Raw genomic sequence first — 1,153,433 nt, forward strand, 5'->3', positions numbered from 1 at the left:
TAAGTTTCAAGGCAAGTATTAGATAAATGATACTGCTACTCTGATAGGCTTCAGATTCCATATCTTAAATAGGTAAATGAAATACACTTGTGGCAGGTAGTAAAAAAGAAACTTTCAAAGGAAATAATTTTTTAAATAAATACAATAAAATTTTTTAAATAAATACAATAAAAACAGCCTTAAGAAAATAACCTTAAAAAAAAAAAGAAAATAACCTTAGTTTATAGTTTTTAAATTGTTTCACATTCAATGGTTCAATCACTGAATATCTAGTCAATATGAAAGGGATCTTACTGGGTAATATATGTACTAAAATAAATTTTAACTGCTTCCCCAAGAGTCTAATGGAGGACAGACATTTTAAACTAAATACTGAATGTTAGCCAAGTTTTGAGAAAGATACATGAGGCTGTGGAAAGTAGAACGAATGGGAAATTTTAGAGTAGTTCCAGAAAGAGTCAGGAAATACTCATGAATGTTCCTGATCAGCTGTACATTTAAATATTATGCATATTAATAAATGTATGCAGCACTGTAATGATTTTTGCTTCTCCCCACATTCCTCTCAAAAGGATTTCAGTGACTGTATGCTAAGAAATTCATAAGTACTAGGATACTTCAGTACAAAATCAGCAATATTTATACCCCTGCAAGTTTAACTTCAGTTTTCCCAAATCAGATTGGAGGTCTGATCTCTCCTTCTCTAATAAATACAAATCACATTTAGTGATTTTTTTATCCTTGCTCCACCACCTGAGACCCACCAGTTTCATAGAGCTGGGTTTTTTTTTTTTTTCATTAAAATAAATCTCTGTAATACAGCAACCACACTATAGTTTAGTTCTATAAAATTATCTAAAGTTTTTTTTCATGATTTATTTTGTTATTTAGAAGATATTTCAAGATTATGGTTTATCTCTAGGTAACAGCAAATTTTTTCTTATAATTATTCAAGGAAGTTTTTCTAATTTCAAAAAATATCTGTGTGATATTTGTAATAACTTATTGACAGAGTATATAACTTGCCCGGGCACCAAGGTGGGTTATAGAAAAGTAATTCCTTCAGCTCACTTACCATAGCTTCCCAAGGTTCCCATGAGTTGTATAAGGCTAGAGTCCTGCGGTTAGTTCAAAGGCTGGTTAGCCTATTGCAGAATTATTCTTGAAGTTTTAAGTGCTGAAGTGGAAGTAACAGTACATTCTAGGTTAAGCCACACAAACCAATTTCACTAAGGGAATGGAAAACTAATTCTAATGGAAAACCAAGGTGATATTTTTAGCCATTCATATGTTCAGTAAATATTTATTGAACATTGCTATATGCAGTTCCTGTTTTACTTGTGGAGAAATATCAATGAGTAAAACAGAAAAAGTTCTCATCCTCCAAGAGCTTACATTCTGATGGGGAGACAGTTATAAACCAAGGCCAACTTATCCATTCATAAAGAGCCTAAGGCCCATGGTACATTAGGGCCCATAAATATGTTTTAATTTTGATTCATTTTAAAACTAGAAGAAAAATGTGAATGTTATAATAATGTACCCGTCCTGCATTATATTTTTCTTTATATCAATGCAGCTGTAAAATATAATTAAAAAAATTTTTTTGAAGAAGGGGACCATTAAAGCAGAAGTGCCTTGAGACCACAAAAGTCATATAGTAGACCAGTAATAAACACATATGAACAACTAAATTATGTGGTATATCAGAAAGTGAGAAGTTCTGTGGAAGAAAAAAAAAAAGGAAGTGTGATGAGTCTGGGATAAAACTGTTGGCAATTTTAAATAGAGGTGAGGGAAAGCATCCCTGAGAAGTAACATTTGTGCACAGACTGGAAGGAAGCAGTGCAGACCTCTGCAGGTAAAGAGTGCTCTAGGTGCAAGGATGAGCAGATGCAAAGCCCTGAGACAGGAGTGTGCTTGGAAAGTGGATAAGCAGCAAGGAGGCTGTTACTGCTGCAGCAAAGTGATCTCTGGGGAAAGGAGCTAAAGGTCAGGCTTTAGGGGTGTTGGGAGTTAGACTGTATAGTGCTTGGAAGGCCACTCCAGACCTCTCTGAGTGATAAAAGAACAACTGGAAGATTTAAGGCAAGGCCACTGTTAGGTGTTAAATTGAGCACCCTAAAAAGTTACGCTGACGTCCTAACTCCAGGTACTCGTGAATTAGATATTTGGAAACAGGGTCTTTGTAGATATGATCAAGTTAAGATGAGGTCACTAGATTGAGTCCTATTCCAACATGACCATTGTCCTTATAAGAAAAGGAAAATAATATGGAAAGACAGAGACATACAGGGAGAATGCCATGTGATGACAGAGGCTAAATTTGGAGTGATGCAGCTGGCAACTGGAGAAGGCCAACAATTGATGGCCACCATCAGAAGCTAGGAAGAGGAAAGGCAGAATCCTATCCAGAGCCTCAGCAGGAGCATAGCTCTGCTGACATCCTGACTTCTAGCTTCTAGTAGAACCGCTAGACAGTGAACTTCTGTTGTTTTAAGTTACCCAGCTTGTGGTACTTTCTTACAGTAGCTCTAATACAGTCACTTTGCTCTCACAGCATGTATCTGACTAAGTGTCAAGAAAAAACTATAGCAAGGGCAAGTGTAGGAACTAGGAGGCTATCTTATGTCAAGTGTTCTGGGAAGCAGATTCTAAATCAAAGACTTGCAAACAGAAGGTTTATCCAGAAGTATGCTCAGAAACAATACTGGGTGGGAATGGAGGTGGATGGGGGGATGAGGGACTCAGAACTAGGCAGGGGGAAGAGTGGAGCTTGCAAAACACCCAGGCAATTCAGTGGGTCTCACTGAATGTGAGATGGTCCTTCAGGGTCAACTTGAAGGAGGTGAGCCTACTATAAGTATCCCTGTGAAGGACACGTATTGAATTAGTTTCCTGGGGAGGGAACATAATCTTGAGTTAGAGGTCTCCCTTCAGTAGCAGGAAGGAAATACTTGAGGAACTCCTCTGTGAGCAGCCCACATGCTTCAGGCTGTTGAAACAAATACTTTGGTCCTGGGGAGAAGGAATATGCAAGGTGCTTTATATCATCTCCAGAAGAGGATACTGCATTTATAGAAGAGAGATTCAAACAGCATGGGAAAACTGGAATTGGAGTATAGCTATGGAATTCTGTGTGTGTAAATGGTGTAGTTGTTTATGGGGGGTGTGTGTGTATGTGTGTGTGTGTATCCTAGCAAGGATGTTCCATTTGCACAGTACTCTAACTTTATATGTAATTTGATGGCCACATTAACCTTATAGTGCAGGTAAGACAGGTTTTTAAAATACTAATTTCTACAATAAGGAAAACCCCTAGAAATATCAACTAATTGCCCAATACTTGGTGAGTTAATGGTAAAGGCAAGACTGAATATATGCTCTTCTGAATCCATGTTCTGAGTTGTTTGTTCCAAGTCATATGGCTTAAATATCACTTCAGATATGTGATAGTGATTGTACTACACCATTCTGCATATTCTTTTACACCTTGTTATGTTGCAGTACTCCAAGAAAGTATGTGGAAAGAACTACATAATTGTTTATCAAATTCACAGCAGTTTCTTCCTGGATCCAAAGCTAGACCACATTTGCCAACTTCCTTTACAATTAGTGTAGCCATATGACTGAGTTCTCATGAATGGAATCTGAGCAGTGATAAGGATCATTGTTGTTGTGATCTTATGGACTATAGCCTGCCAGGCTCCTCTGTCCATGAGATTTTCCAGGCAAGAATAGTGGAACAGGTTGGTATTTCCTTCTTCGGGGATCTTCCCGGCATACGGATCAAATCCTTGTCTCCTGCATTAGCAGGAGGATTCTTTACAACTGAACCACCAAGGCAGCCCACCATACCATTCATTTGTGTGTGTGTGTGCATGCTCAGTCACATACAGACTGTAGCCTGCCAGGTTCCTCTGTCCATGGGATTGTCCAGGCAAGAATACTGAACTGGGTTGCCATTTCCTCCTCCAGGGGATATTCCTAATCTAGGGATTGAAATCTCATCTCCTATGTCTCCTGCATTGCAGGAGAATTTTTACTGCTGAACCACCAGGTAAGACTGCAATAAGAATCCTGCAGGCACATAAATAAAATGCTAGGGAATCATCCCTCTCTGTTCCCCAGGGTCTTCCCAGTGCAAAGCCATGTGTTAAAGATGGACGAGTATCCACTAGCCTGGATCTCTGAGTGTTTGAAGGGAACAAAGATACTCATACACTAGCTCCTGTTTCAGTTTAGATTCCTAATCCAGTGATTTTTTTTTTTTTTTATGAGTAGAGAATTGGAAACACAACGTGTTTACCTTAGTGTAAGATACGTAGTAGAGTTTGGGGGTTTTACTTCATGACATTTCACATAAGCCTAACTAATGTATCTTATTAAAATATAATGCTAAATAACTTAAGAATATACCAAGCTGTTTATATATGTATATTTAATTGTTTCACCATTTTGTGAGAAAATCATTATTTTATTTTTCTAGTTGTTAAATCCCTGAGAGATGAACAATTAACTGATAACTAAGCAAACGTGAGTTTGAGTGAACTCCGGGAGATGTGATGGACAGGGAGGCCTGGCGTGCTGTGATTCATGGGATTGCAAAGAGTCGGACACGACTGAGTGACTGAACTGAACTGAACTGAAGCAAACAAAAAACACTTGAGATTTAAACCATTCCAGCTTGAAAACACACCAGAGAAGGTGGGAAATTTACTCAGTGTTCATATTTTAAAAACTGCATGGAAGAACTCTGAATAGCCTGGCTTAAGTCACATGGCCATCTATAACAAAACACTGGGTAGAGCTGGTTACAATATGTGATTTGACCTGGTTCATCTGCCTTCCCTGGGTACCACAACGCACAGATCATTACCAATACATAAGTGCAGAGGAAAAGTACACCCAAGAAATAGGCATGCAATTTGCAAAAGCAGGAAGAGGGAAATGACCAGACAAAATCCATTGATGACTATGACTAAGTTATGCTGGCTTCATCAAAAAGGAGAATGTACTGTAACATCTCAAGGGCTGTTTTCCAGAAACTAAGTATAGCAATGTAGCTGGATCTTATAAAAGAAATAGAACTCATGTCCAGACAGCCATTTAAAAACGCTCTCTGCATTTCATGTAGACTCTTCTCTGTGCATATGTTTTATGACTCTTTCTGCAGATTATCATCATTTTCTTCACTTCTGCTGGGTGCCTAAAGGCAAGTTTAAATGGTGATAGAATAGTTCAGGTCTCCCATCAAACACGAACCATCTCTGAATCTTGAATTAAAATGGCAGGTAAATGAGGGCCATGTCACAATTTGGTAGCTTACCTGGCCTATTCAGAGAAACAATGACTCTCTCAAGGCCAATTCCCTGGAAACAAGACTTGTTTATCCTGCTAATCAAGCAACCTACCTCCTTCCCTTCCTGATTCAAAGAACCATAACCAAGGAGCAGTGTTCTCATTGGAAAAACTCACTTTCAGGATCTCTACGAATGTTGCCAAAGGTTTAATAAGATAAATGTGTCTAAATGCTGTACTCTATTAATACTAAATGTTCATCCTTGAGAAAGATATTATACTCTATGAATCTTAGTATCATTATTATTAAAGTAGAAATAATACCTATGTCGCTGGTTTCTTGGGAGGATTAGGCCTTGCCCATAGAAGGTGAGGATGAGAGATGGACATGAGTTTGAGTAAGCTCCAGAAGTTGGTGATGGACAGGGAAGCCTGGCTTGCTTCAGTCCATGGGGTGGCAAAGAGTCAGACATGACTGAGTGACTGAATTGAGCTGATAGAAGGTGAGGGTCATTACTTTAAAAGAGTTTCAGTGCAAAAATAATCCACATAAAAATTAGTCATGCTTTATTTTGAACAACAAAACATATTTTTTTCCTGGCTTGATGGCTAATTAGATGATTTCCAAGCTCTTTTCCAGTTCTTTAATGCAAGTGATTTTTTCCAGCGGACTCCAAACCATTAGCCAAAAAAACAGTGCTTTCAAGGCAAGAGATTCACTAATATCTCAAGGATATTCCAAAGCATGTCATAGCATAAAATTATTTCAGAGGATTCAATTTGTTTTAAGCAACAGCAGCCTCCCCTTGTCAAGGTGACTAACTTGAATTTGATAGCTTTAATTTAGATGTATAACTTTTATTAATATATAATCTTAATAGAGTGATATATAATATTAATCAGACATAACAGATAAATCTCATATATTTTATAACATATATAATACTTGCCTTGAATTTTTTCATCACCAAACATTTATTAAATATCTAATATGGTCCTGAGCACTATATTTTTAAGTAGGCAATAACTATTATTTTTCCTACACTCTTCATTTTGCTTTTATAAGAAAAGAGGTGAGGTGTATGATTGAAGCAAATATCAGAAATGAGAAAATTATCTAACTGGGAGTTAGATAACTATAAAAATATTATTATCAACATTCCAAGAGGAACAATGCAATATGTGTTCTACAAGCCAAGCTTATAGGAAAATCCAGCAGACAGTATTATAGGGAACCTAATTTCCTAGATATCACCATAATACAGGCTGCATGTTAGACTATAACATGTCCATACAGAATTTTCCCTCTGTGTACATCTTTATTAGGAGTTTAGATATAGATGCCAAATAAAAAATAATTTATTAAGGCTAGCAGTATTTTTAAGATCTGATTGCTTTCTTCAAGAATATATTGCACTAAATCAGTCTTAGATATATAGCAGAAAATGTGACCATGTACCCCTGATCCTCCACTATCAGGGGTGTTGAGACCCTTTGCATAATATAGTCTGAAAACTCCTAATGAAGGATACTGATTAGCAAAATTTGGGCCAGCTGCCCTTGCCTGGTCAAACATAGCCAAGGGACAGGGCCAAACGGTATGGCGAAAGCCTCCTCATACTTATGTTGAGGAACCACTCTGAGAGAAGGGGGAATAATGAGTCAGTCAGGAAGATCCCCTGGAGAAGGAAATGGCAATCCGCTCCAGTGTTCTTGCCTGGAAAATTCCATAGACTGAGGAGACTGGTAGGCTACAGTCCATGGGGTCTCAAAGAGTCGGACATGACTGAGCGATTTCACTTTCACTTTCACCTCCTATTGGTGTCTAAAAAGAATAAGGTTGAGGAGCAGAGCCTAACAGGGTGCAATATTTTACAAAGAAACAAAAGTATTTCCCTTTTGTTCTAGGCCATGACAATCATTATTAAATACCTGGTTGACCATGGTATTTTAATTTGTAATGCATAAGCATGTTTGCCTTTATAAGAGGGAGATCTTAAGAAAACAGTTTTGGGTTTTGGAATATTTTTATATTTCTAGAGTCTAGAAGTTAGATACTGTGTTGTGATACTTTAACAGCAACCATGTTTATAAGAGTGCTGAATACTTCTCCAAGGGCCAGTGTTCTATTCGTAACATTTATAGTAAGTAGTTTAAAGCATTTGGTGTTGAACCTAATTTAAAGTTATGAAAGGTAATTTAATTGTGGGATCTAAGACAAAGTAGCAGGGAAAGTTAAAAAGAAAAAAACTAAAAAAGAAAAAGCTTGTTGTTTCTTTCACAGTCATGCAGAACTGGCATGCATGTATGCAAGCATTAGGGAAATTATGAAAAGGAGTTCTAGAGAGACTCTCCACTGAGAAGAAAAAAGGATATAAAAAGAATGTTAAACAATTAGGAGAAGCTCTTTATAGAAAGTATCTATATCTAGATTTGTTTTATATGGGTCTATTGATAAATTTCCAGGTTATTTAGAATGTATAATACATAGATCCTCTTTTGGACCAAAAAAGACTAAGGCTGAATTGCTTTGAATCAAGGTAAGAATAGATGATACCAAATCAGTAGGGATATATAACCAACCTTTTAAAATGGGTCCTTTGATGTACATCCCAAGAAATGAAGAACATCACTGGATACTTCTTAGAATTAAACTATCCCTTAGTCAGTCAAATATGTTCTGATACTATATATAATCTTCACTTGAGTCATCATTCTAGTGAACCCCAAATCCCTTAGACTTCTAATCATACCATGGCACACTAGGAATCTGAATATTAAGCTCTGGTACATACTTTGCTTGCAGGTATGATTAACCCTGCAGTGTATTTAGGCCCAGTAGCATTTAAGATGATACCTGTCTGCTGATAATTGATTAGGTATTAGAAAATATTTTTCCTAGTAACAAAAGCTTAGTAATTTATAATCTTGTGAAAGTTTACATCTGGTTGAAATACAAGGTCATTTCATGTGAAGGTGCATTGTCTAGTGTCTGCAGAAGGGACAGTTTGGTTACTAAAAGCCTCAAATATTTGAAGCTCAGCCCAGGGTAGTACATGTCAAGTCATAGGGTAAGGAAGAGTTGAATCATTAATGAATCCTGATTTTCACTTGCATGCATGCCTGCCTGGAATAGTCAACATTTCTCATTTTACTTGTAGCTGGGTGTTACCAGCTCACTATTTCAGAAAATGAAATGAAAGGGCAAATGGTGTGTGCAAGTTTAGGAAAATGTCTCTGGGTGTGTCTTTCTTTTCTTCCTTTTCTTCTCTGCTCCTGCAGTGTAGGCATGATAGCGAGAACTGGAATCAGGAATAACTACCCTGCATGGCTGAGCAAGAAGATAAGGAAGGTGTCTATTATAGGTTGGAATGCCGCAACAGCCCAGGATCACTAAATACTATACTTTAACCTGAAAAAATAAATAAACTTTTATCTTATTTATTGTTGATGTGTGTTTCTGTTGCTTGCAGCCAAAGTGAATCCTAACTAATATAGAATAAATTATTAAAAAAAAAAAAAACTTTGTTAACTTTAACTAACTTCCCCTAATTGAATAACTATCAATTCCAATCAGGTAAGAAGGCATTTACTGAGTATGCAAAAACAAGGTATCTTACATACTTACTTTCTTCATACAACAATTACAACTGAGAGGTATGCCACTGTGCAAAAGCCTTGTCCATACCTCTGTTTATTTCTGTAGAAGTGACATCTGTGAATAGAAACCATGGATTAGTGACATATATTATTCTAGTAGGCAGTTGACATAATATCAGCTTTCTTTCCAGAAAAATTGTGTCAGTAAATATCACTAGCATAGAGGCAGGCATGTCTCAGTTCAGTTTTGTTAGAGTTTAGTAGTACGAAACTGCTATTTTTCAGCTAATTTCATGAGTGAAACAAAATGGATCTGGTACTTGTATATATTTTTACGTACTGGACTTACATTGACAGAATATATTTCCTTTTTTTTGGCCATTTGTATTTATATTGTGAACATGTTATGCATGTTCTTTTCCTACATATCATGTGCTGGAGATTTTAGTGTATTTATTTGAAAAGTCTTTTGGTCAGGAAATATTTTAAATTATTAAAATATTTTAATTGTGATTATCTTATTTGGCTATTCAGCTTTTAAAATTTTTTTGGGGAGGGGTTCTTTTCAATTTTATAAATATTGATTTATTTTTCAATTTTAATGTAGTTAAAGTCAACAGTGGGAACTTTTTTGAAAACCACTCTTGCACACAGAGCTACCACATATAATAGCTTCTTTGCTCAAACATCATTTGTCCCGAGAAGAAGGTGTTAAATAGAGTTGTGTAGCAAAGAGGGCATAGCATTTTATTTGATGGTATTTTCGTGGAAGGTTCACCTTAGAAAAATATTGGCAAGAGTCATGGATTTCCTGGCAATGGAGTATTGACACTTTGTATCTTAAATCAAATAGAGAAGACTATGCCCATCAGATTTAAAATGATTTGGAAGCATGAGGTTTGAACCTAAAGTACAGGTAGCTGCTGTAAAAATTGTTACCTTGACATCTGATTAAGTTGTATAAACCTTTAACCTATTCTTTTCTTTACAGTGCTTTTCATTAACCATCAGCTATTTTTATTCACACATTTTTTCCCCTTTTTGGTTCTTTCTTCCTCATTATTTTGTTTGTAATTTTGTTTGTTTGAATCAACTCCTCTGTGGTGAATACTTTAAATTATTTATTTAACTTACAATGCTTAGTTTTCACTTATTATATCTCGCATGTTGATAAACATATTAATTATATTTTAAAATTTATTTTTCTCACATATCCTACCAGACCTGCCATATCATGATGTCTGATTCTAAAAATTGGTCTATAGGTGCTGTTTATTTATATTTCTTCTGCTACCACTTATACCATTTAATATCTATATAGCACCTTTCATTCTATATTCTGTTCTTATTACTTTTCTACATATCTACATTTGGGGGATGAATTGAGTACTTTCCATTTTTCCTCCTTTACAAATAAGAGCCTCTTGTCACAATTGGTTAGAGTCTACTCTTTCCAAAATCATTTAAGTAAAAGTGACTCCAGATGTCAGTTTACGGTTTCTTTAAGTACTCTGGGGAATTCATGGATGCCCCATATTAAGCAAATTCAAGTAGCCTAACTTAAGCCTGTGAATATTTAGTTGGTCAGAATTCAGCAATATCATTCAACCTCTTTCCCATTTTTTTTCCAAAATAAAAAGAATTATAATGTGCAAAATAATGTGGGTACAGATTAATCTTACACAGATGATTGAAATTTGTAATTTAAATTCCAGGAAGATACTCTAATGTGAGAAGGCATACAGCAAGCAACTAATACCTTTAAAAGAACAAGAAAAAACCAGAATGAGATGAGTGTAGAGATACAATCAAAGTGCTATGGGAATATAATAGAAGGGGTGATTATTTTGAATGGGTAGCAGTTGGTACTGGAATTGAGTTTTGAAGACTGAGTGAGACTTTGATAGTCACTTGTATTGGGTTTGGTCTGTTAATTCGAATGAGGTTTTATGTTCTTCAGATGTTGACTCTACCTCCCTAATAACTGAGAGGGCATTAGATCATTCTGAATATATTATATACACTCAAATGTAATTTGGATATAATGTGCTTGTTGAATGCATATAATAAATCTTGGTTTCTCTTATAATTGCAACTCGAATGTACTGATACAGACAATAACACCTTAGCCATTTCAAATTATGAAATTTTAGAGCAGGAAAAGACCTTAGAAATTACCTACTTAACCCTCTCATTTACAAAGAAGGCAGAAAAGGGCTCAGTAATTGAACAAGGTCACTCAGTTAACTTGAACAGACTTTTCCTCCATCAAAAGGCACTGCTTTGGAAGCGACACCTTTCCATATCCATTATGGTAATTTTTACTGATGTGAAATAAAATCATTTAATCCCCACATCGGATTATCAGAAGATACTTTAACGACTACAATGAACTTGCACGCTGTGGTAAGTTTGAAGGAACATAAAATGGACCAAAGGCAGAAAACGCACTGGGACTGGAAACCTGCATAATGAAAATATGGAATAATTTGAACCTGTAAAAGAGACGCTGGCAGTAGTTTCAATCTGATGTCACTTATTCACCTGGGGTGGAACGAAGGAAGAAGAGAAGAGAGAGAGGGAGGGGGGGGAGAAAGAAAGAGGGGAGAGGGAAGCTCGAAGGGGGAATGGGGGGGGCGAGAGAGAGAGGAGGAGGGAGAGGGAAAGGAAGACAGAGGGGGAGAGAGAGAGAGAGAGAGAGAGAGAGAGAGCTTGTCTCAAAGCCGCGAGGAGAGGTACCCTTTGTTTGACAAACCCTGAAAGGAAAGCCTCTTGTAGCAGCTCTCTCGTTCCCACCTCCAAGCGTTTGTCGAGCTGCTAGGTGGAGCCCGCGCGGCGGAGCCCGAGCGCACTCCATATCCGGGTTTTGCCTCCCGCCACCCCTTCTCGCGGCGCGAGCCCCCTCTTCGGCTCTCGGCGCTCGCTTGCCCGCGGCTCATTCTGGGCTCGGCTAGGGCCCCGGCTGCGTCCGCGGCACGCAGGCTGCTCGGCCTCGGCGCGCCCGCGCTCCGACCGGTTCTCGGCGCGTCGCCCGGTTGTCTGCTCGCCCCAGTTCCCAGGAGCGGGGATGCAGATGGTGCCGCTGGTCCGGGTGGGCGCCGCCGCAGCCGCTGCCGCCTTTTCCCGGACTGCTCGTGGCCTCAGCTCTCGCAGCTGCCGCCTGTGACTCGCCCCCTCCCCTTTCTTTCTTCTCTTTTTGCCTCCGTCCTCTTTCTCCGGGTGTGCGCGCGCGCGGGTTGCACGGCTGGCTTTGGCAGAAGCTCGCTCGTGTGTGCGTGTGTGTGAGTGTGCGTGTCTGGAGAGCGCCAGAACCTTGCTCCCTCGCGGGGAGTCGAAGAAGAGAACGAAGCGAAGAGGCGGCGGAGGCAGCGGCGGCAGCGCCGAGCCCGGGGCCGCGCGATGAAGCTCCCACATGTCCGCAGCTGCCCGGCCGGGCCGACGAGCTAATCAGCCACCCTCCGGGCTCGGGGCTCCGCGGCCCCCGGGAAGCAGCCCTAGGCGGCCGGGCTCCCGCTCCGCCGGCAAGCCCCCGCTGTGCACCTGGGAAGGAGTTTGTGGGTCCCTCGCTCCCGCTCTCGGCGGAGGTTTCGGGCGCGTGGGGAGACCCTCGGCGGCGAGAGAACCCCGAGAGGAGAAGGAGGAGGGTTTGGCGGAGAAGGATCCACCCCTGGCCCTCGCGGCTCCCCCTACCTTTTCCATCGCTCCCGCTCTCCAGCGGAAAGGGGAGGACGAGGAAGAAGAAGAAAAAGAAAGGGGGTGGGGTGGGAGAACTGGATATAAAGATCGACTGGGGGGATGGTGGCAGATTTTTGGTCTCTTCAGCAGCGTGTTTCCTTAAGCGGTAGCAGCAGCAGGAGGAAAAGCAGCCCCAGCTATGACTGCCGCATGTTAATAGCTGCCGCTGGGGTCCCTCGGCTGCTGCTGGAGCCAGAGCCTGACTCCGAAGTTGTGCAACTGTGGACTGGGAGAGACATTTGAACCCTCCACTCTCTTTGCTCCGTTTTTACTCCCTTGGTGTGTGTGAAGCGAGGAAACGTAAAGGAAGACAAGCATTTGGCTCCCCCCGCCACCCCACCACCCCGTCGCTTTTCTTCATGGCTGTGTAGCAGAAGAAAAGGGGGAAGGAGACTTTTCGTTGTTTCCTTGGCCGGGGTCTCCACCCTCCCGCTGCCTTCTCTGCGCTCTGGTTATAATTCCTGGACGCGTGTGCTGGGGGTGTCTACGCTGGGGCTGCTCGGTATTTTGCCCCGGGCTCCATGGTTCGATTGTGGAAACTGCACCAGGCTGCAGGTTGTTGAGCAACTGATGGGACGAGCTCAGGGACCGGCGGTTACGAAAGGTAATTTATTCTTCTCACTCTTCCTAATAGTGGTGGCCCCGGCCCGGCGCAGGCGTCTGCGTCCGCGGGGCAGGCGACCGAGGGGGCGCAGGATTCACGCACACTCAGCCTCCCACTTGCACACTAGCCCGCACACACACTCATCCAGTCGTGATGTGGGGCGGGAAGGGAATCTCAAGGCTGGTGGACGCTGGGGGTTGGCACGGGTTCGAGGTTTTTCCAGCTACTGGGCGGTTTGGCGGCTGAGAGAAATGAAGGGGAGAGTGGCCGGTGAGCATTCGCAGTCCAGCACTCTGGGGGATAGGAACGGTTTCCACCCTGGGAATTTTCCCTCCTGTCTCACCCCAGTGTCATTCCCCTGGTGGGAGCCCAAAGCAAACCAGGGGGCGCCTTCTCGCTGCCGGCCCGGAACCTGTGCCGCTTGAGGCCGGAGAGGGCTGGAGGACCCACAGGGACCTGGTGAGGAGCTCGGCTCAGGGGTGATGGGGACTGAGGGGACCCTCTCAAGACACCTGCCTGAAGCATCCATGGGGGTCGCGTTTGCCCAGTTCGTGTCCCGGAGTCGCGGAGCCTCACCACCTCCCCATACCCCGCCCGCTGTGTCCCCTTCACGGGCAGTTTGGTTTAGACCTGCTTGCTCTGGCTTTGTTAGGCGGTTTTGGCTGGAGAAAGCGGCTACTTTCGTGGGTGGCCGGGGGCGGCGTGGTGTTGGGAGTGGGCACTGGGCGGGGGGTGGGGGCGGCGGTGTTGCAATAATCAGTCCGGCCGGGGCGCCGGGGCAGGGTGGTCAGAGCATTGGTGGCCGCGGTCGGCTAGGTTACAGGTAGGAACGCAGGCGCCCTGTATTTTTTCACCAGTGAAGGGAAAGCTCCGGGCTGCGGCGGAGCTTCAGTGTCACCGCACCCCGGGCGATGGTCCCGCGTCGGAGCTCAGAGGCTAAGCGTGCCAGGCCCCCTGGCACTATAGGTGGGTGGGTGTGTATGTGTGTGTGTGTATAGGAGGGAACCTCCGCTACCGGGGTTAATCGGCAGCGGGATCGGCGTGTTCAGGTCTACGTGTGCGCGCGTTAGTGCGCTCCGGGCATGGCCCGGAGATATTTGCCGGGATGACAGAGCTGATGCTACTTGAGCTGAGCTTGCTTATCGAAATCGCCTGGGATCCGCTTAACCGGAAAATCTGGTTTGAGGAGGCCGAGGGGGAGGTAGGGGTTCTGAGGAAGCCCTACTGTGTCCCCTGTCCCCTAGTGAGCACCTCTAAGAGATGCGTGCTGCGCGTGAGAATCTCTGGTGCAGCGCGCGATGCACCCCAAATTGGCCCTGGTGAGGACCAAGCGATAGAGTAGTCCTCTTTCGGTCAGGTTGAAATAACCAAATCAAGCCCGTATAACCCTTGATCCTCAGAATTCTCTGGCCACTCTCAGATAGAAATGTGCGCTGCATAATTTATGGCCAGAGATATCACAGCAATTGGGCGAACTCGAGGCGTGTGAGCCACCTCTGGGTGTCTCCTTCCTGTGCCTGTGTGTGATCCTGCCTGCGGTAGTTAGAGCACATTGTAAACAACGGTGTAAGCAGCCCTGCCAGTCTCCTTCGGAGCCCGACCTGGTGATGTCTGTTGTGTTTACTTTCTTGGGTGGATTACTCATTAGGAAGTATAAGCCTTCTTGGACCTCCGATTTTACATCCTTTCAGCCAGCTGCTGGGGAAATGAGGAGATGCACAGACGCTGGCAGGAAGGAAAAATTGCCTTCTGTGTTTTGCTCTGAAGTAAATAGGCAGTCTGCTAATTTAGTGTCATATGGGCTATCAACACTAGTTAAAAGATGTCACTGTAGAATCTACAGAGAAATAGTTCTTCTGTAATTTTTCATTTGGAGAATGTACTTTGTTTCCCTGAGATTAAACAGAATTTAGCTAGATTTCCCTGGTATATTTTTCAATCTGTAATGGTACTAAATGACCTAGAGTTCCAGCATTCAATTTGTCTATATATGGATTATAGATAGAATTGTCAGTTCTTTTATAGAATCACCAAAAGAGATTCCCAGATATTTGTCTAGGAGTTAGAATATTTGTAGTGAAATATCTCACCTTTGTTTCACCCAATCTTTTGTTGTTGTTATTGTTGTTGCCAAGGGTTAAAAATGTACAAAGACAGTTTTAAAAAGTTGGAAAGCTAATTACTTTTCAGTTTCAATAATCAGAGACATGAAATTCTTTGTTGTAGATTAGCCCTGACTGCTTTCATGTTTGTTGTCCATGGTTTTGTTGAAAGAAAGTATAGCACTGTAAATGTAAAAGGGTACTTTGATTCTGGGTACCATCATTTTCATATTTCTTTCAATTTTAAGATACTGGCGTCTTGGAATAGCTTAGATTACCCCTCAGTTCCCTCACCAAAAAAGGAATACTGAATCACTGATGCCTGATTTTGATTGTTATATTTGTATGGGATAGGGCTAGTGGAAAACTTAGGAAATTGTGATTTCATCCATGCGATTCTAGCTTCTTACATTTCTTTCCTTTCTAGAGGGTATGTGTTAAAGCCTTTGCCCTTGCAAGTATTTCTGAAGATTAAAGAGTACTTGTCCTCTTATTTTAGATCTAATCACAGTGATTCCAGGTCCTGTGTTAGAAGATTTGATCAGATCTGTTCTTTGTTTCCTAGCAGCATGTGTTTCCTAGCAGTCATACATTCCACAGGTCCTGATGTCATTAGAACTGTGTCTGTCAGGGTATTGTGCTGTCTTTAGCTGAAGGTGAATGTGTCACAAGTGCCTGAATGCCATTCCCTAGCACTTCTTCATAACTAAGTGTTCAGTAACCTGCTCTGTTGGTGTGCATGGTTGATGAGACTGTTTCCGTAAACTCAGGGTAGGAGGAATGATTACTATGAAGGTTTATGTGAACTATTTAAAAATTTTAGATAGATACATTAGGTTGCTCCAGGCATCCATGGCCTAAAGAGTGATAAGCCAGCATGTGATTTGCTTAATGGATAAATGCTTTTGATGTCTCATTTTAAGTTGCTTGGTGTGATTATCCTTCAGATTGGGAGCCCTCCATGAAAATATGAATGGAAGGTCTTTTAGAAATGAGTTTATTAATGATGATCTTCTTGCATTTTGGAGATTTTAAACATTCCTTTAAAACATTCCTTTGCACAGGGAATAATAGTGAGTATGAGACTTACTGGCTCCAGCTACTGTGCCTGGCATTGTTTCTAGTAATTAGGAAAGACAAATTTTTTATGGACTTGTTTTCCTTTTGATTTCTTGCTGAGCTCTAGTGAAGTTAATCCTAAATAGCAGATTTAAAAAAAAGTTATCAAATCGAAAGAATTGAAGTCAGTCAAATAATATTATGCTAAACTGAAATGTTTTTTCAGATTTCCTTTGGACAACTTTAACTGCTGGATGAAACTCTGTTTGAAAAGAGCTGCCAAGTAGGAGTGATAGTTACTGTTAGAAGTGGGGCATTTTTTGCCCAGAAATCAGCAAGGAAAACTGCTTGTGTACTTAAAAACAAAATAATTTTGAGAAATGCTGTGTAGCTTTAATTTAGCATGGTGTGAATGGCTATAGCATTTGGAATTAGAGGGAGAATATCTTTCCTTAAGTTTTGCAAATGACTATTTTCCCTTTGATTTCTTAGATTTGCAAAGCATTCAAAATATACTCTTGTTCACATAGGGAGGAACCCTAAAGACAGAGGCTGTATTGTAATTTAGCATTTGTTTGCCTTCAAGGACATGTTTGCGCTTTGATCGCTATTGCATTTATGTCTTTTTCGTTTATGCAAATTAATTTCCTACTAGAATATCCTATTTTATAATAAAATATAAACAAAAACTTTAAAATATGAGTAAGGGCTTCCTGACATGCTTCCTTTCTTATCTTTGAGTGTGTGTTATTAGGAATTTGCTGATCAGTGGGAGAAAAACTCAAATTTTTTGTTGATTATGATTTTGATATTGATGTTTATTAGCCAGTGTGAAAGAGTAGTACAGGTGTGCCTGTGAATAGCATTTATGAGCCCAAAGATGTGCACACTGTCCCCCAAATTCTTTTATGTCAGTACCCTGGTCTGAGTCTACGTGGCCCACTGAAATTAACTTTTCTACTGCATAAAGTAACCAGGTGTCATTTTTTTTCTTAGAATTGTTAAGTGTGCCCATGAGCTCACAAATACAAATATATATATAAAAGACTTAGCTGTTCTACTCTGAGTTCATTGAAATTCTCCATCTGTTTTTAGAGAGTGGGTGAAAGGAAGAGTCCTTTCTGTATTTGATAATAACAGATTCTATGTGTGTTAGTCACTCAGTCATGTCTGACTCTTTGCAACCCCACAGACTGTACCCTGTCAGGCTCTGCTGTCCATGGGATTCTCCAGGCAAGAATACTGGAGTGGCTTGCCATACCCTTTTCCAGAGGATCTTCCCGACCCAGGGATTGTCTCCTGCATTTCAGGCAGATTCTTTACCCTTTGAGCTACAGGGAAATCCTAACAGATTCTATAGATCTTAATAATTTATGTCTTACTAATGTCTTGTTGACATTTAAAACAAGAATTTAGTTAAATATTAACGAATTTCTTCAGGAGTGATTACATATACACATTAGAAGTTGTTAGCATTTGGTCCATATTCAAGAACTTAAATGGAATACTGTTGGTGGTAATCATAGTTATTGTGAACATTATCTCTGGGATGGAGATTTGATTCATCCAACTGAATATTTCTTTCTGGTAAACTTCTGTGTCAGTTATTTTGTAGAGCAGACAAACTTCTCTTTTCAAACTTTATTCTGGAGAAATCTGTGGGTTTGTGGGACCCTTTCAGGGGTACTCTAAGAAGAAAACATTTTCACAAAAATGCTAAGATTTTTTTTTTAAACCTTTAAATCTCATACTTTAACAAGTTTATGGTAGAGTTTTCCAGAAGGTATACAATATGTGATGGCATCATTACTTTGATGGCATATGGCATGCTGGTGTATTCTTGTGTTTTAAAATTTTATGAGCTTAACTATTATTATTTAAATATTGATGGTTGTAACCAATATAATCAACAGTTGCTTTAGGTCACCAATTTTAAGTGTGTAAAAGGGTCCTGGAACCGGAGAATTTGAGAACCAGTAAAGTTGACTTTTCAAGATCTGCCTCCTTGTATTCCAAAGTTCACCTCACTGGACCATATAAAGAGTCATCTAGGATGAGAAAACAAATTGTTCAAGTTTTAAAAACACACAAGCCACACGGGTATTTTATTAATTATTTGACATTTTCACTTTTCCCTTCCCAGTGTAGAGAGCTTCTTTCTAGTTTCTTTGGTCCCCAGTTAGTGGAATGGAAACATTAAGGCTATGGGTCTCCAGGGAAAATTTAAAATCTAGGCCCCAATTCTTGATATTCTGCTGTCTGGACAGGCAGAACAGCTTGGTGGTGATGAGAAGGAACTCTGTGATGTGTTTGCCGAGGTTTGATAAATTATTTGATTTTTGCCAAGATATTGGATCTCTCTCTCTATGCCTTAATTTCCTGGTATGTTTTTGTGGGTATAACAATTGTTCCTAATTCATAGGTTTTTCCCATTTTTAAAATTTAATGGGAAAATATATGCAAAGTGTTTGAAGCAGTTATAGGCACAATTGTAACTACTTGCTACTGTCATTATTATTATTTTTTAGGTCTCATGAGGGGCCCAGGAAACTTTAATCAATTCCCCATGTGACTATGTGATTGAAATTTACAATTATGTGTTATCTCATTGCTTTATAGCATACCTTAAAATGCGATTAAATTTGAAAATTTCATATAAAAGATAATCTTGGCTGTATTTTACACTTGCACTTGAGAACTTAAGAGTTACTGGATTTTTTTTTTTTTTTTTCTGTATAGTAAGAATGAATCAAACACCTTTTTAGTCTGGGCCAAGTTTGAAGTTTGGTAGAGGATGAATGCCCAATTAAATTGAGATTTCAAAGACCCTAATTGAATATTTATGTATCTTGGGAATTATTAGGGAGGAAATCACTTTTCTGAAGTGATATCAAGACGATTCACTACACTCTTAGTCTGTTAATCACTATCTAAACAGGCCATTTTCAGTGAAAAACATCCTTGGGGTAATTATACACTGCAGTTCTGTTTGTGAGTGGTCATATGCTTGACGAGTAACAGAAACCCCACACAGAGATTACTTTTAATAGATGCTAAAGTTTAAAGATGACCTGTAATACTTCCGAATGGCACTTTGACATCTATTGGAAAACTTTCTCTCTCTCTCTCTTTAGTCACTAAGTTGTGTCCGACTCTTGAGACCCCATGGACTGTAGCCTGCCAGGCTCCTCTGTCCATGGGATTCTCCAGGCAAGAATGCTGGAGTGGGTTCCCATTTCCTTCTCCAGGGGATCTTCTTGACCCAGGAATTGAACCTAGTCTCCTGCATTGCAGGCAGATACTTTACCAACTGAGCTATGAGGGAAGCCCTAACCTTATAGAGATATTTATAAATTCCATACATATATTTGAACATATTTCATGGCTAGTTTTGGAGAAGGAAATGGCAACACAGTCCAGTACTCTTGCCTGGAAAATCCCATGGACAGAAAAGCCTGGTAAGCTATAGTCCAAGGGATTGCTAAGAGTCAGACACGACTGAGGGACTTCACTTTCACTTTTCACTTTCATGCATTGGAGAAGGAAATGGCAACCCATTCCAGTATTCTTGCCTGGAGAATCCCAGGGACAGAGGAGTCTGGTGTGCTGCCTTCTCTGGGGTTGCACGGAGTCGGACATGACTGAAGCAACTTAGCAGCAGCAGCAGCATGGTTAGTTTAATTTCTGACTTAGGGTGACCACTATGAAATGAGTGCTGTAGCACTGATCTCCAGCTCTTTGGCAAAACCTGACTTTTTCTGCAGAAACTATACTATACTCCTTAGATGGGCATACCTGGACAGTGTTCCTGATTATGAACTGCTTAGAAATGGTCTTTGGAAAGAGAGACACTTGAATACAGTCTCAGATCTGCAACTTTATAGCTATATCATCTCTCTTTGTGAAGTAAAGGTAATAAAATCTGCATTGCTGGTTTGGGGTGAGAAATAGGAAATGAGCAGAAAAGGACCTGATAGAGTGAGCATTTAATAAATGGTACCTATTATTATTAGAGTGATATTAGAAATGTCCTCCGCTACTGATATTAAGAAAACTTAGCTAAATCAAATATCATTTTTTTTATGGAAGAGTTCTTGATGATCTATGAAAATCAATAGCATTTTCTTAAGAAATTGAGAAAGGTTTCACATGTATTTTTGTCTTTTCCGTTATCTTTCCCTCTCTCTTGTTTTAATCTTTTAGTAAGTACCTATTTCTGAGCTCTTCCTTGTAATGTTAAAATGTTGTATGTACTTTGCTACTAATTCTGCCCCCCTCCATCATAATCCTGACAGGAAAATATTTTTGACAGCCACAAAGTGCTGTGTCTGAAGATTGACTTTAAATCAGGTATAAAATGAAAGTAGCAATTTAACTTAAGACATTTTAAATTAAACTCCTGATCATCTTTTCACATGGCGTCAGCAGCTCTTTAAGCTTTAACTGCATCAGAATATTCTACATGTTGTAACCAAATCATCATAAACTTCCAAGATTTAAGGATTTCTCACATTTTTGAAGGATTTATAATCTTAAAGTTTAGTCCTCATAAGACTGCTATAAATGCAGATGAACCCTTAAAATTCAGATCCCCAAATTGTTTTAAAGACTAGAAGTATAGAAGGGGTCATAAATAAGTCCATGTTTTAGAATGAACATGTGTATTTCAGTGACAGTTGCCATTAAGAGAAGCTATTAAAATGTGTGACTCATATCTAATCATTCAAAATGTATGTTAAAATGAAAAGAGTACAACATGGTTGGTGGTAAAAATGAATGAAATAATAAACTGCACGTTGAACGGCTGACTTGCTAAATTGTACCAGACTTAAGTGTCTTAAAGTATGACTCAAGAAAACGAAAGCCAAGTAGAAACGACTCCCCCTTTTGTTTGATCAGCTTGTGTTGGTGTTTATGCATCCCGCAGAGGCAAAGTGTGTTACTATTCAAGACAGCCCCAGTGGCTCCACAGTAGCCTGAGCCTGTGAGAATAGGGGAGAGACTTAAGCCCAGTTTTTGATGTTCTGCATGGGTGGGTAACCTGAATACTAAAGTGCATTCCATTGACAGCTGACCCTCTAAGAGGGTTTTCAACAGTCTCTTGTTTTGTTTTGGTCCCCCCTCCCCATTTTCCTTTCCTCAGAGTTCTTCCAAATACTTTTGGATAAGAGGAAATGGTCCTGACGGATGATTCTTTTTTTTGTATGAGATTTTATTTCTGGCCAGAACGGAAGGGCTCAACTGGTTAACATTTCTGTCTCTTGTTTTTTTTTTTTTTTTTTCATATTTTCAGTGTTGATTTGTCAGTGGCTGATGGTTGTTGTTTGAACCTTAACTCAGAATACTGATCATGACTTCAAGGAGTAGACAAAGAGTCTATTGAGAAATAGGTTTGTATTAGCATGAGGCATGTGTATATCTATAGACTTCTTTCTGCTGGCTTTAGTTGTTCAGTTGAATTTGTTGAGTTTTAATCATAATATTAACAGTAGTTGACTTTGGAAGAAGAACTTAGGAAATCCATTTTCTTTTAAAATAACATACCATCATGATTTGAATTTTAGGCATATTCAATTAAATTTCACTTTAGTTTTCAATAAATTTTATGTGTGACAGTTAAATATTATTTTGCAGTCATTCCAAATGAAGCATAGTTTATAACATCTCAGTTGATGCTATATGATATATCATATGATAATATCTTTGTTATTATGATTACATATGATAACCATCATATGATATATCATATGATAACATCACCATATGATAACATCTCAGTTGTCAAATGGACTTAAATTTAGCTTAAATGATTTAGCAGAATGGGTGTGCTCATTCTTTTTCTTTTAATTGCAGACACCTCCCACTAGCTTTAGGCCATAAATGATTAGGGGGAGGTTTTTGTGTTTCTCACCTGAAAAATCTTGGGGAAGGATGGAGGTTTACCTAGGCATCATAAAAAATTAGCACCTTGACTACCACTAGGATTCCGTTCCAGTTTCATGATCCTGAGCAGACTGTCTCTTCCTTCTCTCTGGCTTCACTCTGGATTCTTAACCTTTCACCACAGTCTTAATTAGGTATTCAGCTTTAGATCAATCTATTATCACCAGCTTATGGAGTCAGTAAGAACACTGCAGTTCCTCTGTCGATGGACTAATATCTAGAAGAAAGAAAGGCTCAATTAAGAGAGGGATATTGTCGACAGAAAAAGGTAGAGGGACTGATGAAACCTGAATGTCCACTGCAGTGATCCTTTGTTAACTCATATCAGGCATTAGGAGAATTGGTTAGAAAAGCCATTTAAAAGGGATGTATTCTTTTCTTTTCAGTAGCCAAAGTGATCATTGGAAAACGGTCTCCTTTTACTTGACTCAGAAAACACAACAAAAGCATGCTGATCAAAGGAATTCAAATTTTCAGATTCAAGAACATCTGTGAAACTGTCTAATTTGTCCAGGTTGTCCATGTCTGAAAAGCCATTAAATATCTGCAGATATTATTTACATAAACAGTGTGTGCCATTCCATCATTTGATGGCAGAGTTGCCTTCCCACAATGCTGAACAGGGGACACTGGAGACAGATTCCTTGGTACACAGAGTGCTAACTTTTTGCTACTCTTCCCCACAGTGCTGATCTTACTGGTTAGATCGTTTAGGCATTGAGTCCTAAAATCCAGGTGAAAAATCCCCTAACGTGCCACTGGGCATGGAACTCATGGTTAGGTTAATTTATGTATAAGCTCCATTAGCCATATTTAGATGGTCCTTAATGAAAAGGAATAAATTGTTCCTAAACCAGAAATGAAAGTTTCACAGAATAAAAAGTTATCCCAGAAGAAATCAAAGAAACAAAAATTTATGTCATGGGATTAAATACAGCATAAAATAAATGCAAGTAGAAGTAAAAGGAGAAAAAAGTGGATTTACAGATATAAATCCATCCATCTGTTTGAAACATCCAATTATTTTACACTTGCTAATGTACTCATTATGTCTTGCTACTGATGGGAATATATTTTTATTCAAATTAACCTTATGTTTAGAGGCAGATGTAGGATATTTCAAATAATTGAGTATAGATAGCTTTATTAGCTAAGCATCCAATGAAAATGTATCTTCAATGTATCCATTAATAATGTTATTGAAATGATAGACATCTAATTTGGATCCATGATCACAAAAACTAGAGCCTAGGTAGTGTTTAATCCTGACACTTGACCAGCTGAAGTTAAATGGTGCTTTAGAGCTATTATTTGTGTAAGATGGGAAACCTTAAATTTACTGTGTTTTATGTTTTTTGTATTCAAACAGAAAGTTATTGTTGACTTTTCTTTTAATATGACCAACTTGATATAAATAGTAACATAGGAAAATTTGGGAGAGTTTTTAAAGGTTGATAGAAGCCTTAGTTAGAAGAACTCCTGTGTACTTTCCTTATTGTTGTGTATCTTTGAAGAAGAAAGAGTCCTAAAAATTAGTAGGCTGTCAGCATTTTATTTTTGTGATCTGACGCTATTAAGCAAACTTTGGGAGTATTTCTTTTTGTGGTGCATTTGATTAAAGGTGTGATCTTATCTTGGTGAAATAGCCTGCTGGGCTGCAGACAGTAGTATTCAGAAACGAAATTTGCTTAGAGCCTCTGAGCAGACGTTTATTCATTGAGACCCTTACTGAATAATGGATGATAGTGAAATTGCAGGAGTGTGTATGTGTGTTTTCTTGCCTGAATATAAGGGTTGAGATAGAGCAACAACAAAAACGTAATGGTGTATGAAAGGTAGAATAGGTTTATAAATGAGAAATTAACCTACATTATTGCAAATGAATGGACTCTCTGTGTGGAGGACTCAGAGTATCATATCAGGATGGTGTGCTAGTCCATTTGCTTTGTTTCAGTATTCTTGCTGAGTTCCTTCCTTTTCTGCTATTCCTCATAGCTTGGTAGATGTTATTCTGGGATTTGTGCAACAATCTCAGTGTATATCCTTTATGTATGCTCTTTTGATTCTACTTGGGTGCCAGTGATAGCTGAATTTTGATTTCTATTCATTCTTCCTAGTGCAACTTATTCTACATTCTTAGTGATCACACTTAAAAATTTTTTTTTTCCTATGGCACATGCTCCTAATGAATACTTGTGAAATATAGTGATACATAAAGTCAAAACAGAAATCAACCAGTATATCATAATATAATACTACATTGCAGTGTTCACAGAGGTTATGTCACACATTTTTAGGCTGATTATCCATGTATTTATCTATGTATTATCTGCATTTTATGTGTGTTTGTGTCTTTGTTTTAGAAGAATTGAGGCTAAAATATATATAGTTTGTATAATTCTCTTCAGGTTCCCAATGGCATTAATTTTTTACAGCATCATTTTTAATGTTGTAAAATATTTATTTTGTAATGTGGATATACTCTGATTTATTTAAACATTTCCTGAGAAATTCCCTGGCAGTCCAGGGGTTAGGACACTGTACTTCCACTGCAGGGGGTGTGGGTTTAATCCCTGGTCAGGGAACTGAGATCCCACATGCCACACGGTGTGGCTGAAAATAAATAAATAAATTTAAAAAAATAAAAAAATTTGGACATTTCCTTATTCATGTGAGTTGTATTTTGTGATGATAAATAATATGAAGCTTGGCCTATTCTCTGATCATTTTTGTGGTGGAGATTCCTTGAAGTACAGTTATTAAGACAGAGTAAATAATGACTGTTTGACTTTTACCACTTGGTTATAGTAATCCATATGCATCATTGTCTAACTGATTTTCATGGGAAATTTTGAAGAATTATCAACTGTCGATTGTGTAGAATTAGTAGTTATTAACTTTTCATTATTTATAAAGTTAGTAACAGTTGTAATAACAAAGTTGTTTGATAATTCTAAAGAATTACTAACTCTCATATTAATGCATAAAAGCAGAGGTCAGTAAACTGCTCAGTAATAAAACAATTAAATATACTGGCTATTAATATTTAAATAAGAAAGGTAATGGCAAAGAATGCGCAACCACACAATTGCACTCATCTCACACACTAGTAAAGTAATGCTAAACATTCTCCAAGCCAGGCTTCAGCAATATGTGAACCGTGAAAATTCAGATGTTCAAGCTGGTTTTAGAAAAGGCAGAAGAACCAGAGATCAAATTGCCAACATCTGCTGGATCATCGAAAAAGCAAGAGAGTTCCAGAAAAACATCTATTTCTGCTTTATTGACTATGCCAAAGCCTTTGACTGTGTGGATCACAATAAACTGTGGAAAATTCTGAAAGAGATGGGAATACCAAACCACTTGACCTGCCTCTTGAGAAACCTGTATACAGGTCAGGAAGCAACAGTTAGAACTGGACATGGAACAGACTGGTTCCAAATAGGAGAAGGAGTACGTCCAGGCTGTATATTGTCACCCTGCTTATTTAACTTATATGCAGAGTACATCATGAGAAACACTGGGCTGGAAGAAGCACAAGCTGGAATTGAGATTGCTGGGAGAAATATAACCTCAGATATGCAGATGACACCACCCTTACGGCAGAAAGTGAAGAGGAACTAAAAAACCTCTTGATGAAAGTGAAAGAGGAGAGTGAAAAAGTTGACTTAAAGCTCAACATTTAGAAAACTAAGATCATGGCATCTGGTCCCATCACTTCATGGGAAATAGATGGTTAGACAGTGGAAACAGTGGAAACAGTGTCAGACTTTATTTTTTTGGGCTCCAAAATCACTGCAGATGGTGATTGCAGCCATGAAATTAAAAGACGCTTACTCCTTGGAAGGAAAGTTATGACCAACCTAGACAGCATATTCAAAAGCAGAGACATTACTTTGCCAACAAAGTTCCATCTAGTCAAGGCTATGGTTTTTCCAGTAGTCATGTATGGATGTGAGAGTTGGACTATAAAGAAAGCTGAGTGCCAAAGAATTGATGCTTTTGAACTGTGGTGTTGGAGAAGACTCTTCAGAGTCCCTTGGACAGCAAGGAGATCCAACTAGTCCATTCTAAAGGAGATGAGTCCTGGGTGTTCATTGGAGGGACTGATGTTGAAGCTGAAACTCCAGTACTTTGGCCACCTGATGCGAAGAGCTGACTCATTGGACAGGACCCTGATGCTGGGAAAGATATAGGGCAGGAGGAGAAGGGTTCGACAGAGGATGAGATGGCTGGATGGCATCACTGACACAATGGACATGGGTTTGGGTGGACTCCCGGAGTTGGTAATGGACAGGGATGCCTGGTGTGCTGCTGTTCATCGTGTTGCAGAGTCGGACACGACTGAATGACTGAACTGAACTGATCCTTAATGTCTTTGATTTTAACTTAATATTAAGGTAAAACCGGGCAATGAAACTAATTTATGAAGAATTAAGAAATCCACCATCCAGTTTATGTCCCCATAAAATTTCTTAGTTTTGTTCTCTGCTCTGAATTGACTTAATCTCTCAAGTTCATCTGTAAACATCAATTTTTAACAAAGCTCTTCTTTTCCAAACCTCTCATGGAGCAAGAAAATTGGTGGACTAGATTTGGGCTATTGTAAATTTTAAGAATGAAAAGCAGGGATAAACTGTCAATAAACACATTTATAGTAATTGAAGATTGCCTATAAAAGGGGAATGAGATCAGTAAAGAAAGTAACTGACTGAATAGTATGGCTCATAATTAGTAAATGTCAGCTCAGTTTTTGCTAGGTTTAAGTTTAGTTAGAGATCTGTCCATTGGATAAAAAATGACTACAAAATATTAATGTGTTCAGTAGCACTGAAGTGAAATATAAGAGGAAAACAGTAGGTTTGTAATGCAAATTTTTATCATTTTAACAATAATGCCAATACCTACTGAGTTTAATTTCATTATTTCATTCTTTGTTCAGAGGGACCAGTTGTTCTATTTTTAACCATATCTTTTTGATTTCTGTGTCTGTCATAAAGACATTTATTTAGGATATACATCCTAGCAGTCAAGTTGGAGACCAGTTCTTACTTCACTTTCTATATTTTCTTTAAAAATACGTACCAGAACATAGTTATGGGACCGAGTTTAATGCTGGATTAATAATGAATGTATACCTGCATGAGAGTGCTTTATGGACCTAGAAGAAATAATTGAACATGAAAGCAGTTTTTGAAGTTACTGTTGCAGGATAAATTCAAGTGCCATTCAAAATTGCTTTGCACCTGCAAGTAGAATAATCAAGGCATAGAAGGAATCCTAAATGACACAGTCTTGCACACTTTGGTTCCTTGAAAAAAATTAAAATGTTGCTTAGCAATTCCCCGTTTACTAATCAATGGCTATAACGTTTCAGTTATGCAAAATAAGTAAGTTCTAGAGCTCTGCTGAATAACATTATGTCTGTAGTTAATAATATTATATTGTCTGCTTAAACATGTTGTTAAGAGGGTAAATCTCAAAGGTTCTTACCATAGTAAATCTTTTTAAAAAGTGACATGTCTGATGACTATGAGCACATAGCCCGAGGCCTCCTAGAACCTAAAGACTGAAAATGTTAACTCCGGTGACACCACCTTGTTACCTGTGTCAGAGAATTGTATCCATTCTGATCACATACCCTGTGACTCCCACTGCCCCTGCCTTTACCTGGCTTTTAAAGTTGCTTTGTTAAAACCCTTTAGGAGCTTGAGGCTTTTTAGGGCATGAGCCACTTCATTTCCTTGCATGGCCCTGCAATAAACCTTTCTCTCAAAAAAAAAAAAAAAAAAAAGTTACTTGTTAGGAATTGAACTGACTTGCCCAAAGTACCATGACTGGTTTATAGCATATGCTGCCTTTTGTTAAGTGTATGCATTGATGTATTTAGTGTATACTTAGATGTATACTTAGTGTTTCCTTTTCACTTGTTTTTTTCTCACATGGATGAATTTACTTACATAAAATTATTATAAATTATTGTAAGGTTTAAGTATTAACTTGCATTTAGTTCTATATTAATGCTCTTTACCCAAAGTAATAAATACACATGTGGAGAAATACAAAATACAAGAACATATAATGTATATTAATGAGAAGCAAAGTGGTAGAATAGCAGAAGCTTGAGAGTCAGAAGTGCATGATTTCCAACCTGCTGTCTGTTGTGACTCTGAAAACATGACTCAGCCTCTCCATGGCTTCGTGTAAAATGGGGATAAAAATAATGCTTACCTTTCCAAGTTATTTTGAGGATTAAATGAGATGATAAACATAAAACATATACCACACTGATAGCTTGTATAACTTGTGTTAGTTTTTCATAGATTTTTAAAGCGGATATCTTCTTTTAAGTAGGACTCTAAATCATTCTGCTTTTTCTGCAGTTCTCAAAAGACCAGCTTTATGAAGTCATTAATTTTGTCATTCACTATGTATTTGTTAGCACCAGATGTCTGCATGATGTTGGGGATGTGGAGCATAATATGGCAAAAAGAGCCTCTGACTTTAGTACTTGCACAGACATAGAAATAAAGAGGTATTAAGCAATGTATCTATCATGGATTGTTAAAATTCTGGTAAGTGCTACAAAGGTCAGGTTCAGGATACTATGAGATAGCAGCAGGATCAGACCTTGTCTGAGTTGACGGGGTGAGTGAGTCTGCAAAGACTTCCCAGAGCAAGGGACATTTGAACTGAGATATGAAGGTTGAGTAGGCAGCCCTAGAGAACGTGCTGGTTCACTGCTTCCTTCACATTCTGTCATCAGAAGAGCTCATCACAGACCCAAGCATGTTCAAGTGGAGGAGGTTAATAGAGGTGAGTAAAGGGAAGAAAATCGAGCATAGTTACCTTGATTTGACAGTAGAGACAACACATTACAACACATCTGAATTTTTCATTTTACCTGAGTTAACACAGAGAATGGTTTAATATCAGTTGTCTGGCTATGATGCTAAATTTCAGAATGTCATAAACTGTCTAATGACCATAAAGTATGATCAGGCACTGTAGATTTGAGATGAGGAGAGTACTTAAACTATGTATGGATACTGAAACCACAATTTCCTAGTTTAGCTTTAGGCATGTGTATCTGTGTGTGTGTGACCGGGAGAGAGTTTTACTCCAGAAGGTTGGTTTCTGTTCATTTTTATCCTAACTTCTCCCCCTGCCCATTGTCTTAGTAAGTGTGTGGTGTCTTTGGTTCTGAAACTTTAGAAATGGAGGAACTAGTTTTAGGAATACCAGTTCGATAGTTTGGCAGTGGTTACAACTCTTTACTTGTCAAAGAAAAGTAGTAATACATCAATATGGAAAATGATTGTTAAGAGAGATATAGTATAATCATTTAGTAAAGACAGATTTTCTCTAGCATCTCTCCACTGTGAGGATTAAGCTTGTTATTTATTTTTTGAAAGCTTTCCATAGTATATGATGATAAAACTGGTTTTACTGTTATTTAGAACAAATCATTGAATGTTAATAAAGTAACAATGAAGTAAGTTCTACAAAAAAATGATATTAAAGTCTATGAATGAAAAATAAGTGTGGTTTAAGAAAATTATCTTAGAATAAAAAAATTAATATAGGACAAATGCTATAATAGGAAGATAGTAACTTTGGAATCATTAATCTTTTGCATCCGTTTATCAACATTTTTCTGTGTACTTCCTGTATGATAAAATTAAACAGAATAGTGATAGAGATTAGAAAAAAGTAAATAGAATAATTGCCCCAAGAATCTCAGGCACTCCAGGTAAATGTTTTTCTCACCTTACCAAGCCCTGGAGGATTTGTAAGAACTGGCTAAGCAGACAATCTTCCTGCAGAGGGGATCCTCCAGTCTCAAGGCCTAGAGTGAGACTGGAGCTCAGCTCCTGTGAAGAACTCAGGGAAGGTTCTTGTAGCTGGAACATCAGGATTGAGAGAGGCATGAGATATAGCTAAGGGAGTAAGTACGAGTCCAGAGTTTATAGGTTTCTTTTTCTTTTTTTAAGTATTTTGGATTTTATCCCAGGAGCAGTGGGAAAATCATGAAAGGTTTGAAGTGAAGTGAAGTTACATGAAGTTACTCCGTTGTGTCCAACTCTTTGCGACCCCATGGACTGTAGCCTACCAGGCTCCTCGGTCCATGGGATTTTCCAGGCAAGCGTACTGGAGTGGGTTGCCATTTCCTTCTCCAGGGGATCTTCCTGACCTGGGAATCGAACCCAGGTCTCCCGCATTGTAGGCAGACGCTTTACCATCTGAGCTACCAGGGAGGCCCTAAAGGTTTGAAGCAGAGTAATAACAAGATCAGATTTTCATTTTACAAAGATCATGTTGGCTCTTCTGTGTAGATGTCATTGGGGGAGGCTTAGTGAGGGGATGTGAAGAGACCAGTTAGATGAGAGTCTAAGCTTCTGCCTCACCCCTTCTCAGTTGGGAAGTGTAGTCCAGAGCTTTATGTATAAGAAGGGAGTTTGTATTATATGATATCCCTTTCAACTCTAATATGCTGTGCTGTGCTTAGTCACTCAGTTGTGCCCAACGCTTTGTGACCTCATAGACTGTAGCCCACCAGGCTCCTCTATCCATGGGGATTCTCCAGGAAAGAATACTGGAGTGGGTAGCCTTTTCCTTCTCCAGGGGATCTTACAAACCCAGGGACTGAACCTGGGTTTCCTGCATTGCAGGAACATTCTTTACCTTCTGAGCTACTAGGGAGCCCAAAGTCATTCAAAGGAATTCCTGTTTTAATGACACCTGAAAAGACAGTACTATAGGTTTATTGCAACACTACAGTGGTGTGATAGTCTGAGTGACAAATGCAAAAATGTTGACAGGATATTATTTAAGAACTTCTAAGACATTTTGCCCCTTATACACTTCATTAACAATTTAAATACTATATTTTCCCCTTGTATTCTGTTTTCTAATTTCCCGTAACACTTTTTAAATATCTCTTTTATATTTATAAATTTTATATTTATCTCCCAGCCTTCAGAATGGGAGAAAATAATAGCAAATGAAGCAACTGACAAACAACTAATCTCAAAAATATACAAGCAACTCCTACAGCTCAACTCCAGAAAAATAAACGACCCAATCAAAAAATGGGCCAAAGAACTAAATAGACATTTCTCCAAAGAAGACATTCAGATGGCTAACAAACACATGAAAAGATGCTCAACATCACTCATTATCAGAGAAATGCAAATCAAAACCACTATGAGGTACCATTTCACACCAGTCAGAATGGCTGCAATCCAAAAGTCTACAAATAATAAATGCTGGAGAGGGTGTGGAGAAAAGGGAACCCTCTTACACTGTTGGTGGGAATGCAAACTAGTACAGCCACTATGGAGAACAGTGTGGAGATTCCTTAAAAACTGGAAATAGAACTGCCTTATGATCCAGCAACCCCACTGCTGGGCATACACACTGAGGAAACCAGAAGGAAAGAGACACGTGTACCCCAATGTTCATCGCAGCACTGTTTATAATAGCCAAGACATGGAAGCAACCTAGATGTCCATCAGCAGATGAATGGATAAGAAAGCTGTGGTACATATACACAATGGAGTATTACTCAGCCATTAAAAAGAATACATTTGAATCAGTTCTAATGAGGTGGATGAAACTGGAGCCTATTATACAGAGTGAAGTAAGCCAGAAGGAAAAACAGAAATACAGTATACTAACGCATATATATGGAATTTAGAAAGATGGTAACAATAACCCTGTGTACGAGACAGCAAAAGAGACACTGATGTATAGAACAGTCTTATGGACTTTGTGGGGAGGGAGAGGGTGGGAAGATTTGGGAGAATGGCAATGAAACATGTAAAATATCATGTAGGAAACGAGTTGCCAGTCCAGGTTCGATGCACGATGCTGGATGCTTGGGGCTGGTGCACTGGGACGGCCCAGAGGGATGGTATGGGGGGAGGAGGAGGAGGAGGGTTCGGGATGGGGAACACATGTATGCCTGTGGCGGATTCATTTTGATATTTGGCAAAACTAATACAATTATGTAAAGTTTAAAAATAAAATAAAATTAGGAAAAAAAATCTCTTTTATAGAATTTATAACACTCTGCCATGGTAAGTCACTTCAGTCTTTTCCAACTCTGTGCGACCCCATAGATGGCAGCCCACCAGGCTCCCCCGTCCCTGGGATTCTCCAGGCAAGAACACTGGAGTGGGTTGCCATTTCCTTCTCCAGTGCGTGAAAGTGAAAAGTGAAAGTGAAGTCGCTCAGTCCTATTCGACTCTTCGTGACCCCCTGGACTGCAGCATACCAGGCTCCTCCATCCGTGGTATTTTCCAGGCAAGAGTACTGGAGTGGGTTGCCATTGCTTTCTCCAGTGTCGTTTGATTATTTGTCTTCTTGTCTTATACTTGTATGGAAATATAATTTCATTTATAGTTGGGACTGCTTTTAGTCTTTTGATAACCTAGAGTAGGTGACTATGTAAATAGAGTTTATGTTTTATATTGATAGGTTATTTTTTTTTAAGGATGGAGTTATAGTTGCTAGGTAAGCATCATGCATGAAATATATCTTGGGTGATTTAAAAAATTAATAGTATAACCTCTAATAACTTGACTGTGTCCATGAGACTTACTGTTTTAGAACATAGACTTTAGAGTCAGATGAACTTAAGTCTAAACTTTAGAGCTGCATACCAAGTAAGAGCTGTGTGATTTTGGGTCATTTTTTGAGTCTCAGTTTACTCTCTGTATCAATGGTTTAATGATATCTATTTCACAGTGATATTATGATAATTAGATTAGTTTCTGTTATATAATACAAGGTTTATATATTGCATATGAGAGTCAGATGGGAAAAATAGATACTGTCACGCTTGCATGTAGCAAGGAGTGAAACATGGTGGTTCAAGCCATCTCTTTTTATCCTTTAATCCCAAAATTTTTGCAAGATTGACATCACTTTACATCTTGTCTTCAATCTTCATGGCCTTCCATTTGGGATTATTTTGTCGTGTTCCTTCATATATACCATACTATTTTTTTTTTAATCTCTGACTTACTATGAAAGGAATGATTATCTAGTAGTTTATGAGATACAAATGAAAGCCTAAAAAAAAGAAACATTTTAAAATTTGAAGAAAGTTGCTTATTTTAAAAAGGGACAACTTAAGAAAATAGCATTACTCTCATAAAGAATTAACTCTTAGGAAGAATAGGGTATGAACTCAGTGTTGAATGGAATACAGTTTTATAAAAACCTGAAGCAATGGGGAATTATAATTAGGTAATAGTTACCAAAATTATTGGCGGTTTTGAAAAAAAATTGTACAGTTGGTATGCATAATAAGAGCAGTACAGTTTTCAAAAATATTTTGTAGCCAAGTATTCTGAGAACAATTGCAGATGTGTAAGAACTAGGGCTTGGTACCCTTTGTACTTAGCTTGTGAGAACTTGTTCTTCAGAGGTAGCCTTGTAGTATGTCAGTACTTGTATCCTCATGAAGAACTGCTCTTTCAATTTAAAGTGAAGTCGCTCATTGGAGCCCAACTCTTTGCAACCCCATGGACAATAGTGTGCACCAAGCTCCTCAGTCCATGGGATTTCCTAGGCAAGAGTCCTGGAGTGGGTTGCTATTTCCTTCTCCAGGGAATCTTCCTAAACCAGGGATTGAACCCAGGTCTTCTGCAATGTAGACAGACGCTTTACCATCTGAGCCACCAGGGAAGTCCATTTCAATTTAAGATATTCTCTATTCTCTAATTGTACTGGGTAGAAGAGTTGCAATTTTAAAACTCTCTTGACAACTAAAAGGACTTTTTGAATGCAAGTAAAAACCCTAAGTTCTTCTTCTGGGTAATTGAATATCTAATATTATTTATAATCCTGCCTGCTCTAAACATGAATTAGTAATTTTTCCATAAGTTTTTGAGTCTTTCATTGGAATTAATATTTTATTCTGTAATTGTTTTATTGTTTTTTCTGAATGTTGTATTAAAAAGAACTGTTAAACACAGAATGACATAGTTAAGTATATCAAAAAAGAACTTATTTTGAATAATTTTGGGTAATTGTACCAAACCAGATGTTGCTAAGTTCTTATTTAATCAAAGATAAAAAATATTCACAATATAGTTTTGTCTAGCTGTCAGCTTAGATAAATGAATCCATTTCAATCAGCATGCTCCTAGTGAAAAAAGGAGAGGATATAATAACATTTTTCTAGCTACATTTGTTGAAAATAAATATTAATCTTCTATGTGGTTAAAACCATGCTGAGCCAATTTCATCATAACCATAATTGCGGAGAAGCCATTTAGACTTTTTATTTTTATGAAGTTTGCTTCTTTTTCTCCTCTGGAGGCATTGAGTTAAATTCTACTTTTCATTTAGATTATATGTTCATGTAGGTTTGTGTTAATCTTATATAGTCTTGAGGCTACTTGTTAAGACACTATTGGGTGATTTATTCTCCAAATATAATGCTGTGACGTGGCCAAGATTTTTTTTCCCTCCCAAACCTAAACTTATTTAAAAAAAATGTTGTAATTCTTGTGAGAAATTTAAATATTAATACTTTAAATATTCCCTGTTCTCTTTTGTTCAGTGGCTTTAGTTAAGAGAAACTGCATCTTGAGCTGTGCTGATTTCTTAGAGAATGATGTATAAGATAAAATACTAAATGAAAACAAAAATCAACCTAATACAACAAAATAAAATAAGATGTTAGGCCAGGAAAAAAAATGTTATTTTCAAGCTCCATTAGAAATGCCAGGGAGAAGAATGTCAGAAAAGGATGATAGGTATCAGGACCAAGTTGGTAAGTAATGAGTTTATATGTTTTTGTCTTTTTATTGTGCAGTCAGGGAAGGTGGAAAGAAAAATCTCAGACCATAAAGTGAATAATATCTTCTTAAGAAAGTATTGACAATGTCATACTTTCCTGAACTGATAAAAGTTTTGAATTTATGTGCTGTCTTAAGGGATTCCCAGATGGCAAAGTGATAAAGAATCCACCTGTCAGTGCAGGAGATGCAAGAGACTTCAGTCCGTTCCCCGGGTTGAGAAGATCCCCCGAAGGAGGGCATGGCAGCCCACTCTAGTATTCTTGCCTGGAGAATCCCATGGACAGAGAAGCCTGGTGGGCTACAGACCATGGGGTCTCAAAGAGTCTGACACGACTAAGCACACACACACACAAACACACTGGGCCTCCACTATTGTTGTATACAGGAGTTGTAGTGAGGGGTTTGATATTATGGTTGCAATTGTTGATTTTTATCAAATACATGGAATGCCTGTAGGGAAAATTGTTGGAGCCTTCTAGATGTGGCTCAGAGGGTAAGGAATCTGCCTCCAGTGCAGCAGACCCAAAACCTCTATGAGCTGTAATAATTGCCAGAACAAATTGATTGTTCCAGTTTATGCAGATGCTTGTCTAGGCTATTCATAGAGGAAATATAGAAAATAAAGATTGAGTTGCAATTTTATTTCTACCTCTAAGAATAATTCTTAAGGATGTGTCTTAGATTATTATTATTTTTTTTTTTTGAGTCAAACTCTTATCTCAGTTTTGTGTCCTTTTCAGAAAGCAAGTTTTAAAGTGTTCTTAATTGGTAGTTAGGAAATTGGTTGGAAACATATCACAAAAATCTCTTTGGAGAGAGATTGGGATGCCAAGGAAGAAGGGGGAAATCATAGGTATAAATTTATCTCTTTTTACTTTTATTATGGAAGTTTGAGAGAAGAGCAGAAAGCATATTTAATGGTCTTTCTGAAGTTATGACTAGTAGTACAATTTGAGCAGTGAGAAGAGAGTGATGCAAAATTGTCCTTTTATGGATTTCTCATTGGTCTTGCTGCTTCAGTGACTTTGAGAGAGAAATAAAACAATTCTTTTTGCTTCTCCTGGAACACAGTGGTTTTGAATGTAGGTGTAGAACCAGATTGGTGAGTGGTGGTGTCAGTCACATGCCTCTACTTGTGGTTAAGATTCATATGCCAACAATTGTGGGTGTTTTGCCCACACACTATGGGGTAACAACCTGTATTTGATTTTTATTTTCTTCCTACTGTGCTGAGGGTGTATGTCTGAGTGTTTGTGACTTACTGATTGTTCGGGCAGAAGAGTAGGTTTCTTTGAGGTACCTTGTCATTCTTATACTGCCTAGTTTCTGCCTGCCTCCCTATGCCTTTTGAAGCACAATAGAAATGACAATCTAGAACCAAGCAATCAGCTTCCAAGGGCAAATACTAACAGATCCCAGACTTTAAATGCATCTGAAGAAATCTCCAAATATTGCAATCAAAAATGTGATAGGAAAAAAGGTAAGTGTCTTTACATTTGCCACCCTCTCTTTTAAAACTCTTGCTGCTTTGTTTTAACTGGTCAGTACTTTTTTCACTTATAACTTTTTTTATTGGTAAATTATAACTTATTTTTAAATACTGTTTACAAATCATACTTTAATTTTTTATTTCCAAAAATAATCCTTGCGTGAATATCTAAGTGGGGTCTCAAAGATGGATCTGATGAGAATTTCATATCTAACAAAGTCTTTATCATTACTCTTTTTTTCCCAGCTTTGAGAAAACTTTAAATATGTTTATTTTCCATAGTTATAATTTTTGGGGTGGACATACATATCTAAAATTTATTTAAGAGCCTTTATTTAGGTCTTTGTTGACAATGTATTCTACATGAATGTAGAATCCACTCTTTTGTTCTTTTAAAACTGATTATAATTTGATATAGTAGTGGCCAGAAACTTGAAATGTATGGATGTTCTTCTGGTATCATGATATGACATGAGTCATTTCCTGGCAGATACTATGGGCTAGTTAATTTCCAATCAAACCCACCTTCCTGGAGTTGATAGCCCTGTGGCTGAAACGGCTATGTAAGACTGAAACTTTTCGGAACATGTCCAGTTTTTTGTAGTTGCTGGGTCAATGTCTGGTTTTCCCATTTCTTCCCTTCTTATCTCTATGCTGTTAGGGGCATTATCCTTTCTGCCTCATCTTCCTTAACCTCAGTGTTGTCTCCAGGCAATATAGTATCACTTAACTATCCTCTGCTAGGGAAAAATAGTCCTAATACCATAGTCAGTGTTTCTCTGTGCAGATAATTACAACTATCACCTTGTTGTTCACCCTAGCTGTATGTAGCTTCATATATTTTAACAGGCATCTGGTTTTTTAGGCATCTCTTTTTACTTCCTTTGCTCTTTTAGTGACATCCAATTTAATTCCAGAGCTGAGCTTAGTTCATTCTTAGAGGAGCAAGGCCGTTTCTTCTGAGCCCTAGTCAACAATCAAAATTGGTCTTCCAGCAAGAACTCTGGCTCATCCAGTTATTTGGATTCAGTCCTATGTATCTATTGCTTTTCCTGGCCTATGGTCAGAGTGAAAATCCACTGACTGTTCCCCTGGTTTCATTTGTTAATAACATCTTTTCCATCACTGTTTTCTACCATCTTGTTATCTGACTTTTTTTTTGCTAGTAGCTCTCAAGTTCTCATTTTTCTCTAACAGCCTCTCAGAGTGCTCCCCACCCTTATTCTTTGTCTCCCCCAGAATAACTACCTAGAATTTATAATGACTCCTCATGGGTTATAGGAGAGTCACTTTGTCTAGCTTAGAGTTAGTTCTTTATTGTTCCTTTTCAATTCAAATATCAGCATATAAACATCAACATTTCTAAACCCAATTATAATTATCATGTTTTCCATCCAACCTTAGCACAACTTTTCCTCTTAGCTTGGTGATGGGTGTCTCAATATCTGTAGTTATCCTAGTGGCTGAGCTTAAGGACCACTTCTTTAAAAGAAAACCTGAGAATCTATATTAGCTGTAACTGGACACACGTTAGAATTTGTAACAGTAAATAAATCATTTCACTTTGAAGTGTGGTAGGAAAAGTCTTTTTTTTTTTTTTGAAATATCACATTGGTTTCCACATGGTCAGAAATCTCTTGTTTTCTGTGCATATATGATTATTTTAGCTTCAGGGTCATTGATAGAGCTGAGATTTTGATGAGTGGATAGCAGAAATTCATTCATTTTATGGGACTCATTTTAGATTTATGACTTTAGGTGAAATGCAAATACCACTACTTAGGTGAATAATCTCTGAATTATAAAGTAGGATATATTTGACCTTTGTTTATTGGCATCACTTTATGAGAAGATGGAGGAGGTGAAAACCCTGAGAGATTTTCTACTTTGACTGCAAATTGCCTAGCAAACAACTAGAGGGACAGCTCAGGTGGGAATGTGGCATGAAGTTGTCATTTCAACTCACTCTGGAGAAATGTGGGTGTCAATTAGAAAAAATTAATGGAAGGTAGATAGCCTATAAAATCCAACTCTTGTCTTCAATCCTCAGAATAATTTAAAGGTATATGAAAGTAGAGCCTCATTATCTTTGTAAATTGAGATTATTTAAGCTCAGTGAAGAAGAAACAGAAAATATACCCTTCTGAGAAACCAAATTTAACTCTTTTAGGTATTTAAAACTAGATTATTTTACTAATTTGTGCTTTGGGAGCAAGTTATATATCAAAATGATAATATTTTTATTTAAGATTTTGTTTTCTGGAGCTCAACATGAATGGCAATACTAGCATATAATACATGCTTCATAAATGCACATTGATGAATGAAGAGGTAAAACTTTATTTTGCCTTAGCAAAGATATCTGGCAAAGATGGAGTAGGGAATTTTAACCTTTTCTTATGGCAATGTATTTCCTGTAAGTGTTTCTTTTCTTTTAGAATTATATTACAATCCTAATGGAAAAGTATAATCTATTCTTTAATTCTGCCCTTGGCCGAACTGAACCTTGGAATTGTATAACTAATGAGATACAGTGTTTTGCTTCTCAGGTTCAAATGTAGCACTTAGGTTTTCATTTTTCATTCATGGCTCTATCTTTGTAAAACCATTCCTTTGTCAAAAATCAAAGGTTAATAAGCCCTAATTGTTAAACACAGCCAGTAGAAGCTATGTTATGCTGGTATTCTAAAGCTCAGAATATTTGAAATGGTCTTCATTTGATGTTCTGTGACATCTGGACTGCTCAGCAAGCTACTCTAAAATTTTCTGTTAAAAGAACTGGCAATTTTCTTAAATGTTTTATTTTGGATCAATTTCAACTTAGAAGTTGTAAAAATAATAGAAGAGTTCCCATATACTCCTTAATTAGTGTCCCCTAATGTTATTGCTATGGTTTGAAGGTGTCCTAAATTTCATGTGTTGAAATCCTAATACCTAATGTAATGGTATTAGGAAATGAGGCCCGTAAGAGGTCTTAGGTCATGAAGGTGGAGCCTCATGAACCAATGGAATTTACGGTCTTATGAAAGAGACCCCTCAGAACTCCCTACTGCTATTGCTAAATCACTTCAGTCGTGTCCGAATCTGTGTGACCCCATAGACAGCAGCCTACCAGGCTCCCCCCATCCCTGGGATTCTCCAGGCAAGAACACGAGTGGGTTGCCATTTCCTTCTCCATGAAAGTGAAAAGTGAAAGTGAAGTCGCTCAGTCGTGTCCCCGACCCTCAGCGACCACATGGACTGCAGCCTTCCAGGCTCCTCTGTCCATGGGATTTTCCAGGCAAGAGTACTGGAGTGAGGTGCCATTGCCTTCTCGAAGCCACAGTGAAAAGACTACCATCTATGAACCAGGAAGCCCTACCAAACACTGAATCACTGCACCATGAACTTAGAAGTTCTATCTCCAGAACTGTGAGAAATAAATTTCTACTTTTATAAGCCACTGACATCTCTGGTATTTTGCTATAGTAGCCTGAACAGCCTAAAACAGTAACTATAGTTCAGTTATCAAACCTGGAAATTAATGTTGGTAAACTACTATTAACTAAATTCTGAGCAGATGTAAAATAGCTTATGCAAATCGAGTCATATAGCTAGTACATCTTTGAGGAAAATCTTTCAAATAGGTAGTAATTAGGCAATGAAAAGAGTTATTCAGGTAGTCTTATCTAGACATTATTTGCTTTATAATATTGTTTTGAGAAAACTTGAATTTGTGGATAAGATTTTGTACATTTGAAATGTAATGTAGATGTCTCAGATTCACACTGGACATATGAGTTTTTTAACTTAATTTTTTCTTTCAACCATACATGTATTAATTTTAATTTGTAAATATGTGAAAAAGAAGCCAGGCTAACATCAAATGAGTATGAATCAAAAATTCAGAATGTATTTTTAAAAAACTTATTTCGGTATCAGATATTTATGTGAGGGCTGAATAATGTGTGGAAGTCAAAATGTCCCAAGTATAGGCTGTGGCTCTGGCAATGGCTAGTTAGGTGATATTTGCACTTTCCTGTGTCTCTTGCAAGTTGGGAATATTAAATAGTACTTACATCCATAGTATTAAGATTCATGAGACTATATATCTAAAACTCATAGCACAGTTTGGTCCACAATAAAAACAGCAAATATTACTTTTTATAATTCTTTAAAGAAGGCATCATTTTAGGATTTTAAATCACTGTATACCGTATGACATATTTTGAGAGAGAATCAAGGACAAATCAGCAGAGGTGTCATTGTTAGGTAATTAGAAGTTACATTGTTAAATTTTGGTATATTTTCATTATTTCCATTTTAGCTAAGGAAGATATTTGTTAACTTGCTATTGAATGAATTTAGAAATTATCATAACATGTAACTATTTTATCCAAGAATAGGTAGATAATCAGGAAGCCTTAGAAGTAAAGAGAAGTAGAGCGGTGGGAATAAATTAGAAGTGGTATGACAATAAGAAAAGAAGAAAACTATTAAATAATAGTGACTAATAAAATTTCCCCTTAGTATTGTAGTAGTTAAAATACTGCCATGTGCTCAGTTGTGTCCAACTCTTGTGACCCCATGGATTATAACCTACCAGTCTCCTCTGTCCATGGAATTTTCCAGGCAAGATTACTGGATATGGTCACCAGTTCCTACTCCAGGGTATCTTCCTGACCGAGGAATCAAACCCACATCTCTTGTGTCTCCTGCATTGGCAGGTGGATTCTTTACCACTCTGATACCTGGGAAGCCCTGAATATTGCCATAGAGGCATTTTAACTTTACCAGGCTCCTAGAATAAGAATATTGCCAGTTCAACAAAGTAAAAATCCAGATAAGACAATGCATGCAAATACCTAGAGATTTAACTAAATATAGTTTTGATTTTTTTCATGCAAAAATAGTTCCAGAAGTGAGTAGTCCAGTGCTAGTGTAAAATGTTTTTGATGACAGTGAGACCTGAAGCTCCTATTGCTTAAGCCTAGTCATGTTGCTCTTACATCCTGTGTATTCTCATAGTTGGCCTTCACATCAGCCATGGGAAGAAGGAGAAAAAGTTGTGTGGAGGTACTGGAACTAGTAAAGGTAGAGGAAAACTTTTCTAGAAAATACTCAGTTTCTGTGTCTTTCAACAGTGGTGAGTCATAGGACCACTCCTAGCTAGAGGGGTGTCTGGGGAATTAACTAATTTTTAAATAAGTGTATCCTTACTCTGAACAATGTGAAGTTTCTGCTACTTAGGAAAAGGGAGGTGAATGACAAGCAGCTAATACTGTCTGCAGAATCCCTTGGCACCGTTCTCAGCACCTAGTGAGTCCTCATCGTCTGATAGGCATTCTGCTTTGTTATTGTTGTTGCTCTATTGCATGTAAATTCTTTCAGATCATCAGCATTAGACCCAGTTTGGTTAAATGAAACAGTACTTAGTAGAACTGTCAAGTGTTGTGAAAATATTCCAGATGTTTCAGTCTTTCCTTATCTTTTCTGAATTTCTAATGTGGGGTTCACTGCATAAGTTGTTAAGAAACTGTAGTAAGGTCGTTTCCCCAATTTCCTAAAACCCTTTCACCCCTGTTGTTGTTTTTTTATTTGTATGTTATGATTTGTAAAAAATGTATTATTGTTGAGCCCAACCACCTGTCACACGAGTTTCATAGTAGTAGAGCTTTATTTAACCATTCAACAAAATATTTATTGTGCACTAATTAGAAGTTTATATCATGATATGCCTAATAATATCTTGAGGCTTATCAAACTTGCAGATATGTTGCAAAGATTTTAGTCCTAGATGAAAGCCAGTAGTTTCCTGGAGGGAAGTGCTGATAAGAACTAGGCTAGTTGGCTTGGGCACTGTCCCAGGCAGTCCCCCAGCCCAAGCAGGTGTTGTTTGTGCTATACAAGGAGACTGAGGCAGCAGCCCAGTTGGATAAAATGGTCCAATGTGAGGATTGTTCTGTCTCTAGGAGACGATGGTCTCCGTGTGTGCAGGACTGAACTCAGGCATGCCAGATAAGCAGTTTCTTGCAATAAGGGTAGATTCATGTGCCTCCATGTGAGGTTGTTGTTATGCTTGTCTTCTCTGGAGGCTGGGTAGGACAGAAATTAAAGTTGGAAGACATCTTATGATTCCAGGTGAGAGGTTTTGTAGAATGAAGAGGCCGCTAGCTAGTAATTCATGCAGGGAAATCATTTATGGAGGGTATCGGGAGGGGACAAAACACAAAAACAAAGCCTCTCCCAGAGTTTGGCCTTGAAAGTGAAAGCATTAGTCACTCAGCTGTGTCCGATTCTTTGCTATCCCATGGACTGTTATCTGCTAGGCTCTTCTGTTCATGGACTTCTCCAGGCAAGGATACTGATGGAGTGGGTAGCCATTCCCTTCTTCTGGGGATCTTCTTCACCCAGGGATCGAACTCTGGTCTCCTGCATTGCAGGCAGGTTGTTAATCATCTGAGCCACCAGGGAAGCCTGAGTTTGGCCTTGGTCTTTTCTTTTCTTCCCGGTATACTTTACTGTACTTCCATCTCTCCATCCTTCCCTCTTCACCGGGTGATTTCAGGCTTATCATTTAGGACTCAGTTTAGATGTCACTCAGCACCCAAATCTGGATAAGATTATCCTTTTCTGCATTTCTTAGCAACTGCACTTTCTTTGCTGTAGCATTTCTTAAGGCTTTTTGTCGCTATCTACTTATTGTATTTTCCACAAATAGTATCTGTGTTCTACATTTTATCCCCTAGAGCAATCTCACTGCCTAGGACATGGTAAATGATAAACATAAGGTACCTGTGGTGTCAGATATCTGCATTGCAATGTACAATACCTGGATAGGAGTTTATTTGAGTGTATAGCACTGAGGAGGTAATGGTGACTGTACCATGCTATTACAATGCAAGAATGAGGCCATTAGATAGAAAGGAGGAAAGAAGCATTGTTCAACAGATAGAGGTGGGAAATTTAGAGATATGAACTTGTGCAAGTACTTAACCTCCCAGAGGCCCAGTGTCCTAATCTGAAAATGGTGGAGAGAATGGTGATTTCTCCCTCCTGGGATTGTGTGGAGATTAAATGTGATGATGTGTATGGAGAAATCAGAGAAAGGCTTGCTACAGAGTAAGTGATCAATTATTGTTACACATATTGTATTACACCTCTTATATATTCTTATCTAGATTTAAAGAGGTAGGATGTCTATTCTAATGTTTGCATAGGTTTGAATTCCAGTTCTTTCAGTTACTAGCAGTGTCACTTTAGAAAAGTAAGTTTATTCATCCTGAAAATGAGCTAATGATAGCAGCACCTTCACATTGCTGTTCTAAGGATTGACTGGCTTAAAGTATGTAACATGTTTAGAACCGGGCCTGGCATTTCGAAAATGTGCTTTAAGATAGTTGTTATTATAGCTAAAGTCTCTGAAAATACTGTATTAAGAGACGGACCTTCTGCTTTCATTAGAGCACTCACCAGAATAGAGCCAAAGGAGGCCACACCATGTGTGTGGAACTGCCACCAGCACAACTCACCCAAAGGTGTCATCAGCCAAGATAATTTTGTTGCCTCTGTGTCAGCCTGAATGTAGATAGTGACAAAGCCTCAACATTCTGTAATATTGCTCTATTACAAAATTATTTGCTTGAGTATTTATTATTATAGACTTTTAAAACAAATTTAAAATTTTATAATTAGTACTAAAATTCATTATGAAAAAAGCCATTTGGTTTATTTGAGTACTCTAATGAAAAATCCCTTAATAATGATAACATGTGGCACAGTGGTAAAGAATCTGCCAGCCAGTGCAGGAGACACTAGAGATGTGGGTTTGATCCCTGGGTTGGGAAGATCTCCTAGAGGAGGAAATGGCAACCCATTGCATATTCTTGCCTGAGAAATTCCATGGACAGAGGAGCCTGGAGGGCTAAAGTCCATGGGGTCACAAGAGTCAGACATGACTGAGTGTGCACATGCACACACACACAATAATAATAATAATAAAACCTTATATTCAACATATTAAACTTAATTTTAGTTAAGTGCTTCTGCACACATATTTTCATTTAGGACCAGGTCATCTCTTTAGGCCGTTGTGAGTGGTTGAAGTGATATGGGTTAAATTCCTACAGTTCTTCTTTTATAAACTATTCTCCTTTATTTTAGTTTCCTGTGCTTTTGTCTTCTTTCTTTTTAAAAAGGCCGTTGTGCACCCCTGCTTTATGCCATATATCTCTTCTATATTTTTTCTTCCTTTATCCCTTTGCTTGCAAGAGCGTTAGCTGTTCTTCCCAAGCTATACTGTTAGAATAATACAGTGTTTGTATTTACCATCTAGATCCTTCATTTTATAGACTAAAAAGTTGGAGTTGTGGAAAGGAGAAAGTATTGGAACAGAGTGCTCAGAGGAACACACAATAATGAAGTTACCCTGAAAGCCTGCATGTCTCCTGACCAGTCAGCAGACCTTATGTCAGTGCTATCTCCGCTGTGGGAATTGGAGCCCTGGAGAAGGGTACTGAGTGGTGTTCAAAAAATCCCATGGGCAGAGGAGGCTGGCGGGCTACAGTGCATGGGGTTGCAAAGAGTTGGACACGACTGAGCGATTGAGCACGTAGCACTGGGTGGTGGACTGTATGATATGCGAGACGATATAATAAGGTTGACTTCTCTGGTGCTGACCATGGGAACGTTCCCATCTTACAAGTACCATTTTCATCATAGATTACTGCTTATTAACCAGTTCAGACAAACAGGTGAAATGAAATTATGTATTTAATATTCAACCAATGTATATTTGAGTACCTATTCAAAACCAGATGCTGATCTGGTTACTTGGGATGAGAAATGAGCAACAGCCAAAGATTACTGTCTTCCCAGAATGCTTTTCTGTGGTGGAGAATATATGTAGTAGTAAAGTTAAAAAGTGAGTGAATTACACTGCCTTTTGGAAGGTAATAAGTGCTCTAGAGAAAAGGCAGAGCAGGATAAGGGGATTAGAGGAATAGGTTGAGGGGAAAGGAAGGCAGGTTGTCATATTAAACAGGGTAGGCTTCATTGAGAAGGTCACATTTGAATAAAGACTTGGAGGATGTCAGAATGTATAAGGAAGTTTAATCCAAATTTCTACACAATTTTAGTAGTATAGCAGTTAGAAAATGAATAAGGAAGTTAAAGCATGTTACTTACAGTCTCTCCTGCTTGGGGCATTGAGATATATCATCCATAGCTATAGATATGAACTATGTTCTACAGGTAAATAGCCAAATTCAAGGCCATTTGTTAGGGAAAATTTTAATATTAATAAGGAGAGATGCATGTTTTGCTGACAGAATGAGAATGATATATAAAATGACCTGCTTAGGTTAAGAATTTTGGCATTCTCCTTAGTCCCACAATGAAAAGGACCTCTTTGTAAAGGAAAGATTTTTTCTTTTGAAAAATTACATTTTCTTCACTTTATAGTAAGTTCATTATATCTTAAAATGTGTTTTGTATAATGGTTGCTGTATATATCTTTAGTGACATTTGCATCAATGTTTGTATCCTGTTGGGTATGGAAGGCAGTGTTATGTTATCTGAGGGAATGCATGGCCTTGCTCTCAAGGCTCAGCATCAAATTTAAGTTGTTTCTTGACACTGGAAGTTATAGAATATCAGAAGTGCTTGCTAGTACCTCAGAGCAACATACTCACATATTCAGTATTCACAGTCTTAGTAACATTAGCATTCTATTGTTAGTGTAGGGGTTTATTATTATCGTGAGCTAAAACTGCTAAGAAATTCAGAAGTTCTCATATAGTAAGGTATGAGCCCTGTTATTACTGGTGGATGTAGATAGAAAGCTTCTTAATTTATGACAGTGAAGAACATGATAATACACTGTGTCCATAATTCTTGTTATGGTGGAAGTTGTGGTTTGGCAGTTGTGGTTTGGCATATCTAAACTGGCGACGTGAGAATTATTTCTGTTGACACTTAACTGAGAAGAGAACTCTGCAATTTTTATAATCATGCCTTGGTTTTAAAACATATTGTGGATCAGGTCAGTCAACAAAGAGGTTGAAATTGGCTTCCTGAGACTCCATTAGGTGTTGGATCAATGTGGCACTGACCTGAATATTGTGTTGAAAGGTGTAGCAGAAAGAGGATGAACTTTAGGATAAATCTGGTGTGTGTGCACAGGCATGGGTGTTGTATTGATGTGGTTTACAAGAGGGGTCTGGAATTCTGATGAATAAAGCTGGAGCGGTATGGGGACTTCCCTGGTGGTCCAGTGGCTAGGGCTCTAAGCTCGCAGTGCAGGGAGCCTGGGATGGATCCCTAGTCAGAGCACTAGATCTCACATGCTGCACCTAAGAGTTTGTACGCTCCAACTAAAGTTCCCAGATACTGCAGTGAAGATACTGTGTACCAAAGCTAAGATCTGGTACAGACAAATAGATAAATCAAATATATAGTTTTTAAAAAGCTAGAGAGGTGAGTTTGAGCCAGGTTCTGGGGCTTGGACTTTCTTGTGGTTAACAGGTGTAGGACATGGAGGATAAGAAGTTCTGCAAGAGGGGCCAGTCTTAGGTGCCTCTTGGCAAGATGTTAGGGACCTCACCAGGCAGTAGCCATGGGAATGGTGAGAAGGTTGTAAGAAAGTAAAATATTTCGGAGCTAATGACTAAATTGTGGATGGACAGTAAAGGAGAAGAAATCCAAGTTGATTATATGTTACCTGAGTGATAGAGAGGATGGTGGAATCATTTTATGGTGTTAGAGGACCATTAAAAAAAATGATGGGAAAGGTATTGTATTCAGTATAGGACGTTTCTTTCACTTCCTCATGGGTATGATCTGGAGATAGATTTCTGAAGCTATGGGGAGGATTTGGGCTAGAGATACAGATTTTGGCATCTTTGGGGTGGAGGTTGAGGCCAAGGTTATGGATTAAATTACTAGGAGGAGTCATAAAGTACAGGCACAGAATATAGCCAAGGATAAATTCATGAGGAACTCTGAGGGATCCAGATAAGAAAAGGGAAACAAAAAGATATGGTCACAGAGTGTGGAGGAAAAACACTTAGATTTTAAAATAGAAGCAAAGAAAGAGTATTTCAGAAGTTCTTGTTCAAATCTAATTAGTGACCTTTTTCCAGAGTGTTTCAGTGAAAACTGGCACTGGCCAAAAAAGATCATTGCAGAGGGTTTGTGATTGAAGGAGAGGTGGGTAAGAACAGACAGCAAGTATAAATTATTTCCCCATTTGTTGGGAAGAGCAAGAGAAATTTTTGGCAGTGTCCAGAGGAGAGTTATAGATGGCTGTGAGGGTTGGTTTTTTGTTTGCTGCATTGCTCACTTGCACTTTGAAGATAAGAGAGGGTGGAACATAATTGTGAGTTGTAGAAGTCAGTCTGAAGAGAATATGTGAGCAGACGAAGAACTTAGCTAACAAAGCAAGGTCTTAGGAACACTTGGAAGGAGAGGCTTAGCTTATTCTTCTGCTCATGGAGATAATGCCCACCCTATGTCTATAAGGAATTAATGAGAGAATAGGTTCTCATTTATCTAGTTATATGTCTAGAGGTAAGAGGCATTCAGTAAATGTTTGATCTATTCAGCTCCCAAATCCTTACTCCTGAAATGTGCTTGCTGACCTAGAGTTTGTATTGGCAGATATGTATTAAGTGTTGAACTGCACTCTGTTAAAAATATGATAATCTTAAGAGGGTGGAACTAGTTGATCTGTAATTCTTAATTTGCTGTTCAACCCTGTTTTTTGGCTAATCTTTTTTATTACCACATCTTTTCTGGCTATGCCACTGATTGTACCAAGCTTTACAAATATAATCCTTACACTGCAGAATGATAGTGCAGTGTGTGAGAGCTTATAGACCAAAGTGTTGCTTATATAAGTAAGGAAGAAGGGAAATAAAAATTCCTCTAAAGGTGAGATAAGCACAGAACGGATAAAGCATAGGTGTGTAAAACTATCTCCAAAGTGACTGAATTGCACTTTGGCCTATAGCTCTTTGCTAGATTAAAGTATGATTAGATCTGATGAATACTGTGTCACTCAGGAGAAGAGCTGGTTAACTATGGTTCTGTAGAAAGGAAATTCTTCATCCATTGGTGAGACCATCTGCCCTTAGAGAAATGGGCTGATGGCTGAGACTCTAGTATCTGGGTCCCTGTGAAGGTTATTTCTCCTTGTAAGTTAGTAAGGTGATATTCTGCTTATCTATGTCAATCTCTGTGGGCTTGGATATAGTGAGTCTGCTTTTGAGAGGCCTTTTCTTCCGCTCTAGATGTTCAGCTTTCATTAATGTTTCTAAGTATATGAGAATGAATCCTTCCTGTAAATGGTCAAGGAGGAGACATGCTTTTTTCTTTGGTGAATCCATCAGCCATTTTTCTACTCAACACCACAGAGATAAAATACTACTACTGAAACTTTTCTTCTTTATTTTTTGGTATGTTATGAAAACAATCTTTACTAGATTGAACATGACTGTTATTCTAATAAAGCTTTTTAGGGCTTATACATATAAAATGAACTTTTATGAGCATGTATCAATATTATGATAGCCAACTAATTATTTTAGTGATTATTAGCATCTGTAAGTGGAGGTCTGTTTAAGAAAAGCATGGTAAATCCTAGTAATAACTCCTCTGAATTACAGTTGTCACATGAGGTTGTTTTGGAAAAAGTATTATTTATTTCATAATTCAATAAAGTGAATTAGAGCTGAGTTTCCTCAGTGTAGTATATATCAAAACTTTTTTGTCCACCCAATGAAATCATAATTGTAAATCTGTCTAGGCTTGCTTTCTTCCTATCTTTTAAGATAAACAAGGCTATGAATTTGACTTTCTCTTTCAGATTTTACTACATTAATAGCTTTTGCTCTGCATGTGAATTTACATATAATTCTTTACTCATTCCTTTTTCAGAATGCAAAGATATTTATTCATCTGTAGTTGTGTTCCATCAGAGTTACAGTTTCATATTTTACTTTATTGTTGTTGCTGACTACTAAGAGATTGCTTAAGCTTATTTTCCCTAAAGTTTTTTCTTTCTTTTTTTTTTTAATACATGAGCAGTACATTCTGAAGATGTTAAGAATCTTTTCATTTTCCAAGTGTATATTCATTTGGACTGCCAGGACTTTGACATAGATTGAACTTTTAAAATGTAAGGAATCCAGAAAAATGGTACCGATAAACCTATTTTCAGGGCAAGAATAGAGACACAGATGTAGAGAATTGGTATATGAATGTGGCGGGGGATAGAGAGAGGATGAACTGAGAGACTGGAATTGATATATATACGCTACCGTGTGTAAGATAGATAGCTAGTGGGAAGCTGCTGTATGGAACATGGAGCTCAGTTTGCTGCTCAGCGATGACCTAACAGGGTGGGATATAGGGGTTGGGTGGAGGAGGGGAGGTCCAAGAGAGAGGGAATATATGTATACATATAGCTGATTCACTTTGTTGTACAATAGAAATTAAAACAGCATTGTAAAGCATCTATCATTTCAGTTCAGTCAGTCATGTCTGACTCTGTGATTCTATGGACTGCAGCATACCAGGCTTCCCTGTCCATCACCAACTTCTGGAATTTGCTCAAACTCATGTCTATCAAGTTGGTGATGCCATCCAACCATCTCATCTTCTGTCATCCCCTTTTCCTCTTGCCTTTAGGCTTTCCCAGCATCGGGGTCTTTTCCAATGAGTGTCTTGTCAAGGCTATGGTTTTTCCAGAGGTCATATGGATGTGAGAGTTGTACTATAAAGAAAGCTGAGCACCGAAGAATTGATGCTTTTGAACTGTGGTGTTGGAGAAGACTCTTGAGAGTCCTTTGGACTGTAAGCAGATCCAACCAGTCCATTCTAAAGGAGATAAGTCCTGGGTGTTCATTGGAGGGCCTGATGTTGAAGCTGAAACTCCAATATTTTGGTCACCTGATGTGAAGAGCTGACTCATTTGAAAAGACCCTGATGCTGGGAAAGATTGAGGGCAGGAGGAGAAGTGGACGATAGAAGATGAGATGGTTGGATGGCATCACTGACACAATGGACATGGGTTTGGGTGGGCTCTGGGAGTTGCTGATGGACAGGGAGGCCTGGCGTGCTGCAGTTCATGGGGTTGCAAAGAGTTGGACATGACTGAGCGACTGAACTGAACTGAACTGAAAGCATCTATACCCAGATGAGAAAAAAAAAATTAAGGAAAGCATTGCATGTATGTTTTCTATATCTTGCCATCCCTTATGCCATGATTTTTAGTTTTTTGGGGGTGGATTCCTGTTGAATATTTAAATAAACTTTTGGCCAACAGAGCTAGGTTAGCTGCATTTTCCCTCACTTTAGGGGGAAGGGGAGAAGGGAGACAGTAGGTTCCTAATAGTCTTTGTTTTTTGACACAGGGAAGAAGACAAAATGTGATGGAAGAGATCACCATTGACCAAATCCTAGATCTTTTGTCTGTACCAACTCCTTGAGTGAAGCTGAGAAATGCCGTTTTTTTATTTGACCTGAAGTATAACCCTGTCTGCTTTTTAGATGTCGTGAATATTGATAAACATTATAAAAGATAGACCTATTGGTTAGCTTTAAAAAAAAAAGAAAGCAGCTGTATGATAATTAATGCAGCTGAGGTTTTCTGCAGTTATTAGTATTCTGGAAATACCTCACTAAGTTGCATTAGCTTTTTGAAAACTCTGCAACATCTATTTTTAAAATCTGGTTAGTAGTCATATCTCTAGTATATTAAATGTAAAACAAGATCTCCTTAAAAGGCAGATTATATTATAATATTGTATATAGAAATAATATGTAAGTGAATGGTCAGAGTGAAATATAAAAACAGAATAAAAAGCATTTCTCTTATAACAATGTGAATCCGTGTAGCTGAGGCATATATTAATAAATTGACACTAGCTCTTTTGCGCTCTTGATATTTCACTGGTATCAATTCATTGGAGGCTGACAACTTTCTCTTTTCAGTTGATTGATTTTGAATTTTTCAAACTGATTAATGTTTTCATTTGAATGGTAATGCTGACTTTGCAGAAGATGTGATCTTTTAATTAGCAGATGCTGAGATTAGCATTAGGGCTGAACAGTAATTAGCATTTGTTCTTATAGTACAAGAGCACAAACTAAGTGCTGAAGCAAATAGAGCTCCTGTGTCTACTTTCCATTGTTCTTTAGATCTCATTTATGAGAGAGGTTAACAATTATTGAAATACTTAATTACTGTGGCTCTAAAAACATTTTAATACATTGAGGATTCACTTAAGAGAAAAATATTTTCAATTCCTTAAGAATTTCTGTGTGTGTATATGTATTGTTTTGTTCAGTCGCTCAGTTGTGTATGACTCTTTGCAACCTCATGGATTGCAGCACACCAAATTTCCCTCTCCTTCACCATCTCCCGGAGTTCGCTCAAACTTATGTCCAATGAGTTGGTGATGCCATCCAGCTATCTCCTCTTCTGCTGTCCCTTTCTCCTCCTGCTTTCAATCTTTCCCTGTATTACAGTCTTTTCTAATGAGTTGGCTCTTCACGTGGCAATCCCACTCATAGGCATATACCCTGAGGAAACCAAAGTTGAAAAAGACACATGTATTCCTTATTCATTGCAGCCCTATGTAGAATAGCCAGAACATGGAAGCAACCTAGATGTCCACTGACAGATGAATGGATAAAGAAGTTTTGGTACATATGCACATGGAATATTACTCAGCCATGAATAGGAACACATTTGAGTCAGTTCTAATGAGGTGGATGAACCTAGAGCCTATTCTACAGAGTTAAGTAGTGCAGAGAAAGATAAATATTTCATCAGTCAGTTCAGTTCAGTCAGTTCAGTCACTCAGTCATGTCCGACTCTTTGCTACCCCATGAACTGCAGCATGCCAGGCCTCCCTGTTCATCACCAACTCCCGGAGTTCGCTCAAACTCTCGTCCATCGAGTCAGTGATGCCATCCAGCCATCTCATCCTCTGTCATCCCCTTCTCCTCCTGCCCTCAATCCCTCCCAGCATCAGAGTCTTTTCCAATGAGTCAACTCTTTGCATGAGGTAGCCAAAGTACTGGAGTTTCAGCTTTAGCAGCATTCCTTCCAAAGATATCCCAGGGCTGATCTCCTTCAGAATGGACTGGTTGGATCTCCTTGCAGTCCAAGGGACTCTCAAGAGTCTTCTCCAACACCACAGTTCAAAAGCCTCAATTCTTCAGCGCTCAGCTTTCTTCACAGTCCAACTCTGACATCCATACATGACTACTAGAAAAACCATAGTCTTGACTAGACGGACCTTTGTTGGCAAAGTAATGTCTCTGCTTTTGAATATGCTATCTAGGTTGGTCATAACTTTCCTTCCAAGGAGTAAGCGTCTTTTAATTTCATGGCTGCAGTCACCATCTGCAGTGATTTTGGAGCCCCAAAAAATAAAGTCTGACACTGTTTCCACTGTTTAACCATCTATTTCCCATGAAGTGATGGGACCGGATGCCATGATCTTCGTTTTCTGAATGTTGAGCTTTAAGCCAACTTTTTCACTCTTCTCTTTCACTTTCATCAAGAGGCTTTTTAGTTCCTGTTCACTTTCTGCAGTAAGGGTGGTGTCATCTGCATATCTGAGGTTATTGATATTTCTCCCGGCAGTCTGGATTCCAGCTTGTGCTTCTTCCAGCTCAGCTTTTCTCATGATGTATTCTGCATATAAGTTAAATAAGCAGGGTGACAATATACAGCCTTGACGTACTCCTTACTAACATATATATAGACCTTAGACAAATGGTACTGAAAAATTCATTTCTATGGCAGCAGTGGAGCAACAGACATACAGAATACACTTATGGACATGGGGAGAGGGGAGGAGAGGGTGAGATGTAGGGAGAGAGTAACATGGAAACTTACATTACCATATGTAAAATAAATAGCCAATGGGAATTTTCTGTGTCTCAAGAAACTCAAACACCCTAGAAGGGTTAGATGGGGAGGGAGATGGGAAGGAAGTTCAAAAGGAAGGGGAAATATGTATATGTATGTCTGTTTCATGTTGAGGTTTGACAGAGAACAACAAAATTCTGTAAAGCAGCTATATGTCAACTAAAAAGTAAATAAAAAAAATTGGGGTTTGGAATCAGACTTAGAATAAAATCCCTACTATGATACTTTTGAGGGTGTATTACTTGACAGTTTTATTCACAGTGTCTTTGACTGTGAAAACGGAAGAGTGTAATAGAATTGCTATGAAGATTAAAACTGTATTTTACATAAAGCATGTGCATGCTGCATGCTAAGTTGCTTGCCATGTCCGACTCTGTGTGAACCCATGGACTGTAGTTCGCTAGGCTTCTCTGTCCATGGGATTCTCTAGGCGAGAATACTGGAGTGAGTTGCCATACTCTCTTCCAGGGAATCTTCCCTACCAAGGGATCCAATCCATGTCTGTTATGGCAGGACAGTTCTTTAACACATCCACCACCCAGGAAGTCCACATAAAGCATGTAGTATACATTAAATAATGAGTAACTATTACTGTTCTAGGGCTTCCTTCATAGCTCAGTTGGTAAAGAATCTGCCTGCAATGCAGGAGACCTGGGTTCAATTCCTGGGTCAGGAAGATCCCCTGGAGAAAGAATCCAATGGACAGATGAGCCCGGCAGGCTACAGTTCATAGCATCACAGGAGTTGGACACGACTTAGTGACTAAACCACCACCATTACTGTTCTAAAAAAACCTACTGTAAGTAATGTTAAGTAACATTATTTGGCAAGAGTACTAATTGGTGCCATTGCCTTCTCCGATTATATACATAATATAATCATATATATAAATATATGTATATACAAATTATATACATATAATATATATGTATAGTATCTATAAATATATAACATATAATGTATGTGTATGCAAATTATATACATATAATATATTTATAATATATAGTATAATGTTAGATAATACGAGATAGGAGAATGAGATGGTTAGATGGCAACACTGACTCAATGGACGTGAGTTTGAGTGAACTCTGGGAGATAGTGAAGGACAGTGAAGCCTGGCATGCTGCAGTTCATGGAGTCACAAAGAGTGGGACACAGCTTATTGACTGAACAACAACGTGATGACCTACATTTAAAAAATACAGAAACACCATTTATTTTAGCTTAGTTAAGCCTAACAAAGAAAATAAGTGATAAACACCTGTAGCCTAGCTAAATTCCCTTGTTGTACTCTCTTGTGAGCATCATGTATGCCTCTGCCTCCTCTCCAGAAAGCCTTGTTCTGCTGGTCATTGTATCCATCCTAGCTCTTCTTCATATAGGATTTCTTACAGATAAGCTGAGGTGTCCCCTCCAGAATTGCTGCCTAGCAGTGGCAGTTTCTGTTTTGTTTTTTATGTAAATGGTTTCCAGAACAAATGACAGGAGAAAATAATCAAACCATGAATGGTGAAATACTTATATAAACTGAAGGCTCTTTTCCCACATATACAGTGTGGACTGCATTTTTAGGCTAAAGGTAGAGAAGAGAGTGATAATGTATAGGGATGCTAAACATGTTGTTGACTCAATGTATATCAAACATCAACATCGTGAGAGTTTAACCAATGACATTTAAAGGGAAAAGTGCCGCTAATCCCCAGTGCCTGGGAGACATGTTGCTATATAGAATTTTTTTTAATCTAGTCATACCATTTAAAATAGCCCTAAAGTAAGTGCTTTTACATCTGTTACTATGGATGTTAGTTTCTCCCAGGAGACATCAAACACAACACTTAAGCTGAGTGAGCAGAATAATTGACAATCTAGATCTCTATTCTCACAGTTTGCTGCCTGCCCACTTAAATACAAACAGAGGGAAAGAGCAAAAAATGAGTCAAAGAAGATTTCTAGAAAAGAAAAAAAAGAAGCTTCAAGATATAATGCTTTATTTCTTTGGAGGGTTTAAATGGTACTTGAATGTAATGAAATTTTAACATAGAGAGAATAAGATTTTCTTTCAGGGTATCACATCCATTGAAAATAGGTAAAACTAAATATGACATTGAAGCAGGAGAGTTTTTACTTTAGAATTAGAAAATAGTTGAGAACCACATTCTTGAGAAAAAACTGGCTTAAGTTCGTAAACTGAAATATCTTTTTACTTGAGTGTGTATTTAGTTGAATATCAAAAGATAATAAGGTGATTGACTGTTTGGCAAGCATTTCAGTTTTCAGACCTAACTAACAGGAATGTTTCCAAATAGATCTCAGATTTCCTTTTCTGCTCATCTCGACAAGAACTTTTGTTCCCTAAGTTCAATATAAAGAAAAGTCCATCTTCAGCACCATGTAAATCAATGAAGTTAGGACATTCCCTCACGCCATACACAAAAAATAAACTCAAAATGACTTAGAGACTTAAATGTAAGACATGGCACCATAAAACTCCTAGAAAAGAACATAGGCGAAACATTCTCTGACACATGTCATACCAATAATCTCTTAGGTCAGTCTCCTAAGGCAACAAAAAATAAATAGGACCAAATCAAGCTTATAAGCTAAAGGAAACTATAAATGAAACAAAAAGAACCTACAGAATGGGAGAAGATAACTGCAAACGATTTGACCAACAGCTTAATTTCTAAAATATACAAATAGTTCATACAGCTCAATAACAACAAAAAAACCCCAAGCAATCCAATCAAAAATGAGCAAAAGATCCAAATAGGTATTTTTTTAAAAAAAGACATGGAGATGACCAATAGGCACATGAAAAGATGCTCACCATCTCTAATTATTAGATCAACGCAAATCAGAACTACAAAGAGATATTACTTCACACCAGTCAGAATGATCATTATAAAAAGATCTACAAATAACAAATGCTGGAGAGAGTGTGGAGATAAGGGAACCATTGAATACTGTTGGTGGGGATGTACACTGGCACAGCCACTATTGTAAATAATATGGAGGTTCCTAAAAAATCTAAAAATAGGGTTGCCACATGAGCCAGCAATCCTACTCTTGGGTATATATCCACAGAAAACTAATTTGAAAAGATACATACACCCCAACGTTCATAGCAGCACTGTTTTCGGTAGCCTCATACATGGAAGCAACCTTAATATCCATTGACAGATGAATAGATACAGCAAATGTGGTGTATATATGCAGTGGAATACTACACCACAACAAATGAAATAATGCCACTTGCTGAAACATGGATGGACCTAGAGATTATCACACTAAGCATATGTAATCTTGAATTAGGCATCAATATATTGAAATTACTTTTGTCAGTATCCATTTTAGCCAGGTTAATCTCTATGTGGCTTGGAAATGCTTTTGCTAGGCAATTACTTTTCCATAATTGTTTCTGTTTTTAGGATGGGTAATATAAAGGAAAAAAATTAAATTGTGCTTTCTATCAATACATTTGGTTTTTATAAAATTTGTAAATTACTTATAAGCAGAATATGTAGTTTGAATTGGGAGTGACCTCTCTTCCATTGTCCAATTTTACCTTAGTCTTTCTGGTACTTTAGTAAGCATCACCATATTTATCACTTGGTTATAGCATAATGTAACTTTTTTTACTTGTGCGTACAAAAATACACTCGCTATACCATGTACTCTAGGCATGGTTTGAGATTTATATTCTCATATTTTGTTTAACAATATATTACTTGAGAGAAGTAGGTTTTATGTTTCTTAATATATGTAAATGTTAAAAGTTACTAAATTTGTTATGGTATATGGCACAATTTATATTATTAGAATATTCCTGATCATGTAATTCTGTGCTCACTACTCTCACCTAATTCCTTTTTTTCTGGGCAAACCTAAATCATAATTTTATTCACTTGATTATCTGTTTAATATCTAGGACTTTATACCAATTGTAACCTCAGTGAGGCTGGGATTTATGTGTATTATGTTGCACTGCTGTACTTCTAGTCCCTGTAGAGGACTGGGCATGTAGTTGGTGTTCAGTAAATATTTGTTAAATGAGGTGAATGAGTGCCTTTCAGACCGATGAAATTGTGCTTCAGTGTTTTTTAAACATTGTTAATTGCCACAAGGAAGCCTATGTATAATTATTAGAATGCTTCTGCAATTTTCCTTTTTCCCAGTATTTCATAAACTGATTTTTATTTGAATCAAAGGATATTTGCATTATTTTGAACATAAAATCTCTTATTTATATAAGCATAAAATTAGGAATAATGTCTGAAATCTCATGAAAAACCAAGGCCTGGGTTAATCAGTGAGGAGCTTTCCATTGAAAGACTTGTATAAATTTTTCATAAACATTAGAACTAGCAGTGCAGAAAATACATAGAAACTCCTAGTGCACAAGTTATCATTGCCTGAAGGCTGCTGGCTAACAGTTTCCCCTGAACTATTCAGGAATGCAGTCTTATTTGTTGGCTAAATAGAATATATATGATGAGTTCATTTTTACAGACTGTCATTCTCTTCATAACACATTCTTGATTTCAATATCCTCACATTGAGAAATATATAAATTTTAGAATTTAATTTTACAATTATTGAACAGTTCTACGCAAGGCATTGTTTGAAAAACACACCAATAATTTATTGTCTCTGGCTTTATTTGTAAGCTAGTGAAGAAATAGAACAAGTGCTATAAGCAAACTACAAAGTGCCCTGGGAACATTGAGGAGAAAGTTAATTTCAACAAGAAAATCAATGAAATGTTTACTGAAATCGGTGATACTAGACATGAACATTTAAAGATGAGTAGAATTTCAGGAGGTGAATTGGTAAGAACACCGTGACCCCACTGTGTATTTGGTAGGGAGTTCAAATTCAAAACAAATGGGAAATAAATACAAGTCAGGTAGAGATCAAACCATCTACTTTATTATTACTGGTTATATATTACTTTATTATTATATCAATTAGAAACCACAGTCTGGCAAGGTAGCAGTGGAGATGCAGACAGAGAACAGACTTATGGACATGAAGGCGGGGTGTAGGATGAATGGAGAGTAGCATGGAAAGACACCATCATGTAAAATAGATCAGATCAGATCAGTCGCTCAGTCGTGTCCGACTCTTTGCGACTCCATGAATCGCAGCACGCCAGGCCTCCCTGTCCATCACCAACTCCCAGAGTTCACTCAGACTCACGGCCATCGAGTCAGTGATGCCATCCAGCCATCTCATCCTCTGTCGTCCCCTTCTCCTCCTGCCCCCAATCCCTCCCAGCATCAGAGTCTTTTCCAATGAGTCAGCTTTTCGCATGAGGTGGCCAAAGTACTGAAATTTCAGCTTTAGCATCATTCCTTCCAAAGAAATGCCAGGGCTGATCTCCTTCAGAATGGACTGGTTGGATCTCCTTGCAGTCCAAGGGACTCTCAAGAGTCTTCTCCAACACCACAGTTCAAAAGCCTCAATTCTTCAGCGCTCAGTCTTCTTCACAGTCCAACTCTCACATCCGTACATGACCACAGGAAAAACCATAGCCTTGACTAGATGAACCTTTGTTGGCAAAGTAATGTCTCTGCTTTTGAATATGCTGTCTAGGTTGGTCATAACTTTCCTTCCAAGGAGTAAGCATCTTTTAATTTCATGGCTGCAGTCACCATCTGTAGTGATTTTGGAGCCCAGAAAAATAAAGTCTGACACTGTTTCCACTGTTTCCCATGAAGTGGTGGGACCAGATGCCGTGATCTTTGTTTTCTGAATGTTTAAGCCAACTTTTTGACTCTCTACTTTCACTTTCATCAAGAGGCTTTTGAGTTCCTCTTCACTTTCTGCCATAAGGGTGGTGTCATCTACATATCTGAGGTTATTGATATTTCTCCTGGCAATCTTGATTCCAGCTTGTGTTTCTTCCAGTCCAGCGTTTCTCATGATGTACTCTGCATATTAGTTAAATAAACAGGGTGACAATATACAGCCTTGATGAATTCCTTTTGCTATTTGGAACCAGTCTGTTGTTCCATGTCCAGTTCTAACTGTTGCTTCCTGACCTGCATATAGGTTTCTCAAGAGGCAGGGTAGGTGGTCTGGTATTCCCATCTCTTTCAGATTTGTCCACAGTTTATTGTGATCCACACAGTCAAAGGCTTTGGCATAGTCAATAAAGCAGAAATAGATGTTTTTCTGGAACTCTCTTGCTTTTTCCTTGATCCAGTATATGTTGGCAATTTGATCTCTGGTTCCTCTGCCTTTTCTAAAACCAGCTTGAACATCAGGAAGTTCACATTTCACATATTGCTGAAGCCTGGCTTGGAGAATTTTGAGCATTACTTTACTAGTGTGTGAGATGAGTGCAATTGTGCGGTAGTTAAGCATTCTTGGCATTGCCTTTCTTTGGGACCAGAATGAAAACTGAATTTTTCCAGTCCTGTAGCCACTGCTGAGTTTTCCAAATTTGCTGGTATATTGAATGCAGCACTTTCACAGCATCATCTTTTAAGATTTGGAATAGCTCAACTGGAATTCCTTCACCTCCACTAGCTTTGTTCGTAGTGATGCTTTCTAAGGCCCACTTGACTTCACATTCCAGGATGTCTGGCTCTAGGTCAGTGATCACACCATCGTGATTATCTGAGTCATGAAGATCTTTTTTGTACAGTTCTTCTGTGTATTCTTGCCATCTCTTCTTAATATCTTCTGCTTCTGTTAGGTCCATACCATTTTTGTCCTTTATCGAGCTCATCTTTGCATGAAATGTTCCTTTGGTATCTCTGATTTTCTTGAAGAGATCCCTAGTCTTTCCCATTCTGTTGTTTTCCTCTATTTCTTTGCATTGATCACTGAAGAAGGCTTTCTTATCTCTTCTTGCTAATCTTTGGAACTCTGCATTCAGATGGGAATAATCTTTCCTTTTCTCCTTTGCTTTTCGCTTCTCTTCTTTTCACAGCTATTTGTAAGGCCTCCCCAGACAATCATTTTGCTTTTTTGCATTTCTTTTCCATGGGAATGGTCTTGATCCCTGTCTCCTCTACAATGTCACGAACCTCATTCCGTAGTTCATCAGGCACTCTATCTGTCAGATCTAGGCCCTTAAATCTATTTCTCACTTCCACTATATAATCATAAGGGATTTGATTTAGGTCATACCTGAATGGTCTAGTGGTTTTCCCTACTTTCTTCAATTTAAGTCTGAATTTGGCAATAAGGAGTTCATGGTCTGAGCCACAGTCAGCTCGTGGTCTTGTTTTTGCTGACTGTATAAAGCTTCAGGGAACTCAAACCAGGGCTCTGTCACAACCTATAGATGTGGGGTGGGAGGTGGGATGGAGGCTCAACAGGAAGGAGACATATGGATACCTATGGCTGATCCATGTTGATGTATGGCAGAAACCAACATAATATTGTAATTATCCTTCAATTAAAAAAAAAAGAAATCACGGCCTGGACCTGCTGCCAAATGGCTTCTCAAATACTTCTTCCCTGGAGTTAAACTTATTCAGACCAAATGGGAAAAGACACCCAGGTTTTGGGCAAACTTTTTACACCTTTTCTCACTAAATTGAAGTACATGAAATTACCCACTAAGTAATCTCTGCTTCTCACAAGGGCAGCAGTGACTACAGAATGAAGAGATTATTAAATATGTTTTCCTCTTGGGAGTAGAAATATCAGCATGAGAGAGGGGATTATGGTTCCCCCTAATAGTAGGTATCTTGGTAGAAACTAGCTTAAGCTTTAAATACTTACTAGTAATATTTAAAGAAAGCTTTGTTAATTCTAATGTTGGCTTTTTTTTAGAGCTGTCATTTTGTTTTGATGGAAAGCTATTTAATATCCATTCTAGTTCCTTTTCCTTCAGAGACCTTTCAAGGGAAGTCATGTTTGTATTGGTGGAAATCTTCAGCAAATAAAATTAAAAGTCTCTTATGTCTGATTTGTGAATGAAATCCAAGGTTGATTTTAATACCATCATCATAAAATAAGTTAAAGGACATTATATCACTGTGCAATCAAATGAAGCTAACCATGCTATTAAGATTAATTTAAATTAAATTTTACTTCATTACTAAAATATTTTGATTAAATTCTGTCCTTGGACTTATGATTTTTTTCTCCATTGAAAGTAAATTTGTACTGGCAATTTCAAATACAACTCATTGATAGAATACAAATATTAGGGTCATTTATTGCTGTCCAGATCTACCTAACTTTCCCAACCTGTCATATTTTATAGAGCAAATATTTGTGGGTTATGGAGTTCAGCATGAGACCTTTGCTTGTGAAAGTTTATTAGCTGACTCCAGTTACACTGATTTATGCAGTAGTAAATTTGATGAAAGGGGAGGGATTGTGTTTTACTGATCAGAAAACACATTGAGAGTTAAACTTGTATTTCAAGTCTTCTGGGGGAATATTTTCCTTATAAAAATGTTTTAATGACATAAATACCCATTTGATAGAATAGAAATAAAAGTCACTTAAATAGTATTATAGAAGAGTTGCTGACCTTGGTTTGCTTTTTCCATGAGGCCTAAATAACTGTACGAGTAATAAACATAAAACTGGTGTTTCCTTTTCTCTCTTTAACTAAATGTACACATATGTAAATATATGTAGGGCATATTCTCTTATATTATGTGCCTCTGATCTGGTTTTCTTCTCTATTTTCTGCCACTCATCTTTGCTTTTTACACCTTATACTGTTTTTCTTTAATAAAATAATACTTGTTCAGAGAGATGTGAAGGGTTTTGAAGGGTTTATTAAGAGGGGTCCTTTCCACATCATCCTCTCCTTGCCCTACTCTTCTGCAGATCCTCGTGTGAAGAACTAAGATGTAAACAAGAGAGAGGATCGGGTAGTAGTAAATGGAGAGACAGCATCTTGGCATTGTCTTTCTTTCTCATCGTTTCTCCCCTGAAGCACATTCAATTTTTTTAAACAAATTTATTTTTTATTGATTTTTGGCTGTGCTAGATCTTCCCTGCTGTTAGGTTTTTCTCTAGTTGTTGTGAGCAAGGGTTACTCTTTGTTGGGGTGCGAGGGCTTCTCATTGTGGTGGCTTCTCTTGTAGGGGAGCACAGGCTCTAGGGCACGCGGATTTCAGTAGTTGTGGTACATGGGCTCAGAAGTTGTGGTTCCCTGGCTGCAGAGGACAGGCCCCATGGCTGTGGCCCAAGGGCTTAGTTTCTCCTCTGCAAGTGGGATCTTCCCAGACCAGGGATCAAACCGGTGTCCCCTGCATTGGCAGATGGATTCTTTACAATGAGCCACCAGGGAGGCCCCCAGCACATTCGGTTTTGCTGTCCTTACTCCTGCTTTCTTTGGCAGACTGTCAAGAACAGCTAAAGAAAACCAAATAGACTTGTGGATCAGTGCTATTACACATGTAAGGTTTTTAGCCTCAGCTGAACCTCAGCAGATCTTTCACTTGTCTCCCAGTCAGCTTCCTTTGCCCATCTATCATGGTGCTTATATTTGCATGTGCTATTCTTTTCCTGAAATATCTTTTTAAAAAGTTCCTCTTCAGATAAACCCCAGTCATCCTTCAAGACTGGCTGGAATGTTACTTGAATTTATGAAGTTTTGCAGCTTGCCCCTTTTTTCTTCCCATCTTCCCCAGGTCCTTCCCCTAGCCTAGCTACTGTCTTTCTTTTGCATGCTTTTAGTGTGTCACAGGTAGCATTGTTATTAGTGTTGAAACCTTTCTCTCCCACATGCAGTTTCTGGAGGCCATGTCCATGCTTCATTCATTTTCTAGTTCAGTGGAGGGCAGGGGGTGGGGGAAGCATGGTTGACATCAGTCTAGGTTTGCTGAGTTAACCAGTGCCTTTGAATAGGTTGTTGGTCTCAAAATATGGTCTGCTGGGGAAGCCAGAGTCATCGTCTTCTTGACATTTGTCACAAATATCTACCTGTTTATAATGGCCATAGTTTATTTAAAACACATCACTGCATGGTAATAGCATTAAGTGGTAAACAGATGGAAGGGTGAGGAAATAGTTCAAATAATAATCTAGCTTTGCTCCATTTAGATAAGGCAATAAAATACCTTCAGGCAGATATCTGTTTTTTTTTTTTTTTTTTAAACAAGGTCTCTCATTGGCTCCCATAATTTCTATAAGTAGTTCCTGCCACGGTGTGTTCGCATCAGTAGGCTATTTCTCTGTGTTTCTCTTCTTCCTGTTTCTTTTCCACCCTCCTCTTTTTCCCTCTGTGCTACTCTCTGTTGCCTCCTGACTATGGCTCTCCTCTAAAAATCTACATAAAATCTATAACTCCTTTCAGATCTCTTTCCATCGGCCACCTGCCAGCTGTTGAGGCAACAGCTGATTCTCCTTATATAGTGAAAGGGTGGGGCCACAGATTCACAGGTGCCAGGCTTCTGGTTCTTTTCCCTCACCATATTGAAAACCCAAGTTCCTTATTACACAAAATAGCCCAGCTGCCATCTGTCTTGTTACTGGTGATCAGGGAGGAGTTTTCTGTAGAATGGTTCATAGTGGGACTCATTCTGGGGGGAGTAACTAGCAAAACTTACAAGTATCAGGCATTGGCATTGGAGGTAAGTTTAGTCATTGCTATCCTGCTGCAGTTTGGGACCCTAAAAGGGTATTGTATTATGAAAATGTTCACAAACCTTAATAATTGTTTGTCCATAATTATTTAGTTTCTCCATAAGTTTAAATTTAAATATGTATTTAGGTTGGAATTTGGCATTATGACTTTGACTATGTCTCAATCTGTAGCAAGTTTCAATTGATTTTGTCTTTTGTCATGTTATTACTTTAATTTTATTTTGCCCAGAACAAATGAAGATTACTTATATCCTAAATAATAGATTTATGCTAATAACCCTTTTCCTATACAATATTTTAACCAAGATGAGTTTTCAAATTTTTCAGGGGAGGGGGTAATGGATCAGAATTGGGGTGAATGTTTTTACTCTGATTACCTATTTGTGGAGCATCAAATTTTATCATATGCTTATAGGAAAGAAACTAGGTTTACAGTCTATAAGGCCACACAATTGAGTGCTTCTACTGATTATCTTTTAAGCAAACACTAATGATGTAACAATCTGAGATTGAGATGTTTCTAAAGAAAAAGAAAGGAAGCAAATAGTTAATTTTTTTCCATATGCTTTAGATTCAGATATTTTTGTCAGGAGCATATTGGCTTTTTAAAGCATGATCGAAAGCAGGCACTTTTAGTTTTAGCTGAATTCATTTAGCCATTAATAAAAAATATAATGTTCCTGACACTGAGCTACATCCAGGGGATAGAGAAATGAGTACAGCAAACAAAGAGCCTTCATCATATTCTATTCCTATTCAGGGGGTGTTTTTATAAATAGAAATCTCCCTTGTATACTACCTCCTATGCTGCTGCTAAGTCACTTCAGTCGTGTCTGACTCTGTGCAACCCCATTGATGGCAGCCCAACAGGCTCCCCCATCCCTGGGATTCTCCAGGCAAGAACACTGGAGTGGGTTGCCATTTCCTTCTCCAGTGCATGAAAGTGAAAAGTGAAAGTGAAGTCGCTCAGTCATATCCTACTCTTAGTGACCTCATGGACTGCAGCCTACCAGGCTCCTCCATGGGGTTTTCCAGGCAAGAGTATTGGAGTGGGGTGCCATTGCCTTCTCTGACTACCTCCTATAGGCAGACCAAAATGTATATGACAATTTGTGCATTGTAAGTTCTATAAAGTTAAGCTCTTTTGTAAAAGTTCATAGGGCATTTACTTTTTGATGGTGTGGATTGTAAAACTTAGGTAGGTTTTTAAATACCCCATCTGCATAATTTGTGATAGGAGTTAAAATATATTGAAGGGCATATTTTGCACTATGCTGCTGCTGCTGCTAAGTTGCTTCAGTCATGTCTGACTCTGTGCGACCCCATAGATGGCAGCCCACCAGGCTCCCCTGTCCTTGGGATTCCCCAGGCAAGAACACTGGAGTAGGTTGCCATTTCCTTCTCCAATGCATGAGAGTGAAAAGTGAAAGTGAAGTCGCTCAGTCGTGTCCAACCCTCAGTGACACCATAAACTGCAGCCTAACAGGCTCCTCTGTCCATGTGATTTTCCAGGCAAGAGTACTGGAGTGGGGTGCCATTGTCTTCTCCGATTTTGCACCATACTTCCCACCTAATGCCATAATTGACAGTTGTTCATTTTCTTGCCCCACAATGATATTTAAGTAATGACACTTTTTGCTAAATTTCAGTCAGTTGTGGGGTTTGAATAACAGAATAATTCTACCATTATTTACATTATATAGCATTTTATGTTTTAATGCATTTTCACATAAAAAAATCTGATTGCATTTTCCCAACCTCCATGAAATTTAGCTTTACCAGAAATTGTTATTCCTTTCCTTAAATAATAAAATGATACTCAAAGATGTTAATAATAATAATAATAATAATAGCAGCTTTTCCTTTTAGATCAAGAACAAAGGTTTGTCCAGAACAGTACCAGGAACAGTACATCACAGTGGCTATGGAAGTTATGCATTATTAACTTTTTCTTTACAGTTGAAAAAATGGAAGAACAGCCATGGTAGATCCGCCCTACTGCCTGGCTATATCAGGATTTGAACCTAGATCTATCTCAGACTTGATTGGAATGTCTTTATTATATATTCTAATATATTAAAATACGAATATTCTTTATTATATATTCTAATTATACCCTTCTGTCCCCCTTGTATGAATTAATCAAGTCGTTCAGCCAGTTATTAGAGCGGGAATATCCAGATCTTATGGGACATAATCTGGTGCATTGTCATTCACTGACTCATTATTTATTCAAAGGTTATTTATGGCATGCAGACTTTATTTCTGTGATTGTGTCTTAGCTCACAGAGTTAAGAGCAAAGACACCGATGTGAATTTACAGTTTATTAGTAATGCTTTAAGGAAACATGAAACCGTTCAAAACAGAATTAATGTGATTTATGTTTTAGAGCTTTTCTATTTGTTCCAGACATCCCCCACAAGGAGAGCAGTAAACTAATTTGAATACCATTTAAAAGTTTCAGAGAGGGATGGTCAAAAGGGAGGGCATATATGTATACCTATATCATGTTGAGGTTTGACAGAAAACAACAAAATTCTGTAAAGCAATTATCTTTCAATAAAAAGTAAATAAATTAAAAAAAAGTTCCAGAGGGGTAAACTGCTACATGTGTGAAATGCAGTGTTGACTTACTGAATTGAAGCTTTCTCATTTACTTGTCTTTGCTTCTTTAGCATTTCGATCAAGTGGTACTATATATTTTTTATCACTCTCATAGATTTTCAGATTATCTTCTAAAACAGACCCATGGTGAGTTGTTGAAATGCTTCATTTTAGAAAGTTACATATGACTAGGCATGCTGTAAATTGAAGTTAAATTACTATTATGTAACATTTCTTTCCAAGTATATTGAGTTTGATTTCCATTATTTTCTAAGCTATTTCCACTGCCTTAGTCTATTTGTTTGTTTAAAGTCTTTTAAAAAACAAATTTCACTGCTGATTTTATAATCAGTTGACTAAATGGCAAATACTGATATATTGATTGATATAATTTGATCTGCAGTAAAACCTAATCTGACGTGATTTTTCTGTGGGTTGATGATACATGGGCAGAAATGGGTAATAGCTAAAGCATCTAAACTTAGCTGTCTTATATTTGTCTAAAATACTCTTTTTTTAGACATCAACCAATTTTTCTTTTAACAGTACATCTAATCAATTTCAAAGTGAAGAAAAATAAAGCCTGAGCCAGTTTTGAAAATTATTCCTCCTTGAAATGTTCTGAGTGTTGGAATTTATTTTACAGTTCCAGCTAAGTAGGCTTCTAGGCTGAAAACAAGGGGATGAATAGTGTCTAAATCTGCTTTAGCAGAGAGCTTGTTTATCGAGCTACACCTCATTTTCCTTTATCTGTCACTGGGTAAATAATGGGTAGAATTTCTTGGTTGGTTGTATTGTACGTGCACAGCATAAAGCTTTGAGTCAACTAACTGTAGCATTTCTGATTCTTCCTCAAGCTGTCTTTAACTTGCTTAGCTCCCTTCTCCATCTCACCTCCCTGCCTGCAATATGATCCAAGCAGAATTATGCAGTTTAGACAATTATAGTCTTCAGTGTCTATCTTTAAATTTGTACATTCAATCTTGAAGTATAGATCCTTTGCCAGATGAAATAGAAATTACAGTGAAGTAGATTCTTAGGTATGAATTGAGTTTTAATTTTTTTAGGAGCTTTCAACATTTTGTTTGGCAATATTTTTCTGTAAAGGTAATACATTAGTAAGGATTTGCAGTGTCTCATAGCATTTATCAGAAAACCCAGCATGTTAGGAGCTTAAACAGTATAGAAGTTTCTCTGTCTTAGAAAAGAAATCTCTCAGTGGGCATACATGATTGTAGGTTATTTCCATGGTCTTCAGAGACCAAGGCTTTTGCCTCCTTCCACCTTTTGACTCTGGCTTTCATTCTCAGGATCATCTTATGTTATGCCATGGCTTCTGGAGCTGAAGCGACCTCATCTACATTCCATATTGCAGGAAGGAAGGGAAAATGCAAAGCAGGAAGCACAAAAGGAATGCATTTTACAGCTGAATCAAGGCCTTCTAGGAAATTCCACACAGCACGTATATATAGCCTGAATGTAATAACATGGCCACACCTAGCTACAAGGGTGGTTGGGAAGAAACCTAGTCTTTAAGTTGGGGACATTGCCCCCTTTGATGAAATAAAGAAAAAAAAGGAGAATGAATTTAATATGCAACTGTCATTGTTCATATACATGATGGTTGCTTCTCCAGTTTTCAGTTTTTTCAACTGTAATTTTGGCAAAAGAATATCCTCCCCATGGTGTTTGTGTGAGGGTTGAGGGAGATAGTGCATGAGTGATGCTTAGTCCTGGGACAGAGTAAACATCACCATGGTTACTTTTCTAATTCTCTTTCCCTTGTCATTATTGCAACATTAGAGCAGCAGGAAGTCTCAGGGCTTTATGGACACTTAGGATATGATGATCCACATTAACTTGTGAATTACTTCACTTTCGGGACTAATATGTGCTTTGTTTGCAATTGGTGTCTCCTTGTATTGTCTCTCTTCTATAATGCCTTACATAGCAAAGGCACATTCTATCTTCATGCCCTAAATATAACCGATAACTGGGGATTAGTCACCCTTTGAAGTGGAAAAGGATTAGCCACAGCCAGGATTAATCTATTCTGAAATTTTGGAGACTATGGAGTTTACTGAAATAATCAGTCTCCTTAAAGAAGCAGGCTGCTCTTTAGTCAAGGATTCTAAAAGAGTGTCAGTTAAGAAGGGCAGGCCTGGGCAAGCCACGTGGCTAGTCTCCTTGTCAAAGGAGGCATTGGATTGGCTGATCTCTAAGGTCCTTCTTTTTAAATGATGTAATTGTAGAAATTCCATTCTCTTTAGGGCTGTTAAGACCATGTAGGTCTTTGTGGTGTTTGCTGATTTTTATATGAAGAAGGATAGTGAGGGTGGGCTGATCTGGTGGGCTTTAAGCAGCCCTCACAATTTTATACCATTAAGTTTTGTTTCCTGAGGTATCAAATTGTTTATTTTCCTCTCTGGAGTTCTAAGAATTGCAGATTTAATCAGATTTGAGCTATTTCAAGAAAATACTCTTGAAAATAAAAGTTCAGTGGGATATACATTAATACATTTTTTTGTTACTGTAAAATGGTACATTATTTTCCTTTCAGTTCAGTTCAGTTCAGTTGCTCAGTTGTGTCCAATTATTTGCTACCCCATGAACCAGAGCACACCAGGCCTCCCTGTCCATCACCAACTCCTGGGGTTCACACAAACTCATGTCCATTGAGTCGATGTTGCCATCCAACCATCTTATCCTCTGTCATCCCCTTCTCCTCCTGCCCTCCATCTTTCCCAGCATCAGAGTCTTTTCAAATGAGTCAGCTCTCCGCATCAGGTGACCAAAGTGTTGGAGTTTCAGCTTCAACATCAGTCCCTCCAATGAACACCCAGGACTGATCTCCTTCAGGATGGACTGGTTGGATCTCCGTGCAGTCCAAAGGACTCTCAAGAGTCTTCTCCAACTCCACAGTTCAAAAGCATCAATTCTTCAGTGCTCAGCTTTCTTCACAGTCCAACTCTCACATCCATACATGAATGCTGGAAAAACCATAGCCTTGACTAGACGGATCTTTGTTGACAAAGTAACGTCTCTGCTTTTGAATATGCTATCTAGGTTGGTCATAACTTTCCTTCCAAGGAGCAAGTGTCTTTTAATTTTATGGCTGCAGTCACCATCTGCAGTGATTTTGGAGCCCCAAAAAATTAAGTCTGACACTGTTTCCACTGTTTCCCCATGTATTTGCCATGAAGTGATGGGACCTGTTACCATGATCTTAGTTTTCTGAATGTTGAGCTTTAAGCCAACTTTTTCACTCTCCTCTTTCACTTTCATCAAGAGGCACTTTAGTTGTTCCTCACTTTCTACCGTAAGGGTAGTGTCATCTGCATATCTGAGGTTATTGATATTTCTCCCAGCAATCTTGATTCCAGCTTGTGCTGCTTCCAGCCCAGTGTTTCTCATGATGTACTTTGCATATAAGTTAAAGAAGTAGTGTGACAATATACATCCTTGATGTACTCCTTTTACTATTTGGAACCAGTCAGTTGTTCCATGTCCAGTTCTAACTGTTGCTTCCTGACCTGCATATAGGTTTCTCAAGAGGCAGATCAGGTGGTCTTGTATTCCCATCTCTTTCAGAATTTTCCACAGTTTATTGTGATTCACACAGTCAAAGGCTTTGGCATAGTCAATAAAGCAGAAATAGATGTTTTTCTGGAACTCTCTTGCTTTTTCCATCACCCAGCAGATGTTGGCAATTTGGTCTTTGGTTCCTCTGCCTTTTCTAAAACTAGCTTGAACATCAGGAAGTTCACGGTTCATGTATTGCTGAAGCCTGGCTTGGAGAATTTTGAGCATTACTGTATTAGCGTGTGAAATGAGTACAGTTGTGCAGTAGTTTGAGCATTCTTTGGCATTGCCTTTCTTTGGGATTGGAATGCAAACTGACTTTTTCCAGTCCTGTGGCCACTGCTTTTTCCAAATTTGCTGACGTATTGAGTTTAGCACTTTCACAGTATCATTTTTTAGGATTTGAAATAGCTCAACTGGAATTCCTTCACCTCCACTAGCTTTGTTTGTAGTGATGCTTCCTAAGGCCCACTTGACTCCACATTCCAGGATGTCTGGCTTTAGGTGAGTGATCTCACCATCGTGATTATTTGGGTCATGAAGATCTTTTTTATACAGTTCTTCTGAGTATTCTTGCCATCTCTTCTTAATATCTTCTGCTTCTGTTAGGTCCATACCATTTCTATCCTTTATTAATACATTTAATTAAAAAAAAATTATTTATTTTCAATTGTAAGATAATTGCTTTAAAATACTGTGTTGGTTTCTGCCATACATCCATGTGAATCAGCCTTAGGTATACATATGTCCCCTTTCTCTCAAACCTTCTCCTCACCTCCCACTGCATCCCACCCATCTAGGTCATCACAGGTCACCCTTTTGAGTTCCCTGAGTCATGCAGCAAATCCCACTGGCTATCTATCTATATATAGTAGTGTATATGTATTTGACATGCACTTTTATGAAAGGAATTGGACTATTTTTCCTCCCAAATGAGCAATGGACTACTAATAACTAAGTTCTTCCAAATAACTCCCAAGTAAATACTTGTTCTGGTATGTGTTCTGCCATTTTCAGAGACTACTTACTATCTCATCTGCATAAATGGGAATATTTATTATACTTGTTTTTTAGGTCAAGGAGGGAGAGTTAAAGAAAATCATGAATGTGAAGTTTGTTAACCATTTATCTGGAGCTAGAGATTATGACTATTTATTACTGGTACTAAATAGTATTCTTCCTATTATGGAAATGAACTTGATAGCTAGCTAATTTAATTGGGGAGATGATCATTTATCTACTGCTAAATAACAACTATCAATAACCTTTTTATTTTGCTCACACACTATATGGGCAGAATTCTGACAATATGCGGAGGGCTTGCCTCTGTCCCACACTTGTCCGGGCACTCAGTGGGGAAGATTCTAAAGGCTGAGTGTGCCTGAGGTCTGGGACCTGGATCATCTGGAGGCTCCTTCACTCACAGGTTTGGTTGCCGGGTGGTGCCTTGAAGGCTATGTCCAGCTGTATGATTGACTAGAGAACCTATACATGGCCTCTCTGTGTGGCTTGGATTTCTCCCAGTATGACAGCTGTGTTTGGAAGGGGACATTCAGAGATCAAGTGTTCCAGGCGACCCAGGGGAAGCGGCATGGCACTTTTTGACCTTGCTTCAGAAGGCACATAGCATCACTTCTGCCACATTCTATTAGTTGATGAATTCTCAAGCCCTCCCAGGTTCAGGGGGCAGGGCATAGACCTTCTGTGTCCTTGGAAAATGTGTCAAAGGACTGTAAGGCCATCCCCACTGCCCTCCTGTCCTTATAGAAGGTTGAAAGTGATGAGGGACAAGCATGATTTCATTTGAAGATAGTTTGTGTGTAAGTTATTCTCAGAAGTAATGAAACTCTAATCTGTCAACATTTTAATATGACCAAGCAGGTAAAGTTTTTCATCAAAGGTGTAAAATTGCTGAAAATACAATCCTAGCTTTTAATCCTGCTAATCTTCGACCTTTACACTCTCAACTCTATGATAAATCTTTTTCTAAAAGAAAATTTAAAAGTCATTGTGGTGGTCAGGCACATTTTATTTTTCTCATATAGGAGTTATATCTTCCTAAGGTTTTTGAAAAAATAATTTATTTGTTTATATTTATTTTTGGCTATACTGGGTCTTTGCTGTGCAGACTTTTCTCAAGCTGCAGTGAGTTGGGGCTACTTTCTAGTTGCGGTGTGTGGGCTTCTCATTGTGCTGGCTTCTCTTGTTGCGGAGCCCAGAATCTAGGGCACGTGGATTCAGCAGTTGTGGCTTCCAAGCTATAGAGCGCAGGATCAGTAGTTATAGAGTACTGGCTCAGTTGCTCCATGACATTGGTCCGGGAAAGGATTGAACCCATGTCTCCTGCATTGGCAGGCAGATTCTTTACCACTGAGCTACCAGGGAAGCCCCTAAGGTTTTAAAGAAGATTAAATTGTCTATTTTTAAAATGCTTAGAACAGTACCAAGTATATATATTACAAATCCAAAATAAGTGCTTATTATACTTTAAAAAGGCTTTCCAGGTGACTCAGTGGTAAAGAACCTGCCTACCAATGTAGAAGATCTGGGTTTGATCCCTGGGTGCGGAAGATGCCCTGAAGGAGGAAATGGCAACTCGTTCCAGTATTCTTCTCTGTCTCCCATGGACAGAGGAGCCTGGTGGGCTATAGTCCATGGGGTCGCAAAGAGTCAAACACGACAGAGCGATTAAGCATGCACACATGCACGCATGCACACTTACAAAATGCTTGTAAATCCCTTTTAAAATGGCATAAGGAATAATTAAATTATTGTTAAATCAACATAATATTTACCAATATTTGTACCATCAGGATTGTTACTATAATATTTCTGCAGATTTGATAAAAATGATTTTGTTTATTTGTTTTAAAGGTCAAAATTTATTGTCAACTAATTAGTGATTCTGATTTTTAAATTACAATGAATATTCTTTCTCAGATCTGTAGTTAAAATTATATTTCCAATGTGAATGTCTCATTAATTTTCCAAATTGATCTCACTTATTTTTTGGAAGCAACAGCATATCATCAAACTTGTTCAGATTTATTTTGGATCATTTCTGACTTGTATTTTAGTTTTCTCAAATTTAAAGTACATTTTCTGAGGGGCCCCAGTCGAATGTTTTAAAACCTGAGATTATAGCACCTGGTGGCTGATGATGCTCTTCTAAACTTACTCAAACCAGAAAGCAAACTTATTTACATCTAAATGACCATACTTTCTTTTGCTCAGTATCAAGCCTGCTGTTTCATTTTTATTTATAGTGACCTCATGCTTAGAGTACCTTGCATAAGTAGGAGTTTAAAAATTATTTGAATAGCCAGGATGAATATATCTTTTCTTGATGTTTTGATTTCTGAGTGAAGTGAGGATACTGAGGTTAAAATGTGTCGTGCATATTTTTTTAGTTACCACTCTCAGTCTAAGCCAGGCATATGGACATTTCTGACAGTTAATTTTGTAAATCATTCAGGAATCTGACTGCTTTCTCAAAACATACCTGGGTCTTTCAGGCAGAAGTCTACAGGTGATTGCCCCTAGATATTTGCCTAGAGATGATTTAGAAAATTGGTGGGGAGCTTTGCTCTTCCCCAGTTATCAAAAATTAACCTGCCAGAAATTTGCAGACACAGCAATGATATGTTAATGATTCTGCACAGGATTTTTTTTTTTTTAAGAAGTTGTCTATTCCAAATTTCAGAGATTCAGCATTTATTATTTGGTAATTTACTTCTTTATTTGCGCTATGAACAGGACATTAATTATCAGGCTCCTTGACTGTCTCAAACCTCTAGTGTACTGATTGTATTTATTGAACTCAGGTAACCAGCGTTCTGTTACTCCAGTGGTCAACATAGTTCTCATTTGCTGGGAGAAAAGAGAGGAAAATCTTTGCACCAACAACTTAACTCCAAGAGGGACTGTTGTCTGATTTCCAAACAGGCCGGGGAGTAGTACACTGTCCTGCCGGATCCCCTTTGGTATTCATTATAGCATCCTGACTGGGTCACAGGGTGAGAGCCCAGAGAGTGAGAGGGGCTGAGGTTGTGACGTTTTGTTTATATGTTCAGTTCCACTAAGTCATGTATTTATGACTTAGTATACCGTCAGAGCCTTTTATAAATTTAAAAATTTAAAAAAATCATTGCTAAAAATTTTATGTACTTTGTAATTAAAGTTAGCTTCAAATGCTTTGAGCTTTTACATGTGAGTTGGTTAATTTATCTCTGTGAGGATCGAACCAGGTGATCTCCAAAGGCAGTTCTAAATCCCTATGTTTCTATAATACTGGTTATTTTTCTAAACTTTAGCCTCCAGTTTGATTTTTTACCTTTGTTTAATTTTTGGCATAACCATTATTCTGATCAAAGTGCTGTACAAGCGATCAAGGTGCATTATCAATATTATTGGTTAAAACAGGAAAGCTTTTTACCTTTAGCTTTTGCTGTTTTAACTACTTTTCAACCTCCTTGTGCATTTTTTGTTTGCTTGTTTGTTTCATTTACGGGAGTTGATTTACATTCAGCATCTTCAGGGTTAGTCAAAGTGCGTGGTTACTCTTCCATCCCGCTTATACTCCTTATCCTATAGAAGTATGTGAGTGGCTCAGTCCTTTGAAAGTTTGAAATTTGATCATAAACTCAGAAGCTTCAAGATCTAAGCGGAGAGTCTTAATAAACTAGGAATATATTGTGTAAGTGCTGCCAGCTCCTCAGATTATTTTACTAGAAACTGGAAACCTAGATTTTTACTGTTACACATTTTACCTACTTGGTGCCATTTGAAATGATTTTAAAACTCTGAGGGAAGAAAGATAAAAGAAATTAAAAGTGATACGACTTTGGAAGACCAGGTCTACTAGTCCTTTAAGTTCTAAACCTTAAACCTTAAAAGGCACACTTTTCAGCTTTGTGCTGACTGCTACTCTGTTGTGAATCATTCCCCTCAGTAGACCCCTCCTCTGGGGACTCTCCATTCCTGAGTGCTATGTTTTACAAGTGTGAACTTGCCTAGGAACTATAATTATCCCTGGACTTCAACATGGGTTCCTCAGTAGTAGTTGCCATGCTTATTAAGTTCCTGAAAAATGTCTGTCTCCTGAACTAACATCAATTTCACAGGCATCCAGGATTGATGCTGATCCTTAGGTCATCCTCACACTCAAAGCTCTTCCTTTTTACTAGTCATTTGTCTTCTGTCTTCTGGATCAACCTACAATATTTTGCATGTTTTCTGATTTATTCTTCATTTTTCAGAGTCATTGCCACTCCTGACTCAGTGCTCATCTCAGCACCAGTGATTGCTTTCATTCTTGTTATCTTTTCACTTCTGTCATTGTGTACTCCTTCTTACTACTTTTTACACTCTTGCACTTTCTACGTGAATGGAAAAAATGGAAGGGATAATGTCAATAAAGTAACTTAAGTTATAGCATAAATATAGCAACCACATGTTAGATTAAAGAAGGATGCTGTGGGTTGGTATTAGAATGACATTACCTGACCACTGAATGCATTTGTTTTTGGCAAATCAGGTTTGATATCCCATTGTTCTTCAACACAGACTTGCTCACTTTTGTGAAATTTTGAAAGTGGTAAGTTCTCAAGAAAAGAGCTTCTGTTCCTAGGTAGCTTTTACACACAGAAGTTACAGTATACACAGTATACTGTATATATTCAGTATTTATAGACTGGTGCATTAGAGGTCCTGAAATTGTTCAGCTGGCCCTCTTATTAAATGCTTTTTGGGTTTCTCTTACTAAACTTGGAGCATTTTAACACTCAGCTTCAGTCATATCCAACTCCTTGTGACCCTGTGAATTGTAGCCCTCCAGGCTCCTCTGTCCATAGGATTCTCCAGGCAGGAATACTGGAATGGTTTGTCATTTCCTCCTCCAGGGGATCTTACTGACTCAGGAATCAAACCCACCTCCCTTATATCTCCTGCATTGGCAGGTGGGTTCTTTACTGCTAGCACCACCTGAGAAGCCTTGGCTTGATTTTATTTCTGTACATCCCATTGTGAGGACAGGACTGTCATGAGTGTTCTCACCAATTGCCTTGTGTTGTTGTTTAGTCTCTAAGTCATGCCCGACTCTTGTTGTTTAGTTGCTAAGTTGTGTCTGTCTGTTTTGACACCCCTTGGAATTGTATTCTGCTAGACTCCTCTGTTCGTGGGATTTTCCAGGAATACTGGAGTGTGTTGCCATTTCCTTCTCTGAAGAATCTTCCTGATTCAGGGATCGAACCCACGTATCCTGCATTAGCAGGTGGGTTCCTTACTGCTATGTCACTAGGGGTAGGACTGGTTAAACTCAGTCTTCTTTGCTTCCCTCTTTACATATCTGATATGTTTAGAAAGGATGATGTTGTAGTTAGAGATGCCATTTTTAATTATTTATACTGAAGAAGATGTGCATTATTGTTTTATGTCATCACTATTAAATACATTTATTTTTCATAACTCTGTTATGAAGAGGTCCTGTTATTACTGTTGTACAAATAGGAAATCAAATTGTAGGGAGTGGAAATTACTTGCCTGGATCACACAGGTTGTACATAATTCCTGGGAGCTCTCACTATTCACCATTGTTCTGTGCTTTCTGTGTCTCAGTACTTCATTTCTGGTAACTCATGGTTAGTGTAGCCAGGTGGCCCCTGGTAAACAAGAAATCCTTTTCTAGCACCATGCAAATCAATTCCTAATAAGTTGTTATGTAAGCTTTTAAAAGAATAATGTAAAATTCTTATGTCAATATCTTGAAGAATTTACTGTTCTCTTCTTTTGCAAATTGAAAATGCATTTGTCTGAGTCTGCCTGGTGACTCAGACCCCTCTCCAATCTTTTAAGTTCCTTCAAAGATAACTGCGTTTGTGGGATCTATTTTGCAAGTCCTTTCAAATAATCTGCTCTTTAGTCAAATGGTCTACGAGATTGGAATACTTTCCTAGTAATACAATATTTCTCAACACATTTTCACATTTTCTTACCTTTAGCTCTACTTTTCCTTCTGACCAGTTTTTCTTCTGCTCTTTACGGTCAAGTGATTATTCTCTGATAGAGAATTCTGAGGCAACATGAACATTAGTTGTTTGGCTATCTTTTAATCATCCTTTTATATCCTTTATATCATTAATTTTAAAATGTATGTCTCCCTTGCCTTCCTTTGTGGGTATTTGCTTATTGCTTTAAGTTGTTGCAGCACATAGTTAGTATTTAGTTGTTAGAGAATTTAAAAGTAAATCAGAAGTTATTTTCCTGCCAAACTGAATAGAATTTACTAGAATTATGAGTCTTCTCTGAGGTAGTATCAATAATTACAGACGCTTTTTTTCCTCTGCATGAGTCAGTAAAAGTACTTGACATTTTTAGGAACATCATATCTTTCAAGATAAATCTTCAAAGTTTAGCTTCTTTTGTTTGTTTGTTTTGTGTGAAGGAGTATTGTGAGTTAATCAACACTAAATCAACCTGAGAAAGCACATTTTTACTGTGCTTTGCCAGTGATTTACTTTGTGTTAATTTTTACCTTTCATTACTTGTAATCTAGAACAAACCAAGTTTATAAACTCTAAAGATGATGAAGGACATCCAGGGTAGAATCACATTTTAAAAATGCAAAGCCAGCTAAGTGTGTCATGCATTTGACTATGTGTATTCTCACATCCTGTCATTTGTATTTATGGAAAAATCTTTATATTTGAAAACTAACTTTAATAGGTGGTGCACTGTTAAAGAATCTACTTGCTAATGTAAGAGACACAAGAAATGTAGGTTTGATCCCTGGGTCAGTAATGACCTCTGGAGCAGGAAGTGGCAACCCACATCAATACTCTTGCCTGGGAAATCCTATGGACAGAGGAGCCTGGCAGGCTACAGTCCATGGGGTCCCAAAGAGTCAGACATGACTGAACACAGCATATACATTAAAAATTCTAACATTTTGGTGATTACTTTTCTCATTTCTTCTGTTTCTAGTATTTTATACACACAATCAAATTTTAATATGAATTGAAATATGAAAATTATAATATTCCCAGCTATACACAAAAGTACAGGAAAAAATCTTAACATGCTTAGAGTCAGTTTCATTGTAAAATATATTCAGTGCTTTTATTTCACCTTTCACTATTTTTAAGTCTTTGGCATTGAAATCCATTATTTCCATGAGGTCCATGTTTCCAAGTCTATTGCTAACATACTTGCCCTCCTACAAATAATATCATAGTAGTTTATGATAGATCACAATGTCAAAAAGATCACAAGGTCACACTGATCTTGGTCTAATTTTTTTCTCTGTTGAAAGAAATAAGAAATTCAGTTTGGCTCCAAATTTTGGAGAGAGGATAATGTTATTCAAACCAGTGAAGTGGCTCAGCTGTGTCTGACTCTTTGCTATCCTATGGACTGTAGCCCACCAGGCTTCTCCATCCATGGAATTTTCCAGGCAAGAGTACTGGAGTGGATTGCCGTTTCCTTCTCCAGGTGTTATTCAAAACAATAGTTTAAATATTTACTCATGATATCTAATTAGTGCTATTTATAATTGTTATTTTAAAACCATAATATTCCTTTGGTATCAAGTTTATGTTGTGGGGACCAGTGAATCTATTTGTTTACGGTCATAGACTAGGTATATATTTAGACAGATCTGTGTTCTTTGAACTTAGTTTTAGACACACTGACTAGGATAGCTTAGGAATACTTTAAATCTATTCTGTGAGTACCAAATTTAAATAGTGGAGATAAATATTAAAATTAAGTTAGAAAGCCTCACTACTGATGATAACAGTCTTGAAATAAAAGTCAAATAAAACATTGTAATGCTCTTATGTTGTCCTTGCTGTTCTATAGTTATGTCATATGAACTTATTAAAGATTATTTCACTTTATAATATTTTTGGATCCATTTTTCTTACTGAAGGTATGGATGTGTGTGTGTGTGTGTGTGTACCTGTGTGTACATGTGCATGCACACTTTTGGGCAGAAGGCACAGTGGTTTGTGGGGAAAATGTGTATGTGGTTTCAACTGCCTGTTTTTCTCCAAAGTAAGAAGAGATATATGAACAGGTACAGGTTAGAGTCCTTTAAGGTTAGGGCTACCAACTGCCTGGGGAGCCCTAGGACAAATATTTTTGTAAACCTGAGTGTTAAAATTTCTACCCCACCAATACTAAAATGTTGGTAATACCAGGAGATCTTGCTTATTAGCACTGAATGAACTAATGGACCAGGTCCCTTGATAAAATTTAGTCTTGGTTCCAGTTAAAAAAAAAAAAAAAAGCCCTTATAACATCAGAGGATCCCCAAATGAGGATATACTTCGCTGTATAAGCCTCCATGGTTTTGGTATTGATGATGATTTTTCCAACTGTAATAGAATCTGCATATTGCTCTTCCAATATTTAGGACCCACCAGAACCCTGGGGTGTGTTAGCATGTGTGTTACATCATCCTAATGTGGTTCATGTAGCCTTTGGATCAAGTTTTTGATCTATTCTGGGATGTGTGACATTGGGGATATTATTTTACCTCCTTGATTTCTACCTTGTAGAAGGGGAATACAAATAGTAACTGCTTCTCGATTATGTTAAATAACAGAATGCATATAAAGTGATTAGTTCTGTATCAGGCACATAGTAAGCGCTCAGTATTATTGAAATCAACTAATTGTCATTGACACTCCTGAGATGTTGTCAGACTGCTTGAAGAGTAAACTTACAGTACTATTCATAACTATTCATTGTAGACCCTAAACCTATAAAATTAATGTGTCCATAACAGTAGGTAAGGTGTTTACCTCAGGATTAATCATATATTCTTATATGAATATATAATAAAAATAAAGTAATTCAGTTTTGAAATATAGAGAGGTATTTGGGTATCACAAGCATTAAAAAAAAGCCCTCATAATGGCACCCCACTCCAGTACTCTTGCCTGGAAAATCCCATGGACGGAGGAGCCTGGTGGGCTGAAGTCTGTGGGGTGGCTAATAGTCCGACACTACTGAGCAACTTCACTTTCACTTTTCCCTTTCATGCATTGGAGAAGGAAATGGCAACCCACTCCAATGTTCTTGCCTGGAGAATCCCAGGGACGGGGGAGCCTGGTGGGCTGCCGTCTATGGGGTCGCACAGAGTTGGACACGACTAAAGTGACTTAGCAGCAGCATACCTCATATACTAATACTTTGCATAATTAAATCCTATGTCTAAGATAAGAACATACAAACTTGTGCTTTCTTTTCTGTCATGCCAAGATTTTTAAGCATTCCCATATTTGCCTGATTCGCTCCCAGTATCACTTCAGGCATGCTTCTTCATCAATTGAATTTATTTCAAAACTAATTAATGATATATTCCAATAAAATCTTTCACCAGCATCCTCCCATTCCCACCATATTTAATTATTTTAAAATCAAGACAAATAACAATTTGATATAAGATCATCACTATTCAGAACTGGTCAGGCTTCTTCCTCAATGTAAGCAACTCAGCAAAGCAGTTTTCCTCACAGCCTGGAGTCTTGCAGTTTTATCCTCCCAGTGTTTGTGTTGCATAAAGTCTGACTGAAATGCAAGTTAGTCCTTGTGTCTCACTGACATGATGACATAAAGGAGAAAAATGGCATAATTAGCTTTTTGTATCTTGTACATTTTTTTCTTTGAACATATTTATGTTCTAAAACACTTACTTTCATTGGAAATATATGAGTTTCTGTTATAAAGCGATGCAAATCAATGCATACTCACATAGGTTACCAAGATATATGCCATTGACACATTAGATTTCCTCTTTTCTACAGTTTCAAAAATCATTACTTTATGATTCAATTTAGAAGACATCTGAGTAAGTACTTAGTATCTAACATTGTGCTAGAGGCTTCAGGGATTTGCAAGGAAGTATAAAAATGCTTCTTGCAATCAAGGAACTTCAATAAGATGTGTATGATTAAATGTTAAAATATATGATGAGCATGAAAGTGAAGTCATTCACTCGTGTCCGACTGTTTGCAACCCTATGGACTGTAGCCTACTAGGCTCCTCCGTCCATGGAATTTCCAGCAAGAGTGGGTTGCCATTCCCTTCTCCAGGGGATCCTCCCAACCCAGGAATCGAACCCAGGTCTTCCACATTGCAGGCAGATGCTTTACCTTCTGAGCCACCAGGGAAGGCCATGATGAGCATCAGATCAGATCAGATCAGATCAGTCGCTCAGTTGTGTCCGACTCTTTGTGACCCCATGAACCACAGCACGCCAGGCTTCCCTGTCCATAGATATTAATACCATACAAGGTCAGAGTTGAAAGAGATCAGAATGATTTAGATATTTGAAGATGATTTCATTGCATATTAAACCTGTAAATTTGTGAAGCTTATGAAGAATATTGGAAAACTGATAATGGTTTGGTTGTTTTATACTTTTTGGACAAGAGATAGACTAGATAGAGCCTCAAACTTTATATCTTCTACCAAAGCATTTAGCTAAAAGCTGTTTATAGAAGGAAACAAAATGTGCTTTTCTGTCTATTATTTTCCCTGGGCATTTCTTGATCTACTTGTTAATAAATAATGAAGCCTAGAGACAGTCTAGTACTTGATGGCAGAAGTGGAGTTAATGGTAAGATCACAGGCTTTGATGTAAACAATGTGATTTTGGCTCTTAATTTTGATACGTACTACCTTTCCAATTTTGGAAAACTTATTTAATATCATCATGTCTCTTTTTTCATACATAAATAGTATTTCATGGTAGTTGTGAGAATTAAATAAGTAAGTGAAAAGTACTTAGCAAAAAGTCTGGCACACAACACACCTCAACACATACAAATTTAGCTCTATGTTAAACTAAGAGCCTGGTTTAAGATCTTTGTAATCATATGAAACCAGATCTGGTTTTTTCATCTCTATGAAGAGAACAATAGTGATTTACCAAGGTGTTTCAAAGGATTGAAACATTGGTATTTTGAAATTGGCCATGGAGTGTGTATGTACGTGCAGTGGTGGCAGGGAGAGAATGTTTTGCCATGGAAATTGATAAACACTTCAAATTAGAGATCCTTATTTTTTTCAAGAGTTGACTTACAAGCACACTGCTGGATAAAAGAAACATACGATTAAAGAATCACTGTAAAAACTATGATACAACTGTAATGCAGTGTTTCAGTTTAGTATTTACAAGGACGTTGAAACCAGCCAGGAATGTCAAGGAAGAATATCTCCTTTGAAAAGAAGTAATGTCTATATTGAGGATTTGCCATGTGATAAGTGAGGACAACAGTTTCTGAAACAGAAGGAAATAACCTATGTGAGGTTCTAAAGCTAAGAGAGAATTGTTCTTTCAAACAGCTGAGTTAATTGGGGCTTGGTCTTAGACTTCTATGGAGATAGAGATGTTAGGAAAGGAGAGGTTGAAGAAGTAAAATAAAGATCAGGGAAGGACTTAGCCATGGTTAGAAGATTGACTTTTAACGTTATTCCATGTTAAAGTATAATAATCCAGCCTTATTCATGAAAATCATCTTTATAATAGTTATGAAATTTATTATTTGCAATTTTAAGCAGTTCCACAATCTGTGGTAATTCATAGCCATCTATGTGGTATAGTCATTCACCCATCTCTACATAATTATGATCTATTTTTCATTCTTTTGTATTATATATTTTATTTTTTTAAATGGAAGACTTTATGAAATTAAATATATGCATATCTGAATTCTACCTGATAATATTAACTCTCAAAATTAGAAAATTAAGTTAGTTTGGTACGACTTTCCTAGGAACCTCTGTAAGTGGTAATTCTATTTTATACCTGTTTCAGTTTTGCCAGGAAGAAATATTAACCTTAGAATTGTGTTATTTTGGGGCTTCACTCTTCTGAAAAAAACTCAGCTAATGCTTTCTTTCACATTCACTAAAGAGCATATTAGTGATCACCACTGTTAGATCGTTAACTAACCTGGGCTGCTTCTTGCCTGGCCAACCACCCTGAATTAAAAAAATAAATAAATAAATAAAAATCTGCCTTGGTTTCTTTTCATTATATTTTGAATTTGGAACACTAGTTTCTTCCTGATCATATTTATTTTATAATAGTTTTACAAGCATTTATCTTGTTATAGAAAGGAGAAAAAAAATAAAAGTGAAGGACTTCTGTCTCCTCTAATTTTGCCCTACTTTATACAATGCCACCTATACATCAAGAACTAGACTTCTTGTCTGTTTTATTTTGAATAATAAGGAACCAGTTCATTATTTTTGTCCTGTGATGCACTACCACTCTTAAAAACTTCTATGACTCAACCATAAAGGAGTGTATCTTTTAAAATATTTCTGGAAAAATGATCAGCATATCAGCTGTCAAATGGTAATGCTAGGGAAGATTTAAAAAATAGTGCACAGATGTATTAGGAACTGTGCATATTTAGATGAGTTTAAAATGTAAAAGTGGGGATTCCATATTTAAAGTTTCTGAAAATTGTTCAATACAATCTTGATATAAAGAGTCATTGGGTAAATTATGAATTCCTGGATGGCTCAGTGGTAACGAATCCCCCTGCCAATGCAGGAGACTCTATTCCTGGGTCTGGACAGTTTCCTGGAGAAGGGAATGGGTACCCACTCCAGTATTCTTGTCTGGGAAATCCCGTTGACAAAGGAGCCTGGCAGGCTACAGTCCATGGGATTGCAAAAGAGTTGACTTAAGACATGACTTAGCCACTGAGCAACAACAACAAACTGAAAAGTTAGGTAAATGTAAAATCATTGCAGAAACAATTCATAGTCTGCTTTCTGCTGTGTTATTTTCCAAGTAAAGTATATACCATTTTGTTAGCATTATTAAATGAAAATAATTGGAATGAAATCAACAGTATGCAATATATTATTTAATAGGAATTGAACTTTGTAGTAAAGATATCCCTAATTTTCCCAGAGAGAGGGGATTTAAAATAGTTTATTAATTCACTTTGATATTTTGAAAAGTTAGGAAATTCCTAAGAGGAGGAACCTTGTGGTTGGGGTTTAATCTTTTTAATCTTATCTGTAATTAAATATTAATTATAAAACACTTGTCTTTATATATAGTACCTTACGGAACCTGGAAAATCTGGTTTCTTTGAATTTTTATGTATAGTTCTAGCTCTTCATTTTGCAGGAAGAAAAAATACTGCTAAAACTTTCATATTTGGATGGAATATCTGTCTACTCTGAAGTGCCAGAAAAAGCCTTAAATGACGTGTGATGTGCTGCTAGTCATCTAATGAGGCATTCAGTGCAATGTGATTATGACTACATTACATGGGTACTGTGGATACTGGTTTCTCAAATGAATCAAAAAAGTTTCCAGGACCTGCAAGTACTGAAATAGTGCTGCTGCTAAGTCGCTTCAGTCGTGTCCGACTCTGTGCCACCCCATAGACGGCAGCCCGCCAGACTCCATGATCCCTGGGATTCTCCAGGCAAGAACACTAGAGTGGGTGGCCATTTCCTTCTCCGATGCATGAAAGTGAAAAGTGAAAGTGAAGTTGCTCAGTCATGTCCGACTCTTCTCGACCCCATGGACTGCAGCCTACGTCTGTCCATGGGTATTCTCCTGGCAAGAATACGAGAGTGGGTTGCCATGCCCTCCTGGAGGGGATCTTCCCGATCCAGGGATCGACCCAGGTCACTGGCCAACAGCAAATGTAATGGAGACAGCATTGTGATTGCAGATAAAACAGACTGTATTTGTCCATTTAGGGTGGACTTTTACTCATTTGCTTCAAGATAATTTTGACTTTCCTTGAAATAAATGGAAGTTATAGACTTGTTGGTATCTTTTATTATCCATGTGGTGTCTGCATGAAAGAAAAAGCAAGTAGATTTCAGGAAGTTTCCATAGCAGTAACAGATGCAATCAAACCGGCCAATATTGGGAATTATTGTTCCATAAGTAATTGTGGTTGGTTTCTAACTTTGATTTTATTCAGTCTAATAACAAGTATTGCTCTAGAGATAATTGTTGATGGTTGCAGACACTGATTTCATTCAATTAAGCTGGTAACCTTTTTAAGAAACTGCCTGGGAGAAAGCCAAGAATTCCAGTCAACTGATTTCTAGGGGAAGTGAATTGCAGTTGTCTTAGCCTAGAAAATGTTCCAGGTAGACCACAGCTGTGTTAATTAACCTTTTCTTTAAACTACCTTCCCTACACAGAACTGCAGATGAGCAACATAGCTGAGGACCATGTTATCTGGATTCAGATTTTGCTCAGAGTGATTATAAAGTTGGTAAGACTTATAAAATATGTTTGAGACATATACTAAGAGTATGAAGGATGGTCTGTCTTTGTAAATCACATCAAAATTCAGATTCTCCCTCCTTTCTTCCTTTCTAAAAATCACTGATGTGTGTATTCAACAAAAGCAGAACCAGTGTGTATTATACAAAAGTTTGCTTTCTTTATGTCAAATTATAAATCCATAATGATAGATAATATGGTTGGAAGACATTGGAAACCTGGTCTGACATACTTTTTCTTAATGAAATGTAGAAATATTGGAGTAGTATAATTGGCTTATGACTAATGTGGACAATACTGAAACTTTGCTGTTTATATCTTTTTGTTTCCCAGAATGGGAGAGTAAAAAATTCTTTGTGTTGAAAGTATACATTATATCTGGGGAAAAATGTTTCTTTAAATAAATGAAGCCTTTTGTGTAGGTACCAATGCAAAAGTCATAGGTCCCAGTGACCATGTGTGTCAATAAAAGGCATTTATGTGTCATAGCTACACCTAGTCATCTATGAAGTTATATTGTCCATCAAACTAGTAAGAGGCAGGGAAGTATTAATGTGATTCCACAACCATCCATCCTTGCCTAGGTAAGGTAGGAAGAAAACTGATAAACTCTTCAAAATATACTCATTTGAGTGATCTTTATATACAGAATCAGTTCAGTTTAGTTGCTCGGTTGTGTCTGACTCTTTGCGACCCCATGAGTTGCAGCACGCCAGGCTTCCCTGTCCATTACCAACTCCTGGAGATCACTCAAACTCATGTCCATCGAGTCGGTTTGAGCTAAGTTTTATTAACTGTATCAACCTGATTAATATTTTTATATTTTTGAAAAAATAGAATCTACCAAAGAACAACTTGCTAAAAAAAAATATTCCTGACATTGCTATTGATACTGGGTTTTAGTAGGTGAAGATTCATCATCTGCTGATGATATTCAGGTTCACAATTAAAAAGATTATGTCCAAGATGATTTTGATTGATTGACTTTTCCCTGGCTCATGGCCAGTACTCCAGTACTCTTGTCTGGAAAATCCCATGGACAGAGGAGCCTGGTAGGCTGCAGTCCATGGAGTCGCTAAGAGTTGTGCACGACAGAGCGACTTCACTTTCCCTTTTCACTTTCATGCATTGGAGAAGGGAATGGCAACCCCCTCCAGTGTTCTTGCCTGGAGAATCCCAGGGACGGGGGAGCCTGGTGGGCTGCCGTCTCTGGGATCGCACAGAGTCGGACACGACTGAAGTGACTTAGCAGCAGTAGCAACAGGCTGTATCTTTTAGGTTTTGCTCTAACTCATGACAGCAGCAATTATTTCCTATCTTCCTGGGCTGAATAAAAGGAGGAGAGTAGTTAATAAGGTGACTTTGAACAGTGACAGAGGAATGTAGTGGGTATATGTTATGCTGTAAACAAGTTCTAATCTCTCTAAGAGTTGTAAGTAATATAAGATAAAAAGTATAAATCAGAAGTTTTTACTCGGGGAGGGAAAAGTGAGATAATTGGCTAAAATGGACAAGTTTTGAATTTTACCAGCCTTAAACATGATGAGAAGTTTAATTCAAACTGGCTTTTGAATTAAAGCAATATAGCATACTGTGGGGGTCAGTCAGTTCCAGTAAGTGGGCGGTACTGGCACACATAATAAGATAATGTGAAAAATTAACTACAACCCAAGATTTTTGACCTTCAGTGCAACTTCAAAGTTGAAAGAGATTAACTTAAAATAATGATCTTTTTAATTTGCATTTTGGAATTTATCTTTTCCTTAGTTCTTGCAAAAGCACATTGATGCACATAGATATTTGGGATATTATCTATAGTGGTATAAAATTAATAAGGAATTTTATCATATTACCTTTTCAATTTTACATCTTTTAGTCTTTATGTGTTTCTAGAATTCTTCTTTGGGTAGTTACAATTTGATAACAAATCCAAAAGTAATTTGTAGCATTTCAGGTTAAGTTTTTATTTTGTAATGAATAGATTTTCAGAAAGTTTGTCTGGTCTTCCTCCTTCATGCCTCTGCTAGTCGCCTGGCACAACTATATCCTAAAGGGTTTGGACTCGATTCTTCACGTTTTTTCTGACTCAGGACTACTTTAGAAAGAGCTCTGTTTTCTAGGCTTTTCCTGTGCTTCACTACAATATTACCTTTAAAAAGTGCATTTAGGGATACTTTAGAAAGATTAAATTGTACTCATACATATTCATAAGGCAGAATAAAGAGCTGACTCTTATTTGGGGTGACTTTTAGAGAGTAGGGATTCTAGACTCTTAAGAAGATGCCATTCAGTTTTAACATACTTTTGTAGGAAAGGAGATTTGTTATATATTGCTTTGATTCACTAAATCTTTACTGGATGTTTTTGGACATATTTGGACAAGCATTCATGACTGGAAAATCCCACAGATGGAGGAACCTAACGGGCTACAGTCCATAGGGTCGAAAAGAGTCGGACACGACTGAGTGTCCAAACACATAGGCTCGTGTGAACTAGGACAAGCATTTGTGGGCAGGGAATGTTCTACAGTGGATTTTATACTGTGATTTTTCTTACATACAATTTACAGACTGTTCTAAAAATATAGGGATAAAGATTCTCCCTTTATCTTTAAAAAAAGGAAGTAGTTTTTCTACTATAGTCGCTCATTCTTATAGAATGAAATAGCTTTATATATAAGAATAATCTAATCATTCCAAAAATATTTTATGCTTGACAAAAATTCTATTGATCCGAATTGGGGCTTCCCTGATTGGCTCAGATAATAAAGAATCTGTATGTAATATGGGAGACCTAGGTTCAATCCCTGGCTTGGGAAGATTCCTTTGAGAAAGGAATGGCTACCCACTCTGGCATTCTTGCCCGGAGATTTCCTTGGACAGAAGAGTCTTGTGTGCTGCAGTCCATGGGGTCACAGAGAGTCAGATATGATTGACACTTTCACTTTCACATTGTAGTCCACTAATTAAAGTAAGCCATAGGCTAGTGTCAGTGCCTTTGTTTTTAATAATAAACTCATAGAAACATTACTGCTGTAGAACAATGGAGAGTTAGTGTTCAGAATTGTATGTTCAATGATGAAAACGTCCTGGACTATTGCTAATAAATGAATTCAGTTTAGTTTTGAATAGTATTTTTGTAAATATTCTTCATTTTGATGTATTGTATTTTGTCTAAGTATTATAATTCTGAGCTCAGTAGCAATTTTGATGTGTTGAATGCCATGTTTTTAAATACATTTAAAAGATTGAAACAAACTCAAACAAGTTACATAAATGAAAGCAATTGCAGTTCTTGTTGGAAAATTAAGGTTTCAACTCTGTTGGAATATATTTTTCATAACCTTTTCTAAAAGCAAACACCCTATACAATAAATTACTGGCATGTGATATTTAAGAGACATCAATCAGGATTTCTTTTTTTTTCAGAGAGGGTCCCAGCTGCAACTTAGCGTGAATAAAAATCTCTATCCCTTTCCCTCAGAAAGATTTATATGGTTAAAATATGAGTTATATAGTGAGTTCTTATATCACCACTGATCATCATTGATCTCAGAGACTGGCCAATCTGTAGACTTCGTCCTCATTTCTGCTGTACAGTAGGCCTGAGAAGTTGAGGCAGCCCGGATTTTATTCATTTGCACGTAGAGGGTCAGTTTTCTTATCCTTCTTTACCCTTCAGCATTCCAGTACAGACTAGAAAGAATATTTAAAGTGAGTTGATGTCAGCTTGGTAAAAAAGAAAAATACTGTCCGTCTACTAATACCATGGTTCAATTTAAAAAAAAAAAAGAGGAGGAAAAGGTGTTTTCTTTTCTCTGTCCCTCTCTCACATACTTGCTCACAGAAACTGAGAGCTACTCAATTAAAAGGCAGGCTGAACATGGACTACGTCTCTCCATCTGTTTCAGTAAAGCATCGTCCACCTCAAATTTGGAGAGGGTGTAGAATATTTTAGTTGTCTTCCCTTTTTATTTTGCTACTTTGATTCAAGTATTGTAATTATATAATAAATAGTGTACTGGTATTTTCGGGGAGGTATTGATGGAAATGCTTTTGAAATACAGACTATTAAGTAAGTTTTGTGGAAGTATATGAGCATGCTCTTTGTCCAAAATCTTGGCAAGAAAATATTGATAACTGATTATTTAAATTATGAATATGTATAATTATTAGTGGCCAACATGCCATTTTTTAATGAGCCCATGTAAATGTTTGATTGATTTCCTAAAACATGGGCTTCACTTTTTAGTCTATAACATTTAGTTTGCTTTCGTTATGAATCCAATGTATTAACTGATCCAAATGGAAAAAATATAAGTAGTTTATGGAGAAGTTAATATTGCTTCAGTTCTTTTGAAAGTTATTCATATTTTGAGTGGACAGTGTCCACTTATTAGTGTAAAAGTCACAGGCCTAATATTCCAATTTGAAATCATTGCAGGTATTCTCTTCTGAATTCAGTTTTTCCCTCTTTGTAGATGCAAGGTAAAGAACTTCATCCCAAGGTTAGCTATCTGTTTTTACTTGCTGATTCACCCAATTTATATCTTCCTACTATCAGGTATGTTTTAGTCTAGGGTCTAATAAAGTATATAAGAATTTATTGGACTAAGCTATTTTGAGCGAGGTAAATTCTATCGTTTAAGGAAGATATTTGTATATCATTATTTCCTGTGGAAATGCCCTGTGAAATATTTAGCATCAAGTTGCTAGCATACCTTTTTAGTACTTAGTACTAACAGCCTCCTCTAAAGAAAAAGAAATGGCCTTCCTTTTCTTTTTTTCTAGTTGTGTGTGATGTATTAAAATATGACCCATATTTGGGAAAAACATTATGTAAAATTAAATGTTAGACCTGTAGTACATCATTTATTAATTGGCAAGATAATTTCTTGAGAAACACTGCTACAATACTATAGAAAGTGTGACCGAGTTTCTCAGGTAGCAAAAACTATCTTAATTCTTTAAAACAAAGGACATTTATTTGGAGAGCACTCTTGGGAAAATGAATAATTTTGTCAACTCATTCATTATTTGCCTTTTATACTTAGGGCTTTAAGAAGTGAAAGGCAGGTGATAGTATATCCACTGTTTCTTGGTCATTCAGATGGTAACTTGTTCAATTAAAAATTCTTGTTAGGTCAGACATAATGGATTCTTGTTGTTACTTTAGTATTTATTCAATGAAAGGGATCAATATTTTGGGCCCGAGGGAGCAACACGGATAAGACACTCTGCAGTAAGTCTCTCTGTTCATTATAAACTTTTGGCTGGCAGGTGCAGTGTCTGCTGTAGGACTTATTTTAATTAGAAGATCAAGGTGGAATAAAAATTCACATATTCTTTTTCTCCCTTTTTAATAGCACATAAGCTTTGTTAGTGCATTTTACATTCTCCTCCCTGTTCTCTTCTCTGTGTGCTCTTTTTAGAAAGGATTTCTAAAAGAGAATTTGAGAACAATAGATCTGATTTTGAGAAATTTAACTATCATGCATTTGAACTCTGTACAGAGCCCATTTGTTTCGAGTTTGAATAGATTAAATCTTATCGTGGTAATGTACACTCTGGTGGTACCTGATAGGTAGAGAAGTAATCATTCTTCATTAGCATAGTCACCTTTGCCAAGTTTTAAATGTATCTTTGTTTAAATTTAATGAAACTGATTTGTGATTTTTCTGAAGCATGGCATTAAATAAAGCTATAATAAATTCTATTTTGCTTTGCTAGTTGAAGTACTTTCCAAATATGGCCTAATGCTCTATTCAAGTAATAATGTCATTTGCAGAACAAGCTGTCAAATTTGACTTGCTCTAAATTTGGCAAGAGCCAGTATTTAAAAAATTAAACCAAAATGCAAGTCCTTGCCATTCTGCAGCAAAACCTTACTCAGACCATTACATTCAATCTAATAGATGATTTATTAACTTGCCATTTAATTCATCTAAGTAAAAGATTTAAATGAGATCATCGATCTGAGAGCTGGCACGAACCTTTCCAAATCCTTTAGTTCTGCTCCCTTGTTTTACAAATGGAGAAACTGAGACCAGGAGAAATTAAGTGGCATGCCTAAAATTACATAGCAAATTGTTGCCAGGAAAACCCGATTCCGTCAACCGAGTCTTCTTTTCAAAACATCATGTCAAAGAGATTGATTGCTGTTTATAAGAAACAATAATGGTTTAAAATTTATTTATGTGAGGACTTCCTCAGTGGTCCTGGGGTTAAGACTTTGTCTTCTAATGCAGGGGGTGTGGGTTTGATCCCTGGTGGAGGAGGTAAGGTCCCAAATGCCCTTTGGCCATATATAATCAAAATATAAAGCAGAAGCAATATTATAACAAATTCAATAAAAATTAAAAATGGCCCACATCAAAAAAAGAAATATGTAAGCCAGTTTGTCTTCAGATCCCAATTTACTTAGAATTACCACAGTACAAATAATTTAGACATGTGCAGCTTGCAAAAACCATCATATTTAAGGGTCAGAATATGTAAAGAATAAAGGTTAGAGGCTCAGAAATGTTAGGTATACCCTATAAGACTTAATTTAAAATTATAGGCTCCTGAGTGCAGGGCCTCTTCCTGAGTGCAGGTTTACTTCCATGTCTTTATACAAGAAAACCTTTAGGGGTAAAATTCTAACAGGATGTTGTTGTATGACTGATTGAACTCCATAAAGGGTGAGAATTTGAGAAAATGTTACTTGTGACTAGCACCAATATTTCCCATATGGGAATCACATTATTTGTATCACTTTTCAGTTAATCTTCTTATTAAGAAAAATATTGTTTATCTGACATTAGACATTCCTGGAAACATATCCTTGTCTGATTGTGAAGGTCCTAAGCAACGTAGGAGAGTGGCAGTCATAGTAGTTTAGATTTGCTTGTGAGATAACACTGCATCAGAGGAAAGAAGTTTGAAATACAAAGGCACTTGGAGAGGTTGTCAGGAAATTAATGTTACCCGAAGCATGTTTTTATTATTGCTGCCAATAGGCAGATGAAATGTAAGAATGGCCAAGAAAATCAGAATGTCCTAAACACCTGCCATTTATAGCAGCTAATACAGTAAAAAAGCAAGCATTTCCTTAAATATGGAATCGAGCTCTTGCAATGCCATGAATATCTGATATTATTTGAATGACTTTTCTGATCACTTCCTTCATTGGCTACAGTTATGTTGAAACTTAATTTTGGAAGACTTGATGGTGGTAGGTGACAAATTCTTTTCATATCATGGGTATGGGAGATGATAATATTTGTATGGCATATGCATTCCTAGAAAACTCCATCTCGTAATAGACTGTCAAAACCTGGTAGTTAAAGGAAACAACAGAAAAGCAGTAGTGGTTATTGAGCATCTCTTATATGAGACGAATATGAACCCTTTTCTTGGAAAGTGATAAAGATGGGTATCAGTGTTCTTTTCCTATAAAATTAATGCTCAGGAAATACAGCTAAGAAGTAATAGAACAATAATTCAAATCCAGGTGTTTAGTATCCAAGTCAGGACTATATAAACTCAAATGCCTTTAGGAGACAAGAATGTAAAATGAAACTGAAATTTATATATGTTGTAAATCTTTGCTCTTACTATGGTATTATATTGATTGTCCAAGTCCTTGATCTTAGACAAAGATTTGACAGAATTGAATGTTACCCAGTTTTACAGATCTCTCAAATGAGGTCATACTATGGCATTAAAAATATAATTATCCTAGGGCTTTTGGTTTCTTAGAGTAAGCATTGTTTAGGTTTTGTTAGTATTTCAGATATTTAAATAAATGGGAAAAGTTTGTGAAATACAATCTATCGTATGTCCATAGCACTTCATGTACACATCATTGTGAAGTAGGTCTTTCTAAGATTGATTTTGTGGCATTTAAGAAAAGAAAGTAAATTACTAAAATCAGAAATGGATGCGGAAATGGAGAAGCCTACTCTTTTCTGAACTCTTTGCTGAAGGCAGCTGCACTGCATCCCATAGCTAACTAATTTATGGTAGAGTATTCACTGCTTTTGAGCTTCAGATTATTCAGAAGCAGCAATCAAGGCCAGCCCAGAATTAATGTGCAAGTGACCTTTCTCAGAACTGGGTCAGAGGAAAACATCACTTATCATTGGAAGAGGTAGATTTTCAGATGTCATGAACTTCTCTTGCCTCTGTTTGAGCTAAATGGTAGAAGGGTTTCCCTTTCATAGATGTTCATTCTCAGTAGAGAATGAATGGGTGATATAGATCCATCTAATTCTGAATTGTTGCTGTTCATTTGTGTGACGTTTAATGCAAAGCCATAGGGAAGAAAGTGATGTGTCCATTTAAAAAAGGACTTTTCAGTGCATATTAAGTTTACCATTAGAGGTGAAAATACATTGTTTTTTAAGTGCTTGATATTTGTGAGATCTTCAAATACAAGAACGAATTCAGTCAAGTCCAGGTAGTTTGAATATGTGGGAATTATTTGGAACATCTGATTTCTCTAAGTAACGGTATCTCATAGGACACTAAAACATTTAACTTTCTCATATAAATTTGTGCTTATGCTAAAATAGAGCTTCTAGAGTTTCAAAAATGTGGTTTTATGATACTAAGTTTAAAATTTTTGTGTTCATTTTTTTTATTTCTGTGACAAACTTAAAATGTTAATGAAAAAACTATGCCTGGAAGCAGAAGTATGTTCAGAAGTCATGATTTAAAAATAAGCAAAGAGAGTGAATCTAAAAAAAGGGGGAGGTAGGGTAATAACTTACATTTTTCAAATGAAATTAAAGTAATTGGTAAGATTAATGTTGCATTCATGTGTATAAATCAAATATCTGTGTAAGCCTTGCATTCTGTGTAATGAGGGCTTTGGATAGATTTTACTTTTTGAACAGCTTTTTAAAATTAGAAAACAATGCAGTCATGATTTTAATGAAAAAAAAAAAACAAAACCTGTTCTAACATTTCTCCAAACAGCTTGGGATACACTGCTAGTGAGAATGCTACAGACTTTTAAGTCTGGCCTCTACAGACTTTTAAGATGAGATGGTAACTAAAACCATCATGGATACAGCTATAATCCTAATTAATACTTAGAATGAAAAGTAGATTTTGAATAACTTTAACTGTCAGTCATATTGAATTTATTTTGATATTATTAAGATAGGACTCTTCATTTAAAGTAAATTAGGGAGATTTTGTGTAATCAAATGCCCACTGAAGAGCATTCAGACTGCTGTATAAAGTATATTCTTCATAGACAGTAAGTTGAAAATAAATAAACTTTGCTCTAAACTATTATATGGTATTCTGGAGTGATTTTTTGGGTTGACAAAGAAGTTCTATAACATCTTATGGAAAAACCCAACCAAATTTTATGGTCAATCCAATAATATATTTTGGATTCTATTATCTACTGTCTAGATTTGCTTCCTTCCCAAACATGCTAGCTGTTTGAGTAAGTTACTGTCTCAAGTCTCAATATCCTCAGCAATATACAGGAGATAATGAGAAAAACTACTTTTGGCGGGACTTGGGGCTGGAATGGAGAGGGGAATGGCAAACCACTTCAGTATTCTTGACTTGAGAACCCCATGAACAGTATGAAAAGGCAAAAAGTTAGGACACTGAAAGATGAACTCCCCAGGTTGGTAGGTGCCCAATATGCTACTGGAGGTAAGTGGAGAAATAACTCCAGAAAGAATGAAGAGATGGAGCCAAAGGGAAAACAATACCCAGTTGTGGATGTGACTGTTGGCAGAATTAAAGTCCAATGCTGTAAAGAGCAGTATTGCATAGGAACGTGGAATGTTAGGTCCATGAATTGAAGGCAAAGTGGAGGTGGTCAAACGGGAGGTGGCAAGAGTGAACATCAACGTTTTAGGAATCAGTGAACTAAAATAAACTGGAATGGGTGATTTTAACTCAGATGACCATTATATCTACTACTGTGGGCTGGAATCCCTTAGAAGAAATGGAGTATCCATCATACTAAACAAAACAGTCCAAATGCAGTACTTGGATGCAATCTCAAAAACGACAGAATGATCTCTGTTCGTTTCCAAGGCAAACCGTTCAATATCACATTAATCCAAGTCTATGCCCCAACCAGTAATGCTGAAGAAGCTGAAGTTAAATGGTTCTATGAAGTCCTACAAGACCTTCTAGAACTAACATCCAAAAAAGATGTCCTTTACATTATAGGGGACTGGAATGCAAAAGTAGTAAGTCAAGAAATTCCTGGAGTAACAGGCAAATCTGGCCTTGGAGTACAGAATGAAGCAGGGCAAAGGATGATAGAGTTTTGCCAAGAGAACACACTGGTCATAGCAAACATCCTCTTCCAACAGCACAAGAAAAGACTCTATACATGGACATCACCAGATGCTCAATACAGAAATCCAACTGATTATATTCTCTGCATCCAAAGATGGAGAAGCTCTATACAATTAGCAAAAGCAAGACTGGGAGCTGACTGTGGCACAGACCATGAACTCCTTATTGCCAAATTCAGACTTAAATGGAAGAAAGTAGGGAAACCACTAAAGCATTCAGGTATGGCCTAAATCAAATCCCCTACGATTATACAGTGGAGTGACAAATAGATTAAAGGGATTAGACTTGATAGACTGATTGCCTAAAGAACTATGGTTGGAGGTTCCTGACACTGTACAGGAGGCAGGGATCAAGACCAACACCTAGGAAAAGAAATGCAAAAAGGCACAATGGTTGCTGATGTGGCCTTACAAATAGCTGTGAATAGAAGAGAAGTGAAAGGCAAAGGAGAAAAGGAAAGATATACCCATTTGAATGCAGAGTTCCAAAGAATAGCAAGGAGAGATAAGAAAGCCTTCCTCAATGCTAAGTACAAAGAAATAGAGGAAAATAACAGAATGGGAGACTAGAGATCTCTTCAAGAAAATTAGAGATACCAAGGGAACATTTCATGAAAAGAAGGGCTCAATAAAGGACGGAAATGGTGTGGACCTAACAGAAGCAGACAATATTAAGAAGAGGTGGCAATAATACACAGAAGAACTGTACCAAAAAGGTCTTCATGACCCAGAAGATCATGATGGATTGATCACTCACCTAGAGCCAGATATCCTGGAATGCGAAATCAAGTGGGCCTTAGGAAGCATCACTGTGAACAAAGCTAGTGGAGGTGATGAAATTCCAGTTGAGCTATTTCAAACTAAAAGATGATGCTGTGAAAGTGCTATACTCAATATGCCAGCAAATTTGGAAAACTCAGCAGTGGCCACAGGACTGGAAAGGTCAGTTTTCATTCCAATCCCAAAGAAAGGCAATGCCAAAGAATGCTCAAACTACCGCACAATTGCACTCATTTGACATGCTAGTAAAGTAATGCTCAAAATTCTCCAAGCCGGGCTTCAGCAGTACATGAACCGTGAACTTCCAGATGTTCAAGCTGATTTTAGAAAAGGTAGAGGAGCCAGAGATCAAATTGCCAACATCCCTTGGATCATCGAAAAAGCAAGAGAGTTCCATAAAAATGTATACTTCTGCTTTATTGAAAACACCAAAGCCTTTGACTGTGTGGACCACAACAAACTCTGAAAAATTCTTCAGGAGCTGAGAAAATCAGGCCACCTGACCTGCCTCTTGAGAAATCTGTATGCAAATCAGGAAACAAAAGTTAGAACTGGACATGGAACAGCAGACTGGTTCCAAATAGGGAAAGTAGTATGTCAAGGCTGTACATTGTCACCCTGCTTATTTAACTTATATACCAGTACATCATGAGAAATGCTGGGCTGGATGAAGCACAAGCTGGAATCAAGATTGCAGGAGAAATATCAATAACCTCAGATATGCAGATGATACCATCCTTATGGTAGAAAGCAAAGAAGAAGTAAAGATCTTCTTGATGAAAGTGAAAGAGGAGAGTGAAAAAGTTGGTTTAGAACTCAACATTCAGATTATTAAGATCATGGCATCTGGTCCCTTGATTTCATGGCAAATAAATGGGGAAATGGTGGAAACAGTGACAGACTTTATTTTTGGGGTTTCCAAAATCACTGCAGATGGTGTCACTGCAGAGATGAAATTAAAAGACACTTGCTCCTTGGAAGAAAAGTTATGACCAACCTAGGCAGCATATTAAAAAGCAGAAACATTACTTTACCAATAAAGGCCCATCTAGTCAAAGCTATGTTTTTTTCCGGTAGTCATGTATGGATGTGAGAGTTGGACTATAAAGAGAGCTGAGCGCTGAAGAACCGATGCTTTTGAACTGTGGTGTTGGAGAAGACTCTTGAGAGTCCCTTGGACAGCAAGGAGATCAAACCAGTCCATCCTAAAGGAAATCCGTCCTGAATATTCATTGGAAGGAGTGATGCTGAAGCTGAAACTCCAATACTTTGGCCACTTGATATGAAGAATTGACTTATTTGAAAAGACCCTGATGCTGGGAAAGATTGAAGGCAGGAGGATAAGCGAACGACAGAGGATGAGATGGTTGGATAGCATCACCAACTCAATGGATATGAGTTTGAGTAAACTCCGGGAGTTTGTGATGGACAGGGAGGCCTGGCATGCTGCAGTCCATCAGGTCACAGAGAGTTGGACATGACTGAGTGACACTGAGTGACTGAGCTTAACGATGAAAAGTACTTCTTGGGGTGGAGTTGGGCTAGAATGAGGTAGATGGTGCGTGTAAATGCTTAGTACAATTTCTGGCATAAATGTTAACTCACTGTTTTGTTTGCTGAAGTTGTTTTTAACAGAGTAAGGACACATGTTGATGCACTCAGAGCCAGATTTTAGTTTCCTTTGTTGAATTTATTTAATTTGGAAAGGAACATAAATATTTAAGTATGACCACTGTCATTAGCCCAAACCTCTCTTTCCTAAGTATCGTATTTGGAGGAAATTGTGCAGTATGTTGTCTTTCTGCAATTAGCAGAGGCAAGGCAGCACTAAGATCCGTGTCCTGTGTATGGAGAAAGCTGGAGTCATGCCTTTGCCTCCATATGAGTGGCAGAGTTGCCACTTTTGCTCCCATATGCTTGTCTGTCCAGCTGATGTTGCAGAATTATACAAAGGTCCTGTATTTGCTGAAAAATATGCTTGTCTGGAAAAGACTTTGTGACATACTTTGTATCTTTGAATTACTTCCATCTGTTTCTTAGTCAATGTTAAAAGACAAAGAAAAAAAAAAGAGAAGTGGTGTTAGAAAATGGAAGTGTAGTTTCATAAAAACTGTGGTAAAATTTTTGTTTATGACCCATTCCCCACCCTCCACCATGAGACATTTGAGAGGAAAATGGCTGCCACACTCACAATTTCAAGTTTACCAATTCACAGCTGCATATAATAAAAGCATTTAGAGGTTTTAAAGAATACCTTTGCTGTTAACTAACGTCTATTCCCCCAAATGGAATTTGTGATGCAAGTCTTAAATGGTTCTTTGTTATTTACCTAATATATATTTTAAATGTATTTCCTCCTACGAATATATCTGTTCCTAGGCATAAAGAATGCCATTTTAAGATAAACTGATGTAATATATTTTAGTGGTTTTAAAAATTGTGAAAACTGTGACTTTTTCCGTATAATCTTCAGCAATCTTGACTACAATAAAAGATTCTAAAATAACCTTCATCTTTTTAGTAAAAAGAGAATCTACATGCAACATAATAAAGAGAAATTAAGAAACTTTAAAGTGCATACGTAGCAATATTAGAAGAAAGTTTCTATAATTTGGAAAGATTTGGCAAGAAAAAGTTAAAGTGTGGAAGTCAGAAATATTCGATGACAGAGTTCTGGCAGGAGTGGTTTTTCCCTACCTTTCAACATGAAGAGTCTCTAGCAGTTTAATGAGCAAATATAAAAATGATAAATGTTGGCATTATTATATAAACCACAGGAGAGACTGCTATCTCCACTATGAAATTGAAGAGTTTTAAATCGTATCCGATTAGTGGAAGACAAGAAGGGAAGAATATGTTACAAGCTTTCAACTACATTGCCCCCAAGTTGTAGACATCTAATTCCCCAGGGTACTGCCTTTCCATGAGGGCAGGGCTGTTTATGTTGTGTTTAGCAACTTACACCCAGGGTCTAGCCTAGAACTCCTCAGTAAATGTGTTGAATGAATGACTGTATTTATCAGAATGAATGATTTAAAAACTAACATGTTTAGGGTTCATAATCTGTCTTCTCTGTATGTTTCTTTTGTTATCATAGATGGAGTGCTGGTTAGGGAAGAATACAAGATGGACACTTAGAAATTGGTTCCTGGCTTTGCCCCTCACTGGTTTTGTGACTTTGAATAAGTCAGTTTCTTTTTCTGGGCTCTTTCCTGGAAGACATTGGTCTAGAATTAAAATTAGGAAAATTTTAACCTTCAGACTTGTTTCTTTCCTTCAGCTTTATTAAGATGTAATTTGCGTAAAACATTATGTAATTTTAAGATGTACACCATGTTGATTCGATTCATTGATAAACTACAAGATCATTACTGCCACCCAAAGGAGGTTTTAAATAAGGGTCCATTATATGGTTTAGGGCTACATGTGTGATTGTATTCATTTTCACCCTGGTCCTTAGCCTTCAGAGGATAGGACATCTGTATCTATGTCTGTATTGTCCCACAAACTACATGCTCTCCATACTGCTGGAACTAAGTGTTTATTCCTTTCTGTCAGTATTGCCTGCTGTACTACTTAAGCCTAAACTTCACTCCCTTGCATTATCAGATAACTATATTCTCTGTGACACTACAAGTTTATCTGAAGGTAGGAGTTTTGCCTTTATCAACTTTGAATGGTACCTGTGCTGTGTTACACCTAACAAAATACATTCTTCACTAACAACAAAAAGTACCTTTCGGTAATAATTATTTTTTCAAGAGCATCTGTACCAGCTGAAGGGTATTTGTTTCTAATTTCTCAGGATGTGCATATACAAGTTCATATTGATAAAGGGTCTGCTACCGTGTCACTGTGTTATCTGAAAGGAAATACCAGGTCTCTAGTTCTTCTCTTTTCTCCAGGCATCACAGAATGTCCTACGGGGTCTACTCAGTCTGCAAAACTGTCTCTAGGTGCTCTTTACAGATTTTAATGAGATCCCTGTTGAGGAACATGCGGGCTGTAGTGTACTTGAATTTTCACTACTTCTCTTTGCTTCTGCCCTGTCCACTTGACTCATTTAAACAACCTGCCAGGTTCCTGCAGGGCCTTGTGTTTGAACCATGTCTAGACAGATCAGGGTGAGCATTCAGTTACTTACGTATCTAAAATAAAAGCGATGTCTGTTGGCCTCAGGGGACACTCTGTTGAATCTATTTATTCTCTTAAAAATAGAAGTAGAAAACTAAATAAGGATTTAAGAAGTAGACATGTGTGTCTCTACATTTTTTATTTAAGCAAAAGGTCTGAGACTGTACCACAGGCCAAAGACAGATGTTAGGGAAAAGACAATAAGCTGCCATCAGAGTTCATGATAGAAGAGTGTGTGCCCAAAACAGAAAGATAGGAGTTATTCTGCTAAATAAGGAGTAGGTACCTGAGGGCAAAGACTGAGAAAAGAAGTTGATCATCTTATTCAGCAAAACAATCTATTTCAATAAAGGTCATGATGCTGGGCAGAAAGGAATATATGATTTTTAATATCTTCAAAACGTTGCTGTCCACAACAGAGGGTTCTTTCCTTATCTTAACTTCAGAGCTTTCCTGACCAACTCCGTTAAAAGCAAGTCATCCATAAATTTAGACATTTTAAAGCCATTTATGATTTCAGTCCATACAACTTCTTGGGTTCACATATAATGGTTTCAGTGTAGAGAATATGTCTTTTGTTTGTTATGTATTTACCTCTTTCAAAAGAATGGCACTCAGTTCTACAATATGTGGCTGCAGTAAATTCCATGTAGTCATGATTTTACAGATCAGATTTTGATTGTATTTATTTTTTTGTTTTTGGCTTTCTGGGCTATATGAAGTAGTTCATTCTTTAATGGAGTTTCCACAGATGTGTTTAAAAGATTATTTTATATCATAGATTTTAGAATTCTTGCTGTTCATTTATAATTCCTTTTAATCAACTTAGGTGGTAATGTATAACTGAGCTCTGAACTTTATTTTATCTTGATATGCCTATTTTTCTTATTTAGACAGTTTTCTCTATTCTTTTTTCAAGCTGACATGTTAGCAAGAAGATATCTCAAATTTAGAAAAAGCTTGCGTTTTATTTTTTCTCTAAAAATTTTTAACCATCAAATCTTAAGCTTATTACTTAACTTTTTAAAATGACAGTGCACTCATCTGTAAAATAGGGATAATATACAAATATTGGATTAGACAAAAAGTTCATCCAGATTTTTCTGTAAGACAACGTAGAAAAATCTGAATACAGTTTTTGGCCAACCCAATAGATACTGGTATATACATAATTTGCAATAATAGGTAATATACATAGCAGATATAACCAATACACATGCTATACATAGTAGATACTGTTGTGAGAATCAAATGATTTATGAAAGAAACTGGAAACTGAAGGACTAAATAAGTTGAAAAGTTTTTTTTTTCTTTTTTAATGTAGCTATTATTAAAAAATAATGTCTGGACATTCAGTTCAGTTCAGTTCAGTTGCTCAGTCATGTCCAACTCTTTGCGACCCCATGAACTGCACCACGCCAGGCCTCCCTGTCCATCACCAACTCCTGGAGTTCACTCAAACTCACGTCCATCGAGTTGATGATGCCATCCAGCCATCTCATCCTCTGTCGTCCCCTTCTCGTCCTGCCGCCAATCCCTCCCAGCATCAGAGTCTTTTCCAATGAGTTAACTCTGCATGAGGTGGCCAAAGTATTGGAGTTTCAGCTTCAGCATCATTCCTTCCAAAGAACAACCAGGACTGATCTCCTTTAGAATGGACTGGTGGTAGTGATGCTTTCTAAGGCCCACTTGACTTCACATTCCAGGACATCTGATGCTATAAAGAGCAATATTGCATAGGAACCTGGAATGTTCGGTCCATGAATCAAGGCAAATTGGAAGTGGTCCAACAGGAGATGGCAAGAATGAATGTTGACATTCTAGGAATCGATGAACTAAAATGGACTGGAATGGGTGAATTTAACTCAGATGACCATTATATCTACTACTGTGGGCAGGAATCCCTTAGAAGAAATGGAGTATCCATCATGGTCAACAAAAGAGTCTGGACATTCAGCAAGTGTTTTTTGATCATTTCTGGCTTCCTATGGGTGGGGTTTATAACATATACATTTTATTTACTCAAACTTTACTAGAGCCAGCAACCTGATTTCAGTTTCTGATATTGCCATATAATGATGTGCAATTTTGGGAAAAATAAGTCATTTGACTTCTTGAACCTCAAGTTATATATTTTGTGGATGATAAGATAGGACTGACTGATATGGGTTAGAATTATGCCTGTGAATCTTAGAATAGCACATGGATTAAAGTAGTTCAGCAGAGGTTGATGTTGATTTATCTTGATGAATGTGGGTAACATATAAAGCACCTAGCATGTGACAAGATAGCACATGGATTAAAGTAGTTCAGCAGGGGTTGATGTTGATTTATCTTGATGAATGTGGGTAACATATAAAGCACCTAGCATGTGATAAGATCTAGGTGGACACACATCAATATTAATTGCTTCACTTTCTTGTGAAGTTATGGCATTTTTAAAAACTATGAATACCATTTTGGTCAAATTTTCATTTACTTCGATAAGAGTCAACATCTTGGCAAAGAATTTCAATAGAATCCAGAATCTAAAATCACAGGGATGTAGTGGAAAGAATGTTTGAATAGAGAGTCTCAAGATCTTAATTCCAGTCCCAGAGCCACACCTTACCAGCTGTGTTGTTCAGAACAATTTACTTTACCTTCCTGAAATCCACCTCTCATTTACAAAAATAGGATAATAATATCTATCCTATGTACCAGCAAAGATTGTTGTGAGAATTAAATGAAATAAATACATGTCAAAATGTTTCTTTAAGCTCCATTGCACTACAAATGATGCTATTGTTCCTATTAGGCCAAGCAATGCAAAAGTTAAGAAGGAACACTCAAAAGAAAATAGGTACACCCTCAGACCTGTAGAAGCAGCAGTGATGGGCTAATTCCATGAGGGAAGCCAGCCAAGAATTTATACCTGTGGGGTAAATTCTCAGTTGTAAGGGTCTGTGGCTGTGAGCAGTCAACAATTTTCAAGAGGCTGGTTAGGAAATTAAGAGAACAGATTAAAGTAAAATTGGGTAATGTTTCCCTTGGATCTTTATACTTGAAAATTTTCAACTGAGATACAGCTGATCCTTTCATTTATTTTTTAACGGTAGCTAAGTTTGGCTGCCTGCAGTGACACCATGAATCATGTTTATATTCTGATAAAAATGGTCTCTTTCATCTGCCCTTTCTCTTGCCCCACAACATGCAACTAAGATCTAAAAGTATTTTTCCTCAAGGGAATTTTCTCATCAGATCAAAACTCTGAAGTTCTGTGCAAAGATAATGAGCTAGTAGCAAATTGAATTTTAGCTTTTCCAAGAGTATTGAAATATTTCTTACAGTATTTCTGGTAGGGTTCACAAGTGAAAATATGAAATATGACATTAAATTGCAAAATATCTTAGGAAACATTGCAGTGGTGTTTTGAAGGGAAAATGAAGCACTTCATTAGTAAGAAATGGTTTTGAATCCATATACAAAAGGACCAGATATGAGCATGTACAGTATCATTCTGATTTATACCAAAGGTTTTAGTTCATTTTGTATACAGACATGCCAACTCTTAATTCACATTGAACAAGACTCCTTTAATAATAAAGTCCTTATGTGGCTACAATTTAGTGCCTTAAGTTTGTTGCTGCTCCATGTCTGTTCATGATCATAAAAGAAAAATATTTCAGACTCCAGCAGATTCTGTTTGTCTAGACTGGTTTCAAAAAAAGTATTGCTTTATTTGATAATGGAAGTTGTAATATTTCAGCTTAGAGGCAGTTCCTTTTAAAATATAGATCTATTTGGACTGTCTGGAGGCCAAAAATGTATCACTTCTGAAACTTAGTTTACTGGTACACAAGTAAACTGCTGCATTGAAAACTAGGTATTCATTGACATTTCTGAGTGGGCTTTTTTGTGTTTATTAAGTAAAAATATTTGTTTCCATGAATTAGATCCTTTGTTTTGTATTAGCCAGCCGACTGTCTTCCCGTTCATCTGTTCAGAGTACATTTACTGAACACCTTATACAAATGGCATAATAGCAGACGTTGTTGAGAGTGTGATCAAGGAAAGCATCTTTAAAGAGATGACATTTAAGGTCAGGCCTAAAACATTAGAGCTGGCCCTTCATTTCTGTAAGGCTGAACTTAATGATATCTAAAGTCATATCTGTGATTCTGTGTGTGCCTGAGTAGTAGAATTATCTGCTGTGACTGACTTTATCATGTCTCGTTATGGCCTTATATTCCTTCCAGTTTGAGAACTTAAGAGGTTTCTGCTGATGTTTTTTCTTTGTTTTGCTTTTTGCCTCATTTTCCATCTATTATTTATTTTTTCCCATCTCCCCTTTCTCCCTTACCTTGTGACAGAAACTCTTGGCTTTACGAGATTAATGTTAAATGTGTTGTTCTTATTTGGTTCTGTTAATAAATGTATGCTTATGGCCAAGTCACTTAACCTATTTGGGACAAAGTTTCCTCATCTGGAAAATGAAGGTAATTAAGCTTTGTAAACTACTTCAGAGTATTAGAAGGTTACTGATAGTTCAGTATTAAATATACTTGTGAAGAATTCTGAGAAGTATAAAATATGTGGGGAATATAATGTATGTTGGTAATTTCACCCCAGGAGACACTAACACTATCAAAGAAAATTTAAACCATTGGATGTATCGCTCTCTAAAATACATTTAAAGTATTATTTTTAAGAAAAAGGACAAATAAATGGAAGTAAAGTAGGTTTTTATATAAGGTACTGTTTGTTATCTCTAATCCATCTATATACAGCGTTGCCTTTATAAACAACACATAATTTTGGGAGACATTAATAGGGATTACATATTGAATATGTAAATTAAATGTTAACATTTTATTTATTTATTTTTTAAATGTTAACATTTTAATGTGAAATTAAAATCCCCTCTACAAAGTAGGGCTTCCAGGTGGCACAGTGGTAAAGAATCCTGCCACGTAGGAGATGCAAGAGACGCAGGTTCAATCCCTGGGTTGGGAAGATCCCCTGGAGGAGGAAATGGCAACTCACTCCGGTACTCTTGCCAAGAGAATTCCATGGACAGAGGAGTCTGGAGGGCTACAGTTCATGGAGTTGTGAAGAGTTGGACACAACTGAGTGAGCATTCCAATGTATAGTTTGTTATTATCTGATATTATTTTTCCTGAGAAGATTATTTCAGAGTAGATAGGCTTTCTGAATTACAGCTTTGTTATTATTTAATGAATCAAAAGGTATATCTTTTTTTAAAAGTAAAAGAAAACACAGAAGTCCATGAAAAGATATATATTTTAATAGCAAATATCAGAATCAATTTGTTTGCCTAACGAAAGAGCTTAATTAAATGTATTGTGAAACATTCACTTAGTGAAATGCTTTGCAGCAATTCAAACTTTTGATGCAAAATTTAAACATGCTGACCCAGAAAACAGCTATTAGTTGATTGACAGATAAATGTAAAAAGAAGATCTGGTATATTACACACACACACAATATTACTCAGCTTTAGTCTAGAAAAAAAGAATGAAATAGTGCCATATGCAACAGCATGGATGGGCCTGGAGATTATCATATTAAGTGAAATAAGCAAGACAAAGACAAACGTCACATGATATTGTTTATATGTGAAATCTAAAAATATGATACAAATGAACTTATTTATAAAAATAGGCTCTAAAAAAATAATAGGCTCTAATACATAGAAAACAGTATTCTGGTAAGGAAGAGGAATACAGGGATAAATTTGGAGTTTGGGATTAAAATATGCATGTGTGCTGTGCTTAGTTGCTCAGTTGTGTCTGACCCTTTGTGACCCCATGCACTGTAATCCCCCAGGCTCCTCTGTCCATGGGATTCTCCAGGCAAGAATACTGGAGTGGGTTGCCATGCCTTCCTCCAGGGTATATTCCCAACCCAGGGATCGAACCTAGGTCTCACACGTTGCAGGCAGATTCTTTACCATCTGAGCCACCAGGGAAGCCTAAAATATGCGTACTGCTACTGCAGCTGCTGCTGCTAAGTTGCTTCAGTCATATCCGACTTTGTGCGACCCCACAGATGGCAGCCCCCCAGGCTCCCTCGTCCCTGGGATTCTCCAGGCAAGAACACTGGAGTGGGTTGCCATTTCCTTCTTCAGTGCATGAAAGTGAAAAGTGAAAGTGAAGTCGCTCAGTTGTGTCCGACTGTTAGCGACCCCATGGACTGCAGCCTACCAGGCTCCTCTGTCCATGGGATTCCCCTTATCAGACAAAACAATAAAGCTGCTTTCTGTTTTTCTTTTTCGTGGAAAGGCTTTTTATTTTAAATGTAGCAGTATGTGGATTGACATGAGTTTGAGCAAACTCTGGGAGATAGTAAGGAACAGGGAATCCTGGTGTACTCCAGTCTATGGGGTGACAAAGAGTTGGGCACAGTTTAGGACTGAACAACAGCAACAGTGTACACATGTCCATCCCAAATTCCCAAACTATCTCCCCACCCCTTCCCCCTGGTAACTCTTAAGTTTGTTCTCTAAGTTGTGAGTCTGTTTCTATTTGGTAAAAAAGGTCCTTGAATCATTGTTACAGTTTCTTTGAAAAAAAAAAAAAAGATTGGACTGTTTGAATTACATTTCCTAAACGGGAATGTTACTCCAAAAACCAGTGAGATTACCGTAGTCTAAACCAGATTTTTGTTGTGATTATTGTAGCAAGTATTTTTTAAGCTTTTCACATGTAAAGCTCCTTGTGTTATGATTCTTGCAGTATTTCTCTGATCTAACCTTTTGGCACCTCAAGAATAGTATTTCTTGTGCATTAAATTGCATTGTGATGAGGAGGTAATATTTTAAGATGATTTAACATACTTGGGAGTAGTTATATTTTTTTCAATAAGGAATTGTTAATTGTTAAGAATATCTATAGAGATTTTTTTCTTGGATGAAGCATTAAGAACAAGGTGTGGAAAAGAAGGCAGGATTTAGACTTTAGAATCTTCAGACTGAAACACTCCTTACCTTTGATTTCTTCTAAATGCCTTAAGGCCAAAGGAGCAAAGGCAGGAGAGAATCCTGAGAAGCAATTCTATAGAATTGGATTTTTTATATCTGGGCAAGTTGGGTGACCTCTACTGAGCCTTGGTTGTTTTTCTGGTTACAGTTTTCTTGTACAGCATTCCATTTCTTTTATTTGACAAAACCATAATAATGATTTGGGAAAAAGCATTTTTAATGAGAAATATTAAATTACAAAAGTAGGTATGTTTCAAAGTTGAGAAAATCTTTTCAGTTTGTTATTGTCAATATCTATTTAGAGTCACTGAAGTGAATGTGACTTTCAAAACACCTACTTAGATTCTCTGTGTTGATAAGGTACTTGGTCCTTATTCTCTGGGTCTTCCAATTCAGAACTATATCCAACCTATTTTTTATTTTGCTATCAAGATTCTAAATAGGGTACGGTATCTGCTTTTGCTTGCCTTTCAAAAGTGGAGCATTGTAGTAGACTCAGTTCAATTCAGTTGCTCAGTCATGTCCGACTCTTTGTGACCCCATGGATTATAGCACGCCAGACCTCCCTGTCCATTACCAACTCCCGGAGTTTACTCAAACTCATGTCCATTGAGTCGGTGATGGCATCCAACTATCTCATCCTCTGTTATCCCCTTCTCATCCCACCTTCAGTCTTTACTAGCTTCAAGATCTTTTCAAATGAGTCAGTTCTTCACATCAGGTGGCCAAAGTATTGGAGTTTCGGCTTCAGCATCAGTCCTTCCAATGAATATTCAGGATAGATTTCCTTTAGGATGGACTGGTAGGATCTCCCTGCAGTCCAAGGGACTCTCAAGAGCTTTCTACAACACCACAGTTCAAAAGCGTAAATTCTTTGGCCCTCAGCTTGCTTTATAGTCCAACTCTCACACTCACACATGACCACTGGAAAAACCATAGCTTTGACTAAACTGATCTTTGTTGGCAAAGTAATGTCTCTGCTTTTTAATAAGATGTCTAGGTTGATCATTGGAGAAGGCAATGGCAACCCACTCCAGTACTCTTGCCTGGAAAACCTCATGGACGGCAGAGCCTGGTGGGCTGCCATCGATGGGGTTGCACAGAGTCAGACACGGTTGAAGCGACTTAACAGCAACAGCAGGAACAGGTTGATCATAGCTTTTCTTCCCAAGGAGCAAGTGTCTTTTAATTTCATGGCTGCTGTCAACATCCGCAGTGATTTTGGAGTGCCCAAAAATGAAGTCTGTCACTGCTTCCACTGTTTCCCGATCTATTTACCATGAAGTGATGGGACCAGATGCCCTGATCTTAGTATTCTGAATATTGAGTTTTAAGCCAACTTTTCACTCTCCTCTTTCAATTTCATCAGGAGGCTCTTTAGTCCTTCTTTGCTTTCTGCCATAAGGTTACTATCATCTGCATGTCTGAGGTTATTGATGTTTCTGCCGGCAGTCTTGATTCCAGCTTTTGCTTCATCCAGCTCAGCATTTCTCATGATGTACTCTGTGTATAAGTTAAATAAGCAGGGTGACAATATACAGCCTGAAGTTCATCTGGAAGTTCATGGTTCACATACTGTTGAAGCCTGGCCTGGAGAATTTTGAGTATTACATTTCTAGTGTTTGGGATGGGTGCAATTATGTGGTAGTTTGAACATTCTTTGGCATTGCCTTTCTTTGGGATTGGAATGAAAAACTGACCTTTTCCAGTCCTGTGGCCACTGCTGAGTTTTCTAAATTTGCTAGCATATTGAGTGCAGAACTTTCACAGCATTATCTTTTAGGGTTTGACATAGCTCAATGGGAATTCTATCACCTCCACTAATTTTGTTTGTAGTAATGCTTCCTAAGGCCCACTTGACTTCTCCTTCCAGGATGTCTAGCTCTAGGTTGGTGATCACATCATCATGATTATCTGGGCCATGAAGATCTTTTCTGTATAGTTATTCTGTGTATTCTTGCCACCTGTTCCTAATATCTTCTGCTTCTGTTAGGTTCATACCATTTCTGTCCTTTATTGTGCCCATTTTTGCATGAAAAGTTCCCTTGGTATCTCTGATTTTCTTGAAGAGATCTCTAGACTTTCCCATTCTATCGTTTTCCTGTATTTCTTTTCTTTGATCACTGAGGAAAGCTTTCTTATGTCTTCTTGCTGTTGTTTGGAACTCTGCATTCAAATGGGTATATCTTTTCTGTTCTCCTTTGCCTTTCATTACTTTTCTTTTCATAACTGTAAGGCCTCCTCAGACAACCATTTGCCTTATTGCATTTCTTTTCCTTGGGGATGGTATTGATCCCTGCCTCCTGTACAGTGTCATGAACCTCGATCCATAGTTCTTCAGGTACTCTATCAAATCTAATCCCATGAATCTATTTGTCACTTCCACTGTATAGTCATAAGGGATTTGATTTAGGTCATACTTGAATGGTCTTAAAGAGATGGGAATACCAAGACCACGTGACCTGCCTCTTGAGAAATCTGTATGCAGGTCAGTAAGCAACAGTTAGAATTGGACATGGAACAACAGACTGGTTCCAAATAGGAAAAGGAGTATGTCAAAGCTGTATATTGTCACCCTACTTATTTAACTTATATGCAGAGTACATCATGAGAAACACTGGGCTGGAGGAAGCACAAGCTGGAATCAAGATTGCTGGGAGAAATGTCAATAGCCTCAGATATGCAGATGACACCACCCTTATGGCAGAAAGTGAAGAGAAACTAAAAAGCCTGTTGATGAAAGTGAAAGACGAGAGTGAAAACATTGGCTTAAAGCTCAACATTCAGAAAACGAAGATCATGGCATCTGGTCCCATCACTTCATGGCAAATAGACGGGGAAACAGTGGAAACAGTGTCTGACTTTATTTTTCTGGGCTCCAAAACACTGCAGATGGTGATTGCAGCAATGAAATAAGAAGATGCTTACTCCTTGGAAGGAAAGTTATGACCAACCTAGACAGCATATTAAAAACAGAGATGTCACTTTGCCAACAAAGGTCTGTCTAGTAAAAGCTATGGTTTTTCTAGTAGTCATGTATGGATGTGAGAGTTGGACATAAAGAAAGCTGAGCACCAAAGAATTGACGCTTTTGAACTGTGGTGTTGGAGAAGACTCTTGAGAGTCCCTTGGACTGCAAGGAGATCCAACCAGTCCATCCTAAAGGAGATCAGTCCTGGGTGTTCATTGGAAGGATTGATGCTAAAGCTGAAACTCCAATTCTTTGGCCACCTGATGTGAAGAACTGACTCATTTGAAAAGACCTTGATGCTGGTGAGAGGAGAAGGGGACGACAGAGAATGAGATGGTTGCATGGTATCACCAACTCAATGGACATGAGTTTGAGTACACTCCGGGAGTTGGTAATGGACCGGGAGGCCTGGCATGCTGTAGTCCATGGGGTCACAAAGAGTTGGACAGTACTGTGCGACTGACCTGACTGATGTTTAACAGCTGCTCTCAGAAGATCAAATTCAGGACTGTATAATGAGGTTTTACCTCACATTTAAAATCTATCTTTGATTATTAAGTTGATTGGTAATATTTTAATTTTCATATTAGACAATTTTTGTGTTAGAGTTTTTTGGAGTATGTGGTAGTGTAGCATAATGGGAAGTTGGCTTTGAGATTGAGGAAGTTAGATTCATAATGCTTTTAATTCATAACATTTTAGGTGTTTTTTGAGTAAATTTTTTGGATATTTTGTGGATTCACTAAAGAGATCCCACACCTTTTATTATAATTAACCTGATATATCCTTTCTAGTTACTTTTTTTAGTAATCTTTTTATGTTATATCAGAGGAACTGTTTATCAATGGTGAATACGGTTGATATAAATAAAATCTGAAATTCTGCAGTAGCTGACATTCAAATTTGATCTTTAGACTCATAATTCAAATTTACTGAATAGTTGGAACCTTTTGCTTGGAGTGTGACAACCAGTGGTTATTTCATTCATTCACAATTACTTGGTAGACCTAAAGTTTTTGTTATTCATTGAAAGTTTTCGAATGTGAAAGACTTCCTCATAATATGACATAAATTTTCATATTTGAGATTGTTTTGTTTAATCATGGTCCAGCTACTTTTCATAGTGAAGAACACATCTCCTTTTTCCCCCATTGTTTAGTCATGGTCCTGCTATTAAAAAAAAAAATCTACACTGTTGTTTGTAATATGTTCTCATGCCAAAGAGAATCCTAATAGAAGGTTGCATTTAGCTTAGTAGCCAATCACACATTGTAAAGGTCTTCAATAAAGCCACCAATAATTCTATCACATATTGCCTAATATAATTTGGAAGAACGAAAGTATTCCTCTCTGATTCCTTTATGTTTATGTTTTTCTTGCAAATAAAGTAGTAAATGTATAACTTTGGTTTATTGAAATTGATTAGCCTTCCTGCTCTTCATAACTATAGGTAGCACTGGCTTGATGGCTAAAACTGTCTTTCCTCAGAAATGGCTAATTAGCAATTGAGTTTTTTTTCAGGGACCCCTTTGCAGTGGTAGTCATGAATAGGACTTTCAGGTCTTTTAATTCCATCTTTTTCTATTTTTTAACTTTTTCTTTCTATTTTTTTCTTTTTGCAGCAGCTGCCTCACTCAGATGCTGATGATCTCAGTTAGACCTGCCCTAGTCTATTCCTTCAGCTCTGCTGCTTATAAATTCTGTTACCTTGTGCCTAGGAATTCAGAGACACTACTCTCTGTTAAGTAAATTTCAGAAATGGTGCCAACTCTTCAATTCTCCAAAGTATAGTAGAGAATCGACTCCAGTGGTTCAGACTTTACTGATAAAGTTCAAGGATAACAAAAGAAAAATAACACACAGTACAATACAGATGTTGTTAAAGAAATTTCATGTCTCAAAGGCTTACGTTCATCCTAAGTCTTCTAGCTCCTTACCTGTTTCCAGAACCCTGGGGCAGCTTACTCTATGAAGTGGAGTACTTTATGCACCCACCTCACTGCCCTCTACATTTTGGTACAAATTTGAGAGGACCGTGCCCAGAGTCCTTAATCTCCCTGGATATTGAAATGATTCATAGGGCTAAGGTCCACACTCCAGAGCATCCCCCTACAATTATGTAACTATATGCACTTCATCCACAATTACACAGTTGTGGTCCTGTCCCTAATACATGATCGAAGCCAGTGCATTCTGGATTGTTTATTCTTAATAACATATCCTGACTATTTCAGTGTCTTTCCATGCATCTTAATTGATGTGAAGTGACACCGAATGGTCTTTAATTCCAGATCTCCTACAAACATCTATTCAAACAAGCAGGAATTTTCATAGAGCCTTCTCCAGAAGGAACAAAACACCGTAACCTTGTAACACATTTATACTTAAGACATATGATTGACTTTCTTAACCAGAGTCCACTGTCTCTCTTTCTAAAATATCTGTATCCAGTGATTCTATTGCTTTTAAGTCTCCTGTGAGAAATAATGGACAGTTGTTCGCTTTATATTAACCTAATAGGGCCATATTCTGTACCTATATGTACAGAAAAGTGTATGGCAGATATAAATAAAAGCTCAGTGCCTACTCTCTACCAAAGCATCTCACCACATATTATTTATGAGCTACATATGAATGATGGATCCAGAGATATATTTTTCCTCATTCTAAAAGTATGCAGCATTTTATCTATTAATTGGTGTTTTTTGATTATCAAAGAAATCAGTTTCCTATTTATTAAAATATTTTCATTGCATTCCTATGGAAAGTTTAGAATCTATTATCAGTTGCTCTTAAATTAACTTTATCTAGCTGTAAAAATAATTTAACTTTATCTAGCTGTGAAAATAATTGGTGGAACATATCCAAAGTTTTAGCATTGGGGTATTCACTTATATTATATAATGGAAGAATTCATTGAAAGAATATGTGTTTTCTTAAAATGTCTAAAGAAATAGTGAGATCTCATCATATTGACGTGGGTAGGAGATCAAACTGGAAAATATATCAGCATATGTGAATTGACAAGACACTATCTGTGCTTCCTTTCCTTCCTTTCTTTCCTCCCTCCCTCTATCCCTTCCTCTATTCGCCTTCAAGTTATCCTGAGTTCTTATTTTATCATCTTATTTTACCAATGGCTTTGTTTCATCATTCCATGTTAGCTTAATGATCTTAATGTTCAAAAATATGTATTTGTGAGATGGTTGGCCATAGGTAGATGGATATGGTTTCAGGCAATGAAAGAGAAACTACTTAATCTGTCAAGAAAGAAAGAAATATGACCCTGACTTTATTTAGTATAGTGCTTTAGCCAGCAGGAATACCGTACATTAAAAAAAAAGAAAAAAGAAAAAATCCCGTCTCCAGATGCTAATTACAACAGAAGGGTTTACCACCTGCACTGATTAAATCAACCTTAAAAAATTATGCATTTATCTTACTGAGTAAAAATAGAGAATATTTATCAACAAATGGAGGAGCAGATATATGGGGTAATGTATATATATAGTTTTAGTTTTCATACCTGGAATACTGCTGAGTTTTAAGTTATACATGTAAAATGAGGGGTATATGTCTTACAATTTTTGTTGGTTGCTGGAAATAGTTAAGTAATTTTCTTGATGTTAAATTGGACAAAATATAATTTCTAAAATATAAAATGCATATCAGTACTTTTTTTCAGTTTCCCTGGCTGTGTATCTAGACTGTAAATAGTCCATGGATTGATCCTCATGCTGTCCCCTTGTGGAGCAGCCTCGTCCCTCAGTCCCACTTTGCAAATCCGAGTGTCAGTGTCTTGCTCAGCGCTTTTCTGTGCCACTAACTAAATCATGCTTCAGGCTTATGAAACAGGACAGTCATTCATTGTTGCAAACAAAGGAAAACGTGTTCTCCAGACTCACTTTTAACTTATCCTTGCTTCAGTCAGAGGTTTAAAGGGATCCAGTTTGGAGCTCAGCCTTATGTTAAAAATCATCTTAGGTTTTGTGAAATGCTTTCTCCTTTTGGTGCTTTCCCTGTGTTCCAGTGATCTTGAATTAATTAATATGGTACCATTAAGAACAAAGAGGGGCTATTCCCTCTTAGGAATTTAAAAATCATCTTCTTTTACTTGGTGCTTCCACTTGGACTTCTAGTTTAACTTTCCTTATCTTTTTTTTTTTCTTTTTTTTCCTGCAACTCATGCATAGGAGAACTGAAGAAGAGTGTTTAATTCTCTTAAAATTAAAAAAAAATAAACATGATCTTAAATATATTAAAATAGTTTGATTTATTCTGCTGTAAAATTAATTCTCTTTGTGGTCAACTGTTTCACAGCATCTTGGCATGTGGATATATAGTGTGTTTTTAAAAATATAGTTATTTGAAACTTGATTTATCATTTTGGCTCAAATATGTGAACCCATAGAATATTTCACATGGATTGCAGTGCCAAATTCATGTCATCCCCCAGAACAAAACAACAAAGTTTGTTTTTTGATTGGAGCTTGGAGTCACTTGTTTAGTATTTTTTCTTTTTTTCCCAACATTTAAGATTTTTCACTTCGACATGAAAGCCGACGGGCCTTGGCAATGAACTTTTAAAATAATGTTTGACTTTTAACAATCCTGTTTTTTTGGAAGTAAAATTTAAAAGTTTTTTTCTAGAATATTTTAAAGCATTTCAGATGGTGACAGAAGTCATAAAATGAAAGAAGATAAATTCAGTCTGACACTTTAAGATGGTATCTGTGTAACTAAGGCAAATTTGTGAGTTGTATATAAATACCCAGTGAATTGGGAAACTGCAAATAGTTACATATAATAATTCAGTCCGACATGAATTTTTCCCTCTTTTGTATACCCAGACGAACCATGTGTATCTTTGTAAATTCTTTTGTAAATTCATCATATTCATTGAATTTTTTAGCAGTATGTTATTTCTAGAAGTCCTAATTTGAATAAAATAAGAAAAGGAGGGGAAAAATCCCCAAAATTCAGTACACACACATTCTTTCTCTCAATATATAGTGTTGGAAATAATATTTCTTTCAAAGTTATAACATCCACAATTTTTCTTTTTAAATGTGGTCACCAGTTTTATGCACATTTCTTCCCCGCCCCCCCAAATTTTATCCTCTTGTTTTTGGTAAACAAGGTGTCTGTGAAGTGAAAGTTGCTCAGTTATGTCCGACTCTCTGCAACCTCATGGTCTATACAGTCCATGGAATTCGAATACTGGAGTGGGTAGCCTTTCCCTTCTCCAGGGGATCTTCCCAGCCCAGGGATTGGACCAAGGTCTCCTGCATTGCAGGCAGATTCTTTACCAGCGGAGTCACAAGGGAAGCCCAAGATGTCTGTATTCTTTTATAATTACTAAAGGACTTAAAATTACTAAAGAAATTTTGTAATTACTAAAGTCAAAGGACTCCTTAAATTTATAAGAAAAAAAGCAGTGTCCAGCTTTACTTTCACTGACTCTTATTTAATGACTGAATATCAGCAATAAATATGGAGCTCTTTATAGTCATGATTTTGCATAGGTAGAAGAGACCAAGTTCTCAGTTCTTGAATAGAAGATACATTATAACACATCAAAGTAGAAACAGTCCAAGCGCAAACTACTTGTGGATATTGTGGTTATATTGTAGAAGTGTAGCTATGTAGAAGGTGCACTTCAATCATCATTTGCCCCCTTTAACATCTTAGTATTTTAATAATAGACCATTACTAATGTAGTCTTCTATACTGTGGTCTTGCACCAGGGCATAAATATGTTTGACGCTCTTGTTAAGGTGACACATCCTTTTCTTGAACATTGAGATTTTCATCTTAATGCATTATACCTGTCCGGTGAGGAAAACTGTAATGTGCTCTTCACACGTGGGTTTGGGTGAACTCCAGGGGTTGGTGATGGACAGGGAGGCCTGGTGTGCTGCAGTTTATGGTGTTGCAAGGAGGTGGACACGACTGGGCGACTGAACTGAACTGAAACATTAAAAAAAACCAAAAAACCTGGAAAGTAAAAATGTCCACTCTAAGGGATTAGAGGTAATTTTACTGTATTTTTTCTGTATTATAGAAAAATGATTGTTTGAATGAATGTTACTATTTTGTGTAGATTTATTAAATTGTATAAGAATTCTGTAAGCAGCTTTCTCAGTGGTGATCAAAAGCATAAAAATATGGGCTATGCTTGTGTGATGTTTTTCAAAGGTACTGTTTATAGCTCTGCCTCTTTAGGAGAAATTGAAAATATAGGATGATGGATACAGATTTTTTGCTAGCTTGAGAAAACTTATCTTTGAGGACAGATAGTACGTGTCTTTTGATATATAACTTTAGTAAGTTAAATTGTTTAATATGATTAATGGTTTTGAGGTATTATAGTTGAAGTAGTGATAATGATTTTAGGAACAGGTAAAAATCTGACCTAGGTAACAATAAAATATGTGAATGTATTGATTTTACTAGTGAGTTGAAGGATATATCTGGCTTCAAGCAGGATGATCAGAACTAGCATTTCTCTTTTTCTACTTCTTGGTGCTTCTCCCTCACTGTTGACTCTGTAGTCTAGTGACCCGAAGATAGTGTGGCCACAAGCTGTAGGACTACAGGATTTTTCTTCAAAATCCTGATCCAGAGGAGAAAAATCTGCTTCTCATATTGTTTTGTAAAAGTCCCAGGATCAATGCTATTGACTCCAACTGGCCTGACTGGGAGAAGAGACCTATCCCAGTCCATCTGTAGGTCAGTGAGGATGGCATGTACTAATTGACCTTAATCAATAAAGGGTTATATTTCAATGAGTATGAGACCAGTTTCCTATTGCTGAGAAATTTGGGGTACTATTTAGAAAAGATAATGGATGCAGGGTTGACAACCACAGATTTTCACTGTAGTCTTAATTGTTTTATTTTTAGAGCTCATGGACAGTGAGACTACTGATGGGTTGTGAGGGCTTAGCATACTTGTTTTTTAATGTTTTGAACACTGACATTCACCTCCTCGTCCTTATTGTTGTTTAGTCGCTAAGTAGTACCTGACTCTTTTGCAACTCCATGAACTATAGCCCACCAGGCTCCTCTGTCCATGGAATCCTCCAGGCAAGGATACTGGAATGGGTTGCCATTCCCTTCTCCAGGGGATCTTCCTGACTCAGGGACTGAACCTGGGTCTCCTGCATTGCAGACAAATTCTTTATGGTCTGAGCCACTAGGAAAGCCCAGAAGCAGACTATAACATAATTCTTTTAGACCTTACCCTAATGGGCTGCTGGAGAGGACCATTTTCTCAGTTCTGTACCATCAATAGTAATAGTATGCCATCAGAAGTTCTGCTGGGAGAAAAATGTTTCTCTGTGCTTTCTAGCTGCAATGTGCCTCCCTTCATAAATGGATTTTTTAACCTAGTCCTTAAGATATCTCCTTGGTTTAGCAGCTTTTGGTTCTATATAACAGAAGATCAAGCTAGCAGTGACCTTATCCAAAGGACACTTGCTTACTTCAAAAGAATTCCGAAAGAAGGTGGTACCTGTGATTATTTGGTTTTTCAACTGAATCATCAAGGACCTTTTCTCTTTTCAGAGGCTTTGGTATATAATTTTGCTAACTCTAGGTAGTAAAATGGCTTTCAGATATCTTGGCATCAGGTCCTGACATAACAGCATTCAAAAACAGAAGTATAATAAATTGCACAAATATTTTTCTAAAGTCACCCGATACTCCACCCCTGCCCCCAATTCCATATCATTAACTAGAACAATAAACCGTAAATAAATGTTATCATTTTGTATATTCATAATAGAGACTGCCAGGTAGAGTGTGACTGAGAGCAGTTGTGTGGCTGGTATCTCCCACAACTGCTCAAAGTAAATAGGAGATAATTGCTTCGTTTTATGTAGAGTCATGGGGGTGAGAGACTAGTCCCATACTGAAGACTTTGTAATGAAAACCACTTTTTTATCTGTTTTAGTTCTTGTGCTTTTTCAGTGGTTCTGAATCTTTAGAATAATGTCATTTAACAAAGTATTTCACATAATAGAAGCAAGTTCTGCTAAACTTGTTATCCTTGCCTGCTTCCTCCATCAAGATGCTAATGATGAAAACAGGATAGGTCAAAATAAATTAGGCAAAAAGTTAAAGTAAAATTATGCATATATGTACATATATACACATAGAATGTTATACACACCTAGATATGTATATGTATTATCATGTATTTTGGAGGTGCGCATTGCCATGATGTAGCACAACTGAAGAATTCTAGTAATTTTAAATAGCCTTATCATGTTTTCCTTTCATTTGCTGATTTCCAAGATTTCTTCTTTCATAGGCTCAGATATTGCTCTCTTTCCATTCAAAATCACCCACAGAAAGTATTAGCATCATCTTAGAGAAGTGTTTGCTTATTACACTTTGCACCATCTTTCTGTTTCACTTCATGTTTGATTAATAAGATACTTTTTATTGTACTAGACTTAAATAAATACAATGTAGATAATTTTGCTTCCCTGGTCACTTCCAACATTAGAAGACTATTAACATGTTGTGTACTAAATTATATAGATATAAATTATGGCAATAGTTGTCTTTATGACATGCTCATGATTTATATTATAAAATACATGTTTATAGATAAGTTACGGCAGAACGTGAAGAGGAACTAAAAAGCCTCGATGAAAGTGAAAGAGAAGAGTGAAAAAGTTGGCTTAAAGCTCAACATTCAGGAAATTAAGATCATGGCATCTGGTCCCATCACTTCATGGGAAATAGATGGGGAAACAGTGGAAACAGTGTCAGACTTTATTTTTCTGGGCTCCAAAATCACTGCAGATGGTGACTGCAGCCATGAAATTAAAAGACGCTTACTCCTTGGAAGGAAAGTTATGACCAACCTAGATAGCATATTCAAAAGCAGAGACATTACTTTGCCAAGAAAGGTCATCTAGTCAAGTCTATGGTTTCTCCAGTGCTCATGTATGGATGTGAGAGTTGGTCTCTGAAGAAAGCTGAGCACCGAAGAATTGATGCTTTTTAACTGTGGTGTTGGAGAAGACTCTTGAGAGTCCCTTGGACTGCAAGGAGATCCAACCAATCCATTCTAAAGGAGATCAGCCCTGGAATTTCTTTGTAAGGAATGATGCTAAAGCTGAAACTCCAGTACTTTGGCCACCTCATGTGAAGAGTTGACTCATTGGAAAAGACTCTGATGCTGGGAGGGATTGGGGGCAGGAGGAAAAGGGGACGACAGAGGATGAGATGGCTGGATGGCATGATCGACTTGATGGATGTGAGTTTAAGTGAACTCCAGGAGTTACTGATGGACAGGGAGGCCTGGTGTGCTGCAATTCATGGGTCGCAAAGAGTCAGATACGACTGAACGACTGAATTGAACTGAACATAATAGTATTTTTTTCTTATGCTATCAGATTCAGAACTTCTAAGTCAATTTTTTCAAACTTTTGAATGAGCCAGATATTTGGATGTTGCTACATGAAAATTTTTCTCCATGATTATTAATTTGTTCAGGTGAGATGTATTTTTAAAAAGAAAGAAAAGGCAAATTTAGTGATTCCAATATAATGTAAGGAGATAGTAATAGGATACTAAAGACAAAATGTTTTAATTAACATTAATTTTTAAGTCTAATCTGCCTGCAATGCAGGAGACCTATGTTCAGTCCCTGGACGGAGAAGACGCCCTGGAGAAGGAAATGGCAACCTACTTCAGTATTCTTGCTTGGAGAATCCCCTGGACAGAGGAGCCTGGTGAGCTACAGTCCATGGGGTGGCAAAGAGTCGGACACAAGTTACCAACTAAACCACCACCTTCAATTTTTAAGTCATGCAACTAAGAAGGGTGAAGCAAAGAGTGCTCCCATTAGAGTAGAGTAAATGAGATGGAATTGGAGTTTCTCCAGTGTCCATTGACTGTTTTAGAGTTTGTAGGGTCAAAAGTATAGAGCCACAATTATAATGTAGTCAATATAAACCTCAGTACAGAAACAGTTATAACTTATAGAGTGTCCGTGATCTCTTCATAATTAAAACTACCTTATATATACTGAGATATACTTGTTTTTCATTATGGCTCATGTATAAAATATCATTCTGGGTATTTAATCCAGTTTGTTTAGTTCAAAGAGAAAGTCTTCAAACTTTGATGAAAGAAAGCAAAGTAATAAAATAATCTCTGTGGGTTTTGGGACTATAGTTATAAAACTGGTAACATTTTTTGCGGTTTATCTAGAAAGTACCGATAGTGTTTGGAAATTAGATTATTGTTCACCTAGATGGCGAGCTTGTACATGTTTGTAATTACCTTTTGTTTATATGAAAATATAATTGTGTATGTATGTGTAACTTTGTATCCATAATTTGAGCATTAAAAAAAAAAAGCAGTCTTAAGACTGCCAACAATGTAGTCTTCATGACTCTCCTATGTATCCAATGAGTGCATGGTGGGACAGGAGTGAATCAGTCAAATAAAGAAGGTCTGCCCCAGGGCTTTTCTTTGTTAATAGCAAAGTAAGAGACCTGGAGTCTGAGAAAATCCTGAAAGCTAGGAGGAAGCTGGAAGGCAGGAGATAATCTAGCTGTCAAAGGAGGAGAATTTTAGAGACTTTTCTATGTTCTCTTAGATGCCTTTTCTCAAAATGCCTCTTTCTTCAGATTGCACCACTGGGAAAGCAAATAGAACCTCCTTGACCAACAACCAAGATTCATTTTAACAAAATATGTACCCAAGTGGCTTGACTATAATTTCCTGAGACTACCTGTCCAATTTGAGGCTCCAAGGGAACAATAAGGAGAGATTTCACAGACTGTTCAGGTGAACCTCTTCTTCCTCTGTTTCAGTCACAAACACAGCTAGTTATCAGCACCAAGCACTTGCCTCAGCAAAGCCAGGATGTGCAGAAAACAGAGGTGGTGGATTGCTGAGATAGGTTATGTACCAGCTGGGGGTTTTGTGAAATGAAAGACACCAAGTCAAAACCAAACACTGGTTATACTGAGTGGAAAAAACATGGAGCGGACTCATCAGAAGGAAGAGTGAAGGTATTTGGAGTGGAGAGAACAGTAGCATTCCCCTTCCTCTTTTGTCTTTTAAACCATTATGACGCCTAAGATATTCTACTAGGTTTATATTAAATATGATTGTTGAATAAAGCTTTCTTGATTCACTTGCGAGTCATATGATTTAAAGCAGTTGCTCAGACATTTCCAAATGGATTTATTTTCATTTCCTCACAATGATATTGAAACTCTACCTTTTCCTGTAAATGGAAGTATTTAAATAGATGAGGTACTCAGAATTTAGACTTACGATTTATTTTACTTGTGATGATATATACTGCAGTACTGAATATGATGTTAGCTAATACCTTACCTATCTGTGTGCATCACAACTGCATTCATTAATCAGAAATTAATAAACTCAGATAGGAATATTCTGATTGATGCTATACTAGTTGATAATACTTAGAAGAAAGTGACAAAATAGAGAGGTATAATCTATTGGCCCCAGGTATTTGTTTACTCGCTTTTTAATAAGTGAATCCAATTTCAAGTCTGTTGATGAGAATTCAGACCTAGCAAGCAGTAGGAATTGAGGAAGGTTTAACCAATGTGGGATTAATTCAACATCCTAACTGTAACCTTCCTAGTTGTTCTGTTAGAACAAGTAAGTAAATCTCCCTCTGCCATTTTCTCTACTTTATAGGTATGAAATGCTGTCTTGTGGTTTTCAGGGATAAAACGTTAATGACCTTAAGAGTTTTGTACAGTGACTGGAACATACTATAATTTATCCACTCAAAGGCATACATTATATTCTTATTTTTGTGTATCTGAAAATGGATGCCTTATAATATTTGATAGTCTATCAATGTAATTGGTAACATGCATTTCCCCTTAATGGTGCATAAAATTATGTTCTATCGTATAAGCAGTGGCATCGTGTGTTTTTTGAAATATGAGTCATAAAATGGCTTCTAAAATAATACTCCACCCTATAATGAAAGGTGTCTTAATGTTTTACAAATTGAGAATAGATGTGCCCAAACTGTTAGTTCCCTTTCCTTTTCTGTAGAACTGTTATTTGATGTTAGACATTGTTCAATACTGATGGCTAATTTAAGCCTCAATCTATGCTCCGTTTGTGATGTTTCAGATTATATATATGTGTGTGTGTGTGTGTGTGTGTGTGTGAATTATTTTCGATTAATAAATATAGACATCACAAATATGAAGCAAGTAATAAAAATAGTTAAATTCTTGTAATTGCACTTAATAATAGCTGTGCTTTGATAAAGATATTTTCACACATCACCAAGTTTATGATGAAACAGCTGATCTCTACATAATACATGGGGGCTATAAACAGTGAAGAATGGCGTGGCAAACTACTCCAATATTCTTGCCTGGAGAATCCCATGGACAGAAGAGCCTGGTGGGCTACAGTCCATGGGTCACAAAGAGTTGGACACTAATGAAGCGACTTAGTACTCACACATGCATTAACAGAGACTCTATTCAGTATGGAATTGATAATATATGTTATGTGTTTTTAAGTGGACTTTGCCATGGTGTCTCATCTAAAGTAAACTGGTTTTTGTGGCTGTGTTGTATGGATGTGTGCAGTATGAAAAGGATGCTATGAAATAGAGGCTATTGGATTTTTCTGATAAGAAACTAAACAAAGCTAGCTTAATAACACTGTTATTTTTTTTTTTCCCTGCCACTTCAGCAGGTGATGTGATGAAGGAAACTTGAGTGCAGTGATGAAATATCAGGACAAGAACGTGAAAGGTTGAGTTATAGGAAATGAGACAGAAGGTAGACTGACTCTTTACCCAGATCAAATCTCAGGTTAACTGAAATTCTTGTGCTAGGAACAAAGAAAAACTCATTGCCTTTTCATGGTAAATGTCTGTTAACCCAGTCGTGAGGGAACTTCTGAGAAGCCCTGGTGTGCTTTTCAACAGATTTGTAAATTCAGTCAATACATGAAATAAAAATCAGCAGTTGGGAGTCAGTGCTTTGCCTAATATTTTGGTAGATCAATTGCTTAAGGATTTAAAATCCATCCACAGTAAGGATGATACATACTGGATTAGAATTAAGGGATTTATTTGGTCTTCTTTTCCCAGAAAACCAGGATTACTTCATGTCAAAACAGTGTCTTGAGAAAGTGTAAATAGCAAAAGGCTTTACTTGAAACTTCATTTGGAGATGAAGACTTTTATTTCCAAAATATATTATCATTATAAGATGTGATTTTGTGTACCGGTATTTTTGAAAGTAAGTAGCTTACTTTATACAAAGCAAAGCTTGTTAAATTGTGTTTATAAAATGCTTCTTGTGAAAGTAGCAGTGCTCAAATACATAATTTATATCTCTCTTCTTTGGCTTCCTACTTTAAAGTTGTATTAATTATATCTATGAAATTAAAAATGCTTTATTATGGTATATTAGACATATTGATATTATTTGAAAACTCTCACCAAAGTATTTTGCAAAGAGAACATCAGTTTTATAGCAGTTGATATTCTCCCTATACCTCCTTAAACTATGCCTGTGTGTGTGTGTGCCTACTTGCTCAGTTGCTCAGTTGTGTCCAACTCTTTGCAACCCCATAGACTGTAGCCTATCAGGCTTTTCTGCCCATGAAAATTTCCAGGCAAGAACACTGAAGGGGTTACCATTTCCTTCACCAGGGGATCTTCCCAACCCAGTTATCAAACCTGAGTTTCTTGTGTCTCCTCCATTGGCAGGCAGATTCTTCACCACTGTGTGACCTTGGAAACTCTATAAATATTAATAACATGAAAACAATAGATCAGGCACCATGATTAATACTGTTTGTTGTGCTATTTAATTGCATAGGTAGCTATTTATTTTTAAAGTGTTGTTTTATTTCCTGGATAAAATGGATAATTCTTATTTCTGAATAGATACATTGAAAATCATTGCTGGATACCAGAAATGTTTCTGGGGTCCCTTTAATTGCATTGAATAGACTGCACCTAATCAGTTTTTGATTTCAAGTCTTTTGTCAATAGAATGGTGATGTTTATATGTACTTTGAAAACTGTAGGGAAGACAAAATCACTGAAAGTTTATTTCTAATTTATTAGTAATGGTGATAAAAATCTGCTGCATTTTTAAGTTTCTGCCTTGAATTTTTGTAAAGTGTGAGACTGCAGATCTTATGTACTAACATAAGATTAACAACAAAAGATTTTTCCCCTTCTGTTTGTTTTTTAAACAATTATTTATTTTTAATTGTAGGATGATTACTTCACAATACTGTGTTGGTTTCTGCCGTGTGTGTGCATGTGTGTATGTGTGTTAGTCACTCAGTTGCGTCAGACTCTTTGTGACTCCATGAACTGTAGCCTGTCAAACTCTGCTGTCCATGGAATTCTCTAGGCAAGAATACTGGAGTGGGTTATGTATGTCCCCCTCCCTCTTGAACCTTCTTCTCACCTCCCACCCCATCCTACCCTACTAGGTTGACACAGAGCACTGGGTTGAGCTCCCTGAGTCACACAGCAAATTCCCAGTGGCTATCTACTTTTGAATATGGTAATGTATATGTTTCCATGCTACTCTGTCAATTCATCCCAGCCTCTCCCTCCCAAACTCTGTCCTCAAGTTTGTTCTCTATGTCTGCATCTTCATTGCCGCCCTACACATAGGAGCTGATCAGTACCATCCTTCTAGATTCCATTACATCCATTAATATATGATATTTGTCTTTCTCTTTCTGACCTACTTCACTCTGTAGCTTCATCCATCTTATTAGAACTGAATCAAGTGTGTTCCATTTTATGGCTGGATAATATTCCATTTTCTATACTTTCCAAGACCTTTTTAATCCATTCATCTGTCCATGGACATCTAGGTTGCTTCCATGTCCTAGCTATTGTAAATACTGCTGTGATGAACATTGAGGTACATGAGTCTTTTCCAGTTATGGTTTTCTGAGTGTATATGCCCAGTAGTGGGATTATTGGGTTATATGATAATTTTATTCCTAGTTTTTAAAAGAATCTCCATATTGTTCTCTGTAGTGGCTGTTATCAATTTGCATTCCTGTTAACAGTGTAGGAGGGTTCACTTTTCTCCACACCCTCCCTAGCAATGAATGTTTGTAGACTTTTTAGATGATGACCATTCTGACCCATGTGAGGTGATAACTCATTTTAATTTTCATTTGCATTTGTCTAATAATGAATGGTTTTGAGCATCTTTTCATGTGTTTATTAGGCATCTTTATGTCTTCTCTGGAAAAACTGTCTCTTTATGTCTTCTGCCCAGTTTTTGACTGGGTTGTTTGTTTCTCTATTATTGAGCTGAGTGAACTGCTTGTATATTTTGGAGATTGATCCTTTGTCGGTTGTTTCCTTTGCTATTTTTTTTATCCCATTCTGAAGGTTGTCTTTTCACCATATTTACAGCTTCCTTCACTGTGCAAAAACTTTTCATTTTAATTAGGTCCCATTTGTTGATTTTTGTTTTTATTTCCATTACTCTAGGAAGTGGGTCATAGAAAATCCTGCTGTGATTTATGTCAAAGGGTGTTCTGCCTGTGTTTCTCTTAAGAGTTTTATAGTTTCTGGTCTTACATTTAGGTCTTTAATACGTTTTGAGTTTATCTTTGTGTATGGTGTTAGGTGGTGTCTTAATTTCATTCTTTTACACAAAGCTGTCTAGATTTTGCTGTACCACTTATTGAAGAGACTAAATTTTCTCCATTGTATATTTTTGCCTCCTTTGTTAAAGACAAGGTGCTCATTTGTATGTGGTTTAACTCTGGACTTCCCATCTTGTTCCATTGGTCTGTATTTCTGCTTCTGTGCTAGTGCCATACTGTCTTGATGACTGTAACTCTGTCTGAAGCCTGAAGTTGGGCAGGTTGATTGCTCCAGCTCCATTCTTCTTTTTCAAAATTTGTTTGGTTAACTGGGATCTTTTGTGTTTCCATATGAATCTTGAATTTTTTATTGTAGATCTGTGAAAAATATCATTGGTAGTTTGATAGGGATGGCATTTAATCTTTAGGTTGCTTTGGTCATTTTCACAATATTGATCCTTCCAATTTAGGAACATAATATATCTCTCCATCTGTTTGTATCATCTTAGATTTCTTTCATTAGCACTTTATAGTATTCTCCATACAGGCCTTTTAACTTGTTAGGTAGGTTTATCCTTGGTATTTTATTCTTTTTGTTGCAGTGATGAATGGGATTATTTCCTTAATGTCTCTTTCTTATTTTTCATTGTTAGTATATAATAATGCAAGGGATTTCTGTGTATTAATTTTATATCCTACAACTTTGCTATATTCATTGATTAGTTTTAGTAATTTTCTGGTGGCATCTTTAGGGTTTTCTATGTATAGTATCATGTCATCTGCAAACAGTGAGGGTTTTACTTCCACTTTTCCAATCTGGTTTCCTTTTATTTCTTTTTCTTCTCTGATTGCTCTAGCTACGACTTCTAAAACTATGTTGAATCATAATGGGCACTCTTGCCTTGTACCTGATTTTACAGGAAATACTTTCATGACGGTGTGATCACTCACACTCACCTAGAGCCAAATATCCTGGAATGTGAAGTCAAGTGGGCCTTAGGAAGCATCACTACGAACAAAGCTAGTAGAGGTGATTGAATTCCAGTTGAGCTATTTCAAATCCTGAAAGATGATGCTGTGAAAGTGCTGCACTCAATATGCCAGCAAATTTAGAAAACTCAGCAGTGGCCACAGGACTGGAAAAGGTCAGTTTTCATTCCAATCCCAAAGAAAGGCAATGCCAAGAATGCTCAAATTACCGCACAATTGCACTCATCTCACACACTAGTAAAGTAATGCTCAAAATTCTCTAACAGGCTTCAGCAGTATGTGAACCATGCACTTTCAGATATTCAAGCTGGTTTTATAAAAGGCAGAGGCACTAGAGATCAAATTGCCAACATCTCCTGGATCATGGAAAAAGCAAGAGAGTTCCAGAAAAACATCTATTTATTTCTGCTTTGTTGACTATGCCACAGCCTTTGGCATATTGTGGATCACAATAAACTGTGGAAAATTCTAAATGAAATGGTAATACCAGACCACCTGACCTGCCTCTTGAGAAACCTCTATGCAGGTCAGGAAGTTAGAACTGGACATGGAACAACAGACTAGTTCCAAATAGGAAAAGGAATACGTCAAGGCTGTATATTGTCACCCTGCTTATTTAACTTATATACAGAGTACATCATGAGAAACGCTGGACTGGAAGAAACACAAGCTGGAATCAAGATTGCTGGGAGAAATATCAATAACCTCACATATGCAGATGATACCAGCCTTATGGCAGAAAGTGAAGAAGAACTAAAGAGCCCCTTGATGAAAGTGAAAGAGGAGAGTGAAAATGTTGGCTTAAAGCTCAACGCTCAGAAAACAAAGATCATGGCATCTGGTCCCATCACTTCATGGGAAATAGATGGGGAAACAGTGGAAACAGTGGCTGACTTTGTTTTTCTGGGCTCCAAAATCACTGCAGATGGTGATTGCATCCATGAAATTAAAAGATGCTTACTCCTTAGAAGGAAAGTTATGACCAACTTATACAGCATATTTAAAAGCTGAGACATTACTTTGTCAGCAAAGGTCCATCTAGTCAAGGCTATGGTTTTTCCAGTAGTCATGTATGGGTGTGAGAGTTGGACTATAGAGAAAGCTGAGCACCGAAGAATTGATGCTTTTGAACTGTGGTGTTGGTGAAGACTCTTGAGAGTCCCTTGGACTGCAAAGAGATCCAACCAGTCCATCTTAAAGGAGATCAGTCCTGAGTGTTCATTGGAAAGACTAATGTTGAAGCTGAAATCCAATACTTTGGCCACCAGATGCTTACAGCTGACTCATTTGAAAAGACCTTGATGCTGGGAAAGTTTGAATGTGGGGGAAGGGGACGACGGAGGATGAGATGGTTGTGTTGCATCACCGACTCAATGGACATGGGTTTGGGTAGACTCTGGCAGTTGTTGTTGGACAGGGAGGCCTGGCGTGCTGCAGTTCCTGGGGTCACAAAGAGTCAGACACGACTGAGCGACTAAACTGAACTGAAATGAACTTTCAGTTTTCACAACTGATAATGTTTGCTGTGGGATGTTGCATACAGTGTTTAATATGTTGAGGTATGTTCCTTCTATGCCTACTTTCTGCAGGGTTTCCATCATAAATGGTGTTGAATTTTATCAAAAGCTTTCTCTGCATCAATTGGGATGATCACATGAATTTTATCTTTCAATATGTTAATATGATGTATCTCACTGATTGATTTGTATATATTGAAGAATTCTTGCGTCCCTGGGATAAAGCCCACTTGATTATGATGTAAGATGCTTTTAATGTCTTGTTGGATTCTTTTTGCTAGAATTTGGTTGAGGATTTTTGCATCTATGTTCATCTGTGATATTGCCTTGTTTTGTTTTTTTTGTGGCATCTTTTCATGGCTTTGATGTCAGCATGATGGTGGCCTCATAGATTGTATTTGGGAGTTTTCCTTCCTCTGCTATTTTCTGAAGAACTTGAATAGGATAGGTGTTAGCTTTTTTCTAAACTTTTGGTAGAATTCACCTGTGAAGCCATATGGCCCTGGGCTTTTGTTTGTTGTTAAATTTTCTATTAGTTTACATTTCTGTGCTTGTGATTGGTCTGTTTATATTTTCTGTTTCTTTCTGGTTCAGTTTTGGAAGGTTGTACTTTTCTAAGAATTTGTCCATTTCTTCCAGGTTGTCCATTTTATTGGCATATAGTTACTTGTTGGAGTCTCTTATGCTCCTTAGTATTTCTCAGTTGTCTATTGTATCTTTTTCATGCTAATTTTATTGATTTGGGTCTTCTTTTTCTTGATGGATCTGGATAATAATTTGTTAATTTTGTTTATCTTCTCAAAGTATTAGCTTTTAGTTTTATTCATCTTTGCTATTGTCTCTTTCATTTCTTTTTACACTGATCTTTACAATTTATTTCCTTCTACTAACTTTGGGGTTTTCTTTTTTCTTTTTCTAGTTGCTTTAGGTGTAAGGTTAGGTTGTTCGTTTGAAGTTTTTCTTGTTTCTTGAGATAGGTTTGTATTGTTATAAAATTCCCTGCTATAAACTTACCTCTTAATACTGCATGTATTGCATCCCATAGGTTTAGAGTTGTAGTGTTTTCACTGTCATTTGTTTCTTGGTATATTTTTCTTTCCTTTTTGATTTCTTCAGTGATCTGTTGGTTATTAAGCAACTCATTGTTTAGCCTCCATAAATTTTGTGGGTTTTTTTGGTTGTTTATTTCTTGTAGTTTTATATATTCTTATAGCATTCTGGTTAGAAAAGATTCTTGAAATAATTTCAGTTTTTTAAAATTTACCAAGACTTGATTTATGACCCAAGAAGTGATCTATCCTGTAGGCATTTCCATATGCACTTGAGAAAAAAGAGGAATCTATAATTCTAGTATTGGTACACTTAATAGTGTCCCAGAGATCTCTGAGATTGTCCCCATTTCTTTTTATCCTTTTTTTGCTGTATTCTGCTCTGCCTCAGTGTTTCCACCATTCTTTCTTCCAGTTCACTTATTCGTTCTTCTGCCTCAGATGAGACTACTATTAGTTTTATTGGTTCCCTTTAGTGTGTTTTTAATCTCAGTTATTGTGTTGCTCTTTGCTGATTGTCTGTTCTTTAATTATTATAGTTCTTTGTTAAATATTTCTTGTATCTTTTCTGATCTGTGCCTCCCATCTATTTATCTGTCCTCCATTTTATTTCCATGATTTTGGATCATTTTTGCTATTGTTACTCTGAGTTCTATTTTAGGTAGACTGCTTATTTCCTCTTCATTTGCTTGGTGTTGTGGATTTTTACCATTTTCCTCCATCTGCTGCATGTCTCTCTGTCTTTTCGGTTTTTTTTTGATTTACTGTGTTTGGGGTCTCCTTTCTGCCTGCAGGGTCGGGGGTCATAGTTCCTTTTAATTGTGGAGTCTTTCCCTTCATGGGTGAGCTTGGAACAGTGACTTGTGAAGGTTTCTTTGTTGGGAGTACTTGTTCTGTGTTCTGGTGGATGGAGCTGCATATTATCTCTCTGAAGAGCATTGACATGTCCAGTAGTATGTCTTGGGGTGTCTGTGTGCTTGGTATCACTTTGAGTAACCTTTCTACTATGGGGGAGGGTTGTGTTTCTGTTTTGCTAATGGTTTGGCATGAGGCATTCAGCACTGGAGATTTCTGGCCTTTGGGTGGGGCTTGGTTTTAATGCAGAGGTCTCACTGATTAATGGTCCATGTCAGGAGTTCTCCGGTAGTCTAAAGTCCTAGACTTGGATCTCCCACCTTGGGGATTCAGGCCTGACACTTTATTGTAGCATCAAGACTTCACAGGCCTCACAGCACAGAAGACAAAACCCCGAGGGTAACAATGAAAGCACCCCTCAATAGCCAAGGACACCCAAAGAAACTTGCACACCTACAAAGGGAAAATAAGAAAAAAAAAAAAGAAGAAGAAGAAGAAAAAAAAAAAGGATAAAAACAAGAGCCAAAAAAGAAGAGATCAATACTGTAGAAATAAGGGAGAACAATTAATGAATTTATTTAGAAATAAGACTTTTTTTTTAGGTAGTAAAAATATATATATTAAAAAAATTTTTAATATAAATGTATTTATTTTAATTGGAGATTAATTACTTTACATTATTGTATTGGTTTTGCCATACATCAACATGAATCCTCCACAGGTATACACATGTTCCCCATCATAAAAAGTAAATTATAAAAATAAAAATTAAAGACATAATAAAGAACATGAACAATGTGAAAAAGAAAATACTAAAGGGAAAAAAGGAAGGAGAAAAATGTATATAAGTGGTAGTTCCACCTCCACCTCCCTAGAAGGCCCTCCAATACTATACTATTCTCTGGACCTGCTGTGGGGACAACTCAGACTCTTAATTTGACTCCGCTTCTGTGTGTACTTGCCTCCAATGCCCACAGTTGCCAGATCTAGGGCTTTTTCTTTTGTGTGACCACTCATTGTCCTTTTATTTATTTTTTCCCCATTTTTTTTCTTTTTATTTTTTAACTTTACAATATTATATTGGTTTTGCCATACATCAAAATGAATCCGCCACAGGTAGTCTACTTGGTTGATCATATGGATTTACTCTGCAGCTTGTACAGCTGGTGGAAAGTTTTTTGATCCTCTTCCTTAACTAGAGGACCCACATCCCTGTTGAGGTTATGTAGGGCTGCAGTACAGATTTTCTATATGGTTCTCACTCCATTCAGACTGTCACAGATCAGCTGCTTCACTCTCCAAGATCCCATATGCCTCCTCTCTGTCCCAAACTATTACTTTGATGTGGGAATCTCACCCCTGCTTCAGTTCCTCTATCCCCCAGGTACAGGTCCAGCCCTGCTCTCTCTCCTCCTCTTTTCTCCTCCTCATTTTCCCTTCCTTCCTTTGCTCTACCAAGTTTTGTGTGGTTCCATATTCCTTTCTCGTGGTCAGGGACTCCTGCCAGCTTTCAGCTGGTGCTCTGTGAGATCCTCTGCTTTTGAATATGTATTCCTAATGTATCCCTGGAGAGAGAAGTAGTCCATGTTCAGCTATTCCTCTGTCATCTTGATGTCTTATTCCCTTCTGTATTTTTCCTGAATCATGTTTCTATAACTGAAGGCACAGGGTGTCCTGGGGAAAAGGAGGGTTTTTGAGGAGACAGAACTTACTGAATTTTACTACCTTATTTTTTACCTTAGTTAGAATACCCTCTTCTGTCCTTTCTGATGTGTGGGTATAAGGGAGGAAAAGTAATTTTCCCTCTACCCTTGTAAGTTCACAGCTGTGACTCCTGTAATAAAAGACAGATAACAAGAAAAAAACAAAAGAAGTTTATTACCTTGTATACCTCATGTGTATATAGGAGATATCCAGAGAAAAATGACTAGTAACTCCCTGAAGTGGCTTAGAATTCAGTCTTGAATGCCATCTTAATAGAGAAAGGGTAGAGGGATTTAGATCTATAAGTTGGAGAGAATAGATGATTTTAGGGAAGATGAATGGGCCCTTGGAAAAATAGATGTGGGGATGATAGTTTGAGACAAACTTTGGTTTGTCTTGGTGTGGTGTCAACTTTTAGTCCCCTATCCTGTGACAAAAGTCAGTCTTTCTTGGGGATGAAGTTCCCAGGAAGTGATTTCTGACGTTGAGTTCCTCTTGGGAGATCTATCATTAGGCAGATAAGAGAAATTCAGAGAAAGCCTGTCCCTGCATTTGCTGTTTTTCATATGCCTATAGCTGAAACTAATCAGTGTTTCAGAGCAGTATAATTTGTGGTAAGGTATCTTGAACTCCTGTAGTCATATTTTGGGGTAGTATATTTTGATATCCTTCAAGGGTTTGTTATAATTAAGTCAGGAGATTCTTGTGAACTTTAAATAAGATACCTTCTAGAATGGTCCTTAATACTCATATATCACTGTTACCACCACCACTCAGTTATTAAAACACATACAATTTGCCAGGCTTTCTGTTATGTGTTTTATTTTTAGAATTTTGTATAATCTTCCAAATTGCCATTTTACATTCATGGAAAAAGGTTTGAGGAGAATCAGCTCCTCAAGATTACATAGTTAGTACATACTATAACCAAGGATTTCAGCTATTTAAAAAACAAACAAAAAAAAACAACAAAAAAAAACATTTTTAATGATTTTTGACATGTTTGTTGCAAACTAATTTGAGCATGTTTTAATTATTAAATGTTCTGGAATTCATTATAAACTTGTTCATGTGAAAGTTATTTAAATTGTTCCTATTTCTATGTGCTTTTTTTCTTTTTGGTAAAAGCATGAAGATATTCAGAAAGCTGTCATGAGACTATCATAATAATATTAAGGGGATAGAATCAGATTAATACTATCTATGCTGTGTTAACCAGCCTACATTTGTGATCCATCTCCTTGGGCACACAAGCTGCTTGCTGTATTGTGCTGGTAAAGATAACCCTTAATTCCTCTGTATCCTGTTTTTGAATCATTTCATTAAACAAAAGCCTTTGAGTCTTCTTTTGTTGTGGAGAACAAATGGTTAGATTTTAGGAACTGTAGCTACTTTTGTTGTTCACAAATTCCAGAGCCTTTCAAAATTTATCATTCACATTCTCAGCTCTGCACACAATCAGTCATTATGTCAGCAGCTGCCCAGGGAGCCTCACTTCAATTCATTCAGCCAAATAATAACCATCAGGGCAACCATTGCTACATTAAAAATAATAATAAAATCAAATCCTTAAATAGCAGAGTTCTTTACTTCTGTAGCTAAAAAGCTTATATTGAGTAGAAAACCCATTGTACATTTTGACAGGAAGAGAAAAGTAATATCTGTTGAAAGTTAAATTGATTAGATTGATATGTTTTAATACTAGGAAAGGTTAGAAAGGGTTCCATTTCCAAATAAATGACTTCAAATGATTTATTACAGGGTACCACAACTTAATCAGATGTTGGCTTTGGTTTTTATAGTCTAGAGAGCGAGCAATCAAAAATCTGTAACCATGTGAATAATCATACATTTTGAAATAACTTTAGCATAAACGCATATCTTTTGTACTTTTCTTCATTAGTGGTAATGGACACATTGTATATTGAACATTTACCTTGTTTTTGAATATGTGATATAATCTATTTGTAATTAAATAATTAAGAAAATAATTTCTAAAATTATAACTTGAGTGTTTGTCTCCATCCTTCTTCCACCGTGTACACTCTCCTCATCTTTTTTCTCTGCTTTCCTGTGATGTGTCACTTCCTGCATTCCCTGGCATATCACTGTTTAGAACACTGAAGAAGCACTTCATATATTGCAGGCAAAGCATAAATATAAATATTAATTTATACAGCATCATTGTGAGGCTGTGTCAGGAACACTTTCACTGAACTGTTTTGTGTAATGTCAGGTTCTCCCTATTTTAAATGTCCTTGATCATGTTATTTACTGGTGTCTTAAACGAAAACCTATGTTTTTGTCAGCATCTTCACTTAATTTCCTTCTCATGCTAGAAATAAAATGAGAGGTAAGTGCTGACTCAGATGATCAGTTTGCTGGCAACTTGCTTTTAAGTCACATGGAATTTGAGCCATTAATTTATGCACAATATTGCCACCTTTTGCATAAAACTTTACATCTTTGAAAAGATCTGTTTTACTTTCTGAGTTACTAATAACTTGAAAAAAAATGAGAGGTTTTATGTGAATTTAAATTCAGTTTTGGTTACATAAAAATTAGATGCATATGTCAGGTGACCTGAAGACTTGTTTCTTTTTTTTTGATATATGTAAGGTCTCTTGTTAAGAATCTGGATACTTTTCGTTAAAGATTTATGTTGTATATTTTCTCAGCTATATGCAAAGACTTAGTAATTAAAATTTCACTGTTCATTAGCAAATCTGGTATAATAGATGTGATTTCTTAAAAGGTAACCAAGATAATTTTGGTGTTTATAGTAGAAAATCTATATGGTATCTTTTATTATTTATTATTATTATTACTCAAATATCCAGTGGGCAGAGAAGCTTGGTAGACTGCAGTCTATGGGATCGCAAAGAATTGTACATGACCAAGAGACTGAGCCCCTGGAGAAGGAAATGGCAATGCACTCCTGTATTCTTGCCTGGGGAATCCCATGGACAGAGGAGCTTGGTGGGCTACAGTCCTTGGGGTCACAAGAGTTGGATACCACTTAGTGACTATACCACCAGCACCAAGAGACTGAGCACAGCACAGTCTCTCTTATTATTATTTTTACCTTGAATGTTTTTAGTTACTGTCTCATTTACCATCAAATTTGGGATCCAGTTTTCTATTTTAGACAAGCATAGCAGCTTGCTGAAGAGTGGCTTTTTAAATTTAAGAATTATTTAGCTTATGCTTATTAATAATGGGTAATTCTGATATTTTCTTTTATTGATCTTGAAAGAAATAACTCATTTAGTTGAAATACAAGAACTTCTTAAGTTATATTTGCTAAGTATATCATTCTCATATATAATGCCAGTATTTTATCTCCATTTAATCTCAGGTTACTGCTGTCATAGCCTTCATTCAGTGTTTCAGTGCAAATGTTTCTAAAGGGTTGCTATGATTTTGCAAATACTTTAAAATCTGCCAAACAAATGTACATGCTCTAAATGCATAAATCTTCCAAACAGATCTGATATGGGATTAACATGAAACTGGAATAGACCGGACTAGTGAATGCCAAACTTAATGTACAGTCTTTTTTGAATAAATTTTACAGGAGAATTGCAGAGTTTGTAAATTACATAGCCATCATAAATCAATACCCTTTAGATTGCTCTGCCTTAGATAAGGAGTTGCCCTGCAAGAGGCCATGACATACGTGAAAGTGAATGCGAAGAAAGCAGTTAAAAGGACAGAGGAACACCCATTAAGGAAAGGGAATGCTTAGGAAATTATTATAAAAGTTGAGGACACAAATTACACATTCCTGGGCATTGGTTATTTTATGCAGAGTGCATGGATGAATGAAATGGCTCATGCTGGATTTTACTCTAGACTGTTATAGGATTAAGATGTTTGAACTGGTCTTGTAAATTTGTCCTAATGCTTGAGAACAAGTCCTCAAATCTTAATGTTGTTAGTTTCTTAATAAAGATTTTGTACTTATTGATGAGGGGCTTCCCAGGTGATGCTAGTGTAAAGAACCTGCCTTTCCATTCAGGAGACATAAAACACGGGGTTTCTATCCTTGGGTTGGGAAGATCCACTGGAGGAGGGCATGGAGAATCTTATGGACAGAGGAACCTGGCGGGCTATAGTACACAGGGTTGCAAAGAATCAGACACTACTGAATCAATTTAGCACACACGTAGTTATTGATAAAGTTGTAGATCATGGTCTCTATTCTCATCTCAATGTTGTGTAAGAAAATTAACTTCCATGGAGGATACTGGTAATCTCTTAAAAATATTTCACTATGAGCCATCTAATCATTTTATTATAATAACTTACTCTGCCATCCACTTTATAATTTTACTGACTAAATGAAAAGTATTAGCAGAAAAAGATTGTAAGGTTAAAACACTACTTTTTAAAAATACTGTCTATACTGGCAAAACAAGTTTTGTGAAGAGATGTGAACACTTTTTATTTTTTTAAAAAAAAAGCTTTTTCACAGGATCAAATTAACTGCCAGAAAGTTTTGCCAAACAGATTTTAAGGGGAAAATCAGGCTATCCTAACTGTCCAAATGTTTTCTCACGTTTCAAACAAGCAGCTGCTGGGAGTTCATGCCAGTAGTAAACCTTTCAAGGCAGAATGTGAGCAGCTGTCAATCTTGTGTCAATATTTTAAATTCACTTACAACTATCTTAACTGGTGTAAAAATGTCTCTTTCCCCCAAAAGGACTAATAGATAATTCCTTTTCATACTTTGCCTCCTTTTATTTCCCTAGTGGTGAAATAGCCAAATAAGAAGCTTTGGAAGAGAAAGAGAGATTTCTTTTGAGTATTAGGAGTAAGAACAAATCTCAATTTGTCTCTTGATGAGGGTAAATCAAAAATACCAACAGCAACTAAAATATACTAACAATATGAAAAATGTTAAAAATTATAATCTATAAATAGTTTAGCAAATATTTGCATAATAAATTTTAGGGGTTATTGCTAGAACTTTTTTATTTTTATTTTTTTGTAAAGACAGTCTAGAATTTGACCTTCAGAAGCTTATAGGTAAAGATTGGCAGAAGAAAGAACAAAATGCTTAGAAATTAGTTTGAAGATATCTATTAAGCTTAAACACTGGTGCATAATTATCACTTTGACTCTTAGATTATAATACAAAGATTATATTGTAATCCTTGGTCTAAAGAAGTTTTCTTTAAAATAGATAAGACTCAAAAGTGCCAGATATTATTGTGTATGTAAATTGAGAGGAAAATGTAAAAGATTGTGCTTGAGATATGATTGTATAATTTTTGTTCACTAGAGTAGGAGGATTTTATTAAAAGCATGATGATGGATAATCATAGGGTGAGTAATGAGGGGAAAAGATGAAGAAACAGCAAACTGAAGCCACTTGTTTGCCTGGAGAGTGAGGATTTGTACAGAGCTAATAATAGGGAAGTGAAGGCTATCGGTGGAGACACTGAAGCAAATGGTTAAATCTCATCCTATCCTTGAATGTTTTTATCTAACAAGTAGGCATTGGGGAATTTTTCTATAAAAAGCTGAATGATTTATGGAACTAAACATTGTTTACTTCTCCTTGAACAACTTTTCACTTTCTTTTTTTTCCCCCTGCTTAATACTGAAAAAAATTCCTTTAGTCATGGAAAATTTTTATAAGATTTGATTTTACCTCTAATGTTACATTTTTGCTATCCAGGTTCAAAAACTATTAACATACATCATTATGCATATTGATGATGGTTAAAAAGTAGCCATAAAACAAAATCCTAACTCATTATTCATATTGGATTATGAGATATAACTACAAAGTATGTGATTTAGGAAAAAAACAAACTTTCATAATTGCAGCAATTCATGCAAATAAGACAATCTTTTAAAATAGTCATTTTGAGATACTATACTCTTATTCTAGTGATAAGGATATTGCTAACTCATTTTTGAACTTCTCACTGGAATTGTCTATAACTGGTAATAAATAAGAAAGTAAGAACCACTGTTTTGTCAATACTTATGAAATATTTCTGTCACATCATGATCTGACTTGGCTCAAAATATATTTAGCCTTTCAAACGTGAAATCTATTTCTTACAGTTACTATGAAATGTAATATGGACCTCATCAGTATCCCTGAAACTTTAGTGAGTAATGAATATGAAAATGAATTCTGTCAGAGGTGCTAAATTGAAAAAGGGGTTCCAACATATCTTTTTTTAAAATTGATGGAAAAGTTGCTGTATTATTGCATAAATTTTTAAGGTAAGTTATAAGGAATCACATTCCTTATCATGTATAAATTCTAAGAAACTGTTAAAATTTTCTTTTATAGTATCAACTCATATGACTATGGGAGAAGGCAATGGCACCCCACTCCAGTACTCTTGCCTGGAAAATCCCATGGATGGAGGAGCCTGGTAGGCTGCAGTCCATGGGGTCGCTGAGGGTTGGACACGACTGAGCGACTTCACTTTCACGCATTGGAGAAGGCAATGGCAACCCACTCCAGTGTTCTTGCCTGGAGAATCCCAGGGACGGGGGAGCCTGGTGGGCTGCCCTCTATGGGGTCGCACAGAGTCGGACACGACTGAAGTGACTCAGCAGCATATGACTATTCAAATTTATAACTTTTCTTTATGGAGTGAAAACACCAAACATCTGCATCTTGAAAGAATAGTTTATATACTAGTTGTGTGGTACTTAGGCTCTCAGAGCTTGTGAGATAGAATGGCTACTTTGAAAGCCCAGCTTCAGCTTTTACTGAAAAAAGCCACCTTGGCTTCAGAGGTGGTGCTAGTGGTAAAGAACCTGCCTGCAAATGCAGGAGACACAAGAAACGTGGGTTCGATCTTCGACCCCTGGGTCAGGAAGATCCCCGGGAAGAGAGCATGGCAACCCACTCCAGTATTCTTGCCCGGAGAATCCTATGAACAGAGGAGCCTAGTAGGCTACAGTCCATAGTGCTGAAAAGAGTCAGACACAACTGAAGTGATTTAGCACGCAGCACACACATAGCTTTTACATGCTGTGTGGTCTTAGGGGAAAAATATCACTTCTTCTTCCTGTAACTCCGATTCCTCATCTGTGTTTTGGGAATAACAAGAGTGTCTCATAGGTTTTAAAGATTAATAACAGTGTATGTGAAGTATTTAGAATGGTGCCCTGAACATGGGAAATGTTATCTAATGTTGACAGATGTTAATACTGATAAATTTGAATTTTTTTTTCTTCACCAGCAAATTTAATATTAAGTGATCCTATGTGTGATTTTCATCTGAAAGTAGTTATGACAGAAACTGTTTCTGGAAGAGTACTGTTATATGCCTAAATCTGTAATTTCCTTTGATAGTTAGGAGTCTTACACTTTTGTAGTAAAAAATTAATTAGATATTTATACATTTTTTTGCATTTCAGGTGGCATCATTAAATGCCAGAAATGTGAGATTTTTAAGTTTAGCATAGCTTTCTTTCTCAGGATTTTAAAGTAAATCATTCTGTGTTCATATACTACAGTAGTGAATTTTATGCATGGTTCCACAAACTACCTAGTATAGTTTGATTTCCTCATTTAATTTAGTAAATATTGATGAGTGTACACCAATCTTGGATGGCTACCTAAAACATGGATGTGATGAAAAATAAAGATAGGTTAAATCTTGCAGAAATCACAGTTTAACTGCAACACAGAATCTTTACTCTCTTCACAAGGCATTATGTTCAGTATTAGCAGATGATAATAGATAGCTTGTTTTTTCAAGGGTGTGAACATGTTCATTTCTGTGCCTTGGGTAGCAGCTGTGGCTGCTGTGCACAGATGTGACAGACTCTCCAGGTAAATGAGAGCTACAATGTTGTTTGTGTAGCTGCTGCTGCTAATTGTAGAATATTTGTGCAGTAGCCCTGCTGCCTGACTCTTCTGCTGCTTTCATAGTGGTAAAGACCTCATTGTGTGATTGCTTTTGCCCTCATGTAATTGATTCACTCCTTGTTTTTTGTTTTGTAGTGAAATGCATTTGATTTTAATCCAGGAGTTGTGCAACTCTCAAGGGAATAGACATTGTTCTATTGTAGGTGAAATACTCCCTGTGCTCTTGAGGTCTTGGGACTTCCAGTTTGTTTGTTTATATTATTTGGTAAAGTGATTAAATACTTCACCCCTCCTTTAGGTTATGCCATTGAAAAACAAACTCCTGAATTGTAACAGGCAGTGAGGAGCCCTTATTTATTTATTTTTAATGTTTACGTTTTATACCTGAGGTCACTTTGTGCATTCTCACATTTAGTAGCTTTGAATGTTTTTTGGCTTTTGTATACTAATTAGTGCTTTCCTCTTCTTATGTTGGTTAAAATTTTCAGATTTTCATTTTAGAAGTTATTTGTGTGTGTGTGCGTGTGTGGTGCACATAGCAGAATGGTGAGTGCTTCCTTGTAATAACATGTTTCTGATCATTTCTGTTTTAACAAGCTCCAAAGGACCTTGGTACAATGTTTCCTGGGTGTCTTATTGATTTAAATCTCAGTATTAGTAATACAGTGAGTGTTTATGGAAAATCCCAGAGCAAAGGAATTTTGATAGGGAGGTTCTTCCCATCTTAAAAATCACCTGAAATAATCCTGGTAGTCTTTAGCAGCGAATCAGTTTCAACAATGGAACACCAGTGCCTACCCTAGAATCCTTTGTCTTTGGCTCAAATTTCAGTCAAAAAAGCAGAGTTCTGTGTCATATGTATTAAGTTATGAGGCAAGATTAAATTGTTAAATTATGAAGTCAGATTCTGTTATTCAAAATCAAACAACTACTGTTTGTTATCAGTCCTAAGCCTTATGCCTCACATGAACCATTCACAGGAATAATTTGAACCATTGATTCTTTGAAACAAAAGATTTTACAAATTTTTTCCAACTATTGTACTTCAAGTATATAATAAGCAAGACATAGTGTCCATGCTTAGTCACTTCCGTTGTGTCCAGTGACTTTTTAAGACCCCATGAACTATCGCCCGCCAGGCTCTTCCAGTATTCTTGCCAGGAAAATGGGATTTTCCCGGCAGAAATACTGGAGTGGGTTGCCATTTCCTTCTCCAGGGATTTTCTTTACCCAGGGATGGAACCTGTGTCTCCTGCATTGCAGGCAGATTCTTTACCACGGAACCACTAGGAAAGCCCCCATACTTTAGTTCCAACACTTAAATTGTGAATATTTTCCTTGAAAAGTGAGTTTTAATCTACATTTGGAGCTTTGGTAGTAAGAAATACTAATACTCATGTATTAAAATTTCTATATTATTATATCATTCCAGAACTTATAAAGTATCTCGTGCTCCTTCTAAGGAAAGTTCAAGTCTAAAGTAACAAAACAACTATATTATATATTGTTGTAGATTGTATTATAATATCAGTGAGAATTTGGTTCACAAAAGTATGGTATGTTGGTGTAGGAAATGCTAGAGTTGGTAGGGTCTGGGGAAACTCTAAAAGGTTCTCTTTTATTTGTCTTTCAGTTCAGTTAAGTTCAGTCGCTCAGTCGTGTCTGGCTCTTTGCAGCCTCATTGACTGCAGCATGTCAGGCTTCCCTGTCCATCACCAACTCCTGGTGCTTACTCAAACTTATGTCCATCTAGTTGATGATGCCATCCAACCTTCTCATCCTCTACCGTCCCCTTCTCTTCCTGCTCCCAGTCTTTCCCAGCATCAGGGTCTTTTCAAATGAGCCAGTTCTTTGCATCAGGTGGTCAAAGTATTGGTGTTTCAGCTTCAGCATCAGTCCTTCCGATGAATATTCAGGTCTGATTTCCTTTAGGACTGATTTTTAAAGAAAAGTAGGGCATCTTGATTTCCAAGTAAATTTTCCTATTTTTTTAAAATTGTTTAATAATATGTGGTTCATAGAAGAAAAGATGTATCTTTCCAAAAAGTGTTTTGATTTTCTGACTCTCAGATTAGCTTGAATTTTAAAAAAATCAAGATGTAATTAACATGAAATATACACAGCTCTTCAGAGAAGGCGATGGCACCCCACTCCAGTACTCTTGCCTAGAAAATTCCGTGGATGGAGGATCCTGCTAGGCTGCAGTCCATGGGGTCGCGAAGAGTCAGACACGACTGAGCAACTTCACTTTCACTTTTCACTTTTCACTTTCATGCACTCGAGAAGGAAATGGCAACCCACTCCACTGTTCTTGCCTGGAGAATCCCAGGGACGGGGGAGCCTGGTGGGCTGCCATCTCTGGGGTCGCACAGAGTCAGACACGACTGAAGTGACTTAGCAGCAGCAGCAGCAGCAGCATACACACCTCTTAAGACATCTCTTTAATGACTTCTGACAGTATACATACAACTGGATAACCACCACTTAAAACCAGGTTTAGAACATTCTCACCACTCTAGACAGTTCCCTGGTGTACCTTTCCAGTCAATTCCCTATTCTCCAAGTGTGCAACCACTTTCTGGAACCTTATCATAAAGGACAAAGAAATTCTGTCTCTACATCAATCTTTAAAGCCCAAGGGCTAAAACTTCCAATGGTCATTTTCTGCTATAAAAGAAAACAAAATGAACTCAAAGTGAACTTCCTTTGGTCAAGGGAAGGAGGGAAAGAAAATAACATTTGTTTAATGCTTACTCTGTGCTGACCACTTTACATCCATTATTGAAGCCTTGTGTGCAAAATAATGCAGTTTTTAAAGCCTCTAGATGCAGGGACTGAGGCTTGTAATGAAACGATGACTTGCCCAGTGTCAACAATTAGTAGGTAAGGTGAGAAAGAAAAACCAGAATCATAATATTAAAGATTTCTTTTTCCTAGTATAAACTTGGAAATGTGTTTTTGAAAATTAATATAATAATAAAAATGGTTTTCTATGGTTAGATTACCACATGGTGACAACAGCATCTAAAATATTACTATTGTTGTTCAGTTGCTCGGTCATGTCCAACTCTTTGCGACCCCATGGACTGCTGCACGTCAGGTTTCCCTGTCCTTCACCATCTCCCGGAGTTTGCTCAAACTCACATCCTTTGTGCTGATGATGGCATCCAACGCCCTCATGCTCTGTTGCTCCCTTCTTCTCCTGCCTTCAGTCTTTCCCAGCAACAAGGTCTTTTTCAAAGAGTCAGTTCTTCACATTTAGGTATCCAAAGTATTGGAACTTCTGCTTCACCATCAGTCCTTCCAATGAATATTGAGGGTTGATTTCCTTTAGGATTGATTGGTTTGATCTCCTTTCAGTCCAAGAGCCTTCTCCAACACTGCAGTTCAAAAGTATCAGTTCTTTGGTGTGCAACTCTCTTTATGGTTCAACTGTCACATCCATACATGACTACTGGAAAAAATGATAGGTTTAGCTATATGGACCTTTGTAGGCAAAGTGATGTCTCTGCTTGTTAATAAGCTATCTAGATTTGTCATAGCTTTTCTTCCAAGGAGCAAGCATCTTTTAATTTCATGGCTGCAGTCCCTATCTGCAGTGATTTTGGAGTCCAGGAATATACAGTCTGTCACTGTTTCCAATGTTTTCCCATCTATTTGCCGTGAAGTGATGGGACTGGATGCCATGATCTTAGTTTGTGGAATGTTAAGTATTAAGCCAGCTTTTTTCTCACCTTCACCTTCAATAAAATATTAATATATTCATTTATTAATTGCCTGATGCTATTCTGACATACTAATTTTGACCTCACAATCAAATTTAAGAGGTAGTATTTTTATTTGTATTTCATAGATTAGGAAAATAAGGACTATAGAGTGTATAGTCAGGCCACTCAAAATGGCTGCTGTATGGCTTTCTGTATGTCTCCTTCCTGACATGGGCCTTGCTTCACTTGTATCCTACACATATGACTGACCTTCTTAAATACTTGCCCCAGGACCTAGCTAGTGATTGTTCTCATCTAAGGGGCTGTGAAGGCGTGGTGCCCATCTACTGGTTTCCCTGGTAACTAGTGAGCACACCTGACATGAATTCCCCTCCCACTGGTAATCTCACCCCCCAGCATGCCCTATACTGCCACCGTGTCCTTCCTGCCTTGGGATGCAGAAGATGGGATGTCGCTCTAGGATTTTGCTTCATCCATCCAAGCTTCCCTATCCATCTAAACGACTGATGTTTCTGTTGCTGACTCCAGTCTCTCTTATGTCTTAAATCTGGGTAAATACAGACCTTGTAGGCCTGGGGGTGGTGGTGCAGCCCAACAGAGTTATTAATTACCTTTTTCAAATTCACATATCAAATTAATCAATTAGCCAGAATTTAATCAGGGATCGTTAACTCTAAGGATTGTACTTTTTATAAAACTTTTGTTATTTGTTATATTTTATTGATTTAATATTACTGACTTTTACTTTGAAAGAAAACTTGACTTATTCTGTGACAAATGTTTATGGATACAGATATCAATTTTAATGGGATATGAAGTGTGAAAGTACACAAACACTATAAATGTTTCTAAAAGTGTGGAAACGATATGGGTGAAAGATTATATATTTTATATATGTGTAATATAGTAAAAAAACTGTTTAAAGTGCAATTAAGATGTATATCATAATTTACTGAATGGTGGTGTCTGTAGTCCAGATATTAAATAATTAGCAATTTAATGTTTTGTCTCATTGGTGGGGTTGAATAGTACACAAGTCCACCCTTGGTTCTGTCTCATTTAGGAACTAATTGGCAAATTAAAATCAAATTATTTTTTGAATGATCAAGGCTAATTTAAGAGAAGGTAGCTTGAGTAAAATGTGCTGTTTTAAACTATCCCCCTGAAATGGTCTCATCTACCTCTTTATAGAGGAAGAAGCTGGAGAACCAAGATCTCCCGAAAGCAAGCTCAAGACTTGTCTTAGTAATTCTCTTCCCAGGGGGAAGAGAAAGATGCTTAAGGGCATAGTGGCGTGTGGAGAAGGGAAAGAGCCAGGGACAGACCCACATAGAAGTGTTACCTTAACATTTTTATCTCTGCTGAAATTGAGTACATAACGGACTTAAAGTTAGCGTCTTGCCAATTCTATTTCTCCTATTTGGGGAACAAATATAGGATGGAGACATAGTAGGATTTTCCAGTGATTCTGCCCCTGAGAGTGGAAGGGTGTTGAGGGAATGCAAGCACCTCCTTGGAAGGATGGCAGAGAACAGAGGGACGGAGGGAGGGTGGTCCTTTATTAACTATTACTTATTGTTTTCATGTACCTTGAGGTTATGACACTAAAATGTTTGTGTATTTATAGTTTAATGTTTTTAAGACTTCCTTCGGGGACACTTGCTGTGCTTAACCTGCTTATTCACTTCAGTCAGCTGCTAGTGTGTTAATTCATCCTGACACTATAAATGCATTTGAAGTTCACAATAAAATAAAAACCATTAGTGAAGGTATCAGTCAGTAATAAAAATAAGATCTGCAAAACTTGTACTTTAATTAAAAATGGGGGCTGTTGAAATGAGAGATTAATGGAGCCATAAAGTAGAAAAATTAAAATGCATATGTAAAACTGAATGGAGTAATAGTTCCGAAGATTTACCTTGTCTTAAAATGGTTTTTGAAACCTTACTCTCATTAGATTGTAATTCAGAAGGTCATGAAGCCACAGAAGCAGGAATTTGCATAATCATCATTATTGGATTGATGATAGGTATTATAGTTTACTGTCTTATTTAAAAAGGTAATAGTGGAAAACAATACCATTTTGCCTTTTCATTTTATTTTTCTTAAAAACAAAGTAAAATATTTATTTGTTTGGCAAGTTCTTTAATTATATGTTTGTTGCACATATAGAGAAAAGACTCCTTCAAATTATATGGTCTCAAAGTATATCAAAATGTTTTGAGACATTCAAATGTAAAGCTTTAAATGATGCTCATTTCTAATTGATTTTCCAAAAAGGAGAATGATAGGAAGGAAGAAGGAAAGTCACATCTGTCAATTACTTTCCTGGAAATCCATATGAATTTGATAAATTAAGAGATGTCTTGGTCCACTGTATGGGCCAGTATCTGAGGTCAGGACATCTGGTACCCTAATTTGGCTCTGTCATATTTGTACAGTGGAGATTTGAGTCAAACCATTTAAACACTTTTTGTTTTGCCCTCTACCAAGCCTCTACAGATAAACATGCTGGAGGGTAAAAGCTCGGGTATGATACTAGCATCTTATCTACTCCTTGTTTATGTCTGAAATTAATAAGACATTTACTTCCATTTTGATGCTTCCTTAGTGCTATATAGCAATGATCACTTATCGTACTAAAGAATCTCTGATACATGTACACAACTCTAATAAATCATGTTTAGCATAACAGTGTCTTCAGATAAGAATAACAACCTTATGCTTTAAAGAGGTTGCTGCTGCTGCTGCTGCTAAGTCGCTTTAGTTGTGTCCGATTCTGTGCGACCCCATAGATGGCAGCCCACCAGGCTCCCCCGTCCCTGGGATTCTCCAGGCAAGAACACTGGAGTGTGTTGCCATTTCCTTCTCCAATGCATGAAAGTGAAAAGTAAAGAGGTTAGCAGGAAAAAAAAGACAGATTGCTGATAATTCACTGGTTCAGAGTACTGGTTTTTAGGTATTTTCACCAGTGGACATTCTCCACAAAAACCTCCCTACACAGTCTTCCACCCCTCAGAAATGAAAGATATGAGTTGGTTATCCCATAAATCATCTTTCCAAGAAAGCGAGCTGTTCTTACAGTAGGATGGCAGATGGAACAGCTTTTTACCAGTGGGGGATTGTTCTCTGCTGCCAAGTATATTGAGGAAAGAAGGAATTATTTTAATTTGTCTGTTATTCTCCTTTGCAAGCAATTTTATATGTATAAGAAGCTCACTCATTTTGGGATCTAAGTTATTATTTTTGGCACTTTGTGTGATGAATGTATATGCACTGGTTAACCTTTAAACAGATATAAATGCAATACACTATTAAAGGGTCTTCTGCTTGTTGAATTTCAAAAAGTCATGGGAGGTTAAGGTGTAGAAAACATTATAGGTAGTCTCTCTTGCTGCCCAGTTTCTCAAATGTGCAGAGTAGGAGAACTCTTATGAGAGGAGAAGTTTTCTTTACCCTGGCTAAAGCCTAATGAAAAAATAAAAAATGGTCCAGCTCTTACTCTGATCAAGCATGTGAAGATTATTTTATTAAATGACCAGATTTATAGAGGGATAGAATGCTTCAGCTCTTGGTAAACTTTATTCGTGGTATTGACTTTTGATATACATACAGATAGTTTTACTGTCTCTCCTGACTTTATACAATGACTACTTAAATGCAGAATCTGTTTTCTTTCTGTGAAGTACAATACCAATGTTCTAATCTTTGCCAAGGGCATGGGTTATTCCAGGGTGTAGTCAAGTGAGCAGTCCATTGGGACACATAATTATATCCTGCTCTTTGGTGACTTCAAAGAGAATATTTTGAGAGAATTATTAGTTTTCTCAAACAGCCACAGATGTATTGAAATAGCAAGATCAAGTCCAAAATCCTGTGAGCTCTTTTGCTAAAAAAGATAACATGTAAAATGCTGCACATCTTCACTATAGTTACTGCTTTCTAAGAAACCCCTTTTCCATGCTGTCTAAGATCAGCTTATTTTTTTAGAGTTCTTCTTTTTTCTTTCATTTCTTTTTTCACTTGTCCCACTTGAGGGGAAGATAACTGAATCACCTCAGGCTCTGTGCTTGTGGACCCTATGAATTTAATGCCAATAAATAAATTATGCATGAGTATATTCCAGTCTAGGTTGTGATTTCAGGTGAGTAGTTAGTATCTTAGGTGTTTTGTGTTATTTGATAGGGAGGAGATAAAAAAGGATATCCAGATCTTAGGAAGGGACATTCTACATTGTGCCAGATTTTAACTTTAAGTAAAATACTGTGCTTTAAAATAGTATTTTAAAATACTGTCTTCTGTGTTCTGAATGCGTATCAGGTGATTTTCTTGAATATTTCTCTAACACCTTATTTGTAGATCCAGGTTACTTCCATTGTGTTGTTATTCTTTCTGGAATATGTGGTTTCTAATATTGCTGTGGGGCTTCCCAGGTGGCTCAGTGGTAAAGAATCTGCCTGCCAAGCAGGAGATGAGGGTTCAATCCCTGGGTCGAGAAGATCCCCTGCAGAAGGAATGGCAACCCGCTCCAGTGTTCTTGCTTGGGATATCCCATGGACAGAGGAGTATGGTGGGCTACAGTCCATGGGGTTGCAAAGAGTCGGGCATGGCTTAGTGACTAAATAACAACAACATTGCTATGGTAGTATAAAGAGAACTAGAAGACCAAGAACTGTATTTTGTGGGCCAGGTCTGACACATTTCATAATGCAAAACTTACTTATTCTGCAACCTCACTGCAAGGAGAACTGGGAATAGCCCTCTTTTGGTATGCCTAGGAAGTAGTAGCAATGGGTTACTAGGCTTCATTGTCTCTGCCAATAGTGCTTTTATAAATTCGTAACACAACCTATAATATCATCATCAGAGTCAATTTCAAATTATGTTACTCACACCTGGATACATTATGTATCTTAGTGTTCATGAAACTCTAAGAGAAAACTAGAACTTAAGACTGACACTACTCAACTTCAAGATTTTACAAAGCTACAGGAGTTGAGGTAGTATGGTATTTGGCGAAGAGTGGACAGACTGTTTTTGTCAAGATTAATGGAACAGAAAGAAGAATCCAGAAGTAGACTCACAGAAATATAGTTAACTCATCATTCACAAAAGAGCAAAGGCAATTTAATGAAGAAAAGATAGCTTTTCAACAAATGGTAGTGCAGCAACTATATATCCACATGCAAAAAATAATGAAATTAGAAACAGCCCTTAAACCTGTCACAAAAATTAACTCAAAAATGGATCAAAGACTTAAGTGTAAAACCAGAAAAAAACTCCTACTCGATCACGTAGGATAAAGTCTAGGTGACCATGGGCTTGGTGAATAATTTATATACAACTAGAGCACAGTATTGGAGAAGGCAATGGCACCCACTCCAGTACTCTTGTCTGGAAAATCCCATGGATGGAGGAGCCTGGTAGGCTGCAGTCCACGGGGTCGCTGAGGGTCGGATACGACTGAGCGACTTCACTTTCACTTTTCACTTTCATGCATTGGAGAAGGCAATGGCAACCCACTCCAGTGTTCTTGCCTGGAGAATCCCAGGGATGGGGGAGCCTGGTGGGCTGTTGTCTCTGGGGTTGCACAGACTTGGACACGACTGAAGCAACTTAGCAGCAGCAGCAGAGCACAGTATATGAAAGAAAAATACTGACAAGTAAGGCTTCATGGAAATAAAATCTACTCTGTGAAAGACACTGTTAAGAGAAATGAAAAAAGAAATTATGCCTGGTAGAAAAATCTGTAAAACCTATATTTGTGACAAAACTGATACCCATTATATGCAAAACTCTTAAAAATGCAATATGAAAAAAAATCCAGTTAAAAAGTGGGGAAGAGAGCTGAACAGACTGCTCTGTGAAGATGATATGCAGTTGATAAATAAGCCTATGAAAATATGCTGAGCATCATTTGTCACTAGAATATTCGAAATTAACTATTCTATTTAATTACTATTACACACCTTTTAGAATGATTAAAATCCAAACCACTGACAACACCAGTTTGTTGACAAGGCAGTGGAGGAACAGGAACTTTAATTTGTTGCTGATGGGACTGCAAAATGATACAACTATTTAGAAGATAGTCAGTTTAACAGTTTTTTTAAACTGCATTATTACTGTGTGATACAGCAGTCATGATCCTTGGTATATATTCAAATCAACTGAAAACACATGTTACACAAAAACCTACTCACAAAAGTTGATAGAACCTTCATTCATAATTGCTAAAACTTGTTAGATATCCTTTAATAGATGCGTGTATAAACAAACTGTGGTACATCCAGACAATGGAATATTATTCACAGATAACAAGAAATGAGCTATCAGGGTGGTCCACTGGTTGAAATTTCACCTCCAATGCAGGGAGTGTGGGTTTGATCTCTGGTTGGGGAGAGAAGATACCAACATGCCTCATGACCAAAAAAACGAAGTATAAAACAGAAGCAATATTGTAACAAAATTAATAAAGACTTTAAAAAATGGTCCACATCAAAAATAAAATCTTAAAAAAAAACAATAAAATGAGCTATCAAGGCACAAAAAGACATGGAGAATTTTAAACACATGTTGCCCAGTAAAGAAACAGTTTAATTCCACACAGTATGATTCCAACACTGTGGCATTCTTAAAAAGGCAAAACTTACCAGTAAAAAAATCAATGAGTGATGTTGAGCATCTTTTTATGTGTTTGTTAGCCATTTGTATGTCTTCTTTGGAGAAATGTGTGTTTAGTTTTTTGGCCCATTTTTTGATTGGGTTGTTTATTTTTCTGGAATTGAGCTGCAGGAGTGGTTTGTATATTTTTGAGATTAGTTCTTTGTCAGTTGCTTCATTTGCTATTTTCTCCTATTCTGAAGGCCATCTTTTCACCTTGCTTAGAGTTTCCTTTGTTGTACAGAAGCTTTTAATTTTAATTAGGTCCCATTTTTTAATTTTTGCTTTTATTTCCAGTATTCTGGGAGGTAGGTCATAGAGGATCCTGCTGTGATTTATGTTGGAGAGTGTTTTGCCTATGTTCTCCTCTAGGAGTTTTATAGTTTCTGGTCGTATGTTTAGATCTTTAATCCGTTTTGAGTTTATTTTTGTGTATGGTGTTAGAAAGTGTTCTAGTTTCATTCTTTTACAAGTTGTTTACCAGTTTCCCCAGCACCACTTGTTAAAGAGATCGTCTTTTCTCCATTGTAGATTCTTGCCTCCTTTGTCAAAGTAAGGTGTCCAATAAATGCTGGAGAGGGTGTGGAGAAAAGGGAACCCTCTTACACTGTTGGTGGGAATGCAAACTAGTACAGCCATTATGGAGAACAGTGTGGAGATTCCTTAAAAAACTGGAAATAGAACTGCCTTATGACCCAGCAATCCCACTGCTGGGCATACACACCGAGGAAACCAGAATTGAAAGAGACACGTGTACCCCAATGTTCATCACAGCACTGTTTATAATAGCCAGGACAAGAAAGCAACCTAGATGTCCATCAGCAGATGAATAGATAAGAAAGCGTGGTACATATACACAATGGAATATTTCTCAGCCATTAAAAAGAATACATTTGAATCAGTTCTAATGAGGTGGATGAAACTGGAGCCTATTATACAGAGTCAAGTAAGCCAGAAAGAAAAACACCAATACAGTATACTAACACATATATATGGAATTTAGAAAGATGGTAACGATAACCCTGTATGCGAGACAGCAAAAGCGACACTGATATATAGAACAGTCTTTTGGACTCTGTGGGAGAGGGCGAGGGTGGGATGATTTGGGAGAATGGCATTGAAAGATGTATAATATCATATATGAAACGAATCGCCAGTCCAGGTTCGATGCAGGATACAGGATGCTTGGGGCTGGTGCACTGGGATGACCCAGAGGGATGGTATGGGGAGGGAGGTGGGAGAGGGGTTCAGGATGGGGAACATGTGTACACCCGTGGCGGATTCATGTTGATGTATGGCAAAACCAGTACAATATTGTAAAGTAATTAGCTTCCAATTAAAATAAATAAATTTATATTAAAAAAAAATCAATGGTTGCCAAGGACTCAGGAAAATGGGACAGGATGAACAGGTAGAGCACCAGGGAGCTTTAGGGCACTGAAAAGATTTCATAGGACACTCTACTGTTGGATCCATGTTACTATATATATATTTAAGTTCTAAGAGTGAAAGTTCTAAATATGAGATAGGAAAGATTATGGTGAGCAAAGGGTACTCCGAGTGGTGGTCACATTCTCAGAGATTGGTAAAAATCAGTTTAGATTTCTCAAGATGAGGAAGTCTGCTCAATTCTTGCCCAAGATCTTAACTCACAGTTGCCTTGTCTCTGAATCCCCTCCCTTCCTTCTAATCTGATATCTAAACCCTTGGTTGTCTATGGACAGTATGTGTTTGATCCTTTATCTCATTTCCATGACACAGAATTAATGACTATTCTTTTAAGTACCCCCAACCTATTCATGGGAGTTGAGTGGAAGTTCTTTCTAACCTAGATTAGTCACAAACACACTAGTGATCAGCCTTGGGATATTAGACAAGGGCTCTATATAACACCTTCTTCCCAGTGGCTCAGTTGGTAAAGAATCTGCCTGCAATGCAGGAGGCCTGGATTTGATCCCTGGGTTGGGAAGATCTCCTGGAGAAGGAAATGGCAACTCCAGTATTCTTGCCTTGGAAATCCCATGGACAGAGGAGCCTAGCATGCTACAGTCCATGGGGTTGCAAACTACAATGAGGCCAGAGACTAAGTCTCCAATGGTAGTGTTAAAAGTGTAGTTCAAGTGATCTTGAAGGAGGTGCTGGAGAGGCAAGGAATCAGGCTGGTCTTGATTTTAAGTCTTGGATATATAAATTAACAGGTACCTTTTGCCATCAACTTCTGGAAACCGTGAATGATCAAGGTTAAGGACCAAGAGTCATATATATGTACTAGGAGTTAGACTAGGTTGGATTTTGTGCAGCTCTTGACTGCTGTAAACAATCATAAGACCATATTCAGATCTCAGTCTAGGTACTAGAGTCGTCAAGATGACACTATTTTTTGCAGCAAGTTAAGTGAACTAACAGAATAAATGTGTCTCATTTTCTCTCTGTTTTCAAGATATGTACCATGTGTAAAAATAGTTTTGAAATATCATAATTTAGAGTTTTCATAGATATTAATTGAGTATCTGCTATGTACCAAATAAGTTTGAGGCACTGGAATGTTGTTGTTGTTCAGTCACCAAGTTGTGTTCGACGTTCTGTGACCCCATGGACTGCAGCACACCAGGTTTCCCTGTCCTTCACCATCTTCCAGAGTTTCCCCTAGTGCATGTCCATTGCATCAGTGATACCATCCAGCCATCTCATCCTCTGTCACCCTCTTTTCCTTCTGCCTTCATTTTTTTCTCAGCATCAGTGTCTTTTCCAATGAATTGGCTGTTCTCATCAGCTGACCATAATATTGGAGCTTCAGCTTCAGAATCAGTCTTTCCAATGAAAATTCAGGTTTGATTTCCTTTAATATTGAATATAACAGTAAGTAAAATTTACCCTTGCTGTCATAAAACTTCCTCTACTTGAGGAAGACTGATTATGGAAAACATTTATAAATAATCTAGTGAATAATTCCCAGAGAAGGCAATGGCAACCCACTCCATTGTTCTTGCCTGGAGGATCAGGGACAGAGGAGCTGGATGGGCTCTCGTCTATGGGGTCACACAGAGTCGGACACAACTAAAGCAACTTAGCAGCAGCAGCTTCTTTTTTATACATTTTTGGAAACTACATAAACGGAAGTAGAGAATTTTAGACCATTTTTACTGTCATTTTTCCAAGATGTGCTTTATTAAAAATATTAGGAAAATTATTGATAATGTAGAACTTGAGCAGTGTAAATTGATTTTTTTGAAGTTTTTTTCTTCAGGCTTGGGAAATTTTAAGCATTCACCCAGACTTACCTGTTGGGGGTATATATTTAATTATCCAGAAATTTATAAGACGGACACAAATTCTGAAACTTGTAGAAATAAAAGCAGTACTGAAAATTTTGGTCATGTTCTGATGTGTGACCATTGTGGAATAAACCATGAGGCTGGATTGTCTGTGCTTTAAGAATGCTAGTACATTTTTGAGAGCTAAATCTGGGGGTGGATCTGGCAGACCAACATCCTAGCTTCTGGTATCACTAAAGAAGTAGCAATTATTTTCAATTTTTAAAATATAAAGCAGATTTTTGTTGGAAACATGTACAAGTACCCAAGTAGATTGCAGGACAGTTTTGGCCCAAAGATTAATGGGACCATTACAAAGGCTTTCACCAGGTTGTAATTCTAAGGGTGGTTAGAGTACATTCATTATGTACTGCCAGGATCCTTAAGGGGTTTTTGGGAGAGCTGGAAATGGATCTTTCTACATCAAAAGCTATTAACTTGTTTTTCCCTTCTTATGTAAGGCATACATTAGTGACTTTTTAAAAAATGCATTGAATTGGTTACTTTTTTGAAGTGCAGAGTAAAAATGAATTGTGAAATATGAGTACAGATTAGTTGAGAGCAAATTAACTTAGTTCCCAACCATATTTTATCACTGGGTAAAGAAATGCAAAACTGAGAAGTGTATCTTCTATCTTTATAGAATAACAAGGGACTGTACTAGCTTTCCAGGCTGCCACACTGACAATTTAAATAACTGAATATCTTCTTAATTTCTTTTTTTCCCTCTTCTGTACCCTGATGTAACACTCAAAAAGAGAGCTATTATTTCTGTGCACTATAAGAATAGGATATTATTGTAAATAAATGATTTTTTCAAATTCAGTCTACTCAACTTTGGAAGAAGATTGTTACAAACAACACCACATGAGGAGACTCAAAATAAGGATTTTAGCTCTGGTTTTGCTAATGGGCCAGATTATTACCTTCTTAGAAATCCAGTTCCCTTAGCAGCAAAAGGGCCATAGTATTAGTTTGCTGTGAACATAATTGTGGTTTCAGACCATGCATTTTAAATCATTATAACTATGCTCAAACAGATCTTTATTAATCAAAATAGGAACTCTTAAAATCAACATATTTTTGCCAATGAGAAATAAGTTTGTTTATTCCTGTAGTGTAAAAGTCATGCTTCAGGATTCAATGAACTCTTTGAAAGCATTTTCTGCCTCCTGTTGGCTGTGGAAGTGTTTTCGCTGAAAAATGTTGTTGAGATGCTTGCAGAAGTGGTCATTGGTTGGTGAGTGGTCAGAATAATATGGCAGATAAGCAAATCTTTGTAGCCCAAACATTCAACTTTTGTAGCATTGAATGTGTGACATGCGGTTGGATGTTATCTTTGAGAAGAATTGTGCCCATTTTGTTGATGGATGCCAGCTGCAGGCCTTGAAGTTTTGGGGGCATCTCATCGATTTGCTGAGCATACTTCTCAGATGTAATGGTTTCACAGTGAATTAGAAAGCTGTAGTGTACCAGCCCCAAGCTTCCTGTATCTTGCATCGAACCTGGACTGGCAATTCCTTTCTTATATCATACATGTTTTAATGCCATTGAGGGATGGTATGGGGAGGGAGGTGGGAGGGGGTTTCAAGATAGGGAACACGTGTACACCCTTGGTGGATGCATGTTGATATATGGCAAAACCAATACAATATTGTAAAGTAAAAAAAAATAATAATAATAAAAATAAATAAATAATAAAAAAATAAAACTGTAGTGTTTCAGACCAGCAACAGATCACTAAACAGTGACCATCACCTTTTTTGTGTGCAAGTTTGGCTTTGGGAAGTGCTTTGGATCTTCTGTTCCATCCAGCCACTGAGCTGATCATTGCTGGTTGTCCCATGCAATTCACTTTTCATTGCAGTTCAAAATCCAATTGAGAAATGGTTTGTTGTTGTGTAGAATAAGATGACACTTCAAAACAGTGATTTTTTTTTATTTTTGATCAGCTCATGAGGCTCCCACCTATCAAGCTTTTCACCTTTCCAATTTGCTTCAAACGCCAAATGACCATAGAATGGTATGGGTTGAGTTCTTGGGCAACTTCTTGTGTAATTGTAAGAGGATCAGCTTCGGTGATGCTCTAAGTTGGTCATTATCAACTTCTGATCACGGGCCAATACGCTTCTCTTCAAGGCTCTTGTTTCCTTGGCAAAACTTCTTGAACCACCACTGCACTGGACCTTTGTTAACAATTCTCAGGCCAAATGTGCTCTTGCTGGTGCAAGGTGTCTCTGGTGCTTTATGACCCATTTTGAACTTGAATAAAAAACTTGCTTGAATTTGGCTTTTATCTAACATTATTTCCCTAGTCTAAAATAAATATAAAATACACAGCAAGTAATAAGTCATTAGCAAAACAAAATAAATCAAGAAATGTGCATAAAGATTATGTGTGACATAGCCACATTTATTTAAGAATGTATTCCAATATAAAAAGGCTAAGCTCAACAATGCAAAACTGCAGTTACTTTGGCAGCAGCCTAATATATGCCTTGCCTTCATGTCAAGACGTTTTGAGGATCAAATGAGGTAATTCTTGGACAAGTTTGTGAATTATGAAGTAGTATAAAATCATTATAGTTTTCTTGATTTGAGTCATCACTCCTTTTCAGAAGAATTAGCCGCACACTGCTGAAGTTTTGTTCTGTGGAGTTAACCCCTGGTAGTGGACAGAATGACAGAGGCACTATGAATTAGTCTTCAGATAAGCATCAGATCTCTCATCAGTGTAACAGCTCTGTAATCACCCTAAGACACTGCAAGTACAGTTATAGTGCACTGCTGCTGCTGCTGCTAAGTCGCTTCAGTTGTGTCCGACTCTGTGCGACCCCATAGACGGCATCCCACCAGGCTCCCCCGTCCCTGGGATTCTCCAGGCAAGAACACTGGAGTGGGTTGCCATTTCCTTCTCCAATACATGAAAGTGAAAAGTGAAAGTGAAGTTGCTCAGTCGTTCCCGACTCTTAGCGACCCCATGGACTGCAGCCTACCAGGCTCCTCTGTCCATGGATTTTCCAGGCAAGAGTACTGGAGTGGGGTGCAATTGCCTTCTCCGGTTATAGTGCACAGTTTTGTCCTATTATAAACAGTTTCATTCTGCATATATGAAAACTCCCTCAGTTAAATATTCTGTTTTTTTTTTCTTGACAAATTTAATGTTCTAGAGAATTTGAAATATTTTAAATGGAATTATTATGTTGACAGTCACAATGCTAACTAAATGTCATATTTATTTAGTAATTATTGGTTGTCAGATATTTGACAAGCCCTGTAAATTCTCAAATTTAATCCTTACAACAACCTTGTATTATTATGCCCGTTTTACCTAAAGGAAATCTGAAACTTCAAGATATTAAATAACTTGTGCAGGTTACAACTGGTTAAATGGTGTAATTAAGAACCAGACTGCCTGGTTTTAAAATATGCCCTGAAATACTACGTTTTACTACCTTGCTAGAGTCATTTTCTGGTAAAAATATTTCAGAAAAAAATTAGATAGACAGCACTTTCATAAACTCAAAGAAAACACCACTTAAGAAAAACACATGATAGTTCTTCACTTTTATTTCGTTCTGGGGAGAGAAAATTTTAGTCCTCTCTACAAACACTTGGAATAAGTTATTAAGTCGTTTGATAAAAATCTTCACATCAGTATTACTTTCAGTCCCATATGCCCAATATATTTAAAGTTTATCTTTTATTCTATTAAGAACTCTGGATATATTTACATATTTATACTTGACTTAGGATACTCTGAGCTAAGAAATAAATGGGAAACTGGATAATTCTTGAAAATTGACTTTATTATGTTAGTCTCTAGATTCTCCCACTTTCTCTCTTATATCACAGTTGATGATTAGTTCTGAATATGTAGAACCTATGGTATTTAGAATCAATGCATGTAGGCTCAATTCCAGCTTGCTCTTTGTGAGACTATAGTATTGAGATTTAGTGTATCCCACTGAATTCTAATTTGATCATACATAACATGAGAATAACTATTAAATTTTTCCTAATCTGAGAGAATTTTATAAAGTTTTAATGGTATATAAATTATATTATGTAATAAACTATAGGATTATAAGCAATTGATTAAGATAAGGTGTTCATATCTGTGTAACTGTTGTAAATTTTAAATATAAAAGCTACTAAAATATGTGCATGTGCTTTGAAGAACTGTTACTTCTCTGCTCTGGACTGAATTGTTCTCCATTCTTATGTTGAAGTCCTAACCCTAATAATGTGACTGCATTTGGAGTTAGGAGCAATCAAAGAGTGATAAAGGTTACATGAGGCCATAAGTGTGTGGCACTAATTAAATACTGTCAATACCAGTGCCTTTATAAGAAGGGGGCTTCCCTGGTGACTCAGTGGTAAATAATCTGCCTGCCAATGCAGAGACATGAGTTCGATACCTGAGTCAGGAAGATCCCTTGGAGGAGGAAGTGGCTACCCACTCCAATATTCTTGCCTGGTAAATGACATTGACAGACAAGCCTGGTGGGCTACAGTCCATAGGGTTCAAAGAGTTGGACACAACTGAGCACAGATGCATATACACATGCATGTGTATATGAGAAGGTGAGAGACAGCAGAGTTCCCTCTTCCATAAGAGGGCACAGTGGGAACCCAGCTGTCTGCAAGCCAGGAAGGGAGTCTCACCAGGAACCAAGTTGGCTTGCACTTCGATTTTGGACTCCCTAGCCTGTGAGATATAAATTTCTTTAAACCACCCAATCTGTGGTGTTTTGTTATGGCAGCCCAAGCTCACTAATATACCTTCCTAAGTATACTAATAAACCTAAGGATAGTTGTAATAAATAGAACTAGGAGCAAGTTACTTACTAGTAGTAAATTACATATATAGTGTGAGATTGGGTGAGGGGGGGAGAAAGAGACAGAGAGAGTTTGACTTTAAGGAACTGGCTTAGTCTGGAGAGTCAGTCAGATAAGAATTGATGTTGAATTTTTAAATTGCAAGACTGGTCATCAGAATTTCTATGTTGTATCCTAGAGGTAGAATATTTTATTCTTTGGGAAAACATAGTATGTGGTCCAAAGGCCTTCATCTTATTGTGTAAGACCCACCCATTTTATGAAGAATATTCTGCTTTGCATAGTTGCTGCTGCTGCTAAGTCGCTTCAGTTGTGTCCAACTCTATGCGACCCCATAGACGGCAGCCCACCAGGCTCCGCCATCCCTGGGATCCTCCAGGCAAGAATACAGGAGTGGGTTGCCATTTCCTTCTCCAGTGCATGAAAGTGAAAAGTGAAAGTGAAGTGGCTCAGTCATGTCTGACTCCTAGGGACCCCATGGACTGCAGGCCTCCAGGCCCCTGCATCCACGGGATTTTCCAGTCAAGAGTACTGGAGTGGGCTTTGCGTAGTTAACTGATTATAAATGTAAATCACGTTTATAAAGCACCTTTACAGGAACATCTAGTCTAGTATTTGGCCAAACAATTGGTAAACCATTTTGTTAGCCAAGTTAACATACAAAATTAACCATTGTATTGCTGTAATAAATAAGTATAAATTTAGTAGCTTAACAGCACAGATTATCTCATAGTCTGAAAGTCAGAAGTCTGAAATGGTTCTCAGTTGCCTAATACCAAGATGTTAGCAAGACTCAACTTGTGGAGAAAATCCACTTCTTTGTCTTTTCCAGCATCTAGAGGCTGCCTCCATTTCTTAGCTCATGGTTTCATCCCTCTGTCTTCAAAACCAAGTATGTCTTACATTATCATCTCCCTATTTCTTTTCTTCTGCCTTTTCTTCCATTTATAAGAATCTTTATGGTTACTTTAGCCCTACACTGATAATCTTAGATATTCTCTTAATCTAACAGTCTGAAGAGTAAATTCCTTAATTCCATTTGTAATCTTAACTCCCCTTTGCTGTGTAATTTAAGATATTCACAAATTTGAAGGGTTTGGAACATGGATATCTTGTGGCGAGATGGGATGGCTTCTTCTACTGACTTCACTAGCTGACTTATGTGGCCTAAGAAGGGTACGGTAGTTGTTGAGACCAGACATTTAAGCAAAAGCACCTAAGTTGGTAGTTCTAGCTCTTCCTTTGAGTTTAACAGGCAGATAACTTTATTTTTTCCCAGATTGAAGTGATAGTTGCTAAGTTATGTTTGACTCTTTGTGACCCCATGGAGTGTAGTCTGCCAGGCTCCTCTGTCAGTGGGATTCTCCAGGCAAGAATACTGGAATGGGTTGTCATTTCCTTCTCCAGGGGATCTTCCCAACCCGGGGATTGAACCTGGGTCTCCTGCATTGCAGGCAGATTCTTTACCATCTGAACCAAGAGGTTTGCTCATCTATAAATTGAACTGAAAGTGTTTGAAAGGATAAGTGGTTTGATACTTGTAAAGCATCTAGAGGAGTGATTAACACATAATAAGAAATCAGCTCATTTATCTGTTATTATTTTGATTACATAGTTCATCTGTGTTTTTTTAGAAAATTAAAAGTAATATAACTTGGTTCGGGGAAATGAGAGATATATAATTATTATCACTTTGTTCCATGACTTTTCTTTAGGTTTTATGCAGTCCAAGATAACTTACTTTTTCTGTTTTAAATTATCTTAAAATCTAGAGACACAATGATATTTTATGCATATACATATGTATCTAGTAAATAAAAGATACTTCATGCCTGGCAATGGAAACAGGAAAACAAAGCATCACCAAAAATATTGAGCACATTAAAATAAGAATTTGAAAGAAAATTGATTTTTTCCCACCACTTTCTTCTGATTTGAAGGAGGTGGAAGTTTTAGAAAAAAGATAGAGTAAGGCAGACTTGATTATTTTTAAGAATATATAATGTTATAATTAAATGTAAAATATTCTCAATAGAAAATCAAAAGCAAAACCAGACTATATTACAAAATCAACTTTAGTCATACATATGTGTTTGTGTGTGATTTTTATTGTTAGAAATGAGACTTAATCTGCCAAATGTTTTATCTGTTAGGCCCTGGCAGTTCAACAGACAAATATGGAAGCCACAAAAATGATATATATTTATTACATTGAATTTATAAATATTTACAGAACATTTTGATGTGCACTTTTTAGATTTAATATTTTTGACAACAGCGGCCACATATTGAACTTTTCTATACTTTTTTTTCTTGGCTTTGACAATTCCTGTCTATAATAAATTTTGTGAATTTAGTTCTTGCATTGACATAGCTAGGTACCTGGGTAATGTAACCCATTAAATCATACATGAAATAGAATGTTAAATTCTGAAAGCCTCAAGTAATAACCTTATTATCACAATCACAATACAGTTCTTCTGTGTGGACCTCTCACTTATAGAGTACTGAATGCATTGCTTAAGAATAGTGTTTGCAAAATCTGTAACCGATTTTGTACTGATAATTTTATTTATGTTGTAGTCCAGTATTTAGATATTGATATATGGTCATATACTAAGGTGGAAGTACCTTAGAATATGAAATGTGAGTAGAAAAACATTTTTAGTAGCTTAATAGAAAGCTATCACTTTGAAAGTTACGTGTGAGTTCTCATTTTACAGGCTTTTTCTTTTAAATATTTTTCATTTAACAGATATTTGTTGAGCATGTTCCAAAACAAATTCTACTGGTTGCTGCTGCTGCTAAGTCTCTTCAGTCATGTCCGACTGTGTGGACCCCATAGATGGCAGCCCACCAGGCTCCCCGTCCCTGGGATTCTCCAGGCAAGAGTACTGGAGTGGGTTGCCATTGTCTTCTCTGCTAGTGGTTGAGAAGTTAATAAAATAGAAGACACACTTGTTCTATGCATCTTATATTCTAGCCTTTAAAAAAACCAATATGATGGCTTTTAACCTTTTCTGATAATTTTATGGTAGTATTCCTCTGTTATTGGATTAGAGGAGTAAACGTATATTTAATATAATTTATTATATAAAAAGTTAATTTTGAACTAATATGATTAAATAGATTGCTGTGAAATAGAGAAGGGCTTCCCAGGTGGTACAGTGGTAAAGAAACTGCCTGCTGAGGCAGAAAACATAGAGTTCGATCCCTCAGTGGGGAACGTCCCCTGGTGGAGGGAATACACTCCAGTATTCTTGCCTGGAAAATTACATGGACAGAAGAATGTAATGGGCTATATAGTCCATGGAGTCGCACAGAGTTGGACATAACTGAGCATGCACAACCTCAAACCACAAAAAGAGAAGGGGATCATTGAGCAAATAGTTATTGATTACTTACATATTTAAAAGGATTATGTCCCTTTAGGAATACTAGAACCTATTATACTGAACAGTATAACTTCCTCATAGCAAACTAAGAAGTAGGGCCATACAGAAGCTGGGACCTTAGAAACTGAATTATTTGCTGTGGTTGTGCATTTGATGAAGCTGAGTCCAGAAACCAGGTATGTTTTATTCCAGTGTAGAATACTCTTGACCCAAGTGCAATGTGGTGTCTAAGTTTGTAAGTTTTTTAAAGTATTTTATTGAAATATCATTGATTTACAGTGTTATGTTGATTTCTGCTGTGCAGCAAAGTGATTTTATATATATATATATATATATATATATACACACACACACACACACATATTATTTTTCATATTATTTACTATTATGGTTTGTCACAGGATATTGAATATAGTTCCCTGTGCTATACAGTAGGACCTTGTTGTTTATCTGTCCTGTATATAATAGTTTGCACTTGATAATCTCAAACTCCCAGTCCTTAACTCATGCACCCTCTTCCATGTTGGCAAGCATGATTCTGTTCTCTATATCTGTGTCTGTTTTGCTTCACAGATACATTCATTTGTGTTGTATTTTAGATTCCACATGTAAGTGGTATCATGTGGTTTGGTCTTTCTGATTTATTTCATTTGGTTTAATAATCTCTAAGTCCATCTGTGTTGCTGCCAATAGCATTGTTTCATTCCTTTTTACGGCTGAGTAGTAGTCAACTCTATGTATGTGTGTATACGTGTGTGAGTGTGTGTGTATCATGCATCTCATATCTTCTTCATCCATTCATCTGTCAGGGGACATTTAGGTTGTTCCCATGACTTGGCTATGGTAAACAGTGGTTTTGCTGCAAACGTAGAAGTGTATGTATCTTTTGAAATTATAGTTTTGTCTGGATATCCCAGGAATGGGTTTGCTACAGCATGTACTAAGTTGCTTTAGTCATGTCTGACTCTTTGTGGCCCTGTGGACTTTAGCCTTCCAGGCTCCTTTGTCCATGGGATACTTTAGGCAAGAATACTGGAGTGGGTTGCCATGCCCTCCTCCAGGGTTTTTTCCCAACCTAAGGATTGAACCTGTGTCTTTTATTTCTCCTGTATTGGCAGGTGGTTCTTTACCACTAGTGCCAGCTGGGAGGCCCAGGTGCAGCATATGGCAACTCTATTTTTAGTGTTTTGAGGAACTTCCATGCTGTTTTCTATAATGGCTGTACCAGTTTACATTCAGTTTGGTTTGTAAATAACTCATTCTCTTGAGTGAGATGTTTCTACTTGTTAATATGTGTTGTGTTATGAAGAGTTTGAAAGTCTCTTTGGCCATGGTGTTTGTATGTATTATCATACAGAAGAAGTCCTCTGACTTCAAGCCATTATAACCTATTGGAATCCACATGCAGGGAAAAAAATGGTCTCTTTTATCTACACGTCAATGGGAATTCTAGGAAATATATGATTTGTATATAAATTTCAAGTGAGCACTTAAATATTTGAAAATTGTGTAGAAAAATTACTATTTATTACTTGTCTAAGTTGTAAGCTGTTTTTTAATCAACAAATTTAAATTTCTGTAAGCATGAACTTATTTTCTGTAGTTGAAATTTATTTCTAGTTGTTCTCTTTAATTTTTCATACATGGAAAATTTTTGTCAATGTAATAAAAAGTTACTTTGTTTATGTGAAAAATACTACATGTTTAATATGTTGTTAATGTAAAAAAAATGGAGAAGGAAATGGCAACCCTCTCCAGTATTCTTGCTTGGAGAATTCCATGGACAGAGGAGCCTAGTAGGCTATAGTCCATGGGGTTGCAAAGTGGGAAATGACTGAGCTACTATCACTAATGTAAAAATACTACATGTTTAATAAGATCTTATAGTAAGCATTTCTTGAGTAGTTACTCTTTGCTCTTTGCTGGATGTGAGGAGGTGAATTTGCCAATCTCTTTCCTCAGGGGGGAAATATTTAGGAATACAGTCATTTCATTCAAATGCTGTCTGAGACACAAAAATATGTATCTGGTCATATGCTATATTTTATTAGAATTTTTATCAGAGAAAGAATTTATAGTCATAACTATTTTGCTGTTTTAAAACTATTATAAAAAATAGAAAAATTTAGGTAGCTGTTATTTCTCCTAAGAGTAGACAAAATTAAGTTTAGTATGACAAAGTCTATGAAATTTTATTAAATTTTATTTAGAAGAATTAATTTAATCATGTTTTTTCAGTGTTAATAATCTCCAGCTACCCAGTTATTCCAGTTTAAAAATGTTATTACAAAAAGAATTTAAAATTTGATATTTGATATTTAGAATATGTTTCACTCAGAATTACTGAGAATTAGTACCATCTGACTATTTTTTGCCAAACTATCATCATTTTTGAGTGAAATCTCCAATTAAAATATTTGGAAGAGTTTCTTTATGAGATTAATCTTAATGGGCTACAGACCTATACTTATTAAAACTTGCTAGTCCTTTGTTTTTGCTTTGAAAATTGAATGATTATTTTTATGGAGAAGAATTTATATTTTGAATTCAAGAATGGTGAATTGTAGTTATATCAGAAAAAGATAGATTTGTGTTGGAAAATTTTAAATTTCTTTTGGGGAGCTTTTGTTTACATGCTTTGGGGTAAATTTTCAACACAGTGTGTGTTAAGATTGAACCATGCAGCTCTCACTGATGTTATTGGGAATCTCTAGGCTACATTTGCTCATGCTGTGCTGAAAATGTACCTCCTAATGTTTGAGTAGTTTTCTGGCTATCATACATGCTAAAATAGAGTGATTATGGCCAACAGTATAAATATATACTTAGATAGTTTTAAAATATGTGTTTGATAAAGGGTTATGTGAATTGTTATATAGAGCTCCAATGTAATACACTGCAACTTAACATTGAAAATAGTAGCATTCAGTGAACCATAGCTTATATTTCACCAGGACCAGATGATATGGTTCATTTTGACTTCATTTTACTCCTTGCTATGATTCTGAACAGAAGCCACTATGGCACAAATGGAGAGCACCCCAATGGATTCGTTTATGAAATGCCATATGCTAAGAGAATTCTTAGAGCTTCCCCCTCTTTCCCCTTGTCCTTATTTTTAATCAGTACATCCAAGGCTTCAAGAACAAGGCTTCTATCTAGTGTAAGCTACACAATGAATTTTGCTAATTTTTATTCCTCATTTTGCTTGTTGAGGCAAAGTACAGAAGTATTTTCTGGAAAGTGTGTCCCTAGATTACTTTCTTTTTCTATTTAAGTGCAAGTAGATGCTTTATCATTAACATACTTGTCCATGATTGATTTAGAGAAATTAAAACTTATTGTAAAACTGATTTATCAGATATTTACTGTATTTTGTGTGGTTTTTGAATGGTTTTATATACTTATAGAACTCTATGATTCTTTAAATAGTAAAGAGTCTATTTTTTTGGTCATTGAAGAATGATTATAGAATGTTTCTTATCTAGTACTTTCAGGTTAGTAAGGTTCACATGAGAAGCATCCTAAGTTTTGCTTTGCTAGTTTTTAGTATTTATTCAAAGAAACATTGATATATGAAATTTTACAAGAAATATAAGAAAGAAATGTAACCTGAAAATATACCTATATTAAGCCATATGCATTTATTATTGTGATAAATTAAGGAAAAGGAAATGGAGAAGATTGATGATTTTTTTTTTTTTTTTTACTTTGGAAGACAAATCAGACTAATTCCACAACATGTCTGATTTTAAATGTTTGGCTTTCTCCATGTCAAAAATGTTTTCTCTTTTATACAGTTTACTGAAGTTATTGAATATTACTATCCAGAACTAAAGTACCATTAGATACTCTCCAAGTTAGAAAGATGAATAAAGCCCTTGGAATTAGAGTAAGATTACACATTTAAGAGTGATGAAAATGAGTTTGGACTTTTTCAATTCATCAAGCCTCTTGATGCCATAAGGAAAATCTACCAGCCTGATTAAAATTGAATGTCTTGAATTTGGCGGGGGGGAAGTCAATTCAAGGGACAGATTTAGATGTCACAGAGTGGTAGCTGAAATTCTGGGATTAGAGTAGATCACTCAAAAAAGGAAGTAGAATAAGAAATGAAATGTCTAGGGAAACCATACAAATAAAGAGAAAGAGAAACAGAGAAAGACAAGCAGAATTTGAAGAGTTAAGAGACTGTGAAAATGATAGACAAGAAAGAAGCAATTTTAAGAAAATGAAGAGCTCAAATATCTAATGTTTCATGTTGTTTTTGGCATATTGAGTGAGAAAAGGGAATTTAATTAATTAATTCACGGAAATGTTTAGTAGCTTTAAAGAGATATAACTTGAGCCCTAAAATATTGAAGCTCAAATGGAAAATAAAATGGAAACTGTAATTAAGACTGTCAAAAATTATTTCAGTACATTGGTTAGTCCCTTAGACTGCAAGGAGATCAAACCCGTCAATTCGTAAAGGAAATCAACCCTGAATATGCATTGGAAGGACTGATGCTGAAGCTGAAGCTCCAATACTTTGGCCACCTGATGCAAAGCGCTAAGACAAGTGCTTGGAAAAGACCCTAATGCTGGGAAAGATTGAAGGCAGGAGGAGAAGAAGGCTGCAGAGGATGAGATGGTTTGATGGCATCATTGACTGAATGGACATGTGTTTGAGCAAATTCCAGGAGATAGTGAAAGACAGGGAAGCCTGGTATGCTGCAATCCATGGGGTCGCAATGAGCTGGACACAGCTTAGTGACTGAACAACACTGGCCATGAGAAGAAGGAATCAAGTATAATGGTGGTATGAAACAGAGCAGAAGTTGTGGGAGGATGTTTTGATGTTGATTTATTTCTTTTTCACGGGCAAGATTTGCACTAATTTTTCACTAGGAAGATAATGTTAATTTATAGTCCACTGTCACCTCTGACAGTGAAAAGGGGCTATTAGTATTTGTTTCAGGATGATAGGCATATACAGGAACTCTGAGTAGCAAACTAGGATGTAATAGTTACCCTATTAAGTAGAAGGAATTAAGCCTAATAATTTTCAGTTCTAGACAGACTAAGGTAGCATAAAAAGCTTTTAGGTGTCTGGATGACATAGAGAGCAGAAACATTGCCACATTCATTCCGGAGATAATTGGATCCAGTGACAGTTTCCCAATGATTGACTATAAAATAGAGGCAAAACATATAAGGCCTATGCCAATTTTTTCATTATATATTTTAAAGAGTATCTTCTTTGCATGAAAGGGAAAGACAGAAACAGCATTTGACACACTAAACAGTTGTTACAGAGACATGTATACACAACCCATAAAAGAAAATGACAGAGAATATCATCCATTACAAAAGAAAGCAGCCAGGTTTGCAGTTTTTTTTTTTTTTCCTTCGTTTGTTTGTTTTTTAAGTTCAGGTTAACTATTTTGGATATATTAAAGGAAACTATATGAGATTTCAGTGAAACTTTATTTGCATATTTTAAGTTTTTTTTTTTCTAAAGCAAAATGTTTTTCTGTAAATATGGTAGGAATGTTAGGTGATACAAATGGCCTCTCTTTATACTAAGAGGATCACATTTGGTTTGTTTTGTTACACTATTGAATTCTCCTGGTCCTCCTCCTGCTTTATTGTGTACTGTTCCCCATAGTCCCTCAAGCTGAAAATTGATCTCCAGTCAATAGTGTGCATTTATTCAACCTGCTTCGTAATCGGTCCTGCTCTGTGAATGAAATTCATCGTGGGAGACTTGTTTACTATCTCTGTTAGGACTGACCTGGTTGAAAGCCCTGTCAAGCTGTCTGAATTTGGATGCTTTGGACGTTTGCCGTAAGGAATTCTTTGCTCACCAAAGGAGCTAAATTGAGCAGAGATGAAGGACTGGTGTTCATTGATTTTTTTTCCTCCTTGCTTCTGAACAGCTTAGAGGACAGGGTACAAATTTAAAAGCTGTACCATAAGCATTTAAATAAAATACTCTTCTACTCTTACAAGTCTAACTGATGTGGTTTATAAAATAAAACAGGTTTATAATTGGGAAAGCATTTAGCTGGCTAATAGAAATTCAAAGAAATCTTTGGCAATATTGTATCATTTCTTGTACCTGCTCTTGAAAGCTGTTAGTAATGCCAGGGTTTCCTTCTTAGAAGGATCAAACCATCCTTTGTTTGAAAATAAAATTCAGTCCTTTGATGTTTCACTGGGCCTTTTCTTCCTCTTGCTCTTTTCTTTTTTTTGATTCTATTCTGATTTATTTTAATTGTAGAAATTCTATTTTTTCTGACATATAAAAAGATAAATGCTCAATGTAAAGCCAACAATACAGGAAATTAGAGAGGAGATAAAGTCATCTGACATGTCTGAAAAATTAATTTTGTTAAGCTTAGGTCACTATCCCTCTGTGCACATATATTGAATTGATGGTGTTCTGTAATCTGCTGTTTTTTATTTTTTTTTAACTCAACAGTGTGTTGTGACCACTTTCTAGAACAATAAAGATAGGTCTGTGTTATCTTCCTATGACTTAAAGGATTCTGATTTACAGGATTCAGATATTTTACTGATTGTCTAAAGATGGACATTTCTAAAATCATAGAAGAATAACTTTGTGTTAATCCTTGTTTCATGTCAGAAGAGAGCTATTCAGGCTGTCTGAGCACAGGGGAATGTGTTAGCCAGGGACAGGTGCACCTCAGAGAACCTGAGGATATTCAGTACAGTTGGGTCTTCTTTAAAGTCTGGAATCAAGGAATAAATTTGGATTATTTTTTGGCACGTTTCATTGTCTTAGCTTCTTTTCTTGCATCTGCTCACAGTGTTTACATCTCTGTGGTTGTTCAGTGGCCCAGTCGTGTTTGACTCTTCGTGACCCCATGGACTGCAGCATGACAGGCCTCCCTGTCCCTTATCATCTCCTGGAGTTTTCCCAAGTTCATGTCCATTGCATTGGTCATGGCATCCAGTCATCTCATCCTCTGGATTGCATTGGTCATGGCATCCAGTCATCTCATCCTTTGACACCCTTTTCTGCCCTCAGTCTTTCCCAGCATCAGGGTCTTTTCCAATGATTTGGCTCTTCACATCAGGTGACCAAAATATTGGAGCTTCCGCTTCAGCATTAGTCCTTACAATGAATATTCAGGGTTGATTTCCTTTAAGATTTACTGGTTTGATCTCCTGCAGTTCAAGGGACTCTCAAGAGTCTTCTCCAGCACACAGTTCAAAGGCATTAATTCTTTGAATGTCATGCTTTCTTTTGGGTCCTGCTCTCACAACCATATGTGACACTGAGAAGACCATAGCCTTGACAATATGGACCTTTGTCAGCAAAGTGATGTATTTGTTTTTCAGCACACTGTCTAGGTTTGTCATAGCTTTCCTGCCAAGAAGCAATCATCTTCATGTCTGCTGTTACCATCCACGGTGATTTTAGAGCCTAAGAAGAGCAAATCTGTCACTGCTTCCACCTTTTCCCCTTCTATTTGCCATTAAGTGATGGAGACAGATGCAATGATCTTAACTTTCTTGTTTTTTAATATTTAAAAAACTGGCTGTTTCACTCTCCTCCTTCACCCTCATCAAGAAGCTCTTTAGTTCCACTTTGTTTTCTTCCATAAGAGTGGTATTATCCACTTACCTGAGGTTCTTGATGTTTATTCTGCCAGTCTTAATTCCAGCTTGTATCTCTTCTAGCCCAGCATTTCTCATGATGTGCTCAGCATATAGGTTAAATAAACAGGGTGACAACAAAGAGCCTTGTTGTACTCCTTTCTTAATCCTGAACCGGTTAGTTGCTCCATACAGGGTTCTAACTGCTGTTTCTTGACCTGCGTACAGGTTTCCCAGGAGACAGGTAAGATGGTCTGGTAATTCCATCTCATTAAGAGTTTTCCACAGTTTATTGTGATCCACACACTTGAAGGTTTTAGCGTAGTTGATGAGACAGAGGTAGGTAGTTTTCTGGAATTCCTTTGCTTTCTCTATGATCCGGAGAATGTTGGCAATTTTGTCTCTGGCTTTTCTAAACCCAGCTTGGACATCTGGAAGTTCTTGGTTCCTGTAATGCTGAAGCAAAGCATGTAAGATTTTGGTGGTCTGAACATTCTTTGTTACTACTCTTCTTAGGAATTGGGATGAGGATTGACTTTTTCCAGTCCTGTGGCCATTGCTGGGTCTTTCAGATTTGCTGACATGAGTGCAGCACTTTGATAGTATCATCTTTTAGTGTTTTAAATACCTCTACTATAATTCTATTGCATCCACTAGCTTTATTGAGGAGAAGGCAATGGCACCCCACTCCAGTACTCTTGCCTGGAAAATCCCATGGACAGAGGAGCCTGGTAGGCTGCAGTCCATGGGGTCGCTAAGAGTTGGACATGACTGAGCAACTTCACTTTCACTTTTCACTTTCATGCATTGGAGAAGGAAATGGCAACCCACTCCAGTGTTCTTTCCTAGAGAATCCCAGGGACGGGGGAGCCTGGTGGGCTGCTGTCTATGGGGTCACACAGAGTCGGACACGACTGAAGTGACTTAGCATAGCATAGCATAGCTTTATTGACAGCAGTGGTTCCTAGGGCCCAGTTGACTTCATACTCCAGAATGTCTGGCCCTGGGTAACTGACCTCATCATCGTGTTTATTTGGTTCCTTGATAGCTTTTTTGTGTGTGCAGTTTTCTGTGTCTGTGTATTCTTTCCATCTCTTCTTGATATCTTCTGCTTCTACTAGGTCTCTACCATTTCTGTCCTTTATTGTGTCCATCTTTGGATGAGATTTTCCCTTGGTATTTCCAGTTTTCCTGAAGAGATCTCTAGTCTTTCCCCTTCTGTTGTTTTCCTCAATATCTTAGCATTGTTCATTGAACAAGGCCTTCTTGTCCCTCCTTGTTATTCTCTGCTGCTGCTGCTGCTAAGTCGCTTCAGTCGTGTCCGACTCTGTGCGACCCCATAGATGGCAGCCCACCAGGCTCCCCCGTCCCTGGGATTCTCCAGGCAAGAATACTGGAGTGGGATGCCATTGCCTTCTCCATGTTATTCTCTAGAACTCCACATTTAGTTGAGTGTAACTTTCCCTTTTCCCCTTACTTTCTACTTCTCTTCTTTCTTCAGCTCTTTGTAGAGCCCTCTCAGATAGTGTTTACACATTTTCCCAGGGTTTCTTCCTTCTGTTTAAATTTCACAGATGAATTTTTCTATGATCATCTTTGGCTCAATTTGCAGGGCCTTTTTTTCTTAACATTTGGGTTATTAATACATTATCATTGATTAGAAATTATTTTCCCACTTAGACTTTCAGCCTTGTTTATAATAGCTTTGCTATATGGGCATCTAAATTGTTTTATTTCAAAAGTTTTTAAGCATGACAAAATTTTGGGTTGGAGAAATATACATCCAAGTAAAATTAACTTTAGCTGTAAGTAGTAGTTTCTGTTATTGCTAGGTATAAGTTGCTAATGCCAATATATAGTCATTATTCTAACTTGAATGTACATTGTAATTCCAGACCAGTCTTTTCCTTTTTGATTTGGGGAAATAGGAGCACAAACTTAGAAGCTCCCTCATAGCACTGAGACTTAAAAAGGTGGGCACATTTACTGCGTTGAAAGTAGACGAATCTCTTAGATATCATGGGTTTCATCTCATCTGCTGTAAAGCAAGGCATTTGGAATTGTAATCTCTACAAATGTGTATTGAGCATCTATAATTTATTGGCTTATTTACATGTGCTCTTTATTTATTCATCATTTCAACTGCGTAAGATGAGTGTTGCTACCTGCTTCCCATGTGTTGAGAATCTATGGTTCAGAGAAACGAATTAAACTTTATCATCATATATTTAATAAATGGTAGAATTGAAATGTGAATTTAGTTCTTTCAGAATTTAAAACCTGTTGTTTCCCTGATTATATCGTATATTTATGTTAATTTATATACCCTGTGTGCTCCAGAAACTTAGTTTCTAATTGGACAGAGGGAATATTGGGTTGGCCAAAAAGTTTATTTGAGTTCCCAGAGTAACTTTTTGACCAACCCAATATTTATTATTTGCCATCCAGACCAGTGATGCTTAACTAGAATGGTACCACCCCTGGAGCATTTGAGAATGTGGGAGAACATTTTCATTTGTCACATTGACTGGGAGTTGCCACTTGCATTTAGTGATTGAGGCCACAGGAATATTAAACACTTTACAGTGTCTACTTCAGGCTCCTGGAACAAAGAATTTCCCCCTACAGTTGCGCCCTTGGTGCCCATGTTTAGAAACAGTATTTTTCTGTGATATCTGTGAGGGCAGGAGACATTTCTTCTTGTTGTATTATTACTGCCTAGTAGAAGTGTAATGCTTTAGTTTTTCATAATGTGTACTGAAAACTTCCTGGAGTCATAGCCACAAGTAGGAGTAGCCATACCAATAGGATAGTAATTATTACTACCACTTAACATACAACCCAGAGTTTCAGTGCTGAGCACATTTGTTTACTAAGAGAATATCCAAAGCCTTCATGATGTTATAGATTTTACATCATAAACCCTCCTGTGATATTAATTGTTCTCTGCCAGAGTATTTCACTGGTTACTTCCTTCACACTTATATTCTGTTGATAGTATCTACCAAAGAAATTGTGCTCTTTCAGGTTGCCCTTTCTTGGGTCCTTTTTTTTCTATACTAGGAAGGGGAAGTGTTAGTCGTTCAGTTGTGCCCGACCCTTTGTGAGTACATGGAGTGTAGCCCACCAGGCTACTCTGTCCATGAGATTCTCCAGGCAAGAATACTGGGGTGGGTGGCCATTTTATTCTGCAGGGAATCTTCCTGACTCAGGGATCAAACTTTGCTCTCTCACTTTGCAGGCATTCTTTACCGTCTGAGCCAGATTCTCCTTTGGCGTGCAGTTCCCATTTTTTATTATCTTGGTAGACCTAACTCACTTTTCCTTATCTAGTTTAGGTATGTAGCTGTTCTTCTTGCACAATTCCAGAATACCCTGCTTGTACTGCTATTAAGGTGTTGACCGCAGTGCTGTGTTTTAGTTTTCTGATCTTGTTTTTCCTCTAGCCTGTAAGCTCCCTAAAGGTAAGGGACTGTGTTTACTTCAGTAGATAAAAGATTATAGGTTACTTTCCCCATAACTTGAACTATTCTTGATGAGAGCAGTTTTAGAATGAGTAGTCCTTCAGCCAGTTCAGACTATCCAAACTTTGTATTATGTCTTGGCATTCTTTTCATTGGAATGAGTCTTGTAAAAATCTTAGTATATAGTCTCTTCACAGAAGATATATATATATATATATACGGCTTTAAATCCATCACTGATTTTTAAATCTGTCATCATTGGGCAGTAGACACATTTTTTTTTGGCTTAATAAGGCTAATTTTTTGTTAAAATTTACTCTCTGTAAAGGCTCCATTCCAAAAATATTTAAATCATTTGCTTTAAAAAAGCATTTAACCAGTATAGAAGATAACCGCATATACTTTGAAAGTAGAGTACGAACAGGAATTAACAACTGTGAATAGGAGAGAACACTTGAAAATTTATTATTTCTATTTTGTACTGCTATCACAAATTGACTTAAAAGCAAATTGTTTCTTGATTAAATCCTTAAAAGGAAATCTTTAGTGGGCCTGTGCCACTATTAAAAATGCAAATATTTTAAATTCAGACTTACGAGAAACCACTTATAAATAGAATTCTTGGATATTAACTGCTCTGACTTAAAGGATCTTCAAATTTATCACAATAAAGTATAAACTAGTTACCTCAATTTTTCAGTTGTATTAAAAATACTTCTATAATACTTTAGTCCATTAAATTAAGGATAGAACACTATAGAAATGATATATCCTCTTTGATTTAGGCTCTTACAATTTTTGAAACATGAAGTTCTTAATTGTAATTATGGGTTATAAACAGAATTATGTTGTACATTTCTTGAGTCTAGGATATACTCTGGGTGATAATGTTTTAAGAATAATAATTTATAATATACTTTCTTGTGATTTATCTTTCTCTTAAAAACTATGTACAATAAGAAAGAGTTTATCTTAGTTGGGACTTTGTTGATAATTAAGTTTTTAATATGTCTGTTAAATATAAGCTCATTTGCTGATGAGTGCTAATGACCAAAATGAACTATGGAAATATTAATTCAAATTAAGTGGTTAGAGGATGAGAAAAATAGTAAAGTATCACTAAAATTAATGAAACAGTCTTTCCTATTATGATATATATATATATATGTATGAACTTATTTTAGCTTAAAATTATGTATACTTACATACAGTAGTGAAGGAAATCAAGCTGTTCCATAATTCTCTTTAAAATGGTGTATTATTTTATTCTACTTTTTATAATTAAATTGAAATGATGTGTATAAACTGAACTTCAGTGAAAATAAAAGTGTCATCTCAAGCTTTGTGGATTTTGTCTCAAAAAAACACATGATTTAAACATGTTAGATCAAGGTTAATGGATGTATTGTCTTTGAAGGCTCTGACAGTTGAGTTGCTGGCATGGTAAAAGAATTTGTATTCCATTAATGGGTGAACTTCTTACCCATGTAATAAATAGTGTATTTTACAAAGAAGTAAAATGATGAATTTATTTCCTTTGCTTCAGGGAGATGAGGCAAGGTGCATATGGCTATCTTGACGGACAAAGTTGTCCCCTTATCAAGAAATGACACATAAAAATGGCTAAATTCCAAATCATGAGCACTTGAAAATACTTATTGAAATTTTATTTTATTTGAACTCCTTTGTATATAAGTAAAAAATAATACATTGTGAAATTTTAACTCTGATATAAACAATACTAATATTGTTGACAGTATTAATAACTTTGTTATAAGTTAAGTATATTCTATGTCTTTAGTACATAGAGCTGTGATAACTCAGGGAACATGGTTTGAAATCTGGAACTTTTGCATCCTTATAAATATGAACTAATGGAATTTTACTTTATTTTTTGTTCTGTTTCTCAAAGTACAGTAAAACAGCACGAAATAAGTAGTATAATAACTTGGGAATGTACTGAGTTAGAAGCTGCACTGTTTTATTTTGGAATGTCACTTAAATGTGTTGTGTTAAATCTGGGTACGTTGAATTCTTACTTAACCTTTCAACTTTATTAAATGTCCTGATCTTCTTATTCTCAAAATATCCTTTAAATATAAATTTTATTTGCAAAAAATTAAAATAGATTTCCATAGTTTGCAGATAATTTAAATTTATTTCTCTCTTCAAGGGTTGGAATAGATGTTTCTGGAGCACTGGGGAGAGAACATCCACCCTCAGAACTAGTTGATCTCCTTTGATATGATCAGGAAAGCAGCTCTGAGAAAACTGTATTGTGAAGTGATATTAATTACATGTAGCAAAATGTAAAAGTGTGCATTTGGCATGAAATGAAAGTGAAAGGAAACATTTTAAACTTTAGATACCTAATGCATTCCAAGAAAAAAACAAGTGATGTGACTATCAAGAACCATCCGTAAGTGTTGTCAGGGACAGCCTTTTCTTCCTCATACAAAGTGATAATTCCCACAAATCTAGAAAATGTACCTTAGAAGCAATGTTTTTCTAATTACATTTTAGGACACTAGGGAAGCTTCTGTAGATGTCTCTGCTTGCATTTTACTGTGTTAATCTCACCTTCCCTTCCCCTTTTTCTTTCTTTGGTTAGGAATAACCAGTGTGACTAGAACGTTATACATTTTAAAAAGACTCCTAGACAAGACTATAAAATATGTCTTTTTCAAATTCTTTTGAGTTAGATTTGTGACAGCTTTGGTTGAATTTTTCTATTTATCAAATTGGATTTAGAAAGAGATTTATCATCCTAATTGGTTAAATGGGGACAAAATCTCATCTTAAGTTGTTTTCATTGAATAAAAGTTATCAAATTTATATAGTAGATACAATATTTGCTTCCTCATTGAAGAATGCCTATTATAATCCACACGAAAAATTCTTAACTCTTCCTTTTAACGACACATATATAAGCTATTCTTATGAAAAAAGTAGAATGATTTCTGTCTTTTCTTGGTGGAGATTGCTTAAAGTAATGAAACTGGTTTGTTAAAATACTAGTATAATGCTCAGTTAATAACCAATTATTGTGGTTTTTGTTTGAAGAAGAGACATTTAGACGAACCTCATCTCTTTGTAGAGAATATACCTCTGGGATATGACACTGGACTTTTCTCATATTTCCGGGTAATACCTAAAAAGCAGTGCATAATGCATAGATTCCTTTTCATTCTGTTTAACTCTTAAAGTTATTCAGCTTTTAAAGGAATATCATTACTGCTTGAGATTATCCCTATAATGAGAAATCACAGCATGCATCTTGAAAAAATGGTTCCCCTTCATCTCTTCTCATTCATCTCCTTGTGAAATTATAAATGCATGAGTGCAGTGTATGGCTATTCAGGTCAAATTCTCTTTCAGGACTGATGTTCCTGTTATACAGTTTATCCATCTATTAACATGCTGAAATGTCAAAAGCTTCATTTTTTGAGAGTAGAATGTCAGTTTCTTTTTTTACTTAGAGCAATTTACCCAGGGAAAAAGCAAGAGATTTGACAGTTATAGCCATCAGGGCAAAGTCTGGCTGATGATTTGAGAAAATAGGAGTAAATGTTCAAATATAGGGTGCTCTAAGTTTATATGTTTTCAGGATGGTGTATGAGGTAAAAGGGACAGTGCATGCAGTAAAAGGTAAATAGAGATCAGAATAATCTGTGCCTGTGTATATAAAAAGCTGCATCTCATTCCTAAATTTCAGGTTTTGAGAACTATTTTTTCACTCCTCTAAACTCTTGAATTCAAACTCTTGAGTGACTTTTGAATTGCAGCCAAGGGTATCATTGTGATTGCCTGTAAGTAAAGAAGTTTTCAGTTACCTGTTGTTTACATCTAAATATTTAAAACTGTGATTGAGAGCTTTTCATTGATAATTAGAATTTTATTTATTGTATGTATATGGGTAATTAAGAAACTAAAGATAGCATATGTATGTGGAAAAGAAGTTGGATAGAGTACAAAGATTCTGTATATTAATGTAGAATATATAAGATGTATTCAATAAGTACTTCATTAGAATATATAAAGTGAAATTATTTTAAAAATACTATAAATATGAATATTAACTCAGTTGTGTTGATCATTCAGTAGACAGTATTGGGATCAATGAACAATTACACAAGAGCACAGTTTTCAAGGTGCCAGTCAAAGCCAAACAATGAGCTTCCCCTCAAATTTCTGAAAATTCTCCCTTTGTGAGATAATGGATTGGGGTGCCTCTTTTTCTTTCCCACTTAAAAAGTCACTTGGCACTGAGGAATGATGTGGTTGTTATCCACATTCCACATGGATTGAAAATCCCTTCCTACATGCCCATGCTCTGGGATCTGTATGAGTCCACGAGATCCTGTATGGTCTGTGAGCCTCTGCTCCTTTATGTTCTGTCTCTGGATGGGACTGTGCTGTCTTGAGAGGTCTATCTGTTGAGGGTATTTCCCCCATGAAAGGAACGTGAAGAGCTTGGAGGGTAGCAGGTTATTTTGCAAGCTTCTGAGCCTCAGTGTATAAGTGTGTGAGGAGGTGTTAGGGTGGAAATTGGGCTCATTATGCCTTTCAGTTTATTCGTTTGTTGGTTCCCTGTCAACCTGCCAGCCTCTCTGTGGGACAACTGCCCTTTGTATCATAATCTGCCAACATTCATGGTGGTTGCATTCACTGTATCCGTTGTACTTTGGAACTCCATTACAACTGGTGTTTGAATGCAAAGCTTCATGATATCTGGGTATATAGACAGTGTGCTGAGCCACAAAGGCACCCTTTGTATTTCTTAGTCTTATAATCCTTTAAAACAAAACAAAACACAAAAATGCCCAAACCAGCTTTGAAGAAGGGATTTTCTGAGAATAGGAAGGAAAATATGCTTTTACCACGCTGTTCCATACTTTCATAATACAGTGTTTGGGAAGAAGGGGAAATTTCTAATATTAAAGCTAGATTTGTTTCTTGGGCTAAAGTTGGCTATGTCTAAGACTAATTTTCTACCTGTGGAGATGTGAGTGACTTTGCACCTGTCTTCATCTGTTACCTTGCCTAGGCAGGTGGCTACATTGATTATTTTTGGCATATGCTTTAGAAGTACCTCCATGACCCTTGTGAGTTCCTACTTTGTCCACAGTCCTGGACAATTCTTAACTTTGAACTTCCTTTTCAAAGGAAGATGTGCCTCTGACCTCTTTATGGTCACCTCCTCTGAGTCTTTTGTTTATCTTCTCTTTTCTGTGAGTGTGCAATTTGGTTTTGAGAATTAAGAATAACAGAATCTTCAATCGGCAGACAGGTGACAATTACAAATGAAATAAGGAAGGCTTGTTTTTCTTCGTTCCACACCCCCTCCCATTACTTTAGAGACAGAATTCCAGTTCTGAGGTATGAGGAAAAGCGACACAATTGGGATGCTACAGCAAGCTCAGATAAATGCTCTGCTCTGCTTCTGTCCTTCCTCCCTCTCCGGGGGCTGACGCAAGCTTTGTGAGGGTCAAGGTACTCTCTTCCTTTCTTCCTCCTTTCTGTTGAAATACTTGACATAATTGGAAATGATATATTTACTCTTTTTGTTAAATATCAGTTTAAACTGATATTTAAGTTAGTGCATTAAAGCATTGAGCACTTGCCCAGTACTCTGGTTCACATGTACTTTTCTCGTTTAACTGATAAACTTGCATAGGACCATGGAAGTCAGAGCTTCCTTTGGAGATTCTTTGGCTTCTTAAGAATCCTGAGTCTGTTCATGCTACTGTAGCTTGTTGTTTTGGCAGACCATTGACTTTCATAAATTCATACACATGCACACATGCGTGCACACACACACACACACAGAACACACTAGTTATAGTAGTGTCTGTTACGGTCTTCATCAGTATGAATACAAGCAGATCCTAGGTCCTTTAGTTACTGTAATTAAAAGAAAAGAAAGTCCCTGTTACATGGTGGTCTCTCTAGCATTGACTTTTACTAGAGTGGTATTTTCAGGACTTCAATGACAATATATAAAAGAAAGAAGGTGTCTTTCTGTTCTTCCTGTTTGTAGATGGTTCTCAAAATTTAGTGTGCATTTGGTTCACTTGTGTTATGGTATGTGTGACAGAGATAAGACTGATTTGATTTAATAGCTATTATGTGGCACAAAGATATGCATATTAAATAAACATTCTGATTTTCAGAAAAGAGGCTCAGAAGACACAGTTTGGGGACCACTGAGGAAAGCCTTCCTGTGTGGTCTCTAGTGTGTTATAAATGAATCATTCTGTGTGAGGGTTTGATCATCAAGCTAGTTTATCATTTCTAAGTTTGATCACCATAAAGGCCATTTAATCTATATATAGTCATTATATATATGTATATATGTAAATATATTTTAGATAATATCCTATATTGGTTTCCATTCATAATTCAAAATTATTGAATAACTATTAAATGAATGTCAGTGTACAAATCATAATGAGCATTTTATGTGAATGTAGATTATTATAATCTTCTGACATTGTAGGTAAACTAAATGAATAGTACAGTATTATGAAATTGTCTTTTACATTAGGTAGAGCTTATCAAGTACCCTATTTCCATGTGTCTACAAACTTAACTCATGATCATTCCATTTCACACATATGTATGATTCCTAATCCTTACCTCCTTGCTCATTAATGAGTACTGAAAAAATTTGTTCTCTGTAGGCCCACCGATAAAATATTTAAGTGCCTTCTCATCAGACTGACTCTAGCAGTGATTGATACAAACTCACTCTTTTCTAGTCTTTGCTTAGGATCCTTAACTTCTCAGTTGTTGCTGTTGTTCAGTTACCCAGTCATGTCCGACTCTGTGAACTGATGGACTGCAGCACACCAGGCCTCTCTGTCCCTCTCCATCTCCCGAAGTTTGCCCAAGTTCATGTCTAGTAGCATCCAGCCATCTCATCCTCTTATGCCCTCTTCCCCTTTGCCCTCAATCTTTCCCAGCATCAAGGACTTTTCCAGTGAGTCAGCTGTTTGCATCAGATGACCAAAATACTGGAGTCTGATTCAGGGTTGATTTCCCTTAAGATTGACTGGTTTGATCTCTTGCTGACCAAGGGACTCCCAGGAGTCTTCTCCAGCACCATAGTTTGAAGACATCAATTCTTCAGACAAGAGAGGGTGAGATGGTTGGGTGGCATCACTGACTCATTGGACATGAGCTTGAACAAGCTGTGGGACATGGTGATGGACAGGGAAGCCTGGCATGCTGCAGTCCATGGGGTCGCAAAGAGTCAGACACAACTGAGCAACTGAACAACAAAAACAACTGTCCAGCTCTCACAACCATACGTGACCAACGGGAAAGCCATAGCCTTGACTATATGGACCTTTGTTGGCCTTCTCAGTACTTGGCATTAAGAAATTACAAGAATAGTTCCAATTTACAGGTTTATTTTGATGCTTGATGAAAATATATTTGCAGAACCCTTAGCATAGTGCTTCACACATATTGAACCTTCCTTAAATGTTTAGTTAGGTGGTCAAGAGTGTCTAGGAAACACATACTGTCTCTGGATTTTTTATTTTTTTTGATTGTGGGTATCAGCAGTTTTGTTTTTATTTAGGCATTTGTTAAATTCAAGAAGGCAGTTAGATTGGTTTACTTTATACTAAAAGAGATCTTAGAGATTTTTAAATGAACACCCATGCCACCATTTTTCATTTCAGAACCTGAGGAACTTCATGTAGAATAATTAATAAGCTGGCACTGAAAATGGTTTACTTGCTCCAGCTATGGAATACACATCTCCTAGCCTCATTATACTTCTGAATATTAAAGTATGGTGTTCGATGCATGATACAGGGTGCTCGGGGATGGTAAACTGGGATGACCCAGAGGGATGGGATGGGGAGGGAGGTGGAAGGGGGGTTCAGGATGGGGAACACATGTACACCCATGGCAGATTCATGTCAATGTATGACAAAACCAATACAATATTATAAAGTAATTAGCTTCCAAAAAAAATAAAGTGAAAAAAAAAAAACATATGGTGCCTTAATTCACAGAAATTGGGCTATTGTCATCAAATAGCACACATTTGATAATCACTTACACTGTATAAGATATTTTGTGGTAGTGGTTGGTGGTTTAGTCATTCAGTCACGTCTGACTCTTTGTGAACCTATGGACCATAGCCTGCCAGATTCCTGTTCATGGGATTCTGCAAGAATGCTGGAGTGGGTTGTCATTTCCTTTTCCAGGGGAACAAAGACATTTTGTATGTATTTTAAATATTTGCAGGAATATAAAACTGTTTTATACTAAATTTTTAACATTTTTCTCTTTGAAAAATGCTGTTGGGTCTAATAACAGCATACAGCATATATCAAACAGCCTTGTAACTACAATTGTCTTGCGCTTTGTATATTAATAAAAATTGGAAGACCCGGTTCTATAGTTTGGCAGTGGTTTTGCATGATGATGGAGCCCAGGGGGACAGTCTTAGACCTCTTGGTCCTTGAGTTTGTGAAGCTCAGGTGTTTTGGAGCCAGTTTGCTGCCAGCTGGCTTACTCTCAGAGGCAGTGCTCTGGCAATAATTCTTCAGACAGATAGAAGCAGTCAGATTGGTCAACAAAACTGAGAACCAAAGTTTTGGAATCCCTGTTCAGGATAATTCCTTTTCAGCTGACACTGGCTGCCATGTAAAGAAAAGTAAAAAGTTGGAGGGGTGTTGACAGACCTTGTTCTGTACTTCATAACATAACTCCATCTGAAGATGCAGTGCTTTATTTTGGCAGCTGTGATGTGGTGATTAGGCACATATTTTAGACAGGACATGCATCAGAGCCATCATCCCTCAGATTCAAACTAAATTGGGCATTTTCCTTTAGGGAGTAAGTCTGCCCTACTCACCACATCTTACTACTTGCCACTTATCAGAGAGTGGCCCGACTGGCCCCATTAATCCTCATTTTAAAGTCCAGACCAAAATATTACCTTCTCAGTAAACCCTTGTCCACTGTCCTCTTTTATACAATATCTGCCATGCTGCTCTCTATTTTAGCAATCACTGATTTCTAACTTTTTTGTCTGACTTTTGTCTCACAGTGTAAATGATTATCAGAAGGTTGTTATTTGATGACAAGTGTGAGATGGGCATTCTCACACTTTTACTGTACAGCTTTATTTTTGTTTTTCCAAGTCCCCAGTGTAATGTCAGGCACATTCTCAGTGCTTAATAACAGTGGAATGAATGAATGTGCCGTTTGGATACTTCTTTGTAAGGTAGAATTTAATAGATATAACTGATCTTGAGTGAACAGTGTTGCTATTGTACAGTGTAATTAAATGTACTTTATGATGTTCCATCTCAAACTTTCTTGCTCTGAAATAGTACAGATCATCTGGAAAATTTTGCTCAACTTTCTCCTTTAAAGACACTTTTACAAAGCCGTTTTTCACTATTATTTAACAGTAAATCAACATTCACAAAGCTAAGATCATGGCATCTGGTCCCAACACTTTATGGCAAATAGATGGGGAAAAAATGAAAAGAGGGACAGACTTTATTTTCTTGGGCTCCAAAAGTGACTGTGGTTGTTGACTGCAGCCATGAAATTAAAAGACACTTGCTCCTTGTAAGAAAAGCTATAAAAACCTAGACAGTATATTAGAAAGCAGAGACATTACATTGACAGCAAAGGACCACATAGTTGAACCTATGTTTTTTCCAGTAGTCATGTATGGATGTGAGAGTTGGACCATAAAGAAAGTTGACAAAGATCCCACAAAAAAAGAAAACTACAGGCCAATATCACTGATGAACATAGATGCAAAAATCCTTAACAAAATTCTAGCAATCAGAATCCAACAATACATTAAAAAGATCATACACCATGACCAAGTGGGCTTTATCCCAGGGATGCAAGGATTCTTCAATATCCGCAAATCAATCAGTGTAATACACCACATTAACAAATTGAAAAATAAAAACCATATGATTATCTCAATAGATGCAGAGAAAGCCTTTGACAAAATTCAACATCCATTTATGATAAAAACTCTCCAGAAAGCAGGAATAGAAGGAACATACCTCAACATAATAAAAGCTATATATGACAAACCCACAGCAAACATTATCCTCAATGGTGAAAAACTGAAAGCATTTCCTCTAAAGTCAGGAACAAGACAAGGGTGCCCACTTTCACCATTACTGTTCAGCATAGTTTTGGAAGTTTTGGCCACAGCAATCAGAGCAGAAAAAGAAATAAAAGGAATCCAAATTGGAAAAGAAGAAGTAAAACTCTCACTATTTGCAGATGACATGATGCTCTATATAGAAAACCCTAAAGACTCCACCAGAAAATTACTAGAACTAATCAATGACTATAGTAAAGTTGCAGGATATAAAATCAACACACAGAAATCCCTTGCATTCCTATACACTAATAATGAGAAAACAGAAAGAGAAATTAAGGAAACAATTCCATTCACCATTGCAATGGAAAGAATAAAATACTTAGGAATATATCTACCTAAAGAAACTAAAGACCTATATATAGAAAACTATAAAACACTGGTGAAAGAAATCAAAGAGGACACTAATAGATGGAGGAATATACCATGTTCATGGATTGGAAGAATCAATATAGTGAAAATGAGTATACTACCCAAAGCAATTTATAGATTCAATGCAATCCCTATCAAGCTACCAACGATATTCTTCACAGAGCTAGAACAAATAATTTCACAATTTGTATGGAAATACAAAAAACCTCGAATAGCCAAAGCGATCCTGAGAAAGAAGAATGGAACTGGAGGAATCAACCTACCTGACTTCAGGCTCTACTACAAAGCCACAGTTATCAAGACAGTATGGTACTGGCACAAAGACAGAAATATAGATCAATGGAACAAAATAGAAAGCCCAGCGATAAATCCACACACATATGGACACCTTATCTTTGACAAAGGAGGCAAGAATATACAATGGATTAAAGACAATCTCTTTAACAAGTGGTGCTGGGAAAACTGGTCAACCACTTGTAAAAGAATGAAACTAGAACACTTTCTAACACCATACACAAAAATAAACTCAAAATGGATTAAAGATCTCAACATAAGACCAGAAACTATAAAACTCCTAGAGGAGAACATAGGCAAAACACTCTCCGACATACATCACAGCAGGATCCTCTATGACCCACCTCCCAGAATATTGGAAATAAAAGCAAAAATAAACAAATGGGACCTAATTAACCTTAAAAGCTTCTGCACATCAAAGGAAACTATTAGCAAGGTGAAAAGACAGCCTTCAGAATGGGAGAAAATAATAGCAAATGAAGCAACTGACAAACAACTAATCTCAAAAATATACAAGCAACTCCTACAGCTCAACTCCAGAAAAATAAATGACCCAATCAAAAAATGGGCCAAAGAACTAAGTAGACATTTCTCCAAAGAAGACATACAGATGGCTAACAAACACATGAAAAGATGCTCAACATCACTCATTATCAGAGAAATGCAAATCAAATCCACTATGAGGTACCATCTCACCCCAGTCAGAATGGCTGCGATCCAAAAGTCTACAAATAATAAATGCTGGAGAAGGTGTGGAGAAAAGGGAACCCTATTACACTGTTGGTGGGAATGCAAACTAGTACAGCCACTATGGAGAACAGTGTGGAGATTCCTTAAAAAACTGGAAATAGAACTGCCTTATGATCCAGCAATCCCACTGCTGGGCATACACACTGAGGAAACCAGAAGGGAAAGAGACACGTGTACCCCAATGTTCATCGCAGCACTGTTTATAATAGCCAGGACATGGAATCAACCTAGATGTCCATCAGTAGATGAATGGATAAGAAAGCTATGGTACATATACACAGTGGAGTATTACTCAGCCATTAAAAAGAATACATTTGAATCAGTTCTAATGAGGTGGATGAAACTGGAGCCTATTATACAGAGTGAAGTAAGCCAGAAGGAAAAACACCAATACAGTATACTAACGCATATATATGGCATTTAGAAAGATGGTAACAATAACCCTGTGTATGAGACAGCAAAAGAGACAGTGATGTATAGAACAGTCTTATGGACTCTGAGGGAGAGGGAGAGGGTGGGAAGATTTGGGAGAATAGCACTGAAACATGTAAAATATCATGTATGAAACGAGATGCCAGTCCAGGTTCAATGCCCGATACTGGGTGCTTGGGGCTAGTGCACTGGGACGACCCAGAAGGATGGTATGGGGAGGGAGGAGGGAGGAGGGTTCAGGATGGGGAACACATGTATACCTGTGGTGGATTCATTTTGATATTTGGCAAAACTAATACAATTTGTAAAGTTTAAAAATAAAATTAAAGAAAAAAAAAAGAAAGTTGAGAACTGAAAAATTGATGCTTTTCAAACTGTGGTGCTATAGAAGACTCTTGAGAGTCCCTTGGACTTCAAAGAGATCAAACCAGTCTATCGTAAATGAAATCAACCCTGATATTCTTTGGAAGGACTGATGCTGAAGCTCCTTTGGCCACCTGATGTGAAGAACTGAGTTATTGGAAAAGACCCTGATGCTGGGAAAGATTGAAGGCAGGAGTAGAAGAGGATAGCAGAGGATGAAATGGTTAGATAGCATCACCAACTCAATGGACATGAGTTTGAGCGAATTCTGGGAGATAGTGAAGGATAGGAAGCCAGGTGTGCTGCAGTTCATGGGGTCATAAAGAGTTGGACGTGACTGAGTTGACTGAACAATTGAAAGACAACAATAATAAATAATGATACACCAAGAGCCAAAGGACTTTCTTTAGTTTTTTTGTTTGTTTGTTTTTATAGCTTTCTTTCTTTCTATTTTTAATGCAGTGTGTCTGTGTGCAAGGGGTCATGTGATATGAACAGTGGCAACAACTGCATTAGTTTGAGGAATCAAGACAATTTTGAAGTGAAAGATTTAATATCAGTTCTTTAAAAGGAGTTTGCTTTAAATGTACCCTTAGATGAATTGTACCAAGGTAACACTGAGGTTTTTAAAATGCATATTTGGTCTAATGATGTGTGTGTGTGTGTATTTTTGTTGTTCTTATATTTATTGCAAAACTGTTTTGTTAAATCTATAATCTACTGAAATTAGTATAATTCTGAGGAATAGCTACTTTCATATTTCCAAAGCAGTTAATCTAAAGAGAATTTGTTAACATTGTGATAGTAGTTACTATTTCCTTTGGGAAATTTTAATTTTAATATATTATAATTACAAAACTAATTTATAAGTACTTATAAAAATTAAGGACTACAGAAGTGTATCAAGTTGAGTAAAAATTAACAACCCTTCTTATTGGCCATAAGTAAATATGGTAAATGATTTAGTATGTATTTTTCTAGATTTTTCTTTATGTATACAGTCATGTGTGTGTTCAGTTGTGTCAAACTCTTTGTGACCCTTTACACTATAGCCCACCAGGCTCCTCTGTCCATGAAATTTTTCAGGCAAGAATAAAGAAGTGGGTTGCATTTTCCTCCTTCAGGGGGTCTTCCCGACCCATTGACTGAACCCACCTTGCCTCTGTCTCCTGCATTGCAGGCAGATTCTTTACCACTGAGGTATCAGGGAAGCCTTATATAGTCATATATAGGGTAGTGTATTTATATATGGGCTTCCCAGGTGGCACAATGGTAAAGAATCCACCTGCCAATGCAGGAAATAGAAGCAATGTGGCCTCGATCTCTGGATCAGGAAGATCTCTTGGAGTAGGAAATGGCAACCCACTTCAATATTCTTGCTGGAAAATTCCTTGGACAGAAGAACTTGGCGGACTACAGTCCAAATGGTTGCAGAGTTGGACATGACCGAGCACACATATACACAAACACATTTATATATGCAGTATATGCTTATACATATATGTGGTATATACCTATAAAGCCAATAGAATATTCATAAAAATGGAAATGGTATTGTTATTCATAACATTCTCAGATGTTTTTGTTGCTTCAAAACTTATCTTGGAAATCTTTCTGTCTTAGTGTAGATAAATTTGTTTCTTTCCTTTTTATCAGTCTCTGAAAGTGAAAGTTGCTCAGTCGTGTCTGACTCTTTGTGACTCCATGGACTATATAGTCCATGGAATTCTCTAGGCCAGAATACTGGAGTGGGTAGCCTTTCCCTTCTCCAGGGGATCTTCCCAATCCAGGGATTGAACCAAGTCTCCCACACTACAGGCAGATTCTTTACCAGCTGAGCCACAAGGGAAGCCCAGGAATACTGGAGTGGGTAGCCTATCCCTTCTCCAGGGGATCTTCCTGACCCAGGAATTGAACTGGAGTCTCCTGCATTGCAGGCAGATTCTTTACCAACTGAGCTATGCTCTAGTGGTTCTTTATTTACCAGGTCCACAGTATAGTGATTCAATCTCCTTTTCTTGGCCTTTTGCATTGTTTTCAGGTTTTTCCTACTTTGATTTCTGTTACAGCACACATCATGGGCATATTTATTGGTGCAAGTATTTTGGGAGATTATATTTGTAAAGTGGAATTATAGGGGAAATTATGAAATATATAATAAATGCTTTTGCTAAACACAATGCAAATGCATGAGTTCTTTCTTTCACATGGTTGTTTTAATAACAGGATCTTGCTATTTTAGAGTAAGTACACTTTTTTCTAATTATAAAATAATGTATATCCATTATAGAGAATTTAGAATTATAGAAATGTTAAGGGATAAAAAGAAAAGCTGTCTAATCCTACCATCTAGAAATAAGCACTGTTGCTCTTTTGACACGTTTAGTTCCAGTCCATATTTTCCTATGCATAATTTTTACTGTACTGATAGCTCAGATTTTCTTATTTATCATTATAGTGCATTTAACCCTGCATCCGGAGAAGGCAATGGCACCTCACTCCAGTAGTCCATCCCATGGATGGAGAAGCCTGGAAGGCTGCAGTCCATGGGGTCGCTGAGGGTTGGACAGAACTGAGCGAATTCACTTTTACATTTCACTTTCATGCATTGGAGAAGGCAACGGCAACCCACTCCAGTGTTCTTGCCTGGAGAATCCCAGGGATGGGGGAGCCTGGTGGGCTGCCGTCTATGGGGTCACACAGAGTCGGACACAACTGAAGTGACTTAGCAGCAGCAGCAACCCTGCATCATTAGAAATATTAAAACATTGATATACTGATTCCCTCATTATTCATTATATAGCACTAGCATGATACTTAAACTATATTTCTGTTTTATATTGATACTTAATATGTCTCCATTTTCAGCAGTCATAGTAAGAAATATCTTTCATGTAAAGCTTTCTATGTGTTTTGTATTAGTCTCTTAGCACACATTAAAAGTCATGTAAATACTGGGTTAAATAGTAGTAATACTATGATGTATTTAGATGCCAAATTATTTCCCACAAAGACTGTATCAATTGCAGTCCTTTTTGTACGGTTTAAGTATGCCTATTTCAGCATTCTTAGGCTGCTACTGATGGGTTTTTATGATGTTTGGAAGGCTACGATCCATTTCATTTTTAGTCTTAGAATATTATTTCTTATTCGTTATAGGTACTCCTTTATGGTTTTGGCTTTAAGTTAAAACTTGTTTTAAACCTCTTGAACTTTGCCAGTTGGCCCAAATTATTAGACATTTCAGGACTATTTACTTGTGTAGTTTTACATGCATCATGTGTAGTGGGGTAGTCAATGATGAACAATTCAATAACATAAATGTTTAATAGTAATAATGAAAACCTAGAGTCTCCAGAGAAATTCAGTATGCATGAAAGTTCCTTTCAACTTTGTGTGTTTCTTGGTGCTCCCTTCGGAGACCATGTCGTCTGCATCCATTCGTCATACACTCTGTGCACCTCAGAGAAGGAAAAAGTGTGTAAGTTTCTTTTTCTGTTGCTGTTTCCTCCTTCATATATGTCTTCTTTTTGTGAAAAGCCATATTCCCTGGTGGCTCAGATGGTAAAGAATCTGCCTGCAATGTGGGAGACCCTGGTTCAATCCCTGGTTCAGGACGATCCTTTGGAGTAGGAAATGGCTACCCACTCCAGTATTCTTGCCTGGAGAAGTCCATGGACAGAGGAGCCTGGTGGGCTACTGTCCATGGAGATGCAAGATTCACACACGACTGAGCGACTAACACTATGTTTTTTTGAAGCTTTTGCCATTGAGCTTTACCACTTTTCTTTCCTTTTATTGTTGACATGACTGAGCTCTTATCATTTTCTAATTCAAGGAACCTTCTAGGATTATCTCATAGCTTTCAACTTACTGAACCTGTAACTTCAAACAGCCGTGATTTCAATACAGCTCAGTTATCAAACTATCTCATATAAATTTACTCATATGCCATGATTATCATAAATCTTATCAACAGATTATTTCAGTTTTCAAAACCACAGAAACCAGACCTACCTCTGATTACAGTCTTCTCTTCTTCCAATTAACTTTCTCAGGTACTGTCATAATATCACTACCATTAATACGTTGATTTTTGCCCTCACCATGTTCGATTCATTGATCATCATTTTTCTTACAATCTTGCAAATACTCTCAAAATCCTTGTTGCTCTGTTTTCATCACGCTAGCCTGGCAAGATGCCTTACCGTATGTCAAAAATGATGTGTTGGAAGGACCCTGGCCGCATCAGGGTTTAGTCCTTGCTCTCTGTGCTGACTAACAATATAACCTTGGCAAGTCACTATACTAATCTAGCCTGTATAAATTTTAGTGTTTAGACTAGATCATCATTTTCTAAAATATAATAGACACTAGATCCAGATGTTATATATAAAAAATTTCCATAGTCAAATATATTTGGTAACACAGCGTATTATTCCCTCTTACACATTCACTCTGCATAATAGCATTTTAAAGGCTCCGAGGAGTCCTATGGGGAGGAAAAAGCAATTTGACATTATTTATCCTACTATTTCTCAAACTATTTGACTGTGGAGCCTCACACACTTAATTTCTATCTGCAGAACTTGAGTCACATTGAGCACACATTTGGGATTGCTAGGCCAGATTATCTTTGGCATTGTTTATTTTTGGTCTTTAATTTTCATGATTCTGTAATTTGTTTTATGTGCTTGTTTTAGTCACTAAGCATATCTAGGATAGATACAATCCAGAGTGTCCATAATTCAATGAGATGGATTTATACTACATATCACCCACAAATAGTGCTTGACAGTGGTCCTTCCTTAAGAAGTATTTTTTTTAGATCAGCGGTATTCTATATACTGTATTAGAGAGGGAGAAAAACAATGCCTATGACTTATTAACTACAGTGTGGCAAGTAATCCCTTATTCCACAGTCATCAGGCAGTGAATAAGAAGGTTTCTTTAAGTCCTTCCTTCAAAGTCACTTAAATGGAGAAGTAGATGCATTTTTGTGGCGGAGGCAATGTATATATGTAAGAATTGCCAATACTTGCTTTGCATAATGTAGTGATTCTGATAGGTTGCTGGAGTAAGTACAAGTTAAAGAGATGCATGCAAGTACAGGATTGTACAGTTCAAACGAAATGGAAACTTGATTAACAGAAGTCACTGTCATAGACTAATTGTAATTCTGCAGCATATGAATCCTTGAAAAATGTCCCCTAAAAGGTCAGCCAAAAGTCCTGCTTCTGTCTACTGTTCCCCTGAAGAGAATTTTCAAACTTAGGTATTTCCTGGCATGGTAAAAACCAAGGGACCTTTAAAATAATTTTTAAAATATTTATATAAGTTAAAACAACATGAGTTTAGTGGAAATGATGGTAGAGCCTTTCTGGTCATTAAGTAATATGAGATTTAGCTTTCAATTTATTTAACTAAATACTATATGCAGGAGACCTGGGTTCGATCCCTGGGTCATGAAGATACCCTGGAGAAGGAAATGGCAACCCACTCCAGCATTCTTGACTGGAAAATCCCATGGTCAGAGTAGCCTGATAGGTTACAGTCCATTGGGTCGCAAAGAGTCGGACACAACTAAGAGATTTCACTTTCATTATATGTGAATGAGAGCTCTTTAAACTGTATATATCTCTTTATTTTTTGTTCCTATGTTTCATCGTCTTTAATTTACTTTTTTGAGAAAATATTTCTAAATTTGTCCTTTTTCGTGTATTAAGTTAGCATATAAAAGATTCATGCAAATGTTATTAGTTATGCATTTTAAAATAATTATGTTGGCTTTATTATAAATATGGGATATAATTCCCCAAGAGCATGGCAGAAGTAATGAATTAGTACTTAGAGATTTTTCTAGTGCTAATGATTAAATGATTGCTTCAGTAGTGTAATTTTTCAACTCTACATAATTAATGACTCTGAGTAAGCAATTAAATTATGTTTAATTTTGATAACTGTTATGATTAAATAATCACATATTTTGTTATTTCTAAAAATTAATTGTTTTATTGGCTGTGATGTTGATTGAGTCCTCACTTAATTTATTGATTTTTGTTGTATGGGAAATGTTTTTTAAGTCAAACAAATGCCCATGATACAACTAGGCAAAATCTCTACGCATTTACTACAATAGGCAAGAATAAAAACTGTGGTTCAAATACAAGAGCAGTTCAGTGTATTACTAACTGATTCACGAATTATACCAACAGGACGGTCATTGATATTTTCTGAAAGGAAATCCTTAAGTGGAATACTACACTTTTCTGTCTCTTTTGCCCTTTTATAAAAAGTTCAACATTTTATTAATGACTTGAAGAAAGACATCAAAGGGAATATTTTCAAGATTTGAGGAGGATATTTATTTGGTAGCAAAAAGTTATGTTTCAGAAATAAATTCCAAAATTGATCTCTATAGGCTATAAAATTTGTATGAGTTATACAAGAAGAGGTTTATGTCATCTTATTTCTTCAAGAAACCATCTGAGAAAATACTCTATCACGATGAAGTGAGTTAGGAGCTGCAGGGTGAGATAGGACTGAGGATTTTTTTATTCATTCATCAAACCTGATTGAGCGCTAACTACATGCTAGGTTCAGCTCTTCCTGAGCCCCTAAGGAACTCGTAGAACAGTTGAAATAGGTATTTGCTAAATGGTGGTGTTAGTGAAAATAGATGCTCTTTCAGAAGTAGAAGGTTTGTGTAGACACAAAATTAAGATAGTTTTAATACTGACATTACTTAGGATGTTTGAGGTTTCAATTACCGTACCACAGTTTGACCTTGTGGTGTTATCATTAATGGCAATTATTAATATTATTCAGAATAAAATGTTGTATTGAAAATTGAAAAATTGAAACTTAAGAATTAGGGTCATTATTACAAACCCTAACTATGAAAAACACAGTGGTGTAGAAGGTCTAGACTGTATTATATAAAGAAATATTGAAAGACTGTTTAGCCTAAGCAAGAGAATGCTTAGGGATATGAAAGCTTTGTATTGATATGTGCAAATGCCATAATCCATGTTTTTATTATTCTTTGTGTTCTGAAGTGTAAGTGTCCTGAAGATGTGTGCGAGTTAAAACAGTTTTCAGTTTAAAACTGTTTAAGTTATATACAGTGAGGATATTAGGAACCATAAGCTTCTCTATTGGTATGTGAAACTTTCTTTGAAATGATTGTGAGGGAAATTGCTTTAAACTCTTTATGTACCTTTCATTACACCAAAGTGAATATTTCCAACTGTAGGAAGAAAGAAAAGAGGTATAAATATATATACTTCATGATATTGAGTAGGAAGACAGTATATTCAATTTGATTAATCCTTGTAACTAAGTCTCTTCCTATTGCTATTGGAAGGCACATTAGCTCTTTTAGGCCAGCAGGTATCACTCAATGCATTATTCAAATAATAGAGCCCATTGGGTTATTAATGCACCAATCTGGTTTTCAGTATATAACTCATAACTACTTAGAATGGTTCTTAGAACTACAGTCTTCGAGTATGATGACTGAATTCACCAAAACAAACAAACAAACAAAAAAATCAGTGTATGCCTGGGTTAAACCTGATTCATGTTTAAAGTCTCAGGGAAAGCAATGACTTGATTCATATCAAAGGACCTATCACAGGTACTTGAAAGTCTTAGATATTCTGTGAGGAAAATTGCTGAAGTTTTATACTTGCTCAAACCAAAATCAAGAGATGCCTTCACCAGTTTGAGCCATGCTGTATTTCTTCATTAACCCATATTTTTACATTTTATATATGGAGAGTTTGCATTTGTTTAATCATGGTAAACATTCAACTGGAGATACTTGTTAAAATATTATTAGAAATTTTATATCTTTATACTTTCTGTATCTATGGATATAAGCTCTATGCAGAATTTTTCTTCTTATATCTTAAGAAGAGTCTGTTAGTGAATTATTGGACCTCTAATGAATCATTTGTCTATCATTTATTGAAATCAGACAAACTGATTTGTTAATATTTCTTCATCACCTGAAACCACTGTAGAGCACTCTTAGAAAATTTTAGCACATTTTCTAAGCTTGTAATACAAGCAGATATTACTGGAAAAGCAGAGAACACGATTACCAAAGAGAAGAAACCAAATCAAACCCCCAAACCTAAGGACAGACACTTTTTATTCTTAAGTGCACATATGAATATTTTAATCAAATGATTACAGAGTGATTATTTTCCTATGTAATTGATTCTTTATTGTGTATATATTTATATCATAGAATTTGAAATTACCTTGAGGGTAATTTTTGAATGTTCATTGAGATATTTGTTGATATTTTTATTTAAAACATAAGTCACAGTTGCTCACTCAACATTTTGTAATATTCTTCCAGGAGTACTTTAATCAGATCATGTAATAAATATTCTTTATTACTGCAGAGCAGAGTTGTGGAGAAAGCATGGTATATTCAAATGAGTATCCTAGTAGTACTATCAGAATAAATCTATGTTCTTAAAACACAAAACTTATGTTCTTTGGAACGTGGAAGCCTAATTCCAAACTTAAATTTTTACAAGGCAGAATTAAGATTATTTAATTGGCGAAAATAAATTTCTATAATACAGAAAGCTTAAATCTGAGAAAATGAATAGTCAAAGGTGTAAAATATGGTAGATACAAAAATGAAATAAAAACTCATAGTAAATCATGACTCTGCCATTTTATTAAACTTTGTTTCATAAACTGGAAGACTTGGCAATCTGATAAATTTGCCTTTTAATATTCAGTGGTTAATTTTTAAAATAAATGATTCCTTTGTCTTCTACTGCAGTAGTTAGCTAAATCTGTCTTAAGGAATGTGGAAATCTGCAGTCTTGACTAAGTAATAATAGAAGATATAAGCAGAAAAGTTCTGGACTTAAATCCAGAACTGTTATTTTAACCGTATTCTTGATATGATTTAAGAAGAGAATTTGAAATGAAGATGACTAAGTTGGAAGGGTAGTTATTTAGGATATGTGCATTTCATTTAACTGCCTTAAGGTATTTCTATAAGATCTGATTATGTTTGAGTGCTAAGAAAAAAGCTTGTATCATGTTACTAGTTTCAAATACAAAGGCAGTGTTATTCTTAAAAACTTAAGGAACATTTTGAATCTTATAAAGTAGTGAAACTTGATAAACAGACTTTTGATTTTAGTATTTAGATATATGTTCCAGATTCCCTGGTGGCTCAGAGGGTAAAGAGTTTGCCTGCAATGTGGGAAACCTGAGTTAAATCCCTGGGTTGGGCAGATACCTGAAGAAGAAAATGTCAACCCACTTTAGTATTCTTGCCTGGAAAAATCCCGTGGATGAAGGAGGAGCCTAGTGGGCTACAGTCCACAGGGTCGCAAAGAGCTGGACATCACTGAGCAACTTCACTTTCACTTTCCACTTTTGTATGTTGATTCCTTTCCTATATTCTCTGAATTGCAGAAAAGAATAACAATTTTTGAATATTTTCATTCTACTGAGAACCACTTATGATACATTTTTAAAGATAATTAAGCATTTGGTTATTGCTTTTCTGTGATTATAGAAAATACAATGCAACAATAATACCCTATGATTATTTTAGAAATAAACCTCTTCCCTCTTCCTAAAATGCCACACCATAATTATCTGTATTCTCTCTATTTGGGTCACCATACTATAATATAGAGTGTCCCTTTATAAACTTTGATCATGTCCAGAATCCTGGCTGCATCATACACAATGCTATGACTTACTTCTTTGATCATCTGTTGGACAGCACAATATTAGTACTTGTCTTGTGGGTTGTAGTGGGAAATGATGAAATAAGGCTTAATAAATACTAGTACCTTTACATAAAGTAACCAATCAAGAATGTTAGATGCCATTATTTTCCTTTAAATATGGGTGCATGGGGCTTCATTTTCTGTAATATTTATCCATGGCTTCCGAAATTGTGCCTCCCTAGAGTCAATGATTTTTAAATGAATCAGAAAATAAATGAATGAGTGGTTCATAGATGGACTTTTCATTCTATACCTCACTCCTACTCATTTTTGAGATAGGCATTGAAAATTTAAAAACATGCTTTACTTCCTACATTTATTCTACAAATGTTTCTTGAATAATAACTTAGATCCATTGCACAGTCTGAGGTTGTCTATAAATTGGTGGTGGTGTTCAGTCGCTGAGTCATGTCTGACTCTTTGAGACCCATGAACTGCAACACACGAGGCTTCCCTGTCCTTTACTATCTCCCAGAGTTTGCTCAAACTCATGTCCACTGAGTTGATGATACATCCTACCATCTCATCCTGTCACTCTCTTTTCCTCCTTCCCTCAATTTTTCCCAGCATCAGCATCTTTTCCAATGATTCAACTTTTCACATTGGGTGGCCAAAGTATTGGAGCTTCAGCTTCAGCATCCGTCTTTCCCATGAATATTCAGGGTTAATTTCTTTTAGGATTGACTGGTTTGATCTCCTAGCAGTCCAAGGGACTCTCAAATGTCTTCTCCACCACCACAGTACAAATGCATCAATTCTTTGGCACTCAGCCTTCTTTATGATCCAGCTCTCACATCAGTACATGACTACTGGACAAACCATAGCTTTGACTGAACAGACCTTTGTTGGCAAAATGATGTGTCTACTTTTTAATAAGCTGTCTAGCTTTGTCATAGCTTTTCTTCCAAGGAGCAAGTGTCTTTTAATTTCATAGCAGCAGTCACCATCTGCAGTGATTTTGGAGCCCAAGAAAATAAAATCTCTCACTGTTTCTATTCCCCACCCCCCATCTATTTGCCATGAAGTGATGGGACTGAATTCCATTATCTTAGTGTTTTGAATATTGAGTTTTGAGCCAGTTTTTTCACTCTCTTCTTTCACCTTCCTCAAGAAGCTCTTTAGTTCCTCTTCGCTTTCTGCCATTAGGGTGGTGTCACCTCCATAGCTGAAGATACTGATATTTCTCCTAGCAATCTTGATTCCAGCTTGAGTTTCATCCACAATGGCATTTTGGATGATACATTCTGAATATAAGTTAAATGAAATAGTAGATTAGGATGTATTTATTTATTTTAAAGGTTCAGTCATTTTATAAATACAAATTGAGTATTTACTGTTGGTTTGGGCCAGATGTGATAGAGAGTGTTTCAGAAGGGACTCAAACTGGAAACAGGGAAAAAAATTCAAACACAATGTTGATAAAAATTAGAGAACACTATTTGAGATCTGTTGTCAATGGAGCATGAATCCGTATCTGTAATATTTTCAGTTAATACAGACTTTATTTTCCTTTTTGTATTTTGAAATTTATACTGAAGAGTAATTGCAAAGAGAGTGTAATTTTTCCAAAAAAAGGATGCCTCCTCCCAAATATTCTCATATAGAATATTTTCTTTCTGTTTAGGCAGATGTATACCTTTATAATGATTGTTCTGTCAGAACTATAAAATTAAAAACAGTGAGGTCGTGCTCTTTTTGTTATTCATAAATACTACTTTAGTACATTCAGTCACCTAATGATTTAAGTTATGAATTGAAAGTACTTTTAAAGGTGGCTTAGAGGTAAAGAATCCACCTGCAATGCAGGAGATTTGGGTTTGATCCCTGGGTTAGGAAGATTCCCTGGAGAAGGAAATGGCAACCCACTCCAATATTCTTGCTTGGGAATTCCCATAGACAAAGAAGCCTGGGAGGCTACGGTCCTTGCTATTGCTGAGTCGGACACAACTGAGCATGCATGCATGAATTAAAATATTCAATGCATGTTAGTTTCCAGACATGTCATTTTGACATGACTGGAAAGGATCTGAGTCTCTCCATCTTTTTAATTCGTGGCTCAAAAGTCCCAAAAGAGAAGTCTTTTCTGTCTAACTACTATAGCTTAGGCTGGTCCTAGCATTTCCAAGGAGGAGTTTGGTGATGTTCTGGGCAAAGTGCTCCAAGTTTTCTAAATTGTCATTTATTTGTGTGCTTTTTTTTTTTTTTTTTTTTTTTCCTAAAGCCACATCACAAGACTTGTGGGATCTTAGTTCCCAACCAGAGATCAGATCTACGCCCCCTGTAGTGGACTACCAGGGAATTCCTTTGTGTGCTATTTTGAATAGGTGCTGCATGTACTTATATATTTGCATGCGTGCATATATATATATACACACATGTCTATGTGTGTATAGCTATGTATATATATAAATATACGTTACACCGTGCCATTTTACAGAATTTCTGTTTCTAGTGCATTTTAAATTTATAAGTTCAGTTCAGTTCACTCGCTCAGTCATGTCTGACTCTTTGCGACCCCATGAACTGTAGCACACCAGGCCTCCCTGTCCATCACCAACTGCTGGAGTCTACCCAAACCCATGTCCATTGAGTCAGTGATGCCATCCAACCATTTCATCCTCTGTTGTCCCCTTCCCCTCCTGCCCTCAATCTTTCCCACCATCAGGGTCTTTTCCAATGAGTCAGCTCTTCGCATCAGGTGGGCAAAGTATTGGAGTTTCAGCTTCAGCATCAGTCCTTCCAATGAACACCCAGGACTGATCTCCTTTAGGGTGGACTGGTTGGATCTCCTTGCAGTCCAAGGGACTCTCAAGAGTCTTCGCCAACACCACAGTTCAAAAGCGTCAATTCTTCGGCTCTCAGACTTCTTCACAGTCCAACTCTCACATCCATACATGACTACTGGAAAAACCATAGCCTTGACTAGATGGAACTTTGTTGACAAAGTAATGTCTCTGTTCTTTAATACGCTTGTCTAGGTTGGTCATAACTTTCCTTCCAAGGAGTAAGCGTCTTTTAATTTCATGGCTGCAGTCACCATTTGCAGTGGTTTTGGAGCCCCAAAACATAGCTATTTCCATAAAAAACCTTGTTAAAGGCCCATTGCTTGCTCAGTCACTTCAGTCATGTCTGACTCTCTGCAACCCCATGGACCATGGCCCGCCAGGCTCCCCTGTCCATGGAATTCTCCAGGCAAGAATGCTGGAGTGGGCTGCCATTTCCTTCTCCAGTGATAAAGTACGAAGTGAGTGAAGTGAAGTCACTCAGTCATGTCCGACTCTTTATGACCCCATGGACTGTTGCCTACAGGCTCCTCTGTCCATGCGATTTTCCAGGCAAGAGTACTGGAGTGGGTTGCCATTTCCTTCTCCAAAAGCCCATTTAGTAGTTTAAAAATGTTTATGAACAAGGATTGTGTGCTCAATCATGTCTGACTCTTTGTGACCTCGTGGACTGTAGCCTGCCAGGCTCCTCCATAGAATGTTCCAGGCAAGAATACTGGAGTGGTTTGCCATTTCCTTCTCCAGGGGATCTTCCCAAGCCAAGGATTGAACATGTGTCTCTTGTCTCCTGAATTAGCAGGTAGATTCTTTTACCGCTGTGCCACCTGGGAAGCCCAGAGAGAGAGAGAGATTTGTATTCATGTAGATTAAAAAAATCATATAAAATTACCATTAGTACCCCAAGGAGGTGCCTTAATAGGTAGCTTTATCTTTCAAACTGTTTTCATGAAAATATCTGTGTTAGTTTCTTTGGCCATTTTCTAGTCAATTTTGTATAATTTTCTAAGTTACTTACAACTTTGAGAATAAAAAGAAAACTATTTGGTTTTCTATATATCATTTTAATGTTTATATTAAGGTTTTGATATTAAATTTGTTAATGGATAATAGACAAATGAGGAATTTGATATGTGACATTACTGAATATAATTAATGAGAGTTGTAAATGTTAAGTGATTGGTAAGAATGTGAAACAGTTGTTCTGATCCTGTTTTGGGAAGTTGTGCTTCTTTTAGCAGGTGTGTTGAAAGAATTGAAAAACTTGGAAACATTTTGAAAAGTAATTTTGATTAGGTTAATAGGTCTGGAAAAAATGTTATATAAGTCTGAAATAATTGGTGGTTGTGGCATATTAATAAACTAGTTAAGATTAAATAGGAAAGATATCACATTAAAATGTACTACTGTGGGAGAAGCTCTCTTCTCTACTAAAAAAATCATTAAAAGCCATATTTAAATATTGACTATAAACCATTTTAAGATACTTTTTTTAGACAAATCAGCAGTAAAAAAATAAATTAATAATGTGTGATATTAAATAGTGATTGTTAAATCAGGTTTGAGAATAGAATGTTGGCTAAATAGAAAGTATTCTTGTTTTTTGATTATTGGGACTGAAAGGCATTCTGATGTAGTTAAATTTAAAATAACGTCCAACCACCATTCTGAAAGAGATGAAGGGACAAGATACTTAGCAGTTTTCAATATGTAGATGATTTATATAAATTCATACTTAGCATTTTTCTCTACATTTCTGTAGCTGGAATTAATTTTTTTAAGTAATAATGTTTACCAGTATGATTTCCTACTTTTCTTTCTAATACCATAAATGGGTTAAAAGGATCATTTTCATTTTCTTGGTAGAACCTACCCCCAGCCATACTTTTATGTAATATAAAAGTAAAACTACCCCCATAGTTTTAGAGTCTCTCTTTTCTCTCAGAGACATACTATATAAATCATAACAAATACCAGACATTTAATTGGTTGCCATTTGCCAGATATGGTTTAAGTGATTGACTTCTGTTAAATCTTTAAATCCTCATAACATCCCTATGATACAAATAATCATATATTGCTTTTTCAAAGGGGAACACCTTGATATACAAATAATCAAGTGGCTTATCTTAGGTTGCACATCTAGTCTTTGGGGCATCAGGGAATGGCGTCATTAGCCATCTAACTACATTGATCATGCTATGAACCATTGAACTATTCTGCTTCTTATGAAAAATTTTATTCCATCACAATATAAAATTTACATTACAAAATAAAATTTGCATTACAATATAAAATTTACTTCCAGAAACAAAATTAAGAAAAATGATATGTCAAGGGCAATGCAAATAATTGTAGAAATGAAGGAAAAGTTAATGGCCAAGATTGTTTATTTGGGTATCAAAGGATGATGGCATATGTTACATACTTCATATAAAGTTCTCTACTATCCACAGTGGATAAGACTTTTTTTTCCAGTGCTTTACTGACCCAAATAAAATTCTGACTTTGAACTCTGACTCAATAAACTATTGTAATATATATATAACATTTTAAAAATTACTAATCAGGAATGTGAATGATCTACCCATTACCTGTGGGTTCAGAGAGGCCAGGACAGTGGTTTCTGAAGAAATTAGCATGATTTATTAGTAGTTCCAAGTTGTATTCATTTCAATTTATCAGCATGACCTTGCTTAGACTCTTTAAAAAGCTTCTAGTTCAACTTGAGCCTCTGTTCTGCCTTGGTTTGAACAGTGGTATAGTTTTATGGCCTCTTTTCAGTTTATACTTACTAGAGCAGGTCAGTCTCTGGTTTCAACATTTCCTTCTGTCATAGTCTGAATTGATCGGAATACTTAAGGTCAATGGAGCAGAATAATTTGTCCTTGGCCCTTTCTTTAGTTCCTTAAAAGTAAAAATATAAAGGCTAGTTTCATTTTATAAAAATAGGAGTATAGAGATCTCCTTTCTCTTATCAATTCTTTAACTGCCTGATGAGTAATATTAGATGAGACACTTAACTAAGCAGGATTCATTCTCATCTGAAAGTCTGGTAAGATGAAAAGTTTACTATCAGAAATGTGAAACCCAAGTAAGATAAAACATATTCATCAGCTACAAACAAATCCCATATTGTATTATTAAATTATCATTATAACTGATTTTTGTTCTTTTTAAGCCTCTTCCAAAAAGACTTCCTCTAAGATACATATTTTGCTTTTAGAATATATATATATATTCTATGTATATATGTAGAATATATATATCTTAGGATATATATATATTCTATGTATACTATGTATATATATATATGTGTGTGTGTGTGTGTTTGGGGATGTTTGTGTAGTCTATCTTTTTGATAATTTCTTAATCTTTTAATAATAGTAATATATTATTCATGTAAATTAGTTCCTGTTATATAAGCACAGCTATTGTGCTTGGTTTAAATGCATTTATAAGTTCTTGAATGAAGAAGGTACATATCCAACTATGGAAATCTCCTTTGGTAAACTAGAAAAGTAATAGATAATATCTTTCTATGGTAAAGGAGTACCTTTCTAAGAAAGTTAATAGATGATATTTTTCTAAAAGTGACAATTTGGGAATTAAATTGAGTGTTTTCAATTTATGGAAGAAATGTAAATGAGTCCTTTTTGGCCATGTTTGTTGACAAAATATGCCTTGGCATTCAGAGCAGACATTGACCCACTCTCTTTAAGTATATATGTAGTTTTATTTGCTGATCATTTCATATCTTAGCACAGCTATACTAACTTTCCTATGAGAGTAATGTATCTAGCAGAGAAGAAAAGGAATGAAAGATTTTCAATAAATGTTGCTTACGTGAATGAAGAGTAAACTCAAGTATATGTTTCACTGGTAGTCTGTGGCTTCAGAGATAATTTTCATGGTTATATTCAGATTTTAAAGTGTTATTCTAAATCTGTTACTTCAGTTCAGTTGCTCAGTCCTGTCCAACTCTTTGTGTCTCCATGAACCTCAGCACGCCAGGCCTCCCCGTCAATCACCAACTGCCAGAGTCTACCCAAACCCATGTCCATTGAGTCAGTGATGCCATCCAACCATTTCATCCTCTGTTGTCCCCTTCTCCTCCTGCCCTCAATCTTTCCCACCATCAGGGTCCTTTCCAAAGAGTCAGCTCTTTGCATCAGGTGGCCGAGTACTGGAGTTTCAGTTTCAGCATCAGTCCTTTCAATGAACACCCAGGACTGATCTCCTTTAGGGTGGACTGGTTGGATCTCCTTGCAGTCCAAGGGACTCTCAAGAGTCTTGTCCAACACCTCAGTTCAAAAGCATCAGTTTTTTAGCACTCAGCTTTATAGTCCAAGTCTCACATCCATACATGACCACTGGAAAAACCATAGCCTTGACTAGATGGACCTTTGTTGACAAAGTAATGTCTCTGTTCTTTAATATGCTGTCTAGGTTGGTCGTAACTTTCCTTCCAAGGAGTAAGCGTCTTTTAATTTCATGGCTGCAGTCACCATCTGCAGTGATTTTGAAGCCCCCAAAAATAAAGTCAGCCACTGTTTCCCCTATTTCCCCATCTATTTGACATGAAGTGATGGGACTGGATGCCATCTTAGTTTTCTGAATGTTGAGCTTTAAGCCAACTTTTTCACTCTCCTCTTTCACTTTCATCAAGAGGCTCTTTAGTTCTTCTTCACTTTCTTCTTTAAGGGTGGTGTCATCTGCATATCTGAAGTTATTGATATTTCTCCCGGCAATCTTGATTCCAGCTTGTGCTTCTTCCAGCCCAGCGTTTCTCATGATGTACTCTGCATATAAGTTAACTAAGCAGGGTGACAATATACAGCCTTGACGAACTCCTTTTCCTATTTGGAACCAGTCTGTTGGTTCATGTCCAGTTCTAACTGTTGCTTCCTGACCTGCATACAGGTTTCTCAAGAGGCAGGTCAGATGGTCTGGTATTCCCATTTCTTTCAGAATTTTCCACAGTTTATTGTGATCCACACAGTTCAAAGGCTTTGGCATAGTCAATAAAGCAGAAATAGATGCTTTTCTGGAACTCTCTTGCTTTTTCGATGATCCAGCGGATGTTGGCAATTAGAAAGCATCAATTCTTTGATTCTTAGCTTTCTTTATGGTTGAACTATGACATCTGTACATAACTACTGAATAAAAAACACAGCTTTGACTATATGGACATTGTCGGCAAAGCATTGTCTCTACTTTTTAATACTGTGTCTACGTTTGTCTTAGGTTTCCTTTCAAGGACCAGTGTATTTTAATTTTATTGCTGTAGTCACCGTCCGCAGTGATTTTGGAGCCCAAGAAAACCTCTGTCACTTTTTCTATTGTTTCTGCATCTATTTGCATGAAGTGATGGGACCGGATGTCGATGATCTTACTTTCTTAAATCTTGAGTTTCATGTCAGCTTTTTCACTCTACTCTTTCAGCTTCATCAAGAGGCTCTTTTATTTTTGCCATGAAGGTAGCATCATCTGCGTATCTCTAGTTTTTGACATTTCTCCCAGCAGTCTTGACTCCAGCTTGTGATTCATGCAGCCTGGCAATTTACATGCTGTACTCTGCATAGAAGTTGAATAAGCCAGGTGAGAGTAACAGCCTTGTTGTACTGCTTTCCCAATTTTGAACCAGTCTGTTGTTCCATGTCTGTTTCTAACTGTTGCATCTTGACTGGCATTAAGTTCTCTCAGGAGACATGTAAGGTGGTATGGTACTCCTATATCTTTGAGCATTTTCTGCAGTTTTTGTGATCCACACAGTCAAAGGCTTTCACGAAGTCAACAACGCAGGCATAGTTGTTTTCTGGAATTGCCTTGCTTTCTCAATGATCCAATGGATATGGGCAATTTGAACTCTGGTTCCTCTGTCTTTTCTAAACCTATGTATATCTGGAAGTTCTCTGTTCAGGTACATCTGAAACCTAGCTTGAAGAGTTTTGAGCATTACTTGACTAGCATGTGAAATGAGTGCAGTTGTATGGTAGTGTGAACATTCTTTCACATTGCTCTTCTTTAGAATTGGAATGAAAATTGACCTTTTCCAGTCCTCTGGTCTCTGCTGAGAGTTCCAAATTTGCTGACATATTTAGTGCAGCACTTTAACATCATCATCTTTTAAATATCTCAGCTGGAATTCTGTTACCATCTCTAGGTTTGTTAGTACTAATGTGTCCTAAGGCCCACTTGACTTCATACTCCTGGATGTCTGGCACTAGGTGAGTGACCATGCCATCATGGTTGTCCAGGTCATTAAGACTTTTCTTGTATAGTCCTTCTGTGTATTCTTGCCCCCTCTTCTTATTCTCTTCTGCTTCTGTTAGGTCCTTACGATTTCTGTCCTTTATCATGCCCATGCTTGATGTCTCCAGTTTTCATTGGAGACATCTTTAGTTTTCCCCATTCTATTTTTTCCCTCCATTTGTTTGCATTATTCATTTAAGAAGGCCTTCTTATCTCTTCTTGCTATTCTGTGGAACTCTGCATTCAGTTGGGTAAGTATATCTTTCCCTTTTTCTCTTGGCTTTTGCTTCTCTTCTTTCCTCAGATATTTGTAGAGTCACCTTGGACATCCATTTCACTTTCTTACATTTCTTTTTCTTTGGGATACTTTTGATCACTGCCCCCTGTATGATATTATGAACCTCCATCCATAGTTCTTCAGGCCTTCTGTCTACCTGATCTAATCCTTTGACTCTAGTCATCACCTCCACTGTATAATCATAAGTGATTTGATTTAGGTCATGCCTGAATGACCTACTAATTTTCCCTGTTTTCTTCAGTTTGAGCCTGAATTTTGCAATAATGTGCTCATGCTCTGAGCCACAGTAAGCTGCAGGTCTTTTTTTACTGACTGTATAGAGTTTTTACATCTTCAACTGCAAAGAACATAATCAGTCTAATTTCGCTATTGACCTTCTGGTGATGTCCATGTGTAGAGTCACCTCTTGTGTTGTTGGAAAGAGGTGTTTGCTAGGACCAGTGTGTTTTCTTGAATAATATAGATTAGTATATAGTAATATAGTTTATTGTTTCCACTGTTTCCCCATCTATTTGCCATGAAGTGATGGGACCAGATGCCATGATCTTAGACATAGGAATTTTAGACATAGGAATCTTTTTAGACATAGGAATCCTAAAAATGACCAAAACCCTTAGGAAAGATGATACATGTTAAATCTGTAAAAAATTGAGATATTTAGCCTGAAGAAGAGAAATGTCATACGGATATGACAAAGGGTATTGATGAAATGGTTTCTATAACTACCAAAAACAGAAAAAAGTAAGGTAAGAAATGATCTTTGGCCCCGATTGTATTATTTGCCTTTAAGATAGAATTGTTGAATATGAGGATATTAAAATAATAAAATTATCTATATAAGAAAATTATCTTTCCATGATCAGTTCAGTTCAGTAGTTCAGTCATGTCCAACTCTTTGTGACCCCATGAACTGTAGCATTCCAGGCTTCACTGTTCATCACCAACTCTCTGCTCCTGCTGCTGCTGCTAAGTCGCTTCAGTCGTGTCCAACACTGTGAAACTCCATAGATGGCAGCCCACCAGGCTCCCCCATCCCTGGGATTCTCCAGGCAAGAACACTGGAGTGAGTTGCCATTTCCTTCTCCAACGCATGAAAGTGAAAAGTGAAAGTTAAGTTGCTTAGTCGTGTCCATCACTTAGCGACCCCATGGACTGCAGCCTACCAGGCTCCTCTGTCCATAGAATTTTCCAGTTGAGTACTGGAGTGGGTTGCTATTGCCTTCTCCTACCAACTCCCTAGCTTGCTCAAACTCATGTCCATCGAGTCAGTGATGTCATCCAACCATCTCATCTGCTGTTGTCCCCTTCTCCTCCTGCCTTCAATCTTTCCCAGCATCAGGGTCTTTTCAATAGAGTCAGCTGTTTGCATAAGGCAGCAAAAGTATTGGAGTTTCAGCTCCAACATCAGTCCTTCCGATGAATATTCAGGACTGATTTCCTCTGCGATGGACTGGTTGGATCTCCTTGCAGTCCAAGGGACTCTTAAGAGTTTTCTCCACCACCATGGCTCAAAAGTATCAATTCTGTAGTGATCAGCTTTCTTTATGGGCCAACTCTCACATCCATACATGATTAAGGGAAAAAAAAAAAAACATAGCTTTGACTAGATGAATCTTTGTCGGCAAAGTAATGACTCTGCTTTTAAATATGCTGTCTAGGTTGATCGTAGCTTTTCTTCCAAGGAGCAAGCTTCTTTTAATGTCATGGCTTCAGTCGCCATCTACGGTAATTTTGGAGCCCAAAAAAATAAAGTCTGTCACTGTTTCCATTGTTTTCCCATCTATTAGCCATAAAGTGAAGGGACTGGGTGCCATGATCTTCATTTTTTGAATGTTGAGTTTGAAGCCAGCTTTTTCACTCTCTTTCAGTTTCATCAAGAGGCTCTTCAGTTCCTCTTCACTTTCTGCCATAAGGGTGGTGTCATTTGCATAACTGAGATTATTGATAATTCTCCTGGCAATCTTGGTTTCAGCTTGTGGCATCCAGCCCAGCATTTAGCATGATGTACTCTGCATATAAGTTAAATAAGCAGGGTGACAGTATACGGCCTTGATGTACTCCTTTCTCAATTTGGAACCAGTTTGTTGTTCCATGTCTGGTTCTAACTGTTTCTTCTTGACCTAAATACGGATTTCTCAGGAGGCAGGTAAGGTAGTGTGGTATTCCACTCTTTTAAGGATTCTCCACAATTTGTTGTCAAAGGCTTTGGCATAGTCAATAAATCAGAAGTAGATGTTTTTCTGGATCTCTCTAGCTTTTTCTATTATTATTCAATGGATGTTGGCAATTTGATCTTTGTTCCTCTGCTTTTTCTAAATCCATCTTTTACATCTGCACATTCTCGGTTCATGAACTGTTGAAGCCTTGCTTGGGGGAATTTTGCGCATTACTTTTCTAGCGTGTGAGATGAATGCAATTGTGTGGTAGTTTGAACATTCTTTGGCATTGCCTTTCTTTGGGATTGGAATGAACACTGACCTTTTACAGTCCTGTGACCACTGCTGAGTATTCTATATTTGCTGGCATATTAAGTGCAGCTCTTTAATAGCATTATCTTTAGGACTTGAAATAACTCAGCTGAAATTCTATCATCTTCACTCTTTTTGTTCTTAGCTATGCTTCCTAAGTTCTGCTTGACTTCAGACTCTAAGATGTATGGCTCTTGGTGAGTGATCACACCATTGTGATTATCTGAGTCATGAAGATCTTTTTTGTATAGTTCTTATGTGTATTCTTGCCACCTCTTCCTAATAAATCTGCTTCTGTTAGGTCCATTCAGTTTCTATCCTATATTGTGTCCATCTTTGCATGAGATGTTCCCTTGGTATCTCTAATTTTCTTATAGACATTTCTAGTCTTTCCCATTTTATTGTTTTTCTCTATTTATTTGCATTGATCACTGAGGAAGGCTTTCTTATCTCTCCTTGTTATTCTTTGGAACTCTGCATTCAGATGGGTATATCAGATGGGTATATCTTTCCTTTTCTCCTTTGTCTTTAGCTTCTCTTCTTTTCTCAGATATTTTTAAGGCCTCTTCAGACAACCATTTTGCCTTTTTGCATTTCTTTTTTAGGATATGGTCTTGATCACTGCCTTATGTACAATGTCAAGAACTTCTGTCCATAGTTCTTCAGGCACTCTGTCTATCAGATCTAATCTCTTAAATCTATTTGTCACTTTCACTGTATAATTGTAAGGGATTTGATTTTTGTCATACCTGAATGGTCTATTGTTTTTCATTACTTTCTTCAATTTAAGTCTAAATTTTGCAATAAGGAGATCATGATCTATGCCACAGTCAGCTCATGGTCTTGTTTTTGCTGACTGTATATAGAGAATCTCCATCTTTGGCTGCAAAGAATATAATCAGTCTGATTTTGGCATTGGCCATCTGGTGATGTCCATGTGTGGAGTTGTCTCTTCTGTTGTTGGAAGGGGGTGTTTGCTATGACTAGTGCCGTCTCTTGAGAAAACTCTGTTAGTCTTTATCCTGCTTCATTTTGTACTCCAAGGCAAAACTTGCCTGTTATTCCAGGTATCTCTTGACTTCCAACTTTTGCCTTCCAGTCACCTGTGATGAAAAGGACATCTTTTTTCATCTTTCCATGATAGTTTTTTTTTTTTTTAAATGAAAATCCTTTCCCTGAGATTTGGCTTTTCAATTCAGTTTAGTTGCTCAGTCTTGTCCGACTCTTTGTGACCCCATGAATCACAGCACGCCAGGCCTCCCTGTCCCTCACCAACTCCCAGAGTTCACTCAGACTCACGTCCATTGAGTCGGTGATGCCATCCAGCCATTTCATCCTCTGTCATCCCCTTTTGCTCCTGCCCCCAATCCCTCCCAGCATCAGAGTCTTTTCCAATGAGTCAACTCTTCTCATGAGGTGGCCAAAGTACTGGAGTTTCAGCTTTAGCATCATTCCTTCCAAAGAACACACAGGGCTGATCTCCTTTATTTTTTTCTTTTCTTTTTTAACTTTACAATATTGTATTGGTTTTGCCATATATCAACATGAATCCACCACAGGTATACACGTGTTCCCCATCCTGAACCCTCCTCCCTCCTTCCTCCCCGTACCATCCCTCTGGGTCGTCCCAGTGCACCAGCCACAAGCATCCAGTATCGTGCATCAAACCTGGACTGGCGACTCGTTTCATGATCTCCAGTATTCTTGCCTGGAGAATCCCATGCACAGAGAAACCTGGTGGACTACAGAGCATAGGTCACAAAGAGTCAGACAAGACTGGGTGACTTAACACTTCACATGATGTTGAGAGGATTCGATGAGTCCCTGCATGCAAAAAGGCTTAGTGCAGGGTCCAGCATATAATAAAGTTAGGCATTTTATTTACAAATTTACCTGTATTTTAGAACACATAAAGCAATAAACAGTGTGAATCAGTAGAGAATGGAGATATATTAATAAAAAACTATGATCATGCTAAGTCGCTCAGTTGTATTCAACTCTGCGACCCCATGGACTGTAGCCCGCCAGGCTCCTCTGTCAATGGGATTCTCCAGGTAAGAATACTGGAGTGGGTTGCCATTTCCTTCTCTAAATAACAATGATATATTTTTATAAATTAAATTTAGCAAAAATGTTATTAAAAATACCACAGAGTTTACTTAACATTAAAAAAAATAAACATAAATGGTGAAACATACATATTTGGTCATAATATTGAAGACAAATATACAGAAACAATTAAAGGAGTTATGAAATATTGTGTTAATGTAGAAAGTATTTTGAGGAAGGATGTATTTTCTTGTATGCTACTAGGATATATTTGAAAGTGCTATTTTTATTATATGTGTGTATGCAAAAAAGGTTACTTTCTAGTATTTCTGTTGTAATATATCCCAGGGTCTATTGTTAGTATCTCTTTTTAAAGTTTGTTGAGACATTTACCAATGACAAGCTCATGTTCCTGTATTTTAATTCAGAGCATGACATTGATACCAGTGTCCGAGGGCTAGCCCTTAACTACTTTTTCTCTGATTTTAAATTCTGTATTGTTAATACAACTGCCTGTCATGAATAATTTAAAATATTTCTTTTGCTGCTGCTGCTGCTAAGTCAATTCAGTCATGTCTGACTATGTGTGACCCCATAGATGGCAGCCTACCAGGCTCCTTTGTCCCTGGGATTCTCCAGGCAAGAATACTAGAGTGGGTTGCCATTTCCTTCTCCAATGCATGAAAGCGAAAAGGGAAAGTGAAGTCACTCAGTCATGTCCTACTCTCAGTGACCCCGTGGACTGCAGCCTACCAGGCTCCTCCATCCATGGGATTCTCCCGGCAAGAGTACTGAATTGGGTCGCCATTGCCTTCTCTGTACAATATTTCTTTTAGAACTTTATATTGGATGCATGTTCAGATCAGATCAGATCAGTCACTCAGTGGTGTCCGACTCTTTGCAACCCCATGAATCCCAACAGGTCAGGCCTCCCTGTCCATCACCAACTCTCAGAGTTCACTCAGACTCACGTCCATCGAGTCAATGATGCCATCCAGCCATCTCATCCTCTGTCGTCCCCTTCTCCTCCTGCCCCCAATCCCACCCAGCATCAGAGTCTTTTCCAATGAGTCAACTCTTCACATGAGGTGGCCAAAGTACTGGAGTTTCAGCTTCAGCATCATTCCCTCCAAAAAATCCCAGGGCTGATCTCCTTCAGAATGGACTGGTTGGATCTCCTTGCAGTCCAAGGGACTCTCCAGAGTATTCTCCAACACCACAGATCAAAAGCCTCAATTCTTCGGCGCTCAGCCTTCTTCACAGTCCGACTCTCACATCCATACATGACCACAGGAAAAACCATAGCCTTGACTAGACGAACCTTTGTTGGCAAAGTAATGTCTCTGCTTTTGAATATGCTATCTAGGTTGGTCATAAATTTCCTTCTAAGGAGTAAGCATCTTTTAATTTCATGGCTGCAGTCACCATCTGCAGTGATTTTGGAGCTCAGAAAAATAAAGTCTGACTCTGTTTCCACCGTTGCCCCATCTATTTCTCATGAAGTTATGGGACCAGATGCCATGATCTTTGTTTTCTGAATGTTGAGCTTTAAGCCAACTTTTTCACTCTCCACTTCCACTTTCATCAAGAGGCTTTTTAGTTCCTCTTCACTTTCTGCCATAAGGGTGGTGTCATCTGCATATCTGAAGTTATTGATATTTCTCCCGGCAGTCTTGATTCCAGCTTGTGTTTCTTCCAGTCCAACATTTCTCATGATGTACTCTGCATATAAGTTAAATAAACAGGGTGACAATATACAGCCTTGACGAACTCCTCTTCCTATTTGGAACCAGTCCGTTGTTCCATGTCCAGTTCTAACTGTTGCTCCCTGACCTGCATACAAATTTCTCAAGAGGCAGGTCAGCTGGTCTGGTATTCCCATCTCTTTCAGAATTTTCCACAGTTGATTGTGATCCACACAGTCAAAGGCTTTGGCATAGTCAATAAAGCAGAAATAGGTGCTTTTCTCGAACTCTCTTGCTTTTTCTATGATCCAGCGGATGTTGGCAATTTGATCTCTGGTTCCACTGCCTTTTCTAAAACCAGCTTGAACATCAGGAAGTTCACGGTTCACATATAGTTTCTCTTTAAACAATTTGTCAATACTCTGTATTTTTCTATCTAAATTTTATATGATATAGTCTTACTCCAGAAGACTGAAGATATTAATATCAATTTGAATATTTTATAATAGGCATAATATAAAATATCAGAAATGATTACTTAATGTTCTTGTTTGTTTACTAATAAAGAATGCATTGATATCTATATTTTGTTTAGATCCCTGAGACAAGAGTCCCAATTAAAAAAAATCTAAAGCTAGTGGTATTTGAATATTTATGATTTTTTTTTAATGTCTGAAAAAGAATGTTTTCCTTTGTTTACTCTGGCTATTTTTTTTTTTTTTCTTGTAGTGATACTCACTTATTTCTTGAAATCGCTAGAATTGTAAGCCCATAACTTATGATACCCAGCATGATATAAGCATGTCATTTACTCTATCCTTTTTGAATACTGTAGAGCTATATTATCTTTTGACTCTACCATTTAGTATTTATCTCATGTTTTGTAAGTTTTACATTCTCTATGCTGTAGATTCTTCATCTGTTGAATTGGTGGTACTCTTCTTTACTTTGTAAGCTCTAAAGTTTTAAAAAATAAAATAAAAACTTACACATAAAACATGGAGTGTAACATTTATGGCCGTGATAGCAAAAAATAATTTGTGCCTATTATGTGCTGAAAAGGGTTCCAGGTTTTTCATATTGTTTATTTAAAATCTTCTCAATAACACTTTAAGATACTTCAAAATAGCTCATTTTCCCAGTTTTACAGATGAACAAATTGGAACATAAATAACTTAATCCAGTTATTGTCAGAGTTAGAATTTTAAATCAAGTAGCCTGGTTCCAGAGCATATATTTTATGTTTTTTTTTTTTTTTTACTGTTATTACATAGATATTTCATATGTTGTATGTATAATTTATAAATAATTGGGGTGTAATAAACCACTCAGTAGTGATATATCGTGTGGTGCTTGAAATATGAAATAGAGTATACAGAACAACATGATATTATGCTTATCTTATATAAAATCCTATTGAACGTCTTTTCTGCTTTCAGTTCTTTTTCTAAAAAACAAGATATTTACCTTATGTTTTTGAATATTTATTTATACACATTTCCTCTGTTGGGTGTGGAGCTTCTTAGTAAACCAGGTTCTCATTTTTTATTTTGTATCACACATAGTAGCATAGTGACTTCCACCCAGTAGATCTTGAATACATTTTGTAGGATGAATGAGTGAACAAGAAAATGAAACCATTAGCATAAATGGAGAATTAGGAAAGGACAGTCTAAATGTTTCTCATGATATGTATATTACAAACAGGTTGGAGTTTGAAATGGGGACATTTGCTAGATAACCAAAATGCAGTAGTAATACTAATGGTTACTGTAATGTGACTTGCAGTAGTCTTTTCATTAATAAGTGCACCTTGATGTTATCAAGTTTTGAACAGCTGTATTTTCGGTAATGTTGTAGTAGATGTAATACACAGTAATTGTGCACTTGTTCTTAAAATGATGAGATGGTTGAATGGCATCACTAACTCTATGGACATGAGACTGAGCAAGCTCTGGGGGTTGGTGAAGGACAGGGAAGCCTGGTGTGCTGCAGTCCATGGAGTTCCAAAGAGTTGGACATGACTGAGCGACTGAATGTTGTCATTCTTAAAACCATTGTAGCAAATATGATAAGCCTTACTTTAGCCTTAGTTTGTATTTATAGAGAGAACATTAAGCAGCAGAATATTCTCTAAATGACAAAAAAAAAAAACTTGTCTGGTAAAGGAAATGAAAGATAAAATATAAGCTGATATCATTATACTCAAGCCATTAAACAATAGTTATGATACGATTTTCGTGCAGATGCCACTGCCCAGGTGTTCTAACTAAAGTTGGTTGTTCTAAACAGGAGAGGGGGAAAACGTCACTTTTAGTTTTGAGTTTACTTGACAACTTGACTTTGGAGGTGACAGTGCCAAATGCTACAAAACTTCAATCTACCACTAGAAGTTTGACTGACTTTTCTAAAATGTAGAAATGTATATTTTAGCTCTAAAGGGACTGCTGAAAAGACCAGTACTCTGGGAATTAAACACTTATAGAGAGCCTCTCAGCAAAGACAGGTTAATTGATGTTCAATATCATTTGAACTAAACTACATCAAAGGAAGAATTACAGCCTCCACGTACTGAAGACACTTACTGTGTCCTCGGTGCCACCCTTGCCATACATTTTCAGGTGGTACAGGGATAGTTTGCTGTCATACTCTTGCATGTCAGAAACTCTCAGTTTTGGGATCAGCCAAAGTTTTGAGGGGGTACTTCAAGGTAGCAAGCTAAAATTGCTTCTGCTTCAGAACTAAGAGCAATTCCTAGAACTCTTCAACTTTTGCACCACAATATTTTTTGTCTAAAATATATGTGTGTATGTGTGTGGGTAGCTGTGTCTGAGTCTGCAACCTCATGGGCTGTAGCCCCCCACACTCCTGTGTCCATGGGATTTTCCATGCAAGAATACTGGAGTGGGTTGTCATGTTCTTCTCCACAGTATCTTCCTGACCCAGGGATTGGGTCTCTTGCATGCCCTGCATTGACAGTGGATTCTTTGCCATTGTGCAGCCTGGGAGGTGCCTAAAGTATAAACTGTAGAACAACAGTTAGTACCCTTAGAAGTTGCAAATGTTAACCCCAAAACTATTTTGCTTTCTCTCTTGCTCCCCAAAAAACATTAAAAAATGCTTATTTCTGTTTTGTAAGAATTCTGTATAATGGCTGCAACATTTTCAACACATGATGAATATAAATTCATGAGAATAATGATGAAGGGAGGTTTAGGAAAGCTATTATTCTAACTGTGTTATGAAGTTCAGTGAGTTTTTCAACAAAGTAGACTACTTATTGAATAACTGATTTGAATGGGAGTTTACAATTTACAATATAATGAAATGCCAGATAATTTTTCCTAAAAGTAGGGTAGTAATTTTAGGGGGAGAAAATTCATTTTATTTTATTTTTTAAAAAGAGATAATGGTACTTAATAACTTTATTTTAAAACAACTCTTCTTCCAAATTGTATAGAGTCACTAGAAAGGCTGAAAAGTTTTGAGATTTCTATAAAGCCATAATTTTATGGAACATTTAAGTGTCAGTAGTTTGACTAGCTGCCATAGACACATAAACATCAGTGTCTGTTGAGACACTGTAAAGGCACAAGTGGAATGTAGCCTGTCTTGATGCTGTCTGTGCTGGGTTTTAATAGTGCATCTGCACGTATTTTTCCCAGTGGAAAATGACTGCATGTCACATGGTAGTTTTTTTTTTTTTTTATAACTACTGTATAATAAAATATAGCCATGATAAATAGCATCTAAGCAAATAAAGCAGATTTGGACTGAATCCATTTTGCCTTCATCACTCAGGCTTTGAAGTAGTTGTGTATCCTAAATCAGTTTAATTGGATCAAGTTGTATTTGCAGTGAAGTTGAGAAAGATTTTATTTGTTGTTTAGGTAATGTTTTCAGTTTAGTTTCCTCTACACTCCACTGTGTTTGTCCAGATTGTAATGTAAATTGCCATTTAAGGTAGTTGACCTCTTCAGCTATTTTTTTTTTCTTTTCTTTTTTGTTGTTACTATTATTATTGTTATTCTATTACTTTGCCAACAAAGGTCCGTCTAGTCAAGGCTATGGTTTTTCCTGTGGTCATGTATGGATGTGAGAGTTGGACTGTGAAGAAGGCTGAGTGCCTAAGAATTGACGCTTTTGAACTGTGGTGTTGGAGAAGACTCTTGAGAGTCCCTTGGACTGCAAGGAGATCCAACCAGTCCATTCTGAAGGAGATCAGCCCTGGGATTTCTTTAGAGGGAATGATGCTGAAGCTGAAACTCCAGTACTTTGGCCACCTCATGTGAAGTGCTGACTCATTGGAGAAGACTCTGATGCTGGGAGGGATTGGGGGCAGGAGGGGAAGGGGATGACAGAGGGTGAGAGTCTGAGTGAACTCCGGGAGTTGGTGATGGACAGGGAGGCCTGGCGTGCTGTGGTTCATGGGGTCGCAAAGAGTCGGACACGACTGAGCGACTGAAATGAACTGAACTGAACTGAACTTAATGAAGGAAAGAAAGTGAAGTTGCTCAGTAGTGTCTGACTCTTTGTGACCCCATGGACTATTTGTTGCTTACCAGGCTGCTCCCTCCATGGGATTTTCCAGGCAAGAGTACTGGAGTGGGTTGCCATTTCCTTCTCCAGGGAATCCTCCCGACCCAGGGATCTAACCCGGATCTTCTGCATTGTAGGCAGACTCTTTACCATCTGAGCCGCCAGGGAAGATTCCTAATGCTGGTAATTAAATACCTCCAAGTTAGGATTTTGCACGTTGTTAAGAATTTGTACAATTGCTCTGAGTGTCCTGGGAGCAGGAATAATGTTTGATTGAATTTTGTAGCTGTTACCTAACTCAGCGTCAGATTTTCTGTGGTTTTGTATATTGGATTGATTATTGAATGAAAATGACTATGAATAGTTTTCTTAGTTAAAAATCTAAATATATAAATAGTTTTGCTTTATAATATATTTAAAATTTCCATACACTTTAATGTAAAATTACAAGGTGAAAATATAGAATTTAATTTTGTGGGTGAAAAATGATTCCAGCCGTTTTTCAAACCCTTTCTTACTTACTCTTCCAAAAATACCTTATTCATCTTTGGTCTTGATTTTTAACTATAATAACCATAGCATGCTATGTTTGCAGTTATAATAGGTACATAATTGTCATATAAGAGGGATTAGATATATGACTGTGTTTTCTATAAGGCATGGTCTTTTAGTTCTAAATGCTGTTGGAAGGAATGAGAAACATTAAAAACTTTATTTTCATATAATAGTTAAAGGTAAATTTATATTTACATATTTTATCACATATGAATTTGAGAACTTAACTTTATTTTTTAAGAGGAAAATACAAAATTTTTGGACAGTTAGTATTAATATTTCCTGTATGTTTTGCCTCCTGAAAGCATAATTTACAGTAAATTGATTGTATTCAGTAACAATGGAGACTAAAATCAATTTCAAGTAAATTTTAAAAGCTCAATATTTATATTCAGTGATTTTCTTTGTGTTATAGTCTTTGATTTGTTAATCTGAAAAGTGCTATTTTGGTTTGATCAACCTTACTTTTTAAAGATTTGTGTTGATTGTTTGCAAGCAACATGTATTACTTTTAAAAGATCTGTGAATAAATATGCTTTCTGCCTGTTTCCTCCCAAAATCTCAACTAATTAAAAAAAAAAAAATTTGCCTGGACAATATTTAGAAGAAGTGATATGAATTTCCCCCTTCATGGGTATGTGGTATTTAAATAACTTAAAATGTGGGTTTATATGCTCTTCTTTTGATATACATAATACATATAAATAAACTAGATATACTTAAAATCATGTCTTGATAACACAATAAAAGTGGGAGACTTTAATACCCCACTCACACCTATGGATAGATCAACTAAACAGAAAATTAACAAGGAAACACAAACTTTAAACGATACAGTAGACCAGTTAGACCTAATTGATAGCTATAGGACATTTCATGCCAAAACAATGAATTTCACCTTTTTCTCAAACGCACATGGGGAAAAAAAAAAATGTACATTAGGGCTTCTCATTATTTGGAAATAATCGACTTAAAAATAATCCTATTGAATTCAAAGTTCATTTGTTTTATCATAAGAAATCGCAGCAAGAAATCACAAGACATTTATACGTAGAACTGAAAAGAGAAAACATTATTTGGTTCTTTAAATATAATTTCAGCGGTTGACATTTTGAAAGGTTCCCAGAAAATGGTTGTAATTTTTTAATTTCTAACATGTGCAGTTTCTTGTTGATAGGGACTCCCCCCAAAATTGAAGAGATTACCATTAAAAAGTTTTGATCAGGATTTGAGGACAGCATTTGTAGTGTAAAAACTGATGTACAAAAGTCATGTCCTTGGAAGAAAGTTCCTATTTCTCATTTAACATTTTGAAAAGATTTTATTTTGAAGTTTAATACAAATCTCCATTTTCCCTGTGGCGGGGGTGGGGGGGGAATCATGTCTTGAAAAGGCATGGACAAAACACACTTATGTATATACATATCCTTTAAACTTTATCAAGGGTGTTAACTTTTAATTGTATTTAATACCAGCATAGTTTGACCTTACTGAATTGAACATGAATAAAAATGCAGTTGTATAGAGTCTGGTTTGGATATTGTGTTCTTTGCAGAGAAAAACTTCCGAAAATTGGAAGCAACCCCCACCTGATAAAAATGGCAAAACTCCGAATGTTTGATACTTTGAATAAAACCATTTCCAAACTTCTTTGTGGGTAGATTTCAGTTTTCTTTAGAGCTTTAGGTGTTTGTGTGGGTGGTTAGCCTGTCAGTGTCATAGTGCTGCCTCTACTTCTGATTTCTACTTAATAGACCCTATAGAAAATAAACAATAAGAGTTGACTGAAGGCCTCTCTGTGAGTCAAGCTCATTGGGTTTTAGTGCACTGTATTTTCTTTTTACACCATATTTCATGATTAAGGACTGTGTGTTAGATTGATCCGATTTCCAGATGGTAGAGTCTCAGATAAGGAACTTATTGCAGTGGCATATAATGTACATCACTTTAAAGATCTCAGTGCTCAAAATTTTCTGCTTGAAATCTTACACAAAGTGAAGAATAAAGCTATAGGCAGTGTAAGAATGGAACAGGAAAAAAAAAAAAAAAAAGGAGAAAGCAGAGCAGTGTGGTGCAATGGAAATCTGATATTTGATATGTTAGCTAATCTCTTTTGGTCCTGCAGCCAGATTTTTCTCTTTTTTTCTCTTGTGAGAAGCATTTCTTTATTTCTTTCTTTCTGCTTTTTGATCCCATACTCTGCCCCTTGCACAGTTGGAATGTCCCCAAAAGACTTTGGCAGAGGTCACTTCTCAGAGCTTTTTAAACTTTAGTTAGAATACATTTATTGATTTTTTTAATGACCAGTGGAATGAGAATTTTTGGAAAAAGCTCATCTGAGATTCAATGTCTGACTTGGCAGTCCGAACTCTTTTAAACCTTTGAGAACACTTCATTAGATGCCAGGTCTTCATCGTTAGTAAAACTCTGTGAGGATTCTGGCATATTGGATTTTCCTTGGGATTGGTATCAGCTGACAATTTGGCCTTACAGACATTGGAGAAAAAAATCATTTTTCTGGAGCTAACTGTCAGAAACTGCATAAGTATGTGAAGTTCAGTAACACTTTTTAAAAAAATTCAATCATGTGCCTGTTGACATTATTTCGTAGAAAGAGTTGACATGATAACTTGTTCTTAGACTCTTTTCCTTATTTATAATCATTTGAAATTAAGCTATTTTGTTTGTCTAAATTAGCCATAAAGGGAAAGTACATTTTTGTCAACCGAAAACCTGGTAACTAAGAATAGGATAATGCTTAAAGGAAAATATCTTTTTATATTTCAGCATTTCTGCTTCAGTGTACTTTAAAGATTTTTGTTAAAATTTTCAACATAAGATAAAACATGACAAAATTTTCTACATCCATATTTCTGAGATAATTCTCATATGAATCCATGAGTGTACTAGCTACTTTATTCAAGTTAATACCATTCTAACACTCATGCTTCATGTTAGGCTCTAGTGTCTGCTTGACTGGTATCAAAGGCAATGAGATGTATTGATTGGAGGGTATTTAAATAATATACATTGAGGGTTGATTATTATGCATTTTATTTAAATGTTATTTGGAGATCATTTAAATAGGAAATATCTGTAATATATTCAAAATGAATGAATTCATTTGCAACCATTCAAAATTACCTATAAAGAATAAGGTGACTATTTTTTTCTTTTTGTAATCCACCTTCAAAAGGATGCATTATGAGCTTTAAAATGTATATTCAAAGAAGCAGTGGCAATCAGTATCACTTTACTGAGGTATGTATTTTGAAAATTAATTCTGTATAATTCAGGAATCATAGTTTCATATTTTAAAAAGAATTCTGAGACCACATTTTTTCTAACTCCTGTATTTAGAAGAAAACATTTATTATTCAAAGTTTGATATTATATATTGCTACTGAAGTTGAAACAAATGGACATGGATCTAAATAATCCTCTTTTAAGAAAAATTCTTGGATAATCAATTATTGTATATTTCATTACTAATAATGCAAACTGTTCAAATTATTTTGCACTGCTCTGTTAGAAACCATATAAATATATATATTTTTAACAGCTGATACTTCATGATATCAGTAATGAAGTGGATTTTAGTGTATTCTACCAGAAAACAATTATTTAAAAGTATATAGAGTAGGCACTTTTTACTATAAATGACAGAAGCTAGATAACGCCTATTATTATAGAACTTGCAAATTATGACTAGGAAGCAAATATGTGTTATGGTTAAAACATAACCATTTTTGAGGGTTAGAAAGAGATTAAATTGGATGATTGTTTTTTATATTGATAACTTGAAAGCTATTTCTCAAGCAGAGAATGCAAAGAACATTCATTGCTTAGGAAATAATCTTCCTAGAACACCACCAACTCTTCTTAGGGTTAGAGCAATGGGCTGCTGACTACTTGTAATGCAGAAATGTTAAAGGGAAAGCAGGAAACCCTTCAGACATCAGCCATTAATCCATCTTCCCTACACAGAGTTTCTATTATGAACTGAGTCCTTTAAAGTATTGGTTCTAACCTTCAATAGTCACATCTGTTGTATATTTTACCAACTTTTCTCCCATCATGGGAACTTTCTCATTTTTCCTGTAAGCAATAGAGTGCTTGAACTCCTTTTGATGGTGAATTATTCACAGCAGGTCATATTTTCTTCCTTATGCCATAGGTTGATAGCTGCAGAGTTCCTTACATAGGAACAAGCTGAAGCATCTGTGACTCAGTGCTAGGCCAAGCCCTAAGAAGGAGGTACCTGTGGGTGTGAAAACTTGGGTGAGGTTAATATTCTTGCCTTGTAGTATCATAATCAAGGCCAAAAGAATACAGTGAAAGCAGACCCCTGAAGGAATCGCCAGTCAAATGCAATGCCTTAACCAAGATGAGAGTTTCGGTATTATATATGCCATGAACTTTTAATTATCAGGAAATTATCATTTCTGTGGGGCAGAAACAATCTTTGTGTGTAATTGAATTACAAAGTAAAAGGCCTGTTCTTTGGTTTTGATTTTAATAAATAAAAACTTTAATAAATGCTGGAGAGGGTGTGGAGAAAAGGGAACCCTCTTACACTTTTGGTGGGAATGCAAACTAGTACAGCCACTATGGAGAACAGTGTGGAGATTCCTTAAAAAACTGGAACTAGAACTGCCTTATGATCCAGCAATCCCACTGCTGGGCATACACACTGAGGAAACCAGAATTGGAAGAGACACATGTACCCCAATGTTCATCGCAGCACTGTTTATAATAGCTAGGACATGGAAGCAACCTAGATGTCCATCAGCAGCTGAATGGATAAGAAAGCTGTGGTACATATACACAATGGAGTATTACTCAGCCATTAAAAAGAATACATTTGAATCCGTTCTAATGAGGTGGATGAAACTGGAGCCTATTATACACAGTGAAGTAAGCCAGAAAGAAAAACATCAATAAGGTATACTAACGCATATATATGGAATTTAGAAAGATGGTAACAATAACCCTGTATACGAGACAGCAAAAGAAACACTGATGTATAGAACAGTCTTTTGGACTCTGTGGGAGAGGGAGAGGGTGGGATGATTTGGGAGAATGGCACTGAAATACGTATAATATCGCCAGTCCAGGTTCGATTGTACGATACTGGATGCTTGGGGAACTGGGATGACCCAGAGGGATGGTATGGGGAGGGAGGAGGGAAGAGGGTTCAGGATGGGGAACACATGTATACCTGTGGCAGATTCATTTCGATATTTGGCAAAACCAATAGAATATTGTAAAGTTTAAAAAAAAAAAAAAAAGACACCAAGATCAACATGCAAAAAAAAAAAAAACAAAAAACCTGTTCTCTGTAAGAACTTCGTATACACTGTTCTATTCCTTGATATTAACCACAGAGACTGGGTATACAGTGGACACAGATGAAGAGCTTTTCCCTTTCCTTCCATGTGTCTATTGATCCTATATTCTTCTACTTTATTTTATCTAACAATCCTATTAAAAATGCACTGGTCATAACAAACACCCTCTTCCAACAACACAAGAGAAGACTCTATACATGGACATCACCAGATGGTCAACACCAAAATCAGATTGATTATATTCTTTGCAGCCAAAGATGGAGAAGATCTATACAGTCAGCAAAAACAAGACCAGGAGCTGACTGTGGCTCAGACCATCAACTGCATATTGCCAAATTCAGACTTAAATTGAAGAAAGTAGGGAAAACCACTGGACCATTCAGGTATGGCCTAAATCTAATCCCTTATGATTATACAGTGAAAGTGAGAAATAGATTTAAGGGCCTAGATCTGATAGACAGAGTGCCTGATGAACTATGGAATGAGGTTCGTGACATTGTACAGGAGACAGGGATCAAGACCATTCCCATAGAAAAGAAATGCAAAAAAGCAAAATGGCTGTCTGGGGAGGCCTTACAAATAGCTGTGAAAAGAAGAGAAGCAAAAAGCAAAGGAGAAAGGAAAGATATAAACATCTGAATGCAGCGTTCCAAAGAACAGCAAGAAGAGATAAGAAAGCCTTCTTAGGCAATCAGTGCAAAGAAATAGAGGAAAACAACAGAATGGGAAAGACTAGAGATCTCTTCAAGAAAATCAGAGATACCAAAGGAACATTTCATGCAAAGATGAGCTTGATAAAGGACAGAAATGGTATGGACCTAACAGAAGCAGAAGATATTAACAAGAGATGGCAAGAATACACAGAAGAACTGTACAAAAAAGATCTTCATGACCCAGATAATCACGATGGTGTGATCACTGACTTAGAGCCAGACATCCTGGAATGTGAAGTCAAGTGGGCCTTAGAAAGCATCATTACGAACAAAGCTAGTGGAGGTGATGGAATTTCAGTTGAGCTATTCCAAATCCTGAAAGATGATGCTGTGAAAGTGCTGCACTCAATATGCCAGCAAATTTGGAAAACTCAGCAGTGGCCACAGGACTGGAAAAGGTCAGTTCATTCCAATCCCAAAGAAAGGCAATGCCAAAGAATGCTCAAACTACTGCACAATTGCAGTCATCTCACACGCTAGTCAAGTAATGCTCAAAATTCTCCAAGCCAGGCTTCAGCAATATGGGAACCGTGAACTTCCTGATATTCAAGCTGGTTTTAGAAAAGGCAGAGGAACCAGAGATCAAATTGCCAACATCCGCTGGATCATAGAAAAAGCAAGAGAGTTCCAGAAAAACATCTATTTCTGTTTATTGACTATGCCAAAGCCTTTGACTGTGTGGATCACAATCAACTGTGGAAAATTCTGAAAGAGATGGGAATACCAGACCACCTGACCTGCCTCTTGAGAAACCTATATGCAGGTCAGGAAGCAACAGTTAGAACTGCACATGGAAGAACAGACTGGTTCCAAATAGGAAAAGGAGTTTGTCAAGGCTGTATATTGTCACCCTGTTTATTTAACTTATATACAGAGTACATCATGAGAAATGCTGGACTGGAAGGAACACAAGCTGGAATCAAGATTGCTGGGAGAAATATCAATAACTTCAGATATGCAGATGACACCACCCTTATGGCAGAAAATGAAGAGGAACTCAAAAGCCTCTTGATGAAAGTGAAAGTGGAGAGTGAAAAAGTTGGCTTAAAGCTCAACATTCAGAAAACGAAGATCATGTCATCCGGTCCCACCACTTCATGGGAAATAGATAGAGAAACAGTGGAAACAGTGTCAGACTTTATTTTTCTGGGCTCCAAAATCACTGCAGATGGTGACTGCAGCCATGAAGTTAAAAGACGCTTCCTCCTTGGAAGGAAAGTTATGACCAACCTAGCTATCATATTGAAAAGCAGAGACATTACTTTGCCAACAAAGGTTCGTCTATTCAAGGCTATGGTTTTTCCTGTGGTCATGTATGGATGTGAGAGTTGGACTGTGAAGAAGGCTGAGCGCTGAAAAATTAATGCTTTTGAACTGTGGTATTGGTGAAGACTCTTGAGAGTCCCTTGGACTGCAAGGAGATCCAACCAGTCCATTCTGAAGGAGATCAGGCCTGGGATTTCTTTGGAAGCAATGATGCTAAAGCTGTAACTCCAGTACTTTGGCCACCTCATGGGAAGAGTTGACTCATTGGAAAAGACTCTGATGCTGGGAGGGATTGGGGGCAGGAGGAGAAGGGGACGACAGAGGATGAGATGGCTGGATGGCATCACTGACTCGATGGATGTGAGTCTGAGTGAACTCTGGGAGTTGGTGAGGGACAGGGAGGCCTGGCGTGCTGCGATTCATGGGGTCGCAAAGAGTCGGACATGACTGAGCGACTGATCTGATCTGTTTCTTTATATGTAGGCAACCAATATATTTTTCACCATAATATTTCTTCCCTTGTCTTGTTTTAGTTATAATTTACTTTTTATTCATCTATAGAAAATGTGAGAAATTCAGTATTTGACCAGTTAAAGTGTTGGATAATATATTGATCTTTGAAGATTATTCTCTATTTTGCATTATCTGTGTACTTTTCCCCTAATAAACTATGAGTTGTCATATACTGTATATAATTTATACCCTTTGTAGGTCTGTTGACTGTTCCAAAAACTATGTTATATTTTTATTGATGGGGAAGAAGTTTATGACTAATTTATTCTAATTTATTAAAATTGAAGACACTTTAGGTCTTAAAAGACATGGATTTTTTTGTAACATAAAATATATAATTAGTGGGAGTGTGTTCATCTTAACGTTGGTGTTTGGTCAACATTATCCCTTCTTTCCTTTATTATTCTCTCATTTTTGTTAAGTTTGCATTTAGTTTGCTCTTCTTGTCAGCTTAGTTATTGGTTTGGAAACTTCTTTTGTAATATAGGTGTTTAAAACTATATATTTGCTTTTAAGCAGTACTTTAGCTGCAATCCATAAACTTTGTCATGTCGTGTTTTAGTTTTTCATAGTTGAAAATATTTTTAAATTTCTCTTGTGATTTATTCTTTGATGCACTGGATATTTAGAAAAATTTTTAAAATTTCCAAATATCAGGGATTTTCCAAACTTCTTTCTTTTTGATTTTGATTTTAATTTTGTTTTGGTTTGACAAATGACTTTGTATACTTTTCAGTTCTTTTAAATTAGGAAAGAGATGGTAAAATTCCCAGGTATAAATGCCACAGCATCCCTACTGTTCTTACCAAAAGTAGAATAGTTTTTCTGGCTTAAGCACTTAATCTGTTGTATAACTAGTCACTTTCCATGCTCCTGAAATAGCTAATTTTTGACAGTGTTGTCTAGTTTTATAATTGATTTAGAAGTCTGCCTTAAGACACTCTCCTTTATATGCGCTAAGTCACTTGAGTTGGGTCTGACTCTGTGTGACCCTATGTATAGTAGCCCACCAGGCTCCTCTGTCCATGGCGTTCTCCAGGCAAGAATACTGAAGTGGGTTGCCATTTCCTATATCAGGGGATCTTCCTCACCCAGGGATGGAACCCATGTCTCTTATGTCTCCTGCATTGGCAGGCGGGTTCTTTACTACTAGCACCACCTAGGATTTCTCCTTTTGACAATGGCATACATTCGTGAGTCCTTAAACTATCATGTGTGAAAAATATGGTGCATTTAGAACTAAAGTTTGTACTGTCAGTTTCAAATGCACCATGTTTAGAGATGTGTTTGTACCCGAAGTATTCAGGCTAAATTCATGGGGTTTACATTAACAAGGTACTCTATCTTAGCTGCATTCTGTCTGAGGAGCCAGCCAGCCAGCAACCCAAGCTGGCTGATGGGAAAATTCTATTTAATGGTATAGACAGTGTCAAAAAGACTCTATGGAAAATAATAGGGACATTTTTGGATTATTGAGGAAAATGAGACCTTAGATTATTCTGGCAGATAGATTTAAGAGAGGAATAGATGGTAATCCAAGAATATCAAGGCCTATTGCAGTATGACAGGAGGGGCCAGTGGTAACAATATGTAATAACAGGTGGCCAAACTAAGTGTCCACTGCTTTGGATTCCTATTTTGGCACTTTTACTTGATAGCCATGATAATCTTTATGAGTTGCCTTTTCTAATCTGTAAAATAGGAATTTTTTTTTTTTTGTCTCTGCCTGCTTCACATGGCTGGGATGATTATGATACTGGAAATAGAGGTGAAAAACAAATCTAAAGACTGCACAGAGAGAATAATATAGTGGTGCATAGTAACGCTCATCCATAAGGACTTAAAGTAGAAAATATTTGAAGATAACTCATAGACTAGTAGATTGAGAGATGAAAGATGGTAGTTGAAAAAATGATTTGAATAATATGATCTTATAGAGGTAGAATGTCAATAGTGTTGTTACTGTATCTATTTATAAAGCTTTATCTTTTATTTTCTTAACTTTCAAACAATTTGAAGTGATAGATGTGAAGACTATATACTTCCTTTTACAGTAAGATAATAAATTGTGGTACCCAGTGTTTATTTGTTTAATTTAAAAATGAATTGAGCTCTAACTCTCATAGATAAAAATTTGCCTTATGATAATTTGATTCATTGTATTTTTATATGAATCTAAGTTCTCATTGATCTTTTAAAAATATCTGTCATGTTAGGCTGCCGATCATCTATTAATTGACATTAAAATGATCTTTTAATTATATGTTTGTGCATGTCACTTCTTTATCACTTCATGAACCTTTCCTGGGCAGTTGAGCAGGAGTTGTCAAATACTTTTGAATTAATGCCACACAAGGATATGGTGGCATTATAAAAAAATGTAATTTCATCTTAATTCCAGACTGATTTTTACTGAGATTTCCTGGGGAATCTCATTTAAGTATCAGAATATGAAGGTATCTTCTAATAGTCATGAATCCTAGGAAATTCTGAGATGACTATTTCCTGAAAAATTCACTTAAGGAAGCTTGTTTTCTGTCTTCCATTGTAAATGTGCTCTTAACATATATGGACAGTAATAATCAGTATTAATGCTATTTGAGCAGCTTGAGGGTTTAGACTCTGAATCTGGAATATTTGTGATCAAATTCTAATTTTACCATTCAGTGTCTCAGAATATTTATTTGTAAAATAAAGAAGATAACATTTATACCAACCTCAGAAAATTTTTCTAAAGATTAAGCAGAATATAAAATTTTACAGTATTTAAATATTTTTAAGTTCATTGAGAATATTAATTGTTCAGAAAATAATGTTTAAAGTTTAAAAATATTTTCAAAATGTCTTAAGAATATAAAGTCAAACTTACTCTCTTCCCCTTCCTCTCTTTTTCTCATTTTGTTCTTAGTTCCCATTGAGAACAAAGTCTAAACTCTGTAAGTGATATTTTTGTCTGTTTGGTTCATTTCTGAATCCATAGTACCTAGATCAGTGCCTTGACACAGGGTAAATAACTTAATTGCTTTTGGAAGAAAGGAAGGAAAAAAGGGAGAAACGAAAGAAGCTAGTCTGTTTTTTAAACTTGCTATCTCAGGATCAGAAGATTTATCTTTAACTTTCATGTCTTTATCTTGGGTTTTTTTAAATTAGAGACTCAAACTTTATTGTTATGTTATTTTCCAATTTGATATATATGTGTTTGTTTACATTTTATCAAGAGCAGGGTCTAATTTAACTTTATTTTTTAATTTAAGCACTCTAGTATTCATATCAGAGAAGGCGATGGCACCCCACTCCAGTACTCTTGCCTGGAAAACCCCATGGACAGAGAAGCCTGGTAGGCTTCAGACCATAGGGTTGTGAAGAGTTGGACACGACTGAGCGACTTCACTTTCACTTTTCACTTTCATGCATTGGAGAAGGAAATGGCAACCCACTCCAGTGTTCTTGCCTGGAGAATCCCAGGGACGGGGAAGCCTGGTGGGCTGCCGTCTATGTGGTCGCACAGAGTTGGACACGACTGAAGCGACTTAGCAGCAGCAGCAGCAGCAGTATGCATATCCAAAGTACTTCATCTAACTAACTCTTACAACTGACATTCAGTTTCAATAATTGATCATGAATTGGTTTTTATATAACTTTTATTTTTGGATAGGGAAAGTTTTCATTTTTAATAATGTTTTCTGGTGAACACTATTGAGTTCCTATTTTAATGCTATCATATTTGCAAAATATTTACTTTAAAAATATACCTTCTTTTGACAGAAAAGAAAGACCCCAAAACAAATAGAACTGACTCCAAAAGTATATTTTTAAAGTAAATATTTTGCAAATTTGATAGCATTAAAATAGGAATTTGATGTTCATCAGAAAATATTATTAAAATTAGTGAAATGACAGGCCACAAATAGAAGGTATTTTTACCACTTAACCAAGAAAAGATTACTTTCAGTATTAGTATATAACCCTAAAAGTCAAAAGGGAAAGACAAAGGAAAGTTTATGGAAGTCATGAGTAGATACTTTATTAAATGTGAAAGGGCAATGAAATATTGCAGTGATACTCAGTTAATTGTATTTATATAAATTTTGAACAGTAGTGAAAACATGTCAGTATAAATACATTGAACTGTTATATCCTCTGTGAGTGTTTTCCTTCAAAGTAATCACTTTGATCAAAAATAATTCTAGCAACTCTTCTTTTAAAAATCCCTTTTAGACATGTTTACTAATTAGAAAGAAATTCAGCCTTATTGCTCTATACTGATAGAACAGTGTTATTTGGTATGGTATCTCTGTTTGCTTTTCTAGTCCCTTTGTCAGGTCTGTTTGTTTTGCTCCTTTGGTTTTTGTCTTATTACAGCAAAGATTTCAAATGATGGACTAAAGGGTTTAAACCAACAGAGAAGTTACAGCTCAGTTGCAGCTCAAGCAGACAGAACTTTTGTTCAACAGACCCTGCCAAGACATGGGAGCAGTCCAACCCTGAAGGAGTCATAAAGATCTCTCTTGGCTTCCTTTTTCATACTTCAATCTCATTTTCTCGGTTGTGCACTGTGTAAAACGGGACTTGTACCCATCACCAGTCAGGAAAGGGAGTGCAAATGGGTATATGTATGACTGACTGACAGTTGGCAAGCTTCCCTGGTAGCTCAGAGGTTAAAGCATCTGCCTGCAATGCGGGAGACCAGGGTTCTATCCCTGAGTTGAGAAGATCCCCTGGAGAAGGAAATGGCAACCCACTCTAGTACTCTTGCCTGGAAAATCCCATGGATGGAGGAGCGTGGTAGGCTACAGAACATGGGGTCACAAAGAGTCGAACACAACTGAGCGACTTCACTTTTCACTTTCTGTTGTGTAAGTCTTCTCAAAATTCAGTCTGTTATAATCAGATGTATGTATGTATATAAAAAGGAGGCTGGTAGGCTACAGTCCATGGGGTCGCAAAAAGTCGGACATGACTGAGCAACTTCACTTCAATAGGCTCTTAGCTGCCTAAGGTTACTTGAGGAAGCACCGGTAGTTTGTATCTACTGTGTGCCTCAGGCCCAAATTCAATAGTTGGAAAAGTCTCTGTGGGTTTTTTTTTTTTTTTTGCAGCATTATCTGTGAGCTCTCCTGGGTGTGTCTGGGATGGGTTTTAAAGATCAGCTTGCAATCCTTTTCAGCTAGGCCACTCCTTGTTGCTCATGCCTAACATGAGTTGATGTTAATTGAAGAAAACAGCCAGTCCCATTGCTTTAATGTTTTTAAATCCTGAAATAAAATATAATGCTTCTATTAGTGACTATTTTTCCACTGGCTTGTTTTCATATATATCTGATGGTAATCAATAATGTCTGTAAATAAAAACTCAATTTTTATTTTATGCTAATGGCTTTCTGCCTATAACTAATTCTTAATCCATTTGAGGGACAAGATACTAGAATAGATAATAGATTTTGTCATTGTTTTGGCATGTACATGATTACTTAACCTCTGCTAATAGCACAATACTAACAGCATAAAGAATACCAAATATCGTAATAATTGATATAGGTGATGCTTGCATTAAATGGACTCACTGTAAAGTTCAGAAATTGAACTTGTTGCATGACAGTGAAAACACTGAAATACGAAAGAAAATAACCTTGGAGGACATTATTCCTTTTAAAAATTTATGTGTGTGTGTGTTTATATTATTTCTTTTTTGATAAAATGTCTGACATTGATAGTACTTTAATAATAAGATAAATAGGAGAAACTATAGTAATTTATAGAAAATAAAGACTAAAATTTGCCATTTAAGGAAACTTTAATGTTATTGTTTATTACTTCATAATATTCTTAGAGCCTGAATTTCTCTGAATTATTATAATCACATTCTGTGTGTGCTGTGCTGTGCTAAGTCAATTCAGTCATGTCCTACTCTTTGCAACCCTATGAACTGTAGCCCATAGGCTCCTCTCTCTGTGGGATTCTCCAGGCAAGAATAGTGGAGTAGATTGCCCTGCACTTCTTCCTTCTTCCCAACCCAGGGATCAAACCCTCATCTGTTATGTCTTCTGCATTGACAGGTGAGTTCTTTACCACTAGCACCACCTGGAGAATCCCAGAGACGGGGGAGCCTGGTGGGCTGTCGTCTATGTGGTCACACAGAGTTGGACAGGACTGAAGGGACTTAGCAGCAGCAGCACCACCACCACCACCGGGGAAGCCCCTAAACACTATCTATTTATTCATAAATACACAGAGCATGTATATTTTGGGGGCTTGTGTGTATATGTATGATAGAGTAGCAAGATATACTAAGGCCTTCCTCCAGTATTTTCTCACAATAGTTCTAGTAATAAATGTGATTAAACATATCCCAGGATCTTAGCTAAAAGTCCCTATGGCAAGAAGTAAGAAAGTTTCTTGGAAATCTCAAAATTTATTTTAAAACCCTGTGTGTTCATTTAATTAGGAAAATATTTAAGCTCCATACCTATCAAATTCATTCACTTTTCCCACTGAACATTATAGTAAATTAGATGGTAAAGGAAGATAAATCACATGTGAATTGAATTTTGTTTTTATATGTGGTTCTGCTTCTCTGGACAGAGAAGCCTGGAGGGCTTGACATGACTTTGTGACTAGCTGCTATACCCTAACCTTTGTTGGAGAAATACATTTGACAAACGATAAGAAATACATGTCTACTCAAATAGTCCTACACCTATAACTATAAAGTGTATATTTTTTCTCATCATCTAATTAATTTTTTTTTTACAGAAATGTTTAAGTGTTCAGTAAATCGGAGGAAAAAAACATGGAGTTTTAGCAACTGAAGCGCAAATTAAGGTAATTATTAGATTATTGCTGCCAATCATGATTGTTAGTAATTTCAAAGTATATTTACTATATTCAAGTTAGAATATGCTTTTATGTGTTTCACTGAAAATTGAACATATTGTTTGATGGGCTACTGAAATGCAATTTTACATAGTTTTGGAAAATAAATTGACTGCTTGTGAACAAATATGTAAATAATATACTACAAAGTACTTGTTGTTGTGAAGAATTATACTCTAAATATTTGAACACTAATGGGCTGCTAAAAATAATTTCAGCAGTGTTCTACTTTTGAAAACCATATGGCTATCTTACACTCCTATGTAATATTGGATAACTATACAGATTTTTTTAAAAAATTAGTACATGTATATGACAATTCATTAAAGTCACTTTTGCTTAATTCGTTCTATTTGCTCTCAATTACCTATCCATGATGGTGAAAATGTATATTAGGAAATAAAATGTATGGATCTTATAGATCAGACTATTTAATGTAAAGCACATTCTTTTCAAAAGTAATGTTTTTATTTATCATAAATATATGTATGCAGTTGAACATAAGAGCCTTTAAGGTGTATGACAGTAGGCCAGTACATGTAGTTTGTTTTGCAGCAAATCATTTGAAGACAAAATAATCAATGGTAAAATTGGAATATCCTTTCTTCTTGAAGTTACTAAAGTTAAACTCCTTAAAGTGATTTTGAAATTTCTAAAATGTACACTATTATAAACATGCAGCTTGAAAGTAGAAATATTAACTTTATTTTCTTTATAAAATCATATTAATCTAATTTTGAATTGAGGATATAATTGGTATGTATTATAAATCATTATAAGCCTGTTTTCAAAGATTCTGTATTTTGCTTTTTAGTCTAAGAAGAATATTGAGTGACTTAAGACTATAAAAGTATCACACTCACCTTTGTAGATATAAATTTTCCCATTGATTTTGTTTCTTATAGATATTTTGTTTCAGTTTCTTTGTCACTGTTCTCTTCTGCCCGTTCCTTTACAAATGCAAGCAAATAACATTATCCCTCTTTTCCAGAATAGATATGATTTAATCTACTAGCTTATCTATACATTGACATATAAATTTCACAGAAGTTCTTTTATTGACTTGAGTAAAGTGGTTTTTCCAGCACTTAGTGAAAGAAATAAATTTTAAAACAGTCTGAATCATTTTTAAAAAAATTAATCCAAGATAAACTTAGATGTGCTTGCTATAGAGAAATTAAGGCTAATGAGAAAGACATGAAGGTCTATAGAAATGATTATATATATTTTAAAAGCATCAGTAGCAAACTGCTAAGGACACAGACATGGGAGAGCTTACTTTTGCTGGAGGCCCTTGAAACCTTCATGCATGCTGTGAAATTCACTGAGAGGGGTTGCTGATACAGAGAAAGGGAGGCCATGTGGGAGACCATGCATTCCAGATCAACACAATACCTTTTGAAGGGGTGCATAAAGGAGAAAGGGATGGCCATTGAAGGACTGAGGGATTACACATGTGACAGTACTATGTTAAGAGATGAGTCTGGAAAAGTAGATTTGGAGCAGCTCATATAATATATCATGTTTACCAGACGAAAGCTTAATTTTCCATCTTAGCTGTCTCTAGAGTGCTTAAGTATCCATAAGGTTGTGAGGAAAATTTTTCAGAATCTCTCCTGATGCCTATTTTCGTTAAGAAATATAAGAAACAACAAAAACCTTATAATATTTAATATCATGATTGCTACTGGCCCCCAAAATATGAAATTTCTGGAAAAGTTTTGAAATTTTTACAGTATTAAATAGTAGACAGTATTTGCTTCCTGGTTTTTTAATTGACCTATAATACATATACCATAGGTTCATCCTTTTAAAGTGTATAATTCTGTGATTTTTAGTGTATTTGCAGAGTTGTGTACCTGTCACCGCTATCTAATCTACAAAAATTCTCTCATTCCTAAAAGAAACATTGTACCCATAAGCAGTTACTCCCATTCTTCTCTCATCTCATCTGCAGGAAGCCATTAACATATCTTCTGCTTCTATGGATTTACCAAATAAAGGGAAGCATACAATATTTTTGTATCTGCTCTTTTCACTTAACATAATGTTTTCAAGTTTCAAGTCTTGTGTAAATTAGGACAATTATTTTATGCATGGATAATAGTAATGAAATCGCATTTTGTTTATCCATTTATCAGTTGACGGACCTTGGGTTCATTAACACTTTCTGGCTATTATCAGTAATGATGCTATGAACATATATGTCCGAGTTTTTGCATAGACATAATCGGACACGACTGAAGTGACTTAGCAGCAGTAGCAGCAGCATGTATTACTTTCTCTTGGGTGGATAGGTGGGGTGGAATGGTAACTGTATGTTTCACCTTTTGAGGAACTTCCAAATTGCTTTCCAAAGCAATTGGAAGGATTTTACATTCCCACCAAAATTATGTATGTTCTAATTTCATCATATTCTTGCCAAAAGTTTTTATTGTCATTTTGATTACAGCCATTCTAATGGATGTCAAGTGGCATCTCATTGGATTTTGATGGCAGTTGTATTTTTAAGAGTATTTTAGTATACTGATGTTACAAGTGTTTTGATAAGTGTGTTAAATAGAATCATTGTCTATTTTCAAGTAGACTGATTCTCATATTTAGACAATAGTCTTTACAAAAGTAAAAGTGAGAGTCACTCAGTCATGTCCAACCCCTTGCGACTCCATGGGCTATAGAGTCTGCGGAATTCTCCAGGCAAGAATATTGGAGTGGGTAGACTTTCCCTTCTCTAGGGGATCATCCCAACCCGTGGATCAAACCCAGGTCTCCCACATTGTAAATGGATTCTTTACCAGGTGAGCTACAAGGGAAGCCCAAGAATACTGGACTGGGTAGCCTATCCCTTTTCTAGTGGCTCTTCCTGACCCAGAAATAGAACCGGAGTCTCCTGCATTGCAGGTGATTCTTTACCATCAGAGCCATCAGGGAAATTTGAGTTAAACTTATAAAGGTTATTTGATTAATCCCATGCATAAATTAACAACAAATGGTATAGCTGGCATTTTCTCTATTTTTATTAAAAGACATTTTCAGATTCATTATAAGCATTGATAATCACCATAAATTTATTCAGGGTATCAAAAACAACATAATCTCTTATATGTGATTAAACTTGGCCTAAGAGCGTATTTGTCTTGAGGTATAGGTTAGTGACAGTACACAGCATCATTAATACCAAGATTTTAATAATATCTGGAACACAACTGCACCCCTTTCTGGGTTTTTCAGCAATGTTTGAAGTCATGCTCAATCTAGCCATTTACAAATTTTCACTAAATTTATGATAAATGTTTGGAAGTTGTATTTGAGATTTCCTGCAGGGAAGGAATGAAATCATTGGAGAAACCATAGTTCTTCCTGCTGTGGTAAAGATGGTTGAAATCACACAAGATAAATTACATGGCAACAAATAAAATTATGTTACTTTATCACTAAATATTCTTAGAAAATTACATGAGAAACATTGCTTTAACCAGAAAAAAAAAGTAATGTTAGAACAAATTATGTAGTATGAGAGATTTGTTTTGCCTTTGGACAAAACCTGTTTTTCCAATATCAATCAGTTTATGATATTTGCTAGATTGCTTGTTAAATTCATATTTATTGATATATAATTATATTAAACATATTCTTTTTAATGTACAATTATATTTTGATGCAGAAAATTGTGTTAGAATGTACCACCAAAATCCAGATGTAGACTATATCCTTCACCACAAGTTCTCTTGTGCCTGTTTGTAGTCATTCCCTCCTGCCAGTATCATTCCTGGGAATCTCTAGATTCTTCTTTAGTAATGAAATACAACAAAACAAACAATAACCCGAGAGGAAGCTGGCTGAAGAAGATGCTGACTAAAGTTTTGAAAAAGGATTCTATATATGACCTTCAAGGTGTTACTTATCTTCTCTCTGCTTCAGTTTCTTTATTAGAAATATGGAGTTAACAACATCATCTACCACATATCATTTAGAGTAGAGCTAGGTATATTTAAACACTTCTGGACACTCATGTTTTTTTTTAAATTAACTATAATTTTTTGAATCTTGTACGAAAGATTTATTGGAGTATATTTTCCACCGTAAATGACTTCTTAGTATCAATTCAGTCACAAAGAATCAAATCACATTTTTCAAAATAATACAAGTAATTCAGAAGCATGATGATCACACAAGTTTTGGTTAATGGTTCCATTCTTCCAATTCCTTAGGCACAGATGCTAAGAGTGACTCTTGAATTTTCTTTCAGTTGCATTGCATATCCATCAGCATCTTTTGTTGGGCTACTGAGTACCTCTTTTGCTACTACCTTCATCCAATCACAATCCACTTGACTGGAGAATTGCAGCAGTCTCCTGTTTTTCTTGCCTCACTGTTTTCTCTCTACAACACTCAGTCTTTCTTGCTCTACCTTCAACCTTATCTAAACTCCAACTGCCCTGACACCATTTTCATTCACTGACCACAGGAGCCCTCTCTACCAAGGAGCCTTATCCCAAGATATCCCATGGCTTATTTCCTAGGCTTCAGATACCCTCTTCTCATGGCAGCCTTCCTTGAACAACCTATTTAATATTGAAACTGTCTGGGGGCATACCCCACCCTCCTCTCTTGCTTTCTTTTTCTCCAGATCATATAATACCACATTACACACAATTCTGTTCAGTGTCTCATCCTATTAGTCAATATATTTGAAATATTTCCTCTTTATAGCATTCTTTTAATTTTTACTTTAATGTGTCTTTTATATTGTTACACTGGCCTTGGTCATGACTTTGAATATTAGAAAATTAATTCTGGAGGCATGCAGTGTGGGGGATTGTCTGACTTGAGGCAGGAGAATTATCTGGGAAATATTTGCAATATCTCATGTAAGAGATAAAAAGATTTGATTTAAGGTGACAACACTGGGGATTGAGTAGTAATAATGCATTTGAGACTCTGTATTTAAAGAAAATTGACAAGTAATAGTGACTGATTATATTTGATTAGTGAGAGTTGAAATCTCAGTGGGACAAATCTCAAGAAGCTTGAAACTGATGTCTCCATGGGTGGTGGCACCATTTACTGAGCTTTAGGGAGCAGGGTTCTAGAGAACCCTGTATGTTTCTTATAGAAAAACAATTATCTTCATAGGAATAATAGAGTTTGTTTTTTTACAGAAATTATTTCCAAAGCCAGATGTTAATTTTTATATCTAGGTAGGAATGATCTCTGAAAATAGAACACTTTTAACTGAAGGTCATTTCATTAATTGTCTCAAATTATTTACCCACTTGTTTATAGAAATTGAGAAAAAAATGTTTTGGTATGCTCTGAAAGTACATTTTCTAATTTCAAAACCACAGTCAGAAAGTGTAAGATGTATAAACTGGCCATGGGCAGAGTAAAAACACATTAATTATTCAGACAGTCATCCTTACTTATTCCATTCTTGGAGATATAGTGGCTGTCAGAATCTGTCAGCTGTATAGTTAGTACCCTTCAGAATTTACATGCATAAATGGTGACCTTTGGAAATTTGCATAAAGATAAGTCTGGCATTGGAATGATAGCTGCCAGTCAGTTTTGCAAGGCAAAAGTTGTCAGCCACCATTTAAACGACAAAATGGGCAATGAAGCAGGGATAGCAAATGGAGTATATACAAAAACAGCAATTATACCTATTTGACCAAAACAAAAATATAACTTGGTTATAACTAGAGCTTTATGAAGTTAAAAAAGTTATAACCAATTACTAGATATCTTTGGAACAGTATTTTTGCTTTTCTCACAACATATTTGTTCAAAGTTTTGTTTTATAATATCAGAATTTAAAAATTTAATTATTTAATGTTTACTAGATTTTGTATTATAAAATCAGTGTATAATTATATATAGACAATTTAGAAATATTACAAAGAAAGCTTATAATTATCTATAGCCTCACATTCAGAGAAAGCCATAGTTAATGCTTTAGTGTTAATTCTTATTTATCCTTTTAAATAGATAAATATACACATATATATTTATTTATTTAAATAGATAAGCATATTCATAGCCTCATAAATGGGCAAGTACTTTCTTACTGTCATTATACTATATTTTATTCATCATAAATATGACAGATAAACATGTATAAATCCTTTGATACATAGTGATTATTTTTTGAATAGATTTTTAGTGGTGGAATTATTTGATTTAATTTATGACTCTCTTTAAAACTTTTGATGTATATTAAAATTTCCTTACAGAAAGTCAATTTATTGAAATACCTTCTCCCTTTAATCATTTTCAGATGTTATATTTTAAATGTCTGATTAAAGATTGCCATTTAGGGAATGTTGTACTAAAATCAAAATCTATGTAAGGCATAAAATCATTTTCAACTAAAAGTATCTTTTCTTTTATTATTGTTACTAATTTCAATTTCTATGTTTCTATATATGCATGTCACTTACTACTTAACACACTCATCACCCTAAACCTGAAACATTCATATTTCAGAACAGTGCTGAATACCTAAACCAAAGTAAAAAATAATGAGAAACAAAATTTAAAAAATTTGTGCATTCAAAAGAATTATATATAAATCATGTGATTTATAGAATGTATAGAATATTGAGATTTGTCCCACTGAGACTTCAACTCTCACTAATCAAATACAACCAGTCACTAAGACTTGTCAGTTTTACCCTTTAAATACAGAGTCTTAAATGCAGTACTGTCACTCAGTCCCCAGTGTTGTCACCTTACACTAAATCTTTTTTATCCTTTACATGGGATATTGCAAATATTTCCCAGATAGTTCTCCTGCCTCAAGTCACACAATCCCCTACACTGCCTGCATAATTTATGGCGTTGAAAATATTGTGGTGGTTCAAAAAAGACTGGTCATTTCTGCCTGAATTAGAGATATTATGTGGAGTATAGAGAGGACTGCTCTATAATATAAATATTTATAAGTTGGAAGGAATGGAATTTTTGTTTTGTGCCATAGTGAAAAACTAAAAATAGTTTACTACTGACGATTTTTATTTATTTTTTGCAGGAGAGGGATTTTTAAATAATTTTTAAATTGAGTATATACATTTAAAATGTTTTCCTAAGTACATGTATTTCAAATTATGAAGTAATTTGAAAATACTGGAGGAATTTTATCAAATGTGTACACCCATGAAACTGTGACTGTTATTTGTCTGTCTTTATATCTGTCTATATATCTGACTATGTATCTATGCTTATAGTATTTGTTTTGTTTTCTACATTCTATTCTGAGATTTAAGACTTGTATAGAACTATGTTTTTATCATCATAAGTAGGATACAAAGTAGTTATAGCACCTAAAAGTTTCTCCTTGCTGCCCATTTTTAGTCATTTTCTGCCTGTGTCTCTAATCTATAGCAACCACTATTATGTTCTTCATTCCTACATTTTTAGGTTTTTTAGAATACCATATAAATGAATCATACAATAAGCAGCCTTTTGAAACTGACTTCTTTCACACATCATAATGCCTTTGAGATTCATCCTTGTTTTTGAGTATATCAACAATTCATATGTTCTTTATTGTTGGCAGTATTCCAATCTATAGATGACTCACAGTTCATTTATCCATCTGTTCCCTTGTTGAAGATATTTGTGTTGTTCGTAGTTTTTGGTGAAATTAAAATTCCTGTAAAAATTCATATGTATGTGTGTGTGCATAAATTTTCATTTCTTTAGTATAAATACCTAAGGATTGTAGTGTTGTGTCATGGTAAGTGTATATATTATTTTTTTTTATTGTTTCTGTTTTGTATTTCCAGGTTTATTTTCTTCCTGTTGCTGTTTTATTTGTATCTTATGAGACATTGTTGTTATGTAAATTGGTGCTATGCAAAGATTTTAATATTCAAGTGCTAAGTTAACCTGTTATTTTTTAATGCTAACGTCAAGACCTGCTTTTCTTTATCTCTGATTTTAAATAGAAAAAATTCTATCATCCAAGTGGAAAATGCCGCTTTCATGATATTTCCTTCCATAATATTTTTCACTTTTCTTTAGGATATGTCTTGTTTCCTTTAGTAATTGATCCCCAAACAATTAACCATAGGAACAGCAGTTTAACTGTTTATCCACTAGGTACAATATTAGCTTGTATTCTAATTAAGCAAATTAGTTTTATTCTAACTAAAGCACTTTTTACATAGAAAAGATCCTCACTGAAAAAAAAAAATACAATATATTTTAACAAATTTGGTCATTTAGCATTCAAGACTTAAGAAGTGAAAATTTTTAAAAAACCACATATAAAACTTTAGAAATACTAAAAGCTAAATGTTAATCTGTTTATCAAGTATGAGGCATGAATAGCCATTGAAAGTCATCATAAAAAATCTTGTAAATGTAGCAGTCTATTATATCTCAGAGTAAAGTTTCCATATGTACCTAAGAGTCTCTGAATTATACGTAGTTTAGAAATGTGGTTCCCATCAGGAACACCTCTGAATCAGGTTCTGTTCCCTCTAGGCTTGGTCTTGCCATTAACTTGCTATGAGACTCAGGGCACATCATATAATCTCTCTGGATTATAGTATTCTCCTTTGTCCAATTAGTGAGGGTAGTGCTAGATTATCCATAAAGGACCTTCTTGCTCTTAAAAAAAAAAAAAAAAATAGGATGCTGCAATTCTGTAGTGATCTTGGGTCATTGAGAAGAAAAGTTAGTTTGTGTGTATTTAATATACTTTGTCAAAGGCAAGGATATATACAGTACGTTGTAAAAGACTTAAAAATATGTATAACTTTGAAAAACAGTTTTGGTACTTGGAAGAAATCCACTAACCTAGGAACCTTGACTATTATCAAATCATTAATTTTCTTACTATTTTTCAAAAGTTAAGTAATTTTAAAAATTCTAGAATTGTTTTAAGTATTTACTTGAGTAAATATAAATTGATAACTCCTTTTTTAGTACCATAGAGCCTTATTGAAAATAGCATTTAATCATTTTTTCCCAGAATTTCTGTCAATACAAATTTATTGAATTAGTACCTCTCCTTAATTATGAAACATAGACTTCATAATGATTTCTCAAATTTTTTTCAGAGTAAATATGAGGTTTTTTTTTTGAAACAGAATTTTCACTTATATAATCACAAGGAAAGGGGACTGATTAAAAACATCATCTTTGGTTACATTTACTTAATGCTGGGTAACTACTACCTCATTAAGTAAAATATTTCAAATGCTGAAGAATGTCATTGTGAATCTTGAAGAGGAATAAAGGTTAAAACATTAAATTTGTTTTTAAAAAATGATTTAGTGGGTATTATGTTAATATCTGGGATACTTAAGACCTCTGGTGTGGTCTATAGGGATTGTGCTGTCCTTGTCCTGACACAGAGAAAATCACAACTCTAGCAGGGGATAAAGGATCATGTAAAACTAGCTACATTATAATGTCCTAAATACTATAATAGAAACATGAGAAAAAGGACATAATTAATTCTGAATAAAAGGCCTTAGGAAAGCTTTGCAAATTGCTAGCATATGGGAAGGATTTTACTTTCTGAGAACAGAGAATGGACATTCTAAAAGAACAGATATTCTTTATAAAATACTGTATTCATTAGAAAATAGTGAATATTCTATTTGAGGGACTGTAGTTTTCCTCAGTGATGGAGTATTAGGTAAAGATACCCGAGAAAATTTAAGAATAATAAGAGATCCTTTTGATATGATTATATATTAAGTAGAGAACTATATAGCTGTATTGTCATGCTTTTTTTTTTTTTAAGAACAATATCTCTTGAAAGTGTGCGAGTTGCATTAAAGGTGGGATATAACCATCAGATAAGAAACATTAACTAGAGGGCTAGAACTGATAGCTATTGTCTTCTGTAAGCTGATCGGAAACACTAGTGTTTTCAGCATTGATGAATTCCAAGTGCTTAACTTCCTCCCCTGTATTTTTATATAAACCTTCGACATATATACCTTTAGAACATACTTAGTTGAGGGGGACTACAGTTTTTCTTCTTTAAAACATTATAAATTTTACACATAAATAAAAATTTCTTTCATATCTTTCCAATTCATCTCACGTACATTATATACATTTTGTTGTTGAGTCCTAAAATGTGTTAGTGGAGGAGAATTTAATTCTTTAAGAAAAAAGAATAAAGAAATTGAATTTCTTGGTTTGGCTTAGTGTTGCCTTCAATGTTCTGAGAACAATAATGCAATTAGATAAAATGTTTATCTACAAAATTTAATTCCTGGGGAGTAGCTTCTCAAATTGCCTGTTACAAGTGTAATGGAAGCAAGCAGTTGTTTGCTGGCTTTGTTGCCAAAAATTGTGAATGGCTAGATTTTTATAAAACGTGGTGGTAATGCATATATAATCATGTAAACTCTCCATTGTCAATTTGAATGAAGAAACTGAATTTTGTAGACAAACAGTTTTTGTTATATTGTCTCAGTGTTCTCAGCCATGAGTGAAGAAATCTTTGATGTTATTAATTATTCCACAAATGAAGTTCTTAATAGAGTTCTTTTTCATTTCAATTTAATTTCATCCTTGATTAAATACACTGAATTAGTACTATTTTGGATTGTTATTTTATGGATAATCTAGTAATAAGTAGTTGAAAAGGAAAGTTTGATATTTATTCTGGGAATATGTAAATATCCAAAGAAAACAAATGCTTCTTATCATTATACCTCTATCAATAAATATTGTAGCAGTAATTCCCTCCCATTAGCAGCTAATGATGACATAGCTGAATATATTTTAATTGGCATGAACTTCCATATAAGGGACTTCCTCACTGGCTCAGAGGGTAAAAGCATCTGCCTACAATGCGGGAGACCTGGGTTCGATCCCTGGATTGGGAAGATCCCCTGGAGAAGGAAATGGCAACCCACTCCAGTATTCTTGCCTGGAAAATCCCATGGACCGAGGAGCCTGGCAGGCTATGGTCCATGGGGTCGCAAAGAGTTGGACACGACTGAGCGACTTTACTTCACTTCACTTCCATATAATGACAAGGAATAAATTTAATAGAAAACAATTTGGAAAACATTGATATGGAGGGGAATAGCCCAACCGTTCATTTAGAAAGAGTGACAGACAGTGAAAGTTGCTCAGTTGTGTCCGACTCTTTGAGACCCCATGGGCTATACACTTCATGGAATTCTCCAGGCCAGAATACTGTGGTGGATAGCCTTTCCCTTCTCCAGGGAATATTCCCAACCCAGGGATCGAACCCAGGTCTCCCACATTACCACATTACCAGAGGATTCTTTGCCAGCTGAGAGACAAAGGAAATGCTTAGAAAGGGTAGCACTGTTTTTAGTCCCATCTTTAAGATTATCCCACCTTGCTGCTGCTGCTGCTGCTAAGTCGCTTCAGTCATGTCCAACTCTGTGCGACCCCATAGACAGCAGCCCACCAGACTCCCCCGTCCCTGGGCTAATGCTAACAGATCAACAAGGAATGAGCTAATGGAATGTCCAACAAACTGTATTCATCATAAATTGAAGACAACATCTGGACTGAGATCATTTCCAAATTGCACTTACTATAGCTTTTGTTACCTAAAGGGGAAAGGATGTGTTTCTGAAGTGCTATTATGTGTGTTTTTACTCAAATGCTTGATACATTTCCTGTACATACATGATGCCCACTGATAAAATTCTTTTAACTTTAATTACAGCAGAAAATAAACATCTAGCATAGTTTAAATTAATGAAATAATATTAGATTTTGTTATGATTATGTGTATTTGTCTTTAATATATTTAGAATGTAAACTCAAAGTTCTGGTCCATTTCTGCCATTAATGATGATAACGTCTTAAATTTTATTTATGTATTGCTATCTTTCATAATGTCATAGATCAACAAAAATGGGTACTCAGAAACTTTTTTTAAAGAATGTATATATATCAAGTTATATTAAAACACATTTCTTTTTTTGCCATTTAAAAATTTTATTTAATTTTATTGAGGGATAACTGCTTTACATAATTTTGTTGTTTTCTGTCAAACCTCAACATCAGTCAATCATAGGTATACAAATACGCCCTCCCTTTTGAACCTCCCTCCCATCTCCCTGCCCATCCCACCCCTCTAGGTTGATGTAGAGCCCCTGTTTGAGTTTCCTGAGCCATACAGCAAATTCCCATGGGCAATCTATTTTACATATGGTATATAAGTTTCCGTGTTACTCTTTCCATACATCTTACCCTCTCTTCCCCTCTCCCCATGTCTATAAGTCAATTCTCAGTGTCTGTTTCTCCATTGTCACCCTGTAAATATATTACTTTTGTTTTTATTTCCCTTACTCTAGGAGGTGGGTCATAAAGCATCTTGTTTGATCTTGTTCTGCCTATGTTTTCCTCTAAGAGTTTTATAGTTTCTGGTCTTACATTTAGGTCTTTAATCCACTTTGAGTTTATCTTTGTGTATGGTAGTGGAAGTGTTCTAATTTCATTCTTTTATGAATAGCTATCCAATTTTCTCAGCACCATTTATTGAAGAGACTGTCTTTGCCTAATTGTATAATCTTGTCCCGTTTGTCAAAAATAAAGTACCCATAGGTGCATGGGTTTATTTCTGGGCTTTCTGTCTTGTTCCATTGGTTTATATTTCTGTTTCTATGCCAGTACCATATTGTCTTGATGGCATAGCTTTGTAGGATAATCTGAAATCAGGAAGGTTGATTCCTCCAGCTCCATTGTTCTTTCTCAAGACTGCTTTGGCTATTCGGGGTCTTTTGTGTTTCCATATGAATTGTGAAATTCTTTGCTGTAGTTCTGTGAAAAATGCTATTGGCAATTTGATAGGGATCACACTGAATCTGTAGATTGTATTTGGTAGTATAGTCATTTTCACAATATTGATTCCTCCTACCCAGGCACACGGAATGTCTCTCCATCAGTTTATGTCATCTTTGATTTCTTTCATCAGTGTCTTATAATTTTCTGTGTACAGTTATTTTGTCTTCTTAGGTAAGTTTATTCCTGGATATTTAATTCTTTTTGTTGCAATGGTGAATGGGATTGATTTGTTAACTTCTTTTTCTGGTTTTTCATTGTTAGTATATAGAAATAGAAGTGATTTCTGTGTATTGATTTTATACTCCTGCAACTTTGCAACGGAGAAGGCAATGGCACCCCACTCCAGTACTCTTGCCTGGAAAATCCCATGAATGGAGGAGCCTGGTAGGCTGCATGCAGTCCATGAGGTCGCTAAGAGTCGGACATGACTGAGCGACTTCACTTTCACTTTTCGCTTTCATGCATTGGAGAAGGAAATGGCAACCCACTCCAGTGTTCTTGCCTGGAGAATCCCAGGGACGGGGGAGCCTGGTGGGCTGCCGTCTATGGGGTCGCACAGAGTCGGACACAACTGAAGCGACTTAGCAGCAGCAGCAGCAACTTTGCAAATTCACTGATTAGCCCTAATAATTTTCTGATACTATCTTTAGGGTTTTCTATGTACAATATCATGTCATCTGCAAACAGTAAGAGCTTTACTTCTTTTCTGATCTGGATTCCTTTTATTTCTTTCTCTTCTCTGATTGCTGTAGCTAGGAATTCCAGAACTGTGTTGAATATCAGTGGCAAAAGTGGACACCCTTGTCTTGTTCCTGACCTTAGTGAGAGTGCTTTCAGTTTTTCACCGTTGAGAATAAAGTTTGCCATAGGCTTATCATACATGGCCTTTCCTATGTTGAAGTAGGTTCCTTCTGTGCCCATTTTTTGAAGAATTTCAATCATAAATGGGTGCTGAAATATGTCAGAGGCTTTTTCTGCATCTGTTGAGATTATCATATGGTTTTTGTCTTTCAATTTCTTAATATGGTGCATCACACTGTTTGATTTGCATATATTGAAGAATACGTACATCCCTGGAATAAACCCAACTTATTCATGGTATATGAACTTTTTGATGTGTTGCTCAATTCTGTTTGCTAAAATTTTGTTGAAGATTTTTGAATCTATGTTCATCAGTGATATTGGCCTGTAGTTTTCTTTTTTGTGTTATCTTTGCCTGGTTTTGGGTGATGGTGGCCTCATAGAGTGAGTTTGGTAGTGTTCCTTCCTCTGCAATTTGTTCAAAGTTTTAGAAGCATAGGCATTAGCTCTTCTCTAAATGTTTGATAGAATTCTCCTGTGAAGCCATCTGGTCCTGAGCTTTTGCTTTCTGGGAGATTTTTTATAACAGCTTCAATATCAGTGCTTGTGATTGGGTTGTTCATAATTTCTATTTCTTCATAGTTCATTCTTTGAAGATTGAACTTTTCTAAAATCTGTCCATTTCTTCCAAGTTATCTATTATATTGCCATATACTTGTTCATAATAGCCTCTTATAATCTTTGTATTTGTGCATTGTCTGTTGTAACCTCTCCTTTTACATTTCTAATTTTGTTGATTTGATTCTTCTCTCTTTTTTTCTTAATGAGTCTGGCTAAAGGTTTGTCAATTTTGTTTACCTTCTTAAAGAACCAACTTTTAGTTTTATTAATTTTTACTGTTGTTTCTTTCATTTCTTCTCAGTTTATTTCCACTTGGATCTTTATGATTTCTTTCCCTCTACTAATTTTGGGGTTTTATTGTTCTTTTTCCAGTTGTTTTAGGTGTAAAGTTAGGTTGTCTATTCGATGTTTTTCTTGTTTCTTGAGGTAGGATTGTATTGCTATAAACTTCTGTCTTAGAACTGCTTTTGCTGCATCCCATAGGTTTTGAGTTGTCATGTTTTTATTGTCATTTGTTTCTAGAAATTTTTTGAATTCCCTTTTGATTTCTTTAGTAACCTGTTGGATATTTAGGAACATGTTGTTTAATTTTCATGTGTTTGTGTTTCTTACAGGTTTTTTTTTTTTTTTCTTTCTTGTAATTGATATCTAGTCTCATAGCATTGTGGTTGGAGAAGATGCTTGATACTATTTCAGTTTTCTTAAATATACTGAGATTTGATTTGTGACCCAAGTTGTGGTCTATCCTGGAGAATGTTCCATGTGTACTTGAGAAGAAGGTGTATTCTGCATTTGGATGGAATGCCCTGAAGATGTCAATGAAATCCATCATATCTAATGCATCATTTAAGACTTGTGTTTCCTTATTAATTTTCTGTTTTGATGATCTATCCGTTGGTGTGAGTGGGGTTTTAATGCCTCCTACTACTATTGTGTTACTGTCAATTTCTCCTTTTATGTCTGTTGGCGTTTGTCTTATATATTGAGGTGCTCCTATGTTGGGTGCATAGAAATTTACAATTGTTATGTTTTCCACTTGAATGATCCCTTGATTATTATGTAGTGTCCTTCCTTATCTCTTGTAATCTTCTTTAATTTAAGGTCTATTTTCTCTAATATGAGGACTGCTACTCCAGCTTCCTTTTGTTTCCCATTTCCATGAAATATATTTTTCCATGCTCTAACTTTCAGACTATATGTGTCTTGGGGTCTGAAGTGGTTTTCTTGTAAATAGCATTTATGTGGGTCCTGTTTTTGTATACATTCAGCCGTATGTGTCTTTTGATTGGAGCATTTAATCCATTTACATTTAAAGTAATTCAGTTCAGTCACTCAGTCATGTCTGACTCTTTGCGATCCCATGAACCGCAGCACACCAGGCCTCACTGTCCATCACCAACTCCCGGAGTCCATCCAAACCCATGTCCATCAAGTTGATGAAGCTATCCAACCATCTTATCCTCTGTCATCCCCTTCTCCTCCTGCCCTCGATCTTTTCCAGCATCAGGGTCCTTTCCAATGAGTCAGCTCTTCACATCAGGTGGCCAAAGTATTGGAGTTTCAGCTTCAACATCAGTCCTTCCAATGAACACCCAGGACTGATCTCCTTTAGGATGGACTGGTTGGATCTCCTTGCAATCCAAGGGACTCTCAAGAGTCTTCTCCAACACCACAGTTCAAAAGCATCAATTCTTTAGTGCTCAGCTTTCTTCACAGTCCAACTCTCAAATCCATACATGACCGCTGGAAAAACCATAGCCTTGACTAGACGGACCTTTGTTGGCAAAGTAATGTCTCTGCTTTTGAATATACTATCTAGGTTGGTCATAACTTTCCTTCCAAGGAATAAGCGTCTTTTAATTTCATGGCTGCAATCACCATCTGCAGTTTATTTTGGAGCCTAGAAAAATAAAGTCAGCCACTGTTTGCACTGTTTCCCCATCTATCTGCCATGAAGTGATGGGACTGGATGCCAAGATCTTAGTTTTCTGAATGTTGAGCTTTAAGCCAACTTTTTTACTGTCCTCTTTCACTTTCATCAAGAGGCTCTTTAGTTCTTCACTTTCTGCCATAAAGGTGGTATCATCTGCATATCTGAGGTTATTGATATTTCGCTGGCAATCTTGATTCCAGCTTGTGCTTCCTCCAGCCCAGCGTTTCTCGTGATGTACTCTGCATATAAGTACAGGGTGACAATAATAATAATAATAATAAGCAGGGTGACAATATACAGCCTTAACATACTCCTTTTCCTATTTGGAACCAGTCCAGTTCCATGTCCAGTTCTAACTGTTGCTTCCTGATGATATATATGTTTGTATTTCTGTTTTCTTAATTTTTGGGGGTTGATTTTGTAGGTCTTTTCTTCTCTTGTATTTCTTAACTATACAAGTTCTGTTAACATTTGTTGTAAAACTGAGTTCTCTTAACTTTTGCTTATCTGAAAAACTTTTTATTTCTCCATCAATTTTGAGTGAGATCCTTGCTGGGTACACTAATCTTGGTTGTATATTTTTCCCTTTCAGTTCTTTAAATATATCCTGCCATTAACTTCTTGCCTGCAGAGTTTCTGCTGAAAGATCAACTTAAGTGTATGTGGTTAAGTGTATGAGGTTTCCCTTGTATGTTATTTGTTGCTTCTCCCTTGCTGCTTTTAATATTCTTCCTTTGTGTTTAGTCTTTGTTAGTTTGATTAGTAAGTGTCTTGGCATGTTTCTCCTTGGGTTTATCCTGTATAGATCACTTTGTGCCTCTTCAACTTGATTGACTATCTCCTTTTCCATGTTGGAAAAATTGTCAATTATAATCTCTTCAAAAATTTTCTTATACCCTTTCTTTTTCTCTTCTTCTTCTGAGACCCTTATACTTCAAATGTTGGTGAATTTGATATTGTCCCAGAGGTCTCTGAGACTATCCTCAGTTCTTTTCATTCTCTTTTCTTTATTCTGTTCTTCAGAAGTTATTGCCACCATTTTATCTTCCAGCTCACTGATTGTTCTGCTTCAGATATTCTGCTATTAATTCCTTCTAGAGTATTTTTAATTTCAATAATTGTGTTGTTTGTCTCTGTTTGTTGATTCTTTAATTCTTCTAGGTCTTTGTTAATGGATTCTTGCATTTTCTCCATTTTGTTTTTAAGGTTTTTGATCACCTTTACTATCATTATTCTGAATTATTTTTCAGGTAGTTTGCCTATTTCCTCTTCATTTATTTGAATTTCTGTGTTTCTAGTTTGTCCTTTCATTTGTATAGTATTTCTCTACCTTTTCACTTTTTTTTTTTAACTTATTGTGTTTGAGGTCTCCTTTTCCCAGGCTTTAAGGAAAGTTGAATTCTTTCCTTGAAGAAATTTGAATTCTTTCTTCCTCTTGGTTTCTGCCCTCCTAATGTTGGTCTAGTGGTTTGTGTAAGCTTTGAGTACAGTTTGTGCTGAGTTTTTGTTTGTTTGTTTTTCCTCTGATGGGCAAGGTGAGTGAGGTGATAATCCTGTCTGCTGATGATTGGGGTTTGCATTTTTGTTTTGTTTGTTGTTTAGCTGAGGCATCCTGCACAGAGTGCTACTGGTAGTTGGGTGATACTGGGTCTTGTATTCAAGTGGTTTCGTTTGTGTGAGTTCTCACTATTTCTTACACCCTAGGATTAGTTCTCTAGTAGTGTTGGGTCTTGGAGTCAATGCTCCCACTCCAAAGGCTTGGGGCTTGTTCTCTTCTCTGTTTTCCAGTCTGTCTTGCACTCAGCCAGTGAGGCATGAAAGATTCCCAGTGAACAAATTAAAGACAATCACTTTCTCCTTAGGGTCAAGGGTCACTCCCTTCTGTCCCTGTAAGTTCTAGATCTCTGGCTCATTACAAAAGATTAATCTCAGTAACAGCCACATGGGAAAGGTGCAGTGTGGGCAAGGTCTGAGAGGGGAGGACTCTTTCCAGGCTGCCATTCTCCCCAAATCTCCACATGATCACCTGAAACACATTTTTAATATCAATCTTGGAAGAGAGATTTTTGACATATATGAAAATTATTGTCATCATGACTTGCACTGAATTTTTGAGTAGTTTATCATTTGAAAGGCTTTGATCTCTGACAACATATTGTGTAGTATAGGTAAAAATAAAGAGTAACCAAGACGCTTTGGCTTTCTCAGACACTGTATTTTCTGTAATATCCAAGTTTAACTCATCTAAGAAGAAAATTTTATTTGTTGTTTTATTAATGTATAATGTAGTTACTGAAAATTTATTCTAAATCTAGATTTTTTCCAGATAATAAATTAGTTTTTAAAGTTACATGGTAGCACGTATTTGTGTCATGCTTTGGTGTTTTTGATGTTTTTCACATTCAAATTGATATCGCTGAGTAAATATTATTTTCCCAAATAGTAGGAAACATATTTTAATGAAATTTCTAGTAACTCATTACCTAGTAAAGAAGAGATTGTCACTCTAGACATTGCGAGGAATGGAAATTTGATTTAGTAGAATAACATTTGATATTTCATAATTAGTTTCAATATAATAAAATTATATTAAAACTATAAAATAATACATAGCAATAACAATAATGCAGTTTACAGCATTTATTATTTATTATTATATTAAAAATTAATCAAATCATTACATCATCATTCACTAATTATTACAAAATTATATAAAGTTAGGATTTTTAAATGATGAACTTTTCTTTGTTGCATGTTGATATAACTTATGGTTTTTGTCCTGTGGCAAAGCCTTCTTGTTCTCACAGAACTTTCTCAATTTAAAATTTAAATTGTTTTACAAGATCAGTTAAGGAATAGAACTAATATGACTGAAACAGAATTCCCCTTCATTTCTGTGATCTGGCCAGCATTAAAAACCAAATGGTAAAAAAGATACCCAAAAGGGAAATGGGGCAAATGTGGGGATATGAAAATATGAATGTACATTTTGCCTTTTAAAACTCGTTTAGAGTTTTATTATTAAAAAATGGATTAAAGACAATCTCTTTAACAAGTGGTGCTGGAAAATCTGGTCAACCACTTGTAAAAGAATGAAACTAGAACACTTTCTAACACCATATACAAAAATAAACTCAAAATGGATTAAAGATCTCAATGTAAGACCAGAAACTATAAAACTCCTAGAGGAGAACATAGGCAAAACAGTCTCTGACATACATCACAGCAGGATCCTCTATGACCCACCTCCCAGAATATTGGAAATAAAAGCAAAAATAAACAAATGGGACCTAATTAAACTTAAAAGCTTCTGCACATCAAAGGAAACTATTAGCAAGGTGAAAAGACAGCCTTCAGAATGGGAGAAAATAATAGCAAATGAAGCAACCGACAAACAACTAATCTCAAAAATATACAAGTAACTCCTACAGCTCAACTCCAGAAAAATAAATGACCCAATCAAAAAATGGGCCAAAGATCTAAATAGACATTTCTCCCAAGAAGACATACAGATGGCTAACAAACACATGAAAAAATGCTCAACATCACTCCTTATCAGAGAAATGCAAATCAAAACCACTATGAGGTACCATTTCACGCCAGTCAGAATGGCTGTGATCCAAAAGTCTACAAATAATAAATGCTGGAGAGGGTGTGGAGAAAAGGGAACCCTCTTACACTGTTGGTGGGAATGCAAACTAGTACAGCCACTATGGAGAACAGTGTGGAGATTCCTTAAAAAACTGGAAATAGAACTGCCTTATGACCCAGCAATCCCACTGCTTGGCATACACACTGAGGAAACCAGAAGGGAAAGAGACACGTGTACCCCAATGTTCATCGCAGCACTGTTTATAATAGCCAGGACATGGAAGCAACCTAGATGTCCATCAGCAGATGAATGGATAAGAAAGCAGTGGTACATATACACAATGGAGTATTACTCAGCCATTAAAAAGAATACATTTGAATCCGTTCTAATGAGGTGGATGAAACTGGAGCCTATTATACAGAGTGAAGTAAGCCAGAAGGAAAAACATAAATACAGTATACTAATGCATATATATGGAATTTAGAAAGATGGTAACGATAACCCTGTATACGAGACAGCAAAAGAGACACTGATGTATAGAACAGTCTTATGGACTCTGTGGGAGAGGGAGAGGGTGGGGAAAAAAAAAAAAAAAAAAAAAGAACTCGTTTAGATACCGCCTTAATCCTCCAGAAAATTTTGAGTTTCATAGCATCTTCCTACCTCTTAGTTCCTAGTTAGCTATGTTGCCTATATCTTCACCAACTTTTCTTCCCTCTTTTGCATCACAAAGTCGAATGACAGTATTTCTAAGATGGTCCTTGAGACTAGTCCTGTTCTATTCTTTGTGTTTTCTGAGTGCCACATGTGAGTACTATCTTTAGAAAAATTAAGTAACTGCAGGAGTTTCTAATCTGGAGTAAAAAAAAAATAAAATAAAAATAGTAAATGGTTTTTTCAGGCTCCAGAGAAGTATACTGAATTTCTTATCTCTTAAGAATCATTTCTTTAAAGAAGGAATTTTAAAGCATAAAGATTCAATTTCTCTTCTGTATTGAACTCCAAAGATATTTTGAGTGTATATTTGTAGAAATGGAATGGATGAGTAATAAATCGTTCACTGGAGAATAGTACTAAACCATATTTTGAACAGGTAAATAAATCTGGAACTGTTGAAAGCTCTAGAGTGAATCATTTTTCATAATATTTTAGAAGACTTTATCATACCCAGGAGGTTAGACTCTGAATGATGAAATAATAAAGTTATGTTAGTTTTGATAAATTTATTTTGCCTTGAGAAAAAAATTCAATGAACGTTTCACTAAACTAATCCTGAAAATTTGTCAGAGCTCTTTGTGAAATGTCTAAAATTAAAATTAAGTAAGGAGTCGAATGTGATAAAGTAATTAATTAAATAAGAAATCAGCCTTTGTGAAGCTGAAATCCCATATAAAATTTGAGATTTTAACTTTGGATTTTGATTGATTGAAAATACACATTTAAGCAGACCTTTCATTAGATATCAGAAGATGAGAAATTTTAGCCTCTGTAAATATATTGATGGTGAATAGCATCGCAGTTCAACTTGAACCATATTTTTTTTTCATTGAGATAAGTTATCTTATCTTTTTTCTTGTCTATTAGCATTTAAAGCATGGCAAAGAATTTCATTTAAAGTCATCATCTGAACTTGGTTAGCAAGTTCAATTCATGATAATCCTGTCCATCAACCTTACTCTGATTCAGTTAATACCTGGGAAGATAGTATCTTCTTTTCTACCTTTCCTGACATCCCTAGGTTTGCTGACCATACCACCTTTTTGGCTTCCTTTGTACTTTTGCCTTCTGACACCATATATGGAGCCGGTGGTACTAAACACTTTCTACACTTTATTTAAAAACATGTTTGACTTTATTGGTATACTTCTGAAATATGAACCAACATATTCAAAGGATCTGTCAAAATCTAATATTCAGTTAAAGAAGTGAATCAGATCTGATGTCTAGAACATTTAAATAAAGGAATCGTCTCTTTTTTTTTTCCTTTTTTCCTCTTCTCTTTTGCATTGTGTTTTTCTCCTTTCATAACTGTCTCCCTAACAAACACACATGCACATATACACACCCAAGTGCTTTTTTTACTCCTTTATTTTTTCTTACAGTAAAGAAAAGAATAATGTATACTAAAAATAACAGCAGTGAATGGACCATTTATAGGATAGGACAATTCCTTACTTGTAAGTAGAAAGTATATGGAAATAGAAATTGTCCACAGAATTGAACATTACTAAAATTATTCTTATTCAAATGTCAACAGGATATTTGATATGAAAGTATCTTAGTTCAGTTAGTATTCTGTTCTTCATTAATATATAAATAACATGAAATGAACTGTGTGAAACTCTCAGGAACAGAGATGATTTTTTTGTATGTTTCACAATAGAAATTAAGATTATTTAGGAAAGGGCACTGGTGAGTAGTTTGACATTGACTTTGAAAGTGTGTTTTCATGGCTAAAGATTTAATTTTTAAAGCAGATTATTTTCCATATGAAATCTAATTTTTAAATGATATAGATCATATATTAGACTAATTTATAGCAGAATTATTAATTCATTATTGTTTCATCTTTTTGGCTAATTTGATTAAGTTTCAAGATCTATTTTAAAAATACTATATATACTTTATATTTTTAAAGTTTAAAGTTTTTAGGTTTGTAAGCAAAAGTAGAAAAAGGTATCAATTAATAATAAGATATTTAACTCTTCATAGTGAATAAAAATGCTAAATGAGTATTTAAAACTACTAATACTGGTTCTTTCACTGTACATATTAAAGATAGGGTTTCACTTCCGTGGACTTGAGTTTCTGCTGTAAATTTGAGAGCACTGAACTTAATGATTGAGATATCTTTCTGATGTTAAATGTTTAATATTTAAATTTTCCTTTGTGCTCTACAAACTTAAACTCTTGCCTTTGGGAATTTAGAAGTGAGAAAGAATGTCATTTATGTTTGCTCTTATATATGATAAAGTAGACAAGAACTTCAGTTGGAATGACAGGGTATGATTTCCAAATTTAAAATGTTGCATTGACAAATGCAATAAATTTATACTTAGTTATAAGTAGAGGCAGTAAGTAGCAGGGCACATGATAAGTGCAAATATGCTCCTGAGATAATATAATTTTCTATAAATCAAAATAATCAAGAGAGCATATATTTAATGGATATGGAGAGTTTATCAGCTTGTATTAGAGTATTCATTTAAAATAAATGAAGAAAAGGGAAAAGATCTAGTTGAATTTTTAAATCTCAGTTAATTAGAAAAATTTTGCATATATAATGTCTTAATGATTAACATATCTGGAGAGATCAATTCCTTGTTGAAAGTAGTATAATAATGATAGAAATGAGTATGCTACTGTTACTACTAAGTCACTTCAGTCATGTCCGACTCTGTGCGACCCCATAGACGGCAGCCCACCAGGCTCTCCTGCCCCTGGGATTCTCCAGGCAAGAACACTGGAGTGGATTGCCATTTCCTTCTCTAATGCATGAAAGTGAAAAAGTGAAAGTGAAGTCGCTCAGTCGTGTCCGACTTTTAGTGCACCCATGGACTGCAGCCTACCAGGCTCCTCCATCCATGGGATTTTCCAGGCAAGAGTACTGGAGTGGGGTGCCATTGCCTTCTCCAAGAAATGAATATAATTATTATAAAAAGCTTTTGCTCCAGTGAAAGTCAAATGAAATATAAGAATTAAAGACTTACAGTATAAGAAGAAATAGGGTGTATATATATATATATTTTTTTTTTTTTTTGTAAAGGAGACTAGTAAGACAACTAGAAATGATTCCTGTTAAAACCTGGCATTTAATAAAAGAAGACTATCACTATATATTGTCTATGAGATTCCTTGTGAATAACTGGCAATGTGAGGCTATAGTAGTCAGAGCTCTTTATTCCTTCCAAACCAGTTATTGTGCTGCTAATTAGAATTGGATATTGCTGGTAGTGGAAATGAGGGAGACTATCAATGTTACTTTGTGTTAAATTTTAATCACACAAGTTAGGACATTCAGAATTATGGTTTCCGTGGTAACCACAACACTAAGCCCTGTGTGAAGGCATTACAGTGGGGGTCTTTGATTAAAAGAAAGTAAACCAGAAGTGAAACAAAATGCTCCATATGTGCAGCTAAAGTTACAAAAAAAAAAAAAAAAGTTCAGTTCCCTTGTCCTTAATTATATTTGTTTAATAGTATGTCACGTGTTTGTGCAGTATACTGAAAGGTCTGTTGTAATTCTCATGTGGATGCTGTGTTTTCATTAGGTTTCAAATGATTATTTTTATAGCAGCTTTTGCATTTTTAAAATTTATTCAATTTATGATTTTCATTTTTAACATCTGCAGAATCCGACCCTAGGGAATTCGTGATAATTCATGTGGAAGAGAATTGTTTTTCAGCGAAAAATTTTTATAAAATGTGTAGATAGAATTGTGTGTTGTGTGCTAGTCGCTCAGTCATGTTCAACTGTTTGTGACCACATGGACTGTAGCCCACCAAGCTCCTCTTGTCAATAGGATTTCCGAGTCAAGAATATTGGAGTGGGCTGCCATTTCCTTCTCCAGGGGATCTTCCCAATCCAGGGATTGAACCCATGTCTCCCACATTGCAGGCAGATTCTTTATTGTGTGAGCCACCTGGACTTTTGCTTGTAAGGTTTTTATTTTTTATTTTTTTTTAAATAAAAATAGGTTGACAGCTATTTAAAGTTCCATTTTTAGTAAGTTAATTTTTACCATCAAAGTGAAAAGAGTCCCAAGGAAGAAATGAGATTGACTAATTAAAGGCATTAAAGAGCATTGGAACCATAAAGAGAATGTCCTGGTGGTCTAGTAGTTAGTAATCTGAGCCTTCACTTACAGGGGCTTGGGTTCAATCCCTGGCCAGGGAACTAACAACCTGCAAGCCAGGTATTTCAGCCAAAACAAAAACCCACAAAACAGTGAACCCATAAAGAGATTGGTATAGTTTAAAAGCAGTTGAAGACACCGATCACTATAGAAAAAATGTACTTACAGAAGATTTTATTTTTGAAGAATACATTTTGGTCAAGAATGGGGATAGAAATCACTAAACCATTGTGTCGCATTCATGTCTAATTTTTACAGAATATAATATTTAGCATATACTGGAAAACAAATGTGTTTCATACAGTTGAATAAAAATACACATATATGTATAAGCATGACAGAGTAATGTTTGTGCTGTAAAAATAGAGGAGATATACTCTGATGAGGATTTTTTCCTTTTACTATAGTGGTGATTTATTGAGCATCTATTATAGGGTTAATTATGCTAAATTTGTCATTATCAAAATTGAAATGCTTTAAGAAACAAATGATGTGGTGACGTTTTTGACAAGAATAAGTAAAAATAAGAAAAATAGTTTTCTACATTTTCATCTGTAAATATAAAACATTCTAATCATACTATTACTTCCCATAAATATCCCAAAATATAGACTATAACATATATTCAAATCAGTAACGTAGATAAAGTACTTTTCTATGAATACATAATCATGAAAGAAATGCCAATGGGTCAGACTTGGGCCCATTTTTATACAGACATTTAGTCTGTTGCGATATCAGCAAACTTTTTCTATAAGGGCCAGATCAGATCAGATCAGATCAGTCGCTCAGTGGTGTCCGACTCTTTGCGACCCCATGAATCGCAGCATGCCAGGCCTCCCTATCCCTCACCAACTCCCAGAGTTCACTGGGACTCATGTCCATCGAGTCAGTGATGCCATCCAGCCATCTCATCCTCTGTCGTCCCCTTCTCCTCTTGCTCCCAATCCCTCCCAGCATCAGAGTCTTTTCCGATGAGACAACTCTTCACATGAGGTGGCCAAAGTACTGGAGTTTCAGCTTTAGCATTATTCCTTCCAAAGAAATCCCAGGGCTGATCTCCTTTAGGATGGACTGGTTGGATCTCCTTGCAGTCCAAGCGACTCTCAAGAGTCTTCTCCAACACCACAGTTCAAAAGCATCAATGCTTCGGCGCTCAGCCTTCTTCACAGTCCAACTCTCACATCCATACATGACCACAGGAAAAACCATAGCCTTGACTAGATGAACCTTTGTTGGCAAAGTAATGTCTCTGCTTTTGAATATGCTATCTAGGTTGGTCATAACTTTCCTTCCAAGGAGTAAGCGTCTTTTAATTTCATGGCTGCAGTCACTATCTGCAGTGATTTTGGAGCCCAGAAAAATAAAGTCTGACACTGTTTCCACTGTTTCCCCATCTATTTCCCATGAAGTGATGGGACCGGATGCCATGATCTTTGTTTTCTGAATGTTGAGCTTTAAACCAACTTTTTCACTCTCCACTTTCACTTTCATCAAGAGGCTTTTAAGTTCCTCTTCACTTTCTGCCATAAGGGTGGTGTCATCTGCATATCTGAGGTTATTGATATTTCTCCTGGCAATCTTGATTCCAGCATGTGTTTCTTCCAGTCCAGCATTTCTCATGATGTTCTCTGCATAAAGGGCCAGATAGTAAACATTTAAGTTTTTGCATGACATATGGTGTCTGTCCTATCTTCTGAGCTCTGCTGTCATAGTGCAATGGCACCTGTAGTCAATATGTTAAAAAATAAGCATAGCTGAGTTCTAATAAAATTAAGTAGATGAAATTTGAGTTTCATCTAATTTTCACAACATGAAATCTTCTTCTTCTTTTAACTACCCTGAAAAATATAAAATAAATCTGAGTTTGTGAGATGTACAAAAACAGGAAACGTGGCAGGTTAGTCATGTGGGCTGTAGTTTTCCAAACCCTTGTCTTTATCACTTTCTGATATTTGTTTCATTGTTATATTTGGAAAGGGTTTGTTTCTTGGTTTATCGAAATACAAATATAATTTAAATACAAATATACTATCAACCTGCATGACAAAAATTAGTACTTAAAACACTAGACACTTATGTATTCAAAATTGCTTTTTAAAATTCTACATCAATTTCTGCTTATGATGTGAATATTTTATGACCCATTCTATTTTCAAACAATGGTAATATCATCTACCTAGATTTAATAGTATCGCAAAATAGCAGTTTTTTCCCCCCACTTATGAAGTTTAATCAAGGTAAGAGCTAGGCAAATATTTGGGTAGGTGGAGATCAAAATGTGAATAAAGTGATTGGAGAAGGTACTGTATACATATAGGTGCAGTGCGCATTGCAGCCCAGAATTAAGCAGATGAATACATATAGGCCTCCCCATGTAGATTGTTGCTGCTGTAAAAATTATTGAATGAAACACTAGAATCTGTGTTTCCAGTGTGTGTCTGGTTGCTCACAGATGGAAGAGAGAGAAGAAACTAGTCAGGTATGTCATGTTCCTTTTCTGAACTTGTCAGATAAGTCTCAAATGTTTTTTTTCCCTACAGCAGAGTGAATAAAAGCTGGCAAATGACAGAAAGTTACATTAAATGCTGTTCTTTGTCTGAAAAAATACATTTAGAGGAAAGGCTTTTGTTTTTCCTATCTTTTATTCATTCATTTATTCAGTCATTCAACACATCTTTTTAGTTACCTACTCTATTAGTTGTAGTTACCTACTCTATTAGCCTTAAAAATAGCTGTGAAAAAAAGAGAAGCAAAAGGCAAAGGAGAAAAGGAAAGGTATACCCATTTGAATTCAGAGTTCCAAAGAATGTCAAGGAGAGATAAGAAAGCTTTTCTCAGTGATCAATGCAACGAAATAGAGGAGAACAATAGAATGGGAAACACTAGAGATCTCTTCAGGAAAATTAGAGGTACCAAGGGAACTTTTCATACAAACATAGGCACAATGAAGGACAGAAATGGTATGGACCTAACAGAAGCAGAAGATATTAAGAATAGGTGGCAAGATTACACAGAAGAACTGTACAAAAAAGATCTTCATGACCCAGATAACCACGATGGTGTAATCACTTACCTAGAGCCAGACATCTTAGAATGCAAAGTCAATCAGGCCTTAGGAAGCATAACTAGGGAAAAAACTAGCAGAGGTGATGGAATTCCAGTTGAGCTATGTCAAATCCTAATAAATGATGCCATGAAAGTGCTGCACTCAGTATGCCAGCATATTTGGAGAACTCAGCACTGCCCACAGGACTGGAAAAGGTCAGTTTTCATTCCAGTCCCTAAGAAAGACAATGCCAAAAAGTGTTCCATCTAGCGGATAATTGCACTCATTTCATACTCTAGCAAAGTAATACTGACAATTCTCCAAGCAGGCTTCATCTGTACATGAACCGTGAACTTCCAGATGTTCCAGCTGGATTTAGAAAAAGCAGAGGAATCAGAGATCAAATTGCCAGCATCTGCTGGATCATCAAAAAAGCAAGAGAGTTCCAGAAAAACATCTATTTCTGTTTTATTGATTACACCAAAACCTTTGACCATGTGATTTACAACTAACTGTGGAAAATTCTTAAAGAGATAGGAACACCAGACCACCTTACCTGCCTCCTGAGAAATCTATATGCAGGTCAAGAAGCAACAGTTAGAACTGGACATGGAACAACAGACTGGTTCCAAATCAGGAAAAGAATACATCAAAGCTGTATATTGCCACCCTGCTTATTTAACTTACATGCAAAGTACATCATGAGAAATGCTGGACTAGATGAAGCACAAGCTGGAATCACAATTGCCAGGAGAAATATCAATAACCTCAGATATGTAGATGACACCACTCTTATGGCAGAAAACAAAGAACTAAAGAGTCTCTTGATGAAATAGAGAAGAGTGAAAAAGTTGGCTTAAAACTCAATATTCAGAAAACTAAGATCATGGCATCTGGTCCCATCACTTCACGGCAAATAAATGGGCAAACAATGGAAATAGTAATAGAGTTTATAGAGTTTATTTTTTTGGGCTCCAGGTCACTGTGGATGGTGACTCTAGATATGAAATTAAAAGACACTTTCTCCTTGTAAGAAAAGTTATAACCAACCTAGGCAGCATATTAGAAAGCATAAACAATCCTAACCTAGATAGGTTCAGAGAAGGTCTCCTTGAGGATTGAAGAGGAATCTTCTAAAGAAGAAAGCAGCTTGTGAAAAATAAAAAAAAGTCCTTGTTACAGTGGGGAGCATGCTCCTATAGTCTTTCTTGTTCAGTTACTATGGAGAATAGTACCTTGCTTTTTTCCAATTGTAGCTTAATTTTTGATCTGTATAAATGAAAAAAATAAATCCATAGTCTGAAAATATTTAGCTATATTTGAAACAAATTATCTGAAGAAATTTAGAATTACATCATTTGATATTTGTTTATCTTGGCTTTAATGCTTATTAACAGAGGATGCCTCAACTAGGTGTTGCTCCTACGAAGTAGAACATTCTTTCAATTGATCCATTTTTTATTACCACTTGGAATGCAATATAAAAATCCGGATAGTGTATATAAGTAGTTTAGTCTAAGCTGATATCGTATTTCCTCTTTTCCTTTGCAAAAAAAAAAAAAAAAAAAAAAGTCTGGTTAATAGTCAAAGGGAAAAATCTATTATTATTTTAAAAATTCAAGTCAAAAATATCAGAATTTGATATTTTTGATCAGAATATCAGAATCATTAGATAATGTCTTAAATAAAAACTTTGTTTTTTTTTTCTTGAACTCTAGTGTGTCAATAGTCCTAATATTGCCAAAGAATATAAAATAATTGAAATATTCATGAGAATAACATAGAAAGTGATGATAAATTCATATACCGACAACTGAGATATAACTAAAGATGTGGTGAAAGTGAAAGTGAAGTTGCTCAATTGTGTCCGACTCTTTGCGGCCCCATGGAATGTAGCCTACCAGGCTTCTCCATCCAGGCAAGAATACTGGAGTGGGTTACCATTTCCTTCCCCAGGGGATCTTCCTAACCCAGGGATCAAACCCAGGTCTCCCGCATTGGAGGCAGATGCTTTAACTTCTGAGCCACCAAGGGAAGCCCATATACTTAAAATGCGCTTCGTTTGACCAGTTCTTTGCTAAACGCTTTCCCAGACTGGAGCTTGGATAGTTTTCATATAACTACTTACATCTTTGAAAAGAGATGGGGTTAATTGAAGAGGGAAGCTGTAGATGTCAGGAGTGTTTGGAAACACTGCTACTTGCTTATTATGGGGAATACTAAAATATTGGCAGATTAAAAAACATGATTTTACAGTGAATAAACAATTCCATTTGGAAAGGAAGCATAAAATTTTATACACTTTGATAAATTTTTCCATGTGTGACAGGAGCTCAGTCTTAATTGCACTTAGTATTGTAGTAACTATTTACATTTCTTATTACTATATGTAAAAGGGCATAGTTCTGTAAGAGGTACAATTTATAGACTCCTAGCACTTAATCTCAGAGAAGGCAATGGCACCCCACTCCAGTACTCTAGCCTGGAAAACCCCATGGGTGGAGGAGCCTGGTAGGCTGCAGTCCATGGGGTTGCAAAGAGTTGGACACGACTGAGCGACTTCACTTTCACTTTTCACTTTCATGCATTGGAGAAGGGAATGGCAACCCACTCCAGTGTTCTTGCCTGGAGAATCCCAGGGACGGGGGAGCCTGGTAGGCTGCCATCTCTGGGATCACACAGAGTCAGATAAGACTGAAGGGACGCAGCAGCAGCAGCACTTAATCTTAATTGTATTAGTTATGACCTACCTAGTCTAGATACAAATCTGGAGTAATACCAAAGGAGTTCTTTAGCTTGAGATTTATGATGACAATAGCAACTTTTGTTCAGAGTGACTTAAGCATTCCTATGGCATGAGAACTATCCATGAAGCCCAATGAAACACCAGGTAATATTTTGGTATACATCACTTATTGTAGTTGATTCAAATTCCTCCTAATTATGAAAAATATCTGATGTGAAATTACAAGTAAATATTAGTACTGACTATGAGACAGATTGTTTTTTGAAATTTAGGGATGCAAAATGAAATTTAGATGTGATCCTAAATTTATCAAATTCTTATGTTGAAAGGCTTCTTTGTATTAAATGCAAAATATGTTTTTCAGATTGCCAAATGCTAACCTTTCTAAGTAATGAATGTTACTCCGTGGTCAGCCACAACAGGAAAATAATGCATTTTGATCTGTGTATTTCAACATCTGGTTGTCACTATGATGCTAAACCTATCAGAAATACTCTTTGCCAGATGTGACTTATGGTTATGTTATATTTTATTTAGTTCAGCAAAATGTATTTGAAAAGAAATCAAAGATGTTACAGGGAATAAGCAAACCTAAGCAGTCTGTTCTGAAGGAGATCAGCCCTGGGATTTCTTTGGAAGGAATGATGCTAAAGCTGAAACTCCAGTACTTTGGCCACCTCATGCGAAGAGTTGACTCATTGGAAAAGACTCTGATGCTGGGAGGGATTGGGGGCAGGAAGAGAAAGGGACGACAGAGGATGAGATGTCTGGGTGGCATCACTGACTCGATGGACGTGAGTCTGAATGAACTCCGGGAGTTGGTGATAGACAGGGAGGCCTGGCGTGCTGCGGTTCATGGGGTGCAAAGAGTCGGACATGGCTGAGCAACTGAACTGAACTGAACTGAAGCAGTTTATTCATTCATTAATTAAAACAGTAAAACATTCATAATGAAAACAGTTAACATTTATTGAGAAGGACCTACACACCTTCTATTTGTATACATAACAATTGTTTAATTTTTACATCAACTGTATGAGAGCAGATTCTATCTGTTCTTCATGGTATAGATGAGGAAACTAAAGAGAAAAACGTGGGTAGTCATATAGCTAATGTGGGCTTTCCCACATTATATGGCAAGCTTTGAATCTGAGCTGAGGCCAAAATGCTATACAATACAACCTCAGTGTATGCTGCTTTAGTTTCTACTTGACTTTGACCCTACCTAAAAGAAGAACAAATGGTTAAAATTTACAGGTCTAATGACTTTTTAATATTAATGACTATATGCTGCTTTTATGAATAACTAGTACATTTTAAAGATGGTACATATTGAGGGAGATAGATAAGGCAATATTTTATTAAGGTATTTTTCTCTGATGAACATATACCTTTTTTTCTGTATTTAAAATTATTTCTAACATGTGTTGATAGATAATCCACTTTTATTTCTAAAAGGTCATTTCTAGATTTGTATTATTTTAAATTTAAGTCATTTTCTTTTATTTATCAAAATATAACAGGGTAAATAATGTGGCTGATAAATCATTGAAATTATTAAACATTTTCAATGTTACACATTCATGTTTGGAGAGGCAAAGGTAGTTCAAATATTTTAACTATAGTGTGTTTGTGGAGTAAAATATTCTGTGCAACTTATTCATCATGTCAATTTAGTAAAAATATAAAACACTGTTAGTATTGTTCTTTAATAGGTGAGCTTATCTAGTATAATTGCTGAATGATGTCATTGGTATTTCCCTTAGCTAAGAACAGTATGCGTTATGCCACAAATCATTCCATGGAACCAACTGTCATAAAATACTGTATAGGGTTTTACATTACAACTAAGGTTAAAAATAACAAAGTAGAATGTTATGAATTTGATTACTTTGGTCAGATTTGTATAGATTTTATTTCATTCCAATGGTATGCGAGTTAGGCAAATAATTGTATAAGTAATTCAACAGGACTTCTATACTTGGATTTCAGTGATAAAATTTATATTCAGTGCTTAAGTCTGATACAATGAAATCTCATAGTACTTTATTGTACTTTTGCAGAATTAATAATAAAGATAATTTGAGGTACTATTTTTCTAACTGGAAGCCAAGATTTGAGCAATATGGAAAAAACTATTGAAGAATTATACTAAAGAAATATGTTTAAAATAATTTATTTTGATATTGCAAAAGAGGATATGTCATTAGTCTTTCACATATTAATTTTCTCTTTGCTCAAATCATAATGATAGAATAGTGCCAGACCTTTAAGGTTTGGACTTCGTCTGACAGTGTAATTTAATAAATATAGTAGTTAATCCTTTAATTTCCCTCTTTTATATCCTATGAAACCCTCCAACTTCAAGGTTTGAGGTTCTCATAATCTTTCTTTATTTGTAACATCTTGATTATGTCTTAGAGTTGCCCATAAGAAACAAAAGAAAACGCCAGCTGTGTAAACCAATCCTGAGTTTACATTGCATCTGGTTTTACCTTCCAAACAAAGTTCTCTATAACAAGGTTCTCTGTCATCATCATAGCTTGAAGGATTGGGAAATAATAGAGAGTTGAATCCCAAGAGATGAAGGAGACTGGATTAGCTCATACATAATGTACATACTTTGCCATTAATTTCAGAAATGCCTGTACTTAAAGCTATAAAAATTATTGGGGACTTCCCTGGTGGTCCAGTAGCTAAGACTCCAGGCTCCCAATACAGGGGGCCTGGGTTTGATGCCTGGGTAGGGAGCTAGATCCCACATGCTGCAACTAACACCTGGCATGGCCAAATATATAAATAAAAATATTAAAAATTCTTTTGACTTGTATTCTCATGTTTATATGTGTATAAATTATAACTGAATGAATGAATTCATTAGAGAATGACAATATATTAGTAAATGAAGGGACTCTTATAAATCATAAATCATAGACTCAAATTGTAAATTAATTTTCCATAACAAACATTTTGTACACTATATTAATAGAAATGCATCTGAAAAAAAAGAAAAAAAAACATTTAAATACAGAAGATGGTGAGCCTGCAGTGCATCGTATTTTCTAACACAGAGGACAAAGGACAGGAGGGAGAAGGAAAGTAAAAAGATAAAACTTTAAAATAAGGAGTCTTAACTGCTGATTCTAAGATGAATCTGTGCTTCTCAAAGAAATTTTACAAATTTAACATCCAGCAAAGTTCTTTTGAACATTGCACTAAAGTGACTATTATACTCTTCAGTATTCTTACTTTTTTGTGTAAAGTTTCCCTGCTCTTTGCCTGTAATGGATTCCAAATGTGCTAGGCTTGTTAGTATGGCTGTTACTTCTCTTCTGGGCCCCAGTTAACCAATGAGAAGGTTATTTTAAACTACTAAAGCTGCACCTGGGTGTTTGTAACCCATGGAGATATTAGATCTTTCCCTTTCTTTCTTGCTTGTAGAGATTTGCCTGGGTGTATTAACAGACTATACAGAGATTAATTTGATCATTCCCTGCTTGTGAGAGGGAGAAGGCACTGGTGACCCACTCCAGTACTCTTGCCTGGAAAATCCCATAGACAGAGGAGCCTGGTGGGCTGCAGTCCATGGGGTCGTTAGGAGTTGGACACAACTGGGTGACTTCACTTTCAGTTTTCACTTTCATGCTTGGAGAAGGAAATGGCAATGCACTCCAGTGTTCTTGCCTGGAGAATCCCAGGGATGGGGAAGCCTGGTGGGCTGACGTCTATGGGGTCGCACAGAGTCGGACACAACTGATGCGACTTAGCAACAGCAGCAGCAGCAGCAGCAGCAGCAGCAGCGGCTGCTTGTGAGAATAGGTTACCGGAAGCTGCACATCAGTTTTTCCAGCTCTTACTGATTTTTTACTGAATCGTGGTTTTGCCTCTTTAAGCCTTGTGCAAATGTCCCATGCATACCAGTATTTAACTTGGAATTTGCTTTTTAAATGTAGATTATTCAATTTATATAAGTTTCATGATAATCAGTAATCATAAATCTCAAGATTCTTGAAACTAATATGTATGGTTTTAGATGGACTGAGGTTCAAACCTAGATTCAATGATAGCCTGATTTATTTTCCTGGAAGTTGAATAAGAAAACACTGAATTTAAATAATACCAAGGTGTTTATATTGTCTCTTGCTAAATCTAATATAGTATTGTGTGTGTGTGTGTGTGTGTGTGTTAGTCGCTCAGTCATGTCTGACTCTTTGCGACCTCACAAACTGTAGCCCGCCAGAATTCTCTGTCCATGGAATTCTCCAGGCAAGAACACTGGAGTGGATTGCCATTCCCCTCTCCAGAAATATACTATTAAGTTTACTTTTTTCTGAGTTTTATAAATTATTCTTATAGATTAATTTAGAAGAGTCATTAGTAATGCAGAGAGCTGCTGATCAGATTTACATATATTGACTTTTAAGTCTACATAATGTAGTTTACTTATTAATTTTGTCTTCTTTTCTCTTAGTGTGTCAGAGCAATTATTGTGTGTATGGAATTCAGATACTGGCATTTTATGCCTCATGACTAGCTCTGCCTGGTTCATTAGTTTTTTTTTTTTTTTCCCCCCCAGTTTTTTGTATCTTATACCAGTATTTTATATTTTATTATATTATATATATTTATATTATTTATTTATTATATAAATATTTTTATATTTATATATTTTGTATCTTATAAAACAAAAGATGTTTAGAAAAGTCACTAAAAATTCTAATTTTGTTGAAAAAATTTATGAAGATTATGTCTCTTCTCAAACTTTTCCTCTTAATATTTATCAAGTCGCTAAATCATGTCTGACTTTGCAACCCCATGGACCCCCTCCAGGCTCCTCCTCCTGTGGAATTTACCAAGCAAGAATACTGGAGTGGTTTGCCATTTCCTTCTCCAAGGGATCTTCCTGACCCAGGAATCAAACTTGTGTCTCTTGCATTACAGACATTCTCCTGCATTGAAGGCAGAGTCTTTCTCATGGAGCCACCCAGGAAGTCCACACATCAAGCAGTATACATACCATTTATTTTACTTTTTGATATGTCTTATAATTAGGCATTGTTCTAATCCTAATTCATAACCCCAAAACTCTTGACGAGTTGAGCCAAAAAATGGAAAGGCATCTTAAAAACAAAATTGTGTACAGAGTTCTAAATGTTTCAGTCATACACAAAGTAACCTCATTTGTTATTCATTTTTAAGTAATATCTAAAAAAATAATATTAATAAAAAGCCATTTTAACCAAAATTTGAACCAGAAAATAAAAGGTTATACTTTCTTTTTAAGGTGACTTGTAAACACGACATAATACCTTTACTGGGATTCAGAAAATGATTACACTTATTTTTATGCTTGATTTATAATCTTAAAATTTAAAATACTGATGATTTGACCTGTAAAGTTAATTGAAAGGAAGAATGGATTTTGTTGTGCCTTATTTTTAAAGAAGTGTTATCCCAACATTTTTAAGTGAACTTTTTGAATATTTATTCTTTCGTAGGATTAAAACTTAATTCAGAGTTTAATTAAGGGATCAGGAAAAGGAATTTTAGGATAGAGGAAATGCAGTTACATTTTTGTCTATGAGTATGTACCGCATGCTGCATCTGCTTCAGTCATGTCCGACTCTTTGCAACCCCATTGACCATAGCCCAACAGACTCCTCTGTCCATGGCATTCTCCAGGCAAGAATACAGGAATGTGTTGTCATGCCCTACTCCAGAGGATATTTCTGACCCAGGGATCGAACCTGTGTCTCTTACATCTCCTGCATTGGCAAGTGGGTTCTTTACCACTAGTGTGACCTGGGAAGCCCCAAGATATAAATCTACTTAATTTTTATAATAATCAATCCATATTAAATTGTGTGTGCATGTACGTAATGTTCTTTTTTGGGGAAAAAAGTGTCAATCAGCACTTTGGCAACTGAAATGGAAGAAAAAACTCTAAAACTTATTTGTTTCCATTTATTCATTAAACAAATTGGTATTGGACATTTTAAAATAGCATGTTTTTCCATAAATTTATATTTGTAATTCTTTAAACCTAGGCTATAAAAATGAAATTTTGAGAGATAAGCTGGAAAACAGGATATTTTTTATTCTTTTAATTTGTCATATTGCAAGAATTACGCAAAGAATTTCTGTATATTCTTCAACCACATTCCCACAAATATTAAACTTTTACCTGTAACCACAGTTCCTAAAAAAAGAATATCATTTTTTTAACATAGTGACATACATAGTTTATCATTCTTTTCACTTCACATGCAAACACAAATGCAAAGTTAAAATTATGAAAAATTTCAAAATGATTACTGGAGAGCATTTAGCCTAAAGTGCTGAGTGTTGGGTTCATGTGACTGCATTGGTTGCTTGTCCATGATGCCATCACTGTTTATAAACCTCAAATATTGTCCATTTTACCAGTAATGTCCATTATAGCAAGAGAAAAATCCCTAATCATGCATTATATTCAGTGATCATGCCCCTTTAGACTTTTTTTCCTTTTTTTTTTTGGTGGTGGTTTCTCAGCCTTTCTTTGTATCTCATTATGTGATATTTGTAAATTCTATAAGATAGTTCTTTTATAAATGTCCCTCAATCACACTTTTTCTTATTTTTTCTCATGGTTACATTTATGTTAGACATTTTTGACATGAATACCACAAAAAATGATATGATGTTCTCAGTACATCATAATAGGAGGCAAGTGATGTCAATAACAAAAATTGCCTGTCTTCCTTCCTCTATTCAGTTCAGTTCAGTTCAGTTGCTCGACCGTGTCCGACTCTTTGTGACCCCATGGACTACAGTACGCAAGGCTTCCCTGCCCATCACCAACTCCTGGAGCTTGCTCAAACTCACATCCATTGAGTCAGTGATGCCATCCAACCATCTCATCCACTGTCGCCCCCTTCTCTTCCTGCCTTCAAATTTTCCCAGCATCAGGGTGTTTTCCATTGAGTTAGTTCCTTGCATCAGGTAGCCAAAGTACTGCAGTTTCTGCTTCAGCATCAATTCTTCCAATGAATATTCAGGACTGATTTCATTTACAGTTGACTGGGTTGATGTCTTTGCAGTCCAAGGGACTCCCAAGAGTATTCTCCAACACCACAGTTCAGAAATATCAATTCTTTGGTGATCAGCTTTCTTTATGGTCTAGCTCTCACATCCATACCTGACTGCTGGAAAACCATAGCTTTGACTAGATGTACCTTTGTCAGTAAAGTAATGTCTCTGCTTTTTTTTTTTTTTTTTAAAGCTTTGTCATAGCTTTTCTTCCAAGGAACAAGCACCTTTTAATTTCATGGCTGCAGTCACCATCTTCAGGGATTTTAGAGTTCAAGATAATAAAATCTGTTACTGTTTCCATGTTTCCATATCTATTTGCCATACAGTGATGGGACTGGATGCCATGATCTTTGTTTTTTGAATTTTGAGTTTTAAGGCAGTTTTTTACTCTCCTATTTCATCAAGCTTTCACCAAGAGGCTCCTTAGTTCTTCTTCCCATCAATCAACAGAAAATTTGATTAAAGATTTACTGAACATAGCCCTCCCCATCAGAGCAAGAACTAGATTCCCTCATAGCCAGTCCCTCTCATCAAGAAGCTTCCAGAAGCCTCTTATCCATCAGCGGGCACACAAAATGTAAACCACAATTGCAGAATATTATGCAGACTGATCACTTGGATCACAGCCTTGTCTAACTCAATGAAACTATGAGCCATGCCATATAGGGCCACCCAAGATAGACAGGTAATGGTAGAGAGTTCTGAGAAAACATAGTGCACTGGAGAAGGGAATGGCAAGCCACTTCAGTGCTCTTGCCTTGAGAATCCCATGAACAGATTGAAAAGGCAAAAAGATATGACACTGAAAGATGAGCTCCTCAGGTTGGAAGGTGCACAACGTGCTACCTGAGACAAGTTAAAAAATAGCTCCAGAAAGAATGAAGAGGTTGAGCCAAATGAGAACAACACCCAGTTGTGGATGTGACTGGTGTTGTAAGAAAAGTCCCAAAGCTGTAAAGAACAATATTGCATTGGGGCCTAAGATGTTAAGTCCATGAATCAAGGTAAATTGGAAGTGGTCAAACATGAGATGGCAAGAATAAACATAGACATTTTAGGAATCATTGAACTAAAATGGACTGGAATGCACAAATTTAATTCAGATGGCCATGATATCTAGTACTGTGGGCAGGAATCCCTAAGAATAAATGCAATAACCCTCATAGTAAAAAAAAAGAGTCTAAAATGCAGTACTTGGGTGCAGTCTCAAAAATAATAGAATGATGTCTGTTTCCAAGGCAAACCATTCATTATCACAGTAATCCAAGTCTGTGCCCCAAAAACTAATGCCAAAGAAAGTGAAGTCAAATGGTTCTATGAAAACTTACAAAACCTTCTAGAATTAACAGCAAAAAAGACGTCCTTTTCATTATAGGAACCTGGAATGCAAAAGTAGGAAGTCAAGAGATCCCTGGAGTAACAGGCAAGTTTGGCCTTGGCGTACAAGATGAAGCAGGACAAAGACTAAAAGGGTTTTGTGAGGAGAATGCACTAGTCATGGCAAACACCCTCTTCCAACAACACAATGGATGACTCTACACATGGACATCACCAAATGGTCAATACCAAAATCAGATTGATTATATTCTTTGCAGCTGAAGATGGAGAAGCTCTATACAGTCAGCAAAAACAGACTGGGACCTGAATAGGGCTCAGATTTTGAACTCCTTATTGCAAAATTTCCTCTTCTGTAAAGATGATATTGAAAAATCAGGATTCTTTCTTAAAAGTTTGCCACAGTTTCGTGCACCTCTTATGTGGATAACTGTCTGCTTCACACTAATATAATGCATATTAACACAAGAGCAGTATTTAGCTTCTAGGTTTGAATCATTAATATTTCCAATCTTTCAGATTACAATTTTAGCCAGTACCTCTTTCAGTCTTTATATTTTTTGGATAAGTGATCAATTCTCTTTACCTTACCTTGAAATTTTATTCTTTACACTTTTCTGACTTGTCAGAAATTTCAAGTATATCTTAAGCTGAGCTGCTGAAATGACTCCTTATATGTAACTTACTGGACATCAGGATATACTTGGGAGATTTGAGAGATTTCCTGGACACTTTCAATTGTAGTGATATTACTGAGAAAATCACTTTAACAATTCAGCTAATGGAAGGATAATTCTATTTTAAGATGAGAACCAATTATTGAAATGATTTAAATATAAAGTCATTAAAACTTTTCTTAGTTTTTAAATTAAATAATAAGAATGTGTTAATATGAATGCTAGCACTCATTTATTCATGTTAATACACATGAATTGAGTTCTGGTAATACGTCACCTCTCGAATGTCCATGCTTGATGACTACATGCTGTGATACCTTTTTTCAAAAAGCTCAGTATTTGGCTAGAGTCATAGACAGGTAACTCAATAATTTTAGTTTAGTGGGGCTAATTCTTATGACAGGGGCAGGCAGAGGATGTTCCTGAAGCACTGATATGGGTGCCTGACTCAGCTTAAAAATGTACTGAAGTGTTATGTTTCCCAGTAATATTGCCTGAATATTTAATAAATTTTAAAGGATGACTAGAGGCTGGGGGCCAGAGAAAGCAATGGCACCCCACTCCATTACTCTTGCCTGGCAAATCCCATGGACGGAGGAGCCTGGTGGGCTGCAGTCCATGGGGTCTCTGGGAGTCAGACACAACTGAGCGACTTCACTTTCACTTTTCACTTTCCTGCATTAGAGAAGGAAATGGCAACCCACTCCAGTGTTCTTGCCTGGAGAATCCCAGGGATGGGGGAGCCTGGTGGGCTGCCGTCTCTGGGGTCACACAGAGTCGGACACAACTGAATCAACTTAGCAGCAGCAGCAGAGGCTGGGGGCAGCACTCTAAACAGAGTAAATAAATTGGAGATCTCATTCTTTTATCATCTCTAATGGTTATTCATTTTATAACATTGATTCTCCAAAAGAGGTTCCATATCTCCATGAAAATACTCCACCTAACTTATGCAGAAGCAGAAATTTAGGATTAGTAAATAATGTATGACCAACCTAGACAGCATATTAAAAAGCAGTGACATTATATTGCCAACAAAGTTCCATCTAGTTAAAGCTTTGGTTTTACCAGTAGTCATGTATGGATGTGAGAGTTGGACTATAAAGAAAGCTGAGCATCGAAGAATTGATGCTTTCGAACTGTGGTGTTGGAGAAGACTCTTTAGAGTCCCTTCGACTGCAAGGAGATCCAACCAGTCCATCCTAAAGGAAATCAGTCCTGAGTATTCATTGGAAGGATTGATGAAGCTGAAATTCCAATACTATGGCCACGTGATGCAAAGAACTGACTCATTTGAAAAGACCCTGATGCTGGCAAAGATTGAAGGTGGGAGAAGGGGATCACAGAGGATGAGATGGTTGGATGGCATCACCAACTCAATGGATATGAATTTGAGTAAACTCCAGGAGTTGTTGATGGACAGGGAAGCCTGGCTTGCTGCAGTCCATGGGGTCACAAAGAGTTGGACATGACTGAGTGACTGAACTGAACTGAACTGAGGTACACTGAATCTGTAACTAATGCTGCAGTGAATATGTGGATGCATATAACCTTTTTGAGTTAGTTTTTTTTGTATTATTTGAATACATAATCAATAATCAGAAGTGTAATTGCTTGATTATGTAATAGTTCTGTTCTTAATTTTTTAGCAACAGTCTTCATTTTGTTTTCCACTGTGGCTGAACCAATTTACATTCCCATCCACAGTTCACAAGCGTTCCCTTTCCTCCACATCCTTGTCAACACTTGTTTTTTCTTGTTTTTTGGTAAGAGCCATTCTAACAAGTGTGAGGTGATTATTCATTGCAGTTTTGATCTGATCATCCCTGATGATTAGTGGGCTTTTACATTCTTACTTCACTCTGCTGCTGCTACTGCTGCTGCTAAGTCGCTTCAGTCGTGTCCGACTCTGTCAACCCCAGAGACAGCAGCCCATTAGGCTCCCCCGTCCCTAGGATTCTCCAGGCAAAAACACTGGAGTGGGTTGCCATTTCCTTCTCCAATGGATGAAAGTGAAAAGTGAAAGTGAAGTCGCTCAGTCGTGTCTGACTCCCAGCGACCCCATGGACTGCAGCCCACCAGGCTCCTCTGTCCATACGATTTTCCAGGCAAGAGTGCTGGAGTGGGGTGCCATACTTCACTCTACTATAGTTTAAAGTAAAAAGTTAGATTTTTTTTAAGGTAGTCTTTTTATTTACTTGTTAATCTCAATTGAAGTCTCCCAAATGTTTTGGGTTTTCAAGGAAAGGGATTAAAAAGACTATGTGACTTTATTGCAACTAAGCCTTGATATCAAGCTTGTGATATTCCAAATAAACATCACCATCTTGGGGGAAATTTTTCCATACACCTTAAAAGTACATAAAATGTTTAATATAGTGAATAATTTAAAAAGTGTATTCAGTTCAGTTCAGTCGCTCAGTTGTGTCCGACTCTTTGCGACCCCATGAACCACAGCACGCCAGGCCTCTCTGTCTGTCACCAACTCCCGGAGTCCACCCAAACCCATGTCCATTGAGTTGGTGATGCCATCCAACCATCTCATCCTCTGTCGTCCCCTTTTTCTCCTGTCCTTGATCTTTCCCAGCATCAGGGTCCTTTCCAATGAGTCAGCTCTTAACATCAGGTGGCCAAAGTATTGGAGTTTCAACTTCAACATCAGTCCTTCCAATGAGCACCCAGGACTGATCTCCTTTAGGATGGACTGGTTAGATCTCCAGATAGCAGCCTATAACAGGAGGCTTAGATTTGATAATGCTTTGTAAAATAATAAAAATATAAAATTCTATAAAATTACCAACATTAAAATATTCCCACATATTAACTGAAAAATTTGGTTTATTGATTTCATACCAAGGAATTTCAAGTACATCAAATATATTCAATATATATTATTGCTTAATATTTCCATAGCATACAGTGTTTGGTATCAACCATGTACTAAAAAATACGTTTTTTTTTATTAAATTATATCAATTTTATAATCTACATGTAATTTTAAGTAGTATGTAAACAGAAAGAGACAGACATAATGCCTGAAGTTATCCTTACATCTTAAGAAATGATACCAACACTTTTATTTTTGCAATTTAAGAAATAATTAATGATGTGAAATTTATTCTTTTAAAGTAATACTATAAGTAATTTAACTGTCTAATAAATATATAATTACTTTTATTTAATTTAAAATTATGTATTATAAATGTTTCTATTTTGAAATACTGTATGTTTTATGTATATATCTAATATTAACAGTTGAATATGTATGCACATTTTGGAAATTTAATTATACAATTCCCCTAGGATTTACTGTACTAATCATTTTGGTAAATATTTGAACATTTTATTACTTAGATAAAATTTTTGATGTCATTTTGAAAATTATTGGAAGAACCTAATATTTGTATTAGTTTACAAATATGCATAATTATAGTGCCTCATTATTCCATATTACAGTTCCTATTGAAGGCCCTGTAGTAAAGTATCATAAGCAAACATTAATTTAAACAAATTTTAATATTAATTTTTTATTTTGTTTTTTACTAAAACATACATACATTTTACAGATAGATGTAGGTTGACATGTAAGAAATACAATGGAGAGACTTCCTTTACTAAGTTTTCCCCAATAGTGATACATGGCAGACTGCTGTAATTATAGACTGGGTGTGACATTGGTTCAGTGAAATACTTTTGCTTTCTATATGCCTATCTCCTTATATCAATATTTGAAGAGAATTTCTTATAGATACCATATCTGCCAATCTTTGTATTTAATTTGGTTTAAATTTTCATAGTATAATTATTTAATATGTTAAGGCTTGCATCTTCACTGTTGTTGGTTTTGTGGTGGCTGTACTGTACAACTTCTGGGATTTTAGTTTCTTGACCAGGGATTAAAACCTGGACTCTTGGCAGTAAGAGTGTGGAGTCCTAACCACTTTGTCTTTTATGTGTCTTTATATAATTGCTTTCTTTGGGCATTATATTATATATAAATAACATCATGGTGAACTTTTGTCAATTTTTCACCAGTACAAGTTTCTCCACCAAAATTGTCGAGACTTTATATCCCTTATGATCCCTTTACCCTTCCTCATGTATAAATAGTTGTCTTATTTTCTCTCCATACATTTAGAACCACATCAGTGTCAAAATTTTGCTACTAAAGTCAAATATAACTTAAGAAGAAATGGAAAATCTGTTTTATTAACACTTATTTTTATCTTACTGTTTTCCTTTGTAATCAGTGATTCCTACTTCTATTATTTCCATTCAATTTAGAGAACCACTTTCAGGCATCCTCTTAGAATAGTTTGTTTGGCAACACATTTCTTTAGGATACCTTTATTCCCTGTGATTCCTGAAGGAAATGTTCATATGTTCCTTGATATATAATGTAGTGTGTTCACAGGTTCCACTGATTAGTATTTGGTGGGGGTTGGGGGGAATTTTGTGTCTATCAAAATGAGGATAGTAGATCTTTTATTATAGTTTCTAAGACTTTTCAAATTTTTGTTTTCATTTGTTTCTCCTCTGTGGTTTAAATTGGATAATTATTTTGCTGTATATAAAATTATGTATCAGTTCAGTTCAGTCACTCAGTCGTGTCCGACTCTTTCCAACCCCATGAATTGCAGCACGCCAGGCCTCCATGTCCACCACCAATTCCCAGAGTTCACTCAGACTCATGTCCATCGAGTCGTTGATGCCATCCAGCCATCTCATCCTCTGTCGTCGCCTTCTCCTCCTGCCCCCAATCCCTCCCAGCATCAGAGTCTTTTCCAATGAGTCAACTCTTCATACTGGAAAAACCATAGCCTTGACTAGACGGACTTTTGTTGGCAAAGTAATGTCTCTGCTTTTGAATATGCTATCTAGGTTGGTCATAACTTTCCTTCCAAGGAGTAAGCGTCTTTTAATTTCATGTCTGCAATCACCATCTTAAAAATCTTAAATTAAAAAAAAAAGATCACATGATATCAATGATGTGATGACATCTGACTAAGCTTTTAAGGTGACTATCACAAAAAATGTCCCAAGAGCAATTACAGAAAAACCTGAACCAAGAAAAAAAAAAAAATAGCAAAGAAACAAAAAGTTTCAGTAAAGAAACATAAGATGTAAAGAAGAAATAAACAGAAAATTTAAGGCAGAAAAATATAATAATCAAAATTTAAAAACTCAATGTATAACCCCAAGAGCCTAACAGATAATTCTCTTTTTTTATTTCTTTGAGATTTTATTGGTTATTCATACGATGAATAATTTTCTTTTAAACTTGAACATTTTGTGTATTATGTGATGAAGCTCTGGATTTTGTTTAAATCTTCTCTTTTAGCTGATTTCTTTGGTTACTGCCCCAACTGGGAAGATTGAGTACTGCTCTGTTATTTTATTATGGAGATAGAAGTACTCATTTGGCCATTGTTAAAACCTGAAGGGGAGCACCTTATCACTGCTGGATGAGGCTAGAATATGAAGTTCCCAGGAGTCCTCTACTGATATCTCCCGGACTGGGAGGAAGAAGAGTACTCCATTATTACTATCTATGTGGCTTCCACTTCCTGTGTGCACTGGTAAAATCTTGCTTGGCCTCTGCTCACCAACCTTATAAGGGGTATTTAATTACTCTTGTTGAGTGTGGGTATCCAAGTTCCCCATGTAGCTTTTATTGATAACATGGAGTTAAGAGTTCTTATTATTGCCTAGAGGGGATGAAAGTGTGACCTCCCCACTATACCTTCTCTGATATCACCCTTGTGGGGAGAGTATTGAGCTATATTGTTATAATCTAATAGGAGCTGAACTTTAGACATTTCTTGGTATTTGATGATGTCAATGGTGATGGGGTACAATGAGTTCAATGTTGTTTGCCTTGGATAGAGTGTTTTTGTTAAGTTTCCTGCATTGCTGTGATGCATTTTTCCTTATTCCTTGGTTCAAGAGAGGACGCTTTAGTTGAACAGTTTGTTGTTTGCATCTTTTCTTTTTATAGGTTCCTAGGTTTTTGTGTTCCAAGCCCAAACTCTATAAATCCAAGAGAAAACCCAAGGATTCACTACCATATTGTTCCTTGAATCCTGAGGACCCTAGCTTGTCTGCCTATTCTCTCTAGTTTTCAGGGTCTTCTTATATTTGTTTATGTATAGTGTCCATGGTTTTAAGTTTTACTTGACTGAAGAAATAAAAAACAAACAACAAAAAAAAAGCAACAACAGCAAAAACTCATGTACCTTCTCACTGGGATCAGAGTTCTCTTTACCTTGTTGTTAAGCAGATCAGTCCCAGATACTGCTCTAATTTCCAAACATCTATTCATTTGGATTTATTTAATATTCTGTGTGGACTCAGGATCAAGGAGAGTGAATTGGTTATTGCTAAATTTTTTACTATTAATGAAAATATATTAAAATCATGTCCCACTGATATGAAATATCTTTGTGTATAAAGACCAGATTAGTATGAAACTTTATATTTAATGGAATGCTTTCATGTTACCAATCTACAACTTTACTATTAGCTTCTAACTTTATATTGTTTTAATTTTATTTTTGTTATCTTATTCCCTTTCTATGAGAGTATTTACTTTAGTGATTCATACTACTTCAGGCTTTGACAAATTTTTCATTCTTAAAATATTTGTATGACCAAGTTTTTTTTTAAATCCTTGCTATTAATGTGCTAGCGGCTTAATGATAGATATGTTGAAGAATGAGAAATTATTGTGGTTTTTATTTTGAAAATATGAGAAAATATACATGTAAACTTAATTCCCTTCTATTTGCTTTCTATATTCTTTTTTTGTATTAAGTCTTGGTACCTCGGATTAAGAAACCAAATAAGAGTCAAATGTTCACATGGCATGTCATAAATCTTATTGTTTATTAAAGATATGCATTTTCAAATAGTAAATGTACATTTGGCAGCTATGTGTGATTTTCCTGTATTTATTGGGAATATTTATGCCCCAAAGTCCTATTTCTAATATTAAGTTAAACCATATTGGTGTGACTGAAATTCATCAACTTTGTGGAAAACATTTCAGAAAATTATCCCAGAAGACCCTCTTAGGCTGTCATAGATAATTGTGATGAGAAAAAAGCATTACATAGAAATAGGAGCCCAGAAGCTAATTCATCTGGAAAAATGGAAAAAATAATATGAAGGGATTTCACTTTCATAACAAGTTTCATAACTAGTGAAGTGAAAGTCACTCAGTCATGTCTGACTCTGTGGGACCCCATGGTATATACATCCATGGAATTCTCCAGGACAGAATACTGGAGTGGGTAGGCCTTCCCTTCTCCAGGGGATCTTCCCAACCTAGGGATTGAACCCAGGTCTCCTGCGTTGCAAGCGGTTTCTTTACCAGCTGAACTATGAGTGAGACAGATGAAGTTTAATGAACTCTTCAATAAAAATGCTTCACTAACTTAAGATACATCGTCCCTTGTATGTAATATAAAGAGGCTCTGCCAAGACTATTCTTCCTGCTACTCAGTGCATGTTAATTATTTTGAACATTGGAGCTGATAATTGAAGATTTGAAGATTTTATTTATTCTTTTATAAGTATATGTCACTCTTTTTCCAGAGAATAATTTTATTGCTTAAATTTTCTTCTCTTCTGGTAAAGGTAACATGATTCAAGTGAATATTATCAAAAGTTTTTATTATTATGTTTGATATTTTGCCTAACTCTTTGACTATTATTCTGTGCTCTGTGTCAGTTTTTGCATTTTGTGAGGGTTTCCTTTTTATTTATTTTGTTCTTATTCCACCTATAAGTGAAATCATACAGTATTTGTCTTTCTCCATCTGACATATTTTACTTAGCATAACACACTCTAAGTCCATCTGTGCTGTCGCAAAAGGCAGATATGTAGCATATCCTGTTTATCCATTTATCTATTGATGGGTACTTAGGTTGCTTCATATCTTTACAGTAAATGATGCTGTGATGAACATAGAGCTGCGTTTATCTTTTTCAATTAGTGTTTTCATATTCTTTGGATAAATAGCCAGAAGTTGAAATATGGATCATATGGTAGTTTTGTTTTTAATTTTTTGAGGAAACTCCATACTGTTTTCCATATTGGCTGCAGCAGTTTACATTCCCACAAACAGTGTATAAGGGTTCCCTTTCTCTATATCCTCGCCAGTATGTATCATCTTGCCATTTTGATAGTAGCTATTTTAACAGGCATGAGGTGATACCTCATTTTGGTTTAGATTTGCATTTCCCTACTAATTAGTGATTTTAATATCCTTTTACATGCCTATTACCCATCTATATGTCTTCTTTGGAAAAATGCCTGTTTAGCTCCTCTGCCCAATTTTGTTGTTGAGTTACATGGATTCTTTATACGTTTTGGATATTGGATATCCATTTTATTTGGATATATAATTTGAAAATATCATTTCCCATTCCATAGGTTGTCTCTTTGTTTTGTTATTCATTGTTTAGTTCCTGAAAAGTTATTAGTTAACCTGTGCTTATGCAGTTATATTAAGAGAAATGGAGGAGAGGAGGCAGCAACAAAGAAAATATGAGAATGGTTTTGTTTTTTGTTCGCACTAGTGGTAAAGAATTTGCCTGCCATTGCAGGAGATGCCAGATATGGGTTCAGTCCCTGGGTTGGGAAGATTCCCTGGAGAAGGAAATGTCTACCTACTCCAGTATTCTTGCCTGGAAAATCTCATGAACAGAAGAAAGAGCCTGGTAGGCTACAGTCCATAAGTTTGCAAAGGGTCAGACACGACTGAACACACAAATACTTAACTTTGTCATAATATAGTAAATCCAAGAATTGTATTTATGAATTTTTCCTTTTGGTTTTTCTCTGCTTGTTTACAGGCGTTGATATTTGTTATAAACTGTAAAAGTGATTTTTCACCTAATTTTTTGTAAAAGACATAAAAATTTTATTTTTCCAACCTTAGTCATTAAAATAATGGTATGGAAGTTTTTCTGTTATTATTTCAGCTTAAATTCTCCAACCTTTCCTGGCAATATTAAGCAAATACAATATTTACTTGGACTTCCTAGATTGCTCTGTGGTAAAAAATCCACCTGCCAATGCAGGAGACATGTGTTTGATCCCTGGGTCAGGAAGATCCCCTGGAGAAGAAAATGGTAACCAACCAACCAGTATTCTTGATTGTGAAATCCCATGGACAGAGGAGACTGTCAGGTTACAGACCATGAGGTCACAAAAAAGTCAGACATGACTTAGCAACAACAACAATAATATTTACTTAATCTACCTTATAGCTTTCTGGTTGTCGTAAAATAGTTGGAAATGTGCAAACCAATATTCTAAGTAGGTTTCTGAATTTTACCTGAGTGGAAGGAGTGTTTTTATTTCCAGCTATTTCTTGTTTTGTTTTTCTTTGACTTTAAATAAAGTTCTATATGTTTTGAATAAAAAGACGAGAGCCATTAAAATAGGCTTTACTAAGATATATCACTAAATGCTAACCAAATTTATTGTGGAATACTTTAATACAGTATTCTATGTCAATTATAGATAATTAAAACTAGGAATTGATTAAATTACAACCTACTTACTAGGAGTCACATAATAAGAAACTTATATTGATGTAGTTTACCTTTCACGTATTGGTAAATCACTTTTGAAAATTTTATTTATTTGTAAATAGTTGCCTATTTTCAGGAATTCTTTTTATTTTAGGAAGACTTTTTTAATGAGGAACTAATGAATTCTTGAGAAAAGACAAAAGTGGTTCCCCCTACCCCCCGCAAAGTTGTGTATCTGAAGCAAATTTTGTAGAATGTTAATACTAGTTAGGAAAACTTTAGAAAGTTATCTCATGAAGGCCACAATAATTTAAATTTGTATCATCTACTACATCATTATTGAGGTGCTATTTTTATAAAGATGATAAAATTCTAATGAGTACTAGTAACACATATAATTGACCATTTTAAGTTTATCTCATTTTCCTCTATCTTTGTTTCTACTTCCTTTTGCCAATCTTTTCTTTTTCTATTTATTCCTCTTCTTCATCCCCATTAAAACAACAAAAACAAAAACACAAACCTTTGTTTAAAGTACCTTTTTTCCCCCAATATAGTATATATTTTCAGCTTTTCAAATAATCGCTTTATAGAGACAGGGACATACACTTCAATAATAGGGGCTGTGATATATCTCAGTGTAGGGAATCTAGATAGCATTTTTCCCGTGTTCTAACACTAACATATTATTCTCGTTTTTGAGCTATTCTCCAGCAGTGTTTCAGAAGTTAATAATGGTCTATGCCTTTTAAAGGCAATTTTTCCCTTTCTTCTGTCTCTTTTGTGGTTTAGTTAAGACATTCATCAAGATTCCTCAGTCTCACTAATAAGAAGCTTAGATTATTATAGAAAGTAATTTTCAGAATATTAAAAAATACATCTTTCAGTTGTGTTTTTCTATGTGCTAATTTTTAGAATTGGCAAATTATGTGAAATACATTATAATGTATTATTTGATGTTATTGTTAGTATATATTCACAGGCATAATATTGACTTACATCGGTCTCAATTTTGGCTGAAAACATAATGGGAGATAAGAAATTAGTACTTTTTCAGTAAAAGCTAAAATGTTGAGTATTTTTAATATTTATATACCTATTAGAAAAAATAAATAAATAACTATGAACTTCTTTCAAAAGTCATTGAACTTCCTTTTCTTCTTCATCCAAGCCTTCCCCAGATTCCTCAAAATGATGCTGCTTTATTCAGTTTCAACTTGTGATAAATAAAAAAGGATAATTGAGTACTAAACTGGGTCAACGTATGTAAGAATTATGTTTAGAAAAATATTTTTGCTTGTATTTTTAAATTCCAATACAAATGATTTTGAAAAATGGTATAATAAGTATGGGCTTTGGATCAATTCCAAAGTGCTAATAACTGCTTATTTCTAGTGTGCACCAAAGCAAGAAAAAATTGAGATTAATTTTTGGAAAGTGTTATTGCACTTTGATGTCTGTTGTAATCTCTAAACATATAATCAGTAGGCTTATTTTGTTGAGAGGGATGTATTTCATAAAAGAATTGGTCTGTGACACATTGTAATGAAAAAAAGAAGTCCTTCACCACAGATAGTTTGTAAAGCAGTGGTTTATAAAAACAGTACTCTTGTTTAGTTTGAATGGCTATTTTTGAGAAAACTTAGAAACGTTTTCCTTAGTGGTAAATATAATGATAGCAGATGTTGTAGTTTAAGTTAAATTTTATTTTTTAGTTTAAATCAAATTTTATTTTTTCATTATAAGAGGAGTTATATAGAAATATAATTGAGAATGCAATTTTGTGCTTAAACTCTGTCTACTCCATGACTGACTTATGGAGTTTGAACTTTGGTGAGGCAGATAGTTTTAGGGCAAAACCTTTGACTGCTGGAGTAATAGACCCAAAGGAATCAGATTGATTGCATGTTGATAGTATAGCAGTGAAGATTTTTGGTAAAATATAATTTCATTTTCAATGAGATACACATTTTAGGCACAAGTACTAGTTAGCAGTTGAACTTGGTCCAACCTGATTAAAGATAGAATTTAAAATTTTTTACTATGATGAATCATACAGACACAGGGAAACAATGTAGTTTCCTAGGACTAAGCTTTTCTGTTGTCCTTAGTATGTAACCTTCATTCTCATGCGTGCAAACTGGTGATTGTCTAGTGCCAATCACCATGTTCTGGCTGGAAAGGGAGAAGAGCAGGATGCAAAAAGCATATTTCATCTAAGGCTACCATTCATTTTGGAGGTTTTCTAGATGTTGTGCTTAATAGCTTTCATATTGTATCCTTTTGTATCTGAAAGAGTTGAAAATATTACTTTTTACCCTTAGAACAGAGCTTCTGCCACAAGAAATGAAGTTCTGTTAGTAAGGAGACACTAGAGAAAGGATATTGGGTGATCATCTGGAAGTCTCTGTCATCAGAATGGCTTGATATTCCCCAGTTCAGCATATGTCGAGCTCTGAACATCTGGCCTGGTTTTGTCTTCAAAATGGAAGCAGATTGATATAAAATTTTGTTTAGGGTCATCTCTGTTCATTACTTCAGTATCTTGAGTGTTAACTTCTTTTTTTTTTTTTTTTTTTAATGTTCTTGCAGTACTTTATTCCTGACAGTCTTCCTGTTACCACCATACCTTTTTCATTTTTTGTTGGTTTTGGCAAGAGCTATGTTCTTTGATAAAATGATATGTATCGATAAATTATATAAAAGAAAATACTTTAAATGAAAACAGACCACTTGAATAGGGAAATAACATCCTGCTCAGAAAACTCTCAGTAACGCCCAATGTTTGTTTTGTTAATTTTTTCATAAAATGTTCTTTTCATATCAATATGAATTCATATAATACATCTAAGTATTAATTGTATTAACTGTGTTGAATATTCATGCTTCTATGAGTAGAGTTTAAGAGGAAATTCTTGATTGGATATACAGGTCAGATCAGATCAGATCAGATCAGTCGCTCAGTCATGTCCAACTCTTTGCGACCCCATGAATCGCAGCAGGCCAGGACTCCTTATCCATCACCAACTCCCGGAGTTCACCCAGACTCACGTCCAACGAGTCAGTGATGCCATCCAGCCATCTCATCCTCTGTCATCACCGTCTCCTCTTGCCCTCAATCTCTCCCAGCATCAGAGTCTTTTCCTTGAGTCAACTCTTTGCATGAGGTGGCCAAAGTACTGGAGTTTCAGCTTTAACATCATTCCTTCCAAAGAAATCCCAGGACTGATCTCCTTCAGAATGGATTGGTTGGATCTCCTTGCAGTCCAAGGGACTCTCAAGAGTCTTCTCCAACACCACAGTTCAAAAGCATCAATGCTTCAGCGATCAGCCTTCTTCACATTCCAACTCTCACATCCATACAAGACCACAGGAAAAACCATAGCCTTGACTAGATGACCCTTTGTTGGCAAAGTAATGTCTCTGCTTTTGAATATGCTATCTAGGTTGGTCATAACTTTCCTTCCAAAGAGTAAGCATCTTTTAATTTCATGGCTGCAGTCACCATCTGCAGTGATTTTGGAGTCCAGAAAAATAAAGTCTGACACTGTTTCCCCATCTATTTCCCATGAAGTGATGGGACCAGAGGCCATGATCTTCGTTTTCTGAATATTGAGCTTTAAGCCAACTTTTTCACTCTTCATTTTCACTTTCATCAAGAGGCTTTTTAGTTCCTCTTCACTTTCTGCCATAAGGGTGATGTCATCTGCATATCTGAGTTTATTGATATTTCTCCCGGCAATCTTGATTCCAGCTTGTGTTTCTTCCAGTCCAGCGTTTCTCATGATGTACTCTGCATATAAGTTAACTAAGCAGGGTGACAGTATACAGCCTTGATGTACTCCTTTTCCTATTTGGAACCAGTCTATTGTTCCATGTCCAGTTCTAACTGTTGCTTCCTGACCTGCATACAAATTTCTCAAGAGGCAGATCAGGTGGTCTGGTATTCCCATCTCTTTCAGACTTTTCCACAGTTTTTTGTGATTCACACAGTCAAAGGCTTTGGCATAGTCAATAAAGCAGAAATAGATGTTTTTCTGGAACTCTCTTGCTTTTTCCGTGATCCAGCGGATGTTGGCAATTTGATCTCTGGTTCCTCTTCCTTTTTTAAAACCAGCTTGAACATCATATATTACTGACACCTGGTTTGGAGAATTTTGAGCATTACTTGACCAGCGTGTGAGATGAATACAATTGTGCAGTAGTTTGAGCATTCTTTGGCATTGTCTTTCTTTGGGATTGGAATGAAAACTGACCTTTTCCAGTCCTGTGGCCACTGATGAGTTTTCCAAATTTGCTGGCATATTGAGTGCAGCACTTTCACAGCATCATGTTTCAGGATTTGGAATAGCTCAACTGGAATTCTGTCACCTCCACTAGCTTTGTTCATAGTGATGCTTTCTAAGGCCCACTTGACTTCACATTCCAGGATGTCTGGCTCTAGGTCAGCGATCATACCATCGTGATTATATGGGTCATGAAGATCTTTTTTGTACAGTTCTTCTATGTATTCGTGCCATCTCTTCTTAATATCTTCTGCTTCTGTTAGCTCCATACCATTTCTGTCCTTAATAGAGCCCATCTTTGCATGAAATGTTCCTTTGGTATCTCTGATTTTCTTGAAGAGATCTCTAGTCTTTCCCATTCTGTTGTTTTCCTCTATTTCTTTGCATTGATTGCTGAAGAAGGCTTTCTTATCTCTTCTTGCTATTCTTTGGAACCCTGCATTCAGATGTTTATATCTTTCGTTTTCTCCTTTGCTTTTAGCTTCTCTTCTTTTCACATCTATTTGTAAGGCCTCCCCAGACAGCCGTTTTGCTTTTTTGCATTTCTTTTCCATGGGGATGGTCTTAATCCCTGTCTCCTGTACAATGTCACGAACCTCATTCCATAGTTCATCAGGCACTCTATCTATCAGATCTAGGCCCTTAAATCTATTTCTCACTTCCACTGTATAATCATAAGTATTTGATTTAGGTCATACTTGAATGGTCTAGTGGTTTTCCCTACTGAGCCACAGTCAGCTCCTGGTCTTGTTTTTGCTGACTGTATAGAGCTTCTCCATCTTTGGCTGCAAAGACTATAATCAATCTGATTTTGGTGTTGACCATCTGGTGATATCCATGTGTAGAGTCTTCTCTTGTGTTGTTGGATATGGGTGTTTGTTATGACCAGTGCATTTTCTTGGCAAAACTCTTATTAGTCTTTGCCCTGCTTCATTCCATATTCCAAGGCCAAATTTGCCTGTTACTCCAGGTGTTTCTTGACTTCCTACTTTTGCGTTCCTGTCCCCTATAATGAAAAGGACATCTTTTTTGGGTGTTAGTTTGGAAAGGTCTTGTAGGTCTTCATAGAACCGTTCAACTTCAGCTTCTTCAGCGTTACTGGTTGGGGCATAGACTTGGATTACTGTGATATACAGTTAGCATACAGTAAAATTTAAAGACTCCATATTATTAATATATAGGAAGAAAAAGTATTTGATTTCATTCAAATACTATCTACATGCTACTTAATTCAGATACTATCTACATGCTACTGATTGTAAATTGAAATCCTTTTTCATATGTCACAATAGTATACTTGATTTAGAATGGTTTCCATGGTTTTACACTTTTATAAATTCATATATGACACTTATTTTATTAAAAATGTATATATAATACATTTGTGATACATGCAAGTAGATTTTAGAATTATAATACTATATTTTGGTATTTTCAGAGAAATAAAATATATTCAGATATGTTAAAATATCTATGTTTTACAACTTTATATAGATCTGACTGTTCATGACTACAAAGTTAAAAATTTTAAGATACACCTTTCTATTTTATTTTTTTTTTCTTTACATGGTATCTTTTACATTAGGGAGTATGGCTCTGTGAATGTGTATAAGAGTTACTAATCAGGAATTTTAAAACATTTTGGTTTCTCTAAATGCACACATGGGTTAATGTATCTGTAGACATATTTTTATCATGATAAATTCTAATATAATACTAAAACATTTGCAGTGGATAAAAGTGTGGTAATTTATTCAAAATCTCATTTCTATAGATGAAGAAACTAAAGTATAAAGTAATTTGGAGTCATACCCAAGTTTATAAAAAGCGACTTATTGGGTGAAGTCAAGTAAAACTTCGTCCTCTAAATCTTTATTTTTCTATCACCTGTCTTAAAGAGGAAATTTGCCTACCAGATAAGAAATGCCAGTCTGGTTGTTTTAGAATACTATTGGAAGACCTATCTTCAAGTTTTAGCTCTGGTTCTTAAGAACTGCGTAACTTGGAGCAAAATACATGTTATCAGTTTTCTGTGAAACTGGCAAGTGCCATCTTAGGAACAAATTCACACAATTGCTGTGAAGATCAAATAAGATGTGTGTGAAAAACACTAGAAGTCTTATAATAGTATCCACAACAAGAGTAATTCATATCTCTTTGGCACTTTTAGAAAGTACTGTTTATTATTGCTCTCATGCCTAATTCATTTGACCCGCTTATTTATCTTTCACTTTATAGAATTGTTAGTTGAGTGTATTCTCCTCGATTCCAACTCGTCTCAACAAAAATTTGAAGTGAAGGACGTTAAAGCCCTCAGTGCATCACAGCTCTTGGACAGACGGTGTTATAGCTCTGAGGTCTTGAACAGACCATGTTATAGCTCTTAGACAGATCAGTGTTACAGCTCCATGTTACAGGTCAATTTTATTTAGAAAATAGCAGGAAAATACATCCCTGAGGCGTGAGGGCATGCAGACCCAAAGACTGGAAGAGAAGAAAGGGTGAGCATGTGAGTGCATGTGGTGGTGGTGGTGGTGGGGGGCCGGAGAGAATGATCTCAGGAGAGAAAGAAACCCCTAGCCCTATGGCTTCTCTTTTTATATGTTTTTTTTCCTCCCCCCAGGCCTACCTTATGTAAATTGGGCTAGCCAGGAGTGCTGTTTGTTCTACCTGAGGTCCTCACTCCAGTCCTCAGACATTCCTTTGACCTTCCTTTGTTCTATTTTCCTGGACTTTTCCCTTCCTTGTCTTTTGGCCACTGCCATTTTGGACTCCAGTTTCCTATTCTAACTACCTAACAGGTGTATAGCCGTTTTTATGCAAGTGTTAATTCTAGTATCTCTAAAAAGGTTGGGTAAACTCTGGGAGTTGGTGATGGACAGGAAGGCCTGGCATGCTGCGATTCATGGGGTCGCAAAGAGTTGGACACAACTGAGCGAATGAACTGAACTGAACTGAAAAAGGTTACCAACTAGAATATCCTGTTTAAAACATCTTCCTTAATACATTCTTAAAATTTGGTTTCTCTAAATGTTAGTTTGATTTCTTCAGTTCAGTCACTCAGTCGTGTCTGACTCTTTGTAACCCATGGACTGCAGCACACCATGCCTCCCTATCCATCACTAACTCTTGGAGTTCACTCAAACTCATGACCATTGAGTCAGTGATGCCATCCAACCATCTCATGCTCAGTTGTCCCCTTCTCCTCCCACCTTCAATTTTTCCCAGCATCAGGGTCTTTTCCAATGAGTCAGTTATTCGCATCAAGTGACCAAAGTATTGGAGTTTCAGCTTCAGCATCAGTCCTTCCAATAAATATTCAGGACTGATTTCCTCAGTCTATTTGATTTTTTGTCACGTATGTTCAGTTAAAATTTTAATAAACATACGTCATTATTATGCTTGTTAATATATGCAAAGTTATTCACAAACATAGCCTGTTTATGTATACACACAGATAAGACAAAATGGTTTATGGTTAAATTATGGAGCATCTTACTTTTTACTAGGTTATTAAGTACTGGGGCTTCACTAGTGGCTCAGTGTTAAAATATCCAACTGCAGTACTGGAGATGTAGTTGACACAGGTTTGATCCTTGGGTTGGGAACATCCCCTGGAGGAGGAAGTGGCAACCCACTTCAGCAGTCTTGGCTTGAAAATTCCATAGTTAGAGGAGCCTGCTGGGCTACAGTCCATGGGTTTGCAAAGATTCAGGCATGACTAAGCTGTAGAGCATATTGTGTACTAAGGATTCCAAGATATTTTTTAAAACATGATAAAATCAAAATTGATCTAAGATATTTTTCTGTGTAGTATATTCATATAAGAATTTTTGAGGCTAATATGAATGCTGCTGAATATCTAATTTATTGGTATTATAAATTTTGATTAAATCTGGCATGGGGGTATTACATTGTCTAATTAGTAAATGTTTGGTTATCACTGGTGGTTTTATTTTCTTATGAATAGTGTTCAGTTCAGTTCAGTTCAGTTCACTTCAGTCACTTAGTTGTGTCCGAGTCTTTGGATCTCCTTGAATCGCAGCACACCAGGCCTCCCTGTCCACCACCAACTCCCAGAGTTCACTGAAACTCACGTCCATCAAGTCGGTGATGCCATCCAGCCATCTCATCCTCTGTCATCCCCTTTTCCTCCTGCCCCCAATCCCTCCCAGCATCAGTCTTTTCCAATGAGTCAACTCTTCGTGTGAGATGGCCAAAGTACTGGAGTTTCAACTTTAGCATCATTCCTTCCAAAGAACTCCCAGGGCTGATCTCCTTCAGAATGGACTGGTTGGCTCTCCTTGCAGTCCAAGGGACTCTCAAGAGTCTTCTCCAACACCACAGTTCAAAAGCATCAATTCTTCAGCATTCAGCTTTCTTCACAGTCCAACTCTCACATCCATACATGACCACAGGAAAAACCATAGCCTTGACTAGACGAACCTTTGTTGGCAAAGTAATGTCTCTGCTTTTGAATATGCTATCTAGGTTGGTCATAACTTCCCTTTCATGGAGTAAGTGTCTTTTAATTTCATGGCTGCAGTCACCATCTGCAGTGATTTAGGAGCCCAGAAAAATAAAGTCTGACACTGTTTCCACTGTTTCCCCATCTATTTCCCATGAAGTGATGGGACCAGAGGCCATGATCTTCGTTTTCTGAATGTTGAGCTTTAAGCCAACTTTTTCACTCTCCTCTTTCACTTTCATCAAGAGGCTTTTTAGTTCCTCTTCACTTTCTGCCATAAGGGTAGTGTCGTCTGCATATCTGAGATCTTTGAGATTTCTCCTACCAATCTTGATTCCAGCTTGTGCTTCTTCCAGCCCAGCATTTCTCATGATGTACTCTGTATAGAAGATAAATAAGCAGGGTGACAGTATACAGCATTGATGTACTCCTTTTCCTATTTGGAACCAGTCTATTGTTCCTTGTCCAGTTCTAACTGTTGCTTCCTGACCTGCATACAGGTTTCTCAAGAGGCAGATCAGGTGGTTTAGTATTCCCATCTCTTTCAGAATTTTCCAGTTTATTGTGATCTACACAGTCAAGGCTTTTGCATAGTCAATAAAGCAGAAATATATGTTTTTCTAGAACTCTCTTGCTTTTTCCATGATCCAGCGGATGTTGGCAATTTGATTTCTCATTCCTCTGACTTTTCTAAAACCAGCTTGAACATCTGGAAGTTCATGGTTCACGTATTGTTGAAGCCTGGCTTGGAGAATTTTGAGCATTACTTACCAGCATATGAGATGAGTGCAACTGTGCGGTAGTTTGAGCATTCTTTGATATTGCCTTTCTTTGGGATTGGAATGAAAACTGACCTTTTCCAGTCCTGTGGCCACTGATGAGTTTTCCAAATTTGCTGGCATATTGAGTGCAGCACTTTCACAGCATCATCTTTCAGGATTTGAAATAGCTCAACTGGAGTTCCATCACCTCCACTAGCTTTGTTCATAGTGATGCTTTCTAAGGCCCACTTGACTTCACATTCCAGGATGTCTGGCTCTAGGTGAGTGATCACACCATCGTGATTATCTGGGTCATGAAGATCTTTTTTGTACAGTTCTCTGTGTATTCCTTCAACCTCTTCTTAATATCTTCTGCTTCTGTTAGGTCCAAGCCATTTCTGTCCTTTATTGATCCCATTTTTGCATGAAATGTTCCCTTGGTATCTCTAATTTTCTTGAAGAGATCTCTAGTCTTTCCCATTCTGTTGTTTTCCTCTATTTCTTTGTATTGATCACCGAAGACGGCTTTCTTATCTCTTCTTGCTATTCTTTGGAACCCTGCATTCAGATGGGTATATCTTTCCTTTTCTCCTTTGCTTTTTACTTCTCTTCTTTTCACAGCTATTTGTAAGGCCTCCCCAGACAGCCATTTTGCATTTTTGCATTTCTTTTCCATGGGGATGGTCTTGATCCCTGTCTCCTGTACAATATCACGAACCTCATTCCATAGTTCATCAGGCACTCTATGAGATCTCGTCCCTTAATCTGTTTCTTACTTCCACTCTATAATCATAAGGGATTTGATATAGGTCATACCTGAATGGTCTAGTGGATTTCTCTACTTTTTTCAATTTAAGTCTGAATTTGGCAATAAGGATTTCATGATCTGAGCCACAGTCAGCTCCTGATCTTGTTTTTGCTGACTGTATAGAGCTTCTCAATCTTTGGCTGCAAAGAATATAATCAGTCTGATTTTGGTGTTGACCATCTGGTGATGTCCATGTTTAGAGTCTTCTAGAACACATATTATTCATATATAAACTATGCACATATGATTATATATACTTAAGAATAGGTCATATGATTGAAAGAACAAAATTAGAAGTCACTGTTTTTCTTTAGCTAAAAAGTATTGTTAAACAGATAATAGGAAAAGTATCGATTTTAATTGTGAAATCTGATGAATATAAATATAGGTGAAACATTCAATCTTAGCCTTAATATTATGAAGAGGTATTGCTAAAATTTCTATAGGGATTGTATTTTGTGATTTTTAGCATTATTTCTGGTGTGTGGGGAAGTTTGCATGAGACTTTTTAAAATTAATAGGAACTAGATTTTGTTTTGAGTTAATATATAGTTTGTTTGTGTTGGCTACATGTTGAATACTCCCAAAGTTTTATACTTCTTTAATCTATTCTGCATAATATTTGTTTTGCACATAAACCTTGTATTTGAGAGTCAACTGCTCAGAAAAAAACAGCAAGAAAGGCATTGATCATTTCACTAAAGAAACTGAGCTATTAAAATTCTGTTAAGTAGAGAAGTAACTGTGGGAACAGTAGGATAAAACAAGAAGCCATGAACTTTCTTTATATTCTGGGGAACGTTGAATCTAGTATGAAGCAGATTAGCAAGAGATGAGCTAGAAAGGTATACTGAGGTTGAATTTCAAAAGTTCTTTAATGTTATGGTAGGGAGTTTGGGTTTCATCCTACAGCAGCATGAAGTCATCTGAAACTTGATGAAGAGATAGGGAGAGGTCTTTTCAAATAAGCCTGGCTGATAGCAGTGTAGAAGATGAAAGTCAGACAAGAGTTCACAGGGCCCTGAACTTGTGGAATGACAGAAATCGAATGAAGGAGATGGTGTTAAGAGGTATTCTGGATTTGGTTTAAAGGAATTCATAGGCTTACATGTGGAGAAGAATGAGGAAGAGGGAAATCTCCACAATTATAGCAGGATTTGTAATGTGACTGACTAGAAGACCAGTGATGTTATTTTAATAGGTTGAAATCACAGGATGTGAAAGAGTTGGATTACTGGGGGAGGGTGATGATTGTGGGATGTTTCAGAACTGCTGAAGATCTTGGTTGTTTTCTTCCTTACAAAGTTGGAAATGTGTTGTTTTGGAACTTAGAAACAAGACCACAGTTAAATTAAGATATGAAGAATGGGATGTACTGTTTATTTTTTTTATTTTTTTTTTAATTTTATTTTATTTTTAAACTTTACAATATTGTATTAGTTTTGCCAAATATCGAAATGAATCTGCCACAGGGGGATGTAGTGTTTACAGTAGCCATAAGCCACGGATGGACTGTAGGGTAAAACCATGTTTAAAAATGGAACTTTGATGAAAACCTTCATATAAAGATGAAGTAGAGGATGAGGCATTAAGTGAAGGAAGCTGAGAAGGGTTAATATTAGAGATTCAGAAGGAAACACAGAAAGGGAGGACAATGTCACAGAGGTAATATTGAAGAAAGATTCACGGAAAACAACCCACAGTGTCAAAGGTTGCAAAAGTTAGATCTGAAAAGATTCTGTGGTCTGAAAATAGAGTTTGTATTTAGATATTGAGAAGTATAATAGTATATCAAGTGAGAGTTAGCTCAAAATCCCAGGAAATAAAGGAGATTGGTGGTTGAAAATTTTAAAATGAAATTTAGCAAAGCAACTTTTGTTGCTTAAAAAAATTCATTTTGATATTTGGCAAAACTAATACAATTATGTAAAGTTTAAAAATAAAATAAAATTAGAAAAAAAATTTAAAAAAATTCTTAAAAAAAAATACTTCCAGCAATGGCAAATTAAAGACACACAAGAGTATTTAATGAAATGTCACCCTCACGTTGTTTCCATTGCACCCTGTCACTCCAGAAAAGAGTGTGTGGGTAGAAAGCACGCTGAAAAATTAGAGGTAAAGGAAGATCAAGCATATGTTAAGTAAATAGAGAAAGAAGACTCTTTGGACGATCATCTTTAGTAGTATGTGGGTTCATATATTGGAGAAGGAAATGGCAACCCACTCCAGTGTTCTTGCCTGGAGAATCCCAGGGACAGAGGAGCCTGGTGGGCTTCCGTCTATGGGATTGCACAGAGTCGGACACGACTATTGTATAAGATATATTATATTCTAAAATTGCATGTGGTCATTTTACATTCAATATAATTGAACTGATTTTTACCCCAGTACTCTTGTTTAGAGTTGGGGAAATGCTTATAGCTTTATCAGTTTTTCTGTGAACATAAGAGGAAGCTCTGTAAATTCTCATGTCTACATTTCAAGAATGTCAGTAAATGGTTTTAAAGAAAGTTCCTGTTTGTAGGCATTATGAGTGAAGAGATTAGGGCATTAGCTTGCCTGAGTACTGGATATTCAGACTCTCAAGTTATTATCAATTACAGTTCAGAAATATGGATGGGAAATAGTCATTTTAATTAGGAAGAGACTCTTGGAAATGAAGTAATTTTTTAAGGTAATTTTCTTGGTGAATGATCACTTGAATTTATTTATCACATGAATGTCACAATGAAATAGATATTTATTGGGTAGTTTTTAATTAGAAATAATGGCTTGTGGAGTTGAAGTGCTGAATCATTTTATCTGTTTCATGGCTCAAGTGTCCCCTATTGAAAGATGATCCCATTGATAGGTTTGGAGTATCCTATCTTAATGGTTTGTCTTCTAAAACACAGATAAATCAGTCTTATATTGATATTCAAAAACTACATCAACAGTGAAGTACAAAGATAATCAAATTATTAACCTGTACTTTGGAAACAAACAGGTAATTTTGCCTTTCATCATAACTGAAGTACTTTATAAATTAATAGAAAAATAAGTTATATGGCTACCTATTTCTAAATGTAAATAGGATTGGAAGCGAATCAACCAACCTTGTCAAATTTATGAGCATGAGTGCAATAGTGTAACTGATGAGATGGCTTCACTGTATGAAGGATGTGTCATTCAGAAGGACACATTGATTCAAGTTAGTTCTTTTCTGTTTGTTTGCATTTAATTATGTCCTAAAAAGATTGGTATAGAGAATAAAATATACATGAACTAGCACTTCTGATTTATAAAAGTACATCAATGACATTTCAATTTTGAATACAACCTCTGTAGGGAGAATAGGACTGAACATGCAACTTGCATTAACAATATTGAATTCAAATGAAAATTTATTCCTATTTCTCATTCATCTTTTAGCCAAGATATTTCATCCATACTGAAATGTACATTTTAACATTGCTTGTACTTAAAACCCATAATCAATAAAACTGAGATACAAAAATAAATGAAATTGAAAAAATTATGTACTTAGTTTTATTATTTGTTCGTCCTTTATATAAATGTGGTGTTTCTCAGTGCCCTTTAGGAAATAATGGGATTAAAGAATTGAATCTGCCACTAACTGATTATGGATAGTTAAAATTTTTCTTGTGAACATGGTATATATCTGATATGTTTATATATATCAAAATATATTCTACCTAGTATTTTGATGTTAAGGGTAGAAGAGGTTTAGTGGCAACATTAAAACCTCAAGCTCAGGAAAGCCTCAGGGTGATTATAAAAAGAATAATGAATGTTAACCAGTAGTTTCGATCATAATGTCTTAGATGTTTAAGTAGCCATTGAATGCTACTAACAGCCTTCTCCTTCCATAAGTCTTGGTTTGTTTCTCAAAAGTTTGTGCCCCACCAGGGTAAGATAAACTGGGTCTCTCTTTAATTGTAAATTATTTGTCTTTGTAATCATTATTATCATCACTTGAAACCAAAGAAAAGAGGTGGATTGGGAATGCAGTCTTGGTATATTTTCTGTCATTTTAATTGAAACAGTCTGTCTTTGTGAGGAATCTGAGGTAAACTGTACGAACCATGAAATAGGATCTTTGAAGTGCTTAAACAGTCCCTCTATAAAACAAAACCAATGGACGTGAGGGCCATCTGGCAGAAGCAGCTGTCCCCTGTCTCTCCTTCCTTAATGGGTATTCTCATTCCACAGTAGGTACCATTCCTTTGTCCAGGGAAGCTGTTGTCTCTTTTGAGACTGAACACTCAACACAAGATGGCCTACTGAGATAGAAAACTATTTTTTTGTAGGAGTGTTCAGCCTCAAAGGGGCTTGAGACTGATTCTGATGGATCAGACAGTAAAGAATCTGCCTGTATTGCAGGACACCCGGCTTCTATCCCTAGGTGGGAAAGATCACCTGGCAGAGGAAATGGCAACCCACTCGAGTATTCGTGCCTGGAGAATTAAATGGATAGAGGAGACTGTCAGGTTACAGCCCATGGGGTTGCAAAGATTCAGACACAAATGAATGACTAACACTTTCAGTCTCAAGAGCCTGGACCTTTTTGTTACCTATAACAAGTTCTACTGATATTGAACTGTTCTAATTGTGTGTGTGTGTGTGTTATACAGAGAGCAAACTAAATATAGTTGACTATGGAACAATACCAGTTTAAACTGTGTAGGTATACTTATAGGAGTTTATTTTTCAACAGTAAATAACTCCAGTACTAAGTCCTTGATTGGTTTAAATTGTAGATGTAGGGGAATGGAGGTTACCTGCACTGAATATAAATTATAAGAGGATTAACCTCTGCATTGTTCATAGTTTATATGTATCAACAAAATGAACTGGGATAAACAAATGTCTATTGTAAATTCACCATGTAAGAAATGATTGGGAAAGAATGAAAGCAATAAAACCTGAAAAGATAGATTTTAATATTAAATTTTCCTCAGGAAGGAAGATATTTTAAGTCATATTTTTAATGTCAGTAGTAGCTTATAATGTACTTTTCTCATAGAGTCAGTATTTTAAAAATAACTATAAGCTCTTACCAACAAAGGTCCGTCTAGTCAAGACTATGGTTTTTCCAGTTGTCATGTATGGATGTGAGAGTTGGAATATAAAGAAAGCTGAGCACTGAAGAATTGATGCTTTTGAACAGTGGTGTTGTAGAAGACTCTTGAGAGTCCCTTGGACTGCAAGGAAATCCAACCAGTCCATCCTAAAGGAGATCAGTCCTGGGTGTTCATTGGGAGGACTGATGTTGAAGCTGAAGCTCCAATACTTTGGCCACCTGATATCAAGAGCTGACTCATTGGAAAAGACCCTGATGAGGTTGAGGGCAGGAGGAGAAGGGAACCACAGAGGATGAGATGATTGGATGGCATCACCGATTCGATGGACATGGGTTTGGGTGGACTCTGGGAGTTGGTGATGGACAGGGAGGCCTGGCGTGCTGCAGTTCATGGGGTCACAAAGAGTTGGACACAACTGAGTGACTGAACTGAACTGAACTTAATAAATTAATAGCAATGCTATCCCCTGTTTCAGTGACCATAGATAAGCTAATTAATTTATCTCTGCTTTGGATTTCTCATAAGTAAGATAGGGATAGTAGGTACTTTATAGTTTTGTCATGGCAATTGAGCCAGTAAATGTTGAGTATTCAGAAGGGTTCTAGGGAAGTAAGTTAAGTATTTACTATTATTTTTTAAAATTAGTAGTAGCAGAATCACTTGTTTCGTTTGATGTATGTAAGCAAATTGATCTTTTCCCCTGAAGAATTAGTGTAAGACCAAGTTCTTGAAACTGGCTTATTTTAAAACATAATTGAAAATGTGCTGCCATTTTATGATTCTATAAATGTAATAAATTTTTGCTTATAGTAACTGTACATATAAAAGTTGACTCTTTTAAATCAAGTTATTATGTCATGTTGGCCTGGTTATGACTATTCAGCCATGATGTATTTCATCCATGCTCATCCATTTTTAGTCCATTTCACATGTCTAAATTACTCATTATGTAATAAGATTATAAGGCAGGCTTTAACTTTTAAAAGACAAGAGAAGCCTGATAAATAGCAGGTACATTAGACCTTGTCCTAATCCTAAATGAGTATCGCTAATGTCTCATTAATTATAATACTTTTCTTACTCACACTTGGTGTTTTCTGTGTTTCTAATGCTCCATTTAGGCATGAAGTTACTAACTTCCTTAAGCAAAGGATCAGGGTATGCTACAAGACCAACAGCCTTATAAGGGCTCTCTTAACATTTAGGAGTGGCAGTTCTAGAATAAAAATATATAGAATAGAGATATGATTATTTTCCTGCATTCCAATGATCCTGGTACTTCGTTTATGCACTGTTTCTATCTGGTATTTTCAGTGTTTCTTATGTATATTTTTTCATGATGTTTTGGGCTCATTATATGTAAGAATTGTATCTTGTGTATTATTCCTCTGAGTTGCCATCTCACAGCAGATGACGTGTCAGTAGAAACTTAATAAAAGTTTGTAAAGTTTAATTTATGAATGTATACATGGTGGATAAGATATGTAGGTATCATATTAGTGAAATGTTTACAAAGGCATGACATGATAATTTACAGAGTCAGGATTGTGAGTGGCTTTTTCTTTTTTAAATTAACCTAGCAAGTCACCTAACTCAGCACAAATCCTCTAACTTCTGTGTTGCTAAATATGATGGATAATCTCCAGTCTCATCTTAGTTAAGTCTCAGTAGTATTCAAAACACATAATAACTCCCCTTATTTCTGACACTTTTATTTTTTTATGCAATGAACTAAATCACATCTCTGGAATTTCCATATCAGTTTCAGGCACCACCATTCAGTATTCCCCTTTGCCTGTTTATTGAGTTCTTTCATTGAGTTTTTTTTATCCTCCTTGTCTTCTTGCATTCCTACTCTATAAATACTATTTCTGGCTCACAAATTTGTATATATATGGTCTTAATTACAGACTCGTATTTAGCTATCCCCTGACATCTCAACTTGGGTATCTTATAGTCTTCAAGGGAACCTTTCATGCAAACGTGGGATCGATAAAGGACAGGAAAGGTATGGACCTAAAAGAAGCAGAAGATATTAAGAAGAGGTGGCAAGAATACACAGAAGAACTGTACAAAAACAAATCTTCATGACCAGATAATCATGATGGTGTGATCACTCACCTAGAGCCAGACATCCTAGAATGTGAAGTCAAGTGGGCCTTAGAAAGCATCACTACAAACTGGAATTCCAGTTGAGCTATTTCAAATCCTGAAAGATGATGCTGTAAAAGTGCTGCATTCAATATGCCAGCAAATTTGGAAAACTCAGCAGTGGCCACAGGACTGGAAAAGGTCAGTTTTCATTCCAATCCCAAAGAAACGTAATGCCAAAGAATTCTCAAACTACCACATAATTGCACTCATCTCACACGCTAGTCAAGTAATGCTCAAAATTCTCCAAGCCAGGCTTCAGCATTACATGAACCGTGAACTTCCAGATGCTCAACCTGGTTTTAGAAAAGGCAGAGGAATCAGGGATCAAATTCTCAATATCTGCTGGATCATGGAAAAAGCAAGAGAGTTCATCTTGGAAAAAGCAAGAAAAACATCTATTTCTGCTTTATTGACTATGCCAAAGCCTTTGACCTTGTGGATTACTATAAACTGTGGAAAATTCTGAAAGAGATGGGAATACCAGATCACCTGACCTGCCTCTTGAGAATCCTCTATGCAGGTCAGGAAGCAACAGTTAGAACTGGATATGGAACAACAGACCAGTTCCAAATAGGAAAAGGAGCACATCAAGGCTGTATATTGTCACCCTGCTTATTTAATTTATATTCAGAGTACATCATGAGAAATGCTGGGCTGGAAGAAGCACAAGCTGGAATCAAGATTGCTGGGAGAAATAGCAATAACCTCAGGTATGCAGATGACATCACCCTTATGGCAGCAAGTGAAGAGCTAAAGAGCCTCTTTATGAACGTGAAAGAGAAGAGTGAAAAAGCTGGCTTAAAGTTCAACATTCAGAAAACTAAGATCATGACATCTGGTCCCATCACTTCATGGGAATTAGATGGGGAAACAATGGAATCAGTGTCATACTTTATATTTTTGGGCTCCAAAATCACTGCAGATGGTGATTGCAGCCATGAAATTAAAAGATGCTTACTCTTTGGAAGGAAAGTTATGACCAACCTAGATAGCATATTCAAAAGCAGAGACATTACTTTGCCAACAAAGGTCCGTCTAGTCAAGGCTCTGGTTTTTCCAGTGGTCATGTGTGGATGTGAGAGTTGGACTGTGGAGAAGGCTGAGTGCCGAAGAATTGATGCTTTTTAACTGTGGTGTTGGAGAAGACTCTTGAGAGTCCCTTGGACTGCAAGGAGATCCAACCAGTCCATCCTAAAGTAGATCAGTCCTGGGTGTTCATTGGAAGGACCGATGTTAAAGCTGAAACTCCAGTACTTTGGCCATCTCATGTGAAGAGTTGACTCATTGGAAAAGACTTTGATGCTGGGAGGGATTGGGGGCAGGAAGTGAAGGGGAAGAAAGAGGATGAGATGGCTGGATGGCATCACCTATGTGATGGACATGAGTTTGAGTGAACTCCAGGAGATGGTGATGGACAGAGAGGCCTGGCGTGCTGCGATTCATGGGGTCGCAAAGAGTTGGACATGATTGAATGTCTGAACTGATAGTCTTCTCAAGTTAACATTTTCAAAAAGATAAAAAGTAAAAAAAATCAAAAACAAAAAAACCCTCTCTTTCACACCTGTTCTAACTGCCAATCTTCCCATATCAATAAATAAAACTTCCATCGTGCCAAAGACTGTTGAATCATTTATGATAACTCTGTGTTGATTGGACACTGCCAGAATATGTCTTAAATGAATCTGATTTTCATTATATTTCTAAAAGCCATCTGCTTAGTCCAAGCCACTTAGTTTTCTGATTTAGTCTCCTTCACTAGATTATAACCTCTTAAGCACAATACTTAGATATTTTGAGGTTCTTGTTATTTTTCAAGTGATTAACCCAGCACCGGTCTCACAGTAGTTATTGGAATATATTTGCAAATGAATGTATTTGTTAGGGCTTCCTGGAGGAAACTCTTCTATAACAACTTGTAAATGATACTTTGATAAAATTTTGCTGCAGTCATGGTGGAAAGACTGCTGGCAGATAGTGTATTAATTGACTCTGATATTATTCAAAATAAATTCCAATGCCCTTTTGATGAAATCTCTCTAGAACTTTGACACAGTGATAAGTTTTGACAGAGCAATTCATGATTTAAATAAAATTGTTGTGAAAGCCATGAGCGTATATATCTTTAACTCAAAAATATATGAGTTAGCTTCATAGCTTCTCACTATGAAACTCCATACATTTAATAGTAATAAAGTCAGGTGATATATGTAGTAATATAATCAGATGATATTCTGATTTTAACCCTTTGTTTTATAGTCAGAATAGATAATGTAGTCATAGAATGTTTTCCTTCTTTAGCATAAATGAGAGCTTAATGATTATCCTGAATCCTGCTATTTTAAAACTTCTCAATTTGACATGTAGTAATTTTGAATCAGAAAGAATACTTTATACTACTGTATTTAGTGAATATTTATATTCTTATTCTTTGAGTAATTTCAAAATTAACCAAAGTACTTCAGATATGCTGGGTTTTTTTTTTTAGTTTTAGTTTTTTTTTTGTTAAAGCTGATTTTAAAACATATACATAGCTTGATTTTAACTAATATAAACTAGCAAAATGAAGATTTGTAAATTTGAAGATGTGCATTTAGCACTCCCATTTTTTGATTCAGTCAGACTTTACAAATATTTTTAAATATTAATTAATAATAATTTACATTTATAAAACAGAACTCATTCATTTGAGATATTTTCAATTGAGATAAATAATATGGCCACTGAGACTTAAAAATGATATCACTCAAGTTTTGAAGAGAAAGTTTTCAAACATTAAATTGAAGAACATAGATTTTATAATTCCATTTATTATAAATTGTGAAATAAAAACAATGTAATTCTTAGTTTTAAATGTAAGAACAATTTACCTTATTAATTATGTTATAAGTATTTTAATACTTTTATATTTTAATACTTTTAATATTTTTTGTTAATTTGTGTGATGTTACCATTTAAATGTAATATCCTTTATGTAGCTAGAACTATCATTTTTATGGATTGTAGACCCTCAAATTAAAAAAGAATAATTGATTTTGCCATTTATCTCATGTTTTTTCATGATTAGAACTATTTTTCACTGTCTATAAAGGAGTTCAAGGTTACTAATAAATATCAAAGAAAAAAATAATAGCAAATATAGAGAGTAAAATGTAGAGATCCCTTTCTAATCCTCTGCTTAAATTTCAACTACCACCAGACATTCATGGATTCATCATAAATATAGTAAATTCTCTATACCAGTTGATTTCTTGGTTAATGTATCAATACATGTGCCCATTTTCAGTGTGAAAATAGAAAGGTTAACTTAGGTTTCTATGTATTGTATAGGCTTGACAAGGTATTCTATTCTGTACAGTGTATTCTATTCTGTATTTTGTTGTCTATATAATATCATCTCTTTCTAAAATATGTATTAATCGGTATAGTATTCATCATCTCCTTTAATCAATGCATAATCTAGATGTTTAATCCTTCCCCTAGGAAACTGTACAAGTCTTCTTTCTGGTCCTCTACCTTGTTCCCAGACAGTCTTTCATCCTTAAAACAGCAAGTGAGGGAATTCCTTGGTGATCTAGTGTTTAGGACTTTGTGCTCTCATTGTCAAGGACCTGGGTTCGATCCCTGGTTGGGAAACTAAATTCCTTACAAGTCACATGGTATGGACAAAATAAATACACATAATATAAAACAGCAAAAGGAACCTCTCAATTTTTATAATCTAGCATATTTCAAAGAGTGTATTAAGAAGTTAAATTAATAGTAGTTCCAAACTTATAATATTTATACATAAATATAAACTTGCATAATAGACTCTGTTTATAAATTTGGAGTTTATTCTAGGAATTTAATTAGTATATAATTCTTGTAGACCTGATATACTCTGAATAACTTCATTAGTATGAAAAGCCAAAAAAAAATTAATTTCATTTAACATGTAATCAAGAGTAAGCCAGGATGGGTATTGAATATAGCTTATGATTCTAGATGTCAGCAACTTTTCATAATAATAATTTTTTCAATACAGATTAATTCACATCATTAGCATCTATTCGTTGGTTGATTAAAATTTATTCTTTGTTTCTTGGGAAAATCAAAGATGACAGCTTCATTCATTTTTGCTTTTCTTTGAATTTTAAACTGTTTTAAAATTTTGATTTTATATATGGAATAAATGTTTGCTGCTGCTGCTGCTGCTAAGTTGCTTCAGTTGTGTCCAACTCTGTGCGACCCCAGAGATGGCAGCCCACCAGGCTCCCCTGTCCCTGGAATTCTCCAGACAAGAACACTGGAGTGGGTTGCCATTTCCTTCTCCAATTGAATAAATGTTTATGGATATACAATTTGATCAGTACCTCATGCTATAAAAGAACGTGATTAATAGATCACTCACCATGTGGATAAATTCATTCTGGTTCTTCTGTGTTCATTCACGTGTTCATCCATGAACAGTTCCTGAGTGTCAGTCTGTTTTCTATATTAGTACTTGTGATGCCCATCTGTCTCCTTCTACATAATACAAATATGTCCTTCTACATAACTTACACTTCAGACAGACTTTCTCCATACTTAGTTCATCCTCTTATTCCTGCTTACAATTTCCTTTGTCCTCCTCCCTCCCTTTGCAACACTTGCCCTCAGTTCACGCTCCAGATCATATCCTATTCTTCACTGGACATCAGTGACATTTTTCTCTGAATTCTTTTCAAACTCATCCACACTTAGAAGTTGATCCAAATGAATTGTTAACATTATTAACAAATCTCCATAATTGACTTCTCAGCCCTGTGTACCTTGTTTTTGCTAGCTACCTGGAAAACTCCACTAGGACTGGCTGCACATTTTTTTGTTCTTCTTGGAGTTCCTCATACTTAGTGTTTTGTCTGTCAAAATACAGTCTTTCTTTAAGCATTTTATGATAGAATGATAAGGCAAATGTGCCCTCAGTGAAGTGATGAATATGAATATGACATAGTGGAAAGAAGCTATGAATATTTTAATACACTTTTTAGGAATTTGCATGCTAAAATGCATGCAAACCTATAAAACTGTCTGTAGGTATTCAAGTCACTCTATCACTCTCTTTCACATTAACCTATTTCAGTTCCTTCAAAGTACTAAATATCAGGAATGAACTTATTTCTTTACATATTTAGTTGCATTTCTGTCTAGGTGATACATAGACTAGACTCGATAGGAGACTTGTCTGTCTTCACTACTGTGTTTCCAGCACAAGCATAGTTAGTACCTGGAACTTAGTCAGTATAAGATTAAATTATTAATCAATTAACCAAGCAAAAATATGCAATTTTAATACTCTAAGATGAGGCCTACAGATGAAATGATGTGCTTGTGCTCAGTGGCTAAGTCTTGCCTGACTATTCTATGACTCCATGCCCTGTGGCCTACCAGGCTCCCTTGTGCATAGAATTTCCCAGGCATGAATACTGGAGTGGGTTACCATTTCCTTCTACAGGGGATCGTCCCTACCCAGGAACTGAACCCTGCATTGCAGGTAGATTCTTTACCACACAGTCACCTGGGAATCGCTTCTCCAAAAATGATATTGAATACCAAATTTAAGGTATTTGGGAAAACATCATTATGTTGTAATAATCTCTTCAATTTAATCTTCCTAATTCAGACTTCATTTGATAAAGAAGTTTCTCTGTAAATCTTTCTGAGATGTATTAACTTTCCAGTCACTGTACTTTGAAATTATTGAAAGAGTAGAACAGACCCTTGGAGGTTGAAAGACAGTAGTTGATAAAACCAACTTTTTCTCAGCTCACATTTTTGTCAACATTTGGTCTCAAATAATTCTTGAGAGTGACCCCCTTATAAATAAAAGGTGACATTTTTCTTGTAAGAAAATGTATAAATATATTGGCTGAGTTTTTTTTTTAATTTTAAACAAATTCTTTTTTATCTTAAAAAGATGACCCTAGGAAAGATGCATTTCAAAAAAATATGCTACTTTTTCTTTTTTTCCTACACTCATTCTATACCTTCACTCCCTTTTTATCCATTTTGATACCTGTTTTACACATGCATATATACGTAAATATATACACAAATAGATTGAACATGTATGTATGTCATATGCAATAAATATCATTGTATTAGTTGTTTCTATCAATTATATATCTGTCCTATCTTTCTTGTAATATAAAGTTTATGGTTCTTAAATTTCGAATATTTTTTCACACTTCATATGGAAACTGACAAAGTTTAGAAGAAGCACTTAGTAATTGGGCTGCTCAAGTCATGTAACAGGTGATTCAAATCCTATTTATAAAACACCATCTGTTGTCTCAAGGGACTTCTCAGATGTATTAGCCATGTCAGTAGATTTCTTAAAGTTTGTCAGTGGCTTTTCTTAAGAGAGCATGAGGCAGATGATTTCATAAGAGGGTAACATCTGCAGATGGCAGAAGTTGAGTTGCTATTTGAAAATTTGAAATAGAAATATATATAATGTGTCATAATGTGCTGTTGACCTAAGATGTCCAACTCAGTTTTCCTATCATGGTTTGTATTGTGCTAAGTGTCCTGCACCAGATCACCTGACCTGCCTCTTGAGAAGTTTTTTTTCTTTTTTTAAAAAAAATATTTATTTTAATTGGAGGCAATTACTTTACAATATTGTAGTGGTTTTACCATACATTGATATGGATCAGACATGGGGGTACCTGTGTTCCCCATCCTGAACTCTCCTTGCACCTCCCTCCCCATCCCATCCCTCTGGGTCATCCCAGTGCACCAGCCCTGAGCACCCTGTCTCATGCATCGAACCTGGACTGGTGATATGTTTCATATATAATAATATACATGTTTCAATGCTATTCTCTCAGATCATCCCACCCTCGCCTTCTCCCACAGAGTCCAAAACTGTCCAATACATCTGTGTCTCTTTTGCTGTCTCGCATATAGGGTTATCGTTACCATCTTTGTAAATTCCAAATATATGCATTAGTATACTGTATTGGTGTTTTTCTTTCTTGCTTACTTCACTCTGTATAATAAGCTCCAGTTTCATCCACCTCATTAGAACTGATTCAAATATATTCTATTTAATGGCTGAGTAATACTCCATTGTGTATATGTACCACAGCTTTCTTATCCATTCATCTGCTGATGGACATCTAGGTTGCTTCCATGTCCTGGCTATTATAAACAGTGCTGCAATGAACATTGGGGTACACAGGTCTCTTTCAATTCTGGTTTCCTTGGTGTATATGCCCAGCAGTGGGATTGCTGGGTCATAAGGCAGTTCTAGTTCCAGTTTTTTAAGGAATCTCCACACTGTTCTCCATAGTGGCTGTACTAGTTTGCATTCCCACCAACAGTGTAAGAGAGTTCCCTTTTCTCCACACCCTCTCCAGCATTTATTGCTTGTAGACTTTTGGATCGCAGCCATTCTGACCAGCATGAGATGTTACCTCATTGTGGTTTTGATTTGCATTTATCTGATAATCAGTGATGTTGAACATCTTTAATGTGTTTGTTAGCCATCTGTGTGTCTTCTTTGGAGAACTGTCTGTTTAGTTCTTTGGCCTATTTTTTGATTGGGTCATTTATTTTTCTGGAATTGAGCTTCAGGAGTTGCTTGTATATTTTTGAGATTAATTCTTTGTCAGTTGCTTCATTTGCTATTATTTTCTCCCATTCTGAGGGCTGTCTTTTCACTTTGCTTATAGTTTCCTTTGATGTGCAAAAGCTTTTAAGTTTAATTAGGTCCCATCTGTTTATTTTTGCTTTATTTCCATTACTTTGGTAGGTGGGTCATAGAGGATCCTGCTGTGATTTATGTCGGATAGTGTTTTGCCTATGTTTTCCTCTAGGAGTTTTATAGTTTCTGGTCTTACGTTTAGATGTTTAATCCATTTTGAGTTTATTTTTGTGTATGGTGTTAGAAAGTGTTCTAGTTTCATTCTTTTACAAGTGGTTGACCAGTTCTCCCAGCACCACTTATTAAACAGATTGTCTTTTCTCCATTTTATATTCTTGCCTCCTTTTTGAAAGATAAGGTGTCCATAGGTGTGTGGATTTATCTCTTGGCTTTCTATTTTGTTCCATTGATCTATATTTCTGTCTTTGTGCCAGTACCATACTGTCTTGATGACTGTAGCTTTGTAGTAGAGCCTGAAGTCAGGCAGGTTGATTCCTCCTGTTTCATTCTTCTTTCTCAAGATTCACTGGTTCCAAATAGGGAAAGAAGTACATTAAGGCTGTATGTTGTCACCCTGCTTATTTAACTTATATGCAGCGTATGTCATGAGAAATGCTGGGCTGGATGAAGCACAAGCTGGAGTCAAGATTGCTGGGAGAAATATCAATAACCTCATATATGCAGATGACACCACCCTTACGGCAAAAAGTGAAGAAAAACTAAAGAGCCTCTTGATGAAGGTGAAAGAGGAGATTGAAAAAGTTGGCTTAAAGCTCAACATTCAGAAAATGAAGATCATGGCATCTGGTCTCATCACTTCATAGGAAATAGATGGGGAAACAGTGGAAACAGTGTCAGACTTTATTTTTCTGGGCTCCAAAATCACTACAGATGGTGACTACAGCCATGAAATTAAAAGACTCTTACTCCTTGGAATTAAAGTTATGAACAAACTAGACAGAATATTAAAAAGCAGAGACTTTACTTTGCCAACAAAGGTCCATCTATCAAGGCTATGGTTTTTCCAGTAGTCATGTATGGATGTGAGAGTTTGACTGTAAAGAAAGCTGAGCACCAAAGAATTGATGCTTTTGAACTATGATGTTGGAGAAGACTCTTGAGAGTCCTTTGGACTTCAAGGAGATCCAACCAGTCCATCCTAAAGGAAATTGGTCTTGAATATTCATGGAAAGGACTGATGTTGAAGCTGAAACCCCAATACTTTGGCCACCTGATGTGAAGAACTGACTCATTTCAAAAGACCCTGATGTTTGGAAAGATTAAAGGGGGGAGGAGAAGGGGATGACAGAGGATGAGATTGTTGGATAGCATCACCGACTCAATGGACATGAATTTGAGTAAACTCTGGGAGTTGGTAATGGACAGGGAGGCCTGACGTGCTGCAGTCCATGGGGTCGCAATGAGTCAGACACGACTGAGCGACTGAACTGAACTGAAGTTGTCCTGATTCTCATTGTTCCTGCCTTTCCTCTTTTTGTCCCTGATGGTAGGGGATGTGATAATGATTATTATAACAATATAGCAACAACAGCAAAAAGTAATGATCAAATTGTGTTAAAAACTATAGTCCTAATATGTAATAGGTCATGTGGTATTTAATTTAAATATTGTGACAACTGATCATAATTACATTTTAAGACTTATGTTAAATTATTTGTGCAGTGCTTGTATGTTTAATCATTAAGTTGTATCTGACTCTCTGGTCTCATGTAGCGACCCCATGGTCTGTAGCCCACCTGGCTCCTGTGTTGATGGGATTTTTGCAGGCAAGATTACTGCAGTGGGTTGCCATTTCCTCCTTCAGGAGATCTTCCTGACCCAGGGATTGAGCTCTCGTGTCCTGAATTGGACATCCTGCATCTCCTGAATTGGAAGGCTGATTCTTTAAAACTGAGGCACCTGAGAAATCCATTTGTCTTGTATTGTGCAACAACAACAACAACAATAATAATAATAATAATAATAATAAATATCAGAACCAGTGTCTGAGTTCAGTTCTCTTTGAGATCCTGTAGAGTGACTCTCTAAACTTTATTTTTTCGTTATTCCTCTTCTTTTTGTACTTTATATTTCCTGCCAAACTAATTCATTCTTACTTCATCAATTTTCATGTCTTTGTAGATAATTCTTAAATTGATATCTATAACCCCATTCCCCTCTTTTTTCTGACTTCTGCGTCTCCAAATCTGACCAATGCCTCTGCCTGAAAATACTCTAGAAATATCATAATCTTTCTACAGTATTTAAAATTAATTCTTCTTGGTTAAATCATCCTTATCCTTTTAAATACCCTCACTCAGGACATTGTCTTTATCTCTGTTCTCTCTTTCAGTTGTTATCTACAAACAGGAGGCACACAGTGTTGATTTTTATCTTGTTCCCTAGTTTCCTGCATTGTTATTCAGATATATAGCATTTTTGTAAATATTATTGCTATTCAGCATGTTCTAAAGCCTACAAATAGCCCTACAAGTTACGTCTATATGCCATTGCTGAATAATCTTTCTGAAATATTGAAAAGATTCTCTTTATGCTCATAACAGTCTTCATTGCCTACACCTTTTCAAAAATAAATAGAGAGGGCATGTTTGCCATATTTCCATTTTGGTATTTACTATCTTATGTAATTGCAAGCCAACACATACTGGTTACATCCAGAGATCTTCTTCATAATTCATAAACTGAAGCTGGACAATTTTCATTACTTATCAACGTATCCAAGTCCTTGTGCATGACTCTTTCATCTTCCTGAATGTCCTATCCTCCCCACCCTCTGCCTTTCTGAATTCTACCCTTTATCCATTCTATTTAGGTAACTTTTCCAATGGGAAGTAATCTCTCCCATGAACAAATTGACCATGGTTGGCTGAACTTTGTTCTATCTGTTCTAGGTGTCTAATGAATGTCTATTGAATTGAACAGGCCTCATCTAAATTCTAACTTTGGCTATTAATATATAGATAATTTTACAGCTCTAAGATTACATATAATACTGTTTTTGCTGCCATCATATTAATTCTGATTTTGAGCATATTCTTTGAATATGCTTTCATTTTTTACTACATTAATATAGTTTGAGACGATGTTCATGAAACTCTTATTTAAAAACTGAGAATATTTTTTACTATTTATTGAAAATTTGAAAGAGCAGTTTCAGCTAAAGGAATAATTTGATTGCAGTGAGCAAATAGTTTTCTTCATCAAAACTATTAATATTTTAGTGCTTATAAAGTATTACTAAACTGTAAAACATACTAATTAATTTTTTTTTTTGATCTTGAGAAGATATTTAGAGCACTTAGTAGGTGCAGTGTTCTGAATGTCAGGAAGATGAAAAAGAACCCCAGTCTGTACTTAAAATAGAACTCCAATTATTAACAAAAATCCTTTGATAATAACTATAATACTAGTTCAAATAAAGTATTTGAGAAACACTGAATAGATACAGTTGGTTATTTCACAGAAAGAGTTATATCTGAGTTGAATCTTGAAGCATAAACCTGAGTATAGGAAAGACATTACAAGTAAAAAGTGTTAGTCAATCAGTCATATCTGATTCTGTGACCCTATGGACCGTAGCCCACCAGGCTCCTATGTCTATGGGATTTCCCAGGCAAGAATACTGTAGTGGCTAGCCATTCCCTTTTACAGGGGATCTTCTGACCCAGGGATGGAATCCTGGTCTTCTGCAATGCACGTGGATTCTTTATCATCTGAACTAGCCGGGAAGCCCATTGCAAACAGACAGTTTTTGGAGGGATAACTAGTGTGTTGTGCTAGAGAAAAAGTAAGTCGAGCTGATGAGGTAGAGTATTAGATATGTGTGAAAAAATGACAAGAAGTTAGGCTTAAAAGTAGGCTGGAATAGGTCAAAGAAAACCAGGCTCTTCTGTCCATGGAATTCTCTAGGCAGGAAACTGGAGTAGGTTGCTGTTTCCTTCTCCAGGGGATCTTCCCAACCCAGTGATCAAACTCGTGTCTCTCATGTCTCCTAGTTGGCAAGCAAGTTCTTTACCACTAGTGCCACCTGGGAAGCCACAAAGAAAGCCATTAGATCATTTTAGGCAGACAGACAACAAAGTCCTAGTAACAGCATTATAAATTCTGGATTTGAGAGGGAGAACTGGTCAGAGAGATCATTTAGGAACCACTTCCAATAATTTTGGTAAGAATAACATGCGTAGACTGGGATTTAGAACAAGAATGGAATGAGACAAGTGTGGAAAGTCAAAGAAAATAGTACTCCACTGAGTAAGGATTTAAAAGAGAGAGTTAGGTTTCATCTTGAACCTCTGGCTGGGTTGTAATAATACTGCCTACTTAATAGAGAAAGCAGGGGAGTTTAGGAGGGGAAGCAATCATAATGAGTTTGTCTTGAGTTTATTAAATACTTAACCTTATATGTAGGTTCCTTGAAGTCAAAACATGCTTATGTATCTTAATCAGTTCAGTCATTCAGTCGTGTCTGACTCTTTGTGACCCCATGGACTGCAGCACGCCAGGCTTCCCTGTCCATCATCAACCCCAGACCTTACTCAAACTGATGGCCATCGAGTTGGTGATGCCATCCAACCATCTCATCCTCTGTCGTTCCCCTCTCCTCCCACCTTCAATCTTTCCCAGTATCAAGGTCTTTTCACATAAGTCAGTTCTTCCCATCAGGTGGCTAAAGTATTGGAGCTTCAGCTTCAGCATCAGTCCTTCCAATGAATATTCAGGAGTATTCAAGACTCAGTTTTCCCCGCAGTCAGTCTTTCCCATCAGGAATCTTCCATAAACCTCTTATCCTTATCCATCAGAGGGCAGACAGAATGAAAATCAAAGTCACAGAAAAGTAATCAAACTGATCACATGGACCACAGCCTTGTCTAATTCAATGAAACCATAAACCATGCTGTGTAGGGCCACCCAAGACAGACGGGTCATTGTGGAGAGTTCTGACAAAACATGGTCCACTGGAGAAGGGAATGGCAAACCACTTCAATATTCTTGCCTTGAAAACCCCATGAACAGTATGAAAAGGCAAAAAGATAGGACACTGAAAGATGAACTCCCCAGGTCGGTAGATGTCCAATATGGTGCTGGAGATCAGTGGAGAAATAATTTCAGAAAGAATGAAGAGCTAGAGCCAAAGCAAAATAAATAAATAAATAAACCACCCAGTTGTGGATGTGACTGGTGACGGAAGTAAAGTCTGATGCTGTAAAGAGCAATATTGCATAGGAACCTGGAATGTTAGGTCCATGAATCAAGGCAAATTGAAAGTGGGCAAACAGAGATGGCAAGAGTGAACTTCGACATTTTAGGAATCAGTGAACTAAAAATGGACAGGAATGGGCAAATTTAACTCAGATGACCATTATATCTACAACTGTGGGTCAGACTTCCTTAGAAGAAACGGAGTAGCCCTCATAGTCAACAATAGAGTCTAAAATGCAGTACTTGGATGCAGTCTCAAAAATGACAGAATGATCTCTGTTTCCAAGGCAAACCATTCAATATCACAATAATCCAAGTCTGTGCCCCAACCAGTAATGCTGAAGAAGCTAAAGGTGAACGATTCTATGAAGACTTATAAGACCTTCCAGAAATAGCACCCAAAACAGATGTCATTTTGATTATAGGGGACTGGAATGCAAAATTAGAAGTCAAGAGATACCTGGAGTAACAGGCACATTTGGCCTTGGAGTACAGAATGAAGCAGGGCAAAGGTTTACAGAGTTTTGCCAAGAGAATGCACTGGTCATAGCAAACACCCTCTTCCAACAACACAAGAGAAGACTCTACATGTGGACATAACCATATGGTCAATACCGAAATCAGACTGATTATATTCTTTGTGGCTGAAGCTGGAGAAGCTCTATGTCAGTCAGTTCAACCTCTCAGTCATGTCCAGCTCTTTGCGACCCCATGAACCATGGCATGCTAGGCTTCCCTGTCCATCACCAACTCCCAGAGTCCACCCAAACCAATGTCCATTGAGTCAATGATGCCATCCAACCATCTCATCCTCTGTCGTCCCTTTCTCCTCCTGCCATCAATCTTCCCAGCAACAGGGTCTTTTCAAATCAGTCAGCTCTTCGCATCAGGTGGCCAAAGTATTGGAGTTTCAGCTTCAGTATCAGTCCTTCCAATGAACACCCAGGACTGATTTCCTTTAGCATGGACTGGTTTGATCTCCTTGCAGTCCAAGGGACTCGCAAAAGTCTTATCCAACACCACAGTTCAAAAACATCAATTCTTCAGTGTTCAGCTTTCTTTATAGTCCAACTCACATCCTTACATGACTACTGGAAAAACCATAGCCTTGACTAGACAGACCTTTGTTGGCAAAGTAATGTCTCTGCTTTTTAATATGCTATCTAGGTTGGTCATAACTTTCCTTCCAAAGAGTAAGCGTCTTTTAACTTCATAGCTGCATTCACCATCTGCAGTGCTTTTGGAGCCCAGAAAAATAAAGTCAGTCACCATTTCCACTGTTTCCCCATCTATTTGCCATGAAGTGATGGGACTGGATGCCATGATCTTAGTTTTCTGAATGTTGAGCTTTAAGCCAAATTTTTCACTCTCCTCTTTCACTTTTATCAAGAGGCTATTTAGTTCTTCACGTTCTGCCATAAGGGTGGTGTCATCTGCATATCTGAGTTTATTGATATTTCTCAGGGCAATCTTGATTCCAGCTGTGCTTCTTCCAGACCAGGGTTTTTTCATAATGTACTCTGCATATAAGTTAAATAAACAGGGTGACTATATAAAGCCTTGACATACTCCTTTTCCTATTTGGAACCAGTCTGTTGTTCTATGTCTAGTTCTAACTGTTGCTTCCTGACCTGTATACAGGTTTCTCAAGAGGCAGCTTCTCAAGAGGAGAAGCTCTATATAGTCAGCCAAAAAAAGACTGAGAGCTGCTTGTGGCTCAGATCATGAACTCCTAAGGCTACCCACTCCAGTATTCTGGCCTGGAGAATTCAGGGTCACAAAGAGTCAGACAGGACTGAGCAACTTTCACTTTCACTTTCTGCATTTTAATAACTCATACTTTAAAAAATACAACATAACCATTTACTTGTTAATAGAGTTTTCCATTCATAAGCTAGGATTTTTTTTTTTTTAATTTTAATCAGGAAAAGGAAATGTAGAATATTTTTATTCAAGGCACTTACTGATATGGGGCATTTTTCAATTTGAATTCATTTTTATCTAATGCATCTTGCACTGTGTAGCATTTTAAACAGTAGTTGAAAGACTCTAATACAAAACCATTTTGTTCTAAATCTAGCGCACCATTTCTGACCCCTTTCCTACCAAATTCAGCCAGTGATATCAATGAAATCTTATAATTTTCTCAACTAAAGGCCACTTAGTTTTGTTTTATGCAAAACAGTCTGTTTACCAGCAAGTGAAGTAATTTTCCAAATCCCTTGCAGCTTACACAGCTACATTCTTTGCAATTACTCCACTTATTTTTAGATGTTAAATGAGGATTTACAGGAACTCATGCTCTAAAGAACATTTCAGGACTTGCTATTCAATCTTACTTAAAATTTAAGTAATTTTTTTTTTAAAGCATTAGGTTCCATGTAGTTTTATGTTTAACAGGGATGTTATATATTATCACTGTTCAGTCTTTATGGTTATTATCTTATCTAAGTAATCCTTTAAAAAGCCCAGGAACTTCCCTGGCAGTCCAGTAGTTAAGATTAAGTGCTGCCAATGCAAGAGGCATAGGGAAATGGGAACCCTCATGCCATACAGCAAGATAAGAAAAAATTAAAAACTCCAAATAAACTTAACATATAAACCAGCCAGCCTTTAATTCTGTTATTTAAAAATATTTCTTTAAATTTGAAGATATTTTTGATCATGTTTTTGCACTTCATGTGATTGTGGTTTTCCTTACTTCAGACCAGTGGTGTGTGAGCAGTATATTGGGTTTGCCAAAAAGTTTGTTTGGGTTTTTCTGTAACAACTTATGGGAAAAAACTAATGAAGTTTTTGACCGATGCAGTAAAAATTTGTTCACATGTTTTGGCCCTTCCTACTCTCTGTAGTCATTGAGTAAACCACCTATCAATTTTTCAAAGAAAAACAGAATGAAGATAAGCCATAACTAACGTCTAACATGAAAGCCTTTTGTTTTTGTTTAGAGTAAATGTGTTTATAAGGACAGAATTTATTATGAATAATGTGAGATTTATATCAAAAACATTAATGTATTAACACTAAATTTGATGGTTTCATTCTCAATGGATATCACTTTAAAAACATTGCAGATATATTTGATTCTGATGGCTGAATCAGTGTGTGCTGTTAGATGAATAACAATGACAGGAATTTATATTATTCAGTATAGGCAAAGGACTCCCTCTATTTGCTGCAATAAAAAGGCATTCCTTGTTCATAGTATCAAATCAGTTCTATGCATTTAATAATCATAATAATTTGGGATGGAATGACATTCCATATATGAAGGCATATTTGCATTGCTTCTTGGTGTTTTTTCAGTGTAATGTCATTAATTCTTTCAGGTGAGCAGCTTTTAGAAGTACTTTGTCTCTGGTCATAGGCTTTTTATTCTTTTTTCCTAGCTTATGAATTGTTGAATCCTTAGCTCTGTCTCCTTTCCAAACTCTTGGATTGGTCTATGGACACCTTTATCACCATGCTCGACCCTCCCCCTCAAGCACCAAATTCAGTAAGTGACTTTTATCTTGATATCTGGGCCCAGCCTCTGATTTGAACCCACTTTGGCTCAACCTGAATTTTGTTCCCTTACTCCAGTCCCTGCATTCATCTCTTTTTTAATCTTCTAATTAATTACAAAGATTTTGGTCATAGTCCTAGATCTTACCTTAAGGTAATTCTTACATTCTGTATATCATGTACTTACATAGTTTAATCTCCTATTATAGATATCCCTTTGGGTCACTTTTTCTCAGTTCACTCAACTTGTACTTTATTTTTTTATAACCCATCACTGGCATTCAACCGACCCAGTATGGTCTGTATTACCAGAGGCCATACCATGGTTATAAGCTCATCATGAACCAGGTTTCATGGTTTTTCCCCCCTTCAATAATTCTTGGTCTTAGGACAAATACTTTAGATTAGCTTTCTTGAACCTATGAGATGGTATTGACAGCTGACAAATTACTAAAATGTGGTTGTTCTATATGGAATTTCTTTTCATGTTTGTACGTTCTGCATCTTGAAAGACAGTCTAAACCCCAACCCAGTCTCAGTGCTAGTAGCACTGCCTGTTGGAAAACATGTATTCTGTGTGTCTGTCTAGGGTAGTTGAAGAAAATATAGATGAGCATGAGGGAAGTCAGAGAAGATTTATATAAAGGCAAGGGCAAACTTCTTTTTGTTTAAATCCCAGAATTTTCCTCAGTGGCAGGCATAGAGCAGTGTTACATATTGGTTGAAATCACTAATATTGTGCTGATATTACACATTACACAGGAGAAGCAGGAAGATTCTCCTGATTCCTTCTCAGTTGTTGGCAGCCAGGTGTATATTTATTTAACTGCTTTTAGGCTTAGCCTGGAACAACAGTAACAAAAAAATGTATTTGACAGCAAATCGTTTGCTGCTACAAAGCTGATAATATACCTGTTAAGAAGAAGTGGACACAGGGACAATACTAAGAGATAAAAGACTTTGGACAATAATTCTAAGCAACCTAGCTGTTTAGGATGAGATTCTCTTGGGGGATTTTGGACAAGTGATTTTCCTGCTTGTGCTTTAGTTTGTCCCTTATTTGTGGAGTAAAAATAATAAAACTGCTATATAGATTATTGTGAGGTTTAAATGACAATTACAAGTGCTTAAAACACCTCTCAGGAGAAGGCAATGGCAACCCACTCCAGTACTCTTGCCTGGAAAGTCCCATGAATGGAGGAGCCTGGTAGACTGAAGTCCATGGGGTCATAAAGAGTCGGACACGACTGAGCGACTTCACTTTCACTTTTCACTTTCATGCATTGGAGAAGGAAATGGCAACCCACTCCAGTATTTTTTGCCTGGAGAATCCCAGGGATAGGGGAGCCTGGTGGGCTGCTGTCTATGGGGTCGCACAGAGTCGGCCACGACTGAAGCGATTTAGCAGCAGCAAAACACCTCTCAGCATATGCATCATTTGATCAATCTTACACCTTCTGTCCTGTGGACTTCAAACAATTAAGTTGAAATTTGATTCAAATGCACTTCATTAGCAGCTTTAAAGGGCAAAAATGGCATTAAAGATTGAGTGTTGGGAGGTTGAAAAACCCTTCATCACCTAATTTTTTTAAGCAGACCTAGATTCTTAACTCATCTTGATAATTATTTAGTGACAAATTTAATTTAGAATTTATCTTGATAAACTGTTTCTAGAATTTGGAGTGATGCTGTTAGAATATATCAGGCCAGAGAATAATGTACATATAGGGAAAAAAAATAACCTATTGTTTTTCCACTCTTTTGGAGTCTTTGACCACAGGTATTTATAATCTGTAGAGTGTATGACTTGCTAAGAATAATGGTGTATGAAACCACCATTTCATTTACTTTGTCTTAAATGAAACAAAATGAAGAACTTTGAGAACATATAGAATAATATATATATATATGTATTCTATTTCTCTCTGCTGATGTTCCATTTCTTTTTTCTCATAGCAGTACAGTTTCAAAGTCAGTTAACAGAATATGTAATCTCAAATTTCGTACGACATTTTCATGGGCACTACTTTCTAATATTTGCAGGGTTCTCATGTACAATGTATAGTTTGTTTACTGTGCAAGTCAAGGAGGCAAATAAAGTCTGAAATCAGACTCTGCTTTACTTCCCAAGGCATATGCTCTAGTATGGGCTGAGTGTGCACAGACGGGGCATCTTTTTCGAATGAATTTGCAGTTACCCTATGGGACAGAAATGGTATGGACCTAACAGAAGCAGAAGATATTAAGAAGAGGTGGCAAGAATACACAGAAGAACTGTACAAAAAAGATCTTCATGACAAAGATAATCACGATGGTATATTCACAGACCTAGAGCCAGACATCCTGGAATGTGAAGTCAAGTGGGCCTTAGAAAGCATCACTACAAACAAAGCTAGTGGAGGTGATGGAATTCCAGTTGAGCTATTTCAAATCCTGAAAGATGATGCTGTGAAAGTGCTGCACTCAATATGCTAGCAAAATTGGAAAACTCATCAGTGGCCACAGGACTGGAAAAGGTCAGTTTTCATTCTAATTCCAAAGAAAGGCAATACCAAAGGATGCTCAAACTACCGCACAGTTACACTCATCTCACATGCTAGTTAAGTAATGCTCAAAATTCTCCAAGCCAGGCTTCAGCAATACGTGAACCGTGAAATTCCAGATGTTCAAGCTGGTTTTAGAAAAGGAAGAGGAACCAGAGATCAAATTGCCAACATCCGCTGGATCATGGAAAAAGCAAGAGAGTTCCAGAAAAACATCTATTTCTGCTTTATTGACTATGCCAAAGCCTTTGACTGTGTGGATCGCAATAAACTGTGGAAAATTCTGACAGAGATGGGAATACCAGACCACCTGACCTGCCTCTTGAGAAACCTATATGCAGATCAGGAAGCAACAGTTAGACCTGGACATGGAACAACAGACTGGTTCCAAATAGGAAAAGGAGTACGTCAAGACTGTATATTGTCACCTTGCTTATTTAACTTCCATGCAGAGTACATCATGAGAAATGCTGGGCTGGAAGAAGCACAAGCTGAAATCAAGATTTCCGGGAGAAATATCAATAACCTCAGATATGCAGATGACACTACCCTTATGGCAGAAAGTGAAGAGGAACTAAAAAACCTCTTGATGTGAGTGAAAGAGGAGAGTGAAAAAGTTGGCTTAAAGATCAACATTCAGAAAACGAAGATCATGGCATCTGGTCGCACCACTTCATGGGAAATAGATGGGGAAAGAGTGGAAACATTGTCAGACTTTATTTTTGGGGGTTCCAAAAGCACTGCAGATGGTAACTGCAGCCATGAAATTAAAGTACGCTTACTCCTTGAAAGCAAAGTTATGACCAACCTAGGTAGCATATTCAAAAGCAGAGACATTACTTTGCCAACAAAGGTCCGTCTAGTCAAGGCTATGGTTTTTCCAGTGGTCATGTATGGATGTAAGATTCGGACTGTGAAGAAAGCTGAGCGCTGAAGAATTGATGCTTTTGAACTGTGGTGTTGGAGAAGACTCTTGAGAGTCCCTTGGACTGCAAGGAGATCCAACCAGTCCATTTTGAAGGAGATCAGGCCTGGGATTTCTTTGGAAGGAATGATGCTAAAGCTGAAACTCCAGTACTTTGTCCACTTCATGCGAAGAGTCGACTCATTGGAAAAGACTCTGATGCTGGGAGGGATGGGGGCAGGAGGAAAAGGGGACAACGGAGGATAAGATGGCTGGATGGCATCACCGACTTGACGGACATGAGTTTGAGTGAACTCCGGGAGTTGGTGATGGACAGGGAGGCCTGGTGTGCTGCGATTCATGGGGTCACAAAGAGTCAGACACGACTCAGCAACTGAATTGAACTGAACTCTGGGCTAAGAGCAGCCCTTTATATTTGGGTTTTATATTCATCTAAGTTACAAATAACGGTAAGCATTAGATAATATAATTGAATTCTGTCACAGATGTGTTATGTTCTAGAGCTATTCAATGGCAGAGTTAATTATTCTACAGAAATACCACTCCCAAAATACATGGCACATTCTTATACTCTTCTTTTAACTCTTTGGGAAGAAGAAAAGAAACTCTTCTTAGATATTTTATCATTCTCCCTCTGTTAAATAGATGAAGATGGATCATGCACTTGTAATCATGACTAGAACTTAGTATTGTAATGTAGATCAAGAGTTGAATATTAAGATCAGCTTTTTTTTCTTGACTGCTTTAGATTGATAAAATATTCAAACGAATAATATTAAAGGTCCTAGTAGAATGTTAAGAGAAAATGTCAGATTATAAGGCATGGATGTGTAATTTGTGAGAAAATTGAAATTTTCCATGTTTGTTTTTTTCACATTTCAAGGGAAGCAAAGGGAATTTAATGAAATATGGATAATTATGAAGAAGTGACTCTTTTAAGTGCAAAGTTTATAGAATGAATAGAAATCATATAGCTTCTTTTACCTTCAGTGTGGATATACTCAGAGTTCCAGACTTTTAATATCATTGCAGAGTTTGATTTATAGCTCACTATTTGGTTAATTTACTTTGCTCCTTGGTTTCACAGTTTATAAAAATAAGATGATAATAGTGGATATTGTTTGGATTTTTCTAAGAGTTAAATATCATAATGTACATGAAGAACTAAAAACAATGCTAGTTAAATTTTGTAGACTCAAAATGTGAGGTATTATTTTTATAATTATTGGTTTTAACTACATCTTGCATAGCTGTTTATTTACTCTTTCATCTATAAGTCTAAGCCAATGCTTATTTTAGCATTTTAATACCATACCATATAGTAAGATGATAGAAATACATATATTTTCTCTTCATTGTCACTTTCAATTTAATGAGAGCATTGGTGTTAGGGGTGTTTAAATAACAAGTGAATAGACATGAAAAAAATAATCACCAAGAATTCATTCTTTAGAAGGAAATTATTGTATTATTATTACCTTCATCATGCTGTGCTGTGGTATGCTTAGTCACTCATGGTGTCTGACTCTTTGCAACCCCATGGATTCTAGCCCATCAGACTCCTCTGTCCAAGAGGCAAGAATACTGGAGTGGGTTGCTTTGTATTCTTCCAGGGAATCTTCCTGAACCAGGGATCAAACCCAGGTCTCCTGCATTGCAGGCAGATTCTTTTCTGTCTTAGCCACCAGGGAAGCCCAAGTCGGGTGCCATGGACTACCATTCGCTGTATTTAGCAAAGGTGTTAAATATGAACACTTTACTTTTTGTTAGTTTCTAGAGTTCTTATTTAGTCAACTAAAAATTAGATATATAAAAAAACCTTTAGCTAAAGAAATTACATTTCTGCTATCTAGATGATAACTTGTGTGAACATACTTTAAGGAATTTACATCATGTTAGAGAGTGTTACATACCACAGTGGTTATGTTCATGGTCCAGACTGGGCATACAGGAAGTTGCATGATTTTGAGCAAGTCGTATCTCTTTACTGAATCTAGTTATGCTTTGAATAAATAAGTGAGACTTAGAGTTTTCAAAATATCTTCCTAGTCACACAATCTGATATTTATTTTTTTCTTCCAGATAATATTTAACTAAAAAAATAAAAGTAAAAAAAAAAAGACAGTCTCACAAAGGAGGGGGAACCTTTGTTCAGATTCAGGTTCCCCTGCCTTTAAATTCTAAGTGCTCTAAATAAATTATTTTGTCTCTTAAAATTTTCTTATTTAAAAAGGGAGGGAGCATAAATCACTATTAGGAACATTGTTTTCTCTCCCAAAATCTACCAATTATTTACTTTATTAGTTTTTGCCATTAGTCCTGTTTTCTATGAAGTTAGCATTTTGGAGCCACACAACTTATAATACAGTCTTTTTGTATAGATATATTCTTTTAAAAATATGTTACTTTTTGTTACATGACACAATTTTGTGACAGTATTTATTTTAGTCTTAACCTTTTATACAGTTTATCAATCTCTGCCTGTTGAACTGGCATATTGAGTTTTGTTGTTGTTGTTTTTCATTCACTAAGACCTATCTGGCTCTTTGTGACCCCATATTCTGCAGCATGCCAGACTTGCTTGTCCTTCACTGTTTTCCAGAGTTTGCTCATATTCATGTCCATTGAGTCAGTGATGCTATCTAACCACCTCATCCTCTGCTGCTCTCTTCTCCTTTTGCCTTCAGTCTCTCCCAGCATCAGGTTCTTTTCCAGTGAGTCAACTCTTCGCATCAGGTGATGAAAGTATTGGTGCTTCAGCTTCAGCATTATATCTAATATAATTATTTATTTTGGTATAAGACTATTATGTTCATGATTCATATCTATTTGCCCCATCTGTTTTTGTTCTCTCACCTCATTTAAAATGCAATTGTTTATTATTGAAATCTATGTTTAATAAAGGCATCTGATAAAAATAAAGATATTTGGCAAAACTAATACAATTATGTAAAGTTTAAAAATAAAATAAAATTTAAAAAAAATTAAAAAAAATAAAGATAGAAAGTTTTATTATATATAGATTTAATATGTATAAGCAAAAGAAATTTCAAATTTTGCTGTCTAGAAATTTCTATACACTACAGTCTTAGACGTTTCAAACATCTATGAATAATTAATAAAAATATTTGAAAACCATTTAATGATCACTTATTGTTTGCTGACTCTTTTGCTTATTATCTAACAGGTTAAATATTCTTGAAGGAGTAAATCTGATACAAGAATAGTCAGATAAGTCATTAGAATAGAATAGGTAGCCTAGAAATTGACCTTGATTTGTATGTGACCAGATTATATGACAAAATAGATGACTCAAACAAAACAGATTGAAGTATTTCAGAACTGGTGCTCTGTTAATTTGTTAGACAGTTCTATAAAAATATATTTCCTCTCTTTCAAACTGTATAACTAGTACATTTAAAAGATATAACATTTTAATGGAAAAAAGGGGCAAAGGGCAATGCAGCACTTTCTCTGAATGGTGAAGGATGCTATGAGCTTGCAGGTAATGAAACGTATCACGGAAGCTATACAACCACTGTGTTGAATATCAGTAGATTCAACAATTTCCAGATTGATGGATTGGCCAGGTTAGATACTGCTAAGGTACATAGAAGAGGTTACTTATATAACATGTTTTCAAAAATCTCAGAGCAGTCTGGATACAGCGAGATGGGCATTATTTTCTATATAAATGGACATTCAGACTTTGAGCTCATGTTCCTCACCAGAGAATACAATGGAGAAGAAAGTAACATTTGTAAAGATTACATTATGCTTTTGGAAATCCAGCTGAAAACCTCCAACTCTCTCTATAGATGGATGCAAGTGTCCACATGTTTGGAGTAGTCAGAATCATAGCCTAATCTGAACATATTCTGGACACCACTTCAACTGGCCAGCCTTCCTTAATTTTTTCTGCTCTGTGTGGATCAGAAAGGGGTCAGCTTCCCAGAAGTCACAAGAAGTCACAGTAACAAGACCAACTAAAGAGTTTTTGCTAAAGTATACTAAGGTTAATATGTACTGAACTCTGATTTTGTATCACATCATTTTCAAATCCCCTTTTTTTCTCCCTACATAAAAGAGGTCACTGATTGGTGATTTATGTTTTATACAGGGTCCAGAGTCCTCTCCTTTAGAGCCGATTCCCCTAATTGACTGGAGTGTGGCTGCTTTGGGGTGACAGCCAAATCTCTGAAGGAATTTTCCTTAGACATCAAGGTTTTGTCTCTGTCCTAAGGAAGTCTCCAATAAGTGGTCAATGCTCGGGTACCCAGGCCTTCTCCATTGCTGTACATGACTGCCCTTAAGGGCCATCTTGCTTTGAAGTCTCTTCATTATTAGGGTGAAGCCTCTGTATTCTTATTACAATTCAGCCTTGTCCTCTGCTTAGCTCAGCTTTCCTAATTTCTCTTGGTTACCCCCCTCTCCCCCCAGTATTCTTCCTGCAAATATATCTTGTACTCAAGGTGTGCTTCCCAGGGAATCTGACCTAGAACTCTAGTCATATTCATGATAATATTCCAAACCTTGCAGATATTATTTCAATTTCTGTTGATTCCTAGAACAGGAAGACAAACTTGTTCTTAGATGAACTTGGAGTGATGTTTGAGAATTTTTTAAATGTACCTTACTTAAGCTAAGCTAAGCTAAGTCACTTCAGTCGTGTCTGACTCTGTGCAACCCCATAGACAGCAGCCCACCAGGCTTCCCCATCCCTGGGATTCTCCAGGGAAGAACACTGGAGTGGGTTGCCATTTCCTTCTCCACTGCATGAAAGTGAAAAGTGAAAGTGAAGTTGCCCAGTCGTGTCCGACCTCAGCAACCCCATGGACTGCAGCCCACCAGGCTCCACCGTCCCTGGGATTCTCCAGGCAAGAACACTGGAGTGGATTGCTATTTCCTTGTTTGAAATTATCGTTGGCATCTTTTTAATCCTTAGCAGGGCTTTACAGCACAAAACGTGTAAGACTAATTCTGTATTCTCCTCATTCTCACTAAAATTGTACACATAACTAGAATGATTATGATGTGTTCACAATCTGTGTTGAGACTTGGAGTGTTTGTGACATGAAATTTCATGATGTACTTTTATTTGATAATGGAATAGGCAAGTGAGACAGCTCTTTTTTCACAAAATGCCTGAAACAAAGATGACAGAATGTAAAACAGCTTGGCAATTTATGGACAATTTATTATTAGTTTTTCTTGGTTTTTAAATTATATTTTATAGATTACTTTGGAGAAATTCTCCAGAAGTTTAATGTTGACTTTGCAATGACTTAGAGAGACATGCATATAGTCTTTGTTTAGGAATCATAAATGAGAACTGGTTAAATTTGTAAGTGCTACTGTAGTTCAGAAGTATCATACTATATGATTGGGAGACTGTCATAAAAGAGAAGAGACTAGTTCAGTAGTGAAAGATTTGCATACAGCATTGGGAGAACATCTTAAGTTTGAATAAGGTCAGGTAAGATGGAAGTAAGTTTAAAAGATTTTGACTGTTAGTCTAAGGATGCTGAACTTTACCTTTTAGGTAGTATGCAGTTTTAAACGATTTAAGAGGCAGGTTAGGTAATATATGAAAAATATATTACAGGAGAAAAAGTGATACAAAAGGGAACTGGTAAAGGAAGAGAATGGTGGAAGGGCCCTATTTAGGATGTGATCACAATAAGGCAGAATAAAAGTCTTCTTGATGGTCATATTCTCAATTCCATTATTTGGAAATCCTACAAATATATTTATGTTACATATCCCTTGGAATGATTCCTATGGTTACTGTTGACGTGGACTATCTCAGATGATTGTGTGGCTGACAGACCCCTTTTAGGCAGTGGGACTAGTGATGTATTTGGTCACAAAATTATAATTTTGGGATATAATGGTTATATTATTGATTAAAATCAAAACAGCCACTGAAGTCCACAGATTAAATATACTGCTTTCTCCTTATCTTCATTGCCTCAGAATTTATCCCAGGAGAAAATTAAATTGGTTTGGAAACATTTATGTTTTACAAAGCCATGTTTGATTTACCTAGAATCTCATGCTTATGTAAATAATGGAAAATTGATTTGAACTTAGATATACATTAATCTGTACTTAAAATTATTGTCCATTTCTTATACAAACTCAATTTATCACTAGATTTCTGTTGTCTCCACTATCTTGCTTATTTCATTTAAAGACATTTTGCTAGGTAGTAGCCCTAGGAACATGGACATGGAATAACAGACTGGTTCCAAATAGGAAAAGGTGTATGTAAAGGCTGTATACTGTCACCCTGCTTATTTAACTTCTATGCAGAGTACATCATGAGAAACTCTGGACTTGAAGAAGCACAAGCTGGAATCAAGATTGCACAGAGAAATACCAATAAACTCAAATATGCAGATGACACCACCCTTATGGCAGAAAGTGAAAGAGGAACTAAAAAGCCTCTTGATGAAAGTGAAAAAGGATAGTGAAAAGGTTGGCTTAAAGCTCAACATTCAGAAAACAAAGATCGTGGCATCTGGTCCCATCACTTCATGGGAAATAGATGGGGAAACAGTGGAAACAGTGTCAGACTTTATTTTTTGGGGCTCCAAATTCACTGCAGATGGTGACTGCAGCCATGAAATTAAAAGGCGCTTACTCCCTGGAAGGAAAGTTATGACCAACCTAGATAGCATATTGAAAAGAAGAGACCTTACTTTGCCAACAAAGGTCCATCTAGTCAAGTCTATGGTTTTTCCAGTGGTCATGTATGGATGTGAGAGTTGGACTGTGAAGAAAGCTGAGCACCGAAGAATTGATGATTTTGAACTGTGGTGTTGGAGAAGATTCTTGAGAGTCCCTTGGACTGCAAGGAGATCCATCCAGTCCATTCTAAAGGAGATCAGCCCTGGGTGTTCTTTGGAAGGAATGACGCTAAATCTGAAACTCCAGCACTGTGGCCACCTCATGTGAAGAGTTGACTCATTGGAAAAGACTCTGATGCTGGGAGGGATTGGGGGCAGGAGGAAAAGGGGAAGACAGAGGATGAGATGGCTGGATGGCATCACCGACTTGATGGACATAAGTTTGAGTGAACTCCGGGAGTTGGTGATGGACAGGGAGGCCTGGTGTGCTACGATTCATGGGGTCACAAACAGTGGGACACGACTGAGTGACTGAACTGAACTGAGCCCTAGGAATAATACTAGGTAAAACTTGCATAAATATTTCTATGGAGACACATTTCTTACATATATGCTCAAACATATAAATGTACATAACACCCAGATTCATTGATGTATAAATATGTGTTTATAAATATAAATATAAGTGTATTCAGTTCAGTTCAGTTTAGTCACTCAGTCATGTCCGACTCTATGCGACCCCATGAATTGCAGCACACCAGGCCTCCCTGTCCATCACCAACTCCTGGAGTTCACTAAAACTCATGTCCATCGAGTCAGTGATGCCATCCAGCCATCTCATCCTCTGTCGTCCCCTTTTCCTCCTGTCCCCAATCCCTCCCAGCATCAGAGTCTTTTCCAATGAGTCAACTCTTCTCATTAGGTGGCCAAAGTACTGGAGTTTCAGCTTTAGCGTCATTCCTTCCAAAGAAATCCCAGGGCTGATCTCATTCAGAATGGACTGGTTGGATCTCCTACAGTCCACGGGACTCTCAAGAGACTTCTCCAACACCACAGTTCAAAAGCATCAATTCTTTGGCGCTCAGCTTCCTTCACAGTCCACCTCTCACATCCATACATGACCACTGGCAAAACCGTAGCCGTGACTAGATGAACCTTTGTTGGCAAAGTAATGTCTCTGCTTTTGAATATGCTATCTAGGTTGGTCATAATTTTCCTTCCAGGGAGTAAACGTCTTTTAATTTCATGACTGCAGTCACCATCTGCAGTGTTTTTGGAGCTTAAAAAAATAAAGTCTGACACTGTTTCCACTGTTTCCCCATCTATTTGCCATGAAGTGATAGGACCAGATGCCATGATCTTCATTTTCTGAATGTTGAGTTTTAAGCCAACTTTTTCACTCTCCTCTTTCACCTTCATCAAGAGGCTTTTTAGTTTCTCCTCACTTTCTGCCATAAGGGTGGTGTCATTTGCATATCTGAGGTTAATGATATTTCTCCCGGCAATCTTGATTCTAGCTTGTGCTTTTTCCAGCCCGGCATTATTTATACAGTTATAAATGTAGACCTGTGTATAAATAAGTGTATAAATATTTGTATATATGTATTATAAATGTAACATATTATACAATAAATGTTTTACATTTATACAGTTATTGTTGTATGCTGCTGATAAGTCACTTCATTCGTATCCGACTCTGTGAGACCCCATAGATGGCAGCCCAGCAGGCTCCGCTGTTCCTGGGATTCTCCAGGCAAGAACACTGAAGTGGGTTGCCATTTCCTTCTCCAATGCATGAAAAGGAAAAGTAAAAATACTTTTTTACAGTAGTGACTTCACTACTGAAGTCACTCAGTAGTGTCGGAGTCGTAGGGACCCCATGGACTGCAGCCTACCAGGCTCCTCTGTCCATGGGATTTTCCAGGCAAGAGTACTGGAGTGGGGTGTCATTGCCTTCTCCAATGTGTATGTATAAAATTTATAATTATGTATATACATTAGCATTTATACATTTTTAATGTATAAATGTAATACATGAATTATATAATATGTTACCTTTATATCATATATATACACATATTTATACATATATACTTATTTATACATTTGTAAGATTCGTCTAGTCAAGGCTATGGTTTTTCCTGTGGTCATGTATGGATGTGAAAGTTGGACTGTGAAGAAGGCTGAGCGCCAAAGAATTGATGCTTTTGAACTGTGGTGTTGGAGAAGACTCTTGAGAGTCCCTTGGACTGCAAGGAGATCCAACCAGTCCATTCTGAAGGAGATCAGGCCTCGGATTTCTTTGGAAGGAATGATGCTAAAGCTGAAACTCCAGTACTTTGGCCACCTCATGCGAAGAGTTGACTCATTGGAAAAGATTCTGATGCTGGGAGGGATTGTGGGCAGGAGGAGAAGGGGACGATAGAGGATGAGATGGCTGGATAGCATTACTGACTTGATGGACCTGAGTCTGGGTGAATTCCAGGGGTTGGTGATAGACAGGGAGGCCTGGTGTGCTGCATTTCATGGGGTTGCAAAGAGTCGGACATGACTGAGCAACTGAAGTGAACCGAACTGAATTGTATAACTATAAATGTAATACATTCATTGTAAAATGTATTACATTTATAATATATATACAAATATATATTTATACATTTATAATTGTATAAAAGTATACATTTATAAGGAGAAGGCAGTGGCAACCCACTTCAGTACTCTTGCCTGGAAAATCCCATGGACGGAGGAGCCTGGTGTGCTGCCGTTATGGGGCCGCACAGAGTCAGACACGACTGAAGTGACTTAGCAGCAGCAGCAGCATACATTTATAAATGTATTAATTTATACAAATAGAATTGCATTTATACAACATGTATGTGTGTGTATAAATGTATATACCTGTACACCTGTGACTGATTCATGTCGATGTGTGAGGAATACCAACACAGTATTGTAAAGTAATGGCCTATTATTAAAAAAAAAAGTATGCATTTATAAATGTATTACAAATGTACACTTCTACAATTATAAATATATAAATATGCATATATATAAATGTAAAGACATGCACATATGTATTATAAATATAATACATTATATAATAAATATATTACATTTATACAGTCACAAATGTATAAATATGTTTATATAGATATGTATATTGACTTGAATTCCTTTGACATCAGATAGCTAGCATTTCAAATTAAAAAAAAAATGTTTGGCATCTGCATTTATATTTCACTTTTCTAGATTCTATGAATTCACATTTGCTAACTTGTTTTCCATGTGGTTAATGGAAATAGTACTACCTGTCCAACTATAGGTAGGCATCATTCTTAATGAACTTGTATCTTCCTAATTCCCACATCTGTCACGTAATTGTAAATATGTCATTATTAAAAGCTATGTGACTTATGTAAGCAGAGATCCTATTTATGTTAACAGAGGTATCATTAAGAGATAAGTAAAAAGTAAAAACTTGAAGTATATGTAGGTAGAGTCTTTCCAACCTATTTCCAACTGTGAATAGCAGCCCCAATGAGAAGTAATTATCAGCCTTGCCATGACTCTACAGTGGCTTGCTTTGTTCCACTGCTTCACCTAAGGATAAAGCAGCACATTTTATACTATTTTTTTCTGAAGTGTCATTTATCCTTAATTTTATGTATACAACACCAAGCTAACTATTACTTACTAGCTATTTTGAATATAAATAAAAGTTATTAATGCTCACAATTTTTAATATAATATTCTAAGCAACAATTCTACCTGTGTGCTCATTGCTCAGTTGTGTCTGACTCTTTGAGACTCCATGGACTGTAGTGCTCCAGGGTCCTCTGTATATGCAATTTTATAGGCAAGAATACTAGAGTAGTTTACCATTTCCTACTCCATGATTTGACATTAATACATGTTCTTAGGGGGCTTCCCAGGTGGTACAGTGGCAAAGAATTCACCTGCCAATGCAGGAGATTCAAGAGACTCAGGCTAGATCCTTGGGTCAGGAGTATCCCCTGAAGAAGGAAATGGCAACCCACTCCAGTGTTCTCACCTGGAAAATCCCATGGACAGAGGAATCTGGTGGGCTACAGACCATGGTGTCACAAAGAGTCACAGATGACTGAGTGTGAGCATGAACATGATCATGAGCAAGAAATGTTTATAATGAAAAGTAAAATGTCAGAGTGAAGAGAATGGATGTGGAACATTCAGGTCTTAAATACTGGCCCTGCCAGCTACTTGGTGAGTGGCCTTGGGCAAGTCACTTATAGTCTCAGTTCTTCATCTTATTTGCATAAAGTTTAGGGATACTAAAAGTTCTACTTTGTAAGGTTGGGGTGAATATTAAATGGATTAACATATGAAGAGTGCTCAGCACAGTGCCTGTTACAGAGGAAAACTTCAGCTATCTTGTTGCCTATCCTGAGTTATAATTCTCCGTACAGCTGTAAATCTCCATGAAGCTTTATTTAAATAGCTCCTATAACTAAGTTTCTCTTCATTTACTGAAATTAGAAAAGAATTGAAGAGAATACCCTAGCAGTCCAGCGGTTAGGACTCTGTGCTTTCACTGCAGGGGCCTTAGATTCCATCCCTGGTAAGATCCTATCAAGTGGCCCAGCAATTAAAAAAAAAAAAAAGAAGTTAAGAAAATAAATCTGTACTACTTTCTGAATACAGGTTTCACTGAGAGAAAAGAGAAGAACATCTTTAGGAAAGATAAATTCTTTTGCTCAATTTTTTTTTTTTTTGTTTCCTCACTTGAGTTGTTTTTCATTCCTACGTTCTGTTTAGGATAATATTTAGATAAATTATAATATGACACAAATATTTTACATTTTAAATTCAAAACAAAGATTTATTTTTAAAACAAAGCTATGAGAATGTATGCAAGTAAGATGGGTTTTTTTTGCAAAAAATGTGATCTATTTTTACATTGTACTGGAATGTGAAGAGCTTGATTTATAACCATGGATAGTTAATATGAATAAATCATACATTACAACAGTGAGCTTCTTCTGAGATTTAGAATGCATTCTTTGCATATAATCAGAATGAATTTGGCTGAACAAGTGGTAGCTTTTTGTTTGTGTGATATATATATATATATTTGAGTGTGTGTGTATGTATGGTAAGTATATATGTATACGTACCTATAGTCTACAATCTTTTGTCCATGTAGATTCATATATAAATATATATAATCACAAAATAAATCATACAAATATATGATTGGACAGAATGTAAGATTTTTTTTTCCCCTTAATATGTGAGAGGAGTATTTACCTTTGGTATTTCTTTTGTTTAGAGCTCACTTTATCAGGAAGCATGAAGGCCTTTCACATTGGAAATCCTTCTTCAGTGACAGTGGTATTATAGTTTAAATATGAAAAACTTAATTATGTAGCTAGTAATATATTTTACCTGTTTGTTAAGGCAAAACAAAAGAAAACTCTTAAAAAGTGACTTCAGGATTTTGGGCTTATATTTAGTCTATTTTCCTTTTATGTAACTAAAAGTAATCAGTCAAACATGGTGGTGGGGTGGGAAAAGACATATTTTAGATTTGAAAGACTTCAACGACATTATTTTCTAACTAATGATGACAATTGCAACAGAAGGAATATCCCATTAAGGTTTGAGAACTGGACAAGGCAGTGGAGAAGCATCAAAGCACTATTATTAAAAATAAAAAAGAATACTTAATCATAATTTTGGAATATTGTCAAATTTGAAAATGTTTTCCCATGATAGGGATTATAGATGATGAGACTTCTAACTAGAAAAGGTAAAAATACGGCCAAAGCTTAGCTATATCTTGAGACTGAATGCCGAGACCATTGTATTCTAAGTAGTTTATTTATTTATTCAACAAATGAATATCAGCCATGTGCCTGGCCCAGAGAGTGTAGGTACGAACAAAATAGACAGCAAAAATGCTTTTCTGTAACTATTACCATATTACTATAGTATACACAGTGTGTGTGTGTGTATATATATATATATTATATGGAGTATGTATAGTATATAAGGTATATGCTATAGTAATATAATAATAGCCTATACATATTCAACTATAGTAATAGTCATCTATTCAACTCAGCTATTTTTCTATTCTGTTCTATCCTATTCTACTACATTTTCTTCTTTATTTGGTTATAAAATAAAAGCATTTCAGGGTAATAGCCCTATTGTACTTAAAGAAACTCATTCTTTTACATAACTGAGGTATTTCAAATTGAATAAAACTGTTACTTCAAAATTAGATGTAAAACACTTTTGATCTATAACATTATAGATAAATGTGTTTAGCTGTTTGGGGCTTCCCTCAAGCTCAGTTGGTAAAGAATCTGCCTGCAATGTAGGAAACCCTGGTTTGATTCCTGGGTCGGGAAAATCTGCTAGAGAAGGGATAGGCTACCAAGTCCAGTATTTTGGGGTTTCCCTTGTGGCTCAGCTGATAAAGATTTCATTTAGTTATTTGTTACAGACAAATTTCACTCAAGTACTAGGCCTTATATCTGTATTATTTGTTTGATCTCTACTAAATTGTCTTTTTGTTTCACATGTATTTAATAATAAACCTGATGATTGAACAAAGTATTATGAAACAAATGTTAAAGGAGTTCAGTGACTTATTTATTCCATACGTACTACCTGTATTCAAATCTAAAATATGCCTCTTCCAACAACACAAGAGAAGACTCTACAAACGGACATCAACAGATGGTCAGCACCAAAATCAGATTGATTATATTCTTTACAGCCAAAGATGGAGAAGCTCTATACAGTCAGCAAAAACAAGACCAGGAGCTGACTGTGGCTCAGATCATGAACTCCTTATTGCCAAATTCAGACTTAAATTGAAGAAAGTAGGGAAAACCACTAGACCATTCAGGCATGACCTAAATCAAATCCCTTATGATTATAGAGTGGAAGTGAGAAATAGATTTAAGGGCCTAGATCTGACAGATAGAGTGCCTGATGAACTATGAAATGAGGTTTGTGACATTGTACAGGAGACAGGGATCAAGACCATCCCCATGGAAAAGGAATGCAAAAAAGCAAAATGGCTGTCTGGGGAGGTCTTACAAATAGCTGTGAAAAGGAGAGAAGTGAAAAGCAAAGGAGAAAAAGAAAGATATAAGCATCTGAATGCAGAGTTCCAAAGAATAGCAAGAAGAGATAAGAAAGCCTTCTTCAGCGATCAATGCAAAGAAATAGAGGAAAACAACAGAACAGGAAAGACTAGACATCTCTCCAAAAAAATTAGAGATAACAAGGGAACATTTCATGCAAAGATGGGCTCGATAAAGGACAGAAATGGTATGGACCTAACAGAAGCAGAAGATATTAAGAAGAGATGGCAAGAATACACAGAAGAACTGTACAAAAAAGATCTTCATGATCAAGATAATCACCATGGTGTGATCACTCACCTAGAGCCAGACATTCTGGAATGTGAAGTCTAGTGGGCCTTAGAAAGCATCACTATGACCAAAGCTAGTGGAGGTGATGGAATTCCTGTTGAGCTATTTCAAATACTAAAAGATGATGCCATGAAAGTGCTGCACTCAATATGCCAGCAAATTTGGAAAATTCAGCAGTGGCCACAGGACTGGAAAAGGTCAGTTTTCATTCCAATCCCAAAGAAAGGCAATGCCAAAGAAGGTTCAAATAACTGCACAGTTGTACTCATCTCACACACTAATAGGTAATGCTCAAAATTCTCCAAGCCAGGCTTCAACAATAGGTGAACCCTGAACTTCTGGATGTTCAAGCTGGTTTTAGAAAAGGCAGAGGAACCAGAGATCAAATTGCCAACATCCAATGGATCATCGAAAAAGCAAGAGAGTTCCAGGAAAACATCTATTTCTGCTTTATCGACTATGCCAAAACCTTTGACTGTTTGGATCACAATAAACTATGGAAAATTCTGAAAGAGATGGGAATACCAGACCACCTGACCTGCCTCTTGAGAAACCTATATGCAGGTCAGGAAGCAACAGTTAGAACTGGAAATGGAACAACAGACTGGTTCCAAATCAGAAAAGTAGTATGTCAAGGCTGTATATTGTCACCCTGCTTATTTAACTTCTATGCAGAGTACATCATGAGAAACGCTGGGCTGGAAGAAGCACAAGGTGGAATCAAGATTGCCAGGAGAAATACCAATCACCTCAGATATTCAGATGACACCACCCTTATGGCAGAAAGTGAAGAGGAACTAAAAAGCCTCTTGATAAAAGTGAAAGAAGAGAGTGAAAAGGTTGGCTTAAAGCTCAACATTCAGAAAACTAAGATCATGGCATCTGGTCCCATCACTTCATGGCAAATAGATGGGGAAAGAGTAGAAACAGTGTCAGACTTTATTTTTTTGGACTCCAAAATCACTGCAGACAGTGATTGCAGCCATGAAATTAAAAGACGTTTACTCCCTGGAAGGAAAGTTATGACCAACCTAGATACCATATTCTAAAGCAGAGACATTACTTTGCCAATAAAGGTCCATAGTCAAGGCTATGGTTTTTCCAGTGGTCATGTATGGATGTGAGAGTTGGACTGTGAAAAAAGCTGAGCACCGAAGAATTTATGCTTTTGAACTGTGGTGTTGGAGAAGACTCTTGAGAGTCCCATGGACTGCAAGGAGATCCATCCAGTCCATTCTAAAGGAGATCAGTCCTTGGTGTTCTTTGGAAGGAATGATGCTAAAGCTGAAACTCCAGTACTTTGGCCACCTCATGTGAAGAGTTGACTCATTGGAAAAGACTCTGATGCTGGGAGGGATTGGGGGCAGGAGGAAAAGGGGACAACAGAGGATGAGATGGAATCAGGGACTCAATGGACAGGAGTTTGAGTGAACTCTGGAAGTTGGTGATGGACAGGGAGGCCTGGCATGCTGTAATTCATGGGGTCTCAAAGTGTCGGACACGACTAAGCAACTGAACTGAACTGACTGCCTGTCTTTACTTTGTTGCTTAGACAGGTCAAATATAATGTAAAACACAGTCCCTCAGGTTTTGGGAGGGCTTCACTGATGGCTCAGTTGTTAAGAATGCACCTGCAAGGCAGGAGACTGTGGTCCATCCCTGGGTGGGGAAGATCCCCTGGAGCGGGAAGTGGCAGCAGACTCCAGTATTCTTGCCTGTGAAATCCCGTGGACACATGAGCTTTGTGGGCTGCAGTCAATGGGGTCCCAGAAGAATGAGTCACAGCTTAGCTTCTCAGCAACAACAACAGAGTTTTGGGAACAAGTGAGGACAGACAAAATGATATATTGGTCAGATAAAAGTATGTAGGTTTACTTTTGGGTCTAGAAGAGTTAAATAAAAGTTTTTACAAATTGTGTAATGAGGTGAGTCTCAAAATTTGCATAAGGATTTGTCGAAAAGCAAAGATGTTTAAAATTTAGTCATACAAATTTTATTATATAATAAATGTCGAGCTTTCCCTGGAGCTCAGTGGTAAAGAACCTGCCTTCAATACAGGAGACACAGGAGACTTGAGTTTGTGTCCTGGTGAGGAAGATTCCCTGGAGTAGCGAATGCTTCCTTGGAGAATCCCATAGACAAAGGAGCCTATGTCTACCAGTCTGTGTTGTTGCAAAGAGTCGGACATGACTGAGTGAGCACTCACAGCACAAAATGTAGGGAGTTATATAATTTACTTTCTCTCTAAATTCCTTTTTGATGTTTTCTACCAGTGACTATCATTTATATTTTGATATACATTTTAGTCTTCTGAAAAAAAAATGTACCCATGATATTTTTTTCTAATAGAGAGTCATTATAGATGAGCATGCATGCAAAGGTTGTATCTTTTACTTATGTCAAAATATATCATGAAGTACTCTGCATCCCCATAAATGTTTTTCAAAATGTTATTCAGTGGCTGTTTGCATTGTTTCTAGTGTCCCTTTATTAAACCATGGTTTGAAAATATATAATTGCCCAAGTTAATATATTTTCCAATGTAAAATGGTTACATAGTAATTAAAAATTTTATTTCACTCAATTGTATGTAGTTATCCTGAAATACTTAGGGGTTGGCATATGGTGGTCATAGTGCTTAATTTGGAAAATGGTTGGAAATTGATCATTAAACATAAATTAACAAAAATATAATTTTAATTAAATTACTTACCATCTTATATATTAACAAAAAGTCAAGAAAAATTTAAAATTCAGAAGACTCTGTTCATTGTCATACTCTTTTCTGAGAATACAATTTTGAAAGCAGAGCCCCCCACCTTAAATCATGTAATAGTCATGTTCTGAAGTAGATTAGTTTGAAAACCTATGTTAAGATACAATTACATAGTTTAATAATGGAAATGTAATCAAACTAATGGCGCCTTAATTTACATTTTTAATCCCTTCTGACTTGTTTTTTGTTCTTTGTGACTGGTTAGATTCAGTATATTATTCTGAAATATAAACTGGCAATTAAGATTCATGTATTGGCTTTTAAGGTCTGTGTCAATTTTTGGAAAGTCATTTAGCATTCCTTATTTTACTAACATAAAATGACTCGATTGGACAAGGTTAGAATTTCTTAGTTATTCACAAAGATCTTGAGTTTTTGGAGTTCCTAATTCCCCAATATAAATAAATAAACATTGATTTATAATGCCTCTTGCAAATATAGAATTCATTCTTTCTGGAAGTGTTCAGATTTCATGAAATGCTTTTTGCCATAAATTTGCCAAGATGCTTTGTCAGAGTTAATGTGTTTGTACATGGTAACTATCTAATAATAGTTTGCATATGATAACATTCTTCTTTTTGTCATAATAAGAGGGGTACTTTGCAATATGATTTTTGACCACTGCAGTTTAATTTGTATCTTTTTCATGGGAAGTGAAAATAACTAATTGGATATGTCCATAAATATGAATAGTGGTGTTTTAATTCATTAAAATATCATAAAACAATTGTTAGTTAATGTATAAAAATAAAAATGTTCTTTATTTAAAAAATCTGAATAAAATGAATTATTCTGCTTGATTTTCATGGAGATTTCTAAAAATGCAGTAAGTAAAATCTTCATTGTTTGGTTAGAAGAATTAATATAATTTCAAGACTAGAAATATCAACTCCAATGATGTTTCTTTTTACATTAAATATGTTCTAGATATATGATTTATAAATGTTCTTAAAATATGAGTGTGATCTAATAATATTCACCTTGCTTTCAAATAGTGATGTGTCTTATTTATTTGGAAAAATAATAGAAATAGATAAATTCCTAAAATTTAATCCTTGGATACCCATTTAACTTAAAAAAAAAAAAAGTTTTCTTGCCCTGTAACTGAATTTTACCTTATCAAATTACCCAACACAAATTATTCAGGTCATCTAATATTACTGACCAAAATTAATTTTAAATTATATAAGAAATACAATTTTAAATTATGGATCTTTTATTTGTTTTCTTTTTGGAAACCCATTATCCCTAAGTGTTCTTGAGACAATTTATTTTTTGAAATAGTGATATTGTAATGTGACTTGGTTGACACTAGCATCTCAGAAATTCAGTTCCATTTATTTTTCTAATTCCTATTTTTCATGTTTTCTTTTAAAGGATTTGATACTTTTAGAATAGCACCAAGAAGATAGTTGTTCAAAAACATGTTTATATTTAGTGATATAATGGTAATTTTTTAAGGCTGAACTTTATATCACAGTCAAAATAAATATTTCTCTTATTTAGCTCATCTTCTACTGTATAGAGATTATCTTTATAAATTTGTCTATTAGATATTAAGGATATACATTTAATCTTAAGTTTTAAACCTTTTCTCATTTTTTGACATTATATTTTTGGGTATTTATCTTAAAAATCAGTAGTAATTAAAAAAGTCATTAGGAACTGAATTGTTTCATCTTCCTAAGTCACCAGCACAGATCTTAGTAGATACCATATTTCATGGATCTATATAAATGTGGTATGGTAACAAATAAAACCCAAGTTGAATCAATGATTCACCTCCAGATCACACCTAGTGTAAGTTCCATGTGTGATAGCTGATATGTCAACTTATAAGTGCATTGTTTATTTTTTGTTTCATCTATTCAGAGAGGCTGCCTATTCCTAATCAAGGAAAAGAGTAATTAAAAAAAATCAAAAACATCATAAATGCCTGAGCATGTATTATTAACTGCATGAGGTAGAGTAAAATGCAATATTTATACATGTAATTAAATAGCATCTTATTATAAAATTTACATTTGACCTTTAATTTTAATAGCCCTTTTAGGAGCCTGGTTATCTTCATTGCATGTGTAAATGGGGATAGGAAGAAATATGATTTCATCAAGTGTTTCTAATTTGACCTGTTCTTAATAATAGCCTAGTAAATTGTTGTCTATTGTTATTTCTCAAGGGTTCCAGAAGGGCCCTGGATCCACTAATCCTTTCTTCTCTGATGAATTTAATCCCCAATAAGATAAATTCTTGATTTTCATTGAAATGCAGATGTTCCAGGGGAGGATAACAACTTGAGCCCTAGAAGAACGTTATGCTTTATAAAGGAATTATTCACATTATCCTTAAGTAAGGCAGGTAAGAAAGGAGTGAGAATTTGAGAAAAGGGTGCCTTTAAAGGAAAAAGACATAGTGTGGGGACAATAAGTTTGAAATAGAGGATACTGGGCATCAGTCCCCTGGATGCTTTGGGCTTGGTTTGGTCCAGTTCATCAAATCAGTAAAAAAAATTGTTACGTACTAAAACATAAACTAAAACTCAAACTACCGCACAATTGAACTCATCTCACAGGCTAGTAAAGTAATGCTCAAAATTCTCCAAGCCAGGCTTCAACAAAACATAAACCCTGAACTTCCAGATGGTCAAGCTGGTTTTAGAAAAGGCAGAGGAACGAGATATCAAATTGCCAACATCCGCTGGATCATCGAAAAAGCAAGAGAGTTCCAAAAAAACATCTATTTCTGCTTTATTGACTATGCCAAAGCCTTTGACTGTGTGGATCACAATAAACTGTGGAAAATTCTGAAAAAGATGGGAATACCAAACCATCTGACTTGCCTCTTGAGAAACCTATATGCAGATCAGGAAGCAACAGTTAGAACTGGACATGAACCAACTGACTGGTTCCAAATAGGAGAAGGAGTACATCAAGGCTGTATATTGTCACCCTGCTTATTTAACTTCTATGCAGAGTACATCATGAGAAACGCTGGGCTGGAAGAAGCACAAGCTGGAATCAAGATTGCCGGGAGAAATATGAATAACCTCAGATATTCAGATGACATCACCCTTAAGGCAGAAAGTGAAGAGGAACTAAAAAGCCTTTTGATGAAAGTGAAAGAGGAGAGTGAAAAAATTGGCTTAAAGCTCAACATTCAGAAAACGAAGATCATTGCAACCACTCCTATCACTTCATGGCAAATAGATGGGGAAACAGTGGCTGACTTTATTTTTCTGGGCTCCAAAATCACTGCAGATGGTGACTGCAGCCATGAAATTAAAAGACACTTACTCCTTGGAAGGAAAGTTATGACCAACCTAGATAACATATTGAAAAGCAGAGACCTTACTTTGCCAACAAAGGTCCATCTAGTCAAGGCTATGGTTTTTCCAATGGTCATGTATGGATGTGAGAGTTGGACTGTGAAGAAGGCTGAGCGCCGAAAAATTGATGCTTTTGAACTGTGGTGTTGGAGAAGATGCTTGAGAGTCCCTTGGACTGCAAGGAGATCCATCCTGTTTATCCTAAAGTAGATCAGTCCTGGGTGTTCTTTGGAAGGAATGATGCTAAAGCTGAAACTCTAGTACTTTGGCCACCTCATTCGAAGAATTGACTCATTGGAAAAGTCTCTGATGCTGGGAGGGATTGGGGACAGGAGGAGAAGGGGATGACAGAGGATGAGATGGCTGGATGGCATCACTGACTTGATGGACATGAGTTTGAGTGAACTCCGGGGGTTGGTGATGGATGGGAAGGCCTGGCATGCTGCAATTCATGGGGTTGCAATGAGTTGGACATGAGGGAGCGACTGAACTGAACTGAAAACATAATTAGGCAAAGATATGATGACTTGAGAGTGTCCTTGTCCCTTGATAAACTGTTTCTTTACTGTCAACAGCAGGAAGTAATGGATCTGATTATTTGAGAGAAATTAAAAAAAAATAGTAGAGAAAGAAAATAAAAAACTTTTGTTGAGTTTTGTTTTCGCCTTGCCCTAGTATATTGGGCGAGTCAGCCCAGCCAGATTACATGGTGTTACTTAGGATACGCAGTCATTGTTCAATGAGTATAATGGTTGTACAGTACCTGCTTCTTGGCAAAAGGCAAAAGCCAAATCCAAGTAGCACAGTCCCTACAACCAAGGAGATTAATACTCAGTCACATTTGGGGCTAATCAGAACTGTTTCAATGGCCTCCTGCTCAGATGTTTGCTTATTCCCACCTCCAGGGTGTTTGGTAGAAAACTATAAGCCTTAGTTACACAGCTAATAGTCTTTCCAAGGTGGAATAATTTAAAAGTAAAGTGAATGTAGAAAGGCAATGTGAAAAGGAGCAGATGAAGCCCCGTTTAATTTTTCTCTTTGGAAGTTCAAGGGATTGGCAGGGTATGTGTTGCTGCTGCTGCTAAGTCGCTTCAGTCGTGTCCAGCTCTGTGCGTCGTGTCCAGCTCTGTGCGACCCCAAAGACGGCAGCCCATGAGGCTCCCCCGTCCCTGGGATTCTCCTGGCAAGAACACCATAGTGGGTTGCCATTTCCTTCTCCAGTGCATAAAAGTGAAAGATGAAAGTGAAGTCGCTCAGTCGTGTCTGACTCTTAGCGACCCCTGGCAATACTCAAGACATACAGTTATACACCATTAAAAGTATATGCTGTTCCCTTGTAACTAAAATTTTCTAGCATCCTGCATATTTTACTATAATCTGGCAATCCACATTTAGGGGACAAATTAAAAAAAAATAATAAAGCAACAAAATACACACAATTCATGTGGTACTTTACGTTGATAAAGACTTTAAATTTTTTATGGAAGTGGGGGTTAGTTTGTGAGTTGTGAGGAAAGAACTGATATAAAGTGTATGTGAAAATGAGAAGGACATGGCAAACCACTCCAGATTCTTGCCTGGAGAATTCTAAGGGCAGAGGAGCCCAGTGGGCTATAGTCCATGGGGTCGCAAAGAGTCAGACACAACTGAGCGACTAACACTTATGTGAAATTGGATAGAAAGTTTCAACATCATATTAGATCCTGAAGCCACCTGTGGACATTTGAAGTTGTGTCTGTTCATTTTCCTTGAGCTAGAAAAGGCTGTGGTCCAAGTGATCAGTTTGGTTAGTTTCCTGTGAGTGTGGTTTTCATTCTGTCTGCCCTCTGATGGATAAGGATAAGAGGCTTATGGAAACTTCTGATGGGAGAGACTGTAAGGGGAAAACTGGGTCTTGTTTTGATGGGCAGAGCCAAGTTCAGTAAATCTTTAATCCAGTTTTCTGTTGATGGGTGGGGCTGTATTCCCTCTCTGTTACTTGATTTGAAGCCAAATGTGGTGGAAGTAATGAAGATAATGGTGACCTCCTTCAAAAGATCCCATGCACCCACTGCCGCACTCAGTGCCTCCGACCCTGCAGTAGGCCAGTGCGGACCCAAGCCTCCACTGGAGACGTCTGGACACTGATGGGCATGTCTGGATCAATTTCTTGTGGGGTCACTGCTCCTTTCTCCTGGGCCTTGGTGTACACAATGTTTTGTTTGTGCCCTCCAAGAGTCTGTTTCCTCAGTTCAGTACAGTTCAGTCATTCAGTTGTTTCCGATTCTTTGCAACCCCATGGACTACAGCACACCAGGCATCCTGTCCATCAACAACTCCCAAAATTTAACCAAACTCATGTCCATTGAGTTGGTGATGCCATCGATCCATCTTATCCTCTATCGTCCCCTTATCCTCCCACATTCAATCTTTCCCAGCAACAGGGTCTTTTCAAATGATTCAGCTCTTTGCATCAGGTGGCCAGAAGTTTCAGCCGTAAGATCAGTGCTTCCAATGAACACTCAGGACGGCTCTCCTTTAGGATGGACTGGTTAAATCTCTTTGAAGTCCAAGGGACTCTCAAGAGTCTTCTCCAACATGACAGTTCAAAAGCATCAATTCTTTGATGCTCAGCTTTTTTTATAGTCTAATTCTCAAAGCCATACATGACTACTGGGAACACTATAACTTTGACTAGACAGACCTTTGTTGGCAAAGTAATGTGTCTGCTTTTCAATATGCTGTCTAGCTTGGCCATAAATGTCCTTCCAAGGAGTAAGCTTCCTTTAATTTCATGGCAGTAGTCACCATCTGCACTGATTTTGGAGCCCCCAAAATAAACTCAGCCACCGTTTCCACTGTTTCCCCATCTATTTGCCATGAAGTGATGGTACCAGATGCCATGATCTTAGTTTTCTGAATGTTGAGTTTTAAGCCAACTTTTTTACTCTCCACTTTCACTTTCATCATGATGGTCTTTATTTCTTCTTCACTTTCTGCCATAAGGGTGATTTCATCAGTGTATCTGAGGTTATTGATATTTCTCCTGGCAATCATGATTCCAGCTTGTGCTTCATCCAGCCTGGCATTTTGGCCATGTAATCTGCATATAAGTTAAATAAGCAAGGTGACAATATACACCCTTGACATACCCCTTTTCCTGTTTAGAACCAGTCTGTTGTTCTATGTCCACTTCTAACTGATGCTTCCTGACCTGCACACAGGTTTCTCAGGAGGCAAGTCAGGTGGTCTGGTATTCCCATCTGTTGAAGAATTTCTCAAAGTTTATTGTGATCCACACAGTCAAAGGCTTTGGCATAGTCAATAAAGCAGAAATAAATTTTTTTCTGGAACTCTCTTGCTTTTTCAATGATCCAGTGGATGTTGGCAATTTGATCTCTTGTTCCTCTGCCTTTTCTAAAACCAGGTTAAAAATCCAGAAGTTCATGGTTCACATATTGCTGAAGCTTTGCTTGGAGAATTTTGAGCATTGCTTTCTAGCATGTGAGATGAGTACAATTATGCAGTAATTGATTTCTTTGGCATTGCTTTTCTTTGAGATTGGAATGAAAACTAACCTTTTCCAGTCCTGTGGCCACTACTGAGTTTTCCAAACTTGCTGGCATATTGAGTGCAGCACTTTCATAGCATCATCTTTTCGGATTCAACTGGAATTCCATCACCTCCACTAGCTTTGTTCGTAGTGATACTTCCTAAGGCCCACTTGACTTCAAATTCCATGATGTCTGGCTCTAGGAGAGTGATCACAGTATCGTGATTATCTTGGTCATGAGGATCTCTTTTGTACAGTTCTGTATATTCTTGTCACCTCTTCTTAACATCTTCTGCTTCTGTTAGCTTCATACCATTTCTGTCATTTTTTAGATTGCATCCAAGTACTGCATTTTGGACTCTTTTGTTGACTATGATGGCTACTCCATTTCTTCTAGGGAATTTTTGACTACAATGTTAGATATAATGGTCATCTGAGTTAAATTCACCCATTCCATTCTGTTTTAGATTGCTGATTCCTGAAATGTCGACATTCACTCTTGCCATCTCCTGTTTGACCACTTCCAATTTGGCTTGATTCATGGAGCTAACATTCTAGGTTCCTATGCAATATTGCTCTTTACAGCATTAGACCTTGCTTCCATATCCAGTTACATCCACCATTGGGGGTTGTTTTTCCTTTGGCTCTGTCTCTTCATTCTTTCTGGAGTTATTTCTCCACTGATCTCCAGTAGCATATTGAGCACCTACTGACCTGGGGAGTTCATCTTTCAGTGTCCTGTCTTTTTGCCTTTTCATACTGTTCATGAGGTTCTCAAGGCAAGTACACTGAAGTGGTTTGCCATTCCCTTCTTTGGTCAGTCCTCTGCAAGTTCTGTTGGTTCCATTGTGGGATTAATAGCAACCTCCTCCAAGAGGGCTTATGCTATACTCAGGTCTGCTGCACCCAGAGCCCCTATACCAGGCCACTGCTGACCTGTGCCCTTCCGAGGTCTGAGAACCTCAGGCGACCAGGTGCTTGGTGAGCTCACTGTCCTAGGTGGGCCATGCGTCTCAATTACTTCCTCGGGCCCCACTGCTCAGTTTCCCAGGTGTGCTGTGGGAGCACTGTCTCAGGTGTGCCCTATGTCTCCTCTGGAACGCTTGAGGAATCACTAAGAACAAAGCTAGTGGAGGTGATGGAATTCCTGTTGAGCTATTTCAGATCCTAAGATGATGCTGTTAAAGTGTTGCGCTCAATATGTCAGCAAATCTGGAAAACACAGCAGTGACCACAGGACTGGAAAAGGTCAGTTTTCATTCCAATCCCAAAGAAAAGCAATGCCAAAGAAATTCAAACTATGGCACAATTGTACTCAGCTCACACACTAGCAAAGTTATGCTGAAAATTCTCCAAGCCAGGCTTCAACAGTATGTGAACTGTGAACTTCAAGATATTCAAGCTGGGTTTAGAAAAGGCATAGGAACCAGAGATCAAATTCTCAACAGCTGTTGGATCATTGAAAAAAAATACAGCTCCAGAAAAACACCTTCTTTTGCTTTATTGTCTATACTAAAGTCTTTAATTGTGTGGATCACATCAAACTGTGGAAAATTCTTAAAGAGATGGGAATATCAGACCACCTGATCTGTCTTTCAAGAAATCTGTATGTAGATCAGGAAGCAAAAGTTACAACTGGACCTGGAACAGATTGGTTCCAAATAGGGAAAGGGTTACGTCAAGCCTGTTTATTGTCACCCTGCTTATTTAACTTATATGCATAGTATATCATGCAAAATGCCAGGCTGGAAGAAGCACAAGCTGTAATCAAGATTGCTGGGAGAAATATCAATAACATCAGATACTTTGATGAGATCACCCTTATGGCAGAAAGTGAAGAAGAAATAAAGAGCCTCTTGATGCAAGTGAAAGTGGAGAGTGAAAAAGTTGGCTTAAAACTCAACGTTCAGAAAAGTAAGATCATGGCATTCTGTCCCATCACTTCACACTAAATAGATGGGGAAACAATGGAAATTATGACAGACTTTATTTTTTGTGGCTCCACAATCACTGCAGATGGTGACTGCAGCCATGAAATTAAAAGATGCTTGTTCCTTGGAAGAAAAGCTATGACTAACCTAGACAGCATATTAAAAAGCGGAGACATTACTTTACCAACAGAGGTCCGTCTAGTCAAAGCTATGATTTCCCAGTAGTCATGTATGGATGTGAGAGATGGACTATGAAGGCTGAGTGCCAAAGAATTGATGCTTTTGAGCTGTGGTGTTGGAGAAGACTCTTGAACGTCCCTTGGACTTGAAGGAAATCCAACCAGTCCATCCTAAAGGAAATCAGTCCTGAATGTTCTTTGGAAAGACTGATGCTGAAGCTGAAACTCCTACACTTTGGCCACCTGATGCAAGGAACCGACTCATTGAGAAATACCCTGATGTTGGGAAGGATTGACTTCGGGAGGAAAAGGGGACGACAGAGGATAAGATGATTGGATGGCATCACCTGCATGATGGACATCAGTTTGCGTAGGTTCCAGGAGTTGATGATAGACTGGGAAGCTTGTATTGCTGCAGTCCATGGATTCGAAAAGAGTTGGACAAGACTGAGCGACTGAATTGAACTGAACTGAACTGTTCATTTTGTGTGTTCTTCTGCAGGTGAGTTCAGTTTAGTGCAGCCATTTACCTAAGGGGCTAGAGAGGTCAGTTAAAGTTATTGGACCTTTAAGCCTGAAAGTAGTAGACAATACATGAAATGATGGTCCTGGCTGTCTTCCAATAAAACTTTTTTTTAAAATGAAAACATGTCACTGCTGATTTCACATGAGTTTGTAGATTTTGGCTTAAAGTTTTCTGCCTACCAATTCTTAAATAAGCAAATCTAAAAATTGCATTATGTTTAAATGGTTCCTGAACCACATCAGTTGCATCAGAACAAATTTATGTTTTCAAACTGAGTTTTCAATTTCATTCTTAAGTTTGGCATATTGGAGTACATGGACATATGTATATAGCAAAAGAGTAAAACTTTAAGAGTCATTAATGCCTGTACTAGGAATATAAATATGAACATTTGTTCACTGCAACATGCTAAGTCAGGTTACTCTCTCTGCCAAGGTGTCTTCATATTTTCATTTGTTACATTTAATTTCTTAAATTTAACTTTTGGCTTACAGTGTTTAAGTATGTGGTATTTAAAAGTATCTATTTACTCTAGCAAGCTTGGTAGTGCCTTTTGCATTTAATTTAGACATTTGGAAACATTTTAACTAAAGTTATAAAATGCAAACATTTAAAATATATATTTCTATTATTTTAAAATAACATATAACTAATATTATAATGCCTAAAGAATGTTTGTTTTGTAATACACATTTTAATATTGGAACTAGATATATGTATTGCTTGCATTTGATATGGAAGGTATTCTTTCTTCACCTCCTGATTTAAAATTGCTTTATAATTTAGGTAGCATATTTATTAATTATATATTCCTTAGAAAACTTATCAAGGTTGGAACATATGAATACTTTGTTTACAACCTTCTAATGCAGGCAAGCAGCTTGTGTTTATGATATGTATCATATCATGCAAATATGTTTTCTTTGTGGGCATATATATTCAAATATAAAAATAGTGTTATTTGCAAGACTGAAAATATATTTCATTTTAATAAATATTTTTTTTGTTTTAAAATTAGTAAAGCTTGTCCAGAAGAAGATGGGAAGGATTTTAGGAAATAATTGCGAGAAATTTTTAAATAGTCTAAATACAACCTACAAATAGCTACCTTTTTGTCCTAAACAAACAGATTAATCAGCTGTAATACAATTCATAATCCTATGATTAAATATAATTGGGATACAATTGCAAATATATTTATTTGTCCACTTTATAAATAATCTTGATGAATTTTTATTGTAGTTTATTGGAAAAATACAAATATTCTTTCTATGTATATTTCTTATAATTTTAAAATTAAATGTTCAAAAAAGTCCAGTAATTACTTGAGTATGAATTATTTCTAACTGCCAAATGATTTTTCCAAAAAGTTCTTTTTTCTTAGTAAGTTAAGTTAGTTCAACAGGATTGTTGAAAATTAAAGTGTGGTTTGTTTTGCGTTTTCGGGCTGGTTCTTGAATGGTTCAGTTTGGTTCAGTTCAGTTCAATCACTCAGATGTGTCCAACTCTTTGTGACCCCATGAATCGCAGCACGCCAGGCCTCCCTGTCCATCACCAACTCCCAGAGTTTACTCAAACTCACGTCCATCGAGTCAGTGATGCCATCCAGCCATCTCATCCTCTGTTGTCCCCTTCTCCTCCTGCCCCCAATCCCTCCCAGCATCAAAGACTCATCAAAGATATGAGTCAACTCTTCGCATGAGGTGGCCAAAGTACTGGAGTTTCAGCTTTAGCATCATTCCTTCCAAAGCAATCCCAGGGCTGATCTCCTTCAGAATGGACTGGTTGGATCTCCTTGCAGTCCAAGGGACTCTCAAGAGTCTTCTCCAATACCACAGTTCAAAAGCATCAATTCTTCAGTGCTCAGCTTTCTTCACAGTCCAGCTCTCACAGCCATACCTGACCACTGGAAAAACCATAGCCTTGACTAGACGGACCTTTGTTGGCAAAGTAATGTCTCTGCAGTAATATACATTTAAATATGAGATACATAGTTTAGACACATTGTATCCCATTCAGTAAAGATTACTTCACCTTTAATGTGAGAACTAAAATTATTTAATATTTGACAGTAATATTTAAAATAATTTCCACTTACTGATCCTTTTCAATCTTATTTCTAGATTGTCTCATACATTAGCCAGTATCAGAAAACAAAGCCATGGGGAAATATGTCATCTCTAAAATGACTGTAAAATACTTTTCATACATTATTTTCTTATATGAAAATTTTTTTTAAAAATTCTGAACATTTTGTATCTTTAGTGTCTCGTGTGAATATAAAGAATGATGAACACTGGATAATTCTGCTGTAGTTTTTCTAGTTTGGTAGACCAGGGAGGATACAAAAATCAGATTATGGATGAGTATGATTTACATTACCTTCTTCATGTTATTAAATTGCCAGTCAATGTGTCTAATACCATTGGAAAATTCAGTATCCTCAAGAGACTGTATGTTCCATAAGCTCAGAGACTGCTAGCTTCATTCCCTGCTCTCTCCCGACTTAGAATGTCTGGTATAAATTAGGCACTGAGTAAATATTTGTTGAATGAATGATGTCTTCCTGTGTTTGTTAGACCAATAAAAGTTCAATTAAACAAATAAATCATTTGTGAAAATTTAGTGTATGAAAAACAATGGAGTCAATTTAAAATCAAATAGAACCCAGCTTGACTGTTAGCTGTGTTGATTTTAGAAAAGCACCTGAGTGGCCACATTAATAAAGTATGGATGATGATATGTAAATTATAAAACTATTATAAGGGCCAAATGAAAAAAAAACATGATTTTAAAGCATTTAACAGTGTGTGTATAAGATAGAAGGGCTTCCCAGGTGGGTCAGTGGTAAAGAATTAGTGTAGGAGACACAGGAGCAATGGATTTGATCAGAAAGATACCCTGGAGAAGGAAATGGCAAGCTACTCCAGTATTCTTGCCTGGAAAATCCTTTGAACAGAGGAACTGGAGGGCTACTGTCAATGGGGTCACAAAGAGTCAGACAATACTTAACAACTAAACATCAATAGACCATACAATTAGTTTAAGCATTCCAACGCATAATACACATTTAAAGAAATTGTGTCTACTGCTCTATAAATAATTTTTGAATGAATGAATAAACTTATTAATGTGAGGTTTGATTGAATTTCAAGTGTGAACACAGTGAGTGAGTTAGTGAATGAAAGTCACTCAGTCATATCTGACTCTTTGCAACCCCATGGACTGTAGCCTGCCAGGTTCCTCTGTCCATGGAATTCTCTAGTCAAGAATACTGGAGTGGGTTGTCATTTCCTTCTCTAGGAGATCTTCCCTACCCAGGGATCAAATCCAGGTCTCCCATATTGAAAGAGGAATCTTTACCATTTGAGCCATCAGGGAAGCACATATATATGTGAATAAATGAAATTTGAGGCTTATATAGTTGGAGAACAGTTTCTTTGAGAAGTGAGGCAGTGAAATACACTCTTATTTCAAGTTAGAACACTAAAGTAGAAGTGATCTGTAGTTCTCTTCTCACAGTTAATATGAATGTAGCTCAATCACCACCTAATTATTTTATACCTTTTTCTCCCATTTGTAACTTTGCAGATCTTACTTTGTTTGAACATTTTCCCTTTTTCATTAAAAAAAAAAAAAAAAATCTTTGATTTATTTTCATGGTTCTCCACCTCTCCCTCTCTTTCTCTCTTTTCCTCCCTCCTCCCCTTCCTCTTTCCTTTCATCAATTTTTGATTTTTGGACCACTGTAAATATTTATGAAAAACCACCTATATTTTCTTCTCTATGCATGACTACTGGCTGCGTGTTTGTCTGTCTATGTCTGTCTTATTAATCACTGAATTGACATGTACACTTGGAAAAATGTTCTAATTATTGTAGAAAATTATGTTCTTATTTCCTGAAAATGTTTTGTCACATCTTTGACCTTTGTCAAAGGAAGGATAGATTAGACCTTAGGTAAGGCAAGTATACCATGATATCTCAGGTAACACAGATAAAAAGGGACATGGAGAAGTACACAGGTGTCCAGAGAAGAGAACTTGGGGTAAGGGGGTGAACTGGAATAAGAAGTAGCTACCTTAGATATGATCTATCAAGCATTTGTCAATAAGACAAATGTGTGAGACAAATGTTCATGTTTTAAACTTTGGGGTAATCTGGCTGGTCAAAGTGTCTCTTTTATATGAATAAGTCATAACTGTGGAAAAAAGCCAACATAAAACCTTGAGAAAGCTTTAAAATGGTAGCATTGAATATTGATGCAAAGTTTTAAAGATATCAATCAAATTATTTGTCTTTGTTTGTTTTTCTGTTGCCATCCTTACAAAATATTGAGTTGTAGAAGTTCACATATAATAGTTTTATGCTATGTATAATGTACAGTAATTTAGGATTAAGTAATTGAAGATACATGGACTTATGTTCTGACACATTCATATGTAATACTTATTACTTTCCTTTACTTGTATGTTAGGGAAGCAATAAATAGCTAGGCTCCAACAGGTTTTTACCCTGTAGTCTTTATACTTATAAAATCACTTCAGAGTAACAGCTTTCTAAATCATAGCAGCATATAGTATATTGCAACAGGTGCTACGGAGGAAATAAGCATAAAAGGGAATAAAACAAAGTAAAAACCCCATTGTTGAAAAACAGTTATTACCTCAGGCATAATTTCTTCCACACCTTCTCCTGAGCCCCTGCCTGTATAACCATCCCAGTCTCTTAAGCAGCAGTCAGGTCACTTTGTGAAACTGTATCTATGTTTTACTGCCTAGCATATAAATACCAGGTAGCTCAGCTTTAGCAGTTGTTTTCCTGACTTCATAGCTTTGCTAAATCATTATGAGGTGCAACTGGGATGCCAGTGCTAGAAGGCTAGAGAGGGATCTCTTTTTTCAAAAAGGTCTGCTTTTGTCAAATCACCCTGAAAGGAACCGTTTTTCTCAAAAAGACTTTTTCAGAATGTCCCAAATAGTCTGTCATATATAGGGTGACTAGAGTTTAGAGAAAGATTTCACTTTATCAACAACATCTTAAACTCAACTGAATTCAAATTATTTCCTTTGTCCAGAATAATAGTGTCTTAGGAAGCCACATGTTGGAAATAGTAGAGAGCAAACTGAGCGAGACTTACACCAAAGGCTGGAAATAGGACTAGGATGATGATTAACTGTAAGAAGCCATTGTTTCTTATTTAATGGACTTAATAAAAAGGGCTCTGTTGCAGTGACTAGCATCAATAGAGGGAGTGTCATTTAGCAGAGCCTGCACTGTAACCTCAACCATGGAAAGGACACAACTTTTCAACTTCAATCATTGGCTATGAACCCAATCACCTCTTAGTACTGACAGAACTTCTCATTTCTCAAATGAAAGTGAAAGTGAAGTAACTCAGTTGTGTCCGACTCTTTGGGACCCGATAGACTGTAGCCTATCAGGCTCCTCTGTCCATGGGATTTTCCAGGCAGTAGTACTGGAGTGGATTGCCATTTCCTTCTCCCGGGGATCTTCCAAACCCAGGGCTCAAACCCGGGTCTCCTGCATTGTAGACAGACGCTTTACAGTCTGAGCCAAATAGGTAAAATGGAAAATAAAAGTAAAATAGGTTACCAAATTATAAATATGTTGTAATTAAACTCTTCCTACTTCTTGGTGTCCCTGGAGCCAGACTCAGATTTCTGGCTTGTGTGCTCTATTTGGCTGAGCTTTGTCGTCTTACCCTGCCCTCACTCCAGGGAGCATGGCATTTTTCTCTGTTCTTATGAGGGGTCCAGCTACCATTACTCCTTGCTGATTCCCAGTCTTTGGATCTTAAAAGGAAAGGCAGTACACTGCCTTGTGGTCCTGAGTTTAGACTCGAATCAGACTACCTGGTTTGAATTCCTTTTTGGCCACTGTGTGACTATATGGACAGAGATGTCTTCTTTGAAAATTCTTAATTGTTCTATATTTCAATTTTTTTTCATCCATAAAGTGATGAAAATAATGTTTAAAGAATGTTTATGAAGAATGAATTAATTAACCTTTGTCAGGTATTTTGAATGAAGTTGAGTACACTGTAGGTATTCAGATAGGAAAGGCTTTCCTAATTAAAAACTTCTGCTTATGAGCACACAGCCCCATAGATTTCTGTTTAGAAGCACTGGTCAGAGTTGCACCTTTCTGTTTGTGTGTGCATATGTGTGCGTTTGTGTGATTCAATTTTGTTCCTTCATTTGAAAGCTATGCTCTTTGACATTTAAAAACCTGTTTTATATTAAAACTTGTTTTTTGCATCATCCTAATAACATTTTATCCCTTGTAAAATATTTTCAGTTTCTCTTTGGAGGTTGAATTTAGAAAAAAGAGATAAATTTGGCTGTATGAAGATTCATAATTTTTAAATGCTATCTATTTTCAAGACCAATTGTAATTTACATCAAGAGAATATTACACAGAATACAAGTGACAAGAGAATATATAATGTGGACATTAATTTAGGATATAGTTATTTATGAATTGTTTTGAGAAGTCAAATACAACTCTATTGTTTGTGCTTAGGAAGGAGAAGATATTATCTTATTTCAGATAGGTCAGGAGGTTGTGTCCTCCATAAGACCGTGTACCTGTCTTATTTGTTTAAAGAAGAAAAATACACTGAAGGAATGCTTTGATATTCTATCAGGTGGGTGCCTTATTTTTCACTATTAACTATATACATTGATTAGGTAAGGCAAATTTAAATGCTGCTTTTTCATTCTAATCACTTTGTCACACTTTTAGACAGTACATCATAGTAAGATTCTAGACAGCTCATAGGAAAGCCTTTTCCTAAAATTGGAAAAAAAAAAAAAACTATGATTTTGAACATCTGTTTCTCTTTTATTGACTATGCCAAAGACTTTGACTGTGTGGATCATAATAAACTGTGGAAAATTCTGAAAGAGATGGGAATACCAGACTACCTGACCTGCCTCTTGAGAAACCTATATGTAGGTCAAGAAGCACCAGTTTGAACTGGACATGGAACAACAGACTGGTTCCAAATCGGAAAAGGAGTACGTCAAGGCTGTGTATTGTCACCCTGCTTATTTAACTTATATGCAGAGTACATCATGAGAAACGCTGGGCTGGAAGAAACACAAGCTGGAATCAAGATTGCTGGGAGAAATATCAATAAACTCAGATATGCAGATGACATCACCCTTATGGCAGAAAGTGAAGAGGAACTAAAAAGCCTCTTGATGAAAGTGAAAATGAAGAGTGAAAAAGTTGGCTTAAAGCTCAATATTCAGAAAACGAAGATCATGGCATCTGGTCGCATCACTTCATGGGAAATAGATGGGGAAAGAGTGGAAACAGTGTCAGACTTTATTTTTGGGGGCTCCAAAAGCACTGCAGATGGTGATTGCAGCCATGAAATTAAAAGACACTTGCTTACTCCTTGGGAGGAAAGTTATGACCAACCTAGATAGCATATTCAAAAGCAGAGACATTACTTTGCCAACAAAGGTTCGTCTAGTCAAGGCTATGGTTTTTCCAGTGCGAAGAGTTGACTCATTGGAAAAGACTCTGATGCTGGGAGGGATTGGGGGCAGGAGGAGAAGGGGACGACAGAGGATGAGATGGCTGGATGGCATCACCAACTCGATGGACATGAGTTTGAGTGAACTCCGGGAGTTGGTGATGGACAGGGAGGCCTGGTGTGCTGCGATTCATGGGGTCGCAGACATGGACACAACTGAGCGACTGAACTGAACTTAACTGATAATTTTGAATGGGGAGAAAAATCTTGATCCTCAGTATTTTTTGAGGCAGAGTCATTTTAAAAATTGAACAGGTTGAATTTTAGGTTCTGGAAATTGATTATCTTAAAGCTATCTGAATCCTATACCTTTTAGAGAGTCTTTCCGTATTCCCAGAGTAGGCGTACCTGAGTTTATTTTACAACTTCGGTAACAACTGAAAATAGCAGTAGAGCCAATGATACAGGATGGCTCTTATCTGATTTACAAAACATTTACGTAACAGTGATTTCATAGAATTGCAGAAATCTTCAAGGTAAATATTATTGTACAGAATTTTTGTCATTTTTGAACATTTTAAAATAATATTTAAATACCTATTCTAGGGTTGCAAATGTTCCAATAACAAATAGCAGAAGGAAACCACTGTTTATATTTGAGAAACAGTAAACCAGTTAACACAAACTGGAAGACTTTGGTTGTCTTTGGGTACTAGACTCAGTATTTTTAACATATCTGTGTTTGTTATTATTTTTATGACATTGCTTATTGGGACATTGAGTAACAGAAAAACATGATGTGTGTGCTGGTGTTGGAAGGATAATGGAGTAGAACAATACAAAATGGAGTGAAGAGATACTTGAATTAATAATATTACAAGTAGTTTCAGGATAAGATGTATTATCTTTGATGCATGAGAAAAAAAATTACTCAAAAATAAGCATATTCTTGTAGTTCTGTGGGTTATGAGCCTTAGTATTACTTACTTGAGTGTCTCTAGCTTTGTCTCTCTCAAGAGATTGCAGTCAGGCTATTGGACACAGTCTTATCTTTAGGCTCAATTGGACGAGAATCCACTACTAAGCTTATTCACTTGGGACTCTCTACTGGCTACATCATAACGTCATGACATCATACCAATAACATCATGACCTTACATCATATATCATGAGGTGGCAGTTGGATACCTCCAGAGTAAACAACACAAAAGGCCTAAGACAAAAACCGCAGAATTTTTATAATCTGATCTTTAAAGTGACATCCTATCACTTCTGCCATTCTGTTTATTTGAAGTGAGTCAGTAGATTCAGTTCACCTACAAGGGGATGGATTACGCGCGAGTATAGATACCTGCAGGCAAGAATCACTGGGGGTTCATCTTGAGGCTGCCCACCACAGATATGAAAGCCTGAGATGTAGATTTGGTAAAAGTACTGAAACAAAGATCTATGTTGAAGAAAGTATTAATAGACTTTGAAAAGATAGCCCTAAATTTTAAACATAACTCTGTGTCAACTCAGATATGACCTCGAAAGAGTTAACTTAAGAGTTCCCATTGTAAAGTGAAATGTTGGGTTCAATTATACCTGTTTTCATTATTATTTCATATTATTTCCTTTTATCCTTTGTATATCATTGAATTTTAGGAACCAAGGAATCTGAGTGGTATAAAGGTCTTCTGTGCTACTAATACATGAAATAGATTGAAAACTATGAAGAGACTGCGGGATTTGACAATTAGGGAATTTTTTGACAGAATTCTCAGTGAGTGAAGAAGACAGACCTGACTGGAAGTAATTAGAGGGTGAAGTGGCTGTGAGGTATTGGAACCAATAATTTTTGGTTGCTAAGGTGAGAAATTTGACAGTGAAATGAAAAAGATATGTATGTTTTTGAATGTATGTCTTTTTTTTTAAGCACTAGAGACTTTCAATATTTCTGAGAAAGATGGTGACCAGAGAGCCTCAGCTTTATTCACCTTTGTGCCTTAGATACTTGTGTAATGCCTGAAGCAAAGCAAATGCAGGACAAGGGGATGGTCGATGAATGAAAGCAGCTTTTCCTTCTCCCTTCATTAGAGGCAGGGCTGTGTGCCTAAGAACAGACACTAGATTGAGATTGCTTGGACTGAATTAGTTTGGTGACACGTATTTGAGCAAGTTCCTTAAAGGTTTTGTGGCTCAGCTTTTCCATTAGTAAAATGGGTATAATTCCAGACTGAACAAGAAATAAATGAAGAAAAACAAAGACAAACCAAAAACATTTATATTGTTTATAATAGGGCATAAGACCTTGATATATGGTTAATTTTATTATTAAATACTTTTATTTAGGAAAAATATTTAGAGTCATTTTCTCTTTGACCTAACCAACCCTTAACTTTTCTTTTATCTGAAACTTTAATCATTTGCTTAATTCTACTACATACTAGTGAAGCAGAAATTTATTCACCTTCTATTAGATGCCAAGCTTTGTGCTAGTTGATGCAAATGTAGAAATGAATGAAATATGACCATGTATTTTTGGCCTGTTCTCTAGGAAGAGACACATATACGTGAACAAATGAGAATAGTAAAATATTCTTGACTTTGTGATACAATTGTGAATAGAAATTTTTATGAAATTGTCAGAAAAAAATTTACAGGGAAAGGGATTTGTAAATATTATAGAAGTAAGATTTACTTTGTAATGGACAAGATTAATGAATGTATTATTAATATTGATGATTACGGAGCTATTCCTGAATCTTTAATTTTACAATAGAGCAAGCAGAAAATTTTGCAAGGCTCAAGTTCTAGTGTACAATAAGAATGTTAGGATTCTGATGTACAATAAGAATGTTAGGATTCTGATGTACAATAAGAATGTGGTGCAAATCCCTCTGAAATATTAACAATGTAATCTTGACATTTAGGTACAACTGTCTTATATGAATAACATTTAACTAAAGGAAAGAAAATAATTTGAAGATCCTATTTTATCTTTTGTGAATGACAGTGAAAGCAATTAATTTGAGTCTTTTCTATGGGAGGCTTTGTTTTTCCATCAGATCAGAGATCAGATCAGTCGCTCAGTCATGTCAGACTCTTTGCGACCCCATGAATTGCAGCACGCCAGGCCTCCCTGTCCATCACCAACTCCCAGAGTTCACTGAGACTCACGTCCATCGAGTCAGTGATGCCATCCAGCCATCTCATCTTCTGTCGTCCCCTTCTCCTCTTGCCCCCTGTCCCTCCCAGCATCAGAGTCTTTTCCAACGAGTCAATTCTTCGCATGAGGTGGCCAAAGTACTAGAGTTTCAGCTTTAGCATCATTCCTTCCAAAGAAATCCCAGGGCTGATCTCCTTCAGAATGGACTGGTTGGATCTCCTTGCAGTCCAAGGGACTCTCAAGAGTCTTCTCCAACACCACAGTTCAAAAGCATCAATTCTTCAGTGCTCAGCTTTCTTCACAGTCCAACTCTCACATCCATACATGACCACAGGAAAAACCATAGCCTTGACTAGACCAACCTTTGTGGCAAAGTAATGTCTCTGCTTTTGAATATGCTATCTAGGTTGGTCATAACTTTCCTTCCAAGGAATAAGCGTACTTTAATTTCATGGCTGCAGTCACCATCTGCAGTGCTTTTGGAGCCCAGAAAAATAAAGTCTGACACTGTTTCCGCTGTTTCCCTATCTATTTCCCATGAAGTGATGGGACCAGTTGCCATAATCTTTGTTTCTGAATGTTGAGCTTTAAGCCAACTTTTTCACTCTCCACTTTTACTTTCATCAAGAGGCTTTTTAGTTCCTCTTCACTTTCTGCCATAAGGATGGTGTCATCTGCATATCTGAGGTGATTGATATTTCTCCCGGCAATCTTGATTCCACCTTGTGCTTCTTCCAGCCCAGCATTTCTCATGATGTACTCTGCGTATAAGTTAAATAAGCAGGGTGACAATATACAGCCTTGACGAACTCCTTTTCCTATTTGGAACCAGTCTGTTATTCCATGTCCAGTTCTAACTGTTGCTTCCTGGCCTGCATACAGATTTCTCAAGAGGCAGGTCAGGTGATCTGGTATTCCCATCTCTTTCAGAATTTTCCACAGTGATCCACGCAGTCAAAGGCTTTGGCATAGTCAATAAAGCAGAAGTAGATGTTTTTCTGGAACTCCCTTGCTTTTTCCATGATCCAGTGGATGTTGGCAATTTGATCTCTGGTTCCTCTGCCTTTTCTAAAACCAGCTTGAACATCAGGAAGTTCACGGTTCACATATTGCTGAAGCCTGGCTTAGAGAATTTTGAGCATTACTTTACTAGCATGTGAGATGAGTGCAATTGTGCAGTAGTTTGAGCCTTCTTTGGCATTGCCTTTCTTTGCGATTGGGATGAAAACTGACCTTTTCCAGTCCTGTGGCCACTGCTGAGTTTTCCAAATTTGCTGGCATATTGAGTGCAGCACTTCCACAGCATTATGTTTCAGGATTTGGAATAGCTCAACTGGAATTCTATCACCTCCACTAGCTTTGTTCGTAGTGATGCTTTCTAGGGCCCACTTGACTTCACATTCCAGGATGTCTGGCTCCTGGTCAGTGATCACACCATCGTGATTATCTGGGTCATGAAGATCTTTTTTGTACAGTTCTAAAAGTTAAGGACACATAACAACAACAACAAAAAAAAAATCAGTGAGTGTTACGGTAAATAGTACTTTTGTGACACAGAGATAGCTTATTTACATTATTTTTTTTACCACAAAGGCTTTATAGAATATTATTAGTTGCTAAATTCATAGGAAACAACGTTATATCATTGAACTTAAATGCTGATAATTTTTTTTTAAGGGAGAACCTGTAACAAGAAGGTAGAGTGAGAACATTTCAAATAATAAACAAAAAATGAGAAAAGCCCTCATTGTTTTATTTTTACAGTTTTTCACCCTAAATAGTAATGAGTATATTAACTTCATCAATTCCGTAATAGATTTTATTAACAGGAAAAGACCTGCCCATCTCAAAGCTATAGCAATAAGGAATTACCTGCTGTTTAGTATCTAAAGCATAAATTTATTTCACTTGAGTGCTATTATACTTCATCTATTTATCCAAATGTAGTGTATCTCCTCCAAAGATAAATCTGTTTTTCCCTGCAGGACTTTGTTGCTGATTAAATTAATATAAATTGCTGTCCAACTCTCATTAAGTCACTGTTGTCCAATTGTACAAAGTTACATTTTATTTGAAATGATTATTTTCTCTCTAAAGAACGTGTGTGCTTAAAAACAATCCAACTATTTTAGGCTAATCTAACAAACTATTTTAGAATGCGATGGAAAATGTAAAATAAATATCTTCTCACTGTGCTCTAATTGAACATTCTGAAGAGAATTTTCACAAGCTGGGACATTTTCTTGTGCTTCTTTTTTTTTTACTATTGATTTGTTCTATAGCAGTATCTATTGCATGTCACATGTCAAAGGGTCCCTTGATTCTCTGTGTAAAAGATAATGATATTTGAGTCATGAAATTTTAAGCATTTTTTATCGGAACCTGAAGGAGATAAAATAAATTGGGATACTGTTAACAGCACTGCTGTATTACTTTAGCTAAGAGAAAAAGAATACGGTTCATTATGATTGAATTCAGGGCTCATTTCTAAAAGTGACATAGATTTATAGTTTCTTTTCTGTCAGTCCTGCTTGGTCCCCATGGTACTAGATCTTTTTTGAAGTATGTAAGAAAGAGTTAGTGCTAATGGCAAGATTTTTTTCTATAAAGTTGTATTTTAAAGTTAGATTTAGGAAATGTTAGCAAAACGACTCTGATTTTTTGAAACTGTGATGAATTATGACTACCAAATATAGGTTTTGATTAATATTCATAAGACAGATCTTACATTTTCTTTGTTTTTTCAAAATACCTGCCAAGATCTTATGTTAACTGCTGCAACCATAGAGATTCCTCAGAAGCCTTGATAATATTTCAGGGATTTAAACTTCAATTCAAGAATATTAAATCAGGGGTAAATGAAGCTTCTAAATTCTATTACCTCAGTAGATTTACAGACCATGTGTGTTTAGTGAAATCTATAGACATCATCCTATTCATATTGAAGCAAATATGTAGACTGTATAATGATGAAAAAAATTACAGCTTTTAATTTCAAAAAGCACATGATGTTACACAAGAATTTTAGTTAAGAATTTAGACTTTACTCTTAAAAGATTAAATGGCTTTTCAGAAAAATCTGGCAGCATCACAATCAGTCTTGGCCCAGGGGCATTTTGTGGGTTGTGTTCAGTTTGGGTCATAAGGTTCCCAATATTTATCATTGTATTTATACATCAGATTTTCTGTTGTGCAATAGCTACTCTTCTATCTTCTGGTGAATTCCTTTCTATATTAAGTATTTGAAAACCTTCATTAACATAATCAAGTATTCAACAAATATCCTTGCATATCAGTACTTTTTAAGAGTGAGTATTTCTTCTGGGGAATTTAAGTCCCACCTCCTACTTCCCATTTTATTTATTTATTAAGCAAGAACTTGAACTCAGCTCATGCAAAAAATACTGATGACATATACAGAAATAAATGAAAAGATAATGCACTAAATCTTTGTAGTTTGGAAAAGAAATGTATTGTAATATGTCTGATACCTAATTTTAAAAATCTTTTATAGCTTTTCAATAATTTTTTGTTCAATTTATCCAGTTTCAACTACAGTGTAGGTCTCCATGTATGTGCAGGCTTGACTCTTGCAATCCCACGGACTATAACCTGCCAGGCTCTTCTATCCATGGTGTTTCCCAGGCATGATTACTGGAGTGGGTTCCTTCTCCAGGGGATCTTCTCCTACATTGGCAGGCAGATTTGTTTTACCAAGAGATACTTGGGAACCCCATAAAAATAGTATAAAATCAACAAAGTCAACTGAATTAGAAACATTAATGAAATTCCTCATTATTATGTTAGAGTATTCATAGTCAGAATTTTTATCTGGTAATATGGTCAAGCTTTGGCTTGGTGGCCATTTATGTTTTGTTATTAATAAGCTGCAATAACATTTACTTTATTTGAAGAGGTAATGATCCATATCAATAATTATCAAAAAGAGTTGAACCAAAAAAGCCTGAAACTTTTTTTTTTTCTTTGTAAAATCATTAATGTTACAAGAACAATTTAATTCTCTGAACAAAACTACTTGGTACAAAAATGTGTGGAATCAAGAATTTGAACTATACCCTTTAGCTCCTTGGCTTCCCTGATAGCTCAATTGGTAAAGAAGCCTTCTGCAAAGCAGGAGACCTGAGTTGGATTCCTGGGTGGGGAAGATCCCCTGGAGAAGGGAAAGGCTACCCACTCCAGCATTTTGGCCTGGAGAATTCCATAGACTGTATAGTACATGGGGATGCAAAGAGTCTTGGACAAGACTGAGCAACTTTCACTCTCACTTTAGCTCCTTGTAAACAGAAATCTATTCCTACTGTATTTATATTTTCTTTGTAAATGTGTTTCAATACTAGGAAGCATGTATAGGGGAAGGATGCAGAGAGCTTAGGGAAGTTTATAACATTATCTCCTTCTCACTTGGCTTAGGAGATTTAAAAGTTTGTGCATACATACTGCTGTATATAAAATAAACAAGGATCTACTGTATTGCACAGGGACCTATATTCAGTATCTGGTTAATAACTTATCATGGGAAAGAATTTGAAAAAGAATAGATAGATGTGGGGGAGTGGGGATTGGGGTGTGTTTGTGTGTGTGTGTATAAAATTGAGTCACTTTGCTGTTTACCTTAAACTAATACAGCATTTTAAATACACTATACTTCAATTAACAATTATTTTGAAATATATTTTGTGTTTGAGTAACTACTTTCTATCTTAGTCTTATAGTTCCTCTTTATCTTTATTAATTTAAAAACTATATTTTGGCATACAATGTATAAGAGCTCATTGACTTTTAATGTTTAATTCATTTCATTTCTCCTCTTTAAAAAAGGCTTGAAGAAGATGATTGCAAGAGTTTTCCTTTGTTCTGACACATCAAAATTACCCAAATATGGAGTTTGCACTTTTTACATATATAAAATAATTTCTAGTTAATTTCTCCATAGAGTATCTTAAGTGTCATATGTTTCATTTTTATTTCCTTATAAATTTTCTTTGCGAATAGAGCATAGAATAATAATTACTTCACTTGCAATGTGATCTCCCAAAACCAATAAATTGTTGATCCTTATCAGAGTAATTTTTATAGGTATCTAGGATTAACACTATGCTAAAAGGATTAATGCTATATTTCTTTCCAGATAATTTTGTGTCTTCTGATTAATTTTTAAGATACACACTCTCACACTGAGACATGTATTTGTATCAGAGGGTGATTCTGGTAATGGGGTTAGTGATCCTTTGCTTCCTTGGCTAGACCACTGTAAGTCAACAAAGCAAAAGATGAAGAAAAAAAGAAGGAAACTTAGTGGGGTCATGTCTGAGAGGGGCTAATGGATGCTTTTGGTTTAATGATATCTGAAATGTATTTTTCAATGTTCCTTAGAATTCAAAGAAACTTTTCCATTAACTGTTTTAGTCCCAGGGAATACTGATGTTCTCCACAATGCCATTGTTTCTGCTATGTATTTTCATTTCTGAATCTTTTATATTTAAGAAATCCAGTGTGGGACTATTTGACTCTTTTCTGTTTGAGATGAAGTGAATCATTTCTGTATCTATGTCTTGGATTTGCATGGTGAAATTGTTTTACATTGGATGTTTACTGGCAACATTCAGCAAATTTTCCCTTAAGTACTAATTTGTAATAATACATCCATTTCCATCTAAGATTTTTAAAGGTGCCTGTGAGGACACATGTGTGTATGTCTTATGTTCAAATGAAATAATAATATTATTTCAGGTAATATTTCAATGATGTAGAAAATGTATAGATACACTGTAAAAAATGTTCTTTTCTTTCTATAGCATGGGTCACATAGGAAATATTCATTGTCTTTTCACTGTTTGATTGGTTGGTTAATATTTGTTGGTATACTTCAGCTGAACTGGTGAAGTTTTTCCTTTTTTTTTCTTAGTTATGGGCAGATTAACTCTATACAAGATTGTCAAATAGATGCCCCTTTGACATCTTGATTCCCAAATAATTTTTTTCTTTTTTGACACCAGGCTCCCAAACAGATTGAAATTTTTCTGTTAGAAGAAAGTTAATAAACCACAAATACCTTAGTATAAATCAACTACCCATGCTTTGTTGTTATTGTTGTTCAGTCACGGAACCTTTCGAGCTCTTTGTGACCCATGGGCTGCAGCATGCCAGGCTTTGCTTTCCTTCACTATTGCACTGAGTTTGATCAAACTCATATCCATTGAGTCAGTGATGCCATCCTACCATTTCATTCTCTGTCACCTGTTTCTCCTCCTACCCTCAATCTTTCCCAGCATCAGAGTCTTTTCCAGAGTAGACTCTTTGCATCAGGTGGCCAAAGTATAGGAGACTCAGTCAGTCCTTCCAATGAATATTCAAGGTTGATGTCCTTTCAGTTCAGTTGCAAAGTTATGGGCAACTCTTTGTGACCCCCCGGACTGTAACACACCAGGCTTCCCTGTCCATTACCAACTCCCGGAGCTTGCTCAAACTCATGTCCATCCAGTCAGTGATGCCATCCAGCCATCTCATCTTCTGTCTTCCCCTTCTCCTGCTTTCAATCTTTCCCAGCATCAGGGTTTTTTTTCCTAAGGAGTCAGTTCTGGGCATCAGGTGGCCGAAGTATTGGAGTTTCAGCTTCAGCAAGTGTCCTTCCAATGAATATTCAGGGCTGATTTCCTTTACGATTGACTGGTTTGATCTTGCAATCCAAGGGACTCTCAAGAGTCTTCTCCAGCACCACAGTTCAAAACTATCAATTCTAAAGTACTGAACCTTCGTTATGATCTCTCACATCAGTACATGAGAACTGGAAAAATTAAAAAGCAACAACAACAAAACAACCATAGCTTTGACTGTATGGACTTTTGTTGGCAAAGTGTTGTCTCTGCTTTTTAATCACTGACCTGGTTTGTCATAGCTTTCCTTCTACAGAGCAAAAGTCTTAAGTTCATGGCTGCATTCACCACCCACAGTGATTTTGGAGCTGAAGAAAATAAACTGTCACTGCTTTCACTCTTTCTCCTTTTATTTACCATGAAGTGATTGGACTGGATGCTATGATCTTAGTTTTTTCACTGTTGAGTTTTAAGTTAGCTTTTCCATTCTTCTCTTCACCCTCGTTAACAAGCTCTTTAGTTCCTCTTTACTTTCTGATATGAGAGTGATATCATCTGCATCTGAGGTTGTTAATATATCTCCCTACAATCTTGATTCCGGCTTGTGATTTATCCAGCCTGGCAATTTTGCATGATGTACTCTGCAAAGAAGATAAATAAGGAGGGTGACAATATACAGGCTTGTCATACTCCTTTCCCATTTTTGAACTAGATTGTTCTATTTCTGGTTCTAACTGTTGCTTCTTAACCAGCATACAGATTTTTCAGGAGACAGATAAGGTGATCTGGTGTTCCAATCTCTTTAAGAACTTTCCTTGTTCATTGTCATCCACACAAAGTCTTTAGAGTAGTCAATGAAGAAAAAGCAGATGTTTTTCTGGAACTCCCTTACTTTCTCCATAATCCAATGAATGTTGGAAATTTGATCTCTGGTTTGAGAGTGTATTTATCTGTGTGTTTTTTTTTTCTTCCTGTTTTATTAGATAAAATTGACATACAACTGAACATTAAGTTGTACAGCATAATGATTTTATATATATATAAATTTCATATGAATATAAAAATTATTTATATATAAAACATATATATAAATGATTTATATATATGTTATGATACATATATATACTGCTACTGCTAAGTCACTTCAGTTGTGTCCGACTCTGTGTGACCCCATAGATGGCAGCCTACCAGGTTCCCCTGTCCCTGAGATTCTCTAGGCAAGAACACTGGAGTGGGTTGCCATTTCCTTCTCCAATGCATGAAAGTGAAAAGTGAAAGTGAAGTCATTCAGTCATGTCCGACCCTCAGTGACCCCAGAACTGCAGCTCTCCAGGCTCCTCCATCCATGGGATTTTCCAGGCAAGAGTACTGGAGTGGGTTGCCATTGCCTTCTCCGATATATCATATATATATATGTTTATTTTTATATATATATATATAAAATATAATGATTGCCACAATAAATTTAGTGAACATCTATTGCCTCATACTGGTATAATAATTAAAGCGATTCTTTTTTTTGGCAATGAGAACTCTTAGGATTTACTCTGTTGATAATTTTCATAGATAAATACAACAGAGTTAATTATATTGATTGTGCATTATATCTCTAGTATTCATTTATCTTATAACTGTAACTTTGTGTCTTTTGACTACCTTTGTCCCCATACAAAGATACTAAATTGTTATTGACTATGTTACCCCCCTGTACATTTCATCCTTCTAACTCATTTATTTTGTAATTAGAAGAATCAGATACTAAACTATACATTTTCATTAAAGGTAATAAATAAGACTTAACATAAAGAAAAAAAGAAAGAGACCCTTTTCAAAAGGCCATTATTTTATTTGCCTAAATAATCTTATTGCTTTACAAAGAAAAATAATTATCTGCCTTTTATTTTAAGAGGTTTAGGAAAGAAAAATAAGGGCTATAAGCTTTGTTTTTAAACTGTGTTATGTTTCATGAATAACATTAAAAATTATTGCAATGGTAAATATTCCTAAAAGCAAGACTATGTTTCTTTGGAAATTCAAGTTTCTGAGATACTCAGAGCATACCTTATTTTTTTTAATATCCTTGAAAGGTAAATCAATGTCTCCAAAACAAGAAGAAATAGTCTTTTGGGTGCTTTCAAGTATATCTTATTCAGTAGTCATAGATATACTAGGAAATGAAAAAGCCAGAACATAGATAATTGTTGCTTCTAAAAAGTAAAGTTTTGTAATTATTCTAATTCACAAAATTTTAACTGCTCCAAAGTTAGTGCAAATATAGTTATTGTTTCAAAAAATATTTTTAACCTAAAGATGCCTCAGCAGTTTGCATGATAGAAAATCATGTACTTTGGTTCTTTATCTGCCTTCACTATGAATTATATTAGAAGAATAGTTAAATAAAATGTTGGTTAAAAAGGTCCAGATATTACTGTGTATAGTAGTCTTCCAGCTTTGTTGTTTCTGATGGATTTTCCATCACAGTTGATCTGTGTTTCTTTACTATATTTCTAGCTAGAGCCAAGTGTTGAACAATGATGCTATATATCTTTTTTGTACAATTTGCCAATTTTGGTTATTTTAGAACCTAGGTGTTCCTGAATTGTCCTTGTGAATCATCACCATTCTGCAGAGAAAGGACTGAAGAAAGAAATGATTTATGTACTGAAGCATCAATGTGATTTTTAAACTACATAACTCAAAGATATTTTTACCAAAGACAGGGAGAAAAGCTTTTTCTAGGAGATCAAAACTGCAGTATCTTTAAATAAATAGAAGCCATTAAGCCATTTTAGAAATATTAATTATTAAGAAAGTCAAATTTTATGAAGAAAGTTTTTTACAGGCAATATCTTAAATAGTACTCTTTGTCCCAATAATTTTAGGCAGCTACTTTTGTACTGCTCGTTTCCAAGTTTTGTTTCCTTATGCTTTTTCAATTGCATAGTTTCTAGAATGGATTACTTTTAGCCTAAACTCAGTTAAATATAACTTAGAAGTACTTCTATAGCATCCTCTTATCTAATGGGAAATAAAAAAACAGTTACTGTATATAAAAGAGTATCTTGCTCAAATTTCATTTGATTTCATTGATGTGTGTAGATTTTGAACACTTTGAAAAGTATAGACAACCAGAGGATGGAATGTAAAGACTTCTAGGTGAGATGTGTATGCTTTGTGTGGCTTGGTCTTCATGCATTTTCACAGTTCTTAATGGGACTATTTTTTTCCACAACAACAAGAACAACTTGGTTATTCTTCCCACTAAACAAGACTCTCTTTTTTTCCTTTGTTTTTATCAGGTGTCTTAATTAAATCACCATATTTGATTTAATTATCTTTCTACATCAGAAAATGTGTGCTGTTATTTGTGTAGACATCTTTAGGAGTCATTCAGTTTAATTTTTTAAATGAAAATTCTTGACATTATTATAATTTAAGATGACACTTATTTTTATCATTATAAAATATTCCAGATATATAGAAAGTACACTGAGAGTTAGAAATTGACTATTTGAATGATAAGTTTCCAGTACTCTTGCCTGGAAAATCCCATGGACTGAAAAGCCTGGTAGGCTACAGACCATGGGGTCCCAAAGAGTCGGACAGGATTGAGCGACTTCACTTTCACTTTGTTTTATCTATTCATATGCATTCTGTTTTATTAGGTTACTAAAATAATAATATTTATTGAATAAAATGAATATGATAAAATCTATGTTATCATTGTATTAATATTATATGATATTTATATAAATTATGTTACATATATATGAATCAATAAATTAGTATATTAATGACTAAGTATAATAAGTTCTGTTATAAAATTCTTTAATTATGGGAATCTTAACAGAACCTGACTTACTGACTTACTTTTTTTTTATTTGTCTAAATACGTCCTTTATTATTCTATAGTTAAGGATATTACTGAAACCTGTTTAGGGTTTCCTTTTCTGTTGAGGTACTGCCACTAGGAAATTTTCAATTTCTTTCTTTTCCTTGACATTTTCTTTCCCAGGCTGTTGGTTACTGATTCCCAGATGTAATTGCTTTTTAGATTTTTCCAATGTTGCTCAGGTCAGCTTCTATAGTGATAGGGCTAGAAATATGATGAATGGAACATAAAGATGATTTCATTCTTGTTTTGTTTAATTCCTGTTGACTGTTTTGCCTACTAGTTAAACCCTGGAAGTTGAGGAAATGTTGCTGATATGAAAATACATTTCTTTACCCTAAGCAGCAATACCCATAGCTCCATCATATACTTGTTTTATGATTCCTGAAGAATAGATGTTATAATGATTATTATTTCTACTAAATTATATATATTTTATTATAAAGATTAAATAGAGTTTAGATATAATTTTCTTCCCCATGAAGAATATACTTTGAGGTACAAGCAGCTGTCTTAAAAGTTGAGTTTTGTAAAATGACTGTATCATAATTTGGTAGCTACCTGTAAATGCTAAATCATCAAAATATTAATATAAAAATGTATTGATGCATTCAAATTTTTAATCTGTGTTTTGGTGTTGTATTAAACCAGACTATGGTAGCTATTGATTTTAAAACCATTAAGTGTATATTTAAATAAACTCTCAGTCATATTAAAGTTACAGCATAAATATTGCATCATATGCTACAACCTTAGAAACTCTCCCTTAGCATTAATGGTCCCTGACTCCCTTTGGGTATTTCAGGAATTGATACTCCATAATGGGCCATTAAGGAAGATGTTTAATTTGAGACCTATCCAGGTGCACCCTACTGAGATGAGATAATTTCAAAACCTCTGATTTTCCTCCCGCCTAGTTACTACTGATACACTAACTGCAAGGAATGAAACATAGCAAAGTTATCTGTATGACTCTTAAAGGGCACTACATTTCTTTCATAATCTCAAGAACAAGGCATGTAGAATATATAGATATCCTTATGTTAGGAGGTTCTAAAGGAATTATTTTTAGACCTTATCTGTTACACATTTTTTTTAATCCACTATTGTATAGTAATCTCTTTATTATCAATACTTGTTTAAACTTCTTTTGAAAAGATACATACTGATCTTTTTCTTTTTAATGTGAATATGAAGGGTTTAAAGTCAAACTGTTTATATGAAAGAGATGATTGGGACTGACTAGTCATGATAACTAAACCCCAGTGAAACTCTGATATAAGCATCTAGCTCATAACGAGATTTAGCTCCCCCTGCATTCCACTTGGTTTTGGAAAGTCTTCAAAGAAACTGTAAGTAGATGTGTTTTTTTTTTTTTTTTCTTGTGTGCCTGAAGGAATTGGAATAGAATGATAGAATGAATTTGATATTACTACCTCAGTTCTGTAGCTTTCCTATTCTAGAATTTACTTTTAATTGTCAGTTATTTAGTAACTGTCATTGTTTTCAGAGAAGTAGTGTTAAGATTCCCCACCCTCCCCATTCAGCCTTCTAAACTCATTCTACAGCTTGATATGAGTCTAGCATCTAAGTTGACTTTTAAAGTTTATTGTTCCCAGCTATGCAAATAGCTTTTTACCATTGTCAACTGTATTACTATCTGCATTGGTATGATATTTTTAAATTTTGCTAGAGAAAACATAATCATGTTTTTTATTTCTCCAGCAAACCCTGGTACTTAATTTGTAACTAAAACTTATGCTAGATAGAATATATTATCATGATTGTCAATTATGAAGTACCCAGGTGATTTCAGTTATAAAATTGTCAAAAAGAAAGCAACATAAAACAATACTAATCTATCCCAATCATGGAATCAGGGCAGAAAATAAAAATCCAATAAATATTAGAAATGTTTGAGGTTCATGACCTAATCACCTCTCAAAGCCCTCACCTACAAATTCCATCACATTGGTATTTGTATTCAACATATAACTCCTTGGGGAAGGGGGACAAACATGCAGTTTATAGTATGTAGGTTGTAGAGTCAGTAGTCAATGGGAGTGATGAGAGAGAGTAGGATCTTAAGAATGAAAGTACACACCATGTGTCTAGACTGCTGCTGCTGCTAAGTCGCTTCAGTCGTGTCCGACTCTGTGCGACCCCATAGATGGCAGCCCACCAGGCTTCCCCGTCCCTGGGATTCTCTAGGCAAGAACACTGGAGTGGGTTGCCATTTCCTTCTCCAATGCATGAAAGTAAAAAGTGAAAGTGAAGTCGCTCAGTCATGTCCAACTCTTAGCGACCCCATGGACTGCAGCCTACCAGGCTCCTCTGTCCATGGGATTTTCCAGGCAAGAGTAATGGAGTGGGGTGCCATTGCCTTCTTTATTCAGGTGCAAATCTGAGCATGTTTATTTTTAGCTTTGTGACCTCAGCAAACTCTTTAACCTCTTGGTCTTGCAATTTCCTCATTTGCCAGTTAGGAAAAGCAATAGCCCCTTTATTTGAAGTTGTTACAGAATTAATATTAATGTTTATTTTTAAAATAAATTAAGGGTATTACAACAGTACCTGATAGTAAGGAATCAGTAAATGTTCATTGTTATTATGAGGAGGACTATTATTTTGCCTCATGCTCTAGATTTTGGAACAGATTCACCTCCTCCTGTCAGAAGTAGAATTACTTACTTTGAAATAGAAACCCGATGAATCTGCATGTGTTAAATATAGCTTGCTTGCCTTTGTTAATTTCTACTTCCCTTGGAAATAGAAACCAGTCCTTGAATATTATCATAAATGACATTATAAAACAGTTGTTGATTTTTTGAATATCCTTTTAAATAATGGCTGTGTTCATCAGGCTTATTTTTAACAGCTAATATTGATGATAAAAGTTTGAGATTCTATTGATGACAAAAGTTTTCATTTGTAGAGACCATAGTATCTATTTTACAAATCATCTACATGAAATGAGTGTGAGATCTAGTTTTAAGTTTTCCTTATCTCATTTCAAATAGCATTATTTCTCAAACTGGTTGCATTAATGCTATTATTTATACTTAGGTTAATTTCAAACTCACTGATTTTATTTCCTATTGAACATATCAATGGAGGCAAATATCTTATCCAAAGCCTATTGGAAATAACCAGATGCTTTGTAGAATCTCAGGGAAAAGGTTAATTCAAGGACACTTTGCAAGGAAATGATCCTTAGTAAAACATCAATCTATTTCATGGCTAAATGATATGCTGCCCTAAAGCTAAAAATAGCATTGCTCATTAAATCCAAATTTGTTCCCAAACATTAATAGACACTTGTTAGATCATAACATCATCTGAAAGACAATTAGATGGGACTTTTACTCTAGAGGACTTTCTTATAAAAGTTACCTTTCTGGATTACCTGTTTTCTTACATAATATCAAATTATATTTGAAATATAATTATAAGGCAATATGTGTTTTACTTAAGCAGTAGAAAATACTTTGTTAGGATTTCAGACAATGGGTAGAGACTTAGCATTTCATTGTTTGAAAAGTGTGGTGGGTAAATTAAAAAAATTAATTGAATACAAATGGATCTTTTTTCTTATCACTTTGTAACTTGTGGGACAATAGTAGGGAAGGAATGAGGAAAGAATGAAGACTTCAGGAAAGTTATAGTGAAAATGTAGTTTTACTTTTGGACTATTCTAACTCTAATGTTTTTTTCCTGTATCTTCTTAACTATCTTCTATTTTTTTCTTTTTCTTTTTCATCCTGATTTATTCTTTTTCTTTCCACCCTTACAAAATATATAACTTTGATATTCTGTAATATGAGAAATCGTTGTCTTGACTTTCTTCAAGTAATCTATACTTTAAATCACAGTTCTACACTTGGAGGTGACTGTGAACTCCCAAAGTTCATACTCTGGTAATATTGTTACTAATACCACTAGCCTAATTTTCTTTCCTCTCCATTTTTTTTCTCCGTATGCCAGGACGAATTTGATCTTCTAAAAGTGTGGTGTTTACATTATACTTTCTGATTCTATCCCAGTTCTCACACAACCAATCATCCATTCCTATTGACCACTCTTCTGTCTCAGTCACCACCAAATGTAATCTCTTTTACCATTTATAATCCTACTTTTGAATATAAAACCCTTCATTAAATCAAAACATGGATTTTTCTTACATTTTGAATGCCTGCTCTTGCCAGGTATCTTTATAGGTCATGTATGTGTATAACTTTTATTTAAGCCTTCTAACCATATGGTGGAATAAGTATTAATTTTATGTGTGAACATTAGAGTATAGAAAAATTAAGTCATCTGCCTGTGGTCCTACAGCTCACAGCTTGAAGAGAGAACTTTAAAACTTTCTCACTCCAAAGCTCATATTATGCCTTCTATTCATGCTGATTCTCATGGCTCTGTTTAATACTTGATAATAGGAGTTTTTTTTTTTTTTTTTTAATGTGCAGAAAAATGGGACTAAGAAAGATATGGCCGCTTCTGGTTCTAGGTCAATTCAAACATATACTTAGTGTATGTGGAATTTCTTCCAGGTTGTATTTGTCTTGAATGTGTTATAAAATATACATCTGAACAGATAAGTAGCAGAGTTAAACACATAGTCTGTTATTTGGTTGTAATACACTTCTGAGTGCATACCACTGCCGTTGTATCTGAAAGTGTGGTAATTTTCTGAAATCAGTATTTTATCTCAGATAGCATAACAGCTGCTTAGAAATGTTATGCAAGTTTAGAACCCTGATAAATGCATCATATTATGAAAATGAAAAGTCTCTGATATTTTTGTGTGGTGTCATGTTAGGTACTATCTAAATACTAGTTAGTTTATTAATTTGACAGTTCACTTAATACTTCTATTTTATTTAATATCTTAACTCAGTTTCTCTATATCAAACCAAAGATGATTCACATAAATTACTTTCAGAGCAAAATGCTCAAATGTTTAAGAGTAATTTAGAAGATTAAAGAAATTTTTAAATATACTTTGTATAAATATTTGACTTCCCTGGTTGCTCAGATGATAAATAATCTGCCTACAATGTTAGAGACCCAGGTTCAATCCCTGGGTTGGGACGATCCCCTGGAGAAGGGAATGGTTACCCACTCCAGTATTCCTGGGGCTTTCCTGGTGACTCAGAAGGTAAAGAAACTGCCTGCAATTCAGGAGACCTAGGTTTGATCCCTCCGTGGGAAAGATACCCTGGAGAAAGGAAGGGCTACCCACTACAGTATTCTTGCCTGGAGAATTCCGTGAATTGACTAACACTTTCACTGTAAATATATACCCTCATTTTTGAAAGATAATGTTTGCAGTGATTTTTATTTATGCAAATTGTGCTTTTAAAATGAAGAAATTAAAAAAAAATAAAATAAAGAAAATAAAGAAATTCAAATTTCAAAATTCATCATTGGAAACTAAGTAAATTGAATTCAAATTCTTTGTATAGCTTTCACAACCTTTTCTCTTCTACCCAAATCCTTCTTTATATGATATTCCCTTGCTCCTTACTTACTCAGTAGACCTCACATACTAGACAAATTAGAGTTCTATAGCATGCTGTTTTTTATCTGCTCTTAACTTTCTTCATAACAACTCATAACCTAGAAAAATCCTTCTCCAACCACTGTTTAGTCAAATTTTATCTACTCATGCTCTAGCAGAAGTATCCTTACAAACTTAAAAATTCCATAGTCTACTCAAATGTACTCTCATTTGAGAAGTTATATATAATAATTCTTTTGGCAAGCAGCAAGAAAACTTTAAAGAAAAAGTACTCTTTTTAAAGTTTTAGACATTGTGCTGCTACTGCTAAGTCGCTTCAGTCGTGTCCGACTCTGTGCAATCCCATAGACAGCAGCCCACCATGCTCCCCTGTCCCTGGGATTCTCCAGGCAAGACCACTGGAGTGGGTTGCCATTTCCTTCTCCAATGCATGAAAGTGAAAAGTGAAAGTGAAGTCGCTCAGTCCTGTCCGACTCTAAGCAACCCTACGGACTTCAGCCTACCTGGCTCCTCCATCCATGGGATTTTCCAGGCAAGAGTACTGGAGTAGGGTGCCATCGCCTTCTCCATTAGACATTGTAAACTATAGCTAATATTTTAAAAATATGTATTTTACTCAATCTGAACTTTAAACCTTATTTTGCTTCTACTCAGTGATCATTAACACCAGACGTTTAAATATTTTATAGGATGGTGATTGGGAGAAGTTGTGTAATAGTCATCTAATTTTTCATTTTACTGCTCTACTTCTTTTCCCTAAAAGTTAATTATAACTTGGAGCATCCATTCACAGCAGAATGAGTCTTCCATGTAGAACCATGTTAGAAAGACATGTTTGTGAGAATAGATACCATGTATCGTTTTATAGGACATGGATTATGGAGCACTGACCTGTATGTGCTTATGATAAATCATGGAAATATTGCCATATTAAATTTGAATATTTAGCACTTAAACTCCTTATCTAAGCATCCATGCATAATTAAATACTCTATTTGAAATATATTTTCCATCCTTGTTAAATATTTCTCAGAAACACTTGATTCTTTTTGGTTAATATGGATAAACTTTTTTTGAAAATGTATCACTTTCATTAAGTTACCATATGTCAGTTTTATATTGCTAAGAAGTTAATATTTGTTAATGAATGTAATTGCAAATCATTCAAATTTCAAAATCTGTCTAATAACCTGGAAGAATACAGATTACACTCAAACAATATTTATAAACATTTCTAAAGTAAGAGGATTTTTTTTTTGGGGGGGAGGGCGGAAATAGCTGCAGTTTAGCTATTTGGAATGGGGAAATGTTGCTGAATGGGAAACTGTTGTTTTATAATTAGCAATGGTGTTATAGGACTATGTATCAATCAGTTATTAAAACAGTGCCACAAGGCATTTTAAACATTCGGCATGTGCCAAACATGTAAAAAAAATCAAGCTCTAAAAATACTTAAATGGCAAACATGTAAATATATAAAATGAAATGTGGATTAATATAAATTTTTAAGGTAGATATGAAATGCAATTTGTAGTTAGCAGAATTTGTAATAAGTGAATATTTAACCGGTGGAACCAATACAATATTGTAAATTAAAAAATAATTAAATAAAAAGAGGATATAAAAACATTGTAAAGAAGATATTATAGTGTCTTTAGTAGGTTATTATGAGGGTAAAGTACAATAATGACATGCAATTTAATTTGGAAAAGATTGAGGTTAAGATATTTTATAGATTAGTTGTTTGTCAGTTGCTTCATTTGCTATTATTTTCTCCCATTCTGAAGGCTGTCTTTTCACCTTGCTAATAGTTTCCTTTGATGTGCAGAAGCTTTTAAGGTTAATTAGGTCCCATTTGTTTATTTTTGCTTTTATTTCCAATATTCTGGGAGGTGGGTCATAGAGGATCCTGCTGTGATGTATGTCGGAGAGTGTTTTGCCTATGTTCTCCTCTAGGAGTTTTATAGTTTCTGGTCTTACGTTTAGATCTTTAATCCATTTTGAGTTTGTTTTTGTGTATGGTGTTAGAAAGTGGTCCAGTTTCATTTTTTTTACAAGTGGTTGACCAGATTTCCCAGCACCACTTGTTAAAGAGATTGTCTTTAATCCATTGTATATTCTTGCCTCCTTTGTCAAAGATAAGGTGTCCATATGTGCATGGATTTATCTCTGGGCTTTCTATTTTATTCTATTGATCAATATTTCTGTCTTTGTGCCAGTACCATACTGTCTTGATAACTGTGGCTTTGTAGTAGAGCCTGAAGTCAGGTAGATTGATTCCTCCAATTCCATTCTTCTTTCTCAAGATAGCCTTGGCTATTCGAGGTTTTTTGTGTTTACATACAAATTGTGAAATTATTTGTTCTAGCTCTGTGAAGAATACTGTTGGTAGCTTGATAGGGATTGCATTGAATCTATAAATTGCTTTGGGTAGTATACTCATTTTCACTATATTGATTCTTCCAATCCATGAACATGGTATATTTCTCCATCTATTAGTGTCCTCTTTGATTTCTTTCACCAGTGTTTTATAGTTTTCTATATATAGGTCTTTAGTTTCTTTAGGTAGATATATTCCTAAGTATTTTATTCTTTCCGTTGCAATGGTGAATGGAATTGTTTCCTTAATTTCTCTTTCTGTTTTCTCATTATTAGTGTATAGGAATGCAAGGGATTTCTGTGTGTTGATTTTATATCCTGCAACTTTACTATAGTCATTGATTAGTTCTAGTAATTTTCTGGTGGAATCTTTAGGGTTTTCTATGTAGAGGATCATGTCATCTGCAAATAGTGAGAGTTTTACTTCTTCTTTTCCAATTTGGATTCCTTTTATTTCTTTTTCTGCTCTGATTGCTGTGGCCAAAACTTCCAAAACTATGTTGAATAGTAATGGTGAAAGTGGGCACCCTTGTCTTGTTCCTGACTTTAGAGGAAATGCTTTCAATTTTTCACCATTGAGGATAATGTTTGCTGTGGGTTTGTCATATATAGCTTTTATTATGTTGAGGTATGTTCCTTCTATTCCTGCTTTCTGGAGAGTTTTTATCATAAATGGATGTTGAATTTTGTCAAAGGCTTTCTCTGCATCTATTGAGATAATCATATGGTTTTTATTTTTCAATTTGTTAATGTGGTGTATTACATTGATAGCAACTCCTACAGCTCAACTCCAGAAAAATAAACGACCCAATCAAAAAATGGGCCAAAGAACTAGACATTTCTCCAAAGAAGACATACAGATGGCTAACAAACACATGAAAAGATGCTCAACATCACTCATTATCAGAGAAATGCAAATCAAAACCACTATGAGGTACCATTTCACACCAGTCAGAATGGCTGCGATCCAAAAGTCTACAAATAATAAATGCTGGAGAGGGTGTGGAGAAAAGGGAACCCTCTTACACTGTTGGTGGGAATGCAACCTAGTACAGCCACTATGGAGAACAGTGTGGAGATTCCTTAAAAAACTGGAAATAGAACTGCCTTATGATCCAGCAATCCCACTGCTAGGCATACACACTGAGGAAACCAGAAGGAAAAAGAGACATGTGTACCCCAATGTTCATCGCAGCACTGTTTATAATAGCCAGGACATGGAAGCAACCTAGATGCCCATCAGCAGATGAATGGATAAGAAAGCTGTGGTACATATACACAATGGAGTATTACTCAGCCATTAAAAGAATACATTTGAATCAGTTCTAATGAGGTGGATGAAACTGGAGCCTATTATACAGAGTGAAGTAAGCCAGAAGGAAAAACATAAATACAGTATACTAAACACATATATATGGAATTTAGAAAGATGGTAACAATAACTCTGTATACGAGACAGCAAAAGAGACACTGATGTATAGAACAGTCTTATGGACTCTGTGGGAGAGGGAGAGGGTGGGAAGATTTGGGAGAATGGCATTGAAACATGTAAAATATCATGTAGGAAACGAGTTGCCAGTCCAGGTTCGATGCACGATGCTGGATGCTTGGGGCTGGTGCACTGGACGGCCCAGAGGGATGGTATGGGGAGGGAGGAGGGAGGAGGTTTTGGGATGGGGAACACATATATACCTGTGGCGGATTCATTTTGATATTTGGCAAAACTAATACAATTATGTAAAGTTTAAAAATAAAATAAAATTAGAAAAAAAAAAAGATATTTTATAGATATGTAGTTAAGAATAGCTTAAAAGTAGAAGCAACAATTCCAAGATGAATGGCATTCACAGGCTAATACTAATCTTTATTTAGAGTATAGAAAGATAGCAAATATAAAATAAAATTTCAAATATGATTTGAGAAGGATGTATGAAAAAATTAAATTGAGAAAAAATTATGCCATCAGAATTTAAGGTATCAGTTTCCTCAAAGTAAATCAATGTCCAAGTTCAGAAGAACTTTTATTTCAGCAGTAACAAAAAAAATTAGTTTTAGCATATAATTATGCTAGATATGAATTAAGTTTAATCTGAATTAAATAAATTTTATTAAATTTTAATCTGAACAAATAAGGAATTTTCCATGTAATTTATGAGGAAAGATTTTACTTACATAAAGCATTTATAGAATGTTTTCCATATTATGAATTTTTTTAATGTTTAGTTGAAAATGAGTCAAATCACAGTTTCCTAACTATAATCTTAAATATTAGTGATATAAATTAGAACACTTTCATCAACCTCAATTTTTCCTTTATAATATGGTTAAGTGTAATGAAGTTATATAGTTTTGATGGAGGACAGATTACCTAATCAAGATAAATATATTCCTTCCAAGTTTTTGAGAGCTTCTCTGGTGGCTCAGACAGTAAAGAATCTGCCTGCACTGCAGGAGACCCAGGTTTGATCCCTGGGTTGGGAAGATCCCCTGGAGAAGGAAATGGCAACCCACTCCATTATTCTTGCCTGGAGAATTCCATGAACAGAGGAGGTTGATGGGCTACAGTCCATGGGTTGCAAAGAGTCCTTCATGACTGAGCGACTTTCACTCACTCCAGATTTTTGATACCATAACAGGGAAAACTGTCTGCCATCTTCTGATAATCTTTGATATATCTTAAAAACTATCTTTCAGTAGTAATTTTTAAAGCAACTTAATTTTAAATTAATTTAATATGTTTTATTACTAGAAATTAATATCCTAAGTAACATAGTGTATTTCAAACAAGAAGAACATACTGAAAATTCTTTTTAAAAAATAAAATCTTACATTGTCTTAGTATCCATTACTCATTCATAGCTTTCTTTAGGACAGTGTGCATCTCTCTCAAGGAGACTGTGTATGATTTTCCTAAATATGTAAGTGATATTTAAGGTGTGGGAGTCAAGCATATGGTCTGTTCCTCAGTTCTGAAGAAATTAAGGAAACAAAGGAATTGGTGAGTGACAAACAAGCATTGGTAGACATCCATGATGACATGACATCTCTGCATCATGCAATGTGTGTGCTAAGTTGCTTCAGTCTGACTCTGTGGACACTATTGACCATAGCCCCCCAGACTTCTCTGTCCATGGGGATTCTCCAGGCAAGAATACTGGAGGGGCTTGTCATACCCTTCTCCAGGGGCTCTTCCCAAGCCAGGAACTGAACCTGCGTCTCTTACGTCGCCTGCATTCGCATGTGGGTTCTTTACCAGTAGTGCCACCTGGGAAGCCCCAGTAATTTATGGTATGCTAATCTTCTCAGCAAAATACAGGTGTATATTTTTCTCTTATGCAGTTGAAGAAACTGAAATTCAGAGAGCTTTGTAAACTTGCCTAGCACCAGAATGTTCAGTCAGCATGTTTTTAAGTCCTTTGCTGTTTTTTTCAAAAGACTTTTTGGCAAGTTGTGTGTGTGTGTGCACATGTTTCTAGAATATCTCACTTAACACATATCACATTTTGCACAGCACTTTAAATTATTGGTGAGTACACCTTCTGGCATCCATATTTTACTAGAAGTTGTTTAAAAATAGTAATATTTTAGACTTTCAGCCACATTCTCCTATTTTGACCCATAGTATTAACATAGAGCTTTGTACATGGAAAAGTTTAAAGAAATTCTTTAGAGTTGGAAATATATGTTGAACTTGACTTGTCAAATTCTTTTTATTAGTAGTAAATTTTTTTGAGTAATCATTTTGTTCAAGAGTTATTTAATGAGTCTTATATCTTTTCTTGGTTTTTCTCCTTTATGTGTTTTTGAAGAGCTATGTTTCCAAAATGATTTGAGTAAAAATCCCCTTTATATGAAAACTGATTGGTTTGGCTAATAACAATGTGTAATTGGAAAAGAAAAACATTCCAAAAAGTTTTCTTTCTTTCTTTTTTTTAATGTTAGTATTGAAGGAGTAATGGCTTATTTTTCTGTAGATTATCAACAGTCTGGTCTGGAACATTATCTACTAAAATTTCTATGTTATTATTTGTACCTCCAAATTAGCATATTATTGTGGGACTGTGAGTGAAAGGTCCATGGATGGTGAGGCTAGAGTGTGAGAACATGTCACTGTCGTCAAATAACAGCTTCCATTCATCTAAATTCCTTTCCTCACCTCTGTTTACACACAGGTGTTTACATAGTAAACAGTACATGGTTACACTGTAATTGTGAAAACAAATTTTTATGCATAAATCAAGTTCAAAGTAGTCTTAGTAGACATGACTTTATGCCCTGCCATGATATCCTAAAGTAAGTCATTATTATAGATAATCACTTTCTTATACTTCCTATGATTTTCTCCTGTCCCTTCATCAAGTTGAAAATACATGAAATAAACTGCTGGTTTTCACTAAAACTAGACTTAATTTACTTCATAATTGTGTTACTCATATTTCACTATGGAAATAATTTTTTGATTCCTTCAAAGGGTGCAATATTATAATTTGTCCAGTTTCCTTTTAAGCATGTCTATCTTCTTCTTTCTCTTTGTCCCTCTAGACCTACTTCATATATCCATGCTGTTCGTTTGTTCTTTACTCAGCACAATTGGGTAACATGTTAAAGCAAAGCCTAACTCTGTCCTCAAAAACTTGCTATATTTTGTCTATTCCTTTACACAAGTAACACCCCTGATTATGATCATAAGTAAGTAAGTGTTATTCGCTCAGTAGTGCCTGACTCTGCGACCCCATGGACTGCAGCCCACCAGGGTCCTCTTGTCCATTATATTTTCCAGGCAAGGATACTGGAATGGGTTGCCATTTCCTTCTCCAGGGGATTTTCCCAACCCAGGGATCGAACCCGGGTTTCCTGCACTGGAGGCAGATTCTTTACCAACTGAGCTATAAGGGAAGTTCCGTACATCTTGTTTATTTCTACCATAGAGAGAAGAAAGAGCACTGATGTTGGAGGCAGACATTCAGTTTGAAATTCTTGCTCAGTAACATGTCTGATTTCCTTCTCAGTTAGACATGAGACAATATTATCTGCATGATAGATCTGTATGGATAATTTAATCATATAATTGTGTAAATACCTAGAAAATTAGTTGTCATATGAAAAGAACTGAAAAATGTTAATTCTTCTCTTTATATTGAGACTTCATGTATTATGATTTTCCCATTACAGGAGAAGTTGTGGGAGAAATTTTTCTACTTTAATTACATTCTCAATAGTATCCACCAAGGAAGATATTTAGTATATATTTTTGAAATAGTGAATAAATAACTCACCTAGAATAGTTGCTATTAAATTAGTATTGTATATATTTATCTTCTACATATATGTGTGTGTGCGTGTGTTTGTGTGTATTTGTTTATGTACATATACATGTCCCTTGATGCTATAGAGGGGAAGAAAAGATAATTGAATGTTGAGGGGGATTGTTTACTTGTTGATGGGTCAGTCAATTTACGTATCCTTATTTAAGTATCCATAATCATATTCATGTAAAAGAAGGCTATTTTAAATTAGTACCTGCTTTCAAATTTATTTTCAGAAAGAGTTATATACTTGTGACATGACAATTAAATATAAGTTCTAAATGTTTTCTTATAAGTCACAGTGTTAATTAAAAAAACAAGCAAAATGTTACACAGAAATTCTTTTCACATTATTTATCTCAACCTCATTTTTTCTTGTCAATGCTTTCTCTGTTTGTAAAAGTAAAATGTTATGAGAGTGTTTATTATGAGCTTAGTTTTTCTATTATGTCTGTGAGTTTAGAAAGAAAATTATTATATCTGTTGTTTCCAGATTTAGTTTATTCCATGCCTATCTTTACAATTGTGACTCAGTAAATAGTTTTGCTTGAATTTTCAAATGTCTTGCTTCTTACACAACCACATTAAAAAGTAAAAGTAAGATAAAATTGAAAACTCATGAGATGTATAAGAATTGTTAATATATATAGCACTTTCATACTTATTGTTCGGAACAACACATATTTTTATGTATTGCATATAATATATGACAAATTTTAACATAGTTAATGTTCATGTAACCATATGAATTAAGTAACATTGCTTCCCCACCATTAACAGACAGGAAATCAAGGAGCTGAATGCTTAAATGACTTACCCAAAGTCTTAGTACTAGTAGAGTTGTGTGTATGTTAGTTGCTCAGTTGTGCCCGACTCTTTGCAACCCCATGGACTGTAGCCTGCCAGGCTCTGCTGTCCATGGACTTCTCCAGGCAAGAACGCTGGAGTGGGTTGCCATTCCCTTCTCCAGGGGATCATCCCAACCCAAGGACTGAACCTGGGTCTCCTAAATTGCAGGCAGATTTTCTTTACTGTCTGAGCCACCAGGGAAGCCCACTAGTAGAGCTAATAATTCAAATTAGATGGTCTTGCTTCAGAACCTGTGCTCTTACTTACATACTGTGAATAGTAGTGCCAGAAATTCAGATAAATCTGTGTAATTTTGCCTTATAATGAATGCGAGCACTTCAGAAATATTTTCCAATGTGTTTTGATAGAATGAAGGTTATTACAATCCTCAGTAAACTATCTCTATTTTGAATATTTCTTTCCAGAAAAAAATTTAGATTTATACTCAAAATGTGAAATATATTTCACACTATTTCACAATAGTGAAATATATACTATCAATAATTACTTGAATAGAGGGAAAGAGAGAGGAAAGAAAAGAAAGAAAGAAAAGGAATACCTAGTTAGTACTTGATTGATCAGTTTTAAAGATGTTCACTGTAAAAAACAACATCTTCAAAATTGAGGTCGTGTACCTTCAATACTTTTACTTTCTAACATATATATCTGCAAACTTTAAAGAGAGGGCAGCTATATCAGTTTGATTCAGTGAAATAACTTTACAATGCTTAAAATTTTTAGTGTCTTCTATATGTGTTTAACACTTTTAAGCAAAATTCGTCATTTTGAGTTGTAGGATCCTGGAAGATAGGTTGCATGTTTTATTCAATATTTTGCCCTATTTTCTTAGCACTGTACTTTGTAATTTAGAGGACACTCAGTAGACTTTTGCTAAATGAATTGATTATGATTGAGCATAATTAATTAACATAAATTATAATTTTCCCAAATTTAATTACAAAAATAATTAGAAAAGTAATATAGTTAAAATTTAGAATAATTTCTGAATTATTCTCAGGGTCTAGAATGAAAGTAGGACTCATACATTTAACTTTTTTGTTCACACATATAGTAATCATAATGAATGGTTTTTTAAAAACTTTTCTATTATTAGTAAAAATTATATTTGTGGATAATATTTACCCTAAGTAAACACCAAATGTTTAAACCTATTGACAAATTATACAAATTAATTATTATACTAATGAGTATAGTTTATTTATATTAATTTGTCCAGTGAGACTGAATTACTTGTGTCAGTAAGTTTGGGGATTGGGAAATAAATACTGTGGTAATACGTAAGTTAATAATGTCTTTTAGGTTACTTACTTATTTTTATGTATGATGTGTGTATTGATTACAATGAGGAAGGGAGGAGGTATACAGATGTTCTTGTCAGCAAGGAAACTTTCAAGGAAATGATAAAACCTATATTTGATAACTTTTTTTTTTTCTTGTTTGCAGGATTCTGAATTGGGTATTGGTGTTTCTGTTTTGAAGAATATTTCTTTTTGAGCTGTTTTATTTTTAATCATCCATCTTGGGATACAGAAAAAGAATCAGAAAGACACTTATTTTAAGTTTAGAATACTCACTCCTGAGGCATCCTCACTGCCGAGCTCACGACAATGTGGCCATCACAGCTACTAGTCTTCATGATGCTCTTAGCACCGATAATTCATGGTAAGACTTTTAATTATATTTTTCTGTGACACTTAATGTTGTCTTAGTAATTTACATTAGATCCTTTATTTTAAATTTTTGTGCTATGATTTTGCAGTTTTTGCCTACCATGTAATAATAGCTGTAAGTAATGTATTTTAAGCTGTAATAAATAGAATGTTGAGTTTTATTTCTTAAAATACCATTTAAAATGTGTATCTAACCAAATTATTTTTTTAATTTCATGTTTTATTATTTTTATCACCCTTAAAGAGTATCATTTAAATTATTAACTATCATTTATTATGAATTTAAATGACCTGTTTTGCTAAGTAAAATAGCTTTTAATATAGTAAATGCCCTTTCGAAAGAAAACACTCCCAAATTCTACTTTCCTGAACCCAGTAATTATTTGTTTCTGAGTATTTAGTACCATGCTCAATCCTTAACACACAAAATTAAATTGAAACCTCTCATTAAGACAGAATTGTGATATCCCTTTTAACGAGAAAAGAGATAAAAAGCATTATCAAAACAGTATCAACATAAGCAAAAATGTATTTTTCCTGAAACATGCTAATATACTCATAAAAGACTGTATACATGTTCATTTAGACATCTTGGTACTTATAGCATGAGTATGATAGTTAAGAAATAATCTATCTTTCTTTGCAAATTTTTATAAAACATCTAATTAGTCAATAAATAAGCAAAACAAATTCTGTACCACTTAGAATAATATTTATTTAATCCCTCTAAAAATTGCCAGATTAAAGTCTATACATATGTTACTTTTTCCCAATTTAAAGTTTTCTACTGATTATCATTGGTTTTGCCCTCAGATGAAAATGGCATAATACAGTCACTGTCGCATATGTTAATGATAATTATAGCAAAGAAAAAAGGACACAGCTGTACTTGCCACTGCTTAGGAGGTCTCAGAGTATTAGAGTTTAGCAGGCAGCTGAAATGACTTTTTAGCCTCCTTGGCTCATTTTTGGTTTTTAATTGACTGTAGAAATCTATTGTAGTTTTTCAGTGATGCAGTTCTTAAATTGACTCATTCATATGTTTTAACATGAATTGCATTCTACTGTCATTATAAAAATGGGATAAAATCACTTGTCTTTTGATATTTCCCCTAAAGTTTCCCTACTTTCACAACTTTATTTCTAACAAATTGCTATAAGATAGTGCTTTTTTAAAAAATAAAAGTAAAATTATACAACCATCTCATTTTAAACAATGTAAAATTGTTAAATATTTCAAATTTTTCCCTCAATTCTTATACTGATGTGACACTTGCACATTCATATACTTGGGCATGTATAACATTTTGTGATATGGCACAGTATAGGAATTATGTTCTTTTAAACAAATGCTTTTCTAATTGTCAGTGTACCTAAAGATGATTCTACTTAGCCTTTTTGATATTATGAAAATGTCTCACTCGTAAGTTTATTTGAAGATTAAATAAATAGGATATGTAAAAAATCTAGCACAGAACATGACTGATATTAAGTGATTGAACATGTTAATTTCCTTCATCATACTATCTACCCTTCCCGTATATTTTTGTTCTAGTAAATTGTAACAGCTAAGAATTAGCTTACCCTGAGAGCTTCTTCATTTGATACTGATATTCAGGAAAAAAAACTCTTAAGTATATGTACAATTCATGTTTACAAAGTCAGTCTAAAATTGTACTATTAGAGCAAGGTAGGTTAAAAATAGCAGAAATACACATTGTAAGAAAGACTTTCTTTTCAGAGGTGCAGTTTCTGGTCTCCTAAACCTGACACCTACTTTGTACCTCATGGGTCCCAAAGATCACTGAGCCTTACACCATGATTCTTGAGTTGAGACCTGTATTGAACAAGCATACAGAAACACACATATAATCTCTTCAAGCAACTGTAATAAGTATTTAAAAACTAATAAAGTACAGAAACTATTGACCCTGGTATATAAAAATATATAAAATATTTTGACTAAAAAACTAAAATAATGTTTTCATTTTCTGTGAACTACTTTATATCATCCTATGCATATCAGGCTAAACAGTATAGAAACTTTCCACTTATAAACTTTATTCTTATTACCTTGTGTAAGTATTTTAAAATTTTTCACCAGAGAAAATACAAGTCAGTTTTGACTGCCTTCTGTGGAAGGCTTTCTCCATTGCCTTGTGATGCCACTTCAAACTTGTAAATGAAGGGCTCCATGTAAGCAGATTTTTTGAGTTCAGCTTGCTCATAAACAGAAAGTGTGTGTGCCTTTGATCAGTGCAAAAATATAATAGAATTAGACATTTTTGGAGTCCCCACCAGTCTTGGCTTGAAGGAATACCATATAGCTTGAAACCTGAGAGGACTGAAATAAAATAGATGTCTTAGTAATAGAGGTACTTTTTTTCCAAAACATCCCTGGATAGCATGTCCTTGCCTACTGTTGATGCAACGCCTAGCTATATTTCTTCTCCTGATCAGAGAGAATTAACTTTTCTGGACATGACCCAAATTTCTGGCCTTTTCTCGAGAGTATATAATAATGATGACTACTTCCCTGGTGTCTCAGACAGTAAAGAATCCACCTGCAATGCAGGAGACCCGGGTTTGAGACCTAGATCAAGGAGATCACCTGGAGAAGGGAATGTCTACCCACTCCAGTATTCTCGCCTGAAGAATTCCAAGGACAGTGGAGCCTGGCATGTTACAGTCCATGGGGTCACAAAGAGTTGGACATGACTGAGTGACAAGGACATAGTGATTCAATAGCCATAAACTTTAAATGTATTTGGTACAATTAATTATCACAGCATTCTCATGGGTTTAATATTACTTATTATTATCATTACTTTGTATATAACTTTTTATAGTGAAAGTATTGGGGTACCAAGTGACCAAACAACTTGACTAAAGTTGCACATGAGACCCAGAGAGGTCTTAAAATGAAGGATTTAGCTTCTTGAGCTCTGGTCTTAACTGCAGGTAAATAATCAGTTCCTATTAAAGCCATTCTTCCCTGTAGAAAATTCCACATCAGCTCTCCTGGTTCTTGTGAACAGATGAGGTAAAAAGGTAGATTTCTGCCTCTTCCATGTTCTGGGCATAGACCAACTGGGCTTTGAAGTCTTAACAGATCTGAGATAAAATTTAAGCTCTACTGCCTACAAGTTCTGTAACAGTTACTTGGTAAATTAGTTAACAAATAACATTTATCATAGACTGTGAGTCAGATGACTGTGCTAGCTACTAAAGCTATGGTAATGAACAAGGGATTCTAAATTCTTCCCTCAAGCTTATAGTAACTTAAAATTTGTAAGCCTGCTTTTCATCTGTAAGAACAAACACTCCATGTAGGGTTATTTTAAGAAATGAATGATATACACATAGTTCTAACATAGTGCTTGGCACTCAGTTAATCTTTTTTCTGTTTTATTTTCCTACCCCTAATTACTTTGAAATAGAGCTAAACCTCTCAGCATTAGATAAGGAATATATACAATTATCCTTATTCTTACCCTGAGAATTGAAGTCTTTTGCTACTAGAACCTCAGCATTTTGATTTTGCCAGAAAATTTTAATACTAGTATCTAAACAAAATTATTGTCAAACTGATTATATATATCAGATATATATATAAAGACTTAATATATAATTGTCAGTATATTATATTTTAGTATATAATTCTCTATTGTCAGTGGTAGTAGTATGTAATTGTAAGTGATGCATTTTTGCATGATTTCTGCATGGGTAAAATTAGAAACTAAGCTAAATAATTAATTCTGAATAATATTTACACTAGTTGAGTAATCTCCCACATCATCCTAGAGAGTCTGGCTAGTATTTTTATAGGAAAATAAACTTAATTAGTATATCCACATTTTGTGTATATTTATATTTATATATATATATATTTATATATATATATACAACTTTAAACTTAAGAAATGTCTCTGGTTCTATGTTTATCTGTCCATATTTTATGTCTCTGTGTACCTCTGTATTTCTATTTTTCTGTTTTCCATGACTGTGTCTCCTTCCTGTATAACCATAAAATCCTTATCTATAATGCAATGAGACTTGGCAGAAGTAAAGAGAAGTAGTGAAAGCAGATGGCCAGTTCTTTGGTGTTAACTAATGTAGTGTTGCATGAAGATAAAAGACTTTTTTGTTCTAATGATGTGGTTGGGAGCAAGGGAAAATAGAGAGATCAGAGAACAAAAATCCAGTGATACCATGAGCACCTGGGACTCATCCTGACTGGCGGTAAAACAATATCATGGTTCAGTATAGGACCCACACTAGGAGACCTGTTCTTGGGAGGTACGTCACCCAAGCCATAATGGGTTGGGAGTTGAGAAGGTGATTGCGATGCTCAAATATTTTAACTGCATCTTGTGTTCATTAAACTGTACTTAGCAAGTGTATCACAATGATAGAGATAGAAAACAGGATCATTGTAGCTTACTATATGTAAAAGGAAACAGTATTTTTAATGATATCTTTGCAGAAAAAAGTAGAATTTAAAAAATTCTTTCATGAGCCACCATATATGTACTTTTTCCCAAGTTTAATTTGTGTTGGTAAAGTTGCATGTGTATTTATATATTAATGAACTTTAAAGCTAACAAATTAGTTATTATAAACAGTTCTTAGCAGGGACAAAACAATGATCAAACACATATATCTTGTACTATTATGGTTTTTGTAATTTGTTTTATTATGAATCTATTTTTAGTTATAGTAATATTTAATGTGCCAATGATTTAAAATAATAATTCAAAATATTTTAACCTCTAATAATATGTGAAGCTTGAGAAAGTACCAAATTATATTTTACCACAGAAAATATTACCATATAAATTTTTTATGAAGTCATGTTTTATTAATGGTGAAAGTGGTAGGTTGACTTCTAAGCTCTGCTTAGCTATTTTTTTTCTAGAAATTAATCATCCTTTAAATGTTTATAATGCTTGCCAGCCTAGATAATTTGTAATACTTACAGTAATATCACTATCTGTATGGTCAAATATGTTATACTGAGAAATCTTTGTCATCATCATGATACATGAGATTATTGAGAACACATCCAATAGCATCTATTAATGCATTAGCCACTTGGTACTGAAATTCAAAATAAATATTAATATATATTTCAAAAGTTAACTATGCAGTCTCTAATACAACAGTATGTACTACCAATATGTACATCTGACAGCTTTCCTTTGTAAGAATGTGTTTAGGAGCCTTCTCTGTGCATTCAGTATGCAGTTTGGCAATTGGAAAATAATTTTATTTTGCCTTTGCATCTGCAAAACATGTTATGTGTGAATTTTATTGTGGTGATACTCCTCTACAAGTAAGAAATGTGCACTTTGAGAGCAAAGTAGCATTTTCTATCTTCAGATTTTATGTACTGTGACTGTTTCAAGGGTTTAGAATCATATATTATTTTTTGTGCTTCTTGGCTTTGGGGTAAACTGATTATACTAGGATGGTTGTTGTGCACTTGATGTTGAATACATTTCAAGTAGTTTGATGTGTAATATATAAGTATCTAATTGTCTCCCTCTTCTTTGTATTGCTATTTATTTTCATTCTCAATGTAAGAATAGTGCTCTTACATTTATAATTTCATGTAAATAGCCATAGGGCATTTTTCATACAATTATTTCCTGCATTCAGATTGGAAAATAATTGCTTAATGACCAATCAAAAAATTGAAATGCAATAGGAAAGAGTCTTATCATGCAAATAAGATGCTATATATCAATGTTACATTATGATCTGTTTTGACAGTTCAGAATAAGGCCCTGTTGAAAACTAGGGTTAAGTCATTCTCTAATTTATTTCAGATTTTTAATTGATGAATTAAAAATAAACTTTATTTTAATAATTATATTTTTATTTTATTTGAATCTATGTTTCTTTACCATCGTAGCAGAACTAGTTTCTTTAAATATAAAAACTTGTCTTTGTATCAGAAAAACTGTGTATGAATTATTTGACCAAAGGAGTTAGGCTAGCTAAGGATTTGCAAGAGAAATATGCTGGTTGTAATTTCCAAAAGTAATGGCTAGACACCTTCAAACAAAACTAGGCTCTCACAGTGACACTTAATAAACTTTCTGTGTTTATTTGATCTATTCACACTGTAGTTTGTGGTGATATGAATGTCATGAAGTCAAGGTTATAGCTTGATAAAGTATAAGAACATAGTCTCGTATATTTCTTTGTCTGTCATTACCAATGTCACCTATTTTATTGTTTAAGTAATCCTCTTCAAACAAATTTAAATCAGAAGGCAAAAATTCAATAATCCCATGACCTGGTGGTACAATTAATACTAATGGTTGTTAGATATTTTTTGCAGTCGTGCAAGCGCATATTTTTAAAAAGTGGAATAACTTTAGAAATAAAAGTTGTGTCTTTAATACTGATTTCACTTTAAAATTAAGACATTTCTAGCCCTTCATTAAAGTTTAAAAAATTATGAATGCATGTTATATAAGAAATAATTGTGTATCTAACCATAGATTATTGGCTCAGCACTGAAGGTCATTGATACATTACAGTTACAAATCGCAGTATAAGGGAACATGGTTGTATATAAAATTTGACTGTATCTTTGTACCCATAGAAGAAAATCTCTTGATAATACGGAAAGTAAAAGAATGACTCATTTTTGACTCACAACTATATAAAATAAATGGTCATAAATGATCAAAACAGCCTTACTTATTATCACCACCATTTATTTAAAATAATTCCACAAGTTTTGGCTACTATAATAATCAACAAATGTAAACCAGAATAAATATTCAAATATTAAGATATAATTGTTATTTGCAGGTAGATTATGATGCATTCAGAAAATCAATAATATAATAACTTTCCAGAATCAATGAAAGCACTAAGTTCAGGTTTATGATTCATACATGCATATATGATTACATCACAGTAGAAATGAAATGCCTGAGTTACTTAGGAAATATAGGAGGAGCTACATTAAACCTAGGAGAAGAAAACTGTGAAACTTACTGTGAATTATAAAATAAAACACCCAATATACCATGTTCCTGAATAAAAAAAGACTAGGAACAGCAAAATTGTAAGTTATTTCCAAGTTAAATTTTATGTATGTTCACACAACTGCTTTCAGAGTACTGATGTGAGCTTTTCCATGTAGAAATTTAACAAAATTATTCTAAAATATATATTGATATATATATATAGAATATTAAGCAAAATTTTACAAAAGTGAAAAAGAATAATAGGTAGATATAAATTTAACATATATATTATGAAAGAACAGTAATTAAGATATAATATCAAAATTAGTGTAATTGATCAATTTTGAAAATGAGATTCCTGAAAAATCACTGCACTCTGTATTGTAATTTTCAAGGAATGACTCCTCAGAAAATCAAATATCTAAGACAAGAAAGAGTCAAATAAGGATCAAATCAATTGTGTGTGTATGTGTTTCGAATTATATACTATGGAACTTCTGGAGAAAGACTTCTTTGAGTTGCCTACTTTAATTTCCATTCTTAATGTATTAGATAGCGTAAACTTTGGCTGTGGTCACAGTAGAATTCAAAATGAATAATAGCTTCTAGAGAATATATTCTTGTTCACCAAACGTTTCAAGAAAGATAAATGTTTCTGGTTGGACAGTATATGTGTGTGTGTGTGTGTGTGTGTGTGTGTTTGTGCACGTGTGTGCATATCTCTGTGTTTGAAGGACAGAGGGGATGCCATTCTCTTGTTCTCACAGTTATTTATAGACTCAGTCTATTAATGGCACAAGAGTTCCAATATCTTTCTGAGGCTCATTGTCATTCCTATCCACAGAAGGAAGAAGAGTATTGGGAGGATTCCAGTGGGAGGTTCTTATATGGATATGCTTGGAAATAGTGCGCATTACTTTTGTTTCCGCTTCCATTAATTAAAACTCTGCCTCATAGCCACACCTATAAATAAGTTTGAAAATCGTAGTCCTCTTGTGATGAAGGAAGAAGAAAATATTTTTAAAATATATGGTAGTTTTTTAAAAATTAGATTTGATGCATCAATATCTTTTTTAATGTATAAATGGGTACTTAAAATATCTTTCTTGAGATATATTTCATATACCATAAAATTTAGTTTAGTGGATTTTAGTGTTTGCATAGTCGTGCACCTTTTAGAGTGTAATTAGTCCTCCAAAAAGAAATCCTATATCCATTAGTAGTCACATCCATCTTCCCCTTGGGAAGACCCAGTCCTGGACCATCAGTAATCAATGTATCTATGCTTTTCCCTATTGTAGACATTGCAACTTGCTTCTTTCATTTAGCATAATATTTTAAAAATATATGTATACCATGGCATGTATCAGTGGTTCTTGTTTGTTTCCAAGTAATCTGTTGTATAAATATACCACATTATATTTATCCGTGGATGGAAATTTGGATTATTCCCCACTTTTTGGCTATTCTGTATAATGTTTTTATGAAAATTCATGCATAAATTTTTGTGTGGACGTTTTCACTTTTCTTGGGTATAAACCTAGGAGTGGACTTGCTGAGTCACATGATTACTATATTTAACATTTTGAGGAAGTGCTAAACTACTTTCCAAAGTGGTTGCACAGTGACACGTTGCAAACATTCTTGCATTCTCAACTATATTTGTTACTGTCTTTTTTCTTTTAATCAATCTGGTCAAAATGAAGTAGTATCTCATTGTATATTTTTTTTTTTGCTACTCAATGGTTTCTTTTTGATGATCTATTTTAAATATAGTAGTTTGTACATGTCAATCCTAAACTCCCAATCTTGACTTATATTTCTCTAATGTATAATCTTGAGCTCATTTTCGTGTACTTGGTTATTTGCATATCTTACTTGAAGAAATATGATTTAATCATTTCTTAATTTTTATTTTTCATTTCTAAGTATTCTTTATATAAATATATTTTTTTGTAAAAAGGTCACAGGGTACCATTGTTACAGTACATTTGGATTTAAGAAATCTTTAGATGCATTTTCTAAGAGGCTTTTTGCTTGGATTTGCCCACTTACATCTCAGCTATTTTAAATTCACTTTGAAATCATATATCATTTGTCTAGCCCCACTCCACCTTCTTTTTTACTTATTCCTAAAAATAGTTCATTAACTTGTTTTTTTATGATTGCAAAAACTACTAATTGACAATGATTGAAACTTTATTCTGATATGTGAATTGAATAGTGGTGAATGATACACAGAATAGTTAGGTAATTCATTGAATTCTTCTAGTTAGTTTCCAATTACTCCTCCTTAAGAAAATGATAAAGAACATTAAACTTTAATTTGATGGCCAGAAGCATTTCTATTTTTGTTCTAGTCTGAATTCTTCTATCAGATTCAGAAAGCCCTCTTTTTTACATTTTTTGCGTCTTTGCTCAAATTATAAACAGTGCATCTTTTATTTCCATACACTTATTTTCTCTGATATGTTCTACAAATAGCTCAATGCCTCTTTAAATCTTAAGAAAGTTATGCTATTTGTTGTGTCTGTCAAATCTACACATGTTACTTAGTATCCTTTGGACTCACTCATATCACATCTTTAAACAGAAAAAGATGAGAAATGGAAAAGGACTTGAAGTATTATTTGGAAAGAATCCTAGTCAACTTGCACTATTTCAGCCCACTGGACTTATCTGAAATAATACTATTTCAGGAGAAAAGATTAGGACTAAATAAAGATAATGATTTATAAATGTTATTACTAAACAGCTGTTACATTTTTAAGAAACCTTGAATAAAGGAAGATGTCCTATTTAGAAAATAATGCTTACATGAAGCCCAGAAACTGAAGTTTATAGTATTATTCAATTTAAACTGCTTTGGAATTCTAATTTGCATGGTTCTATTGAATGAAGTAAAAAGATTTCAGGCCTTAGAATCTAATTCCAATTCTGTTACTTCCAAGAAACATGACCTTAACCATGTGAATCACGGTTTTCTTATTTTTTATAAGGGTAATTAGGCCTACTTTGTTGTACTATGAGGATTAAGTAAAATAATGTATAGAAAGGCCTTAGAACCAAGCTTCACACATTTAATCTTGGGAAAATGTGGGCATTAAAACATACCTTTAAGAATTAGACCTAAAAACCAAATGACCTGGATAGTTAGCAAATTTTAAAATACTACACTGTCTTGGGTCACTTACTTTCCATAGTGTTTTTCAAATACTGCATTGTATATTCTTAACCCCCAAATGTGACAGTTTCTCTAATTATGAGTCTACACATTTGTACACACATTCCATCATTATATTCAGGACTCACCCACTGAACTGTAACTAAGTCTTTAATGAGTTACTAATGAACATCTTAAGCTTAGATAAGCAAAAAAAGAAAAAAAAGTTTGAGCGTTTTGAAAAACTATTCATAGTTAAGCCTGTTGCTTTTAATTAGGCTATAAGCCCAGTGAAATTTCCTGTCTTTACTAATCTTCCCAGGTTTGAAGAAATTGAATAATAAGTGACAGATGTACCCTCCCTTTGATATTATTAATGTGAGGTAAAAAGGGATAAATGCATTGAGCTAAATTAGAGAAATCATTGTTTGATTAAACACAAAGATAATATACAAATTCAAAATAGTATATTTCAATGATTCATTTTTTTCCTTAGACTCTGATAACTTCAAAACCAGTTAATTTTGTTGTTGAATTAGAAAATAACAGATGTCATGAGGAAAAAAGATCCAGAGATGATTAGACCTTGTAGATGAAAAAAAAATCCTCTATATGGATGAAAGAGCAAACAGCTTTTACATATAACTGCTTCTCTCCAAGCTGTTAGAGATACTGTGAAAATAGTGATCACAGACACTACCTGAATTAGATCAGGACTATTATTTTCTGTAGCTCTTGTTATAAATCAACAATGGTGGTGACTGTTTAGCAATGATCCATTTTAAAAATTCCTTTTGATAGTGAAGTTGATGAAACCATGCAGACCTTAAGGGCACATGATTAAATAATGAAGACAGATAATACATAAAATTCAAAGCAACAGGATGGCATGATGCTCCCTCCAGGGAACACTCATATTTGTTTAAAAGGAACCCTTTTATATCAGTCACAGTGGCTCAGGACAGTGGGAAGAGCTGAGATAGCCCAGATGTTTTACGGGTTACACACTGTTGTTAGAGGCAAGCTTGACATCATGCCTCTGTACACAAATTAAAAATCAGCATGTCAGTTTTTAAAAGTAAGTGTCCAATAATAATTACACTCTCTATATATGTATCATAATATAAAAACACAGTCAGTTGTTTTGACCTGTGAGACTGTTAACATGTCTGCTGGCTTGTGAACCAGCATTTAGGCATTCATTTTGTATATGTGCTGAGGATGGGGTTGATTGGTAAAAGTCCCTTATTATTTGGAAAAATAATACCAAAAACATTTTCATTCTTCTCAACTACCTTCAGAAATGCCAGTTATGATTAGCTTAGGATGGGGAGAAAGCACTGACTAACAAGACAGATCTCTGTCAAAATATGTATAATTTTTGCTGCTTTTTTTTTTTTTTTCCTACATGTCAAGTACAGGTGTCAATGGGATTAAGGTAAAGTGCCTCATTACTATCGTTATAAAAATTTTCAAAGAAATTATCTGGAATATTCTGAAGGCACATTTTCTCTACCATTAAAATGTTAACATTCTTTAAGAGGAGAGTAGACGAAGGGAAATTAAAGGAATATTTGTATTCTTCAAAGAATAAATTCCAGAGTTATACTTTTGTTATCATTAATTGAAATCTGTTTGCATTATGTTTGCAAAGAGACAGTTGTGACATTTTATTTAATTTAAATGAAAATAATGTGCTTTCAAGAGCTGATTTTTTTTTCAAATTTGTATCAGTACCAGAATTTTATTCTCTGCTTATTCATTTTAACAAATATTTGAGATATTTCTATTGCAGTATTTCAGTATAAGCAACCACAGTGAGCCACAATTTTTCTTTTATTTTTAGAACATAGAAGATATCATGGTTGAAAGACAATTAAAAATAATCTTTTAATGTTGTTTCTTTTGTTTTTTAACACTGGGAATTTAATTTCCCTTTAGCTTTATTCATAACAGGTGTTTGCTTTTTCCACTAGTCTCAGGATGTCTTATATTGCTTTCAGAACTTGAAAGTTCAGTCTTTTGATGAAAGTTTAAAACATTTAAAAGTGTTTATTTTCCTGTAACAAGCTCTGTTTTAGAAAAGAGCAAGAAACTCAGTTTGCAAGGAAAGATGCATGAACACATAGAGCATATGAACACTACATAAGACAAGCATTAGAAGAATCTGTTGAGTTAAATAATATATGCATATACTCTAAAGGTTGCTTCGTCATATACAGGTAGAAAAGTCATCACTTCTGAGCCATTTCTTCTAAGACCCAGAATTAAATCAGAGTTTTCTCTGTATTAGAACTCCCATGATGTAGTTTCTACCTGGTATTTTCTACCTTAGTCAGGTAGAAGTGGAACATTTTTGACAATTGTTAGAGATTACTTTGTTGTTGTTAAATTGCTAAGTCGTATCTGGCTCTTTGCCACCCTGTGGACAGCAGCACCACAGGCTTTCCTGTCCTTCACCATCTCCCAGAGTTTGCTCAGATTCATGTCCCTTCACTCAGTGAAGATGTCTAACCATTTCATCCTCTGCTGCCCTCTTCTCCTTTTGCCTTCAATCTTTCTCAACATCAGGGTCTCCAATGAGTCAGTTCTTCACATCAGGTGGCCAAAGTATCGGAGCTTCAGCTACAACATCAGTCCTTCCAATGAATATTCAGGGTTGATTTCCTTTAGGATTGACTGGTTTGATTTCTTTACAATCCAAGAACTCTCAAGAGTCAAGGGACTCTCCAGCACCACAACTTGAAATCGTCAATTCTTTGGTGCTAAGCCTTCCTTATGGTCCGAGTCTTATATCCATACATCACTACTGGAAAAATCATAACTTTAACTATATGGACCTTTGTCAGCAAGGTAATGTCTTTACTTTTTAGGTTTGTTATAGCTTTCCTTCCAGGGAGCAGGTGTCATTTAATTTCATGGCTGCACTCACCATTCACAATCATTTTGGAGCCCAAGGAAATAAAATCTGTTACAGCTTCCACTTCTTCCCCATCCATTTGTCATAAAGTGATGGAACTGGATGCCATGATCATAGTTTTTTGCATGTTGAGTTTTAAGGCAGCTTTTTCACTCTCTGCCATTAGACTGGTATCATCTGCATATTGGAGTTTGTGACTAGTTCTCCTGACAGTCTTGATTATAGCTTTTGATTCATTCAGCCTGGCATTTTGCATGATGTACCCTAAATATAAGTTAAATAAACAGGGTGACACTAAAGCCTTTTCTTATTCCTTTCCCAATTTTGAATCAGTCTGTTATTCCATTAAGGTTCCAGCTTTTGCTTCTTGACCTGCATACAGATTTCTCAGGTAGCAGGTAAGGTGAGCAGGCAGGTAAGGTCTCATATTCTTATCTTTTTAAGAATTTTCCAGTTTGTTGTGATCCACACAGTCAGTGGCTGTAGCATAGTCAATGAAGCTGAAGTAGATGTTTTTCTGGAATTTGCTTGCTTTGTCTATTGCCCAAGAAATGTTGGCAATTTGATCTCCGGTTCCTCTGCCTTTTCTAAATCCAGTTTGTACATCTGGAAGTTCTCAGTTCACATAGTGCTGAAGCCTAGCTTGAAGGATTTTGAGAATAACCTTACTAGCATACAAAATGAGTGCAATTGTACCCAGCCTATAAAGCAATTTTGCAGCTGTCATACTTACTTTAGGGAGAAATCAGGAAAGAAGTAATTTATTAATACAGCCAAGATGAAGGTGATGGCAGGAAGGTAGAGTCTTTCAGGTATGCGTAAAGAAACACAAAAAATGGGAAATGACAGTTACTTAAAAGCAAAGAAATAATAGCAGTCATCTCTCTCTCTCTCCTCCCTTTCCTTCCTGCTTCCTCCCTCCTCTTCTACCCTTTCTCTATGGCTAGATAGATAGATATAGATATGGCACTAAACTGGATTAGGTATTTTGTTTCACTCAGTCATTTTTTGATAACAAGCATTTCAATATAATTTGTAGCATTTATGTAGCATGTTGCCATTAGTTGAACACTTTTTCACACAAAAGCTCAGTGACTACTCATAGCAACTCTTCGAATCATACATAGTAATATCATTAATTCTAAGATGCACAAATAAACTTGGAACTGTCAATCTAATGATGTAATGACATTTCACATAGTTATTAGAAGAGAAACTCAAATCAAAATCCCTTAACCAGCTCTTAGAGGCTTCTCCCAAAGCATTTTAATAACCTGTTGAGAATCACCTTATTTTGTAGACCTGTGATTTTAATTAGAAATAAACCATCAGAGCAGCACATGTTAATAGAAGAATGAAGTAGAAATAAAAGAAGAAAAGGAAAGAAGTAAAGTTTGATTTAAGGAAAACGATATTGTATTTGCTTAAATCTTGTAAATAAAAAGACAAATATTTGAAGACAGGTGTCTTCTAGAACTAGATTAATGTGTTTTACACATAGCCTATTTGCACTGAATTTAGACAAGTGGGTAGAGAATGCCATAGTACAGATATCACATGTTTCTCAACATGAAGAAGGACTTGCTTCTTCATATGTAATTGGGTGGGTGGCTCAAGAACAGAGTGAATTTGTAGTCACAGTTTCCTCATATGAAACTTAGTGATTTTTAGCAGACATAATCTTAGAGTTATTATCTATTGTGTGAGTTGAATGGTTCTTTTCAGACTTGAGATTGCATATTTTTAATGGAATGCCAGACATATAACTGCAATATTTATCTTGAAGACTTAGTTTTATAATAGCTTCAGGAAGAAAAATTTGATTTATATTTATAACTCAAATATTTCCCCAGAATTTATATAATAACTTAGGGGGTAACATATACACTATTTTTTTTAAAACAAAACTTAAGATTTTAGCTCTGTTCTAAGAATATTAGAGATACCAAGGGAACATTTCATGCAAAGATGGGCTCAATAAAGGAAAGAAATGGTAGAGACCTAACAGAAGCAGAAGATATTAAGAAGAGGTGGAAAGAATACACAGAAGAACTGAACAAAAAAGATCTTCACAAGCCAGATAATCACCATGGTATGATCATTCATCTAGAGCCGGACATCCTGGAATGTGAAGTCAAGTGGGCCTTAAAGCATCACTACGAACAAAGCTAGTAGAGGTGATGGAATTTCAGTTGAGCTATTCCAAATCCTAAAAGATGATGCTGTGAAAGTGCTGCACTCAATATACCAGCAAATTTGAAAAACTCAGCAGTGGCCACAGGATTGGAAAAGGTCAGTTTTCATTCCAATCCCAAAGAAAGGAAATGCCAAAGAATGCTCAAAGTACCACACAATTGCACTCATCTCACACACTAGTAAAGTAATGCTCAAAATTCTCCAAGCCAGGCTTCTGCAATACGTGAACCGTGAACTTCCAGATGTTCAAGCTGGTTTTAGAAAAGGCAAAAGAACCAGAGATCAAATTGCCAACATCCACTGGAAAAAGCAAGAGAGTTCCAGAAAAACATCTATTTCTGCTTTATTGACTATGCCAAACCTTTGACTGTGTGGATCACAATAAACTGTGGAAAATTCTGAAGGAGATGGGAATTCCAGACCATCTGACCTGCCTCTTGAGAAACCTATATGAAGGTCAGGAAGCAACAGTTAGAACTGTCATGGAACAACAGACTGGTTCCAAATAGGAAAAGGAGTACGTCAAGGCTGTATATTGTCACCCTGCTTATTTAACTTATACGCAGAGTACATCATGAGAAACACTGGGCTAGAGGAAGCACAAGCTGGAATCAAGATTGCCGGGAGAAATATCAATAACCTCAGATATGCAGATGACACCACCCTTATGGCAGAAAGTGAAGAGGAACTAAAAAGCCTCTGGATGGAAGTGAAAGAGGAGAGTGAAAAAGTTGGCTTAATGCTCAACATTCAGAAAACTAAGGTCATGGCATCTGATCCCATCACTTCATGGCAAATAGATGTGGAAACGGTGGAAACAGTGACAGACTTTATTTTGGGGGCTCCAAAATCACTGTAGATGGTGACTGCAGCCATGAAATTAAAAGTCTCTTACTCCTTGAAAGGAAAGTTATAACCAGCATAGACAGAATATTAAAAAGCAGAGGCATTACTTTGTCAACAAAGGTCCATCTACTCAAAGCTATGGTTTTTCCAGTAATCATGTTTCATTGTGAATGTTGGACTCCAAAGAAAGCTGAGTGCTGATGAATGGATGCTTTTGAACTGTGGTGTTGGACAAGACTCCTGAGAGTCCCTTGGACAGCAAGGAGATCCAACCAGTCCATCCTAAAAGAGATCAGTCCTGGGTGTTCATTGGAAGGACTAATGTTGAAGGTGAAACTCCAATACTTTGGCCACCTGATGCGAATAGCTGCCTCATTTGAAAAGATCTTGATACCTGGAAAGATTGAGGTCAGGAGAAGGGGACGACAGAGGATGAGATGGTTGGATGGCATCACTGACTCATTGGTCATGGGTTTGGGTGGTCTCCGGGAGTTGGTGATGAACAGGGAGGACTGGTGTGCTGCGGTGCATTGGGTCGCAAAGAGTCTGACATGACTGAGTGACTGAACCGAACTGAACAGACTTCATCCATGTGGGCCGTGTTACAGCCCCTCCACTTTTGCTGCTAGTGGTCGGTGACTCAGATTCCTTTGTAGAGATGGTCAGTTTAAAGATTAGTTTGATCTATTCACACAAGATACCCCGACTTCATGGAACACCTTGCAGTCTAGTCTCCTTCAATTTAAGAGTCAAAATCTATTTAAATTCACAGTATTTTTGTGCTTCTCCATCTTACCACATGAAATAATTTTATCATCTGATCCAGACCTATTCTTTGTAGGTCCACAGACCTTGCTTTCTAGTAGTTTAAGCACTCTTATTTCTTGTTTAAGGTGAGATTCTTTCATTTAATGCAGAAACTCATATTTTTCAACTGATAGTGAGTCCATTCCACATGCGTTTTCAATCACAGTTTTCTGCCTACTCTAGCATTTTACCTTTCCTGAAATAATTGATCTCTAGTTCCGTTCTTATGTCTTTTTCCCTTTCCTGCCCTAGTCCTTTTTTCCCTAGAAGCTCTATTCAGTATCCTAACCAAGTGGCTGGTTGTTCCCAAACTAAACTCCTTAACCTGGTTTACAATGCCAATGATCTGGCTGTTGCTCACCTCTCTGATCTCAGCCCAGAACATTCTTATCCCAGTCCTGTACAGATTCATTGGCCATTGTGATAATTCTTGATCAGCCCAAGGCGATTCCAGATTGAGGCCTTCGGAATGCTCTTTACTCCTGACTTTTTATGACTAGCAACTTCTAATTTTGCTTCCATATGTAAATCTGTAAAAATCTAAACATAGTAGCATTTATTATTCTATTTAAACTTTCTGTGGATTACTCATATCTATATGATATTAAAATTACTTATGTATTTGCATGTCCTCTGTCTTCCATACAAGAATGGGTGATTCATTAAAGTAGGTATGTAATCTCTCTTTTTCACTAAAATCTCCAGTACCTAGAAAAGGACTTGACATATAATTGCAACTCGAAACATATTTGTTGAATGAATGAACAAGTAAACGCATGCTCCATCACTCCAGATCTTCTTGTTAATTTGGCTGAGGGTGAAATCTCTCAACTTTATTATAACTGAAGCTTGAAGGATACATAATAGCTTCATAATCTTTTCCTAATTCCTTCCATAGACCATAGATATTTTAGGGAAAATATACCTGTGTATATGTTCATGTGGCCTTCCCTGGTGGCTCAGCAGTAAAGAATTTACCCCCAGTACAGGAGACATGGATTTAATCCCTGGGTCAGAAAGATCCCCTGGAGAAGGAAATGGCAACCCACTCCAGTGTTCTTGCCTGGGAAATCCCATGGACAGTGGAGCCTGGTGGGTTACAGTCCACAGGATCACAAAGAATCAGACATGATTGAGCGATTGAGCATGCACATGTTCAAAGAATCAGACATGATTGAGCGATTGAGCACACACATGTTCATGTAAAAATAATCTAAAAAATAGTCACATTGTCAACTTGGGTATAAGGAGAATGATATTTTGGAAGTTGAAAGATTGGAAAAGATGTCACTGGAGGTGATTTTTTAGATATTTTCATTTTTGTCACAGCTGTATTTGGCCTTAAAACTTGTTACTTCTTTTGATACCTTTTCATTCACACAAACTGTCAAAATAGCATTCAGATTAACTTTTGGCTAGATATTTTAGTGTACATACATTATAATGAGTTTAAATAAAAATTTGTTTTAGGGTGGTGCCTTAAAGATATATTTTAAACTTTGTCATTGTGGACAAATTTCTTAATATCATTTTTGCTTTTTATAAGAGCTATATCATTTGTCATGATTTGGAGGAGAATGTGTTTTTCACTCTTAATTTTCAAATACTTTAGACACCAAGAAGTTGTAGCACTACTGTATAAGCTTCTAGTATTAGAAAGATGATTATAAAATTCTCTTACTTTATCGGATTTCTTAGTTTCTCTCCTGACTGTTGAATGGTAGCCATATAGAATCCTTATCATGTTTTTAATATGCATGTTATGTTAAAATAATTGTGTAATGCAAAATTGTTTTCCTTGTAAAGTCTTTTTCTTTCTGTTAGCAGGAACATTATCATTATCACTCCTATTTATTACACTAGTTGCAATTAGTATAGAAAAGTGTATCTGTAGCAATTCACACACACAAAAAAGAAGTCCTGTACTTAAACCGTTCTGTTTTTCATAGCATAAAATGTATGACTGTTCTGTGAATATTAAAAAATAATCGTGTGTGTAATTTTATTTTTTCATTATTGTCTTGGTCTTCCATATTTATCCATTTATGTAATATGTACCATTTGTCAGTAAAATCACTGTGTATATATATGGCAAAAATGTATGTATATATTTTTCATCCTAATGTCCATCACAAACCTTAGTACAGCATCCTTCCAAAAATGTTAAATAACCTGAAACATATAAATAAATATAAAACAATCCATGTAACAATTCCACAAACAAAATTAATAAAAAACTTTCTGAAAGTTTTTCACCCATTATTATATCAAGCTTTTTGTGTGTAAATATTTAATTCAATAACCAATATTTTCATTGACACAAACATGAGTGCCCATAAATTAGAACAGAATGCTGTGAATCTATAACAAATATAATCATTATATTTTTTTCAGGCAGCTTTTTCTTTCCATAATTATAGTTAATTTTCTAATGGTTGTTAGGAGTTAGGATGAGGTTTTTGGCTTACTTAAGATCATGATTAACTAGGACAGAGGTACACAGTCCATATCACACTAGCAACCAGGAGATGTGAGCTCCTTAGCTCCAGGGTTGCCTGTGGGGCCTGGGGTGGTGGAGTCCACGGCCTAGGGCCCTCAGCAGAGAGCAGCCTTGGGAATAGCCCCAGTAGGGCTCCTCTGAGGCTGGCCTGAGCTAAGCGGAGTCTGATGGTGCGCCCTGCGGTCCCCGCAGGTGGCAAACACAGTGAGCGACATCCAGCCCTTGCTTCTCCACTGCGACATGCTGAGCGCGGCCCAGGAGGCGCTCTACCTCCCAGACATCTCCTTCAGCAGCCAGCTGCGGAGCGCGCCACTGCTCATCGCGGACCAGGGCCCCGTGGAGCTACCAGAGGAGTTCGTGGTCCAGGTGCCCATGGAGCTCAGATCTCAGCCCAAGGTGCGGCCAGCGGTGGGGAGAGAGGGCTGGGGGTGGCTGGGTAGGGGCCCCTGGGAGGCTCGGCCCCAGGCAGTGCCCAAAACGTGTCTTCTCATAGATCTCTGCATTCACTCATGTGGCTGATGTTTACACCCAGTGAGACACTGACATGTTGTTGAACAATGCATGCTTGTTCTACATTAGAACCTCATCGCTGTTTCAAAATGTTTGACTTTAAATTTCCGATTCGGTTTGAAATATTTTCACTGGAAGTTTAAAATTACTCTTAGTGACCATGTCAACGGTTGTAAATTTGAATGGTTGTAAAAGACACATTTTAACATTTCCGATCATCTGTTTGAAAATATATTCCCATCAATGGAAACTGGAAAGAGTTTTGAAATTATGGTGAAAACATCTTGATTAGGAATTGTGTGTAGTCATTTAAAGAATACATCCTGATAGGAAAGTGATGGTTGCAGAAGTAACCAAATTTTTTAATGGAAATGTTGGAAAGTGCTTTCTTTTTATTATTGTCTCTTCAGTTGGCAAGTACAGTGTGAGACACCCAGCCTTTGAAGTTCCAATGAGGAAAGTTAAATAATATTTTTAGAAAACCCAGTTTTATTCTTTTCCTCAGTACTTCATATATATATATATATATATATATATATATATATATAATCTTTACATAATATTTAGGCAATAGAGTTTTTTTTTCTTTTCACTCATCAGACTTTATGAAGACTGTCTTATCTCTCTAATTTCCCTCAGGGAACATAATATGTATAATATAATATGAAATAATATATACAAATATTATGTGCTTATTATACACTATTTATATACTTTATTTATAATTTTCTTTGTGTCTGCAACATGAAAAAGGTTGAGAAACATTTGGCAGGTGGAACCATGAGTATCAAGCTTTATCCCAAAACACACATCTCCTACACCATAATTTAATAATACAGGAAAATACTGTCTAAGGAATCTGAAATGCCGCTATATTAACTGAGCTTATCTTCTGAGCACCATTACAGAACTCTCTGGTAAAATATGTTGGAATACTGTATTTTAGTTCAGCGACAAAGGGTTATTCAACACCTTTTTATCAATTTGAGATTTAAGAGACCTGTGATATTTAAACCTAATTCTTCAATTACTTCAGCCATGTAGAGTAAGTGTGTGGTGATGTTGGCACTCACAGTGGCTCCTTCCACTCAATCACATATTTTAATCAGTGGCCTAGAGTCTTTCAATTCGGATTAGCACTACTCCCCTGATAGCGATGATTGGGGGTCATTGCTGGGAGGTAAGTGCATGTATTTCTACAGAAGCACATAGAATTGACTCCAGAGTGTTTAGAAAAATCATGGAAAAGATATAATAAATATTCTTTAAGAATTCATTTTTTTTCTTTTCTGTTTTGTATTATCATTTTAAATCTGAAATTCTCTAAATTGAGTACAGTTATATTTTTCACAAAATGTGCTTTAGCAATCAGAAAGTTTTCATCATGACATTGGCTTTTGATTTATATTATGAAAGAGTAACACAACATTAATGTTTTTTTTAATTTGCTCAACTACATATGTGTTCATCACAATTTCTAGTACTAGTGAAGAAGAAATCTAGAAATGAATTTTACTTTTTGAGTAGATGTTATAAATGTTTAAATCAGCAACTGTAACATAAACACAGAAACACACACAAACACCTGCTGGCAATTCAAAATAGCAGTCAATTAGCACACGTTTTTTCCTATAGTACTTTTACTAATATGTTGGCTGAATTTATACGTTCCCCAGCTTTTACAGCTTAATAAGATTTTTCTGTATTACTAGCTTTTACTTTTTGCCATGTGTGTGTCAGGTTACATTGTAGTAAGGGGATTAAGTCACATTTTTCTATCTATTTACAAATAGGAAAATTGAATTATATTCTATTTTGGGCAAAGACAAAAATGAGGGTATCAGGAAACCTTTACTTGATCTTATAAATGAACACTTAGGTAAATATCATGTGATTTAAAAGGAGCCTAGGTTATTATGTTAATCTGCTATGATGAGGTAATACTTTCTGAAAGTCACTTTTGTGCAAAAGTAATTTTATCAGTCAGAGAGCAACTAAAGGTCATCTTTGAAAGCTCTCTATAGAAAGAATAAAGAAGATGAAGTAAATATTACAGGGGCATAATCTTTATTGATATGGAAAATAGTACATACAGCTAGAACACATGAACTGGTATTAAATATGAAATTAAAATAAGAGATATCACATTACTTTGAGCTCTTCAAACTGAAAAGACATGAAAGAATTCAAACTGGAAAATGTCAATGAACTCCAGCTTCCTCCCTTCTTCTACCTGCCTTTCTAAAAGAGAAACAACAGTCTGTTATAGAAACAAGATATTTTAAGATACAGAAAACTCAGAAAAATATAAATAGTAAAGCTTGATATTAATGCAGTCTTTGATTGGAATACAAAATTGATATTACGTTAAAAAAAGTTAACCTCTGTTTGTTCTGTAGATAGCCAAAAGAGCAAATAGAAACCCAACAAACACAGCCTTCACAACATAACAAAAACCCTTTTATTTGTTTGAAATTAAACTTTGCCCTTTTTTCCCCCTTTATATTCGATTCCAGATAGCTAATAGCAGTTCTTGAGAGTTAACGAGTGTTTGGATTCACAGGAATTAGGACTTCACAGTAGAGCAGCAAAGCATAAAGAATTAAAAAATATTGTTCTCAGAAGACATTTTTCTCTTTAGCATATTAAGGCAGAAGGATGTCTGAGGGCAGATTGCATGCTTAATGACTAGATATCAAGACTTTTCCTTGAAGCTAAAGGAATGTTAATGTGTTTTTTATCAGCATTTTCCTTGCTTTAATTGTGATTTTCATGCAGATGCATAAAAAGTTCATTGAGATGATCTACAAATAAGCCTCCTGCAAGCCACATGTATAGTGTGCAGGGTTCATACAGGTGTTCTCTCGGAGTATACCTGAAGCATTTCAATCCTGACAGGTCATAAAAACTCTAGAAGTCTGTGATCATTTTTAAGCTTACCTTTTGCGGGAGTCAAAATGCTTTTACAAGTGGCTTGTGTAGTCTCTCAGTCTCTTGAGGAATCACATCCACCTCTGCCATTACTATTTTTTTTTTCCATTTTCTCCTGTTCCTTCTTCCATCTTTTTATGTTTATAGATGAGAATTCTTTCACGCTAATTAAGCTCTATTTGATTTTTTTTAATTGCTTTACACAAGTCAGTCTTTAAATTAGTCTGCTGTTGTTGCTCCTAAGTCAGTTCAGTTGTATCTGACTCTGTGCAACCCCCTAGACGGCAGCCCACCAGGCTGTGCCATCCCTGGGATTCTCCAGGCAAGAACACTAGAGTGGGTTGCCATTTCCTTATCCAATTAAATTAGTCTGAATACTGGTAATTCCTTTATTCATTCTTACCTTCATTATGTTTTCCTCTTTTGATTGTTCATAGATGCATGCTGGGCCTTGCTCTAAAGTGGCAGGAAGGCAGAGATGGAGAACTAACAAACTTTAATGGTACTGGGAGATAAAAATAATACATTGTGACAAAAGTTTGCTAGAGGATGTCTTTTCCTTGCACCCAAAGAGCCAAGAGCTTTGTTTGTAAAGTAGTGATTAACTTATGCCTTTGTATGTGTGTGTGTGTATTTGATGGTAGGTGATACCTGTAGGAGCAGTGTTTTAAGAATTCATAATTCTGACTTCCCTGGTGGTCCAGTGGTTATGCAATGAAGGGAACACTGGTTTGATCCTGGGTCAGGGAAGATCCCACACGCTGCGAAGCAACTAAGCACACATGCCATGACAATTGAACACATGGGCCAGAACCCTTGAGCTGCAGGAGAGAAGCCACCACAATGAGAAGCCACCACAATGAGAAGCCCTCACAATGCAACTAAGAGTAGCCCAAGAGCTTGCTTGCTGCAAGTAGAGAAAGTGAAAGTGAAGTCACTCAGTCGTGTCTGACTCTTTGTGACCCCATGGACTGTAGCCCACCAGGCTCCTCTGTCCATGGGATTCTCCAGGCAAGAATACTGGAGTGGGTTGCCATTTCCTTCTCCAGGAGATCTTCCCAACCCAGGGATTGAACCCGGGTCTCCCACATTGTAGACAGTTGCTTTATTTACCATCTTAGCCACCAGGGAAGTCAAGTAGAGAAAGTTCAAGAGCAAAATGAAGATGGAGCACAGCCATTAATTTAAAAAAAAAAACATAATTCCTATGGAAATCTAAGGACTATTAAGCACTGGACCTTGGTGATCAGTAAATGATACCAGGGAATTTTTTTTCCCCCCAATGGGCCTAGTTCCTCTTTGATTCTTCTCTAGCTTTCTGACAGCTTTCTTTGCTCATTAACATTGTAAATGACTGCCTTCCTGAATTGTACACCACTGCCCTTAGCAATAGCACTAAGCACCAACTAGCACTTGTCTTACCTTTTAGTTTGAATTTCCAAAAATAATATTTAATCTTCATTGGTTAGGCCTGATTAAACCCCTGATTTAATTATTCATGTCCCTGGCCATCTTAGGATGTAGGGCCACATAGAAGCAGTTTTGTAGCAAAGAGGAACTACAGAGACCCTATTACAAAAGTGAGTATAAAGTCCTATGGTACACATAAGGAGAGTATCAACTCAGTTTTGGAAGATTGGAAGAGATGCTTGTGAAGAAACATGACATTTAACCTGGGATCTGACAGCCAAATAGTAGTTAACCAAGTATAGCGGTAGAAAAAGAAAGATACTATTAATTTTTAAAGAAATGGTACCAGACCACCTTACCTATCTCCTAAAAAACCTGTATGCAGATTAAGAGGTAACAGCTAGAACCAGATATGGAATAACTGACTGGTTCAAAATTGGGAAAGGAGTACAACAAGGCTATATGTTGCCATCCTGCTTATTTAATTTATATGCAGAGTACATCATGTGAAATGCCAGGCTAGATGAATCATGTGGGGAGAAATATCAACCTTAGATACGCAAATGATACCACTCTCATGGTAGAGCGTGAACAGGAATTAAAAAGTCTCTTGATGAGGATAAAAGAGGAGGCTTGAAGCTCAGCATTCAGAAAACTAATGGCATCTGGTCTCATCACTTTATGGCAAACAGAAGAAGAAAGAGTGTAAGCAGTGACAGATTTTCTTCTTTGGGGCTCCAGAATCACTGCAGATGGTGACTCTAGTCATGATATTAAAAGACACTTGCTCCTTGAAAGGAAAGCTATGACAAAGCTAGACAGTGTATTAGACAGTAGACATTGCTGACAATGACCATATAGTTTAAGCTATGGTTTTTCCAGTAATCATGTATGGTTGTGAGAGTTGGGACATAAAGAAGGCTAAATGCTGAAGAAATGATGCTTTTGAATTGCAGTGCTGAAGACTCTTGAGAGTCCCTTGGACTTCAGGGAGATCCATCAGTCAATACTAAAGGAAATCCATCCTGAATATTTATTGGAACGACTGATGCTGTAACTGAAGCGTCAGTACTTTGGCTACCTGATGCGAAGAGCCAACTCATTAGAAAAGACCCTGATGCTGGGCAAGGTTGAAGGCAAAGGGAGAAGGGGGCGGCATAAGATGAGATAGGTAGATAGTATCACTGACTCAATAGACATAAATTTGAGCAAACTTTGGGAGTTAGTGGATGACAGAGGAGCCTCGTGTTCTGTGGGGATGCAAAGAGTTGGATATGACTCAGCAACTGAACAACAGCAACTAATATAGATAGGAAACAGTAGTACACAGGCCTAGTTCAGAAAGGATAATTTCTATTTGTTTGCCCAGAAATAATCTACAGAAGGTAAATCTGGCACGATATAATGTTATGAGGAGTTTGGAATTTCTCTGATGGCAGTAAGGGTAATATTAAGTTAATTTTAGAGGAATTGAGGGAGGAATGAACTGCCACCTGCATTTGACAAATAAACTAGAGGCTTCAAGGCTTGAAATGGGAGATTATTCTATTAATTCAGATAAGAAATGATGTGGCACTGACTCTGGGAACCAATGACATTGGTGATAATGAGGATCTATTGACAGGAGTTATAGGATTCATTGGGTAAGTGAGTAAGACAGAGGGAAAACCCAAAGAAGACTACCAGGTTTCTATCTTGCATGAGTATATGAGGAATGATCCTATCACTTCCTGAGATAAGAAAGACAAGAGGAGACAGAGAATGTTGATAAGGAATGATGGTGGTGTTACCCAAACATTTATAAATGACTTCTTCAATACATTCCTGTGAATAGAAACCCAGGTTTCTGGCTCTGAATTTAAGAATGCTCAACTTAAAAATAATATGTTAGTCTGAAAATATAAATATAAATGCTATTAATTGAGCATGACATTCTCATTAAAAAGAAGAAAAATATTATTATTCTTCATTAGGTATTCTATTTTGCCTTAGGTATAATAAGGTTCTTCAACAAATGAGCATCTGGTAGGCATTCAGGCATTCCTTCTATCTAATACTTGCCAGTAATACCTAGCAGGGCTATAATGGAGCCAAGATGAGATTTGATTTTGAGCTCTCCTGTGTTGCCATGAAACAGCTGGAAGAATTCTTCCTATATATATTCTTTTGGAATGTATACTTTTCAGTACTATGGCAAAGAGGCAAATTGAATGAGGTTAAGACAGTTGATCTGCAGGCCTAAATATATTTGGCATTCATTCAGTTCTTAGTACAATGTTCCATGGCAAAATTCAGAAAGAAAGTAGGAGACTAGTCTCCTCATATTTGGGCTCGTTAACAATGTAACAGAGAGCATAGTTTAATGAAATAATAACAAAAAATAATCTTCATGTGCATGAGAGAATACCTCAGAAATGAATCTTTATTTATACTTTTGCCTAATTAAAAATGATTAATAAAACAGAATATCTCTTAATGTCATTGTAAAATGATGTTTTATCTTAAGGAAATATTTAATCAATTATTACTCAGCTATTAAAAAGAATACATTTGAGTCAGTTCTAATGAGGTGGATGAAACTGGAGTCTATTATACAGAGTGAAGTAAGTCAGAAAGAAAAACACCAATAGAGTATATTAATGCATATATATGGAATTTAGAAAGAGGGTAACAATGACCCTATATGTGAGATAGCAAAAGAGACACAGATGTAAAGAACAGACTTTTGGACTCTGTGGGAGAACGCGAGGGTGGGATGATTTGAGAGGATAGCATTGAAACATGTATACTATCATATGTGAAATAGATCACCAGTCTAGGTTCGATGCATGAGACAGGGTGCTCAGGGCTGATGCACTGGGCTGACCCTGAGGAATGGGATGGGGAGTGAGGTGGGATTGGGGTTCAGGATGGGGAGTGGGGTAGGAGGGGGGTGCAGGATGGGGAGTACATGTAAACCCATGGCTGATTCATGTCAATGTATGGCAAAAACCACTACAGTATTATAAAGTAATTAGCATCCAATTAAAATAAATAAATTAATTTTAAAAAACAATTGATTAAAAGTCTCAAAAAATAAAAGCTGCACTCCCCCAAAAATAAACACTTTCAAGTCATAGATCCACGACCACAGCTGCAGAACTCACCTAGTTGTACACATGAAGGCATTAAAATAAACTGATGGAGGCAGGGGGAGGTTAGCAAAAACTCATTTACTGTGATAGTTGTAAGACAGTGATTTGGAAATGGAGCCAGTTATACCATGATCTCATCAACATGATAGGGGAGGTCATGGACACTGGAATAAGTGAAGAACAGGAAGAGGTAACATGGGATGCTTTAAAACTTACAAGCCAAAGTACATGCATCCAGTAAATGAGATTAGTGCATGCATGCTCAGTCATTCAGTTGTGTTGAACTCTTTTTAACCCTGTGGGCCATGAGATAATCCAGGCAAGAATCCTGGAGTGGGTTGCCATTCACCACTCCAGGGGATCTTCCAGACTCAAGGATCAAACCAGCAGCTCCTTCATTGGAAGGCAGATTCTTTGCCATTGAGCCACCTGAGAAACCCAAAACAAGATTAGTAGGTAGCACACTTTTTTCTTACCTCACACTACATCTCCTTCCACACATTTCTTATCTTTCAATCCCATGGAGTTTCTAACAATTTGTTAGATAAGCCCTTCCCCCTTCCTTCCACATCTTTGGCAAGTGATCTTATTTTTGCTGGTTGGCATGTCCTATACTACCTGAGTCCTCTTCAGCTCAGCTAAAAAGTCAATGTAGGACAGCCCTGAATTGATTTTTCTCTCCTTGCACTCATCCTTAGCTGTATTCTTGACCAAACAATTTCTATCCTCCCTCTAATTCTGAATTAGAGTGGCCTGAAGATGTGTGTGTGTGTGCATTTGGTAAATAACTTCTCTTCACTTCCTCCTTGCTTTTATATTTTCATTTTATATAAGTAATGATCACAGGAAAACCTGAGACTTTTTTACTCTTAATATGTTTTTATATGTGTTATTTATATTGACTTTGATGAGTTATCCTTCTAGCATGTTCTAATGTTCTTACTCCCCAGGTTCTGAAAATCTGGTTTTTATTTTGTTATTACATTGCAGTCTGAAGTGTATAGGTTAAGTCCCAGAATTCAGGGGGAGCTAGAGAGATGAAAGAACTTAGAACAGAGATAAATGTTGCTACAAAAATAGAAACCCTCTGTTTTACAATCTCAGTCTTTTGGATATAACTGTTACTGCAAGTGAATAGTATAACATGGCCTTCAAAGTGCTGTGTTAGCTTCTTGTTTTACATGAAAATATAATATTTCAGATGAAAGCCCCTGTTCATATTTGTTTCTTTTAGTGAGGTTTGCCAGTTTAAACAAAATGTCAGGTCTAATTGATATGCAAGATTTATCATGTGGACACCACCCTTTAGAATTATTGTGTGTGTGTGCTAAGTTACTTCAGCCATTTCCGACTCTTTGCAACCCTATGAACTGTAGCCTGCCAGGCTTCTCTGCCTGTGGGATTCTCCAGGCAAGAATACTGGAGTGGGTTGCCATGCCCTCCTTCAGAGGATTTTCCCTACCAAGGGATCGGACCTGAGTCTCTTAAGTCTCCTGCATTGACAGCCAGGTTCTTTACTACTAGGCACTAACTGGAAAGCCCTTTAGAATTATTAGGTACACAATATTATATTTTTATATGGGAAGGATAATAGGTATTTAGAAAAATAGGTATTTAGTTTAAAAAAATAATAAAATTTCTGGCCTAAAACATGATATTTTAAAACATTTCTTTAGGATCTTGTCTCTGTCCCCAAATAGTATAATACTAGAATGATGTATACAATGGAAAATAAATGTATTAATGAGATTGGCCTTCAGATATTTCCAGGAAAATATGATAAACACTTTTGTTTCTTTATGTTGCATAAATTATATTTTCCCTTTCCATCTGACAAGTAAATTTTTAGTAGCTTTTCAAAATGCTCATAGAAATTATATTTTTTGCCACTGAAATTTTCTTGTTACCAAGAATTTGTATCATGAAAAAATTCAAATCCTTGACATTCTAGCCCCAAAAGAGTTAATTAGGGATATATAAATTGTTTCATTATTTTATTGTTTGCCACATAATAACAATTGTGTATATGTTCCAAAGAAATAGGTTTTACCCTTCCAGTCACAGGTGCTTTTCAGAATAAATTATTTACTGGAAAATCTTTTCCTTTTTCTTATGTTTCCCTTCAACTCAAATAATACGTGATAATGAGAAAGATCTGAAGTATATTCCAGATATAGAGAGGAAGCTTCCATTATTTTTATAAAAGCCTTACTTCAAATTAAGATGAAAGGGAAGAGGAGGGCAGGTGTTGTTTTGCATAGAATATCATACATTCATAGATTGGTTTATGTCTGGTTTTTAGATTTTTGCATTATTCATGTATGTCTCCAGCACAGAAATGCAAACATTTGGCCAGGCACTCTAATTTATTATTTTTCTCTTTCATATGTATAGTTAGCCAAATTGATAATTTCCCTCCCGAGTAATACATCCTAAAGAAGCAATTCCTTTTTCTTAGTCATTATACATGTCTTTAACTCTTCACCATTTTGTTTTTATTGCTATTGAGAGAGTAGTATTATGGAATTACAGTAACTATATGAAATTTAGAGTCTGACAGATTTGAGTTCATTCTCACCAGGGGCTTCCCTGGTGGCTCAGATGGTAAAGAACCCACCTGCAATGCAGGGACCAGGGCTCAATCCCTGGGTTGAGAAGATTCCCTGGAGAAGAAAATGGCAGCACACTCCCATATTCTTGCTGGGAAATCCCATGGACAGAGGAGCCTGGCCAGTATAGTCCATGGGGTCACAAAGAGTTGGACACAAGTGAGCAACTAACAATTTCAGCTTTATTGTTTATTAACTGTATCAACTGAGGCCAAGGTCTTACATTTTAAAAAATCTTTGTTATCTCATCTGTATAGTGTACTAATAAAAGTATATACATTGTTGTTCTTATGATTAAGCATCATATGTAAATATACCAAATATGATTAAACTCATAGTTTTTGAGACCTAGTATGCACTCCTTTTTTTGGTGTCATTTTATAATAATCTTACCATAGATAAATAATGCAAGATCCATGAAAAATTTTCAATGAACTGTTTAGTTTCTTTTAATATTTTTGTTGACTTTGGAAGAGACAAAATGCTGTACTCAATTACTGGCTTCATGTTTCTGTCACAATCATGGGTTCATAGCTAGGGTAATTGAACACTGAGTGTAAGTATTCTGATGAGAAAATAACTTCAGTTAGTTTACATGTTGGTTGTTTCTATAAAGCACATAGAACCCTCTATAAGGCTATTTCTTTCCTCAAGGATTTACAGTCAATTACTGGTGACAGAGAGAGTTGGCAAACCATAGGCATTTGACGCAATGATTTGGTGAAATGGATGTCATACAACCTCTGGAGAATGGAATGGCTACCCACTCTACTCTTCTTGTTAGGAGAATCCATGGACAGAGGAGCCTGGTGGGTTACATTACCATGGAGTAATACAAATGCTGTAGTATTTTAAAGGAGGAAGAAATGGCTTCCCTGGTATGAGCTGGGGATTTTGGAGAAAGGAGTACAGGTAAAGCTAAGACAATGTGGTATTTTTTTATTTCTAGATTTTGATGTGAAGCCTTTATTGAATTTCTTATGATATTGCTTCTGTTTTCTGTTTTGGTTTTGGCTGCAAGGCATGTGGGATCTTAGCTCCCTGACCAGGGATTGAGCCCACATGTCCTGCATTGGAAGGCAAAGTCTTGAAGCACTGGACCACCAGGAAAGTCCTGATAATGTGATATTTTAACAAACTCTTGAAAAATCCCCAGAATCATTTGCAGCCTTAGATGGGAGGTGCTGGACGATGCTCCAGGGAATTGAATTATGTGAACAAAGTTATAGGTGAAGAAAATTATGACATTTTCATCAAACAGTGAATAGTTTAACCCACAATAAGGGAATGAGAAAAGAAGTAGTGAGGCAGGAAGTTTGAAAAGTAGTCTGTAGCCATATTATAGGGGGTCTTAAATGCCTGGGTGAGACTTTGTATGTAATTTTGTCTGTTATAGGGATTGTTTAGAAGCTTTTGATGAGAGTTGCAGTTCAGAACTTGTCAGGATTATGTAGGAAGATTTGTGGTAGAGAGAGACTTGAGCATGGAGAGATCAGTTAGGTTGTTGCCCTAGGGCAGAAGGTAATGAGTGTCTGAACTGGGGAGAAAGCAATGGGGATGGAAAGAAGAGGAACGATATGAGAGATGCACAGAAATTGAATTTGCAGTGGTTGACTACTAATTGGATGTAGGGAGTGAGGATAAGGGAAAAGTCAAAGATGGCTAGATGACTAGGCCATTCATAGAATTAGGATGACAAGAGTAAGCTTTGGTTTTCAGGGGGAAAATGATGAATCTGATCTTAGAAATATTGAGTTAGATATATAAATGAGAACCAGACTTTGAAATATTAATCTAAATATTGAGAGAAGTTATTGCTAGTAATAGAAGTTAGACACTTCAACATAAAGGTGATGGATAGTTAAGGTTACTGGGGTTTAGGAGATTGTCAGCGCAGAAAAGAGAATGAGCAAGAAGATATCCTGGGGGCACACTTTCGTTTAGAGGAGGGAATATTATAAGCCAGTGGAGGGGTAATCATATCATAGGTTGATACAACTGGCAAAGGGAAGTCCCAAACTTTTAATATGCTTTACCACTCTGGCAGCCTCTGCTGATGTGAATCCACAGAAACTTCATAAATGCATGATAAGATGATGAGAGAGTGTGAGCTAATAAGTGACAAAATGCAAGTATTTTTGATTCTCACTGATAGATTTGTGATGTGGCAATCTTTCTCAAATATCCTCTACCAAGTAGAGCATATGATAGATAATTAGATTTATTAGTATGTATGTTAGAATTGGGGAATGATTATGTCTAGTGATTTTCTTCTATTTTGGAATTTTCACATATTCTTTTCTCATCATAGTTTAGTTGTGAATAATCAGGCTAAAGTAGTCCTAGAGTGGACACATGTTACAAGTATGTAAAATTTTTTAAAATTTTAATTTCTAGAATGTTGTAATACTGTTTGAGATTCATAGAAAAATGCTGGGATTTTTTTGATGAGACTTGGAAATCAGTAATTAAGCTAAAAATTATATACTGTAATAAGTTTTGACTGGCTGAATCTAAATATATGCAGTCAATAGCAAAAAAAAAAAACTTGTTTAAACACTTATATCACTTTAAAATTTAAGAATTATACAAAGCAGATTGATTTTTAAATTTTATTTGAAACTGCTGATCTTGTGAAAGAGTAACTTATTCCCACAGTTTCACATCTGAAAGGAAAAAGATACCATTTGTTCATCTGGTATTTATAAATTTTATTTTATTTATATTAAGTAATGTGATTATTTATAGCATTAGAAAACTAATATGATTATATTGGGAAGATATTCTACCAGAATTATTTGACTAGCCTATGAAGATGTGTGTTTTGTTGGTTTTCTTCTTACTCCTTACCTATATTTTATTTGTCCTGTTATACAGATTTGTTTACCATCTTAAACATCTATGACAGCATAGTACTGGTGAAAAGCTACTTGTATGAGGTCCATTTTTTCATTTCTCACATTTTTAGTCAACATACACATAAATGCATATTCGTAGGAATTTAAACAAAATAAACACGGTTATGTAACCCATGGATAGGACTACGCTAGATTAGATGTAAGTTAAAAATCTTTATTTGTATTCATTGTAGTTCGGAGAACGTGAAATTTTTATAAGATATTGCCTTACATTAAAGGAAAGTCGTCACTAATTGAAAACTTCAAGGCTTGTTTTATTTTTTGCGTTTCATTCCGCATGATGTATTCACTTGTTTTCCCCTTAAAATATTGTAATGTACACATTGAGTTATGGGGACACCTGACAAGGAAGGTGATGAGGCATTTTGATAAAGCCTATGGTAATCTCAGTTTCTGCTGCTGCTGCTAAGTCGCTTCAGTCGTGTCCGACTCTGTGCTACCCCATGGACGGCAGCCCACCAGGCTCCCCCGTCCCTGGGATTCTCCAGGCAAGAACACTGAAGTGGGTTGCCATTTCCTTCTCCAATGGATGAAAGTGAAAAATGAAAGTGAAGTTGCTCAGTCGTGTCCGACTCCTAGCGACCCCATGGACTGCAGCCTAGCAGGCTCCTCCATCCATGGGATTTTCCATGCAAGAGTACTAGAGTGGGGTGCCATTGCCTTCTCCCTTCATATCTGTGCCATGTTTTGAACTCTGTTGAAATATGGTGGTTGTCTTCATTTAGATTCTCACTATGCACTTTTCTCCCTTTTTTGCATTTCTAATTCCCATTCATATTGTAGTGCTTGGCACCTGGGATATGACAGTGTAATTTGGTGATGAAGAGGGTGGTTTCTTGGACCAGAATGCTCTGCATTCAGTCCTGACTCTTCTACTCTACTTCATAGAGATGTGTCACCTCTCTATGCCTTCCTTCTCTTATTTTTCAGATAGGAGTAATAACAATACTAATTCATAGGGTTGTTATGAGGACTGAGATAGAAAATGGTACAGCATGCAGTAACAATAAATGTTAGTCCTTGTTTTCCTTCTTTTCTGTTTTGTTCTATACTGTATCCTTTTGTGTCCCTTTCTCCTCGAAGCCTTCCTTGATCCCGGGAGGCTAGGATATAACAACATTATTGTATCTTGTCTGTTTACTCATGTGTTTTCCTCTTTGGACTCTGTTTAAGAATAGAGGCTGTGTCTTTCATTTTTATATCCCAGGCACCCAGAAATGAGCATACTGGGTGGTAGACACTCATATTTGTTGAATGAGTAAATAAATTAATGAGATTTTAGAGATATGTGCTGTTGTGTGGGAATTTATATCAGTGCAGTAAAAGCCTCTACATAAACTACCAGACAAGTGAAATTATGACTGCAAGGCACACAGACCAAGGCATCAAGATTCTGGAATTACATGCTTTATATATTCTGTCATTGGAAGCCCATTACAAAGCTGTAGGATACATTTGCACAGATAGGAAGAGTTCCATTGGATGGTTGGAAAGGTCACACTTTCATATTCTGTTTATGCAGTGTCGCAATATCCTCATTCACTTTCTGCTTCATCAGCTACTGATGTGATTACAAAAAACAGATAAATAAGGAAGTTCAATGTTTGGGAAGTATCTACAGGTAACACTAGCTTAGTTTATTGGAGAGATGCAGAGACTTGTACACTTGACTGCAGCTATACCCTGCTGTTTAATGTATTGGGCTGCTGTGGCTTATATCTGCCTTTTTCAAGAGAAGAACACATGGAATCAGAAATGGACCATAACAGATGTAACTAAGAGGTGCAGATGTAGCTGCTGCTGCTGCGGCTGCTGCTGCTAAGTCACTTCAGTCGTGTCTGACTCTATGCAACCCCATAGATGGCAGCCCACCAGGCTCCCCCATCCCTGGGATTCTCCAGGCAAGAATACTGGAGTGGGTTGCTATTACCTTCTCCAATGCATGAAAGTGAAAAGTGAAAGTGAAGTCGCTCAGTTGTGTCTGACTCCTAGGGACCCCATGGACTGCAGCCCACCAGGCTCCTCTGTCCATAGGATTTTCCAGGCAAGAGTACTAGAGTGGATTGTCATTGCCTTCTCCTCAGATGTAGAGGGGAGGTAACTATTAATCTAGAGGTGATATAATCTGGGCTTTATGAGTGTTTAAGATGTATGGTCTTTATATCCCTTTCTAAGTAACACTCTTATTTGTTCCATTCTTGAAATTGTTTCATTAATTCTGTAACATGTGTAAGGGTTAGTAACTTACTCATTTTATGAATTTTGCCTGTATCTCCCAAGTTACTTGCTTATACTTAATGGATATTTAACATATAAGTTTTACCTATACATTTGTTTCTTATATCTATAGCAGATTAAATGTTTTCAATTGAAGTAGCAAATACACACTGCATGTGTTATGGCTAACCATAATCTCTGGTTTCCAAAGAGACCCAGTTTATACCTGTTGTCCTCCAATAATCCTTAATAGTATCCTCTCCCATTCTCAAAAGTGTCCTGTTTTAAATGATAATGTATTGGGTTGGCCAAAAATTTTGTTTGGGTTTTTTCATATGATGGTGCAGAAAATCTGAATGAACTTATTGGCCCACCCAAAATATTGCCACCTTAGTATTAATCCACCATCTGTTACTTGTGAAACTATGTAAATTGAGGTAAGTTATGGAATACCCCATCTATACAATTAGTGGATTAGCTGTTATTTGTAAAGCCCTTGTGAAATCCAAAAGTCTTTGATACTTAGGAAAAAATGTATAAACCATTTTACTTCATTGAGTCTATTCATATAACTACTACCCTAAAGACAAGAACATTTTTCCATTAGAACTGGACCTAAATGAAGGTTACATGTAAACGTTTGCATTAACTACTTTGAATTGTACAAAATTACAGTTTTAATTTATACTTGAGGTGAAATATTTGAGACATTGTGACCATCAACTTAAGTTGAAAAACTAAAAGCACTTTTATTAATTTGTTTAAAAATGGAGTATATTAAATATAACATTTTGAAACTATTATGTGGTTTTTAAAATACTTTATGGCTATGAGTTCAACCTCTGCTTGTATTCTATCTATATATTGAATTAAATGGTTGGCAAGGAATACTGTTTTTTGAGGAAGGTAATAACTTCAGTTTTCAATGTGATATATTTTCAGATATCCATAGCCAGTTCTGTAGGGATTTTGAGAATAATGGGAATTAAAGTAAATCAGATTTTTAGCAACAGATTTGTATGTCACCTACAGAGAGGAAATCACATAAATATATGAATTGTCCCAGAAGGGTTAGTGTAGATGTAGAAGGGAAGTGAAGAAAAATTTGGATAGCACATTTTTTACCGGTGAATTAATTCTTGCCTTGTGGATCTTTCAAGATTGACAACTAAAAATCTTACCGGAGAGTAACTGAATTTTCTCTACTCTGTAAAAAGAAGTCTTCCTGGAATATATGGATATCTGAACTATTTCGTTTTAATGCAACACTGTTTATTTTAGTTTTTTTCATAGGTAGAAAATCCCATGGCCCAGGATTGAGTTTTTTGAACACAGATTATCGAGAGGTTTTGCTGTTTGGAATTTTGCACTTATATATGGTTATTCCAGTTTGAAGGGGCTGGGAAAATACAGTCAATGTTATTCAAATGTCCCTACTCCCTTGCTTAGCTGATAACGTGATACCACTGAAAAAAATGATTCTACCAGTGTGCTCTTGTACCACATTAAATTTGAAAATACCAGGAGATTTGATGGGTGATTAAATGACTTGAGCTCAGTGGAAACCCTCCTTTTTGTAGGTGGATGGAGAAGCAAGATTGATGGAAATATATTGATCTGTGTATACATAGCAGTTTATAGGAATTCGTATAGGTGTAGATGGTAACACTTGGCACTCAAATGTAGTAGAGAATTTATCACAGTCACATTATAGTTATTTATATATGTACCTTTTCCTCCTTACCTGATTATAAAAGTCTTGAGGAACTTTTATTCATCATGCATTTGCCTAGTTTCTTAATATTATATTATCTATGGCTTTGGGTATTTATCCAATAAATATGTCTCTAATCATATATTAACTGTAATACAACCAGTTGGTGATGGACAGGGAGGCCTGGCGTGCTGAGATTCATGGGGTCGCAAAGAGTCGGACACGACTGAGCGACTGAACTGAACTGAACTGAACTGTAATACAAAGAGCACAATGTTTGTGAGCTGTAGACAACCATTTATGAAAGCAGGAGCTAACTGATAAAATACTGATATTCTTGTATGGCGTATCACTGACAAGCGTATTAAGCAAATAAAACGAGTGTGCATGTTTGCACACATGTTCTTTCACAGACCCGAATCTCACTTAAATAATTAGATGCTTTGCTCCCATCTCTACCCTGCAGGAAACATGTTTTTCTCCTGGTTTAACTTGTGTTATACTAACAGGCTGCAGTTCTGATTTTAGTTGTTTGCTTCTGGGCTTTGTGGAAGCTGCTCATTAATTCCTTTGGGGTTGTGGAGGGGAGGAAAGGTAAGTACCTTTCATCATTCTGTGATAGCCTCGGGGGTTCATTCAAGAACCTTAGTGGCATGCTGTGGTGAGAGCAATGAACAGCTCTCCAGTTGGAAAGACATTATAATTAAAGCATTTCATTTCCTTCATTCAGCAAGCATTTACTATGAACCTAGTGTGTGCAAATGAATGACTCTCTTTACATAAATAATAGGGATCTGAAGATGTGACTCCTGCTTGGGAAGAAATGATAAACCAATAAATAAGACAGAAGATGGAATAGAGAGGAGAGCAACCCTGTTGTAAATCATTAGAGGAAAAGGGATAATTATTGGAATAAAATTCCCATATATGATGTGCTCTCTGATTTTCTAATAGTATGTCTTGTGTTTCCTCCTGTTTGCATGACTTTGCCCTTAGTAATTCCTAAGAAAAGCAGACAGGTCTTGTTATTCTCTAGTATACTTTTGTTAGCCTGTGGAAGTATTATGTTTTACCTCCCATGATACAGTGTCTGTGTTTCAAATTAAGGTGGTATGTTTTCTACCACATGCATGTAAAATAAGGAAAGGATCATTTTGGCTGTCTGAGCAAATTACTTATTTGATTCAGTTCTGTCTGTTTTATAATACCGATCGTTAACAAGCTAAAACAAGCTAAAAATATTTGGCAGAGTTGGTGATCCCTTTCCTTAGGTGAGATCTTGGAATCAGAAATCGTGCCTCAATTTATATGAAGGTCACCGGTTTATACTGAGTGTGTGAGGAAAGGAGGCAGTCAGATATGCATGGCTGCATCTGGACAGGAAAAGCATTGCGCATATAGCCACACCAGCTTTTGCTTTATCTTCAAAGTTGGAATAAAAGCTTGTGTGACTTGGAGTGAAAAAAAGTTTATCAGCAAGATCATTAATAACTTGGTACTCAGCTTTTCAAGTTACAATTAGCTGCTCAACAGCTGTGACCTTCAAGAACTACTCATTATTGTTGGTCTGATTGTTCACTCCCACTCAAGTTCTCCTTTCAGAAATAGTTTCTCTGACATCATTGACCCCAAGGGGTCAGAGTGAGAAATGAGTCTTCAAGCATCCATTTGTAAGTCTTGCTTTTGCAGAATGCTATACATGTGTGGATGTGTGTGTGTGTCTGAGGAATTCAGCCGATAGTCAATGTTTCACTGTAAATCCAGCTGTTTGGTCAGATCCCAATTAGGATGATGCCTGTTGGAAGAGGGGGCACCCCTGGGAGTAGGGAGAAGATTTAGTGGCCTCAAAAACAAAGTAAAACTGATGGTAACACAGACTCCATTTTATTTAGATTTTTTTTTTTTTTTTTGAAGTCTCAGTGTACATGCTTGCCAAACTCTGTCATGCACTGTGTAGCATCTCAACGGATCAGCAGGGATTTTAAACATGCTGTGTGTTTGGCATACACTGCAACCCAAAGAGAAAGTGAGGATTAGAGCAACTGTAGTGAAGTATGAAATGAAAGCTCAGCTGGAAAAGGAGGACTGGATTATGTTCAGCTTCTTTGCCTCAGTTCCTTTGGATATTAAGAACATGGTGCTCTTAGGAAAAAGGGATTTGCTTTCTCAAGGTGCAGTGCCTAATCTCTGTGTTCTGAAAGGAGGCTTAATTAGGGAAAAGCTATCTGTCATAAAACAAAGAATGAACAAATCGACAAGAAGGTTGATAGAATTTGATGATGAAAAGGACTTTTTTGCCCAATTATGACTCAGAATCCTATCTTTTACTCTTTAGGGAGTCTGGTCAGTAAAATGTATATATAATGAAGTTCGTGAAAATGCAGCCTTGGCAGTTTCAACCTAAGATTTCAAACATGTGAAGTCATTGTGACTCTGGATGGAGACGTCTGGAGAGGACAAGATGGTCTGGTTTCTAGTTCTGACTCATTTGCTTCTACATCATGTGGTCCAGGACAGCATCTCTGGCCTGTGTGCTTTTTAGTTTTCATTTGAGAAGATGGTGGGACTTGGTTAGACTTGCATAGTTTGTGAAGTTTTTGAGGAACTGCAGTTCTTGGCATTGTAATCTCTCTGAATGCAGTTGTATTTCTCTATCGCCTCTATTTTAACCATATTCACTGGTTTTACTATTATTAGCTTTAGTGACCAAAAGAACCACCAAATAAAATCTAAATAAATTTCAAAGGTCTCTTCCTTTGTTCTCTGACTTTAGCCTTTCTACCACAAATCTGCCATTTCTTTTCATGTCTAATATCAAATGGTTAGGTTACTATTTTCTATTTTTTGAAATGTCCATATTCATGAATTTTTTTCATATAATGATTTCTAAAGCACAGCTTTTTCATACTGTTCATGGGGTTCTCAAGGCAAGAATACTGAAGTGGTTTGCCATTCCCTTCATGAGAAATGCTGGGCTGGATGAAGCACAAGCTGGAATCAAGATTGCCAGGAGAAATATCAATAACTTCAGATATGCAGATGACACTACCCTTATTGCAGAAAAAGAAGAAGAACTAAAGACCCTCTTGGTGAAAGTGAAAGGGGAGAGTGAAAAAGTTGGCTTAAAGCTCAGCATCCAGAAAACTAACATCATGGCATCTGGTCCCATCACTTCATGGCAAATAAATGGAGAAACAGTGGCAGACTTTTTTTGGGGGGCCCCCAAATCACTGCAGATGGTGACTACAGCTATGAAATTAAAAGACACTTACTCCTTGGAAGGAAAGTTATGAAATAAACAGCATTTTAAAAAGCAGAGACTTTACTATGAAAACAAAGTTTCGTTTAGTCAGGGCTATGGTTTTTCTAGTAGTCATATATGGATGTGAGTTGGACTATAAAGAAAGCTGAGTGCTGAAAAATTGATGCTTTTGAACTGTGGTGTTGGAGAAGACTCTTGAGAGTCCCTTGGACTAACCAGTCCATCGTAAAGGAAATCAGTCCTGAATATTCATTGGAAGGACTGATGCTGAAGCTGAAACTCCAATACTTTGGCCACCTGATGTGAAGAGCTGACTCATTTGAAAAGATCCTGATGCTGGGAAAGATTGAAGTCAGGAGGAGAAGGGGACCACAGAAGATGAGATGGTTGGATGGCATCACTGACTCAATGGACTTGAGTTTGAGTAAACTCCGGGAATTGGTGATGTACAGGGAGGCCTGGCGTGCTGCAGTCCATGGGTTCTCAAAGAGTCGGACATGACTGAGCGACTGAACTGAACTGAACTGAAAGCATGGCTTTGCATTCAAATATCTAAGTATCCTCTAAAACATAACTTATTATGATGAAATTGAAACTTCATCATTAAAGTTGATACTTTCAGCTAAAAGACTGTACAGATGAACAGCAGCAGCAATAAAAATAGCTTGCTTATTAAAAGTGTACTGTGTACTGGGTGCTTTTTGTTAAGTACTTCACATTAATATATGTATTTCATGCCAACCTATGCTGTAGGGACTATTTTTATTCCTTTTACAAATTAAGAAATTGAGACACAAAGAAATAACTTATTCAAAGTCTTGCAGAAGTAAGACTTAACCCCAGGCAATCTATAGCAAAGTCTGAAATCCTTTCCTCTATAACCATACTAATATTGAGTGAAATACAATGGACTTTCTTCAGGAAATCTAAGATTTCCATATGTTTTAGATATTAGAATTATTAAACACATCCCTAAAACTGAATTAAATATAGTAAACTTTTGAGGGATAAGATTTGAGAATGTAGCAAAATTGTCAAGATGAATTCACTGCATTTGAAGATTAACCTGAATTTAATACCCCAAGTTGATATTTCAAAGGTATATTTTAAGAAAGTTTATATTTGTGCATATTGGAAATCTATCACTGATAACTATAACTGATTAATGTAGAAAGGAAGTTGAAATATACAACATTCATTCACTAGATTTTTATCAAAGGTTTCATATGGTAAAAAGGGAAATAGTCACCAAAATAAAGAAAAAAAAAATAGCCACACACCTTTAGTCACAATGTAATTAGGATCAGCTGGGTTGAGCTGGGGCACTAATGACTTTGAAGCTTGGTATGTAAGCAGAAACCTCTGCTGCTGCTGCTGCTAAGTCACTTCAGTCGTGTCCGACTCTTCACAATCCCATGGACTGCAGCCTACCAGGCTCCTCTGTCCATGGGATTTTCCAGGCAAGAGTACTGGAGTGGGTTGCCCTTGCCTTCTCCCAAGCGGAAACCTCTAGGACATTGTTATCAGAGACAGAATAGGAGAAACATTCCAAGTTCATAGAAACTGCTGGCAGCCTAAAGAGTCCTAGGAAATGAAGGTCCAGGGCAAGATGGGCAGGAGTTCGTGGCCCCAGCAGCAAAGGAAAAGCACTGAAGCAGCTTGATTGCTCACTGTTGGCCTGTTTTTATTTGTTTCACCCCCAGTGAGAGTTAATCCTGAGAGAACCTGGCCAGCAGGTGAGAATAACTGAAAACAGCTGGCTGTTATGAGGGCAGGGCTAGAGCAGATGCTATTTTCTGGTAGATTTTTTTTTTTTTTTTTTGACAATTGGATAAGTCACATGTAGTTTACTCTTTTAGCCAGACATTTTAGTGGTTCTTCCAATAATCCCATGCCCACAAGCCTGCCATTCTTATGTGCTTGAAGCCTGATCTAAGGCATTATAAAGGAAGGATTGGGAATGAAGCATTGATATTCTTCAGTAAGGTTGATTTACTTCCATCTCAGAGTTAACCTCCAAAGTCACCTTGACAGGGAAGCTCTCATTGGAAAGAGGAAGAGAGCTCCCAAGAAAGCGAGAAGGAATAAGCGTGAGTTCTGTTCAGCTGGACTACCTGGAGAGCAGTTCCTCTGTACATTTCCAGAGGGAGCTCTGGGCTAAAAGAACTAGATGATGATACAGAGTTCCCTTGAGCCTGTAAATGTATCCTCTTCCCTCTTTTCAAAGCAAGCAATCTATAAAGAAAAACAACCAACCAGGCAGATGGAATGGATATATTGAGACATATATACATATCCTAGTATTTCAGTGTCCATGCTGGTTGAGTTTTGAAACTTTTTTATTTTATTTATATTTATTTTGAATTTTATTTTTTATTTTTATCACCAAAAACATTTTGTATTGGGATATAGGAGAAGGCAATGGCAACTCACTCCAGTACTCTTGCCTGGAAAATCCCATGGACAGAGGAGCCTGGTGGGCTGTAGTCCATGGGGTCGCACAGAGTCGGACACGACTGAGCGACTTCACTTTCTCTTTTCACCTTCACGCATTGGAGAAGGAAATGGCAACCCACTCCAGTGTTCCTGCCTGGAGAATCCCAGGGACTGGGGAGCCTGGTGGGCTGCCGTCTATGGGGTCGCACAGAGTCGGACATGACTGAAGTGACTTAGCAGCAGCAGCATAGCTGATTAACAATATTGTGATCATTTCAGGTGAACAGCAAAGGTACTCAGCCATACATACACATGTATCCATTCTCTCCTAAAACCCCTCCCAACCAGGCTGGCACGTAACATTGAGAAGGATTCCATGTGCTATACAATATTATCCATTTTAAGTATAGAAGTGTATACATGACCTTCCCAAAGTCCCTAACTATCCTTTCCACCCCACCCTCTGGCAACCGTAAGTTCATTTTCCAAGTCTGTCTCCTTCTGTTTTGTAGGTAAGTGCATTTGTCTAATTTCTTTTTAGATTGCGCATATAAGGTATGCTGTATGATATGATTTAAATTGGCTTAAGTTTATCCTTGCCTGTGACCATATTTAGTGACGTAGTGCTGTGGGGTTATGGCAAGTGCATCCAAACTTTCACAAGCACTAATTACCAGAAGTGTAGTCAATGAGAGTGTCTTTTTTTCTGATGATTTTTGATCTAGGTAAATTATATGACTTTCTTAGTGTGAATATATAATAATTTATTCAACATTTGAAATTGACAAGTAATGCCATGTCTGCACATAAGTATCATTTCATTTTTTCCAGTGTATTTTTTAGATAAATCTTTGAAATTTGAATTGCAGGCTACACAGGTAAAATGTGTGTATTCATTTCACTAGTTATTTCCAAACCAGCTAGATCTGAGCGTGTTTGCTCTACCATAGCCCCACCAAAAGAATATACTGTCAAAGTTTTAGGTTTTCCAATCTGATAGTAGATAAAGGAATATTTCAATGAGTTTTAGTTAGCAGTTTTCTTAATGTGAGAAGGCTGGACAGTTTTTTTTATCATGAAAGGCTTGGGATTAGTTTCTTAAGGTTCAGGTCCATTTCCATTTCTTTTTTGTGTGGACTATCTATTTCTATAATGTTGTTGGCTTTATCATCTTTGTTTTTAGAAGTTTTATATACTAGGGATATCAACACTGTAAGTTGTCATTATTCCCAGTTCTTCATTTATCTTTTATAGAATTTTATATAAATAAAACTTTTATAAATATTTTATAGAAACAAAAATCTCTGTTTTCCTATTTGAAAAGTAGGAATGTAATTTGAATCTGGATATTCTCAAAAATATTTAAGCTTAGAAGGGTCGTTTGAGATCATGTCTATAATCCACTTATTTATAAATGAGAAAATTGTGGCTCAGAAGCTTCATGTAATTTCCCCATAGTTAATGGGCTGACACCAGACCCAGTTTGATCTCTAAACAAGTTTTAGTTTCTTTATTGTGAACACATATGCTTTTTAAGTGAACTAATTATATTTTCATTTTAGTTGTTTAAACAAAAACAATTTTGAGGAATCTAGCTATGTCTAAACATTTACATTATTTCTAGAAATTAAAAAATAATTCATGTGCATAATATTGGTAAAACGTAGGAAACTTAAAGAAAAAAGCATATATCTAGCTGCTAAAGGCAATCACTATGAAGAGCTCTACATACTTTTTTTATCTTTTTATCTATGCTGTTTATGTATCTATGTATTTAATGCAGTTGTGATTATACTATAGTTTTTATCTTTTTTCAAGAGTTTGAAAACATCAGACTGGTTCAAAGTGTTTACAAAGTTATATTTGCATGATATTGCATTAAGAAATAGAATAATTTGTGTGTTGTCTACTTTTGTGACATTTCATTTTTACTAATAGACTTTTGCATAATATAAATACATCTTAGAGAAGTGACATTGTATTTTCACACCATTGCTACACCTAACATTCTCCTTAATTTTAATTAATTAATTAAATTCACTTTAATTCAGATTAATTCAATTTAATCCTCCATTCTTTGCTACCACTGTACTCAGATTGCTTTTTTTAAGTTCACCAAGAATTTCCATTTTGTCAAATTCACCGTTTGTTTCCTCTGTCATCGTCTTAATTGACTTTTCAGCATCATCTGACATAGCTGATAACACCACAATCTCATAGTCCTCTTTTTTCTACACTATTTTAGGATATCAGGTTACAGAGCATTCAGATATTATTTGATTCCTCATGGGTGTCACACTATCATCACTCTTCCAGCTTGTTCAATCTTTGTTTTTATTTATTCATTTTTATCTTTCCCTGTGGGGGGCAGAATAATGGCTTCCCTAAGTGGTCATCATTCTAATTAATTTCTAACTACTATAAATCCCTAACTACTTCCCTAACTACTCCAGAAAGGAACACAACCCTACTGGATTTTAGCCTGTTGAGAACCACAGCAAATTTCTGACTATAGAACTGTAGAATGACATTTGTGTTGTTGCAAGCCAGTTAGTTCATGGTAATTTGTTACTTCAGAAGTAGAAAACCAATATATGCTTCTCATCTTCCTTTCTCAAACTAATTCTCCTTCTCCACTCTAGTGCTTTGGATATATATTCTTTTAGTCATACTTTCCACATTTGTTTAAATGTACCTATATTCTTATAAAATTAGGAAATATTTCATGAGTTTTTTTTTTTTTACATACATGAATGCAGAGATGGTATTGTGCTATTCATCTTATTTATTACTTTTTTTCACTCACTATTATTGTTGAGCTTTATCCATATTGCTGTAATGTTTGTTCAGTTATTCAAACATACTCCGTCATCAAGTATTCCACTGTTGTATCATATTTCATCATATGAATGTACTGCATTTACCCATCCAATCTTGTAGTGATTCTGTCTGCTTATCTTAGCCCATCATATGGGTGGTTCACATTTTACTAATCCAATAATGGATACTTTGCATGCTTCTAACTCTTCATAATCAAAACCAATGTGCTACACGTTGTCCTAGTTGTCTCTTTGTGTATCAGTATAAGTTTCCTTGGGAATAAATACATTCCACACAGATAGATCACACACAGATAACTAACTTCACTAAGCAACAACAAGTTGCTCTTCAGAATGGTTGCAGCAGTTTTCACTTCAACAAACAGGTCAGAATTTTTCTTTCAAGCTTAATTATAGAAGCCAGCGTTTTATTTTGTCTATGGATAGATATTAAGTGGTATTTCAGTGTTTTAATTTGGATTTCTCTGATTACTAGTGAGATTGAATATTCTCTTTCAAAATTAATTGTCCAATTGGACAGTAACTTCTGTAAATTGACTCTTCACAGTCATTACCTGTTTTTCTCCGGGGTTGTTTTTTTTTCCCCCTAGGTTGTAAGAACTCTAATGGTAAGTCTTTGAGATTTTTAATTGTGCAAATATCTTCTTCCTCTCTTTTGACATTTAGATAGATTTGAGCATAAATCTTTCATTGAAATATAGTCAGAAGATGCCATTTTCTCCCTTTTGGTTTGTGATTAAGAGGTATTTCAAAACCATTCCTCACCCAATATCATACATATTTTACCTTTCACATTTAGAGCCACTCCTAAAATTCAAATAAATTAGCTTGAAGTTTTTAATATGTTATGAGCTAGAAATAAAATATTTTTTGAATGTAGTGAGCCAATTTTTTTCAATACACATTACCAAATAATACAAGCTGTCTTCAGTGGTTTGTGATGTTATTTCTGTATAACAAATTCTCGTGTACTCATACCTTTTTATTCTCTTTCACTGGTTCATTAGCCAGCATCTAATCCAGTATGCCACTATGACTTTGTAAAACTCTTGTAGGAGCAAATTCCTTCCTTTTACTCCTTTTTAAAATCGGCTTAAATGTTTTAAACTAGATTTTCAAGTTTCCATCCAGATTTTATGATTAAGTTTTAATTAGAAATACACTGAATTTAGATTGACCTGTGGGACACTGATAAAGTGAATCATATTAATAGCTAGTAAAAATTCTAGAAGTTCTCTTCAATTTTTATTTTTGTTTACCTCCTACTAATGCTATGTTATCTTTAATATTTGTGGAGCTAGAACAGGGGCTTATGTGGAAGCCTGCATATCATACATTCTAGTTGAAAGTTATCAATTAAGCTATCTTCCATACTCTGCCCATGTTACTACCCTGAAATATAGAGGCTAAAGGAGTTCCCCTCCTTGTGGGGCAAATGATAATAAGCTTGAGGGTGGTTCTCTTCTGCTTGTAGGAGATGCTAGGAAGCTGGGCTTATCCAGGATCTACCCAGAGGCAGGACTGATACCATCAAACTTTAATGAGACAGGGTGGGTAATGCCTTTCCTCTGTATCTCACTTTTCCCACTTCGGGTTTCCAAGCAGTCCTAGGTTCTTCCAAGCAGAGGGGAAAAGAGAAGGAACTCTGTCTTCCTAGACATTGATTTCAGCTAATTTGAGAAAGACAACTTTAAGCAAGAGTTGTTTAAGCACTCTTTTCTCTAATTTTCTACTGCAGAGTTTTTCCTCAGTTCTCTCCTTCTACCACCACTGTCCCACCTTTCCCTTCCAGTGCTCAGACTTGCAAGTACTTTGGAGACAGTTCCTGTATCTTTCCCAGTGATTCTCTTTGGGTATGGAGCTTTCAAAAACTCTTTCTTATGACCTACAAAGGAGTTTCTGTGAATGTTAAATGTGGATGTTCTTAGCTCGACCCAAGGCCTCTGCTGCCTCCACCTCAATCCATCAATAAGTCAAGTTCCCTCCAAAACATCATTGCAATGAGTACTTTCTTCCCTAAGCCATTATTATCTCTCACCTAGGCTTTTATAGTAACTTCTTTCTGGTCTCCCCGTATCTGTTTTTATGTTTTTGGAATTAATTCTCCAGAATACTGAGAAGGAATGTTTTAGAATACAAATTGTTACAGCTCTCCCCTGATTCCCACACTCTAGTGGTTTTTCCTTGTTCTTTCAATTAAATAAAAGCTCCATCCATTGGTTTATAAAACCTTTACTGGCTATGTCCCTGTTTATATCTGCAGCCTTATTTATATCACCTTACATCAACATTGAACTGGAGTTGGCTTGTACTGACTGTGAGAATGAATTGATAAATTTTCAAAAAATTTGCAAGTCAGTTGTTAAAATAAACTGTTAAAATATTATCTAATCTTACAATAAATTAAATTACATGGTAAACAATAACTAGTTCAAGCTCATCACTTCCTAATTATTTTATTGCATTTTATTATACTATTGTTTAAGCTCTTGGGGTCTTTTCATGTATATTGTATGGGTATGGTTGAATATTTTCTAATGGTTTTACTTAGTGTATAGTGAAGTCATGTTGATAGCTTGATATCAGCTCTTGAGAGAGAATTTTCACCATAGAAAAGAACAAATATTACAAATCAGTGCTTACTTAATGTTTTGTTGATTGTCTAGACCTAAAAATGTGTTGTAAGCAGTTGTTAATGCATAGTAAACTATGAGCGGGGCTTCCCTGGTGGCTCAGATGGTAAAGAATCTGCAATGCAGGAGACCAGGGTTCAGTCCCTGTGTTGGGAATATCCCCTGGAGAAAGGAATGCCTACCCACTCCAGTATTCTTGCCTGGAGACTTCCATGGGCAGAGAAGCAAAGTAGGCTATAGTCCATGGGTTGCAAGGAGTTGGACACAACTTGAGGGACTAACACTTTCACTTCACTTCAAACCATGGATAGCACAAAAATTTGAGGAGCTATTCCAGAATTTAGAAGCTACTGTGCAATATAACACAGAAGTTACATTACTAATGAACTAGTCAAGTTTCAACATTTGTCTTTTTTATGTTTTCATCTTGCTCATTAAATAAATAGAAATATCAATCAACATTAACTTTAACTACACTTGTTCATCAGTTACAACTTACTTTGGCTACAGATATAAGAAGTTAGTGACAGAATTCCGTGAGAGTCAATTGGTTGTATGTAATTTATAACATAGGGTATTGTATGCGTTACTATTGTTTACAGATTGTACACTGTACATCTTTTATATCAGTAACATTTATAACAAATTTAATACTTGTATTATACCCATGGTTTTCTAGAAAGCCAGTCAAACATTTGTTAGCACATCATTGCTCTTCATGCAGTATTTTTATCTTTGTAAGTAATATTTTTTTATTAGAATCATTTTACTTTGGAATTCAGTTAAAGTCCAAGAGATAAGTAAATTCATGGAACTAAGTTGTTTTTTCTTCTATTGTGGTTTCCGAGTTAAGAAAATTAACTGAAGGGTGCTAAAAAAAGACAATACTGTTAATAATGAGAGAGTCAGCATGACAAATTGCTCCCCAGGTTGCTCACTGGTAAATAATATGCCTGGCAATGCAGGAGACATAGGAGATGCATGTTTGAATCCTGGGTTGGAAAGATTCCCTGGAGGGGGAAGTGGCAACCTACTCCAGTATTCTTGCCTGGAGAATCCCATGGACAGAGGAGCCTGGTGGGCTAAGTCCACAGGGTCACAGAGTTGGACACAACTGAGCAACTGAGCACACACACATATAGTGTGATAAAGTAATTCACTTTTCTTAGATAATTTTGAGCTTGTGTACTTTTGTTATCAACCCTCTCACATTGTTCCTCAGCAAGAATCCTTCTGCCTAGTATTGTTTGAGCTAAGAGAATGAGACTGAGTTTGGTTCAGAAACAAAGGAATGTTTCTTTCTTTGATCAGAGGATGGAGGGATTCTAGCTCATCTTTAGTCCACGCTCTTTCCCACAGGCTGTGGGCAGAGCTGCTCATAGGGCTGTCTTTAGTGGGGAATGGTTGCTTTGGGCAGGGGCAGCTGTGCTTGCTTCCCCTTCAGATCGCAGCACCAGGCACAGTGTTTTGTCTTCTTGCCTGCTGACATCATCTTGAGTCTGTGTGTCCTCTGCTTTGCTTCTGCACAAACCTGTCCGTTTAGGTATCGGGCACAGCCATTTTGTAGGAGGAACTCTAGTCTGAAGTAAAGGGTTTGAGGCCCCTGTGCTCAGCACCCTATGAACGCAAAGGAAAAGGAAGAAAAAGCTGAGACTTTGTCTTATTACCCAGATTGTTTTTATTTCTTGAGAAGTCTTAATGGATTTTGCCACTGACACTTTCTCAAAAGAGGTATGCCTTATTTGTATAGGAATTTATATGCTGATTCACACATGTGTGTGTTTTCTAACTGATAGGCCAACAAAATATTAAAGGAATACAGATTACTTCAATGTCCTATAATCTTTGTTGATTCACTTTATGAAGCAACAGACAAAACATTTTATATATTTTGCTGTGGTGACTGGTGAATCAATGATAAAGGTGCTGAGTCCAGGATAACAAAGAAAGGTGTGTATTGATAAATATGATTCCAGAAGTATTCTTACTTGTGAAGCTAATTGATTTTGAGGGGCTGACTAAGGCATAGTTTTAAAGTTGCAATATATTTATTAATTTATGGGTCATTAATCTAGGGAGCTGGCCAACTAACTAGTTATCCTGTTAAATAATAGCACTATAAATCTAGGTAATTCTTAAATATCTCACTATTTACATTATAAATTATACTGCTCATGTGATCTTTCAATTCTCAACTGTCAGCTCATGTGTGTGTGTGTGTATGTGTGTGTTTATGTGTGTGATTAGACACTTTTAAATTTTTACATTAATAATATTTATCACATTGTATTGATAGCTAAATAATACTTACTCATTTCAACTCCACAGTTAGTACGCTGTAGTAAACACCTGATTGAAGAGTCACTGTGCATATTTTTTTGTAGATTAAGGACTCTATGGCTATTTTTCTAGCATCAGGTCTTGAGGCATGTAACTATTTGAAATTATATAGTTCAGTTCAGTTCAGTCGCTCAATCGTGTCTGACTCTTTGCGACCCCATGAACCACAGCATGCCAGGCCTCCCTGTCTATCACCAACTCTTGAGTTTACCCAAACTCATGTCCATTGAATCGGTGATGCCATCCAACTATCTCATCCTCTGTCCTCTCCTTCTCCTCCTGTCCTCAATTTTTCCCAGCATCAGAGTCTTTTCAAATGAGTCAGTCCTTCCAGGTGGCCAAAGTATTGGAGTTTCAGCTTCAACATCAGTCCTTCCAATGAACACCAGGACTGATCTCCTTTAGGATGGACTGGTTGGATCTCCTTGCAGTCCAAGGGACTCTCAAGAGTCTTTTCCAACACCACAGTTCAAAAGCATCAATTCTCCAGCGTTCAGCTTTCTTTATAGTACAACTCTCACATCCACACGTGACTACTGGAAAAACCATAGCCTTGACTAGATGGACCTTTGTTGACAAAGTAATGTCTCTGCTTTTTAATATGCTATCTAGGTTGGTAAATCCTGATTAATTATTTAGAAACTTGCCTATCAAGTATTAGCAAATTCCTAGTGATGTTTTGTGTAATTATAAAGCCAGTTATGTGCTTGTTGGGGAAGAAAATTTTTTCTTTCTTCCCTTTTAGGTTCTTTGGTCAAATAATTAAGTTGATATAAAACAGATTAACAGGAGGAATACAGATAAAACTGCATGTATATGCAGGAGCCCTGTAAAGATGAAGACTCAAAAGGCAGCCAGGTAATTGAAGATTATATAACATCCTAAGCTAAGGAAAGGGCTAAGAATATAGGGATACAGAATGGTGGAAGGCCATACATATGAAAGCAGAGATGTTTAGAAAACAAAGGTTGCTGTTATCAGTTTCTTAGGTAAAAAGATAATTCTGTTAACAGCTCTCTTCCTGATACAGGCCCCTTTTTCCAATGGAAATTAAGGCTATTGGCGGGGTATAGAGAATTGTTCCTCAATCTGTTGCGTTTTTGATTACCTTTCACTGAAAATAATCTTCCGGCAAAACCACCATATTTTAGGAGGACTGACAAAATCTGTTCCCTCATGGTCAATGAAAAAACGTGTACCTCAAAGGTCATAATTTGAATTCTTCATTTTAGCTAGAGTTGAAAGTATTTACAAAATCATAATACTGTGGATATTTTAATGTTAAAAATATTTTGGTCTTCTTCTTTGCTTTCAAATATGAAAATTAAGAGTAATAAGTATGGAGGAGACTGAAGGGACTGTGATGACTGAGAAACACTGAACATTTTATTCATAGAAGGTACTGTCAACATTTATATAAGGTGTGATTGCATTTATACATAACTCATTACTGTTGACCCTTTATCAACATGGTTTAACTGCTCACATCCACTTTTGCAGACTTTTTTCAGAAGGTAACATGTGCTAAATACTAAAGGACTACACTATCCATGGTTGGTTGAATTAGAAGATGTAGAATAGTGGAAATATAGAAACTGTACATATAGAGAACCAACTATAAGTTATATACAGGTATTTGAGGGCACAGAGCTTTGGGCCCCTAACCTCCATATTGTTCAACGGCCAACTCTATATAAAGACTTAGAAGGTCAGAAATATAGCTTCATAGGTGAATTCTATCAAATATTTAGAGAAGAGCTAACACCTTTCCTCAAAACTTCCAAAAAATTGCAAAGGGAAGAACACTCCCAACCTTAAGAGGCCACTATCACCCTGATACCAAAATCAGACACAGTATCACAAAAAGAAAATTACAGTCAAAATCACCAATAAACACAGATGCAGACAGCCTCAACAAGATACTAGCAAACTGGGATTTTATCCCAGGGAGGCTAGAAAACTTCACTATATGCAGATCAATCAATGTGATGCATCATATTATTAAGGGTTCCTTTGGACTTATTCACATAGTTACATTTTCGAAGATGTTTCAAGTGAATCTGGACCTTATAAATTCTGTGTCTGATAATTTAGAGAATTTTTCTTTTCAGTTGTTCAAGAAACAACAGTATTTATATCGCCCACAGATCTCCTTTGTCAAAGTTAATTTTTATTTAAGTCCTATCTGGAATCACCTTTGCTCAGAGGCAAAGAGCTGGGAGGTGGCTCTTTGGAAAAGAGGTAACTGCCAATTTGTAAGCCCTTGGGATAAGTTGGACAAGAAAGGCGATTAAATAAATTTCATCTTGATGCTCTCAGGCCATAACAGCTACTTTGAAAAGACTGCATTAAGTCTTTTAGGATGAAATCTTTGAAGAGAACTCAGGATGCAATTGGTAAAGAATTTGCCTGCAAATGCAGGAGATGCTAGAGGCATGGGTTCTCAAGTTCGATTCCTGGGTCAGGAAGATCCCCTGGAGGAGGAAATGACAACTTGCTCAGCATAATACTGAATACCTACCCACAGCAAATATTCTCAGTGGTGAAAAACTGTAAGCATCTCCTGCTTGGCCACGTCCAATTTACCTTGATTTATGGACCTTACCTTCCAGGTTCCTGTGCAATATTGTTCTTTGCTACTTTGGATTTTAGTTTGACCACCAGATATACCCACAACTGAATGTCATTTCTACTTTTGGCCCAGCCAATTCATTCTTTTCTGGAGCTATTAGTAATCTGCTCTTTGCTCTTCCCCAGTAGCATATTGGACACCTCCAACCTGGGGTGCTCATCTTCTGGTGTCACATATTTTTGCCTTTTTGTACTGTTTATAGGATTCTCATGGCAAGAATACTGCAGTGGTTTGCCATTCTGTCCTGCAGTGGGTCACATTTTTCAGAACTCTTCGTTGTGATCTATCCTTCTTGGATGGCCTTGCCCAGCATGGCTTATAGCTTCATTGAGTTTTATGCAAGCTCCTTAGCCACAGCAAGGCTGTGACTCATGAAGGGGACATAAACACTGCTGTATTTAAAAATTTTTAATCCAGATCAAAACAAACAATAAAAATAAGAATAAATGTTTTCAATGCATAGGTAAAATGGAAAAATAAATATAGATTTGTTTTAGGAAGAGGAGAAAGAATTATTTTAGCTGGATAAAATATTATAGCACAACTATTAATTACGCTCCCACAAACATACAAATTATAAAACTTCTCAGAATGCTAAATGAAGAAAATTAAAATGTATAAATTATTTAGCATTAAAATGGAGCCAACCTCCCCAGTTGATTATACAACTTGTCAATTTCTGTGACTTTTCACCATCATTTAGTTTTATTTTTTCCCATATGGACTAATTAATTATTGGCTAACCTTGCAGTATAATAGGGCATCACTAGTGGTTAAAATGGAAAAGAATCTGCCTGCAATGCAAGAGACCTGGGTTCAATCCCTGGGTCAGGATGATCCCCTGGAGAAGGGAATGGCAACCTATTCTAGTATTCTTGCCAGGAGGATCTCATGGACAGAGAAGCCTGGACGGCTACAGTCCATGGAGTCACAGAGTCAGACACGATTGAGCAACTAGCATTTTCACAATATAATAGAAGGGATGGTTTTTAAGTATTAAAATCAAGTGTAAGCATAAAATAAATGACAATAATTCTCATTCATTGGGCATTTTTCTATCATGTTCTCTATGATAGATTGCCAGATATTTCTCTAGCAAAGATAGATTTATTCAGAATCAGCAAACAATTATAATTTGGCATCTGTGACAGTGGTGAACCACAGGCAGTTAGGTATACAGCAAGGAAAGAGAAAGGAAAACTTTTTTTTCTTTAAAGAAAGCACTTTTTTAGAGGAGAAAAGGAAGTTGGGAGAGCTCAAAGTGTCTGGAAGAAGAGGTGCTTTTTTTTTTTTCCAATATTGGGCTCTGTTATCATCATAAGGCATGAGAGCTCCTCCTTCTGGTTTCTCAACTCTATTTAAATGAGGATTCTGTATTAAACTTTCACACTGTTGTTCTAAACACCTCACCAAGTGGCAGTATTTGGTTAATTAGTGGCTAGGCAGCAGGATGATTTGTAGACTTGCTAAAAATTTTCTGAACTTCTCAATTAACTTCTGCAATTAATATCTTTGGGTTTTTAGATTCTCAATCTTGAAACAGAGTTAAAATCCCATTTTTAAATTAGCTTATGCAAATGAAGAGTATTTGAGCTGAAGCAATCAGAATTTACATATCAATGATATGTGGAATTTCCTTTAAATTAGCTCTGGGGTAGTGCCTCTACTTGTTGGAGGACCCTGGAGAAAGTTTTTGAGTGAAAGCTATTAAAAGGAGAAGTGAAGTGTCCATTTTTTCAGTCTTTGTTTTAGGGATTCATTGTAATCCTCATTAATTCATGATTATTAAGAAATACTTTTAGCTCAATTTGGAATGATAGTTCTTTAATGAGTACCTCAAAGTCATATTAGCTACAGACTTTTTTTTTCTGTAAATTAGACTTGGACCTTTAAAATGTTTGATTCTATTTACTTGTAAAACTTTTTCTCTCCTGATTTAGGTTTTTAGTTCTGTCATTTATATTCATATTTTCTGCTTTTTCCTAATCCACCATCTGTGTGTGTGTATGTGTGTGTTGTTCCTGAGAGTGAAAAACTGAAAAAAGGTGAAAGAAGAAAATTTGATTATATATCTAAGTGTTTAAAAACAATTACAGGGTTTTTTTTATTTTATGGCATTTCTACACTTTAATTTCAGGGTCACATTGAATTAAGTTGTATGTCAGAGTCTTCCCTGGTGCTCCAGTGATTAAGACTTCATACTACCAGTACCCAGTCAGGAAACTAACTTTCTGCATGCCATAAGGCGCAGCCAAAAAAAAAAAAAAAAAGTCAGTATAATTGAGGGTAAAACTTTTCTTTCTGCTTTCTTAGATTCAATATTTGGAGCCTTCACATTAAAGTGACACAGGACAGATTAGCAGGAGAGAAGGTGTATGCATATGCATATTCATATGCATACAAGGGGACAACACAGAAAAGAAATTAAATCTCCCCAAATGAGAAATATGTGGGTGCTTACATACCATTTTAACAAAGCATGATAAAGTGTGGATAAGGGACTTTTTATAGGAAATGCTTTGGGGATTCTGGTGGAGAGAAGGAATTGTAGGAAGGTGACTGAGAAAGGTAGGGTAATGAGGGCTTTCTAGACAGATTTGTTGTCCAGTCATCTCAGATAAGAGTTGTCTCCAGATTTGTACTCCCACTCCTGGAAAGGGAGAGGAGGACACATTTACAAATGGAAATTTCCTTGATATTTTCTCTGCAGAAAGGAAATGTATCTCCTGCTTTTAGGTAGAAAGTGGAAGGACAACTCTTCCTGAGTTTTGTTGTTGTTGTTCAGTTGTTCCGTTGTGCCTGACTCTTTGCGACCCCGTGAACTGCAGCATGTCAGCCTTCTATGTCCTTCACAAACTCCTGGAGGTTGCTCAAACTCATATCCATTGAGTCAGCTTTTTCTTAATAGCTTTCAGCTCAAGATAATCCTTACACCAATGTGGCTTATTTTGGGGTGACATGTTCTGGTCCTTTTCATCTGCTTTAGAATGTCACTGAGTGTCCAGTAAGGGAATTTTCTCCCAGTGAATATAGGTATGCTTTAATTTTAACATATTGTATACCTTAGCTGTTTGTGCATGCTAAGTGGCTTCAGTGTGTTAGACTCTTTGCACCCATCAAGACTGGCCTGCCAGGCTCCTCTGCCCATGGGATTTCCAGGAAAGGATACTGTAGTGGTTTGCCATGCCCTCCTCCAGGGGATCTTCCTGACCCAGGGATCAAACCTCAATCTCATGTCTCCTGAATTGGCCTGTGGGTTCTTTACCAGTAGTACCACCTTAGCTCTTTATTTCCTATCTTAAAAGTAGCAGAAATCTATATTTTAGTGAATGCAAATGACAAATGAGCCTATTAAAAAATAAAGCCAGGGTTATATACATTCTGCCTTTTTTCAGTAAATATTAATTGATTCCCATTGTACTCTAGGAGCTCTTTTAGATACAAGAACAAAATAATGGGATAGAAATAAGCAGTAGACAATATTCTGTTTTCTTCAGTAGGCAGCCTTGGGAGAGCAGATAGAGAAAACAAGATTGGAAATAAAATTCATTGGTATACTATATCAAAGGAAAATATTCATATACCATTCTAGCTTCTTCTGGTATTATAGAACCTAACTTTCATCCATGTCTGATACACAGCAAAACAGTTTACTGACACTAAGAAAATTATAGCATTTAATGCGGGGTACCAAGCAGGGAGAATGGACAACTCTTTTCAAATTACTTGAACTACCTGATGACTTTCATAGATGGTTTTTAAAGGCAGTGTCTTGAGTTAAGGTTACAGGATACATTACTTTCTTCTGATTGGTTGGTGATGATGTAACAGGTGGTATTTTGGGAATCTCAATCATTAACCTTATAGTTCCAACTAGTCTGGGGTCTACATGCTTATGGTCACCATATTCCCCCAAGATAGAGGTCTCAGTTTTTGCCTAGGAACTTAACATTATATATCACATTGTTATATGTATCTTTTGAGGAGGAACTGGGCTCTTATTTAAAGGCTGAACTACTGTTCAAGCTGCCTTGCTTAACTTCTTTTCCTTTGTTTATGCATTCCCTCACTTCTCTATTTAGTAGCTGCTCTTTGGAACTCAGCAAAAGCCTAGGAGATTAAAACCTTTTTTCTGCAAATAAGAAATGAGGGATATGGAAGAGATTTTGTACCTGGGAGGGTTTGTAGGGACCAGATTGGTTTCAGTACCCTCTCTTTTGATACTCCTTTATCCTAAGGGGAACAAGGGTGGGATAAAAAAGGAATGAAGTTTTGAATAGAGAAGTTAATCATAAGCTTGGCAGGGGAACTTGGTTTTAGGGGGACTCTGTTTCACTGGATGTTCTAAGAATAAAACTGACATGAGACATGAACACAAGAAAATTGAATTTAATTTCATACATGCATTAACCCCATATACATGAGAGGTTCAGAGACAGAATGGTAAAATGAACTATACATGACATCCTGGGCTAAAGAATGGAATAAGGGCCTGAAATTCTCAAGGACATTGAGGGTCATTCACAGTGCAATAAAAAGAACAGATATTGGGTAATTAGATGTTTGCTCTGCCATACAGATGGAATCATTTAAATAAAATTTCTCTCTGGTAATAATTCTGTTTTGGAAAAAAAAAAAACACAAATTCTTCTAGGTAGTTAAAAGGAGGGCAGTGATTTCTCTTGAACCTCAAGGTCTCCATTGCCTTTAGCATAAAATAATCCACATACCAAGTTGATATGTCTCTGGGAGGCCTGTTCTGAAGCTCTGCAATGAAAATGAAAGTGTTAGTAACTTGGTCATGTCCAGCTCTTTGCAACCCCATGGACTGTAGCCTGCCAGGCTCCTCTGTCCATGGAATTCTCCAGGCAGGAATACTGGAGTGGGTTGCCATTTCCTTCTCCAGGGGATCTTCCCAACCCAGAGATTGAGGCTGGGTTGCCTGCACTGCAGGCAGATTCTTTACAGTCTGAGCCACCAGGGAAGCCCATGCAATATCGTATATCAAAAATCATGGTATATCATAGATCAAAAAGTAATATAAAGAAAAATGTTAGGGTAGATGGAAAAGGTTGCAAATATAAAGAATATAGTCAGAAAAGAATTTAATGAAAAAGTGACTTCTGATCAATATCTTGGGGGAGATCATTCCAGACAGAAGGAACAAACAGAAAAAGAAGGCTGAGAAAGGAGTGTATTGAAGAACAGCAAGGAGATTGATGTAACTAAAGCAAAATGAGCAAATGGATGATTGTTGCAGAATGGGAGAATTATGGAAATGGGAGTTGTGTGTTGAGGGGGTTGGTTGGGTCAGAGTAAGGAGTTTGCATCTAAGGAAAATGAGACTTTTAGTAACAGGACTTGGCTACCATGTTTCCAAGGATCATTCTGTCTATTATATAGAGAACGGTAGGGAAGGACCTTCCTTATTTTGAGATGGAAAGTTTTCCTAAAGCTCCTTGGAGAAGGAAATGGCAACCCACTCCAATATTCTTGCCTGGAGAATCCCATGGACAGAGGAGCTTGGTGGGCTACAGTCCACCAGGTCGCAAAGAGTCGGATAGGACTGAGCTGAGCGACTTCACTTTCACTTTCTACTGAAAACACTTAGATGCCTCTAGGGCTTGGAGTTAACATAAAAGAGTAAAGCTTAGTATTGAAAGCAACTGTTAAAAGGATTAAGGAAATGGGTGCTTTGCCTCAGTGATAAGCATTTTAACTTGTGGTGAATGAGGAAGCACATTATGAAAGGGCTGTCATTGCTCACCTCCAGTTTTCACAAAATGATAACATAGGCCCAAGTGTTTCTGGGTCTTCAGATTTTTTACAAGAAGCCAAAAAAATATTAATTTTTATGTTAAATCTGCTGATCTTTAGAAGTATGGCCTTTCACTCATATTTAAAACACTCAATCACCCACACTATCTGAGCTGATTATAACATTTCTGAGGGAAGGGTTTAAAGGAAGGTTTCCAGTTTGCATTTTCTAATCTATATGTAGCAAGATGAAGCTGGTGGGTTCAACAATGATAAATAAGAGATGAGATAAAGATGAAGGGAGAGAGATCTGCTCTTATATTCTGATCTTTTTAGGTAAAAGGCTTATGAAAATTTTCTTCTTAGACATATTTTGTCATAATCTAATATGGAGTATGACCTAAATTATTTTACCTTTAATATTCTTCAATTTTTATCACAATAAAATGATTCTTAACACATTCAAACACTATAAGACTTTATCCTTAAATAAGAGGAACTCATATGTATGTGTAATATCTAAAACAAATTTTTATTATGGACCCTTAATGAATGCAAGATACAGTCTTTTTTTTTTATCACTAAAAATACATCATTGATTCACAGGCATGAGGCATCAGGAAGTGCTAGAATTCAAAGACTTACTATGTGGTTTTGTTAAAAATAAGATGGTAAAAGTAGATAACCCACTTATTATCAATGTGTACCATCTACAGAATTGGGTATTTTAATGATGCACTGCCTGTTCCAATGGATAAAGCTGTCTAACAGGCATTTATAAGTTATCACCAGTGAAAAATTACCTAGCAGGTTGACTGCATTTTACTGTGTAATGCTAAGGTGCTGTAGGTCCCCAAAGTTGCAATTAGTAAGAACACTTGAATACTAACTTTTGGAATCTCTCGCAGAGTGTGGTTTCTTTAGAATAAAAGTATATGTGTCTGTATATATACTTTGCTTATTTTACCTTGAATCATTGATTGGATTTTTTGTAGTCTTTTTTTTTTTTTAAATAAAAAAATCTTAAAGAACTGTAATTGACTCCAGCACTTTTTCATGAGAAGGGATTAACAGATTGGCTGGATAACAATATTTACAAAACAGATGAGGTAATATGGATCTTTATTGTAAAATCTTGTGGGAAACTATTGGGTAAAAATGGTACCTTTGATGTAATGGCTTGTGAAATATGATTTAAAAAGTGCCCTAAGTTTGGGGAATTTCACAATATATACCTTGAGTTTTATTAAAGTACCCCTGTTTAGTTCAGATTTTGAGGTTATTGATTTATATTCTTTCCCATCACAACATATTTAAATTTCTGGTTACAAAATATGATGATAGTCTGTTTGAATGGAGCTTTGATAGAACTCTAATATTGTTAAATCATTTTTCTTTTGTGTTTCTAGCTCCTTTCCTCATGGACTTTCCCAGTCTATATTTGATGACCACTTTAGAAGCTGAGTGGAAAAAAGTAACACTGTGAGACTGGTGTTTAGCCCTTTGGTAAACCTCTAACAGGGATGGGGGAGCCTGGTGGGCTGCCATCTATGGGGTCGCACAGAATCAGACACTACTGAAGCAACTTAGCAGGAGCAGGAGCAAACCTCTAATATATAATATTGCTTTTAGTTCTACTCTCTTTTACCAGTACCAGACATAAGAGAGAACTCTCCTTTTTTCCTAGGTACCTATCTATCTGCATAGATTCACTGCCTATAAAATTGCTTGGAGAAATTATTGTTATTATCCAGTTGTTTTTCAAACAATCTCAAAATTCCTCCAATATAAACTTTTTATTTTAAAAATGGATCATTTTAAGCTTCTGGCTGAAATAGGTACTATTTCTAGGTCCTGAAGGAAGTATTTGACATATTCAAGTGTCTTATAAAGTTTCAAAGTGCCTTGAACAGTGGCGGATGATTTGAACTTTCTGAGTGGACTTGAACTTTCTTCTTTTCTCATTGGGAAATGCAGATTCGAATACCCCTCAGGTTATCATAAGCATTAAAGGAGCATACTATGTGTGCATAAGAATCATATGCAAATTAAATGAGATTAATGGTTTGCACAAGTCCTGGTGCAGGATAACTGCTTCGTCATACTTTGGGATTATTATCACATATTGTGCTATACATAGCATAAATGAGACAGGTTGCATAATCCGTTTAATGCTGTGTTTTGCACAATGTAAGCTCTCTGTAGTGATAGCTTCTTATAATTGCCACCACCACCATCATCCCTGACCATTGGCACTTTCTCCGTATATAAATTCATTTTTTTTTATTAAGAATTAAAATAATCTATTTGTAGAAACATGGGACAGTCGGTACAACTGGTTTAATTCCCTTTAATTTTCATGTGGTGACTTGAAAGTCTTCTGTAAGTTGTTCTCCCTTTGCCAATATAAGCTGCTTTTGTTTATGGCCTAGCTGAATACTTAAATAAAAATTAGAAAATGAAAAAGTTTAAAAATAAAACCTTGGCTTGCACCCAGCATGGCATTTAGTGTTATTAGGCTGAATTTGGCTCGTTCTTGTCTACTAATAGTCAGTGCATCTGACACACTGGCAGTAGGTTTTTCCAGCACAAATGTTCATGCCTTGTAATATTTTGTACTCAATGTGTGGACATATTTGTTATGTGTTACTTTTTTTTGGCAGTACCATAAGGGGATGAAAGTGTGACTAAAAATGTTGGAAACAAGAAAAGCATGAGTAAAATATTTGTGTCTTTCTTCCTCATTTGCTTATGTCCATATTAGGGTGTATAGTCCACTGACCTAAAGAGGAAATAATGGGATAGTTGCACATAATTATAATTATGTTATTTTTATTCTAGTTTTATAGAACAAAAATGAGCTTTGATGGAATTATGGAACTGAATATGATATGCGATGTATGTGTTACCCTTTGCAAGTGCTGTATTCATTCATGCCTATTCTGTCTGTGTAACATTCTCTTCTTTGATCCTTAACCATACCCCTCTGATTCACATGACAAACTCCTAATTATCTTTCAAGATTCAGCTTCAAGACTCATTATATCCTCCTGTGCTATTACTTCTTCCCTGGGCAGGGAAGATTAGAGAGCTCTCTCTCTGCTCTCATGGCTTGCCTTCCACAGTCTGTTATGACACTTAGCCTGTTATATTGTTATTGATTACTTGCCTGAAGCAAAATAAAAGTATGAACTGGGGAAGAATGCTGGATGTGTCTTTCTGTTGTTTTAAATCTATTATGCCAGGCAGTGATTAACTTATGATATACAATAAATGATTGTTTATGAAACAGTGCATGCTAACTATAATAGTTAATAAGGTATCTTTTATGTACCCAGAAATTAGAGTAATATAATGTAATTTCCCTACAAGTAAAAATGATAATAACTAATGGTAAACTATGTTTGACCTTTAACTGACCAGGAGGCTCTAAATGTCCAAGTATATTATATCCTCAAATTGTTGTGATGGTTAGCTTTCTTTTCTGGGAAACGGTGTGAAAATCTGAGCACGTAAAGTGATTATGGTGGATACCTGCCTTTGGATGTCACTAAGTGTATAGGGATTGAGAAAACCAGTCCTACCAAATATGTCCAATATTTCAGATCGCACTGCAAAAGCCTTGTTTTTTTAAACCTTACTTTAAAGAAAGTAATCTTTAGGAGATTAATCTACTAGTGTCCTAGTTAGTAATCTACCCCTTCATAAGGAAGGGGTGTAGTCTACCCCTTCATAAGAACCTAAATAAGTCTTTTATCTTCATCTGGCTGATTTCACATGGCCTCCACACTTAGGCTTGCTATCCATGGATCTCTTTTACTGTGACAATAAGACAGTGGGAAACAGATATGCCTATTTGTTCTCCAGTCATAGTTTTCTTTTCATTGTCACTAAAATATAGACTCTTTGATTTATTTATGGTTGCAGCAGTTTTCTTTTAGATGAAATGTCATGATAACTTATGTTGCTAATAACTTTAAAAAAATTGAGAAAGATAGAGTACCATATAGATAAATTAACATAGTACCTTTTATTTTAACTTTCAAGGTGCTTAAGGAATAGAATATGCTTTATTAATAATACTGATCAGTACATATATTCTGAGGTTTTATATCAATTTTTTTTGCCATCCAGGGAAAATTAATTCTGCCATTCAAGACTCATTTCTATTGGGATGCAGTGCTCCATGTTGAATACCTTCTTTGGCAGTAGATAAAAGAAAAATTAATTCTGCTTGTCTTATTTAACAATGCCATTTAAAAATAATTTCAAAAGAACACATTTTGTTGCCATTATTCTTACTGAGAAAAATGTCAAGAAAAGAATACATGTTCTGGATGAGGATAGATATTTTAATTATCGATATTTAATTATTTCAATGTATATCTCATTTATAATCTCATTTACCTCTAGGTACATTAGATGTCTTGATACATATTTTCTTCAGAAAGAAAAATAAGTAATTTACTGCTTTCTTTTTTTAAAACAGATGATTCAAGGAAATGGGTAAATTTTGAATACCTGAAATTTTCATAGCCTTATTCTAAATAGTTATTAGTTAATTCCTTACACAGAAAGCAGATATTCTCTGCATGTTTCTTTCTATTATGGAACATACTAACAATTGTTCCATTTCTACTTTAAGGAAATTATAAATTACAGTCTATAAATCTCATAAATCTACCAAATAAATAGGAATTATTGGTTTACTTCTCAGTAAGGTTGACTTTATAAATTATTTTTTGTTATGTATCATAATGTTTGCTTTTATCTTGTCATTTCATCTATCCTGTGGTTTATTAATTCTAAGCTCAGGCTTGCCATCTTGAGAATTTATGTATTACTCATAAGATGACCCTAACTCTTAGTGTTCTGAGTAAAGACTTGTAATTTATATTTAATCACATATTATTTTGGCACTCTTAATGATCACTTTAGTTCAGTTAGTCGCTCAGTTGTGTCCTACTCTTCGCAACCCCATGGACCACAGCACGCCAGGCCTCCCTGTCCATCACCAACTCCTGGAGTCTACTCAAACTCATCTCCATTTGTTGGTGATGAAATCCAACCATTTCCTCTTCTGTCGTCCCCTTCTCCTCCTGCCTTCAATCTTTCCCAGCATCAGGGTCTTTTCAGATGAGTCAGTTCTTTGCATCATGTGGCCAAAGTGTTGGAGTTTCAGCTTCAGCATTGATCCTTCCAGTTAATTTGCCTGGGCTGCTGTAATAAAGTATCACATAGTTGGTGGCTTGAACAACAGAAAGTTATTTTCTCTTCAGTTCTGGAGACCACGAATCTGGGAACAAGGTATCCCCAAAATTCTTTTCCTCTAAGTTCTGGGAGGGAAGGACCTATCCCAGGCCTCTCTTCAACTTATTGATGGCTGGCTTCTCTCTGTGTTTCTTCACGGAATCTCCCCTCTATGTTTTGTCTCTGTGTCCACATTTTCTCTTATAGGGACATCAGTCATATTTGATTTCACTCTATCCTAGTAGCTTCATTTTAATTTGATTATATTTGTAAAGATCCTATCTCCAAATAAGGTCACATTCTGAGATGCTGAGGGTTAGGACTTTAACATAGAAAATTTCCTTCAATATGTGTAACAGGATGGGAAATTTGCATTTCAGAAAAACATCTGCAGCTTTTTTTCCCAGTGGGCTGGATCTGCTATTTAAAGTTTTTTTTTTTTTTTTTTTTTAATATGAACAATTTTTCTTGATATCTGTTAGAAGAGATTTAACAAAATGTGTTTTCGCATAGACTCAATAGTTTTATTGTGTCTGATGATGGTAAGACATGTATGGTTAATAAATAAAATTAAATATTATTTATAAATTCAGTCTTGACACTTTATGCAAGAAATTTTTGTTCTTAAAGGATATTTTAAAAATAATTTAGTATAAACTTGTATAATTTTGCTATCATTAATAACACATGTGTGCTCCTTTTTATTAAAGAAATGAGTTCTTTATATGAGTAAATATGATCTATTTGCTCAACAGAAATATGGCATTTTAACTCATAGAATATGGAACTGCCTGTATTTTATCTGTCACCTATTCTACTTGAACTCTAAGCTTGGACAACATTCTTAATCATTTATTTACCATGTTTAATGAGAAGGAAATAGATTCCTGAAGCAGAGAAGCAGCTTGTCAGATGCTATGCAATTAGTCGAAAATGTCCGGTAAGAAACCAAAAATCATAGAATAAAAATGCAACAAATTTTACAACTTTAAATGACCTTTGAGTTCATCGGCTTTGTAATTTTCCAAATGAGGGAACTAAGGCTCAGAGAAGTTGAATAATTAGTCAAAATCATACAGTTAATTCAGTGGCAGAGTAAATACTAAAATGCACGTTTAATTAGTGCACTCATTTCAAAATCAGTTCAAGCAAGATCAATCTCATGGGATGTTTTAGGGGCCACTAGCCCCTAGGCCACTAATCTACTCTGATTATCATCACCCCTTCCTCCAAAGACCCCTATAGGTAAATGCTAAAAATAGTTAAGCAAATATATACATAGGTAGGGAAAATAGGCAGAGTATCTGCAGTCTTCACACTATTGAAGTCACAGCTCAATTTGTACTACCACTGGTATCAATAGCCAGTCATTGGGAAGAAAAGTATATTAAAATTTAAGGACAAGACCCTATGTTCTTCTACCTTCTAATTATCCAAGTAGATTGATAGTCCTTAGCCCCATCTGAAATCTCTATTGAATTAACTGATGGTTCCCATACACCATTCTTTTCAAGGCAGGAAGTAAATTAAGTTTAATTATTAATTTGTTTTGTTGTGATTTTTCTTCTTATTATGGTGCCTTATATTTTTCCTCATTCAGTTTCCATTTATCTTCTAATCTACCTAATTATATTAGTATATGATCTGATTTTGTTTGAAAACTTCCTTTCCTATCAATATGTAAACTTATCTCCTTTCATTTTGAATCTTTTTGCATGGCCCCATACCAAATATTTATAAACACTTTAAGAATTCTCCAGCAAATAAGCAAAGAAAACAAAATAGTAGCAATTATAATTTCTAAAATCTGTCTACCATACCCTTCAACCTATTTTCTGCTGCTACTTTTACATCAAATCATACTAATAATTTGAAACTAAATTTATTCTTTATCTTTTGTGGGTTTAAATTCCTGTTTTTTGTTCTTTTAACTATACTATAAAACCAATTCTTGTAACGTGGAAGCAGTAGAAGAAAGGAATTCTGAAATTGTTCACACTCATAGTTGAAGCTCTGAGGAATTGAGAAATTATTCAATGGTTATAAACTGAACAAGTGGTAAGTCAGAACTCAGTAAAAAAGAATTTTTCCAGAGTTCATAGTAGTCCCACTGTAATATATTAATGCAAATCTATCAACTAAATGTCTTAGTCCGTTTGGACTGCTATAGCAGTTATATACCATGGATGGGGTGATTTACAAACAGTAGAAGATTGTTTCTCATAGTTCTGGCGAGTAGAAAGTCTAAGATCAAGGTGCTGGCATGTTTGTTGTTTGATGAGGACCTGCTTTATGATTCATAGATGGCCATCTTTTTGCTGTATTCTCTCATGGTATTAGTGATAGGTGGAAAAATCATCTCTGGAATCTTTTATTAGGGAACTAATCCCATGTGTGAATGCTTTGCCCTACTGATTTAATCACCTCCCAAAGACTTCCCACCTGCAAATACTATCATATTGGGAATTAGATTTCAACATACGGATTTGAGGGGAAAGGAGACACAAACATTTAGCCTGTAGCACTAAGTTATAGGTCTTTTTCACTCTTCATCATCAGTGAAAATTCTACATTACTTGATATTAATTGCTAGTTCTTTCATGATCCCCTTCACTCTATCTGATTTTGTAAAGTATAACCATGGTTCTCCTCTGGCTTCTTTAACTCTCTTTTCCCTTCACAATTCCTTCTTCTATTTTTACCCCTTCTCCTCTGAATGAATCTACTTCTGAGGATAATCCTCAGCTTTCTTATCTTTTCTAGAATTGTGTGTTTTTTTTTTTAATCTGTAGATTATGATTGATGATTGATTTAGAAACTCAATCTAAAGGGTTGATATTAGAATTATTTTAATGTACAACAATAGAATAAATCTCATATAGTGAGCATAGGGGTCGCTAAGAGTCCGACACGACTGAGCGACTTCACTTTCACTTTTCACTTTCATGCATTGGAGAAGGAAATGGCAACCCACTCCAGTGTTCTTGCCTGGAGAATCTCAGGGACGGGGGAGCCTGGTGGGCTGCCGTCTATGGGGTCACACAGAGTCGGACACGACTGAAGTGACTTAGCATAGCAGTGAGCATCAGTATTAGTTGGAGAGGCTTCTTTCCACTGTGTGTGTGTGTGTGTGTGTGTGTGTGTATGAGAGAGAGAGAGAGAACTTTGTATTGGGTTAAGTAAAAATGTATTTATTTCTAGAGAGTCATGGTCAAAAAAGTTTCAGAAATACCTCCCTGTATAGATTGTCTTCCTTGGCAACTGAAAAAAATAGCTTTAAAAGTAGTTCACATGCAGTAAAATCTATCCTCATAAAATACACAATTCAGTGATTTTTCGTATATTCACAGAATTGAGCAAGTGTCATCACACAGAATTTAGAATATTTCATCATCACCATAGAAAATCTATAACTATTAGCAGTCACTCACCATTTTTTTTTTTCAAATTCCCAAGTGCTAAGCAACCAATAATCTACTTTCTGTCTCTATGGATATGACTGTCTGTATATTTAATATAGATATAATAATACAGTATATTGTATCTTACAAACTGGCTTCTTTTACTTGGCACAGTGTTTTCAAAGTTCATATAAGTTATAGCATGTATCAGTACTTTAATTTTTATTTTTCTACTGACGTGAAAGTCACATAAAGTCAGCCATTTAAAACTGAACACTTATATGGCATTTAATACATTCATTATGATGTGCAATAACTATATATATCAAGTTCTAAAAGTTTTCGTCATTTCATTCCTAGTTATTGCTGAAAGATCTTCTGCATTTTGTTTATCATTCATCAGTTGGTGAACATTTGTTTTGTTTTCATTTTTGGCTATGACTATTGCTGCTATGAACATTTGCATCACATTTTTAATGGCAACTTTTTACAACTGTTGTACTTCATATATTATTTTTAATTCAGGTGATTAACACATGTCGCCCAAGATTGATTTACACAAGCACTTGAAATTTAAGGGCTAAGTAGTTACTGAGTCTTTATGTATATAAAAACTTAAAGTGAACTTATCTTTGTCTCCTTTTCCACCATTTTGAAAACTCCTGCGTTTTCCTTTCTCTGCTACTAATACAGCCATCTCTATCTACTTTGACACCATCCTACCCTTTCTTCTCACTATTGAAAGTCAATCAGTTCAGTTCAGTTGCTCGGTCGTGTCCGATTCTTTGCAACGCCATGAATCACAGCACGCCAGGCCTCCCTGTCCATCACCAACCCCCAGAGTTCACTCAAACTTATGTCCATCTAGTTGGTGATGCCATCCAGCCATCTCATCCTCTGCCTCCCCTTCTCCTCCTGCCCCCAGTCTCTCCCAGCATCAGAGTCTTTTCCAATGAGTCAACTCTTTGCATGAGGTGGCCAAAGTACTGGAGTTTCAACTTTAGCATCTGTCCTTCCAATGAACACTCAGGACTGATCTCCTTTAGAAATGGACTGGTTGGATCTCCTTGCAGTCCAAGGGACTCTCAAGAGTCTTCTCCAACACCACAGTTCAAAAGCATCAATTCTTCTGCACTCAGCTTTCTTCACAGTCCAATTCTCACATCCATACATGACCACTGGAAAAACCATAGCCTTGACTAGACGGACCTTTGTTGGCAAAATAATGTCTCTGCTTTTCAATATGCTATCTACGTTGGTCATAACTTTCCTTCCAAGGTATAAGCGTCTTTTAATTTCATCGCTGCAGTCACCATCTGCAGTGATTTTGGAGCCCAGAAAAATAAAGTCAGCCACTGTTTCCACTGTTTCCCCATCTATTTCCCATGAAGTGATGGGACCGGATGCCATGATCTTCGTTTTCTGAATGTTGAGCTTTAAGCCAACTTTTTCACTCTCCTCTTTCAGGTTCATCAAGAGCCTCTTTAGTTCCTCTTCACTTTCTGCCATAAGGGTGGTGTCATCTGCATATCTGAAGTTGTTGATGTCCCAGCAATCTTGATTCCAGCTTGTGGTTCTCCCAGCCCAGCGTTTCTCATGATGTACTCTGCATATAAGTTAAATAAGCAGGGTGACAATATACAGCCTTGACATACTCCTTTTCCTATTTGGAACCAGTCTGTTGTTCCATGTCCAGTTCTAACTGTTGCTTCCTGACCTGCTTATAGGTTTCTCAAGAGGCAGGTCAGGTGGTCTGGTATTCCCATCTCTTTCAGAATTATCCGCAGTTTATTATGATCCGCACAGTCAAAGACTTTGGCATAGTCAATAAAGCAGAAATAGATTTTTTCCTGCAAGGCTCTGTTTTTCTTTATTAACATTGTCATTTCTTCTTATCTGGATGATTACAATTAGCATCTTGTTTTTTGTTTGTTTTACCATTTTTCACTGTAAATTCTCTCAAATCTGTCTTGCGCATCTCAAGCAGATTATTTTTCTTAATGTGCAATTATGACCAAATCGAGACTCCATGCAAAGATCTCAATGCCTCACATCTGAAACAACTCCTTGTCCCTCAGAGTCTGTGTTCCCTGGGTCCGAAGCCTACTGATGGTCGTGCTCTCAACTAGGAACACCAGAGACATTTACTTGAGCATGTATTATTTATAGTTAGCCCCACAGATATTACTGGGCCATTGTCATGGCTGAAAGGGCCTTGTGCTTCTTTCTGTTATCTGAGGAATCAACTCAGCAAAAATATCCAAGGGACTCTGAAGAACAAAATTTATTGCTCAGAGGTGCTCCAGGGCACATAGTACATGCAGGAGCCACACAGGAAAGTTGTAGGAGACGGAGGGCAAACATGGACCTGGGGCTCTGCCTTTATTAGTATCCCTGGGTTCACTTTATTGGCTAAGTTGAACTATAAAAGTGGGAATTAAGGTCCAGGAAGGGAGACGCAGAGTCACTCAAGCAGTTAGTTTTCTAGATTACCAAGGGTTTTCTAAAAGAAGGATCTTAATGGATGGGGGTGGCCTAGTTCCTTATCTGATTGTGTCACACACCTGGGGAATATGTTTATTGAAGATGATTGTCTTTTGAAATGGGCACCTCAAAATCAAAAGTTTAGCATCAGACACTTGCACTGTAATCAGAAAGATTGTCAGGATCAAACACTGCAGTCTGTTATATTTTTTGCCATTATACTTACCATTAATGGACACAACATAAATTTATGGTTCATTTTCTATCTCCCCCAATCATTAGTTAGGCTCCATGAGGTTAGATATTTTTTTCTGTTAGTTTACTGCTATGCTCCAGCTTTTTGGATGGTGTGTAGGAACTCAGTAATTATTTGTTGAATGAAGTAAAAATCAAACCCAGACCTCTCTTTAACATAAACTATTATATATTTTCACTAGTAGCATGTATTATTTCTTGCCTTATACCTGTAACTATAGCAAAAGTAGACCTCGTGCCATTTCCTAAATTAATTTCTGTGTTAATTTCAATTTAAATCAACTGGAGAAGTGGGTGGTAATGGAAATTACTGAGGCTAGAGGCTATGGCTCTGGATTACGAAAGAGGGTTGATCAAAGTCGTTCTGAGATTAAGGTTATCTGGAAAGCCATCGTTAGACAGTGGAAACACAGAAAAAGACATAAGTATGATCTTAAAAAAAAGCGTGAAAACCAAAGGAGATTTATACTGAAGTGGAGACCATAAACATAGGGTATTATATAGTAGACATCAAGGCAATTAGTGGGCTCGGATTAGAGGAGTGTGAGAGTTTGGGGCAGCATGAAAGCAGGTAGCTGTTTTACTGGATGCCTGTGTAAACCTTCCAGGCCCCAAGATGATGCTCTACAGCTTTATTTATACCATCTAATCTACTAGGAATTATTTTGTGTATAATTCTCATATTCACTTAAAACTCAGGCAGTATTGAAATTTACAAGATGTGTAACTTTGATCAAGCACTTATTATGTTCCTGGCACTATGCTTGACAATTGACTTAATTCCTATGAAGGAGATTCAAATTATTATCCTCATTTAATACAGAAGAAGACTACTACTTGAAAAGTTTGAGAAGGTTGTTCATGAATAGATAGCTTTGGATAGGAAACATGACATTTATATTCATTACACTCATATTCATCTTGCTGAAAATAAAGCTTATTTCTTGGCATATAATAAAAATCAACAGCTGTTTGTTGAATTAACGGCTGAGTAGATAGATAAATAAATTGTATTAGCTTACAAATAATAATAATAAGATGTTCACATCAGATGATGTTTCCCAAATGACGAGTTTGGGTGTTTTTGAATATTTTAATAATATTTGTTAGAGAGTTTTCAAAAATTTTTTGGCTTGTTTTAAATCCTTTTTCTTGGCAAAACTTGTTTTAATCGATTTAGTGTTATGGTAAACAGGCCCATAAACCATAGAAAACACTATAATTATGCAATTCACCACTTTTTAAAAAGTGCAAATATTATTCCAATGGGCTTATATTTTCTCTACAGTAACTGATCAGGGGACCACAAATATTGAAGAAAAGAAACTTCAGCTTTTCATGAATCCTATCTGTGCAGTTATTCTTACTTGTGTTATTTTTTTGCTTCAGTGAAGACCACTTTTAATTCAGCCTCACTTGGTCTTCTGTTTTGTCTTGTAGACCAATTTATAGCCCAGTTTGTCCTTAGACTTAATAGTTAAAATTCGTTTATCCAGATATTGTAATGTGAGAAAACAAATATGGTTTAAATGCTTATGTTTTTAAAAAGAGCAATTTATGAGACTGTGAATTATCTAAGGGACTACAGATGAATCCCTTTTTAGTATATACTTTTAAAAATATAAAACCCTATCTTAGAAAACCTAAAGCATGTGACATGATATTCATGGCAATGTGGTATCTCAAAATAGTATAAATTAAATAATATACCAGCAACTTCTCATTTATAAAAATGTCACTATTTCACAATTTCCCCCCTAAATAACACTGCATTAATTTGTGTCATGTGAAATTAAATATGGCAGAGATTATTACATATGTGACAATTGCGTGTGTTCTCAAGGCCCCATTCTGTGATATGACCTCTTCTTTGAGACCACTGAAATAAAGAAGTGCCTTTGACAATTCGAATCTCCAGGCATCTTTATGTAAATGATCATCTTTTGCCAAAAGTTCAGGATATCTGTGACAAATTCTTAGTGTATTTCTGAAGTAAGATTTATAGGCCATCTGAGCAAAGCTGTAGGACCAAAATAACAGTTATTCATTAATGCAGAAAATCAGCAATAGAAATACACTTATTCAGTAATGTGTGCTAAGCATAGTACTAGGCATTGGGATCTGGTATTATTAGGTATTATATTTTTTGAAAATTAAATCAAAGATCTGAAAATCATTTGTTTACAAATGTCAGCATTTCTATCAAATTTGTTTAAACATACTTGTAAAATGATATGGTTTGATTGAAGTGGGGTCAATATTGCAATTTATCCCTTCATTTTTTTTGGCATGAATCACAGAAAGCCAATTATGAATATAATCATCCTTTTTGCTCTGTTCTTCAACAACTTATTGATTAAAGTCAATGTCTGTTTATAACAATACATTTTTGAAAGCTTCCTCTAATAAGAATTTGAGCAAGACTTAATGAAATTATTTTAAATAACATTGAGCTCTATATGATTTTAAAATTGTGTTTTAGTAACTTTAAAAACAGTCTTGTTAAAATCATTTTCAGTTCATTTCAGTTCAGTTCAGTTGCTCAGTTGTGTCCGACTCTTTGAGACCCAATGAATCGCAGCACGCCAGGCCTCCCTGTCCATTATCAACTCCCGGAGTTCACCCAGACTCACGTCCATCGAGTCAGTGATGCCATCCAGCCATCTCCTCCTCTGTCGTCCCCTTCTCCTCCTGCCCCCAATCCCTCCCAGCATCAGAGTCTTTTCCAATGAGTCAACTCTTCGCATGAGGTGGCCAAAGTACTGGAGTTTCAGCTTTAGCATCATTCCTTCCAAAGAAATCCCAGGGCTGATCTCCTTCAGAATGGACTGGTTGGATCTCCTCGCAGTCCAAGGGACTCTCAAGAGTCTTCTCCAACACCACAGTTCAAAAGCATCAATTCTTCGGCGCTCGGCCTTCTTCACAGTCTCACATCCATACATGACCACAGGAAAGACCATAACCTTGACTAGACGGAACTTTGTTGGCAAAGTAATGTTTCTGCTTTTGCATATGCTATCTAGGTTGGTCATAACTTTCCTTCCAAGAAGTAAGCGTCTTTTAATTTCATGGCTTCAATCACCATCTGCAGTGATTTTGGAGCCCCAAAAAATAAAGTCTGACACTGTTTCCACTGTTTCCCATCTATTTCCCATGAAGTGATGGGACCGGATGCCATGATCTTCGTTTTCTGAATGTTGAGCTTTAAGCCAACTTTTTCACTCTCCTCTTTCACTTTCATCAAGAGGCTTTGTAGTTCCTCTTCACTTTCTTCCGTAAGGGTGGTGTCATCTGCATATCTGAGGTTACTGATGTTTCTCCCGGCAATCTTGATTCCAGCTTGTGTTTCTTCCAGTCCAGCGTTTCTCATGATGTACTCTGCATATAAGTTAAATAGGCAGGGTGACAATATACAGCCTTGACAGACATTTGTTCAGGCTTCAGTTGGTGAAACTATGCTGTGTTCTCTCAAAGTATCATTTTTTTTTTTTTCATTTCTTTTTTCTTTCATAGTCTTCGTGATTATCTGGGGGTTAGTTAACCACTTACATATTTAATTGTTCTTAATGTGTATTCCTTTCTCCCATTTATGTTATAAATTCCCTAAGGTCATGAATCAGTGTTTTATTGACCATTGAATACCCACAACCTGGAACAGTGTTCGGTACTTCCTTTAATGATCAATTTATTTTTGTTGAATGAACAGATGAAATTAATCACTGATTGATATTTATCTTTTAAGCATGTCACAATATGTATTTCTCAAACATCACCTTGACAGTTTTTATTTCACAGCTTTCTTGTTTAATGATTTGAGGAAGCATCAAGGTAGATGTTTAGAACTTTATTTCTTTGGTTTTAATCTATTTCAAAAAGTTGCTGTGTGGTTCTGAAAATACATAAATACTTTGTATTAACTTTTTTTAATAGGTGGGAAAATTTTATTAACCTCAATAATGTATTTTGAGGTTGAGCTGAACAAATAAAATAGAATCCTGGATATGTCTTATATAATTTCATGACACATACACAATTTTTATCCACATATACAATATTCTTTGGTATAGCCTTTATCACCTGTTTTCTGTGATTTTTTTAAAATGTGATTTTTGAAGGCAGTTCATAAGAATTTTGAAACTTAAGTGTGTGAGGTGAGTTTCTGCCTTCAGGATATTTTTGTTGTATTTATTGTTGTTAGAGAAAAGAGAAAAATCTATTCAGAATCCTTTTGGTGGCTTTGCCGCAAAGTTGGGGAGAGATGAAATTTCCCTTCTGACCCAGCCCCATGTATTACATTTTCACTCAAAAGATCTTCCCTAATGTTCAGAATTATTCAACATGTGCTTGGGATTTTTGTTTGTATGTTGCTTCGCTTAAGACTTACAGTTTCATTTTAGCTAGATTTTTTCTACATTCTGATTCCTTTTTTTTCCTAATTTGGAGAAGAAATCATCATCAATATTTATGAAAAAGCATGTTACTATTCTTCCTAATCCTACAGTCTGCATGTTTAGCAAATATCTAAACTTTCATAGGCTTAGAGGTTTTGTTAGTATATTGCTCATTTACTGATATCACTTAGTATTGATTTCACTGTATTTAAAACTAGAATTTATATTCAGTATTTAGTGTTTAGTCAACTTCTTAATATGTTCATTTAAAAGAATTGTTAATAAAATATTCACTGGGAATAAAGAATAATTCATTTTGCAAACAGCATTGTCCATTTGCAACATTTGTTAGCTTCTGTAAACAGGTAGTAGGAAATTTGGGCAAAAAAATCCAATGAACATGTAGATATGGATTTGGTCAGGCTCTTCTTGATTAGATTTTTTGTTCTAATCTCTGGTGTATTACACAGACAGTAATGCTCAGCACTGATTTGGCGAGTTTATATATGTGAAAGCTGTTGTAAATCTTGTGGATAAAGAAATTATAAATATTGTTCTATATGTTTTTTGATACTGAAGATTACCAAAGAGGATATTACAAGGTCTTATCTGTTGATGATTTGTGCTGCTGAATTAGAAAGAGATGTCTTAGCATTGCTTTCCTTAAGGATAAAACAAAACAAAAACATATAAGCCACTGAAAGCTCTTTATCCTTTCCGGTGAATATACTGTGTTTGCGGGATAGTCGGAGGAGGGGAAAAATGTGAGTAGGTGCTGCTTGTGTATTTCTGAATGGTATTTGTAGTGCATTTGAGTTCATTCACTGTTTAGAAACCCCTTCCCTTTACAATTGAACATCATTTGGTCTTAACCTGTGACATCACTGTTTGTTCAAAACTGATATATATCCTTCACTAAATTTCCTGTCTATTTCTTATTACAATCTGTATGACTGCAGATATTCTCTGGTGTATGACAAGAAAAACATATATTTTAAACTTGGTGATTTGCAATAAAGAAAGTCATTTATTTATATACTGTAGTAAAAATATAATTGCATTCGAAAATTAATGCCTTATTTTAAAATCAGTGATTTTCCATCTTACCACAGTAGATTTTCACACAAAGGAAATTTTCATCTTAGTTTTTGTGATATAATATTGAAATGTATTAAATGTTAGAAAGAAATTTTAAGATTCTTGAAATAATAATAGTATACTGTTGTATTTTGTGCTATTAAAAAAGGGCTCTGTCAGACACAGTAAGTGGAATAATAACTTGAATTTCAATTCAGACATTAGGCTTAATTTCACTAAAGAAATGGCAATCCATAAATTTTACATTATTAATAACTAGTGTGATATTGTCACATTGCCTTATGTATCTCCTGATATAATCCCCCTTCCTTTGTTCTCTGTGAAACATACAAAGAGAGTCATTGCATCTTTTTCCCTATATGAATTTCTAGTTAAATCCTCAATCTTGCTATTTTAAACTAACCCATTTGCCTGGAGAATCCCACGGACAAAGGAGCCTGGTGGGCTGCAGTCCGTAGGGTCGCAAAGAGTCGGACGTGACTGAGCAACTAACACATAGTTTCTTGGTGTACACTAAATAGGGATGATGATGTTGACAAGCTTTAGAGTTTGAAATACAATGATATATAAGAAAATAAAATTATACTTTTAAATCACCTGATACATGTTAGCTTACCATCATCATATGATCTTATAGCTTATTGCAGTATTTGTTTCATCAATTTCTAGATGTTATTTTTCACTCTGTTCTTTTTGAATAATCTTTTGGCTAGGGCTTTTAGGATTATTTTAATTAATATTATGTTATTCTTTTAGGCTGTAATTTTCCACTACCCTATATCAGTTCAATTAAGTTGCTCATTTGTGTCTGACTCTTTGCGACCCCATGAACCGCAGCACGCCAGGCCTCCCAGTCCATCACCAACTCCTGGAGTTCACCCAAACCCATGTACGTTGAGTGAGTGATGCCATCCAACCATCTCATCCTCTGTCATCCCCTTCTTCTCCTGCCCTCAATCTTTTCCAGCATCAGGGTCTTTTCAATGAGTCAGCTCTTCCCATTAGGTGGCCAAAGTATTGGAGTTTCAGCTTCAACATCAGTCCTTTCAATGAACACCCAGGACTGATCTCCTTTAGGATGGACTGATTGGATCTCCTTGCAGTCCAAGGGACTCGCAAGAGTCTTCTCCAACACCGTAGTTCAAAAGCATCAACTCTTCAGCACTCAGCTTTCTCCACAGTCCAACTCTCACATCCATTCATGACCACGGGAAAAACCATAGCCTTGACTAGACGGACCTTTGTTGGCAAAGTAATGTCTCTGCTTTTATTAAAAAGATATGCTGTCTAGGGTGGTCATAACAGAGACATGCTGTCTAAGTTGATCATAACTTTCCTTCCAAGGTGTAAGCGTCTTTTAATTTCATGGCTGCAGTCACCATCTGCAGTGATTTTGGAGCTCAGAAAAATAAAGTCAGCCACTGTTTCCACTGTTTCCCCATCTATTTCCCATGAAGTGATGGGACCAGATGCCATGATTTTAGTTTTCTGAATGTTGAGCTTTAAGCCCACGTTTTCACTCTCCTCTTTCACTTTCATCAAGAGGCTCTTTAGTTCTAATTCACTTTCTGCCATAAGCATGGTGTCATCTGCATATCTGAGGTTATTGATATTTCTCCAGGCAATCTTGATTCCAGCTTGTGTTTCTTCCAGTCCAGTGCTCCTCATGATGTACTCTGCATATAAGTTAAATAAACAGGGTGACAATATACAGCCTTGACGTACTCCTTCTCCTATTTGGAACCAGTCTGTTGTTCCATGTCCAGTTCTAACTGTTGCTTCCTGACCTGCACACAGGTTTCTCAAGAGGCAGGTCAGGTGGTCTGGTATTCCCATGTCTTTCAGAATTTTCCACTGTTTATTGTGATCCACACAGTCAAGGGCTTTGGTATAGTCAATAAAACAGAAATAGATGTTTTTCTGGAACTCTCTTGCTTTTTCAGTGATCCAGCAGATGTTGGCAATTTGATCTCTGGTTCCTCTGCCTTTTCTAAAACCAGCTTGAAAATCTGGAAATTCATGGTTCACATATTGCTGAAGCCTAGCTTGGAGAATTTTAAGCATTACTTTACTAGTGGGTGAGATGAGTGCAATTGTGCAGTAGTTTGACCATTCTTTGGCATTGCCTTTCTTTGGGATTGGAATGAAAACTGACCTTTTCCAGTCCTGTGGCCACTGCTGCATTTTTCAAATTTGCTGGCATATTGAGTGCAGCACTTTCATAGTGTCATCTCTCAGTATTTGAAATAGCTTAACTGATATTCCATTACCTCCACTAGCTTTGTTCGTAGTGATGCTTCCTAAGGCCCACTTGATTTCCCATTCCAGGATGTCTGTCTCTAGTTGAGTCATTACACCATCGTGATTATCTGGGTTCTGGGCATCTTTTTTGTACAGTTCTGTGTATTCTTGCCACCTCTTCTTAATATCCTATATGATTTGGACTATATTCTGGATCTGATTTCAAGACTCTTTCTGAGTTAACCACTGTTTAGTTCTTTCTGCCATCTACTGACCCTCTTGTGAATATGTCTCCTCTTTCTCACATTTGTTGGGATAGAGTTGATAACATTATGTTTGTTTAAGGTATACAATATGTTGATTTCATACACATGTATTTTGTGAAGTGATTACCATAATAAAGTTAGTTAATACCTTCATCATCTCACATAATTGTGATCTGATTTTTGTTATGGGAACATTTAAAGTCTACACTCAGCAAATTTCAAGTATATAATACAGTTTTGTTAATTGTACTCACCACGCTGTACATTAGATTTTCAGAATTTATCCATCTTATAAATACTAGAAATTTAAACCCTTTGGTAATATATCTCCATTTCCTTAACCCCCAGCCCCCAGAGACCACTAATCCATTCTCTGTTTCTATCAGTTTGCCATTTTAGATTCCATATATCAGTTCAGTTAAGTCACTCAGTAGTGTCTGACTCTTTGTGACCACATGGACTGCAGCAAGCAAGACCTTCCTGTCCATCACCAACTCCCATAGCTTACCCAAACTACTGTCCATTGAGTTGGTGATGCATTCCAACCATATCATCCTCTGTCATCCCCTCCTCCTCCTGCCTTCAGTCATTCCCAGCATCAGGGTCTTTTCCAACCAGTCACTTCTTTACATCAGGTGGCCAAAGTATTGGAGTTTCAGTTTCAGCATCAGTCCCTCCAATGAATATTCAGGATTGACTTCCTTTAGGATTGACTGGTTTAATCTTCTTGAAGTCCAAGAGACTCAAGAGTCTTCTGCAACACCAAAGTTCAAAAGCATCAATTCTTCAGAGCTCTGCTTTCTTTAGGGTCCAACTTTTACATCCATACATGACTACTGGAAAAACCATAACTTTGACTATATGGACTTTTGTCAGCTAAGTAATGTCTGTACTTTTTAATACACTGTCTAGGTTTGTCATAGCTTTCTTCAAATGAGGAAACATTTTTTAAATTTCAAGGCTGCAGTCACCATCTGCAATGATTTTGGAGCCCAAGAAAATAAAGTCTCTCACTCTTTCCATTGTTTCCTCATCTATTTGCCATGAAGTGATGGGATCCGATGTCATGACCTTTGTTTGCTGAATGCTGAGCTTTGAGCCAGTTTTTTCACTCTTCTCTTTCACTTTCATCAGGAGGCTCTTTAGCTCCTCTTCATTTTCTGTTGTAAGGGTGGTGTCATCTGCGTCTGAGATTATTGATATTTCTCTTAGCCATTTTCATTCCAGCTTGTGCTTCATCCAGCCCAGTATTTCGAACGATGTACTCTGCATATAAGTTAAACAAGCAGGGTGACACTATACCAACTTGATGTACTCCTTTCCCAGTTTGGAACCAGACCATTGTTCATGTCCAGTTCTAACTGTTGCATCTTGACCTGCATACAGATTTCTCAGGAGGCTGGTAATGTAGTCTGATCTTCTTATCTCTTTAAGAATTTTACACAGATTGTTGTGATCCACACAGTCAAAGGCTTTGGCGTAGTCAGTAAAGCACAAGTAGTTGTTTTTCTGGAACTCTTTTGCTTTTTTAATGATCCAACAGTGTTGGCAGTTTGATCTATGGTTCCTCTGCCCCTTCTAAATCCAACCTGAACATCTGGAAGTTCATGGTTCATGTACTGTTGAAGCCTAACTTATAAATTATGAGCATTACTTTGCTAGCATGTGCTGCTGCTGCTAAGTCGCTTCAGTCATGTCCGACTCTGTGCAACCCCATAGATGGCAGCCCACCAGGCTCCCCCATCCCACCAGGTTAGAACACTGGAGGTGGTTGCCATTTCCTTCTCCAATGCATGAAAGTGAAAAGTGAAAGTGAAGTGAGATGAGTACAATTATGTGATAGTTTGAACATTCTTTTGCTTTGCCTTTCTTTGGGATTGAAATGAAAACTGACCTTTTCCAGTGCTGTGGCCACTGCTAAATTTTCCAAATTTGCTGGCATATTGAGTGCAGCACTTTCTCAGCATCATGTTTTAGAATTTGAAATAGCTTAACTGGAATACCATCACCTCCACTAGCTTTGTTTGACCTCTACAGACCACTTGACTTCTCATTCCAGGATATCCGTCTCTAGGTGAGTGATCATACCATCGTGGTTATCTTGGTCATTATGATCTTTTTTGTATAGTTCTTCTGTGTATCCTTAAGTTGTATTATACAGTAGTTGACTTTCTCTCATCTGACTTTCCTTACTTAGCATAATGTCCTCAAGGTCCATCAGTTTTGCAAATGGTGTGATTTCCTTTTTTCACATGACTGAATGATATTCCATTGTGTACATATACCACATCTGCTCTATTCATCCATCCATCATTTTTTACATTGTAATATAATCACACTGTTTCCAATTTTTGACTATTGAAAATATGCTGTAATGTAAAAGGGGGTAGAGGCATCTTCTGAGATCATTACTCAGGATGTTGAATATATCTTTCTTTGCTCCAAACTTCTGCCTGGAATATTTTATTCTCTTTTCTCCTATATTCACTTATTATTTCATCTTTAAAGGATATCTCAAGTTTGCTTCCTTAAGAAATCTATCTTAAGCACCCAAACATTGCTTCATTACTTTGTATTTGTTTCCCATTTTCCTTGTATTTTGGTTTGGTTAAACTTTTCATAGGTTGTGCATTTTCTTACCAACTATAAACTTCCAGAGTGGCAGGAAACACTTAGGAAGATTCTCAGTTCTTTTGCTGTGGACCATCTGTGTGTCTGCTCTCTCCTGCTATGAAGTTTTACCCAATGGATCTTGTTGCCATTATTCTATAACCTTTGGTTTTGGTAATCATGGATACTTTCTTTTGGCTTTGGGGATTTTGCCACACTCACATCATTAGGTCTCTCTAGATTGTTTTCCTGTTATATTCATGAGGAATGAAATTTCTAAGCTGTCATATTTCACATATCACATTATCCATATTATCTTTATATCAAGTCTATCTCTATTATCTGTATTTATGTTTATCTGTCTATTAAGAGATCAATATGGAGAAATTTATAATAAGGGATTGACTCACACAATTATGAAGGCTGAGAAATCCCATGATTTGCTGGTTTGCAAGCTGGCAGCCTGGGAAATGCAGTGATATAGTTCCAGTCCAGTTTTCAGGTTTGTAAACCTGAAAATCAGAATGTCATTGATATACGTCCTGGCCTGTGACTGAGGGCCTGTGATCTTGGAGCTCCAGTGTTAGAGGGTGGAAGATACTTATTCCAGCTCATGCAGAGAGAAAATTTATACTTCTCCATTTTTGTTGTATTCAGACCCTCAACAGCCCACCTTAAATTGGTGACAGTGATTAGTCTTCAGAATCAAATGCTAAAGTTTGTTAATCTTTTCTAGAGAGGGCCTAATGATACTCTCAGAAATACAGTTTGAGCAGCTACCTGGAGCATCCCTTTACCCAGTCACATTGACACAAACAATTAATCATCACGTACAAATGTCTGTCATTTTCTTGATTTCATATGATAGCTCTGAAGGTCTTTTTGCCCGACTTTTGGAATCCCATTCTGTAGAGGACCACTGCTAGGCCTGAGATAATCACCCATGTGGATGGAGAATTTAAACAGCATCCATGTCTTATGTTTGGTAACACCCAGCAGCCGCCTTGTTGTTCAGTTGCCCAGTCATGTCCAACTCTTTGCAACCCCATCGACTGCAGCATACCAGGCCTCCCTGCCCTTCAGCATCTCTCATAGTTTTCCCAAGTTCATGTCCATTGCATTGGTGATGCCGTCCAGCCGTCTCAGCCTCTTACACCCTCTTCTCCTTCTGTCCTCAATCTTTCCCAGCATCTGGGACTTTTCCAATGAGTCGTCTGTTCACAGCCACCCTGTAATTGATAAATATACATTTGAAATTAAATTGGCATATCTTTTAAAATCTTTTGAATTGTATATTATTTTTTAGTAGACTCTCGTTTATCTTGAAATTATAATTTTTAGTCTTAAGAACATTTTGAACAGCCAGGTTGGTGTTTTTGACATTTAGAAAAAGACTGGGATAATTGTGATATGTGAAATTTGACACAGTTTTAGACATTTTATCCCTCATGAATATAATTGGAAGGAATGTTGAATATAATTTTATTAAATGTTGAAACTTATAACAAGTATATATGAACTCATTTAGTCAGACACTTGATACATTTTTTAGGCAACCTCCATGTGGATAATTTCACTTAAAGGTCACCAATTTGTATATGTATCTTTAAAAAGAATGATTAATGTTACTCTCATGTTGAAGCTCGATAATTCAAAAGGATAGCTTTGCATTAATTGTTTCATGATATTAATCTCTTTAGAATACTTTTTCCTGTAATTTCAGAATTGTAATTTTCATGCTTTATTTTTTCTTTAACCTCAGACCATAATTGCCTTTGGTTATTTCTTTATGATGTCAGTTCTAATTGTCACTGTTACACTTAATTAAATACTAAAGTATTTAAATGATATGTATTCTTTATTGAAGTAGACTTGTTGAAATTCAGTGTATTGGATGCTTGCTGGTAGGAGATGTACTTTTATATACAGTAGATGATAGGTTGATATTTCACTGGGTTTCCAATATTTTTGCAGCCAAACATTTCAGACTAGGTCTTCAGAGCACATTTTTAAAAATTTGGATAAGTATGTTGGCATGTAAAACAACACAGAGAAACTACACATATTTAAGAACATTATGTCATAGGCTCTGTTGAAACTTAGAATTGGGAATATTTGCTTTTTGGAGCTTGGTGGGCTGCAGTCCATGGGGTCGCGAAGAGTCAGACACGACTGAGCGACTTGACTTTCACTTTTCACTTTCATGCATTGGAGAAGGGAATGGCAACCCACTCCAGTGTTCTTGCCTGGAGAATCCCAGGGACAGGGGAGCCTGGTGGGCTGCCGTCTCTGGGGTCGCACAGAGTCGGACACGACTGAAGCGACTTAGCAGCAGCAGCAGCAGCAGCAGCTTTTTGGCAGCATTTAAGTAATGAAGTATTTTAAAAAGTCATTACTGATAATTTATGGTAGAAAGTAGCCCGCTCCCAGATATGTTCTTATTCTCTATAATTAAATTCCTTTAAAATCATTAGCTTTGACTTATAAATGATTTATTTTTATTTTTATTTATTTTTATTTTTTTACTTTACAATATTGTATTGGTTCTGCCACACATCAACATGAATCCGTCACGGGCATACGCGTGTTCCCATTCTGAACCTCACTTAACTTACTTCTTTCTCTTAAGGAAAGAGATCTATATCTATATATATATAGATATTTTATTTTAAAGTTTCCAATAGAACTTTTCTGTTTTTTTCTTTTTCTTTTATTATCATTGGAATACAGAGGACAAAAATTAACACCTATTAGTAATCTGTTTATGGTACCGAAAATTGATTATGTATTATAAATAATATAAAAATATGTGTATGATAAATTGAATAATAAAATACAATTATATATATAGTTGTATTTTTAAAAATTAATTGCCTGAACTATGTTTAAGCAAAGGGATGGTAATATTAGACTGCCTGTGTGGGTCATTCATAATATTTTTCTTTTATTGATTTTGTAATTCTTCAATATCATCCAACAGTTTTAATATCCACTCTTTAAGCATTCCTTCGGACCTGATTCTACACTCTATTATTAATAGATAGCTCCAAAATTACTGGCTTAAAAGAATAAACATTTATTATTTTCTATAGTTTCTTTAGGTTAGGTATCTGGAAGTAGCTTAGTTTGCATTTGCTGGTTCTGGTTCAGTCTCTCATGGGTTTGTAGTTCTTTCTGGTGGCTGAAAGGTCAGCCTCCAAGATGCCTCACTCACCTGCCTTACGAGTTCATTCTAGCTGTCAGCATAGTGTTCAGTTCCTTTTCCGGACCTCTCCTTGGGGCTGCTTGAATGGTTTCAAGATTTGATAACTACCTTTGTACAAAGTGAATGGTTCAAGACAGAGGTTAAAGCTGCAGTGTCTTGTTAATGAACTATTCTTGGAAAGCGTACACTCTCATGTCTATCAAGCTATGTTCATTTGAAGTGAATTACTACAGAGGATAAGATGGTTGGATGGCATCACTGACTCAATGGGCATTGATTTGGGTGGACTCTGGGAGTTGGTGATGGACAGGGAGGCCTGGCGTGCTGCGCTTCATGGGGTCGCAAAGAGCTGGACACGACTGAGCGACTGAACTGAACTGAACCGAACTAAGTAAAGCACACGTTCAGGGTAAGGACGATGAAACTGGAGAAGTAGCAAAAAATTATGAACATATTTTAAAACTGCCATATAGACCTCTTTAGTAAAATCTGTTCTCCGTCTTCTGGGTTGTTTTTATTTACTGCTTTGGTTTTAAGTACTACTTTACAATTCTCAAATTTATAAAGATCTCTTTTCTAAATCATGACCTTTTCAACTTCCTAATAGATTTTGTTCATGGCACTGTACTCTAACTTGCTTCTTCCAGAAACCTGGTAGTCATCCTTGTCACCCTCACTTTTACCCTTCATGTTCAACCAGTCATTAGTCATGTAATTTTTTTTTGTCCCTAAACATAGATATATTATCTGTTATTACCATTTAAAGCAACCATTTTATCTTTATTACTGCAAATATCCTTCTAATATGCATTTTCCTCTCTATGCTTAATTTTTTCTTAGTAAATTTAATTTTGTTTAATACATGGGATAATATGCTTCTCAGGTGGTGCAGGAGAGAATCTGCCTGCCAATGCAGGGGACACAAAGACACAGGTTCAATCCCTGGGTTGGGAAAATTCCCTGGAGAAGGAAATTGCAACCTGCTCCAATATTTCTTTTCTGGAAAACTCCATGGACAAGGAGACGGGTAGACTATAGTTCATGGGGTCACAAAGAGTCAGATGCGACTGAAGTGATTGAGCATGCATGTAGTCACACATACTTGATTCATCTGTCCTGAAGCTAAGTGGTAGTGGCAGGTATATTAGTCCTTTTAGGCAAAATCTTCTTTAAGTAGATAAATAGTGCTTTTCTCTATGTTATAGATATCCAGCATCTAATCAATACACTCATCTATGTGTCTTCTGAGGCCACTGATACTCCAACTTCTGCATTTATCCTCTTCTACTCTATATGTACTCCTCAAGCTATTTTATGTCATTACCATGGTTTTAGCCTATATTCTATTCTTAAATTCTAGACTCATGAATCCAAATGAGAATTAAACATTCCTGAGTATTATCCTGACACTTAAATTCAATGTGTTTAAAAACTTAGTTAAATTATACTAGATTAATGCCCTCAACCAACTAACTGATCGCTTGCCTCTTAATCTGTTCAGTCTTTTACTTAGTTGCTATCTTTTGTCCTGCAATCCTGTTTCAAGTTCCACTCCCTTCTTTTAGTGTTCCCCTCTATAAAGCTCTAAAGTTATCCTAGCAAGACTCTGACCCCTGTTCTTGAGTCCAGGTGGAAGCAATTAACTCTCGTGTGGTCATTAGCTTTTAGCACCCAGTTCCCAATCTCACCAACCACCTCCCCGTGCCTCCCACCACCAACCCCGTCCTGCCCAGGCAATCCTTAGATTGGTATCTTTAGTTACCCAAAACTCACCAAGAATTTAAAGTATTTTGAGTCAAATGTCATCAACCCAGCATTATGATAGGAAAGCAACAAGAGGCTTCAATAGCAGAGTGGCCGAAGTCTCAGAAAATGAAGAATCAGAGTGATTTGTGCTGAACCAAGTGAGCAAAAACTGGGATCTAATTTTCTTGTTGTTTCCTGGCTAGGATCACTTTTAATTAAGGATGTTTTTCACATAGAACTTGGGCACTTTCTGAGGTTCTGGCCATTGGTAGCAGAGAAGTTCATTTCCTTTGTGTCCCCTTTGTCCCATGGTCAGTGGGTAGTAACAAACTGTAGTACCTATCAGAAGTCTACCAGGTTTCACATTTAGTTTTTCCAATTTATTCTGTCAAAGTCTGTCTATCATATACATAATAGGTAACACTCTTATTACTACAGATTAACTCATGGTAAGAAAGTGAGATGGAGCTCAAAAATATGTTTTCTTTGCCCTGTATTATTTTTCCATAGCCGCTTCACAATGCCCAGTGCAATATATCCTGATTAAAAATATGGTAGATTATTTCACTGGATAAATGCAGTAAATATACTATGAAAATACTATGACATTTTCCATGTCATAGCATTTTTCCATAGTAACCAAAGTCTCTCCATTGTTATCATGGTAACTGAATGGAAAGCAAGACAAAGTGATGAAAATAAAAACTTTTAAGCATTTTATTTTTACATTTGAATTGCTCACTGATTAGAGTATTTAGCAACATAATTAGAAGTAATTTAAGTAGCTAATCAGATAATGTTATAAAATAGTTTCCAGTGATACATTCCTTTAAACAAAGCATACACATTTAGGAATGTAATTTATCACTGAGTTATTGATACAAATGCAATTATATGTTACATAGAAGAAAGCATCCACAAATCAACCGTGGTACCTTGTAAAAATGTCCATATCTATAACTTTTGAGTAATTCTCATAGGGTTAAAAGAGATACATGGGAAACTGGCCCTCCACATTTTAGCTCTCTTTGCCATTTTTTAGTGTCTGGTTCTAAATCATATTTTGACAGTTAAAGACAGATAAAGCTATGTCTGTGTGTGTACTTGTTTTAGTAAAATTGACTGATGAGTTTAATCAGTCAAATTGTCCACTTAGACAAATGCTTTGACTGTATGATTTGCTTATTTGTTTTTCTTTCTTTATTAAATTAACTTGTTTTAAACAATTTGATTTAATTGGTTAGGTTAACAAAACATAGCAAGATCAACTCAATGTTTGGAAACAGTTTCGATGTGATTTTTTTTAATAGTTATACCAAAGTTAAGAAAAAAACTGTCTCTTAGCAAATGCTCAAGAGTTTACTGTAAAACATTCAGAAAAATTCAGATTTCAAGAACGTTTTGTAAATAAACAAGCAAAAAGTGTCTATTATTCTATTTTAACTGATCAAAGTTATGTAACTAGATTCCAAAATCGGAGCATGTTTATTGTTCAATGATTTTATTAATTAAAATACTATATACATTAATGAAAATGTCTTTTTCCTTGAAAGAATCTCATTATTAAAAAGAACTTCAGGTTTAAAATAGGTGTCTAGTTTTTCTAAATAATATATATATATATATTTTATATTATGAACCATAGAAATGCACATTTTAGAAATTCAGTGTCTGTTGTGAGACTACCCTGTCAAATATTGACTCAAGATCAAACTTTAAAAATAATGTTACCTCCAATCTCTATGTTCATTCTCTTTGATCAGTGCTGTGGCTGTGATAGATTTGTGTGTGTGTGTGTGTTTGCCTGTGTGTATCTGTCTCTCTGTGTTTAAAGGTGATGGAGGACAGAATAAGAAGGATGCTGAATGGAAAGAATGGAATTAACTGTACAGTTTGGCTTGAGTGACTTACTTACTCGGAAGTTATGCATGGGGTCTTTGAGGGTATTTATGGTTTTTCCAAAGTAGTATTGAGATAAAAACTAATATCAGTCTCAATTTAGAAATGAGTTATGGTTTCATACAACAAATCAGTATTTTCTCTAAGTTTCAAGTGAAAATGTTTATAGTAATAAAATCTCATTTCCCCATTACAACTCTTTTTATACTTTGTTTCTCTTCTCTCTTCTTTGCTTTTTAGGTTTCATACTTAATGTAAAAGCCGTAAGAAAAGTTGAATGTATTTCTTTAAATACATTTTTATGTATGTACACACTGAGTTAATCAACCATCAATTAAAATGTAATGGTATCATGTGTTTATCTCTATAATTAATTCTGTTATATGAATATCAACTTACTAATTGGTTGGTAAACACTTAATTTTGGAATTTCAGTCATGTGCTTTTAAAAGAAGACTTGTTGAGTTATTGCAATTAAACATTTGACTATCTTGCAATAATGTACTGATTATGTTCACAGTCTTAGATTATGAAACTGTTAAATCTGACATGAAAAGATAGACGGTTTGCTGTATGAAAATGAAATAGATATGCACAGCAAATATCTGAAACCAAATAGCAAATGAGAAAAACACAAAGGACAAAATTTCAATTTTCTTGCTATGCAAAAAAGTTTTGCAATAACAAACTACAAATGTGAGCAAGCAGTTCACAAATGAAATATATGTGGAGGATTAATAAACATATGACAATATATTTCATTGTATAAATAAAATGGTGAAAATTAAAATAATGATTGTTGTATCATTATTTGTCTATCACTGGCAAAATATAAAAGAATTGGTAATCTGTAGTTTTTTCTTTATAGATAGAACTAGAAAACTTTATTAAAAGCTATTAAAAAAAATCCAACCGAAATAGAGTGATAAGACTGAAGTGACTTAGCAGCAGCAGCAGCAGCAGTTTTAAAGAAGAAAGTACTGCTGATAGAAGTATGCATTTATATTAAGCTTTTTGGACATTTAGTTGTTGATATTTGGCAAAATTCATATATATGTACCCCCCTATAAATTTTATTTATAGACATATGCCATAAAATATATTTAGATAATTATATTTTTTCTAAAGTATCATAGCCAAGTACACAGGTTTGTACTTCTTTACAATATTATGACACAAAAACACTGGGACATTTCTAAGTACCTGTTAACATAAGACCAATTAAATAACATTTTATGTGTATATGTATGTGCAATGCAGGTGTTAAAAATGTGAGATTCAACTAGGAATGAAAAGATTTCCACCATATATTGTTAAATTAATAAGTAAAATAAATCAGTGTATCAAGCAGTATGTATAGTGTGATGCTACCTGACTGAAAGTTACTTAAGTAAAATTTAAAAAGGGAAGGGAAGAAAAATACAATGTTTTTTTTCTGTAGGTAGTTTTTATAGGAAGATCACCACATTGTTAACTAGTTACCTCCTGACATTGAAAGATAGATGCGAAGGAATTGTAATTTGTCTCCTTACAAATCTCTATCTTCTAAAAGAACATTCACTATTTCTATCATTAACTGAAAAAGTATATTGATTTATTTTCATTATTTATTGAAACAATAAAACAGTTTTAAAATTGAAATAGATTACCTTTTTAAGTAAGTATCTATAAGCTCAAGAACAGTACTTTTTTGGAGAGGGGTAATGGTTTCCATAGAAAAATGAAACAGATAAAGTATTCCTGAGGTTAATTTGAGACTCTTGTTTTACAAATTGGATGATATTTCTGTATAGTCTTTAACTCATCTACCAGCCAGTGCTTTAGAAAATTGAGTGCTTTGTTTCCATTTATAAGGGGGGAAATCAAACAAACAGACTGTAAGACTAGGTTTTTAAGAAACAATTGTTATAGTTAGATTTTTAACATTTGATTTGATTTTTTAACATCAAAAACATTTTGTACTGGAGTATAGCTGATTAACAATGTTGTGCTAGTTTCAGGTGAGCAGTGAAGGGACTAAGCCATACATATTCATGTATCCTTTCTATCCCAAATCTCATTCCCTTCCAGGCTGGCACATAACATTGAGCAGAGTTCCATGTGCTGTACAATAGGTTCTTGTTGCTTATCCATTTTAAATATAGCAATGTGTACATTTGCTTCCCAGAGTCTTAACTGTGCCTTCCACTGGCAACCATGAGTTCATTTTCTAAGTCTGTGAGTCTCTGTTTTGCAAGTAAGTTCACTTGTATAATTAGATTTTTAAAAATCCTGTCAAGTTACTGAAGTAAAACGCTCCATTTTTAGTAAAATTTATGAATTGAGGTTGCTTTATTCCTTACTATTAGTAGACCAAAAACACATATTTTTCCTTTGTATGTAACAAAGATGTTTTATTTTTCTTCCTCCTTTTGGTAGCTTTCAGCCGTGCCCCCATTCCGATGGCTGTGGTTCGCAGAGAGCTCTCCTGTGAGAGTTACCCCATTGAGCTTCGCTGTCCAGGAACAGATGTCATCATGATTGAAAGTGCCAACTATGGGAGGACTGATGACAAAATCTGTGACTCTGACCCTGCTCAGATGGAGAATATACGATGCTATCTGCCTGATGCCTATAAGATTATGTCTCAAAGGTATGATATTTCTAATATTCTTTCTGCATTTAGTATAGACAGTCAACATGCATCTGTGTGACATATTAAGCATAGGTAAGAACATAAAATCCTGTACTTTAGAATACTTTACAGAGCTTTTTCAATATCAAACTGTTCCCCATATCACTAAAATGCTAGTGCCATAAATTGCAAATGGCATTGGAAAATATTAAAATGTATTATTTATTGTTTCATGTGTTCTCTTCTGCATTCTCTAGACCTAGATTCATTAGTTGAGAAATCAAATTAATTTCTCAGTTTTCAAAAACAGAATTATGTAATTTTATCCAGAAATTACAGAAAAATATGTTACTACTAACAATGCTTTTCCATTAGTGTGGCAAAAGCAAATAAAATTTAGATTCATGGGCAATTTTATAAAAAATATATAGTAAAGACTATTGATTAATGATTATTTGACCTTGGAAAGCAATTTTAAAAGTTTTCCTTAGATATCTAGTATATGAGTTAATTCATTTAATACATTTAAACTATCTGAAGTATTACAATATTAAAATAAATATAAATTAGAGTATCATACAATATCATTGGATAAGTAAAAGAAAATCTTCAATTCTAAAGAGACTGGTTAATTCAAATTTATAGTTTAGAAAGTTTATATTAGAATTTCTTAATGTTGTTATTCAGTCGTATCTGATTCTTTGTGACTCCATGGACTGCAGGCTTCCCTGTCCTTCACTGTCTTCCTGAGTTTGCCCAAACTCATGTCCATTGAGTTGATGATGCCATCCAACCATCTCATTTTCTGTTGCCCCCTTCCCCTCCTGCCCTCAATCTCTCCCAGCATCAGAGCATTTTCCAGTGAGTTGGCTCTTCACAACAGGTGGTTTAGTATTTCTTAATAAATTAGTTAAATACTAAATATCATTCATATATTTGCTCACTATTGTGATTTATCAGAAAGCAGTAACGAAGTGATTCATCTTTGACAAACCTTTATACTGTCTGACTACTTACTCACAAGGTATTTTTTTAAAACTTAATAAACGATTTAGTGAATTTGTTTTTAATTAGAATTTCTATTCAGGCATTTCTTTCTTTTGATTAAGGATTTCTTAAAATATGGAGGAAGTCATACCATATGTAAAAATAAATTGAATTAAAACTGCAAAAACAGTGATTTTCAGGATTATCTTTCCTGTACTTACGAAAGATTGCCTTATTTTTAACCTTCTTGATACTTAAAATTCAGATACATAAGTCTCTATTTTTATAAATTACTGTTGTATAAATTATTCAGAGAAATTATATCATGCCAGGATTCTGATGATAGAGCATCTGGGGTATAATGGAAGGATAGTGGTCTCTGGGCAAATCTGAGGGCTCTTATTTGTCTGTTTCTAAAATGCTGGCTCATGGTAAGATGAGTGTTAATGGGAAATAAGATTTTAAAATTAGGAATTCCATTTGATACAAGTTTGGTGATTAGAAACCTAATCATTTTATTGCATATAGGTGTTAATATCATCTTTCAAGAGCAGTTTTTCCACAAGTGGTATGGAATTGGCACAATGACTAAATTGTTATTTTATTTGTTTTGGTTAGCAAACCAAACATAGGATTTTTCAGAATCCTTTTTGGGAGTGGGTTGAGGAGGAATTTCTGCTTTTCTGTGATTATGTTTTCATTTAAAATGTAGAGAAGCATTAACTTCTCTAGCTCTTTGATCTCTATATGATTTTTCACAAAAAATTGTCTTAATCCTTTCATTGATATTATTAATGGCTCCCAAAATAAGCCCTTAATCTTATAATTATTGCAAAAAACATTGTTACAATGGATCTTCTGGAGCTACTGAATTAGATGGGGTGCATCTGTAAAGTGACAAATCTGCAGAGGAAAATTGCTTTAAGCACCCTGAGTAAATCATTTATAGAATCCTTGCTGGGGGGCTCTCAAATAAGAATTGTCAGTTAACTGTAATAGCTGTGGCTAATTCTCCATGGAGGCAAGATTCTTACTTGTATTTGAATTATTAAATGTACTACATTTACACCTGTCCAAAATAAATGGAGAGAAGATATCTGGTTCCATTTTGTAAGCTCCCAAGATATGGGATGATCACGTCCACTTAAGCTGCTTCATAATGAACTCTCACTGTCATGCCAATGCTAGCATGTTTAATAATGCTCAAAATTACTAAGTAGCAAATTAATTATGATGTTGAAAGTTTAAAAAATATGTTTGAATTAAAACCATAATAGAAAACATCTTTTTAAAAGGTATTTTAGATTAATTATTGTGTTTTCTTTTATTTAAACTTCTAGAAGGACATTTTATCAGAGTCTACAATTTTTAAGCATGTCTCTAATGGGTGAATTATTACTGAAGTCAAAAAATTATATATGTATCTTTGCAAAACCTTGTTAAAAAAGGCTTCATAACTTCAACCTCATAAATTAGACAGATGTCACAGACAAGGACAGGCATGACATGTTATTTCTGTGGATGTTTGAATACACATTGAATGAATGCATAAATAAATTGTATGCTAATATGTACGTATGGTGTGAAAAATTGGGGACTTGTATCAAAAAGGGTATGACACATGATTTCTACATTTTTTTCCCCCAGTAGAACTATAGAATCTGCTCTGGAGAGTTCAGTTTCCTCACTGCCTTTCAGATTAAGCCTGCTGTTCTCAAATCCAAGTGTGTTTTCATACCATTCTTCCCCCAGTTTCTCTGTGTATTTTGTGCCTTTTTTTTTTTTCATTATATTGCTTGAAGATTCGTTAAAATGTCAGAACACATTTACTTTCTCTTCTCAGAACTTCTCATGCCGCCCCTCACCTATTATCATCTACATCCACTTCTTTTGCATCTAAATAATAGATGCGTATTACCATATTTTAGATCATTTCCTTGTCTAAAGCAAATAGTAGGCTTCTAGAGTGCAGACTTGCTCTTGATTTTACCTAAAAGTAAATTTTGAATGTAGTAATCATAAATATGTATATATTTCAAGTCAAGTCAAATATATATATCTTAAATCAAATCAAATCAATGTATTAATGAAGAAATACATATGCTGTCCAATTTTGTCATGCCAGTCAAAAGCTTTCTTAAATTTATTATCTGATTCATTTTTGTTAATTTGCATTTTATGTTTATACAGTTGAGTTTAAAATACAATACATACAACTTTTGAATCTAAATGAACATGACTGGCAACTAATAACTGCAGGACTTTTACATTTTGAATGCACCTGTTATCACCAGCTATTAATGGAAATACTTGTGTTTTTTAATTCTACCAATATCTGAAAGTTCATGATATGAAGTACACTGTGAGAGTTACTCTGGAGTTTGGTGGATAAATACATCAGTCATGATTCTGATTCATAAAACTATATATTTTTGTTCAATAAAAACTAAATTGCTATATCATTTGTTCAGTAATTTATTTTTATCTTATTTACATTAATTGAAGAGTTCAAAACAGGAAGTTCTCTGTTACCTACATGGTATTAGGGAGCATACAGCTGAAATGGAAGTGTTAGACTGGTCTTTGAAGGATTGCAACATTAGTGGAACTGGAAGAGACCAAAGTGATGTTAGATATAGAAGTGGCTGAATACTGAAAAAGGACACGGGGAGCAGCTTCTATTCAATAACCATTCACCCATTCTTTTCTGTCAGGAGTTCATATGATTATTGATGTCTGATGTGCACAACTTAATCTCTCTAGATCCTCTTCCCAATGGGCCTGAGGCCAGCATCTCACACCAACCATTCCTGTAGATTCAACACATACGCTCTTAGGAAGCCTTGACGATTCGACAGTAAAGTAGCTTGGATGCTATTCCCTTGTTAATAAAACTACCACTGTCCATTTTATAAACTAAACACAAATTCCAAGTAAATATGGGAAGTTTTAAAATCATATTTTATGACATCCTCAGCCAATTTTTGACAAGTATTTTAAGTATCTGATATAATAGCCTTACGTTACATACAATTGCCCATAATGTTAAAGTTGAAAAGGAAATTTAAATAAGCATATGTATATGAATGGGCTTCCCTGGTGTCTTAGCTGGTAAAGAATCCTACTGCATTGCTGGAGACCCGGGTTCAGGACACCTGGGTTCAATCCCTGGGTTGGGAAGATCCCCTGGAGAAGGGAATGGCTACCCACTGCAGTATTCTGGCCTGGAGAATTCCACGGACTAGTCCATGGGGTCACAGAGTCAGACACGACTGAGCAACTTTCACAGTATGTATATGAATATGTATAGGAGGGATTCCCTCATAGCTAGTTGGTAAAGAATACACCTGCAATGCAGGAGACCCCAGTTCAATTCCTGGGTCAGGAAGATCCACTGGAGAAGGGATAGACTACCCACTCCAGTATTCTTGGACTTCCCTTGTAGCTCAGCTGGTAAAGAATCCGCTTGCAATGTGGGAGACCTGGGTTTGATCCCTGGGTTGGGAAGATCCCCTGGAGAAGGAAAAGGCTACCCACTTCAGTATTCTGGCCTGGAGAATTCCATGGATTGTATAGTCCATGGGGTCGCAAAGAGTCTACAGGACTGAGCAACTTTCACTTTCAATATGTATATGAAATACTGTGATTTATTGCAGTATAACATACATACTGCTAATTGCACACTGCTGTTGTTCAGTTGCTAAGTCATGTTGGGCTCTTTGTGACCTCATGGACTGCAGCACACAAGCCTTCCCTGTCCTTCACTATCTCCCAGAGTTTCCTTAAACTCATGTCCGTTGAGTTGGTGATGCCATCCATCAGTCTCACCATCTACTGCCCCCTTTTCCTCATGCCCTCAATCTTTCCTAGCATCAGGGTCTTTTCCAATGAGTAGGCACTTTGCACAGGTGGCCAAAGTATTGGAGTTTCAGCTTCAGCATCACTCCTTCCAATGAATATTCAGGGTTGATTTCCTTAGTATTCTCTGGTTTGATCTCCTTGCTCCAAGGGAGTCTTGAGAATCTTTTCCAGCAACACAATTTGAAAGCATCAATTGTTTGGCACATAGCCTTCTGTATGGTCCAATTCTCACATCTGTACATGACTGCTAAAAAAAACATGGTTTTGACTAGACATATCTTTGTCACCAAAGTGATGTCTCTGTTTTTAATATGCTGTCTAGGTTGGTCATAGCTTTTCTGCCAAGGAGCAAGCATCTTTTAATTTCACGGCTGCAGTCACCATCTTCAGTGATTTTGAAGCCCAAGAAAAGGAAATCTGCCACTATTCCACTTTTGCTCCATCTATTTGCCTTGCAGTGATGGGACCGGATGCCTTGTCTTAGTTTTTTGAATGTTGAGTTTAAGCCAGCTTTTTCACTCTTCTCTTTCACCTTCATCAAGAGGCTCTTTAGTTCCTCATTTGTTTCTGGCATTAAGTCGGTATCATCTGCATATATGAGGTTTTTAATATTTCTCCTAACAGTCTTGATTCTAGATTGTGATTCATCCAACCCGACATTTCACATGATGTACTCTACATATAAGTTAAATAAGCAGGGTGACAGTATACAACATTAATGTACTCCTTTCCAATTTGGAGCCAGTTCATTATTCCATGTCTGGTTCTAACTGTTGCTTCTTGACCTGCATACAGTTTTCTCAGGAGGCAAGTAAGCTGATTGGTATTCCCATCTTTTTAAGAATTTTCCAATTCATTATTATCCACCCAGACAAAGGTATTAAGATAGTCAATGAGGCAGAAGTGGATTTATTTTATTTTATTTTATTTTATTGCCTTTTCTGTGGTCCAGTGGATGTTGGTAATTTAATCTCTGGTTCCTCTGCCTTTTCTAAATCCAGCTTGAACATCTGGAAATTCCAAGGTTCACGTACTGTTGAAGCCTATCTTGAAGGTTTTGAATGCTACCTTGCTAGCATGTGAAATGAGTGTCATTCTACAGTACTTTGAATATTCTTTGGCATTGCCTTCTTTGGGATTAGAATGAAAACTGACCTTTTCCAGTCCTGTGACCACTGCTGACTTCTCCAAATTTGCTGCAATATTGAGTGCAACACTTTAAGCACATCATCTTTTAGGATTTGAAATAGCTCAGCTAGAATTCCATGACCTTCACTAGCTTTGTTCGTAGTAATGCTTCCTAAGACCCACTTGTTTTACACTCCAGGATGTCTGCCTCTAGGTGAGTGACCACACCATTGTAGTTATCTGGGTCATTAAGACCTTTTTTGTATGGTACTTCTGTGTATTTTTGCCACCTCTTCTTAATCTCATAAGTGTGCATCTCACTGAATTTTTACAAACCAAGCTCATCTAACAGCAACCAAGTGAAGACAGAATATTAAGTATATCTCAGATATCCCACCTTGTGCTCTGCACCAGCCATATTCCCCGCAACCAAGAATTGTTGTTACTGTATTGTCTATTACCTTAAATTAGTTTTGTTCAATTTAAATTCAAATAAATTGATTCATATAGTATATGATTTTTGGTGTCTAGCTTCTCTCACTCAGTGTGTTCATTTTAAAATACAACTTTATTGAAGCATTTTTATATACTGTGTAATTCACTCATTTTGCATGTATGATAACTTTTTTCTACTTTGTTTATCAAGAGGTGCAATCATTTCCATAAATCAGTTTTAGGATGTTTACATCACCACATTAAGATTATTCATGCTTTTCATTGTTAATCTCCATCTGCTTCTCTACCCCGTGTTGTCTCTACTGTATCTTGTCTTTGTGTCTATCCTTAATGCATTCTTTTTAAAGCTAAAACCTGAATATTAAATCTAAATATTTAAATTAAATATTAAATATCTAAATATTTAGATTTTACATCTAAAATCTAAAGTCCAGTTAGATTTAGTGGGTGTTTCAATGGGGATATTATCAAAGAAATATTAGCAATTGTTTCTGGAGGCATGGACATAAATATGTTTATTACCTTTTGAATGATCTTGGAATCAAATATCATGAATCTAGACATTTAAGAAGTACCCTCTTTAGAGTTTTCTATCAAGAGGAGATGTTAAATGTATAAAGTAGTAATTTTTTCTATTTAAATAAGTGATTTAAGTTTTACTTTTAACCTGCCAGCACCATTTCAGCAATATTACATTTCCACATGTCATAGTTACATCAGGAATATGCAAAAAAAAAAAAATGGTGGGAGAAAGAGAGAAAATTGTTTCTCACATTTCTGAAAAAGTTCTGTTTCAGTTTATATCAGTACCACTGCAGGGGATTTTACAGTGTACAAAAAGGGCTTTGTTTTTGTTGCAGTCAATCCTAGTGATGTTAAGAACTCTTTCAATTATCAGTAAAGGAGGAAATGCCAAAGTGATAGTTTTTGTATGTACATAGAAGGAAATGGCAACCCACTCCAGTGTTCTTGCCTGGAGAATCCCAGGGACAGGGGAGCTTGGTGGGCTGCCGTCTATCGGGTGGCACAGAGTCGGACACGACTGAAGCGACTTAGCAGCAGCAGCAGCTGAATATATTCTGTAATAACTTTGTATATAGACATGAATTTTTCAGTTTGAGTATTCTCCTTTGCTCCCTTGACAGATTCATTGCATTATGTCCTGTATTTCTCTTGGAAATTATAACAGATCAAAAACAATTCCACATTTTCAGGAATTTTTTCATTGAATACATATTTTAATACAATAAAAAGAACAAAAGAATATAAGCATATAAACGGTAATATATAACTCTTTGCTGTAAGTATGAACAGTAATGTTCATATGTATGCTTATTAAGGAAACACAAAGGAAAAAAAGAAGAGTGAAGAAAATGAAGGAAGGAAGAAAAGTCCCATTCCCAAAGCCCAAATGTAGAGAATATGGAAAAACTGAAAAGTTTATATCTGAAAGGCATTTATCTCTTCTCTTATATTTTGTTGCATTTTGATTTTGAGAATACCTATTTGATAATACTCTGCTAAAGTACTTCCTAGTCCTCCTCACTGGTCATCTGATTTTGAATGAAATTATATTATGCATGTGTAGTTTGAAATTTAAAAATCAGTAAATTATTCAAGTGTTTCAGGAAAGATTAGGGGAAAAGTTAAAGGGGGTTGTGTTGGCTGTCTCTTATAGGCCTTGGGAGTGTTAACGCCTTGTGCAGCCACTCTCTAACACTGTTCATGGAAACTTGTAATCCTTGGGTTCTTTCTTGACATTCCGCAACATCAAAGCTATTTTCATAAAAATTCTGACATTATATTTGCCATTTTCATCGTATTTAGTGCAGGTACTGATGGCGCAAAAGCAGTGGTAGGTAACATTAGCAGGGATCAAGGCACTAGCAACAATGTACTTTTAAAAATATCTCAGTTATTTAATTTCTAATATGGTAAATATTGATAGATATAACTCATATAAACTGATAGTTTGGAAATCTTAATTATTTTAAGAGTTAAGAAGGTCATGAGTCCAAAATTTAGAAAAATTGATGATTTTCCAAAGATTTTTTTTTCATTTCTAATAATTGGGTGAAATTAGTGATTTATGTTCTGTTTTAATTATTTTTACATTGCATAATACTCATCCTGTTTGTTTTAAAATCATGTAGACATTTTCTATAAGTGAATTATTTTTGAAGGGATTAATATCTCTGTGTTATATAGTACCCTCTGCTAATATAAAATCAAAGAGAATTAGACTCATGCCTAAAACTTACTAACATAATTTTCTGTTCAGATACTCATAACTTACATAAAATTACAAAACCTGCTAAAATTACAAATAAAGTGATTAAAACAATAGAAAGTTAGAATAGCTATTTTTTGAATAAAATTACTACACAGGTTAGCAGTATGATTTTGTGGGAATGGCGAGATAGCCCTGTTATGATATTATCCTAAACACAAATATTTTAGAGAAACTGAATTTATATAAGTATGTATAGTGGAAAATATTTTTCATTTTTGTGTATTGTTGCTATCAGTTTTCTTTTTCAAAAAGAGTCAGCCTTGTAAAGACAGAATTGACGAATGTTTGGGCAACTGTTCCCTGGCACTCTATATTTTCTGAGTTCTTTTTAATTGTTTTAATTCATGGTAATTCCAGTGCCTGAAGCCATTAGCAAATGCATTGGGAAATATGCTAAACAAAATAAACCTAAAAGCGACCTCGAAATAGAGGTAGAGTGAAAATGATAGATTTACCTAGAATTTGTTCTGTTTCACATTTGATTAATAAAATATAAGAATAACTTTTTTCATTCATAGTGAAAGATCATCATATTGTTTCTGCATTTCTAGAATTTTTAGAAATTTTACACCCTGTGGTCACTGTGTAGAACTTGACATCTTGTATAAAATGTTTAGCAGATACTAATAAGGGAAGAAGGATAAGAATTTTCTGAAAATTAGAGAACATAGGATAAAAACACTGAAGCTATTGAGTATAATTTCAATTGAAATGGAAAACAACTAACAGTTTATGAGCATAAATTTTGTTACTGATTAATGCAATGTAACTGGACTCTGGAGGAAAATAAGTTATAGTGATATGTAGCAGATATTCAGAATAAATACCTCAGTTTCTCTTATCGTTACAGTGATTTTAAAAGTTGCTGAGGATATTGTGGGAGTGGCTTTCAGAATATATTTACTGTCTTTCATTTTTCATTTTACTGATGAGGAGGCTGAGTTGTACAGAGTTAAGAAATTTATCTGAAATTACTTACTGTATGATTGTGCAAACATACCTGCTCTCTTTGGGCACAAAGCCTATGATTTTTTTTTTTTTTGCTGTGCTCATTTGTCTTCTTCTAAGACACTAAGAATACTTTTTTATCTTTGTAAATTTATGTGTAGTTGATTTACACAATTATGTTAGTTTCAACTATATAGCAAAGTGATTCAGTTATACAGATGTATATATATATAAATATATATTTCTGATTATTTTCCAACTATAGGTTATTATATGATATTGAATATTGTTCCCTGTGTCATACAGGAAATCTTTATTGCTTATCTATTTATACATAGTAGGTTATATTAATATATGCTAATCCTATACACCTAATTTACCCCACCTTTCCTTTTGTCACTATAAGTTTGACTTCTATTTCTCTGAGTCTGTTTCCCTTTTGGATACAGATTCATTTGTGAGACTTTCCCAGCAGTCCAGCGGTTAAGACTTCATGCTTCCAGTGCAGGGGGTGCAGGTTCAATACCTGGTTAAAGAACTAAGATCCTATAGGCCATGTGGTATGGACAAAAAAAAAAAAAGATTTGTTTGTATTATTTTTAGATTCCACATATAAGTGATACAATATTTTGTCTTTGACTAACTTCCCTCAGTATGATAATCTCTAGTTCAGTATCAATTTAAAAAGGATTATTTCATTCTTTTTACAGCTGAAAAATGTTCACATCTTCTTTTACCCATTCATCTGCTGATAGACACTTAGATTGACTTTTGGCTTTTTTAAATACTGCTGCTGTGAACATTGTGTTAAAGTATCCTTTTAAATTAGAGTTTTTTTTTTTTTTTTTTTTCCTGGATGTACGCCCATGAGTGGGGAACACTGAATCATATGGTAGCTCTATTTTTTGTTTTTTTTTTTTCAGAACAAAGTCCTTTATTTTTTTTTATTTTTTTTTAAATTTTTTATTCCTTTATTTCTCATGTGTTCCCCATCCTGAACCCTCCTCCCTCCTCCCTCCCCATTAAGAAATCTCTATACTGTTTTCCATAGTTGCTGCACCAATTTGCATTCCTACCAACAGAATAGGATAGTTATTATTTGTAAACTTCTTGATGATATCTGTTCTGACTGGTATGAGTTGATAACTCAGTGTGGTTTTGATTTGCATTTCTTTGGTAATTAGTGATATACTAAGAATAATTTCTATCATAAGGAAAGGTCTTTTTACTTTTTTAGTATATCAGAAAAAGCAAGTGGAATATTCAAATCTATCCACATTTCATATAATTCAATCTGTTGTTCAAGCAAGAGAAAGGTTTTAAGGAAACCAACCTTACAAAATTGAACAATATAGCCATTTAGTTTCATCTTTGGAAAAATATCCTTTCTTACTGATTTTTACCTTTTGATGGAGTATTAATGTCTACAATATTATGTGTGTGAACAAATAGAAATCATATTTAGTTGTTATTGATAATAATACCTGGATATGTGTATGGATGCTTTTTATTTGATATATATTCTGGTAGTGATTTGTACCTTTCATTCACTTGTATATTCCTCTCAATAACACTAGGAAATACATTTTATTATTATTTCCATTATACAAATAGATTATTAAAGCATATAGAAATTAACTTATTTTAGAATTTATTTTAAGCCCACTTTTAACTAGAAGTGCCTTAGTTGAGAAATTTGGGGTTTTGTTTGCTATAGGAAGAATAATAAAGTATTAAGATTAGTTAAGAACAGTACTCCTGATTGTGTTCATGATGGTGAGTAAAGAAACTCATTACCTCTCATGGAAACACTCAACCAAATATTGGGTTGGTTTAGCTCAGGTTTTATTAATATTCAATTATAGCCACAAATTTTTATCATTGACGTTTTTGATAGAAAAATTTATTCTTTGTGAATCTGACACTGTCCAGCTTCTCAACCCCTTGTTTATTTGAATCAATTATATTTATAGAATGTTTAGTACAATGTTATGTATCTTGTATTGACAGATACATGCACTGATAGAACAAATCTGATTGAGTTACTAAATATTACAGCTATAACCATATATCAAGCAATATTTATTGAGAACTTCATATTAGCCAGACAGTATTCTAAGCACATTACATGAACTAACGTATTTAATTCTTCTCTCACTTATATAAAATGGGTACTATTATCATTCTTCCTTTACTGATCTGGGAACTAAAGCATAGAGAGTTTGATTAGCATCCCAAAGCTGCAGTTTTAACATAATAAATCCAGCTTCAAGATCATGATAACTACTACAATCTATTGCCTGATGTGCTCTGTCTGAAATATGTGCTATTTTTAATAAAAGGCCTTACCCAGGAAAGAAATATGAACCAGTCACTGTTCCTGAAAAGAAATCAAACACACATATATGTGTGCATGTTCACCCCGCATACATATGTATACATTAGTGCTTAGCTGTCATCAGTTCAGTTCAGTTCAGTTCAGTCGCTCAGTCGTGTCCGACTCTTTGCGACCCCATGAATCGCAGCACGCCAGGCCTCCCCGTCCATCACCAACTCCTGGAGTCTACCCAAATTCATATCCATCGAGTTGGTGATGCCATCCAGCCATCTTATCCTCTGTCGTCCCCTTCTCCTCCTGCCCCCAATCCCTCCCAGCATCGGGGTCTTTTCCAGTGATTCAACTCTTCACATGAGGTGGCCAAAGTATTGGAGTTTCAGCTTCAGCATCAATCCTTCCAATGAACATCCAGGACTGGTCTCCTTCAGGATGGACTGGTTGGATCTCCTTGCAGTCCAAGGACTCTCAAGAGTCTTCTCCAACACCGCAGTTCAAAAGCATCAATTCTTTGGTGCTCAGCTTTCTTCAGAGTCCATCTCTCACATCCACACATGACCACTGGAAAAACCATAGCCTAGACTAGACGGACCTTTGTTGGAAAAGTAATGTCTCTGCTTTTTAATATGCTATCTAGGTTGGTCATAACTTGAAACATGGCATGAAGCTTATTAAATTATATGATATTTTCTCCCTAAGGATAAGTTTTCAAAAAAAAATCACTCAATTGCAAGACGTTTTTTCTTAAAAAATAATGAAATCAAATTCTGTTATTCTTTTTAATGTTTTAGAGTTTATAGGGAAACAATTATCCATGGAAATACTTCAGTAAAGATGAACTTATAGGTAATAATGGGGAATAATATACCAGTTTTTGTATGTGTATGGAAATAAAAGGAAATAGATATCAGTTGATGCGCAGACTTTAGCAAAGTGAGGCTCATGAATTAGAAACTACATATATCACATAGGAATTTGAAATACTTATAAAAGAAAATGTATCATGTCAATCTTTTTAAAATCAAACTTGAGTAACACAATACATTAAAATTTCTAATGTTTTATGTAATGAGATTTTAGGTAGCACAAATCTCTATAAGGCTTTTGATAATAGTTATAGAAAAAAATGGGTCTTTATTTGTGCTACACTATGGTAAGTTTGTTTTATTTGTGGTCAGTTTATGCTCATTTTCTATTTTATTTTGCATATTCTGCCACATCATGCTGAAAACATATTGGTAATTTTGCCTCCATGAATACTGTGTTAGACACAAGCTTAAACTGATTTATTTTCTCTTCATTAACAAGTCATTCTGTGTAATACATTTTGAATTTCTCATTATGTTATGTGATTAATTTATTAAAAAATGGTATTTCCCAAGTCATTGGAGAATAACCATTACTCTAGCATTTGTTAGTATGAAAAATTGCATTAATTGATACCAGTTTCTGTGAAATTAGGTATTTACAATACTTTGTCACATATGTTAAGCAAGATATGTAAATCATATTTATTTGTAATTAGACTTACAAATGGTAAAAGCAAAAATATGTTTTTTTTCATGCACATGGGCTTATTTCCATATATAAATATATGTTGAGAGTTTTGGCTTGAAAAGACTTTGATCTTTCCAAAACTGTTAGTTATCAAACTTATGAAAATAAACATTTGGAGCTGTTTCTTGGACATGTTAGTTCATTGAGGAAGTACTATTAGGAAAATAATATAATTCTATAAAAATATTGCCATATGAAAGAGAAAAGCATACTTCAAAAGTTTTATAAAATACAAGAGGATATGGTTATGAGCTAATATGAAAAGAGGAATATAAATGGCTATGGGTTTGAAGTTAACAGTATAGTAATGTTACATGAAAGATTTATAAGTCTTCTACCAATATGAACATCTTACTAAATATACTATTCTAATATTATTTACTGATTTAACATTGAGTTTCTTATTTCATAGTAATTGGTTTTGCTTTAATTTCAGGATTATGCCCACCAAGTTCTGGCAACATGCTACATCCTTGAGCATTTCTGTTGTATATTATTCAATTATTTCTTCCAACAGCATTTCCCTACTGTGACATTAAAAGAAAACACTGCAACTATAACAACAATAATTATATAAAATATTTTAATGAAAGTCATAGAAAGTGTAAATTAATAAAAAAGCACAAATCCACATGGGTATTAGAATGGAATATGACCCTTATCCTGCAAACTAATGGAAAGAAAAATGTGTCATGGTGTAAGTTATGAGGTACATAACATATATCTCAAATGTTACATTATTGTATGTAAATGAAAAGATGATTTTCCTATATGATATAATTGGATATATATTTTATAGCTGTAATTGCATTATAATAACCTGTGAGCAACAAATGACCAAAAAGGAGCTGCAATATAAGAAATATCTTCCAGAGTCCTTTAGTCTGTTGTTCCACAGTTTCTTGCAGGAACCAGTTGAAGAACACGTTGCTTTGATGGTGGTGGTATGAACTCAGTGTACCCTTAGTTTTGAAACTATTATGTCAGCAGTGTTGGCATGTACACAGATATAAATAAATAATATAACTTCTGAGACATAAGTGTATAGAGCATTTATTTTATGTATTTCTTGGATGTTGATTGATTTTAGGAAAAAAAAATGTGTCTGCCCTGGAATCACATTGTTATATCATTATCAAAATTTAATATTTACTTTTTCTTTCATTTATTGATAATTAGAGGGATATGTTTCTCATCCATTTCTGTATTTTATTTTAAAATATATTTTATTTGTTTTAGGATGATGGAGAAGACATTTACTGTATTTTACTATTTATGATACTGATACTCAAAGATAAAATGATTAATCCAGAGTTAAATATGATCCTGTGCCTTGAAGTTTAGATATAGATTAATCTGTTTTCATAGCTAGTTTATTTGGGAAGCAGATTGACTTATCTTTAGTTTTATTAATAAAAGGATGTCTTTTGTTTATTAACAAAATGAAAAAAAAACAGTTTAAATTCTTAGACTTTTGAATTCAAAAGTAAAATTTCCTAATTATAAGTGGAAACAAATTGGAAATGAGATATTCAGCAATGGTATAGAGACGTTTTAAGAAAATATGTCTTTTGAAGCTCCAAAATCATATTAATACCTTTAAAAAGACATTTAGAAACCACCCCCTTACTCTCAGATATGTATGTCCCCTCTTGTAGGTTCAATGCATTGATTGTTTTGCTTTGAGATCTTTGAAGCAGACTTTGGTTTCAAATCCAAGCCATGTGTCCCAGTACACATGGATTTCTGAGCAAGTTAGATTTAAAATATTTGCCTTGAAGGGCCATAATGAGAATAGAAAGTTTGTGGGTTTTTTCACATGTGAAATAGCATGATGCCAAAGTGATTGTTATTATGACTAGACAAATGTTTTCTATATTATCTTCTATTGTTGAATAAGAGGTGTTAGTCTGGATTTGATGTTTGTTTTCTTATGAATGTCAAAGTTTTTAAATAATTCCTGTCTCCCTCTATCATCAAGTTCATATTCCAAAGAAATATGATAGGATGTGTTTATATTTGTAGATGTTTTTCTTGCTGTAGTTTCTAAAAATGTTATGGTCACTGTGTAAAGAGTTCTGGTTCTGGGAAAATCCTTAAAGCACATGAAGTTTATCTTTAAAGCCAGAAAGATTTTTAGGGGTGAATGTGTTGCAGACTTTTACTTCTTTATGTTCTGGGACCTTAGACCTCATTGTTTTAGTATGTTTAGTCTCTCTTCCCTACCCCACTCCTTGCTTTATAGTCCTCTATAAGAATGCTATTACTTTCTTACTTTAAAATTACCTCTGAAACTAAAAATTGTTCTAATTTCAGGTGAAGCACATGCCTCATAATGAGGGAAGAATGCTAACCAAAGGTTTATCTGTCTGGAAAGGAAAAAGAGAAATGCATGCTAAGGAGATAATCCAAACTAGCCACCCCTGTTCCAAAGACAAATTTGAATTTATGTGGAATATCACAAAATGATTTATCTTTTGTGGCTCAGCTGGTAAAGAACCTTCCTGCAAAGCGGGAGACCTGGGTTCCATCCCTGGGTTGGGAAGATCCCCTGGAGAAGGGAACGGCTACCCACTCCAGTATTCTGGCCTGGAGAATTCCATGTGCTGTGTAGTCCATGGGATCACAGAGTTTGACAAGACTGAGCGACTTTCACGTGACTAGATTAATAACAGGCATAATACTGTACAATATGTTACAGATATAAGCAAAGCTATTATTTCTTGAAAGTGTTTGTTTCTCTATTAAGAGTTCACCTACATACTTATAAGAGGCTATATTTTGCATTATGAAAATGTCACTTGTCTGAAAAGAAATGTGGCCTCTGAATGTCTTCACAAGTCACTCCTTTAGTCTTATCATTGAATAATCAAGCTTTGTAGATTTTTTCTCTTCTATTTAAATATTATATTTCAAGCAGTAATCTTTGTAAATTTTTAAAGGAAGTCTTGTTAATTTTGTCTTACCAGTGTCATTTTATTCTGTCAATATTGTTGGAAACATCTTGATAGACTACGTAAGGAATAGTCACACACACACTGTTTACATTAGTAATAAACAGAGATAGAATTTTAGGAGGGAGTATAGGCAATACGATCTTTACAGAATCTTCCTCTTAATGAAGGAACTAGCACAATGGAGAGTCAGCTGTATTTTTAAACCCAACAAACAAAAGCGTGAAATAGAAACGATTAAGTGTCAGAAGAAAGGGTCTGAATATAAAGTTTGCTAAAACTGAGCATGATAAGTTCTCCTCTAAGGAAATACCTCTTGGGCAATCCAGTCTCAGTTAAGTTCAGTCGCTCAGTCATGTTCGAGATCGCAGCACGCCAGGCCTCCCTGTCCATCACCAACTCCCAGAGTTCACCGAGACTCATGTGCATCGAGTCAGTGATGCCATCCAGCCATCTCATCCTCTGTCGTCCCCTTCTCCTCCTGCCCCCAATCTCTCCCAGCATCAGAGTCTTTTCCAATGAGTCAACTCTTCGCATGAGGTGGCCAAAATACTGGAGTTTCAGCTTTAGTATCATTCCTTCCAAAGAAATCCCAGGGCTGATCTCCTTCAGAATGGACTGGTTGGATCTCCTTGCAGTCCAAGGGACTCTCAAGAGTCTTCTCCAACACTACAGTTCAAAAGCATCAATTCTTTGGTGCTCAGCCTTCTTCACACTACAACTCTCATATCCATACATGACCACTTGAAAAACCATAGCCTTGACTAGACGGACCTTTGTTGGCAAAGTAATGTCTCTGCTTTTGAATATGCTATGTAGGTTGGTCATAACTTTCCTTCCAAGGAGTAAGCGTCTTTTAATTTCATGGCTGCAGTCACCATCTGCAGTGATTTTGGAGCCCAGAAAAATAAAGTCTGACACTGTTTCCACTGTTTCCCCATCTATTTCCCATGAAGTGATGGGACCGGATGCCATGATCTTCGTTTTCTGAATGTTGAGCTTTAAGCCAACTTTTTCACTCTCCTCTTTCACTTTCATCAAGAGGCTTTTTAGTTCCTCTTCACTTTCTGCCATAAGGGTGCCATAATATGCCATAATCTGCATATCTGAGGTTATTGATATTTCTTCTGGCAGTCTTGATTCCAGCTTGTGCTTCTTGCAGCCCAGCGTTTCTCATGATGTACTCTGCATAGAAGTTAAATAAGCAGGGTGACAATATACAGACTTGATGTACTCCTTTTCCTATTTGGAACCAGTCTGTTGTTCCATGTCCAGTTCTAACTGTTGCTTCCTGACCTGTGTACAGATTTCTCAAGAGGCAGATCAGGTGGTCTGGTATTCCCATCTCTTTCAGAATTTTCCATAGTTTATTGTGATCCACACAGTCAAAGGCTTTGGCATAGTCAATAAAGCAGAAATAGATGTTTTTCTGGAACTCTCTTGCTTTTTCCATGATCCAGTAGATATTGACAATTTGATCTCTGGTTCCTCTGCCTTTTCTAAAACCAGCTTTAACATCAGGAAGTTCACGGTTCACATATTGCTGAAGCCTGGCTTGGAGAATTTTGAGCATTACTTTACTAGCGTATGAGATGAGTGCAATTGTGAGGTAGTTTGAGCATTCTTTGGCATTGCCTTTCTTTGAGGTTGGAATGAAAAGTGACCTTTTCCAGTCCTGTGGCCACTGCTGAGTTTTCTAAATTTGCTGGCATATTGAGTGCAGCACTTTCACAGCATCATCTTTCAGGATTTGAAATAGCTCAACTGGAATCCCATCACCTCCACTAGCTTTGTTCGTAGTCATGCTCTCTAAGGCCCACTTGACTTCATATTCCAGGATGTCTGGCTCTAGGTCAGTGATCACACCATCGTGATTATCTGGGTCATGAAGATCTTTTTTGTACAGTTCTTCTGTGTATTCTTGCCATCTCTTCTTAATATCTTCTGCTTCTGTTACTGCTGCTGCTACTGCTAAGTCTCTTCAGTCGTGTCCAACTCTGTGCGACCCCATAGACGGCAGCCCACCAGGCTCCCCCATCCATGGGATTCTCTAGGCAAGAACACTGGAGTGGGTTGCCATTTCCTTCTCCAATGCATGAAAGTGAAAAGTTAAAGTGAAATCACTCAGTCGTGTCTGACTCTTAGTGACCCCATGGACTGCAGCCTACCAGGGTCCTCCATCAATGGGATTTTCCAGGCAAGAGTACTGGAGTGGGGTGCCATTGCCTTCTCCCTGCTTCTGTCCCATTCCATATTTGTCCTTTATCGAGCCCATCTTTGCATGAAATGTTCCTTTGGTATCTCTAATTTTCTTGAAGAGACCTCTAGTCTTTCCCATTCTGTTGTTTTCCTCTATTTCTTGGCTTTCATATCTCTTCTTGCTATTCTTTAGAAATCTGCATTCAGATGCTTATATCTTTCCTTTTCTCCGAGCTTAGAAAACTAGGACCTTTTCCAAATTCACATTGCCACACAATTTCTAGTATAGCTGGACACTTTGTAGGCTAAGGCCACAAAGCCTAAATAGAATTTATAATAAGATACTTAATTATCTTTGAATTCTGAAGACTCTCCTCCATAAGACTAAAACCAGAATTATTTAAGTAGGCTCTTTTACATATGCCCATAGGTTTGGAAATAAAGTAGTTATCTCTTCTGCATTGAGATATTTCCAAAAGGAAAAATTGAACAAGAAAGAAGCAGCTATTTAAACTTACTCCCACTTCTCTTATTTTTCCTCCCTTTCCTGACATCTGGCCTTTGGTTAATAGCACCAATGGCTAAGAATGATTCTGGTCTCAGAGAGGCCCATGGCTACAAATAAGGGAAGAACACTCACCACTGCAAATCTGTATATTCTTGAAAGAAAATGAGGGATAGATGGTGGGGTGCATTTGCGTGCTGGTTGCTTCAGTCGTCTGACTCTTTGCAGCCCCATGGACTGTAGCCCACCAGGCTCCTCTCTGTCCATGGGATTCTCCAAGCAAGAGTACTGGAGTTGGTTGCCATGCCTTTCTCCAGGGGAATCTTCCCAACCCAGGGATCTAACCCATGTCTCTTATGTCTCTCTCCTGTTGTGGTCTTGTTTTTGCTTTCTGTATAAAACTTCTCTATCTTCGGCTTCAAGAAATATAATCAGTCTGATATTTGTACTGACCATCTGGTGATGTCCATGTGTAAAGTTGTCTCTTGTATTGTTGGAAAAGGGAGTTTGCTATGACCAGTGTATTCTCTTGGCAAAACACTGTTAGCTTTTGTCCTGCTTCATTTTGTACTCCAAGGTCAAACTTGCCTGTTACTCCAGGTATCTCTTGACTTCCTACTTTTGAATTCCAGTCCCCTCTGATGAAAAGGATATATGGATGCATATGTCTTTCTGAATTATAGTTTTGTCTCAATATATTCCCAGGAGTGGGATGGCTGGATCAAAATGGTAATTCTATTTTTAGTTTTCTTTGGAAACTCCATATTGTTCTGCATAGTGGCTGTGGCAGCTTACATACCCACCAACACTGTACAAGGATTCTCGTTTTTCCATATCCTCTCCATATTTTTTATTTATAGATTTTTTAATGATGGCCTTTCTGACCAGTGTAAGGTGTATTGTAGTTTTAATCTGATTTTTCTAATAATTACTAGTGTTAAACATCTTTTCATGTGCCTATTGACCATCTGTATGTGTGGATAAATATTAAGGTCTTTTTCCCATTTTTCAGTTTTTTTTTTAATTGTTGTAGAATTGTATCATCTATTTGTTTATTTTGGAGAATAAGCCCTTGTCTGTTGCATACTTTGCAAATATTGATATTTTCTCCTACTCAGTACATTATCATTTTGGTTTTTTATGGTTTTATTTGCTAGGCAAAAGCTTGTAAGTTAGGATTATGTCCCATTTTTTAATTTTTATTGACTTGGAAGACTTAAAAAAATAAAAGTGCAATTTATATCAGAGACCGTTTTGACTATGTTGTCTTCTATGAATTTTATGTTGTCATGTCTTATGTTTAAGTATTGAGGACATTTTAGTTCCTTGTATCACCTCAACAGAACTTTTGCCAGGCTCTCCTCTTACCTTTTGTGGTTTGACTATGGTTCTTTTTGGCAAAACACTTTGATTGATAAAACCTAATGTGGAACACAGGATCCACTGGGGTGGATAGGGAAAAAAAAAAAAGAAAGAAAATACCAAAGTAACTTAAAGAATTTGTATCATTGAAAAATGACTTTTTTCACTTTTTGTGTATATTCATTGAGTAAATAAAATTGTTAATTTTATTTTGTTAGAGAGACACCTTGATGTTTCATCAATTCAGTTCAGTTTAGTAGCTCAGTCATGACAACTCTTTGTGACCCCACAGACTGCAGCATGACAGCCTTTCTTGTCCATCATCAACCCACAGAGCTTGATCAAACTCATGTCCATCGAGCTGGTGATGCCATCCACTCACCTCATCCACTGTCATCCCCTTCTCCTCGTGCCTTCAGTCTTTCCCAGCATCAGGGTCTTTTCCAATGAGTTGGCTCTTCATATCAGGTGGCCAAAGTGTTGGAACTTCAGGTTCAGCATCAGTACTTCCTATGGATATTCAGGGTTGATTTCCTTTAGAGGATTTACTGGTGGTTTGGTATTCCCATCTCTTTAAGAATTTTCCACAGATTTTTGTGATCCACATAGTCAAAGGCTTTTGCATAGTCACTAAAGTACAAGTAGATGTTTTTCTGGAACTCTCTTGCTTTATCAGTGATCCAACGGATGTTGGCTATTTCATCTCTGCTTCTTCCGCCTTTTCTAAATCCAGCTTGATCATCTGAAGGTTCACGGTTCACGTACTGCTGAAGCCTAGCTTGGAGAATTTTGATCATTAGTTTGATATTTTGTGAAATGAGTACAATTGTGTGATAGTTTGAGCATTCTTTGACATTGCCTTTCTTTGGAATTGGAATGAAAACTGAACTTTTTCAGTCCTGTGGCCACTGCTGAGTTCTCCAGATTTGCTGGCATATTGAGTACAACACTTTCACAGCATCATCTTTTAGGAAATGAAATACCTCAACTGGAATTCCATCACCTCCACTAGCTTTGTTTAGTGATGCTTCCTAAGGCCCACTTGACTTTGCATTCTAGGATGTCTGGCTCTAGGTGAGTGATCACACCATCAGGGTTATCTGGGTCATGAAGATCTTTTTTGTACAGTTCTTCCATGTATCCTTGCCACCTCTTAATGTCTTCTGCGTCTGTTTGGTCCATACCAGTTCTTTCCTTTATTATGCCTATCTTTGCAGGAAATATTTCCTTGGTATTTCTAAATTTCTTGAAAAGATCTCTAGTCTTTATTCTATTTTTTCCTCTCTTTCTTTGCACTGATTACTTAGGAAGGCTTTCTTACCTCTCCTTGCTATTCTTTGAAACTCTTTGGAACTTATAGGGATATGATTGTATTATGGGTAGTTCAAGATCCTTAATTTCAAACTAAATGCATAAGAAAAACAAAAAGCCTGCCGTTTTATTTTGTCAATAAAATTACTTTCATACAAGAAGTGCAAGTTTTACTTTTCAAACATTTAACGAATAGCCAGGGTTTCTATATTGCAGTTGACCTTTATAGAAAGCTTATATATATGAAATGAGTATTGAAAGCTGAGGCTGAGCAAGTCCAGGCTTGATGGCACAGATACATTAAATTAACCATAGAAATAAGCTATTCCTAAAGATTCTCCCACTTAATGCTACTATGTCAGGAATCTTGATAAGTGCTAGGCATTTAAGCATGACTAAAATAGTCCTTCATTATAAGGAGGTTTAATGGAGAAGATTATATAAGCACTTACATCGAAAAAAAATGTGGTAGATGCAGTAAGAATGATGTGGATAATTGATACATTATCTATTTATTATTATTGCAGACACATGTTTGCTATTGAGAATTGTTATGAAACATCAAGGTGTCTCCCTCACAAAATAAACAATCTTATTTACTCAATGGATATACACAAAAAGTGAAAAAGATTATTTTTTAGTGATACAAATATTTTAACATCTAAACAAAAGAACTCCTGTAGTAGACTGGGAAGCCTAAAGTGTGAAATCTTAGCTAAATCTTAAAGTGTACATGAAAAATCATCAGAAGAACATTCAGGGTTAAGGAGAGTTACGGGATTGCATAGATGGGAAGGGAAGTAAAAACTAATGCAGTTCAGTGACACTGAAATTCAGTCTAAGAAAAGATGAGGTATATAGACACAAAATAATGGCCTTGACTATCATGTTCAGAATGCTGGATTTTATAATGGCTGTAGTAATTTGCTAGGACTGCCATAAGAAAATGCCACAAACTGTGTGGCTTAAACAAAAAGACATTTAACTCTGAACAGTTCTGGAAGCTAGTTGTTTAAGACCCAGATGTTGGGAGGTTTGCTTTCTCCTGAGGCCTCTCACCTTGACTTGCATATGGCTTCTGTGTGCTCTCTCACAGTCTTTTTTCTGTGTATATGCATCCCTGGTCTCTTCCTATTCCTATAAGTACTTCATTCCTATTGAATTATTGAATTGAATAATGGAAGCCTGAGAACAAGTTAGAATTCCTATTGAATTATAGCCTCATTTAATTTTAGCTCTTTAAAGCCCTTATTTCCAAATATGGAGTTTAGGGCTTCAACGTATGATTTGGAGGGACACAGATTTGTCTATAATGATAAACATGAAGAGAGTCGACTGAAAGATTTTAAGAGAAGAAGCACATTCCTACATTTGTAAAATTTGTGTCTAGATACATAATGAAGATAGATTTGAAGGTAAAAAATAATGGAGGCTTGAGGACAAGTTTGAAACATAAAACAAGCTGTCTGTTATGAAAAACTTCATCTAGAGCAGTTGTAGCATGAACAGAGAATGGCAGACTGAGTTGAGAGAAATGTATCACTAATTGGATGCAGATGAGAAGGGAATTAAAAAATAAAAGTCCCAACATCTGTCTTACAAAAATAGTATTTCTACCTTAAGAGTACAGGTTAACATGGAAAGAGAATTAAAAAATGGCCTTCAAAGCTGGACCAACCTGCCTCCATTTCCCGCCTCCCACACTTGCCTACACAGCTTTGCTTCTTTGATCTTGTCTCTTTGTACTCCCAGTCTTGCTCCTTCTAATCCAGAGGTGATTGTGCCCTTGAAAAAGACTGACACGAATGCTATTCTTCAATTAATCAAGTTAACAGCATAAGTATTGTTTTTGTTACCTTAATGTGGAATGCTGTAGACAGTTTCAAAAGTATATACAGAAAAATAGAAAAACCTCCTAAGTACAGTCAACATTATAAATAAACCAAGGAAAAAAAAATCCCCAATCAAACAAAAACTGAGGCAATATTAGAAATGCAAAAGCAAAAGAAAACCAGCACTTTGCAGACTCATTCAATCAACATTTGTTTATTTATGTATTGAATTATAAAGACAGACTGTTAGCTTTAGGGTGGTAATGGTAAGGAATGTGTTAAACCTAAGATATGTATACTCTTTAGAGGTTTACTGTAGGAATGCTAGCCATGTGCAGCTAACCTTTTTATTTTTAAAAAGAAGTCAGAAATTGGACTTTTACAAAAATCTCCTAAATTTTTGAATCAATTAAGGTGTGGGTTGAACAAACTATCTGAAGAAGAGATTTACCTTGTATTTGACTCCTGTCTACTAGAATCTGGGAAATCAAATATGAATTATCATGGATAATGATTATTACATCAAGAAGTCAGTAAACAAGGCTCTATTTAACCTTCTGTTTAAAATACATTTCAATCATTCAAGGATTTTAATAAGTGTAGACAATCTCTTAAGTTCACAGAACCGACAGTCTCAGGGTTTGTTTGAGTTTACTTTCAAATTCAGTTAGCATGCACATAAGTTCCAAGATTCTGGGTGGTGGTAATGAAAAGAAGAGTAAAGAGCATCAGAGTATAGCTTTGAAACACAAACTGGAGTTATGTCAAAGCTATGTTTTCATAATTACATTTGGTTAGCACCAGATAGCAAAATAATAAATGATTATAGGCTTATTAGAAATGTTTTCCCTCAGACATGATGTCATTAGAAACGGTATGCCTTCACTTATTTGTAATTTGAGAAGATGCTGCCTAAGTAGAGCAAATGAGGCAGGACAAATTGTCTTTGATTTATCATAGTTGAAAAATATAGACACATGCTGTTTATAAATTTTCAAATATAACTTAGCTATTTAGGAATGAAAAACCTCAGATTTGTTACAGAGTATTCTTTTATTGATTTGGTTCTTTTGCTGGCATTTTCACATACTTTACCCTATGTATGCATATGTGTAAGAGTGAGAAGGAGTTGAAATTTTTATCTATTAGTATTATCTTTTAAACCTCTTCCTGTTTAACTTTATGAGGTAAGTCATTTACGGGAAGCATTGGAAGTTCATGGGTATATGGAATTTACTATATACTTAGAATATTGAGAATAGTCTAAATCATTGATATATACAATATCATAAAGATGTGACTTAGATTATAAATATACCTGCTGGTATTGTTAGTGGCATCTAGTCAGCTCAATAATATGGCAATGTTTGAAACAAGTATTATCTTTTATGGAAAATTAATAATTCACTGACTTACCCATGAACTTATTTGTAATTTCTTGCTTAGGATTATGATTAGAAAAAACTGATAGTTATTTTTGTGTTAAAATTGTGCCCTTATTTTGCATTTTACAGTTTAGCATTCTGTTAAATACATGATAATGTTTATTTGTTTCTGTTTATGTAGATAGGCCTTATCAACTGTGAAGCTATTAACTGTGTAGAGGGAGTCACAGCAGGCATGAGGCAAGGAAAGTCCTTGCCAACAGTATTCTTATTGGTTATTCTGTTTGCCAATATTACAATGAAAAAGATACCTGAGTTCCAAATTTTTTAATGTTGAGATTAATTAAAATTTACTCATCAGTATTCCCAGAGAAATCTACACTATGTGTTATTCTGCACCTTCTGAAATAATAAATTCTAACTCTGAAGACTTGTGCAAATACATAATTAATAATCAAGGTACAATATGCTGCATATACTATTTTGGACTACACCCTAAAGGCTATTTTAAAACCTTTATTGGGTTTCATAAAGTCATTTATGAGTAAGAATGTGCCTGATTAATTTTCATAGCTATTAATATTTAATAGCATAGCTCTTAAAATTAAAGAAGTAAACATGGTTCATGGGGAAAACACCCCGAATATCTGGAATTCATTTTTGAAGAATTGTTTCATACATATTATTAGCATATTATTTAGTTCAGTTTCTCTGTATTTTAAGAATTTCAGAATTCTGCTTTCTGAACTTTCTTTCCAATATTTATATATACAGTCCTGATTAAGCAGCCTAGCTTCACCTAATATTATTATGTCTTAATCTTTCTTCCCTTTGGCATGCCCCATGTTACTTTCAAATGTGTAATATTATGATAACAAATATTTCAAATTAGGATCCTCTAGCTTCTGATATGAATTTTAAAAATTGCCGATGAGTAGCTGGTTTTAATGGAGAAGGCAATGGCACCCCACTCCAGTACTCTTGCCTGGAAAATACCATGGACGGAGGAGCCTGGTAGGCTGCAGTCCATGGGGTAGTGAAGGGTCAGACATGACTGAGCGACTTCACTTTCACTTTCATGCATTGGAGAAGGAAATGGCAACCCACTCCAGTATTCTTGCCTGGAGAATCCTAGGGACGGGGGAGCCTGGTGGGCTGCCCTCTCTGGGGTCGCACAGAGTCGGACACAACTGAAGCGACTTAGCAGCAGCAGCAGCTGGTTTTAATATGCAGATAAAATGGGCATAAATTATCAATGGTTCTTTTTGCTGCCTGAGATAAACTCTCCTCCCACAAAAGAAAATGAAATGAAACAAATATATAATAGTTACTAAAGACATGTCACATGTAGGCTGATACATATTTTTGTTTAAAGAAAGACATTTTAGAAAGTCAAAGTAGGCATTGTTAGTAATTATGTCAAGATTACAGGAGTATACAAGTAGCGTGTGTGCTAAGTCACTTCAGTCGTGTCTGACTCTTTGTAAACCTATGGACTGTAGCCCACCAGGCTCCTCTGTCCATGGGATTCTCCAGGCAAGACTACTGGAGTGGGTAGCTTTTCCCTTCTCTAGGGGATCTTCCCAACCCAGCGATGGGACCCAGGTCTCCCGCATTGCAGGCAGATTCTTTACCAGCTGAGCCACAAGGAAAGCTGAAGAATACTGAAGTGGGTAGCCTATCCCTTCTCCAGCGGATCTTCCCTACCCGTGAATCAAACCGAGGTCTCCTGCATTGCAGGCAAATTTCTTACCAACTGGGCTATGAGGGAAACCCGCTGCATTGGCAAGCGGGTTCTTTAACTAGGACATGTGTATAATATCTAGCTTCCAGAATTAATTATCTTTTTATGAGCATTTCATGTTAAAATAAGAGAAGTGATACATGTGTCTCTTTTATAAAAGAAACTGATTTTACTTTTATTTTAATGCAGGAAAATCTATGATTTGAACATTTGATTATAGATTTACTGACTCTCTGACTTAGTACTTTTCTTTAAGACAAATGTCACATTCCTAAAATCCATTCTTAATTTAAAACTTATTTTAGTAATGCATTGATTCTTCATGTCTAATGGATCATATTGCCAAAGATTGCCCAAAGTCAGCAAACTACATTTTAGAAGATGCGTAATTTCAAATTTGTACATATTAACTTACCTTCTTATATCAGAACTGATCTTTAAAGGGTGTCCTTGACCTCAGGGAAATACCACTTAATGTTTTGATACTGTAAGTGATCTGGCAAATTAAAAGAACAACCAAAATATAAGTATTTGTTGAAGAGAAAGCCTCTAAACATAATTTCATGGAGATAATAGTGAGATGGTCAAGTGATTAGAGTGGATCATATTTTCCCTTGATTTTTAGCAAGAATATAGACAAACATTCAGATGTTTCAATTTAATTCTTCTAACGTTATCTGCTTGTCAGTGCAAAGAGAAAAGAAAATGGTTTTAACCATGGGGAACAGAACACTACATGAGTACTTTGAAAGAGAAAGTCTTTTATTTCTTTTAGATTAGAAATTCATTTCCTAGAGGTCAAAAAATAAATACTAAATAGATAGTGAGGTGAAGAATGTTTGCATATAATCAGCATTAGCAATTTTTTTCTGAAAAGCGACAACTACTTATAAAAATCTTTTAATATTCCTTGGCATAGGGAAAATATTGTTTCTTTTTGTTTCTCAAGTCCATTATGTCAAAAATGTCAGTATATTCAGGGGTATTCTCTTTTAGGGAAATGGTAGATGCTGTCACAAATAAACCCCAAATCTTTAGAGGCTTAACACACTGAAGTGTGTTTCTTGTTCTTATAAGACTTCGGAGCTGATATTTTGGCAGGCTATTTTCTTTCATATGGTTATCAAAGAACCTGGGCTCCCTCTAACTGTGATTCCCATCTTCTCTGGTGCCTAAGAATTCCCTCCATCCAGCTGGCACAGAAGACAGGGGACATGGACTAGATACAGAGGAACCCCCCAGAATTGAAGGTGTTAGTTGTTCAGTCGTGTCTGACTCTTTGTGACCCCGTGGACTGAAGCCCACCAGGCTCCTCTGTCCATGGGGTTCTCCAGGCAAAAATACTGGAGAGGGTTGCCATTCTCTTCTGCTGGAGATCTTCGTGACCCAAGATTGAACTTGAGTCTCCTGCATTGCAGGAGGATACTTTGCCATCTGAGCCACCAGGGAAGCCCTACAGCTCCTCAAAACTGTGACCTGGAAAGGTCATCTCTTCCAATCATGATACTCTGGCAAGAACAAGTCACATAGCCAAGAATAAAGAAATAAACAGTCATATAGACAACTCCTGATAAAGCTGTCTTGCTGGCCTGTAGTTTCTATGAGTGGCTACTTCCCACACTCTGGAGTAAAGAACACAATTTTTTGTTGAATAACTAACTGTCTCTATCAGAGTAACTATGATAAATTTAATTTGATAGTGAAGGTCCATTCCAAAGATGAGTATTAACAAGCAATCAGAACGGTACCTCTAGGTGGAGTAAGCTGAGTCCCCAAGGGGAAAGATACCTTCAGTTACTACCTTTTCACAGTTTGAACTAATACCATGTGTTTGAATTATTAATTATATTTTAAAATGTTTCTCTATAAATTTAATGGAAAAGAATTTTAGTAATCAGTAACTCATCTACCCTAGTGTTTTATTGTATATCATACACATTTTCCATTTACTTAGCCATTACAAAGTGGGAATTTGATGATTTGAAGAGATAAAAGTTAAAAAGATGAAATAGGGTTTGCTTAATTTTCCTGTTAGAAAACATTTCTGTTAGTTCACATGATGAAAGAAAAAAATCCCTTTATTCTGGTCAGATTGAAATCTGGCCAACTTAAGTATATGATAAGTAATTTAGACACAAAAGCAGATATAGCACAATATAGTATAATTGGCATGATTTTGATATTTTTCAGTCTTTCATCCATGAGATCATTGTGAATTTTATCAACTGAAGGATTTACTGGTGGGGAGTCTGCTCTCTTTACCTTTGAGAAATCTGCAAGTGATTCATTCTGCTAAAAGATTCATGAGAAAACAGAGATGATACTCAAAGGCTCGCTAGACATTAGATAGTAAAGGTAATCACAGTTACTCTTGTAATTTGTCTTGAAAACATACACCTTAACTTATTTGTGCATCAACCCATAATATGAAGAGTCTTTTAACTAGTTCTAAATAATTTACCATACAGTAATGACTTTTTCTTTACTTTTACAAGATGATTATCACCCTTGTTAGAGGTGGTAATATTCTTTGAGAGAGAATTAAAAGATGAAGGCACTCAAAAAATCCTTTAATACAAATATCAGTCAGTCTCTTTTGCCATTGAGAAAATGGATTATATTACTATCTACAAACAGGGATGGACTTAGGCTTTTGCGATGTAGTATGCAAAGGTCCGTCTAGTCAAGGCTATGGTTTTTCCAGTGGTCATGTATGGATGTGAGAGTTGGACTGTGAAGAAAGCTGAGTGCAGAAGAATTGATGCTTTTGAACTGTGGTGTTGGAGAAGACTCTTGAGAGTCCCTTGCACTGCAAGGAGATCAAACCAGTCCATTTTAAAGGAGATCAGTTCTGGATGTTCATTGGAAGGACTGATGCTAAAGCTAAAACTCCTATACTTTGGCCACCTCATGCGGAGTTGACTCATTGGAAAAGACCCTAATGCTGGGAAGGATTAGGGGTGGGAGGAGAAGGGGACAACAGAGGATGAGATGGCTGGATGGCATCACTGACTCGATGGACATGATTTGAGTGAACTCTGGGAGTTGGTGATGTACAGGGAGGCCTGGCATGCTGTGATTTATGGGTTGCAAAGAGTCGGACACGACTGAGTGACTGAACTGAACTGAACTGATGCAGAATAAAGGACCAGTATAGATTTCACTACTCAGAACTGCTAAATTATTGATTGTTAAACATGGGATGTCTCAAATTGTATACTCACCAGTTTAGTCTAGCCAATGTATACATAAAATTGGCAGTCCCACATAAAGTAACCTCAAGAGCATAAATGGAAGCTGATATTTGCTTTAGAGAAGAAAGGGGAGAAAAGGAAATCTTAAAGCTTCTTAAAATCTCAAGACGGTTAATTTATTTGTCTTTTTATTTTCGTCATCCCAAATCATTGTATAGGAAATATATGTATAATTTAGGCCAAGTCTTTACCCTCATAGAGCTGAAGTAATTTAACAAAAAATGTTGAAGGAGCAGATTATCCCTTAAATTATCATATTTTTCTGACTTACCATGGCCCTTTAGACTCAATATGATATGGACTACTGTCTCACTTATCTCCTAACCATGATCCCTATTCTTCCCATATTCCCTTCGAATGTTATGATCCTATATTTGCCCCTTTAATGTTTTCTTTGTGTTGGTCTGGGGAAGCTTTGAAGCTGGCTTAAATAAGAGCATAATTTTAATTTATTTTCTCTATTTTTCTTTTTTTGCATATTTTACTGCAAAGTGGTATATTTAAGGCCTAAGCATAAAATTCTGAGTTCTTATGAAAATTTTCACTGATGTTTTTGATGAACTATTTCCTTTAAAAAATTGATCAAGAGTGGGTCCTGGAGATGTGTTGCAGTAGTAGATTTAATTTTAATCAGTACAGTGTTACATAAAATACATAAACTGAGATTCAATTATGGAAACATTTGTTTTGTTCAGTCACTCAGTTGTGTCTGACTCTTTGCAATCCCATGGATTATAGCACGCCAGGCTTCCCTGTCCCTCACCATCTCCTGGAGTTTGTTCAAACTCATGTCCATTGAGTCAGTGATGTCATCCAACCATCTTATCCTCTGTCCTATTATGGAAACACGTGTGAAAATGTACAGTGTGATAGCAGTGCTGCAACTTGACACTATTGAGAACAAAATTCCAACTGCGAAGACACAGGTGCTTGTTAAATTCCTAAATGGTATATGCATCAAAATCATCAGTGTGAATTTGTCCAGAATTTAATGGTGAGGATGCATTATGGGTAGTGAATTAATTCCCCACATGTTTAATTTTTAATAAAGTTGAAAACAATTATTTTTACAAAAGAAATAAAATATCCAGGTCTCAAGAAAAATATTGCAAAGTAAAAAGGCCCTACTGCTAACTGTATTTGCAATATTCACAGCCACAGAACTGAAAGCTGTTGCTGGAAGACTCAAAAGCTGCCAGCATACAGTACTCTCACTAATAGCATTATGCATGCTTACATTGAGAGTGATCTCAAAAAATTGAATTTATCCCAAGTGGCAAACTTCAGAAGGCTCTCTTTCCAAACTTCATAGCATGCAGTTCAGAAAGTGATTGATCTTATTAAGCAGCTGCTGTTGTCTGCTATGAGGCAGTGATGCTTAAGGTCACTGCTTATTCTGTGCACCATTTATCCCTACTGAGAATATTTGCACTGCAGGATGTGAGCAATCAATTGGGATCATGATGGCTAAAATATAAAGGCTAGCTTCTGATAGTCTCAATAAGCTGCACTAGATTTAAAGTACATTTTAGCATAGTAATCACCCTAGTGCTCTGAGAACTCAGATAAATTCATCAAGTCTAATACAGAGAAAAAATCCAGGATGCCAAGAAATGATGTATTGGATGTGGAATGATACTTTAGTCTCTGCTTAAAAATCATCTCTTAAAGACTTCTTTCCTGACCTCCGTGTCTGAAAGAACAGTGGTGACCCCTATCCCCAAACACACTTATTTTTGTTTCCATCTTCTCAATTATTTTTCTTCAGATATGATTACCAATTTGTATAACTATTTAAATGTATGCATGTATGTGTATGTCTCATCTGACTAGAATATCATCTCTATGAGGGTAAGGACTTTGTCTTTCTTAGTTTACTGCAAAATGCTGTTGCCTAAAACAGTACCTGGAGTATAAGAGACACTTTAAACATAAAAGACTGTTGTGGAGTAAAAAGGAATGTATTATCCTTTTTTTTCACTGGAGCTGAAGTAAGGAATTTTTTTTTTATAAACATTCTCAGAGTATAGAAAAGAGTTTTACAGAGAACCCTTTAAAATGGACAAAAAGCTATTAATGTATAAGATAATGATAAAAAATACAGTTTGAGAGAAAAAAATGAATATTTATATGAGATATACATAAGGATGAAGATTTTAAGAAATCTAACATCTTGAATTATGATTGCTGTACATTGACTTTTAGTAATTATTAAATTATCCCTACTATACCTGACATTACTTTAGACCTTATGCATAATAAGATTAATAGAGCATATGTCCTGCCCTTCAAAGGTCCACTATCTGGAGAGAGTTGAAAGCAGCTATAGTATATTTGAATCAATAATGTATATGTTAAAATAGAAGCTAGTATAAGGCACTTTGGGAACAAAGTGAGGAAATGCCTTGCTATTTTGAGGGAAAGCTTTCAGAAAGAATAGCTATTTAAATTTAATTTTGAAATATGAGATTTGTGTATCGGTTAGACATAAATTCTTTCTCTAGGTGTGAGAAAGAATTTGCGTATTCTGGTCAGAATCATGTGTGTATGTGACAGACCGACAGGAGACTGATAAAGAGGGAACAAATTATGGTTTTGAGTATCAGATTAAGAGAGTACATTTTCATTTTATTCTCTAGGTGATAGGAAGCTTTCAAAGAATTTTAAGCAAGGGAATATAACTTGAACAAAATTATATTTTTTAAAAATGATTTCTATGTCCAGAATGTGGTGAATACATTGGAGGGAGACAGTGGCAAGGTGGGAAATTGATATCTTAGACCTCTGGTTTTCCCCCCAAATTTTTTCAGTGGCATGCTCGCTTTGGGGAATGTCTGTTGAGAGTGGGTGAAAAAAATATTGCAAGGTTAGCTATGTTTTGGGAATATTAAGCAAAGATAAAAGGTTTATTATTTGCTTTATTATTTATAATTGCTATTACTATTATTATTATTACAGAACTTCTTAGCAAATTCAGTACAGTTCTGTGCCTCATGAATCTCTGAGTTGGGGGAATGTTATGTCATATTTCCAAACATGATTAACCATGGAACGATGTATCTTCCTTCCTCCTGTAAACTGCCACCTCCAGTCTTATCATCTATGACATTCTTGAATCATCATTAGAGCTAGTATTCAGGAAGACTCTCTCAGCTGGGCTTCCATGAGAAATTAAGTCCTAAAGAAAGTTATTTGAGTTAGTCTTTTGGCAATTTTTCCAGTGGTTCATAGGTAACACCATTCTAGATTCGTAAAAGATAAGCTAATTCCTTACATACAGTGAATGCCCTTGGATATTAGAAATTGATTCTTTAATGATCTCTTTAATTAATGAGAATTCTTTAATTCTCTCAATTGAGAGAACACACTTTAAGGGCTAGAGTTAAAGCAGTAGGAGTGTTAAGAAAGAGGCTATGCCAAATACTTTAGTAAGTTATTTTGATATGGAGAGGAATTTATGGCTTGGATAGACAGCTGTTATCATAGATTTTTTTTATTATTAAAGATAAATGAATAATGCACCAAAAATAATCTCGATACATATATGTTTCAATTTAAAAGTCTGACATTTCTTCCTCATATTTACATGGAATCAAGGCAGAGTTCTGTTCTAAATGATGTAGAGACATTTTAATATAAAGAACAAACTTTTTCTATAGAAAATGATGGGTAAGGAATGTTTGCATCTCAGAGAGTCTGGGAACATATGTTTCAACAAAACTGAACATTTTGTTGAATCACAGGAAGGGCATAAAAAATATACTAAAGCTCCCATTGGAAATTATGAGAAAATTAGACCCTGAGAAAAATGGTCCAAAATATTTATTTTTTAAGGTTGACAATATAAATGGTAGGAAAAGAAAACATGGACTCAAGATATTTGATCAAAATGATTAATTGTTGCATAATAGCTGTGAAGTAGGGACATGTTGAAAACAAACATTATTAGAAACAAAGCTTTTTAAAATCAATGTCTTATGAAAATATTAAAATTTGCATAGCAGATGCCTGAACCTGATGCAATTAACATTATAAACTATAAGGTCATTTATATTTTTATTTTCAGAGTGAAAGCCATTGGATAGTTTAGTGGGAAAAAACAATTTTATCACTACTGAAAATTAATTTTCACTTCTGTAATCAAAGAAAGGATTTAAAATTTTCTGTCCTTCAAAGATGTTGTATAGAATTTTAAGCAACACAAAGACCGCATGAGAAGGCTTGTTTTTCACAAGCAGCTTGATTGATGGAAGATTTCTTTTTCTTTTAAGTAGTGCTGTCTTGCTAGTGAGATAGTCGCAATTCAGTTATTGATACAACCTCCCCATGTTGACAAAGATTTTTTTTCTTTTTAATTTTTATGATTTTGATTGGTACCTGGAAGGAAAAGCTAGATTTCTGATACTATTTTTTTTACTTTCAATTCTGTTATCCATACTATACAGTGTGACTGATGTTTAAAAAATAAGCTTTTATAAGTATGTTGTATTCTTTTAGGGTAGTATCCAAAATTAGAAAAAAAAGTAGCAATAGGTGGGTTGCTAATATTTAAACATTATCCTATAATTTTTGCTTTCTTCCTATATAAAAATCTTATCATTATGATACAGTGGATATTTATTTTGTTTAATCCATTTCATGAAAATCGGGAATTACTGGGATACTTTCATAGATATGGGATTAATTAATTTTGATTTCTAAGGAATTTGACCACAGATGCAAATGATCTGTATTGTTTATTGGAATGATTTTCCCTTTGTACTAAATGTGTGAAAATACAAATTACACATAGGAATACTGCATTTTTTTTAATAGTGGGCTTATCAAGTTTGATGTTTATACTATTCAGGACAAATACTGGCCTTTAGAATTTCTGATAATTGCTTGAATACATTCATTTTTCCATATTGTATTTATTTTTTTAAACTTTTGTTCCCATTATATGATTCATATTTTCTTAGGCTTCAAAACCCCTAAGCATCTGCTTTATCTCAGCTGTTTCAACGAGCACTTCCTTTCTAGGTGTTTAATTCCTCTCATTATTTTTGGTGGTCATTCCACCTCTTGCTTTTTCCCCCAAATTAGTTTGAGTGCTTCCAGTAAGACTGGTACCTCTCAATCGAAAAGAACCTTATTTTCAAAGTTGCTCCAAATATAAAATGTTAAAGTATGAGGCAGCCAAGAATTCAAACAGCATCTGCCCCATCTCAAGTCACTTGAATGCTTCTTGTTCAGCAACTCTATTTTTATTTTTTCAATATGAATCTTATTGACATAGCTTGAACTCTGAAGATGTGCTTAATATTTCACCCTGACCTATCTGTTCTGTTAATTTCTGTTATAGACTCTACTTGAGTATCTACTTACTTCTGTTATTTACCTTAGGGTCTCTCTGACTGCTCTCTGTCAAAACAGGGAACTTGTTCTAGTAAATTAAGCTCAGTAACATCATACGAATATCTACTATTTTAAAATCTTTAACTGGCCTGAGTTATTAGAACTCACTGACAATATGACATCTTCCTGTCTTTGAAGAGTTAAAAATCTAGTAAAAGTCACATATATGGATATCTTTCAGCCTAATATTTTAAGCCTTGAAATTATAGGTGTGATCAGGATTCTGTTGTAATCTAGAAATAAATTATTTGCTCAATATTGAAATTGAAGACTAATAGGTTAGTGCAAACATAATTGTGGTTTTGGACTGTGCAATTTAAATCATTATAACTAGGTTCATACACATTTTTATTAATCAAAATAGGAACCATTGCAATCAACACATTTTTGCCAACAATAAGTTTATTTCTGTAGCATAAAAATCTTTACTTTGGAATTCGACAGACTCTTGGAAAGCATTTTCTGCCTCTTGCTGATTGTGAAAGCATTTTCCTCCAAAAATTTGTCGAGATGCTTAAAGAAGTGGCACTCAGTTGTTGAGAGGTCAGGTAATATGGTGGATGAGGCAAGACTTTATAGCCCAGTTCATTAAACTTTTGAAGCTTTGGTTGTTTGATGTGTGAGTGGGTGTTGTCCTGGAGAAGAATTGGGCCCTTTCTGTTGACCAATACTAGCTGCAAGCATTGCAGTTTTCTGTGTGTCTCATTGATTTTCTGAGTATACTTTTCAGATGTAATGGTTTTGCCAGAATTCAGAAAGTTATAGTAGATCAAATGGGCAACAGATAACCAAAGAGTGACCATGACCGTTTTTGATGAAAATTTGGCTTTGGGGAATGCTTTGAAGCTTCTTCTCAGTCCAACCACTGAGCTGGTCGTCACTATTTGTTGTGTAAAGTACACTTTTCATCACCCAACACAATCCAATAGAGGAATTGTTTGTTGTTGTTGTGTAGAATAAGAGAATATGACATATCAAAACTGTTACCAAGCCCAAGCTCATTCTGCTCACCAAACAACAGGTCACCAAACAATCAGGAGACTAGTTGTTGGAACAAGGAGTGATGGCTTTAATTGAAAGGCCAGCAGACCAAGGAGATGGCAGACTAGCATCTGGTTGAACCATCTTATCTCAATCAGGATACAGAGTCCTTTTATATTCTATGCAGAGAGGGGGAAGGGACTTTCAGTTGCACCAACCAATGGCAGAGTATGACTGTTAACTGGTTGCTGCTTGACAGTTGCTCACTTGGTTGGGAGGGGGGCCCACCGGGGTGCCCAGTCAATGGCTGAGTAGGATTGTTATAGCTGATGTCTGTCTCAGTGGAGCATGCCAGCCAGAGTGAGGGACAGAAAGGCCCCTTATGTCTTGGGTCCCATCTGAGACCACCGCTGCAAAACAAGAATTTTTTGATTTGTGGTCAGCTCATGAGGCACTCACTTATTAAGCTTCATCTTCCCAATTTGCTTCAAATGCCAAATGACCTTATAATGGTTGACACTGAGTTCCTCAGCAGCAGCAGCAGCAACAAAACATGAAGCAAGAAATGTGCAATAAAATGATGTATAATGTTCCAAAAGTTATTAGAATGTATTCCAACATGAATTGACAGATTTCAGCAGTGAAAAACCATGATTACTTTTGCAGCAATCTAATAGCTTCCTAAGAAAGATTCTACCTTGGAAAAGTAAGCAAGATATAGGAAGATATTTCTAATAGCAGAAGCCCAGATATGAAACAGAATGAATGTGAGAAAAACTATAAGGTTTATATTTTTATTTAATTTATAAATTTTTGTATTGTTATTAATACTTAGTTTAAAATGTTATTCTTAAAAGTGAAATTTAATAAAAATAAGATAGTGCATAAAATTGCCATATCAGGAGTTACTATTTAACAAATCATCCCAAAACTTAGTATCTTAAAATGATAAATATTTATCAAAATCGCAATTTTGTTGGTCAGCTGTGTGATTTTTTTGATCAGATCTTGGCCTGCTAGGCTGAGGCTTGATGGTCTACAATAGCCACACCTATCATAGGTGGTAGTGGTTGGCAGAGAAAGTCCATTCGTTAGAGGAGAGTTGGAGGGATTAGATGGAACTGGTTGTCTGAACTTTTCCTGGCCTTCAGTTCTCCAGGCTTCTTTAAAAGGTGGTCTCAAGGTTCCAAGGGACTGCAAGCCAGAGTAAGTTCCAGTATTCTAGCACTTTTCAAATCTCTGCTTGAGTCATATTTTTTAAAAGTGAACTATTAGCCAAACAAAGTCACTTTGGCCAATCCCAGAGACAATTGTGGAGAAAGAAGCTTCACCTCTTTTTAAGGGAATAGTTGCAATTCAGATTTCAAACATTATTTGTATATAGATAGAAATGATCTGTGGCTATGTTTGTAATTTACAGTCACCCTGTAGATTTTAATTTTTATCATTTTATTATTTTTTTCTTATTTCATTGTTGTTTTTTTTTCATATTGAAAATTACATTCCAGTTTGTCTCAGGATTAATTATTAGTTATACATTTACAGTATGAAGAGTGGATCTGTTCTTTTTTCCTTTTATTTTATTGGTTTCCCTTTTTATTTGAATGTTAAATTATCTGTATTTTATTTTTAGTTGGAGGGTAATTGCTTTGCAATGTGTTGGTTTCTTCCACAGAACAAGGCACATCAGCCATAAGTATAAATATACCTCCTCCCTCTTGAACCTCCCTCCCTCTCCCCATCCTTGCCAAAGGAATGAATGTGAATCAGTTGAATTCAGGTGGATGAACCTAGAGTTTGTTATACAGAGTGAAGTAAGTCAGAAAGAGAAAATAAAATACTTATATTGGCACATATATATGGAATCTAAAAATATGATACTGATGAACCTATTTGTACAGGATTAGAGACACAGACATTTGTTTGCTTTTGTTACTATTAATTGAACACATTTGCTTCCTTACAGACCTCCTTTATTCTTTCTACTTGGTCTTTTTAAATGCACTATTCCATAAAAAGATGTCCCCAAGTAGATTTTTTTCTAGAAATCAAAGTAAAAAAATAATTATTTTCTTTGGAATGAGATAGTAAAATTATTTTTAAAAGACATTGTGTGCTACTATGTATCCACATTTGAAATATTCTGTTTTTGTTTGGTAGCTTTAGTGCTAGGCTTCTGCAGAGTATGTTTTGTGTGTGTGTGTGTGTGTGTGTGTATGTAGTCATGCTTTTGGATATATAGCGACTCTGATGATATTTTTTATCCTGTTTGCCCCCAGGTGTCCAAAGTAGTCCTAACTAGTGATTGAAGCTCACAAGGCTCATTGCTACTTTCTGGCCACTCGGGTGCCATTCAGAGCAGAGACACTGTAGCCACTGCAGTTCACACTTGGAAGTTCTAGGGACTGAAACTTACCTCACTTTTTTCTTTCTTTCTCTACTTAAAATATACCATCAGTTTCAAAAGAAACATATCCTTCCAAAGGAGTTTACATTCTGGAGAAAACAAGTTTAATATCAAGAGGTTACTGCTGATTAATCAAAAATATGCTGCTACTCATCCTAGTAAAGAAAAAATAGTTAAAATTTCTCTGCATCAAGTTTCTGGTGGAGTTTTTACCAGTAAAAAAGAGACAAGTGGAGTAAAATTATAAGCGGAATATTTAAAATCTGTTCTTAGATACTTTTGGATAATTTTTTTGATATTTTAGAGAGATATATATATATGTACATATATATACATGTATTTAATGTAGATGTATATATACATATACATGTATGTATAAATAAAATGAAGCCTGCTTTTAGGCTTTTTTCTTAAATTGTTGGGAGTTCTTTAATAATATAGGAAAGTACAAACAAGAACAATTTCTACTATATTTAGCAGATTTAACTCATACAACAAACTGCTTTCCCTTCTGAAAATCATAGTAATGACAGTGAAGAGATTTTTTTTAAGATGTAAATTCTACAAGAATGGAAAGAAAATAAAGAAAAAGTAGCTAGGCAGTTTTTGAAGCAGGAAAGCAGATGGATGAATAGTAAATAACTATTTGAGTATAACTGAGAAATTTCAGTTCTAAACTAATGTTGCAGAAAGCCTAAAATCAATCCCATCCAGAGGTCTTAAGGAACCAATGGTACTGGTCCAACTGGAGGTGGAAAAGAAAATAAAAATAGCTATTTAATAAGCCACACTCGCAGAGAAGCCTGGACACTTGAATCTACACAAGTGTCTCTAGTTTGCCTTTTATTCTTTCGCTCATCTCTTAAGCAGTAATAGATAAAGAAATAGTTTGGCTGACTTATTTTCTACTCTTGTGTATAATGTATGTAGTATAAATTTTGCCTTCCTGTAGAATAGTTCATTTCTGTATCTAATTTTATGGATTTACTTGGCTTTTTTCTTTCTTTCTTCTCTGTTTTCCTCTTTAGTTTTTTGTTTGTTCTGTTTTAAACAATTAAGCCTTCATTGGACTGTGGAAGATTCCCCTCATTCAAAGAGTGTAAGTCAATAATGAACAGTCTTACGGCTTTATTTAGTATTGATTAATGATTAATGCTTCCAGAGGTTCAAGATGGACTTAGAAAAGACTCCCAACATTTGTTGGATCATCAATAAAGCAAGAGAGTTCCAGGAAAATATCTACTTCTGCTTTCTTGACTATACCAAAGCCTTTGACTGTGTGGATTACAACAAATTGTGGAAAATTCTTAAAGAGATGGGAATGTCAAACCACCTTACCTGCCTCCTAAGAAGTTTGTATGCAGGTCAAGAAACAACAGTTAGAACTGGACATGGAACAACAGACTGGTTCCAAATAGGAAAAGGAGTACGTCAAGGCTGTATATTATCACCCTGCTTATTTAACTTAAATGCAGAGTACATCATGTGAAATGCCAGGCTGGAAGAAGCACAAAATGGAATCAAGATTGCTGGGAGAAATATTAATAACCTCAGATATGCAGATGATACCACCCTTATGACAGAAAGTGAAGAGGAACTAAAGGGCCTCTTAATGAAAGTGAAAGAGGAGAGTGAAAAAGCTGGCTTAAAACTCATGGCATTTGGTCCCATCACTTCACGGCAAACAGATGGGGAAACAATGGAAACAGCGACAAACTTTATTTTTTCAGGCTCCAAAATCACTGAGGATCATGACTGCAGCCATGAAATTAAAAGACAGTTGCTCCTGGAACACAAGTTATGACCAACCTAGACAGCATATTAAAAAGCAAAGACATTAAATTACTTTGCTGACAAAGGTCTGTCTAGTCAAAGCTATGGTTTTTCCAGCAATCATGTATGGATGTGAGGGTTGGACTATAAGCTGAGTGCTGAAGAATTGATGCTTTTGAACTATGGTGTTAAGAGAAGACTCTTGAGAGTCCCTTGGACTGAAAGGAGATTAAGCCAGTCCATCCTAAAGGAAATCAGTCCTGGATATTCATTGGAAGAACTGATGCTGAAACTGAAACTCCAATACTTTGGCCACCTAATGTGAAGAACTGACTTATTGGAAAAGACCTTGATGCTGGCAAAGATTGAAGGCAGGAGGAGAAGGGGACAACAGAGGATGAGGTGGTTGGATGACATTACCAACTCGATGGACATGAGTTTGAGTAAAGTCCAGGAGTTGGTGACGGACAGGGAAGCCTGGCATGCAGCAGTCCATGGGGTCACAGAGTCAGACACAACTGAGTGACTGAATTGAACTGAACTGAATTGAATGCATTTCAATCTTGTTTTTATATTCTATCTTTTCCCCTAACTTCTTCTTTACCTATATCCTTTCTTTATTATATAGCTTATTTTAATAACATGGATGAATTGAAGCCGATGATTACAATGAAATTATCACAGATTAAATTCTTATCTGGAATTTAAATAATAACAGTGATGACAAGCACACAGTGATCTCTAAAAAGATGGTTCATGCCCCACCTGCACCCTGTTACCCCAGTGGACCTCAAGTTTCAGTTGGCTTTTTAGAAATGTCTTAGTGCTTGTAAGTGTGACAATACTTTAATAAATTAATTAATTTATTTTTGGCAACTCTGGGTCTGTTGCTGTGTATGGGTTTTCTCTAATTGGAGTGAGTTGGGGCTACTGTGGGTATGTGGCTTCTCACTGCAGTGGCCCCCCTTATTGCAGAGCATAAGCTGTAGGAGTTAGGCTCAGTAGTTGTGACAGACAGGTCTAATTGTTCCATGGACACGTTGAATCTCCCAGATCAGGGGATCAAGCCCTTGTTGCTTGCATTGGCAGACATATTCTTAACTACTGGACCGACAGAAATCCTAGGAAAACTTTCTATAGTAAATTTGTAAAATTTGCGTGGAAAGGAAATTTTGTTAATCTTGAATTTTATTTTGTCTTAAAAATTCTTCAATGTTGGGATTTTATCATATGTTTTAACATTTTGCTCCTCTTCACTGAACTGTTTAAAAAAGTATTATACAGTTAATAACAATAAAAGTCTTTGTAAGTATAGTGTTTGTTCTCGGTATAACCAACATTATCCATTATTGCTCATGTGTGCTTAGTGAATTCTTCTAACAGCTAATTTTCCTTTTACATACTGTCACTAGGACAGCAGAGCTAATTAATTTGTGTGCAAAAAGGCAATTTTTAGGTTTTTTTATGCTTTTAATTTTTGCTGTGAAATTTAAAATTAAAGAAAAAAATAGTTGTATATTTCATTTCCTGTTATAAAATGGGAAAAGGGCAATTAATTTTTACTTACATAATTTATTCAAAGGTGGAAGGGTAAAAGAAATCGCTGTTTTCATCTGTCTGTACTTGTAAGCAAAATTTTAGTCAGACAATTAGACCACTTTAATTATTCATCAAGACACTGCTTATATTTTTGTGACTGCTGTTGGTATATTTATATCAAAGTAGTCAGTATTTCTTTAGCATTTTCTGAGAGTTTATAGAACCAAATTTGAGGTATATGCACAAAACAAAGTTTGGAAGTGCATCTCTTTTATATATTGAAAAAAAAAAATCCTAAAGGAAAATGATATAATCATTGATCTGATATTAGTCAGCCAGTTGTATTTATTTTCATTCAAAAAATTCTATAAATTCTATTGAGGGTATTCTGTTAAAGTAAGATAACAGTAATCTAAACCAATATTGATATTATAGCTGCAGGGTTAAAAATTGTCCATATGAAGTCCTCCTTGAGCATTATAAAGTGGTCTATCTTAACATGCTCATCATTGCCTCCCATTTCCCCAAAGCTCTTATAAATTCAATCTGATTTGTTAAGATAACTTTTTATACATTTTGTAGGATAATAATATTAAAATAAGAATACACTAATAATATGAAAATCATGATAAAGGTGAAAAGAATAGTTAGAATTTATTAAATATTTGCTACATGCAGGCATTCTAGCAGGTGCTTAATGTGAACATCTGCATTTAATCTTCATAATTAAGTAGATAAAAATTTTGTTTCCATTTAAAACAACTAGAGCAGGGAAAATTTTTAAATATTTCAAAAGTCATAAGTCTAGTGAGCAAAGAAGCTGAGATTGAAATCGAAGCAGTCATTTTCAAGGATATACTATAACCATAACATTCTTTTTTCCTCCTTCGTGGCAATTTAGTCCAATCATAATGTAACTATAATGATGCCATTTTTCTCAGGAAAAATTATGAAAAACTGAGAAAACCAACTGCTCAGTTCTCAGTCTTTACGTCTCAGAAGAAAAAAGAAAATATTGAAAAATAAATGTTTAGTTTCCTTCAATGGTCATATTAATAGGAGAGTGAATAGGAAAATGTGTTAAAAGCTAATTTGAAGTTGACAGTTAACCAGGATCATTCTTACCCATCATGGCCTAAAGTAACATTTTTGCAGTTAAAGAAAATGACTCAGTCATACCTCTTTTAAGCCTTATTCTACTGTCTTATTATGTCTTTGCCACATATCTTCTCTAATGTAAGGTCCTAACTTCTTCCCTAACTTATTTTATCTATTTGCTTATTGCTAGTAAAACCAGAGCTTACTCAGCAGTCTTAATTTTCTAAGACCCTGTCCTTCAAAGCAAAAGATAACTTGAAAAAATGAAAAAGAACAGGACCATGTTCAAACATAGCTGAGCTTGAACTCTAGGTCACAACTCTACAATTTACAAAGATTTTAATATGAATTTATTGTCAAACACAAAAATCCTCTTAATATCTTACTTCATGTTTGAATCGTATGATGTAATTCTTTCTAAAATAATTTTTACGTTTTTTTCAAAGATAAAACACATTCAACCTTCGAGAACTGATACAGTTTCTTCCATCATTACCTGTCAGTCAGTTCAGTTGTTTAGTCATGTCCAGCTCTTTACGAACCCATGGACTGCAGCACGCCAGGCTCCCCTGTCTGTCACCAACTCCTGGAGCTTACACAAAGTCATGTCCATTGACTTGGTGATGCCATCCAACCATCTCATCCTCTGTTGTCCCCTTCTCTTCCTGCCTTCAATCTTTCCCAGCATCAGGGTCTTTTCCAGTTAATCAGTTCTTCACATCAATTGGCCAATGTATTTCTGCTTAAGCCTCAGCAGCATCCCTCTAATGAATATTCAGAATCGATTCCTTTAGGATTGACTGGTTTAATCTCCTTTCAGTCCAAGGGACTCTCAAGAGTCTTCTCCAACACCACAATTCAAAAGCATCAATTTTTTTGGTTCTCAGCCTCCTTTATGGTCCAAATCTCACATCCAACATGACTGCTGGAAAAACCATAGCTTTTACTATATGGACCTTTGTCAGCAAAGTAGTATCTTTGCTTTTTAATATGTTGTCTAGTTTGGTCATAGATTTTCTTCCAAGGAGCAAGAATCTTTTAATTTCATGGCTGCAGTCACCATATGCAATGATTTTGGAGACCAAGAATATAAAGTCTGTCATCGTTTCCCCATCTGTTTGCCATTAAGTGATGGAACTGAATGCCATGATCTTAGTTTTTTGAATGTTGAGTTTTAAACCAGCTTTTTAACTATGCTCTTTCACTTTCATCAAGAGACTTTAGTTCCTCTTTGCTTTCTGCTATTGCTTTCTCCACTTTGCTTTCTGCTTTCTGTGGTATCATCTGCATATCTGAAGTTATTGATATTTCTCCTGGAGATCTTGATTGTAGCTTATGCTTCATCCAACCCAGCATTTTGCTTGATGTACTCTGCATATAAGTTAAATAAGCAGGGTGACAATATACAACCTTGGCATACTCCTTTCCCAATTTTGACCCCATCCATTGTTCTATGTCTGGCTCTAACTGTTACTTCTCAATCTGCTACCACTTTCTCAGGAGGCAGGTAAGGTGGTCTATTATTCCAGTCTCTGTAAGAATTTTCCACAGTTTATTGTGACCCACACAGTCAAATGCTTTAGTGTAGTCAATAAAGCAGAAGTAGATGTTTTTCTGGAACTCCCTTGCTTTTTCGATGATCCAGCGGATGTTGGCAATTTGATATCTGGTTCCTCTGCCTTTTCTAAATCTAGCTTGAACATCTGGACGTTCTTGGTTCACGTACTATTTAAGCCTAGCTTGGAGAATTTTGAGCATTACTTTGCTAGCATGTAAAGTGAGTGTAATTGTGCAGTTGTTTGAAGATTCTTTGGCTTTGCCTTTCTTTGGGATTGGAGTGAAAACTGACCTTTTCCAGTCCTGTGGCCAGTGCTGAGTTTTCCAAATTTGTTAGAATATTGAGTGCAGCACTTTCACAGCATCATCTTTTAAGATTTGAAATAGCTCATTTGAAATTCTTTCACCTCCACTAGCTTTGTTCATTGTGATGATTCCTAAGGCCAACTTAACTTCTCACAACCAAGATGTCTGGCTCTATGTAAGTGATCACACCATTGTGGTTATCTGGGTCATGAAGATCTTTTTTGTATAATTCTTCTATGTATTCTTGCCACCTCTTCTTAACATCTTCTCCTGTTGTTAGGTCCATACCATTTCTTTCCTTTATCAAGCCCATCTTTGCATGAAATGTTCCCTTGGTATCTCTAATTTTCTTGAAGAGATCTCTAGCCTTTCCCATTCTATTGTTTTCCTCTATTTCTTTGCATTAATCACTGAGGAAAGTTTTCTTATCTCTTTTTTAACTCATGATGAGACTAGCTATAATAAATTGATTGTATTTAATAACTATGATACCTCAGAAACAGCTTATATATTTTATTATATATAATTAAGTTGTATCTTTTAAAAACTCATAAAATATGTCCTTAAGAATTATACTATAAGACTTCCCTGATAGCTCAGTGATAAAGAATCTGCCTTGCAATGCAGGAAACTTGGGTTTGATCCCTGGTCTGGAAAGATTCCACATCCTGCAGGGGAAATAAGCAGGTATATCACAACTAAGACCAAGGCAGCCAAAAAAAAACACACTATAATAGTAGATATGCATCAGTAATGTAGGCTTTCTCATGCTTTAGAGACAAAATTTTTCTTATTTAAAATGTAAACGTTACATATTTAAACATTCTTTTTGAAGTATGCATAGGTTACTATTTTGAAGTGTAAAACTGGAAATTATTTTTAAAAATTGTCCATTTGGTGATAAAGACCCCAAAAAAGACTTAAATGTTGAAAATGAAATGTCTAAAAAATTAAACAATGGCATTTGAACTTTGAACTTTAGATGTAATTATATTAAAGTATTATTTTTCATCCAGTCATTCAGTAGCTTTATTTATCATCCAGTCATTCAGTATTTATTTAGTGCTTGGTATATGCCAGGGAGTATTTATGGCACTGGCATAAATCTGTGAACAAACTAGATAAAATGAATGCTTGTATGTGGGGTAGGCCAGATTGCTATTTATATAACGTGTTCAGAAAAGTTCTTGTTAAAATATCATAAACAAGATGGATATTATTTGGTTCAAAAAGTATATGGACTTAGCTTATAAACTAGGTACTTTTTGCTATTTTTTTGTTCTTTTTTTGGATAATAAACTTAGATGTTAGAATAATGCCTGTATATATTTATTAGTATGTAGAAGCCTACATGGGAGAAGGTGATGGCACCCCACTCCAGTAGTCTTGCCTGGAAAATCCCATGGATGAGGAGCCTGGTGGGCTGCAGTCCATGAGGTCGCTAAGAGTCGGACACGACTGAGCGACTTCACTTTCACTTTTCACTTTCCTGCATTGGAGAAGGAAATGGCGACCCACTCCAGTGTTTTTGCCTGGAGAATCCCAGGGACGGGGGAACCTGGTGGGCTGCTGTCTATGGGGTTGCATAGAGTCGGACACGACTGAAGTGACTCAGCAGCAGCAACAGCTGCAGCAGCAGCAGCAGCAGCAGCAGAAACTTACATATTGGTTACAATAGATAATTTTTAAAATATTTTAACAATACTTAGATGATTTCCCCTTTTTAATTTAAATATTTTTGAATTTGACAATCTGACCATTCACAGGCCACATATACCTGATATATTAAGACACATAATACAATCTGAGAACTTGGAGGGGGCTTGACTTAACATGGATGTAGGAAAGGACGCTTCACAGAGAATATATTAACTACTTGATGGAAGAAAACAGTTCATTATAAGTGTGGCTGTAGGCACTCTATGTATATTATTAAAACTATTTTTTAATGGTTATTAAGTATATGTGGAAAGCATTGCATCAATTGACAGTATTTTATTTTACTCTGTTTTATATACTTCTGTATACCTTAGAATGGAGATCCTATTTGGTTCTACAAATAGTAAATATTTATTAAGTAAAACCCTATGTATTTGCAGAGTAAATTAAATTTGCCTTGAAAATGAAGGTTTGAAGTGAATGAGTCCACTTATACATAGATTTTTTTTTCACTATATGTACATATACTTATTGTCGGTTGAATTGATGGATACAGACTCCATGGATATGGATGAGTGACAATGGGCTTGAGTATCTGCAGAGTTTAGTATCTGAAATAGATCTCAGGGCCAATCACTTATGGATACTGAGGGACAACTGTATGTTTCTCACCATTTTATAGTGTAAGGTATATGTTTATAGAGCCTTTTATTTAATTTTCATATCAAATAAGAAAACTGTAGGTAGAAATAATAATCCCTCACTTTAAATGTCTGTAAGAATCTAATGAATTATTTTTACATGATTTAATGATTAATTTTATTCAGAAATATTACTGTTTTAGTGACTAAGTGAATGTTTCACACACAATAACTTATGTCTGTGTTTGTCTTCAGCTCCATTTCCTCTCCTCTAGATACCTATTTATTTGGATTAAGCCACTTACCATCAAGTATTTCTATTTTCATACAATTCTTGATTTAGCATATTTCTTCAAACAGAAAAGTTAGATTGGAAACAAGTTAGAGTCATTGACTATATGATACTTCTATTCTCCTCAAACTTTTTTTTTTCTTGATATTCATTTTTATTGTTGTAGCTCAATATTTTTTTGATTAAGAGCCCAAGCTTTAGTTACCAACAAATTATTTTTTATTTTGTTCATCTATATTCGATAAGGAAAACTATTTCAAAAATGAATCAAAGCTACATATTATTATTGTTTTTCTTTTATACTCTAATAACAGAGCCTGTTTTATCTATTAAAAGCATATTCTTTGCCCTTTTTTTATAACATATTGATACATAAACATACACCCACATATCCATATATGCATTCATATACATTTCTCTAAGAATACAACTGTATGTATACATATTGAGAATTGTAACCCATATGTGTACAAGTATATATTGGTCTCCTTTGTACAGCATAGTATCAGAATTTTTGTTTACTCTTCATGGGCAATGATACATATGAAGATAAAATTATTTTTATTAATAAATAAGACTTCTGGAAACAATGTTGGTGATCCATAGGGATGATATGAGGAGTTCCCAGTGAAATGGAAATGCACATTTACATGACACATTTTATATACTACATAATCTGCTTTGTGTTAAGTAATTTTACTAATAATAACTAAATGAGGGACATTACTATCCACATTTAAATGAGGCAATAGAAACATGTTATTCTTTTCACTTCATACAAATAATAAAATACTGAGATTTAAATCTACTATTTGGAGTGGAAGAGTAACTGAATTCATTCAATACAAAGATGAAACAGGAACAAAACCACCTTCAGGAAAACCAGGTTACTAAAAATGGATATAGATGTTATTTAGGAATCATTTTACAAGAGTTGAAACCATGATCATATTTTCATCTCCTTATTACCAACATTCTTGTAGCCTGAAATTTAGATTAAAATAGTGTATATAACTACTACTACTAGCATTCGTTTTAAAATCATTTGCTTTTTTTCTATTTTTTAAATTTTATTTTGTATTGGGATGTAGCCAATTTCCAATAGTTTATTGTAATAGTTTCAGATGAACAGCAAAAGGATTCAACTTTAAATAAGCATCTATCCATTCTCCCTCAAACTCCCCTCCTATCCAGGCTGCCACATAACAGTAGCAGAGTTCATGTGCTATACAGTAAGACCTTGTTGGTTATCCATTTTAAATATAGCAATGTGTACATGTCCATCCCAAAGTCCCTAACTATTCCATCTCCCCATCCTTCCTCCCTGCAACCACAAGTTCATTCTCTAAGTCTGTGAGTCTCTTTCTGTTTTCTAAGTAGGTTTATTTGTATCATTTCTTTTTAGATTCCATATAAAAGGGATATCATACAATATTTCTCCTTCTCTAACTTACTTCACTCAGTATGACAATCTAGAGCCTCAAACTTTTTAAAAGATGTATGTATTTCTCTATTGATTTGTGTTTTACTATCCTGTTAGTGTTGTCTACCCTCTGGCAAGGTTGAAGAAGTAAAAATGTTTCCTCCTCAAGAGGGATCAAATGCAAAAACAAATATTAATCATTAATTAAATTTTATGTTTCAGGACACTTCCTGAATTATGTTTATAAATTTCATAATTTCTAATTTCATTTCTATTATATTGTTATGTAAGAAAATTCTATGTTTATTACTAATGAATTAATGAACACTGACTTTAAAGTGATGTACACTTAAAGTTAATAATAATTTTATTTGTGAAACTGCCTTTGTTTAATCTTTGTGGTTATTACTATCTTAATCTATAAAATGGAAAATGTAATATCAAACATATGGGTTTTATGAAAATTAAAGAAAATATAATATACAAGTCATCTTGCAATCTACCTGATATAAAGGTAGTACACAATTGTATTTCCTTTTGAGTTTTCATCCTCATTTATTAGAGCAATAATATACCATATCAGTTTATGTTTTTAGTATGGACATGCCCTTTTCCAAAGAAATTGGGGGAAAACTACTCTTCCGATTTTCTTCTGATATTAACATTTTTATTATCCTGTCCCTTATATATCAAGTGAAATGATTATTCTGATATTCTGTCGAATTTTTCATCTTTACTATACCTTATATTCATTTTACCTTATTTAAAATTTGTCTTTTCTGCTTGTACTTTGTGAAAAATAATAATCATCTTTCTCTAAATGTTCCTTTGATCTGGTACATTGGTAACTGTTAACATCAAATCCTAACTCTCAGTATATTGTAAGTATAACAGATTGCATTAGAAAAAGTAGAATAGTTGTCAGTGCTTGGCTACTTCAAGGGTACAGTACTCTCCTTAGCCCCCTTTGCTTGCTTATAGTGCCTTAATTTTCCAATCATTTAAACCATTTTTTGCATTAAGGTTTCTTTTAAAGTATGACCACATTATATTAAAGATTATCTTTGAGTCACTGTCTTATATTTTGTGAAAGGTTGGCATAGTGACGCAAGAGAGGAAAGGACAAGATGCAGAAACGAGAGTATAGAGATAGAATGTAAACCTGAGTAAACATGACTCTTGGACCAAATAGGTGTATGTTTTATGGTAGCTCCCCTTAGAGTTAACTTGATAGCGTGGTAGGAAGAGATACACAGTGTAGTAATAATGATAATAATAACTGCAGCTAATGCATAACAAAGCTATTTAGGACTTAATGATTAGTGGGACAAAATACTGCATGTTTCAGATTCTTTGAGAAAGTATTTGTTTTAAAAGAAAGGAGTTCTTGGAGAATAATGGGTATTTATAATTTGGTTTACCCATGACTGAGTACATTAAGAAATTTCATTTAATATTATGCATCTCATTGATGATAACTTTTAGTTAAGTTCAGTTCAGTTCGTCGCTCAGCCGTGTACAATTCTTTGTGACCACATGGACCCAATGACCCATGACACCATGCAGGTCAGGAACTGTTGCTTCCTGACCTGCATAACGATTTCTCAAGAGGCAGGTCAGGTGGTCTGGTATGCCCATCTCTTTAAGAATTTTCCACAATTTATTGTGATCCACACAGTCATAGGCTTTGGGATAGTCAATAAAGCAGAAATAGATGTTTTTCTGGAACTCTCTTGCTTTTTTGATGATCCAGCGGATGCTGGAAATTTGATATCTGGTTCCTCTACCTTTTCTAAAACCAGCTTGAACATCAGGAAGTTCACAGTTCACATATTGCTAAAGCCTGGCTTGGAGAATTTTTACCACTACTTTGCTAGCATGTAAGATGAGTACAATTGTTGGTAGTTTGAGCATTCTTTGGCATTGCCTTTCTTAGGGATTGGAATGAAAACTGACCTTTACCAGTCCTGTGGCCACTGATGAGTTTTCCAAATTTGCTGGCATACTGAGTGTAGTACTTTCACAGTATCATATTTTAGGATTTGAAATAGCTCAACTGGAATTCCATCACCTCCACTAGCTTTGTTCATAGTGATGCTTCCTAAGGCCCACTTGACTTCATATTCCAGGATATCAGGCTCTAGGTGAGTGATCACACCATCGTGATTATCTGGGTCATGAAGATCTTTTTTTGTACAGTTCTGTGATTCTTGCCACTTCTTCTTAATATCTTCTGCTTCTGTTAGGTCCATATGATTTCTGTCCTTTGTTGAGCCCATCTCTGCATGATATGTTCCCATGGTATCTCTAAATTTCTTGAAGAAATCTCTATTCTTTCCCATTCTGTTGTTTTCCTCTATTTCTTTGCACAGATAACTGAGGATGGCTTTCTTATCTCTCCTTGCTATTCCTAGGAACTCTGCATTCAAATGGGTATATCTTTCCTTTTCTCTTTTGCTTTTCACTTCCCATTTTCTCACAGCTATTTGTAAGGCCTCCTCAGACAGCCATTTTGCTTTTTTTGTATTTCTTTTTCTTGGGGAAGGTCTTGATCCCTGTCTCCTGTACAATGTCACAAACCTCCGTCCATAGTTCATCAGGCACTCTGTCTATCAGATCTAGTCCCTTAAATCTATTTCTCATGTCCATTGTATAATTGTTAGAGATTTGATTTATGTCATACCTGAATGGTCTAGTGGTTTTCCCCACTTTCTTCAAGTTAAGTCTGAATTTGGTAATAAGGAGTTCACGATCTGAACCACGATCAGCTCCCAGCCTTGTTTTTGCTGACTGTATAGAGCTTCTCTATCTTTGGCTGCAAAGAATATAATCAGTCTGATTTCGGTGTTGACCATCTGGTGATGTCCATGTGTAGAGTCTTCTCTTGCATTCTTGGAAGAGGGTGTTTGTTATGACCAGCGCATTCTCTTGTCAGAACTCTATTAGCCTTTGCCCTGCTTCATTCTGTACACCTAGGCCAAATCTGCCCCATTTATTCCAGGTGTTTCTTGTCAGTCACTCAGTCATATCCAACTCTTTGGGACCCCATGGACTGCAGTATTCCAGACCTCCCTGTCCATCATCAAGTCCCAGAGTTTACCCAAACTGATGTGCATTGAGTTGGTAATGCCATCCAACCATCTCATCTTGTGTCGTACCCTTCTCCTCCTGCCTTAAATCTTTCCCAGTATCAGAGTCTTTTCAAATGAGTCAGCTCTTTGCATCAGGTGGCCAAAATATTGGAGTTTCAGCTTCAATATCAGTCCTTCCAATGGACACCCAGGACTGATTTCCTTTAGGATGGACTGATTGGATCTCCTTGCAGTCCAAGGGACTCTCAAGAGTCTTCTCAATACCACAGTTCAAAAGCATCAATTTTTTGGCACTCAGCTTTCTTTATAGTCCAACTCTCACATCCATATATAATTACTGGAAAAACCATTGCCTTGACTAGATGGACCTTTGTTGGCAAAGTAAAGTCTCTGCTTTTTAATATGCTATCTGGGTTGGTCATAACTTTCCTTCCAATGAGTAAGCGTCTTTCAATTTCATGGCTGTAATCACCATCTGCAGTGATTTTGGAGACCAAAAATATAAAGTCAGCCACTGTTTCCACTATTTCCCCATCTATTTGCCATTAAGTGTTGGGACCAGATGCCATGATCTTAGTTTTCTGAATGTTGAGTTTTAACCCAACTTTTTCACTCTCCTCTTTCACTTTCATCAAGAGGCTCTTTAGTAATTATAAATGAGCAATAAGGGCTTAAATTACAGTGTGACATCTTAACCTGCTTGCAGGGAAAAATCTGTTTGGCTCTCTAGTATGAAAGATGGTTGCTTCTTTCCCCTCACATTTTATTCTTTATGTTTTTTCTTGTTCTTTTAAAGTTTTGAGGACAGTGTTCATTTCTGAAAGAGATGGCTGTAAGGAGGTTGAGAACTGTTTTGCTATAACTCAACTTTTTTCTGCTTCAAAATATAGCTTAGGGACAGTCCCACTTAGTAATCTTCATTTTTAAGAAATAAAATTGGACCTTGTTCTTTTTTGATAATATGTAAATTACCTGGAGAATAAGTGCTGCCACAGAATAGCTGTGGTGATTTCTGTTTACATAGCACCTATTCCTGCAAAGCAAATACAACCTTGCTTGCATGAGAACCTCTGGGTCTCTGAAATGTGACATCTTGCTACCTCACTCAACTAACAAATCCATGCAGAAAACACAAGTGAGACTTTAGTGAGAATGATATGATTTGCAGATCTGCAAAGTGAGAATAAGTGAAACTTACCATATACAGATGGAGATTCTCTTTAGGAACAATTTTGCCTTGAAAGTGCTATGCTAATAGAAACAGTTCCTTTTCATTTTGTAAAAGGACAACTTGTAATAATCACAGGCAACTGGTGCCAATACTATTAGAAATTCATAGGGCTAAAATGTATATTTCATGCTGATGTAGAAAGATTAGTTATTTCTGTCTCCATTGTTACTTATTTTGTGAACTTGCATTTTTAGTTCAGTAACATACATCTTTCATTGTAGGGCCATACATTATTAGTATCTGAAGAGGTACTACATGTTTTTCCTCCATCTTTAAAGCAAAAATCCAAGTAATTTGGATTCACCTAAAAATCGTGATGCAGATTGCCAGAATCAGTCATTTGCATTGAACATGTGTCTTAATTATATCCATGTGTTGGCACGATATTCTGTAGAGACTAATTCTAATCAATTCTGTCTAAACATTCTGGATTTCCCATAAATTACTATGCTAAATCGTTGACAGAATTCCTGCCAGTCTTTGGGCAAATGCTTCCCAATACTGCTATTTTAATATCCCAGAATGAGAGCAGCTTGACAGATCTCTTTGTCTATGTATTTTACATACCCACCTTATTTAAATGTGAAAGATTACTCCTGTGAAATCACTACTTCAAGAGTATTATATTTTTCATGGATTTTATTGTACTGTGTATATTTGACCCATATATTATGCTATTTTTTGAACTGAATTGACAATTGAAATATTAAAGCAGATTTATACTTATGTAACATTCAGGCACATTTTAACTTTCTAACTAGCATGCATGAATGAGTTCTAAGTCATTTAAGTTGTGTCCAATTCTTAGGGATCCTATGAAGTATAACTCACTAGGTTTCTTTGTCTGGGAGATTTCACAGGCATGAATACTGGAGTGGGTTGCCATGACCTCCTTTAGGGGACTTTCCTGACCCAGGGATTGAATCCGCATCTCTTACATCTCTTACATTAGCAAGGGAATTCTTTACCACTAGCACCACCTGGGAAACCCTCTAAATAATATAATGCTAATCAAAAGGTGAAGTTAAATTCAGTCAAGTCGCTCAGTCGTGTCTGACTCTTTGCGACCCCATGAATTGCAGCACGCCAGGCCTCCCTGTCCATCACCAGCTCCTGGAGTTCACTCAAACTCATGTCCTTCAAGTTGGTGGTGCCATCCAGCCATCTCATCCTCTGTCGTCCTCTTCTCCCCCTGCCCCCAATCCTTCCCAGCATCAGAGTCTTTTCATATGAGTCAACTCTTTGCATGAGGCGGCCAAAGTACTGGAGTTTCAGCTTTAGTGTCAGTCCTTCCAAAGAAATCCCAGGGCTGATCTCCTTTAGAATGGACTGGTTGGATCTCCTTGCTGTCCAAGGGCCTCTCAAGATCCTTCTCCAACACCACAGTTTAGAAGCATCAATTCTTCAGCCCTCAGCTTTCTGCACAGTCCAACTCTCACATCCATACATGACCACAGGAAAAACAATAGCCTTGACTAGATGGACTTTTGTTGGCAAAATAATGTCTCTGCTTTTGAATATGCTATCTAGGTTGGTCATAACTTTCCTTCCAAGGAGTAAGCATCTTTTAATTTCATGGCTGTAATCAACATCTGCAGTGATTTTGGAGCCCCCAAAAAAGTCTGACACTGTTTCCACTGTTTCCCCATCTATTTCCCATGAAATGATGGGACCAGATGCCATGATCTTCATTTTCTCAATGTTGAGCTTTAAGCCAACTTTTTCACTCTCTTCTTTCACTTTCATCAGGAGGCTTTTTAGTTCCTCTTCACTTTCTGCCATAAGGGTGGTGTCATCTGCATATCTGAGGTTATTGATATTTCTACCAGCAATCTTGATTCCAGCTTGTAGTTCTCCCAGCCCAGCGTTTCTCATGATGTACTCTGCATAGAAGTTAAATAAGCAGGGTGACAATATACAGCCTTGATGTACTCCTTTTCCTATTTGGAACCAGTCTATTGTTCCATGTCCAGTTCTAACTGTTGCTTCCTGACCTGCATACAGCTTTCTCAAGAGGCAGATCAGATGTTCTGGTATTCCCATCTCTTTCAGAATTTTCCATAGTTTATTGTGATCCACACAGTCAGTTTTCCATTATTGGCATTGAAGCCTTTGTTAACCACTCACATTGTTGTAATTTCATATATATATATAATATTATCCATGATATTTCTCTTTTAATCATAGACCTTTTTAGTGAAAGAAATAGGATCTTAGTAAAAGTAGTTTGATTGAGAAAGTAATTATTTTTTAGAAATATATTGTGTTGTCTACTGAGTTTACATTTTCCTGAAACAAAGAACTGTTAAAACTTCATAGAGTCAGTAAGTTGTGGGTCTTTCTCTCTTCCACGTCCTTTCTCATTTTTTTTTCCATTACTCTCTTTATAATTCTATTTTTTTTTCGCTTAGTTTTCCAATGTCCAATGTTTCTTACAGTTACTCTGTATAAGGATTGAAAAAAATCCCATTGAAATCAAGTTTACATGTCTGCAGTTCAAGAAACCAGCCAAAACTGGCTAGCCAAGCACCCAGGGAAGAATACTTAGGTTGGATTGTAAACCTTGGTCACAGAGAGTCACACATTCATTTTCACATGAATGTGTAAAAAGCTCATACATAAATATGGAGCCTTTTTAATGGACAATGATATAGGTGGTAGTTCTCAAAGAAGAGGTGGGCAGACACCATAAAAGGTGTTCAGTTATATTATCTTTTCAAGAATGTTGTATTCAGTCATTAAACTATGATACATGGAACTAGATGATAGTTTATTCCTCAGTGGCTGCCTACCTAGCCTAAATAATTCTGAATTCTAAATAAATATTTATTGTTTGATTAAATGAATGAAGTAATAGTTGGCAAGCTGACATACCTATTGGTATCTCAATTTGTGTTGATGACTTCATTATTTTCCCATTCCCCAGGCTAAACAACATGACAGTTATCTCCTTTATGCCTCTTTAGTACACTCTCAGACATTTTTCTTGTTTCTGTCCCTTCAGTATGCTTAATGAATTTGTACCTTTCTCAGTATTTCCAATGGCATCTCCTTAATCCTGACTTCTCCTAGATCAGCACTTTCTAAATTGAATTTTGTGGAATAGTCATATCCAGTGAGATATTAATGTGATGTGTGTTCTGGGAGAAAATAATAAAAGGTTTCTATTTTCAAGTAAATTTGGAAAAGATGCATACTCTATCACCCCTTGGATATTCACAGTGAACATTAGTGCTTTGATAAATCATACAATAAAGAAACTGTTTTTAATGTTCATTATTCTACCATTTCTTTAAACATTTGACCAATTAACTCTTTTATCGTGGAGTGTCTGTTTGAATCTCATGAGACTGGTGTTCTATATATCAGTGTTTGGGAAATGTTGAGGTGTAGTGTGTTAGAAGGAATTAACCACTTTCTCTTTGTTTCTTGTCTTGTTGAGTCTCTGCACCCTATACCTTCCTATTGAAACAATAATTATGAAATAGCACTATGTAATGGGCATATAGAAAGTAGTTACTAATTCTGTTGACCGTATTTAACACCTAGAGAAAAAAGAAAATAAGTTTAATTAAAATCAGATATTATTTGCTAGAATATAACATTTATTAGTTACTTAAAATAAGCTTAAGGTAATTTCAAAAAAGATAACTAGTACTGTTTTCTTTAAAAAAAACCTAATTATTTATGTATCTAAATGAGTAAAGTTCTTATAAGGGAACTATGAAACAAAATATCTAAATAGCTTCTTATACATACCATCTCAAAAGTAATAATTGCTACTGGGACAAAATCAAACTGCAGTCATTTTGTTCATAACTTCCTTAACATTTAGTTGCCTCTGTATGTGTTATTTTATTTTGAATGATGATATTGGGAAATGTTCTGCATTTTAAAATTCCTGTCCAGAAAATATATTTATTTATTTTTGTGTACCAGAAATATTAAGGTCATAATATTTTTCCATTTTAAATAAAACATTTCTCTAAGTATTGTGAAAGTCACACTAAGATTTTGTTATTGAGCCTTCAAATCTTCATGAGTATTAGCTTGTTCCTTTAAGTTAATGAAAAGAAGCAATAGTGATCATCAAAGCATGCAGTATTTAAAAAACAATAAGGGATCTGCTCTCTGTTTTTCTCTTTGCCCTTTAATTTTTTTTTTTTTTCCCTCTGCCTTGAAGCTTAGGAAGACTCTTTTTTGAGCACTTAGATGCACAGTCTGGTGTCATACCTATTAAGTTCATGATAAAAATGAACCAGGGTCTCAGTCTAACCTAGATACTGGTCCTTGATGTTTTATACCTGGAAGGTAATTATTGTTTCGCTTTTCAGAGCTTCATTACCCCCAAACAACTTTCCTCTGCTCATGCTTATTTTATTCCTCTTGCTAAGGATGATTGCATATAGTTTTTATTGCTGTCCTTAAAGGTGTATATATAAATTATCTATACAATGTAATTGTTGGCTGAGGTAAATGACCTTTCTGGGTTTCCAGAATGTTTTCACCTTAATTGATCTACCATATATGGCTGCATTGATTTACTATATGTGAATTCACATTATTAATAATTTAAAAGGTTCCTTACTTTTTGTAGGAAATATCATTGATAATTTTGAAGTTTGGAGCTCCCGATAATAACAGTGATGTTCGCAGATTATATTTGAAAGTAATTTACATATTTGTAGATGTGCTTTCACATATATTATCTTATCTTGTCCTTGCAGCAACACTGAAGATCATAAATATTATTATTCCAAATAATGAAGGGATGAACTCATTATTGGAGAGTCAATTACATTGTGTCCTCATACATATAGTAAGTTTTGGAGCTGGGATTCCAAAGCCTGTATTCCTTACTCCTTTATTCCTGAAGTAGTAATTTAATAACACTGACCCATGTTACAATTTTTTGTTTTAAAGGATGATTATTGTTTGGCATACACACTTAGGTTTAACATCTACTTCATGTACAATCCTGAGTTTGTTTTACCTTTTGCAACTTAGTTTTACAATGCAAAAATCAAGTGGAGAGAACCCCAACATTAATGATAATTTATTTCTGAGTTACCATACTTTGTAAGCATATGATTTCACATATTCTAAAGGCAAAGAAAGGAAACAAATATTAGGGCACTAGGAAGTAAAAGCAGTATTCTGATTAAGATTGAGGGCAGGAGGAGAAGGGGACGACAGAGGATGAGATGGTTGGATGGTGTCACCGACTCAGTGAACATGGGTTTGGGTGGACTCCGGGCATTGGTGATGGACAGGGGGGCCTGGCATGCTGCAGTTCATGGCATCTCAAAGATTCGGACATGACTGAGTGACTGGACTGAACTGAACTGAACTGATCAAGATAACCTAGAAAGTCAGACCACATGGGTTTTAATTCACTCCTTCTAAGTGAGCTTTGTGATCTGGCCTACGTTGCTTAAGACTCATTTTTCTTACATGTAAAGGGAATGCCATAAAAGCATTTTCCTTGTTAAATTGTTCTGAAAATGAAATGACATAATATGTGTGCTGTGTGTGTTTAGTCACTCAGTCATGTTACCCCGTAGACTGTAACCTGACAGTCTCCTCTGTCCATGAGGAGACAACCCTCTCCAGCCAAGAATACTGGAGTGAGTTGCCATCCCCTCCTCCAGGGGATTTTCCCAACCCAGGGATCAAACCCAGGTCTCTCACATTGCAGGCAGATTCTTTACCATCTGAGCCACCAGGATAGCCCAGAATATGTGTAATTCACTTAATACAGTGTTTCTACTTAGTAAACACTTGCTAATTTTTAGCCATGAAAAAAGTAATGGAATTGTCTTGTTGGTCCTATTCATAATGCTAGTTGTCTTGCTGTTCACAGTGTTCACTCTGTTCACTGAACCCAGGGTAGGCAAGGTATGGTCTAGGAGGCTAGAAGAAGACTCTAGGAGCCATAGGAATTGCAGACATATTTATTTTCTCCTGGCTGGCACAGCAACCATACACAGCCTCTCTCCTGGCTGATGCAGCAACTGTAGCAACAGCCATAACATAAGCATAACTTAGCCATAATGTGGCCATAACATAACCTTGTATAATGTAACCATGGTATTGCTCCAATGTAGCCCTGATGCAGCAGCAGCCAGGGCTTTCATGGTGAAGCTCATACAGGCATATTGCACACAGTAGCCCATGAGCAAGTGAGTACCTCGTGACATTCATGTACAGTGGCATAAGTGATCTCAGATCTCAGCTGTTACATAATCATTATTTACAAAACATGGGGCAAGAGTGAGAGGCTGTGGGGCAAGAGAGCCTGACCATGCCACCTTGGCTAATTTGCTATTTCCCTATAGGAATGAAAACTTGAAACTATATTGAGACCACTGGAACATCAAAGCATACAGGCATACAGAGAAGGGGGAAATGAAAAGGGAAACAGGGGAATGAGATAGGGTAATTAAAAAGAAATGCAAAGGGGCTGCTATTTCTAATGAGGATGTACAGTGTTGCAGGGGAATGTCCCTCCAAACCTAACAAGGAAAAACAAGCTGAATAAACTATAAAATCAGTAAGTTTAGCCCATCAAAGAATCAGGCCCAAAGCAATTGAATAAATTAAAATCCAAAATTTGACAAACCTCTCTTAGGATATATAGCTGCTTTCATTTTTGAAATGTGGGAGGAGGAACTCACTAAAGTAAAAATAAAGCAGCTGAACTTTTAAATTTTTAAATGCTGAATGTGGGCTGAGCGTAGGAGTTTAGAATTTCTAGGAGTCCTAAATACAAGAGGAATCTTTGCTCTCTCCTCATCTTCTTTCTCATTGGCCTTCACTTGAGAGCCCATGAGAAAGGTCAGGATAAGGTCAGGAGAACTGAGAAGTGCATCTTACGAGAAGGCTCACCAGGTTTGCTATAGTCTCCATGTGCTAATGAGAACTAAGAGAAATGCTTCTGCATTCGGGGACTCATGTTCGATAAGCAGCAGAAGCAGTCTGCCTCAGGAGAGATCCCCACTGCCCCCATCTGAGGTTCATTGGCATAAGGCTGAGGCAGTGTATGGTGGTAGGGAGGTCTAGCAGAGCTGAGACTTCCTGTAGAGCCCGCTTAAGTTTAAGGGTAGGCAGAATGAAGAGAAGCCCAAAGGCACCCTCCCCTGAGTAAGTCAATATCTGTCTTCCTTTAGAGGAGGGAGAAGAGAGTTGAGAAAGAAGTTTCCTAAGTCACAGGTGCAGAGATGCTGTTGAATGAAGTCTGAAGATGGAGAAGGAATGGGTGTCACCAGTGCACTGGGGTTAAGATCAGAACTGAGAGAACTCTGACAGGCACTCTGGGCCCTTGCTCTTAAGAGTACCAGGAAGCATTTTTATACCACTGGGATAGGAAAAAGATTGCTGAGATATACCTCTGGGACATCTGAAAGCAGAGTATGACAACTAAGACAAAATCTGCCGTCACTTAGACTGTAAAGTGAGTTTCTAATTCTACTTTCAACATTTAAGCCTGTAGTAGACTGAATTTAAACAACACCAAAGCTCTGGTGCATTGTACTAGTTTGATAGATACGCTATAAAAAACAACTATCGCCTGAGTGACTTAACAGAAACTGATTTTCTCATGATTTTGAAAGCTGAAAGACTGAGATCAAGGTGTCATCAGAGTTGGTTTCATCTGAGGCCTTTTTTCTTTGGATCATAGATAACAGACTTCACCAACTGCCTTCAAATGGTTTTCCTTTATGTGTTTCTGTGTGCAGATTTCCTCTTCTTAGAAGGATACTAGTCATAATGAGACAGGATCCAGCCTAATGAGTACCTAAATTCTAATGTAGCTATTTAAAGACCCTTTATTTAATCACAATCATATTCTGAAGTACTAGGAGTTAGGGTTTCAACATATAAATTTTGAGGTTACACGCTTTAGTTTATAATGTCTTTGTAAATTGTTCCAACTTCCAGTCCAAACAAGAGGTGTACCCTTTTCTTTGTATGAATATTATTCATCTCAGTCCTTATTGTTTTTTCATATGATGTTAATTTTCAATCCAAAAATTACTATACACAAGAAAATATCCTTTGTCAAAGGAGGAAAGAATCAATAGGAGATCCAAGACATTGCAGTTATCAGACTGGATTTTAAAATATCTCTAATAACACAGACATCAATAACAGGTTTGTGGACACAGCAAGGGGAGGAGAGAATTGGACAAATTGATGTAGTAGCATTGACATATGTGCAATATCATGTGTAAAATAGATAGCTAGTGGGAAGCTGCTATATAACACAAACAGCCCAGTCTGGCATCTCTCTGGGAGGGGTACAGGAGGCTCAAGAGGGAGGGGTGTGTATATATATATATATATATATATATATATATATGACTGATTTGTGTTGCTGTACAGCAGAAACCAACACAACATTACAAAGCAATTATCCTCCTGTTAAAAAAATTTTTTAAATACCTTTAATGTATTAAGTAATTTTCTTGAACAAAGGACAACATATGTGAGCAGATAGGGAATTTCAGCAGATAGAAACTATCAAAAAAAAAAATCAAATGTGAATGCTGGAAACAAACAAACAAAAAATACTGCGTTGGAGTTAAATAGTTCTTGTGATCTTTTCAGTAATCTAATACGTGAAATAGTGATTCTGGCCAACATTGAGCAATATAAATTTTCTAGCTTAAAGCACAGGAAGAAATATAACAAAGTGACTAATTTCTGTAAGACTATGTTTAATTAGCATCCCAAGATATAAAAAGAAAGAGAATGAGAGAAGAAATACTTGAATAAAAATTGATAATTTTCCAACATTAATGAAAAACATCAAACCACAGATCAAAACACTAGAGAACTTCAATCAGTGTAAATTCAAAGAAAAACATATCTCCGATATCCTAATCAAACACTGAAAATCAAAAATAAGAAAGAAAACTCAAGGAGGCAACCAGAGAAAAAAGTATTAAATATAGGACAAGTGATGCAAATGATGTTATTTTTCCTCAGATGCAGTGGAATCCATGAAATAACAAAATAGCATCTTTAAAGTTCTGAAAGATAGATCTGGCAACATAGAATTAACACCTCACAAAAATATTTTTCAGAAAAGAAATTGAAGACTTTTTTTCTAAATTAAAAAAGCCAAAATTTTCTCTGAGTTCTCCATTACAGATATGTTAAAAATAAAAAGGGAAAAAAAAAAAAGATTCTTCAGACTCTTGGGAAATGATAGCAGATATGTATCTGGTTTGCTTTTAGGTGAAGAATACCTTAAAGATATGAAATATATACATATGAATATATATATACAGGAATAGGTATGCATGTAATATATACATATATTTTATATAGTACATAGAAAAACGTTAAATATATTATCAATCTAGTTAGACATTTGTGTGATTAAGGAAAAATAATGGCAATATAGTATGTCTCTAACATCTATAGAAGTTAAACATATGATAATAAAGAGTACAGAATATGGGTGGATGATAATTGGAAATATATGGTTGTAAAGTTTTTATGTTTTATTTTTATAAGTAGTGATAAATTAAAGATGCATATTGTAATGTTTTGAGCAATAACTGAAGTAAACAGAGCAAGGCATTTATATGGACTGAATTCTTTCATCTCCCCAAATTCAATTCCTAACCCCAGTATCTCAGAATGTACCCTTCTTTAGAAATAGCATCATTGCAGGGGTGATTAATTAAGATGAAATTCTATTGCAGTAGAGTGGACCCTTCATTCAATGTGAGTGTGTGCTTAGTCAGTCAACCATGTCTGACTCTTTGCAACCCTACTGATTGTAGTCATCAGCCTCTTCTGTCCATGGGGATTCTCCAGCAAGGTATACTGGAATGGGTTGCCACGCCCTCCTCCAGGGGATCTTCCCAACCTAGGAATTGAACACAGGTCTCCTGCACTAAGGCGGATTCTTTACCATCTGAGCCACCAGGGAATCTGTATAAAAAGGGAAAATTTGGACACTGACAGGAACGCTGGAGAATGCCATTTGAAGATGAAGTTAGAAATAATGGTGATGTTTCAACAAGCCAAGGAACACCAAAGATCACCAGCAAACCACCAGAAGGAAGGGAAAGGATATAGGACAGATTCCCTAGCAAATTAATGAAGGCACAAATAAAAAGTCAGTAGAGAAGATAAAATGGAATACTAAAAATATTTGGTTAACGCATGCCCAAAACAAGAGAGGAAGAAGAAAGAGGAAAGAAGGAAGAGAGAAACAATACAGATCGCATGAAACAAAATCAAACACCTGAATAGTAAATTAAATTAAAATGGTGCAGTAATTGCAATGAAGATAAATGGACTCCAATTAAAAGTCAGAAATTGCCAGACTGGATCATAACAGTTTGTCAGATTCTTTTAAAAGTTAACATGTATCAACTTTATGACAGTAATTCCAATCCTAATGAAAAATGAAGATAAATATCCACAAAAATATTTGTGTACAAGGATGTTCATACTAGATTTATTGATAATAGCCCAAAACAGGAAATAGCCAACATGTTTATCCATAGGAGAATGAATAAACAAACTGTGGTATATTGCTAGAATATGCGATTACTCACTGATGAAAAGGAACAAACCACTGATGGATGCCACAGAAAGTAAAACTCTTAAAAACATTGTTGAGTAAAGAAAACAAGACTGCTAAATATATACTGTTTGATTTCTTGGTAACAGAAATCAAATGAGTTGTTTGTTTGTTTGTTTGTTTTAAATGTGTGTTCCAGCAGCGTGGGGATGCAGTGAGAAAGGCATATGTGGGTCCTGGGGTAATGGGAATAACCCATGTTTCATAGTGGTGTGGGTTAGGTGAATCTAGACATCTGCCAAAATTGATTGAAATACATTTAAGATCTCTTTATGTATACAACTTGAAAAAATTGGAATAAGAAACACATTTACTTATATTGGCATGCAGTCAATTTTTACTTGACTTTATCTTGAGTGAACAATGTGCACTATGTTTTAATCCAGTTACTACTACCACAACTAGGGCTTCCTTGGTAGCTCAGACAGTAAAGCATCTGCCTACAATGTGGGAGACCTGGATTCGATCCCTGAGTTGGGAAGATCCCCTGGAGAAGGAAATGGCAACCCACTCTAGTACTCTTGCCTGGAAAATCCCATGGATGAAGGAGCCTCGTAGGCCACAGTCCATGGGGTCGCAAAGAGTCAGACATGACTGAGCGACTTCACTTTCTTTCTTTCTCTTTCTACTACTACCACAAATATTTAATATAAATGTTTATACTGAGTTTCAGTTTACAAAGTATTCTGCATATATAGTATTTGACTCGGGCTTAAAAATCACTCCAAGTTAAACAGGAAAGGCTCAGTATGATTATCCCTGTTTTATAGAGGGGATGATGTCACTCATGTTTATTATTCCAGAATCAGTGAGATGATCAGTGGACAAAATGAATCTTAAATGAAAATATTTTGACTCTGTCTCATTTCAGTGAATTTCTTCTACTGAAAACATAATTGTATGTAAATTGAGTTCCTCCACTTCTCAACTCTCACTTAACCTGCCTGCTTATGTTTCATTTATGTAAAGTAGTTCTCTTGGAGCACTGAGTGCCAAAGGGCTTGGTGGTTTACACTGATCCTGTGTTCTAGGACTTCCCAGATGGCTCAGATGGTAAAGAATCTGCCTTCAATACAGGACACTGAGTTGTCCTAAGCCAGTCATATTGCACCTCTGTGTCCCTGAATCAAACCAGTTATTGAAAACAGCCAATGACAAGAGTGAGATTATTTTGTTTGTGCGTGTAATAGGTTTAGAAGTAGAAGAAATGCCAACTCAATATGTCTTTGTACTCTAAAGTATGAAACCTATATGTTTTTTAACCATATTTTTTTCCTGTTACCCTCCTTCCTCAACCTCCCCAAGGCTGTTAGATGTGTTGTGATGATTTTTTTTTAAGTATTTATTTATTTGGCTGCATTGGTTCTTAGTTGCAGCACTCTAGATCTTCCTGTGTCATGCAGGATCTTTAGTTGTGTAGCAGTAACTCTAGTTGTGGTGTGCGCGCGAGCTCAGTAGTCATGGGCCTAGCTGCTCCACAACATGTGGGATTCTAGTCCCCTAACCCGGATCGAATCCATGTCCCCTGCCTTGCAAGGCAGATTGTTAACCACTGGACCACCTGGGAAGTCCCTGTTGTGATGATTATTAAAAGATCTTGGGTTGTTGACACGTTAGGTCTTAACAACTTTCTTAAGAGAAATGTAAAACTTTGGAATAATGCTTAATGTAGTATGTGAATAATGTATATCTTAATAAGTAAAATGATACGCACAATTAAAAAAAATGGAAAATATATCTCCCAAAGTAGTATAAAACATTACTGCTATGTTCTGAAATTGGTCATAAAAACTTATATACTGCTGCGATCATAGAAGTGACATTTCAAGAGTTACATTTGTAACTCAAAACAGGAAAGAGTGAATATAAATTAGAATCTCACTGGAAAGTAGGTTTATCATGCAAAATAGGACAGATTCATTAGGGGGATTTATTTTACTCAATTAATAAAATATAATATCCTGCTGAAGACAATGGCTGAACAAGTATAAACTGGTAGCAGAGAGGTCATAAAATCTCATTAAAAAGGATTTTTAAATTGTAGTCTCAGTAGTGAGTTAAATTAAAGAAAATGAGTCCAGATATTTCTCACCCAGAATTATGTGTTCATAACCATAATTTTTAAACTTTAGTCATAGAGGCCATATTAAGTTCTAATTAATATTGACCATTTTCTCAAATAATTTTAGTATCTATCTAGATTTCTACTTAGTCTTTCATGTTACAGATTACATAAAAAAACAATTGAGACCATCTGTATTTCACAGAGGCTAACGTGTACTCCACGCTCATTAAAGGAAAATGGAATTGTCTGAATAAATTACTTCTGACTTTACTCCTGACAGCTGGAATCTAGAGAACAGTTCAGAGTGTAATATCCTTACCTCCCTAGGCAAGAAGTGGTCAGAATAGTTAAACCTCTTTTTACTTTTTGCAAACTTACTACTTAAGAATCATTTAAACTGCTGTGATCAGATAATCAGATCGTATCATGCTACTGCCACCAACTAAATCTATTCAGAAAGCAGAATATGAAAGAGAAAAAAAAAATATGTCTTAATTTTGTATAGAAAAAAAGTAAAGGAAGTAGTAATTACAATGACATGTTTTTTTAGCACATGTCATCTTTTGAGAATAAGTTACATAACAGATCCTTCTGCCACTGACAGTATCCATTGGAGGATACTTCTGCCTTCTGTAGTGTGAACTAAGAAGGTTAATGCTACCCTGCAGAAGACTGCTGTTATCTAGTTAGTCATAATTGCCTTTTTAGGGCACACAGTTTCATAAAGTGGGCTTTTGGGAGCAAACCCTGGTTCACTGTATTCTCCATATGACCATATAGTTGTGACAGTATCCATCATATACTTTTTAAATCTATTTGTCCATATCCATGTCTTCTCCATAGCATAACACTGGGTGTGAAAATTCCTTTTTATTAATTTATCAGTTATAGTGATCTCTGTTAGAACTTTGTGACACATACTAGATACTCAATAGATAGTTTTTATTTGTATGTGACACTTTTTCTTAAAATAATAATTGATTTCCACAAGTCAGTACCTAGAAAAAGATACTCTTTGTATAGGTCATTGGGTATCATTATCATTCTTGAGTTCTGCTTGGATGGGCTTTTTTTTTTTCCCTCAAAAAACCAAAAATGATTTATTTTTCTAGAATAAATTTGTTTTCCTTTGTGAATTAATCAGAGTTTGACAAAGCTGTTTCATTTTCTGTTTCACTATTCAGTGTTTGAGATTAATGGATAGAGATCTTAAAAAAAAAATTGCTTTTGTAATTTTTTAAAAGCAGGTTTAGGTTAACAAATCAAGAGGAAGAGATTTTCCTTATACCTACTCATACCCCCTGTACTCCACAGCCTCCCTATCATCAGCCTCATTCACCAGAATGATACTTTTTTTTTTTTTTAATTAAGGGTGAACCTATATTGACACATTATAATTATCCACAGTCCATAGTGTACTTTAAAGTTTCCCTTTGGTGTTATATAATCTATGGGCTTGGACAAAAATATACTCACATACATGAATCATCATAGTATCATAAAGAATATTTTCACTGCCCTAAAAGTTCTTTGTGATCTTCCCACCCACCCCCACCATCAACCATTGATCACAGTTTTTATTGTCTTTATAATTTTACCTTTTACAGAAGGTCATATAGTTGGAATCATACTGTCTGTACCCCTTGTGGATTGGCTTATTTTACTTAGTCATCCACATTTAAGGTATTTCCACGTCTTTTCCTGGTTTGAGAGCTGTTTTGTTTTTATAGCTGAATAACGTTTATCGTTTGGATTTGTGAGAGTCTATCCACTCACCTAAAGAAGGCCATCTTGTGTGCTTCTGAGTCTTGGCAGTTATGAATAAAGCTGCTATATTCATCTGTGTGCAGACTTTTGTATGGACGTAAGTTTTCAGTTCATCTGAGTAATTATCAAGGAAAGTGATTGTTGGATCCTCTAGTATGTTTGTTTTGTAAGATACTGGCTAACTGGCTTCCAAAGTTGGTTATAAATTTTGCATTCGTACCAGCAGTGTATGAGAGTTCCTTTGGCTCCACATGCATGCCATCATTTAGTGTTGCCTGTGTTCTGGTTTTTGATCATTCTAATATGTGTGTAGTAGTATCTGGTTTTGGAGAAGGAAATGGCAACCTACTCCAGTGTTCTTGCCTGGAGAATCCCATGGACAGAGAAGCCTGGTAGGCTGCAGTCCATGGGGTCGCACAGAGTCGGACACGACTGAAGCGACTTGGCAGCAGGCAGCAGGAGTATCTGGTTTTATTTTTCTCTAGTGGCATAGGATGTGGAACACCTTTTCATATGTTTATTTTCCATCTCTATATGGTCTTTGATGAGATGACTTTTATGATTTTTGGCTCATTTCTTATTGTGTTGTTTTCAACAGTTCTTTTATATTTAGGATGCATGCGTGTGTGCTCAGTTGCTTCAGTTAAGTGTGACCCTGTGTGAACCTATGGACTGTAGCCCATCAGGATGCTCTGTCCATGGAATTTGCCAGGCAAGAATAGTAGAATGGGTTGCCATGCTTTCTTGCGGGGGACCTTCCAGACCCAGGGATCAAACCCATGTCTCCTGCACTGCAGGCAGATTCTTTACCCACTGAACCACCTGGGAAGCCCATGTTTAGGATAGCAGTCCTTAATCAGATGTTTATTTTTCAAGTATTCTCTCCTACTCCATAGACTGTCTCTTCATTCTCTTGGCATTGTCCTTTGCCGAACAAAAAATTTTTATCTAAAATTTTGGTGAGTAGGTTTGAAGAATTGGGAAATTAAATCTGCATATAGTTTTTAAATATATTTTTTTTATTTTTTAACTTTACAATATTGTATTGATTTTGCCATATATCAACGTGAATCCGCCACAGGTATACACGTGTTCCCCATCCTGAACCCTCCTCCCTCCTCCCTCCCCGTACCATCCCTCTGGGTCGTACCAGTGCACCAGCCCCAAGCATCCAGTATAATGCATCGAACCTGGACTGGTGGCTTGTTTCATATATGATATTATACATATTTCAATGCCATTCACCCAAATCATCCCACCCTCTCCCTCTCCCACAGAGTCCAAAAGACTGTTCTATACATCAGTGTATCTTTTGCCATCTCGTATACAGGTTTATTGTTGCCATCTTTCTAAATTCCATATATATGCGTTAGTATACTATATTAGTGTTTTTCTTTCTGGCTTACTTCACTCTGTATAATAGGCTCCAGTTTCATCCACCTCATTAGAACTGATTCAAGTGTATTCTTTTTAATGGCTGAGTAATACTCCATTATGTATATGTACCACAGCTTTCTTATCCATTCATCTGCTGATGGACATCTAGGTTGCTTCCATGTCCTGGCTATTATAAACAGTGCTGTGATGAACATTGGGGTACACGTGTCTCTTTCAATTCTGGTTTCCTCAGTGTGTATGCCCAGCAGTGGGATTGCTGGGTCATATATTTTTAAGTAGAAAATAGCTCTTAATGAGTCACTTCCTGTTCAGCAGTGTTGGAATGACACATTCCTTTCTCAGATACTCAGTTAATCAAATTAAGGATTTGTCCCATTACCATTCCTATCAGTTACAGGTATCATTGGTACGAGGAGGGCTTTGTTTTGTTTTTTGGTTTTTAAAAAAAGCCTTCTCCTCTTTCAAGTCTGTGAAGCTACATATCTAATAAGCTATGTGTCTGTTCTCTAATTACGGGAGAAAAAACAGTCTAGAATATGAATACTATTGACTTTCACTAATGAAAATGGGAGGAAAATGACTAAACTGGCATTCATGAAGTAACTGCTGTGTGCCAGACACTGTTAAGCACTTTTCATATATTATTTCAATTGCTACCCATCTAAGTCAGGCATTTAGATGAAGAAATTCAGTTTTATTGATGAAGAAATTGAGGCTCATTGGATGTGATAACTTTTAAAAACAGCTTTTCACCTTAAAAGTACTAGGGACATAGTAAGAACAGTTTCCTAGGACTTCAGCCTTCTCTTTCCATTATTCTTTATACTATCTTTCTCCCTCAACTTACAGAAGTAATGCCCCCCGCCCCGCAAAAAAAAACACATTTTAGTCCTTTTAAGTAACCACTTTTAACAATCAGATATAAATATATTTAAGAAAATGAGATCTTACTCTATACATGCTCAAGATATAAAACAGTTAAAATGGATATTAGCTATTAAAATAAGTTTTGGAAAAGAGTGCTAGTAAAAATAATGCTATCTAATTTTTTTCTGGTAGTTACATATAGAAGAATCATCACTGACTAGTTAATAAAAAAAATCAAATTCATAAATTTCTATAATAATATAACAGGATGTATCCTTCTGATATTTGGTATTTTATTAATAAGATAAACATCGCTAATTAATTCATCCTTAGGAGTCACAATATCTAAATTTGCCAAATAAATTTTTAAAGCTTTAGGCCTCTTACTTTGGGCGTGTTTATGTTTTATTTGTATGCCTTCAGTTCTCAGTAAATTTATAGGTTCAACTTTGCTTTGTTTTTTTATATTATTATTTATTTTTTAGAGGTTTTTCATTTCTGAGAATAAAAAGAGGTTGTTTATTTATTTTGTGCAAGGGTTTAACCTTTTGTCACATCTCTTTATTTTAATGATCTATGATTTTTTTTTAAGCTCTAGGCAAAATACAGAATGTCTTTTGGGCTAACGCTAATGATTGGTTTCTTATCATTTTACACCCTTTGTTGTTTAAGATGAAAGTTTTAGAGAAAGTTCATTACTTTTTCTTAGATGAGAAAATTAACATATCAATATATTTCTTTGACCTGTAAATACCAAAGTTAGAAGCACTCTCTAGTTATTATCTCTGGAAGATATCCATCTACATACAAACATGAAATTGAGTCCACATCTCAATTTGCATTCCTATTACAGAAATCCTTCAAAATTTAGGAGAGAATTGTGATTCTTATTCCAGTAAAAATGGCATACCTTTACTAATCTAACCTTGTCTAGCCTTCACTGTGACCTTTTTCAGGTTGGGCAGTTGGAGTTGGAGTTGCAATCCATTGTTTGGTGTCTTTTCCGCCCTTTTAGAACAGTATTGTTAATAATTATGTATAGTAAAACCAGCTAAAGGTGTGAAAATGAAGAAGCAACTTAGGGCAATTAAATCTACCAAAAATAATAAAACCTTTTAATCTTCGTCTTAAAAATAGTAAATATATTTGTATATTTTATGTTATAGGAATTACAAAGAAAATTTATTAAGGAAGATAATCAATGAAATGCAATTTTGTTTTAAAAAGTATAATCAAAATTAGACTTTGATTCTTACTCAAAATACTACATTTTAAGAAATAAATTATAATTGTTGGGAATACATACTCCATAACTTTAGGAAAAATGTATTGAATGGAAGCATATTATAAGACCTCCAAAAGTTTTATCAGATTCCATATGCAACGATCTTGTAAGCACTCTTTATCTTGTCTGAATTTTCTCTATTTTATATTTTGTAATGATGCATTCCTAAAACTTTTGTAATGGTGTATTCCTAAAACTTAAATAGTGAAGGCCAACTTTAATGATTTCATAACTGTTTATTTTAAAAGTTATGACTACTACCCCTCGTGTTTCTGTGTTTGGCATTTTTATTTTAATATGTATTTTGGGGTTTTATGTTAATTTTTTTGTTTTGCAATTTTTTGGCCATAGGTGACTATCAAGTGAACTAGTAAATAAATGATATTAATTTGACCTGTATCCTTATCAATTAAAGAAGAAGAATCTGACTTTCTAACTACAAAGTCATGATGGAGAATATCAGCTATCATCACCTTAACCGTAGTATATAAAATAATCAAATAAAATAAACTATGAAAATAGTGAAAATTAATGTAGCCCCTATATTTATACATGAGTCATCAGTGACCTGGCAAAATCTATGCTGATTGTGGCCAATGAGCAATAAATAATTTTTCAGTTCAGTTAGTTGCTTAGTTGTGTCCTACTCTTTGCGACCACATGGATTGTAGCATGCCACCCTCCGCTGTCCATTACCAACTCCCAGAGCATGTTCAAACTCATGTCCATCGAGTGGGTGATGCCATCGGACCATCTTATCCTCTGTCATCCCCTTCTCCTCTTGCCTTCAATCTTTCCCAGCATCGGAGTCTTTTCTAATGAATCAGTTCTTTGCATCAGGTGGTCAAAGTATTGGAGCTTCAGTTCAGCATCAATCCTTCCAATGAATATTTAGGATTGATTTCCTTTAGGATTGACTAATTTGATTTCCTTGCAGTCCAAGGGACTCTCAAGAGCCTTCTCCAACACCACAGTTCAAAAGCATCAATTCTTCGGCGCTCAGCTTTCTTTATGGTCCAACTCTCACATCCATACATGACTACTGTAAAAACTATAGCTTTGACTAGATGGACCTTTGTTGGCATAGTAATGCCTCTGTTTTTTAATATACTGTCTCAATTGGTCATAGCTTTTCTTCCAAGGAGCAGGATCTTTTAATTTCATGGCTACAGTCACCGTCTGCATTGATTTTGAAGTTCAAGAAAATAAAGTCTGTCACTGTTTCCACTCTTTTCCCATCTATTTGCCATGAAGTATGGGACTAGATGCCATGATCTTATTTTTATTAATGTTCAGTCTTAAGCCAGCTTTTTCACTGTCCTCTTTTACTTTCATCAAGAGGTTCTTTAAGGGTATTTTTTGAATATCTGATTGCCTGCTTAAGAAAAACAAAAAGTAATAATAATAATAATGATAATAAAAAAACAGGGATCAATGACATGACAAAAGATATTTAAATAATCAATCAATATGATTCTTGAATAAAATAATTTTTTCCCACTAATGTTGTAGTTTTAAAATGTTGGGAGGAAAGGTTTTAGCTTATGCAGGCACTTTCCATATGAGAATGAGGTTAAAAATCTTATCAACTCATTACTGGTCCATTAGAAAGAAAAAATGATAATTTTTTGGATCATATTACATGGATAATTGCAATCACCAAACAATGCAAATGGGATGATGAAATGATGAAAACTGATAAATAAGCTAATAAATGTGCACAATGACTATAAATCCTTTGTCTTTAAACTGTTTCCTAAATCACTAAAATACCACTAGATATATTTACATTATTTATTGAATCAGTAAAAAAAAAATTGACTGAATTATTACCATGTCTTGTCATTAATTGCTATATGAGAGCATTTCTAATATCCTTATCTAATAGCCTTATCAACCAGCTACAAATTTGAAAATATATTCCAGGTAGTTTTGCTGTTTAGTGCTTTTTACACAGAGACCAGTATTACTTTGGGAAGGGCTTAAAAGTTGTATTGAGTAATGTTTTAAAATAAATTACTTATTAAGATAATATTTAAGATAATTTTAACATTTTAAAAACAAAATTGTTATTAAAAATATTTAAGCCAAAGAAGGCAATATAATTGAATTAACTTATTTTTCAATCTTTCTGACAAAGTTTGCATATGCATATTAAAAATAATTTCCTTAATACCATCTAAAGGAATTGAAAAGTGTATAGCAGAAAGCATAATTTATTCTCTATGTTGTGCCTAGCGTCTAAGGTGTAGCCTTAGTACAATTAACTTCAACAGAATATCACAGAATACTGAAATGTTTTTTGTTGTTGCTGATAGTGGTTGTGTTTGTTGTTTGTTTTGTATTAGATATCAATATCTGCATGGAATGCAAAGCTATATAATTTTAAATTGGGGGAAATTTTAAAAGTATTAATTAATGGTGGAATGCTTTGGATTTTAATAAATATCGTTCACCTTATTTTTCACCCAGTCAAAAGTTAAAGGTAGCTATTATGGCTGAAATCAAAAAAAGAGGGTTCTTTAGGTTCATTGATTAAAAATCAGGGGAGATCAAGCAATGGCCCTCATCCAAACTAGACCTGTAGTAACACAACGTATGTATTTGTTTTTTGTCTGTGGAGACTTTCTTGATACAATGACAGAGCTGAATAGTTGTGACAGAGCCCATAAATCCCATAAGGCCTAAAATATTTACCACCTGAACTTTAAAGCAAATTTATGATGACTTCTCAAAGGAATACATACATGTATATCATATATAGGTTATTGCCATATTATAGTGTGTTTTAGAAATCATTTTGAAGAAAAACATTTGGCTACAGAATATATAAACTCTTCTAAGACTATCTCTGTTTATGCTTCCCTGATCTATAATATTTGTATTTCTGTCATAATTATAATCATCTTTTTTCTTGTAAGAGCATGTTTTATATAATGTCTACCAATGAAATAATTAATTAATGCCTTAATTACTGAACACTTGCTAGATACAAAAAATGTAAATACTAATGATATCAAAGTGAATAATTTTGTTCACAATCCACTGAGAGAGTCAGAGATAATCTGAATCAACACGTGCATTATATGCATAGGGCAAGATGTAGTCAGGCCGGAAGGAAACTCAGCTGTTTACTGCTCTAAACTGCAGGGAGCTCAAGCCTAACTTAAAATGACTTACAGAGAAAGGAATTACTCTCTTACCTGCAAAGCCCCGGGTTTAATTGACTTTAGGTCTCTCTTCATCTACGTGCTCAAGTGAAGCCGCCAGAAATCTGTCTTTCTCCACTTCTGTTGTACTTTGTATTGGGCTTCATTTTTAAGTGTTAGCATATTGGCTTTAAGCAGCAGCAGGATTATGTACTTGAACTTTTAATCTCAGTTTTATGTTACTAGCATTTTTTTTTCCCCCAGTGTTTTCAGCAAAAATTCCAAGCTTGGATATTATCGACTTCTGTTGGATTGCAAGCCCATCCCTGATTCAGTCAGTGAGACCAGGGAGCTTCATTAAGCAGATGTGGCTCACATGTCTAAAGAGACTGAGCTTGTGAGCAGTGATTCTGCAGAACAAAATTTTCTGCAGAGCAAAATCCAGATGCTCTTACAGGTGTGAGTGCTAGGTGGACAAATTGATATTGACTGCATTCAGTTAACCTGAAAACCTCTTCTAGGGAAACTTTTCAATAATATGTCATTCTATATAACTAGGATTTTCTTTGTGATATTTTGGGCTAAAAATAATATGACTTTTATATCTGGTCATGGAGAATCAATCCATAGGGAGTACACTACACTATTTTTTGGTAAAAGTTTGTATTATGTATATCCTGGTGATTAATTAATTTAGAAATTTGAAGCATTTTTTAAAAGTTTAAATTTTTCTGTATCACTGATAATTAAAAATTTATAATGAATGTGACTTACATTACTATATATATTCATATATATATATATGTAGGAACATCTTAGTACCCAAATTTAGGTATAAATATAAATACATTAGACTGGGTTCTCTATTTCATTATTCCTTATGAGGTAAGATTGAAGTATTTCTGTGTTCAGTTGTGTCTGACTCTTTGTGACCCTTTGGACTGTAGCCCTCCAGGATCCTTACAGGGGATTTTTCAGGCAAGGATACTGGAATAAACTGCCATTTCCTCCTCCAAGGAGTCTTCCTGACCCAGGGGTCAAACTTGTGCTTTTCCTGCATCTCCTGCATTACAGGCAAATTTTTTACCTGCTGAGACATCAGGGAAGCCCAGAAATATTTCCAGGGGAATATGTAAGATTATTGATATACTGTAAGATAAGTACCAACTTGAAAATTAAACATGAAAGTGATTTTAACACTTCTGTATTTCTTAGAATTCTCTTCCATGCTCTATTACTTCCTAAAATAAAACTGATTATAAAATTTATATTATATAGCAAAAGACCTGATATTGTATATATAAGTATATAAAGAAAACTGGAAAAGAAACTATTTTGAAAATGCAGTTATTCTAGAATAATCATGACTTTTTTAAATGAGCTGCCTTATCTATGTATTTATATATATATATATATTTTTTTTTTTTTTTTGGCATGGCTTTTTGCTATCAGCACTATTAATACCTAAAAGAAAATGTCTACTTTTTAAGCAATATTGTACTTACACTTACTTATACTATATGGTTGGCCTCTTTTACTTCATACAGGAGCCCTATGAAATGTGGGTACTATTATCTCTATTATATAGATTAGGAGTTTGAGGCTTGGAGAGGTTAAGTAACTTATATAAACTATAATAGCTGATAATTGACTTGTGATAGATTCTCAAGTTTGCATAATTTTTAAGCAAATGTTTTTAACTTATGCAAGACTTCCTCCAATTTCACGGCAAATAGATGGGAAACAATGGAAAAAGTTAAAGACTTTATTTTTGGGGGCTCCGAGATCACTGCAGATGGTAACTGCAGCCATGAAATTAAAAGATGCTTGCTCCTTCTCTGGTGGCTCAGAAGGTAAAGTGTCTGCCTGCTATGCGAGATCTCTGACCTGGATCTCTGACCTGGGTTCAATTTCTGGGTTGGGAAGATCCCCTGGAGAAGGAAATGGCAACCCACTCCAGTACTCTTGCCTGGGAAATACCATGGACAGAGAAGCATGGCAGGCTACAGTCCACGGGTTGCAAAGGGTCGGATACTACAGTTATTTCAGTTTCAGTTTGCTCCTTGGAAGAAAAGTTATGACCAACTTAAACAACATATTAAAAAGCAGGGACATTATTTTGCCAACAAAGGTCCATCTAGTCAAAGCTATGGTTTTTCCAGTAATCATGTATGGATGTGAGAGTTGGACCATAAAGAAAGCTGAGCACCAAAGAAACAATGCTTTTGAACTGTGGTGTTGGAGAAGACTCTTGAGAATCCCTTGGACTGCAAGGAGATCCAACCAGTCCATCCTAAAGGAAACCAGTCCTGAATATTCATTGGAAGGACTGATGTTGAAGCTGAAACTCCAATACTTTGGCCACCTGATGTGAGGAACTGACTCATTGGAAAAGACCCTGATGCTGGGAAGGATTGGGGGGCAGGAGGAGAAGGGGATGACAGAGGATGAGATGGTTGGATGGCATCAACAACTCAATGGACAAGAGTTTGAGTAAGCTCTGGGAGTTGGTGATGGACAGGGAGGCTTGGTGTGCTGCAGTCCATGGGGTCTCAAAGAGTCAAACACGACTGAGCTACATAACTGAACTGAGCCCCCAATTATCTCTGTCATGTAATTTGAAAACATGAATTTGAAAATATTTATAATAAAAGCGATACTATATATATAAAGACTTCATTCAGTTCAGTTCAGTTGGGTTGTTCAGTCAGAAAAGGAAAGATGTACCCATTTGAATGCAGAGTTCCAAAGAATAGCGAGGAGAGATAAGGAAAGCCTTCCTCAGTGATCAATGAAAAGAAATAGAGGAAAACAACAGAATGGGAAAGTCTAGACATCTCTTCAAGAAAATTAGAGATTAAGAGATGGGAATACCAGACCACCTGACCTGCCTCTTGAGAAACCTATATGCAGGTCAGGAAGCAACAGTTAGAACTGGACATGAAACTACAGACTGGTTCCAAATGGGAAAGGAGTATGTCAAGGCTGTATATTGTTACCCTGCTTTTTTAACTCTTGAGAGTCCCTTGGACTGCAAGGAGATCCAACCAGTCCATTCTAAAGGAGATCAGTCCTGGGTGTCCTTTGGAAGGAATGATGCTAAAGCTCAAACTCCAGTACTTTGGCCATCTCATGCAAAGAGTTGACTCTGATGCTGGGAGGGATTGGGGGCAGGAGGAAAAGGGGACAACAGAGGATGAGATGGTTGGATGGCATCACCAACTAGATGGACGTGAGTTTGAGTGAACTCCGGGAGTCGGTGATGGACAGGGAGGCCTGGCATGCTGCAATTCATGGGGTCACAAAGAGTCAGACATGACTTGAATTTAATTCAAATAAAATACATGTGATGTTACCATAGCTTTATTTTTTTTTTTAGCATTTTTTTTTTTTAATTTTTAAAAGAAAATCCATCCTGAACCCTCCTCCCTCCTCCCTCCCCATACCATCCCTCTGGGTCGTCCCAGTGCAGCAGTCCCAAGCATCCAGCATCGTGCATTGAACCTGGACTGGCATCTCGTTTCATACATGACATTTCACATGTTTCAATGCCATTCTCCCAAATCTTACCACCCTCTCCCTCTCCCACAGAGTCCATAAGCCTGTTCTATACATCAGTGTCTCTTTTGCTGTCTCGTATACAGGGTTATCGTTACCATCTTTCTAAATTCCATATATATGCGTTAGTATACTGTATTGGTGTTTGTCCTTCTGGCTTACTTCACTCTGTATAATAGGTTCCAGTTTCATCCACCTCATTAGAACTGATTCAAATGTATTCTTTTTAATGGCTGAGTAATACTCCATTATGTATATGTACCACAGCTTTCTTATCCATTCATCTGCTGATGGACATCTAGGTTGCTTCCATGTCCTGGCTATTATAAACAGTGCTGCAATGAACATTGGGGTACACATGTCTCTTTCCCTTCTGGTTTCCTCAGTGTGTATGCCCAGCAGTGGGATTGCTGGATCATTAAATTTTGAATAAAAACATGTATTTCCTTTAGATGTATGAGATTCTATTTATATATGGAATATATTTTTCTAACTTATTAAAAAAAATACCTGCTTACTTGTTAATGTTAAAATTCAAGATCATTGGTTGACTTGGTCCCAGCTGTTTGGTTTTCTCCAGTGGCTTTTCATGCATTTTCTTAATCATGTTTTTAATGTTGAAGTAAAGCATTAAGTGTTCATTGTATTGCTGAAAGAATGCTTATTGTTTTAGTGAGTCATATATTTCATCTTTCAGCAGACAGAGATACAAATTTCATGAATGTCCCTTAGTACTCTCTTTTGGTACGACAACTTATATGTATTATTGTTTAAATCAACATCTTAAAAATCTTTAAAAGATTAGTATGAATCTGTAGTTCAGTTTTTTCTCTATGAAATTAAAGTTATATATGATCATTTGTTGAGTGAAATAACTTGCATTGGATATACATGAATTGGTTGAAACGTATAAAAAGTATTTCTTGTTACACTTTTTTTTTTTTTTTTCATTTACTGCTGCATGTAGTGAACTCAAGTCCTTGACGATAGGAATAAATATTTATTGGAACCCATATCCCTTAATTTTGAAATCTAAATTTTAAAACTGCATGTTATAAATGACTATATAAATGAGTTGTTTTGTCCCTAGGTAAAATTAAGTTCAGAAAAAGTTTCTTTTGTTTTTATCTCACTAGTTTGTAAATTTTGGCAAGTTGAGATGCAGTAGTTATATCCTACACCTCTAGAGTGGGTCTCCATTGATGGGGACAAAAAAAGCCAATGTATAATATAGAAAAAGCAATGAATTTCCTAACTTTTTCTGCCTCCTCACCCAGGTTATACTTGTTAGTTGACTCCTTGTTCGTGTCCACTTAGATATTTCAGATTCACTTAGCCATTGCTGCTACCTAACTTTTATACCCTGCTGTTTCTCTCTTTGCTGAACTTCCACTGATTTTCTCTGTTGATGTGCTAGTAATGGCAGTCTCCAGTACTCTTCTGCCCTTGTAAAAGCTGCAAACACATCCTTCAGTTTGCATACATTCGCCAAATGTTGACCCTTTTGATATATTTTTAAAAGTCTATTTACTTATCAGGTGAATTTAAATTCTTGAAATATGGTAAACAGTAAAAAGCATAATTTTTTTTTCACCTTTTCTTCTGTCCATTCTTATACTTTCCTTCAGGCTTCTCCATTTTCTTTCCATCATTTTTATGTAACTTGCTTCCAGCTGAAAAGCCTCAATGGGAGTGCCTTTCCCTCAAACTGAGGAAAGTCTGGCTGTATAATTAGACCACAGGGAATGCTGCAGAAGGAAACAGCCACCTTCTTCCCTGTCTTTAGGGACTGCCTATCATCTCTGCAACATGCTCAGACATTATAATCCTCAAGAGCTAATGCTACAGACATACATATATGCCTTGTAAATGGTTATTTATAATTTCATATGTTCAAAAATATGATAGTAACTTTAATGATAGTAACTTTAATCAATATCGGACAGTATGGGATTTTATTCACTTAGGTACTGTTCTCTCTGGAGACCCAATTCTTTAAAATCTGTTGTAAAAATTATCATTTAACACTAAAGCCAAGAAACAAGATTGTGCTTTTAATTCTGTAGCTTACTGACTGCCTCAACCACTTCTAATATTTGTTCTTCTAAGAAATGTGAATCTTTCTGACTAATTTTGAAAATGTTTCTTTCTTTGGAGAATGAACAAACAACAAAATCTGGTTATTTGAATGTGTATATTGCAATAGAAATTGTTAAACATTTCATATTATGTATTAGAAATCCAAAAGGTATATACCCCAGATATTTCTGTTGACATATGAGATTTAGGTTTATATCTTAATCTCTTTAAGGATAATGGTAAACATTGGAGAACAAGGGAGTCTGTTTGGAGTCTGTTTAACAGAGTGATACCTTACAGCAGAATATAGCAGAGAAACAGCACTTGCTGAGGGACATTGGAGGTTTACCATCAGCTGTTTAGAGTTCCTATTGTGTACAGGGGCTTCTCTGGTGGCTCAGATGGTAAAGAATCTGCCTGCAATGCAGAAGACCTGAGTTCGATGCCTGGTTGGGAAGATCAATCCCCTGGAGAAAAGAATGGCTACCCACTCCTGTATTCTGGCCTGGAGAATTCCATGGACAGAGGGGCCTGGCAGGCTACCATTCATGGGGTCACGAAATACACATCAACACAGAACCAGTGCTTCATGTATCATGTTCCTAATGTAGTTCTACTATAAATTATGCCCCTTCTTGTGTTCTCTGCCTTCTTTTTAATTTTTTAAATAATTGGAGGATAATTGCTTTATAATGTTGTATTGTTTCTGCCATACAACAACATGAATCAGTCAAAAGTATAGATATATCCCCTCCTTCTATTCTCTGCCTTCTTGTGTTTTCCCACCACCAGACATTTAATTTCCAAAGCTAGAGTCTTCAACCTTGCTTCCTCCCTCCTTTTAAGTCTTGACATTTCAAGCAATTATCAAGACTTTGCAGTTTTGCCACCTTAAATATATTTTGAATCCACCTATTTCTCCATCTCTGTTATACAATCCCCACGCCTATAGGCCTGTACTTCACAGATTCATTTTCTATAGAAATGTCAGATTAACCTATAACAAAAGTAATGAGAGTTTATTATTGGATGGACAAAAAAGTTCATTTGGGTTTTCCCATATGATGTTAGGGAAATCCTGAACAAACTTTTTTGCCAACCCAATACTTCCTTGCTTATAACACATTCTGGGATCTCACTTAACCAAATAGACTGACTCCAGACTCCTTTAATAACTAACTGGATAATGTGTACACAAATAACAATTTTTCAAAGCCTTTCTTTTCTCATATGCACATGTATACAATCGTATTAAGGTCATTGTGAAGATTGTTACAAGATAACGCACATAGAGCACTTTGCACAGTGTTGAACTCGGAGGAAGCGATAGATTCATGTTAGCTACTCTCTTTATTAACATGTTACACAAAATCTCTGTGTTTGAGCCTCTGTTTGCCTCTTTGACCTCTTCTGTTGTCAGACTGTGTCTTCTACTCCAAGGGCACAAAGTGGCTTCTAGATATGTATGTAGTTTCAATTTTCTTTCTCTTGTCATCTGTCTGAAATGCGTGCTCTTTTCTTCTAGTAATTTCACCAAGGTGACTATTATTCATCTCTTAACACTCAATTCTGATGTCATATCCAGGAAAGCTGCCCTGATATCCACTGTTCTGTCCCATTAGATATCTGTATTTCCTAGGGTTGCCAAAATAAAGTACCACAAACTAGGTGGCTTAAAACAATGAAAATTCTGTCACTGTTCTGAAAGTCAGATGTGCTAAATGTCATGGGTTTGAGGTCCTAGATAGAATCCTTCCTTGCCTTCCTAGCTTCTGGTGGTAGCCATCAAACTTGGTACTCCTTGGTTTGCAGCCTCATCACTCTAATCTGTGCCTCAGTTATAGAATGATGTTCTTTCTACCTGTGTGTCCAAATTTCCCTATACTGTGATATTGGATTAAAGGCCCACCCTACTCCAGGCTGACCTCATTTTTCCTAGTTGCATCTGCAACAAGTCTAAGTCCAAATTAGGCCTTATTCTTAGGTACTTGGGGATTAGCACTTAAACACATTTTTTGAAAGACAATTCCACCAACAATAGTGACTCTCATGTGTACTTTCATATCACCTGTCATACAACTGTTTTTGCATTTAACTCATCATGTGTTAATAACCTGTTCATGTATCTCCTCTAATAGATTTCAAACTCTCTAGAGCATGCACCAAGTCTAATCTCTGTCTTCCTAGCACAGGACACATGATAAGCTTTTAATACATGTCAATTAAGTAAGCATATTATTGTTCACTATTTAAAAATAGGTTTTGTGATACAAAAGATTACAAGAATTGATAATGTCACATAATACCAATAATCTGATTTTTTACTTTCTCATTACTACAAAGAGAAAGAATATAGAAATACCTTGAATCAGAAACAAAGAGAATATAGTTCTTTCCCCTGGGTCCTCATTGTTAGTGTAGCTTTGGGGAAAATATCTAAGTACTTCATGTTTATCTATAAAATATAAATGAAAGAAATTATAACTTACTGATTCATTTTCAGGCATCATACGCTTTTCCTTCCAGAACCGTCAGAGACTTAATTTAATCAGAAAGTAGAGTCTACTTATAAAGGGACTGATGTGTCATGTTTAGTTTTCAATCTGAAGGAAATGAAGGACCATGAAAGTCAAGTAAGGATTATGAGAAAAGCTGAGATAAAGCAGCAGTAGTGAATCTGGTTAAGAAGGGATACTGGAGATGGGGTTGAACACAGAGGTATGGGGCTGATTAAATGTTGGGAAGGACGAGAAAGAGGTTTGGGAAGCAGTGTTGAATGAATTTTTGAACTTGTTATCAAATGGGAGATATCATGATATGGATGTGTGAGTGTGCTCAGTCATTTCTGAACTCTTGTGCCTCCATGGACTATAGCCCACCAGACTCCTTCGTCCATGGAATTGTCTCCTTTGTCCAAAAATACTGGAGTGTGTTGCCATTTCTTATGCATATGTTAGTCGCTTCCAGTTCCAGTTCAGTCACTCAGTCGTATCCGACTCTTTGTGACCCCATGAATAGCAGCACGCCAGGCCTCCCTGTCCATCACCAACTCCCGGAGTTCACTCCAACTCACGTCCATCCAGTCGGTGATGCCATCCAGCTATCTCATCCTCTGTCGTCTCCTTCTCCTCCTGCCCCCAATCCATCGCAGCATCAGGGTCTTTTCCAATGAGTCAACTCTTCACATGAGGTGGCCAAAGTACTGGAGTTTCAGCTTTAGCATCAGTCCTTCCAATGAACACCCAGGACTGCTCTCCTTTAGGATGGACTGGTTGGATCTCCTTGCAGTCCAAAGGACTCTCAAGAGTTTTCTCCAACACCATAGTTCAAAAGCATCAATTCTTCGGTGCTCAGCTTTCTTCACAGTCCAACTCTCTCATCCATACATGACTACTGGGAAAACCATAGCCTTGACTAGATGGACCTTTGTTGGCAAAGTAATGTCTCTGCTTTTTAATATGCTACCTAGGTTAATCACTTAGTCATGTCCAAATCTTTGTGATCCATGGACTGTAGCCTGCTAGACTCCTCTGTTCATGGGATTCTTCAGGCAAAAATACTGGAGTGGGATGCCATTCCCTTCTCCAGGGAATCTTACTAACCCAGGGATCAAACCCAGGTCTCCTGCTTCACAGGCAGATTCTTCATCATCTGAAGGGAAGCCATTTCCTACACTGAAATCTAAAATTTTAGAATTCGGTAGAATGATATTTTTGAAAATATAAGAGGTTTTACATGCCTTTCTCTGTAAATGTGTACCTCAGTGAGACCTCTACTGAAGTTATTATACCCTGTAATTATAAAATATTTACATTTTCTTCACTATTCCCCATTTCATGCCTTTCATATAAGGAGGACCTGTAACAGTTGTTTTACACATGAGTGGAATAAAACTCAGGATAAATGGTTTGCTTGCATAATTGTTACTTTGAAAATGGTCTTTTAATTTAAATTTTTTTCTTAAAGCTTATATGTAATTTTAGTCTTTCTTTCTCCAACTTCATCTACATGTATTAGTTCCTTTTTCAACTAATAATCAACAACTGTTTCTTAATCATTTTCTGTTTTCATGGATTATTCTATAACTGTTGAAAATATTGTGTATTTTTGGAGATGGGTAGGGTCTTCAAATGCAGCACAATTCTCCAAACCCAAACTAAATAGCTTCCTAATTTTGTCCCCATTAATCAAGAGTATTTTAATTAATCTGTCATGAAGAAGATCTAATAGCACAGTGATATAAAGGTCACAATATATTAATAACTTTTATTGACAGAAGAGAATTGAATTGAAGTGCACAGTGGCTTCTTAGTTGAAGAAGCTTAGTGTCTTCTTTCTTCTGAGTAACTTTCTGCATTGAGCCAGCTTTTTAAAAATGAAATTGTGAGGTTTCAACATATAGTGCTTTGCTTGTTTGTCAGTGGATTTGTTTCATTTTACTTGGAATTCCAAAGTGAAGACTTTGTAGAATTCATTCATTTTGTTTTATATTTTCAATAATTTCTTACATTTTTAATATTAATTATCATATATCTTTGATTCAGGAATCCAGCATTTATGAGTACCTACACCATCCTGTGTTATATATTGCATTATCCTATGTAGTATTGTTTTTGAGTCTTTAAATAATCACAGATTATAATTAGAAATATGTAGAAAGTGAGACCCTGAGAGACTACATATTTTGTCTTGTTTTTCACCATAGTATAGGTTCAAAGATAGGCTTCTGAGCTTACTTCTAGGATATTTTCTATATTGCTAATAGTATCTAAACTCTTGGCTGTGGACTTTTTAAGTACCTTAAAATTATTCCACATTTCAAGCATTCTCCATAACCTGAAATCTTCCTTTGTGCATTTTTCATATTTTCAAGTGTGTATAAGATTATTTGACTGATTTAATATAAATACATTTAAAAACAGTAAAAATAAAATGATCAATTCCCATGGTAGGTTTTTTAATCAAAAAACAATGAAACCAAAACTACTATTCTATAGTAGCACAGAATTTTTCTTAAAAAGGAAGTCTATATCCTTGAAGAAAATTAGAAACCATTGGCTTACATCAGAACATTCTCTTGGTTAACTGCTGTATTTGAATAATAAGAAGTCTAGTACATGGTAGGCACAAAGTAGGTATCCATAAAGAACTGTTTTTATTGTATGTTTAATAGTTCTAAATATATTTATAAATGTCTTTCTCTAAAAGGAAGCAATTCTTAAAGAGTAGTGTAACAAATGTTTAATTATATTTATATTTACTAATTTTTTGTCTCTCAAGTTTAAGACATAAGATAATAATTGTATGTTTCATTATAAATATTTTAGAATTGTGCCTTATGCATTATATTACATATTTTATTTCTATTTCATATATGTGATTTCAAATTAATAAAGGATGTTAATAAAGCATGTATTTCATCTTTTTGGGTTCATTAATACAAAGTCCTTTCACTTAAACTTAAAAATGTTTAGATTATTTGTTAAATATCTATCTATCTGTATCTATCTATCTGTCTATGATCCTAAATGCAAAAAGAAGCACCAAGTGCCAGTCATTGAAAATGGCAATCTGGAAACCAAGAAAATAAATAAATTGTGTTTACCTTTTGCTTGCTATCTTTAAAGGAAAGCTATTTTACCAGATTTTTTTCTTCCTTTTTGCTTTTACTGCAAAGCTTAAATTATTGGTGGCTTTCCCAACCATGCATAAATTCTGAATCATATATCTCAGATAATCACTGTGTTGGATTGAGTAGTATAGTCCACTTGAATATATTTCTCTCATATATGGAATAAAGACCACAACTTTCAAAAGGCAAATGTGAAAAGTCCCTGAACACAATGAATGCATTTAAAGTTGTCAGAAATTTTCATCATAGTCATTCTAAGATGAATCAACCAACATTGTTATCATCTTAAGTTCCTTCGAAACTGTTGCAGAGATTATCCAGCTATGAATGATATGTATAAGCTTTCCAGACATGTGGCAAGATAGGTTTTCATTATGCCAGAGTTCCTAGGTGACCTACACCTGTACATTATCTCTAGAAAGGCTATTTCTCCCCTCAATACTAAAAATAAATGTAATGTTTTACAGGGAGAGAGATGTACAATAAATATAGGAGAAACTTTGTTTTATAGAAAAAAAAACTTAAGAAATTAAAAGACGCTTGCTCCTTGGAAGAAAAGCTATGACCAACCTAGACAGCATATTAAAAAGCAGAGACATTACTTTGCCAACAAAAGTCCATCTAGTCAAAGCTATGGTTTTTCCAGTAATCATGTATGAATGTGGGAATTGGACTATAAAGAAAGCTGAGCACTGAAGAATTGATGCTTTTGAACTGTGATGTTGGAGAAGACTCTTAAGAGTCCTTTGGACTACAGGGAGATCCAACCAGTCAATCCTAAAAGAAATCAGTCCTGAATATTCACTGGAAGGACTAATGCTGAAGCTGAAACTCCAATACTTTGGCCACCTTATGCAAAGAACTGACTCATTTGAAAAGAGCCTGATGCTGGGAAAGATTGAAGGCAGGAGGAGAGGGGACAACAGAGGATGAGATGGTTGGATGGCATCACCGATTCAATGGACAAGAGTTTGAGTAAACTCTGGAAATTGGTGATGGACAGGGAGACCTGGTGTGCTGTAGTCTGTGGGTTCTCAAAGAATCGGACACAACTGAGTGACTGAATTGAAACTGAACTTAAGAAAGCTGTACTGTATAGATGACATTACATAAAATTTTTGGAGTTAAAATTTGTCAGAATATGAAGTAGTATGGATAATCTTAAAAATTTTCATTTTATATGAATTTTATGTACACTTTGAAGCATAAATATTCACTTTGAAATATTCACATGAAACAGTAAATTTTCACTTTGTTTTAAAAAGCATAATATCTATTAAGAAATTGAGAACTCACACTTATTCCATATCTCATTGATAATCACTGTTGCTGCAGATCCTTTCTAGATATTCCCTAAATTTATGCATATATTCAACTATACACGTTTAATGTTTTTATTTAAAATGTAAATCTGGAGGTTTTGCTTTCTTTTCAGATTAGTAAAGGAAGAGTTGCTTCACCATTAAATGCTGTCTAGCATTTAATCCCACAATAGGCATGCATTTTAATATATTTAACCAGACTGTGTACCTTAGAATGCATAAACTATATACATGCTTTCAAAATAAACTGTTGTGTTTTAAATTTGAATAAAGACTTATTTTTATGTCCTAATATTTTTGATAGCTGTGCTGAAGACTTTACAATATTTTAAATATGAGATGCTTTTCACTAAAGAAGGAATCTTGAGAGAATGGTATATCTATACATTTGCTTGTGACAAACCCATCCTCACTAGCAACCACAATTTATTCCCTCTTCTGTAAGTGGCTAGTGCATCAAAGGAGACTGCTTGCCTCTCTAGCCCTCTGATGAAGAGCCATCACTGGGTAAAACCAGTCATGTGGATTCCCCTTATTTTAGGCATAGGACTTTTTTTTTTAATTTGGGCCATTGTTCTTTTTTAATATAAATTTATTTATTTTAATTGGAGGTTAATTACTTTACAATATTGTATTGGTTTTGCCATACATCAACATGAATCCACCACGGGTGTACACGTGCTCCCCATCCTGAACCCTCCTCCCTCCTCCCTCCCTGTAAGGGCTGCCTATGGAGTGGTTTTTAGTGTAGAACATCCTTACTCTTAAAATGAGACACAAGGTAGGAACTTTACTTTTTTGGATTTAACTTATTCATGTAAGAACTACAAATACAGTGTCCATTTTAAGACTATAGGACATAAATCCAATAAAATTTCACAGAATCCAAGTCATATACATGATGCTAAATGTTCAGTGTTAAATCTCTGAATTAATGAACTTGAATCAATTCATCTTCCAAATTTAATATATGAGATGATACAACCCTTATTTTTAAGCTACTTTAATTTTCATTTGCTTTTTTTTTTTTTTAACAGCCTAAAGTAGAAATGCCCTTGCATTTATCTTGTACTTACTGCTTCCCGGAAATACCTTAATTCAAAGCAGGTAGGATGTACACTATAGAATGTACTGTGTAGTGTACATGAATTAGGTCATGACTGGACCTAATTCAAAAGAGCCAGCCCAAACAGGACAGGTACCAGAAAGGAGAGATGAAGCATCTTAGAGGAGATGGACCTGTGAGATTTAGTGGTCTTCAGAAACTGGCATGTGTGGACTTTCTTTCACAGTTTATTATGCTGTACCATGTATATTATACTTACAAACCATAAAGATGGCTAAACTTATTTTTTTGTAATATAAATCTTACTCTTATACTCTTCAAAAAGTCCATGTATGAAGACAGTTAGACATGAACGTTTATTTCTGCTATATAGTCTCCTTTGGAAGTCTTCTTATGTATCCTAATATAGGCATGTGCACACATACAAAGTTATTCATTTGCTTTTATTTGGCACTTCATTGAAAGCAAATGTGAAGAAATCAAAGACATCTTTCTGAGCTCATGTCGTTCCTTTCATAGGCTTTCATGTTAAGTGATTTCAGGAGCCAACATTAGTAAAATACCATTTCTTTGCAATTTTCTTTCTCTGGATTTGATTTTGTTCCTTTTTATTTTTATCACACATAAATAATTTGATCTGAAAATATTACACATTGAGAAGACAAAAGACTAAACTGAATTCGTATGTCTCTAGTCTTAGTCCTGTCATGGCAGCTAGAACGTTCTTGTAGCTTGGGGAAGAGAAGAATGCTTTGCAGCACTCACAGGAAGTGTAATCAATTATGTCTGTTTTTAACTTAAAAAAAAAGAAAATCTGTCTGCGAAGTGAACATTGTCTTCAATAAGAAAAATACATACATGCAAATATTGTACCTCTTTTAGAAGAAAACAAGTTATACCTCCATTTACTATACTTTAAGATAATGTATTCAGACACACACTGATTTATTTGGTTAACCAAACATGCAGCTTCAAAAATGTTCAGTTCTGATATGCAGCTGCAAGTAGATGGTTAATAAACTAATATAGAGGCAATTCCTATAATTCTATATATCCATTGTTGTAGCATTCAGCTAGTACTAGAAGATTACAGCTTAGAAATCACTGGCACATAACTCAGAACTGAAATGCTTTTCCAAGCAATGCTTCTGAGCATATTAATTTTAAATGTACATTTCCATTTATTGTGAATGCATGCTCTATGAGTTGTATTCATGTCTGACATAGCTAATCATTTTGTTTTTGGAATGGGCTCCATAAGTATTCTGTGGATGGTGACTGATGATTATGATAATTTGTTCTATCAAATATTACCCAGAGATGTGTGCAATATTTGGCAGTTGGACTTCCTTGCAAGATTTTCAAACATATTTTTGTATTTTCAGAATATTACTAATATTACTAAGGCAATTTGAAAAAAAATTCCCAGTAATAAAACCCGTAAGGTTCCTAAACTTGTTCATACTATAGTAAGACAATCTGAAAATTTTTCTTTTTTTAAATTGCCACAGAAATAGTTTAGAGCACAGGCAAATAGTATCTTTTTAGTGCAGTAGAAAATTAGTATATTAAATTGAATTTTGTCAAACTAAAACTGCTTACTTAAGTTGTAAACATGAAATAGTCACTTTTTTATTTATTCGTGTAAACGTATAATAACACATATACATGAATTAATACATCAGTTGGGTCTCATTAATAATTTCTTAATGTTTGATATTTCACATTTTATGAAGTTTTATTTGTGATATTTTATACTTTATGAAATAAAATGTGAAACAATGACCTAGTTTCTGTAAAATGCTTTAATAATTGCCTTTGTTGGTCAGGCAAACCTAGCTCATTTGCTCACATCTATTGCAATAATCTTTATCCACTGAAAATCCCATTGTGATCCAAAGAAAAACAAGCATAACATGATGTCTTTTAGCCAAGCTGTAATCAAAACATTTGCTTGCACTGAAACATATATGTAAGTATAGGCCTATACATCATGTTAATAAATAAAACTGTATATTATGGAAATGTTAAACATCTTAGCTCTACTAAACATGCTCTGCTATAACAACATGCATCTTCCTGTGTAAGAGTTCTATAAAGTGACTGCCACAGGAAGCAATTTCAGTGAGTCTTTTTGCTTAAGTGCTTATGGTAGGCTGTATAATACCTCTTCAATGGTCTTGACATCTTCATTCCCATAGCCTGTGAATTTTACTTTATATGGATAAAAGATTTTTATGTATGCAACAATATTAAGACTTTTGAGGTGGAGGCATCATCCAGGTTTATGGAGATGGGCCTTAAATATGATCACAGTGTCCTTATAGAGGGAAGCAAGAAGGTCAAAGAAGGAAGAAGGTAGCACTGGTCAGAATCAGGGTGAAAGAGGTGATGTGGTGTGGGGCTACAAGCCAGAGGAATGAGGGAAAGCCTCTAGAAACTGGAAAAAAAAAAAGGCAAGAGAACAGATTCTTCTCAGACCCTTTGTGGAACCAACTCTGCCAACACCTTTGTCTTAGTCGTAGAAGACTATTTTGGACTTCTACCGCCAGACCTGTTTTGTGGTAATTCGTTCCAGAAGCAACAAGAAAACGAACACAGTATCCTAGTTTCTGTGGTCCTCCTTACTCCTCATTTTGGTCATGTTTTTACTTGCTTGTGTCATATCACCTTTGTAATGTAAAGAGTATGAAATAAAATATAAAAATACAAAATATGAATGACCTGGGGTTAAAGAATTACCTTGTGAATCATAGAACTTGATTTAAATTCATTGTTACAGTGTCTTCTGTAAAACATTACAATACTTTTAGTTTATGGTTTAGAATCAATGTTCCAAAAATATAAACAGCAAATAAGAACCTTATCACTTTTGTTGCTCTTTTTAAATTGTCACTTAAAGTGTATGTGAACAACTTTGGCAGATTCCTTTGTTAATTTTAGGTGTAAAGCTAAACTATAAGAACTAGAGAATTTTTAAAAATATTGATTTATAAAAAAAAAATATTGATTTATTTTTCTCTGACCATTTAGTTATTATACTAATTGAAACCTGCATGATTCCTTTATGATACATATATTCATATTCTACCAAAACGTAGTTGCCTTATTCTTCCTAAGCAAGTCCAAACTGAATGATGTATTTGTAGGCCTCTGAGCAACGGACAGTGACACATAGGGAAAGTACTGTCTTAAGGAAAAGATAATTGTTCTGATTATGGACATTGAGTAAAATGTTATTGATATTCATTGATGAATTCGTTTTTTGTATATCACTACAGTCCATCATGAGAATTAAAAATTGCTAGTAACCCTGATTCGTTGTTGTTCAGTCAGCAAGTTGTGTCTGATTCTGCAACTCTGTGGACTATACCATGCCAGGCTCCTCTGTCCATGAAATTTCCCAGGCAAGAATACTGGTTTGGGTTGCCATTTCCTTCTTTGAGGGATCTTCCCAGATCAGAGATCAAACCCATGTCTTCTGCATTGATAGGCAGATTCTTTATCACTAAGCCAGCAGGGAAATCCTGATTACCTAAAACTTTTTCAGATTTTTAACACTAATGTAGCATGAGGATAGTACCTTGCTTTTTGTATAAATTAAATGTGCTTAGTCATTCTGTCATGTTAGAATCTTTGCAACCCCATGGACTGTAGCCCACCATGCTCCTCTCTCCATGGACTTTTTTTAGGCAAGAATACTGGAATGGGTTGCCATTTTCTACTCCAGGGCATCTTCCCAACCCAGGAATTGAACCTACGTCTCTTGAATAGATCTAAAACATTTTTCTCTTAGAACAGAATTCCTTACTCATATATGGCTCAGATATTGATATGCCGTATTTTAGATACTGTATTACTTGGGTATACTCAGTGTATGTGTTTCTCATCAGTCATGTGATAAATACTAACATAAATTCGTATGACTAATTTTGCTAACAAAAGATACAAAGTGCCTATATTTTTACATGGTCATATCTTGTAATTCCAATGATTTTAAATGGAATTTTATATATTTGCATGACTAAAGAATTAAGTTTCTGAACATTTGTTGGATTAGATTTTTTGTACACACTAATTTAAGAGCATAATAAAAATATGTATTCGGGTTTATTAATGGATAACCCTATGGATCACAGTCCCAGTGTATAAATACAATAATACTTTATTTAAATTTTTTAGTTTTACCATAGTAGAATACTAGAGCCATGGAACCAACCAATATAATCCTTATATGTCTAGTATGTAAGAATGTTTTGAAATACAGTTATGTTTAGTATTCATTTTATATTCTTCATCTATAAATACTTGTAACTAAATGGCAGCTAATGGGATGCTAATTTTTATCTAGATATGGAAGTTAAAACAAATATCACTGTATTAAATTCAGCAGAAAAGAGGCCGATTATTTTCTATATAATTAGAACTTACAGAATAGATAATATGTGCATAAACCTAGCAATTTCAATTTTATTATTTTCTGCAATATATTATGGTGAAATTTTGCCCAATATTACTTTTTCATTATCACACTTAACTAATTTTTTCTTATACTGCTATGAATAATATTAGAATGAATAAGTTAGCAACAAATGATTCTGTGTCTAATTTATAATCCTGTAATTATGTATATCTTCCCTGACAGTCATCATAAGACATCTAAGTTAAGCAATATTACCTTAAAATTAGTACTTATTAATTTGCTTTAAAATTAGTACTAATAACCAATCCTACTGAACATATTATGTAATATTTTAAATAAAATTTTATCAATAGGAGGCAACTGTGCTTAGTTTGAATCCTTGTATATGGATTGAATTAAAATGGCCTGTTTTTTTTTTTTTTTTTTTTTTTTATATTTTAAATCTTATTTTATATATAAGTGTATATATATAAGTATATATATATATATATATATGTAAGTCTTATCACTCCTTCTAACTTGTGTTCAGCAATTCATCTTCCTGATTGCTTCATTCCAACTTGAATTGAGAAGACCTTGTTATGTCATGTTAATTTAAATTCATAACATCCTTTGAATGCCTGGTTCACACCACATCTGAATGAAAATTGGGCCAGTTAGATATTTCACAGCAAGTCTACCTCATCAGATCATCATCAGTTCAGTTCAGTCACTCAGTCGTGTCTGACTCTTTGCGACACCATGAATTGCAGCACGCCAGGCCTCCCTGTCCATCACCAGCTGCCAGAGTCTATCCAAACCCATGTCCATTGAGTCGGTGATGCCATCGAACCATCTCATCCTCTGTTGTCCCCTTCTCCTCTTGCCCTCCATCTTTCAGAGCATCAGGGTCTTTTCAAATGAGTCAGTTCTTCGCATCAGGTGGCCAAAGTATTAGAGTTTCAGCTTCAACATCAATCCTTCCAATGAACAACCAGGACTGATCTCCTTTAGGATGAATTGGTTGGATCTCCTTACAGTGCAAGGGACTCTCAAGAGTTGTCTCCAACACCACAGTTCAAAAGCATCAATTCTTCGGTGCTCAGCTTTCTTTATAGTCCAACTCTCACATCCATACATAACCACTGGAAAAACCATAGCCTTGACTAGATGGACCTTTGTTGAGAAAGTAACGGCTCTGCTTTTGAATATGCTGTCTACATTGGTCATAACTTTCCTTCCAAGAGTAAGTGTCTTTTAATGTCATGGCTGCAATCACCATCTGCAGTGATTTTGGAGCCCAGAAAAATAAAGTCAGCCACTGTTTCCACTGTTTCCCCATCTATTTCCCATGAAGTGATGGGACCGGATGCCATGATCTTAGTTTTCTGAATTTTGAGCTTTAAACCAACTTTTTCACTCTCCTCTTTCACTTTCATCAAGAGGCTATTTAGTTCTTCACTTTCTGCCATAAGGGTGGTGTCATCTGCATATCTGAGGTTATTGATATTTCTCCTGGCAATCTTGATTCCAGCTAGTGCTTCCTCCAGCCCAGCGTTTCTCATGATGTAGTCTGCATATAAGTTAATTAAGCAGGGTGACAATATACAGCCTTGATGTACTCCTTTTCCTATTTGAAACCGGTCTGTTGTCCCATGTCCAGTTCTAACTGTTGCTTCATGACCTGCATACAGGTTTCTCAGGAGCCAGATCATTATAGTACTCCCAAAAACCTATAAGAGTGACTTACATTAGTTTCCCAGAGTGCCATGAAATATATGACACACTCACTCAAGACAAAGGAATCATGGTTTTCAGGTCACCATTCTGGAATCCAGTGCCTATTGTTTAATTAGGAGAGTCTGAAAAGTTATTTCACATCACCACACGTATTCCCTCCACGGTGAAATTGGGACTAGTAATATTCATCTCAAAAAGAAGTGGCAAGTAAGAAATGCATGAATGTGCTTGATTAGTTTAAAGAGTTACTGTAAATTGCAAGCTTTTTGTATCCTGGCACATGTAATTTGCATATAAATAATTTATTTGGCTCAGCTGTAAGGAATCCACCTGCCAATGAAAGAGACACGGGTTCAACCCCAGGGTCAAGAAGACCCCTTAGAGAAGGAAATGGCAACCTACTCCTGTAATCTTGCCTGGGAAATCCCATGAACAGAGGAGCCTTGCAGGCTGCAGTCCATGGGGTTGCAAAAGAGTCAGAAATGACTTAGCAACTAAACAACAATGGCTATTTATTTGGCCTACTGTAAAAAGAAACGTAAATCTGCTTTTTTCCTATTTCTACTCTCAATCCAGAGAATTTATGTGCTTTTCTTTGTGTCAGCTTTTTCTGTGTTGTAGGTTTATCTCAAAGACTCAGTCTATCTAGAATAAAGTGTGACCAACCCATGCCAAAACAAATGACTAATGATAATAATGAGGATAGCAACAGTAATTAATAGTATATCTTGTGCATTTGTATGATACTTTACAGAGTTTTAATACAGTTTTATAAACACATTAACTTTATGAGGTAGTAAAATAATTTAGCCTCCATGTTGTATTGAAGCTACACGTGTTATACTGAAACTACATGATATTTCTTTGAGAGTTCTACCTGATATTTGTTATTGTCACCTGCTTTTTAATTCAAATGCTTTATTTGAAAATTGTCTATTGTTGATATAGGAATATTTTATTGTATAACATTTCTGATAAAAAATGTTGAAATTTTTATCAAATATTGAAGCCTTAATGCCATTATACGATAATGGCATTTTTTCCTGTGAATATTAGTAGATTTGATTGCATTTGACTATATTATTATACTCTTTTCTCATCCTTTATTGTGAGTTTTAAGACTATCTTTGACATCAGAGATACTGAAAATAATTTTTTAATGTATACTTGAATTAAAATGAAATTAAAGAAAAAACTGAATGTAAAACACATGAGAACATTCGATTATTTTATTTTGCTTTTATCATAAAAAGTAGAATAAATTTAGTTTTGACAACTTTGATATAATTGTAAAAGTTTTCTTACTGGAATATATTGATCAATAATCTTTAATACAATATTAATTTAATTTTAACTCACAATGACTGAAATCATAAAAGAGAAATAAGAGGATAGACTTTTAAACTGCAGCTTTTGAAATGTAGATAGTTTTTAAACAATCTGTAATATATCTAATACAGAAATAATATTCTAGAGGTTGTCTACCTTTTGATTTCTAAAGATCTTAATTTATGAAAAGCATTTGACACAGGAATAGAATATAACCTATTGAAAATACTGTAAAGCATTGTTTTCAATAGAACAATGATGACAATAACTGCAGTATATTATTTATGTAGCATGTTTTGGTTTATATACCTTTTCAAACACATGTCTCATCATTTAGAAGGCTTTCTTAATTCTTCTTTAGTTACCATTAAAAAGATATTTGGGACTCATGACAGCATCTAATGTTTGTAATAAATGTGGCTTGCTTCAGTTTTCCTACATATACATTAATAATTAGTATTTTTGTAAATTAAATAGTATATGATATTCAGAATGGTCAGTTCACATGTTTAGATAGTAAGATGGGTGGATGTAAATAATATGCATAATATATTTTAATATCTGATCTATACAATTATAACCATGTGAAATTATTTTTGATTCAAGACAGTTTTCTTAGAAACAAACACTGTCATAATTGCAAATTTTAACCTTTATGCCCTACTCATAAATAACTAGTAATTTGGTTTGCTGGTATCAAACATTGGTTGTTTAAACAATATAAATTTGAAATTGCCCACTTATATCTGAAAATTATAAAAATAGCACTGATTCAAAATTAATTTCATTACTATAAAGCTGTAGTAATTAGGAAACAGGTTGATGATAGGAAGTAAAACAATAGGCCAAGAAACAAAACATTATATTTATATACAGGGAGAGTGAAAAAGTTGGCTTAAAGCTCTACATTCAGAAAACTAAGATCATGGCTTCTGGTCCCATCACTTCATGGAAAATAGATGGGGAAACAGTGGAAACAGTGTCAGACGTTTATTTTTCTGGGCTCCAAAATCACTGCAGATGGTGATTGCAGCCATGAAATTAAAAGACACTTACTCCTTGGAAGGAAAGTTATGACCAACCTAGATAGCATATTCAAAAGCAGAGACATTACTTTTCCAACAAAGGTCCATCTAGTTGAGGCTGTGGTTTTTCCAGTGGTCGTGTATGGATGTGAGAGTTGGACTGTTAAGAAAGCTGAGCACCGAAGAATTGATGCTTTTGAACTGTGGTGTTGGAGAAGACCCTTGAGAGTCCCTTGGACTGCAAGGAGATCCAACCAGTCCATCCTGAAGGAGAGCAGTCCTGGGTGTTCATTGGAAGGACTGATGCTAAAGCTGAAACTCCAATACTTCGGCCACCTCATGCGAAGAGTTGACTCATTGGAAAAGACTCTGATGTTGGGAGGGATTGGGGGCAGTAGGAGAAGGGGACGACAGAGGATGAGATGGCTGGATGGCATCACCAACTCAGTGGACATGAGTTTGAGTGAACTCCAGGAATTGGTGATGGACAGGGAGGCCTGGCGTGCTGCGATTCACGGGGCCTCAAAGTGTTGGACACGACTGAGCAACTGAACTGAACTGAATATAATATATATAATATTTATTTCAATCTTATAATTACTTGAGATTAACAATAGTATTTTATTTATAGAATATTTAAATATAATCTTGTTTTCATCATGTATATTTTCATTTTTCAGTATTTCTACTTTTAATTCATTCCTGATAATAGCTGATTTTTCTGTAACGATCTGGATATAACTGAGTTTATATAGCTGCTCACTGTATAAAATCCTGACACAGATTTAGGATTTTATCTTTTCAAGGTGTGATGTTAAAACTGTATTTCTTAACTGCAAAAAAAAAAAAAAGTCATGTCTTTTAACTTAAGACAACTTTCTCAAAGGGTTTTTCTATGTAATAGGAAAGTACTGCTGATTTTAAAAAATGTTAATACACTAAAATATTTGCACCACCTGTTTTCTGTGTATGTTGGTGACAGCCACATTTATGTTAATGTTATTATTAACATTATCAATTGTTTGATAATCATTCTTAGACCTAAATCTATGCAAGAGAATTTTATAGTATGCTGACCATCAGAATTAGCTGTTATTCTATACTGCCTGTTGAGTATGGAATATTGACCTTTATTACTCTTCATTTTCAATACAAAATATATTTTTAAGTTAAAGCATTCACTAATGAATCCATTTTAATTTAGGTAATAAATAAAATCCTCATTATGCCTGACAAATGGTAGCCTCAAGTAAACTCAAACCATTTTCACTATAAATCAAAATGAGTTCTGCCCTAAATACACCTTATACAGCTAGTATCCTAGCAAGGATTCAGAGGTATAGGTCATACCAGGAAATGAAACATATCATTAAGAAAATAATAAAAAAAATAATAATTAAGGAAGAAATAAAGATACAGAGAGAGAGAAAATCTAGCTTGAGATATATTTCTGAGAAAAGTAAAATGAGAACATAAAGCAAATGACAGTGAGAATGTCTCATACTGTGTACTTAGCAATACTCTTTTGGGTAGGAGAAGCCATATATTTTTTTTTCCATAGGAATGTCTACTTATTGATAAATTATTGAGTTAAAAAGATTTTGAGTAAAATTTGCTATAACGAGGATGCTCTGAAATTGAGTGTCTTTTTCAGAGCCAAAATCATTTTCATTATATGTATATTTACCCATGAGTAAATCTAGGTAACCCAGATCTGTTTAAAAAGCCACAAAAGATGCCTAATTTGTTTTTCTATTTCATTAGTAATGTCTGATCTTTCACTTTGGTGATTTTAAGTTATTTTAAATTATAAGATGCTGACATTTGTGAATAGCAGTCTGCAACATTAATGTCATTATTTGGCTGATCATGAGGAATATAAGAGTACGTTCTTAAAAATAGTCTTACTTATGGGATTATGTATTTTTACACTAATTTGTATAAATTAAATTCTTAGATATATTTTGATATTTAAATATTGACTTTTTACTGAGTTTATTTTTATTTTTTAGGTATAGCTAAAAGTGTTTCAAAAACATATGTTCACTGCCTATAAAAGTGATATGATAATCAGTGAATTTATTTTACTACTGCCTAATAAAGTTCTGAGAGAAGGCAATGGCACCCCACTCCAGTACTTTTGCCTAGAAAATCCCATGGACGGAGGAGCCTGGTAGGCTGCAGTCCATGGGGTCGCAAAGAGTCGGACAGGACTGAACAACTTCACTTTCACTTTTCACTTTCATGCATTGGAGAAGGAAATGGCAACCCACTCCAGTGTTCTTGCCTGGAGAATCCCAGGGATGGGGGAGCCTGGTGGGTTGCCGTGTATGGGGTCACACAGAGTCGGACACGACTGAAGCGACTTAGCAGCAGCAGCAGCAGCAATAAAGTTCTGTGGTTCTATTTTCTTAATTATTATTATTTATTTATATAATGAGAGTATTTTCCTACCAAATAGTCCTGTCTTCACATTGACAATATCCTATGGGCCAGTTAATGTTGCTTAAGCTGTCTTTTAACTTCTAACTCAATACTGTGCTGTGCTCATTCTAATATTCAATTAGTTACTATGAATAAACTGAATGAATTTTTTAGTGTCTAGCTTTTTAAAGTATACTATAGACATTACCTTAGTAAGCCTAAAACCCTGAATTACCCAAAACCTTGCTTAAATCTGTGTAATTAGAAAGTATTTATTAGATAAAATTTGTATTTATGTTTATAATTACTTAACTATATAGACACTTATTATTTTTCTTCTCCTTTGACTTTAGGTGCAATAACAGAACCCAATGTGCAGTGGTGGCAGGTCCTGATGTTTTTCCAGACCCTTGTCCAGGAACCTATAAATACCTTGAAGTGCAGTATGAATGTGTTCCTTACAGTATGTATATTCTTGTACTTCTTTTTAAAAAGGAAAGATATTAAGCATTGTTTTGCATGCATTGACAACATATTCTCTATAAAACATAAAAATAATCACATAAATTATATTAAAAACTGGATAATTTTAATTTTTCAAGGTCATACATTATCCTCACACTGGACTAATTCGATGTTGCCTGCATGATCTTGCAGCATTTAATTTTGACTATATTTTTCTATATATTGGTCAGTACTTATTCTAAAACTCTTTTCTTATTGCAAGAATATAAAATATTTAGGAAAAAGGATGAATGAATGATCTGTCAGTACTATATCCCTGTAGTTCCAACAAACAGCAGTAAAAGTGAATAATATGCTTGTATATATAGTAGCATAGAAATTGATACATTTTCAATTTGATAGAAGCAATTAAATCTAAGCTTCCTCTGCTGCCAACATATTGAGAATTAAAAATATTCATCCAGAGGGAACAGACTGGATAGAAATTGAAAGAATTACATGAACTAAAGTACTCTTTAGAATGTATCTTTTATACTCCCAAGAAGTTAGTCTTTACAACCCTTATGTCAGAAAAAATATATACCAACAACTTATTTTTTTTTCCTTCAGGAATAATGAAAAATCAAACATTCAAAAATGAAACATTTTTGTTCCTTTTTTTTAAATTCAAAGGTAGAATCACCATCTCAAAAGAAAAATTTTTGATCTAACTAGTTAATTATTCATGGAATACCTTAGTGAAGATAACTTAGGAAATCCTATTTTCTCATGCTAAATATGCAGCTCATCCTAGAGGCAGAAAACTCCTGGGATCAAAAACAAATTCCAGGTTCCAATATCCTTTGACATCTCAGAAGAAACGAACTGTCGGGGGATCAGCAAATATACTGTGCTTAGAGATATTTCTATGCTTCACTCATTTCTGTTTATTTAAAAAGTATGGCAAAACCAATACACTATTGTAAAGTAATTAGCCTCCAATTAAAATAAATAAATTTAAATTAAAAAGAAAATAAAATAAAAAGCAGTGTGTTGCTTATGAGCTGTAAGTGTGCATACTCTGATAATAGAGAGAAATTTGGCCAGCAAGAAATGAATTTAAATGTAAAAGTAATAGTGAAAGCAATCAGGAGAAAATACCATTGTTTGTTTATTTTAGATGTGATTGATTAGAAGTATATCTAGTGAAGTTTTATAGGCTAACTTTGTTATACAGAAGCATAAGTATATAGGTTTTATTGAAATCCCAGTTGAGGTTCCCCATCTTATATTGTTATCTCCAGGGACTGACCATTCTATAAAAATATAAAGCTAAATGACCATTTATTGTTCATCAGTGATATTTTAAAGAACTAAAATTTGTAGTCTGTTTTAGAACTGTGACAATTATACTTGGATTGCATAATAATAATATCTATGTGAAAAATGTAGAATAGCTACTTCCAAAGGCATTTTTTTTTAAAGTATGAATTAAGGTGTTCTTCAGTTTTAAAGACAGTTTTAAGAAACTTACATTCATATTTTTGAAACATGAAAGCTGAAGAAGGCTTGTTGAATATTTGTTTTTTACACAATTTTTAAAAATTAAAGAATTTCACAGCTGTTTTTTCCATTTTATGTACTTTTTCCAAATTTCTTTCAGGATAAGTACTCCAAAATCCTGTGCCAAACTCATTCTGAAAAAATCATTTTCTTAATTCATTTTGATATAAATGAGAACTTGCTCCGACACATTTGTATAAAGGGATTGTGATTTATCAGATTTCCTCTCATAAATTTTTAGAGTTGGGCAATTTGATTCCTGAATATCCTGTATTTACATGTTTCTGATAATCCTAAAAATGTACTGATTACTTTAGAAGTATGTCCATATTATATTAGAATATTTATCTGATTATTTCATTAAATAAGAATTATAAACACAGGTGCAACCACTATGCAGGTTATACATGGTTTAATTTATATGATATAGTATGATTATGTTTGTTTGAAGTATCTTCAGTCTGTTTCAGTTAAAAATATAATGATTAACTAGAAATTCATTTAGTAAATTTAACTTGAATTTAAAAGAAAAGAATCCAAAAGAAGTTGAAAACCATAAAATAAAATAGAATGACTCGTTTGAAAGGTAGGATAGTTTAGTAAAAAAATGACCAGGTAGCAGGACCCTGGTTAATTTAACAAAAATCTGGATTTTTTAGCTTAGGTAAGCTGTTAAAATTTTTTTTAATCTCACCTTACCAACATTCGCTCATCTATAGTACAGTCATCCATTTTATCTGTGGTTTCATTTTCCATGATTTCAGTTACCCGTTGTCAACCTCAGTCTGAAATTATTAAATGGAAAACTCTAGAAATAAACAATTTGCAAGTGTTAAATAATATGCCATTCTAGGTACCTGGATGAAATCTGCTGTCCTACCGCAGACATGAATCCTCCTCTTCTCTAGTATACTTACTGCATTCACTACCCACTTGTTAGTGTCTTAGTAGTCATCTGGGTCATCACTTCAGCTGTCTAGTGATGATAGCTGTCATGCCATCATAGTACTTGTGTTCGAGTAATCGATATTTTACTTAGTAAAGGGCCCCAAAGTGCACGAGGAGTGATGCTGGAAATATGGATTTTTTTTTTTACTATGACTAATTAATAAATTAAATGTTATCATAGATATGTATAGGAAGAAAAACAGTATATTTGGGGTTTGGTGCTATTTGCAGTTTTAGGGATCCACTGAGGTCTTAGAATATATTCCCCTTAGAATGGTCTTGGCATGCGTAAGTCAGTGGGAGACTATTACAAGTCTTGATTTAGGTGATGATAAGCTCCTTTACTTTTCTCCAGAATAAAAAAGCACTGTTTGTTGTTGTTGTTGTTTTCCCAAAAATAAAAATATTCACTTATAAAAAGAGCTGACATTTATTAACATTTACTACATGCCATTTACTACACTGGTTTTAGAACTCTTTACGGGTGACTCCATGGACTACACAGTCCATGGAATTCTCCAGGCCAGAATACTGGAGTGGGTAGCCTTTCCCTTCTCCAGGGGATCTTCCCAACCCAGGGATTGAACCCAGGTCTCCCACATTGCAGTAAGATTCTTTACTAGCTGAGCCACAAGGGAAGCCCAAGAATATTGGAGTGAGTAGCCTATCCCTTTTCCAGCGGATCTTCCTGACCCAGAAATCAAACCGGGATCTCTTGCATTGCAGATGGAATCATTACCAACTGAGCTATCAGGGAAGCCCTTTATGTTTACATACCCTCTTTTATTTAATTCTCATAATCTCCTCCCTGTTAGATATGTGTGTCACAGCTTTACTAAAGAAGAAACAAACTCAGTAGGATAGGTAGAGTGTTTCTTATAAAGTGTAGAATAGCTAGAAAATGGCAGAGCCAAGAGTTGAGTCAGTTTGTAATATTTGTTCTGAAGGACCCAACTCTACTTCCACACATAGATTTTCCCCTTTATATTTTCATGAGTTATTCAGTGGTGTTCAGTATTCAGCTTTCATCAGTACAGTAATGGCACGTGATGAAGAAAGAGCTTCAAGAACCCAGGCCCTTTTTCTCAGTTCTTTTGCTACTTACTTTTAAGAGGTTTGTATTATTCTCTTAAAGCAGGTGAATCGCTGCAAACTTTTATTTTCCCAAACACCTAGTGAAGCTTTATGGCAAAGACTAATTTGCGCTCTAAAAATACTACCCACAATTTAGAATGAGGCTCTTACCTACATAGTAACTTTAAAAGTTGTTTAAATTACCTGCATTATAAGAAAAAAAAAAATCCTTGTACTTAATTAAAATGCTTGTTAAAAGACCTCATTGTATTAGTAGAAGACAGACTTCATATTTAAGATTCAGTATTAATATTTTTAACATTTCTAACTGTACCACTGAATAAACAACCAAACAAGAGATGCTGTTAGGTTCTGTTTGTCATGTAGTTTTATAATATCCATTTTAATTTTGAATTTAAGATGATATTTTAAAATGTATGTGGTGATATATTTTATATTTATGAATGCTTTGGTCTTAATATTGATGTATGGGAAAATATTGATATTTTATATTTATTTGTATATATATATATTATATGTATACACACACTGTATTTTTCCATGGTAATATTGATTTTTAAGGTGATGCTTTTTCTTGTTAAAATATAGAAAAGAAGGAAATATAGAAATACAGGGAAAACAAAATTATGTATAAAAACATATCAATATTAATTATATATAAACATATGAGAGGTAATATAGAAAAATTCAACAAAGTCTCTTGTATCACATAGGAGAAAGAAAGTTGAAAATATCTAAGATAAGCTTGCAATAATTTTTGCACAGAGTTTTAGGAGTCAGTAAATAGGTGGATAATTGAGCAATAAGTTTTAAAAGGACCTTTGCCTGAATCAATCAAATGTTATGACTTCTTTTGAAAAGATGACAGTAGGAAATAAAATAAGGAAAATGAGTAATTGTTAACAATGTAGTGAGGCTACTGAATTGTCCTATACTGAATTTTTGGATCTCTTGTACTCAGTTTTTTTTTCAGATTGTAAAAGTTGGATTTAATCTTTTTTTCCTACTATTTATATTCTCTTGTTTGGTTTTATAGGTACCCTGTTTTGGGGTAAGATGAATTAATATTTTTTCTGTTGCTGTTACACCTTAGTTCCACTGTGGCTTTTATAGCTTTTGCCTTTCCTTCTGCGACTTGATTTTCCTCCTTTGTGATATTTTCTCTCCAAGAGATGACCCAAATATTCAAGAGGTTAAACCTCAGCCTTTAGCAGTGCCACATATTTGCTCTCTCATCTTCTCACCCTACCCCATGACTTCTAGCCTGATTTGGATAAAAAATTGTAAGCATCTTTAAGTAGAGTTTCCTTCATTTAGCCAATTTACGGGGATGACTTGAGTTAGAAAGAAAACAATAAAACAACTAACCACCTACACAGAGTATTTCTGAGCAAAAATATCTTTACTTTATATCCTGCTGACAATTTGTCTTTCTTCCAAGGCATGCAATTTCACGCACATTACACTCAAAAAGTGCTTGTCTTCTCTCACAGTCCAGCTTTTCTATTCAGTTGTTTCTTCTTTTTAAAACTACAAAGCACAATTTACTTATTCTAGTAATCTTCTCCTCTGGTAGATTTTCTTAGGAGATAGATGTGGGAAGCACACAATTGGAGAAGTACTAGAAACAAGTGTTTGGTTAAACCAGTCTTATTTTATAGCACTTACAGACTTTTTCACCATTCACATTAGCCATCTGGAGTTATGTATAAGATTGGCTTTATAGAAAGACTTGCAAAAAGGGCATTATCAGAAATTAATATTCATAATTAATTATATAATCTACTTTTTTTTAACTGAAAAAATGCCATACTTTCAACATTTAAAGTGAACAAAGCCTTTAAATATTTAATTATAAATAACTCAATATATTTTAGGGCTTCCCTTGTATTTCAGTTGGTAAAGAATATGCCTGTAGTGCACGAGATCCAGGTTCAATCCCTGGGTTGGGAAGATACTTTGGTGAAAGAAATGACAAACCACTCCAGTGTCCTTGCCTAGAAAATCCCATGGACAGAGGAGCCTGGTGGGCTGCAGTCCATGGGGTCACAAAGAGTCAGGCATGACTGAGTTACAAACACACACACAAATATATTTTACAAGTAATGTTTAACTGAGTATATATTTTAAAATGTGCACTGAGTATATATTTTAAAATGTGCACACATTGATTTCCTACTGGTATTTATTATGTAAGTAAATCTTTATATATTTTAAAGCTCATTGTACTGAAATTAACCCATAGGTTTAAGTTTTTAAATATCCAAAAATGTCAAGATATAATTTGATTTCCAATGGCTCAGTACATTTTCCAGTATGGTACATAGGAGATATTCAATAAATATGTTTTGAATGATTGAAAGAAGAAAGGAAATGTGATAAAAGTATTATGTTCATTGCTAGAATGATAAACAAAAGAAACTCTTATCTACAAGAGAGACCTTATTAACTCAAAGATCTATGGTAAAAAAAAAAAATATATATATATATATTAATTTTAGTTTCTCCAAGTTATTTGATGTTTGTTACTATATCCCTCAAGAAATCTATGTTGTGCTGTGCTAAGTTGCTTCGGTCATGTCCGACTCTTTGCAATCCTATGGACTATAGCTTGCCAGGCTCCTCCATCCATGGGATTCCCCAGGCAAGAATACTGGAGTGATCATTTCCTTCTCCTGGAGATCTTCCCAACCCAGGAATCAAACTGGTGTCTCTATGCCTCCTGCATTGGTGGGCATGTTCTTTACCACTAGTGCCACCTGAGAAGTGCCTCAAGAATGCTACTAGCAACCAATTTGTTTTCCATATTATTATTTTATACCTTCTTATAATATAGCAAGTATTATCCTTCTATAAGAAGAATATCACTTATCTAAATTCTCTGTTTTTAGAATGATACTTAAAAGAACATCAAAATTCTTCCTTTCCTTTCTCCCTTTTCTCCCCACTAGTTTCTTTCTTAAATATTTTCTCTATACTTGACAGTATCTTGCACCTAACATACAATTTATAAAGCTTTTGTAAGTCGGATTATTTAGCAGTTAATTAAAACTTTTATTGTATATAATAAATATGAAATATTCATAAAAATTGCTATTATACGTTTGAAAAACAGGAAGGATGAGTGGACTATATACTTTCTTAGAAGTTCTTATCCAAAATTCTCTCATACTTTTGTCTAACTGCTTCACATTTTTATGGAAATTAGTTTCAACTAGATGATATCAGTTGCTTTCAAGATCTCCCTCTTTTATAGTCCTTTCCTCAATCAGTTTATATTGCAGACCAGACACTGTGCTAAATAGTTGGTAGAAAGCTAAGATAAAAATTCTGTCGTTGAGGAATTTAGCCAAATGAGACTCAAGGTCCCCAAAGTTACACTGTTACTTGTTCAGCAAAGCAGTTGAGCACTTCATATTCACAGCGCACTGAGGAGATATGCCTGTCTCATAGCGCTTGATGTTTGTAAGGGGTGGGTACATCTTTAGGGAAGGTTTTCTGAAAGAGATGACCCTTGAGCTGAGCCTTAAAGAATGAGCAGACTTTAGTGAGAAGGGCAATCAGTTTGGGCTGATGGGGCCACGACAGATAAGAAACTGTTATGGTGAATATAAAATGAAAACAGTTCGGTATTTGTATAAAAACAAAATACAAGAGTGACAGGAAATGAAGCCATAGATTGGCAGGGTAGGAATCCTGATGTTGCTCTATGCTGGGATTGAGTCCTGATACTCATCACAGTGAGGAACACAATGATAGAAAATTATTTTTAATGTAATTAACTAATACATTAACTAGAAATACTTGTTTGCAATCTACAAAAAGCAATTTTGACTAAGTTGAAAAACAGTCTTTTGCAGGGAGAGAGGGTTGGGAAATAACACAGTAATAGTTCCAGAATCAAAAGAGAAAAAGGTAAAACTCAAGTCTGAAAAAATAAGATCCAGTGATCTAGAGAGTGTTAGTGGACAGCAAGGACTCTTTGTTTGGATAATGTTCCAATAATGTTCCAAAAATGGTCTGTGTAATCTAAGTCCTGTAAAGATCTCTACTAGGACATCAGTGTTAGTTGCTCAGTCATTTCTGAGTCTTTGCGACCTATGGACTATAGCCTGACAGGGTCCTCATCCCTGGAATTCTCCAGAAAAGAATACTGGTGGTGGTGGTGGTTTAGTCACTAACTCATGTCCAACTCTTGTGACCCCATGGACTGTAGCCCTCCAGGCTCCTCTGTCCATGGGGTTCTCCAGGCAAGAATACTGGAGTGGGTTGCCATGCCCTTCTCCAGGGATCTTCCCAACCCAGAGATCAAACATGGGTCTTCTGCATTGCAGGCAGATTCTTTACCATCTGAGCCACCAGGGAAGGCCTGGGGCATCAGGACTGCATGAAATTCAGTTGTTTCCAAGGAAGGAGAATGGGGTTGTCAAAGAGCCTGAATGTAATTAAAAAAAAGCAAACTCCTCAGTAGACTGTGCAATTCAGTCACTCAGTCATGTCTGACTCTTTGCGACCCCATGAGCTGCAGCATGCCAGACTTCTCTGTCCATCACCAAATCCCGTAGCTTGCCCTGTGCTAAATACAGCCTGCAGGGGATTTCTTTAGGCCTCTCAGATATCAACAAGTCAGTTTTAACATTAAGTCTGGAGAACACTTGACTGGTATTCCCTTGAGCAACTGCAGACCAGAGCTGAGTGTGTGCTGCACCTTTTAAACAGGGTCTGTTCTTTGCTACTTCGTATAATTTCCATTCGTTTTGGTATTGTATCTGGTTCATTATGGGCTCCCCAGGTGGTGCAGCCTCTTCCAACAACACAAGAGAAGGCTCTACACATGGACATCAGCAGATGGTAAACACCGAAATCAGATTGATTATATTCTTTGCAACCAAAGATGAAGAAGCTCTATACAGTCGGAAAAACAAGACTGGGGGCTGACTGTGGCTCAGATCATGAACTCCTTCTTGGCAAATTCAGACTTAAATTGAAGAAAGTAGGGAAAACCACTAGACCATTCAGGTAAGACCTAAATCAAATCCCTTATGATTATACAGTGGAAGTGAGAAATAGATTTAAGGAACTAGATCTGATAGACAGAGTGCCTGATGAACTATGCACAGAGGTTCGTGACATTGTACAGGAGACAGAGATTAAGAGCATCCCCATGGAAAGGAAAGGCAAAAAAGCAAAATGGCTGTCTGAGGCGGCCTTATAAATAGCTGTGAAAAGAAGAGAAGCAAAAAGCAAAGGAGAAAAGGAAAGATTATTCCGATCTGAATGCAGAGTTCCAAAGAATAGCAAGGAGAAATAAGAAAGCCTTCCTCAGTGATCAGTGCAAACAAATAGAGGAAAACAACAGATTGGGAAAGACTAGAGATCTCTTCAAGAAAATTAGAGATACCAAGGGAACATTTTATGCAAAGATGGTACAATAAAGGACGGAAATGGTATGGACCTAAGAGAAGTAGAAGATATTAAGAAGAGATGGCAAGAATACACAGAAGAACTGTACAAAAAAGATCTTCACAACCAAGATAATCACAATGGTGTGATCACTCACCTAGAGCCAGACATCCTGAAATGTGAAGTCAAGTGGGCCTTAGAAAGCATTACTACGAACAAAGCTAATGGAGGTGATGGAATTCCAGTTGAGCTATTTCAAAACCTGAAAAATGATGCTGTGAAAGTGCTGCACTCAATATGCCAGCAAATTTGGAAAACTCAGCAGTGGCCACAGGACTGGAAAAGGTCAGTTTTCATTCCAATCCCAAAGAAAGGCAATGCCAAAGAATGCTCAAACTACTGCACAATTGCACTCATCTCACATGCTAGTAAAGTCATGCTAAGAATTCTCCAAGCCAGGCTCCAGCAATACATGAACTGTCAACTTCCAGGTGTTTAAGCTGGTTTTAAAAAAGGCAGAGGAACAAGAGATCAAATTGCCAACATCAGCTGGATCATCGAAAAAGCAAGAGATTTCCAGAAAAACATCTACTTTTGCTTTATTGACTATGCCAAAGCCTTTGACTGTGCGAATCACAATAAACTGTGGAAAATTCTGCAAGAGATGGGCATACCAGACCACCTGACCTGCCTCTTGAGAAACCTATATTCAGGTCAGGAAGCAACAGTTAGAACTGTACATGGAACAACAGACTGGTTCCAAATTGGAAAAGGAGTACATCAAGGCTGTATATTGTCATGCTGCTTATTTAACTTATATGCAGAGTACCTCATGAGAAACACTGGACTGGGAGAAGCACAAGCTGGAATCAAGATTGCTGGGAGAAATATCAATAACCTCAGATATGCAAATGACAGCACCCTTATGACAGAAAGTGAAGAGGAACTAAAAAGCTTCTTGATGAAAGTGAAAGTGGAGAGTGAAAAAGTTGGCTTAAAGCTCAACATTGAGAAAACGAAGATCATGGCATCCGGTCCCATCACTTCATGGGAAATAGATGGGGAAACAGTGGAAACAGTGTCAGACTTTATTTTTCTGGGCTCCAAAGTCATGGCAGATGGTGATTGCAGCCATGAAATTAAAAGACACTCCTTGGAAGGAAAGTTATGACCATCCTCTATAGCATATCCAAAAGCAGAGACATTACTTTGCCAACCAAGGTCCATCTAGTCAAGGCTGTGATTTTTCCATTGGTCATGTATGGATTTGAGAGTTGGACTGTGAAGAAGGCTGAGCACTGAAGAATTGATGCTTTTGAACTGTGGTGTTGGAGAAGACTCTTGGGAGTCCCTTGGACTGCAAGGAGATCCAACCAGTCCATTCTAAAGAGATCAGCCCTAGGTGTTCTTTGGAAGGACTGGTGCTAAAGCTGAAACTCCAGTACTTTGGCCACCTCATGCAAAGAGTTGACTCATTGGAAAAGACTCTGATGCTGGGAGGGATTGGGGGCAGGGGGAGAAGAGGACGACAGAGGATGAGATGGCTGGATGGCATCACCGACTCGATGGACATGAGTTTGAGTGAATTCGGGGAGTTGGTGATGGACAGGGAGGCCTGGTATGCAATTCATGGGGTTGCAAAGAGTCAGACATGACTGAATGACTGAACTGAACTGAATAATATGTAAATGTAAACATGATGCTAATTATCAGTAAACAAGATGAATTACAGCTCGGTTCAGTTCAGTCGCTCAGTCGTGTCTGACTGTTAGTGACCCCATGTATCACAGCTTGCCAGGCCTCCCTGTCCATCACCAGTTCCCGAGTTCACTCAAACTCATATCCATTGAGTCGGCGATGCCATCCAGCTATCTCATCCTCTGTCTTCCCCTCTCTTCCTGTCCCCAATCCCTCCCAGCCTCAGGGTCTTTTCCAATGAGTCAACCCTTCAAGGATTTAAAATTAATTGGATTTGGAGAATTAGGAAAGTATTTGATTTAGGAAGCAAACTGTTATTATAGACTTACAGTTTGAGAGGTTAACTTACCCATGCTCACTCACTTACTTCATTTGAAATAGTAAGATTATATAACTAAGGCACTTAAACTTAATTCAAATAAAATTTTATAAGGCCCTCAAATTGAATAACATAAACATGACGTTTAAAGAGACATGGAATATAACATTTTGTTTTTAAAATATATAGCATATGGAACAAAAAGTAGTGAAAACATGTGAAAGTGAAGGTTTTCTTTCCAAAGTGTTTGCTACTAGGAATATCTTATAGCAAATATGATGTGTGAGATCTTCGGAGTTTATTTTTCAGAAAAATTTTTTCTAAATTCTTGTAATATCAATTAAATACTGTGAAAGGATATTATTGTATTATAATCATTAATTTTATGAAAGCAGAAAAAATAATTGTGTAGAAAGTACTTAATCCAAATATTAAAATTTTCACATAATAGTACCTCAGTAAAATGTGTAATTAGTAAAGGGAAAAATGTATATAAAGTTTAATGTTTTGTTTTATTTTTGAGTAATTTCTCAAATTCCTTCTATCTGTGATAGGAGATCACAGATCCTGTGAATCTTGTAAATTTTATTAAATTGCTTAAAATTTTTTCAAAGCCTTGCTATTAAAGCCAAATTATTTTACACAATTAAATACTTATATGGTAGACTCAATATCGTCCCTTAAAAAATCCATATCTTAATCCCATGGTTAGATGTTTATAAGTGGCAGAGAGACTTTGCCGATTTGATTTCAGACTTTGATGATCTTGAGATGAGGACATTATTCTGGATTATCCATGGAGACCCAATCTAATCATAAGTGTCCTTATAAAAAGGAGGCAGGACATTAACAGATGAATGGATAAAGAAGTTTTGGTACATATATACAAGGCAATATTACTCAGCCATAAAAGGAGTGAATTTGATTCTGTTCTAGTAAGGTGGATGAACCTAGAGCCTGTTAACGCAGAATGAAGTAAGCCAGAAAGAAAAAAACATATCATATATTAATTCATATATATATATAATCTAGAAACAAATGGTACTGATAAACTTATTTGCAGGTAGTAATTGAGACACAGACATAGAAAAGAGACTTGTGGGCATAGTGAAGGAAGGTGAGGGTAAAAAAAATTGAGTGAGTAGCACTGAAACATATACATTACTATATGAAAAATAAATCTAGTGGGAAGTTGGTATATAACAGAGGGTGTTCAGCCTAGTGCTCTGTAACAAACTAGAGGGGTGGGATGGGGTGGGGTGTAGGGGAGGTTTAAGGGGAGAGGGACATATATATACTTATGGCTGATTCACTTTGTTGTATGGCAGAAACCAACATGACATTGTAAACAATTATCCTCCAGTTAAAAATAAAATTTAAAAAAGAAAGTAATAAGTAATATTCAAAAGAAGAGATATGACAACAGAAGCAGAGATTGGAGGGATGCACATTGAATATGGAGGCAGAGGCTACTGGCCAAGGAATGCAGGTGTCCTGTAAGAAGCTGGAAAGAACAGGGACATAGACGTTCCCCTTGAGCATCCAGAATGAACACAATTCTGCTGACCACTTAATTTTAGCCCTTAAGACCCATTTCGAACTTCTGACAATGTATGTTGTTTAAAATCACCAAGTTTGTGGTATTTTGTTATGGCACCACTAGAATTCTAAGTATAACCTGTTACAATTTTTTTCTGACATGATTAACATATTTGGAAAAAAAAAAACATTGTTTACTTATGACATAAACTAGTGAAGACAGTTTTATTTTCTGAATAAAGATTGTTGTGTATTTCTCTAGTGATATTTTTAAAAGGTAAACATGGAAACTGTCTCTGCCATGGACTCGCTGGATATGAGATGCATAACATGTTGTTATAGACAGACATCATTTTAATTCTATGAATGTAGCAAGCCTAAAGCAAACCAAAGTCAAGTCAATGGTTCAAAAAATCAATTTTAATGTATTACATATATCTACTGCTTATAATAGGCAGCAAAAATATTGAATGGGTGAATAAGTGGTTTATGGTAAACATATGAGCTAATCAGATATGGTGAATAAATGCAGTGAGTTTCCATTTAAATTTTCTTGTACTTTAAACAAAGAAGAATTTTTTATAGTAACTGACTTGTAATACTTGGATTAAATCCATTATTTATGGACTTCCAAGTCAACCCTGCATGTATTAATTTAATTCCATTTTATCAGCACTTAGTTGCTCAGTCATGTCTGACTCTGTGACCCCATGAACTGTAGCCTGCCGGTCTCTGTCCATGGGATTCTCTAGGCAAGAATACTAAAGTGGGTTGCTGTTTCCTTTTCCAGGGGATCTTTCTGACCCAGGGATCAAACCCTGGTCTCCTGAATTCCAGGCAGTTTCTTTACCATCTTAGCCACCAGGGAAGCCCAATAGAAACCTAATTATCTTCAAAATTTTACACAATATCTAAATGCCCCCAATATTATAAATATGATTGTTTTCTAACTTTCAAGAAACCATAATCGTCTCATAATTCTGTCATCCTTAGAGTAATCATATTAACATTGAATCAGAAAGGGAAAGGAACTCAGTATTCCTTTGTTTTTATAATTGTGTTTTAATAATATATTTTGTCCTCTGTGCTAATTGCTTTTATACTTCAATTGGAATAGAAACCAATGCAGGATAGAATAATAAGTGACATAGAGGCAAAAGAAGTGGCTCCTTCCTAGTGTTCTTCATGGCAATGACATATTTCTAATTATTACTTAGGCACATGGCAGGTCCTGTCACATTTTCCATTCCCTTACCAGTTCTCTCAAGCATGAGACTATAACAGTGAGAGTGAGAACCTTAGAATTTATGTTCTGATTTTGCTAATTAATAGCTGTTTTCTAGTGAAATGACTTTGTTGCTCTGTGAATGAGTCTTTTCACATAGAAAGTAGGGATCATAATCAATTCATATAGTGTCTGTGAAAATTAAAATTAAATATACATAAGATTTATCCAGTGACGGCCATATTAAATTAAATTCCCAGTATATATATTAAATTCTGAGAATATCATAGCTATTAAAATTAAGATGGTTGTGACATTTCACCCATTTCTGAAGTTTTTGACAATCAGTGCTATGGTGTACTTGGACTTAGAATTGTTATGCTTTTAATTTATCCCAGGAAGCCCTGGGTATCCTAGCCATCTCTATTGCTCTAGACTGTCAGTACAGATTCACAGATAAGATTTTTTGTCTTTGTTTTTGTTCTTTTTTTTTTTTAATCACCTCAGGATTTTGAGTCCTTCTTAAAACTAGTTACAGAGCAATCTGTCCTTTGATTTAGCTCTTGAACCAGTGCTATTTTATGCAGTTGTTATCTTTGACCCCAAGGTGGTACTAAGACACATCAAACAAATTTTCTCATCTACCCTCGATTCTGTGCATTCTTTTAGCACATATTCCCTACTCTGCATCCTCTTTAGACTAACCTTAAACAGAAAATTGGATTAAACATTTACTGAACATGGTAAACATTTACTGAACATTTATTTGCCCATCAGAACAAGATCTAGTTTCCCCCTCCGTCAGTCTCTCCCATCAGGAAGCTTCCATAAGCCTCTTACCCTTCTCCAGCAGAGGGCAGACAGACTGAAAACCACAGTCATGAAAAACTAACCAATCTGAACACATGGACCACAGCCTTATCTAACTCAATGAAACTATGAGCCATGCAGTGTAGGGCCACACAAGATGGATGGGTCATGGTGGAGAGTTCTGACAAAACATGGTTCACTGGAGAAGGGAATAGCAAACCACTTCAGTATTCTTGCCTTGAGAACCCCATGAAGAGTATGAAAGGTGAAAATATAGGACACTGAAAGATGAACTTCCTAGGTCGGTAGGTTCCCAATATGCAACTGGAGATCAGTGGAGAAATAAATCCAGAAAAACTGAAGAGACGGAGCCAAAGCAAAAGCAACACCCAGTTGTGGATGTGATTCCTGATGGAAGTAAAGTCCAATGCTGTAAAGAGCAACATTGCATAGGAACCTGGAATGTTAGGTCCATGAATCAAGGCAAATGGGAAGTGGTCAAACAGGATGGCAAGAGTGAACATCGACATTTTAGGAATCAGCAAACTAAAATGGACTGGAATGGGTGAATTTAACTCAGATGACCATTATATCTACTACTGTGGGCAAGAATCCCTTAGAGGAAATGGAGTAGCCATCATAGTCAACAAAAGAGTCCTACATGCAGTACTTGGATACAATCTCAAAAATGACAGAATGATGTCTATTCATTTCCAAGACAAGCAATTCAATATCACAGTAATCCAAGTCTGCCCGAGCAGTAGTACTGAAGAAGCTGAATTTAAATGGTCTATGAAGACCTTCAAGACCTTCTACAACTAATACCCAAAAGAGATGTCCTTTTCATTATAGGGGACTGAAATGAAAAAGTGGGAAGTCAAGACATACTTGGGGTAATGAGCAAATATGGCCTTGGCGTACAGAATGAAGAGGGCAAAAGCTAACAGGGTTTGCCAAGAAAACGCACTGGTCATAGCAAACACCCTCTTCCAACAACACAAGAGAAGACTCTATAAATGGACATCAACAGATGGTCAATACTGAAATCAGATTGGTTATATTTTTTGCAGCCATAGAAGGAGAAGCTCTATACAGTCAGCAAAAACAGAACCAGAAGCTAACTCTGGCTCAGATAATGAACTCCTTATTGCCAAATTCATACTTAAATTGAAGAAAGTAGGGGAAATTGCTTTTTCTAGGGATTAGACAGAGTGCCTGATAGAGTACCTAAACTATGGATGTAGGTTTTTGACATTATACAGGAAGCAGTGATCAAGAACATCTCCAAGAAAAAGAAATGAAAAAAGGCAAAATGGTTGTCTGAGGAGGCCTTACAAACAGCTATGAAAAGCAGAAAAGTGAAAGGCAAAGGAGAAAAGAATAGATATACCCATTTGAATGCAGAGTTCCAAAGAATAGCAAGGAGAGATAAAAAAGGCTTCCTCTGTGATCAGTACAAAGAAATAGAGGAAAACAATAGAATGGGAAAGACTAAAGATCTCTTCAAGAAAATTAGAGATAGCAAGGGAACTTTTTATGCAAAGATGTGCACAATAAAGGATGGAAATGGTATGGACCTAACAGGAGCAGAAGATATTAAGAAGAGATGGCAAGAATACATAGAAGAACTGTACAGAAAAGATCTTCATGACCCAGATAATCACGATGGGTTGATCATTCACCTAGAACCAGACATCTTAGAATACTAAGTCAATTGGGCCTTAGGAAGCATCACTATGAACAAAACTAGTGGAAGTGGTGGAATTCCGGTTGGGGTATTTCAAATCCCGAAAGTTGATGCTGTGAAAGTGCTGCACTCAATATGCCAGCACATTTGGAAAACTCAACAGTGGTCACAGGAATGGAAAAGGTCAGTTTTCATTCCAATCCCAAAGAAAGGCAATGCCAAAGAATGCTCAAACTACCGCACAATTACACTTATCTCACACGCTAGCAAAGTAATGCTGACAATTCTCCAAGCCTGGCTTCAACAATACGTGAATCATGAACTTCCAGATGTTCAAGCTGGGTTTAGAAAAGGCAGAGGAACCAGAGATTATATTGCCAGCATCCGCTGGATCATTGAAAAAGCAAGAGAGTCCCAGAAAACCATCTACTTCTGCTTTATTGACTATGCCAAATTCTTTGACTGTGGATCACAACAAACTGTGGAAAATTCTGAAAGTGATGGGAATACCAGACCACTTGCCTGCCTCCTGAGAAATCTGTATGTGGGTCAAGAAACAACAGTAGAACTGGACATGGAACAGACTGGTTCCTAATTGGGAAAGGAGTATGTCAAGGCTGTATGTTGTTGCCCTGCTTATTTAATGTAAATGCAGAGTACATCGTGAGAAATGCTGGACTGGATGAACCACAAGCTTGAATCAAGATTGCCAGGAGAAGTATCAATAACCTCAGAAAATGAGATGATGCCACCCTTATGGCAGAAATTGAAGAAAAACTAAAGAGCCTCTTGATGAAAGTGAAAGAAGAGAGTGAAAATGTTTGCTTAAAACTCAACATTCAGAATGACATCTGGTCCCATCACTTTGTGGCAAATAGATGGGGAAACACTGGAAGCAGTGACAGACCATATATATATATGTATATATATATGTATTTTTTTTTGGCTCCAAAATCACTGCAGATGGTGACTGCAGCCATGAAATTAAAAGACGCTTGCTCCTTGGATGGAAAGTTATGACCAACCTGGACAGTTTATTAAAAAGCAGATACATTACTTTGCCAAAAATGGTCCCTCTAGTCAAAGCTCTTGTTTGTCCAGTAGTCATGTATGGATGTGAAAGTTGGACCATAAAGAAAGCTGAGCACCAAATAATTGATGCTTTTGAATTGTGGTGTTGGAGGAGACTCTTGACAGCCTTCTCCCTTGGACAGCAGAGATATTCTGCCAGTCCATGCTAGAGGAAAGCAGTCCTGAATATTCATTGGAAGGACTAATGCTAAAGCTGAAACTCCAATATTTTGGCCACCTGATGCAAAGAACTGACTCATTTGTAAAGACCCTGGTGTTGGGAAAGATTGACGGTGGGAGGAGAAGGGGAAGACAGAGGATGAGATTGTTGAATGGCATCACCGACTCAGTGGACATGAGTTTGAATAAACTCTGGGAGTTGACGATGGACAGGGAGACCTGACGTGGTGCAGTCCATGGGGTTGCAAAGAGTCGGACACGACTGAGCAATTGAACTGAACTGAATAGTGCTGGAAATTGCATGAATCACACCCAATCTTACTATGGATTTGTGCATTGTGTCCTTTAGAGTCATGTGTTTCTCACTGATGTTAACTTTTTAGTGCTAGTTTATTCACCTCCAGACCCATTTTTCTCCATAGATCGCAATAGATAGTGAAAGTGTTAGTCTCTCAGTCATGGCTGACACTTGGTGACCCCTTGAACTACATGTAGCCCACCAGGCAAATCTGTTAGTGGGATTCTCCAGGTAAGAATACTGTGTTTTTCCATTCCCTTCTCCAGGGAAGATCCCAACAAGGGATTGAACTCGGGTCTCCCACGTTGCAAGAAGATTCTTTACTCTCTGAGCCACCAGGGAAGCCCAACACTAGATAGGATGTCAGTGTCCTCCAGCACCTCCAGGTGGATACTGGCCACGTTCAGTTATTTCACTCAACAAATATTGGTGCAGCCCTTATTATATGAGTTTTCACATACGGGCTCTAGGTTAATAACGCTAGTGAATAATTATGAAGCAATCTAAACTTTTTTTGGGGGGGAGGGTAAACATCCTAAGATTCAGAGTGTAGTTGTATAGTATGATTGTATAGTTATATGTAAATTGAGCTGTCCTTTCCTCATTCTGGTAGACTTCCCTGGTGGCTCAGATGGTAAAGAATCTGTCTACAATGAGGGAGACCCAGGTTTGATCCCTGGTTCTGGAAGATCCCCTGGAGAAGGAAATGGCAATCCACTCCAGTACTATTGCCTGGAAAATCCCAGACAGAGGAACCTGGTAGGCTATGGTCTATTTGGGTCGCAAAGAGTCGGACATGAATGAGCGACTTCACTTTCAGACTTCACTGTCTTCATTTACTCTGTTTCTTTAAATTTCTGAATAGTTTTATGTAGCCTTGGAAAACAATAGAATGGGAAAGACTAGAGATCTCTTCAAGAAAATTAGAGACAGCAAGGGAACTTTTTATGCAAAGATGTGCACAATAAAGGACAGAAATGTTATGGACCTAACAGAAACAGAAGATATTAAGAAGAGATGGCAAGAATATACAGAAGAACTATACAAAAAAATCGTAATTACCCGGATAAACACAATGATGTGATCACTCACCTAGAGCCAGACATCCTGGAGTGTGAAGTCAAGTGGGCCTTAGGAAGCATCACTATGAACAAAGTTAGTGGAGGTGATGGAATTCCAGCTGAGCTGTTCAAATCCTAAAAGATGATGCAGGCAAATTGCTGCACTCAATATGCCAGCTAATTTGGAAAACACAGCAGTGACCACAGGACTGGAAAAGGTCAATTTTCATTCCAATCCCAAGTAAGGGGAATGCCAAAAAATTTTTAAACTACTGCATAATTGCACTCATTTTATATGCTAGCAAAGTAATGTTCAAAAGCCTTCAAGCTAGGCTTCAACAGTTCTAGAACCGAGAACTTTGAGATGTTCAAACTCCATTTAGAAAAGGCAGAGAAACCAGAGAACAAATAGCTAACATTCATTGGTTCATAAAAAAAGCAAGGGGATTTTAGGAAAACATCTATTTCTGCTTCATTGACTACACTAAAGACTTTGACTGTGTGGATCACAACAAACTCTGGAAAATTTTTAAGGAGATGGGAATACCAGACCACCTTACCCGCCTCCTGCGAAACCTGTATGCAGAAGAAAAAGCAACCATTAGAACTGAACTTGGAACAATGGACTGCTTCAAAATTGGGAAAGGAGTATGTCAAGGCTGTATATGGTCACCCTACTTATTCAAGTTAAATGCAGAGTACATCATGTGAAATGCTGTAATGGATGAAGCTTAAGCTGGTATCAAGATTGCCAGGAGAAATATCAATAACCTCAGATACACAGACAACACCACCCTTATGGCAGAAAGCGAAGAAGAACTAAAGAGCGTCTTGATGAAAGTAAAAGAGAAGAGTGAAAAAGTTTGCTTAAAACTCAACATTCAGGAAAAACTAAGATCATGGCTTCTAGTCCCATCACTTCATGAGGGAATATGGAAACATGAGGAAACAATGGAAACAGTGACAGACTTCATTTTCTTGGGCTCCCAAATCACTGTAGGCCATGAGTGCAGCCATAAAATTAAAAGATGTTTCCTTCTTGGAAGAAAAGCTATGACAAACCTAAGTGTATTAAAATGCAGAGACAGTACTTTGTCAGCAAAGGTCCATATACTCAAAACTATCATTTTTCCAGTGGTCATGTATGAATACAAGAGTTGAACCCTAAAGAAAGCTGAATGCCAAAGAATTAATGCTTTTGAACTGTGGTGTTGGAGAAGACTCTTGAGAATCCCTTGAACTACCAGGAGATCAAACCAGTCAATCCTAAAGGACATCAACCCTAAATATTCATTGGAAGGACTGATGCTGAAGCTGAAGCTCCAATACTTTGACCAACAGATGCAAACAGCAGACTCATTGGAAAAAACCCTGATGTTGGGAATGATTGAGGTTAGGAAGAGAAGGGGATGACAGAGGATGAGATCATTGGCGGCATCATCAATTCAGTGATCATGTTTGAGCAAACTCAGGAAGATAGTAAAGTTAAAGGAAGCCTGGCCTGTTGCAGTCCATGGGGTCACAAAGAGTCAGACACGACTGAACAACTGAACAACAGAACAACAGTAATAGACAGGAGAAGTGAATAAGGCCTTCTTTAACAGATATAAGTTTAAAATGTATCCCCTTTAATTGCTGTTTGGCATTCTAATTCAGTTTCTCATATTAATTAAAATTCCTCCATGAAGATTTCAAAATTCAAAATTGCCCTCATGTGAATAACTTGGTTATTTTGTGTTTCTTTACCTTCAGTATAGCCTATATTAATACAATTTGCTGCTACTGCTACTGCTAAGTCGCGTCAGTAGTGTCCTACTCTGTGCGACCCCATAGACGCAGCCCACCAGGCTCCTCTGTCCCTGGGATTCTCCAGGCAAGAATACTGGAGTGGGTTGCCATTTCCTTTTCCATAATACAATTTAGGATAGCATATTGAGACATCAAAAAACCCAACTTTCTCAATATCATGAAAGAGCAATCTTTTGTGCATATAGCTTGATATCAAATCTTGTAACATGTCCCAAGTTTATTTCAAAATTACCTAGAGAAAGCCAATAAGTGGACATTTTTAGAGAAGGTGGGGTGTGCCATTTCCTTTTATGTTCACTATAGGCTGTTTACTTTTGGAAGCTTTCAAATTTACATCCAAATTTCTGCAGCAAATCCTTTCTCATTTTAGTTTTTAAAGTAGGTTGAAATAGATTCACTACTCAGTTACATTGAGATTTAATAGTTTCTAAAAACTGTCTGCAGTTAAAAACAACCAAACAAAACCCAGCAAATGTAATTATGGAGACAAGAAAGGAATGAATCTCTCTCAAAAGGCAGAGAGGAATGATTCTCTCTCAAAAGGCTTTCCTATACTGTTATTTTCCTTGACTTGCTCTCTTTCCTATTCTTAATCTTAGAAAATTCATTGTTAAGTTTATCAAGACAAAAGGAAAAATTCAGATGAAGACCATATTCAAATTTGTTGGAAACAAAATGCGTTTATTTCTACAACAACACTTTTGAGGGATTTTTTTGTTTGTTTGTTTTTTTACCTTCTGTATTCATTCTGTTTTCTCAAGTACTGATTGAACTGGTAGTTGGCTGTGTGCATCAAATTCTAACAAACTTTTCTTATGGCTGTATTCTGGCTTTATCCTGATCTGTTCTATCCTACTTATTGAGCTATTTACCCAAGGCTTAATTCCAGGAAAAGTGCTTGCCTAGTCAAAGAATATTGTGGAGATTATCAAGGACTAATACTCATATTGAATTAGTTTCAAATATCAAGTTCAAATCTCATAAATTATGAAATGACTGCCCTGCAACAGATGGTATGTGTTACTCTTTTAAAGAATGAGTGATAACTGTAAAGTGAAAAACATAAACTATCCTTTGTCTTTAGGACCCAGCAGTCTTTCAGTCATTTTTCAACATTTGCCTACATTTGTGATTAGCACTGATTCTAACACAAAATTCAAGAGTTTATGATGTTATATTACTTGATTGAATCTTACCAGCTGCTGCTCCTTGGGGGTGTCAGATGATATTTTCTAAAATGTTGAAATGCCTTTTCTTTATCATCAGGGAGTAGCTTAAACACTGGAAGTGACTCTTCACTAAAAATCCCATTTGTCATTGGTTCTAAAAGTGCTGAAGATTCAGAACTAATAGAGACCAATGTATGAAGGTCATTTTATTTTACTTAAGTATTAGAAAGCTGGGATCTTGTCTGCCTCATTGATGAAAAATAGAGTTGAAGAGTCTCACTGTTTACCAGAAATATTCAAATGAATCTAATGTTTTAAAATATGATTTATCTTTTCAATGTAAGCACTTACATTAGTTATTTTGAGTCTTCAAATAGCTATACACACAAAAGAATAAAATAGTTTCTGGCATGTAATTAGTGCTTGATAAAAATTTGCTATTAATATTTTAATCTTTCATACAATATGGGTAGAGAGCTTATCTATTGTTGAAAACACCAAATAAATAATAAAATTCTGAACTGTTGTTGTTCTTTAGTCACTAAGTTGTGTCCTACTCTTTGTGACCACATGGACTGGGGCCCACAAAGTTCCTCTCTGTCCATGGGATTTTCCAGGCAAGAATACTGGGGTGGGTTGCCATTTCCTTCTTCAGGGGATTTTTCAGAACTAGGGATTGAACCCACATCATTCTTTACTGCTGAACCACCAAGGGAATCCCCGAGCTAGAAATAGTAATGTACTTTCCTGATTCGGGCTCTTGAGATATTCTACCTGAGTGTGTTTTTAAGAGTTAAAATTCTGATATGGACTAGTATTCATCTATCTTTGAATTATTTCAGTATATACTGTATACTTTAACAGAAACTCAAATCTAATTTTATATTAGTGATGGTTGCTAGGTAACTATTTGATGCAAATAGTTCTGAAACATTTAGCAGATCATTCTCTGATTGGAGTGGAAACTGGAGTGACTTAGAAGCTGATGGTCCAGGAAACGATTGAGAAAGAACATTGTGGAGTGTTTAATAAAAATAGACTGTAACTCTTCTACTTGATTTTCTTTCTCTTTGTCAAAATTAAATATAAAAGGGAGAAATCGCTAGAGAAAAATGAAGTATTTTTCCTGAATAGTAGATATTGTTCTCTGAGCAAGTACCAAGTGTTGACACTATGCTAAATACTTTGTATACAGTATCATTTCCTAACAGCAAGGCCAAGGGCAGCCTTTAGCATTCAGTTGCTTCTGTGTGCCATTACTGCTCACCCTGTTACCAGGCAACAGGTCCCACTCAGCCATTGGTCTGCACCACAGAGAGCCCTCTCACAGGCAACCAACTGTCAATAAGTGACCCTTAGTGGTCATGCTGAGCCTCTGGTCAGCACTACAGTGGACCTCACTCACAAGCAGCCAACTGCCAAGGAGTGTCTGTTAGGAAGAGGATTTTAGCCAAAGGTTGGTGAAGTGGTGGCCTTAGTGGAGAGTGAGGTAAGATGTGGATCCCAGCCTTCTCCCCGGGGCCCTCCAGCTCACCCAGCCTTGAAACAGATTAACAGAAACATCATTATTGACTTCAAGAACAAAGGATCTGACAACAAGAAGTTTGCAGCAACTAACCACTCCCATCTCTCACCTTTCCTAGAAAAGGGCTTTGCTAAAGCTTTCGGGAATTTGGTTTTTTTTAAGGCATGAGCCACCCATCTCCTTTGTTCCAGACTCTGACATTCTGGTATTGTTTGGTCTCACTGTGCATCAGGCACACAACTTGCTTTTGGTAACGGTTTTGTCCTATAGCAGTTTGTTTATTTATGTAGTATAGTTCCCATTTAAAAAATAAGGAACACAGGAAAATATTCTTAGTCCTTATTTTGTCCAAGTTCCCATGCTTAGTAGATGGGTGGAAAGAAGGGGTGGGGATTTTAATACAGGTCCCTTTGACTTGTGGAATTCTGTTCATTTTATTAAAGGCTGGTAAAAATAGCTTCTTATCTGGGCATTGATAATTTTTATCAGCTATCTTTTGCAAAATGTTTTACTATTCTTTAGGGCGATACCTAAAAATTAGAGTCATGTTTACTGAAGTTAGCTTGACATGAAAACAATTTCCATCAGGAGGTGAAAATCATTGTTAGGAACCTGTGTTAGTACAAGGGTACACAAGAGAAACTCATTAGTGAGTAGGGTGATCACTGTCACTTATGCTATATCATTTTATTCTTATAGCAGTTTTTTTATTTATGTAGTATAATTCCCATTTTAAAAATCTTGAAAGTCTTTCTGTGAACTGAATCTGATATATAATGCTTTGTTTCTGTTAATAATTGTTAAACACTTGCATTAGTTTTCTACTGCCACTATATTGCAACAGTGATAATTTTATTCCCTTACAGATGTGAAAGTCAGAAGTCTAAAATAAGGTTATTGATAGAATCCATTTCTATTAGAGGCGTCTATTCCCTTGACTTTTCCAGCTTCTGAAGGGTACCTGAATCCTATGACTTGTGGCCCCTTCCTCCATCTTCAGAGCATATCATGCCACCCTCTGCTTCTGTCCTCAGGTCTCTTCTCTGACACTGACCCTCTTGCTTCTCTTTCATACGGACCCATTATGGGCTCACCTGGATGACTCAGGATTGTCTTCTCGTCTCAAAATCCTTAACTTAATCACACCTGTAAAAGTTCATTTTGCAATGAAAATTAAAACATGCACAGGCTCAGGGGATTATGGTATGGACAGTTGAGAAAGAGGGCATTATTCATCCTTCCACAATTTTTTTTTTTAATTAAAGTGCATGATTTTATTTTAAAAAGAGTATAGTGCAGTATAGAATATACTTCAAGAATATACTTCAAGAATTTATGTCAAGCTCTATTGCTCTATTGCATAATGACCAAATATACTTGTTTATCAAATATCAGCTATCATAGAATGCTCATATCTCATATTATCTAGGAGAAAATGGGCAGTCCATGGCTGATTTCAGATTGATGGATTAAATTGAAACCAGTCTGCTTACCTTTTTCTTCTACAGCAAAGTGTCTTTTTTTCTGATTACATAAATAAAGAATAAGTGATCATTTAATACAAATATTACAAAAATATAAATGAAGATGAAAGTAAAATTTACTTGAGTTTCTATAACTGGAGGTAAATTCAACTATCTTTGGTTCCAACCATTTTAGGTGTTGCTTTATACATTTATATATACACATGTGATTTTACAAGAATTTATAATATATATATATATATATATATATATATATATATATATATAAAACCTTAATGATATTCCTTAAGCAGTTAGTAGCTATTTCCCCACCATATTTTTCCTCCACTGATTTACTGATAATATTTTATCAAAAACTGTATGAAACTTTTCTTTGAGTCAAATTTTATTTTCTCAGAACTTGCTTTTCAATATCTCCACAATAGTTGTGACCATTTACTATTTCCTTCGTTACTAAGCTCTCCCTTTTGACTTATCAATATTTCTTTAAATTTTGAAGCACTCTCACCAATTCAATCTCATAATTTTTTTGTTGAATTTCTTATACTTTGAATAATGCAATGATCCTAATCCTTCCACAGACATGTTGCAAGTAGCTTCAGTGTATTCTTGACTACTCATGGAAACATGTGAGTTCTTATCTTGAAAATTAACATACTCCAGTCCTTTTGCTCCTTTGCAATTTCTTCATCTTCCCAAACTATTATATAATTTCATTTTTAGAAAGCATCCCAGTGTGATAGTAATTTAGAACCCAGGGAAAAATGCCAGAATCCATGAATGAGAATACTTGAGGACAATTTTTCTTTCATTCTTATTTTTGTGAGGTTTAATGATCTTCACTTTTGTAAAAAGATTAGAATAATAACAGAAAGTGTATGCTTTTGTTTTATGCTCTTCTATTATCATACTTTAACTCAATATAGCCACTGTTATTTAGTTTCTTACACAAAATAACCAGATTAACCTTTAAACTGTCATGTTCACTCTTTTCAAGCTTCAAAGGAAATGGATCACTTTAGCACCAAGCAAAATTTATTCCATTTTTTGTGATAGTTTTAGACAAACCAACAATTTAGCATGCCAGAATTCTAACTGGCATGCCTAAAGCTTTTAATGTTATACCCTTAAATTTACTGTTATTAAATCACCAAGAAGTTTCAAAGTGGTAGAATAAAGATTATGTTAAGTCTGAGATTAAGCTGTCACATCATAGTAATTTGATTTTAAGTCTGGCTCCACCACCTCCATTAGTAATCACATCTTTGACAGAGACAAAGTTCATCCAATATGAGTTCTTATTGCAGATGAAGTACTGATGATTTTGTGTTACTTTGGTCAGTCAATAAAGTTAAAAGGATAAAGTTTATTTAGTTTTCAACTTGAAGTCAAATGTCTATTTAATTAAATTTTCCAGTATTTGGCAAGAACGAACTAGTCACGTCATCTTTCTTCAGCTTGATATTAAATAGCATATTGTGAAGGTTGGTAAACAATATCTACATTAATATGAAACAGATATACTTGGAATCTATTTAGAAGAGCATCAGGAAGTCCAACTTCTTTGTTAAGATAGTTGATAACTTCTGATAATCCCCTAATGCTAAAAGTTTGTATTACATCTGCAGGTTTTAAGTATGATATTCATTTTCTAATTGGCTTATGTTACTCTCTAGTATTCTACTTGTTCAAATATTGAGTGTATATATCTATATATCTATATCTATATATATCTTTTATAATTCACAAAATAATTTCTGAACCAAGCAGATGATAATGATTTTAAAACAGTATGTCTTCTACATTTCATTTCTAATCCAGACACCTATCACATAATCATCTCTTCTACCCTGTGCTATTGAAAATTTACAGTGCCTTTTTTAATATACTGATGATGTATGTAAAGAAAAAGTAAGTAGAAAATATACTATTAATAATGTGGTCACGTTATATTTACTTGACAAGATAAAGAACCCACCTACCAGTGCAGGAGACTTAAGAGACATGGGTTTGATCCCTTGGTCAGGAAGATCCCCTGGAGGAGGACATGGCAACCCACTCTGGTATCGTTGCCTGAAGAATTTGATGGCCAGAGAAGTCTGGCAAGCTTTGGTCCTTAGGGTCACAAAGAGTTGGGCACTACTAAAGTAACTTAGCATGCATGCGTATATCATATCACTAAACATATATTATACTTAGTATATATTCAGTGACCAATTGAAGACTAACTACAAAGATAACCTTAATATCCTTAAAAAGCTTATAACCAATTTCATGAGAAAATACAAATTCCTGAATTACTCTTATAGTTTTATACGTGCAAAATAAAAATTCTCATGAGCCAGTTTCTATAGAAGTAGAAAGAAATATTCAAAAACAAAAATTGGCAAAGATTCAAGGTAGAAGAATACAGTGAAGTGAGTTAAAAAATTAGTTGTAATAATATTTTAAGTCAAAAAGTATTTAATATTATTTGAAAATTGATTAAAAAAAATAGGTGGGAACATCCAAAAGCTCAGTGAAACAGCAGAGGACTCTATGCAAGAAGTGGTAGTGATAGAGATGTTTCCAAGAAAACACTATCAACTTTTTCTGTCCATTTCTGAATTCTCTAGAAACTGGCCTAATAATTGTAGCATATAGTGGTTATGTGTAGGGTACATTACTCTGTCTTTGAATTTTAGCTAGTATTCTCTTTGTAAACTCACAAAACTTCTGTATGAGTTCTTCTTGAGATGGTCTATACTGTTAGCATGGAACTTCATTTACTAATCTCAAGTTATTCTATTATGTGCATCACTTAACCACAGAGAAATTTCTGCCACAGGAAAGCCAGGAGTGATTACAAGACTAGAGTAAATCAATCTGATCTATACCCTTATCTCTTAGCTATGGAGTAATATTTAAAATTACTAAATACTAGAGTTAGACAGAGGACCAAAACTGATGCTTTCAAACTTTGGGGCTGGAAGAAGATTCTTGAGAGTCCCTTAGACAGCAAGACAATCAGACCAGTCAATCCTAAAGGAAATCAACCCTGAATATTCATTGGAAGGACTGATACTGAAGCTGAAGCTCCAATACTTTGGCCACCTAATGCGATGAGCCAACTCATTGGAAAATAACCTGATATTTGGAAAGATTGAGGTCAGGAGGAGGAAGGGGACAACAGAGGATGAGATGGTTGGGTAGCATCGCTGACTCAATGGACATGAGTTTGAGCAAACTATGGCAGATGGTGAAGTACGGGGAGGCCTGGCACACTGCAGACCATGGAGTTGCAAACAGTTGGACATGACTTAGTGAGTGAACAACAAAAGACTATTCAGGGAGCCTCCCACCATTCAGGATTAGGAGCCATAGAGAAGAATATTACTCATCTTAGTTTTCTATTTTAACTTTAATGAAATTAAAAGACGCTCGCTCCTTGGAAGAAAAGCTATGACCAACCTAGACAGCATATTAAAAAGCAGAGACATTACTTTGCCAACAAAGGTCCATCTTGTCAAAGCTGTGGTTTTTCCAATAGTCATGTATGGATGTGACAGTTTGACTATAAAGAAAGCTGAGTGCTGAAGAATTGATGCTTTTGAACTGTGGTGTTGGAAAAGACTGAGAGTCCCTTGTACTGCAAGGAGATCCAACCAGTCGATCCTAAAGGAAATCAGTCCTGAATATTCATTGGAAGGATTGATGTTGAAGCTGAAACTCCAATACTTTGGCCACCTTATGCAAAGAACTGACTCATTGGGAAGACCCTGATGCTGGAAAAGATTAAAGACTGGAGAAGGGGACGACAGAGGATGAGATGGTTGGATGGCATCACCGATGTGATGCACATGAGTTGTGTAGGCTCCGGGTGTTGGTGATGGACAGGGAAGCCTGGCGTGCTCCAGTCCTCAGAGTTGCAAAGAATCGAACAGAGACTGAGCGACTGAACTGAACTGAACTAGTTTTCTGTTTGGTTTCTGACTCATTCTTTGAGACAGTGGTATCAAAACTTATTCCGTTATGTGAAATTATAAAGTATTAATGATTGTAAAAATCATGATTTATTTTTAAAAAGGCATTTACTGAGTTTCAGTGCTATATGCTAGGCACTTAGTGAAATGCTGAAGCAAAAAGTGAAAAAAATAGTGGGTCACTGACCTTACAGAATGAAAAGAGGTTACGCACATTTAAGTTCTTGTGATATTTTCAAATGCTTAGTTTTTAAATTCCACTAATTCTGACCCAGGGATTGAACCCGGGTCTCCCGTATTGTAGGCAGATGTTTTACCATCTGAGCCACTAGAGAAGTCAGTAATTATACATTAAATAAATTATTTAGAGTTGTTTATTTAGTATGTGAGATTATCTCAAGAAAAAATGTCATTAAATATCATAATCATTTTGGTGTGTTCTTCTTCATTCCATCACAGTGTATTGCAATCTTTGATTCCAGCCCCAGCTTATAAAATGAGGTAACTGCATATTACATAGAGTTCCAGAAAATCCACTTTAAATTATGTCTTATGTAAATGGCAGGCTGTTCTTTTGCAATGGGTGGCATTATTTAATCCAGTTAAAATTACTTTCTTTTTAACTCTGGAGCTTTGACTTAAATTAGTTTATCCTCAGGCTTCAGCATCTCACTTAAACCATTAGTGTTCTTCTTCCTCTAGGGACTCCCATTTATACTTTCCCATCCAGAATGTAATCCTATCAGAAATGGTAATTATACTTTATACTCAGTAATATCTTTCATCCAGAGAAGTCTTGAGCATTTTAAAATATGACCTTGTTAATGTTTTCCACCTCCCTGAGATGTAGCCACTAGCTGAGAAGAATTTCTGCAGTTTTACAGATGGAAAAAGGGGGTGAAGGAGAAAAATAGAGTTCTCCAAACATGATTTTAAATATGAGAAGGTATAAGTTGAATATCAGAGGTACTCCACAAGAATATAAAATTTTTTAGAAATATAAGCAATTATAAAATTTAATTTTCATTTAAAAAATAATTTTCCAGTCATTATTCATTAACTGGCTACTCTGGCCCAGTGGTATGCTAAACACTGAGTACAGCAGAAAGCAAAACAAAACCAGGTGAAGTGGGACAAGAAGACACAGGTTTCAGATCCTACAATGCCTATGGGCCACAAAAAGGGTTTTAGACTTGGTTTAAGTTTGTTGAAGGGCTTAGAGCATGTTTAAGTTTTAAAAAAGAATCATCCCCAATAGAATGTGAAATAGGGGATTTAAGACAGTGAGCAGAGAAAATCCATTAGAATTTTTATTTCCAATGTTGTATATTGGTTGTTTTTGCTCTAAAACTTCACCATGTGCTCAGTGGTTCCTGAACATATAATAATAACTTCTAGAAATCTGTGCAATTATATAGGAATAAGTAATGTTGAATGTATTGAATTTTCTAATAAAATATGCTGCTTTGTTTATTGAGGAGCTTCTTGAAAATTGTTTAACTTGGGATAAAGTATTGTAGATAAATCATGCTTTTATGAAATTGTAGACTGATTGGAAAGTTTAGATCTGTACTCAGATAACAAGTATCTACCTATCTATGTGTCTTATTGGCTAGATAGGGTATTATAGGAGTTCTAAAAAGAAAGTCATCATTTAAGGGGAAAATGACCAGCAAAAGAGAAAGAGGCTATATATTATGTGAATCAGTTCATGAAAGTATGTTTAAAAACTCACAAATAGTCATGTCATTTATTTCCCAAACACTATGGAAAGTTATAAAGAGGATGTAAATGTGTTACATTGTGTTTGTATTCAGTCAGGTGTCAAGTGCTAGTGACTCAATAATGTCTGACTCTTGTGACCCCATGGACTGTAGCCCACCAGGCTCCTCTGTCCATGAATTCTCCAGGTAAGAATACTGGAGTGGGTTGCCATTTCTTTCTCCAGGGGATCTTCCCGACCCAGGGGCTGAAGCCAGGTCTCCAGCATTGTAGGCAGTCTTTACCAACTGAACCACCAGAGAAGACTTTGTATTCAGTGGTCATAGTCTATTTGAAGAACTGCATACTTGCCCAAAACTCTTAATACTAGGCACACTACCAGAAGTACCACAAAATAGAATATGAAAGAAGAAATTTAATCTAACCGTAGAAACAAAGCAGTTTTTAAATTTGAGAATAGTAGACAATAAAATATCAAGTTTTCATTCAAGAGAGAACAGATTTTACCTTAAATATCAGTTTGAAAGAAGACAATAGATCAGAGAATTTTAGAAAATGCTGTGAAAGTTGCATTCAAGTGCCTTAAATTCCAGAAAGAATAGTTAAGTAGATGTATGCCACCATCTAGGTGTTCAGTGATTCCTGCTAAACTAAAGTGCTGATGATGGTGAGGGGGAGAAATGAGATTAGGGTGAAGTGGTGAAGAAAATTTGACAGAAACTAATAAATTCTTGAGTGTGGCTTTAAAAAAAAAGCAAGTACTGAGTTTTGAGCCATAGTGATTATGCAAGTGGCAGTACTATTATTTAAAATAGGAAAGTGAAGAATTCAGTAGAATGTAGAGTTCAGTGAAGTGGGATTGGAAGTAAGTTCTTAAAATCTGAAGTTTGAGGTGCTGGGGAAATTTATAGTGTTCAGCAGTGATCATATCCCTGGGTTTAGAAAAGAGCTTGAGGCAGGAAAGAAAAGATATTTGAGGCATTTTTCCTGAAACCTAACTTAATTCTCAAACCCAAGGTCATACAGCTAATAAGTAGACCTGAAGTTTAACCTCCTTCACCATCATTTTTTTTTAACCAAACCACTATGCTTCCACTTCAGAAGGAACTAAATATTTGAGAATCAATTGTAGAGACGTACGAGTGGAATTTTGAGAGTGGTGCAAGTATCTGAAACAAACCAAAGGGTTGGTGGGAGGAGCAGGGAGTGTAGAGAACAAAAATTTTGAAAACAGAATGAGATATATATGCAGAAGGTTTGTCAAAGTTGAAAGACGCTAGTCCAGAACCTAGGGAAAAGGCTATTGTCACAAAAACTAGGAGAAGAAAATTTACAGAAAAAAAGAAACACATTAACTTGTAGAATTCTGTAAAGCAGTATTTCTCAAAATATGTTCTACGGAACATTAGCCATGCAACATAATTGAGAAGTGCAAAGGAAAGATTGCATCTATCATATCAAGTAAGTTTGTAAGACACAAAATAATAGGCTATCACAACCGTCTTTCTCCTCATCTTCTAGAATCACAGTGTAAATTAGCATTAAAACTATAGAGAAATATGAAATTTAACTTCATCTTAGTGAGCATCTTTTTTTTTTAATGTTTTAAACCTAGGAATTACATATTTGAAAATATTTTTAAGAAAAGAATCATTTAGGGGTAGGATGAAGATTCTTAAAGAGGGGGCTCTTGAGTCACTAGAATCTAAGAAATGTTAAAAGAGGTGTTGCAGAGATAAAAGGACAGTTTAAATCTGGACATAGGAATTGGGGTAAACAATGAAAGAGAGTTGTGGAATTGTAGAATTAGAAGGAAAGGGTGAGGCCCACTAGGTTAATGACTGTGTTAAAATTACCCTGGAGCCAGATTGATGACAAAGCTGACTACTACTGGGACTCTGGGCTGTGTAAAGGTTGATAGGAATACCAGTCCCTGAACTATTCTGTCCTGGCAATGACTCCAGTTTCTCTCTCCATGGTTTCTAGACTCCACTCCTTTCAAGTTTCAATCTTTGAACTCGTCCACCTTGATTACGTTTATCTCAAAAAGTATTGCTGAGAACTGAAGACAGAACCCCTTGCCTTTCTCTAGGGTACTGTGTGTTTCGTCTTTTCTGACAACATGATCAGAGGGTGGGTTCTCTTTGAAGTTAATTCAGTTGTGTTTAATTTATATGAATCTTTAAAATTCTTCTAGTAGCTATCCAACTTTTGTACATGAATGAAACACCTTTTTAAGGTTATTTTATAACTTTGCATTACAATTTGCATTTACATTTTATTAGTATCAGCCCTTTATCCTTGCCTGGTATTTAAAGGACTTTTTCAAATATTCATCCTGACTTTCTTTTTATGGAAGCCCCTAGCTTTGTGTGAATTGCAGATTTTACTTTTATGCCTTTGATTTCTCCAACTGAATATTAATATTAGAGTGATCAGCATGAAGGACAAAGGTTTGCTGAAAGCTGCTATAATCGTTGTCCAACTTTAACTTACCCAGAAATCTCTTCGAGTGCAGTTGTTAATTGCATCCAGCTCATTGGGTGTGGCTTTTTCTCTTAAATTAATCATCTCTGTTGTTTTATTTCTACAATCTATCCACTTACATATTAGGATAAGCTTTTTCAAAGCCATGTCGTGTCCTGTAAAATCTTTATTCCTGCATTTCCTGATTTTCTATGAAGACAGTGGTATTACTTTGATATAATTTGTGATTCTGTTTTCATGTACTTAGTACCCATCTCATCATTCTAGAATCTTGCTTGTACCCTAAGTCAGTATCACTAAAATGTTTCTCTAAACATACATTTCCTCCCTTTCTACTAAAGGCATGTGTCTTTCCTCTTGCTTCCCCACAACTTTCCTTTGTATTTTTTTATTCTATTTGTAAGGTAGTTTATCATAGTGGCTTTAGAATCTTCATTTATGCACTCAAATTCTTTCAACCTCAGTTTCCAGATCATTGTGAGAATTAAATAAACTTAAATGCTGGAATGTACTTTGCACAGTAAATGCTCAACAAATCCTGGATATTATTCTTTCAGCACCCTAGTCTTAACTAAGAACCTAGATCCATTTACAAACCTAGGGTGAAAGTAATTTTGGGAACTGTAAGTCATTGAATACATACAAAAGTTTCTTTCAATTACTAAGCTTAAGGAGTGTGAGACTTATGCTGGGAACTTAGTCTTTAATTGTTTCTACAAAAACAGCTTGTGGGAAACATCTTTCCAGTAAAAAATATGTAATAGTAAAGGGTCTGTTTATCCATTCAACATCTTAAAATAACTTTCTGAATTTAAAGTTACAGTGCCAAGTATCAGAAAAATAGGGTATGGTTTTAGGAAAAATGGATCAATTTATAAAAGAGATAGACATCAAGACTGTTCTTTCCATTGTTAGGGAGAGCAAATTAGGACAGTCTTGCTGGGCAGTGACTCAGAGAGGCAGATGACAGAGAAAATGGGTACTAAAAAAAGACCAAACCTTGTCACCACAGAATTTACATCCACTTCCTTCAACAGGCCATAGGATACTCTTTTATGATATATCTCATCTATTGTTTGCTTTGATATTTAACTATTTTTCTTTATGTAAATGTCTTTACATAAAGACATTTGTTTAGAGGCCAGAATGGAGAAGAGATGAGGAATAGTATCTGCACCTTAGGGAAGTGGTTTCTTATCACTGGGGGCTCAGAATTGCTTGCTTGTATACCTGTGGCAGATTCATTTTGATATTTGGCAAAACTAATACAATTATGTAAAGTTTAAAAATAAAATAAAATTAAAAAAAAAAAAAGTTGAGTGGAGATACTTTCTTTGGGGGTAGCATCTATATTCTCTAGACAATGTATAGCAGTCTTTGGAAACTCATTAACAATGCTTCAAGGGGCAACGCTATTACCAGCTGAAGGATTTTAAGGGGAACATAAAAAGTAATTGCTAAAGGAGGTCAAGTGTGCCCAGGCTTTGATATCACAGCACATCCAAGACTGATTGGAAAATATGTATCAAAGTCTCTCCACTTATCAATAAATAAACATTTCCATAGGAGTACAAATATTTGGAAAGGAAGATAAACTATAAAGTATTTTGATTCAAAAAAATAACAGTGTGTTGATTTCTTTTTAATGTTTCTATATCTTTTCAATGATTTGATTTATTTTTGTTGACGTATATTTGCTTTACACTGCTGTGTCAGTTCCTGCTGCATAGCAAAGTGAATTAGCCATACCTATACATATATCCCCTCTTTTTTAGAATTTCCTTCCCACTTAGATCACCACAGAGCACCAAGTTGAGTTCCCTGTGCTACACAGTAGGTTGTTATTAGTTTTCTACTTTATACACAGTAGTGAATGTATATCAATCCTAATCTCCCTATTTACACCTGCCTTTACCCTTGGTATCCATACATTTGTTCTCTAAGTCTGTATCCTATTTCTGCTTTGCAAATAAGGTCAGCTATACCTCTTTTGTAAATTACACATATATGGGTTAATATACAATATTTGTTTTTCTCTTTCTAACTTAACTTCACTCTGTATAACCACCTTTAGATCCACCCACATCTCTGCAAATGACACAGTCCTCTTACTATTTTATAGCTGAGTAATATTCTGTTGTACTTATGTAGCACATCTTCTTTATCTGTTCCTCTGTTGATGGACATTTAGATTACTTCCATTTTGAATCATAGTTTTCTCTGGGTATATGCCCAGGAGTGGGATTGCTGGATCATATGGTAGTTCTGTTTTTGTTTTTTTAAGGAAAGTCCATACTGCTCTTCATAGTGGCTCTGCCAACTTACATTCCCACTAACAGTTTAAGAGGGTTCCATTTTCTCCACATAGTCTCCAGCATTTACTATTTATAGATTTTTTGACTGTGGCCATTCTGACCATGTGAGGTAATACCTCATTGTAGTTTTGATTTGCATGTCTCTAATAATTAGTGATATTAAACATGTTTTCATGTGTTTGTTGGCCATCCAGCATCCTTGCCTTGAAAATCCTATGGATAGAGGAGCCTGGTGGGCAACAGTCCATGGGGGTCACGAAAGAGTCGGACACAACTTAGCAACTAAACAATAATGTATTCTTTAGAGAAATGTCTATTTAGATCTTCTGCTCATTTTTTAATTGTGTTGTTTGTTTGTTTTTGATTCTGAACTGCATGAGCTGTTTGTGTATTTTGGAAATTAATCCCTCCCAGCTTCCATGGAGGCAGAAGCTGGAAGATGAGGAAGTGGGTTAATGGCTGCCATGCCCCTTGCATGCCACTCAATATCAATGCTTTGCTTCTGTGGTGCCAGGGCTTCTTCCACAAACTTTTCCAAGGTCTTAATCTTTTTTATTCCTCTTTTTTTTTTTCTTTCTTTCATCTTACCTCTTCTGAAGGTATTTTTCTTGTCGTTTTAGGTTTCCGAAATCTTCCACTTATGTTCAGCAGGTCCTTTCTGAGAATTGTCCCTTTTGTAGATGTATTCTTGATGTATGTATTCGTGAGGAGAGACAAACTACACATCCTCCTATTCTGCCATCTTGACTCCTCCCCTCATCAATGATTTTAAACGTGTTTGTTTGACTTTGACTTTTTTAAAGCCTTATTTAGTTTAGCTTTTTTCAAACATGTAAACATCTCTAGCTATCTAATCAGATCTTAGAGACACTTTTCAGCATGATTAAGTGTACTGAGAAATTTTTTAAGCAAACAAAGAAGAATTATGAGAAAGAAATGAAAACCCTTAAGCTTCATGTGCTTGTCTCTCCTCATATGTAACCCAGCATATACTCCTTGGTGTGTGAGATTGTCTGCTGTTTAAGACCTCCTGATGAAAGGCCCATATGTGTTTGCATATTGGCTGCAAGTCTACCAGGACCCCAATATGAGCACTGCGGAGGGCTTAACTCACCATGTCACTGCCCGTACTACTTTATTTCAAGCTTACTGTGGGTCACTTCATCTTACTTTCATTCTTTACCCCCTTTTGTGGCTATAATGTATAATTTAAGTATGTTTTCTTCAGAATATTGCATTCAACATTACCCCAATTTCAGACATTTTTTTCTGAAATTCAAGCTTCCTGGGTCATTTGGCACAGTTATTGGCTTATTTCCAAACTTGCCATCTCCCTTTTGTTTAGAATTGCTGACATTTTCATGCTTATTCATGAAAAATACCATGTGAATTTACACTGGCACTGGGAGAAAATGGTTGTGGTGCCAACAGTCAGTGTCATTTGGATTACAGAGGAATTTAAGGCTGTAATAAATTCTCTCATTCTAAATAAGGTAATGTATCAGAGTAATAAATCTTACCTTTCAAATGCCTTTCTTTAATTGCAATGGCTGTTTTTTTTCCTACACCACTAGCAAGAAAACTTTGATTATTCACAAGTTTTTAATGGTACTGTTTTCTGCCATGTTACTGTTTTTTTAAACTCTTAAGGTCTTAGTTTTTTAATGTGGTTTCCAAGTTGAAAATTTAGACTCTCTTTGATCTAGGTGTTTTTTTTTGTTGTTTTTTTTTTTTTAAGTAGGAACTGAAAAACTCAATAAAAATTTAAGAAAACACATTATGCTTTCTACTTTTATTTTTTAAGTTATAAATGAAAATTGATCAAAATTAAAAGATAAATTCTAAGATTTTTAACATTTCTTAATCTTTCAGTTTCAGTCCCACCTTACCAACAGAACATTTCATAGAGTTATATCCATTTTGATATTACACCCTTCTTACAATTTATAGCTCAATTGTATCTACTTAAATTTAGCCCTTTATTTTAGGCCATTTTATTTTATCTCAAGTTATATTAGGTTGGTGCAAAAGTAATTGCAGTTTCAGACTGTGAATTTTAAATCATTATAACTAGGCTCAAACATATACTGATTAATCAAAATAGGAACCATTCATCAATACACTTTGCCAACAATAAATAAGTTTGTTTATTCCTATAGCATAAAAATCCATGTTTTGGGATTCTGTGAACTCTTGGAAAGCTTTTTCTGCATCCTGCTGGATATAGAACATTTTCCATGCAAAAAGCTGTCAAGATTCTTGAAGTAGTGGTAGTCAATTGGTGAGAGGCCAGGTGAATATGGCAGATGAGGCAAAACTTCGTAGCCCAATTCATTCAGCTTTTGAAGTGTTGGTTGTGTGATGCGCAATTGAGTGTTGTCATGGAAAAGAATTGGGCCCTTTCTGTTGACGAATGCTGTCTGTAGGCATTGCAGTTTCCAGTGTATCTCATCGATTTCTTGGCATACTTCTCAGATATAATGGCTTCACTGGGATTCAGATCTGTTGTGGATCAGATCAGCAGCAGACCACTAAACAGTGACCATGATCTCTTTTTGGTGCGGTTTTGGCTTTGGAAGTGTTTTGGAGCTTCTTCTCAGCCCAGCCACTAATCTGGTCATCACTGGTTGTCATAATAAAACCCACTTTAATCACAGGTCACAATCTGATTGAGAAATGGTTCATTGTTGTTGCATAGAATAAGCAAAGATAGCACTTCAAAAATTACATTTTTTTGATTTGCAGTCAGCTCATTAGGCATCTACTTACAGAGCTTTTTCACCTTTCTGACTTGCTTCAAATGCCAAAGATCTGTAGAATGGTCAGTGTTGAGTTCTTTGGCAACTTCTCATGAAGTTTTACTTAAGAGGATCGTTTTGATGTTGCTCTAGGTTGTTGTCAACTATCCATGGCCCACCACTATGCTCCTCATCTTCAAAGTTCTCGTCTCCTTTGCAAAACCTCTTGAACCATCACTGTACTGTACATTTATTGGCAGTTCCTGGGCCTAATGCATTTTGATTCTATGAATTGTCTCCACTACTTTGTGACCCATTTTGAACTAGAATAAAAAAATCACTCAAATTTGCTTTCTATCTAACATCATTTCCATAGTCTAAAATACATATAAAATAAATAGCAAGTAATAATGCATTAGCAAAAAAGCATAAAGCAGGAAAGTTACATTAAAATGATGTATAACATAACCACATTTATTTAAGAATGTATTCCAATATCAAATGGCAAAGTTCAACAATGAAAAATTGTAATTACTTTTGCACCAATGTAAGTATTTATTCTGGTAATTTATTTCATATTTAAATATTACTTAATTTCCCATGTATTTAAACTTCTAATTATTCAATTAGTAGAAATAATATCTTTAGCAAAATTACAAAAATCATAAAAGGGACTCATAAACTTCCCTGGTGGTTCAGTGGTAAAGAATCCACCTGCCAGTGCAGGAGATTCGGGTTGAATCCCTGGATCAGGAAGATCCCCTGGAGAAAAGCTAATGGATTAGTCTTGGAGAATGGACATGAATCCAGTCTTCAGCTTTATAATACCCTTAAATTTATGCCATAGAAGATCACTCTTCAAAATGCCTATTTAATTGCCTGGAGACCCTCACCTGCAGGATGTTGTTCCCTTTATCTTGAATCATAGATCCTTTGATTCTTCTGCCCAGATGACACACCAACAGGAGTATAGCATTCTGTTGAACATCTGCATTCCCAGACAGAATTTTATAAGCACTGTACTGGGTAAGGTTATTGCAGATTACACCTAGAGTATATATTAATGATTCTGGACCTGTGTGTATATGTATATATATTCAGATCAGATCAGATCAGTCGCTAAGTCGTGTCCGACTCTTTGCAACCCCATGAATCGCAGCACGCCAGGCCTCCCTGTCCATCACCAATACCAGAATCTTGGTGGGTCTCTTGAATGAATTCAAGTTAATTCAAATATACAGCACTGTATATTCACTTTAGTGTGTTCTCATCTCAACATAATACTTTTCTGGACTGCTATCCTTATACACATGTAAAATTATTTTATACATTTCAAGTAAATATTAATGATTTGGATTTTTCTTTTTTAATTAACTTTTCTTTTTATTGAAGGATAATTGCTTTACAGAATTTTGCTGTTTTCTGTCAAACCTCAACATGAATCAGCCATAGGTATACATATCAGTTCACTTCAGTTCAGTTCAGTCGCTCAGTCATGTCAGACTCTGTGACCCCATGGACTGCAGCATGCCAGGCCTCCCTGTCCATCGCCAACTCCCAGAGTTTACTCAAACTCATGTCCATTGAGTTGGTGATGAGTTCCAACCATCTCATCCTCTGTCTTCCCCTTCTCCTCCCACCTTCTTTCTTTCTCAGCATCAGGGTCTTTTCATATAAGTCAGCTCTAAGCATCAGGTGGCCAAAGTATTGGGTTTCAGCTTCAACATCAGTCCTTCCAATGAATATTCAGGACTGTTTTCCTTTAGGATGGACTGGTTGGATCTCCTTGCAGTCCAAGGGACTCTCAAGAGTCTTCTCCACACCACAGTTCAAAAGTATCAATTAGTCAATGCTCAGCTTTCTTTGGAGTCCAACTCTCACACTGATACATGACTATGGGAAAATCTGTAGCTTTGAGTAGGTGGACCTGTGTTGGCAAAGTAATGTCTCTGCTTTTTAATATTCTGTGTATGTTGATCATAACTTTCCTTCAAGGAGTAAGCGTCTTTTAATTTCATGGCTGCAGTCACCATCTGCAGTGATTTTGGAGCCCAAACAAATAAAGTCTGACACTGTTTCCACTGTTTCCCCATCTATTTCCCATGAAGTGATGGGACCGGATGCCATGATCTTCATTTTCTGAATGTTGAGTTTTAAGCCAACTTTTTCACTCTCTTCTTTCACTTTCATCAAAAGGCTCTTTAGTTCTTCACTTTCTGCCATAAGGGTGGTATCATCTGTATATCTGAGCTTATTGATATTTCTCCTGGCAATCCTGATACCAGCTTGTGCTTTCTCATGATGTACCCTGCATATAAACTTAAATAAGCAGGGTGACAGTATACAGCCTTGACGTACTCCTTTTCCTATTTGGAACCAGTCTGTTGTTCCATGTCCAGTTCTAACTGTTACTTCCTGACCTGCATACAGGTTTCTCAAAAGGCAGATCAGGTGGTCTGGCATTCCCATCTGTTGAAGAATTTCCCACAGTTTATTGTGATCCACACAGTCAAAGGCTTTGGTATAGTCAATAAAGCAGAAATAGATGTTTTTCTGGAACCCTCTTGCTTTTTTGATGATCCCACGGATGTTGGCAATTTGATCTCTGCTTCCTCTGCCTTTTCTAAATCTAACTTGAATATCTGGAAGTACGTAGTTCATGTATTCTTGAAGCCTGGCTTGAAGAATTTTGAGCATTACTTTCCTAGCGTGTGAGATGAGTGCTATTGTGTGATAGTTTGAGCATTCTTTGGCATTGCCTTTCTTTTGGATTGGCTTGAAAACTGACCTTTTCCAGTCCTGTGGCCACTGCTGAGTTTTCCAAATTTGCTGGCATATTGAGTGCAGCACTTTCACAGCATCATCTTTCAGGATCTGATATACTCAGCTGGAATTCCATCACCTCCACTAGCTTTGTTCATAGTGATGCTTCCTAAGGCCCGCTTGACTTCACAATACTGGAGGTCTGGCTCTAGGTGAGTGATCACATCATCGTGATTATCTGGGCCCTGAAGATCTTTTTTGTGTAGTTCTTATGTGTATTCTTGCCACCTCATCTTAATATCTTCTACTTCTGTTATGTCCATACCATTCTGTCCTTTACTGAGCCCATCTTTGCATGAAATTGTTCCCTTGGTATCTCTTGTTTTCTTGAAGAGCTCTCTAGTCTTTCCCATTCTATTATTTTCGTCTATTTCTTTGCATTGATCACTCAGGAAGGCTTTCTTATATCCCCTCCCTTTTGAAGCTCCCTCCCATTTCCCTCCCCATCCCACCCCCTAGGTTGATTGAAAATATGTTTATTTTGGAAGGTTTTATTTTTGACAATGGCTGTATCCTATGTGTTATCACATGACTCCACTGTATTTAACATTTTATCCAGTGGAATTATGTTTCTCAGTTGTATTATAATGATTTTGCACACTGATCAAAAGTTGGCACAACATCTGTAAAGGATTTGTGATATATTATGAATTCTATAGATTTTTTTTTGAATTCTATAGATTTTTCAGACTGTTCATAAAAGTCAGCACACATGGGCCTTAAATCTAAGAGACAACTCCCTAAATTTCAATGACCTGATTAGATCCTTTTTTAAAAAAGTACAGTCTCTTCTTATATCAGAGATTGCTTTATGGTAGTGTGACTATGGTAGTCAACAGTATTATTTGCCTGTTACAATTTGAATGGAAAATGTTATTCACTACACTAGCTGTATATGATACTTGGTTTGCAGTGTTGAGTTGCTCTTAAATAAAGAATATGCAAAGACTGCTAGTGCTTCTTTTTATCCTTCTTCTCTGTTACTAAAGTTAGGATCCATTTGGCTGCAACTATGAACCTAACAGTGCTGTCTTAAAACATATGCTTCAGAGATTTTGCTGTAATAGTACAATTATAGAATTAATAGATGCAACTATTAGTAAATTATCAGTAAATTAATGAGAATACCATTAGCTTTAAACAGTGTCAGGAAAAAAACATTTTTGAGGGTTTTTGGAATCATCACAAGTGAAATTATATTTTACATTTGCATTTCATTCTGTATTCTATTATATCCACAAATAAACGTATAGCATTTTGGTTAGAATGTAGTTTTTTTATCTGACAGATCATTTATTAACAAATAATTTTTTATTGTCTGACAAATCATTTATTAAAAATGTGCCATAACAAGTCCACCATAAGTATATCCTGATTATGCAATCATTTGTGTTAAAAATCATAACTTTTCTATATTTCATGGATTTACTCTGATTATCAGTATCTCATTTTCAATTTTAACTAATTTTTGGAAGAATATAGGTTTTTTAATCCTACATATCTGGATCGAAATATCAAGCTTGTCGATCACAATTGTATGATTTATATACTTGGACTACTTAGTTCACTGAGCTTCCATAAGGAAATGAAGACCTTAACCTGAGTGTTTTTACCAAGATTGATAAAGAATAGGAATCTGGGAAAACACGAGAGGACAAAATGTTTGAATGAAGATTGGTAAACTGGAGGTAACTTAGGCCTCTTCTTTTGGATTCTTCTATCATCTCTCTGTCTTCTGGGAATGAATAAGGCACCTCTCACAAGACGGCCTAATGACCTGCTTCAGGAGAGAAAAGGAAGGTCAGAGAGTCCTTCCTGCACCTGAGGTTTCTTAAAATATTTAATATGTCAAGGCACCATGTCTTAGGGTTGCATATTCAGATCCCCTTCGTGTCCATACAGTTACATAGCTGATATCACAATGGGAACATTCTTGCCACCTGTTGAAATTCAGGGGATGGTTGGCATCTGCACAAAGGCAAATGGAGCCTTCTTCACTGTGGTTTTGGTTGCTTTTGTCTCTTGAAGTTGCATGTCTCTGTATACACTTACGTTCCATGTTTCTTCTTGGAATGTTTTGTTTTCAAACTAAAATTGCCCTTTTTGAAAAAAGTGACTATCATATGCTTTCAAAATTGGCCATCAGTTAAACATGGGTATCTGAGTTGCACAACACCCAGATACATGGAAAATGATGAGGACTGATATTGCAGTTACTTCCAAATACCCTCCTCATTACAAAGTAATAATATATTCCTGTAATAAGACTTTATTAAAATTATTTTAGTGTGTAAGTATGAATGTCTATTACTATATTACTAGCCTGATTCTGTAGGTACTTTTACATTAATAAACATAATGTCATTTTATAATAATTATACAAATAGTTAATGGTTGTTGGTACTTATTTCCTCCAGTGAGAAACCAATTATGCTTGTATGACCAGCACTGAGTTCACTCTTTTTTTCTCCCCTTCAGTATGTTCTTTCTCTGTCTAGAAATTAGTTCTTATTAACTCATCATTATGTTCATTAAATCAATAACTTAGCAAATATTTACTGTGTAACCAGTGCTCAAGAAAGCACACATTTTGTTGCCTTTAAATTGCTTACAAATATTTTAGGTTGCTTCCTAATTTACTGTGGTAGATTAATCGACCTTGATCTACTTCTCAGTTTAAATGATGTCCTCTCGGAATCTTAAAATTTGCATGGGCTCACTTTTCTGTTTATGAGTTAGTAAATGAAAATATATGAGTTAAAATGGCCAGCATTGCCCATCTTTTCATTCTTTATTCAAGAATTTTAGGTTCCTTTAATCATCCTGAACTGAACGTGATTTATTAAAATAACTTCACATGCTGTATTTTAAACGGCCAAGAAGTAGGACACCCAAAAATGAATAATGGTTTGTACATAGGTAGTATTTGAATAGTTTCTTATGACGAAGGTCTATCTAAACACATTTTCTCTTAAGAAAATAGGAAGGACTATCAAAAGGCTAAATTTAAATGAATGTCATAAAAAGTAGCAGAAAAGAATTATTACATCTGTTGAATCCCTCCTTGTCCACTGGGTCCTAGCTGCTTGTGAAGTGAGAATATATGATCTAGGTGATTTATCTTTCTCTTTATATGTTCCCAGAATTCACATGAGAATAGACAGAATCAGCCACAAGTTCTGTTTTTCCCCTTTCTATGTCTGCAGCAGGGGTTCTGCGGAATGTGTACATTTTAGACCTCAGCTATACTTCTTTTCTGAACTTTTCTCTCAGCTGCATGTAACCAGAAAGGATGTTACAAAAATAAGCGAGTAATATTACAGTAGTAAATATTTATTTTTTTTTTTTGTGGTGGTTAGGAGAAGGAGTGAAGAAAAACTGCTATGTAAAATGTCATATGAGTAACTATCTTTTCCTATATCCAAAATTGAAGGGACTACTAAGTAAATTTGAAACTCAGTATTATGAGTTAATGGAAGTAAAAGATTAAGGTTTAGGTACTGTTGTTGTTTATGTACATGCATATACACATCCTGGTGGCTCAGACAGTAAATATTCCGCCTGCAATGCGAGAGACCTGGGTTGGATCGATCCCCTGGGGAAGGGAACAGCTACCCACTCCAGTATTCTCTCTCTCTCTCTCTCTCTCTCACACACACACACACAGAGGCACTTAGCAGATGCCTCTGACATACATATAGCAACCCCTTGGCTCAACTGTTGACCATTTGGTGATGTCCATGTGTAGAGTCTTCTCTTGTGTTGTTGGAAGAGGGTGTTTGCTATGACCAGTGCATTTTCTTGGCAAAACTCTATTAGTCTTTGCCCTGCTTCATTCCATATTCCAAGGCCAAATTTGCCTGTTACTCCAGGTGTTTCCTGACTTCCTGCTTTTGCATTCCAGTCCTCTATAATGAAAAGGACATCTTTTTTGGGTGTTAGTTCTAAAAGGTCTTGTAGGTCTACATTGAACCGTTAAACTTCAGCTTCTTCAGTGTTACTGTTTGGGGCATAGACTTGGATTACTGTGATATTGAATGGTTTGCCTTGGAAACGAACAGAGATCATTCTGTCGTTTTTGAGTTGCATCGAAGTACTGCATTTCGGACTCTTCTGTTGATCATGATGGCTACTCCATTTCTTCTGAGGGATTCCTGCCTTCAGTAGTAGATATAATAGTCATCTGAGTTAAATTCACCCATTCCAGTCCATTTGAGTTCACTGATTCTTAGAATGTCGACGTTCACTCTTGCCATCTCTTGTTTGACCACTTCCAATTTGCCTTGATTCATGGACCTGACATTCCAGGTTCCTATGCAATATTGTTCTTTACAGCATCAGATCTTGCTTCTATTACCAGTCACATCCACAACTGGGTATTGTTTTTGCTTTGGCTCTATCCCTTCATTCTTTCTGGAGTTATTTCTCCACTGATCTCCAGTAGCATATTGGGCATCTACTGATCTGGGGAGTTCCTCTTTCAGTATCCTATCATTTTGCCTTTTCATACTGTTCATGGGGTTCTCAAGGCAAGAATACTGAAGTGGTTTGCCATTCCCTTCTCCAGTGAACCACACTCTGTCAGACCTCTCCACCATGACCTGCCCAACTTGGGTGGCCCCATGGGCATGGCTTAGTTTCATTGAGTTAGACAAGGCTGATGGAGAAGCTCTATACACTCAACAAAAACAAGACCAAGAGCTGACTGTGGCTCAGATCATGAACTCCTTATTGCCAAATTCAGACTGAAATTGAAGAAAGTAGGGAAAACCACTAGACCATTCACGTATGACCTAATCAAATCCCTTATGGTTATACAGTGGAAGTGAGAAGTAGATTTAAGGGACTAGATCTGATAGATAGGGTGCCTGATGAACTATGGACTGATGTTTGTGACATTGTACAGGAGACAGGGATCAAGACCATCCCCATGGAAAAGAAATGCAAAAAAGCAAAATGGCTGTTTGGGGAGGCCAAAGAAGAGAAGCGAAAAGCAAAGGAGAAAAGGAAAGATATAAGCATCTGAATGCAGAGTTCCAAAGAATAGCCAGAAGATATAAGAAAGCCTTCCTCAGCGATCAATGCAAAGAAATAGAGGAAAACAACAGAGTAGGAAAGATTAGAGATCTCTTTAACAAAATTAGAGATATCAAGGGAGCATTTCATGCAAAGATGGGCTCGATAAAGGACAGAAATGGTATGCACCTAACAGAAGCAGAAGATATTAAGAAGACGTGGCAAGAATACACAGCAGAACTGTACAAAAGAGATCTTCATGACCCAGATAATCATGATGGTGTGATCACTGACCTAGAGCCAGACATCCTGGAATGTGAAGTCAAGTGGGCCTTAGAAAGCATCACTACGAACAAAGCTATTGGAGGTGATGGAATTCCAGTTGAACTATTTCAAATCCTGAAAGATGATGCTGTGAAAGTGCTGCACTCAATATGCCAGCAAATTTGGAAAACTCAGCAGTGGCCACAGGACTGGAAAAGGTCAATTTTCATTCCAATCCCAAAGAAAGGCAATGCCAAAGAATACTCAAACTACCACACAATTGCACTCATCTCACATGCTGGTAAGCTAATGCTCAAAATTCTCCAAGCCAGGCTTCAGCAATATGTGAACCGTGAACTTCCAGATGTTCAAGCTGGTTTTAGAAAAGGCAGAGGAACCAGAGATCAAATTGTCAATATCTACTGGATCATGGAAAAAGCAAGAGAATTCCAGAAAAACATCTATTTCTGCTCTATTGACTATGCTAAATCCTTTGACTGTGTGGATCATAATAAACTGTGGAAAGTTCTGAAAGAGATGGGCATACCAGACCACCTGACCTGCCTCTTGAGAAACCTATATGCAGGTCAGGAAGCACCAGTTAGAACTGTACATGGAACAACAGACTGGTTCCAAATAGGAAAAGGAGTATGCCAAGGCTGTATATTGTCACCCTGTTTATTTAACTTATATGCAGAGTACATCATGAGAAACGTTGGGCTGCAAGAAGCACAAGCTGGAATCAAGATTGCCGGGAGAAATATCAATAACCTGAGATATGCAGATGACACCACCCCTATGGCACAAAGTGAAGAGGGACTAAATAGCCTCTTGATGAAGGTGAAAGTGGAGAGTGAAAAAGTTGGCTTAAAACTCAACATTCAGAAAATGAAGATCATGGCATCGGGGCCCATCACTTCATGGAAAATAGATGGGGAAACAGTGGAAACAGTGTCAGACTTTGGGCTCCCAAATCACTGCAAATGGTGATTGCAGCCTTGAAATTAAAAGACGCTTACTCCTTGGAAGGAAAGTTATAACCAACCTAGATAGCATATTGAAAAGCAGAGGCATTACTTTGCCAAGAAAGGTCCATCTAGTCAATGCTATGGTTTTTCCAGTGGTCATGTATGGATGTAAGAGTTGGACTGTGAAGAAAGCTGAGCACTGAAGAATTGATGCTTTTGAACTGTGGTGTTGGAGAAGACTCTTGAGAGTCCCTTGCGCTGCAAGGAGATCCAACCAGTCCATTCTGAAGACCAGCCCTGGGATTTCTTTGGAAGGAATGATGCTAAAGCTGAAACTCCAGTACTTTGGCCACCTCATGCGAAGAGTTGACTCATTAGAAAAGACTCTGATGCTGGGAGGGATTGGGGGCAGGAGGAGCAGGGGACGACAGAGGATGAGATGGCTGGATGGCACCACTGACTCGATGGACGTGAGTCTGAGTGAACTCCGGGAGTTGTTGAGGAACAGGGAGGCCTGACGTGCTGTGAGTCTTGGGGTCACAAAGAGTCGGACAGAACTGAGTGACTGAACTGAACTGGCTAAACTGTAAATTTACCTTTTTCCTGAGTGAAAGTCATTCAGTTTGCAACTCCATGGACTGTAGCCCACTAGGCTCCTCTTTCTATGGAGTACTCCGGGAAAGAATACTGCCATGGGTTGCCATTCTCTTCTCCTGGGGATCTTCCTGGCAGAGGGATCAATCCCAGAATTTTGCATTGCAGGCAGATTCTTTACCATCTGAGCCACCAGGGCTGCCAAAATTTTACCCAGACCCAAAGTAAACTATTTTGTGAGCACTCAGGCCTACCTCAGTTACCTCATTTTCACCTTCTGTGCTTTCTCTTTGTCTTGTAATATTCTGCGATAAGACTTTCCCCAAGTCTACAAGCTTCTATGATTGGCACTGAGCCATTCACTTGAATGCAAGGGAGTTCATCTCGTGAAGATCATCCTCAACCACTGGGGAGAAGGGCCTGTGTATCATTACCCCAGATTTATATTACTCACAGAAATATCTCAGAGATCTGGAAAGAATTTGGGTTTCTTTGCCAAAAGTGGCAATTCCAATAATAATGTGTAGTGTGACTTTTCTTCCTTTTCAGTTTTTCTCTCCCCGTTCCTTCCAACTGCTTTCCTGGAATCACCCCCTGAGTATACTACCTACATCAAAGTTCTTGTCTCAGGCTCTACTTTTCAGAGATCCCAAATTAAGATACCAAACCACATAAGATTTCTTGGAATTATTATGTTTGAATAACTCAAAACATTTGTAGGCATCATCTGTCAGTATCTACCTATCATTATATAATTATTTAGTGTTATAAAAATATTGCATAGCCTTTTGTGTAAGTTTGATTTTCAAAATATTAATCATCTCACTACCTCTTTTAACATTTACCATATTACATACCTTCTTCGAAAGCAGCTATAATCTTGCTGAAGAAGTAATAAGCTTTACATGTTTGAAACAGTTGATCAATGCTCCTCTATTATTCTACTGAATACTGAATTTCTTGTTAACATACAAATTGAAGTGGTGTCTTACTCCAGATCTCCCAAAGTGAACAATTTCTGCAAAATCTTCTTCCTAAGGCTTATTTTTCAAATGCAGGCTTTCCTAAAAGCTGTGTTTCACATAGGAAGTTGTTGAAAACCTCATAAGAAGGGGTGGGATTTCAACTAATCTTAGGTAAATGTATTGGAGAATGGGAAAGTCAGTATTAAATGATAAGTGGTATGTGCATTGTTTAGTTGCTAAGTTGTGTCTGACTCTCTTGCAACCCCATGGACTGCAGCCCTCCAGGCTCCTCCATCCATGGGATTCTCTAGGCAAGAATACTGGAGTCGGTTGCCATTGCCTTCTCCAGTGGTGTGTGCATGGGCACAGCTATAAGAGAATCATTGTGTTTCATTTCAAAAGAGATAGCTTGAGAGAGAGTGACCCTATAACCAACTTGCTTTTTCTTATGTAAAAGACAAGTTTGTGTGCAATAAAATAGTATATAAAAATGAAAGCAAGACGTCAATTCACACACAGCTTTTCAAAAGTAAAATCAAATATATCATCATAAAAATTCTGGCATTTATCTACTGAGACATATTTTGCACTCATGCTAGGTATGTAAAATATACAGTATAGTTATGTTACAGCTGTGGGCATGTTCTGATTTAGTAAACATCAATATTGTCATAATCAAGGATAAGATGATTGCCACATAGAACTGGGAGAGAGCAGGTTTTATTATCTGTGAGCATCTATTCTGACTGTTGCATACTTGACCAATTGCTCAGAATGGCTCTAGGGGATTGATTATGTAAGCTTATCTATAACCATCTTCTGTGGGAGGTAAGGGACTGTAACAGGGCAGAGTTTGTCTACCTTCAAAATAAAAAGTGTTTTCCTCTATAATACTATTAAGGGAAGTACTGACTATTTCCAACATTTTGTTTAATCCCTCAATTATCAGTTTAAGAATATTGGACTAAATTTGTTTTTACTTTATTTTTATGGAAATAATCTAGGCTTGTCAATAAGCCATTGTTATAGTAAATTTAAGAAAAGCATCAAACTAACATTATAAAATTCAGTCAGTTAAGCTCTCTTGCCTCTTTCTATACTGAAGAGTTGTATGGCTTGAGAAACAATAGATTGAATCTTTTAAAGTCTTAATATACTCCTCATTTTCTCTTTTCTAAATATTCCCAAGTATATATCAGAAATATATATCTAGTCCTATTAAACATTTACAAAGTAGCATTTCTGTCAGGGACCAAAAAAAAAGGGTGGGGGGAATAACCTATCTTTCTGCCTTCTTGAAGGTTGCAAGATAAATATTTACTGATTTTAAATTAAAGTGAACATCAGCAAGCTAGACAGATTTATAGAGTTATCTTGTGGAAAAGGAGCTTGCTCTATTTTCACATGCTTTTTCTGGTAGCAAATGTTTTAATCTATTGATGCCATGGAGAAATGCTACATTAGCTGTAAAGCAGAAAGAGAACACTGTTCAGAGACAGGACTGATAATGTATATAGTGCAGGAACGACTTTGCAAGAATTTAATGGCCCTGAATTCAAATAGACAATATATAGTTTACCAGTCTGAGAGAGAAGATTCATAAAAGATTAGTGCATTCTCCAAATGCATAAACTAAACTTAGATATGAAATTAAGATAATATTTTTTACAGTGGCGGTAGAAATTAGTTGATTTGAAAAAGAAGGAAAATTCATTTTCATAGCTTGCTACACACTAGAATTTTGCACTCTGTTCTTTTCATAGTATAAGCATTTGACCTTCATTTTTGCTACTAAAGGATTTATAATTTTCCATCACAAATCTCTCCTCTAAAATTTTTAGGCACAGTAGAACATAGTTCCTCACTGTTTTCTAATGAATCCATGGTACATGCATAACAAATGAACTGATGCTAAGAGAAGACTGGTGAGTTGAGATGCAGATGCTGATGCTGCTGCTGCTGCTGCTGCTGCTGCTGCTGCTGCTGCTGCTAAGTCGCTTTAGTCGTGTCCAACTCTGTGTGACCCCATAGACGGCAGCGCACCAGGCTCCCCCGTCCTTGGGATTCTCCAGGCAAGAACACTAGAGTGGGTTGCCATTTCCCTCTCCAATGCATGAAAGTGAAAAGTGAAAGTGAAGTCGCTTAGTCGTGTCCGACTCCTAGCAACCCCATGGACTGCAGCCTACTAGGCTCCTCCGTCCATGGGATTTTCCAGGCAAGAGTACTAGACTGGGTTGCCATTGCCTTATCTGGAGTTGAGATGGTATTGTTTGAAACAAGAAAATATCAACTGGAGAAATCTAAGAAACCTTATGCTCTCTTTCCAAATGTACATGTCATTTATTTGAAAGTGGATACCAAATTCTGTAGGTCACATACTTTTCATGTAAGTGGTAAATCAGCCAACATTCACAACTTGAGAATTCACTCAAAATATCATAGTTTTGAATCTAACTTTTCAAATTTATTGACATTTAAAATGGGCATCAAACTGTTGTGTTACTTTATTTTCTGAGTGAGAAACTTTAGTCAGTACAAACTGATAAGTAATTCTCAGGAGACCATGTAGAACCATCTGATGAGAATAAGCTTTTGGAGTCAGATTGTCTTTTTTCAAATTCTAGCTCTTTTTCTTACTAAATTTGCAACCTTAAGCAAATAATTTCTCCTTATACTTCATCTGTAAAATGCTGTTTGTACCTGGTGGCTCAGACAGTAAGGAATCTGCCTGTAGTGCAGGAGACCAGGGTTCAATCCCTGGGTCAGGAAGATCCCCTGGAGAAGTGAATGGCTACCCACTCCAGTATTCTTGCCTGGAGAATTCATGGACACAGGAGCCTGGCAGACTGCAATCCATGGGGTTGCAAAGAGTTGGACAAAATTGAGCGATTAACACTTTTTCACTTTCATACTTACTTTAATGAGTTGTTTTGATAATTAAATGAGTTCATAGTAGGGGTTTCCGCATAGTACACATTCAGTAACTGTTAACTGTTGTTACTATAAATGCTTCTTGTTTCAAATTATGCAGTTATTGCTATGTTTTAAAATGCCAAAAAATGTAAATGACTTTGTTTTTCAGTGTTCATTATTTTTAAATGCAGTGTGTTTTTTTTTCTTTTTTAAGTAATTAAATATTAATCTAAAATATCAAATGGGTTTATTAATTAAACATCATATGTAGAAAATATTTACTTCAGTGTAGCAATTACACAATCTACATATATTAGTTAATTTTTTTTCCTTTCATCTTATCTTGGATGATTTAAGTTTTACCAGTTATTCAAGAGCATTGTAGATCGAGACCCTTTGTATTGATTTAACAAATTCAGAATATTTATTGAATAGCTTCTATATTCTAGGCACTGTTCTAGGAACTAGGACAGAGCAATGAATAAACGAAAGAGGGACCTTGAATATATACAGCTAACTTTCTAGTAGATTAATAGAGAATGCCATAATATGGATGCTTCTGAGAAAATATATAGTTTCTATTTGAAATTTATTTTTGGTCTTTAGTATTTTTTAATCACCATCTGTGGCAGATTCAATAATATTTTTATGTTCTACCTGTAAACATGAAATTAAAAATTTAAATAATTATCATCTATAGTCAGTTTGTAGGAAAAAAAAAAAAAGTAAAAGTGAAAGTGTTAGTCACCAAGTCTTGTCAGATTCATTGCCATCACGTGAACTGTAGCCTGTCAGGCTCCTCTGTCCATGGAATTTCTTCAGGCACAAATTCTTCAGGCAAGGATACTGGAGTGGGTTGCCATACCCTTCTCCACAGGATCTTCCCAACCCAGGATCGAACTGCACTTCAGGGGTCTCCTGCATTGCAGGAAGATTCTTTACTGTCTGATCCAACAGGAAGCCCATTGTCAGTTTACAAGTTAGCTTTTTTTTCTTTTGGTGTTTGTTTATAGGAAGTTTTTAAATTAAAAAGTGAGAAAATTATACATAATAATGTTATATTGTTGAGAGTTCCTTCCTGAATGCTCTAACCAGGAAATTTATGTTTTATGATCCTTCTACAGATAGCTTTTAAGACAAAATTAACTAACAGACAAACAACTGTAGTCAAGTTAAACTGTAAAGTATCTTGCCAGTGTCCACTAGAGTAAAAAATAGAGTGATTATTTATTTTATTCTGTGAAACTTGCCTTTCATTTAATTTGACATATTTTACTAAAACAAACTAAATACTACATTTAGTGAATTACTGAACAGATGTTGGCTGGGTATTATAAAGAATGGGATAACACACTTTATGCTGTTCATATTTATTTTAAATTTAATGTCTGTACTTTGGGTGTTGTAAACAGTATATCCATTTGAAGAACTTCCTGCTTATTATTTCCTTTTGCAACTTTCACCTGGCTAATTTGCAACACATCTTTTAAGGAATATTAATTCCTTCTGTTATTGTATCTCAAAGGAAGAACATAATATGACAAGGAAAGGAAGGAAGAATATGTTCTGGTTATTAAGAGCATAAGAATTTGACATAAGAATACTTCTTATGGTAAATATAACATTGCAGAGCTAAACACCATTATGAATGCTCTCACCTATGGGTGAGAAAAAAGTAGGAACTTTTCACTATACAATTAGCTATGTTTAACTAGACTAAAATGAAATATTGCTGCTAAATTGTCATAGGCATGCTATGATGGACACTGAAGAATAAAGAAACAGAATGAAGAGTAAAGAAACTTCTCCTATGAGAAGTATGCTATGTCTACAGTTTAGGATGCATAATTAATAAAACATAGTTTTTCTTTCTAGTAGGAAAAAAAGTAGCAGATAGTTTTATGTGTATCTATCAACTTTATTATCATATCCTTAATTATTCTACCTCTGTGTTTCTTTCAAATCTCTCTGACGTTATTGATTTAGGTCAGAAGCTGGCTCCTGCCTTTACAGGTGACCTGTGTGTGCCTTATGAGTCTGGGATGTGACACTGCCCTAAAAGGCATGAAAAAAGAAAGGCTCTTGTCACAAAAGAGATCTTAAATAGGCAGCTTTGAGAAGAGATTCTTAGGCAAAAATCAGTAAAATACTTTTGTTCAAGTTAAGTTATTGCTAGTTATTAATACTAACCTTTCAAAGGTTTTGGTTGTTGTGGAAATCACATATTTTTCTTGTGGGAAGGAAATCATTTTTTTATATCTGGTGAGTATAATTTAGTGGATAAAGCACTACTGGCATTTAGAAAGTAATAGGGATAACTGAGATACTATTCCTCAACTGATGGATTTATTCAGCAATAGTTTGCACTTGAAAGATACTGATTAGCACTGAGGTTCTTGTGTCAGAGGCCTGGCATTGGATTCTGAGTCTGCTACTTACTATTAATTTATCTTATCTTCATCTAGTTTCCTTCTTAATACTGAAATAATAATGCTGCCATTTTATAATGGTAATGTGACTATTGTATGAATTGTTGTTGTTGAATAGTCCCTAAATTGTGTCTGACTCTTTATGACCCCATGGACTGTAGCAAGCTAAACTCCTCTGTCCTCCAGTAACTCTGGACTTTGCTTAAATTCGTGTGTGTTGAGTTAGTATTTCTATCTATATATGAATCAGATCAGATCAGTCATTCAGTCATGTCCGACTCTTTTCGAACCCATGAATTGCAGCACGCCAGGCCTCCCTGTCCATCACCAACTCCCGGTGTTCACTGAGACCCACGTCCATCGAGTCAGCGATGCCATCCAGCCATCTCATCCTCTGTCGTCCCCCTCTCCTTCTGCCCCCAATCCCTCCCAGCATCAGAGTCTTTTCCAATGAGTCAACTCTTCGCATGAGGTGGCCAAAGTACTGGAGTTTCAGCTTTAGCATCAGTCCTTCCAAAGAAATCCCAGGGCTGATCTCCTTCAGAATGGACTGGTTGGATCTCCTTGCAGTCCAAGGGACTCTCAAGAGTCTTCTCCAACACCACAGTTCAAAAGCATCAATTTTTTGGCGCTCAGCCTTCTTCACAGTCCAACTCTCACATCCATACATGACCACAGGAAAAACCATAGCCTTGACTAGACAGACCTTTGTTGGCAAAGTAAAGTCTCTGCTTTTGAATATGCTATCTAGGTTGGTCATAACTTTCCTTCCAAGGAGTAAGCGTCTTTTAATTTCATGGCTGCAGTCACCATCTGCAGTGATTTTGGAGCCCAGAAAAATAAAGTCTGACACTGTTTCCACTGTCTCCCCATCTATTTCCCATGAAGTGATGGGACCGGATGCCATGATCTTCGTTTTCTGAATGTTGAGCTTTAAGCCAACTTTTCCCCTCTCCACTTTCACTTTCATCAAGAGGCTTTTGAGTTCCTCTTCACTTTCTGCCATAAGGGTGGTGTCATCTGCATATCTGAGGTTATTGATATTTCTTCCGGCAATCTTGATTCCAGTTTGTGTTTCTTCCAGCCCAGCATTTCTCATGATGTACTCTGCATAGAAGATAAATAAGCAGGGTGACAATATACAGCCTTGACGTACTCCTTTTCCTATTTGGAACCAGTCTGTTGTTCCATGTCCAGTTCTAACTGTTGCTTCCTGACCTGCATACAAATTTCTCAAGAGGCAGATCAGGTGCTCTGGTATTCCCATCTCTTTAAGAATTTTCCACAGTTTATTGGGATCCACACAGTCAAAGGCTTTGGCATAGTCAATAAAGCAGAAATAGATGTTTTTCTGGAACTCTCTTGCTTTTTCTATGATCCAGCGGATGTTGGCAATTTGATCTCTGGTTCCTCTGCCTTTTCTAAAACCAGCTTGAACATCTGGAAGTTCACGGTTCACATATTGCTGAAGCCTGTCTTGGAGAATTTTGAGCATTACTTTACTAGTGTGTGAGATGAGTGCAATTGTGTGGTAGTTTGAGCATTCTTTGTATATGTAAATTATTTTAAACAATAGATCATCAATAATTAGTAAGCCCACAGATGATATTAGTTATCCTCATTATTATTTTCATCATCATCAGTTTCTTGTTTGCTGGAGAGCATAGCATAGAGGTTAAGAGTACAAGCCCAGAAGTTCAAATAGCAGCTCTACCAACTGCTAATTATGTGAACTCTGAACTCACCTGTATAACTCTGACAACATTCTCATCAGGGTTGTGGTGAGGATTAAATAAAATAATCTAGATAAAGTATTCACAAATAGCCTGATATAGGGAAAGTATTAAATAAATGTTTTAAAAATTAGAAAATCATTTTTTTTTCGATATCATTAAGGAGAAATTCCACAGAAATTACAAAATGTTTCTTAGTAATTGATTGTAGAAGAAACATTTTGCTGTGTACAATCATTTTGGTAGACAGTGAGAGTTACAATGGACTCTATTATAGGAAGATAGTAAGTGGGATCTAAGGGGAATTTTGTCTGTTTACCGGAAGTACTTCACTGTCTGTAAGATTTGCCCCTTCTCTTTTGTGCACATCATCAAATAAAGCATATCAAGTTCGTATTTGGAACTATTTGCCTGTGATTTTAAAAGTGTATCAGTGCCAGCATTTTTTGACCAGCAGTTATAGCAAGACATTAAGCTAGACCTTTATAATCCCTGAGTGAGTGATACAGCGTTTTTGGGCTTCAAGAACTTCCAAGTTCAGTTGATCCTTGAATAACTTGGGGATTAATCTGAGTATAACTTATGGATGGCCCTCTGTATCCACTGATTCAACCAACCATGGACCATGGAGTACCATAATATTTACTATTGAAATATATCTGTGTATAAGTAGTCTTGCATAGTTCAAACTCACATTGTTTAAGGGTCAGCTGTGATTCCAGAAGAAGGATAGAAGGTTAAAATACCAAGGGCCAGGAGAATAATAAATGAGACAGTAATTAAATAGAATAGATATTAGCAAACTGTGGCCAAGGGATAAATCTCCAGTGGGTTGTCTACATACTGGCCCATGAGCTAAGAATATCTTTTACAATTTTGTAGAGTTGTTTCAAAAAAAGGGAGACAAAGACCACTGTGTGACAAAGCTTATAGGTGGCTCAAAAACCGAAATCACTAATTGGCTGTTTGTAAAAAGTTTGCCAATCATCGGACTGGGACATTATAGAATACCATCCTTCATCAACTCTGTTGGAATTATATACATATTCAATATGGACCTAGAAAATAATTATTAGTAGTGCTTATGAAGGAATGACCTAAACACAGAGTTTGACTTACTGAGATATATTGTGTGAGGCATTCTGGGTAGGGGCTACAGAGTGAGTAAAAGTTGAAAAATAAATATAGGTATAAAGTATATTGAAAAACAAATATAGGTGGTAAGCATATGAAGGAAAATGGAAAAAAAAATACTGTGACAAAATAGTAAAACACAAAATGAGAATAATAACATAACACATTTTTTGAAATTTATAGCAATGAAACTAAAGACCTAAAATTTATTCAGATGAATTGGTATTATTGGCATGTTAACTTTATCAAATTCAAAAATCTAAATGAGCAAGTATCTTAAATCTACTTTTCAAGAAATTCATATGACATATATAGGATATTTTTGGTGTATATTTTCTACTAATGAATTCTGGATCTAACTGTTTTTATTTATAGTTATAGTTTCATAATTCTATTATTAATCTTATTCTTATTAACCATGCTATTCCCAAATGCAAAATGTTTTCTGCTCTTTGGCTACTGGATCTAGTCCAGTTTGGTTGGGATATTTGGAAGAGTCATACCAAGTAACAGATTATGTAGCAGCTCTTCAGATCCCTAAGCTATTTCTCAAAACGTTATTTTCTTTTTTCCTTACTGAATGTCATTGTGAGTTTTGTTGTCTTATTCCCTTGCACCAAGTGATTATACAAATTTTCAATTCCAAGAATAAGTCACAAGATCTTAAGAACTCCAGTGAAAACTAAAAGAATAATATTTAGACAAAAGTAAAGTAATTGGACTTCCTTCAGCTTCTGTTTTTTTGCGTCAATATGATTATGACAAATAGATTCAAGGGATTAGATTTGATAGACAGAGTGCCTGAAGAACTATGGATGGAGGTTTGTGACATTGTATAGGAAGCAGTGATCAAGACCATGCCCCCCAAAAAAGGAATGCAAAAAGTCAAAATGGTTGACTGAGGAGCACTTACAAAGAGCTGTGAAAAGAAGAGAAGAGAAAGGCAAAGGAGAAAAGGAAAGATTCACCCATTTGAATGCAGAGTTCCAAAGAATAGCAAGGAGAGATTAGAAAGCCTTCTTCAGTGATCAGTACAAAGAAATAGAGGAAAACAACAGAATGGGAAAGACTAGAGATGTCTTCAAGAAAATTAGAGATACCAAGAGAACATCTCATGCAAAGATGGGTACAATAAAGGACAGAAATGGTATGGACCTAACAGAAGCAGAATATAAGAAGAGGTAGCAAGAATACACAGAACTATACAAATAAATTTTCATGACCCAGATAGCCCAGTGATGTGATCACTCACCTAGAGCCAAACCTCCAGTAGTGTGAAGCTAAGTGGGCCTTAGGAAGCATCACTATGAACAAAGCTAGTGGAGATGTTGGACTTCCATCTGTGCGATATCAAATCCTAAAAGATGATGCTGTGAAAGTACTTCACTCAATATACCAGCAAATTTGGAAAACTCAGCAGTGGCCACAGGACTGGAAAAGGTCAGTTTTCATTCCAATCCCAAAGAAAGGCAATGCCAAAGAATGCTCAAACTACCACACAATTGCACTCATCTCACACGCTAGTAAAGTAATGCTCAAAATTCTCCAAGCCAGGCTTCAGCAATATGTGAACTAAGAGTTTCCAGATGTTTAAGTTGGATTTAGAAAAGGCAGAGGAACCAGAGATCAAACTGCTAACATCGCTGTATCATCAGAACAGCAAGATAGTTCCAGAAAAACTTCCACTTCTGCTTTATTGACTATGCCAGTGCCTTTGACTGTGTGGATCACAACAAACTCTGGAAAATTCTGAAAGTGATGGGCATACCAGACCACCTTACCCGCCTCCTGAGAAATCTGTATGCAAGTCAGGAAGGAACAGTTAAAACCGGACATGGAACAATGGACTGATTCCAAATTAGGGAAGGAGTAGGTCAAGGCTGTATATTGTCACCCTGCTTATTTAACTTCTATGCAGAGTACATCATGCGGAATGCTGGACTGGATGAAGCTAGGAGAAATATCAAGTACCTCAGATACGCAGGTGACACCACCCTTATGGCAGAAATGAAGATGAACTAAAGAGCCTCTTGATGAAAGTGAAAGAGGAGAGTGAAAAACCTGACTTAAAACTCAGCATTCAAAAAACAAAGATTATGGCATCCAGTCCCATCACACCATGGAAAATAGATGGAAAAACAAGGGAAACAGTGACAGACTATTTTCTTGGGCTCCAAAGTCACTGCAGATGGTGACTACAGCCATGAAATTAAAAGATCCTTGCTCCTTGGAAGTAAAGCTATGACCTACCTAGACAGCATATTAAAAAGCAAAGACATTACTTTGCCAACAAATGTCTATCTAATGAAAGCTCTGGTTTGTCCAGTAGTCATGTATGGATGTGAGAGTTGGACTATAATGAGAGCTGAGTGCCACAATATTGATGCTTTTGAACTGTGATGTTGGAGAAGACTCTTGACAGTTCTTTGAACTGCAAGGAGATCACATGACTGAGCAACTGAACTGGAGATTAGGATAGTCATTTTTGCCCTTACAATGCATAGCATTAAGTGACTCAAAAAGAAAATCACTTTTCTTATTGATTTAATACTATTGAGTTAAAAAGTAAACTGAGTTGAGACTGATATATTAATTCTCTGGCTTCCTTTTTCTAATTTATAACATTTTTACTGTGACTAGATAATAATAATAAAAAAAAAAAAACACCTTTCAGCTGTAAAACCCAAGGAGAATTAATTGTATTTACTAACTGCCTGAGATTAGGTTTAGATTCACTTTGAAATATATTTTATTTTTAAATATACAGAGCTGGATCCATAGAACCTAGTAACAGGCATCAATCAAAAATATATTTCTCAAGAGCAAATGGATGACATTTTCCATAGGAAATTTGATCATAGTCAAACTGTTATGCCTTGTGTTTGTAACTCCAGTTTCTCATAACAGTTCCCCCTTTCTCTGCTCTTCACTTCTATTCTTTTTTATTTTATCTTTCTATATGAGTTCTTTTGAAGACATTTAGAAAGAACTTATCATTGGTAAAAACTATTTTGAAAATCACCAGTTATTGGATTGTAAGCTTCCCTAAGGCAAAAATCAGTACTTCCTTTGTAACATGTTCATAAAAGTACAACCAAGTTCATCTTTTTGAGGATTAAATTAAATGATCTCCTGAATAATTATTCACATAATACATGTTCAGTGATTGTTAGGTATTTTGATTGTTATTACTTATTTCTGTATTCACATCTCTGAGGGCCCCCATAGCAGATACGTTTAGTGGATCTAATATATAAATATGGATGTATAGTCGAAGACACTCTGATGGGACTTTGCCTTTGATTTTTTTTTTTAATAAATCTAATTGCCACATGGTTGTTACATAGTGTGACAAATTATTATGATAAGGGTACATCCTTGATGAACCAAATGTGATGTTGACTTTGCTGTTACCAATAATAACTTTGAAAATTATTATCTTTTACTAGAAACTATTACTAATAGAGTCACAAAAGAGTCAACCAGTAGCACCATTTTATTGAAAGGGTCTAAATTAACAGTTGAAGGATTTTACAAGTCCATCAATGGAATAGAGAGTTAATACAAAATAAGAGACAGTCTCAGTTTCTGTGGCATCTACAGATATTATATTTAAGTGCTTAAATTATAATGTGGCTAGTGAAAGGATTTTATGAATTATTGATATTTTCAATCTACACACTCCAGGATGAAATTCATTAGGAGGTGATAGTTTAGGAAACACATTATATAAAGGCATTGTAATACAAGCTGATTGAGCAGCAATTTTATTCACTGGTACATGGGTATCATTTAAAAACATAATTTAGATGCTGAGCTGCAGAGATTACCCTTGTCTTTCATTAAAAAAAAAAGTATTAGCACTTTATTTATGGAAAGAGACAGATGTCTTTCAAAATTTTTGATACACAGTATACCAAAAATTAATGAACATCACAGATCTTTTTATTTCTGTTTACTGAAGTGCTTTTGTATTTTCTTGGTGGATGTAAAATGCATGAGGAGAGAATTTTCTCTGCTTCAGAATAATAATTAATAGGACATGAGTTACTTAGCACTGGTTTGTTTCTGGTGATAAGAAATATCTTGTTTCCTTGGCCAAGAAATGAGGATGCCATTTTTTTTTTCTGTTATTTTATCTTCTCCGGAGAGATGCATTACATCACCATTCTGAAGCCTGCTAGCACTGGAAAGTATGACATTCAGTTCCTTTCTTTGAAAATACCACAGTACAATTTATCATTGCGTGGTGGTGTGAGAAATATTAATTGAGCTATTTCTGTGTGCTGGGTATTGAAGATGCAGTGATGAATAAGACCAGAACTTGGTTTTGAATTTCAATTCTACTACTACTTAATAAAAGAGCCATATATCTTTGTACCTGTTTTGTCATTTGAAAAATTAAGATAATGAAATATCTACCTCATAAGTATGTTGTGAGATGATTAAATTAGTATATATGCAATACTGAAATATGGGACATGCTTAATTGTTGTTCAGTCACTCAATTATGTCCAATTCTTTGCAACATCATGTGCTGCAGCACGCCAGAGCTGCCTGTCCTTCATTATTTCCTGGAGTTTGGTCAAACTCATGTCCATTGAGTTGGCAGTGCCATCCAACCATCTCATCCCCTTCTCTTCTTGCCTTCAATCTTTCCTAGGATCAGATTCTTTTCCAAAGAGTCAGCACTTCACATGAAGTGGCCAAAGTATTAAGGCTTCAGCTTTAGCATCAGTCCTTACAATGAATATTCAGGGTTGATTTCCTTTAGGATTGACTGGTTTGATTAACATGCTTAATGAATGTTGAGCTTATAGCAGACACAGTGCCTGCCCTTAGGGAGATTCCATTTGTGTTATTTATCTCCTCTACACCCCTCTTGGATTTGGTGACAGAAAGGAAATGGAGAGCAAAAACGCAATAGTGTTTCATTAAGTTTAAATGTTGTGAGAACCAGTATATGATATTAGACAAGTGCTAGGAGTCTGAAACCTACCAGTGTTGATCTTGGTTAAGTTTTTATACCTTTTAAGTTTTGGTTGACTTTTATGTTTGATATGGTAGTAACTAGGACCATGTCACATCAAAATATTTTGTTAACTTCAGTTCAGTCACTCAATCATATCAGATTGTTTGTGACCCCATGGACTGCAGCATGCCAGGCTTCCCTCTCCATCACCAATTCCTGGAGCTTACACAAACTCATGTCTGTTGAGTTGGTGATGCCATCCAACCATCTCATCCTCTGTGTTCCCCTTCTCCTCCTGCCTTCAAACTTTCCCAGCATTAAGGTCTTTTCCAATAAATTAGTTCTTCACATCATATGGCCAAAGTATTGGAGTTTCAGCTTCAGTATCAGTTTTTCCAATGAATATTCAGGATTGATTTCCTTTAGGATCGACTGCTTAGAAAGTACTGTACTAATATAAAATATTATTATGAGCTTTTGGTTATCCGCTTATAGGAGATTTTCTTTGTAAATAATGCACTAGCAAATTTTTTTTAGAAGACTAATTTGTTTATTGCTTTTGTGTGCTTTTAGCTTAACTACTCAGCTATCCTGAGAAGTTCAGTTCAGTTCAGTAGCTCAGTCATGTAGAACTATTTGTGACCCCATGAACTGCAGCATGCCAGGCCTCCCTGTACATCATCAACTCCCGGAGTTTACCCAAACTCATGTCCATTGAGTCAGAGATGCCATTTAACCATCTCATCCTCTGTCATCTCCTTCTCCTCCTGTGTTTAATCCTTCCCAACTTCAGGGTCTTTTCAAACGAGTCTGCTCTAAGCATCCAGTGGCCAAAGTATTGGAGTTTCAGCTTCAACATCAGTGCTTCTAATGAACACCCAGAACTGATTTCCTTTAGGATGGACTGGTTGGATCTCCTTGCAGTCTTAGGGACTCTCAAGAGTCTTCTCCAACACCACAGTTCAAAAGCATCAGTTCTTCTTTGCTCATCTTTCTTTATAGTCCAACTCTCACATCCATACATGACACTAGAAAAACCATTGCCTTGACTAGACAGACCTTTGTTGACAAAGTAATGTCTCTGCTTTTTAATATGCTGTCTAGGTTGGTCATAACTATGTTTCCAAGGAGTAAGTGTCTCTTAATTTTATGTCTTTAATCTGCAGTGATTTTGGAGCCCCAAATAATAAAGTCAGCCCACTGTTTCCCCATCTGTTTGCCATGAAGTTATGGGACCGGATGCCATGATCTTCGTTTTCTGAATGTTGAGCCTTAAGCCAACTTTTTCACTCTCCTCTTTCACTTTCATCAAGAGGCTTGTAGTTCTTCTTCACTTTCTGCCATAAGGGTTGTGTCATCTGCATATCTGAGGTTATTGATATTTCTCCCTGCAGTCTTGATTCCAGCTTGTGATTCCTCCAGCCCAGCATGTCTCATAATGTACTCTGCATATAAGTTAAATAAGCAGGGTGACAATATACAGCCTTGACATACTCCTTTTCCTATTTGGAACCAGTCTGTTGTCCCATGTCCAGTTCTAACTGTTGCTTCCTGACGTGCATACAGGTTTCTCAAGAGGCAGGTCAGGTGGTCTGGTATTCCCATCTCTTTCAGAATGTTCCAGAGTTTATTGTGATACACACAGTCAAAGGCTTTGGCATAGTCAATAAAGCAGAAATAGAAGGTTTTCTGGAACTCTCTTGCTTTTTCGATGATCCAGCAAATGTTGGCAATTTGATCTCTGGTTCCTCTGTCTTTTCTAAAACCAGCTTGAACATCTGGAAGTTCACGGTTCACATATTAGTGAAGCCTGGCTTGGAGAATTTTGAGCATTACTTTACTAATGTGTGAAATGAGTGCAATTGTGCTGTAGTTTGAGCATTCTTTGGCATTGCCTTTCTTTGGGATTGGAATGAAAACTGACCTTTTCCAGTCCTGTGGCCACTGCTGAGTTTTCCAAATTTGCTGGTATATTGATGCAGCACTTTCACAGGATCATCCTTTAAGATTTGATATAGCTCAGCTGGAATTCCATCACCTCCACTAGCTTTGTTTGTAGTGATATTTCCTAAGGCCCGCTTGACTTCACTTTCCAGGATGTCTGACTAGGTGAGTGATCACACCATCGTGTTTATCTGGTTCATGAAGATCTCTTTTGTATAGTTCTTCTGTGTATTCTTGCCTCCTCTTCTTAATATCTTCTGCTTCTATTAGGTCCATACCATTTCTGTCCTTTATTGAGCCCATCTTTGCACACAATGTTCCCTTGGTATCTCTAATTTTCTTGAAGACATCTCTTAGTCTTTCCCATTCTACTGTTTTCCTTTATTTCTTTGCACTGATCACTGAGGAAGGCTTTCTTATTTCACCTTGCTATTCTTTGGAACTCTGCATTCAAATGGGTATATCTTTCGTTTTCTCCTTTGCTTTTCACATCTTTTATTTTCACAGCTATTTGTAAGGCCTCCTCAAATAGCCATTTTCCTTTTTTGCATTTATTTCTCTTGGGAATGGTCTTGATCCCTGTTTCCTGTACAATGTCATGAAGCTCTGTCCATAGTTCATCAGGCACTCTATCTATCAGATCTAGTCCCTTATATCTATTTGTCACTTCCACTGTATAATCATAAGTGATATGATTTAGGTCATACTTGAATGCTCTAGTGGTTTTCCCCACTTTCTTCAATTTAAGTCTGAATTTGGCAATAAGGAGATCATGATCTGAGCCACAGTCTGTTCCCGGTCTTGTTTTTGCTGACTTGTGTTTGCTGTCCTGTGAAAAGTGTACCCAAATGCATTTTAATAATCTAAGCCAAATGTAACAAAGAAAATAGTTTGGTTCAAAATACTACTACATTTCAATAATAAAAATATTTTTATAATTATTTAATATTTTACAACTCTCTTATTCTCTTCATAAATGTCATTTCTATATATTAGATTAGATGCATTAATTACATAAAATTCTGCTCATTTAGAATATTTAAATTTTAGATAGAAAATGGGTTGTATGACTTGCAGTTTAAAAGGAAAGAAATTTTAAGCTACATTAGCATTAGATACAATTTCATAGTCTCAGTTATGGCAATTTAGTTCTACCAATTTTTGGTAAGCAACAATTTTATTTCTCTGTAATTTGTAATACTATTTGAAAAAGGTTGACAATGCATGCATATGCTCTCTCATCCATACATTTTCTAATTAAAGAATGCAATCCCAATATTGCATATGGTACAGATATGGACAGAACTAATATAGAACTAATAACATCTTATTTCTTCTAAACAATAACATGACTGTATTATATTTTATGAATTGTTGTGGAATGAAGTGGAAATTTGCTAGTCTTTTTTTTTTTTAACTGTTTCTTCCTTTTATTCAGAATGCAGTTACCCTTAATTTGAATTTGCCCTGTAGCTAACCACAGGATGTAGCTTGTGACATTAAGTTTGACAAAGGACAACAAGAAAATCACTTTAAGGCAACATATAAACATATTTATGGAGGTTGCATGAATGAAAAAAGTAGTTTGGGTATTAAAATTGAAGACAGAAAAGTAGAGAAACTACTTCCAAGGAGGTTTGGAAATGAACAACAACAGCTAAAATGTCAGAATTCGGGATATTGGATCAGAGTAACAGACAAGAGATCCTGAAGAAGACCTAGCAGGGTTGTCATCATACAATTCATTTATTAATGATCTCATAACAGAAAGAAGAAAAGGGAGTATTTTCCACTTGTGTTTCTAGATTGTCATAGACTGCTTTATAGTGACAAATTTCTCTTGCCATTATAACCTCAAGACCATGCTTTTTTTTTCTTTCCTTTTTTTCCCTTTGGTTTTACATTTAATGAGTTGAAGATACAAATTGCTTATTAATTTACTTTCCTCCCCATCCTTTAAAATATTCAAAGACATCATCCCATGTATGATTCTATATAGCAAATCCAGATTCTTCTTTGCCGTTTTTTTCTTATCACATACCTTAAATATCTACAAAACAGAATTAATTATCTCTATGTGGATTGTGTATTAATTCAGTGGATGTTCATTGAGTATGCATTACGTGCCAGGCATTGTGAGCTTGTGAAGGATACAGGGGTAAGCATGGTTTTTATACGCAGGCAGTTTGTTTGCATTTACTTCTTCAGGTGAGGGAAGCATCTAGAATTAGATGATGAACAATGACTGGAGAACCCTAAATGTTACTTAGCTTTTCAGTGACAAATTATGTTTGCCATACTAGTTTTTGTTATGGGAATATGATTTGTATGTACTTTAACTCAACTTAAATTATAGGATTGTTTTACTTTAGTCTTAGAAATGGCAAATAAATGATGAATGAGCTACAGCCAGTCATGACATAGGCAACACCATAATTTTCTCTGAAATAGAATTGCCTAATAAATCTTAATTTAAAGTCAAAAGCAGTGCCAGAGGTGCACTTTACTTGGGCTACAGTTTATGACAGTTTCTTCAAATTAGACCAGGACCAGAGAATTAAAAGTTAAACTTTGCCTAATGACAGTTGAGAAAATAAAGGTAATATTTATTTGAAAAATAAAAATCTCCATTAAATTATAAGATAGTAGTTATAAATTATAATAAATATACCTTATTAATACTTTTTGCACATATCCATCTTGCTCATTAAGCATTTGTTGGAGAGAGAAATACTAGTCACCAAGAAGTTAAAGTAATTGCACACAAAAATGAGATGAATTTTTTATGGAATAAGACTAAAGTTGTGTGATTGTACGTTTTATGTTGTATAATATAACCAGCTTCATATATAATCCAAAGCACATATATTTAGAGCTATTTCAAAGAACGAAATTAGTTCTAGGAATCCCTTGGTAGGCTAGTCCTTGACAAATGTCAACTTCAGCGTAAGACCCCACTCTCAGCCTCCACTTTCATGTGAAATGAGCCTCCAGTACAAACTTTTTGAGACTATTGATTAATTTTTAAAGTGCTTACTTCCGTTTCTTCTACTTGTCAGAGTGAGCTCAGGTTTGTTAGTAATCTAGTCATGAAGTTCATCTCTTAGGTAAAGTATTTAAGTGAACTATATTGAAGTATACAGTCCAGTAAATACTACATTTACTTGATATAGGTTTAATTAATGATGATGATGATAAATTATAATAATATAAGAGTATCATAGTTTTTTAAAAAGTCCTAAAAATCCTGTTAAAAATAAGATTTGTAAATGAATGACATATCTTAAAAAGGATAACCCCATTTACAACTTTCTAAACATAAGTTTTCCTATATACCATTTTTGTATTCTAACGCATGTGATTTTGAGCTTTCAAAAAAGTCAAGGAGAGAAATGAGTGTGATTTTGCTGGTAATTGAAGACGTGAGCTTAGGTCAAAGCACAAAATCTTACCTGAAAGTAAATATCCAAAAGAGTATTTCTCCCTTGTTTTAAAATGTTCCTAGAGTTTTATTTATTGTACATAGTAGCTCAGTTTATCCCTTCCACTGAAATTATCTTAGATTTATATCACTTGGAACCTATTATTTTTCTTTTTTATGTTTGTATCATGAGCCCATTTTCTTTTGAGTCTTTCCCTCTTTCTTCCCCACTGATCCTTTTTTTTTGTTTGTTTGTTTCCTTGTTGTGTGGCAAATTCTCCCTATAGAGACCAATATTAATTAGAAAAAGAAGATGTCGCTTGATGAGTTCCCTGAATATGTTACAGTTTCTCAAATTTTTCCTCTACTTGTAATAATTGATACCTTAAAATCATAATGGAATCTAATTTGAAAGATACATAACCATAAAGTGTTGGAGAATCTCAATTTATTCTTAAAAGAGTTTGTTGAAAGACTTGCTTTAGAATTTCAGAAAAGCCCAGAGCAGGTGGCTCATTATTTGTGTCAACCTTTGGATATATTTTTTCCTGAAGATAGTATTTTTCCACAGTAACATAAAATACTGATGAGTGGGAGGAAGAAAAGCTTCTTCAGTAAGGATTCTAAATATATTTATTCAGGATGAGAGCATTTCCTGTTAATGTGTCACCTCGCAAGGTACATTTCTCATTAACTACAGAAAATATTAGGCCCTAAGAGATGAGTTACAGAGTAGTTTCTTCCAAAGAGATCAATTCTTGAGATGGGTAAAAAGCAAGACCATTTTGTTAAGTAGTGGTATAAACAATAATTAATAAATGAGACTATCAAAACTATCTGAAAGCTTTCTATATATAATTACCAACCTATCTTTCAAATAGAAAATCCTTGTGTTATTATTATGAATATTGTATTTCCTGTGTCTATAGTTTGGAATGATATGTTAATTCAATCTTAGCTTAACTTTTGCCTTATTTTTTTTTCAAACTTATACTGTATTTTTAAGCTTATAATGTGGTTGTTTCTTAAAAAATAATTTTATAGAGGAATGGGTTCTTTTAAGAAAGACATGATGTTCAATAAATCGAGTTTGAGTGCAATAAATTATTTACTTTCAGTTTGCAAGAGGTGAATAAAAAGTGCTTGGCCAATATCGTACCATTAATCTATTCTCTTTTCTCCTTTCTCTCTTTACTTCTCTCTCTCCAATAGAAGTGGAACAAAAAGGTAATTAAATACCTTTCATAAATTATATACTATTTATAGGCTAAGTTATTTAACAGTTTAACATCTAGTTAAAATAATTGTTATTAATTTTTATCTATTTTCTGAAAATTTATTTACTACTTCTGCTGCTCAACTTCACGTTAATCTGTTGTACTGACCAGTGCTGGTTTGATTATTTTTATCCTAAAACAGTTTAATAGTGTAAAGTTTTAAACCATGCATTTTATTCCTCTTTATTTTTAAATGAGTAGTTAGAAATCCAGTAGATGCTGATGCATAATGACTGCTTCAGATTTGTTTTTATTTCTAGACTAGATAATTTTCCATAGCTCTGGAGTGATTCCCTGTTCTTTTGATTTTTAACTATTAAGGGAAAAGGGGAGATGGTTTTCTGAAATACATTAAAATAAATTGCTTTTGTAAGCAAGGGCTGATTATTAACTAACATAAAGTTTATATACAATTTTGACAAGAATACCTACCCATCCTTTATAATTATAAACATCATATTGTGTGTGTGCTAAGTCACTTCAGTCGTGTCCAATTCTTTATGACCCTATGGACTGTAGCCCACCAGGCTCCTCTGTCCATGTAATTCTCCAGGCAAGAAGATGTAATGAGTTGCCATTTCCTCCTCCAGGGGATCTTCCTGACCCAGGGATGGAACCTTCATCTCTTATGTCTCTCACATTGGTTGGTGGGTTCTTTACCAGCAGCACCACCTGGGAAGCCCAGGCATCATATTAGAGTCCTGAAAAATTCTTCCAATAATGAATTTTACTATTAATTATAATTTGATGATGATCCTCTATCCTTGCTATGGAAGATTTTGACAGTTAAATTTTCCCCTAAATGTCTCACTTTCCCAAAATTGAAACTTTGGACATTTTAACAATGTACTTTTGTTTTTAATAACCTGCAAACCCTAGTTGAGTTTCATCTTAGATTTTCTCTTAGATGTAGGTTTATAATTGCTGTTAAAGAGCTAATCACTAATATCAAGAGAATAATACTTTAATCATTAAAATACGAATCAACCTCCAAATTTCTTGTGATTTCTTAATTTCTCTTCCCAATATACTTCTAATCATTTCAAACATAACAGTGAACCGCATGATTATTTTTCAGTGTGTTTGCTCTGCAAAAATATTGGAGCAGTGTTTCCCATAGCAGGTTCAGAAGAAAATTACATCCCATCAGGCTCTGTAGAAAGGGTTCTGTGATCAAATTAATTTGTGGAAATTTGCTCACACTCCCTTCTTCTGCCTTGCGGAGTCACTAATGTACCTCAGCACTTAGAATCCTGATATTATTTTAATTAGATATTTATTAAGCATGTGTGGCTAGGAATCCCTGTTTTTGTGTTGGGTTTTTTTCTGTGTATTATATATCTAAACCATATAAATAGGTATATCAAGGACCTCCTTTTGGGAAACATTGCTTTTTAGCCCCTTTGTTATAGATGAATCAGTCAAGCTTTCCTTACCACCACTCACATGATGTGCTACTGAAAAATAAAATTAATCAGACAAGTCCTGCCCATTTTCAGTCTGAAGTATGAGCAGCAAAATATTGTAGCAAGTAATCTTGTTTTTTTAATGTTCTTCTCATGTAACAGTAAAAGGTACATGTTTTTAAGTTCCAATTCTACTGTATTTAACAGGACATTTTTAACTGATTAAAATCTAGATCTTGGGTTCTTCTCTGTAACTTTTCACCTTTTCTTCTTCCCTTATTTCTTCTTTCCTTTCTTTTTCTTCCTTTCTCTTTTTCCTTCCAGTATCCATCCATCACTCATTTTTAATTGTGTGAGTTGCATGCTCTGTGTGTGCTGTAGCAGCTTTAAGGGCTTTTTTGCTATAAGATTCAGTGGCCTGTATTACAAGGTTTTTCTTTTCCCTTATTATGTTTTTAATTACTTTTGTATTTTCATTTGCTTCTTAATGACAAGTATAGAGTAGTTACTAGCATCAGAGTGAAAACAATATTTTTTAAAAAGTTTCAAATAAGATATATGAAACTATCACGTGTAAATGTTTGTATTTGGTATATGTCCATAGAATACACAGACATAAGTCACATCTATATAGATAGCATATCCAAAATTATTGCAACACTCTTGCAAAGGTAAAATGCAAAAGAAAGCACAGCCACTCATGAAAAGGCCAAATTTCATCAGCAAATCAAATCAGAATGATTCTAAAGAAATGTCAAAATTAATGTGGAAAAATACTTTATGTTCTCAGAAGAATGCAGCAAAATAATTAAGTGGTGGTGGGTATTTCTTATTAGAGTTGAATTCCACTTGGTGAAAAGTAAGAATATATGACAAAATATTTAAATTAATATAATTATTATTTTGACTCTTTCCCAATTGACAGTTTTTCTTTGTCCTGGACTACTAAAAGGAGTATACCAGAGTGAACATTTGTTTGAATCTGACCACCAATCTGGGGCATGGTGCAAAGACCCTCTTCAGGCTTCTGACAAGATTTATTATATGCCCTGGACCCCATACAGAACTGATACCCTGACTGAGTACTCATCCAAGGATGACTTCATTGCTGGAAGGCCAACTACAACCTACAAGCTCCCTCACAGGGTGGATGGCACAGGATTTGTAGTGTATGATGGAGCTTTGTTCTTCAATAAAGAGCGCACCAGAAACATAGTAAAGTTTGATTTGCGGACTAGGATAAAGAGTGGAGAAGCTATCATAGCAAATGCCAATTACCATGATACCTCCCCTTACCGCTGGGGAGGCAAATCTGACATAGACTTGGCAGTGGACGAGAATGGGCTATGGGTCATCTATGCAACAGAACAAAACAATGGTAAAATTGTCATTAGTCAATTGAACCCTTACACCCTACGGATTGAAGGGACATGGGATACTGCATATGATAAAAGATCAGCTTCCAATGCATTCATGATATGTGGAATTCTGTATGTGGTCAAATCTGTCTATGAGGATGACGACAATGAGGCCACGGGAAATAAGATTGACTACATTTACAACACTGACCAAAGTAAGGACAGTTTGGTGGATGTGCCCTTTCCTAATTCATACCAGTACATAGCAGCTGTGGATTACAACCCCCGGGACAACCTTCTTTATGTGTGGAATAACTATCACGTCGTGAAATATTCTTTGGATTTTGGACCTCTGGATAGTAGATCAGGTAAGTTTGACTTTTGATGGTACTTTAAAGGGAACTATTTACAGCTTCAACTTAGTAAGTTTATTGTATATTTTTATTAGACTTCTTTCTCCTGGTTTTTCTTCTGGCCTGTGTTTTGAAAGTTATTCATTTTCTTATTAGCTAAAAAATGTTGCTGTTAATCACTGTTAAAAAAAAAATTTATAGGCATGAGAATCCAACTCTTACTCCTCTATGCAGCTAGTCTCCAACTTTCATCCCTTCTTTGAAGGGCATTTTCATTATCAGCTAGTTAGTTTGTGTGCCTGTATGTGTAGTGAACTATAGAAAACCTTTGCAAAAATAGAATGCTATCCCACCTAATTAATTGTGACATGCCCTACAAAGTGCCCTCTACTTGAAAATGCCAAAGGGTTGGCTTGATATAATTCTTCAGGAGCCCTATACCAATATATTCAACTCACTGAGCACATCATATATGACCACCCCTACTGGGAATATTGTCAGTTTATTCATATGTATAAGTGTACCTAATTGATATATACAGAAAAATGTTCATAAACTGATACAGATAAAAGAATAGATCTCAATTGTAAAAGAAAAAACAGTACAAAACTCAGCTTAAAAAAGAAAAAAAGACATTTCAACTCCCTTTCTTTAAAAGTATCTTTTCTTCTCCAGGAAATACTGTTTACTTTTAGTATTGTTTGAAGACAGTCATCAATTGATCCATCTTTTACATTTTTAGTTGCATAACTGAGCAGATTTATCTTAGTTTAGAAGTTAAATTATTTTAGCTAGCAATTTTACTGTTCAGTTTAGTTCAGTCTCTTAGTCGTATCTGACTCTTTGCAACCCAATGGACTGCAGCGTACCAGGCTTCCCTGACCATCACCAACTCTCAGAGCTTGCTCAAACTCATGTCTGTTGAGTTGGTAATGGCATCCAACCATCTCATCTTCTGTCATCCCCTTCTCCTCCTGCCTTCAGTCTTTCCCAGCATCAGGGCCTTCTACTGAGAGTCAGTTCTTCACATCAGCTGCCCAAAGTACTGGAGTTTCAGCTTCAACATCAGTCCTTTCAATGACAATTCAGGACTGATTTCCTTTAGGACAGACTGGTTTGATCTCCTTGCAGTCTAAGGGACTCAAGAGTCTTCTCCAACACCACAGTTCAAAAACATCAATTCTTCAGTGCTCAGCTTTCTTTATAGTCCAACTCTCACATCCATACATGACTACTGGAAAAACCGTAGCTTTGACTAGATGGACATTTGTTGGCAAAGTAATGTCTCTGCTTTTTAATATGCTGTCTATGTCGGTCATAGCTTTTCTTCCAAAGAGCAAGCTTCTTTTAATTTAATTTCATGGCTGTAGTCACCATCTCCAGTGATTTTGAAGCCCCCAAAAATAAAGTCTCTCACTGTTCTCATTTTTTCCCATTCCATTTCCCTGAATTAACGGAAACAGTGATAATATTGTTCTTCCTGATAAAATATAATGGAAAAGTAAGATATAAGTGTCTGAATTTTCATAGTGACATAGCAATTCAAAGTTCATTTTTTTTAAATTCTTACAAGTTATTATTTCTTATTTTCTGCATTGTTTTTACCATGCTTTTACTAGCATGTCATTTTGCTTTATTAACTTACTTCATTATATACTTATCATCATACAATTAGAGTCTAAGTGCCATATAGCTAGTAATCTTGCTTTACTTATCCTTTTATTATTTTTCATCTGACCATTATTTCTGCCTTCTTAGATCCTAGTGTACTATATAGCATAAAGATAATACTCAATAATTCTTTGCTGAGTGAATGAATGGATGAAAGCATGAATGGATGCCTTTCTATTTCTCACTATGATAGAATGTCAAATTGGGTGGCATTTTCTCTAATGCCTGAGAAGCTTCTACAAGACTGAGAGCTGTTCTTTCCATGGGCAGCATGTTGATATTATGTTGAACTGCTTTTTGTAGAAGAAAAACCCTAATAGGCAATAGTAGCAAAAGCAACTTCTCATTATTAGTCCTGAAAAATCTCCTAGACCTAGCTAACCTCTGTACAGGTAAGGTTTCTTAAACCAACACACCTTTCAGTTAAAAAGCTAAGCATCTGAAATATTCTGGGAAGACAATTCTTTCAGACCTGTGATATTCTTGAGTATTTTGCCAGTGGAAACTCTACTGTTGAGTGGTTCTTAGCCTTTTTTGACTTTTAATTGTAACCAAAGTAATTTCTAATTGCCTTAAAAGAAATGATACATAGTAACATAATCATCATTTGGTGTTAGTGAAATAAGGGCAGTAAAATACCTTAATTTTATTTATTGGTAAAATCATGCATTATTTTTTAGACTAATGATAAGTTTAAATTAATTAGTATTCCAGATTTTAACTCAATGAACTAAAGCAAATTCTTAACTTACTTTTTGTAAATTATCCTTAAAGATGATACTATAGCCCCATGTATTTAGAGACTTGCCAAAAATATTTCTGGCATACATTAATAAAATTATATTTTTACCCCATACATGTATCCCTATGCATAATAATTCATTGTAATCATGGACACAGGAAAATTATACCACTCGCTTAATACTTTTTGTTTGTTTGCTTATAGAATTAGATTATGAGCCATCTTGCCCACTTATAATAGTTATCATATTTGTTAAAAGGATATTATTAAAGTGGCAAACACTAAGAAATGAAAAAGCTCAGCTTTTGAAACAAATCACTATCTTAATTCAGGAAATTCAGTTTTCATTCTTTTTAAATGACAGTGAAATTGCTTCTGTTTTCCAAAAAGTGAGACTTCAGCTATATTAAACTTGTATATGTAATCACAAGGAAAATGACCAATTTTCATGTATGAATGCTCAAATTAAAAAGCTAGAACTTTGGTGTGTTACTATAGTGGAGAGGCAGAAAGAAAAAGTAGAGAATAAGAATGTGTACATTTTATGCATCAATATGAGAATTTCAACTAGCATTAATGGAAGTTAGTTGTTCACCCTATTATACAAAAACAGTTTCAACTGAGTGTTTTTCTTTAGTATAAATTACACTGACATTTTTCAAAGAAATTTCCTTTTGACTTGTTTTTATGGACATTTTTATGTGTCTGTGTATGGAAACCAACTTACTGTAAATATTTAGGGTCAAAAAAACTACTCTGTAAATTAAAATTTCTGGGTATTGGAAGTTGAGACAAATATGTTCCCCCTGATGTATAAAAATCCCCAGGTGAGACATCCATAGAGGTAGCATACTGCTTCTGAACATAAGTCTGGGAGCCAAAGAACTTGGGTTTTAATTCTGCCTCTAGTGCTTTTTGGATTGTGGGCCTCTTGGTCTTAGTTACCTCAACTATAAAATGTAAAAATAATAATAATAATAATACCTGTGTCCAAAGATTGAGTTTCCCTGGTGGTTCAGTCATAAAGAATTTGCCAGCAGTGCAGGAGACCTGGGTTCAATCCCTGAGTTGGGAAGATCCCCTGAAGAAGGGAATGGCTACCCATTCCAGTATTCTGGCTTGGAGAATTCCATGGACAGAGTTGTCTAGCAGGCTAAAGTCCATGAAGATTATTGTTAGATTTTAATGAGATGATATATGTATAGATATAGCAAAATTAACATAAAACTACATATCAACCCTACATGGACCTTTATTATCCATGTTATCTAATTGAGGGGCTTAAGGCACTACTGCTCATATAATTTTATTAAAAATCACCAGCTACTACAATGCAGCATGAACTTCAAAGTCATGGTCCCTTCTGTGACACTAGAAGTGGAAAGTATGCTTACTGAAACAATGTGTCCAAATTCATTCATTTGATAGAAGTGATCTCAGTATCCCCATGTGCCAGGCACTCTCCAGATGTCAATCTAATTTGTAAATCTCATGATTGGATAATTACCATAGATCTGCACTCCAAAAAAAGTGCTTCTGATTTTCAGTGGTGAAATCATGTACTCTATGAAGATTTGCTAAATAATTTAAGAAATAAATCAATGAATTATAATATATACATACATATTTTATATCTTATTATTCAGAATATTATGGTAATTGGAGTAATAGTCCAATAATGTATTTTATTAAGATTATACATATGCTTCCCTTCACTGTTGGCCATGCACTCCTGTGATCTGGAAGTTATTATCTGGAAGTCACCCCAGTTATTCCCCACCCACCACACACACTTACTTCTTATCTTCATTCAGATCGTAGTGATATTTGGTAATATAAAGGAAGGTTGGTGTGGTAAGATGTGCCTAAGCACGTTACAGGACCTAGTGCATTTTCTTCTGGAAGTAATTATAGAATTACTCAATAGTTTTACAATGGCAAAGAAAATGAGCAACTATTCAATGGATTCTGTTTTCAGAACATCTCAGATTTTTCCATTGATGAACTGCATGAATCTTTTCAGCTTAGAGAAAATGAAAAGTGTATCCATTGAATACACCTGTGTATTCAAGTGAATAAGTGTGTTTCTTTGAAAATATATTTTGTCTGCAGAATAGGTGCTTAAGTTTTGGACACCAGAATCTTAAATATTTGTAAGCATTATCACCTGAGCTAAAAAGTAAGTATGTGAAATTGTTTTTGTTTTTTTTTTTTTCTGAACCGAGGACTAGCAAATCTACAATTTTCCTGAAATGTACTTTTAACTGAGCCTTTTTCCTCTTATAAAATATGATAAATTATGCATTCATCATTTCCTTCAATGGCTATCTTTTGTAAGACATACTTTTAAAACTTCCAAACAGTACTTAGCTATTTCACATGTTATTTGAGTGATTCTCATGTTGCCATCATGATTCTAAAATTCTACTTGATATCTTCATATGTCTGGTGTGAGGGAATCAAGTAGTTACTTTACTTGTCGTTAGTTCACTGCTGTTGAATGACTCTTACTCTTGGAGTTCTTTCTCTCAAATCATCTTGTGCTGAGTTCATAATTCATTAATAAAAAAGAGATGTGAGGTATTATCTTTTACTCTCTCATTTTGTCTCTAAACTGTTGACTAAACAATCTAAATGTTCTTTGTCAAATATACAAATATTTTCCACTATCTCATCCTGAAGAAAGAAGAAATATGTACAGGTTGATAATAAGAATATACAGAGAAGGTAAAGGCCAAAATTCCTAAAATTAGTATGTCTAACAGATCTACAACCCTATTGGTTGAGATTTAGTGAAACACACCAGGCAGTCAGTATGAACATCAGATGACAACGACATGTAGCTGTTGTCTAGTGCCTGCTCTTCTACTTCCCAAACACAATCCAAATTTTGAAAGCCATTTTATATTATGTAAATGTAATCATTTTGTATATGCTGAAGATAGTAGAATCTAAACCAACAAAAAGCCTACACATAACACTTTAATAATGCAGATAAGGTGAACCTTCTGTCCTTATAATATGCTAATTAAGTGCATTTGTGTCTCCAGTAAAAGCTGTGGCTATGTAGTGATGAATAAGAACTTTAAACACACATGACACCTCGTTAAAATGTAATTTTCACATCATATATCTGAGCCCTTTACTTTGACAGCTGAGTAATGTGAATGCTGGGCAGAGAATCTTGAACATTTTGAAGCTGTCACGTGCTTAATAGGTAGCCGAATCTGCTTCCTGAACGGTTTATTTAAATATGTTGCATCCTAGTCACAAAATAGAGCCTGAAAGTAGTGGGATGTTAAATCAAACTTGCCCTCAGCATATAGGTTATGATTGCCTCATGGTTCCACTCGAGATATCACATTGTCTCTAAAGTTTAATTGACGTAAATCTCAGTAGCTGAGTGAACTTCACAGAAAGAAAAAATAGTCAGCTACTTGTTGCTAATTTCATCCAGGTCTTTATTTTTATGCATCAGCTGTTTGGCTGTCTGCAGAGGCGCCCCCTCTCTTTCTCTCCACTCCTGCTTCTTTGCTTTTAGTGACAGCTGCTGACGGAAGGGCATTGCTGCTGGTGAGTTGTCAGGGAGCACAGCCAAAACTTACAAATTTTGCAAAAGCTATTCTATTGCCACTTAATGTCAGCTGAATTCTCTTATGTTTGTTTTTACATTTCTTATATTTTTCTTCTTTGTCATTTTAAGGCTAAACCTTTCCAGAATGACACCCTCTGCTTTTCAGGCTCTTAATATCAAAATCTCAGTCCTGTCGGGTTTCTACAACCAAACCCAGTGTTAGCCTTTCATCCCACATAGAGGTGACCCTCTTAATAAAGGAGACAGATACAAGGGATAAAAATGTTCAAAATTTTTATTAATTTTTTTTCCTACATAGTGACATCGCTGAAAAATGTATAATTATTAGAACAGTAATCAGAATTATTTCTACATGTAGCTCACAGTCATACAAGATGACTTACTTGTGAATAAGCTTCCCACTCACACCAGCTGTCTTTTCTGTAACCATTTCACTGCTCATTAGCACGTCCACCAGAGGGCAGACAGGTGGAACTGAAACAGTTTGGCTGTTGATTATTAGCACATCTTGTCAGGGATGGCAGTAGTGATTAAAATGGGATTTCTGATTATCAAGAGATTCCACTTTAGAATACTCTACTTCCATCTGTATTACCATAGGTAAGTCAGAACTGACTTTATTAGTAAAGTCTGATTTTTGCTTTATTTTTCCGTTTTTTTTTTTTTTAATTTTAACAATCAGAATAGGGTTACCAAGCAAAAATACAAATTTAAGCAAAAAATATTTCCCCCTTAATAACTACTTTTACACCACAAAGCTACATTCTCAGATAATAATGATGAATGACCAAAAATTTAAGATACCTAAATTACAGGTATAATCTACCATGCTATATAATTTTATGGAATGAGACATGTTGTCAGATATCTCTGAAAACAAATGGATTATGTATTTTTGTTTAATAATAATTATTCCTGATTTTCTTCATGCCCTTCAGTAGTACAAATCCTTGGCCAAACTCTATGTATCCACTTACGCCAAAGAAGACACAAATTGAAATTGCCTACTGTCATGTGACTGAAGTATTCTAGCCTTAGAATTTGGATTTTAAAAACTAATTGTTAAAAAATAAAATTCTACCAAAAATATACAAATGCACGTGAAATTAGGTATTTGTTGATTTCATGGCTTAGAATTATCTCTTTGAGAAAAAATGGCACTTTATTTGTAAATGCTTTGTTCCATAAAAATACAAAATGATAAACTTTAAAAATTGTTTAAACAAACTTTTCAAAATCTATGAAAATTTTGCTACGTAGTATACATATTTGCATATTAAAAATATACTTTTATGTTTTATAGAGAAGCCCACTGAGATAAATCTGAGAGAAATAGCAATAATAGTGGGGAGCAGTTCTGAAAATTCATTCTTCATTTTGATACAAAAAAAAATAAATCCCTTAACCTGTTTGTGGAGAGGAAGCTTGAAAGTGGAATTGAAAAATATTAAGATAGAGGTGAAAAGTGAAATTCAGGCACAAAATCAAGCCTGCTATAGAAGGCCAAAGCAGGGAGCCAAACTGGGCTTAATTCGGAAGTCCAATGATTAATAGTTGTTTCTTCCCCTCTTTCTCCCTTCTTCCTCCCTTCTTTCTTTCCTTTCATTTTTCAAGACACATGTCTTTAGGTAGCTGAGGTATGCTCTGTGGTTACAGTTGTTGAACAGGCCAGGCATTGACCCTGCTCTCATAGAGTTTATAGAATAGGGAAAACTTAGAAGAAGAAACAAAAGGAGAAAGGGGGACGGTGTGTCAGAAAACAGTGTTACTGATTAGCTATTAATTTTTGAGTATTTTACTTTCTGGCCTTTTACATAGATTATAAAATTTAATCCTAACAAAAATCTTGCCAAAAAAGCATTAGCTTCATTTCCAGTTAAAGAAATTTAGGATCAGAGACAGTAAGTAACTCAAATGTCACATACATAGTCCAGAGTTGCAGTTAAAGTATTAATTGTCAGACTTTCCACTGTGTCGTGTTGCCTCCCTTGGTAATTAAAAAGAATACAGGTGCCATAGTTACAGAGCAAGGGGAAAGCAGGAAGGCAGTGTACAGATAGTACATAGAATATAAGTAAAGCAGATAAAGTGAAGTAGCAAATGCAAAGCCGAAAGGCCACATCAAACTCATTTAGAACAAGGACAAGCAAACAGCAGCTAGTGTTGCAAAGCACCTAGTGAACAGTGCCCCGTGTCTGCTGTCTGTGCAGTGGGGTAGGGCCTTCCTTTGCATCTGCTCTGCCCGAGTGCTTGGCAAGCAGTATTAGCATATGACAACGGGGCAGCTGTCAGACAAGCAGACCTTCCTCACCTTGATCTCTGGTTTCATTTGCCTGAAGGATAAAAGCAAGCAGTCTACTGCTTTCATGTGAACTCTGCCCACCTGGCTGAGATCTGCTCTCATAAAATTGAGGTGCACTGGTCTTGTCAGGCGGAGAAGGCAATGGCACCCCCCTCCAGTACTCTTGCCTGGAAAATCCCATGGACGGAAAAGCCTGGTAGGCTGCAGTCCATGGCGTCACTCAGAGTCGGACATGACTGAGCGACTTCATTTTCACTTTTCACTTTCATGCATTAGAGAAGGAAATGGCAACCCACTCCAATGTTCTTGCCTGGAGAATCCCAGGGAAGGGGGAGCCTGGTGGGCTGCCGTCTCAGGGGTCGCACAGAGTGGACATGACTGAAGCGACTTAGCAGCAGCAGCAGCAGCAGGTCTTGTCAGGAAGAAGGTGTAGGCTGAGGAGCTACAGGTGTTTCTGGAGAGAGATTTGGAGAATTGAAGAGATCACTCCAGAACACTTCTGTTTTCTAAAAGAAGCACCTGCCATCCCTCCACATTGCACTAGGTTTCACATACATGCCTTAACACTTAAAAAAATACTGTGAAGTGCAGATGTGAAAACTAAGATTCAGAAATGTTAAGTCATCTGTCTGGAGAAACCCAGTTTGTGAACATAGATGTGAACTTTAAAGAAGCCCAGGTTTATTTAACTAAATCATGAAGCTGAGACACTTCGTATTTACAATGAAAAAATTCTAATGTACACAAATATACAGTAGAATGTGATATAATGGTGTGTGGTTTTTCTGTGTGCGTGTGTGCGTGTGTCTTCTTATAAATGCTTGAAGAAACAGATTTAATTATTGAAGGATTAGAAGACTTAGAAACTTGCAGAAATTCTGAGCAATTTAAAAGACTTTAGAGATTTGGGGACTGGCTCTTTATTAGATTTACTTAGCATGTTAATTCCATTTTTTTAATCTAGATGTTTTGCTAGCAATACTTTAATGGTTACTATCTATGAGCAAGATTAGTAAAATGGGGAAAAAATGAATATAAGAAAGGAGGTGGTGAGGCGAGAAATGAGGGAAATAAACATTTTTATCCTAAAACTAAATGGACAAGAAATGAATGAGTTCTTTTACTTCAAGAAGAAAGTGGTGAAAAAGCATGAATTTAAAAATGTTATTTTCCAAGATTGATTTAAGAAATAACCTCAAGTGGTTAAAGATAAACTTAAAGACAAAATGTGGCATACTTATGCCTTGCTGGTTGAAATACAAATTGTTGTTAACCACTTTTGAGGGAAACTTGGCAATATCTAGTAAAGTGCATGGAGCTTCCCAGGTGACTCAAATGGTCAAGAATCTACCTGCCAAAGCAGGAGACACAGGTTGGATCCCTGAGTCAGGGAGATCCCCTGAAGGAAGACATGGCAACCCACTCCAGAATTCTTGCCTGGGAAATCCTGTGGACAGAGGAACCTGGTAGGCTACAGTCCATGAGGTCGCAAAAAAGTCAGATAAGACTGAGTGACTAAGCATGCATTTAGTAGAGCCCATGTCTAAGTGATACCTTATATACTAGTAAGGGGCTTCCCTGGTGGCTCAGATGGTATGGAATCTGCCTGCAATGCAGGAGACCCAGGTTTGATCCCTAGGTCATGAAGAACCCTGGAGAAGGGAATGGCAACCCATTCCAGTACTCTTGTTTGGGGAATTCCATGGAGAGGAGCTTGGAGGGCTGCAGTCCACTGCTTCGCAAAGAATCGGACTTGATTGACTGACTAACACACACAAATACTAGCAAATCCGCTTTTAGATTTGCTTCTGGAGAAACTTTCTTACTTTTGTCCTAAGAGAGCAAGGTTTGTGTGTGGTTGCCCAAGTGAATAATAAGCAGCTAGAATAGGAGATATGAATGTCACACCTATCTTCACTGGCACCAAAAATTATAAAAGCCCTGGTCAGTGTTGAAAAGTGAAAGTGTTAGTAGTTCAGTCAACTCTTTGCAACCCCATCCTATAATCCCCCAGGCTCCTCTGTCCATGAAATTCTCCAGGCAAGAATACTGGAGTAGGTATAACAGTTCCCTTCTCCTTGGATCTTCTCAAACCAGGGCTCCAACCCAGGTCTCCTGCATTGCAGGCAGATTATTTACCATCTGAGTCACCAGGTCAGTGTTGAAGGTAGAGGGAAGCATTATGTGATCAGTTATCTTAGAAAGAAATATACCAAGTCAAGTACTGGTACCCATGGAATGATAAATAAGAAAAAATCTTATCCTGAGATTTACCCTTTCTAGTAATAGCATCCATCTGGTTTCACGCTGGCTATAATAACTCAAAGAAGCCAGAATTACAGTTTCCCAGGCACCAACAGCCTTTAACTTCTGTAACTCTTTCTCAGAAATCATTGCACTGTTAGTGAAAGAAGCCCTCTCTTGTCAGAAAAGGAAATTTTACTCTGAAATTTTAATTGAGTGTGACTTATTATAGTAACTCATGTGTTTCAGCCACTGTGCATGTTAAACAATTCTTAAGATTTAATTGCTCTAAAATTTGTTTTATATCACCTTCACTGAATTTTCCCCTGAGTTTGAATAGATTAACCTGCTATACATTCTAGTCTGCCATATATTCTGTATTCTTATAACAGCTTTTAGTATAATGATAATTTTTAAGCTGTCAGGATCATGGCAAAATACTTTAGGGGCTGAACAAGATGACTGAGTTGGTTGATCATATTTGAGTTAAGAATTTGCAATGCCATGACATCAGCTCAAGAGCCCAGTTTTTGAAAGCATGGAAAATATAAAATTTTCTAAACCGAATAGGGAACTAGAGGATTTACATGTGAATGAAAGTTGAGGTTTTAATTCTCTGAGTTACAATAGAAAAAGCTGAGTTAGTCAGAAGAGATTTGTGCCATAAAAATATTGTATTTCAGGACAGAATATCACATAAGGAATTTAAAAAATAATTACCTAGTAGAGTTGAAAGGTATATTGGGTTAGATTCTAAAACCATCTATTAAAGTAAAATTAAATATTACCAAACCTATTTTTGAACCTCCTGTAGTAGTTTATAAAATATAATGAGATTTTAAAAAATATATATCCCTAGAGTACAGAGATAACATTATATGTTATAGTGTAATGTATATTGTACATAATAAATTGTACCTTTACAAAGTATACTTTTACAGTAATTTAATTACATAACAGAACTGCATGAGTTCATGTAAATTGAGTGTAATATCTGTGATACAATTCCTTTGTATTAAAAAAAGAGTTCCATAGTTACTCCTGTGTAAATCATTTACATGAGAACTTTTTCCCCAAACATATATTGATTTGTACTTTCCCATTAAACTTATATGGAAGTATTAGAACACTTATTAAGCGCCTAAATGATACAACTACAAAAGTATTGTGGTATAAGAATATTTAATGATATGAGAAATGTTCATTATATATTGCTAATTCTTTTTAAAGCAGGTTTAAATGATTTAGAATTTAGGTCATTATACATTTTTCTACTTTCATTTGTGTTTGAAAAATTTTACACAAAGCTTTTAAAAATGCTTTATGTGGAATAAATCTACTCATTATATCTAGTACAGTTATTGACAAGCATAGAATCCAAAGGTTTAATGGTAGCTAATTCTTTTTTATTGGCCTTGCCATGAGACACTCAGGATCTTCCTCCACCAGGGATCCTACCCACCTACCCTTGTTGGGAGTGCAAAGTCTTAACCACTTAATTTCTTATGGGTTCAGATTTGAGCTTATCTGGGATTCTTCAGATTTCTTTAGTGAATATGTGCGGTCTTCAAAATATATGAAACACATTTCTTAAAATTAATATTCCGCATTACTGGCGTATAATAATCTTTAGAATTCTATGATGAGATATTAAAAGGCCTTCTAGTTCTGTTCAGGACAATTGCCCAACTGACTGATTCTCACCCACGTGTGACTAGGACACACAAACCAGAACGTGCCAAAATATTCTTGAGAGAATGAAACTGAAGGAGGGGAGCCTTACTCTATTTCTAGCTTTTTTTTTTCTTTGCTATAGAAGAAACTTTGTAGTTCTTAGAAGTATTGGGTATTCCTAGAAGCTTTACCTCTACCCCTGATTACTGAGACATTATTTGGTTTAGTGGTACTTTCTGTCAATTTTGACTTTTAAACTTTTTTAACCATCAGTTTTCACCAGTTGTTTATAAAGGTTAAAATTGAAAAGGAAAAAATATAAAAAGAGAACCATGTATTTAAATGTATTGAATAAAAGAGTCAACCTTCCTAATCAGAGATGCAACTTAAATATTTTACTTTTAGCTTTGACAGGAAGGCAGGTTAATTTGCTCATCTATGACATTCAGTATTATTTTCTTATGTATACAACTGTCCCCTTTTTGTGAGCCCCCCTAGATGACTCAGCAGTAAAGAATCTGCCTGCCAGTGCAGGAGACGCAGGTTCAATCCCTGGGTTGGGAAGATGCCCTGGAGAAGGAAGTGGCAACTCACTCCAGTATTCTTCCTTGGGAACTCCCATGGACAGAAGAGCATGGCAGGCTATAGTCCAATGGGTCACAAAAGAATTGGACACAATTTAGCAAGTAAACAAGAACAACATGCTTATATTTTCTAAGAAGTAGAAAATAAATATGTTTATTGAATAGCAACTGTTCAGTTCAGTTCAGTTGTTTGGTCATGTCCAACTCTTTGTGACCCCATGGACTGCAGCTCACCAGGTCTCTCTGTCCATCACCAACTCCTGGAGTTTTTTCAAACTCATGCCCATTGAATCAGTGTTGCCATCCAACCATCTCATCCTCTGTCGTCCCCTTTTCCTCCACCTTCAATCTTTCCCAGCATCAGGGTATTTTCAAATGAGTCAGCTCTTTGCAAGAGGTGGCCAAAGTATTGGAGTTTCAGCTTCAGCATCAGTCCTTCCATGAATATTCAGGACTGATTTCCTTTAGGATGGACTGGTTGGATCTCCTTACAGTCCAAGGGACTCTCAAGAGTCTTCTCCAACACCACAGTTCCATTAAAATAAGATATCCAAGACATACTTTAGATGACTGAGAAGCACTAACGGTTGTTATCTTTGTGTAATTATATTAAAAACTGTTGACAAAACTATTAGAATATTTTGCTGCAGTTTTATGTAATTATTTTGGGAGACAAATAATTTTGTTTTATTGATCAGTGAGTTTAAATACTCTGATGAATTAAAGCCTCTTTTGATATTTCTTTGTATAATAAAACTTCAGTATTTGCAAGTAGGTTATTGGCAAGAGATTGCTAAGTTATATAGCATAATGGATCTCAAAACATAGTCCAACAGAAATTTTTTAAAATGCAAATTCTCAGGTTTCACCCCAAATTAAATCAGAAACTCTGGGGGTGAACTCAGTAATCTATTTTTAATAGGCTGCTAAATTTGAGAATTACTATATAGGCCATAATCTCTCAATTATATAAGCTAGAGTAGTATATACTACAAAGTACAATAAAAATATTACACTACATTTTTTATTTTTTTGCTTTCTAAATTTCTGATTGCCTTTAAGTGTTTCCCAATCTCCTGTCTGAAAGAAGCTATATAAATCACTAAGGGAACACGTTAAAATGCAGATTTCCTGTCTCTCTCAAATCACAGCCCTAAGATGTTGATTCAGCGTCAAGTGAGACCTGGGGACAGTATTTTTAAAAAGTGATTCTGGGTTTGAAAAAATATATCACTGCTTTAGATTCCCTAAGGTATAAATAAAATTTGTATCTTAGCAGGAATGTTATTTTAATGCATTAAGAATCTGTGGAGCGATATAGACTATCTACCTTCTCTCTGAGTTAAGGCTGTTCTGGCAGTGAAATGCATCACTTTTTTTTTTTTTTTATTAAATGACCCTGTTTTGTGTCCTCATAGAATTACTACCTGTGTGGTTGACAGAAAAGAACAGTAGCCTAATACAGGATTGACACGTCCCCTCACAGGCTTGTTCTGGCAAAGCAAGGTGCCATTCATCTTCACCTTGGGTAGCTGGAATAAATTAACACACTGAGAAGAGCAATGAGACACTTTGTAGTCATGCAGGGCCTTAGGAACACTCATGGTATAATCATGTGTTGGCAAACAAACACCAAAGGTAAGAAAAGGGGCAGGAAAACAAGTAAGGCCTTTCCCTATAGTTGAAAGAATGTATAGTATAATCCTATGAGCAATACCTCAAACTTCCAAATTTTAATTTAAGGCTAAGTTATATTTCATACTCAAAGGTAATGTTAGCTAGAATTCTGAATTTTTCATTAATGTTCATAATTTTCCAAGTATATTAACACATAGTCAGGAACACATGATATGTCCTTCTGCTAACTTTCATAAACATGGACAGATGATGAGATGTTTTGAAATGCTATTTTGCTCTCTGAGTCTGATCACCCTTTATGACTATTTCTTCTGGCTATTCAAGGCAGGCATGAATGGCACTCAGCTTTGCCAGCTGAGATCTGAGTGGAATCAGAAAATGTGCCCATGCTGAATCAAACTGATGTGTAAACTTTCTTTTGTCCAGCCCCCTGCTGCTCTCCATTTTTTTCTTTTTTAAGATAGAAACATCTGGTGGCTTTGACTCAATAAGGATGTAAACTTTTAAAGCACATTTTCAAATATGAACCTGTTGAATAAATATGCTAACTCACTTAAAAGGCACTCAAAATTTTATATCATTTTAATTTTTAAATTAAAATTGTGCTTGGAAGTGCTGTGCCACTAAACAAAGTAACTATTTTTAAGAAAAAACTTTTCTTTACGTTAAATTCTCCCTTCATTTTTAAAAATATATCTATTATTAGAGTTATCCCTAGAAATGTTTGCCTTAGTAACTAGGTTGAGTAATAGTTGTTTATTCTGAAGATATTTTTGTTCACTTTCCTCTAATTCTTTAAATTTTATACTGTCTCTTCCCCCAATTTAAAGCTGAAAATGCAGTCATTCATTCTTCTTGCACTGAAGTTCGATTTATTTGTTTTGAATGTACTCTATTCTGATTAGGATGAAAGGTAATTCTGCTATTTTTCCTCTTTAAAATAATATGAAATAGTAAAGTAATAAAATAATATGAAGCCTCACACAAGCCTTTGGGATTTTTTGCATTCTTAAACTGTAGGAAAAAGGAAAATCTAAGAGATGGAATATCTAAAAATCATGTTTCACTAATAGCCATCATGATTACCTATTTTAGATTCTAAGTATATCCTCTTTGAGATAATTCAGAGGCTTTTTAGATTTCTTTAATTATTTTACATAATAAGGCTAAAATTTTTATGTAATTCAATCTGTTAACAAATAGTTATTGAATTCTTATGCCCAGCTCTGTACTCAAGATTCTTAAATTAATTAGAATGAATATGTGATAGAATTGATCCTTTTAAATTTCAAAGCAATTCATTTAAGTGTTAAAGTGGACTGATTATACTGCTTGAAATGGGATGAGGAGGACACAGTTATCATTTTGCAGAGTATCGATGGGTACTATAAGCAGAGGATGTAACACTGGCTGCATCCTAAATATATGAGCTCCCTGATATTTTGATATGCTAAGGTTTTACCAGATTCATTTCTTTTTCCATTAATGAGAAGGAATAATATTCACTGATTCAGTCTGTAGTACTTGGCCATTATATGCTGAGCTGTATAAACAATGAGCAACTGTATCATTGTTTATATTACATGATTTTGTTTATTCATTAAAAATTTTATGACAGCAGTATGGCTTGGTAGCATGCTTATGGTAATGAAGAAGTTAATTAGTAATGTTGAGCAGAATTTCAAGAGATGACTTTTAGTAAGTAATACTGAAAATATTATAGTAGTCATCAACAGATAAACACAAGCTTTAGACAAATGGGAAACATGGTCAGATTACAAAAATCATATTAGAATCCTTTCGCTTTACGTTTCCAAAGAATAGTACAGATAAACATACTCACCCACATACCATAATTTCCCTAGGGTTTTTTTTTCCCCTAACAGTAAACTAAAGTAAGCAATCATCTTTAAATAATAAATTCACTCTGATAGAAGACGATGACTCTGCCAGTAAAAGAAGCAGACGGCTTACCAAAAATTCTGGAATTGCATGAGCTTTCTAGTCCAGAAATATTGATAGACATAGTCTGAGTGTGTTAGTCTGCTTCATTTTAGAGCCAAAGAAGTCTTAATTCAAGCACTAGGAAATCCATAATTGGAAAGAATCCCACAGTCACTGCTGATATTTTCCTCTAATTATAAGTGACTTTGTGTGTCATAAGTCCACTTAAGAACTCTGGATTCTGATAAGAAAAGTATTCTCAGTCTCCATTTACTAGATCTGGTGTTATCAGAAATTCACTTCTGCTGGCTATGCATTAGAGTGTCATGTAGTATTTGATACAATGATATGAAAATGCTTATATTGGTGTATTTTAATGCAGCGTCAATTTTTGCCTGAAGGCTAAAGAGAGGTTAAACTTACATTTCTTGATATTTGTAGTTTAGTGGATGCTATGACTCATTCAGGAATTCATTGTGATTGTGGCAGGTGACGTTACTTTATTCTTGTGTCATGTCACCATCACCAGTAACTCCATATCTGGGCCAAGCCCACTGGATTAAATATGGATTCAATTCTCATAGACCTGAAGAGGTTACTTTTAATGAGGAAAAAAGGTATTTTTTTTCTTGTTTATAAATATCATAGATGTGTGTGTGTGTGTGTGTGTGTGTGTGTGTCTCATCTGAGTGGGAAGTGCCAAAGTTATTAAAGCCAAGAGATGTTAGAAGCTTGGAGATATGAGATATTTTGAAAAGAGATAATGCCAGGAATTGTACATAAAACCTCTCAAGATTTTTTAGTTGGATGGGTTATGAGCACACTCAAAATATCAGATTTTATTTATTCAACATTTCATGAGTATTTACTATGTGCAAAATATTGGCAGAAATGGCTAGAAAAGGAGAGAAGAGAAAGAGATTATTGATAAATAAATAGAATGGTTTAGGAGAGAAATCAGAGGTGCCTTCAAAGACCTGAAGTCTGGATGAGAAGATATTCATACTTCATTCTTCCTACAGTGAGCACGAGCAAGTAGTTAGAAACCATAGGGTGAAGACAGATCACATTATGTTGTAAAATATAACTTAAAATTTAAAAAATTAGTCAATTATAATTTTGAAGTCCTTTCCTCCTTCCTAAATTTTGGTAATTTCTAAAATGATGCAGAATTGGAAAAAGTTAGCTTCAGCAACCCTGCAACCTGACAGCTTTCATGCGAACTAGGTGGCAGTGTTTTTAAGGTCTAAACAAATTTCAGAAATATTGTCAACTCCAAATATGGAAACAAAGTTTATTCTAATAATGGTTTGGAACGTAACTGAGTACATGCCATGTGAGGGCATGACTGCCTACTAACTGATAATATAGCTGGTAACCAGAGGTGGTAGGGTCCTTGTTCCAGCAGTGGTTCTGCCAGAGATTATCTGAATATATTCAAATAATTTTCTTAGCCTCTGTTTTTCTATAACCAAATAAAATCTCATCAGTACAGTGCTATTACTAAGATTTCTTATAGTAACGGATCCTACTGTGGCAATTTGTCCTCAGATTATTCTTATTGGATTTACTGAAACCTCTTTTGGTAACATTAATATAATGTAACATTTTCAAAGTAAAACCATGGTTATGAATAAAGAGGAGCTTTTGGAATGGTGTTTTTAAAAATTATTTCCTTAAAAGGGAATTGTTTTTTTTTCCCCCCTTGGTATTCTAAGCCTACAATATTTTTAGGTTATCCAAAAATAATCCAGAAAAATAAATGTTAGCACATCCACTTGAAGGCTATATTCCTTAGATAATTGTATGTATACTAGCTGCAGTATCACAGCTTCATCTATAGAATGTTAGTGCTGTGTCTCCACTGATACATATCTACATTTATGCTACTAGAAAGCTATTTAATGTTGATTTGACTGTTTTCAAAATGGCCAATTTCCCCCTATTAGGCACATGTAAGGTTAGGGTTGTGATTAGTAAGCAGTCAATTTTTGGCATTCAGTAAGTTCTCTTATTCATAATTAAGTTCACTTACTCATCTTCATACAGAGAAAGAACAGGAAGAACATTCATAAAATGATGATATAATACTCAAAAACGAAAAAGGCATGAATGACTCTGGGAGAAGGAGAGATATGAGATATTTGGTGAGATACTCATTCCTTAGTTGCTCTTACCCAACAAAGTATTTTATTTCTCATAGTTTTATATATATTTTATTCTTTAACCAATAATCTATCCAAAAGGGTATTATATTAAGTAGTATAAAGACTGGATTTTTAAAAATTGCAGTTCTTGCTCACAGATGAGCTTATAAACTAACAATATATTTTTACCCTAAATAAGTTCTTGGTCCGGTTCAGTTCAGTTCAGTGCAGTCACTCAGTCATGTATGACTCTGTGACCCAAAGGACTGCAGCATACCAGGCCTCCCTGTCCATCACCAACTCCCAGAGTTTACTCAAACTCATGTTCATGTGTCAGTGATGCCATTCAACCATCTAATCCTCTGTCATCCCCTTCTCCTCCTACCTTCAATCTTTCCCAGCATCAGGGTCTTTTCAAATGAGTTAGCTCTAAGCATCAGGTGGCCAAAGTATTGAAGTTTCAGCTTCAACATCAGTCCTTCCAATGAACACCCAGGACTGATCTCCTTTAGGATGGACTGGTTGGAAATCCTTGCATTCAGAGGGGCTCTCAAGAGTCTTATCCAATACCCAATTCAAAAGCATCAATTCTTCATTGCTCAACTTTCTTTAGAGTCCAACTCTCACATCCATACATTACTACTGGATAAAACATAGCCTTGACTATCTGGACTTTTGTTGGCAAAGTTATGTTTCTGCTTTTTAATATGCTGTATAGGTTGGTCATAACTTTCCTTCCAAGGAGTGAGTGTCTTTTAATTTAAGGGCTGCCGTCACAATCTGCAGTGATTTTGGAGCTCCCAAAAATAAAGCCAGACACTCTTTCCCCATCTATTTGCTATGAAGTGATGGGACTGGATGCCATGATCTTAGTTTTCTGAATGTTGAGCTTTAAGCCAACTTTTTCACACTCCTCTTTTACTTTCATCAAGAGGCTCTTAGTTCTTATTTATTTTCTGCCATAAGGGTGATGTCATCTGCGTACCTGAGGTTACTGATATTTCTCCCAGCAAACTTGATTCCAGCTTGTGTTTCATCTAGCCCACTGTTTCCCATGATGTCCTTTGATTGCAAGTCAAATAAGCAGGGTGACAATATACAACCTTGACGTACTCCTTTTCCTATTTGGAAACAATCTGTTGTTCCATGTCCAATTCTAACTGTTGCTTCTTCACCTGCATACAGATTTCTCAAGAGGCAGATAAGGTGGCCTGGTATACACATCCCTTGAAGAGTTTTCCACAGTTTATTGTGATATACACAGTCAAAGGCTTTGGCATCGTCAATAAAGCAGAGATAGATGTTTTTTCTGGAACTCTTGCTTTTTCGATGATCCAGCGGATGTTGGCAATTTGATCTCTGGTTCCTCTGCCTTTTCTAAATCCAGCTTGAACATCTGGAAGTTCGTGGTTCACATATTGCTGAAGCCTGTCTTGGAGAATTTTGAGCATTACTTTGCTAGCGTGTGAGATGAGTGCAATTGTGTGGTAGTTTGAGCATTCTTTGGCATTGCCTTTCTTTGGGATTGGAATGAAAACTGACCTTTTCCAGTCCTGTGGCCATTGCTGAATTTTCTAAATGTGCTGGCATATTGAGTGCAGCACTTTCACAGCATCATCTTTTAGAATTTGAAACAGCTCAACGGGAATTCCATCACTTCCACTCAGTTCAGTTCAGTTGCTCAGTCATGTCCGACTCTTTGTGACCCCATGAATCGCAGCACACCAGGCCTCCTTGTCCATCACCAACTCCCCGAGTTTACCCAAACTCATGTCTATTGAGTCAGTGATGCCATGCAGCCATCTCATCCTCTGTCGTCCCCTTTTCCTCCTGTTCCCAATCCCTCCCAGCATCAGAGTCTTTTCCAATGAGTCAACTCTTCGCATGAGGTGGCCAAAATATTGGAGTTTCAGCTTCAGCATCAGTCCTTCCAATGAATACCCAGGACTGATCTCCTTTAGGATGGACTGGTTGGATCTCCTTGCAATCCAAGGGACTCTTAAGAGTCTTCTCCAACACCACAGTTCAAAAGCATCAATTCTTTGGTGCTCACCTTTCTTCACAGTCCAACTCTCACATCTGTACATGACCACTGGAAAAACCTTCCACTTCCACTAGTTTTATCCAAAAAATATTCTAAGGCTTGCCCATTATTTTTTCATGTATTTTCTGTAATATAATTTCTTAGTTGATGCTTTTATTGAGAGTCATTCAGCTATCTGAATAAAACAGGCAGTGGTTTAGTAGCTAAGTTGTATCCAGCTCTTGGGACCCCATAGACTGCAGCCCACCAGACTCTTCTGTTCAGGAGATTTCCTGGGCAAAAATACTGAAGTGGGTTGCCATTTACTTCTCCAGGAGATCTACTAGACCCAAGGATAGATCCCTGGTCTCCTGTTATGCAACCATATTCTTTACCGACTGAGCCACCATGTGGTATCCCCCAAATACCCTTTATATTGTGACTGTGATAAGCCTTACATCCGAAATAGTCCTGTTATTGATAAAAGCAAATGTTTTATATTTAAGAACTTTCATTTTAAATATGAATAACAAAAATTAGATTTTTGTGAAGTCTTATCCTGATTACTTGAGTTTCTTTAGTATTAAAAAAGGAAAAAACAAAATTTGTCTTACAAAGTGATGCTAATTCTTTTGGCATTCACCAGTATACAAAAGATAAAGAAAAATCAAGAATATAAATTAATTAATTACAAAATGCATTAAGTTTTCTTAATTCTCATATTAAATATGCCCTGGGAGGTTGCTGGGGCATGTGACGCTCCTCTGTCCATGGGGATTCTCCAGGCAATAATATTGGAATAGGTTGCTATGCCCTCCTCTAGGGGATCTTCCCAAGATTTCAAATCCAGGTTTCCCACTTTGCTGGCAGATTCTTTACCATCTGACCCACCAGAGAAGCCCCCTTAAAAAATATTGTTTTCTTAATTTCCCATACTAGATATGCCCTGTGAGGTTGCTATAAGAAAGGAAATTGCTGTAATATCTTATAAATGTCAAAATTTGTAAATAATTGACTAACTTCACAATGGAAGGTATCATTTCTTTGATTGATATGTCATATAAGATTTAAAACCAAAAATAACATAATGGATTTTTAAAAGTATAGAGCTATATAGGGCTTCCCTTTTGACTCAGATGATAAAAAATCTGCCTGCATTGCAAGAAACCTGGGTTTGATCCCTGGGTAAGGGAGATTCCCTGAAGAAGGGAATGGCCACCAATCCAGTATTCTTGCCTGGAGAATTCCATGGGCAAAGGAGCCTGGCAAACTTGTGGGTCACAAAGATTGGGACACGACTGAGAGCTAACACATTTCACTTTTTCATAGGACCATATAAGACTGAATTGGGATTAAATAATATTTTGCTACTGTGTTCTTTGAAAATCTTATTGTATGTGCCTTCAATATTATAAAGTAACATCATAAAAAGTGTTTGACAGATTTCAGTATTAGCTTAAGCTTGTGAAAGAAGAAAACAATCCAGTGAAATTTAATATCGAAAACAAACCCATTCCAAATAATTCTGTTTTTCTTGAAGTTTATCATTCATTGAAAGTTTGCCAGAACTCCTTGTATGTTATATTCCTTATTTTTTTTTACTAAGGCCCTACCTTACTTAAAAAAGATTTTGTTATTTTTTTTAAAGAATTTAATAAATTATATACTTTATATTATATACATTTATAATTTATAAATATAAATTATTTATATATTTATATAAATATATAAATTATATACAAATTCACCACTTTAGTATGGGTTTCTGTAAATTTTATAAAATGTTGTTTTAAATTCACTACTATAATCAAGATATAGAATTGTTATTGTTCAGTCGCTATATAATGTCCTACTCTTTGCAACCCCATGGACTATATATAGCATGCCAGGCTTCCCATCTCCCTGAGTTTGCTCAAACTCATGTCCATTGTGTCAGTATGCCATCCAATCATCTTATCCTCTGTCATCCCCTTCTCTTCCTGCCTTCAATCTTCCCCAGGATCAGGATCTTTTCCAATGAGTCGGCTCTTTGCATCAGGTGGCCAAAATATTGGAGCTTCAGCTTCAGTCTTTCCAATGAATATTCAGGGTTGATTTCCTTTAGGATTCATTGGTTTGATCTCGTTGCAGTCCAAGGGACTCTCAGGAGTTTACTCCAGCAACACAGTTCAAAAACATTAATTCTTTAGCATTCAACTCTCTTTATGGTTCAACTCTCACATCCATACATAACACTGGAAAAACCATAGCTTTGACCATACGGACCTTTGTCAGCAAAATGATGTCTCTTCTTTTTAAAATGCTGCTAGCTTTTTCATAGCTTTCCTTCTAAGGAGCAAGCATCTTTTAATTTCATGGCTGCAGTCACCATCCACAGTGTTTAAAATCTATTCTGTTCCCATTGTTTCCCCATCTGTTTGCCATGAAGTGACAGGACCAGATGCCATTATCTTTATTTTTTGAATGTTGAGTTTTAAGCCAGATTTTTCACTCTCCTCTTTCACCTTCATCAGGAGGCTCTTTAGTACATAGAGTTAGGAGCACATAAATAAAAACTGAAAAGGACTAAGAAAAAAAAATAAAAAATACAGTGAAGAAGGTAATGTCCAACAGATGTAAAGAAGAGTCTTTTGGACTCTGTGAGAGAGGTGAGGGTGCGATGATTTGAGAGAATAGTATTGAAACATGTATATTATCATATGTGGAATAGATCACCAGTCCAGGTTCAATGCATGAGACAAGGTGCTCTGGGCTGGTGCACTGGGATGACCCTGAGGGATGAGATGGGAAGGGAGGTGGGAGGGGGTTCAGGATGGGGAATTCATGTACACCCATGGCTGATTCATGTGAATGTTTGGCAAAAACCACTACAATATTATAAAGTAATTAGTCTCCAAGACATATTACATAATCTAATATCTGGCCACAAATTTGACCGTAAAGATCTTTTCCAATTGATGAGAATATCATAAAAATATTATTTGTGTATGTTTATGTAACTGAATTATCAAATATTGCATTCAAAAATCATTAAATGTTTTTATATGTATTATATATATTATATTATGTATTTAATATATATATTCCATTTCTGAGAATGGATTCCAATGTCAAGAACTGATTCCATTGTTTCAGTGCAATAATTTTTTCCTTATTGAAGTCAATTTCTTTTACCAGTTTAAAAGATATGGTCTACTTCCCTTTGGAGCAAGATGTACAGATTCAACTTCCCTTTAAAAATAATGTTCATCACAAATGTAATAATTGCTTATTTTCAGTCTTCTTCTCCAGTCTGAACATCCTTAGTGTTCATTCATGTATCATCATAACAATGTTCTTAAGACTCCTTTTCGCCTTTTCTCTTTCTGTTCTCAAAACTGGGCACCACATAGAGATATAATGAGACCACCAATATACAAGTGGTTTGACTATCATCAATGGTTCACCACTAAAATTTATTGAGCTTTTCCAATGAACTGTGACGTTTCATTTTTTTTTCCTTTTTATATATAAAGAAACTGGAATTTACAAAGATTGAACTGTATCTCTGTGATCATATAACTCAGCTTAAGAACTGAGATATCAATCTACATTTAACTTTGTGGAGAATACTAAATCATTATAATTCAGACTGAGTAATCAGAATTTAAGCATCTGTATTGTTCCACTGATTCATGATGAATTTATGGTTAAGAAACCAAGTACTATAAAACTTCCCAATATATGATTTCTTTATTTGAAATATAAGAGTATGTCTCCTCAATCCTATATATACATGTACAATCCACATTTTAAAACAAATTCAGAGTAATTATGAGATCTTAAATGAAGGAATTCTTTAAAAACTTAAGTAGAGAATAGGAAATACTTCACTAAATTTTCACCTTGGATTCAGAATATTAGAAATTTATATATTTATGGCATGAACACATGTGTTAAAGCAGAGGTATTTATCTTGACTGTGTTTTTAGTTTTTCCTCAAAATATTTTTGTTAAAATATATCTTAAATTTTATCTATTATTGGAATGAAAAGCAAGTGTTTATATAGTGAATTTATATTTTCCTGGAATACTTTTCACTAAATTATACAAATAAAATTATAGATATAAGTATTTATTAACAAAGGAAGAAAATTTCAAATGTCCTTTGAAGACTTAATATGACACAAACACATACCAATTAATTGTCAAATGTGCTAAGTAAAGTAATTGCTTTGTCACTTGCTAAAGGAAAATCTTACATTCCACATCACTTTTTCTAAGGCTTATTATATATGTGGGCAGATATTTCAGGAATCTTATACATTTTAAACTTTATTTTTTTCTTCAGAATTTAAAATGCATTATTGTTTTAGATTTTCTAATTATGCATGAGATAATGTTACTAAGTAGTATGCTAAGCTTCCCTTTAATTGACAGGTTTGAACTTTAAGTATTTAATTGGTACTTCATAATAAAAATGACTGAAAGTCCACTTTCAGAGAATTCTCTAAGGGATGAAATGTCTTCATTACCAGCAAGATGTAATTAATTTTAAATTATTTCCACTTTTGCCAAGATATATTCATATACTAGAATATACATTCCATAACTCCAGTGGTAAAGATTCCAAAATGACACTGAAAAAATGTTGCATAATCAAAACTGGAATGTGCAATATAAAGTGTAAATTCATAAATGAACCATGCCCTTTTATTGGCACCCGTTATTAAAACTGGAATGAAAGTTTTCCTATTTGAATCTCGCAGAAAATGAGTCATTTTGAATAGCTGAATTCTCTGTCTAAATGAGAATGTTTAAGTAGCCAGAACATTTAAGACACATTTTAATCTTTTTGAAGAAATTCCTTCTGTAAATTATTCTATACACTATATATATTTAACCACCCTTTTTTTTCCTGTAGCCAAGCTAGCTCAACTTGAATTGACTGTTCTAGATTATCATTATGTTTCGTGGCTTTTGACCTGACTTACATATATTTCTTATATAAATTCCTGGTTTCAAAGTAAGTGGGTTATACACAAACTGGAATCAAGATTGCCGGGAGAAATATCGATAACCTCAGATATGCAGATGACACCACCCTTATGGCAGAAAGTGAAGAGGAACTCAAAAGCCTCTTGATGAAAGTGAAAGTGGAGAGTGAAAAAGTTGGCTTAAAGCTCAACATTTAGAAAACTAAGATCATGGCATCCGGTCCCACCACTTCATGGGAAATAGATGGGGAAACACTGGAAACAGTGTCAGACTTTATTTTTCTGGGCTCCAAAATCACTACAGATGGTGACTGCAGCCATGAAATTAAAAGACGCTTACTCCTTGGAAGGAAAGCTATGACCAACCTAGGTAGCACATTGAAAAGCAGAGACATCACTTTGCCAACAAAGGTTCATCTAGTCAAGGCTATGGTTTTTCCTGTGGTCATGTATGGATGTCAGAGTTGGACTGTGAAGAAGGCTGAGCGCCGAAGAATTGATGCTTTTGAACTGTGGTGTTGGAGAAGACTCTTGAGAGTCCCTTGGACTGCAAGGAGATCCAACCAGTCCATTCTGAAGGAGATCAGCCCTGGGATTTCTTTGGAAGGAATGATGCTAAAGCTGAAACTCCAGTACTTTGGCCACCTCATGCGAAGAGTTGACTCATTGGAAAAGACTCTGATGGTGGGAGGGATTGGGGGCAGGAGGAGAAGGGGACTACAGAGGATGAGATGGCTGGATGGCATCACTGACTTGATGGACGTGAGTCTGGGTGAACTCCAGGAGTTGGTGATGGACAGGGAGGCCTGGCGTGCTGCGATTCATGGGGTGGCAAAGAGTCGGACACGACTGAGCGACTGATCTGATCTGATCTGATGGGAAATTAAGTGCCTATGACTAGAAACATATATATTCATTACAAACATTTATAGTTCTAAATTAAACTTTGACAGCTCCTATGACAGTAGATGGCTGTACATTTATTTGTGTAATCATAAGTTACTTGGATTACATTGAATGAATGCATTTGTCATATTATTTCAAATAATTAAAAACTGAAGCTAGAACAGTATTGTTATAGTGAATTACCTCACTTGCATCCATTCTCTTTAAATTCTGGGATACTAGATTTATTTATATTTTTTACAATTACATAACCTTGGTGTCCCCCCTTTTACCCCACTGACACTGTTTTACTTCAGTCCATTGATCCTCTATTCAGGTGGGAGTAGGGGTATTACACAGAGAAGGAAATGGCACCCCACTCCAGTACTCTTGCCTGGAAAATCCCATGGATGGAGGAGCCTGGTGGGCTGCCATCTATGGGGTCGCACAGAGTTGGACACGACTGAAACGACTTAAGAGCAGCAGCAGCAGGGGTATTAGAAATTATGTATTACAGTCACCTGAACACATGAAGATTCCAAAACCGCCTCATCCTCCAGAGTTTCACCTGTTGATAATTATTGCTGGGTGAATCACTGTTTTTGATGGAAGTGTGTCTTCCTTACATATTTAGAGACTGAAATGTGGGAGATTGGTTGAGGCTCCCAACGTCACTTTCCTATCATCTTGTAGCAACTGATTGATGTTTCAACTTATAGTCTCAACAGACTCCTCTCCACCCTCATTCCCATTGTCAATCCGTCCTCCACACAGCTACCAGATAATTCTAAAACTCAAAACAATCATTTAAATCCTATAGTTTATTTTCTTGACTTCCTATTGCTTTTATGATTAACCTTACAAACCATATCATGAAAAATATAACCTCAATATATTGTCTTCATCATAAACAATGTGTTGTCATAATTTCATCTAAATTTATACTGTAAATTAGAATACATTTTATATATTTAGCTTCTAAATAAGAATATTAAGGTAAGCTTATTTTAATAGATTTTAAATACATTAAAGACCTGGAAAAGCTAGAATAATTCCCTGATAATGATCTGCATATTCTTTGTGCTCATGCTCAGTCACTCAGTCATGTCCAACCCTTTGCCACCCTGTAGACTGTAGCCTGCCAGACCCCTCTATCCACAGGATTTTGCAGTCAAGAATACGGGAGTGGGTTGTCGTTTCATAGGAAATATGTTTTACGAGAAAGGATGCTAGGTGCCATCTCCATGATGTCATAATCTATTTTGCAGACAGTCATAGTTGATAAATTTATATTGCCTTTAGAGAACCAAGTAGATTATATTTATTTTTGTAGCTAAAAGAGTCTTAAACATGTGATGTACTCTAGTCGACGATATCCACACAAAATTAGCCATTTTTCCTACTTATAAGTTTGTTTACCATTGGAGAGTGGGGGTGGATTCACTGTCACCTGAACATTGGCTGTGGGTAATTTTATCCCACAAAAGTAAAGATGTAAGTGGATGAATTATTACAGCATACAGTCTTTAGTATTTTTCCACTGTAGAAGTTTATACTTTTGTGATGTCCATTACAAACTTCAAAACAAGAAGGAAATTTCTGCTTGTAATACTTTCTAAAAAGAACAAATTGGTTAGTTTTAAAACCAATTAATCTAAAAATGAGAACACCTGTCTCTTCTTAAATAGTGTGATGTTTTCCTATGAATTCAGTTTGAGATAATGCAAATCTGAATAGCCATGATTCATTTCTAGTTGTCTGTTTCTTCCAATTTGAAACAAATGAAAGCTTCCTGTTATTGAGTTTCCTGGAAAGGAAAGACAAGTGATTGTTCACTTCCCTGTGGAGATATTCTTAGTGAAGAGGAACTCAAATGCACTTGGCGATGATTGACTGACTTTAAGAATAAGGTAGCAAAGTTTAAGAGGCACTTGCTCATTTGTAAGTCGTAGAGTCTAAATGAGGAAAACCATTAGGTGATGGCTTCTTCAGTTTTCTGTCATGTTTGCTTGTGAACTAATGACCATTTTAAGCATAGATCTTAACTGAAAATTATTCTAAAGAAAGTCATTCATCACGGTTGCATTCACAATTACTTCCACATGAATAACTTCTTATCTCTTAACCTCTTTTCATGCCTAAGCAGCTCAAAAAATTCATATGCAATAAATGCATTTTACATGAATGGCTTTATGTCAGGCCACTGAGGAGAAATTGAAGAGCTATTCATTGGATTTTTCTGTATATCAAATAGAAACAATAATAGCTATTTTCTAAAAAAATGAAAAAAAAAATCAGTGTGAGCTCAACCTAGATTTAAAAAAAGAATGTATCAAGAATGATTAAAGAGTAACTACTGATTAGAATTCTTGAGTTTCATTTCTTTCAGTTTATATGTGACCTTGAGGAAACCATTTGCACTCATCTCTGTTTAACTATGACTAGAGAGTACATACATTATGCAAAATTTGAAAATAAAATATAGAAACATAAAGGAAATGAATCACTTTTTCAGCTTATCAGCTACCGTCTGCAAGTGAATACTTTACAGCTGCTGCTGCTACTGCTAAGTCACTTCAGTCGTGTCCGACTCTGTGTGACCCCATAGATGGCAGCCCACCAGGCTCCCCCGTCCCTGGGATTCTCCAGGCAAGAACACTGGAGTGGGTTGCCATTGCCTTCTCCAATGCAGTAAAGTGAAAAGTGAAAGTGAAGTCACTCAGTTGTGTCGGACCCTTAGCAACCCCATGGACTGCAGCCTACCAGGCTCCTCTGTCCATGGGATTTTCCTGGCAAGAGTACTCACAGTAAATAGAAGTCACTTTTCCAGCTTATCAGCTAATCTGTTCAAAGGAACACTTTTCAGCTATTCATAGGGGTTTTTATTGTTTCTTAGAATTATATGTAGGTCAGAAAAAAATCCAAAGATCCTTTTTGGAAAAGGGTTTTTTTTTTTTTTTTTTCACTCCCCCAAAAGATTATTCTGTGACCTTTTCAGAAAATATATCCAAAATCTGCTCCTGCTTATGTCTCTTATCCCACGTCCCACTCCCTTGCAGTTGGCACTCAGTGCAAAGATGGCCCTGTGCTACTTCATGTAAATGAACTTCCCCGTGTTCTGGTACCTTGATGCTGCCTTTCTTTCTTCACTCAGGACGCCAAGTCCTCTGTACCTTTTGTGATTGGGATGATCATAGAATTAATCACCCAAATTGGGACACTTGAGAAGAAAAGGACAGCTAGTGAGACAGGAAGTGTGAAAATAGATGTCAACAGCGCCGTATGGAACCATTATTTAAGAGCCATCTAAAATATTAGCTCCTCTGTGATGGTTTCTCCCCAAACAGAAATGCTTGTCTCCTGTTTTTATTGCTGTTGACCTCCATTATGACACTTAACACATTGTATTGGGTTGGCCAGAAAGTTCATTCAGGTTTTTCCGTAACATCCTTGGAATAGTTTAAACAGTAATAGATTTCATCCTAACAAAGTAGAAACAGATTTCAAAAGGAAAAAAGAAAACAGTTTGCATCCCTTCTGGTGTTTTCAGTTTTATAATCGAACAATTTGATTTTGTGGTAGAGTTGTTTTCCCCTATTCTTTAGAATTTTTAAAAGGTCAGCACTTAACAGCCTGTGTTTTTTCTTCTCTCAGGATCACTTTATTTTTTCTTCTAAAACACAGCACTCTTTGCTTTTCCAAAGAATTAAATAGATTTCTCAGAAGTTCTTGGCCTTTTTTCCTTACATGGACAATTAAAATGAAATTTGGTACTACTTTCCTTCTTTCAGTTCTTTGATAGCTTTTCATCCACACAGAAGTTAAGCAATGAAAATTTATAACAGAAGAAATTCGAAACTCTGGTGTCTAAGAAGGATATTCATACTCTATGCCACATGATAAAGAATGTTTTAAGGTATCAACTGTTTAATTTTAGACCAATGTTAAGTACCTTACAAAAGAGTATATCCAAATTAAAGTCCTTAGTTTTATTTTTTTTAATTTTATTTTATTTTTAAACTTTACATAATTGTATTAGTTTTGCCAAATATCAAAATGAATCTGCCACGGGTCCTTAGTTTTAATTTGAAGGTTATACTTTCTTAAAAATTACTACAAATTTGGGGCAGAGAATATGGGGGCAAAACATATTTAAACTGAGACTCAGTTGCCTCGTTTGTTAAACAGTGATAACTAGAGCAATTACTGTTTTGATTTGTTGTAAGGATAAACATAGATTTATAAAATCCTTAATAGAGAATTTAGCAAAGTGTTAGATATTTAACAAATATCACCAACATTATCATTATCCTTATTTTTATATTATCTTTTATAGCAGTTTATCATTACCCAAACCAATTGATAAACCAGTTGAATTGGTTTATTGAATATATAACAAAATGTTCACACTATCAGGGGAAAAACCCAAAACACATATTCCTTTTTAGATTAAATTTGACCACGTGAACAAGAATGTGAATGTGAAAGTCACTCAGTCGTGTCTGATTCTTTGCGACCCCAAGGACTATACAGTCCATGGAATTCTCCAGACTAGAATACTGGAGTGGGTAACCTTTCCCTTCTCCAGGGGATCTTCCCAACCAAGGGATCAAAGTCAGGTCTCCCATATTGCGGGCAGATTCTTTACCAACTGAGCCACAGTGGAAGCCGAAATTTGACCACAGTTCAGTTCAGTTCAGTCACTCAGTCATGTCCGACTCTTTGCGAACCCCATGACTCGCAGCACACCAGGCCTCCCTGTTCCTCACCAACTCCCGGAGTTCACTCAGACTCATGTCCATTGAGTCAGTGATGCCATCCAGCCATCTCATCCTCTGTTGTCCCCTTCTCCTCCTGCCCTGAATTCCTCCCAGTATCAGAGTCTTTTCCAGTGAGTCAACTCTTTGCATGAGGTGGCCAAAGTACTGGAGTTTCAGCTTTACCATCATTCCTTCCAAAGAAATCCCAGGGCTGATCTCCTTCAGAATGGACTGGTTGGATCTCCTTTCAGTCCAAGGGACTCTCAAGAGTCTTCTCCAACACCACAGTTCAAAAGCATCAATTCTTCGGTGCTCAGCCTTCTTCACAGTCCAACTCTCACATCTATACATGACCACAGGAAAAACCGTAGCTTTGACTAGATGGACCTTTCTTGGCAAAGTCATGTCTCTGCTTTTCAATGTGCTATCTAGGTTGGTCATAACTTTCCTTCCAAAGAGTAAGCATCTTTTAATTTCATGGCTGCAGTCACCATTTGCAGTGATTTGGGAGCCCCCAAAAATAAACTCTGACGCTGTTTCCACTGTTTCCCCATATATTTCCCATGAAGTGATGGGACCGGATGCCATGATCTTCGTTTTCTGAATGTTGAGCTTTAAGCCAACTTTTTCACTCTCCACTTTCACTTTCATCAAGAGGCTTTTTAGTTCCTCTTCACTTTCTGCCATAAGGGTGGTGTCATCTGCATATCTGAGCTTATTGATATTTCTCCCGGCAATCTTGATTCCAGCTTGTGCTTCTTCCAGTCCAGCGTTTCTCATGATGTACTCTGCATAGAAGTTAAATAAGCAGGGTGACAATATTCAGCCTTGACGTACTCCTTTTCCTATTTGGAATCAGTGTGTTGTTCCATGTCCAGTTCTAACTGTTGCTTCCTGACGTGCATACAAATTTCTCAAGAGGAAGGTCAGGTGCTCTGGTATTCCCATCTCTTTCAGAATTTTCCACAGTTTACTGGGATCCACACAGTCCAAGGCTTTGGCATAGTCAATAAAGCAGAAATAGATGTTTTTCTGGAACTCTCTTGCTTTTTCCATGATCCAGCAGATGTTGCATTTTGATCTCTCGTTCTTCTGCCTTTTCTAAAACCAGCTTGAACATCTGGAAGTTCATGGTTCATGTATTGCTGAAGCCTGGCTTGGAGAATTTTGAGCATTACTTTACTAGCATGTGAGATGAGTGCAATTGTGCGGTAGATTGAGCATTCTATGGCATTGCCTTTCTTTGGGATTGGAATCAAAACTGACCTTTTCCAGTCCTGTGGCCACTGCTGAGTTTTCCAAATTTGCTGGCATATGGAGTGCAGCAACATATATGAATTCTCAGTTACTATCATGTCCTAATCACCAAGTTAAATTCCTCCATGCTCAAAGGGTTTAATGAACAGTAATGATACTTCTCCTTTGTCTCAGAGAAAACAAATGTAAAATAGCCATGACACAAACAGTAATGATGACAAATGTTTAACATTCGGGCCTTATTATGTGTCAGGCACTCTGCTTCATATTTGTGATTTTTTTTTTTTTAACCCTCACCACAATCCTAAGAAATGGAAATGCTATTGTTTTCTTTTTGTAGATGAAATGGACACTGAAAGACTAATACACCCACTCCCCAGCATCCATAAGTGATATAACTGTATGAGTACCCACAGGTCTTATGTCTCTACAACCTGTGTTCATAACCATGGTACTACAGTGCCTCACTACTGAAACCCATGTGTTCTGGGATATGTGGCTTTGATTAGAATTAGTGAAACATAGCTCAGCCTTGTAAGTGTGGTCTAACAAAGACTAGCTTCTTAACCATCTAGTAACAATGAGCTAGGAGTGCAATAAATAAATGGAAAAAAAACTACACACATACATTCATGTATATTTATCTTTTTAAAGATTCCCTTAGTACAACTGAAGCAAGACATATGCTGTCAACATGAGATTCAGTAGGAGTGATTGTTGTATAGGGATATTGAATAATACTTTAAGACTAAGCAACTTGTCAAAATTCATTAGCTAATTATTTTCATATTACTTATATTAATTCTGCTGTAGGAGGTCCATTGATTTAGATCATACCTGAATGGTCTAGTGATTTTCCCTACTTTCTTCAATTTCAGTCTGAATTTGGCAAGAAGGAGTTCATGATCTGAGCCACAGTCAGATCCTGGTCTTGTTTTTGTTGACTTTATAGAGCTTCTCCATCTTTGGCTGCAAAGAATATAATCAATCTGATTTCGGTGTTGACCATCTGGTGATGTCCATGTATAGAGTCTTCTCTTGTGTTGTTGGAAGAGGGTGTTTGCTATGACCAATACATTTTCTTGGCAAAACTCTATTAGTCTTTGCCCTGCTTCATTCCATATTCCAAAGATTATACAGTGGAAGTGAGAAATAGATTTAAGGGACTAGATCTGATAGAGTGCCTGATGAACTATGGATGGAGGTTCAAGACATTGTACAGGAGACAGGGATCAAGACCATCCCCATGGAAAAGAAATGCAAAAAAGCAAAATAGCTGTCTGAGGAGGCCTTACAAGCATCTGAATGCAGAGTTCCAAAGCATAGCAAGAAGAGATAAGAAAGCCTTCCTCAGCGATCAATGCAAAGAAATAGAGGAAAACAACAGAACAGGAAAGACTAGAGATCTCTTCAAGAAAATTAGAGATACCAAGGGAACATTTCATGCAAAGATGGGATCGATAAAGGACAGAAATGGTATGGACCTAACAGAAGCAGAAGATATTAAGAAGAGGTGGCAAGAATACACAGAAGAACTGTACAAAAAAGATCTTCACGACCCAGATAATCACGATGGTGTGAGCCAGACATCCTGGAATGTGAAGTCAAGTGGGCCTTAGAAAGCATCACTACAAACAAAGCTAGTGGAGGTGATGGAATTCCAGTTGAGCTATTCCAAATCCTGAAAGATGATGCTGTGAAAGTGCTGCACTCAATATGCCAGCAAACTTGGAAGACTCAGCAGTGGCCACAGGACTGGAAAAGGTTAGTTTTCATTCCAATCCCAAAGAAAGGCAATGCCAAAGAATGCTCAAACTACCGCACAATTGCACTCATCTCACATGCTAGTAAAGTAATGCTCAAAATTCTCCAAGCCAGGCTTCAGCAATACATGAACCGTGAACTTCCAGATGTTCAAGCTGGTTTTAGAAAAGGCAGAGGAACCAAAGATCAAATTGTCAATATCCGCAGGATCATGGAAAAAGCAAGAGAGTTCCAGAAAAACATCTATTTCTGCTTTATTGACTATGCCAAAACCTTTGACTGTGTGGATCACAATAAACTGTGGAAAATTCTGAAAGAGATGGGAATACCAGAGCACCTGACCTGCCTCTTGAGAAATTTGTATGCACGTCAGGAAGCAACAGTTAGAACTGGACATGGAACAACACACTGGTTCCAAATAGGAAAAGGAGTTCGTCAAGGCTGTATATTGTCACCCTGCTTATTTAACTTCTATGCAGAATACATCATGAGAAACGCTGGGCTGGAAGAAGCACAAGCTGGAATCAAGATTGCTGGGAGAAATATCAATAAGCTCAGATATGCAGATGACACCACCCTTATGCAGAAAGTGAAGAGGAACTAAAAAGCCTCTTGATGAAAGTGAAAGTGGAGAGTGAAAAAGTTGGCTTAAAGCTCAGCATTTAGAAAATAAAGATCATGGCATCCATTCCCATCACTTCATGGGAAATATATGGGGAAACAGTGGAAACAGTGTTGGACTTCCTTTTTTTGGGCTCCAAAATCACTGCAGATGGTGACTGCAGCCATGAAATTAAAAGATGCTTACTCCTTGGAAGGTAAGTTATGACCAACCTAGATAGCACATTGAAAAGCAGAGACATGACTTTGCCAAGAAAGGTCCATCTAGTCAAGGCTATGGTTTTTCCTGTGGTCATGTATAGATGTGAGAGTTGGACTGTGAAGAAGGCTGAGCGCTGAAGAATTGAGGCTTTTGAACTGTGGTGTTGGAGAAGACTCTTGAGAGTCCCTTGGACTGCAAGGAGATCCAACCAGTCCATTCTGAAGGAGATCAGCCCTGGGATTTTTTTGGAAGGAATGATGGTAAAGCTGAAACTCCAGTACTTTGGCCACCTCATGCGAAGAGCTGACTCATTGGAAAAGACTCTGATGCTGGGAGGGATTGGGGGCAGGAGGAGAAGGGGACGACAGAGGATGAGATGCTAGATGGCATCACTGACTCAGTGGACATGAGTCTGAGTGAACTCCGGGAGTTGGTGAGGAACAGGGAGCCCTGGCGTGCTGCAAGTCATGGGGTCGCAAAGAGTTGGACACGACTGTGGGACTGAACTGAACTGAACTGAACTGAGGGGGTCCATTCTTCCCTGCACCCTTTTTGGCTGTTGCTAGATAAGAAGAGTGGTATTTAAATAAGGTAATTCATAAAGTTTCCAACCTCATAAATTCAGGTCAGAAAAAATTATAACGTGTCTGGTCTTTGGTGTATTGAAAATCATTAACTCAGAGCTGAGATAATGACAATAGAAGTTCAATATATAACTGAAACCCTTCATGTTGTTTTTATAAGTAACCCTGCATGATCAAGAAGTTCCCCTGGAGTTCTCCTGAACTATAATTGAAGATATTTGTTTAAACAACTTTGGTCATATTCTAATAATATAATTTCCTTTAATGAATTATGAACATCTAGGCTTGGGCTTCCTTGGTTGCTCATCTGATAAAGAACCCACCTGTAATGCGGGAGACATGGGTTTGATCCCTGGGTTGGGAAGATCTCCTGGAAAAGGGAACGGCTACCCACTCCAGTATTCTGGCCTGAAGAATACCATGGACTGTATAGTCCTTGGGCTCGCAAAGAGTCGGACACTACTCAGCAGCTTTCACTTTCATGCTTGGACTAAACTCATCTGGAGCCAGTTGTAGGCCATCAAACGTAATTCTAAGAAGGATTCTCATGAAAATAGCCCTTCCATGTGTATAATATAATATAGATAATGTGATAACCATATTCTGTAATAACCACTTACTGTTTTTCCTTTAATAGTGCACTTTATGGCACAAAAGTCAAATTGCTTTTTTGTGACAAACTTTTATTTTCTCAGCCATGTTCTAGTACTGATGTTCTCCTTCATACTGACGTATAGGACTCCTGTCCTATGCAGTTAACTGTGCAATTTGATCAGACTGAAGAGATAATTGAGGATCCACTAGCCTCAAACCTTCCATGAAGTTAGCACAGTGTCACCTTTGATATTCAGTGGGAGATAACTCAGCCCATCAATATTCAATATTGCCATTTTGGTTTTGAAACTGTAGGTATGACCTCATGCTCTACTGCACAGATAATCTACTTAAGAATATGTTTATTTTCAGAAATAAGATTAGTGATGGTTAATCTTATTTGGGTTATGGTAAGATGGGTAATCAGTAAAGTCATCACTAAAGTAGAGGCTATAGATAGTCGCTTTTGGAAGGTTTATGTGATTTTTTTCTTGAGATAACATTTCTATGAGCATTTAGAACATAATGGCTATTTGAGTACAGCACTAGCACTTGATGTAAAATATTAATGGTAAGACACAATGATTTGTATATACCAAAACATGGAAGAAACTTTGAATTAAATTGAAAGGATTTGAATTCTATTCATTCTCTAGCTATTATTTTTTAATAGATTCTCACATTTATCTCACAGAAATAAGATGTTGGATTCTAGAGTAAAGTGAAGAATTCTAGAATTCTTTGTCATTGTAGCAATGAAATATAAAAAAAGAAAAGTAAAAATATTGTGATGCCTCGTGGTATCATGATGGTAGTTGTGGTTTAATCACAAAACAGTGTCTGACTCTGCAACCCCGTGGACTGTAGGCAACCAGGCTTCTCTGTCCATGTGATTTTTCAGGCAAGGATACTGGAGTAGGTTGCCATTTCCTTTTCCAAGGGATCTTCCCGGCCCAGGGATCAACACTTGTTTTCTGCATTGCAGGCAGTTTCTTTACCAACTGAGCCACCAGAGAAGTCCTTGGTATCATAAAATAAGGCTAAATTACTTGTTCTGTACTAAAGGAGGATACAGTAACAAAGTCCAGCACTTCTATATAATATTAGCAGCTCATAGTAGGATTTAACAATATTGATTGATCCCTAATGTCCCTAAAAGTGCATTTTCAAGATATAAAAGTATTTCAGTATAGTTAATTTCCAGAAATGAATATTCTCCTTAATGAGTTAATGCTTTATCATCACCAACATTTAGTGATTTAGCTAGTTTCTCTATTTTTTGTAGATATTTTTGTCTGAACTTTCTAAGGCATCTCCCCTTTATTGACAGTTAATAAGCACTTTAGAAGGTATGATAATAAGCAATTTTTTTTAATCGTATATTAGCTCTCAATATATTCCCATTCAAAAAGTGATAAATTAAGATGTGTTAGTTGAGTTATAGGTGGTTGAATTAATTGAATCATGGCTATGTTAGTAAGTTTTTGAATGGCCAAGGGAAAAAAGCTGAAGTGATTAGCTTCCTTTTGTAAGGTGTGCTTATTAAGGGAAGAAAATACTTCTGCTACCCAGACACACGACACATTTCTACACAAACAAGATGGTTTTATTTAAATTAAGAAAAACTCAATTCAAATTGGCTAAAGCTAAAGGAAGGAATTAGATGTCTGACATACGTAGACTTCCAAAGACAGAGGCTTGCTTCAGACCTAAAAAGGAAGCGTTCATTTATATTGTCAAGGCTCTATCTCGCTCGTCCAGAAGCTCAGCTTGCTTGTGATTGACTCCTGTTTCACGACTTCCTCCACATGCAGCAAGATGATCACTGGCATCTCCAAACGTAAGTTTTTCATGGAGCTCAAGTTCTCTTCAAAAGAATGTTCTTTCTGTCTGCCGGGAGCCGGCATATTGCATATTGAGTGCAGCACTTTCCACAGCATCATCTTTCAGGATCTGGAATAGCTCAACTGGAATTCTATCACTGCCGGGAGCCAGCGTGAGGAGCTCCACCCATGACAAAGGTCATGAGGAAGGAGGCTCGGCATACACAAAGGTGGGATCGAGCCTCAGGAGTCCCCCTGGAAATTCTCGAGCATTTACACCCAAAACCAGAGTCTGCCTACTTTCTGCTTTGTGCTTTCACCTACACCTCTGACTTTACGGGGGGCTGTCCCCCACTACCTCTCTGAAAAAAGAGTTAGCTTACAGCTCCAGTTAATAATTCCTGGGTGTGACAGTGTTTCAACCTACAAACTCCTTTGGAAATCCTCTAGCCTGCCTGAATAGGTTTTTCTGGCCACATGTGATTGTTCAGAGCCTCCCAACTGTGAGAGGCAGGAGATGTTCTAAACTGTCTAAACACAGATTCTTTTGAGCAGTTAAAAGATTGATTAGAAATTGTATTGGTGAAGGAATTTTCACTTGTTGGGCCAATGTTTGCTGCTAAGTTTCCATATCCCTTACCTGCTGTGTCCCTGGCAGTGTATTGATTAATATAATTGGTGTAAGTAGTAGCTTTAATGTTTGTAACCTGGGACCCTTGAGTTAATTCTTTTTCTTGTTATAGCCCACCACACCTTTGCTCTGTAGGAATGCAACTTTATCTAATGCTTTTGGAGGGTGGCTCCTGACCAATCACCTTTAGAGAAAAATAAGTTTTCTGAAGAAAGGGTCTTAAAATGTTAACAGGCCTCCGGGCCAGAAAATGATGCAAATCACCTAAGCTTTTGCATATGATAAGTTTGCAGGAAAAAAGCCTGGCTTGCTGCATGACTCTACCCCTTCCCTCATTATCCTCTATGCATAACTTAAGGTATAAAAACTGCTTGGGAAAATAAAGTGCGGGCCTTGTTCACCGAAACTTGATCTCACCATGTCATTCTTTCTCTTACCTTCTGGCTGAATTATTCAGCCTCTTTTCTCCACTAAATTTCCTCACTGAGCTATCCTTATTTCAGCCTCTTTTCTTCACTGAATTTTCCTTCTGAGCTATCCTCATTCTATTACTCTTTATATCTTTGATAAGTATTTAAATAAATAGGTCGCCTATGCCATCTCTCCTTTGAATACCCTGAATCAGCCGGGGCTGGACCCCGGCATCTGTCTATTAACACTAGCAAGTTCCAGGGAAAATTGTAATAGGATCTTCTGATATATTTGATAGAACTGTCCGAGTAACCAAGTTCAGTTCAGTTGCTCAGTCATGTCCGACACTTTGCAACCCCATGGACTGCAGCAGGCCAGGCCTCCCTGTCCATAACCAACTCCCGGAGTTTACTCAGACTCATGTCCATTGAGTCCGTGATGCCATCCAACCATCTCATCCTCTGTTCCCCTTCTCCTCCTGCCCTCAATCTTTCCCAGCATCAGGGTCTTTTCAAATGAGTCAGCTCTTCGCATCAGGTGGCCAAAATATTGGAGTTTCAGCTTCAGCATCAGTCCTTCCAATGAATATTCAGGACTGATTTCCTTTAGGATGGACTGGTTGGATCTCCTTGCAGTCCAAGGGCCTCTCAGGAGTCTTCTCCAAAGCCATAGTTCAAAAGCATCAATTCTTTGGTGCTCAGCTTTCTTCATGGTCCAACTCTCACATCTATACATGACCACTGGAAAAACCATAGCCTTGACTAGACGGACCTTTCTTGGCAAAGTAATGTCTCTGCTTTTGAATATGCTGTCTAGGTTGGTCATAACTTTCCTTCCAAGGAGTAAGTGCCTTTTAATTTCATGGCTGCAATAACCATCTGCAGTGATTGTGCAGCCCCAAGAAATAAAGTCTGTCACTGTTTCCACCATTTCCCCATCTATTTGCCATGAATTGACGGGATCTGATGCCATCTTAGTTTTATGAATGTTGAGCTTTAAGCCAACTTTTTCACTCTCCTCTTTTACTTTCAGCAAGAGGCTCTTTAGTTCTTCTTTACTTTCTGCCATAAGTGTGGTGTCATCTGCATATCTGAGGTTATTGATATTTCTCCCAGCAATCAAACTCTATACTTTTACTTTATAAATATTTTCACTTTTATGACAACTTTAACTTTTCATAGATAACTATAATATAAATGCCAAGTACCTCTAAATTATGCTAATAGTGCTTTGCTATTCTTTGAGTGTAAAGCTAAATTCTAATTTTTTCAAATTCTTTTGATTAAGACTGCAAACATAAAAGTGGGATAAATCTGCCAAAAATGAACAATTTGCACAAAGAGTTCCGACTTTTCAGCTGACAGCATTTTAGCACACAGAGGGGTGTTGTCAAAATTTCGCTACATGCAGTTTCATTCTATACAATGATATAGTTTAGAGTTTATGAAAAGAATTACGTGGTAAAATTCACTGTCGTCATCCTTGGAGACTATCCATACCCTTTTATTTCTTGGTGTAAAAATCTAGTCTTATCATATTTGAAGCACTCTGGTCCCACTATTGGAAGCCTATACATGGAATACCTTTTGCACAGAAATTTCTGAATTCATGTCTTTCGTGGGTGTATATTGATCTCCAACAACTAACTGAACATGCTGGCAGGTCCTGCTGGGCTTTCTTCATGATCGATCCTCTCACAGATTCCATGGATTAATGAAAAGAGAGGAAAACAGTTCTGAGCTAATTGGCCTGATTGTGGGGAAAATAAGCATCTCCTTATTTCTTTTCTTTGGAGAAAAAAAACTAATTTTATGATCAAAGTGAAAGTAAAGTCTCTCAGTTGTTTCCGACTCTGAGACCCCATGGCCTGTAGCCTGCCAAGCCCCTCTGTCCATGGAATTCTCCAGGCCAGAATGTTGGAATGGGTAGCCATTCCCTTTTCCAGGGGATCTTCCCAACCCAGAGATCAAACCCAGGTCTCCCTCACTGCAGGGGGATTCTTAACCCTCTGAGCCTCCTCTTCCTGACACAGAAATTGAACCTGGGTCTCCTGCAGTGCAGGCAGATTCTTACTGCTGAGCCACCAGGGAAGCAACTATATCATTACACATATAAAGAACTTCTTTGATCCTGGACCTATAATTAATATATTTGAATTTTTCAACTCCTTTCAATTCAGAAATAACTTGTGGTAAATTTCTTATACTCTAGTATCCAAAGTTCTCATTCTAATTCTCCTATAGGTATGCCTTCTCTAATTTTTACTGACTCAGGAGCTGTGAGGAAAAATGCCTGAAGGGCATCATTTGAGAGTAACACATGCTCAGTAGCTTTTACTTAGAGACCTGTGCTGTCGCACTTCTCCATTTATAGCATTTATTCAACCAAATCCAGGCTGCTACTCTTCATATTCTGTACCCTTCCGTGGGGACCAGGGCTAAGGGCAGAGTGTAAGCATTTTTTGCCATCCACCTATGAACTTTTTTTTCAAGTACATTTAACGTGCTTTATCATTCTACTTTGTGAATAAGTGTTGCTGTATATTTTCTATTAGAGGGGAGGATAAGAAAATTTAACATGTTATGTTTTTCTTAGCATGCTAGGATAATCTTTGAAGCAGAACTCTAAAAATACAAGCACAGCAGGCCATCTTCCTGGCTCTGTACTCCAGGGAACAAACTTCTTTATTGTGAAGACCCTAATCTATACTTTTCTTGTTGTTGCTTGCTTCTGTGATCCTAGAAGCAAATTTTCATTTGCTAGTTCTCATTTGAAGTAATTCGAATAACACTTTTCAGGCACCATAACCCTTTATTTTTGGGGGCTCCAAAATCACAGCAGATGGTGACTGCAACCATGGAATTAAAAGACAGTTACTCCTTGGAAACAAAGTTATGACCAGCCTAGATAGCATATTGAAAAGCAGAGACATTACTTTGCCAACAAAGGTCCGTCTAGTCAAGGCTATGGTTTTTTCTGTGGTCATGTATGGATGTGAGAGTTGGGCTGTGAAGAAAGCTGAGCACCAAAGAATTGATGCTTTTGAATTGTGGTGTTGGAGAAGACTCTTGAGAGTCCCTTGGACTGCAAGGAGATCCAACCAGTCCATTCTGAAGGAGATCAGCCCTGGGATTTTTTTGGAAGGAATGATGGTAAAGCTGAAACTCCAGTACTTTGGCCACCTCTTGTGAAGAGTTGACTCATTGGAAAAGACTCTGATGCTGGGAGGGATTGGGGGCAGGAGGAGAAGGGGACAACAGAGGATGAGATGGCTGGATGGCATCACTGACTCGATGGACGTGAATTTGGGTGAACTCCGGGAGTTGGTGTTGGACAGGGAGGCCTGGCGTGCTACGATTCATGGGGTCACAAAGAGTCGGACACAACTGAGCGACTGAACTGAACTGAACTGAACCTTTTATCCTAAATACACAGTTCTAGTCTTTCCTTTATGGCATTAAATATGTTCAATTCATTAAATACAGATAAATAAATAGAATTATAGTGTCAATTTATCCACTTTTTTACAATTTATTGTAATTATGTAATTGTCACCTACTTAATAAATGTTTTGAGGGGAGTAAAATTGATAAAGTTACAATAGAAGGTTTTTTTCCCCTGCTTTTTATTTTGTGTTGGGTTATAGCCAATTAACAATATTGTGACATTTTCATGTGAACAGCTAGGAACTCAGTCAGACATGTACATGTATCCATTCTCTCCAAACAGAAGAGTGTTTTTAAAAAGATCTACTTTATATAAACACATTGGGTTAAAGTCTGTATTTGGAGAATTGCCGTGTATCTCATTTGGTAGAGACATCTTCAAGAGCCCCATAAATGTTTTCTGCTAGAAATGGACAAGATGAGAGAGGTGAAATAGTTATAAATTTGTAACACTTTTTAATTAAGCAAAATTAGTTGCACTGTGAATTTATTTCCATATGTGATGGAAATTTTCCCAGAGTTTTACTATTTGCCTTGTTTATGATTTGAAGCGTAGTGTTTTTAACATTCATCTTGATTGTCTATGTCTTTATTGTGAATTTTCACCAGATGAGACTGGGTGCATTTATGGCCATAAATGAATTTTCATCAGAAATGCATTGACAATGGCACCCCACTCCGGTACTCTTGCCTGGAAAATCCCATGGACGGAGGAGCCTGGTGGGCTGCAGACCATGGGGTCGCAAAGAGTCGGACACGACTGAGAGACTTCACTTTCACTTTTCCCTTTCATGCATTGGAGAAGGAAATGGCAACCCACTCCAGTGTTCTTGCCTGGAGAATCCCAGGGATGGGGGAGCCTGGTGGGCCGCCATCTATGGGGTCGCACAAAGTCGGACACGACTGAAGCGACTTAGCAGCGGTAGCAGCAAAACATTCAAGTGAGTCCTAGAACAGCACAGAAGACATGGAAACTGAAGTTGTTATCCTTCCAGCTCTCATGGAGTCTTATACCTGGATTGTCCTATGTAAAGCCTTTGTGTGTTCAGTGAGCTTACTCTTCCAATAAAGGCAGGGAAGCCTGGTGTGCTGCAGTCCATGGGGTCGCAAAGAGACATGATTGAGCAACTGAACAACAAGGCAAATTAGAGAAGTGAAAGGGTGTTTCAGTTTAATATTTATAAAATTTTAACAAATGTTTAAACAAGTTTAGAAATCCTAGAATAATTTGAGGGTGTGTGTTTATGTGTGCATGTGACAATAAATATAAATATGCACACAATTGCTACTCATATTTTCCCACATAGCACACAACTTCTGGAGAACATACATTTATAAATATTATGTAAGTTTTCATTACATAAAATGAGTATAAAGCCAACATCATCTTTTTTATTCTTTAGAATTTGATACCTAGGCTGCATGTTGAAAATCAGGTTAAATAATTGTTATCTTTTTGATATTGTTTTGATAGTTGAATTTAATTATAAGAAAATAAGTGGATTCAAGAGATGAACAGACTATGCCCTTTATGCATTTCTTGCCATAAATCAGATGCCATGGAAAACACCTCTTCTTCTCTCTCTTAAAAAGCACTTTTAAATATTGTGAATCATATTTCCAAATATCATAAGAGAATTAGGAGAGTGAACATGACAATTTTAGTCTTACAAAGTCACAGTATCTGCCTTGTGCTGGTCCCCTGCCAGTCTTTCCTGAGTCACCCGAGGAGATTTTACTTGTTAATAATCAAGGTTATTTTTGTCTTTCTTATAGATGCAATTAATAAATATTTGTTGAACAATTACTCTGAGACACACACATATTTATTGGGCTCCCTTTACCTTAACAAGTTGATTTTTCACTTAAATCCCATAGTTTTTACCTCTGATTATAGATTTCAAGAGTTAACAGTTTACTTATTTCCAACACTTGGTATCAGTCATATGAGTGAAAGTCACTTAGTCATGTCCAACTCTTTGTGACCCCATGGACTATACAGTCCATGGAATTCTCCAAACCAGAATACTAGAGTGGGTAGCCTTTCCCTTTTCCAGGGGATCTTCCCAACCCGAGGATCGAACCCAGGTCTCCTGCATTACAGGCAGATTCTTTACCAGCTGAGCCACAAGGTATAGTAGGCATTCATTAAATATTTGTCCTAATGAATAAATGAGTAATTGAGGATATTAATGAGAGCTACTCACCATTTCTTTTTATTTTGCCATTATTTGAGATAAAGAGTTATTTTACTCAGTTTTTGCAAGTTCCATGATCAATAACTGGTATAAAACTAACATTTGGTATTTTATTTTAAAAATTTACAAACTCTTGGACAATGATATATCATCAAGAACATCATAATCACTTTATTACCACAATGCTGCACAAAATTATATTCTTAACATGCCAAATATATCTAATAGTAACAAGAAATTCAGCAGATACATAATAGCCCACATTTTAATATCCCACTGCACAATTAGATTCTGAATGTTGGAAAACATGACAAAGAATGATTCCAGTTTAATCCAAAATTTTCATGTCTTAATTTCCTCCTCGTCAAAATTAGATAATAAAAAAGCAATTTTAAAAAATAAATTATTTTTCATTACTTACACTTATCATTTATATTGACTGATGAATTAGGTATCAGAAAATCACCACACAACAATGAAATAAGCCAAAAGGAAATAGTTAGTAAAGGGGTAGGAGTGGTAAAGTAATGTGTGTTTAATGAACTTGATTCTATACTAGACAGTAGTCATCTTTATGTCACTATTGATTTCATTCTCACTGTAAATCTGTGACCTAGATAATTTTGTGAAAGTGGATTGACTCCATGTCTCCCTTTTATATAAAACTTAATTTTCCTATAATGCAGCATTCCTGGCATTATTTTGTCCAGCCAAGTTTCTACACTTTCTCCATTCTCTGTCATAAAAATAAGAGAAATAAAGGAGGAGAAAGGATGAGTCAGCAAAGCACAGAGAATTTTTAGGGTTGTCAGTTCAGTTCAGTCACTCAGTCGTGTCCGACTCTTTGTGACCCCATGAATTGCAACACGCCAGGCCTCCCTGTCCATCACCAACTCCCGGAGTTCACTCAAACTCACATCCATTGAGTCAGTGATGCCATCTAGCTATCTCATCCTCTGTTGTCCCCTTCTCCTCCTGCCCCCAATCCCTCCCAGCATCAGAGTCTTTTCCAATGAGTCAACTCTTCGCATGAGGTGGCCAAAGTACTGGAGTTTCAGCTTTAGCATCATTCCTTCCAAAGAACACCCAGGACTGATCTCCTTTAGAATGGACTGGTTGGATCTCCTTGCAGTCCAAGGGACTCTCAAGAGTCTTCTCCAACACCACAGTTCAAAAGCATCAATTCTTTGGTGCTCAGCTTTCTTCACAGTCCAACTCTCACATCCATACATGACTACTGGAAAAACCATAGCCTTGACTAGATGGACCTTTGTTGGCAAAGTAATGTCTCTGCTTTTCAATATGCTATCTAGATTGGTCATAACTTTCCTTCCAAAGAGTAAGCATCTTTTAATTTCATAGCTGCAATCACCATTTGCATAGGAATCTGGAATGTTAGGTCCATGAATCAAGGCAAATTGGAAGTGGTCAAACAGGAGATGGCAAGAGTGAACATCGACATTCTAGTAATCAGCAAACTAAAATGGACTGGAATGGGTGAATTTAACACAGATGACCATTATATCTACTACTGCAGGCAGGAATCCCTTAGAAGAAATGGAGTAGCCATCATGCTCAACAAAAGAGTCTGAAATGTAGTACTTGGATACAATCTCAAAAATGAGACAATGATCTCTGTTCATTTCCAAGGCAAACCATTCAGTATCACAGTATTCCAAGTCTATGCCCCAACCAGTAATGCTGAAGAAGCTGAAGTTGAACAGTTCTATGAAGACCTACAAGACCTTTTAGAGCTAACACCCAAAAAAGATGTCCTTTTCATTATAGGGGACTGGAATGCAAAAGTAGGAAGTCAAGAAACACCTGGAGTAACAGGCAAATTTGGCCTTGGAATACAGAATGAAGCAGGGCAAAGGCTAAAAGAGTTTTGCTAAGAGAATGCACTGGTCATAGCAAACATCCTCTTCCAACAACACAAGAGAAGACTCTAAACATGGACATCATCAGATGGTCAACACCAGAATCAGATTGATTATATTCTTTGCAGCCAAAGATGGAGAAGCTCTATACAGTCAGCAAAAACAAGACCGGGAGCTGACTATGGCTCAGATCATGAACTCCTTATTGCCAAATTTAGGGCTGTGAAAATACTCATATGATACCATAATCGTGGACTGATATCATTATACATTTGTCCAAATCTGTTGGCTATACAACACCTAAAATGAGCCCTAATACTAAATGGACTTTGGGCAATTATAAAGTGACAGAGTCAGTTCATCAGTTGTAATAAATGTACCACTGTGGTGGGGAGCATGGATAATGGCTACACCTGTGTGGGACAGGATATATAGGAAAGCTCTACCTCTTCCTTAATTTTGCTGTAAATTTTTAACTTTTGTAAAATTCCTCATAAAAAATGATAAAAAGACAGAATACTAAAATTTGTATAATTATTATGCTATGTCTGTCTCTGCCCTTAACTAGAGGGTGACCTTAGGTGAGTCCTATATCTTCAGTTCAGTTGCCTAGTCATGTCCTGACTCTTTGAGACCCCATAGACTGCAGCACACCAGGCTTCCCCATTCATGCTATTTCCTCCTGTAAATCACAAGAGTTGGGCTAGATGATTTCCAAGGAAAGTATCCCATCTCTGATTTTTGTTTTGCCTAGTTTTGTATAGTTGTGTTTTATGCTTATCATTTATTTACAGTCATCAAGTTATGTTGCCTTGTGAAATGATCTCTTTTTTGATTAAAAGAACTTTGTCCTATCTATACTATTGGCTGTATTTTAGATGATTGTACATTCTTAATAATGTGATGCAGGAATTTGTATGCATTATAAACATGTGGTTAAGCAGTTGAAGCTCTAGAACTGTCATTTAGAGCAGTCCTGACAAAATGCAGAATCTCAGTGTGTTATAATATGGCAGCAATTCAAATAAATAAATACATGGTAGATTGTGTATATGTGAGTGTATTATAAGGGCATAGAATAACTCCAGAATGATATACTAGATAAAAGAGATTGCCTGTGGGAAGTATCAATATGATTAATCCTATCATTTTATCGCAGTTAAATGTGTACCACATCCATGTATTAGCTATTCAAATAATTAGTTCATTAATATGAACGGAATGTGTTTAAGATATATATATAAGGCTTCCCTGGTGGATCAGATGATAAAAAAGCTGCCTGCAGTGCAGGAGGTCTGGGTTTGATCCCTGGGTCAGAAAGATCCCCTGGAAAAGGGAATGGAGACCCACTCCAGTATTCTTTTCTAGAGAATCCCATGGGCAGAGCAGCCTGATGGGCTACAGTCCATGGCGTCTCAAAGAGTCAGACATGGCTGAGCAACTAAGCACATCACTATTTATTGTATCGTGTCTTAGTTTTCTATCACTGATGGAACAAAGTACCACAAACTTAGAAGGATAAACAATGGTAATTTGTTATTTCTTTATATTTCTCTAAGATGGAAGTTCGACATAGGTCTTATTAGACTAAAAGTAGTTCTTTCTGTAGACTGTAAAGAATCTTTATGTTTATCAATTCTAGAAGCAGCCCTGATTCCTTGATTCAGGTCCCCTTCTTCCATCTTAAATGCCAGAAATGACTTATTTAGTGTTTCTCACATTGCATCAATCTGACTTACTCTTCTGCCTCCCTTTTTGACTTTCAAGAACTACTGACATAAGGATAATCTCTCTATCACCACCATAATCACATCTATAAAGTCCTTCCTGCCATATAAAATAACATATTCACAGATTCTGAAGATTAGGAGATAGGCATCTTTGAAGAGATGTTGTTCTATCTTCCATAAGCTATAAGCAGAATATCTGAGGAGACTATAATTCCTAAATCAGAATTGCTCTGAAAGAGAAAAAGTCTTAGAAACAGCCTCTTCTATGGCCTGTGCTGATTGATCAACTGAAGTTTATGACCCCTGTTTTCATGCTAACATCACAATTCTGGTCATTAGGTTAGCCTATGTTTTTTTCCAATCTAGCTTTTCACAGTTCTGCACCCTGAACACATACTGTCAGTGGAATAGGTCTGAATATTACCTACTTCAATTGTATTTTCTTCTATGCAGAGCATGGGGTTAGTACAATGATGATAAACATTAGGAAAGAAAGAGTTGTGTATGGAGAGGAAGACTGCCTCAAAAGTCTTTTTTTCTAACTGTTGGATTCAAAATGATTCAAGGAGATCTGTGTTACTGAACCTTATCATTTTTAACACCTCCATTAAAATAAAATTAAAAATTCCAAGGGAAGACTAATACAGTTAACCTATTATTAAATAGTACATAATGTTTTGTCCATTGTTTGAGGAAAATAATTTTATAATCCCAATTGTTCTGTGATTTAGTAATGTAAATACTTAGTTTTAGGTTAGCTTAGAAAAGGAGAACTAAAAATTTCAGAATTTTAGTGTATTTGCCTCTCTCCGCCCTCGTGGGTATATTTATAGGATGTGGAGGCAGTAAGCTATATTCTAAGAACATGGTCTCTGGACTTGAAACCTGATTCCCACCCACACTGTTGTGTAACCTTTGAAAATACACTTAACCTTATAAAGCTTTAGTTACTGCATTTCTATAATAGGAAGCAACATTTACCTCACATGGTGCTTCTTGATATTAGTCTTGTAGAAAATAATCATTTTAATTAATATGTTCTTCAGTATTCAAAGTGTTCATTCCTCTTTGTTCTTATAGGACTATAAAAACTACTAACAGAGGACTGTAGTTTTTCTATAAACACTAGAAATTCAGGAAAGAGAAATGCTCTGATTCATTTTCCTTTTTTTATTCTCTTTCTAGTTTATTTTTGTAAACCTTGCTACAATAGGTTTTTGAGACTTCAAGGAATAATTTTGAAGTGATGCCTCCAAAATTCAGTGTTTGTCATTTTAACCACCAAGTCTATTTTTCACACTTGTGAAAGAAAGGGAAGCATTTGTATGGTTTTGTAAAATAGATTCCCCCTCTATATCTGTGAGCACCTGAAATTCATCATCAATATAAAACATTCCTCCATCCAATACAATTTCAAACCTACAACCAATGAGGTATTTTGCAGGCCGACAGGTTTCATTTCTCTCGGATATGAAAGGCAATTCTTCCTGAAAATTGCTCCATTGAATTTTACATTAAATTCCTTTCACAGTGTATCTTCTTAATTTTTAGGTATCATAATGGTATTGTGGTTGTTTTAAAGAACTCTTATTTTAAAGACACATACTCAAGTAATTTACAGATGAAATTATATGATATTTGGGGTTTGCATCCCATATTCTGGGTGGGATGGGGAAAGAGGCTTGGGAGGAGACCAGTGAAACAATATAGGCCATGATATCGGAAACAACATTGCCTCCAAAAATATGACTCAGGGAATTGACCATTGTAAGACAAAAAGGTATGAACTTGGAGCAGTTAGTGAAGAAGTAACAAGGCTTGTTTATGCAGCTTTCTCAGCCCTGTCTCTGGGACAGTCATGCCTTCTGTCTTCCTGGTGCAGAGAGGATACCTTTCACATGGGAGATTTATGTCCTGCTTTCAGGGAGACCAAGAAGGGCCAGAGTATCTTTATGTATCATTTCCTTCTCAAGTAACTTTAATTCAGATAAATCAGAGTGGCATGCTTTGGGGTGGTATAGTCTATTCTCCTTCACATGTATTTTTTAATTCTTTCCTTTTTAATACATTTTTCAATTTTTATATTATTTTAATTGGCTTTTTCTGTCTACCCTCCTTTGTGGATTCCTGTCCTGTATCCCTCCCACTCATTTTATTGGCAGGCGTTACCTCATATCCTTCCTTCTACTGCCGGGTGCCTGCCATGCTCATTAACTACATTGCTACTTGCTGTTCCCTCAGTCTCATCTTTCTTCAGATCCTGTTCTTCCCTCACTTCACTTTCTTCAGTCCAGTGCTATTGTTGTGCTCTGACTCTCACCTCTATCTGGGTACGTATCATACTTCATTGCAATTACCTAAACATGTGTTCAAGCTGCAATCTTTTTATTGAATCATTCTAGTTTCTTGTTTCTATGGTTACTGTTAATACTGATCACAGAATGGGATCGGGTAATGAAGAAATATTTGCTGGATGAAATACACACCAAACATAAACAAAACGCACAGAAGTTACCTTCAAATTACTCTATTTGTTTTCTGTGTGGCAAGTGATATCTACAGAGAATCCCATCAATGACCTTTGAGCCTCCTTCAATGACTTTATATCCTCAATAAATGTAGTTGTTTCTCTGTTACCTCATATGTTAGTAAAGTCACTGAAAATAAGTGTGAGTAATTGGATGAAGGGGGGAATGGAAGCCAGAGTGAAAAATAGTCATTAAATTGGCAAATTTACAACTCTTTTCTTCGGTAATTACCTTTGATTGGTGTTACATCTTCACCTGAAAGCTAGCTTTTTGAATGCCAGACAGTTATAGTCAGACTATATGAAGACAGAAAAGCAAGCTGTTGTAATACTAGGCACACCCAGTTTTCCATCAGCACATACAACACACTGATCGCTGCTATTTTTTTTTTTTAAATCAGTAGCTGAGATTATTTACCCAGTTTTCCATCAGCACATACAACACACTGATCTCTGCTATTCTTTTTTTTAAATCAGTAGCTGAGATTATTTTCAACAACAACAAAAAAATTAAGCTCTTTTTTGAGGAGGCTCATCTACTTTCAGAGTATTTGAAAAACTTAGAAAAAACCTCATATGCCATTCTTGAAGGCAGTGTAGTGTGTGTCGCCCCCCTCCCCCCTTTCATGGGTCACTTCTCGTGGTGATGGGCCTTGCATAACTCAGTGAAGCTGTGAGCCATATCGAGCAGGGCTATCCAAGACAGGTCAAAGTGAAGTGTTCTAACAAATGTGCTCCACCAGCGGAGGAAATGGCAACCCACTACAGTATTCTTGCCTCAGGAACCCCATGAACAATATGAAAAGACAAAAAGATACAACACCGGAGATGAGCACCTCAGGTCAGGAAGTGTCCACTGTGCTATTGGGGAAGAGCAGAGGACAGTTACTATAATAGCTCCAAAAAGAATGAAGAGGCCAAGGTGGAAATGACACTCAGTTGTGCATGTGTCTGGTGGTGAAAAAGCTGGCTTGAAATTCAACATTCAAAAAACTAAGATTATGACATCCCATCTCATCACTCATGGCGAGTAGAAGGGGAAAAAGTGGATGCAGTAACAGATTTTATTTTCTTGGGTTCCAGAATCACTGTGGATGGTGACTGCAGCCATGAAAGTAAAAGATGCTTCCTCTTTGGAAGGAAAGCTATGACAAACCCAGACAGCATATTAAAAAGTACAGACATCACTTTGCCGACAAGGGTGCATATAGTCAAAGCTGTGATTTTTTCCAGTAGTCACGTATGGATGTGAAGGTTGGACCATAAACAAGGCTGACCACAGAGGAATTGATGCTTTTGAACTGTGGTATTGTAGAAGACTCTTGAGAGTCTTTTGGATTGCAAGGAGGTCAAACTAGTCAATCCTAAAGGAAATCAACCCTGAATATTAATTGGAAGGACTGTTGCTGAACCTTAAGCTCCAATACTTTGGCTACCTTATGTGAAGAATTGTCTTGCTGGAAAAGACCCTGATTCTGGAAAAGATTGAGGGCAAAAAAGATGGGGCTGGTAGTGTATGAGATGGTTAGATAGCGTCACTAACTCAATAGACATGAATTTGAACAAACTCTGTGACGTAGTGGAGTTTAGGGAAGGCTGGCATGCTACAGTCCATGGGATCACAAAGAGCTGCACATGACTTATTGACTGAACAACAATGATAGGTTCCCCCCTTCTACATGGAATCATTATTATAGTAGGGCAGAGAAATGGAGAGTTATCACTTGCTATCATTCTAAAGCTTGTAAAAGGAAAATGAATCTCATTAAAAACCCCATGAACAAAAATATGAGATCTATATTATTGTTTGTAAAAGGGTAAAATGTCATATCTCTAGAGGAAATAATTAAGTTCAGAAGTTGAAAATTTAAAGCAAACAAAAAGAAGGCATGAAATGTTCCTGGATGGCCATAAACTATTAAATTTGTTTACAGCACTGTATAGAAAATGAGGAAAATTTGATTTGAAAGTTGGTGTAACTGGAGAAACCAGTGGGGACTTTGTTATTAAAGTGTGTTTTTATTTCAGGAACAAAGTTGTATTGCCAACTACATACTGCTATATTTTATTTGTGTGCTCTTTTACTTATAAGTGACATTATTAATGTGTCTGTGTGTAAAATTTGAAATAAATATGTTAGGAAAACCATTTGATAGCAGCACATTTTGGTCTTTCATTCTTAATTAATAGAAATAGATTTGGACTCATCCATATTTTTATCTTTTTACAATTTCCTATAAAAGTCAGATAGTATCTCTTGCCTTTTCTTGAACTTTTCAAATGCTATTCATAGAAATTAAATTAGGCCTTCCAGATCATTGTTTAAAATTGCAACCTGCCAGTCCCACTTCAGTTCCCCTTTAGCCTATTTTAATTTGTTTCCATTGCCTTTAGCATCTCACATATATAATATTTGTTGTATTAATTGCTTATTGCCTATCTTCCCCTATGTAAGAGTGTGGATTATCATTTGTTATGTGCTACCTAAGAAGGCACCTGTCATATATTAGGGACTCCATTTATTTTGTGTGATGAATTAATGAATGAATGAATTTATAATAGTAATAATCATAAAGCTAAAAATTCTAAGCAATTTGCCACGCACCAAGCACTGTTCTAATTGCTGTAAGTGTGTTAGTTCCTCAGTCGTATCCAACCCTGTAACTCTGTGGACTGTAGTCAGCTAGGCTCCTCTGTCCATGGAATTCTCCATGTAAGAATACTAGAGTGGGTTACCAGTCCATTCTCCAGGGCACCTTCCCAACGCAGGGATCAAACCCTGGTCTCCTGCATTGAAGACAGATTCTTTACCATCTGAACCACCAGGGAAGCCCTATATGTATAAATTTAATTTTCAGAATACCCTATGAGCTCCGTACTATTATAATCCCCCTTATCCAAATGAGGAAATTAAGGCACATAGAAGTTAAACAGCTCTATAGTTACTGGCTAATAACTTATGTTGTTAATAATTCTATGGCTCAAATGTGGCAGAATCCCAATACTATGATAGGCAGTTCTGTGTCCTGGGCATGATTTTACCTGTTACACTAAGCTGACTTTAGTTTACAGACCTAGCCAAATAGAAAAAAAAAAAGTACATATTTTTGTAAATAAATAGTTTTCAACCCTTTAAGGTGTCTACACACCTGAAAGTTGATGACCCAAACACCTTGAGAATAATAGCTTGCTAAGACTTCAGAGGTAAGTGGGAGTTGAGGGCAGTTTTCTGCAGGCTACTGTATCCCCTTTATCACTGTTCCTCTAACATCACTCTTGACAACCACTGGTTTGATTTGGCTTTTGAAAGTCACCAATTTCTCAAGATGTCAGTTTTCTTATTCTAAAATGTTTGGGACTATATGCTATCAAATGTCTTCAGACGTCCAAATTCTATGGTTCTAAAAATGTATTTCTGTGTTCTGATGTGCAAGTAAGGTATTGACAGAAAGAGAGGGGAAAAGCCTTTTCCTGTACCTAGTGCTGGCCAAGTCTTTTCTATATTTGAACTTCAGTAGAAATCACACAGAATTCCTAAATGAGATGCAAATTAAATGAAAGTTGAAAGAGAGATTGAAGATAGAAAAAAATGGCTTTTCCAAAATGCAAAATGGCCCTTCAGGTTCTGCTAACAAGCACCCTTAATTTTTCTATATTTTGGGCATGCCTAACACTGGATGGTTCATACATTTTCACTTCAGAATATAAGCTGCTCTTTTTCTTTTCCTGTGTATATGTGTACTTTTTGGCCAGATCATTTTTTCCTCTTCTCTCTCAATGTGGATGACCGAAATCTTGTTTCTATGTTTATTTGGTGAGATTATTCCCTTCCCAGTTGTCTTAATATTAATTATTTCAAGGTTTTATCAATCCTAATTTAACTACACTATCAGCTTAAAATGAACAAACAAGCAAAAGACCCTGAAAACCATCTCTGTGATAGGGGAACCCTAATATGTCCCTAATGAAAAGTAAAATGGTACCTGTCGGCTCAGCGGTAAAGAATCCGCCTGCCAGTGCAGGAGACACAGGTTTAATCCCTAATCCAGGAAGATCCCCTAAAGAAGGAAAGGCTACCCACTCCAGTATTCTTGCCTTTGAAATCCTATGAACACAGGGGCCTGGGCACAGGGGGATATATCCACAGGATTGCAAAGAGTCAGATGCAACTTAGTGACTAATAACTGCTTCTTTAGAAATCATTTCCACAAAAGTTTAAAACATAGAATTTACTGTGTGACCCAGCAATTCCAATTCTAGGTATATATATTCAAGAAAATTGCAACATATGCCTACACAGAAGCTTGTAGATGAAGGTTCATAGCAGAATTTTTCATAATAGTCAAAAGGTGGAAATTATTCCCAAAGTCCATCAACTGATTAATGGATACAAAATATATGGTATGTTTTACAGTGAAATATCTCCAATTTCCTTGAAGAGATCTCTAGTCTATGTACATACATGTGTATACATAAATGCATATATATGATACCTTCATACAAATGACATCTTCATCCAAATGACATCTTCATACAATGCCATCATACAATGCCATCTTCATACAAATGCATACAAATGTATTCATACAAATGCATACAAATGTATGCAGGTGAATCTTAACCTGGGAATATATTTCTTATAAGAAACAAAGATCACAGATCATAATCAAAATGCTATTTTAAGTGTATATAGCTCTAAGGATCTATTAAGGTAGAATCAATAACTAATTATAACAATGAAGGTCAAAAAATATAAGTGAAAGTCACCAAGAAAATTTAGAAATATTGTTAAAAATAGGGAAAATAGAATACTTGCACAATGAAATATTCTTATAAACAAAGTATAGACAACTTCAAAAATATTTTTATTAAAAAGCAATTCAAACAAAAGTCAATTTAAAATATATGAAGACAAACTATTTAGAATGTCTGTTCTTCAAACTGTTTACAGAATTAATGTAATTCTTATAAACTTTCAGTATGGTTTTTTTTTGCTTTGAAATTTAGAGAACTGCATTAAAATCAGAAGGAAAAATAATCAGATAATATCCTTTTTAATTTGGAAAAGTAAGGAGAATATCATATATTTAGATATACAAAGCTGTGGTTACAAGGATGAGGTGAAACTAGGTATCAGTTCAGTTCACCTTCTCAGTCCTGTCCGACTCTATGATCCCATGGACTGCAGCATACCAGGCTTCCCTGTTCATCACCAACTCCTGGAGCTTGCTGATGCCATCTAACCATCTCATCCTCGGTCATCCCTTTTTCCTCCTACCTCCTAGTCTTTCCCAGCATCAGGGTCTTTTCCATTGAGTCAGTTCTTCACATCAGGTGGCCAAAGTATTGGATTTTCAGCTTTAACATCAGTCCTTCCAATGACTATGTAGGACTGATTTCCTTTAGGATTGACTGGTTTGATCTCCTTGCAGTCCAAGGGAGCCTCAAGAGTCTTCTAGAACACCACAGTTCAAAGGCATCAATCCTTCTGTGCTCAGCTTTTTTTATAGTCCAACTCACATCCACACATGAACACTGGAAAAACTACAGCTTTGACTAGATGGACCTTTGTTGGCATAGTGATGTCTCTGATTTTTAATATGCTCTCTAGGTTGGTCATAGCTTTTCTTGCAAGGAGCAAGTGTTTTTGAATTTCATGGCTGCAGTCATCATCTGCAGTGATTTCGGAGCCCCCCAAAATAAAGTCTGTCACTGTTTCCATTGTTTCCCCATCTATTTCTCATGAAGTGATGGGACTGGATGCCATGATCTTAGTTTTCTGAATGTTGAGTTTTAAGCCAACTCTTTCACTCTCCTCTTTCACTTTCATCAAGAGGCTCTTTAGTTCTTCACTTTCTGCCATAAGGATGATGTCATCTGTGTATCTGAGGTTATTGATATTTCTCCTAGCAATCTTGATTCCAGCTACTAGGTATAAGACTAGGTATAAGACTAAATTATGGAGGAAAATGTGTCAGATGTTTAAAAACATGTATTTGATATGCTTTTTACTCTCTTTGCTCTTTTTGAAGCTGACCACATTTTTCTTATTGAATATTATTCACCATAAATCCACGAGAAAATTTTATGGCAGTTAATTATGGTTTTAGCTGGTCCTGGGGTCATTATCTGACTGATGATGGGCAGGGCTGGAGCCTGGTATGTTTGGCCACAGGGACCTAGGGTCCCAGGTCTAGTGCCTGTGCACTGATATGAAGGACCATATCCTGGGCCGTCTGGTATACAGGGTGGTGTCCTGGGGAGGCTGTGGGCTCAGGGGATCTTAAGGCAGCCCCACCCAGTTAGTTACTTGTCCTGATGCATCCCAGTACTGGTGTAAACATGCTGGTGGTCAGGGCGAGGTCCCAGTGCTAAGAGACTTCAGGAAAGATTCCAAACTGGCGCTTACCAGTACCATTGTCCACGTGTAAGAATGAGCTCCTCAGAATGACTGCCACCAGTGTCTATATCTTGACAGTGAGCTTTAGTTTCCTTCTGCCTCTTCTCAACGTTCTTCAAGGTGAGCTGGTGGGTCTGACCTAAAATTACTGCTTCTGCCTTGAGTCCTAGAATGTGAGAGACTTTGTGTGTGTCCTTTTAGAGGGGAGTTTCTCTTTCCCACAGCCCTCTGACATTAAGCCCCTACTGGCCTTCAAAACTAAAATTGTTCTAGGGGTTGGTACAATACTCTCAGACTGCGGAGCCTAATGTGGTGCTCAGACCTCTCACTCCTTGGAGAGAACCTGTGCAATTGTAATTACCCTACCCCTGCACTGCCTAAAATATGTGGGTGGAGCACTCTGAAGTTACATGATTATCCCAAGAGCAGAGGCAAATGTGCCATTTAAAGGGACCATTTACTTCAGTTTGAATATAGAGGTGACAGTTTCAAAGGCAGTTACTTGTCAGAATTTAATCACTGAAATCTACACACATTACTTCCAGGTTTAGTATACTTTCTTTGAGAAACATAATATAGAAGAACAAACTTCAAATTTGTTTGTCAAATGCTTTTGTCAAAAGTCAAAATGCTGCTGGCCTTGCTCTTTGCCTATTAGTTACTTACATTTTTTATTTAAATTTTTTATTACATTTTTATTTAAAAATATGTGTATACTTATATAGTACCTACCTTTGAAACCTTATAGTGATACTGGTTGCATAAAATGAGATGCTGTATGTATGAATACGTAGTGGCTGTTATGATATGTAGTAAAAGCCATGTTCCTTAGTTAGACATAAAATCAACACTTTTATATGCTGAGGTTATTTCGAACCAATATGAAATGACTCTTATTTTCATTTACATGATCAATAAAGTTTGAAACTGATTCATTTGTAACAACACAGGACCTTAAAAATAAAAATGTTTTTGCAACAAAGTATGTAACATAAGTAAACATCCGATGTTTTTATAATTAATATAATATGAAATTTTTAATATGCTCTATTACACATGAACTTGATAATAGTGCACAATTGCTCTCTTATTACTTTTATAATAGTCCTTTTAGTATTCCACTGAAACATGGCCAGTGAATGCACAATATTCTTAGCTACCATTATGAGGGGCTTTGTATATTACAACCTTTTCACTGTGTCTGCTGTTAGCTAGAAAAATGCTGGGAGCAACAGCAGCTACTATCAACAGGGAGCCATATTAATTATTTGAAATGTGCCTCATAAGAGGAATCAGCAGACTTTATTACAAGTCGAATATTACTTGAAACGGGAAGGTTACTCTAACTGTTATCATAATCTATATATCGTTAACTTTCCTTGTTTAGGAAAAGAGATTAACAACCCTGTAAAGTGCTTTAGTAAATGTATAAAATACAACTGCATATCCCTTGTAGAAAGAAAATGATGGGTTCTCTACTTGTACCCAATATTTTTTTCATATAAAGTGGCTTTAGTAATTGAACTCCGTAATTATACTTTCTTGCCTTAAAATTCAAATTGTTTACTGGATTATCAGTCTACAAGCTATAGCTACTTTGAGCATTAGAAAATCCTTTTGTTTTTAAGTTAGAATTGTTTTTTTTTTTTTTTTCCAGTCAGCAACTTGGTCTTCAAAGGAACTTTAACACTTTAACTCATACAACAGAAAGTGTATTACAAGTTTGTGTGTGAGCTGACAAAATACTTTACAAGAAACAGAATGAATCCATCTACCTGCTTTTTATATTGTGGGTAGTTATTATTTTTCCATCAAATACAATAAGCAAGTAGAAATAGTTTTTAAATAATAAGTAAAATGTTGAAAAGTAATAATAAATATAAAGTTAATTAGGATTGTAAATAAGTGCTATTAAAAGTGTTATCTGACATGGATGCCTGTCTGCAGATTGTTACTGATCTTCCTTGAAATAAGTGCGAAAATCAAAAGTCAGTGTTTAGAAACATTTAAAGCAAACAGAGTATTTAATGTCTCTTTAGAAATGAAAAATGGGGACTGTATTTTATATGTCTTGTTTTCAGTTTTTATATTTCATTTTTCTTGCCAATCACTTTTATGGTGTTTTTCAAAGTGTCATTTCACAATAAACATGATTTAAAAGCAACAAGTTCAAAATTGGAGAAGGAAATGGCAACCCACTCCTATATTCTTGCCTGGGAAATCACATGGAGAAAGGAGCCTGGTGTGGTTGAGTCCATGGTGTCACAACAGAGTCAGACACTACTTAGCAACTAAACAACAACAATAAAATTAGCTTAAGAAGGACTGTTTTAATTGGTTGACGTTTGGATGACGCATAATGTTTGCATTCTATAAGGCTATGAATTCAGTGTAAAGAGAGATGTGTGAAATCATAAAACTAACCAAAAAGTATAAAAACATTATTATAGTATTTTAACATTTATTTTTGGGTCCACAGGGCAGGCACATCATGGACAGGTATCATACATCTCTCCACCAATTCACCTTGACTCTGACCTGGAAAGACCCCCTGTTAGAGGTGAGTTGTTGTATTCTTTTTTATATATATTATTATTTAAAGAAAAAGAGAGTCTACTCATTATTTGATGAAGACAATTAATTAAAGATGATTATAAATATGTATGTTACAGTGCAGTGCCTGTTTAAAAAAACAGGAGGAAAATGGTTTGTAAGGAATATGATAACAGAGAGTAAGTCTTATTTATAAAATAAGATGTGAAATATTTTTTGAGAAATGCTTGTAAACCAAATAAAAGATGTGGCTCCATAGTGAAAGACTAGTTGAAAACCAGCCTAGATTTAAAGATTATTATATAATCATTTCCTTTTTTATTGGAACTTTCTTCTTCTACTATCTTTTTATATATATTTTTAGTAAATTAAGATGTCTTAAACTAAGTTACATTGACAAATTTATTTCCTTGCAAATTGATGTTTTATGTTTTATTTTTCTTTTAAAAAGTCATTTTAGTATTAATAACATTTATTTTTAAATTGTATAAATTTAAACTATATATTTAAATTGATGCCATATGTTTAAATATTTTTAAAAATAACTAATCATACAAAATAGAAATTAAAAGTAACATTTATCTTATCTACAGAATTTATCTTTCTACTTTTAAAGGATTATTAATAAATTTTAATGTTGTATAATGTTTAATCTGATGTAATAATAGATACAACTTTTAGTTTCATAAATACCAAATATCCTAAGGTTATTTTTTTTATTTAAAGTAATATAGTATATTTTCTTATACTTTTAAAAATATGCAATAAAAATCACTAGATCTTTCTTTTATGAGCATGTTCTCCGTACAGTTTCCTCTGCTAGGAGTCTCAATTTTTTCTTTGCTACCCGTTAAGTTTCTACCGGTGTTTCAATGCCCTGCTTTATCTTCAGTTCCTCTGTTAAGCCTTTGCTGACTATGTATTAGGCAGAAGCTAAATGCATGCCTCTGTCCTCTGCGCCTGCCTCAGTTATTGTACCTAAAGCAGTGCATTTTATTTTTTCAGGCTAAATGTTTCCCTTTCTTTTTTGTAAGGTCCTTGAGGGCAAAAGTGTCATAATTATTATTTCTCCTCCAACCACTGGTCTGTGCTTGACACATAATGGGAAGTCATACAATGATTTCTGAATGTGACAACCTATATTGTGAAGGATGCATCCTCATTTTTTTAAAGAAGTAAGCTGAGCAGGAATAATAAGAAATTTCACAAAGAGGACACAGAATGTACCAAAATATGGGTTTGTAAAGGTTGTGATATTTTTAAGGAAATATGCTAGGTGCACAGTAAAATGAAAGCAGTTTTAGACGAAGAAACTGGAAAGATGTAATGAGGCAGACTGTAAAGGATTCTGTTTCATATGCCAAGAAGTTTGTCTTTTATCCTGGAAAAACAAAGTCTTCAAATATTTTTAGATAAGTTAGTGGGGTGTTACATTATAACATTACCAGTTCTTGATATTGTAAAAATATCACTGTTAATGTAGATGATGCAAGATTGACAGAGAGAGGCTGATTCAATAATCTAGGTAAAAGATGAATAGGAAATTAACAGTGTATTGGTGGCAGGGGTAGGGTCTGAAAAGTATTTTGAAGAAACATAGTATTGATTGAACAGATATAAGGGAAAGAGCAGAAATACCTCTAAGATTGCTTTACTGATTAATTACCTGAATGCTTATAATGTAATTTCTCCTCATGAGGGAAATATGAGTTATGAAAGGATGTCTTGTTTTAACCTTGCTAATTCTTAGTAGAATGTCATTTCCACCAGGGGTGGAGGCCTACTTATGCAAGTTAGTGACTTTAATTCAGTTCTTCATACATAGTCCTAGTATAAATTGGGAAGCATACTGTACAGTCATGAGTAGAATAGTGTAATAATCCACTCCGGAATTTAGTGGCTTAAATCAAGAAACATTTTTTATAGTTCTCAGAGTTGGTTGCATTACATGTGTACTGCCTTGACTGAGACTGGATATTTAGTACTTAGCAGACTGGTCGGTTTTTCAGGGGAGGAAACTCACTAACAGGTTTGATAGCCATCTTGATGTCATCTTGGGGCTTCCCTTGTGGCTCAGACGGTAAAGCATCTACTGCAGTGGGGAGACCCAGGTTTGATCCCTGGGCCAGGAAGATACACTGGAGAAGGAAATGGCAACCCACTCCAGCACTCTTGCCTGGAAAACCCCATGGACGGAGGAGCCCGGTAGACTGCAGTCCATGGGGTCGCAAAGAGTTGGACACAACTGAGCAACATCACTTTCTTTATTTGATATCATCTGGGTGGTAGCCATATGACTCTCATCTAGCAGGCTAGCACCAGCTCATTCCCATTGTGACAGGATTCCCAGCAGTAAGTAGGAAAGTCCCAAAGTTCAGGTATTGTTCAAGACTGCTTGTGCCATGTTTGTTATGTCCTATTGGCCCAAGTCAGTCACATAATCATCCCCAGACTTAAGAAATAGACTACATCTCTTGAAGAAGGAACCACAGTCTGAAGGACTATGGACAGAAGAAGGAGAGGAATTCGGGCCATGTCAACCTATAGTATTCTTGCCTGGAGAATCCCATGGACAGAGGAGTCTGGCAGGCTACGATCCATAGGGTCGCAGAGTTGTACATGACTGAAGTGACTGACCACACCTACAAGCAACCTACTATAGCTAGACAGATAGAATAAAATAAGTTTAGAATAAAATTTGACAAAAATTGAGTGATAAAGGGATTTAGAGACAATAATTTTAAACTTGGGAGTTCTAGAACTTTCTTGTCTTTAATTCCTCAACTGCTACACAGAAGACAGAAATAAGCACTCAACAATGTCTTTGTGAGGATTAGGGATAATATAGACTAGAGTCTGGCATTTGATAAGCCCTAGATAAATTGTGGCTATTAGTATGTACTTTTGGGTTTGCTGTTGTGGCATATAGGAAGAAATTTGGCATTGAGGCCAGGCAGACCTACATGACCTTAAGCAGCTTCTGTCTGTCATCTGTAACGCAAGGATAGTAATGCAACCCTGGCAAGTTTATAAGTGAAATAGTGTCAATTCCTGGCAAATACCTTGACATAAACTAGACTCTGAAGAGTCGGTTGGCATTATTAAGAACTTCACTTTAAAGTGGCATCATCTTAGTAAAAGTAGTGATGATACTGACGTGGTGAAGAATGAATTACTGGAATCCAACAGTGTCCTGCTTTATGAAAAAGTGAAAGTATTGGTCCCTCAGTCATGTCTGACTTTTTGTGACCCCATGGGCTGCAACCCACCTGGCTTCTCTGTTCTTGGAATTCTCCAGGCAAGAATACTGGAGTAGGTAGCCATTCTCTTCTCCAAGAGGATCTTCCCAACCCAGGGCTCAAACTCAGGTCTCCTGCACTGGAGGTAGTTTTATTTTTTTACCATCTGAGCCACCTCAAATTGTGTCCTCGACCTTAGAAGGATTGTCCTGATAACTTGTAGTTCTCAAATCTTTCTTCTATATGCCCAAGACCCTCTTAAACTATGCTGATTAATACAATTACAGTTATAGTTATAGGCTCATGTGTTATAGTTCTGAACCTTTTTTAAATGAACATTTAATTAAAGAGGTTTGTATAAATCACCAAAATTATAGTACAAAAGATCTTGTGTTTTTAATTAAAACTATCTAATATTTAATTTAAAACAAATATTGGAAATAGTGTAGAGTAGGCAATATCGTTACTTTGGAACCAAAAATATTTCAACTATCACTCATTTATCGTCATTTACTATTTTTAATTACACTGTATATTTTTTATGTTTTTATGAAGTCAAATGACACAAATGACCTATAAATGATCTTTATATATAGAGTCTCTCATGCATGTTATAGATTTTTATTTGAATATGTGCAAAAAGATAAATGAAGTTCTTTATTTTGGAATTCTATCTCTAATAATTTTTGTTAGATTATATAGCAATATACTTTGAACTACCTGAAAAACCACACTGCTATTTTAGCTTTTCTTTTTCTATTTTCCTTCCATAATTTTATATATGTTGAGACTATGAGAGCTATGTCCTGATATTCCCCTCCCACCCACTAAATTACAGTTTACTGTATTATTTCTCTCTCTTCCTATACCAGTTTCCATTACTGTACATGAATGTCCATGTTTTAAGAATTCTTGCTATATACATATTAATTCCTTGAGTATTTTACAGACTTGACTATATTTTCATAGAATATCATACTTAAGTTATTGACATCAAAAAAGCAATACAAAATGATATTTAGAATGTAGGAAAGAAAGCTGTGACAAAGCTAGACAGCACATTAAAAAGCAGAGACATCACTTTGCCCACAAAATTCCATATAGTCAAGGCTATGATTTTTCCAGTAGTCATGGACAGATGTGAGAGTTAGACCATAAAGTAGGCTAGGTACCGAAGAATTCATCCTTTCAAACTGTGATACTGGAGAAGACCCTTGAGAGTTCCATGGACTGCAAGGAGATCACACCAGTCAGTCCTAAAGAAATCAACCCAAAATATCCATGCGAAGGATTGTTTCTGTAGCTGAAGCTCGAAAACTTTGACCACTTTAAGTGAAGAGCCAGCTCATTGGAAAAGAGCCTAACGATTGAAATGAATGAAGGCAAAAGATGGGAGCGGCAGAGGATGAGATTAGTTAGCATCACTGACTCAATGGATATGTGTTTGAGCAAACTCCAGGAAGATAATGGAAGTCAGAGAAGCCTGGTGTGCATGGGGTCACAAACAGCAGGACACAACTTAACAAATGAACAACAGTAATAACAATACATTTACTAATGTTTTCACTGGGGATTTTTCAGTAGAAAGTATCATTTATCCAACATACAATTACGTATCAGATTGCTTCTGATATTTTGCCATTTTATACTATTCTCACCCCAAACATTTTGTATTACTTGCCACTTTTTTTTAAATAATGATTTTGCTTTTAGTATTTGAGATAGTGAACTAATTATTGGTAATTTTGGAATTATTTTTAAACTGATATTTTAAAAAATAATTATATAATTGTTTTCAGATATCTATATTACATTTTCATTTATTTTTCATGGTTTTAAATTTTATATAATGTATGAATCATTCCAGCTTTAATCTACATGTCACCATACTACCTCCTTTCAGTTTTCTTGATTTCTTTCGCTTTTGCTCTCATTTTTAGGGGGAAAAAGTGTATCTTTCAAAACTGATGCATTTGTTTGTCATAATATATTTCTTCTTTGATAATGTGTATTCTGTGACCAACATGCTTATTGTAACCATATGGATAATATAGTAGCACGTTACCAAATAACCTTGAATAAAATGTTGAAATTTATATTTCAAAGTAGCTGAAGTATATAAATTCAGTAGCACTTAACCCACTGATGAGTAAATTTGAGAGATGCTGTTCTTTAAATCTAATGTGATCATACATGGCATTTGGTCACATAATTTATACCTGTGATGATTATATATGCATTCTGCAATTTACAGATTTTATTACTGAACAGGGATGTAAATTCCAATAGTTTACTAGTACATTAATGTCACAATACATTACAAGGTAGGTAACCAGAGCTGCCACTATAAATAGAAAAATAGTCACAGCCCTCACTATAAACTACTTAATAAAAATAAGATCCTGAATCAGCATTCACCATTATAGTAATTTTACTCACCACACATCTCATTAATCAGGACTTAAAAAGAAATAGTTTCATCTAGAAGCCTTATTATTTTTAAGCCCTACATTATTAAAATGTTTGTTACAATTTGTACTGAATTTAATGGGGTTGATTATATATTTCTTATGCATATACATTCTCTATGCTTTTCAGACATATTTCCCAATTTTATGTATTACAATTGGAAATGAAAGTCTACTTTTGTAATTTTGTAGCAGATTTGTAAATAAGAACAAGGGAATTCTTCAGTTCAGTTCAGTTCAGTTGCTAGTCATCTCCGACTCTTTGCGACCCCATGAATCACAGCGGGCCAGGCCTCCCTGTCTATCACCAGAGTTCACCCAAACTCATATCCATGGAGTTGGTGATGCCATCCAGCCATCTCATCCTCTGCCAGACCCTTCTCCACCTACCCCCAATCCCTCTCAGCATCAGAGTCTTTTACAATGAGTCAGCTCTTCTCATGAGGTGGCCAAAGTATTGGAGTTTTAGCTTTAGCATGAGTTCTTCCAAAGAACACCCAGGACTGATCTCCTTTAGAATGGACTGATTGGATCTCCTTGCAATCCAAGGGACTCTCAAGAGTCTTCTCCAACACCACAGTTCAAAAGCATCAATTCTTTGGTTCTCAGCTTTCTTCACATTCCAACTCTCACATCCATACATGACCACTGGAAAAACCATAGCCTTGACTAGACAGACCTTTGTTGGCAAAGTAATGTCTCTGCTTTTCAATATGCTATCTAGGTTGGTCATAACTTTCCTTCCAAGGAGTAAGTGTCTTTGAATTTCATGGCTGCAGTCACCATCTGCAGTGATTTTGGAGCCCAAAAAAATAAAGTCTGACACTGTTTCCACTGTTCCCCCATCTATTTTCCATGAAGTGATGGGACCGGATGCCATGATCTTCGTTTTCTGAATGTTGAGCTTTAAGCCAACTTTTTCACTCCCTCTTTCACTTTCATCAAGAGGCTTTTTAGTTCCTCTTCACTTTCTGCCATAAGGGTGGTGTCATCTGCATATCTGAGCTTATTGATATTTCTCCTGGCAATCTTGATTCCAGCTTGTGCTTCTTCCAGCCCAGCATTTCTCATGATGTACTCTGCATATAAGAATAAGCAGGGTGACAATATTCAGCCTTGACGTACTCCTTTTCCTATTTGGAACCAGTCTGTTGTTCAATGTCCAGTTCTAACTGTTGCTTCCTGACCTGCATATAGGTTTCTCAAGAGGCAGGTCAGGTGGTCTGGTATGCCCATCTCTTTCAGATTTTTCCACAGTTTATTGTGATCCACACAGTCAAAGGCTTTGGCATAGTCAATAAAGCAGAAATAGATGTTTTTCTGGAACTTTCCTGCTTTTTCCATTATCCAGCGGATGTTGGCAATTTGATTTCTGGTTCCTCTGCCTTTTCTAAAACCAGCTTGAACATCTGGAAGTTCACGGTTCACATATTGCTGAAGCCTGGCTTGGAGAATTTTGAGCATTACTTTAGTAGCTTGTGAGATGAGTGCAATTGTGTGGTAGTTTGAGCATAGCAGGGCTCAATAGAAGTTGCAGTTCTGAAGGTCATGTGTCCACACCAAGGATCCTTTCTCCCTAACCTTTATTTTGCTTCCTAACTACTCACAAAATACTCTGCACCAGAATAAGATCTATCACAGACAGAATCACTCAAATTCTTAGTGTTTAGGAGGGAGTTTATTTGGGGAGCTGCATCAGAATCCTAAGCAGAGTTGAATATTGACATTCAGCTATACCAGTTGAGGCACCCTCTTCAGTTGAAACTGTTGTTTTATTGTTTGGTTTGGTTTGGTTTCATTGTGTTTTCTATAAAATTCGCTGACAGCTTTAGCAGTTAATGATAGAACCCTTCCTATAAATTCTTCACAACATCATTAGCAATTCAATTCAGATAAGTTCCTGTCAATAACCAAGGAAAGACATTAACTTCTGAGAAATGTCTTCCTAGTATGTAACTAACAGTGATATTTTGAATATTATGCTGCAGAAAATTTTGACTGTTTCCAGGTACATTCTGCCTTCCAATATGATAAGACACTAGTAATAAAGCTGGCAAAAAACATTGTTATATTTTGTATACTATTGTGTATAATCTTCTTTTAGGTAGGTTCTTATATTTGATCATAAGCCTAATGTGATGTGAACTGCTAAGTCGCTTCAGTCGTGTCCAACTCTGTGCGACCCCATAGACGGCAGCCCACCAGGCTCCCCCATCCCTGGGATTCTCCAGGCAAGAACACTGGAGTGGGTTGCCATTTCCTTCTCCAGTGCATGAAAGTGAAAAGTGAAAGTGAAGTCGCTCAGTTGTGTCCAACTCTAGCAACTCCATGGACTGCAGCCTACCAGGCTCCTCTGTCCATGGGATTTTCTAGGCGAAAGTACTGGAGTGGGGTGCCATAGCCTTCTCCAATGTGACGTGAACAGTCATGTCCAACTCTGCAACCCTTAAACTGTAGCCTGCCAAGCTCCTCTGTCTGTTGGATTCTCCAGGCAAGAATACTGGAGTGGGTTGTCATTCCCTTCTCCAGGGGATCTTCCCAACCCAGAGATAGAACCTGGATCTCCTGCTTTGCAGTCAGATTCTTTACCATCTAACTACCAGGGAAGCCCCAAAGGGGATGTTGCATTAATCTAATAATACTCAATACTAAAGGGTGTGTTGCATAAGCCTAATACTCAGTACTCAATACCAATTTATACATTTTTAAACTTCTTTTTCTGTAATAAAATGAGTAATATAAACATGGTTCCATTAGCAGATAATCAATGAATAGAATAATGTCAGGCATTAAGTTTCACTTCCAAACTGAATTACATTCAGCAAATCCACACACAGAAAATATTGTTTCAGCTCAAAATAAACAGATGGTCCTGTGTAGTGCATATATATATAAAATAGACTATAGCCAAAGATATAGAGTCACAAATTTGAGATGTTAACACACAACATTATTTAGTGAAATATAAAAACATTTTATATTGATTAAAATAAAATAAGTTCAACACATCTGGCATTCTTACTGAGGAGTCTCCAGGCTTCTTTAATGTGCTAGTATAATGTTTTTCTAACTTATTTGGTTAACAAATATTATATAGTGAAACATAATTGCCAAGTTTTATCCACCCTTATCCTAAGGTAATAAAAATTAAATTTGCATATAATGAAGTACTTTGACCATGTTGGATAAACTGCCTACAGTTGCAAATGCCAAGCTTTTTTTGTTCTGTTTATAGTACACTGTGAACACATACAAAATAGATACAGAGAGTATATAGCTTGTTATTATTAATGGTAAACACCACTCCCTTTCATTAAGTATGTATCTTATGTCAGACATAGGAAAAAATATTTTATACACATTGTCTTCTTTAGTCTTACAAGGATCCTGTCACTTTTCATTCAGGCTTATTGGTCATCATCATTCTATTTCTAACATCAAGCATACAACTATAATACAATAAATTAATAATTGAATTTGGGCTGAATTTAAGTGAAGTTAAATTCTAACTCAATGGTAAAATGTACTGTTTTCTCAATATCTTTAGGAATAAGTCAGAGGGTTTTGTAAATTGTAATCTACTTTCAAAATATAAATTATTGTTGAAAAGTCAACATTTATCATTTGAATTAATTTAGTATACTCCTGCAGGTCCCTTGTGGAAGATAGTTTATGTGTTGAGAATAAATATCCAGAGAATAGTGTGATCTGGTAGGTTATCTCATTAGGTTCCTAGTCAGCTTATCTTGGTGTTCTCTCCATGAGCCTGATTGAGAAGAGAGCTTGTTTGAACTCTCCTTCCCCATTGGTTGATTAAATAATATTCTTAGTATCCAAAGGGTATTAAGTGAAGACAGAAGCTTGATACTGTTATGATATGTACATTCTCCTTCAGATTTGGTGTGCCTAATGGCAGATCCAGTGATAATGGTCCTTGACTTGAATATGAAGATTCCTCCATTGGAGCTATTGTTCAAGGCAAGCAAATGTCTATGGTATTAGGATATCTCTAAGAAGCTATGACCATGATTCAGTTCACTGAACTTCACGCTTCCCCACACCTCCCAACCACCCCTGGCTCTCTGTGCTCCCTCTTAAGATTGCTCAATGGCCCAGCTTTCCTAAGAATGCTACTATAGGTTCCAGTACTTACTTCTCTTTGTCTTGTTTTAGTTTTAGTCTCATTAAGATACATGAGGGTAGAACTGCTTTATTTTGTTCAGAAATAAAATATTTAATGTTTTCCAGATGTCATAACTTTACAGTGAGGTAATACTAGTCATTAATAATAATAGCTAACATTGATTATACAAATTAACCTTAAGACATATGATCACCTAAAAATTATCCATATGATCCCCTTTCTCCCAATTCTCAAAGACAGTTTCTCATAGTATTCATCAGGATGTTCCAGTAGATACTACTTTTTTGAGTTGACTTGGTATGAACACTTGATATTTATATTTAGTGTTTGTCAAGCTCTATTCTAAGTACTTGACATGGATTAGTACTTCAATAAGTTCCCAAATCCCATGAATCAGATAGTATTATTGTTGTAACTTTATGAATGAAAAAACTGAGACATAGAGAATTTCTTTAACTTCACAAATGCCATACAAGTATTAACTATTGGAACCAAGATTCAAATCGAGACTTCTGAAATCTGGTATGACAGTTTTTCATTTATACAAACTGACTTAATTTCTAAAACTATGTATTACAGCAAGTATTTAGTAATAAAATATCATCAGCAAGCAATGGGAGTCTGACCATTCATAGTAGAGTATTTTTTAAAACAAATTCACCACTCTCAGTATTCATCTCAAGAACACAATATGATACAAGCAGTTCAGACACTTATGTACTACTGCTCAATGAGAAATAATTTGTGTGTGTGTTTCTTTCTCTATAAAATAGAATATTTTGTTCTGTTGTCATTCTTGTTACCTTCTACTCTTCATAAAATGTGTTACTTTTTCCTCACAAAAGGAGTGTATACTGTGTTTTCCAGTATTCTCTCCCCAAAATGGTTATTTATGTAATCACTAAAAAAAATGTTATACATGTATACTCAAAATAATTGTACTGCCAGGAGCAGACTGCTATCAGTTGTATTAACCACCACCACCAGAGCCTGGGATGGGGAAGAAGGAATTGTCTTGAACTCCAAATATAGCAGTCACCTGCATCCCTACCTGCTGAATACTCACAGCTGCAAGGTTCTCATTTCTTGGTATACCCCCACAATACATGCATACAAATACATATGCCATTCAGAAGTACCATCTTTAAAAACAATTCTTGACAATAGATTTAGAAGATTGGTATGATAAATTTAAAATATATAGTAAATCCTAAAACTTTAAAATATCTTCTACTTTTACTGTCAGTTGCCTGAGATGTGATAAAATCTCTTTTCTCCAGGTTCATCTTTTTTTATCTGGATGGTAGTAGATGAGGCTGTCACAGATACATCATATATATCATAGAAATGAGGAAAGTGAGGATCATGTTTTCTTAGTTCTAAAAGATATATGTATTGGAAGCATTGACTTTGGGTATTATTAATCCCATGACACCCAAAAGCAGCATTGCCTTTACGCTAACAGGCACTTGGCACCCTCAGTGCTGAGAAACACTTTTCTCTTAGCTAATTATAGCTTTGGGTCCAGCAATAATTTCCAGTTCTTCAGAGGCCAGCGAAAAAAACAAAAAATTCCCTCACTGGAGCAGTTAGTCCTGTTGTTTGGCATCAGGATTTTCTGGGTGGAATATTATGAAAGTATGCAGCTACAATTCTAATTCTTGTATTTAATCATGATAACCTTAGTTTATGTTAGGCTCAAAATCTTGCAAGCTAAGCTTCAGCAGTATGTGAACTGAGAACTACCAGAAGTATAAGCTAGATTTTGAAGAGGCAGAGGAATCAGAGATCGTGGAGAAAGCAAGGGAGACTCGGGGAAAAAAAAAAATCTACTTTGCTACACTGACTATGCTAAAACCTCTGACGGTGTGGAATACAACAAACTGTAGGAAATTATTTAAGAGATGGGGGTACCAGACGACCTTACCTGTCTCCTGAGAAACCTGTATGCAGATCAAGAAACAACAGTTAAAACCAGACATTGAACAACTGACTGATTCAGTGTTAGGAAAGGAGTTCATCAAGGCTGTATATTGTCACCCTGCTTATTTAACTTATATGCAGAGTACTTCATGCAAAATGCCAGGCTTAATGAATCACAAACTTGAATCAAGATTGTTGGAAGAAATATCAACAACTTTAGATATACAGATGATACCACTCTAATGGCAGAAAGTGAAGTGGAGCTAAGGAGCCTCTTGATGAAAGTGAAAAAGCTGGCTTAAAACTCAACATTCAAAAAACTAAAATCATGGCATCTGTTCCTATCACTTCATGGCAAATAGAAGGGGAAAAGATAGAAGTAGTGACAGATTTTCTTTTTGGGGGCTCAAAACACTATGAACTTTGACTGCAGCCATGAAATTAAAAGATGCTTGCTCCTTGAAGAAAAGCTATGACCAACCTAGGCAGCATATTAAAAAGCAGAGACGTTTCTTTGTTGTTGAAGGGTCTTATAGTCAAAGCTATGGTTTTTCCAGTAGTCATGAAGGGTTGTGAGATTTGGACCATGAAGTAGGCTAAGCACAGAATTGATGCTTTCAAACTGTGGTGCTCCAGAAAACTCTTGAGAGCCCCTTGGACTGAAAGGAGACCAAACCAGTCAATCCTAAAGGAAATCAACCCTGAATATTCGTTGGACGTACTTATGCTGAAGCTAAAGTTCCAATACTTTGGTAACCTGATGCGAAGAGTGGACTTATTGGAAAAGACCCTGATTCTGGGAAAGATTGAAGGCAAAAGGAGAAGGGGATGGCAGAGGATAAGATGGTTAGATAACATCATCGACTCAATGGACATGAATTTGAGCACACTCCAGAGATAATGGAGTTCAGAGGATCCTGGCATTTATAGTCCATGGTGTTGCAAAGTGCTGGACATTACTTAGTGATTAAACAACAATAACAAACCTTAGTTTGCTAACTATATATGATCATGGACAAATCCAATAACAGCAACAAACTCTCTCCCAAGATTTTTTTAAGTATCAAACACCAAATATGACACTATATGTGAAAGTGCCTCATACACTATAGATTGCTGTACATATATTATTAATATAATTTAGCACCAGTGCTTTATTGCTTTAGTCTAAATCTCATTATACCTCATACACATTAAGATCCAGAATATAAGTCCTCAAGAGGGTTTACAATGTTTTAATACTCCTTAAATCCTATTGGCATATCTATGAAATTTTCACATTAAAAATATCCATGTTTACCCTGTGAATTTATGTACATTTAAAATCTCAAAAATGTTTCAGACAATAAAGCTATACATCAGCTTTTTTGTCCTTTCCTGAAAGACTGATTTTTATTTAATATTCTGTGCTGTTACATCTTATGAATAGGTTAGGTTCTGCGTTTATAGAGTAAGACTAGAAAAAACCCACAAAACCCATCTTGAGATACCCTCAAAATTATGTATAAAATATAGTTTATCCAACACTGAGTTGGATGTCAGAAAATGTGAATAAAAATACCTCAATTTTCTCTTGGAAGTAGAGGTATTTTTGTGATGATCATGTGGGAAGACATAGAACCAAGGAAACATAGCTCTTGAGGTCACTCTGGGCCATGTGTCCCTTGAGTAAAATGGCAAATGGACTCTTCTCTCAAATCTTTTTTGAGTTAATATCGTTGAATTTAAGTCAAGTTAATTTTGCAATAACTATACTATAGGGAATAATTAGGAGAAGGCAATGGCACCCCACTCCAGTATTCTTGCCTGGAAAATCCCATGGGTGGAGGAGCCTGGTAGGCTGCAGTCCATGGGGTGGCTAAGAGTCGGACACGACTGAGAGACTTCACTTTTTACTTTTATGCATTGGAGAAGGAAATGGCAACCCACTGCAGTGTTCTTGCTTGGAGAATCCCAGGGACGGGGGAGCCTGATGGGCTGTCGTTTATGGGGTGGCATAGAGTCGGACAGGACTGAAGCGACTTAGCAGCAGCAGCAGGGAATAATTATTATGTGCCGAACACTGTACAGGAGATGGACAATACAGTGATAAACAGGAGAGAAAACCTGGGCTTAACCTGGTAGTGGAAGAAGTTACCAGTATATAAATATAGATTCAACAACCAAGGTTATGAATAGGTTATGATTAGATGTATAAAGGTGGTATATAAGTGGATGGTCAATAAAAACAGTTCTAGAGAGATAAATATTGACCTGAACTGTGAGATCAGAATGAAAATGAGTTAGCCATGATTAAAGTTGAAGGATAGTGTAATCAAAGCCCCTGACATAGACAAGTCATGGTGTTATTTTTTTACTAAGCAAATACTGATTAGAGCTTCATATGTGCCAGGCACTCCTGGGACTGTGCAGTTTAAAGGTCTGTCAACACTTCTGTTCTCATGGAACGTACACTCTAGACAGTGAAAGACACAGTAAATGAACAAAATAATTAACAAATATGTGGATGTGATTAGTTCTGAACGTAGAGGGAGGACTGGGGATATAGGCAATGCATTTAGTCAGGACTCAGACTATACAAGACTTTTCAAGGAAAAACCAGAGCTCGACAGTAAAGTGGTTAAAACGTTTCTTTTTTAGAACTATTGCAGTAGAATAAAGACCCTGGTATAGACGGGGCCTGCTCTTCAAATACAGCATAAACTAGTGAGAATTTATAGCCAAGAAACAGGGCAGGGATCAGTGGATGGAAAATTACTAAGAGGAAACATCAGAGGTGAGGGTAATTCTGAAACCAACTTCATAGGATTCTAGCTGAAGACGGTTCAGGGAGATTGGACATCATCAGATGTCCAGTGGTGGAGGATGAGGAATATGATCAGATATGGAAGGCAAGCAGATACTGAGGGTGGGGTTCTAATTAAACTAATTTAGCAGAGTCATTGTTAAAACTGGATTTTACAAGTGCATGGATGGACCTGAAAGAAGGTTCAGGAGTCTAATTAAAGTTGGTTCAAGCAAAGAATCTCCGTTGGCCTTGTAGGCCATGCAAGGAGTTTGGGTTTTATATTAAGATCTTTAAGGATCCCTGAGTAATTTTTACACAGAATTTTGCATAATCTGGTTTTGATTTATAAAAAATCACTCTAGATACAGTGTGGAAAATGGCATAGGATCCAACCATATCGTTGTGTCCCTTATTTAAATTTCATTTAGAGAATTCCCTCCTGTCACTTGATTTTTTTTTTTTTTTTCCCTTAAGATTGTCTTTTCTACTTCCCACTCCATTTTTCACCTTATTGGCCTTTGGGTAATGTGTGACTTCTCTGATCCAGAAGTAGAGAAGAATTTGGAAATTTGCTGTAGGGCTAACTGCTGAGCCCTTTAGAAGCAGAACCTGAGGGAACACATGCCTGGATTCCAGAAATGCATGGGAGTTATAGTCCCTAGAGGGAAGAAGGGCATTAACTGATAACAGATAGCCCAGGAAAACACTGTATTTGCTATGCCCAGTCTGGGTACACTGAATATTGACCCTGTTAAAGCAAGAACAGCCTTAGATTCTTGGCTGGTGATTACTAGACTGTTAACCTGTTGGTCAGGTTGGTCTGCATTGCATTTGGAACTGGGAAAGCCTTCAGTGTTCACAGTTGATCTGATGTGAAATGAAAAGACAGAAGCTAGCATGAGGGATTATAGCAGATCTTTGTGTACTAATCCCAGCCATTCAGTTTATCCTATAGAAACTAAAAATTACTTTGGGTATAGAAGGCTTCCCAGGTGGCACTAATGGTAAAGACCCCACCTGCCAATGCAGGAAATTTTAAGATATGCGGTTCCATCCCTGGGTGGGGAAGATCCCTTGGAGGAGAAAATGACAACCTACTCCAGTATTCATATTGCCTGGAGAATCCCATGGGCAGAGGAGACTGGCAGGGTACAGTCCATAGCGTCGCAAAGAGCCAGAAACGAGTGAAGCAACCTAGCACACATGCATAGGAGGCATTAATACCACAATTTTGCATAGGAATTTTGACTACTTTGTTTAGGATTAGATTGGGAATAAAGAAAATTAGTAGGCTATTTCAAGAAAGGATTCTTGGGACTGCAAACTTAAAGACAGTAGGTTTGGGAATACAGATGACATGATGGATTCATAGACTCTGCAGTTAAAGTTATAATAGCATGGTGGGTTTTTGGATATATTGGGGAGAAAAAATATGTAATTCCTTGATTTATAATTCAGATAATTTGGGTGAATATTGATACTGTCCTGGAAGACAAGGGAAATTCATATTCAAACTAAAGATCACCTATTATTAATTATTTGAATATACATGCAAAATGAAACGTGATTGGAGCTTGTTTCCTTTCAGTCCACAGGAGATACGAAAAATAATTTCAGGGGTGTCTGAGACCTTTAACCTTTTACAAGTAATTGAATTGGCCCTTTGGTCACCAGGTGGTTAGTTATCCCAGGATGTAATTTATTTAGAAGAGTATGACTAGTGAATTTATGGGATACTGAGTCTGATAAAGTTCTTTCCTGGAACCTGAAAGGCATGCCTGCCAGATTTTATTTAGGTTTTAATGAATGAATAAATGAAGGCAAGGCTATAGAGTGAAAACCACCTCTGGTCATCAAATGGTCCATGCCTTTCCTTTGTTTCACTCTTTTGAACAATTGTACTCCTTCATTTCCAGTGTGTATGTTCATTTGAGAGGGGCACCTCAGGGCATACGTGTTTCCTTTTTTTTTAGATAAAACCATTCTTGAAGATGAAACACAGAACATACAGGCTGCACTGCAAGCACATAAAACCTGGGATACCAGCTGGAAAATGTCTTAGCCTTGTACTTCTGATTTCTTAAAGTTAAAAAAAAGGGGGAGTGGTAGTGGATAAACATTCACGTTTTGTGTCTGTTGTTTTTCTCTGTTATATAGAAATGTGATGTTGATGTCTTACAGAACAAGACTTTTTAGAAGCAAATTCTCAGAATTTTAACACCCCCCAAAATATGTGGTATTATTTTTCTTTGTAAAATCTATCCAGCTAAAATATTTTCTGATAAGTTTAAATGTATATGAATTAATGCCCTGGAGAGTTTCTTGAGTACTTCATTTTGCATTTTACTGAAATGTGTATTTTTAAAACATTGGTGAAATTTGTCATTTCCCACCTTGCCCCAGCAGCAGCTGGAGCCTGGACCATTTTCAATGGCTGAAGCTCAGGCAGCACTAATCTAAGGCAAATGACATATTAAAAGCTACCTCACCACCTCTTCTTCTATTAGATGTGCCTAAGGTGAAAGAAAGAGGATAATATTGTATTGAAGTTCCATCCATTTTCCTTTTTCTCCTCTTCCCTTTCCATTCCTATTACCTTAAAACTATTAACTACTGGTCATGCTCTTAACATCAAAATACTTACAGGAAAAGATTTGTTTTGAATGAGCAGATGGACCAGTTCTAAGACGAGCTGCTATATTAATAAACATGTGTGGTGCTTTATCTGCAAAGGAGCCTATTTTGACATTTCTCCTGGATGATTTGTATAACCTATCACTATCACACCTGGAGCAGGGACAATAAATGGGCACTTAATAGTCAAGCAGTGTGTGAACACCTTCATTATAACTTCATTATGTCAGATATAATCATCTATTACTGAATGTCAGGCATTTAATTTATGAACAGTTACCCTACAGAGTTAGTGGCCATTCAAATGAATGGGCCATTCATGTCCCTTTTACTGTAAATTTCCTTCTCCCAGTACCATCTCCTTTTTTATACATTAAGTATTAATTTGACATCTTTTGGGGATTTTAGAATATAAGATGTGTTGTTTATATTTATGAAATTTGAGAAGAGGGTAAATGTGAATCACATGTGATGTACAATTGCATATATTAATATGCATATCTATTTACAATAATAGTACAGTTCTATCATTTACTTATGAACTTTTATTTGATTTTGATAAAGAAGTGATAATGCTCTTAGGAAAAAGCAAAAGTTTCCCCAGAAATCTACAATGATATAAGGTGCGTATCATTAATAATACTGTTGTTTAGTCATTAAGTCATGTCAGATTCCTTTGCAACCCCATGGATTGTGGCCAGACTCCTCTGTCCATAGGATTTCCCAGGTAAGAATACTGGACTGGGTTGCCATTTCTTTCTCCAGGAGATCTTCTGAACCCAGGGATTGAACCCATGTCTCCTGCATTGGCAGGTTGATTATTTATCAGCAAGCACCAGAAAAGCCCTAACGATGCTGTACTGTGCATCTAAATGTTCATTGAGAGTAAATTTTTATTCTATGTATTTTTAGCACAAAATAATAATAATACCAACAATAATAATAATTCCATTGGACCATAATCAGTAGTCAAAAGTAAAAGTTGCTCAGTCGTGTCCAACTCTTTGCAACCCCATGGACTATATACAGTCCATGGAATTCTCCAGACAAGAAGACTGGAGTGGGTAGCCTTTCCTTCTCCAGGGGATCTTCCCAACCCTGGAATAGAACTCAGGTCTCCAGCATTGCAGGCAGATTCTTTACCAGTTGAGCCACAAGGGAAGCCCAAGAATACTGGAGTGGGTAGCCTATCCCTTCTCCAGCAGATCTTCCCAACCCAGGAATCGAACCAGGATCTCCTGCATTGCAGGCAGATTTGTTACCAACTGGCCTATGAAATTAAAAGACGCTTACTCCTTGGAAGGAAAGTTATGACCAACCTAGATAGCATATTCAAAAGCAGAGACATTACTTTGCCAACAAAGGTTCGTCTAGTCGAAGCTATGGTTTTTCCTGTGGTCATGTATGGATGTGGACTGTGAAGAAGGCTGAGCACCAAAGAATTGATGCTTTTAAACTGTGGTGTTGGAGAAGACTCTTGAGAGTCCCTTGAACTGCAAGGAGATCCAACCAGTCCATTCTGAAGGAGATCAGCCCTGGGATTTCTTTGGAAGGAATGATACTAAAGCTGAAACTCCAGTACTTTGGCCACCTCATGCAAAGAGTTGACTCATTGGAAAAGACTCTGATGCTGGGAGGGATTGGGGGCAAGAGCAGAAGGGGACGACTGAGGATGAGATGGCTGGATGGCATCACTGATTCGATGGACGTGAGTCTGAGTGAACTCCAGGAGTTGGTGATGGACAGGAAGGCCTGGCGTGCTGCTATTCATGGGGTCGCAAAGAGTCGGACACGACTGAGCGACTGTTCTGATCTGATCTGAACTATAAGGGAAGCCCAATCAGCAGTGGCACTACCTAAATGATATGTATAAGAGAGATAGTGAAAAGAGAAGCTTCAGTTTGTGAGAGAGAAGCTGAGGGAAATAGGAGAACCAGAACTAGCATTTTGTAGTTTTTCATAATTGATGTTCTTACTGGCATCTACAGAACCCTTCAGCCCTTTTCTCTGGACTTAAGAAAATACAGCCAGAGCTTCACCATATCTGTTTCCAAGTTCAGTATTAGAGAGAGCTTCAGTTGTTGTGAAGACTCCAGATCTTCAAACTGAAATTACTATCTGTGAGAAAGTTCTTTCAGAGATGTCTCAACTGCTGTCTGTTTAGAAACTTAGGACTGGGGTGATGGTAGGATCCAGTACATGGAAAGAGAAATCTCAAAGTCTATTGAACAATCAGTGCCACTATTAGACTTTGACCTCTCAGATTAGAACAACATGAATAATACAGACATAAAATTATTAACAAACTGACAACAGAATTAAATGGTATGAGGATGAATCTACATTAATACCAAAACCATATTACAATTGCCTTTGGCTGTTTGAAAGGTTGGTGCTGCCAACAAGAAGCTTCCTCCTATATATTAATAATACAGACCTGCTTTTCTTCCACCCAGTTCCAGCTTTTAATGTGATGAATGGTAGCATTCACACAGGAAACTAGGTGGCAGAAGATTATGAATTTCTTCATTAGAATTATAAACTTAAAGAAACCATGTATTTTGGAAGAATGTCTCACATAACTGAAAAATATCATTGATGATAAAGAAGGGGAGGATATTTAGTTTTAATATCCCAAAGAAACAAAGGCTCTGGTAGTGTGACAGAATGCATTTGCAAAACCTGACTACACTGACACATCTCTAATTGGCATGGACATAGCTGCCTTTGATTTCTGTTCTCTATAGATATCAGTGATCAATAGTCATATTAGTCTATAGACTATTTCATTGACTTGAATGACTGGAAAGTTCATTAAGGGACCTGGGTTGTACAAGATGATCTTTTAACAACCAACCCAAATACTATGGTTAAGATTTATGTGATGAAAACTCATGCTGAAGATGACATAGAATGATTTTGGCCAAGACTCTTCAGGGATGCAAGCTCCCCAAATGAACTGATTAGACTTCTCTCTTTTACAGATCTAAACCCTTGAGCAAGTGTAACCAGAATCATGGGAGGCTGGTATGAAGGCTCAGTTGGTTGGCAAAAAAATTTCCAAACCTTCAGAGTAAGCTTCACATAGGAGGGCCCTGAGATAGTCAAAGCACTAGATGGCTGACTAGACCTCAGTGCCTATTCTAAACTACCAGACTGCACTTTGCAGGAATCTCATTCACTTACTTTCCTTTCCCCTTTGTCTTACATGTATCTTTCTCACAACTTCATTAGATCTCCACTACCAAAGATTTACATCATTTGGGACCATATTGGAGCATATATCATGATATATAATTGGTAGGCAAAATATGGGTTACCCTGAAATTTCATGTAAAATTCACTAGCATAATTTTTGCAGGGACACTTGGTTCATACTACATTTAAAAATGTACAAAGGTGAATACCTTGCCTTTTTGCTTTCAGCTATTATTACAATCTTTAAAATCCATGTTACTGAGTAACTTTAGTTATCATCCATACTGAAAGTGGGCTTAACTCCTGCTAAGATACAGGAGCCTGGCACGCTGCAGTCCATGGGGTCACAAACAGTCCAATACTACTTAGAGACTGAACAATAAGATACAAAGAAAATTCAAGAAAATATATGATCAAAGATTTTACATGTTTAATAAGAGAAGTGGAAATGTTAATCAAAATAGAAATGTTTTTTAAAAACATTTAATGAAATAGTTCATGGATGGTAGAAAATAGTACAATAGTAATCTGTAATAATAACAGTGGAAGTCTGTGATCTAACTATAATTTTTTCAAGGTGTGTACAATCACAGTGAAAAGACTATAAATTTACAAATCTTACCTTGAACACTAACCATTTGACAAATGTTTATGGAATTTAACAGAAAATTTTAAGATACAGCATCTATTTTAGGCCATAGGGTAGCAAAATGTAAATTGCTTTCCATCAGCAAAAAAATGGAATAATTCTAAAATGTAAGCAAAATTCTTTTCCCTCTAATATAATTAGAATCATTATTAAATCAGATACATTAAACTGCTGGGAATTTGGGGACAATAATTAGATTTATTTACAGAAGTTGATTGACATATACCCAGTCTAATGAAAAATTACATACATTTTTGAGAATTAAAGCTTTTTACTGATTTTTTTCTTTTTTCATGTTTCAAATAGTTTGGGGCTTAATCTTTTCATCTTCTAAACTAGAAATAGTTGCTTGATTAAAGCTCCAAAATTCTATGTTCTCTGAGGAACAAATATTGTATAATTAGGGTCCTATCAAATTATGTAAACTCATTATTGTATGCACTGTTGAATAATATATGCGATGCAAATAATTGAAACCTTGGAGTCATAAAGTTGTAAAAGCTAAGTGAAAACAATTTAAGTGCATTCTTTCTTTTATCAAAAGCACTAGAATTTTTTTTTTCCTTTTTGTAGTCTATGTTTTAGAATAGCCAATGTTAGATTACTGACATGAAATGTTATATTCTCTTGATCATTTTACCAATCAAATTTGAATATGTGATATTCAGGCCATTATGCATTTCTAAATCTGAAGTACCCATAATTTCAAATCAAGAGACATGTAAAACCCAAATGTCTTCCTTATGCTAATATTTTTCCTTGAATAAAAATATTATTCATGAATGCTTATTATAGTACTCATTAACATTTCATATTTAAGTGACTGTATTTATCATGAAACAAATTTATTTTTATGGAACTTTTTGATGTCTTCTCAATTAAGAAAGGAATTGGTGAGTGGTTTTTATTTATTCTGTCATGTGAAATCTTTGCCTTTGAACACATGTAATTTAAAATGACTTTTACTCAGCTTCTATCCAACTGTAACTGTAGGAGTAGTACTGCATAATAGAAGAAAATTTGAAATCTAATACTTAGGAAATATCTTTAGAAATGCTATTAGCAAATAAAATAAGAACAAGAAAGGTCACCACCAACTGAATGGCAGTTTTAAACCTGGTACAGTATTTGGTGCTTCACATAGGTTATTTCTAATTCTTATGAAAACTTGGGAAAGTAGGTCTCTTTATCCTCTTTACAGGAATAAGCTGAGACTTAGAGAAGATGCTGTAACTCATCCAGTGTTGTACAGCTATTAAGTGCTAGAGCTGGAATCCTGCAGAAGATTCCAAGCAGCTGCTGCTGTTGTGTTCAGTTGCTAAGTTGTGTCCGATTCTTTGCGACCCCATGAACTGCAGCACGCCAGGCTTCCCTCTCCTTCACTGTCTCCCAGAGTTTGCTCAAACTCAGGTCCATTGAACTGGTGATGCCATCCCATCATCTCATCCTCTGTCGCCCCCTTCTCTTCTTGCCCTCAATCTTCCCCAGCATCAGGGCCTTTTCCAATGAATCAGCTCTTCACATCATGTGGCCAGTGTTGGAGCTTCAGCTTCAGCATCCGTCCTTCCAATGAATAGTCAGGACTGAATTCCTTTAGAATAGACCAGTTTTATCTCTTTGCAGTCCAAAGGACTTTCAAGAGTCTTCTCCAGCACCACAGTTCAAAAACATCAATTCTTCAGCCCTCAGCCTTCTTTGTAGTCAAATTCTCACATCCATACATGACGACTGGAAAAAACATAGCTTTGACTATATGGACCTTTGTCACTAAAGCAATGTCTCCGCTTTTTAATATGCTTCAGTATTCTTGCCTTGAGAACCGCCCCCCCCTCCCCCCGCCACCAAAAAAAAAATTCCAAGCAGTAACCATATTCTTATAGTCAGTAAAATATATAATAATAGTAGCAAAATACCAATATCTCTTAGGAAACAATGTAAAAACAAAAACAATTGTGATAACCTTCTAGAAAGTAAAGATCACACACTATTATCAGGTATTAGTAATCTCCCAGACATGGAGCTTGAAAGAATGGTATTGAATTATTATTTTAAAGTGAAATGAATCCCATTTGTCAGAATGTACTATATGCAGTTAGGAGTAAGCTTTAGAACTGTCTTGTTTGTTGCTGTTGATAACGTTTGTTTCTCATCAAACTCTCATTATCATTGGTCACATTTCCCAGACCCCAAGTTGTAGCTATATGTAATCCACATTTTGTTGGTATTAGTAATAATTACACTTGCTGGATTATATCATGGGGCAAAGAGGAAGAAATGTGTTCATAAATCTCTTTGGTCATTTCATTATATATAAAGTTAAGTATCCAGTTAAAAATCAAGAAACCTTGTGAAGTTTCTGAAAAATCAGTGCTATTTTATTTGGGTTCATGGTAGTTTAAAATTACTTAAATGTGAACCTGTCTCTGTAAAAAGGAAACAGAAATGAATAGGAAATTTTTCATAAGTTTCTCATAGCAATTTAGCATTTGTCATATTTAAAGAAAGATTGTCAAGCAGGTAAATTCGAGACCATTCTTGTATTTGTTGAAACTTCGGTTTTGCTTCTATGAAGTAAATTAGAGCTACATACAAACATGTACAATTGAGTTACTTTGGTTACATATGGATATAGGTTTATCTAATATGTGGAACATCTTGAAGAATCCCCAACTCTGTTTATATTAATGAGTGAAGTTTTAACACAAGCAAAGCTGTAACTTCTCTGGCGGGAAGTAAAACAAGGTCTGTGCCATTTATCTTTAAGAAAATGTCTGAATATGCAAATTCATTTAATTTCTTCTCTTTGTTATATTTTATTGTGAAGGAGATAAGGGAGTTGGTTTAATTTAATGACAAAATAAAAGGCTCTGTCTGTAACTCTCATTCATTCATGTGTCTTAAGTGTCTAGAAAAAATGGAAATGACCTTTTAAGACCTGAGTTGAATACTAGTGAGACTAGTACAGAGGTGTTCTGCTGCTGCTGCTGCTGCTGCGTAGCTTCAGTCGTGTCCGACCCTGTGCAACCCCATAGACGGCAGCCCACCCCCCATCCCTGGGATTCTCCAGGCAAGAACACTGGAGTGGGTTGCCATTTCCTTCCCCAGAATCACTTAATATAAAGGGTTGTATTGATAGCTGCTATTGCTGCTAAGTTGCTTCAGTCGTGTCTGACTCTGTGCAACCCAACAGATGGCAGCCCACCAGGCTCCTCCATGCCTGGGATTCTCCAGGCAAGAATACTGGAGTGGGTTACCATTTCCTTCTCCAATGCATGCATGCATGCTAAGTCGCTTCAGTCTTGTCTGACTTTGTGCGATCCCATGGACAGCAGCCCACCAGGCTCTCTGTCCACAGGATTCTCTAGGCAAGAATACTGAATGATTTTCTATTAAGGAAACTTCATGGGTAGGGTGGAGTGAGGGAGAGCAGGAAGGAAGAAGGCATGTGCTGGACTGTTTAAAACTCTCATACTTTGTGCAGTAGTTCTAAAATTCTTTGTTTTTATATATAAAATTTATAGTTGAAAAAAGAAAAAAATTCCATAAGAATACATTTTTTCTTGTTAGTATTCTTATGCTTTTTTTTCTTTTTAATTGTCATCATTTTCCAGGTTTTCTTCTTTTTAATGATTTGGTTACTTTTGATTTACTTATAGGTTTTTAGAGATAAGCAATATGAAAAGTTACAGATTATAAAAGTATGGTTCTCATGTAATGGTATAGAATGTCATCTATTTAACTTTCCCAAAGATATCTAATGTGATTAAAAAATCCAATTTACATATGTTAAAAGATAAACTAAGACACATTAAAATTTAAGAATTTGTTGAAAAAAAAATTGATCAAATCAGGCAACATACAATCTAGCACATAGAAAGGAGATTTGAGGAGCTATACAAAATGAAAGACTTTTACAGGCAGAAGGGAGTGAAATCAAGAAAGTTATACTAGGCAAAAATGCAGACTAATTATTTCGAGGTTACTTTCCTTTAGGGGATGACAAGGGTCTATCAGCAGATTATCTAACTAGTGTGCATGCCTGTGTGTCCTCAGTTGTGCCCAACTCTGTGATTCCATGGACAGTAGCCCACCAGGGTCCTCTGTCCATGGGATTATCCTGGCAAGAATACTAGAGTGTGTAGCAATTTCCTTCTCCAGGGCATTTTCCCTACCCAGGGACCAAACCCACATCTCCTGCATTGGCAGGCAGGTTCTGTACCACTGCACCACCTGGGAAGCTATCGGGCAATTCCCAGCTGACTGATTTAAGACTCCATTTCTGGGAGAGACAAAACTGTATTGGGACTTACCATAAGCAGCTCCATTTGGGGCTTGTTGTCTTTTTTTTTTTTTCCACATATAAGGAAAGGGAATCTCTAAGAGTTTGTGACTGATAATAACACATTTTGACTATACTACCCTTTGTAAGTCTAAGTCTGAGCTAACTCTTCTGAATCAACAAGCAGCTCCATGTATTGCCTTTCAGTCAGTTCAGTTCAGTCGCTCAGTCATGTCCGACTCTTTGTGACCCCATGAACCGCAGTACACCAGGCTTCCCTGTCCATCACCAACTCCCGGAGTCCACCCAAATCCATGTCCATTGAGTTGGTGATGCCATCCAGCTATCTCATCCTCTGTCATCACCTTCTCCTCCTGCCCTCAATCTTTCCCAGCATCCGGGTCTTTTCCAATGAGTCAGAACCTCGCATCAGGTGGCCAAAGTATTGGAGTTTCAGCTTCAACATCAGTCCTTCCAATGAACCCCCAGGACTGATCTCCTTTAGGATGGACTACTTGGATCTCCTTGGAATCCAAGGGACTCTCAGAGTCTTCTCCAACACCACAGTTCAAAAGCATCGATTCTTCAGTGCTCAGCTTTCTTTATAGTCCAACTCTCATATCCATACATGACCACTGGAAAAACCATAGCCTTGACTAGACGGGCCTTTGTTGGCAAACTAATGTCTCTGCTTTTTAATATGCTGTCTAGATTGGTCATAACTTTTCTTCCAAGGAGTAAGCATCTTTTAATTTCATGGCTGCAATTACCATCCGTAGTGATTTTGGAGCCCAGAAAAATAAAGTCAGCCACTGTTTCCACTATTTGCCCATCTATTTGCCATGAAGTAATGGAATCAGATGCCATGATCTTAGTTTTCTGAATGTTGAGCTTTAAGCCAACTTTTTCACTCTCCTCTTTCACTTTCAGCAAGAGGCCCTTTAGTTCTTCACTTTCTGCCATAATGTATTGCCTTTAACTGACCTTTTCTAGCTTTGCTTTTCTTTTTCATTGTTTTATTTTACTAGTTACTGTTCTAGGGCCTTTAGTAATAGTAATAGTAGTGTTAGTTACTCAGTCGTGTCTGACTCTTTGTGATCCCATAGAATGTAGCCTACCAGGCTCCTCTGTCTATGGGATTCTCCAGGAAGAATACTGGAATGGCCCATGCCCTTCTCCAGTGGATCTTCCCAAACCAGGGATCAAACCCAGGACTCCTGCATTGTACGCAGATTCTTTACCATCTGAACACTGAAGCCTTTAGGAGGTTATAATAGAGGTGTTTGTTGTTTGCTTAGTTTTCTTGCTGTCCCATCTTGAAATGACATTTTTTCCCAAAAAGAATGGGTCAGATAATTAGGGAAAGCTATATTCCTGGGTTTACATCTGGATTTGGATGAAGGAAAAGGTTGAAGAATGCCTCTGGATGATCTATCAAAATATGCTACTTAAGGAAGTGATTACACCTTCAGCCAAGGGGAGAGATGGTTTGTGTGTTTTGGTTTAGATTATGTTTTCTTAAAGGATTGCTTCCTTCCATCCTTCCTTCTCTTTTTATTTTCCAAGGCTAATAAAAATTTCCTTCTCAAACTTCCTCTAATTTCTAGGGAAAGTAATAACTAAATTCCAGGTGTCCTTTATCAGTATAAACGGAAAATGTACACTGGCTAAGTTTTAAAGTCAAATATTCCATATTTTACATTAAAGGCAGCCTTTCTGCCACCAGCCTCCCCTTTTCTTTCTTCACTAGGGTTTCTCCTTTTTTTTTTCCCTCCTCTGTTTTGCCTAAACAAATGCAACCATGACAACAATAAAAATCCTGGTTCAAACCTTCAACATTTGAAAACTCAAAAGTATGACAGTCTTATGGCAAAACTGAAAATCATTGGTCTCCATCAGTCCTTTCCAATATGCTGGAGGCTCACTTAAGTATTTGCATATAAATTACGTAGTTTCTTAAATTTTCATATACATCCTCAGGCCTAACAGATAGTCTCAGGTGATTTTCAAGTCAAAATCACAATAACCAGTACCCTTAAGGAAGTTCTTTTAAACTTTTCTGTTCTCCCTACCTTTTCATCTCACTGCTCATCTTAATTGACTCAAAACTTCATGTCAGCGCCGCATAGCTGGTAGAGATTTTGAGAATGAAAAATGAGGGAAAAAGTTAACAAAGCAACACAGATTTGTTACTAAGAATATTTTACAGAAGAAGGACAAATTGTCTTTCCAGAGAGGAAGGAACAATATCCGTTGTTGTTGTTTAATCGCCGTCATGCCTGACTTGTTGAGACCCCGTGGACCGCACCTTGTCAGGCTTCGGGGTCCTTCACTGTGTCCCATAGTTTTCTCAAACTCATGTTCATTGAGTTGATGATACCATTCAACCATGTCATCCTCATTCCTCCCCTTTTACTCCTGATCATTTAAAACCATGAGATAATTTCAAAATTGTAGAATGGGAGAAAAAAAATTTTATTGGACAAATAAATTATCATGAGGAAAAAAATTCCACAGTGAAATCATTTGTACCTGCTTGCTATTTTCTTGAATATTTGAGTTCCTTGCTGCCTAAAGGACTTTACTCTTATCTTTGCACACACTGCTATTAGAGTAATACTTGTAGTGGGAAAGGAGAGGGCATGGGAAGAGGCCAGCATGTATAGAGATAAATGACTGAAATTTGACTTTAGTTATCCCTTGTAGAAGCCAGCAAAGTTGACACTGTGGGTATTTTGCAATCATTTGTTTAATTAGCTGAAACTCCTAAGGGAAAATTTTATGAAATGGCAAACTTCCAAAGAGTAATTTAAATCTGTTTTTCTATGTATGACAGAATTTTTGTAATACAGAGCTGTTAAAAAGGTACCAGTGTATAAAAGTCCATACAGTCAAAACCTTTAATAGCAAAAGCAATATTTTACAGAGAAATGTGAAAGTAAGTTAAAATAAAGGTTAATATAGGGTAAAATATTATTCACCTGAGAGAATTGAGATACATGCTTGCAGGTGGCTAAGAAAATCATATTTTGACTAAGAGGATTATTTTTAACAGTCTCCACCCCCACCCCCAAGCCTTTCTTGTTTCCTTTGGATTTTTCTGTGTAGGTAAGTATATAATTAAGTTTACATTCTGTTTTTACCTAGTGGGTTTTTCAAGCTACAAGATAATTCATTTTTGTAACAACTAGAGGCTATTAAGTTTTCATCATCCCACTTTAGTACTTTCAGAGTTTAGATTTAGGTAACTGGTTGATTCGGAGAAGGCAATGGAAACCTACTCCAATACTCTTGCCTGGAAAATCCCATGGACGGAGGAGCCTTGTAGGCTGCAGTCCATGGGGTTGCTAGGAGTCGGACGCAACTGAGTGACTTCACTTTCACTTTTCACTTTCATGCATTGGAGAAGGAAATGGCAACCCACTCCAGTGTTCTTGCCTGGAGAATCCAAGGGACAGGAGAGCCTGGTGGGCTGCTGTCTATGGGGTCACACAGAGTCAGACACGACTGAAGTGACTTAGCAGCAGCAGCAGCAACTGGTTGATTAGAGGCTAGAGAACTAGGTTTTCCTTTGCATTTGGTTACAAAGACACAAAAATACTGTGAGTCATCCTCCTAGGGGATAAAACAGCAGCTGGCCATAAAACCAACTCCTCAGGTGTTTTTAGTTTTGTTTTTTTTTTTTTTTAATCTACTGTATCATTTAGAAAATCAAAATCTTATTAATGTACTGATTGCAGTTGAATAAAATCCATTAGATTTGTTATAATCCTGAAGTTAGAGGAAGACTTTATACAAGCTCTGGTTGAAAGCAGTTTGCATTTTGTGTGAAGCTGCATCATTTGTTGTCTGCAGTAGCTGATGATTTTCTTGAAAAGATCAGCTAAATGGAAGCTTCTAGTCATGAATGCATGTAGTATACACTGAAGATGTAGTTTACACACTGGAGATTGGAAACAGGTGTTCCGGAACTGGTTCTATATGGGATTGCTTTCAGTAGGAGCCTATGAGGAAACACACAAGAAAAAGAGCAACTCATAATTCTTATGATTATTACCTCATTCATACAAGTGCCAAATGACTCAAATGGAAAAAGGGTACCATAGGAGTAAAGCTTTCAAAACGTAGGCCTAGGTGGGAAGGGTGTGACAGTACAGACACAGACAGAATCACTGTTCATGCTATGAAATAGTTTCATTTCCTTCACTCTCAGAAGTTGTCTAGTTGACATCATTTCTAAATTTATAGATATAAACATATAGATATGTAAAATCCATGTAGCAGAGACAACTGGATGTCCAGTGCCTGTTTACCTTTTCTTCAGTGGTAATGGGGCCTTCATTTACAGCTGGACCCTTGGCTACTGGGAATAAAGAGATTTTCCCTTACAGTTAAGATATGTCCTAGCCAACAGTATATAAGTAGAGGTGATTTGTGAAACTTCTAAGAAGTGTTCTTGGATGAAGGTGGCATTCTCCTTCCCTTCTTTTGTCCTCCCCACTGCCTGGTTGTAATATTCTAGGGGAGCCATTATAGATCACAAAGTAGATTTTTATGTATTAGAGAAGTGATGAATGTGATAAAAGGTACCTGCTTCCATATTAGCCCAGGAAAACTGTTTTGTCTTGAGAGAGAGAGAATATGGTCTCTTGAGTTAACCATTCTTAGGTTGGATTTTTTTATCACCAACAGCTGAATCTCATCCTGTTATACTCTAACATGAGATCCAATAATAATTTCACTAGTAGACTGTGCCTATTGTCAATTCATGAGGGTCTCTGATTCTCAGAAGTGTATAAAAATGCAAAAAGTATATTTTTATGTGGTTTCTCTTTCATCTTTGCTTTCCTTTCTTTTTTTGCAGTTCTAGTTTTACCATAGCAATTGCATTCAAAAAAGTTTTCAGAGAAAAAATTAATTAAAAGCTATATATTTATCTTATTAATGTACAAGTTGGGAAAAGACTGGCTAAAAGTAAATAATGGCAATAAATTTTCTGTTTTGTAGGTTGAACATTACTGCTTTAAAGATTGTCATTGATGTAGCCTTTGTATCCATTCCAACTGTCCTTGCCTTTTGCAAACCTCTTCATATCTTTATGTGGTGGCTCAGTTGTAAATAATCCCCCTGCCAATGCAGGAAGCACAAGAGTCACAGGTTCGATCCCTGGTTTGGGAAGATACCCTGGAGAAGGAAAAGTGAACCCACTCCTGTGTTCTTGACTGGAAAATCCCATGGACAGAGGAGCCTGGCGGGCTAATGTCCATGGGGTGGCAATCGGGCAACTGAGCACATAAGTACCAGCCTTATATCCATTCCAACTGTCCTTGCCTTTTCTGCAAAACTTCTTCATATCTTCATAGATATATAATTTTAAAAATTTATTGTAGTACAATTGCTTTACAATGTGTTAGCTCCAGATGTACAGCAAAGTGAGCCAGTTATACATATAAATATAGCCACTCTTTTTTTTTTTTTTTAATTATTTTCCTCTATCGGTTGTTACAGAGTGTTGAGTAGAGTTCAGTTCAGTTCAGTTCAGTTGCCCAGTCATGTCCAGCTCTTTGCGACCCCATGAGTAGAGTTCCCTGTGCTAAACAGCAGGTTCTTGTTAGTTACCTTTTTTATATGTAATCATGTGTATATATCACTCCCAAACTCCTAGTTTAGCCCTGCTCACCTTATTCCCTAGTAACCATAAATTTGTTTTCTGCATCTGTGACAGTACTTCTGTTTTATACATAAGTTCATTTGTACCTCTTTTTTTTTTTTTTTCCAGATTCCACATATAAGCCATTATCAAATGCTATTTGTCTTTCTGTGTCTGACTTACTTGACTCAGTCTGACAGTCTCTAGGTACATCCAGGATGCTGCAGATGGCATTATTTTGTTCTTTTTATTTGCAGTATTCCAGGAGACTCAAACTGCATTCATAGCTTTCGGCCTATTTTCTTTGCCTTATCTGACCAGCTTCCTCGTTGCCTTGTGCTGTGGTGTATCTCTTTCACAGTTAACAATACTCTGTGTTGTGACTATTTACATGCCACATGTAAATGTGACTATTTACATGCCAGTCAAAAACAATGGAAATGTTAGTTCCTACATGCCAGTTATCTGTCCAGACTAATGGGCACACAGTAGCTACCCATTAAATATTAGGAAAGAAAAAGAGATGGAAGATAGGAAAGAAGGAAGGGGTTGTCCTTAGAGTAAGTCAGCTTTCTTCTTAATATTAATCAGAAGTATTATGTGGATAAGTGTAGTCATCATATACACTACTAGTGTGTACAATAAACTTTTTTATTACAGTTTTGTGTTTTGATAGTTTAATTCTTGGTGTCTTAATTTTATTTTTTAGACATAAATTCTCTTGGAATGATCCCTTTTCATTTTTGGAAAATTTCTTGTGAGGAAAAGTAAGAAACTATTCATAACTATTGATCATAAGTCCTGTTATATGTTTCTTCTTTTTATTAACAATTATTATACTCCACTATGCTCTATTTAATGACCCAGAATTTGCTTAGTGGTAATATTAATCCTTAATGACAGAAATCAATAACTATTGTGGGAAAAGTGTGGCATTTGGAGGAAAATTGAAGAGATTATAAGGATACAGTAAAATAGTTAAACTGAAACAGTGTGAATATTTATATGATGAGATGTAAACCAATTTCTGTGAACAATTACCTCCACCAGTACTATTCTATTAATGTATACTGCTCAGTGCACTTTTATAATATTTATTGTCATTACATTATTTTATCAGTGATTCTTCCATTCTTTCGTTACAAAACTTTATATTTGCATAATATCTTCATTAAAAATTATATACTTGCTCATGTAGGACATGTTAAAAATTAAAAAAGAGTAAAATTAAAAATTACTCATATATACACTTCCCACAAAATTGCAGTGTTGTCATTTTAGTGTATAGCCACCTTACCTTCTGTTTTGTTTGTACAGGGAATATTATTATACATTCTATTTTTCAATCTATTTTATTAACTTCAAAATAAGTCATGAAAAAAAGTTTACATCAACAAATATTTTTCTACAGTATTATTTGTGTTTGTATTATATTTCATTTGTATGGGTATATTTAACTGTTCTCATATTATGAGATATTTAGTATAATTCCAATTAAATCATATTATAAATAGCTCTGCAGTGAATATTCTTGCAAAGTGTGTGATTATATCTTTTGTGCCCATCTGTGATTGTGTCCTTAGACTAAACTCCTATTTAATGAAATTCCTAAATTTAAGGATAAGCATAATGCTACCACAACTTTTAAAATATTCATTGACAGTTGTCCTGCAGAAATGTTACACTGATATACAATCTAAGTAGGGCTCTCCCCCACATCTCACTAACTATTTAGAACCACTTAGAAAAATGTTTAACAATTTAAGTAGAGGGGTGTGCGTGTGTGTGTATATCACTTGAAAGTAGATACTATACTTTTTGTATGAAGAATCATTAAATTTTTATCTTAGAATTCTATTTGCTTCAAAGTCCCAGTTGGGAATTTATGTTAAGTGAAATAATATTTATGTATTAAATAGTAGTAGAATGGAAGAATATTTTTAAACCGTGTACTGTATCTAAAAATCTAATATTATAAACCACAGTCTTTTTTTTTTTTTTTTTTTTTTTTGGTGCTGAAATATATTAGCTCTTCTAACTCTGAAACCACATAAGTTAGTTTCCTAAGGAGGCTATAATAAATAATCACATTTTTTAATGGCTTCAAACAACAAATTTATTCACTCCATAGTTCTAGAAGCTAGAAGTTCAAAATCAAGATGTCAGCTGGACTATAATCTCTTCAAAGCTTCTAGAACAAGATCCTTTATTGCCTCTTAGCTCCAGAAGTTCCTTAGCTAGAGGCAGCATAATTGCAATCTCTGCCTCCATCTTCACGCACTGTCTTCCCTGTGTACCTCTATCTCTAAGTGCCAGTCAAAAAAAGAAAAAAAAGATAAACACCAGTAAAGTTGGATTTAGCACCACCCTTCTCTAGTATGACCTCATCTTAACTTGATTACATCTGAAAAGATTCTTTTTTTAATAAAGTCAAACCACATTCACACAGGGTCAGAAGTTTCAGCCAAGCTCTCTTTGGAGGACATATTTTAACCCATTACCCCATATATCTTAAAACTTATCCTCAATTATTATCTATTTTGATAATGAGGTAATAGTGGTTCTTACTTGTGGGTCAATACTTTTAATAGTATTATCTCATACAATGAGAAATCAATTCAATCACCAAACCCTTCACCTTGTGACTACTTTCTGTTCCAGAGACCCTCTTATATACAAATAATAGGAAAATCAAAGTTCACTGAGGATTTTCTGAGACATGCCACTGATATCAAAGGTGACTAGATTATGACAGACAGCAATGAATAAAGTTCCAACCCATTCAATCCTCTGTTCATACCAGTTTGTAGAGAAGTACTTTATCAAACTGTCCAAATACTTTAAAATAACCAAACCAACTCACATAGATAGTATATGCATTTTAACAAGTTCAGCTTTTAACAATATACAGTAAAGTTATAGTTATGTTTTCTTCTAGTGAAAAATCTTAGCCACTGTTACAAAAAAAATCATATTTAGCTGATCTGAATATCTTTTTTCTCTGCTTTAAGTTCTATTGATTCTTTTCTTATTTTGAAAAAAAAAAAATTCTACTATTTTTTTTAAATAAGGGCACTTAACCATTCTCTATAAAAGTCCTGCGTGCTATCCAGTGATGTTTAGCTTTGTATTACCAATGAATTATTGCTTCCTTAGGGCACAAACTTCTAAATGCTGTCTGCTATATTTGTTACCTGGCTTCAGTTAGTGTCAAGTTCTCTGTATCATTAGGATAGATTCTAATGCATATTCTGCTTTCCTGTAAAAAGGAATATTGTATATACTTTTTGTGAGATGTGGCTCAAAAACTGGATCCCCCTTCTTTCATCAGGCACAGACTGGTATATATTAACTCTTACTATGTAACCCCATTCAACAGTGATTGTTGGGGGTCTTTTTATCCATTTTATATAGAAGTTATATATGTAACCTTTAGAACAGTTCTTGTTCTCATCTCTGATTTTAATTGTCTTTAGGTTAAGTTTTCAATTCTTTCTTACAAATATTGTATTCGTTTAATATCTAAATGCCAGCAACAACTTTATTTCTTACAAAGACCAAGTGCAATCAGCATAACCAAACACATTTAGTTTATTCTTAATTTGAGGACTGCTTAAAATATTTTCATACTCCAGTGAATATTGCCATGATTGTTTTAGGTATAAACACATTACATGTAAACAAAATGCTTCTGCAAAGCAGATTGACTTGAAAAATATTCCTTTGAATTATGATATAGCATATTTAAGCAATTTTTGGCATTATTTTATTTTCCTAGTTTCTCTTACTGAAGACATCAGAATCTAACTCCTAAGAGATAAGTAGTAACATCCTCTGATCCAGGTCTTGATGAAAACAGTAACTAGTAATTCTTTAACTCAGGACAGTGGCTGGTCAGTCTATACTCTCTTAATATTTATTAGGCACATGCCATGGGCCACATGCACTCTGCTTCTTAACCTTATGATTATCTCCTTTTATCCTCACAATAATTCTGAAATATGATTATTATTAATTTTTCCATTTAAAAGATGCAGACAGTGAATCTTAGAGAAACTGTATTTTCTTTCCTAGCTTTATTATTCAATTTACTAGATAGTTTACCATCAGTGAAATACAATAAGTAGGACAGTTTTGATATCAGACTTTAGATTGTCTTATCATTATTATATGATAGCTTTAGTGACTAAGTTAATAGTACTGATCCATTTTAGATCCTTTGTCCTAATTTTAATTCTAGGCTTAAAAGTTTCAAATTATGCAGGCAAACTGTATTGTTAATGATAGAAAATGTCAGCATAATTGTGCTAGTTTCCTGGGATCCTTCTAGAACGCATTTTCTTTGCAGCATTTTGCCCTTAAAGAACATACAAACATTAAATACTGAAGAGGCTCTGGAGAAAAGAGAAGCCTCTTGATTGTTGGTGGGAATGTAAATTGATATAGACACAGTAGATAACTGTATGAGTTTCCTTAAAAAATGAATAAAACCACCATATAACCAATAACCCAGTACTGAGCCTATACCCTGAGGAAACCATAATTGAAAAAGACACATGTACCTCAATGTTCATTGCAGCACTATTTACGATAGCCAGGACATAGAAACAACCTAGATGTCCATCAACAGATGAGTGGATAAAGACGTTGTGGTACAAATATACAATGCAATGTTACTCAGCCATGAAAAGAGATACATCTGAATCAGTTCCAATGAGGTAGATGAATCTAGAGCCTATTATACAGAGTGAAGTAAGTCAGAAAAATATTGTATATTAATGCATATATATGGAATACAGAAAGATGGTACCGATGAACTTAACTGCAAGGCAGCAGTGGAGATGCAGACATAGAGAATATACTTGTGGACACACTGGAGAAGGAGAAGTTGGGACAAATTGAGAGAGTAGCATTGAAACATATATATTACCATACGTAAAGCAGAAAGCCTGTGAAAATTTGCTTTATGACACACGGAACTCAAACCTGGTGCTCTGTGACAACCTAGGGAGATGGGATGGGGTGGGTATATTAAATAAATTGATTAAAAGCACAAGCAAAACAAATAAACCAAAAAAGGAAGATACTCTGGACCAGGCTATTACTTCTTTATAATAGCACTAATTTTTTTCCATGTTATATAGGATTGTACTTAAGTGGAAATTTAAATATAGATAGAAAATCTGAATTTTTTTTGTCAGTAATCTATATAAAAATTATCCTCTGTGCACCAAAAGGGAAGATAAAAAAATACTTTAGATACAACAAAATATAAATTATCCCCATCAAGATATATTGCTATTGAAAATTCTGTCCCCAAACGGAATCATCTTTGCCAGTAGCATTCCCCATTGAAATAAACAAAAGCGTATTCCCTAATAATGAAAGTGAATTAAAAAGTGAACCAATGTCATTTTTCATCATTCATTAGTAGAGATTTGAAGAGTTGACTCATTGGAAAAGACTCTGATGCTGGGAGGGATTGGGGCCAAGAGGAGAAGGGGACGACAGAGGATGAGATGGCTGGGTGGCATCACTGACTCGATGGACGTGAGTCTCAGTGAACTCCGGGAGTTGGTGATGGACAGGGAGGCCTGGCGTGCTGCAATTCATGGGGGTGCAAAGAGTCCGACATGACTGAGCGACTGATCTAATCTGAGTAGAGATTTGAATTGAATGCTTGTATAGTTTATTCTAAAACAGACATAACTTTATCTTCTTTATCTACTATTTTTATTATTTATATTACCTTGATATTCAAGTCTTTTATCTATTTCTTTTTAAATATAGTGATTTATCCAAAAGTCATATTATGCAGAGAAATTATGAAATCTTTAGTATTAAGTGAACAAAGATGTATAGATCAGTAAAGATATATATTAATTTCAAGAGCATTTATTAAGTACTTATAATGTGAATAACAAATTAAGGTTCTTATTCAATGCATTCAAGTGGCACTTTTAGGGGGTAGTTACTACAGTAACTTTGATCTTGTTAAAAATTTCACCTTAGCTCCATTTCTCCTGATATTATATTTAAAATTATTTTTTTCATTTGAAGTATTATATAGAATAAACCTCTCCAATGACATGTGATACTGTTTGTGTTTTTAATATAACATAATGAATATAGTGGATTTACTTCTTTAAATTTTGAAAGACATTGTCAACATACTATAGTAAAGATTTGTTTTGCTATACAACTAGAAAAAACATAGACAGCTTTTACTTTGTCAGGAACTGATGATATAATTCGGAGAAGGCAATGGCACCCCACTCCAGTACTCTTACCTGGAAAATCCCATGGATGGAGGAGCCTGGTGGGCTGCAGTCCATGGGGTCGTGAAGAGTCAGACACGACTCAGCGACTTCCCTTTCACTTTTCACTTTCATGCATTGGAGAAGGAAATGGCAACCCACTCCAGTGTTCTTGCCTGGAGAATCCCAGGGACAGGGGAGTCTGGTGGGCTGCTGTCTATGTCGCCCAGAGTCGGACACGAATGAAGTGACTTAGCAGTAGCAGATGATATAATTATGTGTTTATGGAGGAAAAAAAAAATGTCATAGCTAAAATATATATTGTTAATGTCCAAATTTTTCCTAAGCAATTTAAAATTTGAATCTTTAAGTTTGCATGTTAGGAGACTGCCAGGATGGTGGCCATATTATTAGGTTTTTGTTTACTTAGGACAGTTTTTTAAGATATTTTATTTATTTATTTTTTAATAAAAAAAGTGGGGGGGGGGAGTGCGGAGTTTGTCCAATTTCTCTAAACTCTGCTTCGTTAACACTATTATATTGGTGTGCTACTTAATACAATTAATGTAGATGCCATGGTTATTTAATCTGCTTGTTTCATTTAGTTCAAATGTGTGAAGTTAAAAGTGGAAAACTTTTATGAATGAAGGTTCAAAATATGTGGAATTATCAGACAGATATTTCTGCCAACAGTTCAGTTCAGTTTGTTTTAGAACTCACCTTCTTAGAACTACTTCTAACTTTCCTCTTTTGAAACCACCAGCTACTGACTCTAGAAGAAAGAAACTTGTTTTGTGCCCTGGAGGTGTATGCATGTCAGAGCTTATCCCTCTTTGTACTCCTGTTCTTAATTAGCACAGTGTCCAGGCCAGAGGTGGGGGTAGAGTTTCACACTGGCAAGATTTACTAATCTGGTATTCACTGATGGCCTTAAGCAATCCCTGTTTCTTAAAGAAATATAAACATAGGATAAATGTAAACCAGTATCTGTTTAAGGATCTCCTGGGTTTCACACTGCAATATCCTTAAGAAATACCTGGCATGCAGATTCCCAGGATCCATCTCCCAGATTGTAACCCTTTAGACTTATGACGTGGAGAAGGAAATGGCAACCCACTCCAGTACTCTTGCCTGGAAAATTCCATGGATAGGGGAGCCTGGTAGGCTAGTCCATGGAGTCACAAAGAGTCGGACACGACTAAGCAACTAACACACACACACACACACACACACACACACACACACACAGACTCATGATGGTGGAATAGAATTTGCATTGTTAATAATGTTGATAATTGTAGCTGATTTATCTCTCTGATCTGGAGAAATGAAGTAAAAGTCGCTAAGTCATGTCCCAGTCTTTATGATCCCATGGACTGTACATGCCACGGAATTCTCCAGGCCAGAATACTGGAGTGGGTGGCCTTTCCTTTCTCCAGGGGATCTTCCCAAACTCATGTCTCAAACCCAGGTCTCCCACATTACAGGCAGATTCTTTACCAGCTGAGCCACATCCCTGTAAAACTACTATTATTATTGACAGTTTGTGTTACAACTGTTTATTAAATACTTGTCATGTGCTTGACAACATAGCATGTACTTTTTAAAGTTGTTATTGTTGTTCTGTTCAGTTTATAAGTCATGTCCAACTCTTCGCAGTCCCACAGACTGCAGCATGCCAGGCTCCTCTGTCCTCCTCTATCTCCTTGAGTTCACTCAGATTCATGTTGATTAAGTCAGTGATATTATCTAACCATCTCATTCTCTACTGCCCCCTTCTCCTTTTGCCTTCAGTATTTCCCAGAATCAGTGTCTTTTCCAGTGAGTCACCTCTTCACATTAAATGGCAAAAGTATTGCAGTTTATGCTCCAGCAACAATCTTTCCAGTGAATATTGAGGGTTGTTTTCCTTTAAGATTAACTGGTTTGATCTCCTTGCCGTCCAGTCTCCATCACCACAATTTGAAAATATCAGTTCTTTGGCCCTCAACCTTCTTTATGGACCAACTCTCACATCTGTACATGACTACAGGAAAAGCAATAGCTTTGACTCTAGGGACCTTTCTCGACAAGGTGGTGTCTCTGTTTTTTAATATACTGTCTAGGTTTGTCATAGCTTTCCTTCCGAGGAGCAAACATGTTTTAATTTCATGACTGCAGTCAGTGTCCATAGTGGTTTTGGAGCCCAGGAAAATAAAATCTGTCACTGCTTCCACTTTTTCCCCTTCCATTTGTCATGAAGTGATGGGACCAGATGACATGGTCTTAGCTATTTGAATGTTGAGTTTCAAGCCAGCTTTTTCACCCTCCTCATTCATGCTCACCAAGAGGCTCTTTAGTTCCACTTCACTTTCTGCAATTAGAGTGGTATCATCTGTATTTATGAGGTTGTTGATATTTCTCCCAGTGGTCTTTTTTCCAGCTTGTATTCCATCCAGCCTGACATTTTACATGATGTATGTTGCATACTAGTTAAATAAGCAAGGTGACAATACACAGCTTTGCTGTACTCCTTTCACAGTTTTGAACCAGTCACTTCTTCCATGTCTGATTCTAACTGCTGCTTCTTGACCTGCATACAGGTTTCTCAGGGGACAAGTAGGTGATCTGGTACTTCCATCTCTTTTAAGAATTTTCCACAATTTATTGTAATCCACACAGTCAAAGGCTTTTGCATAGTTAGTGAAGCAAAGTTCAGTTCAGTTCAGTCGCTTAGTCATGTCTGACTCGGCAACCCCACGGACTGCAGCACGCCAATTCTCCCTATCCATCACCAACTCCAGGAGCTTGCCCAAACTCATGTCCGTCGAGTTGGTGATGCCATCCCGCCATCTGTTGTTCCCTTCTCCTTCTGCCTTCGATCTTTCCCAGCATCAGGGTCTTTTCCAAGGAGTTAGTTCTTTGCATCAGGTGGTCAAAGTATTGGAGCTTCGGCTTCAGCATCAGTCCTTCCAAAAGTAGATGCTTTTCTGGAGTTCCCTTGCTTGCTCTATGGTTGATCCACTCTTGGCAATTTGATCTCTGCTTCCTCTGCCTCTTCAAAACCCAGCTTGAACCAAAGTTCATGGTTCATGTACTGCTGAAAGCCTAGCTTGAAGAATTTTGAGCATACTAGCATGCTTCCATGGTGCTGCTGCTGCTAAGTCGCTTCAGTCGTGTCCAACTTTGCGACCCCATAGACAGCAGCCCACCAGGCTCCCCCATCCCTGGGATTCTCCAGGCAAGAATACTGGAGTGGGTTGCTATTTCCTTCTCCAATGCATGAAAGTAAAAAGTGAAAGTGAAGTTGCTCAGTCATGTCCAACTCTTAGAGACCCCATGGACTGCAGCACACCAGGCTCCTCCGTCCATGGGAGTTTCCAGGAAAGAGTACTGGAGTGGGTTGCCATTGTCTTCTCCAGCTTCCATGGTGGCTCAGTGGTAAAAGAATCTGCCTAAAATACAGAAGACTCAGAAGGAGCCACAGGTTTGATCCCTAGATGGGAAAGATCCCCTGAAGAAGGAAATGGCAACCCACTCTAGTATTCTTGCCTACAAATTCCCATGGACAGAGGAGCCTGGCAGGCTATAGTCCATGGGGTTGCAAAGAGTCTGACATGACTTAGTGACTAAATACAATTTCTAGCATGTGAAATAAGTGCAATTGTACAGTAGCTTGAACATTCTTTGTCAATGCCGTTTTTGGGACTGGAATGAAAGCTGAGTTTTCCAGTCCTGTGGCCACTGCTATTTTCCAAACTTGCTGACATATTGAGTACAGCACTTTAAGAGCATCATCTTTAGGTTTTTAAGTAGCTCAGCTGGAATTCCATCACCTCCAGTAGCTTTCTTCATAATAATGCTCCCTAAGGACCACTTGACTTCACACTCCAAGATGTCTGACTCTAGGTGAGTGACCATAGCATTGTGGTTGTCTGGGTCATTATGAGTTTTATTGTATAGTGTATTCTCTGTATTCTTGCCACTTCTTCTTAATCTCTTCTGCTTCTCTTAGGTCCTTGCTGTTTCTGTCCTTTATTGTACCAATCTTTGCATGAAATGTTTCCTTGGTATTTCTAATTTTCTTGAAGAGATCTCTAGTCTTTCCTATTTATTGTTTTCCTCTATTTTTTGCATTGTTCACATAGGAAAGCTTTCTTGTCTCTTTTTGCTATTTTCTGGAACTCTGAATTCAGCTGAGTATAACATTTCCTCTCTCCCTGCCTTTCACTTCTTTTCTTTTCTCAGCTGTTTCTAAAGCCTCCTTAGACAACCATTTTGCCTTCTTGTATTTCTTTTTCTTTGGGATGGTTTTGGTCACTGTCTCCTGCACATTGTTACAAATTTCAGTCCACAGTTCTTCAGAAACTCTGTCCACCAGATCTAATCCTTCAAAACTATCTGTCACCTCCATTGTATGTTTATAAAGAATTTGATTTAGGTCATACCTGAATGGCCAAGTGGTTTTCCCTACTTTCTTCAATTTAAGCCTGAATTTTGAAATAAGGAGCTGATAATCTGAGCCACAGTCAGCTCCAGATATTGTTTTTTGCTGGAACAAAAAAACTGTATAGAGCTTCTCCGTATTCAGCTGCAAAGAATATAATCAATCTGATTTTGGTATTGACCATTTGGTGAGGTACATTTGTAGAATCATCTCTTAGGTTGTTGGAAAAGGATATTGTCTATGCCCATGGTGTTCTTTTGACAAAACTCTGTTATCCCTTGTCCTTCTTCATTTTTAACTCCAGGGCGAAAAATGCCTGTTACTCCAAGTATCTCTTGACTTCTTACTTTTGCATTCCAATACCCTATGATGAAAAGCATGACTTTTATTGATGTTAGTTCTAGGTCTTGTAGGTATCCATAAAACCAGTCCACTTCAGCTTCTTTGACAACAGTGGTTGGGATTTAGACTTGGATTGCTATTGTTGAATGGTTTGCCTTGAAAAGGAACCAAAGTTATTCTGTCATTTTGAAATTGCACCCAAGTACTACATATCAGGTTTTTGTTGTTAAATATGAGGGCTACTCCATTTCTTCTAAGGGACTCTTGCCCACAGTAGTTGATATAATGGTCATCTGCATTAAATTCTTCCATTCCCATCCATTTTAGTTCACTGAGTCCTACAATGTCAGTGTTCAATCTTGCCATCTCCTGCTTGACCATGGCCAATCTTTCCTTGATTCATGGACCTAACATTCCAGGTTCCTACGCAATATTGTTCGTTACAGCATCAGACTTTACTTTCACCACCAGTCATATCCACAACTGAGGGTCATTTCTACTTTGCCCAGTCATTCATTCCTTCTGAGGCTATTATTAATTGCCCTCGCCTCTTCCCCAGTAACATATTGGACACCTTCTAAACTGGGGGATTCATCTTCTGACTTCATATCTTTTTGCCTTTTTGTACTGTCCATGGTGTTGTCTATGCAAGAATACTCAAGGGAGTTGCCAATTCCTGTGGATCATGTTTTGTCAGAACTCTTCACTATGTACTTTTTAAAGCACTCCAAGTGGAGAAGATCCCCTGGAGAAGGGCATGGCCACACACTCCAGTATTCTTGCATGGAGAATCCCATGGACAGAGGAGTCTGGCGGGCTACAGTCCATAGTGTTGCATAGAGTCAGACATGATTGAAACGACTTAGCATACACTGCTTTTATATCCTTCTGACAACTATTTCTGGTAGAACTATTTCTCCCCATTTTATAGATCATGGTTACCTTCCCCAAAATAGCAAAATTAATAAGTTGATTTATAGAAATCCCTCACTTAAATTTCTTAACATTTATTTGAGTAATCATGCTCTCAAATGATTTTCACAAGAAGAATGAAACAAACAAAACAGTAAACCCAGACTACTCTCACATACACGTTCTATATCTGCCATGTGATATCCACTTAACAATGGTTTAACTTGTCTCATTAGAATAGCACTGATTTTTAATGTAAAAGTTTGACAAAATCCCTTTAAATTCAGTTTTTCTTTAGGTTCTGACCCACTTTGGTCTAATTAAACATCCCATCTTGTGCTATAAATGAGTTCTTCACAATCAAGAATGTGCACAGTCAGCAGTAGTCTTCATGAGATTTAGCAGTTATTAAGTAACTTAAAGAAATGTGAATGAATACTTTGCTTTTCAGTGATAACTAATACTGAACGTATTTATCCAGCTTTGTGTTCCACCCTTGCTGCTGCTGCTGCTGCTACTGCTGCTAAGTTGCTTCAGTCGTGTCCGACTCTGTGCGACCCCATAGACGGCAGCCCATCAGGCTCCTCCGTCCCTGGGATTCTCCAGGCAAGAACACTGGAGTGGGTTGCCATTTCCTTCTCCAATGCAGGAAAGTGAAAAGTGAAAGGGAAGTCGCTCAGTCATGTCCGACTCTTAGCGACCCCACGGACTGCAGCCTAGCAGGCTTCTCCGTCCGTGGGAGTTTCCAGGCAAGAGTACTGGAGTGGGTTGCCAGTGCCACCCTTGCTACCTAATATATTATTATCCTTAACATAGTTCACCCAAACTATTCTAACAGTGTATGTTATATGCCCTACAGGAGCCTTTTTCTCACTAGTAAAACTTAACCAACCATATATATATATATATGTATATATAAATCAAGGATGATAAATCAAGAATGACAACATTTTTGCCAATAAGGATATTAATTATATGTGTATATTTTAAAAATTTATTGGCATCAGTTTCATAAGAAGAAAGAACATTTTAGTCCCTGTTCCAGTGATGAAAATGAGAATAAAATCATAGTCTCAGAGTAAAAGATGTTACTTTAAGTTATGGATGGAAGTGACATGGATTGGTATATGTTCCTTCACGGGCTCTTCACAACCGCAGCTTTAGGCAGGTACTGGGTTTGTCTTTTCAAGAGCTTCCTAATGACTTATTCCATTGCTTTTGTACTTACTTATAAAAAGCCACCCTTCAAATTTTCAACAGTTTTTTGATTAATGCAATATTTAACATTTCTTTTTGAATTTAAGGTTTTGTAGCATCATTGCTATGATGCATCATTTCCTCTCTAAGTGGCAAGCAATCTGTAGTGGTTTTTAAATTTCTATAAAAGTGCATTCCTAGTGCTTTTCTCTCAGTCTTCTACTTCCTTTTTAGACTAAAAGCATACTTATTATGCTATTGGTGTCTAATAGTATCTTTAAAAAAGGATAAAGAAGTTCTCATTTGCAATTTCAAAATAATACCAATAGTTCTTTTGTTTCTATTTTTCTTACTACTACTGCAGTAGTAAAGAATCTGCCTGCCAACTCAGGAAACACAGAGACACAGGTTAGATAGATCCCTGGGTCAGGAAAATCCCCTGGAGTAGGAAATGGCAACCCACTCCAGTATTCTTCAGTGGAAAATTCCATGGACAGAGGAGCCTGGCGGGCTACAATCCATGGGACTGCAAAGAGTTGGACACGACTGAGCGACTGCACACACGCTACACTGAAGGCACTAAGAAAAGGAATTCTGGAATTAGAATATTTAGGGACTGTATGGTGTGCTCAGTCACTCAGTCATATATGACTCTTTGAGACCCTGTGTCCAACCCTGGACTGTAGCCTGCCAGGCTTTTCTGTCTGTAGGATTTTTCCTGGCAATAATGCTGGAGTGGGTTGCCATTTCCTTCTTCAGGACTACATGGTATATCTTTCATTTTTTAAAGTATGTTTTCATATCGTTTGTGTGTATTGTTTTCTGACACAACTCCCAAGACTGTCCCCACTCAGATTCCAGCCACAAAAGAGTGCCTGAGCTACCCACACTTCTGCCTGCCCGACTACAAATTCAAGGGGTAGGGCAACCCATGAAACTCTGAACTCATGAAAATGCTCTATTATTATTTAGGATTATAGCTTTAGATGCAACTCAAGCCAAATTGAAGTAAGAAGATGTGTGGGGTTCTGCACAGCCTCAGTATCCTCTCTGGGTGTCACCTCCCAGCACATTAATGTGTTCATCTAATCTAGAAATTTTCAGAATCCTAGAATTCAACAGTTTTTATAACCAACTCTCCAGTCCCCTTTCCTCTCCCAGGAGGTTAGACAAAAAGGCCTAAAATTCCCACCCTCTAATCCTGTGTTTGGTCTTTCTGTAACCAGCCCCCTCCATCAAGAGACCCCATTCTGAGTCACTTCTATTAGGATGAACTCAGAATTTGTTATTAGTGAGAAAAGACATTCACAATTCTGAGAATTTTAGGAGTTCAGTGACAGGAACCAGGGATCAAGACCAAATATATAATATATATATATATATATATATATATATATATATATAAGTTTGTTTTCTGAAGTGAGTGGAATATTATGATCAGATTTTCCTCTCCAGAAGCATCAGCAAGCATTCATAGTGTGTTTACTGTCTCATCATCTGGTAATTTTCTTATGTTCTACTACACAATTTCACTTTTGTCTGCAGCATAATGGCTACAAAAATACTTGGAGAAATTAAAAAGTACTCTCTACTATGAAGTATTATTATTACTTTAATAATTTTGAAGAACATTGCTCCCCTGAGTCACTAAAGAAGCATGTTTGTGTCCCTTGCCTCTGACCCATAAGAAGGTAAACTCAAAGCCACCTGCTGAAGCTTTTTTGTTGTTGTTATATGATTTGCCTTCCTTGAGTTGATGTTTATATATAGTTCCTAATATTTGAAATATATTCTTAATTTCCAGGAGTCCCAGTATCCATCATAAGAATCAGGTTCATTTGTAAAACTCAATATGGGAGAGCCAGATATGGAAAGTATGAACCATGATTACTGTACATAATTTTTATAGAAAAGGGTTCTTTTCAATAGCCCAGACTTGAGATCTATACTTTGAAAGCATTTTTTTTTGGTGGTAGTTATGGATTTTGATATGTTACAGTTTTCATTTGCACATATGATTTAGTTTATTTGCTAAGAAATCTTCTTTCTTAGCATATTTATAAGCCAGAGTACTTGGGAACTTTTTGTTGTTCAGTCACTCAGTTATGTCTAACTCTTTGCAGCCCTATGGACTGCAGCATGCCAAGCTTCCCTGTCCTTCACCATCTCCCAGGGCTTGCTCAAACTCATGTCCATTGAGTTGGTGGGAATTTATTGCCTCTTTATTGGTAGAACTACATATGTGTGACTATGCTTATACTCGTATTCTTAGAAGGAGTGATGGAATAATGGTGGGCATCCAGAAAGTTGACTAGTCAATATCTTCCTTGCATAATTGAAACCAACCTCAAAAATAAAAGAAACCATGTAGCACTTGATTTCTGAAATGATTCTCCAGTCAAGGAACCAGCTCCTTGGAGGAATGTCCAATTCTGGGACTAAGGCAAAAAGTATACAGAACAAGCCTGGAAAATCTTACAGTGACAGAAAGTAAAGAAAGTCTCAAAAACTAAAACAATGGTGATGTGTCAAAGAGAGATGAGAGTGACCAAGAGGGAAGAGCTCCGATGGCCAAAGTGGAAACAATTTGTGCAACAGACTAAATTATGTAACGTTGGAATACAACTTAACAATACAAGAGGAATATCCATGAATTCATACTAATACAAGTAAATGATTAAACAAGTAAATAAATGGAGGGGGAGAGACTGATTTCCTTTAGTAACTTGCTATCAAAGAATACAATATGGAAGGGGCGGGAGGGAAACCCAAGTAAGTTTACAGTGGAGAAATTTGGGAAGCACTACTTTACTCATAGGATTGATGCTAATATCTTCACCAGTCAGACATGTTAATAGCACATACACTTGACATGATGTGATTGAAATGACACTTCACTTCTGTGGCCATCTTTCTAAAAGACTACATTCCCAGTCTAATCATGAGACAGGGCAAGAGACAAGCCCTAATTTAGGGACATTCTACACATTATCTGACCAGAACTCAAAATTATCAACATCCTTAAAAACATGCAAAATGCAGGAAAATGTCACAGTCCAGAGAAAGTTGCAGAGATGTGGCAACTAAATGTAAAGTGACATCCTGGGTGTGATCCTATAACAGGAAAAAGACATTTAGGAAAAGCTAATAAACTGGTGTTTATTTAAACTGAATATTCATTGGAAGCTCTATTGCTGAAGCTCCAATATTTTGGCTACATAATGCGAAAAGACTCACTGGAAAAAGCCCTAATGCTGAGAAAGATTGAAGGCAAAAGGAGACGGGGGAGGCAAAGGATGACATGGTTATAGCATCACCAATTAAAGTACATGAATTTGAGCAAAATCCAGGAGACAGTGACGGACAGAGGAGCCTGGCATGCTGCAGTCCATGGGGTTGCCAAGAGTCGGACGTGATTTAGCGACTGAACAGCAACAACAAATTAGTTATGATAAGTGTCCTACACATTACCTACCGTAATGTAAGATGTTAAAAATTAGGGAAACTGAGTTCTGGGTATGTAGGAAACCAGTTGCAAAGTAATCTTTGCAAACTTTATGTAGTAAACTAGAAACCATTTTTAATTGTAAAATAAAAAATTAAGAGAAAAAAACATGAAACAAAAAATCTCACATTTATAGAGTTGCCTGGGATTTTATATAGAAGAACATTTCTGGAAGCAATCAAATACAGAAACTGAAAAGATTATGGTGTTTGCTTGCTTTCAACAGAAAGGAGTTCTGATTTAAAGACACTGTTTTGTGAGTGAATTGACAATCAATGAAGTATATTGAAATAACAATAGGGGATATCAATAAAGATTATTTTTCACTTTTACCAATTTTTCTGGGCTATTTAAAAGATCATGACAGTTTTAATTTTGTTATTTAGATATCAGCAGTTTGTTACTAATAAAATGCACAACTGTCCCACACTGGGACTTTAATAATCCACTTTAAATCATCTTAAAGTAGTTTAATGACAGTTATGTGCTATGAGTGAAGAAAATACTTTCCTAATATTCACTGAAAGGTGAAAAATATAATTCCTTTAGTTTTTTCCAACAAACATTAATTGAATGCCTACCAGTTGTTAGGCTCTGGAGATACAAACTTAATCCCTAATTTCAAAGAAGTTATGGTCTAGTAGAGGGCAATAGGCATATAATCAATAACAGTAATTAAGTAAACTATGCCTTGGTCCATTGAGAGCACTGAAGAAGGATTCATCAATTGCAGAGGACAGGGACAGTTTAAAAAGGCTTTGCAGAACAGGTTATTCCAGAGCTTAAACATCTTTCATCACGCTAAAAATGTTGGGAAACCAAATGCTTAGTCTGAAGCCTGAAAGTAGTATATTAGATTCAGGCAACTGCTAGTATTTGAGAACTTCTCAGCCACAGTGAGAGTAGAAATTCTATAAGAGAAAAGCCTAGAAATACGGCCATACCCCAGGCTATAGGGAGCTTTATAAACTTGGCTAGAGTTTTAAATACCAGAATAAAATAATCAAGTTATTCTAGCAGCTCTTTGTCAAGGACAGTGAAGGTGGCTTGCCTATGAGAAAGTGTTGGGGCCTTATTTTAACTTTTTACCACCTAAGCACTGCTAATTTCCTCCACTATGATGAAGGAGTACACCTAAGTGTGGCATTACAACAGCTGTTAAATGTGTTGGGGTGAAACACTGAAGAAACCTTTGGAAGAGCATAAAATTATAGACAGCTGAGATTAGATGTTGAATGACTGTTTTAATAGTCCACATGAGAGATCCAAATTAAGTTTTAGCGATAATGACAGAGAGGAAGACAAATTTGGGATAATTTGATGAGGCACAATCATTTGGAATTTAATCATTGATAAATAGTGAGAATAAAGATATCCCAAATGAGTTTTCATTATTGAAAGGAACAGAAGTTGGCTTGTGAGGAAAGATAATGAATTAAGTTTTAGCATATTGAGTTTGAGATTCCAATGGGAAGCAGAAGTGACATACCCAAAAGGTAATGAATAACATGATCTAGAGCAGGAGTTGCAATTTTTTTACTGCAAAGGACTAGATAATAACTCTTTTAGTCTTTGAGGGCTACTGTCTCTGTCACAGCTACTTAGTTCTGTTGTTGAAACTGGGAAGCAGCCAGGGTCACTATGTAAACAAACTAAGAGAGGCAATAAAACCTTAAAACACTAAAATTTGATTTCATATCATTTTCATGTCATGTAGTATTGTTTCTTTTTTCTAACTATTAAAAAAAAGAACAAAAAAAAACTCTGCTCTCATCGACCATTCAAAAACAGACTGGGGGTAGGGGTGGGAGGGTGGGCAGATTTGGCCCCAAATCCTGTAATTCGCTGACTTTTGATCTAGAAGGAGGTCTGGCTTAGAGATGGGAACTTTTTGTTGTTGTTGGTATTAACCTATACAGAGAAGTCTGAAGTGATGGTTGTGAATACCATGATGTCTATGTATTGATGGAGAAAAGAGCATGGCTAGTATGTGGTTAGGGAACCAGAGTTTATGGACTAGGGGTCAGTAATGAGATTTGAGAGGTATCAATAAATGAGATCTGGAAAGTATTAATAAAACAAATCCTATATTTTTAATGAATAATCCTATAATCATTATTTTTTACATATACTATGACTCTGAATACTATCAGCATATAAACTATACTGCTATTTCCATTTTTCTGTGTATTTTTCACTGCTTAGTGTACCACCTACAGTAGAATTTGCATTTGAAAATTGTCTAAAGGAGGATGGATGGTTAGTAAAATATTTTAAAAACCCTTATTTAGAACTGTTTGATTTAACTTAGGAAGTTGTAGGTTGTGTTCTTTTTCTACCTATGAATCTAGATAAGCAAAAAGGAAACTAAATGAAAAGCTTAGAACTTTAAAATAACTTGTACGTTAAGTAATAATAAAATAATTAGTAATGGTAATATTGCAAATTAGGGGTTACGTTTACTTTTTTCAGACTTCAGTCATGATGGTCTTAAGTGTTTATGTTTTTATTAATTCCTTGATGGTGAAAAATGATTAACTAAAACATTTGTTAATGAAGTTCCTCACCATTACGTAGGTTTCAGTGACCCAAAGCCCCATATTTTTTCAATGTTCTCTTTCCAATTTGTAAGTTGTTAAAAAGTATGACATAGTAATAATAACCGCATGCAGTTCTGTAAGAAGTAGAAGAAATTCAAATGTCAAAAAGTTAAAAATGTTATTAAATGATGTTTATAATTTAGTTCTGATAAAATGCTAGGAAATTAATGTGATTATGAATCCACAGTAATGATCTGTTTCAGCAGTGTGTGGTATTAAAGTGGCATTATTCTTACTAAAGAGGCAACTACTAAACAGAACTAGTTATCTCATCAGTGAAACCAATTTTAAAGAAAGATAGTGCCTAATTATGTTAGCAAAATAAATGATGTTATGTTTTTCGGATGCTTGTCTGAGTTAGAGAAATATGATCTTATTGCCTTTAGGTTAATAAAATACCACTATACTAAAAGCTGTTTTTCAGAGCACAAATCCTCATACTTAACTTAAAAAATAGAAGTAAATGTGTGTGTGTGTTTATATATATATAGTCATTATTTTGGAATAAAACTTTTAACGACAGGGTATATTTCAGGTTTACCTGTGGAGACTTTTGATTCTGTAGCTTCAGAGTGGCAGGGCTTTGTAATTTTTAAAGCTCTCCAGGGGTTTTCTAACTTGCATGTCAAAGGCAAGAGACACAGTTGTGCTCTGTGCAAGTATATGTACAAGTCTGTGTATTGTTTACTTGCTTCCCTGCAACTGGCTTTGGACAGCTAACCTGAGAACAGTGCCATTCTCTTCTCTTTCTTTTCCTTAACAATATGGAAATAAACTGAAGCCAGATGAACATTTACTTACCAACATTGTCCAAAATCAGATTATCAGAATTGAAGTGAAATGTGGAATTATTTGCCATGCTGATCAGAAAGTGAACAAATTTACCCACAAGCAGAGATAGATAACAGCAGCTGTCAGCTAATCCTTTCTTTATTTTATCTCTCTGAATCTGGGTGGAGTAGACTTTTATGATGCTGGCATCAGTGCACTGTGCTGATGCCAATATCTTGGTCCTTTTGTTAATGCCAACATTATACAAATCTTCTCATCCACTTTACTTCATCTACAGTACTTCCCCTGGGTGCTACATCTAAGAGTTGTCACTGAATGCCTGATTCCCATGCAGTTGCCTCTCAGAGTTCTTTCAGGTTGTTAATAGCTGCTATGAGAGTGCCTGCCATGTGGCAACTACTCTTTGGAGCACTTTATGACTTCTTATTCAATAATTGTCACTGTATTACAAGATAGCTAACATCATCATCTAAGGAAAGGCAAAATTCAGGGGAGATGAATGAGACTCTCCCTTTTGATAAGAGCATGGCAAGGTAGAGTAGCCAAACCTCTTTGTTTCCCCAGGACTTAGAGAGTTACCATGACATGAGCCTTTCTGCTTTAAAACTGGGAATGTCCCAGGAAAGCCACGATATGTTGGTTTCTCTATGGTAAGCCCAAGTTCAAAAGAGCATTTAGAATAAGATAACTGTTGCTCAAGATATAATCTGTGCCAAAAACGGAAACCATGGGACAGAGCTATAACTATGAGAAGCCAGAGTCCAGATCAGCCAAGGCATAAACATTTATACGGTTCAGCTGGCCTGACCCACTTTTAGCTAGAGATGTTGGTTGACATTGTCTAATGTGGTTTAGAAGAGAAAGAGACTCATCTATGATAGGATATTGAATAACCTGACCCTGGATGAAAACAAAGCAAACCATTCATTGTCCCCTCACACATGTTCCTTGGTGCTCTGTGTAGCAGCACTGCCAGTAGTATCCTTGGGGAAAACCTCAACTCTGCGTTTCTGCTTGTGTCAGTGGCCTTGCTCTCCATAACAAAGCAATTCAGAATGTGGTCTCTGGACCCCTAGGATTAGCCTCCCCAGGACCTTGTTAGAACTACAAATTCCTGAACTCTATCTCAGACTAAATCGGAACCACTCTGAGATAACATAGGAATCGGTTTAAATTCACTCTTCAGGTGTCTATGATGTTCAACAAAGTGTGAAAAACATGGCTCCAGCAAAAATACTCCAGCACAACTAGTAGGTTTGTGGTTCTCATTCTGGTTATGCATCCAAATAATTTTTTTTTGGTGGGGGAGCAGGATAAGAGGTATATATATATTCTTTAATTTTATTTTATTTTTTAACTTTACAATATTGTATTGGAGGTATATTTTTAAATCAGACAAAAATCAGCTTCCTAAGTTGCATTACTAAGGTGAGTCTGATTTAGTATATTCAGGAACCAGTAGATAGGCAAAAGAACACAGGATTTGAATTTCAGAAGCCAATATTTGCAGCCCAGCTTTGCTACTTAAATACTGTGTGACTCCTCTCTGAAAGAACAGGTTGAACCAGATGAGCAGAATGAACTTTTTCTGTTCTTACATTCTGTAATATGCTTGATATCCTGAACCCACTAACAAAGACCAAACATTACTGACAAGGAAACACTCTACTTCACTTAGTGTGTGGACGTCATTCATGCTCAGTAATTCCAGTTCTACATCTTTTACTGTGGTAAATTGGATACTTATGTGGGTAGCAGTAGACAGACAAACACACTCAAGTATACATGAATTATTTTATTTTCAAACATTATTTAACAAAAGTCTTGCAAATATATCACCTTAGTTGGGGAGGAAGTTAGATATTTTATAACTTTAGGGCTATAATTTATTATTGGCAACAAAATGAAAAAACCTCACTGCCAGCATGTGGGCACAGTTTGAAGCGATTGAAATCATACAAACATCACTTAATAAGCATTGATTTTGAGTAGCATAGCTTCAGAAAGGATTGATTTTTAAAGGATATTTTAATTATGCTCTAACAGGTGTTCAGAATGAAATGCTATATATCAATTATCCATATGAAGGTTTAGTCAGCATTGATTATTCTGAATGTCTAGCTTTGCAAGAGAGCAAAAAGGAAAATGATTTTAAATAGACTCTTCTGGCACATATTTTATACTACTAGTAGTTACAGTGTCATCAAACCTTGAAAATAGTCTCAATGTATATAAGTGAAAGATGGTGGACACTAAGCCTTTATAGAAATAAGCTGTATCTTTTTAGGTTATCTAAGACATTAAATTCCTGAGTTAAAATTCTAAAGAAAAGGTACCAGTGAACTTTTCTATAAAACAAAACTAGAGTTATGGATGTGGAAAATAAACTTACAGTTACCAGAGGGTAACGAGGTTAGGTATAAACTGGGAGATTGGGATTGACATATGCATACTACTGTATAAAAAACAGATGACTAATGAGAACTTACTTATAGCACAGGGAACTATATCTAATTCTCTGTTATCGCCAATATGGGAAAAGAATCTAAAAAAGAGTGGATGTATGTATAACTGATTCATTTTGCTGTTTAGCAGAAACAAACACAATACACAAAAGAACTATACAGAAAAGATCTTCATGACCCAGATAATCATGATGCTATGATCACTCACCTAGAGCTTGACATCCTAGAATGTGAAGTCAAGTGGGCCTTAGGAAGCATTACTACAAACAAAGCTAGTGGGGGTGATGGAACTCCAGTTGAACTATTTCAAATCCTAAAAGGTGATGCTGTAAAAGTGCCGCACTCAGTATGCCAGCAAATTTGGAAAACTCAGCAGTGGCCACAGGACTGGAAAAGGTCAGTTTTCATTCCAATACCAAAGAAAGGCAATGCCAAAGAATGCTCAAACTACCGCACAATTGCACTCATCTCACATGCTAGAAATTAATGCTCAAAATTCCCAAGCTAAGCTTCAACAGTATGTGAACCATGAACTTCCAGATGTTCAATCTGGTTTTAGAAAAGGCAGAGGAAGCAGAGAACAAATTGCCATCTGCTGGATCATTAAAAAAGCAAGAGAGTTCTAGAAAATCATCTATTTCTGCTTTATTGATTATGCCAAAGCCTTTGACTGTATGGATCATAATAAACTGTGGAAAATTCTTAAAGAGATGGGAATACCAGACCACTTGACCTGTCACTTGAGAAATCTGTATGCAGTTCAGGAAGCAACAGTTAGAACTAGACATAGAACAACAGACTAGTTCGAAATTGGGGAAGGAATACGTCAAGGCTATATGTTGTCACCCTGCTCATTTAACTTGTATGCAGAGTACATCATGAGAAACGCTGGGCTGGAGGAAACACAAGCTGGAATCAAGATTGCCGGGAGAAATATCAATAACCTCAGATATACAGATGACACCACCCTTATGGCAGAAAGTGAAAAAGAACTAAAAGCCTCTTGATGAAAGTGAAAGGGGAGAGTGAAAAATTTGGCTTAAAGCTCAACATTCAGAAAACAAAAATCATGGCATCCGGTCCCATCACTTCATGACAAATAGATGTGGAAACAATGGAAACAGTGACAGACTATTTTTTTGGCTCCAAAATCACTGCAGATGGTGATTGCAGCCATGAAATTGAAAGACGCTTACTCCTTGGAAGGAAAGTTATGACCAACATAGACAGCATATTAAAAAGCAGAGACATTACTTTACCAACAAAGGTCCATCTAATCAAGGCTATGGTTTTTCCAGTAGTCATATGAGAGTTGGACTATAAAGAAAGCTGAGAGCCAAGGAATTGATGCTTTTGAACTGTGGTGTTGGAGAAGACTCTTGCGAGTCCCTTGGACTGCAAGGAGATCCAACCAGTCCATCCTAAAGGAAATCAGTCTTGAATATTCATTGGAAGGACTGACGTTGAAGCTGAAACTCCAATATTTTGGCCACCTGATGTGAAGAACTGACTCATTTGAAAAGACCCTGTTGCTGGGAAAGTTTGAAGGCAGGAGGAGAAGGGGATGACAGAGGATGAGATGATTGGATGGCATCAATGACTCAATGGACAAGTGTTTGAGTAAATTCTGGGTGTTGGTGATGGACAGGGAGGCCTGGCGTGCTGCAGTCCATGGGGTCACAAAGAGTCAGATATGAATGAGCACTTAACTGGACACAATACAATACCGTAAATTACCTATATGCCAATAACATTTTTTTCAGATTTAGAAACTAAAAATCCATTTAGACTTTCTCTTCAGACCAGTTTTCTCATAAATGATTCTCAGATATTCGTTTGAATTTATGAAATTAGCATGAAATGTTGGGAACTGATCTTTAAAAATAGGTTCTCTAAACCAATAAAAATTTCCTTACTGAATTCAAGTCCTTGATCAGAATAGGAAAGCCAACTAACTAGTTTTCCTCTCAGTGCAAAAGGCCTTTTAGGAGCCTCAGTAAATATTAGCAAGTCCAGCATAAAACCTTGCTTCTTCCTAATCTTGCATTTGATTTGAACATTTCAAAACCCCAGAGTATCAGATATTTAAGTTAAACTGAGCTCACCAGAAAACCAAGCTTTTAGATGTTATTGTGATATTATGACAGTTACTTACTGCCTAAATCACATGCAGAAACTATAGTAATGCTGGCTTTAGAAGATCAGAATTTTGATCTACTATTTCCTTTTATTTGTGGTAGAATAACTTTATGCTACTGTGGCAACTAATAAAGCCGAGGTCACTAGCAGGAACTGGAGTAAATAATGGAATTTTCAAGCAAGATTCTTTTGAATCTGCTGTTAAACTGACTGAGGGGAAAAATGTTACATTTACTGAATATATAGAGTTCTGTGAATAGTGCCCCAAAGACACATTCAAAGAACAGGTTAGAAAAACTGGTAAAGCTGTGAAACTGTTGAACTAAAATGCAGTCATTAGAAGCATAGTATATAATGTTTCATTTAACCGTATTTTGAGGTTATTTTCTTTGATGGACATACACTATCACATGACACGTACTTTGATCCAGAAAGACCCAAATATCTTAATAATGATGCAGAACCTAGTGATTTTTAGCCTGTGTGGAGAAAATGTAGAGAGTATTACTTATATATGAATGTTTGTAATCCACTTAATTATTTATATCTCACTGAATGAGGTTGGCTTAAACTAAGCGTAAACTATGAAATAAAATTTTAGTCTAGAATAAAATGAGTATTTTAGATAAGAAACTTGAACCATTCACGAGGGCTTAAAAAAAAAAAAAAAAAAAACAGAATTAAATGTATTGGTTTCTTCAGGGCCTTCGTCTAGCTGTCCTGTATCCTGGGCTTCCCAGATGGTGTTTGTGGTAAAGAGCCTGCCTGCCAATGCAGGGGACATAAGAAATGGGGGTTTGGTCCCTGGGTAGGGAAAATACCTGGAGAAGGACATGGCAGCCGACTCCAGCACTCTTGGCCTGGAGAACCCCGTGAACAGAGGAGCCTGACAGGCTACCATCCATAGGGTCTCAAAGAGTTGGACACCACTGAAGTGACTTAGCACAGTATACTGTTGTATCCTGTATGATTTCACTCAGGATGTAGATTCCCAGGAAGTCTAACTGACCTAGCTTGACTCAGACCAGAGAGGGTCAAGGCATCTTGAGTGGCATTTCACAAGTTTATATACACAAGCTATATAGTTCTACAAAGCAAAATTGAGATGCTTTTCCAAGCAGAAGAAGTGAAAGTCAGGAAAGCAAAAACAATAAATATTCAACACAGAAAGCAAAGTGAGAATTAATTTTTATTAGTCCTGCTAATTTAGGATAGTTTTTGTAACCAGTCTGACACTTTTCCACTTCAGTTAACAGATTATCAACTATCCCTGAAACACACGCACATTCTTTGTTTGATAGCAAAAATCCAAAAATGCTTATATCTGTTCCTTCTCCCTATTACCTACTGCGAAATTTCTCACCTTCCACACTTCTGGCAGGTGCCCATTTGGCATCTTGACATCTGGGGCAGGATGATTCTTTGTGTAGGGTGCTGTCTTGTGTATTGTGGGATATTGAACAGCATCTCTGCCCTCTACCCACCAGATGCCATCCCTCTTGGTTGTTACAACCAAAAATCTCTAAATATTGATGAGTGTCCTCTAGAGGACACCATCATCCCATTGGTACTCAGTGAACTCTTTGACCATATTTGAAGAAAATCTCTTTTTTTTTTCTTAATGAAAATAAATAGCAAGCCTTCTAATACATTTTAGCTATTTGAAAGAAATTTCATATAGAGGAAGATTGCCCAATATACTATTATTAACATTTCTTTTTGTCATAGTCTGTAATCACACATTAACTAAAGGTTCTGAGTCTAATCATAAAACACCTTTTGTTCTAATCCTACCATATTTCTTCCCTGCCTTTAGAGCCCCCTTTGCCCCACAATCATCATTTCAGCCCAAAGAATAATCTGATTTTTGAAGTTTCAATTTCCATTTACAGTTCCATATGATAGCAAAATTTCCAAAGTTCATTCACAGTAAAATTTCTTCCCAACTTTCCCTCTCCTCCATGCTATAGGAAGCTTGCTGTGTGAACTGGGTGCCTAGCCTGCTTCCTCTCTGTTTTTCCACTGAACATTTTCCTTGTCTTCTGTGGGACAGACTGCCTCTAGCTCCCAATGGTTTAGCATCACAGGTGAGGAAGAGAGGACAGCTGAGGCATAGGGATCATCTTATGTGATAGATTCAGATTGGGCAGCCGATAGTTTCTCCTTAGGAAGATACATAAAATGAATCTGTCTTGGGCAGATATCTGAAAGCTGAAAGGTCCCACTGATAAATATTTGACTGTGTTCCATGTGAAAACAAATGATGCACACTCTTCCAGCTGGATGACCATTCATGATTCCTCCTTATGCCCCTGGAAATTCCTTTGTACACCTCTTCTACTAATACCATTTTTCACCTCCAAAAAGTCATCTTGGGCTTCCAGGCTGCACCCTTCCCTGGTCCTTGAGAACTTATGCAGCCTTGCTGTCATCTTGAGAGTAGAGCTATAACCAGTTCTCTGTGCATCTTGGTCTCTTTTCTCTGCTTTGTCAACAAACTCTGGGGCATACATATTAAGCACCTGTGAATCCTTTCTCATTAGCTTTAAATGAGAGAGAAACAATGACAACCCTTCAGTAACTTGATCACACTTGATGGTGGCATATCTCACGATTCACACTGTAGTATATTCCTCAGGTTCATATCACTTGTACAAATTGCCAGGCCAGGAGTGCAGAGAACTTCCTTAGGGCTGTCTGCAATTTAATGACAGATTTGTCTGCTCTGGAGCTAGTTAGCCTGTCCTCAGCATATATGTTCTCTGTGGCAGGAGGAATTCAGATTCTATTGGTACTGGCCTAAAGCTACCTCATTCATTTCTTTCTTGTCTATAGTAAGTCTGGAAAACACGCGGATTTCCAAATACCTCCAAGCTTTCCAGTATAACTTCTGAAACCTTATAATTAAGGAACTCCCTGTTCAGCAAGTCTTTTCATTGAAGACTCCTTTTACTTCCTGGCATTAACTAAAATGCATGTCTCCCCTGAGCACACCCTCAAGTCCTCTTTTGAAGGAAAACTATTTTCTTGTGTCTGTTGTAATTCTATTTTAGGGATTAAAGGTAGTGTCACATAGATCAATCTTCCACATGCTTGTTGAATAACAATATTAAACAGGACAAAAAAAAAAAACAAAGTAAAAACCTCCTCTGTTCTTATGAAGCTCATGGCATTCAACTGTTTTCCCTGAGAATCAACTACAGGCCAGAGAAGGCAATGGTACCCCACCAGTACTCTTGCCTGGAAAATCCCATGGATGGAGGAGCCTGGTAGGCTGCAGTCCATGGAGTCGCAAAGAGTTGGACACGACTGAGCGACTTAACTTTCACTTTTCACTTTCCTGCACTGGAGAAGGAAATGGCAACCCACTCCAGTGTTCTTGCCTGGAGAATCCCAGGGATGGCGGAGCCTGGTGGGCTGCCGTCTCTGGGGTCACACAGAGTTGGACACGACTGAAGCGACTTAGCAGCAGCAGCAGCAGCAACTACAGGCACAGTAGAGATTATGTACAGACTATCAGAAATGTATTGACTTTCTTACAGAATTTTTTTTTTCATTACAACATGAAAAATTCTTGTGTACTTGGCCTTCAAATTCTGTTTCTTAGGTTAAACATCATAAAAAAGGGATTTTGATATTAGCTCATATCTGCTTCTTAACAGATATGCTAAGGAATATTTGCATTATTACTAGTTAGATTAAACCAAACAGAAACCAGAAACTTACATCTAAAGGCAAAATTTTTTGAGATCATCATATCAGCACCTGATAGTAAGTTAAAGAATTAAATTTAAAAATTGAAGAGGAAGAAGACCATTATGAGGGGAAGAGAGGCAGGAGGAGAAAAAGGTTAAGTGTGTGAGAAGGTATTCAGTCAGGTGAAATCAAAGCAAGAAATGAGAAAGGTAGTTAATAAAACATGAGCAGATTCAACCTGATTAAGTATAGGAGTCAGATAGATCTTATTTTGACTCCCTGCAATACTTCTAAGAAGTTGTATTTGGAGTTACTAGCATTGCCTTCCAAATGACAGTAAGGTTTTTTGTTTTTTTTTTTTCCCCCAAAAAAAGCATTACCGAGTAATTTAAGTGAAGTTGATTTTAAGGAGGATCTGGTGGAGTCTAAGATCAAATAGTGTGTATATACTTTCAAGTAGGAGCAGTAAAATGCAACTTAATTGTGCATTAATAGTACAGAGAGTCGTTTAAGCAACACATTTAAACTAGTAGATTCGACCAATGTTTATAGTAAAATATAAGCAAATATTTTATTTTGCTATATGAAAGTGTTCCAGTGAGAAAGAATGGTATCATTTGTTTATTTTTTAAAGTTATCTGAATAACCCTTATGTTAAAGTTTTACCAAATGCATTTAGAGTAATTGATAAGAGGTAATGGATTTTTGCTTTCATGATAAAGATGAATTTATATACTTTTTCTTCTCTATGGGAAATGTCACTTAATAAAAATGTTGCCATTGTATGTTTTTGATGACATTTATTTGCCTGAATATATGACATATTCCGAAAAAGAAATATAAATGAACTTCTTTTAATACAAGGTACAGCAGAGAACCTTTCAAAATTACTTTCACATTCTGTGTCTTTTATTACATACAAGTTGACATGAAATGTCAATCTTTTATTAGGTCAATGCCATATATGACAGATTGATTTATGTTTTTGTTAAGTTTCTGATTAAATATGTAGGATAATAAGTGATAATATAAATGATATAAATGTTACCATTTACTTTGATAACAGTATTTAGATTTTTCACACTAAAATCAGAGTAACTTAAAATATGTTCACAGGCAGGGTGAGAAAAGTGTAAAATTTTTCTTTAGATTAAAATGTTTAGGCCTAAAATGTGAACATAATGTGACTAGAGTTTATTTTGTTCTCTTAAGGCAAAAATCTATTTATCAAGCCATAAGGAAATTACAAGCCCGGCTTTCAGTTCTTTGTTTAAAATGCACTGTAGTGCAGTATGATTTGCATGTTAATGATGTGAATCCAACTGTATAATAAATGAGAAGGGGAAGATATAAACTAGTTTCATGTAGCGGACTTTTTTGTTTTTCATAATTTATTCCTTAAATGTTTAACTTGAGAAGACTTCTATGATATATGTTTATGTGAAAGCTGATAATTTGTGGTCATCAAATGCAGTGGCATTGACGCCAGAAGTTTCATTCTCAGATTTCTTGCTCAGAAAGTAACTGGACACTAAAGGCATTTGAACATCTTTGGAAGGCAGATCTAATATAGTCAACAAGAGTCTCACAGAGTTTATTCTGTGCAGTGTGGTCACTGAAATCAGAAAACATGAAACCACCACGGTTTTTCTTTCTCTCACCAATTTTCCCCGCCCTTGATCCAATTCAAGCATGCAACTGAGATGCTTTGTGTTTTGTGTTTTTAATTAATTTCCTAGTATGCTGTTATGTCTATTCTCCTTAAGTAAAAAAGCAAAATACAGCCATTTTTTAGATATTAATGTGTGATTTATGGAAATGTGTTTTAGAAGCATGGAATCACTAGAAATTGAAAAGCATAATCTGTATTTTTGAAAGCCATCCAATTTCCTTTATTTACAGACTTTGACTCATTTCACAAATTGAAAAGCAACCATCCAGCCATTTCATGTTTAGATTAATATATGTTTAAAATATTCTAAAACCATTATCAGCATGCAGTAGCCCTCTCATTGAATAAGTATAGGTAAGAGGTAAATGAAGAAATTCCTGCAAATCAATGGTTCTCAAATGGAGGTGATTTTCCCAAAAAGGTTATTTGGCTGTCTCTAAAAAAAGACTCTGATGCTAAGAGGGATTGAGGGCAGGAGGAGAAGGGGATGACAGAGGATAAGATGGCTGGATGGCATCACCGACTAGATGGACGTGAGTTTGAGTGAACTCCGGGAATTGGTGATGGACGGGGAGGCCTGGTGTGCTGCAGTTCATGGGGTTGCAAAGAGTCGGACCCGACTGAGCGACTGAACTGAACTGGAAGTTATGTTTGATGGTCACAACTAAGAGCAATGAGTACTACTGGCATCTAGTGCATGAAGTCCAAGTCCAAGGATGTTGTTAAAACCCTAACATGCACAGGACAAACCCCACTCCCTACGACACACACACAAACCCACACACACACCAAAGTGTCAGTAGTATCACTGTTGGGAATTCTTGCTCTCAATAAAGTTGTAGAACCAAATCATACCTTAAATTTTAAATTCTAAATCCCATACAACTGTGACAACAGTTAGAACTTTTGTTATCTACTGGTATATAACAAGGTATCTACAGGGGCTCTTCCCAACTCAGGGACGGAACCCAGGTCTCCTGGGTTCGCAGGCAGATTCTTTACTGCTGAGCCACCAGGGAAGCTCCACAAATAACTATAGTTCTTTCTGTTTACTGTTTGATCTATTAGCTATACTATAAAAGACATATTCTATGGTACTTAATACATATGTGATGACTGATAAAATTGCATTTTGATAGATATCAAGTATATTTTTCACATTCATAGAATTCAGAGTTTCTATTTTATAGAAAATATACTCATAATGCATAATTTTGGGGACATGAAAATTATATAGTCAAATAGAATTTTCTGTTTCTTTCAAATAACTTCATTGGACATTTGAGCCATTTGCATATCTTACATGGATTTCACACATACACAAAATGTTTATTAAGCACCTATTATCTAACAGGAACTGGGTACTAGGTGTGCAATATTTCATTCTCATTCGTAAGTCTGTCTTACCCATTTTTTAAAAAAGGGAACGAATACTTTTCCTGGTTTAGAGGTTTGCCCAAAGTTTCAAATCTAGAAAGTGCAACAGCTGGTACTCATATGCAAATGTCCTTTCATGTGGTTCTTCCTAACTGGTGGTGTTAAAAAAAAAAAAAAAAAACACTCTGAGATGAATGAAATCTTGAACTCTCAGTCTAAATTAATGTCCTAAAATAATAAACATACACTGAATACAATTATGAGTCATCTAAAAATGATCATTTCTTTCACTCTTCCTCCTTTTCTGATTGCAATCATTACAAATCACAGCTATCTTTATGATTAGGGATTTAGCAAAATGAAGTGGGATATGAAAGGGAAAAAATAGTTAAGACTGAGAAGAGTATGTTCCAGAAAGAAACATTTGGATCACTGAAGTTGACAGGGAGCCTTTTTGGGACAGGAAGTAAATCCAGGATTATTAGAAGGGAGAGAACAAGGGCAGGGTGGCTTCAGTGATGCTTGAGAAGTAGGCAGGATGAGGATTAGAGGCCTTTTAAAATCATGTTTAAGCATGTCAAATTTATAATAATATCAGTTGGGAGCTTTTAAAGGCAACAACATTATATTTGCATTTTTCAGAAATCACTCAGGTAAAAGGTGAAAGATTGCAGGTATTTTCGTGATGACTTAACTATTGATAACTGCAACTACCTGGGTGGACCTGATGGGGAATACATGTATACCTGTGGCGGATTCATTTTGATATTTGGCAAAACTAATACAATTATGTAAAGTTTAAAATTAAAAAAAAATAAAGAAAAAAAGTAGTCTCAAAAGTTTCATGCTTATGATTCTACTTACATATCATTCTTGAAAGGTTGAAAGTATAAAGATGCAGAATAGTTAAGAGGTTGCTAGGAAATAGGGATGAGAGGGGAGTGTATAGGTATGAATACAGATAAAACATTCCTGTATCATTCAGGTGTAGACAAACATGTCTACATGAGATACAATCACGCTGAACTATATGCAGGTGTGCATAAATGAGTGCAGGTGAAGAACAGTGAAAATTAAACAGTTCTGTACCAATGCCCATTTCCTGGCTTTGACATTATACTGTGGTTACATAAGGATTCACCATTGGAGGGAAGATAAAGGAAGGGACTCTTTGTACTATTTTTTGCAACTTCCTATGTGTCTATGCTTATTTCAAAATAAAAAAGAGTTCTAAAAGGCTATCATAATAGAATAGGCTTAGGTTAGAATGGAATGATAGTAAAGAACAAGAAAGGCAATGTCCTCTGGGCTCAATGACAATCACATTTGCAAGTCCCAATGTTAAGATTTTGTAATGAATCAAAGCAGTTGATGCTAGAGTGCTTTTATTGAACAAATACTAATTGAACAGCCTCTCTGTGTCCCAGGCTGTTGCAGGCACTGAGCATCATTGTTGGGCAAAACAGCAAGAGTCTGTCTTTAATGGGGCTTTTGGGCTATCAGGTGTCTTAAAACATGCCTGCAGAGTGTTACAAAATTTTGGCACTCTCCTATATAAAGACCAGGCTGTGCTTCTAAGAGATCAAGCTACTGATTGAATTTTATTATGATTTGTAGACTCCTAAATTATGTGGGCCATCTGTAATTTTGATTTTACAGTAGTTTGATCTTATTCATATCATATATTTGAATATTGATTTAAAATATTGATTTCCTTTTTCTCTCCACTTTGAAACTAAAGTCCCTCCGATTTTACTTTTAAAGCTAATTATTGAATTTAACTTTATTGGGATAAAATGATTTGTTATACCCTGTATGCTCCCAAATTTCATGTTCTGAAATACCACAGAGCAGACAAATGATTTTGAAGAAATATTTTCTCCTTATTTAAATTATTCTTACTTAAAATATATATATATATTTCCCTTGGAGTGCAAGTAACAATATCCTATATCTTTTCTAAAGCTGGTTTGGATAAACTAGGTAGTAGATTACTAGTGGGGTTTTAAATGTCCTTCAGAGCTTGAGGTGAAAAAGATAAACTTTATGACTATACTTCAGGCTGGTCTAATTTCAGTTCTTGTTATATAAATTCAGGAAATAGTTCAACCTTCTAAATTAGGTGGCTGTTTATAACTTTCCTGAAACAGAGTCAGTGGCATGTTAGGATAACCTGAATTTGATTATAATAATGTTACATTGTGTGTGCGCTTAGTCGCTAGTTGTGTCCAACTCTTTGCAACCCCATGGCCTACCAGGTTCCTTTGTCCATGGGGATTCTCCAGGCAAAAATTCAGGAGTGGGTTGCCATGCCTTCCTCCAGGGAATCTTCCCAACTCAGGGACTGAACCCAGGTCTCCCACATTGCAGGCAGATTCTTTACCATCTGAGCCACCAAGGAAGCCCAAGAATACTTTAGTGGGTAGCCTATACTTTCTCCAGGGAGTCTTCATGACCCAGGCATTACACCAGGGTCTCCAGCATTGCAGGCAGACTCTTTACCAGATGATCTACCGGGATTGTTGCTGAATATCTATTGTAAGTCTGTATTATTTTTAATAATTTGAACACATTATAACATGTAATATATTGTATGTCCTATATTCAAGTGAATATAGGAATCCACATCTTTAAAGCTTTAATTTTTGCTTTCTGGAGAATTAACTTGACCAAATCCACACAGCTAGTAGATGATTATCCAATATTTGAAGTTAAAATGAATGTTCTTTCCAGTACACCTCAGTGTCTTTAAATTTTTTAATATACTGTTTTATAAAGCCTTTGAGTTCTCTTCATAGGCCTCTGAAAATGAACATAATTCTTTTGGAGTTAAAAAAAAAAACTCAGTATAATCAGTATCCATTTTATTTGCTTGTTTCCCTAGCAATTTAAAATATATGTGAGATGTGCATATGCATGTATTTGTGTGTATGTTTATGCATATGTGTGTGTGTGTATATATATATATATATGTATATCCATATATTTTAGTAGACAAACCTCAAAATTATTATTCCAAATTATATTTTTTTCCTAACAATTTGCTTCTCTGATCCATTTATTACTACCTGTGAAATGCATGACTCCATCTTATTGAAAGAAAAATCACCAGGAGAAAGCAAACTGGGGAGGTTTTTATTATACTATCTGGAATGTGTTCAGTAGGCATGGTTGGCATGATAGTAAAAAGAAAATAAACTATTTGGTATATATTTGAGTGAGGAGAAATTACTAAGTTCCCAACATGAGGACTAGTCAAAACATTGGCCTTAGAGATAAATGTCCTGAATTTTTTTCTTGAATATAAAACAGAAAATACCTTGGCCTAATCATTCAAACACTTAATTCTCTCAAGATAGACAATTTCTATGCAATATTATTCTTTATAGCATCAGACTTTACTTTCACCACCAGACACATCCACATTATCAGTTATTAGTGAAGTCGCTCAGTCGTGTCCAACTTGTTGCGACCCCATGGACTGTAACCTACTAGGCTCCTCCGTCCGGGATTTTCCAGGCAAGAGTACTGGAGTGTGTTGCCATTTCCTTCTCCAGGGGATCTTCCCAGCCCAAGGATCGAACCCGGGTATCCCACATTGTAGGTAGACACTTTATCATCTGAGCCACCAGGGAGTCCCACATCCACAACTGAGTGTCATTTTCACTGCCCTCCACTCTTCCTCAGTAGCGTATTTGGACACATTCTGACCTGGGGGGCTTAACTTCTGGTGTCATATCTTTTTGCCTTTTCATACTGTTCCTGTTCATGGGGTTCTTATGGCAAGAATAGTGGAGTCCATGGGGTCGCAAAGACTCAGACACGATTTAGCAACTGAACAACAATAAAGACAATTTCTACCCCTTCCTTTATTTTAGAGGAAATTAATGGAATTACCAGTATCTATATAAATATGTAAGTTTCTCAAGAGTCTAGGTCTGTATTTTCTGATACTAATCTTATGGCTTAATATTATGGAAGTAAAAGTTTGAAACTCCTGTAAATTAAATCATACAAAATTTAATCTGGAATGAACAATTAAATTATTTAATCCAACTTTATTGAAACCTTAATGTAATGAGATAGTTACATATATACATATATCTGAACATACTTTCAAAATAAAGCATAGATAATTATTATATCATGCACTCATCATGAATTACTGAGTATTTAATATATGTCAGATAGTATATTTGCATGGAAAACAGAGTAGAATATCAAATTTCCTTGCATTCAATAAGCTATAGAGTTGAAGAGTTTAAATGTGGTTTTGGAAGGATGAATTACTTTATCAAGTCTGTAATCTATATGCTGATTATTAAGTGACTTAGAAGAATGTTTATGTTTTTACTTGAAATTAAGTATCATTTATATGACGATTATGCAGGTCTCTTTCTTTTTTATAATTTTAATTACCTGAGGAAAATGAAATGTTTAGTGGTCTTATCAGTGTTAGAGACATGATAGGCACAGTGAAGAGCCAAGATTTGACTGTCTACAACTCATAATACAATAAACCTGATTACCCTACCCTATAAACTCCTTGAGGAGAGGAGCCATGTCATATTCAATCTTATATTCCTATTCCAGCAATGAGTTGGATCTCCCATTTGTGTCACTGTTAGGTTCTTTGGTTAAAAAAAAAAAAAATACTTGAGTTTGTTTAATTGTTGCTTTTAAGAAAGTGCTTAGAATACAATCTAATGACCTTCTTTTTTCCAGACTCTAGACATAAACAGCAAAACAAATAGCTGAGAACTTCAGCCACCTTGAACAAAGGCCTTACATTTTATCAGTTTCTTAGGAACTTGTGCATATATAACAGGGATGACAACATATATATTACTTCAAGCATCTGCAATAGATCAAAGTTTCTAAAATTACATTCTTAAAAAAAAAAAAACTGGAGCTTAAATTATGAGCTCTTCTTCCCTATTCACTTTGAGTGTTTCATTTCCAGAAACAGAATAATTTTCTTTTTCTTGAATTTAACTTCATACTTATAAATAAATCATGTATAACCCATATATTTTGGAACCACTTTGTCTTCATAGGTAAACTACAATTATAATAATATTAAATTATAAATTAATAATAAAACATATGTCACTGCAAATATTAGGTGATAACTTCAGTAACTGGATGTTACTGATGTTACATCATTCAGTAACAATGATGTCAAAACTAGGGAAATAAAATACAATATTGAGGCTGTAAGTAAGAAATTATTCTAAATCCTAATACCAATTCAGCATCATTACACTCTGAATGTTTTGCTGCTTGATGAGAAATCAGTAAATTCAATTCAGTTGAATTTATTCCCCCAGTTTTTATGTGTGCATAGTTTTGTAACCAACAAAATTTACTTAATATTCTCATAAATCAAAACTTCTGAAAATTTTACTGTAATGAGAAAATCAACATAACTCTGCTGATTATAACTCAGGAATTCTCAGAAATATGTTCATACTGTTTGAAGTTAATATGTCTATGTGGTCGTTTCAATTTTAAGTAAATAATAGTATTTGAGATGAAGCTGAAGAAGAGTTTACTTGAGAAGGACTAACTCTTCTTTTGTTAAAATAAAGACTCAGGCATTGACTCAATTCCACCAACATTATTGAAGGCCTAGTATGTACCAATGAGGAGCATAGTATCCATATTCAAAAGCCATCACCTCTCTTACAGCCCCATGTTCTCGTCTGTATGCATGTGACCCATAGTATTCCAGTCATCTTCATCACCACTGAACCCTCAAATATATGGTCACATAGGAACTTGTTCCTCCCTACTTCCATTTCATTTACTCTTGAACACAACAACTGAACTGAACCTAAGTCAGATCATATCTTTCCTCTGCTCAGAACTTACTGTGGCTACCCACACCAGACAGAGTGAATACTGAAGTCCTCCCCATACCTGTAAAGTCCTATATGCTCAGTCCCTCAACACCTCTGTGCTCTCATCTCATACTGGTTTTCCCTCATGTTGCTCCAGCCACACTGGCCATCTCACTGCATAGAGACTTTTGCAGATGCTTTTCCCTCTACCTGGAAAGCTCCCCAGTTATTCACATCTCTCAGTCTTCCACTTCCTTCAGGTCTTCCTTGTCACCTTAACAGCCAAGCAAAACCTGACACCCTATTAAAAATTGCAATTCCCTCTTCTAACACTTCTGATTATTTTCCCCTGTTTTTCTTTTCTACTTGTCATTAGCACTTTTAAATATTTAATATGCTATATATTCTAATTTCTGTCCTGTTTATCATACTAAAATATGAGCTCTTTGAGAGCAGGAGTTCTTACTTTTTGTTGTTTTTGTTGTTCATATCAGTATCCCAGTGTTTAGAACAGCACGTGGTAAGCAATCAATAATTCTCAGTTGTGTTGAGGAATAAATAACAATATCATGTCCTGTGCTAAGTCACTTCAGTCATGTGTGTCCAACACTTTGCAACCTCATGGACTGTAGCCCACAAGGCTCCTCTGTCCATGGGATTCTCCAGGCAAGAATACTGGAGTGGGTTTCCAGTCCCTTCTCCAGCAATACCATGACTGATAGTAAATGTTTATTAATCTGTTGTTCTCTGTCATTTACTTTGCCAAGTGTGTTGGTAACACTCTTTAATAAATGTAGATCTTTCCCCACAGCATCTACCAATAAAAGGTTCTTTCTTGGGTGCTGGCCACAACATGTGTATATCACTAGTTGTACTTACTCTTCCAAAAGCTGGCATTGAGCAGAGCCCTTGTTAAGTCTTACATGGCAGTAAATGGAAGGGAAGAGATGAAGGATCAGAGACAGCTTTGGAAATAGACTTTTATTCTGCTTAAAGTCAAACAGAAAGATATGACCCTGCTTGTAGACATCTCTCTGAAGCACAGCTCTGAGGGAAAAAGTTCTATACTGATCCTTAACATTAGTATTTCTGTATTAAACTAAATGAAGTCCTTACAATGTACTTCATAACAAATTAAACATAAAAATATAATTTTTATCAGTGTTAATGCTTCACAAAAATAATTCAATTTAAATATGATTGTTCTGAGATAAGAATTTTCTTAATGGAGAGTAAAATGCATTGATAAAATATATTTTCCAGCCCATCAACTGTAGATATTCTTAGATGCCCTGCTTGCTGTTTTCCCCATTTATCCATTCCTATCTATTGTGAAGTTTTACAGTGGGACCCTCCCCTGCTTCCTTGACCTATCCCTGATGGTCATCTATATTGGCTGGGAGCTTATTAACTCTTAGACACAAGGCTAAAAGTTGAGAAAATAATTTTTTCATAACACATTGTAACACATAATCCTGTCATGTTAAATTTGAAAAGGTCTCTTGATGGAGATTGTATCCAATCCAAACTCCACAGAATACATAGGAATTATCAGATGGAAATGAGGGTAGGAATACTGTAGCATATGCAAAGACCCTATGGTTTAAGAGAAGAAGTAAAGATGAAAAAACATTGTACATGAGCTGAAGGAAGAAACTCCTAAGGGCTATAGGCATGAAGAAAAAGCAGTCAGCCTTTGTTTGGAAGGCAGATGGAAAACATTCAAGGATTTTAATCTGGTGAGTCACCTATTCCAGTGTATACCCTAAGAATGCCCCTGGCAAAAGGTAGAGAATGGTTTGGATAGTGAAATTTTAAAGAAAAATAAAGAACATTGATTTTCATTATGTGATGCTATTGCTAAATATAGTTTGGTAGGATACTGTAGTCGCTAAAAATCTGAAATCTGGATCATTTAAATAAAGCATAATGATCATATTAAATCAATGCTAAAAGACAAATACATTCAAACTTGGCAAGTCTGGAATTATAGCAAGCAAAATCTTGTGATAATGTCATTACTCCTCGTGCATTAACCATGTAATTGACACAGTAAGCTGAAGAATCTTCTCACCACACATGTGATGCACATGTAATGGTGCAGCATCTTTATCAGAGCAAACATGATTGCAAACAAATCTCTTCTCTCAGAGCGTTGTATGTTAATTAAAATATCTAACTGAAGAAGGATGTATTTATTCAGAAAGCATTCGTTAGTACCTACATAATTCTCAAGAAGAGAAGGAGGACAGTTGAAAATCAATGACTGAACTAGAAGGCAAAGAACTCAAAATGCTTTGCTTGAAACAAAAACTGTAGCTCAATATCAATGAGAAGATTTACAGTTCCTTTCAAAAATTTGTTATTCAAAACGGCTCCTTCAAAAGTCCAAATGAGAGATGGCATTATTGAAATTGGAATCAGAAAAGATAACTTGAAATTGATTTTTAACTATTGCCTTACTACTCCATCAGGCAGTAAGAAGTCAAAAAAGAACTTTTTCCATCAGCTGGAAAAATTTGCACAGAAAATGTGTTAACATCCCAGCAATGACACCATTGACACACATTTTTAAACCTATTGCTTAATATTAATAAAATTATATCACTTAATTTTAACATTAATTAATATCAATACATAATTTTTAAACTTCAGGTTTTTATTATTAAATTTTCTTAATTTTATGTTTTCTTTTTTTGAAACATCCAGATAATTTTATATGCAAAAAATATATATTAAAATCATTTTTACTGTTGATTATTTTAAGAATTCAGTTTCACTTAGTATTTTAAAATATGTTGCTAAATTTTATATTTGAATTGAATTAAATGCTGGGTCAATAATTTTACTTTATAAATCCTGAATTTGTATTTTGCAAAAGTAGCTAGTGAAATACTACTGTTCACATTTTTTGCTTTTATTAGTAAAATGTTAAAAGACTGCTGTTTTCATTCACTGATGATGATAGGCTGAGCGTAGGTAATGATGACTGGGAAGAAAAAAAAGTTTTTTAATGAGACAGAATCAGCCAGACCTGACAATTTAAGTATATGTGTATAAGGCAAAAGAAGGGAAAAGAGAATACTCTGCTTTCTTGTATGAACTTTGAGTAAATGTAGTTACGAACATTACCATTCCCATAGAGAGAGGAGACACAAGAGAAAAAGGAGGAAGAGAGGAAACAGAAAAATAAGCAAGAAAACAAAATAGCAAATAGCACCTCTGTCCTGTTTTATACCCCAAATGCACTGTGATGGATTTGGCAACTCTGCTGGATTAGCAGAGTCTAGTTGATGGCACAGTAAAGCAGACCATGAATGGCAAACAGAAGGTTCATCACAGGACTTTCTACAGTTTCTTAATCCTGAGATACTTTGAATCTGACTGGAGCCAGTGCCCCTACTGTTTGTTGCCTGTAAGTGAGGCTGAGTAGTTTCTAACCTTACAGTTAGAAAAGCAGTGTATGTATGTGGAGGGCTGGTATATGCTTGTATTCCTATGATGGGAATCTGACTGTATTATACCAGAAAGATGATTCTCTGCAGTGGTTATTTCTATAATATTATTAGGACATTCCTTTGTATACATTATAGATTTAATAACCTGTTAATATCTAGGCTTCACTGTTAGCTCAGATGATAAAGCACCTGCCTGCAATGCAGGAGACCTGAGTTCAATCCCTTGGTGGGAAGATCCTCTGGAGAAAGGAATGGCTACCCACTCCAGTATTCTTGCCTGGAGAATGCAGTGCAGAGTGGAGCCTGATGGGATACAGTCCATGGGGTCACAAAGAGTTGGACGTGATTGAGCAACTAACACTTTCACTTTTCACTTAATATTTTGTCAAATAGCCTAACCACTTTCATTTGGATTTTGGAGTACATTGGGAATAACCACTTTCATTTGGATTTTGGAGTACATTGGGAAAATGCCAATTAAAAAAATCTAGTTAGTAAATAATTTATGAACACACCAATAGGAAACTACTTATGGAGATAGTGAATGACAGGGAAGAATAGCACGCTGCCGTCCATGGGGTCTCAAAAAGTAGGCACGACTTAGTGACTGAACAACAAATATCAAGCTTGAAAGTTCTGATACAATGATACAATAACAGCATCAGAGTAAAATCACCAAGCTACTCCAATTTGTGTTAAGGAGATTCAGAATTGCTCTTTTACTTTTTAGTTTGTAAGCACTTAAATTTCTGATGTTTTTTTTTTTTTTTTGGTCTCTCCTCTATTTGCAACAGTTTAGAAACTCATGTTACAGTTAATGTGGAAAGAATACTGTTTTCAGTATATAGCTCCCTCCCTATCTATACTGAGTTTGAAAATGGTACAGAGAGGGCTTTAAAATATTTAATCCCCTAATTGTTGAAAAGTCCTGAAGCTTCTTAAAGCTTACTGAAGAGTTGAATTGCGCTGTAACTTTGTTTTCTATAATTGAAGTCGAAGAGAACCACAGACAAGACTACATTTAACATTAGTCAAATGACTTGTTTTGATACTCAAGTGGCACTCTCAAATTTTGACATTGGTTTATCTTTCCCATGTTTAAAGCTCCTTGAATCGTCAAATAAAGAAGACTTCTGACATATTAGGATGTCTTTAGGTCCTACTGTGAACCAGCAATGCAGGTGTTTTCTTCTGGATTTTATTTCAGAAATCTCTACCACAGGACCTCTTGGCACGGGAAGCACCACCACCAGTACCACCCTTCGGACCACAACCTGGAGCCCAGGCAGGAGTACCACCCCCTCAGTGTCAGGAAGAAGAAACCGGAGTACCAGCACCCCATCTCCAGCTGTCGAGGTGCTTAATGACATTACCACACACCTTCCATCAGCATCGCCCCAAATCCCAGCTCTGGAAGAGAGCTGTGAGGCTGTGGAAGCTCGTGAAATCATGTGGTTTAAGACGCGTCAAGGACAGATGGCGAAGCAGCCATGCCCTGCAGGAACTATAGGTAAGTTTGTCCTGCAAAACTAAGCTAAAGGTGTATTGCTAGTTTGGCTTGCTTTCCTAGCATTTTCTTGTCTTGTTTATTTGTTGTCGGTGTGGTTTGGGGTTTGTTTGTTTGGTTTTTGTCATGACATATTTTAACATTTGATTACATTCTGGATTCAGCCGAATTACAATTGAAAGCAAAATATTGCCAGAGTTTGAGAATGCACCCTAAAGAAGTCACAGGTGAGAATCTGCTGGTAATATTTATGAGACCAGTAGTTCTCACCCATGCCATGCAGTTTCTAGGTCAAGTTTCAATTAAGCTCCAAAGGGACTTCCCTGGTGGCTCAGATGGTAAAGAATCCACCTGCAATCGGAGAGACCTGGGTTCAATCCCTGGGTTGGGAAGATCCCCTGGAGGAGGGCATGACAACCCATTCCAGTAATCTTGCCTGGAGAATCCCATGGACAGAGGAGCCTGGGAGGTTGCAGTCCATGGGGTCACAAAGAGTTGGACAACTGAGCAACTAAACACGGCACAGCACAAGTTCCAAAGAGCCAGCTCTTCTACACAAAAGCTCAGAGTTAAATCACTGGGTTGGTGGGCACTAGTTCTCATGCTTGTTACCATCAAATATATATTACACAAAACTAGGCTGAGGACTTCTATATTAGATAATCACTGGAACTACATATCATTTAACAAGAGAAAAGATTTAACTATCTTTTATTACCAGTCCTCATAGCCGGCCTTAATAATCAGAGGCTCTTTGTTGTCAGGGATAATGCTGGGAGGAGCCAACCTCCTCTTACCCAGCAACCACTGGAGACATCAATCCTGCATCGTTTTCTGTAGGGAACAGTCAAGAATTGGATAGCTCTTTGCCCTCCACCACCACATCCCCGCCCCCTGCTTTTTTCACGCTTAACAATTCATAATATCCCAAACTCAGAAATAGTTTGATTTCTTATTGTTACATATAAATCATCATAAAATTAATACTTGATACCCTGCATAAAATTTGAATTATTCCATAAAATATGTAAATAAAACAAATAGGCAATAGATGTCATTAGACTAACATTGTTAGGACTCTGTCTCTGGGTTTTATTGATTTGATTACTTCAATAGGTTTGTCTTAACAAAGTTTCAATGTGGACGTGTACTTTTGAATTCCATGGTATATGAAGTGATGGGAAGATCAGAAGATGTATATTGATTTTTATAAAAGTGCACATTTAATTTTTTTCAGCAAAGTGTTTAAAATTATTCTGAAATCGTTCTTCCCCTTATGAAGGTGCACAGTGTTTAGTCCCATTGTTTTCTATGGTATTGGAATCAGAAAACATTTTTAATTTCTCTAGAACTGTCTCCCTAATTTTAGACTCAATTCCTTTATCTCTAAAAGAGAAATAATAATAGCACCAACTTCTTCAGATGTTTGTTGTAGAGCTTAGTGAAGTACTTTTTCTTTGAAAGCAGTTAGCAAACTGTAAAGACCTACAGAAATATGTCGTTATATTTCTGTGAAAATGAAGAAAGAGATTTAAAGAAAACCTGAAACCCTCCCTCCCAGGTGACTGTGTTATGCTGTGGTCTTACTTTTACCCTTTGTCTGTCCCCTGTGCTGATCCTGTGTTCAGGCCCACACAGTCTTTTCTCACTTGAATTATTGTGATAGCTTCCTCATAGCCCCCGCATCACTCCCCGAAATTCATCCTCCATCCTGCTGCCACAGATATCTTTCTAAAACCTAAATCAGCCCATTTGTCTCCTCTGCTTAATGGCCTTCATTGATTTTCCAACACCCGCAGATGACAGACAAGGGCGTTTACGATCTGGCTCTGCCAGCCTTTCCAACTCCATTAAATACAACTCCCCTACCCAGCAGACCTCAATTCAAAACACTTGATTCCCAAAGACAGCATATTTTTCCTTTGCCTGGAATGCCCTTACCCACCTTGCAGAGTGATTCCTTTATGACTCAGCTGCTACCTTACATCTGAAAACTCAAGCAATAAGCCCCATGGAGGCTTATTCATTTAATTCATGAAATTATTCCCTGTACCTGGTGTAGTTGTCCGTAAATGCTTTAAAAATACTGAGTGTTTGTTGTGTTATGATTTTCTAATGATAGTTGCTTTGCTTGCCAGGTACTGTAAATGGTACTTTAATAGTCATTACCTCAGTTCAATGATCACAATCTTATCTTTTGCTCATATGTAAAAATATCATGGACATAAAGTCATTATAATGAAGATTGTTTGAATATTTGAAGCAGACCTATTTCTCTCATTATTTTAGGAGTATCAACTTATCTCTGCCTGGCTCCTGATGGAATCTGGGACCCCCAGGGACCAGACCTTAGCAACTGTTCTTCTCCTTGGGTCAACCATATAACACAGAAGGTAAACCATGTGACTGTCAAGGAAGGCTTTGCCAGTTCTAGATCCTCGGTTGTTGAATATAACAGCTAAAAACAAAATAGTCAATATTTGTTTTAATTAACGTGGAAAAATTCTCCCATTTTATTTTAACTCAAGATTTAATGACAGTTCTAATATGCTGTGAGCTAATTCTAGAATTTTTTTGTTCATAAAGGGCAAATCTGTGTATTTCCCCTAAACTGGCATTATGGCTTATAATAGTTTTATTATTAATACAAATTTTATTGTATTGTGAACTACAGATATAAAAGTCCAAGAGGTATTATAAATCAAACAAGCAAAAGCTTCTAGTATTCATACATATGGATTTTCCTGTGGAAATAATAATTACCAAAAGAAAAAAAATCTACCTTTGGAATCTTAATCCATTTGATAAATGTTCTATAACCTATTCATTTATCAGTGTTAAAAGTATACACATGTGTGACAGAATCTTGCAGACTCAAATTTGCAGGGCTTATTTGGTTGCAATATGTTGAACATTTTTATTATTAATGCACTGTGGAGCTTTGAATTGATTTCATTACAAACAGAGACCAGATGTGCATTTATGCCAAAAGGGCTATGGGATGAATCCTTATTATAGCAATTTGTGCAGATTTATGCACTCCTAAAATGGAGAGTCCTTCTATAGCACATTAGCTATGCTGAGGAATTTTTGAAAGAGATTTTTCCTGAGAAATACTACAAGTGATGGCCTCACTAAAAGCCTGTCTGTGCCATTTGCTCTTTTCTCTATTTGTTTTTAACCAGGCTTATCCTCAATAATATACTGTATAATAATCCATAAATATCTACCCAGTAGATCATTTAGCAGATGAGCCATAACTATCTATTTACCCTAAATCATGGAAGACCAGTGGTTATATTGACTCCAGTTACCCTCTTACATATGCATCTCCATACTTGTTGCTATTCATAATGATGCTTCTCCAATTTCAGTACTGTTCCTGCCACAGTTTTTATGTTCTTTGATTTTATTACAATGTAGCTCAGACCCCAGGGCAAATAACTTACTGGATGTGATCAGATTAAAAGATCAGTAGCATATCACCTTACATTAGCAACTTTTAAAAAATATTCCCTACATACTTAGCCTGGGGGTTAACATTAATTCAGCAATAATTCACCTAGAAAGCTGTGTTTTCATGATAATTCTTGAATATGGTTGGCGTATTTCATTGCAGAAATTACCGGTGACTTTAACTGATAATATTGCTTAATTCTTTCCTTTCCTCTGCAGACCTTCTAATCTTATGACAAAAGACACAGTTCCTTGCAAAGACCAGACAGTTGTTGCCCATTTGATTTAGGGATGGAATGTTTTTATTTTATAACAGATATGTTCCATTCTTTTGGAAGGTTTCTGTATAATCCTATAGCATCTGTAAAAATATATTAAGATTATACAGTTTAGATAGTTGAAATTTATAATGCCTTAGCTAGATTACTTATAAATTTGTAGAATTGTCAAACATTTAATCCCTGCAAATCGACTTATGTGCTTATTGCCAGGTCAGCGTTGGAGCTGGTGTTTAACTGGGTCTACCTTTAATAAGATGTCATGCTTAGCAACAATACCAGCTACACAGTGAATAGATCATGATGGCCTTTATATCCCATACCCACTTAGCTAGTCTCTCTTCACTTGTCTCCACTCTTTTCCTTGGTGTATCCATTATACCTCCAACTATTTATCCCATTCATTAAACATAATGGTAGTTGAACAGGCTACCACAAAACTCCAACATATTTAAATATTGATGTTGTAAACCTCTGAGAGAGAATCTGCATGCACTTCCCATAGTGATTTTTCTCTGTTTTCTCTCCCTCCTTCCCAAAACATCTTCCACAGAATTCATCCTTTTACTCATTTCCTCCCTCAGTACCCAAGTCCCAACAGCAAACAGATGGAACCTGGGCAGAAAATTTGTTTACAGTGGTATTGAGGGAACAAAGGTGAACTGCAAGGGATTAAGAGGAATTCCAATGCTAGGAACACAGATGGAGCTTTCCCCAACCCCAGGCCTATGGTTGCCAGATCAAAGGAATGGTGAAAAATTGGTAACAGAGTGTCTGACTCTGTGCAACCCCATAGACGGCAGCCCACCAGACTCCCCCGTCCCTGGGATTCTCCAGGCAGGAACACTGGAGTGGGTTGCCATTGCCTTCTCCAATGCATGAAAGTGAAAAGTGAAAGTGAAGTCGCTCAGTCATGTCCGATTCTTCCCGACCCCATGGACTGCAGCCTACCAGGCTCCTCTGCCCATGGGATTTTTCAGGCAAGAGTACTGGAGTGAGTTGCCATTGCCTTCTCCAAGCCTCCCCACTAGCCAAACCCAAACAAAAGCCAAAGGGAGAGATGTTGTCTTAAACATATCATGTAAGTCCATTTCTTAAGACAGAGAAAAGGATGGAGGAGGATGGAAAGTGGTCTTCTCTGACTTAAGAAATGGAAAGTATCCAGCAGAGTTCAGTTTTTCTTTACTTCTCTCACCCCTCCTCCCTTTCCCATCCTTCTCTTCCTCTCTTCACTGCCTCTCTCTTCCCTCCTTCCTTTCTCTTGCTCCATCCTCTTTCCTCTGCTCTGACCTCCCCATTTTTCTTATGTTTTATGTCATGTTGAAAAACTTAAAGTGAAATAGGTATCTGATCTATTCCTCCCCTCCTCCACTCACTGTGGTTCTGAGAATTTTTCAAGTAGAGGAACACTGTTTACCCCCAATAACAGTATAGATGGGGAAAAATAAAGAGGGAGTGATTCTCTCATTTGAACAGTATATTCAGTTTCCCCTACCCAAGTTTGTGGTACCATTATAGGCTGCAAATATGAATAAATAAATGGATCACGATGCTCACTTTAGTTGGAAAAAGCAAACATTATCATTTTTCTTAAGAAATGAGTTGTGTTTTTTCTTCCTGCAGTCAGGCAAAGAGGGAAGAACCAAGCACAGAATTTTGATCGTTTTGTGATTCACAAATGAAGTCAGGCCACTTCATATGGGTGAAATGATAGATTGAATTTTGAGTGGTATTATAGAGTAGATTACATTTCACTAGAGAAAATGTAAGCCTTTAAAGTCAGAAGAAGTTTGTTAAATGCTGGCCATAATACTTTCATAGTCATGAGATTTAATAAAAAGCCAAATTTGTGTAGAAAGGAAAAGCAAAATACAAAAAGGAAAATTTACCTCAGCAGCAATGGGGAAGTGTAGGGGCAGAGAAAGAAGGAGAAACTGGTAAGTGAGTGGACAAATCGATGGGCAGGTGGACAGAAAGGTAGATACAATGATAAATAGATGGTTGGATAAAAAGATTAGATAGTGAAGCTGAGTACATACGTCTTCAAATTAATGTTTTAAAAACATTTTCCTGTTTATGGAAGCCAACAAATTAGTTTAGAGCTCTGCCTTCTCAGATACATGTGATGAAATATCTGATTTTCTTACCTTTCTCAAAGACTGTTCACTGAAACCATGATCTCTAGCTTTAGTTTGACCTGTAGTTTAGACTCAAGTCTTCAAAAAGGAGTTTATATTTTCTATTTTTGCATATCTGTAAAGAATTCATTGTACTTTATAATCCCTCATATCTTTTTTTTCAGTTGAAAACTGTGAAATTATAAATGTGAAGACCCTCCATATTTATAATATTGCCATGTAAAATGAGATCTGCTTCCTACTTCATTAACTGGTCCAAGTATTATATGCAAAATAAACGCCTGAATTGTTACTGGGAAATAGTCTTTCTGTTTCTAGCAAACTAAAGTATCTTTTCTTTTGTCTGCACACAAGTTACTGACAGATTTTGAGATAATGTAAGGTTCTTCCTGCATTTTCTAAAGAAGGATGTGTAGATCTAGAAATGGTGTTGCTGTTTTATATTATGTGCGTGCTAAGTTGCTTCAATCATGTCCAATTCTGTTCAACCCTATGGACTGTAGCCCTACAGGCTCCTGTCCATGGCGATTCTCCAGGCAAGAATACTGGAGTGTGTTGCCAGGCCCTTCTCCAGGGGATCTTCCCGACCCAGGGATCGAACTCACATCTCTCATGTCTGCTGCATTTGCGAGATCTTTACCACTAGCACAACCCGGGAAGCCCCAGGTGCAGGTTACAGTACAGAATAAACCAACTGTTTGTTCTGAAACTCTGGCTGAATCTTGTACCCGGATCTTAATTTCACCATTCTTTTCAAACCCATAGATCTACTATGGAATAAAAGTAAATTGCTTATTATTTTTATCAGAGATTTGTGGCATTTCCACATCTTCAAGCTTAATTAGCCTACATTCAATTGTAAGGTAGAGGCATTTTATTGTCTATAAACCCACTTGACTCAGATTCACAGAAAAATAGGTAGATCTTTCAAAGAAATGGTAGCTTTGTACTTAAACACTGTAACTCCTCCATGAATTGTTTTGCCACCTAATTAATGTTTGATGTATAAAATCCCATGAAATGTCAAAGCTTATTTCAAATAAAATGGTTTTTTCTTGTGTCAAAATTTGAAATGCAAATAGTATCCATCTCTGTCATAATTATTATCCTTAACTACAGCAGCAGGGTTTCCCCTCCTTTATTCAAGCCTTAGGTATAATCCCACCATTTCAATACAGGCATTAATTTACTAATCCTCACAAAACTTATAAGATTTCTCAGTATGCATGTACTTATTTCTGAGGAATAATTTTAGCAGAATTTATTAAAAGAATTGTTAGAGATAGACATTGTAATGATGTCTTTAAGCTAGAATAAGCGAAATAACTATTTCAGTCTTGCTTCTTTGCATAGAAGACTTGAGGCAGATGTAAGATATGTGTATATTTTTGTATGGAAATAAGATAATAATAACTGTGGTGAGTGAAATAAATAGGACAATCAGAAAAAAGAGTAGCTTCTGGATGCCACTGGAAAGACTGTGATTCATGCAGGCCTGATCTGGATAGGCAACTTTTGAACTGAGCTTGAACCTTAAAGTCATAGTAGCTATCAGTCAGTCAGTTCACTCAGTTGTGTCCGACCCTTTGCAACCCCATGGACTGCAGCACACCAGGCCTCTCTGTCCATCACCAACTCCCGGAGTTTACTCAAACTCATGCCCATTGAGTCAGTGATGCCATCCAGCCATTTCATGCTCTGTCCTCCCCTTTTCGTCCCGCCTTCAATCTTTGCCAGCATCAAGGTCTTTTCCAATGAGTGAGTTCTATGCATCAGGTGGCCAAAGTATTGGAGTTTCAGCTTCAAATTTAGTCCTTCCGATGAACATTCAGGACTGATTTCCTTTAGGATGAATTGGTTGGATCTCCTTGCAGTCCAAAGGACTCTCAAGAGTCCTCTCCAACACCACAGTTCAAAAGCATCAATTCTTTGACACTCAACTTTCCTTATAGTCCAACTCTGACATCCATAAAAGCCATAGCATTGACTGGATGGACCTTTGTTGGCAAGGTAATGTCTCTGCTTTTTAATATGCTGTCTAGGTTGGTCATAACTTTTCTACCAAAGAACAAGCATCTTTTAATTTCATAGCTGCAGTCACCATCTGCAGTGATTTTGGAGCCTCAAAAATTAAAGTCTGCCACTGTTTCCACCGTTTCTCCAGCTATTTGCCTTGAAATCATGGGAATGGATGCCATGATCTTTGTTTTCTGAATGTTGAGCTTTAAACCAACTTTTTCCCTCTCCTCTTTCACTTTCATCAAGATGCTTTTTAGTTCCTCTTCACTTTCTGCCATGAAGGTGGTATCATCTGCGTATCTGAGGTTATTGATATTTCTCCTGGCAAACTTGATTCCAGCTTGTGCTTCATCCAGCCCAGTGTTTCTCATGATGTCCTCTGCATACAAGTTAAATAATCAGGGTGACAATATACAACCTCAAAATACTCCTTTCCTAATTTGGAACCAGTCTGTTGTTCTGTGTTTAGTTCTAACTGTTGTTTCCCGACCCTGCATACAGATTTCTCAAGAGGCAGGTCAGGTGCTCTGGTATTCCCATCTCTTGAAGAATTTTCCACAGTTTACTGTGATCCACACAGTCAAAGGCTTTGGCATAGTCAATAAAGCAAAAATAGATGTTTCTCAGGAACTCTCTTGCTTTTTTGATGATCCAACAGATTTGGCAATTTGATCTCTGGTTCCTCTGCCTTTTCTAAAACCAGCTTGATCATCTAGAAGTTCATGGTTCATGTACTGTTGAAGCGTGGCTTGGAGAGGTTTGAGCATTACTTTACCAGTGTGTGAGATGAGTGCAATTGTGCATTAGTTTGAGCATTCTTTGGCATCACCTTTCTTAGGCATTGGAATGAAAAGTAACCTTTTCCAGTCCTATGGCCACTGCTGAGTTTTCCAAATTTGCTGGCATATTGAGTGCAGCACTTCACAGCATCATGTTTTAGGATTTGAAATAGCTCAACTGGGATTCCATCACCTCTACTAGCTTTGTTCATAGTGATGCTTCCTAAGGCCCACTTGACTTCACATTCCAGGATATCTGGCCTAGGTGAGTGGTGACACTATCGTGATTATCTGGGTCATGAAGATCTTTTTTATACAGTTCTTCTGTGTATCCTTGCCACCTCTTCTTAGTATCTTCTGCTTCTGTTAGGTCCATACCATTTCTGTCCTTTATTGAGCCCATCATTGCGTTGTTACCTTGGTATCTCTAATTTTCTTGAAGAGATCTCTAGTCTTTCCCATTCTGTTTTCCTTTATTTCTTTGCACTGATCACTGAGGAAGGCTTGCTTATCTCTCCTTGCTATTCTTTGGAACTCTACATTCAAATGGGCATATCTTTCCTTTTCTCCTTTGTTTTTCACTTCTCTTCTTCTTACAACTATTTGTAAGGCTTCCTCAGACAGCCATTTTGCTTTTTTGCATTTCTTTTTCTTGGGGATGGCCTTGCTCCCTGTCTCCTGTACAATGTCCCAAATTTCCGTCCGTAGTTCATCAGGCACTCTATCAGATCTAGTCCCTTAAATCTATTTCTCCTTTCCACTGTATAATCATTAAGGATTTGATTTAGGTCACACCTGAATGGTCTAGTGGTTTTCCCTACTTTCTTCAACTGAAGTCTGAATTTGGCAAGAAGGAGTTCATGCTCTGAACCATAGTCATCTCTTGGTCTTGTTTTTGCTGACTATAGAGCTTCTCCATCTTTGGGTGCAAAGAATAGTAGCTATGGGAGAATCCAATTTATGGCACCACTGCCATTAACAAGAAGCCTGGAAATGACTCTTGGTGCCTCTCTCTCATTTTACTCACACATCCAATCAGAGTGTAAGCCTGTCTGTACTTGTAAATCTCTACCAAATCAGGCCACTCTTCATTTTCCCTGCTGCTCCAACCCTAATCCACAACAGCTTTTTCTACTGTGTTAGCTTCATAGTAGGTCCCCTTTCACTCACTCCTGAACCCTCTAATCCATTCCACTGAGTTCCATAAGCCTGAGTAGACCACTCCTATTTAGATTCTTTAATACCTTCAGATTGCTCTTGGCACAATTTCTCAAAATCATCATCACACCTTCCAAGTGGTACTACTGCTCTGCTCCTGCTCGTATCTCCAGCTGCCTGAACCCCAGTCACAAGTACCCTCGTGCAGCGCCCTTAAATCTCCCTGCACCTCTTTCCTAAAAGCTTCTCTCTCTGCCTAGAAGCTCCTATCCTCATCCCAACCTAATTTTCTCTTTTCTATTTGTCTTCAGATTAAACATTCTTTCTCAGAGAAGTATTTCCTAAATTATTCCCTAACTTCAAACACCAGGCTAAACTGCCTTTAGGGCTTCCCTGGTGGTCCAGTGGTTAAGAATCTGCCTTGCAATGCAAGAGACACCTGTTCGATTCCTGATCTGAGAAGGTCCCACCTGTGTCAGGGCAGTTGAGCCCGTGTGCCACAACTAGCGAGCCCGCACTCTGGATCCTGTGAGCTGCAACTAGTAATCCCGTGCATCACAACTACTGAAGCCTGAACACCCTAGATCCTGTGCTCCACAAGAGAGGTCACCACAAGGAGAAGCCTGTGCACGGCAACCAGAGAAAGTCTGGAAGCAGCAACAAAAACCCAGCACAGCCAAAAATAAACAAACATTAAAAAAAAAAAAAGTTGTCTTTAAATTTGATCCACTGCACTGGGATTCTGGATTGAATTCAAAAAAATTAAAATTAAATAATTGTGCAGTTAATTTATTAACAGCTCTTTCCAGATCCTATTATGGGAAACCATTTTATTTACCATTTTATCCCCAGACATTAGTATAGTGTTATTCATAGAAATTCAAATTGTGGTTAAATAACAAATGAACATATAGAATGATAGAACAGTTTTTGAAATTAGAAATGTTTTATTCTTTAAAACTGTATATATATATATGTATGAGTATATATACATGTGTGCATGTATACATATACACAATTTATGCTATGTTGGTAGTAGATTTAATTCTAAAGGTATAAAATTTTTTTTTTTAATTTCTTTCCCACTTTTAGTACCCTGTCTTCCCAAAGCATGGTTATTCTAGACATCACTTACTTGTATAGCATCCTCTTGGCTCCCTCCACAGTTCCCATCAGAATTTTATCTTACTGGGTCACTCTCAACTTGTCTGTTAACTTTCAACTTATTTGATATTTTCTGTTGCTTTCTTACATAGTCTCCATGTCTTTATTACCCTTGTACTATATTCCCATAAAACCTCACAGACATTATCTTATAATTGCATTTTTGAATTAATACCATCTGCTTTTATGTACCCCGCATACCAAGCAGTAGAATGTGAGGTTCCTGAATGTGAGCAAAACTACATATAACATTTGACTTTATTTCTTTAGGAAATAAGTGTCCAAATGATTGTTTAATGAATGAAATATTTTTAATATTTTTTTTAATTTTTTAATATTACTACTACAGTTTCTTCAATTTTAAGAGGAAAAGGGGATCATAATAAATAACTAGTTATATCCATTTTTATTTTACTTTAAATATGGTTTCACATTTTTATTTTAAACATTTTTTTATAATTTATCTGTACTTTAGGTTTTTTTTTTTTTTTTTCTGTTGCAGCTTTCTTGTTGGTGAACCTTGAGTTCCAGACTTCTTTAGTGGAATTAATTCAATTTATTCTTAATAAATAAACACTTCTTGAATGCTAAAACATAATAACTATTTTTAAGATAAATTACTGATGATTTTTGTATTTGACTCACCATTTACAACAACACACTGTCATTGACACATACATTGGCAACATCATTATCTTTTATGTTGAAAACAGTTATATTTTGACTTGTCATCTATATTTTCAGCTTTTTCATTACTGTATTTTTAAAAAAATTTAAATATTTATATTAGGGAATTATATAGGCCTTCTTTTTTAGCTTATCATATCCTACCCCAATATTATAATACTTAATGTTGAAAACAACATTTGTACAACAGATGTTGTTGTACAACATCTACGCAGAACCAAAAAAATAAATTGAATTGCAATATGACAATACCTATTATTTTTTTCTGTTTGTTAAGTAATTTTTCTTTTTATAATGTTCCCTGATAGCTGTAATGAAAGTCAGTACTTGAATCTTTAGTTTTGAAGATAATGTGTTAAAGCCTATTATTTATTCTAGTAGATCCCAGCCTTTTTCCAAAAGGACTCATTTAACTGAATCACAAGACTCCAGAGGTCCATATGCCTTGACATTTTCTCATAGAAAAAATACTATGTGGTAATAAAGACATAGAAGCAAACAATACAATAATAATGATAATAGTAACAATGGTAATAAAACAATTACACAAGAGCACAATGCTTAACAAAGTAAAACAATAGTAATTTCACAAATATATTCATTTTTATGAGAACAGCATAGGCGGAACACAATAGCAAATGCAAGACTCTGTGCATGGTGCACTGATTTAAAGAATATTCCTTTGGAATATTATAGGAACTCCAGCTATCTGGATACTCATGTGCACAGGGGTTTTGTAACATTGCTGAGCAATTGTATCAGGTGTTTAGACTTAATTGATGGAATGATGAATCTGAACACTTTATGCATACTAGCATTTTACCAATTTAATTAATGAATGCTGAATTTTATAAATCATTGAGTTAATAGATTACCAGTAAATAGCTCTAAATTGTATATAATGATTAAATATATGGATTATAATCACTTTTATGTCACTTTGTGACTGCTTCAAAGTACTTTCACGATCCATCGGTGGGTCACGAATGCTACTTTGATCTACATTGACTCTGTTACACATTTATCCTTGAACCTTATAATGTATTCCGTTTGGTGTTACAAGTATCTTAGTTTTTTAGGCCCTGATATTTTACAAATTCAGTAAACTTAGTGCAGGTGTTTTTCTCTTTTTTTCATTTTAAAAGTTTTTAAAAATACCAATTAACCATATAATACTTTAACATATTCTTCTTACACTATATATTCTTGTAAAATTTAAGCATTGAACAAAATGATTCTTCTCTCGATTTCCATCTTTCAATTTTGTCCTATGTGTTTAAACATACACATATATATATATAAACATACAAAATATCTACATATAATATTTATTTTTCATAGCATGTTTATATGCTACTCAAGTAGCATTCATATTTCACAAATACCATGCCTATATATATTAGTATATATTTATAATTTTTATACTTGCATTTAAGTCAATATTACATGTTGAAGATTGATGTTAACAGTATTGTTCTCTTTATTACAAAGCTGTTTATAGTATTCCATAATTTTTATATATATGTCCAGTTTTGTACAGACATAACCCATTTTGTTTTCTATTATAAGCAAGCTGGAATGAATATCTTTGAACATTTCCCTTTCATAACAGTGGGATTATTTTTTTACTGCTCATAGTGATAAGAAAAATCTCTGTCTTATACAGTCTTCAGATTTCAGAGTTTAATAGACACTATAATTTACATAGGAAGTATACAAATATACACATCAAGTAGTAGTTTATGACTGTCATATGTATACAAATCTTTGTCAACACTTGGTTACTAAGCTGTTTTTGCGTATTTGAATTAGGATTTTATATAAACTTAAGAATGTGATTGTTAACAATTTAGGTATTCCAATTGCTCCAATTTATTCATTTATTTCTTTAACATTTGGTCCTGCTACAAATATATTAAGTATCCCTGCATAAACAGTGGTAACCAGTTTGAGTTTTTTAGGGTACCCCTTACAGCTTTCTGAATATCGATTAGGAAGATAGCCTTACAAAGAGAGGCCCTTTCTATTTGTGATCCTAAATTCTATATATGACTGTTAAAAACAGAAAAAGAGAAGAAAAGAAAATGTTCTAAATAATGACACTTTTGTATAAGTAATAGTAGGGCAGACTAAAATTAGGAAAGATGTATGCCGAACCATTAACAATCTCTACAAAATGGGAATGTATAGAGTCAAAAGAAGAGACACTCATTATTTTTGCATTGCATACCTATATCTATATTGCATAAATGTGTTATAATTGTACTTTAGTTTAATTTTAAAAAAGATAAAGGATGTGATAACTTGGAAAATTACACTTATTTACCTTTTTAAAAAAAGTTTTACAAGCCTTCCTTACAAATTAATATATATTCCTATCTTATTACCCAAAGCTGTCAAATTTGTTCAAGTGATCGTAGCATATAAGTTTTATCTCTTTTAACATCTTTGGATTGTTGACAATTTGAACAATTCTTATAGAATATACTTAAAAAATCAGCATGTAGTTTTAGAGAAGGAAAATGCTAGAAACTAAGCACTAGTTTGCTACCAAGTACATGGGGGTGAAATCTTTTACTTAGTAAGAAGATGAAGACCATTTTAAAAAGCAGAGTTTTTATTTGAAATTACATTTTCACAGAGCTTAGCAGACAGTGAGTATTCGTTGTGAACTAAGTGTTAAACTAGACATAATGAAAAATTTGTATTGTCCTCTGAGAACACAGTTGTCCACAACACAAACTCATCAATGTTCAATTTAGAAATACATAGAGAAAAATCACTGGGCAAACCTTAGACTTAACCCCTCAGATGGGTAAAGTGAGAATCATTTCTAGAAGTTAGAGTCCTCAAGAGGAGCTTCCTAAAGGCATGACTTTCAAGTTAGTTATTAAAGAAAATAATGGATTAGCAGGAAAACTCAGGGAATGTATACCAAATAAAGAGGGAGTTTAATAACTTACTTACCTCAATGATTATAACATATGCAAAAACAATTGTCCAAAGAAGCCAATAAAATTACTTAAGATTTCTTTCCTTTTTGTTCTGTTTTCAAAATTGTAGTTGAAATCTGGAGAGACAGCCGCCAACATTGCTAGAGAACTGGCTGAACAGACACGAAATCATTTGAATGCTGGAGATATCACTTATTCTGTCCGGGCCATGGATCAGTTGGTAGGCCTCCTAGATGTACAGCTCCGGAACTTGACTCCAGGTGGAAAAGATAGTGCTGCACGAAGTTTGAACAAGGTAAGGCCCTTAGTTACATGCATCTTTAAAGTTGTAGTAAAATCAGTGAGAATTCCCTGATTAATTTCCCTCTCCATAAAATCAAATCATTCTAAAGAAAACTGCTAGCTATATTCAATTCACTTCACTGTCTCATTATAATAATGCCCTTATTTGACTTTCAATCTAAGGAACAATAAATGATAATCTCTTTGCATATATTTTGAATCATAATTCATTTTCTGTAGAATTCTGTTCTGGATGCTAAATTCTGACATGGTTAATATAGATAAATGCCGCTTCTTTTGTTTCTTTTTTTTTTTTTATCCCTTTCAAGCCTTTATTAATATGATTAATAGTAAAACAAATATCTAATCAATAAAGAGAAATTTAGAAAATAACAGTGAGAAAAGATATAAATAATACATTATAGATTAAAAAATAATTTAACCTAATTCATATTACATTTAAAAGCTCATTGGACAAAGTGGTTTAATTTTCCTTTTTATTTTTAAGTAACTTATTTTGCATCACTACCATTATAATTTAATAGGTTTTAATGTGTTTCAGCAACTTTGAATTGTAAGTAATAAAAATGTTTTTAAATTGTAAGGAATTTTATGTGTTTTAATTTATAGCTATAAATCTACAATAAATGTTTATATACATTATATACACATATGTAAACATTTTGTATATAACTTATACAGATATAAGCATTGTATTTACTTAAATGTATAAAATATGTTTTATATATATTTATAAGGAGTATCATTTATGTAACAAAATTTCACATTGTGAAAAGATAATAGAATTGCTGCCATTAGATAACATATATTCTCTTAATGGCATTTTTGTAATAAAGATGATCAGTTATTGAAACTGGATTTTAAGGCCTTAAATATCAGGGATAATCTTAATATCAGGGATACTTCAAACAGCAAGAATTTGGCAGCAGCAGACTAATATCCTGTATGGAATTCACTGAATGAATATTCCCCTTTAGAATGTAAAAATAACTTTACAGAGTGGTCTTTGTTGTGTTTATTTCTTTTCTGTCTTATTTGACTAAGAGTCTCATGAGATGGAAAACATTTTTAAAATGATGATTGTTTGACATTAAAGAAAAATAAAAGCTAGGTATTTTATCCAGCAGTTTTTTCTGCAACTTCATCCTCAGAAAATAGATTCAGTTTTATCAGTTAGATAGAATTTATTACTAAGGTATTTTTTTTTTGGTTATTTTCATGCTGAGTGAAAAGGAATTATTTTGTCACTCACATCCATGATAGAATCTCAGCCCAGCCCCTGACAGAATATAATCCACAGCTGTCTATGTAATCTGGGCATGCTGTGATTTTACCAAGGTTTACTGGATGCTGTTAATGAATATCGCTGCCAGCTATTGTTATTATAATGTACTAGAAGTAGTAATTTCTATTAATGCTACATATCCATAACACTACTTGTTATAGAATATTTTGTATCTTTATTTATAAATGATGTTGATGTCTGGCAATATCAGGTAAAGCTGGCAATTAATGTCACATTCTAACAGGCTACAGCTAATCAGCTTGCCTAGTCTGAATATTAAATAACTACATAATGGGCAAATTTCCATTTGTGAAGCTTTTTAATGCTCTCTTTTGTTTCTTATTTAGCTCTTTTCAGTTGTTTATATAATGTGGTTTGTCATATGTTAATTTGCATGATGGGGTAAAGAGATGGGATGGCAAAGGTTATTCACATGCTTCCTGGCTTGCTACCATTTCCCGTGGTTCCCACTGTTCCCTGAAGCAGTTATAACCCAACAGATTTGCAAAGTCAACTCAGTACAAATCAATTGTGCTCCACATTGAAATTCTGAAGAGTTTAGAGACCTTTTAAACCAAGATGCTAGTCAGTAATCCAATGACAACACTGGCAATTTACTTGTACTGATTACTCACTTAATTCTTTAGAGGAGTAACTACTCTATGCTCACTGAAGAATGTATGAATTAAAGTTGAGAGAGTATTAGCCACACAAAAGGTATCAGAGTAACTGCTTCTTAAAATGGGTAATTTTCTCCTTCAACAATCAAGGCTACTGAAGGAAAAAAAATACTAGAAAAGGAGGAAAACTACAATCTAATTTATAAATTTTGCAGTCATTTATTTAAACCGAACAAATATATGTATTAATAATTCATTTTATCACCAGGAAAAAAAAAATATTTGGTACTGAATACGAGTTGCTGTTAATCTTTTTCCCAAAAAAACATCATTCTATATGCAAATAAATAAATACAGTCTTGTTATTCCACAAAAGTTTCTAAAATGTGTAAAATCTTTTGGTCAAAACCATTAAAAGAAATTCTTCAAGAAATAAAAACAGAGATAAATCAGAAGATTAATCACATTCTTTTAATCAGAAGTTACTTATCTCTTGGTATTTGTCCCTTAGAATCAACGAGTCAAATGAATATGCATTTCTATTTTCTCAATAAATGGAACTTTTTATATGTATGAACAAATGGTTTGTGGTACATGTTAACTACCTAAATTATCTTTAAACCACAAACAATTTACTATCTTTAAAAAATGGGTTTCAAATCCTTGACATAATTTAATTACTTAACACATCTTTGTCTGTGGCCCACAAGTTAATAACTAACCTCATATGAAATGAATCATGTCAAAAAATAAAGCATATTGATTTTTACTAATTTCTACTAAATTTATTCTAAGATTTCTTTCCATCATTAACAGCTTTATACCATCCAGTTATCACTTGGGTTCTGGAAAGGTATTGGTTACTATTTTTCAAGCCAATGCTGACATTTTGCTGCTGCTTAGCTGTCATTCTCTTCTAGGAAGTAGTGCACAACAATATAAGGTGTTTGTGTAGGTGTGTTCTTTTATTTTTCTTGTTTTCTTCTGTCACTAACTTGTTTTTTCTATTCTGTGTTTAATCTGCTGTCTTAATGGATTCAGCTTCAGAAAAGAGAGCGCTCTTGCAGAGCCTATGTCCAGGTACTTTCTGCGTTTTTATAAATGTGTTAAGTTGTTGAATTGTCTCTGATGGCAATAGCATGTATGGGAATCTGACAGAAAGATGATAATGTATTGAACTTGAAGAATTTCAGGGATGGCATAGAGGGTGGGAATGGAAAGCTATATGAAAGAGCATGTGCTAAAAAGAAATTTGAAAAGTGACAGTGCTCTATCATACAAGAGGATCACAGACTAGCTAAGAGGTGCAACTTTGGTGTGAGAATTTTGATCATCATTGAAAGGTGAGTTGGATATAATATATAAATCTCCAATTTCTTCAGAGGGGGCTATGAAAACATTTCATTCATATATTGATCTGGTTAATATTTGATTAACAAGTTATCCAGAAATGGCACTCAATCAAATAAGACAACAGTTCCAGGATACTTGGAATGTTTACTTCTGTACCAAATTGATCAAGACATGCTGTAATGATCTTATTCTTCCACTCATTATAAGCACATGAATCCCAATGTGAATGTTTCAGTTAACGTTGTAATTTGTTTCTAAGCAAGATTAAAAAAAAAAAAGTTTCTATGTTTATGAGTTCTTGTGGAAAGGAATCCCTGAAGCCAGCTTCATAGTTATTTTTAGAAGGAAAAGAAGTGTGGGGATATCAGAAGATAGGAGAGAGAAGAAAGGAGAGAGGTGAAGGAAAGAACAAAGGAAGGGAGGCAAGGTCAAACAACAAAATACTTTAGTAATGACTTCACTCTGCTTTATTCAAGGTAAATCAATCCACGGGTTGCCAGAATCAGTGCCTCACCATCAGTAGCACACTCTTCCTGCGGGATATTGGGCAAGAGTTAGTTTTATGGAGACAACTCGAAACAGGGATTGCAAAGGAAGTTGGGGATTTCCTTATAAGGCTAGCAGATCCAGTTTTCTAGGGTAAAGTGAGCTGGGTTAGAGGATTGTGATTGGCTCCTTGACAATCATTTCCCATAAATGCAGGTTTAGATTTGTGATATGGGCCAGGCTACTGAGGCAGCTTCCATTCTGTGGGTTCCAATATACAAATTAACTTTATCAGAAGGAAGAAAAATATGAAACTGTGTCGCTGTAAATGTTATTCCCTATGTGGATATATCAGCATTTTTAAAGGGGAAGGTCAACTACATTTGTAAAGAAGGATGTCCTCAAGACCCATGTTACTAGTTCTCAGATTGGTAGTCCAGAAATTAAACTGTATCCGTTTATTCACAATAAGGGCATTGTGCGAGACAGTCGTTTAAAGCGGGGGGAAATCTGCATAACAGAGGTTAGGAAGAAAACCTTTTAATTTGTATTTTTTCTTATAAAATAATGAACTGTTGTATATAAGCAACTGTTCAGGTTTTTCTCATATTTTGGAAAAGAAATTACTTTGGGAGGTATATGTATATATACTGCTTTGTGTGTGCAATAGATAGAAAAATTGAAGTACTCTTCAGAACTGAAAGCTGAGGATCATTTTTGAGCAACATTAGTATTGTTTTTGATTGCAATCTATGTTATCCTTTTAATAGGGCCTTGGAAATAATTAGAATTAGCCTTTCAGTATTTAAATCTATGAAATGCATGGTCATTCAAACAAGAATCTCTGATGGAAAATTAATAGCACAGTTTATTCAATGGCTGATTTCCTGTTGTTATAATTGACTGGCTATGAATAAACGTTTCAGCTATTGACTAAACATCTGATAAGACCAAATACAAACAGAATATTGGTGAAGTGGAAATGCTCTGCTTGCTAATACATGACATTATTTCTATTCCTTTTGTATAGATCATTATTCTGTGAAATTCTAGACTGAATAATACCTAAATCTTTAGTCTATTTGGCTTTTAAAGACATGTTCTCTATTATTTCTATATTCAGAGCACATTCTAAGCTACCTGTGAAATAGGAATGAAATATACCAGAAAGGTTTTTTGCACTAAATTTGAAAAAAAATATTTATTATAAGATACTTAATTTTTTTTTTCCTTTCCATGGGCACAAGCAGTGATTCTTCTAGATATGATTTTGACCATCTAAATACATTTAACATTTAATTATTTAGAAGTACAGTGTCTATTTTATGAATTATCTAGATCCATTCATTACTTCTTGCTTCCCACTTTTTATTTCACACACACACACAATAACAGTGAAATCTGGACTATCGATAGTCAGCTATGATAACTGATCTATAAGTGAGCAATTAAAAGTTAGTTGCTTTGATTTTTTAAAATAATATATGAATCTCCTAAAACTTATTATGCTTTTATATCAAGAATTTTAATGAAAATAAAAAAACTGGGTCCAATATATTTTATTTTCCCTTATTCAGTTGTAATTTTAGATTACCCTAAAAGTTTTGTTGACTATTAAAATATAGGTATTCACATATGTCAAATTAAAATATCATTACCATATCCCAGACACAATGCATCATTTAGAAGAGGGTTTTAAGTTTTATGCCAGAGAAGACAAGTAAGGCTTGTGTTCCATATGCATATTAATATATATGTTACTATATATATATTATTACCAGGAGGGGCCATAGAGGTGAAGATGAGTGAATTGAAATCTGGAGAGATCCAGTGACTGGAACTAGGTCACACAGCTGGCACTGATGGCACTAATGCTTCTATCCTGGTGCATCCAGTGCTTCTTCAACACCATCTTAAGAATAACAGTGATGTAATATGAAGAATAAATCATTTATTAGGCATTGTGACCGTCACTGAAAAGCATTTTGCATAAATTCTTATTTCATAGTCTTTTGCAGGAACTATTAAAATTTACTGACATTCATTTTTTTCCATTTTAAATGCTTTAAAAGCAGGACATTTTCCTAGTTAAGAAATATGTTTTGACTTTTGCCAGCAGTTTCCTTTCTCCTCCAAATCCCATAGGTGGCATGGACTCCCTGGAGACTCACAGTCAATCTTGCTTGATGGTAATGGAGTCTGCCTGCCAATGTAGGAGATGTGGGAGATGGGGGTTCAATACCTGGGTCATAAAGATCCCCTGGAGGAGAAAATGGCAACCTACTCCAGTATTCTTGCTTGGAAAATCCCATGGAGAGAGGAGCCTGCCAGGCTACAGTCCATGGGGGTTGCAAAGAGCTGGACACAACTGAGTGACTGAGCACGCATGCATCGTTATTGATGTGAATCTTTTGAGTCATTCTTTGGAAACCACTATTATTTGCATACTTAGGCCAAGAATTGATTTAACCATTAGTAAATAACTGCAAAATTTTTTTTAAAGACACACACTTGGTTTCTTCTCTTCTTCGCATTCTTCCTTCCATTTTTCATTTTTTTAAAAGGCAGATAGTCTATGTTTCAAGTCTTACAAAGTATTTGAAATAAGCCCTCTTTTTATTAGATTTTACTTATTTTATTTGGACTTAATATTTACTTATTTATTTATTTATTTTGTTTGTTTCACCTTCATTATCCACTAGAAATCTGTATCCTAGGTATTAGTGCCGGGGTCCAGCCCCGGTGGATCCAGGGAATTCGAAGTGGGGACGGCGTCGGCGAGGATCAGGAAACAACTGCTTAATTAAACTTTAATTAAGGACATGAAGAGTAATAGAATAAGGATAGCTCAATGAGGAAATTCAGTGGAGAAAAGAGGCTGAAATAAGGATAGCTCAGTGAGGAAATTCAGTGGAGAAAAGAGGCTGAATAATTCAGCCAGAAGGTAAGAGAAAGAACGACATGGTGAGACCAAGTTTCGGTGAACAAGGCCCGCACTTTATTTTCCAAAGTAGTTTTTATACCTTAAGTTATGCATAGAGGATAATGGGGGAAGGGGTAGAGTCATGCAGCAAGCCAGGCTTTCTTCCTGCAAACTTATCATATGCAAAAGCTTAGGTGATTTGCATCATCTTCTGGCCCGGAGGCCTGTTAACATTTTAAGACCCTTTCTTCAGAAAACTTATTTTTCTCTAAAGGTGATAAGTCAAGCGCCACCCTCCAAAAGCATTAGATAAAGTTGCATTCCTACAGAGCAAAGGTGTGGTGGGCTATAACAAGAAAAAGAATTAACTCAAGGGTCCCAGGTTACAAACATTAAAGCTACTATTTACACCAATTATATTAATCAATACACTGCCAGGGACACAGCAGGTAAGGGATATGGAGACTTAGCAGCAAACATTGGCCCAACAAGTGAAAATCCCTTCACCAATACAATTTCTAATCAATCTTTTAACTGCTCAAAAGAATCTGTGTTTAGACAGTTTAGAACATCTCATACCTCTCACAGTTTGGAGGCTCTGAACAATCACATGTGGCCGGAAAAACCTATTCAGGCAGGCTAGAGGACTTCCAAGGGAGTTTGTAGGTTGAAACACTGTTACACCCAGGAATTATTAACTGGAGCTGTAAGCTAACTCTTTTTTCAGAGAGAGGTAGTGGGGGACAGCCCCCCGTAAAGTCAGAGGTGTAGGTGAAAGCACAAAGCAGAAAGTAGGCAGACTCTGGTTTTGGGTGTAAATGCTCGAGAATTTCCAGGGAGACTCCTGAGGCTTGATCCCGCCTTTGCGTATGCCAAGCCTCCTTCCTCAAGACCTTTGCCAGGGGCGGAGCTCGCTCCCCGCATATTAGCACTGTAAAAGCAACCTCAGCTTCAACTGTAAAAAAAATAATAATAATAATAAACTCACACAGTAGTTAACAAAAACATTCAAGAATTACTAGTTGAGCGCATTTGCACAATAATCCTCTCAGTACTGGGAATACAGCAGTGCCCACAACAGGTCAAAATCCCTGTTCACTCTCCTAGGGTGAAATATCTAGTAGCAGAATATAAACAGTAAATATATGGTATGTGAGATGATAATAAATGTTATGGAGAAAAACAGAGCAAGAAATGCATCACTGAGGTGAGGTGACATTTGAGAAAAACTATGAAGGGGTGAACTGTGAAGATATGTAGGAAAAAGCACTCTAGCAAAGAAAACAGAAAGTTTCTGAGATAGAAATAAGCCTGTGTTGTCTAGGAAGCCAATGCAACTGGAATGAAGTGAAAGAGAAAAGGATGACAGGACGTCAAGGGCCCAGATCTGACAGACCTTTGTAAGGACTTGTATTCATAGAGAGGAAACCACTCCAGGGTTCTGAGCAGAGGGATGACATGGTCTGATACGTTTTAAAATTAGAAAATAGATGATAACAGGAAAAGTAAGGACTGAAATAGGGTAACCATTTGGGCAATAACAACTACTTAAAACAGGATATGAGTATGGGATGCTCAAATAATTTTTCTGGTTCAAGATTTTTTTTTCAAAGTGGAACAAATAGGAATTTACTGTGTGGATCACAATAAACTGTGGAAAATTCTGAGAGAGATGGGAATACCGGACCACCGGACCTGCCTATTAAGAAACCTGTATGCAGGTCAGGAAGCAACAGTTAGAACTGGACATGGAACAACAGACTGGTTCCAAATAGGAAAAGGAGTACATCAAGGCTGTATATTGTCACCCTGCTTATTTAACTTATATGCAGAGTACATCATGAGAAACACTGGGCTGGACGAAGCACAAGCTGGAATCAAGATTGCCAGGAGAAATATCAATAACCTCAGATATGCAGATGACACCACCCTTATGGCAGAAAGTGAAGAGGAACTAAAGAGCCTCTTGATGAAAGTGAAAGAGGAGAGTGAAAAATTTGGCTTAAAGTTCAACATTCAGAAAACAAAGATCATGGCATCTGGTCCCATCACTTCATGGCAAATAGATGGGGAAACAGTGGAAACAGTGTCAGACTTTATTTTTTTGGGCTCCAAAATCACTGCAGATGGTGACTGCAGCCATGAAATTAAAAGACGCTTACTCCTTGGCAGGAAAGTTATGACCAACCTAGACAGCATATTAAAAAGCAGAGACATTACTTTGTCAACAAAGGTCCATCTGGTCAAGGCTATGGTTTTTCCAGTGGTCATGTATGGATGTGAGAGTTGGACTATAAAGAAAGCTGAGTGCCAAAGAATTGATGGTTTTGAACTGTGGTGTTGGAGAAGACTCTTGAGAGTCCCTTGGACTGTAAGGAGATCCAGGCAGTCCATCCTAAAGGAGATCAGTCCTGAGTGTTCATTGGAAGGACTGGTGTTGAAACTGAAACTCCAATACTTTGGCCACCTGATGCGAAGAGCTGACTCATTGGAAAAGACCCTGATGCTGGGAGGGATTGGGGGCAGGAGGAGAAGGGGACGACAGAGGATGAGATGGTTGGATGGCATCACCAACTCAATGGACATGGGTTTGGGTGGACTCCGGGAGTTGGTGATGGACAGGAAGGCATGGTGTGCTGCAGTTCATGGGGTCATAAAGAGTTGGACACGACTGAGCAACTGAACTGAACTGAAGGGATTGTAAGGTGAAGTGTCTGGAAAAGAGAGGTGTTGGAATGACCCACAGTGTTTTGCCTGAGCAACTGGAAGAATGAATTTGCCTGTTACTGAAATGGCCTATCTGTGACCAATTTGGGAGGAACATGAAAAGAACCTCACTAAAAAGTATGTTAAGTTTCTTATCAGATATGCAATATTGATGGTAAATTTGCAGTTAGGTATATGAGCTTAAAATTTAGCTGAATATTCACGCTAGAAGTAATCATTTAGTAATGTTTCAGGAACCAGTCAATCCTAAAGGAAATCAATCCTGAATATTCATTAGAAGACTGATTCTGAAACTTAAGCTCCAGTACTTCAGCCACTTGAGGCGAAGGGCCAACTCATTAGATAAGACCCTGATTCTGGGAAAGACTGAAGCCAGGAGGAGAAGGGCATGACAGAGGATGGGATGGTTTGATGGTCTCTCTGATTCAATGAACATGAGTTTAAGCAAGCTCCAGGAGATAGTGAAGGGCAGGGAAGCCTGGCATGCTGCAGTCCTTGGGAAGGCAAAGAGTCGGACATGACTGAGCGACTGGAAAACAACAAAAACAAAAACAATGTGAGAGTGGCATTTTCAGTCAATGTTTCATTTCCTAGATGAGTTTATCAAGGAAATGAGTATAGAGAGGAAGGAATCTAGGGCTGAGACCCAGGACACTGTCATATGATGAGGTCTGGGAGAGGAAGAGTAACCAGCAGCAGAGAAGGAGGAGGACCTGAAGAGTATGGCATCCAGGAGTCAACTCAAGTTCTTATCTCACACAAAAGAAATAGATGTCAGGTGCTGCTGAATCTGCTCAGAAACACAAATACAGCTTTTCAGTGATAAAAGTAATGTCAACATTTGATGAATTTTAAAAGATTCTAAAGCCCGGATACATAAACATTTCTACCTATTGCTTCTTTTTTTCCTCTCTCTTTAATACAGGCTTTCTGTGAACCTAAGTTGCTACTTGCACCTTTGACAAAGTGAAAATTGAATTATGCCAGTTTTACTTGTGTGCCTTTGGTGGATGAGACAAGAAAAGATTCTAACCTCCATTTATACTCCTAGGAAGAAATTAATGAGTATTTTCAAGTTCCTTGTTTGGTCACTTAATTGGCTGTGTGACAAAGAGCTCCGTGGTGCATGTCAAACAAGTTTTTGAGTCTTCTAATGATTTGTGCTTTGCTTGACTTGTGATACTATTCTTTGTGGCCTGTCAGGCTGGATATCCTTGTTAAAGTGGCTAGAATAAATTGGCTAGTGGTGTGCATACAACGTAGTATATTAACTATAGCAATGGGGAGTACTTTTAGCAACTCTTTCAAGAGATTTCAGTGTTTGCCCATAAGCATCAAAGCCAACTCAAACTTTCATTTAATATAATTAAAAGGACATCTGAAAGTAGTTTGAATCACGCCAGGTTCTTGAGATTTGGTAACCCTTTGTTAAAACACTATGAACTTAATGTATTTCACAGCTTGATAAATCTGCACTTGATTTGTGTAAGAGAGAAAATATAAATCTGTACCCTGCATGTTTCTGGTGCTCTGAACCTATTGCTAAAAGACATTGAGATCAAAGAAAGTGACTTCCGTGTAAAAGTAGTTTTCTTTAGATAAAGAAGAGATATGAATTCTTTTTTATACATTGTAGTCATTAAATAAGGCAATTGTTGAATCAAAAGATAGTAAAACCATATGTAATATAAGCAGTGTAAATTATACAGGCTATTATTTAAGATCTTGGACAGGTCAGTTCATAAATCTAATGATTTGAAAACTTCCAAAGGATAGTGACAGATATTGATGATGGACTTTCTGCTTTGACGTGCAAAGAACATCATTTTGGGAATCTCTCAAAATCCTCGTGGCTAGTGTGTCAGATCAGGCAGAGATGGCTGCTTTACAAAGTTATTTCCAACTCTTCCGTTTTGCACATTTCCTATAAATCAACAAAATGTTCCTGTTTACATATATATATATATAGCTAGAATATATATGTGATTTATATATATGGAATATATATAAAATAAATATAGAATATATATATATGGTTTGTAAATGCTTCAGGAAGTAATTCTAATAAGGGTGGGAGAAAAAGGCCTTTTATTTCTATATAAAATACTTTCACCTAAAACAAAAAAAGTATTTTCTCACTTTTTTCCACCAAATTTTATTCTCTCCTTTCTTGATTAAAGCCTGGATCATTATTTAATTGTAAAATTGTTTCTTTAAAGTCCATTCTAGTTCATCATTGCTCTCTGAACATGAGTTTACCTTCAAAGAAGTTTTAAATACATAGAACATAAATATATATTATTTCTATGCAAACATAAGAGAGTACACATCAATTTACCTTACTATGTGTCTTTAAAAGCCTTATGATCATATACCTAACCAGAAGGAAAAAAATACACTTAAAATAACATTAGAGATTTAAAATCCTACTTTCTGAACCTATCATAAGCATTTCTGGTGCAGGTTAGACAAGAAATGAAAGCTTTAAGGTGTCATTTGCAGTAAAGTAGTTGCCTAATGACTTGGAACCAAACAAATGATTTTTTTATTCTACTACTAACAGAATTATAATTTTTATATTTTCACTTATCTCATGTATGAACTTTTTACAGCCAGTAGTCACAGAAACTTAACTATGGTAACTTAAACTAGGACTTTATTTTCATAAATAAAAAGGAAATACAGTTGAAGCAGTTCAAGATTAGTATGAACACTCCATTTCAGAGACCAAGGCTTCATCTGTTTTTCTGCTATATTGTATTTAGCACCTGGACTTATCTTCAAAATGACAAGATGCTTACTTAGCATCCAATCATCACTTCATGCTAATTTCTACACAGAGAGAAGGACAGTAAACTATTCATTTCTGTTACAACTTTCCAAAAATCTCACCCAACTACATTTAATCATTTCTCCTACTCCTAACTGTATCCCTTGGCTGTTTAGTTTACATAAGTAAATTCTTCTTTGATAGATACAGTTTTGCAGCTGGGCATAGTGTCCAATGATTCTGTGTCTAAAACAAGAGAATTATTGGGAAGTAGTGTTCTTAGATGAAATAAAAAATATTTTTTTTTCGTATTTGATGGTACATATTGATATATTCATCCCGTTTTGATATGATATCTGCCAGAAAGTTATGATGATACAATACCAGTGGTTACTTTTAAATCCTAAGTAGAGATTAAAATGTCCTTTTGATTGTTATATTCTGAAGGCAATCATTTTTGTTCAAAGGAAAAAAAAAACAAGGTTATTTCAAATTATTTCCAGATGGCATTTCTTTCTTTATAAGTACTTTTCTGAATGGATAATATAGGTATATGTTACAAAATTCAAACAGTGGAATAATAGATATGTCTCCTTCCCACTCAGGCCACATGGCTAACTCCAAGGCATGCCACTGATGTTGTGATGTATTTCAGTGGTGTCCCCTCGGAGTTGAATGGTGCAAGCAGCCCTGCCTCTCTCCCTAGTAATTCATATCTCTTTCCTCAAAACAATTACTGTATCAACCTCTTAAATATCTTACCATGGAAGACTAGCTTTGCTCACATCCATATTTTTATAATGTTTCTTTATAAATCTTGTCATACAATTGCAAAACAGTGTTTGTTCTCCTCGCCTATGACTAGGACGTTGAGAGTAGCTGTGGCAAACTCATGTTATGTGGTAGCGTTCCACCACTGAAAGAATGAACATACACTGATGATCAAAGGCAGTCTTGCATCACAGTTTATATCAATAAAACAAGTTTATCAGTAGGAAACCAGTTGAATAAAATGCTACGCCAAATAGTTGAATACTCTCTAGCCACAGAAATGTTTTTAAAATGCAGATTGATCAAGACTTGATCCCACTCAAAGACTGTCTTTTTCCCTTAAAAAAAAAGTCCTGTTTTGGACTATAGTGTTTGAGAATTTGACTCCTCTTGCTGATTTCCCACATCTTAGCTGGCCTCTTCCATAAACTTGGAGTCTACACTCCCAAATGACCTAAGGACTTGCATTTCATATTTCTGTGCCTTTGTAGTCACAGTGCCTTCTACTTGGATTCCTTCTCTACTTCTCCTTCCCTTCTTCTCAGTAGCATTCACTTATCTGACAACATTTAGTTGATGCATGAATAGGATTATTCCTGTTTCCTGAAGACCATTTAAATTGTACTTAGCACATGAAAAATGACCTCTAAATATTTACCATTTAATTTAGGCCTTCGTCTAATGTTTCCAATTGCTTGATGGTATTTGCACTGAAGAGTATGAAAGGCAAAAAGATATGACACCAAAAGATGAGCCTTCCAGGTCAGTAGGTGCTCAATATGCTACTGAGGAAGAACAGAGAAATAGCTCTGGAAAGAATGAAGAAGCTGCATTAAAACAGGAATGGATCCAGTTGTGGATGTGTCTGGTGGTGAAAGTAAAGTCTGATATTGTAAAAAAAATATTGTCCAGGATCTGGGATGTTAGGTCTATGAATCAAGGTGAATTGGACATGGTGAAGCAGATGATGAAAAGAGTGAACTTCAGCATTCTAGGAATCAGTGAACTGAAATGGATGGGAATGGGCAAATTTAATTTAGATGACCATTATATCTACTACTGTGGACAAGAATCCCTTAGAAGAATTGGAGTAGCCCTCGTAGTCAACAAAAGAGTCTGAAATGCAGTACTTGGGGGCAATCTGAAAAATGACGGAACGGCCTCTCTCCGTTTCCAAGGCAAACCATTTAACATCACAGCAATCCACATCTATGCCCCAACAACTAATACTAAAGAAACTGAAGTTGAGCAGTTCTGTGAAGATATACAAGACCGTCTAGAACTAACACCAAACAAAGATGTCCTTTTCATCATAGGGGATTGGAATGTAAAAGTAGGAAGTCAAGAGATACCTGTGTGACAGATACGTTTGGCCTTGGAATACAAAATGAAGCAGGACAAAGGCTAACAGAGTTTTGTCAAGAGAGCACACTGGTCATAGCAAACATCCTCTTCTAACAACACAAGAGACAACTTTACACATGGACATCACCAGATGGTCAATACCCACAAATCAGATTAATTATATTCTTTGCAGCTGAAAGGGGAGAGGTTCTATACAGTGAGCAAAAATAAGACCTGGAGCTGACTGTGGCTCACATAATGAGCTCGTTTTTGCAAAATTCAGGCTTAAATTGAAGAACATAGGGAAAACCACTAGGCCATTCAGGTGTTTCCTTAATCAAATCCCTTATGATAGTTGAGTTGACTAATAGATTCAAGGGGCTAGATCTGGTAGAGAATGCCTGAAGAAGCTTCATCACATTATACAAAGGCAGTGACCAAAACCATCCCAAAGAAAATTAAATGGAAGAAGACAAATTGCTTGTTTGAGCTGAGAAAATAAGAGAAGCTGAGAAAAGAGAAGCAAAAAGAGGAAAAGACATAACCAACTGAATAAAGAGTTTCAGAGAATAGCAAGGACAGATGTGAAAGCCTTTTTAATTGAACATTGCAAAGAAATCAGAGGAAATCAAAGAATAGGAAAGACAAGAGGTCTCTTAAAGAAAATTGAAGATACCAAAGAAACATGTCATGCAAAGACAGGCACAATAAAGGACAGAAATAGTAAGGACATAACAGAAGTTGAAGAGATTAAGAAGAGATGACAAGAATACACGGAAGAACTATACAAAAAAAGGTCTTAATGACCTGGATAACCACATGGTGTGGTTACTAACCTAGAGCCAGACACCCTGGAATGTGATGTCAAGTGTGCCTTATGAAGCATTACTATGAAAAAAGCTAGTGGAGGTGATGAAATTCCAGCTGAGCTATTTCAAATCCTAAAAGATGATCTGTAAAAGTGCTGGACTCCGTATGTCAGCAAATTTAGAAAAGTCAGCAGTGGCCACAGGACTGGAAAATGAATGTAATGATACAGAAGTTTTGAACATTCTTGGTTCATAGATAAAGCAAGTGGATTCCAGAAAGATATCTACTTCTGCTGCATTGACTACACTCAAAGCCTTTGATTGTGTGGATCACAACAAACTGTGGAAAATTCTTCACAAGAGATGGGAATGCCAGACCACTTTACCTGCCTCTTGAGAAACCTGTATGCAGGTCAAGAAGCAAGAGTTAGAACTCTACATGTAACAATAGACTGGTTCAAAGTTAAAAAAGTAACACATCAAAGCTGCATATTGTCACCCTGCTCATTTAACTTATATCCCGAATACATCACACGAAATGCCAGGTTGGATGAAGCACAAGCTGGAATCAAGATTGCTAGGAGAAATAGCAACAACCTTAGATATGAGGATAATACCACTCTAATGACTTAAAGCTAAGAAGAACTAAAGAGTCTCTTCATGTGGTAAAAGAGGAGAGTGAAAAACTAGCTTAAATTAAACATTCAAAAAAACTAAGATCATGACATCCAGTCCTTTCACTCCACTTCATGGCAAATAGAAGGGAAACAAGTGCAAACAGTGACAGATTTTATTCTCTTGGGTTCTAGAATCACTGAAAATGGTGACTGCAGGCATGACATTAAAAGACGCTTGCTACTTGTAAGCAAAGCTACGACAAACCTAGTGTGTGCATGCTAATTGCTTCAATCACGTCTGACTCTTTGTAACTCTCTGGACTGTAGCCTTCCAGGCTCCTCTATCCATGGCATTCTCCAGGCAAGAATTCTGAAATGGGTTGCCATTTCCTCCTACAGGGGATCTTCCTGACTCAGGAATCAAACCCATGTCTCTTACATCTCCTGCACTGGCAGACATGTTCTTTACTACTAGCACCACCCAGAAAAATCCTAGACAAATCTAAACAGCATATTAAAAAGCAGAGACATCATGGTGCCAACAGAGGTCCATGTAGGCAAAGCTATGGTTTTTCTTGTAGTTACGTACAGATATGAGAGTTGGACCATAAAGAAGACTCAGTGCTGAAGAATCGACGCTTTCCAATTGTGGTGTGGAGAATACTCTTGAGAGTCTCTTGGACAGCAAGGGGATAAAACCAATACATCCTCAAGGACATCAACCCTGAATATTCATCAGAAGGGCTGATGCTGAAGCTGTAGCTCCAATACTCTGGCTACCTGATTAGAGGAGCCAACTCATTGGAAAAGACTCTGATGCTGGGAAAGACTGAGGGCAGGAGGAGATCGGAGCTACAGAGGATGAGATGGTTGCATGACATCTCTGACTCAGTGGAAATGAGTTTGAGCAAGCTCCGAGAGATAGTGAAGGGCGGGGACGTCTGTTGTGTGGCAGTCCATGGATTCACAAAGAGTTGGACACTTCTTAGCTACTGAAAAACAGCAACAACATTTCCACCACAGTAGAAATTCTCAAAACACTTCTCTACATCACTGTCACCAGCCCCTCTCCTTTTACTGTCTCTTAATTTCATCTCATCAGACTTTGCCCTCACTACCTTACTGCAGCTGTACTAGTTGAGGTCATTAATGATTTCATGCTGATGAACTCAGTAGTCAGATGTCAATTAACTGTACTTAACCAGTCAGAAGACACAGTTGATTTCTTTGTCTTCTTTAATACACTATCCTGAAGAAAACCCATTCTCTTGATTTTCCTCCTCTTGATGCTTCTTTGCAGTCTCCTTTCTTCACTCCTTTTCTTCTAAATCCATGGGTTTGGGTGCCTCTTAGCTCAGTCGGCTCTTGTTTGCTCTTTGTTCTGACACTCCTATGTGATCTAGTTGATTTAAGTGGCACCTATGTGCCTAAGACTCACAGATGTTATCTACAGCACAGACCACTTTCGTGAACTCCAAAATTAGTTTGAAGGTAACTTTTCAAATCTTCACTTTTTTTTAAATAGGCATCAAATTCATAACTGAATTCCCAGTCTTCACCTGAAAACTAGTTTCATGTGCAGTGTTCACCTACTCAATTGATTTGGTTCACCCCCGCCACCTCCTGTTTTCTAAATAAAGCTCCAAACATGGGCCTCTCTAAGATTTTGAAATATGCAAAGCATATTTCCACTTGTTGAATTGCATTCTGTTTATTCACCCTTTTGGAATACCTCCTCCAAATATCTACATGGATAACTCTCTCAGCAACTTTGTCTTTTTAAAATCATTACATTTTCAAGGAGGCCCACTTGGACCATCCTAAGTAAAATCAAAAGCCACCCTGTCCCCAACCCTACCCCTAACTCTGAATCCCCCATCATGTATATTTTCCTTTTATTTTACATGATAAATAGATAGATGATTGGTAGGAAGACCTGATTTACCCCTTGTCTGTTTGGTTAATGTTGTATTTAAGCTTGAAATTCTCATGGAGCCGTTCTAATACAAAGCTTGTACTTCATGTTTCTACTATTATAATGCTTGTCATGCTGTATTTTACTTGTTTATTTCCCTGGCTTCACTCTATTGTTATCACTTTGAAGGAAGGAAGAATAACTATCTCTCTTTGCAGTATCTCAGTTAAAGGCACTTAATTAATATTTGTTGAATGAATGTTGAGTAAGTAAAAAGTTAATGGCAACCCACTCTAGTATTCTTTCCTGGAGAATCTCCATGGGCGGAGAAGCCTGGTGGGCTACATCCATAGGGTTACAAAGAGTTGGACGTGACTGAAGGGACTTAGCACAATTTCTCTAACACAACATAGATTTGACAGCATTCAATCATTTAATTTTATATAAGATTTAAAAATAATACAGTCAGTTACAGTTTGTTAAATATATTTTTGAATAAGAAGTTTCTTGAAGAGGCAGAGTCTTTTGTAAAATTTCTGTTTTATCTTGTTCTACTATTAAAGGTTCTTATTACTATATTCAAGTCAGTTGTATTATACAGTCATTTTTATTAAGACTTGAAAATGCCAACATTTCTCTGTAATATAAAAGGGAGTTCAGAGATTAGTGGTTTTTATATGCTTAGTAATATTAAATAAGAGTGATTATTAAAAAAATCTTAGGTTTATTGATCAGATGTGTAAATATCAGTCACTCAGCTTGACTTCTAGTAAAAAAACTTTAAGTTTAAAACTGTTTTGAAGACTTCTAATATTTGCCCTTTAAAATTTTGATTTGAATCAATGTCTAAACATAGATTGGAGTACAATGTGCCCTATTCAGGAATGATGTTAAACTTTTGCTCTATTTTATTTTATTCTCAAATGACAAACTTATTACAAAGTCAAAAATGAAGAGTTAAGGTTTTTAAAATTTTTAATTATAAATCAATGTAAATTATATATATATATATATATATATAATATATATATATAGAGAGAGAGTCAGAGAGTCAGAAAGCAAGAAATTGGAGCATAGAAGATCTGAATACTTATTTTTCTTTCTCTACATAGCCTGAGATTTATACGTGACATATATTAAACATGGAGAAGGAAATGGCAACCCACTCCAGTATTCTAGCTTGAAAATCCCATGGGCAGAGGAGCCTGGCAGGCTACAGTCCATAGGTCACAAGAGTAGGACACGACTTAGCACTATCTTTCTTTCTTTCTATTAAACATAAATATATATATATATATATATATATATATATATATATAATATATAGTAAGAGAAACAATGTTCAGCATGATTACTGTATATATTGATAAAAAATATTGTGTTCATGAGAACACAGAAAAAGATAAAGATGTGGAGATAAAAAATAAAATTTCACTTTTCCAAAGGATGTCAGCAACTTAATTTAAATTTATCCACTAAGGGGAGATAATTGCTCTTAACATTCTAATGGGCTGCCTAATGATTATATACATATATATGAACATATGCTTCAACACAAAAGAAAAAAAATGAAAATTCATTAAAAAATAATGAATGACCTCAAGAACTTAAGATCTAAGTTTATAAATCCTTTATGTAAATATACTTAATAGCTGTAGATTTTCTACACAATACAGCCCAAACTGCTATCATACTGAAAATCTTCTAAGATCTGAATTATACTCACCATTTCTCTCACTTTACTCTTTTTACACTTTTTTTTAATCTATCTTTTCTTACATCATGCATTCTTCTCACCCCAAGCACAAACCATTTCTTGCCTCAATACCTTCGTTTTTGTCTTTTTTAATCCTTAACTTGCTTATTATGTTCTTCAGCCTCAAATTTCCTTCTCTTAGGTAAAAAAAGCTTATTTATCTTTTAGTGTCTGATTCAAAACCAAACACCTCTAGGATCTTTTATCCTTCTCAGCAAGAATTCAGTACACTCTGTCCCATGCTATATGTTTACCTTCTGCTTTGGAGTGTAGGCAAATTGAGAACAGATTTTCTTATTTTTCCTAACCTCACCCAGCAGTGATTTCCCTAGTTCTTTGCATATCATACATATTTAATAAAATATGAGTTGCATTGAAAGTTAAAATGAATTACCCTTCATTCTCTGCAACTCATTCTGCCTTCCTTCCAAACCATGCTAATATCTGGTCATTCAGAAGACTTCTTGGGTGACATAGCAGAAAGTTACAGGAGTAAAAAAAGATGTTTTCAGTTTCCCTATTGTATTAATGATTTGATAGTAAAAGTAGGATATTTTTGTTTAATGAGCCTTTATAGAGTACTAAAATGTCTCAAAACACTAAAATTTACCCTGGAAAAATGAAAATGAACGTGATATGTCCCCTGAGGACATCAGAATCTAGTGAGAAAGCCAGACCCACATATGAATAATTCTATTAAAGGTGAATAAGTACTAAAAATGGGAGCCCATTTTGACATCGAGTCTCTGATGACAATGATTTGGATAATACTGGCTTAGTTAATAGATCTTTTCATTTGTACTTAATCTTTGCTCTTATAAAATCAGAGACTTTTTTTTTTCCTACTGATATGAAAAGGGAGAAAACTCACTTTCATGTGAATCTTCACCAGATGGCAATAATTCAGCAAAGAGTTATTGAACACTTACTGTGTGCCGGGCAGTTTTGGGCACTTACAAATGACACAATCACTACCTTCATGAAGTTTACCTTTTTCTGAGTGAGTGATCTACCAGTTAAATAGTTTTTTTAGGTAAATAAATATCTGACACACCTTAGATAATGATACCTGTTACAAAGAAGACAAAACAGATAATGGATTTAAGTGGGTGACTCTCCTTAGATATGCTGCTAAAGGAAGACCTATATGAGCAGCTGATACCTGAGCTAAAACCTGAATGAGATCATGATTAAAAAGCTTGTCTTCAAAAAAACTACTATGATGGTATAGTTGTATATCCTTTCAAAGGCATTCATTCTGTTTGGATCTTTATTTTAATGGTTTTCAAGCAGAGAAGAAGGGTAACTAAGTTTCCCAGGTGATTTGGTTACCTAGTTACCTAGTTTAAGATTTAGAATTTACCTTGGTAAGAAATGCCATTGATATATTTCTCACCATGGACCCTTTTATGTATTCTTGCTAAGGAATTCTAGACTATTTCACAAGGACATTCTTCTAGAAAAATGATGAAAATTGATATTGGAAGATATACAGCTATTTTTCACCAAAATTTCACAGTAGTTAACAACAAATAAAAACACTGTCCCTTTTGAAATATATGAAGTGTGATTAAACAGTTTAAAACACCTTTTAACAAACATGCTATAGTTAAATGATCAGTGTAAAATTAGTCAAATGAATTTGCTTAAGATCTGAATTTAATGATGAGGGGTCAGATAATATTGTGCAATGCCAATATATGTCAGGAAAGATATGGGATGTCCATAATTCTGGTATGAATCTAACTGACTTTTCACACTTTCTAATTTATGTTTGATTTTTAGGAAGGCAAAAGTGACTTTAGAGTCTAGTCTGTAAACTGTTTAATAAGAAAAGTAGTATCTTATATAGTATGCCCCTAACCACACTCAAATTGAAATATGATGCATCGTATTTTCTTATGCAGTTCACACTTTGTTAATTGGTTAGAAAACATCAAATTGCCCAAAGGCACACTGAAATGTGTGGTGAAACCAGAATATAAATTCCCAGGTCCATCTTCTATTCAGTTTCTTGTGTTTTGAAAATATAGTGGGGTGAATTAACATTTAGTTTCTGGCAAAGATATTTTAATTAAATTAACATCCCCAAATTTTAGATTATTTCAGTCTATAATGTCAAAACCGTTAGGTATTTTTGTTTTCCCTTTTCAACCTTTTGTGGTTAGAATATATTTTAAGATTTATCCAGAATTAGTCTTATTTATTATAACTTTAGAATATAAATCTTAGGTCAATAAAAAAAAAAATGATAGCAGATGAGAAATTGATGAGAGCCATTGATCAATGTCCCATTACCTCACTTTAATCAAATGCATTGTGTATTTCCTGTTCAACTTTGGTTCTAAACTGTAGTTAAGTTCATTTCTTTGGAACCAAATAAAATGAAAAAGCAACTTGTATTTTAAAGAAATGTTTTTGAGGTAGTGAAAGCAATACAATAACTAGTTTGACCAGAAAACCCCCCAAAATGAAAGCTTTATTACCAAATGTCATCATTTGTGTGTAAAATATATAAATGTATGAATATATATAGAGAAAATGAAATATAGATGTTATTTTGCTGTTGAATATTGTGACTGTTTATTTGGTCTTCATGAAACTAGTAACAGGGACATGTTGAAAGGTTGTTGTTGAATCACGCGAATACACCAGGATTCTTGGCCCCCGGAGGAGAAGAATTCAATCCGGGGCCAGAGACGAGGCTTGATCGCTCAGAGCTTTTGTGTAATAAAGTTTTATTAAAGTATAAAGGAGATAGAGAAAGCTTCTGACATAGGCATCAGAAGGGGGCAGAAAGAGTACCCCCCTGCTAGTCTTCAGCTGGATGTTATATAGTCACTAGCAGTCTGTTAATGAAAGAAAGGAATGTCTTAAAATTCAGAATGGCACCAGGCCCCTCACCCGTAAGATGCATTTTGGGATAATCTTGGCACCAAATGGTTTATCCTGGGCCATAAAATGATTAACTTCAATCTTGAAGAAGGGCAGACCACCATACAAATAGTTTCATTTACATAGATTAGGGGAACAATATCTGAGTATAACATACTGGTTTGTCAAGTAGGTTCTGGGCCAAGAGGCGGAACCGACTTGGAGACAGAGTTTGGGGTAAAGGCATAGTACATTAGCATAGCTTAAGACAAACATTTCCGTAAGAAAAAGGCATTGGTTATCTCTAGGCGAAACCAAGTGTCATTATGGCAACACAGTATTTTAAGAGAAACCTCCCTTTAAATTTGTATAGAGAAGGAAAAAATATTGTTTTAAGAGAGATAAAAATGTCTGACACTTGCAGGCTATTTCCTCCATTTGGAGACCCTGGCCTTCCTGCCTGTTACCCTCTCAATGTCAACAACCTTTGGAAAGCTTACACAAATTGTATTAATTATAAAGCTATTAAATTGACCTAATTATGCTATCTCACTAGCAGAAAACAGATAAGTTAGTTCAAGCCTCTAGAATACATATTATGAATTTTTTAAAAAATCATGTATCTATTTTTTACAGTTAGTCTTTGTTGCTATGTGTGGGTGTTCTCTAGTTGCGGTAAGTGGGGGCTGGTCTTTGCAGAGCATGGGCATCTCATTGTGGTGGATTCCCCTATTGTGGAGCACAGGCTCTAGGGCACACAGGCTTCAGTAGTTGTGGCACACGGGCTCAATAGCTGAAGCTTGTGGGCTCTAGATAGCACAGGCTCAGTAGTTGTGCATGGGCTTAATTGCTCCATGGCATGTGGAATCTTCCTCTACCAGGGATCAAACCCTTGTCCTGTCCAATGGTAGGTGGATTCTTACCCACTGTACCACCAGGGAATATTATGAACTATCAAATACACATGTTCTTCCCATTCCTCCATAGTAGTTAAGTTGTGTATCAGTTCTGCTTATGAGATTGGGTTGTAGAAGAGGCATTCCTTCCAGATCTCACTTCAGTGTGAATATTTTGCAATTATCAGGGATGACTTGTGCTTTATTCAGTGAATACCTCTCTCCTTCCCACACTGAACTTTGATATCAAATTAAAATACAGATAGGATTGCACCTAAACACTTGTTATGAGCCAGGAGACCTTATGAAATGATTTCATTATCATCTCTAATTTACAGAAGAGTACAAAAAAGTTAAAAAACTTGCCCAATAGCACACAACTAGTAAGGTGGCAAAGTACAATTGCAGACTCAGCAGATCTGGTTCCAAATCCCACACTGATTTTAGCATCTGAGAATTCTGTCTCAATTCATGTGTTGACATTTCCTATTATATACTTAGGCAATCATAATAGGTGCTATTTTAAAAATAAATAAATACTAGGTTTGTGTCTTAACCCACCCAGATTTTAGGACCTGTCATTTCTGCAATAAACTTGGAAATCATTTAGGCTTTAATAGAAAACTTCTATTAAACCTTACCTCAGGGAACATTTTGGGAAGATAAAGCAATGTTTCTGTTCTGCCCTCTATAGATTTTATTTTTTTTTAATTTAACAATGCAAAAGGAAAAGAAGCAACTATAGTCAACTCTGAGATGTTCTAAATAGGAAACTGTTTACAAATGGGGTGCTTTAGCTAAAATACTGAGTCTTTAAACTGACAGTAAATACATCAGACACACTCCTTATTATCTTAGTTTTGCAATTGAAAATGTATAAGGTGCAATATTTTTTCATTATATATTTTGAGCATATTTTAACAACTGCTTTGTGGGACAAAAATATTGCACCTTATACATTTTCAGTTGCAAAACTAAGATAATAAGGAGTGTGTCTGATGTATTTACTGTCAGTTTAAAGACTCAGTATTTTAGCTAAAGCACCCCATTTGTAAACAGTTTCCTATTTAGAACATCTCAGAGTTGACTATAGTTGCTTCTTTTCCTTTGAAATTTTTAAATTAAAAAAAAATAAAATCTATAGAGGGCAGAACAGAAACATTGCTTTATCTTCCCAAAATGTTCCCTGAGGTAAGGTTTAATCAATGTAAGGTGCTTCACTAATGTTAAAATGGTTGGTCCATAAAGAACTGGCGTAGGTTTTGTCACATATGGAGCTTTCAGAGCATTTCTAATGAATTAAGAAGATCAGTGAATCCCAGAAAGAATACTTCCTTGCACTCAAGAGGTCAATGTCTTCTATTTGGCTTCAGAGAATACATAAACTTTTTTGTTGTTTGATTTCTATCCGGCACCTCCTTTTTTTGGCATGTTCTGTTGGCATCACCCCATAGAGAACTTCCTGGAAAGCAGATCAGATTGCTGTGATCCAGAAATGCTTTTGTCTGGTTTCTACGTCATGTTTTAAACACAGAACAAATGACAGAGCTAAGCATACTATGTGGAAATACTCAGTCATTAAACTCATGAGGGACTTTTTTTTTTTTTTTTAACAATGCAAAGTACTCAACTTGCAAGTAGAACTATTTTATGTACAAAGCCAGTGATGTAGATTTTTAGCCAGAACTTGGAAAAGCTGGGAAAAATATCAAGAAAAACTTTTATCAAAAGGCAGATTAGTTTTTGAAGTTGGTGTTAATTGGCAGCAAGGTGTTTCATTATGAAGCTGAATTTTTAACAGTTGTTACTTGGTTACTATGAAAACACCAGCCAGAAGAAAACACTGCAGCTTAAGGGGTATTCCCCCAGTCTCTGCCACTCCCTCTCTCAATGTGTCAATACTGTGAGTCCTGTTTTAGAACACCAATGTACTGCTTGGAAAGTGCCTGTGTTTGCTGTTTATTCAACTTATTTCCGGATTAGATGCATATTTCATAATCAACAGGTTCAAGGAAGATCACTTTCAAACTGCCAGTGGTGTATTTTTCTGTTGTGCAATTCTCTATGTTTGAGTGAAATCTTAAGACCTTAATGGAAAATTGTCTTTTCTTGCAACCCAGAGTATTGAGCTAACCATGGGAAATATATAAATTGTAACTAGAAAGACAGTTCTTTTGGATGAAGCAGAGAGAACCTTGGTACTTTATCTCTATGTGTGAGTGTACTTACTGCTGATTTTTTTTTTTTTTTTTTTAAGGAAAAATGCTCAAAGGCCATAGGTAGCAAGCTCCAAGTGCTTACTCTCCTTCCTAGTAGTAAACAGCACAAATGTTTCTCTTCCAAAGCCCTGGGAGTATGTATGCTTTGATATTTTTCCCATAGTGACATTTTACTAGCTGGCTAAGAAAAAAATTGGTTTGCTTAGTGAGTTCTTTGGAGAAGGCAGTGGCACCCCACTCCAGTACTCTTGCCTGGAGAATCCCAGGGACAGAGGAGCCTGGTGGGCTGAAGTCTATAGGGTTGCTAAGAGTTGGACACGACTGAGCAACTTCACTTTCACTTTTCACTTTCATGCATTGGAGAAGGAAATGGCAACCCACTCCAGTGTTCTTGCCTGAAGAATCCCAGGGACAGAGGAGCCTGGTGGGCTGCTGTCTATGGGGTCGCTCAGAGTCGGACACGATTGAAGCAACTTAGCAGCAGCAGCAGCAGCAGAGAGTTCTTAACCTATACATAACAAATTCTTGTATTGTCCTGTCTTTAGTCATTCTTTTGATTTCTATTATGTTCAGCATCTAGTTTTATGGTGATGTATAGAGGAAATAATTTTTGTGGTGATGTGATGGAAGTGTTAGTTTGAATTACTTGCCAACAGTTTCCCAGCCAAATAATTTAATTATGTGATTATAGTCTTATTGAAGCCTTTGCTATTGATTTTAAGAAAGAAGCATAGCTCTATTTGTTGTCCTTCAGAACAAAAAGCAGGTTTTCCTGTTGTCTTGCAAAGTCTCAGCTAGGATTTTACAGCACAAAATAATGAATGCTTCCACTGCAGCATGTCACAGGGGAGGCTGGGACAATACTGAACTCATGCACACCAGTGATTCTTACTTGCTGGGCAGCATGTATGCCTGGATTTCTGACAGCCCTGTGGGTTCACTAGAGACCTCTGTCATTCTGTTCATCTTCTTGTAGGCAATGGTCGAGACAGTTAACAACCTCCTCCAGCCACAAGCCTTGAATGCCTGGAGAGACCTGACTACAAGTGATCAACTGCGTGCAGCCACCATGTTGCTTGACACTGTGGAGGAAAGTGCCTTTGTGCTGGCCGATAACCTTTTGAAGACTGACATTGTCAGGGAGAACACAGACAATATTCGTAAGTGGCTTTTGTTATACAGAAGGGCCAGAGAAGGACAAGAAAGAACTATCATCTTGTTCAGCAGAAGAGGGAAAAGAAAAAAGTATCATCTATGGTGGACCACATATTATGAGTGGTACTTTATTTCAGGGGAGATAAGTTATTGTTTTTTCTATACTTAGGAGGGTATCACTTGTTGTTAGCTTAGGAGTGTCCTCATAATCACACATGTGTATTTCCAAGGACATTTCAATACTGACTATATTAGCCTCACCTGAGATCAAGGACAGTGAGACCCCCCCCCTTTTTTTTTCTTCAATTTTTATGTATGAAACTGATGTATGCATATAAGTTTCTATCTATGGAGGGTAGTATTTTAAATTTTACCCTACAGGTCACTTCAGTTATAATAAGAATCTCTCTGAATTATAAACTATAAAGAAGGTAGTAATTTAAGTTAAAGTGTTAAAAATAATTTTTGATAATTGTGTTGCTAGCTCATAAAAAGTATAAATCTAATTAGTGTGTTTAAGGATGTAGCTGACAGTTTTATTTCAGAAGACTTGATAAAATTATTTCAAAGTTATTAGGTTTAAAGATAAATCAATATTGATATAATAGTAGAGTGCCAGATTATAAAAAGATTTCACTTAATTCATAAAATAAAGACAACATTTTGAAAGTAAACTGATAGTCAATGACAAATTGTATTTGAGCTTTAATTTTAAATTCTAGGCTTTATAATTGATAGTCTTACCTGATTTTTAATAATTTTATTTGCTTTATTTTGAAAAAAATTGAAATACTAAAAAAAAAAGAATTTCTATAAACACTGAACTACTATAAAGTAGAGCAGATGAAGATCAGTTCTAGTGTTTTGATTTCAGAAATGTTTCAGTAATTAGATTATCTTAACTTCGGCATGTTTCTCAATGAGTACTGACATCTTTTTACCATTAATAGAATTGGAAGTTGCAAGGCTGAGCACAGAAGGAAACTTAGAGGACCTGAAATTTCCAGAAAACACCGGTCATGGAAGCACTATCCAGCTTTCTGCAAATACTCTAAAACAAAATGGCCGAAATGGTAAGTTAGAATGTGTCTATTAAGTTTGATGGAATTGAACTTGTCATTAATTCATTGAGTCTTAGGTTGGAATTTTAGATGGACTTGAACTTGTCATTAATTCATTGAGTTTTAGGTTGGAATTTTAGATCTGCTATCTAAAATCTTTTCTCTCCTCTCACTCCACTGATCTCTTTCTTCTCCTCTTCCTTAGCTTCTGCACTAACAATATTTTAATGATATTTGCTCTACAAAATTCCCAGTTATATTTGGAAATTGTTGTTACCTTTCAGATGTAGAAAAATATCAGAAACTTGAATGTGAGGAAAATTGATAGACAACAAAATCCAGAAGTTCTGACTTTTTCCTTTGGAAGGAGTAACACCCACCAACTTGACAGATTTTGCTTCTAACATTTCTAGTGGAAATTTTATTTATAATTTAAAAATTATAAATAAATCATTTGCTATAAACTGCATGGACTTTGAGGGCATTATGCTAAGTGAAATAAGTCAGATAGAGAAACACAAGTATCTCATTTACATGTGGAATCTTAAGAAAAAACAAACTAGCTAACTGATAAAGAAAACAGACTACTGGTGCCTAGAAGTGAAGGGTGAGGGTAAGCAAAATGAGGGTAAAATGTAAAAACTTCTATTTATGAAATAAATAAGTCATGAGGATGGTGACTATCATTAATGATGCTAGATTACCTGTTTTGAAAATTGATAAAACAATAGATTTTAAAACTTCTCTCAAGAAAAAGAAAATTAACTGTCTATGGTGATGAATGCTAACTAGACTTATTGTGGTGTCATTTCATAATATATACAAATATCAAGTCACCATGTTGTACACCTTAAACTAACATAATGTTATATGCCAATTATATCTCAATTTAAAAAAGAAATCAAGACCGGACTGTCTAGATCACAGAGAGCATGCTAAAAACGGAGAGGAGCTGGAGCAGCTGAGGCAGGAAGGAAATGGACTAGGGAGCATGTGATAGGTCTGTGAAGTCATTTTATTTCTTCCTAAGTGTAAGCTGGGATGAAGAACTCTCTGTCAACACATGTATACCTGTGGCGGATTCATTTGGATATTTGGCAAAACTAATACAATTATGTAAAGTTTTAAAAAAAATTAGAAAAAAAAAAGAAAAAAAAAAAATAAAATAAAAATAAAATAAAAAAAAAAAAAAGTAAAAGAAAAGAAAAAAAAAAAAAGAACTCTCTGTCAGTAGGATAAACTGATGTGGGCCAAGAGCCAAAGAAGGGAAACCATTAGGAAGAATCAGGAATCTGATTTCGCTCTACAGAAAATCTTAGCACTGCCTCAATATTCACACTTAGTAACAAAATAAATACAATTTTAAGTTAGGGCTGATAAAATTTCCAATACTAAAGAATTTTGTTCTGCTGGCAACAAACATAATCTGTTTTTCTTGATATTATTTAAGTCTCTTCTTTTTCAAAACGATTTACCTTGTAACATGAAACATCAGCTCTGAGCTGGTTATACAACATGAAGTCATCTTCCTATCACATAGCAGGTTAAAAGATATCACCTCCTTATTTAAAAATGTTAATATTAGTGAGGCTTGAGACATACTGTCTATGAGATTTTTTTTTAATATTTATTTAATTTTAATTATACTCAGTTACTATAATCTAGTACTAAATTGATCTGTATCTATTGGTTCCATTGTCCAAAAGCATCTGTTTACATTTTCTGTATGCTTTGCAAAGGAAAAGCATAGAAACATCATCAAAAATAAGTTAATAAGGATCTCCATGAGAACAAGAAGCTTTCCCAATATGTTCTGTGCCTGGCACATGGATGCAATCACTAAGGGTTTATCAAATAAATGTATGGATTTTCAGATATAAAGCCAATGAAGATTGAAATATGTCTACATTAGTCATATAGACATATAGTTTACATAGTTATATAGTTTTGAACTCATTTTATTTGCTAAATTAATGTGTGCATGTGTATGTGTGTGTTTTAGGCCACATTTAAGCATGAATTCTGGAGTGGAGATTTTGTAACAATTATATATGTTAAATTGCACTGGTAAAGCAAGGTGGGATGACAGTCTGATGCCATTCCACAAGGGGAAATTGGTATGAATTATCACCAGTTATAAGCCAATTAAAATAGCCGTTGTTTCTGTCAATGAGAAAAATACATAGCCATTCCTAAAGTTTAGCCCGCCAAAAATTAACATTTTTATGTTAAATATAGAGGAAAAGAATTAAAATTAAATGCTATGTTGTAACAGTCAAAAAGTATTTAGTACATTATTGTTTGTATTAGAAAGTATAAGAATGCCCCTTGCCATTATGTGGCTCGGATAATAATCTCTTTACTGGATTAGAAATCTTATAGTATTACTGAGACAGCTAGATAATCAGGTCCAGAAAACATACAAGATCAAGGAGGCCGACAGAAGCCTGTGTCATCACAAAGAAACAGTGCTGTGAGACGTCACTGCTGCCCAAAGGAAGGGGCTGCTGCTGCTGCTCCACCTCCTACTTCCTTGAGTCACTAATTCCCCATCTGAAATCTGAGGCTAGTGCATCTGACTGGACACGTTGAACTTATGTGCCCTGAGCAACCTCTTTGAAAGGCAAGCTGGGAAAGCAAATATATGTCCCTTTTGTGTCTGTAAGTATCTAAGAGTAGGGCATTTCCCAAACGTGGGAGTGCAATTTAGATATTGGACAGCCCCCTCCTTCCTCAAAAAATGTATTAATTTTTATCTTTATTCCCACTTCACTTTACAATTCAGGGATTTCCATGTCAGTTACTACAGTGGTCAGGACAGTCCCTGTCTCTTGGGGAACCAAAATGGATTTATACTGGAAGGAAGACATAGGGCTTTAAGAAAGGAAATTATGTAAAATTTAAGAGAAACATACTAAAAAGTTAATTTTACAGGGGATTTATATGTAAGAGATTGTCATAAGAGAAAAAATAAGGTAGAAGGACATAAGAAGATGTCATCTTGAATATGATAGTTGAGGTTTAAGACAGGTAAGGAATTTTTAAAATTCATTGAAATAGTTAATTTACACTGTTATATTTACAATATAAATATCCATTGTTTTCCATTATGGTGTATTGCAGGATATTAAATATGCTGCACTCTATAGTAGGGCATTGTTGTTTAATCATTCTCTACATAATTTGTATCTGCTAATCTCAAACTCCCAATCCTTACCTCTCCCAGACTCCCTCCCCTTCAGTAACCACAGGTAAAGATTTTGAATATTTTATTTTGTTTTAATTGAAATTGAGAAATAATTGGAATATAATAATGTACTTAAGTGTTTGATCTCCTTGCTTGATCTGATCTGACAGCAAACAGATCAAACAAGTCAGTCCTAAAGGAAATCAACCCTGAATACTCATTGGAAGGACTGATGCTGAAGCTGAAGCTCCAATACTTTGGCCACCTGATGCAAAGAGCTGACTCATTGAAAAAGACCCTGATGCTGGGAAAGACTGAAGGCAGAAGGAAAAGAGTGGAGCAGAAGATGAGATGGTTGGATAGCATCACAGATGCAATGAACACGAACATGGGCAAGTTCCAGGAGATGGTGAGGGACAGGGAAGCCTGGCGTGCTGCAATCTGTGGAGTCACAAAGAGTCAGACATGACTTGGCGACTGAACAACAGGATCTTAAGTATTTAGCTTGATGAATTTGACAGTTATACATTCCTCTGTTACATCACATGAAATAAGATGAGTGATGTTTTTAAAGTGCTGCACTCAATATGGCAGCAAATTTGGAAAACTCAGCAGTCACAGGACTGGAAAATTTCAGTTTCATTCCAATCCCAAAGAAGGGCAATGTCAAAGAATGTTCAAATTTTTGTACAGTTGTGTTCATTTCACATTCCAGTAGGTTATGCTTCAAGCTAGGCTTCAGCGGTGTGTGAACTGAGAACTTCCAGATGTAAAAGCTGGGTTTAGAAAAGGCAGAGGACACAGAGATCTTATTGCTAGCATTTACTGATCATAAAGAAAGCAAGGGGATTCCAGCAAAGCATCTACTTCTACTTCATTGACTCAACTAAAGCCTTTAACTTATATAACATATAAGTTATATATAAATTTATAAGTTATATAAGTTATAACTTTAACTTATATAACATATAAGTTATATAAGCATATAACAACAAACTGTTGGAAAATTCTTAAAGAGATAGTAATACCAGACCACCTTACCTGTCACCTGAGTAATTTATATGCAGTTAAAGAGGTTCATGACATTGTACAGGAGACAGGGATCAAGACCATGCCCAAGAAAAAGAAATGTAAGAAAGCAAAATGGCTATGTGAGGAGGGCCTCACATGTAGCTAAGAAAATAAGAGAAACGAAAAGCAAAGGAGAAAAGGAAAGATATACCCATTTGAATGTAGAGTTCCAAAGAATAGCAAGGAGAGATAAGAAAGCCTTCCTCAGGGATTAATGCAAATAAATAGAGGAAAACAATAGAATGGGAAAGACTAGAGATCTCTTCAAGAAAAGTAGAGATGCCAAGGAAATATTTCATGCAAAGATGGGCTAAATAAAGGACAGAAATGATATGGACCTAACAGAAGCAGAAGATATTAAGAAGAGGTGGCAAGAATACACAGAAGAACTATACAAAAAAGATCGTCACAACCCAGATAATCATGATGATGTGATCACTCACCTAGAGCCAGTCATCCTGGAATGTGAAGTTAAGTAGGCCTTAGGAAACATCAGTATGAAAAAAGCTGGTGGAGGTGATGGAATTCCAGTTGAGCTATATAAAATCTTAAAAGATGATGCTGTGAAAGTGCTGCACTCAATATGCCAGCAAATTTGGAAAACTCAGCAGTGGCCACAGGACTGGAAAAGGCCACTTTTCATTCCAATCCCAAAGAAAGGCAATGCCAAAGAATGCTCAAACTACCTCTCAGTTGCACTCATTCACACACTGGTAAAGTAATACTCAAAATTCTCCAAGCCAGGCTTCAGCAATATGTGAACCGTGAACTTCCTGATGTTCAAGCTGGTTTTAGAAAAGGCAGAGGAACCAGAGATCAAATTGCCAACTTCCGCTGGATCATGGAAAAAGCAAGAGAGTTCCAGAAAAGCATCTATTTCTGCTTTATTGACTATGCCAAAGCCTTTGACTGTGTGGATCACAGCAAACTGGAAAATTCTGAAAGAGATGGGAATACCAGACCACCTGACCTGCCTCTTGAGAAATCTGTATGCAGGTCAGAAAGCAGCAGTTAGAACTGGACATAGGATAACAGACTGGTTCTAAATCAGGAAAGGAATACATCAGGCTATATATTGTCACCCTGCTTATTTAACTTATATGCAAAGTACATCATGAGAAATGCTGAGCTGAATGAAACCCAAGCTGGAATCAAAATTTCCAGGAGAAATATCAATAACCTCAGATATGCAGATGACACTACCCTTATGGCAGAAAGTGAAGAAGAACTAAAGAGCCTCATGATGAAAGTGAAAGAGGAGAGTTAAAAAGTTTGCTTAAATCTCACCATCAGAAAAGTAAGATCATGGCATCTGGTCCCATCACTTCATGGCAAATAGATGGGGAAACAGTGGCAGACTTTATTTTTGGGGTTCCAAAATCACTGCAGATGGTAACTGCAGCTATGAAATTAAAAGATGCTTACTCCTTGGAAGAAAAGTTATGACCAACCTAGACAGCATATTAAAAAACAGAGACATTAGTTTGTCAACAAAGGTCCATCTAGTCAAAGCTATGGTGTTTCCAGTAGTCATGTATGGATGTGAGAGCTGGACTATAAAGAAATCTGAGGGCCACAGAATTGATACTTTTGAACTGTGGTGTTGAACACTCTTGAGAGTCCCTTGGACTGCAAGGAGATCCAACCAGTCCATCCTAAAGGAAATCAGTCCTGAATGTTCATTGAAACGACTGATGTTGAAGCTGAAACTCCAATAATTTGGCCACCTAAAGTAAAGAACTGACTCGTTTGAAAAGATCCTGATGCTGGGAAAGATTGAATGCTGGAAGAAGGGCACGACAGAGAATGAAATGGTTGGATCACATCACTGACTCAAAGGACATGAGTTTGGGTAAACTCCAGGAATTTGTGATGGACAGGGAGGCCTGGTGTGCTGCAGTCTATGGAGTCACAAAGAGCTGGACCTGACTGAGTGACTGAACTGAATTGAACTAAAAGTAGCAACAGTTAGAACTGGACATGGAACAACATATTGGTTCAGAATTGGGAAAGGAGTACAAGAAGCCTGTATATTGTTTCTCTGCTTATTTAACTTCTGTGTAGAATATATCACGCGAAATATTTGACTAGATGAATCATAATCTGGAATTAAGATTGCCAGGAGAAATATCAACAACCTCAGATATGCAGATAATACCACTCTAATGGCAGAAATTGAGGAGGACCTAAAGAATCTCTTGATGAGGGTGAAAGAGGAGAATGAAAAAGCTAGTTTGAAACTCAACAAAAAACTAAGATCATGGCATGTGGTCCCATCACTTCATGGCAAATAGAAGGAGAAACTGTAAACAGTGATAGACTTTAATTTCTTTTGCTCCAAAATCACTGTAGATAGTGACACCAGCCATGAAATTAAAAGGTGCTTATTCCTTGGAAGGCAAGCTATGACAAAGCTAGACATCAGAGACATCACTTTGCAGATGAAAGTCCATACAGTCAAAGCTATGTTTTTTCTAGTAATCATGTACAGATATGAGAGTTGAACTATAAAAAAAGGCTAAATGCCAAAGAATTGACATTTTTGAATCACGGTGCTGGAGAAGTCCCTTGGACTGCAAAAAGATCAAACCAGTCAATCCTAAAGGAAATCAACCCCGAATATGCATTTAAAGGACTGATGCTGAGCTCTAATACTTTGGCCAACTGATAAGAAGAGCTGACTCACTAGAAAAGACCCTGATTCTGGAAAAGACTGAATTCAAAAGGAGAAGGGGTGCCAGAGGAAGAGGCGGTTAGAGAGCATCACCAACTCAATGGACATGGATTTGAGCAGACTTCAGGAGATAGTGAAGGACATGGAACCTGGCATGCTGTAGTCCATGGGATTGCAAAAAGTTGGACATGACTTATCAACTGAACAACAACCCAGAAAATGTCCTGATGCCTCTTTCTGGTTTTCTCACCCCATCTCCCGACCTGATGAACTGCTTTATTCTCATTAATATTTCTAATTACAAATTTTATCTGTTCTTAGACTGGAATAATAAAGTGTGTACTCTTTCCATCTGTATTCTTTAACTCTGTATAATATTCTGTGGATTCAGTCATGATGCTCCATCTATCATTTGTTTGTTCTTTATTGATGTATAGTAATTCTGTTATTTTAATAAGCCATAATTTGTTCATTCTCCTATTGACATACTTTGAGTTGTTTCTATTTTTGGACTTTTGTGAATAAGGTAGCTATAAACATGCTTATACAACCTTTTCTTTCTTTGTGTATATATGTTTCCATGTATCTAGCAAGGGTAGATATATGTTTAACTTTATAAGAAATTGCCAAATATTTTTCCAAATAGTTGAACTCCCACCAATAGTATGCAGAGGTTCATTTGTTCCACACTTTTACCAACATTAGTGTGGCTAGTCTTTTGTAGTGTGAGTTGTGGAGATTCTAGTGGGTATTGCTATCTCAATATTATTTTGATTTTTACTTCCCTAATTATGAATAATATTGACAGTTTTTCTTGTATCTATTAGCTTTTTATATATCTATAATAAAGTATAAAATACTTTGTAATAATTTTATGTGTTTTGCCATTTTAGTATGAAATTAATTATTTGTTGAGTAGAAGAAATGCTTTATGTATTTATGAGTCATATGCATTTATATTTCCTAGTTTGTGGCTATCTTATTAATTTTCTTAATATTGTATTTGGTAGACACAGATTTTCAATTTTGATAAAGTTTAGTTTGCCATCTTTTTCTTTTATAATTAGTGGCTTTCAGGTCCTATCCAAAGAATCTTTGCTTTCCCCAAGATCACATAAATATCTGATATTTTGTTCCAGACTCTCTTTGATTTGAATGAGATAGGGATTGAGGGTTTTGTTGTGTTTTTTTTAGTACTGATATGTTATTTTCGTATCATTAGACTCTCCTTTCCTCATGAATGACTGGCACTTTGGTTGAAATGAATGTTTGAATTTTGTTGTGAATATATATAATATAATATAAATTTGATTATAATCTAATTAGAAACATCTAGTCTAAAAAGGATGTACAAGCTAATTAGTTTCTTCCCAATTTATATGTACTTATTTTAGGAGAGATCAGAGTGGCCTTTGTCCTTTATAACAACTTGGGTCCTTATTTGTCCACGGAGAATGCCAGCATGAAGTTAGGAACAGAGGCCATGTCCACCAATCATTCTGTTATCGTCAATTCTCCAGTTATTACAGCAGCCATAAACAAAGAGTTCAGTAATAAGGTTTATTTGGCTGATCCTGTGGTGTTCACTGTTAAACACATCAAGGTAAGAAAATGTTTATCCACATTATATTTGTTATAAGTATGAAGTATATTAATTTCCTTTCATTGTCCCTATTATTTGACATATAGAGATCCATTTTCTATAAAATAGTGACTTTTTTCCCCAAAGTGAGGGAGGAGAGTAATTGTTGTATATGTGTATCAATTCAGTTCAGTTCAGTCGCTCAATCGTGTCTGACTCTTTGTAACCCTATGGACTGCAGCATGCCAGGCTTCTCTGTCCATTACCAACTCCTGGAGCTTGCTCTCAAACTCATGTCCATCGAATCAGTGATTCCATCTAACCATCTCATCCACCATTGCCCACTTCTTTTCCTGCCCTCAATCATTCCCAGCATTAGGGTATTTTCCATTGAGTCAGTTCTTCGAATCAGGTGGCCAAAGTATTGGAGCTTCAGCTTCAGTGTCAGTCCTTCCAATGAATATTCAGGATTGATTTCCTTTAGCCTTGACTGGTTTGATCTCTATGCAGTCCAAGGGATTCTCAAGAATCTCTCCAACACCACAGTTCAAAAGTAGCAATTAGGTAAAAGTATAGATGGATTTATAAATACTTAATTGTAATTAAAAAGAACTAGAAATATGTTCAGTGGAACTGGGCATAACTACACATCTGACATTACAAGTAATTATGCCCTTTGTGTGTAGATATAATTTTGTGCATATGCAAAGATTGTAGTGTAAATTGAACGAAAAATTTTAAAAACTGTTCTCTCAGAGAGGCTTTCCTGGTGACTCAGATGGTAAAAAATCTGCCTGCAATGCAGGATTCCCAAGTTTGATCCTGGGGTTGAGAAGATCCCCTGTAGAACAGAATGGCAACCCATAGTTCTTAGAGTACTAAGTATCTTTGCCTGGAGAATTTTCATGGACAGAGAAGTCTGGTGGGCTACAGTCTATGGTACAGCAAAGAATCAAACAAGACTGAGCAATTTTCACTTTCACTTTTCTTCCACTTTCACTTTTATCATCTCAGAAGTTTATTATATACAGCAATTCTTTGCTTTGTAGGATATATTAATTGATGTGATTCTGAGATAATACTAGTATCTCTTCAATATTATTTTTAAATGAATTCACCTGGAATCAAGGGGAATAAATAACATATATTCATATATTCACATTTATTTAGAATTGATAAGCCCCACTTAATATGAAAACATTGGTAGACATCTCCAGAAATATTGGAACATAGTATGAAATTTTGTTAGATGTAAATAAAATGCCTACTTAATTTGCATGATCATAAAGTAGTTATTGGCTTTACTGATTTTTTTTGTTTGTTTTTTTCTGTAGCAGTCTGAGGAAAACTTCAATCCTAACTGTTCATTTTGGAGCTATTCCAAGCGCACAATGACAGGTTACTGGTCAACCCAAGGCTGTCGGCTCCTGACAACAAATAAGACACATACTACATGCTCTTGTAACCACCTAACCAATTTTGCAGTACTGATGGCACATGTGGAAGTTAAGGTAAGATATATAGCGTATGATAAAATTCCTTAGCATACAGTTAAGACACTAACTATAAAAGGTCTTACCTCTGCACCTATCTTAGTATTCTAGCTTTTGTAGTAATTTTATTCAAGAACTCTCTGATGTTCAACCCATACCATAGTAGATGATTCAAATAACTCTTTTTTTTCTAGTATCAATATAATTCATAATATTGAAATCTGATATGAAATAAAATTTTGCTGATAAAACTTCCCCTGTTATTCCCTGCTTTTATTTTGTATGAATAAATGTCAGACCATATCCTCATGATCTGGACAAGATAGGACCTCAGCATTACAGGCCAGGGCAATGGGGTTAAGAAGCTAGAATCTGTTAGGCTGAAGACTAAGGAGCCATGCATGAGATCAAATACTCTCAAAATGAGTGTTGGGAAAATAGCCATTAAACACATTGTAATAATGGTTCTGCCCATTCAAAAGACACGATTATAAGGAAAAATTCAGGTAATGGATTGTTTCCAAAATCATAAACATGACTAACTTGGATGCATCAGTCTCTTTCTAGGTGATTGGTTGTCATGGAAGGCAGGATGAGTATTTAGATTTCTGATATAGCTAGGATATAAAAATACAAAGGGATTACTAACTTGGCTATAGAGATTGATAGATGGGTTATAACAAGAAATTATGACTGTGAATTCTCTTCTCATCTTCCTGATGTGAATAAAAATAGAGGAAGTATCATTGGTTTTCCAATGCATCTTAAAACATGAAAACCGTGGCAAAAATTTTATCTACCTGATATCATCGATCCAATAATTTTATCCAAAATTTTATTTGGCTCTGTCGAAGTTAAAAATGATAAAGGTAGAAGAAAACAAAATCCAAGCCCACTCAGCACCTAATAAATTACCTTAGCTGTGTCAACACAGTCAAATTTGGTCTTTTAAGGACTACAAACAGTATTTTGTCAGAACTTCACAAATTGATAAGCTAAGCAAGATTGGCCACACTAACAAATATTAGATTTAAACCTGGAATGTGTTCGTATGACTCTAGGATTCTCTCTTTTCAGCTTAGGGTATAAATTCAAACACAGGAAAATGTATCATATTTCAAGGAAGAAGAAAATACAATTTTTTGCTCAGTTCATTGCAATAACAATCTCTACTCAGTCCATTACACAAGAATCTTGACTGTGACCATTATTGTATGTCAAAAAGAGATAAAATAAATGGAAATCAGTATTTTCCTTCAGCAGTCAGTAACAAAGTATGCCCTGGATTTCTTATATCACAATCTCTTGAAGTTATGAGAATCATTCCCATCTTGATCATGCAATGTGAATTTGACACTTGAAAAACGAGAAGCAAACAGAATGATCATCTCTGAAAGTCCAAAAGAAAATGCAGCAACCAAACTTACATTAGACTAATGTCTAGAAATGAAGGCTAGTTTATTCATGCACAGTGAGATATGCAATAGCCAGTTAGAATAGATATTTACATTGTCTAGTTATCATTCTCTAATTCCACAGGAAAATCTATAAAGAAAACAAAATTACATTGGAGAATTTTGCTTGATTAGCTTGAAAAGAGCAAGAAGAATTAGCTGAGTCTAGATGCTGTTGCTATTAATCTGTGGTGCCCTGATGTATCTGCACTCCAGGGCTCTACCGATGTACTGAGTTGCTCTTTTCTATCATCTGTGTTATCCCTGCAATTCATTCAGTACTTCCTTCTTTCTTTTAAAGGATATTTTTCAAGCACCTAAGTAAAGATATTGATGTGTTACACAATAGGTTCTGAATAAATGTAACTCCCTTCTTCTAATCTGCCAGAGATACCAGAAGATTCTAGCATTCCAGTGGAACTTAGGTCATTCATGATGCTTACATTTTTAAGGGGAAGGAAAGGGCAGAGAAATGAAGCTTCAGTCATAATTGTGATAAGCCTTATAATTGATACCTACACTGTGATTTAGGACACAGAAGGGGTTCATCTAAGGCAGGACTGATCAGAGAGAGGGCTTATCAAAAAAGTGACCTACGCTGAAGGATAAGTAGGATGAATTTAGTAAGGTAAACTGTGTAAAACTTGCATCAACCACATTCTTGGAACAGTTTGCCTTGGGTACAGTATTCTCTCTTATCTCTTTCCTACCTCAGCAACTGGTCCTTTTGAGCTTCCTTTGCTGGTGCCTCCCCATCTCCACAGCCTCTTGTGTTGCCCTGGCCAGGAGTGTAATCCTAAATGTACTCCAGGCACTATCCATTTCTCTGTAGTTGATCTCATATGGTGGTATGCTATAACCATCATCTCATGATCCCCAGGTTTCATCTCCATTTCTTAACTCCAAACTCCTTGATTCAATAGTTAACTTGATATATCCATCTAGACTTCTAATCAGTGTCACAATTCCAGAACAACACTTTTGGTGTTTTCCTATAAGTTTTTTCCTTCTTAGTAAATGGTTACTCTGTCTTTCCAAAAGCTCTGGAATAACCCATCCCCACAAAAGACTGTGGGAAGTAAGAGAAAGGAGGTCACTGGTCTCAGCCAATTTACAGTTTATCAAGGGAGAGAAGCATTAAGACTGACTTTTGAAGGAAAGGGATGCACTAAAGTGACAATAGGTCTTCCCAGGCGGTGCTAATGGTAAAGAACTCACCTGCCAGTGCAGGAGAAATAAGGGTTCGATCCCTGGGTTGGGAAGATCCCCTGGAGGAAGGCATGGTAACCCACTCCAGCATTCTTGCCTGGAGAATCCCATGGTCTGAGGAGTCCATAGGGTCACAATAGTCAGACACAACTGAAGTGACTTAGTACGCACACACATGAAGTGACAATATTACTGAAAACCTGCCTCTGTGCACCAGTACCAAAATGAATCTCAGATGCAGAATTTTGGGCGATTTAGGAAAGAACATTGCTTTACCAAGTAAAGGGGGCCACTGCATGTTAATGCCCTCAAAATTGTGCATCCCCACCTGAGGGGCTGTTGTGAGGAGTCTTATATTTAGAGTTTGTAGGCAGGGTTGCTGATGAGGATCAGGGTGCATGTGGGGCCTGCATTCCTTCAATCCAGAGGTCGTCTGGCATCAGGTGGTCTTTGGATGAGCTTCTGTGGTTTTTGAGGTTCTTCTCTGACCTTCTGTCTGCAATGAAGGAGGCTTCATTAAGTTAACAACTTCCATTTGGTGGGGGTTTTGGTTCTGTACAGAATTCAAAGGCATTGCTATGTATATGCCTTAAGGAGGAAACAGAACCCTTTCCCAAGGCTGCACTATTATTTCTTGACTGCTCCTTCCTTGTCTCTTCATCTCCTCCCTTTTCTTATTAGCAACTGTTTGAATCTGTCCTTTGGAACTCAGGGAAGATCATGGAGGCTGAGTGAAGCCTGTTTCATATTAGAAATGGGGAACATGGAAAGACATTTTTGCCTGGGAGCCCCACAGGGTCCTGCTCAGTCCTACACAGCTGATTAACTACTTTTGAGTTTTCTCTGCTTCTCTTGTCTATGGAAACATTTGATTTTCTTCTCTTTTAGATTTTCTTCTCTTTCCATTATGAAAGTTTATATAATATAGTTTTATACCAAACTGTGGTAGTATGTATGGCATTTTAAAAAAACTTTTCATTATTGAAATCATGTGCAGATTTGTCTGCTGTTCCGTAAAATGTTGAATACACTAAATTCAAATATCTGTCTCTTCTCCTACTAGTAATTCTCTTTGTGAACAATCTACTTGGGAGGAGTATTTTAGTTTGCAGGATCCTAAGTTTCAAACTAATTGACTAACGTTTCTACTGTGGTTTTTGAGAACACAGTAACAAATGCTTTAGAAATCACTGATAGCTGTTTCCTCTACTCAAATGATAATTCTTTGGGAGAGAATTTAAAAAGTCCCCGTGATCATTCCTGTCAGTTCAACTTGATGTTGATTTTTATTATGTTTAAAAGGCTTCATTTTCCTTAGTTTGATGCTTGCATCTCTCTTTTGCCCTCTCTTTTCTTTTTAGCTTAGTATATCCTATTGCTTCTACCTCAACATTACCCCAGTCCAAGTATAGGTATTATTTTTCTGTTTAAAAACATTGTATTTTTTAATTTAATATTGATTTAAAACAATTTGAACAATTTCAAACAATTTTGAAATTTTTAACTTCATATCATGGTTTCTGTGTGTCAGGTATTTTATAACTAGATTTTCTAAGTTAGAAGGAAATACACTGTAGGGTTCTGCAGTGGGACATGAAGAAAAGTACTTGCTTTTTAAAAAGTCTAATTTTATTTTTAAAGTCCAAAAGAAAAGTTAAGAGTTTAAGAGAGGATTTTATTAGTGAAAAATAGAATGTTTAATGTTTGTTGATAAAGGTTGTACACTTTCATTCCCAGTTTTTTAATTCTCATTTTATATATTGTCATCTGTACTGTAATGGGTTTGAGGTGAAAGTAGAGATTAAAACTCATAACTGCTCTTGGGCTCCAAAATCCATGTGGATTGTGACTGCAGCCGTGAAAATAAAAGATGCTTCCTCCTTGGAAGAAGAGCTGTGACAAACCTAGACAGGGTATTAAAAATCAGAAACATCACTTTGCAGACAAAGGTCCATCTAGTCAAAGCTGTGATTTTCCCAGTAGTCATGTATGTATGTGAAAGTTAGACTATAAAGAAAGCTGAGCACTGAAGAATTGATGCTTTTGAACTGTGGTGTTGGAGAAGACTCTTGACAGTCCATTGGATAGCAAGATCAAACCAGTCATTCCTAAAGGAAATCAGTCCTGAATATTCACTGGGAGGACTGATGCTGAAGCTGAAGCTCCAGTACTTTGGCCATCTGACACGAAGAGCTGACTCATTGGAAAAGATCATGATGCTGGGAAAGACTGAGGACAAGAGGAGAAGGGGGTGGCAGAGGCTGAGATGGTTGGATGGCATCACTGACTCAATGGACATTAGTTTGAGCATACTCAGGGAGATAGTGAAGGACCGAGAAGCCTGGCATGCTGCAGTTCATGGGATCACAGAGTCAGACATGAGTTAGAGACTGAACAACAAGAGTATATAATACTTTAATTGATGTATTTATTCAGAGGGAAAATAAAAAAAAAAAAAACTAGGTAACTCACAAATTGAATACCCTCCAAATATGTAAAATTCCATGAAAACAAAATGGTTTTAAAAATGTAAAATTTTATTGTATAATCTTAAATATTAACTCTATCAAAATTTTTGACAACTTCTTAGAACCAAGAATTATTATTAGATTTTCTTATCAAACAATTTCATAGTAATATGTTTCCTTCATAGATTTATTAAAATATGAAATTATTTATTTGCTAGTATGCTGTTTTATTGGAGAAGGCAATGGCACCCCACTCCAGTACTCTTGCCTGGAAAATCCCATGGACGGAGGAACCTGGTAGGCTGCAGTCCATGGGGTCGCTAAGAGTCGGACACGACTGAGCGACTTCACTTTCACTTTTCACTTTCACGCATTGGAGAAGGAAATGGCAACCCACTCCAGTGTTCTTGCCTGGAGAATCCCAGGGACGGGGGAGCCTGGTGGGCTGCTGTCTTTGGGGTCGCACAGAGTCAGACACAACTGAAGCGACTTAGCAGCAGTAGCAGCAGCATGCTGTTTTATTGTCTGCCTCCTCTGCTAGACCCTAAGCTCAGTATTATGAACACAAACCTGAAAGAAATGAGAATCAGTCTTACAGATCATCTGGGGAAAGACTCTTCTAGGCAGAAGGGACAAGAACAAAATCCTGAACTGGGGGTAATTCTGATGTGAACTGCAAGAACAGTGTAGTTGGAGTGGAAAAAAATTTTTTTCGTTACTTATTTTCTCCACTCTTTATAGAACTTTAATAGAAAAAGATGAAACAGTGGTAAACACCCACATACTCCTTATTTGGAATTACATTTAAATTTTTGACACATTTGACTTTAACTTTTTTCTGTATGTACATAGCATATATAATGTATTATTTGACCCCTTGAAAGTAAATTGCTGATTTTATAACATTTAATTCCTAAATCTTGCAGCAAATGTGTTTCAGGAAAAGTCTCTACCGTTAAAACACACAAGAAATTTAACTTTGACTCAGTATTATCATCTACTGTATAATTCATACACAGGTGTTCTAATTATCCTGATAAATTGCTTTATAGCCATTGTGTTTCCACTTAGGACCTAGTCAAACATCATGCGTTACCTTTAGTTGTGACATTTCTTTGGTTTTCTTTAGAAGTAACACCACCTATTTTTGTCTTTCATGAAAATGACATGTTGCAGAGTTCAGGTTATTTGTCCTATAGAATGTTTCACAATCTCAGTCTCTCTTATTGTTTCCTCATAGTTAGATCCAGGTTACATTTTTTGGGCAAAATAATACCTTGTAGGAGATGCTGTATCCTTCCCATTGTGTAGCTCACACGGTGAAGAATCTGCCTGCAATGCTGGAGACCTGAGTTCAGTCTCTGGGTGGAGAAGATCCCTTGGAGAAGGGCATGGCAATTCACTCTAGGATTCTTGCCTGGAGAATCCCATGGACAGAGGAGCTTGGTGGGCTACAGTCTATGGGACTGCAGAGTCAGGCACAACTGAGCGACTAACACTTTTCACTCCCACTGGAAAAGGAAGCCACTTATAGGAGTCACTAAGTTTGATCACCTTGTTAAAGTTACATTGTATGGGAACATTTAAGTTTTTAATTAAGAGAAACGTGGATGAAAAGTTAGTTTTATCCATCTCAATTTATTTCATTGTAATCACTTTATCCCACCCTTCATTTGTTCCTCAAATATTTAAGTACTGTTTTTGGGACGGACAAAATTTGTGATCTAGTTTGTAATACAGATAAGTAATCAGCAAAATTAGTGTCTTATGAGAAATGTCTTATTGTTGTGTTAGAGAATGCTGTAGAAACACATGGTGGGCATGCTATTATTCTGTCAAGTCTGACTTTTTGCGACCCCATGAAAAATAGTTGGCCACCTCCCTCTGTCTATGGAATTTTCCTGTGAAGAATACCACAGTGATTTGCCATTTCCTCCTCCAGGTAGAAACACATAGGGGAAAGCCTTAATTTGACCTTAAGAGATCGTAGAAGATGCTCTAGATGAAATGCCATAACTTTAAGCAAAATGAGTGATGGGGTTGAGGTAGCATGAAATAGGATTCAATTTTTTATGGTGTGTATTTTCAGTAAATTTTATATTATTTTAGAGAGTATTAGTTGCATTCTTCCTCTTATTTGTTTTATTTCTAAGACGTAGCATTTTTAAGCAAAAAAACAAAAACAAAAAACCCTGCAATCTTCTAACACATCCTAAATCCTTACCCTTAAATTTCTCAGGTTCTTGGTTGTCTTCAGTATATAAACATGGCTAAAAATAGCAGCTGGAGCTGCATCTGCAATTCTAGTGAGAAATACTTTATAAGAAAAATAAGTAATCAAGTTTAAGGGATTGCAAAAAGTAGAGATTTGATAAGGACTTCAAGCCTCAGAGAGGCCAGTGATAGTAGGAACTAATATAATTTCTTTAATGTCTACTTACATTGTCTTATTTGATCCATAGCACCATAATAGGTATTGTCATCATAATTTATTTCCTTGTTTTATAATCTGAAGGGAAGTTAGGATAAGAAAATTTAGGAAACTTAGTATCCTGATTCCAGCTAATTGCCTCTTCTTCTACAGCACATTATCTGAACTCACTGTACCCATTATTAATCAGGTAAATGAGGGTAATAAAATTATTTTCTAACATTGTCTCAGGGTTAAATTAGTGATTGAACAGCAAAATCTATTAAAATCATGTTGAGAATTATAAAGATTTCTGAAAATATAAATTTTTAATTCACTATATACTCAAGTGCCCTCACAGTGCTTTGCATCACTGTTCAAAGTGACAGATTATTTTTTTTTACAATGAAATTGTCAAGTTATAAATAGATTTACAGCAAGATATCATCATAACTGCCCAAAACTTCCCAATGCTTCAAAATGGTTGTGTGGACATTGTGAATTCCTATAATGTCAGCACCACCAAATTCAATTTAACTACAATCATAAATTAGTACTAAGTATACATAATCCTTTCATTGATTGGATTTCTTCTTCATGTGTGAGATGATTTTTAAGATAGACCAAATGATGAAAAGACACTTACTCCTTGGAAGAAAAGTTATGACCAGCCTAGACGGCATATTAAAAAGCAGAGACATAACTTTGCCAACAAAGGTCTGTCTAGATAAAGCTATGGTATTTCCAGTAGTCATGTATGGATGTGACAGTTGGACTATAATGAAAGCTGAGCACCGAAGAATTGATGCTCTTGAACTGTGGTGTTGGAGAAGAATTTTGAGAGTCGTTTGGACAGCAAGTAGATCCAACTAGTCCATCCTAAAGGAAGTCAGTCCTGAGTATTCATTGGAAGGACTGATACTGAAGCTAAAACTCCAATATTTTGGCCTCCTGATGTGAAGAACTGACTCACTGGGAAAGATTGAAGGTGGGAGGAGAAATATCACTATTTCCTTCTTTTTTATGTTTGAATAATTTTCCATTGTGTATACTATATCTTCTTTATTCATTCTTCTGTCAGTAGACTTTTATGTTGCTTCCGTGTCTTCACTTCAGTACAGTCGCTCAGTCGTGTCCAACTCTTTGTGACCCCATAGACTGCAGCACCCAGGCTTCCCTGTCTACCACCAACTCCCAGAACTTGCTCGAACTTGCTCATGTCCATCAAGTCAATGACACCATCCAACCATCTCATCCTATGTCGTGCCCTTCTCCTTCTGCCTTCAATCTTTCCCAGCATCAGGGTCTTTTCCAGTGAGTCAGCTTTTCACGTCAGGTGGCCAAAATATTGGAGCTTCTGCTTCAGCATCAGTCCTTCCAATGAATATTCAGGACTGATTTCCTTTAGGATTGATTGGTTGGATCTCTTTGCAGTCCGAAGGACTCTCCAGAGTCTTCTCCAACACCATTGTTCAAATGCATCAATTCTTCAATACTGAGCTTTCTTTATGGTCAGCTCTCACATCTGTACATGACTACTAGAAAAACCATAGCTTTGACTAGACAGAATTTGTCTGCAAAGTAATGCCTCTGCTTTTTAATATGCTGTCTAGGTTTGTCATAGCTTTTCTTCCAAGGAGCAAGTGTCTTTTAATTGCATGGCTGTAGTCACCATCTGCAGTGATTTTGGAACCCAAGAAAATAAACTCTGTTACTGTTTCCATTGTTTCCCCATCTATTTGCCATGAAATGATGCGACTGGATACCATGATCTTCTTTTGTTGAATGTTGAGTTTTAAGCCAGCCTTTTCATTCTCCTCTGTCACTTTCATCAAGAGGCCCTTTAGTTATTCTTAGCTTTCTGCCATAAGGGTGGTGGCATCTGCATACCTGAGGTTATTGGTATTTCTCCCAGAAATCTTGATTCCAGCTTGTGCTTCATCCAGACGGGCATTTCCCATGAAGTATTCTTGCATATAACTTAAATAGACAGAATGACAATATACAACCTTTACATACTCCTTTCCCTATTTGGAACCAGTCCATTGTTCCACTCTGGGTCTAACTGTTGCTTCTTGACCTGCATACAGGTTTCACAGGAGGCAGGTAAGGTGGTCTGGTATTCCCATCTCTTGAAGAATTTTCTACAGTTTATTGTGATCTAACAGTTGAAGGCTTTGGCATAGTCAATAAAGCAAAAGTAGATGTTTTTCTGGAAATCTCGTGCTTTTTCTATTATCAAATTGATGTTGGCAATTTGATTTCTGGTTCCTCTGCCTTTTCTAACACCAGCTTGAACATCTGGAAGTTCTTGGTTCACATACTGTTGAAACCTTGCTTGGAGAATTTTGAGCATTTCTTTGCTAGCATGTGAGATGAATGCAATTGTGTGGTTGTTTGAACATTCTTTGGTATTGCTTTTCTTTGGGATTGGAATGAAAACTGACCTTTTCCAATCCTGTGGCCACTGCTGAGTTTTCCAAATTTGCTGACACATTGAGTTCAGCACTCTAACAGCATCATATTTTAGGATTTGAAATAGCTCAGCCTGAATTCCATCACCTCCACTAGCTTTGTTTGTTGTGATGCTTCCTAAGGCTACTTGACTTCGGAATCCAGGATGTCTGGCTCCAGGTGAGTGATCACACCTGGGTCCTTAAGATCTTTTTTGTACAGTTCTTCTGTGTATTCTTGCCTCCTCTTCTTAATATCTTTTGCTTCTCTTAGGTCCATACCATTTCTGTCCTTTTTTATGCCCATCTTTGCATTAAAAGTTTCCTTGGTATCTTTAATTTTCTTTAAGAGGTCTCTAGTCTTCCTGATTTTATTATTTTCCTCTATTTCTTTACATTGATCACTGAGGAAGGCTTTCTTATCTCTCCTTGCTATTCTCTGGAACTCTGCATTCAGATGGGTATATCTTTCCTTTTTACTTTGCCTTTGGCTTCTCTTCTTTTCTCAGTTATTTGTAAAGCTTCCTCAGACCTCCATTTTGACTTTTTGCATTTCTATTTTTGAGGGGGACGTTCTTGATTGACACCTCCTGTACAATGTCACAAATCTCCATCCATACTTCTTCAGGCACTGTATCAGATTAATCCCTTGAATTTGTCACATCCACTGTATAATCATAAAGGATTTGTTTTAGGTAATACCTGAATCGTCTAGTGATTTTATCTACTTTCTTCAATTTAAGTATGAATTTGGCAATAAGAAGTTCATGACCACATCAGCTCCTGGTCCTGTTTTTGCTGACTGAATAGCTTCTCCATCTTCGGCTGCAGAATATAATCAATCTGATTTCAGAATTGAGCATCTGGTGACATCCATGTGTAGAGTTGTCTCTTGTGTTGTTGGAAGAGGGTGTTTGCTATGACCAGTGTGTTCTCTTGGCAAAACTCTTTTAGCCTTTGCGCTGCTTCATTTTGTACTCCAAGGCCAAATTTGCCTATTGCTGCAGGTTTCTCTTGACTTCCTTCTTGTGCATTCCAGTCCTCTCTGATGAAAAGAACATGTTTTTATTTGGCGTTAATTCTAGAAGGTCTTGTATGTCTTCATAGAACCATTCAAGTTCAACTTCTTCGGAATAATGGTTGGGGCATAGACTTGGATTACTATGATATTGAATGATTTGCCTTGGAAACAAACAGAGATCATTCTGTCGTTTTTGAGATTGCACCCAAGTACTGCGTTTTTGGACTCTTTTGTTGACTATGAGGGCTACTCCATTTCTTCTAAGGGATTCTTGACCTCAGTAGTAGATACAAAGGTCATGTGAATTAATTTCACCCATTCTGGTCCATTTTAATTCACTGATTCCTAAAATGTTGACGTCAACTCTTGCCATCTCCTGTTTGATCACTTCCAATTTACCTTGATTCATGGATCTAACATTCCGGGTTCTTATGTAATATTGTTCTTTATTGCCTTGGACTTTATTTCCATGACCAGTCATATCCATAGCTGGGCACTGTTTTCACTTTGGTTCCATCTCTTCTTTCTTTCTCAAGTTATTTCTCCATTCTTCTCCAGTAACATATTGGGCACCTACCAACCTGGGGAGTTCATCTTTCAGTGTCCTATCTTTTTGCCTTTTCATACTGTCCATGGGGTTCCCAAGGCAAGAATATTGAAGTGATTTGCCATTCTCTTCTCCAGTGGACCACGTTTTATCAGAACTCTCCACCATGATCCATCCATCTTGGGTGGCCCCACATGGCAAGGCTCCTAGTTTCATTGGGCTAGACAAGATTGTGGTCCTTGTGATCAGTTTGGTTAGTTTTCTGTGAATGTACTTTCATTCTGTCTGCCCTCTGATAAATAAGGATAAGAGGCTATGGTAGCTTCCTGATGAGAGAGACTGACTGTGGGGGAAACTGGGTCTTGTTCTGATGGGTGGGGCCATGCTCAGTAAATCTTTAATCCAATTTTCTGTTGATGGACAGGACTATGTTCCCTCCTAGTTTTTTGTCCTGAACCCAAACTATGTTGGGGGTAATGAAGGTAATGGTGATCTCTTTCAAAACAACTTGTGCATGCACCTTTTTATTCAGTGCCCCGACCCTATAGCAGGCCACTGTGGACCCTTGCCCCCACCGGAGACTCCTGGACACTCACAAGTTAGTCTGGCTCAGTCTATCGTGGGGACACTGCTCCTTTCTACTGGTGTCCAGGGCACACAAGGTTTGTTTGTGTCCTCCAAGAGTCTGTTTCCCCAGGCCTGTGGAAGTTTTGTGACCAAATCCCACTGGCTTCCTAAGTCAAATTCCCAGGGGATTCTCAGTCCCTTTGCCAGATCTTCAGGTTGGAAAATTTGTTGTAGATCCTAGAACTTTCTTAACAGTGTAAGAATTTCTTTGGTATAACTGTTCTGCAATTGTGTTATTACTACCTAAAAGTTATAGTTACTACTTAAAAGTTACAGTTAGTATTTAGTACTAATTAGTAGTAGTGCTAATATTGTGAAAACCTATAATTATATTTTTAAATGTTTCTTTCTGTCCTCTGATACAGCAAAAATATTTACTGTATATTTAAATTTTTAGGCTATATTATTACACATTTTATAAATGTGAGAATTAAATAAGTTAGTACAACAAAATAATTAAACAGATACGATATATGTTTAATAAAAATAACTATGACATGTTTTTTTCTATTTATAGTCTTTATCCTTTTTTTGATAGTGTTAAAACTGAATATACTGTATAGTAAAATTCACTCTAACCTGTAGTTTTCATCTTATGAAACCAGATTACATTAATTCTTAATGTCAATACAATATGATGGCATCAAAATAAATATCTTCTCAACAAAACTTTTCAGCAAAGAATACTTAGGACTTTACTTAATCACTTGCTTAGTAGGTTTTTAGACTTGTGGGTATTAGTTCCCAGCTCTCCAAAAATTCCCATTCACTTTATATGTACAGGCTTTTTTTGGTAAACCAGCTGTTTTTCAATTTATTCCTTTGCATCTCTGAATTTACCATATAGTCTGTCCATGTCCAAAATATTCATGATTTAGAACCATTTTCAAGCACATCGAATGTCAGCATAAGATAAAACACTATTAGAGATAATGGCTTTAAAGTACTTAAATAGTTGTGAAATTATGAAATAAAGATTGGAATCCAATAAAGTTTTAGTTTTAATATAGAAATCATAAAGTCCTATTTAACATAACTGCTCTTTTCTGGTGAGATATTTTTTGTAAATAAGCTTAAATCCCAAAAATAAGCAATGTTTTTCTCTGTAATTTTTTTTTTTTCCTAACCTACACAGAAGTTCACACAACTCAGGTAGAATAAGATAGAGTATCTTTTATCAGATTCCCTATAGCCGCTTCAGAGCTCATCAAACAGTTTTGGAAAAACATATAAATGTGTCATATTATAATATTTTTCTCCATTGTCATCTGTCATATATATAAAATTTAGAGAAAGACATTTTCCTTGCTTTCCATACTTTGAAAATAGGATTTTATGAAAGTCAGTATTATAGCATCTTGTCTATGGCCAGCCCCAGTAATAGTCATCCTGAAGGCACATGTCTCAAGGAGACTGTCTCCTTCCATTTTCAGAAAGTGAAAAGGCTCATTAAGTACTTCTACACACTTTGAGGAAACTGAAAAGTGAACAAATAATTTCATTATGAATCCTCATTATCACAAATAAGCAAATCACATCCCTTTTTAGAAGCCTTTTCTACAAGGTGTACAGGACATTAAGTGGGTAAGAGCTGTTCATTTTCTTTTGTAAAGAGTTTATAGGCTGAATTACATTTTCCAAAATTTACATTTGCAATGTCTATCGAATATGCAGATTGATAAGCAAAGTCTGTTTTATGTCTGGACAAGATATTAACAGTCTTTTGTGTCTTCTGAAGTTTAATCAAAATCTTTATGGAAATCAAGAAGACAATTGAAACTTCATTTTTCAAATTGAAATATATAAGACATAGGGGAAACATTATTTTGTTTCTGAGATTAAACACATCATTTTTTTGTCATTAGTAAGATCTGACAGAATCAGCTCTACACTGCTGCTGCTGCTGCTAAGTCACTTCAGTCGTGTCCGACTCTCTGCGACCCCATAGATGGCAGCCCACCAGGCTCCCCTGTCCCTGGGATTCTCCAGGCAAGAACACTGGAGTGGGTTGCCATTTCCTTCTCCAATACATGAAAGTGAAAAGTGAAAGTGAAGTCGCTCAGTCGTATCCGACTCTTAGCGACCCCATGGACCTCAGTCTGCCACTATAAGGAAGCAAAACATTGATTATCAAAATTTCCCCTTTTGTCTACCCATAGGACATTTCATTTGCAACCTCTGAATCTGGAAAAGTACATCAGGAAAAATGCACCTTTACAGGTGTACAGACAAATCAAGGGAACAAAGCATTAATGCATGTTTACTTTTTTGGAATACTCAAGCTTATCCCATCGTTCACTTCTTTCAAACTGAACCTATCTCTGATCTCTGGAATAGTATCATTGTCTTGGAGAACATTTTCCCAGGGTTCCAAATTTTATTGCTAAAACTAGGACATTCCTGAGCAAACCTGGATAGGTAGTCACTCTGCCATTGATGCTGTATCTGCCACATTACTAGTTGAATAATCTTGGGTAAATTACTTCTCTGTGCGCCAGTTTCTTCATCTGTAAATTGGAAGTAATAATAGTATAATGTCATATTGTTTTATAGGACTAAGTGACTACCCTAATAAAATAAATTAGCACTTGTAGAAGAATCTGGTATTTTGAAAGTTGTGTGTCAGCTATCATCATCATTATTGTTATCACCATCATCATCATCACTGTCAGAAATGTTAAAGATGAAATTTTCTCTCTACCTCACTTCATTTCTTACCCTCACCCCAGTTCTCTAAAATCTTTTTCTTATTTACTGCTTGATTACATCATTTACTTAAAAATATTCTAATTGGCCAGCAACTATTTTTTTTTTTAATCAACTGTAGTTTTTAAAAACCTATATCCCCATGTAATTCTCAGCTACTGTATGATACTTAGCTTCCACATTTCCTACTATTTTTTTTTTTTTTCTGTTTCCTTCATTAATGTAGTGGTGAATCTGGCTCACCAAATGTGATGAAATTTAAAAAATAATAATTCAAATCAAGTAAATCTTACATAACTTAGGCATACAATGCTGTGCTTCTAAAACCAAAGAGATATTCTGAGTAAGTTCTGTTGAACTCTGAAGACAGTGGATATGTATGTTTTTGTATGCTCTTACTTGCCAGTGTTTCTCTCAGCCATTAAAGTCTGAAAATATTTGATTGATTTTTTTTCAATTTGATATAAATTTGGAAATTACTGCTGAGTTATTTTGGTTAATTTACTGTAAAAATCATAAGAGGTGCAGCCTAATCATTCTTTTTATTGTTACTCAACTTTGACCTTCACCCTATTCCACAAAGAAAATCCTTATTTCCTCAAACCATTGAGCCCTTTATTTTGCCAAGTATTTGTAGGGTGACCTTTGTGTTTGATGATCTGTTAGAGCAATGCAAGAAACTATTTCACAGAGTTCTTACCACATTTATCAGAAAATAGGACTTTCATAACAACACTGGCTTCAGTAAAATTCTTGAGTCAGAACAATGCCTTATGCTGATGTGATACATTAATAACAAATCTAGTGCTCCTACATTGGCAAAGAATAAAAAAATGAAACTCATTTTAGCTATAATGCAAGTACTTCAGAACAAGATATGTTTGAGAGGCAATTTAAAAACCATTTTATTATACCTTAGTAAATCTGACTCAACATTAAAATAATACATTTTAATACAGAAAGTAAAACAGATTCTTGAAAATTACTGGCCAACAATTAATAATTATTATAGGGTAATTGTTTAAGTAGTGTCTGGAAAATTCAGCTTTCTAAAAATATATAAAAGAGAAAACATCCAGAAGGGTTCAGAATTAATTCATACAGTTTGTGTCCCATCTGGAAACACTCATGAAGTTAAAATGAAAAGCATTTCAAAATCTATTTCTCCATCTTGTTTGCTGACTTACTTTTTGGAAAATAAAGTTGGAAATATCAAAATTTACATAAGGGTCTTAGTTGACTCAGATTGAGTTATTTTTATATCATGAGGCAAAAACCACATTTCCCTATTCCATGAATTTGGGCTTTGTTTCATTAAGTATACCTATTGGTTTATTTAAGAGTTTTATATTGACAGAGTGAGTTTCATAAAACATCATTGTTTAAGCCATCTTTTTCCTTTGTTGAAGTACTTATTCCTTTTGTGGTATTTGAATTACTCAGTAACCCAACAGTGATAACACAAAGCAGATTCATAGAGATGAAGATAAAAGGGAAATCAGAAACTTTCTGAAATATCTGCATTTCATATGTGAATATAAACTTCATAAAAAGCTGGAAAAACAAATGTTATTTTCATAAAAATTTCTTTCTAAAATGGAAGAGTCAATGAATTTCCTGGAAGTGTATTCTGATGAATCATTCTGCTTGTAAGATTTTCTCTCATAGTTCTCCATCATCTTTAAGATGTTAATTGTCTTGAAGTTTTTTCATTCTTTTTATTTTTTGTGAATTTTCCAAATGTTTATAGTAACGAACAGTTTATGGTACAACTCTGGAAAAATAGGTATAGAGGTGAAATTAAGTACTTTTGGGCTTTGTTATTTAAACTTCATAAACACAATTGTATAGTAATGAAGGGCTTCCCAAGTGGTCCTAGTGGTAAAGAACCCTTCTGCCAATGCAGGAGACTTCAGAGATGAAGGTTCAATCCCTGACCTGGGAAGATCCCTTGGAGAAGGGTATGGCAAATGACTCCAGTATTCTTGCCTAGAGAATCCCATGGACTAAGGAGCCTGGCAGGCTATAGTCCATAGGGTCACAAAGAGTTGGACACGACTGAGGCAACTTAGCACACACATACAGCAATAAAGGTTGAATTCAGATTCTAAAGTTAAAATCTGTCTCTTCATATGCTATGGATATATTTTGCTCTTAATTTATAATAACCCAAATATTATTAATGATATAAAGTAAACTTACAATGTTATAAGAAGAAATTAGGTAATTAATTAGTCGGTTGCAATAATGTTTGATATCTTTAGGCAAAATAACATTAACATTTGTTCTTGTTACAGTTATTATTTTTCTGTTCTACCCTGTGTTATTCATATAGACTTTTGACTTTTAAATGAAGTTTGCTGTCAAGCATGAAAAAATTTAAGATTATTTTTAGATTGCTGCTGTTGCTGCTAAGTCGCTTCAGTCATGTCTGACTCAGTGCGACCCCATAGACAGCAGCTCACCAGGCTCCCTCGTCCCTGGGATTCTCCAGGCAAGAACACTGGAGTGGGTTGCCATCTCCTTCTCCAATGCATGAAAGTGAAAAGTGAAAGTGAAGTCGCTCAGTTGTGTCCGACTCTTAGGGACCCCATGGACTGCAGCCTACCAGGCTCCTCCGTCCATGGGATTTTCCAGGCAAGAGGGATGCCATTACCTTCTCCATTTTTAGATTAACCAAGAACAAAGAAACATTGACTTCCTTACTTTAACATATATTATCTTACTTACCACACAATAACCTGAATCCTCTGTTATTTTATCTCTATGTATATGAGGTTTTGATACTGTAAAGGGTAGGTGGTTGTTCAAGATAACAATTGCAAAATTAGAGTGACAAGGTTAAATCCACATCTTTTAACTCTCAGATTTACTCTGTGGTCCTCTTATTTCCATGCAGAGTTTTGCCTTTCTTGTCATAATTGACCCCTTGATATATCCACATATTTTAAGATACTGTGGTTTAACAGCCTCCTCATTCTCCAGCTCTATTTTTTTTTTAATATCTTGCTCAAGATTTTAGAGCAGATGATTTATGAACCAAAATGGGAGTTCCCTGCTGGTCCAATGGTTAAGACTGTGCTTCTACTGCAGGGGCAGGGATTCAATCCTTGGTCAGGGAAGTAAGATCCCACATTCCTGCATGTCACGTGCCATGCGATGTGGCCAAAAAAAGTCCCAAAGATTGGGCAGCATGATACAACTTTTAGTTTATAATATAAGGCCATTTCAGAAGAGAGGGATAATTAGAATTTAATTTATTCAGTTCATATATTAATTGTGCATCTACTCTAGGATGCAACTTTATAGGACCTGGGGATACATTGGGGATCAGAAGATAAAACAACTTATTCTCTTGGAGTGCAATTTCTAGTAGAGGCCACAGATGATAAACAAATACTAATAAAATATCTAATATAGGTAAATGTTAAGGGGAAAAATAATGCAGGAAAAGTAATAGAGTCAGTTGGTTAAATGAATTTTGCAGTTTTTGATGGGATGATTCAAACGAAGCTCTGTGAGAAGGTGACATTTGAATGAAGTAGTGAATGAAGGTAGTGGATTAAGTCACACAGCTATCTTTTGGAAGAGCATTCCCGACCAAGAGAACATCAAGTACAAAGTTTGTGAAGTTGGAATGTGCTTGACATATTCATGGGCCAGAGGAGGCCAACTGGGGTTGAGTAAACTGAACGAAGGGGAGAATAGAAAATGTTTCCACAGAAGTGCAGACTTCTGGGACCTTGTAGATCTTTGTAAAGACTTTGGTTTTTACTTTTATTGAAATGGGAGACGTTGGATGCTTCCATCAATGAGTCTTATTATCTGACTCGCTGATGGAAGCATCCAATGTCTCTATCTTGTTGAATAGAGAGGAAAGGGCAATACATGAGGGTCAAAGTAGGGAATTCATTTAGGAGGCTGTTAAAAAAAAATCAGGTGGTTCTAACCAGTGTGGTACAATTGAGATGACTGGCAGCTGTCAGATAGAAGACAGGATCTACGAGATTTCTTGATGGATTAAGAGTAATTTTTGAGTGTGTGTGTAAAAGGAATCAATACGATTCTTAAGTTGGCCAGAAAACTTCAAAGAATGAAGTGTTGCTATTTACTGAAATTAGTAAAACAGAGGGAAATGTAGATTTGGGAGTGAGAGTGGAGGGAGAAACAGGATAAGGGACTCAGTTTTGAACATAATGTTTGATACTGATCCTTTTTAAATTCCAATGGAGAGTAAATGGAAGCTAAAGCTATACTGATGTAAGAGGGTCCAGCTCCTAGGACATTTGGTCTAAATGGTGCAGGGTTATAACCATTCAAAAACAAATATTAAGCATTTTTTATGTGGCATATCAAGTACTGAGTGCTAGAATATAATAATAAGATATAAGCTTAAAAAGATCTCAAGTCACATAATGATATGTAGTTCATGTCAAAGGTGATTTGAGTCATATAGTGTTCACAAACATGAAACCTTGGAAATAAGAATACTTGATCTGTTATAGCATTGTTAAAGCTATACTAGGAGTTTTAGTCAATTGACCATCCTCTTGAAGAAGGGTTGGTTTTTATCATGGTTTGGTCTCCTGAAATTTCTGTTATGACAGATATAAAGAACGCTAAACTTATAGATCTTGTTCACATTTAATGCCCGTCATTCTTTCTCTTTCATCTTACTGATAAAATTCAAGTGGTGAGTTGCATTCGATCATAGTATGGTATATATAAGGTTGTTGATGTTTATGTTTTCTGAGCTAGACAGTATTACCTGAAAGATGATTATTAATTAATTGCTAGACTTTTTTGTTCCTCATTTGAGTGTTTTGTACTTTTTGTACTGTTGTTTTGACATTTGGTATTCTTCTCTTAACAACTCTGCATGAGGTTTTTGAAAGACCTGTGAAGGCACTGAGTATAGTATATATACGTTTCTAATAATGCAACTACCCAGGAAAGGCAGAAGTTATTTGGTTTCCTTTTTTCTTTTTTTTTAGTTTTATAGGTCTTTAGGATACCTTTGAGAATGTATTATATCTGCCATTATGGAAGACTGCTGTGCTGAACGTTGGTGCTTGATATTCAATTACAGCATCTTTCCTTTAAGTCAAAGAAGAGAGCAAATAGCCCTCTGTTCAAGGAACCAGTAGCACTAACCACTCTCCAACAGTAACAGTAATTTAAGCTGTCAGAGACCAACACTAGTCTGTGTCCCCTGGAGAAAAAAGCAGTTAAAGCAAAATTTCATGTGGTTTTTCTTTCATGATTTGAGCTCCTTCTGAGAACTACATCTAGAGTTATGCAGGAATATATCAAAACTGTTTCATTGACAGTGTCCTAGCAGAGTTCTTTATCAGATAACAACTGTGAAGTTGTATCTGGCGGTATGTGAAGTGCTGTGATGCAGGTTGCAGCATGGTGGCTCACTTGTAAGGAGAATTTCCACATTCAGAATAATCTTTATATGAAGTTTCCATAAAACATAAAAGGACAAAGTCTGGATAAAATAAAAATTAAAAAAAAAACTGTATGTATGTGTGTGTATATATATATATATATATATATATATATATTTATTTAAGGTGAGCTAACAATGTGGAAGACAATGAAATGTAAATAGTAACTCCATCCTAAAACAAAAATCAATGTGTATGATCTCTACAGTTGAAAATATGTCAATTAGAAACACGTCTCTTTGTTTTCTACTAAAAAATTTGCTATGCACATGTTATTCTTTTTTCTGTCTTTTTTTTTAAATTTTATTTTATTTTTAAACTTTACATAATTGTATTAGTTTTGCCAAATATCAAAATGAATCCATCACAGGTATACATGTGCTCCCCATCCTGAACCCTCCTCCCTCCTCCCTTTATGCATAGATCCATAAAAATCAATGTAATTGAATTGTATCTTTTAAAATTTTACATAAATGGAATCATACTGTATAGGTACTTTTTCTACTTGCATTTTTTTAAGTCTAATATTAGATTTTTGAGAAGTATTCATGTTTGGGAGTGTACCTCTAGAACACTAATTTTCTATTCCTCTTTTGAATATCATTTCCTAAGTATCAACCAATATTTATTTATTCCCCTTTTGATGGAAGTTGGGTCTTTATGACTTTTCAAGAAACCTAGAAAGAAAAAAGGAATTGACAGATAATTTCTCAAGTCTGCTCCAACATGTTGGCACATAAATGTGTTGGGTTACTGTAAATTCTAAAGCTTCACAGAATGGTTTTGGATGGGGGCAAACTATCATAGAGTAGAAATAGAGTTTTGAATCTTAGAACAAAGACACAAATGAGATTGTGGAAAAACCTAGAAACATATCAGGTATGGAACTCACAGGTCTATAAAAGAGCCACCAAATGCAGTTTCAGTGTGGAAGGTCTCATGAGCATATTTCTTTTTTCATAATTCTATTATCTGTTTTGGGCTTCTTATATAGTATAGTGATTTTGAATGCTTATTTTCCATCTGTATGTAACAGGTTCTATTCATGTAAAACCTTACAGGGATCACAATTCTTGATCTCTTTAAGCCCTTCAGTATGAATATAAATCCAAGGACTATCCTTTTTCTTTTAGATCTTCTACTAAATAAATGGTACACATATGTGACTGTCCTTCAGAATTAACTGGGCATCTTTATAAAATCACATACTTTTATAAACTCAACCTTGGAAATTCTGATAAAGGATTTATAGAACAGATAAATTATAATTTGTATTTAAAAAACAACAATAATTCAGAGAACATTTCAATTAAGATACCACTTCCCTAAATGTATAACAATTTTTAAAGAAAATATTCCCTAGCAAGAGTTGTTTAAAAAAAAAGTTGTAAAAAAGCAACATGGTGTAGAAAAATGAAAAGCTTTGCCTTGAAATCTTTGGCTGGAACTAAGTTGTTTTGCTTCAACTATTTATATGCTGAAAATGAACATATCTAGGAAATGTGTGAACACTACTGACAAACTGATTCACACCTCAGAGTAAAGATAAAATGCCTTACCTGTGGACTAGGAAAAAATAAATAAGTCTTCTTACTCATTGTTTGTGTGGAGGATTTTTGGTACATTTTTAAAGTCATGTTTCATGAATCCAGGCCCTTATAAAGCTTTGTAATTGTTATGTATGACTGGAACTTACTTATTTTCCGTCACGTTTCCAGCATAGTGATGCTGTCCATGACCTCCTTCTGGATGTGATCACCTGGGTTGGAATTTTGCTGTCCCTTGTGTGCCTCCTGATTTGCATCTTCACATTTTGCTTTTTCCGTGGGCTCCAGAGTGACCGTAACACCATCCATAAGAACCTCTGCATCAGCCTTTTTGTAGCAGAACTGCTCTTCTTGATTGGGATCAACAGAACAGATCAACCAGTAAGCAACTTATGTTGTTATTAGAAAACAATTTCTCCGCTTGTAGCTTTCCAGTTCTCAGAAGATTCTTGTTTGAAATGTCCTCTCTTCCAGTTGTCTTAGTTATGAATTTTCATATCTTATTCAGTTTTCCCTTTTTCACGTCAATTGTCATAAAGAAGTAGTGAATATATGGATGTATGAATGTACATTTCTTGAGAAATTCTGTTCATAAATTTGCCTTTCTAAAGAACCATGTTTCTTTATTAGTCTTTATTTTTTAATCACAGAGCTGAATATTGAGGAGAGTTAAGTCATTTAAGGAATGGAGGAGTATCTTTTCTAACACGTATTTGTTGTTCTTTCATAACAAACTTTTTAAAGACAATGGAAATTATGTTGAAAATTGCATGTCTAACATGACTTTTTTAAAATATAAATTTATTTATTTCAATTGGAGGCTAATTACTTTACAATATTGTATTGGTTTTGTCATACATCAACATGAATCTGCCATGGATGTACACATGTTCCCCATCCTGAACTCCCCTCCCACCTCCCTCCCCATACCATCCCTCTGGGTCATCCCAGCAAAAGAGACACAGATGTATAGAACAGTCTTTTGGACTCTGTGGGAGAGGGCGAGGGTGGAATGATTTGGGAGAATTACATTGAAACATGTATAATATCATATGTGAAATGAATTGCCAGTCTAGGTTCGATGCATGATACAGGATGCTAACATGACTTTTCTAATTGACTTATTTTGGAAAATAGTTCAAACTATATATTGTTTTTATAATTTATATACTCATCCCAAGTTTTGTTTTACACTTTTTATTTTTTCAAGTTCTGTTCACATTTTAAATGCTAATGTCATACTTTATTACTAATGACATTTAGCCATATCAAGAAAGGAAGGGAAGGAGGGAGAGAAGAAGGGAGGAAGGAAGGGAGGAAAAGAAAGAAAAGAGGATAACAAGGAATAGTACCAGCCAACTGTTCTTGATAAAAACCAAACAAAAAATATGATCAATAGATAATATCTAATATATTAAACAAACTTTATGCCCACTTGTAACTTTTGTGAGGCCCTTTCTATCTCCTTGAGATTCATGAAAATAGCACATTTGTTCTCATGACTAAAACTACAAATGGAAACTCATCTTTTAGAAGACTTTTAGGCATAATAAATAATTCATTCACTTAATGCTATTCTCTGGTATGAGTCCATATGTACAGTCTTTACAATGAAAAAGCAGTTGAATTCATGTTTGTGATTACACATTCACGATTAATTAATGGGTGCAATTATAGTGATTATACTTTTAATTGGTTATCATATACAAATGTGACAATTTTTCTCAGAAATGCATATAGATGAACAAGCAATCAAAGTACACATTTTTTTCTCCAAAAACTACTCTCTGATAACAAAAGTTAATAGTTGAAGCCCTAACTCTAAAAATCAAGAAACTGTGATATTTCCCAAGAAGAAATCATTTCATTCTCTTTTTAACCTGCAATTCAACTGCTCTTTGATTTTTCCTTTCATTTAGAAACCTTCTTATTCTTGCTTCCTGATGATACATATGGTATGATAAACTTCTCCAAATTTTGCAGACTGCACAAAACTAATTTCTGACAGTAGCATGAGGACAATGATTGATATGAAACTTGGATAGGTGCAGCTCAGCCCAACTGTCTTTACTCTTGTTGCTGGATATGTGTCCTCTTCCTGCATCTTATATGGCAGTTAGGCTTTGCTTTCTCTCTCTGTGGGCCTCCCTGGTGGCTTAGACATTAAGGAATCTGCCGGCAATGCTGGGGACACGGACTCAATTCCTGGGTTGGGAAGATCACCTGGAGAATGGAATGACAACCCGCTCCAATATTCTTGCCTGGAAAATCCCATGGACAGAAGAGCCTGGTAGGCTTCTAAAGCCCATGGGGTTGCAAAGTGTAATACACAACTGAGTGACTTTCACTTCCCTTTTCTCTCTCTAGCTCCTTTGGTGCCTGACTTCCTTATCACCCCTTCATCATCATCTCTCTAACCCAAGGATATAGACCTGCCTTTTGCCTCATTTCTCAAGGATTATACTCATCATTGAATCCATACTAATCAGATCATTTGTATGAATTTGTTGCCTTTTTTTTTATAGGAACCACAGATTTTACTTAGGACTCATAAAAAATAAAGACTTCCCTCCAGAAGAATGAGAATTTCAGAAACAGACATAAGAAAATTAATATATGGTCAGCTGAAACTTGTAGTACCTTAGAAAATATGACAGAGTAAGGTCCAACTGCCTTTTTTACCAAGCTTGTGTAGACCAGCATTTAGTAAAATAACACAAAAAATAAGAAAATGAAAGCACTTATGGAACAGTTTATTTTTACCAGATCTACTTTTACATCTTTGCAGTACAAACTTCGCAATTCAGCTTAAATCCTTTCTGAAACAAGGCAAGGAAGAAATAAACAATTAATAATAAGTAATAATCTCATAAACTATTTTAATTATTATATTTTTATTTTGAGCTATTTTTGTCCTTGGTTTTAGTGTTTCTCCTTCATTTACATTGAAGAATTTAGTATGTTAATAAATACAGGATTATTTATACAGGACCAAGAAAAAAATTTGTGAGATCTATTTTAAAACCTTTAGACTAGTCTCTAGTATAATTATCAATAGAATCTTCTTAGAACCTTTTCTTACATGTTATACTTTTTTCTTATTATAATGCTCTGCTTTCATCCATATATATTATTAATCAAATGTTAAATATGGCAAATAGATGAAGAAACAGTGGAAACAGTGACAGACTTTATTTTTGGGGGCTCCAAAATCACTGCAGATGTGACTGCAGCTATGAAATTAAAAGATGCTTGCTCCTTGGAAGAAAGTTATGACCAACCTAGACAGCATATTAAAAAGCAGAGACATTACCTTGCCAACAAAAGTCTGTTTAGTCAAAGCTATGGTTTTTCCATTAGTCATGTATGGATGTGAGAGTTGGACTATAAAGAAGGCTGAGCGCTGAGAATTGATGCTTTTGAGCTGTGGTGTTGGAGAGGACTCTTGAGAGTCCCTTGGACTTCAGGGAGATCCAGCCAGTCCATCCTAAAGGAAATTAGTCCTGAATATTCATTGGAAAGACTGATGCTGAAGCTGAAACTGAAACTCAATTACTTTGGCCACCTGATGCGAAAAACTGGATCATTTGAAAAGACCTTGATGCTGGGAAAGATTGAACACAAGAGGAGAAGGGGACGACAGAGGATGAGATGGTTAGATGGCATCACTGACTCAATGGATATGAGTTTGAGTAGACTCTAGGAGTTGGCATTGAACAGGGAGGCCTGGCATGCTGCAGTCCATGGGGTCGCAAAGAGTCGGACACGACTGAGTGACTGAACTGAACTGAACTGAACTGATGATTTTTAAATATAGGTTATATTTGATTAGGTTTTAATATATGAATTAAGTATATGAATTTTAAGAATCTTGTCTCAATTCTTTTGCAGACCTATTTTACTACTGTAGTCTTGATAAATATTTATTTTAACTTTATGGCAATTGAAACTTCATTTGATAGTTATCTGACTGACTCATGTGTTCCTTTCCCTAGATTGCCTGTGCAGTTTTTGCTGCCCTATTGCATTTCTTCTTCTTGGCTGCCTTCACCTGGATGTTCCTGGAGGGAGTGCAGCTCTATATCATGCTGGTAGAGGTTTTTGAGAGTGAACATTCACGAAGGAAATACTTCTACCTGGTTGGCTATGGGATGCCTGCCCTCATTGTGGCTGTGTCAGCTGCTGTAGACTATAGGAGTTATGGAACTGATAAAGTGTGAGTTTATGTTTTCTTTCCTTTTTTCTCTTCTTTTTAAATCTAGTTGAAATTGAAACTTTGAATTTTCTCAGAAACTAAGATCTTTATATCACCTTACAGCAATAAATTACAGAACTATAGAAGCAAATGAGGATAATTCAATTCATGGGTTGTACTTTTGTTATTATGTAAAAAGAGATAGTATTCCGAGATTCCACATCTACATCACAAACTTGAGTAATTGTAAAGGGACGATACTTTTAATATCTTTCAGAGCATTGAGACTTTTGCCAAATCAAGAATTAGCTATGTTAAACATGTGTATTCAGAGGAGACTTTAGTCTCTGACACTGAAACCTTGTCTCCTTCCTGACATATCAATTCTAGTCACTAGAAAGTAACTTATACCATTAATAGAAAGGTAGACTTATAGGATCAGGGGCAACTTGTGGTTTCCCTTTTTTCCCTGGGTAGCTACTGGGGTCTAGTGATGACCTTTATTTTCAACATACCTTCAAACTGGTGAGACATACCCATAGAGATGTTAAGCATAATTATGGAAAGAAATTCAGTGAAAAATATTCCTGTAATTCACATCATTATAATAACTGGGATCCTGAGAATTAATTAGTTTTCAGAGAAGAAAGTTTAGAAAGAAGAACAAGACATCTCTGATGAATACTCACATTTAAGTCATAGATTGAGGAAGGAAATTAAAAATAGAGAAGGAAGAGAGGTGAAAAATAAAGCCTCTGAACTATGGAGAAAGTGAGAAAAAGTTTCAAGGTGGGACTTTATGTCCAAGATAATGTAAGTAGGGTAAGCATGGAGGAAAAATCATTTGTCCTATTTTGATAAAGTGCTAGAAACAGAAGTCAAATTGGAAGATGTGAAGAGATAAGTCAGTGGCAATAGAGTAGAATCTTCATGTGTTAACTACAGCTTGAAAACATTTGATTGAGAAATAGTACAAATATTAATTTATGATACCAGTGATGAAGAATTCTTAAAAGTGCAGGTGCAAGAACATCTAGGGTGTGAAGAATCAAGTTGGAAAGAGGAGATTAGCAGACAGAAAGTATCTTGTGCCTCATTTGTATTCAACATATATAGGCTGAATGAAAAGGAAAGGTCCCAGGGGGATAGAAAAGCATAGATTAGACATAAGATGAGAAAAACCTTGATTCAGTACTGAAAGTGGCCTTAGAATTCACCTAGTCCAAGGCATTAATTTTACAGATGAAAAAATCAGGAGCCAGGTAAATTGCCTTGCCCATGATGATAGAAGTAGATGGTGGCAGACATGTAATGAAATAAGTCAGGTTTATTTCCACTAAAACTAGGATGTTTTTGAAATAGTCAGATGACCCCTGTCTTCTGAGGTGTGAAGAAAATAACAGGTAAGATAAATTTGGAAGTGGAGGAATTTTTCCATCAAGTAGGAGATGCTGATCTTTGCTGAATGAACAGGTGAGGTCATGTTGAAAAGACAGGAGATTTGAAAAGCTTTGAAATGAGCACTATGGAAAATGTGTTAAGGAGCCAATTAGATATTAATAAAAAGATTTCCAAGCAATAGTGAAGGCCCAGATGAGGTTAGATAACATCAATTTATACAGAAGTTAATAAGCCAAATTTCATGACTTTCCACCAGCAGTCAGCAGCCTGAATATGCTAGCAATAAAGCAGCTCATTTCCCAGAAGAGAAGATTCAGGAGGGAATGACAAGAGGACTCCACAGTTACAAGGAGCATAGTTAAAATAGAACATGCTTTGGTGTAGAAGCACCAACAGTGTATTTAAAAGAAGACCATATCACTTCTGTTGAATTTTTTATTGAGAACAGTGACAGGCTACATAAAACCATTTGCCTAATATTGCTAGTAGTAATTATTTTTTAATCTAAACCTTGTGAATTGTAGTCAAATCTAAGGTCATTTTGTGTATCTCAGTGGCAATCATGGACCAGATTAGGATTAGATAAAATTATTGTCTATATTTTGCTGTAAAGACATTTTAGGAGATGGAGATTAGATAGATGATAGAATTTAATTTAAAATCTTTTATTGATATAGTTTACATGCCATAAAGTTCACCCTTTTAAAGAATATGCTTCCATTGTTTTTAGTATATTCAGTGTTAGGCATCCATCACCACTATCTAATTTTAGAATATTTTTATCCTTTCTGAAAGAAACCCATTAGCAGACATTGCCCTTAAATCATAGGATTTTTGTTTTAATTAATATGTTTCCACTCTAATATATTAAATTGACTGACACAGTTATTTGTTATCTATCTTTTCTTAGAATCAATACTATATATTCTCTTGTGACTTTGTTAAAGCCTTGGGTATCATTGCTTTAATTTCCTGTACCATACCTGGAAGCTCTCATTTACTGACATTATTACTTTGTAAGAATAGAGGCTAATTTATTTCCCAGGCACTGATTTGAAACAAGCCTTAGTGATAATTCAGTTTCACCATTATGATTTTTCCCAAAACAAGGAGAAGTAAAACAGATACAGATAAAATAATGGATAAATGAAAGAAGTATAGAAAAGGATAGGTAAAATTGTACTAAAACTCTATCACAGGTGGGCATAGAGCAGTTAGTGCCTCATTTTTATATTTTCAATAAATTGTACAGAGACAGACCTTCAAAATACATGGAAAAAATTTTTGACTTACCCCTTTGGGACTTCATCTAGCCCAGTGTCTATAGAGTTCTGTTTTGCTCTTTGAAGAAGCACGTGTTGAAAAAGAAATGTTATTCAGTCATTTGTATGTACTTGATAAGCTGAAACGAACAGACCTGTTTTTCTAGGGAGTTTAATCAAGATATTGTTTAAAAATACATATAAGCAAAGAATTTCTATACAACCAGAAGAATTTCTGTATATAGAATTATGTATCTTATTGCGTATTATTTTTTTAAATTATTTATTTTAATTGGAGGCTAATTACTTTACAATATTGAATTGGTTTTGCCATACATCAACATGAATCCACCATGGGTGTACACGTGTTCCCCATCCTGATTGCCCCTCCCACATCCCTCCCCGTACCATCTCTCTGGGTCATCCCAGTGCACCAGCCCCAAGTATCCTGTACCCTACATCAAACTTGGACTGGTGATTCGTTTCTTATATGATATTATAAATGTTTCAATGCCATTCTCCCAAATCATCCCACCCTCTCCCTCTCCCACAGAGTCCAAAAGACTGTTCCATACATCAGTGTCTCTTTTGGCTGTCTCTCATACAGGGTTATCGTTACCATCTTTCTAAATTCCATATATATGCGTTAGTATACTATATTGGTGTTTTTCTTTCTGGCTTACTTGATTCTGTATAATAGGCTCCAGTTTCATCTACCTCATTAGAACTGATTCAAACGTATTCCTTTTAATGGCTGAGTAATACTCCATTGTGTATATGTACCACAGCTTTCTTATCCATTCATCTTCTGATGGACATCTAGGTTGCTTCCATGTCCTGGCTATTATAAACAGAGCTGTGATGAACATTGGGGTACACGTGTCTCTTTCAATTCTAGTTTCCTCAGTGTGTATGCCCAGCAGTGGGATTGCTGGGTCATAAGGCAGTTCTATTTCCAGCTTTTTAAGGAATTTCCACAATGTTCTCCATAGTGGTTGTACTAGTTTGCATTCCCACCAACAGTGTAAGAGGATTCCCTTTTCTCCACACCCTCTCTAGCATTTATTGCTTGTAGAATTTTGGATCACAGCCATTCTGACTGGTGTGAAATGGTACCTCATAGTGGTTTTGATTTGCATTTCTCTGATAATGAGTGATGTTGAGCATCTTTTCATGTGTTTGTTAGCCATCTGTATGTCTTCTTTGGAGAAATGTCTGTTTAGTTCTTTGGCCCATTTTTTTGATTGGGTCGTTTATTTTTCTGGAATTGAGCTGTAGCAGTTGCTTGTATATTTTTGAGATTAGTTGTTTGTCAGTTGCTTCATTTGCTATTATTTTCTTCCATTCTGAAGGCTGTCTTTTCACCTTGCTTATGGTTTCCTTTGTGGTGCAGAAGCTTTTAAGTTTAATTAGGTCCCATTTGTTTATTTTTGCTTTTATTTCCAATATTCTGGGAGGTGGGTCATAGAGGATCCTTCTGTGATTTATGTCAGAGAGTGTTTTGCCTATGTTCTCCTCTAGGAGTTTTATAGTTTCTGGTCTTACATTTAGATCTTTAATCCATTGAGTTTATTTTTGTGTATGGTGTTAGAAAGCGTTCCAGTTTCATTCTTTTACAAGTGGTTGACCAGTTTTCCCAGCACCACTTGTTAAAGAGATTGTCTTTTCTCCATTGTATATTCTTGCCTCCTTTGTCAAAGATAAGGTGTCCATAGGTGCGTGGATTTATCTCTGGGCTTTCTATTTTGTTCCATTAATCTATATTTCTGTCTTTGTGCCAGTACCATACTGTCTTGATGACTGTGGCTTTGTAGTAGAGCCTGAAGTCAGGCAGATTGATTCCTCCAGTTCCATTCTTCTTTCTCAAGATTGCTTTGGCTGTTCGAGGTGTTTTGTATTTCCATACAAATTGTGAAATTATTTGTTCCTGCTCTGTGAAAAATACCGTTGGTAGCTTGATAGGGATTGCATTAAATCTGTAGATTGCTTTGGGTAGTATACTCATTTTCACTATATTGATTCTTCCAATCCATGAACATGGTATATTTCTCCATCTATTAGTGTCCTCTTTGATTTCTTTCACCAGTGTTTTATAGTTTTCTATATATAGGTCTTTAGTTTCTTTAGGTAGATATATTCCTAAGTATTTTATTCTTTTCGTTGCAATGGTGAATGGAATTGTTTCCTTAATTTCTCTTTCTGTTTTCTCTTTATTAGTATATAGGAATGCAAGGGATTTCTGTGTGTTGATTTTATATCCTGCAACTTTACTATATTCATTGATTAGCTATAGTAATTTTCTGGCAGAGTCTTTAAGGTTTCCTATGTAGAGGATCATGTCATCTGCAAACAGTGAGAGTTTTACTTCTTCTTTTCCAACTTGGATTCCTTCTATTTCTTTTTCTGCTCTGATTTCTGTGGCCAAAACTTCCAAAACTATGTTGAATAGTAGTGGTGAAAGTGGGCACCCTTGTCTTGTTCCTGACTTTAGGAGAAATGCTTTCAATTTTTCACCATTGAGGATAATGTTTGTTGTGGGTTTGTCATATATAGTTTTTATTATGTTGAGGTATGTTCCTTCTACTCCTGCTTTCTGGAGAGTTTTTATCATAAATGGATGTTGAATTTTGTCAAAGGCTTTCTCTGCATCTATTGAGATACTCATATGGCTTTTATTTTTCAATTTGTTAATGTGGTGTATTACATTGATTGATTTACAGATATTGAAGAATCCTTGCATCCCTGGGATAAAGCCCACTTGGTCATGGTGTATAATCTTTTTAATGTGTTGTTGGACTCTGATTGCTAGAATTTTGTTAAGGATTTTTGCATCTATGTTCATCAGTGATATTGGCCTGTGGTTTTCTTTTTTTGTGGGGTCTTTGTCAGGTTTTGGTATTAGGGTGATGGTGGCCTCATAGAATGAGTTTGAAAGTTTACCTTCCTCTGTAATTTTCTGGAAGAGTTTGAGTAGGATAGGTGTTAGCTCTTCTCTAAATTTTAGGTAGAATTCAGCTTTGAAGCCATCTGGACCTGGGCTTTTGTTTGCTGGAAGAATTCTGATTACAGTTTCAATTTCCATGCTTGTGATGGGTCTGTTAAGATTTTCTATTTCTTCCTGGTTCAGTTTTGGAAAGTTGTACTTTTCTAAGAATTTGTCCATTTCTTCCACATTGTCCATTTTATTGGCATATAATTGCTGACAGTAGTCTCTTATGGTCTTTTGTATTTCTGTGTTGCCTGTTGTGATCTCTTCATTTTCATTTCTAATTTTATTGATTTGATTTTTCTCCCTTTGTTTCTTGATAAGTCTGGGTAATGGTTTGTCAATTTTATTTATCCTTTCAAAGGATTTGGCTTTGTTGATTTTTGCTATGGTCTCTTTTGTTTCTTTTACATTTATTTCTGCCCTAATTTTTAAGATTTCTTTCCTTCTACTAATCCTGGGGTTCTTCATTTCTTCCTTTTCTAGTTGCTATAGGTGTAGAATTAGATTTTTTATTTGACTTTTTTCTTGTTTCTTGAGGTATGCCTGTATTGCTATGAACTTTCCCCTTAGCACTGCTTTTACAGTGTCCTACAAGTTTTGGGTTGTTGTGTTTTCATTTTCATTTGTTTCTATGCGTATTTTGATTTCTTTTTTAATTTCTTCTGTGATTTGTTGGTTATTCAGCACCGTGTTATTCAGCCTCCATATGTTGGAATTTTTAATAGTTTTTCTCCTGTAACTGAGATCTAATCTTACTGCATTGTGGTCAGAAAAGATGCTTGGAATGATTTCAATTTTTTTTTTTAATTTACCAAGGCTAGCTTTATGGCCCAGGATGTGATCTATCCTGGAGAAGGTTCCATGCACACTTGAGAAAAAGGTGAAATTCATTGTTTTGGGGTGAAATGTCCTATAGATATCAATTAGGTCTAACTGGTCTATTGTATCATTTAAAGTTTGTGTTTCCTTGTTAATTTTCTGTTTAGTTGATCTATCCATAGGTGTGAGTGGGGTATTAAAGTCTCCCACTATTATTGTGTTATTGTTAATTTCCCGTTTCATACTTGTTAGCATTTGTCTTACATATTGCAGTGCTCCCATGTTGGGTGCATATATATTTATAATTGTTATATCTTCTTCTTGGATTGATCCTATGATCATTATGTAGTGTCCTTCTTTGTCTCTTTTCACAGCCTTTGTTTTAAAGTCCATTTTATCTGATAAGAGTATTGCTACTCCTGCTTTCTTTTGGTCCCTATTTGCATGGAAAATCTTTTTCCAGCCCTTCACTTTCAGTCTGTATGTGTCCCCTGTTTTGAGGTGGGTCTCTTGTAGACAACATATGTAGGGGTCTTGTTTTTGTATCCATTCAGCCAGTCTTTGTCTTTTGGTTGGGGCATTCAACCCATTTACATTCAAGGATAATTATTTATAAGTATGATCCCATTGCTCTTTACTTGATTGTTTTGGGTTCGAGTTTATACATCCTTTTTGTGTTTCCTGTCTAGAGAATATCCTTTAGCATTTGTTGGAGAGCTGGTTTGGTGGTGCTGAATTCTCTTATCAGACTTTATTTTTTGGGGCTCCAAAATCACTGCAGATGGTAACTGCAGCCATGAAATTAAAAGACGCTTACTCCTTGGAAGGAAAGTTATGACCAACCTAGATAGCATATTCAAAAGCAGAGACATTACTTTGCCAACAAAGGTTCATCTAGTCAAGGCTATGTTTTTTCCTGTGGTCATGTATGGATGTGAAAGTTGGACTGTGAAGAAGGCTGAGCACCGAAGAATTGATGCTTTTGAACTGTGGTGTTGGAGAAGACTCTTGAGAGTCCCTTGGACTGCAAGGAGATCCAACCAGTCCATTCTGAAGGAGATCAGCCCTGGGATTTCTTTGGAAGGAATGATGCTAAAGCTGAAACTCCAGTACTTTGGCCACCTCATGCGAAGGGTTGATTCATTGGAAAAGACTCTGATGCTGGGAGGGATTGGGGGCAGGAGGAAAAGGGGACAACAGAGGATGAGATGGCTGGATGGTATCACTGACTCGATGGACGTGAGTCTGAGTGAACTCCGGGAGTTGGTGATAGACAGGGAGGCCTGGCGTGCTGCGATTCATGGGATCGCAAAGAGTCGGACACGACTGAGTGACTGAACTGAACTGAACTGAAAGCTTTTGATTTCTCCTTCATATTTGAATGAGATCCTTGCTGGGTACAGTAATCTGGACTGTAGGTTATTTTCTTTCATCACTTTAAGTATGTCTTGCCATTCCCTTCTGGCCTGAAGAGTTTCTATTGAAAGATCAGCTGTTATCCTTATGGGAATCCACTTGTGTGTTATTTGTTGTTTTTCCCTTGCTGCTTTTAATATTTGTTCTTTGTGTTTGATCTTTGTTAATTTGATTAATATGTGTCTTAGAGTGTTTTGCCTTGGGACTCTCTGGGTTTCTTGGACTGGGGCGATTATTTCCTTCCCCGTTTTAGGGAAGTTTTCAAGCTTATTATTAAATTTGTCTTTGTTGTCTCATTTCTGTTACTATTGCTTATTTCTTTTATTTCTAATGGCATTTCCTTCTTCCTGCTCATCATACTTAAGTGTTTATTTGGGGTTTTTTTTGCCAATGTTACCTCCTTATATGCTACATTGATGTTTTTAGTACAAATATGTAAGTCCACAGTCATAATAAACAGCAATTAGCCAGAAATCAAAGACATATTGTCACACATTTTTTTGTAAATTGTCATTAAAATTGATACAGTAAAATTTTTGTCTTAGATGTCTATTTTACTTATTTTGGAATTTTATCATGCATTTTTACTTGTTAGCCTCAACTGCTTGATTACATCTAGAATAAAACCATTGAATATATATTACAATATTCCAAATAACAGGTTTCTCTTTCTTTTTTTCTCATCTTAGTGTTCTTAATGTATTTTATTATGGTAGCCATAAGGTTTTATTTCTGAAATCTTTAATAATAATAGCTTAAATTTCTAAAAAGTACAGACAGAATCATATCAATGGTAGGAGATAAAATGGGAGACAAAACTGTTTTTGTAGATTAAATAAATGTTATTTTGATACAGATAGAGGTAACTATCATATTCCATCTGGCTGATGGATTATGATGTGTTTTTCTATGAAAGTTATTAGAGTTGTTGAATTGATTATTATGTACAAAACACATACTGACACACAAAGCATACATAATTTGATTTTGAGAAATTGCTTAGTGTGCCATCAATTTGCAAAGTTTATAAGAGAATCTCATTATTTCATGATAGTGTTTAATGAAATCTTTTAATCTGTGTTGACATTATTCTTGAGACAATTTACTTAGAATTACATTTAGTCACAATTATAAGATACTTAGAAAATCAAATTAAAATTTCAATACAATTGTTAAAAAAAAAAAAAAAAAAGCCCTCAGCTAGTAGACCACAGGTCTAAATTGTACTAACTATGGGATTTTTTCCATTTTCTGTCTTCTTTTATATCTTCCTTTAGTCTCTCTTATACTATTATTTCGGGCTTTCCCAGTGGCTCAGCAGTAAAGAATCCACCTGTAATGCACGAGATGCAGGAGTCACCGGTTTGATCCCTGGTTTGGGAAGGTCCCTTGGAGGAGGGCATGGCAACCTATTCCAGCATTCTTGCCTGGAGAATCCATGAACAGAGAAGCCTGGCGGGCTACAGTCCATAGGATCACACAGTGTCAGACATGACTTAAGCGACTTAGCATGCAGGCATGCATCCATACTACTATTTATATAGATATTCAGTGAAGCCATTGAGTATGATTCTGTCAAAAGATAAAAAGTTGACTTAATAATTAAAACAGAACTGATGTGGAAATTCTGTGATAAATAGTTTGATTTTATGACCTGAAACTAATCAGTTCCTGTAAACTTTATTTACCTCAGTATTACCTCCCCAAATGTAAACTGTTTGAACAGTTAATTTTTATTCAAAGGAAAAAAATGCATTTATATTTTATAGCACTTTCCTTGAAATCTAAGTTTAGGGCAGTAAAAGCAGTGGTTAAAGTGATGGGTAGATTGAAAAAGGGCTGTAAGGAAGTCCGTTCCAACAGGAGGAGAAGGGAGAGTGCTGGGAAGTAGTAAACCTCAGAGAATAGCCCAGGAATTAAAGTGCAAGTTCAAAAATTGGTAAGAGGTTTCTGAAAGACGTTGATTAGGTCATGAACATTTATAATGGACCAGAACATCCTTGAGTTCTTGAAGCATAACTGAGCTCTTAAAGATAATTGAAATCAATTTTATGATCTGAAAATTATTATAAATCATCTATTAAGTCTTAGATTTGTCTTCCTAGCAAGCTTAACAACAGCTCTAAAAAGCATAGTCTCTCCTCTGCTAGTTAAAATCCCCCCTCCAGTTTCTTTATTTTAGTTTCATTCTCTAACCTGCATAATCATTTGAACAGAAAATTGATTATTGATTTTTAAAATACTGGATTATATTATCATTCAAGAAGGAAGCCAGCCAAGGAACATTATCCTTGATAGTATCTTAAAGTTATATGCATAGGTTTATTCAATACATTTACAATGTCTAAGCACTTTATCCTACACATAGAACATTATATATTCATCTGAAATATTTATCTAATCATATTATTATATATAAAATATTCCTACTTTTAATATTGCATTAACATGAAGCATTTACCTCATTGAATATGTTGTCACCAGGCATGTTTGACTTTAAGTTGGCCAGGGGGAGATAATATAGATAATGAACCAGTATTTATCATCGACATATATCAAGCTAATCATTCAATATGTGTGTGAGGAGTGCTCTGTGTGTTATATGTTATGTTGTTAAAGCCAAGAGCATGTTTTATGTATGAATTACAGAGACTGAGGGCTTATTATATCATCATTTCATCACCCAGGAACCTGCATTGAGCATGAGATTATCACTGTATGCAGTATATAAGAATTTAGGGTTCAGCATATTTTTTTTTGTTTAAAGATTTAGCTCTATCACAGAACATCAAGACTACTGTCTTGTTATTTAGAAAATGTGACTGATGTCAAATGTAGGACTTAACTTCTTACTGGAACCAAAGAAGTATAATATCTTATCAAGTGATCAATTTATAATTGCAAAGATCTAATATTTTTACTTGGGCAATCTGTGATTTATGTGCAACATATACATTTCTCATCTAATCATTTAGAATTGTCAACAAAACTTAGATTTTATTATTTTATATCTTGTGTGTTTATTCTTTTTGAGAAACACTAGGTTAAAGGACTTTGGAGTCAGGTAGACTAGAATCAAATTCAGGCTCAACTAATTATGAGTGATGTGGCTGTGAACAAGTTAGTTTCATTTTCTAATTTGTAATATGAGGGCTATTATATAAGTACCTTGCAAAACTACTGCAATATTTGAAATTGTGTGTGTATGAGTAAGTACATATGTGTATGTATGTGTGGGCATATATATATATATATATTTAATTATGTGTGCATGTGGGCTTCCCTGGTGAGTCAGTGGTAAAGAATTTGCCTGCCAATTCAGGAGATGGAAGTTTGATCCCTGGGTCAAGAGGATCCCCTGGAGAAGGAAATGGAAACCCACTCCAGTATTCTTCCCTGGGAAATCCCATGGACAGAATAACCCGGCAGGCTGCAATCCATGGGGTCTCAAAAGAGTCAAACATGACTTACTGGCTAGACAACAACAGCAACAAATAAGTGTATGTAAAATATCTGGCATATATAAACATTTATTGTATATTACTGGTGCTATTATTCAACTGGGATACAAACTATGATTAGCAACATAGTTTTAATTGCAAAATAAATTTTATTAAAAGCAACCATTTATAAAAGTAATGATTGCAATTCTTATGCTACTGCCTCCTGTTAGTTTAAGCAACATGGGACTATAGGGATTATTCCAGTATTTACTATTAATAAATTATAATAGCACTTTTCTTACCTTTGTAGTCCACCATAAAGTTATAGGATGTATTTTGCTGAAGAAATAATGAATCACTTATTTTTAAAAAATAAGTGCATATTGGGTATATGAAGACAACATAACCTATATTTGGTGTATGAGATGTATCAGATGCAAAAGTAGAGCTGAACTACAAATGCTAATCTGGAGTACCAGTGGATCACATTCTATTCCTACATCACTCTGCCAATCTATTTTCCAGTTTATGTACTTGCAAAGTATTTCAAGTTTAGATGGAACAGTGTATTGTGATATAAATTACATTAACAAAATCCTTAGCAGGTGTATTATTCAGTAAGCTTAGAACTAGATTTATGCTTGAAGTATATATCTGTCCTTTTTCCTCTTCTCTCCTTTCTTCCCTCAATTCTCCTTATTCCTTCTTTTCTTTCTCAATCTTGCCAGATATATGTAGTACAAATATACAGAGATCTGCATATGTTACAGAAAAAAGACAAATATGTAGTTTACAAACTTTCATAAACAACCTGATATGATGAGACCATGTAAAGTTTATGATCTACCAGTAGCGAAGATTGTTTGCTGGTTACATTTAATACTTCATCAAGGGCAGTTTTGTCTGTGATTTAGAGTTTGCAGAAAATGAAGCAAATACCATTGTTAATTTACATTACTTCAAAAAAATGGTTCATAGTTAGATGTCTACTTTGATAAAAGTGAATAAATAGGCAAAAAAATACAGTGCACCATGGCCTCTTAATTAAGCGGCACTGTATTAAACATGGTAACTTTGAATAAGGAACTGTACTAATGCAGTGTTTCTGGATTCTAAAAGCATTATAAGTCATATGTTTTTGGTAACATTTATATATATTGGGCAATTGGTTTTACCATTTTTCTAAACACAGAATCATTCATGTTTTTGTGTGTGTGTGTTTATTAATTTATTTTTTATTGAAGGATAATTGCTTTACAAAATTTTGCTGTTTTCTACTAAACTCATCATGAATCAGCCATAGGTATACATATATCCCCTCCGTTTTGGAACTCCTTCCCATCTCTCTCCCCATCCCACCCCTCTAGGTTGTTACAGAACCCCTGTTTGAGTTTCCTGAGCTATACGGCAAATTCCCAAATTCCTGTTGGCTATCTGTTTTACACATGGTAATGTAAGTTTCCATGTTTCTCTTTCCATACATCTCATCCTCTCCTCCCCTCCCCTTGCCCAGTGTCCATAAGTCTATTCTCTACATCTGTTTCTTCATTGTTGCCCTGTAAATAAATTCTTCAGTACCGTTTTTCTTGTGAAAGGGCTTCCCTCATAGCTCAGTTGGTAATGAATCTGCCTGTGATGCAGGAGATTCTGTTCGATTCCTGGGTTGGGAAAATCCCCTGGAGAAGGGAAAAGCTACCCACTCCAGTATTCTGGCCTGGAGAAGTCCATGGACTATATAGTCCATGGGGTTGCAAAGAGTAAAAGAAAACCAGTGAGGAATATTTTAGTAGAAGAGAATTAGCTTTAGAAGTATGGTTTTCTCTGGTCTTGTTTTGAGAAATGAATTTGTTTCATTATTTTTATTTTTCTGTTTTCTGGGTAAACTTTAAGGTAGTACTTGCTGGATTGGTAATTGATATTTTTATATGAGACTGATCCAGATATCAATACCTGTCAGTTCAGTTCAGTTCAGTCACTCAGTCGTGTCCGACTCTTTGCGATCCCATGAATCGCAGCACGCCAGGCCTCCCTGTCCATCACCAACTCCCGGAGTTCACTCAGACTCACGTCCATTGAGTCAGTGATGCCATCCAGCCATCTCATCCTCTGTCGTCCCCTTCTCCTCCTGCTCCCAATTCCTCCCAGCATCAGAGTCTTTTCCAATGAGTCAACTCTTTGCATGAGGTGGCCAAATTATCATCTAATTTGCAAATGTTTCTTATATTTTGGAAGAAGACAATTCTAGAAGAAAATGATAATTTAGCTATGTAAATTAGCATTACTTCTTTAGCATATTAAACCAATAAACTTGAATTAATGTAGTAAGACTTTTTCAAATATTTGGCAATATATGCTGATTTTATAATTTTTTAAAATTGCTACAAAAATTTGATGACATCTTTGTATAGGTACATGGGAGGAAAAGTCAAAGTTTATGGTTTGTGACAAGTTCTCTTTTAATTACAGGATATATCTGGTCTTACAAGGTTTTCCAAACTTGAGTCAAATAAGCATGTTGTGTCATCAGAATACACTTGCTCTTTCAACAGCGGATTATCTCTCTCGTTATAGTACTGCTATAAACCTAATGTATAGATTATATATAAATGACAGAAGTTCATTAGAAAAGAATTGATATAATCTTAAAAATTAAACAAAAGTGGCTTCCTGGTGGCTCAGATGGTAAAGAATCTGCCTGCAATGCAGGAGACCTGGATTCAGTCCCTGGGTTGGGAAGATCCCCTGGAGGAAGGCATGGCAACCCACTCCAGTATTCTTGCCTAGAGAATCCCCATGGACGAAGGAGCCTGGTTGGCTACAGTCCGTGGGGTCACAAAGAGTTGGACATGATTGAGTGACTAAGTACAAAATTAACAATTTCACAAATTAAATGATGCTTAGTGAATAAAGGAAATTTTCAGATAAATCATATTTTTCAGTGGCAGATCTATGCAGTCATTTGCAAACTAGACTTTAATGTGTTTAGTGCAATACATTGTTCCTTTAACATTTGTCTTTCCTTAATTAATGGTTTTACATTGTATCTAAGTGACATTGAATTGTCTAGACTTTTGGAATACTACGAGGTGGACTGTATGTGTCCAGGCATGTAAAAACACCCACATAATACAGCTGGCCTTCCAGATCCATGGGTTCAGCATCTATAAAAAAGGAGGACCAGCTGTAAGGGACCTGAGCATCTGTGGATTGAGGGTTTGGGGTCCTAGAACCAATTCCCATGGATACTGAGAGATGTCTGTATTCTCCCTGACCTTAAAGCCAGGGTGAGTTCTTTCAACACTGGCATAGGAAACTCAGGGCACAAATCACACAAACTTTTGAGATAGTTAATGAGAAAGAGAGGAAATACAGAAACTTTTGAGAAAGCCAGCGTGCAGCCAGAAACAGCAGGTATGGCCATATGGCAATTGAATTAGAAAAGGAATTCTTGCCACATTGCCTTCCAGAAGATAGTCAGGCCCAGGCAGCCCTTAGGGATGGATGATTTATTCAGCACATGTTAAGTCTTTCATATTGCCTCATTCGCTGTTTAGTTCTCCAGGGAATTTAAATCTATTGTACTGAAAAGATATTGAAGAATTTTCTTTCAAAAAAATTTAAAAAAACACTTATATAGTAATTTTATTTATACCAAATAGATATTGAAGAATTTTTTTTACCCTCCTCCCCAAAGAAAACTTCTAAAGTAATTTCACTTCTACATTTAGAGATCACTATGCCAAAAGCACATCTATTTCCAAACAAAGCATTTGCTAAGTAGAGAAGACATTTTTTTCAAAAAAGTATAAAAGTTTTGTAAGACTAAAATTTAATATGTTATTTTAACAACACATTTGGTGAGATTATGTAAAGTTTTTTAAATTTCCTACTTAATCCAAGATACTCTGCAATATTGTAATTAAAACTACTATACTTAACCTGTACAGTAACTGTTCTCAGAAATCCTCGAAATACATTTCTCTTTGAAAAAATTTGCAGAGAATGTGTTTTGGTTCTCAGATTAACTCTCAAAAACTTGTTTGACCTCCACATGAACAGGGGCTATACTAATAACAGGCACTCTTAAATGTGCTGTTAGAATATCATGCTGCTATAATTTCAGAGGTCTTCCCTGGTAACTCAGATGGTAAAATATCTGCCTGCAATGCAGGAGACCTGGGTTCAATCCCTGGCTTGGGAAGACCCCTTGGAGAAGGAAATAGCAACCCTGTCCAGTATTCTTTCCTGGGGAATCCCATGGACAGAGGAGCCTGGCTTTTTAGCAACATTCTTGGACTCTGTGTCTGTGTGTGTATGTGTGTGTGTGCACGTGTGCTTATGTATGGTTTAATCTGGGAAAATATTATGCTTTGTCCTTTATTGATCTTAATTTGTGGGAAAATATAATCCTTGTTGAAAACCCTGAAAGACCCATGGATATTTCCTCTGCTTTGGTCTCCCGGCAACACACACAAACTCATTATTAGAGGGGTAACAAACTAGCCTATAGTCAGAATGAAGACAGTGTTCGTATTTCAATCGTTGAGTTCCCTGGTTTGTTTCTGCTTATTGCCAATACCACACTTTTATTTTTCCATGGCCAAACTTTGTTAACAACAGCACAACAAAAAGTTTACTAAGTACTCAAACAAATTAATGGCTAGTAGTTTGAGTATTGATTGCTTCTCTAACATTTTTTCAAATATGATTATTATGTTTATTGTGAATGAAGAAAAATTATGTAAAAAGATGAACTTGTAGTCAGTTTCTTATTGGACTGCAAATATATCCCAGTGTAAATTATTTGCAAATATTTTACTTTATAGAATAAAGCCCAATTTTCTTGTTTTAAAATCAGGTTTTTTCAGGGCATTTGATTATTTCTTTACTTAAAAAATCTAACTTTTAACCTTTATAAAAAATTTAAGTTACTTAAAAGTAAAAAGAAAAAAAATAATAATAAACCTCACTGGCCCTATTGCTCAGATGATAAAACTGTTAGTATTTTGGCAGGTAGCTTTCAGGAATTTGAAAAATGAAGCATATAGCTAACACCTCTTTTGTGCATTTCTAGTCCTCTGTATACCCATATGAGAGGCAATCACTAACCTGAGTTCGGTGATTTTTTCCCAATTAATTTAAAAAATTGCATTCATATTTAAATATATCTGTCAAAATATGAATATTATAGTTCATATAGCTATGTCACTTTAGTTTTTCACTAAACTTTGTTCCTGTGATCTATTTTACTGACATATAAAGACCCTTACTCTTCACTACTTTATAACATTTCATCACATGTATAGAAAAATTTTTTTAATTTGTTGCTGTATTGACATACATAAATTTCTTCATAGCTTTTCTGGTTCTCCATTATTGTTGAGATTTAATGAGTAGTTACATAATGAGAAATATTTACATACTTCAGACAACATACATGCTGTTTTAGAATGCTTAGCACACCACTGAACTATTTTCTAGTTTGTTTTTTTTTAATTATGCTTCAAATATATCCACATGGCAAATAATTTAAGATATGATTTTTAACATCAAAGGTAATTTATTCAAGATTTACATTAATCTTTCTCATAATAGTCACTTCCATTTTGTCTTCCTGTCATCCTGAAGAAAGAAAATGTAATTTCCCAAAGGCTTTAAGAATTGGGGGAGTATTAAATGTAACTGAAATTAAGTGATTAATAATTTACTTTTGGGTCATGAATCAACTTCATGGAATGCTAAGGATCATTTGCAACCTCAGAAGCACTAGCAGTAACAATGCACTTTTTAAGACTCAAGAACTCTCAAAGGTTGGCTGCCCAACCTAATTAAACTTCAGTCTTCTGATACCAAATTTATTTCTTCTTTGTACTGAATCTCCTCAGATCTTCTTGACAGGAAAATGTCACTTTACCTGACAGCTGATAGACAGGTTATGTAGCACCATAATTGGAGAGAAAAGGATAGCTTAAAGCTACTCGACTTAATGGCTATATGTATGGCTCTTTCTTTCTTTCTTTTCTTAAGATTTCTGTGACAGACACAAAAGGCCCCAGCAAATAGGCCCAGTGCCATTTATTCCTGCTTCCTCCAGGGGTAATTATCTTATTCCATCAATAGTGCTGTCAGAAATTGGGCACATAATTCAGCATTTAAATGAACAAGCAGTGTAATATTTCCTGTCTCCCAGTGGAATGCTTTGCAGCTCACATTCTTCTCTGTCACTCACTCACTCTTGATGTATGTCCCATAGCCAGTCCTTAAATGCCTTCTCTCCCTGTGTTTCATTGCAGATGTTGGCTCCGACTTGACACCTACTTCATTTGGAGTTTTATAGGACCAGCGACCTTGATAATTATGGTGAGAACTCCTAATTAACTATGTGTTTCCCAAGTCAAGAAATAAAACTTTCACTCTCCCTATGCTGGCTATCTTTAATTTACATAGATTAATTTGGGGGTAAGCATGTATTTATTTGACACTACATAACTCAAGCAATTAGACACTCATTAGTCTACTTTTATATTGTAAAATGCTTAATCAAAACCCTCGGGAGCAGAAAACATGCATTTGCACAAGTTTATGCAGTTATTATAGCTCCTCAGGAACCTGATCTAGCATAATCCATTTGGTTTTATAGGTTTTAAACAGTGATGACTTTGTTTGACAGTAGTACATTTTCTTTCTTTTTCATTTGGATAATTTGAATTATGAATGGAATCAAATTGGAAATGTGGCAAAAAAAAATAAATAAATAACCTTCCTGTTCCTTCCAATTCTGTTTTTATATAAATTTCAAAAACTTTAAAATTTAAGAGGATTTAAGGGGAGCATGTGATTTTTTTTTAAAATAAAAAGATAAAAAAATAAATAAATAAAATTTAAGAGGATTTTACTTGAGAATGACAAATAAGTTAGGCAAACATTCTGGAATCATGCTTTCTTTTTTATTTTTAAATGCATAGTATCTTTCAAATATGAATTGTTTATCCTAATTTAGATACTATTGTTGGTATCATTATTTATGCTTATCATTTTAAAATACAAGGTTGCCCCAAGTTCTGAAGTATAAACAAAGCAGGTAACAAGGGCATTTTAACATGTGGTTTGTTTTGTTTTATTTGCAGTCATACGGTCTGTCTTGGTCCAGTGATATAAAAATGTCATTGGGGGTGCCCACTACTTTAATTCTAGTTTGTTGTAGCATGAGAATTTAACCAGCATTTTATAACCCTTTTGATCTAGCTATTCACAAATATTATGATTTTGAATATTAGTTTTGTAATGCAGCATTTGAACAATAAGTTAAGGTCCATGTTTGGAGGGTGGATATAATATCAACCTGGAATAGATATTGTCTTTTTTATAAACATATACTTGACTTTGAATTGTTTTATAGTTCTACAGCATCATTCCAACTGCTGCTGATTTTCTATTTGCATTTGGCATATCAATGCTTTGTAATCCTCTGGTATCTCAAGTTTCCAAGCTGCCTTTACAAAAAGACTAGATGATTATCTGTGATCCAATTATTTTATGAGAGCTAATTTCCCAGAACAACTCATCTGTCACAGAAAATAGACTTACTTTTTTTTCTACTCCAGTTATGCTACATAACAGTACCTTTTACATTCCAGCTTAATGTAATCTTCCTTGGGATTGCTTTATATAAAATGTTTCATCACACTGCCATTCTGAAACCTGAATCTGGCTGTCTTGATAATATCAAGTAAGTAACTTTTCTTTTGCTTTTCTTTAGTCTACCTTACCTTGATACACTAAACTATTCAAGCTTTTAATTGTATTGAGATATTTATGACAAAATGATAAAGATCAATGTATTTTATTTGCTGAATAAGATCATTTACTGACTACTGCGGTGACTTGATCTGCCTGAAAATAAGTATAGTGAAGCTTTGTCTTCAAAGAGACTTTTTCCCCCCTAAATTATAATTTAAAAAATGATAAGTTTTTTATTGAAACTGTGTTAGTCTCTCAGTCATGCATGACTCTTTGTGACCCCATGATCTTCCCAACCCAGGGATCGAACCTGGGTTTCCTACACTGCAGTTACATTCTTTACCAACTTAGCTACCAGGGAAGACCAAGTTTTTATTAGATGCATTTATTTATTTTGTCCAGGAACAAATACGTAGTTACTATATTGGGCAGACTCCTGTTTCGTAGAGTAATAGCCACACCAGTGCTCAACATTCCATCTCCTACTTCAGAGCAGTGGGAAGAGAGCAAGATGGTGCCACCTGCAAGTACCAAAGGAGGATGTTTATACTACAGGGGAGGAACCCAGAAATTATTAATCTGGGTGTTTACGGAGGAATTCTTATACTGCTGCCCTTCTGTCCTCCTGAGAGAGAAAGAGAAACTTAACATCTCCCTAATGTAAAATCTTATGGTATACAAATGTAATGCTCCAGATTTTACCTTCTTTGAAATGTTAACAAATCTCTTGGGAAGTAAACCCCACCAGAAGACTCTCAGTATGCAATCATCTTTTAACTCTCAAGGTTTATCCTTTAACGAAAATCTGCTTTTTTATGCTCAAAAAATCTGAAACATGCAGAGATAAGAAAATATCCACATTCCTTTCCTCCCTAGTAGTACTTCTTTTATATATACACAAAAAGAATCCAATTTACATTTTCTGGGAAAAAAAAAAAGTTCTTTAGTATAACCAAGAACTTTGTCTTATTCCCTTAAAGGGTGTGACATTTGAGAAAGAATAGTATGACTCTGTTGCAGAGGGAGAGGGTGGGAAGATTTGGGAGAATGGCCTTGAAACATGTATAATATCATGTATGAAACGAGTTGCCAGTCCAGGTTCGATGCACGATACTGGATGCTTGGGGCTAGTGCACTGGGACGACCCAGAAGGATGGTATGGGGAAGGAGGAGGGAGGAGGGTTCAGGATGGGGAACACATATATACCTGTGGCGGATTCATTTTGATATTTGGCAAAACTAATACAATTTGTAAAGTTTAAAAATAAAATAAAAATTAAAAAAAAAGAATAGTATGGAGATGTACTTTAGTTATTAACATATAGTCTGTATTAAGTAGCTTTTGTAAGTGATTGCCTATGCTACGTATAAACTGGTTAAATGTTTTTATTTAAATGAATGTACTTTCAGAGGTTTAATGAGGTTGCCTGTAACTTTCATGTGCTACTGACATTCTCCTTGAACTACCTCAGATAGCAGCTCTGTCACCCATTTCTCATCGACTTACGTTTAGCACCTGACATAGTTCCTTGCCCACAGTTAGTCCTCAATGTGTTTTCAGAATAAAGTAATGCATTAAAGACTGTAGTGACAAAAGTGCATTGAAATTAAGTGCTTAATTTGGTTTAAGGGATCTTCTGTCTATAACAGTTGAAAAAGTAGCTAAAGGGTTAGAAAAAATAAAAATATAATGTAGTAAACTAGAACTTATCTACTGTGAGTAATAGTCTTTTGTAGTTTAATATTACTTAGTTGAGTCATTACACTTTTGAATTATGTACAACTAGACTGCCCTTCTAAAATGTCATTATGGTTCCTTGGACTCTTTGTTCCTAATGGTATTGAATTTAAATCAATTATATAGGCACATAAAATATAACTTCTTTATCTTAGCATATTTGTACTCACTTTCATATAAATTATATCTTTATATGTATCTTTATGTAATATAAAAATGCATTTAATATTTTATTATCATTTTTGTTACATTTTAAAGTACTATCAGAAATAAGTGAATAACACTTTGATATTTATGTGACAGCTTTTACCAAATTAAAAATTTTAGAAATGTCTTGAACTTAGTACAGTCACATATTTTAAAAGATATATTTGTTTTCTCATTATTCATATGTATTTCTTTAGGTAATATGAGTTGAATCTCTGTGATATTACTAATTAGAAAAACAAGCACACAAAAGTGATAATTACATGTCATAGTATAGAAGGCATCAAATTTTATATTATGAAGCAAAATAAAGCCTTAAATGATGCTGTCTTGATTTGAATTCTGTATAAATTCCTTTATAGTTTACAGCCATTGGCAAGTTTGAGCCTTTCTCTCTTCTTTAAAATGGGTACAATAATGAAGCATACATACCATCAAATGAGCAGAGGAATGTAATCATGAATGTAATGATGATGGTTTTTAAGGAAAAGTCAATAAAGTACAAGGAGATAAATAAGGTAGCTGTTATAGAGAATACAGAGGGTAGTTTTAAGATGGAAAGATATGCATATGGATATGCTGATAGGAAAGAACCAGTTTTAAAAGTGGTTAGAAATAGAGGAAAGGGAATATGTGCTATAATCATGATCCAAGGAACATAGGGGAATGAGATCCAGAATAGTGGGACGATAATTCCACTTCATTCGATTTCATGAGACACTTTTGTACTGAGATACCATAAACCAGCCAGGGGAATTCTTTTCTACTCAGAATGGATAAAATAGTTAATAGGTATGATGTACATATGTGGTAGAACCAGAGTGGAACAGTAAATTGAGGAATTTCTGTCTATTCTCCTCTACAAAGTAAGAAAAATGGTCATCTACAGGTTATGAGGACATGTGGGATAGAGAAAATTAAAAAAAAAGTCTCAAGAAAATATTTCTTAGAACTTTATAGAATTTGAAGAACATTTTATTTCATTCAAAATATGTTAACTATTTAATAGGTGCTTGTAAAAAAATCACCAGGGCATAATTAAAAAGAAAAAAAGAGAATTTAAGAAAAAGCAAAATACAAAATCTGGCATCCTTTTTGTTTGTAGTAAAAATAAGGATCTGTATAATATAAATTTTAAGTGGTATGGATGATATGAGGGTATTTATTTTAAAGGCATAGCATGATTTATTTGGAAAATCTTTTTTAGTATGGACAGAGGGCATAAAAATGTATGTTTTCTTATTATGTTTTGTTTTGTAAAGTAATGAATAAGATACACCACCTTACACAGTTTGCTGAGAAAATAAGCTCACCATGTAAGACCTTTTGCCAGACAGTGTCTTTCTAAAACTATTCATTCATTTATTAAATATGTGTTATTTTTATTATATATGTTCTTTCACAGAGAAGAAATATCTTCTTTATCCAAAATTTGTTGTTTCTTCCCATATTCACTACCACCACTTCCTTTTATGCCACAGTGAACTTCTGCAAAGCTGCTTCAGTGGTCTTCTGACATTTTCCCCCACACTGATTCTTGCCCCTGCCTCCATTACCTAGAACGATCTCTTGAAAAGTTTAAATCTGATCATGTACCTCTCTTGGGTAAAACTCATCGGTGGTTTCCTGTTACTCTAACACCGAAGTCCAAATTTCCTACCATGGCCCACTAAGCCTTCCTAATCTAGTTGCCCCTTTCTTTCTACAGCTTCATTTTAAGCCATTTTAAGGGCCATTTAAGCCCCTCTGGCCATTCTAGATGCACTCACTTTTCCTTCAGGTCTTATCTGCTATTTCTCTACAGACTTTCTTTTCCCTAACACTGCATGACTGATACTACCCTAATTAATTAATCATCTAAAAACTATTTAGTTATATTTTAATTTTAATTTACTTCATAGTCATCATATTAATAATACTTTTTTGTTGTTGTTGTTATGGGGAGAATATTTGCTAACCAGCTGACATGAAGTGTTCCAGCCTACTTGACAGTTAATTCTTATTATAAGTGGATAAATTAGTGTTTGAATTATAAAAAATAAGTAAATAAATACATTTTGATGTTAGTATATGGTATTCATTTGGTTTGATAATGACTATATTAATGATATACTCTGGGAAAAAATAATAATATATTAAATTGCTATAGTTAACATACTTATGGAGGTAGAGGTACTCCACGTCTCAGATATAACCAAAAAAAATACTTAAAACTACATTTCTGTTTGCTCTTTTCTTACTTGTCCTTTGTCTTCTTTTCATCAAAATAGGTAATTATATTTGGAGGAAAAAAATAACTCCAGTCACTTGAATTTTGGGGTTGAATTTCAGACATAAGGAAAATCTAGCCTAATTTTTTAAAATATATGTATATATATATAAATATAATAAAGCAATTAATGAAATGTTATCAGCACAAAAGTAATTTATAGTATTGCTGAAGCATTATGACATGTATAACTTTAATTTTTGAGGAACATTTATAGCACCTGTGACATTTCCCTTAGAAATAAAAATTGATCATTTCTATAGTTATCAACTACTTGTATTGTTGAAAAACTATTTAACAGCATCACAATGACTTTGAATAATAAAAATAAATAATAGAATTTTTTAGGGCAAAGAAAGAAAATTGGTGCCCATATGGAGAGAAAAAGAATCTGCTAAACTTCCCTTTTCTATATCTGTCCCTTTGCCCTTTTCCAGGGACAGATATCTTCTGCATCCAGACTTCTTATCTTGACCTAGTCCTGTTTTCCAATTTCTGGTATCTCCCCTTCATTATGGTTTTGCATGAGTGATGGATTGGCAAACACAATGTCAGATAGTTTAAAGAAACAGTTTTCACTTTCCTTCCTTCCTCCCTGCGCTCTGATTCCTAACGGAAGGTATAATGTTGAAGAGAAATAACAACTCATGTTATACACAATTTCAATTTGAATTGGTTATATGATCTCACAAGTTACATCATGGCTCTAAAGTCTTAGGATCTCCTCAGAATTAGGAATAATTGATTCTGCTTTATTGAGTTTTGTTATAATTAAAACTATCATATATATAAAGAATACAAAACGTAATTTAGTGTTCATATAGTATGGTTTGATTATTTTTAACCAATCTATGTGGAAATACATTTCTGCCTTTCATTCTTAGTGTTTTTCTTAGTGAAATTTGCTCATTCTCTTATCGAAATCTCATTAGAATTTGACTGGCTTTGTTTCTCATGTAGAACTGGCCTGATATGATCCTCTTTTTTTTTTTTCCCCTTTTAAAGCAAAAGTTATCCTATTATGAAAGAATTAGGCTCCAGGAGTGAAATGCTCATTTGATTAATAAGTAACAAGTTCTGTAGTTAGTTTTAAATTAGGGGGGAAAAGAAGTGTCTCAGTGAACTTAGACATCTGCCACACATAAAGAAATCTAAGAAGGCTTCTGAGTAGCTTCAGGGATGAATAGAAAAATGTTTTACCTTACTGGTATCCATAGTAATTTACTTATTCCTTAACAAGGTAATTTTTGCTGTGTACTGTATTTCTAGATATTTATAGAAATAATTAAGTCATTTACCCTTGCTAGTACTACATTAGTACTTCATGGAGTTAAATGTGGTAGGTTCTTAAAAACTGAAGGTGGAAAAGTAGAATGATATAATCATTAAAAATGTAACAGTATCACAAAAACTTTCAATACTCTGATTTTTCTTCTTTATGTTAATATATTAAGATGGAATATATATATATTCCCTGCTTTTTAAAGTGGTATCATTTTTATACTGAAGTCAGTGCAGTATCTTAAAAAGAATTTGATCCTTTATGAAAACTGGAAACCTAGTTCTGAATTATATGTAATAAATATATTTGCCCACTTCAATGACTTCTGGATGAGTTATGAGGAAAATATAGTACTTTCTCATTCTTCTTAAAATATTAACTTGTTGTTCAGTCACTAATTCGTGTCTGACTCTTTGCGACCCCATGGACTGCAGCATGCCAGGCTTGCCTGTCCTTAACAGAAGTTTGAGTTTGCTCAAACTTATGTCCATTGAGTCAATGATGCTATCTAAACATCTCATCCCTTGCTGCCCTCTTTGCCTTTTGCCTTCAACCTTTCCCAGCATCAGAGTCTTTTCCAATGAGTCAGCTGTTTACATCAGTTGGCCAAAGTATTGGAGCTTCAGCATCAGTCCTTCCAGGGAATACTCAGGGTTGATTTCCAGGTTCCTATGCAATATTGTTCTTTACAATATTGGGTTTTGCTTTCACCACCAGACACATCCGCAACTGAACATCATTTCTGCTTAGGCCAGCAACTTCATTCTTTCTGGAACTATTAGTAATTGCCCTCTGCTCTTCACCAGTAGCATATTGGGCACCTTCCATCCTGGGGGCTCATCTTCCAGTGTCATAACTTTTTGCCTATTCATACTGTCCATGGGGTTCTCTTGGCAAGAATACTGGAATGATTTGCCATTCTCTCCTCCAGTGGACCATGTTTTGTCAGAACTCTTCACTGTCACCTGTCCGTCTTGAGTGGCCCTGCACAGCATAACTCATAGCTTCATTGAGTTACTCAAGCCCTCTCACCATGGCAAAGTTGTGAGCCATAAAGGGAAAAATATTAGCTGTGAATTAAAAGGTTGAAATATTGTTTTGGACTTTTCTAAAGGAAGCTCAGTATAGTTTATATAGTCCATGAAGACTTGAAAAAAAAAAAAAAACTTGTGTCTCTATTCAGCTAATTTTATTCATTGTTTACCTTCCACCACCCAAACTACTACATTTAAATGAACATGCCATAGATTTCTAATTATTTTAAGCATTTAAAGATGTGTTTAGAAACTGTCACCTCTTGTAAAAAAAATTTCCCGGCCAACACACTTTACTGAGATGTGTTTTTCCAAAACTTTTTAATCAAATATAATTGTCAATACCCACACACACTGTGAACACTTTAGTCCTTAAAAGGGAACTAGTAGTTGATTTACTTTATTCACTGTAATAAAATAATTTTTAAGAATATTCTGAAAAGAATATCATTCAGTATCTCATTTTCCCCACCTTCCCTCCATTTCCTTGGTCTGTGGTTAAACATCACTGAAAATGTTCCACAAAGTTATCTTAAATGATCGAGGTATATTTGAAGAATAATACAATCTAAACAGCACTGTTTGGAGTTCTGTGTATTTTTATGACACCACTAGATTTACTTCAAATAAGTTAAGATTTTCCTCAGGTTTTAGTTAGTCCTTTACTGATTAACTTAATTTCAACTGCAAACATTTAACAATCACTTCTATGGAAAATTAACTTTAGCCACCAGTTCACAAAGCTGTGCATTCAGCCAGTCTTGTTGCCAATCTCACTGTATCATGCATTTTAGGCTGTAGTTTTAAGTTTTGTGAAATATTAAAAGTGTTAGTCTCTTTTTTCAGGCTTTCTCTTTAAAACGCATTCAGATCCCCATGAGATCTTTCTAGAACCAGGTGTTTTTTACATCACTGTGTTTGGCATACTTCATTTTCTGGGAGCTGACACTGAGAGAAAAAAAAAAAAACAGTTTGAAGGATGACTGTCACGGGCTCACTGGAAAACTGTTAGGCATTTTACCTTGAGATCAAATAATTCTTTCACTTTTTCCCAAAATGATCAGGTTATATCAGGATTAGGATAATCAATTACAGCCTAAGGATGAGAAAGCCTAAAAGACTACCTAAGGGGGGGAAAAATTATTCTTTATGAGAAAAACTTAAAAGCTGGTAACTCCTGTGTTCTTTATATGTTGGCTAAACTCAGATTTCCTTTGTATCCTATATGAAATGTGCAGTCAGACTTTGGGAAAGCTTGGTAATCAGAATTGTTTTATGAAACCAGCATTTCTGTAGTAATTATACACACAACAACAGAATTAATCTAAAATAAGCAGTTATAACAAGGCTGTAGTTTTTCCCCCAAAATAATTAGGAGACAATATTCACTTAAACTTTCATTAGGTCGGAAGAAATACAAAAAAATTATAAATAAATAATATTTATATTCCATATTATTCATATATTTTATTTGTTTAATGTATAAACACATTTTATTTTTGTGTTTTACTCATTAATTTATTTAATAAATGAAAAGTCATAAAATTTTGGATACGTATTGAAGATATAACTTACTGAATTGATAATTTATTTACACAGACTATAAGAGAAAGGTTCTTATGCAATATTGCTCTGTACAGCATCGGACCTTGCTTCTATCACTAGTCACATCCACAGCTGGGTATTGTTTTTGCTTTGGCTCCATCCCTTCATTCTTTCTCGAGTTATATCTCCACTGATCTCCAGTAGCATATTGGGCACCTACTGACCTGGGGAGTTCCTCTTTCAGTATTCTATCATTTTGCCTTTTCATACTGTTCATGGGGTTCTCAAGGCAAGAATACTGAAGTGGTTTGCCATTCCCTTCTCCAGTGGACCACATTCTGTCAGATATCTCCATCATGACCCGCCCATCTTGGGTTGCCCCACAGGCATGGCTTAGTTTCATTGAGTTAGACAAGGCTGTGGTCCTAGTGTGATTAGATTGACTAGTTTTCTGTGAGTATGGTTTCAGTGTGTCTGCCCTCTGAAGCCCTCTTGCAACACCTACCGTCTTACTTGGGTTTCTCTTACCTAGGGCGTGGGGTATCTCTTCACAGCTGCTCCAGAAAAGCGCAGCCATTGCTCCTGACCTTGGACGAGGGGTATCTCCTCACCACCGCCCTTCCTGACCTTCAACTTGGGATAGCTCCTCTAGGCCCTCCTGCGCCCGTGCAGCCAGGGCTCCTTGGACATGGGGTTGGTCCTCCCAGCCACTGCCCCTGGCCTCGGGCGTTGGGTAGCTCCTCCCGCCCGCTGCCGGTGGCCTCGGGCTCCCATCACTTCATGGGAAATAGATGGGGAAACAGTGGAAACAGTGTCAGACTTTATTTTTCTGGGCTCCAAAATCACTGCAGGTGGTGACTGCAGCCATGAAATTAAAAGACGCTTACTCCTTGGAAGGAAAGTTATGACCAACCTAGATAGCGTATTGAAAAGCAGAGACATTACTTTGCCAACAAAGTTCATCTAGTCAAGGCTATGGTTTTTCCTGTGGTCATGTATGGATGTGAGAGTTGGACTGTGAAGAAGGCTGAGCACCGAAGAATTGATGCTTTTGAACTGTGGTGTTGGAGAAGACGCTTGAGAGTCCCTTGGACTGCAAGCAGATCCAACCAGTTCATTCTGAAGGAGATCAGCCCTGGGATTTCTTTGGAAGGAATGATGCTAAAGCTGAAACTCCAGTACTTTGGCCACCTCATGCGAAGAGTTGACTCATTGGAAAAGACTCTGATGCTGGGAGGGATTGGGGGCAAGAGGAGAAGGGGACGACAGAGGATGAGATGGCTGGATGGCATCACTGACTCAATGGACATGAGTCTGAGTGAACTCCGGGAGTTGGTGACGGACAGGGAGGCCTGGCGTGCTGCGATTCATGGGGTCGCGAAAAGTCGGACACGACTGAGCGACTGATCTGATATGATCTGATAAGAGAAAGGAGTAGAGTGTGATTCCAAGATTTTTGGCATTGGGTATTGAGATATGACTGTAGAAAAAAGACACACTGGGGGCAGGTTAGCAGATTTGGGAGGGGAGTTGAACAACATAAGTTTGAAAGATTTACTAAATATTGCAGTGTAGATGATGCATAAGAAGTTGGAATAATGAAGAGAGCTGAAGATTTAAATTTGAAATCATTGGTATATAGATTTGATTTGATTTTTGCATTTAGTGTTTTTTAGGTATTAAATATTGATTTTGTTTTATATATCTTTATTCCTTTCTATAGTGGTAAATGATTCTGCTTTTTTTTTTCCATTTATGACAATGATATATTTCCTGTTAAACCATTAAGCAAAGTGAGATGATTTTTAAAAAATTAATAATGTAAAGGTGGTATGCAGACATGACAAAAGCTTAAGATAGTGATTTTCCAGTCAGATTGGTTTGTGTCACTTGTCATGGTATGTTACTGTTAGGATATCCTTGCTGTGAGTATCTACATCATAATGCTCCTAATGAGTAATAAAAACTGAAATCCAGAAGTAGGTGTCTTTGTAGCTGGTTTAATAGCTTAGTGATGTTAGTAAGTACCTTAGCTCTTTCCATCATTTATCACCCTTAGCATATTGGATATTGTCACTCACAGTGTCAACTTGTGGTCCAGGAATGTCTCCTTCAGTTTCCACCATCTCATCTTTAGCAATTGTGTTCAAAAGCAAAAGCAAGGAGAGAAAAGAGTGTTTTCATCAAAAGCCTCTTCTATACAATGTTACAAACCTCTGTCCTTAGTACCTCAGGCACTCAGTCTATCAGATCTAATCCTTTGAATCTGTTTGTTACTTCCACTGTTTAATCATAATGGATTTGATTTAGGTCATGACTGAATGGCCTAGTGGTTTTCCCTACTTTCTTCAATTTAAGTCTGAATTTGGCAATAAGGAGTTCATGATCTGAGCCACAGTCAGCTCACAGTGTTGTTTTTGCTGACTATATAGAGCTTCTCCATCTTTGGCTATAAAGAATATAATCATTCTGATTTTGGAACTGACCGTCTGGTGATGTCCATGTGTAGAGTCATCTCTTGTGTTGTTGGAAGAGGGTGTTTGCTATGACTAGTACATTCTCTTGGCCAAACTATTAGCCTTTGCCCTGCTTCATTTTGTATTCCAAGGCCAAACTTGTCTGTTACTCCAGGTATCTCTTGACTTCCTAATTTGCATTCCAGTCCCCTTTGATGAAAAGGATATCTTTTATTAGTATTAGTTCTTGAAGGTTTTGTAGGACATCATAGAACTGTTCAACTTCAGCTTCTTCAGCATTAGAGGTTGTGGTATAGACTTGGATCACTGTGATATTGAATCATTTGTCTTGGAAATGAACAGAGATCATTCTGTCATTTTTGAGATTGCACCCAAATACTTCATTTCAGGGTCTTTTGTTGATTATGAGACCTACTCCATTTCTTCTAAGGGATTCTTGCCCACAGTAGTAGATATAACGGTCATCTGAATTAAATTTGCCCACTCCCGTTCATTTTAGTTCACTGATTCCTAAAATGTCAGTGTTCACTCTTACCATCTCCTGTTTCAACACTTCTAATTTACCTTTACTCACAGACCTAACATCCCAGGTTCCTATGAAATACTGTTTTTTATAGCAGCAGACTTTTCTTCCACCACCAGTCACATGCAAAACTGGACATTGTTTCCCCTTTGGCTCAGCCACTTCATTCTTTCCGGAGCTATTTTCTCTGCTCTTGTCTAGTAGCATATTGGGCACCTACCAACCTGGGGAGTTCATTGTTCTGTGTCGTATCTTTCTGCCTTTTCATACTCTTCATGGGTTCTTAAGGCAATAATACTGAAGTGCTTTGTCATTCCCTTCTCCAAGGAACCGTGTTTTATCAGAACTCTCCACCATGCCCTGTCCATCTTGGGTGGCCCTACACAGCATGGCTCATAGATTCATTGAGTTAGACAAGCCTGTAATCCACGTGATCAGTTTGTTTTGTTTTATGTAAATTGTAGTTTTCATTCTGTCTGCCCTCTGATGGATAAAGACTAGAAGCTTATGAAAGCTTCCTGATGGGAAGGACTGACTGTTGGAAAATTGGAGTCTTGCTCAGATGGGTGGGGCCATGCTCAGTAAATCTTTTTTTTGTTTGTTTTTGTTTTTGTTTTTTTTCACATTATATATTTTTTTAAATTTTATTTTATTTTTAAACTTTACAATATTGTATTAGTTTTGCCAAATATCGAAATGAATCCACCACAGGTATACCCGCGTTCCCCATCCTGAACCCTCCTCCCTCCTCCCTCCCCTACCCTCCCTCTGGGTTGTCCCAGTGCACCAGCCCCAAGCATCCAGTACCGTGCATCGAACCTGGACTGGCGACTCGTTTCATACATGATATTATACATGTTTCAATGCTATTCTCCCAAATCTCCCCACCCTCTCCCTCTCCCACAGAGTCCATAAGACTGATCTATACATCGGTGTCTCTTTTGCAGTCTCGTACACAGGGTTATTGTTACCATCTTTCTAAATTCCATATATATGCATTAGTATACTGTATTGGTGTTTTTCTTTCTGGCTTACTTCACTCTGCATAATAGGTTCCAGTTTCATCCATCTCATTAGAACTGATTCAAATGTATTCTTTTTAATGGCTGAGTAATACTCCATTGTGTATATGTACCACTGCTTTCTTATCCATTCATCTGCTGATGGGCATCTAGGTTGCTTCCATGTCCTGGCTATTATAAACAGTGCTGCAATGAACATTGGGGTACACGTGTCTCTTTCCCTTCTGGTTTCCTCAGTGTGTATGCCCAGCAGTGGGATTGCTGGGTCATAAGGCAGTTCTATTTCCAGTTTTTTAAGGAATCTCCACACTGTTCTCCATAGTGGCTGTACTAGTTTGCATTCCCACCAACAGTGTAAGAGAGTTCCCTTTTCTCCACACCCTCTCCAGCATTTATTGCTTGTAGACTTTTGGATCACAGCCATTCTGACTGGCGTGAAATGGTACCTCATAGTGGTTTTGATTTGTATTTCTCTGATAATGAGTGATGTTGAGCATCTTTTCATGTGTTTGTTAGCCATCTGTATGTCTTCTTTGGAGAAATGTCTATTTAGTTCTTTGGCCCATTTTTTGATTGGGTCATTTATTTTTCTGGAGTTGAGCTGTAGGAGTTGCTTGTATATTTTTGAGATTAGTTGTTTGTCAGTTGTTTCATTTGCTATTATTTTCTCCCATTCTGAAGGCTGCCTTTTCACCTTGCTAATAGTTTCCTTTGTTGTGCAGAAGCTTTTAAGTTTAATTAGGTCCCATTTGTTTATTTTTGCTTTTATTTCCAATATTCTGGGAGGTGGGTCATAGAGGATCCTGCTGTGATGTATGTCGGAGAGTGTTTTGCCTATGTTCTCCTCTAGGAGTTTTATAGTTTCTGGTCTTACATTTAGAAAATCTTTAATCCTATTTTCTATTGATGGGTGGGGTTGTTTCCCCTACTAGTAATAATGGAGGTAATGATGACCTCCTTTTAAAGGACTTATCCCAAAAAAAAAAAAAAAAAAAGGACTTATCCCAGGACTACTGTATTCAGTGCCCCTTACACCATGCAGGCCACTGTCAACCCACACCTCCACTGGAGACTCCTGGACACTCACAGGCAAGTCTGGCTCAGTCTCATGTGGGGTAACTGCTCCTTTCTCGGTCCTGGTACGCACAAGGTTTTGTTTGTGCCCTCCAAAGTCTGTTTCTCCAGTCCTGTGGAAGTCCTGTAATCAAATCCCACTGTCCTTCAAAGTCAAATTCCCTCGGTTCTCAGTCCCTTTGCCAGATCCCCAGATTGGGAAATCTTCTGTGGGCCCTAGAACTTTCACCACAGTGCAAGAACTTCTTTGATATAATTGTTCCCCAGTTTTTTCTCATGTCTAATTATCTGTTATTAAATGTCTGCTGTGGATATGTCTACATTATAAAAATTCAAGTAAATCTTATGAAAATGGAAGTATTATGTTATTGCAGTTCATTCATCCCCAAGTTTTTTGACAGATAGAACTTATTCTAGTCTTTGCTTTTATTTATACCATAGAAGAGATTAATGTAAGAATCTGTTTATTATTTAGGAATTAAAAATGTTGAAATTTACTGTTTTAATCTTTTTTGTTCATTTTTTAAAAATGCAGTTGCTGTGCACTGTCCAAACAGGTACTTGTATTTGGCATTATCTTGTTTAATTCTATATTGTAAAACTTAATCTTGCTTGCTGTTGGTTAAACTCACAAATTCTATCCTAAAGTGTTTTCATTAATTTGTAATATATTTATTTTAATATACTTTCAGCTTATAAACAATTATACAAGGAAATAATAGATTTGGAACTATATATTTCAAATATAAATAAAGAGATTTGAGTCACTTTGATTTATTTCCACAAAGATCATCTTTCTTTTAAACATATAAGTCAGTTTTTGCACCAGTGACTACTTAAGGTCATAATTCTTTAAAATATAAAGTGAAAACTATGATTGCTTAAAGGCTGAATGAAATATATGAAATCTCATGGATGTCACAATTATGTGGCTTTTAAGAGCTGTCTTGGTTGTTATAATCAGAACCAACTAGTAATAACATTTTTGCCTAATATAACTATAAAGTGACTCTGAGAGAGTCAGACATGACTGAGTGACTCAGCACAGAACAGCACAAAGTGACACAAATTATTTTAAACTGAAAATTCTATTTACTACAATGATTATCAGCATATAAATTTGTCTGAAAGTTGACCAAAACTTATGATTTAAAAAATTTGATGTGAGAAATTTTGCATAAATATTATTGGGCTCAAAGACATTTTTACTTGCAAATCCTAATCAACCCATATTTAAAATGTTTCTTGGAGATGTTTAAAGAAAATTTACGGGTAATATTAAGTTAAATATTGAATTGCATTTTGAGTCACATACTGCAGATAAAAATTTAGTTGTAGATTCTGAAATAAATGACCTAAACCCTCTGGTTCTGCCCTTCAGTTCAGTTCAGTCACTCAGTCATGTTGTACTCTTTGCAACCCCATGGACTGCAGCACACCAGGCCTCCCTGTCCATAGCCAACCCCTTCAGTTTACTCAAACTCATGTCCATTGAGTTGGTGATGCTATCAACCATCTCATCCTCTGTTGTCCCCTTCTCCTCCTGCCTTCAATCATTCCCAGCATCAGAATCTTTTCAAATGAGTCAGTTCTTCGCATCAGGTGGCCAAAGTGTTGGAGTTTCAGCTTCAGATTCAGACCTTCCAATGAATATTCAGGACTGATTTCCTTTAGGATGGACTGACTGGATCTCCTTGCAGTCCAAGGGACTCTCAAGAGTCTTCTCCAACACCACAGTTCAAGAGCAACAATTCTTTGGCTCTCAGCTTTCTTTATTGTCCAACTCTTACATCCATGCAGCTACTGGAAATACCATAGCACTGACTAGACAGACTTTTGTTAACAAAGTACTGTCTCCGCTTTTTAACATGCTGTCTATATTGGTCATAACTTTCCTTCCAAAGAGCAAGCGTCTTTTAATTTCATGGCTGCAGTCACCATCGGCAGTGATTTTGGAGCCCAAGAAAAGAAAATCTGTCACTGTTTCCACTGTTTCCCCATCTATTTCCTATGAAGTTATGGGACCAGATGCCATGATCTTAGTTTTCTGAATGTTGAGCTTTAAGCCAACTTGTTCACTCTCCTCTTTCACTTTCATCAAGAGGCTCTTCAGTTCCTATTCACTTTCTGCCATAAGGGTGATGTCATCTGCATATCTGAGGTTATTGATATTTCTCCCGGCAATCTTGATTCCAGCTTGTGCTTCCTCCAGCCCAGTGTTTCTCAAGATGTACTCTGCACATAAGTTAAATAAGCAGGGTGACAGTAGTCAGCTTTGACATACTCATTTCCCAATATGGAATCAGTCTGTTGTTCCATGTCCAGTTCTAACTGTTGCTTCCTGATCTGCATACAGGTTTCTCAAGAGGCAGCTCAGGTGGTCTGGTATTCCCATCTGAACTCCCCAGGTCAGTAGGTGCCCAGTTTGCTACTGGAGATCAGTGAAAAAAATAACTCCAGAAAGAATGAAGAGATGGAGCCAAAGAAAAAACAACATCCAGTTGTGGATGTGCCTGGTGATGGAAGTAAAGATGATGCTGTAAAGAGCAATACTGCATAGGAATCTGGAAAGTTAGGTCCATGAATCAAGGCAAATTGGAAGTGGTCAAACAGGAGATGGTTAGAGGAACACTGACATTTTAGGAAACTAAATTGGACTAACATTTAGCAAACTAAAATGGACTGTAATGGATTAGTTTAACTCAAATGACCATTATATCTACTACTGTGGGCAAGAATACCTTATAAGAAATGGAGTAGCCCTCATAGTCAACAAGAGAGTCTGAAATGCAGTACTTGGATACAATCTCAAAAACAGAAGAATGATCTTTGTTCGTTTCCAAGGCAAACCATTTAGTGTCACAGTAATACAAGTCTATGCCCCAACTAGTAATGCTGAAGAAGCTGAAGTTGAATGGTTGTATGAAAACCTACAAGACCTTCTAGAACTAACACCCAAAAAAGATGCCCTTTTCATTATAGGGGACTGGAAAGCAAAAGTAGGAAGTCAAGGACTACCTAGAGTAACAGGCAAAATTTGGCTTTGGAGTACAAAATGAATCAGGGGAAAGCCTAATAGAGTTTTGCCAAAAGAACACAGTGGTCATAGCAAACACCCTCTTCCAACAATACAAGAGAAGACTCTACACATGGACATCACCAGATGGTCAGTACTGACATCAAATTGATTATATTCTTTACAGCCAAAGATGGAGAAGTTCTATACAGTCAGCAAACACAAGACCAGGAGCTGACTGTGGCTCAGATCATGAACTCCTTATTGCCAAATTCAGACTTAAATTGAAGAAAGTAGGGAAAACCACTAGACCATTCTGGTGTGACCTAAATCAAATCCCTTACAGTTATACAGTGGAAGTGACAAATAGATTCAGGGGATTAGATCTGATAGACAAAGTGCCTGAAGAACTATGGACGAAGGTCGTGATCGTACAGGAGGTAAGGATCAAGACCATCCCCAAGGAAAAGAAATTAAAAAAGGCAAAATGGTTGTCTGAGGAGGCCTTACAAAGAGCTGTGAATAGAAGAGAAGAAAAAAGCAAAGTAGGAAATGAAAGATATACCTATTTGAATGGAGAGTTCCAAAGAATAGCAAGGAGAGATAAGAAAGCCTTCCTTAGTGATCTATGCAAAGAAATAGAGAAAAACAATACAATAGAAAAGACTAGAGATCTCTTCAAGAAAATTAGAGATACCCATGGAAAATTTCATGCAAAGATGGGCACAATAAAGGACAGAAATGGTATGGACCTAACAGAAGCAGAAAATATTAAGAAGAGGTTGAAAGAATACCCAGAAAACTATACAATAAAGATCTTCACAACCCAGATAATCACAATGATGTGATCACCAGTGTAGAGCCAGACATCCTTGAACGTGAAGTCAAGTGTGCCTTAGGAAGCCACACTATGAACAAAGGTACTGGAGGTGATGGGATTCCTGTTGAGCTACTTCAAATCCTAAAAGATGATGCTGTGAAAGTGCTGCATGCAATATGCCAGCAAATTTGGAAAACTCAGCAGTGGCCACAGGACTGGAAAAAGTCAGTTTTCATTCCATTCCCAAAGAAAGGCAATGCCAAAGAATGGTCAAACTCCCACGTAATTGCCCTCATCTCACATGCTAGCAAAGTAATACTCAAAATTCTCCAAGCCAGGCTTCATCAGTAGGTGAACTATGAACTTCCAGATGTTCAAGTTGGATTTCGAAAAGGCAGAGGAACCAGAGATCAAACTGCCTACATCCTTTGGATCATTGAAAAAACAAGAGAGTTCTAGAAAAACATCTACTTCTGCTTTATTGACTATGCCAAAGACTTTGACTGTGTGGTTCTGCCCTTAATCAGCCCTAATAGTTGCATTTGATCCAACATCAGTTTAAGATTTCATGTGTTTTGTCTATTTGAAACTGTGAGTGAAATAATGAGACATACTTATGTATTGAAGTTTTGCTATATATCAGGCACAGTTCTGCACCCTCTACATGTGTAAATTTAATCTTTGTAATAGCTCTTTGAGATTTCAAAAGGGATAATTAACTTACCTTGAGACCTTACAGATAGTTAGTGCCAAACCTTGTATTCCAATAGGCCGTCTGGTTTGAGTCCATTTCCTAATTATTACCATATATTCCTTATTCTATTACATTGTACATCTACAAATAAACTGTGCTTCACTTGAGTTTTTTCCTAAGGATCATTTTAGAATGAAGACATGCTTAAAGATTTAAAATCAAATATGGACTGGAATACATGACTGAAGAACCCCATCTTCAAAATCCTGTGATTATTTTAGTATTTTAAATAATGAGCTGAAAAATAAGGTTAGTAAAGTGCAGTTTTCAGGAATCTTAATGTAACAGTGGTCTTAGAATTAGAGATAGAGATTTCAGAGTACCTAGAATTTAAAGTGAATTACTGAATGAAGCTACCCAAGAAGGATGTGGTTTTGGTAAACAGTCACTTTGGTGACTCAGAAAGTATAGTCAACATGGTAAATAAAAAATTATGTCATAGAAGCCAAAAAATAGAAGGGGATGATCAACTATAGGATGTTCCTGAGTACTCAAGTATGATGAGATGGAAAAGTTGACAAGGGATTTGACAATGACAGGACATTGTGGAGTTAAGAGGAATGTGTACCTAAGTAGAGTGGCTTTTATGAAAATGAGAAGTGAGCCTGTATGAATTATATGTTTAGAAAACTCTTGACAAATTTTTCAGTAAAGATAACACCAAAGATTCTTGGAGAATCTGTGGGATCAAAAGGTGTTTTGTTTTGTTTTTTAAAGTACTTTTGAATCAGTTCTAATGAGGTGGATGAAACTGGAACCTATTATACAGAGTGAAGTAAGCCAGAAGGAAAAACACCAATACAGTATACTAACGCATATATATGGAATTTAGAAAGATGGTAACGATAACCCTGTATACGAGACAGCAAAAGAGACACTGATGTATAGAACAGGCTTATGGACTCTGTGGGAGAGGGAGAGGGTGGGAAGATTTGGGAGAATGGCACTGAAACATGTGAAATGTCATGTATGAAACAAGATGCCAGTCCAGGTTCAATGCACGATGCTGGATGCTTGGGGCTGGTGCACTGGGACGACCCAGAGGGGTGGTATGGGGAGGGAGGAGGGAGGAGGGTTCAGGATGGGGAACACATGAGAAATAAAGGAATAAAAAAAATAACAAAAATAAAAATAAATAAAAAATAAAGTACTGAAGTATGTTTGCTGATGGGAATGAACCTATAGACGAGGAGATGATTCATAAAAAGCAGGAGAGAACAATCCTCAAAGGAGCACAGTTCTTGAGAAGCATAAGAATGAATGGATATGTTGCCATAATAAGAAAGAGGCATTTCTCTCATTATAAAAGGAGGGAACACAGTGTGTGTGGGTACTGTTGAAAGTAGTTTATAGATTTGGTTTCAGAAACGTGAGGATGTTTCTGTCAGTAGTCTCGATTGAGTTCTCCCAGAAGTGGACTCTGAGCCAAGGATTCAGCACAAACAATTAATGAAGGAATTCCTTTAATAGGAAATCAATAAGAAAGTAAGGGGAAGCAGGATAGATAATAGGAAGAAGCTATGCAAGGTTGTCATTCTGGTGAAGTCTCAGACTGACCCTGATCCCGAAGGGAGCTCTGGAGTGTAAATAACACTTTGGAACTGTCCAGTGTTAAGGCATAGGAACCGGAATTCTATAATTTCAGACCTGTTAGTAATTGACTACAGTCTTGCTGAGGGACAAGGGATGGGTTGTTAGAGTGGAATGTAAACTCCCAGGCACTTCTGGCTGTATGGGCCTAGTAGCTCTGGTACACAAAAACAGTCATCTGCAGGTCATGGCACAAATCTTTATCAGCTAAGCGTGCAGCAGATGAGGGATCAAGTCAGGATCTGTACAAGGGATTGTGAGGTCCAGACAGTGCACCAATGCATTTGCAACTATCAGATTGCTTTAAGTAAATAGGAGGCAATATTCAGTTGAAGGTGTTGGGATAAAAAGGAAGTTTGAGGTACAAGGAAGATGTTCAATATTCCTCATGGGGTAGGGGAAAGCACATTGATAGGGGAGTTTAGTTGACCTTCTGGGTATTGTTAAATGTTATTAGACATTTGTTTTGTTCAATACTCATCTATTCAGGGTTGTGTATTTTTTCAAATCATTAAAGATGAGAGGAGATGCAAGAAAAAGGTTATAGAATCTAGGCTGGTCAAGCAGGAAAGGATGAATACAAAACGGGGGATATATAGTGAAAGTGTGGAGGGGTCGAAAAATGAGATGTCTGGAGATGCTAGTATATAACAACAACAAAAAAAATAGGAAATAAATGGTGGTAGTAGATATTTGATGGCAAGACTGTCAGAGGAGCTGGGTTTTTGACAGAGGTAAAAGTCATGGTTTGGCAGTATTACTTCTACTGCCTGAGTTGTAGGAAAACCAATATTTGAGTTTGTGTGGTCTTCAGGGAAAGCACTGTAAGCAGACAACACTTAAAGCATGAAGGTGACAAAAACACACCCAGGATGGAATATTAGAATGGAGCGGAATTTGTTGATATTAGATTCTGAATTTCAAGGGACAGGATGGAATTGGGGGAGAACAAGGGAAATGGTGGACATTTGGATTGAATTAAATTACATTTTAAGTAATTAGATGGAGCAAGCTTGGGACCATTTTTGTGGTCCCCATTCATTATTTACTATCTTTTTGCAGTCACTTATAATCTTAGATAATAGATTTTGTACCCATAGAATGGAAAAATCCCCCTAGAAAGATGAAAACACTACTTACACTCTGCCTTAGATACATACATTTCTCCTCAAATTCTAGAAAATATCAAGGTACTTAATCTTAAAAATCACATCTCAAGCTATTTAATTATATTCCAATTCATTAAAGGAGACTGAAATGCTCTATGATTAAAGATATTATTATATTATTATTATTACAGATGATCGCTGACAGGCAAACTAATCATCACAAATTATGGTTTACACAATCAGGCTGAAAAACTTACTAGCACACTCTGGGTGCATATCAGTATCCCCTAATTCCAAGGGAATCCCTCTCATTTAAATAAGAACAACATTAAAGCAAAAACACTTTTTTAAATTTCAGCTTTTCTCATTCTCCTACTTTCAGGAGTACTTTTTTAATAGGAGGGTTACTTTGTTTTTAATAAGTTTACCTCATATTAAGAAGTAGTGAAACAATGTAAGTCACAGTTATTTTAAATAAAAGACTGTGTAGTAAATCACTGGATTTGTAAATAAAATGTGCAGACAGTATAGTGGAATGTTAGGTGTCTTGAGCTGCTCAGTCCACGCTTGAAAATTTCCTAATCTAATTTTCTCTTGGCTGAGTCCCAATTGTTGCTGGATTTTTTCCACTATATACAATTATGTATTTTAAAAAGATCTGTCATCCAAGTCCCCTGGCTCTTTTATAAATGTATATTTGAGCATGTATTCTAGAATACTCAGAAATGTTGTTTATAGAAGTTCATATTTTCAATCAGACATTTAAACATGCTAACACAAAAATCCTCTCAGTTCCAGAACTGAGATTAACGGTTTTAGCTTTAATTTCAAACTGTTTATGAGATAAAGCAAGCAAGCCATGAGTATAAAAAGTAGTAATATATCAGTGAAAAATATTGACATAATTGAATATTAACATTACATATGCCAAGAAGTAAAAAAAATGGCGAGTTTTCTTTGTGATAGTCATTATCATTGCATTTTTCTCATTTTTCTGCCTTCTTTGAATTTACAACATCTTGTTCAGTTAGCTGTAGAAAGATATCTAAAATTACCAGATCTTCCACTCAGTTACTTTCGTTAATGTAATATATAAAAACTTAAAGCAATAAAACAATAAATATTCAACATCTCAGTTCATACTTACAGGAACCCTATTAGTAAAATGATTATGGTCATTTGTTTCTATTTTTAATCTTCCTAAAATCATTTTCATTTCCCCTCCTTTTTTTTTTCAATGAGCCTTTCTGTAAACTTTCTCATTTACTTGCTAATATAAAGTTTGAATACTTCGGTTATTGCATGTAGCTTCTCCATTTGTCATGTCTCTGTTGATTCTTGTTTTACTACAGAGAACAATATTATGTATTTAAACCATCAACTTTTCCTCTGTAGTGTGTGATTTTGAGGTCTTTGGAGGACATGTTGTATTCCTAATATGATCAGCCAAATTTCCAACATTGTTCGCAAAATAATCCATCCTTTTCCTCAAGATTTTTGCTGCTACACTGTCCCAAACCAAATCTCTGTGTGCTCTCTTCTATTCCATGGACATAAACTTCATTTCTCTACCATTACTTCATTATTACCAACCTTGCTTAGTATCTGGTAGCATGAGTCCTTCCATTTTGATCATCTTTCAAAATTGCTTTATCTTCTCTTAGACTTTTATTTTTCTTCAATGTAAATTTCAGAATCAGTTTTTAAAGTTCTTCTTCACCATTATGCAATAATTAATCATGATGTTTATGCACCATTAGATTTTGCTATCTAATAGCTTATTTAGGATTTTCAAGTAAGATTTTAAATAAAATATTCTAATTTATTCTTTTATTCTCTTAAATTTTACCTACCTAGTAAGTTATAGTAGTCTCATAAAGCTTTTCTTCTTTTTCACTTAGGCCTGACCTATATGAAAAAAGGATTATTTGTTGTTTTAATATTAAATAGAACTTATTTGTAAAATATTCAGGGTCTTGAGGTTTCTTTGGAGATGTAGCAGCATATGGATAATTGTTCATGTATATCTATGCATATTTTATAAGTTATTTATTTCAAGATTTAATGTCACTGCATCAGAGAATGCAGTTGGTTTGATATTAATTCTTAGTATTTTATTAAGGTTACCCTTTGGCCCAGTGTGTGACTGATTTAAGAACTGTTATTTTGGTATTTGGAGTTTGTATGTCTTTAAAGTTTGATTTATGTGTATATTTGCTTAAATTTTCTATACCATTTCTCAATGTTTTCTTGTTGACATAATTTTAAGATTATATTCAGATTTCTAGTTATAAATATATTTAGGGGCTACAACATCTCACAGAGCTTCTGTGTTAGAAGCAGACTAGAAGTAGAGATTGTGGGTCATTACCTAGGTCTACTCACTATTCAAGAAACTAGTTGAGGCATAGACTATTCTTTCCTTGGTTGCATTCAATTCTAAAAAGATCACAGTAAGACACTCCAATATTCTTGACTGGAGAATTCCATGGACAGAGGAGCCTGGAGGGCTAAAATCTATGGGGTCACAGAGAGTCTGACACAACTGAAGTGACTGAGCATGCACGCATGCAAGATTATGTCATTCATTGTTAAAGTGAGTAAACTAGGCCTAATGAAAGTTACATCACTTGACCAACATTAAATAAGACTTGTCTGTATCCTATTGTGTTTCAAGGTCTGCCTTGGTTCCATTTATTAGAATCTTTAGTAAATACCAACATGTTTAAAATACACAGTTGTACTTTTTTATGTTTTAGTTGTTCATACAAGTGGTTTATAATAAGGTGTTTATTCACAGATAGGATATGATGAATGCTTCTGTTGCAAGTTGTTGAAATGAGAGGTGATGATAACATATGGTATGAGAAAGATATAACAATTCAATGTGTCAAAACACATTTGGCAAGAATATCTAAAAGTTATCAATTTTTCTCTCATTTTACTTAACTTAAAAGTTTTTATATCTTCTAAATTGAAAAAAGAAACCTTGAAAGTATGTTATACCTTTAAAGTACCTTTAAAGTACTTCCTGTCCTTGCATTCTAATGATCAAGCTTATCAGCTTGAAAAACATTGGTCCTTAAATAATAAGCCAGGAAACATGATTCTATCTGTAAGTTTTAAAATATAAAAGACGTCAATTTGTTGCCATTATTTTAAGATCTTGAGATATTTCTATCACATACTAGAACCACAGTTTTCATAGATTATAAGACAAAAATCATTAGTAAGAAATGCAAACTTCTTTTTATATAGTCATTTACTTTATCCTATTCAGAGTTTCAAGTTTTCAAAAAATCACAAGAAACTATGAAATTCAATTTTATAACAGATATCTTAATGAATTTTCATGAACATTTCACATATAATTTTATGTTGTTTATGTCTTACTTGATGATCAAAGGGTTACGTTTAGTGAAATATTGTGGTTATTAGTGTACTTTTTGACACTGAAGATACAATATATTTATCAATTAAATTTGGATTTCTCATGTAATACAAAGAACTATTGGTTTCTATTTTAATGTTCACTAGGAATCTGGATATATACCCCAGTTCAAATGAAAATGTAGAATTTCATAGCATATACTAAGCCTAAAGAAATCCAGAATAAAACATCAAATAGACTGAAGCTTTCTCAATCTAAATATTGATTTCAGAAAAAGGCAGTGATTCTCCCTTGCTCTTTGGATGTCTAGTTAATATATGAATTTCCAAAACACTTAAAAGAAAAACACTTTTTTCCCTGTAGCTCTTTTTTTGAGGTCAGAAGGTCAGTACACAACAGCAAATGTAATAACAAATATGTGTATGGTACTTTTGTATATTAAAGTTATACGTTGTTGAGTAATTTTTTGCATTTTAAGTAAAAGGAGCTTTTTGGAACTTTTATTTAATACACACAACAGCCCTATGAACAAAGATCTATATTTATACACATTTCAAAGATGAAGCTTGTGAGGGTGAGAGTAGATGAATAATGTGCCCAATGTTGTAAAATGCCCATCTAAGTGCAGGCAGGATGATTCACAAATCAGTGCTTTCAGTTACTAAGATACACTATCTTTCATGATTAATATTGATAATCATACAATGATCTTATTTGCTTCCAATGTGATTCCAAAATTTTATATCTTAATTGCACATGTATATTTGTGATTAGTTGCTCAGTCATGTCCAACTCTTTACAACCCCATGAACTGTAGCCTGCCAGGCTGCTCTGTCCGTGAGATTGCCCAGACAAGAATACTGGAGTAGGTTGCCATTTCCTTCTCCAGGAAATCTTCCAGACCCAGGGATTGAACCCATGTCTCCTGCATTGCAGGAGGATTCTTTACTGTCTAAGCCACTAGGGGGAAGCATCTTATTTTCATGGAAACTACCAATTCATTTTTATAAATTTTCATAAATTCATTTTTATAAACCTACTAGTTCATTTTATAAATCTGATAGATGGAGATACTAAAGTGTGATAAATTTTTTGCTGTTTGTGTCCAATATACTAATTCATTTTTCATTCTCATAATTGATGCTCCTAATGTCTTTTATATATAAGTTAGCTCTTTGACCATATTGTACTGAGTTATAAGAATTTGTATAGCATTAAGTTGGGGAGATAATATAATTAAAGTTTTATTAGTCATTTATTTAATATTTATTAATCCAGGCAAGAATATTGGAGTGGGTTGCCATGTCCTTATCCAGGGGATCTTCCTGACCCTGGGATTGAACCCATGTGTCTTATGTCTCCTACATTAGCAAGAGCGACTTCCCTGGTGGCTCAGACGGTAAAGAATCTGCCTACAATGCGGGACACCCAGGTTCAGTCCCTGGATTGGGAAGATCTCCTGGAGAAGGAAATGGCAACCCTCTTCAGTATTGTTGCCTGGAAAATCCTATGGACAGAGGAGCCTGGTAGGCTACAGTCCATGGGGCCGCAAAGAGTCAGACACGACTAAGCGACTTCACTTCTCACTTTTCTTTACCACTAGCACCCCTAAAAATTCTCTACCATAGAGGCCCCTAAAAATTCTGAACTTTATTCTAAGGATCACTCTTAAAGATAATATTATGACCTTAATATTTAAAATTTTGAATTTTAGATGTAAGGATAAAATGATAAATGTCTGATAAAAGGAAAATGTACTTACTAAGAAAAATGTATATTTTTTTCTTATTTGTACCTTGAAAACTATACAATATGTTTTATTTCATTTTCCATGTCACAATTTGTAAATTCTAAGATAACTTGTAAGTTCCTATTAACATCACCAAGAACATCTTAAGCCCTTGTGTCCATATTTTCATAAAACCTTAAAATAATTACAGTAAAATTGTTTCAGTCTTACAACCTGGGATGAATTTTTGAATCAGTGGACTTTCATTGGTGAATCAGAATGAAAATTATTCAACTTTAGAAGCTAGCTGTGTAGATTTTTTTTAATAAAAAGTGAATCAATAGCATATATCTTTGTCACCATAACATGTGGCAATATTATCATCAATTTAATTTAGATTTGATGGAAAGACATTCTGAAACTAGATTCTTTAAGCCAGTAGAATATCTGACAACATGATGGAAAATAACTGACAGATTATAGATAAAGTTTAGTGATATTTAGATTTTAAACTATTGTATATTATTCATGTCATTCTGGAGGTAAAATTAATGAATAGTTCTTTGTCATTAGCATGAATTTCTATATTGCATGTGAATTGCTGCCGCTGCTGGTAAGTCACTTCAGTCGTGTCTGACTCTGTGCGACCCCATGGACTGCAGCCCACCAGGCTTCCCTGTCCCTGGGATTCTCCAGGCAAGAGTACTGGAGTGGGGTGCCATTGCCTTCTCCTATATTGCATGTGAACTAGGGATTCTTATAGCTAAAACCTGCTTTAGTAATTATTGCACAGGCTAAGCCACGATAAAAATTACTCTAAATTACAGTAGCTTAAATTTACATTAGAGTATAGAAATAGGTGATCTAAATCTAAAAGGTGGCTCCCCATCAATAAACAGACTTCCTTTTAGATCTGAGGCTGTACTGTCAATGTCTCCTAGGAAAAGAGAAGGATAAAAAGGTCCAGGGAAGCCCAGTTCCAATCTTTTAATTGCCAAGACCCAGAAATGTCACAGTTCACCTATGTTCATATTCCCGTGAATTAAACACATTGCCATCAGTTCAGTTCAGTCGCTCAGTCCTGTCCGACTCTGCAAAACCAAGGACTGGATCACTCCAGGCTTACCTGTCCATCACCAGCTCCTGGAGCTTGCTCAAACTCATGTCCATTGAGTCAGTGATGCCATCCAACCATCTCATCCTCTGTCGTCCCCTTCTACCTTCAATCTTTCCCAGCATCAGGGTCTTTTCCAAGGAGTCAGTTCTTCACATCAGGTGGCCAGAGTATTGGAGTTTCAGCTTTAGCATCAGTCCTTCCAATGAATATTCAGGACCGATTTCCCTTAGAATTCACTGGTTTGATTTCCTTGCTGTCCCAGAGACTCTCAAGCATCTTCTCCAACACCACAGTTCAAAAGCATAAATTATTTGGTGCTCAGCTTTCTTTATAGTCCAACTCTCACATCCATACATGACTTCTGGAAAAACATAGTTTTAAATTGATGGGCCTTTCTTGGCAAAGTAATGTCTCTGCTTTTAATATGCTGTCTACAATTGTCGTAACTTTTCTTCCAAGGAGCAAACATCTTTTAATTTCATGGCTGCAGTCACCATCTGCAGTGACTCTGGAGCCCAAGAAAATAAAGTCTCTCACTGTTTCCCTACTTTCCCCGTCTATTTGCCATTAAGTGATGGGACCAATGCTATGATCCTCATTTTTTTGAATGTTGAATTTTAAGCCAGCTTTTTCACTCTCCTCTTTCACTTTCATCAAGAGGCTCTTAATGAGGTTCATCTTCGGTTTCTGCCATAAGGGTGGTGTTATCGCCATATCTAAGGTTATTGATACTTCTCCCGGCAATCTTGATTCCAGCTTATGCTTCATCCAGCTCAGCATTTCTCATGATGTCCTCTACATATAAGTTAAATAAGCAGAGTGACAATATATAGCCTTGACGTACTCCTTTCCCATTTTGGAACTGTTCTGTTGTTCCACATCTGGGTTCTGTTGCTTCTTGACCTGCATACAAATTTCTCAGAAGGCAGGTAAGGAGGTCTGGTATTCTCATCTCTTTAAGAATTTTCCAGTATTTGTTGCAATCCACACAGTAAAAGACTTTGGCATAGACAATAAAGCAGAAGTAAATCTTTCTGGAACTCTCTGGCTTTTTCTGTGATACAATGGATGTTGGCATTTTGATCTCTGGTTCTTCTGCCTTTTCTAAATCCAACTTGAACATCTGATAGTTCTCGGTTCATATACTGTTGAAGCCTCACTGAGAATTTTCAGCATTACTTTGCTGTCATGGGAGATGAGAGCAGTTGTGTGGTCGTTTGAACATTCTTTTACCTTTGCCTTTCTTTGGTATTGGAATGAAACCTGACCTTTTTCAGTCCTGTGGCCACTGCTGAGTTTTCCAAATTTGCTGACATATTGAGTGCAGCACTTTAACAGCATCATCTTTTAAGACTTGAAATAGCTCAACTGGAATTCCATCACCTCCACTAGCTTTGCTCATAGTGATGCTTCCTAAGGCCCACTTGACTTCGGACTCTAGGGTGTCTGGCTGTAGGTGAGTGATAACACCATCGTGGTTATCTGGGTCAGGAAGATCTTTTTTTGTGCAGTTCTTCTGTGTATTCTTGCCACCGTTTCTTAATATCTTCTGCTTCTGTTAGGTCCATACCATTTTTATCCTTTATTGTGCCCATCTTTGCATGAAATGTTCATTTGGTATCTCTAACTTTCTTGAAGAGTTATCTGCATTCAAATGTGTATATCTTTCCTTTCCTCCTTTGCTTTGGCTTTTCTTCTTTTCTCAGCTATTTGTTAGGTCTCCTCAGACAACCATTTTACCTTTTTGAATTTCTTTTTCTTGGGAATGGTCTTGATACCACCACCTGTACAGTGTCAGGAACCTCTTTCTGTAGTTCTTCAGGCCCTCTGTCTATCAGATCTAATCCCTTGAATCTATTTGTCACTTCCACTGTATAATCATAAGGGATTTGATTTAGGTCATGCCTAAATGGTCTAGTGGTTTTCTCTACTTTCTTCAATTTAAGTCTGAATTAGGCAATAAGGAGTTCATGATCTGAGCCACAGTCAGCTCCCAGTCTTGTTTTTACTGACTGTATAGAGCCTCTCTATCTTTGGCTGCAAAGGATATAATCAATCTGATTTCAGTATTGACCATCTGGGGATGTCCATGTGTGGAGTCATCTCTTGTGTTGTTGGAAGAGGGTATTTGCTATGATCAGTGCATTCTCTTAGCAAAACTCTGTTAGCCGTTGCCCTGCTTCATTTTGTACCCCTACTGCAAACTTGCCTGTTACTCCAGGTATCTCTTGTTTTCCTACTTTTGCATTCTAGTCCCCTATGATGAAAAGGACATTTTTTTTTTTTGGTGTTAGTTCTAGAAGTTCTTTAGGAGTTCATAGAACCATTCAACTTCAGCTTATTCTGCATTAGTTGTTGGGGCATCGTGGATTACTGTTACATTGACTGTTTTGCCTTGGAACGAACAGAGATCATTCTGTCATTTTTGAGATTGCACCTAACTGCTGAATTTCAGACTCTTTTGTTGACTATGGGGGCTACTTCATTTCTTCTAAGGGATTCTTGCCCACAGTAGAAGATATAATGATCTGAATTAAATTTGCCCATTCCAGTCCATTTTAGTTCACTGATTCGTAAAATGTCAGTGTTCACTCTTGTCATCTCCTATTTGACCACTTCCAATTTATCTTGATTCATAGACCTAACAATCTGGGTTCCTATGTAATATTGTTCTTTACTGCATTGGACTTTTACTTCCATCACCAGTTCCATCCACAACTGGGCATTATTTCCACTTTGGCTCTGTTTCTTCCTTCTTTCTGGAGTTATTTCTCTGATCTCCAGTAACGTGTTACTGACATGAAAGAGTTCATCTTTCAGTGCCCTATCTTTTTGCCTTTTGATACTGTTCATGGAGCTCTCAAGGCAAGAATACTGAAGTGGTTTGCCAATTCCCTTCTCCAGTGGACCACGTTTTATCAGAACTCTGCACCATGACCCGTCCATCTTGGGTGGCCCTACAGGGCATGGCTCAAGTTTTATTGAATTAGGCAATGTGGTCCTTGTGATCAGTTTGGTTAGTTTTCTGTGACTGTTTTTCATTTTGTCTGCCCTCTGATGAATTTGCTCAGTAAATCATTAATCTAGTTTTCTGTTAATGGGTAGGGCTGTGTTCCCTCCCTGTTGTTCGGCTTAATGCCAAACTGTCAACCCATGCCTCCACTGGAGACTCCTGGCACTCACAGGCAAATCTGACTCAGTCTCTTGTGGGGACACTGCTCCTTTCTCCTGGCTCCTGTGTGTACAAGGTTTTGTTTGTGCCCTCCAAGAGTCTGTTTCTCCGATCCTGTGTAAGTTCTACAATCAAATCCCACTGGCCTCCATAGTCAAATTCCCTAGGGCTTCTCCATCCCTTTGCCAGATCCCCAGTTTGGGAAGTCTGTTGTGGGTCCTAGAACTTTCTGAACAGTTCAAGAATTTCTGTGGTATAATTTTTCTGCAGTTTGTGTGTAGATAACTCTAAGTAAAATTGGAATTGGAATTGCAGTCTTTGCTACTGAGTATAGCAAGCAGCTGATCCCCAGAGTTGCCAACAAAAATCACAGAATAGCACCCTGATATCTCTCTCTTTTGGTATTTCTCATTAAGGCAGACATCTCACTCTAGCAATTATAGTCTAAGTTCTATATATGTATATATATATATATATGTGTGTGTGTGTGTGTGTGTGTGTGTATAACATTTTTAGTGACCCATAGTTGCTTTACAATGTTGTGTTAGCATCTGCTGTACAGCAAAGAGAATCAACTGTATATTGTTTTTGAAACATTTAGGTAGCTTAATATAATTTTGTATAGCCCTTTGTAGGTATCCCTACATGTTAACCTCTGTAACTTTCTTTACCTAATATTGTACTGTATAAATTAAAATAGAGTCATTCTAATCATAAATTTAGCATCATAGATGGAAAATATTGATACCATGGGGATGCATATAGTAGAATAAATATCATGCTATTATCTTCTGTAAGTTTTCAATATTAATATAAGTACAGGATTTTCTTTTTAGGCACAATTTACAAGTGTTAAATATGATTGATTCTTAGAAATTCTTCTCTTTATCTTTTTACATATCCATGGCATTATTTAAATATTTTAGAATTTCATTTCCTGGCTAAAAACTCTCTTTGACTCTTCTAGTTCAGCACTGTCCAATAGAACTTTCTGTGATGACAGAAATATGTTCTAGAACTGCTGTGTTCAATATGGTAGCTATTGAAGTTTCTAAGTATTTGTAATGTAACTATTGTGACCAAAGGAAATGAATGTTAAACTTAATCTCCTTTTAATTAATTTAAATTTAACTATAAATAAATCCATGTGGCCAGTAACTCCATATTAGACATTATAGTTAGTCACTCCCTGCTCCATCTCCAAACTTATTTTCACCACATCTATTTTACAGCATAATATTTACTCCTGAAGCATCATCAAATGAATTTAACTGTTCAACATTTATTATTTTCTATTATATTCTTTGGGGTGGTAAGAAATTCTGTATTTTCAGAATGAAAATAGTCTAATAGTAACTACGGGGAATTTATCAAACAATGTGTCAGGTACTATTCTGAGCACTTGATACATAATGTATCATTTCATTATCACAGGAAACTTACATTATAATTATCACCATTTTATAGATGTAAAAATTGACACAACCTAAGGTAAATTATTAATAATTTTTGCCTAATATCAAATAGCTAGTAAGTGACTAAATTAGGATGTAAACCTCAGGCAAACTGGCTTCAAATCCCAGGCTGTCACTCTGTTCTTTACTCTTTTATCACCCTGGAGAGTGAGACTTTTTTATCTGTGGTTCGCTTTGTTCAAAATGCATCACAGTTGGAGCCTTTCTAAGAGCTTTACTTTGTATGCATGATATCAGAAACCATTGCCTCTGGCAAGAGGTAAGAGAATAGAGGATCAAGCTTTCTGTTTCTTTTCACTCCTGTCACAATTCACTCAGAAGCAACTATGTTTAAAAAAAAAAAAAATCCAAAATATCCCCTAACTAATCTCTACTAATTTGGTGCTTGGATCTCATTTTGTGTGGATGATACTAAATAGTACATACAAGTGATAATGGACAGGTGCTGTCTGTTTGCTCCTATTACTACATAAGATTGTTCAAAATTTTTTCTCAGTGCGCCATCAGAAATAATTTTAAAATAGTCTTGTTGATTATTTTCAATGGGCTATAATGTTCTGATTTAACTCAGGTCAATCATCTGCAAGTTAAAATTACTCAGAAGTGTACTGTCCATAATTAAGTAATCTCACCTACTAATATTATAGAATAAGGAGACCTTTAGATGACATGAAATCTATCATTTTAAGTATGCCCCCAAGCCTTTTCCAGGTTGCTCATAAGATTTCTCATTCTCTAGAGAAATGTGGTCTCTTAGAAATAAATGTCTCTGTCAAGTCACAAGTAATATGTGCACATGATGAAAAAAAAAAATGGAATTTTTTAGTCTCCTAAGGGATATTACAGTATTGTAAAATTGATTTTGTTCCTTGTTATTTAGGTTCTCATTGTCATTTTAGGATTTACCTTCTGGATATAAAGGGAAGATTATGATGCCTTCTAGGGAGGTGGGCGACAGAGGCCTTTGGGAACCAGGAGAATATTTTTCATATGAAATTCTTTGTCATAAAATGCTAATGTTGGTGTTCTTGTCTTTATGTCTATGCATTCTTTAGCTATGAGGATAACAGACCCTTCATCAAGTAAGAATGACCTGAATGGCTGATAAATTCCATTTATCAGTGTGGTCCCATGAACCAGCTGTCAGATCAGTACTGGAAAATCATTAGAACTTCTGTCATTCACATTGAGGCAGAAGAGCAAACTGTGCAGGAAAATAATCAGGCATACAACTTCTCTGCAGAATAAATATGCTGCAGGTGTATTGCCAGGAAAATTCTGCTTCACCTCTTTTAACTGGATAGCACCTGAACTTAGTGCCACAGTAATAGCAACTTCATGTGGTACAGACTTGTTTTGCTTTTATTGGCTTTCTCCTTTCATTGTGATGTGCTCCTCTGTGCTGCATATGTCGTCATTTCTGTTGCTTGTTCGGACATCATTCATCTAAAACTATTTCATGATTTAGTGTTATTTCTTCAAATGATTTTCTGGATATGAAACTACCAAGTTACAAATGATACTAATGAAGTTCTTAGGCTAAATATCCAAAAGAAGGGGAAATACCTCCTTCAAAAATTAAATCTTGCATTGCCAAATAATCTCTTTCAAATTTGACACATATCTTGATTATTGATCATATCTTTTAAGCTTCTGAAACAAAGCTACAAGTCTGTACTAATCTAATAAAAATAAACCTAAATATTAAGATTTGGGTTTTTTCTCCTTTGTACATTTAAAAATTCTATGTCCTGCAGCAATAAACAAGATTGGCAACCTTTCGGTGATCTTGCTGTAGACTTTCAGTTTGTTCTTCTGGTGAAGAGTCCTTTGTTTTCATTTTCTCCAGTACCATTTCACTTACTTCTTCATGCTCTTCTTTTTTCTTTAGAATTTGGGCTCATCACTGTTTTATATCATTAACACTTGAGCCCATTATGTGTTTTCTAGTGAATAGCTGACTTGAATATTTTATCCTATCATTTTATTTCTAAAGCTGAATAACAATTTTGTCTTGGTTTAATGGCAACTCTTCCCATTTTTCCTTTTTCCAATATCTGTAAAAAACTGAGAGCTTTATCTTGAAAGTTCTCATACTTCTGAATCTGCTTTTGAAACAAGATATTAACTTCTAAGATGTTTTCTAATTTGTATATACAAACATGTCACATACATGTTTGTGGCATGGCAAACTTCCTTTAGGGATTCTTTATTCAAGATTATTAATTTTTTAATTAAGCACATTAAATTTAGTGGATGTTTCCATCTGAAATATAGTGGCTGATGGTTATAGAAGGAAAATGGTAAATATTTGAGATTAACTTTAATAAGACTTTAATAATATTTAACTACTCTGGGACATATCTTTCTTAAAATGAAGTTCTCTCTGAAAATTTATTAAACCCAGCTTCAGATTATAGTAAATATATGCAATTTTCCATCCTTTGTTTTGCAAAGTTTCAATCCCTGTAAATATTCATTTCTTAGACAATGTAAGTAGAGGATAGTAGTCTGCTGAAAAGAAATATTAGTTTACCATGTTCAGGAAGGTATACTGGGAAAGGAAAGGATGGGCTAAGACTATAGAAATCTAGACTGTTTTGGTCCTATCATATGTACATAGAAGTTGAGAAGATTACACTTTCAATTATTGGATTCCTATCTATTGGAAAGATTTATTTTATGTTGATAGTGAATACATAACCACAAATATATGAACTTTTGTCACCCATTTACTAGTATTGTGAATGGCAGCTTGGAGGAAACTAAGGGAATGGAGTGAGAGTGAGAATTTGTCTTCCGTTCTAGACTACTTTGTTCATACCTCTCCATCCCATTTTCAACTTCATTTTCTCCCATGAGTTTACAGACACTTCAAAGACATGAAGGTGTCCTGAGCCTTTGGGCTTCTTTTCAACAAAGCTGCCAATTGCCTGATTTCCAAAGTCTAGTCCAACATAACCCAGAAGACAGCAATCCAAAGGCTGAAAGAGTAGATGGTGATCTAGAGGGGAACTATTTTTTTTTCCATCTACTGTATATCACATTTGTTCTACATAACTACAGAATCAGACAGAAATTTATATGTGTTCCATATATTGGTTCCTTCTGTTTTTATCAGTACACATTAAAATTTTTATGGAAAAAGAGGAAATTTGGAAAAATGGGGTAAAAGTGTATCAGGTGAAGCACTAATGGAGAGTCTAGTCAAATAAATGTTATCATACCAATGAGACCAGTGGAGACTAACATAACTTTACAGACTTTCCCCCTTGCCATTAACCATAACTACATCTCCATATCATTCACATATGTGCTGCAAATACGTGAATAGTTTAATAGTACAAATCTGCTTTGCTTAAATGAATTTCTGTGTTCATAACATTTTCATTCATGTATATCTCCTCAAGCTTGAAAACTTGTAAGTTCTCATTAAAATCTTGAAGTACTTATACCACCTGTCTTACATTTCCTGTCAATAAACTTACCGTAACATTTTTTTCAGTGTCAGTATTGTTGATACAATATGACTATGTTAACTAAAGACAAACTATTTGATAACTCTTAATTTTCTCTTCTCTTTGCAGGTCATGGGTTATAGGTGCAATAGCTCTTCTCTGCCTATTAGGATTGACCTGGGCCTTTGGACTCATGTATATTAATGAAAGCACAGTCATCATGGCGTATCTCTTCACCATTTTCAATTCTCTACAGGGAATGTTTATATTCATTTTCCATTGTGTCCTACAAAAGAAGGTAAGCTAGAATTCTCTGTTCAGGAACAAATGGCATACAAAAAAAAAAGAATAAATGGCATATATTCTATGATAACAAAACACCATAATATAAATCATTCTTGATCCTTTTGTCTCTGAAAAATAAATATATGATTTGGTTAATTTCATTTTTATAATAGAAGAGAAAAACAGACATAAAATGCAATTGTAAAAGTTGATGAATGTGTTAACAACAAAAGACAGAATCATATTTTGATTTAGACAGTGCACAAAAATAATATTCTTATAGATTTGACCTTATTGTCTTTGATATTATTGGCAGACACATGGAATTGTATATTAGGAAGTAGATGTTCTAAGATGTATGGAGGCAAAGAATATACATATGGCATAGAAATATATATTTTTCTATTTTTAAAAAACTAGTTGTATATTCTAAGAAATATAAATATCTAAACAATTTATGATAGAAAGCATTTATTATTTTAATGAATGGTAAAACACTTAGTAAATATCTCTATGTGTGTGTTAGTTGCTCAGTCATGTCTAACTCTTTGTGACCCTATGGACTTAGGCCCACCATGCTCCTCTGTCCATGGGATTCTCCAAGCAAGAATACTGGAGTGACTTGCCATTCCCTTTTCAAGGGGATCTTCCTGACCCAGGAATTAAACCCAGGTCTCCTGCATTGCACACAGATTCTTTACTGTCTGAGACACCAGGGAAACCTGAAGATCTCTGAACTTCTTTAAAAGCATATTTTATTAAAATTTATGATTTTGATGATTAGAATGCAATATTTAATTTTTATAATGGTCTATTTTTTATTATTTTTCACATCTACCAAGACCTAAAGTACTCATTTTAAAAGTTAATTTTAGCAACTAAACACTTACATTGCTTTTTTTTAAATCTCAACATTGATTTTCTCATCTTATACTTTTTAACTCAATTAAAAATGTGGTCTTTATAGTTCTGATCACATAGACCCCTGAGCCAAGACTGTGTCCGAATCCTAGTTCCTCTACTTAATGGCTTATGTGACTTTGGGCCATTTAATTAGCATGCATGTGCTCCAGTTGCCTCATGTATAAAGTGGAGCTAATAAAATAATTATGATATATTGAGATGTGGCACTGAAGATGAAATGGGAAAATGTGATTTTTTTTTCCCTAAGCAACAACAAGATCCACAGTTTTTCTTTGGAAAATGAAGAGTAAATATATCACTCTATATGATTTTGGGTTTGAAAGACTAAACAAATTTGAGAAATGTGTGTCCACTTATTGAGATGAGTTCAGTTTTATCCTGTTTTCAGCTTTATATCATGTTAGATATTAAAAATATGCTGGCATGATATTAAATGTAGGCTAGAATAACAATGTTGACTTAGGCCAGTTAATGTAGGTTACAGAAAACAGGTTAAGATGTTAGAATGGATGAATCTTCCTAAATACTTAATGTGCATACACCCCAATTGCAATCATTTAACCTAATAAATGTTTATTCTTTTTTACTCATGGCCCAATTGATGCAGGTGCCTAATGGAGGAACACAGCCAGTGACAGCTCAACTAACCTCACTATTTTATTTCGATAGTGATACCAACACCTTTACTAACACTTTGGATGTTGGTATCCAGCAGATAATCTGAGAAAAAGAGAGGGGACCTTGTATAAAAAGTCTGGAAATGGTTCATATCATTTCCACTCACATTCCATCAGATAGGACACTGTCAGTAGTACCACTCAAACTGCAAGCAAGGCTGGGAAACATAGTCTACCTCTTACACCCCAGGAAGATGGAGAATTGGGTATTATAATACAAACAGCTAGCAGGTGATGACACTTGGTCAGTGTGAAGACTTGGAGACATGAGCGATGAGTAAGAATAGAAATGGAAGAAAGTGTCTGAGGAGAAGAATGAAAAGATAGTATCTGAATTAAAGATGGGGGGAAGTGTCCAGAAGTAAACAGTGGTCAGTATTATAAAACACTGCAGAAAAGTCAGAAAGACTTGAAAAGATTTCTAGATTTTGTTAGAAAGGAGCCATAACTGATTGTCAAGAGAAATATGTAAAAAGGTGGAAGCAAAATCAGGAAAAGGTAGCATTTGTTCATGTAAATAAGGGAATACTGGGCCATCATAGGTGGTTATACTAACATTTTCAAATAAAGTAAACTGGATTGCCAATCCTTTTCTATATTAACTGGAAATTTTGTTTCAATGTGCGTATTGAAATTTTCTACAGAACAGAAAAGATTTTTGTGCTTTATGCATGAATTATTTTGATAGGGATTATTTTCATTAGCTAGTACCTACTAGAGTTTTCCCTTATTATTTTAGTATGTCCAAAATACACATCACTGTTTTGATATCCAGGTAGAGATACCAAACCTCAGAATCCAAAAACAAATTATGGGTTTTAGTATATGGAACATATTTAATAGAGGTGAATTTTTAAAAATTACATGTGATCAAGTTCAATTTTGTGATTCATTACAACAGAGTACAGCAAACTACAGTTTTCTTCTTGATTCATTCATTCACTGATGGACAGTTTGGTTACTTCCATATCTTGGCTGTTGTGAATAGTGCTTCAGTGAATATGGGTGTGCAGATATCTCTTTAAGATCCTGATTTTTGTTTTCTTGGGATATAAGCCCAGAAGTGGGATTGCTGAATCATATGGTAGTTCTATTTTCAATTTTGTGAGGCACTTTCATATTGCTTTCCATAAGAGTTGTATTTATTTATATTCCCACCAACAGGGCACAATAGCTCTCTTTCCTCCATATCCTCACCAATTCTTATTGTGGTTTAGTCTCTAAGTCATGTCCAACTCTTTGGAACCTTATGGGCTATAGCCCACCAAGCTCCTCTATCCATGAAATTTCCCAGGCAAAAATACTGGAGTGGGTTGCCATTTCCTTCTCCAGAGGATCTTCCTACCCAGGGATGGAACATGTGTCTCCTGTGTCTCCTGCATTGCGGCAGATTATTTACCCCTGAGATAGCAGAGAAGCACCAATTCTTATCTCTTGTTTTCTTCATGATAGCCATTCTAACATATGTGAAGTGATATCTAATTGTGATTTTGATTTTCATTTTTCTAATTAGTTATGTTGAGCATCTTTTCAAGCTAGCCATTTGCATGTCTTCTTAGAAAAAATGTCTATTCACTTCTTTAGTCCATTTTTAGTTGGACTGGTGGGGGCTACTTTTGAGTTGTATGAGTGCTTTGCATATTATTGGTGTTAACTACTTATCAGATGTATGATTGGCAAATATTTTCTTCCATTCTGTAGATAGCCATTCAACTCTGTTGTTTCTTTTGCTGTGCAGCAGCTTTTTAGTTTAATATAGTACAACTTACTCCTTTTTCTTTTGTTGCTTGTTCTTTCTATGTGTGTGTGTTAGTTGCAGAGTCGTGTCCAAGTCTTTGCGATCCCTGTTCATGGAATTCCTCCAGGCAAGAATACTAAAGAGTAGGTTGCCATTTCTTCCTCCAAAGGCTCTTCCCAACCCAGGGATTGAACCCGGGTCTCCCATATTTGGTGAGATGTAGTCCTCTCCACTAGTCCACAGATAGCTTCTTTTATATTGGAACCCACCTCATGTCCAGCACAGTTGCAGCTGCTCATGCGACCAGACTTCAGGAGAAAAGAGGCTCATTTACTTATGTATAAGCAGAAGCAGCCTAAGGGGCAGGTGTCTAACTTAACATGTACTTCCAAGAGCTTATGGATGCCCCCCAGTGAGGGCACCAGGGGTGCCATCTTTGGTGTTATCCCTCTACCTGCTCTAGCTCTGAGGTGCCATCTTTTTTTCCTCTCCACAGGGGTCTTAAATTTGTAAAAAAATTGATTGATTGATTTAATAAAGCAATGGCACCCCACTCCAATACTCTTGCCTGGAAAATCCCATGGACAGAGGAGCCTGGTAGGCTGCCGTTCATGGGGTCGCGAAGAGTCAGACACAACTGAGTGACTTCGCTTTTACTTTTCACTTTCATGCATTGGAGAAGGAAATGGCAACCCACTCCAGTGTTCTTGCCTGGAGAATCCCAGGGATTGGGGAGCCTGGTGGGCTGCTGTCTATGGAGTCACACAGAGTCAGACACGATTGAAGTGACTTAGTAGTAGTAGTAGGCCTAGGAATTCCCTGATGGTCCAGTGCCCAAGACTCAGCACTCCCAATGCAGGGGGCCCTGTTTGATCCTGAGTCAGGTAACTAGGTCTCACACACGGCAACTAAGAGTTCGCAAATTAGATGTTGTGTATCGTATAAGATAGTGAGGTTCAGTTTCATTCATTTACATGTGGTTATCCAGTTTTCCTAATGCCATTTATTAAGAGACTGTATTTTCCCCATTATTTATTCATAGCTTTCTTATCGATATTAGTTAACCATTTCAGTCCAGTTCAGTTGCTCAGTCCTGTCTGATCTTTGCAACCCATGGACTGCAGCACCTCAGGCTTCCCTGTCCATCACCAGCTCTCAAGCTTGCTCAAACTCATGTCCATTTTGTCAATGATGCCATCCAACCATCTCATCCTCTGTTGCCCAATTCTCCTCTGACCTTAAATCTTTCCCAGAATCAGGGTCTTTTCCAAGGAGTCAATTCTTGCATCAGGTGGCCAAACTATTTGGTGGCCAAAGAGTTTCAGCTTCAGCATCAGTCCTTCCAATGAATATTCAGGACTGATTTCCCTTAGGATTCACTGGTTGGATCTCCTGGCAGTCCAACGGACTCTCGAGAGTCTTTTCCAACACCACAGCTCAAAACCATTAATTCTTTAGCACTCAGCTTTATTTATAGTCCAACTCTCACATCCATACATGACAACTGGAAAATCATAGCTTTGACTAGATGGACCTTTGTTGGCAAAGTAATGTCTCTGCTTTTTAATACTAGGTTTGTCATAGCTTTTCTTCCAAGGAGCAAGCATCTTTTAATTCCATGGCTGCAGTCACCATCTGCAGTGACTTTGGAGTCCTCCAAAAAATAAAGTTTCTCACTGTTTTCCATAGTTTCCCCATCTATTTGTCATGAAGTAATGGGACTGGATGCCACGATTTTCGTTTTTGAATGTTGAGTTTTAAGCCAGCTTTTTCACTCTCCTCTTTCACCTTCATCAAGAGGCTTTTTAGTTCCTCTTCACTTTCTGCCGTAAGGGTAGTGTCATCTGCATATATGAGGTTATTGATATTTCTCCCAGCAATTTTGATTCCAGCTTGTGCCTCATCCAGCCTGGCATTTCTCATGATCTCTGTATATAAGTTAAATAAGCAGGGTGACAATACTTGACATACTGCTTTCATGATTTGGACTAGTCTGTTGTTCCACATCTGGTTCTAACTGATGCTTCTTGACCTGCATACAGATTTCTCAGGAGGCAGGTACCAAAGAGATGGTTTGGTACTCCATCTCTTTAAGAATTTTCCACAGTTTATCATGATCTACACAGTCAAGGGCTTTGCCATAATCAGTAAAGCAGAACTAGATGTTTTTCTGATATTCTCTTGCTTTTTCTATGATGCAGTGTTGGCAATATGATCTCTGGTTCCTCTGCCTTTTCTAAATCTAGCTTGAACATCTGGAAGTTCATGGTTTACATACTGTTGAAGCCTCACTGGGAGAATTTTGAGCATTACTTTGCTAGTGTGTGAGATGAGTGCAATTGTGCCGTAGTTTGAACATTCTTTACCATTGCCTTTCTGTGGGATTGGAATGAAAAGTGACCTGTTCCAGTCCTGTGGCCACTGCTGAGTTTTCCAAATGTGCTGGCATATTGAATGCAACACTTTCACAGCATCATCTTTTAGGATTTGAAATAGGTCAACTGTAATTCCATCACCTCCACTAGCTTTGTTCGTAGTGATGCTTCCTAAGGTCCACTTGACTTCACATTCCAGGATGTCTGGCTCTAGGTGAGTGATCACAACATTGTGGTTACCTGGGTTATGAAGATCTTTTTGGTGTAGTTCTGTGTGTTCTTGCCAACTCTTCTTAATATCTTCTACATCTGTTAGGTGCATACCATTTCTGTCCTTTATTGTGGCCATCTTCGCATGAAATATTTCCTTGGCATCTCTGACTTTCTTGAAGAGATCTCTAGTCTTTTCCATTCTATTGTTTTCCTCTATTTCTTTGCATTGATCACTGAGGAAGCCTTTCTTATCTCTCCTTGCTATTCATTGGAACTCTGGATTCAAATGGGTATGTGTTTCCTTTTCTCCTTTGCCTTTCATCTCTTTTTTTCAGCTATTTGTAAAGCCACCTCAGACAATGGTTTTACCTTTTTTCATTTCTTTTTCTTGGGGATGGTCTTGATAACTGCCTTCTGTTCAATGTCATGAACCACCATCCATAATTCTTCAGGCTCTCTGTCTGTCAGATCTAATCCCTTGAATCTATTTGTCACTTCCACTGTATAATCATAAGGGATTCAATTTAAGTCAAGCCTGAATGGTCTGGTTTCCCTACTTTCTTCAATATAAGTCTGAATTTGGCAATAAGGAGTTCATGATCTGAGCCACAGTCAGCTCCTGGTCTTGTGTTTGCTGACTGTATAGAGCCTCTCTAACTTTGGCTGCAAATAATATAACCAATTTGATTTTGGTATTGACTATCTGGTGATGTCCATGTGTAGAGTCATCTCTTGTGTGTTGGAAGAGGATGTTTTTACTATGAGCAGGTATAGACAAGGGTTTATTTATGGGCTCACAATCTGTTCCATTGGGCTTGCATTGTAGCTCAGCTGGTAAAGAATTTGCCTGCAATGCGGGAGACCTGGGCTTGATCCCTGTGTTGCGAAGATCCCCTGGAAAAGGGAAAGGCTACCCACTCCAGTATTCTGGCCTGGAGAATGCATGGACTGTATAGTCCATGGGGTCAGATAGAGTCAGAAACGACTGAGTGACTTTCACTTCAGAATCTGATCCTTTGTCTATTGATCTATTTTTCCAATACCGTACTGTTGGGATTACTATAGTTTTGTGCTATGGTGTGCAGTTTGCAATGTGATGCCTCCATCTTTGTTCTTTCTTCTCAGAATTGCTTTGGCTGTTTGGAGTCTTTGGTGGTTCTATATACATTTAAGGATATCTTTTTCTGTATCTGTGAAAAATATTGGAACTTTTATAGAAACTGCATTGAACCTATGGATAGCTTTGGTTCTTATGGACATTTTAACAGTCTTATTTCTTGTAGGAGGTTTTTCTTAAGCCATCTGACTGATTTCAATAATATGCTCATCTTATGTAGTTACTCATATTTGAGTAGAGAAATGTAAAATATTCCATTTTTTAGATCATTTGTTTTATAGGATTATTTGTTGATTGATTCAACTCATTAACAACAAAAATCAAACTTTGTATTGTCATTTTCTAGAGTGTAGATTGTATGATTGTGTCACCAGCATCTCTACTTTATCATTAAGGTTGTCAAGTTTTCTTTGTTGTTAATTATGTGAATCATCTCAGAAAGTTTCATAATTATTTTATTTCTGATCAGAGAGTATAAAAGAAATATTCTTTGGGCAGGTGTATTTTCTTTTCCATCTTTATTTTAGAACAACCTCATGTTGAATAATCACATGCCATATCTGATTGGGATAAGATGTTGTATCATGTGAAATAGTGGGTTAGAATATGCAAATGACTAAATTGACAAAAAATTATAATATGAAGAGATACCTCTCATGGAAATGGTGCATGTTATTTTTGCTTTTTTCTTTTTAACATACATGCTCACCACTTCAGATCTAGTCATAGAAAAATTAAGTCTGTAATGATTCAGTAAGTAATATAGCTAAACGTGGGACTAGGTATCACAAGATATCTTTATTTGCTGGTTATTTATATAATCAGTTCAGAATATTTAACATTTTTTGGTATATTTTCATGGTGAATTCCTTCTTATACAATACTGTTCCCTTTGAAAGTAACAGAAATGGAAGTGGTTCCCTTTCTTCTTCTTTCTCTAATAGCCTCTCTCTCCCCAAAATATCTGTTTAGGTTTAAATCACTTCACTAAAAAACACTTCCTCTTCTAAGGAGAAAACCATCACTTGTTGAGTTCATTAAGAAAAACAAAATAGGATATAGGTTATGGTGAAAATTTAGGTTCTAGGAGATATTTAATAAATTGAATACAAATTACTAAACTGTAATTGATAATGCCTCCATATGGGTGGAGATTTTTAACTTTCCTGAAATTCTAATTAAATATTTGTCCTCATTTTCTCCAGAGACAAAGAATGAGATAATCTAATAGATAATAATATATAATACCTTATGTTGGTTATAGCAATATTAGAAATGTGGCATCTTAGTGAGCGCTTTCTGATCATAGAGCACCCATGAGATTTGGATATTTTCACATAATGCATATCACTTAACCTTTTCAGTCTTTCAGTTTACTTTCATTGCTTAATCTTTTTAGTGTTCTTATTTGTAAAATGTCAGTAATAATTACTTCCTAGATTCGTTTTGAGTGAGGAGCCTAGCATCAGATCAAATCAGATCAGATCAGTCACTCAGTCGTGTCCGACTCTTTGCGACCCCATGAATCGCAGCACACCAGGCCTCCCTGTCCATCACAAACTCCCGGAGTTCACCCAGACTCACGTCCATCGAGTCAGTGATGCCATCCAGCCATCTCATCCTCTGTCGTCCCCTTCTCCTCTTGCCCCCAATCCCTCCCATCATCAGAGTCTTTTCCAATGAGTCAGCTCTTCGCAAGAGATGGCCAAAGTACTGGAGTTTCAGCTTTAGCATCATTCCTTCCAAAGAAATCCCAGGGCTGATCTCCTTCAGAATGGACTGGTTGGATCTCCTTGCAGTCCAAGGGACTCTCAAGAGTCTTCTCCAACACCACAGTTCAAAAGCATCAATTCTTCGGCGCTCAGCCTTCTTCACAGTACAACTCTCACATCCATACATGACCACAGTAAAAACCATAGCCTTGACTAGATGGACCTTTGTTGGCAAAGTAATGTCTCTGCTTTTGAATATGCTATCTAGGTTGGTCATAACTTTCCTTCCAAGGAGTAAGCGTCTTTTAATTTCATGGCTGCAGTCACCATCTGTAGTGATTTCGGAGCTCAGAAAAATAGTCTGACACTGTTTCCACTGTTTCCCCATCTATTTCCCATGAAGTGGTGGGACCGGATGCCATGATCTTCGTTTTCTGAATGTTGAGCTTTAAGCCAACTTTTTCACTCTCCTCTTTCACTTACATCAAGAGGCTTTTTAGTTCCTCTTCACTTTCTGCCATAAGGGTGGTGTCATCTGCATATCTGAGGTTATTGATATTTCTCCCGGCAATCTTGATTTCAGCCTGTGCTTCTTCCAGTCCAGCATTTCTCATGATGTACTCTGCATATAAGTTAAATAAACAGGGTGACAATATACAGCCTTGACGTACTCCTTTTCCGATTTGGAACCAGTCTGTTGTTCTATGTCCAGTTCTAACCGTTGCTTCCTGACCTGCGTACACATTTCTCAAGAGGCAGATCAGGTGATCTGGTATTCCCATCTCTTTCAGAATTTTCCACAGTTTATTGTGATCCACACTGTCCAAGGCTTTGGCATAGTCAATAAAGCAGAAATAGATGTTTTTCTGGAACTCTCTTGCTTTTTCCATGATCCAGCGGATGTTGGCAATTTGATCTCTGGTTCCTCAGCCTTTTCTAAAACCAGCTTGAACATCAGGAAGTTCACGGTTCACATTTTGCTGAAGCCTGGCTTGGAGAATTTTGAGCATTACTTTACTAGCGTGTGAGATGAGTGCAATTGTGCGGTAGTTTGAGCATTCTTTGGCATTGCCTTTCTTTGGTATTGGAAGAAGAACTGACCTTTTCCAGTCCTGTGGCCACTGCTGAGTTTTCCAAATTTGCTGGCATATTGAGTCCAGCATTTTCACAGCATCATCTTTCAGGATTTGGAACAGCTCAACTGGAATTCCATCACCTCCACTAGCTTTGTTCGTAGTGATGCTTTCTAAGGCCCACTTGACTTCACATTCCATGATCTGGCTCTAGGTCAGTGATCACACCATCGTGATTATCTGGGTCATGAAGATCTTTTTTGTACAGTTCTTCTGTGTATTCTTGCCATCTCTTCTTAATATCTTCTGCTTCTGTTAGGTCCATACCATTTCTGTCCTTTATCAAGCTCATCTTTGCATGAAATGTTCCTTTGGTATCTCTGATTTTCTTGAAGAGATCTTTAGTCTTTCCAATTCTGTTGTTTTCCTCTGTTTCTTTGCATTGATCACTGACGAAGGCTTTCTTGTCTCTTCTTGCTATTCTTTGGAACTCTGCATTCAGATGTTTATATCTTTCCTTTTCTCCTTTGCTTTTCGCTTCTCTTCTTTTCACAGCTATTTGTAAGGCCTCCCCAGACAGCCATTTTGCTTTTTTGCATTTATTTTCTATGGGGATGGTCTTGATCCCTGTCTCCTGTACAATGTCACAAACCTCAGTCCATAGTTCATCAGGCACTCTATCTATCAGATCTAGGCCCTTAAATCTATTTCTCACTTCCACTGTGTAATCATAAGCGATTTGATTTAGGTCATACCTGAATGGTCTAGTGGTTTTCCCTACTTTCTTCAATTTAAGTCTGAATTTGGCAATAAGGAGTTCATGGTCTGAGCCATAGTCAGCTCCTGGTCTTGTTTTTGCTGACTGTATAGAGCTTCTCTATCTTTGGCTGCAAAGAATATAATCAATCTGATTTTGATGTTGACCATCTGGTGATGTCCATGTGTAGAGTCTTCTCTTGTGTTGTTGGAAGAGAGTGTTTGTTATGACCAGTGCATTTTCTTGGCAAAACTCTATCAGTCTTTGCCGTGCTTCATTCCATATTCCAAGGCCAAATTTGCCTGTTACTCCAGGTGTTTCTTGACTTGCTACTTTTGCATTCCAGTCCCCTATAATGAAAAGGATATCTTTTTTGGGTGTTAGTTCTAAAAGGTCTTGTAGGTCTTCATAGAACTGTTCAACTTCAGCTTCTTCAGCGTTACTGGTTGGGGCATAGACTTGGATTACTGTGATATTGAATGGTTTGCCTTGGAAACGAACAGAGATCATTCTGTCGTTTTTGAGATTGCATCCAAGTACTGCATTTCAGACTCTTTTGTTGACCATGATGGCCACTCCATTTCTTCTTGCCCACAGTAGTAGATATAATGGCCATCTGAGTTAAATTCACTCATTCCAATCCATTTTAGTTCGCTGATGCCTAGAATGTCGACATTCACTCTTGCCATCTCTTGTTTGACCACTTCCAATTTGCCTTGATTCATGGACCTGACATTCCAGGTTCCTATGCAATATTGCTCTTTACAGCATCGGACCTTGCTTCTATCACCAGTCACATCCAAAGCTGGGTATTGTTTTTGCTTTGTCTCCATCCCTTCATTCTTTCTGGAGTTATTTCTCCACTGATCTCCAGTAGCATATTGGGCACCTACTGACCTGGGGAGTTTCTCTTTCAGTATCCTATCATTTTGCCTTTTCATACTGTTCATGGGGTTCTCAAGGCAAGAATACTGAAGTGGTTGGCCATTCCCTTCTCCAGTGGACCACATTCTGTCAGACCTCTCCACCATGACCCGCCCGTCTTGGGTGGCCTTACGGGCATGGCATAGTTTCATTGAGTTAGACAAGGCTGTGGTCCTAGTGTGATTAGAATGACTAGTTTTCTGTGAGTATGGTTTCAGTGTGTTTGCCCTCTGATGCCCTCTTGCAACACCTACCGTCTTATTTGGGTTTCTCTTACTTTGGCGTGGGGTATGTCTTCGTGGCTGCTCCAGCAAACCACAGCCATTGCTCCTTACCTTGGACAAGGGGTATCTCCTCACTTTGCTAGGAGCCTAGCATAGTTCCCAACAAAGAATGTTTAAGATGGAGAAGCTTCTTCATCTCACCCTTCTATCTCACCCTCACGCATATCTTCAACAAACACACACACAGAAGTTGTCACAGACTTATTTTAAAAAACAAAATATGAATTGGCTTGTAAATAATGAATAAAAATGATGATTTCTAATTAATGATAAATGGCATAAAAACTTGGTTGGAAACAATATAATTTAAATATATTAAAATATGTAATTTTGGCATAACCAATGAAAGGCTTTAAAGATTAGCACATCATGCCTCTTTGTTCTGCTCACACTGAGCACCTTTTTTCTCTTATCTATCCTATCTTTCAACTTAATTCACTAAACCAACAAATTCCAACATATATATATATTTTTTAATTAATTTATTTTTAATTGAAGGATAATTGCTTTACAGAATTTTGTTGATTTCTTTCAAACCTCAACATGTATCAGCCATTGGTATACATGTGAAGATTATTTCAGCAGTCTTCTCTGGGAAGCCTTTCTTGGTCCCTCTCTACTTCTATCAGGCACTCCTTCTCCATGCTTCGATTCACATGACTTTGTATCATTGTTCCTATCACATAATTTAGTGAATGTGAGTTCTTCAAACAAATCTGAATCTAGTCAGTATCTGATTTTGCCATATTATAGATGGAATGAACTGTAATATATTGAGATAATGTTTAATTTCAAATACTAACTTTACTATATCATACACACTCCTTATTTTTCTCTTGATTCTAAGTAAAATTTCTCAGGAAAGCATGTTTTTATAAGTTTGTTTTAAATAATATTACATTGTCACAAATTCTGGAAACTATGAACTCATGTGAAATCAATGAAATGCTAAAGATAATATATATACAATATTATTTCATAATGAATGTAAACTTTGTGAATATAAAACCAGTAAGTTATCCTATAATGTATTTTAATTGAGGAACAAGTAATTGGCATTTATTTTTCTTGATGTCACTAGTGGAGATATGATTTAGAACAATTTCTGTTTATTTTTGTAAGTCTTGTTTGATTAAATTGATTTCCCCCAGAATTGTTGATATATTTTCCTGTTTGAAAGTATCAGCTAAAAAATGTGTATCTCCTTTTATATTGTGATTTTTATACTACAAGGATTAGTTAATTGCAGTCCTATATAGGAAAACAATCATATTTCTCTGTAATTATTTAATAGAACTATTTTGATGAAGGTCTTCCCTCATAGTTCAGTTGGTAAAGACTCTGCAACGCAGGAGACCCAGGTTCAATTCCTGGATTGGGAAGATTCCCTGGAGAAGGAAATGGCAACCCATTCCAGTATTCTTGCCTGAAAAATACCATTGACAGAGGAGACTGGCAGGCTATAGTCCATGGGGTTGTAAGAGTTGGAGATGACTTAGTGACTAAACCACCACCATTTTGAGGGATAAATTTTAAATATTTTGAATTTTATATTCTCAAATTGACAATTTACCTCTTTTAAGAGAAATACATTTCAAAGAAATATAAATTATTTTAAAATGCTTAGCCCAACACATTCTTTTTTTCTGCTCTGTCTTTAAATATTTTGTCTCTTCTTTCTCTCTCACCTGTTTCCATTTCCTCTTCTCTCTAACTTCCTGGCTAGACCTCTGCCTAAATGATAGTTGCACCAATAGGGATACTTTGTATCAGATCTATGAAGCTAAACATAGTGTAGAAAAGTCTTTTAAGTTTTTGTTTTTTCAACTAAGAGATTATATCATTATGGTGTGATTGGGCATATGTGTGTTTATGTGTTTTAAAAAGTCCAGTTATACAAATTTCAATCTTCACAGTATGGATATTATTTTATATTGGATTCAATGCACGATACTGGATGCTTGGGGCTAGTGCACTGGGACGACCCAGAGGGATGGTATGGGGAGGGAGGAGGGAGGAGGGTTCAGGATGGGGAGCACATGTATACCTGTGATGGATTCATTTTGATATTTGGCAAAACTAATACAATTATGTAAAGTTTAAAAATAAAATAAAATTTAAAAAAAAACATAAAATATATTCTGAACAGACTTTCTTATTTATATCTGTAGGGCAAAATGTTTTAATTATCTGAAAATAAAACTCATGTACATTTTATATTTCTAGCTGAAATGAAGTCTTTGCTAATAGAAGTTAATGTTTTTGACTAGGTACGAAAAGAGTATGGGAAATGCCTGCGAACACACTGCTGTAGTGGCAGAAGTACAGAGAGCTCCATCGGCTCAGGGAAAACATCTGGTTCTCGGACTCCTGGGCGCTACTCCACAGGCTCACAGGTAAACAATATTTGTTAATTAAAATGAAATAACTCTTATCTGTATTCGATTATGAGTTGCTGTCCTTTCTTGATGAGATTTATTTTCTATCCCCAGCATTTAACAAAACACAATTTTGTTGTTTTGTATTAGTGTGTCTCAAATGAAAATGGTTATGACAGAAATTTAAGAAACCAAACTGCAAAAAAATTTGAAGTTTAGAGTCTAAGTTTGAATAGTAATTCATGATTTCAGATTGTTCCTAGTTGAATGAAAAATGAACGTGAGGAAAGGAATTTGACATATAACCTAAAATTTTAAGAAAGTAATACTTTACATAAATGTTCTTAATTACTTCTTTTAATTAGTCTAATAATTCTTTATTGTATACTGAATATATTTACTTATTAAATAGGTTTAATAGAAAGTTATAACTCATTTCATGTTGTATGCTAGTAGATCAAAGGGCAATTCAGAATACCAAAGTAGCATCATTGATTTAACTGGTTAAAGTGCTTGCTTCCATGAGTCCAGAACTTCAGTTCAGTTCAGCTCATTTTAGTCTCTCAGTCTTGTCTGATTCTTTGTGACCCCATGAACTGCAGCATGTCAGGCCTCTCTGTCCATCACTGACTCTTGGAGTTTACCCAAACTCACGTCCATTGAGTCGGTGATGCCATCAACCATCTCATCCTCTGTCGTCCCCTTCTTCTCCTGCCTCAATCTTTCCCAGCATCAGGGTCTTTTCAAATGAGTCAGCTCTTTGCATCTGGTGGCCAAAGTATTGGAGTTTCAGCTTCAACATCAGCACTAGATATATTAATAATGACTGCATCACCCCTCTCAAAGGAAATTCTGAACTTCTAAGTAACTTGTCTTCTATTTTCTACACAATGTCAGTCCAAAGATTACTATGTAGAAATTTCAGCAACTCTAGGATGCTAAAATGCACCAAATAAAAGACATATGTGGGTCATGCATGAGTGAGTTTGAGTTCCAATTACCAAACTAATATTTCTAAGAATATATGATTCAGTGGGAAAAACAATCATTTTGTAGTGTTGTTAACTGAAATTTTCTGAAGAAGACTTGAATTGAAATTCCAAAATAAATTTATAAATCAAGAGCATATTTTAACTCTATTAACGCAACCTTCTAAATTAATTTATTTTAATTTGTAAGTATTTATATACACATATATATAAAAAAAGATCATTTGTTCTTTGACTAATTCCAATTGGCTTATAAATATAATAGGTTCAGTTTCCCTAGACAATTCCATTCATATGCTTAGAAAATTAAATATCCTTGTAACCTTTAATTATAATATCACTTGCCAAGCTAATATATCTTATTCTCTAAAACACATTCATTGTCAGGCTGGACAGTTGTACACACTGAACTAGAACTTGAAAAACTCTTAAAAACCAAAGATAATAAACAATATTCTCAGAAATGTTTTCATCACACTAAAGGAGTTATGTTTTATTTTATAAATAAAACCACATATCTACTATCAATCTAATAGTTCCAACTAAACATTTTAAAACAAACATGTAACTGTCAAACCTATCAGTTATATGTTAGTTTTAGAATATTTATTTTTATTTTGACAAGTTATCTTGACATTTAACAACCACAAATTATCATAATAATCATGGAACTTATTCCCACATATAAGAATAGGCAGTTATTTAAAATTTGAATTTATTTTATTATTTCTATGGCTTAGTAAGGTTGAAAAGTTGTAAATTACGGAAGCAAATGTACCAAATTAGATGGACTAAGATTTCTGAGTCAGGACTAGTAAATTTTCATTCCGAATCTGAGTTTCATGTAAGAGTGCAGGCACACCTGGATACTTTCTGTATGACCTTCTTGTGATCCAGTCCTTCATTTTCAACCTGATAAATTCTTACCTCTCTTTTTTGTAACAGTCTTTTCAACAATTTTAAATTGAAATTTCTGAGATTCTGTATGTCATTTAACTTGATCTGTTTCTGCATTCCTTTCATATAACTGAGCTCATTAACCATTATCCCACAGCCATTTTATTGACAAATGTCTTCAGTGAAATCATAGTATTTTGGAGCTTCACACATTATATTAGAACAGAGTTGTGCAATGTTTAGCATTACTTCTAACCCACAAGATAAAATACTGCAGTTTAAAAGAACAATCATAAACTTTGTGAGTGTGTAGACCTTGTTTTAATTCTAGCCTTGCCATATTCCTACCAGCTGTGACACAAAACAAGTCATTAAATCTCATTAGCCCTCAATTTTTTCATAAGTAAAGTGGTTTCTGATTTCTTACATCATTAGGAAGATTAAGCTAATGTGTACAAACATGACAAATTGTGTATGCTCAAAAAGTTGGAATAGATATCACTTACTAGTGGCATTATTGCAGACTATAATTTCAGGTATATATTTTAAAGCCGTTTTTTTTTTTTTTTTTTGTACTTTTATAGTTATAACATCACAATTATAATATTGGGAAGAAAAACCTCACATTGTTTTCTTGTGCTTAATATAATATCAATTCTGTTTAACTTTGACAGTCTGACACTACACAGAGTACTATTACTTAAATATAGTCTGTTTAGGTAGAAATAGTAAACATTTTACATTAACTGTGAAATTCCATGCGCAACATCTAAAACATTCACTGATATTGAGGTAATATTTTGAGAGTATAGGTGTCTTTTTCCACATCAGAGAACTTCTAAAATAACAATCATTATTTTTTGTTGTTAAGAAACATTGGATTTATGTTATAAAATGCCAAGCAATATTATAAGCTCTGGTGATAAAATGGTTAAAAGACAACTTCATCCAAGATCTGGGGCTTTCATACTAACTGTAAAAGGCAGAAAATTTATTAACAATCAAATAAACCAACAGAAAATATCAGATTATAAAAGTTGCTGCAGAACCAAATATAGCCATATGATGCATAAAGTCCAGGTGGTTACTTGGATTAAGTGCTAGGCCAAGACTGTTGGGAGAAATGACAGGAAGGGTGTTCAGGGAAAGAGAATTTCAGGTGAGAGTGCATCAAATATAAAGCCATTTAGGTGGGTAAGAACTTGAAACTTTGGGAGTAGGAAGAATGTCATTGGTTCAAGTGGTGTGTGAATGGGAAATGAAGAAAGCTGGAGACGGATCCTTAGGTATTTGTAAGAGAACTGGAGTTTTGATTTTATTTTGACTATTTAGAAAGTTAAGGATATAATTTAGAAAAGGAGGTGACAGGAAATCACCCACATATAATAAAATCATGTGGCTACTGTGTAGGTAATGGAGGGATGTGATTTTCAAGACTAAAAAGTAAAAATCCTCTCCATCTGTTAATCTCCCAGTGGTAATCACTTATAAAAGATTGGTTTATAAAAACTCTGACTGAAGTATTGTTCTTTCCACCTTGACCTTTCATTAATTGTTCTGTCATCTATTCTCAGTTGTTTTGTTGAATTTGTAGATGTATTTACTTTTGTTATATAGTATTTTAAACCAAAAATATATGTACCATAGATTAAATTGTGAAGTGTAGTAATAAAATCAACACCTGTGAACTCATCATCAAACTTAGGAAATAGAGTATTTGCCATATGTTTTTCCCTTCTTGAAACTTCTCCCTAAGCAATCCCTGTATCTCCCTACCAGAGACAATCTACTAACCTTTGTTTGTCATTTTCATGACTTATTCTAAAAATTTCTTCACCTCTCCAAAAGATGTTAATTACTTCACCTAAAATATCTTTTTTTTTATTATTATTATTTTTTAAATTTTTTATTCCTTTATTTCTCATGTGTTCCCCATCCTGAACCCTCCTCCCTCCTCCCTCCCCATACCATCCCTCTGGGTCGTCCCAGTGCACCAGCCCCAAGCATCCAGCATCGTGCATTGAACCTGGACTGGCATCTCGTTTCATACATGACATTTCACATGTTTCAATGCCATTCTCCCAAATCTTCCCACCCTCTCCCTCTCCCACAGAGTCCATAAGCCTGTTCTATACATCAGTGTCTCTTTTGCTGTCTCGTATACAGGGTTATAAATTTACCATCTTTCTAAATTCCATATATATGCGTTAGTATACTGTATTGGTGTTTTTCCTTCTGGCTTACTTCACTCTGTATAATAGGCTCCAGTTTCATCCACCTCATTAGAACTGATTCAAATGTATTCTTTTTAATGGCTGAGTAATACTCCATTGTGTATATGTACCACTGCTTTCTTATCCATTCATCTGCTGATGGACATCTAGGTTGCTTCCATGTCCTGGCTATTATAAACAGTGCTGCGATGAACATTGGGGTACACGTGTCTCTTTCCCTTCTGGTTTCCTCAGTGTGTATGCCCAGCAGTGGGATTGCTGGATCATAAGGCAGTTCTATTTCCAGTTTTTTAAGGAATCTCCACACTGTTCTCCATTCAGAGCAGAAAAAGAAATAAAAGGAATCCAAATTGGAAAAGAAGAAGTAAAACTCTCACTATTTGCAGATGACATGATCCTCTACATAGAAAACCCTAAAGACTCCACCAGAAAATTACTAGAACTAATCAATGATTATAGTAAAGTTGCAGGATATAAAATCAACACACAGAAATCCCTTGCATTCCTATACACTAATAATGAGAAAACAGAAAGAGAAATTAAGGAAACAATTCCATTCACCATTGCAACGAAAAGAATAAAATACTTAGGAATATATCTACCTAAAGAAACTAAAGACCTATATATAGAAAACTATAAAACACTGGTGAAAGAAATCAAAGAGGACACTAATAGATGGAGAAATATACCATGTTCATGGATTGGAAGAATCAATATAGTGAAAATGAGTATACTACCCAAAGCAATTTATAGATTCAATGCAATCCCTATCAAGCTACCAACAGTATTCTTCACAGAGCTAGAACAAATAATTTCACAATTTGTATGGAAATACAAAAAACCTCGAATAGCCAAAGCGATCTTGAGAAAGAAAAATGGAACTGGAGGAATCAACCTACCTGACTTCAGGCTCTACTACAAAGCCACAGTTATCAAGACAGTATGGTACTGACACAAAGACAGAAATATAGATCAATGGAACAAAATAGAAAGCCCAGAGATAAATCCACGCACATATGGACACCTTATCTTTGACAAAGGAGGCAAGAATATACAATGGATTAAAGACAATCTCTTTAACAAGTGGTGCTGGGAAATCTGGTCAACCACTTGTAAAAGAATGAAACTAGAACACTTTCTAACACCATATACAAAAATATTTCTCTAAAATGATATCTTATTGTGTGTAATCTTCTGTGACTTGCTTTCTTCATTGGCATATTCTAAAGCTTGTCCTGGTCCTTTCCATGAACACTTAAGTATAAGCTTAATGCTACATATTATATATTTTTCTCTGCTTGCAATACTTTACCCTTTTCTCCTTTTACAATTATTATTTGATATAGTATAATAAGTTATAATCTCCTAAATCAGGAGCCAAATGATTGAAGTCAAATATTGGTTATACCACTTATTAGGTCTGTGATATTGTACATGTTAACCTCTAAACCTCAATTTTGTAATGAATAAGCGAGTACATACCTCAGGGAGTTCTTGGGAGATTTCAGTGAGTGAATACATGAAAAACACATGAGAGAACCTAGAAGAATTAATTGAAATATTTGTTATATTTATAATATATATTTTATATACACACACAATAATTATTATATATCAGGTACCATTTCAGGTGAACAAAAAAGGACAGAATTTTTATTTTACTTTTTTTCTTTTTGGCTGCCTCATGCGGCCAATGGAATCTTAGTTCCCTGACCAGGAAATGAACCTGGACCCTCAGCAGTGAAAGCGTGTATTCCTAACCATTCAACCACCAGGAAACTCCCAAACTTTCTGTTTTTCTAGAGCCTCAAACCTATATGCAGACATTGGACATTACTGTTTGGACATTAAATATAAATATAATAAATAACTATATTATAATAATATGTTGTATGTAGAAAATGGTAAAGCTATGAGGGCAAAAAGTTGCAGAGTTGGGTGCATGAAATACAACTTCTATATAGGATGATCAAGTTAGGTCTCTTTAAGGAGAAAGTATTTGAGCAAAGATAGAGATGTAAGAGTTATCCATACCCATATCTGGGGGAAGAGTACTCCATGCAGAAGAAATAATCATACAAAACCGAAGGCAGAAGCATGCTTGGCTTGTTATGTAAGAGCAGGGGAACAGGTGTGGCAAGCCCAGGTTGAGAGACTAATGCTGCTGCTGCTAAGTCACTTCAGTCGTGTCCGACTCTGTGTGACCCCATGGACGGCAGCCCACCAGGCTCCCCCGTCCCTGGGACTCTCCAGGCAAGAACACTGGAGTGGGTTGCCATTTCCTTCTCCAATGCATGAAAGTGAAAAGTGAAAGCAAAGTCGCTCAGTCATGTGTGACCCTCAGCGACCCCATGGACTGCAGCCCACCAGGCTCCTCCATCCATGGGATTTTCCAGGCAAGAGTACTGGAGTGGGGTGCCATTGCCTTCGAGAGAGAGAGAGAGAGAGACTAATAGAAGATAATAATAATAGAAGATAATGGGGCCAGCTCAATAAATGTCACCTAAAAATAGGCAGGGAGGCCTGGTGTGCTGCTATTCATGAGGTCTCAAAGAGTCGGACGCGACTGAACTGAACTGAAAAATAGGCAGGCTTCCCAGGTGGCTCAATGGTAAAGAATTTGCCTGTTAATGCAGAAGGCACAGGAGACATGGGTGGGCAAGAGCCTCTGGAGGAAGGAAATGACAACCCACTCCCTATTCGTGCCTGGAAAATTCCATGGACAGAGGAGCCTGGCAGGCTACAGCCCATGGAGTCACAGAGTCAGACACAATTGAGCACACATGCAAAAATGGCCATAATTCCATCAACTCTCAGTTGAGATGTCACTTCTTCACTGCAGTGTTCTCAGATTTACTTGGTTCAGTTCAGTCGTTCAGTCGTGTCCAACTCTTTGTGACCCCATGAATCACAGCACACCAGGCCTCCCTGTACATCACCACCTCCCAGAGTTCACTCAAACGCACATCCATCTAGTTGGTGATGCCATCCAGCCATCTCATCCTCTGTCGTCCCCTTCTCCTCCTGTACGCAATCCCTCCAAGCATCAGAGTCTTTTCCAATGAGTCAACTCTTCGCATGAGGTGGCCAAAGTACTGGAGTTTCAGCTTCAGCATCATTCCTTCCAAAGAAATCCCAGGGCTGATCTTCAGAATGGACTGGTTGGATCTCCTTGCAGTCCAAAGGACTCTCAAGAGTCTTCTCCAACACCACAGTTCAAAAGCATCAATTCTTCAGTACTCAGCTTTCTTCACAGTCTGACTCTCACATACATACATGACCACTGGAAAAACCATAGGCTTGATTAGACGGGACATTTCTTGGCAAAGTAATGTTTCTGCTTTTCAATATGCTATCTAGTTTGGTCATACTTTCCTTCCAAGGAGTAAGTGTCTTTTCATTTCATGGCTGCAATCACAATCTGCAGTGATTGGAGCCCCCCCAAAAAAAGTCTGACACTGTTTCCATGTTTCCCCATCTATTTCCCATGAAGTGATGGGACCAGATGCCATGATATTCGTTTTCTGAATGTTGAGCTTTAAGCCAACTTTTTCACTCTCCTCTTTCACTTTCATCAAGAGGCTTTTTAGTTCCACTTCACTTTCTGCCATAAGGGTGGTGTCATCTGCATATCTGAAGTTTTTGATATTTCTCCTGGCAGTCTTGATTCCAGCTTGTGCTTCTTCCAGCCCAGCATTTCTCATGATATACTCTGCATATAAGTTAAATAAGCAGGGTGACAATATACAACCTTGACGTACTCCTTTTCCTATTTGGAACCAGTCTGTTGTTCCATGTCCAGTTCTAACTGTTGCTTCCTAACCTGCATATAGGTTTCTCAAGAGGCAGGTCAGGTGGTCTGGTATTCCCATCTCTTTCAGAATTTTCCACAGTTTATTGTGATCCACACAGTCAAAGGCTTTGGCATAGTCAATAAAGCAGAAATAGATGTTTTTCTGGAACTCTCTTGCTTTTTCCATATCCAGCAGATGTTGGCAATTTGATCTTTGGTTCCTCTGCCTTTTCTAAAACCAGCTTGAACATCTGGAACTTCACAGTTCATGTATTGCTGAAGCCTGACTTGGAGAATTTTGAGCATTACTTTACTAGTGTGTGAGATGAGTGCAATTGTGTGGTAGTTTGAGCATTCTTTGGCATTGCCTTTCTTTGGGATTGGAAGGAACACTGACCTTTTCCAGTCCAGTGGCCACTGCTGAGTTTTCCAAATTTGCTGGCATATTGAGTGCAGCACTTTCACAGCATCATCTTTCAGGTTTTGAAATAGCTCCACTGGAATTCCATCACCTCCACTGCCTTTGTTCATAGTGATGCTTTCTAAGGCCCACTTGACTTCACATTTCAGGATGTCTGGCTCTAGGTGAGTGATCACCATCGTATGGTATGAAGTCATGATCTTGGTCATGAATATCTTTTTTGTACAGTTCTTCTATGTATTCTTGCCACCTCTTCTTAATATCTTCTGCTTCTGTTAGGTCCATACCATTTCTGTCCTTTATTGATCCCATTTTTGCTGAAATGTTCCCTTGGTATCTCTAATTTTCTTGAAGAGATCTTTAGTCTTTCCCATTCTGTTGTTTTCCTCTATTTCTTTGCATTGATCACTGAGGAAGGCTTTCTTATCTCTTCTTGCTATTCTTTGGAACTCTGCATTCAGATGCTTATATTTTTCCTTTTTCCTTTGCTTTTCATTTCAAAGCTATTTGTAAGGCCTCCCCAGACAGCCATTTTGCTTTTTTGCATTTATTTTCCATGGGGATGATCTTGATCCCTGTCTCCTGTACAATGTCACGAACCTCAGTCCATAGTTCATCAGGCACTCTTCTAGGCCCTTAAATCTATTTCTCACTTCCACTGTATAATTATAAGGGATTTGATTTAGGTCATACCTGAATGGTCTACTGGTTTTCCCTACTTTCTTCAATTTAAGTCTGAATTTGGCAATAAGGAGCTCATGATCTGAGCCACAGTCAGCTCCCAGTCTTGTTTTTGCTGACTGTATAGAGATTCTCCCTCTTTGGCTGCAAAGAATATAATCAATGTGATTTCAGTGTTGACCATCTGGTGATGTCTATGTGTAGAATCTTCTCTTGTGTTGTTGGAAGAGAGTGTTTGCTATGACCAGTGCGTTCTCTTGACAAAACTCTATTAGTCTTTGCCCTGCTTCATTCCATATTCCAAGGCCCAATTTGCCTGTTACTCCAGGTGTTTCTTGACTTCCTACTTTTGCATTCCAGTCCCCTATAATGAAAAGGACATCTTTTTTGGGTGTTAGTTCTAAAAGGTCTTGTAGGTCTTTATAAAACCGTTCAACTTCAGCTTCTTCAGCATTACTGGTTGGGGCATAGACTTGGATTACTGTGATATTCAATGGTTTGCCTTGGAAACGAACAGAGATCATTCTGTCGTTTTTGAGATTGCATTCAAGTACTGCATTTCGGACTCCTTTGTTGACCATGATGGCTACTCCATTTCTTCTAAGGGATTCCTGCCTGCAGTAGTAGATATAATGGTCATCTGAGTTAAATTCACCCATTCCAATCCATTTTAGTTCGCTGATGCCTAGAATATCAACATTCACTCTTGCCATCTCCTGTTTGACCACTTCCAATTTGCCTTGATTCATGGACCTGACATTCCAGGTTCCTATGCAATATGGCTCTTTACAGCATCGGACCTTGCTTCTATCACCAGTCACATCCAGAACTGAGTATTGTGTTTACTTTGGCTCCATCCCTTCATTCTTTCTGGAGTTATTTCTCCACTGATCTCCAGTAGCATATTGGTTTCAGATTTCCTAGACAAGGACATATTCTTTTGTTATGTGCACTTAAAAATTATTTTAATTGTGTATCATAACAGATATTAACAAAACCACACAAAATTTAAGTGTATGGCACTTTGATTTATCCTTCCCCAGATCAATTATTAGAATATTGGCAGTAACTTAGAAACCCTTTGAATGCTTCTTAATCAGTCATCTCAAGACATAATCACTATCTTAACAGTAGCTTTTCTTTTGCATGTATTTGATACTTATCCACATGAAATCATCCAGTACATATTCTTTTATGTTTTCCTTCTTTCCTTGGGCATTATGTTGCTGCAGGTGACTCTGTTGCTCTTTTGTTTTCATTACTCTGTGTGTTCAGTCCATTCAGTCATGTCCGATCTTTGTGACTTCATGGACTGTTGCCCACAAGGCTCATCTGTCAATGGGATTCTCTAGGCAAGAATACTGGAATGGGTTCCCATACCTTCCTCCAGGGATCTTCCCAACTGCCAGATTGAACCTGTGTCTGCCTGCATTTCCTGCCTTACAAGCGAATTTTTTACCCACTGAGCCGCCTGGGAAACCCTTCATCACCATACATTATTCTATGATTTATGTGTCCATCGTACCATTGATAGGCATTGAATTGTTCACAGTTTTCAGCTATAATTAGTAATGCTTCTGTAGAGATTTATGGACATATTGTACTTTTGCATTTATTTTGTTAATTTATATGTGATTAATCTGTCATGTATTAGTCTAACATCTCCATGAAGGCAAAGATGTTTGTGTTTGCCTTTCCCCTTTGTATTTTTTACATTAAAGAGGCCAATTAATATGTTTATAGTTAATTAGCCAATAAAACAAATGTGAGAAATTGATTCCAAGTATTTCAGTTTGAATTTTGAAGTATTCTTCAATAGAAAAATTTTTTATGTGTCAGGTTTAATGCATCGGTTTTCTTATTGTATTTTATTATTTTTGCTTTTTTTGTATGTGTAATATGTGTATTTTCTGATCTATATAACAAAATAGTATTTCCAAAGGATAAACATGACCCAATGTTCATAAAACCAATCGTCTAATATTTGAGGATTAGGTACTCCTATTATTTGAGTTCAGATATATTTGGAATATAACCCTTTTGTGAGCCTTGGTTTCACCATTAGTACTAGTTAATACTAGTTAGTATTATAACTTTTTCATCCTTGGAAAAGCTTCTTAAAATATTTTGTTTCCTGTTCACAAGACTGTTATTTCTTTTTTGATCCCTAACTCTAATAAAGTAACTAAACAGTAAACCAGAAAAAGTCTCCCCCCAGAGTGGAAAACTCTTTCTTGAATTATCAGACACTTAAAAAATTGAATTTGAGAATTTATATAATGATGTAAGAATTTCAGTTCTCTATAGAACTTCCTACTATATGGAAATGAATAAAGATCAATTGAATTCCTTTGTTTCCTTCAAAAGATAGAGAAGTCAAGATAGTATGTAACCTGTAAAATTACATTGCTCTTCTTACAAAATGTATCGAAAATGTTAAGTTTCAGTTCAGTTCAGTCGCTCAGTCATGTGTGACTCTTCGCGACCCCATGAATCGCAGCACACCAGGCCTCCCTGTCCATCACCAACTCCTGGAGTTCATTCAGACTCACGTCCATCACGTCAGTGATGCCAACCAGCCATCTCATCCTCTGTCGTCCCCTTCTCCTCCTGCCCCCAAACCCTCCCAGCATCAGAGTCTTTTCCAATGAGTCAACTCTTCGCATGAGGTGGCCAAAGTACTGGAGTTTCAGCTTCAGCATCATTCCCTCCAAAGAAATCCCAGGGCTGATCTCCTTCAGAATGGACTGGTTGGATCTCCTTGCAGTCCAAGGGACTCTCAAGCGTCTTCTCCAACACCACAGTTCAAAAGCATCAATTCTTCGGCACTCAGCCTTCTTCACAGTCCAACTCTCACATCCATACATGACCACAGGAAAAACCATAGCCTTGACTAGACGGACTTTTGTTGGCAAAGTAATGTCTCTGCTTTTGAATATGATATCTAGGTTGGTCATAACTTTCCTTCCAAGGAGTAAGTGTCTTTTAATTTCATGGCTGCAGTCACCATCTGCAGTGATTTTGGAGCTCAAAAAAATAAAGTCTGACACTTTTTCCACTGTTTCCCCATCTATTTCCCATGAAGTGATGGGACCAGATGTCATGATCTTTGTTTTCTGAATGTTGAGCTTTAAGCCAACTTTTTCACTCTCCTCTTTCACTTTCATCAAGAGGCTTTTTAGTTCCACTTCACTTTCTGCCATAAGGGTGGTGTCATCTGCATATCTGAAGTTTTTGATATTTCTCCCAGCAATCTTGACTCCAGCTTGTGCTTCTTGTGATCTACACAGTCAAAGGCTTTGGCATAGTCAATAAAGCAGAAATAGATGTTTTTCTGGAACTCTCTTGCTTTTTCCATGATCCAGCAGATGTTGGCAATTTGATCTCTGGTTCCTCTGCCTTTTCTAAAACCAGCTTGAACATCAGGAAGTTCACGGTTCACATATTGCAGAAGCCTGGCTTGGAGAATTTTGAGCATTACTTTACTAGTGTGTGAGATGATTGCAATTGTGCGGTAGTTTGAGCATTCTTTGGCATTGCCTTTCTTTGGGATTGGAATGAAAACTGACCTCTTCCAGTCCTGTGGCCACTGCTGAGTTTTCCAAATTTAGTAGCATGTTAATAATACTTGTTCTTTTCATCCCAAACTATTTCTTCTTATAAAATTCTGAATTAAGTAAAATTTTTGTTACTAAAGCTTTAATGCACATTTAAATATTACATTCCCATAAAATTACAGTGTAAATAATTTTTTTTACCTTAGAAATTGAAATTACTAAATTCTATCTAGAGTACACTTCTATGTATCTTCATATGTATCTTCCATGTATCTATACATGTATCATATGTATCTTTTATATTGGCATATCATATTACATTTGGGGCTTCCTTGGTGGCTCAATTGGTAAAGAATCCTCCTGCTATGCAGGAGACTGCCTGCAATACAGGAGACACAGGTTTGATCCCTGGGTCAGAAGAAGGAAATGGCAACCCACTCCAGTGTTCTTGCCTGGAAAATTCTATGAACATAGGAGCCTGGTGGGCACAGTCCATAAAGTTGTGAAGCATCAGACACAACTGACCTACTAAACCACCACCATTACATTTATTTTAAATAGTTATAATGACTTCTGGCATACGCATTTAAGAATACACTTAATAAGAACCAATGATTATCATTAATTTAGTTCCTGATGTTCTCATGCTCCTGTACTACAAGCATGTGTAAGCTGTGTATTTGCCAGATGCCAGAAATAAAAGCCTCATATAAGCCTATATTACAGAAATAAAATAAAAGAGTGACTTGTGCAAAGGTTCACTGTATAGTGATTTTATTTCCTTTTTCCTTTTTCTTCATCCAGAGCCGAATTCGTAGAATGTGGAATGATACGGTCCGAAAGCAGTCAGAGTCTTCCTTCATTACTGGAGATATAAACAGTTCAGCGTCACTCAACAGAGGTAATTAGAAATAATTTTTCATATTTATTCTTTTTGTGATTACTTTAAGAAGTTCCTAAATACATTTCTTTATTTGCAACTTCTGGACTTTGTTCCATGTGATAGGAATATTGCAAATATATAAAATGTGGTTGAGTGTAGCAGTGTATTCCATTATTCATAAGGCTTCTTTTCTCAATCCTGAATTTTCAGATCTTTTTTGAAAGTAAGTTAAAAAGTGAGAAATTTCTTTCTCTAATCATCTGCCACTGCTGTAAACTGGTGAGTTGTCAGGCCTCATTGGAAGCTGTGAAAATGGGCAATTATGTGGCTATATAGTCTGCTAAGCATCATAGAGTTTCACATTGTCCCAGGTATAGAGCAATTTCTTAGTCTTTGTGGAAGTAAAATTATACTGTCTAATATACTTAAGGCAACCTGTGTATTTGTGGAAAAATCCTGTCTAATCTTAATATCAGTAAGATGTGTTCAGATAATATTGGATATTTAAAGATACAGAAGGAAAAACCCACTATATGTAAATTTTATACATATATGTATATAATAATTCTTTCGGTGTGTATATGCTTCTGGTTAAAATTTTTCTGGAATATCATTTAGATTTTAAAAACGGTGTTCCCTTAACTACTATTTTGTTTGTGCTTGATCTTTCTTATTCCCTCTGTCTCTCTCCCTCTCACTTTCTCCCGCTCCTCCCCTTCCCCATCATAAGTGTATGTGTGAGTGTGTGAGAGAGAGATTAAAATTAAATTGACTAAAAAAAAAAAAAATTAAATTGACTGCAGTAAAAATGGGTAGAAACAATGTTTGTGCAGAGCTGGGGTACACTACAGTCTGTGCTGGGAGATCTTTGGAACATAGTTTTATCTTGGGGATGGTGCTGGCATGAGCACATTTTAATCAGACTGTCCTAAAAGAGACATTTTTTGATGCATACATTCGGTGGTTATTTTCATGACTTTTTTATGATCAATATTGTTATTTTTATTAGCTCCAAACTAGAATTGTTTGCTTTAAACCTGCTTCTGTCTACTTTTTGTTACATCAAATGCTACTTAGCAACAACTAATTCACTAATTATGGCTTATGATTAAGAATGATTCAAATACTGGTGTTCTTGATTACTTTTAGTCAAATAAGTTGCATCTTGTTTATATAAAAGAAGTTATAAAAAATAGTGTCTAAGTTAAATTTGATTTAGGGATTCATCCATGTTGTATAAATCTTGATTGACTTCCATGCTTATATGTGTGGTAGTGATAAAGTAACTATAACCTAGTGATGATATTAAATTTTCTACAACACTTTTGCTTAAGTAGAACGGTGAGTGCAAATATTCTTGCAAATATGAAGAAAATACATTAAAATAAAACAATTACCTTCTTGTATTTTTTTTCAGTTTATTTTACATAGTATCTCACAAGTGTTCTCTTTTTAAGTTTACTTTTATGATTAGTTTTATGAAAATTTAAATATGAATACTCTTAACTCTTTGACACACTTTCTAAATCAGAGCAAATATATTGTCTACACATCCCTCCAAAGTTTAGGAAATAAATTGCTTTCATAGTGACAGATTTTCTTTTTACTTTAAATAATATATAGAAATAATACATTGAAAATGTATGGCAGATTCATTTTGATATTTGGCAAAACTAATACAATTTGTAAAGTTTAAAAATAAAACAAAATAAAAAAAAGAAAATGTATAGTATGCTCCTTTAAGAAAACTATTCTTTTATTCAAAGCTATTCTTATTAATAAGATTTTTTGTTAGTATCTTGCATCTAATGATCACAGAAAGCATAGAATGTATTATTTAAACAAAAGATGAGGTTTGATTGTAATAATGCAGCATTTATTTGCTTACTGTGAAGACAGAGAACATGTAAACTACTTGGCTTAGCATTGTGATCTAGATTTATATTGACATGAAAGCATGTAGCTTTATTAAAAATTATTTTAAATGAATAATTTTTATGACCTTGATTTTAAGGTCAATTGCACTATGTAAGATTGCTTTGCTCTTTTTAGTTCCTTCTCAGAAATTTCATCAACTTGGAATATGTGCTATGTATGACTAGGTCAATTTAAAATATATTTAAAGAAAATAATAATATTTTATATTGTCTGATTATATATTAAATCTGTTTTTAAAAATCTTTAGTTTTAAAGGATACTTCTTAAAGTTATTGAAGAAAGCATACAAAATTTCTTGTGATACCCAGTAAGTTATTTGATGATGACTTTGGGGAGAGGGTAAAACTGACTTTATGGTTTGTTTGAAGTATGCCTATGCAGTGATCTTTTCCTTCAGGATATATATTCTTCCTTTTACTCAGTGACTTTAATGGGGAGACATCATAGTGATCTTCCTGATCTCCTGTATTAATTTCCTAGTCCCCCGAGTCAGAAACTCCTCATTTTGTTCTCATCTCATTATTTTTTATCTTAGATGAGTGCAGTACTTTAAAATTTTATTTCTTCATATAGTGTCTCTGAAGCTAGTCTTTAACTTCCTTCTTTAATCTTGTCTTGTTCCCCAGGGTCCTATCTTCCCTGCATTCAGGCGTGTGTATCATATTTAGGTAGGTGGCATATAAGATTCACCCTTCCAGATAAACACTTCAGTCACCTCAGCACATAATTATTTACATCTATGTATTCAAAAGATTATATTCTCTATTATTAAAATAAAAATGTTAGGCACTACATCTTTACATCTTCATATATTCTAACTTCCCATTCATTCTTAGTTTCTTACAGTTATAAGTTTTTAATTTCCAACTTCATTTTCCTTTCTTTCTAAATTAGATATTTTAAATCTCTTATGTTTGTCTTTAGAGTGCTTCTGACCTTTGAAAACTACAAGAAGTTGTCTAAAAATTAGTCTTATTTTCAATTCAGGATTTCTTTTCTATTCATACCACTGTCCAATTCATTTAAAGAAAATTATCTTAAATTTCTGTATGTCTTATCATCTGTTCTTCCAAATAAGAACCATTATTATCATCTTTGGGATTCATTAAGAATAGAAGATCTACCACGCGGTGAATAAATCCTTCTCAATGGTTTATATTTTTTCAAATTATCTCTAATGTTGGTTCTTGAACAAACTAGTTATATCCTATGTATCAGATTATTTGTCTAGAATCCCCAATGTGATAAATTTGATTACCATTGGGATTGTACTCCTTGGAATCAAGCAAGACTTTGGAAGATTTATTGATAATTTTCAAATTTATGAAATCATTCTTAGACATTCTCTTGGGGATTTTGTTATTTGGTCACCTCATCTCTTTAAAAGCTTTCATTACATTGACCTTGGAATATCTATATTTTGAAGATGTTTTCCAAGTGTTCAGTATACATTTTCAGACATTTTTCTTCTGATGACTTGTTTGCCACAATGCTACACACTCATACAAATCCAGAATTTCATGAAACCAATTCCCCAAATCCCAGAACTAACATCAAGTTAACTTCACCCATGCCACTGTATACACAGGGAGAAGAAGCTTTCTGAGAGCCCTGAGGTGATGGTTGTTTACAGAGAGTTTCAGAGAAAGCTAACTCTGATCAAGCCATGTTTCACAAACCCCACAGGATAGTTTGTTCCTTTGTTCATTTAAATATATACAATTTGCATATACCTTGAAGTCATCCTCAGTTCTCAAGCTGCTCCCAGGACAATGGAACGCTAATTCAAATTTTTGGTAGCTCAGAACTCCTGATAGTAGTAGAAACAATTTGTAGCTAAGGTTAGGTTTCCCACCTGTATCCCCTACCCAGTCTCTACTGGCCAAACTGAATTCTGAGTATTTAGATTAGCAAACTTGAGTTTGATCCAAATATGTAGCATTTGATGAGAAATTCTCTGGTAGTTCAGTTATAATAATTGTTACATGTTTCCACTCTTTTTGTAGATATATATAGAAATTGTGATATTTTCTGAAATGAGATCTTATTAGGCTCTATCATCATGAATAATATTTACAGCTTTCATTTTCTTTTTAATAGTTGAATTGACATCAGAAATTTCAATTTAGAAACAAGGTTTGGTAGGTAGCTGCTACCAATATGTCTGAATTATCAAAAGGTGCCTCCCCCCCTCCCAGCTGTGGACTGCAAAAATGTGCCCCATTTGAGTGGGAGAACCACCAAAAAGGCATTTGTCCTGGAACAATGACTTGGCTAGTACTGTGAATTTTATTTTCCCTTACTTCCCATTCTCCATCCCATCAACATCCCACACAATGTAGATTTTTCTTCATGCAGATATGACCAGTAAAGCTGTGTTTATGTAAGCCAAGTTTAAGTGTTATGTGGCAGAAGACTGTCTAATCTGTAGCTGTATTTTACATAGCAGCTTTGATTATGAAGTGTTAACCTAGGAACTTTCAGTAAATTGCTGAACTTTTCAGTGTCTTTGCAGTACGGATATAAATAGTACCCACTTCAGAGGGACCTTGAAAGGATCGAGTTAATATATCATAGTTGCTTACAACATGCCAGGAACATAATAAGTACTATTATTATTATTGTATTCACAAGTTTATTAATATTTTCTAACAACTGAAAACTGATTCTTGCCAATGCTCTCAAGTAATCAGATATTAAAATTCATCATTCATTGCAAAGGTTTCTTTTACTTTGTAGTTTCTAGTAATAGGTGGGAGGAATGAAGTAATTACCTGAATGTCAAGTAAAAGAAATAATTTGCCTAGTATGGTGCTTCCCTTGACACTAACAAAAGGAAATAAACTAGTAAAACTGAATTGTCTCTTTTGAATTAAAAATTAAATGCAAATTACACCTATGTAGTTGCATTTTCTATTTTTTATTTGTATCTGTATTTTAGCATTGAGGAAATAAATGTAAAATATTTTTTCTCCCTACCTTAGATAGTATAAACAAGCACAACCTTCTCTTTCCTCCAAGCCCTCCTGTGCTTCAGAGGCTTCGAGACATTAGCTCAATGTAGACCGGTCCTCTAGATAACCAGATACATAGCAGAGTAGGAATATGACTTGTTCCCTTTTTAAATTCATGTCTTCTCAGAACCTATATTGTCTTTCCCAGGAAATCGGTCATTGGGACAGATGAAACTTCACAAGAATCACTGGCTGTCTCCTTAAAATTTAGGCTACTAAACATATTTTATTTTTATATTTTTAAGAAAAATGCAAATGAAAAATATAAGTGGTCTTTCACTGTAATTAATGATTCATATATATTAAAACTACTAGGGTGAATACTCAAACTCATTCATCACCTTATTAATCTCAGTAAGTATAATTTGGCTTACATGCATATGATATGTCTTATTGCCCCCAAAGCCTTGCTGTTTTGAAGGATTATAAAATCATTGGCTGTAAATATTAACCAGATTCTATTATAATTTGATATCTATTTGTGATATTTGTAGACACCGTTAATTATATGCCTAAGAGAACTTGCATAGCTAACAGATCAGACTGGGCTATATAACAAATTACTTTGTTATGAATAAGTATTATGATGACATGAGTGCAAATGCAGTAAGTATCCTATGCATGGACACATTTTATATTTGAGATTCACCATTTTATTTATATCTAGTATTTTTCACTTTTATATTTGTGATTGTTAATGAGGCAACAGTGATTTCTGTGTTTCTTTTCCTTTCTATGTGTCTTCAATATTCTGAAAGTATATGGTAAAATAAGAGTATCTCCTGTTTTAGGAAAATCAGTTCAATACACAAAAGCAAAATGGATACAGATTTTAAAAGTGAAATATTGCATCAAATAGATAATGTAACAATGCTACTAATAACCTGATTCCTTGATTCCTCAAGGAAGACCAAGTAACTTTCAGAATGAACTTTCCATTGCAATATGAGATATATTAAATATTGATCTCTAGTCAGTCTGGGGCATATGTTCTTGCTATAAATTGTTAGCAGGAACTGAAAAAGAAAAACCTTTAAAATGCTTGCCCAGTGAGTCCTGCTTATGTTTTGCTCTTAACTTTGTCCGTTTGTTAGGAATCCTTGAAATCATCCAGGCTGTTGCAGCCAACTGTACAATAGTAAAAATGGCGTTATTACTATTGTTATTATTATTATAATTTTTAAAGATCTCTTCACAAAGAGGGTTATTTATGTAGAGTAGATTTCTTATTTTTATAGAATATGATCTTTCTCCCTTTATATTTAATTTATAGTTAGCAGTATCCCATACTGCTTTGTTATAAACCAAACAAGCCACAGTGAGATACCTTGATAACTTCTAAATATGGTGCTATAGAACATTTCCAATTAGTTTTAAAATACTACTATTTTGTGTAAGTTGCTGAGGATGTAATTTTTTTATTTTAGAGAACAGTATCTTTTTTGAGAACTAAATATGAATACTCCAACTTATCTTCAGAAATTACTAGTGTTCTTTTCTCTGCTAGAACACAATATGCTCCTTTTTAGCCTTCATAAATTTGAAATTTCTCCATTATTGTGTGTAACTGTCATTTTCTTATTGTACACTGTTCACTATTTATTATCCATTATCTTTATATCGATGAAGAACTTGGGTTTCTTGGTAACTTGTCCAAAATCATGTGGTTAATAAAGTACAAAATCTAAATTCCAAACAAGGTCTTTCTGACCAGAGAGCCCTACTTACAGCAATAAAAATTTTCATTATTTTCTTATGATGACAACTTTTCAGGAAGCTTACTGAGGATTAGAATTAGAGATCTTTTCCAAGAATGTATTTCAGAATGATTTTTATTACCTTGTATGGAAATAAGTTGTTCTTAAAGCACAGTTATTCACATCTTTATTTCTTAATTGCCTTGATATAATATTCATTTCCTTTCACTTTATTTTGTTCTAAGCACAGTTCTTTAGTATGGATTCATTCATCCTACTCACTTAGGGAAACTGTAAGATATTGTGAGTAAATTGGGAGATGGATTGACAATACCATTTTTTTACAAAATGATTTGATATTGAATATGCAGAATTACTAACTGTTTAACTATATGTTTAAATATAACTGCAGGACTTAGGTTGCAAGAATTTATGATCATTCTTTTTCCTGGAAGTTCTCAAATACCCAAAATATCAAGAAATTTTATTAGTAGAATCCTTTTCTCTTTTATTTTTAATTTCTTGTGTTTCAGTAAAAGGATGAATATTTTGATTAGAGAAAAGATTATGTTAAAAAAAAGCTTGTAAATAGCTTCTGCCTATAATAATTTAGTAATAGAACCAAAGATATAACTTTTCCACATCTCTATATTCCTGAATTTGATGTACCTTGAACTGTGTTCTCTCAGAGGGCAGTATAATAATACTGAGAAAAAAATTGAAAATTTATTTGAGTTGATTTCAGTTAGGCAGTGTTAATGTTGTAAGTTAAACTTATTAGTTTCATGTGCTAATTTCAAGTTGAAAAAAATCTATGAAACATCTTCTAATTCAAAATCTAAAAACAAAACAAGACTGAACCTCTCATCTGGAAAAATGGTCCTACTATATTATAAACATAAAAGTTGTAATGGCATAAATGCAATATATAATATCCAAAGTTAATTGAGTCATCACTTGTTCTGATTTTTTCTAAGAAATAGATTATATTAATTTATATCTGCTATTCTGAAAGTGAATAGAAGCTAGTTCATTTACATGGAAAATTAAAATGTGGAAATAGGATATATTTTTAGCATAAATAAAATCTTATTAGGAAAAAAAAATACTTAAATTGTCATTGCCAATAATTCTGTAGTATCCAAAAGCCCCTGTTTATTGCATAGTGAATCTTTCATTTTATATAGTTCAACCTTATATACAACATGCCATTTAAAAGTAAGTATTTATGTGATAGGCACTCCTTTGATCTTGTAATAGGCTTTCCTTATAACTTATTATTATAAAGGATGTGGGTTCTTCAAAAACCAAAACAAGTTACCCATCACATTCATAGAGTAATTTACAACCCCAGAAAATCACTGGAGAACCAAGATAGGTTTAAGATGATATTACAGATTGAAGGAAGAGAGTTAGTCTTGATGTAGGAAAATAGAAACAATATGTTTCCTGAAATAGCCTCAATCTAAAAACAGAGCTGAGCTGATTATGATTATATGAGAAAATAAGTTTTCTCTGAAAAACATTATCAAGAATCTCTGTATTCATAGACACGTTGTTTTAATTCATATCTACTTTTCTCTATATACTTTTTAAATAATGTTTCCAAATTTAAAATTCAAACTTTAGCTGGTATAGGCTTCCCCTTGTGGCTCAGACAGTAAAAAATCTGCCTGCAATACAGGAAACCTGAGTTTGATCCCTGGGTTGGGAAGATTCCCTGGAGAAGGGAATAGCAGCCCACTTCAGTATTCTTGCCTGGAGAATTCCATGGACAAAGGAGTCTGGCAGACTACAGTCCATGGGGTCTCAAAGAGTTGGATATGACTGAGCAACTAACACTAACTTTCACAGACTTTCTGCATGTGAGTTTGGATAATTTGCACACTATAAGTATGCCAATATAGGGCAAAAAAATCTATGAAAAGTTATATTTTCTTCAAATTGGTATTTTAGGTTGTTTAATTATTATATTTTCCTTTGTTCTAAAATTTGTTTCATTCAGCAAAAAATCACAAGAAGTTTGTGATTTACAAATGAATATAACTGTGGGAATAACTACATACCACATTCTATACACTACATTCTTACTAAAAAGAAATGTGATTTACTGCTTTTTTACCTGTGGTTAAGCACTTTGGGCCTATTATATTTGGGCTCAGTATTCTTGTTTTGAGTACTATGCCAAAGTATTCAAAATGTCTAAGTTAAAAGCATACAGAAATATATGGCTCTGACCACAAAAGATGAGTTTTAGAGATGAATGACTGAGTAGTATAGGTTCACCATTTCTACTTGCAGAGCATCCACCTCCTATTTTGTGAAGCAAAGACTCACCAAGAATTCTGATTTCCAACCCTGCCACCATTGACTTGAGTAGTCAAAAAACATAAGATCTCTGAGAAAGCTTGCTTTCAGCTAATTATGTAAAAAACAACAATGAATACCTAATGGCATAAGTTTCTTCAATAAAGTACAACCAGGTTGTGTTGCATTTGAGCAAAAAAAAAAAAAAAAAATATATATATATATATATACACACACACATATATATACACATACATAAAATAATACCTTAAAGCTTTTAGAAGAAAATATATTTTAGATTTTAGATTAAAGGAGTTCTTAAAAATAAAATAACAAACATAAACTACAAGAAAAAGATAATATTCTCAGCTCAAAATTTAAACAGTACTCAAAAAAGGTGAGCTACTAGAAGGAGATGTAAACAGTACATGTAACAACAAAATGTTAATGCCTACATTGCAATGAATGTCTTCAAATTAATATATAAAATTCAACAGTCTAATATGTATGTGGGAAAAAGATATGAATCGGCAATTCTCAGAATAAAGAACACTTACAATCAACAAATATATGAAAAATTACTCCATCTCTCTAGTATTCAGGAAAATGCAAAGTATAAGGGTAGTATGATACATTTCATACTCTATCAAATTGGCAAAATGTCAGCCAAACAATACTAAATCCTGGCAAAAATTTAAGAAATATGGACTACTTGTGAAAGTGTGCATTGATACACATGTATTTGAAAAAACGGAAAATGTGGGCAACATATGACCCAGTAATTTTACTTCTAAGTATGTATTGTAGAAAAACTCATGTATCTAGACAAGAAGACATGTTTAAAGCCAATTAGCACAAAATAAGGGAAAAGAGAACAGGTAAAATCTAGGCCTCCTGACTCTAAAGCTCTGAATTTACATATTAAAATAGAGGCAACACCTCTACATTCAGAATATTCCATTTTATACTGAACTAACAATAATCCAGTCTTTACTCTGGAGACAACATGTCATTGAAATCCATATTAATAGATTTCCAGTGAATGAATTAGCTATTAAAAGAAACTGAAGTATCTCTCAACCATTTGAAAGAAATTTAATAGGCAGGTTGATTAAAATTTAATAGCAAACTTGTTGGCTATTAAAAGTGCATAGTGTGATAAATCAAGATGTCAGCTCTTCAATTTATGACTTTGGGAAAAAGTGATGAACGAGCTTTTGAGTTTCAATAAAACATCTCTTCTTTGACACTTTGTAATTTAATTAATTGTTTGAATAAAAACAGTGGAAAATATAAAGATATGGTTTCTATGGTTTTAAAATTTGTATCACTTTTAAGGACACCATGCAGATTATTTTACTTATATCATTATAAAAATCTTGTTCTTAATATGTCTGTCTCTATTTTATAAAGTAGCCCTTTAAAATTGATTTAATCATTGCTAGCACTTTCAGTAGATTACATTTGTGTACTGATATTGTTTTGTTACACAAAAAAGCAGAAAAGTAGGAAACAAAATATTTCAAATAGAAACTGCCTATTGAATCAGTTCTCCATAGTTCTAGAGGTCTCTTTTATCTACTTTTATTTGTTATATAAATTAATATGTGAATATGAAAAATAAACTAACCGAATTTACAGAAAAGCATATGATGAAAAAGTAATACACTACTATAAGGTTGCTAATAAAATTTTGTTGAAATGTATTTTTGGAGAAGATGCTAAAATATGTTTGAAAGTCATTGACTTAAATATATTTAAGAAAAACTACCAGAGTAATTTTGGCCACCTGATGTGAAGAGCTGACTCATTTGAAAAGACCCTGATGTTGGGAAAGATTGAATGCAGGAGAAGAAGGAGATGACAGAGGAAGAGATGATTAGATGGCATCACCGACTTGATGGACATGAGGGGTCTGGGTAAACTCCTGGAGTTGGTGATGGACAGGGAGGCCTGGCGTGCTGCGGTTCATGGGGTTGCAAAGAGTCGGACACAACTGAGCAACAGAACTGATAGCTACTGATACTGACCAGAGTCATGTGTGACCTTGAATAAATCATGACTGTCTCTGAACCTGTGTTTCTTTACATATAGTGTGATGATGGTCAGTTCAGTTCAGTTCAGTCACTCAGTCATGTCCAACTCTTAGCGACCCCATGAACTGCAGCACGCCAGGCCTCCCAGTCCATCACCAACTCCTGGTGTCCACCCAAACCCATGTCCATCGAGTCAGTGATGCCATCCAACCATCTCATCCTCTGTCATCCCCTTCTCCTCCTGCCCTCAATCTTTCCCAGCATCAGGGTCTTTTCAAATGAGTCAGTTCTTTGCATCAGGTGGCCAAAGTATTGCAGTTTCAGCTTCAACATCAGTCCCTCCAATGAACACCCAGGACTGATCTCCTTTAGGATGGACTGGTTGGATCTCCTTGCAGTGGAAGGGACTCTCAAGAGTCTTCTCTAACACCACAGTTCAAAAAAGATTTAGATAATGTTAAAATCTCATTCCATTGTAAATTCTTGGTTATAACCTTTTTTCCATTGTTACATTGCCATTGATTAGGTGATATTTACATATGTAAGGTATACTTTGGATATTTCTGAATCATTTCTTCCAGATTTCTTGTTTATTTTAGGTCCCTTGTTAAAGAAAAAGACATGTTTTTTTTTTTTCCTGTATACCACTTTTCTTAAATATTTAAAAAGGAAGTAAAATCCACAGTACTTGCATTCTTGTATGAGCACAGTTGAGCACACAAACATACACCTATTTTGCGTTTAATTTTCACAACTTTGTAGAGACCATTTCCTGCTGAAAGAGTCCTTGCTTTACACTGCAATTAGTATTCTAAATTTCTATAGAAAATACATTATTGGTGAAACTTTTTATTTATACAAAATGAAGTCTCTGCTGTGGGACAGTATTATTATCTGAAGACAAAAGCACAAAGACATCACTCAGGCGTAACTCTGCTTTGTGTAAAACTATGACTTATATGCATTGGTCAATATATATAATGAAAATGACATCATAGAAGACAAAACAAATCTATGCCAAACCAAAGGAGAGAGAACGATGAGGGAATTGAATGGAGGATGAGGTATATTAAGCAGGGAGGAATCATCTGGGTAAAGCTATTTTATTGAATAAACCAAACAGAACATTTACTATGCTGTATATTTATACATAAGAATTTGAAAATTGACGTATATTGATATGTGACTAATAGAGAATGTTTGTATTCAATTGGTTCATTGAATCACCACAGTCTTAAATTATACAATTTTGTCCATTTAATATGATCAATGTGAATGTAAGTGCACTTTTTTTTAATGAAGTGTGAGGGGCGAAGGAGAGTGATAGTTCTAGTTATTTTAAGAGCTTTTCAGTATACTTTTGTTAGCCTGCTGTCAAGAAGAAACGTTGTTTGAATTATGTTTCTGAATCATATAATATAGATTCAAGTGATATCCAACTGTGATCTTGTTTCAGATCTGTTCTTTCCTTCACAATTTCAAAGCAGGTGAATCTGCCTTAGATTTTCAGTCCTCAATTACAGGTATCACATTGAACTAGCCTAGGCAGTGCTGTCATTCAGGGCCTCCCAGTGTCAGAACACATAGTTTAGTTTCCTAAGGAAAGAAATGTAGCAGGTTTGCGGTAAAAGACTACACATTTGAAAAGAATATACTCATTATTCCATTCAAACTTTACTCATTCAAAAACTTTTATATCAACCTCAATATTTAGATTTTTTTTTTAAAAAAAAACCTCTTCTTAAAATGACTACCTTTGATTTTACACTTAGTCTTTTTCAGTAGCACAGGGTCTGACAAAAAACTGTCAGAAAAACCTCTAAGTTTTCAGTGTGGAATATGAAAATCCTATTTTGTTTTCTATCATGCTTTTACCAAAAGTAAAGATTTTGTGCTTAGTCCTCTGTTGACAGCCTTCTTAATGAGCCATGTATGTTGAAATTCAATACTAATTCCTTTCCTATGGTTTTATTAAAGAGCAACCCCTTGTTTCTGATAGCAAATAATCAAGTTTGACTCGACTGTAGTCAGGACGTAATGAATCAAAGAATTAAAGAACAGCTATTTTTACATAGCCGCCTTAAACTGTTTTACCCTATTTAAGTTTTTTGAGTCATAGCAGTCTGTTCTGTTTTTTTCCCCTCTAATTATTATCTGCAGTTAATATTCAGGTAGCATTTACTATTTACAAATAATTATATGAATATTGTCTTTGCTTTAATAGTTTCAGTATTTCATGGCAGGCAGTGCTGTTTCCCCGCCCCCCTCTAATTATTATCTGCAGTCAATATTCAGGTAGCATTTACCATTTCCAAATAATTATATGAATATTTATCTTTGCTTTAATAGTTTCAGTATTATGGTCATCAGTGTAGTATTGGAAGGAAAATAATCACAGTAGATGGCGAAATAGGTGGAGAAACAGTGGAAACAGTGGCTGACTTAATTTTTTGGGCTGCAGAATCGCTGCAGATGGTGATTGCAGCCATGAAATTAAAAGATGCTTACTCCTTGGAAGGAAAGTTATGACCAACCTAGACAGCATATTAGAAGGCAGAGACATTACTTTGTCAACAAAGGTCCGTCTAGTCAAGGCTATGGTTTTTCCAGTAGTCATGTATGGATGTAAGAGTTGGACTATAAAAAAAGCTGAGCGCTAAAGAATTGATACTTTTAAACTGTGGTGTTGGAGAAGACTCTTGAGAGTCCCTTGGACTGCAAGGAGATCCAACCAGTCCATTCTAAAGGAGATCAGTCCTGGGTGTTCATTGGAAGGACTGATGTTGAAGCTGAAACTCCAATGTTTTGGCCACCTGATGTGAAGAGCTGACTCATTTGAAAAGACACTGATGTTGGGAAAGATTGAAGGCAGGAAGAGAAGGGGATGACAGAGGATGAGATGGTTGGATGACATAACCGATTCAATGGACATGAGTTTGGGTAAACTCCAGGAGTTGGTGATGGACAGGGAGGCCTGGCGTGCTGCAGTTCATGGGGTTGCAAAGAGTGGGACACGGCTGAGTGACTGAACTGAAATCACAGTAGGAATTATACAAATGACACTCTTAAAAATTTTAATCAAAGTATAAAACTACTTAGAGTTGAAAAAAATGATTTTGTTTTAGTTTTCATCTTTTCACAATGTCATGGATTTCACATAAGTTTTTTCTTTAATTAAGGAAATATTTATTGATCTCTTAACAACTATCCTAGACATGAGATACAGAGCAGTGAAAAAAACCCTATGTATTCTCTGTTTTCTGGGGTTTACATTACAGTGAAATTAGCACATGAACAGGATTTTCCCATACATAGTGTTATAACTATCTTCCTCTCCACCTCCCACTATCAATTTATTTCTATCTTCAAACTGACTAACCAGTAGGCTTAACATTTTAGTGGCAAATTAGTGACAGATGGTCTGTAAACTTTGATCTTCTTGGAAGTCTTCAGCAATTTCACAGTTATTAGAAGGGGAGTTTACAAATCAGTAGCTATTTGGAGGGAAAGGGAAAAGACAGGTTGGACAGAACCTTGGAAAACAGTATCAGAATTCAAAGTGACCCAATTAAATTGGAGAAGCAGCCAGAAGCAAACAGAACAGACTTGGGCAAAAGACAAATGAAATGCGGTGCAGCTACAGAGAAAAGACATAGGCATAACTGTGCACATAAAAGATGAAGGAAGATAGACTCTGTGCAGGTGTTTAGATAAAAGATTGGGCATTAGCAACAAGCAGAGTTTTTTAGTACAGCCAGTGCTATCTTTCATAACTTAAATGCCTAAATGTGAGTGGGTACTGTGAAAGTAAAATTGTTAGTCCCTCAGTCATGCCTGATTCTCTGTGACCCCATGGACTGTAGCCCTCCAGATTCCTCTGTCCATGGGATTCTCCAGGCAAGAATACTGAAGTGGATTTCCATTTGCTTCTCCAGGGGATCTTCACAACCCAGGGATTGAACTTGGGTCTTTTCTCATCGCAGGCAGATTCTTTACCACAGAGCCACCAGGGAAGCCCAAAGATAGGCATCACATTCTAGGAAAATTGCACTTGTTTGGCACGCCAACAGGAAATATGGCCTTTTGAGATTACAACAGCTATGAGTGTCCATGAAAAGGTATTAACTTCTTACACAAGGTGAATCGAATGAAGCATAATTGTTGAGTTATTCAGATATCTCCCTCAAAATTTCAAACTAGCAAACTCATAGAGCTTATCCAAAACCTTATAGTCTTTGCAAAACATTGATCACCAAACTGCACATCCTGCTCTGTAGTTCCTATAACTGAGCCCATACTTCTTATAACTCTTCGGTTTCAGGACTAAAGTCAGTTTTAGTGACACTAATTATATTAGTTTTAAATGGTGCATGAGGTATAAAAATGAATGATAGTAAAAAAAGCCAACAATGTAAATAGTGATTCTTTTTCTGTCAGGAAGAAGGGTCCTTAACACCAACGATAAAGAGAAAGCTGATTTTAGTTTTAAGTTTAATTTTTTTTTAAGTTTTTATCTGGTTTTAGATTCAACAGCAGGTGGATCTCCAATAATGTCACTCATTAGGACTGTAGTTTAGTAGCTGATTCTTCCTTGCCCTCAGACTTGAAACAGCCTACCAAACTCTTGTGGTAGAGATGGATAGTGTACCATTTCAGCAACACTGTATCAAATACAGCTGTATGCCAATCCATTGCTGCTATTATTGCTGGCCTTTTCTAACTTAGCAGGAATTGATGATAAATAACAAAGCTTTAAAATTCAGTCTTCCCACATTAGTAGATTTCACTGATAAAAGTGCTTTAAATTTAAAATACATTTAAAGATTAGGAAACCCCTAAGAAAAACAGAACAGAAACTTTATGCTAGGAAAGCTAGAACCAGATGGATTATCTGTACAAATTTTGATATGGAACTCCACTTTTTGTTCTCTTATTATTAGCTTTTTTGAAAACCAAATTCTGAACAGAAACCAAAATTTGAGTCACCTGCTTCCTGCTTATGCTTGATTCTTCCCAACTCAATTGTTTACTTGTTCTCTAGGTCGTCTTTTTTAAATTATATTTTTATTATTTATTAAAGTTCAGGTAAATTGACATATTAGTTTTCAGTGTATGGCATAATTAACTTCTTGTATATATTATGAAATGGTCACCATAATGAATCTAGTTCATATTCATTACCATACATAATTAGTTTTCTTATGATGGTAACTTTTAAGCAGATTATCTTTTACATAGGCATAGGAAAAAAAAGGGATATTTTCTTTTATAAGCTATGTGAAGTAAGGAAAAAAAGTGACAAGCCATCTTCCCAGCCTACTGTTTGTTTTCCTATTACTTTAAATAATGTGTAGGAATGAGGGGAAATATATAGAAATGCACATGTAAGTCCCAGCGATAAAGATCTTACCCTTATTTGATCTATGAGAAAATATAGAGTTTGAATAATTTCATATTTTTAAGTTTTACCCTAGTTCATTTTAAGTTCTTATACCTTTCATTTTTTATTTAAATTTTCATTTATAGTAACTTTAGAAAACAATTACTTGTATTAGAAGACTAACCTTTTTCATTTGAGAAAAGGCTGCAATAATAAATATTACATAAATACAATTTACAGGTAGTTTGTTTTTAAAAAATGTTGGGCAAATCAAATCCTGTCTCAGTCAGTTTATCTTAAATTTGTGCAACCTCAGCAATGTCCGTGTTTAAGATTAACAGTATTCAGTTTCTTATCTGAAAGACCACTATAGCCAACTCATTTTAGCTTTCCTTACTAATATACCATGTATTCAATTCATCAATGAAAAATAATATCCTGATGTACCCATTTTATAATAAGCTGAAGATCTGTCATCTCACTGTGTAAAGACATGTAAATGTATATGAAATACAAGTTTAACAAATATTCATCAAGCATATAGTAAGTGAAAACTTGTGTGCCAGTTCTTTGCAGAAGGTGTAGGATGTAAACATATGGCTTATTTCCTAATATAACTGAAAACTTTCAGCTCTTCAGATCAGACAAGCTTTGCCTGGCCATGAAATTCTCCTGGCCAGAATATTGGAGTGAGTAGCCCTTCTCAGGGTATCTTCCCAACTCAGAGATCGAACCCAGGTCTCCCACATTGCAGGCGGATTGTTTACTGTCTGAGTCACCAGGGAAACCCAAGACAAGGTTTATTGTCCTTTAAATCAAGAGTTCACTTTCCCAATTTTGAGGTTAAAATATTTATTTGACTGGTAATTTACTGTATAACAGTATGATTAAAAAAATTAAAACTGCCATGGAAAGTTTTCCCTTTTCACTTTTTTAACATTTTTGTGAGCAACTGAATGTTCCTATTTTATGCATTCAGTATAGATTACTTTTTGAGACAGTTGTAGATTCACTTGCAGTTGTAATGAAATACTACAGAGAGCATGTACCTTTTTCCCAGTTTCCCTCAATAATATCTTGTAAAAGTATGCTACAGTGTCACAGCCAGCATATTGACATTGAAATTTCCCACCAATTTTGCTCAGATTACTTCAGTTTTACTTGTATTTAATTGTATTTGTGTGTATGTGTGTGTATTTAGTTCCCTGTAATTCTATCATAAGAATGAGTGAATGAGTGAGTGAGTGAAAGTCGTTCAGTTGTGTCCAGCTCTTTGCGACCTCATGAGTAGGTTTGTTTATCCACCACCATAGTCAAGATACAGAGTCATTCCATCAAGGATGCCTCATGTTGCCCCTTTATGACCATGCCCACCTCCTTCCCACTTGCATTTTTCAACCCTGGAAGCCACTAATCTGTTCTGCATTTCTATAATTTTGTCATTTCTAGATTATTACATACATATTTATGGAATCATTCAGTGTAAATCTTTTGAATTGTCTCTTTTACCCAGTATAATTCTCTAGCAACTCATCCAGGTCATTATGTGTATTGATAGTTGTTCAGCTTTATTTCCGAGTAGTATTCCATGGTATGGATGTGCCACAGATTGTTTAACCACTCACCAGATGAAGGACATCTGGACACTTCCCCATTATGGACTATTAAGAATAAAGCTGCCATGAATCTGTAGGTTTTTGTGCCAGCATGAATTTCCAATTCTCTGGGATAAAAGTCCAAGAGTACAGTAGCTGGGTGGTATGGTAATTGTACATTTATGTTTTTTTAATTAATTTATTTATTTTAATTGGAGGCTACTTTACAATATTGTACATTTAGTTTTATAAGAAAGTCCAAACTACTTTTCAGAATAGCTGTACTACTGTATACTTCCATCAGCAAAGTATGAGTGATCTCATTTCTCTTTATCCATGCCAACATTTGATGTCATCACCATTTTTAAGTGTATAGTGATATCTCATTATGGTTTTAACCTGTTATTTTCCTAAAGCATTCTTTCTCCTTTTCTCATTATGAACTTGTTTGCCGCCTGTATACACTTTCCCATGACACATCTGTTTATACCTTTGGTCCATTTTCTAATTGAATTGTTTTCGGTTTTGTTTGTTGTTGATTGTTTTTTACTGTTGACTTTTTGGAGTTCTCCAAAGTCCCAGATATCCCAGATACTAGTCCTTGTTGGACTGCAAACATTTGTAAATTGGCTTGCAAATATTTTCTCCTGTTCTATATGTTATATTTTCATTTTCTAATATTTATATATTTAAATTAATATACAGTGTTTTCAACCTACCCTTATACAGTTTGTATTTTTCTTTCTTCAGTGATTTTTCATTTATCATCTAACATAAATACATATATATCTATGATTTTCGTATATGGCCTAATTCTATTTAATAAAACTGTTTTCTAAAGTTTTTGCCTTTTTGGTTAAATTGCTATGAAAGATGGGAAGTTGTAATGCATGCTGACAGTTTGGTAGAGACTAAGTACTTCTATTCATAAAGAAATGAAAGAGTTTAACTTTCTTACTTTGCTATGCCAAAACCCACCAGTTGGAAAATGGAAAATGTAATTATATGTATTGGTTGATACCAAGAACTTAATATTTAAAGTATTTTAGAATAATATCCTTATGATCATTTTATCAGCTCTGAAAGTTCACCTAATGCTTACTATGGTGAACTAACAAGTATGATTGCATTTTATTTTATTTCAATTTGAATAAGTCTTCTTCATAGAATTGTAAGTAATGTCAAAATCTTCTGTTGTGTCCACAACTGCTCTCCAAATGAGTGTTTTATCATAAATGTTGCCTTTTATTATTTTCATTGGAAACAACCCAGTGGTTTCTGTGATTGAATGAATATTTTATTTTAGCTTTTCTTTCTGTGTTTTAAACTTTCTTTAAGCTTTTGTGTTTTGTGTTTTGTTTATATGGAAGACTATATTTTGCTTTTTTAAAAAATCTTTCATTTTTAGCAAGCATGGGAATATATTCTTGCTTACACTCTGGGAAAGAGAACACCCTAAATGTGGCTTAACATTAAAAATCATCTTCTTTCTTTCCCATTGACTCAGATATGTGCATTGTTGGAAACATGTGTGCTTTAAGTGGCATATATTTTTGAGTCTGACTAGCTGCCTGCCTGTGATCAGGACTATATCAACTGTTATCATTCTAAATGTTTCCTTTCTTTTTTTCAAACACATTTGCCTGATTGACCTTTTTTTTTTTTTCTCTGTCTTTCTATGGGGCTGCTCCAGGAGCCATGGCTAATCATCTTATAAGCAATGCTCTGCTTCGTCCGCATGGTACTAACAATCCCTATAATACATTGCTTGGGGAACCGGCGGTCTGTAACAACCCTTCTGTCAGCATGTACAACGCACAAGGTGTGCTGGAGTTTATCTTAATTTTTTCAAGTGAAAGTCCCATTTTATGTAGCTTTTATGGCCACATTCTATTTTTCTTTCCTTCTTCCTGCCTTTTCTTTCTTTTGGAAGCAGACACACAGACTCTTTTCACCTTTCACCCTTCTAGGTGCTTTTATTTTCCATTTTCCTTAGGTTTTCTTTAGTAAGAAATGGATTTTTTCCTTCTGATAAACAAATGCTTGATTCACCAATATGTGTTTGTTCTCTGTAATGTTATAAAATGTTTTGTGGTTTGTCAGTACTTTTCTTGTTGTTGATTGATTTCCATACTAAATACCTATGTATTCATTTTGAGAAATGAGCTATTTGCCTAAGGTAAGTAAGATAAAGAAGACTTGATTCAGTGATCTTAATGCTATAAGATCAAGAAAGTAATCTTACTCTCTTCTACCATGAAACACACTCTAGGCACAAATATCAGTACTAAAGAAAGCACTTAGATCAACTTCATGGAAAACACTGAAATAAGCTGTGGAGGAAAGAACAGTGAACTGAACAGTAACAGATCAAGTTCTACCCGATCTTAATATTGCCTATATGCACTGACTCAGGAAGGTCGTGAAATGCTTTTTCTACTGTGGCTGCATGTTAACAGCAAGGGTTTTGGATATGGCTCCTCTGTATATCCTCCAACTTTAAATTATATCTCAGATAAGCATGTCTCTTTAAAACCACTTACAATCTAAGCATTTGTATGTGACACTATCTTTTTTAAGATAAAAATATATTGGGGCACAAGAAATTAAAAATATTCGTATCATAAGTAAAGTGACCACATAAAAAAATTACTCAAGTAAAAGTTTTATAAAAGAAAAAATTTAGTCAGTGATCCAACTATTTAAAATTATATTTGAAAATAACTCACTATAACAAAGAGACTTCAATAGTTCCTTCAAGCTGGACATGATAGATTAGATATATTTTAACTTTCCTAGGCAATCTTGAGTAAAATGTCTATTATCCTTTTTTGGGAATGTGTGTGTGTGTGTGTGTGTGTGTTTCCTTCTCAGTCAGAGGTGAAAAATTACTGGCATGAATGTGAAAACTTGGTGTGAATGTTTATTCCAAAAAAAAGCATTTTTGTTGCAACATGGTCTTTGGATATCTCTCTAAAATCATCTGAGTTTCCTAGGTGACAGAGACTTGTTAGATACAAAAGACGATTATAAATGGTTTCAAAAATTTCAAAGCCAATAATTCAGAAGTGACTTCAGGAATATAGTCAAGTGGTTTGTCAGTAGGAAAAATAATTAAGCAAACTGTTAATTTTATCCAGTTTCTTAAGATTTACACCTGAGAATCATAGACCTAGAATTAAAAGAAGGGAGAGAACACACTGAATCCTCTTTGCTGTACTATGGACATTCTGTCAGCGTGTGCTTAAGTATTTCCTCTAATGATGCCCTTCCTAGCTCAGGATCTTAAATATTCAATTGTTGAAATGTTCCATTTGTTATAAATATTTTTCTTTCCACCAAGCCGAAATTTGCCTCTGGCCATGATGCTTAGCTTTGCCTTCTCGAACAAAGATGAGCAAAGCATTTTTCCGCTGTCTGTGGCATCCTTAAATACTTGAAAGTAGTTAATCTGGCTTCTTTTAGTCACCTTTTTATTCTAGTAAAGCAGCCTTAGTGCTATCAATGGAAGAAAGTTTCTTCATGGTTATCCCCCTTTATATCATTTACCGTTTGCCAATATCCTTATTTCGTTTTAGCATTCAGTGGTGTGTATATTACACAATGCACCAAATGTGGTTTGGCAGAACAATTCTGCAGACTTTACGAAGGCTTGTATGGGGCTTTTCTTTATTTTCATTAGTCTAAATGACAGATAACCATGTCATTAGAAGCATTTTAAAGTGTGCTGACATATTAAGTTTTGAATGATACTAAATGAAGATTTACACCATATTTGCAAATTATATCTGTTCTACATTATTCACCTTACATGAAGAATTGTTGGAAATTGGTTTAAAATAAGTAATAAATTTAGATCACATTTTATTTAGCTCTTTTGACTATTCAGATATAATTTCTAATGTCATACGTAATGAAAAAGTAACAATCATTAATCTGTGTTTTCCCTAATTCAGTATTTGCCTTCTTGTCTTACTTTATTACTGGCATTCTAAATTAGGAGATTTTTCTAAGGATGGAACACTATTATATAAACACTTTCAAAGTGAATTTTTCATGACAAAATTTAAAATAATACCATATAAATCCAAAGTTTTATTCCCGTCAAGCCTATTACTGAATATTACTATTAAGATTATCAATAAATACACAAAGGTTACTTCTGAATGGATTTGTTGTTTATGCCAGTAAACTACATTTGGCTGACTTTTCTTAAAAATAGAAGTAAATAATTTTATTATTGGTTTTCAGAATCAGAAATGGAATTGTTCAACTACTTTATGTTTTAGTATTTTTTAAGATGTTAAGAAAATCTGGTAGTGCTTAAAATGATGTTTTACCACTGACCAAAAATAAAACTTGGTGACTATCATATTGCTACTAATCTTATGCTTTCAGATGAATGCACTTATATTCTTACTGGCAAGGTGAAATCTTACATGAAATATAGGTGGCTCGGTATGTACTGGAGTGGTTTATGTTGAATTACGACGTGGTTCTGTTCTGTTGGTCCTTTAATTCTGTTATACCAATGCCATCCAAGCAAAGAAGCATTTGGATTTAAAGTATCCATTTTTGTTTTTTATATTTTTATTTAAAATATGTAAAGATATGTTATAGTGTTCCTGATGCATATAGACTTAGGAACAAAAATGAATAATATACCTTTGTTAGATTGGATTCAGATTCTCTTTGTGGAAATATTTAAAACTTTGTGCATAGTATTTCTGGACCATTATCTTCCTATCAGTATTGGATAGTTCAGTTTTTGTTAGATAAATCTTATTATAGATTAACCTGTCAACAAAATGAAATATATAGAGAAGTCATGCTTTTACAAGTTAATTTACATTTTAAGGTGACTTAATTCAATTCTAAAACTTTAAAGAAAGACATATCTTTAGGATGGGATACATGAAGAATACATTATAGTTGTCAAGAATACAAGGTTATAGTATAAAGTATATAATTAAATATTCTGTTACAGCTTTCAAAGTCTAATGCAAGATGTGAAGAGAAGAAGGTAGAGGAGAGTAGTGCATGAAGTCAATCAAGATTCCCCTTCTGATCCCAGTTCTGCCACTGTTAGCAGAGGGGTGTTAGATAAGGCTCAGTCTCTCTTGGCTGCAGCTTCCTCATCTTGCAAAGCAGGAGCTGAACTTCAGTTACCTCTCCTGTGCTTTCCACTTCTAAAACGTTATCATTTACAGAAGGGGCCATAATGAGCCTACAAGCAATTTACATCTGTTGCTATACTAATTTGGCTTTTTATTTCAAATTCTTCTTCTTTAAAAGAAATTTTCTCTGCATTTTGACATATTGTTGGTCTTTTGCTGAGAAGCAAATCAACTTTTAAAGTACAAAAACAGTACCTCTAAAGCAGTGGTTAAATTGTAACAAGTCTGCATCTCTTGAAATTATCTAGCCCAGCGACTTTGCTGGTTTTTGTTTTGTGATGATTTAATCCTCTTATAAAGAAAATCAGCAAGAGCAGTTTTTTGACTGGATTAAAATATGAGAATTTTTTAAAATAATGTTTTTATAGTTGTTTTTAAAGTATTAACTTTTAAAATGTTTGATTGCATATGACTATGCAACAATCCAGAGGAAAACTTGATATTGATTGGTGATATTTTTTCCCTTCACATTTTCATGATACAGAATAATGGTTGGATTTAACATTTTTCTTTCTCCATAGTTATACAACTTTTGAATATGAGCTCCAGAAATGACAGTATTGATCAGTATTATTTATAAATGATAAAAAGCATTTGTATCGGTACAGTGGGAAAAAAATAACCTTTGTACATGAGAAGATACATAAGAAAACAAACATAAAAACTAAGAAAAGTGTTTTTCTTTTCTCTCTATACAAACTAAAGAATTTACTAACAATCTAACTGAAAAAAACTTAAAGTGACATTCCTTAGAAGCAAGTATGTCCTAACACGTACACACAAATATATATGTAATATTGAATTAAAATTGTGGAAAATGTCATGGCTTGCCCTCAGGATTTTACTCTCTTTGGTTGGTGTGATAATTTTAACTTTAAAATAAATGTGTATTTGTTTGAAATTTACAAACTGACTAAACGCTTATTACTCATTTTATTAGCATGTGTTATGGGGGTTTCTTATTTTCTAACATTTCAGTATTTTTAATTATGATAAGCCATGTAACACAGACTCATGAATTTTGGGGCAGTGGAATTATTTCCTTTGACTCTTTTTTCTGCATATCATCAATTTGCTTTTTACTCATGTTTCTTCTACTGTCGCTGTAAGCTTACTTGTTGTTTTTTCTTTCCTTTTCTCCATGCTGTCGTTTAGAGCCCTACAGAGAGACAAGTATGGGAGTAAAGCTAAACATTGCATATCAAATGTAATTTTTTTTAGTTCACTTTTATTGCATCACATATAGATGATGTAGTTATTAAAAACAGTTCATCTCACAATTTAAAAACTAAAGAACCTATAAATCAACTTATATAAATATATGTTAACAGAGATTAGACGCTTTTGTTGTCTGATTCTTTTATCGTGTCACGTAACATAGTTGTTAAGTCTCATGTAATGTTTGTGTGAGTTAAATTGTTTTTAAATTAAGCATTTATTTTTGCTAAGTAATTCATAAACTTTTAATTTTCATTACTACATTCCATCACACAAATACATGTCACATAGAATGTATCCACCTTCTTTTAGTATGGCTGTTTTCAACCTGTACCTAATGCATTGACAACAGAAATAATAAACACGTTTCAATGCATCAGTTGCTCAACCATAACCATCAAGCATACCATAGCAGCCTCTGCAGCAGCAATCACCCATCACATATGGCCCTTTAAAAAACATTTACTTTTATTTTTTCTTAACATCGTGGATTTGTCTACAAGATATCTTATAACATGAAAATAAATCGCTTCACCCTATGTCTGTGATGGCTGCTTTTTTAATGTATTCAGTGCATTGTTATTTTTGAAAACTGTGTTACTTGAATACAGAGTATGCATCAGAAGTCCATATAAAAATTGATATATTTGGAACACTTTATTTAAACCAGTAATGAACTAGCTCACTTTTGGTAAACATAACTGCATCACAGATATAGAATGAATGCTATATTTTCACAAGTTAATGATGTATTGAGAAGTTTAATGGAATTCTTAAAAAAAAATTGTTCTATAAAGAAGTACCCTTATTTAGCAGTATTGGTTAAATGTTTGTGTTTTATTTTATTTTGTGGTTGCATTTGAAGTAATTTATGTAACTATTATTGATTCTTGGTTTCTTGTTCATTCAAGAAAATGCAAAAATCTTAAAGAAGCATATGGTCAGATTTATATCACTGCAGCTGTATCTTCCCAGAATAAGATGTTTAATCTCTTCTAAACCCAAAGTTTAATATGCACACAAAGTCATCACTCATTATGAAATGGAATCTTAAATACTGACACTATGTTTTTAGGAATTAGATCCCATGTTTTATACATTCTTTTGTAGAATTATCTAATGACCCTAACAATTACTAATGGATATATAATAGTAATCAAAGTGCTTATAACAGAAAAAAAAAGGAAAGTAAATCAAAATATTTCTGTTTTGAAAGTTCCCATTTGCAAATTATTTTGGTGTGCCATTTATTTACCTAGGCATTATTTAATAACTATATTATTCTGACAAATTTAACATAATCCTTTTGTGGTTTTTGTATAGGGATTTCTCAGTTTTACAAAATTACATACCAAATTATTAGACAGTGCTTGAATCTTCTACTTTGATTAGTACATTCAAAGTACCACACCATGAATTATGTTAATTCTATACCTATTTCAATGTTAAGACAACACATAAAATTAAAAGGTAATGAATTATTGATTGACTTTGGTGTGTATAAATTGAAAGCTGTGAATGGCTACAGAAAATTTTGTGTTTTTTTCCTAACTTATAACCAAATACATTTCAAATAGTGTCAGGCAATGTTTGTATGGAACGTTATAGGGTTTTGTGCAAATTTATAGAGTTTTAAAATTCTTTTAGAGATTTACTGTAAATACTTATTTTCTATTTAAAAGATTTCTATCAATTGTCCAAGTATATGTATATATATTTATATAGATATGTATATATAGATTTAATAGTACTTTTTTATTTCCAAACATTTTATACTTAATTCAAATTGCTACCAATTTATACATACTTCATAGTCGGGTGTTTCTGCTTTTGTGTCTCTGTGTATGTGTTCTATGGTCAATTGGACATGAATGTCATAATGTTTTGTGATCTTTTTCAGAGGGGCTTCTGAACAATGCCAGGGATACAAGTGTCATGGATACTCTACCACTGAATGGTAACCATGGCAATAGTTACAGCATTGCCAGTGGTGAATACCTGAGCAACTGTGTGCAAATCATAGACCGTGGCTATAACCATAACGAGACCGCCCTAGAGAAAAAGATTCTGAAGGAACTCACTTCCAACTATATCCCGTCTTACCTGAATAACCATGAGCGCTCCAGCGAACAGAACAGGAATCTGATGAACAAGCTGGTGAACAACCTGGGCAGTGGGAGTGAAGATGATGCCATTGTCCTGGATGATGCCACCTCCTTTAACCATGAGGAAAGTCTGGGCCTGGAATTGATTCATGAGGAATCAGATGCTCCTTTGCTGCCCCCAAGAGTCTACTCCACAGAGAACCATCAGCTACACCATTATACCAGAAGGCGGATCCCCCAAGACCACAGTGAGAGCTTTTTCCCTTTGCTAACCAACGAGCACACAGAAGATCTCCAGTCACCCCACAGGGACTCTCTCTACACCAGCATGCCAGCACTGGCTGGTGTGCCCACTGCAGAGAGTGTTACCACCAGCACCCAGACGGAACCCCCACCGGCCAAATGTGGCGATGCTGAAGATGTTTACTACAAAAGCATGCCAAACCTAGGCTCCAGAAACCACGTCCATCAGCTACACACCTACTACCAGCTAGGTCGCGGTAGCAGTGATGGGTTTATAGTTCCTCCAAACAAAGATGGGACCCCTCCAGAGGGAAGTTCAAAAGGACCAGCTCATTTGGTCACTAGCCTATAGAAGATGACAGAAATTTAAGCCAACAAGACTGCTAACACCTGATAGACTGTGCTGAGTTGATATACGCAGTGGTAATAATGTGTGTTCTTTTAAATCTTTATGCTGTTCTTGAACGACAAACACAAACTCTCAGACTCCTTTTTTTTTTCTTTTTTTTTAAACTGGGATTTTTAGGTCAGCCCAGGGGAGAAAGATAACTGCTGAAATTCCCCTGTGCCCTCTCCTTTCTTGCCCTTCACCCCCCGCACCCAAGATGGAGACTTCATTATGTTAATGAACGAGATTTGAAGAAAATGGCACTCATTGTGGCCTTGTTGAATTATGTTGTGTTTGTTCTAACATCTCTGATGCTCTGTTACTATAATTACAAGGACCTGATTTTTTCAAAGGCCAGAGCAGTTGTTCGGAGTTAGTAACAATGCTGCATCTAGACTGGAGTGTTGCACAAACATAAAAGCAAAGCAAACTGTGTCACATAGTGGTTTTTAGTCATTCACAACCTGAATTCACCACAGTGGGAATAGCTGTGGTGTGCAAAATCAAACAACAAAATCAATAATGAAATGGAGGGGAATTCTAGAATTATATGCTAAATGCATATTTTATGATTTGCTGTATTAACTGATGATAAACTAATGGCAGAAAAAAAACTGAACAATTTCTATGTAATGTACAGATACTAGCATTGCACATGTAGTCTGCTTTCTGTTCCTCCAGAATTTGAGTCCTGTTAATGTAGTGGAAAAAAAAAGAAATTTTCTTTTTCTTTTGTGCTGGTCTTGCAAGTTTGTCTACCAGTAAGAGCAAAGTTTCCTTCCTTTCTTCTTTCTTTTCTTTCTTTCTTCATTTCTTTCTTTTCTTTTCTTTCTTTCGTTCCCTTTTTCTTTAAAATTTCACCTGGCAAAAAATAAATAAATAAATGAAGCTATCACTTTATAAGAATCATTTTCTAGTAATGCAAACAAATTATTTTTTACAAAAAAATAAAATAAATAAAATTAGACTTCCTTCCCTCACTATATATCTTTATTCAGTCAGAATATTTCCAAGAGCATTTTTGCAAGTTAGAGCAGGAAGAACTTTTATGTTTACAGTGCACATCTGTTGTAATGCAAAGCATATTTGGCAAGCAGTTCATCACTAAGACAGTAGCTATGATTCTAGAAGTCAAGAGATGTCAGTAGAACTAGTGGGGCTTCTGCATGTGAAAAACGGTATCCCATAGGTGTGAAAGTGCTGAATACTCAGTCTGATCCCTAAGTGGGCACCTGCACTACCAATTTTTAAAGGAAATACACTCAATTGTAGAAAGAATCAAAAGGTCAAGTTATTTTAAAGTGATTTAAAAAAGAAAACTCTTCTGTTTATTAACAGGAAAATTATTTATTTGACATGATTTTAAGTAATGTAGGATTATAAGAGGTAAATTAGCAGCACATACAATTTTTTTTTAAATTTATGATCCATTTTGTATGGTCTCAAAGTTGGATGACCTCATTACTAATATTTGTTGTAAAAGTGAAACTTGTTTGCCAACCAATAAACAACTGATTGAGATTTAGAAGATATTGTATTGATGTATGTACTATATGATTAATTATTCTTTTCATTTTTCTCACCTTTCTTCTGTTTTCAGTATATAAATTCTGCTAATCCTCTGTGGCCCAAATGAGCCGTGCTAAAGAAATCAATCTGCCTAGGTGAATAAACTAAGCACAAAATTAGTTTTTGCAGACAAAATATAAGAGAATAATGAGATGGGCATTTTTATGTTGGCTGAAATAAGATGCATAACTTACTTTCAAGCAGGTTAATATGTAGATTACTATGTGCTTATTTATAAGCCAGCTTCAGTCACACGGCTTATTATAAAAGTCAGCTTCAATCAGAGATTTAAAGTATTTGGAAAAGAAGGATCATATTTTTTCCTCCATTGTATTCTTCATTTTGATGTTAAATATTTAAATTCATTCCATTAGCTAAAAGTGCAAGAATAATGGCAAAGAGAATACCCATTTTATAAACATAAGACATTTTTATGCTATTTTTTGGTTGTTTTTCTATGTATAGATAAAATGAGAGGGAAAAAGTCCTTTCAAAGAAACTTTCTAGATCTCCAATTACTGAAGAATCTTTACCAGCAGTGTGCAAGCATGGGGACCCTCCTAGGGCAAAGTTAGAATGAATTTGCCAAATTATAATTTCTAATTGTATTATATGATTTCTTGGTGATTTTTTTTCTTTAATTTTTTCAAAAAATTTAAACATCAGCCACCTATAAATTAATTTCTTGAATTAAGATTAGAAAGAGTAGTTTAGAGAGTAGCCAGTAATCTATGTATTCAGTTTTAATATAAAACGAAAGAAAAAATTCTGTACTGGGCCAGAGTACATCATAACCTTAAATTAATATCACCTCAAAATATCTTATGCATCATTCCTTTTAGTCACTTGACATAAATATTTTTTAAGTCTACACTTGTCTCTAAGTTACAGGAGAACCACAAGCTTTATGAGTAATTAGGTTTTCAATTACCACATATGGCAATATTAGCTCCTAAAAGGTGGTTAGTCTATCTGGTATATAGAATACATTTGATAATGAACGAATCCCTTTTAGACATGCTTAAGGTGATTTCAGAAACACAAATGTAGTCTGTGGATTTATGAGTACTTACGCTAGTTTTGCCAAACCAAAAGTAATCTATATGAAAACAACTCCATCAATAAGAAGCTAGTTTCACAGAATAATGGGGAAACTACCTCAATTCAGCTTGCTGATGATGCCAATTCTGATTTTCTGCTATTGCTACCTCCCTGACCATTATTTTTTGTGTTTCATTATATGGAAATTTGAAGCTGATAATCTCCCAGCTCTACATAGTCCAAGTTGAAGAAGATCACTTGAATACATAGACTGATGTGGAAAGCCCTTCAGTCCTGTTGGTAACCACCAAGTGCTTATGTCAAGATGAAAGGGTCAGATTTTTGAACTTACATACATCATAATTGGTATGCTTTCAGAGAGACTTAGGATCCCAAAGACTTTCACAAGAAGAGATTATTCCCCCAAATTGAATGTGACTATAGTGAAGACAAAATAGTGGATTAAAGAGTTAATTATGTATACATTTCAATAGAAATTTGTGTATGTCTATCATATATTCCTCTAGTCCTCGTTACACTAGCAAGGGTTGAATTCCTGAATTTGAATCTTCTTTCATGTGCATTTTCATGTGTGGCAATTGATAATAACTTTAAAATTTTCTTAATCATATTTGGCTGACCCTATATTTTCAGTACTCTGTGACATTCATCACCCTTTTATTTGCATATTTTGGTGTATTTATCTGATTTTCCATCAAAAAGTAAATTTTCACCAAACATACTATACTACATTGTACATTATTTGGAGAACTGGAAGTAAAAGTTATGCAGTGAAACAAGTTATTATTTCCAAGTAAAATAACATTTTTATAACATTTTACAATTTTGTTTCCTTTTTGAGGTCTGTTTCACATGATACTTTAATAGGGCATTAGCTTACAAACCTCATGTCTAGTTGATTTAGAAAATGTTGGATTGTTGCATAGCCCATGTTCCTAATTGATAATATTTATGGAGAAATGTAAATTTTGTGAGGAGAAATAGGCAGGAATTCCAATTAAGTTTTTGAGCATCTTTTGTTTTCACTCTATTAAAATTAAAAATACTATAGTTAAATAATAAATTGTTATGCTAAAATAATCATAATGGCAAAAAATAATTGGCATGAAAAATTATCTTGAAGTTAAAAATAGTCAATATAATGTAGTAATTAAATGCAGGTAAAGGACACCCCTTCACCTCCTGTAATACAAATTTATAATGACTGAAATTAAAATGTAGTTGTGATTTGTATTTTTAAATTACCATTAGCCTAAAAATGTTGACATTATGAGGAAAGGTTTTTAAGATTTCATATTTAAATTTTTTAATATTAACTTAGTTGGTATAACAAAAGTTTTCATAATAATGGAAAAAAGGATATATTATAAATCAATTATTTAAGAACCCATAAACTTAAAGTCAGGCAATATCTGCAGCTTTTTCCCTCAAACCTGTGCAAATCCATTGTAATTTGCCTGCTTTAAAAAATGACATTAAAAACTTCAAAGACTAACTTTTTGTTTAATTGTGGAGACCAAAAGGGAGAGGAAAATATTTCTTCTAGGTTGTCTAAAGATTGACTTCAAAATCATCACCTCCTATTAGTGAAAGAATAATTCATTTTTTTAGAAGCTGTCCATCAGTACTGTACCAAAGTGCAACTGCTTATGGCATTTTTCAAAAACCACTGTAGAACTAGTCTGTAATCAGTTCATATTTAGAGAGAGAAAAATGTAGAAAGAAAAAAATAAAAACCCAAATCCTAATTTGATTTGATTTTGAGTAACTCTGAAAATGCTGACAAGAATGTCCTTTCTTCTTTAACAAATATATATTTTATATAAAATAGCAATATGTATGATCTCCCCAATGTACTATAATAATAGTATCAAGATATTAAGAATTAATTAGCTCATGTTTAACAATTCCTAATTATAGCTCACTACATAAGTAATTATGCATTTCTAAGTAATACTTTAAATATGTCTTATGTTAGATTTCTACACAAAAATTAGTAACATGGAAGCACAAAAGTGAAGCAGCAACATTGCAAAATAGCTTATGGAAGCATTTTTGTGCAAATGAATTCTACATGAGAATCATCTTTGAGCTTGTAAAATAAATTCGATGGATCCCAACCATAAATTCAATTTTGTAATCAGTAGTAAAAAGGTCCCTATATAATCATCTGAAGAATATTGACAAATATCTAAATTTTCATTTCTAGACTAAAATAAGTTCAAGTGTTGATAGCTTCTTCTTTCCTGCTTAGGCCAGAAGAGGAACTTTCCTATTTGCTAATTAACTTGATTACTTCCTCTTTGCTTTAAAAAGGAAATCAGTCAACTTTCATCTGTACACATACTTCCATATGCCATTTATTTTATTTCCTGTTTGCAGAGGAAATAGCTTGTTTACATTATTGCAAACTTTGTGATTTTTGCAATGAAACAGATAGTTGTTATGGTTTTGCATCTTCTCATTTGAAATAAAGTTATTGCCATTCCCTATTCTTAAGAAGTTAAAAGCCAGCAATTCTTTAATATCTACGATCTTTAAGTTATTATTCAAATGTGTTGGTTTCAACATTTCTGTCTCTTAATAGTACATCACACAAATCTTTCTAAACTCATATCCCCTTAGAGTATTTCAAAGGTAAATACAAACTATGGTTTTTAAGAAGGCGTGTGAAAGGAGAACTTTGATTTATGTGAAGAAGTCATAGAAGACTATATAAGGAACAAAACCTCTGTTGAAGTAATAAAGTGTTTTCAACCACAATATGTACAGAAGAGCAGAACCAAGTTGAATTCATGGTGAGGTAACTAGAACTAAATTAGAGATACAGAGAAAAGTTATCTAGGAAAAAATAATAAAATTACTTAGAGTGATAAAAATCTTAAACACTGTACCAAATGTTATTGATGTATTGAAAAAAATCAAATTTAAGTTTACCATATTATAATTTTTACCACAGAAAACACTAAACACTTTTAACCCTCTTTAGATATTTCTTGTTTAGTCTTGTCTCAAGGAAACATGAATATTTTATAAATGTCTCTTAAATAGAAGTATTTTTGCCTCAATTCACAGTCACGCTGTAGTCTGCTTACTCTATTGTATGTCAACATAGTTAATGCTACTAGTAACTTTGTACCTTTTAGAGCTTTGTTATGAATCTTTCTAATAACATTAAATTAACATTAAATTGGAATTATGTACATTGTGCAAAACAATTCATAACTAAGCAATAATCATTAATTCATTATATATATATATGAATAAACTTTGAGACTGAATAATACAAATAATTAACAATGCTGAAAATAGTACTCTCAAGTCCTTCTCTCTCTTCAGTTATTGTAGTCAATTCATAAAATTCTGCAGACAGTTGTACACATGACGTGTTATCAAAGTACTCCATAATCCAGGTATGCTAAAAGTTCCCAGTGCTTCTTTCATTCTAAAATGCCAAACGAAAGAGCTTGAAAGAAGAAGAAAGTAATGCCTTCTAAGTTTCTTATTTAGGTAAACATTGTCATTCAGAATGAATAATTTTAAAAGGAAAATGTTCCATTTTGTGGTCTGAGGGAGAGGTTATTAAAGTCTACAGTTAGCCCAATGTTGGATAATTTTAAATTTTAAAGGAGTTAAGTTTGTCTCAATGGCCCAAGAGTACAGAATTTCACAATATATTGGCAGGGAAATAGGTATAAAATCCATACCTAAATTGGCTTTTAAATGTTAAGAATTCCTCTGATTCTTCTGAAAGTGGAGCAGGTAAAATAGAGCCAGATTCAAAATGAAATATATTGGTTGACCTCAAAAGGCAAAATAGCAACAACTCTTTGGTAGTTGGTAGAGGTCTTTGGGGATGGAACTCAGGATACAGTGACTAAACAGAATGTCTTCTTACGCTGACCACTGCCTTGTCCTCTAGTGCATTTTTTAATGCCTTGAATTTCAATTTGTCACCATGTCTTATGTTTTGAATGACATCATGAATCAAGAGATTAGGAAAAAACATTTAAAATTGATTTTCATGCCTCATTTGAAAATAGAGATTTCCTTTACCATCCTAAATAATATAAGATGATATGTCTTGAAGCAGCTGTGGACAATCAGAATGTGTTCATTTATAAACAGGTCTTATTTGTATATTCTAACACTGATCTTTGCCTATGAACTACAAAGTCAAGAATTGTAGAGAGGGTCAACTTGATTTCCCTTAATGGTTTCTGTGAATATATTGGAAAATGGAAGGATAATTTAAAAAGTTTTTTCATACTGTTTTCCCACTTGCCAAACATTAAATCTAATTCAAAATACATCTTTTTAAAAATGATAGTTTATTTTAAAAACTAACAAATAATGAACCATTTCTCATTGATAAAAATCACTTTTTTAGATACTAGAATATAGCTATTGCAGGCTTTGGTCTCTTACATTCTCATATATTTACACATGGCATTAAAATTATCATACACACTTAACAGATTTCAATCTATTGGATTTTTCCCTTGTACAACGTTTCCAACTTTTTTTTCCCCCTTAAATCTTCTGTACAATCACATGTAAAATCATAAGCTACAAACCTCAATAAAAAATATCAGTAAACAATAAGTGATGTAGTCACTGTTATTATATGGTAATACCCAAACTCTGGTTTGGAAACAGTATTTCAACTGCAAGATAATAATTGAAACATGGACTCTTACTATCCCCACCCCTTTAATCTCCTCTGACAAGCTGAAAATAAAACAAGAAACTGTTTTGTTTATGTTTTCAGAAAACTGCTGCCATCTGAGGTGTCTATGAGTTGATTCGTTATTGCCAGGAAAACAGAAAGTTAAATTCAGAACTTAGTGTTTGCTCTTAAAGTTTGCCAATGATGTGATATAATCAAATGCAGTCCTGTATCTGCTGCCTGATCAATTTCTTTTTCCTGCTCTCAAACTGGCAAGTAGGGGAATCAGTCACCAATGAAACTTTGGCTCAAAGGAGAATTAGGTGCTCTATGAAAGTGAAGGTGTTAGTTGCTCAGTTGTGTTGGACTCTTTGCGACCCCGTGGACTGTAGCCCACCATGAAATGCTTCAGGCGAGAATACTGGGGTGGGTAGCCACTCCCTTCTCCAGGGAATTCTCCCAACCCCGGAACTGAACCTGGTCTTCTGTATTGCAGGCAGAGTCTTTATCATCTGAGCCACCACTATTCTTCTTTTGAATAAAAGGCATGATAAATAGTAAATGTTGTAGATCGCAAAGGTAGACGTTGTATAATCATCATTCTGTACTGTCAGGGATTCTGATTATTTGGTTTACTAACTCTTAACATCAGTACAAATTTCAGCTAGAGGAAATGTAATTTAGATGTGTCTACTTTGTAATGTTGAAAATACATTTTCATTAAAAAAAAAAAAATACTTTGAAAAGGAAACAGAAATCAGGAACTCTTGAGTGGCTAGTGTGTACCTGACACTTTACAGTGCCTCATTTGATCTTTCCAATCATATGGTGAAATGGATTTTTTCACACAAAGGAAATTGAAATTCATACCTCAGAGTCATAGAGCTAGTGAGTTTTGAGCCAAAATCTCTTTTTTGGTTCAAAAAAAAAGAGATTTTGGGGGTCAAAGTCCATTGAATTAATCTCATCAACTAAATGATTAGTTGAAAAGAGGTAGCTCAGACGGTGAAGAATCTGCCTGCAATGCAAGAGACCTGGGTTGGATCCCTGGGTCAGGAAGATCCCCTAGAGAAGGGAATGACAACCCACTCCAGTGTTCTTGCCTGGACAGTTCCATGGACAGAGGAGCCTGGTGGTCTACAGTCCACTGGGTCACAGAGTTAGACATGACTGAGTGACTAACACTTCTACTTTCACTTATTATTTAAATAAAGGAGTGAAAACAGATATTCAAGGAAACTTTCAGAAAAACATGAAGCCTGCTTTTTAAAGAGCTAAAAGTTTATGCAAACTCCATTTTACTAAGCAGTTGGCAGAAATAGAGAAGTGTCACTGACTGTACACTTCTGAAAAATTACTTTTCTAAGAATAGAGCATCTCATCTCTAAAGTAAATGCAATACCTAATTTGTATGGGATATATAATGTACTTGACACACATGAAATTCTCAAAAAAAAAAAACATCTTAAAACAGATTTTTCGTACTAAATAAATTCTATGTGTGTGCTGTTTTTCAGCAAGTCTCATTTGATGAAAAAAAAAATGTCTTTGAGTTTAAACGTTTTGGGGAGATGTCAGGCTAAACAAGGTAACATAACTTTTTATCATAAGATTTCAGAGAATGTACTGCAGAGTAAAAGAGGAGTATTTATTGTGTTGTTTCCTAAACTTATTTGGCCCTAAAATCCTGAAGGAATCTGAAGAGCAACAATTTAAAACTATTAACCTATGGAACTCAGTTGGTAAAACACTGCCCAAAACACTTTTGTTACAACTGCATTTTTTATTTCTCCTGAGTATTTTACATCAATGAAATGCTGTAGGTGTGACTCCTTCAATATTAATTGGTTTTATAACTCATCATAAAATGTTACAAAAGTATTGGCCCTAAATGTTTGGTCCCATTCCGTAGGTGGAGAAAGAGCAATTAACATGAATGACACCTTAAGAATTCTGCCTAGTCATAGAATCCCTTTATTTAAATATACCTTCCTATCTTCTAACATAAAATATCCATTTGGCAACAGACACTGGAGACAAAGAATTTTACTCAACAATCGTGTTTCTCATTTACAAAGAGAGACTGATTCAAATCCCTATGAAACACAATAATTGTGCTACATTTCGTTCTCTTATTTTGAAGAGGATGATTAAACTTCTCTTGCTATTTTCCTATGTTATTATAAAGGTCAATAAAATAGCTCAGTATTTCTCAGCCCTGTCATCAATGAGAATCACCTAGGGTATATTAGGAAAAGAAAGGAAAACAAACACACACCTCATTCCATAGCAATTAAATCTGAATCTCTGGGTGGTGACCAAGTATAAATTAATCTTCAGAGCCCACAGGTGACTTAATATGCAACTTGAGCTGAGAATCACAGAGTTAACAGTTTAATAAATACTGGTAAGTATTAACATTAATAAAATGTTTGCTGCTAAGTCGCTTTAGTCGTGTCCGACTCTGTACGACCCCACAGACGGCAGCCCACCAGGCTCCCTGGTCCCTGGGATTCTCCAGGCAAGAAGGCTGGAGTGGGTTGCCATTTTCTTCTCCAATGCATGAAAATGAAAAGTGAAAGTGAAGTCGCTCAGTCGTGTCTGACTCTTAGCGACCCCATGGACTGCAGCTTACCAGGCTCCTCTGTCCATGGATTCTCCAGGCAAGAACACTGGAATGAATGGGTTGCCATTTCCTTCTCCAAATAAAACGTTTAAATATGCTCAAAATTTATAAAGTTTCTCTTTAAAGCAGAAATGATATACAGAAAATTACAAAGAAAATTTCTTATCTTCAGGTGAGTCTGATTAATCATCTAAATGGTTTTTCTCTCAATTTGTGAAGATAAATTATATATTGTTCAAATATAAATCAACTGGATTATTAAATATATTTTTCATTTTTTAATTCATAGATTAAAAACTCTTGTTCAGAATATCTGGGTTTCTATCACCATTTTCAAGTCCATGAATATTATCATATAGAAAGAAGTCAGTTATTAGTTTTAGATCATGCAGAATTCAAAGATAAATACCAGGAATTAACTTCGTGGAACAAAAGTTTCTTCAAGTTTTTCCTGGAAATTTGATGACTACCAAACCATATATGTACCTGGTATTTTGCACAGCTATTTACAAATGTAGCTATTCAAAAATCTACTCACTGTAAAAATGAGTTGCTTGTAAAATGAAGGATATACATTTTTACTATTAACAATGCATAACAGATAGTAAATTAAGTTTCTTCAATATAATGCCCAGCTAATATTTACCTGGTGGTCATCCAATTCACATTTTTATTTTAAGTTCTAGTAAACAACTAATATTGATTCCTAAACGTTTCTCTAATCAGGAATAGCAGGGAGGACCCCTTGGAAGGTAAGAGAAAAATCAGTAACCATTCATTAGAAATAACCACTTATGCTGGGTTCTCACAGCCACTAGTGTTCTCCTTCAATGGTTAGCAATAATACCTAGAATTAATACATCTAAATTACCAACCTACTTAACACATAACTTTCATGGATAAAATGATAGGATGTCAAATAGTTTTTATTCTAGTGACAACTGATCAAATGTTAATGTCTGCTTGGAACACACCTTTTGAAAGCTGCATCTAAGATTAGTAAGAAGGAATCCCATAGTGAATTTTTTATGTCTGCTGTAGTAAGGGGAAAAAAAAAAAACCACAGGGGTAATAAATCAACTCATGTGCAATTTATATATTTATATAAACATATAGTATATAGAGAGAGTCTGGTGGGCTCTAGTCCATGGGTTGCAAAGAGTTGGACATGACTGAGCAACTAACACTTTCAATTTCACTTTTCATCTCTTATATACAAGTTGTTAATACAAATATCTGATACATATTTTAGAAGAATCCAGAGTCCTAACTCCTTTTTGATGATAGCTATTTCAGTTATGCAATGATAGAAAATATTTTACAAGGGGAATAGAAAAATTATTTATAATCATTCATTCCACCTCTTTCTCATGTTTGCTTTACATTACTTATTGAGCTATGTTTAGAAGATTTCCGTTCCCATTATTTTCACAAAGCTATACCTAAGCTCTCCTCTCCTCTATCTAGTCATTACTTCCATCTTACCACATCCCTGTCTGGTCTCCCTCATATTCAGGCTATATTCTATCTGCTGCTGCTGCTGCTGCTAAGTCGCTTCAGTCGTGTCCAACTCTGCGCGACCCCATAGATGGCAGCCCACCAGGCTCCCCCGTCCCTGGGATTCTCCAGGCAAGAACACTGGGTTGCCACTTCCTTCTCCAGTGCATGAAAGTGAAAAGTGAAGTTGCTCAGTCGTGTCCGACTCTTCACGGCCCCATGGATTGCAGCCTACCAAGCTCCTCCATCCATGGGATTTTCCAGGCAAGAGTACTGGAGTGGGTTGCCATTGCCTTCTCTAATTCTATCTAATCTCATAGAAATATGAGATCTCTTTTCTCTTTAATATTTTCCTCCTTATCAATCTCATTTTTGGTCTCTCTGTTATCTTTACTTGTGGCCTTACTCACTTTCCCCTCTTAGGTCTGTGTTTCACAAATGTCATTTCTGCCTTATCTAATGTTTCTTATCAACAGCATCTTCTCCCACTCAGTCAAAAGATTCACTCATCAGCCAATCCTTTCTTTTGTTTCCCTTCTTTTCCTTTCAATATTCCCAGACCCACTTTTGTGTTAGTCCTCAACCAAAAATTTTTTCCTAGGTCATTTTCATCCATCTCTCTGGACTTCTCTACTCATCACTCTAAGCCATTTGTGTCCCCAGTGTACAGGGTAAATTCACAGAATTGCAGACCTGAGACAAGTCTTGAAATCATTTAGTTCCATCCTTTTACTTCACAGATAAGTAAACTGAGGACTACAGAGGACATGGAAGTGTTCAATGTCCTAAGATTCATGCTGGAGCTAATTCTTGAATCAGGGTTTCTTGATTAGCACATTTTATACAATATTATTTTTAAAATGTTTTCCTGGTTTACCCTTCCTATGGCAATATGTCTGCCTTACATGTGATATAGTTTCTTCTCTCTTTCTATAATTTAAAGATCTTTTTTTTTTTTAAGCAACAGAACCAAAACTCAATCTTTCTTAAGCTAAACAAATTAAAAAATATTTAATGGGATTTATTGATTCATGTAATCGTGGAGGAAAAGGGTGAAGACAAACCTAATTGGGAACGAGGACAATGAACACAGTAAAGACTTGTTCTGTGTCTTATTTTTATCTACTTTTCCCTATGTGCTAGCTTGATTTCCCTACTGAGAAGCAGTGTCTGATGGTGGCTGAGTTTCCAGACTTTGAACCTACACTGCTTGAGTTAAAAGCCTGCTTCTCCATTTTCTAGTCCTGTGATTATGAGCAAGTTCTCTATAGTTCAGTCCCCTCCTCTGTTAATATGTGAGATAATACAGTAAAATTATAAGTTAATAAAATGCTTTTAGAACAGTGCCTTACATGTAATACATGCTTAAAAACTGTTTCCTATTCTTTCTGTTGCAACAAGACAGTCTCTTTTTATAGAGAGTCATGTTTGGCAGCAGCTTTGCATTTTGAATCAAACAGAGCCACGAAAATCTAAAAGAGCATTTGGTTAGAAAAATCACAAGGAAGGATTCAGATTCACCATGCTTGGTTCTCATAGCTTACCCTGGACCAGTTTTCCCTCTGGGATTATGTACCATGATTGGAGTAGCCTAGGTTACTGTTCCTATCTCCTCTAGGACAACAAAGTCTTAACAGGAGCTAATGTAAGGGGGATGCTGGAAAAACACACTTGGAGTAGAATCAGTTCTTACAGTGCTGTGTCTCATCCAGTCCATCTGAGACATGGGCCTTGTAAATGTCACTCTTTCACAGCTAAATCCTGCTTTACATCTGACTGATCTTAACTGATTATTTTGATTTAGTTTCAGTTCTATCTCACAAAAGCGTCTAGTAAACCCATAATCCAATCAATATTACAGAAGTGGCATATTTCCCTCAGTTACAATTAATTTCTCTCCTCTCCTTAATAAGTCTAATTATAAACATTAGAAAATCAGAAATGAATGTTTCATTCTTCTTATTCTTCTCTCAGTTGATTTCTGAATTTTACTTTGTAAGTTTGAAAATTTCAAGTAGAGAAATACTACTTTTTCTTACACTTATATGTCCTTGAAAAGATAATTAAATTGGTTTTGATGAAAAAACTCTTTCTCAAAAAAAGGTGGAGATGAAAATGCTATTAGGTTTAATCCAGGATTAGCAAGAGACAGCCAGAGAAGCTGTTATTCTCATCCAGCATGAAGGTTTAAAACTGAGGGATACACCCCACTACAATACATACATCTGTACAAAAAAATAATTACATTTCAATTCAGACATGCTGCCACCAGTTGGAAACAGTCTTTCAGATAAAATGGTCAGGACTTTTCCCAAGGTATGCCTTGCACAAAAAGCAGTTTATTTGAATATGGAATGCTGATCTTATCTTCCAACACACGTACAAACATACAACTATTGGGAGGAAAATGAGAAAAAAATATATATGTGTGTGTGTGTGTGTGTGTGTGTGCGCGGAAGCATGCGCTAAGTTGCTTCAGTCATGACCGACTTTGTGACCCCATGGACTGCAGCCTTCCAGGCTCAGTGGGATTTTCCAGGCAAGAATACTGGAGTGAGTTTCCATTTCCTACTCCAATATATATATAATTCTAGCAAACAAAAGCAAATCCTATCAGCTTTCCACCAATTTCACTGCTGCTACTGCTAAGTCACTTCAGTCATGTCCAACTCTGTGCGACCCTATCAACAGCAGCCCTCCAGGCTCCTCTGTCCACAGGATTCTCCAGGCAAGAATACTAGAGCGGGTTGCCATTTCCAGTTTCACTAAGGAGGAATATATATGCGTTATACTCTGGGGTGTTCTATATTCTTTAGGTTAAAGAAAAGATCCAACCCCTTGTATAATGCCATAGGATTTTCAGTTCTACCAAAAGAAGTCAAAAGTGAAACACAATTATAGTCCTACCTCTTCTGCTTCATGATCCATATAACTGTATAGTTGTGTTTTAGTTTCTTCAGTTTTAAGTGGAAGTAATTATTGAGATTTTTGTGAATAAACAAACTAGAAGTGCTACTAAATTTTGATTTTTCTTTTGAAGCATTTCCAGAAATATTAAAAGCTAGACAAAAATAAAAACTAATTGAGTGGTCTAATTAAAAAAAAAATAGTTTGAAGTGTTCCAAATCTGAGATGCAAAAAATTGGATATACATCAGAGGAAATTACTATTTCCAGTAGACTTAATTTCAAACAAGCTAGAGGGGAGACCATCATAAGGAAATGATGCAAATCTTTAATTAGAAAAAATTAAAGCCTAATAGTGATTTAATTACAGATAAGATTAAGTTTTGCCATTTAAAAATAAAAATCAATTAAATGCTAATGCTCTATTGGGAGTTTGCTAGATTTAAAAGCCTGGATTTTGGAATTTTGGAACTTGATTACTAAAAAAGACCTCATCCTTTAACTATACAGGCTTTACATTAAAGCAGTTGCATAATCTCAGTATGCTAAAATTTTTAAGATGATAGAATGTTCAACCATTTCCTGTCACCCTACCTAAATACTAACAATATACAAAGACAACACATACTTTCACTTTTCTTGGAGGAATATCAACTTCAAGAACAAGGGAAAATACTGAGGATTAAATCACACTTGGGGCTTATAGAGTTGCATGCTCCAAGTGTTTGAAAACACTTTCAAGAGAAGGGAATACAGAAAAGGATTTTAACTCTCAAGACTATTGTAACTTAAGCATACTGTGCTGCAAATAAATCCTGATGTGACTGTCATGGAAAATAGATGCTGTAAAGACCATTCTTTAGAGGGTAAATACAAACTGTCTATGCAAATAATAAAACCTTTTTGATTAAATGAGTTGAAGCTCGGCTGTCTCTTGAGTTTTAGAATGTTCTTCAGCAATTCTGTCCCTCAGTTCAGTTCAGTTCAGTCACTCAGTTGTGTCCGACTCTTTGCGACCCCATGAATCACAGCATGCCAGGCCTCCCTATCCATCACAAACTCCTGGAGTTCACTCAAACTCATGTCCATTGAGTCGGTGATGCCATCCAGCCATCTCATCCTCTGTCGTCCCCTTCTCCTCCTGCCCTGAGTCCCTCCCAGCATCAGAGTCTTTTCCAATGAATCAACTCTTCTCATGAGGTGGCCAAAGTATTGGAGTTTCAGCTTTAGCATCAGTCCTTCCAAAATTACGTCCCTAGTGAGATTTAATTATCTCATTAGATATTTATTTACTACTATATATTAAGTTTCAGTGCACCATTATAGTTTGCGGACTAACAAATACATAACTGCTACTAGATAGAAACAAGGTACCCAAATAAGTATTTCCAATTATTAATATTTCACAAATATATAACAGTATCCCCAGAGCAATCAGTTTGAAGTACATTAAGGAGGCTTGTGGATGGAATATAACATAGAGGAACAGAAGATTGTAGAGGGTCACTTACAGGTAAGTGACTTTTTAAATACATCCTGCTAGGGTTATTTTTTTCTCTCAAAAGCTACCCTAGCTTGGCAAAAGAATGTTTAAGATGTTAAAAACTAAGACACAAAGGACTAGAGATAAAGCTTTTGAATGACTATTTCCTTTTTGTAATTCTTAGAGGGAAAAAAAAATGATCTACTATCCTCCAGTAAATGACTGTTTATCTTACACCTCTTATTCAAAGAGTTTGGAAACATTATCAGGCCTTCAAAATAATCTCTATCATGATGACATTTCTGCAGCAATGAAGTGTAAGAAAGTTACTATAACACTTAAGTCAGTGTTTCCCAAACTATTCTGATAATCTTCAGTTCTTTGCAATATTATGTATGTGTGGGGGGTGGGCATGGAAAGGAGGATTTTCTGTGAGTCAAATAAATTCAGATTAAACAAATTGAAACACATTTTTTAACCCAAGGTTTTCAAAATCTGTAATATTTTTGTGTTTTCGCCAAAACAGCATAAACTAAATATTCAGTTCAGTTCAGTCGCTCAGTCGTGTCCGACTCTTTGTGACCCCATGAATTGCAGCACGCCAGGCCTCCCTGTCCATCACCAACTCTCAGAGTTCACTCAAACTCACGTCCATCAAGTCTGTGATGCCATCCAACCATCTCATCCTCTGTAGTCCCCTTTTCCTCTTGCCCCCAATCCCTCCCAGCATCAGTCTTTTCCAACGAGTCAACTTATCACATAAGGTGGCCAAAGTACTGGAGTTTCAGCTTTAGCATCAGTCCTTCCAAAGAACACCCAGGACCAATCTCCTTTAGAATGGACTGGTTGGATCTCCTTGCAGTCCAAGGGACTCTCAAGAGTCTTTTCCAACACCAAAGTTCAAAACCATCAATTCTCCGGTGCTCAGCTTTCTTCACAGTCCAACTCTCGCATCCATACATGACCACAGGAAAAACCACAGCCTTGACTAGATGGACTTTTGTTGGCAAAGTAATGTCTCTGCTTTTCAATATGCTATCTAGTTTGGTCATAACTTTCCTTCCAAGGAGTAAGTGTCTTTTAATTTTATGGCAGCAATCACCATCTTTAGTGATTTTGGAGCCCAAAAAATAAAGTCTGACACTGTTTCCACTGTTCCCCCATCTATTTGCCATGAAGTGATGGGATCAGATGCCATGATCTTAGTTTTCTGAATGTTGAGCTTTAAGCCAACTTTTTCACTCTCCTCTTTCACCTTCATCAAGAGGCTTTTTCGTTCCTCTTCACTTTCTGCCATAAGGGTGATATCATCTGCATATCTGAGGTTATTGATATTTCTCCCGGCAATCTTGATTCCAGCTTGTGCTTCTTCCAGCCCAGCGTTTCTCATGATGTACTCTGCATAGAAGTTAAATAAGCAGGGTGACAATATATACCCTTGATGTACTCCTTTTCCTATTTGGAACTAAATATTAAGAAGATAATATTCAGGGTTATGATGGGATAGAAAAGAAGGAAATTAAAGTAGAAAGAATGGTAGTGATTACTAAGTCCATGATTCTAAACCTAGTTCTGGATCAGCAAGATCTCAAGCCTACTCTGTTTTGTACAAAGATACCTAAGAGGAGTAACAGAACAGACTTAGTCTTTGGTAAATAAGCAACTGCATGTTACCTACTCAGTCATCCTTGTCCCTCTTAAAAGAAGTGAGATGGATATTTGTCAGGGATAAACTAAAATAACTGAAGCTATTACTGGAACACAGGCACACGCATTCAATTTGTGTCTTTTATTGCTGCTTCTGGTTACAAATGTAGAGTTGAATAATTGTACAGACCCCTTACAGCTGGCAAGACTAAAATATTAAGTATCTGGCTCTTTTTAAAGAAAAATCTTTATTTAATGCCAACTCCAGCATTAGTAGTTAGGGGTACACAATCTGAAACAAGAAATCAAGCTTCAAATCTTAGACTGTTTCTGATTTAGGTAAGTTACTCAGTCCTTCAGTGCCTCAGTTTCCTTATCCACAAAACATGGGTAATAATTTTACCTCTGCCATAGAATTTTTATAAGAATGAAAGATGTTAATCTATGAAAGCACTTAGAATATGTGATGCATATCTGTGCCTGACACACACAAAGTATATGTAAGTACTAAACTATTATTACTATTACTAATAAAATCCTGATATTATATTACCATTGCAGTTTGCTGAGGTACAAGTCAATATTACTCACCCTTTCTTGTGGCTGAAGGTGTTTAATGAGATATTGATAAAAATTATTGATATTGCTTCCAAGAAGTCTCTGTTAAAGCGATTGCCTCGGCTAGGCATTGTGTCTTTCATCATTCCTTCTCTTCCCTCCTATGATGGTAGGAACTTTAGCAGTCATCTTGGACCATTCAGTTCATTTCAGTCACTCAGTCGTGCCTGACTCTGCAACCCCATGGACTACAGCACGCCAGGCTTCCCTGTCCATCACCAACTCCCAGAATTTGCTCAAACTCACATCCATCGAGTTGGTGACGCCATCCAACCAACTCATCCTCTGTCAACCCCTTCTCCTCCTGCCTTCAATCTTTCAATCATCAAGGTCTTTTCCAATGACTCAGTTCTTCATCAGGTGGCCAAAGTACTGGAGTTTCAGCTTCAGCATCAGTCTTTCCAATGAATACTCAGGACCGATTTCCTTTAGGATTGACTGATTTGATCTCCTTGCAGTCCTAGGGACTCTCAAGAGTCTTCTCCAACACCACATTTCAAAAGCATCAATTCTTTGGTGCTCGACTTTCTTTATGGTCCAACTGTCACATCCATACTGAAGAAAACATAGCTTTGAATAGACAGACCTTTGTCGGCAAAGTAATGTCTCTGCTTTTTCATATGCTGTCTAGGTTGGTCATAACTTTTCTTCCAAGGAGCAAGCGTATTTAAATTTCATAGCTGCAGTCACCATCTGCAGTGATTTTGAAGCCCAAGAAAATAAACTCTGTTACTGTTTCCATTGTTTCTCCGTCTCTTTGCCATGAAGTGATGGGACTGGATGCCATGATCTTAGTTCTCTGAATGTTGAGTTTTAAGCCAGCATTTTCACTCTCCTCTTTCACTTAGGCAATCTTTAAAAGACAGCTATATGTTAAAGATGGCAGAGCAAGAGATTAAAGGAGCATGAATCCCTGCTGAATATGCTGCTTCTGTAGGACCCTGAACTGTCTACTTTCAGACTTCTTTCACCTGAGCAAAACTAAATCCCTATCTTTTTTAGTTATTGTTACTTAGATTTTTCTCTCACATGCAACTAAACATAACTCATAACTGATACAGCAGTGAATCAATTAAAATTATTATTTATTTCCTTTTTTTGAGAAGAGTGGGAAAAGATAATAATGCCTTTTTTTTTTTTTTTAAGAAAAATAAGGAAAGAGTGTGAAAGGTTTTTGCTGAACCACAAAAGACGCTGAGATTCTTGGCCTCCAGAAGAGAAGAATTCAATCCTGTCCCAGAGATGAGGCTTGATTGCTCAGAGTTTTTGTGCAATAAAGTTTTATTAAAATATAAAAGAGATAGCGAAAGCTTCTGATATAGACATCAGAAGGGGGCAGAAAGAATGTCCCCTTGCTAGTGTTAGCAATGGAGTTACATACCTTTTAATTAGTTATTACTGTGAATCAAAAGAATGTCTGGAGGTTGTAAAGACCTTACTAGACCCACTCCCATAATTTACATTTTAAGATTACAGGATTAGCCAGAAGGTTTTTTCCAGAAACTGTCCTCAAGCAGGATATATTATTGTTATATAATCCTAAGGAATGTAGAGGGGAAAAAAACGTTTGTCCTTTCTTCTTCCTTGATAATTTCAGAACCCTCTCTCCTTGGGGACCCCCAGTTCTTATCTGATAAGAACCTCAGGTTCTTATCGATCTTCCTAGGAATTGACTCTCTCAAGTGGTAGGGCTTTACACTTCAACATTAAACTACAGCTTTGCAGGATGGTCTTATTTTAGACTGCTTAAAACAGGACTATTCAATTTAACTCTAATCTCTTCATGGAATATATATATATTATTGTAGGAAAATCTCAGCTATCATTTAGCTCCAGCACAGCATGATTTCTCATTACTAGCCTATAGTTATCAGAGGAGTTTCCTTTCAAAGTTGTAATCATCATGAAAATGAAGTGAAGTGAAGTGAAGTCACTCAGTCATGTCCAACTTTTTCGACCCTGTGGACTGTAGCCTACCAGGCTCCTCCGTCCATGGGATTTTCCAAGCAAAAGTACTGGAGTGGGTTGCCAATTCCTTTTCCAGGGGATCTTCCCAACCCAGGGATCAAACCCAGGTCTCCCACATTGTAGGCAGACACTTTACTGTCTGAGCCACTAGGGAAGTCCATTGTGAAAATGGCAATGTACTATTTAGTCAAAAGATAGTGAAGTTCAATTAAAACCTGATAGCAACACAAATCTTTCTTGTCTCATGCATGAAAGCTGTTTATATTAACATTTGACTACTCAGTTAAAAATGAGCACTAGAAAAAGTTTAGCAAGAGTCATAATAGCAAACACATCAGGAAATGGCTATTTAACCAATACTACCGTATCTTAATAGGGGGTGTGATGATCAGGTATGTGTTTTTTTTCCTCTTGATAAAGCCATGCCATTTTACCCAAAGATATCAGTAAGGTAAAACTCTGTCCTAGTAACACAGGACACGCATCATATGATGCAATCACTTGCAAATGATAAACAATTGGTTGGTAAAATCACTTTGGGATAAAAGTATTGCTTAGATGGACATTTCTGAATGTCTCTGCACACATACAAGTAACTCTGTTACTTGAAATTAAAAGGAATAAACAGGAAAAGTATAATTAAGTGTACTAGTAGGTGAAGAAACTAGTTTTAACAAATGATTACAAGGAAAAATAGTGAAGATCGTTAGAGCTTAACACATAAGTATTTATAAGTGACTGAAGGATTGATGTGATAGGTTCTCAAACAGATTACTGCCAACTGACAGCCAGGTGAATTCTTTCCTTTTCTGCAAATGGTCACACTTCCAAATTAAATGAAGACAACCACAGATGTCTTTTATAAGCATCAGTATTTTTTTTTTTTTTTATGTAAATTCATTTATTTTAATTGGAGGCTAATTACTTTACAATATTGTATTGGTTTTGCCATTCATCAACATGAATCTACCACGGGTGTAAACGTGCTCCCCATCCTGAACCCCCCTCCCACCTCCCTCCCCTTACCATCCCTCTGGGTCATCCCAGTGCACTAGCCCCAAGCATCCTGTATCCTGCATTGAACCTGGACTGGCGATTCGTTTCTTACATGATATTATACATGTTTCAATGCCATTCTCCCAAATCATCCTCCCCTCTCCCTCTCCCACAGAGTCCAAAAGACTGTTCTATACATCTGTGTCTCTTTTGCTGTCTCGCATACAGGGTTATTGTTACCATCTTTCTAAATTCCATATATATGCATTAGTATATCGTATTGGTGTTTTTCTTTCTGGCTTACTTCACTCTGTATAATAGGTTCCAGTTTCATCCACCTCATTAGAACTGATTCAAATGTATTCTTTTTAATGGCTAATACTCCATTGTGTATATGTACCACAGCTTTCTTATCCATTCATCTGATGATGAACATCTAGGTTGCTTCCATGTCCTGGCTATTATAAACAGTGCTGCAATGAACGTTGGGGTACACATGTCTCTTTCAATTCTGGTTTCCTCGGTGTGTATGCCCAGCAGTGGGATTGCTGGGTCATAAGGCAGTTCTACTTCCAGGTTTTTAAGGAATCTCCACACTGTTCTCCATAGTGGCTATACTAGTTTGCATTCCCACCAACAGTGTAAGAGGGTTCCCTTTTCTCCACACCCTCTCCAGCATTTATTGCTTGTAGACTTTTGGATCACAGCCATTCTGACTGGCGTGAAATGGTACTTCATTGTGGTTTTGATTTGCATTTCTCTGATAATGAGTGATGTTGAGCATCTTTTCATATATTTGTTAGCCATCTGTATGTCTTCTTTGGAGAAATGTCTACTTAGTTCTTTGGCCCATTTTTTGATTGGGTCGTTTACTTTTCTGGAATTGAGCTGCAGGAGTTGCTTGTATATTTTTGAGACTAGTTGTTTGTCAGTTGCTTCATTTGCTATTATTTTCTCCCATTCTGAAGGCTGTCTTTTCACCTTGATTATAGTTTCCTTTGTTGTGCAGAAGCTTTTAAGTTTAATTAGGTCCCATTTGTTTATTTTTGCTTTTATTTCCAATATTCTGGGAGGTGGGTCATAGAGGATCCTGCTGTGATTTATGTCGGACAGTATTTTGCCTATGTTCTCCTCTAGGAGTTTTATAGTTTCTGGTCTTACATTTAGATCTTTAATCCATTTTGAGTTTATTTTTGTGTATGGTGTTAGAAAGTTTTCTAGTTTCATTCTTTTACAAGTGGTTGACCAGTTTTCCAAGCACTACTTGTTAAAGAGATTGTCTTTCTCCATTGTATATTCTTGCCTCCTTTGTCAAAGATAAAGTGTCCATAGGTGTGTGGATTTATCTCTGTGCTTTCTATTTTGTTCCATTGATCTATATTTCCGTCTTTGTGCCAGTACCATACTGTCTTGATGACTGTGGCTTTGTAGTAGATACTGAAGTCAGGCAGGTTGATTCCTCCAGTTCCATTCTTCTTTCTCAAGATTGCTTTGGCTATTAGAGGTTTTTTGTATTTCCATACAAATTGCGAAATTATTTGTTCTAGCTCTGTGAAAAATACCGTTGGTAGCTTGATAGGGATTGCATTGAATCTATAGATTGCTTTGGGTAGTATACTCATTTTCACTATATTGATTCTTCCGATCCATGAACATGGTATATTTCTCCATCTATTAGTGTCCTCTTTGATTTCTTTCACCAGTGTTTTATAGTTTTCTATATATAGGTCTTTAGTTTCTTTAGGTAGATATATTCCTAAGTATTTTATTCTTTTCGTTGCAATGGTGAATGGAATTGTTTCCTTAATTTCTCTTTCTATTTGCTCATTATTAGTGTATAGGAATGCAAGGGATTTCTGTGTGTTGATTTTATATCCTGCAACTTTACTATATTCATCAGTATTTTCATGTGCAAATGATACAAACTTAAAAAGCACCAAAAGAGCTACATAAGAAAAATCCCCAAACTTGTATTGCAAATACAATAAAACATGTCCTGTGGCCTGTTTCACCTCAGATCAGATCAGATCAGTCGCTCAGTTGTGTCCGACTCTTTGCGACCCCATGAAATCGCAGCACGCCAGGCCTCCCTGTCCATCACCAACTCCCAGAGTTCACTCAGACTCACGTCCTTCGAGTCAGTGATGCCATCCAGCCATCTTATCCTCTGTTGTCCCCTTCTCCTCTTGCCCCCAATCCCTCCCAGCATCAGAGTCTTTTCCAATGAGTCAACTCTTCGCATGAGGTGGCCAAAGTACTGGAGTTTCAGCTTTAGCATCATTCCTTCCAAAGAAATCCCAGGGCTGATCTCCTTCAGAATGGACTGGTTGGATCTCCTTGCAGTCCAAGGGACTCTCAAGAGTCTTCTCCAACACCACAGTTCAGATTTATGTCTGTGCCATTTATTAGTGTATTCCCAGTACCTGGAATAGTATATGGCATGTGGCAGCACTAAATAAATATTTGATAAATAATAGGTTAATGAATGGGTCAGGAATAATGAAAAACTTTAAAATAGCATATTATAAAATTTTCCACTGGTATCAGTTTGCTGTGTATTCCTTCTAAAAATTTTCTAGGGATATGCCAATGTATATATGTGGCCTAGGTATACATTCATACATGTATATGTATGTTTACATGCAGATATAGGCATGCTTTATACTTTATATAATTATATATTTTACATTGACTTACATTTATATATTAGCATTTAATATGTTACTTATTTTCAGCAAATGGCTTTTTTTTTTTTTTTTGAGTAGTTCAATGACAGCTTCCTATGTGATACATGAATGTTTCTATTATTTTTTATAACAGTAAATTTTTCCAACCAGGTTCAACTTCCAATTTAAGTTAATTCTAGCTTTTTGTCATTGTTTTTACACATAATCTTTACACTATATTAATGTATCTATAGATAAAATCCTAGAACCAAAATTGCCAAGTCAAAGATGTGTGCTGTTTTAAACGTGTTATAATAGATAAACATAAACCCCCAAGTACTTCCCAACCTCCACTATCATCAAGCATTGGCCAGTGTGTTCATCTATATCTCTATCCATCTCCTTCCTTCCCATTTTATTTTGAAATAATTTTTGTGATTTACTTTCCTTTTCATGAAGCAAATCATGCAATTATATCCATACATATATATCTCTTTAAGAGATTACTGTTTCATTTAGACATAACTGTGATATCATTTACATGCCTTAAAATAAAAGAATAATTCTTTTGAAATTCTCTAATACCTAGTCAGTGTTTATATATTCAACTGCCAATTGTTTGGAGAAGGCAATGGCACCCCACTCCAGTACTCTTGCCTAGAAAATCCCATGGACCGAAGAGCCTGGTAGGCTGCAGTCCATGGGGTTGCTAGGAGTCGGACACAACTGAGTGACTTCACTTTCACTTTTCACTTTCATGCATTGGAGAAGGAAATGGCAACCCACTCCAGTGTTCTTGCCTGGAGAATCCCAGGGACGGGGGAGCCTGGCGGGCTGCCGTCTTAGGGGTCACACAGAGTCGGACACGACTAAGCGATTTAGCAGCAGCAGCAGCCAATTTTTTTTACATGTTTTGGAATCAAGAATCAGATAAGTCACTCACTCAGGCTGATTAGGTCTTTAAGCCATTTTTTCCCCCTTGATTAAAAAAAATAAATTTTGTTTTTTGTTTGTTTGCTTTGTTATTTGTTTGCAACAATCAACGTTTTACTTGATGCATCACTATGATGTCTTTTACTAGTTTCCTCCACTCTCTGCACTTCTTCTACAATGAGTGTTGGATCCAGAAGCTTGAGTAGATTCATGTACAGTGATTTAAACAAGATTACTTCATAGGTGATGTTTCACTCTTTTCTTTCATCATCAGGAAGTAAATCATATCTATTTGTCTCTCTATATATAGTATGAGTAGCCATTGATAATGACATCAATATTCATGTCAATATATGTGCAGTAATTTTCATTATCTGAGGCTTATTTCCCTAATGGATTTCTCAAGAAGGGGCATGGGCATTAGAACTGAGTTCATAGAAGATTTAAAAAGCTGAACTGTGACTTTTATACTAAAAAATTTGGCAAGAAAAACGGAGTCAAATTTGCTTTTCTTGAGTATCTGAAATATGATGAATATACCACTCCTTTGTCTTTTGGCATAAAATGCTGCTATTGACAATTAGGTGACAATCAGGTCTTCTTTACTCATATGTAGCTTGGTCGTTTTGACTTAATATTCACAGGACTTTTTTTTCCTTAAAATTTCTATGATGTTATTAAAATATGTCTTCAAGGGTGGCCATTCTGGGTCAAGTTTTTCAGTATGCATTCCTTTTCAATATGGCTTGTATTTTCAGATAGTTTTCCTGAATTATAACTTTTGGCTTTTTTTTTTTTTTTTTTCATTTCTTGGAATTGATTTTGTTTTTGTTGAGGACATCTATTATAGCTTACTTCTATTTCATTCCACTGTTTTCTTCTTTAGGGATTACAATTAAAGATATATTGAAACTCATTTACACACATCTTTATCTGTGTTTTCCTTAATTTCTTACTGCTTTCACTTTTTTGTTTTTACAATTTTCCTTTTTTTCTTTGTATTTCTAAGAAGTTATCTATTAAGTTTAGTAGCTCAGATATTCTTTATAATTATTTTTATTACTGAATAAATTTTTATTTCTATTGTTTTAAGTTCAGTCACCTTGTCTGAACTTTTAAAATCCTAATATATATTGTTCTTTCACAACTTATCATTTTATTATTTATTTCACTTTATTTTAAAATTTTAGGTTATAATTTTTATCTTTTTGGAGCATATCTGTCCTGCTTTAATGTCTGTGGGAAGTTCTGCTCCACATTCTTTCCTTACTTCCAAAAGTTTTGTATGAGTTTCAAACCAATCCCTGTCTGTGTCCCATTTTTATCTGAAATTAGTTTTCCTGAACTTTTAGAAAGGAGAGGTGGATCAGAATTTTTGTTTTAGCTTAGTAGTTTCAGGGGTCCTTCTCATTGCCATAAAGTGTTATGAGAAATATGATTTTCTGAACTCTTCTGATCTGGCACCCTTCTATTTTTATTCAGACCTTCACTTTTCTTACCTTGTCCCTGTCTTGCTCACTTGGAATCTATTCCCCAAACTTCCTTCTCATTGTGGGACTTTGTTCTAGATGGTAGCTTTGCCTGGTTAGTTTTGAATGTTCATAGAGACCATACTGCTCCATCCTGTCAGAACTTACCATGGAACTTGTGCACCCAAGAATTGGAATGTACAAAAACTCCCCCACTTTTAGCTCCTGTGCTTTCTGGTAAAAATCTTTTGTAATTCTGGAGTTCTCCTCCTTTCAGATCATTCAGATTCCCTTTTGCTTAATTTTTATCCCTTTAATGAATGCTATGAATTGTAGTTTATAATTATTGGTGATCTACTCCCATCTGCTAGTATTTTGGAGTCCATGGAAATACATTGTCAATTTTATTGTAGCTGCTAGCTGTGAGGTTTGGGGTTTTACTATGCAGTTTCTGCATCTCTTTTTATAATGGGATTTTGGAAGGTCCAACATTGCACCACTACAACCATCATTTCATAATATTCTAGCAAAGATGGTACATGGATTTTTAATTTTGACGGGTGGGACAAATTTCCCTTAACAAATTCTTAGTCCTTGTACTCTCATATATAGTTTATGAGAGTTTCTTTCCCCATCCCATGGCTAACATTAGATATTATTGTTTTTCATCTTTGGCAGTCTATCAAATGAACAGTTGTAGATCACTGTATTATGTTTCCTTTCATGAATGCAATTTATGAAGAAGGGGTGTTGAGCTGTATTCATAGATATACCAGACAATCATGTTTATTTCCTGTGAACTAATGTTTTACATATCCTTTGAATGTATTTCTAACAGGGCTGCCTGGTCTTGTTTGTACTGGTTTATTAATTTAATATATCAATAAATTGGTTAAATCATTTAGAGAATTTTAATGTAGTAATTCATATTGTCTTAAGTGTTCCATGTCATTTGTTTTTCACAGATAATTTTGTTGTTTAAACCTTATTATCCAAATATTTTGTTTTCTTCCATGGTTTGAAATTCCACATGTATTATTCTCAAACTGCAGAACTCTATTTGGATTAATTAATGAGCATTTAATTCTAATTCACTGACATGCCTGCCTACTCTTTTTGCTATTAAAATCCAATTAATAAATTGTAAAATTATTACAACATATAAGGCATAATGTAAAATTATCTGCACAGCATATTTTAATCTATAAGGACTATGTTCCTCTAAACATTTTTTCCTTAATGTTTCTTTCCATTATGTGAAACTTAATTGTAATTTTTGCTTTCTAAGGAAGTAAAAGGCTTGCCTGAGGATACATATCTCAGGGTGGGCAGAGGCAGCATTTGAAATAAAATCTGCCTGACTCCAAAATTTATACTCCATATACATAGTTCTTGTTTTTAAAAAATTCAATTCACTCAGCAAGAAAAACAACTCTGTCGTGTGTACTATGTGCCGGATTCTGTGTTAACTGCTAATGCTACAAAGATAAATTATTTTGTTTTTGAGCTTGAGAGGTTATTGCTTAATATCCTATTGTAATCCTTTTTTATTGCCAATTTTCCTCCAGAAAAATTATATATAAATCTTTATAAAATCTTTTAAAACCAAAGAAGTAGTCATTTTAAATATCATAAATACATCAGTTGGGCACAGAGACAGTTTCTAAAATAATTTTTGTTTGGAATCATTTTTATGAGAGCAGAATACTTAAAAAAACAGAAGCAAGCTTTATATTTTAAAAATAACAGAATAAGTATAATCTCTTCTACAAAACAGCCTCTTTAGAGTTTATACCTAAAGACCCTAATTCATGTTCCTTAATTCTCCTTTAAAGATTGTCTAAGCTATTGGAAAACATGGCTCAAAAACCTCAAAAGGTTTCAAATCCTTCCTCCTTATTTTAGTTATTTATAGCTGCATAAAATATTACCCTGGATTGCCTAAGACAACAATGTTTATTATCTCACGGCTTTTAGTCAGTGGCTGCTTTCAATTCCTTGCCACTTGGACCTCTCTATAGTGCAACTCAAAACAGGGCACCTTGCTTCATCAGAACTATCAAGCAAGAAGACAAGAGAAAGGTGTGTCAGCAAATGGCAGACAGATTTGAATCTAGTCTTGGTAGTACCATCCCATGGCCTTTGCTGGGTTCAAATCATTAGAAGCAGATTATTAGGTTCACCCCACATACAAGTAAAGGGGATCATAAAATGATATAAATAACAGGAGGCAGGTGTTACTACAGATCATCTTAGAAGTCTGCTTACAACTATCCTCTCTGTACTGATTCTGCTACCCTGACTTGTCTGTGTAACACAGTAATAGAAGAAAAGAAATAATTTACAAATTATTATCAATAAAATTAAATCTAGATATTCTTAGAATAAAGTTTTGTCAATATATTCTTTAGTTTTGCTATTACTGATAAACTTAACTGGTATTTAATGACTTACTGCATGGCCAGTGGTGAACTAAATTTTGTGTAAGTTTATCTCTTTTAGTATTCACATAAGGTTACTAATAGCCTTAAGAGTGAGGTGATCACTATTCCCCCATATTAATTTGACAAAACCAGGGCACAGAGAATCTAAGTAACTTGGCTCAGGTCATACAACTAGTAAAACAACTATCTCCAACTCCATAACTGCCATCACTACATTATAAACAGAAAAATGTGTTTATTTTTAAACTCTCTGTAAATATTGTGAGCTGGACACTCTCTACTACATTTCTGGTGACTAATTCTGAGACCAAAATCATCATCTAGGTAGGACTTAGGGTATCTGTTTGAAAAAAATAAGTAAAAGCCGACTATGAGTTAAAGTTCAGATATATATCCTATAGTAAGACTTTGCTGCACAGAAATTTTATAAGCCTGCAGCAGTTATTAGCCTGAACTGTGAAAAAACCTGAACAGACACAAACCATTTGCAGATAATTGTGCTGTCATTCCTACTTCATTACTTTTAATAGAATTGAATTTGTGGTGCTCATGCCCAGATTCATGAGTGCTACCCTTGGGACGAAGACATGTCAGGTGTCTTTATTCCTAGGTGAATGGAATGCTTTGGGGAGGAAGTCACTGTGCAGCACAAAAGACACATTCATTTAACTAAGGGACCATCTTCATTAAAATAAAATAATTTTTTAAATGGTTTCAGATGACCCTGTATATCTAGCCTGGCTCTTGGTACAAGAGATGTGATGATAGAAAACAATTATACAATGGAGCTCTCAGGGCAAATTTGGTATCTGTTCCAATAAATATCAAGCAGGGATTACATAATCCACTCTTTTAAACTCTGAGAGGGAATGAAACCTGAGTCAAACAAATATATATTGAAAAGGGTTACTTTTGTATTCAATCAGTGATGAGATTAAAAAAATAAAACTTTAAAACATTTTATAGGAAATGAATTTAATTAATAAAGCTTAACAGTTAAACATAATACTCAGGTTCCTTTGCCTATCCAAATGAACTTTTTCATAGCCTTGAACTCACTCCATTTTGTCGTTTAAGTCACTTTATCAAATGAATATCTGTTCAATAAGTTGTACTTCCCAGATGGTGCTAGTGGTAAAGAATCTGCCTGCCAATGCAGGAGACACAAGAGACCTGGGTTAGATCCCTGAGTTGAGAGGAGCCTCTGGAGGAGGAAATGGGAAACCCACTCCAGTATTCTTGCCTGGTAAATCCCATGGACAGAGGAGCCTGGTGGGCTATAGTCCACGGGCTCACAAAGGGTCAGACACAACGAGCAACTTAGCACACAGACACCAGATGACCAAAACACATGTTAAAAATGTTGCAGAATTTAAACTTCCTGACTTGCAGCTAGTTATCAAGACAATAGGATAGTTGCATAAGGATTGACATAATCCATATCAATGGAATAGAATTTAAGCTCCAGAAATAAACCTTTACATTTGCTGTCAATTGATTTTGACAAGGGTGCCAAATCAGTTCAGTTGTGGGGAGGACTGGTGGGAAGAACAGAAGTCTTTCTATAAATGTGTGCATATGTTTAGTTGCTCAATCATGTCTGATTATTTGTGACTGTAGCCCTCTAGGCTCCTCTGTTCATGGGATTTTCCAGGCAAGAACACTGAAGTGGGTTGCCATTTTCCTCTTCCATGGGATATTCATGACCTAGGGATCAAACCTGTGTCTCCTGTGTCTCTTGCATTGGCAGGTGGATTCTTTACCCACTGAGTCATTGGGGATGCTGGAGCAATGAGACATCCAGATGTCTACCTCACATAATACGTAAAAACTAACTAAAAATGAATCAAGATCTAAATTTAAAAGTTCAATATATGAAACACTTAGAAGAAAACACAGAAGCCAGTTTTCATGACCTTGCATTAGTAAATGGTTTCTTAGTTATAATGCTCAAAGCACAAATAACAAAAGAGAAAATAGATAACTTAGGCTTCTTAAAAAAAATTTGTGCTTTAGTACCACCAAAGAAGTGAAAAAACAGCCTGAAGAATGGAAGGAAATATTTGCAAGTCATAAGGAATTTGTATCCTAAATATATTAAAAAAGAATCACAACTCAATAAGAAGAGGTTAAATAATGTAATTAAATAATAGGTAAAAATTTAAAAGACATTTCTCCATAGAAAATATACAAGTAGCAAATAAACACATGAAAACATGAAAAGAGAGGCTAGTATCCCTAGCCATTCAGATCAGATCAGTCGCTAAGTAGTGTCTGACTCTTTGTGACCCCATGAATCACAGCACACCAGGCCTCCCTGTCCATCACCAACTCCCGGAGTTCACTCAGACTCACGTCCATCGAGTCAGTGATGCCATCCAGCCATCTCATCCTCTGTCGTCCCCTTCTCCTCTTGCCCCCAATCCCTCCCAGCATCAGAGTCTTTTCCAATGAGTCAACTCTTCACATGAGGTGGCCAAAGTACTGGAGTTTCAGCTTTAGCCATTAGGGAAAGACAAAACTACCATGAGATGCCCCTTCACAAGCACTAGAATGACTGAAACAAAGAAAGACACACAATAACAAGTTCTGGCAAGGATGTCGACAAATTAAAACAATTAAACACTGCTTGTGAAATTGTAAAATGTGCAGGTGCAAAGGATGGCAGTTTGGCAGTTCCCCCAAAAGACTAAATAAACAAAGCTATGTTTGTTTATGCTATAAACCACTATGTGGCAGTGGTTCTAAGGATGTACCAAAGAGCATGGAAACATGACCATACACAAAATTACACACATATTTTCATAGCAGCATTGTTTGTAAGAGTAAAAAAATGGAAACAAACCAAATTCCACTAACATAAATGGTCGAACAAAATGTGGTATATTCATACAATGGAATATTATTCACTTATAAAAAGGAATGAAGTATTGGTACATGCTAAAACCTGGATGAACCTCAAAAATATCATGCTATGTAAAATAAGCCAGTTACAAAAGACCAAATATTGTATTTTCATTTAAATGAAATCTCCAGAATTTGTGAATCCATAGAGAGAGTGGTTATTAACTGCCAAAGGCTTAAGGAAAGAGAAATTTTGTGGTGACTGCTAATGTGTATGGAGTTTCTTTGAAGTGTGAATAAAAAAAAAGATCTTGAAATTAGTGATTTTATTTGCACAATTCTGTGAACATTAAAAACTATATTTCAGACAAGTGAAATTTATGTTATGTGAATTACATCCCATAGAAGTTTATAAGAAAATTGTACTTGTCTCATTATGTGTCTATTTTTTCTAATTACATTGTAAGTTTTTGTTTTTGCCTGAATATTAAAAATTCATTAAAATTAAAGGATTATGTTTCTCTGGAAAATTATACTTATTATCTTCAATAACTAACCATCAGTTCAGTTCAGTCACTCAGTCATGCCCAACTCTTTGTGACCCCATAGACTGCAGCATGCAAGGCTTCCTTGACAATCACCATCTCCCGGAGCTTACTCAAACTCATGTCCATTGAGTCAGTGATGCCATCCAACCATCTGATCCTCTGTTGTCCCCTTCTCCTCTCACCTTCAATCATTGCCAGCATCAAGGTCTTTTCAAAGAGTCAGTTCTTCATCAGGTGGCCAAAGTAATGGAGTTTCAGCTTCACAAACAGTACTTCCAATGAATATAGAGGACTGATTTCCTTTAAGATGGACTGGTTGGATCTCCTTTCAGTTCAAAGGACGTTAAAGAGCCTTCTCCAACACCACAGTTCAAAAGCATCAATTCTTCAGCACTCACCTTTCTTTTTTTTTTTTTTTTTTTTTTTTTATTTCTTTACTTTATTCTTTATTACTCCAAATTTCACATCCATACATGACCACTGGAAAAACCATAGCCTTGACTAGATGGACGTTTTTTGGCAAAGTAATATCTCTTCTTTTTAATATGCTATCTAGGTTGGTCATAACTTTTCTTTAAAGGAGTAAGCGTCTTTTAATTTTATGGCTGCAGTCACCATCTGCAGTGATTTTGGAGCTCAGAAAAATTAAGTCAGCCACTGTTTTCAGTGTTTCCCCATCTATTTCCCATGAAGTATTGGGACCAGATGCCATGAGCTTCGTTTTCTGAATGTTGTGCTTTAAGCCAACTTTTTCACTCTCCTCTTTCACTTTCATCAAGAGGCTTTTTAGTTCTTCTTCACTTTCTGACCTAAGGGTGGTGTCATCTGCATATCTGAGGTGATTGATATTTCTCCCAGCAATCTTGATTCCAGTTTGTGCTTTCTCCAGCCTAGCATTTCTCATGATGTACTCTGCATAGAAGTTAAATAAGCAGGGTGACAATATACAGCCTTGACGTACTCCTTTTCCTATTTGGAACCAGTCTGTTGTTCCATGTCCGGTTCTAACTATTGCCTCCTGACCTGCCTACAGGTTTCTCAAGAGGCAGGTCAGGTGGTCTGGTATTCCTATCTCCTTCAGAATTTTTCACAGTTTATTGTGATCCACACAGTCAAAGGCTTTGGCATAGTCAATGAAGCAGAAATAGATGTTTTTCTGGAACACTCTTGCTTTTTCATTGATCCAGTGGATGTTGGCAATTTTATCTCTGGTTCCTCTGTTTTTTCTAAAACCAGCTTGAACATCTGGAAGTTCACAGTTCACGTATTGCTGAAGCCTGGCTTGGAGAATTTTAAGCATTACTTTACCATCCTGTGAGACGAGGGCAATCATGCGGTAGTTTGAGCAGTCTTTGGCATTGCCTTTCTTTGGGATTGGAATGAAAACTGGCCTTTTCCAGTCCTGTGGCCACTGCTGAGTTTTCCAAATTTGCTGGCATATTGAATGCAGCACTTTCACAGCATCGTCTTTCAGGATTTGAAATAGCTCAACTGGAATTCCATCACCTCCACGAGCTTTGTTCATAGTGATGCTTTCTAAGGCCCACTTGACTTCACATTCCAGGATATCTGGCTTTAGTTGAGTGATCACGCCATCGTCATTATCTGGGTCGTGAAGATCTCTTTTGTACAGTTCTTCTGTGTATTCTTGCCACCTCTTCTTAAAATCTGCTTCTGTTAGGTCCATACCATTTCTGTCCTTTATCTAGCCAATCTTTGCATGAAATGTTCCTTTGATATCTCTAATTTTCTTGAAGAGATCTCTAGTCTTTTCCATTCTGCTGTTTTCCTCTATTTCTTTGCATTGATCCCTGAGGAAGGCTTTCTTAACTCTTCTTGCTATTCTTTGGAAATCTGCATTCAAATGGGAAGATCTTCTCTTTTCTCCCCTTGCTTTTTGCTTCTCTTCTTTTCACAGCTATTTGTAAGGCCTCCTGAGACAGCCATTTTACTTTTTTGCATTTCTTTTCCATGGGGATGGTCTTGAGCCCTGTCTCCTGTACAATATCACAAACCTCCATCCGTAGTTCATCAGGCACTTTATCAGATCTAGTCCCTTAAATCTATTTCTCACTTCCACTGTATAATCATAAGCGATTTGATTTAGGTCATAGAGTTGACTCATTGGAAAAGACTCTGATGCTGGGAAGGATTGGGGGCAGGAGGAGAAGGGGATGACAGAGGATAAGATGGCTGGAGTTTGGGTGAACTCCGGGAACTCTTGATGGACAGGGAGGCCTGGTGTGCTGCAATTCATGGGGTCGCAAAGAGTTGGACACGACTGAGTGACTGAACTGAACTGAACTGAATGGTCTAGTGGTTTCCCCTACTTTCTTCAATTTAAGTCTGAATTTGGCAATAAAGAGTTCATAATCTGAGCCACAGTCAACTCCCAGTCTTGTTTTTGTTAACTGTATACAGCTTCTCCATCTTTGGCTGCAAAGAATATAATCAATCTGATTTCGGTGTTGACCATCTAATGATGTTCATGTGTAGAGTCTTCTCTTGGGTTGTTAGAAGAGGGTGTTTGCTATGACCAAGGTGTTCTCTTGGCAAAACTCTATTAGCCTTTGCCCTGCTTCATTCCGTACTCCAAGGCCAAATTTGCCTGTTACTCCAGGTGTTTCTTGACTTCCTACTTTTGCATTCCAGTCCCCTATAATGAAAAGGACATCTTTTTTGGGTGTTAGTTCTAAAAGGTCTTGTAGGTCTTCATAGAACTGTTGAACTTGAGTTTCTTCAGCGTTACTGGTTGGGGCATAGGGTTGGATTACTGTGATATTGAATGGTTTGCCTTGGAAATGAACAGAGATCATTCTGTCATTTTTGAGATTGCATCCAAATACTGCATTTCGGACTCTTTTGTTGACCATGATAGCTACTCCATTTCTTCTAAGGAATTCCTGCCCACAGTAGTAGATATAATGGTCATCTGATTTAAAGTCACCCATTCCAGTCCATTTAGTTCGCTGATTCCTAGAATGTCAACGTTCACTCTTGCCATCTCCTGTTTGACCACTTCCTATTTTCCTTGATTCATGGACCTGACATTCTAGGTTCCTATGCAATATTGCTCTTTACAGCATCAGACCTTGCTTCTATCACCAGTCACATCCACAACTGGGTATTGTTTTTGTTTTGGCTCCATCCCTTCATTCTTTCTGGTGTTATTTCTCCATTGATCTCCAGTAGTATATTGGCATCGACCTGGGGAGTTCCTCTTTCAGTATCCTATCATTTTGCCTTTTCATACTGTTCATGGTGTTCTCAAGGCAAGAATACTGAAGTGGTTTGCCATTTCCTTCTCCAGTGGACCACATTCTGTCAGACCTCTCCACCATGACCCATCTGTCTTGGGTTGCCCCACACAGCGTGGATTAGTTTCATTGAGTTAGACAAGGCGGTGGTCTGTGTGATCAGATTGGCTAGTTTTCTGTGGTTATGTTTTCAGTATGTCTGCCCTCAGATGCCCTCTCACAGTACCTACCATCTTACTTGGGTTTCTCTTACCTTGGATGTGGGGTATCTCTTCATGGCTGCCCCAGCAAAGTGCAGCCGCTGCTCCTTACCTTGGACGAGTCACCCCTCCTGACCTTGAACATGGAGTAGCTCCTCTGGGCCCTCCTGTGCCCGCGCAGCCACCGCTCCTTGGACGTGGGGTTGCTCCTCTTGGCCGCTGCCCCTGACCTGAGACATGGGGTAGCTCCTCTTGGCTGCTGCCTCTCCCTCAGACGTGGGGTAGCTCCTCTCGGCCACTCCTGTGCCATTGCAGCCTGGCACTTTCAGTTGATGCCCCTGACCTTGGGCATGGGGTAGCTCCTCTTGACCGCGCTTCCTGTGTGTGAGATGAGTGCAACTGTGCAGTAGTTTGAGCATTCTTTGCCATTGACTTTCTTTGGGATTGGAATGAAAACTGGCCTTTTCCAGTCCTGTGACCACTGCTGAGTTTTCCAAATTTGCTGGCATATTGAGTGCAGCACTTTCACAGCATCGTCTTTCAGGATTTGAAATAGCTCAACTGGAATTCCATCACCTCCACTAGCTTTGTTCATAGTGATGCTTTCTAAGGCCCACTTGACTTCACATTCCAGGATGTCTGGCTTTAGGTGAGTGATCACACCATCATGGTTATCTGGGTCATGAAGATCTTTTTTGTGTAGTTCTTCTGTATATTCTTGGCCACGTCTTCTTAATATCTTCTGCTTCTTTTAGGTCCAAACCATTTCTGAACTTTATTGTGCCCATCTTTGCCTGAAATGTTCCCTTGGTATCTCTAATTTTCTTGAAAACATCTCTAGCCTCTCCTATTCTGTTGTTTTCCTCTATTTCTTTGCACTGATCATTGAGGAAGGCTTTCTTATCTTTCCTTGCTATTCTTTGGAACTCTGCATTCAAATGGGTATATCTTTCCTTTTCTCCTTTGCCTTTCACTTCTCTTCATTTCACAGCTATTTGTAAGGCCTCCTCAGACAACCATTTTGCCTTTTTGCATTTCTTTTTCTTGGGGATCGACTTGATAACTGCCTCCTGTACAATGTCATGAACCTCCGTCCATAGTTTTTTAGGGATTCTGTCTATCAGATTATATTTTTCTGGAAAATTATACTTATTCTCTTCAATAACTAGCTATACTTTTTGACATAAAGTCTATTTTGTATTATTTATTCAACTGCATCCACTTTCTTTCTTAAGAATATGGTGAATTATAACTTTTTAAGAATTCTTTTTTTTCAAGTATCTATTTTCCAATTCTAAACCTTTCTCCTATCAGTAACAAAGCCCTTTGAAAGTCCTTAAACAATGTATTCATTTACCTTATGTTTTGATTAAATTTTCAGTAAAAGGTTTTTTGACTGTAATTGACTGATTGTTACTTTTTTCCACTCAGTTTTTCTGCAGTCATACTTCCCTAACTGGTCAATGTCAGTAGCATGGCCATGGAACTTTGGGGAATTCAGCTAAGGAGATAAGTATTTCGGGAGTAGAGAATTTTGTTTATGTGGTTTATAGAGTTACTTTCTTGGATTTTTAATTCTTGTTTGTCTTGGTGTGGGAATGCCTTCTAAGAGTTCTCCAGCCACATATGGTATAGTCTTACCTGGCTTCACCACACAGAACTTATGGCCCTGAGGCTGCACTGCCATATGAACTTTCCTACAGTCCCTAGCAACAAAGATATATGTGAAGTGGAGGAGAAAAATGTTTGGCAAAACATGAATGTAGGAACTTACTTATTAAAAAAAAAAAAATCTTCCAATCAAATTTTAAGTATAAGATGTCGTCCTTCTTGGTGCTTATTCAAAACAGAAGCTGTGTCCTGTCTGGTACATATCCAATAATTTACATGTACAGTTATAAATACACACTTTTAAAAAAAGTACCTTACATAACAGAATTCAGTGTTCAGTAGGGTAAAAACCTATAAACATGCTGTAAATAAGTACACTAGCGTGTCCACCCTTGTTTTATGCATCTCAACACGTGGGAGCACATCTTAGTATATTTGATGCATTTGTCTTTTAAGTTGCAGCTGTATGGCTCATGCTAAAAAAAGAAAGGTTTCCTGCTGATGTGACCCAAAATACTAACATTGATGAATATACCATAAAATATGCCACACAATGAGTCTGTAAGTAATTTGATTAATGAATACATAATTCTTTAATGTATTCCCCTTTACAAGAAGATTTTAAAGGCTCTGAAACCTCACAGCTCATATATAAAACAAACAGGTTTTCCTAATTTTAACAACCACCACCAAAAAAAAAGTCTAAATGGTATTACTAATGATAAGCCATAAAACTGAAACTTTTCTACTTTACCAATATTAGAAACAAACTTCAATCACGCTTAAAAAATTGGAATTGTTTTTCTTTCTGTTCACTAAAAATTTCCCAAAATCTTTATTCTATGTATACCTGTGATGGATTCATTTTGATGTTTGGCAAAACTAATACAATTACGTAAAGTTTAAAAATAAAATAAAATTAAAAAAAAAAAAGAAAAGAAAAGCAATACAAAATATTCAGCCAAAAAGTTTAGGACATATAAAGATATGTCCAAAAGGAGACTTTTAAAGTTCATTTGTTTGTTTTGGCTTATGGTATTTGTGATGTGTGTGTGCTAAGTCACTTCATTTGTGTCTGACTATCGGTGACCCTATAGACAACAGCCCGTTAGGCCTTTCTGTCCATGGGATTCTCCAGGGAAGAATACTGGAGTGAGTTACCATGTCTTCCTCCAGGGGATCTAACCCACTTCTCTTAAGTCTCCTGCATTGGCAGGCAAGTTTTACCACTAGCGTCAGGTGGGAAGCCCACTTGTGGTTTTTGCCAGCTCTTAAAACATAATTTGTTATGATTTTTCATTCTAAATAAATATTAAATTGTATACCAGATTTGTTATTAGTTATTCTTTATATCTTTTTCTTAGAGAATCCCAAATTAAATAAGCCCCTGGATTCTTACAAGATCTGCATTTCTGTCTATTATTTATTTTATTTTTGTCACATAGTATATACAAAAGTATTTCACTGCAAACATTTTTCTGCATTTCCATGTCCACTGCTAATATTTTTATTGGTCATGTGAATTTTTTTTTTGAAAATTTTCCATCCATTTTGACCATTTATTTTATCATTTAAAATATTTTCATATTTTACTTTGTGAAAGTCTTTTTATATGTAACATCTTAGTACTTCGTTAAGTATATTGCAAATATTTTCTCCCACTTTGCAACATTTTGATTTACTTTAAAACATCTTTTGATAAATACGTTCTCAGTTTTGATGTAGTTAGATTTATGTCTTTTTATTTATTTATGGTCAACTCTTTTTTTCTAAAGGTTTTATGTTTATTTTCCATTTTTACCACGACTGACATGTTGCAAAAACAGTGCAGACTAACCTGGCTACCTTTGCAGGACTTGGCAATGATTCAAAACTAGTTTAGTTAAAAAAAAAAAAAGGAACATATTTTGTAATCTGTCTTCAAGGTCTTCAGGAGAAGGTTTGAATTCTATATGTTATTATTAAGCTAACAATTCAGGACTAATATATCTCTCATCTTAAAATAATTATTTTATTTATAATAATAATTATTAAAATAATTTATAATAATAACTTTCTGTCCAGAGGTTTAAAAAAAAAAAACAGGACAGAAAAGAAAAATTAGATTTCCCACTGGCTGGCAGTGTGGCCATCGCCCCAGCTCTACTTGGCAGTGACAGTGTTTTCTATTAAAGGCTCTGTAGGGGCCCAAGGCCCTGTGGGACTGTGGCTAGTCCCTTGACCGCTCTGCTGGAGGCTGTCCCCCACCAGGCTTTCCTCCTCCTCCTGGGCCAGCGGACCCTGTAAGGACATAACAGGGACACATACTCTGACCCGCTGGCCCCTGCAGGGACCAGAGGACCTCTGACTCTGCTTGCAGGCACTAACTTCTGAGAGTTAGGATGTTCAGAACAGGAGCAGAGTGGGGGAGATGGAAAAGGCTGCAGAGTCCAGAGGAGACCAGCCAGACTTCATTTGGGGGCATTTTCAACAAAGCAGAGAACTCAGTACTGAGAAGGTAAGCGTCTGGGAGACCGGGCACAGCCACAGATAGGTGGGGGTCTGGAGGCGGGGACAAGGGCTGCTCTAGGAGAGTCTGTATTCCCAGGGACCCACTTCTTGAAGCCTCTCTGTTTCCCGTCAGCCTCAGGCTCCCAGGAGATGCACACCTCAGCAACCCCCAGAGTCAGGGTGGATGTTGAGCATGGGCAGCCCTGCCTCATCCACACTGGGGGGTCCTCAGAATTCTGGGCAAAGTGGGGCCAGGGATGTCACCATAGCAGCGGAGGACTGGACTGGTGTTAGGGCCTGCATGCTCGCCTTTGCTGCCGCAGCAACCAAGGAGTCTGACAGGCTGCTCCTGTGAAGCTCCATCTTGTATGGAGGGGCAGGGCTGCAGTGGGTTTCTAGAATCCTCAAGCTTCCTGGTACCTGGCTGACACCCGATGCAAAACTGCTGGGGGAGTGGAGGCCAGGGAGCAAGATAACTGGCCAGTGGGGTTAAACACACCAAGGTGGGAGATCAGGGCAGGAGCCTGCTCTGCCTTCTGTACCTGCACACCCACAGGGTGACACGACACATTTGTCACCAGCAGTAGGTGGCAAACATACCTTGACCTGTTCTACCATAAATAGGGTGTTTTCTAAAAGGAGTCCAAGGCATTGGTCTTCCCACAGGCACCCTCAGACAGCAGTGCACCAGCTTCTGTCTGTCACCCAGGGTGTCCCTTAGAGACACTCTGATTGACAAGGCAGGACCCTACTCACGTGAGATGTACAGATTTTTGGGGTCTGGTCCCAGCCAAAGTGACTGGCACATCTATGCTTCTGAGCTTACAGGAACTGGTCCACACAGTAAATAGAAGTGAAGACTCTGAACACAACATGCTTCCCCCACCTCCGCCCAGGGTCCTACCTGCCATAAAGGAAGAGGCAAAAAGTTCTGAAGCGGGAACACAGGTGAGGGCAGAACAAGATTAAAGATATTTAGCATCATTTTTCTGGACATGAACACTAACCCCTGACTCCGGATCCCATACTCTAGTTGGACTTGAATATACCACGTACCCCAAGCCAGCCAGGGCCCTGAGGAAGAAGCCCCAGAAACATGAACACAGAGCTGGTTTTCCCTGGGCGGAGGTGGGGGAAGCATGTTGTGTTCAGATGGTGACTGCAGCCATGAAATTGAAAGATGCTTACTCCTTGGAAGGGAAGTTATGACCAACCTAGATAGCATATTCAAAAGCAAAGACATTATTTTGCCAACAAAGGTTCGTCTAGTCAAGGCTATGGTTTTTCCTGTGGTCATGTATGGATGTGAGAGTTGGACTGTGAAGAAAGCTGAGCGCCAAAGAATTGATGCTTTTGAACTGTGGTGTTGGAGAAGACTCTTGAGAGTCCCTTGGACTGCAAGGAGATCCAACCAGTCCATTCTGAAGGAGATCAGCCCTGGGATTTCTTTGGAAGGAATGATGCTAAAGCTGAAACTCCAGTACTTTGGCCACCTCATGCAAAGAGTTGACTCATTGGAAAAGACTCTGATGCTGGGAGGGATTGGGGACAAGAGGAGAAGGGGACGACAGAGGATGAGATGGCTGGATGGCATCACTAACTCAATGGACGTGAGTCTGAGTGAACTCTAGGAGTTTGTGATGGACAGGGAGGCCTGGCGTGCTGCAATTCATGGGGTCGCAAAGAGTCAGACATGACTGAGCAACTGATCTGATCTGATATATATAAATATGTATCAAGTTTCAGTCATAGCTCTAAGGCAAAGTTACATTTCTCACATGGACAAAAATGAGATACCTAAAGTCGGACGTTAAGGAGGTGGGTTCACACGTCCCTCACAGCACTTTGGCCTGGATGACGATTTCTGGGTTCTCTATGTCCTTCTTGCTCTGGATCATCCTCAGCTCCAACTGGGCCAGGCTGTGCTTCAGTCCTTCCCCAGAGTGGCCTTTGCACATTTTTTGATGGTCAGCTGCAGAACATGGGGCACGGCCGATGGAGTCTTCTTGCAGGCCACCTTGAGATTGTTGGGGACCACAGGTTCGAGCTGGTGATGATCACCCTGTCAGTGCCCACTGAGTGCAGCATATCCATCACCACTAAGGCTTTTACCTGGCTTTATCCCACCCAGCAACTCAGCCTCAGACTAGTTGGGAGTGATGATGTCTGCAACTTGCACGACTTCTCTAATAAGCAGGGAGATCCCCAGGGTGACACATGGACCTTCTCCGTTCCACGTGTGTCCCATCTCGGGGTCTCTTGTGCACACAAGCCTGGAGTTCTGCTGCTTCAGCTCTGCATGATGCCCACCACCATGGCCAGGAAGAACAAGCCTTTCGTGTAACTGGGAGCATGTAGTCATACTGGTTCACCTTGTTCAGCTTTAGCCCGTCTTATAGCTCCTGGAGCTCTTCTGAGTTTAGCTCTTGGCCCTTCCCGTGTGAGTAGCCTGTGTGGTTTGACTACTAAACCGTTTAGGGCATCTACCTCAAACTGCAAAACCTGCAGCAGGAACGTGGGCACAGAGCTGTGAACCTTGTTGCACCTGGCATACCTCCACGCAGTGGGGGTGGGGCGGGGCGGAGGGGAAGTGGGATTCAAGGCAGAGGCCGGGCGGGGTCAACGTCTCAGCCACAAGCAGGGTCTGGGCTCTGGACAAACTCTGAGTGGGCATGCCAGACAATCTTCCTCTCTAGAGGTATTTTATTTATTAAAAAAAATACATGTATTTATTTAGTTTCCACTGTGTTGTTGGGTCTTAGTTACGGCAGCCGAGCTCTCCCTTTTAGCCCCGTGGACTCTTCCTTGCAGCTGGCTGGCTTGACTCTCGTTGTGGCCCACAGCGCAGTGGGCTCCATAGTTTGCAGCTGGCGGCTCTCTAGTTGAGGCACGGCAGGCTTAGTTTCCACAAGGCATGTGGAATGTTAGCTCACGACCAGAGATGGAGCCCCTGTACCCAGCATTGGACGGCAGATTGTTAACCACTGGACCACTAGGGAAGTCCCTAAAGGCACTTTTTAGAAATTTTCATGGCCCTAAATCTAAAATCTTTTAAAATAGGTTCTTCTACCAGACACTTAAAACATTTCATTTTTGACATTTAAGTCCTTAAATTTTTGCATTCTATGTTTATACATGGAATGAAGTTGATTCAAATTTTATCTTTTTTCCATATGGATAGTCATTTTTCCCTAAACATTTTCCTTTCCCAACTAATCTGAAATTTAACCTCTGTCATGTATCAACATGTGTGGCTATGTTTCTTAGTTTTCTATTTCAGTTGTTATTAATATTTTGTTTATCCTTGTACAAGTTTACACTTCTCACTTATTGTAGCTCTATAATAATTACTGATAACTTTCTGGGCAGTGCCTTTCACTCTGTTCTCTGGCTCTTACTGGCCTTTCAGTCCTCCACATAAAGTTTTAGGATCAGATTATGTTTCATGAATAACCTTGGTGTACATTGGAATTGTACTGGATATAATTTTTATCAGGAGATATATTATTTCCAAATATCAGTCTTTCGACCACAGACATGATATATTACTCCATATATTTAGTTGTTAACAAACACCTGTTTATAAAGCTTTAAAAATTTCCATTAGCAGTCTTAAACATTTAAAAAGATTATTGATATAGTATTGTAAATTATGGTATCTCATTGTATTTTCAAAATGTTTATTACTGTTAATATATTTCCTATTTTACATTTGATGTCTCATTCTTTTTCTTATTACACTTGCTTAAGACTTCAAATCAATGTTTCATAAAAGTATTGGTACTTTGTGTACTTGTCTTAGTCCTGATTATAAAGAAAACTATTCTAATATTTCAGGATGGTATTTATCTTAGATCTGTTCTCTTTATAAGATTCAGGATGTTCTGCTATAAATTCTTGCTTACTAATAATATTCATTATGATGTGTATTGGATTTTATTAAACACTTTTTTCAATCTAAATAGATGATCACGTTTCCCCCCTATAATCTGTTAATGTGTTGAATTAAATGTATGATTTTGAAAATATTGACCTAATCTCCCATAACTGGTATATCTTTTTGGCCAACAGATATTATTTGAAAAATACATTTGGATTCCATTTGCTAATATTCTATTTAGGATATCGCTGCTGCTGCTAAGTCGCTTCAGTCGTTTCCGACTCTGTGCGACCCCATGGACTGCAGCCTACCAGGCTTCTCCGTCCATGGGATTCTCCAGGCAAGAACACTGGAGTGGGTTGCCATTTCCTTCTCCAATGCATGAAAGTGGAAAGTGAAAGTGAAGTCGCTCAGTCGTGTCTGACTCTTAGCGACCCCATGGACTACAGCCTACCAGGCTCCTCCATCCATGGGATTTTCCGGGCAACAGTACTGGAGTGGGGTGCCATTGCCTTCTGTCATTTACGATATTGCATCTACATTAATGAGTGAAACAGTTCTGGAATTTTCTTTTCTGATAATATATTTTTCTGGGTTTAATATCCGGCATATCCATGAATAGTAGAATGATTTTGGAGGATTTTCTCTTTTTGATTGTCTGTGATATTTGGTGTGATCTGTTTTTCTGAAAAATTGAAAGAACTCTATCTCCTGGTTTCTATTTTTATTATTAAGAAGTAAACTATCTAGTGTTTATTCCTTTGAAAAGAACCTTTTTCCTCTAATTGTAATATTTTTATCTTTTTACTTGCTGTCTGAAGTTTCATTAAAATATTTCTTTGTATGGATTTCTTTAATTTATTCTGTAAACCCTACACTTTGAATCTTTTTGAATCTTTTGTTTGGCATCTTACATTAGTTATAGAATACTCTCAGCCACACTCCGTTAGAACTACTTACGTTTTAGGGGGAAATTATCCATGAGAATTCTGAGCCCTAAAATGAAGCTTTTCCCCTCTAGAGAAGATTTTCATTTGTTTCTTTCAAATCCCTAGTAGCACTAGAAATCTCCATCATCTTTACTGTAAATTTATGACACATTTTAATATATTAGCTGTACAGTATGAATTTTTGGCCTCAAAGTCACCTTGGGAGCAGTCTGAGTTACTACGTCACAAAGTCAATTCTATGTTATAGATTGGCTCTGGAAATTTAATTTTGCTGATTTATTTAAACAATGTTATTGGTTGTGTTTAGGATTAACAACCATGCTTTGAGTTTGCACTTCAGTTAGTCTAAACACTTGAGAAATAGGACGTTTGTTCTTTCCTTCAGATCCCAGTTTGTTACAGCTCTATAATACCTGTGTTACTGAAATGATCTGATTGCTATATATATGTGAATTCAGTTTAAGATTAAGGTTGGATGGGTTTATTAGCTATTCAATTATAGAATTCATCATTGAATGTTTACAGAAAGTTGATTTGGCTAGAGTCCAAAATGTGGAGATGTTTTTATGGTATTGCTTATTTGTAAATGTTTTGCTTAATCAGGCTAAACTTTTAAGCAGTTAAATATGAATAGATACTGTGAATAATAATCTAAGCACCAGAGTAGTTTAAAATACCTTTATCTGAAGGAAAATTCCATTCTGGTGCCTTTGTTAGCAATCAACGTGTATTTAATGTAAGATTTTTCATCATCGTAATTAACTACTGAGCTTCTGAAAGCTGAAACACACATTTTTTAAAAGCAGTTTGCCTAGCTTACAAAGATATAATATTCAGTCTTATATATCACTTAATAGATTTTTCTATCATTGCACATCTTAAGTTTAATGATTGCTATCTTTATTTATTTAGAACCAAATATAAAGCAGCAGATGTACTGAAATAATATATTTGATGCAAATATTCATTACAACAGTGTGCATGTAATATATATTACTATATACATACTTGTGCCTACTTAGCACAGACTTCCAGCACTACATATAAATGCGGCAACTATGATTATGACTCCCAAGCTCATGTGCTTTTAGATGTATAATGATAAAGTACATTACACCTCAGAGTATAAAGTTAGCAGTCCTTAGGTTGTATGAAACGGAAACTTTCTCAGCTTGAGCAAAAAGCTAATTTGTTAGGACAGCTGTGTATTTGGGCCGCGGGGATAGAGATTAGAATGGGAACACACTAAAGAATACATTAAGTTAATCCCTTGGTGCCTCTTATGTCTATCTTTCTCTGAACATCATGCTTTATTTTTCTCCTTCATTGAAAGACAGTTTTTGTCTTGCCCATCTTCTCGGTAGAAAATGACACCAGCATTTGCTCTGGAATTTATGTAAAGTCGTGAGGTAATTGAGAAAGACTAAATTGGCTCTCTCTGGGTCTCAGTTCTCAATATTTGACAAGGATCTGATTGGCTGAGTTATGAGCTCACTCCTGGGGTGTGAATCAAACAGAATCTTGATGGTTTCCACTGTACCAGGGTTGATAGAGAGAAAAGGGAATATTTGGAGGAAAGAGTTGCTGGACAACAATTTAGTAGTATCTCTTATATTTAATCGGAGGCTGCATTCCCTAACTCCTTACCACTCAAAACGTGGTCGGTGGAATAATAGCGCTGGTATTACCAGGGAGCTTGTCAGAAATTTAGAATCTCTGCTGCACGGTGTCTCTTATGAAATTTGGATTTGCATTTAACAAGATCCTCAGGTCATTTGAATGCAGATTAAAAATTAAAACATGGTTCTAATCTGGTAAAAAGTCAGGACCAGGTGTATAAAAATTGATTTTATTCAAGTATCTTTTACTCTTTTAGCTTCCTAAGTTAACCTTTTAACATTCTGGCAGAATCCCCATCAACTGCTATACATATATTTAATATATATGTATATATATTTAATTATAAAAGTAATCTTGACAGTGTGTCAATCACTGCAAATTCATTTTCATTAATGGAAAAATCAGTTTAAGATTTAGATCCTAATAATTCAGGTCAATAGTTCCAATTTTATATATGGAGGATGGCATAATGTGTCTATTGACAATGTATTTCTAGTATTTTAAAATTTTACAAATATGACTCATTTATATTAATTTCCAGAGAAGGGAATGGAAATCCACTTCAGTATTCTTGCCTGGAAAATCCCACGGGCAGAGGAACCTGGAGGGCTACAATCCATGGGGTCGCAAGAGTCAGACATGACTTAGCAACTAAACAACCACCACAACCATATTAATTTTCAAAAAAGAAAAATAACTGATTGGACAACTCAGATGGAAACAACTAATTCAGGTAACCTTGATGAAGATGTTTAAGATCATGAAAATCATCAGCTCTTAGGTTATCATACACTTTAATTTTTCTGTAAGCACATCTTATGGAATAAAATATTGGCTGAGTGTCATTAATGTTTATTACACACTAAAACCTTCCTAAATAATATATATAGATTTTTCTGGTTTATATTTTGTGGTGTTCAGATTGTGACCTGCCATTAACTGAACATTTACAAATATAATTATTTTTATCTAGGCTTTCTTTTCTTTCTTTATTATAGTGCTATACATTTTAACTTGGGCTTGGGATATGGAGCTGGACCGACTTGGATTTGGGTTTAACTTCTTGCTAGTTTCATGGTCTTGGGCTACTTACATCAGCTACCTAAGCCTTGGATCCTTGTTTGTAGAGTAGAAATAATCATTATAATTTTTTTTCCATAGAATTGTGAGACTTGAAAGAGACAATGATTATGTCCTTGCAGAGAGTTAGCATACTGTTTGGTCAGGCCACTCAAGATGGCTGTGTTCTTGTTCTCTGTATATCCCTCGCTCGAGTAGTTCATACTACATGTATACCCTACTGACATGAACATGTTCGCCCTCAACCCCAGCTAGTGATTGTTCTGATCCTTAGGGCAGATGCAGCTTACCTGATAGTTCATTAAAGTGAAAGTCCTTGTGATGAGCCAAATTATAGCCTCCTTCTGCTCAGAGTAGCAAAGATGGCTGCCTATCCTGTCTATTTGCTGTCCGTACTAAGATATCACTCCAGAATATTTTGCTGAGGACAGGTAAAATTCCCTGTCTAGTATGCCATCCAGGGTTTCCCTGGTGTCTCAGTAGTAAGGAATCCACCTGCCAATGCAGGAGATGCAGGAAACATGGGTTTGATCCCTGCTTCAGGAAGATCCCGTGGAGAAAGAAATGGCAACCCGTTTCAGTATTCTTGACTGGGAAACCCAAGGACAGAAGAGCCTGGTGGGCTATAGTCCATGGGGTTGCAAAGAGTCAAGACAAGACTGAGCACACACACATGCTGTCAACATCTCTATCACTGTCTTCCAGCTCTTTCATCGGCCTTGGGGCTGGGCAACAATAGCTCAACACGTCAGTAAAAATTTGTTGTGGTTATTATTTGGCTAATGGGTCTTCATTGCTGTGAGCAGGATTTCTCTAGTTGGAGTGAGTGGGGGCTACTCTCTAGTTGAGGAGCACAGGTGTCTCATAGTAGTGGCTTCTCTTACTGTGGAGGGTAGGCTCTATAGCACGTGGACTTAGTTGCCCCTCAGCATGTAGAATCTTCCCAGACCAAAGATCAACCCTGTGTCCCCTGCCTTGCAGGGTGAATTCTTAACCACTGGGCCACTAGGAAAGTCCACAATTAGTTCCTATTATAATTATTTACCTTTATATGCTCACCTTAACTTTATTTCATTTGGTTCTTGACAGCAAGTTTTTTCATGTTCCTTTTGGAAACATTTTTACCTTATCTAATCACCAACAAAAGAAAGCTTTCTTCTTTGTTCACACTGTTTTTTACTCAGTGGCTAGTTTGGGTTAGAAATTTATTGCCAATACATCTTCTTGAATGGGACTTTGAAAATCGTATGTGTTGCCTGTATTTGGTTATAAACTCCATTGCAGTTTTCAACTTGATTCTTACTTCGGTTGATTTCATGTAATCATATACCATTGTATATACTGTATCAGAAACAGGTAAGCAGAGAAAAGTCAACATGGAAGGCATTGTTTGATGTATATATATATATATATATATTTTAAACACAAATAAATCTCTAGCTTCCTTACTTCCTGATTGATTATTAAATTTGCCACAGATAATTCATGAAACATTTTAGAAGTTGGAACCTCCAGGTTAGAAGTTTTGTAGTAAATTTATACTTTTCTATAATCATAAAGGCAATCATTGATCTCAGAAATGTTTATCTTTGCAAATATCCTTTTACTATTTAGGTGAAATATTTTTCTGATTCAATATTGTTATTTCTCATGTATTTCCTAGGATGAAAAATTCAGGTAGAATGTATCTCACATTCAAACACACTGAATTTTCATTTTTCGCAGTTTATTCTTTTTTTCAAGTTTGGAACCAGTGGAGAGAGAGACTTAAGGTCAGACAAAAAGCAAAATGTCACACTCATTTGTCTCATGAGTAACTGGAAAAGGTAAATTTAGATGTAAAGCTAAATAAGCTTACTAATAATCCATCTCTATATTAGACTAACTCACACCATTAATGGGAAAACTGTATAATCCCAGAGTGGACATATCAGACTTTTCCCCTCTTGTGAATAAGACAATAAATAGACAGAATACATGCTTCCAGCAAACACAATAGAAGCACAGAAATTGCCAAGAGACTTGTACTTCTTTCTTGCAGCACCATATCCTCATGAACATCATTTCCCCTTCTATGATCAAGGTAATTTGAGTTTTACTTTTTTTCAAGGTAATACAGAGAAATAGCACAAAACTTTAATATTACCTTGGAATTGAAGACATCTTTAGTGCTGGTAAATAATTGCATTCTAACATTCTGGTGAGTTTTTAAAATCTAAGCATAGATTATCCACCTTAAATATATTATCATTTTAAACTTCAGTCAGTTCAGTTCAGTCACTCAGTCGTGTCCGACTCTTTGCAACCTCATGAATCGCAGCACACCAGGCCTCCCTGTCCATCACCAACTCCCAGGGTTCACTCAAACTCACGTCCATCGAGTCGGTGATGCCATCCAGCCATCTCATCCTCTGTCGTCCCCTTCTCCTCCTGCCCCCAATCCCTCCCAGCATCAGTCTTTTCCAATGAGTCAACTCTTTGCATGAGGTGGCCAAAGTATTGGAGTTTCAGCTTCAACATCAGTCCTTGCAAAGAACACCCAGGACTGATCTCCTTCAGAATGGACTGGTTGGATCTCCTTGCAGTCCAAGGGACTCTCAGGAGTCTTCTCCAGCACCGCAGTTCAAAAGCATCAATTCTTCAGCACTCAACTTTCTTCACAGTCCAACTCTCGCATCCATACATGACCACTGGAAAAACCATAGACTTGACTAGACGGACCTTTGTTGGCAAAGTAATGTCTCTGCTTTTCAATATGCTATCTAGGTTGGTCATAACTTTCCTTCCAAGGAGTAAGCGTCTTTTAATTTCATGGCTGCAGTCACCATCCGCAGTGATTTTGGAGCCCCCCAGAATAAAGTCTGACACTGTTTCCACTGTTTCCCCATCTATTTCCCATGAAGTGATGGGACTGGATGCCATGATCTTCATTTTCTGAATGTTGAACTTTAAGCCAACTTTTTCCTCTCCTCTTTCACTTTCATCAAGAGGCTTTTTAGTTCCACTTCACTTTCTGCCATAAGGGTGGCATCATCTGCATATCTGAGGTTATTGATATTTCTCCTGGCAAACTTGATTCCAGCTTGTGTTTCTTCCAGCCCAGCGTTTCTCATGATGTACTCTGCATAGAAGTTAAATAAGCAGGGTGACAATATACAGCCTTGACGTACTCCTTTTCTTATTTGGAACCAGTCTGTTGTTCCACGTCCAGGTCTAACTGTTGCTTCCTGACCTGCATATAGGTTTCTCAAGAGGAAGGTCAGGTGGTCTGGTATTCCCGTCTCTTTCAGAATTTTCCACAGTTTATTGTGATCCACACAGTCAAAGGCTTTGGCATAGATAAAGCAGAAATAGATGTTTTTCTGGAACTCTCTTGCTTTTTCCATGATCCAGCGGATGTTGACAATTTGATCTCTGGTTCCTCTGCCTTGAACCCTCTTGAACATCTGGAAGTTCACAATTCACGTATTACTGAAGCCTGGCTTGGAGAATTTTGAGCATTACTTTACTACCATGTGAGATGAGTGCAATTGTGCAGCAGTTTGAGCATTCTTTGGCATTGCCTTTCTTTGGGATTGGAATGAAAACTGACCTTTTCCAGTCCTGAGGCCACTGCTGAGTTTTCCAAATTTGCTGGCATATTGAATGCAGCACTTTCACAGCATCATCTTTCAGGATTTGAAATAGCTCCACTGGAATTCCATCACCTCCACTAGCTTTGTTCATAGTGATGCTTTCTAAGGCCCATTTGACTTCACATTCCAGGATGTCAGGCTCTAGGTGAGTGATCATACCATTGTGATTATCTTGGTCATGAAGATTTTTTTGTACAGTTCTTCTGTGTATTCTTGCCACCTCTTCTTAATATCTTCTGCTTCTGTTAGGTCCATACCATTTCTGTCCTTTATCGAGCCCATCTTTGCATGAAATGTTCCTTTGGTATCTCTAATTTTCTTGAAGAGATCTCTAGTCTTTCCCATTCTGTTGTTTTCCTCTATTTCTTTGCATTGATCACTGAGGAAGGCTTTCTTAACTCTTCTTGCTATTCTTTGGAAATCTGCATTCAGATGCTTATATCTTTCCTTTTTTCCTTTGCTTTTTGCTTCTCTTCATTTCACAGCTATTTGTAAGGCCTCCCCAGACAGCCATTTTGCTTTTTTGCATTTCTTTTCCATGGGGATGATCTTGAGCCCTGTCTCCTGTATAATGTCACGAACCTTCATCCATAGTTCATCAGGCAATCTATCAGATCTAGTCCCTTAAATCTATTTCTTACTTCCACTGTATAATCATAAGTGATATGATTTAGGTCATACCTGAATGGTCTGGTGGTTTTCCCTACTTTCTTCAATTTAAGTCTGAATATGGCAATAAGGGGCTCTAAGCTTATGTAAGATCACATAGAAATTTGTGACACCCTCACAAAAGTAAAATCTAGCCCACTCTTTGGAACTATCAATTCAAACTTTTTTTAACTTTGAATGTTTAATTAAAATGTTGTACATTTCCTCTTACCATTGGGAAATGGTGTACCTTCTTTACTACATCTCTGCTAACTTCAAATATTTCCTTCTGCCCAACTTTTTTTTCCCCTAGTGTATCGATAGTTTCAGAGTGGGAGGAATCTCACTAGGTAGGATTCATGGCAAACCATTAATTACAATGAAATTGCACTGATAAAAATCTCAAATCTCAAATTTTAAATTTATTTTTATATTTTTTCTTCTTTGGATCAACTCAGTGTACTTTGATTCCTCTGGCTCCAACCTGAGTTAGACTCATTATATCACTGTAAGAAGCTAATCTCTTCCCATGACATTATGTACATGGAATGCATAAGAAAATCACAAAGACAAGATTTATTTGTCAAATCTCTAGCTCTAAGGTTTCAAGAGTGGACAAAGAAGTTGAAGTTTTGTTTGTCCTTTCCATTTTTATATCTTAATTTTAGTTTTCAGGATATTGTTTCCCTCCCCCCCCCCTTTTTTTTAAGGAAAACCTACAACTTTTATCATTTAGTTTAACTGAACATCATCTGAACAGATTTGAGGATATCATTTTTTTTTCCAATATAAATACCCATTTAAAAATACACATGTTGGTTATTAGTTACATTCTTAAAGATGATTAAACTATCCTCTCTGGACAGTTTAACAGCCTTATTACTGCATTCACATTCAACCATCTGGTTTACCTAAAGAAAATTTAAAGGATGATGTCACCAGAGTACCTCATCTACATTGAAAGAATTACACTGCATACACAAGAGTATTATTAGAAACATATGTTTAGTTTAAAGACGCCTTACATTTCATTCACTGTGAGCCAGATTCTATCAGTGACGAACATTTCTCAGGAAGTTAGATAACACTTGAATTTGTTAAATTACCACTAAAAGGCACAGCACCTTAAAACTAGTTTCAAATATCTATTGCACCAATCAAAACTCTTGATTTACTCTAAGGGGAACTTTCTACTCTTAAAACAAATAGAATGAAACAACACAACTGTATTATAGTTGAGAAGGCATAGCAAAGATTTATACAATGTACCAGCATGTATATTTTCTCATATTTAAAGAAAGGGAGATCAACATTTAATCTCACAGTGAAATTATTGACCTATTTCCACAGAGAGTTAAAAAATTGAAAAATTGACTGGCTTCAGAGAAGAAATGCAAAAGACATAGTGGAACATCTGAAATAAGCAATCAGAACAAAGCATTCTTTGAGGGCTGACCTAGTGTTTCAGCGACTTAATTTTAAAAGAAAGAGCTGTCTATAATATTATTTTAGAACTCCCTCCTCTAAATCAGTTGTTCATAATCTCTTTTTATGATATTTTTTCCTAACAGACAAAAAACTTTAGCAAAACTTATCTTACTTTAAAAAAATAGTCTGTCACTAGCCTGGAAGAGGGGTGGTAGATATCAAACAACGTCATATCTCTGAGAACAAGGATAAAGATCGAATGATTTTTAGATAGGCAGGCAACTACATCTGCTTCTAAGGGCTTATATGAAATCAGTTTTAATGTATTCAAATTATTCAGGGTACTTGAAGTAGTATAATGTTACTACATTATACATTAATGTATTAATTGCTGTATTTCTTGTGAAAGCTACATCTCTCAATGGAAAATGCCCTTATATTTTCCAATGTAAAATGACAAGATAAGACTATACCTTAAAGCCAATGAAATTGATAATATGGTACAAGATATAAGTGACCTACAAATAATGAGGTCTCCTAAAAGATTTTGTCTGTTGACAAGTTAGGTTACATATATAGAATGGTCTGTGACTTACCAAATATTATAAATTTGATGTCATATTAAAATGTTGTTTATTCTGTAGGCTTGTAAGTATCCAAAAATTTTACCAACTTCCAGACTGGGATACTTTTAGGAGATAATGCAGTAAAGTGAATGGCCCATAGGTTTGGAAAAACAAGCAAACAAAAAGCCCCCAAACAACAGCCTGAGTTTTAATCCTAGTCTCTTTATATACTAACAGTATGGGTCAGAATGAGTCATATAATCTATTTGAGCCTGTTTCCTGTTCTGTAAAATGAGAAAATGTTAAGGTGCTATGTATATGACATGGGCTTCCCAGGTGATATTAGGAGTAAAGAACCCTCCTGACAATGCAGGAGACATAAGAGATACAGGTTCATTCCCTGCATCAGGAAGATCCCCAGGAGGAGGGCATGGCAACCAACTTCAGTTTTCTTGCCTGGAGAATCCCATGGACAGAGGATCCTGGTGGTCTATAGTCCATAGTTGCGAAGAGTCAGACACAACTGAAGTGACGTAGCACACATGCACGTATATGACATATACTTATTCCACTTTCTAAAGTTATGACCAACCTAGATAGCATATTAAAAAGCAGAGACATTACTTTGCCAATAAAGGTCCGTCTAGTCAAGGCTATAGTTTTTCCAGTGGTCATGTATGGATGCGACAGTTGGACTGTGAAGAAAGCCGAGCGACGAAGAATTGATGCTTTTGAACTGTGGTGTTGGAGAAGACTCTTGAGAGTCCCTTGGACTGCAAGGAGATCCAACCAGTCCATTCGGAAGGAGATCAGCCCTGGGTGTTCTTTGAAAGGAATGATGCTAAAGCTGAAACTCCAGTACTTTGGCCACCTCATGCAAAGAGTTGACTCATTGGAAAAGACTCTGATGCTGGGAAGGATTGGGGGCAGGAGGAAAAGGGGACGACAGAGGATGAGATGGCTGGATGGCATCACCGACTCGATGGACGTGAGTTTGAGTGAACTCCGGGAGATGGTGATGGACAGAGAGGCCTGGCGTGCTGCGATTCATGGGGTCGCAAAGAGTCGGACATGACTGAGCAACTGAACTGAACTGAAGGCTTCTTAACAAATCACCCCAAAACTTAATGGTGTACAGTCGTCCATGTGTTCTGTGGCTCCAGAATTCAGCCACGTCACAGTGGGGATGGTTTTTTAAATGCTTTTCTGTCCTTCACCTTAGCAATTATCTCTTCCCATGAACGTCTCCTTCATGTTGGGCTTCCCAGATGGTAATGAACCTGCCTGCCAGTGCAGAAGAGGTAAGAGATGTGGGTTCAATCCCTGAGTTGGGAAGTTCCCCTGGAGGAGGTCATGGTAACCCATGCCAGTATTCTTGCTGGAAAAGCATAACACACACATGGCATGATGTCTGGGTTGCTAGAATGAGTGTCCTGAGAGAGCGAACTCAGTAAGATTATTCTACCATACTCCATTTGTTAGAGCACTTACAAGTCCTTGCCCAGACAAAATGGAACAATACCTCTTGATGGGAAGATTTTCAGTCACATAGTATGAACATGTGGGATGGGTTACATACATTGTGTGACCATTTTTAGAAAAAAGAATCGCCTGCAGCACTCAACATGTAGAAGCTATTTTTATATAGTATGGAATTGTGGAAAAGGCATGGATTTGGGATCAGGATATTTTACCACTTAAAAATTCTTGTTATGTATGTCTCTTACAAATTCTTCACCTATTAAATTAGTATGATACAATTATTTTGAAAGTTTTTTGGTGAGGATTAAAGAAATAATATGCAGAAGTATTTGACAAATACTGCATGCTCGGTAAATGCTTCTCCAGATTTTGGCTTAGCAGGTAATGGCACTAAAATTGCCTCAGCCTGAGTCTGCTACAAAATCAAAGTTCCCAACAATGCAAAGCAGTTGTGAATAGGCCAAATGGATGGATTTCTGTTTAGAATCAAGCTTTGAGCAGTGTATTCAGAACCAGCAAAATATAACTTTCTATCTGGAAAAGTCCAGTGTCATCCACAAGCTTAAGGAACAAATTGAATCACAGACTCCTAGAATCTTAGAGAAGTAAGTTGGCTGATAGGGCAAACTCCACATTTTATAGATAAGAGAATCAAGAGAGGTTAAATTGCTTATTCAAGGTTGTACTCTAAGGAGAAAGTGTGTGGCTGAAATTCATGTCTGCTAACTTGTAGGTTCAAATCTTTAATAGTCAACTATGCATATTATGAACTTTATACCTTTTTTCCTCTGGAATGGAATCCTACATTAATTACAGCTAAGCATATTATGTGTGTGAATATAATAATAACATGATTGCAATAGTTAATAATATGACTAATGAGAGTTTTTCAAAATCTTTATTAGAAGAAATAATTATTCTATTATGGGAAACAATCAGGAAACTGAAGCTGAAAAATATTTTCCAACTTTCCAAAAATATACCTTTTCAGTTTTAAATGTTTGATATTGATTAATCAAAAACACAAATATGATTGTATCCATGTCTTGCTCAGCCACTAAATCATGTCTAACTCTCTGTGACCCATGGACTATAGCCTGCCAGGCTCCTCTGTCCATGAGATTTCCAGGCAAGAACACTGGAGTGGGTTGCCATTTCCCCCTTCGGGGGATCTCCCTGACCCAGGGATTGAACCCACGTCTCCTGCATCTTCTACATTGGCAGGTAGATTCTTTGCTACTGAGCAACCTGAATTGATCATAGGTATGTACTGAGCACGTCAGTCAGTTTTCCCATGGAATCAGACTTCCAGGACTGGATGCAGACAACTGAACTGTACTTCCAATCATAGTTGGTACATTGAGTAGTTGTGAGGACTTAGTAGTATATTAGTTCCCTGTTGTAGCTGTATTACTACAACTTAGTGGCCGAAAGCAATACAAATGTATTTTCTTACAGTTCTAGACTCAGAAGTCCTAAACAAGTTTCATTTGGTTAAAATCAAGGTGTTGGCAGGTTTCTCTGGAGGCTCTTAGGAGATTTTTTTTTTCTTTTTTTCAACTTCTAGTAGCCATCTACATTCCTTGTGATTATATTTAGAACCACATAGATAATCTAGAATAATCTTTCCACCTCAAGATATTTAATCACATCTATAAAGTCCCTTTGGTCATATTAGAAGACATTCACAGGTCCTAGATGTAGGAGTCTTTATTCAGCCTACCAGAAGTGGCATGATACATACTTATTAGTTTACCTCTTGCCTGGCTCTAAGTGAAGGCTCAATAAAAAGTAACAGATTATTATGTAATACAGTGATTTTGTATTTATACACATAGTCATCATTTGCATCCCTTGAAAGCCACACTGTTGTGTGATATTATTCAAAGACTGTGGTTGCCAAAACAATAAAGTTAAAAATTGTCTCTGAGCATCACCTAGTGGAATGATTAGAAACCAGGAACACTCCAAAGCCCTTCCCACTCCTCCTCACATGATCTTAAGAAGGCACCTCTGTATTCTATGCATTTTTAAACCTTCTTTCCACTTCTCCCCTGGTTCTCACTCTTGATACCTTGATCTGCAGAGATATCCGCCTTCACCTTTTCCTGTGTCATTGCTATTTTATCTCTTCTGCCATTGCATCGTACCTCTGTCCCTGCCAACTGGATTTGCTCCACTCTCCAGGGAAAGAAATTGGGTGAAATTCCCAACTCCTTTCTCTCTTCATCACTCTGATGATTCAACATTAGTTTTGAGCCCTTCTCTTCCCCTAGATTTTTATTTTTTCTTTCTTTTAGCAACTTGACTGTTGTATGCTCCTTTATTATTAATAATTGCTATCTATAGATCTCTTATAGCTGTCTCTTGCAGAACACTTTAAGCAGCTTTCCCTAGGCTAAAATGGAGGACATTACCATCAGCTGTTTCACTGACACAAGTTCAAGATGAAGCCATTCTTTTCCCAAACACAGAGTGAGTTTTATGTTGTTCAAGGATGTGAATAATGATTTAAAATTTAGTGTGTATCTATTGTGTGTTGATAAACATGGAATCCACAGTCTCTGCCCAAGAAGTTTGTTAGTATGGGAAATAGAATAAAAATCAAAACATAATACAGGTAATTATAATCCATAGTGACATGCTAGAAAATGTTAGACATTCAGGGTGTGATAGAAGCGTGTAGGAGAGGCAACTATTGCTGATTTGAAGGGTCAGAATTTGGTTCCTCTAGAAAATGTTCTGTATGAGGAGACTTCAAGAATCAACACTCCTTAGACTAATGAAGAGCAGGAGAGGATAGGACCAATGGATGCATGGAGAATACAGTTTTCAAAGGAAAAAGAAAAGCCTAAAGCAGAGACTTGGAGGATAAGAGAGGGTGTTGTGTGTAAAGTTCTGAGTGAATTTCAGGATGCTGAAGCATTGAGTATGACAGGAGAATGGAAGAAAGAAGGCTGGATAGGTTCACAAGATCCCAAGGGCCTTGAGAGTGATTATAAGAAGTTTAGATTTTATATAAAGGTCAAAGAGGAATTCCTGAAGTGAAGCGGTATTTTAGGAGTGGTGTTTAGGAAGATCGTTATTTGACTCATACTGCAATGGAAAAAGGCAAAAGGGAAGACTGGAGGTAAATTGGGTGGGGCAGGGTAGAACTTATTACAGTAAAACATTTGAACTTCATTCTAAACTGGTGATTGTGACAGGTTAAAGTGGAGAAATGGTTAGAGGTAAATCTCACAGTATTTAATGCTTGTTTGAATGTGAATGTTATGGTGAAATTAGAGAGAGAGGTGTTCCTGGTACCTGTCATATATAGATTCTTGGTTGTGAGGTTACTTGTCAGACTTTAGGATCCTTTCTCAATTTGTCTAAGGTGACCCTTCATTTTTGCACGACAAGAATTGACAAGCTGGAGATCATGGTGCACTCACAGATTTTGCCCTTCAATTAGGCCCCTGTTGCACATCTACTTTTTTTTTTTTTAATGTTCCTTATTGTTTAACCATTGCATGGGATTCATTTCTCCAACCCTCCCATAGAATTGGATGAAACTGATCCTCACAAGTCTCACAAATCAAGAATAAGATAGGAAACATATGACTACAAATTAGTCAGAAAGGCTAGTTATTTAGGAAACTAGGGTGTTTTGGTGAGGCCCCTGGGAATCTTTCAGCTAAGATACCTTGACGGTTTCCTTCTGCTCTTTAGGAGGTATCAGAGGCGATGGTCTTGTTAGACACAGTGAGGCAGAATTTTCCTACTCAGCTCCTGTCTATTTTCATGGTCATTTCCTGATGTGATGCCAGAATGTTTTAAGGTGCTGAATTATTAGTAAATTCAAACCAAAAGGTAGAGTTAAAGATTTCGTAACTAGGACATGAGAGAAAAATCTTTATCCAATGGATTATTTCTTCTCCCTCCTGAGGAATGATCTTAGACTGTCAGATCATATCCAACATGACCACAACACATACTACATAACCATTAGGAATTCATCTCCTGTTATGACAGGAATTGGTAAGATCTGTGGTTGCAAAGCTCTATAGATGGCTAGCCTTTGCAAACAGGGGAGAAGCATGACTCATGGGTTTCTCAAGTGTGACAGAATTCTTTAATTTTTCATTAAAGGATGTGAACAGTTTACACAGTTGTCTGAATTTTCTAACAGAGAAAATCAAGCAGACAAATTTCAGAAAAATATGAAGTACTCTTTTGGCATGCCAATGTATTTTTCTTTGTATGCCCTATGGAGGACAATGAACAAATACTATAATATTACTATTCAAGAAATATAAAACAAAATGAAAGCAAAACAATAAACAATACAAATATAAATATGTGGATAATTTTTTGATTGTATTACATGGAGGACTTTTAAAAGCACAAAACAAATGAAAGAAATCACAAAAGATGGTAATTTATATCCTTTGGAAAAATTTCTGTACACAAATGTTCATCAAATCAAATCTAATGACAAACTAGAAAGAAAAGATATGATTAAGAAATTTGACAGAAATATAGTCTAGAACCTTAAGCTCTTATTCTTAAAAAAAAAAATCCACAAGAAAATTTTAATACTTCAGGACATAACTTGGAAATAACTCACAGAGAAATACCAATAGCCTTTAAGTATATTGTGACTACCATTTGTTTTTCCTCAAACCCTCTAGCAGTTTTTTTCTTCTCTTCTGACATCACTCCATGAAGTTCATTTGAGGAATCTCTTACACACCCCCTACCCCAGTGTTGAACCATGTAGTCTAAGCTCAAGCCAGTCAATAGTTCAGGGCTGGGCACATGTCCTAAGACCATCCGTTCAATTCCTAGACTGTTTCTGGGGTCTGCCTGTAAACAAGCTTTTCCACTGAACTTGAACCCAAGAATATATGATGTTTCAGTTACTGCAGTTATCTTGCCACTCTGAGAATAAAGTGTACATATAGAAGAAAGAAGAGCATAGCAAATAAACAAATAAAAAGAGACTAAGAAAGGATGACATTGTTTGGAGTCTAGAAATTCAGCTGTGCTTGGAAAGTAGTTACAACCTTTCTGCAGAACAATATGTTAATATTAGGTTATATGACTCAGAACATATGTTAATACACTAAAATGTTAATAAAATCATATTGCATATATCTGGTTGATATAATTAGTAATCCTTTTAATTTCTTTTTTTTAAATTTTATTTTATTTAACTTTACAATATTGTATTGGTTTTGCCATATATCAAAATGAATCTGCCACAGGTATACATGTGTTTCCCATCCTGAACCCTCCTCCCTCCTCCCTCCCCATACCATCTGTCTGGGTCGTCCCAGTGCACCAGCCCCAAGCATCCAGTATCGTGCATCGAACCTGGACTGGTGACTCGTTTCATATATGATATTATACATATTTAAATGCCATTCTCCCAAATCATCTCACCCTCTCCCTCTCCCACAGAGACTGTTCTATACATCAGTGTCTCTTTTGCTGTCTCGTATACAGGGTTATTGTTACCATCTTTCTAAATTCCATATATATGCGTTAGTATACTGTATTGGTGTTTTTCTTTCTGGTTTACTTCACTCTGTATAATAGGCTCCAGTTTCATCCACCTCATTAGAACTGATTCAAATGTATTCTTTTTAATGGCTGAGTTTTTTTATATTCCATTTTATTTCCTAAATTTTTCTAAAATGACATGTATTTTGTTCTTTACTTTTTACTTTTTATATTCGGAGAAGGCAATGGCAACTTTTATAAATTGGAAAGAATATGTTATTAATTATATTAATGCTAATTAATTTGACCAGTTGTATGAGCAACATGACTATATATGAATTTAGTTAGACTCAAAAAACATTTATTCTCATAAATATGGTAAAATTATACAAGTTATCCATATTGTGAAGTTTGAGGATACATACTTCTGGACTACCAATTCTGCCCAAGACTTCTGATATCAACTGCAAGTTTTGGAGGTTACCATAATCAGTCTAAATTTGAGCAATTAGCTAGAAGAACTCACAGCACTTGCTGAAAGCCAGTATACTCATGATTTCAGATGACTACAGGGAAAGACAATATATGAAAATAACAGCCAAGGTAAGAGATGCATAGGGCAGAGTCTGCGAGGGTTCCAGATATGAAACTTCTGTTGACTTCTGGAAGATCTACACTCCATGCATTGATGGCAACAGTACACCTGAAATATTGTCAAACAGAGTTCACCTGAGTTTCAGTGTCCAGAGTTTTTACTGAGGCTTTGTTACATGGGTATATAATTGATTGATTGATTGCCCATGTGGTTAACTCAGCCACTGGGTAGATTATTCTGCTTGGACTGCCATAACAAAATACCACAGACGGGAAAACTTAAACAACAGAAATTTATTTATTCTAGTTCTGGGAGGCTGGGATGTCCAAGATACAATGTCTTGGTAAGGTAGATATCATTTTGAGGCTTTTTCTCCCAACTTTTAATCACCATCTTGCTCTGGGCTCACAAAGAAAGAGCTACCTGATGTCTCTTATAAGAGCACCAGTCTCATTAGCCCAGGGCCCCACCCTCATGAACTCATCTAACCAAAATTACCTCCCCAAGGCCCCATCTCTAGTTACCATCAAGTTGCGGTTTAGGGGTTCAATATATTAATTTTGGAAGAACAAAAACATTTAACCGATAATGCCGGGTCAACTGATACCATGAAATTCCAAAGCTCCCACCTATCATTCCATTCTTAATATATGTGCTGTTGAAGCAAGCACAAAACCCCTACTCCAAATCACATGGTTGGTTTTCCAGCCAGGACCAGCACCACAGTAAGGTCCAATGTGGTCAAAGACCCCATCTTTGAATAAAGACATAAAACACCTGTCACAAGCATAGGACAAAGGCCAACCTCTTTGGGGGCAAGGTCAAATTCTTTACCACACAGAAGAGCTAGTTTTATAAAAATAGTTTAGCTTAGTAAAGGACAATAAAAGAACAGCTTTGTTCTTTCCCCTTTTCTGTGTTTTAATATAGGCTCTTTTTCCTGACCTGATGGCAATGTCTGTGGCAGATCATGCAGCTCTATAGTCACTGTCAAGTATAAAAATGGTCTTGTTTAATATTAATTTTTTTTTAAGTTTTTCCTCTGCCTTTCCTCACACCAAATCTGTGGACTATTCTGTTTTTTTTTTTTTTTTTTTGCTTTTGTTGTTAGGTGTCTAAGGGTTTATGATGTCTATCTTTGTGAATTTTACCTTTTATCATTAAAACATTCATCTTTGTTTCATTGAAATAAATAAATTCAAACAAACAAACCAAAGAATTGACTCTCTCACTGCCAAGGTAAGGTTTAGATGTAACAGAGAAATAGAGTAGATATTTTCACTGGTTGGATACTGGTATAAACTGATTCTCAATACACTCTGACATATCAGGCCTTCACAGGTATATGTAGGCTCTTACACAATAGATAATCATTTTGTGCTGGTCTCTTTCACCCTTTTATTAGTTTTGTCCCCCAGTCACTCTGTCCCCTAGTCCACAACTCCAGATCAAGCCACTTACCCACAGTGGTATCCTTGTGGTCCAAGGGAACTTATGCCTTCTAACTTATAAAATGCCAAATTTAGTTAAATTTTTCAACTTGATAGGAAATTCCCTATTCAGCATCCCATCAAATGTCCCATAACATATGGCATATGTTACTATGCTCATTTACTGCCCAGAAGAACTAAGGCATATGGCTGCCTGCTTACTGTACCATCCTCTCCCTTTGCCTTGTCACTAAATGTTACTAAGGCTGGCATCATCCTCTCCTCTGAATTTCCCAGGAGAAGTATGTATAGTCTTTCTCTTCACATTACCCACAAATCCAGAAGACTCACATCAGTTTTTCTTAAGAATTCTCTCATGCTTTATGTCATTAGATCTGTAGTTTCACAAGCATAGATACAAATAATGAGAGTGATGCTGTAGAAAATTCTTATTTATATGAATAATTTTTGGGGTTGCCTGTCTTTACTTGGTGGTAATGGGACAGTCGGATAAGGCGATGGCACCCCACTCCAATACTCTTGCCTGGAAAATCCTATGGATGAAGGAGCCTGGTGGGCTGCAGTCCATGGGGTCGCTAGGAGTCGGACACGACTGAGCGACTTCACTTTCACTTTTCACTTTCATGCATTGGAGAAGGAAATGGCAACCCACTCCAGTGTTCTTGCCTGGAGAATCCCGGGGACGGGGGAGCCTGGTGGGCTGCCGTCTATGGGGTCGCACAGAGTCGGACTGAAGCGACTTAGCAGCAGCAGCAGTGGGACAGTGGATACAGTCTTTCCTTTCCACAGAGTGAGGCACAGGCTTCTCTATTCTTATGAATTTCCTTCAAGTAATTTCCTCATGAATCTTCCAATCATTTTTAACAAAGACTGAAAGTGGGTGGTGGGAGTTGATAGTCAAAGAACCAATTTAATCGCATGTTATTAAGTTCTGTGGGAATATGTAGCTCTCTTTGAGTGAGGGAGTTACATATCATCTACTGTCTACAGCTTTAGGGATTTCACCAATTTCTAAAAGTTGAATTGAAATATCCCATTCAGCATCTTAAAGCATGTGACACACGTTACTGTGCTCATTTGCTGCCCCCCAAAACTAAAGCCTATTGAACTAACATAGACTTAGGGAAAGTATTACTTCTGATTGATATGTCTTATTCTAATCTAGAATGTCTTAATGCTGCTTTAGAGGACTCTTCTAATGGAGGGATTCTCAGGCTTCTGACATAATAAGATTCTGAGCAATCACAACAGTGATCTGTACCTAACCACCCCAAAATTCAGTGGATTGAAATAACACATTTAATCTTGTGTATCTTTTTGTCTTTTGGGGCTTGGCTGATCTCAGTTGAACTTGACTAGATGGTGCTCTGCAGACAGTGGTACCACAGATCCTGCTTCTAATTAAAGGTCAAAGGCAAAGTGGGCATATTCAGTGTCTCTCATTTTCCTTGTGTCAGAGATGTCCCTTCCTCTCATAGCATTGGCATAGAGGTGCAAGAGAATAAGCACAACAGGTATGCTGCTAAGATCCAGGCTTGGCACTGGCATATTATTGCCTCTGCCCACAGACCCTTAGTAAAAGGAAGTCATACGGCCAAGCCAGAGTCAAAGGGTGGTGAAACATACTCATGATGAGGCCATGGAAAAGTGTGGATGATTGAGGGAAGAAGAATCAGGGCAGTAATTCAATTCAATCTAAAACAGCATTGTTTGATGAATATTTTACAAACTTTAGGCTTCCCTGTGGCTTAGCTGGTAAAGAATCTGCCTGCGATGTGGGAGACCTGGGTTCTATCCCTGGGTTGGGAAGATTCCCCAGAGAAGGGAAAGGCTACCTACTCCAGTATTCTGGCCTGGAGAATTCCATGGACTGTACAGCCTATGGGGTCACAAAGAGTCAGACAGACTGAGCGACTTTCACTTTCTCTTTTAGTCATGAATGACTCTTTTTGACCCCATGGACTATAGCCTACCAGGCTCCTCTGTCCATGGAATTCTAAAGCTGACCACCAAAGAATTGATGCTTTTGAATTTCAGTGCTAGAGAGGAGGCATATTTTGGGGTAGCATATCCTTATAACCTTCACATTACTTATTATAATGACAAGGTTATATTTCTTTGTGTGATTGTTTAATTAATGTTTCTGTTACTAACTTGAATATGGGCTCCAAGAAGACAGGAAACATGCTGTATTTAGTTACTGTGATATCACTAATGTCTTGTGCAAACCACCTCCCCCAAATTCAGGAAATACATTTATTGAATTATTTTGACTTATTTCTTATAGTGTAGGATAAAAATAGTTCAGGATGGGGAACACATGTATGCCTGTGGCAGATTCATTTTGATATATGGCAAAACCAATACAATATTGTAAAGTTAAATAAAATAAAATTAAAAAATAAAATATTATACAGAGTGAAGTAAGCCAGAAGGAAAAAAACAGCAATACAGTATACTAACGCATATATATGAAATTTAGAAAGATGGTAACGATAACCCTGTATACGAGACAGCAAAAGAGACACTGATGTATAGAACAGGCTTATGGACTCTGTGGGAGAGGGAGAGGGTGGGAAGATTTGGGAGAATGGCATTGAAACATGTGAAATGTCAATGAAACGAAAAAAAAAAAAAAAAAAGGCAGATCTAATCACTTAATTATTTTGTCATAGAAAGTATAAACCTGCTTTTGAGCAAGCCCATTCATTCACTCTAAAAAAAATAAATAAATAAAATAAAATAAAGTAAATAGTTTATAATATCTGAGGTTATATTATTGTGGCATGAGTGAAAAAAAAGGAGGTATCTTGTATAGATATTCATATATTGTCATGGAATGATTCCAACTTTCCCCTAGTCTTGTTTCCTTTTTAAATCAAGTTTTCCCTTAAATTAAACCTCACCAAAGAGGTTCCATCTTTATAACTTCTCTTTCTTCCTTCTTTCACATTATTCTGTTCTTTTATCTTTAAAACTACGTTTTAATACTAAACCGTAAACTAACCTGATTCCAAACCCTAAAAGCCTGAATTTTGGTAAATCTCAAGGGCTTCCCCATCAAGCTAAAGAAAAACACTGATTTGCATGACTGGATAAAGTTTTACCATCTCAAATTCCTGTTATAATTAGTTTCAGAACAGTAGATCCATGTTATGTCTATTTCTATTCCTTTCCTCATCTGTGGCAAGGGAATGAGTCATTAGAATTTTAATGTTTGCATTACATGCCAGCAGTGGTCTGTTGTTATGCTTTTACTTAAACATTCTGAATTCTGACTGGCTAATCCATTCTACCTTTAATTGTAAGAAAACTGGAATGGGCTGCTAACTCAAACAAGAGAGCCTGGAAAAGGTCAAATGAGTGCAAAATCAGCTGTCAATCATCAAATGGTGACAGAATTAGAAGGCTTGCTTTTGTGACTAAGATTGAAATTGAAACATAGAATGTCACCACATGAATTCTCTAACATTCACAATGAATGTGGTTGGAGTAATAACAGGGAAGACCTAACAATTTTAAAAGGATTATGTTGCATTTGATTCTAAATTCCAAAAGGACACATTCTTTAACCATATGAAATGGCTCAAATGATAATGGGGTGGTGATAGTGTGCTGTTCTGAACTTATCCAAATGCAGATTTTTGAAAATAATTTTATTTATTTGATTTTTATTATCTTTGGCTGTGGTGGGTCTTCGTTGTTGCACAGGACTTTTTCTCCAGTTGCTGCAAGTGGGGGCTGCTCTCTAGTTGAGGTGCACTGGCTTCTCATCGTGGTGGCTCCTCTTGTTGCTAAGATGGGCTCGAGAGTATGCAGGCTTCAGTAGTTGTAGCTCCCAGGTGCTAGATGCTGGCTCAATAGTTGTGGTGCATGGGTTTAGCCACTCCATGTCATGTGGGATTTTCCTGGGATCAGGGATCGAACCTGTGTCTCATGCATTGGCAGGTGGACTCTTCACCACTGAGCAACCAAGGAAGCCTCAAATGCAAAACATTTTTGATAAACATCTAAAAAGACACCAAAGCCTATTCTTGAAGCAATTCATAAATTTCACTACTAATATAGTATACCTTTTCAATTTGGTCTAGTGTTTATATTTTTTTAATTTATAAATAATTGTTCTGATTTGTAAATTATAGGTGCTATTTTTAGAAATGAATTTGCTTTAATTTTATTTACTTTTTGGCTACATTTTAATCTTCAGACTCACTTTTTTTTTTCCAGAAAGGCTGCCAAATAATACTCCTTTAGGTTTCTAATTTATCATGTATTTAAATAGACTTTCAAAAAATAATTGTACACGTTGTCATTTCTTTTGCTGTGGATTAGTTCAAATTTGCTCTTATTTTTCATTGCTTTTAAAAGTCACAAAAATAGATCTCTGCCATCATTTCAGGGCTGAAAGCAATGTAGCAGTCACAAATTTAGTGCTTTTTTTTTTTTTAACACTCATGTTATCTGTGGACTATTTAGAATAATTGTTTTTCCTTTCACTCTCTTCTGCAAGTTTCCTTTTCTTGCCATGCTACATTTCTGAACCTTCATTGTAGGAAAAGAAGTTTCAGTCTAATGATTGAATGGAATTTGCAGTGTTACCTGTATGGTTTGGTCTCCTGCTCCCTCTATCTCCCTAAGTCTTTGGCAATTAAATTTATTTAATTCTTTGCCAGATGTTGAGACTATTACCGAACTCAGGTTTGGCTGCTTGCCCCTCAAAAGATGATACTCTAGAGGCAAGTGTTGGTTGAAAGGAAAGGTTGCTTTAGTCAGAAGGCTGATAATCTGGGTGGACTCCTGTATCCAAAACCAATTCTGAAAATTCTAGTTCATGGAGAGTTTTTAAAGGACAAAGGGGGAAAGAATCTCAGTGTACTGTTGAGGCAGGAAGTTAGATTTTGTATCAGTCTCCATTACATGCAGACTGACTCCTCATTATCTTTCTTCAGATTTTATCTAGACTGCATGATCTGCCTGTGTGATTGCTGCGGAGATTTTGAGGAGTGGAGAGCTAGTCATTCTTTAATTACTTAATTCCTCATTCCCACTTCTTTTAATCTAGGAAAATAGTCCACAGGTTTGGTAATGTATGGTGTGCAGTCAGTGTGCATAAATCAGCAATTAGGCTAAGTTGCCTAGTGATCTAATTTCTATATTTAGGTTCTTCTAAGGTTAAAGGGGAATGAACAGGAAAGGGCAAACAGCAAAGGGGCAAAAGAGTTGCTTTCAAGATTTTCAAGGTCATCTGAAAGGATCTTTTCATATATGGATAACAACTCATAGCACTTGACTGTTTATCATATCATAATATCTTTGGCTTAGCAATTGCTTTGTTACTCAGCAGGCTCAGAGAAAAAATTTTTGATCATTGGTGTTGTCCACAGACATGCAATCTGTAACAGCAATAGAAATATTGGAAGTTGAAAAGCAGCTGTAAATAGAAGTATGAGATAAATTATTGTTATTCTCATAACAAAAGTAAAGAGCTAAATTAGCTGATCCAGGAGAAAATCAGAACTTCGTGCTTAAGGATATAATTTTGTATTTCATGGAAGTTGAGAGGTAAACAACAAAATCTTATGTGCCAACTAATAGAAAAATAGAGAAGGCCCAGAAAATAGAAGTTACTATTAAAGTGTGTGATTTATAGGTCTGCCAGAGGGGACTCTAAGAGTCTCGATTTCAGTGAAATTATTTGAAAAATCTATTCAGAGATGTGCTATGTCGAGGGCCAGGGAAGAGTGGAATAAAATTGATAGAATCCTTCATCTTCACATGCTCAACATATGACTTAAAGGCTCAGTAAAAGAGCAGTTGGCAGTATTTTAAGTCCATGATATGTAAAGGAAGCCGTGTTACCATTATGAGTCCTCATTAAAACTGACTAAAATTCACAGTCAGATTAAGCAAGTTCAGTTTGTTCACTATGTATGCATATTGATTATAGTGCTCTTTCTGACATTGCAGAGGGAAAAATAATCAAACTTGTAGAATGCTGTGGACCTTGGACTTCATGTTTATAGATCCAATTTTCTTTTCATTACACCCCCCTTTACATTGTTTTAGTCTTGATCCATAAGATGAATGGATCAAATAAAGGAATGCTTTGTGGGTATGGATTACCAAAAGTAAAAAAAAAAACTAAGAATATGAAAAGCATAATTTGATAAGGGATGAGCAATATATGTGCTGTGGTAATAGAGTGTGGCTCAGATGTAACAACAGACATTTGATAATTACAAATATCTAATTTAATGTACTATTTCAGCCTTGCTGAGTCTGAAACATGAATTAGAACATCTTACATCACTGGCCATGGTTGGAGGAGTCTAGGTCACTTTGTCAGTTGCAGCTCTTTAATGACAATAAATTCATTAGTTCAGTAAGACTGAAGTGAGAATTAAAAGTAATCACAAAAATATACTATTTCTATGGGCTTCGAGTTTTTAAAGGGCTTTTAGAGGTAGCTGACAGAGAAGGCAATGGCAACCCACTCCAGTATTCTTGCCTGGAAACTCCCCTAGATGGAGGACCCTGGTAGGCTGCAGTCCATGGGGTTGCGAAGAGTCGGGTATGACTGAGTGACTTCACTTTCACTTTTCACTTTCATGCATTGGAGAAAGAAATGGAAACCCATTCCAATATTCTTGCCAGGAGAATCCCAGGGACAGAGGAACCTAGTGCGCTGCCGTCTATGGGGTCGCACACAGTCGGACACAACTGAAGCAACTTAGCAGCAGCAGTAGAGGTAGCTGAAGAAGCAATCTGTCAAAAGAATTGAGTACCTGTTAAGCTATGGGCATTGCGTCAGGTGCATAAATGGACTACAAATAAACCATAAAATGCAGTCAAGAATCTGAAACAACAGACTATCTTGCTTGAAAAATACAATCTGAAGAAACAATAAAGAGCAATTCAAATCTCTGAGATATAGCCTATCAGCGCCTAGAATATACTGACTATCATTAAACGTTGAGTAAGATTCACTCTTTCATTCATTCGAGGACTGAAAACACCACTGGAGTGGGCATAAAAGTACATACTACCTTGTGAGGAGGAATTTGCATAGGGGTTGGCAAGAATGACCTTTCAATAATCTCTATTTAACTCAATTGCACTTGGAAATTAGCGTGAAAAATAAAGAATATAGATGTAGAGGAGGAAAGATAATGTTTCCTCTGAGAGCCAGACATCCTGGAATGTGAAGTCAAGTGGGGCTTAGAAAGCATCACTATGAACAAAGCTAGTGGAGGTGATGGAATTCCAGTGGAGCTATTTCAAATCCTGAAAGATGATGCTGTGAAAGTGCTGCACTCAATATGCCAGCAGATTTGGAAAACTCAGCAGTGGCCACAGGACTGGAAAAGGTCACTTTTCATTCCAAACCCAAAGAAAGGCAATGCCAAAGAACGCTCAAACTACTGCACAATTGCAATCATACCATACGCTAGAAAAATAATGCTTAAAATTCTCCAAGCCAGGCTTCAACAATATGTGAACCATGAACTTCCAGACGTTCAAGCTGGATTTAGAAAAGGCAGAGGAACCAGAGATCAAATTGCCAACATCTGCTGGATATCAAAAAAGCAAGCGAGTTCCAGAAAAACATCTATTTCTGCTTTATTGACTATGACAAACCCTTTGACTGTGTGGATCACAATAAACTGGAAAAGTCTGAAAGAGATGGGAATACAAGACCACCTGACCTGCCTCTTGAGAAACCTGTATGCAGGTCAGGAAGCAATAGTTAGAACTGAACATGGAACAACAGACTGGTTCCAAATAGAAAAAGGATTACGTAAAGGCTGTATATTGTTACCCTGCTTATTTAACTTATATGCAGAGTACATCATAAGAAACACTGGGCTGGAAGAAACACAAGCTGGAATCAAGATTGCCAGGAGAAATATCAATAACCTCAGATATGCAGATGATGCCACCCTTATGGCAGAAAGTGAAGAGGAACTAAAAAGCCTCTTGATGAAAGTGAAAGTGGAGAGTGAAAAAGTTGGCTTAAAGCTCAACATTCAGAAAACGAAGATCATGGCATCCTGTCCCATCACTTCATGGGAGATAGATGGGGAAACAGTGGAAACAGTGTCAGATTTTATTTTTCTGGGCTCCAAACTGCAGATGGTGATTGCAGCCATGAAATTAAAAGATGCTTACTCCTTGGAAGGAAACTTATGACCAATCTAGACAGCATATTCAAAAGCAGTGACATTACTTTGCCAACAAAGGCCCATCTAGTCAAGTCTATGGTTTTTCCAGTGGTCATGTATGGATCTGAGAGTTGGACTGTGAAGAAAGCTGATCGCCGAAGAATTGATGCTTTTGAACTGTGGTGTTGGAGAAGACTCTCAAGAGTCCCTTGGACTGCAAGAAGTTCCAACCAGTCCATTCTAAAGGAGATCAGTCCTGGGTGTTCATTGGAAGGACTGATGCTGAGGCTGAAACTCTAATACTTTGGCCACCTCAAGCGAAGAGTTGACTCATTGGAAAAGACTCTGATGCTGAGAGGGATTGGGGGCATTATGAGAAGGGGATGACAGAGGATGAGATGGCTGGATGGCATCACCATCTCGATGGACGTGAGTTTGAGTGAACTCTAGGAGTTGGTGGTGGACAGGGAGGCCTGGTGTGCTGCAATTCATGGGGTTGCAATGAGTCAGACACGACTGAGGGACTGAACTAACTGAACTGACTGAGGTCTTGACTAAGACCCTGTAATAAAAGAATAACAAAAGAAAAACAAGTTTATTAATGTGTACAACTCATATATTGCGGTAGGAAATGGGAACCTACTTCAGTATTCTTGTCTAGAAAATTTCATGGACAGAAGAGCCTAGTAGTTTACAGTCCATGCGATTGTAAAGAGTCAGACACAACTGACTGGGGGCAATAACTACTTGTGTATACCTAAAAGATCCAGGAAAAACTGACTAATGCTCTGGATTGGTTTAGAACTCAACCTTGAGTATCATTTTAAGCCAAAGATAAAAGAAAGAAAGGTGTGCATTTGAGGGAGGCCAGTTTTGGAGAGGTTACTAGGAAAAGCTTGATAAATAAGGATAAGGTTTGTTAGGAAGACTTAAGCAGGTGCTTTCTCTATTGATAAGATTCTCTTGTGACTTTAGAATCATCTTCCTCTTTCTGGTATAGAGAGGGAGATGCCTTTACAAATCAAGATTTGATTTATGAAGATTTGATTTATACATGTAAAATTTTCTTTCAAAAGGGTACTTTCTACTTCTTTACAGATCTTTTCCTATTGTGCTATTTCTCCAAATAATGTATTATGCCAAAGAGGTATATTTTGAGGTGGAATATTCTTATATCCTTTATAAGAAGAATATTTTTCTTCCCTGGTGGCTCAGACATAAAGAATCTGCCTGCAGTGCAGGAGTCTGGGTTCAGTCCCTGGATTGAGAAGATCCCCTGGAGAAGGGAATGGCTACCCACTCCAGTATTCTTACCTGGAGAATCCCATGTACAGAAGGAGCCTGGCGTGCTACAGTACATGGCGTTGCAAAGAGCTGGACATGACTGAGCTTAATTAAATTAAACTTACTTATATAGGTCATTATAATCTAGAAGAAAATTTAAATTGCACTTATATGTTTTAATTTAATTAATTTTGTTTTTGTTTTTTTGAATTTACAGGAAAAGTTTGTAAACGTGTTAAGCAGTTAATGAATACAAATACTTCCCCCCCTCATTTTTATGTTTGTGCCACAATCAACTTTTTGAAAGATGTTGGTTTGTTTTTCTTCAGTTGTTGTTGTTTAGTCACTAAGTCATGTCCAACTCTTTGGGACCCCATGGACTACAGCATGCCAGGCTTCCCAGTCCTTCACTATCTCTGGTGTGTGTGTGTTAGTTGCTCAGTCTTGTCTTGAGTCCTTACAACCCCATGGACTGTATGTAGCCTGCCAAGATTCTCTGTCCATGAGATTTTCCAGGCAAGAACTCTGCAGTGGGTTGCCATTTCCTTCTCCAGGGAATCTTCCTAACCCAGGGATCAAACCCAGGCCTCCAGCATTGCAAGCAGACTGTACCATCTGAGCCACCAGGGAAGCCTCATAGTTTGCTCAAACTCATGTCCATTGAGTCAGTAATGCTACCTAATCATCTCATCCTCTTCTGCCCCCTTCTCCTCTTGCCTTCAATCTTTCCCAGCATCAGAATATTTTTCAGTGAGTCAGCTCTTCACATCAGGTGGCCAGAGTTTTGCAGCTTCAGCATCAGCATCAGTCCTTTTAATGACTATTTAGAGTTGATTTCCTTTAGGATTGATTAGTTTGTTCTCCTTTTCTTCAGTAAAGTCCCCCAAATTATATGAATATTAGGCCTCATAAAATTTATTCATCCCTTATAAATATTTAGCAATAATAATTAATAAATACATTTGGTTAAAAAACATGAGCTCTTAGTTAACCAGATATAAATTAGGTTTTTGGCATAGTTTTCTATTAAGCTTGTGATAATGAACCTATAATATTGACCCAGAAATGACGGAAGTGCCACTGTAGCTAACAGGGAAGTTAGTTATTAGGGTCATTAGATAAATAGGAAAAAGTTCATAAAAATGGAAGTGTTATGAGTATCACTGGATAATCATGTATATAAAACTTGCCACATACTTGCATGAAAAGTCTCAATATAGGTAAACCCATATTAATATCTATTAAAGTATAATTATTTGAACTCCTCAACATCATCTTATTTTTAAAAACTGATTTTATAATTTTTTATCATCAGGGTTCATCAAAACTCAAAGGTCAGTGACTTTGAAATAACTTAGGAGCTTTGACAGAAATTCTTTCATAATAATTTTCTAAAAACAAAAAATTTCCAAAAGAATTGGTCTATAATCATATTTTCCTAGACAGTGTATGGTATGATGTATACATTTTTTAAATAGTGGTAAACACATCAGGCTCTAATGTGAGGCTGATACTTATCTTTTTTATATCATTATTTTGAGTTTATAGTGCTGTGATTTTTGATTATTGTGGTGTTTGGAAAAATAAATCTGCATTTACAGAAGTGATTCTTTCATCCAACCATGTCTCCCTACAATTGTTCTTCTATTCTTCAAATTCCACTTCTCAAAGACTTCCACACTGACCCTCTTTAACTCTCTCTCTCTTCTGAAATCTTATATTACTTATTGCTTTACAAATACTCTTTATAAATTATTCCTCACTGCTGTCTAAATCTTTCATTTTTCAAGTCTAATCTCCCCAATTAGCTTTTAATCTCTATCAAGACATGGTCTGTGTCTTTGGACTTCTTGGTACTGCTCACAGTAATATGTAAGTAATTAATATTTAATGTGATTGAATTTAATTTAGTTTGATGTAAATTCCAATGGATTTTTTTCCAATAAGATGGTGTGAGATTTTTAACTATTAAAAATATGTAACTATTACTAATTTCAGCCCATTAAGTGTAAAACTTATCCAAAAGATGAGCCAAGACTTGTTATATTTTGCAGTCTTGAGATACACTTCACAGACTCTTCATCTAATCACTGTTCTATTCATCTTGTACAAATCCCAGCCATAAAATATAACATGCCATTGGCTCAGCTTGGATTTATTATAAGTCCTTGTTCTACAAGAAACCATGTATTTATATATTCATGAAAAAATATTATTAACTATAGAAGAAAGGACATATTGATAAAAATTTAAATATATTATTCAAGAAAAGAGATAAAAAGTGTATCAGGCCAGATTTTAGTATTGCAAAGAGGGGATAACTTCTGGATGGGGGGGGGAATCTGATTACTGGTGTCTGCCCCTTTCACAATTTGACTACTTTCTTCAAACATTTAAAAAAAAATAGATATATATTTAAAGCCATTTAAGTTTTATATAACCAGTTTGTTGAGCTGTATAAGTTTAACTGTTAAAAAAAATGAAACCGCTTTATTTTTCTTTAATCACTGTCATTAGCTGTGCTGTAACATATCTCCTTTCCTGGTCCCTTAAACAATATTTAAGAGAGATTCCCTAGTCCCAGTCAATCTCACTTACTATATAACCAGTGAAGTTAGAAAATTAAACCATAAACTCTTCTTAAATCTCATCTCTGGGACTTCTCTGGTGGTCCAGTGGTTAAGAATCCACCTGCCAGATGAATGGATAAGGAAGTTTTGGTACATATACACAATGGAATATTACTCAGCTATAAAAAAGAAAACATTTTAGTCAGTTCTAATGAGGTGGATGAAACTTGAGCCTATTATACAAAGTTAAGTAAGTCAGAAAGAGAAACACCAATGCAGTATATTAACACATATATATGGAATTTAGAAAGACGGTAATGACAACCCTATATGCAAGACAACAAAAGAGACACATTTGTAAAGAACAGACTTTTGGACTATGTGGGAGAAGGTGAGGGTGGAATTTCTTGAGACAATAGCATTGAAACATGTATATTACCATATGTAAAATAGATGATCAGTGAAACTTCCATGATGAAGCAGGGCACTCAAAGCTGGTGCTCTGGGACAACCCAGAAGGATAGGGTAGGGAGAGAGGTTGGGGGAGGGATTCAGGATGGGGGATGCATATACACCCATGGCTGATCATGTTGCTATATGGCAAAAATCACCACAATATTGTAATTAGCCTCCAATTAAAACAAACAAAAAAGAATCCACCTGCCAATGCAGAGGACGTGGATTTGATCCCTGGTCTGAGAAGATTCCATATGCCTCAGGACAACTAAGCTTGTGGGCTACTTCTGAGCCTGAGTGCTGAAACAACTGTGCTCTGCAACAAAAGAAGCCACCACAATGAAGAGTAGCCCCAACTTGCGGCAACTAGAGAAAGTTCATGTGCAGCAACAAAGACCCAGCATTGCCAAGAAATAAAATAAGTTAAATCTCATCTCCTCACCTCTACTTGTTGCGGAAGATTCCTGGCTCCATTACCTGAAGGGAATGCTGAGGAGTACAGCTCTGGAATACATCCATCCCCTCTCTCTTCCAGGTCCAGATTTTTTTTTTTTTTTTGTGTGTCAGGAATTGAAGATACAGTTTAGGGAACAAGATTATCCTCATCATTTCAGAGGGAAGAGATAAAGTGTCCCCCTTTCTCTTTTTTTGATATAAAACTTTTCAGGATAGTTGGCAATTGGATGAATAATTATCCTAAAAAGATATGTCCAAGTCCTAGCCCCTGGCACCTATGAATGTGACCACATTTGGAAAGAGGGTGTTTGCAGATGTAACTGAGGATCTTGAGATGAGATCATTCTAATTTTATAGGAAGGCCCCTAAATCCAATGATGTGTATCCTTGTAAGAGAAAGAAAAGGGGAAGACACAGGGACATACAGAGAAGGGTGTCATTTGGCAATGGTGATAGAGATTAGAGTTTTATATCTGCAAGTCAAGGAACTTCAAGTATTGCTGGCAGGAGAGAGAAACAAGGAATGAATGCATTCTTCCTCAAAGCTCAAAGGATGCTTATTCTCTTTCTCAAAGCTTTCAAAAGGATCCAACACGTCAGACACTTTGATTTTGGACTTCTGGACTCCAGAACCAGGTGGTAATAAGTTTCACTTGGTGTAAGTCACCTAGTTTGTGGTAAATTGTTACGACAGCCATGGGAAACTAATGCAGACTTATTCTTGATGCCTGTGTGTGGCAAATGTTTGCCCTGTCAGGGTGTATTTGCAAATTCTTAAGATAATTCTAGGCCATTTCCACTGTCATTTCCTGAATCTGAAAGGTCAGCTTCAAGTTCAAATTTCCCTCCTAGTCTTAATCCCTGTAGAAGACAGTATATTCAAAAGTTTGTGCTGCTCTCATCCTCTTGCCTTGAGGTCAATCCTCATTTATGGCTTACTGAGAAGATAGCTAAGACATTCTGTTGTATTCCACTGACAAACTCTGAAAACAGGTTGCTCTAATTATTTCGTTTCTGTCAGTTCAGTCGCTCAGTCGTGTCCGACTCTTTGCGACCCCATGAACCGCAGCACATCAGGCCTCCCTGTCTATCACCAACTCCCGGCGTCCACCCAAACCCATGCCCACATAATTGATGATGCCATCCAACCATCTCAACCTCTGTCACTCCTTCTCCTCCTGCCCTCAATCTTTCCCAGCATCAGGGTCTTTTCCAATGAGTCAGCTCTTCGCATCAGGTGGCCAAAGTATTGGAATTTCAGCTTCAACATCAGTCCTTCCAATGAACAGCCAGGACTGATCTCCTTTAGGATGGACTGTTTGGATCTCAATGCCGTCCAAGTGACTCTCAAGAGTCTACTCCAGCACCACAGTTCAAAAGCATCAATTCTTTGGTGCACATCCATACATGACCACTGGAAAAACCATAGCCTTGACTAGATGGACCTTTGTTGGCAAAGTGATGTCTCTGCTTTTGAATATGCTATCTAGGTTGGTCATAACTTTCCTTCCAGGAGTAAGCATCTTTTAATTTCATGGCTGCAGTCACCATCTGCAGTGATTTTGGAGCCCAACAAAATAAAGTCTGACCCTGTTTCCACTGTTTCCTCATCTATTTCCCATGAAGTGATGGGACTGGATGCCATGATCTTCGTTTTCTGAATGTTGAGCTTTAAGCCAACTTTTTTACTCTCTTCTTTCACTTTCATCAAGAGCCTCTTTAGTTCTTCACCACTTTCGCCATAAGGATGGTGTCATCTGCATATCAGGTTATTGATATTTCTCCCGGCAATCTTGATTCCAGCTTGTGCTTCTTCCAGCCCAGCATTTCTCATAATGTACTCTGCATAGAAGTTAAATAAGCAGGGTGACAATATACAGCCTTGATGTACTTCTTTTCTTATTTGGAACCAGTCTGTTGTTCCATGTCTAGTTCTGTTGCTTCCTGACGTGCATACAGGTTTCTCAAGAGGCAGGTCAGGTGGTCTGGTATTCCCATCTCTTTCAGAATTTTCAACAGTTTATTGTGATCCACACAGTCAAAGGCTTTGGCATAGTTAATAAAGCAGAAATAGATGTTTTTCTGGAACTCTTTTGCTTTTGCCATGATCCACCAGATGTTGGCAATTTGCTTTCTGATTCCTCTGCCTTTTCTAAATCCAGCTTGAACACCTGGAAATTCACGGTTCATGTATTGCTGAAGCCTGGCTTGGAGAATATTAAGCATTACTTTTCTAGCGTGTGACATGAGTGCAATTGTGCAGTAGTTTGAGCATTTTTTGGCATTGCCTTTCTTTGGGATTGGAATGAAAAGTGACCTTTTGCAGTCCTGTGGCCACTGCTGAGTTTTCCAAATTTGCTGACATATTGAGTGCAGCACTTTCACAGTGTCATCATTCATTTCTGTACCTGTCCCTAATTTTATTGTCTTGCTTGGAAGAACTAGTGCCTAACAGACAACTGACCTGGGAATGGAATGCCAGTTCTTTCTCTTGCAGGACAGTCATTTCTAGGGTACTTCATAGTTTCAGATTTTTTGAGAAGCAGCACCTTCTTCTCTGTTGTGGTCGTAGAAGTTAGTAAAATTTCTCTAAGAAATTATGGGTTCTACAAGAAAAAAATAACCTATCTTTCTGTCTCGTACTTCATATGGAGCCACCCTCTTTCTTAGATTTGGGAAGAAGATGGAATAACAGTTTGTGGTAGTTGAAACTAGTTCTCCAAACTCATAATTAACTCAGGAGTTGGGGTGGTGGTAGACAGCATCTGCCCTCAACTGCTGACCAGCCCTCCTTAGAATATATGGTAGTTAGTGTTTCTTTGGAGAAGGAAATGGCAACCCGCTCCAATATTCTTGCCTGGAGAATCCCAGGGACAGAGCAGCCTGGTGGGCTGCCATCTGCGGGGTCGCACAGAGTCAGACACGACTGAAGTGACACAGCAGCAGCAGCAGTGTTTCTTTGTCTTCAATTTTGGATGCTATGATTTGGGGGGCACTGGGAACCATTTTACTCAATAACATTACATGCACTTTACATGAACTCTCTCCATTAGTTATATGTAAGTGTGTGGATTTAAATCTTTAATGTGAAAAAACAGCAAGATTTGCTTTTACTATTTATTTGATACCCAATTGACCTCTGCAGTTTACTTCTTTGTAAAATAAGAGAATTGGACAAAAATCAGTTATTTCTTACTCGAGTGATTTTAAGAGATAGAAGGGAAAATAGACACACAAAGTCATTGTGAATGGGGGCTGTGACCAACTTAAAAAGTGTCAGTACTTACCTCATATATTAACATTGTTTGCAAGCCAGTTTTTATCCTCTGCTGGTTAGCCTTTAACAGCCATTTCACATTAAATTGTCCATTCATCTATTTCCATAGATCTATGCTCTTTACACAATCTGAGAGCATTTTTTTTTTCTTGTCATAATGATTGGAAGTGGGAGATACTAGTCTCTTTTAGTGAGACGAGACCAGAAATATTATATATGCAATTCACCTTTGTTCCACATGATTTTCAAATGACTAACAGGACATTCATGTGGGGGACATATTTGTTCATATTTATTCAAATTGAAACTCAATTCTGTTTTTTATATAGAGAGATATAGATAAAGACTTCTTGCATAATTTTATAGAGATACTTTTCCAGAAATATACATTACTGTGTATTTGAGGGATTATTGCACTTTATTTTGTTTAAAATCTTATCCAGCATTATTTAGTATCAGTCACTTTTTGACAAAATCATTTCAGCAACAGCAAGCTATTCATAGAATTTCAGTCTCCAGTGCTTCACACCTGAATCAGGTAGCATTTGTCATTTAGCATTTATGAAGTTATATGGACAAAGGCCAGCATCTGACTATTTCATGAAATCTTATGTAGTTATGCCTAGGAGTGTACATAATGATCTTTAGATTTTTTTCTAAATAAAGTGTTTTTTTTTATTATTTATATGTAAATAGCAGATATGAGTTTGAATAAACTCCAGGAGTTGGTAATGGACAGGCAGGCCTGGCATGCTGCAGTCCATGGGGTCACAAAGAGTCGGACATGACTGAGTGACTGAACTGAACTGAAAAAGCAGATAGGGCATTATATAGATTTTTAGGGGAAAAAAAAAAAAAAACTACATGTAGTTAGATTTTCATATCTATGATCTTAACTTTTAGGTGATAAAGCAAATATTGTAAATTATTTGCTGTAAAAAGGGGAAATTGGTTTGATAAAACTAATCTACACCTACCTCCAGAGAGCTGAAAAGTTTCAAAGGTCATCAGAATTCTAGTGTACATGTATATATACATATATCAATCTTCACTTATTCCTTGTAGTATACATGTTCAATGTCCTTTACCATGCCATTGTCCTCACACTATGAAATTCTTTTTGGAGTCACCAGGGGTTTAAAATAGTCTATTTTAAAATACTGTATTACTATTTAAAATGTGTGTGTGCGATACTGGATGCTTGGGGCTAGTGCACTGGGACGACCCAGAGGGATGGTATGGGGAGGGAGGAGGGAGGAGGGTTCAGGATGGGGAGCACATGTATACCTGTGATGGATTCATTTTGATATTTGGCAAAACTAATACAATTATATAAAGTTTAAAAACAAAATAAAATTTAAAATTTGAAATTAAAAAAAAAAAATGTGTGTGTGAAAGTCACTCAGTTGTGTCTGACTCTTTGTGACCCCATGAACTGTATAGTCTGTGGCATTCTCCAGGGCAGAATACTGGAGTGGGTAGCCTTTCCCTTCTCCAGGGGATCTTCCCAATCCAGGGATCAAACCCAGGTCTCCCGTGTTGCAGGCGGATTCTTTACCAACTGAGCTATCAGGGAACTTCAACCTGATACCAACTTCCAGATAACCTATTAGTTTGATGGTTTCCTGAATAGAAGCAGTTTTTCAATTTTCATCTTAATATGAGAGAAGTATAGCTTCCTAAATATTGTCTATGGTTATTTTTAGATTTTTACAAAATTATTTTTTCCACAATTACAATATTTATTAGACTGAAGAGTTTTAAAATTTAAATTAATAAATTGGAAACTCAGTATTAAATGACAAAGTATTTTCAGCATTATAATGAGAAAGGGTCATTTTATTTTCAAATCCTTTTTCTTTCTAACTGAATTTATAATTAGTGAGCACATGTTAAAAAAGGTGAGATATTCTCATAGAATGAGGTCAAATATTATATATATATATTTGTACATATATTACAAAGAAAATTCTCATTATGGAAGATAATTGTCATTTGTCACAGAAAATTTCCGTAGAATTACAGGTGGCATAAAATTACAAGAAGCTATTTATCTGATCTCTTCCCTTTCAGTTATTTACTCCCTTTTGTCTATAAATGTATCTTCCCATTTGCTCACAACTTTACTTCCCTTTACTTACAACTAAAACATATAGAGAACAATTTCTACTACAATTTTTTTTTTTTTTCGTTTCATACATGACATTTCATATGTTTCAATGCCATTCTTCCAAATCTTCCCACCCTCTCCCACAGAGTCCATAAGACTGTTCTATACATCAGTGTCTCTTTTGCTGTCTCGTATACAGGGTTATCGTTACCATCTTTCTAAATTCCATATATATGCGTTAGTATACTGTATTTATGTTTTTCCTTCTGGCTTACTTCACTCTGTATAATAGGCTCCAATTTCATCCACCTCATTAGAACTGATTCAAATGTATTCTTTTTAATGGCTGAGTAATACTCCATTGTGTATATGTCTACTACAATTTTAAACTAAAATCTGAGGATTCTGCAAACATGTGATGAGTACTTGATATAGTTGAAAGTTAATGGAGATGTAGTCAGTGATAGAGATAATTCACATTTTTAAAAATTCACATATTTGTTTTATTTATTAAGTTGGACAACAAAAACAAAGTGTTTTTTAGGATAGGTATTTCTGTATCATCTTTATCCTAGTATTTTCATTCTTTTTACATTATTTTCACTTCTTTCATAAAGTTATAGATATCTGTGATATATGCATAAATTTGGAAATTGAAATAAAACCCAGGTTGACATTAATGTATGAGCAGGAGTATAATTCAGAAAGAATACCTTTATATTGTTCATAATTGTTTCTATTTTGGGCTGTAATTATTAAGGGAATCTGCTAACAGAAGACTGTTTGGCAGAGAATTTAACTACAGTGTTCTGTAACACACAAATTGCTCCTAAAGGTAGAAACCTAGCTTGAAGGAACCTAGAATTGTCATGTCCTTGAGGGGTGCTTAATCTCGAGTTCATGGCTGAAATTGTAGGCCGTATTTTAAACATTGTTCTGTGTGTGTATGTGTGTTTGTGTTTTTTAAGTGTGGGGTAGGGTGTAGCCTATTTAGTATTTTTAGGCTCTCAAATCTGATGGCCTATGACCCTCTACACCTTAAGATTGCTGAAATCTCAGCTTTCTGCCTCTAGATAATTTACAGGAAGATATTTATTTTCCCCTCTATTTTAAATATTTCACTGAATAAATAAATTATCCTTCCCTTTAATTGATAAAGGTGATACACTCATTTGGTCATTAAAATCATCTAACACTATTGGCTTTAACAGGCTTTACTCAAATAAAAGCTAGTTCCATTTCATTTTTAAAGCCATTAAGCTTTATCCAAGTAACATTCCTGAAAGCTGTACATTTCATTTGTGCATTCTAATGGCTTAATTTAGTAACTTAATAAGCTTATCTCCAGTCAAAGATAAAATGGCATTTATATAGACTCTAGGGAATGTGTTAGGACTGAATTCTTCCTGCTTCAGTTTCAAACTAGACTCGATTTTGATGGTATCAGATACCAAAGTGAGTGTAAGACAAATCTACCCATGAAGATTTTCAAATAAATGGATTAAGAACCTACTGTTTTATTTCTTGAACATCTCATGGACTTGGACATTATGAAGATGGTCACAGGGTGAAGAGAGGATCTTATGAATGGGATTAGTAAAGAGGTTTCTCTGGAGCTGTTGTACTGCTTGGTTGCTCCATCCTCTTTTGAGGGAGAGGCTTTAGGCAGGGAGTTACTCTCCAACCCCAAGCTTGAAGAGGGCAGGCTTCTAGGCTCGCAATTCTTGTCCTTTGAAATAGTCAGGAAACTTTGACTATTTGTGCCTGACCAAAACAAAGCAAGGTAAAGCAGAACGAACTCCTGAGTTTCTTCCTGCTCAAGAAATCCAGTGGAGGAAAGAAGGTCCTATTAACAACTTTGGTGGCTGCACTGGGATAGGCCCACCCTCACCAGTCTTGCCGAGGAAAGAGAGGTCTGATTGTTTCTAATGAGTCAGATGTGAACCACTCAATGAGGATTTGGTGGGGGGTGGGGTGAGAAGTGTCCACTCGGATATCAGGAGGAAGCAATATGGGCTGGAAGTGTACTCTGGATGCTCTGGGTCTGGGGCTGAGTCATAAGTCCACGTGTAGTAGAGACAGATCCACCGAGGACAATGGCATTTCAGGCAAGAGGAGGAGCATGGAAGCATTCTGAAGCTCATAAAAGAAGATTATGAGAGAAGGAGGTGGCTTTGTTTATCAGCTGGGTATGCTGAATTCACCGAGAGATTTACCTATCTATTCCACCAGGAGAATCCCCTGGTGGCTCAGAGGTTAAAGGGTCTGCCTCCAATGCGGGAGACCCGGGTTCGATCCCTGGGTCGGGAAGATCCCCTGGAGAAGGAAATGGTAACCCACTCCAGTATTCTTTCCTGGAGAATCCCGCGGACGGATAAGCCTGGTAGGCTACAGTCCAAGGGGTCGCAAAGAGTTGGACACGACTTCACTTTCACTTTCACTTTCACTTTCCACCCAGACAGCACAGAGTCACCCAGTCAAGCAAATCTGGTAAGAAGCTAAACTGCAGCTTTGCAAGTAAAGAGAGAAGGTAATAGAGAAGTGGCGATTACCACACTCATGAAGCTTCCTTGAGCTTTCAGTTTGTGGAAGAAGAGATTTCAAGCAACGTCAGGATTGAACTGTTTTGAGTATCTGATAGTAGATATTCTAATCACTGAAATAAAATGTATTTGTAAACCGAAGTGACCATATTGTGATTTACTCCCCTTAAATGTGCAAAAAAACCTTGGGACCTACTGAGCTTCCATCCACAGCTACAGGAAGATGGTCTTTATTATAGAAAGTTTGAAGGGATGGTGGGAGAGCAAAAGAAAGTTTGTGTTTTATTTATGTCTTAGGTTCTGTTTGTTCATCATACTAGTTATGCTGCTGACAAGGAATTCAGGCCATTAGTACTTCTTGAAACTGATCCTTTTTTTGTGCAACATACATTTTTTTTTTTTTAACAGTGCCTTAGATGAATAGATGGGTAGAATCTAATAGTACTTAGCTTTCAACAGATATGTTTTAGTCTCCATCATTTTCATTATTATTCAATAACCATAAGCCATGTATGCTTTATCCTTGATATCTGTGCCATACTATTTCAGGTTATGATATAGTTCATTTCCATTCTTGATTCTCAGAAGAACATAATCACTTATGTTAGTGAGAGTGTGTCATGCCGGGTCAGTATTCATGACTCATGGGAGACACAGCTATGTCTCCCACCTCACTAGCTGGAGATGAGAAAACTCTGACTTTTAGAGACAGACTGTCTGAAAGCCATAATGTAAAACTGCTTTCTAAACTAATTCAGCTAAATAATATTTAATATCAGATTTTAGTGACTTTCTCATGACTGTTTGTCAGCTCCCACATGACACTTTAATTAATTGTTCCTCCCTTAGTGGCTCGTTTTTGGTCAGATCCCTTTCCTTAGAGCAGCGTTCCCCCACACCCTTTATACACACCATGGCAGAAATGTTGTCTGAGATTCCACTATCGTTAAATGTAGCCCAGTATCATTTAAATATGTTACCTTGATGATGGTGATGTCACTCAGGTAGTTGGCCTACAAGGAACTAGCACAATTTCACTTATTTCATTTTAATGGGTCCCCTTGGCTTTGAGGCTATAAACTAAAATACCACTGCAGTCTCCTCCAGCAATCTCAAACTTAATTATTCCACTCCAGGAAGCCGTCTGATGGCCCTGCAGAGACTTGCTTTTGCTCTCAAATGCAGTCCCTTATTGTGTAGCCAAATTACCTTTGTTTCTTTCTTTTTTTTTTAAATTTATTTACAAACAGCATGGAAAACTACTCCTCAGCACAATTTAATAGGTGATTAGCACAAATATGATTTCAAGAATTTAGATTGGGTATTTGTCAGGGTTTTCTTTTTATTCTTTCCCATGTAATCACTAAGACTTCTTACATACCATTCCAAGTACTGGGCATTGTGGGTAATATGGTATAAATTGCTAGGAGAGCTGACTCAGATCTTTTCCTCTACTAAGTTTTGGTATTATTTATTAAGTTTCACAGTTCAGATGACACTTCTTATATGCCTATCTCTACCAATATCTTTTTTTGCTGCTTTGAGCAAATTTAGTTTTCTAAGCTAAAATTTCTAACTGATTTTGCAGAAAACAGAAGAGAGACAGAGACACATTGCAGGAGAAAGAGCCAGAGAGGTCAGAGATTTGCAGATATTGTCATCTGCAATACACATTTATCTATGAAAATGGAAATAGTCACTAACATATTTGACGAGTGATGGAAATTTTTTAAAATTTCACATTTATAATATGAAATAATAGTAATATGAATATTTTCACAATTTGAATAATAACAAAGAAAAATTCAGCTCACAGTCAAAAAGAAGACTGAACTGAAACCCAGAAACTCTGTAATAATATACAAAGGAATATTTGGACTCTATTCAATACTTTGTTCAATGAAGACTAATAGGAATCTTATTTCTTGCTTCTGTCTTGCAGTCTTTAAAGATAAAGGGGTAGCTCTACATATGCTGTGTTTCCTACTAATAAAATTTTCTTTCTATTGCTAGTCTTAGGCTTTAGGGAAGAAATGGTAAGATGAGAGAGGAAAAAGTGAAAAAGCCTGGCTTTATTGTACTTTATGTGTGCAAGTAGTTTTTAATTTTGTTCTTTTCAGCACAATGCTTTCATCTGTGCAAGAAATTAAGTGCATGAGGATTAATATGCTCCAGTCAATAGAAGAAGCAATAAAATATAACTGAAGAGAAAGGACCCCCATCATGTACATGCTTTACAGACATTTACTTCCCCATGTGGATGCAATATTTACTTCCCTGGATTGAAGCTTCACACAAAACAAGAATTAGATTTTCTTCATTTTGAGCTTACAAGCCTACTTCATTTAACAACTGTGGACTGAGAAAGAAAAACAGATGGAGGGACAGATAATATTTGGAAAAAGAGCCAGAATGAAGTCGAATTCTGCTTGTTTATTTTGGGTTTCGGAGAATGTGGAGAAAAAGAGATTGAATTTAAACACACGAAACCTATAAACACTTTTTCTAAAACTCATTTTAGTTTATCCTCCCTGAACAAACTGAACAATATTTATGAAACTTTGTCTTAGTCCCAATGACCACTTTTGAATTACTGGATGGTCAGGAGAGAATCGGTGAGCACATCAAAGATTGGCAAGTCATTGCAGACTGAGCAGGCTGATGCAGGTGTTACATAATCTATTGATTCAGCATGAATGATTCCCTATAAAATGAGTTCCTATACTTTTCAGACACATTGAAAAACATACAGGTATTGATAGATGTTATTTGCTTAGGCTTAGAGACAAATAAAAGCAAATATTAAGATTTTACTTTTAAGAAATGCCAATTTAAATAATCTCCCTATGACCTAATATCAAATACTTTATGATTGAAGGCCAGTATACCAAAATATAAAGTCTATATATTGTTACCAAGTAAGTGAAACATATAGTTTCTGACTCAAAGGGAACTAACAGGTTAAAATGACACAAAAGTCTTGACAAAACTTTGAAAATATTTAAATAAACCTACAGTTTGGGCTTTCATTTTGATCACAATAAATTTCACCCTCTTACAACTCTTGCAGAGAGATTATTTTCCATATTCAACAAAGTAAAACATATTTTAAGCAAGTATTTTTCTATTATGAGGAATGATTTAGTCAACAAATATTAATTAATGGCACCTGGCGCTGTTTGACTAAGTATTTTTCACTCCTGGTCCATCAAACAGAAAAATTTTAGGGAGGACGGATACCATTTTGTCATGTCTGAAGTTTCTAAAACTTTAAAGAAATGAAGTACAGAATTTCAAACACATACTCACAGGATACCTCCTAGGTTCTTGGAAGGGATGTGGTACAGTGTGGATCCCAAATTTTAAGCTGTGTTAGCCTCATAGTTAAGCTTACCCTGGTCTCTTGTGATCTGACAGAAAGCAGGATTCTCCTGTTCTGTGAATTGGCAACAAATGGCAGCAACATGAAAAAAAAAAAAGAAAGAGAGAAAAAAAATGCACTCTCCTTTGCTTTTCAGTACAGGGATGAAAAAAGTTTTATTCAACTTCCAAGCATCAAATTGTTATAAGTATGCCTTTCCCTACTTCTTTAGTGGTATTACCACAGGGACATGTTTTTTGGGGGCTATGTGTGCTCAGTTGCTTCAGTTACATCTAACTCTCTGTGACCCCATGGACTGTAGCCTGCCAGGCTATTCTGTTCACAGGATTCTCTAGGCAAAAATACTGGAGTGAGTTGCTGTGCCATCCTCCAGGGGATCTTCCTGACCCAGGGATCAGACCTGCATGTCCTGCATTGCAGGCAGATTCTGTATCACTGAGTCATCAAGGAAGGGCAATTGAGCTAACCAACAGGTAGCAGGAGGTGAATCCCACAGCATCAGAAAGTGCATTATGGAGATATAGTCTAATACAAGCAACTTCAGTTCAGTTCAGTCACTCGGTCATGTCCGACTCTTTGTGACTTCATGGACTGCAGCACCCAGGCCTCCCTGTCCATCACCAACTCCCAGAGTTTACCCAAACCCATGTCCATTGAGTCAGTGATGCCATTTAACCATCTTATCCTCTGTCATCCCCTTCTCCTCCTTCCCTCAATCGTTCCCAGCATTAGGGTCTTTTCCAATGAGTCAAAGTATTGGAGTTTCAGCTTCAACATCAGTCCTTCCAATGAACACCCAGGACTGATTTCCTTTAGGATGGACTGGTTGGATCTCCTTGCAGTGGAAGGGACTCTCAAGAGTCTTCTCCAATACCACAGTTCAAAAGCATCAATTCTTCGGTGCTCAGCTTTCTTTATAGTCCAACTTTCACATCCATACATGACTACTGGAAAAACCATAGCCTTGACTAGATGGACCTTTGCTGACAAAGTAATGTCTCTGCTCTTTAATATGCTATACAGGTTGGTCATAACTTTCCTTCTAAGGAGTACGTGTCTTTTAATTTCATGGATGCAATCACCATCTGCAGTGATTTTGGAGCCCAGAAAAATAGTCTGACATTGTTTCCACTGTTTCCCCATCTTTTTTGCCATGAAGTGACAGGACCAGATGCCATGATCTTAGTTTTCTGAATGTTGAGCTTTAAGTCAACTTTTTCACTCTCCTCTTTCACTTTCATCAAGAGGCTCTTTAGTTCCTCTTCAATTGCTGCCATAAGGGTGGTGTCATCTGCATATCTGAGGTTATTGATATTTCTCCTGGCAATCGTGATTCCAGCTTGTGCTTCTTCCAGCCCAGCGTTTCTCATGATGTACTCCGCATATAAGTTAAATAAGCAGGGTAATAATACACAGCCTTGATGTACTACTTTTCCTATTTGGAATCAGTCTGTTGTTCCATGTCCAGGTCTAACTATTGCTTCCTGACCTGCATACAGGTTTCTCAAGAGGCAGGTCAGGTAGTCTTGTATTCCCATCAACTTAAGACCCTGTAAATATTAAGAAATAGTGTGGAGCACAAACCAAGAGTGAACCTAGGGTGTCAGAGCAGGGATTCAGGCTAGGGAAAATGAGGTCATGACAATTACTCACTTACTGAGACTGGGTTTTGATAGCACATTTATGGAGAACCTATTTATTGGCCGTGTGTTATGCTAGGCCCTAAAGATGTACATATAACTAAAACTGACTATCAGGGAATTACAAATCTTGTGGGAGAAGTACCTTCTCCAACATGTAGCATAACTGGTTTCTAAATTATAAAAATCTATATAAATCATGAAGTGCCTTGAGTGATTATAATTTGTTTACTTAATTCAGAAATCACTCCATTCCTCCACTCTACCTGCAACCTTGATTCAGGAGGCACATCTTTGATTACCTCCACTGCCATTTCATCCAATCTCTATGCCATTTCAGTTTTTCACAGATGCTGGAACTTGGTTAGCTCTTAGAAGGTGCACCTGGGGCAGGATTTGCTTTGCATGGTAAAGTTAGTTGTCCCACATTTGGATGTGAGAAAAATTAAAGAATAGAGAGATGGATCATTTTATTGGCATGCTTCCTTCACTATAGAAATGATGGGATATCTGGCTTCATGATGTCGGGAAAGAGGAGGTTCCTGGTTTCCTTCTTCAAATGAGACTACCCTTCCCTAGAAAGTCACCCCATAGTCTCTGGAGAGAAGATGCCTTCATGGTGCTTTGCGCTCCTTGCAGCTTTGGACAACACCAGTGACTTTAGTTAAATGCTGACTTCATCCATCAGCATTGTAGGGGAGGAAAAAGTGTTCCTCAATCCTCTTACAGGCCCTTAGCTGGTCTGAAAATTAAGCTAACAAAAAACAATTAACAGTAGAAAAGTACACAAACTGTGCAACACAGGAGATTTCATTAAGGAAATGAAGACCCTAAGAAATATACCTGAGTATTTTATTGCTAGGTTTGATGAAGAATACACAGTTGTGCAGATACACAGTAGGTCAGAATATGAGGTAAGTATAGCTCACAGAGGAAACAGCACAGACTGTTCAGATTCTTCTTGGTGTCCCATTATCTTTGGAGATAAGGATGCTTGTTTCCTCTGGGTATAGGGAGATCACCTCTCACATAGATATTTCATGGTCTGTTTCAGGGAAAAGGGGCAAGGTTGAAGTTGGAGTATCTTCCTGCATTTGCCATTTTCTGAGACTCCGTCAGCTTAAAATATTCAATATGCTGAGGTTACATGTTTTAGGTTAGCAAGTCCTGAGCCCCATCAGCAGCATTGCAAACATTTGATCACACCCTTCTCCTTAAAACATTTTCTTCTCCTGACTTCTGGGACAAAGTTCTCTCCTGGTTCTACTCTACCTCATGAAGTTATTCCTCCTGAGTCTACTCTGTTAGTTTCATTCTTCTCAATGTCTACAAGTTGGAGTGCTTGAGACTCATTCTTGAAGCAACCTATCCTGTCAACCTATTGAGACACTTCCAGTGATCTCATCAGATCACTTAAATGGCTTCAAATAACACTGATACTGTGATGACTCTAAAATTTATATCTCCAGCCTGAACCACTTCCACGGAATCCAGAAATGTATGTCAAACTTCCATAGACACCTCCACCTGCTGCTGCTGCTAAGTCACTTTATTTGTGTCCGACTCTGTGTGACCCCATAGATGGCAGCCCACCAGGCTCCCCCGTCCCTGGGATTCTCCAGGCAAGAACACTGGAGTGGGTTGCCATTTCCTTCTCCAATGCATGAAAGTGAAAAGTGAAAAGTGAAAATGAAGTCACTCAGTTGTGTCCGACTCTTAGCAACCCCATGAACTGCAGCCTACCAGGCTCCTCTGTCCATGGGATTTTCCAGGCAAGAGTACTGGAGTGGGGTGCCATTGCCTTCTCCTCAGGTCCACCTGGATTTGTCAAATTAATGTATCAAAAATTGTGTTCCTGATTTTCCTTCTTAAACTAATTTTATCACCTATAATCCTACCTTCTAGTCAGTCAATTCCATTAGTCTGACTACTCAGACAAAAACTTTGAAATTATCATTGATTTCTCTCTACCCTACATCCAAAACAACAGTAAATTCAGTCATCTCTATTTTTGCAGTCCAATATACATATTAATTTTTACCATCTCCATTGCTAACATCCACATCCAAAACAACATTATTTCTTGCCTAGACTTTTGCAGTAGCCTCATAATTGGTCTCTGTTGTCACTTTTGTCTTACTACAGATTCGTCTCTTCACACCGTCAGGGTGATTATTTCTGACATGTCAGAATACATCATCCCCTACAAAGCCCTACAGTGGTTATCCATCTCCACAAGGCTAAAATCTAAAGTCCCAATTACGAGTATCATCACATTTTTATACTCTCAACTCCTCTTATCCTACTTGCTTGCTTAGGTCCAGATATACTGTCCAACTTGCAGCTTCTTGAACATGTAAAACATGTTTCAACCTCAGGACTTTTGCATTTGTTCTCATTGTGTTCTTCAAGATATTTACATATATCATCCCTTACTTGATTCTTAACTATCCTCAGACAGAGAAGAGACAACACCTACCACCTGGAATGCCCTATTCATCTTACCTGATTTATTTCTGTTTGTACAAGTTGTCATCATTTAGCTTATCACATATATTGTTTTAAGTTTTATTGACATATGAATTTGTGTAAGTTTATGGTGTACTGTGTAAGATTTGATATGCTCATTTTGCAAAATAACTACCACAGTAGGGTTACTTAACATCTCCATCACCTCATATAATTACCATTTCTTTCTTTGTGGTGAGAATATTTGAGATCTACTCTCTTAGCAATTTTCAAGTATATAACACAGTTATTACGAACTATAATCACCATGCTGTACATTAGATCTCCAGAGCTTTTTATCCTATAACTGGGAGTTTGTACCCTCTGACTGACATTTCCCCATTTTTTCCATGCTCAGCCCCTGGGAACTATCATTCTACTTTTTCTATGAATGTGATTTTCTTTTTCCAGATTCCATATAATAGTGATATATACAGTATTGGTCTTCCTCCTTCTGACTTATTTCTCTTAGCATAATGTCCTCATGGTCCATCCATGTTGCCACAAATGATAAGATTTCCTTCTTTCTCTTGGCTGAATAATATTCCATTGTACATATGTACCTTATCTTCTTCATCTCCTAATCCATTGAAGAACACTTAGGTTGTTTCATATCTTAGCTACTATGAATACTGCTGCAATGAACATGATAGTGCAGGTATCTTTTGGGGATCTTGATTTTATATCTTTTGGATTTATACCCAGAAGTGGGATTGCTGGATCACTTGTTAGTTCTAGTTTTGACTTTGTGAAGAAACTCGGTACTGTCTTCCATAGTGGCTGACCCAGTATACATTCCCATCAACAGTACACCAGGGACTCCTTTTCTTCTCATCCTCACCAACATTTCTATCTTTTGTCTTTTCAGTAATAGCCATTCTAGCACTAATAAGATGTCATCTTGTTGTGATTTTGATTTGCATTCCTCTGATGAGTAGTAGTGGAGAAGGCAATGGCACCCCACTCCAGTACTCTTGCCTGGGAAATCCCATGGATAGAGGAGCCTGGTGGGCTGCAGTCCATGGGGCCGCTAAGAGTCGGACACGACTGAGCGACTTCACTTTCACTTTTCACCTTCATGCATTGGAGAAGGAAATGGCAACCCACTCCAGTATTCTTGCCTAGGGAATCCCAGGGACGGGGGAGCCTGGTGGGCTGCCATCTATGAGGTCTCACAGAGTCGGACACGACAGAAGTGACTTAGCAGCAGCAGCAGCAGATGATTAGTAGTGTTGAACATGTTTTCATTTACATTTTGGCCATTTAGATGTCTTTATTGGAGAGGTGCCTATATGAGATCCTCTGGATGGAGGATGATCCTCTGTCCATTTTAACATCAGATTTTTTTTTTCTTCTATTGAGCTGTATGTTTCATATATATTTTAGATGGTAATCCCTTATCAAATAATAGATTTGCAATTATTTTCTTACATTATATAAGTTGCCTTTTTATTTTGTTGATCGTTTCCTTGGTGTGCAGAGGGTTTTTTTGTTTGTTTTTAGTTTATTGTAATCTCATTAATTTTTGCTTTTGTTTCTTGTGCTTTTAGTGCCAGTTTCAAAAACTCATCTCCAAGACCAATATAAGAGAGTTTTCCCCCCATGTTTTCTTCTAGAAGTTTTATAGTTTCTGGTCTTATGTTTAAGTTTTTAATCAGTTTTGTGTTAATTTTTGTGCGTGATATAAGGTAAGGGTTTTATTTCATTTCATGTGATTACCCAGTTTTATCAACACTATATATTGAAGACATTACCTTTTCAACATTTATTATTCTTGGTTCTCTTGTTAAAAATTAGTTGACCATATCAGTAAAGAATCCACTTGCAATGCAGGAGACTCCAATTCGATTGCTGGGTTGGAAAGATCCCCTGGAGAAGGGATAGGCTACCCACTCCAGTATTCTTGGGCTTCCCGGCACCTCAGATGGGAAAGAATCCACCCGCAATATGGGAGACCTGGGTTCGATCCATGCATTGGGAAGATCCCCAGGAGGAGGGCATGGCAATCTCCCTGTATTCTTGCCAGGTCCCCATGGACAGAGGACCTGGTGGGTTAGAGTCCATGGGGTTGCAAAGAGTCAGACATGACTGAGCGACTAAGCACATAGCACACATATAACTGAAGCTCTACTTCTAGGCTGTTGAGTCTGTACCATTGTCTATGTATCTATTATTATGCAAATTCCAACTGTTTTGATTACTATAATTTTCTAATATAGTTTTGAAATCAAGAGTGCTTCCCTTGTGACTCAGCTGGTAAAGAATCTGCCTGTAATGCAGGAGACCTGAGTTCAATCCCTAGGTTGGGAAGATCCCCTGGAGAAGGGAAAGGCTACCCACTCCAGTATTCTGGCCTGGAGAATTTCATGGACTGTATAGTCCATGGGGTCACAAAGAGTCGGACACAACTGAGCAACTTTCACTTTCACTTGAAATCAAGAAGTATGATACTTCCAGTTTTTTTGCTTTCTCATGATTACTTTGGCTATTTGGAGTATTTTGTGATTCCATATAAATTTTAGAATTCTTTTTTCTATTACTGTGAAAAATGCCATTGGAATTTTGATAGAAATTCTATTGAAGCTATAAATGCCTTTGAGTAGTATGACCATTTAAACTATATTAGCGATATTTGTTAACAATATATAGAATTAGCCATAATATTTGCCATATGTCTTAAAGGATGCTTAAAAAGATTTGGAAAAAATAATTCTAATATCTTATTATTAACAAAAAAAAAAACAGTCTTAATGTGTTTTCAGGAAAAGAGTTCTAAAAGAATATGCCTTAAATGAAAGGGGCTATTTTCTGGACAGTGTAAATAATGGAATGTAGAATAACTTCTTAGCCATCTGGCTTTTCCATCTTCTATAGCATGCATGAAGAAGTCCCATGTCAAATTGGTCAGTCACTGTGTTGCTGATGGTATATTTCCTTTTTAACTTTAGCAGATTTTATTTGAATAGATGGCATACAAACATATTTCTATGATAAGCTGGTGTTGATCACTTTGTTTACAAACACCCAGGGATGTTGGGTTTAGAAGCTGCGAAGACATTCAGCATCCATGAGGCTCTTTTTGCTCTGTGTTATATTTACTTCTCAGGTGGGGTTAATGATGATTCTTTCAAGAACTTGACAGTTGTATTTCCAGTATGCAAAGAATGTTTCTAACTGCTTTTAGTGATAGGCTTAATCTAAGAGTAACAAAAAAAAATCTCATTTTTCCTCCCCTGGGGCCCTTCAACACTTTAACATGTGGAACCAAGAAACTGTCTTTTTTAAGAAGTGACAGAAATTGCAAGTGTCTCTGGCAATTTTGGGGAAATATCATCTGTGAAAATAGTTTCATTATTCAACACTTCTGAAATGTGAAAATGAAATACACAAAACCAAACCAAAAGCACCATGGGACTGAAGAGTTTGTAAAATAGAATATAATATAGAAGAATAGAAAATAAAGCCTGCATATTATTTATTGGTGGCTTCATATTCTTAACATGGGGCCAATACAGAAGAGCATAAGCAGATGTCTTCATGACAATATACCAGGAAAATAAACCTATAAATACTGATTTTTATTCTGTACCTACCTACCGTGCAGAATTTGTCAAATTTCTTAAGCTTATATTTGTCAGAAATATCTGTAAAACATTTGTGTGGCTTCCTTAAATTTTAACTTAATGTTAGATATATTTTTACTTGTTATGATGGAGTTGAAGGGCAATTCCATTATGCTTTATAATTACAATATATTTTTGTAAAACAGAAACTTAAAATTTAGAAAGATTGAAAAAGGTAAAAAATCTTGAAAGGTCTTTGAAAGGTCTTTCTTTAATTTTATAAGGAAGTGAAACTTAAGATCAGTTTGTCAATGAAACAATTTAAAGTATAGGGCCTAATTTTGGTTCATTCTCGATTGTCTATGGCACCCCACTCCAGTACTCTTGCCTGGAAAATCCCATGGATGGAGGAGCCTGGTGGGCTGCAGTCCATGGAGTCGCTAAGAGTCGGACAGGACTGAGCGACTTCACTTTCACTTCTCACTTTCATGCACCGGAGAAGGAAATGGCAACCCACTCCAGTATTCTTGCCTGGAGAATCCCAGGGACGGGGGAGCCTGGTGGGCTGCCGTCTCTGGGGTCGCACAGAGTCGGATATGACTGACGAGACTTAGCAGCAGCAGCAGCAACATATCTTAATAGTACTACTGATTAAATATTAATCTTTTAAACTATCTTAAATATCTTTTAAAATTCTGGTTCTCTCTAATATAATTTATATTAAATATTAGCTAGAAGGCAGACATAAGATGATGTCTTTTAAGGGAAATATATTTACTTCACATATGTTTTCTACTTTTCAAAATAATCCCAGATTTCTGTATATTTTCAATATAATCTGACAGGTTTTGGTATAACATATGGTTAATCAGTCTGGATTCTGGATTGCAAGCCACACTAATAGTTAGCTAATTTATCTGAAAAGGAATTTCTTGGAAATATATCAGGCCATCAGGCTTCCCACATGGTTCAATGGTAAAGAAGCTGCCTGCCAATGTAAAAGATGCAGGTTTGATTCTTGGGTAGGGAAGACCCCCTGGAGTAAGAAATGGCAACCCACTTCAGTCTTCTTGCCTGGAAAATTCCATGGACAGAGGAGCCTGGTGAGCTAAGTCCATGAGGTTTCAAAGAGCTGGACACAACTGGATGACTGAGAACACCTACACATATAGGCCATCACTCAGATTTATTGGGCAGACTAAAGAACCAGGCTCAGAGAATGAATAAGAAACAAGGAAGGTTCAGCATCAAGATTCCTAGCTCTGGTCACACTGCGAAGTTGTATGATCTGATCTCCATGACAAAATGCTGATGCTAGTGAAAGTTGCCCCTTGAGAATATATTAAAACTTAGGCCTTTGTCTTCACACCCACAATATTTCATGTCCATCCTAAGACTCAGTATTATAAGTAATACCATTCACTTGACTGGTACTAGGTCAAGTGCCTGGACCCTTACTCTCAAGATAATGGAGAAACAGTATCTGATCTCTTCAGTGTGACAATGTACATTTCATCCAAGACTTAAATGATGGAAGAATCCCCTCCACCAAATAAGAAGAAACACTGAATGATGGGAAACTAAAGATGTCCTTTAAACTTGGCATTCTATAGTATATAGTGTTAGTGTTACTCAGTCATGTCTGACTCTTTGTGACCCTATGGACTGTAGCCTGCCAGGTTCCTCTGTCCATGGAATTCTCCAGGCAAGAATACTGGAGTGGGTGACCATTCCCTTCTCAGGGGATCTTCCCAACCCAGGGATCGAACTCGGGTGTCCTACATCACAGGCAGTTTCTTTACTGTCTGAGCTACCAGGGAAGCTCATGGTATATCATCTTTTATATACTAAAACATTTTTGTTTAGTATATAAAATTTTATATATATAAAAATGTGGATTATTGTTATCCACATTTTTATGTTCTATTAAGTCTCCTTTAACACTGAATTAACCAATACTAAGCATTGCAGTTAGGGACAAATGCAGAATCAGGTTCTTTTGAGCCTCTGGCTACATCATTTTCCTCAATCAATCAATGTATAACTTTTCTTTGTTTTTATGTGTAAAGACAAATTTATTTACATTGTATTTACAACAGTACATTGTTGATTGATTAACCCTTGACTCATGACCAGCAGCACTACAACTGATGTCTGAATGAAGCTTGTCTAATGCATGTATTTTCTCCATAAGACATATCACAGCTTTTTTGACATTTGTAACACGAGATAGCACTTTGGAACTGTGCTTGCAGGCTATTTTAAACACCAAAATCATCAACAAAAGCACAAAAATGGAAAAACTGTGGTGCTAAATAAACTGTGAAAAGAACACTTGCTTATAGTATGAGAGCTAAAACAAGAAGGTAGAATGTTGCTTTGTTCAATTTCCAAAGGAAATGTGAGTGCTAGTACTGAACATTTTTTGCTGCTCTGTGCTTGAGTATGTCTGCAAATGACAACAAAGATACCACAAGTATTGATTTGGGGTTTAAAATAAATTTCAGCTAGTGTATGGATTAAAAAAGATGAAATTTGTGAACAATGAAGATACATATATATATATATATATACACACACACTGTATATATACACTATACTATACACTAGTGTAGTATATGTATATACTACACTATATGTGTGTGTGTATATATGTATACACTTCCCTGATGGCTCAGACAGTAAAGAATCTGCCTGCAATCCTGGAGACCTGGGTTTGATCCCTGGGTTGGGAAGATCCCCTGGAGAAGGGAAAGACTACCTACTCTAGTATTCTTCCTGGGAAATCCCATGGACAGAGGAGCCTGATGGGCTACAGTCCATGGGGTCACAAAGAGTCAGATATGACTGAACAACTAACACATAAATATATGAAGTTAACAAGTAGTGCTATGATTTTGCTATGCTTTTTTACATATGCATGTAAAAACTGCAATTATTAGTAGTGTAAGTCAGTGATCTAACATACTTGAAAATTCTTTATTGGCATTGATACCTTTCAACATTTAAAATTTAGTTTATTTTATTACTGGATAAATATGATAATGTGGGAAGTTATATAACTTCTCTATTTGGTAGTCTATGTTAATTCCTAATACTTTAAAATTTTTTTTACATCTATGAATTTGCTTATCCCTTGTAGGTTTTAGTTTTGCTTCATTATGTCAAAATCTCTTAGCCATTATTTGGATATTTATTACAAAAAGCTAGTACCAAAGTTCTGTATACTATTTTCAATCTCTAAACTACATTTAAAAGTGATCATCTAACTAGTTACTTGCTCTCTTTGTTCAAGAATACTAATTGAAATTGATTTTTTTTTTATTTTTTATTTTGTGTATCTGATGAGTTGGATAGATCTCATTGGTCCAAATTCCTTTCCAGAGCATCTGGCAAATTAAAGATATCAAAGCATAAATAAGGCTAATTCCTGTCAACATTGTCACTTTTGATTTCTTTCTGGACTTTTGCAGAAAGTTGGTGTGATTTAGTGCTCTCAGTATGTTAATATTTTTGGTCTTTTTCAGCTTTTTCTTTGATCACTGACTTTTGACCTTTGGTTTATGTCAATGAAAATGATAATAAGAAATCTATTTTATAAAGAAATGAGAAATAACTCTCAGGTCCAAAAAACATGTTCTAGATGAGAAACCTTGCCACCCCTATAGTTAATGTTGGTATTGTTGATAACTCTGGCAAAGGTGGATCAAAAGGATAGCATTAGGACTGGTTTGAAGCAAAGGTTTTGATCAGGGATATAGTAGACTTTTACATCAGTGTGAGGCTGAATAAAAAAATCACTATAGGTAGCAGTGGTATGGTAGACATCTTGAATCTAGACTCTAAAGAAATTTCCCCTGAAGTATATCAAATGGTAGAACATCTCAGAAATCAGAGAATGAATATGACTGCTTCTAGAAATTACAGCCTGGTTGGCCTCTGCTCCATTTTATATTACCTCTTGGAGTGAGTAGGCTTGAGTCTTAAGATATCATTTTAAGCAAAAAAAAAAAAGGGTCAGGAGCTTGCAGGAGAAGGTCAGACATGCTAAAATAATCTTTTTAAAATAATAGGTCTACAATAACATTAGGTACAAGTGTATGAATTTCTGAAGGGAAGTGAATTCAGTTTTGGAAAATAATGAAAAATGGAGAAGGCTCTAAGACCTAATATCAATATTTCATACATTCATTTATCTGAAATGAAAGCAATTTTTTATGTCTAAAATAAAGAAGAACTATTGTAATTCATTGATTCTAAGACGCACTTTTTCACATTTTTAACATCTCTGAAACATGGAAGCATCTTACAATCAGTGGCACCCTACAATTAAAATTGAATAATGTTTTTCTTTGTGAAGTGTAAAATAATGAGATGTGTTACAACTGAACATAACTTTGATTTGATTAAATATAGTAATATGTCCAAATTTAGAAAAAGATATTCATTAATAAAAATAAGATTAATAAGCTATACAAAATAAACATTTAAAAACAAATTTAGCAGAATATGTTACAGTTTAACCCTAGAGCACAATGGACCCCTTTTAAAGATCAACTTTCTGTCATTTTGTACCCAATTCTTTTTGTATATGTGTATGTGTATTTTTCTCCATAGTCTGTAGTTTTCATCCAGTACTTACTTGGTATAATGTAGTAGTGTTAGTCTCTCAGTCATGTCCAACGCTTTGCTACCCTACGGACTGTAGCCCAGCAGGTTCCTCTGTCCATGGGATTCTCCAGGCAAGAATACTGCAATGGGTATCCATTCCCTTCTCCAGGGGATTTTCCCAACCCAGGAATCAAACCCGGGTCTCCTGAACTACAGGCAGATTCTTTACCATCTGAGCTACAGGGAAGCCCACAACACTGGAGTGGGTAGCCGTGGGTAGCCATTCCCTTCCCCAGGGGATCTTCCTGATCCAGGGATCCCACCTGCATCTTTTGTGTGTCCTGCATTGGTAGGAGGATTCGTTACCACTGCACCACCTGGGAAGCGGGTTCTAAGTTGGTATTCAAAAACTGAAAAAGATCTTAAATAATTAAGATGATTAATTATAATATTCCAAATAATGATTATGTAGTAGATATTTTCTAACTATTACATTAATCAGTTTATATAGGTAGCATTTTTTCTTTTTTGATTTTTCGTTGCTCTTCTAAGATCACACAGCCTAATAGTCATGAATCCACCTAAATGTGTAGTTCAGTCTATCACTTACACACAGGAAGAAAAAGTAGAAAGGACCTTCTACTGTTCAAGTTCTCAAATATATCTCTACATTATATTATAGTGTCTAGAAACTGTCAATTTTCATTTTGACATCTAAAAAACTAAGTTGAATAATAATTTAGAATAATATCTCCTAATTTTAGAATAATATCTTCTAATTTTAAAAATGATACCTTTGCGGGAAAAATATATACAATGGGAAAAAATATCAAACAAAATTGAATTGTCTTCACACTGTCATTTTAGGGGAAAAAAGCACTAATTAGGGGTAGATAAATTTTTTTAAGATGGAAAAATAGAATAATAGTCTTTTAGTAGTTATGAATTTCAAGCACCAGACTGCTTTGGAGAAGTAACAAAAATGGTCTTTCTTTAAAAGAGTAACAGGAATTTAGAGTTGTTCTTTGCCTATCAAAGACTCAAGAGGGATGAAACTGGTTTGCCTCAAAAGATTCCAGACACAGAGGAAATGGGAAAGGTGGCCTTAAAATGGAAACAGCTAAGTGAGGAATTGGAGAACAAAGAGAGGAACATGACTGTAAGAGATCTTTTGTGGCAGAGATGGCTAGGAATTTAGGGGCAATACTGGCTGCCATTTTATCTTTAATCTTTGTTTTTTTTTTGTTCTGTAGTAATGGTGTTCCAGTATTCCATGAATTTGGTTGATGGTTCACACAACACCATTATGTAAATTGCACCTTGGGGAATGGAGGCAGCACAGACATGTTTCAGAGTGCAACCTTTGCAGCCAGGCTTGCCTGGATTCAGATCCTGACTCCATGTATAGCTGTCAGCCTTTCTGTGCTTCATTTATCTTAGCCCCAAAAATGGGAGTAAAGTGTTCTTAATCCATGGAGTTGCTTTTAAGATTCAATCTGTTAATGCAAAGAAAGTTCTTATACCAATGTAAGGTCTAGTGTTAAAATTAAAAACAAGTTTTGGCATAAAAATCACACACAGATTCCTGAGACACCCTGAGGTAGCATTGGGTTTTACTAAGTAATTTAAAATTGAACTGGGAACAGGGGTTTAGATTAAAGCATCTGTGCAAGTCTAAGGGTCCCTTCTGCAAGTGTCCCTTCTAATTCTGTGTGGTGTCTCATGAATGCCAGAAATGGTCAGCAGAAGAATGAACCTGTTCCCTTTTCATGGAGTGAAGACTTAAATTGACTTTTTAAGGCTATTAACGAAGGGTAACTCAGGCGTGCTGCAACTCATGGGGTCACAAAGAGTCAGACATGACTGAGTGACTGAACTGAACTGAACTGAACTCAGGAAGAATGCATTATATCAGACTCTTCTGGTTATATATGTAACATGGGAAATGAAATATCCCAGTCATCTTGCTCTCAGAAATACCCTCTGTTGAGAATTTAATGTACAGAATATGTCTTTTTGCATACTCTTAATAAAATTATTTTACTTTTAAAGGAAGAAAAATATGTGCCCAATAATCATTTTAATTTTCCTGAATTGACCCCTCTGTTTTCATTACATACAAGGTAAGATGCTGCTTTGAAAACTGGAAGGCATAATGTTACCAAACCAAACTTAGGTGCACTCACCTATACACGATAAAGCTCATTTACTGTCATTGGGTGGTGCTGACGGAAAGGGCAACATTCATTGCAGGGCATCCATCAGTTAGTTCAGGGCAACTAGTGCTCAAAATACCCAAACCCCCAATGGAATTCAGGAAAGCGTTTTTAAAGGTAAGGTGAGAGAGGGGCATCTTGGAATGAGAAGTCAAGTGGGCCTTCGGAAGCATCACTATGAACAAAGCTAGTGAAGGTGATGGAATTCCAGTGGAGCTATTTCAAATCCTGAAAGATGATGCTGTGAAAGTGCTCCACTCAGTATGTCAGCAAATTTGGAAAACTCAGCAGTGGCCACAGGACTGGAAAAGGTCACTTTTCATTCCAATCCCAAAGAAAGGCAATGCCAAAGAATGCTCAAACTACCACACAATTGCACTCATCTCACACACTAGTAAAGTAATGCTCAAAATTCTCCAAGCCAGGCTTCAGCCATACTTGAACCATGAACTTCCAGATGTTCAAGCTGGTTTTAGAAAAGGCAGAGGAACCAGAGATCAAATTGCCAATATCTGCTGGATCATGAAAAAGCAAGAGAGTTCCAGAAAAACATCTATTTCTGCTTTCTTGACTATGCCAAAGCCTTTGACTGTGTGGATCACAATAAAATGTTGAAAATTCTGAAAGAGATGGGAATACCAGACCACCTGACCTGCCTCTTGAGAAATCTGTATGCAGGTCAGGAAGCAACAGTTAGAACTGAACATGGAACAACAGACTGGTTCCAAATACGAAAAGGAGTACGTCAAGGCTGTATATTGTCACCCTGCTTATTTAACTTATATGCAAAGTACATCATGAAAAACGCTGGGCTGGAAGAAGCACAAGCTGGAATCAAGATTGCTGGGAGAAATATCAATAAACTCAGATAGGCAGATGACACCACCCTTATGGCAGAAATTGAAGAAGAACTCAAGAACCTCTTGATAAAAGTGAAAGAGGAAAGTGAAAAAGTTGGCTTAAAGTTCAACATTCAGAAAACTAAGATCATGGCATCTGGCCCCATCACTTCATGGGAAATAGATGGGGAAACAGTGGAAACAGTGGCTGACTTTATTTTTCTAGGCTCCAAAATCACTGCAGATGGTGATTGCAACCATAAAATTAAAAGACACTTACTCCTTGAAAGGAAAGTTATGACCAACCTGGACAGCATATTAAAGAGCAGAGACATTACTTTGTTAACAAGCGTTCATCTTGTCAGGCTATGATTTTTCCAGTAGTCATGTATGGATGTGAGAGTTGGACTATAAAGAAATCTGAGCACTGAAGAGTTGATGCTTTTGAACTGTGTTGTTGGAAAAGACTCTTGAGAGTCCCTTGGATTGCAAGGAGATCTAGCCAGTCCATGCTAAAGGAGATCAGTCCTGGGTGTCCATTGCTAGGACTGATGTTGAAGCTGAAACTGCAATACTTTTGCCACCTGATGCAAAGAGCTGACTCATTTGAAAAGACCCTGATGCTAGGAAAGACTGAAGGCAGGAGGAGAAGGGGATGACAGAGGATGAGATGATTGGATGGCATCACTGACTCAATGGACATGGGTTTGGGTGGACTCTGGGAGTTGGTGATGGACAGGGAGGCCTGGCATGCTGCAGTTCATGGGGTAGCAAAGAGTTGGACATGACTGAGTGACTGAACTGAACTGAATTGAGAGAGCAGCATGTCAGAATATGTAATCAGTTTCTGCAGAATTCTTTGGTTGTTGGTGATGATGTAATAGGATGATGTCACAGGGGGTTAACATTATAAATCCCTAGGCTCCAGTAGGCCTGGGGGCTGTGTACTAACGGTCATCAAGTAGTTAATGTTTTCCAGTGGTGTGGGTAAAAGTGTGTGTAAAATCAAGAGGTATCTAAGTATTTCAGAGGGGAGCTAAAGTACAGGATATGGGGGGAGGAGTCTGTCCCAGGAAGGTCCCATAGAGTCCTGCTTGGTTATAATAGGTCTTCTGGTTTTAACTTGCATTATTCTATATAAATTGTTTTTTATTTCAAGGACCCAATTTCATTGTATTTTAAATGAAAATATTTAGCAAATCTTCCCTGAAGCACCTTCCAATCTAAAATTATAGAATTTTAAGTGTTCAATAAGTAATTTGGTTGATTGGATTATAGCAAAAGGGTTTTTACATCTAAAAACAAGTATTTTCTTTTTTGAAAAAATGGTCACTTAATAGCCCATAGTCCACAACTTCTAGGTTTTTCCAAACAAATCACAAGTCTAAATACTTCAGGTAACTGAGAATGTGATTCTTAATGATTTTTCTCTGTATTTGGTAGCATTACATCTCCATTGTATTTAATTTCATACCTATTCATTCTTTTACTTGTGAAAAATTTGATGAGAGGTTGAGTTTTTAATCTAATAGCTGTACTTGGCTACAAGTACACATGACAGTTTCAGTAAACTAGAGCCCACTCGATTGAGGTGGACTTGTGGCAGGAAGTGGGCCCCTTCCATGGTCTGAGAGTGGGCTCTTGTCCAACATTTGGAAATGAATTGTTAAGGAGACACACGTGCTGACAAAGCAAGAGACTATTATTGGGAAGGGGCAACTGGGCGAAAAGCAGGAGGGTAAAGGGACCCAGAAGAACTGTCCCAGCACATGGCTCTCAGTCTCAAGTTTTATGGTGATGGTATTAGTTTACAGGTTGTCTTTGGGCAGTCATTCTAACTCAGGGTCTTTGCTGGTGGTGCTTGTATTGCTTACTTGGCCAAGATGGATTCCAGCAAGAAGGATTCTGGGAGGACACATGGACTGCTGTCTACTGTCTCCTTTTGATCTTTCTTCTGGTCGATGGTGGTTTGTTATTAATATTAATAGTTTAATGTTCCTTACTAAGACCTCCTATCGTAATATAACTCATGCAAATGGGCTACTGCCCAGGGTGTGTGGTTTCAGTCAGTGTTTCCCCTAACAGAATAACTTGCCCTATTTATTTTTAAAAAGATTTCAGTCAGAATGATCAACTTATAACAATTGGTGTTATGACTGGTGGTATCAGTGGAAGAGGAAGCAGACAGCTCTATAGCATAATCTGGGAAAATAAAAGGAAAAGAAAGGTTTAGTCAGAGATTACAGTAGATAAAACATTAATTGCTGGTTTTTTTTTCTCCAGCCTCTTATAGATTTTGCTTTAGTTATCCACGTTGACTTAAAAAATATACACAGCCTAAAAGTTGAGTTATAGTTTATTTGGTGGAAGTTTTTAGGTCTTCAAGCCTGGGAAGCAGCATCTCAAAGCAACCTGAGAGAACTGCTCTGAGGAGGTGAGGTGGGACGAGCCAGGTTATATAGAAGTTTTGTAACAAAGGGCAGGTAGTCTGGATGTCAAAAAATGATTGTAAGTTAAAGAAAATGAGATATGTTAAGGAATTTAGCACTTTTCTAGTGTGAGAAGATGGAAGAGTCTGGGCTCACTGAAATTCTTTCTTTGATATGCACCTCAGCTATCTGGGGCCAGTATCCTGTGTTTTCACATCCTGTGTTTTCACATCCTGAGTTTCCTCAAGGTTCACCATAGGGAGTGACTGCAGTCTAATGGCTGTTAGATGGCCATATTCTTTCCTTCCTGAGTTTCCTCAGGGATCACTGGCTCATATTGGAGCGCTGCATGGCTGTAATTGTTGATGACTGAGACAACCTTTGTTTACTGATATGTAGGAAATATCCCATTTCTCATCCATCACCACCTAGTCTGCTGTTGTGGTATGATTTGCTGTAGGTAGATGTTCTTTAGAATGAGTAGCACGTAAAGACATTATTCATTTAACTATTAGCATTTAAGTTATCATGTTTGTTTTTAGCATCAGGACTAGTAAACGGAGACAACTTTGGGGACTATTGTGGGAATCCAGAGTTGGGAGGGTCCATGGTAAGTAGATACTGAATGAGAATTATAGACACATTGGTGAGTATCAGGATTAGTATGAAGAGAAGGTGCATGGAGGAAAGAGAAACTTGCAACTGCACAAGTTCTCTGAAAATTACCTTTGAATTTTAATTATCTCTGAAAGTTGGCCCCCAGAATTCCAAAGGAAACTGGGCTAATTCAAAATGTAGATGCTCTAGTCTGAGATGCTTTGAATTTGTTTATTCAGCTCAAGGCATTTGCTCTCTACATATGTTAGTTTAGGATTATGATGCCAGATGTTTCTTATGGAGGATGCTGGCAATGAAATTCTTCACATATTTACCTTTTGATTTTTATCTAGGAGGCTTTGACTGAATGCCACATGATCAGAATTAAAATAAATACACAATCAAGTTTTTTAAACTTAAGATTTAGTAACTTCTCACAGAGATATTCTTGTTAAACTTAATGTCATTTATAGTAGGCAATTCTCTCAGTTTTGTTGATTTTATCTTGTCTGCAATTATATGCTGTGAAATAAAATTAAAAATATATAATTACAGCCCTCTTGGTAGGCTGTTGACTATTTTGAGTTAAAAAGCATTCTGTGCTGGCAGCAGAAACACAGCAGCAGTGGTCTAATTTCCTCTAATCCACTAGGTGCCTGTTTAATTACAATCTTCCATTTACTAGCTCTTTGGCTGTATTCCATCTTTGCTTGTATATTTTTTTCATTCAGTTTATTGTCCATTTCTATTTCATCGAGTAATGTATAACACAGACTTTGCCTGTTTTGCTCCCTCAGTTGCAAACGTTGTTGAGTCATTTCTATATTTTGCTATTTAATTGATTTTAACTTTTATTTTTTATTGGGAGAAGAAACATATTCATAATAAAGTTTAGTATTTAAAGTTTTTTTTTTTTTTAAGTCAGAACATTATGGAAAGTAACAGAGGAGTTTAAAAGTCATTTCATCTGTCAGATTGATGAGTTAGGTGGTAGATACTGCAAAAAAAAAGAAAACAGATATTGATGAAGGAGTTTTGTTGTCATATAATTTGTTAATTGGTTTAATGAAAGACTCACCTAGTTTTAAAATGTTATGTATGTATAATGATTATATAATTCTTAAAACCAAAAAAATTAATTTAAAAAATTAATTGAAATGTAGTGGATTTACAATGTGATGTAATTGAATTAATTAAATAAATGAAAAGCATACAATTTTATTATTCAATTAACGTACAGTGATTATGTAGATACATATTGATTATGGGCTTTTAATTATATACATGTTAAATATATGGAGTTTCTATCTGCTGAAACAGTTTTGTGATTTTTGTGGTGTTAGATTTGTATGGGATGTGTGAGAGTCAATAGAATTAATGGTAAAGGATTTGGTTTACAGTAAATTTATTCAACTTAGATTGTAATCCACATAAGGGTGGGGATCTTGTCAAACTTTAGCATCATAGTCTGAGACTAGTGCTAAATACAATACCTGGCAAATAGTATGAGGATTTAAGTAAATCTTTCCTTTACAGGCATAAGACCTGCACTTATAGATTTAACAGCAATACACAGCCAGATATACACAATGAAGTTTGGCCAAATACAGAATAAGTTTAACCTTGTGAAGTCTGTTGTCAGCAGTTAGAAGACAAAATCAGGAAAGTAGAGAGAAGCAATCAGGAAGGTAGAGAGAAGCAATGACAAAAATTCTATCAAGAGTTAGAAGCTCATGGTAAAATGTTAGCTTTTATAGGGACTTCCCAGGTGATAAAAATAATTCTGCCTGCTAATGCAGGAGATGCAAGACACAGGTTCAATTCCTGAGTTGGGAAGATCCTCTGGAGAAGGAAATGGCAACCCATTCCAGCATTTTTAGATTAAAAAAGTTTAAAACACAAATATTAACTTTTCTTAGATTAAAATAAATGATAGCTAGGAGTTAGGGAGAAGGAAACGGCAACCCACTCCGGTGTTCTTGCCTGGAGAATCCCAGGGATGGGGGAGCCTGGTGGGCTGCCATCTATGGGGACACACAGAGTTGAACACGACTGAAGTGACTTAGCAGTAGCAGGAGTTAAGGAGATATCAAATAGGGGAACAAAAAATTATTTTAAAGTGATGAACATGTTTTGTATCTAAATTGTGATGGTGGTTACATATATGTACAACATTTCCAGAACTCAGAACTATTCACTTGAAATGGGTACTTTTTACTGTTTGTGGGTTATATTTTTCAGTATGGTTGATTTAAAGAATGTTCTTAGAGAGATGAATAGATAGGTGATGCCTGATAATCTGCCTTGTTAAAAACTTTAGCCTAAGAAACATTTTACAACCTGACTGGAAGCCTAACCTGGAAATAATTTGTTGACTAGAAAATCAATGACTGTCATTTTCATTTTATTTTTTCACCTTTCCTGGCTATTAGTCACTGTGGAAGCAATGCATAGAAAATAGTAAAGGCTCAAAAGGACCAAGAAATCTCCTTAAGCTCTTTAATTACTATTAGAGAGTGAGTTAGAAAATAAGATCACTCGATATGACTCATTGCAATTCTGAACAGACATTTTTGTGATGACATAAAAATTCTTTTTTTTTTTTCTTTGAAGAGAGTTATTTTATCTCTAGTTTTGCTGTAATTGCTCACTTTTATTTATTCAGAACAGACCTGCCTCATTTTCTGGGACTGTACTATGAGAGTCTGGTCATAAAGTCCTGTCTGACTTCAAATTATGTGCTTCTTTAAGCTTTCCCACTGGAATGCAAGCTCACTCTTCTAACTTTAGTGCTTAGCAATGAAGTCATCATGTTATATGCTGCAAATAAATAATGTGGAAAAGTTAATTACTCTCTTCAGCAGAATTTTTTTAACTTCCAGTGAGATAATCTAGATCAGACAAGCTGGGGTTTTGTTTTGTTTGCTTCTATATTCTACAAAAAAGTATGTAATATATTCTCATTTGAATTTTAGTCTCCATTATCTTAAATTAGATGCCAATTCCATTTGAATCTAGGATCTCTGGGTATGTTGTAATGACCATTTTTCATACTCAATGATTGTCCACCACATTTTGAAAACTCCTTTTCATCTTGGGGGAATATTCTTCTTTATAAGCCTTGTATTCTTTTTTCTAAATTAATTAGTTAATTTTAATTGGAGGCTAATTACTTTACAATACTGTAGTGGTTTTTGTCATACAAAGTCTTGTCTTCTTAATAGATTACCAGGAATTATTTTTTTAGCCTCCCTTGAAAATAAGCCATGAAATTAGAGGTCTCTGTCAATTAGAAGCATCCATTCAAAAGTCTGATTTGTAAGAGGAGCCAGCATTACATGTTGGACATTACCTGGAGTGCCAAGCTTCCACCATCACATGAGTTTATTCATTCCATTAATGCATACCTAAGATTTCATAAGAAGGTCCCAATGGGTAATTGACAGAGGAAGAAAAAAAAAAACAAACTGAGTTTGGTTTGGTTTATAGATCATCCTGCATGGTATATCAGAAATGTGGACCTCTGCAGTGTTACAGTAGTATTCAGGGATATTCCTAAATGAGAGTGGCAATGAATTAATATCTCAATGGGGAGAATTTGGGGCTACACTTCTAATTGTTCATTTGTCTTAGAAGGAAAGAAGACATTAGACACCTTTCACACCCACTCATAGATGCTGAATAATAATAAGGTTGTATCAGTTCAGTTCAGTTCAGTTGCTCAGTCGTGTCCGACTCTTTGTGATCCCATGGACTGCAGCATGCCAGGCCTCCCTGTCAATCACCAACTCCCAGAGTTTGTTCAAACTCATGTCCATTGATTGAGTCGGTGATGCCGTCAACCATCTCATCCTCTGTTGTCCCCTTCTCCTGCCTTCAATCTTCCCCAACATCAGGGTCTTTTCAAATGAGTCAGTTCTTCGCATCAGGTGGCCAAAGTATTGGAAGTTTCAACTTCGGCATCAGTCTTTCCAATGAATATTCAGGACTGATTTCCTTTAGGATGGACTGGTTGGATCTCCTTGGAGTCCAAGGGACACTCAAGAGTCTTCTCCAATACCACAGTACAAAAGCATCAATTATTTGGTGCTCAGCTTTCTTTATAGTCCAACTATCACATCCATACATGACTACTGGAAAAACCATACCTTTGAGTAGATGGTCCTTTGTTGGCAAAGTAATGTTTCTGCTTTTGATATGCTGTCTACGTAGGTCATAACTTTTCTTTCAAGGAGCAAGTGTCTTTTAATTTCATGGCTGTAATCACCATCTTCAGTGATTTTGGAGCTCCCCCAAAATAAAGTCACTCACTGTTTCCCCATCTATTTGCCATGAAGTGATGGGACCAGATGCCATGATCTTAGTTTTCTGAATATTGAGTTTTAAGTCAACTTTTTCACTCTCCTCTTTCACTTTCATCAAGAGGCTCTTTAGTTCTTCTTCACTTTCTGCCATAAGTGTGGTGTCATCTGCATATATGAGGTTATTGATATTTCTCCCAGCAATCGTGATTCCAGCTTGTGCTTCATCAAGTCCAGCATTTCTCATGATGTACTCTGCATATAAGTTAAATAAACAGGGTGACAATATAAAGCCTTGATGTACTCCTTTCCCAATTTGGAACCAGTCTGTTGTATAAGTTGTATAGGCAAGGGCTTTTGAAGGAAAAATAATGGTGGATTGCTGGCACGGCATTTTAAGGAAGGGCTGTTTAGATAGGAAATAAAATTTACCTAGAGTGTGAGATTATTTGTTTCCCATTAAAATGATGAAACTAAGCATGCTTTCTGTGAAGGAGTTTATTAATACTCAGATACAGAGGATGACAGCTAATACAAATGTGAGTATCCATGCCAATACAAATGAGTTCAGTTCTTGTTTTCAAAAGAAAGATATGCACGGAATCAGCAAGTCTTTCTGTTAACACAATTTGACTAGTTTCTGACTGTGTTAGATTTCTGGTTCGCCAACCTCGTAAGATAAAACCCTTACCCCCTACATATAGATACCATCCATACTTGAGGGTAGAGTGCAAACTAGCCAAGAAGGGATAGATGACTTACCGTGAACTGTACAACTTGGCCTTACTAGATTTGGCCTTACTGGAATAAATTACTCTTTGAAATCTGTATTTGCCTTCTCTCTTTTCCATAATTAATATATGTGGTTAATTGAGTGCCTAGTCTTCCACTATGATATCCATGTACCAGTGCTTCTGATCCTGAAACTGATTTTATAGGAACAGAATTAAGGCACAGATATATATTCACTGGGTTTGTAGGTCTAGCTATGTACTGTGTCAACCAAAAGTTGCTGATCTTGCTGTTTGCAAGATTATTGAAGACACATTATGGCACCAATCTTATGAGGCCATTCTGCCATCTTGCAGAATATGGCATCTGTTATATACCACATGGTGATATAAGGTGTTTTTTCTTAGAATCTGTGAGTAAAGAAATTGGGAGTCAGAATATAAGCTCTCACTTTTATACCTTATGATCTATTGACAAAAATTATAGTTCATGATCCATGATTTTTGGCTTTGTTGATTCAGAAGTCTTAGTAGTCAAGAAAAGATTATTTCCACTCTGGGACACAACTGTGTGTGTGCTCAGTCACTCAGTCATGTCTGATTCTTTGTGTCCTCATGGACTGCAGCATGCAGGCTTCCCTATCCTTCACTATCTCCCAGAGTTTGCTCAAAGTCGTTTCCATTGAGTCAGTGATTCCATCTAATCATCTTATCCTCTGTCACCCCTTATCCTTCTCCCCTCAGTCTTTCCCAGTATAAGGGTCTTTTCCAGTGAGTCAGCTTTTTGCATCAGATGACCAAAGCATTGGAGCTTCAGCTTCAACATAAGTCCTTCTGATGAGTATTCAGAGTTGATAGGGGAAAAAGTAGAAGTAGTGACAGGTTTTATTTTCTTGGACTCCAAAATCACCGTGGATGGTGATTGTAGCCATGGATTTAAAAGATGCTTGCTCCTTGGAAAAAATCTGTTAGAAACCTAGGCAGCATATTAAAATGCAGAGACATCACTTTGCTGACAAATGTCCGTATAGTCAAAGTTATGATTTTCCCAGTTGTCATGTACAGATGTGACAGTGGGATCATAAAGAAGGCTGAGTGCTGAAGAATTCAGGCTTTTGAATTGTGGTGCTGGAGAAGACTTAAGACTCTCTTGGACAGTAAGGAGATCAAACCAGTCAATCCTAAATGAAATCAACCATGAATATTAATTGGAAGAACTGATGCTAAAGCTGAAGATCTAATACTCTGGCCACCTGATGTGAAGAGCTGACTCATTGGAAAAGACCTTGATGCTTGGAAAGATTGAAGACAGGAGGAGAAGGGGGTTGCAGAGGATGAGATGGTTAGATAGCATCACCAACTGAAAGGACATGAATTTGAGCAAAAGAAGAACCTGGCGTGCTGCAGTCCATGGGCTTGCGAAAAGTTGGACGCAGCTTAGTGACTGAACAACAACAAAGCACTTACTAATTTTTTTTTGTATTGCAATCATGCATACATAATTTATGAAAATAAATTTATGTAAAACATACTCTAGTAAATGTTCGCTATGATTTCTTCTGGCTCATCAAGCCCCCTTACTCAGTAACTGAATTGTACAGATTTTGAGTGAATTAAGGAGCATCTAAAACAGTAAGTTATTAACCATTTAAGCGAATAGGTGTGTGCTCAGTTGTTTCAGTTATGTCTCACCCTTTGTGAACCTGTGGACTGTAGCCTGCCAGCCTCTGTCCATGGGATTCTCCAGGCAATAATACTGGAGTGGTTTGCCATCCCTCATCCAGGGGATCTTCCTGACCCAGGGATCCAACCCATATTTCCTGTGTCTCTGCCTTGCAGGTGGATTCTTTATCACTGAGCCACTGGGAAAGCCCATTTTAGCAAGTAGATCATGTCAAAGACAACCTTTTCATTTGTTCCACCCAAGCTAATAAACTGCTCATGTTCCAGTGTGGTGCTTGTCTCTGAATGGCCAGGTTCTCACTCAGGATGCTCTTGTTCTTCAGCCTTTACTAGGCTCTCACACCTCAGTTAGAAATCCGAGAGGCACTATCTGTGCAGGTTTATATGCCTAAGGGATGGTAGTGTTTCTTCTGCAGTTTAGAGTGGAAACTATTCACAAAAAGTGAAAAACAAACAAACAAACAAAACAGAAACAAAACAAAACTCCAGACAACAGAGAGCCTTTCATAATGTCTACTTTCAGGCCTCTTGCCATTTCAATATGTCTTTTTCTGGATGTTCTGCCTTTGTTTGCTCTGTTTTCTAGTGCTTCCTTTTATTCAAGCATTTAAAGACAAAGTACTTACATAGACCAAAGGAATCCTGTTTTAGGTGGATAGATTCAAGACTTCAGTTCTGTTGTCTTCGGGGAACACAGAGCGAAACAACTGAGCCTAAAAAGGTTTTGGGAAAGTGCAAGGAGCCTGGAAATAATCCATCTCTTCACATCAGGGTTTGTGTGTACTTCTGTCATCAGCAGGGATTACATGTGAAGTCACTACTTTGCTTACTGGCTGCTCAACAGGCACAGCATTAAATCTCCTCATCTCTTCTACTTGTGAATTATAGTTGGTCAGGCTGGTACACAGCATAAAGCCATTTTGGCAAAAATGACATGTGTGGGCATTTAAACAAGAATGGCAATTTTAATTTTATTTTCACTCTAAATTAGAAAGGCAAAAAAGAAAAAAGAAGAAAAAAGAAAATCTTTCTTGGTCAAACAAAAGGGGGTAGTTTTTGTTTTTTTCATTTGGGTTTCAGGAATACAGAAAAAAAAATACTTAAAATAAAACTTGTCTATGTCCTTTTAAAGCAGTTGGTTAATAAGCTTTGGCTTACAATTTCAATGTGGAATTTCCCTAGACTACTCTATTTATAATAGAGGCTGGATATTATAGTGGCGTTTTATGTGCCTGGTCTACATTTTAAAGCCCATCTCTGTTGTTTAGGACCAGAAGTGGACACAATTTAATTCTGTTTATTATAGAAATCAAGTGCTTTTGGAGAGAGACTTGTGAGCAGCTGTTTAATATTGTCTTTCGGCTAATATAGAGGTTCATTTCTCTTTCCCTCCAAGGAAATAGCAATTCATGATATTTCTAGAGGTTCTTTTCTACAGAAATGCAGGTCTGCTGCCAGGATTTAGGAGGGAAAAAGATATGCTGTTAATTGGTGGGGCTGGCTGTTTCTGACAGGTGTCAATTTAAGACCTGTATTGCAGTAGGATTTCAGAGGATTCTGCAAAGAAGATATCAATAATCAAAATAGAAAAGGAAAACATATTTTTGTTATATAATTTTTCAGCTATTTTTAAACTTCTTGTAGCTAAATTTAATAGGAAGGATGTTTTGAAACAAAGATGGGCAAGAATTATCTGCATTCCTTGGAGACTATGTTCAATAGTTAAGGAAAATAATTTTCTTTTGAAAACAGTATGGTTAAAATAATTGAGCAAGTTTTAAGGTGAGATGATTGAACAATTATATTTATGGTGGTAAATAACTGAAACGGTCTCTTGAAACAGGGCCTTGAATATAGCATTAGATGTGTTTTACAGTGATGTAGAGGAGACTATTAGACTTGGAAAATTAAATGACATATGGTTCTTTGTTTGGTGTATATATATGAATAAAAAAGGTACCTCCAGGAGGAGACATTCTCATATTCTCTTTAAGGGCCAGTTCTGGCTTTAGATTCACTATCTTAAATCTTAGGGTCCATTTTGTTAGTGTTAAGAGAGAGACAGCCAACTGACTAAGAATTTCAGTGATGCTCTGAGTCAAAGAATAACAGTATCCAGATAATTGCCTTATTCTTCAGTGAATTGTATGAATATAAACTAAATGTGAACTACTTTGATAGTTGGAATAATACTGAGGAATTATTAAATGGAGTAGGATTTGTACTACACATAAAGTTTGGGCCAAATGTCCATTTAAGATAGGTCTTGAGAGCATATATCGGTAGATTTCTACAAGAACGTGGGTGGTCTCATAGGTGTGTGTGCTTTCTGCATTAAGACTATGTGGAGTGAGGTTATTTCTTTCAGTGTTCCATGATTACTTTTTTTTTTTTTAATTGTACATGATTTTGGATGAACTAGTTTGGGTTTCTTCTCTCATGTTCTTTCTTTCCATTAAAAAAAAAAGTTACTAAATTTAAAATCTATTGCATAAACATCACATTTTGACTGAGTTGTGTAAAATGATTCAGAAGTAAATTGTTTAAGAGTCAAGGTAGCGTTTGCCACCTGCCTGCCTGATAAGCTGATGTATCAGAATATAGATTTTCTCTCTTACTGTGGGAAGCACCTTGTGAAAATGCATTCCGAGAGTCTGCTTTCCGTTTCCAACTCAAAGAAGAAGTATTACTGAATTAGGTGGTAATCAAAATATATAGGATGTTTACCTTGAAAACTTGGCTTGCAAAGAAAGCTCTTTGAAATAAAAGATAATAGGTATACGTTATTTTATGGAAAATAAAAATTTTAATAAGAAATTTTGGTTCATGAGGATTTTTGGATTTCAAGGAAGCGTGAAATCTCAAGCTCTCAGAAGCAAGGATGTTGGAATAAAAGGGAGGAGAAACTTGGGAACTTGATGATGTGTTGCTGCGATCTCCATCTCGGACTATCTGTTAGATTTACAATATTTCATTGTTGCTGTTAAGCCCGATAAGCTCTGTTTCATTGTGTTGTTATATAAAGGTGAACACAATACCAACTGAAACATTTACCCAAGCAAATTGGAATGGGCAAACTGCATGAATCTGTCTCTCTGTGTTTCTCTCTCACTTTCCCTCTCACCTCCTCTCCTTTTGGGTTGGAAAGTGAGGTGTCATAGTCATACACACACCAAAATACACTTCAAATAAAATGAAAAATAAAGTTTAACTTTAAGTTTTAGTCTTTGAATACACATGTAACAATTCTTGCTTCTCTATATGTGAAGAAATTGAGTGTTTAAGTTGGTTGTTTTCACAACTTAGGAGAAAGCTATCATCTGAACTGTTCACTTTTTACTCCCTTGAACTGCCATAAGGGAATGCATTTATAACAACTTGAACTTTGTATATGAGCATGATCCAACTTTAGTCTTGTCCTGTATTTCAAAAACATGTGGGCAATTTTCATCGATTACTTTTACATATGTTTCTAGTCCTCTGTTATGGCTATATCAAGAAGCAAAACTTGTAGAAATAGTACCAGGCAGTGATCCTGTTTTAATAAGATTTTTAATCTAATTATATGTGTTGTAAAGTTCAAATAACATTTGGATCAACTGCCAAATTTTAGGGGTGCTTAGCTGAATTGAACTTCTGAACTTAGGAACAAGTTCACTTTTCAATGCCTAAAATGACTCTTCTCGTGAAAGCAAATCCTTTGCTCTGGTCAGAATTTATATATATATATATATATATATATATATTTAAATATATATTTAAATATATATATATATTTAAAGTCTAGCCTGCTACATTTGACCTATATATTAATATATTTATACATAGTCTATTTATCTTACTACTAAGGAAGTGGAACCATTAATTTCAGAAAATGGAAGGTATTTATTTTTCTAAGATGGTGAATATATATTTTGAATGGTGTCCTATTATGTTCAGATTGGGAAAGAAAATATTTCCTTTTTTATGTTTGTAATTTAAGTTAAGTTGATGGCCAGATGATGTCATCTCTGACTATAAAAGATAATGTTTTCCAGTTATGGACAACAAACAAGCTCTATATGGATTTTATAATGCCCTCCCCATTTGTTTTAATACATATGTGATGCTAACAGCTCCCTGTAAAATTTCTTATTAATCATGTTTTACAGGAAATATAGGAGTATTAGAGGTATAATGACTGACTGAGCATCTGAGTTAGTTGTTGAATTGAGATCATATGACTCTTGGTCCATTTTTCATTCCACTGTGCTGCAACTACCTCATGTGATTAGTCTTTTTCAAGAAACATAAGAAAACACAATGATTAATATGGAAACAGATAAATTTTTTTGTGAGGTACCAAGTGGCAAGTTTCGGAGAAGGCAATGGCACCCCACTCCAGTGTTCTTGCCTGAAGAATCCCAGGGACGGGGGAGCCTGGTGGGCTGCCATCTCTGGGGTTGCAGAGAGTCAGACACGACTGAAGCGACTTAGCAGCAGCAGAAGCAGCAGCAAGTGGCAAGTTTAAGTAAAGCTGGACTCTGAGCCAGCTAACATACACAAATCAAAATTATGGGGGAGGAGAAGTTGTGATTGACAGGAAGTGCCTCCAACAAGACAGAGGAGGTGGCCCAAGTTTTCTATTTTCTAACTCCAGTCTGTGTACCACCTGAACTATGAGGTTCTTCTCTACAATTGTTTAAAAAAAAAAAAAAAGAATAGCAACATAAGGTTCTGATGTTCTTCAGTAAGTAATAGATTCAAAAGGCATTTAAAATTTTATTTTAATTTTTAGGAGGTTGAAAAATAGCTTTCTTTCCAACATCTCCACCCAAAGAAAATTTTAAAATTCTAAAGTATTTAAATGATTTAAACTAAATATAGAAAACCAGTCATTCAAATGCTGTCATAGATCCAGTTATTATATTATTATGAATTATTGCAATTGCTTGAAAAATATTTCTCTGGCTGAGTTCAACCACTTAAAGGTGTCTCTAAATACAATCTCAGGCAACTGTTTCCTCTTCTCTGAGGATTCTTCTGAAATTACAGAAAAACCTTAACAAAACAACAGACACAGTATTGTCCTTTTGTTGTTATTTAGTCACTAAGCTAAGTGGTGTCTGGCTGTTTGGAGACCCCATGGACTGAAACCCTCCAGGCACTTCTGTCTATGGGATCTCCCAGGCAAGAATACTGGAAAATCAAGAAAAGGTTTTGCCAGAACAACAAAAGGTTAAAGGGATTCTTGAAGGATAGAAAGCAAGCAATGAGCCTGAAGGAGAAAACAAAAACTGGCCCTGGGCACTAGACATAAGCTTAGATCCTCTCCAGAAACTCCAAGATCCAGATCTACATGTACAAGTGGTACAGAGCCAGCCAGGGACCCGCATAGTGATCATTACAGCACTGCCTCTTTCTCCTGTGAATAAATAGGCTGCCAGTAATGACTTTTACCCTTGGGCACAAGCCAGGGAACTGCTCTGGAGAGAGTTTGTCATTGGCCTCAGGGGTGAATTTATTGAGTCCAGAGAGAGAGAGATAAAGAGAGAGGAGAGAAGCACAGTGGAATTTGAGGTTAACAGATTCAAACAGTGTATGCAAAAAAAGACTCCCCTATCTTCCCCCACATCAAAAATTCCCAAAAACTATATATTCTCTTTAATTTGTAAAGTGTTGTTGGAGGGGAGTTTCCAGTTGCCTACCTAGTGGTTCTTTATTCATGTACCCTGTTGGCAAATCTGTCACTAGACCCGGTCCAATAAACTAAAACCACCAATTAGTGTCTCCCATTCAAAGAATGTGGTTCATTAAGGGGGGAAAAGTCTATTTGTCTATCTATCTTTGATATCTCTACTGTCTCTGTCTCATCATCTATGTACAGAGAAAACTCATGCAAGCTGACTTACTAACCAACACAGTGTTTAATTCAAAGTACCACTGACTCCATGTGTAGTAGGTACATTAGACAAGAAAAATTCACAAGTTATAATCATGAAAGCAACTTTATTTTCATCTTCCACTGTCCTTTTTATCCTACTGGTCAGGCAGAATAGATTTTCCTGACTCTTTCATGAAAAGTCATGATTCTTCCATTCATTCTCCAGTGACAGAAAAGTGTTTTGGTTGCTATAAATAGTCTGGATTCATGCCTTAAAGTTTCTAGTTTATTTTATTAATTGACTCTTCAATATTTGTTCCAAGATAAGACTTCCCAGATCCCTCAGTGTCTGTGGGTGGGCTGCCTGCTTTAAAGAAAGGGGTTATTTCAATTTCTTTCTCTCTCTCACTTCTTTCTCTTCTGATAAACTTTTCTACCTCACCCTTCAAAAGTTTTAGACAAAATATAGTGGTAAAATATCACTTAGCTCATAATATTGTTGTGAGAAATGAACTTATAAGCCATATTTAGAATCTAGACTCTAATGATTGTAAACCATGCTTATTTTATATACCACTAAAATAGGAAAAATGAATTTTGCCACTTAAACTATGACACACACTTTTAAAATCTCTTCTACTTTTTTATTAACACCCTTTCCACTTCTCAAAAGAATGTTCCATTACTTTTATGGTATTTATCCTTCTTAAAAGTTTCAATGAAGGTTTCTTCTTAATCTTATCAAAAGCTATCAACAAATGGGTTTTAGACAACAATCAGAATTCACATATTTTTTTCTTGAAAGATCCTTAAATAGTTTATTGGTTAAAATATTTAGAGGGGCAGTTGTCTAGTTATTCCATTCAATTATGCCATAGAAGTAACCAAATAAAGTTATGACAGACAATGACAGCTGCAATAAAGGCGAATTAAGAGTGAACCATAGAACTCTACTGACTGTTAGATACATCTGGATTTCAGAAGTGTTACAATATGAGAATGTAGACATCTTGAAGTTGATGCACTAAAATGTACACACTCCTGTATGTGTGTGAGCATGTGTGAATCATGTCTGGCCATGGTTAAACCTTCTATATGTATCAACTACAATTACTGTTATTATTATTTCAATCTGAATGATACTCTAGAAGGGTGGTTTTGTGTGCTCTGGGACAGATGTGTATTTAAAACTAACTTTTTCTATTCCAGGAAATTGTGAAGGGATTTTGAAGCTTCTTAGAAAAATGTGACTCTACTCTGTGATATGGTTGATGCATTTCTCTCTAGCTGCCAACTGTTCACTTTTTGTCAGTCCTACACAGATATTCTTTCTTGTAGGCCAATAGCACCCTCCCATTCTTGGGAAGGATTTAAAACTTCCTTCTCTTATATATAGTGTACCTCTGGTCCATGAGAAACATTCAGGAATCCTGTAACCAACCTAATCAGAAATCAGACTGATCTTAAGGGAGTATCTATTCTCCACTTTGCCCCTTTGCAAAGCAGCTGACCAGTACAACATTCTGCATCTATATTTTCAGAATACAAGTCATACCCAGTTCTGTTCAGTTAGTTCAGTCACTCAGTCATGTGCAACTCTTTGAGACCCATGGCCTGCAGCCTGCCAGGCTTCTCTATCCATCACCAATTCTTGGAGCCTGCTCAAACTCATGTCCATTGAATTGGTAAAACAATCCAACCATCTCATCCTCTGTTGTCCTCTTCTCCTCCCGCCTTCAATCTTTCTCAGCATCAGGGTCTTTTCAAATAAGTCAGGTGGGAGAAATATCAATAACATCAGATATGCAGATGACACCACCGTTACAGCAGAAAGCAAAGAGGGGCCAAAGTATTCGAACTTCAGCTTCAGCATCAGTTTCCTTCCAGTGAATATTCAGAACCGATTTTATTTAGGATTGACTGGTTTGACTCCTTTCTGTCCAAGAAACTCTCAAGAGTCTTCTTCAAGACCACAGTTCAAAAGCATCAATTCTTTGGCACTCAGATTTCTTTATGATCCAACTCTCACATTGATACATGTCTACTGGAAAACCCATGGCTTTGACTATATGGACCTTTGTCAGCAAATTAACGTCCATGCCTATTAATATACTGTTCAAGTTTGTCATAGCTTTTCTTCCAATGAGCAACTGTCTTTTAATTTCATGGTTGCAGTCACTATCTGCAGTGATTTTGGAGCTCAAGAAAATAATCTCTCACTGTTTCCATTGTTTTCCCATCTATTTACCATGAAGTGATGGAACCAGACGTCATGATCTTAATTTTTTGAATGTTGAGTTCTAAGCCAGCTTTTTCTCTTTCCTCTTTCACTTTCATCAAAAGGCCTTTTAGCTCCTCTTTGCTTCCTGCTGTAAGGGTGGTGTCATCTGCATATCTGAAGTTATTGATATTTCTCCCACCAGTCTTGATTCCAGCTTGTGCTTCATCCAGCCCAGCATTCCACATGATGTACTTTGTATATAAGTTAAATAATCAGGGTGACAATGAACAGCCTTGAGGTACTCCTTTCCCAATTTGGAACCAGTCTGTTCCATGTCTGGTTCTAACTGTTGCTTCTTGAGTTGCATATAGATTTCTCAGAAGGCAGGTGAGGTGGTCTAGTAGTCCCCACTCTAAGAATTTTCCACAGTTTTGTGAACCAGATAATCAAAGGCTTTGGCATAGTCCATAAAACAGAGGTAGATATTTTTTCTGGAATTCTCTTGCTTTTTCTATGATCCCACAGATGTTGGCAGTTTGATCTCTGGTTCTCCTGTCTTTTCTAAATCCAGCTTTAACATCTGGAAGTTCTCAGTTCATGTACTGTTGAAGCCTAGCTTGGAGGAATTTGAGCATTACTTTGCTTGTGTGTGAAATGAGTGCAATTGTGTGGTAGTCTCAACATTCTTTGGCATTGCCTTTCTTTGGAATTGCAAAGAAGACTGACCTCTTCCAGGGAGCATCATTCCTTCCAAAGAAATCCCAGGGCGGATCTCCTTCAGAATGGACTGGTTGGATCTCCTTGCAGTCCAAGGGACTCTCAAGAGTCTTCTCCAACACCACACTTCAAAAGCATCAATTCTTTGGCACTCAGCTTTCTTCACAGTCCAACTCTCACATCCATATATGACCCACAGGAAAAACCATAGCCTTGACTAGACGCAAATGTAAGGACATCACTAGTAGTCATTAAAAATGCCATTGAAGGACTGATGCTAAAGCTGAAACTCCAGTACTTTGGCCACCTCATGCGAAGAGCTGAATCATTGGAAAAGACTCTGATGCTGGGAGGGATTGGGGGCAGGAGGGGAAGGGGATGACAGAGGATGAGATGGCTGGATAGCATCACTGACTCGATGGATGTCAGTTTGAGTGACCTCCGGGAGTTGGTGATGGACAGGGAGGCCTGGCGTGCTGCGATTCATGGGTTCGCAAAGTCGGACACGACTGACCGACTGAACTGAACTGAACTTGCTTGAAATGTTCCCTTGGTATCTCTAATTTTCTTGAAGGGATCTCCTGTTTCCCCCATTTTATTGTTTTTCTCTTTTTCTTTTCATTATTCACTTTAAAAACTGTCTTGTCTTTCCTTGGTATTCTCTGGAACTCTTCGTTCAGATGGGTATTTTTTCCTTTTCTCCTTTGCCTTTTGTTTTTCTTATTTTCTGAGCTATATATAAGGCCTCCTCTGACAACTGTTTTGCTTTCTGCATTTCTTTTTCTTGGGTTTGGTTTTGATAATCGCCTCCTGTACAATGTTATGAACCTCCATCCATAGTTTGCCACGTTCGCATGTCTCAAGTAAGTGTGCAGGGTAAAAGTGCAGTGTATGTCACAAGATTGTCTACAGTGTCTATCTAATTATTTATGACCTTTTGATCATTAAAATACATCTTGACTCTGTCAAGTAAATCATATCTCAAATGTACAGTTCCTTCTCCTAGAGGAATAATTAGTTTTTGAATATACCTGTGACCAAAAATATTTTTTTGTTAATACTTAAAAATTTTTTTTAATAGATGAGAATGATTAGTCAAAGAGGAGAAATTTTCAGAAAGGAAAATGCTGAAAATATTTGTAAACTTTTGGAAAAATTTTTCTCTCCCTCTTTTTACATTAGTATAAAGTATAAGAACCCTCATGTACTAAACTTGCAGCTTCTGTGGGTCAAATATGGAGCTATACTTAGAAACAGATGAATCTCCAACAATATAAAATTATTTGGTTTGTCCTGAAAATAATAAATCTCCCAGCTCCCCAGTTCCAAACAGATTATTTTGAGGTATTGCTAATTCACACAGTAGATAGTGCATCAAGCAACAGAGACATGTGTTTGCTTTCAAGGTTTATTCTTAAGGGGTTTAAGTTTAAGTGGTGTTTGTTATATGTCTTCCTGAGTGACTTGGAGGAGTGGTTTTTCTTTGGAGTTGACCCAGGGTTTGAGTGAGACCAAGATGTGCAAAGATGATATAATCTTGTTCTTCTGGCAACCAAATAAGTTGGTTTTCAAATTAGGGTCACATCAGGTCACTTCAGGAAACAGAGTGGTGAGTGATCTCAGCACCTAGTAGCTACCACTAATACCACATTTGAGAGATTTTGCTGTGGCAGCTGAATCAACAGCTGGGATTCTAAAATCCCTAACTTGCACATAGGATTTAGCTTTCTCACCCACAAAATTATGGTCCTATATTTACCATCTGTGTGTCATTTTATATTTATGAAATTATAAAAATGAGGATTTCTTGGGAAAGAAATATTTTTGAAAATAATTTAAAAGCATAATTCTTGATAAGACATGGTCCATTAGACATTACAATAGCTCATTAACAAAGAGTTGCTATTAGCTAATAATTTTTGAAAGAAATCATTATTAATTAAAAAAAATGACGAGTTGTTGAAAAGACTATGTCCTTTTCCAGTAATAGCAAAAAGCCCTCAAAATTACTGCAGAGCTCATCCAATGCTTTATTCTTTTTAACTATATCAATGTCAGCGTACAATGGAAAGAACAATAAAAGCTAACCTTGTGCCACCCTTGAATGTCTTTTGTTTTTTGTCTTGTATTCAAAGGGCAAATACTTTTTGCTAGAGGGTTTGAATTGAAGGAACTGGCTGCCAAAATGCAGGTCACTTTGTCAGGTGGAGGACAGTTTGAGAAACAAAGAAACATGATTCTACCAGGCTAATATACACAGGTGAGATGCAAATCTCCTACCAGTTGTTCCCATTTGTGTCATTAGCCCTCCTGTCCATAAATAAACACCCTCTCTGTGAAAAAGCTTCTAGGTACCATGCCATGCCTTCTGAGCTCTATCAACCTGCAAACCAAGAAAGAGTGATCAGAGAGAAAGTGTTCCCCAAATAGGCTGTCACTGTAGACTGAGACACGGTGCTGATCTTGGGAACAGAGGGCATGACTTCTAGGTGCTTCTATGGGGAAGTGTGTCAGTTTTCATATATACTCTTCTCTTAATAAGGAATCAGTAATTGTTGGTACATCTCTGCAGTACAGTTATCTTGTGTTCACTGTTTATAGTATTTCATAGCTATGAGGAAACTTACAGATTCACCTCTCACAGAGGAGAAATATTTTCACATTTGCCTTTTCCAGGAACTTATTTTTCTTATTGCAGATGACTGACTTCAAGTGAGAGTGGATTTTTTTTTTTTTATTTGCATTTGGGGAATTATCAATTGAAGCATATGTTTAGTGCAGGGAAGAGAAAAACTAGGTAGAATTCTACTTGAAATATTCAGCTACTCTTTCTACAGATTTTTAGAAATAACATTAACTTTTACAAAGACACATTTTCATTGTTTCAAAATAGCTTTAAGTTTTTAATCTGATGTTAAAATTTTTTAATAATCAGAGATGATTTTGTTTTTCATGAAAGATTTCCTGTATTGGTAATTCCATAAGTGTATGGTCCTAATTTAACATAATTGCCCTGAACTAAAAATAAGCAACTATGTATCTGTAGGGTTTAAAACAAGGGCAGCCTTCCAAGTAAATTGTAAACAAATTGACTATCTTAAGATTTTCATTCTTATCTAAAAACTCATTCTTTGCCAGTAAGGTTCATAATTTTCTTTGTGGCTACAAAAGCATAGTTCTTAAATGGCTCAGTATCCTTAGCCTTCTTGATCTAGACAAGTAAATGCAAGCCCAAGCCTCATGAAGAATGATTGATCTAGTTACATGAGTATAATTGTTCCATTAGGAAGAATCAGTTTGTTAAAGCTTTAGGGGAATACATATAAATTTCTTTACTCTTACAATATCAACTTGCTGCTATAAGATGCTCCTTTATCCCTTGTAAACCTCAGTAAAACAACCTTATCTACAAAGAGAAGTCTGCCTTGGCAGTATTTATAAAATATAAATACTAGCAGCTAGATGTAGCTAGACATGGAGACAATCAAGTGAGGGGAAATCAATTGGCATCTATTTAATATTCTATGATGTGTGAAAACTATTCCAAGAAATTGTTTCTTTTTCCTTTTTTTTCCTCTCAAAAGGGAGAAATCAGTACTTTTAGTAAAAATTTACATCCGATTTTTAAAATAGAGTTAAGAGGATTTAAAGGTATATTAAGACTCTTGAGAGAGAGAGAGAGAGAGCTTCATTCTAATTTATATTTTATAAATACTGCCAAGGCAGACTTCTCTTTGTAGATAAAGTTGTTTTACTGAGGTTTACAAGGTATAAAGGAGCATCTTATAGAAGCAAGTTGATATTGTAAGAGTAAAGAAATGTATATGTATATAAAACTCTTATTCTGTGGGCATTATGATATACCACTAATAGATTTACAGGGTTATAGGGCTTTATAACAATACATTGAATTTTGCAGTTTTTGCAGGGATATGCATTTTCACAGAGACACTGCAATTTAGCCACTTCTATGCAATCCCAATTACTCATGTGGAAACCAAATTTCAAGGTCATCTTGACTGTGGTAACCAAACCTGGGCTTGATTCTAGGCCTTTTGGACCTAGAGGATATCTAGGTAATCTTATTATTTTATATTTAATGAAATAAAAATTTTGAGATTGTTCAAGATCATAGCTTAAGTTTACTCATATTAAGAGAAGCTTTACTGAATCATTTAAGAATTTATAAATGCATTTTATTATAAAGAACTTAAACTATATGCATTCAAAATTTATTGGGTTGGCCAAAAAGTTCATTTGAGATTTTCCACAAGATTCTTGGCCAGTCCAGTGAAACAGGAAGTCATCTTTTTTCTCAGTCTACAACTTTTGTCAGATTGCTGTGAAACATTTCAGACACAGCCATATGGATTTAACCACAAAGGAACATGTCTAAATACATACATGTAGCCTCTCTCCCACACAGTGTCTGATTCATTTATTTATAAAATTAGTAATATTTTTATGTTTTTTTCTGTAACCTGGTTTTTAACCTTAATATGTAGAGAAATTATTATATTTAGAATAGCTATATTATTCTTTAAAATTACTACAAATATTACATAATATTCTAAGAGAACACACTAGTTATAGCAAAACCCTCTTCCACAACACGACTCTACACATGGTTAGCACCAGATGCTCAAACCAAAATCAAATTGATTATATTCTTTGCACCCAAAGATGGAGAAGCTCAATACAGTGGGCAAAAATAAGACGGGGAACTGACTGTGGCTTAGACCATGAATTCCTTATTGTCAAATTCAGACTTCAACTGGAGAAAGTAGGGAAAACCACTAGGAAATTCAGGTATGACCTAAATCAAATTCCTTATGATTATACAGTGGAAGTGACGGATTCAAGGGATTATATCTGATAGAGTGCCTAAAGAACTAAGGACGGAGGTTCGTGACATTGTACAGGAGGCAGTGATCAAGACCATCCCCAAGAAAAAGAAATGCAAGAAAGTAAAGTGGTTGTCTGGGGAGGCCTTACAAATAGCTGAGAAAAGAGAAGTGAAAGGCAAAGGAAGAAAGGAAATATATAGCCATCTGAATGCAGACGTTCAAAGAATAGCAAGGAGAGATAGAAAAGTCTTCCTCAGTGATCAATGCATAGAAATAGAGGAAAAAAAAAAAAAAACACAATGGGAAAGATGAGAGATCTCTTCAAGAAAATTAGAGATACCAAGGGGACATTTCAGGCAAAGATGGGCACAATAAAGGTCAGAAATGGTTTGAACCTAAAAGAAGCAGAAGATATTAAAAAGAGGTGCCAAGAATACACAGAAGAACCATCCAAAAAAGATCTTCATGACCCAGATAACCATGATGGTGTGATCACTCACTTAGAACCAGACATCCTGGAATGGGAAGTCAAATGGCCTTAAGAAGCATCACTAAAAACAAAGTTAGTGGAGGTGATGGAATTCCAGTTGAGCTATTACAAATGGTAAAAGATGATGCTGTTTAAGTGTTGCACTCAATATGCCCACAAATTTGGAAAACTCAGCAGTGGCAACGGGACTGGAAAAGGTCAGTTTTCTTTCCAATCCCAAAGAAAGGCAATGCCAAAAATGTTCAAATTCCCGCACAATTGCACTCATCTCACACACTAGCAAAGTAATACTCAAATTTCTCCAAGCTAGCCTTAAGTAGTACATGAATTGAGAATTTCCAGATGTTCAAGCTGGATTTAGAAAAGGCAGAGGAACCAGAGATCAAATTGCCAACATCTGTTGGATCATAGAACAAGCAAGAGATTTCCAGAAAAACTTCTACTTCTGCTTTGTCGTCTATGCAGAAGTCTTTGTGCGGATCACAACAAACTGTGGAAAATTCTTAAAGAGATGGGAATACCAAATCACCTTATCTGCCTCCTGAGAAACCTATATGCAGGTTAAGAAGCAACAGTTAGAATTGGACACAGAACAGCAGACTGGTTCCAAATTGGGAAAGGAGTACTTCAAGGCTGTATATTTCCACACTGCTTATTTAACTTTTATTCAGAGTACATTATGCAAAATGCCAGGCTGAATGAAGCACAAGCTGGAATCAAGATTGCCAGGAGAAATATCAATAACCTCAGATATGCAGATGACACCACCCTTATGGTAGAAAGCAAAGAAGAACTAAAGAGCCTATTGATGAAAGTGAAAGAAGAATGAAGAACCTGGCTTAAAACTCAGCATTCAAAAAATGAAGATCATGGCATCCAGTCCCATCACTTCATGACAAATAGATGGGGAAACAATGGAAACAGTGAGAGGCTTTATTTTCTTGGGCCCCAAAATCACTGTAGATGGTGACTGCAGCCTTGAAATTAAAAGACATTTTTTCCTTGGCAGAAAAGCTATCACCAACCTAGGCAGCCTTTTAAAAAGTAGAGACATTACTTTGCTGACAAAGGTCTATCTTGTCAAAGCTATGGTTTGTCCAGTAGTCATGTATGGTTGTGAGAGTACGACTATAAAGAAAGCTAAGCGCCAATGAATTGATTCTTTTAAACCGCTGGGCTGGAGAAGACTCTTGAGAGTTCCTTGGACTGCATGGAGGTCCAATCAGTCTATCCTAAAGGAAATCAATCCTGAATATTCATTGGAATGACTGATGCTGAAGCTGAAGCTCCAATACTTTGGCCACCTGATGCGAAGAACTGACTCATTGGAAAAGATTGTGATGCTGGGAAAGATTGAATGCAGAAGGAGAAGGGGACGACAGAAGAGGAGATGTTTGGATGGCATTGTTGACTCAATGGATGTGAATTTGAGCAAGCTCAGGGAATTGATGATGGACAGGAAGCCTGGTGTGCTACAGTCCATGGGGTCACAAAGAGTTGAACATGACTGAGACTGAACTGACTACATAATAGTTGCATGTGTCCTAAGTTGCTTCAGTTGTGTCCAGCTATTTGCGACCCTATGGACTGAAGTCCACCAGGCTCCTCTGTCCAAGGGATTCTCCAGGCAAGAATACTGGAGGGGTTGCCATGCCCTCCTCCGAGCATTGTTGCTGACTCATGGATCAAACCCACATCTCTTATGTCTCTTGCATTGGCAGGTGAGTTCTTTACCACTAGGGCCACTTGGGAAACCCCTGCTGCTAAGTCACTTCAGTCGTGTTCCACTCTGTGTGACCCCATAGATGGTAGCCCCCCAGGCTCCCCCGTCCCTGGGATTCTCCAGGCAAGAACACTGGAGTGGGTTGCCATTTCCTTCTCCAATGCATGAAAGTGAAAAGTGAAAGGGAAGTCGCTGAGTCGTGTCTGACTCTTCACGACCCCATGGACTGCAGCCCACCAGGCTCCTCCATCCATGGGATTTTCCAGGCAAGAGTACTGGAGTGGGGTGCCATTGCCTTAATAGATAAAACCCCTTATTTATGTGATGTCTAAACTACGTGTTAAATAAACTCTACATTTCCTACTGATTTCAAAGGTCAACTCAGCAATGTATTAATTTCTTTCTTATATATAACATGAAGTGTATAATCCTATGATTAGGTCTGAGTCTTTTAGTGAGCCTGCACCTCTGGACTGTGTACTTGACAAGTGTGTCTCAGCACCCCTCGCCCCCGCCCAGCCCTGCCCCGTTAGGTGGCATAGCATGGCTAGAGTGGACTGGAATTGAATATTTTCTGTCTCCAGCTTGGTAATAGAAATTTCCCTTGCCCAGGTCAGTTAGGCTCTGATAATACCTAGCAGGTTAAGCTTTGTTAACTGGTTTCCCCTGAGGGCAACCTTGTGAAGGAAGACAGAGAGCTCTGGTATATTTTACAGTGTCTCCTTTTCTCCTCCCTTTTGCAGGATGTTTAAGGGTATTTTCCTAAAATATATACTGTGGGAATCTGGTCAAGCCCCTAGGTAAAGCTCACAGTCTCGCGGAGCCCTCATCTTAGAGGATTTCCTTGGGTCTTTTAGGGGTCAGAGTTGCCTAGTTCAAGCAGTTGGTCAGTTACACTTTAGGTTTTCCTCTCAGGGCACTGCTTCTGGCTGCATGTGTCTTTTGCTCCAGGAAGAAACCATTCCCTCTATTCACCTGTCTCTCCAGTTTTGGGGGGCTGCAGATTGTCCTTTCTTAAGAATCCTTGAAGAGCTGTTGATTTTTTTGAGTCTGTTCAGCTTTTTATTTGTTGATAGGGTGGTGTGGCAACTTGTGAACAGTATGTTTTCTTTTATATCTGATTGTTATTTATAGGAAGATATTGATTTTCACCTGATTAGTATATGGTGAATTTGATAATTAATAAATTTAATACTGTTTCAGTTTATATTTCTATATTCAAGATAGAAAATTATATCTATAAAAATGATAATTCTCATTTTCTTTTAAGTTTGTTTATATATTTTTGTTTGTTAAAAAGCCAATTTGGTTTTATTAATATCTTCTGTTGTTTATTCTAGTTTGTTTGCTTTTTTATTTTATAGTTTAAGAATTTGTGCTTTAAGATTTGTTAATTTCCTTCTGTGTCTTTGAACTCCTTTTCTTGTACATCTGAAAACATTTCAACTTGGGGGATTGTTTTGATTGAATTCAAAGTTAAAAGAAAATATGTTCCAGGATTCAATATTATTGATGAAAGGATAGCAAGATGACTCTGATTCTTTGTAAGTATCCTAGGTTAAAAGAAAGAGATAGCAACTCTTCCCACCCCAAAAAAGGCTGTTATGAAATGCAAATAAGGGAAACTCCAATGACCAACAGTTACATGAAAAGATACTCCCATAACCTAAAATACGCTGTTGCACTCTCAGACTGGAGAAAAAAAATGATAGTTTTAAAATAATGGAAGATATTTAGATAGAAATCTTGTGCACTGTGTTGAAAAGACAAACTGGTTCAACCACATTGACAAGATATCTTATATCACTTGATGAAATTATGTGTGCCCTCACCAAAATCCAGCAATCCAGCTCCTAAGTGTATATCCCAGAGAAATTCTATAAAGCATGTAAGGAGTCATTGATGATGATTTGTAGTAGCAGAGAGTTAGAGGCAATTGTCTTTCACTGGGAGAGTGAATGTGTGTGATGTGGTGGTTACACTCTAAAATGTACCATAAAGTAGCTAGAAGCAATGACTAGATATATACATAAAATCTGATAGCTCTTTGGGAGAGTGTTGCATGAAAAAAAAAAAAAAGAAAAGAAAACATAAGGCTTCTAACAAAATGCTATATATATGTTTTAAACATTTAAATTCAGAACATAAAACTTTATATGCTCTTATTAATATGGAAAGTAAAAGGCCAAGAATAATCAAGATGTTTCTGAAGGATGAAATTAAGGATAGAAGACTAGTCCTACAAAATATGTTGAGGGCTTATTTTGAAGCTTCAGTCATTAAAAGAGGTGCTCTTGTAAGGAACAAAATAGAAGATTGGGAAACGGACACATGCATTGATTGTATTTCAATTTATGACAGAAGTGACATCATAAATGAAGACTGGAAGGACATTTAATTAGTGAATTATAAAAATGCTTATTGATATGGAAATATCAGCATGGTGAAGTAAAAACTATGTGCCCAGCAAAAAGGGAAAAATAGAATATTCATGAAAAATCCTAATTATTACTAAAATTATATTCTAAACAATCAGACATTTAAGTTCTTGTGTATTTTTAAATTTAAGAATAGTTTAAGATAATATTTCCAGTTGGTTAGATACTTTGTTAATAAATTTAAAAAATTTTCAGAATGATAACATAGTTAGCTGAGTCTATAGTTTAAAATATAATTTGTAAATTTATTTTTTTATGATGAAAAAAATTTTTTTATTTTTTAACTTTACAATATTGTATTGGTTTTGCAATATATCAACATGAATCCGCCACAGGTATACATGTGTTCCCCATCCTGAACCCTCCTCCCTCCTCCCTCCCCGTACCATCCCTCTGGGTCGTCCCAGTGCACCAGCCCCAAGCAAAAAAATAAAATAAATAAAATAAAATATAATTTGTAAATTATTGAGGATTTCATATGATCAATGTGTATACATGTTCCACCATCTGTTGAAAAGAAAATGTGATATCTATTATCATGGTAGTATGTTTCTGTTCAATATGAATTATATGTCATACTTCTGTCATTTATATTTTCTGTTTTAGTGTTTTGCTTACAGATTCTGCCATTTTTTTTTAAAATATTTTTATTTTTTTAGATTCTTTCTATTTCTACTATTTTGAGAGTTTATACTTTTATTTTGGTACTCATTGAAAGTAAATTTATAAATTTCTATAATATGCTTAAACATCTATATGATTTATAGACTTAGAGAGTGTCTTCTATTGACTATCTACTATGATGGTTAAAATAGTACATTTAGTGTCCCTTCATATCTCTTTATGCCCACTCCAGTTATTTGATCATTTTGTTGATTTTCATAGATATTGAACACCGTTGAATAAATTGGTACAAAGCAGAACAATTATGGATCTGTTTTTATCTTGTCACACAATGCCCCTTCCTCAGTTCTTTGCAGATCGGGCTGTGGAAAAATGATGATTGCAGTTTTGATCCTTGCACTTATCCTTTTATAAGTTTGTTGAAAGTTCTACTTTGAGGTTCAGTTGTGAACCTCACGAGATAACTTGTGATCTTAAAATTGTCTTTGTATTTTCTTCATTTTTCCCCTCCACTTAAGTCATTAGCTTCATTGAATACATCACTTCTTTCAGTCAGAAGATGCAGAAGATGGTAGAACTGAGGTCTCTGGCCAAGGAGCTAGTAGGGAAGAACATAGGAAATGGAGTATCCTTGAACCTTTTGCTCTTAGTCATTCATTCCCTTAGAGCTTCTGCTCTATTTTCTCTTTTGATCTCTGTTCCAACTGAATGTGGTTTTCAAGATTCAGGCAAATGTTTATTTTATTTAAAAAAATAGCATTTTAAGTCTTATTTTTAATGAAAAATAAACATATTCAAAATAAAAAAATTATATAATATATCCCATATATTCCTCACCCAGCTTCTTGTAATTATCAACTCATGTCAGTTGGATTTATTTATTCTCCTTTCCTGTTGCTCTTCTTTCTCTTGGATTACTTTGGAGAAAGTATCACATATCATCCCACTTTGTGTGTATTTTCAATGTATCTCTAAAAGATGACTCATTTCAAAATATAACCTTTCTTATTACATAAATGGCTAGGAGATATTCCTTAATATAATTGAACATACAAAGATTGTTTAGGTTCCCACAATTATATATCACTTTTTAAAAACAGTTTAGTTCCATCATGATCCAAATAAATTCCATGTGCAGCAATTGGTAGATAGGTCTTTTAAGTCTCTTTTAATTTATAGCTTCTACCTTCATCTCACTAGTATTTTTCTCACAATTATTTGTTGAAGAAACCTTATAGCTTGTGTTATAGAATTTTCCACAGTCTAAATTTTCTGATTGCATCCTGTGATATATTGAAATGGGTCCTTTTTTTTTTTTTTCCTGTAAATTGATCAGACTGAGGCTTGATGCTTTTGGACAAAGCTACTTGATAGGTGAGGCTATATTTTCATTAGAAGTGTCCTTATGGTGAATTTAGCAGATGACCCCTTAGATCCATTATTTTATAAAGGGTTGTAAAAGGGTAGCATTTTAATTCATTCATTCCTTTTCAATTATTATTTGAAAAGCTTAGTTGAATAAAGCATTCTCCCCTATGAACCCTTTGTTTATCTGAATTCAGAGCATATGGAGATACAACTACAGGGGCAATGCTTGAGCCCTTTCTCTGTTTACTGGATTTCTAGATAATGTGTTGGCTTTTTAGCATCTGGAAAAAACATGAATTAGTTTTTTAAAATGTATTTTTAAAAAGCTTATGCATTTAAACATTTGATGGGCTTTGAGCATTTCAAATTACTATTCTTATTTATTTTCAAATTTTCCTAGATTTGGATAGTAAGAGTATCCCCCAGTTAGCTTCTGAGTCCTTTTGACATTATCTCAGTAGTGTTTGCTTTCTTACTGTTTAGTTTGACAGCATGCTCCCACCTCAACTCACATTTTCTACCCCAGCTTGAAATTAAAAAATTTTTGAGGCATTCCAGTTTCTTTTGGATAAATAGTATTTGAAAACCAAAAAGATTTTTATTGTTCTTGTGTAGGTCTTTTAGTGAAATGACATATTTTAAAAGATCATTTATTCATGTTTATACTCCAATTAAAATTTAATGAATTTAGTAATTCTTGATTTTTACTTAACCAAATTCTTTTTACATGTAAGTTTTCTTTTCTCATGACCAAAATTCCAATTTTCAATGACATCATTATTATCATTCATTTGTCCTATATAGCACACTAAGGGAAACGATACTAGCTCTCAAAAATATGATTACTGAAAATAGTTTGATAATTCTTTTCACTTTTTTTTCCCTTTTAGTGTACATCTCATTAGAAAAGAACACTTGATTTATTGTGCTTTAAAAATCACTTGAAACAAATACTTCCTCCAAGCATAGTTATTTTATCAGCTACACAAGGCTGTGCTCATTTTTTTCTTAATCGGGATTTTAGTCGGGATTTTAAGATTGTTTAAGTTATTTTTTGTATTTATGGAAACTGCTTGCCATTGTATCAACTCTTATTTTTTTTTTCCAAAAACTTTTTTGTTGTTTTTATTTCCTCATTAAAAAAAAATATAAGCAAATATGTTCTCTTTGGTCAATGGTAGGCTTTAAAACATCTTTAATGATGAATAACATCTGTGTGTGTGTTTGTGCATAGTGTTTATGTATGAGAGGTGGGGGGAGAGAGAGAAAGGGAGAGCAAAAAAAGAGAAAAAGCACAGTTTCAACAATGTGTACTAAAATTTGGCATGGCAAGCAAATTTGAATTTATGGGAACTTTTCAAGATGTGTTCACTGCACGCATATTTATAAGTAGGAGTCTGTTTGATGTTAAATTTAATTTGACATTAAATTTAATTTGACATTTGAAATTAATAATTTACATGACTTTTTTCTAACATATCCTCTGAGATTATTTACTTTACAAAGCCTATGTTATTTCAGTGAGTTTGTTTAAATAATTGTGAATATTATCTTCATTTATGTTTTAATGAGTAAAAATATCTTTGACAAACACAAGTTCATTTGGAAATATTTTATTAAAATGTTGCAATTTATAGTTATGAGTTGAATGTGACTTGATAATATTTACTTTTAACTGAGAATGAAATAAGCCTATCATTATTTTATATAAACATTACTATATTGATTCTTTAACTTTGACCTAACATAGCTCTAATCTTTGAGAATATTTTTGCTAGTTTGCCTATTTTATGATAGCCAATGATCTTCGCCTCCTGGTATTTATACCCTTAAGTTGTCTCCCTCCACCTTAGACACAGCTTGATTCAGTAAACATTTCTCACTAATTGCTCATTGCTTTTAATATGTGTTATCAGTTCAGTTTAGTTGCTTAGGCATGTCCAACTCTTTGCAACCCCATTGACTGAAGCACAGCAGGCTTCCCTGTTTATCACCAATTCCTGGAGACTGCTCAAACTCAAGTCCATGGAGTCAGTGGTGACATCCAACCATCTCATCCTCTGTCGTCCTCTTCTCATCCTACCTTCAATCTTTCCCAGCATCAGGGTCTTTTCCACTGAGTCAGTTCTTTGCATCAGGTGGCCAAAGTATTGGAGCTTCAGCTTCAGCATCAGTCCTTTCGATGAATATTCAGGATTGATTTCCTTTAGGATGGACTGGTTGGATCTCCTTGCAGTCCTAGGGACTTTCAAGAGTCTTCTCCAACACCACAACTCAAAAACATCAATTCTGCAGTGCTGAGATTTCTGTATGGTTCAACTCTCATGTCCATACATGACTTCTAGAAAAACCATAGCTTTGACTATATGGATCTTTGCTGGTAAAGTAATGTCTCTGCTTTTTAATATGCTGTCTAGTTTGGTAATAACTTTTCTTCCAAGGAGCAAGTGTCTTTTAATTTCATGGCTACAATCACCATCTTCAGTGATTTTTGAGTTCAAGAAAATAGTCTCTGACTGTTTCCATTGTTTTACCACATATTAGCCATGAAGTGATGTGACTGGATGCCGTGATCTTCGTTTTTTGAATGTTGAGGTTTAAGCCAGGTTTTTCACTCTCCTCTTCCACTTTCATCAACAGCCTCTTTAGTTCTTCTTTGCTTTCTTCCATAAGGGTGGTGACATCTGCATATCTGAGGTTATTGATATTTCTCCTTGTAATCTTGATTCCAGCTTGTGCTTCATTCAAACCCGGCATTTTGCATGATGTACTCTGCATATAAGTTAAATAAGCTGGGTGACAATATACAGCCTTGATGTACTCCGTTCCCAATTTGGAACCAGTCTGTTGTTCTATGTTTGGTTTTACTGTTGCTTCTTGAGTTGCATACAGATTTCTCAGGAGGCAGGTAAGGTGGTCTGGTATTACCATCTCTTAAAGAATTTTTCACAGTTTGTTGTGATCCACCAAAGTCTTCAGCGTAATGAAGCAGAAGTAGATATTTTTTCCCTGAAATTCTCTTGCTTTTCCTGTGATCTAGTGAATGTTGGCAATTTGATCTCTGGTTCCTCTGCCTTTTCTAAATTCAGCTTGAGCATCTGGGAGTTCTTGGTTCACATATTCTAAAAGCCTTACTTGAAGGATTTTGAGCATTACTTTGTTAACATGTGAGATGAGTGCAATTGTGCAGTAGTTTGAACATTTTTTGGCATTGCTTTTCTTTAGGATTGGAATGAAAATTGACCTTTTCAGTCCTATGACCACTGCTGAGTTTTCCAAATTTGTTGGCATGTTGAGTGAAGCACTTTCTCAGCATCATCTTTTAACATTTGAAATAGCTCAGCTGGAATTCCATCACCTCCACTAGCTTTGTTCATAGTGATGCTTCCAAAGGACCACCTGACCTCACACTCCAGGATGTCTGGCTCCAGGTGAGTGATCACACATCATGGATATCTTGGTTATTATGATATTTTTTGTATGGTTCTTCTGTGTATTCTTGCCACCTCTTCTTGCTAATCAGCTTCTTTTAGGTCCATACCATTCTGTCCTTTATTGTGCCCATCTTTAAATGAAATGTTCCCTTGATATCCCTAATTTTCTTGAAGAATCTCTAGTACTTAAATTCTATTTTTCCCCCTCTATTTCTTTGCATTGATCACTTAGAAGGCTTTCTTATCTCTCCTTGATATTCTTTGGAACTCTGCATTCAGATGAATATACCTTTCCTTTTCTCCTTTGCCTTTCACTTGTCTTCTTTTCTCAGCTATTTGTAAGGCCTCCTCAGACAACCATTTTTTCTGTTTGCACTTCTTCTTGGGGATGGTTTTGATCACTGCCTCCCATACAATGTTACAGACTTTTCATAGCTCTTCAGGAGTTCTATCTGTCAGATCTAAACCCTTGGATCTATTGGTCACCTCCACTGTATATTCATGAGGGATTTGGTTTATGTCATTACTTGTTATAGTAGTTACATATATTGATAACTGTCAGATCAATGACATGTTAAAAAGAAGACTTTATTTACTATGATTCTAGGCCAAATGCTCAAGAAATTCAATTAATGGATGATTGATGACACTTTCCAAGTGACTCGTCATGGTTGAAAATATGTCAAGATTTGGAGGAAATGTGGTGAGAGGTGAGCATTGTGACAGTGTAGTAGTGTGGAGACAGGGTGGAAGGGAAGAGAAGTTCTTAATACCTTGGAGCTGGAACTTGGGAGCATGAGAGTCTAAAGGAAATTATATATATGTGTATATATTTATACACATACACACACACACATATGCTTACCAGTGTGATGGCACAGTTTGTGATATTTTTGGCCATACATTCAAGACAATCTATAGTCAGACCCTTCTGACTGGTCAGTATGTAAAGAATTAAACTCATATTTCTTTGTGGTGGATCCTGGTTTTTGCAGCCAGTGCATGCTGGCCTAGACTTACATAAATTTTACCTATTGTTTCATCTTTCTTCTTCCCTGAACTCATCCTAGCCACAGTTCACATTTGCTCTTCTGACCCTCTGTATCAATGCATGAAGATACCATCCAACTGAGGACTCAAAATGGAAACAAAACAGCTATCCGTAACATTTGCCTGCCTTTTATTTACATATTCATTGAGTCTTGTCAAGATTCTTGCTAAAATACCTCTCAGATTTGTCCTCTCTGATCACAACCTCACAGACATTGTTTTAACTTAGTAACTCCACAGCTGTGTTGCGATCTATTAAAATAGCTTCCTGATTCTTGTGCCTGTGTTCAGAAGCTGTCTAGTTCTAAACTATTCTCTCCACTTCAATTAATTTTTGTTGCAAAGCATAGATAAAATAACTCCAAATTTTAGATGAAAATCTTAAATACATATACACAATGGAGTATTACTCAGCCATTAAAAAGAATACATTTGAATCAGTTCTAATGAGGTGGATGAAACTGGAGCCTATTATACAGAGTGAAGTAAGCCAGAAGGAAAAACACCAATACAGTATACTAACGCATATATATGGAATTTAGAAAGATGGTAACGATAACCCTGTATATGAGACAGCAAAAGAGACACTGATGTATAGAACAGTCTTATGGACTCTGTGGGAGAGGGAGAGGGTGGGAAGATTTGGGAGAATGGCATTGAAACATGTAAAATATCATGTATGAAACGAGATGCCAGTCCAGGTTCAATGCACGATACTGGATGCTTGGGGCTGGTGCACTGGGATGACCCAGAGGGATGGTATGGGGAGGGAGGAGGGAGGAGGGTTCAGGATGGGGAACACATGTATACCTGTGGTGGATTCATTTTGATATTTGGCAAAACTAATACAATCATGTAAAGTTTAAAAATAAAATAAAATTAATTAAAAAAAAAAAAGAAAATCTTAAATGGCATTGAATTACCAACTGTTAGAAGTCCAGATACCTCAGGATGTCATGCAGGTTTTATTCCATTGGCACTATATATCTTTTTAAAATTAATTTTTATTGTAATATAGTCACTTTACAATGTTATGTTAGTTTCCACTATACAGCAAAGTGAATCAGCTATACATATACATATATCCCCTCACTTTTAAATTTCCTTTCCATTTAGGTCACCACAGAAAATTGAGTAGAATTCCCTGTGCTGTACAACAGGTTCTCGGTAGTTATCTATTTTATACACAGTAGGGTATATATATCAATCCCAATCTTCCAGTTCATTCCCTGCTTCTCCCTTTGGTATCCACATGTTTGTTCTCTACATCGGTGTTTCTGCTTTACAAATAAGTTCACATGTACCATTTTTCTAGATTCTACATATAAGTGATACTATATAATATTTGATTTTACTTCCCTGGTGGCTCAGAGGGTAAAGTATCTGTCTACATTGCAGGAGACCCGGGTTCAATTCCTGGGTCGGGAAGATATCCTGGAGAAGGAAATGTCAACACACTCCAGTATTCTTGTCTGGAAAATCCCATAGACAGAGGAACCTGGTAGGCTACAGTGCATGGGGTCGCAAAGAGTCAGACACGACCGAGCGACTTCACTTTCTTTCTTTCTGACAATTCCCTCAGTATGACAAATCTCTAGGTCCATTCACATCTCTGCAAATGGCATAATTGTGTTCGTTTTTATGACTGAGTAATATCCCATTGTATTTTATACACACACACACACACACACACACACACACACATGCACATACCATATCTTCTTTATTCTTCTGGTGATGGATGTTTAGCTTGCTGCCATGTCCTGGCTATTGCAAATAGTGCCACAGTTAACATTCAGTTCAGTTCAGTTCAGTTGCTTAGTCGTGTCTGACTCTTTGCAACCCCATGAATTCCAGCACACCAGGCCTCCCTGTCCATCACCAACTCCTGGAGTTCACTCAAACTCACATCCATCGAGATGGTGATGCCATCCAGCCATCTCATCCTCTGTCGTCCCCTTCTCCTCCTGCCCCCAATTCCTCCCAGAATCAGAGTCTTTTCCAATGAGTCAACTCTTCGCATGAGGTGGCCAAAGTACTGGAGTTTCAGCTTTAGCATCATTCCTTCCAAAGAACACCCAGGACCGATCTCCTTTAGAATGGACTGTTTGGATCTCCTTGCAGTCCAAGGGACTCTCAAGAGTCTTCTCCAACACCACAGTTCAAAAGCATCAATTCTGCAGCACTCAACTTTCTTCACAGTCCAACTCTCACATCCATACATGACCACTGGAAAAACCATAGCCTTGGTTAGATGGACCTTTGTTGGCAAAGTAATGTCTCTGCTTTTCAATATGCTATCTAGGTTGGTCATAACTTTCCTTCCAAGGAGTAACGTGAATGAATGTGAAGTCGCTCAGTTGTGTCTGACTCTTTGCAACCCCATGGACTGTAGACTACCAGGCTCCTCTGTCCATGGGATATTCCAGGCAATAGTACTGGAGTGGATTGCCATTTCCTTCTCCAAGGGATCTTCCCAACCCAGGGATCGAACCCGGGACTCCCGCGTCATAGACAGACGCTTTACCGTCTGAGCCACCAGGGAAGTCCTCCAAGGAGTAAGTGTCTTTTAATTTCATGGCTGCAGTCACCATCTGCAGTGATTTTGGAGCCCAAAAAAACAAAGTCAGCCAATGTTTCCACTGTTTCCCCATCTATTTCCCATGAAGTGATGGGCTCAAATGCCATGATCTTAGTTTTCTGAATGTTGAGATTTAAGCCAACTTTTTCACTCTCCTCTTTCACTTTCATCAAGAGGCTTTTTAGTTCCTCTTCACTTTCTGCCATAAGGGTGGTGTGATCTGCATATCTGAGGTTATTGATATTTCTCCAGTTAACATTGCGGTGCATGCATGTTTTTAAATTATGGTGTTCTCTGGATATATGCAGAGGAGTAAAATCCATGTTTCCATACTATTTCCAGGATCTTGGATCATCTTTACTATCATTACTCTGAGTTTGTTCTCAGGTAGATTGCCTGTTTTCTCTTCAATTATTTGTTCTTTTGGGCAGAAAGCGAAGAGGAACTAAAAAGCCTCCTGATGAAAGTGAAAGTAGAGAGTGAAAAAGTTGGCTTAAAGCTCAACATTCAGAAAATGAAGATCATGGCATCCGGTCCCATCACTTCATGGGAAATAGATGGGGAAACAGTGGAAACAGTTTCAGACTTTATTTTTCTGGGCTCCAAAATCATTGCAGATGGTGACTGCAGCCATTAAATTAAAAGACGCTTACTCCTTGGAAGGAAAGTTATGACCAACCTAGATAGCATATTGAAAAGCAGAGACATTACTTTGCCAACAAAGGTCCATCTAGTCAAGGCTATGGTTTTTCCAGTGGTCATGTATGGATGTGAGAGTTGGACTGTGAAGAAGGCTGAGTGCCGAAGAATTGATGCTTTTGAACTGTGGTGTTGGAGAAGACTCTTGAGAGTCCCATGGACTGCAAGGAGATCCAACCAGTCCATTCTGAAGGAGATCAGCCCTGGGATTTCTTTGGAAGGAATGATGCTAAAGCTGAAACTCCAGTACTTTGGCCACCTCATGCGAAGAGTTGACTCATTGGAAAAGACTCTGATTCTGGGGAGGATTGGGGCAGGAGGAGAAGGGGACAACAGAGGATGAGATGGCTGGATGGCATCACTGACTCGATGGACGTGAGTCTGAGTGAACTCCGGGAGTTGGTGTTGGACAGGGAGGCCTGGCGTGCTGCGATTCATGGAGTTGCAAAGAGTCGGACACGACTGAGTGACTGATCTGATCTGATCTGGTGGGTTTTTACCTTGCTCCTTCATCTGCAATATATTTTTCTGTTGTCTCATTTCATCTAACTTCCTGTGTTTGTGTTCTCATTTCTGCAGGCTGTGGGATCTTGTTCCTTTTGTTTCTCGTGTCTATCCCCTGGTAGGTGAGGTCAGTCCAGGGGCTTGTGTAGGCTTCCTGGTGGGAAGGACTAGTGCCTGTGTCCTAGTGGATGGAGCTGAGTCTTGTCCCTCAGATAGACAGGGCCACATCAAGGGGTGTATTTTGGGCTGTTTGTGAACATAGTGTGACTTTTGGCAGCCTGTTTGCTGATAGGTGTGGCTGTGTGCCTATCTTGCTGTTTATTTGACCTGAGGCATCTGGTATTGGAACCTGCCGGCAGTTGTGACCCAGTATATCTTTGGGGATTACGCTACTATCCAAAAGAATTCCCTAACTGTATAGAGAATCTATTACTGAGGGTCTTGGTAGCATTTGATTGGTCCAGGGATGGGCAAAAAACAATGCAAAGGCAAACCAAACCCCTTTTTTGGCGGGGAAATGGGAAAAAAATTTGGAGTTGGGCTAAGGGCATGGATATAGAGAAATATAGAGATTGAAACTTTATCTCTCCACTTATGACTTGACCTCTTTCACATAAATTTAAGGGACTGTTGGCAGTCATCTTCCTTCTTTCATGTGACCTGAGTAGTATCAGTAGTAGGTATGTGGACAAAAATCATTTAGACAGGTTATCAGAAGAAGCAAATATGCAAATTACAAACCTTGCTCCTCAGGACCCTTGAAACCATCTAGTTGCTGATTTCCTGATACATGGGTTTCTACTTGTTATGGAAAAAAGAAAAAAAAATTACGCCAATGAATATAGTGGTATTGGGGAAAAATAAAAGATATAAGTAATTCTGCTAATTACTAACTGAGAAGGATAAATTTATTTGCTTGTTCAATTTTAACACAGAGATAATTAAATTTAACACACAGATAATTTAAATTAAATTTAACCCACAGAAATTTGAAATTTATTTTCTCTCTATAAAAAGTTATATATGTGTATATATATGTGTATTTATATGTTTATTATATTGATTGTTAAAGTTAGATAAGGAAGCCATTAACAGGACAGTTATTCACTTGTCCTTTTCTTTTGTTTATCTGAAAATTTAAATCTTTGCTATTAGTTCAGAAAAAAAATTTTTTTTCTCTGCAAACAATACTTAATGTGTAATTGGAATGAGGTGTATTTTCTCAGCCAGGTGTGAATCAAGGCAAACTATGCCCTTTACTCCACCTTTAGCTTACCTATTCTGGAGAAGGCAATGGCAACCCACTCCAGTACTCTTGCCTGGAAAATCCCATGGGCAGAGGAGCCTGGTAGGCTTCAGTCCATGGGGTCGCTAAGAGTCGGACATGACTGAGCGACTTCACTTTCACTTTTCACTTTCATGCACCGGAGAAGGAAATGGCAACCCACCCCAGTGTTCTTGCCTGGAGAATCCCAGGGATAGGGGAGCCTGATGGGCTGCAGTCTATGTGTCGCACAGAGTCGGACACAACTGAAGCGACTTAGCAGCAGCAGCAGCAGCAGCTTACCTATTCAAGATTACATGTTAGATTCTTGTCAAATAATAATGTCAGTGAAAGCTATGTGGAACTTCTCTGTTGGCCCCAGACGTATAAGACTTAATGCTGAAGATAAATGGGCTCTAAGTACCCAATTTCTAAAAAAAAAAAACCAAAAACAAAAACCTACTGTCAGTTAAGTTTAGAATCTTCCCACATTTCCCACTCTAATTCCTGGATATTCATCTTGAGGCATGTCTCCTATATTGGCTAGACTGTAGTGGAGACAGATATAAATATGTAACTAGTGATTTAATTAATTTCTGAGAGTGATAAGTACTCTGAAGGCTACAAACACTGAATGTGATAGAATGTGACAGGGGCAGAGATTTGGGGTAGGGTAGTCACAAAAACTCTGAAAAGATAACAGTGGGCTGAGATCTGAGTGATGAGATGGATTCATCTGCCTGAACACTCATAGGAAGAGTATTTCCTCCAGAGGAACAAGTGCAAATATTAGGAAGTTGGAACTTATCTGAAGTAATTGCAGGACAGAAAGATGTCAAGCGACATCCAAGAGGCATGAAGCAAAAAAGTTAGTTTCATGACTTTTAGTGTATTTGTTAAGATAAATCTGACTATAATAATATAAACCTTTTGGCCTTTTCAGTGTTTTAGTGTTTATGGACTGTAATCCTTCAGGCTCCTTTGTCTGTGGGATTTCCCAGGCAAGAATACTGGAGTACGTTACCATTCCCTTCTCCAGGAGATCTTCCCAACCTAGGGATAGAACCTGGGTCTTCTGAATTGCAGGCAGATCCTTTATGGTCTGAACCCCCAGGGAATCTCCATTTGAATTATTATGATTAATTACAAAAACTGTGAACGATTCTTAGATACTCTTTGCATGATCAAGTAGTGTGTTCTAAAGATAGAATAAAGCCTTGTTTTCATAGGAAGTACATTTTGTTATAGGCATGATATCCAGAGATTTTATATAGCATTCTATTTAGCACTTTACAGTGAGAAAAGAAATAGTCAATATCATTCAAATACTTTTGTTTAAATATAGAAGAAAATAATATCTATTCATCATGTCAGCTATCCTGAACAGTTTGAACTTGCTAACCTAATGTGGTTACCAGGTAGGATTTTTCTATTTTTTGAGGGGGTCAAAACACAAATTTCTTTTCCTTTCCCTAGAGGAGTTGGCAAGTATATACTTTTAAACTTACTATCAAACTTTAAAAGTCATCACTTTGAATAGATCTTTATTTTAAGATCTTAAGAAGACTATCAGTGACTGATAAAGTAACACAGGAGTTTATTCTGTTGATGACTTGCAGGAAGTTATTGTGAGTCAATATACAAGATTCATCAGCACACTGTCTAACGCAGCAGAAATTGACTTGCGGGCATAGGTGTACTTCAGTACTGTAGTTATTAGCTCCATTTGTCAATATGGAGAAATGAAAGCTAAGAAAGATTAATTGGGTTTGCCAGGGTTACAAAACATTGGAGTGACAGAACCAGAAAAAGAGCCTGTGTTGTCTGACACCCAAATCTTAGCTCAGCGTCCTACATAATTTTGCCTCCAGCTAAATACTACTGGTTTGGTGGATAGCAGGCTCAATGCATTGCTTTTTATTGTGACTTTTGGGTAATTAATAACTAGGAATGCCTTTTCTGTTCTTTCTAAGACGTTAAACTGTTTCTCAGTGAGTTCTCAGTCATGAATCTTTGTTCTGTACTTGCCTATATTTCTCGCCCCATTGACTTCACAGCGAGATGGAATACAGGAAAGATGTAAAGCCTCTGCCCTTTTTTCCATTAGGGGCAATATTTTTCCAGTTCAGTTACAGGTTTAAACATAGGCTCTTTGTTAGCCAATTCATCCAACACCTCACTCACATACAGCCCAAACTTACAAATGCTTCCTAAATCTTTATGTTCTTATTCTATTAATTTCAGAGAAAAAGTAATGCAATGGTTTTACACTGTGTCTTTTTATCATGACATAGATGAGTTCTGCAGTAACTTATAGAAAAAATGGGTTACCAAGGATTGTTGATTAAATCCTATTCATTTGTGAATGACTACATTTTAACCCCATTTCTCATGGGCCAGGATTTGTTTCATAAATCAGATATGCCTTTGTGAAATGTAGCAATATTTTGAGAAATGTAAATAATGACATTGAAGTTTTCCAGTCAATAGTATAATATATTTAATTAATTTTTTTACCACTTCCCAAGGGCAATTGAAAATGGAGGATTTTCCCTGTTCAAAATATGCTGAACCCACTTACAGTAGTATATATATCTCGATTTAAAAAAAAAAGAATATGGCAAGGTGCAAAGGAAAGAAAATGCAATAAAATGCTTGTTGCTCTGGGAGCAAAAGTACCTGGATAATAAGATGCCAGTCAATTGAGATTTCACCCGAGATAACAGAACAAAACATTAGTAACACTAAAGCTGGAGAGAATATACCCATAGTTGGTTCTTAATTTGTGACTTTTTAAATATTTGAGTGATTTATTTGTCATTTGTAGCTTTTCTTTTAAAATACATGTATTTGAAATCCTGATTTCATCTAAAAGATTTGAAATTAAGGTTTATTTTTCAGAAATTTCACATACTTTGTCATTGCATTTAACCAACCTGGTTTATAGTTAACATGCCTGATCCATACAGTTTCATTTTATTACATGTAATTTAATTAACAGTATTTCAACAAAATGAATAATACTCATTAAGTTTTTCAGAATATGCTCTTCTGGTTATTACAGTACCTAGATTTTTCTTGCATGGAGACTATTTGACATAACTACATGCATCTGTGAAAAAGTTAATATCTAATCTAAAGAATTTTTTTCTCCTTTGATTGATGGACAATTTGTAAAGAATGTAGATTGTCAAGAAGCCTTTCCCTTTTCCTTCCTGAAATCCCTCTTTTAAACATTGCTAGCAATTTCCTGTCTGTGCTGGCATTCAAGGCATAAGATATCCTTGTCTTTGACAGCAAAGGACATTTGTTTTGTTTGAGCTGCATTCTTATCAGTGACAACAATAAAATTGTCAAGTGTGTTATTTGAAACATCAAATTCAATAAGAACCTTTGTGTAAGTAAGGGACATTGGATATAATGTTTTCTTTCTTAACCAATGGAATATACAGTTAGACTTTGGAATATTTGGATTAAATGATAAATACAATATAATTACAAAAGAATGTAGTTACAAGGAACCAAGGAAGATATTTCTGTAAATGATAGAGTAGAATTTAAATTTGTTGAATTATATATTTGGAATCAAGGGAACTGTAACAACATTTGCATTTAAAAATGCAAATAAATTTGCTTCTCAACAAAGATTTGAAATTAAGTATCTGAGATGCCACTAAAAAAGTGAATGAAATAAGATAAAATTTACTCTCCTATATCTCTTTCTATTTAGAAAATCTCACTGTCAATTGGAAATAATAATAGTCATTCATTCATTTTCCATATTGGTTGAATCTATGTCCTTCCAACCCAGCTTAGACCCATATTTCTGAATGAATTCAGTCTTTGTAAATAAAAGAAAATATACCTAAATATCTTATGACTTTTTGAGGTAAATTAGAAGAAAAGAAGTTTAAAGATTAAATTTAAGATTCACAAATTTTAAAGTTTTAAGATTTGTTCTACTTCTGGCAAAAATCATAATGATATTAAATCTTAGAAGAAAATTCAGTTAGAATAAAATTCATAGTCTTATGAACATGTAACTATATTCTGTTAAATTAAAATAGTGCTAAATCTGTTCACAGTACAAGATCCTATGCACAGCATAATAATTGTGGAATTATTAAAACAGTTACTAGTAATTTTTATTTTTATTGTCTGTGCTGTGCCTCTAAATTACATTAATAATTATAAGTAGATCATATTTTTATTTTACAAGCACAGACATACTTCAGTCTTTATCGGTTTCTTGCTTTGCAAAATTCCTAAAACATAAATTTAGACAATGTACCTTAAAATACAAAATTAATTAACATATATAATAGGGATAGGATTATAAGTATATTTTCTTATTTAAATTACATTTTCTTGGAACACTATAGCCAAAAGAGAAAATAAAATACATGATATTGTAATCCTTACCAAAAAATTTTAGGTAAGAATTATCATATCATTTTTTTCTTTAGCATAGCTAAAAAGTACCCTCTGAAGTTCTGTTCCTTCTGGAGTAATGTAAAAGCTACATGGGTACAAGAAGACAACTTCTGTTCAATAGATGGGGGTGGGGTGGGGTATATTGTATTAGGGCTTCCCTGATAGCTCAGTTGGTAAAGAATCCACCTGCAATGCAGGAGATCCTGGTTCAATTCCTGGGTCGGGAAGTTCCGCTGGAGAAGGGATAGGCTACCCACCCCAGTGTTCTTGGGCTTCCCTTGTGGCTCAGCTGGTAAAGAATCCACTTGCAAAGTGGGAGACCTGGGTTCAGTACCTGGATTGGGAGGATCCCCTGGAGAAGGGAAAGGCTACCGGCTCCAGTGTTCTGGCCTGCAGAATTCCATGGACTATATATATAGTCTATGGGGTCACAATGAGTTGGACATGACTGAGTGACTTTCACTTTCATTTTCATAATGTATTAACTTATTTCCTATGGGTAAATACATCTGAAGGGGTGTCCAGAATAGAATCCACTAATGTTTAAACTGTACCTGGGGTTGCTTGTGTCTAAAGTGGAGAAAAGGAAAAGGTAAGATTCTTATCATTATAATTCTTTTTCTTCTTCATTCTATTTCTTCTTTGCTCGTGTCTTCCTCACTCACTTGTTCACCTGTGTACACTCCTGACCATATGCAGTCCAAGACTGATGGCCAGATTCATTTCTAGATTTGCTACTGAATTGAATCAGTTTCTCTGCTACTGAATGAACTGCAGGAAACTATTTAGGCATGTGGGAAATAATGATTTTATTTTTAAAGATTTTACTGAGAAAGAGTATTAGCTCTGAATTTTGTTGTTGTTGTTGTTAAGTTGCCTAGTCATGACCAACTCTTTGTGACTCCATGAACAGCAGCATGGCAGGCCTCCTTGTCCCTCACCATCTCCTGAAGTTTGCACAAGTTCATGTCCATTGTGTCGGTGATGCCATCCAGCCATCTCATTCTCTGATGCCCTGCTCTCCTTCTGCCATCAAATTTTCCCTGAATTAGAGGATGTTTTAGAAGTTGAAATTAATAAGTGAATGCATAATTAAAGTTACTTATTTTTAGAGCCATATATCCTTCAAGGTTTTTTTTAGCCATGAGATATTTAATGGTAAAGTACATCAGAACGAAAATGTCTCAGACCCATTTACTCTTTATTTTTAAGATTTTTAAAATTATTTTTGGCTGTGCTGGATCTTCATTGCTATGCATGCTTTGCTCTAGTTGTGGGAGCAGGGGCTACTCTCTCATTCCAGTGTGCGGGCTTCTCATTGTAGTGGCTTTTCTTGTTGTGGAGCATGGGCTCTAGGGCACAACGGGCTTCAGAAGTTGTGGCTCTGGGGCTCTAGAGCACAGGCTGGATAGCTCTGGTGCATGGGCTTAGTTGCTCTTTGGGTATGTGGAATCCCCCCACATCAAGGATCCAACCCAAGTCTCCTGCATTGCAAGGTGGGTCCTTTACCACCAAGTCACCAGGGATGCCCTCCATTTACTCTTTTAAAATGTGTTAATATGTATTAGTAACAAGTATATGTGTTATGTATGAAATTACTAATCTAATGATAGTGTCAGCCAAATATCCTAGAATTTATTCAATAATCACATGATTTTTCCCTCTCATGCACAGTGTACAAATAGTTGCTATTTCACCTATGATATGTCCAGACTTTTACCAGATTACCCTACTTCTGGCAATCTTCAGAGAATGCATATATATCTGTTCTATTCCCTGTTTGCACACAAGCAGCCACCTGGCTCTAGAATCTAACTCTCCACCTGCTCAGTTTACCATGTGCTCTGTAGTTTGTCATCTCACCCTTTGTCTTAAGACTAACTTCTCTCAGGTGACTATTATTGCTCCAAACTACTTCATTTTCATCTGGGCAGAGAGCTGGCTTTTCGGCTCCCCTCAGGAATCACTGAGAACAGGTTGTAATGTTTAACACTTTACTGAAGACTTGGGAACAATGGAAGAAAAATTTAACATGAAGAACTTATAAAAAGGTGTTTTCTAGAACCACTCTCAGTAGAAGCCAGGATCAATTCAGTTCCTCCTACACCTACCACAGACTCTGATACAGAAAGGTGCTGGGTCAGTGATGTTTTTGTGAATTCCTTAATGGAATTAAATGTTTGTAAAATTCACATATTCAAATATATTCACAGAAGTTTTGAATTAGGAGCCTCTTGACCACTAATCTGCCAACTTGCTTCAGGGTTCAGTTTATGTCCTCTCTGAAAGAATGACTATGAGAAATTCTCTAATCCAGGCTTATCTCTCAAAAGCTAGCAGTAACTAAGCCATTTTCTGCTCCTCTTCCAAGTAAGAAAATTACTTCTGAAGTACTGATTGTGATAATGCATTCATTATTCTAATATCTGCCATTGTTGTTGTTTGGTTGCTAAGTCATGTCCAACTCTTCTGTGACCCCACCAAGCTCCTCTGCCTGTGGGATTCTTCAGGCAAGGATATTGGAGTGGGTTGCCATTTCCTTCTCCAGGGGATCTTCCCAACCCAGGGATTGAACCTCTGGCTCCTGCCACATCTTCTACATTGCAGGCAGATTCTTAACCACTGAGCCACAGCAGAAGCCCCCAGTAGAATGATACATTTAAGTACAAACAAGCACATGTTGTTTTAATTGGTGTGATATCAGTCAGCAACTCTATTCCCTTTTTGAATTTCTTTCCCTTTACTCTGCCTGAGTGAGTGATAGTCGCTCAGTTGTGTCCAATTCTTTGCAACCTCATGGACTGAATTCTTCAGGCAAGAATACTGGAGTGGGTTGCCATTTCCTTCTCCAGGGGATCTTACCGACCCAGGGGTCTAACATGGGTCTCCTGCATTGCAGGCAGATTATTTACCATCTGATCCACCAAGGAAGCCTTTCCTCTGCCTGCCCCCCATTTAGTTTTCTGACTCAATCACCCTTGAAACTTGGTACTCTCACTGTCAGGCCCTTAACAATTTGTCTCCACATAGTTCCTACCATTTCCATTTCTCCATGATCCCCTCCTGTCTGGAAACCTTAGCAACTCTCCAAGTTCATCTTTCATCCAAAGAAGGGGAGAAATTAGATCAAAATAAGGGATATTCTGTAATCAAATAGTCTGCAAAATTGCCCTTAGGAAATTTCCCAAGAACTTATGTCAGGATAAATAAACATGCCAAGGAATTCTGAAGCCTGTGTAGATCACAATAAACTGTGCAAAATTCTGAAAGAGATGGGAATACCAGACCACCTGACCTGCCTCTTGAGAAATTTGTATGCAGGTCAGGAAGCAACAGTTAGAACTGGACATGGGACAACAGACTGGTTCCAAATAGGAAAAGGAGTACGTCAAGGCTGTATATTGTCACCCTGCTTATTTAACTTATATGCAGAGTACATCAGGAGAAATGCTGGGCTGGAAGAAGCATAAGCTGGAATCAAGATTGCCAGGAGAAATATTAATAACCTCAGATATGCAGATGACACCACCCTTATGGCAGAAAGTGAAGAAGAGCTAAAAAGCCTCTTGATAAAGATGAAAGAGGAGAGTGAAAAAGTTGGCTTAAAGCTCAACATTCAGAAAACTAAGATTATGGCATCTGGTCCCATCACTTCATGGAAAATAGATGGGGAAACAGTGGAAACAGTGTCAGACTTTACTTTCTTGGGCTCCAAAATCACTGCAGATGGTGACTGCAGCCATGAAATCAAAAGATGCTTACTCCTTGGAAGCAAAGTTATGCCCAACCTAGATAGCATATTGAAAAGCAGAGACATTACTTTGCCAACAAAGGTCCATCTAGTCAAGGCTATGGTTTTTCCAGTGGTCATGTATGGATGTGAGAGTTGAACTGTGAAGAAAGCTGAGCGCCGAAGAATTGATGCTTTTGAACGTGTTGGAGAAGACTCTTGAGAGTCCCATGGACTGCAAGGAGATCCAACCAGTCCATTCTGAAGGAGATCAGCCCTGGGATTTCTTTGGAAGGAATGATGCTAAAGCTGAAACTCCAGTACTTTGGCCACCTCATGCGAAGAGTTGACTCATTGGAAAAGACTTTGATGCTGGGGGGGATTGGGGGCAGGAGAAGGGGACGACAGAGGATGAGATGGCTGGATGGCATCAGTGACTCAATGGACGTGAGTCTGAGTGAACTCTGGGAGTTGATGATGGACAGGAAGGCCTGGCGTGCTGCAATTCATGGGGTCGCAGAGTCGGATATGACTAAGCAACTGAACTGAACTGAATGAGCCCAGCTCTTCCAGAATTGGGAATTCATTCTGAGTCTGCCTTGGGTGTACTGGACTGAAGTTAAAGGGAGCAACTGAGCCTGAAGCAGCCATCAGCTTAAGTTATCATGATGAATACTGATGCACAGGCACATATGAGAATTGATGTTTTACTTGACATTTTGTTTAAAGTAAAATTACTTGTGTTTTCATGATTTCTAACACAGTATTAATAAACAGTAAACTGCTAGCAACTTTTTGTATTTAGCTATTTCTTTAAGAAGCTCTGAGTGTGCATATACTTTATTTAATAATCTTTGAATTTTCTATAAAAATGGATTATAAAGATTAGAGAATTACAAAATTTATCATTAATAACATTTCTTGATTTGCTTATTCACTACTCATTAAAAAAAATGTATCATTTACTTATGCAGATTATCAAAGGAATGGTGTTTGGGTCCTTTGGGAGAGTAGTTTTGATTTTCCCCAAAGTGAAGCAGAACTCTGGTCAGTGTTAGAGGTAGGAAAGAATTTAATATTATTTTTTAATTGAAGTATAGTTGATTGCAGGTTATATTATTTTTGGATGTACAACATAGTGATTTGATATTTTTATAGATCATATTCAATTTAAAGTTTTTATAAAAATTATATTCCCTGTGCAATATATTACATCCTTGTATCTTATTTACTTATTTGTTTATTTTTTTTTTGTTTTATTTACTCATTTTTTTGGCAATATGGCTTGTGGGATCTTAATTCCCCAACTAGGGATTGAACCCAGGCCCACAGCAGAGAAAGCGCCAAGTCCTAATCACTGGACCACTAGAGAATTGCTGTTTTTCATTTATTTTAAGCCTTGTAGTTTGTACCCCTTGATCTTTTTGCCCTATCGCACTCTCCCACCCACTGGGAGGCATTGGTTAGATTTCTTTATGTATGAATCTGTTTCTGCTTTGTTGCATTATTTCATTTTCTTTTAGATTCTACATGTAAGTGAAAACATACATATTTGTGTTTGTCTGACTTACTTTGCTAAGTATAATAATCCTTAGGTCCGTCTATGTCATTACAAATCAAAATTTCATTATTTTCTATGGGTGAGTGATATTCCATTGTCTGTGTATCTGTTTGTGTGTACATATGTATGTCACATCTTATTTATCTGTTTGTTGATTGATATTTAGGCTTCTTCCATGTCTTGGCTACTGTAAATAATGCTGTCTGAACATTGGGGTTCATGTATTTTTTGAAGTAATGTTTTCTTCAAAGAGAATTTAGAGACAGCAGTATAAATTAGTTAGCCAAAGCAGCCAGAGAAGGCAATGGAAACCCACTGCACTACCCTTGCCTGGAAAATCCCATGGACAAAGGAGCCTGGTAGGCTGCAGTCCACGGGGTCACGAAGATTTGGATACAAATGAGTGACTTCACTTTCACTTTTCACTTTCATGCATTGGAGAAGGAAATGGCAACCCACTCCAGTGTTCTTGCCTGGAGAATCCCAGGGACGGTGGAGCCTGGTGGACTGCCGTCTATGGGGTCTCACAGAGTCAGACATGACTGAAACGACTTAGCAGCAGTAACAGCAGCAGCCAAGGCAGCAGTGGGTATTGGAGAGTGATGGGAGGTACATTTGGATTAATATGATTCTCATTTTAAAGTCAGTATATAAATTTTTTATTGAAGGAAGCAGGAAATATTGAGTTCAAAAGCTTTTAGTTAAAGAAATTATAGAAATTTTACAACTTTTTAGTGTTATTTAAAATTGTATATTATACTCTCATAACAAAAGGAATTAAGGAATAAAAATGTATGCCTCTGTCCATTCTAGAGTTGAAATTGTGGTGGGGGACCCTATTACTTACATAAAGTTCCATAGTAAAACTTAAAAATGATAAATTTGGGGGAAATATCCAACCCTCATGAAATTAAAAGACGCTTACTCCTTGGAAGCAAAGTTATGACCAACCTAGATAGCATATTCAAAATCAGAGACTTTACTTTGCCAACAAAGGTTCATCTAGTTAAGGCTATGGTTTTTCCTGTGGTCATGTATGGATGTGAGAGTTGGACTGTGAAGAAAGCTGAGCACCGAAGAACTGATGCTTTTGAACTGTGGTGTTGGAGAAGACTCTTGAGAGTCCCTTGGACTGCAAGGAGATCCAACCAGTCCATTCTGAAGGAGATCAGCCCTGGGATTTCTTTGGAAGGAATGATGCTAAAGCTGAAACTCCAGTACTTTGGCCACCTCATGCGAAGAGTTGACTCATTGGAAAAGACTCTGATGCTGGGAGGGATTGGGGGCAGGAGGAGAAGGGGACGACAGAGGATGAGATGGCTGGATGGCATCACTGACTCGATGGACATGAGTCTGAGTGAACTCTGGGAGTTGATGATGGACAGGGAGGCCTGGTGTGCTGTGATTCAGGGAGTGACAAAGAGTCGGACACAACTGAGTGACTGATCTGATCTGATCTGATCTGAAGTAAAACTCAAGTGACAAGTATTTAGGACACAAATCCCAAGTGCAAAAGTTTTTGTGAAAAAAATGTTCTGAATCATTTTCAAACATTGGATAGAAGCTGTGAATCTCCTTTGTGAAGCTATAAGAGAAAAAAATGTAATGATAGCAACTGAAAGTTAGCATCTACTTAGTAAATAAAAATATTCCTCTATATGTACTGTTTGTGTGTGTGTGTGTGTGTGTGTGTGTACACTAGATCTTGGTTTTGATTTTGTTACTAATGTAGAAAGCATCATAAGTCCAAGCATCCTATGACAGCTAGAGAGATACAAACTAGGAGTATATTCTTATTTCAACTTTGTGACAAATATCGTTGCAGGTGCCAAAATAGGTGCAAAATTTTCAAATTATCACCTGTATTTGTTTACAAGAAGGAAAAGTGTCATGCTGCTTAGTGGAATGTTATAGCATTGTGATGCTAACATCTATACTCTGTGCAAGACAAAACTTTAAACTCTTCCATCCGTGATAGTACCATATTTTGTTGAGAAGAATTTGTGCCAATTGTACAGCTGTGTGATGGCAGCCAAAAATAAAGAGATTTTGTAGTTCAAGGATTATAATCTATTAAATATCTTAATTTTAGAAACTAGGGATACATTTTGGTTTCTTTAGACCATGGATTTGTTGGATTTCTAAAAACAGCCCACAGTTGAATCAGTGAAGGATTCTCTGTTCATACCTTCAGTCCTAAATTAAACCTATATACCAGAGTAAAAAGAGAACAGGATTGTCATTCTTTCTTCTTAACATGAATGTATTTCACTGACTTATTCTAGATACTCACAGGCTGGTTAATTAGCTATCTTAACACTCCTAATGTAATTGACTGCTCACATTGAAAGTGTAACCATTTGCTTGTGTGGCACTGTTCTTGGGAGCTATTGATACTCATAAAAGACAAAGAAATATAGTGCATTTAGATGTTGGAAAATCTTATGCATTATGTAATATCCAAATGTAACAATAAGAGTGAATATTGATAAGGGGCCTATGTGCCCTCATTGTTCTACTAACCTGTCAGTTTTAGAAACAATCATGCATCCATTTCACATTGGTATGAAATGTCTATGAATTGCTACAAGAAATAGTCTACAAATTAAAAAGTTATTAAGCATGTCTGTCCAGATGGGTAGAAGCAGGAGGAATTTGGAATTTTAAAGTTTGCATGATCTGTATAATGGCTGGCTGCCCATGAGCTGTCTGCCAGTTCCATCACCTTGATTTTGCTTTCTATCTCCTGACTACTCATTGTACTTTATTTAAACATTTCTTAATGACTCACTCAATGTCAATATAGCTCCTTTCTCTCTCATGAAAGCCCCTCAAGGTTCTCCATAGCTTTGACCATTCGTTACTCATTCGTTACCCATCTAATGCTCTATTTCATACAACCAGCATCACTTACTCTATTTTATGCTTTGGAGAAGGAAATGGAAACCCATTCCAGTATTCTTGCCTGGGGAATCCCATGGACTGTAGCTTCCTAGGCTCCTCTGTCCATGGGGTCACAAGAGTCGGACACAATTTAGCCACTAAACCACCATGATGCTTTATTCTCCCTTCAACTGAATGTGCAGAACCAAATATATCTGGCATCTGGATACAGAGTGTACTATCTATCTTCAGATTTAAATTTCATCAACCAAAGTACTTATAAGTTCTGGTTAGATTGACATGCTGTTTATGTTATGGTTTGCATATTAAATGTCTGTAAATGTATTACTTTGAATATGTTGTCATACAACTGTCACATTAAGAGTAAAATAATTCTTGCATCTTTATCTTTTTGCCTTGTGCCCATTTTTATTTCCATCACCATTTTACATATATATATATATATATATATACATATATATATTTACACACACACACATTCCCCAAATCCCTCAGTGAATTAGATCTGGGGAAGAATCCCTTATGATGCTGCATAGAAGAGAACAGAAATTTTTACCATCACTGAACTGTAGTTTGGAGCCTGAATTTATTTTCTATGAGCCTCTTGAACTACTAATTTAGAAAAAGGATAGACTATTTAATGCTAGCAGCTTTCAACTATTTTTGCTTTAGACTTGTTGAATATTATTACATTTTCGGTTGCATTGGCTTTATAAATTGATCCCTGTGGAACTATCATTTCCAGAGGTAGTATGCCTTCTTTCAAGCCTGGATTAATGCCACTGAATTCACCCTTTGATGTTAGTAATTAAAAAAGAATAAATACTCTTTGTGGATTTTTTCTTCAATGTAATTTAAGCTTCATTTCTTTCTCAGTAATATCTATCTGATAAGATTTACATCGATGATGAAGACTAGTTGGAGCCTGTAGTTCATTTTTGAATTGTTGGCAATAATACTAAGTGTGTTTCTGTAGTCTCTCTGGATTCATGAGGCTCTGTACAGAAAATCTGTTGATTTTCTCTATGTATATTTGTTTTTATTCAATCTAGAAGTATATACTGTGCATGAGCCATTTTAACTGGTGCTATGTAGGAACCAAAACAAAAGATATATGGTAACTTTCTCAAGTTATTGCAATGCATTAGGGAATATAGGTAGTGGCAAATAACTGCATTAAAAATAAAACAAAGAATATGTTCTAAAAATGATAAAATTCATTGTAGGAGTAGAGACAGGATAGTTTTTTATTGCTATTCATTCCCAAGTAATAACCTATGAGTAATCCTAACATATTTGAGGTTTATTATGGCAAAAAAGTGAAGAGGAACTAAAAAGCCTCTTGATGAAAGTGAAAGTGGAGAGTGAAAAAGTTGGCTTAAAGTTCAGCATCCGGTCCCATCACTTCGTGGGAAATAGATGGGGAAACAGTGGAAACAGTGCCAGACTTTATTTTTTGGGGCTCCAAAATCACTGTAGATGGTGACTGCAGCCATGAAATTAGAAGACGCTTACTCCTTGGAAGGAAAGTTATGACCAACCTAGATAGCATATTCAAAAGCAGAGACATTACTTTGAACAAAGGTCCATCTAGTCAAGGCTGTGGTTTTTCCATTGGTCATGTATGGATGTGAGAGTTGGACTGTGAAGAAAGCTGAGCGCCAAAGAATTGATGCTTTTGAACTGTGGTGTTGGAGAAGACTCTTGAGAGTCCCTTGGACTGCAAGGAGATCCAACCAGTCCATTCTGAAGGAGATCAGCCCCGGGGTTTCTTTGGAAGGAATGATGCTAAAGCTGAAACTCCAGTACTTTGGCCACCTCATGTGAAGAGTTGACTCATTGGAAAAGACTCTGATGCTGGGAGGGATTGGGGGCAGGAGGAGAAGGGGACGACAGAGGATGAGATGGCTGGATGGCATCACTGACTCGATGGACATGAGTCTGAGTGAACTCTGGGAGCTGGTGATGGACAGGGAGGCCTGGCGTGCTGCGATTCATGGGGTCACAAACAGTGGGACACGACTGAGTGACTGAACTAAACTAAACTAAACTAAACTAAACTAAACTAAACTATGGCAATTCATTTTAAAGTTATCCTCTTCAATTTGTACTAAATAACCACATTCTTGCTTTCAAAATATTCTTGGAGAAAAGCTACTTGTAAATTCAATGCCTCTGATTTAAAAGTATACAATTGTTTCTTTTACTTGACTTTAATATAGAGAAAACACTGTAGAATATCCTAGATAGAGTATATAACTGAAAAAGTCTAATGTGAGTTTTAATCTCACATAAATTATTATAAATTGATGAAGGTGGAAACCACTGGTATAAAAAATTTCATCTCATTGAATAATATTATGACTCATTGATGAAATGGTGGGCCATTTGTCTATTTTCAGAAACCCAATGGTATTGAAACTAAGACAGCTACAAGGAAATGAAAAAAACGTGAAAAGCCTGTAAGAGATACACAGTGGTACTATACGTTTCATTAAGTAGAGCTTTAGGGCCAGAAATCTTGTTTGTGAACTTACCTTGTAGCTGTGTTTACTTAGGAAGTCCATTATTTTTCCTTATAGTATAGATGTGTTGGAATGGCTGGGGGCTGACCGAGAACCGGGAGTGAGAAACCCCATCTTCACGACAACCCACGTCATAACCCCTGCATGAGATCATTAATTGAAGATTTTATTGCATTAAATAACCTAACTTATGATTTGTATCTTGGGGGAATTTTCCATTGGCCTGAACAACTGAAATTACTTTCAATGGCACTAACTGAGAAAGAATATTTTTTACAACATAGTATTTGATATCCTTCCTTAATAAGCATGTTTTCAACATGCACATCTCACCTGGAATTTCACATGATCTCTGATAAATGTGATACATTTCCTATACTGTTATGGTGAATTTGCTCTTTAGACAAATTCTAGTTTGGGGCATGTTTTAGTTTCAGAAGTCTGCTATTACAAAATACCACAGACTGAGTGGCTTTAAGCAACAGTTCATTTTCTCATAGTTCTGGAGGTTTGAAGTATAAGACCAAAGATGTCAGAAGTTTTGCTTTCTCTAGAAACCTCTGTTTTTGGCTTGCAGAGTGGACACCATCTCATGGTGTCCTCACATGGCCTTTCTCTGGTGTCTCACCTTGTAGGTCCTAATCTCTTCCTCTTATAGGAACACCAGACATATTGGACCCTATGACCTCATTAATTGTCATTATCTCTTTGAAAGGCCTGTGTCCAAATGTAGGCATGTTGTGGGCTAGGGCTTCAACATATGAATTTGAGGGGGACATGCTAATGCTAAGTCGCTTCAGTCGTGTCCGACTCTATGCGACCCCATAGACAGCAGCCCAGTAGGCTCCTCTGTCCCTGGGATTCTCCAGGCAAGAATACTGGAGTGGGTTGCCATTTCCCTCTCCAGTGCATGAAAATGAAAAATGAAAGTGAAGTCGCTCAGTTATGCCCGAGTCTTAGCGACCCCATGGACTGCAGCCTACCAGGCTCCTCCGTCCATGGGATTTTCCAGGCAAGGGTACTGGAGTGTGTTGCCATTGCTTCTACCCATTTCCCTTGTTCCTTACAGAACTGGTCTAATTGTAGAACAGTATTGTACTTAAGAGACCCTCCAACTGGCCACAGTTCTCCATCCTCCAATGGATACCATGGCCATGCAGCATCACATAGGAAGACCAGGTGAATCTCCTTTAAGCCCTGGGGATCAAATCTATCCCAGTTTTTCAGGATACAATTCAAAGGAATGAGGCTGGAATTGTTAGCTCCCATCTTGTCCTGAAGGATCCCGGACGAGCCCCCATGATGAAAGGTTGTTGTTTGAATCATGCAAAGACACCGGGATTCTTGGCCCCTGGAGGAGAAGAATTCAATTCAGGGCCAGAGACAAGTCTTGATTGCTCAGAGCTTTCATGTAATAAAGCTTTATTAAAGTATAAAGGAGACAGAGAAAGCTTCTGACATAGGCATCAGAAGGGGGCAGAAAGAGTAGTTCAGTCCATAACAAAGAGTTAAGGGGCTTGGATTTGCTGAACAATGAGAAACTCTAAAAAGTACCCCAAGTAACTAAGGAAATAGTATAGGCTATGAAAAGAGGCTTTGCCTAATATTTATGGCTGTTTGTTTTGCACATGAAGAATGGCAACAGTTGTTCAAATTAGAACTCTTTGAGTCATTCATTACTCTTCACTCTACTGCTATTTAGTGAATTACTTGGGAGAATAAAATCTCTTCTAAAGATCTGTCCAGTCCTTCAGGTTTCCTCCAGTCTTAGTGCGGATATGTTAACTTACATCATCACTAGATTAATATGGAAATTTCCCCATTAGTATTGATATTTCTATCATGATATTTCTATCATTCTCCTAATTTTAAATCCTTCCAATTCATTCTCAGTTCAACATCTAAAGCATTTTACCTTGACCACAGAACTGAGTGAAACTCACAGCATAATTTAATAAGCTTCTGTCAATGTCTGTACCCTCATCCTCTGTCTTCTTTGCCACTCTTTTCTTTTCTTGCTCACCTCTTACATTCTATGTTTCAGCAGACTAAGCTGGCATTTCTTGAGAAAGATAATGTTCCCTCTTGTCTCTGATACTTTATATTGCACAATGTATATACTTTACACATGTGGAAATTTTAGCCTGAAGCCCTTTCTGCCAAGAATCTTGTTCATATTTAAGGTCTTAGGTAAGATAACATTTTCTCTAGGGAACCTTTCAAGTAAAAAAAAAGTGAAAGTGTTAGTCGCTTAGTCATGCCCGACTCTTTGTGACCCTATGGACTGTAGCCCACCAGGTTCCTCTGTCCATAGGATTCACCAGGCAAGAATACTGCAGTGGATAGCCATTCCTTCTCCAAGGGATCTTCCCAACCCAAGGATCGAACCTGGATCTCCTGCATTTCAGGCAGATCCTTTACCATCAGAGCCACCAGGGAAGCCCATTGGAAGCCTTTATTAACCCTCAAATCTGGGTCAGATGCTTTTTTAAGTTACCACCAGAACCTTTTATTTGTATTTAGTTGATCCCTACTTCTCTCATAGTATTTCTCTGATTACATTGGAATTACTGTGTTTTTTTTTTTTTAAATAGTATTAAAATATAAGCTCCTTGAGAAATAGCAATCCTGTCTTACTCACTGCTTTATCCTAGCATTATTGTTTAGCCTGGCACATGGTAGGTCTTCAGTAGGATGAAGTTACTGAAGCAATAATTAGATTATGAAAGTTCTTCTAAGCTATATAAATTCTTAATAGGTCAGAGATTGATGGCAGGGTAATAATTCCAAAATTATAAGTTCTCTTTAATTATATTGCTTTTGCTGCATATTCTTCTGTTTCTGTCATTTTATATACTGGAGAATGTTCTACATTTTTGATCCCAAGAATTAGGTCACCACTTTTCTTTTTTTTTCACCTTGCATGATACAAAGTAAAGCTTGAAAGATGGTGATACAGTGTATAAACTGACAACTGGGATGAATTGAAAAACTGAAGCCCAGCGACCAAATTAACTGAGAGGAAGAAAGTAAAAGGACAGTCTGTGTGTCACAGGGAATGCTTCAGGGCGGCTGAGGCTGCTGCCGTCAAGTTTCTGACTGATAACAGAGCTGGTAGCTATCATTACCAGATTGCTTTCAAAAGACAGGAGACTCTGCAGCTGTATGTACGTGTGCATTTTAAGAGAAGAAATGTCCACCCAAACATCAAGGCTGTAAATTGTATGTGGCAATGAATTAGAGCTTTATTCTTCAAACAATGAAACTGAAATGTGATTGAAAGTGAGTGAAGCATGAAAAAGGAACTTACATGCAAAACACTCCAGGAAGAAAGCTGTGTAATGACTGTGCTAAAAATGTATCATTTCTAAATATATGTTATCAGTTTCATCAGGAATTGGGTCCTGGTTTGTAAACATTTAATCGAATAATACATTACAGAATAAAATTACTTTTTGCTTTAGATAAAGACTTAGGCTATATAATTACTATGAGAAATGCTTGTGATCTTTATTCCTTGTGTCTTATATGCCCTGAATTCTTTAGAAACCTTTATGATATTTTGCTACTGTATTCTTTTAAATAAAGTATATATTGAGCATATCAAGTCCTCTGTGGACTGTGAGTGAAAATGTTTGCTAGTCATACAGACCTTGCTGCTTTTGTGAGTCTAAAGAAATTGCCTTGTTGCCCCTGAGAAAAAAGTTTACCTTTTGGACTACATGGGTTGAGGTAATGTCCTATTATGGTAATTTTACACCTGGAAAGGGAAATCTTTGATAAGCAAAGTACACGTGACTAGAGAAAATATTTGTCCAATCAGAAGTAAGAGACCAACTGTTTAAATCTTCCCCCAAAGAACTAGAGCATCGCCAGTAGTAGGCTTAATGTTGCCTTCAGTGTACTGTTTTCATAACTACTTTGATATCAATAAACACATTTATCAAGTAATTACTGTGATGTTTAACACGGTGTTGGGCAATGGAGACGCAAAAATAAAGATTCTAGATATTATTCTTGCCATCAACTTGCTCACATTCCTTTGGAAAGCTTGTGATTTTTCTTAATAATATTGTCTTTTCAAAATTTTAGTCTCATCATGATACTTTGTTGTTAGCCTTCAATGTTTTCCCTTTGCATCTGGAATAAACTAAACTAGACACCGTGGTTTATAAGACAGCAACTGACCTAGTCTAAGTTTGTGGTCTCTCCCATCATCTCATGCCTCACTGTGTTCTTTCCGGTCTTTGTGTGGTCATTACTCACAGTGTTATTCTCTGTTGCATGTTTCTTCCTCAGCGAGATTTTCCTTCATCATGATATTTAACAATCACTAGTGGCTCAGTGGTAAAGAATCTGCTTGATAATGCAGGAGATCTGGGTTTGATTTGTGGTTTGGGAAGATCCCTTGGAGAAGAAAATAGCAACCCACTCCAGTATTATTGCCTGGGAAATCCCATGGACAGAGAAGCCTCAGGCTACAGTCCATGAGGTTGCAGAAGAGTGGGACACAGCTTAGCGACTGAACAACAGCTGCCCTCTACACACCCTTAAGTCAGTGACTATCTCGTTTCACTGCTTAATATTCTTAATAGCTTTTATCACTATCTGAAATGTTTGGTTACCTTAAGAAAAGTCCCAATGAAATTAAGTTTGATGGGGAGTAGATTTTCTGGTAACTGCTGAACTTGTGTCATATAAATGTGTGGCTTATAGAAGGTGCTTGATGAGTATTGTTATGTGAATGAATGACATTCTTGAGAGGGTTTGGTGGTTCAACATATGGTGCCACAGTCATCCATACACCAGTAGTTTCCATACAACTGCAGAAGTGGAAGAAGCTCAGGAAGTCAATCAAAGCATTTATGTAAAATAGTTTATCAAGTCTCCCATTAAATGCATATTTATAAAATATAACTGGACACTTAGATGTAGGAAGAGATACAGAATTTCCCCTCAGTGAAGTCCTCAATACTGAAAGACTTACATTGGCATGAGATCTTTCCCATAAAATTATACATCAGATGAAGTCCTGAACATCCATTTCTTGAAAATGAACATATTCCTAAAACCTTGGTTATGAAATCAACTTTTACAATATATTTTTAAAAATCATGAATTTGGATCAATAGATCTCATATTAGTGTGCTATTTATAAAAATATATAGATATTCAGAAAGTGTATTTTCATGTAAGAATTTCTTAGAATATATCCATAATAGGTATATATGTTGTAAAATTAAAGTGACACTTCTGATTAACTTAAAGCATGGCCAGGTTTCAAACTTTACAAATGCCTTACTACAGTGAGGCATTTTAAAATTGGTTTAAATTTTAAAAAGTAGTTTGGAGTAAATATATGCATGTTAGGCACTGTAGCACATGTTGTTTAAACTGCATCCCTCTTATTAAAGACTTCACTTGCAAATACTAAGGGTGCATTGAAAATGTTTGTTATCTACCAATTTTCTTTTTAGCTTGAGAGACAGTATTCAATATGATAAATTACCTTTATGGTAGAAAATCCATTCTAGAAAAGCCCTCTGAAGTGAATACCTGTTAAACTAGAAGAGCTTTAAAATGAATAATACATTTTATAATGAGAAAAAGGAATTGAAAGATGAAGCACTGAAATAAAATGCCTGATGCTTGAAGGAAAAAATGAAACTGGATAACATGTAAAATTTACCTTTCTGAGTCATACCTCATTAAAAAAAAAGATATAACAGTAGAGGTAACATGAAATGGCAAATGTCATGTTCAAATAGGTTTTTGCTGCATGTAATTATGTTATTTTAGTCCATATGATTAAACTGTAGGCTTATAGGTTGCTATGAGTTAACTTTAAAAATCTGATATTGTAAACTCAGTTTTGGGGAGGACATGATTCGTGGATAAGTTTCCAGTTGCTCCACTGGGTAACACTCAGATTGAAGTCTTCTATTTTCCATCTATCCTTCAGGTTCCTCAGAGCAAGTATTGTTGAAAAACATGCCTTGGTAATATTTCCTTAGAAACATAGTCACTTCTGGATAGAAAAATAGCCTATAACACCTCAATAAGTTGCTTCTGTGCAAACCTCTCTCATTCCCTTTCCCACTTCCTTTCCACCCTCCTCCCCCAAGTCTGTCTGTCTCCTCAAACTTCCTTTCTGACAAGTTACCTTTAAAGTGACTCAGTGGCTGTTTTCTCATTCAAGTTTCAAGTCAGATGCAGTGGGGTTTGTCAGAAGGAAGTCACTCCTGAACTGCTGTAATAAGAGAAGCTCTCCTAACTTGAAGTTTGCAACATAAAAGCTCTCTAGGAAGAATGAAATGGCAGCTGGGAACAGCACTTCAGGCATTGGAAGCAATATAACAGCTGTTAGTGGACAGCATTGCTCTTATAGACCTCTATGTAATTTTCTTAGCCAGGGCCATATCTGCAGGGCATTATGAATCTGCCAGAAGATTAAAAAATTCGTTTACCCTTATCGAAATGTCTGAGGGAACTATTTGAAGGGTAAGAGTCCTTTGTAGCTTTTATGAGGAGGCCTTTTTGGCAGCAAGAAAAGTCATGTATTAGAAAGGCCAGTTTTAAATTTAAACTAAAAAAAAAATCTTATTTTAGGACCTGAGTAGTAGAGTGAATGTTAAAAAGTGAAAAAAAAAAATGTAGCTTCTATGAGCTGACAAGATTATTATTAGTAAAAAGATATCAATAGTCAAAATTCTTTTAATATTCCAACTGAGGTTATCATTTATGTATTAATTTCTATCTCTGAATATATACATATATGTATACATATAATGCACATAGATATTCTAACATAGTACACACCTGAGACATCTGCTCATGTTATGTAAATTGTATTTACATAAGGCTTTTATGATTTTCAAAAAAAAATTTAAAATTTAAACTTCAAAATAGAAAGGTAAAATAGGGCAAATATTTTTGTTTTCATACTACAGACTGGGATACTGACGTTATGAGAATTTGTCTTTTGTTCTCCAAAATCGCCACAGCAATTGAATGTAATACTTCTAGTTCTAAGTCAGTGTGATGCCTAGTACAATACCTAACACAGAGTAGATATCCATTTGTTTTACATTAAAGAGAAATATTGTTAATATTGAAAATTATAACATGAAAAATATAATTTAATAATATCAGTTATATTGTTGCAGGAAGGGATACCCCTTTCAGAGCCGAAGGGTGGGCTCTTGTCTAACACTTGGAAATGAATTGTTCAAGGAGATATACTTGCTGACAGACCAAGAGACTTTGGAAAGGGGCACCAAGGTGGAGGACAGCAGGGTAAGGGAGCACAGGAGAACAGCTCTGCCACGTGGCTGGCAGTCTTGGATTTTATGGTAATGTGGTTAATTTCTGGGTTGTTTCTGCCCAATCATCCTGACTCAGGGTTCTTCCTGGTGGTATGCATATTGGTCAGCCAAGTTGGATTCCAGTAAGAAGGATTCTGGGAGGTTGGTAAGATGTATGGACTGTCATCTCCTCTCTCCTTTTGACCTTTCTCAAATCCTTCTAGTTGGCGGTAGCTTGTTGGTTCCTTGTTGCTTATCAGGACCTCCTGTTGTGAAGTCATTCAAGTGGTTACTATTGGGCCTGGGCAGGGTGGGCATCTTTGGTCAGTAGTTTCCCTAACAATAATAGCATTCATAAACATAAAAATATTGAAAATAAATTCATGTGACTTTTGATGGAATTTACCCTGTTCTTGGAGAAAGATAGGTAAGTGGTCACAGGTTACTGCTTAATATATATGACTAGAAGATCAAGAAGGGGCATGTATTAATACTAGTGGAGGTCACCTGCCTCCATAGAAAGTTATGTTCTCTTGCTTATAAAGTTCCTAGATATGAGACAATTCTCAGACCCAGAAATCATAGACTGAACAGCAGTGATCTCCCTACAATCTCCCCTAAAAGACCTAGGACCACTTATTTAGGTAACCATACAGTGGGGGATGGGGAATAATAGAGGACTCTTGGATGTAGGATCTGAATTGATGCTGACCTGAAGTGTTGTCATGGAGGGTTGAAAAAGATCAGGTACCAAATAGAGCTGAGGTCCATCTCACAGTGGGCCCACTGGATCAATTTTGGCTCTTTTCTCTGGTACATAAATGGATATTTTAAGTTGTTGGCACAACCCTCATACTTCTTTCTTGACCTAATAGAGTAATAGCTAGAAGTAAAGAACTAGAAGTCTTGAAACTTACCCTTCAAGATAGTAAACTAAAAAACACTGGCTATTCTTTAACTGGCAGTGAGATGCGGCCAACTCTTCTGGGCAGTGATATCCCCAAGCTTCCCTACAGGATCAGATTGAAGCTAGTCTCTAGCTGAGACCACATTCTTACTATGCCTTTTTCCTCTACGCTTCCCACTTTGAGTGCTTGCATTCTCCTGGGAGCATTTTCCCATTAAGTCATCTGAACGTTAATTCCAGATTTAGATTCATCTCTAGGGAACATATATATTTTTTAAAATTTTTATTTTATATTGTAGTAGAGTTGATTCCCAATATTGTGTTAGTTTCCTGTATACAGCAAAGTGATTTAGTTATACATATTCATATATCTATTCTTTTTCAGATTCTTTTCCCCCATAGGTTATTACAGAGTACTGAGTACAGTTCTCTGTGCTAAATGTTAGGTCCTTGTTGATTGTCTATTTTTCTTAGAGTAGTGTACATATGCCAATCCCAGGGACCTCCAAGGTGGCTCTAGTGGTAAAGAATTTGCCTACCAATACAGGAGACACAAGAGACATAGGTCTGATCTTTGGGTCAGAAAGATCCCCTAGAGTAGGAATTCCCACTACAGTATTCTTGTCTGGAAAATTCCATAGGCAGAGGAGCCTGATGTGCTACAGTCCATGGGGTCACAAAGAGCCTGACACAATTTAGCGACTGGCACATTTTCTAATCCCAACCTTTCAATTCATTGCCTTTCCCTGTCTTTCCCCCTTGGCAGCCACAAGCCCACCTTCTAAGTCTTTAAGTTGGTTTCTGCATCCCTTTTATTTCACCTGTATCATCTTTTTTAAAGATTCCATGTATAAGTGGTATCATATGGTATTTGTCTTTCTCTGTCTGACTTACTTCACTTAGTATGATAATCTCTAGGTTCATCCATGTTGCAAATGTCATTTTTCATTCTATTTTATGGCTGAATAATATTCCGTTGTATATGTACCACATCTTCTCTGTCCATTCATCTGTTGATGGACATTTAGGTTGCTTTCATGTGCTCGCTATTATAAAGAGTGATACAATGAACATTGAGGTGAATATATCTTTTTGAATTATTTTTTCCAGATATAAGCCTAGAAGTGGGATTGCTGATTAAATAGTAGCTCTATTTTTAGTTTCTTAAGGAACCTCCATACTGTTCTCTATAGTGGCTGTACCGATTTATGTTCCCACTAAGGAGGGGCAAATCTATAATTTTCGAAATAACATCCTCTGCTCTCTACCACCTTTCATATTGTATCCTATCACCTATTTTAATTTTGCTTTTTACATACCTCACAGTTACTTTATATTGTTTTTCAGTGGGTAGTTTGCTAATTTATTCTTAAAGGGATATTTAGTAATTCAGTTTAACATATACTTTTTCTATTCTTATTGTATGTATAGATTTGAAGAGGAATAAAATTAAATAAAGCCATAAGTAAGAACTTAGGAATCTATATTATTATAAGTTTAATCTAGTTTTGGGCTTCCCTTGTGGCTCAGCTGATAAAGAATCCTCCTGCAGTGTGGGAGACGTGGGTTGGGGTTGGGAAGATCCCCTGGAGAAGGGAAAGGCAACCCACTCCAGTATTCTCGCCTAGATAATTCCATGGACTGTATAGACCATGGAGTCAAAAAGAGTAGGACACGACTGAGTGACTTTCACACACACCCACAATCTAGCTCTAAACTTAGATTATTTTTCCATATTGAAAACATGAGTTCTTTCCTTTTTGTGTTGATAATCTTTATCTTGGATTACCTGGAATGCAAAAGTAGGAAGTCAAGAAACACCTGGAGGAACAGGCAAATTTGGCCTTGGAATACGGAATGAAGCAGGGCAAAGACTAATAGAGTTTTGCCAAGAAAATGCACTGGTCATAACAAACACCCTCTTCCAACAACACAAGAGAAGACTGTATACATGGACATCACCAGATGGTCAACACTGAAATCAGATTGATTATATTCTTTGCAGCCAAAGATGGAGAGGCTCTATACAGTCAGCAAAAACAAGACCAGGAGCTGACTGTGGCTCAGATCATGAACTCCTTATTGTCAAATTCAGACTGAAATTGAAGAAAGTAGGGAAAACCACTAGACCATTCAGGTATGACCTAAATCAAATCCCTTATGGTTGTACAGTAGAAGTGAGAAATAGATTTAAGGGAGTAGATCTGATAGATAGAGTGCCTGATGAACTATGGAATGAGGTTCATGACATTGTACAGGGGACAGGGATCAAGACCATCCCCATGGAAAAGAAATGCAAAAAAGCAAGATGGTTGTCTGGGGAGGACTTACAAATAGCTGTGAAAAGAAGAGAAGTGAAAAGCAAAGGAGAAAAGGAAAGATATAAGCATCAGAATGCAGAGTTCCAAAGAATAGCAAGAAGAGATAAGAAAGCCTTCTTCAGTGATCAATGCAAAGAAATAAAGGAAAACAACAGAATGGAAAAGACTAGAGATCTCTTCAAGAAAATTAGATACCAAGGGAACATTCCATGCAAAGATGGGCTCGATAAAGGACAGAAATGGTATGGACCTAACAGAAGCAGAAGATATTAAGAAGAAATGGCAAGAATACACAGAAGAACTGTACAAAAAAGATCTTCACGACCCAGATAATCACGATGGTGTGATCACTGACCTGGAGCCAGACATCCTGGAATGTGAAGTCAAGCGGGTCTTAGAAAGCATCACTACAAACAAAGCTAGTGGAGGTGATGGAATTCCAGTTGAGCTATCTCAAATCCTGAAAGATGATGCTGTGAAAGTGCTGCACTCAATATGCCAGCAAATTTGGAAAACTCAGCCTTGGCCACAGAACTAGAAAAGGTCAGTTTTCATTCCAATCCCAAAGAAAGGAAATGCCAAAGAATGCTCAAACTATCGCACAATTGCACTCATCTCACACGCTAGTAAAGTAATGCTCAAAATTCTCCAGGCCGGGCTTCAGCAATATGTGAATCGTGAACTTTATTTTTCTGGGCTCCAAAATCACTTCAGATGGTGACTGCAGCCATGAAATTAAAAGATGCTTACTCCTTGGAAGGAAAGTTATGACCAACCTAGATAGCATATTCAAAAGCAGAGACATTACTTTGCCAGCAAAGGTCCGTCTAGTCAAGGCTATGGTTTTTCCTGTTGTCAAGTATGGATGTGAGAGTTGGACTGTGAAGAAGGCTGAGCGCCGAAGAATTGATACTTTTGAACTGTGGTGTTCGAGAAGACTGCAAGTCCAAGGGGATCCAACCAGTCCATTCTGAAGGAGATCAGCCCTGGGATTTCTTTGGAAGCAATGATGCTAAAGCTGAAACTCCAGTACTTTGGCCACCTCATGCGAAGAGTTGACTCATTGGAAAAGACTCTGATGCTGGGAGGGATTGGGGGCAGGAGGAGAAGGGGACAACAGAGGATGAGATGGCTGGATGGCATCACTGACTCGATGGACGTGAGTCTGAGTGAACTCTGGGAGTTGGTGTTGGACAGGAAGGCCTGGCGTGCTGCAATTCATGGGGTCGAAAAGAGTCGGACACGACTGAGCAACTGAACTGAACTGAACCTAAGATATATCATATATCTTAAATACTATGGTATACCTGTACTCTAAAATACAGCATGTTCCTAATTGCTCCCTATTGGTTAACAGTCCTTTTATAAATAGTGTAGTATGATCTTTAACTGTCCCAAGATGCCATCCATCTAAAGAATGTCAACTTTTTGCACATTTAAGCTTCTGAAACATGTAAAAGGTAGTGGATATAGTTTATTATACTGAGTAAGTTTTTAAAACCCTTATAATTTTTGGAATTGAGTAGACTTTTAAAATTGTTATAGTCTTTATAGCAATATTAACTTTGATAAATATATCTTTTTCTCACTTTGATTGAAGTATTTCAGAAAATATTTTACAGTAACCTTTAAAATATAGTGACAAAACTTAAAAATATAGCACATTAAATCAAGAAGTTTACGTATACTTAGAGAAAGCAGACACTCTGAGTTTATCTGAAGTTGTCTTGCATATTGTTTTTGTTGTTTAGTTGCTAAGTAGTGTCTGACTCTTTTGTAACCCCATGTACTATAGCCCACGAGATCCCTCTGTCCATAGGATTTCCCAGCCAAATCTATTGGAGTGGGTTTGCCATTTCCTTCTCCCAGAGGTCTTGCTGAACCCAGGATTGAACACGCATCTCCTGCATTACTGGTGGATTCTTTATTACTGAGCCACCAGGGAAACCTGTCCTGCATATTACAAAGCCTAAAAATTTAAAACCTTGAGACAGTGTTGTTTTGGTGGGAGTTTATAGGAAACAACAACCTGAACAAAGACAGGACAATTCAGCGCTTTTAAAAGTATTAATATCATCAAAGAATTAAGTCCACTAATGGAAGCCCTAGAACGATTTTTCCTTTGCTTTATTTTGCTAGATGACCTGAGATATAAATACTGTCATCAAAAAAGGGGTTTTATTTGATCAACATTGAATGAATGATAATATAAATTGCTACTTACTGTGTTTTTCCTCCACTCCACTCTTTGCTTTAATCCCATGCATGAGTCCATTTGAGTTACAAGGTCACAGTTGCTCGTATGGCCACAGTTGGCAAACCAGTAAATAGAAACTGTACATGTTTGATTTTTAAATAACAGTCTATGGATGAAATTAAGAGATCTGGAAGAATCCTTCCAGGATGCTTCCCACTGAGTGTTTGTAATTCCCCAAATTCATATATTAAATCCTAACTCTAAATGTGATGGTATTAGGAGATAAGACCTTTGTGATGTGATTAGCTCATGGGAGGAGGACCATCATGAATGGGATTAGTGGCTTTATAAAGAGACCCCAGAGAGTTCCCTTGTCTCTTCTGTCACATGAAAATACATCCAAAAGGAGCCATCTATGAACCAAGGAAGAGGCTCTGTGCTCTAACCCCTCAACCCCTGAGACTTACCATTCAAGTTTAGGATAATAAAACTGCCAGATAAATTTGGGCAGCTATGAGTTTAAATGAGCTGTGCTTTCCAAATTTATCTGTAAACTGGAAAACTGCAGCCTTGCAGGCATTTGCTATACCATTATGGCATGAGAACAAGAGAAGATAGATGGTTATCAGAGTTGGATACAGGGTAATTACACAGCCTGGTTTGCCCAGGACAGTCCTGATTTACATCTGCTTTTCAATAGCATTTGTCTCAGACAACATGTCCCAGTTTGAGATGATAAATTAGATGATCACTCTTGCTGTAAATTGCAAATAGGATTTGAAGTAGCCCTGTGAAATTTCCCATAGCACTGGATTGGAGTGAGAATGTGGCTGCATTTTGCTGTTTCTTATTCTGTTTAAGGAGAGGCAACAGTTGAAAGAGGCATACATAAGGAGACTGCATTTAACTCTGGGCACCTAGATGAACAGAGAGATGCCCACAACCACGTCAAAATTTACCTGGCAGTAGATACAAGTGGCAGCATAGTAAACAGTATAACAGAATAGTATTACCCCTGTCTGTTAATGTCACCAAGGCACTGTCAAATACCTGTAAAGGGAGCCTAAATTCATTGCAGATGGCAATTGCAGCCATGAAATTAAAAGATGCTTGCTGCTTGGAACAAAGGATATGACCAAACTAGACAGACCCAGAGGGATGGTGTGGGGAGGGAGGAGGGAGGAGGATTCAGGATGGGGAACACATGTATACCTGTGGTGGATTCATTTTGATATTTGGCAAAACTAATACAATTATGTAAAGTTTAAAAATAAAATAAAATTAAAAAAAAATAAAAAAACACTATAAAAAAAAAAAAGTAGAGATATTACTTTGCTGACAAAGGTCCATCTAGGCAAAGTTATGGTTTTTCCAGTAGTCATGTATGGATGTGAGAGTTGGACCATAAAGAAAGCTGAGCACCAAAGAACTGATGCTTTTGAACTGTGGTGTTGGGGAAGACTCTTGAGAGTCCCTTGAACTGCAAAGAGTTCAAAACAGTCCATCCTAAAGGAAATCAATCCTGAATGTTCATTGGAAGGACTGATGCTGAAGCTAAAATTCCAATACTTTGGCCACCTAATGCAAATAACTGACTCATTGGAAAAGACCTTGATGCTGGGAAAGAGTGAAGGCAGGAGAAGGGGATGACAGAGGATGAGATAGTTGGGTGGCATCTCTGACTCGATGAACATGAGTTTGAGCAAGCTCTGGGAGTTGGTGATGGACATGGAAGCCTGGTGTGCTATAGTCCATGGGATCGCAAAGAGTCGGACATGACTGAGCAACTGAACTGACCTGAAATGAGTGTTTATCTGAGATTGAATCAGATTATGTTTTTAGCTATCTTTGGAAACTAGGTTCAAACTAAGTTCAGTTACAGTTTAAAAGGAAAAAAAAAAAAAAAAAGTGAATATAGGTTAAGGAATGTGTTACCAACTAACTACATGTGTTTTTCAAACTGTTCTCTGAGAAGGTCTATAGGACTGGTCCTCAGAGTGATGTCAGGGGCAATGGGGTACCTTGAATGAGGTATCTGAGCTCACCACCCCTGCTTAAATTAGTTTGATTCTGTTCCTACTTGTTTTAAAAAAAGGCTTAATTGAAGAAAATATTTTCTACTAATATAATGATATTAGAATCACCTGTATTCCTCTGTTTCTCACAGCCCATAACCAACACAAATTTTACTGCTTCTGTTTTCAAAAGTTTGATCATTTCTTGCTCTCTCCACTGTTAACCACCATGTTCAAAACTATGATCATTTCTCACTGGGATTAATGCAAGAACCTCCCAACTGATTCCCTTTTCCTACCTTTGTTACCCAATAGCTTGTTCTCAAAAGACCAGCTGGAATGATCCTTCTAAAAAGATAAGTAAAATCGGTTCACTTCTGGGCTCATGCATCTTCTATAGTATCCCATCCCTCTTAAGCCCTACACAGCATGCCCCATATGGTACCTCCTGTCACAAGGCCCTATTTGAGCTGCCCTCTTCTACCTACTATCTCGCTGATCTTGTCCTTTTCTACACTTTCTTATTCTCTCTGTTCAGTTGATTTCTGAGTATCACTGTTTACACAAATATGCTCATTATTTATCCACTTTAGAGTTTTTGCATTTTTCTATTCACTCTGACTAGCCCACCCTTCCCCCAGAGCAGGCATTAAAAAATAAGTTTAAAGATGACTAGACTCAGTTATTTCTACAAAATCATTTTTATGACTTTAGTTTTGTAATTATAAAAAAATTATTCATTGCAATACCTGGAATTGAACCAAATGTTCTCTTAAAACCTCTAAAGTTGAAGAACTCTGAATCTGTTATATGGTTTTATGGTGTCAGTTTCCAAAATGTCTATTTATCTCCTGATAGAAGAATTTGGGACCATTGATGTCAGTATTAAAGAAATTACAATAGCACAGATTCAACTACCAATATTTATAGGATAAGGATACCTTGGCTATCTTATGTCATATAACAAAGAATTTAAATTGCATTTGTTAAAATTTACAGACTTTAAATCTTAACCATAATAAATTCAAGGAACCCTGTTTTGTGTTCATGTTAGTCTTTCTTGTAGTCCTCACATATTTAGACATTGCTTCTAAAATTAATTTTAAGATCAAGCCAAAACTACTGTCCAAAAATGTTAAGTAACCGTGTATTATTTCTAGAAATAAACCATTGAATGCAAACTTCTCAAGAGAACAGTGTTCAAATGATCAAGTCAGTGAGCTTTTTGAGGACCCAGCTAATTTGTTTTTCTCATATGGTAGGCAGCCACAATGGAAAAGGCAATGGCAACCCACTCCAGTACTCTTGCCTGGAGAATCCCATGGACTGAGGAACCTGGTGGGCTACAGTCCATGGGGTCTGAAAGAGTCGGACATGGCTGAGTGACTAACCACTCTTGAATCACTATCCATTAGAAACTATGACATAATAAATGTCTGTTACCACACAATATCATGAGAATATCATGCTAGGGGTATGCTATCTAAGGATGACATTACATATTACTGTAAAGTTCTTTCTTAAATCCTGCCCTGCTTTTTGGGAATTATCAGGCTATAAGAACTGTTATTCTCACTAGTGAAAGCGAAGTTGCTCAGTCGTGTCCGATTCTTTGTTATTCTCACTAGTCAAGAGAGTAAAAATAACAAACGAGAGGAAATGTGATTTTGCATTGTGATAAAACTCTTAAATGGCCAACTGGGCACATAAAATATGTTTATATGAATTTCTTCCTAAAACTCTAGACTTTTCAAAAGTTGATTTCCTACTTCATTTGCCCATCTTTAGTGGTGGTGATAAAATTAAGACAATCAAGCCTGAGTGACTCCTCTAGCCCTCTTGTATAAGAAAGGTTACCAAAGGTCACCCAGAGGAGACTCAGTTCTGTTGAGATCAGGGCTGCCTCAAAAGGACAGCAGTAGACAGGATGTTGAGGAGGCAGTGGCCTTGATCTTCATGACTGCTGTCCTAACATTCCAAACTTACACCAATGCCCTTTGAAGTAACATAGTTTGATCCTTCTGGTCTGTCCACATTGGTAAGGTTTTAATTGGTCAGAGTCCATTGATATCAATCCATCACTCATGGCCTTGCTATATTATGGCTCTGGTACCAGGGACCTCTAGCATCACTGATCTTTTTATTTGTATAAAAGGAGAAATCTTTCAACATTATTTATATAACTAGCACCTCCATGACTCAAAGCAGCAGCCTGCAGCCTCAGCTTTATTCCAGTCTTTCACAGTTTTCTGAGTATATGAAAGTGTCAGTATTTTTATCTCTACCATTTTCTCTTAGCTGACCTTCAGTGTGCATTTATGTATTATATACATATATATATGTATATAATATACAGGCAAATATGATCATACACTTACACAAATGTAAGATTTTTTTATTTTATCCAACTAAATGCAGTGTAATAATTATGTGACAGTTAATAAAGTAGATAAACTAATAACTGCAGTAGTTTTGATATAAAATAGGTGACACTTTATATTAAAATGTACAGAAGCACCTTAACTGTAGAAAATCAATCTGTTTTCTAACCCCACAAAATAGAAAATAATAGAAAGTTGTCTATTCACACACACTTGCATGCACACACGTGCACACACGCACACACACACATGCACTTTTCTCCTTGGAGAACATTTACCAACAACATTCTATTATTTGTTCAAGTATTTGCATAAGTAAATCATCTTTAGCATTCTCTGATAATAGTCCCTCAGTGCGTTTCTTGGGTTATTTTTAGCTGGGTGTTGACATATTATATGCTAGCAATTCTCAGCTTGCATATGTTTGAAAAATGCTGGTTTGAACAAGGTGAAATAAAAGTTGTCATTTCAGGAAATTTTAGATTTTAATATGCTTTTATATACTATGAAGGTGCAATGGGGGACTGCAGGATGCAGCATTCCTTAGAAGAATGAATCAATAAATTGTTTAGAGAAAACATATTTGGGAAAGGAAAAGGAAGAAAAGAGAGAAAGAAAGAGGAAGCAAGGAAAAAAGAAAGGAAGGACAAAGGAAAGAAGGGGAGAAAGATGAAAAGGGGACATATATTATTTTTCAAATCAATTAAAAGATGGAAAAAATAGATTATTTGCTGGCTGAAATCTACCTAGCATGTTATTGAGCTTTTACATATGTAACTATCATTTCGTAAGTGGCTCTAGAGACAGCTATTAATGTGAGAAAGAGTGAGGGAAAGGGAGGGAGGGAGGGAGTAAGAGAGAGAGAGGGACTTACACTTTTTAGATGAAGCACTGAAGCATTTAGGAGAAGTAGAAAATTGTTAGAGGACATATTTAGCTCCTCTTCTAACTATCGAGCAACTGGAGGTCAGACTTGGGTGAGGTGCAAAAATAAACATTATTCATTGCAGACTTAGGATGGGAGCAAGGTGGTAAGAATACACAATACATTTTCCCCACTTAGCCATTTTGCTTAGACCTTTTAAATAAATGTCATTTTTGTCTTATAAAAACGATCTATTAGAATACTTAATTATATAAAATATTTTTATCACATAAAGTATTCACTTGATGATGTAAGCTTTCTTGAATAGGTTCTTGTGGTAGAATATCGATAGGTACACAAAACATGATCAGTAAATAGTTGCTTAATACAATGGCTGAAATCCTGAAAGTGTTCATGAATTTCTTTCTCTGTTGAACCCATCTCTTAAATCCTTCTGCAATATTAGCAGTATCTCCATCGGCTAATCTCATACCCTCCTTACTTCCCTTCTACACTCTTGTCCCTATCTCATCTTCCTGCATGCAGCTTTATCCCTCTACAACCATTTTCTACTTTATCATCAGAATTTTTTTCTCAAGTGAAATCTGATTATGTTGCTTCAGTGCTTATCTGTAGTGGCTCTCTGTTACCTACAAGGGAAAGTCTAAACTATTATGTTGTGTGTATACATTATTGTAATAGTTCAATTATTTCACAACTTTATGCTTTTCTACTTCCCCTTCCTAGTTTAAAATGCCCGCTCTAAAAAAATAAATAAATAAAACGCCCTCTCTAGTTCTATGCACTTGATGAGTTCCTACAACTACTTTAAAAAAATTGAGATTTTTTTTTTAAGAAACATAATGGGTAAAGGTGTGCATATAACCTTTTTAACAGGCTTGTTTTCAAGCTGAACCCTTATTTACATTCTTAAAGACATCTTCATTTCTTTTTTGTTCTTTGGAGAAAGCTTTAAATCACATCAATGACCTTCAATTATAAATAGCCCCCATGATTCTAGGAAATAAAATAAAAATATTATTAACCAGTTCTCCAACTTGAGAGACATGAGAGAGTTCAGAAAGAGTAAGACCTCCAAGTGTTTAATGAAGATATGAAATGTGAAACACCTAGTTAAGTAGTTCTTAATAATAATTATGACCAACCCAGTATGTTGTCAATTGGTATTTTATTATGCTATAAATCTTGTAGCCACTTTCCTACATAAATACTACAGTGTGCAATTTAAAGTATTTGCTGAAAGGGCTTGCCAAAGGAAAAATAAAACAAAACACCAAACAATTACTTTTATAAACAGAAGAATTCATTCTAACACCTCACTTTCCAATTCAGCTAGCACAGTGTAGGTTCATTTTTTCCTGAGCTGTTTAAGATATTTGTGCATATAGTATTCTTGAGTGAATTAATTGAGAGGAGGGATCATGGCACATAAAGATGATTTGGTATTATAAGAATGTCAGTCACTTGAGGCACTACAAAGACTGAATATAATATTAAATGGAAGTTTAGCCTCAATTACATCAGTGAAAAGATACAGTCAAATCTATGCAGGCCACGTTTATGATTGTCTTATGCAGACAAAAGAATAGGTTTTCATTTCAACATCTTGGCTTGGGTTATCTGTAAAATGAAGCATTTCTCATGGCTATATTTCCATCCACTTCCCCTCAAAATGACAGTGGAGCAATAGGTACTTTTTTACATGTATTAAAACATTTGAGCTCCTTCCCGTGGGAACTGCCATCTTCCAATAATTTGCCAAAGTGATTAACACAGAGAAAGGACAGGCACCTGCTATGTATTTTCTAGGTCTTTTAGAAAACATGGAGTTGTTCTTTTGGCAATTTTCAGGAAAGATGATATGGTAAGCATTGAGGGAATAGACACTGTTCAGAAAGAAATATGCCACAAAGGCTACCATGGCAAAACTAGAAGATTTTGGAGTACACCCCGCAGGCTGTTAGCACTGCTATAACAAGTTAAGCTCAATATTCTTGCCAAAAGAAAGAAAGAAGCCAAAGAGAAAGATATCTGGGTTCACTTGAAGCCCCAGCCTGTTCCACCCAGAGGAGCACAGTTTGTGAGCACCCATGTAAAGAGCCTGAGTGACTGGAACATCTTCCCTGTGAATTCATGGATCGTAAAAGTTAGGTCATTTTTTTCCCCTTTATTGAATAGAACACAGTCTCTTCTCCCCCAAAGAAATACTTACAGCAAACCTTATGTCCTAATTAATTAATTATGTACTATTAATTTAATAGTAATACCTTGACTATTAAAATTTAGCGTTTTTCTTGCTTAACAAAAAGAAGCTTGAGCTACTCTCTGGTTTGCATAGAACTGTATGATTTAAACATTCTGCTGCCTTTCTGGCTCAAGGAGTCACCATGAACAGAAAATGTGCTGAATGGGGCAGATATGGCTTCTTTGAGTCGTTTTGCTCTTTCTTATCATAGAAAACCTCCCTTGTTTGTCAGATCTATTTACTTCCTTCTGTTATTTTTATCTTGTTAATTATTAACATCCATTTTTCCTACTAATCTCTTCCCTCTGGATTTTTTCTTTAGAACTCCACTCATATTTAGTGAATTTCACCCATATTGTTTACCACTCCTGGAGATGAGGAAAAGATAAACAAACATAATTGGAGAGATTAAAAAGATAAACCAGAGATCTAGGGGTAGTGCTAAAGAAGCCAGAAATATAATGGGAAGCAAATTGTAGAGATACAGCTGAAGCTTTTTCTCTCTAGAGGAAACACAATTCAATTCACAGATTAATAACTTGTTCTCCCTTCTGCCTGATACAAATTCTTCTAAATCATTGTGTGCTCAACCCTTTCTTATAAGTTAGGACTCAGCTATAAATTGCTTTCTTTGAGCAGCTTTTCTTAATTTTCCCAATATAAAATAATGCCCCTTCATCACTTATATTACATCAGCATCTTTTAATGTCTGTACATCACTTGAGGTTATCTGAATATACTTGATATCATCATATATTGGCTTTCTCCTTCAAATAAAAAGTAACCTCTATAGGGACTAGATTCTTGTGTTTTTTTTTTAAACTCTCTGTCACTAGTATCTAAAGAAAAGACATGCTCTTTATAAAGGTAACTGTTTCTTTTCATAGAAAGCTATAATTTAATTAGAGAGTGGAATAACTAGGAAAAAACTTAATAGTACAAAGCACCTTGTGAGCCATCAGTCCAGGTTCAAGGATGAGAGAAGTTGATAAGGCTAAAAACATTTGGGGAAGTCTTCACATGGGGTGTGAACATTAAAAGGGCCTCTGAACAGGCAAGGAGAAGAAAGAACATTCCCAGGGAGGGGAATAACATGCACAGAGATACTGGGGTAAGGGGAATAACATGCACAGAGATACTGGGGTAAGAATTAGCCTCAAATACTACTAAGTGGTTTATTTCACATTACCCACTTCTAATTTCTGTCATGTAAGAGTTCCACTTGAGATTATCCTCTGAATTTTTATAACTATGAAGCCAGATATTTAACATCATGGCTTCCTCAAGGACCTGGATGTAAAACCATCCCTTGTCTTTGTGCTCAAGTGCAGTGCTCAATTAGCCTGTGTTCAATGAGGTGCTGTCTTTCTGACAAGGCAGATGCGGCAGCAACATTGTGAGTAGCACTGTCGACTGTGTGGGCTGGGGCTTTCACACCAAGGGTTTGTCAGACTAGTCTGGATTTCATTTGGAAAATCTTAAGCACATTTTTATGAGGATGTCTACCCGGACTGGCATGAGAGTTTCTCACTATCGGCCAGGCCAGAGTATACACATAGCCTTCACTCAGCTTTTGATTTGGAGGGTGACTGTCAATTTCCCGCTTTCTCCATCAGATAAAGCCCCTGTCTAAGGATCATTTTATTCCACAGGGTGTTTAGTTAGTGGAAGGGAGGCAGCTAAGTACAAAATTTTTCATATTGGAGAGCAGGGAATTGACACAACTCACTTTATTCTTGCAACTACCTTGGATATTGTGTATTTGTGACTTTGTGTGGATGCATGTGTGTGTTTTATGTTTGTGTGTGTATGTGTGAGCATGTGTTTTCCTGCTCATTTTCTTCTTTTATTGCCATAACGACAGAACTTTGCCCTTCTGGGACTGCACAAGGTCAAAATAGAAAGCAATCCATTTTGAAATGGCTGTTTCAAAGAATAAATGCCTGGTGGAGATGTTGCCACTGGTAGGAAAGAAAAGGAATACAGATAGTAAACTACTAAGTATCTGAATGTTACAGCCATTAAGGATATTGAGACATTAACAATATTAAGATGTTTTGATTTACTAAATAACAAGGAAAGTCTATATCGGAAGCATCATTTTCTTCATTTTTTCTTGGCCACACTCTGTAGCATGTGGGATCATATTTCTCCAATCAAGAATTGAACCTGTGCCCACTGCAGTGGAAGCACAGATTCTTAACCTCTGGATCACCTGGGAAAACTTCTTTATTTCTCATTAAAAAAATATTAGGGTTGACATAGAGGCTAAGGGTACCACAATACTCAGAAAAGATAATCTTTTGAAAGTTTCTATCATTCAGTTCAGTTCAGTTCAGTCCCTTAGTTGTGTCCGACTCTTTGTGACCCCATGAATCCCAGCACAGCAGGCCTCCCTGTCCATCACCAACTTCCGGAGTTCACTCACGTCCTTCGAGTCAGTGATGCCATCCAGCCATCTCATCCTCTGTCGTCCCCTTTTCCTCCTGCCCCCAATCCCTCCCAGCATCAGAGTCTTTTCTAATGAGTCAACTTTTCGCATGAGGTGGCCAAAGTACTATAGTTTCAGCTTTAGCATCATTCCTTCAATGGCATTTTTAATGGCTACTAGTGATGTCCTTACATTTTCTGTAAAACACTTCTAAAAATTATGATGGTAAGCTGAATATTGGGTTAACTGTTATTTAAAAATCTTTCTCCAATGTGCATATACTCACATATGTTCAAGTATATGTTATTGTGGCATATTTCTATAAATGTACTGTGGAGTTTCTAAATACAGTTCAGTTCAGTCACTCAGTCGTGTCCAACTCTTTGCAACCGCATGGACTGCAGCACGCCAGGATTCCCTGTCCATCACCAACTCCCAGAGCTTGCCCAAACTCATGTCCATTGAGTTGGTGATGCCATCCAACCATCTCATCCTCTGTCGTCCCCTTCTCCTCTTGCCTTCAATCTTTCCCAGCATCAAGGTCTTTTCCAGTGAGTCAGTACTGATTTCCTTTAGGATTGACTGGTTTGATCTCCTTGCAGTCCAAGGTACCCTCAAGATTCTTCTCCAACACCACAGTTCAAAAGCATCAATTATTTGGCACTCAGCTTTCTTTATGGCCCAACTCTCACATCCATACATGACTACTTGAAAAAAACCATAGCTTTGACTAGACAGATCTTTACAGCTGTCATTCAAAGTGAAGAGTTGCTTTCTATGATGAATATTGGATGACATTTAAAAAATAAAAATAGCAGCAATATTTAAATATTTTTAGAGATATTTTCCTTTGAAAGAAAATGTTGTAGAAAAAAGTAAATTAAGCAATGGTATTCTGAGTTTACATTAAATGTAAATGGTAAAGCAGGATAAAACAAATAACCAACTTAGTGCACTTGGTTTAATAAACTCATAACTTGGAAATGTGTCACTGGTGCTTTCAAAATATAAGCAATTTTGTGTGAACATTTAAAGAAATTGTGGAGAAATAACTATAAAATTTTAAAAATCCCATCACAAATGAAATATATTTACTTTGAAATGTTATATAATTATTTCAAATTAGTGGATTTGATAGAACAGAGAAAGTAAAAATGCTGAAAAGATTTCTAGCATTCAGACATCATTACAGCATATCTTCCCAATTGTGATCAAAGATTTACAGGCTAAAGTACAGAACTGTGCTTAATTGTCTTTTTGTTTATTCACTTATTCAATTCTTCCCGCATTTAAAATTTCATTGTGTTTGTTAATAGAGTATTTGGTTAGCTAATTGAACTAATTAGTTTATTTAGCCTAAGTTAGGAATTTCCTAATTGCTTCTGGTTGGATTTGGGCCAAAATTTCCATGATTTCCTTCATAAAAGACGTTATGGTCTGTTTACTAGTTCTGGCTCACCTAAATGTTAAATAGAACAATAAAATACATTTGTCTTTTATGACTACTGTTTTGCTTTCTGAATGTTTTCTCACTGTTCTTCCATATTCCCTGTATTTACTGATACTTGCATCCTCAAACATATCTTCTCTGCTCTTTGTTAGTCACTTTATATAATGTAAGTATTTCACTTGTTAACAATAGCTATAATTTTGGAATGCTACATTTTTCCCTGTTAAGAGAAAGCCAAGCTTTAAGTAGCTAGTGGTATAGAATTGGGGGAGGTAGAAGTGAATTGTGGTATTTAGAAGTGTCTGCTTCATAGGGGAAAATACTAAAGGAAAAAGGAAAACTAACATTTATTAAGTCCTATTATAATGTATGGGCTTCTCAGGTGGCGCTAGTAGTAAAGAATTCACCTGCTAATGCAGGAGATGCAAGAAATGTAGGTTTGATCTCTGTGTCTAGAAGATCCCCTGGAAAAGGAAATGGCAACCCACTCCAGAATTCTTGCTGGGATTCTTGATGGCTACAGTCCACGGAGTTGCAGAGTCAGACACAACTGAGCTTATTATTATGTAGTAGTTACCCTGAACATGCATTTATCTATTCTATTTTATTTGATGCTCAAAACAATCCCATTAGCTTTGAATTATTGTCATCATGTTATAAGCCATATATATTTTTGGTAATGAAATCTAAAAAATTTACCTGAGATGGCTTCAGAGATATGACAACATGCTATAAAAAATTCAAGCTCCATAAGTCAAGAGTTCCATGATGGAACCCAGTTCACTTTGTAAATGGATGTTATATAATCTCTTTACGTTGCCCTGTGGGAATTTGTAACTACGGAATTGACATAGGAATGTGGATGCTCTGGCTAATGCTAATGTTGTGAGTAATACACTCTTCTTCTCTGACCCAAGAGTCTCATGTCTTCTACCAGTGTTCACGAAACTGTGGAAAGCCAATTTGTTAGGTTCCAAATACAGTAAAATTGTGCACTCTTTACAGTTTTTAACAATGATTTCATAATTTAACTGGTACCTTTATTTTCTTAGTGGTTCATGAAATAATGGTATATTGAAAAAGTAATGGTTTCTTGGATTCAATGACCTGTTGAATCTGAATATATATTCTAACACCATAATTGGTATCAGTGACATCCATACTTTCTAAGAATCCTGTCAGATTTCAAGTTCTTAAGTGCAGAGCTGACCAGAACATTGTATGTTCCCAATATTTTCTTTTAAAATTAGACCTAGAGAGAAATGTCACATTAGCTTTAAAGGTGAGCTCTTCTTAAACCCTGCTTGAGTTCTGCTTTGGAAAGCAGATTCCCATGTGGCATCAGTGGTAAGAGAATCCACCTGCCAATTCAGGAGACATAAGACATGAGGTTCAATCCACAACTGAAGTGACTTAGCACTCACTCAGTTAATTGACTCATAGTTTTATTTTCTCTTTCTATTCCCACCTCGATATAGTCTCCTGAGAAACTTCCTTGGAGGAAATTTGAGAAAGCTGGCTTTAGGAATTTTTGGCTGTGATACTATCTTCCTTACTCTTTCTTAATGAAATCTACAGGAAAATTTATAACTTGAGTGAGAAATAACTGTGAAAGAGCCAAGACACTCTGTCTTTATACATTATCTCCCTGTGGACAAGCATCATGGGAAGACACAGCATCATTACAAGGTTTTATGGTAGGCACAGAATTAGAATAAACAGTATTAATGTCATTATGTTGTTTACTAGCATCTGATTGGGAAAACACACACACACACACATACACACACACACAAATAGCAAAAACCACTGATATCCTTTCCCCGGGATGCCAGTGCCCAGTGTATCACTTGTGCCATTGGCTTAAACCTTATCTCGATAGTTTCATTTCTTCAGCATAAGTGCATTGGTTTTGGACAGGAGAAAAAATTCAAGCTATTAAGATATGAAAGGGAGGAGACTGGGGATTTCTGAAAAAGATAAATATTTCCTGTGGGCATTGTTTGGAATGGGCATTTGCAGATGTCTGGAAATGGAGTAGCCATCTTCAACTGTGTTCAGAAGTAGCCTGCAGAAAAGGTCAAAATATTCAGAGGTAGCAAGATGGAAACAGTAAACTTCCAAATCACTAGACACCAATTCTGTCAGTCTATGTATGTGCAGCAGATAACTTTCCTGGGCTAACCCTGTGTCTTTTTTATTTTTTGCCTTCCTTCCCTGGCAGGATTTGAGGGGAGTAGTGGGATAGAATATATTTGAGTAAAAGATGGTGATACATGGCTCTCACTTATTTCTTATCACAGTTCTTTTCATTAATTGTCAGCCTAGATTAATTCTTCTCTAGCTGAGAAAAGAGATATCAGTTTCCTTAATTCACATGTAATCACTGATCTTTTTTTTCTTCCTTGCTGATTCCAGGCATAGAATTATTTTAATATTGAAGATTATTACCATAGTGTTCTTTTCCTTCAATGTCCTTTTGAGGGACAGGAAAAGAGTATTGAATGGAAATGAAAATAAACCAGTGTTTGATATAGCAAATTTCTAACAGCCACAAATGCATGATCTATGTATTATATTTCCATATATGTCATTAGCCATTATTGTTGTTGTTGTTTAGTCGCTTAGTAGTATCTGACTCTATGCAACCCTGTGGACTGTAGCCTGGCAGGTTCCTCTGTCCAGGAAATTATCCAGGCAAGAATACTGGAATGGATTGCCGTTTCCTTCGTCAAAGGATCTTCCTGGCCCAGGGATCAAGCTCACATCCTCTGTAGGTCTCCTGTATTGCAGGTTGATTCTTTACCACTGAGCCACCAGGAAGCCTTTCTATGTATGTCATTAGCCATTACACTTTCCTATTATTTTTGGACTTTTAATCATTATTCCTCTAAACAAACTATGGCTTTGTGCATTTCTTACTCTATTTTACGTAATTTCTGTTAGTTCTTATAAATTTTATCATACTTCTTTGCTTTCATAAATGTGTTATTACATTTATTCTATGGTAGCTGATTGAAAGTTACAACATATTAGATACTGAAACTCATATTTTTCAGACCATTGCTCTTAATGGACTTATTATCTGATTGAATTTTTTTTTCTGTTTTACACTTTAGTATTTGTTCTTACTGATAATCATAGAAGTTACAAGTAAAAAATAATTTTCCCATTTCATCCATGCTAGGTGCATTGTTCTATAGGGAATAATTCTCTTTCAAAATCACAAAAGTGCCCCTGAAGATAGTTTTGTACAATTTCTTTTGAAAGGGTCTTTTGAAGCACAATATTTTCATGACCACATATAATTTCCTGAAGCCTCTTCATAACAGGCTAAATGGTAGCTTTTATCTCGCTTTCTTGATACAATTTTTCACATGTCTATCACAGGTTTTAATTTTCTTTCAGCAACTTTATTTTTAAACTTCAAATAGTGGTAGAATTCTATGTCACTTCCAAACCATTGATCAGGCTATTATAAGTAACACTTCATTCTCCATCATGACTCTCTGCTACTTTACTTCACACTCACCACAGTTATAAATGAAAGAAGGGTCGGAGTGAGATCACTGAAATTGCTTTGAATATGGGTGAATAGTGACCTCTGCAAGGTAGAGCCAAAGCTTGCTGTTTGAGGATGGCAACAAATAAAGAGAACTGTTAATTGTAGGGTGCCAATGAATAAGTGAGCCAGAGTAAGTTAAATACTGAGGATCAATAAACAGGCCAGCAAGACTAAATAGATTTGGAAATACGTTTGAATTGAGTTCTAGATCCAAGAAGCTGCCACCATTATTATTTGATAGGGTCTGAAAAGTCCTGCCAATACAATAAGATAGTACATAATAAGTGGTTAAAAAAGAAAAAGATGGTCATTATTTACAAATAATATAGCTATTTGTTTGAAATTGCATCTCACATTAGAGTCCTGAAAAATAGTGGTTTAGAAAATTGGTGTTTATTGTTACTATTATTATTATTGCACATAAAGAATACCAGGGGTAGAATTTTACTATTGATGAGTTTTCCTGACATCATCAGAGAATGAAGCTTCTTCTGTTTTTTTTCTCCTTCTTCCTTAAGGTGTGATTGTTGTTAATGTTTTCAAAATAGCTACTGGACAGGAAGGATGAGGACAAAGGGAAAGAAAAAAAAAGAAAGATGATACTAGATGAGTCTGTCCTGCTCTTTAAATACTTTTTTTTTTTTCCTGGAAAGTTCATTTAAAAATTTCAGCTTATATAAACTGTGTCCCATGATCTTCTCTACTCTCCAAGTGAGACTGAAAAACAGCATTTAAAACTGCAGTGATATACCAAATAACATCAGAGATTTTTTAAGAAAAGAGAGGAGGATGACTATTGATTAGGAAAAAAAAATGGTCTCTGCCAGAATTAAACATTAGAAAACCAAAGAGAATAAACTGAAAACTCAAAAATAATGAGAACACTTACTATATGAATTATGGTTAAGACAGATACACAAAATCAAAATGCATTTTTATATGCCAGAAGTTGAAATATAGAAATAATAACAGGTACTATCCAAAATAAACTGCAAATACTTGAAAATTACTCTAAAAATTTCACAATACTTGTATGAAGCTCTTCACACAATTCTCTAGAGAAATGTAAGACCATGTTAGAATGATTAGAAACATGCCATGTTCTTGGATGAAAAATAGAATGTTTTCAAAATATTAATTATTTCAAAATTAGTTTATTAGCTTAGTATAAAGCTGATGAAATGCCAATTTCCCCCTCTTCAATTTGATTCTCAAAATTAATAGGAGAAATAATGACAGATTATTAAGATGGTTTTAAATTGTGACAAGGATGGATTTGCCTACAAAATATAAAAGCATGTTATCATGTTATAAAGACAAAATGATACAATTATGAAAATATCATAGTACTGAGTAAGCTTTAGAAACCAGATCAATAGAACAGAACAGGTTGTCATGAAACAAAGTAAAATATATGCATATATTGTATTTATCATATTCTATCATTTTCTTAGAATATAATAAGGGCTTCCCAGGTGGTGCTAAGATATCATTACAAACTATTAGGAATGAAGTACAGATTTTTCAACAAATATCTGAAAAAGCGTATGGTCAGGGAGGCCTGGCGTGCTGCGATTCATGGGGTCGCAAAGAATCGGACACGACTGAGCGACTGAACTGAACTGAAAGTTGGATAATCAAATCAGACCATCTTTCTATCCAAAACACCCAAACTCCAAATGAATTGAAGTATTGAAAGTAAAATACATAAAAAAAATAAATAACAAATGAATTTTAAAAATCTAAAAAATAAAAAAAATAAAAATAAAAATCTACAAAATGCTGTTAATTTCACGATCTTAAATCAGAAAGGGCTTTTTGAGAAAACTGTGTCACAAAGAAAAGACTGATAAGTTTGTTAGATTAAAAATTTTGAAACTATCTTGATATTAAAATATCAATGCCATAGAAAACACTTGAATGTTCAGAAACATATTTGAAGTAAACATGAGAAAGAAAGAGGATATAGAGCCATGATGACTGAAGACCAGACACTGGGAAATGGAGTCCAAGTTACAGAAAGAGCTGGCAAGGATTTTATTGATGTCATAGTATAATTAAGCACCGCAACAATTTGTGGAAAAACCTTAATTTCAATTTATATAGGACTTGTAATTGGCAGGTTTTTAGACATTATTAATAGGTTTTCTCACTATGGACATATCCATGACATGTACATAATTTAATCACCCTGAATTATAGTAAATCATAGCTTAAATCTCATAAATTCTGATAGAACAATTCAGTGGCATTTGTCCTAATGTATGTATGAAACATCAGGTGTACAAGCTTGTTCATCTGCTTTATTACCTCTCAAGTTCTGTTACTATGTTCTCCCCATTGGTGTATTTTAGCTTAGTATATTTTATTGCTTTGCTGCCATCCAAGAGATTTCTAGAGTTCTCATATTTCTGTTTATTCTTAAAGTGCCTATATTTTATTTTGACAACTATAAAATGTTTGCTAACTACTTGAAACTTATTACATTTTGGAAAAGAAAACCACCTTTAAATCAAATTGAATATGTATGGATCTTTAAAAGGTCTGACCTTATTTGAACAAATGTTACCTTAGCAGAACAGTTGATCTGAAGGAGAATCAATTATGATAAAAATCACTAACTTCAAAAGAGAAGTCTGGTCTTTGGAAATGACCATGAAATTATTTCTTTGAATTATAATAATGCACATGCCACTGGAAAAATGAAATATTTTTACCACAAAGAAGACATGGAAATGTATGTGAGAGAATTAATTATGTAATAATTAGTTTCTTGCTCTTTACTTTCATTAGTATTATTCATGGAATAAATAGACCATATATGCCAGAATGAGATCTTTTCTAATTAATGGCTTTATTTTGGTTAAAGTTAATTCAAGATCTAAACTGATCACTTTTCTGGATATATTATTTTTGAACATATTAGGGAATGAAATACTTCTTTCAAATAAGAGAACTATTTGTAGATATAACTGTAAAATAATATATCTTTACTATTGTTAAAACAGTGGCAAAAATTCTCATTTACTATGTTATCTTACTTGCTGAAAGTAAAACTGAGTCATATCCACACAAGCTAACATATTTAAGTGAAAATAAAAAGTTTATTTTAAACTGCATAAATATTTGTAATTAACCAAATATGTGGAGTTAAGAAAATAGGCTCTTAACTCATTGCTTATGTATTACACAAAATTTAACAGCAATTAAATGGTTGAACTTTCATTCTCTTCCACATTTCTAGCTTGTGTGAAAGTTGCTCAGTCATGTCTGACTCTTTGCAACCCCATGGACTGTAGCCTGCCAGGCTCCTCTGTCCTTGGAATTCTCCAGGCCAGAATATTGGAGTGGGTAGTCTTTCCCTTCTCCAGGGGATCTTCCCAACCCAGGGATCAAACCCAGGTCTCCCACATTGCAGGTGAATTCTTTACCATCTGAGCCTCAAGGAAAGCCCCATTCTAGCTTAAACACATTTTTATACACATATTTAAAATTTAGTAGATATTTTAATAAGTTAAATGAATTTGTCTTTTCAAAAACATACCTTGTTCATAGGAAAATGCCTTTTCCTTTAAGGGAAGATATAGGTGCATATAATACTCACAGCTTGTGGGGCATAGACTGTTAGAGTTTTATGATTATGAGTTTGAAATGATTAAATGAAAGCCATTCCTAAATTTCTGTAGTTTGAAGACTGATAAGAAGGCAATTTAATGGGCTTTCAAAAGAAATGTTATGATGTCCCTGTTTGGCCAGTGTAGTTGTATTTCCTGCTTTAGACCTTGAATTAGTTTGCTAGGGTTTCCATAACAAAGTAGCATTTACTGTGTTGTTTGCCTTGGAAATGAACAGAGATCATTCTGTTGTTTTTAAGATTGCATCCTAGTACTGCATTTTGGACTTTTGTTGACTATGATGGCTACTCCATTTCTTCTAAGGGATTCTTGCCCACAGTAGTAGATATAATGGTTATCTGAGTTAAATTCACCCATTCCAGTCCATTTTAGTTCACTGATTCCTAGAGTTCAAGAGTGTCGATGTTTACTCTTGCCATCTCCTGTTTGACCACTTTGAATTTGCCTTTATTCATGGACCTAACATTCCAGGTTTCTATGCAATATTGCTCTTTACAGCATTGGACTTTACTTCCATCACCAGTCATATCCACAACTGGGTATTGTTTTTGCTTTGGCTCCATCTCCTCATTCTTTTTGGAGTTATTTCTCCACTGATCTCCAGTAGCATATTGGGTACCTACCAACTTGGGAAGTTCATCTGTCAGTGTCCTATCTTTTTGCCTTTCCATATTGTTCATGAAATTCTCAAGGCAAGAATACTGAAGCGGTTTGCATTCCCTTCACCAATTAATCACGTTTTGTCAGAACTCTCAGCCATGACCCACCCATCTTGGGTGGCCCTACACAGCATGGCTCATAGTTTCATTGAGTTAGATAGGCTGTGATCCATGTGATCAGATTAGTTAGTTTTTTTGTGTGTGTGCTTGTGGTTTTCAGTCTGTCTGCCCTCTGATGGAGAAGGATAAGAGGCTTATGGAAACTTCCTGATGGGAGAGACTGACAGGGGGAAACTGGGTCTTTGTTCTGATGGATGGGACCATGCTCAGTAAATCTTTAATCCAATTTTCTGATAAAGGGTGGGACTGTGTTCCCTCCCTCTTATTTGAACTGAGACCAAACTATGGTGGAGGGAATGGAGATAATGGAAACCTCCTTCAAAAGGTCTCATGTGCCCACTTCTACACTCAGTGCTTCCAACCCTGCAGCAGGCCATCACCAACCCACACCTTCACCAGAGACTCCTGGACACTCACAGGCAAGAAGTTGAAGTTGGACAGATCTATGAAGACCTATAAGAACTTCTAGAACTAACACACAAAAAAGATGTCTTTTTCATTATAGGGGACTTGAATGCAAAAGTAAGACATCAAGAAATATCTGGAGTAACAGGCAAATTTGGCCTTGGGGTATGGAATGAAGCAGGGCAAAGGCTATTAGAGTTTTGCCAAGAGAACACACTGGTCGTAGCAAACACCATTTTTTCAACAGAAGAAAAGACTCTACACATTACCAAATGGTCAATGCCGAAATCAAATTGATTATATTCTTTGCAGCCAAAGATGGAGAAGCACTATACAGTCAGCAAAAACAAGACTGGGAGCTGACTGTGGCTCAGATCATGAACTCCTCATTGCCAAATTCAGATTTAAATTGAAGAAAGTAGGGGAAACCAGTACACCATTCAGGTATGACATAAATCCTTTGTGATTATACAGTGGGAGTAACAAATACATTCAAAGGATTAGATCTGATAGTCAGCATGCCTAAAGAACTATGGATGGAGGTTCCTGATATTGTACAGGAGGTGGTGATCAAGATCATCCCAAAGAAAAAGAAATGTACAAAGGCAAAATGGTTTTCTGAGGAGGCCTTACAAATAGCTATGAAGTGAAGAGAAGTGAAAGGCAAAGGAGAAAGGGAAAGATATAGCCATGTGAATGCAGAGTTCCAAAGAACAGCAAGGAGAGATAAAAAAACTTCCTCAGTGATCAATGCAAAGAAATAGAGGAAAACAACAGAATGGGAAAGACTAGAGATCTCTTCAAGGAAATTATAGATACCAGGGGAACATTTATGCAAAGATGGGCTCAATAAAGGACAGAAACAGTATGGACCTAACAGAAGCAGAAGATTTTAAGAAGAGCTGGCAAGAATACACAGAAAAACTATACAAAAAAGATCTTCATGACCCAAATAATCACAATGGTGTGATCACTCACCTGGAGCCAGGCATCTTGGAATGTGAAGTCAGGTGGCCTTAGGAAGCATCACTATGAACAAAGATAGTGGAGGTGATGGAATTCCAGTTAAGCCATTTCAAATCCTAAAAGATGATGCTGTGAAAGTGTTACACTCAATATGCCAGCAAATTTGGAAGACTCAGCAATGGCCACAGGACTAGAAAAAGTCAGTTTTCATTCCAGTCCCGAAGAAAGGCAATGGCAAGGAATGCTCAAACTACTGTACATTTGCATTCATCTCACATGCTAGGAAAGTAAGCTCAAAATTCTCCAAGCTAGGCTTCAACAGTACATGTATTGTGAACATCCAGATGTTCAAGCTGGTTTTAGAAAAGGCAGAAGAATCAGAGATCAAATTGTCAACATCTGGTGGATCATCAAAATAGCAAGTAGTTCCAGAAAAACATCTACTTCTGCTTTGTTGACTATGCCAAAACCTTTGACTGTGTGGTTCACAGCAAACTGTGGAAAATTCTAAAAGAGATGGGACTATCAGACCACTTGACCTGCCTCCTGAGAAATCTGTATGCATGTCAAGAAGCAATAGTTAGAACTGAACATGAAACAACAGACTGATTCCAAATCGGGAAAGAGGGTATGTCAAGGCTGTATATTGTCACCCTGC

The 1,153,433-nt window shown here is 36.1% G+C and overlaps 1 protein-coding gene, 1 non-coding gene and 1 pseudogene across 7 annotated transcripts; 1 reads left to right on the forward strand and 2 right to left on the reverse strand.

The window, feature by feature from the left end:
- Positions 1 to 13,101: 13,101 nt before the first annotated feature.
- ADGRL3 (adhesion G protein-coupled receptor L3) lies at positions 13,102 to 969,973 on the forward strand. 6 transcript variants are annotated; one of them, XM_070372463.1, is made up of 24 exons: positions 13,102 to 13,240; positions 230,783 to 230,851; positions 380,373 to 380,591; positions 400,213 to 400,416; positions 470,628 to 470,841; positions 570,398 to 570,507; positions 641,381 to 642,181; positions 701,899 to 701,979; positions 774,848 to 775,135; positions 777,422 to 777,525; positions 789,875 to 790,060; positions 793,015 to 793,053; positions 816,410 to 816,593; positions 817,539 to 817,661; positions 825,976 to 826,184; positions 827,498 to 827,674; positions 849,723 to 849,932; positions 853,547 to 853,767; positions 871,370 to 871,436; positions 872,714 to 872,805; positions 907,748 to 907,916; positions 921,968 to 922,093; positions 935,452 to 935,548; positions 961,793 to 969,973. In XM_070372463.1, the coding sequence occupies exons 3-24, from the start codon at positions 380,537 to 380,539 to the stop codon at positions 962,590 to 962,592; spliced, it is 4,557 nt and encodes a 1,518-aa protein (XP_070228564.1). In that variant the 5' UTR covers positions 13,102 to 13,240; positions 230,783 to 230,851; positions 380,373 to 380,536; the 3' UTR covers positions 962,593 to 969,973. The 6 variants fall into 6 exon arrangements, with proteins under 6 accessions (XP_070228564.1, XP_070228562.1, XP_070228566.1 ...); XM_070372461.1 differs by having other exon boundaries at positions 774,833 to 775,135; positions 961,793 to 969,972; XM_070372465.1 differs by lacking the exon at positions 793,015 to 793,053.
- Positions 30,530 to 30,602, reverse strand: TRNAC-ACA (transfer RNA cysteine (anticodon ACA)). The gene has a single exon. It is a non-coding gene; the product is annotated as a tRNA-Cys (tRNA).
- Positions 969,974 to 1,003,966: 33,993 nt separating the features above from the next.
- On the reverse strand, positions 1,003,967 to 1,009,894 carry LOC102282549 (pyridoxal kinase pseudogene; annotated as a pseudogene).
- Between the last annotated feature and the right edge of the window lie 143,539 nt (positions 1,009,895 to 1,153,433).

Source organism: Bos mutus, chromosome 6, assembly GCF_027580195.1.
Source record: "Bos mutus isolate GX-2022 chromosome 6, NWIPB_WYAK_1.1, whole genome shotgun sequence".
Taxonomy (NCBI): domain Eukaryota; kingdom Metazoa; phylum Chordata; class Mammalia; order Artiodactyla; family Bovidae; genus Bos; species Bos mutus.

Coding starts and splice junctions, on each gene's coding strand:
- ADGRL3 (XM_070372461.1), top strand. CDS start 380,537: ATGTGGCCATCACAGCTACTAGTCTTCATGATGCTCTTAGCACCGATA. Junction 872,806..907,747: donor GGCTGTCTTGATAATATCAA/GTAAGTAACTTT, acceptor TTCTCTTTGCAG/GTCATGGGTTATAGGTGCAA. Junction 935,549..961,792: donor TTCAGCGTCACTCAACAGAG/GTAATTAGAAAT, acceptor GATCTTTTTCAG/AGGGGCTTCTGAACAATGCC.